The sequence below is a fragment of the Anabrus simplex genome, chromosome 2 (genome assembly GCF_040414725.1).
Source record: "Anabrus simplex isolate iqAnaSimp1 chromosome 2, ASM4041472v1, whole genome shotgun sequence".
Taxonomy (NCBI): domain Eukaryota; kingdom Metazoa; phylum Arthropoda; class Insecta; order Orthoptera; family Tettigoniidae; genus Anabrus; species Anabrus simplex.
In genome coordinates this window covers 711,336,252-712,428,450 of record NC_090266.1, presented here as the reverse complement: position 1 = coordinate 712,428,450, position 1,092,199 = coordinate 711,336,252, and the positions used below count along the sequence as shown (strand labels likewise).

The 1,092,199-nt window shown below is 39.5% G+C and overlaps 3 protein-coding genes and 1 long non-coding RNA gene across 10 annotated transcripts; 3 read left to right on the top strand and 1 right to left on the bottom strand.

Moving 5' to 3' along the window:
* Nucleotides 1-49,720: 49,720 nt before the first annotated feature.
* LOC136864397 (vacuolar ATPase assembly integral membrane protein VMA21 homolog) lies at nt 49,721-160,174 on the top strand. 4 transcript variants are annotated; one of them, XR_010859302.2, is made up of 5 exons: nt 49,721-49,908; nt 78,294-78,399; nt 105,474-105,636; nt 115,611-115,953; nt 159,002-160,174. XR_010859302.2 is itself a non-coding variant. In XM_067141338.2 (4 exons), the coding sequence occupies exons 1-3, from the start codon at nt 49,888-49,890 to the stop codon at nt 105,629-105,631; spliced, it is 285 nt and encodes a 94-aa protein (XP_066997439.1). In that variant the 5' UTR covers nt 49,721-49,887; the 3' UTR covers nt 105,632-105,636; nt 111,288-112,399. The 4 variants fall into 4 exon arrangements, 2 of the variants coding, with proteins under 2 accessions (XP_066997439.1, XP_066997438.1); XR_010859303.2 differs by lacking the exon at nt 159,002-160,174 and adding an exon at nt 116,049-118,719; XM_067141338.2 differs by lacking the exons at nt 115,611-115,953; nt 159,002-160,174 and adding an exon at nt 111,288-112,399.
* A 108,849-nt stretch (nt 160,175-269,023) lies between these two features.
* Nucleotides 269,024-849,490, bottom strand: g (adaptor-related protein complex 3, delta 1 subunit-like garnet). Its single transcript, XM_067141336.2, has 28 exons — nt 849,154-849,490; nt 848,957-849,052; nt 837,769-837,897; nt 780,464-780,604; nt 765,370-765,499; nt 752,335-752,474; nt 712,322-712,395; nt 656,546-656,595; nt 633,755-633,804; nt 633,607-633,655; nt 613,945-614,090; nt 596,875-597,023; nt 573,935-574,168; nt 536,477-536,639; nt 510,155-510,372; nt 489,184-489,391; nt 466,297-466,465; nt 423,447-423,530; nt 422,948-423,113; nt 413,072-413,252; nt 402,084-402,228; nt 361,664-361,866; nt 361,321-361,458; nt 338,397-338,534; nt 336,914-337,090; nt 321,586-321,705; nt 297,503-297,608; nt 269,024-269,645 (listed from the first exon to the last, which is right to left on the bottom strand). Exons 1-28 carry the CDS (start codon nt 849,247-849,249, stop codon nt 269,635-269,637), a joined length of 3,711 nt encoding a protein of 1,236 aa, XP_066997437.1. The 5' UTR covers nt 849,250-849,490; the 3' UTR covers nt 269,024-269,634.
* Nucleotides 601,246-618,214, top strand: LOC136864396 (uncharacterized). Its single transcript, XR_010859301.2, has 3 exons — nt 601,246-601,495; nt 617,465-617,812; nt 617,902-618,214. It is a non-coding gene; the product is annotated as an uncharacterized lncRNA (long non-coding RNA).
* Nucleotides 849,491-993,970: 144,480 nt separating the features above from the next.
* egl (Egl_like_exo domain-containing protein) lies at nt 993,971-1,091,249 on the top strand. Of its 4 annotated transcripts, none has more exons than XM_067141335.2 (7): nt 993,971-994,325; nt 1,036,233-1,036,313; nt 1,041,832-1,042,076; nt 1,050,198-1,050,395; nt 1,050,476-1,050,571; nt 1,064,399-1,064,526; nt 1,089,642-1,091,249. In XM_067141335.2, the coding sequence occupies exons 1-7, from the start codon at nt 994,302-994,304 to the stop codon at nt 1,090,082-1,090,084; spliced, it is 1,215 nt and encodes a 404-aa protein (XP_066997436.2). In that variant the 5' UTR covers nt 993,971-994,301; the 3' UTR covers nt 1,090,085-1,091,249. The 4 variants fall into 4 exon arrangements, with proteins under 4 accessions (XP_066997436.2, XP_066997433.2, XP_066997434.1 ...); XM_067141332.2 differs by having other exon boundaries at nt 993,971-995,753; XM_067141333.2 differs by lacking the exon at nt 1,089,642-1,091,249 and adding an exon at nt 1,079,395-1,079,517 and having other exon boundaries at nt 993,971-995,753.
* Nucleotides 1,091,250-1,092,199: the final 950 nt, after the last annotated feature.

Genomic DNA, 1,092,199 nt, shown 5'->3' with positions numbered 1-1,092,199 from the left:
TATATAAATTATTAATTAATTAAACAATCAACTAATCTGAGATCACTAATGGGTGTATTAAAATTCACACATCCACACTTATCAATCTACCAGTTACCCAACTGTTAACAACACTGTTTAAGTCAAAACAAATAAGAAAGAAAAGACAGAAAATTCCATGAACACACCTCGTTACATAAAAGATATCACTTTTAAATTATATAAACTTTGCCCCATAAATGACTTGTGGCTGACAAAAACTAAACACAAAAACTGTTCTTCAAAATAAAACGAAATTAACTATGCAATTAATGTTTCTGCCATGACATCTTACACTTACTCACTGTGATAGTTCTGGACATTCACAACAAAAATAAAAATGTTAGGCTATGTGCCTCAGTCTTTACATTAATCAAATGAACTCGCCTTTTTACAATATTTTAATCCTACTGGCCGCTGTCTACACTTCTTAAGAGTAACCACAATGTGTTAAATTATAGTTGATGGAGGCAGATTCCATCTTATAGAACCAATTTCCGGCTTTGTTCACATGACCTTTTACTAAAGGTCGGTTCATTTGCATAAATTTAACTTGTAGTGGCATCTAATTTTATTTTATTTATGGTGCCTTCATGTTTGCGTAAAGAACCTGTTGTAAAATGGTTTTGACTATGAATACTAGGCGGTCCTATTAAACTAACCCTTGAAATACTAATTTACAAAATATACATGGCACTGTAAAACATTGTGCTCAAAACAAAGAGGAAATGAAAATATAAAATAACCTATCTGGACCTACGCTTGATTCACAAAATACAATCAATATCCACGTACCTTCGACGTCTACACTTAAAAACACGGTAAAAATGAAATCAAAACATCAAAAAAATAAAAAATAACAAATCTCAAATATAACGTGATCAAACGCCTACATCGGAAAATAAACCAACTACGCAAATTCCAAAAAATGCACAACATCGCTGTCAAGAATAAACTTCCTAAGCGCTGAGGTGTATTTGGCGGCAATCCCATAACACAAGACATAATGTCTGAAAATAATATTCTCGAATTCAAAGAAAATGAAAAAGAAATACACATCAATTTGATCAGAATATAACTTTAATAATTACTCATTGCTGGCCCGTTCTGTTTCATACGTCGACTCGGCCCTGTATAGAAATATCTCCGAGCGTTACGTCATCCCTGGTAATATTTGCGTACTTAAACCTTCCGCCTATAATTGTCATATGGATACTGCCGTAGACTTAAACTCAATATTTCTTGAATTGATAAAAATTCAATTCCCATTTCATCTCATTATTTTCCTCTTTCAACGTAGCATTATATATATATATATATATATACATAGCCTCGTTCTATTCCACACGGGCTCAACAACTTCATTAATTCATTCTGACGTTCTCATAATCACAAATACGACATATGTACGACATGGTCCTCAAGACTCTACTTTCCATCTCATAACTATTACCATCAGAGATACAATTGCATATTTATTCTCATACTTCGATCTTTCATTTCTATTCCACAAGTTGCCATGTATTTCAGAGCTGGACGGCAACGATTCCTAACTTTAACACTGAACATAACAAAACAAGATTGCCTGCCAAACATACTCATAAAAAAATCGTGCATTTGAAAACATACTCCATCACAACAAGAAAGAGAAATCCAAAACGTCGTCTAAACTGTGATCACGCGAGGTTAAAAAAATAAATCGGATGCGCTACAATTACACATCACGATGCATGATGGCTCTCCGAAAGAAATCACTTCGGCTTACTTGAAAATGACTTGACAAAAATCCACAAAACAAACAAAAAATATTATTATTATTATTATTATTATTATTATTATTATTATTATTATTATTATTATTAGCGTATTCTCCCAATAATGGAAGACGTTAAGCAAACAACTCAATCAAGCTTTCTTTGGGTTCTTCTTGTTCTTCCAATAGGCTTTCATTCTCTCTGAGAAGGCTTGTTTACGTTCTTCCGACCATTTCGGTCTGCACTGTTTTTGCTTTGGTTGCTCTGATATAACTTCCCACTTGTTGACTTTGTGTCTGAAGGTGTCTCTTTCTAAAATGTCTGTTGCACATATGTTTGCGTTTTTGAGGTCCTTTCGAAGTTCGTCCAGCCAAGGTGTTGAATTCTTAAGTGAGCTAACATAATTTAATATTCTTTTTGACAGTCGATTTTCTGGTAATCTTGAAGGTGTCCAAAGTATTTCATTCGTCTTTTCTTAATGTCAATTTCAATGTTTGAAACTTTTTCTGTTGTTTTGATTGATTGTAGCCTGTAACCATCTTGGGTATATCTTGCTCCTAGGATTTTCCTGATGATCTTCCTCTCTTGCTTTTTTATTTCTTCTAGTTCTTGTTTACTGTTAAGTGACAATGTTTCACTTGCGTAAAGGACTGTTGGTTTTATGGCTGTGTTGTAATGCCGAATTTTTGTCTGTCCTGACCTGCATTTTTTGTTGTAGATGTCTTGAACTAACCCTAATGCTTTCTTGACTTTTTGGAGATGGTTTTGCTGTGAGATCTTCTCAAGGCCTGCCGGTTCGATTAATTCTCCGAGGTATTTAAAGTACGAGACCCAGTCGATTTTACCGTATTTTGCTCTCAGGCTCGTGATATCTGTCTTTGAACAGAAGAATTTAGTTTTCTCAAATGAAATCTGTAGTCCCACTTTTTCTTCAGATTCCTTAAGTATCTCAAGCTGCTTGATGGCAGTCTCCTCATCCTCTGTTAAAATCGCCAGATCGTCCGCAAATGCAAGGTATGGTACGTAGAGGATGTTTTTGGGAAAGCCCAATCGGATCGGTTTCCAAGATTCAAGTTTCTTGAGTTCCTTCTCCCATTCTTCCATAACCTTGTCTAGGACGACGTTGAACAGAATAGGAGAGAGTCCATCACCTTGTCTCACACCTGTTTGAATGTCGAAGGGTTCTGGAATTTCTCCCATAAATTTCACTTTAGATTTTGTGCCCGTTAGTGTTTGTCTTATGAGTTCTAGGGTTTTGGAATCTAGTCCTCTCTCTTCTAGAATTTGGAATAGTGAGGGTCTGTCTATCGAATCATATGCCTTTTGGAAATCTACAAATGTGCATACCGTAGGCTTTTGTCCGAGGGCTCGTAGTTTAAGTATGGTTTTGAGGTTGAAAATTTGTTCTGGGCATGACCTGTTTGGTCTGAATCCTGCTTGAAATTCCGATAATTTGGGTTCTAATTGTTATTGTGTTCTATGCAAAAGACAGGCTGATAGTATTTTGTATGTGACTGATACAAGTGAGATTCCTCTGTAATTGTTTACGTCTAACTTGCTGCCTTTTTTATGTAGTGGATGGATTAGAGCAATCTTCCAGTCATCCGGGAGCTTTTCGGTTTGTCAAATGTTTTGGATTATTTGTGTAATTTCTCTGAGTGAATTTGGGCCTAAATTTTTCAGAAGTTCAGCTACAATTCCGTCTTCCCCTGATGCTTTGTTGTCTTTAAGTTTCTTGATATGTGAATAAATTTCTTCTTGAGCTGGTGGTGACGAATTTTCCGGTATGATTTCTGGCTGTACTTTCGGGAATCTCTTTTTGGGTTCTGGAAAATTTAAAAGCTGTGAAAAATATGTAGCTAATTCTTGGCCGTTTTCCTTATTTGTCAAGGCTAGTTTACCATCGTGCTTCCGAAAGCAAAGGTTCTGTGGGGAATATCTTTAATTTGGTTCGCAAAGGTCTTGTAGAAATCGTGTGTGTTGTAATTTTTGAAGTTGTCTTCAATTGACTTCAGTTGGACATTGACGTATTTCCGTTTATTTTGTCTTAAAATCTTGGATACATGCTTGTGAATTTCGAAGAATTTCTTCTGTGTTTCTTCTGATTTGTTACAATTGTAGTTTTGAAATGCCTTTTTTCCTTTCTTCTAATGCGGTCTCACATTCTTGATTCCACCAAGGATGTTTTGGTTTCTTGCGAAGAGGGATTAGGTCCTTCGCCGTTTCGATGATTTTAGTCTGGAAATTCTCCCAGCTCTCTGCAGGTCGTTTTTCCCATTCTTCTGAAATTTTGGAGTCCTTGATTTTGTGCAGATCAAATTTTGGAATCACCGATGTTTTCCTGTTGAATTTCCCATTGGGTGTGAATTTAATTTTGATTCTGCTTAAATAATGATCCGAATCGATGTTAGCACCTCTGCGCACTTGCACTTCATGAATTTCCTTTTGGTAATCATATGATATTGCCACATGATCAATCTGAAATTCTCCTAAATGATGGATGGGTGATCGCCAAGTTTTTGGCTTTTTGGGATTCTTCCGGAGTGATGTTGACATAATTTTGAGGTTATTTTGTTGGCATAACTCAATGAGGCGTGTGCCATTTTTATTGGTGAATCTGTGGGCTGGATAGTCTCCCACTGCCCTCCTGTATTTGTATTCCCTGCCAAGCTGTGCATTGAAATCACCGAGTAGGATTTTCACATCCTTTTTAGTGATTTTGGCCATTTCTGTTTCAAGTTCTTCCCAGAATATTTCTGTTTTTTCAGGCTCCTTTTTATTGTCTCCATTTGTTGGTGCATGCACATTAATAAAGGTGTATTTTTTGTTTGTATGCCTGATTCTTAATGTCATAAGCCTATTGTTGATGGGTTTCACCTCTATTACTGAATCCAAAACTTTTTTGTCTACACAGAAGGCCTTTCCTAACAATGCTGCTCCTTTACCAATTTTCTTGTTTGTTCCACTTTTGAAGATCCTATCATTATTGTAAACCATCGTTTCTGAATCGGTGAAGCTTGTTTCTTGTAGGGCCAGAATTTGGATTTTCTGCTTTGTAAGTCCTGTTGTGAGATTGTGCAGTTTTCCTCTTTGAATCAGTGTCTGAATGTTGAATATGCCAATGAAAGTGTGAGTCTTTCGTGGAAGTTTATCAGAGCACTCCGACTTGCTCTCTCGTATTCGCCCAAGCTCCCCAGAATCCGAATGCTTGGTTGCCACTTTAGAGTGGGTGGATTGTCCACTTGGGGTAATTTTGTCTTTACTTGTACGAGTCATGTCTGCTTGTAAGCAATCTTGTAGCTTTTGCTAGTGGTGTAGAACCAGGGATTGTTAGTTCCTGGAGCATATTTACAGCCGCACCTCTGGTGATCAGACGCTGACCACTTGCCGCTTGCTACTAGTCAGACGCGAAGTGGATTTGATTCGGTTCTTCCGCCCTCTCTGCCATTGGGATATGTCCTCTTCTGCCGTCGAGGCCGTTGACCATTTCTCTGTTTACCTCAGTTGATCCGCGGGTGCTTATTTGGCTAAGCCTTATTCACACCTGTCCTGCATATCTACAGGAGCTTCCCCTATCAGCCATATGGGACGCGCCGTGTCGGGGTTGAGGGCCCCCACCCCAGTGTCTTACGCAGGGTTATGCCTAGCTTCTACTCATTTCAGAACCAGACCCCCAAGTAGTCTAAAAATAATCTGAACATGAAATACCTAATGTAATATTAAAATGATCCATAAATCCATATAAAACTCACGTCATTTGCATGCTTCGAAATAAAATTGACAAGAAACTTCAAAAGAGTTTATAATAATAATAATAATAATAATAATAATAATAATAATAATAATAATAATAATAATAATAATAATAATAATAATAATAATAATTAATTATGTATTTATATAGTATGTACTTAATGACATGAATAATTCGTTCCGTGGATACTCCATGTGGATTGTTGTCTAGTCATTTTCAAGTAAGCCGAAGTGATTTCTTTCGGAGAGCCATCATGCATCGTGATGTGTAATTGTAGCGCATCCGATTTACTTTCTTTAACCTCGCGTGATCACAGTTTAGACGACGTTTTGGATTTCTCTTTCTTGTTGTGATGGAGTATGTTTTCAAACGCACGAATTTTTTATGAGTATGTTTGGCAGGCAATCTTGTTTTGTTATGTTCAGTGTTAAAGTGAGGAATCGTTGCCGTCCAGCTCTGAAATACATGGCAACTTGTGGAATAGAAATGAAAGATCGAAGTATGAGAATAAATATGCAATTATTATTATTATTATTATTATTATTATTATTATTATTATTATTATTATTATTATTATTATTATTATTATTATATTGATCTATCGAGCCCCTGACATTTACATCCCGAATCGTTAGATGTAATTGCCCTGGCCTCGCTCATGCATTTCGTACAATTTACAGCACAACGCAACTAAACTCCGCCTCTGGCACGTGAATTATTCCTATATACAAAAATACATGAAATCACTACCCTAAAACGGACCACGAATTATTCATGTCATTAAGTACATACTATATAAATACGACATGCTCTTTACCTTTGTGCGCCTACAGGTGGGCTGTACCCTCATTAGTCCCCGTTACATCGTGTTTAATCCATCCTGCACATCTTGCCGGGATTACATAATATTTCACACACACGAGTTGGAATCATTTTAATTATGTAGCACTCGCAAATCAGTTGAAACACACGCACTCTTGAAGCTTATATTATAATATAATTTACATAATGTAAAAGAATTAGCAAACATAGAGTTGGGTTTCATTGCGAGAAACAGAACTACCTCGCTTCCCGTGTCCTTCCACCTGGCCTGCAAAGCTTGCTCCCTGCGCTGTTTGTTCTAGGGATTAAATGTCATTCACCTAGCTTGGAAATAGAATGTATACGTCCAGTCCTTTTCCCCGTTACATTCATAAGTAACCAAGTCTCACCCTCAAATTAGCACGACTAGTACTGGCTCCTAGTGTCCCAAATGAACAGCAAATTTTTATACAATGCAAAATCTAATTGCGATGTTTTACTGATCATGCACAGAGGAAAATTATGAAAAAATGTTGTCCTTCAGAATGTAATAACTTCTCCGCTCAATTACTATTGCATAGGTTACGTGTGAGCTAGGAAAATGCTGCGAGCCTAAATATTCTGAAAAATACCATAATTCACCTGCGTCCTCCGTGAGCTTAACACGTTAAAATGTCAATTTCTAACATATCATGGTAGGAAAAATGTATCAGAATATACTAAGTGTCCACAACATTTTATATAACCTGGTCTCGTAATATTATAAGAGTTTTCCAAAGTCCATCACCTGATACAACTCACCGATCACACACTAAACGATGACTGAACAATAGAGGGTTTAGTTACCCTCTGCGCTGCACGTTTGAAAATTAGACCGTAAGCTCTCAAATTTCAACCAAGATTGGTTGTTCGGCAAAGTGTCATCAACAGTTTTGTAAATTCAGTAGGCTCCGCCTTCCAAGAACTCCAACTGGAGGGGTGTGGCGTAGTGATATGACACCTTGGATTTATTTTCCAACTGTCCGTAGATTTAATTTTCAGTAATTACTCTCTGAGGATTCTATAAATTGTTGTGATTTTTACATAGCATTCAAATACCAAAAATGACCGTTCATTTTTGTACATGCTCCCCCGCGTCACTGGGATTATTTTTCGATTGCAATATGGCGACTTCCCGCCATGAGGTTCAATCCTCTGGGCGAAACCATTTTTCCCAACATCAGGCTTTAATGCTGATAACTTATTATTTATAAGATAATTAGTCACATATTCACACAAAAGATTCCTCGAATTTTATTCCCAGATTGGAACGCAGTATATTTCTACTTCTCTCGTCACCAAATCACGAAAAACTAGATAAATATTCCCGCTGGAACATGGCGGTTTAAATTTGGAATTTCTGATTGGCTGAAACTTGCCGCCGTGTTCACACTCGGACTCAACATTTTTTCGCAGAGGGGTGACAGGTATTCCTTCTGTCTCTGTCACACAATAAGGAGTGGCACATTCCGACGTCCCCTTTCCCGTGGGAAAGCTTTCTAGAAAGTTTCGCATCAAGCGGCATCATAAAGTTTATTGCAGAATGCTTTTAGCCAAACCTATTTCCGGTACGTGATTTTAAACAATTTCAGAGGATATATTTCCAGCCTGTGTGATCTCTGTGTGGAACTTTGTGAAATAACTGGCTCTGACTTCCTATCTGTAATATTCACATATATAAATTTAATAATTTAATTAATTCATCCAGTCTAACCTAGTCAGCGTTCGGTGGCAGACGTATTGTGTGGAGGTGTTAAGAGAGCCGGTGTGGAATGTGAACGGTGGGCAGTAAAGTAATTCGAGAAGGAAGAGGAAGATGATTGGCGTGGATCAATATCGTGTGGTTATTGGAAGATGGCAGATGTAATGGAAAAAGGAGATAGCTAGAAATAAAAGAACTATAATGGAAACAAGAATGATGGAGGAGATGATTTTGGCGGCAGTGGTGATTATGATACTACTAGCTATAGGAGGAGTAGAGGTAAACCCCGGCCCGACTTCCAATGGCAACATGAACTGGGAAGACGTGGAGGTCATTAGACAAGTGGTGAAAGAAGTGAAAGAAGTGGTGGAAGAAGTATGACCGTTTGAGCAGATTAAGAATATGATGAAAGAGCAAATGAAAGAACTTGAGCATATAAGGCGGTGGATACAGGGAAAAACAGACGAGACAGTGAGTAGAGTAGAAACCAACGAGAGAGAGATCATATCACTCAAGTCAAAAATAAGGGAGATGGAAGGAGAGATGGTGAAGTTGCGAGCGGAAATTGAAGACTGTAACCGAGAACGGAGGAAGAAATGCCTATTCATATAGGGAGTACCGGAAGACAAAACAGAAGATAAAGTACTGACAACATACAAAGTTGTGGAAGAATTAATTTTAGCGAAGTTGATATTGATGATGTAGAAGGGATAGGTAAAAAATGGGGTGATAGACCGATAAAACTGAAGTTATTCTTCACCTTGATGGCGGAAGTAGTGATAAGAGAGATAACATACGGAACACAAAAATTTGGATTAAAGAAGACATTGGTAGAGAAGGGGTAAAGAACATAAACACTCTGAAGAAACATTTGGCCAGGGCTAAATTACAGGGGTTAAGAGCTCATTTTTTAGGGTCAAAAATTAGTAGTGACCAACGGTATTTGGACTAGAATGTGGACTGCGAAGAAATTACGAGAAATGGACGATGACAGGAATGACAAAGTGTTAGTGGGAAAGAGAGTGGAGGAAAGACAAGCCAGAGACTCTAAAGTGGGGGATGACGGACATGGAGGCAAAGAAAGAAAGAAACAAGTATAATAAGGTAAAGGAACCAAGCTCGCAGCATGAAGGAAGTAACTTGATAGATTTGTTAGCCAAATAATTCGAAGAAGCGAACAGGGAGGTAATTGCAGAGATGAGGAGTGTGATAAGGAAGGAAACAAGGGAGACCAGGGCATTAACGAAGTAGTCCAGGACGGAGGCCAATGGGAGAGAAGAAAGAAGGGTACAGGGAGAGATTGTGGGAGTAGAAGCACAGGATGTAACAAGAGTAAGTAAGCGAAGCGAAAACATGACTGGGAAGCAGGAAGAAGAAGCAAGAGGGGCCCTAGTGAGAGGGAGAAGTCTGAGCCTAAGAGAGTTATGGGGCAAAAAGAACAGAGTAGACGAAGGCATAGTGACAAGAAGCAAAAAGTTAATGTGTAGTGAGAAGTAAATGGCTGTATATACGATAATATTGGAGTGAGTGCGTGTTATTCATAACTGTGTTAAGAGCGAGTAAATGACAGGTGTGATAGAAGAGGCAAGTTTCCAGGTGGTCAAGTGTGTAGTGAATGAGGAAGAGAGTGAGATAAATTGGTCAGATGTTAAGGAGAAAGTTAATATCTGGAGACGGTTGGTTTATGAGCTGGGATCCTAGTTATCAGGGGCGTATTCTCCTTGAATGCAAGGCATTCACTGCATGCGTTATGATAACACAAAGAACTGTCTGATGTACGATTTTAGGTTGTTTTAAGTCAAATATTAACGATTTCATCTCTCAGAAGTTCAAAAGGTCCGCGCAACTGTACTAGTTCCGTTGCTTGACTACGTCTGGTGCTGGTGTAGTCTCGCAGTCTACTCCTCTTTAGGAAGAAAGAGACAGTATGGCGGAGTTAAGGATGCAAGGCATTCAATCTTAAGATTTCATTCGGTGGCAGACGTAGTTCTGAAACCCTCCGAACGATGTCGCTGCAATTGAAACTTGGTCAGAATTTGTCACCCCATACCCGTGCTACCCTCTGCCATCTGTTAGCAACTTGGAGAAAGTCGACATGTTTACAGCGAACGGGACCCACAAATTATCCCCCAGCGAGAACCCAACGTGACGAAACTGACCAATGCCACTGAGGTGACTTTCCTCCAGTGCTTCAGTTGTGGCTAACTAGTGAGTTAATTCATTGTGTGTTTTGCTGATTAGTGAGTTCATTCTGTTTGTGCTGTTCCTGTGCTATTCGTCGTTTTTGGTCTTTTATTATATTTTGCGCTTATTGTGGTATTAACGATGGATGAGTCTAAAACGGATATAATTGTAAATCAGTTTACTGGCCGTTCGTTTGATGAAAAGATTCAAATAGTTCAAGCCGGGAGACCTCTACCTTCCCTCGTATATTTCTTCTTTACCGGGCGAGTTGGCCGTGCGTGTAGAGGCGCGCGGCTCTGAGCTTGCATCCGGGAGATAGTAGGTTCGAATCCCACTATCGGCAGCCCTGAAGATGGTTTTCCGTGGTTTCCCATTTTCACACCAGGCAAATGCTGGGGCTGTACCATAATTAAGGCCACGGCCGCTTCCTTCCAACTCCTAGGCCTTTCCTATCTCATCGTCGCCATAAGACCTATCTGTGTCGGTGCGACGTAAAGCCCGTAGCAAAAAATTCTTCTTCTTCTCCTTCTTCTTAATCTGCTTACCCTCCAGGACTCAGCGAGGGATCCCACCTGTACCGCCTCAAGGGCAGTGTCCTGGAGCTTCAGACTCTGCGTCGGGGACAAAACTGGGGAGGATGACCAGTACCTCGCCCAGGCGGCCTCACCTGCTATGCTGAACAGGGGCCTTGCGGGGGGATGGGAATATTGGAAGGGATAGACAAGGAAGAGGGAAGGAAGCGGCCGTGGCCTGAAGTTAGGTACCATCCCGGCATTTGCCTGGAGAAGTGGGAAACCACGGAAAACCACTTCCAGAATGGCTGAGGTGGGAATCGAACCCACCTCTACTCAGTTGACCTCCCGAGGCTGAGTGAACCCCGTTCCAGCCCTCGTACCACATTTCAAATTTCGTGGCAGAGCCGGGAATCGAACCCCGACCTCCGGGGGTGGCAGATAATCACACTAACCACTACACCACAGAGGCGGACTCTCGTAAATTTAAAAATAGAAAACAAGAATTGTGTACGCACGTTCAATCCAGGAACTTACAGTACCGTCAGCCGGGATGACAACGGTCCCAGGGGTGACTATGGTCAAAACTGAGGAAAAACGTTATTGAGGCTTATTTATATATTATATATTTTTAAAATCTCAATTTTCAAATTTCCCTCCAATCTAGGCACATTTTTCTTTCCAGAAAGGGAAAACTTGTGATTCTAACCTGAAATGCGTTTTTCTGACTATCATTTGTTTCAACACTTATTTTTTGACAAAGATAACAGTTGGCTAAACTGCTCATTGTTGCCCCTAGGTCATCACTTCTAAATGTCATCTGAAAGTGTTGTTTACCTTTGTTTATTCCTTGTGAAGGTACAGTATGTATGTAATTTTATCTTTATAAGAAATTGTTTTGTACCTTAAAAGTGCAAATTTATAAATAATAGTACAATTGTCTTGTTTTTTGGGGTTACTATGGTCATGAGTATCAACTCATTGCAATTATTTTGTGGGTTATATAAGATTACTCTTGTTAAATATTGTATACAATTAATACATTTATATTTTATTATTCACTTGTTTCTTTCATACTTCATGTTTGTGTCCTTTTTATTTCAGTGTTAGTGGCAAAATAGTGAGGTCTGTCCTAGAAACTGACAGTAATTCTTCAGTTGTTAGTGACATTGCTGAGTCAGTTTTAAATAAGTTTCTTGGAAGAAATGTGCTATTCAAAGTAAAGAAAAGGTCCCATAAGAAAGAAGAGATGTTTTGTTGAGCCAGGGAAAAGTGTCTCTTTGGAGGATATTGAACCTTCGCCTCCCTCTTCGAGATCAGTTTCAAGCAGGAACAAGTGGTGAAACATCAGTGCTACCAGTCTTCAGAAAGAAGCAGAAAAGGCATACAAGAGAAGATTCATCAGACTCTGAAAATGATGTTGAAATTCATTTAAATGGAAGTGATGAAGAAACTTGGGAAGAGATTAAAGTAGGCAGGATGGCAGAAGAAGAAGAAGAAGAAGAAAATGATGAATGCTGTAGGAAACCAACCACAGGAGACTATGTTCCGGTTGACTTTAGTACCGAAAAAAAAAACTGCATTACATAATAAAGTGATAGATGATGATGGTACTTATCAAGAAGATGAAGTGAAAGTTACATTTCTTAGATGATGTCATGAATATTTTGTGTGACCAAAGGAAGCATACATTTCTGTTATCAAGTGAAATTCTTAAAATACTACCACCTCCAGTTGAGCAGAGGTGGGGGTAAGCTAAGCTTCTATAATAAAGTTTACTGGCTTCAACTTGAAATGAGACAATTATACATGAAAAGGACAAATTAAACACATTTTGAAAATTTTTCTTTAATGTTTGTCATAATTGTAACTTTTTAGCTTTAGACTATAGTTAAATATAAGATTTCTTACATCAATATGCTTGTAAAACATGTTCTGTTTTGCCATAGTCACCCTCTACTAATTCCTGCATATTTAGTAACAATTCTTGAGTGATTTTAATATATGACCATAGTGTCCCCACCGCATGGGGTTACTATGGTCACTACATTTTCAGATGTGAGACAATTACCGGATGTTCGAAAAATTTATTTTAGTAAGGAGATGGTACCCAACACTTTATACTAAATCATATTTCATTTTTACATGGATATCTCATAAAATGTGCAAGATATTCACAAAAAACTTTAAAAAGTGACCATAGTAACCCCAGTTGACGGTAAAACTGTTTGGCTCGAGTTCACTTACATGTAATTAGGGTGAGTAGAATTGAAATTTACTTAATACATTGTGTTAACTGCATGGTTACTAGTTGCATGCCTCAGTGGAGATTCCAGGATACGCCACTGCTAGTTATCCTAGTTATCCAAGTTATAAGTGAGTGAACATGGCTTCATTTAAGGTGAGTTGCATGGGTTCTAAAGTTAACGTTATAGTGAATTAGTAGAGGTTGAAGAGTGATCAACAAGAAAGAAATGTAAAGTGTAATAAATTGCACATCGGCATTACAGTGGAGATAACACGTAGTCAGGTTCGCAACATAAGTAGAATATAAGAAAGGTCAGTGTCTAAGAGGGAATGTGCTGAGTGCGAACCCGGCCGGAAGTGGAACATTCTGTGGTCTATGTGCAGACTCAGCCCGACACAACATTGGACTCTGCTCAGTTATATGTTGCCAGTTTTAGTTTCACATTGCCATTAATGCCATACTGTCTATAGATGGAATTCCAAGACTTGAACTGGTACGGCTACATGTTTTGAATTCTTATAGGGAGGCATTGTTCGGAGATCAGAAAAGTCGGCGTGGCCTATGTGCATCTTCAACAGCTTTAAGTTATTTCATATATATAGATATTTAATTCAAATTACAAACATTGGGAATATAATCTATATAGGCTAAGCAACGAAATATCAGAATAAATATGAGATAGTGGGCTGTAACCCCACTGTCAACAGCCTTGCAAATTGTTTTCAGTGGTTTCCCATTTTCACACCAGAAAAATGCTGGGGCTGTAACTTAATTAAGGCCACAGCCGTTTCCTTCCCACTGCTAGCCCTTTCCTCTATTATCGTCGCCAAGGAACCTATGAATGTCCGTGCGACGTAAAGCAGATTGAAGAAAAGTGTCGCTATATTGACATGGAACGAGATATTCGACATGCCAGTTCAAACATTAATATCTCTTGGACTGACGCGCTCTTGTTGTAGAATAATGTGTCGACACCTGAAGTGCATAAAAAATGGACTGAGTTCCTTTCGAAAAGGAGCGATTCATAATTGAAATCACCACACTCTTCAGGAAATTGTCGATGTGGTCTATATGTACAGTATTAAATAACACTAATTGAAATCAACACCTTAATTGAAATCACTATTATTGTCAATGTCGTCTACAAGTACAGTATTTAATAATACTCATTGAAATCAATGCATTAATTGAATCGTTGATTGCAGAAAAGTCTTAAGTCCACACTTTTATGAAAATGAGTTAAGACTATTTCCAGAATCCCTGAAGATAGACGCATCAATGAGCACAGAAAGGAACCCTAGCCCGAAATGTCTAATGTATTTAAAGCAACGCTCATTTTCCTGTTGAGTGCAGAAAGGTCTGCAGTTCAGGATTGGAGTACGTTTCTGCAGTCAATTGTTGGCATCCATGTAAATTAAATCATTTACTCTCTTATAATAATAGTCCATTTAATTTTGGTATGTCTTACTTTGTAATTTCATTGTTAGCTATAATTCTATTTCTACAGGTGATTGGTATATAACAGTGCCAACATTACCACACCTCACTTTCACCGGTTCGAATTCTGTTCTGATAAGAATACATCAGAGAATTATATTTTCATACTTTCTTGCTACGATTATCAAAGCAACCCATCAAACTACCTACTCAGTTTGCCTTTCCTCAAAACGAGCGGATATCACGGCTCGATTATCAATGGAGTCGGTTCTACTAAAATGTACCTAGGTAAATATAAAGTCGCCTGGGTAGTAGCGGAGTTGTCTTTGGAGTGTACAGACAGGGAATGTGTAGCGCTGACGCTGATTCAGAATTATTTGATAAGATAATAAGCTATGTGGGAAATGATATGAAAAGGAATGTGAGTGTAGCGGGAGATCTTGATTTACCAAATATCAATTGGGAAGTTAATGCGAACGACAGAATCATGACAAACAAATGGCAAATAAGTTAATATGGGAAGGACAGCTGATTCAGAAAGTGATGGAACCAACTAGAGGGAAGAATATCCTAGACGTGGTGCTGTTCAAACCAGATGATATTTCTAGAGAAACCGAAGCAATAGATAGTATTACTGATCACGAAGCTGTTTTTGTTGTAGTTATAAAATGTGATAGAAAGAAAGGTCTTAAAAGAAAGAATCTACGCAGTATTATATGCCTGATAAAACAGGCATGAGGAAGATTTAAAAATTAAGTATGATCGGTGAACAAAAATAAATAAATGTGTAACAGACTCTGGGATGGTTTTAAAGAAATTGCTGAGGAATGTGAAAACAGGTTTGTACCTTTAAAGGGAGTAAGGAGTAAGGAGGCCCACTTTATTACAACAGGAAATAAAGAGACTAAGGAGGTGCAGATTTGAAAGAAATATAGTAATAATAATGACTGTGGAAGTCAGGAGAAATTGAAGGAACTTTCTAGCAAATTGAATCTAGCAAAGAAGGCAGCTAAGGACAACATGATGGCAAGCATAATTGGCAGTCATAGAAATTTTAGTGAAAAATGGAAAGGTATGTATAGGCAATTCAAAGCAGAAACGGGTTCGAAGTGGGAATTCCAGAATTCATTAATGAACAAGGAGAATGTGTATGTGAGGATCTCAAAAAAGTAGAAGTATTCAGTCAGCAGTATGAAAAGAATGCTGATTACGAGGATAATGTCCAGATAGAGGTGGTGACTAATGCTAAAGGAGTATTAAATTTTGCCTATGGTAACAATGACATTTACAATAAGATATTATTCTTTATTATTATTATTCTTTATTATTATTATTCTTTATTGTTATTATTATTATTCTCCAGATCACGGTAACCAAATACCCAATCGATCCATTGAATGAGAAAAATAACAATGTTCATCCTAAGCCACCAAATTCCACCAACAGAAATTGACAACACAAATTCCTAATCAAATGAATAATACAAACGGAATTAATAATAATAGTAATAAACCCCAAACGCACTCCTTGGACATACCATGAAGTCCGTTGGATACTCCGGAAACTTGACCCACAAAGTTTGGGTCAACACAGTAGTCATCCTCCGTACCTTCATGCCACGTCCATCGTCTCGCCTAAATATATCTATTGCCACTCCAAATTATGTTCTTTAAATAAAATATAAAAGACAAATTATAACTACTGCTACTGTCCGGCCGTGTCATCACCCCTGGTGAGAAGAAGGCCGCACTCCCGGTGATGACACGACCGGCCCTATCCGTGGGGTCCCAAGGAAGGCCCCTACAATCCTACCAGATGACAATGCATTTCTCTCACCATTCCATTGCGGCCATCCCCATGAAACTGGAGCCGCTCTCCTCTCTTATCCCGCCTTTCACCTTCTTTTGCTTATTTGTATTGGGCCCGACCCACCCCGCCTTCTTACGGGCGTGTCCTGCTCACCCTTGCCCTCTTGCCTTACCATCTCCTACTATGCTTGGATAGTGAGAAAAAAGCACCGTCACTGCCTCAAGGTTCTAGCATACTCTAATCGTGTCCTTATGCACTCAGCACTTTCGTCACGTTCATCCTTGCCGTCACGGCACATTCCTTCACCGCTATTGTACTTCTGCTTGACCCACTCCGGATGGCTGAGTCCACACTCCCTTACATCACCAGTCTGGATTTTTTTACATTCATCTGCTCATGTTGCAACTTTATCCTTGTGCTACTTCTCTGTTTCTGCACTTCATATTTAACACTACCTGATCTAATTCAAAAACCCAGCCACAACCACATTAAACTTGCCAACCCGTTTCCATGAAAATATACCATCAGTCCTTCTATAACTTAACAACTTCTCGATACTTCTCCAAGACTTAATCAATAATACCTCCATAAATAATACTACAACAGTAAATACACCACCACTTCTCTATACTTCTCCAACACCACATTTCATCATACCAAACCGCCATCCCTTCACCTTCATCCCTTACTCACAAGTTACTCATAATTCAATACCAACACCACTACCACCACTTTACCATCTTCGAACTACAAGAATAAATAGCCCATCAATAAATAATTCTACAACAATAAATACACCATCATTTCTCTATACTTCTCCAGCACCATATTTCAACATCAAGCCAACATCACTTACCACTTACTCGCTCCATCAATTCAATACCATCACATAAATTTGCCATCAGGTTTCAATAAAAATATACCATCAATCCTTCTTTAACTTAACAACTTCTCCATACTTCTAAAGACTTAATAAATTAAACCTCTATAAATAATACTGCAACAGTAGATACACCACCACTTCTCTCTACTTCTCCCACACCAACTTTCAACATACCAAACCGCCATCACTTACACCTTCAACCCTTACTCACAAATTACTCATAATTCAATACCAACACAACTACCATCACTTTACCAGCTTCCCACTACAAAATAAATGCACCCATCCCTAAATAATTGTACAACAATAAATACACCACCACTTCTCCATACTTCTCCAACACCACATTTCAACATCAGGCCAACTTCACTTACCACTTCCTCGCTCCATCAATCCAACACCACACATATTCATCAATATATAATACTACAACAATAGATACGCCACCACTTCTCTATACTTCTCTAATACTACATTTCCACATACCAAGCCACTTTCACTTACCACTGCATCTCTTACTCACAGCTTTTACCATCTTCACATTACAACAATAAATACACCACCATTTCTCCCTACTTCTCCAACCCCACCTTTCAACATTCATTCATCAATAAATAATACTACAACAATAAATACACCCACCACTTCTCTATACTTCTCCAGCACCACATTTCAATCTACCAAACCACCTTCACTTACACTTCATACCATACTAACAACTTACTCATATTTCAATACCAACACATCAATAAATCATACTACAACAATACATAAACCACCACTTACTCTTAAATTCCATACCAACACATCTACAATCACTCTACCATCTACCACTTACGACTTCATCCCTTACTAACAAATTACTCTTAATTCAACACCAACACATCAATAACTCATACCACAAAAATAAATACACCACCCCTTCTCAATACTTCTCCAACACCACATTTCAATAAACTCAACCGTCTTCACTTATTCTGTCATCAAACCATACCAACGAACATCACTTCTCAACTCTACATTCTGTCGTCAAAGCATCTTTAACTTCGCTCTTCAATACACTAATATTTTTTGCTTCGAGTAACAACACCCCTCTCATTTCCACCTGTACCCCACATGTCTGTCAATTTTCTGTGCCTTCCTGCTTCTCTACCACCTCTCTTGGCCGCCATTTCATCACTATCTTCACTCTGTTGGTTTCCTTTGCCTCCAACTTCAGCTCCACTCAGGTCCCTTAAACTTCTGCTCCTCCCTCTGCTCCTACTCAGATCCAGACTCTCCCAGGTCGCCCCTGACCTTAACTTTTTACCCTTCGCTTCTCTTACTTCACTGCTTCCACTTTCCTGCCTATCCTCTTCACTGATTATGGTCCCATTTTCACTTGGCCTCTCTCCCTGCCTCACTTCACATAGACTACTGATACTTTTGGTGTTTTGCCTATCATCGCTACTGATCGCTGCTCTTCCCTCTTTTTCTTCGTCTTGTTCTATCTTCATTTCTAAGTCCATGAATCTATTCACAGACCAGATTCTCTTCCAGTTGCTGCCTGTCACCACTAGTTCCGGTCCTTTGATCGTTGCTCTCAGCCCCTGCTTTATAGCTCGTATCTTGTGTTTTCTCAGTATTTTTTCATTCCTAATCGCCTCCATTCCCACGTCTCTCTTGATCCATATTTTTTCCCTCTGCACATTCCCCGCATTGCCTAACACAGCATCCGCCATCAGCGTAGAAAACAGTTGAACTTTGATAGGCCTGTTGCCTCTAATTCTCCCCACTCTCTGCACATCATCTATGTCCACTTCACTAAAATTTACTTTCAATTTCCCCTGTATTAAGTCCACTACTTTGTAGGTTGTAAGCACTTTATCTTCTCTCAACTCCTCCGGCACACCATATATAAATAGGCACTTCTTCCTGCGATTTAAAGTGTTGGCTTCCACTTCTGCTTTCAGTTTCAACGTCTCCTCCTATAGTCGTCCTATTTTTTCCCTTAACGTTGCAATTTCTTCAGCGTTTTTCCTCACTTGTGCTGTTGTATCGTCAGCCCTTTCTCGTAACCATACCTTCATTTTTTCAAACTCCCTGGTTTGTTCTTGAATCATATTTTTAAGTTGCTCAAAGCGGCAGACTTCCTCAACCACCTCTTTTATAATTTTTCTGAATTCTTCCATGTCTTCCCATGTCTCATCTCCACTAGATGTCGGACCTGGGTTCAGCTCAACCCCCCCCCCAATCCATAGCAATATTATAACCACTGCCGCTGATAGCAATAATTCTCCTTTAATCTCCACTTCAACTTTACACCCACCTGATATCACTTCTTCTTTCTTCTGTCTCCCCTGCCATCTTCCTATAGTTGCTCTATGTTGTTCCACACCAATCATTGTCGATAAACTCCACACAACCTTCCAGCACTCAGCACTGTCTCTCCCTACTCCCACTCCCGGGACCCTCCACGCAATACGTCCGCGCTCGACCGTGGCTTAAACTGAACTGTTAAAATAAGATACAAAATTTGAAAACTGGAAAAGCGGCTCGAATTGGTGTTATTTCTGAGGATATACTAAAGACAATGGGTTGGGATATAGTACCATATCTGAAGTACTAATTTGATTATTGTTCGCATGAAAGAGCTATACCAAATGAATGGAGAGTTGCTAGAGTAGCTCCTGTGTACAAAGGAAAGGATGGCAGACATAAAGCTGAAAATTACAGGCCAGTCAATTTGACATGCATTGCATGTAAGCTTTGAGAAAGTATTCTTTCTGATTATATGTTATTAAATACAGGTACTGTGCATATAGCCTATATTGACGTCTTTCTGTACAATATGCCAATTTCAATGTATTTTATTAAACAATCAATTGATAAAAAGAAAGTAACATTATTTTTATCCCATTGATCCTAATCTCCTCCCCTCACACAAAATATGTGTTCTAATTAAAAAGGAGGTATAAACAATATATTTTGTACAATCAAGTGTTCCGAACACGATTTTTATAAACTTTGATTACCGTACGTATTTTAGACCAAATTTATTGTATATAGTGAGGAAATACCCCTATGATTACACTTCTTTATCACGGTGAGTTTTACAAGTACACGGCTGGAAAACACCTTTCAAAGAACCGTCCCTTATCGCCATTGCACAGCTGAAGATAAAAATGTTAACCACAAGATGTCGTGATGATCGTAGCCGTCCTGGGGTGCTTTTCCATACATGTCAACCGACAATGTTCGGTATCGGTTACTCGACCTTCTGACTATGTTCGGCGAGCGCTATTCTGTAATCTTTCTTCACCGATAATAGTACGGTAGTCAAAGTTGGTGCTTGGACCAAATATGCTCGGTTGGTGACCGTCGACGTGTTGACCCGTCGTTTGTGTGTTTGCGACGGCTGTGTACACTTAATTGGGCCTATTATTTGCGTTTGTAAGTGGAAATAAATGATTGTTTATGAAGATAGTTCATCGGTTAATAACAAGTTGTGTTTTATTGTAAGATTAAACATTGTGTAGTATTTTACATTTTGTAGAGGGGTTAAACGGATTAGGTGACCGGTACGTAATTGTACGAAAGTAAGAAATTGTAGGTTTGGAAATGATACCGTGGTTAAGACTTGCAAGTGTATATTTTGAGGTTAGATTAATTACTGAGGGCCTTTTAAATAAACAGTTCAACAATAACAAACAAAGCTGTAATTAATGTAGAAGACATATCTTCGAGAAGTACATTATCCACCTCTCAGACAGCTTTGAGTTTAGGATTGGATCAAAACATGAAACCATGAGATGGAACTGTCTTATCTAACAGATAATATGCGAATGGTTCCTATTTAAATCAAAGCTGGAAGAGTGAGAGATCTACGAAAACATTGCATCTTGCTAAGAATCCAAAGGCTTTTGACCTCTCAAGAAATCATTGGTACCGAAGCTGTGGCTGCGCAATTTGGGCCGCATAGCTGTCAGCCTGCATTTGGTTTCGAACCCCGATGTCGGCAACCCTGAAGATTGTTTTCCGTGGTTTCCCGTTTTCACACCAGGCAAATGCTGGCGCTGTAACTTAAGGCTACACTTGCTTCCTTCCCACTCCTGTCCATTCGTCGCCTGAGGACTTATCTGTGTGTGTGTGTGCAACATAAAGCGTATTGTACTACCTCCGGCACAAGTAGGGCTAGAGCAGCTCGGCAGAGTGAGACGGTGGTATAAAGGATCAGAGTATCGAACACCTTATCCACTGCTGCCCTCCCGTTCTTACCCTGGAAGCCCTTACAACCTGTACAGTCTCACTTCCAGACATTGAGCAATAAAACAACGTAGCGGTGGCAACTCCGCCCCTACACCCAATTGTTTAAGTTTCACTCTCGCATCTGAAACCGGAACAAAAATATAAGTTACTTGAAGCCTTCCTCATGTGTCATCGGTCTAAGTACCTCGAGCTTACGACATTCCTGTACTTCTTGGTGACAGTGTGTTTCTGATATGTATCCAATACTACAATATTCACTTAAGGAGTGTACAAACTGAGAAATTTGATTAGTCACCATATAGCCTGGTAGAAGAAAGTTCCGCTAATAAGGCAATAAATCAAGGCAAATCGCAACTCGTCCGACCCTTCTTAAGAAAGGGATAGTCTCACATGAATTTCTCAGCCAATTGGAATAACTTCTAATGTTTGCCATTCTTGTTATTATAAACAGAATTTAAAAAATATTTTAAATTTACAATTTTCTGGGGGATATTTTAATTTATTTACACGGGAATTATATACCCCCTCCCCCACCAGGTACCGCCTGAAATAAACACTAATAGTTAGGCCCTAAGACACTTTCCACCATTTCTTTCTGATTTGCTCCCAGGTGTAGAAAGTTGACCTAGTGTAGTTTTGTATTTTGTCCATTCAGTGTGATTTCTATATGATTAAATAAAGCATAACGCAATAAAATATCCTTTATAACATTTTACTCCGTTTCTTAAACAGTAGTGTATTCATGAAAAGACCACACGCCTAGTTAGGATAAATACACAGGATGAAAATATCCCTAGAGTTAGTTCTAGTAGAGAGATTGCAAAAGAATATGTATTTACTGAAGAGAATAAATGATTCAACTACCATCAGTTGTATTCCTTCTGCAGTTAGTAGGATATTCATGAAAAGACCACACGCCAAGTTAGGATAAATACACAGGATGAAAATGCCCTTCGACGTAGTTTTATTATAGAGATTGCAAGGAATAGGTTATTACTGAAGAGAATAAATGACTCAACTACCATCAGTTGTATTTCTTTTGCAATTAGGTAAATCATAATTAACTTTTACTGTCCAACTATAATAACATATTAAAACAATTTTATAATAATGCTTGTTTGTTTTTGTCCCAATAACTACTTTTGAGGCTTTTGGAGGTTCTGGAATTTTGTCCAATAACTGTTCTTTTACTTGCCAATAAATTACCAATGCGATACCTGCCAACTTGAGCTCATAAGGCCATCGCTCTACCATCTGAGCTACTCAGACTAACATAAATAATTTTTAAATTTAATAGATAATTATCACCACATTTTCACAATTTCGTCATTTGGTAACCTCTGATGAAAGGAAGTTATGTAAGATTTCTCTCTGCCTTATTTCAAGTTTGGAAGATGAAACCATAGTTTCGATTATAAACAGATGTGTCTAGTTCATTTGCATGTTTTCACCAACTGAGAACTGAAAGGCACAAGAGTCTGAAATTCTATGCTTTTTACATTACGTCGACACAGATGGCAACGATGATGGTGTAAGAAAGAACTAGGTCTGGGATGGGTGATTTCCGACAAAAGAGTTGCGTTACAAAAGTGTTGCAAAGTTTGGGCTGGGAAGACTAGGGAGAAAGAAGGCGAGCTGCTCGACGAAGTGGTATGTTCCGAGCTGTCAGCGGAGAGATGGCGTGGAATGACATTAGTAGACGAATAAGTTTGAGTGGTGTCTTTAAAAGTAGGAGAGATCACAAAATGAAGATAAAGTTGGATTTCAAGAGGACAAATTGGGGCAAGTATTCATTTATAGGGAGGGGAGTTATGGATTGGAATAACCAAGGGAGATGTTCAATAAATTCCCAATTTTTTGAAATCATTTTTAAAATATCTAGGAACAACAGATAGGGAATCTGTCACCAGGGCGACTGCCCTAAATGCAGATCAGTATTGATTGATTTATTATTTTTTCTTGGCCATAAGCCTGCTGCTTTGCAGTTTCTCCAATCATCTGAAAAGAAAGAGAACATTTTAAGATGAATATATTTATTCTTTAAAAAATCTTGCTACTGGTTTTATATCACACAGACTTGAACAGGTCCTATCCCATTCTCACCGTAAGACATGCCCGCGTCAGTACAACGTAAAACAATTAAAAAATACCAATGTGCCATTCCTTACTTATCAGTAAATTGGAAAGATGAAATATATGAGGCATTTGCCAAGGAAATCCAATTGGTAAAGTTTGTGCATTCTCTACATATTAGTGGGAAAGGAAAGGATGAAGTGTGTCATACATTTCATGCATACCCAGGATTGCGGAAGGCTGGAGTAATAGGCATTGCTCACATTAATTACATAGGAGAAATCTGCTGTAGACATCAATGGTTATTAATAAATTCATCTCGTTTTGCAGATATAGCCACTTATTTCCTCAACAAATTAGTATTGTGTATGAATAACTTTTGAAGGGTGGCCTATATTAGACTTTTGTATAGCTAATTGCATCAGATGTGTGGACAATAACTATTTCAATATCTGTGCTTTGAAGGTATTTTTGTAACCTAAACAAAACAAAAATATTGCTCGTACACTGAATTCTTCAGTCAAACTCCTGTTTACAACAAAAATTATAATGAACTCTCTTGCTATCCTTGTGTTTACTTGCCAAGAATGAACGACACATGTCATAGAGCACAAGCCAACACTTTATCATAATGCATAATTAATATGTTCATAGCATAAAGAATTACTTGGTATCAAAGTGTAAACCTGCAGCAAATTTCGTAAAGACATGGTGAGGGCACAATTTTCTCTCTCTTATTAATTACCATTTTTGATGGACTACAACCCAACATTTCACCTATTCCTATACAGGGAATTTCCCTTTATTCTGGCACTCTTGTAAATATAACTTAAAATCTTTCCAGGCTGTTAAAAACACACAATGATTTTACACGTATGTTATAGCGCTTTTGGTGTTGTAATTTGTGTTTGACAGACCGAAACGTTTTAAGTTACATTAACTGAGTCAACACTGAAATGCATGGCTCCATTCTTTAAAAAACACTCTTGTAAATAGAACTTACCAACTGAGTTTTATTATTTCTTTCTTTAAGGCTGTAAATTTCTCACACACCTCCATCAGTTGAACGCCAATTCTCTCCCTACTTGGAGTCCTGCGATTCATCACAGCTGAAACATAATATTAATTGTATACAAAAATAAAAGGTAATGATTCTTAAAAATATTCTATACAAAAGCATAATGTAATCCCACAGATGGCTGGTTTGTACCCTGTGATATCTCCTGCAATCGCTATTACGAGTACCTCCAAAACTGTAAAAGAAGAAAAAAGTCACTAACTGAATATAGCACATTGAATTTTCATTGAAAACCTAGTTGTCATTTGAGTGCTCCTTATCCTTATCAAACTGAAGCATACTTACAATTTTACCATGATCCCGAGCTGTGAGTAGGTGTTCCTGGTGAAGGTATTTCCAAATGTACCCTTCCTTTAATTGAATTTCCATTTCAGGGGGCACCTCTAACTTCTCTTGATGTTTGTCTATTAATAAACACTTATTATTGCTATTGCAAATTTTAAATAATGCACAGAATAAGAACAATATTCCAGTTTTTGAGAAAACTTGCCAATATCAGCATCTACCATTTCCAATGGTAGCACTATAGGAGACATTGTCAAAACTTGCAGCATGCGTGTTTGAGGAAGAGAATGTAAGTGTGACATATCTCCTGTCTCAAGCTAAATCTGTAGGCTCTGAAATACAGCCTACATTTAAAATATTTTAAGAAGACTGAACAAAAATTATTATTATGTCTGATGTAAATAATTACCTCTTCTTCTGGCAAGCTGCCAGTGCATGAATTTCCCTCCACATACATAAAGCCAATCACTTCCAACACCCTTATAGTTCAATAGCTGTAAGAGGTGTAGTAGTGATGGGCTTATTTCCAGTTGCATTTCTTTGGCACCAGGTATTAGATGCCTTTTTTAAAAGCAGAGAACATAAGATCCCTCCAAACCTGTACATAAAAACTGCTTTCGATAATGATTAAACACAAATACAAAAATATTATTTATAAATGTAATTAAATGCACAACTTGCCACTGTGTACTGTTTTTGACAACTCCTCTGGGATCACTATTGAGGATGTCTGTCAGAAACTTACACCCACTTAGGCCTTGCTTCCCATCTTTCCCTAGAAATTTTCCACGTGTAAACAGATTGTGATTCACAACGTAAATCAGAAGTTCTTATATCTGGCTTTCTATAGCTCTTCCAGTTCTTGTAGTTTTAAAACTGAATGCAATATCCCACATTGTTTGATCATCATAGTTTATACTGCAGAGCAATATTTATTAATATCTAATTCCTTTGGAAAAAGAGAGAAGTAGAGAAATTGTACACTTTTTTCCAGTAGACACCCAAAACCTACTACGATATATTATACCTACACACTGTAACAATCTGTTCCAATTCATTGGCTGAATGCTCAGCGTTGAGAACTGAGTTTTATCGGGTCCCGGGTTCAGTTCCCAGCCAGGTCGGGATTTTAATCACGTCTGATTAATTCTTCTGGCTCAGGGACTGGATGTTTGTGCTTGTTCCAATATTTTCCTCTTCATATTCGGACAATACACTATACTACCAATCATCACAGAAACACGAAATAGTGATTACACCTCTCCACCATGTTTCCGTCAAATTTGGTGAATTTAAAGCATAAATTTACAAGCCAGTCTCGAGAATTTATGAGAAAAACAAGGGTGATATTTTGTCATCAGCGAGCTGTCTCAGTGTGTAGAAACAGGATTGGTAAGTTCTTAGCAAGAGCAAAGTACTGATCGCCGGACACGTCGATCGAAGCAGGGGGAAGGTCACGTGCCCGACAGGTTTCCGAGGGAAGCTCAGCGCGTGTGCAGACGAGGGATTACGTCTAGAAATTTCTAGAATAGTCCCAGCCAATAAAATGTGACACTTACAAACCAATAACCTTCCTCAAAAGCGACACACCCCCGAGCCGAAACAATAATACTTCGAGCACACATTATCTTATCCCCTTATTACTTCGTCTTCAGGACAATCAATCAATCAATCAATCAATCAATCAATCAATCAATCAATCAATCAATCAATCAATCAATCAATCAATCAATCAATCAATCAATCAATCAATCAATCAATCAATCAATCAATCAATCAATCAATACTGGTCCTAGGTTTTTCTTAAATGATTTCAAAGAAATTGGAAATTTATTGAACATTTCCCTTGGTAAGTTATTCCAATCCCTAAGTCTCCTTCCTATAAATGAATATTTTCCCCAATATGTTCTCTTGAATTCCAACTTTATCTTCATATTGTGATCTTTCCTACTTTTAAAGACGCCAATAAAACTTATTTGTCTTTTAATGTCATTCCACGCCACCTCTCCGCTGACAGCTCGGAACATACCACTTTGTCGAGCAGCTCATCTTCTTTCTACCAATTCTTCCCAGCCCAAACTTTGCAACATTTTTGTAACGCTACTCTTTTGTCGGAAATCACCCAGAACAAATCGAGCTGCTTTTCTTTGGATTCTTCCAGTTCCTAAATCAGGTAATCCTGGAGAGGATCCCATACACTGGAACCATACTCTAATTGGGGTCTTACCAGAGACTTGTATGTCCTCTCCTTTACATTCTTATTACATCCCATAAACCCCCTCATAACTATGTGCAGAGATCTGTACCGTTTATTTACAATTCCATTTGTGTGATTACCCCAATGAAGATCGTTCCTTATATTAACACCTAGATACAATGATCCCAAAAGCAACGTTAAACCCATCAATGCTGTAACTAAAACTGAGAGGACTTTTCCTATTTTTGAAACTCACAACCAAACTTTTAATCCCGTTTATCAACGTACCATTGGCAGCTGTTCATCTCACAACATTATCGAGGTCACGTTGCAGTTGCTCACAATCTTGTAACTTATTTATTACTCTATACAGAATAATATGGTCTGCAACAAGCGTTACCTCTGATTCCATTTTTTTACTCATATCAATCATATATATAGGAAAATATAAAGGTCCAATAATACTGCCCTGATGAATTCCCCTCTTAATTATTACAGGGTCAGATAAAGCATCGCCTATTCTAATTCTCTGAGCTCTATTTTCTAGAAATACAGCAACCCATTGAGTCACACATTTGTCTAGTCCAATTGCACTCATTTTTGCCAGTAGTCTCCCATGATCCACCCTATCAAATGCTTTAGACAGGTCAATCGCAATACAGTCCATTTGACCTCCAGAACCCATGATATCTGCTATATCTTGCTGGAATCCTACAGGTTGAGCTTCAGTGGAATAACCTTTCCTAAAACCGAATTGCCTTCTATCGAACCAGTTATTAATTTCAAAAACATGGCTAATAAAATCAGAGAGAATGTCTTCCCAAAGCTTACACGCAACATATGTCAAACTTACTGCCCTCTAGTTTTCAGCTTTATGTCTATCACCTTTCCTTTATACACAGGGGCTACTATAGCAATTCGCCATTCATTTGGTATAGCTCCTTCAACCAAATGAGTACTTCAGATATGGTACTATATCCTAACCCATTCTCTTTAGTTTATCCCCAGAAAACATATCAATTCCAGCCGCTTTTCCAGTTTTCAACTTTGTATCTTATTGTAAATGTCTTTGTTATCATTTGTAAATTTTTATACTTCTTTAGCATTAGTCTCCTCCTCTATCTGGACATTATCCTTTTAACCAACAATCTTTACATACTGCTGACTGAGTACTTCTGCCTTTTGAAGATCCTCACATACACACTCCCCTTGTTCATTAATTGTTCCTGGAACCTGTTTCTGCCTTAAAATACCCATTCATAAACTTCCGTTTTTTCACTAGAATTTGTATGACTGCCAAATATGCTTGCCATCATGTTATCCTTAGCTGCCTTCTTTGCTAGATTCAATTTGCTAGTAAGTTCCTTCAATTTCACAGAATTCCACAGCCATTTCTAACTCTATTTCTTTCCAATCTACACCTCCTTCCCAGTCTCTTTATTTCTCTATTATAATAAGGTTGGTCTTTACCACTCCATACCACCTTTAAAGGTACAAACCTGTTTTTACATTCCTCAACAATTGCTTTAAACCCATCCCAGAGTCTGTTTATATTTTTATTTACCGTTACCGTTTTCCACCGATCATAGTTACTTTTTAAAAACTGCCTAATGCCTGCGTTATCAGCCACGTGGTACTGAATAATAGTCATACTTTTAAGACCTTCCTTTCTAACAAATTTATTTTTAACTACGACAAAAACAGCTTCACGATCACTAATGCCATCTATTACTTCGGTTTTTCTATAGAGCTTATCTGGTTTTAGCAGCACCACATCCAGGATATTTTCCCCTCTGGTTGGTTCCATCACTTTCTGAATCAGCTGTCCTTCCCATACTAGCTTATTTGCACCTTTTCAGTCATGCTTCCCGTCATTCGTATTTCCTTCCCAATTGACATTTGGTAAATTCAGATCCCCCGATACAATCACATTGCTTTCCATGTCGTTTCTCACATAGCTGCTTATCTTATCAAATAATTCTGAATCCGTGTCAGCGCTACCCTTTCCCGGTCTGTACACTCCAAAGACATCAAGTTGCCTATTATCTTTAGAAATGCGCCTTATACTTAGAATTTCATGTTTCTCAACTTTAACTTTTTCGTAGCTTACGAATTCTTCTTTCACTAGAATGAATACTGCCCCTCCCACAATTCCAATCCTTATCACTACGATACATTCTCCAGTTCCGTGAGAAGATTTCTGCGTCCATTATATCATGTCTCAGTCATTGCTCAACTCCTATTACAATATCTGGTAAATATATACCTATTAAATTACTTAATTCTATTCCTTTTTTTACAATACATCTACAGTTCAACACTAACATTTTTGTCATCGCGACTTGACTTCCAGAACTCCGTACCCTTATCACCGCTCCCTAGACAACCCCGTTTCCGTGAATGTACCTCCCTATTACACTTCCAAAGGAATTTCCTGACTTATACGTACCACTGCGGTTTATGTGAAGGCCACATGAGCGCAGATCCCTATCTCCTACCCACCTATTAAGATCTAGAAATTTAACTCCCAGTTTCCCACATACCCACTCCATAGTCTCATTTAAATCCCCAATGACCCTCCAGTCAGTATCCCTCCTACACAGAATTCCACTGATAACAATCTCCGCCCCCGTAAACTTCGTCCGTGCTGCATTAACCAGATCCCACACATCCCCAACAATGTTGGTCCTTTTATCAGCTTGCCTTACGTTGTTGGTACCAACGTGAAACACAAACACCTTCTCCTTCTTCTCCTCCCTCTCTTCTGCTTTCCTCAACATGCTGCCTCAACCTAATTCCTGGATAGCACTCTACCCTGGTTCCCTTTCCTCCACACCCTTTCCTCACTTGTCCAACGATGGAATCTCCCATGACCAGAGCCTCAACCCTACCCACCTCATTTGATCCCCTCCCTTCCTGGTCAGCCCTATCTTTCCTGATGGCTGCAGAAGCTACTTCCTCCTCCCTTTTCTCTTTCCCATGACCCTGTTCCACCTGTCTTTCCCTATACTCTACATTACCCTTTCCTACCTCTTCCCTTCCTCCTACTTTAACACATCTCAGCAACAGTTCCCTGTTCCTCATCTTCCCTCTGTTGCTCTACCTGGAATGGCTCGTACCGATATCGCACAGACACTTGTCCTGATTTCTGATCCCGAATAGAGCCCTTACCCTGCAATCTCCTTCCTCTTAGAATATTAGACCACCTGTCTTCTACAACAACACCCTTTCTTTCCTCTCCCACTTGTACTCTTACTGTAACCTTTACATTGTTTGAGGGAGGCATATCTTTCTTTCTGTCTTCTGTGAGAATCCTAACTATCTCCCTCAAACTCTTCAATTCCTCTCTCATAACCCTCTATGCCTCGCCACACCCAAAGTCCCTACACTTGCACTCCTTAGCCATTCTTTATGGAAAAAAATCAAAATAAAAGGAAAAATAAAATAACTTATGTGCAAAAAAGTGAGCGGAGTGATATATTGTCTGGGATAGTACTCAAAGATCACATGACAATAAAGTAATTAATAAACGACTACACTACAATACTACTTAGTCGAACACTATTTTTATCCTACAACACCAGTTAATTACTGAATCTCGTAAGAATACAGAAGAATTACACAAATCTAAATTGCATTTAAGCCTATGCTAATTACAACAACAGAATTTTAGTAAGAGATTTTCTACAGATACATCTACTATACCTGTACTACACAAATATTATACAATAAAATAAGCACTCTAAATTCTAATAAGATTTTACTCGTATACTACTGTACAGTACACTGCAATCAGTTTAAACTACGTTCAGACGTATCCTAATCAAATTACCGGTACCGTATGTCAGTACTAAGCACAAACAGAAATTAAAATTGCAAGTATGAAATTTTCAAGAACTACTGTGCTCAAAGATTACGAACAATGCTAAATGCTTAGACAGGTTATTATTATTACTATGCCCTAATAGATTAACACGAACGATACACACCAATATAGCAGGCAAGATACGGTACTATCTAAATGTACTGTATCTACACTACAATTCTCAGCTGAAATGTGGTTATATGAATTTTTACCGCTGGTGGATTACTATTATTTTCTCTACTACGCGGGACGGAGAATAAAAGGGTCCTTAGATGCTGAAAATAAAAGAGGTTGTCTACAATAATTTCTGTCAGAACTACGCCGGGGGATTGAACAGCAATGTTATTGGGATATAGGAATTTGATTATTAACTTTTACTCGATGAATAAACGAAGGTGGAAAGTACAAATTATTCAGGGAACTAAGAAGACAAATTATCGGAATATCGTAATCAGCTGATTTTGTATTTATTTACACAACTACCATGTGCATGTAGCAACAATCGTCAACAATTCTAATAGAATCGTCAGCTGATTTCAACCTGGACTACGTCTTATTTAACGAGGCTATATTCTTACGGAGAGCAACTTACTCTGCTATTTTAACTTACAATAGTTGAACATTACCGTGTGGTGTATTTCAAGTTTCAAATATAAGTTAAGTGTAACATTCAACGCTTCACTAGATTTTCGACTGGGTCGTGAACTCTCTAATATTGATTGTGTTACAGCAACAATTCAAACCTGCACGAAGAGAAGACTCCATTCATCGGCTATCGTCGTCAACCTCAAGATGGACCCAGGTATATCAAGAGGAAACCCATTGTCATCGTGGGACGTCAACTTCCGTGCCATCATGAATTGCTAAACATGTAAGGCGATACTAGCATCGGAAAGGTGCATGTGATGGAGCACCTGGAACGGGGAAGACTTCACCAGAAATAGAAACTCATCATAAAATTTGAGGACAATTTATCGTAAGAAACTCGATGAGCCTTCTTCTCTAGCAAGTAGTTCTATTAAAATTTGCAGTATTTAGATTTATTTTCGCACATCAATTCTCGATGGTGGCAAGGTAGACTAGTTGCATGTGTGAACGAGATTTTGAACTCTATTAGAGTAGTTTAATGTAGTTGATCTTCTGAATGATTTTTCAATTGCAAATTTATACTTAAAAATAATTGACCTCAGGTTTAATATTTGATTTAGCCTACGATTGTGATGTTTTGAGGTACTGTGAAATGGAATTAGATGTGATTCCAGTGATTTGAGATGAATAATTGTGTTTCATCTGTGCATCGTCCGATAATTCTTTAGGATTGTGTCATCTGTTTTCAAGTTAATTTCGAGATTGCTGATAGACCTAATACTAATTAATAATAATAATAATAATAATAATAATAATAATAATGATAATAATAATAATAATAATAATAATTGTACCGGTTGGTACACCTATACGCCGCACATTTGAATTTTCCGCCTTAAAGTACTCCTCTTCAGTTGAAACTCTGAACTTTAAAACTGAATTAATTCAACCGTTTAGCACAAGATGTCACTGTGTTAATTTCGAATGGTTTTTGTTTTCTACTTATCAAGAAGTGTGGACATTCTCTCACAGATGTCTCTACCAAAAACTATGATCATGCACCCTGGTGCGAAGTGATGGAACTTTTCTTGAAGATATTTTATACTCATAAGTTTTCCTATAACTAAATTTCGTTCTTTCATTTGTAGGTTGGCAATATTAATCATTATTTCCGCCAGTTTTGAAATTAGCCAATCGTAAATTTCTGTCATTAATTTTCAACCAATGGCGTCTTTCTTCTCCAATGTCTATGTGTAACTGTAAGCTACCCAATAAACGACTGTGGGTGTGTCTTAATCATTCATGAAAGGTCTCGAATCTTCCCCGAGAGTATAAAAACTGCTGATTTTCCTGGCTCTCCGCCACTCGTACAACATCGAGCTTAGTGTATGGAAGAATAGCAGGAGGCGGGAAGCGCCTCTTTCATGAGTCAGCAGCTCTTCAATAAGGTAATGGCCGTTTAACATCTTTATTTTCTTGCTAGCTCAGCAGTTTAATCCTCGGGGAAGGTCCGAAACCGGTTTTGATGTAACCTATACCATTTCGATGTAAAATTTTCATGTTACTTTAACTGTAAATCGGGGATAGAGAGTGTTTTACCCTCTCGAGCTCCCCTGCATTTTGATCTGAGGTGACTACGTTTTCATAACCGATTTTCTTCTCTTTCCTAATGTATTAAAATTTTCTTATACGAGTCACCTCGCTAGTGTAGGTTTTAACTAGTTTCATGTACGAGTGCAAGTTCTCGCCTCCATTCCTTTTGTATTTAGGCCGTTTAAATTAACCTTTTTTTAATTTAAGGTCCAGTAGAATGGGTACAAGGTACCCCTGTTCATTTGTAAGTGTGCCTTGAGAGGCAGGCAATGCGAAAATTGTTGTGGCCTTTAATAGGCTTGAAAGATTCAGAGCGGTCAGCTCTTTATGGTGTTTTGAAAGGTGCCTCTAGAAGGCTTGATATTACTAGATGGGAGCAAGTGCTCCATGTTATGAGGGGTTTTCTTCCCTTTGGTAATTCGTGGTTGTGAGCTGAGAGTTCAGAGATTGTAAAAGGTGGGGCTTGAAGCCCAGATCATTAATTTGTCTCTAACTCCTTGCTTTTATGGCCTTGTACCTGATTATTGGATAGCTGTTGACTTGTTGTACTCGTTAAGTTTTCAAATTCTATGTAAAAATTTGTTAAATTTTGTTGTCTATTGAAAATATAACCTTTATTTAAATTTTTAATTAATCTTTCGGACTTGTAGTTAGACCCATTCCAGCCCGCACCTTCTTTCACCTCTGCTGTTCCACAGATACCTCGGAATAATAATAATAATAATAATAATAATAATAATAATAATAATAATAATAATAATAATAATAAAGTTTAAAATGCCAGATCGGGTTAAACATTGATTTAATGGTCGTAAGCCATAAATAGTGATGGATTATTCTTGAATAAGTTATTTAATGTACTCTATTTATGAATTTGCCTGGAGTATTGGTAATCCCGTGGGATAAGATTATAATGTTTTGGAGCTTTTGTCTTGGGAACACAGCGTGTTAGTGTAATTTGGAGCATGTTTTGGACATTTCTTATGCGTAAGAATAAAAATAATTAAGTGAGGCTTACCGACCATGTGCTAGTGATTTGAGATGATCCACCTGATGACAGTGATTATTATTTTCTATCAGATCTTCGAATAATACTCTTAAACTAGTACTTATCTTCGCCTTAAGTGTAAAAGTGATACTCTAATTCAATTACGTACCGCATGCTAAGTCGAGTGCGTTTAATTAACCTCTGTTCATCCATGCGATTTCACTAACGTGACCATGGGTAAAAGTCATGCAATGATAAAAATATGCCCAGGATTCGACTGTAAATAATGTACATAAATTTTCGTGTAACCATGGTGTGTATGATTTATGTGAATGTGGAATTTAGCAGTATTTTCTGATGTGAATTGTGAACATTGTGTTTTAATCTGGTCATGTGTTCATCACAGTGATCCAGATTATTTCGTCGTTGTTTTTTGTCGATTTGTTGGTTCTATGGAAGTGTTTAATGAAATATTACTGAAGTTATAGTAATGTAACGACAAGATTTAGGTTTTCTTTTAATTGAATTTAATTCAGATGAATAAGATCATTTAGTTTAAAGGCAAAGGCTTAAAATAATGAACGATTAAAAATAATCTGTGATTAGGTTGAATACTCAGTAAACAATGGAAGAAGTAACTCAAGGAGATAATGATTAATAATTAATTAATTCAGTGGTTAAATGAGTTATGACAAATTAATAATTAAATAATTGGAACAATTCAATTTATGTTAATACGATCGTGTTATTAGATAAAATTGCATAAATGATCGTTAAGAGAGGTGTCAATCAGATAATTACCAGGTGGATAAGTGGAATTTTTGAATTTATTTTGTTATTGAGAAAGTAGCGGGTCATTTGCCAGTTATTCTGTAAATGTTAGAATGAGTAGAGGAAAGGCACAATTACGTTTAATTTCCAATTTTAAAGCTAGTGAAGGCCTAATTTTGATTTATTGTCTTTTCAGAGCGTAACTTTTTGCCTGTCCGCCTCTGTGGTGTAGAGGTTAGTGTGATTATCTGCCACCCCCGGAGGCCCGGGTTCGATTCCCGGCACTGCAATGAAATTTGAAAAGTGGTACGAGGGATGGAACGGGGTCCACTCAGTCTTGGAGGGTTCGATTCCCACCTCAGCCATCCTGGAAGTGGTTTTCCGTGGTTTCCCACTTCTCCTCCAGGCAAATGCCGGGATGGTACCTAACTTAAGTCCACGGCCACTTACTTGCCTCTTCCTTGTCTATCCCTTCCATTCTTCCCATCCCCCCGCCAGGCCACTGTTCTGCATATCAGGTAAGGCCGCCTGGGCGGGTACTGATCATCCTCCCCAGTTGTATCCCCGATCCAATGTCTCACGCTCCAGGAGACTGCCCTTGAGGCGGTAGAGGTGGGATCCCTCGCAGAGTCTGAGGGAAAAACCAACCCTGGAGGGTAAGCAGATTAAGAAAGAAGAAGAACTTTCTGCCTACGCAGATGAAGATAAATATAATTTTTGTACAGTCCGTTCTGAGAAAAATCAACTTCGTGAAGGAATTATTGTATCAGCAAGAATATATTGTTTGTTTTATGAGTGCTTATATATAATAAATATCAGAAATGTAGTTTGAACTTCTTCTTTGCTTGTTCGTCAATCCTATCCTTTTAAATGCCTCTAAATTAAGGTTAGCCGGTGAACGAACGTTCCCCCTTGGGATCCCTCGCTCACTGGCTGGGTTAGCCAGGGTAAAAGGGGGCAATATATATTGGTTGCGTCAGGAAGGGCATCCGGCCGTAAAGCAGGGGAAAATCCACATGTGCGACGCAGTTCGCACCCGCGACCACCCAGATGTGGGAAAAGTGGTGGGAGGAGAGTAATAAGAAGGCTGTTACCATCCCGCAGTGGAGTAAGAAATAGTGTATTGGTAAAAATCTCATTAAAATGAATGGAAGAATATTTAAGGTACCACTCACTAATAACACTCATTCGGATGTAGTAATACAGAAAGGAAATGAAAAGGGCAGGGTGGCATAGAGAGCAGCATCAAAACCAGATTATGGACTGACGACGCAAACGACAACAATAAATTCGGTACCGGAGCATCGTACATGCATTTATTTAAAACATTATTTTAAGTGCTTAACCTTACGAGTCTGTTCAAGCTAAGAGCGACGTTTTGTTGTGGGATAGTTAAGACAGGATTATTCACGGTTTTAAGTTTTTGAGCGAGTGTGTTTCATTTAAATGTACAAATCGGTAAGTTAAAATTTCGCTCTGTTACCAATAACATACGGATATTCGTCTATTCTGCCTCATATAACACAAGTAAATGCTAAAATTGAACACTAGATGACCATATCCAACACACTACAATTAAAAGAAGAATATTCTGAGCCACATGGTTCTAGGGGCCTAAAATGGGAATTCGATACTCTTGTTAATCCTAACATTCTAGTAATTCCTATAATATTATGCTGTTCATAAGATTGTATTAAAACTTACATCGAATAATTTCTTGAAGAAGTATCCATTTCAACAGCTAAAAACAAATCTTTAACGAACAATGTGTACGGTACCAACACGTTCAATTTGGGGCTGAATTGGCTTTAAAAGACCCCCGCGTTTATTGATTTTCATTAGCAGTTCTATTCACTCCCCTGTAAGAGATCATCACTTCTTATTGTTAAAAAATTATAGACTTCAACCGGGGTGTGTTAAGAAATTATTTTTACAGACCGAGTTGAGTGACGTCACACAGCTCTCGCTTGCACCGATTCGACAGAGTACAGAATAGCTCGGCGCCAGAACTATCGGCCCTGCAACCTATAATACTCGGTGACTTGCCTATCCGAACATCATCGGTTGGCATGTACGGAATAGCAGCCCTGTCCATATCGCTTCGTTGAGGAATGTTGAACAAATTCGCTCATCGCCATGTTGTGGGAAGTTCAGCTTTGAAATCATGGTTAGTACGAAACAATGTTTACAGTTCCTTGCGTGCTTTCATATTGAATCGTGTCGGATAATGGATCTTTTGGATTATTATTTGTGAAGGAGTGATAACATATTGCCAAGTATTTTCAGTGAATAAGCGCTTTTGCAGTAGTTAAATTGATGGGAAATATGAAAGGAGAGTTAAGTTAGGCCTTACCTGTGGAGTGGAAAATTGTTCAACGATGGTGAACCTTTGTGAAGCTTATAACTGTACAGAACTCTGCTAGAATGGACCTGGTATGTCTCCATACAAGTGAGTGGAAATTGAAATATTATGAAATTATTTTCAGTTACCATAATCGTGAATTAAGCAGACCATAGGACGGTGGATTCAGAGAACATGTGGACATGGAATTTTGATTGTGTAGGCTTCTTATTCTTGGACGTTTTTCAATTTATTGAGGGATAATTCTTAAGAAATAAACAGCTAATCTGAGAAAAAACATGCATAATTTTCTTACAGACTGTATACCGGTACTAATAATTGGAAAATTATGGGCCTAAAATCCGTAAAATGTGGTTCATAAAGCTCGATAAAACCTGTCCAGTTTTAGGCAATGTATTCCTTCAAATTGTTAAACATTGTCTGAAAAATTATTTATAAGTACCGGTACCGTAAGTCCTAACGTCTCCTTTCCTAATTTGTTTTATAGTAAAAGAATGGTTAAATATGCTATTCCGAAAATTTTTGCTGGGCCCAAATTTATAACATGCTCATTACAAGCCTGTGAGCTACGTGGTCTTTTTTACGGTTATCAATTTCATACACCGATTTATGATGTTCTTCTTTTTTCGGAGACTGTTCTCTTAATTTAAAACATGTTAGTGGATATTGTTCAATAACAATGCAAAATGTGTCCTTTTTATGTGTGCGCGGTAGTTTGTGTAGGCTGTGTCTTTCATTATCAGTTACTTTGGTATGGCTAAGTTTCCCTGAGGCATTGTCGGACATTTACCGAGAATCAATGTGAAGGAACACACAGACTTTCGCACTTCACGTCCCATTTTTGCCGCATCAGACCTCGGATTACTTCCCTGTTTACTACTTCTGATTGGCATATGATTTGAAGTTAGCAATACAGTGTTTTTGTTTTGTGAACTTACGATCTTCTGTTTCGTATTACTGCCCTTTTTAAATATATTTTTCTATGTACCTAATTAACATTAGTTCTCACCGTGTTATCGCGTGTCATAGGAATAATAATAACGACAGGTGTTTCCATGCGTGTGTTAACGTAACTTGCGTATATTCCGTACTACGATCTCCTCGGCGAGCCCAGGATTGGCCTCAACATGGCGGTACGCGCATGAATATCTCTTCCCCAGTCAAGCGCTACTGCGAAGCTGGCGGTGTGGGGACTAGATCAACACGAACCTGCACCATCACATGTTCTGAATGCTCTGTCCCACAAAAATCACAAGTTGAAATATTATTATTATTTCGAAACTTAATTGACCGAGATTTGAATTAATTTCACGTCTGAATTTGCAACAGTTTGATGTTTTATATTAGGGATAGAAATTATACTAGTTCCATTTTTAAATTTATTATAAGCTGTATTTTTTTCAGTAGTCAGCATTGTAGTTGTACTTTCGATTGACACACTAAATTTTTCTGGAACAGGAGAATTCTCCTAAACAATTGTGAAGACTCTATTTTTTTCATGTTAGAACATGGTGTTAGAAAGCAGTGGAGCTAGTATAGTAATGGGGACGGAGCGGTGCTGAGTGAAGCTGTTGCTGAGACGTCATCACCCGATTGTACCGAGTGAACATACTGTAGCAGCAAGTTTAAGCGCGTTATTGGTATGATAACGTAAAGGTATTTCACCCGTCTATTCAATGCCCTCTTCTCACAACATAACTATTTTGCTGAATATAGCAATGTTGTTTTGTACTGGAAAGCCTGATCTGCTCATTTTATCCTAGTGATGCCTCGTGACATGATCTCACAGATTTGATGCGTAAATGCGGCCGCAAAATTTGCATTTTGCTGATTTTTATCATCAGTAATTTGAAAGAATTGGCATGCATCAGATGGATTTCGCGGCATTTGTGTTAGAGATTACTGTCAAAATTTATTTAAATTCCTTTAAATATTTAAAACGTGAATACCAACTCAAATTGGAATTAATTATGCATCTAATATCCTATGCATTATGTACAAATCCCAACAAGCGGAGGGAATATAGACGTAAATTTGATAAGCACAGATTGAATACAGGAACAGTACGCGAAAATTCTCTTGCGATTTTCTCGAGAATGCCTTAGTAGTACACCTTAGTACTTGCACATTATCCTGTCCTAATGGACTACTAAATGTGTACAAAGTTTGAAGATAATCCGTGATCCGAACGTCGTAGTCTCCGTTTGTTAAACTTGTGTCGTGCGCTACCCTTTGCTCTGGTCCTCCGCAAGTTTTGTTGTTGTTGTTGTTGTTGTTGTTGTTGTTGGAGAAGTTATGGGCTCTATTACTTCACCCAGTGAGAACACGTATAATCGTGAACTTACACTGATAATTAAGAACCACACGCAAGTATCTACACTATGAAGGGCCCGAGAACAGAGTTGAACACCATGTCTTTTTTTTTGCTAGTTGCTTTACGTCGCACTGACACAGATAGGTCTTATGACGACGATGGGAAAGGAAAGGGCTAGGAGTGGGAAGGAAGCGGCCGTGGCCTTAATTAAGGTACAGCCCAGCATTTGCCTGATGTGAAAATGGGAAACCACGGAAAACCATTTTCAGGACTGCCGACAGTGGGGTTCTAACCTACTATCTCCCGAATACTGTATACTGGCCGCACTTAAGCGACTGCAGCTATCGAGCTCGGTAAAACACCATGTCTATGCACACTTCATAAGCAACAAGAGGCGAACAAAGGAAGTGCGCAGAATCAAAAAACAGTGGAAGCAGGAGTATGTAACCTTGCCAAGATGACAAATACGGAAGTTTACAAAGCAATACGAGAATCATCCAGATATTGATTGATAGCAAGTATTATGGCAGGAGACATATCAGTAAGCAAACAGGAGACGTTGGTGGGGAGAGGTTTATGGAGACTGATATGGTGAGAAATAAAAGCCAGACGAAAAGAATCATTCACAGGGCATTGAAGTAATAAATGATTTGCACCAGCAGTCGGTGTACCACATATACAGGAGGAATGGGAGGAGAGGTGAAATCGATGTTTATATAGAGGAGTTAGTGCATGATTAAAGCGAAGGCGAATAATGTTTTAATATGACGGCGAGAATAATTGCCCTTCAGATACCAAGGATAGGGAGGAATAAACGGCTGGATATTGTAATAAAAGCGACCTTTATAAGAGGCAGAACGAGTCCAATCTTCTTGCCACTGACAATAGGCAGAATTTTTAAGAAGAGGGTAAAAATCGGGCAGAGGAACGGCAAGTTGAATTTGGGAATTTCTTTCACGAGCAGCTCGCTTACCGAACAAATCAGCTTGTTCATTCCCATAGATCCCCATATGACTACGGACCCAAACAAAGTTGAGAACAACCCCAGATTGATGCAAGGTATAAATGAGACATTAAATAGCTGCATTAGGTATAGAATGATGCTTAATATACATGAGAGCTTGACGAATAGCAAAGAGTTCCGCAGTGTAAATAGAAAATTCACCGGGTAAACGATACAGTTCAGCAACGTGCGTATTGTCAATAAAGAACGCAGCTCCAACGCCGGAAGAGTCTTTTGCGCCATCAGTATATATACACTGACTGACAGAGCAAATGCAACACCAAGAAGGAGTGGTCAGAACTTTATGCCAATTGCAGGGTAGACTGACGTCACTGAGGTATGCTCATGATGTGAAATGCGCCGCTGTGCTGCGCACGTAGCGAACGATAAATGGGACACGGCGTTGGCGAATGGCCCACTTCGTACCGTGATTTCTCAGCCGACAGTCATTGTAGAACGTGTTGTCGTGTGCCACAGGACACGTGTATAGCTAAGAATGCCAGGCCGCCGTCAACGGAGGCATTTCCAGCAGACAGACGACTTTACGAGGGGTATGGTGATCGGGCTGAGAAGGGCAGGTTGGTCGCTTCGTCAAATCGCAGCCGATACCCATAGGGATGTGTCCACGGTGCAGCGCCTGTGGCGAAGATGGTTGGCGCAGGGACATGTGGCATGTGCGAGGGGTCCAGGCGCAGCCCGAGTGACGTCAGCACGCGAGGATCGGCGCATCCGCCGCCAAGCGGTGGCAGCCCCGCACGCCACGTCAACCGCCATTCTTCAGCATGTGCAAGACACCCTGGCTGTTCCAATATCGACCAGAACAATTTCCCGTCGATTGGTTGAAGAAGGCCTGCATTCCCGGCGTCCGCTCAGAAGACTACCATTGACTCCACAGCATAGACGTGCACGCCTGGCATGGTGCCGGGCTAGAGCGACTTGGATGAGGGAATGGCGGAACGTCGTGTTCTCCGATGAGTCACGCTTCTGTTCTGTCAGTGATAGTCACCGCCGACGAGTGTGGCGTCGGCGTGGAGAAAGGTCAAATCCGGCAGTAACTGTGGAGCGCCCTACCGCTAGACAACGCGGCATCATGGTTTGGGGCGCTATTGCGTATGATTCCACGTCACCTCTAGTGCGTATTCAAGGCACGTTAAATGCCCACCTCTACGTGCAGCATGTGCTGCGGCCGGTGGCACTCCCGTACCTTCAGGGGCTGCCCAATGCTCTGTTTCAGCAGGATAATGCCCGCCCACACACTGCTCGCATCTCCCAACAGGCTCTACGAGGTGTACAGATGCTTCCGTGGCCAGCGTACTCTCCGGATCTCTCACCAATCGAACACGTGTGGGATCTCATTGGACGCCGTTTGCAAACTCTGCCCCAGCCTCGTACGGACGACCAACTGTGGCAAATGGTTGACAGAGAATGGAGAACCATCCCTCAGGACACCATCCGCACTCTTATTGACTCTGTACCTCGACGTGTTTCTGCGTGCATCGCCGCTCGCGGTGGTCCTACATCCTACTGAGTCGATGCCGTGCGCATCGTGTAACCTGCATATCGGTTTGAAATAAACATCAATTATTCGTCCGTGCCGTCTCTGTTTTTTCCCCAACTTTCATCCCTTTCGAACCACTCCTCCTTGGTGTTGCATTTGCTCTGTCAGTCAGTGTATGTTGAATCACTCAGAGAAACACGTAGTTTTTTAAGAGGAGGGCCATTCAACGAGGAACCAGAAATAGAGGAAGAAAAACAAGATGTAGGGGAGACAATGATAGTAGGTACCAAAAATAAACAATCAAAATTAACTGAATAAAACGGAGGAGTCAGAGTGCGTAAGATAGAACTTTTATAAGAGAGGAGAACTTGATAGGCATACAACAAAGCATGTATCTTGCTACGGCGGTCTTGCGAGAGAAGGGAGTAGTCATTTAATAACTGTAATTTGGGAAGCAACGTGTGTTGAACGACGGCAAATCGTTTAAATAATCATTTAGATGTTATCATTTTACGTTGAATTGGAAAAGGGAGCTCACCTTTCTCAACAAGAAGAGCACCAGTAGGGGTAGACAACAAGGCTCCAACATAAATCCTCAGGGCTTTTTATTCTATAGTATTTAAGTGGTTAAGAATACAATCAGACGTTGTATCTATAACATGCGCACAGTAGTCGAGACTAGAGCGGATATTAGCCGGGTATAACAACTGAGTTTTGGATTTGAGATATTTAAGGATGTCAGAATCAGAAACGTTCATTTCCACACCGCGTATAAGTCCAACGCGCAAGATATTTGAGCTGGGAATATACGGTTTGAGAGAATGAGTTTCAAGCATCGAATGGCGTGAAATGAAATTAGCTTGAATCGCGGAACTAAATTCCACCAGTAATCTATTTCGTCCTTTCACAAAAATATTATTATCATAGAACAATCTCCCAAGTGCCATTGGATGTAAACCATCAATGTTTTTAGACCTAGTCGATTCTACAAAGACAATGAAAGTACCAAAATAAGCATGTTGATAAACCTCCAACTCCACAGGAGGTGGGGGAGGTGGCGGAGTGTCATTAGATTGTTGAGGTGCTAATGGCGGCTCTAACGAATTCATATTGTAATTGAGATTAATCAAATCAGTTTGCATAGACACAGTTCCTTCATGATCGACATTTCCATTAGAAGAGGCATCCGGTGCCTCATCTCCTCCATTATCGGTATCCATCGTCAAAGCCGACACGGACACTCACTCACACAAATCTCACACACCACTTGACACTGAAAGCAAACACAATACTCCAATCAAAAAAGAACCGGTCCGTACGAGTTACACGGACGGACTGTGTCCTCCGCGAGTACTTGCAGTTGTAAGCGGAGGGGATCGGTGGTGCGCTCTACCGCTACTACAACCGGATTACTCATCGGTATTACCACAGATGACTGGATCCCTCACTGCGCTCCTTATACCGGCCTTGAAAATTGCTTGTGAAGCCCAGCATAATGCTGTAATTGGAAAGTTTCTCCATAATGCCGCTGGAGCGGTGGCTTCCTAGTCACTGACAGGAAGCTGTATACCGCAAATTGCCGCATTTCTAGTTTTATTTACATTGTTTTGTTGTCAATGTTGGCAACGTGTTCACAATTAGGTGCTTGTTTTCCCGATATTGAGAGCTGATAGTTATGCGCTAGAGAGTTTATTTTTTATTGTGTAGTGTGGTGATAATATTTTTTAAATTATGTTTAGAAATCTTGGAGTTTGTGACATTATTGTGCGTCTTTTTGTACTTCCAGCATAAATTTTCTGCAAACAAGAACAAATGTAATGAGTGGCTCAAAGTGATTTTTCCCTGTAACTTCGTCCTAAATAAGAATTTTAATTTTAAGCTAATTCGTTTTTTAATGGTGTAATGATTTGCTTTTCCTTAACTGTGTTTGGAAATAATCGAATATGTATTGCTGTGTGCCTTTTTGTATTTCGAGCAGGAAAAAGCGAGCAAAGGGACACTATCATTTCACGGATTCTCTGTAGACCAGGACAAAACTACGGAGTGGCTCAAATCAGTTAGCACTTTCATTTTAGTTTTCCGTTTCTATTTCGGGCATTTATCATCTTTCTTTCTTAATCTGTTTACCCCTCCAGGCTTGGATTTTCCCTCGGACTCAGCGAGGGATCCCATCTCTACCTCCCCAAGGGTAGTGTCCTGGAACGTGAGACTTCGGTTCGGGGATACAACTGGGAAGGATGACCAGTACCTCGCTCAGGCGGCCGCAACCGCTATGTGTTGGGGATGGGAAGATTTGAAGGGATAGATAAGGAAGAGGGAAGGAAGCGGCCGTGGCCTTAAGTTAGGTACCATCGCCGCATTTGTCTGGAGAAGTGGGAAACTATGGAAAGCCACTTCGAGGTTGGCTGAGGTGGGAATCGATTCCCCCTCTACTCAGTTGACCTCCCAAGGCTGAGTGGACACCGTTCCAGCCCTCGTAGCACTCTTGAAATTTCGTGGCAGGGCCAGGAATCGAACACGGGCCTCCGAGGGTGGCAGCTAATCACGCTAATCGGGGTTTTTACCCCTAAATTTTCTTTCATTAAATAATCCTTTAGGTGGAGCCGTATTTGCCATATGACAGCAACACAACACATTTTCATCCAAGATAATCTGAACTGTAACATTAACTGACAAGTAAGAACCATTACTGTTATGAAGTGTTGTTACCTGAGCAATGAACAGTTTACATTGTATTTACTCAAAATACTTTTCTCGCGCTGAATTTTTATTTAAAATCTTCCTCCTCTTTTTCGCTATTTGATGTACGTTGCACCGGCACAGACAGGTCTCATGGCGATGGTGGGATAGGAAAGAACTAGGAGTGGGAAGAAAACTGTCTTGGCCTTAATTGAGGTACAGCCTGATGTGACAATGAGAAACCACGGAAAACCATCTTCAGGGCTGCCGACAGTGGGATTCGAACCCACTATCTTCCGGATACAAGCTCACAGCTGCGTGCCCCTAACTGCACGGCTAACTCGCCGGCATTTAAAATTCTAGTGCAAGGTATGAATGAAATGTAATCTGAAACTATATATATTGAAATTAAAATTTAAACATGTTTGAGCCAAAATACTTATGTTATCCATGCAACGAGTATAGAAAAAAAAGATTTTTTATGATTTGTCCAGCCCCCTTCCTGGAAGCAGCACTTGAAGAATTTTAAAACTCTAATTGAACAATGACTCTTAACCTCAAGATTGTGGTAAGCTCAGCTATGTATCTAAATGCCATGATAATAATAGCGATTACTATTGTTCCTCCCAGTTAGGAACGTCAGTTGGACTACTCCATCTCTCTGCAATTTCATCTCATGACGTTATTTTGGCACATATTAATGAAAGTAGCCTTTAGGATTAATCATTTTAACAGTATTAGTCAATGTAACATACTCCTTTATTCCCTAAATTAAGATAAATCGGCTATCAGAGTCAATATCAGAACGTCAGCTGGACTACTCCATCTCAGCGCAGTTTTATTTCACGACATTATTTTGGCAAATATCAACGAAAGTAACCTTTAAGGCCGGTCTCCACTGATTAACATTTAACAACAACATGTTAAATGTTAAAAGTGTCAAATGTTAACTGGTGACACCATCAACATGTTAAACGTTAAATGTTGAATACTGTTTTATTTAACATTATGTCCACACTTAATAAACATGTTAAACTTGACTTCCTTTTTCTATATACAGGTAGTTAATTATATCAATTTATGGTAATACATTTAGGTGGTGTCTAGTATTTTCAAACAAGGGCAATGGACTCAGATGAAGAGGATTACCGGGCGAGTTAGCCGTGCGGTTAGAGACACGCGGCTGTGAGCTTGCATCTAGGAGATAGTGGGTTAGAATCCCACCGTCAGCAGCCATGAAGAAGGTTTACCATGCTTTCCCATTTTCACACCAGGCAAATGCTTGGGCTGAACCTTAATTAAGGCCACGGTTGTTTCCTTCCAAATCCTACGCCTTTCCTAGCCAATCGTCGCCATAAGACCTATCTTTGTCTGTATGACATAAAGCCACTAGCAAAAAGAAAAGAAGATGAAGAGTATTTGGTCCTTGTTATTGCCACTGTTGCTTCTTGTTATGATTTAGAAATGCAGTTTTATTTGGCATATTTCCTTCCTTCATCCTGCTCATTGCTTCAAAAGCAAACCACTTTGAAGTATGAACTTCGTCCGATGCTGCCCCCGACTTTTCTGAACTTTTTACAATTCTTGACTGTACCGTACTGGGAGCGGAGGGACGCTAGTATTTTTTTTCGATGCACTCGCGGGAACAATTTTAGATAATTTCGAGTCCCTGGAAACTGTCGGCTTTCTTCGCTTTATCTCTGTATTCCTTTGATGATACATCCCTCAAACAAGGCCTTTCTATTATATCATTTAGTCCAGAGTTATCTCTTTGCTCCACTCGATTTCTGACTGAATTTTAGTACCGGTGCGTATAGTGCAGAGAGAACGTCATACGTGCGCGTACTGTATTTGTAGCTTATAACAAAGAGAATGAGTATTGCGAAGTGTTGTAACTATAATCCTACTTCACGAGAAGTACGTCGTTTGTGTCGTTTAGGCTATCTGTTGGAATGTAAGCAGCACAGAAGTTGCCGAAACTGTGCCGACATCTCACGAACAACGAATTGACATGTTTTCCACTTGGTGCGAAAAACACGCCAACATGTTAAATGTTAACCTCAACATTCTGAGTTAACATGCAAAGTCAGTTCGAAGACACAATCACAATATACATGTCAATTGTAACCTGTTAAATTTAACATGTTGGTGTAAATGTTAATCAGTGGAGACCGGCCTTTAGGATTAAACATTTTAACAGTATTAACCTATGTAACATTGTCCATAACTCTAAATTACGATAAATCGGCAATCAAAGTCAATATCTTTTTCATAAAGGAATATGCATTTCTACCGCAAATAGTTAGACCGCCAGCGCCACGTGTAACTACTCCGATTACATCCGTGGTATTTCTCGCTCCGCTCCCAGCCGTTGCGTAGGCAACGTCCCAGCCAAGAGCAACTACAATTACATCAGACAGTAATCCAGAAAAAATACGGCGGAAATCTGTGGGCGATATGAATGGTTGAGGGGAAGGTTATGCATGTTTATACCGAGTCACCTAAAGAAAAGATCACAAGTCGAACGTCATGAAATGCAACTCACTAACTCAAAATATGAATAATTAAACACCAAAAGTAGCGTTATCGTGTATTGTAAGTCTAAATGTAATTTCAGAGGGGAAAATAAGGAAGGGAGAATTATTGTATCAACGTCATGTTGATACAGACACACTACGGTATAAAAATATTTCACATATGAAAATTCCGGTCAGCAAAGAAGATATATAGATATCAACAAAGAACATTATTTACCGTACCTTACATAAAATACTACGCAACATCACCATTAACCACAGCCCATTATGTCAAACACGCAAACAAATTTCTCCAACAAAATTTCAACCCTCCAAAATCCACCTGTATTGTTGAGAAGGTACAAGCGATATTTGTATGATACACTTGACCATCTAAAGCACTCATTATCTTAAAACTCACCAGTGTTGATGGCACATTTGCATCTTTTATAGAAACTGAACACAATCCTGATGTTCACTCACGGGAATTGGGATTAGGTTTTGTTTACGCACGTTCATTATAAAACGTTGAAAATTAATTACATCATTCTTGTACCACCGCTTAAGATTAATTCAGTCTCTAAATCATAAATCTTGGTCATGATTTCTCTGATCTTTCCCGGACTGATTTAATTTTCATCATTAGTTTTAACTTCGGAAGTTTGCGCGGCACTCGAATTAGATCACCATCTTGTATTTGTTCCTTACGAATGTTCTTAACCCAATTTTGCCTTAATTCTAGGTCTTTTGGAAACGGGAACACTGAAACTTGTGTCCTACCTCTTACTTACATCCAGGCACGCAGCACATTAAACTATAAACATATTGCATACGTACGGTAACTAAAAATAAAGAAAATACTTTCAGAGAAGAAAACGAGAATCAACATTAACCTAATCACCACCGATGTTGTCGGAATAAATAAGCTCTTTGAGAACAAACAGCTTCTTACGGCACTGGAAGAGGATCTATACCCTTCTTAAGACTATAAATAACTTTAATGTACGATTAATAATATTCAAATTTCCGTAAATATTTGGTAACAACACGACTTACACAAATCAAAACAAACGCATGCTAGCACTCCAGCTGCCTCCATTATGGACAGTTTCGATAGGTCGGGTAAGGTCTGAGCAAGACCAACTACAATTACATCAGACCGTAATCCAGGAAAAACATGGCGGACATCGGTGGGCGATATGAGAGGTTGAGGGCAAGGTTATGGGTGTTTATTCCGAGTCACCTAAAGAAAAGATCACAAGTCGAACGTCATGAAATGCAACTCATTAACTCAAAATATGAATAATTAAATACGATATATAGATGTCAACAAAGAACATTATTAACCTTACATGAAATACTATGACACCACTATTAACCACCGCCCATTATGTAAAACACGCAAACAAATTTCTCCAACAATATTTCAACCCTCCAAAATCCACCTGTATTGTTGAGTAGGTACAAGCGATATTTGTATGATACACTTGGCCATCTAAAGAACTCGTTACCTTATAACTCACCAGAATTGACGGCAAAATTGTATATTACATAAAAAAGAACATAATCCTCATGTTCACTCACGGGAAAGGGGTTAGGTTTAGTTTACGCACGTTCATTGTAAAACGTTTAAAATTAATTACATCATTCTTGCACCACCGTTTAATTTCGTCTCTAGATCATAAATCTTGGTCATGATTTTCCGGATGTTTTTGGGACTGATTTAATTTTCTTTGTAGTAAGGTACGTTGGCTGATAGGGCAAATGCTAGGATAGGCATCATTAGTTTTAACTTCGGAAGTTTGCGCGGCACTCGAATTAGATCACCACCTTCTACGGGTATATAATGTTTTCCCTAACAATACATTTGATTTCAAAAATGATAAAATGATTAATGTACACAGCATTATTAGGCCAATGATTCGGTTCGAAGTTTTCCTTACGAATGCTCTTAACCCAATTTTGCCTTAATATTAGGTCTTTTGGAAACGGGAACACTGAAACTCTTACTTACATCCAGGCACACAGCACATTAAACTACAAACATATTGCATAGGTAACTAAAAATGAAGAAAATACTTTCAGAGAACAACACGAGAATGAACGTTAACCTAATCACCGCCGATATTGTTGGAATAAATAAGCTCTTTGATAACAAACAGCTTCTTACGGCACTGAAAGAGGATCTATAACCTTCTTAAGACCATAAATAAATATAATGTACGATTAATAATATTCAAATTTCCGTAAATATTTGGTAACAACACGACTTTCACAAATCAAAACAAACGCATGCTAACACTCCAGCTGCCGCCATTATGGACATTTTCGATAGGTCGGTTAAGGTCTGAGATATTGTAGTTGGTCTTGGTCTGAGATATTGTAGTTGGTCTTGGACTGAGGTATTGTCTTGTCCCAGCTCTACTCAAGACCAACTCTAGCTGTATTCCGCTCCCCGTTCTAAGCTAGTGTAGTCACTTGTATTCTATCTTCTTTGGTAGTCACATACTCGGTGTATTCCATGCGCAGTGGCTAATGTCACGAGGCGACCTCGAGTTACTGTTCATGTCTCAGATGGGAAGGAATCAAAATACTAGCAAAGTTTTTTTTTTTTTTTTTTTGGCATTTATCTCGCTAGTGAAGTCTTGCTTGTTGGCGATATATTTCTAGTGCATTACCTATTTCAACATGAATGATCAGCAAGTTGGTGTAAGATTCTGATTTTCTGCTTTAGTTCAATGTTAAGATATGGCTATTCATGTGTCGTTTTGTAATTTGTTGCTGTCCATGGCTAAATGGTTAGCGTGCTGGCCTTTGGTCACAGGGGTCCCGAGTTCGATTCCCGGCAGGGTCGGGAATTTTAACCTTCATTGGTTAATTTCGCTGGCACGGGGGCTGGGTGTATGTGTTGTCTTCATCATTTCATCCTCATCACGACGCGCAGGTCACCTACGGGTGTCAAATCAAAAGACCTGCACCTGGCGAGCCGAACATGTCCTCGGACACTCCCGGCACTAAAAGCCATAGGGCCTACGCCATTTCATTTCATTTTCATTTTCATTTGTTGCTGTAAACATGTAAGGCACACCAGAATCGAAAGTAATTGAATTGGAACCTACTTTTGAATCCCAAATAAATATCCGCAAGACAAGACAAGAATTGGAACCTGTTTCATTGTAGTGACTGTATACTCTTCTTTTCTGAACTGATGATAAGGTCAAGGAATGATTTTACTCAGCCGTTGTGACTGTGAAAACTGCGTTCAGTTATAATATCTCCTTTGAACAATATTCACAGAATTTCCTACTTACAGGAGACATAATATCACAATTTCGAGATATGTTTTCTGATGTAATTAGGTACAATTCCAGTGAGACATGTATCTGATGTCGTTCGGTACAGTACAATTGCAGTTGGCCTTTTAATGTTTATTCTTTACTTTTTTTTTTTTTTTGCACCCAGAAATTTTAAGCAAAACAGTACTTCTATTGGGTAATTGCTGTATGCATGATTTTTTTTATTGTTGCATTCTACACTTGTAAAAAAAAATCTGCATCTTCTTTGTCCCTCCTGTCAAGAGCGCCCATGCCCGGGGGCACGCCCGCCCCCTCTAGCCCTCGAGGAAAGGAAAAATCTTATGTAGTCAGGTGTTTTCCTTTCAAGAAAATGATTTAAATGTCGGTATTGCGTAGAAGTGATAGTAACTCCCCCCAATCAGGGGATATCGTGGGTGTTATTCTACCGCAGAATACAAGTCGCCATTCATCTTGAAAAATATTGAAAAGACTGCATACTCCCAGATCGAACCCCCTCCCCCTACAAACTGTCATATGGTCGCCCATGCCTCCTATATATAGTCAGTGTGTTGCTATCATGAATGTTCGTGTGGAGGCCGGAAAGCCAGTGCTTAGGCCTAAGTTGTTTAGGTAAACATAACATAAATCAAAATAGTTTATTTGCAAATGAGGTCTCTACCTCGGTGGCAAATGATACAAAAAAAATGCATTATTCTCAAAAAACTACATTTTAAGTTAAAAAGAAAAGAAGCCTTTTTTCTTAAAATACAGTATTATACAATTTACATTGACACCTTTTCTATTAAACACACAGCTCATCCTTAATAAATTTGTATTAATTACAAAATTCTACTCGTAATAGCTTCTGTACCTACGCACATAATCAACTCGTATACTGTATGTGGAATCACTTCCAAAAGACTACACAATATTGCTATAAGATTTAAATGTACATTGCTTTTTCCCCCCCTATTTTGGTACCTGACGTGCAGAACGACCTGCTGCGTCTTAACCAGATCCCCTTTTGCCACTGCTTTTCAGAGTTCCTGAATGGGCCTTCACAGCTACTGTAGCAGTCTCAGGGCCCTCGGGAAGTCCCCACTGTACTTCACCCCTACAGGCAGTCCCCTACTTCAGCTGTTCAGTCTCCATAGACAAGGGAATGGAATTAATTTATTCACAAAAATTCTTTATTAGGCCCTACAATATCTTACACTGGTCGAATGCCCTCTAACGTTTATTTTCTTTGTTGCCGTTTATTCTTTTCTTGAATATCTGTACAGATTTTGGAAAACCCTACCTTTGAGCCGAATATCAAACTCAAATGAGAGCAGCATTTCAATAATGAAACATTAGAATCATGTTCTCAACACTGCAGTTAAATTCTGTGATGGTTAGAAGGACATCATGGGCATTTCGTTGTGTTCTAATAAATAATGTTATTAGCTTTACGTCGCACTAACTATTTTTACAGCTTTCGAAGATGCCGAGGTGCCGGAATTTTGTTCCGCAATTTTGTTCCGCAGGAGTTCTTTTACGTGCCAGTAAATCTACAGACACGAGGCTGACGTATTGAGCACCTTCAAATACCACCGGACTGAGCCAGGATCGAACCTGCCAAGTTGGGGTCAGAAGACCTGCGCCTCAACTGCCTGAGTCACTCAGCCCGGCTGATTGTGTTCTCATTATCACTCTACATCTTGTCTGTAAGGGAAGTTGTTCGGTCAGTACTAGTGAATAAATACGACGTTGTTTGGACATGGAATCATCTCACGATTTAGCTCACACAGGTTGTCCACATTCCTCAACTGTAGCTGCAATCAGTGACCACTATCTCTGACTTGATTTTGAAGAATACCTAATAAAAGAAATATTGTGCAGAGGAAAACAGCAAGATTTGTAACAGGGGATTTCAGGAGAAAGGGTAGTGTATCAGAAATGTTAAAGGAACTTGGGTGGGAAACTTTAAGTAAGAGAAGGCAGAAAACTAGACTTATAGGATTATATAGAGCCTATACAGGAGAAGCAGCATGGGGAGATATCCGTGAGAGGCTTCAGTTGGAAAATAATTATATCGGCAGGACTGACCACAAGTATAAAATTAAAAGGAATTTTAGCAGAAGCGATTAGGGTAAATTTTCATTCATTGGGAAGGGCGTGAAGGAGTGGAACAGTTTACCAAGTGTAGTGTTTGATCCTTTTCCAAAATCTCTACAGATATTCAAGAAGAGAAAAAACAGCAACAGAGAAAATAAATGAAATGTTAGAGGGCATTCGACCAGTGGAGGTTATTGTAAATAAAAAAATGTTTGTGAATAAATTAATTCCATCCCCTGGTCTAAGGATTTTACAGCCGAAGTAGGGGACTGCCTGTAGGGGTAAAGTACAGGGGGGACTTCGAGGGCCCTGGGACCGCTACGATAGCCGTGAAGGCCCTTCAGGAACTCTGAAAAGTGGTGGCAAAAGGGACTCTGGTTAAGACACAGCAGGTCGTTATGCTACTTAGGTTCCAAAATGGGTAAAAAATAAATAAGTAAATAAATGCAATGTAAATTTTAATCTTATACCAGTTGTAATTCCACATACTGTATATGAATTGACTATGTTTGTAAGTACAGGAGATATTATAAGTATAATTTTGTAAACAATATAAATTTATTAAGGATCAGCTGTGTGTTTAATAGAAAAAATTGTCAGCGTAAATTGTATAATATTGTATTCTAGGAAAATTTTCTTCTTCTCTTGTTAATTTAAAATTTAGTGCTTGACAATAATGTATTTTAGTGTACCATTTGCCACCGAGGGAGACACCTCATTTGCAAATAAAGTGATTTTGATTTGATTTGATTTGATTTGATTTGATTTGATTTGAAGAACCTTGAGCATCTTGATACTAATAAACTCAATTTGGTATTTGATTTCTACAGGATGTTGAGTGTCCGCTGAAACTTCTACGAACAAATTGGATGATTCTGATTGGCATGGGAGTGCAATGGCTGGATGGCAACATCACTAGCTTTTTACCTAAGTGGCTGCAGGTCAAGTCCTGGCCGATGCTTGTAGAATTTTGAAATGAAATATCATGTCCTCTAATCCGGATTCCAATTCTGTGTAACGCTGGATGTCCCTTGGTCATGATCATTTATATTAGCTTTCTTTCTTTTTGTTTGTTTTTGTTTTGTTCTTTTCAATGTTGATTCCCAATTGCTATGGTGAAGTTTCAGCTCATTCACTTCGTTATTATATAGCCTGTTACAAATGCGATAGGGTGCTCTTTACCACCAAATGTTACTTCATCTGAACCCAAACACAGACTCTTGTGAAGGGGGCCACATTATATTAGACATCTGAAATATACCTAATATAGCCATAAATACTGTAACAGACTATTTTGTGAATAAGGATTTATGTTTTGAGAATGTTAGGTTTCCTTTTAATATGTTGTACATACATTACAGTTTGCAAAAATTGCATGCACACAGGCTTGGAGTCTCTCTGGCCCGTCATCCATGTCAGAATGGATGGTATCAATAAGGAAATCTGCCATTGCTGCCATCAAGGAATGCTTCAAACTTTCAAGCGAAGGGTGTCTTCTCTGGCAGACAATTTTTTCTAGCACTGAACACAGTTTGAAATCTACGGGGTTGTGATCAGTACCAGGCCAGTTGGCCATGTGGTTAGGGGTGCGCATCTGTGTGCTTGCATCCGGGAGGTAGTGGGTTCGAACCCCACTGTCAGCAGCCCTGAAGATGGTTCGATTTTCACACCAGGCAAATGCTGGGGCAGTACCGTAATTGAGGCTACTGCCGCTTCCTTCCCACCCTGTGGCCTTTCCTATCCCATCGTCGCCATAAGACCTATCTGTATTGGTGTGATGTAAAGCAAATTGTAAAAAAATGTTAAGATCAGGGCTACAGAAGGCCATGCAGCAGTGGAGATGGCAAAAGTTCGGTTACTGCAGCAGTTTTTCAACACAGGCATCTAGGCGTGATCACACTGTCATTTGTTTCTTTTTCGCTGACTTCTTGAGGTGGACATGATCATGTGGTACACAGGGCTGCCAACTTCTGATCTTAATAACTGGTGGTACATTGTTATGTGTGGCTGCGCTACTTCTGAATTTTCAAACTAGCAGATTGTTTTGGATTGCATTGAAGCAAAGGGGATCTGGGGGCATAAGGCCCCAGGTTAGGGCCACGAAGCGGCTGTTAGGCCTCTCGCATTTCGTATCACCCCCCAGAGTTACATTTTCTTTTATAACCAAATTTAATTTAACACGCGCCATTATTAATTGCCCAAGCGTGACGATGCATTTCCTTTGGGTGAGATACAATCGGATATGATGTCATTTCCACCAGTCAAGTGAAATACATTCCATTATCAACCCATGTACAACTAAATGCAATCTGTAACGAAATAATTTACAATACAGAACAAACTGTTTGTCATTAGCTGCACATAACAAATGGCTATGTCAGTGTCAGCTTTTTGCCACTGATAGAGGCACCAGGACCTATTGGTCTACATTGGTTATTTAGGCTGCTAAGGTGTATATGGAGGAAGAAACAAGTACCTGATGATTTGTGTAAAGGTGTAATAATACAAGTATTTAAGAAAGGAAGTGTGGAAAGAAATTTAGTAGGAGAGCAGTATGGATTGATGAGTTTGCAAAGCAAAATATCAGCCTCAGTAATTTGGATATTTTTTTTTATTCATAGCCAATAAAAATTTAATTGGAGCTGATACTGTTAGTAAAATTCTCACTGGAGTTAGGAGAATGCTCACTTGTAGGCTAGTGGTGATCGAGACTAAACTCGGATATTAATAGGAAGAATTCCAACAAGACACGATTCTAAAGATAACCTTGCCATGGTTGTGATGAGCATATTTGTTAAGGATGCTGCATTATCAGATCTGTGGACACTGGACACCCTTGGAATCACAGATCCTCCTGAGAAGTTGAGCTAGATAGAACTTAAAGTTGCAGTTCAGCAAGATTTTATTGAGACGGTGACCATCACAGAGGAAGGGTGCTATGAAGTACATTTACTCTTGAATGCAGATCGCCCAACTCTGCCTGACAACTACAACCTAGCTTTGATGAAGAGGATGAACTCCAGGCACTGCGATGTTGTATTTGGTGTATCTTCTAGCCCTTTTCTCTTAGAAGCCTACTTAAATCTCAACTTGAGACCACCTTAGCGCACTGTCAAGAAGGAATGTTGACATGGCCCATTTTGTCAGTCGAGGAGCTTGCCCATACACATCTTATTTGAACCATATTCATCTAAAAACAAAACTGATTGATCACTTTAAAAGTGGTACATTATTTACATAGATACACATTAAAACACACACACAATATCATATTAAGGAACACTGGGAGTGAGTTTTAGGCATATTTTATCAAATATTTCGATTTTAACATATTACTTTACCCTTAACCATTGCGGATAAATTAGTGGTGTCCACGAACCTACTACACTGGCGTTGCAGGGGGAGAGGTGATACTCCCACATGGCGCGTCCCAGGTGGTGGATAGGGGGGTCCTAACCGGCTTGCCGGCGGACTTGAGGGAAATAAAATGCCTCTTGCGGACCTAACACACAACCCTCTGTGGGTGGGGGACGCAGACGAAGAATACACCCACGGTATCCCCTGTCTGTCGTAAGAGGCGACTAAAAGGGGCGACAATGGGATGATTGTATTAGAACCATGAAACTACTTGTGATAAGTACCACCACGCGGGGAACACCATGGGTTGCTTTTACTTGCGCGTAGGACCACTATGTTAGGTACCAAATAGGTTTGTGATTAGTAGCAACAGTGTCCGTTGCCAGCTTCTACAGTACCATGGATTCGTACCCCTATATGAGCAACACCATGGTTCTGCCATGCCTATGCTTAGTACCCACTATGTGAGGAACACCACAGGATAGTGCGGGTCCCTGTGGTTAGTCCATTTATGAGAGGAACACCATAGGTTTGCGTTGCCTGTAAATAGCGCCGCACCGAGCTGCAGTCACTTAAGTGTGGCCAGTATCCAGTATTTAATATTAAACTGAAAAAGGTTTGAAACTTGCAGCTGCTGGATGGAAATCTTTAACTGGTAGTGCGGAACAAACTGTTAATGAACATGTGGTTTGTGACCCCACCTCTTGAAGCAGCCAGCAATTCTCAGGACACTGCTGATGCAAGAGGAAGCATTACATTTTTCAAGCCAGTAAATCGATTAAAAATACTTTAGAATTAATTAAACAACTGGATAATTTGAAATTACAACCATATCATACAACGCACTCATTCGATATCACTAATATGTATGCTAACATCAAGTGCGGCCAGTATCCAATAATCGGGAGATAGTGAGTTCTAGCCCCACTGTCGGTAGCCCTGAAGATGGTTTTCCGTGGTTTCTCATTTTCACACCAGGCAAATGCTGGGGCTGTACCTTAATTAAGGCCACGGCCGCTTCCTTCCACTTCCTAGGCCTTTCCTGTCCCATCGTCGCCATAAGACCTATCTGTGTTGGTGCGACGTGAAGCAAATAGCAAAAAAAAAAAAACAGAAAAAGTAATACCAATCGTCTTAAAAAACTTGCGCACTCATAGCCGGCTTAGCCAACTTGAAATAGACGATTTTATGCCAATTCTGAAGCTTTTAACCAATAATAATTATATTACTTTCAACAAAGTAATATATAAACATATATAATATATGGGTTCACCGGCATCAGGCATCCTGGTTGATATATACATAGATTTTTTGGAACACACAAAAATTGAAAAAACAAGACATTATGGTGTAGATTTGTGGATGATACTCTTATAATCATGGACCAACGTATCACTGATGCACCCTCCACCCTAACACACTGTAATAACATTGATACTGATATCAAATTCATAATAGAATCCAAAAGTAATAAGACCCTAAATTTTCTAGACTTAACCATCACCAGACTCCCATTTTCTTTTAAATATAAAATCTACAGGAAACCAACACACACAGCTACGACCATCAAACATGGTTCTGTACATCCTCCTAGTCATAAAAGAGCTACCTATAATAGTCTAATACAAAGAGCATTTATTGTACCCATGTCTAACATAGAACTCAAGAAAGAACTCAACACTATACGCAAGATCGCAGCCCATAATGGTTATAACAAAAGTTTTATAGAATGCATAATTTACAAGTTCAAACACCGGCCCAGGACTAAGTTACAAAAAGAAGCAACTAAAGCAAAAACCTATGCAACATACACGTTTAACCCTGAGATTTTCCGACTAATGAATATTTAAAAAAAAAGAAACATCATTATTTCCTTTAGGACTTACAACAGAAACCTTGATATTTTTCATAATTCTAAATTGGTCAATGTATCCAATCCGTTTGATGGATCAGGCGTTTATAGGTTTCATTGCAACGACTGCTCCAGTGTTTATATTGGACAAACTGGGAGATCATTTAATTTTAGATACAACGAACATTAACAACTTACGTCGCACTGACACAGATATGTCTTGGACAATGACAAAGAAGGATGAGAGTCGAATACAGGCAGCCGAAATGGAAGTTCTTGAGGAGTATGATACAGAAGAGTAGAAGAGACAAAATAAGGAATGAGAAAATCCGGGAAGAAATTGGAGTGGAAAAAATGAATGATAGAATAGAGAAGAGCCGACTAAGATGGTTTGGGCACATAAAGCGAATGAGCGACGAAAGAATGCCAAAAAAGGTGATGGAAATGCAAATCCAAGGAAGGAGAGGCCGTGGACAACCACGATTGAGATGGAAGGATACCATCCAACGCAGCATTATAGAAAGAAACCTGGACTGGGACACAGTGTTGGAGGAGGAGTGGAGGAGGAGGAGCCCCTACCCGGCTACAAAGGGAAATGATGGTGGCAACGAACATATTAATGCCATTAGGTGCAGGAAATTTTCAGCAATAGGCCAGCATATACAAGAATACAAACATAATTTTCACTGTATTAGCAACGATTTGGACATCATTGAAACAATGAACAAAGGCCTACTACTGTATTAGACCTGACGGAGCAATGTTACATTACATTAGATCAGTATTACAATCTCAATGATCTTTCGGAGAAACCTACAATTTTATTTGATATGCTTATTTCAGTGATAAATAACTTAAAAACACCTAAAATCAATTAGTACACAAAACATTACGCAGCACGCTGGCTTATTATCCCCAGCAAAGCCCACGCCCCCCTGACATACAGTCTCACGCTACCGCAACTTCCCCTTCCCCTACCTAACAAGTCCCGCCTAACAGCTGACGCTTGCTGGCAGTAGCTTCACACTTCACAATCCAGTTCCTCACAAACACCACACGCAGTTACATCGAGCAACAACTAGATGTTTTTACAATAGTCACACAAAGACTGTGATATTTTTAAAAAAGGAAGGAAAACTTGTATACGATATTAATATTACAATTATATATTGAGGGACTCTTTTACATAAATACGTATAACTCACACCTAACCAAAGAACAGTGTTCTAGAAATTATGTATTCAACACGTCAGATGTTATTGAAGGACTGATGGTAAATTTTATAAGGAAATCCTTGTACTTTTCTAGGCCAATTACAGACATTTTTAACTATTAATAGATTTTTTGACATACAAGATAATATTGTGTTTTAAGACGTATTTAACTTTCTAAAGATTAATTGGTCTTTGCTACTTAGTCACATATTTTAATGTATATATATATATATAAACAAACGCAAGACTCGCTAATCAGAATAGTATGCTCTGTATATATTTTATATTGTACTAATAGTTTTTTTTTATATATTCTTCCAACATACCTTGCAATTATTTTCTCAATGGCTGATGATGGCACGCGAGATGCCGAAACCGGTAAAAAAAAAAAAAAAAAAAAAAGTCAGTGTATTGAATAGGTGGAAACCTTTTATCTTCAATAAGCATTGTAAACATTGTAAAACAGTATCCAGTAATCGGGAGATAGTGGGTTCGAGCCCCACTGTCGGCAGCCCTGAAGATGGTTTTCCGTGGTTTCCCATTTTCATACGAGGCATATGCCGGGGCTGTACCTTAATTAAGGCCATGGCTGCTTCCTTCCACTTCCTAGGCCTTTCCTATCCCATCATCGCCATAAGACATATCTGTGTCAGTGCGACGTAAAACAAATAGCCAAAAAAGTAGCGTTGCAGTGTGCGAAACACCCTAGGTCTGCGTAACGTGTGCATTTCATTACCTGTGAGTAGTACCATAATGTGTGGAATACCGCGAGTCTACGCTACTTTTGATTAGTACTGCAATATGACAAAGAGCATGGTTCTATTTTCCTAGTGATAAGTACCATTATGAGGGGACGATGACCTGGATTTTGGACCCGTTTCGACTACGATCATCGTCGATTCAGTATTGTACTTTAGAAGCAATCCCTTGGTCAGCAATACAATTTTTAACGCTAGTTTCTGGAAATGTGGGGCATTGCGGGTTGGATCCACTGATTGTTTTAAATTCATATCCATCCATTCATTCTTCGTCCTCATGTTTTTGAATTCTGGTCAGTGGAGGATTATGGATTTTTAAATTTTCATAACATTTCGTCTCATTTCGTACCATTAGGGGCCGATGACCTAGATGTTTGGCCCCTTTAAACAACAAGCATCATCATCATCAAATTAGTGGTGTAATTTTCCATGTTCCGCCATTCTTAAAGGCACAGTGAGACATTTAAATGCCTGCTGCACAGCCATTTGAACGCCCCTTCCTCCTCGCTCATCACAGAACATTATCCTGCACACGCATGTATACATTTTTTATGAGATAATTTTGAAACATGGATTTGAAATAGCTGCTAGACTACTGACTCAGAATTGTGCTACTATCTGGCGATGGATATCGGCACTATTACAAATACTTCAAATGTTTGAAAATAAATACATATCTCAGACGATCGACATGTGGAAATTTTGCATCTAGATTTTTTCTTATTTCATGCTTATATAATACCAGTAGATGAACTAATTTTATATTTCTATAATATCTGTATGACTACAGATTACCATGTCTCATCGCTGCCTCTGTTTACAAACAAGTAATCAAGTGATAATTGTATCTTTTTTTTGTAATTTCTTGTGGTTGTGAAGTTTTGTGTGATTTGTATTGCTTTCTGTGAGTGTGTTACTTAGCAATTTCAAAAATGTATTCAGTCACTTCCTGTTGGCATAAGCCAAAATGCAAAAGCAAGAAGTAAACTGAAAAAGGTTTGAAACTTGCAGCTGCTGGATGGAAATCATTAGCTGGTAGTGTGGAACAAACTGATAATGAACATGTGGTTGTGACCCCACCTCATGAAGCACCCAGCAATTCTCAGGACACTGCTGATGCAAGAAGAAACATGTGTAAGAGTATACAAAAGTTAGGATTATTTGAAAGTGTGGGTAATGAAAGCAGGCCTAATTTACATTCCACAAGTGATGAGTATATTCTAGTACATTCTTTCGTGTTGTGTGATCTAGTGAAGAATTTGAAATGCAATGAGTGTGGGGAAACATCACTAACTGTTCAAGTAAGAGAAAGGCATGGTTTAGCTCATAACCTATGTGTCAAGTTTACCAAGTGCGGCTTCTGTCCAACTCAGAATTATTCAAGTCCTCCGGTAAAAGAAAACACTATAACACAAAGGCCTCCTTTTGACATCAATAGGAACAGTGTCGATTCATGTCTTACTTGAAGTGTAGGGCACAGAGGGATGGAGAAATTTTGTTCCACGTTGGGAATGTCGCGCATGGATTCTAAAACATTCACAAGACATATGACTGTTTTAGCTATAGAATCTAAGAAATTAAAATATCTGACTCTTTCCCAGTCAAGAGTGGTAGTATGTAGGGCATATGATACAATTGATGGTAATTCTAAGAGTACTAGTAATGCTGTAATTGACATTGCAATCTCCTACAATGGGACCTGGCACAAGCGAGGCTACAGCTCAGCTTATGGCACAGGGATAAGTAATAGATCTTCTTACAAATAATTTTAGGATATTCAACAACTTCAACAGATTATAAATGTATTTATATCTGACTAACTTGTGACATTGTATTTCAAATTTAGAACAAAGTTTTTAAAGTTTCGAACACTACAAATAGTGATATTATTTTAATAAGACGACGTAATAGATAATGTTTTATATTCAAAAGAATTTTAATAGTTATTATGATTATGTCTGTTAGCAGTTAAACAATAAGTTGCAAATTATTAGAATAATGTTACCGATTTTAACCTTGTTAAAAATGTGTATAGCTGAAGATGTTCAATAATTGAACGAAACATGTCCTATGTTTTTAATAATTTAGCAATAAAATAAGGATGAGATCCTAATTTTATAATTGCTTTTAAAGTATTGAATAGGTGGAAATCAAAGTTTTATTGTTCTACTTTGTGTGGTGATACCGAAATACTGCCCCTCTGCTGAGCTTGGTCCAGGGTCGCCAGAATATAATGTGTGGCATGTGAGTCATAAGAAGAGCAGGTATTGTCAGCAAAATATTGATGGTTATTCTGTAGCAATGGAAGTGTTTGCTGCTGGAATTTTATGGAACCATTCCCTTTCAGACTGGCAGATGTGCTACACAACTATCCTTTCTGATGGTTACTCTAAAACTTACAGCTATTTGGTCAGCAAAAATGTGTATGGCACCAACACAGTACTGAAGGAGGAGTGTGTAAACCACATTGCTAAGAGAATGGGAACAAGTTCGAGACAGATGGTACAGATTTGTAAAGTGAAGGGTGTGCAGTTAGGTGCCTGTTCAGGTGGGTGTACTAATGGTACAATTACCAAGCTTACCAGCTGTTACAGGAATGCTATTGAACAAAACACACCTAATGTTGCAAACATGAAAAATGCTATCTATGCCACACTCTGCCATTACACGTCCACTGACAGTAAGCCCCAACACAGTGGTGTGCACTGAACCCCACCTACCCCAGCGCTGCTGGGGTAAAGAACTTTGTATTAACATTTTCTAATTATACCTTAGAACGCTTTTTATAATGTTTTAAAAATTGCTATCATGTAAGCCAAGCCAAGTACAGATGTCTTGACAATCCGCAGTTCAGCTTCTCCAGCGAGCTGGGTTTCCTTGCTGGTGCAAAAGAGAGCTACCCCAGCGAAATTTAAGGTCGTTCGGGTGACGCATGCACTTTAAGCTTCCTTGTCCTGGGAGCTGGGCGGAGCTGTAGGCCCTCCCCAGACAGCAATTTACGGCGACAGGCTAGGTAGCTTAGGTAATGTAATGTTAGTTTTAATACTTGACACTCAAAGTCTTCAGTGCCACACACTAGAGACTCCAAGAAAAATATCAATATCGTAACAATATAGCCACTTGCACATCGTCTTGCTAATAAAAATAGAGCCAGTATATGAAATCAATTGTAATATAGAAGAATATATTTTAGTCTTGGGTTTCGGCATGTATACAGTTGACATAGATGTTGATTCCCATAGGGAATCTGAAATATTTGTCTTGAATGAGTACATTTATAATACCAATATAAATGGTCCGTCATTGGACATTATAAATTTTCCAGCTAACTCATTCTTGGTTGCCAGCGTTTCGCCCTCGTATGCTAGGGTGGGCTCATCAGTTGGTACCTAGCACACCTACCAATACGCTGGCTAGTGCATACCGTGGAGGCCACAGCGTAGGCTAACTGGAGCCACCGGCAGTGCCAATGCACTAAGAGACTTTGTGTCATTATCAAAAATTGATGCCTGCTTGGCCATCAGATGACATAGATGTTGATTCCCATAGGGAATCTGAAATATTTGTCCTGAATGAGTAAATTTATAATACGAATATAAATGGTCCGTCATTGGACAGTATAAATTTTCCAGCTAACTCATTCTTGGTTGCCAGCATTTCGCCCTCGTGTGCTAGGGTGGGCTCATCAGTTGGTACCTACCTATATTGGTATTATGTATACAGTTTCTTCAAGCAATTCATTTACCTATGGCACGTGTAGAGTATGTGTTCCGATAGCCGCAGTAAAATATTTAGGTTGCCCAGCGTGAACACAGAGTTAAACGTGAAGTAAAAGAATTTTGTATTTGGTTGTCTGTGATGGTGTTATATAGTGAATTTTTGTAGAATTCCTCTTGGATTATAGGCGAAGGTTTGGCGAGTTCTATGGCATTCCTCATGAACGTAACGTGTGTTATACATCATGAAAAGTATTTTCCCTCGTTAGTCGTTGACGCACGAACACCCAGTATGCGAGTGAATCTATAAAACTTCAGGGACTGTAAAATACCAGTTAAATTTTGCTAATTAGTTTAGATTAGGCTTTTAAAGTAAAAAACGAATAGTTAGTCCCAGTGTACTTTTGTGAAAACCATGACTGTACTATCACAAAGCATCACCGGATGAAACTGTAAGTACGTACATTGTTTAAAATCTGCTATAGATTAAGTTATGATGGTGTCGTCACTGCCGTGGATATCAGTTTGGAAGTATGTGCGAGCGTGTGGTTGAAAATATTCTTGAATGATCTTTCTCAGGTAGACCTTTCCACAAAAAACGCAACCTTATAAAATGGAAATATTGACTTTAGAGACTGAAGTGGAGCTACGATTGTTTATATTTTAAAAACTTTTTTTGCAGCTGGGGTAATGAATATGTTCACCGCACGCCACTGCCCCAACATAAGAAATGCCTCCGAGGCTTAGACTCTTGGTGCTTCTATAACAAAAGCATAGCAGAAGGTAAGGTACCTCAGAGTCATGATAAAATGTCGGTCAAGCTTTCTGAGCCATTAGTGTGTAAGATTATGCCTGTGTATCAGAGGCTGGCCTCTGATGAAGTACTATTCCGATGTGTCTGTGGTGTCACGCAGAATCAGAACAAACGTCTACATTCTACCTTCTGGGAAAAGTGTCCAAAAGAAGCTTTTGTATCAAGAAAGAGACTTTGAAATTGGTGTATGCAATGCTGTGGCAGAGTTCAATATGGGGTGCAGTACAACGATAGATTTGAAGTTGGATATCAAAAGAACTTAAGTTCCTCACGTGACAGAACAATCAGTCCTTAGGCTGGATGCCTGCAGGAAGTATGAAAGTCAGCGATCGTCCTCTGAGAAGAAAAAAAGCAACTCGACAGAAGGCGAAGGTCACAAACATGAACGAGGAGACTGCAAAACGGAAGACTGAGGGTGTGACTTATGCTGCAGGACAGTTGTAATGAGGAAGTCAGGTGGCAATATTAAAAATATGCATGTTTTTAGAAAAATGCTGTTTCCTCACTTTCACATTTTCTGTTGTCTAAAATGTTTTGTGCGTTACAGATCTGATGCTATTATCTTGAAAATTCACACGAATGTTCCTTAGTACATTATCCATAAATGTGAGCATTTCTTTTATAATTGCAGTTCTGGTGTGCCTGTAAAAAAATTTCAAACCTTAAAATTTCAGTAATTTTGCAAGAAAATAAACTTGACAGGTGAAAAAATCCTATCCCCATAGTAAATAATACAATCTGAAAAGTGATGCACAATTTTATTCATATAAGAATAAGGTACTAGTTCATTATTTTAAAAATGTGTTATGTGGATGGGTTTGATATGCTTAACATTTATAATATTTGAATAATTTGCATATAAATATTGGAAAATAATTATTATCTATGAAACTAGTATAGTTACATTGATCAAATTTGGTACAGGTATTTATACTACCACATATTAAGGTGATATCTTAATATTTACAGGAATTAGAAATTTCAGTCCCAGTGTCCCTTGAAGTAAAGTTCTTCTTGTAAGATGTTGCTTGATGGTTTATAGGTTTGAAAATGTTCTGGTATAGTCTGGTAAAATGCCAATAAAAGTGATATGAAGACCACTGTTTGTTATTAATAATAACTTTATTGCAGCCAAATGGCCATATATAAGGTACATTAGACTATTATAAGTAAACATCACACCACTAACATTAATTTACGTTTTACAGTAGTCCATAAGAGATTTTTCTCGTATAGTGCATTTGTTGAAATGGTAGCATTTGCAATGTCCTTCACACAACTTATAAACACACTGCTCAGATGGGTCATGACAACCCTGCCAAGTACATAGCTTATGGTGAAAACCATGTATTGCCAACCTATTTAGAGCACTTCGCATATCATTGTTTGGTCCAGACCAGCTACAGTTGAGCATGGCATCTGTCGAGTAAAATTCCAGTTCAATGACCTCTCGTTTCTTATGTCTAATTTGAAGAAACTCTTGTTCCTGTTTTGTAGATGGGAGCTGCATTCTGATTCGTAGATCTTCCATTAAAAATGTCTCGGAGGCTAATATGTATGCCAATCTTGAGGGTGACATCTTGGAGATCCCCTGTGTTCTTTTCAGAAATCTAGCTTCGACATTTTCATTGGCTCGGAGGTCAGATACTGTTAGGTGTTCCCAGATGAGCTCCAGGCCGTATGTTAGAACTGGAAGTACTTTCGCATAAAATAAACTCATGGCCGTGCTTAAGGATAGTCTTGTGGGGTCTGAAATATTGTAAATGCTTCTGATGGCTGTCAAAATTCTCTCTCTTACATGACATTTGAAAGAGATAGCTGAAGGTTGAAGTGTGATACCCAAATATTTAAATGAGCTCACGACCTCTCAGTCCTTCTTTCCACACTGCAGTCTGTCATTGGCCGTGATTCTTCCCCCTTTTCTAAATACCATCTGGACTGTCTTATTTTTGTTAATTTCCAAGCTGTTTTTAATGGCATAGTCTTTCAGTTTATCCATTACATTCTGTAGTTCTTCCCTGTTGTTTGATCCTATAATCATGTCGTCAGCGTATAAATACATTGTAACGGAGGTTTTGTGAGTGATCATTGCGATGTCTGCCAAGGCAATGTTGAATAAGATGGGGCTTAGAGGATCACCTTGGAGAACTCCATTACTCTGTGTTATGTTTGCTGAATATGTCGTGCTGTCATGTACCGTCACACTGTTATATGCCAGGATGTTGTTTATTGCTATAGTCAGTGGGTTGTCTTTTCCTGTCATATCAGCTACTTTTAAAAGGAGCATATCTCTGTTCAGCAGATCAAATGCCTTTCTGAAGTCTATGAAGATTACATAGAATTTTCCTCATGATGTCTAATGTTGTCCTGAATACTGTCAATGAGATTTTTTACTGCATTTAGAATTCCTCTTCCTTTCGTAAATGTGAACTGTAAATCAGGAATGATCGTTCCAGCTGCTGCGACAAGTCTGTTCTCCAGTATTTTTGCAAAGACCTTGTAGATGTTATTTTGAAGGGCTATGCCCCTGTATGAGTCTGGGTCACTTCTATCTCCTTTGCCTTTGTAAATCGTCTTTATGACGTATTGTCTCCATCCATCTGGGAATTCTCCTGTTGCATAACATTTGTTGAATAAGATGGTCTATGTGTCAAGCAGTGTGTCACAGGTGTCTTTCAAGTTTTGCTGACATGCAAAAGCAAATTCTGATACACTGTTTGTTATTGGCATGTATTGTGGTGGATGCCGGTCTGAAATGTTTTCAAAATATTACACTTATTTAGACTGCTGACACTTTTGTGTGGAGCTGTGCATTGTTAATGTTATCAATAGGGAACCTATTCCCATAGAGTTAAACTGAGGAACTCACAAAAGTCTAAGTTAAAAATCTAAAAAGAAAAGGAGAAAATAGGGAAGATGTATATTCTGAATCGTCATAATAGATGTGATTTTGAACATAGGTGAATAGTTGAAATCTTCTCTTAAAGAATTTAATATTTTAACGTTAAATGTCAATACGGAACCAAAATGAAATTTATTCGTTGTAATCTTATGTGACTGCGAGAGCAACATCAATTCTCGTCCACTGACCAGTGTCTCCCAAGATCACATGGATTTGACTCCTCACACACCCAGCATGATCTTGCAAGATGTAGAAGACGTAGGAATTCCTGATTTTGACTTGCTAAAAGCTACAGATCTCAACCGTCGGTTGCAGTACCGAAACAAATTGAAGCAGAATCTGTGTGAACGTTTTTGGTCAGAATATTTGTCAATTGCAGTTGTTAGCCAACAAGAACAAAGCAAGAGGTCTCAGAAGATGAAATTGTGTTGATTGGCAGTGACAATCAGAAGAGACTCAACTCGCCATTCGCTCGAGTTACTGAACTTATTTAAGAGAAGGGATGGGCATGTGAAAGTTGTCTGTGTCAAAACTTCTACTGGAGAGCTGATGCGTCCTGTTCGGCGAATTCACCCTTTGGAGCTGGAGTTGAAGCCAACCAGCAACATTCTGCACATTGGGGGATGACTATGAGATGTTGCAGGAGGATCCACAGCAGACATAAGCATGTCGAAGAAGACTAATACCAACCAATGAAATGGCGAAGACTGTCAACAAATCCGTGGTTACACGAAGTGGTAGGCTGGTGAAATGTCCTTGGAGACTGGATCTCTGAATCTTGACAATTAATAGCAGAGTTAATTTACTTTTGTGTTTTCCTTTAGTGTAAATTTTATTGTAGAGTAATTAGAAGAGTGATATAAATTGACTTAGGTGGGAGGATGTCAGGTTAGGTGATCTATTGGGTGACAGGATAGACGCTTGTTCCAGACATTTCTTACTACCACTACTATGTGTAATTTGTTCTCTTTTTTAATCTTTTGGCAGTTCCATGGTTTGTAAATTGTTTTATGTTGATAGGCTGTGTTGATGAATAAAGTAATTGGTCATATGGAAATGTTATGGAATTGAATTCTTGCGTATCATAATTTATTTTAATTTCCCAACAGTTGGTGTCCCATTCCTCAATAACAGCTGCCTGAAGATCACCCAGCTTGTGGAGAGCTTGTCGATGAACTCAAAATCCAATCATATACCACTCATGCTCGAAGGGAAATCAGGTGTCCTTGCAGGCCACTCCAAACTGACAGTTCCTGCCTCTTCCAAGAAAACTGACATACTATGAAAAGTTTGGGGTCTAGCATTGTCAAGCATAAGCATAAAATTTGTGCTGATATGTGGTTCATGCAGGATGACATTTGGAAGAACTTCCTCGATATAGCAGTGTGCTGTCGGAGCTCTGTTAGCTGCAGTCACTTAAATGCAGCCAGCATCCAGTATTTGGGAGATTGTGGGTTCAAATCCCACTGTCGGCAGCCCTGAAGGTGGTTTTCCATGGTTTCCCATTTTCACACCAGGCAAATGCTGGGGTTGTACCTTAATTAATGCCAAGGCCACTTCCTTCCCACTCCTAGCACTTTTCTATACAATCGTCGCCATAAGACCTATCTGTGTCGGTGCGACGTAAAGCAACTTGCATATGCCATCTTTACTGAGAGGGCACAGACAGCATAACTCTCCCCTAGTCTTTTCCAAACCCTTTTCCTCCCATCAGTGGACATGAGGTTGAATCTAGACTAATCTGTTAAATAAATTTTGCTTTATCGCTCCCCTGTCCAGAGCTGACACTTCCGGGCAAATTGCAGGTGGGCCTTTCGGTGCAATGTAGATAATTGTGATCATTTGGCATGTTTTCACGATTTCGGATTTGGTTCTGTGACTTAACCTCTGCATGTCCTTTTGCTGATGTTTACACTGCGAGCTTGTTCCAGTTGATTTCTTGTGCCAGTTGTATTGAACTGGTATTCTTTCAAGACCTGCAAAGTTACAAAACAGTCATCTGCCACTGCTGCACTTTTATCTATAATAAGAACGGTGTTCCCAAAATGGTCTCATTGCTCATGTAATACCTATGGGACTTGCTCCTAACACACTTGCTGGTTAAAAAAAAAAAAAAAAAAAAAATAAATAGAAATTCAACTTATAAAATTATAAACCTTCAAATGAACAGTGCAATGGGTGCTTTTATTGAAATCCAAAAGCTAATGCAGACTAAAGTGATATAATGTTGACCGTATTGGAACTAAAAATGTTCACATTGATGAGATATTGTGTTATTATATTCTCCACTCCTGGAGAAGAACTCTTATTACCATATTTTGCTAAATGGTTAGCGTGCTAGCCTTTGGTCACAGGGGTCCCAGGTTCAATTCCTGGCAAGGTCGGAATTTTAACCATGATTGGTTAATTTCGCTGGCACAGGGACTGGGTGTATGTGTCGTCTTCATCACCATTTCATCTTCATCACAACACGCAGGTCGCCTACGGCCGTCAAATCGAAAGACCTGCATCTGGCAAGCCGAACTTGTCGTCGGACACTCCCGGCACTAAAAGCCATACACTATTTCTTTTTTTTTTTGCTGATGATCAAAAGAGTTGGTCTTTAAGCCATTATTTATTTGTAATGTATAATATTGTGAACCTAGTAGTTTTTATGTTGAGGATTTTAAAAATACGTACTTAATTTAACAACACTGGTTTGTTCCACGCCGGCTCCATGGTATAGGGGTACCATGCCTGCCTCTAACCCGGAGGCCCCGGGTTCGATTCCCGGCCAGGTCAGGGATTTTTACCTGGACCTGAGGGCTGGTTCGAGGTACACTCAGCCTATGTGATTAGAATTGAGGAGCTATCTGACGGTGAGATAGCGGCCCCGGTCTAGAAAGCCAAGTATAAAGGCCGAGAGGATTCGTCGTGCTGACCACACGATACCTCGTAATCTGCAGGCCTTCGGGGTGAGCAGCGGTCGCTTGGTAGGCCAAGGCCCTTCAAGCGCTGTAGTGCCATGGGGTTTGGTTTGGTTCGGTATTGTTCCACATTCAAATGTGGTGTTCAAATGGCCTTCCGTTATCAGTTTTGTCTATGTCAAAAATGACTAGAGAAGGATTGTAAAGACTCTGGGAAGAATGTCCTGATAAAGATGTAATCTCCGTGCGGTTAAGGTTGGGTATCAGTGAGCTTGCATTCGGGAGATGGTGGGTTCAAATCCCACGCAGTTGACAGCCCCGGTTTTCCGTGGTTTCCCATTTTCATACTAGGCAAATGCTGGGGCTGTACCTTAATTAAAGCAGTGGCTACTACCTTCCCAATGCTAGCCCTTTGCCATCCTCAAGTTGCTGAAAAACTTTCTGTGTGTTAGTGCGACGTTAAATCATTACATAGCAAAAAAAATCCTGCGACCCTTCATGAAAGACTTTCAGTGGCCATCAACTACAGTTTCAGATGACAAAATTATGTTTTGTGTTGGTCATCAATGTTATTGAGCACTAGTAAATTTTTTATATTTACAATGTCTACATGTAAATTTTTCTACAGGATGCTTTATCATGTCATACTGTAGATGATTTTTACACAGACAAGTAAAGGATGTAAATGAAATGAAATGAAATGAAATGTCGTATGGCTTTTAGTTCTGGGATATCCCAGGATGGGTTCGGCTCGCCAGATGCAGGTCTTTCTATTTGACTCCCGTAGGTGACCTGCGCGTCGTGATGAGGATGAAATGATGATGAAGACACCACATACACCCAGCCACCGTGCAATTGGAATTAACCAATTAAGGTTAAAATCCCCGACCTAGCCGGGAATCGAACCCGGGACCCTCTGAACTGAAGGCTAGTACGCTGACCATTCAGCCAACGAGTTGGACAAGGATGTAAATAATTCCCCCTTAAGGAATTCCTTGACCCTCCATTATTGTAATTTTCAAGAACACTTTCAAAAATATGTTTTTTATTCTATATTAAAGCATGTTTACTCTAGTTTCCAAAAACATGTAGAATATACATGTTTTCTCTAGTTCCCAGAAACATAGAATATTCATGTTTTCTTGTTGTTTGGCTTATTTGTATTAATTTAAATGTTTGGTGCGCAGGTTTTCCTGCAGTTTTCACTTTGACAGCTTGACATTTCTTGTTTGGTGTTTCAATATTTTTTCAAAGTACGGGATGTGTTTGAACCGTTTATTTCTCGTGCTCAGAAGTTAGTCTTCCTGGTGGGCAGCAGATGGCAGAACTAACCAGATTGTATTCTTAGTTAAATGTTTACGTGGGAAAACGCAGAATCCTAGTGAATTGTTCAGTGGCTTGATTTGGCAACTTAGCCCAAAGGATGTGAAAACCTACAGCTTAGAATATTACAGCGTATTTGCCATGTTAACAATGGCAGTTCATCAGAACTGGACATCTTGAAGAAGGCTGGAATCAATCCTGGCAAGTAGACAGTGTCCGACTTAGGTGCCACATGTAAGGAGCACCTCAATCTGGTTTTGAAGCAGTGTACTCCAGAGCAAAAATATCGGAGATGCTATGTGCCAGGAGGAAGCACAAAATTGACCTAAAATACCAAAAATAAGGCACCACCAATGCAGCAGGAGGTTTTAAGGAGTAGAAACGTAAACGATTTTACTATAAATGCGTACCTCAACTTTAACCCTTAACCCCTCAGCGATGGGGAACATTTGAGTGCCGCTTTACCCAGTGGACGGAGATGATTCAGTTGTGAGCATTAAGAAAATGCAGCAATCTCTTTAAAGAATCACTGTTACAGCAGTTTACAGTAGAGACTCAAAAGAATGCATTTATTAACTTTATATTTACCTTATAGTGTAGTAATGAAGGAAGATACCTTCCACATTTTGTACGGAATGAAAGTGATGTTCTTGTATTTGCCAGAGTTGTTTCACAATGCAATGAAAACTAGGGTAATTGTTGCCTTGGGAACTTTGAACTGAAGAACCGGGAACAATAGTTCAAAGATTGGTTTACCACAAATCTCAGGTTAATAGGACGCTTAGTTCATGAGGAAGAGGGTGTATACTGTAATTTGGCATGTTTTGCCATCCATTACTTGGCCATGCGCACCATGCCCTTCCATTACTTTTGTTATGCGTCCACTCTCACTTTGCTCATTTCAGTCTGGTGTAGTGCAGTTATCGTCTGATTTATTAGAACTTAATTACTTCTCTTTCATTCAAATTGCACCGTGTCATGCTTCTGCACCACACAATATCATATTTCAAAGTGATAGCAAATCAAGTAATTATGAGTTCTAAGAGGTTTCATGGCATTGAAAGAATTATATAAATTCTCACCCAATGATGTCAACATTCATATAAGTGAAGAGATGGCAATTTATACTGTCAATCTACATAAAGAAACGTCCTGCAATGAAACATACATTTACTAGAATGCAGCAAAAATTTAAGCCTATATGCTCTCGAGCAGAAAGAGGTCAGATTATTTCAAACACTTCAGAAAGAAAAAAACACTGATTTCGGCGGATTCATACATATAAGGAAGGCATATCAACAGTCAAAAAAAGCCAAACGTCAGCCTTCGAGAACAAGGACATGTTGATCGCATTCTTTGACATATTTCCATCTCGACAACTTTAAAACTTTACAAGCTACAACCTGTCAGAAAAGTTCCAAGACTGAGGTCGTAAAAAAATATAAAACTTGCGCTTACTAAGTAATGATCTTGGCTCCTGTCGAAGTAGTCCCCATGGCTATCTGTACACAATTATCAGCGTTTCTGGAGGTCTTGGAAGCAAGCAGGGAAATCAACTGCAATGCTTGTAAACTCATGTGTCACAGTCCGTTGGATGTCTGTGATATCATGATGAAGCTTTCCATTCAGTCGCAATTTCACTCGCGGAATCCAGACAACATTGCAAGGCGATAGGTCGAGTGAATATGGCGGATGTGGGACGACAGTGACAGAATGTCTGGCCAGATACTCGGTAACAGATAAAGAAGTGTGAGGTGTGTCATGCGGTAAGAACCAGTCCAGAGACTGCCACAAATCAGGGCGGCGACGTCGAATTGTTTGTCGCAAACGTTTCGAGACTTGATGTAAAGAGTTTGGTTCGCTGTTTCACCTGGTGGAACGTACTCATGGTGAACTAATCCTTTACATTCAAAGAATGCGATCAACATGTCCTAGTTCTCGAAGGTTGACGTTTGGCTTTTTTCGAGACTGTTGATCCAGGACTCCGCTATTCAGCACTTTGACACTTTGTGTGGGGGTCATACTGGTAACACCAACTTTCGTCCCCAGCAATAATCATTATTGGCCATGCGTGTAGAGGCGCGCGGCTATGAGCTTGCATCCGGGAGATAGTGGGTTTGAATCGCACTGTCGGCAGCCCTAAAGATGGTTTTCCGTGGTTTCCCATTTTCACACCAGACAGATGCTGCGGCTGTACCTTAATTAAGGCCACGGCCGCTTCCTTCCAACTCCTAGGCCTTTCCATTCCCATCGTCGCCATAAGACTTATCTGTACCGAGCTCGATAGCTGCAGTCGCTTAAGTGCAGCCAGTATCCAGTATTCGGGAGATAGTAGGTTCGAACCCCACTGTCGGCAGCCCTGAAGCTGGTTTTCCGTGGTTTCCCATTTTCACACCAGGCAAATGCTGGGGCTGTACCTTAATTAAGGCCATGGCTGCTTCCTTCCCACTCCCAGCCCTTCCCTGTCCCATCGTCACCATAAGACCTATCTGTGGTGTTGGTGCGACGTAAATCAACTAGCAAAAAAAAGAAAAAGAAAAAAAGACCTATCTATGTCTGTGCGACGTAAAGCCCTAGGAAAAAAGAAATCTTTGTTGAAAATGTGGGATCACGTCTGGCTCTATCCAGTAGTTCCGCAGAAATTCATCTTTCCTCTCTCTGGTCATCTGTTAGGGTGTGCGGGACAAATTTTGCATTCAGTTTCAGTTTCCCTGAATGGTCGTGTAAAATCTTATGACACACATCACGATTCAAATTAACCTCTTCTGATATCGCACGCACTCTTACATGATGGTATTCTTGCAATAACTGCCTTACACGCTCCATATTTGCATCGGAATGTGCTTTAGACATGCGGCCAGTTCTAGGATCGTCTTGCACTGAATCTATGCCTTCCCAAAATCTTTTGTGCCACTTGAACACATGACTCCTTGATAGTGCATCGCCTCCATATGCTTGTGTAATCATCGTCTTCTTTTCACTACGGGTTTTCCTGAGCTTAATGCAAAACGTACTATTCACTCTTTGTTCACAATCAGCATCCATTGTGTCACAGTCAATGAACCAAACAGAGTGTTGCTAAGTACAGCCCTGCAACCTAGTGAACACATGCCAGGTAACAAGGCCATCCCAGAACGTACACATACCAGGTAACATAAAACCAACATATTGTATGGAGGTCGGCATTAAGGGGTTAATTACTGGACATTCATCTGAGAGACTACGTACACTGACTGACAGAGCAAATGCAACACCAAGAAGGAGTGGTTCGAAAGGGATGAAAGTTGGGGAAAAAACAGAGACGGCACGGACGAATAATTGATGTTTATTTCAAACCGATATGCAGGTTACACAATGCGCACGGCATCGACTCAGTAGGATGTAGGACCACCGCGAGCGGCGATGCACGCAGAAACACGTCGAGGTACAGAGTCAATAAGAGTGCGGATGGTGTCCTGAGGGATGGTTCTCCATTATCTGTCAACCATTTGCCACAGTTGGTCGTCCGTACGAGGCTGAGGCAGAGTTTGCAAACAGCGTCCAATGAGATCCCACACGTGTTCGATTGGTGAGAGATCCGGAGAGTACGCTGGCCACGGAAGCATCTGTACACCTCGTAGAGCCTGTTGGGAGATGCGACCAGTGTGTGGGCGGGCATTATCCTGCTGAAACAGAGCATTGGGCAGCCCCTGAAGGTACGGGAGTGCCACCGGCCGCAGCACATGCTGCACGTAGCGGTGGGCATTTAACATGCCTTGAATACGCACTAGAGGTGACGTGGAATCATACGCAATAGCGCCCCAAACCATGATGCCGCGTTGTCTAGCGGTAGGGCGCTCCACAGTTACTGCCGGATTTGACCTTTCTCCACGCCGACGCCACACTCGTCTGCGGTGACTATCACTGACAGAACAGAAGCGTGACTCATCGGAGAACACGACGGTCCGCCATTCCCTCATCCAAGTCGCTCTAGCCCGGCACCATGCCAGGCGTGCACGTCTATGCTGTGGAGTCAATGGTAGTCTTCTGAGCGGACGCCGGGAGTGCAGGCCTTCTTCAACCAATCGACGGGAAATTGTTCTGGTCGATATTGGAACAGCCAGGGTGTCTTGCACATGCTGAAGAATGGCGGTTGACGTGGCGTGCGGGGCTGCCACCGCTTGGCGGCGGATGCGCCGATCCTCGCGTGCTGACGTCACTCGGGCTGCGCCTGGACCCATCGCACGTGCCACATGTCCCTGCGCCAACCATCTTCGCCACAGGCGCTGCACCGTGGACACATCCCTATGGGTATCGGCTGCGATTTGACGAAGCGACCAACCGGCCCTTCTCAGCCCGATCACCATACCCCTCGTAAAGTCGTCTGTCTGCTGGAAATGCCTCCGTTGACGGCGGCCTGGAATTCTTAGCTATACACGTGTCCTGTGGCACACGACAACACGTTCTACAATGACTGTCGGCTGAGAAATCACGGTACGAAGTGGGCCATTCGCCAACGCCGTGTCCCATTTATCGTTCGCTACGTGCGCAGCACAGCGGCGCATTTCACATCATGAGCATACCTCAGTGACGTCAGTCTACCCTGCAATTGGCATAAAGTTCTGACCACTCCTTCTTGGTGTTGCATTTGCTCTGTCAGTCAGTGTATGTTGGCATCGTTTTGAAATTATGTCGTTTCTGATTAAACGGGACACAAGGTATTTCCTTGCATAAGTATAAGTCATTGTTGGTGTCTCCTGGATTGTTTTTTTGATGAAGGATCGCCATCATCTTAGGTATGAACGTTTAGTATTAACGTTAAATTCAGAATGTAACGAGAGTGTAAAAAAGTTTAAAAACCTCTGTATGAAACTAAATACTTTTATTGGTAGTTCTTACGACGAGAAATTATCTATTTCCTTTCGGATGCCTCAGAATATATTGGATGATTCTGATGCAATATAGGAGTTATTGCATGATGATGATTATAATGATGCTAATGGAAACAGTTCAGGGTGTGAAGCAGAAGACAGTTTGGAGAAGGACAATATGGATTTAACATACAGTGATGATGATCCTGATTTCATGATCCAGCCAGAAATATAATTAACATTTATCAGGGACCAAAAGAATCATCGGCTTTTGATGGTTGAGTTGTGGATATATTTCCTTTATTTTTTCCGGAAGGAACCCTGCAAGAGATAGTCATTCATACCGATGTTGAGGTTGCAGCCAGGAGATTGTTACAACAAAATGCCAGTGTCCGATACAACTCTTGGTGAAATCAAAGCCCTCTTTGGTATTCTGGTATTGATAGCTGCAATGAAGGATAACCACCTGCTTTGTAATGAAATGTTTGCTCCTGGTCACAGCAGGGAGTGATACCATTCGGTGATGAGCTGTGAAAGATCTAACTTCCTAATAAACAGTTTAAGGTGACAAAAGAAGTACAAAACAAGTACAAAACTGGAAAGGAGAAGAGAAGATATATTTGCACCAATCAGGAGAATATGGGAAGACTTCGTTGCTGGTTACAGCAGCTCCTACAAACCGGGATCCTACATAATGATAAATGAACAACTGCTAAGCTTCAGAGGAAAGTATCCTTTTAGAATGTATATTCCCAATACATAATCTCAATATGGAATAAAAATTGTCATGCTGTGTGAGTAAAAAGAAAGTACATGTTTGATGTGAGTCAGTATTTTGCCTCAGAATTCCTGAAGGAGCCATGCAGGCTTACAGTCATTCAAACGCTACAGATAAACAAACATGACATTCCTCCTGAAATCTTAGTAACTAATAGGAGGAAGATGGGTACTTCAGTGGTCTGTTTTGGTAAAGAACTGTCTTTGGTGTCCTACAAGACAAAGCCACACAAAGTTGTCCTCCTCCTCTCCACAACACATGAACAACCGGCCATAAATTAAATAAACCGGAAATTGTTGAGTTCTATAATTCTACCAAGGGAGCAGTAGATAACCTAGACAATGCTGGCCCATGTGTGTCTTCTATGGTCTTCTGAACATTGCAATAATAAATTCATTCATCATCTACTGTCACAAACATCTTTGGAAAAAAAAAAAAAAACATTGTCCAGAAGACACTTCGCAAAGACACTGTCAGTGAATGTAGTGAAGCCCTGGCTCACAAGGCATATAAATAAGCCAGGTTTGACATGATCCCTGTGAACTCTTAATGTAAAGCTACCAGCACAAACTGTGGACAACATGCCACAGAACTACAGGAAAATTTGTGCCTGTTGTCCCTCAGGAAAGCATCATGTGACTCTGTTCTTTTGCCGTCGTTCGTGAGCTATATGTGTCAAGCATCAAGCAGTGGTTTGCCAGGAATGTGATAATGCATGAAAGTGCTAAAACTGGATGAATATCTTTTGAAACAGATGCAATATTACTACGTGTATATGTGTTTAATTTAGATTTCATAATATAGAATTGCTGAGTTAACAATGGTCGTAGTCTCTCAGATGAACGTTTAGTAACGTCAGTCATGCAATAATTTAGTAAGTGAGGGTTAAGTGACATTTTCTCACATTTCATTTTTTTTTCAATGTGTGTTATTACTCGGAAAAATGAAATGTCCACTTAGAATTGAGATATTAACTTTCTTTTAAAATTAAAATGAAAGTAAATAATTAAAAAAGCAATTAAAATGTTTCTTGTTTTGCACATTTGTATTTTGAAAGACTGAAACATTTAAAATAGGCCTATCATGTTTTGACCCTTTCTAATCTAAACTTTTCTGAAATTTTCACTTCAGAGACATTTTTCTTATAGGATTACAGTATGTTTTCTTATTTAATGCAGATTGCATGCTTAATTGTTTTACAAGATATTTAATGTAGTTTATCTATTTTTAGGAGATGCCTGATGGCCATGTACTGAGAACTGTGTTGGGCTACAGTTTGGCTATAATCGTTAGCCCGGTGATGGCATTCTTCACAGCTAAATATTACATTTTTGATGGTAAGCTACATAATTATTCTTAATATTGAAAAGCAATCCAGTATTGTGAAAAATAGTTCCACCTCCTAGATACATAGCTGGTCATTAAAATTGCAATGCTTTGACAAGTTCAATTAAATTAAAAGTTTTACAGTTAATTTATTGAGAACCACCTATTCAATACTTTGAAGACTTTACGACTATGATACAATCATTATATTAAGGTTTAAGTATATAATGGTACATGTTTCACCTGTCATTGCAGGCATCATCAGCCATAAATTCTATAATCTAGGTCAGAGCTCTGAAGTGGATGATAAATTTAAATTATTATTAAAAACTAATTGTTTACAATAATATACATTGATGTATAGGAACATTATGGTCACATTTGGAATGAATTGGTTGAACATGTTTTAAAGTTCTAATGGGATGTCTTATTTATGTTCACATCAAATGGAGATATAATAAAAAATATAAATAAACATTCATAATGTTGATAATTCAAGTCAAAATGAAATCTCAATATTTACACAGATTTTTTCAGTATATACAGGAGAACAATATTTTCAGCTTAAAATGCTTTGTGGGTTGCTAAAATCTTCGATAGAATAAATTCATTTCTTAATTAACGAGAGTCTGTTATTAATAATATTCAAAGTGGAGTGCTGGTTAGATGGCAAGATAGCTAGTAGAGGATGCTTGGTCAGGTCTCATTTAAATAGCAAATTATTTCATCTTCTCTTACGTATACAGTATGTTGCCTAGGTAGTGAAGCTTATGAAGTTATCATCCGTGTAAGTCTGAAGAGGAGTTTATGTGTAAGTGTAACGGCTTGTGAAGTGTTGAAATCTGTGAAATAGACGAAAAGGTTTGTTAGTGCTACATTGGGATTCTACACTAGTGGAATTAATCTTCTTGACACTTACCCTTTAGACTTTAGGAGAGATGTCCGGCGGCGTTTCTCGTGTGAGGTGGTCTGACAGTCGCTTTATCTCTACTCCTTGTATTGTTGGGGTGTGTCATTGTTGGCGGGGTGTTAAGATCACTGTTGGTACACATAGGGGGAGGGGTGTGGCTAGGCGATGGGCTCCTGTTGAGATAGGGGTACAGTATTAATGCTAGATTTATAGTTGAAGATTTTTGAAAAGTTGTTACTGTTTATGTTAAGAAATGACAAAAGTTGGGAACTTAATTCCAAATGTGACCACATTGTTCCTATACGTCAATGTATATTATTGTAAACAATTAGTTTTTAAGAATAGTTTTAATTTAACACCCACTTCAGAGCTCTGACCTAGATTATAGAATTTATGGCTGATGATGCCTGCAATGACATGTGAAACATGTACCATTACATGCTTAAACCTTAATATAATGATTGTGTCATAGTCGTAAAGACTTCAAAGTATTGAGTAGGTGGTTCTCAATAAATTAATTGTAAAAATTTTAATATATTGATTTTCAATATGTCAAAATGAAAATAGCCACTTGTAAAGTTCAATTAAAGTTATTTTATTATACAGTGACCTTAAGGTAAAAAGGGTGAAATGATTATGCTTAAGGCTGGTCTAATGTTAATGGGTTAATGTGGATGGGAGACGCAGGCGAAGAATACACCCACGGTAGCCCCTGCCTGTCGTAAGAGGCGAGTAAAAGGGGTGACCAAGGGATGATCGATTCATAACCATGAAACTACTTGTGATTAGTACCATCACCCGGGGAACGCCATGGGTTGCCTTTACTTGTGAGTAGTACCACTATGTTAGGTTCTCTATAGTTTTGTGATTAGTAGCAGCAGAGAGTGGTTCGTTGTGGGTTTTCAGTACATGTGATTAGTACCACTAAATGCGGAACACCACGGGCTTACGTTGCCCGTGATTAGTACCATTTATGTGAGACACCACGGGTCTGGGCGTTGCCTGTGGTTAGTAGCACAATATGAGCAACACCATGGGTCTGCGTTGCCTATGATTAGTACCCACTATATGAGGAACACCATGGGAATACCAGCGTCCATGATTAGTACATCTAGGTGAGGAACACTATGGGTTTGCGTTGCCTATGAGTGGCGCCATTATGTGAGAAACACCAGAGGTCTGCGTTACCTGTGCGAAGTACAATACTTGTGAGTAGTACCATAATATGTGGAACACTGTGAGTCTGCGCTACTTTTGATCAGTACCGCAACTTGAAAAATACCATGGTTCTACTTTACTAGCGATACGTACCCTTATGAGTGGCCATTGACCTGGATTTTAGACCCCTTTTAGACCAGAAGCATCATCGATTCAGGTTTGTGCTTTGGAAGCAGTCCCTTGTTCAGTACTACTATTGATTCAAGATAGTTTCCTGATAAAGATATTGATTTTTAGAAGGTGGGGCATTGCGGGTCAGATCTATTGATGGTTTTAAATTCATATTCATACATTCATTCTTCATCATCACATTTTGAATTCTTGTCAGTGGATGATTGTGGAGTTTTAAATTGTCATTATGTTTCGTCTCATTTTGTACCATTAGGGACCGTTGACCTAGATGTTAGGTCCTTTTAAACAACAAGCATCATCACCATAATCATCATCATCATCATCATCATCATTGTTAATGGGTCAAGTAGCTGTTCAAGTTACTTGAGCAAGTAAAGGGAATCTGTCATTCAAATAGTGAAAATTACACTAGCCTTCAGTGATTTGTCGGTTTTAGTGAAGATAGGTGGTTCACATGGAAAACAATGTGCCGATTTCGAAAACACCATCCGTTTTGCCGTAACATGTACAGATTTTATGTAATTATCTGTCTGGTAGGTCATCAGCCCAGAGGCTGGTTGGATCCTCAAATAGCACCACCAAAGGTTATGCAGTTATAAGGAAACCCCAAAAACCAATGGCAGCACCAAAATGAGGTGTACTAGGCAAGACGAGGAGTGAGGTAGTTTGCCATTGCTTTCCTCACTGGGTCAGAAAGTACTATTGCAGCACGACTGACCCTATGAGCAGCACCTTTCATAACACCCAGATGCACTAGTTATGCTCCGAATGTCATTACTCAGCACTACCCATACACCAGCAGCTTCCATATTGTCACAGCCATGGATGTTGACTGGGACTTTGGTGGAAGCTACACTTTACTCTGGCCTGTGCCAAGAGATGTATGCAAAAGTACTGTATCCATCAAGAAATGACAGCAGGCAGATATGTAATTATATATATATATATCGATGTTGAGATTTAATGTAAATTTAAGGGAAATTTTAATTCATTTCATTGTGTTTCAAAATTTTTTACCAGGCATCGCACACTAATATTAGTATGTAGAATTCTGTGGGAAAAACAAAAAAACAAATGCTTTATCATGTAACATTAACAAGATATCCTAAAATTCTTATATTACTGGTATGCAAATTTATGGAAATATGAAAATAATTTTATCACATACAAAAGGAAATTGCCAGTCATAACAATTTGTGGAATACATAATATTATGACCTACTATCTGGAAAAAAAAAATACTACGAGGGTTATGACATCCCTAGCACCCCTAGGTGAAAATAAAATACAACCTGAATGTTATATTGGATTTATTGAATGCTTTGAAACTTTGTAGTGTATTATGTAATAACAAATAGGAAAAACGTTAACCTTCGCGGAGAATATTTTCGTGAAACTAAACACCTGTTTCACCTTCAGTTCTTTATCTTTGCACACCTATGTTAAAACTTCTCGGAGGGTTGGGTGATTTGACAACACAAGACCAACACGTTGAAGGGAAGTAATAATTATGTCATCATTGATAGCACTGAAGAGGAGAGTGCCATTACATGTCAACTCATAAAAATACCTGAGGACAGAAAAGATAAACTCAGCCTTTAGATAAATGTATCTTAGCATAGTATCACCATAGTCTTCAGTTGGCTCTCTTTCTCATTGTTGTCAGAGTGTAAAATGTCTTAGTGATGTCTATAGAGATATGTTAATATAATGTGGCTTCAGTCTCTGCAGCACCAAGTAGGCAATGTGTGAACAACCCGAATAATTTCTGTTGTGTGTGTGGTTCATACTTGTTACGGAGGCAGAAACATAATATTACACACTTTATTAAGAAAGTGTGCGTTACATATTTCAAAGTAAAGCTTGGAGATAAGACAAAAAATGGGTGCTGCATAATATATGTAAAACATGCTTTGAAGGACTAAGACTGGTTTGGTAGAAAACAGAAATCCATGCCGTTCGGAATTCCCATGATTTGACGTGGACCAAAAAATCATGATGTTAGCTATTTCTGTCTGTGCAATATATCCGGATACAACGAAGTTAATAAATCGAAAATAAAATATCCTGTAGGCTTAGAATCGTCTATTAGGCCTCTGCCACACAGGCCAGATACTGTATTCCTGTTCCCAGTGCCACCAAAGCAACTAGAGGACATGGAGCTGTAATGTTCATGTGATGCTATAGAACGTTTTGACGTGGATGAGGATTTCTCCCCCTCATTTCAGAAGACAAACCACAGCTTGTTACCCAGCCAGAGCTGTACGATTTCATGTTTGACTTTGGTCTTACCAAGGAAAAGAGTGGGATTGCAGGATCAAAATTGAAAAAAAAAATCCCACCAAGAGTGGTCTTCAGTTGGTACAAGAACTGAAAGGAAGAATTCCATAAGTTTTTCGAAGTGGAAAAACAGGTACAGTAGTTTATTGTTGTGACATATCAAATTTAATTCTTCAGTATGGTGGTGAAAACTGTGATAGTAATGATGCATTTATTAATCAATGCATCAAAGAGAAGCCTGAAAGCAGTGTTACTACATAACAGAAGCAAATTTCCTTCATTTCCCATTGGGTATTATGTTTTTCTCAAAGGAACTTAAGAAAGTTTTCAGCTGATTCTAGAAAAAATGAACTACCAGGAACATTGGTGGCTATTGTATGGAGACCTAAAGGTAACTGCTATCTTGTTTGGCTAACAAGCAGGTTACACAAAGTTTCCTTGCCTTTTGTGTCATTGTGATGGTAGTAGAGATAATCATTAGACAAGGAAATAGTGGCCTAAGAGGGAAAATTTAACTCCTGGAGAGAAAAGTGTGATTCGTGCTATTTGTAAAAGCGCTGGACAAAAGTCATACGTGCTGTGAGTATTTAAACTAAAGAATTCTACTCTTGTCAGAGGCTAAGGTAAAACGGAATATTCAATTGACCACAGATTAGGGCTCCTTATGAAGGACACTGCATTTTTGGGTACTATGAACGATGCTGGACATCAGGCATGGTGTTCTTTCAGAGAAGTAATTGATAAATTTTTGGGAAACGTAAAAGACGTGGACTATAAGACAATTTGAAACATGTGTTGAAACAATTTCAGGCTGTTGCCTGAAACATGAGTTAAAAACTCTATTTCTTGAACAATCATCTGGACTACTTCCCTGACAATTTGGGAGTCCTAAGTGATGAGTTAGGTGATAGATTTCACCAATGATAAAGGAAACAGAAAGGAGATACCAGGGACAGTGGAACGTAGCGATGTTCACTGACTACTGCTGTTACTTGAAAAGGGAAACTACGCAAGGCTATAAACATCAATCAACACAACCCACCTTCCAGGCAAAGAAAAAAGATATTTTCTTCAAGTGGTGCTTTGTAAAGGTATGTAGGTAGTCTGTTTTAAGTTGTACAAGATTGTTCTTTACAATGCACTTTTATGACATTTGTTTTGTGTACTGTAAGAAAAGTGAACTCTGGCATTGTATTCAGTGTGTTAAAATTATTTCAAATCACATCTCAGACATTTTTTGTTGTGAAACATCCTTAAGTGATATGAACAAACGGAAAGCAGAATTGAAATTAGCACATGAGTTTTATTAATGTTCGCTTATAAAATAACTAGCAAGATACCCGTGCTTTGCTATGGCTTTTGAATGAAAGTTATTATTCAAAGTTTTACATTTTGGAGAGTCCACTGTCTGCTGAGCCTGTAAAATACGTCCTTAGTTCGTACGTCAAATGGTTTGGGGGGAATGATTATTTATTTTATAATCTGCCACTCACTTGAAAGCCGTACGAAAGAATTTGAATGTTTCAAACCATATCTGATTTAATATCTAGGACAAAAGCGACCAACCTGTGAAATTTTGAAATTTTACTTGGAACAGTAATGGAGGAATTAATACTTTTTTAATGGGTGAATGTTTTGAAATATTTATTAACATCTAGGATATAGAAGACAACCGCTTTGAGTGTCAACTACCATCTAAACCTCATAGGGGAGAAATTTTTTGAAGTGTATCGTATTTTACACCTAGGACTTGGAAGACCCTTCTCGTAAAATTACAAGTTTGTACACCCCCTGCGGGAGGGGGACGCACATGAAGAATACACCCGCAGTATCCCCTGCCTGTCATAAGAGGCAACAAAAAGGGGGCGACCTAGGCGCGGACATGGATTGCGGTTTGGTATAATGTGTTGGACCTCCTGTGGACAGGAGAGGCTGAATACATCCACTGGTAATCCCTGCCTTTTGTAGAAGGCGACTAAAACGGTCATGTGGCCATGGTCCCCTCGTTATTTTTTATTGTTTTTCCGAGAGTCAGTTGTAGGCCGTTTCAAAATTTTTGATGTGTGTGCTGCTAGGAGGTGGATCTCCTACGTGTGCGACTACGCTCGAAAGCCCGTGTCAGTAACCACACAGGAAGCGGCGGGTGGGAATGTCATGTACCCGGGCAGTAGTATCCACCTGACAACACAGGTGTCTGCACAGCCGAATGCCAGAAGGACATATTCTTATTAATTATTTTTATTTGTTTTTACTTATATTTAGTGCTCTGTACATGCTATGGGGTCCATGCTATTGCGGGTGACTGGAGGAAAGGAGTCCTAGTACTCATTGCCTCAGTTCTCCCGTATCAGCCATCGTCCAATATCGGACCCTGGGCATTACCGGCTATGACCAGGTGGGTGTTGCCTGGGCTTCTTGGTTCGGCTACAGAGACCCCTGATCGGAGTTGGTGGCATTCGGGAAGGATGATTTCAGGCATGGCATCGAAACAACTTCCGCCTGCCACCTCGGGTAGTTCGCTACCCGAGTCTTTAACGTTTGATTCCCTAAGGGGGGCAACCCCTTGGGAACAAGCGCAGCGTATTGGGCTGGGTTCCAGCTTCCGTAGGTTCCTGGTTGCAACCAGAACGGACGGGCAAGATTTCAAACTGGTTAAATCGATTCTTTTCAGTCGACACATCGAAGGTGTATACGATTAACTTGAGGATAACTGGATGTTGAAACACCTTAGTGATGATAGTCTACTACATCTCCTTCGTGTGTTCAACCGAATCTGGATAGAGGGTGATTTTCCGTCTCAGTGGCGAGAGGGCATAGTCATTCCTGTCCTCAAGCCTAACAAAGATCCTAAGTATGCAGGAAGTTACAGACCAATTTGTCTTACAAACTGCCTGTGTAAACTATTTGAGAGGATGGTAAATCGCAGACTTGTGTGGCGTCTGGAGAAACAAGGACTCTTGTCAGAGTACCATTGTGGTTTTCGAGCCGCTTGCTCGACCAGTGACCACTTGGTATGCCTGGAGAGCTCTATCCAGGATGCATTTCTACACAAACAGCATTTGGTAGCTGTTTTCTTCGACAGGCCTATGACACCACATGGCGATATGGTATCCTTTCAGTCCTGCGTCAATAGAGATTCTGAGGTAACTTGCCGGTATTTATTGCAAATTTTTTGTCCCTCCATCTATTCCACGTCCGAGTAGGGAGGACATATTCGCAATACCACGTTCAGGAAAATGGGGTTCCACAGTGATCGGTCCTTAGTGACACTCTGTTCGCGATTGCCCTAAACAGTATTGTTGCTGCTGCTGGTTCAGCAGTAATACCGTCGCTCTATGTGGACGATTTTGCTCTGCAGTATAGCTCATGTAATATGGCAGTCGCAGAGCAACAATTACAGCAAGCTATTAGGAGAGTGGAACAGTGGGCCTTAGAACATGGCTTTAGGTTTTCCACCGCAAAGTCCTCCGTTGTCCACTTTTGTCGGCTCCGTACTCTTCATCCACAACCTGAGCTTTATTTAGGATATGTCTTTCTTCCATTTGTTGACACTTACCGATTTCTTGGGTTCCTTTTCAATAGCAAATTATCGTGGGAACCACACGTGCAGCGGTTAAAAGTGCAATGCACTAAGAAGCTGAATGAAGTTTGTTAGCAGCACTAATTTGGGTGCTGACCACACGGTGCTCCTACGATTCTATAGGGCGCATATTTTATCCCGAGTAAACTACGACAGTTCAGCATATGGCTCAGCAAGACCAAGCGTTCTTGCGAAGCTGAAAAGCATCCACCACAGTGGGGTTAGGTTGGCTACGGAAACTTTTTGTACAAGCCCCATTGCCAGCCTGCTCGCTGAGTCTGGTGTGCTGCCTTTTCACCTGAGGCGCCAGCAGCTCCTATTTTCGTATGCTGCAAATTTGCGACAGGTGCCACTTCATCCAGGCTATCCTTGCGTGTTCAACAGTGGCAACCGTTTGCTGTACGCTGCTTGTCCTCGAGCAACACGGCTGGTTGGAATACGCTTGGATAGCAGTTTCAGATTGTTTCACGTACCTTCGGTTCCTTGCCTTGTCAGACAACCAAGTGGGGTACTCCATGGGTAGTACGACGTCCTGAAATAATCCTGGATATGCACACTGGCCCGAAGGAAAACATGGACCCTTCAATTTATCGGAGGCTCTTCTTGTCCGTTGTTGGCCGATATCCAGGTTCAGTCATCATCTACACGGATGGTTCAAGGATAGAAATGAAGGTGGGCTGTGCGTTCGTTGTCGACAATGATAGGTTTCTTTTTGCTCTCCCGGAAACCTGTAGTGTGTACACAGCAGAGCTCTATGCCATCTGTGAAGCTCTGCGGTACGCACTGTTCGATGAGCGCCGACACTTTCTTCTGTGTACTGACTCCTGGAACTTGCTACAGTCTATTGATACTTGTTTCCCTTGGCACCCTCTGGTACAGCGAGTCCAGGAACTACTGGCTGGTTGTTCGGATGCCGGTACAAGAATCACGTTTATGTGGCTCCCAAACCACATGGATGTAGAGGGAAATGAATTAGCAGATAAGGCTGCCAAGGAGGCAGATACACTGCCCCCGTTGCCTTTCAAGGTTCCAGCAAGTGATATTTGCACTCAGCTGAGACATCTGGTTTATGTCCCATTGGGAGATGGAGTGGCAGGTCATTCCACTTCCAAATAAGCTGAGAGCGATAAAAGGAACATCGAAGGTATGGAGGGCTTCCCTTCGGGCTTCGCGGAGGGAAGCAGTGGTATTATGTCATCTTCGGATTGGCCACGGTATCCTGACTCACTCCGATTTATTGAAAGGAGAACCCCATCCGGTGTTTACTTGCAGCCATCATCTTACCGTGGTACACATCCTTATGGAGTGTGTGGACTTGGTCGATCTGCGCCGTAGTTTTAACCTCCCGAGTACAATCTCCCTTATCTTGCGAGATGATAAGCAGTCAGCAGACCATCGTCATCTGCTTTATGAGGGATAGTGGTCTGTTTTATCATGTGTAATGATGTCCTTTGTCCTAGTGTATTTGTGTTAATTGCGCTTTTATCCCACTGACTTAATTTTAGTTTGTGTTGCATATTTTAATGTGTTATTTAACGTCTAATGTAAATTATGTATACAGGGTGAAGCGAAATTCGCGCACTCGGGCATCGCAGCACAACTCCTCACGTGCTAGCAATAAAAAAATGTGTCTCACGAAAGTTCGTCCTGCGAGTATATCCGGCAGGAAAAGAACGTTGAAGAGTGGCAATCTGGCTACACTGTAACCACATGTAGGGTAACTACCTCTGTCAGCACATATTATGCGTGGTGTACAGTTGGTGCAGTGGATATAGTTTTGGGTTAGCATGCAGAAGGTCGAGGGTTCGATCGTGGGTTGAGGCACACTTTTTATTTGCTAATTTCCATCGGACATTGCATACTGTAATACAGACACCGTTTCTGAGGTCACATGTATCCTACATTTACAGAATTTAGTAAGGCTGAACATGTTGTAACGCTTCTGGTAGATGAAGTGGTGCGAATAAATTCACACCCACGACGTGAAAAGGGCGTCTTTCAAAGCTGACCAATGAAAACGAATGTTCATGCATTTCTAGGATTGCACTATGCAAGTGCAAATGGTTTTTAGAGGATCCACTGCAATCGCTGTTGACGATTACGATGCCAGATACCATTCCACCTCGACTACATTTACAAAATAAAAAACATACGCCTCAAACCAGGATCAACCCCTCGACCTCCTGCATGCTAACCCAAAACTCTATCCACTGCACTAACTGTACAGCACGACTAATACATGCTGACAGAGGTAGTTACCCTACATGTGATTACAGTGTTGCTAGATTGTCACTCTTCAACGTCCTTTTTCTCCCGGATATATTCGCAGGACAAACTTTTGTGACAGACATTTTTGTATTGCTGGCATGTGAGGAGTCGCGCTGCAACCCCCGAGTGCGCGAATTTCGCTTCACCCTGTATATATCTGTACTACCAGGCAATGCCCTATTCCTTTGTTTCCTGTATTTTCTCTTATTTTATTAGAAATAAGACATTACAATTTAGATCCACTGATTGTTTTAATCTCATACTCATTTTCTTCATCACGATTTTTTTAACTCTAGTCTGTGTTTACATTTTAAAATTTTAACTATCATATATCGTGTCGTCCATCTCGTTCCATTAGGGGCCGATGACCTTCGATGTTAGGCCCCTTAAAACAACAAGCATCATCATCACAACTTTGTACGCCAGACAGGTTTGGAGGGATGAATAATTTAGTTTACGGAGCTTAGTTCATTTGATACTTTAGCGGTGGAATGTTTAAACATATTTCCTATTTCACACCTAGGATTTAAAATATATACCGCTATTTGGAATTTTGTCTTCATACATTAAACCATTTTGGAGGAATAATTAATATACAGTAGAACCTCGCTTAACCGGAACCCAGCTTAACCTAAATGGTCTGGCAAAACTGTATTTTAATACTTTGTTTTTACCCTCTCATTCTTAGCCGTCGATATAAGTAATTCTCTTGCTATATGTGCTGAGAGCTACTAGGCAAACCCTTTTTTTATATTATGACATGCCAGAGTGCACGTGTAGCAAAAAACAAAACAGTTTCTTATCCTCTAGTTCGTTCCATGGTACATTTTTTCTTGAACAAGCAGGAATTATTATCATTGTTATTACTGTATTATTCGTCATGAAGATTATGCAGACGACTCCGACCTGACAATAGCCGTTCTGAGAATCGAGTTACATTAGATGATGGATTTAATGCATTGAAGGTAAGATTGATTTCGAATTTTTATTAAAATACAGTACCACACGCTTTAATTACAGTACTGTAATAAAATTACTGTACACAGTATTCAGTTCAGTTGTAACAAAAAATGTTTCATTATTTCAGATTGCTTTGCACTTTGTTGAACAAAGCAATGAATCTACACCATTTGATGTATTGTTGATTAAACGGTGGTGCGACATAGCTGCACGACAGCACTGCACCAAGAAAATTCAGAAGAAAATCACTGATTTTATACAGTGACATTATGTTAACATTTTACTGTTAATGTACAGTATGCACCTTTGCTGAACAGAGTTTATGCATTTTTATTTTGACATTTAACTTCCGAAAATATTTACCATGTGTCATCCGAAAAAACGCAGGTAAACGGGTTTCTGCTGTATTTCTTTTCGGATCTTAACCCCCAATTAACCCTCTGAGGTGTAAATTTGTTTCAAACCTTCTGTTATTTAACACCTAGGATATCATTTGACATTTTAACTTCGTAATTCAAACGGTTTCTTATAGACGTATATTTTTGTCATCATTCCTCATCCCCCAGTCAAAACCCCTTGGGGGTGTATTTTTTTAAGTCCACTTCTTATTTGTATCATCATAAAAAGAATTCAACTCTTTTTAAACCCCTCCTTCAGTTGTTGCCCTCCCCCTCCTAAACAAAAAATGCAAGTTTATTTTTGAAGGAGATTCCAAATATCAGTTTTCACGTCCGTAACATCCTTCGTTTTTGAGCTATAAGAATCCTCATACAAATAATTAAACTCATTTTTCAATTCATTTACCCACCCTTAATTGCATTGAAGTATTTTTTTCCGAAAACAAACAAATACGTGTTACTTTTATTTTTAAAAGAGATTAAAAATATCAATTTTCACGTCTGTAACGTGTTCAGTTTTTGATATATACTGTATAAATGCTCATTTTAAAAAATTACCCCCTTTAACACTTCCCCTTAAGTGAATTTTCAGAGAGCAAATTATGTGTGTTCCTTTACTTTTGCAGCAGATTCCAGATACCAGTTTTCACATCTGTAATATGTTACATTTTTGAGATACACTCAGTTTAAGAATTCAGCCCGTTTGTCACTCCTATTTGCCACCCCTTAAGTAGATTTTCCAAAACAAAACAAAAAAACAAAAAAAAGTGTTTATTTTTAAATTAGATTCCAAATACCAATTTTCATGACTGTAACATTTTCAGTTTTTGAGATATAAGTATCCACATGAAAGGTATTCAACCCATTTTTCACCCCCCTTAACAGGATTTTCCGTAAAAAAAAAGTATTTATTTTTAAAGGAGATTCCAAATACCAATGTTTATGTCTTTAAGCTGTTCAGTTTTCGAGATATAGATACTCATTTTAAAAATTCAACTCCCTTTTCATCCCCTTAGCGACAGAATATCCAAAAATCCTCCCTTAGCGAGCACCTACATTGTAATATGAATGTATCCTCAAAATTTCATTTCTTTATGTCCAGTAGTTTTTTCTTGGCAATGATGAATCAGTCAGTCAGTCAGTTAGTCAGGAAAAGTTATTTTATATATAGAGATTTATTTGCAGATCTTCTAGGCATGTCAAAATTGAGTGAAATGTGATCAAAATCATAAGGAAATGATTGAGGCTACTGTAAAAAATCCTTGCATATTACAGAAAAACAGAAAGCAGATTTGAACTCAGCACACCTAAGTTAGGTAAGATTGCCTCTTAACTCTTTTACTGGAGGAAAAATTATATAATGTTCCTGGCTAGTGTTATGTAGTGTTCTTCTAGTGTTTCTATGCATGTGTCATCAAAATGGCCCATAGGCAATGTATAGTGCAAAATATTACTAGAATTACAGTACATGTGGTGAGTTTGAAAATATCATTGAAGAGTCGAGTAGAAGATTTTGGATTAGAGAATGTTTACAATGAAAGGATACTCGTGTAGCTTCATTTATTCTTCTTTCTGAGCTCGTGTTGGAGTATCCAAAGGAATACAAGGCTTGCTTGAGACACGTGCAGATTTTGGCATGTATTGGGAATTATAACAATGCATATCCAGCAATCGCAGAATTTATGAGCGAATATGGGATTCTATAGCAGCAAGAGTAAAATTAAAAGTGACAATATGCTTTTTGGCTGTAGAAGTTTGCATTTTTACTTTATTTTTAAGTTTTATTTTAGAAGCAGCAATTTCAAATTTTGTTTCAGAAATGTCTGTTATATGTGCCATTTGCACCTGCCTCCAGGATTTCATAAATTTCACTCGTTAGCCTTTATGCTAACAATTTGAAGCATTTAAATTAAAATGATTCTGACTCCATATGATCAATTTTTTCAATAGGGGAGAATAAACTCTTTCAGAGACATGGTTTACATTCAGTCTTCAAGGGGATATACTTTTTGTTCAATAAACATTAATATAAAGCATATACCGGGTGGTACAGCTGCCCCTATTCACGCAGTTTTATGCAACCCGCAGATTATAGTCGAACCTAAAAATATTGACCTTGACTACTCACTACAATGTCTGCTCTAACAACGCTTTCCATAATTCGTTTATTCGTGTCAAGCAAATCAGCATTAATGATAAAATACCGATTGATGGTAAAGAATCGTGAAAATTATGTGTCGCAGAAACGTCCTGTACAGAGAATATTATTGGTGAATGACTAGAAGTAGCAGCAACACAACAGCGTTAAACAGCAACCCGTGATAGCCGAGCTTGCTAAAAGTTAGAGGAGAGTACCGGTGTTCGTTAGTAGGCGGTTCGAGTCCTGTGTACGACGAATATTTTTATTGCGTTGTTGATGTTCGTGAGAGTCGTGTTGTTGACGACAAATCTAAATCATGATCAGTTCTCATATTGCAGGTACTCAGCTATGTTTGTTTTTTAAGGAGCTCTTAAAAGAGCTCTTTGCAATAAAGTGAGATTGTACCGACAGCGGTACGATGGGCTTATGCATGGCCATTCGATTAATGAAGCAAATGTTCAAAATGACCACCTGCTTCATTAATGCACATCTGAGCACGGTGGAGGAGAGACATTCTTGCTTGCTGCAACATATGTGGTGGAATCTGCCTGCAGGCTTCCGTGATGAGCCGCCGTAAATGATTCGGGCTCTCAGGCTCCTGCTCATAGACTCTTTCCTTTAAATAACCCCAGAGGAAAAAGTCGAGTGGAGTAAGGTCAGGTGATCTAGCCGGCCAAGTGACAGGACCCCCTCGTCCAATCCATCGTCCAGGATATATCCTATGCAAATGGTTCCGTACTGCCAACGACCAGTGTGGGGGAGCTCCATCCTGCTGGAACCACATCCGTAACCGTGTCATAAGGGGCACATCCTCCAATAAGAGTGGGAGGTACTCACGAAGAAACTCTAGATAGCGTCGTCCCGTGAGGTTTCCTTCGAAGAAATATGGTCCAATTATCTTGTCACCTAGTATCCCGCACCACACGTTGACGCCCCATTGTACCTGAAATCAAGCTCCCCTGATCCAGTGAGGATTTTCAACGCTCCAGTAATGGAAGTTGTGACGATTAACAGTTCCGTTGTTGTGAAATCTGGATTCATCACTAAAGAGAATGTCCATTAAGAAATTCGCATCAGCTTCAACTCTTTGTAATATCCATTGCGAAAATTCTATCCGTTTTGGAAAGTCGTCTCCGTGAAGTTCCTGGTGCAGCTGTTAATGGAAAGGGTGGAATTTATGGCGGTGCAATATTCGCAGTACAGATACATGACTGATCAGTTCATTTACTATGGCCCGTGAGCTTGTGCGCGGGTTGTATGCAATTGCATTTTGAACAGCTTCGTCGTTATTTCCAGACGTCACTGGAGCATCCCGAACGGGGGGTAATGTATGAAATGACCCCGTTGCACGCAACCGTCTTTCAACACGTCGAAATGTATCTGCAGTTGGCAGCCTTCGTCCAGGGAATCGTTCTTGATACAAGCGTCTGGCTTCCCGTGCATTTTGCCTTGCTTCTCCATAAAGTAGTACCATATTCACATAATCATCCCGTGAATACATAATGTTTGCTTTCGTGCTAACCGTACAGTACATGCTCACACGTTGCTGCTAGGATTACGATATGCTGTTTCATGTGCCCTTCGTATGAAGTGTAGACCGCTGTTAGTTGGTCTTCGAGTCGAACGTGCGCAGTTGCTTGGTTGAATGGGTGGGTCAGAATGTTGACAACATGTGCACTGCGCTTCATTCCCTGTAGTCATTTGCCATATGGAAGTCACATGTTATTATTCCTTTCGTATGTATGCTTTCTTTGTAAAGGTGGCAAATTACTTTTGAGACTTAAGAACGTTAAATATTTATTACGAATGGCCTTACAAGTATAATATAAAAATAAAATTGAAAAGCTCTTAACTAGATTTGAACTCTAAATACCTGCTAACATATCGTATGCTCGCTGCAATTGGTGCCATGTAGCCACTGCAGGCGACAAAGAATTGGTCTCGTAGCTCTGTACTAATGAAATTACCTAGGCTATCGCTTCGATACTGATCGTTGATGTTAAAAGTTCTGAACTCGAATGTGCAAACACCACAGTGAACTAAAGAATCGCGTCTCTCTTACGCCCAGATAGTTGCAACCATTTTCTACGCGTTACTTGGTTGAATGAGTCCAGCGTTATGTTTCAGGTGGTATTCACAATCGGTGTGTATGTGGCGATATTTATGATACCTGTTTATTATGCCTTCCGTAGAAGAATATCGGAGACTTCAGAAAGGTCTTCGTAAACGATGCCTAGGCGAATACGAAATGACATTAAAAAATGCATGACTCAAGAATGGTTGGAACCCTTCCTGCTTCAAGTAACCTATCGAGGTACGTCTTCCATACATAATTCCGCGCAGCTATTTTCAACGTACAAGCGCCATCCTTGTAACTCTGTATTCGCGAGGAGAGCGGAAGTTCCCGCTTCGACAAGTTACTGATGAGTTACAGCCTTATGGTCCCGTTTTATGCCTTTTTTGATCGCTCTAACGGTAGTAATTACATGGCGTAAGCTATCACATCTGCTGTACAGCATTTGCGTACCACAGATTATAAACTACAGTGCAAAACACGTTTCTATCAATTTCGATGTGATGAGACTGTACAAAATGGTGGTGCATTGACATGTCTGTAATTGGTCTTACCCTATCACGTTTTCTATGATACCACGACCGCCCTTTCTATCAAAAGAAAATGGCCTCTTGGACCAATCAGGTGCGCAATTCTCTACCGACAGCTATAGGCGTGTTTATGGTTTGTACAGTATAGTAACATTTTGTAAAAATTAGTAGAGTATTGGACACCGCTCCACATAAAATGGTACAGTGTTTTTGAGATGGACCTCACTTACTGCCTCTTGTACCATTTTTCCATTGTGCGCAGAAGTCTACATCGGGTAAACTGCACATAACATTGCTGCAAGGTGTTGAGCAAGATGGGACTAAGAGGCATTTACGTCCTAGCTGGTTGCATATATTCGGGAAAAAATAGGGGCAGCTGTACCACCCGGTATAGATACCAAAGAAACCTCTAAAATGTCTCTATTTGAAAAAATATTGTTAATTATTACCATTTTTGTTTACTAGAAATACAAAGGTAAATGACCTGCAGCAATACAAATTACACTGGAATATGGAAGGAGGAAAAACACATTCCATAAGCACTTGTAAACGTCGTATAACCAGAGTTGGGAAGTAATTGAGTTAAAATAATCAAATTACTTTCAATGAATACTTTGAGTAAATTTTACTTGTAATAGTTACCTTTTACAAAATGTAATTTTTACTCATAATTTACTTCTTGAAATAGAATTGTAATTATTACATTCTAGTAATAGATACACATCTCATAGAAGCAGAGGTCAGTGGAATTACTCTCTTCCTTCAATCCAGAAGGTAAGGGCCTATATTTACCCAAATCCCATGCTAATCCTCATAGTCTCTAAAATAATTTTCTCTCTTTCTTTTCACTATATTTCTTCATTGCTGGTCATATTTTATGTTTTCTTGCTGCTTTTTTGAGAGTGCAACGTGATTTCACTAATTTTGTCATCATTATTCTCCTCCCGTCCATCTGTGTCGGATCTACAGCAGGGTTATATGATTTACAAAATACACTTTTTATTTCCCTTTCCTCTCTCCAAGATTCTTTATTACATTCCAGAAGGTTTTCTCTTCTGATAAACTTTCAGAAATCAAGATGTTAGTAAAGTGTATTTTACACTCTGTAAAAAGCATATTCTTTATCTTCCTTAGACTCTTAAGGGATTTACAAGGAAAATTTTGGAACAGAACCCTATGTTGTCATTTCTTCCTTTCTTTTCAGAAATTTTTGTCTCCAAACAAATATGCCTCTCACATTTTAAAAGATTAACATTAAAATTGTTCGTGAGGTGGATACAGTGACACAAGGATATTTCCTACCATGTTTCTTTTCATGCAAACCGTTTTTGCCTGTGCTCTAATATATACTTAATTCTCACCATATTAATAACAATACCTGTAAACAGAGTTAGCTAATAGTTTACCTCAACTGCACTTGGCTGTCTAAAGAATGTGCTGAGAGAAAGCATTGGTCCCTCATTCTTTGTTTCTTCTGCAGAACTGCTCTGTAGAGTAGTCCTGTGTTTTGGCTCATACTCCATAATTATGTAAATATTCATTAACAGTCCTAGTTTATATTAATAGACGGAAGAAGTTTGCTGCGTGGTTAGGGTCTCGTGGTTGTGAGCTTGCATTTGGTAGATGATAGGTTCGTATCCATAACTGATAATTCGTCATCACTGCTGACAATTTCATCTAAAAATCGAGCTATATCAGGCAAAGTAGCACTACCCGGTCTGCGCGCTGCCATTTTCACAGCTGACTAACGGAAACAACAGCTCATCCTTTATTTACCTGTAAAACTCCTAAAACAAAGTTGTAATGCATCTAGAAGGCTGTGACATTGCTAAAAGTTCTGTAAAATAACTACAGGCAGCAGCAGCAGCAGCAGCAGCAGCACGCTTATATTTTTACCGTGGAAACAGCTGATGGGTGCATCCCGACACACGTCCAGAACAAGAAACTAGGCTGTCGGGAAATGTTCGACAGTTATCCACTGAGGGTTAATTAACAAAAGGCAGGTACTGTAAACTGTATGAATGTCACCTGGTGAGTGACAAGTGGAAGTTCGAAATAACATTGAATGAGGCATGGATTTACCAGCCAGAGTATGGTCAAATCTGTGCCATTGTGTGCCCCAATATTGTACCAGGAAAAATTGATTTCAAAGAGCATGAGATCTTTCTAAGGGGTGCCTAGTCCTTAGGAGAGGGTACAGAGAGGGAGGATCGCAAGGCGAAATAATAGATATCATAACTTTCTTCCATTTATTCAATCTATGAAAAGTTACCCTATTATATCGCTGAATTGTAATGATCAAAGATATTTATTGGAGAATATATTCCAATTCCTATAACAAAATATTGAAAATTATGTTGATCATATAAAATCCAAATAAATAATGTTCTTTTCAACCAGTTATGTCTATCATGATTTTCTTGATGTAAAACAATAAAGCATGTTGAAAGTAAGTCAATTAATTATAGTTTATTCCACTTCAACGAAATCGTAAAGTCCTTTCTGTTATCATTTGTGATTTCAGAGTATGTTTCCAACGTAAATTAAACAAAGTAAATTTTATAATTCCTTCTCGTGAAATTCTCAAACTATTTATATTCATATATAAAACACTCGAAATTAAATTCAATTTTCTGGTAGAAAGTTCTAAGTATTGTCTTATTTTACATAATTTATTACACACTTTATATGAATATTGCGAATTATGAGTTTATTGTATGCCTTCACTATAAATAAAGCACTGAATTGAAATTCTAAAGTTCCAACAAGTGAGAGCATACGATATTACGAGAGCACACTGTTTTCCAAAAGTCTGTCTGTATTTTTAAGTATTGTAGAACCATCGCCCTGTAGTATACATGAGCCTCCCCACTTTAAGAATACATGTGAACATCAAGAAGTACTCACTTTCTTCACCGGAGCGCTCCAAACGTGGCCAGTCAAAATGAGCGGTACGCAGTTCCCCACAGCTGTTAGGCCTATATTCTGATCATTTTCCTCTTGATCGGCTTACTGTTTAACTATTTCACCCTCTCAAAACGTTCAGTCACTTCATCTCCAATGTTTTTTAAGATACTCAGGATAAGAGTTTTGCAGATTACCTGACCTAATTTTTCAGCATGATTAGAACTGTCATTTGAGTCGCACTTTAAAACCTCCGAACTCTTCAAGAACTATGGTAGTTAAAGTCGTACAAGCTCCTGTATTAACAAATTTTGCAGCTTCACACATGAAATCATTAACAATGTTTATAATCCACACCAACCGTTCTGATGGATAGAAGAAGACATTACACCGATCTTGTTTAAAAATTATGTCCATTAGTGGAGAACTGCATTTTTCTTGTTGAATTAGGCTACGGTATGATTCACAAGTTACTTCTTTCTTATTTCCTTCACAACGAAACCACTGAGGAAAGCAAGCGATGCAAGTTTAATAGACACTACCTCCAGACCTGTAAAAGAAATAAGGGTATTAAGATTACTGCATAATAACAGTATGGTTATTATTTAGAATACTGTTATCTAATAACCAACAGTAAATAAATTTTGTAAAAGTGAGTATACGTACAATGCAGCTTGTGAATATTTTGCAGGATTTCTGTCACTGTTCCTGGAATGTTAAGGATCACTTCTGATGGGACTGATTGAGATGACTTGACACAGCTAGTAACATTCATCTCACGAGTATGTTGATTTTGCCGTTTCAAAGGAATTCCTATTCACAAAATTTTGTTGAGGGCAAGTACTACAGCCCTTGAATCCAGCATGTCATTGTTGCCTGAAGTTCTCCTCAAAATGCTAAAGAACATTTCTAGGGAATCGCTGTTAAATATTCTAGTTGGCACAAAATGAAAGCCAGACGACAATAAGTATCGGATACAGAGAACTGTAGGACACGTTAGCCGAATAGCCTCGTAAGTTTCGTTGCTGAGAAAACTCGCTCCTTGCTCATGGCATGCTTCCTTCACATCCTCAAGATATACCAGAAACTCAATCTCCAGCCAGTGAAGCCTGTCATCATCTGTGTTGAAAAAATGGACCTTGTCAGGCAAAAACTTATTGTTGTTGTGACTGCAAACATCATGGATATTGAACCATTTCTGAATCATTTTCTTGAAGTATATAGTCGCTGTGCAGTCTTGGAACAAGTGGGCTTTTGGATGTCCAGAATGTTTTTGGAGATATTCCAGAGCTGTTATTACTGGTGTAGAAAATATATCCTTCGCTCGTTTCACATTCATTTTATCTATGTTGTTTGGGCTTACATGTTTTCGAGTCAGAAAGCAAACAGGTTTTACCACTTGACTTAATTGCAATTCATATAAATTCTTCAAGTGAGAGCCACTTATTGTGTTTTCTCTAAAAATGTGTTTCTTACATTCTTTAAAATGTGACATTGGTCAAATGCAAGAAATAAGGTTCGGTTCGGGTCATTTGGGTGAGTAATTTGTGGCTTCAAAATCTTGCTATTGGAAAGTCGTCTCATCATATTAACATTGGTCGTATGATTATTGGAAACTAGACGTATTACAAGAAATCCACAAGCCTCAATCTCTCTGATAACAGACAGTGTCAAATTATACAGTTCCTTGCCTGAGATTCGTTTGGTAAAGAAGTATGCGGCTGGAAGTCTGTACTTAGTGCATAACCCCGCTATCATAAAACAAAGCAAATTATTGGCGAGAATTTCAGATTCCCTCACATTCTTGATGTTCTTAATTTCGGATATAGTATTATGTGGAACAGATGTGGTTTTGTGACCAAAAAAAGTATCTAGCTTTTTGTCATATTGCAGTTGTTGTTTTATTGCCATTTCATCCACTATCAAGGAACATACTCTTTCAGCCTCATTCAAACGTTCAGATTCTAAGGTTAATCTCTCTTTCACAAGGTTCGTAACTCCTGTGTTGCATGAAGTATCACCCAAATACCTGAACAGTGTGCTCTTAGAAGGCAACTTTAGTATATTTTTCCTAGCATACCTATAACCTTTGGGCGATATGAATTCCCAAACTATACTGTGTTTTACCGTGCATTCTGTCCATCTCGGAGAGCATTTCTCAAAATTCGCTATTTGCTCAAGAAGGAATGAAGACTTGGCATTTGAGGGATCATGCTCGGCTGTTTTAATTATTCGTGACAAGGCTTTATGATAATTATTGTTATAAATCTCCAACTCCTGATTAGCTTTATTCAGTTGTTTTCAAGATTTAGCCCACGCTCTCCACAGTTTTAGTCGCAATTTATTTGTTTCTATTTTCAGTAGCTTCTCGTCTAAAATGTCGCACTGGACATCAACGGAACGATGCAAGTTATGATTTGCGGGACACTCGTGCAGGGAAACACCTGAAGTATTACTTTCGCCACAGCTTGGCTCAGTTGATTCATATTTCCGTTTCTTACCTTTGGCAATGACTGAATGTTTTATAATAGGTCTACATTCTGCTTTGATCTGTTAGACTTTGTAAGATGGATAAGAAGGGAAAACAGAGGGAACAGCAGCATCCTGCAGTTTCTTAATTTTCAATCCAGGTCGATAGTCAGACTCACGAAAATGAAGGCTACATACCACAGAAAATCTAGAGTTTAAATTGGGCCTGAAGTCTGCTCTTGATATAGCTTTAAGCCATTGTTCTCTGAGGTCAGATCGGTTGGGAAATTCGTGACGTGATACTCCTTTCACTTTACTACTCCGGCTTGTGCAGCAAGGCACGCAGCAATACACCATTGTTATTGATAGATAGAAACCTGCAATAGGACATTAATATGCCAAGTTAATGTAGCCTATGGCAAGATCGTAAGCACTAACTAATTAAAGCAAATATGTTACGATAGCCTTCAGTGAAGTAAGAAATTAGATTAAAAGGGTATGAGAAACTCGACCGGTGCGCGAGATTTAAGCATACCTTGTAATTACTTCTTATAATAAATTACTACCATTACATACCTTCTTATGATGAAATAAATAGTCTGTACTTCCACTAATATCACAACTCAACACAATCTCAGTAAACTACATAAAGAAACGCACTCGACACATTGTTTACTCTCTCTTTCTTATTGTTCCTAACGTGCCTTCAGCGCAGGTCTCGTCCACGCTTCTAGCGCCATAGCGGCCAAAGTAGTTCCTACGTGATGTTCGCAAAGAAGCACGCAAGCCGAGCGAAGTGGGAAGGCTGAGAGGTATGCTAGAGGGCAATGGTAGAACGTTAGTTTTCAAAGTTTGCAATCTGCTAATAATTGTTCATCAAAATATTAAGTAAGTGAGCTTCTGAATTGAGTTAAAGATCTTTGTCAGCAATGACATTGTCTATAAGAGTTCTGTTGAAAGCAGAATTATATTTCTGTATGGAAAGACACTTATATTACCTGAATTAAGTCTTCTTGTTAAGCTCGAACTGTTGAATACTGCTATGCAAGCAGCAATCTGGAACTCAGCTAACAGCAAGCACCACGATGTTCCATAGTATCACGTCCCTGGAACCGTCTCTCGTAGTACCAAGTCCACGTTCCGCGTTGATCTGCATCAATCTACGTCGATCTGCGTAGTCTTGAGTCAGGATTTCTCATGTTAATAAAAGAGTGGCTTTAACACAAGAAAGTCCCTCTGACTAGGCCACTGATAGAGTGTCCTACGTTGAAACGAGCACAATTTCATTTGTGGTGTTAGAACTTATTATAACTGCTTCAGAAATAATCGCCATTCAGTAGATGAGAAATATGTCGAAGCACTTGTTTCTTTTCGTAAGTTGCAATAATTGGAAAATGAAAAAACACATTTCTATGCATAGTTCATCTTTACACTGACTGCACACCATTCGTCTTGTCAGAAATAATTCTCATTCGAAGCACAGTTTATCATGGCTCACTTTCACAGTAAAGAAATAAATAGCTCTCTCGTAATATTTCGTAATGTTCCTTCTCACTGTCACAGTTCCTCATGTATTCTTGTATGAATCCTATAATTCACAATGTCACTGAATTGCGAAGTATGCGTAAAGTATTATGGCGTATTTATAGTTCATTAGACAGTCTATTCACACAAATTGGTTTCAGATGGTACAGTCTGTTACGAAAATGAGTAAACAGTCTTTATGCACAAGTTAAAGTGGTTTTAGACTTTGATAATATTCAAAATAGTTAATGTGGAAGTTTCAATATTGGCGAAGTATTACAAGTCTTATAACTTCAATGTTATAAATACGTCAATTTCCGAAGTTCAAATGTCCCTGACGAATTGTAAGTGTGAACTTGCTGTCGAAAATTATACAAGTATCACATCGTTCCCGTAGAATGAACACTGAGTACGACTTCACTTGTCGCGAGCAGCATGACTGACGAGCTAGCTGTGAGCGAAGAATTGGAACTGGTTTGCTTCGGCCTGGAACTCGGCTTTTATTCCGTAAGGCCAAGGTTACTCGCCACGTCACGAGAAGAAATGTGGTTTCTCTCTCTCTTGATATCTCTTGAACGCCTTGATGGAATTTGTTGAGATTGATATGTGTTTGCCTTCAGATCACTAGCTACAGGATGAGGTATGTCTCATTTCTGTATCTTCATCGGTTAAAAAGTGAGTAAATTTTTATTTTAGTACATTTGAGAGAAAGGCATACAACATGTGGCACTGACGACACCCACAGGTTCATCGCTCGTGACATGTCCTGCTTGCCACGAGGAACTTCGTATCTAGCTCACATAAGATGTCGGGCACATGAACACATATTACTACCGTCCTTTTCCAAATATTCTGGCAACTTTAAAATAATGTACCTGGCTAAAACAGTTCCTGATACAATATCGATACATAGGACTGTAGCAGCTTTGACCATCACTACAGGGAAAGTGTCCCAGATAGATTTTTTTTTCATAATTGGGTATGTTGGGGGAGTTGAGGATTCAAAAGGTTGCCATGTATATCAAAGTGAATGTCGTACACTACCAGACGAGTATTATGACCCTAATTTTCTGAGAAGATAATCCACTTTTGTACAGACAGGACTCCCCAAACTCCTTTCTTTGGCATGGATAAAGCATCAAGCCATATGGCGAGATCATCCCACAGATTTTATTGCCAAAGCAATCCATGTTATATTGTTTAGACACACTAGTGAAGATTGCCGTTCCCATGATTTTTTTTTGCTTTTAGCCTCCTGAGACATCACCATGTGTGAACTGTAAACTGTCTCTGGAAAGTTTGCTGAGATGGAGGAAGGGAATTTCATGTCTTATATCAAGGCTGGTTTCATATAATGAAAATGGAACAGTAGAGAAATTGTAATCAATGTTGGTGAGCACTGTTTCATGTCATCATCATTGTCATGCAGAGGATACTGTTGCACTGTCGTGTATATTCAGAGTAATGTGATCTTTTCCTAATGGGTCAGTAGGCCCTTCTATTGAACATTAAGGATTGGATTTGTCGTCTCGTATATGAATCTTTTGTGCAGAAACAGTCAGTGCACTCGTCTATAAAGCAGAATATTCATATTCCAGGTCCCAGGGTGCTTACTTGCAACTCTTTAATCTTAAATCTGCTTTGAGGAAAGATATCCTACTAAACTAGTTCATAGATACATACCACTTAGGCGAGCTGCTCGACTAAGTGGTATGTTAAAAACAATGAAGGTATTTATTAAACCACCTGTTCAACACTTTACATCCACTTATAAGTGGTTACATAAATATATTTGTACTTAATATTTTCGGGACATATTTTGCCCTTAATTTAGGGCTTCTTCAGCCTATAACACAACCTTAAAATGTTATACATAATATTAAAAGAGAAGCTAAAAGATTAGCCTTGTAGCCTAATTACTAAAAATTGGTACACTTAATGTGAATAATACATTGATACGTTAATGAAACATGTTATTGGAGCATTGCCTGTGGTAATTCTAAAATTAAGTCCGAGACTAAAACTTCTTCTTATAAAATTGTGTGGTTTTAATAAAATTGGTTCAAATAAAAATTGGCTGTTATTTCACCTAATGTGATATTGTGTATATTGCCAACAAAATAAGGGCATTAACACAAGCACACAAAATATTTCTTGCAAACAACGTGTACAGGGCCGCTGTTAATGTCGTAAACACAAAGATATAAATAATGAGGAAACAAAAGCGTCAGTTGATTATTGTAGAAAATGTGGTCCGTTATATAGTTAATATTGTAGGGAACCTTTGCCAAGAGGTACCAGTAGTATTCTGGAATAATGTTCTCTGTAAGAGAGGAAAGAACGTCTTAAAAAGGGTAAACACAAGGAGAGAATCCTTTGACTTTGATTAGAATAGATGAGGACTTATGTGTTTTTTGTAAGCTGTTGCACATTATCTTCCGTTGTGTTAATAACCGCCATTCTGTTGGCTCTGTTTCTCGTATTGTATCTGTGCTGCAGAGGCGGTAGTGAACTCGGAGGGGAAGGGATTGAGGAATGTGGAAGGGAGGAGACGATGGGTGGAGCTAACTGTGTTGAGGTTGACGAAGGGGCGGAGGACCACATTTTCTACGATAATCAACTGACGCTTCTGTTTCCCCATTATTTATATCTTTGTGTTTACAACGTTATTTTATACGCAATATCACATTAGGTGAAATAACAGCCAATTTTTATTTGAACCAATTTTATTAAAACCACGTAATTTTATAAGAAGGAGTTTTAGTCTCGGACTCATTAATTTTAGAATTACCATAGACAATGCTCCTATAACATGTTTAATTAATGTACCAATGTATTATTCACATTAAGTGTACCAATTTTTAGTAATTAGGCTACAAGGCTAATCTTTTAGCTTCTCTTTTAATATTATGTATAACATTTTAAGGTTTTATTATAGGCTGAATATGCCCTAAATTAGGGGCAAAACTTGTCCCAAAAATTTTAAGTATTAATATATTTATGTAACTACTTATAAGTGGATATAAAGTATTGAACAGGTGGTTTAGTAAATACCTTCATTGTTTTTGAACTATAACCATTTTCAATACGGATCAATGAGGTTTATAACTTGTAAGTGGTATGTTCCGAGCTGTCAGTGGAGAGATGGACCTTCATTGTTTTTGAACTATAACAATTTTCAATACGGATCAATAATGAGGTTTATAACTTGTAAGTGGTATGTTCCGAGCTGTCAGTGGAGAGATGGCGTGGAATGACATCAGTAGACGAATATGTTTGAGTGGTGTCTTTAAAAGTAGGAAAGATCACAATATGAAGATGAAGCTGAAATTCAAGAGGACAAATTGGGGCAAATATTTGTTTATAGGTAGGGGAGTTAGAGATTGGAATAACTTACCAAGGGAGATGTTCAATTAATTTCCAATTTCCTTGCAATCATTTAAGAAAAGGCTAGGAAGACAACAGATAGGGAATCTGCCACCTGGGTGACTGCCCTAAATACAGATAAGGATTGATTGATTGATTGATTGATTGATTGATTGATTGATTGATTGATTGATTGATTGATTGATTGATTGATTGATTAATATGCAGGAGTGTTCTGTGCTTACCAGAAGTAATGTTTAGTTCTTGTCAATTTGTGCGTGATTTACCTCATGTATTTCTGTCTTTCTTTATGGTTAACTTATTTGTTCCAGGTATGTTGCAACTAAGTCTCGTGCAGAGTAACGTGTACTCTGCGATAGCATCCATATTTGTACTTCACATGGCTGTAGGTCTCTTTATTTACAGAGCCTACTCAGCTCCTTCCACATCTGTAAAGCCTAGTGGTTGGAAACCTGTAAAAATTGATTAGTTAAGGTGAGTCTAATTCACTATACTGCTAATGTAAGCAAATGATACTTGGAAGAACATGTGTGATGTTACATTTTAGCTGGGATGAGTGCCTTGGGCAGTAGAATGCTGACTTTCTGAGTCCAAGATGGTGGGTTTGATCCTGCCTCAGTATAGTGATATTTCAAGGTGCCAAGATACCCTAACCTCATATTGGTAGATTTACTGGCATGTAAAACAAACTCCTAAAAACATAGGTCCTCTGAAAGGATTCACTGTGACATTCACACAGCTGATAAAGAGAGTTTTTGCCCTTAAATAAAATCAATGTGTTTACTGTTTACTAGTCCTTATCGTAGTGAAAATCAGAAAATTGGGTGCCAGTGTCCTCATGTAAAATGGCATAAAATTTTCAAAATCAAGATACAGTATATAAAAACCATGCATCTAATCACATTGCACCATTACTGCAGGATTGCCTTATCGTTAATCTCATGACTGGACAGGCTGGGAACTTGGGTTCGATTTTTAGGAGCTCACACGGGGGCAATAACAAGGCTACAATTCCAAATTACCAACAACACCTTTCACGTGTATTATTGAAAAATATCTGCACAATCTTACAAGTACACAATTAAACAAAAGAGGCTGATCTTTACAAATATGTACAACACTTTATATGTGAGAGGGGTTTTCTCAAGTCTTTGTCCTCTCGAATTCTCTCTAAACATTCTACGTTACAACCCAATGTCTGAGAAGTTTGATGAATACTTAACTCGTATATAGGAGTCTTCTTTCTTCTCTCTTGATTCTTGTCTCTGCGACGTCATAGCTGTCTTGGACGGTGTGATGTCTAGTCAAAGGGAAATGCAAATCCACAAACTCAAACTCGGCACCCTCGAATACCGTTGTTACCCAGTTCAAGTCAAGTTCTCTTCACTTCAGTTTTTAGGTTAATTATGCGTTGCTTGAACTCAAGTTACCCTCTGCCAGGATTACTCTCTGTTAAAGACCAAGTTACTTCTCTAGCGACTTGTGCGACTGAAGGCGGTTACTAGAGTCTCTATATAATGGCACAATGCCGTCACTTGAATCTCTTCAGCAGTTTCGTAGTGTGCGTGCGTGTCGCGCACTGCCACGACATGTACGTCACAGTAGCTGGACAGGTTCTCCTCTGACGCTCCCCAAACTCCAGCTTATATTCCTATTCTCTACTTTCTTGATTTCTTCCAGTGCCTTCCCAAATATCTTCCCCTACTACCACAGAGTTCTGTTGTGTGTCCACCTGATTGGCTCAGGAACTCTCCTGCTTGTCTTCCATGCTCGATTATTTCCTTATCATTTCTTCTACTTTCCTAAGCTGTTCCCCTCCAAGCATTATCCCTCTTGTAGATCTCTCCTTCTTTCTAGTTATCACTGTCTCTCTCTTCTTGGCATTACATTTCATTCCATATTGTTCCTCCTTTTCTTCTCATGCATCTAACTGTTCCTGGATATCATCTTCCTTTTCTCCCCAGATTAATAAGTCACCTGCAAACATCATCACTTGCATTTTTCCTTCCTCATTTTTCCTCGCCACTTTTGTCATTAACTTGTTCAGTACTACAATGAAGAGCAAAGGTGATAGAGCACTTCCTTGTCTTCATCCACTTTTTTGCTCAGACCAGTTTGTTCTCTCTCCTCCTACTTTCATACAACTGACACTCCCATGGCACATCTCCCTCCCTCTTTCTACTGCCTGCTTCTCGGCACCTTTTTTCTCTAAGGCTTCCTATACCTGCACACATAATCATATGCTTTCTCAAAGTCCAAGAAGGCCATCAGTAGAACTTTACCCCACTAATAATTATGCCCTTGTAGTTGTCTTACTGCGAATATAAGGTCTACTGTGGACCTTCCTGATCTGAAGCCATACTTCTCTTTTCTTCCACCCTCTTTCTGATTCTATGGCTATTCTCCAGAATATTCTCAAACACCTTTGACATATCCAGTGTTCAGGGGTCTTTCTCTCCTTCTATACTACTTTCAACACACAATAAAGCCACTGTTTCCCTACCCCCTCCTGCTGTCTTCACCATCTCAATACTTCATCTAAACCTGGGGCTTTCCCTCCTTTCATTTTGTCCAGTGCTACATCCAGTTCTCCACATGTTAAGTCTTTTTCTTTTTCCATTTTAAAAATTTCCACCTCAGTGCATCGTTCTGGGTTTAATAAATCTTCAATCTTCAAAATACTCCTTCCACATTCCTTTGAGTGAGTTTCTCTTTTTCCTGCACTTCATTTCCATTTTTATCTATCAATGTAACATCTTCCTTCATGCCTTTCCCCTTACTGTTGACCATGCCATACAGTACAATTTTATTCCTTTGCTATCTTCTTCCATCATGTTTGTCCACTTTTCCATCCATTTTTTCCTTCCCTGTTACAACCTTTTTAACTTCCTCCTTTTTGGTCTTAAATTCTTGTCTTGTCTCCATTATCCTCTGTTGAAACCACACTCTAAAAGCTTTATTCTTCTCCCCAACTGCCATGTTCACACTTGTCATTTCACCATGGGGTCTCGTTGCATCATTTCTTGGTACTAGATCTCCCACAAATTTCCTCTGCAGCTTTTCTAATGTCTTCTTGGATCTTTCCCATTCCTCCTCTCCTGCTTTTGTATCACCTGTTGCTAAGTTCAATCTTATCTTTCCCCGGTATTCTTCCTGGTTTTTTTCTCCTTCAGTTTCCATATTTTGATACATCCTTCTTGATTCTCTGTCCTCTTTCTTTTCTTCATTGTCCTCAGTTTCATTACCAGTAGTCTGTGGTCACTAGCTAGGGCTTTTGATGGTATTACCCTTATATCTGTAACATTCCTCTTCAGTTCACAGTCGTAAATCATGTAATCCACAGTGGTTTTCCTAGACCAGTTACTGCTGTCCCAGGTTATCTTATGGTGTTCTCTCTTCTTGACCCTTGAGTTCCCAACCATCATCCCAATTCTTTTGGAAAAATTCAGTAGCTTTTCCCCCCTCCTTATACTTATTTCCCCATCCTTCAATTCCAATACATTCTCATATCCCTTCATTTTCCTACATGGGCATTCAAGTCTCCCTTTACTAGGTTGTTTTCGCCATTCAATTGTCTCTTCAATTCTTCCTCAAAGTCGTCTTTATGCTGTTGCATTCATCCTAATTTGGAGCATATACTTGTACTATTTCCCAGCTATTTCCTTTAACTGTTATTTTGACTTTCATCAACCTGTCACTTATCCCCTTGACTTCCTCTTTCAATCCGTTTCTCACTACCACTCCTGCTCCATTTTGCTTTCCTTCATCATTTCCTATCCAGTACTACAAAAAACCATTTTTGTAGCTCTTTCTTACCTTCTCCCCTCGATTCAGTCTCTACCAGCCCTAATACATCCAGTTTTCTTCTTTTCCAGTCATTGTTTGTATGTTCATTGCACCAATTTGTAATTCTGTTACTCGCCAGGGTTGTCATCTGTTACATCCGTCTGGCTTATTGTTCCTTGTTTCCTTGAAAGAGGGTTAATATCCATCACCAACTTGCTAGGCTTGTGTCTTCCCCAGAGCCCCGTTAGCTGCCTTGTTTTTCAGGATTCCTGTAGGGCCTTTACAGTTACCATAGCGGTCTCGGGGCACACATGGTCCTCACTGTATTTCACTCCCACATTCTATTCCCCACTTCATGACGTCCATCTCCCACAGCATGGACGAGTGGTTGGATTTGTGGGAGACGTTATCTTTATTATATTGGTTGTAAATATTTTGCTTTTCTACTTTCAATATAAAATAAATATTTTCAGAAGGTAGTTGCTGTCCAGCAAGCATGATTTACGCTCTTTACACTTGAGGCGCTCAGGCTGTGGCAGTGGACCCCTCAGTTTGGTTCCTAGAGATGGCTAGAGATGTGGGGTGAGAGAGGAATGTGAACAATAATATGAACTTGTAGGAGAAGGAAGAGCGCACGCAGGTGTACGGCCGGGCGCACATTGAGAAGCAGGTGGCCGCAGAGCAGGGCAGATCAAGTCAAGACAGCGTAGCTCTGACGAAACTGCAAAGTGCGATGTGAGCGCACGTTGCCACGCAGTCTGACGTCAGTTCTCAGAAGGAAGGAACAGCGGCTAGCTACATTGATCTAAGTTCCGAATCAGATTCTGATGAAGAAATGGATACAATTATGCTAATGTATATCGCTTCGAAACGTAAGGAGTCAACTTGGAAATGCAAGTACATGACGAAGAGGAAGATTCATGGTGAATTCGCCTTGAAGTCAGATCTTCAGATACACAGATCAGTAACTACTTTCGTTTAAACAGAATCCAGTTCAACAAAGTTCTCCATATTTTACAAAATTCTATTCAATCTGAAGGTTGTAATGCACAAAGTCCTATTGAACCTGAAGAAAAATTAACTGTATTCCTTAGGTAAGCTCCTTTATTATGTTTTATTCAATATAAATAAAAATACATTCATAACAAATTGTCAATGTTGATAGAATTTTAGTATACTGTGTCTTATGGCGAGTAGATTAATAAAAGCAGTTAAAAAGAAAGTCTCGTTATTTTTAACTGAGCTCAAAAATACATAAATATATTTCACTCATGCATTCAAACAGTAAAGTTACACAAAATGTAAGTTTCTTACAAGTAACATTTTAAAGTTGTGACATAGATTCTGGGAAACTGTTCATGTAGTGCACCATATGTTTGCGAATTTCTATGTTGATTAACTGAGCGTCATCTATGGGGCTGTTTGAATATGTCAGGGGTGGAGTACTTGCTGGTGAAACTGAGAAAGAACTGGAGGGAAACTGGAGTTCATTCAATTGCTTAGGCTGTTCTTGGAACAAAGTACCTGGCATGTGCAACAGGGCAGCTTCAGCTTGGTCAACTGCTTCAAATATTTTATTTATAACAGTATGTTGAGTTGCTGGCAGCATTTTTTGTGTTGCACGGTACATCGAGGAAAAAAAGAGATACAGATGGTCATCTGGAGGTTTCATATCATGCAGCTTTTGGTGTTCGGTTTCTCTCTCTCTCTCTCTCTCTCTCTCTCTCACATTGACCTATTTAGTAAGCTGCGCATGTCACGTTTTGCAATTTTCTTGTGTGATTGTTTCAAAATCTGCTTTTTGACAGCTGATACAGGAATATCTTTCTCAGAGTCGGCGCTATTTCCATTTCTGTCTAGCATCTTCAAGGTCAGTGTCGTCATTCTGCGTCTCGCCATCTTCGTCTGCGATTGCTGACTCCTTATCTTCAATGTCCTCATCAACATTTTCACATGGGACCTCTGACTTTTCATCATCGCTGTTGTGCAAATTGATGACTCGCTTCCTTTTAACCATATATGGCAATAAAAATTCCATATGTTTCTGGAATTTCCATTCCTTAAGGGTCTCAGCTGCAGCTCCACTTGTTAAGATATTTGCGTCGGCTACGAAGCGCATCTCTGTGACAGCTCCTTAATTTTGTCCAGATGGACTTAGCTTCATTAGCTGAAAAGATCATTTTCACTTATTCTGGTAAAGCGATGGATATTTCAACTTCGATGTCTAGTTGTACTTTCAACTTAATTTATTATTCTTTGTTAATATCTGGTAAGCTCCAATGTATTTAGGTTGCTGGATTGTCTTGTATTTCGTTTCCATATTTTCCTCTTGTTTACAGGTTTTTGGCCTCTGGAGACAGTTACAAAAATATTGCTTATAGCTATAGAAGATTGTTAATGAAGTATCAACCGCAATATGGAACGTCATGCAACCACTGTATTTACAGGAACCTACATCAGAAATGTGGGAGCTGATTGCCGTTGGATTTGAACATCGCTGGCATTTTCCACACTGCATTCGTGCGTTGGATGGGAAGCATATCATCATAAAGAACCCAGCAACAGGTGGTTCTTTGTTCTTCAATTACAAGCACTTTCTCAGTCATGCTAATGGCTGTAGTTGACTTCAACTATAAGTTTATAATAATTGATGTTGGTTCAATAAGAACATTTAGTGATAAAAGCATATCTTCAACTAGTGTCTTGGGCAAAAAAATGAACAAAACTTAAAAATATCACTTCCAGCACTGGTACCTAATTTTGAAGAACCATCGCCATACATTTTTGTTGGTGATGAGGCCTTCCCATTGTCTGAAAATTCAATGAGGCTGTATCCCAAACAAAGTGTAACCAGAAATTATGAAAATAAGATTTTCAATTACATGCTGTCATGAGGAAGGCAAACTGTTGAATGTTTTTTTGGCATACTGGCGTCCAAGTTCCATGTTTTCCGAAAACTGTTCGATATCAAAGTTGACAGTGTTGATAGTCATAAAGGCTATTGCATAATTTTCTGAGATACAACACTTTGCCTGATAATGTTGACGAGGACATTGTCAAAATGCTTGAGAACCAGTTGCATCCATCACCACACAACAAGAGGAGGAGTGCATCCAGTGCTTTTATAGTGAGACAGAAGTTTACCAATTATTTCAACATGGTAGGAAGCGTGCCGTGGCAGGCGGATAAAATTTCAAAAGGGAACTACTGACTTACTACGATGACAAGAAATTCAAGGTAACCTACATTGTTCCCCTTTTTCAGTCTTGTGTGCAATGTTAAAAATATACCTGGGGAAGCCAAATTATTGCCTGATGTGCTGGCATATTCTTCACATTATTTAATTTCTTTTTAAATTTGTATTACGAAAATGACATGTTGTTTTATTGTATTACGATTATTCGTTTTCTACACATATCTGATCCTAAAGTATTTTCTAAAAAATAATTTGTGAATAAATTGTTTTGATAGTACTTACCATTGTTAACATTCACGTCCTTGGCAATTTTGCTCCAAATATCTAGTTTTAAATTAGTCTTCACATAATCCATATGATTCACATTGTATAAAACAGGGTACGACCGCACGACTTCGAAAATTATCTCCTCCATGTCTCAACTACTCAACTAACTACATGACGTGTGTAGGAAACTGTGTTTCGAAGATTGTGCGTGGCAGGCGGAAGTAGGTGCAGAGCCGGTCTGCCCTGTCTTGTCAACTTGTGGTGGTGTAATGATTTGTGTGGATTACAAAAACCTGCTCGGCGCTGTGCTGCTTCACCTGCGTCCCAATGTGCGCCCGGCCTAAGGGTGGTATGGTAGAGCCTGCTGCAGAAATGCTAACCACTTAACAATGTGCCTAGGATTTTTCCCCCCATGTCTTTAGTTATTACGATTAGTGATACATTGTAAAACATTATACTTCTCATTTAAACAACTCATTTCTATAAAGAAGCTAAAATACAGATTTAAAATGTAACTGTAAAGTGATAGCATCATTTGTAGGTTGGTCAAATTGTTAAATATGTCTTCATACCTTTGAGATTTGAGCGGAATTTCACATTTCAGACCCATCAGTATCACAAAAAGATAACATTTGTGCATTGCTTATTTGTTTTTGTGAATGTCGTTTGTGATCAGTGAAAGGGTGCAGTGCCATAGTAGTGGTGTTTGCAGTAACTGTTAGCGTGTGTTAATTACTGTAGTAGTGCAAATGTTCAGTAGATAAAACTTCCTTGCCTACTATTTTCAATAGCAGTCTGCGTAGTTGAAAACTAAATGTTCATCTTCACTTAAACAGACAAGGAAGATGAATTCTGTAAATAGTACTTTGAACAGTGGAGATAATTTAAATTTGAACATAGGCTAGAATTAAATAAGGGCATCCTTGACTGAATTTAAATATTTGATATACCGAGCTCGATAGCTGCAGTCGCTTAAGTGCGGCCAGTATCCAGTAATCGGGAGATAGTGGGTTCGAACCCCACTGTCGGCAGCCCTGAAGATGGTTTTCCGTGGTTTCTCATTTTCACACCAGGCAAATGACGGGGCTGTACCTTAATTAAGGCCACGGCCGCTTCCTTCCACTTCCTAGGCCTATCCCATCGTCGCCATAAGACATATCTGTGTCGGTGCGACGTAAAACAAGTAGCAAAAAAATATATGTATATATATATTTGATAAGAATAGAAAAGTTGCAACAGAAAAGTGTACGCTAGGAGATTTAGTCCTTCACTTGTTACATGTGCTCCATTGAGAGAAAGCAGTTGGCTGTTCCTGACTTCAAGGAGCATGTCATCAACCACTTTGCAGAGTAGGAAAGGAGAGTGGATTTCGTCTACAATCAAGTCAGCTAAGGTATCATTACTGTACTGAAATTACCACCAGCAAGACCATAAGAAGGTGCGGCTCCATAGGATGTGGACTACGTAAGGATTTAGGAAACCACCCAGAGGGTAAAGATACTTGGTACCCGTAGGACATTCGCTTGACTAGAGTTTATTTAACAACATTAATAGACACCAACAAGTATAGAGTAGGTTAAATATTAACATAATTGAAGGTTACGTTGACACATACCCTAGAATAGTTCACAGGGGATCAGCCCACGTGGGATTAATATTTGACAGCTATCCCACTCTCTAATCAGTTTCATAATTTAATACCAGGAAATCTAACACACAGTTCACAATACCAGATTCAAACTCAGTCATAATTCATCTAATTAATTTACTTGAGGGGGAGCCAAAAATGCCCTTAAAATACAATACACTTAAAAGTTTCAGGCACCTTACAAACTTTCGTTAAGTAACGCCTCAAGGTGCCCAAGGCTTTTGAACAAGTTCAATACACTATTCAACATTTGCAATGGGCACAAACTCCCAAGAACTTCATTTAAAGCTGCTGAAAATGGACCAGTTTAGATTGAAAAGGTTCACACACAACTTTACGAAACATGTTTCTAAGATGTTAGATTACAAGCAGCTTGACTCATATAATACCTTAATCCAAAATTTAACACCAATCAAGTGGCTTATAAGCAATAATCATGTTCCTCCCATCATCCCTACGTCTGATCAAATACTTATGACCTTACCTCCCATACCCCTTGCGGTGCAGTGAAGCGCTCAAGTGACAGAGCAAGAAGCGAATGATCTAGCTCCAGCGAGCCAGAGCGGCCTCGCCGAGAGGGGCGATGACCCAAGGATTACGTCACGCAGAGCGACTCTCTCATAGGCTAGCCAAGAGAGGCGTGGCACTTCCGCTCGGGACATATGGAGGGAAACAAGGCGGGAGATAAGATCAGGACAGAGCGCTACCAGGGCGGAAGAATTCCTTTACCCTGGAGTCATGATTTAGGGATAGCTTTATTAAGAATTGCCCGAAGGCATGACACCAAAAGGGTCGAAATAACACCATTATAAATAGGAATGAGCAGAAAAGCTCATTAAAATACATATACCAAGTTTTTAAAAGGTGGGGGGGCATAAAATTCATGGCACAGTTACTGTACTTTTAAGTTTTTTTTTTTTTTGCTTTATTATATAATCTAATTTGTGCTACGTGATCATTCTGTCTTTGAAATAGATATCTATTCAGGCAGTGTCATCAGTTTATTATTATTATTATTATTATTATTATTATTATTATTATTATTATTATTATTATTATTATTATTATAGAAATGGTGCTGTTTCATCTAAAATATCGTGGAGCTGATCAGTGAAATCTGGGCTGGAAAGGGGGGGGGGGGTTGTGATGGTGGCACAGCCCTGCAAGAGTAAAACGTTACAAACTGCCTCTGCTCTTTAGCGAACAATGAATGGATATTGTCGTCGGCTGTACCTTGATCCGAGTATATATAACTTCTTCCTGCATACATTGACCAGTTCAACTCAGTTTATAGATGTGTTTGCGATGACTAAACAGACCAATACTGGCATAAATCATACGCCCGCACAAATCACACTGAATGAATGCAGGAGGGCAGGGTTGTGATTGACGGAGTTTTCTTGCTTGTCGCTTGGCCTCTTGATGTCTGAGGCGTTCTCTTTCAAACAAGTTGACAGCGGTAGATGTAGTGTTCTGCCACAGCAAACAATCCACAGTACATTCTTCCCATGTCTGTCTATTTATACCAGTTGTCTTCATGATGTGTTTCAGCTGGTCCTTGAAATGCTTAAGAGGGGCTCCATGAGGTCTACTGGCAGAGCAAAGTTCACCATGAAGAATTTGGTGGGGAAGGCTGGTATCATCCATGCGGTGAACATGGCCTAACCATCTCAGTCGATGAGCGATGATTGTTGCCTCAATGCTATTTAGCTGCGCTTTGTCGAGAACTGCTGTGTTGGTGCACATAGTCCTTCCCCTTAATATTCAAGATGTATCTCATTTTCTGTTGGTGGAAGCGCTCAAGTTTTTTTTTATATCACGGCGATAGTGTGTCCAAGTTTCACAGCCATACAGCAGCATGGAAATGACAACAGCTTTATACACCATGAGTTTGGTATGCAGTTTTAAGTCATTATTCATGAAGACTCTGTGCATTGACCGTCCGAATGCTGCATGACCCCAATTCTTTTATCAACGTCTTGTTCACAGGTACACCATTTAGGCAAGATACTTCCAAGATATGAAAAGTGCTCAACCTGGGGCCTGTTCCACGAACGAACTTTGCAACTTTTCAACTTTGCACTTTTCACTTTTCAATTCTTGCAAAGTGCAAAGTCTTTCTGTTCCACCATGATCTAGGTTGTACTTTTCAATTTCTTCACAAAGTGAAAAGTCTTTGAGAATGAGTGATCCGATCGAGTTTATTCCATAAGCAAACTTTATAGGCCTAATTTTCTATGATTTTAATGCTTTACTTTTCACGGCGAACTTGGCGGTATAATTGTCATACCGTTACAAGAAGCTGGCTGTGCTGGAAGTTGTCAAGGAGAAACGTGACATCCTTTTTTGACAACTTAAAAGATAACCTCTTAAATGATGATGCACATCAATGTTAACTAGAGTAGGCTACCTTCAACACATCCACACACAGAAGGAAATTCACCCTTCATTAGAAATCCCGTCGCTATATTAAGTGGATTATCAGGTCAACGTACTGTTAGGAAATATTACATTTACTATAACATCTACGACTTTGATAACAGTTCTGCAAATAATTGATTTTGATGTCCCATGCATTGCTGCTACACCGTGCAGCTAGGCACCATTTACTAACCAATGTATATAAGCATATAAGAATTTGTTCTTTTTTGGAAAGGAATTGACTTCTTTTTGTTGCATGTTTCTATAAATGACCGATCATTTCAAGAATATAGTAAACCTGTGTTGGGGTAATACGAAATCACTCACGAAATTACGTCGAAGTGAGGTTATGAAAATTAATCCTGTCTTTGTACATTCTCTTATTGGATTCTTCATCACTGTCCTCACTTGATGCTAACAAAAGCTCACGTCGTAACGTGTTTATATCACTAAACCAAATTCTACGCCAAGAAACTAGTGTACATACTTGTTAATTAACATATGAAAAGGGAATCATCTCTTTGCAAGATTTATGAAAACTTTTCACTTCATTTCTTTGTACTTTGTATTTCTGTACCACTGGAGGAACATAACAGGCTTGAAAAGTGAAAAGATTCCTAACTTTTCACTTTGCAAGCTAAATCTGAAAAGTGATGGTGGAACAAAATCTGAACTGAAAAGTGCAAAGTGAAAAGTTGCAAAGTTCGTTTGTGGAACAGGCCCCTGTTCCAGTGTTGTGCCTAAGATGGAGATACTGAACTCGGGAAGAGGCAGGTTGTGCAAGTACCTTCGTTTTTTTCGCATTAATGGCAAGACCAAAGCGATCACATGCAGTTTTAAAGCAGTTGACTGACTATTGTAGTTCTGCAGGTGTTAGAGCAGGAGATGCGGTGTCATCGGCATACTGCAGTTCTGTCACCCGGGTAAGCTGAGTACATCTTTGTTAGTAAAGTCTTGCCAGATTGAAAAGGCCTCCATCAAAACGAAATTTAATCTCCATGCCTAAGTTGTTTGCAGATGATTCATGCAGCATGGCAGCCATGTACAGTGCAAAGAGTCTAGGAGCAAGCACACAGCCGTGTTTCAATCCATTTGTGATTGGGAACAAATCCGATACTGAGTTACCGTGAAGAACCTGTCCAGACGTTCCATCGTGAAGAGCTTGTTCCAATTTCACATAACGTTTAGGACATCCAAAATGTCTCAATACTTTCCACATAGCAGATCTTGGTACTGAATCGAAGGCATTTTCCAGATTATAGAAAACTAAATACAGAGGCTACTGTTGCTCTCTCTATTTTTCCTGGAGTTGTCTAGCACAAAACAGTCTGGTTTCACTTAAGGCAGCAGTATCAATGTTCATTCTGACTGTCGCAGGCTCGAAATACCATTGAGTTGCGCCTTCACAGCCAGTCCGTCTGGCATGACCTCATCCACCTCCACGACCGATGAGAACCACAAAAAGGAGGTTGCTCCATCCGTTTTGCTGTTGGGCCAAAGACACAGATGATGGGTTCCAGTGTCATTTCCTACACTGAGGGGACCATCACCCCATCCAAAGGGGCTCATCCGCCTGAAGCCGTTGGCCCCTATGGGAGGTCGAGTTATTTACCGTCGCTCGACACTCGGCGTAATGAATATATAACACACAAACAACAAGAGACAGTTGCCATGCGGAGAAAACAGTGCTCATGAACATGGAATTTCTATGGAAGTGACATGAGTTTTGCTAACAACCAGTGCAAAAATATCCCACATACATTATTCACTTCATCAAAAAAGAACTATTCTGGGAATTATTTGAATCCAGTAGTATATATCTAAGGCTATTGTTGATGCAAGTGTAATGGACTAGTATAACTTCGAAACAATTCTGTAACCCATAGGTAAATAATGGAAATGTATGTATGTTGGGTATTCAGCCCGAAGGCTGGTTGGATCCTCAACAGGTTCACCATTAGCTGTAGATGGCCTAGGTGTCACTGAAGAGGCGTACTAGGGAAATGAGGAGTGAGGTAGTTTCCCTGTTGCTTTCCTCACTGAGCCAGAAGTTGCTATTGCACATCAGTCTGCCAAGCCCACTGAAATGCCTGCACCAACCAACCCTATGAGCAACATTTTCACACCATTCAGAGCAGGGACTGGCTGCATAAGGAATGGCATTACTAGCGTCACTCATACCTCAGCCAATTTCATATTGTCAAAGCCAAGGAAGAGACTGAGACAGGTCAATTTAAGTAACAAACCAGAAGACATAGCGCACTGTAAACACTACATCTTGCCAGCAAAGGCATATAATAGAAATATCTATTATTATTATTATTATTATTATTATTATTATTATTATTATTATTATTATTATTATTATTATTATTATTATTATGACTTGTGAGGTGTGGCTGTGAAGTTGTTTACAATTATTAGTATTATTATTTATGTAGTTATGTCTGGACTTTATTTGGTATAAATCATGATCGTATTATTTGTGAGGTTATGTCATAAAACATTTGCTGTAAATAAACTATTATTTAATGTAAGAACACGTAATTGACAGTATATAATTTATTATTACCTGTATATATGATGTATAAATCCACTGCAGTGTTGTGGAACACACTGTAATAGTCCAGAGGAACGCATCTTGCCACTGGAATTGTGTAGAAAAATCCTTTCATTGTAAATAGGCTATGGGAGACTCTTGAAATTACGAGAAAATATGTTGACATATTCTTCTAGAAGCCTGGCCAGGCAGTGTATATAAAGAGGCAGTCTTGAGGATTGAAGAGAGTTGTTGTTTAACCGGAGTTGTGAGTGAAAGTCGTTAATCAAGTATGTGAATTCATGTTGTGATTGGTAGTACGTTGACATGCTATTGTGGCAGTATTCTTCTTCTTCTTATTATTATTATTATTATTATTATTATTATTATTATTATTATTATTATTATTATTATTATTATTATTATTATTATTATTATTCGTAACAGTGTTTTGTTCAAGAGCACAGTAGTCAACTGTTCAAGATGGCAGTCTATTAGTGCATGTGTGTAGAATATGTATATATAATTTGTAAATAAAATAGTGTACACAACTGACAGCACCTCATGTGTGCGTCTTTGTGGTAACAACATTGTAAAATACTAGCTTAATTAAAATGTTTGTATAAAGTTAATATAGTGAGTTTCTCTCATCGGTTGGCTGGCAAGCACACCCAGCTTATCTGTCTCCCGTTGACTCATCACTCCCCGCTCTGTTGCATAGCAACAAGGACAGCATTTTGCTCATGACATAAGATAACAATTAAAATTAAGAAAATAAGCTCTTACCTTATGACTGCAGTTCTTGGAAATGTTCTCCTGCATCGACACATTTCTGGCATCATATTAGGAAACTCCGATTCACATGCACAAGTTCGTCTTCGGTAATTGAGGCTATTTCTCTTCGGATATGTTCTTTCAGTTTGTCCAATGTGAAAGCGTTTCTTGTATACACTTCATTTTTTAAGCTCCTCCATAAATAAAAGTCGCAAACAGTTAAATCTGGGGGCCGTGACGGCCATAAGTCCATACCAATAACACGGTCTTCAAAAATCTCCTCAACTAAGTTTAATGTGCCATTAGCTGTATGCACGGTGGCAGAGTCTTACTGAAAATATCCATTTCAACAGTCAGTGTCAGTCAGTTCATCAAAAAATGGTTTGAGTATTTATCCTTGTATCTATGTGCATTAATTTTGCCCTGAAAAGAAATAGGTTCTATCATTCTGTATCCATTCACTGCACACCATACTCCAATCTATTTGTCACGTAGAACAATTTCGTATATGCGATGGAGTTTTTCTATACTCCAATATCTGTTACTCTGCGTGGAAACATACCCATGTAAATGGAATCATACTACGTCATAGAACAATATTAAGCGTGGATCAATTATTTCATCATGAACGTTTTGCAACATCCAATTACTGAAACGTACTTGCTTATCATGATCAAGTGGATGCAGTTCATCTATCTTGTTACCTGGTATGGTATCAGTTTTAAAATTTTCGTAGCCCACCATGCTGAGCTCTTCAAAACCCCAGCTTCTTGTCCAAATTGTCTTAGGGACTTTGTAGGCGTTTGTTATAATCTTTCTGCGATTTCATTTACTTTTCCTCATTGAGTACACGTTTTTAAACACTTTCCTTCTTATCGAGTAACGAACCAGTTCGTCTCAATTTTTTTAAGAGTTCCCGCACGATCTCTCTAAATGGAGGGTGTACACCTGGAAATTATGTTACAAATCGCCTAATGACTTCCCTGCAAGACTGTTTTCACACAATTGTCGTACATAAATGCTGTTTCCTCTACCGTGTACGTATACGGAGGCATTATGAGAATTTACTCTGAAGTAACACTTATTACAAATTGCACACCGGGCGAGTTGGCCTTGTGGTTAGGGGCACACAGCTGTGAGCTTGCATCCGGGAGAGAGTGGGTTCGAACCCCACTGTCGGTAGCCCTGAAGGTGGTTTTCCGTGGTTTCCCATTTTCACACCAGGCAAATGCTGGGGCTGTACCTTAAGTCCACTTCCTTCCCACTCCTAGGCCTTTCCTATCCCTTCTTCATCATAAAACCTATCTGTATTGGTGCAACGTAAAGATGATTTTTTTAAAATGTACAAAATTGTGTTGATTATCCTTCTAGTCAATACTCAGCATTACATACAATTAAGAGATGAAATTCTAGATAGACATGTTTCGACCTGGCATATGGTCATCCTCAGTAAGATATATATAATAAACTAAAAACATTAGACACACAATATTAATTGCTTGTTAAAGAGTTTTTCCTTAAAAAACATTATTAAAATTTAAAATATGAGGTAGTAGTTGTTAAAACAGTTTTTGAGCTGGAGGCCTTTTTGTTGTCAGCCTGTGACTGAACACAATATTAAGTCAGCAGTGTAGAGATATCAGTTGAACTGCATCAGGGGCCAAGAATATCACAACAAAAAGGAATCCAGCTCAAAAACTGTTTTAACAACCACTACCTCATATGTTTCATTTTCATCATGATCTTTAACCCTTTCAAGGTCAGGTTTTCTAAACACTCACATACCCCACAATTTAGGTTTTTACAGGCACATAAATAAATACCTCTATAAATAGCAAAACACACTCATTGGACATTATATTCACGAAAATGGTCACAAAAATGGATAGAATACAGATGAATGAAATGAAAAACAATAATATCACACAGTTTACCTGCTTAAAAGTTTTTTTCATTCATTCCTCAAAGCATGGGGCAGGGCACAAACCAATATTCTTCTAAGCTGTGTTTATTTACATGACCCATTAATACTTATTGCTAAAAATAAATACATTTCTTCGACAGTAACATCAGTCCATTTTGACGCTCGGGATGTGGGAAAAATGACCTAATTATTCTCTACGTATTGCGAGTGATACAAGTTCGTTTCTATGACTATTTTTTCCACTAAGGTACTCGGAAAAATTATTTTGGTAATGTCTAGTTCTGAAGAGTTTTTAGTCAAAGATTGGTCCTGGATTCCAGCAAGATCAGGCTTATAGCCGAAATCAGTAGGTAAACATTATTACCCGTTTCTTTTTCCCAGACCCGGTGATACATTTCTTTTCTGCCTCTTCGCGGTAGCTGGTTGTAATTCTTCATCATTGTCACTTACACTTTCATCGACAACAGTTGAAACTTCGGGTACAATATTGTCAACACTTTCTAAATCTCTTTCACACAAATCTGAACCCTCACTTTCATCATTCATTAATATTTCAAACCCCTTTACATCACCTTTCAAAACTTCTGCATGCCTGCGAGCAGCCATGTTTATCAGATCGCATTGACTCGAGTGTGGTAGCGCTAGCTTCCGTAATATAGCCAATAGATGGCAGATACGACAAATTCTTCAATCATTCCTGAAAGTCAAAGAGAAGCGAAGATATGATGCTCGGAAGTTCGAAATGCAATATATTGCGCCGTAACTGCTGGGGCACTTCCCGCAAGACGCAATATATTGTGCCGTGACCCGGAAAGGTTTAAGGAAAAATGTTTCAACAAGCACTTCATATTGTGTGTTTAATGTTTTTAGTTTATTATACCGAGTGGTCCACCAGCCCCTTGCAATCCAGTTTTATGCATCCCTTCACATTTACTACAATTCTGAAAGACATCGGTCCGTCTCCCTAAACAGGTTTAATATACCAAAGTGTGTGTTTACAGGCTAGACAGCAGGAATCGTGAGCGCCACTATTAATAAATTATGGGTACCTCGAATGAACCCGTAAAACGAGTACAGATACGCAGTACACGTACGTTAAAACAGGAGGTGGATGCGCAGGCCGGGAGCACGGTACTGTATAGGCTGAGAAGTGGGCGCAGTAGGTTAAGTGTCGCAGTAGCTCACATGGCTAGTGCGTGGTAGGATGTGTGCTAGTTGACAGTGCTCAAGGGTTAGAAGGTTCAAGTCCCATGCAAGTATTTTTTAAAGCCAGATGCCTGGGATGTGGCAAGGTTGTATAATTAATACCAGTATTTTTCACAGACTAATTTATATTTGGCCCTGAAAAGGGCCGTTTGTACGGAGCTGGGTTGATAGAGGCTTGGAAACATGTGACAGGATTTCAGTTATCCATGTCGTTTAACGCTGCACCTGCTCGAACTGATGACTTCCATGGTCAATACAGAGCTGTGCACGATGTTGTAAGGATCGTCGGCCCGTTGCAACATCTGTGGCAAATCGGATCGGCATGCCTTGGTAATGAACTAAGGTGACAAGGACTGGCCGGCTCCTGTGCATACACCAGTTGTTTTACATGGCCCCATAAAAAAAATCCAGGGGCGTAAGATCAGGCAATCTGGTGGGCCAGGGGATAGGTCCACCCCTTCCTATCCATTTATCAGGATACCTCGCATGGAGATAGTTCCTGACGACCGCCGGATGCAGTGGAGCTCCATCATGTTGAAACCACATCCTGCAGCGGTCAAAGAGTGGCACATGTTCCAAAAACGGTGGTAGTTCATCTTGGAGAAACCGCAGATAGCGTTGGCTGGTTAGTTGGCCCTTGCAGAAATGGGGACCGATGAGGTGATCGCGCATGATTACACACCGTACATTCACGCCTCCCACTGTACCTGAAAAGCTGTCTGTCAAACGCAATGGGGATTATCCACACTCCAGTAATGCATATTATGGCCATTAACGGTTCCATTGTGGAATCCTGCTTCATCCATAAATAAGAGTCTCTAGAAATGCAGGATCTGTGTCCACATGCTGCAGGATCCATTGACAGAACACCACCCGGTGTCAAAATCATGACCATAGCGCCCCTGGTGTAAGTGCAGATGGTACGGGTGAAACCGGTGGGTATGCAATATCCGCATACCAGACACTCGGCTGATGTTCGTCTCCCGTGCAATGGCCCGTGTGCTCGTATGAGGGTTTTGCCGGATAGCTTCAAACACGACCTCTTCATTGTCGGCAGATGTCACGGGATGGTCTCGAACAGGCCATGTTCATCCCAGGGATGCAGTATCCCGCAGGCGTCTTTCCACACTGAAATGTCATGACCTTCGGTTGTCATCTATCTGGATAGCGTTCTTGGTACAAGTGTTGTGCCTGGTATGCATTCTGTCTAGCTTCTCCATAGATAAGTAACATATCCACATACTCGTCGCTGGAATACATCTCGAGGCAGTGAATGAACTGTGTTGTGAATTGCTTCAAAGGAGGGGAGTTTGTGCAGCTACATACTTACCTGCCATTGCATGTTATCATCATTCCAGTGTGGCATACTTTGCCCTACCTGTGGTCTTCGAAGCCTGGAACATGTATGACGTAGCTAAATGGCTACAGACCATCATCTCCTCATCCTCGTCCAACCCAGCACCATACCCAGTGCAGCGATACATACGGTCTTTTACAGGGTCAATTAAACAAATCAGTCCTTGGAAGCTATCAAGTATGCAACCTTACCACATCCCAGGCAACTGGCTGTTAAAAAAATTCTTATCTGGGATTCGAACCTCCTACCTCGAGCACTGTCCACTATCCTTATATCTCCCCGCCCGCTTGCCATGTGAGCTACTGCGACACTTGACCTACGGCGCCCACTTCCCAGCCTAAACTGGCCATAGACCATCATCTCCACATTCTCCTCCAACCCAGCACCATACCTAATGCAACAATACATACGATCTTTTACAGGGTCAGTTAAACAAATCAGTCCTTGGAAGCTATCAAGTATGCAATCTTACCACATCCCAGGCAACTGGCTGTTAAAAAAATTCTTATCTGGGATTCGAACCTCCTACCTCGAGCACTGTCCACTATCACATATCTCCCTGCCCACTTGCCATGTGAGCTACCGCGACACTTGACCTACGGCGCCCACTTCCCAGCCTATACAGTACCGTGCTCCCAGTCTCCAGACGTATATGTACTCGTTTTACAGGTTCATTCGAGGTACCCATAATGAATTAATAGTGGCGCTCATGATTCCTGCTGTTTTCTAGCCTGTAAACACACATCTCGTTATATTACCCCGGTTTAGGGAGATGGTCTCAGTTAGTTTACAAAAGGAGTATATTTGTTACCCCACCTATTCAATAAATTAATACCACGTTATGTGGTTACATAAACATAGTAATTCTAGAATTTCTTGCCCTACCTGTGGTCTACAAAGCTTGGAACATGTATGACATAGCTAACTGGCCACAGACCATCATCTCCTCATCCTCGTTTTTCAGAATTTTAGTAAATGTAAAGGGATGCATAAAACTGGATCGCAAGGGGCTGGTGGACCACCCGGTATATATTTTACCAAGGATGGCCCTATGCTGGGTCGAAACATGTCTATATAGAATTTATCTTTAATTGAATGTAATGAGTATTGACTAGGAAGATAATCGACACAATTTTGTACAATTTGTAATAAGTTCAACCGTCAATACGGATCTAACATGAGATTTATAGTCTGTAACCAAAGTAACACTTCACAACTCGAGAACAGTTGGAGCGACAGATCAACACTTAATACAGGTTCTAAGCACGGACCTGAACTACACAATGCGGACATTCCCATGCTGTCGCTGCGCTGTGTAATGGAAAGTGATGAGTCAATGGGAGGCAGATAAGCTTGGTGTGCCTGCCAGCCAACCGATGAGAAAAACTCACTGTATCTTACTTGTCAGTGTAAGGGCTTTTCATAAAAATATGCACAAACGTTTTTTACAGAATACAACTTCATAACCTCTAAAAAAAAGATCCAACTAATAAAATACAAAGAGACCTAAAAACTATAATTAAGAACATTTCATCTTTGTTTAATGACCTTGAAAAATCAAAAATGATTATTATGAATCCAAAGCTTCCCACAGCAAAAGCACTACCCAAGATCCATAAATCCAACATCCCCATAAGACCCATGATCAGTTTCAGAAATAGTCCGACCTATGAGGTATCTCGGTTCATTCACAAATTCTTCAAATCACACTCGTTTTCAAGCCAATACATCAGTAAAGAATTCCATAGAATTTTGCAATAAAATTAAACACTTTAATTTATCCAAACACCACACTCTTCATTCATTTGATATTACTAACATTTATGCTAATGTGCCCATTAATAACACCATACAATTGATCAAGAACAATCTTTCCAAATTCAGCAATTTAACTATAGGCGAAATAGATGAATTTATTCGGATTCTGAAGTTTACATTGAATAACAAATTCTTCGCTTTCGATAATGTCATTTACCAACAGATAGGTCTTCCCTTGGGATCACCAGCTTCAGGGATCCTTGCGGATATTTACATCGATCATTTAGAACATTCTCACGTTATTGGCAAGATTAACAGCATTCAACACTGGACACGCTTTGTAGGTCAGAAAACAACAAAGCCCTCAATTACCTAGACTTAACCATTATGCGCAACTGCAACAACACTTTATCCTTTAATATACAATATACAGGAAACCCACCTACACCATCAATACCATCCAATAAACTTCTGTGCACCCAGGCATACATAAGAAAGCAGCTTACAAATAGCAGGGTGCTCAGAGCATTAACTGTCCCTTTATCTCGCAAGAATTACAAAAAATAAATTAATACTATTTACAATATTGCAGAACACGATGGTTTCAGTAGAACCTTCATCAGCAGAATCATCAGTAGATACAAGAGCAGACCCAAGACTACCCTAGATAAAGATTCCACTCCTAAAGAAAAGTTTTCCACATTCACTTTCAAAAATAGTAGCATTTACCAAATATCTAATATTTTAAAAAACACAACATCAAAATATTGTTTAGAACCTCCCACACCAACTCCAAACTCTTCAATCCACGCACTGTCAATAATAACAATAACAACCTGCCAACTTGATTGATTGATTGATTGAACTTTCCCGATTTCGGCGGGAGACTCCCGATTTTTGACAGTTTTTCCCGCCTCCCGATTATTCTATTATTTCTCCTGCTTTTAGCTTATTTTTTGGTGAACTTCAAACATTTGTTTTCAAATCCCGCCATTTCAGCTTTTTTACGCCAGTGGCGTTCGCTCATTTGCAGCTTTCAAACGAAATATCAACGTTTATAAATGTGAGAAATGTGCGGTGTTTATTGAAACCTGAATATCGCGACGCGTATATCGATTGTCAATCTCTCAATCTCTCGTTCTCGTGTGCAATGTTCGTGTTCGTTCACATCAGTATTGTCAATTGTAGAGACTAGTCGCTCAGTATGGAGTCTTTTTTAGTAATAATGTAGTGACAGAATTTCAGTGATAACAACTAGTGACTTTTCTAGAGATTTTAGGAGCCATTTGGAGACAATTTTGACTAATTTTAACTTATCTGAACATAAATAACATAAGAGTTTTGTCTGTACATTGCTCATAATTTAAAAAGAATGATATTTCTCTACCGGTCATGACCATAGTATCAAGGAGAAATGCAAGTTTTAATTTTCCGTATTTTCTGTCTGTCTGTATAGTACGCGAACTTTTTCTTGAGCCCTAGTTCCCATTCAGCACTATGGAGTTCAGGGCTCAAGAAAAAGTTCGCGTACTATATGCTCATCACCAGAAAACGGCTGAAGAGAATTTAATAAAAATTGGTATATAAAGTCTGGGAATAAGTCGCTACAGTCTAGGCCATAAATAGTTTTATTCACGCTGAGTGAAATGGTAGTTTAGGGGAAGGCCTAAAATTTAATTCTCAAATATTTGTTATTATTGGCTCTGTAAATTAAAATTCTTTCAAGGTCCATCTATTCAATACAATGACATTTTATTGTGATTCAATCACATGTTAAATGGTACTAGTTTCGGCATCTATGTGCCATCATCAGCCTTAAGTACAAATTAAAAAATTATATACATATGCCTAAAACATCTAAAACACATTTTAACACATTATAAAATACATTACTGTAATGATACCTGAGATAAGTTAAAATTATGTTACAATTGATTGCTGTAATGTAAAATTCTTAAAATTCTGGCAATTCGTTATATAGTACAGTCTGTGTACATCCAGGATAATTGAATTTGTGCTTTTTTTTTTTTTTTTTTTTTTGCTGTCTATATGGGTGACACTCACTTGATATTAGGTGGTTCCAGGGAAGTTTAATTTGATCATGTAAGATTGTGATATAAATAGAGATGAATTTCCACTTCAATTTAAACCTGAAGAAGAAATAAGCTAAGTTAGACGTTGGAAGCAATGTATGGAAGTTACTAGAATCGTAAGAATCATTAAATGATGATTGAGTCACCTTGAACAGCATATTGAATGTGTTTGTTTCACAGGCGGAGCCGGACGATGTGTGTGTGTGATAGCAGTAAAGGAGGCGAGGGGAAGGAAGGAGGCGGGGCACCTGCGGGGGAATGGAACTATTTTTCGATAGTTTAGTATTTTTAAGCCAATTGATTAATAAAAGATCAAAAAGGATATTGGGTTTCTTGTAAATTTCGTTTAAATTATAATTGGGGTTGAAGTATTGATCACAGTCAAACAGGACATAACTTTATGATTAGATATTCAGAACATGTTAAGGCGATGAGGCACAATAAGTTTTCCGTCATGGGTCAACATATGCATGACACTAATCACAAATTTACCGACATCGAACAAGATATGGAAGTTCTCCAAACGGCAAATAATGGGCCCATCATGAATATTATCGAAAGTTGTTACATTAACTGTGCTTTCAACTCAACAAGATGATCCTTCTCTATTATTATTATTATTATTATTATTATGATTATTATTATTATTGTACCGGGCGGTACACCTCCACTCCGCTAATTTAAAATGTGCGCCAGTTGAAACTCCTCTGCTGGAGGAAGTCTGAACTTTATCCACGCTATTAATTCTCTACTTTCTCAGAAGATGTCGCCACGTGGAAAATTTTGAGTTTTTGAACTGTGTCATTTTTGATGTGGTTTTGTTTCACTTGAAGTAAGAAGTGTGAACTTTCTCTTCTAGAGGACACTACTGAAGATCAACAATAGTGCAACCTAGTGCGGAGTCAAAGAACTATTTTGTTGGAGAAAGTTTTATTTCAAATGTTTGTTCTTTGCTAAATTTCTTTCAGTCATTGGTTAAGTTGGCAATATTAACCCCTTCTTTCCCCTTGTTTTAAATCTAGCCTATCCCAAATTTCTTGAATTAATTTTCCACCAATTATGTGTTTCTTCTTAGTATTGTGTAGGGGGTTTATTGATCTACCAATAAAATCATCGCGGGAGGGTGTTTTCATTCCCCTAACGCCTAGAACCTTCTGCGAGAGTATTTAAACTGCTGATTTTAGGGTCTCCGGGCCACTTCTGTTCCATCTTTCAGTGTATAAAGTACATAGCAGGAGGCGGGAAGCGCCTCTTTCCTCGGCAGCGGTCATCAATAAGGTAATGGCCGATTAATAAATTCTTTCTTTGCTAGCTCAGCAGTTTAACTCTCGGGGCGGGTGCGAAGCGTTCCTCCATGTAACCTTTTCCTAAAATGTAACGATCTTTTCTTCTATTCTCTTTTAAGCTGCATATTGAGATAGAGAGTGCTAACCCTCTCGAGCTCCCACTCACATTGTCTTGAGGTGAACTTATTTTCTCAACCTATTCTTCGTTAATGTAAAACAAATTGCTCTTTTCTAAAGTCACCTCGGTAGTATGGGATTAGCCCTTGCATTAGTGGCCTAGAGCCAGATTAGGTTTTTAAAAACAAGTGTATTAGGAGTGCAAGATCGCCTCCTCTCAAATTGTTATTTTAGAGGTCATGTAATTGCCCATTTTTATTTAATAGACCTCAGTAGGTTGGGTATTTTACCCCTGTGTCTATGTTCAGTGAGGACAACTTGAAGGTGGAGTTTGGTGTGGCCTGGGAGAGGCTTAAACTTTGAGAGCGAGTGGCTCTTTTGAAAATTGAGTGTTGTATGCCTCGTGGAGGCTTTTCTGTGTAATTTGGAGCAAGGGCTCCTAGGTATGAATGGGGTTTTCTGCCCCTCTGTTAAAACTCGTGTTTGGGGTAAAACTGAGCTGATTGCCCAAGCAGTGTAAAATCAGGGCGCGAAGCCCAATTCCTGTAAATATTGTAACTACCCTTTTTGATTTGCTACTTTGTACCCGCCATGCTTGTTATTTCCTTGTTTTTGAAAAGAAAATATAACCTTGTTAAATTTTAAATTAATTTTGCTTTCGTAGCTGGAGACCTATTCACACCCGCACCTTCTTTCACCTCTACCTACCACGGAAAACTCCGTAACAAGTGGTAGCAGAGCGTGGTTGAATGGGTCTCAATTTAGCCCCTTTTGACGGCTAAACATTGTTTGTTCCGAACTCTAACTATTTTCCCAGTTGCTGGAATTTTTTGAGTTTTTCAAAATTGTTCTGTCACCATGCCCGGCCCTCGCGATGTTCTCCATCTTAACTATTTGCGCAAGGAGGAGTTGATCTATGAATTGACTATTAGAAATGTACAATCTGGAGGCACGGTTGCAGTAGACACAAACAAGCTTAGAGAGTCCCTAGATTTGCCCATTTCCATCCCCAATTTGGGAGAGAAAGAAATTGACGACTCTCTTTCCACGATCACGGAGAATATTACTGGGCTAGCTTCTGTAGTTAGTTTTTTTGATGAAAATGATCCTTCTCCTAATCAAATTAAGCGTGTGCAAGCTAGGCTATATCATTTTTCGAATAGGGTTAACGATCTGTTGTCTCTAAAGTTGAATGACGTTCAGAAGAAGGAAGCTAGTACGCTGCTTGAAAATATGTCTGAATTATCTAGCAAGGTCACTCAATTGTTAACAGGGGAGGTTCCTCCCAAAAGCGATCTACCCACCACAGTGAATGCAGGTAGTGAGGAAGCGCCTCCCAAGGGAGAAGTTAATAGGATAACCGTTGCTGCTCAAACTATCCCTGCCCCATTGGACAACGAATCTGAACGTCGTGCATCATTGAGTAACATCCGTTCTGAATTAACTTCCTTGCCATTGAAACCTTTACCTACTATGTCACCCGGGTTTAGCAGCTTGCCTCATCCATTGGCAATGTTGCTCAGAGGTATCTCTAAGTTTTCCGTTAATACCACCAGTGATGTAATTTCTTTTTTAAGATTTCTAGTTGAATTTCAGGATCATGCCCTTGTGTTTTCTCTTTCTCCATGTCAAATTTTGCAAATTATCTATCCGTATGCTATTGGTATTCTCTCAGATAAAATCGTAAGAGCCATTGCCGAGCAATCATCTATTGAGGATTTCCATGCCCATTTGCTAGCTAACTTCATCCCGGCTAGGGCCAGGTCCTCCCTTATTCAGAAGTACTATTACCGTGTACAACGCCTGGATGAAAACTTGGCTGATTTCATACAGGACATTAAGTTTTATACTAGGGTGTTTGCTCTTCATTTCCCTGAGGATCAGATTGTACAAGCTATTGTGGAAGGGATTTCACCACCCTACAGGTCATATTTGTGTTTCGCGGCGTGCCCGCAAACTTTCTCTGAACTTGAAGCATTGGCCGTCTCAGCGGAAGGAGTTAGATACGCCGATTCTTTGCGTGTCGCGAAAGAACCCCCGCCTTCCTTTAGTAATACTCGGCCTCCACCTCGCCGACCAGTCAATCCCCGTAAATGTTATGCTTGCGGGTCGCCTGACCATCTGCGCAACAAGTGTCCACTGATCAAGTCAAGAGGGACAAGGAATGGAGCCGGGTCATCACAAGGCTGTTTTAAATGTGGGGCTTTCTCACATATCGCCAAGAATTGTCCCAATTCGAATAGCACCCCCTCCTGCTCAACTTCTGGTGCAAATTCCACCTATGCCAATAATAAAAAGTGACTAGTGGCTTCGGCTGAGTCGACTAATCCATCTTCCCGAGACTCAGCCCCGGGTAAACAGGTTGTAAATTCAGGGAACGAGCAATTTTCAAATTCATCTTTTGAAGGTCCCAAAGAGTGTCTTAGGATTGCGGCGGATTCCCCCGCACCGGTCCCCTTTCTCAAAATTGAGTTAAATAACGAGCCTATAACAGCTCTCTTAGATTCAGGTGGTGTTTGTTCTATTATTTCGGCTGATTGGTATTCAAAATTGAAATCTGTTTGTAAGCTTTCTAACTATTGTTTGTCGGCGATCCAATACGTTTCGGCTAATTCCTCTCCATTAGAAATTCTCGGTTCCTTATATGTCAAAATTCGTATTTTTCAATTCACATGGAAAGTTAAATTGTTTGTGGCCAAGCATTTGTCTTGCCCCATTATATTGGGAGCGGACTTTATTTCTCACACTGGTCTTGTGCTCGATCTTCAGAGTAGGTCTTTCACTTTCAAATTTGCCTCTAATTGTAATATCCCTCTATTAAAGTGTAATTCTGCATCATGTTCTTCTATTTCGCCTACCCAGGATGAGATGTTGTTAGACCTTAGACATCTACCTGAGGAGCAGGCTGATAGTATTCGCAAATTGTGTCAGTCGTTTCCCGAGGTGTTCTCTGATACTCTTGGTGTTACTGACCTGATCGAATACAAAATTGAGGTCACTGATTCGATTCCTGTCCGTTTTCCACCGTATAGGCTATCTCCACCTAAAATGAAGGCTCTAAAAGAAATCATCGATCAGATGTTGAAGGACGGTATTATTAGGCCCTCTAAGTCAGCGTATTCTTCGCCTATTTTTTTAGTCCCGAAACCCCAAGGAGGCTTCAGGCCTGTCATTGATTACAGGGCTCTCAATCGGAAGGTGGTGTTACAATCTGTGCCCCTTCCCGACCTTCATTCTTGTTTTTCATGGTTTCGTAAGGCCAAGTTCTTTACTATCTTGGACTTGAATCAGGCCTATAATCAAATTCCCCTTGCCGAAGAGTCTAAACACCTTACAGCGTTTGCCACGGACTGGAATTTATACGAATACAACCGCGTGCCTTTCGGGCTCCCCACGGGAGCAGCTGTACTCACTAGGCTACTAGATAGGGTCTTCTCCGACATCAAATTTGAGTACTTATAACACTACTTGGACGATGTCGTCGTATTTTCAGAGACTTTTGAAGAGTATCTAGATCATCTGCGAGAAGTTCTCGATCGCCTTCGTAAGGCTGGGTTAACTGTTAAGTTGTCCAAGGTTGCCTTTGCTAAGCCCTCTATGTCTTTCCTAGGGCATATTGTGTCACCTGATGGTGTAGCAGTCGATCATTCTAGAACACAGGCCATCCGTGATTTTAAACCTCCCAAGGACATTAAAGGTATCGCCAGGTTCATTGGTATGGTAAATTTCTTCAGGAAGTTTATTCCTAACTTCGCTAATAGAGCGGCGCCCTTAAACCTTCTTCGTAGGAAAGGCATCAAATTCGAGTGGGGACCTTCTCAACAAGCCGCTTTTGTAGACCTTAAATTAGCTCTTTGTAATGCCCCTGTACTTGCTATGCCTGATTTCTCGAAGAAATTCATTGTCCAAACCGACGCATCGTCGTCAGCGGTAGCTGCAGTCCTTCTTCAAGAGACTGAACTAGGGAGGCGCCCCATCGCCTATGCGTCTAGGACATTGTCGGCTCAAGAAGCCAAGTATTCCATCTATGAGCTCGAAGGTTTGGCAGTCTTATTCGCCTTAGAGAAGTTCCGTCTCTATCTGGAACATGTCAAATTCGACCTGGAGACAGATAATCAAGCCTTAAGCTGGGTCTTAGGTAGGCCGCGTCGTACTGGTCGTATAGCCCGCTGGGCCATCCGTATTTCTGCCTTCCAGTTTGATGTTAGACATATCAGAGGTACCGAAAATGTTGTTGCTGATGGACTCAGCCGTATGTTTTCTAACGACGTCGAGACCCACGAACCGGTCGACAGTTCATCACCTTCCGAGTCCATACTATCTAAGGTTAATGCCATCCTAACAGATGCTCCCATGCTCTTTAGGGATATCGAGAAATACCAACGTGAAGATCCGACGCTGGCTCCGATAATGGAAACCCTTTCTTCTGGGGAACATGTTGTCCCTTATGTTCTGAGGAATGGTGTTCTATGTTGCCCTTCGAGGCATGATAAGATGATGAAAGTTGTTGTTCCAGCGGTTCTTGTACCTATGATCTTCAAGTATTATCATGAGACCCCATTAGGAGGGCATCTTGGTATCTTTAAAACTCGTGAAAAGATTCGTGAAATGTTCATCTGGAAAGGTATGGACGGTGAAATCCGTGAACTAGTAAAGGCTTGTAAATCCTGTTTGCTTAGTAAACCGACCATGTCCACCAAGGTAGGCCTCTTGTCTTCTCAGCAAGCGTCGCGCCCCATGGAACGCCTGTATATTGATTATGTAGGACCATTCCCCCAGTCAAAGGGTAATGCCAACAAGTTCATCCTTGTGTGTGTAGATGGTTTTACCAGATTTTCTTGGTTATTTCCGACTAAGCTGGCTACCGCTCAGTCTACCATTACTTGCTTAAATTCTATTTTTCCTTCTTTTGGTCCGTGCCAATATATTGTATCTGATAATGCTAAGGCTTTTACATCTAACTTATTTTGTAAATTCTGTTTTGACTTATCCATCTCTCATGTAACTACTTCTGCTTATTACCCTCAACCATCTCTGGCTGAACGGGTTAATCGTAATCTCAGGTCCGCACTTATTGCCTATCATCATGAAGATCATTCCAGGTGGGACACGTCCCTGCATTGGTTAGCTTTTGCTTTGAATTCGGCGGTTCATGAATCTCATAAGTTCACTCCAGCTTCCTTGATGTTCAAGTTTGTTCCCAACACGCCGCTCTCTAACCTTTGGTCTCTGAGTGACATTCTACCCGAGACAATAGATCCGGATAATATTAAAGATCTTTGGAAGAAGGCTAAAGCCAATCTTAAGGTATCTCATGAAAAGGTTAGGGAAAAGTATGATCGTGGACGGAGACCCACCACTTTGAAGGTAGGTGACCAGGTGATGGTCAAGAATTTTGTTCCCGCGGGCAAGCTTGCCCCCAGATTTCATGGGCCATGCATCATTCTCGATTTTCTTACTCCGGTTACATTGTTAGTAAGCAATCCAGCCACCGAGAGGATATTTAGGGTTCACCTGTCCCAGGTGAAACCGGTGTAAATTTTGTGTCAACTTGCTTCATATAATTTGATAGGAATATGAAGGTTATATATTTTTTTTTTGAGTTCCACTCTTAAGGCATTCTGCTCCTTCTATTTTATTTTATATGTAAGCATTTCTGTGAAACCTCCCCCGATTTGTTAAACTGCCATCCTGTCCTTGCCACGGCCATTACCACGCTCCCGTCTCCTGCTCCACTACACACAGTGGCTGGCTTAGATGAAATGCCATGGATATCTGCACGCCGCTGGCCCCTCAATCTCTCTACATGCCTGTGCCCTCAAAAGAAACATGATGGTCCAACACAATTCTGCCGCCTAGCTTTAATGTTTCAGTGCCCCCGCAGCCGCGCGGCGCCGCGCCGCAACTGGGTTTGAGGAAGGGCCCCCTCGGCCCCAGCGAGGACGACATGTGCACGGCGAGCCGGAGCTCTCCTCCCGGCCAAGGCTGATGTGCGGCGCACGACCTGCTACTTGCCCGCAGCCTGTATATGTTCACCGCGGGCGCGGCGTGTTTCAACACCTCTGCTCCCCTCATAGTGCAGGCGAGCGGTATCTCAGGGTACTTGAGGGGTCCGAGCGGCCTCCTTTGGACGCAAGCTGCAACGGCCGGTCTGGCCATCCAACTTCATCAACCTCAACTACATGGACAGTTACGATAAGCAATGACTACACTCGGGAATTCAACAGCAATATTTGGTGGACATTGCAAAATTTTTCATCACTTTTAAGTATTAAAAGTTTATCCTCAGAATTCTACTTCTACAAACTTAAAAACTATTCTTCATCTGCAACAACAAATTTTGAAACTAAATCAAACCCAATTAAGAAAATCTTATAAATTTTTTTGGCAATTAATCTCCATATCCACATCAAAACTTGGACCTTGTTTTCAAACAATTTCATGTGTCACCCCGGGAGGAACTTTTGGGGGGGGGAGGTCTGTACCAGGCGGTACACCTCCACTCCGCTAATTTAAAATGTGCGCCAGTTGAAACTCCTCTGCTGGAGGAAGTCTGAACTTTATCTACGCTATTAATTCTCTACTTTCTCAGAAGATGTCACCACGTGGAAAATTTTGAGTTTTTGAACTGTGTCATTTTTGATGTGGTTTTGTTTCACTTGAAGTAAGAAGTGTGAACTTTCTCTTCTAGAGGACACTACTGAAGATCAACAATAGTGCAACCTAGTGCGGAGTCAAAGAACTATTTTGTTGGAGAAATTTTTATTTCAAATGTTTGTTCTTTGCTAAATTTCTTTCAGTCATTGGTTAAGTTGGCAATATTAACCCCTTCTTTCCCCTTGTTTTAAATCTAGCCTATCCCGAATTTCTTGAATTAATTTTCCACCAATTATGTGTTTCTTCTTAGTATTGTGTAGGGGGTTTATTGATCTACCAATAAAATCATCGCGGGAGGGTGTTTTCATTCCCCTAACGCCTAGAACCTTCTGCGAGAGTATTTAAACTGCTGATTTTAGGGTCTCCGGGCCACTTCTGTTCCATCTTTCAGTGTATAAAGTACATAGCAGGAGGCGGGAAGCGCCTCTTTCCTCGGCAGCGGTCATCAATAAGGTAATGGCCGATTAATAAATTCTTTCTTTGCTAGCTCAGCAGTTTAACTCTCGGGGCAGGTGCGAAGCGTTCCTCCATGTAACCTTTTCCTAAAATGTAACGATCTTTTCTTCTATTCTCTTTTAAGCTGCATATTGGGATAGAGAGTGCTAACCCTCTCGAGCTCCCACTCACATTGTCTTGAGGTGAACTTATTTTCTCAACCTATTCTTCGTTAATGTAAAACAAATTGCTCTTTTCTAAAGTCACCTCGGTAGTATGGGATTAGCCCTTGCATTAGTGGCCTAGAGCCAGATTAGGTTTTTAAAAACAAGTGTATTAGGAGTGCAAGATCGCCTCCTCTCAAATTGTTATTTTAGAGGTCATGTAATTGCCCATTTTTATTTAATAGACCTCAGTAGGTTGGGTATTTTACCCCTGTGTCTATGTCCAGTGAGGACAACTTGAAGGTGGAGTTTGGTGTGGCCTGGGAGAGGCTTAAACTTTGAGAGCGAGTGGCTCTTTTGAAAATTGAGTGTTGTATGCCTCGTGGAGGCTTTTCTGTGTAATTTGGAGCAAGGGCTCCTAGGTATGAATGGGGTTTTCTGCCCCTCTGTTAAAACTCGTGTTTGGGGTAAAACTGAGCTGATTGCCTAAGCAGTGTAAAATCAGGGCGCGAAGCCCAATTCCTGTAAATATTGTAACTACCCTTTTTGATTTGCTACTTTGTACCCGCCATGCTTGTTATTTCCTTGTTTTTGAAAAGAAAATATAACCTTGTTAAATTTTAAATTAATTTTGCTTTCGTAGCTGGAGACCTATTCACACCCGCACCTTCTTTCACCTCTACCTACCACGGAAAACTCCGTAACAATTATTATTATTATTATTATTATTATTATTATTATTATTATTATTATTTTCCACAAATTGTAGATATAATTCAGGGATGGTGAATGGAGAAAGGGCATAACCCCACATGCACGAATGTGCCTCCATCCCCACTATATACATCATTCCTAATGCAGAGAGACGACTTTGACTTTAAGAAATGTGGGCGGAAAGGCCAATGTACAAAATTTATAAAGCTCAGGAAGACCATTATGGAGACCACTGGTCAGTAGGAACTTCTGGATTTGTGCCACAGTCTTATCTTTGAAGTGTTCAGAAGTGAACATTGCCCTCATTTCGGATTTAAGTCGTACTGTATCAAAATGTTTTCCAGACACTTCCATCAATTTACTGAATTGCTCTTTAGGAAAATAACAAAAAAAAAAAAAAAAAAAACATATCTTGCAATCATTGTGTGGTGCCTAGAAATGTCGTGTGAAATATTTCAGCTCAGAACTCTGGCCTGTAAAGTTCAATTATCTAAGGTTCAATAGTGTGCGAATTTCTGTCAAAGAATTATCGTGTCAGTACTTTGACAATATTGTCACATAGCAATATTTTCAGGCGCAATGGCTATATAGCCTGGTACTTGCATATATTTTCAAACTGATTTCAAATTGATTTTATTTAGCGTGTTTTAAGGAATGTGAAAATTGCCCTTTTTATTTGATGAAATGACGTCCTGCGTTAAATGTTTTTATTTTACAACTTGCTTTATGTCGCACCGACACTGTGAGGTCTTATGGCGACGATGGGATAGGAAAGGGTTAGGAGTTGGAAGGAATTGGCTGTGGCCTTAATTAAGGTATATCTCCAGCATTTGCCTTGTGTGAAAATGGGAAACCACGGAAAACCATCATCGGGGCTGCCGACAGTGGGGCTCGAATCCACTATCTCCCGGATGCAAGCTCACAGCTGCGCGCCGCTAACCGCACGCCAACTCGCCCGGTTGAAATGTTTTTATTCCACTTATATACCCTAACTTTTCTATTAGGTTAGCTTATAAATTATGTTCAGTCGAATGGAATTATTTTTTTTTCTCCACATTAACACTGTTAAGAGTAGGGTGATATTAATATTTGTGCTATTTTCTTGTTTGTTTATGCAAGAAAGCCAATACTACTGTAAATTGAATAGACCTGCTTGCTCAGTTTAAGTGTATGTTGGGTAGTCTTTACTCAACTTGGGGAGCTGCTAGATTCAGTGTTGCCAATTATCATGAAGTTACTAAAAAACCAAACCAAACCAAACCCCATGGCACTACAGCCCTTGAAGGGCCTTGGCCTACCAAGCGACCGCTGCTCAGCTCGAAGGCCTGCAGATTACGAGGTGTCGTGTGGTCAGCACGACGAATCCTCTCGGCCGTTATTCTTGGCTTCCTAGACCGGGCATGAAGTTACTAATTGGGTTAAAATGTCGCTACATGAAATTTTGTGAACTAGGCCTACATGAGGGGAATATTGAAATATTAAATGGATGAATAACTACAACATACCTAATAAATGAGAAGACTCAGGTTCCTCTTCAGGTGAAGTTGCAATTGGAATATGAATATGCAACTGAGGTTCCTGTCTTACACAAGGCACTTTCAGAGAATTCATAATTATGTATAACAGGTCTCCCTAACACTTAAGAGGGTTTTTAGCGTGAAGCAGTTGTGGAGTCTAGTCTGGTAAGCATCTTTATTTTCATCAAGTTCAGCTGACTGAAAGGATCTTCTGCCTCTGCGTTAGAACAAGGTAGAGAAATACTGGCAAATATTTGAATGGATTAACAGCAACAGAATATACATTTTTTTAAAGCCTCCACAAAACTTTTAGCTGGCTGTCGTTGTAAGGCCAGACTTGGAAAATGGACCAGCCGCATGGGATCCGTACCGAAGAGAGCTCATCTCGCCAGGGGGTAATCCTTGCTTGCTACTCGACCGTTACCTTCATACCTTGGACGTTCCGACTTTCTCCAAAGCTGTTAACAGATGGCAGCGGGTAGCACGTAAATGGTGACAAAGAGTCAAGAGCAGTGACATCATGCAGAGGGTTTCAGAACTCTGTCTACCACTGAATGCAATTTTAAGATTGAATGCGTTACGTCCCTAACTCCTCCATTTGCTTTATCTTTCTGTCTACAGTGGATTAGATGTCGAGACTACCGAGCTCGATAGCTGCAGTCGCTTAAGTGCGGCCAGTATCCAGTATTCGGGCGATAGTGGGTTCGAACCCCACTGTTGGCAGCCCTGAATATGGTTTTCCATGGTTTCCCATTTTCACTCCAGGCAAATGCTGGGGGTGTACCTTAATTAAGGCCACGGCCGCTTCCTTCCCATTCTTAGCCCTTTCCTGTCTCATCGTCGTCATAAGACCTATCTGTGTCGGTGTGACGTAAAGCAACTTGCAAAAAAAAAAAAAAGAAAAAAAAAATGATGTCGAGACTACACCAGCACTGCACGTATTCAAGCAGCGGAACTAGTGCAGCTATGCGGAACTTTTGAACTTCTGAAAGATGAAATTAATAATACTTGACTTGAAACAACCTAAAATCATATTTCGGACAGTTCTTTGCGCTATCATAATGCATGCAATGAATGCCTTGCATGCAAGGAAAATACGCCCCTGCTGGGGAGTTAAATCTCTCTTCTTTAGCATGCCATTCCTCTGGTTCATAAATTTTCTGATACTACTGGTACGTAACATACTGGATCATCATAGTATTCCATCTATTTGATCCCTGCTCTTAGGCAGTGATTGGAATGAGCAGTGTGCACACTTAAACTGAATAATGACACAGGAGTGTTCGTGGCTGTCTGCAGCCTGGTCATTCTAGCTCTGGAGCTTTGGACTGTTAGATCAACACCGTAGTACTTTTCGTTAAAAGTGAGAGAATGTGCTGTTTTTCATTTTATTGAATATTTCATATGATAGCGTTGCTTTTAATAGAGACATTCATACTGATGTCATTGTAATGACCTATGTTGACTTCAGTTGGGAAAACTATAAGAATTCCGTAGTGAAGCATGGGTACATCAGCTAGTTATTTGATACATATAGCATTGCGCTTTGCATAATCGCGCGGGCGCTTGATGCAATATATTAATCTATGCATTTGCTAAGTAAAGGCATCTAAGTGCATGACTGATTCACACATGTGGAGCATGAGTTCATACTATTTTCAGAAGGCTTATCAGACACCGATCATCTCACTCACATACTTCCTGTGAGGGAATAGAGATGTGTCATTTTTAGCCTTGTAGTCTCATATAGCAACAGTCAGGCTTTGGGACAATAAGTGTTCTGAGCAAGACATGTAGAATAAGCAGTTTTGACCTATTATATCTCCTGATTTCTCCTGATTTTCACACCAAAACTCCTGATTTTTGGTTTTGTAAAGTTGGCAGGTATGCATTAACAATAGATATTTGAACTCTGAGTTTACAAATTAGAATGCCAATCCTGTAATTCCAGCTGTGTAGGTCAAACGGGCCGCAATTTTGTCATAAGATGTGCCGAACATCACAACGCTGTCAAATATAATTGTTTTTCAGCTATGATTGAACATCATAAAGCATCCAGCCAAGAATACAGATCAATAAATAAAGATCTTAAGATCTTGCATTATGAGCAAAAAGGCACCTTACTCAATGTTCTTGAGAGCATCCACATCGATTTAGATCAGTTTATGAACCCCTCTCACAATTTAAAAGAAATCAACGAAAAAAAGAACGTTATACTTGAAACATTCATTTCATATATTTGTCAGAACTTCTATAATAAAAACAAACCCCGCCTCCATCTCTCCAACTCACTATCACTCCCCACCCCCACCCTCTCCACACCAGCCCTGCATCCTCTTCCCCCTCCGCCCCTCCCATCCTCACAAACACAGCTGAACCAACAATACACTCGATCATACGAACGGGACCGTTAACTTTGAGAAGGCCAGGCCAGTTTGAGAGGACTACCACCTTTTTAAGTACTGTAAGTTTAACATTTTCTTCACACCCATTTGATACTTTTTACTTATCAGCCCAAGTTTCTCACAGAACCTCTTTTATTTTTATTTTTTATTTTTTTTCCTTATTGATCCACGAACCTGCTACGCAGGCGTAGCAGGGGGAGAGGTGATACTCCCACGTGGCGCGTCCCAGGTGGCGGATAGGGGAGTCCTAACCTGCTTGCCGGCAGACTTGCGGGAAATAAAATACCTCTCGCGGACCAAACACACTACCCCCTGCGGGTGGGGGACGCACATGTATAACACACCCGCGGTATCCCCTGCCTGTTGTAAGAGGCGACTAAAAGGGACCCAAGGAGCTCTCAACTTGGGAGTATTGATTGGCGACCACGGGGCCCTTAGCTGAGTCTTGGCATTGCTTCCATTTACTTGTACCAGGCTCCTTACTTTCGTCTATCCTATCCGACCTCCCTTGGTCATCTCTTGTTCTTTTCCGACCCCGACGGTATTAGAGCATTCGAGGCCTAGGGAGTCTTTCATTTTCACGCCCTTCGTGGCCCTTGCCTTTCTTCGTCCGTTACTTCATTTTTCGAAGTGACGGATCCCTTCTTTCTTCTCTTTTCTCTCTCTTTACCCCCCGTGGGTGGGGGACGCAGACGAATAATACACCCATGGTATCCCCTGCCTGTCGTGAGAGGCGACCAAGGGGTGATTGAATTAGAACCATGAAACTATTTTTGATTCATACCATCGTGCGGGGAACACCATGGGTTGCCTGTACTTGCGAGTAGTACCACTAAATTAGGTACGAAATAGGTTTGTGATTAGTAGCAGTAAAGGGACCAACCTGGGGGTTTCCAGTACCCGTGCGTCGTACCCATGTGAGCAACACCGCGGGTCTGGGCGTAGCCTGTGAGTTGTACCGCTACATGAGTGACACCGTCGGTCTGCGTTGCCTGTGATTGGTACCCACTATGTGAGGAACACCACGGGAATAACAGCGCCCGTGATTAGTACACCTAGGTGAGGAGCCTCGTCGGTTTGCGTTGGCTGTGAGTGGCGCCATTGTGTGAGAAACACCATAGGTCTGCGTTCCTTGTACGAAGTACAATACTTGTGAGTAGTACCATCTTGTGTGGAACACCGTGAGTCTTCGCTGCTTTTGATTAGTACCCCAACATGACAAATACCATGGTTCTATTTTACTCGCGATATGTACCATTCTGTGGGGCCTTAAGACATGGATTTTGCACCCCTTTAGACATCAAGCATCATTGTGCTTTATGAGTGGTCCCTTGGTCAGTAATACTATTATTTACGATCTTTTCTTTTTTTAGTCTGATCCACTGTTTTTTTGTTTGTTCTTTTGGGTTCATATCCATCCATTCATTCTTCATGACACATTTTATTTTGGTCAGTGGATGAAATTGAACTTTTTGTTATTTCATTTCGTACCATTAGGGGCCGATGACCTCGCTGTTAGGCCCCTTTAAACAACAAGCATCATCATCATTCTTTATTGATTGGGAATTCATTGATGGTTTCCACTATGGTCACTTACAGTTTACCATCCACCTGTTACTTCTCTAACACAGCTTCTCAATTTTGTTGCTGCCCTCCCGACCATTTAAAATAAGGCAAACACACCTAGCCAACATTGGAAATAATTTTCGAGAACTGGACCGCTAAATTGAGAAGAAATAATAAATAATGCTGCTATTCTAAAATTTTAAATTCGTCGTGTGTTTTTCCATCACTTATATACATTTCACCTGGCACGTATTTTCCTCTCAAACTTGGTTTCTCAAGCTTTTTTGCTCCCCTCCTAGCCATTCGTGGGATGGTGTTTCTACAAAGACAAACTGCCAGCCTGAATTTTCAACATGTTGATTTTGTCCAGTTTTTGAATTGTTATCAACTTAAAAAAATTAGCCTAAGAGGTCTGCAACCTCTTCTTAGGTTTAGCACATTTTTGGGATTCAATTATGTTTTATATTAACCCTTTTTTTCACTGAATTTGTCTCAGCGAGTTTTTTATTGCTCCATCTGGTGATGTAAATATTGTATATTGTTATTATTTCTGTCTGTTTCGTTTGTTTTTCATTTGTTCCTTCATTATGTTTTTAGCAGAGTTTTAGCTTGTGTTATGTAGATTACTTTACCCCCCCCCCTTATTCACTGAAGATGGCTCAAATGAGTCAAAACATGTTTGAATTTTATTGCTCCATCTAATGATGGATTTATGTTTTGTATTGAATTAGGAGGATACATTTAATTTTTTCCTTTGTAAAGTGAAAACCATCAATACGGAATTATTCTAATATCTTATATTTACTTTACTGTATATGTAGGCCTAAAAGTCGTGTTCACCATTAATTGACTTTTTACATTTAGAAATTCTGCCTTCCAACGAAAATAGCCAGTACATGCCTGCCAAGTATTCTGATTTTTCTGTAAAATGTACAGATTTTAAGTGTGTTTTACGGTGGTACGAATGAACCAAGTTATTTTACGGATTTTGAATATCTGCGCTTGTTTTCGCTTTCTGCATTCAAATTGGATTTGTTTGAATTTCGATAGTAGCTGAAATTTGACCAGTAAATGTATCGATAATCACATTATCGATTATCACCGTGATTTTGTCACCGTTTCGACCTGAGATGTTCCCCAACAAGTAGCAGGCTGTGATTTTGAAGAAAGTAAATCAGTGAAAAGTAGCAGGCCTTGAATTTATATATCACTTTAGTAACTGCGTCGTGCTTCGTAACAGTTGAAAGGCTTCGTTTGTGTTTGGGTATGAGGTTTTGAATAACATTGGCGGTTGTTCTGAATCTCGTGGAATTGTGTGACGAATTTGTAAGCGATTTAGTATTTTTAGTGGTGTTCGTAATGAGTTCAGCTAAGAAATGATATTATCAATCTTTTAGGGAGACATATTCTGCTGAATTAACTTGTGTTATACGATCACGGAGGTAGAACAGAATTAGTAAATCACATTAAATCTGTTAAACACATCTCCAATACAAAATTTAAGGATGGCAGTCTGAGAATTAATTTGTTTTTTACCTCTTCTGGAGCCGACCTTGATATAGTAAGAGCGGAATGCTTGTTCACTTCATTTTTAATTTAACATAATATCCAGTTATCTGCTGCCAATCATGCTGGTGCTCTGTTTAGGAGAATGTTTCCAGGTTCAGAAATTGCAAAAAAATATGGCTGTGGTTGTATGAAAACCACACACATTTTGAAAGAAATGGCTACGGATTCAAGAAGTGAAATCATTGGTTACATGCAATGTGAACCATTTTCTTTACCCTATTGTCGTCACCTGTTTTGTGGCAAAGCAGGAACAGATAGTTATCTCGGTGTTGTCTGTCCCAGTCTTCGTGGGTGATTCAACGGGACGTAATATTGGTAATTGCACAGTTAAGAGTGTTACAAAATACCAATTAAAAATTGTGTAGCTTTCTGTTCTGACAATGCTCCAGTCATGATTGGAAAGAAAAATGGAGTTGCTGCTGTCTTAAGGGAAGCACAGTCATCTGTCTTTGTACTGGGTTGCTCATGCTATTTGATTAACTTGGCTGCTGAGAAAGGTGCAAGCAGTTTGCCTGTTAAAGTTGATGAACTATTAGTCGACATCTTTAGAAAAGAGTTGTAAGAGGAAGGAACGCCTTTAAAAATTCCAAGAGCTTCACAAGAAAGAAACGAAGAAGATACTGAAACATGTTTGCACAAGATGGCTATCGTTAGGAAAGTGTCTGCAGAGGCTGTTAGAGCAATGCGATCCACTACTGGGTTTCTTTAAAGATGAGGTGCTCGTTAATGCTCAGTGTGCATCATTTACTAGCTTAACATCATTTACGATCCCAAAAGCCGAGCCTGGTAGTTCCAAAGACCATGTAAAGAGGAAAAGTACTGTGTCGTCAGAATTGGTCGCTCCCGAAAGATTTTCATGTGTCTCAAAATCTGATACTCCTGTGCAAAAGAATAAGAACCTTATTCAAAATCATGAAGACTTTTTTTTATGGTTCTGTCATCAGGCTCAAATAAGGCATACTGTGCCATCCTTTATGCTGTCATTCCTTTCTTTGAGAATCTCAATTCCACACTTCAGAGTGCTTCCCCTCACATTCATAAACTACTAGAACTTGTGACAAACCTGTTAAAGCAGCTGCTTTCCAGATTTGTTAAACCAAAAGTGATCCAAAGTTCCCTTTTATTAAAAGTTCCATACCATTCTATTGAGAATCAAAGAGACAATGATGAGCTATTCATTGGCGTTGTGACAATGAACTTGGTGAAGAAACTTAATGATAGAGATAAATCAGCATTCTTTTCATCTGCCAGGGGTTACTTCTCCACAGCATGTGATTATATTATAAACAAGTTCCCTCTAAGTGATAAAGTACTGAAATATGCAAAGGTTGCAGATGTTTTGAAAATTGAAGATTCCCAGTTTTCTTCTGGACAATTCATTCTTTTTCTTCTTTTATGACTGCATAAGATCACTTTAGTCAGTCCATTGTTCAGGTCTCTTTGAAGGGATTGTTCGGGCTTTGTGGTCCTCCTAGTACTTCTTCAGGTGCTTTGATCTTCGTGCCCTTTCCTCAGTTGATAATATGCATGTTGTTGGTTTGTTTTGTGTAAGGGTAAAGCGTAGGTTTGTATTCTTGAGTTTTGTATTCAATTTTATCTTATTTGTGGTGTCTTACGTTGTAAGGCCTATTTCGTTCAGATCCTCTCTTACTTCTCTGATCCATTTACATCCTGTTGTATTTTTTGAGACGAGATTGTGTTGTACTAGTTGTTTCAGAAGTCTCAAATCCTGCATCCTCGTGATATGTCCAAAGAATCCCAGTCTCCTCTTACGCATAGTATCTGTAATGGGTTCTAGCTCTTTGTACACAAATTTGTTAGGTATTATCTGCCACTGTCCATCTTTCGGGTATTTTTTGTTGATGCAGGTTCTTCCAATCCTTTCAGTTTTCTGAAGTCTGTCTGTCTTTGATTGTTTATTCAGGTGAAAAAGGGTTTCTGCTGCACATGTAGCTTCCGATTTTATAACTGTATTGTAGTGTTTTATTTTTGCATTTATTGATAGACAATTCTTTTTGTAGATATCCCATGTTAATTTTTGTGCTTTAGCTAATCTATTTGTTCTTGTTTGGATTGAGAATTTTTCACTTAGGTTATGTGTTATTACTTCTCCAAGATATTTAAATTGAGTTACTATTTTGATTGTATTACCATTTATGGTAACTTCTTTTAGTTGTGTTGGTTTATGGGGCATAATTTCTGGTTTTTCAAATTATATTTTGAGGCCAGTTTTATTTAAGTTAATTTGGGAGGGAGGATTTACACAAGTAGTACAAGAACCAACTCGTCTCAATAACTTGCTAGATGTATTCTTGGTTAAACCATAGGAAATTGTTGATAAAACTGAGGTACTTGAAGGAATAGGTGACCATAAGAAAAACTAAAGTTGATGAATTTGGGACTTACCTTAAATCACAATTCAGTTTTTGGATAAGTGAAGGGAGTAATTTGGGTACACTTTGGGCTCAATTTAAAGGAATCAGGAAGGAGAGAAGAGATTTGTACCTGTGTTAAGAAGGGTAAAATGACCTCAGACCCTGTTTATTATACAAGGGAAATAAGAAAATTAAAAAGAAAATATAGAATAGTAAACAGGAAAATCAAAGAGGGTAGGGAGAATAGAGAAACTAGAAAACAGCTAATGAGAGAACTGAATAGAGTGAAAAAGGAAGCAAAAGAGAATTATATGAATGGCATTCTTCAAGAGGGTAATGACCACAAAGGGAAATGGAAAAAGCTGTATTCATATGTTAGGAATCAAAAAGGTAAAGGAATCCAAATTCCTACTGTGGTGGGAGAAGGGGGTGAACACTATTTAACAGATACTGAGAAAGCAAATCTATTTAGTAGGGAATTCAGAGATTCAGTAGAAGATTGTCAGGAGTTGGAAACCGTAACAGAAAATAGAGATGAGAGATATTTTCAGAGAAATCTAACTGCTTCAGCAAGGAAAAGCAGCAGGAAGTGATCAAATTACTGGGGAGGTATTAAAGACAATGGGGTGGTACATAGTGCCTTATTTAAAATTTCTCTTTGACTATTGTCATAAATAATAGTATAATACCAAAGGAATGGAAGGAATCTATAATAATACCAATTTATAAAGGAAAGGGTGATAAAAAAGAAACCAGAGAACTACAGACCAATCAGCCTGACCAGTATAGTTTGTAAAATACTGGAGAGTTTAATAGCAAAGTACATCAGAGGGATATGTGATGATAAAAATTGGTTTATGAGGAGCCAGTATGGATGTAGAAAGAAATGTTCTTGTGAGGCACAACTGGTGGGATTTCAGCAGGACATATCAGATCAGTTGGATTCAAGAGGCCAGTTAGATTACATAGGCATAGATCTTTCCAAAGCTTTTGATAGAGTGGAACATGGAATATTATTAAAGAAATTGTAGGGAATAGGATTGGATGTAAGGGTTATGCATTGGATAAGAACATTTCTAAATTCAAGGGTTCAGAAAGTCAAAGTAGGAAATAACGTATCACAGGAAGAGAAAGTTTGGAAGGGAATTGCACAGGGTAGTATAATCGGTCCGTTACTTTTCTTAATATACGCAAATGATTTAGGGAACAATATAACATTAAAAATAAGATTGTATGCAGATGACATAATTGTTTATAAGGAAATAAATAACATTGAGGATTGTTCAGAATTACAAAGGGACCTTGAGAGTATCCAACAATGGGTTGAAAAAAACAATATGAAGGTTAATGGAGGCAAATCAACTGTTACAACATTTACAAACAGGAGCTTTAAACTGAATTTGAATATACTTTGGATGAGGTAGTTGTCCCAAAAAGATGACAAGTGCAAATACTTACGTGTGAGATTTGAAAGTAATTTGCACTGGAAGGGTCATGTTGATGACATTGTTGGGAAAGCATACAGATCGTTACATGTCGTAATGAGGCTACTTAAAGGATGCAACAAAGAATTAAAAGAATAATAATGTTATTTGCTTTACGTCCCACTAACTACTCTTTTACGGTTTTCGGAGACGCTGAGGTGCCGGAATTTAGTCCCGCAGGAGTTCTTTTACGTGCCAGTAAATCTACCGACACGAGGCTGTCGTATTTGAGCACCTTCAAATACCACCGGACTGAGCCAGGATCGAACCTGCCAAGTTGGGGTCAGAAGGCCAGCGCTTTAACCGTCTGAGCCACTCAGCCCGGCAGAGAATTAAAAGAAAAAGGGTACTTAAGTATGGTTTGTCCATTATTGGAATATGCAAACAGTGTTTGGGATCCTCATCAATAATACCTAATAAAAGAAATAGTGTGCAGAGGAAAGCAGCAAGATTTGTATCAGGGGATTTCAGGAGAAAAAAGTAGTGTATCAAAAATGTTAGAGGAACTTGGGTGGGAAACTTTAAGTAAGAGAAGGGAGAAAACTAGACTTGCAGGATTATGTAGATCCTATACAGGAGAAGCATGGGGAGAAATCCGTGAGAGGCTTCAGTTGGAAAATAATTATATCGGCAGAACTGACCACAAGTATAAAATTAGAAAGAATTTTAGCAGAAGCGATTGGGGTAAATTTTCATTCATTGGGAAGGGCGTGAAGGAGTGGAACAGTTTACCAGGGGTAGTGTTTGATCCTTTTCCAAATTCTGTACAGATATTCAAGAATAGAATAAACAGCAACAGAGAAAATAAATGAAATGTTAGATGGTGTTCGACCAGTGCAGGTTATTGTAAATAAAAAATGTGTGTGAATAAATTAATTCCATCCCCTGGTCTATGGAGTTAGGACAGCCGAAGTAGGGGTGGAGTACAGTGGGGACTTCGAGGGTCCTGGGACCGCTACGGTAGCTGTTAAGGCCCTTCAGGAACTCTGAAAAGTGGTGGCAAAAGGGGCTCTGGTTAAGACGCAGCAGGTCGTTACGCTACTTAGGTTCCAAACTGGGTAAAAAAATAAATAAGTAAATAAATGCAATGTAAATTTAAATCTTATACCAGTCGTATAGTATTATTTGAAGTAATTCCACATACTGTATATGAGTTGACTATGTAAGTACAGGAGATATTATAAGTAGAATTTTGTAAACAATATAAATTTATTAAGGATGAGCTGTATGCTTAATAGAAAAAATTGTTAGCGTAAATTGTATAATATTGTATTCTAAGAAAATTTTCTTCTTCTCTTGTTAATTTAAAGTTTAGTGCTTGACAATAATGTACTTTAGTGTACCATTTGCCACGAAGGTAGACACCTCATTTGCAAATAAAGAGATTTTGATTTCATTTCATTTCATTTCATTTCATTTCATTTCATTTCATTTCATTTGAAGTTCTGATATCTGGGTTCTTGCTTTTATGTTCCCTGCTAGTAATGCTAAATAGTTGGTGAAACGCAGGCAGTTTTTTTGATTTTTCAGCCAATCTTTATTTTTGGGGGACATTTCCTAAACCATTCCCTCATTACCATTTCTAGAGCACAAATAATAGTGGTGAGAGCCCATCTCCCTGCCGTAGTCCAGTTTTAATTTCAGATGTGTCTGATGTTTCACCCTTAAACTTCACTTTTGATTGGATGTTAGTGAGAGTCAATTTTATCATGTTTATTAATTTGGATTGTAGTCCAAGGTGTCTTAAAATTTTAAACAGAGATTCTCTATGGATGCAATCATAACCTTTCTTAAAACCTACAAATGTTATCACCATATCTCTCTTTCTTCTCCTGTTATAGTCCATTATCAACTTCAGACTTTTGATCTGATCAGGACAGCTCCTCCAGAGTCTGAAACCTCCTTGATATTCTCCTAGTTCTTTCTCAAGTTGTAAACTTATCCTATTAAGGATGATTATTGAAAATATTTTATATGTTATGTCTAGGAGCGAGATTCCCCTGTAGTTATTAGGGTCGGTTTTGTCTCCTTTTTGTGCAATTCTTTATACAAAGATTTCCATCATTACTGCTGAGGAAGAACAGTTAGTCGATTGAGGATCCAATGAATGTGCTTCAGAACCAATTAGTATTTCTCAGATTGATGACTCTGCTATTGTTGAGAGTGAGAATCTGACAGATGTTTAGTTTAAATTTTGAGGGTGACATTCATATTGTGACCCGGAAGTTTAAAGTGCAGAGAAACACTGTTTTGTGTACTGTGTGAACTGTTCCCAGTGTTAAGTGAAAACAGACGAGCACTCATCAAGATGTAACTTTGGGTGAGTATTTCATTTCAGAGGTGATCATAACATGTATTTGACTTGTAATAGTATTGTTTGTAATCTCCCCCCTTGCCGTCCTTTTTCACAAAGACTCAGGACTTTGCGACGCATGCACGCATTGTTAAAATTTTTCAGCTTTAGGATCTTCTGGATTTCTCTTTTTGAAAGTTGGCAGGTATGCCAGCATAACTCAAATACATTCGTAAGTTTGTTAAAGAACAGTGTGGAATGTTTACATGTACAATTTATAGCTCTTTATAGCCTAGAAGTCATGTATTCACCACACAAAATTTGAGGTTATCACATATTGAGCTCCCCCCTCCCCCTTTCACTTATTTTTTTGGCTGTAAAAGTGGGGGGGAAAAGGGGTTTAATACGCAAGTAAATGTGGTATGTTGGGCGCTATTACCTTTACCATTAACACAACGGAGATGGCCTTATTTGAATATACTACCGTCCTGAAATCACAGGATTTATATGATTTTTGAAACTTTTTCCGTGCTAGGGAAAGCAATGATTGTAATTACTTTCAGAAAATTTAGAATGATCACGTTTTCCTCCACACAAAAATGAGTTTTAATTATTGTAATAGTGCAGCAATTTTTAAATATTAATTTATGATTTATTTTGCTATTTATTTTACGTCGCACCAACACAGATAGGTCTTATGGCGACGATGGGAGAGGAATGGCCTAGGAATGGGAAGGAAGCGGCTGTGGCCTTAATTAAGGTACAACCCCAGCATTTGCCTGGTATGAAAATGGGAAACCACGGAAATCCATCTTCAAGGCTGCTGACAGTGGGGTTCGAACCCACTATCTCCCGGATGCAAGCTCACAGCTGCGTGCTCCTAACCGCACAATCAACTCGCCCGGTGATAGTAAGTTTAACAACGTACGTACATACTCAATTATTATGGATCGTTATGCCTTTCAACATTCAGTCTGCAAGCCACTGTGAATTCACTGAACATCGCCACAATCCTCTATTTGCAACTAGTGCTGTAGCCACATTTAGTTCTGTACCTCTTGTCTTTAAATTGTTAGAAACAGAGTCTAACCATCGTCGTCTTGGTCTCCCTCTACTTCTCTTACCCTCCGTAACAGAGTGCATTATTTTCTTAGGTAACCTATCCTCCTCCATTCGCCTCATTTGACCCCACCAATGAAGCCAGTTTATGCGTACAGCTTCGTCAATCAATTTCATCCATAACTTAGCCTTTATCTCCTCATTCCAAGTACCCTCCTGCCATTGTTCCCTCCTTCCATTATTCCCTCTTGTTTGTACCAGCAAATATTCTCGCTACTTTCATGTCTGTTACTTCTAACTTATGAATGATATATCCTGAGTCCACCCAGCTTTCACTCCTGTAAAGTAAAGTCTGTCTGAAAACGGACCGATGTAAAGATAGTTTCGTCCGGGAGCTGACTTCTTCTTACAGAATACTGTTTGTTGCAACTGCAAACTCACTGCATTAGCTTTACTGCACCTTGATTCAATCTCATTTACTATTTTACATACATACATTATCATTATAGACTGTTACGCCTTAGTGTTCAGTCTGCAAGCCTCTGTGAATTTACTATACTTTGCCACTATCCTCTATTTGCTACTAGTGCTGTGGCCTTATTTAGTACTATACCTCTTATCTTTAAATTGTTAGAAACTGAGTCTAACCATCGTCATCTTAGTCTCCCTCTACTCCTCTTACCGCCCATAACAGAGTCTACTATTCTCCTAGGTAACCTATCCTCCACCGTTCGTGTGACATGACACCACCACCGAAGCCGGTTTATGCGTACAGCTTCACCGAGCTCGATAGCTGCAGTCGCTTAAGTCCGGCCAGTATCCAGTATTTGGGAGATAGTGGGTTCGAACCCTGCTGTCGGCAGTCCTGAAGATGGTTTTCTGTAGTTTCCTATTTTCACACCAGGCAAATGTTGGGGCTGTACCTTAACTAAGGCCACGGCCGCTTCCTTCCCAGTCCTAGCCCATTCCTGTCCCATCGTCTCCATAAGACCTATCTGTGTCATTGTGACGTAAAGCCAATAGCATTCATTCGTACAGCTTCATCCATAGAGTTCATTCATAACTTAGCCTTTATCTCCACGTTCTGAGTACCCTCCTGCCATTGTTCCCACATGTTTGTACCAGCAATCATTCTTGCTACTATCATGCCTGTTACTTCTAACTTATGAATATGATATCCGGAGTCAACCCAGCTTTCACTCCCATAAGGCAAAGTTTGTCTGAAAACAGACCAATGTTAAGATAGTTTTGTCTGGGAGCTGACTTCCTTCCTATAGAATACTGTTGATCACAACTGTGAGCTCACTGCATTAGCTTTACTACACCTTGATTCAATCTCACTATCTTGCCATCCTGGGAGAACACACAATCTAAATACTTAAAATTGTCTAGCTGTTCCAGCTTTGTATCACCAATCTGACATTCAGTTCTGTTGAATTTCTTACCTACTGACATCAATTCAGTCTTTGTAAGGCTAAATTTCATACCATACTCATTGCACCTATCTTCAAGATCCAAGATATTAGACTGCAGGCTTTCTGCACAATCTGCCATAAGACCAATTTGTCACCATAGGACAGGCTGCTTACTACATTTCCTCTAACTGAATCCCTCCCTGCCACTTTATATCTTTCAGCAGATGATCCGTATAAACTACGAACAGCAAAGGTGAAAGATTACAGCCTTGTCTAAACCCTGTAGGTAGCCTGAAACAAGAACTAATTCTACCATCAATTCTCACTGCAGCCCAATTGTCAACATAAATGCCTTTGATTGACTTTAATAATCTACCCTTAATTTTCAAAATATTTTCAAAATATTCCCTCCACCTGTCCAGTTATTCCCTGGGATCTTTTATGGGTCCACCTGAATTACCCAAAACACTGTTCATTTCCTTTTTCCCTCCCTTCCTAAGATTTTGTATTACTGTCCAGCAAGGCTTCCCTGCTGCTTGACATAACCTTTCCAGGTTATTTCCAAAATTTTCGCACGACTTCTGTTTGGATTCAACAACTATTTGTTACGCTCCGTTTCTTTCATCTATGTACAAATCCCTGTCTGCATTGGCCCTTGTATGGAGCCATTTCTGGTATGCCTTCTTTTTACGTTTACAAACTGCTCTCACTTCATCATTCCACCAAGATATTTGCTTTTTCCCATTTTTACAGACAGTCGTTCCCAGGCATTCCCTTGCTCTTTCTACTAGAGCATCCCTTTATGCCACCCATTCTCTTTCTATATCCTGAACCTGCTTACTGTCCACTGTTCGAAACTTCTCACTAATCATATCCATGTACTTCTGTCTTATTTCCTCGTCCTGGAGATATTCTTCCCTTATTCATTTGCAGACAGATTTCACTTTCTCTACCCTAGGCCTAGACATACTTAGTTCACTACAGATCAAGTAGTGGTCTGTGTCCTCAAAAAATCCCCGGAAAACCTGTACATTCCTAACAGACTTCCTGAATTTCAAGTCAGTTAAGATATAACCTATTATAGATCTGGTACCCCTAGCCTCCCATATGTAGTGGTGAATAGCCTTATACTTGAAGAATGTATCCGTTACTGCTAAACCCATACTAGCACAGAAGTCCAGCAAACACTTCCCATACCCATTAGCTTCCATATCTTCCCCACATTTACTAATCACCCTTTCATATCTTTCAGTTTTATTTCCAACTCTCACATTGAAATCGCCCATAAGCACTATCCTATCCTTGCTGTTGACTCTATGATGTCACTCAATGCTTCATAAAACTTGTCAACTTTATCCTTATCTGCACCCTCACATGGTGAATACACTGAGACAATTCTTGTCCTAATTCTTCCAAATGCCAAATCTACCCACATCATTCGCTCATTTACGTGCCTAACAGAAACTATGTTGCCTGCAAAAATATTCCTGATAAGCAGTCCTACACTATTCTCTGCCCTTCCCTTTTTAACACCTGTCAAGTACAATTTATAATCTCCTATCTCTACCTTGTTATCTCCCCTTACCCGAATATCACTTACTCCTAGTACGTCCGGATGCATTCTCTTTGCTAACTTGGCCAGTTCTACTTTCTTTCTTCCATAAGCCCCATTAATGTTGATAGCTACCCATCAAATTCCATTTTGTTCACCATGTTGTTTCCAAGGAGTCCCTCGCCTGTCAAATGAGAGTGGGACTCCGATACTCCCATCGGTCCGAGGCTTGCTTAAAATGTTCTGAACTCGGTAATTAATGAAACAGGCTGCTACCCTACTTACACATACACTAAAGGGAGGATTTCTCCTCTAACGGGTTAGGGACCATCGGTGGATTGTATAGTCCTAGCCGCCTGAGCACAAGGAGGACCATGGCTCAAAATATATCCAAGATGCCCACTCCCATTCCATAGCAACTGATATCCCGACTCTCAGGAGCACTACTATGCCACTCAGCCATTGCCCATGGTTCACAAACTAGGACGTGACTACAGTAACCCACACCATGAACCAATAACTAATTAACTAATTAATGAACTATATTACCATCCTGGGAAAGCACACACCGTAAATACTTGAAATTATCTACCAGTTCCAGCTTTGTATCACCAATCTGACATTCATTTCTGTTGAATTTCTTACCTACTGACATCAATTTAATCATCGAAAGGCTAATTTTCATTCCATACTCATTGTACCAATTTTCAAGTTCCAAGATATTAGACTGCAGGCTATCGGCACAATCTGCCATTCAGACAAAGTTTTCAGCATAGGCCAGACTGCTTACTAGATTTCCACTTGACTGAATCCTTCCCTGCCACTTTATATCTTTCAGCAAATGCTCCATGTAAAATCACAAACAACAAAGTTGAAAGATTACAGCCTTGTCTAACCCCTGTAAGTACCCTGAACCAAGAACTCGTTCTACCATCAATTCTCACTGCAGCCCAATTGTTAACAGAAATGCCTTCGATTGATTTAAATAATCTACCCTTAATCCTATAGTCCCCCAATATGGCGAACATCTTTTCCCTCGGTACCCTGCCATATGCTTTCTCTAGATCTAAAAACATAAACACAACTGTCTATTCCTCTTGTAGGAATTTTCACTTACCTGGCGCATACTGAAAATCCGATTCTGACAGCCCCTCTGAGGTCTAAAACCACACCGGATTTCATCCAACTTCCTCTCAACCACTGATCGTACCCTCCCTTCTAAGATGCCAGTGAATACTTTGCCTGGTATACTAATCAATGAGATACATCGATAGTTGTTGCAATCCTTCCTGTTCCCGTGCTTTTAGATAGGTGCAATTACTGCTTTTGTCCAATCTGAAGGTACCTTACCAACACTCCATGCTAATATTTTTCCTGTACTCTGTGACGCCATTTCATCCCTGCCTTCCCACTACACTTTGCCATTTCAGGGCTAATTTCTTCTGTGAAAAAAATGAAGAAAAAGATATGTTGCAGCTATGTATGCCAGTTTGGTTAATATTTCAAATTTGACAAATATTGAGGACACATCTACTAAAACATACTAATAGAGATTCTAAATTGGTCAATTGGCATGGGTATCATTGTTTACAACCAGTATTTTTTTTCCTGCCATTCATCGCTTGACAGCAGGCTTACTTGTAGTTGCTACAGGTTGTCTTCTGTACACTGAAGCAACCCAAATTTTTAGATAGCAGTATAAAAGTATATTACAGAACCCACTTCACACCAATTTGAAATTAGCTCATTATCCAAGTTTACTTGCGACCAAATGGAGTGGCCGTGCATGTTTAACGCGTTACGGATACAAGCTCTTGATTTTGGAGAGACACGGGTTTGAGCCCCGCAGTCGGCTGTCCTGAGAACTGTTTCCTTTGGTTCCCCATTTTCACTTCCAGGCAAATGCCAAGACAGTTCCTATTCATAGACCACAGCCAATTCCTTCCACCTCCCTACCCACATTCATTTACAATCATTCATTTCATCTTCATTAGCTCCTCAAATGAGGTTGGTGTCAGAAAAGGAATGGCAATAAAAACATGCCATATAAATTCATCTTATCTATCCCCGACACCATATCAAGAAACAGGTCTTAAGGATAGACATATATCTAAGTTTACTTGCCTGTAATATTGGAATCATCATTTTTACTTGGTGTGTAATTTTTATCATTGTCCTCAATTTCAGAACTCAAGTCTTCCACAAGAACATATTCTAAATTTCATACGCTTGAATTAGACATGCTAAATATTCACAAGAAGTTGAAGTAGTACACCAATTCAGTTATTTAGGAAGGGTAATGGCTAGTAATAATAGAACTGAGATAGAAATAACAAACAGAGTAACCAAAGGCTCTAACTTTTACAGTACCGTTAGACACGTACTATGGGATGAGAAGGTCCCACAAAGAACAAAAATGACCCTGTACAAGTAATATTCATTCCCATCCTTACATATTCTCTGGAAACCTGCACACTAACATGAAAGGATTGTGGTAGGATTCAAGCCTGTGAAATGAAATTTCTTAGAACTGCCCTCCAAAAGACACGACTTGATCACGTGAAAAATGATGAGATCCGATCTAACCTATGTCTAAATGAATCAATGGAGGAAAGACTTAGGTCATTTAGACTTAAATGGTTTGGACATGTTAAACGAATGAATAGCACAAGGTTACTTACTTACTTACTTACTTACTTACTTATTGGTCAGCGCTACAGTCCATGTAGGTCCTTGGCTTCCTTAATCACCTGCCTCCATTCGTCCCAGTCCTCGGCTTTCCTTCTCCAGCACTAAGTTATCCACTTTTCCTGTAGTATCTGTTAAGGTATCCGTAACATTTGTTTTTATACAAGGTAGGGGAATTTACCCCTACGCCCAACCCCCAACCTGTAGGACCAGGGTATCACTCTTAGTCTGGATCACCACCTTAGACCTGTCCGGCTTGGTTGGCCGTACCAGGAGCATGTGCTCCCGCCGGCATAGCCCTAAGGATCATTTGAACACGCAAGCCTCCAAACACAAGGAGGAGCACAAGGTTACCAAGTGCTTATTTGGAAAAGAGAATAACAGGTAGAAGACCAGCTGGAAGACCAAGAAGAAAATGGATGGACCAACTGAGGGAAGACGTGGAGAGAAGAGGATGTAATTGGGAATCTGTCATGGACAACAAAATCTTTTTGAATAGGCAACTTTGGAAGACGCTCGTTTTCAAACACCCTACCCAGCTCGCTGGAAGGGCAAACCGATGATGATGAAATATTTACAAGAATGATACACACCCTTCCTGTCCACACACAAGTATTTTCCTGCTCAATTCACAGCTGAAAGTGAACGATGACACAGCTTCGGGTTATGTAGGAACGTGGCTGTTTTATCAATGCCTTGAAAGAAGAGCTCTAGACTTATGTCCATAACTACATAGTACGTTGTAGGCTTATACAGTAGAAGCATCCATTAGTATTCTGGTGAATTCACAGCTCACTGAAACGGCGACTGCTATGTTTAGATACAGTAACAACATGTTCAGGTAGATTCTCCAAGCTCCGTTCGCAGCAGTGAAATAACGTGGCCACCATAAAAATCTAAAAGCAGCAAGTTTCGAGCACCTGAATGTGAAAGAAACACCTGTTTAAAAAATGGGGTAATAATATTGTCATCTGTCTTGACGAATTCCATTTTACAATTAGATTTTCAGGTTTGAACATCTTTACTTCAACATTGTTTATTCTGTGGGTTCTTACACTATGCAGCCACAAGCACATCACATGACTTTGCTACCTTTGATGCAGTCTTGTCTGCAACCTAAGAAGCCTGTAGAGTTACATTTTATCTCCCCCATGTGAATTTTTGCTTGTGACTCTGACTTCTGAAAATTCTCCATCTAAAAGCTTATGCCAATTTCTTCTTTCTTGTTTAATTAATGTAATGAATATATCTATGTTTATCATATATCATGGATGATTATTCTGTTTATGTACCAAGGAAGTTGGCTGTGCAGTTACGGGAGCACAGCTGTGAGCTTGCATTTGGGAGGTAGTGGGTTCGAACCCCACTGTCAACAGCCCTTATGATGGTTTTCCGTGGTTTCCCACTTTCACATCAGGCAAATGCTGGGGCTGTACCTTAAGGCCACGACTGCTTCCTTCCCACTCCTAGCCCTTTTCTAGCCCATCTGTGTCAGTGCGACATAAAGCAAAGGAAAAAACCTGTGTCATTTTAATGTATTAATTAATATTATAGTTTATATTTCTTCTTTTCAGGAGAATGAAGTCCTCTATACACACCCAGAGGCTATTTTGTGCTTTTGTAATGATTGTGACAGCAGTGAGTAACTGAAATTGTGTGATCATAAAGTAAAGCCTGTAATGAGCTTTAACATCCTCCACGACCAGTGTACCAAGGCAAAGAAACACAACTTCCAAACAAAATATAAACACTGGATTGTTTGTCCTTATCATATAACAGTATGATATAAAATACTATACTGCCATACATTAATTTTAAAATGGGAAATCAGGATGGGGCAGCAGTAATGCTGAAAGCCTAATAGAAGTAATGGTAGTGGTGAAGGGAATTTTTTTGTACATTCCTGTTGTTGTTGTCATAGTTGTTGTTTTTTGATATTTCCTCCTGTATATTGCTGGTGAAAGTGCTGTAAGTTCAGTAGAAAAATTTTTTTTTGGTAATACTGATCCTTATCTGAGGAATTGCTATTAGAAAACTTACCACTCAGAACAAGAGAGAAACTTATGTTTTTAGAAATAAATTCATGTTAACAATTACTTAATTTGAGGAACATGACTTGGTAAAAATGTAGGTGCCACTTCCAAAATGTAACATTCTGCAAATGGTATAGTTTCAAATATAAAATAAATTTATTGGCTCTAGACTGTTAATTATAGGCTAACTTAAAAATAAGTCTTGTTCAGAATTGAATTAATTTAATCTCATAAAAATTGGAAAAAATGGGTGTCCAAAGTTGTACCATTGATTGGGGTAACTTTGAGCTTGCATTTGTTTTCTACTAGTGTACAATGCTGTACGGTCACTCAAGAAAAGAATGAGCACATGGTATTGTAAAAGTTCCTTGCAAGTACACTTTTCTCAAAAACAACTGAACCTGTAAAGGGAGGTGTATTATATTTTCATAATAGTTAAAATTAAGTCTGATAAAATATTCAATGCAAGGAATATTTGATACCATGCACTCATTCTTTTTTTAGCCACTGTACATGTTAAGTCAAATAACCATTATGCCATGTTCCCACATCTGTTTTATTGCATGTTATATGGCCTGCAGAAGTTAATAAATATTTTTTTGAAACTCCTTGAAGTGAATAAAAAAGAAAATAGTGACTTGTTGTACCAGTACTCTAAAATTTGTTTCTCAGCCTCAGACTGAAAAAGATTCATAAAAGCGACTTGCATCCATTTTACATGTGTCTTATTCATTCCTAACAGAAGTGTCCTTTGTTGCCGATAAATATTTAAAGCTTATAACCTCCATTTCACTAGGAGAAAGGATTTTAGGCACAACATAGCATATCTATTGGAACCATACCATCAACACCATTGCCCCATGGAACCATACAACAACAAAATTCCCCCAAACTGGACTATAGTCATATCGGACTATATGCCAAGGTGCTTGATGGTATGGGACCTTTTCGGTCTAGAGTCAAATGCCACCTCATCTGGAAAAGCCATAAAATAGAATCCATACTGATGGGTGAACAAATGCTCTTCCGACCGTGCGAGGATCGACCGCACATACCTCCGTTCCGATAACATGAAAACCGGCCTTCCAGGGCCGTAGTGCATACACGGTATATTATAAAATAAAATACTAAAATTACCTTATAGGCATAAGAGAATGGAGGAAACTAGGATGCATTTAACTACGGCAAATAAAAAGCAGAAAAACTAACACAATTTAATATCTCTTGTTAAAACACACAATTCTATCCAATGTAACCCTGAATAGCAATAAAATCAAAACTGTACAATGTCGGATGGACTGAATACCTAATCCTGGAGATATCACTCAGTTCATTTAAAGATTTTATACTGATTTGATGGTTCCTTTCTTTTATGACTACGATAAGTACACTGATATCTTTAAAAACACACTAATTTGAAATATTCATTAATACAGGAATATCTTTGTAAATACGATGGTTTTCATCAAACTCTTTTTTCACAATTGGAAGAAGTACACTACTTCCGCAAAATCGGCGACAACTTTGAGTGGTCGCTTAATTAATTAATTCACTCCTAATCGACAAAAAATAAAACTAGCACTAATAGCCGATACAACAATTAAACAGATGTCGGGTCCAGAATCGAACCCACATCGCTATGAACACGGGGACCAAAACTGCGGGACAGAACCCGCACTCGAATTCTGACATACACCATGAAGTAATCCTTAAAGAAAACCATACAAAATAAAATATGTACACGCACTACAAAACTCCACTGGGAAAATATAAAATACGACTGGCTGTATTACATGGGAAGCGTAAATTGTGTGTGATGGAAAATCCCGGGTTTGCCCTGGAACTCGAATCGGCGGTCTCCAGTATGCCACCGAAGTTGGGTCTCTGAAAATCCCTATCTAAAATGGTCAAAGATTAACAAACATACTAATCTGGTGTTGAGGTTACTCATATCTTTAAAGTAATTGGGACATTTTAAAATTTGCGATCTTATTTTGTGAGCCAGAAAGTTTCTCCGTATTTATGTGCAGGCTTGAAGCATTATCTCGGCAGAGTTGCGGGGCGCACTCCCTCTCACAACCATAAAACAGTGGTCCCGCCTCAATGAGCTGGACTGCTGACCCTTTTATTCAAACCCATTCAAAGCGAGGCAATCAGTCTCCTCCGGAAACATCGTGGTAAATCTCATTTCAACCCCACACATTATATCAAATTCAAAAGTTTCATTTGCTCATACAATTTTTGCACGTTTTCTTCTATTTAAATGCATCAAGCCATTTATTCATCTTACCACTGCCACATCCTTTACTCATGGAGGACCCGAGTTCACGACTAGCCGATCGCACCGAAAAATCAACCTACGGTTTTATTAAAATCTGTACGCAAACAAAAATCGCAACTGGATATTGTGCCGTATAATGTTTTTGATTCCGATCAGGCTAATGCCGAATTCGAACCAAGAACATCATAGTGACCCATACATCCAAGAAAAGATGTATGTACGGCACATGTCTTACCTTACAGGCGTATCCACAATCCGCAACTCAGTAGAACATGAATCAGGGGATCAGGGTATAAAATGAGGGCATAAAAGATAACTTAGGTGGATACGACATGATGCAGGGTAAGAGAAAATCCTACCAAAAAAAATAAAAAATCTAATAGAAAACATCGCTGCATTCAAAGTTTTACTATCAGGGATTTATTACATAAAAATACTATTTACAAATATAAGAGCTTTCAAATGTGACTGGGGTAAAGATAAGGTTGAGCTGATGACTACCAGTTCACTGCCTTCACGAAACAGCTTTGCTGTAACAAGCATGATACAATTGTGTAAGTAATGAAATAAAGAGAAAATGGATATCTGCTGAAATACACATCTAACAGTAATTTCCATAAAATTTTACTATGCCTCGTACCATCTAACCCCGGTGCAAACAAATATAAACACATAATGTACAGTGATCTGACCCGGTATCGATCCCTGGTCCCATGAAGAGCAAGGCGTTGAATATTCATATACAAACAATATAAAAAGGAACACAACCAACTTGTCCAGGGGTCAACATCAAACGGGCAAGCGTTCAAATAAAGCGTAATAAACAGAATTAAAATCTCTCCCTGCGTCAAAACATCAAGGTCGTCCTTTTCCCCTCTACACACTCGACAAGCTGCAGACAGCAATATAACCGAGTTTCAAGATTGAGACGTCAGGCACAACAACCCTCACCAGCAGTGCACTCGACAGGCAGCAGTCCACACAATTTATGAGCTCAGCTGACTGACTTGTAGCTGAGTGCTAAGATACTTCGCCTTTCAAAGTACCTCACATAATCTGGCTGCTAAAAGCGATCTCTTAAACACACATGGGCTACACGCCCTCATCTCAATATCACCAGCAATACATCAAATCTTGTTTCCGCCTCCCATGGGCTCATCCTTGATAATACAAAGGCACAATTCAGTACGCTATAGTCACATAGCCATAATACGGCATCTCAAATGCATCCAATACACTCTCAAACTGTGCTGGGGCTCTCTCATATCAATGCATACAGTCAGCTATATGCATAATGCCCACATCTCAAACATACGGACTCGCTCACCCTGTCAGTAAAGCTAGGTGAGTTACGGGGTAAATCCTGATCTCAACTACACAACCTACGTCTGCAGACACATATGCCTAAACGCTGCACAATAAACAGTGCCTGCCTGTCAGACTTACCTAACATGACCAAGGGAGTTCGACCTAACCCATGAAGATTACACGTACACTAATATAATACTATCGAAATGAAATACACTGACTGACAGAGCAAATGCAACACCAAGAAGGAGTGGTCAGAACTTTATGCCAATTGCAGGATAGACTGACGTCACTGAGGTATGCTCATGATGTGAAATGCGCCGCTGTGCTGCGCACGTAGCGAACGATAAATGGGACACGGCGTTGGCGAATGGCCTACTTCGTACCGTGATTTCTCAGCCGACAGTCATTGTAGAACGTGTTGTCGTGTGCCACAGGACACGTGTATAGCTAAGAATGCCAGGCCACCGTCAACGGAGGCATTTCCAGCAGACAGACGACTTCACGAGGGGTATGGTGATCGGGCTGAGAAGGGCAGGTTGGTCGCTTCGTCAAATCGCAGCCGATACCCATAGGGATGTGTCCACGGTGCAGCGCCTGTGGCGAAGATGGTTGGCGCAGGGACATGTGGCACGTGCGAGGGGTCCAGGCGCAGCCCGAGTGACGTCAGCACGCGAGGATCGGCGCATCCGCCGCCAAGCGGTGGCAGCCCCGCACGCCACGTCAACCGCCATTCTTCAGCATGTGCAAGACACCCTGGCTGTTCCAATATCGACCAGAACAATTTCCCGTCGATTGGTTGAAGGAGGCCTGCACTCCCGGCGTCCGCTCAGAAGACTACCATTGACTCCACAGCATAGACGTGCACGCCTGGCATGGTGCCGGGCTAGAGCGACTTGGATGAGGGAATGGCGGAACGTCGTGTTCTCCGATGAGTCACGCTTCTGTTCTGTCAGTGATAGTCACCGCAGACGAGTGTGGCGTCGGCGTGGAGAAAGGTCAAATCCGGCAGTAACTGTGGAGCGCCCTACCGCTAGACAACGCGGCATCATGGTTTGGGGCGCTATTGCGTATGATTCCACGTCACCTGTAGTGCGTATTCAAGGCACGATAAATAATAATAATCGTATGGCCTCAGCTACCGTGTGCAGACATTTCAATTTGACGCCATCTGGCTGTCTGCTCGTCAATTTCGACGTTCCGTTTTACTCTAGGCCCCCACTAGATGGCAGACCGAGTAAACCGAAACTCTCTTGGGCGTCTATGGCTGAGATTTAATTAATTTTGTCGGGTAAACACCAAATGTGTCACCAGAGATCTTTTACATGCCGACATCGTACGACATGGTGTCGAATGGACTTTTTTCCGCCCTTCAAAAATCCGACTACCTCTGCCGGGTTTGAACCTGCTATCTTGGGATCCGGAGGCCGACATTCTACCGCTGATCCACAGAGGCAGCTTAAGGCACGTTAAATGCCCATCGCTACGTGCAGCATGTGCTGCGGCCGGTGGCACTCCCGTACCTTCAGGGGCTGCCCAATGCTCTGTTTCAGCAGGATAATGTCCGCCCACACACTGCTCGCATCTCCCAACAGGCTCTACGAGGTGTACAGATGCTTCCGTGGCCAGCGTACTCTCCGGATCTCTCACCAATCGAACACGTGTGGGATCTCATTGGACGCCGTTTGCAAACTCTGCCCCAGCCTCGTACGGACGACCAACTGTGGCAAATGGTTGACAGAGAATGGAGAACCATCCCTCAGGACACCATCCGCACTCTTATTGACTCTGTACCTCGACGTGTTTCTGCGTGCATCGCCGCTCGTGGTGGTCCTACATCCTACTGAGTCGATGCCGTGCGCATTGTGTAACCTGCATATCGGTTTGAAATAAACATCAATTATTCATCCGTGCCGTCTCTGTTTTTTCCCCAACTTTCATCCCTTTCGAACCACTCCTCCTTGGTGTTGCATTGTCACTGTCAGTCAGTGTATAATCACACCAACAAGGAATATACAACCTATCATCTACCCTAATGTACGGGGTTCGAGTTGAGGCCTAGCTCTTTATTCCCAAGGATTTTCCTACCATAAACTAACCTGTTGGCTGACGGCCCCCCTGTTCCTATCTAAATTTAAATGACATGCTTGAAACAGAATTGGAAAGCTCTGACCTTATATGATTGATGACATGACGGAGCGGCCCTTCCTGTGGACCACTGAATTTACCACATCATGACAAACTGCGACGCTTGCAGCAGATACTGGTGAACGACTGGAGCCATTCTATGTTGCGTGAATCCTTCTTGCAGCTCCTTAGATGGTTGGAAGATGCCCCCTTCGATGTCGCGCTGATCAGGTACGCCCACGTTCCTGGATCGATTTCCGATGTCGTGCCGGCTTCAGCTCCCGTTGTGGCTTCCTCGCAATAATGATGAAGCAGCTCGTACTGGCTTGATGCAGGGGTAACTGAAAACAAATTTACTTATTACAGACTGTCCAGACTCGGTGCCTGTTTCCACTAATGTCGTGCCTCACACGTTACATTGACCAAGTCTTGTTCTGAATTTTAAACCTGGTACACTATAGTTTCTTCATCACTCTTAGTAACACTGTTATTTTATTCTTTCACTCGGACAACATGTCGTGGTATCAGAACTACCCTGAGCCTACATTTATTCTAGCATTACGTCAGTTACAACTTGACCTCACAGAAATATGAAGCTACTAGTTCATCAGTCTATTATAGGCAGTACCTCATCTCACCACAGCAGATCAACACAGGTAATATCAAGAATTCAGCTGCATATGCAGTTTAATTACTTCCTTGCAGATTCAGTAGTACTAGTTGTATGTGCAGCTCGAAGATAAAACGTTGTTCTAGGTGCCGACTCGCAGCATGACGACTTCGTTCAAGCAGCCTTACGGTCAGAGAATGAGGCTGATGTGCCAGGCGGCCTTGCATTTATAATCAGGTTGGCGTAGCCACGCCGCTTGATCGCGTGTAGGATACCTGCGCCCGCGACTCGAAGTTTTCCCGCACAAAGCACGTCAAGTACCCTACTTAACGAATGCATTTATGATTACAGCCATATTGCATATCAAAATTAAGCACAAATTATGCAGGTTGCAATTCTTGTATCAGATCCAATGCATCTCTTTCGTAACCAAAGATATTAATTTAATTCCTTCTTCCCTCCGAAAGTTAGTTTGCCGGGATCCGGGAAGCGTCCCCAATCTTCATTAAGAGGCTTGGCTTGGGACATAACTCCCTTTAATGAGGCTCTGGAGATTTTCATAATGACGCTCTAGCTCTCTTCCCACGAGAACGCTTCTTCTGGAATCTTTTATGAAATAAACTATACGACAATGGCTTCCTTGGTGGTCTCGGGTAATCCCAATATCTAATACCAAAATCTCTACTATTGGTCCATGAACTGAATGGTTCAATACGAACGTAGCCATTAACTTTAGTCTAAATAAAAAAATATACACATCTTGACTGGAAAGAAAACCCTATCTAAATTAGGAGGACGTATGTTCGACTCCGGGCATCGCACATCACACAAATTTATACAGCCATCTCTATCTTATAATCATGCAAATTTACTTTAAAATCAGAGTGCATTGATACTCCCACGATTAACATACCAATACAGGCATCTTAGATGACCCTACCGTCATGCATTACACATATAAAATGAATATTCCAATATAAAGAAAAATATTGATTATAAACCAAACCCCATGGCACTACAGCACTTGGAAGGTCTTGGCCTAACAAGTGACCGCTGCTCAGCCCGAAGGCCTGCAGATTACGAGGTGTCGTGTAGTCAGCACGACGAATCCTCTCGGCCGTTATTCTTGGGTTTCTAGACCGGGGCCGCTATCTCGCCGTCAGATAGCTCCTCAATTCCAATCACGTAGGCTGAGTGGACCTCGAACCAGCCCTCATGGCCAGGTAAAAATCCCTGACCTGGCCGGGAAACGAACCCCGGGCCTCAGGGTAAGAGGCAGGCAAGCTACTCCTACACCACGGGGCCGGCTAAATATTCATTATACCGTTTGAAATCTAAAAAAACAAAACTACACTTTACCCTCTTGATCTAAAGCACTCTCAACCTTCGGATATCTCATCTTTAATTCATGCTTTGCTTTCGATTAAAATTCTATATGCTTGAAATGTATTCCATAATTTCCATTCCGATCTAGAATGACTTAATAAAACATGAAGACCACTCCAGAGCTGCTCCTTAGTCTAAAACCAAATGCATTTCACTGTTACAATCCAATCCTACGTAATCTACATATTTACACGAAATTAACCCCCGCATTTACCAGACTACATAATATTTCAAATCAGTGTACTTTTCGTCATGTTGGGATGTCTCTGGCCGGAGCCTCGGGGAGGCCCCTGGTGGACGTTTATGCCATCATGGCGCTGGCGTGGATCCCTGGTTCAAATCCTCTTGCGGTCATCCTGGGCACCTTCATAGTCCCTGGATCGTATTCACTGGAACAGGGCTAACGTAAATGAGATTCAATTAAATCCCGTCTTCCTTTGACAGTTTATGAAACTACACTTAATGCGGAATCTACTTATAATTTCACCGACACAGTTTTTGAAACTCCAGTTATGGTGGATTCTGCTTATAATTTCACCGACACAGTTTATGAAATTCCAATTATGGTGGGTTCTACTTATAATTTCACCGACGCAGGTTATGAAATCTATTATCACCCACTCAGTTTATAAATGCGATAGGCATGTGGTGAAATTTACTTTGCTGTTCACCCACACAGTTTATAAAGGCGATACAGCCCCGCGGTCGTATTTACAGCGATACGATCGTCTTTTAGTCGAATTTTCACGTATTTTCAGCAATCTTGCTTTATCTTTGAACTGAAAAATGGTCTTTACTACAGTGTACCGACAGAATACAAACTAGCACTCGCGCACAAACACCACCGGATCGTGTGTCTGCCCCCAATACTTCACGACAAATCCTTCCTTCCTCAACAGGCCGGTCTCTTATGTAATTTCAACCCGACTCGAAGAACGGATGGCGGGCAGTCCCCACCACATTTTGCATATCTCCAATTCTACGTGTCCTCAGACATCGGCGATGCGCTCGAACATGTAGCTCAGAATTCTATGTAGTTTGGTTATGCTCGGAAAATCGGCGATTTATCTGATAATTACAATCAAATACGAAGCTTCTTCAGTTATTCCACGTTCGGAGTCTGAGTTCCCAACTAGCGTGGGTACGCTACTGACGCTTACCTCATCCTCGTGCGGCGTAATTTTACACACGTTGAAATTCTATAATCAATTATAATTTTGGCAGAGGACTACTATGCAACGATATGAATGCCGAGGCTTCCGTTTATAATTAGTGCGTTTATCTAGAAATATTCCGTACGTACCAAGTCGAGCTCGCACGTTGGAATTACCGTCTTTCAGCCATTTTTAGAAGGCGGAGTTACCAAGATGTGCCTTTAGTCCTTGTCCTTTTCTCAGCTAGCGTTCTCTCTCTGGGGATTTTTCAAGCTATGACACTTGATTCGGCGCCACCAAGTCGGAAGTGTTGCGCAATCAGATGCAACCTAACATCGAGATGGGCGAAGAAGCTTGAAAAATGTCTGCATTCCCTCAACCAGTTGCATATTAATTATATGTATTACCGATATTGTTACACCTGCCCTTCCGTCGGACTCAAGAAATTTGGAATGGGTTACGAATTTCTTGTCCTATCGCTCTACTTATTGAAACAAAAATCATTCAAATATAGTTCCTGCATTATTTAGTCTTGTATTATTCTAGTTAGGTCTTGATTCTCCGTTCTCAACTTTTGATTCTCCCGTTCAAGAATGACAGCTAGTTGCCACAAAAGTTCCCGTCGCTGTCTGAACCCTTCACAACCTGCACACCATTGCCTGTCCTCGTCTTCCTGGTGCTCACCTTTTAGTACCTGGACTTCTACTTCGTCAGGATCCTCATTTTCTTCGACACGTTGGTTGTCGCCATCATCACCACCTTGATCATCTTCGGAATTCTGGTCTGATGATCCACATCTTCTCTGTTGCTTCCAGGTGGATGGCATAGCTTTAAATTCTCCGCATTGTACGCGATTTCTGTCAATCCGTCCATAATTTGACTTTATAGGAATTATTTTCCAGATATTCAATAACTATAGGGTTCAGTGTACAGTTCCGCAAATTTGTGATAAAATTTATTTGCGGGATCGGACACTGCTGGTCGCTTTACCAAGAATAGTTCCCCTACCCTCAAAGGTCGATGATATTTCTTACCACCAAATCATAGCAGTCTCTTCTCGGCCTGTTCCTTCAAATGCTCTGCTGTTGCTTGGATGCAAAATTCTGCTGAAAATCGAGGATCTTGCTGCCATTGTATGGCATCCTGCACGGTCTCTTTGACATATCATCCAAATGGATGACTTTTGGGATTTGACCGGTCGACTCGTGTATCGTCCCATTAATACACACTTCAGTGATCGAAAGGACGTCAACCCAACGCCAATGTTGACATCCGCAGAACTTCCCGATCTCCCTCATTATTCGTTCCGCAGGATTGGATTCTGAGTGACGAATCGAACTTAAATGGTGCTTGACCCCTAACTGGTCAATGTCGCGCTTGAAAATTCCGGAGGTGAATTGGGAACCGTGGTCTGTCAGAATGCATTCAGGTTTTCCCATCTTAGAGATTATCTTGGTTTTGATTTGGTTGATTACCTCTCGTGTATTCGACTTCTGAACCGAACATAATTTGATATATTTGGAAAATACGTCCACACACACAAGAATATGTTGCAGGCCGCGCCTGGGACGTGGTGATGGGCTGCAAAATTCCAAAGCATACAACTTCTTAGGCTTACTTGGCAGCAAAGGTCGTGGAAGCTGCTTCAACAGAAAGGCATTGGGTTTTACCTTTTGACATGTGTCACAAGTAACCAACACTCGGCTAATTGTCTTCCTGAGGTTTGGCCAAATGAATGCCTCTTTCAGTGTAGCTGACACCTTATCTATCCCCGCATGACCTATGGCTCGGTGCAGGGTGCGAAATCAGAAAAAACGGTGGGGGGAGAAGGATCTTAGGACTTATTACACAGTTCAATAAAAATACTAGTAACAAGAAGGCACTTCGAAATAGGTGCAATTTCACTGAATCCCTACGCGTATTCGATGGAAAAAGTCAATGTGAATTTCGGAAGTCTAGGCACTCATATCTCTCTCTCTCCCTCCCCCTTGATCACGGCTGGTGGCAGACCTTATGAGTTGCCTGTTCAGCAATAGTTTATTTGCAACAGATGCTGGATCGTTGTGCACATTGTGACCATGGAATCCTATAGCAACAAAGGGAGTAGAACTGTAAACGAAATTTAATTTAATAAACTAAATAAAGGATACAATTTATAGATTGTAGTAGATATTGTACAGTCCACCATTTTGTCCTATTTTTGTACCTCAGCCCCAAGGTACGAAACATCCCCCCAGAAGATTTTTTTCAGAAATAAATCCTGCTAACTACCAGTGCACTAGTTTGGAAAATCATAAGTGAAAAAATAAAAAAGCGAATGAATGAATGAAGCGTGTAACTGACGTTAAGGAAATAAAATGTACCAGCTGGAGAGGCCTATTGCACTCCTCTGGACAATGATTAATGAAAGAAAAATGAAGAAATTGTGGAGGAAAGTGTTGCCGGAATGAGAGATGACAGAAGAAACATGAATAAAGTTGTTCCTCCGCTTTGTCCAGCACTAATGTCGCATGGAGTGATCAGTGTTTCAACCTCCGGAGCAATGATGGGAGGCCGACGTTCTACCAAGTGCGTCACAGAGGTATCTTGGAGAATATTAAGTCATTTAAAATATTTGAAATAAAAATGCAGGCCAATTTTAAAGAAAAGGAAATTATTATACAAGATAAGAAAGATAATAAAACAAAACTCACCTCAAAGAAAAATTCTGAGGTTGTATTTCTCCTCGCTGTTGTTTTTCAATGAGTAGCATTGGTCTGCCAAGTGATGCCCAGAGGTGACCCATTTATGAGCGACGGTAACTGCATCCCACAATCTCAAAGGGGGTCCATTGAGTTTAATAGTCATCAGAGCCTGCAAAGTGTTTACCAACAAGCGATTTCTTTCAGTTGTTTTGATGCTATGAGCAACGCTGAAACCTCGTTCACAAGCGGCGGTTGACATAGGCACAATGAATTTTGCATATTAATCCTTTCAAATGAACCAAATCATTTAGGGTTTTAGAGCCTACCTTATACTCCCTCCATTGCGATACCACAGTATCACCATCCAAACCAAAAAACTCAGCTGCTTTATATACATCAGAATTGCCATACACACCCCTCATATCACTATTTGTTTCTTTTTCAAACACTGCAAAGCAATTCAATACTTCACTTGAAGGAAATTTTCTTTCTACTTCATGTACTAATCCCTGAATTATTTGTCCTCTTACTCTGTCAAACTCTCTTTTCATCCTCCTCAGAATCGCATTTGCAATATGTCAAAAAATTTTCCTTGGAAATAGTCAAATAAACATAGTCTTTCACGCGCATTTCTTTAAGGGTCTGTATTGTAGATGAAGCTTGTTTTCGATTTCACCATAAGAAACCGATTCCTTTTGCATTGTTGTACTTAAAAGGGACAGTACACACGATACATCTAACAGGAAAACCAACAATAGAATATTTTTCTCACCGACAAATTTCTGTACAGCCCTGGAAATTTACAACGATCTTTACTCAACACTTCACGGTTTTCAGATTCACGGGTTAGGTACTCCATGATGCTAGGGAAGTCTTTGAAAACTGCCAATAAACATTCCTTCTCACTTGAAATCCAACAAACATGGAAGAGTTTTTTGATTTCAAGAACCCTGAAACACCTGTGACTGCCTCAATATGTCTCACTTCAGCAGTTGCAGAAGGTCTACTGAAAAGTTTATAAAGTTCGTCTAGTGCGCATTCAAAATCATGAACAGCATTCACAACAAGAAAAACCTGTACTGAAACAAGGTCCATTCTATGAGCCATGCAATGCACGCTGATCAAGTGCGGAGATATGTTCCTCCTGATTCTAGCAGCAACACCTTCATTTCGGCCAGTAAACACTGCAGCTCCGTCCGAACCAAACACCAAAAGTTCGTTTTTGAGCATTTCTACATCTATATCATCTTCAGAAAAGGCTTGGACAATTTTCTCTTACAGCGACTTAGCATCAGCATTTTGAACAGGTACTAGCGTATAGAAACAGCAGCAAGCGTCATTCTGTACATCAACGTACGTAATGTACAAAATCAAATGTTTTTCAGAAAACCTATACGTAGACTCGTCCACAGAAATTGAAAAACAGCCAGTCACTTTGATAAAATTCACTAATTATAAACGTAATTTTTCCGCAATAAAATTGGTCATTGTCGCCGCAGTCTTGTCTGTATTAAGATGTGTCCCCATGTCTAAGCCATTTGGGATCTGTAGATTTATAAGCTCCGGATGATCACGGAAAATCCACTCTCATTTCGCTGCTACATAAACTGACCTTAACACTAACAGTTTTATCTAACATTTCCTTTCGACTTTTCATAAACAGATCACGAGCACTCGCTGCACACGCTTCTAGAACCTGTTTCTTACATATTTCATCCTGCTGCACACTGAGAATGAATTGCGCTATTTTCGTGTTTATAAACAGCGTCCGGATTCTTCTTTTTATTTTTCCTCATTACACCGTCTTTTGCCCAAGGTAAATCATTAGATGAAGTTCCTACCATTTTACACACGTGTTGCGAATGTTTAACACACACACTACACATCATTACTTGATACTCTTTCTCATTGGTAGTAAACAACAACCAGGCTCGATTTTTCTGCCAAGACGTTGAGAACTTCTCGGTTGCCACCAGCATTGATGATCCTGGATTATCTTCATTGCTGCATTCGACATTGTGCTCGCTGTGTAAAGGACATTACGCAGGCACCTTATGTAACGCTTCATCACATTTAGGTTTTTATTGGATTTTTTCTGCACATCATCTTCATGTGTCACTGATTGAAATTGTGTCGTCTCTGGTATTGACTATATTATCATTACCAGTTTTAAAGAAGTTAGTAATTAAATTATTCCTACTTTTTACCGCACGTTTCATTTCTAGAGTCTCGACCTCGACTGTTCGTTACCATGTACAAGCTTGCAGACTGATGCCAGTGGCGGGTTTGGCAGCGGTAAAGGCAGCGACTTCATCTAAAATCCAGACGGGAGGGCTGTTCTACGGAGTAAGAGAGAAGTCGGTGCAGCGAAGGAGAAAGAAATAAAATCGGCTGAGAGGTTTGTGAGAGACTGTCCCTTTCCTAAGAAAGGCCAGACGAGGCGCGGTGTGTCCTGATTTATTGCTTTATTAGTGGAACCTTCCTCTACCAGGGCTAAATTCTGACTGAACAAATTTGTCAGTTTGTACACTGCTGAAGTGTATATTGTCCTATTGGCTACCTATGGATACACACCCCCTCTAAGAAGTACAGGAGTGTTGTACGCTCGAGCTACTTATTTTGCCTGGGTTTCAGATGGTCCTGCCAGATTGAAACAGGAACAATGGGCTGCAGGTGCGGAGTTGCCACCTCTACGTTGCTTCATTGCTCAAGGTCTCGCAGTCATTCTATTATTTCTATATTGCGTGTATTATTGGCAAGGTTTTTACGAAAATATGTACAGCAAGAATATTCATTTCAGTAATATATATGTTATATACTTTCCTCATTACTTTATAATGAAAGATGCCCTGGCTCGGTGGGCCAACCATACCAACTCCTTTAATACTGATGGTACCACAATTCTGTACCGCGTATGTTTGCCGTTTGAGTAGTTATACTTCTCCGTTCGCTTCTCCAGTCCTGCATATTCCGCCGTACCTGGTTGGAATCTCCGTTTGAAGAAATCAGTCAACATGCTGGTCTCCTGATATCTCTCCTGTTCCTCACCAATGTTCTTTAATTTCTCCAATGTCTCTCGATCCTCGTGTATAAGCTGGATCTGATGAACGATAGTACAGTACAATCGGGATCTGGATTACGACTGAGTGCATCAGCAACTACGTTAGTTTTGCCTGCACAGTGTTCTATCGCCAAATCGAACTGCTGTGCAAACAAACACCATCGGTTAACCCATTCACTAGTCATGGTTGATTTTAACATGAATGTGAGAGACTTGTGGTCAGCTCGAAGGACAATGGGGAAACCATAAATATACTTCCTACAATGGCCAACATCTCGAGCTCGGTTACTGTATATTTCAATTCAGGTGCTCGCTACTTACGGCTCATGAATGCCAAATATGTGACATTCGGTTCCCTCTCGGGGTCTTCCTGGTACAATACGGCGCCCACTCCAATGATTGATGCGTCCGTCAGCACAATGAATTTCTTTGTATAATCGGGATACTCTAGCTTAAAGCTGTATGTTAGGAATTCCTTTGTCTTAATGAATGCCACCTCACATTCATCGTCCCACTTCAAACGATTATTATTATTCTTCATACCTCCGTATACCCTGGACAGTGGTCAGCGAAGAAATTGCAGATGCATGAGAAATTGCCTAATATGTTTAACCCTAGATGGTTTGGAGACTTCTGAATGGCCTGAATCTTTACTGGGTTTGGGGTAACAACTGCGAAATCAATAATATGCCCCAAAAATAGAATGCTCCTTTGGCAAAATTGCGATTTCTAGTGTTTAATTTTGAAATTGTTTATTTCCAAATCTGCTAGCAATTTCTTGATGTTCTCGAGATGTTCTTCTAAAGTTTCCAATGGCGCCAGAATGTCATCGACATATCGGACCGTGAATCGCTTCACTTCATCACTCAAATCTCTATCCAAAACTCTAATGAGGGCCGATCCTGCATTCGTTGTTCCGAATGGGAGCCTGTTAAAAACATAGGTTGTTTGATCAATCATAAAACCTGTAAATATTTTAGTTTTTGGATCGAGTTCCACGTGGTGAAAGGACGAAGTCAAATCGACCCAGTGAACAACTTAATACGACGAAATTTCTTCAAAATATCCTTGACACAAGGAGCTTGGTCATATTTCGAAACAAGACGTTGATTTATTGTCCGAGCATCTATGCAAACTCTTAGCGGCACATTGCCTTCTCGACAATCACTAGCGGGTTTAAAAATGGTGTAGGGGATTTTGTAATCAGTCCGCTCTCTTCCATATCATTAATGATCTGGCTTGGTTGTGCTTTTCTGGAACAGGGTATGAGCGTTGTCGAAATGGTTCCCAAATTTTTACCACAAGCGTGTATATAATATTTGGAATCTTCCCTGGTCGTGATTCGAACACCTTATCTTCTATAATTTCTTGCAGTCGAAGTCTTTCTTCATCTCCAATATTAGCCTTGCCGATCTTCTTCTGGACTAACAATTCAAACGACGATTCTTCTTCTTCTTCCACTGCTGCTGTCATAATTTCAGATTCATCAAGGATCTTCCTACTAATCTCGTCCATTTCTAAGAAATTCTCATTCTCCTCCTCTTCTGAACATAACTGGGTATTCCAAATCATCTCTTAAATATCGAAATTTTCAACGTCATTCAATTTTATTTTATTTTGGACCGAATCAAATTTAAAAGAAATCTCATTACTCTTAATGTTGATATTAGCTTTATATTCGCGGAGAAAATCTGATCCAATAATTATGATTTATTCCATCTTCGTTAGTATAATAAGCGGATGTGAAATGATATTATCCCCCATTTCCAAATAAAGGTATGCTTGAGCGTTACAGATAGTAGTTCGATCGGGAATCACACCGCGAACTTTAATATGGGGATCACTGGAATGTGATTTTTCGACTTCAGTTCTTCCAATAAAGCCTTAGATTCGACGCTAACACTTGCGCCCGTGTCCACCAAGCATTGAAACCGTACCCCATTTACTCTAATATGGATTACTGGCAATTCTCTAAGAACCTTGGTATTCATCTGGATCTTATCCTCCAACAACTCATCCGGCTGTACCACCCACGTGTCGATCGTTACTATTGTCCATTGTTGCACCTTAGGATTGATAGCCTCCGAAATTCCGGCTATCTCCTCATTTAGCAATCGCGCTTTTTCTAGCATGAAGTTCGTCGTTAGCCTCATATTCAGGGGCACGAGGATTTAATTTACTCTGATTGGTTTTATGGTTCTGTGACGCGAGGCTTTCGTCTCCCCTGGCATTCGGCCATTTGAGTCAGCCGCTGTATGGGTTCTTCCCATATGTCCTTCCCTGGTCGTGAGCCGTTTGTCTCTAACGTATTGCTGTGACTTCCTCTTTCTATCTTCGAGATATCCTCGGTAGTATTCTTTCCGCTGCCTGAAGTTCTGGTTGTTCGGACGTTGCCACATAGAATAGGGTCGACGATCTCGGTTATACCCCATTTGCCTGTACTGCTGTACGCCATATTGTCGTCTAGGTTCTCCCCAAGTACGAGAATTCCATTGGGTGTCCCTTACGTTCCGGTTATCAGCATATGCCTCATGGGTATTCGTACCGTGATCTTTGACTCCAATATTGTTTTTTCCCTGACAATCCAGCGTATTAACCATTTCGGTTTTTCTGGCTTCAGAGTGATGTCCGTTTGATGTTTGGTTGGGATGTCGCAAGACATGTTCTGCCTCCACGGCCGTCTTTGCATTAGCTGCGATCAACATCCGTTGTACGTCAGCTGGGATCTGCTTGCTGATGGCCGATATGAGTCCTGTTTCAGCTGGAGGACTGTCAAGCCCTCTCATCTCCACTAATTGACCGGTAAAATATTCGCAAAATCGCGGTGGCCGGACATGGGAAACTACGTGAATAGAGTTCCAAACGCAATCCTTGTTGTGTTTCCATTCTCCAGTATTTATCCAGACACAGTCTTTTAAAAGTGTCATAGCCATGAAAACAATACGGGAATGCCTGAAACAATACCAGGGCCTGGTCCTCTAAGAATTTCTCTACTACCCTTAGTCCAGGTTCTGGAGCCACCCGATATTCAACCATGTAACCGTCCATTTCAGCCAAAAATGTCTTTGGTGCCACGTCACCTCCTGGTTTGAATCGCTTTGGTCTATCTTCAGTCGTTCTAACTACTTTACGAAATGGCATAGGTTCGATAGGAAACAGCGTTTGAGTTATGCTCCTGTGCCGCCGATATCTGGTCTCCACTGGTATTCACACCTCGAACAGACCCATTCCCTCACCTTCTACCTTACGATCATAAGGACTAACATGGGTCATTTTTGTCGGACCTGGTTTGTTTCCCGGTTCCTGACGGTTATCCTGTAATTTTAATTTCTTCCTTCAACTCATGTTTAAGGCCTTCATCTGTGCCCAGTTTAATCTTCACCCTTTGTATCTGGTGAGTCCAGTCCTTTATCCTATCTGACGTCTTATCCTCGTTCTTCCGTACCTCCTCTTGGAATGCCTGCATTCTAACTTCAGATATCAGTTTATCCACGCTGGTTACAATTTCCTGTTTCAACGCGTTGGTCTGGTTCCTAATTTCATGCATATCAGCCTGATATGCCTCCTTCTTGATGTCTTCTATCGTCTCATCCGTGGTTTCCTGCTTTTCCACCACCGTTTGGATATTTACCTCAATTTGTTCCGTCATAGTCAACGTCTGAGCTTCAGCACGTTCGACGCGTTCAATCGCCGTGCCTAACGAGTTTTCGAGCCGTTCCTGTCTCGTGCGCATTATCCAGTCATTTTTCTAACTAAACGATGTTTCTTTCACATTGTTAGTGATACACCGTCATCTGTCCCACTTATTCGTCATAACTAGAGCCCGAATTTTTAAAAAATGGATATGCGCATAAACAAATGCACATATTGAAGGTTAGTGCATATTTTGAACGTATAAGGTATATTTTTCTTTTGTATGTGATCGATTATCTAAAATTTATGAACGAAATGAAAAATCTATTGGACTCTATATGTTTTACATCCCTTTGCAACACGAGAAGCCTTTCCGAAGAAGGGAATTCTTTTCAGTGTTGCAATACTAGTAGGTAGATGGATAATGACACTTTTCACAACAACTATTTTCTTTCTGACATTCCTTTTCCTTTACAGTGGCCTCCCAAGGTTTGCCTAAACAAGTGCGTTCATCTGTCAACCTGCTCTTCGTCTATTGCTGTGTTTTACCAGAATAAACTGTCAAAAAAGTGCCTAAAGATAAAAGCTCTAAATCTTTTTAATTAAACAGTGGATGTCAGGCAATAGTGACTATACAAACGACGGTGATTTAGTGTACGGTCAAGTATGCAACAAGAGTGTAAAATTCGATTAAATAAATTCAAAATGAACAGCATTCAAAAACAACATGACACCTCAGATCAAAAGAACAGAGTAAGAATACGTATTAGCTACTTAAAACCGACGTAGAAATATGGTGTGAAGTAAGTACATTTTCCGCTGATATTTGTAAAACTCTGTTATGCAGCAACATTCCGCTGCATAAATTGAATAATCCACATGTACGCTCATTTCTTGAAAAGTATTGTGCTAATCAAAGGATACCAGATGACTCTAGCCTCCGAAAGAACTATTTACGTTCACTGCACGCTTCCGTCGTGGATTCGATAGGATCCGACAGGACGGAACTGTGTCCTGATATCGGTAGATGAAACAGCCGATCCATATGGTCAGTACGTTGCAAACTTCACGGTGGGTAAATTATGCCCAGGAGAACTCGGCAAACCTCAATTACCTTCCTGCAAAGCGCTAGAAAAAACGCACCGCGCTACATTTGCAAGATTTTTAACGATACCCTGCGACTTCTGTGGCCTAGTGAATCGGAGAGTGATTGTTACAACGTGCGTCCTTTAATCACAGACGCAGCATCGTATATTTTGAAAGCCGGTTGGCCTCTTCGAGTATTTGTTTTCAGATCTCAACCATATCACATGTTATACACATGGATTGCATCGTATTCCAGAAGAGATACGTGCCCACTTTCAGTCTATCAAGAAAGTAATTTCTAATGGGTAAAAAGCTGTTCGTAAAAGCACCGGCTCGAGTACAGTTGTACAAAACTCATCTGCCGTAGGTTTCTCTTCCGCCGGAACCTGATCTCACTAGATGGGGAACTTGGTTATCCGCAGTATCTTTCTACCAGGAGAACTTCAATCAAGTGTAAGATGTAGTTAAAAGTATTGATAATCATACTGCGTGTGTTTGTGAAGCAAAGTGCGCATTTGGATCTGAAACTGTATATAAAGATATCAGTTTAATCCGTGTGCATTATTCTTCATTTTCAAAGGCGATTAAGGGCCTAGAAACTCATGGGGCACCCCTACACGAATCCCTTCAGTTAATTCAAAACACCATTAGATCTTTAAATGGTGAAACTGGAGAAAAAGCTAAAAGGAACATCAGTGCGGTATTGGGCTCAAAACCAGGACTGAAGAAGATAAGCAACTACATAAGTGGAATCAGGCTATGTTTGCCAGAAGAATTTTCCGAGCAGTCAGTGCCAGTGTACAAGTATTGCCAAGTTACGTCCGTCGACGTAGAACGATCATTTTCAGCTTATAAATTAAGTCTGTCCGACAACAGTAAATCATTAACCCATGAAAACATTGAAAAATTGCTGATATCCTACTGCCATACATTATTTTGCAAGGAATGAAACATGTTTATCAATTCAACACTGAGGTAATGCGTTTGGTAAGTGCATTTGGTTTATTTTCGTACATATTTTCAACATCTTTAGGCATACGTGCATGAATATTTTTGGAGTTTTTAGTCCATATGAATCCGGTACCTAGTCATAACGTTCCATCGTTTCCTCTAACCGTACATTAAAGTCCCCCATCTGTGTATTTATCTCTTCTCTCCCGTACTTACACTCCTGTATTCTTTCCATATTTTCTTTAACCGGACCTATCTACTGATCAATCATTTCCTTAACGTTTTCACTACTTTGATCCATCCTTTCCTGGATGTTTTCACTACTATGATCTATTTTCTGACCAATCACTTCAACGTCCTCATTAACCTTCCTAATATATTCCATAATCTCCTGCCTCAAAACCCTCATCTCATCCATATCCATACAAGATACAATATTTCATTTAATTGAGTCTCCCTCGACTCGAACCTCTGATTAAGGACGATCATCTCGAAAATAAAATTTATTCAAGGGTTACCTTAATCCAGTTTCATTAATTTTCACAACAGTCCGACTTAAACAAAATCTACAGCCTCAACACGGCTATCTCAAAGTTGTCTAATATAGCATTTTAAAATCAAAAATTAAAATCTCTTTTATTTGCAAATGAGGTGTCTACCTTGGTGACAAATTGTACATTGAAATACATTATTGTCAAGCACTAAATTTTAAATTAACAAGAGAAGAAGAAAATTTTCCTGGAATACAATATTATACAATTTACGCTAATAATTTTTTCTATTAAACACACATATCATCCTTAATAAATTTATATTGTTTACAAAATTCTACTTAAAATATCTTACAAACATAGTCAACTCATATACAGTACGGTATGTGAAATTACTTCTAATAATACTATACAACTGGTATAAGATTAAAATTAACACTGAATTTATTTACATATTTATATTTTACCCATTTTGGAACCTAAGTAGCATAACGACCTGCTGCGTCTTAACCAGAGCCCCTTTTGCCACCACTTTTCAGAGTTCCTGAAGGGCCTTCACAGCTACCGTAGCGGTCCCAGGACCCTCGAAGTCCCCACTGTACTCCACCCCTACAGCCAGTCCCCTACTTCGGCTGTCCTAACTCCATAGACCAGAGGATGGAATTAATTTATTCACACACATTTTTATTTACAATAACCTGCACTGGTCGAACACCATCTAACATTTCATTTATTTTCTCTGTTGCTGTTTATTCTATTCTTGAATATCTGTACAGAATTTGGAAAAGGATCAAACACTACCCCTGGTAAACTGTTCCACTCCTTCACGCCCTTCCCAATGAATGAAAATTTACCCCAATCGCTTCTGCTAAAATTCTTTCTAATTTTATACTTGTGGTCAGTTCTGCTGATATAATTATTTTCCAACTGAAGCCTCTCACGGATTTCTCCCCATGCTTCTCCTGTATAGGATCTACATAATCCTATAAGTCTAGTTTTCTCCCTTCTCTAACTTAAAGTTTCCCACCCAAGTTCCTCTAACATTTTTGATACACTACTTTTTCTCCTGAAATCCCGATACAAATCTTGCTGCTTTCCTCTGCACACTATTTCTTTTATTAGGTATTATTGATGAGGATCCCAAACACTGTCTGCATATTCCAATAATGGACGAACCATACTTAAGTACCCTTTTTCTTTTAATCCTTTGTTGCATCCATTAAGTAGCCTCATTACGATATATAACGATCTGTATACTTTCCCAACAATGTCATCAACATGACCCTTCCAGTGCAAATTACTTTCAAATCTCACACCTAAGTATTTGCACTTGTCATCTTTTGGGATAACTCTCTCATCGAAAGTATATTCAGATTCAGTTTTAAAGCTCCTGTTTGTAAATGTTATAACAGTTGATTTGCCTCCATTAACCTTCATATTGTTTTTTCAACCCATTGTTGGATACTCTCAAGGTCCCTTTGTAATTCTGAACAATACTCAATGTTACTTATTTCCTTATAAACAATTATGTCATCTGCATACAATCTTATTTTTAATGTTATATTGTTCCCTAAATCATTTGCGTATATTAAGAAAAATAACGGACCGATTATACTACCCTGTGTAATTCCCTTCCAAACGTTCTCTTCTTTTAATATATTATTTCCTACTTTGACTTTCTGAACCCTTGAATTTAGAAATGTTCTTATCCAACGTATAACCCTTACGTCCAATCCTATTCCCTCCAATTTCTTTAATAATCAATCAATCAATCAATCAATACGGATCTGCATTTAGGGCAGTCGCCCAGGTTGCAGATTCCCTATCTGTTGCTTTCCTAGCCTTTTCCTAAATGATTTCAAAGAAATTGGATATTTATTGAACGTCTCCCTTAGTAAGTTATTCCAAACCCTAACTCCCCTTCCTATAAATGAATATTTGCCCCAGTTTGTCCCCTTGAATTCCAACTTTATCTTCATATTGTGGGCTTTCCTACTTTTATAAACGCCATTTAAACTTATTCGTCCACTAATGTCATTCCACGCCATCTCTCCGCTGACAGCTCGGAACATACCACTTAGTCGAGCAGCTCTTCTTCTTTCTCGCAATTCTTCCCAACACAAACTTTGCAACATTTTTGTAACGCTACTCTTTTGTCGGAAATCACCCAGAACAAATCGAGCTGCTTTCCTTTGGATTTTTTCCAGTTCTTGAATCAGGTAATCCTGGTGATGGTCCCATACACTCGAACCTTACTCGAGTTGGGGTCTTACCAGAGACTTATATGCCCTCTCCTTTACATCCTTACTACAACCCCTAAACACCCTCATAACCATGTGCAGAGATCTGTACCCTTTATTTACAATCATATTTATGTGATTACCCCAATGAAGATCTTTCCTTATATTAACACCTAGATACTTACAATGATCCCCAAAAGGAACTTTCACCCCATCAACGCAGTAATTAAAACTGAGAGGACTTTTCCTATTTGTGAAACTCACAACCTGACTTTTAACACCGTTTATCAACATACCATTGCCTGCTGTCCATCTCACAACATTTTCGAGGTAACGTTGCAGTTGCTCACAATCTTGTAACTTATTTATCACTCTATAGAGAATAACATCATCCGCAAAAGCCTTACCTCCGATTCCACTCCTTTACTCATATCATTTATGTATATAAGAAAACATAAAGGTCCGATAATACTGCCTTGAGGATTTCCCCTCTTAATTACTACAGGGTCAGATAAAGCTTCACCTATTCTAATTCTCTGAAATCTATTTTCTAGAAATATAGCAACCCATTCAGTCACTCTTTTGTCTAGTCCAACTGCACTCATTTTTGCCAGTAGTCTCCCATGATCCACCCTTTCAAATGCTTTAGACAGGTCAATCGCGATACAGTCCATTTGACCTCCAGAATCCAAGATATCTGCTATATCTTGCTGGAATCCTACAAGTTGAGCTTCAGTGGAATAACCTTTCCTAAAACCGAATTGCCTTCTATCGAACCAGTTATTAATTTCACAAACATGTCTAATATAATCAGAAAGAATGCCATCCCAAAGCTTACATACAATGCATATCAAACTTACTGGCCTGTAATTTTCAGCCTTATTTCTATCATCCTTTCCTTTATACACAGGGGCTACTATAGCAACTCTTCATTCATCTGGTATTGCTCCTCCGACCAAACAATAATCAAATAAGTACTTCTGATATGGTACTATATACCAAGCCATTTTCTTTAGTATATCCCCAGAAATCTGATCAATTCCAGCCGCTTTTCTAGTTTTCAACTTTTGTAACTTATTGTAAATTTCATTGTTATCATATGTAAATTTTATTACTTCTTTGGCCTTAGTCTCCTCCTCTATCTCGACATTATCCTTGTAACTAACAATCCTTACATACTGCTGACTGAATACTTCTGCCTTTTGAAGATCCTCACATACACACTCCCCTTGTTCATTAATTATTCCTGGAATGTCCTTCTTGGAACCTGTTTCTGCCTTAAAATACCTATACATACGCTTCCATTTTTCACTAAAATTTTGTATGACTGGCAATTATGCTTGCCATCATGTTATCCTTAGCTGCCTTCTTTGCTAGGTTCAATTTTCTGGTAAGTTCCTTTAATTTCTCCTTACTTCCACAGCCATTTCTACCTCTATAACTCTATTTCTTTCCAGTCTGCACCTCCTTCTTAGTCTCTTTATTTCTCTATAATAATAAGGTGGTTCTTTGCCATTCCTTACCACCCTTAAAGGTACAAACCTGTTTTCGCATTCCTCAACAATTTCTTTAAACCAATCCCAGAGTCTGTTTACATTTTTATTTACCGTTTTCCACCGATCATAGTTACTTTGTAGAAACTGCCTCATGCCTGCTTTATCAGCTATATGGTACTGCCTAATAGTCCTACTTTTAAGACCTTCCTTTCTATCACATTTTTTTTTTGCTAGGGGCTTTACGTCGCACCGACACAGATAGGTCTTATGGCGACGATGGGATCGGAAAGGCCCAGGTGTTGGAAGGAAGCGGCCGTGGCCTTAATTAAGGTACAGCCCCAGCATTTGCCTGGTGTGAAAATGGGAAACCACGGAAAACAATCTTCAGGGCTGCCGATAGTGGGATTCGAACCTACTATCTCCCGGATGCAAGCTCACAGCCGCGCGTCTCTACACGCACGGCCAACTCGCCCGGTGCTGGTTTTCTAGCTGACTGCGGTCTTTAATACCTCCCCAGTAATTTGATCAATTCCGGCTGCTTTTCCTTGCTGAAGCAGTTTGATTTCTCTGAAAATATCTTCATTTGTGAATGAAAAGCTTCTTGTTTCCCTATGTGTCTCTCCCTCTCTATCTTCTGTTACAGTTTCCAACTCCTGACAATCTTCTACTGAATCTCTGAATTCTCTACTAAATAGATTTGCTTTCTTAGTATCTGTTGAATAGTGTTCACCACCTCCCACCATTGTAGGAATTTGGATTCCTTTTCCTTTTTGATTCCTAATATATGAATACAGCTTTTTCAATTTCCCTTTGCATTCATTACCCTCTTGAATTATGCCATTCATATAATTCTCTTTTGCTTCCTTTTTCACTCTATTCAGTTCACTCATTAGCTGTTTTCTAGTTTCTCTATTCTCCCTACACTCTTTTATTTTCCTGTTTACTATTCTACATTTTGTTTAATTTTCTTATTTTCCTTGTATAATAAAAAGGGTCAGAAGTCATTTTACCCTTCTTGCTTGTTGATGATGATGCTTGTTGTTTTAAGGGCCTAACACATAGGTCATCGGCCCTTTACCCTTCTTAACAGGTACAAATCTCTTCTCTCCTTCCCAAATGATTCCTTTAAATTGAGCCCAAAGTGTATCCACATTACTCCCTTCACTTATCCAACAACTGAATTGTGATTTAAGGTAAGTCCCAAATTCATCAACTTTAGTTTTTCTGTATAATTTCTTGTCTTGTGTGACCCTCTTATTAAACATTTTTGGTACGAGTCCTACATCCATTATTACAGCCTTATGGTCACCTATTCCTTCAATTACCTCAGTTTTATCAACAATTTCCCATGGTTTAACTAAGAATACATCTAGCAAGTTATTAAGATGAGTCAGTTCTTTTACTACTTGTGTAAATCGTTCCTCCCAAATTAACTTATTTGCCAGTTTCTGTTCGTGGGCTTCACTTGCAGCTCCATTCCATTCAACTTCAGGTAAGTTTAGATCTCCCCCAATTATTACCATACATTATTATTGTTTATATGAGTGTAATTATTATTTTCTCAAATATTTCCATGTGTCATGTTCCTATAGTTCCCACCTCCCTCATATTATCACAAACTAATTTTATCCCTAATATTTCATAGGTAAACCATTCATGTGAACAATAAGTTTCCTTCACCGGAATAAACACCCCCCCTTCCACTTTATCTCCTCGGTCTGTACGATAGACTGTATACCCTTCTGGAAGTCCTTCTCTATTACCCACCCCTTCCCTCAACCACCATTCCACTCCTATCACACATCAGTTCATAAGATTCCATCAATGTACCGAATTTTAATTGTTTATTTACTACACTCTGACTGTTTACCCAGAGCTATCTCAGACCCCTTTCTTCCCTAAAACTTGTCTGTTGCAATTGGGTAACATTTGACTCATGAGTTGAGAGCTTCCCTGGAACCCAGATTCTTGTACATAGATCTTGATTTAAGGATCTGGGTTTTCTGGCAAGTTTCCCTGTATGTGCCAGTTTAGTGGCATGGGTTTACTTAAGTGCAGATTAGTTTGCAGATCTCTATTGATAATTGTACAAATTTGTCTACAGAGTGTTGCTTTTCCATTACCATTCAGATGTAACCCATGCCTAGTGAACATTAGCCTGCCAAGACCTAAAGTATGTACTACATAGACATTTCTAAAACTCTTATATAATCTCTTGAGTTTTATATTTACATCGCGTACAGCTTTGTTCACACACGAGTCCTCTAAAAGGTCATACCTGGGTGGCACATTAACTACAATTACTTTTGATTCAGGTAGTTTGGAAATCTTACCTCTGAGGGTCGTAATTAGTTCCTCACCTTCATTTGCAGCATTGTCATTTGTACCACTCACAATCACCACATAACTGTCCTTCTCTAACACATGATCACAACTTGAAAGGACGTCTTCAGTTTTGGCACCCGGTTTTATTAGTCCTAAAACCTCAGTTTCTGGATTCTGCAGCTCATGCTTGATGCCTTCTGCCATACCCCGCCCTTGACTGTCTGCGTAGAGATGAAGTTTTGGCGATCTTGACTTTCGGTTGGTTTTCTTCTGTAGGTTACCTCCACTGGATTTAAAATTATTCGGAAAACTTGATGTGTCTTCTTCTGGAACTTGTTGCAATGATTGAAATATATTTTGGCACTGCAAAGAGTTCTTTACCTGTTTTAAGTTGCACATAGTTTCTCCCATATGTTTAATATTAGGCCCAAAATGGCTACGCGCCACTTCCGTCCATGGCGATCTTTCTTCTACAATGTCTTCTTTATCTTCCAGTTTCTTTATTCTCTCCTTTAAGCTTTCATTTTCAAGTTTTAGAGTAAACAAGTCGTCTTGTAGCACTCCTAAGATCTTAAGTATAGTTTCGTAAGTCTCTCTTTCTTGTTGTTCTGCCTCACTATCAGTTTGTTTACATTCGGGACACAGCCACAGACTTTCTTCAATATCAGTCCTATTTACAATATTTGCACAACGAAAATGTTACCATTCATCACACTTACGACACAGAATCCCATTTTAAATACTCTTCTGCATTTGCCACATCTTTCACTGTATTTTACATCATTATCCACTACGGATATCACAGACTCACACACAGTAGTCGCCATCTTGGAAAAAATACCAAGAGTATTCTGCATTTTCGTAAGTCACCGAAAAATTCACACATGTATCGCTTAATTAAAATTTCGGATCATACTCGTGAACAATATAAGCTTGAATTAAAATATCAACAAAAGTGGTATATGCCAATAAATTAGGCCATCCTTCGAGTATTGAGGTAGATACACCTATTACAATGAGTAATACCGTCCCAAACTTTCCATCTGAACCTAACTTACTGCCATTTCAAAACAAAATTTAAGACCTGAGGTCACCTTTCTCTACCGCGAGAAACTAACACAAATTTAATAAATGATTCACTAATAGTAATGAGGCCTGTTGCAACCAGTACCTCCTGACTGGTACCCATGAATATGACTACCTGAAGGCCATCGATATTCATTTTCATCAGACTTGGGAAAATCATTTTATAGTTTCCCCTGAACTTGATTAAATCCTTACTTGATTTTGGGTACGTCAATTACTATAAATGACTGTCATGGTTATCGTCAGCTTAATTAGAACGATGACTATATATTAATTTACCTCTAATATATACCATTAAATTTAATCAAACACTACTGATCTGCATTTAGGTCAGTCGCCCAGATGTCATATTCCCTGTATGTTGTTTTCCTAGCCTTTTCTTAAATGATTGCAAAGAAATGGGAAATTTATTTAACATCTACCTTGGTAAGTTATTCCAATCCCTAACTCCCCTTCCTATAAACGAATATTTTCCCCCATTTGTCCTCTTGAATTCCAGCTTTATCTTCATATTGTTATCTTTCCTACTTTTAAAGACACCATCCAAACTTATTCGTCTAATGATGTTCTCCCACGCCATCTCTCCACTGACAGCTCGGCTAATATAATTTAGTCGAGCAGCTCGTCTCCTTTCTCCCAAGTCTTCCCAGCCCAAAATTTGCAACATTTTTGTAACACTACTCTTTTGTCGGAAATCACCCAGAACAAATCGAGCTGCTTTTCTTTGGATTTTTTCCAGTTCCTGAATCAAGTAATCCTTGTAAGGGTCCCATACACTGGAACCATACCCTAGTTGGGGTTTCACCAGAGACAAGCATGCTCTCTCCTTTACATCCTTACTACAACCCCTAAATACTCTCATAACCATGTGCAGATATATGAACCCCTTATTTACAATCATATTTATGCGATTACCCCAATGAAGATTTTTCTTTATATTAATACCTAGGTATTTACAATGATCCCCAAAGCGAACTTTCACCCTATTAACGCAGTAATTAAAACTGAGAGGTCTTTTCCTATTTGTGAAACTCACAACCTGACTTTTGTCCCCGTTATTCATCATACCATTGCCTACTGTCCATCTCACAACATTATCGAGGTCATTTTGCAGTTGCTCACAATCTTGTAACTTATTTATTACTCTGTACAGAATAACATCATCTGTGAAAAGCCTTACCTCTGATTCCACTTCTTTACACATATCATTGATATATATAAGAAAACATAAAGGTCCAATAATACTGCCTTGAGGAATTCCCCTCTTAATTTTTACAGGGACAGATAAAGCTTCACCTACTCTAATTCTCTGAGTTCTGTTCTCTAGGAACATGGCCACCCATTCAATCACTCTTTTGTCAAGTCCAATTGCACTCATTTTTGCCAGTAGTCTCCCATGATCATGATCAGAAAGAATGCTTTCCCAAAGCTTACATACAATGCATATCAAACTGACTAGCCTGTAATTTTCAGCCTTATGTCTATCACCCTTTCCTTTATATACAGGGGCTACTATAGCAACTCTCCATTCATTTAGTAAAGTTCCTCCATGCAAACAATAATCAAACAAGTACTTCAGATATGGTACTATATCCCAACCCATTGTCTTTAGTATGTCCCCCGAAACCTTATCAATTTCAGCTGCTCTTCTAGTTTTCAACTTTTGTATCTTACTGTAAATGTCATTGCTGTCATAGGTAAATTTAATACTTCTTTAGTGTTAGTCACCTTCTTTATCTGGACATTACCCTTGTAATCAACAATCTTTACATACTGCTGACTGAATACTTCTGCCTTTTGAAGATCCTCGCATACACAACTCCCCTTGTTCATTAATGATTCCTGGAATATCCTTCTTGGAACCTGTTTCTGCCTTAAAGTACCTACATATACAATTCCATTTTACACTAAAATCAGTGTGGCCACCAATTATGCTTGTCATCATGTTATCCTTAGCTGACTTCTTTGCTAGATTCAATTTCCTAGTAAGATCCTTCAAATTCTCCTTACATCCACAGCAATTTCTAACTGAATTTCTCTCCAACCTGCACCTCCTCCTTAGTCTCTTTACTTCTCTGTTATAATATAGTGGATCTTTACCATTCCTTATCACCTTTAAAGGTACAAACCTATTTTCACATTCCTTAACAATTGCTTAAAACCCATCCCAGGGTCTGTTTACATTATTATATACCGTTTTCCACCGATCATAGTTACTTATTAAAAACTCCCTCATGCCTGTTTTATCAGCCGTATGGTACTGCCTAACAGTCCTAATTTTAATCTCTTCCTTTCTTTCACACTTATTTTTAACTACCACAAAAAACAGCTTCGTGATCACTAACACCATCTACTCGTAACACTTCGGTTTCTCTATAGAGCTCATCTGGTTTTATCAGCACCACATCCAGAATATTCTTCCCTCTAGTTGGTTCCATCGCTTTCTGAATCAGGTGTCCTTCCCATATTAACTTATTTGCTTTATTCGTTGGTCATGCTTCCTGTCATTCGCATTACCTTCCCAATTGACATTTGGTAAATTGAGATCACCCGCTACGATCACGTTCCTTTCCTTATCGTTTCCCACATATCTGATTATCTTATCAAATAATTCTGAATCAGCATCTGCGCTACCCTTACCTGGTCTGTACATTCCAAAGACATCAAGTTGCCTGTTATCTTTAGAAATGAGCCTTACACTTAGAATTTCGTGCTTGTCATCTTTAACTTTTTCGTAGCTTACAAATTCTTCTTTCACGAGAATGAATACTCCCCCTCCTACCATTCCTATCCTATCTCTACGATACACCATCGAGTTCCGTGAGAAAATTTCTGCATCCATTATATCATTTTTCAGACATGATTTAACTCCTATTACAATATCTTGTAAGTATAGACTTATATGTACCACTGCGGTTTAAGTGAAGGCCATCTGAGCGCAGATCTGTATCCCCTACCCACCCATTAGGGTCTAGAAATTTTATTCCCAGTTTCCAACATACCCACTCCCTAGTCTCATTTAAATCCCCAATCACCTTCCAGTCAGTATCCCTCCTACACAGTATTCCAGTGATAACAATCTCCGCTTCCTTAAACTTCAGCCGTGCTGCATTTACCAGATCGCACACATCCGCAACTATGTTGGTACTTATACCTGCTTCTCTTACGTTGTTAGTACCAACGTGAAACACTACCACCTTCTCTTTTCTCTCCCCCTTCTCTTCTACTTTCCTCAACATCTGCCTTAACCCAGTTCCTGGATAACACTCTACTCTGGTACCCTTTCCTCCACACACTTTCCCGACATGTCTAACGATAGAATCCCCCATGACCAGAGCCTCAACCCTACCCACCTCATTTGATCCCCTGCCCTCCTGGTCAGTCCTATCTTTCCTGACAGCTGCAGAAGCTACTTCCTCCTCCCTTTTCTCCATCCTATGACCCTGTTCCACCTGTCTTTTCCTATCCACTACTCCACATTTCCCTTTCCTACATCTTCCCTTTCTCCTACTTCCAAACTTCTCGGCAAAAATTATCTGTTCCTCGTCTTCTCTCGGTTGTTCTACCTGCAGTGACTCGTAATGATTTCTCACCGACACCTGTCCTGAATTTTGATCCTTAATGGAGCCCTTAACCTGCAATCTCCTTCCCCTTAAAACATTAGACCACCTGTCTTTTACAGTTCCCTCCTATCCTTCCTATCCCTCTTTTACACCTACTGTATCCTTTACATTGTTTGAGGGAGGCCTACTTTCCTTCCTGTCCTCTGAGGGAATCCTAATTATCTCCCTCAAGCTCTCGAACTCCTCCCTCATACTCCTTAATGCCTGGCCCCACCCATAGTTCCTACACTCACATTGCTTAGCCATTTTTTACTAAATAATGAAAAGAAAAGGAAAAATAAGATAACTTATTCTGTGCAAAATAAAAATGAAAGGAAAAAAATATTGTCTAGGTTAGTCATTCTGTCATTCATTTCAGAAAACTGGTCCAATTGCCAGCATCCTATAAAATGAACTACCATATTGTTCCTTATTATAATTGGCCAGTCCTGTAATTTTGAATATGGCATTACCTTGCCTTCCGCACATTTTCTCAATATAATCTACCGAAACTGCCTATAGAAAATGCCTAACATGAAATGCCGAAAATACCAAAAACGTTGGGCGCCATATGAATCATACCAGCAACACCACTGCCCCATGGAACCATACGTCAACAAAATTGTCGGACCATACGCCAAGGCGATTGATGGTATGGGAGCTTTTCAATCTAGAGTCAAATGCCACCTCATCTGCAAAAGCCATAAAATAGAATCCATACTGTTGGGTGAACAAATGCTCTTCCGACCGTGCGAGGATCGACCGCACATCCCTATATTCCGATAACATGGCAACCGAACTCCCAGGGATATAGTGCGTACGCGGCATCTTATCAAATAAAATACTAAAACTACCTTCTAGGCATAAGAGAATGGAGGAAATTAGGATGCATTTAACTACGGCAAGTGATAAGCAGAAACACTTCTAACGCAGTTTAATATATCTTGTTAAAACACACAATTGTATCCAATGTAACCCAGAATAGCCTTAAAATCAAAACTGTACAATGTCGGTTGGACTGAATACCTAATCTTGGAGATATCACTCCGTTCATTTAATAAATTTATACTGGTTTGATCGTTCCTTTCTTTTATGAGTCAACGATAAGTACACTGATATCTTTAAAAACACACTAATTTGAAATATACATTTATAAAGGATTATCTTCGTAAATGCGACGGTTTTTTCAGCAAACTCTTTTTTTCACTATTGGAAGAAATACATTACTTCCGCAAAATCGGAGACAACTTTGAGTGGTCGCCTAATTAATTAACTACACTCCTAATTGGTAAATATATAAAACTAGCACTAATAGACATGACGCAACAAACAACACAACTAAACAGATGTCGGGTCCGGTATCGAACAAACATCGCTTTGAACACAAGGACAAAAACTACGGGGCAGAACCCGCACTCGAATTCTGACACACAATAAAATAATACTCAAAGAACAACATACAAAATAAAATATGTACACGCACTACAAAACTCCACTGGGAGAATATAATATACGACTGGCTGTATTACATGGGAAGCGTAAATTGTGTGTGACGGAAAATCCCGGGTTTGCCCTGGAACGCGAATCGGTGGTCTCCAGTACGCCACCGACGTTTAATCCCTGAAAATCCCTATCTAAAATAGTCATAACGATCAACAAACATACTAATCTTGCGTTCCCGTTACTCATATATATATAAAACAATTGGGACATTTTAAATATTGCGATCCTATTTCGTGAGCCACAGAGTTTCTCCGTATTTATATGCAGGCATGAAACATTATCTTGGCAGAGTTCTCTCGTACAAAACGGTCGGCGCGCACTCCCTCAAACGACCATAAATCAGTGGTCCCGCCTCAATGAGCTGCCCCAATACTTCACGGCAAATCCTTCCTTCCTCAACAGGGCGGTCTCTTATATCATTTCACCCCGAGTCGAAGAACGGATGGCGGGCAGTCCCCACCACATTTTGCATATCTCCAATTTTACGTGTCCTCCGACATCGGCGATGCGCTCAAACATGTAGCTCAGAGTTCTATGTAATTTGGTTATGCTCGGAAAATCGGCAATTTATCTGATAATTACAATCAAATGCGAAGCTTCTTCAGTTATTCGACGTTCGGAGTCTGAGTTCCCAGCTAGCGTGGGTACGCTACTGACGTTTACCTCATCCTCGTGCGGCGTAATCTTACACACGTTGAAATTCTATAATCAATTATAATTTTGGCAGAGGTCTACTATGCAACGATATGAATGCCGATGCTTCCGTTTATAATTAGGGCGTTTATCTAGAAATATTCCGTACATACCAAATCGAGCTCGCACGTTGGAATTACCGTCTTTAGACCATTTTTATTGGGCGGAGTTAACAAATTTGTCATTCTTCCTTGTCATTTTCTCAGCTAGCGTTCTCTCTCTCTGGGATTTTTCAAGCTATGACACTTGATTCGGCACCACCAAGTCGGAAGTGTTGCGCAATCAGATGCAACCTAACTTCGATATGGACAAAGAAGCTCGAAAAATGTATCCATTCCCTCAACCAGTTGCATATTAATTATATGTATTACCGATACTGCTACACTATACCGTTTTCCCACGTAGTTATATGGCGTCTTCAATCATTTCCTCACTTGCATCTTCAGAGCGTGATGGAAGAAAGCAATATAGTATTTCATCCTCTTCTGTTCTTGATTCTGTTGTTACGAATAAAAGACTGTCTGTTTCATCGACCCAATTCAATGTAGGATGACTCAATCAGTACACATTTACAAATAATTTTATTTTAGAATGTATGACAACAGTACCCTGATAAGTGGTGGCTTTTTTCCGGAGTCCCTTGTCCTCCTCGCAGCAGGGCAACAGCGCTGATAATTATAGGGAATGACGACGATTTCCGTAAGCATTCTGAACCGAACTCGGCAGGTTCGAACCTGGCTCATTCCGGTAGTATTTTAAGGTGATCGGCGGATTTACTGGCACGTAGAAGAATTCCCAAAGGAATAAATTCCAGCACCTCGGCGTCTCCAAATATCGTAAAAGTAGTTAGTGGGGCGTAAATCCTATAACATTAAGCTTCATTGCTGGCTCACTTTTCACATCGCTTCACACAATAATGTTATTATTTTTATGTCCCACTAAATACTTTTACTGTTTTCGGAGGCGCCAAGGTTCCGGAATTTAGTCCCGCAGAAGTTCTTTTATGTTCCAGTAAATCTACCGACATGAGGGTGATGTATATGAGCACCTAAAATACCACCGGACTGAGCCAGGATCGAACCTGCCAGGTTCGGGTCAGAAGGAAAGCGGCTCAACCGTCTGAGCCACTCAACCCGGCTCGCTGCACATACACTTGGTCACTCCACTCAGCATCACACACACAGAGTTGAACACCCAGTCTGTGAGCTAGTGATAGGCAGTCTGAGACGAGGTCTCGAGATTTCTCGGGATTTCTCGAGAATAGCGCAGGCATTATTTCTCGCGAGAAATTTCGAGGAATCTCGAGAGCGTTGTCCCCACAATGTGCGGCGAGCAGCGTGTCGTAGGCCTGCAGGTAGTCGGAGCTGAATGTTGTTTGTTCCGAATATGCGAATAGCCAACCACGGGCCTTCTCATTTTCGTAAATACGTGTCAACAAGCGACTAGGGCGTTCATTTATACCGAGGTCTATTTTGACGCAGTATAACATAATTATAAAGGATACGTTCGGACAGTGTATGCACTGGTAGGTACAAGAATGAGTAGTTTAAGTAACGAACCTGACGGCTACTGTAGGTACACGTAACTGGATACTAGAGGCGTGCATTGTTCGAACTCGAGACGAGGCAAGATGCGCCTTGCTGCATATGCAACCACCATTACGCATGAGTAGAATGTGCAATCTAAATTGTTATAGAGCATTCGCGCCATATTAGGTAGGTACTTCGATATATTACGGTGCAATGTGAACTGTGTGGAATTGTACGCGACAACTTGAAGACGATGTCCGAAACGTAACGTAAGTCGTGGATGTCGGTTATTCTTAAGAGATGTCACATAGCACAGCCCACTGTGTTGCTTATTCAAAAGTAGTAAAATACACTGACTGACAGAGCAAATGCAACACCAAGAAGGAGTGGTTCGAAAGGGATGAAAGTTGGGGAAAACAGAGACGGCACGGACGAATAATTGATGTTTATTTCAAACCGATATGCAGGTTACACAATGCGCACGGCATCGACTCAGTAGGATGTAGGACCACCGCGAGCGGCGATGCACGCAGAAACACGTCGAGGTACAGAGTCAATAAGAGTGCGGATGGTGTCCTGAGGGATGGTTCTCCATTCTCTGTCAACCATTTGCCACAGTTGGTCGTCCGTACGAGGCTGGGGCAGAGTTGGCAAACGGCGTCCAATGAGATCCCACACGTGTTCGATTGGTGAGAGATCCGGAGAGTACGCTGGCCACGGAAGCATCTGTACACCTCGTAGAGCCTGTTGGGAGATGCGAGCAGTGTGTAGGCGGGCATTATCCTGCTGAAACAGAGCATTGGGTAGCCCTTGAAGGTACGGGAGTGCCACCGGCCGCAGCACATGCTGCACGTAGCGGTGGGCATTTAACGTGCCTTGAATACGCACTAGAGGTGACGTGGAATCATACGCAATAGCGCCCCAAACCATGATGCCGCGTTGTCTAGCGGTAGGGCGCTCCACAGTTACTGCCGGATTTGACCTTTCTCCACGCCGACGCCACACTCGTCTGCGGTGACTATCACTGACAGAACAGAAGCGTGACTCATCGGATAACACGACGTTCCGCCATTCCCTCATCCAAGTCGCTCTAGCCCGGCACCATGCCAGGCGTGCACGTCTATGCTGTGGAGTCAATGGTAGTCTTCTGAGCGGACGCCGGGAGTGCAGGCCTCCTTCAACCAATCGACGGGAAATTGTTCTGGTCGATATTGGAACAGCCAGGGTGTCTTGCACATGCTGAAGAATGGCGGTTGACGTGGCGTGCGGGGCTGCCACCGCTTGGCGGCGGATGCGCCGATCCTCGCCTGTTGACGTCACTCGGGCTGCGCCTGGACCCCTCGCACGTGCCACATGTCCCTGCGCCAACCATCTTCGCCACAGGCGCTGCACCGTGGACACATCCCTATGGGTATCGGCTGCGATTTGACGAAGCGACCAACCTGCCCTTCTCAGCCCGATCACCATACCCCTCGTAAAGTCGTTTGTCTGATGGAAATGCCTCCGTTGACGGCGGCCTGGCATTCTTAGCTATACACGTGTCCTGTGGCACACGACAACACGTTCTACAATGACTGTCGGCTGAGAAATCACGGTACGAAGTGGGCCATTCGCCAACGCCGTGTCCCATTTATCGTTCGCTACGTGCGCAGCACAGTGGCGCATTTCACATCATGAGCATACCTCAGTGACGTCAGTCTACCCTGCAATTGGCATAAAGTTCTGACCACTCCTTCTTGGTGTTGCATTAGCTCTGTCAGTCAGTGTACATCGGCAGAAATACTTCTGGGATGATCCGGCACTTACAAACGCATAATATCATTGAAGAGGAATCGTCACAGAACACCTCCGATCCGGTCTGAATCACAAGAAACTACCCTGCCGACAACGATTGTGAGGCATCCAGGTAGGATTACATCCTAATAAAAATTATTAACAAATTATACGTGTTATTCAGCTAAGAAGTCCACCTGACATAACTCGCGAACAGTTTAAGATACTGGCATTCTGTATTCACTTTCGTTAATGGTAAGGAGCTCATAGTTTAACATGCAGTGCTTTCATAGGCTTTTGACAAAATTTATCGTCGCACACGTTTCCATGTGAGAACTGCTGATAATAACTATCAAGCTTACACTCGTAGTTACTGGGACGTCTCACAGCTCGCAGCACACGAGAATCAGTCTCGAGAGCGTTGCCCATCACCCCTGTTAGACGTTCCACTCATGTGTAATGGGGGTTGCGTATGTAATAAAGCACATCTTCCCAGTCTCAGGTTCAAATAATGCACGCCTCTAGTACCCACGTAGGTGTACATCCTATCTACAGTTATTCACAAATTATGCATTGTTATTCACCTAAGATGTCCACCCCAATGAAGTTGTGAACAGTTTAAGATACTGACATTCTGTTTCCACTTCAGTTAATGGTAGTAAGGGGTTCATAGTTGAACATGCAGTACTTTTCAAAGCTTTTGACAAAATGTATTGGCTCACACGTTTTCATATGAGAACGTTATTTCACGCAATAAGTGCCAATGATATGCTATCAAGTTTACAGTCGTAGTTACTGGTACGTCGCACAGCTTGCGCAACAGGAGGATCGGTCTCGAAATTCTCGCGACAGTCTCGAGATCTGCGACGTCAGTATTGAGAGTCTCGAGCGAGAGCGTTGCCCATCTCTAATATTGACCGTCCGACTCGTTGGCTGAATGGTCAGCGTACTGGTTTAGGGGGTCCCGTGTTTGATTCCCGGTCGGGTCATGGATTTTAATCGCTTGTGATTAATTCTTCTGGCTCGGGGACTGGGTGTTTGTGTCCGCCCAAGACTTTCCTCTTGATATTCACACAACACACTACACTAACAACTACCACGGAAACACTCAATAGTGATTACATCCCTCCATATAGGGTTGGCGTCAGTAAGGGCATCCGGCCGTAAAACAGGGCCAAATTCACATGTGCGACGCAGTTTGCACTTGCGACCCCACAGGTGTGGGAAAAGCGGTAGGAAAAGACGAAGGCGATTAGCCAGTATATCGACCCCTGAGGCGTCAAGGGAATGTTACCAGTGTGAGGGGAATTTGGCAAAGATGCAAGATATTTACAGACATAAGTATTGGTTTCTTTTGTTACATGATCCCACAACTTTTGTTTGACCACTTACAGTCCTGTTGGATTATCTCCTAACCTTCTCTTTATGACAGATTGAATGTCATAAACTGGCTTAGATGTGACACCAAACCAAACCAAACCCCATGGTACTACAGCCCTTCAAGGGCCTTGGCCTACCAAGCGACCGCTGCTCAGCCCGAAGGCCTGCAGATTACGAGGTGTCGTGTGGTCAGCACAACGAATCCTCTCGGCCGTTATTCTTGGCTTTCTAGACCGGGGCCGCCATCGCACCGTCAGATAGCTCCTCAATTCTAAGCACGTAGGCTGAGTGGACCTCGAACCAGCCCTCAGGTCCAGGTAAAAATCCCTGACCTGGCCGGGAAGCGAACCCGGAGCCTCCGGGTAAGAGGCAGGCACGCTACCCCTACACCACGGGGTCGGCAGATGTGACACCAGTAGGTTTATTATTTACAGGTTTCTGAAAGCAGTCATTACTGATGTTCCTGGCTGTTGATGTTCATACACCTTGTGTAAATCTTGTATTATACATTGGCGCTGGCTCTTCGGAAATTGAATCAGATATACCTTTTCCAATATCACTTGAAGGTGAATTATTTTCACGTCATACACTTTCATTGTGGATCTCAACATAAATAATCTCAAACCAATCGTGAATAATATCATCCTTGCCACTCCTGGCCGCTGCCATACTTTTTTACTTATTTTTCTTATTCTAGGAGCGAGTTTCCATTTTTATGATATAAAAATGAAATTCAGGTAGTTTCTGACATCTGTTGGTTAGATTTTGAAGCTTATAGAACAAACTTCGCTAGCTTGGTAACCATAAATATCCATCTGTAGGTAGTGATGAGCAACGTTTTCGCTCGAGACTCTCGAGACTGACGTCGCAAATCTCGAGACTCTCGCGAGAATCTCGAGACCGATCCTCCTGTGGTGCAAGCTGGCTGACGTACAAGTAACTACGACTGTAAACTTGATAGTATATCATTGGCAGTTATTGCGTGAAATAACGTTCCCATATGAAAACGTGTGAGCCAATACATTTTGTCAAAAGCCTGGAAAAGTACTGCATGTTCAACTATGAACCCCTTAATACCATTAACGGAAGTGAAAACAGAATGTCAGTATCTTAAACTGTTCACGACTTATTTGGGGTGGACATATTAGCTGAATAATCATGCTTAAATTGTGAATAACTGTAGATAGAATGTACAGCTACTTGGATACTAGAGGCGTGCATTATTCGAACCTGAGACGGGGAAGATGTACATTGCTACATATGCAACCCACATTACACATGAGTAGAACGTGTAATCTAAAATGCCCGACTTTACTCCAATTCTTTCAACATGGGTGATGGGCAACGGTCTCGAGACCGATTCTCGTGTGCTGCGAGCTGTGCGACGTCCCAGTAACTACGAGTGTAAACTTGATAGTTATCATAATCAGTTCTCATATGGAAACGTGTGTGACGATAAATTTTGTCAAAAGCCTAGGAAAGCACTGCGTGTTGAACTATGAGCTCTGTAATACCATTAACGAAAGTGAATACAGAATGCCAGTAACTTAACTGTTCACGAGTTATGTCAGGTGGACTTCTTAGTTGAATAACCCGTATAATTTGTTAATAATTGTTATTAGGATGTAAACTTACCTGGATGACTCACACTCGTTGTCGGCCGGGTAGTTTTTTGTGATTCAGACCGGGCCGGAGGTGTTCTGTGACCATTCTTATTTATATTATGTGTTTTTATGTGTCGGATCATCCCAAAAGTATTTCTGCCGACGTATTTTACTTCTTTTGAATAAGCAACACAGCGGGCTGTGCTATGTGACATCCCTTCAAAATGACTGACATCCACGACTTACGTTGGGTTTCGGACATCGTATCTCAAGTACGTGTACCTATAGTAGCCGTCGGGGTCTGTACGTAAACCACTCATTCGTGGTTCGATTCGAAGTCTCTAACCGTACAGGTTAGGAAACGTATTTGCCGATACGTCGTCCTACAGTTACTGTTAATTTTGCATGTTGGCACTATATATATTAATGTGTTCTTTTTTTGTGACTTGCGAGATTTACGTTATTGTCACTGCCGTATTATGAAAATTACTAGTGTTACATTTGCGAGTGTAAGTAAAGCATATTTTCTTTTTCTGTAGGATTATAAATCTGTTTGGGTAAGTAGAATTGTGGCATGTTTGAATAATTCATTTAATAACGTAGTTGGTGTTAAATGACGAACCCATCATTATAATTATACGGTCTAATTCAGTCCAATTAGTATGTATAGAATCCTATTAGAAAGTATAAGTAGCAAGAAAAATCTGCAAGAAAAATCTGCAAGAACTCCTGCAAAAAGGAGAGAAACATTACCTCCTCTATGAAGATTAGTCAAGTTGAAATGGAATGAAATTTCGTTATCAACCTAAACTAACCTTGTCTTTTCACGACTTTGGTACGGTTTGCAGATTTAGTCTTTGTGTATTCTTATTGACTTACGGCATATGTGCACGTAATTTGATTTGCTTGTGTGTATACAGCGTGGTTTAACGTAAATCCGACAAGTAATAGCAAATTTCAAGAAGGGGACTGAATTATTTACACCAGGCAAATACCGAAGAATACAGTTATAATAACGCGTACCAGTATATCAAAATAAAAGTAAAAATACAGTATATAACATAAAATTAAGAGTATGAGAGACAGAGTATTTCTTTAATTCCTCATTGACATTAAAAACAGAATTATGAATGCCTTGATTGATCACTTATTTGGGGAAAGGAACCTTCATTTTTAATACTTACATTGAGGTTAGTTTGTTGATGGTTCTCTCTCGTGATTTCAATATGTAACTAGTTATTTTGGCAGGAGTGATGAGCTATTAAAACAAAGAGAATAGGGCAGCGATATTTGCTTTTGAGTGTATAACGTGACGAGTAATCGCATGCGAGCACAGGATTCGAAAAGCCTTTCACCACAGTAACCGAGTGGTAAGCTCCACTGTTACATGATTATGAACGAGCAGTATAACACTAGAATTTTAACATATTCTATTATGTCTTGTTCGTCATAATAACACTAAAAGAGTTCAATTTTGCATTTAAGTTTACCTGTCTGATATTACTGTTAATTTCCTGAGAGGAATAAGTTGAAATTTGACCATTTTCATTTTTACCTAGTATTCCCCATCCGGCTACTCATTTCTGCCACCTGGATGACGAAAATGTCTGGGGAGAACATTGATCACTCAATAATTTCACATGGTTGCTCCACACAGTGAACTACTTAGCACATGTTACTTGGCAAGACACAACCACTAAAAACAGCGATCACACATTAACATTACTAGCCGTCTTACTCCACCAATGTTTAAGGAAGCGGAGATTGTTATCAGTGGAATACTATGCAGGAGGAATACTGACCGGAAGGTGATTGGGGATTTCAAAAAGACTATGGAGTGGGTATGTGGGAAACTGGGAGTGAGATTTCTAGATCTTAATGGGTGGGTAGGAGACAGGGATCTGCGCTCAGATGGCCTTCACTTAAACCGCAGTCGTACATATAAGTTAGGAAACTTGTGTAGAAGGGTTATAGGCAGGTACATTCAGGGAAACACGGTGGTCTAGGGAGCGGTGTTAAGCAAACAGGGAACTGGAAATCAAATAGGGATGACATAAAAATGTTAATGCTCAATTGTAGAAGCATTGTAAAAAAGGAATCGAATTAAGTAATTTAATAGATACACTGACTGACAGAGCAAATGCAACACCAAGAAGGAGTGGTTCGAAAGGGATGAAAGTTGGGGAAAAACAGAGACGGCACGGACGAATAATTGATGTTTATTTCAAACCGATATGCAGGTTACACAATGCGCACGGCATCGACTCAGTAGGATGTAGGACCACCGCGAGCGGCGATGCACGCAGAAACACGTCGAGGTACAGAGTCAATAAGAGTGCGGATGGTGTCCTGAGGGATGGTTCTCCATTCTCTGTCAACCATTTGCCACAGTTGGTCGTCCGTACGAGGCTGGGGCAGAGTTTGCAAACGGCGTCCAATGAGATCCCACACGTGTTCGATTGGTGAGAGATCCGGAGAGTACGCTGGCCACGGAAGCATCTGTACACCTCGTAGAGCCTGTTGGGAGATGCGAGCAGTGTGTTGGCGGGCATTATCCTGCTGAAACAGAGCATTGGGCAGCCCCTGAATGTACGGGAGTGCCACCGGCCGCAGCACATGCTGCACGTAGCGGTGGGCATTTAACGTGCCTTGAATACGCACTAGAGGTGACGTGGAATCATACGCAATAGCGCTCCAAACCATGATGCCGCGTTGTCTAGCGGTAGGGCGCTCCACAGTTACTGCCGGATTTGACCTTTCTCCACGCCGACGCCACACTCGTCTGCGGTGACTATCACTGACAGAACAGAAGCGTGACTCATCGGAGAACACGACGTTCCGCCATTCCCTCATCCAAGTCGCTCTAGCCCGGCACCATGCCAGGCGTGCACGTCTATGCTATGGAGTCAATGGTAGTCTTCTGAGCGGGCGCCGGGAGTGCAGGCCTCCTTCAACCAATCGACGGGAAATTGTTCTGGTCGATATTGGAACAGCCAGGGTGTCTTGCACATGCTGAAGAATGGCGGTTGACGTGGCGTGCGGGGCTGCCACCGCTTGGCGGCGGATGCGCCGATCCTCGCGTGCTGACGTCACTCGGGCTGCGCCTGGACCCCTCGCACGTGCCACATGTCCCTGCGCCAACCATCTTCGCCACAGGCGCTGCACCGTGGACACATCCCTATGGGTATCGGCTGCGATTTGACGAAGCGACCAACCTGCCCTTCTCAGCCCGATCACCATACCCCTCGTAAAGTCGTCTGTCTGCTGGAAATGCCTCCGTTGACGGCGGCCTGGCATTCTTAGCTATACACGTGTCCTGTGGCACACGACAACACGTTCTACAATGACTGTCGGCTGAGAAATCACGGTACGAAGTGGGCCATTCGCCAACGCCGTGTCCCATTTATCGTTCGCTACGTGCGCAGCACAACGGCGCATTTCACATCATGAGTATACCTCAGTGACGTCGGTCTACCCTGCAATTGGCATCAAGTTCTGACCACTCCTTCTTGGTGTTGCATTTGCTCTGTCAGTCAGTGTATATACTTACCAGATATTGTAACAGGATTGTATCATAGCTGAGAAATGATACAATGGATGCAGAAATATTCTCACGGAACTGGAGTGTTTATCGTAGAGATAGGATAGGAATGGTGGGAGGGGCAGTATTCATTCTGGTGAAAGAAGAATTTGTAAGCTACGAAAAAGTTAAGGATGTAAAACATGAAATTCTGGGTGTAAGGCTCATCTCTAAAGATAATAGGCAACTTGGTGTCTTTGGAGTGTACAGACCGGGAAAGGGTAGCGCTGACGCTGATTCAGAATTATTTGATACGATAATCAGCTATGTGGGAAACGATTAGGAAAGGAACGCGATTGTAGAGGGTGATCTCAATGTACCAAATGTCAAGTGGGAAGGAAACATGAACAACAAATGTCAAATAAGTTAATATGGGAAAGGCACCTGATTCAGAAATTGATGGAACCAACTAGAGGGAAGAATATTTTGGATGTGGTGCTGGTAAAACCAGATGAGCCCTATAGAGAAACCGAAGTAATAGATGGTATTAGTGATCACGAAGCTGTTTTTATCGTAGTTAGAAATAAATGTGAAAGAAAGGAGGGTATTAAAATTAGGACTATTAGGCAGTACCATATGGCCGATAAAACAGGCATGAGGGAGTTTTTGAAAAGTAAATATTATCGCTGGAAAATGGTAAATAAAATGTAAACAGACTCTGGGATGGGTTTAAAGCAATTGTTGAGGAATGTGAAAATAGGTTTGTACCTTTAAAGGTGGTAAGGAATGGTAAAGATCCATTATATTATAACAGAGAATTAAAGAGACTAACGAGGAGGTGGAGGTTGGAACGAAATAGCGTTAAAAATGGTTATGGAAGTAAGGAGAAATTGAAGGAACTTACTAGGAAACTGAATCTAGCAAAGAAGTCAGCTAAGGATAACATGATGGCAAGCATAATTGGTGGCCACACTAATTTAAGTGAAAAATGGAAGAGTATGTATAGGTACTTTAAGGCAGAAACAGGTTCAAAGAAGGACATTCCAGGAATCATTAATGAACAAGGGGAGTGTGTATGCGAGGATCTTCAAAAGGCAGAAGTATTCAGTCAGAAATATGTAAAGATTGTTGGTTACAAGGATAATGTCCAGATAGGGGATGTGAGTAATACTAAAGAAGTATTAAAATTTACCTATGATAACAGTGACATTTACAGTAAGATACAAAAGTTGAAAACTAGAAAAGCAGCTGGAATTGATAAGATTTCTGGGGATATACTAAAGGCAATGGGTTGGGATATAGTACCATATCTGAAATACTTATTTGATTATTGTTTGGTTGAAGGAGCTATACCAAATGAATTGAGAGTTGCTATATTAGCCCCTGTGTATAAAGGAAAGGGTGATAGACATAAAGCTGAAAATTACAGGCCAGTCAGTTTGACATGCATTGCATGTAAGCTTTGGGAAAGCATTATTTCTGATTATATTAGACATGTTTGCGAAATTAATAACTGGTTTGACAAAAGGCAGTTTGGGTTTAGGAAAGGTTATTCCACTGAAGCTCAGCTTGTAGGATTTTAGCAAGATATAGCACATATCCTGTATTCAGGAGGTCAAATGGACTGTATTGCGATTGACCGATCTATGGCATTTGATAGGGTAGGTCATGGAAGACTACTAGCAAAAAAGTGTGCTATTGGACTAGAAAAAAATAGTGACTGAATGGGTGGCTATATTTCTAGAAAACAGAACTCAGAGAAATAGAGTAGGCGAAGCTTTATCTGACCCTGTAATAATTAAGAGGGGAATTCCTCAAGGCAGTATTATTGGACCTTTATGTTTTCTTTTATATATATATATCAATGATATGTGTAAAGAAGTGGAATCAGAGATAAGGCTGTTTGCAGATGATGTTATTTTGTACAGAGTAATAAATAAGTTACAAGATTGTGAGCGTCTGCAGGGTGACCTCGATAGTGTTGTGAGATGGACTGTGGGCAATGTTATGATGATAAACGCGGTTAAAAGTCAGGTTGTGAGTTTCACATATAGGAAAAATCCTCTTAGTTTAAATCATTGTGTTGATGGGGTGAAAGTTCCTTTTGGGGATCATTGTAAGTACCTAGGTGTTAATATAAGAAAAGACCATCATTGGGGTAATCACATAAAAATGATTGTTAATAAAGGTACAGATCTCTGCACATGGTTATGAGGGTATTTAGTGGTTGTAGTAAGGATGTATAGGAGAGGGCATATAAGTCTCTGGTAAGACCGCAACTAGAGTATGGTACTCTGACATGCACCAACACACCTCTGCGTATTTGGTCTGGGTGATTTCCGAAAAAAGAGTAGCGTTACAAAAATGTTGCACAGTTTGGGCTGGGAAGACTTGGGAGAAAGGAAGCGAGCTGCTCGATTAAGTGGTTTGTTCCGAGCTGTCAGTAGAGAGATGGCGTGGGAGGACACCAGTAGATGAATAATTTTGAGTGGTGTCCTTAAAAGTAGGAATGATCACAATATGAAGATAAAGTTAGAATGCAAGAGGACAAATTGGGGCAAATATTCGTTTATGGGAAGATGAGTTAGGGAATGGAATAACTTACCAAGGGAAATGTTAAATCATTTTCCTATTTCTTTGCGATCATATAAGAAAAGGCTAGGAAAATAACAGATAGGGAATCTGCCACCTGGGCGACTGCCCTTAATGCAGATCAGTAGTGATTGTAGCTCCGATGACAGCTAGCATTACTGCTATCCAACTTCAACCCCGTTGTTCATGGCTAGGCTCCTTTTTTATATCCTGATGATGAAGTACTGGAATCTTCACGATGTGGCCAGAAAAGGATCATTCTAGTTTCACATTCCAGAAGGCCCATGGGGAAACCTGAAGAAAACACAGTTACAAGGAGAGGGCGACTGGGAGGTCTCCGGCCTGACCCGCTCATCCCTTCCAAGACATATTGAATGGGGCTACGGCAGTGCTCATGATCGCTCAAACACATAACTGTGGATAGGTTATTATGTTTGTCGTCGCTATTCTATTACGCCATCATACAGTCACACTCCTTCCTGCTTCTTCTCTGATACGCTCTCCGATGGTCCCAAGTAGTAGATATGTTTAGATATATGCCGCATTAAATGTTAGCACATTCCTCACAAATCAAGGGAAACTACTTATTGATTTTTTTACAACTTAGTGTTGAACAGAAAGACAACAATTTAATTTAGTATTGATTCCATAATTACATGAGATACAATAATCAGATTCTATATTATTTAAAACACTAGGAACATTGTATTTTGAGTTACAATGATAATACTTGTAAAATATACAGGAATTTGACGACAGTTTGAGTATGTTTCATTGTTATTTGTGTTACAACATAGGTAACATCAGTTATTTATTTATTTATTTATTTATTTATTTATTTATGTACCTCTAATATACACTTTAAATTGTTTAATATTCATTACTTATTTAACATTTAATTCTTTAAGCCTAATACAAAAGAGATCAACAGATTTAAACGGAAAACGCTATGAAATTACAAATGACACGTAATGATAATATTGTTTGCCTCTGTGGTGTAGCTGTTAGTGTAATTATCTGCCACCCCCGGAGGCCTAGGTTCGATTCCCGGCTCGTCCACGAAATTTGAAAAGTGGTACGAGGGCTGGAACCGGGTCTACTCAGTCTCGGGAGGTAATTGAGTAGAGGGGTGGTTCGATTTCTACCTCAGCCATCCTTGAAGTGGTTTTCCACTTCTCAGCCAGGCAAATGCCGGAATGGTACCTAACTTAAAGCCACGGCCATTTCCTTCCCTCTTCCTTGTCCATAACTTCTGATCTTCCTCCCACCCCACAAGCCCCTGTTCAGCATAGCAGATGAGGTCGCCTGGACGAGGTACTGTTCCTCCTCCCCAGTTGTATCCCCCTGACGATTGTCACACTCCAGGAAACTGCCCTTGAGGCGGTAGGGGTGGGATCCCTCGCTATGTCCGAGGGGGAAAACCAACTCCGGATGGTAAACAGTTCAAGAAAGTATGATAATTGCAATTGAATACAAATAGCTCATGATATACAAATACCGTAATATGCTGTGGATATTTATGTTGGATCATGATCACTTGTAAGTATGGATTCAACAAGCCAATGCGAGTCGAGCGGTTCGCGACGTATAGTGAGTGTTAGTGGTGCGGAAATTACGACGAATTTTGGTGAAGATGTACTAGACAATGATATTGATTTCAGATTTGGTGATAGGCTAAAAAGAGAGACCTTTCAACTCCATGGTTCCATCCATTGACAAGAAAAAATAAACTAGCCGATGGAAAGAAGTAGAGTTAGAAATGACTGTGTAAGTAAGGAGAAATTGAAGGAACTTACTAAGAAACTGAATCTAGCAAAGAAGTCAGCTAAGGATAACATGATGGCAAGCATAATTGGCAGTCATACAAATTTTAGTAAAAAATGGAAGGGTATGTATAGGTACCTCAAGGCAGAAACAGGTTCCAAGAAGGACTTCCCAGGAATAATTAATGAACAAGGAGAGTGTGTATGTGAGGATCTTCAAAAGGCAGAAGTATTCAGTTAGCAGTATATAAAGATTGCTGGTTACAACGATAATGTCCAGATAGAGGAGGTGACTAATGCTAAAGGAGTATTAAAATTTACATATGATAACAATGACATTTACAGTAAGATACAAAAGTTGAAAAACAAAAAAAAGCGGCTGGAATTGATAAGATTGATGGGGATATACTAAAGACAATAGGTTGGGATATAGTCGCCCCTGTGTATAAAGGTAAGGGTGATAGACATAAAGAAGAAAATTACAGACCAGTAAGTTTGGCATGCGTTGCATGTAAGCTTCGGAAAGGCATTCTTTCTGATTATATTAGACATGTTTGCGAAATTAAGAACTGGTTCGATAGCAGGCAGTTCGGGTTTAGGAAAGGTTATTCAACTGAAGCTCAACTTGTAGGATACCAGCAAGACATCTTGGATTCAGGAGATCAAATGGACTGTACCGTGATTGACCTGTCTAAAGAATTTGATACGAGTTGCTGTATTTCTAGAAAATAGATCTCAGAGAATTAGAGTAGGCGAATCTCTATCTGACCCCGTAATAATTGAGAGGGGAATTCCTCAATGCAGTATTATTTGACCTTTATGTTTTCTTGTGTATATATATAAATGATATGAGTAAAGAAGTGGAATCAGATATAAGGCTTTTTGCAGATGATGTCATTCTGTACAGAGTAATAAATAAGTTATAAGATTGTGAGCAACTGCAAAATGACCTCGATGATGTGAGATGGAGATGGTATGATGATAAACGGGGTTTAAAGTCAGGTTGTGAGTTTCACAAATAGGAAAAGTCCTCTCAGTTTTAATTACTGCGTTGATGGGGTGAAAGTTCCCTACGGGGATGTTCCCTAGGTGTTAATATAAGGAAAGGGGTATTAGTAAGGATGTAAAGGAGAGGGAATATAAGTCTGTGGTAAGACCCCAACTAGAGTATCCAGTTTATGGGACCCTCACCAGGATTACTTGATTTAAGAACTGTAAAAATCCAAAGAAAAGCAGCTCGATTTCTTCTGGGTGGTTTTCGAAAAAAAAGTAGCGTTACAAAAATGTTGCAATGTTTGCGCTGGGAAGACTTGGGAGAAAGAAGACGAGCTGCTCGTCTAAGTGGTATATTCCGAGCTGTCAACGGAGAGGTGGCGTGAATTGACATTAGTAGACAAATAAGTTTGAGCGGTGTCTTTAAAAGTAGGAAAGATCACAATATGAAGATAAAGTTGCAATTCAAGAGGACAAATTGGGACAAATATTCGTTTATAGGAAGAGAAGTTAGGGATTGGAATAACTTACCAAGGGAGATGTTGAATAAATATCCAATTTCTTTGAAATCATAAGGAAAAGGCTAGGAAAACCACAGATAGGGAATCAGCCACCTGGGCGATTATCCTAAATGCAGATCAGTGTTGATTGATTGATTGATTGATTGATTGATTGATTGATTGATGGATTGATTGATTGATGTGTTTTGTGTCAGAAAATGGGTGTTGGGAAAGATGTAAGAACAATGTACGTTGCCTGCGGAAATGTGCCCTTGTGATTCAACTCCAGTTTTGTTGCATCATACTAAACTCAACATGTAAACGTAAGGTACAAACAAATGTTATTACTATTTCAAGAAATTGATTTTTGCAGAACATACAGTAAAGTACAATGCAAGTTTGATCAAAATAATTTGCAATAAATCTACGTCTATAACGTGCAGCTGGCATTTCCTGCTGGATGACAATTTATTGTCTGTATTATGGAACGTGTTAATCTAATAGAGTAACGACTGCAAATAAAACGCACACAAGCAGTGACTCGGCAAGTAATTCTGTCAAATATTATTTCGATAAAATAATTAATCTGAGAAATGATGCAGAAAAGAGAGTAGTGGTAAATCAGGATGATCCAGAAAGGCAGTGACATTGCAATGACTGTTAAACAAATGGAAACCGGCAGGGACGGTTTAAATATGTGTGGAAATGATAAAAGACAGCAGGACCTATTGGTCTAGTTTGGTTATATAGGCTACTAAGGTGTATATGGAGAATAAAGCAAGTACCTGGTGATTGATGAAAAGGTGTAATAATAACCGAGCTCGATAGCTGCAGTCACTTAATTGCGGCCAGTATCCAGTATTCAGGAGATAGTGGGTTTGAACCCCACTGTTGACAGCCCTGAAGATGGTTTCCCGTGGTTTCCCATTTTCTCACCGGGCAAATGCTGGGGCTGTACCTTAATTAAGGCCACGGTCTTCCTTCCCACTCCTAGCTCCTTCCTGTCCCATCGTCGCCATAAGACCTGTCTGTGTCGGTGCGACGTAAAACAACTTGCAAAAAAGTTGTAATAATACCAATATGTAAGAAAGGTGACAGGAAAACATGTGACAGTAATCGAAGAATTGCACTGTTGTCAAAAGTAGCCAAAATATTGCAGAGAATAAATAGGAAGGAAGATGAGAGAACTTGTGGAGAGAAATTTGGAAGAGGAGCAGTATGGATTTCGACAGGGCAGGACAGAGGAATTGTTAGTATCAGGGGACAAAACCTTGAGGTGGTTGAATACTTCAAATATTTTGGACCGGGCGAGTTGGCCGTGCGCGTAGAGGCGCGCGGCTGTGAGCTTGCATCCGGGAGATAGTAGGTTCGAATCCCACTATCGGCAGCCCTGAAAATGGTTTTCCGTGGTTTCCCATTTTCACACCAGGTAAATGCTGGGGCTGTACCTTAATTAAGGCCACGGCCGCTTCCTTCCAACTCCTAGGCCTTTCCTATCCCATCGTCGCCATAGGACCTATCTGTGTCGGCGCGACGTAAAGCCCCTAGCAAAAAAAAATATTTTGGAAGTGAAATAATGCAAGGTTAGATAAGAAGGTCAGCAGAAGGGTACAAGCGGGAAATACGGTCTACCAGAATGTAAGGAACCTGGTGTGGAACAGAGAAGTTCCTATGAAGTATAGAGAGATAATGTACAAAATGTACTATACCGCAGTCAGCTAGAAAACCAGCACCGGGCGAGTTGGCCGTGCGTGTAGAGACGTGCGGCTGTGAGCTTGCATCCGGGAGATAGTAGGTTCGAATCCCACTATCGGCAGCCCTGAAGATGGTTTTCCGTGGTTTCCCATTTTCACACCAGGCAAATGCTGGGGCTGTACCTTAATTAAGGCCACGGCCGCTTCCTTCCAACTCCTAGGCCTTCCCTATCCCATTGTCTCCATAAGACCTATCTGTGTCAGTGCGACGTAAAGCCCCTAGCAAAAAAAGAAGAAAACCAGCCATACTGTAAACGTAAGCACGTGCTCATGTTAACGTTTATTGGTTAATGCTACCGCAGGACATAACATAATGCGATCCTACAAGCACAATGTCCAAAATATAATTGACCAAATAATTTCAGTCAAAACAACATGCAAGAACAGATTCATCAGCATGCAATTCAATCTGAAGAATGCCGGGGACCCATGCCCTCACGCTTGAACTGCCATGTTGAATCTCTAGCCTCTATGACATCGACTGCTCGCGCCGTATTGGATCTTTTACCACGACATCGTCCGTTCTCGAATGTTCGACGGAAACTTTACCTCCATTCACCTCCATAGAGTTAGCATGGAGTGTGGTAAGTGGATATGTTGCACGTAATAGTAAAACTCATAGAAGTCAGGACATCAACGAGGCTCTAGCGAGTTGAACAGCTGTGATGTGGCGTGTTTTTATCACGTGGTGATGGAAGAGCTAAGATTCTGGGAATCTGACTGTTTGTGAGATATGACTGTCGACTATCTTGTCATTAATCCGAATGATATGAGTAGCAGTGAGAAAGATAAATTCGACTTGGAAGGAGACCATCCTTTATAAGTTTCTAATTAGCTAAATTACCTAATTTCAATTTTCTTTAATATTACCTTTTCAAAACTCTGTTTCCTTTCATGAATTTAATTTCATTGAAGTATTAAATATTAAAAATGTGATTTTTTCCTTATATGCGCTGCTGTGAATGATTGATTACGTATTTACACCTTGAGCATAACCTCAAATCCATCAATCTTTCGTAATTTATTTCTTTTCTGAGATGTAAAATATCCAGGTGTGATATGTCATTCGCTTGTTTATTCTTCGCGGTCAGTCAACATAATTTGCTTCGTAATCCATATCATCATTGCATTTCATCCACATGTTGACATGCCGGTAAGTAGTATCCGGCAACAGCCTGACAGTGAGGTAATTGCGGTAATCAGGCGAGTTAGTGCCAGTTCCTAGACAACCACACGTGGCTCTTGTCATGTGCTCGGAAGTAGCCCGGTCATTCTCCAATCAACGTGCAGACCCCGGGTGGATACATGATGTTCTTTGTTTACATCAGTTACGCTTCTCTCTATGACGGCAGAATATATGAACGCATGCATCAGAGACTTGGCCTTTGACAGCAAGAAATAACAGTAAGATTAAGGCCAGTGAGAAGGAGTTCCTGAAGAGTGTTGTAGAGAAGACAAGGAGAGACAGAGTAAGAAATGTTGCGGTCAGAAAAGAGATAGCGGTAAAAAAGCTGAGTGAGAATGGAAAAGTATAAACTGAGATGGTTGGGAGTTATGAGGATGCAGGAGGGAACGATACCGAAAATAGTGTTGAAGGCTAAGGTTGTTGACATATCTTCATTTCTACTCATTACACTGGTTTAGGCAAGCAAATTATACCGTACAAATAATAAATTATAAGTACAAATGGACAGAGAAAATGGAAAGTGATTGGGACAGGTTAGCCAAAGATAAAGTACACTTACTGAAATATGGATGGGAAAGAGCGTTAGAGGAGAATAATGCCGATAAAGCCTTGGAATTGCTGCTACATCCAATAAAGATGATAGCGCAGACGGATAAACGTGGAAGAAGAAATAAGAAAGAGGGAGAAGAATGGTTTAATAAAGAGTGTGAAGGTATGTGAAAGAGAGTATAGGAAAAAAGGTGGGAACGCAGAAAGAGAGGTCTTCTGTAAGTTAAGGAAAGATTACAAAAAGAAAATTTGTGAGGTAAAAAAAGGCGTGGCTAGAGGAACAAACTGAAGTTATAAATATAGGATGTAAGTTGAACAGCACTGAAAAAGTTTAGGGAAGGATACACAGAATAATTAAGGGGAAAAGAATCTAGAGAAAACGAGTGTTGAGGATGTACAGTGGGTTAGCTACTTTAGGGAATTACTCGGGGGGTAGGGGGAGGTATGGTTGAGTGAGACGGGGGATGAAGCAATTTGGAGGAATAGAAAAGTGGCAATTTACGAACTAGACAAGGAAATTACACGAGAAGAAACTTTGGGAGTGATAAGAAGAATTAGGGGCAGGTCGGCGGGGGGTTGCAATTGTATCAACAATAAGTTTTGGAAAGAAATGAGCAAAAATGGGACAATAATAGAGGGCATAGTTAAACTATTCAATAAGATTTTTGATCAGGGGAAGTACCCCAGGGAGTGGGAGACAGGAATTGTATGTCCAATATATAACGGAAAGGGTAGTAAAAACAGTATGAATAATTATACGGGAATATATCTGTTAGATTCCTTAAGTAAATTTATACAGGGCTGTTAGCGAACAGGCTAAGTGAATGGGCAGAAAGAAACTACGTATTGTCAGATTACCAAGGGGTGCCAAGTGGGATTTAGAAAAAAGAGAAGAACAGTGGACAATATCGTGATAGTGAAGACGGTTTTGGACAAGTATATGAGCTTGTCAAGGGGTAAGGTGTATGTAGCGGCAATTGACTTTGAAAAGGCGTTCGATCAGGTGAATAGAGGGACTTTATTAGAGAAATTGGGTAGGTTGCGGGTGTCGGAAAAGATGTTAAGAGCAGTGGACGCGATATATAAGGTGGTTAGGTGCTGTGTAAAATTGGGTGACGATAGGTTGAGCAGACCACTTGAGTCTAAGGTGGGTTTAAAGCAAGGGTGTAAATTATCGCCAATATTGTTTATTTTATTTATTAACGATATCCTGGGTGGACATGGGGGAAAGAATTGGGCCGTGCCGGTGATTAATGGGTTGCGGATACCGGAATTGATTTTTGCTGATGATGTGGTATTGATGACTAACTTCAAGAGGGATGCAGAACTGCTTAAATGTGGTGTCGTATTTCGCAAAGAAATGGGCCTTGAAAATTAACGGGAATAAATCGAAAGTGCTAGTAGCCCAGATACACAAAGGAAGGAGGATGGGAATGGGTCGTGCAGGGAGAAAGGTTGGAACACGTAAGTAAGATGGAATATTTAGGAGGGACTTGGAACGATCAAATATGACGAGCGAGAAGCAAGGTTATGGCCGCCCTAGCCTCTGTCAAAAATATGTTGGCTAAATTTCCGGGTATCAGTTATAAAACCTTTGAAATTAGTTTTAAGATCTGTGGTTTTTGGTAGGGTAATGTATGGGGCTGAAGTATGGGGGTTGGATGAGTAAAGAGTGGAATTAAGACGAAACATTAGTAATTTCGGTAAGTCGATGATGCAGCTCTCGCAGTGCACAGCTAATGCAGGGGTGGAATTACTATGTGGGGAAGATATGGAAGTTGAGTGTGTGAAAAGAATAGTTAAATATTGGATGATTTTGAAAAGAGAAGAAGGCGGGGAATTTTTGCAAGCCGCGTACAAGCAACAACTGAAGAACATGCATAAGGGATGCTGGCTAGAAAAAATTAAAGGATACAGGATACTTGGAGAAGATAGGTTTGGGGTACATGTGGGATGCGGTTTGGTCGAAGACAGATGCCAGAGGATGCAAGGTATTCTCCACGAGGATTAGAGATATGGAAATGCAGAGATTATTAGAAGAAATTAGGCTAAGATGTACCCTTAGTGTTTTGAATAAAGTATTAGAAGTAACGGGGATAAATATTAGGTATGTTGATAGGCTAAACAGGGGTGGAATGGTATGGTGGTTGATCGGACTCCACAAGAAGAAGGGGAGGTTAAAGGGTAGAGATAAGATGATATGTGATTTATGTGGCGTAGTACACGACGATTTTCAATTAATTGGTAATTGTAAAGAAAGGAGTAAGTTAAGGAATAGTCTATTGCGTGTCACACATCATGAATTATTAGGAAAAGGGGATGAGAAGAACATTATAAGGTGGATTATCAGGCAATGGGAAGATGGGGGAGAGTTGAACAGGTACTTATGTGAAATTAAAAAGAGTGTGAAAGAAAGTTGAGAGAGGATGAGACATAGGAGGAATAAGTGGATGTGTAAAGGCTGAAAAGATGGAGGTGTGTCTTTTTTTGCTAGTTGCTTTACGTCGCACCGACTCAGATAGGCCTTATGGCCACGATGGGACGGGGAAAGGCTGGGAGTGGGAAGGAAGCGGCCGTGGCCTTAATTAAGGTACAGCCCTAGCATTTGCTTGGTGTGAAAATGGGAAACCACGGGAAATCATTTTCAGGGCTGCCGACAGTGGGGTTCGAACCTACTATCTCCCGAATACTGAATACTGGCCGCACTTAAGCGACTGCAGCTATCGAGCTCGGTGGAGGTGTGTTTAAGTCATTGAAAAAAAAGGAAGGTGAATGTAATGTTTTAAGGTAGGGAGCTGATTTGATTTTGTAACTGTATGAGGCCTCATGGATCGTGACACGGCTGGTGATTGTGTAACTGTTGACTAATAGTGTACTGGAATTCTGCCAGAGTGGGTCAGTGGACAAGAAATGCGAACGCAGTAGATAAGCAGGCAAGGTCATGTGCTAAGTTGATGAAAGTTGATGCCGACGGATTTTGTAACAACGACCTGATTTGATTGCTACGTGCAGAATCTAAGGATAGAGTAGGGCTAGATTGGATTTATTTAGGACTGAAATTGTGGGGTATTCAATTATTATTTTTATCGTAGTTAATTGTGATTATTATTTGTTCATTATCACTTTTATTTTTATTATTAATTGTAGTGCGTTTGCAGGATGACACTTAGTTGTATATATGAGGGTATGTGCTGTTTTATCACTATTTAGGTATAGTAAATGGGTAAGGGAGAGGAAGACATGCTCGTAAGAGGATGGGGTAGGACGGGCCTACCCCAAAGAATGATGGAGATATATGTGGGGTGAGGAGTGAGAGAGGCGGCGAACAGGACGAGAGCGGTTTCAGCCCCAAGTGGCCGGCCGCAAATGGAATGGTGAGAAAAGTGCACTGTCATCTGGTAGGGGTAGCTGGGGTCCTCTTCTAGGCCCCACTGGTAGGGCCGGTCGTGCCATCACTGAGGGGTGGCCTTTTTCTCACCAGGGGGTGATGGCGCGGCCGAACAGTAGTAGTAGGTAGCTAGCTTATGTTATTGTTCATATTATTACCTTTTTTGTTTATTTTGTTTCCTAATATTAAATGGAGACGATGGACGTGGCATGTAGGGATTGAGGATGACTGCCTTGGTGACCCTCCCTTGGGAGTGTCACGTTTCCGGAATATCTGATGGACCTCATGGAAAGGGGTATTGTGAGCACGTATCGGGGCTAATCGCCTGTTATGTTTAATATTAAATACTTTCACGTTCACTATACTATACCAAGATATTGGTCCCCCTGCCACTGTGGTTACATACCCACTCACTGATCTTGACTCAGTATCTCCTACCCAATCTGTTTCACAGAACACTTGTACTGACTCCTCACAATTTTCGAAACAACTTTAAATCTGTACTACCACATAGATATCTCATGATAGCTTCACCTGTTTCCAATCTTTAAACTTAGGTTTTTGACAATTTTGGCTAACGTTACTTATCGCAAATGCAATGTCAGTTCTAGTATTATTTGACAAATATAGCAAACTTCCTACTGGATTGCGATAGATGGTACAATGATATTCCTGCTCATCATTTTCAGCTGTTGAATGCCCGCTTGGTAAAATACTCTTACTCGGTTTATAGTCACTCATGGAAAAATCAGCAAGTAATTTGTCAATGTACAAACTTTGATTCAACATAATCCCTTCCTTTGTCTGTTCTATTTTTATTGACAGTAAGTTTGTTACTTTCCCTAAATCTTTAATCTCTAACTCATCTGCCAACCTTATTTTAACCAACTTAACAACCTCTCACCTATTACAATTATGTCGCCAACATACAAGCCAATGATACAACTCTCCTTTACATACACACATGGTTCTTTGAAACATATCTTAAAATCTAGTCTTCTAATCATAGCATCAACATAAGCATTCAAGTCTTTACTCGAATTAGGTAGTCCATAGATGCTTTTCTTCAATCTACATACATAATTTTGGACATCTTTTTCTACGAACAATTCTGGTTGTTCCATGTATACAGTACAACTGATTTCACTATTTAAGTAAACACCTAGTTACATCTAAATGTTCTACAGTCCAACCTTTACGTACTGCAATACCTATTAACAGTCTCATTGTTTTCCTCTTTATAACAGGACTAAATGCTTTATCATAACTAAGGTTCATCTGTCTCTTAAAACCTTGGGCAACCAACTTGGCCTTATATTTCTGAATGTTACCCTTGCTATCATATTTCAATGAAAACACCCGCTTAGAACTAATTATCTTGATATTTTTCTGGTCTTTTTGGAATTTCCCAAACATCCTTCTTTCTCATCTCTTTGATTTCCACTTTCATGGTCTCCATCTAGTTGTCAGACTCTTGGCTTGACATAGCCGCCTCAACTGTTCAAGGTTCCACTACACTCACATGTGTAACTTCCATCACTGCCTTACAATCTGCACAAGTCTTACCTTTCCTCTGTCTTGTTGACCTTCTCAGATTATTCCCTGCCTCTTGTATTGCTATACACTCAACCTCTATTTGTTCCTCCTCGGTCGTGGACTCAACAGCCAATGTTTCCTCTCCGTCCTCCCCCGTGTCTAATTCAGTCCCCAATTTTATCTTTGGATCTTCAATGCACAATATGTCAACGTATGTTTCGCCAACCTCTGGTACATTTATCTTTTCTGTAATATCAATTCCAAGACCTTTCACTTTAAAGGGAAATATATGCTCCTCAAATACCACACTTCTCACTATGACTTTTCCTTTCAAGACTCCATAATCTATATCCATCTTTAGTACCTGCCTCAAACCCTATCATAACACATGACTCTGCTCTGGGATCTAACTTTCTGTTGTCTGCTCTGACAGCCCACGCCTGACATCCAAATACTTTCAATCCACCTATTTCTTCCTCATCCAACTTCCTATTGAACCACAGTTCATACTGTCCCCGTGAAAATTGGCGATTTTACGAATATTTTAACAAGTGGAAAGCAAAAATTTTATTGTCTGCTTGAAGCTACAACACATCACTTGGGAACTTGTGGCGAGCCGTGAACGAGTTTTTTTTTGTCGTTCAGAGGGGTGCGATACGTCACCGGCAGGACTGTGTCAAGGTTATAGCTAACCACGTGACTACCTTCGCACGCGCGACTCAGCCTGTTTCTAGAATAGTCTGCGCAAATTAAAGGTGATCATCAGCCAATTACCGTACTCGCTGAAGAACACGCCTCCCTGGGCTAATTATAAAAGGCCTTGCTTCAAGTGAATCGCTCTCTTAATGCTTAATGCTCTTCGCTTTACGCTCTTCTTAATGCTTGTTTGCTGTGAGAGACATCACATCACCGGACCACGTGGAAGGAGAAATTTCAAGACAAGTCGACGCCCGTTCTACCAGAATTTAGTCTGATAATTAGTGAATTCTGTGGAATAAAAACGTTTAGGAGCCAAGTTAAGTGTGACAGTGTAGACGAACTGTTTATATTCTGCGTGTGCTTGTGCAAAATACTTAATTTTGTCATCTCAGTTACAGCTTGTGACCAGCAATCAACGAAGACGTCTTGGAATTGAAGATCTCAAGATGAAGAATTCCGCAACTACCAACATCATTTCATCGAGGGACATCCATCGCAGAGCCTCCATGGAGCTGTAAAAATGTAAGGCGTCTCTGGTAATTGGAAGAAGACTGGCCGGAGTATGCTGAAATAACTGACTGTCGACGGGAATCGAACTCTACAAAAACTTGAGTACCTTTTTAATTTAATTTATCTGTCCTATCTTTTGTACAACTAGAGATCTTTCTTCTTAAGTCGTAGATCTATCAGTTTGCTGTAGCTAGAAATATTTCATTTTCCTACTTCTTAAGGTGTCATGGTAGACTAGGTACGTGTGAATGAGATTTTGGAATCTATTAGAGTAGACATGTAGGTTGTCTTTGACTGACTTCCCATGCTTAAGGAGCTTAAGTTTAATAATCACTGACCACACGATAAATCTACTTTCTTTGTAATATTGAAAGTTACCGGACGGAAAATTTGCGTGTACATTTTGAGTGAATAGGGTCGAACCTAGTGTCTTTTAAAATCACTTGTTTTTCTTTTATGATGAAGTCATCTAATTTTACGACATTCCAGGAGAATCAGTAGATGTAATAATCACTTAAATAATAATAATATTGATTAAAGATCGGGTAAAACAGAAGTAAACGCCCGTGAGCCATAAAACTACTGTAGAATTCCTAAATGTGAGTTGGAATGTGCTCTGTTCATGAAGGGTCTGGAATATGGCCTATCCTGAGGGATATTTGTTGCATAATTGAGTAAATGATGAATTAGTGGTGATATTGATTCATTCTTGTGTATTTGGAGCGCAAGATAGATTATAATTAGTGGAGCACGTGTTTGTGAGTGTATTTCACAGGTAGGAAGTAAAAATAATGCGAGTAAGGCTCACGCTTGCGGTGAATTCAACCTGTAGCCCACATGATGGTAGTGCTTATGGATTTTACTAGAATCTTCCATTATAATCTCATGAATTAGATGAACTTGTGCTGATATGTGAAATGTACTTCTATCAAGTGATACCCATGACTTCGATCACTAGCCACCATTAATGTAAGAGAATTTCTGTACACGAATTATTTTTGCGAGACATTACGCGTCCCGACCATCGATAAAAATCATAACTAAAATTGCCAAATCAGGATTCGTTGTAAATAGTGTACATAAAACGTGTTTCCCTAGTGTGAATGTGTGTGTAAATGTGTATATTTCTCTTGTGCCATGTTAATTCCATTTAATTTTGATCTGGTCGCGCACTCGCCGTGACGCGGATCACATTCATCGTTGTGTGTTGCCTTAAGAAATAATTTCATGCCCTTAAGGGAAAGTTTAATTAAATTAAGTCAAGGAAGACTAGGAAGGAATTTAATTTCTTTTGCGAGATTTAAAAGGAAAGATCATCTCGTTACTTTGTAAAGGCACTCGATTTGTAACAGAATTTATTTAACTAGCTCACACGTTGGTAATGTAAATTTCTAAAAATCTGAAATACTTTAAGATTAATTTGAATAGAAATGAAATGCAAAGATTAAAGGTAGAAATTTTGTCAGCCGCATGATTACTTTGAAACATTGTAAAAATAAGTCATTAATAATTGATCAAAAATCATTACTCTGAAATATTAATGATGAACATTAGATAAATGATGCGGTGGAGAATTAGTAAGAACACGATCGTGTTACAATGAAACAGGTTAATTGAATGATAATAATAATAATAATAATCGAGATAATAAATAATTAATTTAAGAATTTTGGAAACAGTTTTTCTTTGCTACTGAAGTTCACGTTAGTGTCACTAACCATTATTAAATATTGTAAATGATTAATTCAGCTGCGTACATCGTAAAGACCACGTGTTGAGGCAACTTTAAATTGGTGAAACTTTGAACACATGTTTATTTAGTTCTTTCAGTTAAATGTTTGGTTTAAAAAAAGGCAAGTGGCCTAATTACTTCTTTGGTTTCATTTACAGCACAGTAGAGCTGGAGATATGAACACAAGTCACTCTAAATCGAGGAAGAAGCCCGATATTATGAAAGCTCTGTTATGTAAAAAGGAAATATTAGCAAGAATATTTTGTTGTTTAATTGCTTATGTGAATAAATGTCAGAGTGTTGTTTTAATATTTCTTTTTATCCTGCTTGGTCATCAATCCTTACAACCCTTAAATGCCTCTAGAAAGTGATAGCCAACGATCGAACGGTCCACCTTGGGACTCATCGCTCGATGGCTGGGCTTAGCTCGGGAAAAATGGGGGCATTTAAGATGGCTTAATCCAAGCGTGGGGCTCGAGATTGGCTTATCCAAGCTCGAAAATGATCTTGTGCTGTCCAGTGTTTATGACATTGACAAGATCAGATGACCAATTAAATTAGGCTGACTCTGACACATTTATTCGCCCAAATTCTTGTGGCTAACATAAGCACATGTTAAATGTAACTTGTATGAATATTGTTAAAAACAAATTCTTGCTGGTAACTAGAAATTTGAATTTGCTGCGATGATAATTAATTAAAGTTAGACTCATAATTGCGACCGATATTGGTGAAAATTTGGAACTTTCATGATATCGACAAATCGGTGCCTTCACAAATTTGATAGAGTTCGATTCCCAATATTTCAGTAGTCCGGTTAGAATCCTTCCAATACCAGAATAGCCATTTAATGAATAATTGTAACTATGGAGGACTTAAGGCAGATGTTGTTGGCAATGGAGGAGAGGATCAATGCTAGCTTAGAGAAAAAACTTAATGAAAATCAGGCTCACTTAGAGGAAAAACTTAGCGGAAATCAGACTAACTTAGAGAAAGGACTCTTTGAACTCAATAATAGTCAAGCTAACTTAGAGAAAACCTTAGGGGAAAAACTTAATGAAAATCAATTGCATTTAGAGAGAAAACTTAGTGACACTCAGGTACACTTAGAAAAAGGACTTAGTGATCTCAGTGACGCACAAATAAACCTCGAAAAATCTCTCGGGGAAGCTATTGAAGAAAAGTTGACGGACATTAAAAACCAAACTGAAGAAGGTTTAGGAAAAATATGTTCGGACATTAAACTTTTTAACGGCAAGCTAGCCTCAATGCAGAGCGAGCTCGTAATAGTCAAAAATGATTTCGCTACTATGAAAAAGGAGGTAAACGAAAACATTGCCAAGTCTATGGCGGGCATGTCCAATGAATTCAGTGAACGACTGGCGAACGTTCAGCAGGACATATTAACTGGAATCGACAAATACAAAGGCGAAGTTGAACAATCATTCCTGAATATTGAGGAAAAGATTGACACAAATTCAGAGGACCTTAAGGTTACGAAAACGGCTTGGGCGAAGAAATTCATTGGATTAAACGAAAAACTGCAACAAGTCGAAAAGGGCATTCTCGACAAAATCGAGACATCCCAAGTCGATACATCGGAACGGATGGATTATATCCACGAGTCGCTTGAGGATAGTTGGGGCGAGATAAAAACCATTAAAACCACCCTGATGAATGCCATACATAAGGTCACGACTGAGTCAAAAACTGAAACCGAAGGGATTCGAAAGGAGTACACGGATGGAATTAAGGAGCTTGTACATGAAATGCATCTCCTGAAAATCCAGAACGAGAACACTAGCAAGGTCACCAACTCATTGCTAGAGAAGCAGGCATTACTGGAGCAACGTGTAACCGGCACGGGTCTGACGTCAACTCCACTTGCAACTGCAGGGACAGGCGCTGCGAATACAATTGACATTTCTTCAGAGCCGACAGTAAATGCGTCTCAAATGAATACAACCGGCCAGACGCAAATAGTAAATATAATTCGTCTTCACGAAGACCAACCCAAGAAATTCAATAACGTTAGAGGAAACGTGACTCCGAAAGGTTTTATTCGGGAACTGCAGGATTACTTTCGCGATGCGAAAATTCCACCAGAAAGGCAGCTAAGAGTCACCGAAAAATTCCTGGAAGACTCAGTTCATACCTGGTTTGTCGCATTTCGATTTTCGTTTGACGATTTCGAAAGTTTCAAGAAAGCATTCCTGGAGAAGTACTGGAATAGCGACGTCCAATACAACCTTAGGACGGAGTTATACGCCAGGAAATATGCATCATCTACGCCCACGAGATATGCGGACTTCCTGTCCAGCCAATTAAGAAAATTAAGGGAACTAGACTCACCGCCATCAGAACCTGAGTTGGTTAAGTTGATCACCCGACAGTTACCACCAGATGTGCAGAGGATCATGATAGCCTCAAATACGCAATCTGCAATTCAGGCTGAGGCGTTACTAAGACAATTAGACATGACGTCCAAGGAACCAGTTCGTCAGGGACGAAACTCGGAACCTCAGATCCATCAGGTAACAACGAATAAGGAGGAAGAATCGAAATCAGTCAACCAAGGGAGAACGTGGAAACGTAACCCTGGAGGGCAAGATTCACCTCGTGATCGATCGCCCGTACGCAGAAATAGACCCATTAGGAACTGGGAATATTCCAGACGTAACGAGAGGAAGCGTCCATACTCAGATTACCGAAGGAGCTGGAACCGAAACCAGGACTTCCGCCACTCCAGAGGAAGGAGAGACTGGCGAGAAGAAGAGAAGGAAAAATATCTAAAAGACCTTCAAAACTCGACGCAGGAAAACGAAAGATGGCGAAGAGCAATCCAAACCCAGGATACCAACCCTGATATCGTGGGAGCGGAAAGCCTTCAATACCAAGAGGCCAAGGCTCGGGGAAGCCAACATAACAACTCGAGTCAGGAGCACAGCCAAGGTGCTGACAAAAAAAAACTCCATCTCCAGTAAGAGGAGATAGCCTGAATCCTGAAGGCAAGATCACGAAACTTCAAGAATGGATTGTGGTACAGGTCGACTCATGGACTACCAAGCCCGAAGACTTGTTAGATGAAGTTGGTCAGCGTAACAGCGAAATACCATCGACATTACCCATCATTTCAGCACGAATCTGCAATGTTCACGTAAAATGTCTCATAGATACTGGATCGACGATTAGCGTCATCTCGACGGCATTTTTGAGAGACCTGAGGGACCGAAATGATATACCTGTCATACCGGTATCTCACGTAAAAATTAAGGGCATAATACCGGACAAGTCTGTCATGTGCAAACAACAGACATTGTTGGATGTCGAGATTGGACGGACGATATTTCCTCAAGTATTCTTAGCCATGTCCAACATTAAATTTAATATTATTTTGGGTGCAGACTTCCTAATGTCTTACCAAGCCATGATTGACATGCAGTCAAACTCCATTCAATTCAGGAAGGCGGATTTTTCCGAGACTGCCATGCTAAACCCTTCCGATGTAAACGACCCATCTGCTTATTGCGGGGAAACAGACGCCTTATCTCCGAGGGAAACCGAAGACCATGAGGCCTCTGAGGAAATTTTAATGGCCATGGATAAAGTATTAGAAGAAGGCGATAACGACATACACCCCTTCGACCTCATTCTGGAGAAGTCAAGGCAAGCCATGGGTACGGAAAAAGAACAGATTCAGCTGCAGAATTTGCTACTGAAATATAAGAACTTGTTCGATTCCAAACCAGGTCTTATTCCCAACTTTCAATACTCACTTCTTGTGACAGACTGGCTACCCTTCAAGAAAAAGCCGTATCCGATACCGGAAAAATTTTACTCCCGAGTCGGCAAGATTATTGAAGAAATGGAGAGGGATGGAATCGTCATGAAAGCTAGCAGTCCATTCATTAACCCTTTAGTAGTCGTGTCTAAGCCAGACGGATCGCTGCGCGTGTGTTTAGACGCTCGATCCGTGAACGAAAAGTTAATTCCGGAGAATGATCAGCCTCCGACGATCAAAGACGTCATTAGAAAATTCAGGGGTATGAGATACTTCTCTTCTGTTGATTTTACGTCATCCTACTTTCATATTCTGCTTGAAGAAAAATCTAGGCTATTGACAGGCTTCATATACGACCAGCAAACCTATGTTTTCTGCAGGCTACCCTTCGGAATCCGTAACGCTGGCTGCGCGCTTATCCGAGCACTCGAAAGATGCCTAACCGACGAGGTTAAAGCCTTCACAACGAGGTATGTTGATGATCTCCTCCTAGCGAGTGAAACGTTAGAGGAACACCTCGTTAAATTGGAGAAACTCCTTAAGAATTTATCCGACGCTGGCTTCCACGTGAACCTGAAGAAGTCTCACTTTTGCAAGTCCGAGATTTTATTTCTGGGACACATCATAGACGGCGATGGCGTGAAACCCAACCCAGTCAAGATCGAAGCCATTAGTAACTTTCCTAAGCCTGTGAGAGTGAAACAGGTCCGGCAATTCTTGGGAATGGCCCAGTTCTTTTCGAACCACTGTCCTAACTACACTCAGACAGTTGCTCCATTGCAGGATCTCCTAAAGAAAGGCAATAGATGGAAGTGGAGCGCCGAATGTGACAAAGCCTTCACTAAGACGAAAGAAATGCTCGTAAACAACGTTAAGCTGGGATACCCTGACTTTACTAGGCCCTTTATTCTACAAACTGATGCCTCAAACATTGGGATAGGAGCCGTTCTTTTCCAAGAAGACAAGGAGAACCCTGAAAACAGGACATACTTGGCTTTCGTCAGCAGGAAGATAAGGAAGCACGAAAAACATTACTCCGTAACTGAACTGGAAATGTTATCCATAGTCTACGCTCTCAAATACTGGCAGAAATTAATTTACGGATTTCCCATCATTGTCAGGACTGACCATCGTGCATTAACTTTCATGTTAAAAACAACTATGGCTTCCGAACGAGTTTTCAGATGGACACTCTTTGTACAACAATTTAACCTCCAGTTAGAACATTGCTCCGGGAAGAACAACCTGTTAGCCGACTGCCTGAGTCGAAACCCTAATTCTGAAGTCGCAGAGATACATCAGATAACGTTAATTCAGGAAGACCACGAGTTCCTACGCAAACTTGGTTACCTTCGACAGGCACAGAAGCGGGACCCTAAGTTACGGCCTATCATTGACTGTCTCGAAGACAAACTTACCCCAAATGAGCCAGGATTTCGGAAAATAAAGAGACAAGCTAGAAATTTCCGTTATATCAATGGAACCCTGTATAAGTTCATTGACTCTGCTAGGACGAAACTACGAGCTGTTATACCGCCGAAGCTACGGGAACTTCTTACTTGGCACGTCCATAGAATTACAGGTCATGGTGGAGTAGATAAGACTGTTGCCACGATATTAGAATCATTCACATGGGAAGGATTGAGAACCTTTGTAAATGACGTCGTCAGGACATGTGACACTTGTCAGAGAGTCAAACCAAGCTCTCATTTATTACAGCAAAGTCCCATTCCTATTTTGCCATCTGCTCCGAAAGAACTCTACGCAATGGACTTGTTCGGTCAGATTCCAACTTCTAAGCGAGGGAACCGTCATGTGGTTGTGACCATCGATGTGTTTTCCAAGTACGTGACGTTATATCCAATCCAGAAGGCCACTACTAAAGCCGTTCTGTGGAGAATCACCCGGAATATAATTCCTCACATGGGAAAGCCTCAGGCTATTCTAACAGACCACGGACCGCAATTCACCTCGGCCGAATTCAAGCAAGCCATGACCCAACTGGGCATCAAACATGTACTAAATTCCGTGAGACATCCGTCTAGTAATCCAGCGGAACGTGTAATGCAAGAGCTGGCCAAGTTCTGTAGAATATTCTGCGGGAATGCTCATTGGAAATGGGTAGATGTACTTCCGATTATTATGGAATGTTCTAATGGCACTATTCATGAAGCTACCTCCCAAATTCCATCAGTGCTTCATTTTAATAATTACCCTGTGAGATCTTGGGATCACATCATTCAGTGTCCTGGAACCATAAGACCTACTCCCCAGGAAAACATTGAGAAGGCAACGGAATCACTGAGACGCCACGCTGAGAGACGTAACCGAAGAGTTCAAGGGAGGAGATTTCACCGACCTCTCCGATTAAACGAATACGTATTATTGAGGAGACCAGCTGTGTCCGAGCCTACAAGCAAATTTTATGCTAAATTTGCACCCTTGTTTGTGGGACCCTACAGGATCATTAAAGTCTTTGGCAACAACTCCTATAAAATACAAAGTTTGGATAAATCTTACGAAGCTGTCCACAATGCCGCTAATTTAAGACTCTATCGAACACCTACACCACTAGCTGACACCGTGTAACCATCTGTTAAAAGGGAAAACAAGTTACTGAAGATAGAAATAAAATTTGAGAAACACCCTGTATGGAGAGACTAGGCTACTGGATGCCAGGAGCGGAACGAGGAACTCCGAGTCTCACGCCTATCGCGAGCTCAACTAAGTTACTACCAGGTGATTCAACAACCAATTTTCCGGAACAATAGTAATGGACACTGTTATGTAATAATTTCATCTACAAACGAAATTATATTCCAACCAAGGGAGAGATGTCCCCGTGAAAATTGGCGATTTTACGAATATTTTAACAAGTGGAAAGCAAAAATTTTATTGTCTGCTTGAAGCTACAACACATCACTTGGGAACTTGTGGCGAGCCGTGAACGAGTTTTTTTTTGTCGTTCAGAGGGGTGCGATACGTCACCGGCAGGACTGTGTCAAGGTTATAGCTAACCACGTGACTACCTTCGCACGCGCGACTCAGCCTGTTTCTAGAATAGTCTGCGCAAATTAAAGGTGATCATCAGCCAATTACCGTACTCGCTGAAGAACACGCCTCCCTGGGCTAATTATAAAAGGCCTTGCTTCAAGTGAATCGCTCTCTTAATGCTTAATGCTCTTCGCTTTACGCTCTTCTTAATGCTTGTTTGCTGTGAGAGACATCACATCACCGGACCACGTGGAAGGAGAAATTTCAAGACAAGTCGACGCCCGTTCTACCAGAATTTAGTCTGATAATTAGTGAATTCTGTGGAATAAAAACGTTTAGGAGCCAAGTTAAGTGTGACAGTGTAGACGAACTGTTTATATTCTGCGTGTGCTTGTGCAAAATACTTAATTTTGTCATCTCAGTTACAGCTTGTGACCAGCAATCAACGAAGACGTCTTGGAATTGAAGATCTCAAGATGAAGAATTCCGCAACTACCAACATCATTTCATCGAGGGACATCCATCGCAGAGCCTCCATGGAGCTGTAAAAATGTAAGGCGTCTCTGGTAATTGGAAGAAGACTGGCCGGAGTATGCTGAAATAACTGACTGTCGACGGGAATCGAACTCTACAAAAACTTGAGTACCTTTTTAATTTAATTTATCTGTCCTATCTTTTGTACAACTAGAGATCTTTCTTCTTAAGTCGTAGATCTATCAGTTTGCTGTAGCTAGAAATATTTCATTTTCCTACTTCTTAAGGTGTCATGGTAGACTAGGTACGTGTGAATGAGATTTTGGAATCTATTAGAGTAGACATGTAGGTTGTCTTTGACTGACTTCCCATGCTTAAGGAGCTTAAGTTTAATAATCACTGACCACACGATAAATCTACTTTCTTTGTAATATTGAAAGTTACCGGACGGAAAATTTGCGTGTACATTTTGAGTGAATAGGGTCGAACCTAGTGTCTTTTAAAATCACTTGTTTTTCTTTTATGATGAAGTCATCTAATTTTACGACATTCCAGGAGAATCAGTAGATGTAATAATCACTTAAATAATAATAATATTGATTAAAGATCGGGTAAAACAGAAGTAAACGCCCGTGAGCCATAAAACTACTGTAGAATTCCTAAATGTGAGTTGGAATGTGCTCTGTTCATGAAGGGTCTGGAATATGGCCTATCCTGAGGGATATTTGTTGCATAATTGAGTAAATGATGAATTAGTGGTGATATTGATTCATTCTTGTGTATTTGGAGCGCAAGATAGATTATAATTAGTGGAGCACGTGTTTGTGAGTGTATTTCACAGGTAGGAAGTAAAAATAATGCGAGTAAGGCTCACGCTTGCGGTGAATTCAACCTGTAGCCCACATGATGGTAGTGCTTATGGATTTTACTAGAATCTTCCATTATAATCTCATGAATTAGATGAACTTGTGCTGATATGTGAAATGTACTTCTATCAAGTGATACCCATGACTTCGATCACTAGCCACCATTAATGTAAGAGAATTTCTGTACACGAATTATTTTTGCGAGACATTACGCGTCCCGACCATCGATAAAAATCATAACTAAAATTGCCAAATCAGGATTCGTTGTAAATAGTGTACATAAAACGTGTTTCCCTAGTGTGAATGTGTGTGTAAATGTGTATATTTCTCTTGTGCCATGTTAATTCCATTTAATTTTGATCTGGTCGCGCACTCGCCGTGACGCGGATCACATTCATCGTTGTGTGTTGCCTTAAGAAATAATTTCATGCCCTTAAGGGAAAGTTTAATTAAATTAAGTCAAGGAAGACTAGGAAGGAATTTAATTTCTTTTGCGAGATTTAAAAGGAAAGATCATCTCGTTACTTTGTAAAGGCACTCGATTTGTAACAGAATTTATTTAACTAGCTCACACGTTGGTAATGTAAATTTCTAAAAATCTGAAATACTTTAAGATTAATTTGAATAGAAATGAAATGCAAAGATTAAAGGTAGAAATTTTGTCAGCCGCATGATTACTTTGAAACATTGTAAAAATAAGTCATTAATAATTGATCAAAAATCATTACTCTGAAATATTAATGATGAACATTAGATAAATGATGCGGTGGAGAATTAGTAAGAACACGATCGTGTTACAATGAAACAGGTTAATTGAATGATAATAATAATAATAATAATCGAGATAATAAATAATTAATTTAAGAATTTTGGAAACAGTTTTTCTTTGCTACTGAAGTTCACGTTAGTGTCACTAACCATTATTAAATATTGTAAATGATTAATTCAGCTGCGTACATCGTAAAGACCACGTGTTGAGGCAACTTTAAATTGGTGAAACTTTGAACACATGTTTATTTAGTTCTTTCAGTTAAATGTTTGGTTTAAAAAAAGGCAAGTGGCCTAATTACTTCTTTGGTTTCATTTACAGCACAGTAGAGCTGGAGATATGAACACAAGTCACTCTAAATCGAGGAAGAAGCCCGATATTATGAAAGCTCTGTTATGTAAAAAGGAAATATTAGCAAGAATATTTTGTTGTTTAATTGCTTATGTGAATAAATGTCAGAGTGTTGTTTTAATATTTCTTTTTATCCTGCTTGGTCATCAATCCTTACAACCCTTAAATGCCTCTAGAAAGTGATAGCCAACGATCGAACGGTCCACCTTGGGACTCATCGCTCGATGGCTGGGCTTAGCTCGGGAAAAATGGGGGCAATACGGTATCTGAAAATGTATTGCTGAGGATGGGCACCTATATCTTAAATACATTGCAGTCATTACCGCTTCTCCCAAGAATTCTTTTGGTAACCGTGACTGAATCAATAGACATCTAACAGTATCAAACATCGTTCTATTCTGCCTCTCTGGTAATCCATTTTGTTGTGGAGTGCACGGTACAGACCTCCTATGAGTAATACCACATTTTTGCAATTGTGCTTGAAACGCGCTACATGCATACTCTGTACCGTTGTCAGATTGCACTACATTAATTCCTACACCATGTAACTTTTCTGCCTTTGCCTGATACCTATTTAACACCTCCAAAACTTCATCCTTATTTTTCACACATATAGCCACATTATATCTGGAGTACTCATCAATCATAGTTACAACATATTCAGCTTTCCCAAGTGACGGTGGACTAATTTTTCCAATTCCATCAATGTGCACATCAAGTGGTTTTTCTCCCTTAGGCTCACAAGACTTAGGTACTCCCTTGTTACTTAGTTTCCCATGAATGCATACAGAAAAAGTATTAGTACCCTTACCTCTTTTCAATTCTAACATAGGCAATTTAAATAAAGATACAGAATGTACATGTCCATATTTCTGATGCCATAACCTAACCTCCCCAACACATTTAAATGCTACATTGTTATTACATTATTGATTTATTATTTGGTCACACTCACAGCTACAATATCATTTCTTCCCTCTATCTGTACTACATACACATCATTCCTCCTGTTTGCAATAAACAATGTTTCATCTCCATTCTTATCTACAACCACTGCTTTTTCACCTGCAAATCCTACTTTGAAACCTTTGCTGGTTAACATACCAACTGATATTAAATTCGCACTTAAGTTTGGTACATACAAACTGTTGACATTTTTACTTTCTCCTTACATATGCCTCTAATATCCAGCTTACTGGTATCTCCTATTTCTACATCCGCAGTTACATCTCCTCTGCTGGACACACATGATGGGACGCACCTGAATCGAACAACCAATCTCTAATTTTCTCAGTTCCTACAGAAAGCACCACTCACCACTCACGGCTTTATCTACTACATGTATAATTTACGAGCTTACCACTTTTCCACTCGCATTCACTGATTGACTCTCCTGTGATGATTCGTCACTGTTCATTGTTGGACATACTAACGTCCTGACTTACCACAACTGAAGCACTTTTGGGTACTACGACAATATTTAGATACATGTCTCCGTTTACCGGAAGTGTAGCAATTATACTGTTTTCCTCGTCCCACGTCTTCTTTCTTGATATATCATTTCTATTGAACAAGAACGGCTTGAGCTTCATCCTCCTCACGTTTTCCATTGTCGTAAGCCTTTTCTCCATTTTTCTGAAGTTTCCATCTGCGTTCCTCAGTGAGTAACCTCGCCTTCACCTTCGAGGTGGTCAGTTTCGCCAAATCAGCTTCAAAGGAAGGTATACAAACTGCATATTCCTGTGTAAGATTTTCGATTATCATTCCTGCAACTTGTTGATCTGTGAACTCGTATCCGGCTTTACTCGTTCTCCTCCACAGTTGATTTATTTTTGTTAAGTATTCTTGAACACTCGTCTCCTTGGGCTTCACAAAATGAGTTAACTGTTTCAGGGTCATAGCACCATTCACTAGCCCTACGTCATTTCACAACTCGTCCAGTTTCTCCCATGCCTTTTTTGCTGATTCAATATCTGCAATGCCACTTTCAAAATTTTCTCCTATATACCGGTATTTGAAAATAACCGCCAACGCGATCACATTTTTCGCGCTCGTCCTTTTGTTTTTGTCTGAGGCAGTTGACAGCCTGGCGTATCGTCGTACCCTGTTAATGATTCCCACAGATCTTTCAACAACAGCGCTTGTTTCACCTTCAATGCCACCGAAAAATAGTTCTCCACTATAAGCATAGCCACATTCCTATTCAATGTTTCTTTACCGGTCCATGAGGTCGCCATTTTCCCGTCAATAATGTTACAACTTGCTTCGTCCGTTAATTATCGTTACTCCATTTCAACTGCGGCGTTCTTAATTTCAGGCGCTCTGGAGCTTTGGGCCCATAACCTGTTGATATATCTTCATTTCTACTCATTACACCGGTTCAGGTAAGCAAATTATACCATAGAAACACCAGCTTCATCTCCCACATCCTTTTATTACGAGCTGTTGTCCACAACTGCCAGTCACACACACCAAGCAGTTCAAAGAATAAAGCAAACCCAGGATAAACCACTCGACTAAATTATCTGAGTTACTAACACATAACTTTAATGTTGCTTTCCTTATAACTATTTTTATTTTTATGTGAAAATTATAATATTCCAACAAAGATAGATGGGAAGGGGGCAAGAGGAAGGCCCACAGCAAGATGGATGGACTATCAAGAACAGTATAAGAAAAAGGATACTGGACTGTAATACAATCACTGAAGAGGAGTAGTGGAAGGAGAGGCAATTATGGAGAAGTGCCATCAACACCCTGACCTGACAGGAGCTGGACAACGGGAATTGAAAATGATTATTTCCGAGCCGAACTCATAGTCAGCACTTATACATAAGTGGAAACCTTAAGTAATAAGGGATCACTTATATTACGTATTTTCTTATATGAGTTTACATTTCACCGAGCTTGATAGCTGCAGTCGCTTAAGTACGGCCAGTATCCAGTATTCGGGAGATAGTGGGTTCGAACCCCACTGTCGGCAGCCCTGAAGATGGTTTTCCGTGGTTTCCCATTTTTACACCAGGCAAATGCTGGGGCTGTACCTTAATTAAGGCCACGGCCACTTCCTTTCCACTCCTTGCCCCTTCCTGTCCCATCGTCGCTATAAGACCTATCTGTGTCTGTGCGACGTAAAGCAACTTGTAAAAAAGTTTATATTTCATAGACAGCACTTAAAGAGCAACTCATTGATACAGTAAGTATTACTGGAGATGTAAGCGTTAACGTCTACATTTTAAAGAGTCATTGTTTACGAAGCCTCTCTCGTGGACAGTCGAGATTTCTTCCGAGGACGCAGGGCACAGTTCCCTGCGAAAAGTAAAAGAATTTCACCTTATTTTCTTGACACGACATAAGCCCAAAAGCCTATACAGTATCATGTCTAAGTACAGGCCGTGAAAGCATCAATGGTAACACTATTGTGTTTTGTTTATCGGAGGACATCGCGCGACCCCGCGCCACATTTTTGAGGTTAAAAGATCGTCTATAGTCCGCGACCCTTTCCTTGATACCTGAGCTATCTAGTGCTGAATCGGTAGACCTCAGTTATCTTCGTCGAGATTCGTATTGGCAACCTTTGAAACACAAACTATGAATCGCTTATGCAGCGCCGTGAGACATCTGGCGTACACATTACGTACTAGTACTTTTGTTGTTTACACAGCAAAGTCATACTATAGAATTCATACTAGGAGCAAGTTTCGCATCGCGAAATGTTATATAACGTATGTAGGACACAGTTGTTGGCGTAAGATAATAAAAGTTTAGTAAATTCATATCGATCGATCATATTCAATTTAGATTTAATTTCCAGACAGTTGCTAGTATAACCGGAACCGGGTGAGCTCCCTCCTCACTCCGCACCGCCGTAAAATTTGGTATCAAGAAAAGGTTCGCGTACTGTATATTGCATTTGGTTATCAGAATGGATAACAAAACAGCGAGCTGAGACGGCACCTGCAAGAACTTGTGTCGAAGTACATGCACATAACATAGAACAAGCAGACCGACGCAGTTTCTCATCAGAATATGAACGACGTGGGAAAAACTTGTTGTGGACAATGCAAACTACGAAAATGCTCAGAGTCTAATTTTCATCTTAATATAAAATGTTTATAGTTATGCAGGTACTCGAACCTATACAAATTTTCATCCAAATGTGCAATATCTAGCCTTACAACGCTTTTAATGATCTGACGAATATATCAATAGCCGTTACGTTCTAATAGGCCGAATTACTTACCCAATAAAATGTAAAGTTTTGATGTGCGATGCCATAATTTTAATCCGGCAAACGATTGGTTGACTAACCTGATATAATTAGCACAAATCAACCTTAAAATAAATGGTGGTAGTGCAACACGTTCACTTTTCTTATAACTCAGGGGTAGTTCTTTACTATTCCATAGGCCTACATTCTTGATAAATCAACTTGTAACACCTTTCCAATTAATTAAGCGAAATGCTGGAAATGATGATGGTGATGATAATAATAACAATAAGAATAAAGGTCCTCTAGAGGTTATGTTCACTCTCTCAAAGTAACAAGAATCTTCATAACTCTCACTTTACTAAAACGAAACCTTCTTTAAATTGTTGGTCACATTACATTTCGACAGGATTTGCCATCTCTACTGCGTGTACGGGAAGCATTCTGTGAATGAAATGCAACATATTCAGCATAATCATTATCCTCCATCTTGCTGCAACATAAGTGAGTCACTTAAGTGTGTGTGGGAGGTCCTTATAGCAATAAGTGGGACACTTAAGTAGGTAACATGAAATGAAACCTGGCTTATAAGAGGCACTTATGTATAAGTGCTGTCTATGAATTCGGCCCGAAGTGTTAGATAATGTGTCTGAAATTTGTGAGAAGTGTTAGAGTTAATTGTGTGACTTACCCTTTATATCCCGACCTGGCTCCTTGTCACCCGGTTGAATGTGCTATGAGGGTCATAAAGGGTAAGTCACTCAGTTAACTCTAACACTTCGTACAAATTTCATAGACATTCTCTTAACACTACATTTTTTCATTGTACATATCCCATATTACACAATCAAGTGTCAGCAGCTCGCAACTAGTTAAAATATACCAAGTTATTGAAGGGAGGTTCTCTCCTAACCACAAACGCAGTACTCATAAGAAGATAATACATCAATAGACTGTAAGAACTTCCACACCAGTGTACAACGGTCTTTAAAGTGGAACAATTTTACTGAATGTGACAGCGTAACTGATTTGAATCAATGTGTTATCACAGGCTCTGTTCAACATTTGACCAATTTGTGTACATATGTCTGACATAACAGGACCTATACAGTTTTTTCACCAAATTATGACAAGTGCTATTGTAATTATTAACATTTAGACACATCTCTTGTTGTGAATTTTGAATCAACAATGCTCTATGTAAACTGCTGCAACTAGTACTGTATGTGGAGGTGTGAAAGTGAATAAACTCAGATATGTGATGCGGACTTTAACATGTGTTATTATCGCTGTTACAGAGTTTCCGCGGTTCACAGAGGGACAAGAAGCGAATCGGTTGAATGGGTGGACAAGGAATTACTAGAGCAGAACTTAACACAACACATTTGGAAATGTTATTTCTCTAAACAAATTTGAAAATTTTATTTCTCTAAACACAACAAATTTTGAAATTGTATTTCTTACCTTTTGTTAAAATTGAGAGATAGAAAATCTGAATAAATAACACATAAAACAGGTTTTTCATGAACTCAACAGCTCTAACAATATTAGGGACTTAAAATTCCGAAAATCACGTACAAAAAATGGTGATAATTACCAGGCAGTTAATTTACATAAAAAAGAGAATTATTGTTCTTGACAGGTACAATATTTTACAAGAGCACGATTTGCTCCAAGAAAGTACACTGCTCAGGAGTTTGAGAGCTTGAAGTACTACAGTCTAGCCTCGCAGAGGCAGTCAGTTTCCTTTGATTCACAGAAATTAATCCACAATTACAATAACATCAAGCACTGTTCCTAAAGGGAACCAAGACGCAGAAACAGTTACCGAATAATCAGGGGGCATAATTGCCCATAATACATGGCCTCAGTGGAAAAATCAATGGTTGCACACAAGCGGCCATAAACAAAATACAAGGAGGCGAAACACCTGCATTCCTTATAGAAATTGATAAAACCGTAAGTTGGACCAATGACCTTAGATGTTAGGCCCCTTTCAATAACGAGCATCATCATCTTCATCAAAACCCTAAGTGGGCTTATGGCCCAATGGTAAAGAGGCTAATCCTATACTATACGGTGTGACTAAAGGAGGAACATTTAAGGCCGAGACAAGATTTACGAAATTTTGAAGTTTTAAAAACTTGAGTCACCCAATGCAAGGTTGAATGGGTAAACAACAGAGGGTCATCACTCTGTGTCCCCTTACATTAAATATTTCCCAGTAGGGGATAAAACTAGAATCCTCAGACTTCGCCAAAAATTCTACATTGAAACCAGCAATTTAAAAAAATACATTAAAAGAAAAGAGGTTGAAAGCTTCCCCTTAAACTACCCGCAGGAGCTATCACATATCTAGGTGAATTCTGCCCTTACCTTGTGCCACTGGATCTTCCACACGCAGGCCTCGCCCCTGCCTCCCTTAGGTTAAGTCGCACTCCCAAACACTGGAGCACATCAGACAAGATGACCCTAAAGTGCTTTGCTTTTATAGTTCCATAAGGGGAAGCTTCCAGAACTCTCTGCTGATAGGCTCGATTCCTGTACACACCCCCGGCTATAATTGGCTAGAGACCACATTCCCAAGTATCTGATAGGTAGATTACAACTGAGGAGGAACCAGCTGAAATTTTGACAACTTGGGTACATGAAAATAAACAATCTTAAGAACCAGGTTTAACAACTACAAAATAAACACTACTCTATCACGTTGTTAAAAATCGATGGTCTGGCCATGTAACGGTAGACGGCAAAATCTTTGGAAGTTTAGAAGTTCAAGTCCGTTGGCATAGATGGCCTTAGAGAAGGCGCACCGTTTAAATAGCCGGGGAAGGTGTACCGCTGGTACAGACCTCAATCCTCTAAGGTTTTACAATGGGGTGAACATCTTTGAAATCTTGAAGTACATTAGCACATTGCTTTAGGGAAATGCATAGGTAAGCTTGAGTATATGTTGTTTAAGAATTCATTCCTGTTTGTTAGTTCTGGATTCTTGAAGTCAAGTTGTCCTGGTACCAGCAATAGTGCTGTAGTGCCCAGGGTTGACGGCATGAGCAGCCGCCGCTGAGATACCATCCTCCCGATACAGTGAGGGCTGAAGCTTAGGTGATGACAGCCTGATGTATCCACAATGACGCACACCAAATGCTGTCAACTTGTGTACACGGATTTATTTACAATTATTTACAAATTGAATGCACACCTAACCTTAATCACTGCTGTCACTAACGGACGTAGTGCTGGACGTGTGGAAAGTATAGGAGTGTGCTAACATGGGAGTTTCAATTGATCAATACAGGCGTACTATAGGCAGATGGCAGGGAAGATGGAAGGTGAAATCATCTCAAATGGTGATAAACAATTTCAACATTACACAAATAGTATTTTCATTAGTGGTGGTGATGGTGCTACTAGTGATCGGTGGAGTGGAGCTAAATCCTGGCCCTGGGCTGTCATGGGATGATATTGAGAAGCTCAAGGAGGCCATGCAAGAATGCCAACCGGAGAAGACCAAGGAAATGTTAACGGAACAAAAAAATGAATTCAAGGATTTGAAGACATCCATACAATCAGAACTCAAGGATATCAAAGAGAGCGTATTGCAGAATAAAAACGAAATAGATGGAATGAGGACGAAAGTACTGGAGCTAGAAGAAAGGTTAAGGAACCTCGAAGAAAAGGAAAAGACACGAGCGAAGGAAGATAAACTTAATAATCTACGGGGTGGTAGAAACAGAAAGAGAGAACTTTAACGATATGCTATACAGAATACTTTCCCTAATCAGGGAGAGTTTGAAGGTCGAGTGCAACGAGAGTGATATCGATAGTGCCTTTAGATTAGGAAGGAATATGGGAAAAAGACCAGTTAAAGTTTGTACGGAAACCAGTTTGAAGTCTCGAAAAATTTGTAAAACACGAAAATCTTGAAGAGCACAAAAATATGGATTAAGAAATAATTGGACCAAGAGGAAATGGAAAATATGCGAATATTGCGTTTTCATCAAGGGAAGGCGCGGCACTCGGCCCTAAAAGCATTTATTCTTTTTTTCTAGCGGCTTTACGTCGCACCGACACAGATAGGTCTTATGGCGACGATGGGATAGGAAAGGCCTAGGAGTTGGAAGGAAGCGGCCGTGGCCTTAATTAAGGTACAGCCCCAGCATTTGCCTGGTGTGAAAATGGGAAACCATGGAAAATCATCTTCAGGGCTGCCGATAGTGGGATTCGAACCTACTATCTCCCGGATGCAAGCTCACAGCCGCGCGCCTCTACGCGCACGGCCAACTCGCCCGGTAAAAGCATTTATCCGTGGAAGCAGACTTATAACAGCGGCCGATACTTTGAGCAGGATATGGACTGTTAGTCAGCTCCGCAAGCTGGGACATTGCCCTGATGAGTCAGCCATGCGGAAGGCCAGCGGTCTAGTGAGTGACAGCAATAGATCCGAGTCAGCAAGTGTGTGTGGCAACCAACAAAGCAGGGGCAGTGAACTGGATGACGCGGCGATCGAAACCAGGCATCATCAACTCAGGAGATTAACTCAAGAAGAAGAGGGGGTCCCTAGGAGGCAAGACATCACAGGGAGAAAAGAAGAAAAGAAACATAAGCTAACGTTAAATTTGAAAGACATTTGGGCAAAAAAGGGTTTTCAAGGTCTGAGGAAGCTAGGGGGTCAAAAGAGGAAATAGTTAGCTCCCCAAGTGGATCCATGATACAGTTAGAAAAAGCACGAATGACGAGAAGTAAGGCCTTGGCGACATCAGCTATACGTATACCCACGAACAAATAACTAGACTGGGTCGTGGGATTAATACATATCGAGGGTATGTTAGGCAAACTGGGAAATGATGAATTTATAGATCTAATGAGAGATAGTGAGATTATTGGGATAGTTGAGACTTGGTTGTCGCCTAGCAAAAATGTGCAAATACCAGGTTTTAAGAGTAGAACGAAACATAAAAGGAGTCTGAAAGGGCGGTACCCGGGAGGGATATCAGTGATCGTAAAAGACGAAATTTGCAAGCAAATAGAGCTATGGGAATCGGGATGTGAGGAAATGATTTGGATAAAAGTAAAGACAGGAAACCAGAGTGGGAGAGAGATTTTCGTTGGTTTTGGTTACAACTACCCATCGGGGTCCCCGTTTGAGAAGAAAAACTTCTTTGAAGAGCTTATTGATGTTGTAAACTAGATTAAATTAGGAAATGAAGAAGTGGGAATAATTATAATGGGTGATTTCAACGCAAGGGTTGGCTTAAATAATCCATTATACGATAAAGAAACTGACGAAATATTAATAGAAAGAAGGAGAAGCAAAGACAAAGAGTGTAACAAAAATGGAGAGAAATTACTGGAAATGTGTGCGATAGAGGAATTGTACATCTTGAATGGAGGCTGGCCGGGGGGACGAATCAGGTAACCTCACATACATAGTCGAGTCGTTGGCATCTGGAGAGGATTTAACTTATATCAAGGACATTCAGGTAAAAATTGGACAGCGTCTCATCATTTCCCAGTTGCTATTCGATTACTGAGAGATGAAGGTAAACAAGAAGGTAAACAATATTTCAACTACGAACAGAGAAAATTAGCAAGATACAGGTGGAGTGAGGAACAGAGAGACGAATTTAGGGACTACTATAGAGGTAAAACCTTTGAAATTTTGAAGATAGCTATCTAGTATATGATAGAGGATAAGAACATAGATGAAGCAATAAGAATGCTTGAAAGGTCAATAGAAGTAGCTGGCAAAAAAATGGTTGTAAGACAAAGCAATATAAACAAAATGTATGGTATACTGAGGAGTGTAAAGAAAACAAAAATCAAGTGATCAAGGCATTGCAAATGTACAGAAATGAGGGATCTCAGGATTTACGAGCTGATTTTTGTAAAAAGATGAAGGAATATAAAGATTTGATAAGCGAAAAAAGGGAACTGACAGGACAAAAAGAGACAAAATTATTACATAAGTACTGTAAGGAAAATGAAACTAAGAAAGTATGGAAAAGAATTAGCACAATATGTAAAGATTATAAAAACTCTAATCATGTAAGCATATCCAATGAAGAGTGGTTAAGGTATTTTAAGGGGTTGTTAGGGGGTAAAGACACATAGGAAAGGAAGAAAAATGAGACTGGTATACTGAGACATGTGAGTTTACTCTGCCTGTACTAGACGATATAATAACCACTGATGAGGTACTAGATACATTGAAAAAAGGGAAGGGCGGAAAATCAGGTGCTACTAATGGAATTACGTATGAATTTTGGAAAGAGATAGGAAATAACAGCCAGATGCTAGAAATAATAACTATATTTAACAAAACTTTTGATGGCAGAAAAATTCCCGGATCTTGGCAGGAAGGAGTAATTTGCCCGATATACACTGACTGACAGAGCAAATGCAACACCAAGAAGGAGTGGTCAGAACTTTATGCCAATTGCAGGGTAGACTGACGTCACTGAGGTATGCTCATGATGTGAAATGCGCCGCTGTGCTGCACACGTAGCGAACGATAAATGGGACACGGCGTTGGCGAATGGCCCACTTCGTACCGTGATTTCTCAGCCGACAGTCATTGTAGAACGTGTTGTCGTGTGCCACAGGACACGTGTATAGCTAAGAATGCCAGGCCGCCGTCAACGGAGGCATTTCCAGCAGACAGACGACTTTACGAGGGGTATGGTGATCGGGCTGAGAAGGGCAGGTTGGTCGCTTCTTCAAATCGCAGCCGATACCCATAGGGATGTGTCCACGGTGCAGCGCCTGTGGCGAAGATGGTTGGCGCAGGGACATGTGGCACGTGCGAGGGGTCCAGGCGCAGCCCGAGTGACGTCAGCACGCGAGGATCGGCGCATCCGCCGCCAAGCGGTGACAGCCCCGCACGCCACGTCAACCGCCATTCTTCAGCATGTGCAAGACACCCTGGCTGTTCCAATATCGACCAGAACAATTTCCCGTCGATTGGTTGAAGGAGGCCTGCACTCCCGGCGTCCGCTCAGAAGACTACCATTGACTCCACGGTATAGACGTGCATGCCTGGCATGGTGCCGGGCTAGAGCGACTTGGATGAGGGAATGGCGGAACGTCGTGTCCTCCGATGAGTCACGCTTCTGTTCTGTCAGTAATAGTCACCGCAGACGAGTGTGGCGTCGGCGTGGAGAAAGGTCAAATCCGGCAGTAACTGTGGAGCGCCCTACCGCTAGACAACGCGGCATCATGGTTTGGGGCGCTATTGCGTATGATTTCACGTCACCTCTAGTGCGTATTCAAGGCACGTTAAATGCCCACCGCTACGTGCAGCATGTGCTGCGGCCGGTGGCACTCCCGTACCTTCAGGGGCTGCCCAATGCTCTGTTTCAGCAGGATAATGCCCGCCCACACACTGCTCGCATCTCCCAACAGGATCTACGAGGTGTACAGATGCTTCCGTGGCCAGCGTACTCTCCGGATCTCTCACCAATCGAACACGTGTGGGATCTCATTGGACGCCGTTTGCAAACTCTGCCCCAGCCTCGTACGGACGACCAACTGTGGTAAATGGTTGACAGAGAATGGAGAACCATCCCTCAGGACACCATCCGCACTCTTATTGACTCTGTACCTCGACGTGTTTCTGCGTGCATCGCCGCTCGCGGTGGTCCTACATCCTACTGAGTCGATGCCGTGCACATTGTGTAACCTGCATATCGGTTTGAAATAAACATCAATTATTCGTCTGTGCCGTCTCTGTTTTTTCCCCAACTTTCATCCCTTTCGAACCACTCCTTCTTGGTGTTGCATTTGCTCTGTCAGTCAGTGTATAAAAGAAAGGGGGAAAGATCGAACACGAACAACTATACGGGTATTACCTTGTTGGATACACTCAGTAAGATTTACACCGGTATTTTAGCTAAAATAATTATGAAATGGGCAGAGATTACTCTACCTACTCTCAGTGTACCAATCAGGATTCAGGAAAAGATGAGAACTACAGACAATATATTTATTTAAAACATTAATACATAAGGAGGAAAGGTGGTAGATTATATATTGCAGCAATAGACCTACAAAAAGCTTTTGATTCGGTTAGCAGACGGGCGGTCGTTGCGAAGCTGGCTGGAATAAGCCAAATAAGAATTATACGTGGACGTGATATGCTCGATTAAAGTTAAGGAAGATCTAATGGTAGGCAGGATACACTAAAATATTGGACTTAAGCAGGGATGTAAACTATCACCAATTCTGTTTTTGCTTTTTATTAATGATGTAATGGAATGTCAGGGGAAAGAGGATAGGACAATCCCTTGCTTAAACAACAAAGAAATTCCTGGCCTAGTCTTCGCAGACGACATCCTGCTGCTCTCATTAACGACAGTCGGTATGAAAAATAGTCTTAAGAAAACGGCCGAATACTGTAGTACATGGAATTTGAGAATAAATATCAAGAAAACGAAAGTAATGGTTTGTAAAAGAGGAAATAAATTAAAGAGAAACGAAAGGCGCTGGTGGTTAGAAGGTGTTCAGTTAGAAGTTGTAAATAAATTAGAATATCTAGGAATCATAGTACATCGAACGGGATGTGGAAGGAACAGATAAGACGTGCCAAACTGAAAGGACTGGCCGCCCTATCAAGTACACGGTCTTTAGAAAGGGAGATGCCAAGTATGGAATACAAGCTAAACAAAAATGTTTTTAATGCTCTTGTAGCATCAAGATCACTGTATGGTGTAGAAATCCGAGATATCGAAGTAGATAAAAAAGAACTAGATGTAATAGGTAATAAATTCTGTAAAATAATAATGGGTCTACCAGAATGCACAGCCAATAGTGGAGCTAGAAGTATATGTGAAGATATCAACATCCGAGCAGATATGAGCAGGAAAGTAGTAAAATATTGGTTACGATTAAGAAGGAGAGAGGGGAGGGAAATGTTGAACCTAGCATACCAACACCAGATAAAACACTTAGATGATGATTATTGGCTATCGAAAGTGAAAAGAATGCTAGATAAAATAGGAATGGGAGAATATTGGGACAAAGAGATGAACAGTAAAGAGAAGAGATTCATTAAAAAATTAACGATTAGAGTGAGGGGCATAGAGAAACAGATGATTAGGGCAGAATGTGAAACCTAAAGAACACTAGCAGAATTTTATGGAATTATTCAAAACATGTCAGTAAGAAAAGAAAGAATCCAAATAGAGATCTAAGAGGTGTGGTGTGGTGGCTAATTGGGTTATATAAAAATAAGGGACAGAGAGAATCAAAATGAAAATCATTGTTGATTCTGTGGAGAAATAATGGAAGAGGTTCATTTATTGAGAACATGTAAGGGAACAAATGCACTGAGAACTAAATATTTCGGTGATGAATATAAATTAAAAGTAGAAAGAGAGAAGGAATAGCTAAATTGTTAAATAAAGAATGGATGACCCCAGGAACAATAGCTACTTTTTGCATTTGAAGAAGCATGTGGCAGAAAGAAATGAAAAGAGATTAGTACTAACTAAAAGTACTGCTATTGTTAGTATGTAGGGGAACTGACGTACGGAGAAATAAATATTTTGAGGGCACTTAGTGGTGTATATGAGGGCATGTGCAGATTTCTCACTATTTATTTATAGGAAATGGATAAAGGAGAGGAAGATATGCTCGCAACAGGGTAGGGTGGGACGGGCCTACCCCAAAGAAGGATGGAGATATATGTGGGATGAGGAATGAGAGAGGCGGGGAATAAGACGAGAGCGGTTCCAGCCCCAAGTGGCCGGCCGCAAATGGAATGGTGAGAGAGCTGCACTGTCATCTGGTAGAGGTAGCTGGGGGTCCTCTTTTGGGTCTCATGGGTAAGGCCGGTCGTGTCATCACAGGGAAGGTGGCCTTTCTCTCACTAGGGGTGATGGCACGGCCGCACAATAGTAGTAGGTAGCTAGTTTATATTATATTTAATGAGTTAACAACATTAGTAGGTTTAATTAATATTAAATGTAGTAATATAGTAATTGTTGTATTAAATAAGCTAAGAAAGGGGAAGATACGTGTAGTCCTAGACTATATAATATTGTTAACGTCTAGGACAAAATAAATTATATATAATATAGTAATAGTCAAATAACTGTTAGAAGGAAATGTAAGTCTTGTATCAAACTTACTGAGCTGCAATAAATTAATGCTCTCTACCCAGTTTCAGGCGATCCTGTGCTGGGAGACGTGAGTACTCTATTCTATATATCAACGCCTCTCAAACGCCCAAAATCACATGCGTGCAAATCGAGGCGCAAGAGCTCCGTGCACTGTGCATCTGTCCCGCTCGGTTCAGCACGGAACAACGCTTCGTCTCCAGGCTACTCGGCTAAGCTCGGCTCAAATAAGCTCGGATTTAGAGCGCTACGGAGCAAGTGTGTCAGAGGGAGACAGGGGGAGCGAGCGAGACAGGCGTGAGGAAAGAGAGAGTAAGCGCTATTGCTCCAAATCGAGGAGTGGGGGCTCTGCACTCTGGTCAACCAAGGGAAGTCGTCTTTTGCACCGTGCACAGTGCATGCACCCTGAGAGGCCCTGCTATATACATACACTGCAGATCAAGGCTAGCAACTTTGGAGGGGCAACACTGATTTTCTGGTCAAATTAGGAGGTGGGGGCGGCTTATGGCGGAATATGTAAAAATTAGAGGAGGTTTTACAAATGATTTTTTTACAACGAAACAAAAGTTAGAACTTAGGATGCAACTTAAACATGTGAATACGTACTAGTTTACATACATAACTTCTGATAACTAAAAGGAGCAGAAGGCCTTATCTTTATTTCCAATAATACTTAAACTTATACTAATAGATTGCACTAAGGAAAGAAATATAATTAATTCGTCGGATTAATCACTTGGTGACTTCTAAGAAACAATGAGAAAGGCCTTCACACAGGCTTTACTTCAGGCAGGCGAACACAAAAAATCCTTTCAGTCTACGGATTATTGACCAGAAGAGTGACGGAACTGAGGAAATCTAAAATAATGCATGGTCCATGACATCTGGGGGCCAAGCTTAGCTGCGGGAACAACATTTTTAACCATGACAAGATCTCCAACTTTTAAATTAGTGGGTTTTCGTCCACGGTCATACCTCATTTTTACTCTCTTATGAGGGGCCTTAAGATTATTTCTAGCTTTCCTCCACGGATCCCGGATATTCTCTGGATCTACTGTCTCTGATAAGAGCTCATTGATAGACCACAGATTTGACAATAGAGTGTTTGGGACGAACTTAAAAATAAGAGAAATGGGCCAACACTTGTGGGACTCATGAACGGCCGAAAAAAGCTAAATATAATCAATGCAAGGATGCATCCCAACGAGAATGATCTTCGTGGTGGAAGGTAACAAGGGCTAATCGAAGATTCTGAACAACCCACTCAGCGAGAGATGGCTTGGGTAGTATGCCGACGTAGTGCCATGTGAAATAGAGAGATCGAAACAGAACTTAAGAAATAAATTGGAAGTGAAAACCTTAGCGTTATCGGAAACAATACACTGACATGGTCCAAAAGATGCAAATATTGAACTGAGACAAGAAATAGTAGTTTGTGCAGTGGCAAGCCTAGTATGAAACAGCCATGAAAATCGAGTAATACCGTTCACACATACAAGAATCTATTTACTCCCGTTCCCTTTGGATTGCAGGAAGGGTCCCACATAATCAATATACAGTAGCTCGATTGACGAGAGGCTTGGTGCGATGACAACAGCCCTACTTTGGTAGATAATATTGGCTTGCTAATCAGACAAGTTTTATATGCTTTCACCAATTCATTAATTTTGCTGTCCATACCCTTCCAGATGAACGGTTCCTTTATCTTCTCTCTGGCTTTAAAGGCCCAGATGTCTCATGGCAATATTTGAAGATCGTAGGTACTAGAATTGATGGAACGACAATTTTCATCTTTTGATCGTGCCTTGATGGGCAACGCAGGACCCCGTTCCTCAGTGCATAAGGGAAAATATGTTACGCAGAAGAAAGGGCGTCAATGATGGGAACCAGCACCGGATCTTCACATTGGTATTTCGCTCTGTCATGGTATAACATAGGGGCATCAGAGAGAATGGCATTTACACCACAACTTATAGGGTGAATAGAAAACATTCTGCGTAACCCATCTGCAACCACATTCTCAGATCTCCGATTGTGTTGCATGTCAAGCTGGCATACTGAAATTCTGATAGCCCAGCGAGCAATGCACCCGGTACGATGGGGCCTAGCTAGCACCCAAAATTCAAACTTGATATGTTCTAGATAAAGGCGGAATTTTTCGAAGGCAAAGAGTACAGCGAGTCTCTCCATTTCATATATGGAATATTTGGCCTCTTGAGGTGACAAGGTACGAGACGCATAGGCGATGGGCCGCCTTCCGAGTTCAAATTCCTGCAAAACAACCGCAGCAACAGCAGATGAAGACGCATCGGTTTGTACAATGAACTTCCTGGAAAAATTCGGCATAGCCAAGACAGGGGCATTGCAGAGGACTAATTTGAGATCCGCTAAAGCAGCTTGTTGAGAAGGACCCCATTCGAACTTGATATCTTTCCTGCAGTACCGCGCGAATTGGCTGTGCGGTTAGGGGCGCGCAGCTGTGAGCTTGCATCCGGGAGATAGTGGGTTCGATCCTCCTGAAAATGGTTTTCCATGGCTTCCCATTTTCACACCAGGCACCTTAATTAAGGCCAGGGCCACTTCCTTCCCACTCCTAGCCCTTTCCAATCCCATCGTCGCCACAATACCCATCTGTATCGGTGTGACGTTAAGCAACTAGCAAGAGAAAGAAAAATCTTACCTGCGAAGAAGATTCAGGGGTGCCGCCCGGTTAGCGAAATTTGGGATGAATTTGCTAAAGAAGTTTCCCATACCGATGAATCTAGAAACTCCTGTAACATCTTTGGAAGGCTTGAAATTACGGATAGCCTGAGTTCTCGATTGATCTACCTAAACTCCATCGGGCCCCAAGAAAGACACTGATGGTTCTGCAAAATATACTTTTGAAAGATTAGCCGTCAAACCTGCGTTACGAAGGCGTTTTAGTGCTTCCTCTAGATGAGCTAGATGTGCTTCGAAAGTCTCTGAGAAAATAACATCAACTAAATAATGGTAAAGATATTCAAATTTAATATGAGAGAAGACCCTATCTAGAAATCTAGTAACAACTGCCGCGCCTGTGGGGAGCCCGAAAAGCACACAGTTGTATCCGTACAGATTCCAGTCTGTAGCGAAAGCAGTCAGATGTTTCGATTCTTCCGCAAGAGGCATCTGATTATAGGCTTGGTTGAGATCTAAGATGGTGAAGAATTTAGCCTTACAAAACCAAGAAAAAAATGCAAATCGGGAAGGGTTACTGACTGGAGAACAATCTTACGGTTCAATGCCCTGTAATCAACTACTGGCCTGAAGCCACCTTGTGGTTTTGGTACAAGTAAAATAGGTGAGGAATACGCCGACTTACAAGGTCGAATGATACCATCGCTCAACATCTTATCGATAATTTCCTTGATGTCCTTCATCTTAGGCGGAGAAAACCTATAACGAAGAAATCTTACGGGGCTCGAATCCGTAATCTCAATCTTGTATTCAGTTATGTCAGACACCCCTAGATTTTCCGAAAACATGTCGGAAAATGACCGACAAAATTTACGAATGCTGATAGCCTTATCCTCGGATAGATGCATAAGGTCTAACGTCATCTCACTCTGAGGCGAAACATGCCAACATGATGCACAATTACACTTCAAATTGGGCATATGGAAAATTACAATCAAACTTGGAAATGCATGATTTTCTTTGAAGATCAAGCACGAGACCTGAATGCGACATGAAATCTGCCCCTAATATCACAGGGCATGACTAACTTTGAGCAACAAATAATTTAAATTTCCATGTAAAATTAGAAATACAAATTTTTGCATGGACGAATCCTAAAATTTCTAAAGAAGAGTTGTTGGCAGAAACACATTTTACACTGGAAGGAACATATTCAGGAAATTTACAACAGTTCTTTAACCATTCTTCTGAAATGATTGACATAATACTTTCGGAATCTAAGAGGGCAATAACAGGTTCGTTGTTTATTTCAATGTTAAGGAAGGGCACAATTCCTGGGGCATCAGAAGCAATATTCAAGCGTTCTTTAGGACCTTCAAAGAAAGTTTAAAATGGTCTTTCTGCCTCAGTACCTGAGCCTGGAGACACAGACTGGGAAGAGGACTCAGCTGGGCACTCTAGTCAAATGCTGTTACCATTATTACCAGAGGTAGAACAAGAAGATGTACTATTCGGTAAGTTACAATTCTTTGTCTGGTGTGTAAATGAAGCATATTTGAAACAGCCTGAAGAAGCCGACGATCCATTTTTAGAACCTTTGGTATTTAATAGAGGGCACTTATTCCTTAAATGGTCCGCAGACACACAAGCATATCATTTGTGGGGAGCGAAAATTTTACGAGGGGTGGCCGGAGAAATATTAGAATAAGGTGGTGGGTCACATGCAACTCTCGGTTGTGTCGGCATATTTCACTCCCTCCGCCGAAACTGACATTGCATCAAGTTCCCTAAACGTTTGAGGATGGGAAGAAAAACACAAATAAGAGCGGTAAGATGGAGAAATTCCTTCAATAATGGTCTGTACTACAACCTGTGACAATAAAGTTCGGTGAATGAAGTCAGAACGGTCGATCCGGCAACACACAAAACTGCACCTGCGTAGCAGCAGGTTTTGACCACCTGCTGCCAACGTTGTTCAGTTGAGTGTGTGTGCCATATAAGACCTGTTTGACACAGTGCGTGTTTAAGTGCGTTGGTTCTGAACTGCGAACAGGAACATGAACGACCAAAAGATCAATGTACAGTTTTGTTTTAAGCTTGGCAAGACACCGAAAGAAACGCACGCGATGCTGGTACGTGTTTATGAAGATCAAGCACTGTCCTTGAAGTGTGTGTACGAGCGGTTCGCCCGTTTTCGAGGAGGCCGGGAAAGTGTTTCTGACAACTCTCGTAGCGGAAGATCGGCGGCCGCCGTCAGTGACGAAAACATTGAAGTTAGGGAAGAGGAAAAAGTGTTCTCGTCTTGTGCCACATCACTTGACTGATGATTAGAAGCAGGCACGTTTAGAGCCTTCACAGGATTTTGTCGAAACGGCGGATGCGACACCAAATTTCATGAACTGTATAGTCACTAAGGATGAAACCTGGTGTCTCAGGTACGACCCTGAAACGAAACGGCAAAGCATAGAACGGCGTTCTCCGGGATCCCCTCGTCGGAAAAAGGTTAGAGCCGAAAAGTTACGCATCAAACTCGCTTTGAAAGGAGAGATTTGACGATATTCCTGACATCCAACGAAACGTGACGAGGCTTTTGAACACCATCCCAAAGGAAGCCTTTTTGCAAAGTTTCCAGGACATGTATCGCCGATCTCAGCAGTGCATAGTTATACGATGGGACTATTTCAAAGGTCAGTAAGGTCACTGTCGTGCATTGTTCATCTATGTTGATAGTACAGGACTATCAGTGGGGGCTCGTGGATATCAGCAGTTATCAGCCTTAGTTTCATAATTCCACAAATATCTCAAGTTCTTCAAACCATTTTATCAAGATACTTCAAACACTATGCGGTGCAATGCACATGCTATTATTTTGATCATTATTATTATTATTATTATTATTATTAATGCAATTTAGTACAAGATAGTACATACCTTCATCCTCTGATCACGTTCTGGTCCAGCGGTTACCGATTTGGTTGCTCTATAGGAGGTCCCGGGTTTGATGCCCAAATCAGCCAGAGAAATATGAAGCATTGATAGCATTTGGTTCGTGCTACCCCAGCCTCAACATAAGTAGAAAATCACCTAATGCTGTGGGTGGAAGAGCGTAGAAGAACTGACCACCCTGCTGCAAGTAAAGTCCTGCACAGGATCATACTGTACGAAGTGCAAACATAACAATATGCCTACATATAAATCAAAACCCTTCTCCTAATTTCACCTTGTCACAGTCACCTCACGAGATCACTCATCAACACAAAGCTAAACATCGCACTCTCCAGTAAGTATGGCCAACATGAGTCAAGTGCGAAGAGACAGTAGTTACAGTCATTACTCGTTTCGTTAGTTAATGAAAATGAAAACCTACCACCTGTTTTCCAGTCAATGACCGGGTCAGGGATGTAATGTTTGATGCAGGTACAGGCTATTAGTACGATGGGGTCGCCATTCCCGAAGTGATTTATTAATGACTGATAGATGCTATGAAATGAGAATGGAGAGTGTTGCAGGAATGAAATATGACAAGGAAACCCGGAGTACCCAGAAGAAAACCTGCCCCGCCTCTGCTTTGCCCAGCACAAATCTCACATGGAGTGACCGGGATTTGAACCACGGTATCCAGCGGTGAGAGGCCGACGCGCTGCCGTCTGAGCCAAGGAGGCTCCACTCGTTAGTTAACAATCCTGAAAATTAAAAGACAATTTTAAATATATACCGGCACATTTAACACAGGTAAGTGCCTCAGTAAAATAGTTCCTAGTTTTAGGAGAGAAATGGCACAAACTGACCCGTTAAATAGAAATCAAATCACCAATGTTTCGGGTAGGTTGCCTGCAATGATAGGCCGCGGCACAAACACGCCGGATTCTCCGATAAGCTGCGTTTACACTAGCAAAAGTCCCTCGCGAAAGTCGCTCGGGTGAAACTTCCTTGCTTCGAATGAAATTTCGCACTACCCAAAACAGAGCGCAATTCAGAGCGAAAAATAGCGCGAGTGGGGCGAGCCGCCTTCGACAAGCCTGAACGCTTCTGTTCTTGTTTTGCAGCCAACATGGAAACTTGTTTTGTCCCTCCAACCGCTGCAGCCGCGTTTCCCATCATACCAATGTCATTTTTGATCAAGAACGAGAAGAAGAAAAATCGGCGCCCTCGACAATGGTGGAGCAAACAATTATTCCTTGGAAGAAGCCAATATGGAAACAGCCTTATGAGAGAAATGGTACAGGAACCCATTGATGATACAATTAAAAATTTCGTCCGCATGAGTAAGTACCCAAGATTTTGAACAACTCGTTTCACTGATCAGTCAAAAAGTGAAAAACAAGACACAACATTCAGAGAAGCAGTACCCGTAACAGTGAGAGAAAGGTTGGCTGTCACACTGCGTTTCTTGGCAACTGGTGATTCGTACACAAGTTTGCGGTATTTATTTAAAATATCGAAGTGCACAATATAAAAAATCATCCCAGAAGTTTGTGAAACACTTCAGGATTATGTGAAGGTAAGAATAATAATTAATCGCATTTAAAACAGTAAATCGACTCGGTATTATGTATGTATTTAAAAAAAGTAAAATGCTAATAATTAAAAATCACACAATATTAATTCAATTTAGAAATACATTTCGTATCCCAACCGCACCCATTTAAAAAATAGCGTTGGATATATTTGTTAATTGTTGTGGAACAATACCAAAAAATGGGTGAAAATGTAAAATCAAGATAAAATAATGGAAGAAAAAATAAATCACAAACCAAGTAAAATTAGTCACAAGCGCAATAGCCCATCTAAATATGACGAATCCAAATGTTCACGCCTTGTGCCTTCTGAATGAGGTGTTGTCTGCCCACCAGTGGAAGTTCTTCATAATGACCCAAGAATGCTTCAAAATAGGTACCGGTAGATTAAAAAAAGTAATGAAATGACAATTTTGCATTATAAACAAATATCTGATCCAGTGACTCTGCTCTTATTTTCTTACGATCTTTCACTTCGATATGATCCCAGTAGCGCTTTCATCTTCGCTTTCACTGTAGAGATAGGAAAGTTTAGTTGAGAACTAATTTCCTTCCACGCATCTTCTCTTTTATTGCGATTGAAATAGTTTCTGTTTTTCGGATTCCACATAAAATCTATTTTTATAGAGCTCGATGAGCTGCAAGCACTGTTCTTGTTTCATCCCTCGCGCAACTACGGGGACCACGTTTACACTGAGAGAAATTCGAGGAGCGAAACCCTTTGATGCGCGGACATAAACCGACTGACCTCCGGCTCGCAGTGAGGGCCCTCACTCCGCAATTGCTCAGGGGTGCGGCAGCGTCTACACTAGGCGCAATTATTTCGCGAGGAAATTGCGCTTAGTGTAAACGCAGCTTTAGAACAGCCCTCACTCAGCCTTCTCACTCTCCTTAAATCGCGAGTGGTCGCTAGCCGAAATGTAACGTGAGTGGTCGCGCGTGAGACTCTCTCTCACATTAAAATAAATATGACATTTTTCACTGTTTTGTGGGGCGTAAGACTTAAATTTACTACTTAAATGAAACGCAAGTTCTACCTTATATATTTTAGATAAAAGTGAAATGATTAGCTGAGAGAGAGAGAGAGAGAGAGAGAGAGAGAGAGAGAGAGAGAGAGATGACGTATGGCTTTTAGCGCCGGGAGTGTCCGAGGACAAGTTCGACTCGCCAGATGCAGGTCTTTTGATTTGACTCCCGTAGGCGACCTGCGGGCCATGATGAGGATGACACATACACCCAGCCCCTGTGTCAGCGAAATTAACCAATTAAGGTTAAAACTCCCGACCCCGCCAGGAATCGAACCCGGGACTTCTGTGACCATAGGCCAGCACGCTAACCATTTAGCCATGGAGCCGGATAAGATTAGCTGTTTATTAAAGACATAAATTACTACTTAAAATAACATATGGAATTTTCATAAAAATAACATCCGTCCTGAAGTTGTAAAAAGTAAAATCTTACACATGCATTGTATCTAGTAATATTTACTTACAAAGCAAGGTTCAAAAACAAGAAGTGCTCATAATACAAATACTAACGCGTACAACAGGAGTACGTTTCCCGCTCCACTTCAAAATAACACCAACGTCATTAGTCGCGCGATAAGAGAAACTCTCACGCAGCGCTCACGGACACATAAGAACCTTTGTTCTGACTAGGTGGGGGGGGTGCTTACCCTTCAAATGTGAATCACTCTACTTACGACTCAGCTAGAAGAGGGAACAGTCACCTCCCTTTCATCACTGTGAAGTAATATCACAATAAAAAATAATGTGAGAGAAAATCTCATATAGCGACCACTCGTGGGTTAACCATTTCAGGTCTAATTTCATCTATTCCTTCTGCTTTATGACAATGCAGTTTATTCACCACCCTTTCCACTTCCTCAAGCGTAATTTCATCATCATTTTCCTCCTCCTCCTCCTGATGAGCTTGGTTGTTTGTGACCCCACCTGGAAGATTTCCTTTTACGTAGAGATTTTCAAAATATTCCCTCCATCTGTCCAGTGATTCCCTGAGATCTACTATGAGTTCATCTGAATTACCCAAAACACTGTTCATTTCCTTTTCCCCCTCCCTTCCTAAGATACTTTATTACTGTCCAGAAAGGTTTCCCTGCTGCTTGACCTAGCCTTCAAGGGCGCCCATGCCCGGGGGCAAGGGGGGGCAGTGGCCCCCCTCTAGCTCTCAGGGAAAGGCAAAAATCTAATGTAGTCAGGTGTTTTTCTTCCAAGAAAATGATTTAAAATTCAGTATTATGTAGAAGAGGTAGTACCGCCCCCCTCCAACAGGCAGGGGATACTGTGGGTGTTATTCTAGCGTGGAATACAAATCACCATTCATCTTCCAAAATATTAGAAATACTACATACCCCCAGGTCTAGGCCCTCCCTTACAAACTGTCATATGGGCGCCCATGCTAGCCTTTAAAGGTTACTGCCAAAATCTTCCCACGACCATTTGTTTTGCTCGGTTTGTTCTATCTACATACAAATCAGAGTCTGCATCAGCCCTTGTATGGACCCATTTCTGATAAGCCTTTTTACCTTTACAAGCTGCTCTTACTTCATCATTCCACCAAGATGTTAGCTTTTTCCCATATTTACACACAGCTGTCCCTAGGCATTCCCATGCTGTTTCTACTACAGCATCCCAGTACGCCTCTTTCTATATCCTGAACCTGCTTACTGTCCAATGTTTGGAACTTCTCACTAATAATATCCACGTACTTCTGTCTAATTTCCTCGTCCTGGTGATATTCACTTTCTTTATCGTCCGCCTCTGTAGCGTAACGGTTAGTGTTATTAGCTGCCGTCCTCGGGGGCCCGGGTTCGATTCCCGGTACTGCCAGGAATTTAAAAGTGGCAGGAGGGCTGGTATGTGGTTGAAATGGTACATGCAGCTCACCTCCAATGGGGGTGTGCCTGAAAAGAGCTGCACCACCTCAGGATGAGGACATGAGTTTACTTTTTTACTTTACTTTCTTTATCCTATGCCTAGAGATACTTAGTTCACTACAGGTCAGATAGTGGTCTGTATCACAAAAAAATTCCTGGAGAACCCGTACATTCCTACCAGATTTCCTGAATTTGAAGTTGGTTAAGGTATAGTCTATTATGGATCTGGTAACCCTACCCTCCGTTTAGCAGTGAACAGCCTTATGCTTGAAACCTGTACTCGTAACGGCTAAACCCATACTAGCACAGAAGTCCAGTAAACGCTCCCCATTCCTATTGGCTTCCATATCTTTCCCACATTAACCAATCACCCTTTCGTATCCTTCAGTTTTATTTCCAACTCTCACATAAAAATATCTCATTAGCACTATCCTATCCTTGTTGTTGACCCTGACTACGATGTCACACAATGCTTCATAAAACTTGTCAACTTCCATCTTCATCTGCACCCTCACATGGTGAATACACAGATAATTCTCTTCCTAATTCCTCTAACTGCCAAATCTACCCATATCATTCGCTCATTTATGTGCCTAACAGAAACTATGTTGCTTGCACTAGTATTCCTGATGAACTGCCCTACCCTACACTGTGCCCTTCTCTTTTTAACACCCGTCAAGTACACTTTATAATCTCCTATATGTTTCTCTTTATCACCCCTTACCTGAATATCACTGACTCCCAAGCTCATCCAGATGCATCCCCTTTGCTGATTCAGCCAGTCCTACTTTCTTTCTTCCATAAGCCGCATTAATATCAATAGCTTCCCATCGGATTCAATTTTGTTCGCAAAGTGTTTTCCAGGGAGTCCCTCGCTTGTCAAATGGGAGTGGGACTCCGTTACTCCCATAGGTCCGAGGCTTGCTTAAAATGTTCTGAGCCTGGTAAATTCGTGAAGCAGGATGCTACCCTACTTACGCATAGTCCAAGTGAGGATCTCTCCTCTTATGGGTTAGGGACCACAGGTGGGTTGTATAGTCCTAGCCAACTGAGCACAAGGAGGACCATGACTGAGTATGTCCGAGACGCCCACTCCCATTCCATAGCAACTGGTATTCTGACTCTCAGGACCACTTACTAGGCCACTCAGCTGTTGCCCATGGTTCACGAACTAGGACATGACTACAGTAACCCAGGAGTAATCTCAACATTTTCTTCGCTTATCTCGCACTTTATGTAGTTTTCACTCGCTAAATACCTTCGTAACTTGACAATCGCAACACATGAATTGAACTGGCATCCATTTTAAATTGTTACGAATGCTGTGCTGCCTCTTGCTGTGCTTGCTGGACCACGTTGCTGATCAGAGTACCCCGTAGATGCGACTTGGGACCTTTTTTCCGCTTCAGTGCCGCTTGCGTAACAATGTCCTAACCTGTGTTTGAGGCTGTTGTAGGGTCATATACATCACGGTTAAAATGTATATATTTAGAGCTTTAATAATTTTTCTTTGATTCATTTCTTCGTAACTGAAGATGCCGGAAGGAGTACCAATTATAACATTAATCTCTGTTTCTCCGATGTGTTTGCACAAGGAATACATCATGGAAGTCGGAATTGTTGGATCCAAATACACGTCCATCGTGCATTTTTATTTATTTGACAACAGTAGGATGAATTTATTAAGTTTTAAAATTATCAATCTCTTTAAATTTTAATTCCCATTGTCATTTTATTCATCCTTCTGCAATATTTTTCAATAATTGCACCAAGTTTATTTTATTTAAAATTTCTTTCTGCTACTGAAGATTACCATAGGACGGAGAATACCATTTTCAATTAAAAAGAAGTTCTAGTGTCATATGTCAAACTGTTTGATAAATTAAAACATTCTACATCCACTCCTAGTCATTAATCATTAACAATATAACAGATTCCGCAGACTCTGTGCTGAACTTTTCAGTGTGAGAACTGCCCCTCCTTGTCCATCTATTTTTATGCCTAGGGCTTGGAGTTGAGTAAAAATCTATCTTTTCTCCAATGTTTGAAGATGGGGCTCTACATAATATATTGTCATTGTGCCTAGAAAAGCTGCTATGTGATAATACTTCAGTTTTAGAACTCTGACCAAAAAAAGGTTCTGTCAACTAAGGTTCAGTATTGCAGTAACTATATCAACAAATTTTCGTTCTAATTGATACATGTGCTACAGGTCAGTATTTCTCCCTTCAAAGTTGTCACATAATGTATTTCAAGGCAGAAATGACGATATGTTCATTTTGGGCCATTGTAGGCCAGAAAATGTTGGTTTTTATTTGGCTTTTTTTTTTTTAAGTTCTTTGGCTTATTGGTCTTTTCTTCGCTTTTCTGTAGGTCTTGAAACTTTTTTTTTTTTTTTTTTTTTGCAACCTCATCTTCTTCAGATTAAATGTTTACTGCTCATTCTCAGTGCAAATCATCATCAGTTCATCACTTCTTAAACATATTTTCTCTAGTAAAAGAATATCTTTGAACCATCTCTGAAGAGAGAAACATTCTTGGAGGACTGAAGAAGGTATGACAAGACAACAGGCTGCAAAGGTCATAAGTCGGATGAGGAAGTGCCACATTGTGCCAATTATCTTGAGCAGAGAGGGTGAGGGCAGGTAGATTGTCTTCAGACTTAATGTTGACTTCAGTTTGTGGAAGAAAGCCAGACAAAGAACATGACTAGTGAAACTTTTTTGTGAGAGCATGTTTCTGAATTTGAAGGGTCAAGGTGTTTCCTACTGATGGAAGTATTCTTTTCTGCAAATATTACAAGGTAAAAATTGGTGCAGAAAAGAGATTCCATGTCCAACGGCATGTTGGGCATGAGAAACACATGACAGCAGCTTCCCAGGCTGCAGAGGAAAGGAAAACACAGCTTCTGTAAGAATATTTACTACCGCTTTGCCCTAGTCATGTTAGTTTTAAAAAGACCTTTGCAATGCGTTAGTAACAGCAAATATCCCATTAGCAAAGATAAGCAATGAATCTTTCGAAAAGTTTTTGGAACAGTATACAAATCGGAACATTACCGACGAGTCTGCCCTGCAAAAGGAATATGTGCACTGCTGCTATGAAGACAAGATTGAAAAAAAATTTGCAACTGCCTTGTGGCTAAGTTTAGTGTATTCACAAAAAAAGTAATGAAGTGTTTTGCTCCATTGCAAATGTGATTGTCAGTATGGTAGAGGAGGACAAATCTGAGGAAATATAAGTGGCGTGCAGTGAACATATTCATTACCCCAGCTGCAGAAATGTTTTAAATATAAACAATCCTAGCCTCACTACACTCTCTAAAGTCAACATTACCATTCTATAAGGCTGCATTTTTCGTGGAAAGGTCTACCTGAGAAAGATCTTTCAAGAATATTTTCAACCGCAAGCTCGCACATACTTCCAAATTGATATCAACTGCAGTGACGACACCATCATAACTTAAACTATAGCAGATTTTAAACAATGTACTTACAGTTTCATCCGGAGAAGTTTTGTGAGAGTACAGTCATAGTTTTCACAAAAATACACTGGGACTAATTATTTGTTTTTTCTTAAAAAGCCTAATCTAAACTAATCAGCAAAATTTAACTGGTATTTTACCGTCGCTGAAGTTTTATAGCTTCACTCGCATACTGAGTATGTGCATCAATGACAAATGAGGGAAAATATTTGTCATGATGTATAACACACATATTCGTAAAGAATGCCACAGAACTTGCGAAACCTTCACCTATAATCCAAGAGGAACAATAGAAAAATTCACTATATACCGCCATCACAGACAACCAAACTCAAAATTCTTTTACTTCACGCTGGGCAACCTAAATATTTTTCTGTGGCTAACGGAACACATACTCTACACGTGCCATCAATGAATTGCTTAAAGAAACTGTATACATGCCAAAACCCAAGACTAAAATATATTCTTCTATATTACAATTGATTTCATATACTGGCTCTATTTTTATTAGCAAGATGATGTGCAAGTGGCTATACTGTTAAGATATTGATATTTTTCTTGCAGTCTCTAGTGTGTGGCGCTGAAGACTTCAAGTGTCAAGTATTAAAACTAACATTACCTTACCTAAGCTACCTGGCCTGTCGCCGTAAATTGCTGTCGGGGGAGGGCCTACAGCTCTGCCCAGCTCCCAGCACAAGGAAGCTTCAAGTGCATGCGTCACCCAAGCGACCTTGAATTTCGCTGGGGTAGCTCTCTTTTGCGCCGGGAAGGAAACCCAGCTCGCTGGAAAAGCTGAACTGCAGTAGTGTGAGCGGATTGTTGAGACAGCTGTACTTGGCTTAGATGTCCGCAATTTTTTAAACATTATAAAAAGCATTCGAATGTATAATTAGAAAATGTTAATACAAAGTTCTTTACCCCAGCAGCGCTGGGGTAGATGGGATTCAGTCCACGCCACTGAAAATATTTCTCCTCACAATGGGCATCCTAAAGAACGTGAATCACCAAACTATTTGCCAGCTGTTTGACAAAAGCCACTTTGTGCTGTGGCCACAGGGAATATAGCATGACATGTGCTTTTCCTCACTAACACGGCCTTTACATGGTAAAGGCAGGAAAAGCAATTAAGGAGTTTTATCCATAGTTGGTTCATGTAACCTGCCTAGTGCATGCTTTACATCGATTGAGTGAAAATTTGGTAATATCTGAAGCCATTTGTTTTCAGTTTTGACTTATTTATTTTATAACTTTCAACTTCTTCAGCCTGTCGAAACTAATTTATACCAAACCCTGTGGCACAGCAGCCCTGAAGGCCTGCAGATTACAAGGTGTTGTGTGGTCAGCACAATGAATCCTCTAGGCAGTAATTCTTGGCTTTCTAGACTGGGAAAGTTATATGTGAATACATTTAGAAACTACCTGAAAAATAAAACATATGATAACAGAATTATAGACAGACAGGCTGAAGAACCTAACAGTTATAAATTGAGTGAAGCGGAAAATAGTTAAATTCAGATGTTGAAAAATTAGAGTCCAATATCAAGAATGTTTACTTAAAATCCCTGTGTAGTGTACTTGGTTAAGCGCTTGCATGCATTACTGCAATAACTTTGATGTGATTAAATCTGTGATTAGCAGCTTGATAGGGAAGATGTTATTTCCATAGCCATGTCACAAGATCTATTGGCTAAACCCCAGTTAAATAGCAGTTTGCCACACATTAGCAGTCATTTTTCTTACTTTCCTTAAACTACACTCAACTCTCGATTAACATTATAAAAAGGGAGAAAGGTACTCTAGTTCCATTAAAAAATAATATTACTCCTACAAATGCAGGGAAAGAAGTCAGTCATCCAGAAGAAGTTGCAGAAATCTTTAGTAACTATTTTCTAGAAGCAGTTTTGAGGTTAGCAGAAAATTTTCAAACATCAATGACAAGAACAAACTTGAATACAGTTCACAGGAATGTATCATCCACGTTTCTTACTCCTGTGACTGAGCAAGAGATAGAGAAGATAATAAAACAGATGAGTAAAAAGAAGTTGTTAATTATTAATGTTATTTGTTTTACGTCCCACTAACTACTTTTTAAGGTCTTCGGAGAAAGTCTTCTGGTTTAGATGGTTATTCAAACTACCTTATTAAATGCTGTTACCAATACATAATGAAGCCTCTCTGTTATTTGATAAATTTGTCACTAACCACGGGTAAATTTCCAGAAAAATTCAAGGTAACCAAAGTTGTTCCGATACATAAAAAGGGCAGTGAAAAAGATGCTGGTAACTATAAGCCTGTCTGCCTCCCCTCTTGTATACTGGAAAGAATTATGTACGATAGACTGTTGTCATTCTTAGAGAAGCATAATATATTAGCTGGTTGCCAGAATGGCTTTCGTAAAAACAGATCAACTACCACAGCATTCATTAACTTCATTGAACGCATATATGACACACTAGATGGGAAGGGTGCATGTTTAGGTATATTCTTGGACTTAACAAAACCTTTTGATATAATTGACCACAGCTTGCTTTTAGAAAAGTTATACATGTATGGAGTTTGGGGAATGGCCTATAACCAGTTCAAATCATTTTTAGGGGATAGAAGATATATTGTTGAAATATAATATACATGGTACTGATTTGAGCAAAAATGTAATTAAGAATGTGTATTACTCTGCCAGAAACATAGATCATGGTGTTCCAGAGGGGTCAGTTTTAGGGCCATTATTATTTACAGTATTTATTAATAATATCATCCAAATTGTTGATGATATTCAAGGAGTGCAATTAACTTTGTTTGCAGATGATATTACTGTTTTTGTAGCTGATGAAAGTTCTGAAGGGTTAGAATTAAAGGCAGGCAATATAGTGAGTAATATCCTGAGCTGGCTTCAAGACAATAAATTAATTTTAAGTAAACAGAAAACTTCTAAGATTAGATTTCACCATAAGATTAATCTAAATAAGGAAATTAGTCCAATATCATTTGGAGAGAGCATAGTTGAGTACTCATCATCAACAAAGTTTCTTGGCTTGTGGATGGATGAATCATTAACCTGGGAAAAACATACATAGTTTATAGGGAAAAAGCTTAGTAGAATTTATTTCACGATAACATCTTTGAACAATAGTTTTAATTTATAGGCTTGCCATAGAGTGTATTTTGCATATGTCCATCCCATACTAACCTATGGAATCATTTACTGGGGGAATTCACGATATAGAGAAGTCGTCTTTAAGTTACAAAAGAAAATAATAATTAGAGGAATGGCCGGTGTCGGCAGGAGGACAAGCTGCAAGAAATACTTTAATTTATTTTACCACTGCGTCGCCTTTATATCTTCCATACACTTGTATATATGAAGGAGAATGTAAACAGTTTCACCATAAACTCTGATGTACATAGGTATAATACTTGAAATAGACACGGTCTGCACATAGAACCACACAAAATCAACCTATATGAATCAAGTTTGAGTTATGCAGGAGTACATTATTTTATTTAATAAATTGCCAGACTACATTAAGCAGATAAAACCATGTTCAAAATTTAAGAAAGAATTATTCAAATTTGTTTCTAACCATTGTTTTTATTCTATTGAAGAATACTTAGCTCTTAAAAATTAACTTATCACCTTTTTTTAAAATCTGTGCATCTTTACCACTCTGTATATTTCTCTTTATTTCTCATGCCATGTACATTACTGTTTTATCCTTTGTTACTGTAAATATGATTACTGATGTGTCCCATATCACTGTATGATCAGTTGGATGAAATAAAATAAAATACAATGCAATACTATACAACCAGGATAATGTAGGGTTTAGGCTTCCCGGGTAAGTAAAATCGCGGTTAACCTACAAAAAGTTAATATAACAGGCGTACTGAAAGTACAGTTAAAATGATAATAAATGATACTACTACATTGTTTTCTATAAACTTGCCCAATATGTTGCAGTAAAAGTAACACTTAGCACAATAAATGGAAAAATAAACAGCACTTTTCGTTGAAACTAATAAGACAAGAAAAAAAATTCAGACTGCCTAACTTTACTGTTTCTGTATTGTAAGTCTGTATTACTGTAACTTGTAACACTCTTGCATTTTTAGTGTTTTTGATATCGCGATTAAGCCGCAACATGGTTGATCCGATTATGGTAAATCGAGAGTTGAGTGTAGCTTGAAAAATGTGATGAAACCATTCATTCAATAATCTCTTAGGCAACAACTGGAACCATGTTAAACTGGAAAAGGTGCAAGCAAAAAAATGAAACTAGTGTTAAAAACAAAAATCCAGTGTATCAAATTGTATGCAAGATAAGCGAAATACTGAAAGGAGAAAATTTTGATGCGAAAATTTTTGAAGAGGAATTTTCACCATGAGATCTCGTTTTCTTCAAGTATGCACCCTTAACACCCACTGTCGTGGAGAGAAATTTCTCAATGTTTTGCAACATGCTGTCTGAAAACAAATGATCCTTTACACCTAACAACCTGGAGGTGACTATTGTGATATACTGCAGTGCCAACTGAGATAAGGTTTCTTAATTCTGATTTCTCTATCCCTAAGGCAAATATGATTTAGTAGTACGAATTTCAATTTCTTTCTCCAGGATGTCCATTGTAGGTTCGCTGAATTAATTATAGGTGGCAAAAATCTTTCATTCTAAATTCTCGAAGTACGTTTTTTTAACACTAACAGAATTCCATTTTCAAATTATGGTAATCTAAAAGAATTGTTCAATACATAATGCCTGGAATAATAATAATAATAATAATAATAATAATAATAATAATAATAATAATGTTATTTGCTCTAAGTCCCACTAACTACTTTATAAGGTCTTCGGAGACGCCAAGGTGCCGGAATTTAGTCCCGAAGGAGTTCCTTTACGTTCCAGTAAATCTACCGACACGGGGCTGTCGTATTTGAGCACCTTTAAATACCACCGGACTGAGCCAGGATCGAACCTGCCAAGTTGGGGTTAGAAGGCCAGCGCCTTAACCGTCTGAGCCACTCAGCCCAGCAATGCCTGGAAGAAGCAGCATTTCATTTTGCACTGTATGTTACATACAACCAGAATTTTGTATTTTTTTCACATCATGATTTTGTTAAATATATACAGTAATTAAAACCAAAATTATTTTGTTTGGATCACATTTGTACATCCTCTTTTTTTTCCTTTCTATCTCTTAGGTCCTATTTTGGATATTTAATATCTTTTTACAGGTCTTCAACTTCTGAGCCCTAGTTGTGACATAAAATATCAGCTGTGATTCAATGTACTTATTCTGTGTGTATTTCCCTTCATTCATGCATTCCTATCTGCACTGCCGGAAAAAAAAAAAAAATAGTACACCTGGAAAGGCGACATCGATTTTGATCCAATGACGGCAGATGTCATCTGGGGGATAGTAGATGTACTGATTATGGTTTCAACGTCGTCCGCCAACAGATAGCATAGTGACATAGCTGCCAGAGCGCCATCTGCGTGTACCCTTTAATAGGGAATGTTTACAGCCATAAGGCTCAGTGCGATGTAAACGTGTGAAGCAAACAGTAGCCATCCCACGGAGATGCACTCGTGCTTCCTACAGACAACTGAGCGGGTTTGACAGAGGTCAAATTGTGGTCTTTCGAGTGGCGCGGGATGGTCCTTTCGGAGAATTGTCACACAAGCTGGACATGCTGCGTCAGTTGTGCAACGATGCTGACTGCAATGGTCATGTGAACATTCTCGTGCCCGTAGACGAGGTTCTGGACGTCCACGCAGCACAGACGTCCGCCAAGATAGTCGTATTGTACGGGCAGCAGTGGCAGATTGTACAGCTACCACAGCACAGGTAAGAGGGTTTGTGGGCCCAGAAGTGTCAACACGAACTGTTGCCAACCGGTTGCTAGCAGTGGGACTACGGGTACGCTCACCTCTAGCCCGTCTTCCACTCACGCCACAACATCGTCGTGCACAGCTCTACTGGTGCCGTCAGAGGATCACTTGGAATATGGAATGTCGGGTCGCAGTCTTCAGTGATTAAAGCAGATTCTGCCTACACGCAAGTGATTGTCGTTTGCGCGTACGACGTAGACCTGGCGAGCGCTGTCTCGTAGAGTGCAATCGTCCAAAACATACTAGTCATTCAGTAGTTCATAGGTCAAACTAAACATATTGTGGGTTTACATGCAAAACACCTTATGTCAGTTTGAGAATTTTATATTTTCATACTGTTCTGCAGCACTATTTTAGATACTCTAACAAACCCCCTGCATAATTTTAAAGATATACATATATTCTTATTCTGAGAGCAGATATTGGCAATGAGACTGAAAACTTTCCAACCCATTTTTAATCATAAGTATGATTTTTTACTTAAAAGGTTTTGCTTGTCAACCTATGATATATCCATGACATTGCAATTTCAATGTTTAGTGCATAGGGTAATTACACTAAAGTCCAACTCCTTGGCTGAATGGTCAGCACCAAGGCCTCTGGTTCTGTGGGTTCTGTGTTTGATTTCTGGCCAGGTCGGAGATTTCTAACTGCATCTGGTTAATTCCTCTCACTTGGGGACTAGGTGTTTGTATTTGTCCCAATACACTCCTCTTCATATACCAATACATCACACTACACAATCAGCCACCTCAGAAACACACAATAAAGAATACATCCCTACACATAGGAAGGGCATCCGAAAAACAGGGCCAAGTCTACATGTGCAACATGGTTCTCACCCACAACCTCACCAAGGTGTGGAAGAAGAAGGAAAAGAGAAAAGGAAAATAATCACATTAGGAGAGATTAAAATAACACAGATGAGCAATCAATATAAACTACATGTGAACACACTGAACCTATCAGGCTTTTTCTAGCTTTTTGAAAATAAAGCTAAAACAACAGCCTCACAAACAGAATTGGTGAGATGTGAGCATGTTTAATGGCAGTGCATACGAGATTAGATGCAGTTAGCAGATTAGTCTAGGCAATTTCATTTCTTCTTTTCAGTGTCTAGTCATTATAAGGTATGCTGCAGGGTCATGTTACAATGGGATGAAAATAACTTAATTCAAAACAGAGCTTTATTAATTCTATAAAAATACAGATGTAATCCAAAACCATCTCAAAGTAAGGTTATGTTGCCCGTTATTTTCCCCTCCACTGAGAGCGCATTATATTAAGACTTACTGTACATTTGCCATTATGTTACACCAAAGCTGAATTTGTCAGCTTGAAGAGTTCAGGAGATTTTATATCATTGTTCTTTGTATGCACACAACCACGCAGAGTTGACCAAGGATCAATAATATGCTCGTGGAAGGCACTTCAGCTAGTTTTGTATTACTGGCAAATGTTAGATAAAAATGAACACAGAAAGGCCAATGAAATGTTTAAATTATACACTCTCTGACAAAAAAAAAAATTGAAGCACCCAGAAGAAATGGTAGGATGCCCGTGTCACTTTGTATAAGTACACACCATCGGCGGGTATGTAAATGATTAGAGTTGCAATTCTCTGTGACAGGTATAACAGTCACCAGAGTGCATTAGTGTTGTTACCAGGCCTGGTAGGGTATATAAGGGGCATAAACAGTGTCAGATGTTGAGTGATCACTGTGAAGGACACGGAGATGCTGCATACTTGTGTGAGACAGCGTTATCAGCACCTGACAGAGTTTGTTTTAAAGGGGTCTCATTGCGGGTCTCCATTTGGCCAGCTAGTCGAATTGTGCAATATCCAGATGTGTGGTGCATTTGCATGTGACAGTTGCCTGATGTTGGACTGCACGGGAATGCAAGGGCAGGCATACTCATAGTGAAGGTTCCGGTCGACCACATCTGATCACTGCAAGGAAAGATTGCTGTATTGTGCAGAAAGCACACTGTAACCACTTCACATATGCACCTGCCATCCAAAAGCAAAGTAATAGACTCCCTGCAACATTCTGAGTCATCCCGCACCATTGGTCGGAGACTACCAGCAGCCAGACTAGGGAATTACCATCCCATGAGTAAGCTGCCATTAACACCACAGCACAAACGGCTGTGTTTGGAGTGGTGCTGTGACTGTGAAGCATGGACTGCTGGTGAATGGCATTGCACTGTGTTTAGTGATGAACCACAGTTCAGAACTACCGCGGATGACCATCGTCTGTGAGTATGGCGGTGACCTGGGGAGAGGTCCCATTCTTCCAATGTTTTGGAGAGGTACAGCGGTGTTACTTCTGGTGTCATGGTGTGGTGAGCCATCGGGTACGACTTCAGGTCATGGCTGGCAGCGATTGTTGGAACTCTGCCGGCACAACGGTACTTCAGGGACATCCTGCATCCTCAAGTGTTACCTCTCATGCGACAGTATCGTGGTGCCGTTTTTCAAGAGAACAATGATTGTCCACACAAGGCACGTGTGTCTATGAACTGTGTGCGAGATATTGAGGTGCTCATGTGTACAGCAAGTTCCCCGGATCTGTCTCTGATAGAACACACGAGAGACCAGCTCGGATGTCAACTCTGTCCTGGTGCCAGTATCCAGGACAGTTACAACAGTTGTGGGCCAGCTTGCCTCAGAAGAGGATACAATGGTTTTACAACACCCTTCCCAAACAAATCAGTGCATGCATCCAGGCCAGACGGGGTGGAACGTTGCACTGATAAGTGGGCTCATATAACCAAGTTCTTTGTAAATTTGACTCGATTTTGTAATCACTGAAATAACATCACATACCCTCTCAACACGTGAAGTTTCATTTCATTTCCTTCTCCCCTTCTGGGTGCTTCAATTCTTTCGTCAGGCAGTGTACATGTAAGTCTACTGAGATGGTTGGCACATGTAATGAAAATGAATGCGGAGATTTTTGCCTTGTAAATGACAGTATTTAACAACTGGAAAGTATGCGATGCAAAAGTCAGGAAGCTTCAATATAGGCTACATGTAAGGAATCACTGAGATCCTTACCTTGTTCGCAGAATTTGAGACTTAAATTAATAATAATAATAATAATAATAATCTGGCCTCAGCTACCGTGTTGCAGACATTTTCATTCAAAACCATTTAGGCTGCTTGCATGTCAATCTCAATGTCACGCATATCCATATGGCCGAGAAAAAACAAAAAAAATAGATATGTCTTCTGCAGCTTGCAAGTACAACATTCCTGTTCATATTGTGTCAGGAATATTTTACAATATAGAAATGATTTCTAAACAGAAATTCTCATTGAAAATACTATTGACCTTAAAAAAAGTAGTTAGTGGGATAATAATAATAATAATAATAATAATAATAATAATAATAATAATAATAATAATAATAATAATAATAATATTATTATTATTATTATTATTATTAAAATACTATATTTTTTTTTGCACTAACACAGTACGGAAGGTTTTTGGCAACGCAAGGATTGGAAAGAGCTAAAATGGGCAGCACCTGTGGCTGTAATTAAGTACAGCCCCAGAATTTACCTGGTGTGAAAATGGGAAAACCCTAGAAAATTATTTTCAAAGCCACCGACGGTGGGGTTTAAATCCCAAATATATAATCTGGATATTGTTCTTTCAAATCATAAGAAGAAAATGCAAGGAAGATTTTCAGCAAATTAGCTATAATATAGTCTTGACAGGAATTATTTCTAGGCTTTAACTGCAGTTTTATATACGTATGTGGGTTATCTATGGTAATCAACCCAATGTACATGCGTGCAGAAAGAGTGATAACTTGTGTTAACATTTAACTAGGTTAGAATTAGGAATGCCAGCAGCAGGACTTTAAGTCAAGCACTACACCGCATTTGCATATGCACACAAGGAAGAAACTAAACTCGAGATAGGTGCACTCAGAACCCAGATTAAACCTTAAGTCTCCAGAGTCAATTCATAGTTAAAGTGTGAAATGCTACTTACCACCCTTGTCTACAAAAATGGCGTTATGAAATTCCACAGAATACGAATCAAAATAGTTCGCAAGGTGCTTGCTGCAGGTTATTTCCATTCCTATGATACATTTTCATGGAAAATAGACATTTATATCAAATCAAAGAGAATGCGCACAAATAACCGTCCTGTACACCTACTTCACTTCATTAACATTGATACACAGACACAGTTTGAAGTTTTTCTGAATAAGAAGTCAAGATCAGATAATCTATAATAAAATCATGGCTTATACATAATTCAGCTTCATAAAGTACACACCTTTGCAATAATAAACTTCTTTTACCTCAATGATCTAGCAACTAAGGGCAATGCTCTGAGAGAAGGTACTTAATTAAAATTAGGCTGTACTGTAAGAAATTGCTTATATTTTAATATACATCGTATTGGTATATTACAATTTATCCAAAACATAATCTCAGTCTATACAGCACGTGTCTAGAGGTATATTAATGGCACTGGGTCGAAGGCCTATTTGGCAGGAGTAGGCAAAGAGCTACAGGTGGGTTTTACCACCTTTCTCACATTTTCCTCATTTTGACCACACCACAAGTATAATAATGATTCTGAACAGATGATAAACTTAACTATATACTGATTTTTACAGGCATGTAGTCGATGTCCTGCATGAATCATTCATAATCACAGACTTTATGTATGAGGAACATACAAATTACATTTTTCACTAACACCTGTGTACCTTTCCAATGCACGCAATGTTCCCTAATTGAATAGATTTTATCTCCGGTGAGAGGAAATAGTTTTCAAGCTAATTACAAAACATTCATTAAAAACTAAATATAAGAAGAAATAACAATAATTATAGTAACAATAATAATAATAATAATAATAATAATAATAATAATAATAATAATAATAATAATAATAATAATAATAATAATAATAATAATAACTTTCAAACAATATTATCTTCTTATACATATTGTTAACGTACAAAACCTCACAGTATGCAAACAATAATAATAATTCCCAATAGATACAATCCTCCAGTAATGGAAAATTAGAGAGGATAAAAGAGGTTCTGTAAGTACGTATGCTTCTACTTTTTACTTCTGTACTTCAAGAGCCACAAAATATTTTTGGACTTTTTTTTTTTAGAACTCTTATAGAATTTCTAGGATTATGAGGATAATTTCACCTCCATAATATACCAAAACATATTTATCTCCATTTGCAGACTTCGGACAAGGCCAAAAATTAATTTGGAATAAAGAACGGAGGGAATCCTTGCTTATTTATTATGCCATGTCAAGTATGTGTGAACGAGTGTCCAAGACAAGGCTAATATTTGATTCATAAATAATCACAAGTAACTGAATCCCACGTTATTTCACCCTGACGTACTGTGCTTCGGATTTATCCGTTTCCCTAAACTTTTTTTGAATGAAAATAGTGTAACAAATCATCTCATCTACATTACTTGATGAAATGTGATGGATACATCAAAGCCTACACTATAGTCTCATAAAATGAAATATCTTCAAGTTACATCAGCTGGTGTAGTAGTAGTAAAATCTGAAATTCACTGTTGAGAATTGACTATCTCTGTACACCAATGTAAATTTCTCCAGTTAGAAGTTGAGAGATAGTTAAGCAGAATATTCCCAAGATACAAAAGTAAGTATAATTCACTTTGCACCACATGTAACACAACCACAAGTCAGAATAATGTCTACACACAGGTTATGACTCCCATCTCTTCATTACTTATGTTTGTGGATTTCAGAAAACACATGCGCATGCACACACACACACACACACACACACACACACACACACACACACACACACACACACACACACAACCCCCCCTCCATACCATAAAGTGACCAAAAGCTCTCTGAGCCATATATAGTCTGTAACCTCTATTCTAAAGATGTTATTCTTAATTTCATAACCAGTGTAAAAATTAATGGAATGTTCCCTTCAAAAGCTATCTGCTGACAAGCTTGTTTCCAAACACAGCAGAGGTCTCTTCCTTTCTCTATGATATTTCACTTATTCAGTTCACAAAACTGTTCTAACGAATGAAGGCAAAAATTATTGGCAGTCTATTTATTGGCGATATTTGAGTGCATAGTAACAAAACCAACAAAAACATATTTGACTGTATTCTAATGACTTGTAGCAGTTTTACAGAACAATGCAAACATAAATAAATGTTTATGATTATTTAACATCTCCCCCTGCATAAGTTTTACTCCAGCATTCAAAGATATTTTATGTCCCTCCCCATTCCTGAATATCTCAGCCAAATCTCCATTCCTTTTCAAGCAGCCTGGAACTTGAAACAGCTTACAAAAGCATTATTTTAATGATCTGCTGAAGTGAATTTGCTTGTAATCTCTCAAGTCATAGCCTTCCAAGGTTGAGAAGAGGAATTTAACCACAACCTGAAACACAGACATACATACCAGTATAAGTTTATAAGCATGATGATCTATAATTTAGCATCAATGTCTCAAGAATTGAAAGGTCTCCTAGAGGTTGATTTGTGAAGAATAAATAATGTTATTTATGTCTCAGCAACTCCTATGCATTTTGGAAACAATGAGGTGCCAAAACTTTGTCCTGCAGTAGTTCCTTTACACATCAGTAAATCTACTGTCACAAGGTTGATGGATGAGAGTACTTTTGAATGCCACTGGACTGAGCCAGGATCAAACCTGTTAACTTGAGCTCAGAAGGCCAGTGCTGTACCATCTGAACTACACAGATTTGTGAAGTAGTTTGCATGCCTGGAACTAGTAACTAATTTTCTTGTTTGTTATCAGTGTAATGAATTTCTCACACATTAGTCATGCTCTCAGCATGAGTAAAATACAGTAGAAGTCCGTTATAGCGACAATTCATAACGGCGAAAAGCTTACTCTCTATAGTGGATTGTCGTTATACCCGATTTTCTGTGAAGTCTGGTAAAAACCTCACACAGATTAAATTCAGTATGCAATGGCAATCACTTTGCTCAAAATTTGCATTTTTGCATATTTTAATTCCATGGTTTACTCATTAGGTATTTAAAAAAATTCTGAGTCACGAACGTGTATGTTCAATTTCATTCTGAAAAATTAGAGTAGTATCATTCCAGTATCTACTGTGGCAAACGTTTCAGTTTTCTTATTCAAATAGCGTCACCTAACCTAAATTGATATGTATCATGAAAACATATTTCAAGCGCCAGTAGAATAATCATAACCTTTTTGCTATGAATTTACTATTACAAGACATTAGAATAATTCGGTATTGACTGTTTTTGCTTTACAAAGGTAAAATTAAGTGAATTTGATTACTCCATCTAATGATGGAATCATATGATGTATTGAATTAGGAGGATACACTTAATTTTACCTTCGTAAAGTATAAATTTACTAGCCTTTCCGAAATTTAACCAAACGTGAGGAAATACAGTGAAACCTTGTAGGTGCTTTCCTCATTAAGGCGATTTCTTGCTTAGCATGTCATAAATTTGAAGTCCCAATTCAAGTCATATTATATCTACATAAAAACAAGTCGCTTATTGCATCACAAATTTTCATTATCATCACTTAGTATGATCTAATTTTTCCTAGCCCTCAAAATGTTCTTTGTCATCCCGTGTGAAGGGAACGTGATTTCCATAACAGATTCGAGCCCTTTCCACCACAGGAATGGTTGGGGAAAGTTGTGTGAAAATGGGAAATGGCCTTGGAATTCCTGAATTTTACAGGGTAAATTACACCTTTAAGAAGCAAGATGTTAGCCTCAGGAAAGTTCAATTTTGCTTTCCGCTGATATTGCTGAATAACCCAGTAAGCCTGTTTGTACTTGTATTTCACATTACATTCAGATGTTAGAAATTTATTCTGTGTTGAGTGATACGATGAAGGGTGGCAAGTATTTGTCGCGTGATAGCCTAGGTACGTATTAGGAACATATTTTTTTTTGCTTAACGTCGCACCGACACAGGTATGTCTTATGGCGATGATGGGATGGGAAAGGCCTAGGAATGGGAAGGAAGCGGCCATGGCCTTAATTAAGGTACAGCCTGGTGTGAAAATGGGAAACCACGGAAAACCATCTTCAGGGCTGCCGACAGTGGGGTTCGAACCCACTATCTCCCGATTACTGGATACTGGCCGCACTTAAGCGATTGCAGCTATCGAGCTCGGTGAACATAATTGTGTAAAGTTGACTAGCGTGATGCATATTTATCTTGTGGTATGGTTATAGACACTGTAAAAGTTCCGAAATTGCTGACTAATGAAGATAAAATTAAAATCCAGCAAGTGGAGAGGCATTCACATCCTTCAACGGTGGTGCACATGTTGAAACTCGCACCTCTGAGTTTCGACTCAAGTCGATCAAAGTGTTGCCACATTGAAGATGATGGTCAGAGACATTCTCTCGCACATGGCCGAGTTTAGCCCCATATAATTCATGGCCGAAGAGTGCGACGAGAAAAAAGTTTAATAACCCACTTGTCCGATATAAGGCTTCAGCTGACATTTAATTTACAAAGAGTGTGTAATCTGCAATAATGTGCTGATACTTTTATGGGCCCCAGTGCAAATGTGTTTATATTTGTTGTCTGGTGTTTTACGTACTGTTTTTATTTAATAATCACCAGTGGAAATGGTTTTCTTGTTTTTTTTTCCATGCATTTTAATACTCTCATCTCATCTTTAGAAATGGTAGTTAGTATATATATTTCACTGTACCCTTACATAAATGATGTAAAATGCATACATGTTGAGAAAAAGAAAAAATATATACCAAGTATTTACATATAACTGTTGGATGGTTTGTGTTCATGTGTTTGATTGTATGTTTTCTTGCTTAACATTTTCTCTTTCTTTGTCCTCTGCAGAAACATCCTAATGAGGTTTTACTGAATGAAGTAACCTCTGAGATAAGTCATTGACTCTGTGCCGGATTTTGAGGTGTATACTACCATTCTTCCTTAATTTCAGTATATAGCATTAAAATTAAGCGATTGTTTACTTCAGCCTTTATTTCTAACAGGTTAACTACTGCCATCAGCCATGTTATTTATGCATTTTACAGATCACGAGTTGACGATTATTATTAATAGACTCCGATATCGCTTTAGAGTTCTACTGTCGACGAGAGCACTTGCTAGTGCATATAGCAAGAAAAATATACCGAAGATGATCGATTGTATTCAATATAATCACTGGAGTGCATGAATACCGATAATGGAAATATAACGCATGATTAATCGCTCGTAACAACGGATGCATCAGTGATTGGGTTCTCGTAATAACCGAAGGATCAACTAAGGTTTAAGTTGAAGGAAGAAGAATCCCACCTTCCATGAATTATTTGCTTTTTATGGCTAGTTTATGTAATTACAAACATATTCCAGCTTAAATTCTAGTTAAATGACTAAGAAAGTACAGGTTTCATTCCTCTAATTTGGAACATATTCAGCTAAAAACATGTATAAAGATACAAAAATTGGCACATACAAAATAAAAAGCACTTATGATGATTATGGTGATGATGATGAGAATATTCCTTTATATTGAGTTAAAACACTCAAGTCAATGTTCAAATTTGTAATAAAATCTGTGTGTGTAAGGGATCCTAGAAAGTGATCATTCTTCAAAATACTGCAGAAGTTCCTACAGTTTTTTAGTCTGTACCCTAAATAACTTGTGGATGACTATAGAATTAAATTTAAAATATGATGACCGGGGAAAACTCCTTAAGAAAAACCAAAGTTGAGGTTAAATCTTGATAGAAAGTTTTGAGGTGTTGAAGGAAGTCTTCCGGCTCGTCCTGCTATGTTTACTTCCCTTATGTCGTCAGCACTCTCAATCAGTTTATCGGTTATTGCGAGAACCCAATCACTGGTGCATCCGTTGTTACGAGCAATTGAGTGTGTCTTAGTCAGCTGACGATGTAGAGAAGTAAACATAGCAGGACCAGCCGGGAGACTCCCTTCAACACCTCAAAATTTTCTATCAAGATTTAACCCCAATTTCTGTTTTTCTTATCATTGTATTTTAAATTTAAGTCTATCGTCATCCACAAGTTGACAGTACATAATAAAAATCTAGGGGAGAGGGGCAAATGCATGCATCTAAGGCAAAACACCTGTATAAGGTACTATGTTGGATCCAAAATTTCTACAATACTCCAGTATGATAGGAAATATAGTTAGGAATACAGAGTGTGGAATACAAGCACACAAGTAGTAAAGTTCCCGAGTTTTGTACCAAAATATAGAAATTGGTTTTGCATACCATTACCCACCCATGTGGGGCAATGGCACGCATTTACTTCTTTCACCACAGAAGAGACAAACATCGTTGGTGGTATTTCTCTGTGGCAACCCAGACACCACTTCTTCCGTGTAATCCTCATTATCATGTAGACAAAGTTCATCGTCACATATATCTGACAAACTGTTGTTGTCTTGAAAAAGTACCTTCTTTCTCTTCTTCATTTTCTTGAATTTGCAACTCGAGTCTTCTTGACAATCTTTCTCTTTCTTTCTTTTCTATTCCAACTCCTCCAATACTAACTTCCTGAATGTGGCTGCCAAAATTTCATAGTGCTGTTTAGGCCTAGACCCTTGTGTTTTTGCACAAAATGTTAATGCTCTGATAGGGATAGGAGAGAAACTGATACAAAAACAATTCCATTTTCCTTGCAGAAATTAAAGGAAGAACGTGATGTGTGACGCGAAAAGAAGAGTTGGATTGTTCACTGATGATTGCGTGTGTACAGCGAAATGCTTGAGCCACGTCAGGAACAAGTCCTCATTCATTTATCCTGACTTGGAGTACACGTAAATACTTCGTGGAGTGCCTCCACGTGTTATTGCAGTAGACATCCTCACACCAGAATATACAGTATGAACATGGGTGGTATATAATTACTCGGACTCTTGGCGCAACATGGTGATATTTCGACCTCATTATAAGGTGATCGCTGTCCCTACTTGCTTTTGACCTTTGCGGGCAATTATTGGAGGTGGCTTCTGAATGGTCGAAATGCTGGTTTCGTCAACGTTACAAATACGTGACGTAGGAAACTTACGCTTTCACTGACAGTCAAGGGATTATGATAAAGTCTGTCAACTTCTGCTTTACTAAACGATAAAATTCTGCTTACGCTAGTTGCTTTGTGTTTCCGCAGACTGAGTGCTGGGTTTCTTGTCAAGAAACCTTGCGCCCAGTCTTTGCCGGCCAGCTAATTTAGTAGTGTTGTTAAAATTGTTAGATTGTTCCTGTCCGCAAATTCATAGCCAACACGACGTAGCTCAATCATCGTCATGCCATAAAATAGCCTAGCCAACTTCAGAAGGCGAGAAGAGAATTGCATGCATTGAAGGGGTAATGAGACACAGCGCGTATGATTACACCTTTAGACACCTTCACACCTTCTGTCCTGCCATTTTATAACAGATGAAGGAAAAATGGAAATTACGTGTTTATCACAAGATGTCGCATTTCACGTTAAGAAAACGGAAGTTTTTTAAGAAAAAAGTGGACAGTTTAGTACGTACATTAATATAAATTCAACTCTTCTGATGTAAGATGATGTAACACAACGAATATTTCTGCACAGCACAAGAAACATACGCCACTCAGGCTGACATTCTGCTCACAACGTTATGGTGACTTCCCATTAGATTGAAGCAGATTACAAAATGCTTGCTACCCAAAGTTTCATCAAGCGGAGATATTTGAGGGTGCAGGCAGGTCTACTAAAGCATTATTAGCAATTTTAAAAAGGGGGTGTGATACTCGTATAGGTTTGGCCATTAACATTTTTGTTGCAAAGGACCTTGAAAGATGTTTGTAATTTTTACAACCATGGGAGGGGATTTAGAGGGGTGCGTCCCATTACCTGACGTGTCCCATTGCCCCTTTCTCCCCTATAGCAACTTCTCCAGCATTTTTAAGAAAGATCACTTTCTAGGATCCCTTACACACACAGATTTTATTACAAAATTGAACATTGACTTCCTGTGTGTTTTAACTCAATATGAAGGAATATTTTATCACATCATCATAAGCGTATTTTATTTCATGTGTGTCAATTTTTGTATATACACATTTTTTAGCTGAAGACGTTCCAAATCAGGGGAAAGAAACATGTACTTTTTTAGTCATTTAACTAGACTTTAAGCTGGAATATGTTTTTTGCAATGGAGTTCTTGCTATATGCCGTACTTGCTATAGTGGACTTCTACTGTATATTTAGTATGTAATTATGGTACCCACATAAATACATCAATGATTCACATTAGGACTGGGGAAATCTTTGTTTACTAGCCTCATGTACTTGGATTAGTAGTAACTGAAAACTTATGCTAGTAATGTGATAGTGCAATAGCAATTATCTGGGCTTAGATCGCCAGAGACTTCAAATACACTCGCATGCCATAGGTCATCGGATATATCTAGTCCAGAAACATGCAATAACTCGATGTGGCATGGATTCCACAAGAGGACGTAAGATCTGTTGAGAGATGCTAAGCCTATTATATGAGTTGCTTCCTAGAGTTCCCTGGTACTTGAGATACTGTGATAAATGAGGATGAACAAGAGGGGAAGTATTTGAAGTCTATTCTGAGAAAGTTCAGTTTGCATGTTTGTAAGCCACTGTGAAGGGAAAGAACATAAATCGGTCAATATTAACCATGAGAACTAACGAAGGAAAAGACTTGTGTGGGATTGGACTGAAAACATTTGAACAAATTACAAGCACACCCATCGCAGGCTCCTCCTAGTTGTCAGTCAAGTGCTCTTTTCACATTATTGTGAACTACATCAACATAGTCAAGTATTAGACTTTGAAGAAATAATTTTCTAGTTCTTCCATGTAGCAAGTCTCATCCTATTTATAGGAATAAAAAGATGATTTGTTGACAAATTCTTGTCAAAGGTTTTGACCATTCTAAGTTCTTTAGAAAATCCGTAAATGTTATACGTAATGTTGGTATTTTTTTTTTTTTTTTTTTTTTTTTTGCTAGTTGCTTTACGTCGCACCGACACAGACAGGTCTTATGGCGACGATGGGACAGGAAAGGGCTAGGAGTGGGAAGGAAGCGGCCGTGGCCTTAATTAAGGTACAGCCCCAGCATTTGCCTGGTGTGAAAATGGGAAAGCACGGAAAACCATTTTCAGGGCTGCCGACAGTGGGGTTCGAACCTACTATCTCCCGAATACTGGATACTGGCCGCACTTAAGCGACTGCAGCTATCGAGCTCGGTATGTTGGTATATTAGTACTATGTAGTGCGTGATGTCTACAACCAATTATAATGGTTTGTGATAATGATAGATTTACTTTCAGGTACTGGTTGCAAGTCCAGTTTATTATATTGTCCTAGGTCTTCGTTAAATATTACGGTTGCTTCTAGACGGTATAACTGTTATATTTAAAGTATTAGAAAAGGTGTCCACTGATCTGAAATTATTCCTTTCTCTCCCTCACCTTTCTCAGCAATTTTGAAGTAGGAAAGCTCTTGATAGTAGTGCTGGTCTCTAAGCTACAAACCCAGCATTTGCATGGTGTAAAAATGGGAAGCCATAAAATACATATTTAATGCTGACAACAGTGGGTTTGAACCCACCACCTACTGAATTCAGCTTACATGTCAAATATCAAATTCACTCAGTCTGAAATCATATACCTATCAGGCAGTAGCTTTGAGAGAGGATGTAAAAATCTGAAGATGAACCAAAACCTCATGACGACCTGACTTTCAGTTGTCAGCATGATGATGATGATTATTATCAGTAACTAAGTTAGGGGACATCCAGTGTGTTCATACATTTAAATACAGTACCTGGGAGAAATTCTCACAGCCAATGGAAATGAAAAGGAGGAATTAAAAGAGAGGGCAAGGGAATAGAGATGGCCTTCAGACTATGCCATGACACAAGTACAAGTCCATCTCCATTCAAGCCAAATTAAAACATTACTGCATGTTAGTCAGAATGGAGTGCCTTTATGGAGCAGAAACCCTGACAAGGGTGGCAGACTCAGAACTTGAAAAATAAAAGATAGTTCCTTAAAAAATCTTGGGTACAAAGGAGTCACAAATTGAACAACATACTTTCCAGTTGATATTGAACCAGGAACTCTATAAAACCATCAAAAAAGTTATGATGAGGAGGAAAAGATTTTTTTTTTACGATTTGCTTTACATTGTACCTATACAGATAGGTCTTATGACGATTATGGGATAGGAAAGGCCTAGGAATGGGAAAGAAGCAGCTGAGGCCTTAAGTAAGGTACAGCCCCAGCATTTGCCTAGTGTGAAAATGGGAAACCACAGAAAACCATCTTCAGGGCTGCCGACATAGGGGCTCGAACTCACTATCTCCCAGAAGCAAGCTCACAGCTGCGCGCCCCTAGCCGCACGGTTAACTCGCCCGGTGAGGAAAAGAAGACTGACCTTTTATGGACACATTAAAAAAACAAATCAAGAGAGGTTTGTCCAACAAAATACTCCTTCTACAAGAAAAGTAGAAAAAACAACCCAGATGGCTTACAAAGGTGCACAAAAGCCCAGCAAAAGTGGGAGTCTAGGAGGAAGAGATACAGGACAGAACAACGTTTAAGAAAACGGTTGCGAGAATGAAGATGCACCCGAAAAGCCATGGGCCAAGCCACAGAACATCTCAGCCGAAGAAAGAAAAAGGATCTTTGGAGAGGGTACAAAGAGAAGGGCAAGTAGATTGCGTAAACGTGGCCTACAGATGGCCGTATCAATGAATGAATGAATGAATGATGGTAATAATAATAATAATAATAATAATAATAATAATAATAATAATAATAATAATAATAATAATAATAATCATGGTGTGGTTTCCTGTAGTCACGTCCTAGTTTGTGAACCAAGGACAACGGTTGAGTGGCCTAGTAAGTGGTCCTGAGAGTCGGGATACCAGCTGCTATGGAATGGGAGTGGGCATCTCGGACATATTCTGAGTTGTGGCCCTCCTTGTGATCAGGCGGCTAGGACTATACAATCCATCGGTGGTCCATAACTCGTTAGAGAAGAGATCCTCACTTGGACTATGTGTAAGTAGGGTAGCATCCTGCTTCATGAATTTACCAAGCTCAGAACATTTTAAGCAAGCCTTGGACCTAAGGGAGTAACAGAGTCCCACTCCCATTTGACAGGCGAGGGACTCCTTGGAAACAACTTGGCGAACAAAATGGAATTCGATGGGGAGCTATTAATATTAATGGGTCTTATGGAAGAAAAAGTAGAACTGGCTGAGTCAGCTAAGAGGATGCATCTGCATGTTCTATGAGCAAGTGACATTCGGGTAAGGGGAGATAACAAGGAAGAGATAGGAGATTATAAAAGTGTACATGATGGGTGTTAGAAAGGGAAGGGCAGTCTATGGGGTAGAGCTATTTATCAGGAATACCACTGCACACAACATAGTTTCTGTTAGGCACGTAAATGAGCGAATGATGTGGGTAGATGTGTCAGTTGGAGGAATTAGGATGAGAATTGTCTCAGTGTATTCACCATGTGAGGGTACAGATGAGGATGAGTTGACAAGTTTTATGAAGCACTGAGTGACAACATGGTCAGGGCCAACAGCAAGGATAGAATAGTGCTAATGGGTGATTTCAATGCGAGAGTTGGAAATAGAACTGAAGGATAATAATAATTTCATGTGGCTATTTCTAGCCGAGTGCAGCCCTTGTAAGGCAGACCCTCCGATGAGGGTGGGCGGCATCTGCCATGTGTAGGTAACTGCGTGTTATTGTGGTAAAGGATAGTGTTATGTGTGGTGTGCGAGTTGCAGGGATGTTGGGGACAGAACAAACACCAAGCCCCCAGGCCATTGGAATTAACCAATGAAGGTTAAAATCCCCGTCCCGGCCGGGAATCGAACCCGGGACCCTATGAACCAAAGGCCAGTACGCTGACCATTCGGCCAAAGAGTCGGACAACTGAAGGATACGAAAGGGTGATTGTTAAATGTGGGGAAGATATGGAAGCTAATGGGAATGGAAAGCGTTTGCTGGACTTCTGTGCTAGTTTGGGTTTAGCAGTTATGAATACATTCTTCAAGCATAAGGCTATTCACCGCTACACATGGGAGGCTAGGGGTACCAGATCCATAATAGACTATATCTTAAGACTTCAAATTCAGGAAATCTTATGAATGTACAAGTTTTCCGGGGATTTTTCAATGATACAGACCACTATGTGATCTGTAGTGAACTAAGTATCTATAGGGCTAGGGTAGAGAAAGTGAAATCTGTCTGCAAACGAATAAGGGTAGAATATCTCCAGGACGAGGAAATTATACATAAGTACATGGATATGATTAGTGAGAGTTTCGAACAGTAGACAGTAAGCAGGTTCAGGATATAGAAAGATAATGGCTGGCATACAGGGATGCTGTAGTAGAAACGGCAAGGGAATGCCTAGGAACAACTGTGTGTAAAGATGGGAAAAGGTGAACATCTTGGTGGAATGATGAAGTGAGAGCAGCTTGTAAACGTAAAGAGGCAGCACATCAGAAATGGCTCCAAACAAGGGCCGAGGAAGACGGTAATTTGTACGTAGATGAAAGAAACAGAGTGAAACAAATAATTGTTGAATCCAAGAAGAAGCCGTGGTAAGATTTTGGTAATAACCTAGAAAGGCTAGGCCAAGCAGCAAGGAAACCTTTCTGGACAGTAATAAAGAATCTTAGGAAGGGAGGGAAAAAGGAAATGAACAGTGTTTTGAGTAATTCAGGTGAACTCATAACAGATCCCAGGGAATCACTGGAGAGGTGGAGGGAATATTTTGAACATCTTCTCAACGTAAAAGGAAATATTCCTGGTGGTGCTGCGAACAGCCAAGCTCATGGGAAGGAGGAAAATGATGTTAGTGAAATTACGCTTGAGGAAGTGGAAAGGATGGTAAATAAACTCCACTGACATAAAGCAGCAGGAATAGATGAAATTAAACCTGAAATGGTGAAGTATAGTGGGAGGGCAAGGATGAAATGGCTTCATAGAGTAGTAAGATTAGCATGGAGTGTTGGTGAAGTACCTTCAGATTGGACAAAAGCAGTAATTGGATGGTGTTATGGATCAATTGACCAAGCACCAAAATTGATTTTTTTTTTTAGATTATTGCACCATCTGGTAGCTAAAGGTGTAAACTTTGCATGGGTTATTGTTGGGACTTATTCTCAATATGCTTTTGCGGGAAATGAATTCTGACCAAACGCCAACCTCTCAATCATTAAATTGATGTTTTGCATCAAGTGACCAACCACCATTTCTGAGTCTCAATTAAGCATCAAATGACCACACGACAAATGTGCAGTTGCTTGGTCGTGTGGTGCTAAATGTAGATCCCGCATAGCAGATTCCCGCACAGGTTTTTTCCTCTCCCTGCGGCATACGCCTACAATCTAAAATCCAAAATCGAAGTTGGATGAAAAACTGGAAAAGTTTTGTTTTGACTTTGAAAAAATACTCTCATTGCCCCGTATTCCCACAGATGTGTTTTTAAAAAGCAGCAGTTGTGGTTATATAACTTAGGGATTCATAGTAGGAAAGATATTGGAAGGGGAAACAGGCTCAGGAGGTTGGATCATGCTTGTACAAGCATCTCATGGAAAACGAGCACAAAGCCAAAGAAGTCATGTTGTGGTCAGATTCTTGCAGAGGCCAGAATCGTAATATAAAGATTGTTCTACTTCTGGAAACAGTTTTGGAACAACACCCTACCACTGAAAAGGTTACACAAATATTTCTATTTCCAGGCCATAGCTTCCTCCCTAACGACAGCGACTTTGGAGATATAGAACGTGCCTTCAAATTTCAGCAGCGCTTCTATACCGCCGAAGACTACATAAATGTAATGAAGATGTACCGAAAGAAAAACCCACTTGTTGTGCACAGAATGACTGGACCGGATTTTCATAGTACAGTTCATCTGAAGAAGCACATTGTACACAGGAAGACTGGCACAAACAGTGAGAAGTTAAACTGGCTGCATGTGAGAGACATAGAGTTGAAGAAAGATAAACCTTTTAGCAATTTCTTCAAAATGCATTTTGATGCAGAACACACTGTTTAAGTGAACATGAAGAAATCTACAGTTGGTCGCAGCTTCAGAATGAAAATGGATCAGCTCTAAATGGTCTGCTCACTCTGGTATGGCCCAATGGAAAACCAGTTTCAGAAGCGAAACTGAACGAGCTGCGCTCTCTCATGGAGCTAATTCCCAATGATGCTAAGCCTTTCTATAAGGGCTTGTTTAGTGATCCTGGAATAGACGATGGTATAGATGGGTTTGATTGTGGAAATATGGATATTGAACTCAAAAATTCTTAAAATCCTGCACTTTGAGAAACTGTGTGTTTATGATGCCATAATACTATGATCTACCAGTGTAATTTCTATACTACTGTATATTCTAAAATTAATGTTTTTTCTATGTCATGTTGTATGCTGTTATGTATAATTTAATTCTGTACTAAATGAGCAATACAGTTAGTTAATAAGTACCATATTTTACACTGCACTGAATTTTTGAAAGTCAAATCGATCACTAAATTACAATTTTTTTTGTTGGTCAAGTGATGCAAAACAAAAAACTAATGTAACTGCAATAAAGCATCAAGCGACCAAGCACCATTATCTCAGATTACAACGTTATACTTCAAATATCCCTAAATTGAATACATTAAGAACAAAATTTATGTTTTTATCATTTTGGTATATAACACCTAACATTTAACAGGAAATATGAATTAATAGAAGGATTTTGCGTTTGTGTCAATATCTCAAAATCTACTTTTGGCGCTTGGTCAAGTGATGCATAACACCATCCAATTGTACCTATAAGCAAGGGAACAGGAAGGATTGATTAGTATACCAGGCAAAGTATTCACTGGCATCTTGGAAGGCAGGGTAAGATCAGTCGCTGAGAGGAAGTTGGATGAAAACCAGAGTAGTTTCAGACCATAGAGAGGCTGTCAGGATCAGATTTTCAGTATGCGCCAGGTAACTGAAAAATGCTACGAGAGGAATAGGCAGTTGTGTTTATGTTTCGTAGATCTAGAGAAAGCATATGACAGGGTACCAAGGGAAAAGATGTTGACCATACTGGGGGACTGTGGAATTAAAGGTAGAATTAAGATCAATCACAGGAATTTACATGTTGACAATTGGACTTCAGTGAGAATTGATGGCAGAATGAGTTCTTGGTTCAGAGTACTTATAGGTGTTAGTCAAGGCTGTAATCTTTCACCTTTACTGTTTAGTTTACATGGATCATCTGCTGAAAGGTAATAAATGGTGGCAGGGAGTTATTCAGTTAGGTGGAAATGTAGTAAGCAGTCTGGCCTACGCTGACGACTTGGTCTTAAAGGCAGATTGTGCCAAAAGCCTGCAGTCTAATATCTTGGAACTTGAAAATAGGTGCAATGAGTATGGTATGAAAATTCGCCTTTCAAAGACTAAACTGATGTCGGTAGGTAAGAAATTCAACAGAACTGAATGTCAGACTGGTGATACAAAGCTAGAACAGGTCGATAATTTCAAGTATTTAGGTTGTGTGTTCTCCCAGGATGCTAATATAGTGAGTGAGATTGAATCAATGTGTAGTAAAGCTAATGCACTGAGCTCGCATTTGCGATCATCAGTATTCTGTAAGAAGGATGTCGGCACCCAGACAAAACTATCTTTACATCGGTCTGTTTTCAGACAAACTTTGCTTTATGGGAGCGAAAGCTGGGTGGACTCTGGATATCTTATTCATAAGTTAGAAGTAAGAGACATGAAAGTAGCAAGAACGATTGATGGTACAAACAGGTGGGAACAATGGTAGGATGGTTCTCGGAATGAGGAGATAGAGGCTAATTTAGGAATGAACTCGATGGATAAAGCTGCATCCATAAACCGGCTTCGGTGGTGGGGGTCACGTGAGGGGAATGGAGGAGGATAGGTTACCTAGGAGAATAATGGACTCTGTTATGGAGGGTAAGAGAAGTAGAGGTAGACCAAGACTACGATTTTTAGACTCAGTTTCTAACGATTTAAAGATAAGAGGTATAGAACTAAATGAGGCCACAGCACTAGTTGCAAATAGAGGATTGTGGCAACGTTTAGTAAATTCACAGAGGCTTGCAGACTGAACGCTGAAAGGCATAACAGCCTATAATGATTATGTATGTATGTATGTATGTATGTATGTATGTATTATAATAATAATAATAATAATAATAATAATAATAATAATAATTTTTATTTTAACATTAGTGCAGCCTCTCCCTATTGGTAGGCAACACTTAACACCTGAGGGCAATATAGTCTCTCGGAGACTGGCAGAACTTTATGAAATGTACTTCATTTTTTGCTTGGTTACTATGGATTTCACTACCTTTGAGGTAATCTTGGACCTTATGTATCTATCTGGATCTCGAATTGTGCGGCGATAAGCAAGGTTCTCTTCTCAGGAGACTACAGGCATCCTGGGGCAGCATGTAATTTAGGCAGCAATATTTGATCTAACTTGTTAACTTATTTGCATGTGGTGATGGGAAGATACCAGGGTTCCCCTCTAGGGTGTGCCGCTTTTACCTTGTTTAAATGTAGGGCTTCTTAATATTCTCTCAGCTTGTAATATGTAGGTTTCTAGGCTGTCTACGGAGTGTAATCACCCTAAAGTGTGTCAAGTACTGTATTAAGTTTCCCTTGTTAAATTTGCTTTTGATAAATAAGTGTGTCTAACTTTAAATTTTTCTACTTTGCATTTTGGTCTAACATTTTCTTTCTTGTCTTAGTCACCAACGTAGTATGGCTTATCCTCTGTGTTACTGGGCCTTCTGACCCATGAGGTTTTATGGCAGGTCATGTCACGGGATGCTTGAGTGGGTTCAACATCCCACTCCATTTGGTTCTCAGCCTTTATAATAACCTTTTGTTTTTCTTTTTCTTGGCATCTAGTATGAGCTTCAGCTCCTGTTTCTTTTTCTGGATCATTCTGATCCACTGGTTATGTGTTGCTACTCTCTGTACTAAGGGCAATGAGTGTTGCATAGCGTAAAAGCTGCTAAGCTTGTAAGTGAAATAAGATGCATCCTAATGTGGATTCTTGGCCCGTTTGGCCATTGAAAGTTGAAGTTAAGAGTTTGAATCTCCCCTAACGTGTAACTTTTATCTCTGAAGCTTTGGCTTCTTTTCTTCATATTCATATTAAATCACACTTTAAGACTGCATTTCCCTTTGAAGAGAAACATTTGTTAATAGAGGCTAGAGCCTCTGTATCAAATCAAAGATAGTCTAAGGGCTGGTTGTATAAACATAGCTGACCCGAGATCAATTTTGATTCAAGATCAGAAAATGATCCTTTCCAAGGAGCTTGTTGTGTTGTATAATGTTGATCTCTGATCACACGATCCGGATAAACTTTGATCCGTCATCATAGAATTTTGCTTGGCAACGTCGTAAACAGCGTGGGAAATTCATATTAATCAGGAGTATGTTGGTAGTAAAGTCACTATTTCCCTAGCAGACGTTTTCTATAATGAGAACTGGTTGGCAAACATGTACAGAGTCATTTCAATCAATCTGATTCAGCATGTTATAATTTCTCATAATATGAATATATCTGATCTAATAATGCAAAATTTAGTTTTATTTCCCCTTTTCATATTAATCATATTAATTCATATTAATCAGGAGTATGTTGGTAGTAAAGTCACTATTTCCCTAGCAGACGTTTTCTATAATGAGAACTGGTTGGCAAACATGTACAGAGTCATTTCAATCAATCTGATTCAGCATGTTATAATTTCTCATAATATGAATATATCTGATCTAATAATGCAAAATTTAGTTTTATTTCCCCTTTTTTCTTTTTCACAGTACGCAGACATAGTCTTAAATTTCACATTTGATTGTTGTCATAAGTAAAATTATACAAATACACAGCAATTACCAAATGGATCACTTTTCACTGATCCAGAACACAAGCGTAAACAAAAATAATACTAATATAAATGAAAAACGTGCTTGGCACAACTTGAACAACACAAAAGCGTAAAAAACTGCAATCTCCAATAGCCTAAAGAAAATAGCCATACCAATACATTTTTCATTAGTAGTTCCCTAATGTACTCCTCAAAATGGGGATTTGTATTTCTTAATAACTGCAACGGACTAGTCATTTGAGATCTTTTACTTACACTGACCACGCAACATGCATTGACAAAAATACTCTCGTAATTGCTGACTTGAAGTCCACAGATAAGAAGGTAACAAACTACAGCTCCCTGAGAGATTTTTAATTAAAGAAGTCCAGATGTTTTACGTTTACTGGGAGTCTACAAGACCTCACGTCACCCGTTAAAAGATATAATACCGGGCTGAGTGGCTCAGACGGTTGAGGCGCTGGCCTTCTGACCTCAACTTGGCATGTTCGATCCTGACTCAGTCCGGTGGTATTTGAAGGTGCTCAAATATGCCAGCCGCCTTTGGTTGTGGTACCATACACAACCATTAACCCGACTCAAGGGAGATAGGGCCACCTTCCCTATTCTCTACTTGGCGCATCCACGTTGCGGGGGTGGGCATCCTCTACTCCAGTAGGTTGGTGTAAAAGGATGGCTAAGTTCAGGTGGGGACCCAGTCCCACGGGGTATAACGTAGAACCCATGGCCAGGGTTACGCGTGAAGACCTTAACGGCGGATCCAGCAGAGAAGGAGACCTTTGGGATGGTGGAAAAGGCGGATAAGGCAACCCATCCTCACTGGGGTTAATTAGTTGAGGACGTAAGACGGGGTAGACGGGGCTCTTTAGTCGTGGTGAAGACAACCTGTCTAGGAGTAGGATGCTCCAAAATCAATGTCCCCAGCCAGTGGATAGGGTTGAGCATGGGGTTAACAGCCTCACCTTGTAAAAAAAGCATTGTTCAGAAGACTTCTACGAGAAAACCGGACGGAAATCAAAGACGACAAAAGCTTAGGAAAAGGACACGAGTAAGGAAAGTGGATATAAACATGGTGACATGGAATGTAAGAACAATGTTGAAACCAGGAAAAATGCAAGAAATAGTAAATCAAACAAAAAGATTTGGATACGACTTAGTAGCGATTCAAGAAATAAGATGGAAAGGGCAAGGATCTATTGAAAAGAAAGGTTATAACCTCTATTACAGTGGGCTGGAAGAAAGAACAGGATAGTTCTGTATGGGATTTATAGTACATGGGAAATTGAAGAAGAGTGTAACAGGATTTGAACCTATCTCAGAATATGTAAGCTTCGGATTAAGGGGAAGTTTAGGAGCATAACTGTTATATCAGCACAAGCACCAATTGAAGATGCGGATGAGGAAAGGAAGGAACAATTTTATGATGAGTTAGTACAAACCATTGAACAGGGACCAAGATATGACATGATTATCATTTTAGGAGACTTTAATGCCAAAGTGGGAAAGGACGAGACCAATAGCAGGGAAATATACACTACATGAAGAATCAAATGAGAATGGTTTTCACTTGGGATAGTTTGCAACTACGAGTGGTCTTATAATTATAAGCACCTGCTTTCATCATGAGAAAATACATAAAGGAACGTGGAAGATGCCAGGAAGCAGAGTGGTAAATCAAATAGATCATGTACTAGTGACTACGAGGCATGTGGCATCCATTATTGACGTGAGGACATGCAGAGGGCCAAACTTCGATTCTGATCATTATTTAGTAAAAGCAATAGTGAGACAAAAATTGGCAACAGGACAGACGAGACAACCTATGGAAAGAAGGAAATGGAATTTGGAAAAACTACATCAACCAGAAGGAAAACAAGAATTCCAGTCAAAAATGAATAATACTTTACAGACGATTGGTCAAGTATCTGGAATAGAGGAAAGGTGGGCAATAGTTCAAAGGTGCATAAAAAATGCGGCACAAGAAACACTGGGTATAGCTAAAAAGAAAAATATTTGGTTGGAAGCGATTGGAAGGAAGAATGCAGCAAGAGCAAAAATGTTACAGAGAGATACAAGGTCAAACAGGGAAAATTATGAGAAATGCAGATGTGAAGCTAATAACATCTGTAAGAAGAAGAAAAGAGAGATGATTAAGAAGAAACTAGAGAGTATAGAGAGACAAAGGTTACAGAAGAGGACAAAGGAATTCTATAATGAAATTAATTATTTCAGAAAGGGGTATAAGCCAACATTGAATGGCTGTAAGAATAAAGAAGGTAAGCTATTAGAGAATGAAGAGGAAATAAGTGAAAGATGGACCGAATACTTCCGAGAGCTCCTTAACGAGGAAAGCGAAGCGGTGGAAGAAAGTGAAAGGCATATGGAGCAGAGTGGGCCAGAACAATGGATAAATGCCCCCACATTGAAAGATGTAGAAAATGCTATTGCAAAATTAAATAACCATAAAGCAGCAGGAGAAGATGGAATAACAAGTGAACTGATTAAAAATTGTAGCAAAGAAAAGCTACAAGAGATACCTGAATTGATTATTAAGATTTGGAAGGAAGAACGTATACCTGATGAGTGGAATACAGGAATAATTTTCCCGATATATATAAGGGAAATAAATACGAATGCACTAATTACAGGGGAATTACATTACTCAATATCCTCTATAAAGTATTTTCAAATATCCTACTACAATATCTGACTCCATATGCTGAAGAGAGATTGGATGAAGCACAATGTGGCTTCAGGCAAAATAGGAGCACAGTAGATCAAATATTCGTGGTACGTCAAACGATGGAAAAATGCTATGAGCATAATATATATCTACATATGTTGTTTGTAGATTTTAGATAAGCATTTGACAGTATATACAAGGATAAGCTATATGAATATATGGAGACGATAGGAATACCACAGAAACTGATTAGGATGTTCAGAATCACTTTAGGAGAAGTAAGGGCAAAGGTGATGGTGGATGGAAGAATTGAAAATGAGTTTGCTCTTTATACAGGAGTCAGACAAGGTGATGCACTCTCAGCTACTTTGTTTAATCTGGCAATTAACCAAGTCCTTGAAAAAATTATGGATACCGAAAATATTGTATATAAATCTAAACAAATTTGTGCGTATGCAGATGATGTAGTGTTAATGGCCAGGAATGATAGATATTTGAAGGAAATGTTTCTTGAAATCGAGGAAGCGGAAAAACGGATGGGATTGGAGGTGAATGACAGTAAATCCAAGTATATGCATGTGACTGTTATAGAGGGCAGAAGAAGTCAAGATAATCTGACAATAAATGGGCATAGTTTTGAGAATGTACGAAGTTTTGAGTATTTGGGAACCATTATGACAAACAATAATAGAATAAGTGAGGAGATACATTGTACAATAATAGCTGGAAACAGGGCCTACTATGCAAATCTTACATTATTTAAATCTCGTCTCTTGTCTAAACCTACAAAATTCAAATATATATAATACCCTTATTAGACCTGTAGTGACATATGGCTCAGAAGCCTGGAACCTTTTAGTTGATGCAAATAAATTAAGAATATTTGAAAGAAAAATTATTAGACGAATATATGGACCAATTCAAGACCAGAATGGTTGGAGGATAAGGACGAATGCTGAAATACAGAATATATTAGACCAGGAGGATATAGTTAGATTTATTAAGGCACAGAGACTGCGATGGCTTGGCCATGTGGAAAGAATGGAGGAAGATCGAATGCCAAGAAAAGTAGTTAAATCCTGAATAGATAAAAGACGGCGACAAGGAAGGCCCTGTAATAGATGGAGCGATGAAGTTGAAGACGACCTGAGGGCAATGAACATCCGCCCAGGGAGACCGGCCGCTCAGGATCGAAGTAGATGGCAGAATATTGTAGAAAAGGCCAAGGCTCATACAGGGCTGTAGCGCTGGATAAGTAAGTAAGTAAGTAAGTACGCCAGCCACGTGTCGGTAGATTTACTGGCACGTAAAAGAACTCCTGCAGGACTAAATTCTGACACCTCGGCATCTCCGAAAACCGTCCGAAGTAGTTAGTGGGACGTTAAGCAAATAACATTATTATTATTATTATTATTATTATTATTATTATTATTATTATTATTAAAAGATATAACAATAAAAAACGAAGAAAAATTGATATTTATTATTCAGCAGGCTTATATTAAATGCATACCGGTACCTAAGATACTTATTATTTAGTACAAATATAAATATTAATGGTAAATACTCCATGATTTCAGATTGGGTGTTCACTAACTGTTGGTGGGACTCATGATTCAAAGCCTGAAAAAAGAAATCTTAACATTATAGCTGCACTGAAAAATCAATTTGTGCCTGATGAAAATCCATTTGATTTGAGTTCTATTTTAGTTGACGATTCATTTCCTGTATTGGAAGATATATCTACAGTAGAGGCGTCATGCTCCGAGGAAATTGTAACTGAAACAGCTGGTACAGAATCACACCATACAGGTGGAATTGGTGACTAAAGCCAGTGATAACGAAGAAGTAAACACACTGACCAAAATTTTGTCAACTTCAGCACACCCATGCACGTTAAAACTATAATGAGTGATTGTAAATATATTACAGTCAGTTCATTATCACTTACTAATGTTTACAAAACTAATTTGTTGGAATCAGTTCTAACAGAGCTAGCTGCAGTTACCAGTCGTTGCGCAGATAACTGTGAAGAAGCCGATAACTGTTGTTTCGGAAACTCATTTTAAACTTATCACCATGTTGAGTCACTGATAACTATGTATCTAGATAACTGTCATTACAAAAACTGGCCATAAATCACTGGAACATCAGAGTAAGTGGCTGGTTTCTATTCGATCGTCTCATCAGAGAGTCTCGAAGTCTACCTTCCATAACCTCAACAGTGTGTTTGGTTAGACGGAACCTTATTTTAAAAGCTTTGTCACTAAGTTCTAAGAATGGGTTTCCTCTTTCTTGGAATACTCTAAGAGACTGCCTAAATTCTTCATTATCGTCATCTGAAGAAAAATCAGAGAAGTCAGACATCTGTAATTCAAAGACAGAATCGCGATAAAAATACCTTCATCAGATTAAATACCGGTAATAATGCAGAACCTCCTTTTTTATTTTCTTACCATGATTATTGTTATGGCACTATTTTTTACTACAAAAGCCTTCTTTTCATGTTGATAAATGCGGCCTACAATACAAGAACACTACTTGATCCGGATCACAAGGCTTGATCCAACGAATTTGTTGGATCAATTTTGATTCGAGATTAAGGAACAAATTTGAGGATGAATGTGATCTAGAATCAGTTTACGCCTTGATATAGGATCAACTGCTTTATACAATCGGGCCTAAGACTAGCAAGCCTAGTCTTGTAAAATGGGAGCTACTTCTCCCCAGTTAACTATAGTTGATTAAGCTCTGAAGCTTACGATTGCAAATATCCCTTTCTAAATTGTTGTTTTGGTTCTTTCTATTTGTTGAATTATTGTTGTTGCCTTGAAAAGATACTGGAACAATAACAGAAAGAAAAGAAAAGACCTTTTAGGAAATATCTTCAAAAATTTTAAATTTTGTGTGGTCTTTGTTCAGTTGCCTAGTCCTAGTGCTTCTTCCCCTCTACTTAGATGGAATTCAATAATAATAATACTAATAATAATAATAATAATAATAATAATAATAATAATAATAATAATAATATGCTATAGGTTTTATGCCCCACTTTTAAAGGCCCGGTGAACTCACGAAAATCAATGTCTTGTTTTTAATTAATTCAGTTAGATTTTGTGTGGAAGACAGGGAATGTCAAAATCAGAACTTAAAAATCTCCATTAGCTTGCAAGATATGATAGATCGTAAATTTTAGGTTCCCCTGCTGTAAAGGGAGTGAAACAATAAATGAAATGAGTGGAAGTGTGATTTGTATTGTTCGGCACGAGGACTTCTCTAAGGTTGTGTTAAAATTACAATGTGTTAAATATCGCATGTTGTCTTCATATGGATAAAACTAATATCCACTATAAGGAAGAGGACTGGCTATGAAAACTAATGCTACCTGGCAGTCTGTAGCCTATCGACAGTTTATGTACTGGGTCAACTCATGGACTCCTTTAGGAAGAAAGAAGTTATACCATCCTGTGTAGTGAAGGAAATCCGAGAACAATATCTCCAAGGAGGACGTACATATGTAGGATTCCAGGCTGCTGAGGGGCAAGAACCAGAATACTTTGATTAATAACAAATTTAAAAGTATATTTAGAATATTTCAAATTACTTTGTAATATATTTTACGTACACACAACTTCGCCATTGTCCGGTCTTAAGTCCGGAATGAGAAAGGAGGAGAGTTTGCTGGTCTGGCACTCAGCTGTAAAACTGCCAACGCAGAGTGTTGGGCGGCGGGAAATAACCTGACTCCCCAAGGGGGCCAACGGTTTTGGGCGAATGAGCCTCTTTAGGTGGGGTGATTGTCCGTACAGTGGAGGAAATGCCACTGGAATCCATTATCACGTTGAGTGCCGAGCCGATTGAAGCACACTATTCCACTGGTGCCAGGCATGTTTTTGAATTGCATTCCGCTGGTGCCAAAGCAATTGTACGCGTTGTAGTCTGTTTATATAATCTTGGGATGTATTTATATGATGTACTAAGTAAATTTTATCTCACCATACCATGGTCACGTGTGACACCATATGGTGTCACATCAATTTTTAGGAAAGATAAAATATAGCGCGACGCCATATGTTGTCACATAATTTTTTGTCCTGGAATGTGCAATACAAATTTCAAATACGGGATATTTATTTGTTAATTCAAATTAACGCAATATTTATGAAAACCTAGTAAAATGCAAAACAAGTATTACATTACATATTGTTGTGAACAGTTTTCTGATAACTCTAAACAATGAAAATATGCGTCTCAGCACGCCCGAGTTCTTGTTAATCGTAATTTTTCAAACCTTATTGGCATCGTTGTTCAAGCATCATCCTTTGTACACTTGTTCCATGTGCTATTTTCATATTTACGTTTTGCACATCTGATCGGGAAGTTAAGGGGAACGCGCTAACTATACGCTACCTGGCTGCTAGCGCAGCTCGACGCAGCCCGGTTGGTCCACGTCCGCTGCTTCGCTCATCCCTACCTCTCCGCCACACCCCGAAACTCCCGCGGCACTTCTAATTTTATGACTATTTATTTGTTCAATTTTGGCGTTTAAACTTGCGCTGGGTACATGCCGTTTTCACCTTAGCATTCTACTGCCTCCCACGAATATTCCTACCAAATTTCAACCGAATCCGAGTGTAACACCTGTATGTGTTCCCTCGTAAGATTATTACCAATATCTTCCATTTTTTTATATTTTTGCACAACTATATAAACTGAGTGATAATACGTACGAAAACGAGGAATAAACAATGCCTGGCGCGCTTTCACCTGTGACAATGACCACTGGCCAGTCAGTGGCTTCGGAAGAATACTGTGGCGCCACATGGTGGCATAGAGTAAAAATACATAGCTGGAATAGACCCTGAAGTTCGCCCTTCACGTAGTACCAATTTTACGCGCATAGATGTCACAGCTGATTATCTACGGTGCATCGCCTGAAACTCAACTGTGCCACCATATGGCGTCATGCCAACTCTGATTTCAAGAATGGTGTGCCGCCATATGGCGTCACACCATCTCATGGCGGTACGCGGCACCCAACGTGTTATGCAGCATCTGTTCTCCAGGTTAGGGGTGGCTGCACAAGGCGTCTGTACTCTAGAGGAGCGGCCTCATTATCACTTTACTGGATCACATCCAGTGTTGGAATTCGGGACCTAGTCCCACACAAGTGACACCTTGACAGTCAACCATGGAAGGTCTGTTAAGAAATACTCCACCAGCTGAACCAAGATTTCAGAGAAGGCAGCATTCAGATACGGTGGGCTGCCACTTAAAAGATACCGTGAAGTCGGAGGCATGGAAATGCCCCAGCACATACACGAAAAACGAGAGACAGTCAAGAATCAAACCAAAGCAGATAACCTACTTCTCTACACACAATATAAACTTACACATGCAAACTGGTAAACTAAAAGTGATCACTGACATAATGGACCAACAAAAAATTCTTATCATGGGATTACAAGAAATTATGAACACTGACCAGGATGCGTTGGAATCTCGAGAGTACAGACTTTATAAAGGTATACCCGAAAAGAAAGTTATGAAGAATGTCCCACAATTTGGAACAGGATTTTTGGTCAGCCTTAAAATAATAAACTTGGTTCAAGAATTCAAATCACAGTCTCCACGACTATCAACGCTCACCTTAAAGGCATCTAATAAAATCTATACTATAATAAATGCCCATGCTCCCACTAATGATAAAAACAACTCCTCAAAAGACCATGAGGAAACAGAAGAATTTTGGGACCTATTGGACCAGACCATAAATAACATCCCCAAACACCATGTAAACTTATTAATAGGCGACTTCAACGCTCAACTAGGCAGAAAAAGAAAATACCATGACACCATCGTAAAATGGCCAGCACACAAGAGAACAAATAAAAATGGAGAGCGACTAGTTGACCTGTGTAGAAACCATAATTTTATCTCAAAATCTACATGTTTTAAGAGAAAACCTCAAAAACTCAAAACATGGAAACACCCTGACTACACTACAGGAGAATGGCAACTGGATCACATCTGCATGGACAAATACCACCACAAAGAGATCTATAACATCAAAGTCCTCCGAGGAATAGACACAGGTTCAGATCACTACGTAGTTAAAATAAAAATTAAGCTCACTCCTGAGAGGAGACTATAAAGACAAGCCCCTAAAACTAAAAAAAAAAAAAAAAAAAAAAAAGATCTTAGCCAGCTAATCAACAATGAAAATGACCAAAAAGCAACTGAAAAATTAAAAATTACAGGCAACTTGAAGACTTAGTACACAACCTTAAACAAATTGCAGAAGACCTGGCTCCAATTAAACCACGTAAAAAACACCAATGGTGGAACAGTGAATGTGATGAAACAGTGGAGAAAAGATATCAGGCATGGCTATTACATACATACATACATACATACATACATACATACATACATACATACATACATACATACATACATGCATGCATACATAATCATTATAGACTGTTATGCCTTTCAGCATTCAGTCTGCAAGCCTCTGTGAATTTACTAAACGTCGCCACAATCCTCGATTTGCAACTAGTGTTGTGGCCTCATTTAGTTCTATACCTCTTATCTTTTAATCGTTAGAAACCGAGTCTAACCATCATCTTCTTGGTCTATCTATACTTCTCTTACCCTCCATAACAGAGTCCATTAAGCTATTACATCAGTCACAAAAATCAGAAATATCCTATCAAAATCTAGTAAAACAGAGAAAAGAAACTACCCAAATCTTAAGAAGAATAAAAAAGACAGCATCATAAGGACACACTGCAATTAATTGAAGAAGAATTCAATAAAACTCAATCAAGGGACTACTATAAAACCTTCAGAAAACAGCTCCAAAAATATGAACCCCCGACCCTACTGATGAAGGATGAAAATTGTAAGCTGGCTCATAACAATAGACAATGCAGAAATTCTGGCTAAATATTTCAACAAGCTTCTAAATTGTGAGGAACCTACAGAACTCCTTCATTTGGACACCAACACCCCAATAAAAACACCACTAATAAACATCAATTCCCCCCACAATAAAGGAAGTCTACCAAGCACTGAATAAATTAAAAAACTACAAAGCACCAGGAGAAGATTCCAGACTGGGATTCGTTGGACACATCATGAGGATGCAGGATTCGAGACTTCTGAAACAACTAGTACAACACAATCTCGTCTCAAAAAATACCACAACAGGAAGTAAATGGATCAGAGAAGTAAAAGAGCATCTGAAGGAAATAGGCCTTACAACAGAAGACACCACAAACAAGATAAAATTGAATACAAAACTCAAGAATACAAACCTCCGCTTTACCCTTACACGAAAGAAACCAACAACACGCATATTTTCAACTGAGGAAAGGGCACGAAGATCAGAGCGTCTGAAGAAGTACTGGGAGGACCGCAATGCGTGAAAAATCCCTTCAAAGAGACCTGAACGATGGACTGACTAAAGTGATCTTATGCGGTCATAAAAGAAGAAGAAGAAATATATGTACACACGCTTTGCAACAGGAACAGATTTAATTTCCCTCACATTTAGCGCAGGCACAGAACCTTTTTTTAAACACACGTTTTCTATTTCGTCTCAGGAGTTTGGCTTTATAATTACTCGCCTGCTCTCTGAAATATGTAGAGCATATGAAACTATAGTATGTCGGGTTGGTGAGAAATTAGCATGACTAATTTTTTATAGCTAAGCGCGATATATCTCTGGAGATTTCTCTTGATTGGAGAAACTTTGAAAACCTATGCCTTCTTCCTTCGATGTTTTCAAAGTGCTTGTGTAGTTGCAACCATACACAACACAGTAAACCATGTTTTAACTTCGGTGTTGTTTGCAATAGTTAAATATGCTGAACCAACAGTTGCACTGTCCGATTTTGCTACACATAACAGCGCGCAGGAGGCAGCTCGGCAACAGTGATTTTATTTGCTCAAGCGCTGTGGCCGTTTTCCACTTATACCTCCTGAACAATATAAAATAATGCAATACGGTTTTCAGCACATTAATTACAATTTAATTTTGCATTCAATGAGTTAAGAAAATAAAACTCCAAAACTGGGCCTTTAAGAATTTCACAGATGCCTTGGTGCCAGCATGTAGTTTAGCATTTTTTTTTTCCGCGCCGGTAAATCTACTGACATGAGTCTGGCACAATGAGTGTGTTCAAATGCCATCAGTCTGAACCAGGATAAAACCCATCACCTTATGTTCAGAAAGCTAGCATTCTACCACCTGAAACACAGCCTAAGAGTACTTTAGTCATGCATTTATTTTGTTCAAATACTTGAAAAATTATTAAATACATCCCGAAATTAACCCGATGAGTGCTACGCCCGCCTATAGACGGGCTGACGCAGCCGGTCCACCACTGCTACGCCCGTCTATAGACGGTGCACAAGAATTTTAATTTTTTTTCAGTTTCCCGGTTCACTTTTGAGTGCGAATTTGATCTCTGACATGTTCTGCCATCTGTTGGGCATTATGTAGAACTAATTGATCAGAGATTATAGCTTCGGGAAGTAACTTACAGAGCTTTTTGTAGACGACTGTGGAGTTCATCTGTGATGTAAACAAAAATGGCGCAACAACAATCTATTTGATCTTGCAGCGATGTTATTTTGGATCACAGAATCTTTCAGTTATAATCCACAGTGGAAAGTGATGATGGAGATGATCATTTTAATGAATTGTTAAGCAATTTTGAAAGTGAGAGTGATAGAGAGAGTGCCGAAAATATTGTATGTGAGAGAGAAACAGAGCCTCTTTCTAAATGAAAGAAGAAAAACATGGTGAGTACAAAAGCTACTATTTTCGTGGCGGATGGATTACTTTTCTTCACCAGAGATTCAAGTAACTGTGACAGGCTCTGAGGGCCAAGTAGTGTTTGATGACAACCCGAAAATGATTGATTTTTGAAACTTTTGTGCCAGTGGAGTTGGTGTAGATAGTTGAACAAATCGGCATCACAAAAAACCAGTAGGAAACATTTAACTATCACCACATTCCAGGTTTGGAAAAGTATTTTAAAATATCAACATATATAGGCCTACTTCTAAGAACTTACATGTATTAGTTGCCTACAGATTGTCGGAAATAATATTATTTTGGGCTCTTCACTTTGTATAAAGATAATGCACGCATGGGCACATACGTGTAATTTTGTTTCTCTGAAAATAATATTGAACATAAGAGTAGGATTTTCCATTTGCATTTAGATTTATAAACAACCAACTTTTATAAACATTTTAAGGTAAGCACCCCGCTGATAAGTTAAAAATTGAAGCTTCTATAGTTTTTTTTACATACGAATGAAAAAACTCAGCACTGAGGTACCAAACAGTCAACTGGTAACTCAGCACTTAAAAGGTTAAAGAGATGTGGATAACTCAGATGGATTGACGGAGTCTTAGGAGTGAAGATCTGGGGGACAGTTACCAAGGATAAGGGAGCTTGCAGGAAGGTCCTGCAAGAATCCAAGGCCCACACTGGGCTATAGAGCTACTGATGATAATCAAGACTATTTATTTTGTAAGGTTAGTCACTATTTGACAGACCATCTTTCAGCACACCAGTGAACAGATGCCAGTCTTGTCTGAAGATAGTATACCTGGTGGTTTTGTATGCTGAAGTAGATCTTGAATCTCCTTCATTATGGAGGACAAGAGCAACTCGCAATCGCTCTTTCCATCTATCGTGATGTTACTTCTTGAAGGCTGAAAATAAAAGTACACCAAACATTATTCCTTTTGTAGAAAAATGAGCTCCCTTATAACTGTGTGGAAAATATGATTAACATTCCGAAGAACACTGCACTACACAGGAATGGCAAGATATATTATAAAAATATAACAAGGATAATTTTATCAATGTTAGCATCATAAAATATATACTGGAAAAACACTGGAACTATGTAACCATCAAGAAGCCAACTGATAATGGAAATTATATCACTTAAAAATATACTGATGGCAGATGGTCAATTCATGAAGTCAGTCAACCACTGTATATTTCTTCTTAATCCTAGCTGTAAAAAATTACAAATACACACCAGTAAAATACCAAGGCTATGCAGGTTATCAGATAAGACTGGTAGTGATAGCTGGAACACAACGAGAGGACTTGCAACAGAAACTGGAGAATAAGCTACATATTCCAATAACCTACAGCATACACTAGCACATTCATAAATTACAATAATATAACTCAATTTTCCTTTCCACCTCATTGGAAAGTTTATACGCTTAAACATTTCAGTATTTTACACTTCTTATGTACACGAGTACTCTTCTATTGTGATTATTTTTTAATGTGACAGAAAGAATCTTAAGATTATATGTATGATATGCTGTTCTGTTTAGATTCACAATTACATGGCCCAGAATAGTAGACATGATATTCCTTTTATGCTGTGTGAAACGAAACACACTGCAGGGAACTACATTATGCTTTCTTGGAAGAGAACCACAATAATTATCCTAATGCAGTTGAGTACTGAAAACTCAGCACTCGATAACCCGGCAATCCGGTTAACTCGGCCACACCCTAGCAGGGCTAAAAAACTCTGTACGCAGACCCGTTCAAGGTCGCACAATCCTTTGTCTCGTGTCACACTCCCACTCCTCCAACAAGCGTCTGGGGCGCCGGCACGCGCTCAGCTGTTCAGACTACCTGCAGCCTTTGCCAGGGCTAGTAGACTTCCTAACAGCGTTGTGTAATTCTATGTGAGTGACTGTTAGTACTGTACCGTTGAGAGCTATTTCAAAGTTTGCGTGTGCTGGACAGTACTTTGCAATGGCATCTTCCGTTAACAGAAAACAAGTGAACTTGTCTATGGAACAAATGTTGCAGGCATTAAAGAGACTGAATAAGGGAGAAAGTGTTAGTGCAGTGGCTAAGGACTTGGGAGTCTGCAAAAGTACGATTGAAATCTGGAAGAAGCAGCGGACAAAAATAGAGTCGTGGTGTGTTAAGAGAATGTGTACAGAAACATTGAAAGAAAGGAAAAATATGAAGGAAAGTGACTTTAATGAGGTAAATGAAGCACTTTACATTTGGTTTCACTAAGGAAGAGAGAAGGGCATGCCAGTTAGTGGGCCAATCTTGCAAGAGAAGGCCTTGGAATTTTATGAATTAAAAAAAGACAACTATCCTAAATTTGTCACAAGTACTGGCTGGCTTGATCACTGGAAGAAACGCCATGGAGTCCAGCAGCTTAGTATTTGTTGAGAAAAAATATCTCGGGACACAGAGGGTATGTCTCCGTTTATGGAAAACTTTCAGAAATTTATCGAAGTTGAAGGTTTGACCGGAGAGCAATTGTACAATTGTGATGAAACAGGGTTAAATTATAAACTGTTACCAGCAAAAAGACTTGCTTTCAAGGAAGAATAGTCAGCCCCAGGTTTTAAAAGTGTGGCTACTCCTACCACTACACTTACACTTTAATCTCCTTCACACAATATACATTCAATTTGTTTAGCGCCAGTTGCTGTATAAAGCAACAAAATTCGTAGAGCATGTCTCTTACCTCAATTATCTCAAGGCGAGGTGATAAACTCACACATCTGGCAATATACAGGAATATGGATCAGGACAATCGTAGATTACGGTTGCATTTCCACAATTGAGGATTGTACTTAGAAATAGAATAACTTATTATGAAAAGAAAACTGAATTTATGACTATACTTTACATCACAATGAACTAGCATTGCCTTACTTTAATTTAACACAAAAAAATATACTTTGTGAGATTTGCTGTTACAGAAGCAGAAAATTTAATCTAAATTAAAAAAAAATTATTGGCATGAACTTGAAGTGAAATATGATAACACCGCTGATTACATTCTTCTTCATGTTATTAAAGCATAACATGTTGGATGCTGTAATTACCTGATGGCTGCACACACCACTGTTGACTACCATTCTTAGACCACTGACCACCACTCCTAGACAGACCAACTATTCTTACTTCTACTTTTATCAACTCGTAATGACCACACATCTCCCTACTATCGGGGCATCCCCTCCACCTAAACACACGGCAGCTACCAAATGCAGACACTCGGTTGAAACCATGTGACCACGCACTGATGTCATCAGTCATGTGTAAAAGCTTGACTACGCTTACAAATGATGACTATATAGCATGTGTCAGCGGAAATTTCACTTGCCTAACACAGTCTCGGTTAAACTTAGCCTCGATTGCAAAATAATATGCCAGCTCATCTGGCCACAGTGACAAGTTACAGTAGGACTATCTCAAACCAACAAATCTCACTTATTAATACACAGAATAATTACAAATAAAATTCCCTTATCCAATGATTAAATAATATAATATGCATGATACCTAATTATTACAGTCTAAATGATGAAAAACAGAATATAAAATCTAATGAATTGGGTCAATTAAAGATAATAATAATAATAAGAAGAAGAAACGATGAATGAAATCTGGAACTCTGTTGTACAGTTACAAAAGGAGCAAGAAGAGGGTAACAATCTTAGCATGCAGTAATGCAACAGGTGAGCACAAATTAAAACTTGGTCTCATTGGAAAATCAAAGAAACCATGTGCCTTTAAGCACACTGATGCAAGTGTAATGTACTAGTATAACTTGGAAACAATTCTCTACACCCATGGGTAAATACTGAAAATATCGAGCTCGATTAGTAGGTGTTGTTATTATTATTATTATTATTATTATTATTATTATTATTATTAATAATATTATTACTACGGAGTTTCTGTGAAATACAGAAGTGTAAGAAGGTGTGGGCTTGAATGGGTGGACAGAGAAAAGATGACAGCATAAATTAAAACACTAAAATTTGAAATTTTATTTCTTTCCTTTCTTTTTTCCTGACTTTAACCCTTTGGCACTCAGCCTATATGCAGAAGTTTGCTCGAAGACACTCAGACTAATTTCTGTCATTTTCCAAACCAACTTACAAAAATTCAACACGTAAAGAGTTTTTACACACATTTAAATGTAATAAATCACACTAATACAGGAAACTATGAGCATTTCAGAAATGAACATACCTAGAACGTATTGTTATTGGTAAAGCCAAAAACAATTATTACATTTTGAAAATAAATTTAAAAAAATAATTTTTGCTTTTCAATGACTGAAAAATCAGACATTATTGCGTCTTCCTTCTTTACTCTTAGACGTGAAAGAAAGAACATTTAATTCTTATTAATTTGATATCAATATGACGTGTGTGCTGCAATTCATTCATGAAGCATTGCACATAGTTATTCGCTGTACATGTAACTGTCATCGATGTTAGGTCCTCGCGGTCCGATGCACGGTGAGCAGCTGTGACTGTGTCATTTCCCACATAAAGCGAATCACTTTCGGCAAAAGAAGGTCATTATGTCTAAATCATCTGAAAATTCAAGGATATCGGCCTCATTCGGCCTTGAATACGGCCTGGCCATTACGATAAAATGATGACTCAAGCACGTGCAACAACGGAGTTATGAAATGGAGTAAAATTATAGTTTGCGAAGTACAGCGAACACACTATATACCAAAGAAACAAAATATACTCTTAACTAAACTCATATCAAGATCAAATTGTTGTATTCATAAGCCAACCAAAACAGATCCACGCAATAACAACTTCAAATAACCACAACATAAACATTCACGGTCAACAGATTTCATTTGTCGAAAATAAAAATATTTTGTACGGCTGGTGGATATATCTGTAGAGTAAAACGCAAATTCAACGTTTTAAGGTACCGTCACGATCAACTGTTACGATTTAACAGCCACGCAAGTGACGAAAATGCCTAAACAGGACAGAGCCGATGTATCGGCGCCGCGAGCGTTTTCGCAATAACCTCTCGCGCCGATAGATCGGCGCGCTGAGTGCGAAAGGGTTAAACTTGATAAATCACAAATAACAGTTAAATGGGATTACGATGAGCTCATCAGTTCTTATAACAATAGTGATGTGAAGTCCTTAAACTATCAGGTACCACAGAGAAAATTGTTAACACAATGAATCCAAAGAGATTAGTTTTGTAGCTCAAAAGTTACACTATGGAAGAGCACATTTGCTCCGCTCAATTACGCTCTAGGAAACTGAGCTCCAAAATTTACAACATTCCAGCCTCTCAAAGGTGCAATTTTCGTATCCAAACACTAGATAAACTTAGAAAAAAAGTTCACCATCTCTTCTGCTTGACAGTCTGATCCACAATAGACTATGAGTAAGTAGGAATTAAACAGAGGCAATAAGTGCCCATTCTAAATGGCCTCAGTGGTCAAAAGAAAAGGTTTAAGAAATCTGCCATAAACAAAATGCTAGGAGGCAAAACACTTGCACTCCTTTTGAAATATACTTGGAAACGCTTAAGATCCTATCTGGGCTTATGGCCCGAAGTTACAGAGGCTAAGCCTGTACTACAGAGGGTTACTAGATGGTGAAAATATTGAGTTCCAAAGTAAGGTTAAGATTTAAAGTTTTAGAAAATCATAGTCACCCCATACCAAGTTGAATGGGTTAAAAGAGGGTGAACACTCTTTATTCCCTAAGTCAAATCTTTTCCAGCAGGGATTAGAATAGAGTCCTTAGACTTGAAAATTTACATTTAAATGGTGATGTTAAACTTTAGAAATTTACATTAAGAAAGAATTCTGAAACCTTCCCCTCAAGTTAGCTTTCAGGAGCTATCAAAAATTTAACAGATGTCTGCCATTACCTAGAGCTGGTAGGCCTTCTAACGGCAGGCAAGGCTTTCCCCTGCCGCCACTAATTTATGCATTCTAGGCTGGAGCGATGAAGAAGACAACATGGCCCAAAAGCTCCCAGCTTTTATAGCAGAGGGGAAAGTTCCAGAACTCTCTACGCCGATGGCCTGTACACATTCAAAATTTTGATGTTATCAAATATATGACAAAATCTCTGATTGGTTAATACTCTCAGGAAAGAGGAGGCCATGTATTGCAGACAACTTCAAAACACTTCAGGTTAACAAACATATAGGATATAATTTTCCTTAGAAAATTAATTGTCCATCCTCTCACCAGAGGGGGCACATAAGTCGACAGTAGAGACATCTGCAGATTAAAGTTCCAAACTTCTTCTAATACACAGTTCAGGGTTTACATCACAGATGGCTTTCTGAAAGGCGTTCAGTTCAAATGCACGGAGGTGTACCTCCGGTACAGACCTCCACCCCCGAAAGTTCTACCACGATCAGTACAGTTTTGAAATGTGGCATTTAAGAAATTTTAGAAAATTTGAAATTAAAGATCAAAGAAAATTTCTTATTGGAGAGTTCAATCACAAGGTATTTTGAAGTGTTAATGAAGTCTTAGAAGTCCGATGAGTTGTGTCCAAGGTTGACTGCAAGAGCGGCTGCCACTGCCAACGCCACAGTGGGGTCCGCCGGATCCCCCAAGTACCCTCAGATACCTCTCTTCCACTACCTTGAGAGGGGTGGCCATGGTGATGGTCACTATGGACCCCGTATCATAGTTCTGCCCAATGATGGAGTGGGCGGTTGGGGTTCAGCATCCAAGCCATTACCACCGATGATGGTGCCCAAGTTGGCCGTTGAGAAGGAGACGGACCTGGAACGAGGCGGGCCCTTATCCCGCGCCTCTCGTCAGTTGTTACGACATAGCCTCAGATGACATCAGGGCACTGCAACAATTAATTCCTGGGCAACAGTAAGGTAAGTTCCTTTAAGAGCGCGCGGTCTCACAAGAGTGCATAGTTCGAAATTCCGAAGTTGGCAGAATTGTAAAACATCGGTCATGCGGTATTCAGTCGACTGTTTGTAGCCGTTGTCCATGTACTGTATCGCTCAAGCCTTGCGATTTGTACTGTTCTAGTTACAGGTAAGAATCTGTTTTCACTCATTTTTGTATAATATTCTGAACCTGTATGTTAGTAATTACACACACCTAGAAAATTTAGATATGTTTATCATTTGTGTTATAAGAGAGAAGAGTTCATTACCTTTGTTACTGACACAGTGCAACCCTCTATTGTGCATGCTGTGGCTATCTAGTGAGTAAAACATCAAACTACTACTGAGCACTTAAGAGCGCGAAGTGGATTGTCCTGCAAGAGGGCGCACGCGCTCTTGTAGGATGTCAGCGCGCACTCTTAAGGGACAAGTTTTTTAAGCTTCGTCTTATGCTTTAACATTTTATTTTTCAGGGTTAAAATGTCTTATAAGAGAAAGTCAAACCGAAAGCTTATGTTCACTGAAGCTGTTTTGAATGGCTGCTGGGAAAGACTAGAGAAAGGAGAGAGTAAAAGAAAAATAGCTGAATCACTTGGAGTGAAGGAATCAATGTTTCAGAAAAGACTTAAAGCTGTACTACACACTTGAGGTTAAAAAAAGTTAATCAAAATTTGTATCTGCTATAGTTTCTCTCTTAAATGTCCACAATTCGTAGGAACTTCAATCTGTTGTATTTTCAGGGCACTGTTTCGACATCTCTTGGAAGAATGAAGCCAATATTCAGTCCCGATCAGGAGCAGATATTAGTACAGCATGTGAAGAACCTGGATGCTAGGTTTTACGGCATAACAAGGAGGTAGCTAATGCAGCTTACGTTTCAATTCGCAAAAAGCAACAACATCGCCAACAATTTCAACGAAAAGAGAAAAATGGCTGGAAAAAACTGGGTCTATGGGTTTTGCAAGCGAAACCACCTCACACTTCGTACTCCCGAGAAGTGCAGTCTAGGTAGAGCCATAGGGATCAATGAAGTCCAACGCCGGAGATTTTTCAGTAATTTGAAGACAGTAATAGAAGAGAAACATTTTCCTCCGCACAGAACATTCAACATGGATGAGAGTGTCATTTCCACTGTCCCTAACCGCATTTCAAAAGTTATTTCACCAAAAGGAAAGCGGCATGTTGCAAAGGTTGTTTCAGCTGAAAGGGGTCAAACTGTGATGGTTGTGTGTTGCTTTTCTCCAACTGGTATTTTCATCCCTCCAGCCATCATCTTCCCCCGAAAAAGAATGAATGTTCAATTGTACCAAGATGCCCCAGAAGGGACCCTGCCACTTATGTCAGACTTAGGCTACATGAATGCAGAACTCTGAACTGGTTGAAACACTTTGAGCAATTTGTTAAATCAAATGAAGAAGATCCCGTTCTGCTTATTATGGAAAACCATATCTCGCACTGTAGTTTGGATGCAGTTATTTTCTGTAGGCGCAAGTTCATTCCATTACTTGCACTTCCTCCACATGCTAGTCACATGCAGCAACCCCTTGGCAAAGGATTTTTCGGACCCTTAAAATCAGCTATTTCAACTGAATGTGACAAGTGGATGTTCAATCACCCTGGAAGAGCAATCACTCTGAAGGATTTTTCCTCTCTTTTCCATTCTGCCTATGAAAGAGTGGCAACGCTTGAAAAAGCAAATCATTCTTTTAAGGCTACGGGAATTTATCGATACAACCCGGCTGTTTTCTCAGATGAAGATTTCGAACCTTCGGCCGTTACGAGCCACCCTCCATCCTCAGAAGAACCTGAAGAAAACAGTGTCAATGCTGATATGCCTAATGCAGAAGATAAGAATATATTGTCACCTTCAACTCTCCTCCCTCTTCCAAAAGCAACTCACAAAGAGAAGCAAAAGAGGGAAGGTAAAAAGTATGAAGTTATGGCGGGATCTCCATTTAAAAATGCGTTAATAGCTTCCACGTCAAAAGCGAGCGAGAAAGAAGGACAGAAATCCTGTAAGTCTACAAAAAAGAAAAGGCTTTTTGGTGCTACAGTTTCCACAAGATGCACACCAGTTGAGGACAGTATCTTCTGCCCAGGATGTGATGAAATGTATGAAGAACCTTTAATTGAAGACTGGATTCAATGTAAAGACTGTAAACAGTGGTGGCATGATGCCTGTTCTAGCTATGAGGGCGCTGGCATGTTCAATTGTGACTCCTGTTAAGTGTGCACTCATAGAGGACCTACTGCGCACTCTTACAGGCATATGCCTCCAAGAGCGCGCATTTCTCATATTTTACATTTTATATTATTTAAGTTGTGTTTTGTTAATATGTATGTAGTGCCCAGGATATCGGTAAATACCTCTGTGCAAACAATTTGTTATTTTATGATTTTCTTCTCAAGTTATGATGGTCCTAACGTTAAGTGCGTACTCTTGGAGGAACCCACCCTAACTGATTTTATGGACAGAGTTTTTTTTTTTTTTTTGGTGGTGCAGTTAAGGTTGGCAGCACGTAGGACGAGTGCACGGAATTTAGGCTCAGGCTTGGTGGCAGGGGTAAGGTAATGGCACACAGGAAAAGAAATTACTGAAGGGAAGGTTCTTACAAGGAAACAAAATTCAGTTTGAACCAAACATAAATACAAATTTTCACAATTAATAGGGGCAGAAGGCCTCCTCTTTTAAACTTACTGTGAAAAACTGAAGATTCTAAGCTGCTAAGGAAATAAACATAATTAAATTGGCAATGGCATCACTTGGTGGCTTATACTGAAAAACACAGAGTTTATACAGGTTTTACTTGGGACAGACGAACCCTGAAAATCCTCTCTGTGTCTGGATTACTCACCAAAAGGGTGACTGGAGTTAAGAAATACAGAATAACACAAGGACCATGAAATCTGGGGGGCAAGCTTGCTGCCGGAATGAAATTTTTTACCACGACTATCTCCAAACTTTAAATTGGTGGGTCTCCGTCCATGATCATATCTCTCTTTCACCTTCTCATGAGAGGCTTTAAGGTTATTTTTAGCCTTTCTCCACGGATCCCTGATATTATCAGGGTCTATTGTCTCTGGTAAAATCTCATTGATTGACCACAAATTGGACAACGAAGTGTTAGGAACGCACTTAAACATAAGAGATGTGGGAGAAAACTTACGTGACTCGTGAGATGAATGCAAGAGATAGCCAATGCAGTGAAGTGTCCCACCGAGAATTATCTTCATGATGGATAGCGATCAAGGCAGATCGAAGATTGCGGTTAACCCGCTCAGCTAGAGATGGTTGTGGGTAATAGGCTGACGCTGTTACATCTGAGATGGATAGATCAGAACAGAATTTGCGAAGTAAACAATTTAAACTTCCATGTAAATTTAGAAATACGAATTTTAGCATGAATGAATCCTAAGATTTCTAAAGGAGAAGAATTTGCGGAAACACATTTAACAGAAGGAAAACTATTTTCACAAAATTTACAGCAAACTTTCAATTTTGAATACCAATCCTCAGGATTAATGGATCGAACACTTACTGAGTCTAACAGTGCCGTGACCGGTTCATTATCTCGATTTTGAGGAAGGGTACAAATCCTGGGGTCTCGGAGGTGATTTTGTGACTTCTCTCAGACCTTCAAAAGATGTATTAGCTGGTCTTCCCTCCTTTGAGAATACGATGCCCGAACTGACCTGGGATGAGCCTCGAGAAGCTGAAAGTGATGACTCAGCTGGGCACGCCAGTCACTTTCTATCGCCTAAATTAGCAGAAGCAGCACCAGAAGTAGAACAAGAAGGCCTGGGATGAGCCTCGAGAAGCTGAAAGTGATGACTCAGCTGGGCATGCCAGTCACTTTCTATCGCTTAAATTAGCAGAAGCAGCACCAGAAGTAGAACAAGAAGGTGTGCTGTTAGGTGAAGTACAGTTTTTAGCAAGGTGTGAGAATGATCTGCACTTTAAACATCCTTGGGACGGGCCCGCTCCATTCCTAGGTCTGTTAGATTTTACGAGAGGACACTTATTTCTAAGATGGTCCGCCGATCCACATGCATAACATTTGTGGGGAGAGAAGATTCGGCGAGGTGGTGGTCTAGAACTATTAGACAATTGAAGAGGTTCCCTAGTGACTCGAAGAGTGTCTGCGTATCTAACTCCCTCCGCGGTCACTGCCATAGCCTCGAGTTCTGAAAATGTTTACGGCCGAGAAGAAAAACATAAATAAGACTTGCAAGATGGAGATATCCCTTAAACAATGGTCTGTACAAGATGCCCTTTTGAGTAGTGGAGGGCAAACACCATCGTATAAAATTTGATGTCCTGGATGAAATCTTCTAGATTCTCATCTAGCCTTTGGACTCTGAAGTAGTACTTTTGCACTAATGCTGACATGGCTCTTGCAGGGATGAAATTAGCTAAGAGATGGGCATGGAAGATTTTTATAGAACTTCTCCCCCTATGGCCTTTATGATTTTGTTGGAGGGGAAGCCAACAGAGTATGGGTATTGTACCCGGATGAGATGGCCCATAGGTATCATGATTTGATATTATAAAATAAATTAAGGCATATGAGAGTACTGAAATATACACATTGTCAGTCTGGTGTAGACCGAAAGATTTCAACATTGTCAGACGTGCTCGAGACAATCTGTCGCCAAGAGTTAAGCCTGTCATAATGGGTGATATATTTCCTTGTCAAAAGATAAGAGGATTAAATCGAGAACTCAGAACAACAGTCCTGATTGCTACGAGGAAACGAGGGAGCATTTATTCTTGAACAAGGGCGCAGTCTGTGCGTCATGAATATGGAGAAAATGTCGCAATAGAGTTTCCCATGACTCCAGGCATATTGTTGTCAAGTTGTCAGAGGGAGATATTTAAACGAACCGCTGCAGTGATAGCCAATGATAAAATTTCTAAAGAGCTCCCAGATGCACCAACATGACAGAATACAATATGAACTCCAGTTATCTTCCCAGATGATAATAATTAAAATATTCCAATCACTGAATTGAACAGATGGGATTTTTTAGATATCATCCCCATGTTGATTAATTGGAAGTTTGATGACTTAAAATAATGAATTCTAGGAAAATACCCACGCTGCATTGCTATTGGTCAGCAAGATCGCATCAGCATAGACGGCGACTTAAGCGCAAAAACGTGGAAGACAGAAATCAAGTAATATCTTTGTGATCGCCGAACGATATGAGACCAGAATACGACACGTGAATGTGTATCACCAGTTTATTAAGTGGGATAAATTAAGAGATCCAAATCCACCTGCAAGTGCCGATTTAAGATAACCAACACCCCTCCCTCTGGTATGACCGCGGATGACCCAGGAGGGAAACCATATTGTCCATAAATAACAAGGAACTGAACCTCAGATCATCAGCCGTATGAAATAGTTTGATACTCTGACACGTTAACTCTGTAAGTCAGTACCTCGGGACGCATTAGTAAGTCAGAGTTGAAAATACGTGAGTAGCTATGAGAGTAAAGACGAACAGTGCGATTATTAATAGTACCGAGTGAAAATAATCAGTATAACTGTATGTTGAAGTTAATACATTTATAACGGTTTCATGTGATCGAAAATAAATAATTAACAGTACACCAATAGTACTTTTTGAAGGCAGTGTATGGAGCCTGAAGTAATAATTTCAAGGTAGACGGTGAAACAATTATCTGTAGCAGGGAACTGTAGGAGCGAGGTGATCACTAGACGGCCTAGAAATACGTCAGGAAGTGCCGGCTGACTAACGCGATACGCGCCGAGTCGAATAAAACGACACATCGTCGTAAAGTGTCACGACTTGTGGTTCGGGCTCAAGTGAAGAATATAATTGTGAAAGTGTAATGGGTCTCTAGGCACCTATAAGTGTTTTCTTTTGTATCAATCGTTGTAAATTCATTAGTAAGGTGTTAATAATGGGTAATCACCCAAGAGTGTTTCTTTATGTTAATATTATAAACTGCGATATGATGCACGAGTAAACCAATATGGGGCCATGAGACTTCTCATTCACCACGAGACAATGGAATTCTACACATTAATGAGTACACAAATTTGATATATTTGGGGATGTTATCGCGATAAAACGGGACTCAGTGTAAATTAATCAGGGTTACTTAACGTAAAACATGGATCGCTTCCCGAATCCATGATTTATTTAAGATAGATGGACGAACTAATTTACATTAACGTAATTATGGGTTAGACGAATTAACCGAGTATTTGTTTGTTGTATATAATGTAAATATGGGATATATCTTTCAATTAATGCATGCTGTTTGTGAATACTTTGATTGAAGTTCATTTCAAGTGTCAGATTTTTCTTTTATGCTAACCCAGTTTATTTTGATTTCTCAATCACTGCGGTGATTTTTTTGTACCTTAGTTAGGCATATTTGTTACCAGACAGCCAGATTATGAAAGTGCCGGGGTGTGTAAAATTTGTGTTTGCGTACGGAAGGTCATGAGAAATAATGATGATAATAATAATAATGCTTTGTGAGTGAGCAAGTTAAAGTGAATAAAAATAATAATGCTGTGAGAGTTCGCTGGAGAAAGTAATAATCAATGTAGAGATAACATGTGGCATAAAAGACTTTAATTCGAGCAGTAAATTTGATTTTTACGTAAATCGTTGATTTCACGTTTTTGGACTTTGTAATGACCATAAAATTTTGTTTAGAAGTGATAGAGGCATGTGTGTAGGATGGTCACGATATGTTGAGAGCCCAGAGTGGTTTGAATCCATTTTTTTGTCGGAAGTCGTGTGGGACAAAAATCCGGCATGAGGTGAAAATTGAGCCGTACCGTTTTTGATGATGTAATAGATACATCTCGAGGCCTAACACGATATAAAATCCGATTCCGGTGTTATGAGTGGCAGAATCCATACACTGAGGATTAATTGTTGAATTAAATATTTGAAGAGTTCCAGTGGAATAAATGGACTTTAAATGAAAAGGAAGGAATAATTTAGCAATCACAGGCATTGGATATATTTGCCAGCCGCAATGTGCCATGGGATTTGAGATGTGTCTTGGGAGGACATGGGGTCCCCACAAACTTGACGGCAGTACGAAAATGAAGGTTGCGGTTCCGAATACTGCGGTGTCCCAACCGATGCAAGTTGGATCTTGGTGGTTCATAATGGGACTCAACATATGTGACAATTCTAAAGAGTGGAAATTAAAATATAAAACTTTCAATATAATAATATGCGAGTATAAATAATGAACCTTTCCGTACGTCTTGTTGTATTGACAAATGTAAATATTGAGATAAGCTTTGAGTTGACGAGCTACCTATGGCATGTTTGTAAGGAAGAAAGGAAGAAAGTCTTACAAATGGAAGGATTCCAAGGGAAGAAGGAAAAGAAAACAGGCACAAAGTGGACTGAAGACAGGAAAAAGAAACACAGTGAAACAATGAAAGAATACTGGAAGGAAAGGAAAGAACAACTAAGGAGGAACAATTGAAATTGTAACGTGGTCCTTAGAAGGCCGGAACACAATAATAATAATAATAATAATAATAATAATAATAATAATAATAATAATAATAATAATAATAATAATAACAACAACAACAACATCATATTATGAAACTGATCATTAATTTGTGCGGATTAATTACAAGGAAAAACGACCCTTCGTGTGAAACATTGGCAAAGGTTAGCATATAATCATCTGGAATGATAAATGATAATAATCAAATATAGGATGATAAGTGAAATAAATGATAATAATAAAATAATTAATGGTAATCACATGATATGACAATGATCAGATAAATAATGATAATTATTTAATAATCATAGGAAGATATGATAGGGACAGTCGTGATGTGTCGAAGTGGTCGGAACCAGACGTTGGTTTTCCACATGGGTGATAGTTGGCGGTATGTGCGAAATAATTATGCGAGTATAAATAATGAACCTTTCCGTACGTCTTGTCGTATTGACAAATGTAAATATTGAGATAAGCTTTGAGTTGACGAGCTACCTATGGCATGTTTGTAAATCTGGTTATATCAGGCTAGAGTTTGTCTGTACAATTAGCTCCCGTTTTAGATACGATAACATTTCCACAGTGGGAATCCGGCCTACTAGAATGTAAGTACTGGAAGTGACTCATATTCAACTGAACGTAGAGATGAGAGTAACTAGTTACTCTCATGTCCACGTCTCCGAAAGAAGATCTCCAGCGGTAAAACATCCACTCATACGGAAGTGGATTCGATTCCCAGTGACCAATGGGGCAAATTCACTAAATATTTCACACTACCAGAGTAGTGAGGTGAACCCAAATTTATGTATTCCTTTTCAGGATGTAAATTTCTAAGTGTAATAATTGTCATCACTTGCAGTGCGAATTAAGTTAATAAATTCCTCCTCGTTGAAATTCAATAGGAAACAGTTTTCATATCTTTTTATTGTAGTTAGTCCAGTATGCCCATGGAATTTAAGTTGTCAATTCCCAGTCCTATTGTGGAGTCTATAATTAGCATCTATGAATGAGCCGTCCCCCTTTACCTTAATTTGCACACCCCGTTCATCCCTGTGTTCATTTGGTGCGCCTATATATATTGATTACTATATATATTTATATATATATATATATATATATATATATATTGAACCCATGACCTTTGTGCCCTAAGAACATTAGGCATAAATTAACAATCATTTAAAAATTGGATTTTTGATAGCATGGATTTGACACGTGACGAGGGGGTGATTACCTTCGGTCCCACGCTCTGGGGTACGTGACGTCAGCCACACGTGTCGACGGCGGAAGAATCTCAAGTCATTTTTGTGAACTATGTCAAAGCGCGTGTACATGGCGTGATCCAAGCCAAGTCAAAAAAATATAGTGCCTATCAAAGGAGGTCAATCATCTCACAAATCGAACCCATATACATTTTAAATGTCCATGAACACTACCGCCAGAAATGTAGCAAGCATGTAGTCACTTTCAAAACTCTTGAAATTACAGTTTAGTTAAGTCAGAAAATTTATAGAAATTTTCTTGGCGGCAAAGGGAGATATCCGAAGAGAGGGGGTAACTGCTATAAATATGAAGGGACGCCATGACGAAGTCTCCTTCTCCGGCATTTGTGATACAAAGCGGACGAAAAATTGTTGAGCTGCTCTGCGAAATCCAACCAACAAAAGTAGACTGAGTTCAACTGCAGATTTTAGCCATTGTGGCTAGGTCTTGTCTCCATGAGGAGATAGTTTTCTTGAGTGAAATAATTGTACCAGATAGGACGGTCAAAGTACTGAATAAATTCTAATGTGATTAAGTAATTCGTGTGCGGAAATAATTATAGTCCATCGTGTGCGCTCAGCAAACAAGTGAAGGGTATTTTCTTTTTTTTAATGCTTTATTCCAGGAAACCTGAAGATATATAAAAATGGTTTGTAAAGCCATGAATGTAAAAATGGCTAAATAAAATGCCAGGGTCGCAGGTCAGCCCTATGACGAACAATGGTGTGACGACATGAGGTAGGTGACTTTCCATCTTGCTACCTCTTATATCTTGTCTCATGATCTCTAAAAGTGTATTTGAATGGGGATATACGACGCAGTGGTCACCCCTACTAAGTTTTGTAAATGTGAGAATACGACTAAAAGTCATTTGTTTCATTTTCCACTTGGATAAATTTTTGAAGTCTTGCGAGTGCCGTATAATGTTGTAAAAGTTATTGAATAGAGTTTCGAAGTGATATCACGTCCAATGTAGATCGTTATCCGTGTGAGTGTACTGCCTATATTTTGTGATGCCAAATTAAGATGTTCATTCGACGTAAAATTTTTTTGTCTGCAATTTGACGTTAATAAGGTAGGAATCCATGGTCACTCATTTTCAATCGAGTGGAAGCGCGCTGTCGGGTGAGAATCTAGGGTGATGAATTTGGTCACGGAGAGAAACGTTTTTCTAGGCTCATTTTAAACTGTGTCCGACTGACAATAAAAGATCTAGTAGAATGTTTCAGTCATTTTCTCGTAAAAATCAAGTTATTAAATACGATATCATTTATGCGAAGTTATTCATGATTAATGCATTGTGCGATATTAGACGTCGAGATTTCTAGTAAGGATTTTATTCCAGTTCTTTGTCGATGATAATTGTGGAGCTGGGAAACAGAGGTTAGTTTTGTTGATATGAGATTTGTGAATCAGGTTGGACCTGTCATTGAAGCCGGGACACGGAAGCCCGAGGAATGTTTTATATGAGTTGAGATGAGATGTGCGAATCAGGTTAGAGTCCTGTCATTGAAGCCGGGACGTGATAGCCCGAGGTATATTTTATAATGTTGGGAATGGAAGGAAATTCATAGAAATCCATAGCGGTATTAATTGGCAACGCGTATAATTAGTGTGGGCATCTTGAAGCATAATCTGTGCATTTTGTTGGTTAGAATATCGTATTTATTTAATTATGTCGGCAGAGTTTAAAGAGAGCATTTTGAGAAGCCAGTCAACTGGAATAAACCAGGTGTTTCACGTTACTGCCAAGCGAACTTGGGGGACGAGAGGCCTCAGCTGTGATAACGGGACAGGCGTGGAATTGAGATTGTACTGTATTCTCGGCCGGGGAAAACGTTAAAATGCTGGATTTAGTTGAAATTCATAGCCGGTAATGATTTGAGTATTGTGAAATACTGTAAAATTTGTTTAATTGGGGACGTATTGAACGTTTGAAACCATGAACTTCGAGTATAAGGAACAGAGTAACCAAATTCAGGGTTGTCCAAAATATAGAGCGATGGTTGTGATGATCGGTTTGTCTGTGAGGGGTGTGCAAAATTCATAAATGGTATGACGAGATATGACATCGTAATTATATGGCGAGTTGTTTGGTTTGTACGTAGATTATTAGGATATCCAAGTGTTAATAACGGTTAGGACTAGATTAGATTTTAAAGTGTGAAATCATGAGACAAGATATATAACTGGACATGAATTATGTAACAATTCTTTTCCAGCCAGACAAACATCACAAGATTGAATTCACATCACAGCTGCATAGGAATTTGTGAAGAAACCAGAGTCCGCGGAGATAAAATTTACTGTTCTTTAACATTTCGTTAAATCATTTAAATGTATTTAATTATTAAATTCAGTGAAACCTCATTTGAAATAACTTTAATCAAGCGAATAACTTGGAGATGCATTCTGGAAATTTTAGTTTGTTTTTCTGGGGGAATATTTAAATATAAAGTAACAATTAAAGGGACATATCCGAAGGAAATGGATTTTACTGCCACAAAGTTTGTGAGCATTGCTATTGTTGTAATTATTGAACTTTGATTGATTGAGCAGTGAATGTGCTGGGGATATTAAAGTGGAAACTTTGGTCATCAACCGATGTAACTTAATTGTGTTTAGCCTTCAGCCTAGAAACTTGGATGGTCAGGGGGTCATCAACCTCAGTGACTTAGATTAGGGCCATATGCCATTGTAGCATCATTTCCTTGCGGTCATCATCCACAATGACTTTAAAGTAACTTAGAAGATTAGATGTCGGTCCATGACATAGACGCAGGTCACATCGATTCAATTAAGGGTCCATGCCGTAGAACCACTGTGTGGCACACACCAATTGGACTGCCTTAATTATACCCAGAGTCCAGAGTTCGTGTTACGAGGGCTGGACCGTAACGAATCACTATGATGGTACATGTGGTCTCACATGGAAGCCGAATTTAAGGATTTCCAGACTTTCCTTTCTTAAATGATTAATAATTGAGACAATGGTTTCTAGTATGAATGCCCATCAGGCAGTTACGTTAAAGTCTCACACAAGTGTTCTGACCTTTATGTAAAAATGATTGTGGTGTCCAGTGGACACAATTGACTTCTATGACACCGTTGACATATCAGATTGCTTCAGAATTTTCCTGAATAAATAGGAATCTTTTAAATAGACCTTTCATTCCAGTAGATAGATTAGAATTACTGAACCCTACCTTTACCTCAGCAAGTGACGAAGAACCCGATACGACCCAAGAGACAGATCTCATGAACTTTGCTGATAGGTAAGAAAGGTAGGTATCCCTCAATATGGACCAAAGGGTTCAATTTTTATTGATTAAAAATTTTTAACATCTTTTACAAAGTGATCACCCCTGAGATAAGGCTAGTCTGGGACTCAGGTGAGCGGGTGCAGTATATAAGCTGTAAAATTTGGGAATGCGAGAGAGCAAACACTAATGCATGATACTGAAATTTCACAAGAAACCTTAGAAAAGCAATAATGTCGTTAGTAGAATTGCCTGAGAATTTTGAAATGTGAGGCAAACTACTGAAACCTGGTGATATTACCGGAGAGGGCGCTGGAGGTTGAGGGGGTTCGAAATCTGCGTTACTGATAAAGAAGGGTGGAAGTTGTGGTGTATGACCTACAACATGTTCAGATGGGGCAGTAGTTTGTTGAAGATCAACAGATTCCCTACTATCAGAAGACTAATTAGGGTCCTCTTCAGTTTGTACATTTAATGGGATAAAATAGTCGCTCTTTGCACTAGCAGCTCCAGACAACAATTGATTAACCTTATTCAAGAAATCAGAAATATGTTCAATCAGAGTGTTAGCCATACTAGGTTGATCCTCATTACGTTTCAGACACAAAAGGTCCCTCGCTCTATTATAGAAGCAGAATAACCTAGCTTGAACACACTTAAGTTGATTTCCTGAAGGTTCAACTCTTTAAAAAAAAAAGAGAGGCAAGTTCAGTAATATTGGCAGTGATGATGGATAGAGCATCACCAATTTCTTGCTCACCATACACCGGAATACTTAATCATTAAGTGTAACTGCGTCTATTGCAACGGTGCCACCAGGCTGGACCTTTCTAATAGGAAACAGTTTTCATATCTTTTTATTGTAGTTAGTCCAGTATGCCCATGGAATTTAAGTTGTCACTTCCCAGTAAATTAGTTCTTCCTTGCGCAGATACCACGGAGCAAGGACTTCTCTAGGACCAGACATAATGAAAGAAGACACAAAATTTGGGAAAATCCAGAAACAGAAATTTTTTTTTAGAGTTCGGTTCCAAATTCTATGAAAAGCTGTCAAAAGGGGCTTTGTCCAGAACCATTCAACCACGCTCTGCTACCACTTTTTTTTAAACAGAGTTTCTGTGGAAAGCAGAGGTGTAAGAAGGTGCGGACTTAATGAGTGGACAGAGAAAATATGACAGCATAATTTAAAACATTAACATTTGAAATTTTATTTTTCCTTTCTTTTTCCCTGACTTTAAACTTGATAAATCACAAATAACAGTTAAATGGGATTACGATGAGCTTGTCAGCTCTCATAACAATAATGATTGTCCTTAAACAATCAGGTACCATAGAGAAAATTGTTAACACAATTAATTCAAAGAGATGAGTTTTGTAGCCCAAAAGTTACAGAATTTCAAAGAGCACTTTTGCTTCACACAATAACACTCTAGGAGACTGAGCTCCAAAATGTACAACATTTCAGCCTCTCAAAGGTGCAATTTCCTTATACAAACACTAGATAAACCTAGAGAACAGAGTTCACTGTCTTTTCTGCTGGACAGTCTGATCCACAATAGACTATGAGTAAGTAAAAATTAAACAGAAGCAATAAGTGCCCATTCTAAATGGCCTTCCTTAGTGGTCAAAAGAAAAGGTTTAAGAAATCGGCCATAAACAAAACACTGGGAGGCGAAACACTTGTACCCATTTTGAAATGTACTTGGAAACACTTAAGATTCTATCTGGGCTTATGGCCCGAAGTTACAGAGGCTAAGCCTATACTACAGAGGGTGACTAGATGGTGAACACAATGAGTTCCAAAATAAGGTTAAGATTTAAAGTTTTAGAAAATCATAGTTGCCCCATACTAAGTTGAATGGGAATTAAAAGAGGGTGAACACTCTTTATTCCCTAAGTTACATCTTTCCCAGCAGGGATTAGAATAGAGTCCTTAGAGTTGCTTGAAAATTTACATTTAAATGGTGATGTTAAACTTTAGAAATTTACATTAGAAAGAATTCTGAAACCTTCCCCTCAAGTTAGCTTTCAGGAGGTATGACAAATTTAAAAGATATCTGCCATTACCTTGAGCTGGTAGGTCTTCTGATGGTGGGCAAGGCTTTCCCCTGCCTCCACTAACAATATGCACCCTAGTCTGCAGCGATGAAGAAGACAACATGGCCCAAAAGCTCCCAGCTTTTATAGCAGAGGGAAAAGTTCCAGAACTCTCTAGGCCGATGGCCTGTACACACCCACAATTTTGATTGGTTATCAAATATATATATATACAAAATTTGATTGGCTACTACTCTCAGGAAGAAGGAGGCCATGTATTGCTGACAAATTCAGCACACACAAAAAAAATTACAAACACTTCAGGTTAACAAACATATAGGATAGAATTTTCCCTACAAAATTAACTGTCCATCCTCCCACCAGAGGGGGCACATAAGTCGACAGTAGAGACATCTGAAGATCAAAGTTCCAAACTACTACTAATACACAGTTCAGGGTTTACAACACAGATGGCTTTCTGAAAGGCGCTCAGTTCAAGTGCACGGAGAAGGTGTACCTCTGGTATAATAATAATAATAATAATAATAATAATAATAATAATAATAATAATAATAATAATAATAATAATAATAATTTTTCCTTTCGTTTTTCCCGACTTTAAACTTGATAAATCACAAATAACAGTTAAATGGGATTACGATGAGCTTGTCAGCTCTTATAACAATAATGATTGTCCTTAAACAATCAGGTACCATAGAGAAAATTGTTAACACAATTAATTCAGAGAGATGAGTTTTGTAGCCCAAAAGTTATTATTATTATTATTACTACGATTATTACGATTATTATTATTATTATTATTATTATTATTATTATTATTTACGTAGTTATGTAGAGACTTTAATGGTATAAATCCTTGTTGTATCATTATTTGTGTGTTGTATGATCTGTCTTGTATAACAGAACATTTTAGGTTATGTAACGATACATGTTGTATGTATATTAACAAGACTTTATATAACGTATGAACATGTAATTAATAGTATACAATTTATTATTACCTGTAAATATGATGTATAAATCCAATGTAATGTTTTACAACACAGGGTAATAGTCCAGAACAATGCTTCTTTGTCACTAGAGCTGTATAGAATGTTCTATGGAGACTCGAGAAAATAAGAGAAAACATGTTGAGTCATACTTTTCTAGAAGCCTGGCCACGCAAGGCACATAAAGAGACAGTCTTGGGAGTTGTAGTTGAGTTGTTAGCGAGACTTATTAGTGAAAGTCGTTAGTCAAGTGTGTGAACTCGTGTTGTGATTTTGTTGTGTTTGTAATCGGTTGACATGCTAATGTAGCAGTCAAGTGTTTGTCAAGATGGCTGTTCATTAATGTATGTGTATGTGTACATAATCTGTAAATAAAACAGTGTACACAATTAACAGCATCTCGTGTATGCGTCATTGTGATTACGATAACATTGAAATGGATAATCTTTCAGTTTGGTACCGAAACCAGTCACATGCCTGGATGAGCTGTACAGTTTTCAAAAAATGGTTCAATGAAGTATTTGTTCCATCGGTTGAGCAGTTTTTAAAATCTAAAACCCTGCCAAAGAAGGCTATTCTGATTTTGGACAACGCGTCTTCGCACCTAGACACTGAAGAGTTCAAAAATGGGGAGATATGAGCAATGTTTTTACCACCCGACGTCACAGCGTTATGCCAGCCAATGGACCAAGGAGTTTTAATTGGTCTCAAGAGAATATATAGGCACAAGCTGTTAACCTCCCTTCTTTTTGCAAACGATGATGGTCAAGGTCTTATCCAGAACTTAAAGGAAATTAACCTATTAGATGTTGTTGGAGGATCAGTGGCGAATGCCTGGAATGTGTTAGAGTCATTAACACTAGTTCGTTCCTGGTTAAAACTCCTATATTATGAGGAAATGAGTTCGTTGAACATGATGATGCAGAAAATGTTAACTTACTCGACCTCCTGAAACAAGCTTCTGGATGTGCAAAAACCAATGAAAATGACGTCGAACAGTGGTTCCAGAATGATACCGTGCAAGACGACATGTCCGATACAGAAATTATTGCTGCTGTCACATGTAAAGAAAAAATGCTGGAAAATGAAGACTTTGACATTGAGGACTCCACAGTACAAGCTCCTAAAATATCATAGTGAGGGACTAAAAGCTGTCAAAATCGCCCTTCTGTATTTTGAACAACAAGGTGCATCAGTAATGGACTTACTGTTCGTTCGCTATTTTCGTGATGAAGCAGCAAAACGCAGAGTGCAGTGCAGAAGACAACGGCAGGACATTGCGCTTTTCTTTAAAACAAAAAATAGTTTTTGCAAAGCCGGCTAGTTAATTTCAATTATAGACAGCTTTATGCCTTCATAAAGTACTTTTTTAACAGGTAAATTACTGTATATTCATTCATTTTCATTTTTATATAGTAAAGGCTCTATGCCTTCATAACGTCCATACTTTTCCTTTGCTTAAGGGTATTTAGGCAGTTTATTCTCTGTTGTATTCTCAAGCAGACAATACATACAAGTATAGCACTGTATTTTCTGAGGAAACACTCGTACATATTCTTTTTTTTTACCCCATTCCCGATAACCCGGCATTTTCACAAACTCGGCCACACTTCGGTCCACATTAGACCAAGTTTTCGGCACTCTACTGTAATGCCAAAAGGTTTGAATTCAAGTGACTGTTACTCTATTGATGAAATGGTACCCTTGTTTATCACCAGATGGTTCATTATGAAGATAGGTTTGTAATCAGCAGAATTCTGAATAGCTACAGTTGAAATGTTTCTTCTGTACATTGATAACTTACAGTTTCCCTGCAGTTGGACTTGTTTCACCCCACATAAATCTGAAGGATATCACATCTGGGTCATTCTATTTTTAATAATGTCTTATTTCAGCTCTTTCATCTTAAAGTGTTACTAATGTCAACCTGTATTTTATCAACTGAAAACTTTTTGCACATTCTCACCATTAGCAAGTTTACACCATAAAATAAAGCTTCCAACCACTCAGACAACATTCAACATACTAAGTATATGGGACTTGACAGATATTAAAAGAGGTGGATTACAGTGGTTGGGACCCAAGGGGTAAATCGAAAACCACGAACCTGCTGAGTTATATTGGTAATCTGAAGGATGACTGAACAGAGGAAAATTTTTGTTCTGTACTTAACATCTCTTCTACACGTACTAAATGTACATAACACGACCTAATAAGTTGAAAGTCGGTTTTGATTACAATGCGGTCGTGAAAGTTCAATATTCATATTCACATACTCGTCGCAGGAGTACATCAAGAGACAGTTAATAAGCTTTGTGTTCTTTTTCAACTTGCTTTGAACGGATTTCATGGAGCTACATAGCTACCTATAATTGCGTATTATTCCAATGGGGCACAATTTGTCCTACCAGTGTCCTATGAAGCTTTGAACACATACAATGTAGCTAACTGGTTGCCTGTGTTCTAGCCAGAGACCATTACCTCTTTATTCTAGAACAACCTAACTCTGTATACTATGCCACGATACCAATAGCCCTTTATAGAGGGCCAACAAAACATAACCGTCTTTGGAAACTATTACGTATGCAACCTTGCTAGCCACAGGTAACTGGCGGTAAAAAAACACAAACCTTGCATGGGATTCAAACCTCTGTACCTTCAAGCACTGTCCACTATCACATCTCCAATAAGATCTTTTATACAACTGGTTTTACGTCGCACCAACACAGATAGGTCTTATTCCTAGGAGTGGGAAGGAAGCAGCCGTGGCCTTAATTAAGGTACAGCCCCAGCATTTGCCTGGTGTGAAAATGGGAAACCACAGATACCTAGCTGAATATTCCCACATAAAATCTGAGCAAAATTCTGCAGAATCACTTACCTCTGCTTTTAGAAGTAAGCAGACATGGTGACCTTGTAAGGAGTGACTGTATAAGGAGGCAGTCCTATCCATCTGTTCAACTAGGATGAAGTGGCAATGTAAACAAACCAAAGAGAGCACCTAGAATCATAAATATTCACAAATTTTTCTACAAAACACTTCACAGTTCAGAATACATATATTTCTAATGCCAGCTGAATGAAAGCTGTTGTTTTGATTGTCAAAATACCAGGCAATAAAAGAGCTGGGTAAGAAATGTAGAACAGAGTACAGAATGAGTACAGAAACTTTAAAAATAACATCAAACACCAAAGCAGAATGGCACAAAAAGAGATAGCTCATTGAATTTTCCCACACAATATTTAAGTCACGTTCCTTAAATTTGAGAAGTAAACAGACATAATGACAAGTATACTCCTTTTTCTCTCTAACTGATAATGTCATTTACCTTTTGTTTTCATTCTTGTTCTACCCTACTATGCATATTTTAGCTATGTCCTCTCTGTAAGTTGCTATCCCTTTCTATTCCTTTTTTCTTACCCAGCAAAACTCTCTATTTTACTGTGCCATTATGGAGAACCTGGGGGTTGAGATAAAAAAAAAAAAACATTTCTTTGTTTAAACACACAATAATTGATGAAAGATTTCCAATTTACTCTTTCTACTCTCTGGAAAGGCATGAGGGAAGTGAAAATTATTAAACTGACTTCTAATCATGACTAGAACTTTTGTAAATAATATACTTATTTACAAAAAATGACCAGGCAATCATTGCAGGATTTATTCTTTCTATCAGCTTACTACTAGGGGTTTTATCATGAGTATAGAATACCACATTCAATGCCAGAAATCGGAAAAATCATCAGATGATTTAGGTGGTTAGTTGGATTTTTTTTTTCAATTTGCTAAATGTTGCACCAACTTATATGGGTTTTTGGCAATGATAGGGAAGAGCTAGAATTGGGACAGTAGTGCTGTGGTTTTAATTAAGGTGCAGACCCAGGACCACAGAAAACCATCTTCAGAGCTAGCAACAGTGGGGTTTGACTCCACCATCTCCCGAATGTAACCTAGAGCTACTTGACCCGTACCGCGTAAGTAACTTCCTCAGTATGATCTAGGTATCAGTCGAAGTGTTCTACTTAACAGAGCAGTTATCACACTGCAATCTTTTCAGATTCAAACCTAGTTGGGAAGATTCATCCACCTGAAAGTTGAGTTTTCAGACAGAGTGTTAAGATTCAGTAGAGCTAACCTCTATATTGTACACCACCGGTACTCCCTTAAAGGTGAGAAGAGGCCAAAAATACTATGTCCTGATGGCAACTAATAGTTGCTTAGTAAAAACTATATTCTCCAAGAGGCTTGGTGCTAATACGGTGATATAGATAAATGAATAATACCGTGACGTGTAAGAAGATCATGTCACTCCATTAAAATATCAAGTAAATCTATTTAAAACTATCAGTGATCGGCAATGAGATCTTGTATTCCAACATATAGTACGGTTTTCGTAAATGCACCGTTGAAATTGTGTACCTTCGGGGATCATTTGTGAATATATCACGACATGAAAGGGAGTAGCTATTCTATTTGCTGTAACACATGAAAGTGTGTTCTTTGCTTTTCCCATTGATTTTTCGTAGTGTACAATAGAAAGGAGTGCACTCTGAATGTAATTAAAACCTTATATACCACATTCTTTGCATCCCTGTTATAGACTTATTTCCCACTCTTTTCAAGTAGCCTGGAATTCTGACATTTTCACTGCATAACAGTCAGGTGGTCAAAAACACAATACATGTAATATAAATTTGTAGAATATTCAGAATTAGGGGCACATATAAATCTGTCGAATATAGCACTTTGACTTTATTACTTTTAAGCTTTAGAGAAGAAAACCACATTACAAAGTTTCCAGCTCACCAAGTTTCCAGGCAGAACAGAACTATAAATTTTACAAAATCAAAAGATACACTCCAGTTTATCAGATTTGCTGTAACTAGATATGAAAGAGATCCATCCCCAAGAGTTAGTAAATGGAGATCTTAAACCATCAAACCTTCAAGTGAGGATCAAGAACCAAGAACTATTTCCGATTACAAATTCCAACCATCACAAACAACACCATGGACTTACCAATATATGTCCCATCCAATGAAATGCCAGGAGGGTTCTTTTATAACATGCAAAATAATCACGGCTTCTCTTCATACTATTTTTCTTTCCTTGTATAACAAAATTATATGGATGAAAGAAAGAATTCTTTTTAATGTTATATAGCAGCTCAATCTCAGGAATGAAAATACTTTTAAAAAAAGTGTGGAATAAACTATCATTTATAATTTATTCAGTGAGATACAACTGTCTATTTATGTTTATACTGACGAAGGCTTCTTCTGCCAATGGCATTTGGTTAAGGCCTTCTTCCAGGATATCAGCTGGTGTTGATATAGTAAATATGTTGATGTTTCAACCAACTGTGCTGTAGACCTTAGTAAGACACAGGCAAGGCAAGTGCCAATACCTTTACAGTAGCATGAAGAATTACATGGCAATTCTAGTATTGGCATGCCTGTTTCTCAGATTGGTGTGATCCAGTGTAGCCTTTCTTCTGCCGTCTCCTGGAAAGCAACAATCAGAAAATGCTGCTGCTCAGTACCTCTTTCTCTTGCTTGTTGAAATAGTCGTGTTTCATTAATTCAACAGCTTTTTGGCAGAGATGAACATTATACTGTTGGCTGGTAGTCAGAACCGTAGTTTCCTCAAATCTTATCTGGCATTTGAGGAAAGAGAGGACATGCTCAACCACTGTAAATATTTCAGGCAGAATAAGGGAATAGTGAGGCTTATGTTTTTTTCAGCTTGCACTGGAGAAAGGGGTCCCTACAGTATTTCATTAACTGTTACTGCTACGTATTTTTCTTGTCATTACTGTGATGCATTTAAGTATTATGTTATAACTTCAGTTCTATTGTGTTAACGTGATGTAATTAGGTTTTGCATAAGTGCAGTTTAGAACTGTATTTATTTTATTAGACAGTATCTTGCTTTATGGGTGTGTAATTCTTCTGATATTTCAGCATTTAACTTCAAGGAAGTTTTAATTTCTGTTTGGTTGGTGGTGGCGGTAGCGGCAGCAGGCGTATCTATGTATTTAGTTTAAACTCCATTTGAACAGTTTTAGTTACCCAGCTATTCATATTATTTTATAATTAGGATATGCCTGGGTAGTACTGTAGTGTAGTTATTTTATTATTTACGGAGGGCTGCCCCAGTTAATACAGGACGAGACCTTAAGCTCCCGGAAGCAGTTGCAAGGCATTTTGTTTTTGTTCTGTCTGGTCAGTGTGATTTAGAGAAGTGTCCTGTACAGTCTTTTCATACTACCGTTACCTCATGGCCTGCCGAAATGCAGATATATGGCAAGGCTACATTGATTGGCTTTTCTGATGCTAATTTCTCATTACCAAGGATTGTACAACAGTGTAAAATGGAAGGTCTCAACACTAGAAAGTCCTCTTTACGCAATGTGATTATATTACATCAGAATGATATTATATAGGCTTTTGGGCTTGTGCCGTGTCAAGAAAATAAGGTGAAATTCTTAATGTTTCGCAGAAAACTGCTCTGCGTCCTCAGAAGAATTCTTGACTGTCCACGAGAAAGGCTTCTAAAATTGTTTAAGAAGCCTTAAATTGTTTAAAAAGCCTTTCTCGTGGACAGTCGAGAATTCTTCTGAGGATGCAGAGCACAGTTTTCTGCGAAACGTTAAGAATTTCACCTTATTTTCTTGACACGGCACAAGCCCAAAAGCCTATACAATATCATGTCTATAAGTACGGGCTGTGAAAGCATTAATGGCTACATCAGAATGGTTTCCCACCAGAAACAACAACTTCAAAAAAACTGCCGCATAAGAGAGTTCGACCCTTCAGGACTCCAGACATCATTTAGAAGGCAAAGGCTGCTGTCCTGAAGGAAAATCCACCAACTCATAGGCCCTTTGCCAGCTATAAAAGTAAATCTAAAGGTACAGTCTACCGTATAAGTAAAGAAGATCTGAACCTGGTAAAGCGACATAAGGCACGTGGACATGCTTTGAAAGCAAGGCACGTTAAAGCACAGTTCACTAATGCCAGAAAATTTACAAAAACTGCCTAGCAGGGGATAAATGGCAGTTGGTTGTTAACCTGGATGAAGCTATGGTTTGTTTGGATGACACAAACAAGCCCCGAGCAATTTACTGTAGTTCAAAAACAATAAAAGCGATCTTTAATCCACCTATTCAATACATTAATTTCAATTTATAGTGGTTACATAAACATACTATCAGTTAAATGGGACATGTTTCACCCTCAACTGTTTTTAGGCTGAAGATGCCCTGAATTGAGGGCGAAACATGTCCCATTTAACTGATAGTATGTTTATGTAACCACTATAAATTGAAATTAATGTATTGAAAAGGTGGATTAAAGATCGCCTTTATTGTTTTTGAACTATAAATTTTCAATACGGACCAAAAATGAGATTTATAACATGTAACAATTTACTGTAGCCGAAAAAGACAAAAGGGGCACTCAAACTTCAAGGGAAACAAAGTAAAGTTTGCTAGGAGGTTCATGGTAGTGGCAGGATATTGTATCTGGGGTACTCTCAGAACCCTCGGAGTGCCGAAAAATTTGAAGATCAATACTACCTACTTCCAGAAGAATATCACGGCCCCCTATTTCGACGAAGATATCCCTCGGCTGTACGGTGAGGATGCTTCAAATGTTGGAATCCACACGGATAAAGCATCCAATCATACTGTCAGATCATCAGCAACCTACTATGAGAGAAAAGAAGCAGAGATGGGTGTCTGCGTCATACCATTTAGTGACATCCCCGTCAAATCCCTGGATGCCTCGCCGATGGACTTCTGTGCCTTTGGTCTCCTGAAGAGAGGACTTTCTTCTGGACACCCGACCACTAATGAGTGTCTTTGGAAAGTGTGCAAGGAGGTATGGGGCAATATCCCTGTTCCTGTACTCCGTCGAAGTCTTCACAGTGGAAATTGAGATGTAGGGCAATAGTCCGTGCCCGCAACTATCACATCGAGCACAACTGGGTCTGGAGAAAAAAAAAAAAAAAAAAATCTGCTAGGACAAAAGGTACGTCAAAATCGTCCAAACTTAACTGGGGCAACTCTCCGTAGTATCCTGCTTACTTTATTGTTTTGTAATCCTGGTGTACTATACATTTCTTTCCTTTGAGATTTTTAATTCACAGTACACATTTTATTTTTTAAATAATGCTTCATATTTCCATGAAGAAGATTAAAGATGGCTGAGGAAAGGAGGTGCAAGGACTGTGGGCATCAGCAGGCAAGACAGTGTTCGAGGGAGATAATTATGATTCTAATGGAGAACAGGAATGAAGGTAGGTCTCCCTCAAACAATGCACGGGCTATAGTTGGAAGACAGGAAGTAGGTGAAGGAAGGGTAGAAGTTGTGGAAGATAGATGATAGGTGGGCTAATGTTTTAAGGGAAAGGAAATTGAGGGCCAAGTGGTCTAGTCTGGGGAAGAATTCAGGAGAGGTATCTGTGAGGAATCTTCACGAGTCACTGCAGATAGAATAACAGAGGGAAGAGGAGGAACTGGGAAGTGTTAGACAGGAGGGGGGAAGTAAGAGGAAAAGTAAAGGTAGGAAAAGGAAATGTAGGATAGAGGATATGAAGAGGGAGGTGGCACCAAGGTCATGAGAGGGAGATAAGAGAGGAGGAAGTATACACTGCAGCTATCGGAGAAGATAAGGGAGACCAGGAGAGGAGAGGATCTAATGAGATGGTGAGGACTGAGGCTGTCATCATGCGAGACTCCATTGTTAGGCATGTGGAGAAAAGTAGAAGGGAAGAAGGAGGGTAAGGAAATTGTGGTAGATTTTCACATTGGTACCAGCAAACTAAGATAAGCAAGAATAGGTACCACCTAGTGATGGGATAATCAAATACAAAATAATTGCTAATTTGATTATTTCATTTGATTTGATTATTTTTCAATTATTCATTCAAAACTCCATTCAAATGAAGGAAGAATTCAAATAGTGAATGCTTTTGAAATAATCGAATAAAAAGTGACCCAAATGTTGAAATCAACTCATCACAGGGAAACTATCTCCATTCCTGTACAGGAAGTGTGTGGGTGGGAGGATCTGTGTCTGATAAGCCTTCCAAAATTAATACAAACTTATGCTCCACATATATGAATAAGTCATGCACTCCGATGCCATTACTTAAAATGCATAGATTAACATATTGCATAACTTGCCCACGTGAAGCATAATGCTACTGTTGACTGTATGGCTCACCAAATTTACTAAATCATAAATTAGAATTCGCCAGAATTTTCTCTAAATGACAAAGTCGCTAGTTGCTATATATGAAATTGTCACTAAATGAATAATAATAATAATAATAATAATAATAATAATAATAATAATAATAATAATAAAAAATAATAATGTTATTGGCTTTACATCCCACTAACTACCTGAACAGCTTTTGGAGACACCGAGGTGCTGGAATTTAGTTCCACAGAAGTTCTTTTACATGCCAGTAAATCTACAGACATGAGGCTCACGTATTTGAGCCAGGATCGAACCTCCCAAGTTAGGGTCAAAAGACCAGCGACTCAACCGTCTGAGCCACTCAGCCTGGCTAAATGACTTCAGAAAGACTCCAGATCGCTAGGGTTGGCAACAATGATGATGATGATGATGATGATGATGATATTTTGTGATAGTGATTCTTTCCCCAGCCAAGAAAATGTGTAAAGGATCAATACAAATCAATAAGGGTTGAAAACAATGAAGGAAAAGTTTCCACTAATGCTTTCACGGCCCGTACTTATACACATGATATTGTATAGGCTTTTGGGCTTGTGCCGTGTCAAGAAAATAAGGTGAAATTCTTAACGTTTCGTAGAAAACTGTGCTCTGTGTCCTCGGAAGAATTCTCGACTGTCCACGAGAAAGGCTTCTTAAACAATGACACTTTTGAATTTGGAACGTTATAATAGAAGTAGAAGTGGAAATGGTACGTTCATTCACCACCAGATGGACCCCAGGACATGGCACAACGCTAGTGTTCGAAGCGGAAGCTGACCAAACCATCACAATCAGACTAAGCGATGCACATAACGTGTTTGCGTAACATGACAGGTGTAAGACATAGACATAAGCCTGGAATGAAACATCTGGCGACGAGGAACATACGAATTTGGAAAACACCGAGACGAAATAACAATAGTGAAGGGGCAGGGAAGGGAACTACCTACGTAAATTCTTTATGGCTGGCAACCAGGTATTACTTAATTGATAGCTGGCGTCCATGTTGAAATTGTTAGGATTTCTACGTATTTCCACAGCTTCCCATATAATCCTGGACCTGTAGTGTCTAGTGTGGGTAAGAGCTCGAGCATCTTGGAACAAGACATCATGACCTGACTATAGAGTGTGCTCAGCTATTGCCGATTTGTCAGGTTGGACGAGACGAATATTACGTCCATGTTCTTTGATACGGGTACCAATGGAAAGGCATGTTTGGCCGATGTAAACTTTACCGCATGTACGGGGAATTTCGTATACCCCAGGATGTAAAAGAGGGGACAATTTGTCTTTGGTTTTACTCAGACTGTGGGCAATTTTAGTGGCGGTGCCAAACACTGTTTTTATATTGTGTTTGTGGAGGACCTTGGAAATTCGATCTGTGGTGTTGTGAATGTAAGGCAAGTAGGCAGTTCCCTTCACTCCTTCCTTCTGTGAGATTTGCTTGATCGTTTCTCTGGGATGTAGGGCTCTATGAATCTGCAAATCGCTGTAACCATTACCCTTAAACGCGACTTTGAGCGTGTCCATCTCCATCTGGATATGTGATGGCTCACAAATTCGTCTTGCTCTCTTGGCGAGTGTCGTGAGGATGCCTTGTTTTTGTGTTGGATGGTGGTGAGAATCTGCATGAAGATAGTGATTTGTGTGGGTAGGCTTATGATAGACAGTATGTCCTAAGGAGCCGTCCGATTTCTTTCTTACTAGAACATCCAGGAAAGGAAGGCACCCGCCCGAGTCCATCTCCATAGTGAATTTTATTGATGGATGTTGCTGATTTAGATGGTCTAGAAATAGATGAAGTTTCTCAGGACCTTCTGTCCATATCACAAATACATCATCAACATACCTCCACCATATCATAGGCTTGACGGGCGCCGAAGCAATAGCCTCCTCCTCAAAATGCTCCATAAAGAAATTAGCCACTACGGGCGAAAGTGGACTTCCCATAGCCACTCCGTCCGTCTGTTCGTAAAAATTCCCACCCCACAAGAAATAGTTTTTTGTGAAATGTTAAGAATTTCACCTCATTTTCTTGACACGGCACAAGCCCAAAAGCCTATAAAATATCATGTCTAGAAGGAAAAGTTGTTCGTGGTTACTGTTTTAAGAGGAAATACAACTGGGTAACCATCCTGTATTAATACTAATCAGAGGGGAAAAATGGAAGGTGTCACGCTTCAATAAATGAAGGTATCGGCCAAAGAAAGACAAGGGCCAAGAAGGGTGTGAAAATGAGAGACTACTTAAGGTCTCCGGAACCTAATACTGCTGGGGTCAAAAGAATACGAATTGATTAAGTACTGTCAGTTAGGACAGATGAAAGTACAAGCTGGGCACGTGAATGGAAGCAATGCCTGAACTCAGATAAGGACCCCATGGTTGCCAACACAAGATCAATCAATCAATCAATCAATCAATCAATCAATCAATCAATCAATCAATCAATCAATCAATCAATCAATCACCACTGCTATGCATTTCGGGCAGTTGCCCAGATGGAAGATTGCCTATCAGTTGTTTACATAGTCTTACATAGTAAGAGGGAGCTCTTGGGGCCACTTTTAATCGCCTTTTATGACAGGCAGGGCACTCTGCAGCATTGGTTATCCCGGATGAAGCAATATGCACACACATTCAAAGGCTCTTCTGAGAGCCGCACAAAGGCTTGCTCAAAGGCTCGATTCCCTGGAGGAGCTCTCTGTATTTGCCATCTCAACATTGAGGGCATCAGCAGATCAAATGCAAAATATTACATAAGATCCTTAGAGGGCACGAAGTAGATGTTGTTGCATTGCAGGAGACGCATGTGGGCAATGCAGACCTGTGGTTCAATCCCTGGATATCACATGATACATGCCACTTATCATGACCACTATGGCACAGCTACCTATGTCCGAAAGTCAATACCTTATGCCCAACTCACTGAAATAAGCTCTCACAATGACTCCTCAGCAATAACAATCAAAATGGGTAACTTCAGCATTACATACATTTACAAGTCACCAAATGCATCATGGCCTGAAGGTTTCCTGCCAACCGCCTCACATCCAGCAATCATCATCAGAAATTTCAACGGTCATCATACCAACTGGGGATACAGACAGGAAAATTCACATGGTACTAAAGTAATCAACTGGGCCGAAGCACACAATCTGCACTTCGTGTATGATCTTAAGACAAACGCACATTCCGTTCAGCCAAGTGGAAATGTGAAACAAATCTAAACCTGAGCTTTGTCATGACTGACAACGCAGGATTACCTCTACTGACCACCAGATACATTGTTGATAACTTTCCAGACAGTCAACATCGGCCCATCATCCTAGAAGTAGGAATACAGATATCAATCATTAAAAATTCACCACACCTGCAATGGAATTTTTCCAAAGCCAACTGGGACCAATTTTCTCAAGACCTAGAGCAATATCCAATGGATCGCTCACACCCCTGGTAACTACCAGGAGTTTGTCAGGATGGTAATCTCATCGGCCAAAAAACACATACCCAGAGGCATTCGAAAGAAAGTACATACAATGTTGGAGCGACATTAGTGAGCTTCTGTATCAAGAATTTCTACAGAGGGGCCAGAAAGAAGTTGCAGATGATCTCATTAGCAGTCTGGATTATGACAGAAGGAAATGATGGCCTAAAACGGTTGAGAAACTAGACTTTACACATTCAAGTAAAAAAGCCTGGAGGCTTCTAAAGAAACTATGAGGCCATTCCCACAAACCACAAACACCTCAAGAAGTCAAACCAGACAGAATAGCAGACTGAATCATTCAGATGTCCATAACTCAGACAAAGCACACTCCAAATCAATCGGAAGAGACCTGCAAAAACTAAGAAAATCATGGTCCTCTATAACGGAACTAGCACCACCATTCACCGCAGATGAAATGATGGAAATCTAAAATATGCTCTTCAAAGCTGCAAAATGGGAAATGCACAAGGCTTTGACAAAATCCATAACGAGTTCCTTGTTCACTGTGGTAAAAACTCTAGAAAATGGCTTGCTGACTTCTTTTCATCCATCCAACACACAGGACACCTGCCACCGGAGTTAAATGCTCCCGAAAGCTATAGACCCATAGCATTATTAAATTCAACCTACAAACTACTGGAAAGGTTGATCTACAACAGAATCAGTCCAGTCATCTTCAAGATCCCCCCACAGAACAAGCTTGCATTAGACCAGAACGAAGTTGCGAAGACCAAGTACTTGCTCTTACGACATTCATTGAAGCTGGATTCGAAGAGAAGCTAAAGAGCGATGCAGTATTCATAGATCTCATGGCTGCTTTTGACACTGTATGGAGGGACAGATTAATGTATAAACTCCTGAAAACCTTACAGAGTACAAACACTAGAATCTTATCAATCGCATGCTTTCAGATGGAATGATTCAAGTGGTCATGAACAATACCCTGAGCAAACCAAAAAGACTAAATAATGGACTCCCGCAAGGTTTCATATTAGCCCCATTGTTATTCAGTCTTCATCTCGCAGACATCCCAGAAACGGTATCAAGACAATTTGCCTATGCCGATGATATTTCCATAGCCATGCAACACACAACATTCCACAGCCTTGAGGACACGCTAACGAAATATCTCTGCTTACTGACAAATTTCTTTCAAAAGTGGCACCTGACACCCAGCACAACCAAAACAGAAACATCTTGCTTTCATCCGAGTAATATATTGGCTCATACCATCTTGAAGCATTTTACTGTACCACCCAAACCCAAAATATCTCGGTGTAACAGTGGGCCGGACACTGTCATACATTAAACATCTCTCAAACCTTGCAGCCATACGTACAAGAAACATCTTATCTAAGCTATCTACCAGCATATGGGGATCCACAGCGGCAACTTTACGTACTTCTGACCGAGCTCGATAGCTGCAGTCGCTGAAGAGCCGCCAGTATCCAGTATTCAGGAGATAGTGGGTTCAAACTCCACTGTCGGCAGCCCGGAAGATGGTTCTCCGTAGTTTCCCATTTTCACACCAGGCAAATGCTGGAGTTGTACCTTAAATAAGGCCACGGCCGCTTCCCTCCCACTCCTAGCCCCTTCCTGTCCCATCCTCGCCATAAGACCTCACTGTGTCAGTGCAACGTAAAGCAACTTATGAAATTTAAAAAAAACGTACTTCTGCCTTAAGTCTGGTTTATACAACAGCTGAATACTGCTCTTCCGTCTGGCTGAATAGCGCCCACACCAAGAAAACTGACACCGCCCTGAATCAGACAATGCGGATTATCAGCGGTGTCATCAAAACAACCCCACTGCACTGGCTTTCAGTCCTTAGCCACATCCTTCCTCCAGATCTACGCCGCATAAACAATCTCGTCTGAGAAGCAAGTGAAATACAAGTCAATAAATCACTTCCAATTCATCAAGACATCCAAAGAATCACTTCAACCCGACTGAAATTCAGACACACTTCTCTGCTGCTGGTCAAAAACTGATGAATGAAAACCACTGTGGACTGCAAACTTGAAATGAAGAATGGACTGCTAAGGCTCCCGACGAATGGATATCGATCTTTGACCCTACACAGCTCCCGCCCGGATTTAATCTCCAGCGGAGTGTGTGGGTCCCACTAAACCAAGTGCGCACTAAGCATGGAAGAAGCAGCTCTGCGATGCAATCTTGGGGCCTGCAACCATCTCCAAGCTGTGACTGTGGTGAAGAATTCCAGACAATTCGACACATCACCTTCAAATGCCGCTGAACTATCCAAGACACAGGAAAGCTTCAACAATGGCTATTCAATGGCTGCAACAACTGGACATCCTAGTTTAGTTTTCATTTGGTAAATTATGTATTTATATTTTACATAATTTCTGTATTTTTGTGGTTTTCTTTCTATTTTTCTGTATTGTATATATCTCCCTTGATTTCTATTTTATGTTTTACCTTGACTTTGTATATTTATTCTGTTTAGTAAATTATTTGTTGCTTTCACGTTACTCTATTTGTGCGCAGCTTAACTTGTACCATAAGCTAAATAAATAACAGGCAGGGGATACCGTGGATGTTATTCTACTGCCCTAACCCACAGGGAAAACTAATGGTTAGAGAATGAAAGAGAGATGTATAATTACAATCACTATTTCTGAAGACATGATTAGCTTATTATTAACTCTACAATTACAGGCCATGTAAGCATCAATCTAATCATCATCATCATCATCAGTGAATTAAAGCTAATTTGTTTTTTCCCTTCTCCATAAAATTTAAGTAGGTATATTGCCTGCTGCTAGTTAAAAGAAATTGTCAATTGGTAGTACTGGGGTTCCCTTCCATTATGTTGTCAGAAGACGGCATTTACTTAAATAGGGAACTTCCATTTTACAGATATTAAAGGTTAAGACAGTTCATTCACTCATTTTGTTTCAACATTTGGAAATTCATTTGGTTAAAAAAATTTTTTTTGTAAGAGTTCATCTATTCGTTTATTCCTATTGATTATCCATCCAACACACTTAAACCAAAAACTTTATTCATGATGTATCAGATTAGTCTAGGCGATACAAATGAATGATATTTGAAACTAATTCAATTATTCCATTATTTAAATAATTGGATGGAGGTTATTCGATTATTAAAAGTGAGGAGCATCGTTCCAAAACTTATTAAGTGCATTAGAGGCCAGAATATGCTTAGGTGCAGCTTCCTGCCAACCATGATATGTTCTTTAACACTGTTTTATTACATCAGATCATTTTGTATTCTTTTGCAAAGGAATTTAGTGCTGAAAAGCATGACTGGGATCAAATCATATCATGTGCACCACAATGAATGGTTCAAAACATAGTGTTTATGGTGTGTTTTCCAACCTGTATTTATCCTGCTCTTTTGTTGGCTGTTCCTGTTATTTTTATGTCATACTTTACAGTGTGGTGTTGATTGCATGTCCATGCATAGGAGAAATAATGTCCAATAACGGACCATTTATACTGGTATTATAACAAATATTTCAGATTCCTTTTGGGATTCAACATCTATATCATCTGATGGCCAAGCAGGCATCGATTTTTGATAATGAGACAAAGTCTCTCATAGTGCATTGGCACTGCCGGTGGCTACAATTAGCCTACACAGTGGCCTCCACGGTATGCACTAGCCAGTGTCTTGGTAGGTGTGCTAGGTACCAACTGATGAGCCCAGCCTAGCACACTGGAGTGAAACGTTGGCAACCAGGAATGAGTTAGCTGGAAAATTTATAATGTCCAATAACAGACCATTTATATTGGTATTTGTAGAATCAGTCGAAACATATATATTATTTTACCATTTGTATGTAGAGAAATTGCCACTTGGTTGATATTAGCAGCAGTTTATTGTGTTAGGTGTAACACAGCACAGCTGTAAAAAATACTTGCCCTTGCCATCTCTGGGAACACCGCAACATGTTCTTCAGAAAAGACCTGCGCCAAATTATTTAAAAATAATCGCAGCAATGAAAATTAATACCAAAATATCTATTTTAGATAGAAAATGATACTTTTTTGATGTGTAGTGAACCTGAGATTGTATTATGCACATATTTCGCAGAACGTTTCTCACACATTTATTTGACAACAGTGTATAATGCCAATAAGTACATGTAGTAACAATCAGACAACTCAGTTTTGAAAGAGTTCTCTCTACGCAAGGTTGAACAGTTTTTTGATTTAATTTTGTTTGTAAATTTTTACGTGCTTTAAGTAAATTATTATAACCGAGACAATGTTATCGGTTAAAGAGTATGGTTCTGTAGAAGCTGAAGAAAGTAATCAATTAAAGTAAAGTACGAACATCTAAGTGGTTCATGGTTGGCAGTTTAGCAGCTTTGTTGTTAAACCACAGAGGCAGACAAATAAAATCTATTAAACATTATTTTTTAATAATCTTACAATAACGAATAATCCCTTTGATAATATATTGCATTACTTCTGTCTGCTGTAATTAAATTTATGTTAAGTTACTCATAGGTTTTACATTGTCCGACTCATGTATGGTCAGCGTCGAGGCCTTCGGTTCACAGTCCCAGCAGGGTTGGGGATTTTAATAGAGTCAATTCTTCTGGACTGGGGACCAGGTATTTGTGTTTTCTCAACATTTTCCTCTTCATATTCAGCCAACACACCTCACAACAAATCTCCACAGAAACAAGCAATAGTGATCACATCCCTCCATACAGGGTTGGCATCAGGAAGGGCATCTGTTGGTAAAACAGGGTCAAATTCATATGTACAATGCAGTTTGCATGTGGAATTGTATTTGAGGGGGCTGGAATTTTTATTCTGACAGGTGGGCCAGTATCTCATTTGTTATGTCCCTGTTCATTTTTATCAAGAAGCCACTGACATGATGACAGCCAGCAAACAAGCTAGTTTGTAGTTTTATGTGGCTGGTTATATCATTGTAATATGCACGAGACCTCCAGTTTTACATCGAATCCGAACCACAAGGACGTTTCATTTGAGTTAAAAATATCACGTACCTTTGGCCACTTTGGCAAGAAGCCAGCGACTATGCCACTCTGCTATAATGCCTGGCTCAGGATAATGGAACATGACTGCCGTTTCAATAAGAGGGGGATGCAGAATAGCAGAGTTTGGTGATCGCTGCTTGCCATGAAACTGAAGAACAGCCACAATGGATCATGCTGCGCAAGTACTGGTAGCATTGAAGTGAGAGAGGATACTCGATACTAGCACAACCATTTAGCCTTCTCGCTGCTATGAAGGTACAAATGCTTGTTCTACCCATGTTATTTTGTCGTGCTACTGCACAGTAGTTGGAACGCCAATACATTTATAATGTGAACACAGTATAATAATCCTGGAAAAAGACTGGTTTTCAACCTAGTTATCCACACAAAATTGAAAAAAAAAACCCACATCTTTCTCTGCTTACAATAGAATACATATTATAAAGTAAAATGCTGACAGTGACAAACCTGAGAAAAGTCCCGAGTAACTTCAGTAACATTCACAGAATATCTGTGACTCAGCTGACCATTTGATAATAAGTCAGTCACGCTGTCACTTGGAGACAATTGGCCAACCATGAAACCAGAACAAGGTATCGTAAGCCAGAAGTCCAATTTCTCATGAGTAGAATCTCCATCAGAATTCTGCAGCAACATAGAAGTTCACTAAATTACAAAGTTGCAGACTAAGAATTTTCATCACAACAGGGTGGTTAAACTACTGCAGGATATATTAAGCAGGGCATTTCAGTAAAAGGGTGCAAAACTTGAACAGGGTATAATGAATGCTGTACAGATCATTTTGAAAAGGGTACCTACAACGGAAGCCAGCTCAACACATTGCTGACTGAACCCGAGTCTACTCCGGTTTAGCTGACCGAACGTTGATGATGGGTCCCGAGTTACCTCGTGTTCACAAGACTTGTACATTCGGTGACATCTGTTGGAACTTTTGAAACTAACTTGCGCGCAAGGTTGATAGAAACTTAGTGCTGAAGGTTTAGTTTATTTCATGCTACATTCACTTTTTGTTCTTCTTCTGTTTTATGATTAATTTTCTAAGTTTTCCGACCTCATGTTTATGTCATTCAAAGAGCCAAGTGGTGCACAAGATAGTGTTTTCCAGACTGACCACGTGTTTAGATCCGGACAAAATATTTACTGGACTGTATGCGGATGAAGAGAAGAGATGCAGGTAAGTATTTGGAATATGCAAGTGACATTGAAGAAAGCAAGTTTGGTATTACAAGAGTGTGTGGAGTATGATCCAGTAAAGGCAAAGACAGTGAAACGAGGTACAACTGTACAAGTTGCTGTGTGCTCCTTCACCGAGTTCATTGCTACAGAATCTAGCACATCAGAAAATATTACTATGAGACCTTCAGAAGGTCTCCAGTATATTTCATCACAATCAGAGCAAGTTTTGTAAAGCCAGGCTCATTTGATTCTGTGCATGTGCTTTAGCATTGAGTTGTTCAGGAAATGGACCGGCACAGGGGATGTGCAGTGTGAGGAACACTCACTCAGCAACGTGTTAAAGAGATATGGTCCTAAACATATCTACTACTATTACCATTTTCATGATTATTTACAGTAATTGGTAGTTAATGCAGGTTTGTCAATGATATGGTACTGTAAAGTAATAAATGTAAATAATATCACATCTAAATGTAAAATGTAAAAATTATCTGTAAATAATTTAACCAAAAATAATGTACAAATTAGCTGTAAATCTGAAAAACAGCAATTAGTGTTAGATACATACAGTAAGTTTAAGACCGTATCTCCTTAAGCAGGTTTCTCAGATCCAAGGTTCCCCATATCAAAATGTTCAGTAGATCATTGGCTAGTTCCTGCTTAATTTTTTGCAAGCCTTCATTGAAACACCATGTATAGATCCTAAGGAAATAGAAAAAATGCAAGATAACATTTCTTATAATTTACAACTTACCTGCACCATATATGTTAAGGTTCCTCGCAGCTTCTGTGGTTGGGTTACCTCCATTACTTGGAATGCAAAGTGAGCCTCATTTGTGGATGAAGGCAGCAATTGGAATGGTAACTTTATACCATATTGACTATTAATGTCCTGAAATCACCAGACAATATTTTTACAAACATCAAGAACAATAATCAACACAAGCTGCTCCTCCTCCTTAAAAATCATTTTATGTCCTTTTAATTTCAAACAGAAAAATCTTGACCTATGAAGTGTTATACTGCCACTAGCAGGTCACTTTTACTGTACTCTTGTACTGATTTTGAGAAAAAGTACGAAAACTTTATCATCTATTACCTACTGCTACTACTCTAAATGTACACTTTTAAGCCTGCAGTCATATCAACAATGTATTGTCCCCTTAAAATTTGGCCTACAATAAGCATTTATTGTATTTGCCTGTGTAAGACTTTATTTCATCAGCGCGGACGATATTCTCCAGCCTTGTATAACAGAGACAGCTCCCAGCAGGTCAAAAAAAAAAAAAAAAAAAAAACAGTCTTTTTGGCAGGGGAAAATGTATTGATTTTTCTCTGCGGAGCGATCAGCTGGCCACGTGACACATTGAATGGAGCGAGCCAAGGTCACCAAGACACGCGGCCTGTACATGTGAGATCTCGAGCAGAAGTAATTTCTAGAAATGAACGCTAGAGGTCTACCAATTACGGACAATTATAGTGCCACGCCCCTTTCCCTGGATATGCATAAAAACCAGTGTTTCCGGAAAAATCGCTCTCTGCTGTTCTGTAATCTGCTCTCTGCAGTTCTGTACTCTGATACTCTGCTGTTCGTCTCTCTGCTGCGGACTTAGGCGTGCTGTGAACTTTGTAGCGATATCTACTGTCTACTTCAAGATGCTTATTTCTTAAAGCAATTACCTGACAGTAAAACCAGCCATCCCTCGTTTATAGTTGAATCAACGAGCTTGGCAGATTTTCTTCACCACAAGTTACGTATTTTTCTATCAATTTCATCGCGCGCGCACGTGCGCGCGCGCGTGTGTGTGTGTGTGTGTGTGTGTGTGTGGAGCATATTTTATAACTGTTTGTTAGTTTCAGCCTCTACTCAACGAGAAGAGAGAAGAAATCGCCACGTGTTGGAACGAGTGTCTCAAGATGCTGTCATATTGCAAAGAGGAAGCCTGCAACAACTTTATTTGGAATACTGGCGCTACAATGACCTGCTAAAAATGTAGGCACTCTTCGTCATGGGGAGATAGCAACCCCAGGCAGATAACTGACCACATGTTCCAGATCCTCAGCGAAGATTCAGTTACATCATGCATTTAAGTACACTTTAATAATGTTTATCTGTTCATCTTTGTAGAAATAATGTTTTCTTATTCATTAGTGGTAAGATTTCTTCTAGTCTTGCAGTAGATTTGAATATTTTCACTCTTCTTTCCGATGGGAGATGGTAGTTTTTGTCATTCGTGTGTGTATGATTTTGATCTCTATTAGTTTAGCTAGAACGTGTGAGTGTCTTCTACGATTATTCTAGCTGTCCCATTTAATAGTCTAGTGTGTTTAAAAATCATTGTCCTCAGCGATAATTAACAATTTAATTTTTTGAAAATATTTTTTTGGAAGTCATGTGGGACAGATTTACGGCATGTTGTGCTACGCCGGATTTCTATGTAAAATTTTCTTCATGTGTGATTTAAGGCATGTTAGTGTCATCTGACATATTGTCGAATTCCAGTTTCCGCGAATTTTAGATCTCGCACATCTAATAATAATAATAATAATAATAATAATAATAATAATAATAATGAATTTTCATCTCGGGTTAAATAAATAAGGGTCACGAGTTTAAATATTGCTTGGTTTTGTGTGTATAATATTAATGTGTGCTCAATTAGGATGAATATGAGCCTGGAATATGGCAGATTCTCGTCGGATCTTTTATTATATTTATTGACTTGTGATGGATTATTACTGTATGTTTGTGACTTGTGAATCCATTTATTGAGTCTTATTTGGAGAATACGTTTGTGGAACGTAATTTCTTCAAGTGGAGCACGTGTTAATCGGTAGATGTGTTGTTGAGTAATAATAATGTAGTGACTCATGAACCATTAAGGCGAATGCTTATATTTGACCTGTTCTACGTGCATTTTTGTGGTCGACAATTTCTTCAGGCATCAACCGCCGATATTACCATGAACAACATTGTTGATTTCATCTTCTTTAATTAAGTGATTAACTAGACTTCATCACATTTCTAAGGGACATAAAATAATTTTTCTTTGCCCGATACCGTCGTCGAGAGATTTCCAATATTTAGGATTAAAAATCAAAAATTAAAATTCAAAGGCTAGAATTCGCTATAAATAGTGTAAATAATTCTCGTGTGCCATAGTGTGAATGCTGTGTGTGTGTGTGTGTGTGTGTGTGAATGATATTATTTCAGTGCATTGTAATATTTTCTTTGACTATGATTTTGGCCAGACCACGTGTTCGCTACGTTGAGTCTTGATTATCAGCATCGTTGTTTGTGATGACATAACGTTTTGAAATTTAAACCTTTAATGAATTTTATTTGTTATTTAAGGAAAGAAAAGTTTAGAGTATCACACGGTAAAGAATAAGGAAGGATCATTTCTGTGGACTCTGTTCACCATTTAAATTTGTAAAGCCGACGATGTTTACCAGACGAAATACTAGAGGAAGATTGAGAGGAATAATTATTGTATAGGCACAATGGTGCAAAATTTAAGTCCAATGGAGACATTTTTTAATAATATTTTGATAAGATTTTCGTTTAATTAATTGAAATGACGCTATATTCAACACTTAAGGAAGGAATGATTTATTTGAAATAGATGTTGAGATGAATGAATATGGTTATTTGACATTCAAGATAAAAGGAAATCAGATTAATTTCACTTTCATTTAACTTGTCAAGAATAATTCATTATGGAGAGGATGTCCTCATACAAAAAAATTTTATTTTGAGTAGGCTAATCCAGGTGTATATTTTTCAGAATAATGTCAACCAACATAAAGGAGATTTGGTGCAGAAAAAAGAAAGTGGAAAGTAGCGGAGAAGAATAATTTTTATTTTATCAAGATTTATTAAATTTTGTTGTTGTCGTCAAATGTGTTAATTCACAATAAATGTCAAAACCTGTTTTATATTTTTGTGTTATTGTCGGTAGTCCTTATCTCTTTCCCTGCCTGCTGGGGTAAATAACTTTGTATTAACATTTTCTGATTATTCCTTAGAACGCTTTTTATAAAGATTAAAAAACTGCGAACATCTAAACCAAGCTGTCTCGACAATCCGCTCGCACTACGGCAGTTCAGGTTCTCCAGCGATGTGGGTTTCCTTGCGGGCGCGAAAAAGAACTACCCCAGCGAAATTTAAGTTGCTTGGTTGACGTATGCAATTGAAGCTTCCTTGTCCTGGGAGTGGGGTGGGGCTGTGGGCCCTCCCTCGACAGCAATTTACGGCGACAAGTCAGCTAGATTAGGTAAGGTATGTTAGTTTTAATACTTGACACTCAAAAGTGTTCAGTGCCACACACACTACAGACTACAACAAAAATATCAACATATTAACAGTATAGCCACTTTCACATCATCTTGCTAATAAAAATAGAGCCAGTTTATGAAATCAATTGTGATATAGAAGAATATATTTTATTTTTGGATTTCGGGATGTATAAAGTTTTTTTGAGCAATTCATTGATGGCACACGTAGAATATGTTTTCCGATAGCGGCAGAACAATATTTAGGTTGCCCAGTATGAACACAGAGTTAAGCGTGAAGTAGAAGAATTTTGTATTTGGTTGTCTGCTATGGTGGTATGTAGTGAATTTTTGTAGTGTTCTTCTTGGATTATAGGTGAAGATTTCGTGAGTTCTTGGCATTCTTCATGAATATAACGTGTGTTCGTCGTGACTAATATTTTTCCTTGTTTGTCGCTGATGCGCGTACACTCAGTAAGCAAGTGGAACTATAAAACTTCAGTGACGGTAAAATACCAGTTAAATTTTGCTGATTCAGTTTAGGTAGGCTTTTGGAGTTATAAACAAATAGTCCCAGTGTATTTTTGTGAAAACCATAACTGTATCATGAAGCATCACTGGGTGAAACTAAGTACATTGTTTAAAATCTGCTATAGATTAAATTATGATGGTGTCGTCACTGCCGTGAATATCAATTTGGAAATATGTGTGAGTGTGCGCTTGTAAATATTCTTGAAAGACCTTTCTCAGGTAGACCTTTCCACGAAAAATGCAGCCTTATAAAATGGTAATGTTGACCTTACAGAGAGTAGTGGGGACTAAGATTGCTTATATTTAAAAAATATTTTTGCAGCTGGGGCAATGAATGTGTTCACCTTACGCCATTGACAAAAGCAACCTATCATATTTGAAAAAATTGTACCAGTTTGCACTCACCAATCACACACTGGAATATTAGCTGCTAGAAGACTCCAAATTGTCCATCACTAATGCATGCCGATTATCTCTGAAGAACGCCTTATACTGTGAAAGCGATCGCTCCATATCACAGGACATCAGACGTGCATAGTTAAAGAGAGGAATGTAACCTACACTAATGGCGTCAATTTCACTAACATGAGCACACTCCAATATATTTGAAACTTCACACATTTTGTAAAACCCTCCGTTTTTTCAGAACAAATTTTGGTATTTGACCTTTGACAGTCCCAGTACCTGAGAAGCCACGAGTGAATCTAATTTATTTTCAATAGCATGCACTTTCTTCACTGTTTCAGACAACAGGTGAACGGATTTATCAATTTTAGAATAGCAGGTATAAATGCCGAATCATTTCAAAGAGCTGTCTTTCAGTAATACTTGAAGAATTTCAATAAACGATGTGTCGTTTTTATTCAGAGGATTCACTATGGATGCGTAACTTTCAAAACTGTCTGTGGAGTATACCATAGCACTAAGCCAGGTAACCTCACCGCATGACACTAGGCAAAGGAAGAAGCGCAAGACCAGGGTTTTTTTGTCTTTAAACAGATCGATTCTTGAGTGTGCTTTTATAAAGACTTTTTTGACATTAGATACAAATTTGTCCACTTTAGGATACTGAGCCTGTACAGTTTCATATAACTTGTGTATAGCATGAACTACCCAAGTTACGTGTATCATTTTCGGAAAGCTCACAGGAAGGCCTTCGGCTGCTTTTTTCATGTAAGCTGCACTATCATTAAGTAGAAGCGATACACTGTCATATTTTTACACCTTTTGGCCAAAGGTAAGTGCACGACTTCATTAAACAACCTACAGTGACACGGTTTGCAGCAGGAATTTAAAAAAAAAATTTTTGTACACACTAGGAAATGAGAATGTTCACAACCAGTTTTCTCATTCTTCAACACACTAACTACAATATTTCCTACTTTTCTGCCATTTGAATCAGTGGTTTCGTCAATGCTCACCCACAGTTTTTCGCTATAATATACTGCCTAAATTCTTTGTTAAGTTTCTTCGTAACATTTTGGGAGATAGATTTTCTATAATGTGGAATCCTCTGGACGCTGAAAATTAATGTATTTTGGTAGGAAACATCTCAGTCCCGGATTATTCATTTTGCCAAGGGGAATGCTGGTGCATCTAAATAATACTGGTAGTATTTGGATGGGCCTACATTTGAAGTAGCTAGTTCATCTATTAGTAATTGTTACAAACGCACATGTGAACCAGCTGCAATGTGCTTATTTCCAGACAAATGCTGATTTACTTGAGAAAGTTGATCTGCACTTAATGTTTTACCACATGGTTGGTAAAATAATACTTTTCCATTGGTAGTGAAAATGTTTTTAAATTCCTCTACATACTGTTGAAGAATCGTTCTTGTACTCGATTTCACTTTCAGCATTGTTTTTTGCAGGTTGCACATGTATTTACCATAAATCACTGTTTCAATAAAGGAGAATAGCAGCAGACACTGAAGGAAATATTTCTTCTCTTAGAAATTCAGACAAAATCATATGACCACGGGAATGATATATGGACCCGAACAACTAGGAGTGACAATCCCACTACCTCCTGTTGGAGCAATACCTTTCTAGTCCCTATCACACAGTTTAATTTACAGCACTTCCCGTCACTTTATCTCTCCACGATTGCCTTCTGCTGAAATTCTATAAACAAAACCCGAGTAGGCTAATATGAGCGAGTTAGAATGCTAGCGAAACAAATTGTGCTGCAAATCAAATCGGTGTTTAAAGATAATGACATAGCCAGTAACTAGCTAGTTTTTGAACATCTGCAGAAAAGTCCATAAATAGATACAAAATTCAGAAATATGACTTATATACACTGTTAATCTTCCTCCCAGTTCATGGATCAGTTTCTGAAAGTACGGGCAAACTGCTTTCTTCTTTAAATTTTACGGTGGATAGTATTCATTTACTCCTAAATCTACACTGTTGTTCTTGTCATATGTGGTAACAACAACAGCAAGCAGGGGACATAACAAGTACCAATTTCGTACACAACTGAATGTGTTCCTTCTGTCTCATTTTTAAATGTGTTTGGATATGAAGTTTGTAGCAATTGTACAAAGTTGTATTCAAATTTCCAGTGAAAGTAAAATAAGGATCATAAGTACACTGCATGTAGCAGAGCCCTAGTATTACATTCTAAGCTCCATTTAAGAAGGGTTATATTCAGATGAATGTAACACACTTAGCTAAAGATTCAAACATAACGTTCCATTTAGAAGATTTCAGAGTCTTGACACAGATACGAAGTGCAGCCATCTTCTGTTTACTGAACGTCGGAAAAAGGCAATTACAGAGAGATAAGGTGATGGGAAATACTGTTAATTAAACTGCGCACTGTGGACTGGGAAGATAATCTCAGTTGGATTGTGTCACTCCTGAGAGTAAGGTTAGTTGTTTGGATCCATATATAATTCCTGTGATCGTGTGCTTTTTTCTGAATTTCTAAGAGAGAAGAAATATTTCTTTCAGTGTCTGCCGTTTTTTTATTTTTATTGAAACAGTGACTCACTGTAAATGCATGCGTAACCTGCAAAACAATGTTGAAAGTGAAGTCTAGTACAAGATCGCGTCTTCAACAATACATAGAGGAATTTAAAAACATTTTCACTACCGATGGAAAAGTACCGTTTTGCCAACCATATGGTAAAACAGTAAGTGCAGATCAACGTTCTCAAGTAACCCAGCATTTGTCTGGAAATAAGCACATTGCGGCTGGTTGGCATGTGCGTTTGCAACAATTACTAATAGATGAACCAGCTACTTCAAATGGAGGCCCATCTATACACTCCCAGTATTATCTAGATTTTGCAGAGCATTTGTTTGTTCCAACATTCCTCTTGGCAAAATAAATAATCCAGGATTGAGAAATTTCCTAAAAAAATACATTAATTTTGAGCTTTCAGATGAATCCACATTAAGGAAAAAGTATCTTCCATTACAAAGGAACTTTATACAAAGAATTCGGGCAGTACGTGATAGCAAAGAACTGTGGGCGAGCACCGACGAAACCAATGATTCAAGTAGTAGAAAAGGAGGAAATGTTTTAGTTGGTGTGTTGAAGAATGGCAAGACTGGTTGTGAAAATTCTTATTCGCTAGTGTGTGAAGAAATGCCTGCTGCAAACCATGTCACTGTAGATAGGTTGTTTAATGAAGTCATGCACTTACTTTGGCCAAAAGGTGTAAAATATGACAAAGTATTGCTTCTACTTACTAACAGTGCAGCTTACATGAAAAGCGCAGCCGACAAGCTTTCTGTAAGCTTTCCGAAAAAGATAAATGTAACTTTGAACAGGTTATCTGAAATCCATTAACGTGTTATCCAAAACAGTGAAGGAAGTGCGTGCTGTTGAAAATAAATTAGATTCACTCTCAGCTTTGCAGGTACAGGGACCGTTAAAGGTCAAATATCAAAATTTGTTCTGTAAAAATTGAGGGTTTAAAAAAATGTGCGAAGTTGCTCAAGTATCAAAGGGTGCAAATGTTGGTGAAGCTGAAGGCATTCGTGTAGGTGACTTTCTCTCTAACTATGCAAGTCTGACATTCTGTGATAAGGAGCAATCATTTTCGCAGTTATAAGGCGTTCTTCAGAGATAATCGACATGCATTTGTGATGCACAAATTGGAGATGATCTTTGTTGTTCACTGCAATTCTAAAACTACTTCGCGCAACTAATATTCCAGTCTGTGATTGGTGAGTATGAACTGGTACAATTTTTTTGAAGATGATATGTTGCTTTTGCTTTAGTTAAACAAAACATGACCGTTTTTGTAAATATTGGAATATCTAGTCAGGCACATCAAAAATTAATATACTGTACTGTATTTTTCCATATACAAACATCCATTTGCCTTAAGGAGCACGTTTGATACCACCATAATTTTATACAGAACTTTATATTTTTTACCTCTTGAACACGAGTGGTTCTGTCATATTTAAAGCAGAATGTTTTTAACTTTCACTTTTTTAGCACATAAAGTCTGCTCCCTAGTGATAAGTTCCAAAGAATAGGCAGTCAGCAGGTTCAGGATATACAGTGACCACCAAACAAGAACTTATAGCACACAAGGAACAAGTAAGCAGCTACCTGTCAGGAGATAAACGCTTCTTTGTCCCATCTGACCTGTAAGGCTCGGTTAGTAGAGATCTGCACTTGCACTAGTGAGATACGTGATTTACTTTACGTGTTGAATGATTGTAATTATAAAGCATACAATAACAATTATCCATCATGGTTAAGCACACCGCTGGTCAAGTCAGGAATATCCTGCTACCGTATGTGACGGTAGACGGTACAACCTGCGATTGTCTGGCCGAGGGTCAGGCGGCAATTACCAAACCTGACAACCAGAAGGGGGACCAACGGCTACTGGTGGAGGAGTTCCCCTTTTGGAGGCCAGATGAAGCCTTTGTGCAGGAAATGGCACAAATTCGTCAGAAGTTGGCAGTCAATGGCTACGGAGGCAGAAGAAGGAACCTTGTAAACACCTCAATGGCGAAGTAGGCAGAGGAACTGCAAACCACAAACTGCTGCCTTGCAGATAGAGAGAGGACCCCAAAGGCTAAGGGAAGATACTCTGACAGCAAATGGGCTGGCATGACAGCTAAGAGGGCAGCCCCCTCATTATGCTAGCTTCTGTAGAGCTAATAACCCACGTGGAGCGAAATTAACTGTTCAGAGCAACATGAGAATAGCCAGACGGAGATCAAGGAAACAACCTGGCGTGAAAAGGTATATGAGAATTGGTACTTTGAATGTGACCTCGCTGTCAGGGAAGGAGGTGGAAATAGTAGAAGAAATGGAGAAGTACAAACTTGCCATACTTGGAGTCAGTGAAACCAAGAGAAAAGGTAGTGGCCAAATAAATTTGGATAAGGGACATGTAATGAGATACTCAGGAGTTGCCATCACTATGTCCGAAGCAGTGGAAAACAATGTGACAGGATGGGAACCTATTAACTTCAGACTTATCACAGTGGATGTGGAACTAGAAGAAAGTATTACACTAGTGCAGGTCTATGACCCCACTGAAGATATGCAAGAAGTAGATAAGGAGCAATTTTATGTTCAAATGCAAAAAAGCTATAGACAAAGCCAGGGAAAGAAGTAGACATGTTATTGTGAGGGGGGACTGGAATGCTAGGATTGGAAATAGGTTACGTCGAGGACATGGATGTATGGGCCAATATAGAGTAGAACGTACCATCAATACCAATGGTGAAAGAATGTTGGAATTCTGTATTGATAACGAGTTATGGATTGGCAACACTTCCCCCCCCCCCCCCCCCCCCCAATAAAGGTATCCATAAAATAACTTTTGAGGCAGTACGCCGAGGAGCAAAGAGTTGCATTGACTACTTTTGTTACACCAAGAACATGACTTATGCAGCACTTCTTCCGCAGTGCAGAAAGGAGTACAGAACATTGGCTTCTGGTTATGAAAACAATGTTTAAGGTTACACCCACACCCTCTCATCTTCGATTCAAGAAAATAAGAATTTCTGCATTCAGAGAGGAAGAGGTTAGGCAGAATTATGTTCAGAAGTTGGGGGAAGAACTTCAGCAAACAGAAAGAGAAGAAACTGAGAGAGGCTGGAACTTAGAAGAGAGATGGAGGGAATTTGAGATGAATATTATCAAAGTAGCAGAAGAGGTCTGTGGGAAAACTACAGTAAACACACAAAGGAAACGAACCAAGTGGTGGACTGAGGAAGTCAAGGAAGGTGTAAGGAGGAAAAAGGCAGCATGGAAGGAGTACATGACAACAAGAAGGGTAGGGGACTGGAGGAATTATGTTGAAGCACATAATGAAGCTAAGTGACAAGTACAAGAGGCAAAAGAAAGGAACTGGCAGGAATTTGCTGAGGAAATGGAATCATAATACAGAAATAATCAGAAGAAGTTTTGGAAAATACTAAGATCCATCCAAGGCAAAATTGGAAAAGAAAGTCAGAAACATTTAAGACAGGAACCAGAAGAACCAAACGAGGCCACAGGACATTCTTGATACGTGGAGCACTATTATGAGGACGTGTTCCATGCAGACCAGAATTCACAAGACGACTCCGGTAATGGGGCAGAAGAAGAAGTAGAAGAAGGGGAGATAATTATAAAGAGTGACATAAGAGAGGCTATCACTGAAATGAAGGTGGGCAAGGCAGCTGGTTGGGATGGAATTTCACTGGAATTGATGAAGTTTGGAAGAGAGGCTGTTATGAAATGGATGACAAGGATATGCCAACAAGCATGGAACATTCAGAAGATTCCAAAAGGATTGGGAGAAGAACATTACTGTTCCTATCCATAAGAAGGGCAGCACTTTGGACTGTGCGAACTATCGAGCAATTTGTCTTTCCAGTGTGGCCGGAAAGATATACTCTTACATATTGGAGAGGAGGCTGAGACAGGAAGTAGAGGAAAAATTGGAAGAAGAACAGTGTGCTTTAAGGCCAAATCGACAAACACACAACCATATATACACACTAATAACCGTTATAGAGAAATGACTAAGTCATGGGAAGGATGTTCTAGCTGCATGTGTTAACCTAAAGGCCGCATTTGACTCTCTCCCCAGGGAACAGCTTTGGGCAGCACTTAAAGAGGAAAAGGTAACCAAAACTCTCTTATGCCGCATTAGGAACATGTACAATAGAGTCCAAGGGGTGGTGAGAATAGCTGGAGAATGCTCTAAGGAATTTGAAATGGCGAAGGTAGTAAAGCAGGGTGACTGCTTGAGTTCTCTTCTCTTTGTGATCTTCATGAACCAAGTCATTAAGCACTGGAAAAGAAGAACTAAAAGAATTAAGGTTGGCAACTGGAACTTGACACCAATATATGTCCAATCCTTGGTCTATGCAAATGACATTCTGATTTTGGCTGAGAAAGAGGAGGATCTCCAACAAGCTCTTACTGAATGGGCTTATGCCTTCCAGGACCGTGGGATGGAAGTGAATGTGAGCAACGCCAAGGTCAAACAGTTCACCAAAGGAGAAAAAGTACAGCTTCAGATCAAGTGGAACAATGAGGATATAGAGCAAGTAGAACAAATTGAGTATCTGGGCACCATTTTCAGAGAGGATGGAAAATTAGAGGCAGAAATAAACAACAGAATTAGAAAAGCTAATCAAGTTTACTATGGTATAAACAACACAATCATAAGGAAGAAATAAATTATTAGAAACACAAAAATGCGGGTATATCATGCCGTGTACTTGCCAACCTTCCTGCATGGTGCAGAGTTGGACAGTGCATAAAAATCTGGGGAGTCATTTGGTCGCCGCTGAGATGAGATATTTGTGGAAAGTTGTCGGGAAAACTCGAAAAGACCATATTAGGAATACCAGTGAGAGAGGAGCTTCAGCAGGAGCCAATAATGAATGTCATTGAGAGGAGAGAATTGGTCACCTAGAAAGAATGGAAGATAAAAGAAAGAGAAGCAGGTGTGGCGAGCCAGACCAACAAGAAGAAGAACACGAGGGAGGCCATGGATTGAATGGGAGGAGTACATCTTGGGACTGATCAGGAAGCGAGGGAAGACCTTGGGTGATGTTCAGAGAATGGCGCACAACAGAAGAAATTTTAATAAATGGCTAAAATGCCCCGACGCCTTACAGCACAAAGGGAAAGAAGAAGAAGGTTAAGTACACCACTGAGTAATGAGTGTTTACTGTTGAAACACACGGACTGTTGTTGTTGTTATTATTATTATTATTATTATTATTATTATTATTATAACACCAGTGTACAAAGGAAATGAAGAACAAGGAGAAGATGAATGGGGCGAGTTGGCTGTGCGGTTAGGGTCGCACAGCTGTGAACTTGCATCCAGGAAATGGTGGGTTTGAACCCCACTGTCGGCCACCCCGAAGATGGTTTTCCATGGTTTCCCCATTTTCATACCAGGCAAATGCTGGGGCTGTACCTTAAGGCTATGGCTGCCTCCTTCCCAATCCTAGGCCTTTCCTATCCCATTGTCCCCGTAACACCTGTGTCAGTGCGACATAAAAAAGAAAATAATAAGAGGAAGAAGATGATTTTCACTCTTGCTTTCTTCCACATTTTGTACCTGTTCTTCTTCCTGTTCCTTTCTATTTCCATTACAAACTGTTGCTGTTTTGCTTTCCTCTTGTACAGAAGTACAACAGTTGTAAACACATCTTGAGGGTTCCAATTTTAAATAATAAATTTGATAGTTGCATAAAGTAAATGTAACCATCAATATTTTTATTATTATTATTATTATTATTATTATTGTTATTATTATTATTATTGTGTGGCTATTTCTAGCCGAATGCAGCCCTTGTAAGACAGACCCTCCGATGAGGGTGGGCAGCATCTGCCATGGGGAGGTAACTGCGTGTTATTATGGTTAAGGATACGTGTGGTGTGCGAGTTGCAGGGATGTTGGGGACAGCACAAACACCCAGCCCCCGGGCCATTGGAATTAACCAATGAAGGTTAAATCGCCGACCCGGCCAGGAATCGAACCCGGGACCATCTGAACCAAAGGCCAGTACGCTGACCATTCAGCCGAGTCGGACATTTTTTAAAATTATTATTATTATTATTATTATTATTATTATTATTATTATTATTATTATTATATACTTGCAAATAAGCCCATTAGGACTACACAAAGTACTTATAGAGGCGTGCATTTACCTTCTTCTGTATCCATACTTCTATCATTCTCTTACTATGGGCTTCCTTTCTGTCTTCAGAGCAGATTGTTCCAGTCTTCTCTGTTTGGTCTTTTGATATCACCAATTCATTTCATTTGTATCTGTTTTGGCTTTACACCTGTTTTCCTGGAATTCAACTATTTGTTTTACTACCGAACTATTCACTGTAGTGCGTGAAGGAGGAGATCATTCTACAGATCACAGTATGTGCGACTTATTTGTGTGGAAATTTAAAACAAAAAGACTATTGGAACAATGCTGAGGCCCTGCAAAATGAATTATTTTTGCAAGTTGCTTTACGTTGCACCGACACACATAGGTCTTATGGCGCCGATGGGACAGGAAAGGGCTAGGAGTGGGAAGGAAGCGGCCGTGGCCTTAATTAAGGTACATCCCCAGCATTTGCCTGATGTGAAAATGGGAAACCACGGAAAACCATCTTCAGGGCTGCCATCAGTGGGGTTCGAACCTACTATCTCCCGAATACTGGATACTGGCTGCACTTAAGCAACTGCAGCTATCGAGCTCGGTGCAAAATGAAATTAGAAGAGTGGCATAAGATAAATTACGATGCATTACAGAATTTCCTTTGAAGATGACAGGTTTGCATAAATGAAAACAGGAATCATTTTCGGAAGCAGGTATGATATTAAGGGAAGAAAAGGAAAATCATTGGCCGCTTTTAATTTCTTTCCTGTTTTTATGATAATGAGGCTGTTTCCCAATTCCTTCTTGTTGAAAAGAACAGCGGGTGTCAGCAGTGGGAAGGACTGGCAGAGCCCAGGGAATACAGACTGTCCTTCCTGTCAGCTCCTATGCGCACCTTCCTTGAGTTTTCCATAAACTTGTGTTTAGTGGTCAGAGTTCAGACAGAATAGATGGCATACAGCGATGGTGGAGTAAAAACAGCAAGGGAATGCTTAGGAACATATGTGCATAGAGATGGGAGAAACTGAACTTCTTGGTAGAATCAAGAAGTCAAGGCAGCTTGTGAACATAAAAGGGAGGCCTACTAAAAATGGCTTCAAACAAGAACTGATGCTGATAGGGAACTGTACGCAGATGGAAGAAACAGACCGAAACAATCATTCTGGAGTCTAAAAATAAATCACAGGAATATTTCAGTAATGACCTAGAAAAGCTTAATCAAGCAGCAGGGAAACCATAATGACAGTAATAAAGAATCTTAGAAAGGGAAGGAAAAAGGAAATGAAGAGTGTCTTGGGTAAATCAGATGAATTCATAGTATGTATAGAAGGTCACAGGGAATCATTTGACAGATGGAAGAAATATTTTGAAAATATTCTCCATATTAAAGGAAATCTTTCTGTTGAAGCTACAAATAATGGAGTTTGTGGGAAGGAAAACAACAGTGTCATAAAGCAGCAGTAATAAATGAAATCAGACCTGGAATGGTGAAATACAGTGGGAAGGCAGGAATGAAATTGCTGTACAGAGTAATAAAATCTGCATGGAATGTTAGTAAGGTACCATCTCTTTGGATGAAAGCAGTAATTAATTGCACCTATCTGTAAGGAAGGGAAAAACTATTAGGTTATTTCATTGATAAGTACACCAGGCAAGGTGTCCACTGATATTTTGGAAATGAGGGTTCAATCAACGGTTGAGGGAGAGTTGGAGGAAATCCAGTGTGGTTTCAGATGACAGAATAACGAGGGAAAAGGTGTTAGCTGTTCTGAGGGATTATGGGTTAGGGATAAGTTATTATAGGCAACCAAAGGCATTTATGTTGACAACTAAGTCGCAGTGAATTAATGGTAGAATTAATTCTTGTTTCAAGGTACTCACAGGGGTTGGACAAGACTGTAACCTTTCACTTTTTTTTTTTTTTTTTTTGCTTCACATCACACCGACACAGATAGGTCTTATGGCGACTTTCACTTTTTTTTTTCATTGTTTACTTGGATCATTCACTGAAAGGTATAATATGGCAGGGATTGATTCAGTTAAGTGCAAATGTAGTAAGCAGTTTGACCCACGCCAGTGATTTGATCTTAAGGGCAGACTGTGCCAGAAATTGGCAATGTAATATCCTGGAGCCTCCTACAAGGCCAACCCCTCGTCCACGTCATGGGAGGTGGGTAACGGCATGAAGTAGGGGATTGCCTGTTGGGGTGATGTACAGTGGGGAGTGTGTGTGCCCCATGACCGCTACGGTAGCTGTGAAGGCCCTACAGGAACCCTGAAAAGTGACAGCTAATGGGGCTCTGATGAAGACCTCAATGGCAGCAAGGGCAGAGGAGGAGTCCTTTTGTACAGCGAAGCTGGCAGAGGAGGCAGCCCTTCTTCTTGGGGATAAACAAAGAAGAAACCACTGCCTTGTAGTAAAGAGGGATCTTTAAAGGCTAAGCGATATAATCCCTACAGAAAAATCCTGCGGCCTAGCGCAGACAGGAGGCAGCCCCTCCTGCTTCTTCTATCTGCCGCCAATGCTTTCACCTTCCTCCATGCCTTGTTAACTCTAGCAATATCCTTGTCTATGGTTCTCTTCCAGGTAGTCCTCGGTCTGCCTTGCCTGTGACTGCCTTGTGGATTCCAACTCAATGCCTGCCTTGTGGGCTAATAACTCGCACACCTGAATTAAACTCATTACAGAAACCAGACAAAATTTTATGGAGACTACTTTTGCAATGAAATACAGGACACGAATCGGATTCTGGACTATGTATGAAACTGGCAGACAGAAAAGTAATAGCAGAAATGAAAAGGTATAATCTGGAGATACTTGGGTTGAGTGAAACAAGATGGACAGGCTACGGAGAGATAAGGACAGAAGAGGGTGGTGTCTTCATTTACTCTGGAAGAGGAGAAAATGATCAGCATTCAAGTGGAGTGGGTGTCTTACTCACAAAGAAAGCAAAAAATAGCATAATGGAATGGACCCCTGTATCACACAGGATAATTACTGTATGAATAAGAACCAAAGTTAGACCATAGTACAGTGTTATGCGCCAACAGAGGTAGCAGAAGAGGAAGAGGAGGAGTTTTATGATAGTCTGACAACACTGGCAGGGATAAAGAAGAACTGCCACAAGACCTCGTGGGTGTCACCTGATCTCCGGACAGAAAACCAAATTGATCACTTGGCAATGAGAAGAAAATGGAGATGGATTGGGTACACCCTGAGAAGACCACAAGAAAGTATCACAAGGCAAGCATTGAGTTGGGACTGCCTTGTGTATTCCAGGCAAGGCAGACAGAGGATTACCTGGAAGAGAACCATAAACAAGGAGATAGAGTTAACAAGACGTGGAGGGAGGTGAAAGCATTGGCGTCAGATAGAACAAGCTGGAGAAATTTAATCGAGGTCAATATCCTGGAACTTGAAAATAGGTGCAGGGACTAGTCTTGGAAATGCTTATTTTCATGTCATAAAGGGTAAAGTGATGTCAGTGGGGAAGAAACCTAAGAGGATTGAATGTCAGGTCTGGAATACAAAATTGGAACAGATAAATCATTTCAAGTAATTAACTATTCTCTCCCAGGATGGCAATATAGTAAGTGAAATTGAATCAAGGTGCAGCAAAGCTAATACAATGGGCTTGCATTTCTGATAAAAGGTAATCTGTAAGAAAGAAGTCAGCTTCCAGAAGAAATTATCTTTACTCTGACTTTGCTGTATGGGAATGAAAACTGGGAGGGCTCAGGATATCTTACTGATAAGTAAGAAGTAACAGACATGAAAGTAGCGAGAATGCTTGCTGGTACAAACAGGCAAGAAAAATGGCAGGAGGGTAATCTGAATGAAGATGCAAAGGCTAAGGAATGAACTCTATGGATGAAACTGTACGCATAAACAAGCTTTGGTGGTGGAGTCGTGTGAGATGAATAGAGAAGGATATGTTATCCAGGAGAATAATGGACTGTCATGGAGGGTAAGAGAATTAGACCGAGACCAAGTCGATGACTGCTCGATTCCATTTTTTTCTTTTTTGGAAGCTGCTTTACGTCGCACCGACACAGATAGGTCTTATGGCGATGATGTGATAGGAAAGGGCTAGGAGTGGGAAGGACGCGTTGTGGCCTCAGCATTTGCCTGGTGTGAAAATGGGAAACTACGGAAAACCATCTTCAAGGCTGCCAACAGTGGGGTTGGAACCCACTATCTCCAGAATACTGGATACTGGCCGCACTTGAGCGACTGCAGTTATGGAGCTCGGTGACTCCATTTTCTTAAAGATTTAAATATAAGATATCTGAACTATACGAGGCTACAGAGTTGGTAGCAAACAGAGGATTGTGGAGGTGTTTACAGGTAGTTATTCACAAAGGCTTGCAGACTGAATGCTGAAAAGCATAACAGTCTATAATTATCATGTATGTATGGATGGATGTATTTTTATTAATAATGCACAATATCAATACCGTAGTTTATACGTTTCTTCCTGCTATGAAACACAATTAAGCAAATTTCAAACCTCGGTTAAAACTTGCATTCCCACATAAAGCTTAAAGCTACATTACAAAACCACAAGATTTAAGTACTTCTACCAAGTTTTCTTCTCAATAAACTGCACTCACAGTATCCATTATACAGTGTAAGTTCATTATAGTGAGAATTCATAACAGTGAAAAATATAATCGCTATAATGGATTGACATTATATCACACTTCTTCGTAAAAGTCATGCAGGTGGGGGGGCACACACCATATTAAAATTGGTATCAAAAGGCTTACTTGTAGGTTATTTGACTAAATCTGATACTACATGAAGGAGCATGTTCAATTTCATGCCTAAAAACTGTAATACTGTAGCATCATTCCAGCGGCGACTATGGCAATCGTTCCAGATTTCGTATTAAAGCCGTAAAACCTAACCTTACTTAAACGGTGTATCGTGAAAACATATTTCAAGCCCCAGGAGAGTAACAACCTTTTTGCCACACATTTCCTTGGCAACAGTCTTTCTGAAATATAAGCAGATGCGAGAATATATAGGCTAGTTGCTTTACGTCGCACCGACACAGATAGAATGGCGACGATGGGACAGGGAAGGGCTAGGAGTGGGAAGGAAACGGCCGTGGCCTTAATTAAGGTACAGCCCCAGCATTTGCCTGGTGTGAAAATGGGAAACCACGGAAAACCAGCTTCAGGGCTGCCGACAGTGGGGTTCGAACCTACTATCTCCCGAATACTGGATACTGGCTGCACTTAAGTGACTGCAGCTATCGAGCTCGGTCGAGAATATATAAAGTAACCTCTGAAATCAGTCGTGCACCCTGCCATACCTTGAGAAGTATTAGGCTACATTCTTACTCAATTTCAGTACCTATGATATTATTAAAATTAAGCGAACATTTACTCTAGCCTTTATTTCTAATGAGTTAACAACTGCTTTCCACCAAATTATTTACGCATTTATTAAGAAGACATGTTCTGTGCCTTCATTTCAAACTTGGAGGTTTGTTTACACTAGTCAACGGATATTACTAATCGACTTCTGCAGAATCATCGAATACCGATGATAGAGCTTGTGATAGTACATATATCACATCCCCGCACTGTATTCGGAAGTAAGAGATATTATTGTCATAATTTGTATTATTATTAACATTATTATTTCATTTGTACATTTATTCATAATATTGTCGTTGCCGGGACAAAACCTCCTATGTGAAATATTTTAGCTTAGAACTTTGGCCGCTAAGGTTCTGTCATCTAAGGGCCAATATTGTGTGACAATTGTCAAGGCATTCTCGCTCTTCATAATGTATGTGTTGCGGGTCAGTATATCTCCAAAAATATTAACACATAGGAGGTTTTGTCCCGGCAACGACGATATATTAAGCTGGAAGGTCTATATATGTGGTATACGGAGTGAGTTGGCCATGCAGTTAGAGGCGCGCAGCTGTGAGCTTGCATCCGGGAGATAGTGGGTTCGAATCCCACTGTCGGCAGCCCTAAACATGCTTTTCTGTGGTTTCCCATTTTCACACAAGGCAAATGCTGGGGCTGTACCTTAATTAAGGCCACAGCCGCTTCCTTCCCACTCCTAGCCATTTCCAATCCCATGGTTGCCATAAGACCTATCTGTATGAAAAATATAAGAAATTTATTTCTCTTCCACCTATTCAATACAACTCAATATTTAAGTTAGAACTAAATCCTCTTTAAAATAAGAATTGGTACATGTTTCGCCCTTTCTTATGGGGCATCATCAGCTGTAGCATTACCTCAAACCATATCAGGTAGCAGATTAAAATTTGATCTTAAATCTGCTACAAGATTAACAAGAAACATGCACCAATTCTTATTTTAAAGAGGATTTAATTCTAAATTATTGTGTTGTACTGAATAGGTGGAAGAGAAATAAATTTCTTACATTTTTCATAAGATTACTTTCAATACGGATTCGCAATGATTTTAATTACTTGTAAGACCTATCTGTGTCGGTGCGACGTCAAGCAAATTGTAAAACAAAAAAATATATGTGGTATGAGCAATTTGTTTTGTACAAGCGGATGGGAAAACATTGCTATTTACAACTCTGAAAGTTTCTGCGAGTCATGGAACTGCTCAGAGTCCGATGAGGTGCCTTATTGTTATTGTCATGGGACCCGGAAGAGGTTCGGGGTGTGGTCTTGGTATGGCAAGTGAATCTTCCACTCATGATTGGATGGCGAAGATCAATCTAGACGTACCATGTGAGAGGAGGAGGAAGCTGAGGTCTATTTAGGCATGTGAAAACGACCAAGATGACTTGACTGAAAACAGCGGAGGAGTTGATTTAAAAACTTTGATCTACGTAAATATGTGACTTTTGTGAGACATGCTTGTCTTGAATTTATTTCTTTATTTCTTTTTTTTCTTTGCTATTGGTTTTACGTCGCACCGACACAGATAGGTCTTATGGCGACGATGGGATAGGAAAGGGCTAGGAGTGGGAAGGAAGCGGCCGTAGCCTTAATTATGGTACAGCCCCAGCATTTTCCTGGTGTAAGAATGGGAAACCACGGAAAACCATCTTCAGGGCTGATGACAGTGGGGCTCAAACCCACTATCTACCAGATGCAAGCTCACAGCTGCGTGCCCCTAACCGCACGGCCAACTCGCCCGGTCTCTTGAATCTTTGGTGGAACGTGAGACGAGATGTAACTTTTGTGAAACATGCTTGTGCGTAGTGGCGCGCGGCTGTGAGCTTGCATCCGGGAGATAGTAGGTTTGAATCCCACTATCGGCAGCCCTGAAGATGGTTTTCCGTGGTTTCCCATTTTCACACCAGGCAAATGCTGGGGCTGTACCTTAAGGTCACGGCCGCTTCCTTCCAACTCCTAGGCCTTGCCTATCCCATCGTCGCCATAAGACCTATCTGTGTCGGTGCGACGTAAAGCCCCTAGCAAAAAAAAAAAAAAAACATGCTTGTCTTAAAATGTTTGTGGAATGTGGCTGACCTACAAACTGTGGAGTGCTTAGGCACTTGGTATTTTATCACTTGTGGTGGCTTGGTGTCATATGTTGGTGTGAGCTATGGGATGCTGTATTTCAGAATTTCCATAATTTATATTCTGGAACAACAAGCATGTGTTGCTAGAGTGAATGTATCTTTAAACCAAGTATTAGAATCAGTGAACACAGTATTATACAGGTACAGTATTTGTATGATATAACTAGTGCCAATTATGAGAATATGCAAGTTGTGTTGATATACAGAGACAGTGAAGGGTACTTACCTACAAATACATGCTTTGTAATATTCGAATATAGATCGATTGTTATTTCAAGTGCTGTCATTAATATATCTGTCTTTTTCTACTGTTAAGAGAGAGAGAGAGGGATCCATTTTTACAGAATGAAAGAATGAGAAGAAAAACTGAAGACTTTGGTCATGGAAGATTATTCACTTCTTCCTTCCAAATAAATTAATAGCTGTTCAAGTGAAAGAGTATAAAGTACCAATCTATAATATAACCTTCTAAATTTAACACGTCGGCTGCTGGAGCGTACATTGTACCGCTGACAGGTGTTATTTTATGACTTTCCCTGCCACGCTAGCGGACCGCTGAGCTCTTGACTTCGCTATGCTAGCGTACTGCTATGGCATCGCAGCAAATCCTGGCAAGCTTGATTTCCAAATTATAGTTTTAATTATTTATTAGTCCTACCTCCTCTCATTAGCAATATGTGAGTTATCTGTCCAAATAGTTTAGCCATACTCTTTGGTGTGCCAGGTTAGCTAACTCGCAACCTCAGGATTTGGGAGATAGTGGGTTTGAGTCCTACTGTCCAGGACCCAGTTAATGGTTTTCTGTGGTTTCCTATTTTCACTTAATGCTCATGCTTACCTTTTCAATAGAACACACCGATTCCTTCCAAATCCTTGCAACTGTCTCTCTTTTTCTATTGATGAGAGAGAGAGAGAGAGAGATCCATTTTTACAGAATGAAAAAATGAGAAGAAAAACTGAAGACTTCGGTTATTTTTCTGAGCTGGTAATTGTTGCTTAACCCAATAAATTTAACATAAACATGAGCAATTTGCATTTTCTAAATTGACGACATTCATCGAGAACTTAGAAAAATTACCAATGAGCACTTAGCAATGAATAAATAGGAAATAATTTATAGGAGTACATGTTCCAGAAAAAAATAGAGTTTTTTCGTAAAATTTCTGCATAGAAAACAATAAATCACACTTTTTTTACAATATCTACAATACTTGTGTTGATGTAAGCTTTCGTGGTCTGTACATTTGCCTTGAGAATATTTGCTGCAGGGTAGGTGAAACATGGCACCATCACTTCACAACCCTATTATAGAACAATGAGTGTCATGGGACTATAGTGTTAAGCGCTAGTAAACAAATCATGCACAGTCTGTTGGCTACAATGAGTACCATCAAGCAATGTAAGCTTCTATTACCACTAGACTGTACTGCTCTGGCCATCTAGTCAAAACCATACCATACTTGTCTGTGGGTCCATGACAGTACCTAGGGTTGCTTGGAATTTGTTAATGTATTCAATATGTATACTGAACACTTAAGTGAAATATCACTTTGAATATTGTTTTACTTCTCATTTACTATATGCACAGTAGAAAGGAAGCTTTGGCCACTGGCACATTTCTAGCTATGTGTCCTGGCAGTCAACGTGTCAAAAGAAATACCCCACTCAACATGGTTGTAACTTTTGTGGTCTTACAGCAGTTTAAATCCATATGTGTGTTATAAGTAAGTCAGAGTTTCTGTTCATGATGTAGAAGACATTTTTCTGCATTATATAACCACTCAAGAAAACAATAAGCGAATGGTACTGTATAAGTTCCTCGCAGATACACTATTCCCAGAAACAACTGAACTTAGAGATGTAATGTTTGTTGTGCGTATCTACAGGGTTTCTATCTTCATGGGAGGTGAATTATATTCTGATAAATAAAATTTAATCTCACAAAATAATAAATGTGAGGATCATAAAATACCACATGCTCATTTCCTTTTTCGAGAGATTATTTATATGTATGCAAGCTTCACAGAATTTACAAGGTGAAAACCTATAAAAAACACTTTATTTTCTATTTCATCTTATAAATAAATAAATAAATAAACAAATAAATAAATAAATAAATAAATAAATAAATAAATAAATAAATCCATTCACAGTATTGGTGGGGGCAGAGGGAAGAAAGAAATGTGTGATTTTTGTTATAAAAGATTAAAATCTTCCTATCAAATATAGCTTACCTCCCTAATAATTTTCAGTGACGGAGTATCACAAACACTGAAATCCAGTTCTTTTACAAGTGACTGACTAAGATTGCTCAGCAGGACAGAAATAATTATTTCATTTGTTTCTTGTGGCAATAATCGACATTCATACATCTGTAAATAATATAAAATTCACAAAGATTATGAAAAACATTGTATAAAAATGAGCATGAACTTTTCCCAAACAAAATGGTCTGTATCATATTCAGACACAGGAACAAAAAAATTGTTATGTAAATTAGACCAGATCACAGAAACTAAATATTCTGAAGGATATAACAGTCAAAACAATGTGAAAAGAAAAAAACAATATACAGACCATTTGAACTGTTTTGTCCCCAGCAAGTTTCCTGTATGCTGGTATAAGAGATGGTAATTCTTGAACTGAATCCTGGTGGATTTCTAAAGAATCTTCATTTATCAGACACTCGTTGATTATCTCTTTTGAGGGGGTTGAGATTCCAGCTGCTTCTTCATACCCTTCTTTAAGCTTTAAGGTGCTTTTTCTCTTTTCTTTTTTTCCTGAAATTTAACATAGTAACATTTTTATTCTAGAATCAAAGATATACATACATATACATGCATCTGTATTATAGACTGTTATGCCTTTCAGCGTTCAGTCTCCAAGCCCCTTAGAATTTACTAACCATCGCTATAATCCTCTATTTGTGACTACTTCTATGGCCTCATTTAGTTCTATACCTCTTATCTTTAAATCATTAGAAACTGAGTCTAACCATCATCACCTTGGTCTCCCTCTACTTCTTTTACCTTCCATAACAGTGTCCATCACTTTTCCTAGATAACCTATCCTCCTCCATCTCATGACCCCACTACTGAAGCTGGTTTATGCGTACAGCTTCATCCATTGAGTTCATTCCTAACTTAGCCTCTATCTCATCTCCTGCTCCTGCCATTGTTCCAATATGTTTATACCAGCAATAATTCTTGCTACTTTCATGCCCATTACTTCTAACACAGCTTCACTCCCATTAAAACAAAGTTAGTCTAAAAACAGACTGACGTAAAGATAGTTACGTTCGGGAGCCAATTTCCTTCTTACAGACTGCAATTACGAGCTCACTGCATTAGCTTTGCTGCACGTTGATTCAATCTCACTTACTGTACTACTAGCCTGGGAGAATACCCTCAGCCACTGATCGCACCCTTTCAGAGCCCCATTGAACACCTTGCCTTGTATACTGATCTATGATGTACCTCGATAGTTTTTGCAATCCTTCTTGTTCCATTGCTTGTAGCTAGGTGCAATTACTGCTTTTATCCAATCAGAAGGTACCTTACTACCACTCCATACTAATCTTACCACTCTATGAATCCATTTCATCCCTACCTACCCATTATATTTCACAACATCTGGTCTAATTTCATCTACTCATGTTGCTTTATGACAATGGAATTTATTCACCATCCTTTCCACTTCCCCAAGCATAATTTCACAAACATCATTGTCCTCCTCCCCATAAGCTTGGTCATTCATGATGTCACCAGCAGAATTTCTTTTTTATGTTGAAAAAATTTTCAAAATATTCCTCCCACCCGTCCAGTGATTTCCTGGGATCTACAGTATTATGAGGTCACCTGATTCATCAAAAACCCTATTATTTCCTTTTTCCCCTCCCTTTCTAAGGTTCTTTACTACTGCCCAGAAAGGTTTCCCTGCTGCTTGACCTAGCCTTTCCAGGCTATTACCAAAATCATCCCACGACTTCTTCTAGGATTCAACAACTATTTGTTTCGCTCTATTTCCCTCCTCTACTGTACGTACAATTCCCTGTCTGTATCACTCCATGTAAGAAGCCATTTCCAATACACCTTTTCACAAGTTGCTCTCACTACAAGAAATGAAATTCATATTTCAAAGTCTGTAATATCTCAATAAAAATATACGATTTCAACCTTTCAATCTTAAAGATTACTTGATTAACACATTGTATTTAAAAAATGTACAAGTTTTAGCTCATTAAGCCATCACCAGCTTTGCAAAAGAGATACAAATGAGTGTACATTATTAAGTATAACGGGTGGTTCACCTGCCCCTTGCGATTTAGTTTTGTGCATCCTGCTGCTTTTACAACAATTCTGAAATATATCGGCCCCTCTCCTTAAACTGTGGTAATATATCTTCTTTCAATTGATTTTCAATACGGGAATTAAAATGAGAATAATCTCTTGAAATACCCTGAATAAACCAGTAAAATGAGTACAGACATGAGGAATATGTACCTTACTACAGAAGCTGCACACACAGACTAGGAACAGGTATTGTATAGGCTGGAAACTGTGCGCTGCAAGTCTAAGCCTCACAATAGCTCACTTGGCAGGGGTGTGGTGGGTGTTGTGACAGTGGACAGTGCTTGAAAGTTCGAATCCCATGCAAGTTGTTTATTGTTTTTGTTTTACAGACAGTTGACTGGGACGTGGCAAGGTTGCATACTAATAGTCTCCACACACTGATTTGTTTATTTGGCTCTGAAAAGGGGCATTGGTATGGTGGCATATAGCATGGAGCTGGGTAGGAGGAAGCTAGGAAACGTGTTGACAGGATTTCAATTACCTATGCATAGCTGCTGTAACCGTACAAATGTACGATCCCCAAATTTTTAGGTTAGGCAATTTTCGTAAGATAATTCGTAATATTGAAATCATGAAAATCATGTAATTTTGTTCATTTATAATGTAAAAACATAATATTATAAGAAGAATTTATGTTTAACTTTAATTTGTGTAAGTGTCTGCACATGGCATGGCAGTGTAGGTTGCTCAAGAATTGTGCAACACGGAAAACAGTGGCTACATCGGGAAAGACAGCTGAAGTCAGTTGGAAGTGTTACAACACGTGGTTTAGAAACCCGGGCTTAGACCGGGAAGTGGATGCTGAAGATGATAATTCATCAATGTAGACAAACGAGCTAGTTCGCCATTTGCGGATCAGCAGCTTGGTAACCAATCTGAAAGCTCCGATTTTGAACGAGGTTGCACTGACCAAGAGACGCTTGAGGATGTGGCAGTAGTAGTGTTGTTTCCTGTGGATTTTTGTAGACGCTACTCCACATGGAGCGAGACTATGTGTGTGTGTGCATGCAACGAATTTCTCAGCTTGCTTGTTATGGAGTGATGGACGAAACATATTGTGCGTGCGTGCTACGAGTTTATTTTTAATGTGCATGAGTTTGCGGTTATGCCTACTGATCACTGATACTGAGGTTGCTGTTGAAGACGATTGCCACTGCGAAGTCTTTGCTGTACGAGTTCTTCACGGGTGCATTACTGCACAATTACCGAGTCATGACGAGTGCATTACTCGTTCATTCACATTCCGGGTGAGTGGTTGGTGGAAGATGCTACATCATGTTCTTTTGTGAGTAAGACTATGGATTCCTCGCCGAGGAAATTCACATTGTGGACAGTCTTTTATACAAGTAATTTGGAGGTAATATGTTGTGCACAGAACTAATTACAGCTTGACGGAAACGTAGCTGAAGTGTTTATTACTTGCTCATTCTTTGAATAATACGACATGCTTGTTGTTATTTATTAATCCCGCAGCAGACATTTTACATTGTGGATGTGTATGGCTTAGTAACAGTATAGTGAGGTGGCTGGATTTGTTTTTTGTACAGTTATGACATGTGGTAAGATTCCACGGTGATGATGCCATTGTGCTAATGTATTTAAGGTTAGGAAGGGACAGTCTTCATATCTGTAGAATAATCAATTTGAAGCTTGGCCTTCAGAATTATGTACAGTTGTGGTATATAGTTTGTAGATATGGTTTATGTATTTTTATATTAGGCTCATCACGTGATGATAATTGTTGGTTTCTGTTGTGTTTTATTTTGTTTTTGAGAGAAAATTGATGTAGTGAAACGTGTGGTAAATCTTTTATAAGTGGAGTGGGGAAAAAGCTGGCATGCTACCTAAAGTTAATTTCAGGTGTAAATAGCAACAGGTACGGTTGTAAAGTAAGTCTGGAGCTTCATCAGCCTGATGACCGTGGCCTTGGGAGAGGGAGTTGCTCGTTGTTCTACAAAGTTAATTATTCCTGTAATTGTTTTGCAGGTGGTACCCAATCTTGTTATTTATACTTATCTAAGTCACCATTTATTCATTTAATAATAATCAGTAGCTTGTAGATGTTACACTGCCAACTTTTAGAAATAAGAAATACGAAGATTTTTTAATTCTTGGATTTCATCACAAATATTGCATCATGGCGTAAGTGAAAAAAAGGACAGGATAAAAGGCATACATGTCTACAGTTACAATGTGAATTGACCATTGAATTTAAAATCTTAAACTAAAAAAAACCATAAAAATGGTTCCAAGAAAATGTACCTAATCACTCTCATTTATACATACGAATAATTATAAAATAATAATCATTATACGAATAATAATAATAATAATAATAATAATAATAATAATAATAATAATAATACAGTCGAACCTCAATATCTTGAACCTCCATAACTCAAATTTTCAGCGTCTCAAAGTAACAAATTTTCTGGCCGTTTGTCCTATTCTTCACGTGTATTTATTTATCTATTATTCAAAATTCGGTTACACAAATTTCTCGATATCTAGAAGCAAACATTTCCTCCCTTGAAGCCAAAAATACTCCGTAAGTCGAATTTTGTGCAACATTAACTGTGCAATACGGAATTTGTGGTTTGTGAGGAGCAGTTAAGTAAAGAAAGGGTTACAGTGAAGCTGGGAACTAATATGACAGGAACCGAAAAAACTCTAACTTCTAGTGATCGGAAAATTGGCAAAGCGTCGCTGTTTCTCGGGTGTCAATTAGCGGTCACATACGAAAGCAAGCCCAGAAGTCGCGGATGACAAGCTCCATTTACGAAACTCGGCTGCATGGTACTGACAAGGAGTTTCAACGTGAACGAAGGAAAGGTTAACCGCAACAAACAGAAGAGACTAACGGATTTTTTTTCCAAAGGCATAATGGAGCTATGTTTCTTGTTTCACTACTGTATGTATTGTATCCTGTCTTCTAAAAGGTTACTATAATAAGTGTTATAATTAAAGTGATGCAGTAAAATAGAGTTTCTTTGTATATTTGAAGTACTGTTAAAAATAATGTATACAGTAAAAGCCCGTAGATACACGATTCAATCTCATACATGCTCAAAAACTGTATTAACCATATTCTCAAAATTTTGATAACTCGAAATAAAATTTACCTCCCGAGGTGATTCGTGATATTAGGTTCCACTGTATATCACACCAGCACATGCAACAAAACACATAATAGTTTCTTTTATTAGACTGTAAAATGAACGGAAATTTAATTTTATACGTATTTCTGAACACTTGGAGATAATGTTTGTTATGTTTTTTGGCCATAATGTGAAGAGAAAATACCAGAAACTATCACCGATACAACTCCCTGAAATACATTCAACTCGTTAAAATTATTAAGTAAGAATGAACAAAAATGCATTGAAATGCGCAAAACTACCACATACAAAACAGATCGGTATGTCTCATACATTATTAACATATGACTTTGACACGGGGAAAAGCACAGAACTGCTAGAAAAAACACGTGGCCTACAACTCCAACGAAATTATGTACAGAAACAATGTTAATAATAGTGAGAGAACCACACAATAAGAAACTCATTCTTTCGTCCCGATTAATTGAGTCGCTAGCGCACGCTAGCCTTTCTTCCTTGTAGGACGATTGCTGTCCCGAATCCCCAGCCATAAAGCACACATACTGCTGTAGCGGGCAGGAAACAGGATACACGAAGACGGACGATATTCTCGCGAAATAAATACGCTTGAAAATGAGGTTGGGTAAATTACTCAAGTACATAAGAATCTATCTAGGAGAAGAGTATTGACCATACTGGAGGTTATATTAGTCAAAAAATAGGAAGAATTAAAAATAAATCGGAAAATCGGAAGAGTAAAAAAACGGAAAGATTGCGGGTAAATCGGAAGGGTTGGTAGGTATGCCTATGTCTTGATGCAGCACCTGCTCAAACTGATGACCTCCGCAGTTGATATAGAGCTGCACATGATGTTGTAAAGTCCATCTGACACGTTGCAATATCACTGGCACAACGGATCGGCATGCCTCAGTTTAAGATGACTAGGATTGCTTTGCCCCTGTCCATAGACCAATTGTTCTACACGGTCCCACAGAAAAAAAGCTAACTGGCTGCCTTTGTCCTAGCCACACACCATCACCTCCTCATCCTCGTCCAACCCAGTTCAATACACTGTCACGATACATACGGCCCATTACAGGGCCGTATGAAGAAATAAGTCTGTGGAAGTTTTCAAGTATGCAACCTTACCACATTCCAGGCAACTGGCAGCAAAATAAAAAATAAATTAAAAAAAATTTGCGTGGGATTCGAACCTTCAAGCACCGTCCAGTATCATAACTCACCGCCCCCTGTCAAGTGAGCTATTGCAAGGCTTGACACACAGTTTCCAGGCTATACAATACCTGCTCCTGGTGTGTGTTTGCACCTCCTGTTGTAAGGTACGTGTTCTTCGTATATGTGCTCTCGGGGTACGCATAATTAATTAATAGGGGTGTTCACGATTCCAGCTGTCTGCTAGCCCGTAAAGAAACATCTAGTTATATTACCCTGGTTTAGGGAGAGGGACCGATATATTTCAGAATTGTAGTAAATGTGGCTAAATCGTAAGGAGCTGGTGAACCGCCCAGTATACAGGGTGGCCCACTTAAAGCTTTCACCGCAAATATATCTGGAACAACAAGAGATATTGAAAAATGACTTTCATGGGCATGAAGGCAGAGAAGGGGCTAATTAAAATAAATACTATGAGCAAGTCAAAATTGTAAGAAAATATTATTTTCCACATAAACGTACATTTTTTAAATGGACACCCTGTCTTATTTCTTGCACAATCGTTAGCATGAAAAATATCATAAGGAATGGTGTTTGTTTCATCGCAATAGGTCAATTGCATCCCGAGATATTGCAACGTGAAGTCGACGCATGAGATAGACTAAACACGCAGCAGTTGCACATACCGAGATTCAAGCGCGAACCTCACGTTCCTCGTAACTCGTGATGTGATTGACGTACTACGATGTGACAGGCACAGTACTTAATGTTATTTGCACTAGACGATGGCCTTAATTACAATAGCAGCACAAACAGACGACAATACCATAACTGAAGTGAAGTGACCATGAATAGTAGGAGGAAGAAGAAAAGTCTATACCAACAGTGAGTGATGCTTCTGAAGCCCTGTTCAGGAACTTTGAACAAAATTTTTCCAAAAAAAAAAAAAAATCAACCTTGCCTTGCTGAACAGTTTTCTTAAGCTTATTTCAGAACACATGAATCTGAACTACATTTTTGCTTTTGTGACTTAAAAATCATCTCGCACTCTGCACTGCTATGGGGAATCAATAAAATAGCAAGGATCACCTTAGAAAATCTGTTACATTTAAGACACCATCAGTTGATTTCATCTGCCCTACCAATGTCCACTGAATATAAATTCTACCTCTTGCCAAGTCTGTAGTATCTTCTAGCTGAAAGTTACAAAACTGGTAGTGTAAAGAAACAATTGCTGTATCTAAATGTTCTGTTTTACTAGTCGGAATGTTTGGAAAGTAGCTTATGAAAAATCTACGGCTAGAAGATGATCCTTTACTGCAGTAAACATGCAACTGGTAATGCCATCTTTGTATGCAGTTACTACTTTCTTCTATTTACGTTTGTATGAATGTAGGAATTTTTCAATCTGTTATCTATACTGGTTCGAGTGAACAAGTTATAAAGCAAACAACAATACCATAACTGAAGTGAAAGTGACCATGAACAGGAGGAGGAAGAAGAAACAACGATTTATGACATAAGGGTAATTTTCAGCACAATATAACAAATTAAGACTAGGTTAAAAGCAGTAAGTAGTCCAGCATGAATGGGAAAAGCAATCGCCAAGCGTAAAAAGAAGAGAAAGAAAGATTAAGAAAAAATACCCAGTAACCCTCAAATCGAGCATGTTGATTAAAATTTCAACAACTGCAAATTACAAAATCTAATGCAGATCAGGAAAACAATCAAAATATTAATTATTTCTGGCCTAACACATACTATTAAATTTCAATGCATCGTTCAACATAACCAATGTACATAATTATGATAGATGCTTAACAATCCAAAAAAATATGTAATTTCAACAAACAATGCTTGAAAATATACTGAATCAGCAATCAAAAATCATTTCTGAGCAAGCATGCCAGAGTAACTGTAAATATAGCACATTTAACTAAATCCAAAAATTCTGATCCCTCCAAAGAGCCATTTCATAATTATAAATCACATTTTAAACATTACCTTGAAATGAAAGACGTAAGTAATAATGATCAATATTGTGTCAAATAACTTCTACTGTAAATTAAATTGGCACTTGATATTTCAGTATGTTGGCAGCTCTTTTAGCACCTAAATCACCCAAAAGCATACCATAAATTTATGACTTTCAGGAAACCTTGCACCAGAAAAAAAAAAAACCAACCCACAGAAAAAAAAAAACCACACACACCCCTCTGTATTTCAACATAAATTTTTGTCAAAATACCAGACTGAGCACCATTCAATCACCGATTACGTTGCCCTACTAACAGCAGATACCGATGATTGAATTTCATTTCAGACTGCCACTGCAGACGTTTTCCTCCGAGCACATTTAATTCAAGGGATTAGGGATAACAGAATCAGAGAACATTTATTACAACCTGAATTGGGAAATTTCAATGAAGTTGTATCGAAGGCCATAGTCCTAGAACCTTCAAAAATTGAACTGGCCCCCAAAACAATGATACAAACATCATTTCTTGATATTAACAAGGTACACAATAAACTGAAGAAGAAGCATTACCAAAGGAGGAACCATGATTGATCTAAATATGGCCCCTCTCAAATTCAAAATCGGTCTCAATCAAGAAAGCAAAAATCGAAGATCAATTACAGTAAACTGGGTATCGAAGGTCCACGTTTAAGATGGCATAGAAATAACCATGCAGTAAAGGACTGCCGAACAGACAAATCAAATCTCAGGTGCTCTGGATGCCAGAAAAACAGTTCTGTTATCAAAGTATGCTTTCAATCGTTACTTAACCAGAAATCAAAATCAAATGAAAATTACACCAATTATGCCCTCGACAAAGTAGCCATCTACGAACATGGTATTTCGGGCATCAAACGTTTCCAGAATCAATCCACAGAAGCAGATGTTGAACGTTATCATATTCAAGTCAACATCGAAGGAAAACCAGTAACATTCAAAACTGGCATAGGTTCGACGTACATGTTGCCTCATAACCAGTTTGCCAAACTTAAATTTAGTACTCCGTTACAACCTTCAATCATAGGATTCCAATCATACAATAAGAATGTGTTCCAGACAGAAAAATCAGTTATAATGATCAATCAACACTTGATGACATCTACATTGTTTCATAAGACTACAATGTAATTTTGAGTCAAAATTTTGATCCGACAACTGAACATCAACTTGAATGAACTAGTGACCAAAAATAGTCAACAGCTGCATCAATTCGTTTAAGTCAACATAATAAGAGAAAATGCAAAACCAATTTTTCATCGGGAGAGAGAGATTCCTTATGCGCTTTTCAGCCGAGTTGAAAAGGAGCAACAATTCCTCGTAAAAACTGAATTATTATGAAGACAGAAATTAGCAACTGGGTGTCCTCGCTTATTCTACCAAAAGCCGATGGAGGACTGCGACTGTGCATCGATTACATGTTTGGTGTAAACGAATGTGTCATAGAAGCACACTACCCACTCCAGAAAATCAACAAAATAATGAATGGTCTAAACAATTCCAGTTATTTCTACCGAATGGACCTCCGTAAAGCTTATTTACATGTTGCTGTTGGTGAATGATCAAGTGAAATTCAAACAGTAAAAGAATATCAAGGAATATACGAGATGGATTGACTTTCATTTAGCATAAAAACTGGGCCTTCGGAATTCAACAAGATCGTCGAACAAAGTAGCAAAAACAGTAAAATACCTCATCATTGTACACAGAGCTACAAAAGAGCAGTATAAAGTAAATTTTATTACGTTTCAATCAGTTCCTAAAAATTGATTTGCACTTCATCACCAGAAATGTTCATTTTTTTTCAAGGACATAATGAATTTGAGATAAGTCATTGAATAAAATCAAATTCAAAATCATCCAAGAAGTTTACAGCTGTCACTGAAATTCCAAGGCCAAAATCATAATAATGAAGTGAAGTAAGAACATTTCTCAGAAAGGTAATTTTCTACCCCCATTTTAAACCAAATGCTTCAACAATACTGCTCTGAAGTGGACATCTTGAATCTGAAGTAGCTCTCAGGCAGTTGAAATAAGAAATTGCAAGCAATACTGTGTTTATTATTTTTTCTGACTCGTTTACTGAATGGTCAGCGTACTGGCCTTCGGTTCAGAGGGTCCCGGGTTCGATTCCCGGCTGGGTCGGGGATTATAATCGCTTCTGATTAATTCTTCTGGCTCGAGGACTGGGTGTTAGTGTCTGTCCCAACACACTCCTTTTCATATTCACACAACACACTACACTACCAACCACCACAGAGACACGCAATAGTGATTACATCCCTCCATATAGGGTTGGCGTCAGGAAGTGCATCCGGCCGGAAAACAGCGCCACATCCACATGTGCGACGCAGTTTGCACCCGCAACCCCACAGGTGTGGGAAAAGCAGTAGGTAAAGAAGAAGTGTGTTTATTATTTTAACCATAATATGGTTTGATATGCGCATTGACTTCAAATTAATCTATCAGCAACAACTTAAAACTTACTTACTTACTTACCCAGTCAATATTTATAACAATATTTTATTAGCTAAACGCCATACATGTTACAAGAACCAATATGTTCCCTTCTTCAGTGGCTCTATAATCTACCAAGCATTCAAAGAACTTGTTAGCACCATTTTATCTTTCCTTACAAATAAATTACAAATTATTCGTCATTCTAAATAAAATATTATAAACTAAGTCTAAGAAATAAAAATTGTACATGGCAACTTAAATAAAAATTATTGGAAGTTACTAATGGCCTAGTGTTCCAATTTTCAATCTCAATAAAATAAAAAATTTACCAATTATCTACTTATTAAAAATATTTTGCAAAATTGAAGCATCCACTCTAATAGATGTGTCTGTAAATGTTTATATCTGCAACTCCTGTTGAACATTCCTCTATTCCATTGCTTTGAGGACTTTTACAAACTTCCTTGACTCTATAAGACAAAAGGAAGATTCTAGAAAACTAAAACTCAATATGAAGGTATATTAATGAATGGCTTATGAAGTATGCTATTGTCTCCTATGTATAATTATATTTGACCTTGACGTCTGATAATTCTTGTGTCGTGCAAACACCTGAATGTAAAACTTGTCTTTTGATCCTAAAATAAAACCAACTTTATAAATTGCCACTTTGTTAATACAAAAGGAAGGAAAACATTATACTACTATTATAAACATAACTTCTTTGTGGCTCTCACAGTTGCTATTTAAAAATGTATCATATACTGTGTCTTTGTCTGCTTGCCTGTCAATTCCAAACACGTATGAACTTACTATGGAGTGACTGTTTAGAAGGAGAAGACAAGGGCATGGAGGGGAACATGCTACTGCTTGATGCTACTCAGGCAGGAGGGTTAACAACTAGGGGAATAGAGGGGGGGTCTGATGATGCAAAATCAAAATGGACTGAAACTGAACTGTGCCTATTAACAACATCTTCATAATCGGCCATAGAATTGTTACAGGATGAGTTTTCTAGTCACAGTTTCCCCAAAGTAACAGTTCTAGACAATGCAGCTACTATTTTTACAAGTGAAAAGTTCTAGCAATTTTGTGAAGCAGCAGCCATCTTCCTTAAATTCATTGCTCCAGGTCATCCTGCCGTGAACGTTTGAACAGAAACGAATGTTCAAGAGGCTCAACAAAAAGAGACTAGCAGCAACGTTTGAGGATATTTTGTTAATAAACAAAAATGTACGAGATATTTTGCTTCAATACAGATTAATGCACCAGAAAAATGGAAAAATCCCTGCAGAACAATATTCTATGACCTATTCATATCAAGACTGATGCATTGAAACTTATCAAATTTCAAATGTCCAGTGTTCCAGCCTCGTCGCCACATTAATTGAGCATGGGAAAACATGTACAGGCACACTACTATGCCAATAACAAAAAACAATGGAAATTGGGAACTGACATTAAAAAATTTGGACGTCTTCATTACTTGGTCAATTTTTTTTTCTAGTGGCTTTACGTCGCACTGATACAGACAGGTGTTATAGTGACGACGGGATAGGAAAGGGCTAGGAGTGGGAAGGAAGTAGCCATGGCCTTAATTAAGGTACAGCCCCAGCATTTGCCTGGTGTGAAAATGGGAAACCACGGGAAACCATCATCAGGGCTGCCGACAGTGGGATTCGAACCCACTATCTGCCGGATGCAAGCTCACAGCTGCGCGCTCCTAACTGCATGGCCAACCCGGCTGCTGCTTGGTCGAATTTGATGACTGGTATATATTTTCAAGCATCACACTGACGAACTGCAAATGTCCGGAATTCAACTTCCACATTCAAAGAAACAAGTAAATATTATGCCAGAATTCCATAAAGATCAACGAGAGCTTGACCCGAGGGACTCGATCAATGTTCCAATTAATCAACAAAACATCAACGAAACAACGGAAGACAATGCAGCAGAACCAGAAGTGCAACAAGCGCAATATCCCAACCTAACCATGTGTCGGTCGACCCAATAAAAGCTGGCATGCACTAAATCATCATCAAGATTACATCTGCAATGTTGAAAATTAAAATCAAGCGACGTAAAAAGATTGAGAAAAAAAAAAAAAAAAAAATCAATTACTTCAATTATTATATCCAAACTCTATTTGCTAAATCAACATAAATGAGTGAGGGAGAACTGTAGTAAGCATGTAACCAGTAGTGTCATCTTTAAATGCAATTTCTACTTTCTTTTGCGTGTGCTGATATGAAAGTAGGATTCCCCCCCCCCCCCCCCCCTGCTAGTTGCTTTACGTCGCACTGACACAGATAGGTCTTATGGCGACGATGGCATAGGAAACGGCTAGGAATGAGAAGGATGCAGCCATGGCCTTAATTAAGGTACAGCCCCAGCATTTGCCTGGTGTGAAAATGGGAAACCATGAAAAACCATCTTCAGGGCTGCCGACAGTGGGGTTCAAAGCCACTATCTCCCGGATGCAAGCTCACAGCTGCGCGCCCCTAACCGCACGGCCAATTCGCCTGGTGTTCGGGTCAACATCTTGTATATAGCAAATGGGGCTTTAAACAATCATTTATGAAATAAGGGTAATTTTAAACACTATATAACACTCACTAACAGGAGAAATACATTATTTGTTTATGTCCCACTAACTACTTTTATGGTTTTGGGGGAATAGTAGAGATATCTGGAACTTCTGCATTCATTAAAACTTCATCTTTGACTGGAGATTTGTGTACCATGTTTTCACATGGTGAATAAACACTATTCTAAAAGACTTAATTACATACTTTCTGTTCACAGCGACCACCAAAGCAAACAGAATTCCTTGTCATCAGATCACAATCATCCTCTTGATTTGCTGAAGTATGATAATCTACATCAAGGAGTGAGCCGTGGTGTGTGGTTTCACAAAACATGCGACCACATTCAACAGTTCCTCAGATATTGACCTCAAAATGCGTATATGTGGCATAACTGAAGAACTACATTTGGAATCTCAAAAATATGAATTCTTTTTGACTTTTCTTTCCTCTTTGTACCCTTTTCTGGATAGTAAAATATACCAATTATACCTTGCCCTACATTTGCATGCAAACATGCTGCCCCTTCAGGTGACAAGGACAGCCAACAATGACTATGTTACTAATTTATTTTCCCGCTTCAAACATTCTGCTACACCATTTTTTAAATCCTATCATTACTGGAGAATTATTAGCACCAAGAGCTAAGCAGTTTGTTTAAAGGAATGCAATATACTTGTAAAATTGAAAGCAAAAGATTGGAAATGTTAGCTTCAGTAGCATCAGCTTCTAAGCTACGCACAGGAGTAGACAACTCTGAATTTCACAGATTTCAGGCCTGGAAAACAACAATGGGATATAATTTGCAAATGCTTTGATTGTTATCATCAGCTGCAATAGAAAATGCATTCACCTGCAAATGCATACCTGCCAATTTTTGAAAAGAGAAATCCGGAAGATCCTTAAGCGGAATTTTTTTAACAACACGCGCATGCGTAACAGTCTTGAGACATAATGGAAAAGGACGGCAAGGGGGGGGGGGGGGATTATAGACAATACTAATACAAGTCAAATACAGTGGAACCTCGATGCATTGTTCCCAGAACTGTCGTTTCCCGTATTTATTGTTAAATTTATTCGGTCCAAAAAATGTTCCATATAAACCAATGTTAAATTTCCCCACATCCATCGTTTCTCGAACTGTCGTTTTATTGCATCGATCGTTGAAAAATTATTTGTCCTCGGTCACAATTTTCCCGCATTCATTGATCGTACGTAAGAAAAATATATGAAACATTTTTTTGAATTTAGAGGGACTGCTCCATGCTCTTAGCATATAATAGCGCCAACCTGTTGCGAGAATGTACGAGCAATTCGGAGTTGCTAGCCTTCAGCAAGGATCTTGTAGGTTGGAGTGTTGTGTGCAGGTTATTCACGCGCAACCTCACTACGAGCTTCGTGGTGCCAACACTTCTCCTCGACCCACTAACTGACCCCAAGAAGTATTCTTATTTACAAGAATTAAAACTTAAGACAGCGTAAAACTCAAATTTGCCACCATTTTTTGTGCAGTGCACCAGATTCATTTTAATTACTCACAGGGTGATTAATCGCATCACCTTGTGGAGTGTGTGGTATGCTAGAGGCCTGTGGACCGCTTTGTTGCCCTCTACCCAATAGTCTTGTTACAAGCCGGACCTAACCAAACCAAACCAATAATCTTTTCTCATAGCCTAGTCTTCTAACTAGTCCCTAAGTTGGCAGCTTCGCTCAAGCCGCTGTGACATCATTCGGGACAAGCCGCGTTGAATTTCTAACCTCTGTGACATAGTCTGAGCTTAGAGAGAGACTATATGTGATCTTACCCTGTGCGGAATACATACATTTAAATCAGCTCACGGGACATTTGGCAAAAACATGGCGGATTCAATCAGAATGAAGCACTCATTGGCCAAACAGTACATAGAGAGTCACTGTTGTCTGAGCTGAGCTGCGGGCAGGGTTTGTCAGTCACATAGGTCCTACGCTTCCGAGGGCCCCACTCAGACAGTACTTTACCCTATGACCGCCGTGCGCTGCTGTTGTACATCACGTCACCCCACATGACAAATATGGGAGCTCCTATTGGTAGAAACATCTCGCGATTGCTATTGGTTGATTTCGAGTTGAGAATTCCTGGTCAATTGGGCCGTTTATCACTGTGATAGTTTGTGTGTTTTGAACCTACCAACCCATTTTTAATTTCAATTTCACTACATGTGAGTATGTTATTAATAACAATAGCATGTGTATCATACATATTTATGTCACATTATGGCCTTTTTGGCCGAAATAAATTTGTAATTATTGCTTTGATGACCACGTGTGAGACCAGTCTACTTTGTCATCTTTGTTTATCTTCTTGTTTATTTCGGTTTTCATGCTCTTCGGGTGTTTTTCAGTCAAATTCTGAGTGGAATTCCTTGTTTGAAGAAGTAGAAGATATTTGAGGTAAGAATTCCTTATTATTCCTATTTTATTAACCTCCCGAGGCCAGAATATGAAGAGCATATCGCACCAATGTAAATGAAATTCCGATAAATATAACACCAACTTTTCGGCCTATTCAACGTTGTATTTAGTTTATTGTTTAAAATATTTTTTGCGGAATATTTGATTCTATTTTTAATCAGTGTCCTCTTAAAAGGACACTAGGCCACAGTAGGTTATGTAAGTTATTAAGTTGATGATTAATAGCAGTTTCAGTTCCCAAAAATATTGTTTTAAAAAGTTTTTTCTGTGGTGGTTGATATTAATAACAATAACATGTGTATCATATTTATGTCACATTATGGCCTTTTGGCTGAAATAAATTCTTAATTAATTTAATTAAATTCAGTTGATGTAATATTATATTATTTCTGATAATTATCGTTTTGATGGTATTGAAATTAGCAGTAAATATATTAAGTGTTGTCAGTGCTCTTAATTATTTTCTTCTATTTCTTTTTATGCCTCAGCCCATGCATGAAAAGTGTCAAATTTGTGGGATATACACTTTCTTCCTACCTTAAGAACTGTAGGAGGACCATAATAACTATATATATTTATGAATGAATGATAATGTAATGAGATTTGAAAATCAATACCCTGCATTCACTGTAGTAGGGGAGAAAAAATTCATGTCTTACTTAGTGATTTTTTCCCCCCATACAGATGTGCCTCGACACGAGTCTGGTCCTCGGTCAGCTCCTTCAGTTGCTACGAGTTCTGCTGCTGCTGCTCCCACTGCCACCACTTCTCCTGTTACTGGTACTGCTGCTACTTCTATCACTGTTACTACCACTTTTAGTATTGCTGCTTCTACTACTACAGCTAATAGTGATACTGTTGAACCCTTACCAAGATGCTTAATTCCTATTCATTTCCTACAGGCATTGGCACGACTTTCTTCGAAGTGTTAGAATCTCGAGTCAGAACTGTGAGTAGGCCAGTGATCAAAAAGTTTGGTCCTTCCTTTTTAATGAAGTTTCTTTGTCTGCTGGACTTCATTACAATGTGACTTTGGATTAAATTGATGGGTACAAAGACTATGGACACCTAGGACGTACCAACAGATTTGCTGATCATGCCTTGGTGTTCATGGTTAGAGGTCTCCTCAGAAAACGGAAGCAACCTGTTGATTACTTTTTCTGCAGAGCCACTGTACCCACTGAGAAACTTGAAAGTTTTGAAGGGATGTCATTTGTGCTTTGCAGAAAACTGGCTTGGAAATTGTGGCAAGTGTGTTGCTACCAGGGTGCCACAAATAGCAGGAATGAGTAGCCAGGGAATACTATGTAAAAAATAAATATGATAAAATTTCAACTTATTCCCCTCAGGCTACTAACAATAATATTAGACAGGTAAATATTAACTGCAAAAATTAACTATTTTAGTTTTATCACGAAGAAGACGTAACAAGGTAGTTTGAAGTTCTAGTGTTCTACTGCTCGTTCATAATAACTCGGTTGCTGTGAAGAGCCAGACGGGTTTGTTACGTCCCGCGGAATCGAGTGCTCGCATGCGATTCGACGCTAATCCAGACACTGCTCGCGCACGACACAATGTGATAAGCTGAACTCCGATGTAACTCACGCAATTATGCTGACAATAATGAAGATTTTTTCATTTAAATAAACAGTTTTACAGTGTTTACATTTTAATTTGGAACACACGACTGAAATATGTGTAGCCTCTGCAGCTCAGGCGGCAGCGCACCGGCCTCTCACTGCTGAGTTCCGTGGTTCAAATCCCGGTCACTCCATGTGAGATTTGTGCTGGACAAAGCAGGGGCGGGACAGGTTTTTCTCCAGGTACTGTGGTTTTCCCTGTCATCTTTCATTCCAGCAACACTCTCCACTATCATTTCATCTGCCAGTTATTAATCATTGCCCCAGAGGAGTATAGAATAGAACAGAATAGAGTTATTTATCATCACCAGGTTATTTTCCCAATTAAAGATGATTCAATAAAACATAATATACAACAAATACACCTTAAGTAAATAACACTAATTTCCTAAAATAACCAAGTTCAAACTAAACCTAGAGATCTTTTTATATGCATATTTATAAAACCTTAAATAAATAAATAAATAAATAAATAAATAAATAAATAAATAAATAAATAAATAAATAAATAAATAAATAAATAAATAAATAAATAAATAAATAAATAAATAAATAAATAAATAAATAAATAAATAAATAAATAAATAAATAAATAAATAAATAAATAAATAAATAAATAAATAAATAAATAAATAAATAAATAAATAAATAAATAAATAAATAAATAAATAAATAAATAAATAAATAAATAAATAAATAAATAAATAAATAAATAAATAAATAAATAAATAAATAAATAAATAAATAAATAAATAAATAAATAAATAAATAAATAAATAAATAAATAAATAAATAAATAAATAAAACTAAATCTCCTTAAATAATTGACATTATTAAACTACATCTAGTAACGTTTACATATTTACATATCTTACAGATAGGGCCTTACATTCATGAAGTCATTAGGGCATGTCTGATTTTAGGTGGGGGGGTGAGTGAAAGAGGTCCACTGATTCACCCACCTCATTCAGTGATGTTAGTGCTCTCACAAGCCATGAGTTAGCCCGAGCCACAGTTCTCACTTTAGGCAGATGAAAAATATACCTTTGCCTAGTATTGCGACGAGGAACATGTAATGGAATCAGCTCCAGTAATGTTGAGCAATCCACTCTATTCGTCAGACACTTATCAAGAAAGAGGGCACTGGCACATCTGCGACGTGAGTGCAATGTCCTCATGCTCATAGTCTCATAAAAAGACTCGTAATCGGAAGAAGAGAGAGAAATACCCAAACCCTTGTATCTGATCCATTTCATGAACCTTATTTGGACTCTTTCCATGTTTTGTATTAAATACTGCTGAGAAGGCAGCCACATCTCGCAACAGTATTTCTTTTTTCTTTGCTAGGGGCTTTACGTCGCACCGACACAGATAGGTCTTATGGCGATGATGGGATAGGAAAGGCCTAGGAGTTGGAAGGAAGCGGCCTTGGCCTTAATTAAGGTACAGTCCCAGCATTTGCCTGGTGTGAAAATGGGAAACCACGGAAAACCATCTTCAGGGCTGCCGATAGTGGGATTCGAACCTACTATCTCCCGGATGCAAGCTCACAGCCGCGCGCCTCTACGCGCACGGCCAACTCGCCCGGTCAACAGTATTCTAACGATGGCCTGATTAGAATGCAAAACTAAGTTATTAGAGTTCTAGGAGAAACAAATTCGGCACAATTTCTATTCAGAAAGCCAAGTAATTTAAAACCTTTCCTACAAATCTTGTCTAAATGTTTCTCAAAGGAAAGACCGTAGCAGTTTGAAAGTGTCACACCAAGATCATTTATTTCATTCACACGCGCTATTTGGAAATAGCATAAATGGTAAGGGTAATTTACTGGTTCCAACTTGCGTGAAAATGTAATTGCGTTGCATTTTGAAGTATTCAAACCAAGCAGCCACTTTTTACATCAGTTACTTAGTAGGTTTAAGTCAGACTGTAACAACTTACAGTCCAACTCACTATTGATTACCTTAAAGATCTTTAGATCGTCAGCATAGAGAAGGCAATTACTGTGTTTTATAACTGATGTTATACCATTTATGAATATGACGAAGAAAAGAGGTTCCAGTAAAGAGCCTTGGGGGACACCTGAAGTAGGGTGGTACAGTTTTGACATAATACCATCAGCTTTTACTACACAAACTCTATTAGTGAGATAGCTTCTAATCCACTCCAAAGCACTTCCTCCTATCCCATATGCTGACAATTTGGCGAGTAGAGCATCATGTTGAACTGAATCAAAGGCTTTGGAGAAGTCCGTGTAAACAACATCCACTTGTTGCCTCCTATCGAGGGATTCTGAAATGAAATTTATATACACCGCCATATTGGACACGGTAGAGCGTTTCTGTACAAAACCGTGCTGCGCTATATTAATATACTGTGAAACTGAACTGTACAATCTCTTATACACGATCTTCTCTGCCACCTTTGAAATCAGGGACAATAACACAACAGGTCTATAGTTATCAGACACCATTTTGTCCCCTTTCTTGAACACTGGTATGACGTAACTTTTCTTCCACTCACACGGAAAATACCCTTACGAGAATGAGATATTTATTATGATGCTAAGTGGCCTACCTAGCTCAGATGCACATTCTTTCAATACTATTGCGGGTACGTCATCTGGACCACATGATTTGGAGGTATCCAAAGAAGCAAGAATTGAAGGTACCTCTGCTGGAGAGGTCACTATTGAAGTTAGGCCTATATCACACACGGACGAAGTGGATAGATTACACTGTGCGGCAGGTGAGTGATACTTTTCAAAGGTATCTGCAAAACTGTCCAAGATGCTCCTCTTGTCCTGTAATTCTTTCCCGTCCTGAAGCATAGTAGATGGCAGGCGAGATGACCTCCATTTGTTGTTTACAAAATTCCAGAAACACTTCGGGTTGGCAGCTAATTTCGATTCCATCAAAGTTATATAGTTTCTGTATTTTTTGAGCTGAAGACGCTTAAGTTCACCGCGTATGGTCAAAAATTGCACCTAATCACTATTATGGCCCGTTTTTTTAAACTTCCTTCTTGCCCTCTCCTTTTCTTTTAATTTATCTATTACCGCAGAGTCGTACCAGCATGGGTACTTCCGCGTGCTAACTATCCGGGACGGTACAGTCTCTTTTATTACAGCGCGAAGGAAGTCGTAGAAAAGGGTTAACACCTCGTCGACGGAGGGGGGAAAAATATTGGTGGAAAAATATCTAATTCCCTCCATGGGAATTTAGAATTTCCATTTGGTGGGGGAGTCCTCGATCATATTCCAGGGACACAAAGAAAGGAGATCTCTCATTTGAGGAAAATAGGCCTTAGTCCATGAGAACATTAACTTCCTTTGCGGTACGGGGCGCATAACTCGCGGTAAAGATAGAGTGAATTCTACAGCTCGATGGTCAGATGTAATTACCTTTTTCGTCTGAAAGCAGTCCAAGTGTCCACAGTATTGATCCGAGATTAGAGCAAGGTCCAGGAAAAATTAAATAACTGGAAAGGAGGTTCAACCTATTCAATACTCAAAAGAAAGAAACGTAGCAATCACATTTCTATTTAAATGGGACCGGTTTCGACCTTAGTCTAGGTCATCATCAGCCATAAAAAACATGTAAAATGTTTATGAATATTGGAGGTCAGTTTCACACTCTGTTAGGCACAAAGACACGACACTACATTCTGTCCTGCACAAAGTCACAACACTACTAATCAACATGCGAAGATCAAAAAGGCTTGAATTCGCAGACGAACAGATCTGTAGTAGAAAGCCGCCAGCTCCCGGTGACCAGCGCGGCACACTCAAGGTCACGCGCTGCGGCCAAACACCAAAGTAGAGTGGAGAACGTTTCGAAGGTCCAGAACCTGTCACGGCTGCGGGAAGCCAAGTACGTATATAAAAATATACGACGCCAATTAGTACAACCGAATGAGCACCCGTACTCCAGTTAAGTTCTTGGTAAACAGTTGACTTGAAAAAACAATTGTAGAGAGAAGAAAAAAATGTAGTAAAAAGCGCAATATCGGAAAACAAATGAAAACTTATATGCACAGTGCGCTATTTTTAAAAAAAAAATTTAGGTTATGATTGAAGTAGTCGAAGTTGGCGCAAGACAAAAATTTTTGAAAGAGGAGAATAAATTAAACGAGGAAGAGTGATAGTGAAATAAGAGAAAGAATAAAAGAAATTGAAGTTAGATGGTAATGAGGAAAGATAAGATAGGGAAATGAAGGAGGGGTAGTTTAAGGTGGGTTAGGAGGGTGGGTTATTGGAGGTAGAAAATTTTTTTTATTTTTTTTTGCTACGGGCTTTACGTCGCACCGACACAGATAGGTCTTATGGCGACGATGGGATAGGAAAGGCCTAGGAGTTGGAAGGAAGCGGCCGTGGCCTTAATTAAGGTACAGCCCCAGCATTTGCCTGGTGTGAAAATGGGAAACCACGGAAAACCATTTTCAGGGCTGCCGATAGCGGGATTCGAACCTACTATCTCCCGGATGCAAGCTCACAGCCGCGCGCCTCTACGCGCACGGCTAACTCGCCCGGTGGAGGTAGAAAATGTGGGTGGGAAGTATGTAAGACATGGAAAATAGAATTGGGGTTTTGGAATTTGGAATTTTTGAGAAGAAGAACTAGGAAGTCAAAAAGGATATTGGGTTTTTCAGAAATGTCGTTTAAATTGAAATTAGGGTTGAAGTACTGGTCAAGGTGGATAAAGCAATTTTCAGTAATGTTTAAGAGGGGGCCTTTGTTAATGATTTTAAGTATGTTTATGTCATTGTCAATACTGGTGAAACTATGTTTGGAGTCTTGTATGTGCTGTCCTATGGCAGAGAATCTGTTGTATGTAATGGCGTTGACATGTTCAGAGTACCTGATATTGAAGTTGCGGCCAGTTTGTCCGACGTAGGAGGAACTGCAGTTGTTGCATTTAAATCTGTATACATCAGATTTAGAAAAAGCATTAGACTTATTTAGAGATTTAGAGTTGTGTAAGATATCAAGACTTCTATTGTTAGTTCTAAAAGAAATTTTCATATTATGTTTTTTAAAGATATTAGTTATTTTATAAGCATCCTGAGTAAAAGTGAAGGTGGAAAAAGCAGTTGGTTTTATTGTGTCTTTAGATAAAGTGGTTTTTGGACGGTGTTTGAATTTGTTGATGATGCGGTTAATGAAGGAGTTGCTAATCTTCTCCCGAGTGCACAATGGAACCTCTTCCTAACTCAAGTAGACGATAAATTATTTAATGTACTGTCAATCAAACAACAAACCCTAGAGAAAAAACTCAAAATTCTTAAGAACAACTCTTCTTCACATAAATTCCAGTTTAAGAACCGTAACACACCCTCCAAAACTATTGAACAATTCCATCCTCCCATCGTAAATCTATCTAAAACAACTTTGAGTGATGATGAGAACTCAATCCTTTCGAAGGGCTTCAAACACAATTGGCCCAATCTCAACACTTTCAATGTAGCCACCAATTTAATTATTGAATCTGAAATAGCCATTAACAAAATGCCAACAGATGAACAAGATGAAATCAGATATGAAGTAAAAAGGAAACTTGAAAAAATCTTCATTAACAATAACAAAAACACTTCTCTTATTAATTATAATAATAATAATAATAATAATAATAATAATAATAATAATAATAATAATAATAATAATAATAATAATTTAATTAAAGATAATAAAACCATTTGAGATCTTAAAAAGAAAATCAATGACAATAATCTCATTATCACCAAATCTGATAAAGGCAACACTACTGTCATAATGGATAAAACTGACTACTTAGATAAAACCAAAAACTTTTTCAGTGACCCTTCTTTTTCTATAATAAAAAAAGACCCAACCACAAAAATCCAACGCCTACTCAAACATACTTTAAAAAACGTTTCCTTTCTCCTCACAGATCAAGAAAAAACTAAACTAATAAACATGAATCCTGGACTACCCACTGCCAAAGCCCTCCCTAAAATTCACAAAACTAACATTCCTATCCGTCCAATTATCAATTACAGACCCAGTCCCCTATACAACACTTCTAAATTCATCCAAACATTTTTACTAAAAAATTATCGATTTTTATCCAACAAATCTATCAAAAACACTTCTGATCTAATCAACAAATTAAAAAATTTTGAAATCCAACCAAATTTTTCTCTCCATTCTTTTGACATTGTCAACATGTACCCTAGTATTCCAATTCCAAAATTATTCCCCATTATAAACAACAACCTAAACAAATTCAGTAACCTAAGTAAACTTGAAATTCAAGACTTCATGTCTATTTTAAAATTAGTTCTTAACAATAATTATTTTACCTTTGACAACACCATTTATCAACAAGATGGCTTGGCTATGGGCTCACCTGCTTCTGGCATTCTTGCTGAAATTTACCTCGACTTCTTAGAAAACACAAGAATTAATAATAATAATAATTTCTCCAACATCCTCTTTTGGGCGAGATATGTCGACGACACATTGGTAATATTAAATGATGAATCAACCAACGCAGCCTCTACACTTCTTTATCTCAACAACTTAGACTCTAACATTAAATTCACCCTCGAATCAGAACACAACCAAACTCTTAATTTTCTAGACCTAACTATTACTAGACATCCTTCTTTATCTTACAAAATTTTCAGAAAACCAACCCAAACAGCAACTACAATAAGACAAGATTCTTCGCACCCCCAAGCTCATAAACGTGCTACTTATAACAGCTTAATTTTTCGTGCCTTCAACACCCCTATGTCCAAAAAAGATTTAAATAATGAATTAAACACCATCCGCAACATTGCTAAATTTAATGGCTTTAACAACTCCTTCATTAACCGCATCATCAACAAATTCAAACACCGTCCAAAAACCACTTTATCTAAAGACACAATAAAACCAACTGCTTTTTCCACCTTCACTTTTACTCAGGATGCTTATAAAATAACTAATATCTTTAAAAAACATAATATGAAAATTTCTTTTAGAACTAACAATAGAAGTCTTGATATCTTACACAACTCTAAATCTCTAAATAAGTCTAATGCTTTTTCTAAATCTGGTGTATACAGATTTAAATGCAACAACTGCAGTTCCTCCTACGTCGGACAAACTGGCCGCAACTTCAATATCAGGTACTCTGAACATGTCAACGCCATTAAATACAACAGATTCTCTGCCATAGGACAGCACATACAAGACTCCAAACATAGTTTCACCAGTATTGACAATGACATAAACATACTTAAAATCATTAACAAAGGCCCCCTCTTAAACATTACTGAAAATTGCTTTATCCACCTTGACCAGTACTTCAACCCTAATTTCAATTTAAACGACATTTCTGAAAAACCCAATATCCTTTTTGACTTCCTAATTCTTCTTCTCAAAAATTCCAAATTCCAAAACCCCAATTCTATTTTCCATGTCTTACATAGTTCCCACCCACATTTTCTACCTCCAATAACCCACCCTCCTAACCCACCTTAAACTACCCCTCCTTCATTTCCCTATCTTATCTTTCCTCATTACCATCTAACTTCAATTTCTTTTATTCTTTCTCTTATTTCACTATCACTCTTCCTCGTTTAATTTATTCTCCTCTTTCAAAAATTTTTGTCTTGCGCCAACTTCGACTACTTCAATCATAACCTAAAATTTTTTTTAAAAAATAGCGCACTGTGCATATCAGTTTTCATTTGTTTTCCGATATTGCGCTTTTTACTACATTTTTTTCTTCTCTCTACAATTGTTTTTTCAAGTCAACTGTTTACCAAGAACTTAACTGGAGTACGGGTGCTCATTCGGTTGTACTAATTGGCGTCGTATATTTTTATATACGTACTTGGCTTCCCGCAGCCGTGACAGGTTCTGGACCTTCGAAACGTTCTCCACTCTACTTTGGTGTTTGGCCGCAGCGCGTGACCTTGAGTGTGCCGCGCTGGTCACCGGGAGCTGGCGGCTTTCTACTACAGATCTATTCGTCTGCGAATTCAAGCCTTTTTGATCTTCGCATGTTGATTAGTAGTGTTGTGACTTTGTGCAGGACAGAATGTAGTGTCGTGTCTTTGTGCCTAACAGAGTGTGAAACTGACCTCCAATATTCATAAACATTTTACATGTTTTTTATGGCTGATGATGACCTAGACTAAGGTCGAAACCGGTCCCATTTAAATAGAAATGTGATTGCTATGTTTCTTTCTTTTGAGTATTGAATAGGTTGAACCTCCTTTCCAGTTATTTAATTTTTAACATCAATAATTTCAATACGGAACAATGAAGTTTTTATCTTTAAAAGGTCCAGGAAGTTCTCGTTTCTTGTTGTGAAGTGGCACATTTGCTCGAGTCCGAGTTCACTGACGATTTCAAGAAGTAAGAAGACTTCCGCACATCTTTGTTTTATAACGGGACCAGGATTCCAAGCGAAATGCCTGATGTTAAAGTCTCCGCAAACTACAAGGATATCCTGAGGGTTTAAAACAGCTGTGACGTTGGCCAGTGTTGTTCGAAGATTACTCATCCTAGCAGTCACTTCGTCCGGTGGCAGGTAGCAGCACACTACAAACACAGACCTCCCTGATGTTGGGGTAGCCTTGACCACGAGACACTCCCAGTCTCCCGCCAGCTCTGGCCGGGAAACTGGCCTTAGAGCAGATTTCACAGCAATCATAATCCCTCCCCCTTTCACTTTGCTAGTATGGACCTGGTGTCTGTCTTGACAAAACACACAGTAATCAGCAGACAACAGTTCATTATCACCAACAGAATCATTCAACCAACTTTCAACTATACAAATACAATCTTTGCTGGCATCACTGAAAGCGAGGTTAAAGTCCGTCAAAGAATTACACATGCTCCCTACAGTTTGGTAGAAGAAATTCATACTGCTGTCATGCTGGGGTCCTGGGTTCAGATGTATGTCGCCGGACAAAGCCAATAGAAGCACACAAATCGCTGAACCCGATATCTTTGGGCTAGAGTTAGTCTGTTGTTTTCTCGCAGACAGGCCGCCTGGTTGTGACGTCACCAGATACATAGTTCCATTTAAAGCCAGCACGTGGACCGAAATACGAAGCTCCGAACCATTCACAAAAGCGTTTTCCCAATGGTTTTCATATTTCACATCGAAGTCTAGCACATTCTCATCACGGAGGCAAACTCGAACAGACGTAATACTACATTTGAACACTACTAATAGACAAAAGACACCGAGTGATACCGACACACAACTACTCCCGGATGCCGGCACAATTCCTATCCTCGCCGCAAGATGGGGCCTCATTCATTCCATCCCTGACCCGGTCACTGACTGGAAAACAGGTTCTAGGTTTTCAATGACTGAAAGATGTACTAATATTACATAAACCGAGTGAGTTAGGAGCGCACAGCTGTGAGCTTGTATTCGGGAAATAGTGGGTTTTAACCCCACTGTCGGCAGCACTGAAGATGGTTTCCATGGTTTACCATTTTCTCACCAGGTAAATGCTGGGGCTGTACCTTAATTAAAGGCCATGGCCGCTTTCTTCCCACTCCTAGCACTTTCATATCCCATCATCGCCATAAGACCTATCTGTGTCGTGCGACGTAAAGCAATTTGAAATATTATGTAACTAGCAAGTATCTAGGTTATGATAGCCAGGTGGTCAGTGAAAGGTCCTAGGGAGAACACACTGTATGGGTTAAATATTGTTGAAGACTTCAAATTTAACAATTTCAATTTGTAAAATCCTAATGATTGGGTATTAAAGTATTTAATTTTGTATTACAAAACACTCAGCAAGTAGGCTACACAGTGTGATCATATATCTGTGAGACTGCGCTCGGGCAGTGGTGGGTTCGAGTCCCACCGACAACAACCTTGAAGATGGTTTCCCTTCTTCACAATAGGCAGGCAGATATACTAAGGCCATGTCTTAATTAAGGCCACAGTTGCTTCCTTCTCAGACCCATTCCATCATTGCCATGAATCGGTGCTAAATAAAACTCATAGCCAAAAAGATGAGACATCATCATGAAGCCCATAACAGGATTATAATTGTTCATAAAGGTGGAAAACAAGTGTGTTCAGTTCATGTTCAGTATTGTAAATCAAAATATGCCAAACATCTGCATGTGTCAGACTATTTGTCTTAATTGCATTCATAATGACTTCCATAAATTCCTGCCATACAGTTATATAATCAAACAATTTATTTAAAATTCATGAGACATTTATTATTATCACCACCAGTAATATTATTATTATTACTATGAATATTATTATAAGGAGATTAAGTACAGAATTAAGCATATCTGCTGAATGGGAAATGAAAAAGTGTGGCGTTATTTTTCAGAATAATGAATCTTTCAAACATGTGGTTTACTGTCCTCATAGTCTGTTCCTATACATGAGTTCATCAGTTCTGTAGAATTGTGAGATAATGATCAAATACTGAAGTGGAAGTGTCGTGTGATATTATGTGGATGAATTTTGTAAAGAAGTCTTAGTTTTGGTTAAGCATCCGTTTCTACCAAAGGAGTTTTCACAGAAAATTTTGTATTTTGGAAACAATTTCTCATCAGAACACAGGAAATATATTATGCTCTCTCCTTATTTGCAATTTGTACAAACTTTCCTTATCATAGTTGTCCCCCTGTGGGTGGGGGCAGTAGAATAACACCGACGGCATCCCCTGCCTGATGTAAGAGGCGACTAAAAAGGGTCCCATGGGGGCTCCGAGCTTGGAGGGAGCCCTTAGGTGAATCCTGGCATTGCATCTGCTTACTTGTGCCAGGCTCCTCACTTTCATCTATCAAAATCCCATCTACCTCGGTCACCACCTGTTCTTTTCTGACCCCGACTGTATTACATATGGAGGCCTAGGGAGTCTTATTTTCATGCCCTATATTACCCTGGTCTTTCTTAGGCCGATACCTTCATTTTTTTCATAGAGTCGGCCCCCTTCCATTTCTTCTCTCCGATTACTAATATATAGAGGATGGTTGCCTAGTTGTACTTCCTCTTGAAATAATAATCGTCACCACCACCACCACTCTTATCATAGTCGGTACGATAAAACTGGATAAGACATAAGTGATCGGAAATTGCCTTCTTTATAACTTTTGTTATGTAATTCTTTTTGACAGGACCAATTATCCAGGGTAAATAAAATTATTCATAACCTACATTGTAGTAGCTCATTCCCCGACATAAAATACAATTTTCACTGAATTCTGTTCAGCCATTTTCTTGTGACAGAAATGACGAAAAATTAACACCACTGGTAGTACGAGTCCCTGTGATTTGTACACCTAGGTGAGGAACACCATAGGTTTGCGCTGCCTGTAAATGGTGCCACAATGTGAGTAACACCATAGGTGTGTGTTACATGTGCGCATTATATTACCTGCAAGTAGTACCATAATGTGTGGATTACCGCAAGTCTACACTACTTTTGATTAGTATTGCAACATGACAAATACCATGATTCTACTTTCCTAGCGATAAGTACCATTATGAGGGGCTGACGACCTGGTTTTTGGACTGCTTTAGACTACAAGCATCATCGATTCAGGATTGTGCTTTAGAAGTAATCCCTTGGTCAGTAATACTATTGTTTAATGCTAGTTTCTGGGAATGTGGGGCATTACAGGTAGGATCCACTGATTATTCTGAATTCATATCCATCCATTCATTCTTCGTCATCGTGTTTTGAATCCTGGTCAGTGGTGATTTTGGACTTTTAAATTGTTATTATATTTTGTCTCATTTCGTACCATTAGGGACGGATGACCTAGATGTTAGGCCGCTTTAAACAACAAGCATCATCATCTTAGGCAAGGAGATTTGTGGTGAAGGTGAGACGTTTGGTGGCCATAACATGTACTAGGAACTGTCCCATCATTCGCCTTACTGCAGGCGAAAGGAAAACCATTCTCAGGACAGCCAGTGGTAGGGGAACAGCCCCTTTCTGTGTCCTAAATGCAGAGGTGTAGAGCCATGGTAGAGCCATTGCCACCCCTCCTCTACTCAGTTGGCCGGTCGGAGTGCAGTGCTGTCGGACCATAGACCAGCCTACTCTGCAACCACTAACACAGATTTCTGCCTTTGATATACAGTAGGTACAAATGGCACTGTATTTGAAGTGAATTTCCACTGCCTTTGACTGGCATTTTGTCTAGGTCACAGCAAAGCTCATTGCACGCAGTAGCAGCATATTGTCAAAAACATATCAGATGTAAGGCTTTTCAGGCGTTTGCTCTATTAACCAGCGTTTCGTCTTAGGTCTGACACTAGACTCATCAGAGTGGGATGTGTCAGACCCTACCCACTGATGCTGGGGTGTATGCAGGAGAACTTATCAGAAGCCCTTATAAGAGGTACAGCCTGATAACTGCATACGGGGGGATATATCTCCACAATGGAATTATTGCCCGCCTAGCAATTCCGAATGGAAAGTTCTAAATTCCCATGGAGGTAGAGTTGGGTCGTTCATGAACTAACTAGTTCATTTGAACGACTCTTTTATTTGAATTAGTACGAGTTCATTCAAATAATTTGAACGGGTCATTCACGCAAGCATACAGCATGTTAAGAGGACGAAGACCTAAGCAAGCACCATCTATTGTAAAATGTACATACTAGCTGGCGCCTTGTTCATTTGAACGACTTCGTTCATTGAACGAAGTGGCACGAGAGCTGATTCCATGAAGACAGCACAAATGAACTACCTCATTCATTTAAACTACCTCGTTCATTTGAACGACAGAATAAGCTCGCACATAAATGGCCAATGGCGTGCCATGTTAATGATCACATGACAGCACATCTCCTCTCATACTTCTCAACTGGCTGCGGCGCTGTGCATTAGGTACTTGTTTGCTGTTCGTGCTAGGAGCTCCGAAAGACGACAATCAAATTCCAAGTTCGCAAAATGTCGTACCGGTACTTGCCTGCTAGCTATAAACATCTCAACGGGGTGTGATAGCTAGGGGCATAGGTGTCAGTAAGGGAGACCTTACACTTCTTTTTATTAGGAAAAGGGAATCAAATAGTAAGATAGTGTCAAGCAGTTCAGGTTTCATCCGCATGTACAACATGAACTGATGAGGGCAATTTCTTACAGCAGATTACCGAAATCGCCCTGAGATAACCTCCTTTGATTCAAGGGATGAACCCATTTTCTGCCCCGATGTTTAGTTTGCCTTTTCAGGTACACAGCTCCCAGGAGCAAAGCAAGAGATGTTTGAAGTAATATAAATTCCACTACCATGTAGTTTGATTCCATCGAGGTATTAAAATATAAAACTGCGAGATAGCTCAAAACCCGACTTCCGTGCTAATTAACATGGCAGTGTTTTGATTGGCTTCTGTGTGTACCCTTTACGTTCATGTTACGTTCCTCCATTATGAATACCACTAATTTTACGTTAATTTTACGGTTACGTTTGCAATGAGAATGGTGCTTACACATTCTCTTTGGCTGCAGGAGCCGCGCCGTGTTGGGTAGCTAACCTATCGTTCGCAAAGGGTCTACGGAACCTTTTCCTAAATACAGGTTATCGCCATAATATCCACGTATATATTTAATTTGCAATAAGAGAATGAACTTAAAGGTTTTCAATTATTACGAAATGTGTGAAGTAAAGTGAAACAAAACAGTGTAAAAGTCACGTTTTTTATTTTCACCTCATAGGCCTATATCATGGCTGCAATATTTTGATACCATTATGTATAGTATGAGCTAAATGGTTAGCACGTGTTGGCCTTTGGTTGAAGGGGTCTCGACTGGGTCCAGGATTTTAACTTTCCTTGGTTAATTCCAATGGTTCGGGGCTGGCTGTCTGCTGAATTAAACATTAGAATTCATCTTAGGTAGGGCCGCACTTTAATATCCGTGTAGATCGCCTATCACGCAACAACTCAAAAGACGTGCACCCCGGCTCTGGAGGCCATGAGCCATTATTGTTGTTCTTATAGTAACAACAACAACAACAACAATAATAATAATAACAACAACAACATTTACATAACGAAAAATGTCCCAATACAGTACCCATATTTTATTATTTTGCTTTCCCCCTATTTTTATGTTGCCCGTATTTATAGTTTTCCCACATCCGTCATCATTTTCCCCCTGCTCCCCTGAAAAATGATGCATCGAGGTTTTACTGTATATGTTATGATCAACCCTGAAATTAAATACACAAAGTTACATCTTGATGAGTGCTCATCTGTTTTCACTTTACACTGGGAACACTTTCCGTGATTGTATAAAACAAGGAAATTAAGCAGAATATGCCTCGCAAAAAGACTGATATTTCTTAGTAACTCATTACAAACACCACTAAAATAATAAATCGCTTAGAAATTTGTCACACAATTCCACGAGTTTCAGAACTACCACCAATGTTACACCAATTAGAATAGACACAATACGTGACACTTCCGGATTTAGCCTTGTTAAAATGGGAGACAATTCCAAGTGGCACTCCTAGTGGCGTGACTTGGAAATTTGCGCTAAATTCAAATATGAATGGAAATGTATATATGGAAATGGATAAATAAATTACGTCTAGAAAGAAAATGTTACTAAAATATTAACTTCAAAGTTGCTAAAGCAATTCTGGATAAATGAATAAAATAATTATTTAACAGGTTATTATTTAAAGAATGAAATTAGACATATAATCAAGATGTGAAATGGACTCCTGTAAAAGGGCTTGATCTTTCATTTATGCATTACTTTTTTAGCTTCAGCATACCTGCCTGAACTTTTATGGCTGGATATGTCTTTTTTGTCATTTAAAAGCATTGTATCTTGTGAATAAAAATATTGGCACATTTCTTACACACATGATTCATTGAATTTACATTTAAGAGCTGGACAATTTTCCTTTTAACTTGAAGCCTACTAACAGAAAGAAAATCTATAAATTTAGCTGCAAAAACATTCAAAATTTCCCTATAAGTAATACTTGCCATTACATTAGGGTAAAGCAAATTTGCATCGTATTGTTTCAACAAAATATGTACATGTCTTAAATCGCCCATATTTTCTTCAGTGCTTGACAACACATTACGGCATGCCAAACGGGATAACTTGGAACACCATCAGCCATACACATATGCATATGCATTTTCCTGAATTAAATCAAAACCCACAGATCAAACCTACAAAAACACATCGGTATTGAGGGTTGACTGCTGCACTAATACAATAAAATAAGCTTATTATATTTTAAGCCAGTTAAAATATTGGTTGCGCAGGTCAGAAGTTTAGGAAGTACTACAAAAATATCTTTGTAACTGGAAGAATATACATGCAAACATTTTTTTGTCACGAGGGAAACTGAAGGAAGACCGCAAATCCTTCTGCACTTCATAGTTATTGCAGCCAAACGCAGCACATATCTTTCCACTCATATTGACAGGAGATCTAAAGGAATGACACACGCTACTATTTACTTATGTCAACTTAATGCAAACGCATAAATAACACCAAAAACTTCACAAAGAAATACACGTGCTCTTATGACGGAATCAGTAACTTCAGGTCTCTCCGCTAGACGGGGCTCTAATCGCTGTCCCTCGATATCTCGCAGAGTGTCGCGTATTGTCTCTATTGTATTTGGTTACACACGCACACAAACAAAGCCTTTCAGCTGCTACGAAGCAGACACAGTTACTAAAGTTGTTTTATATAAATTCACAGCCTGCTACTTTGGACGGATTTCTTTTCTTCAAAATTGCAGCCTGCTACTTGTTTGGGAACATCTGATTGAATGAAGTAGCAGTTGAGGTCGAACAGGTGACAAAAGCATGGTGATAATAGATAATGTGATTATACGTAGGTGGTTTGAAAAGTTCTCGGAATGTACTAGAATTAAGTATCTTACCTTGGTGGAACTGCTTTTATTTTTCAACATAGTCTCCCTGTAGACTAATGCATTTGGTCCAGCGATGTTCCAATACCTAGATCCCATCTCGAAAATGTGATTCCTCCAGGCCTGCAAAATACCTCTCCAATTCGGCTGTCAGTTCTTCCCTTGTAGAAATCTCCGTCCACTGAGGAAAATTTTCAGCTTGGGGAATAGATGAAAGTCTTATGGTGCCAAATCAGGTGAATAAGGTGGATGTTGCAACAATTCGTACCACAGTTCATGAAGTTTTGCCATGGCAATAAAACTTGTGTACGGTGGAGCGCTGTCCTGATGAAAGATGACCTTTTTCCTTGCCAAACCAGGCCTTGTTTCGCGTATCTTTTCCTGTAGTTGGTCAAGGAGGTTTGCACAGCATTGCCCCGTAATTGTTTGGCCAGTAGGAAGATAATCTATCAGCAAATGCCTTTTGCATCCCAGAAAACTGAGGCCACGACCTTTCCGGCCGAACGCATTGCCTTTGCTTTCTTTGGTGGTGGTGGTGGTGAATCAGCATGTTTCCACTGCTTTGGCTGCTGTTTTGTCTCTGGGGTATATTAGTGGACCCAAGTTTCATCTGTAGTCGCAAACCGGCGCAAAAAATCTTGTTGGTTGCATTGAAAACGGGCCAGACTTTGTTCGGACATTTCCAATCTGGTGCGTTTATTGTCCAATGTCAAGAGCTGCGGCACCCATCTTGCGGATAATTTTTTCATACCCAGTTCTTCGGTTAAAATATAATATATCCATTCAGAAGACATCCCTACAGGTTCAGCAATCTCCCGCACTTTCAGTCCACGATCCTCCATGACCATTTTATGCACTTTTGCGATAAATTCTGGGGTCGTAACACTTTTTGGCCGTCCACTACGCGGATCATCATCCAAGCTCTCCCGACCAAATTTAAAATCGCTGGTCAACTTGGCAACAGTTGAAAATGAAGGAGCAGAGTCCCCCAGTGTGTTCTGAAAGTCGGCATGAATTTCCTTTGCTTCCATACCTTTCTTTACAAAGTATTTAATCACTGCTCGAATCTCAGTTTTTTCCATTGTCACAAATCACTACGCGGGAACAACAACAAAGAGTCGTCACTACCATACTCCTGCAGCTAGAGCACTGATGCGCCACGTGTTCACTCACAAAGGATGTGTGATTATTGCGCGGGAACCTCGTTGCTCTAGCACTGACATCTAGCGGTGATTCCAAGAACTTTTCAAACCGTCCTCGTAGATAAATTTACCGGTCGAATTTCGAACACTCAAGACCAACTACATCTCGTATTATCAGCTACTATTGAAAGTCAAATCTGATCTGACCGCAGAAAGTGAAACCAAGCGCGGATATTCAAAATCCATACAAACACGTTGATGGTTGTCTCACGTGTGAAGAGAGCAGCGAACAGGCGGGTTGCATACCGTGGCGGTACTGTACTTGCAGTAACCGCTCAAAAATGTTACCACATGAACAACAGCAATAATAATAATAATAATAATAATAATAATAATAATAATATAGTAATATAGTAATAATAATATAGTATATAGTAATAATATAATATAGTAATAAAGTAATAATAATATAGTATTATTATTATTATTATTATTATTATTATTATTATTATTATTATTATTATTATTATTATTATTATTATTATTATTTTGGAGCATGGATCATGCGAGATGAACAGGGCACAGATTACAGAGAATAAGACGACAAGAAAATTATTCATTGACAAAGGAAATATACAGCAGTGTGCAATATGTCCTGAATAAATGCATTTTCATGATTAAGTAACAAACTTTGGGACACGTACATTTACTGAAAGAAAATACAATTTATGTGATTTGTACACATTCTTTGCACTCTCATCAACATACATTTCAATATTTGTATGGCATTTATGACTGTGACAACAAATTAAAATCACAAACTGAAACATATCATTGGTGTACTGCTCCTTCAAGGGACCTGGGGGCTCGTTTAGATAGTATTTTGTCAATGTTTGGTACTATCGTTTGCATACTGGCAAGTCGCTACGCATATTTCAAGTTTTCATTGGTGAACCTACTTCTGTGTCTAGATTTACAAATCTTCATTAATGAAAACACCTGTTCACACAAGTAAGTTGACCTCAATATATACTTTAAATATGTGCATTATATTAGTGCATCTAGGAAATATCTCCCGTGAAAAACTAACATAAAATTCAGTGAAACTGTTTGCGTTTGCAAACTTATCTTTAATTTGAGTACCACACTGTAAGTCAATCAGCTCTAGCTGCAGTTCTGGTCTAACAGTTTGCACATCCACTGAGAGGGTTTAGTGAACATCTGCAGATCCTTTCCTAATGGCTGAAAATCGTGAAACCTACTCTCAAATTCACCATATGGTGACATTAAAACCCCTTTATATTCTTGTAATGTTTTTCTGGAATAGTTTGGAGCTAGACGTAACTCTGCAGTTGAAGTGGGAAGATGTGCTGTCTCTTCATTCACGAACTGACTTTCACAGAACAGTACTTTTCGCTTAAAATCTTCAACACAGTCAAAGAGGTGAATAACTGTAAGACCTCTACATTATAGGGAGGAATTAAGATCAATAATGTGGCCGGTGAGATCAACTAGAAATGCCAAATCTCGTATCCATTTTCCATTGTTTAGTTCTTCTAGTGGTTCGTTTGTGCATTTCCATGAAGAGGGTTATTTCTTTCCTCAGAGCACAGAAGTGCTGTAACACATTTCCTATACTTAAAACACTGCACATTTTTGTAATACAGAATATCACCATACTTGCTTTCAATGTTATGAAGAAACTCTTGTAATTGATGATGATGATGATGATGATGCTTGTCGTTTTAAGGGGCCTAACATCTAGGTCATTGGCCCCCGATGGTACGAAATGAGACGAAATGCAATGACAAAATAAAAATCCAAAATCCTCCACTGACCAGAATTCATAGTATGAGGACGAAGAATGAACGGATGGATATGAAGTTAAAACAATCAGTGGAGCCGACCCGCAATGCCTCAGTCTCAGAAAATGACGGAAAACAATAGTAATACTGACCAAGGGACTGTTTCTATAGATCAATACTGAATCGATGATGCTTGCAAGCTAAAGGGGTCCAAAATATAGGTCATTGGCCTCCCATAATGGTACTTATCGCTTGGAAAGTAGAATGATGGTATTTGTCATGGCGTGGTACCATTCAAAAGTATCGTAGACTCGTGGTATTCCACACATTATGGTACTACTCACAGGTAATGAAATTCGCACATGTAATACAGACCTATGGTGTTTTGCACATAGCGGCGCCATTTACAGGCAACGCAAACCTATGATTTTCATCACATAAGTGTACTAACCACAGGGACTCGTACTATCCCGTGGTGTTCCTTATATAGTGGGTACTAGTCATAGGCAAGCCAGAACCCTGGTGTCGCTCATAAAGTGCTACTAATCACAGGTACCATAAAAGCCTGACCGCACGGTGCTCCTGCGTGCTACTAATCACAAATCTATTTGGTACCCGACATAGTGGACCACGTGCAAGTAATTGCGACCCTTGGTGTTCCCCGCGTGGTGGTACTAATCACAAGTAGTTTCATGGTTCTAATCCAATCATCCCTTGGTCGCCCCTTTTAGTCACCTCTTACGACAGGCAGGGGATACCGTGGGTGTATTCTTTGTCTGCGTCCCCCACCCACAAGGGGTTGTGTGTTTGGTCCGCGAGAGGTATTTTATTTCCCTCAAGTCCGGTAAGCCGGAATTGTTACCACCTCGTTAGGTAGGTTCTTTTCCCAAATGTTCACGATTTTGATGACAGCAGTTCTGGAAAGGCTATGGAGCCAAGCTCTGCATTCAGGAGGTGACTGGGTTCGAACACCACATCGGCTGTCCTGAGAATGGTCTTCTGTGGTTTCCATTTTTCCCACTTCCAGGCAAATGCAGAGAGAGTTCCTAATCATATGCCCACAGCCAATTCCTTCCACCTCATTGCCTAATTTCATTCACCATCATTCATTTTATCTTCATTAGCTTCCCAACTCTGACTGGTGTCAGGAAAGGCAGCCAGCCGTAAAACATGCCATAAAATCATCTCACCCCATCCCCAACACCACGTCAGGAAACTGGAATAAAGGGTAGATACACATTCCAGTAATAGTACCAGTAAACATTTAACTGTAGAACTGCTTCTTCCTTCAAAATAACCTGGCTCAGAGGATTCGCCGCCTGGTGATCAAAGCACGGCAACGAAAAGGTTAAGGTGCAGCCCCAGCATTCGCCTGGTGTGAAAATGGGAAACCTCGCAAAAAGATCTTCAAAGTTGCAGAAAGTAGGGCTTGAACCCACCATTTCACAAATGCATGCAACCCAACCTGCGTAGCCAAATCGCTCGATAGCAGAAGCAGACAGACAAAAATGAATTATTATTATTATTATTATTATCATTACTAATGAAGACTGCGCTGGGCTGGACATGTGGACATGTACCGAGGATGTTTTTTTTTTTTTTCAAGTTGCTTAACGTCGCACCGACACAGATAGGTCTTATGGCGACAATAGGACAGGAAAGGGCTAGAAGTGGGAAGGAAGCGGCCGTGGCTTTAATTGAGGTACAGCCCCAGCATTTGTCTGGTGTGAAAAAGGGAAAACACAGAAAACCATCTTCAGGACTGCCGACAATGGGGTTCGAACCCACTATCACTTGAATACTGGGTACTGGCCGCACTTAAATGACTGCAGCTATCGAGCTCGGTTACTGAGGATGCAGGATAACAGAGCACCAGTAGATCTATACAAGGGATCTCTTAATGGGAAAAGACCTTCGGGAAAACCCCAAAGCACCTAGGAGGAGATCAACATGGTATGCCAGACCCTCCGAACTGATAACCGGGAAGAGCAGGCTTAAGATCGAAAAGGATGGAAGAGGATTGTGAGATCGGCATGGGGACTTCACCGTACCTCAGAAGCCTACGGAGTGAGTGAGTGAGTGAGTGAGTGAGTGAGTAAATGAAGAAGCTTGGAGAGTACTATACATACTGTACTGTAGTTGTAAGTTTAACCCCTCAGCGTCGCAGCCATTTCAAGAGCTTCCTACCCCGCGGCCGGATGAGATACACTGATTCACTTAAAGCATTACTACAAGTATAAGAGTAGCCCGATATTCATGAAATTTGGAATTCCTTATGATAGAACTATGTACATGCAGATAATTACATAATTGTTTCACATTTCCTTAGTAATATAGTTTCGTGTGATAGAGTTCGAAGCACTGTTCAAGACAAGAGACCCAAGTCACACTCCTGGCAGCAGTACACCGACGTCTCCTTTTCGCCGTGTTTTGAACACACGATACATCTTTGAGGTTTGGATTTCTCACTCTTGGGTGCTAATTTCCTGATAAAATGTCTTTCCTGCAACCTTGGAACTGTATTATCTGATGCGCTCCGGCCTTGAATATTTCGTTCCCTGCCTGAGCGAGCGTATTTTGTAAACAAACCTTCCACCAGCTGAACCCGATAAGATAACTGCTCAATGTTTGTCCCTGTGACTTGTCTGAATATTACTAGAGAATTTAGGAATCAGAATTCACTGTTGAAAATTTCCCTTTGACCTGCATAATTATCTATAGTATCATTGATGATGCTTGTTGTTTTAAGGGGCCTAACATTGAAGGTCATCGGCCCCATCTATAGTATCCTACACAAAATTTCCAAGTACTGGTTCCTCCTCATCGTCACTCATCATTTACCACTGCATCTGTTGCAGCCACATCATCTGTTTCATTATCACTGCTGCTCATACTGTCACTACTACTTACGACTAAACTTTCATCTGAATTACACAATATTTTAAGCACGTTACTGTCAGTCAAACCACGGCTGGGGCTAGCCATTGAGCGTGGCGCGTCGCGTCACAAGGACTGACGAAGCTGCAGCGAGACCGAAAGCAGCAGGAAGAAACTGAATGAGGGGAATATTTATGACGAAACAAACCAACTCAATACATATTTCAGATAAAAGGTCGAGATATCGTCTTTCAAACGAGATATATACCATGAACAACTGGTTCTCGTATTGTATGACAGAAAGCAGCACTAACTGATGCCTACACAAAGCGCTCGTGGAGTTACCAAAATATTACAAGCCGAGAAATAAAGACTAATATAATAAATAAACCGCACTCTTAATGTAAAAATAGAGCAAAGAACATCACACGAAAAGACAAACTTCTCAGATCATCATTTCTTTATTTTATTCTGTGGGAAAGAATGAAGCAAAGCAGAGATTAGTGCTCAGACTTACTTGACAGATACTTATCCTTGCAAAAACAACTACATTTTGACAATTTTCAATTCTTATTTACAACACTGATAAACCTGAAAATGTCTTCTTGGAAACAAAACAATCTGAATATCCATAACTCCAAAACTTTTCGCGCTATAGCCATAAATGCGAAACCATGTATGGGTCTATACCATGTATGGAGGTCGAGATCCACCTTATCTCTTTCTTTCTATGACATACTATAGATATCAATACGGAACATCATGAAATTTATTAATCAAGACGTATAGAGGTCGGCGGCTATGGAAGAAAAGAGGGTCTATACCACATAGAGGTCAGCGCTGAGGTGTGAACTGTATGAACTAAATCTCTTATAAAATTTAATACTGTATTTTATGTTGTATGTATTTCAATTTTGCACTTTAATAACAAGCTTAAAAATAATGTATGTTCTAAAAAAAAGCCAAATTTTGTTCTGTAGCATTTTCCACCTCACTCGACTGATAATACACATATCGGTTATAATGACACTTGTTTATAAGGACACAATTAGGTCCCAAAGAAAATGCTGAAGCTATAATCTTAATTAAAGCCATTGTCACTACTTTTTCAATCCCATCCCTTTCCAAACCTAGTGCAGCCAAAAAACCTGTCAGTGTTAGAGAACCACAGCTGCCTTGGCAAGTAGACTGATGATGATGTCACTCAGCTCTTGTGCTCCCAAATTTGAAAGAAACCCAGATCTGTCATCATCATTACACCCAAGTGCCTCAAAGGTGTAATTCTGCAATGTGGTACTCTGTATACTTAGAAACTGTTTAGTGTGAAGCCAAGGAGAGAAAGTTCTAACTTGGTAGGATTTTGTTGAACCTCCTGGTCTTCTGGCCAATCATTTATCTCTCAAGTAGCTTCATAATATAAGAATATAAGTGAACCCATGCATTAACTAACACCCTTCAGCGGCCCTCTGTATGTAGCCAGGTATATCTTCAAGAAAATTAATTCCTACTTCTACATCACATGAAGAACTTACCTTCTTTTGATTTCTTTTTCTCTTTTTTACTTCCTTTTTTATTTTCCCCATTTACGTAGTCACCTCCTTCAGCAATGTTCTGCTTTTCACTATCTGATGTTACCAACTGGTAGCCAGAAGGATCAGGGCTCAACCAATCTCCCAGCTGTAAAATGAAAAGGGAGAGGATTTAACGTTAAAAATGGCTTAGGTAAACAGCATATTCTCCATAGAATATTTTAAATAGAACCAGGCTGGAAGCAATAAACACCTTCGGCATTCTAACTTAATCCTTCAATTTACTAGCCAGTTGCAGTGGCCACGTAGCTGACATGACCACCAAGTGAGATCACAATCTTCTACGTAAGTAATTCCATGACAAATACATAAAAATTAAACCCAGCACAACAGCCCATTAAGGGCACCAGCCTGCCAAGATGACTGCTGACCAGCCAATTTCATGGTAACCACTTCCTTTGTAGCTACTCTTTTAGCTCTGAAGAACTTTCATTAAGTTATTATCTGATAAATGTCCTGACCACTGCACAAAACAAGCACTCTCTTCCAGTAAGAAGGGTTTACTGAGTGCAATACATTGGATGGAGATTTTACGTGAAAACAAAGGGTTCCTAACAAGGATACATTTTTGTACTTTCCAATTTCTGGCCTGTGATCTATCATTGTTTGCGCTGGCATTTTTGTGTTAATGCATTCATTTTTGGTTGCTATTCCAGTCTTGGCAAATTGTGTGAGAAGGAGACTGTATTCTTCACTTCCATTTTTCAATAAAGGTGAGAAGGATATTATGATATGAACTTGAAATTGCAAGTTTTATGCAAGGCAAAATGTATAGGCTGCAATAAAGTTTGGTATTTCCGAGTGTAACGTATGGCAATGACAGTAAGACAATGATCAACGACAGGAAAATTGAATAAAAATGATAGGGTTGTAGGATTGTTACTGGACTGGTGCAGGAAAAACAAAACTGGGGTTATCACAAAGTTATTAAAAACAGAAGTGGCATTTAAGTTAGAGGTTCTGATAACTGAAATTAAGGCAAGCCTGACGTATTGCAAAGAAATGATACGGCATTCATGACTGTATTTGCAATAATACCAATATAAATGGTCTGTTATTAGACATTATAAATTTTCCAGCTAACGCATTCCTGGTTGCCAGCGTTTCACCCCCGTGTGCTAGGCTGGGCTCATCAGTTGGTACCTAGCACATCTACCTAGACGCATGGCTAATGCATACCGTGGAGGCCACTGCATAGGCTAATTGTAGCCACTGGCAGTGCCAATGCACTATGAGACACTTTGTCTAAATGTCGCACAACTATTGCTTAATGCCTGATGGCATAATACACTGAAATTTGGTCGCCTATCAGCGTTACATAATAAAAATTAAGGAAAGTCCACAATAATACTTATCAAAATAAAGTTGGGATAAGCTGTATCATCCACATGGCCACAGGTGTCTTGGGTAGACAGCATATGCCCGAAAGGAAAGAAATGAAATTCTATTTACAGTGCAATGTGTTTGTTACTTAGGCCTACAGCAAACTTTATTCTATTTTACAACATTATTTACAATTTTGGCAGTATTTAGTTATGTACCATAACTGACAGAGATGGGAGTTGAATACTGTAACATGATAACATATCCTATTCCTTCACAGTAAACTGTTCCAGAAATAATATATTCCATAGGAGACTCTAATACAAAAGTAACTTTCTCAGCGAAACCAAGGGAAGTGTAGAGATTTTCTGATTGACTGACAGACATTAGGCTCCGTAAGGAAGCCAAGCAGCTCGCTGTAAGCGTGCACTACTATGCAGGTGAAAGTCAGCAAAGAGGATGCATCTAGATGTGCTAGGAGTAAGTGATATTCGGGTAAGGGGAGATAACGAGGAAGAGAGAGAAAATTATAAAGTGTACTTGATGGGTGTTAGAAAGGGAAGGGCAGAGTCTGGGGTAGGTCTCTTTATCAGGAATACCACTGCATGCAACAGAGTTTCTGTTAGGCACGTAAATGAGCGAATGATGTGGGTAGATTTGTCAGTTGGAGGAATTAGGACAAGAATTGCGTCCGTGTATTCACCATGTGAGGTTGCAGATGAGGATGAAGTTGACAAGTTTTATGAAGCATTGAGTGACGTCGTGGTCAGGGTCAACAGCAAGGATAGAATAGTGCTAATGGGCGATTTCAATGCCAGAGTTGGGAATAGAACTGAAGGGTACAAAAGGGTGATTGGTAAATGTGGGGAAGATATGGAAGCTAATGGGAATGGGAAACGTTTGCTGAACTTCTGTGCTAGTATGGGTTTAGCTGATACGAATACATTCTTCAAGCATAAGGCTATTCACCGCTAGACATGGGAGGCTAGGGGTGCCAGATCCATAATAGACTATATCTTAAGACTTTGAATTCAGGAAATATGTTAGGAATGTACGAGTTTTTTGCAGAAAGTTTTCGATGATACAGACCACTATCTGATCTGTAGTGAACTAAGTATCTCAAGGCCTAGGGTAAAGAAAGTGAAATCTGTCTGCAAACGAATAAGGGTAGAAAATCTCCAGGACGAGGAAATTAGACAGAAGTACATGGATATGATTAGTGAGAAGTTTTGAACAGTAGACAGGTTCAGGATATAGAAAGCGAATGGGTGGCATACAGGGATGCTGTAGTAGAAACAGCAAGGGAATGCCTAGGAACAACTGTGTGTAAAGATGGGAAAAGGCAAACATCTTGGTGGAATGATGAAGTGAGAGCAGCCTGTAAATGTAAAAAGAAGGCTTATCAGAAATGGCTGAGGCAGACAGGGATTTGTACGAAGATGAAAGAAACAGAGCGAAACAAATAGTTGTTGAATCCAAAAAGAAGTGATGGGAAGATTTTGGTAATAACCTGGAAAGGCTAGGTCAAGCAGCAGGGAAACCTTTCTGGACAGTAATAAAGAATCTTAGGAAGGGAGGGAAAAAGGAAATGAACAGTGTTTTGAGTAATTCAGGTGAACTCATAATAGATCCCAGGGAATCACTGGAGAGGTGGAGGGAATATTTTGAACATCATCTCAAAGTAAAAGGAAATCATACTGGTGGTGTTGCAAACAGCCAAGCTCATGGGGAGGAGGAAAATGATGTTGGTGAAGTTATGCTTGAGGAAGTGGAAAGGATGGTAAATAAACTCCATTGTCATAAGGCAGCAGGAATAAATGAAAATAGACCTGAAATAGTGAAGTATACTGGGAAGGCAGGGATGAAATGGCTTCATAGGGTAGTAAAATTAGCATGGAGTGTTGGTAAGGTACCTTCAGATTGGACAAAAGCAGTAATTGCACCTATCTATAAGCAAGGGAACAGGAAGGATTGCAACAACTATCGAGGTATCTCATGGATTAGTATACCAGGCAAAGTATTCACTGGCATCTTAGAAGGGAGGGTGCGATCAGTCGTTGAGAGGAAGTTGGATGAAAACCAGTGTCGTTTCAGACCACAGAGAGGCTGTCAGGATCAGATTTCCAGTACACGCCAGGTAACTGAAAAGTGTTACGAGAGGAATAGGCAGTTGTGTTTATGTTTCGTAGATCTAGAGAAAGCATGTGACAGGGTACCAAGGGAAAAGATGTTCACTATACTGGGGGACTATGGAATTAAAGGTAGATTATTAAAATCATTTATGTTGACAATTGGGCTGCAGTGAGAATTGATAGTAGAATGTGTTCTTTGTTCAAGGTACTTACAGGGGCTAGACGAGGCTGTAGTTGTTCACAGTGTACATGGATCACCTGCTGAAAGGTACAAAGTGGCAGGGAGGGATTCAGTTAGGTACAAAGGTGGTAAGCAGTCTGGCCAATGTTGACGACTTGGTCTTAATGGCAGATTGTACTGAAAGCCTGCAGTCTAATATCTTGGAACTTGAAAATAGGTGCAATGAGTACGGTATGAAAATTAGCTTCTCGAAGACTAAAGTGATGTCAGTAGGTAAGAAATTCAACAGAATTGAATGTCGGATTGGTGATATAAAGCTAGAACAAGTTGATAATTTTAAGTATTTAGGTTGTGTGTTCTCCCAGGATGGAAATATAGTAAGTGAGATTGAATCAAGGTGTAATAAAGCTAATGCAGCTTTATTGCGATCAGCAGTATTCTGTAAGAAGGAAGTCCGCTCCTGGATGAAACTATCTTTATATTGGTCTGTTTTCAGACCAACTTTGCTTTACCGGAGCGAAAGCTGGGTGGACTCAGGATATCTAATTCATAAGTTAGAAGTAAGAGACATGAAAGTAGCAAGAACGATTGCTGGTACAAACAGGTGGGAACAATGGCAGGAGGGTACTCGGAATGAGGAGATAAAGGCTAATTTAGGAATGAACTCGATGGATGTAGCTGTATGCATAAACCGGCTTCGGTGGTGGGGTCATGTGAGGCGAATGGAGGAGGATAGGTTACCTAGGAGAATAATGGACTCTGCTATGGAGGGTAAGAGAAGTAGAGGTAGACCAAGACGACGATGGTTAGACTCGGTTTCTAATGATTTAAAGATAAGAGATATAGAACTAAATGAGGCCACAACACTAGTTGCAAATCGAGGATTGTGGTGACGTTTAGTAAATTCTTAGAGGCTTGCTGACTGAACACTGAAAGGCATAACAGTCTATAATGATAATGTATGTATGTATGTATGTATGTATGGTATTTTAGAACCTATTTTTACATATTTTAGCGCCTAAAAATCCGAGGTTTAATAATGACAATGATTCAAGACTTGAAGTGTCGATTTTCAAAGAAGTTGTTGATCGTAATATTATGAACTCCATAGTGACAGAAGTGAAGTACTAATTTGTTACAAGAAATATGGACGTAAAGGAAAAGTTGAAGTTAGATAAGTGGCAAGGCATAACCGTGGAGACTCTTTATGTTTTCCTGGCAACTGTTTTGTAGATGGGCCATGTGAAGAAAAACAGGATGAAAGACTATTGATTAATGAATAAATTGATAGAAACCCTGATGTTCGCTAAAGTGACCTCTGGAAAATTCTGAATTCCCATGGAGGGAATTAGATATTTTTCACCAATAGAGCATGTCAAAAATGTAAAAACATATCTGATGTAAGGCTTTTCAGGCATTTGCTCTATTAACCAGCGTTTCGTCTTAGATCTGACACTATACTCATCAGAGTGGGATATGTCAGACCCTACCCAATGACGCTGGGGTGTATGCAGGTGAACTTATCAGAAGCCCTTATAAGAGGCACAGTCTGATAACTGCATTAGGGAGATTGAGACTGTGCCTCTTATAAGGGCTTCTGATAAGTTCACCTGCATACACCCCAGCGTCAGTGGGTAGGGTCTGACACATCCCACTCTGATGAGTCTAGTGTCATACCCAAGACAAAACGCTGGTTAATAGAGCAAACACCTGAAAAGCCTTACATCAGGTATGTTTTTGATAAAAGTGACCTCTCTCGACAATTTCTCCCTCATTCTAAGACTGCTTCACTTTTCTTGACAACAATGTACAACACCCAGGTGACACATTTTACAAAATTAGGCCTACAATAAAATATTTTAGAGACTGTTTCCGATTTATATCCTATCCCTTCCAAAATATCTGTATTGATGAGAGCCTAGTTGCTTGGAAAGTTCACCTAAAATGGAAATAATCCATTCCATCAAAGCTACACAGGTTTGGTATAAAGGTGTTTATACTTTGCGACTGTGAAACTGGGTTTATCCTTGATTTTATTATTTATGCTGGAAAGGAAACAAATGAAACACGATGAAAATTTCTGAGTGTCTGGGCCAGTACCATACCCTAAAGACATTTTGATAGGTAAACTGTTGTAAAGTCAAGTCAGTGTGTTGTAAAGGATTCAAACTTGATCACATATAGAGAGTAATTATGTTTTAGGCAATTTTAATGTTATTTTCATTATTTTGAGAAAAATATTTTCTACGCCACTGATTTCAATTAAATTGAAGGTATCAGTTATGTACCGTAAGTGTAAATCATGTAACTTTATTAATAGTGAAAAATTATAATCAAAATAACTTAAAATTAAGAATTCAAAAGTCTCACAAAAAACTCACTGATCAAAAGGTTAAATAGTCCATGAAATTCTAGGCAACACAGAAGTAACAAAAGTAGCTTTATCACTGTTATGTTATAAACAAAATGTGCAACTTTTTATGCTGATCAATAATATATACACTTTTCACTATTTTGAATTGTTGTAAAAGTAAGTGAAATTTTTAAAGAAAGGACTAAATAATATAATACATGCACATCACTCCAAAACTCAGACTGCTTACTTGTACTCATCCTCTGCATTTTCAGCGTGGCGTCTCATTCTTCCTGCCTTCAGGTTCTCCATTAATGTTCTAATTTATGGTATTAATGTTGATGGATAGCACAATTACATCCTGGGCACCAGAAGTGGCTGTGTGATTTTTTTTCTGCAGTTGAACAGACAGAGCACAAGCGTAGTTTCTTTCTTGGGAGGTGTACCAGCTGATGTCAGAATCATAATTTCCTCCTTCCAGAATGACATCACTATCTTCTTCGCTTTATAAGTCTAATAGACAGCCATGAATGTTACTGCTCCATGATAATTCATTCATTTCAGATGCAAATACCATGGGAACACTCGCTAGGCAACCACAACAAACATGACGACGTCTGCATTATGTTCTTTTTCCGTGTGTATGCTAGCCTTCTCCGTGACTATATTACCTTACCGATGTGTAATAATTATAAACAGACTTTCCTCTTTAAAGTAATGTATAATATCTGGTCAATATATTGACAATAAAGGAGGTATCACGAGATTAGTAAGCGCTGACATAATGTGTCAAGAACGCGACTTTAGTGGTAGAGCTATACGGAAAAAAGCCGTGATCGCAATGTTTACCAGTCATAGGGTTAACGTAAATAGGATATTACTGTAGATACTGATATGGTTCAGATAATTATTTAGTAGCATATTTTCGATGAGCTTTGTCGATTAAAGTTTCTGACCAGAATGAAGTTTCCACGGACAAATGACAAAGTTTCTGGGTAAAGCTGGACTTGAACTATGGAATCAAAACTTGAAGACTTGGGTGGCAGACGACCATGGGGAGGCTTAAGACGTTTCAAAGCCATACCCAAAAGCCACCCACTCTGATCAGGATCATCTGTAACCGAACCAAGCAGCCAAGGCAATACCCACATCGTTGTAGCAGGTGTTGCCTGAGGTTCGATGTTGGACGATGCCTAGTAAGGGCTGACTGAAGCAATGAGAACTAGGATTCCCTTCCTCAAATCGCCAACAAAAGCATGTACCTCAGTGTGATCAGTATACATATAAAATAAATATAAAAGAAACAATAATAATATGTCCTTCTGGCATTCGGCTGTGCGGGAACCTGTGTTGTCAAGCGGATAATACTGCTGGGTATAAGGAGCTCCCACCCGACTGGACATTTGGAACAATGTCGGGCTTTCAACCGTTATCACACACGTAAGAGACCTATCCCCAAACCGCACGGACATCAAAATTTTGAATTGGTCTAAAATCAACCCGCTAGAAAAAATGAAAATTAGAGAGGGGACCGATAGCCACATGGCTCTTATAGTTGCCTTCTAAGGCACGCAGGGATAACCTGTTGATGTATTCAGACCCTCCCATCCACAGGGAGGTACAACACATGGAACCAAAGCTACAATCCATTTCCTTGCCTAAGTAGTTCCTTTTAGTCGCCTCTTGCGATGGGCAGGGGAAACCATGGCTGCATTCTTTATCTGCATCCCCTACCCACAGGTAACTTGCAGACTTCTTTTAAATAGATGAAGTAATTCCATATCCATTTATTTTAACACATGAAGTTTTGCAAACAATGTAATATGTAGCCAGTGGCATCGCGTTCTATTGTATATGCTCAGTGGTTCAGTGAACCCCATAGAAAGAGATAAGTCTAAGTGAAATTACGCTTGAGGAAGTGGAAAGGATGGTAAATAAACTCCCATAAAGCAGCAGGAATAGATGAAATTAGACCAGAAATGGTGAAGTATAGTGGGAAGGCAGGGATGAAATGGCTTCACAGAGTAGTAAGATTAGAATGGAGTGTTGGTAAGGTACCTTCAGATTGGACAAAAGCAGTAATTGCACCTATCTATAAGCAAGGGAACAGGAAGGATTGCAATAACTATCGAGGTATCTCATTGATTAGTATACCAGGCAAAGTATTCGCTGGCATCTTGGAAGGGAGGGTGCGATCAGTCGTTCAGAGGAAGTTGGATGAAACCCAGTGTGGTTTCAGACCACAGAGAGGCTGTCAGGATCAGATCTTCAGTATGCGCCAGGTAATTGAAAAATGCTACGAGAGGAATAAGCAGTTGTGTTTATGTTTTGTAGATCTAGAGAAAGCATATGACAGGGTACCAAGGGAAAAGATGTTGACCATACTGGGGGACTATGGAATTAAAGGTAGATTATTAAAATCTATCAAAGGCATTTATGTTGACAACTGGGCTTCAGTGAGAATTGATGGTAGAATGAGTTCTTGGTTCAGGGTACTTACAGCGGTTAGACAAGGCTGTAATCTTTCACTTTTGCTGTTCGTAGTTTACATGGATCATCTGCTGAAAGGTATAAAATGGCAGGGAGGGATTCAGTTCGGTGGAAATGTAGTAAGCAGTCTGGCCTATGCTGACGACTTGGTCTTAATGGCAGACTGCCCAAAGCCTGCAGTCTAATATCTTGGAACTTGAAAATAGGTGCAATGAGTATGGTATGAAAATTAGCCTCTCGAAGACTAAATTGATATCAGTAGATAAGAAATTCAACAGAATTGAATGTCAGATTGGTGATACAAAGCTAGAATAGGTCGGTAATTTCAAGTATTTAGGTTGTGTGTACTCCCAAGATGGCAATATATAATAAGTGAGATTGAATCAAGGTGTCGTAAAGCTAATGCAGTGAGCTCACAGTTGCGATCAACAGTATTCTGTAAGAAGGAAGTCAGCTTCCAGATGAAACTATCTTTACATCGGTCTGTTTTCAGACCAACTTTGCTTTACGGGAGCGAAAGCTGGGTGGACTCAGGATATCTTATTCATAAGTTAAAAGTAACAGACATGAAGGTAGCAAGAATGATTGCTGGTACAAACAGGTGGGAACAATGGCAGGAGGGTACTTGGAATGAGGAGATAAAGGCTAATTTAGGAATGAACTCGATGCATGAAGCTGTACGCATAAATCGGCTTCAGTGTTGGGGTCATGTGAGGCGAATGGAGGAGGATAGGTTACCTAGAAGAACAATGGACTCTGTTATGGAGGGTAAGAGAAGTAGAGGTAGACCAAGACGATGATGGTTAGATTCTGTTTCTAACAATTTAAAAATAAGAGGTATAGAACTAAACGAGGCCACAACACTGGTTGCAAATAGAGGATTGTGGAGACGTTTAGTAAATTCACAGAGGCTTGCAGACTGAACACTGAAAGGCATAACAGTCTATAATGATTATGTATGTATGTATGTATGTATGTATGTATGTATGTATGTATGTATGTATATATATGGTTTATCAACAGCCTATTCCTTTCATTAGCTCTGTATATTCATGCACATAGCTGTAATTTTGACATCAAAACTTGGTTGCTTTCCGGAACCAGTGAAGAGGTTCAATTTCAGGACTGTGGACGCAGGCCGTGGGACGTAAGGAGAGTGCGCAAGGGGCTATGAGGAGCAGAGAAAACATAGCTCAGGAATCACTGGCAACTGGACCAGCGATAGAGTTACACCGAGCTGTCCTGAAATTAGCTGAAGCACTGTCAGAGCGCGTAGTTAAAATCTGCCAGATGTGGTGGAGTTTGAAGGGATTTTAATTTCAAGATTTTACGATTCTGGTGTAATTAACTGCAATGAGCCAGAATATTTTGGTAACTATGGTTGTGTAGCATCAATTAAACTTTTCAATAGTAATACACGTTTCATGAAAAGCAAACAGCCAAATACATCAACAAATAACAGTAGTCTGCCTAACACGTTCTTAAAGCAGCTATTCCTACACAAGCAAAGTCTTCATAATCAGAGGAAATTGGATCAGCTTACAGTAATTGCACCTCATATTCTCAGTCTTTCATTCTTCATTGTTTTGGTAACTTCGACCTGTAGCCGTATGTCTTCAACGGGAAGTCATATTACTAATCTAGCAATGTCACTATTTTACATCTATGTAAACATCAAGTAACAATACATCTCAACAAGGTATTTTTCACAGCAGTGAAACCCTAGATATTTTATACACGTGCCACCACCATATGTAGCATACAGCTTAATAAGAGTAATACATTCGCATTTTCGATATTCTGCCTCCCCCCCCCCCCCCTGCTATTTAACTTGCACTTTTTTTGTGTGCGCACTAATCCCTTGAAAAATGAAGGAAAAAAGTTTGTTTTATGGTATTTACATTCAGCTCCACACCTCTAACCGTTAAATACTCAAAAACCTAGTCTAAACATTGTTATCTTCATCTTTCCTATTTTTTCTTGCCCTCCATTATCTAGTCCATTATTTTCCAAGGTAACCTATCCTTTTCCATTCACCTTATATGACTCCACCCCTAAATCTGATATATACACACAGCTTCAGCCATAGATTTCATTCGAAACTTTGCCTTTACCTTCTCATTGCAAGTGTTCTACCTTTTGTACTGGAAGTTTTTCTTGCTACTTTTGCAACTAATGCTTTCAGTTCATGAATAAGATATCCCAAGTCCATCCTGTTTTCACACTCACAGGTAAGTCACTCTGGAAACAGAGCGATACAAAAGGTAATTTCCTTCCTACAGAATAATGTTGATCGGAACTGTGAGCTCAATGCATTAGCTTAGCTACACCTTGGTTTGAGTTTACTTACTGAACTACTATCCTGGAAGAAAACACCTCAAATGATCTATCAGATCTAGCTTCGCATTCATATAATTTTCAATATAAATAATATAGTGGGTTTAAAACTTGCCATGTTAGGTTCTTCATTAACTATCAAATCTCTGCTCCTCTTTTTTGACTTTCTATGTTCCTTATGTCTCTCTTTGGTCTTCTCTTTCTTATCCTTATGACGCTTCTTCTTGCTTCTACTTTCAGCTGAATTAAGAAGATGGTGAGATAGAACTGGCAATTTCTCCTCATCACGCAGAGGCCTGAAAGCAGTCACCCAAAAAGTATATTAGGTTAACAAAAAGTAACAAATTTTCAAAACTTTTCAAAATAATACACCCTATATGAAGAAACTTTGCATGATGATCCTGTAATAATGTCAACATTTCACCAAAATGGCTTCAAACTGTCCACGAGACAGTGATGAGGAATATTCAAAAAATGTAACCTTGCATTGGGGATTCAATCAAGATAAACAGTATTAGAACATGCTGATGCAAAACAAAACTGACCTCCAAACCATAAGATAAAATGTATACATTAAAATAAAATACAAAATAAACCTAAATATAGTACTTTGTTTAAATCCTCTATTATTATAGGTATAATATTCTAAGGTTTTGACAGTCTTCGTTGCAAGTCTTTTGGCTTTATGCAATGTAAATGAAACAAAAACTTAATGTTATTTGCTTTATATCCCACTAACTACTTTTATGGTTTTTGGAGACACCGAGGTACCGTAATTTAGTCCTGTAGGAGTTCTTTTACGTGCCAGTAAATCTACCGACACGAGGCTGACATATTTGAGTACCTTCAAATACCACTGGACTGAGCCCGGATCGAACCTGCCAAGTTGAGGTCAGAAGGCCAGCCAGCGCCTCATTCGTCGAAGTCACTCAGCCCTACAAACAAGAAACTAGAAACTTGGGAATGGCTTTAGGTGATAGTTTGTCTTAAATCAGTTGTTTCCTAAAACAAAGAATATGAAAATGCAACCATCCTTCAGATTCAAACCTGAATTTACTGCTTTCCAGATGGGTGTGTTAATACATCTGGCAACACCCAGAGCACTCTGTCAGCCATGACTGGACAAGGACTATAATGTCTAATAACAATAAAAATAGCAATATATTGCTCGTGGGCTGCAACAGTGGCACGACTCAAAAAATACAAATTTGGAGTTAATACACTCTCCAGCATTGCAGATTAGTTTTCCTTCCAGCAGCATATCTTGCACTTCAATATTCCACCAACAAATGCAAGAAGTACTGCTGTTTGTTTACACTGTTTACAATACTTCTCAGTAGCGCATTCTGTTCATCAATAGTGGCACACTGTAAAACTGTGCCAGTGTTGCAGAAGAATTTCATTATTGTCTGTGGTCCGTCCAAAAACTTAAACACGTTTATCTCAGAACTTGTTTCTTTGAGTTGTGCCACTACTGTAGCCCATGAGCAATATATTCTCAAGAACTCCAATAACATAATTAATGACATGTCTTTCAAATCTCTAACTATTAATGGACATAAAGCAACAACAAGGTGATACATTCTGAAGGAGAGTTTTTCAGCATAACAATCAACTGATATAGGTCTCACACTTAAATGCCAACTAACTGACAGAATTTGATCCCACAACCCTCAGCTTACGAGGTGAGCACATAACCAATAGCACTATTGGCCTGATTATACACTGATCCAATCAAAAACAGTGGTGATTAATTTTAAAAGCTGAAAACATCATGGTTAATAGCCTTATGCGATTGTTAATTATATATGATAACCTGTGTAGATGTGGGGCTATGTACCCGTAATTAATATAAAAGCTTTACAGAAATCAATCAAGAAGATCAGAGAGAGAGTACAGATCACACAAGACAATCCCATAAACAAAATCCTGGGGAAATTCTGGTGACGACAATTGCTATTTAGTAGGGTAAAACTTCATCAGGCATGTAAGAAAATCCAGACTTTTCAGCATTTAATTATTAATTCACAAAACTGATCAAAACATCCTGTACAAAGCATATACAAGAAAGTCTACTGCCCAAATTTCATGAATATTAACTACACTATTATGAATATTTTTTAACACTACAACCACACTACATCCCGTGGTGTAAGGGTAGCGTGCCTGCTTCTTACCCGGAGGCCCCGGGTTTGATTCCCGGCCAGGTCGAGGATTTTTACCTGGACCTGAGGGCTGGTTCGAGGTCCACTCAGCCTACGTGATTAGAATTGAGGAGCTATCTGACGGCGAGATAGCGGCCCCAGTCTAGAAAGCCAAGAATAACGGGCGAGAGGATTTGTCGTGCTGACCACACGATACCTCATAATCTGCAGGCCTTGGGGCTGAGCAGCGGTCGCTTGGTAGGCCAAGGCCCTTCAAGGGCTGTAGTGCCATGGTATTTTTTTTTTTTTTTTTTTTTTTTTTTTTTTTTTTACAACCACGAGAGAGGTCAAAATGCCTGCTACACATTTTCCAAACTTCATTTTGACTACAGTTTTTAGCGCAATGACATTTCCTAATTAGTGGCCAGGATCATCTATAATAAATGTAATTAATTTTGCATTATTGGATAGGGCATTACGAACAAGTATGCCTACAACTGTCAGAGTGCTCTATTAACTATCATAATAAAATGTATTATAACACATGTCTGCAGGTCTCGTTGGGATATAATCATTTGCGCATAATTATTCTATCAACAACAGTAGTGTCGTCATTCGTCAGCTTGTCACAGTACAGTAAACATGCCTCACCGATAAAGAATTGCCGAGTCCATTGCATGACATTCCAGAAGACATGTCCGATGTAGAGTGTGGTCTAGATATACAGGGCGTAAGAAGAATAGCTGGAGACAAAGATTACTGCAAAGCAAGTGATCACTCAGAAAGCAGTGATTCAGATCACACTGAATACCGGTCAGGCGTCGTTGTCGTTATAAATAATAATCAGTATAGCAACTTGGGTGAAGTTATTCTTGATTTATACCATATCCAAACTGTAATGATGCCTTGCATAGGCTGAGTATTGAGGAGTTTTCAGTTATTCCATTACAGCCATAGAAACTGTAACCTGTAAGGCACAGTATCAGAGGGGGACGCAACAACCAGGAAATAAGCCTCCCAGAGCCAGATAATAAGTTACGACTTACCAATGGCATCATACAGTGGACTGTAGCAGACTTTGGGTAGATTACACCTGGTAGGTTTGCTCGCTAAAACATTTTGTAAGAAAATCTAGGACCTACTCCCAATGCAAAGCAGCATTTTTCTGTTGACAGGATAATGAGTGTGTGGTGTCTTTTTATTGATGAATCAATATTGAAACACTCATAATAATGTAAAGATACAAAATTAACGACGTATCTATTGGCATGATTAGTGGAATATGTGTTCAGAAAAACTGGAGGCCTTCATGGCCTTAGTGTACACTCATATTCTTGAAGCCAGTAGCACAGAACTTGCTGAACTGTGATCTAGGAAGTATGGGCCGCCTTTCTTCAGTGAATTTATAGGGGGGAATACTTTTCATAAAATTCAGAGCTTTTTGCAATTCAAGGTAAAGAAAAACAAGATAAGGATGTTCGAAGACAGATGAATTTGCTCTAGTAACAAGTGTCTGAAACAAATTAATTGCAAATTGTCAGCGGACCTATATTCCAGGTGAAAATATTACAGCTGATAAACAGTTCTTCCCAAGCAAAGCAAGATGTCCATACTTACAATACATGCCCAACAAACCGGAACTCATAGTTATTGACTGAAAGTTTCTTTGCAATGGATCCTCTTACCTATGAAAAATGAGCTAAGACCAAGTGAAAAGAAACTTACCGAGAATGTGGTATTGAAGTCAATGGAGCAATTTCAATTTTTTTTAAAAAAATTACAATTTGCTTTACGTCACACCGACACAGATAGGTCTTATGGCAATGATGAGACAGGAAAGGCCTAGGAGTGGGAAGGAAGTGACCATGGCCGTAACCACGGAAAACCATCTTCAGGGCTACCGACAGTGGGATTCGAATCCATTTATTCCCGAACGCAAGCTGACAGTTACATAACACAAACTGGACAACAGTGAAACTTGACACGAAGTCAAAAGATAATTAGCACTGTTGGGACCATGGGCCGATCAAGGAGAGAAATTTCCAATGCTGTGAATGCTAAGAATGCTCCTCTTTATGATTCAGTTGTCCTGAAATATTCCAATGACACATTCACAGTGTATAAAGGTAAACGGAATAAGAATGTCCTTGTTATGCAGTACAATGCACTCAGAAGTTGAATGTGTAGCAAATCCCAAAAGTAAACCAGCCTGCTTCTACAACAATACAAGATATGGTGACGACATGGTTATTCAGCTAAGTTGTCCAGCTCAAATAACTCGTGAACCGTTCAAGATAAGAGTACTTGCCACGGTAAAGTTTCCATAATTAATTTATTCTGAACATAGCAATACATATTTGAATAATAATGAGTAACTATGCATACTGAGAACGAAAATGTAATAATTTCAATAGCAGTAAAATGACCACATCGGCGGTTCTAGTCAGGATCAAATAGCAAGAGGTGGCCCGTTTCCTTGATGCGGGCACTGTTGCCTTGTGGCTGCCAGTCGGAGGCTGTGCCATCACTGTGCCAGAGAAGTTACAGTACCAGTCGCTGGTAGCTAGCTGAGACTTACCGTGATCTGTTCATTACCAGTTCTGTGCAAACACTGTACCTTTAAGTGCTGAAGTTTTGTTATAGTGTTTGTAGATACTTACAAAGCATTAACTGTGAGCGAGTTTTGCGTACAATTGTTGCTATTATTAAATTGTTCAGAGAGGTAGAATGAGTTGTTGTGTGGTATCTAGGTGTAAAAGTTATTTTAGAAAAACAAAAAATCAAAGGGGAACAGACATGGGTTATCATAGGTTCCTAAACGATCATGTGACTTGCAAAATTTGGTTGACTAAATGTAAACAACTGGACTATGTTAACTGTCTAAGATAAAATTCTAATGAATGAAGTTCATTACTTCTATGTTAATTGTAAAAATGCACATGTATACAGCGAACATTTTTCTACCTCTGATTATGAAGATGACCTGAAAAATAGATATTAGGATTACCTCTAAGGAAAATACTGAAGTCAAGCGCTATCCCATCTCTGAAACTATCGGGGCATGAGGAACAACAGGATACAAGTAATTCAAATTCGGCTTTGTGACTTAAAGTGAGAAAAAGTCATTTAGCTGCCTAGGAAAGACTGGACTATTTAACCCCATAGAAACCATGCTCAGAAATAGAAGAAACTTCTAAGGATATCTCCACTGAAAAAGTGATTGAGGGCTGTGTTCACTGTATTCATTGCGACCAATTACTCAAAGAAAATGAATCTTTAAAAAAAGCAGTTCACGCTTTGAAAACAAACTTGAATGTTTTGAAAGAACAATGCAAACATTGTAAAATAACTACCGATGAAAACCAGAATCAATAAAAACCCACCGAAAAGTATGCTGGTAAGGCTTAAGAATTAAAACTAGAACTATGCGTCATTAAATGCAAAAAAACGAAGAAAACATGTATGATGAGATGGCTTGACTGACTGTTCACACCTATGATATAGATGTTGATTCCCATAGAGAACCTGAAATATTTGTCCCGAATGAGTAAATTCATATACCAATATAGCTGGCCCGTTATTGGACACTATAAATTTTCCAGCAAACTCATTCCTGGTTGCCAGCGCTTTGCCCCAGTGTGGTAAATTAGGCTCATCAGTTGGTAAATAGCACATCCACCAAGACGCATGGCTAGTGCATACCGTGGAGGCCACTGCGTAGGCTAGTTGGAGCCAGGCAGGCATCAATTTTTGAAAATGAGACAAAGTCACTCATAGTGCATTGGCACTGCCGCTGGCTCCCAGTAGCCTACGCAGTGGCCTCCACGGTATGCACTAGCCAGGTGTCTTATAATGTCCAATAATGTTCACACCTACGCAAATGCAGTCAATGGCATATGGAGTAAAAATTACTTGGACTGGCAAAGACATTTCCCATTCAGTAATAACGGTATTATCTCCTAAAGCCTACAACTTCTGGAACGACAAGCTTGGATTCCCTTTGCCCTCATTAACAACTTCAAGCAGGTGGTGCACAAAGTTTACATGTCATCCTGGTATATTTGATAACATACCTACTGAAGTTGGTGTCAAAATGTATTGAAAATTATTTATCCACAGCAGATAAACTTTGTGTTCTGAGCTTTGATGAAATACACAAACAGCAAGGTTGTTTATGATGTTTGAATGGATAAAATTCTTGGTCCTCATTTGAAAGTTCAGGTAGCCCTAACTAGAGGATTGTGCGTTCAATGGAAATAGCCTGTGTATTTTGATTTCGATAAGACTATGAATCAATCATTACTTTTCAAGATCATCACCGCTGTAGAATCTTCAGGAATTACAGTATTAGCCACCATTTCTAATTTAACCCTGGACCACGCGCGTAGGCAGTGTTTGGAATGCACTTTTGAATTACTGATTTGTATTATCGTTTAATGCGCGCTCAGCCCGATTAGGTCCACTGCTAATCTTCGCTTACTCTGCTAAGCATCAGACAGCGCTACTGATATGTTGTGTAATGCTGCAGTTCAGCGTGGGAACAGTCGTGAAGACAGCTTCCATCATTCAGCTTGCCGGCAGTGGTCCTAACACCGCAACGCGCACAGAAATGTAAGTATATTTTTGAGCTTACGTTTATTGTTCCAAGCGGTGTTATACATTATTTCCGCTGTAACAACATACCTTCCAGAATGTTTTAGTGACTAATGGAGGTGGATACTTCATTATGTACATAATTGCAGGTATGAAGTATTATACGTGTATAAATATAGTAATCTCTCTTATTTTTTTTGCTACAGGGATCGAAGAAGATATCTTCAACCTGATTGAAATCCAACAGTGTCTTATGGAACTCTCGGAGCAAGACGGAGTAGACAGTGACTGTGATTTCGAAAGTGACATTGATTTTGAAGGAGAGGGGTTCGTAGGTGATGATCATTCTAGTGACTCCGCACAATCTATTACGAGTGATATTCCAATGGAAGAGGACATGGGTTAAAACTACGTCAGATTTTATATTGGAAAAGATGGTGAAACGATCTGGAAAAGTATTCCTGTGGTTCTGAATGATTCTAGAACCCGTTCGAAAAATATCGTGAAGACGTTTCCCGGGCCAAAAGCACGTGCACGAAACACCCCGACACCGATGGATGCTTTCCTGCAAATAATTTCCCTAGAAATGATCAATGATATCGTAAGATATACTAACATTTACGTTGCCAAGTGTCTGTCAAAGAATCCGGAATCGCGAAGTAGGGACTACAAGGATACTACACGTACCGAGATTATGGCACTTTTGGGGGCATTATTTGTAATTGCTACTAAAAAGGGCAACAGTGCAGATACTTTAGAACTTTGGTCACGAGATGGTACTGGAATGATAATCCTGAGAGCAAATTTTAACTCCAGGCGCTTTTTGTTTTTGATGAGATGTTTGTGTTTTGATGACGTAAGTACTAGAAACGTATGAATTGCGACAGACAGATTAGCAGCCATCAGGGAATTTCATCTGAAGTTTGTTGCTAATTGTCAGGCTTCCTACTGTCCAGGGGAGTTTGTAACTATTGATGAGATGTTGGTAGCTTTCCGTGGCCGCTGTGGACTTATCCAGTATATGCCTCTAAAACCAGCTAAGTATGGGCTCAAATTCTACGCTCTGTGTGACAGTAGAACATTTTACACGTTCAATTTGGAACTCTACTGTGGCAAACAAGCAGAGAAAGAATTCACATAGGAATATTACCACTGATAATAATTACTATAGTAGCATTCCATTGGCCGAATACCTATTGGAGCAAGGACTGACATTCATCGGGACACACACAAAAAAAAAAAAAAAAAAAGAAAGGAAATACCTCCCGAATTTCTAATGGACAAATCTTGCTAAATTGGCTCTAGCATGTTTGGATTCCAATCTGGTATGATACTAGTGTCCTATGTGACAAAAAGAAGACAGTTGTCCTTCTATGAACTATGCATGATCGATCCCACAACTAATAAACCATTCGTCATTGTTGACTATAATGGGACCAAGGGTGGCATAGATACTGTTGATCAGATGTGTTATACATATACAACAGCAAGGAAAACCAGGCGATGGCCTCTTGTAGTGTTTCTCCATGAACTCGATATTGCAGGTATAAACTCGTACAAGATATTTCTGGCCAACAGCCCATCAAAGGTTTGTGTGAGAAGGAAATATCTCACTGAATTTGGACTGAGTCTGATGGAGGTAGATCTCCAAGAAAGAGCTCAGCTTCTGTCTCTTCCAAGTGTTTTACAGGTATTCTTATCAAAGTTTTATGAAGCCAAAGAGACTGTGAAGTGTGCATCACAAAAGAAAATTTGCTTCATTTGTGGAACGCACAAAAATACGAAGACTGGTGTTACCTGTGACCTATGTCGTCGAAATGTGTGCCGCAATCATAGTCAGCATAAGGTTACCTGTAAAAAGTGCAGTTAAGAAGCTGAAGACGAAAACTAAATGTGCTTCATTTCATTGGGAACAGCAATCTGCTATTTGATTTCAGAACTCTATGTAGAGGAGTCCCGTGTTTGAAGTTCTTGACTTGTATTTGTGTGTTCTCTAAAACATGTTCAATTTCATGAAGTGTATATATTTTTGCCTTTTTAGAATACACATGACATCTTTCAATTATTTCAATAAATTTTCTTAACCTAAGAATGATAAAATTTACATAATGTACGAGAAAGTTGGCAAACTACGTTGTGCGGTCCAAACTCCGCCGCGCGCACAGTAGCGTGATACGGAGTGGCGTGCGCGGTCCAGGGTTAAGACACTGTGGAACTAACTTGAAACATCAATGCTGAACACACATTTTATTAATCCTGCAGATTCTGAAAAGAAGGTAGGATTTTTGCAGACATTCCTCACTATATCAAACTTTTCAGGAACCACTTTCTGGATGAAGAGATCATACTGGAAGATGGTACAAAGTTAAATGCGGGAATTTTGATTGACGTGTTGAAGAAAGGCACTTGTGAAAAGGAACTGTGCCACAAACTTGATCCTTCTTTTCTTACTGTAAAAAGGGAACAAAAGACGTGTTGAACCAAAAGTATAAGCTGTACATGTTTTTAAACAGTTATTAGAAAGAAGGCTTTGGTATAACAACTCGTTATCAGCATAGTAGTATGATGTGGCAATAGCATAAATTAAGCCAGACCAGAAAGCACTTTATCAGGCTTACAAAAGTGCTGCTGCCCAGTGCTGTCTGGCTCATGAATTCACACATCGCTTCAGCAAAGAGAGACATTCCAGGCCGCAGTTGGCCAGCCCTTGCTATATGGTGCTGAGTTCCAGGTATATAATATACTCCAACAGTTCTGGTGTTAAAGTAGAGATTCAAGTATTAGTTATAAAAATTTACAAACACAAATGTGGCAGCACTCTGTTGTGGGGAATACTGGATTACTTAATATCTTGAGTTCTATTTCTAGAAATTTGTAGGAGTTAAGAGGAAATAATTAAACAGCTACATAAGAAGAATGATTAATAAAATACAGCAAGGTTAGGGTAAAAACAATGCAACTTATTGAGTGAAAGGAGTGTGCTGATCTATCATCAGTGTATCATAGAAGAAAAGCATTAACACGAATGGCTACACTAAGTACTGAACTGATGGGGAATCAAAATGCAGTTACCTTTGTACAAGAAGTAGCAAGTTAAAGATCACGTTATGATGGCACAGTGGATATCAAGAAACAGGTGTTAAGTAATCCTGAATGAATCTTCAACTTTTTTTCAGGATTTTTATGATGGAAGCCATATGCATGAACCATTGGGCAATATTTGTAATTCTTAACATTAAATTTATGATACTCACTCATCAAGGTTGATGTCCAAAGCCTTATGTGGATCATCATTCGGTCTACTGTCCACATCATCTTCATCAGATAATTGAGCTCCTTCGGGCATTTCACCGATATCAGTATTGACAACATGAAGGGGATAACTGTCCTCTTCCTCTGAGGTAACAGCATCCTTTTTCCCTAAACAGATGAAAAACATTATTTCTCTACTCATTTTGCTGCTTAAGTTCATACTAAGACAAAGAGGGTTGCTTTGAAACAAGAGCATTTTATCATTTTGTTTCTATTTTGTAATTTACAAAACATATTAGGAAATACTGATATATAATTCTTCAAGCGTGAACAAACTGGAATTCAAGTTACCTTAGTACAGAACCAGATAAGAGTAAAAATTATGCTATATGTGCTTGTTCATATCTCAAAACCTGATTTTTTAAAAGACATTTGAGTGCTGAACTAGTGTAACAATTATTTTGTTTGTTATATACTATACGAGTATAAAACTTCTCTCACCAGTTTTACTTTTCCTTTTCTTCTTTTTCATAGTTTTACCAGTCTTTTTCCCAAGCTTAAGGTAACTGTCTGATGATGCTAAACCTGCAATGTGAAGACAATATCTGAAGTAAAATACAAACATTCAATCAATTCATGGCAACTTAAGGACAGTGATTGTAATTTCAGGATACTACTGTAAAAATTAATGACTGTTCTCAAGGACATATAAATAATGCACAGTAGAGTTTTCCACCTATTCAATACAAAGTTGTATTTACCTATTCAATACAAAGTTGTATTTACAATTTTGTGGAAAACTCTACTGTGCATTATTTACGTGTTATCTCAGTTCAATACAGACCAACAATATGAAGTTCATAACCCTTAATGTTTTGAAGGAAGAAGTTGAATAATTTAAATGGGGGAAGATCAACAAATGTAACAAAATGGATAGAACCTTCATGAAAATAGTAATCGAACATCATTTCTTCCCAGTGTGTTAGAAAAACTGCTGATCATAAAAACGGCAACATCAGGAAGAATGCATCCGATGAATCCAACAAGTGCAGAATGCAGAACATATAGATCGTGGACAGACAAGATTTTCACATGCTTACAGATTAGCTGTCATTGCTTTACACACTTCCCTACCATGGTCAACTCCACACTCTACTACTGTATAGAAGTGGATCTCTCCCCCTGCCTGTGCAGGCAGCCATCCTGCTACCAGTGCATTCCCTCTTCATGTCTTCCCCCACAGCATTTTCTGTCTCTCACATGTTTTCATTTTTTCTACAAGGTTACAGTCATTAAATGAAAAAACATTGCTGAGTGTGACCATTGGAAAGAATCACTGAATTACAACTTTGTTAAGAGAGAGCCATTTTATTTAGCTACAACTAGTCAAAGAAAATGTAATGTCAGGGGCATCTATCTGGACAAAGACAAACATAAAGCATCTTCGGAGATTGACATCTATTATGTTTATATGCAATCCCCCTTCGTTAATTTTTGTAACTGAAAAATAAAATGTATATACAGAGGATGCTGGTTAATTCGACATTGGATAATTCAAAAATTGGATAATATGAATAAAAGTTTATTCCTTTGAAATTTCCATTCTGATCTACGAAATGAAAAAAAAAGTATTTAATTCAAATTTTTGAAGCTTAAATTTGGATAATTCGAAGCCAGGATTTTATTGCAAGTTAATTCTGTAACGGTTCCACGAACTGAAGCCATCAAATAATTCCCAAGAATTCTCTCTTTTTATTGCAGCTTCCTAGTTATGGTCAGGTAGTCGCTGTTGTTAAGAGACTTAACTGTTATCTCTGCGACTCTCAATGAATTTAGGAGTGGAATGCCTTCAATCTTCAAATGTGAACCTTTCTGTGTGTTCAAAATGTCAAAGCATGGTGCATACAGAAGTTTAAAAAAAAAAAAAGCTGAAGTGCTAAGAGAAGTGAAATGAAGAGTAAAGAAGAAGACAAATTGCCACAGAGTATGGAATCTCTTGTCAACATACAGTCAAAATCATGATCATGGAAAGCTGAGTTTTACAAAAGGGAGGAAAGAGGAAAAGAATGAGAGGCAATGAATTTCCCAATATTGATGAGCGTGTTTTACAGGGGTTCCAACAGTCCTGTGACCATACCGTTCCAATAAGTGGCCCATTAGCAAGATCTAAGGCAGAAGAATTTGCCAAAGATTTAGGCATTGTTAATTTTAAAGCAAGCTGGAGATAGTTTACTGGTTTAAAAAAAGAAATTCCATTTGTTTTTACAAATGTGACTGGTGAAAGTGCTTCAGTTAATGAATCAGTGGTTAAATAGATTGTCTGAACTCATCACAGAGCCTTCAACGCAGATGAAACAACTTTTTTTTTAAAAGTGCATGCCAGATAAACGGTAGCAGGAAAAACAGCAAGGAAAGAGTAACGGTTCTAGTTGGGACAAACAGGGATGGCTCTGAAAAGTCACCTTTGCTAATGATAGGGAAATCAGCAAAACTAGGATGTTTTAAAGCTGTTAAAAGTCTTCCAGTACAGTATGAGGCAAACAAAAAAGCCTGGAGGACTAGTGGACGTTTTGAATATTAGCCTGTAGTGCTAGACCAAAAACTGTACGAGGTTAAAAGGAAAATTTTGCTTTTCATTGATAAGTGCATGGCTCATACCAAGATTCCAAAACTAAAGATTCTACTTTCCACCCAATATGATGACAGTCAATGGATCAAGGAGTAATATAAAATTTACAACATTTATATCGACGGCAGGTTGTTATTAAAATCGCGGACAATGTCAGGAAGCAAACTAAAGTTGATCTGTTAGATGCTACTCGAATGTTAAGGAAAGCTTGGAAGCAGATTACTGAGCAAACAAATGCAGACTTTTTCCGTAAAGCAAGTTTCAAAAATAAAGAAACTAATGCAGAAATTGTTCCAGATGAACTAGAAATGCACATGGAACCTGAGCAATGGCAAGAAGCAGTGACTGACATCAGTTATGATGTGTATTTAGCTGATGATACTTAGGAGTTGCAGTATGTGGAGATCTGACAGGAGACTAGATTCTGTAAGAAGTGCTACAAAATTCCAATCCATCCGATGATAAAGAGAGCATTCATAATGTCATAAAAGAGCCCTACTGATGACATCAGAAACTTTCAAAATGGTAGGAAGTTTAAGACAATTTGTTGAGCTCATTCAAATTTTTAAGCTGACAAGTTTCAAGCTTTAAATGAAATTGAAGCTTTTGTCTATTGTGTAAAACTAAACAAACGCAAACAAACAAAAATTGCTAACTTTTTAAAGTGAGCAATGGATTTAGTGTATTGTTACATGTGCTAAATACAGTAAATGCTGTTTTAATTTAATTTCCGGGTTGAACCGTGTAGTACTTGTACATATATCACGTACAGTTTGCCGACGTTTCGAATACATTGCAGTATTCTTTGTCAAGGCGACTGAAATACCCCTACTCGATCCGAGGTAATCAGTCTCCCAGGCAGAAATTACACTACTAGAGTGGCCTTGATCTTGGCCTTTTATATCCTAGCCTTTCTGGCTGACGTAAGCCCTGGCTGTCACGCGAGACTTCTGGAAAGTATTTGTCACAGCCAGGTAGTGGGGGCTTGCCCGCGCTGTTATGTAATGGGGTTGCGGCCCGTGTGTTTATGTTGTGGTCTGTATGTCTTAAACTATGAATGATAGGCATCCAGGAATTACTGAATTTGTATCCTCCTTCTAAATTTATGTTGTTCGGATGTTTCTTGATTTCGATAGCCTCGCGGATTTTCCTTTTCAGATTCCAAGGGATAGCTGCTAGGATCTTGGTCTTGTCAAATGATATTCCGTGCCTAGTTTCGTAGGAATGCTTGGCTACTGCTGAAATGTCTGTGTTTTGGTTCTTGGTGTGACGGATATGTTCTTTTAGGCGGGTGGAGATCAGACGTTTTGTCTCACCTACATAACAAGCTCCGCAGCTACATTCAATGTGATACACTCCAGGGGCCTGTAATTCTATTGTGTCTTTTACTGGTGGTAGATAATGGGCTAGCTTACGGTGAGGTTTATAGATAGTTTTTATGTTGTATTTGTCCAGTATCTTGCTGATCCTGTCTGTAGTGTTTTTAATGTATGGCAGTATCGCTGTTTTCTGGCGGTTCAGTTCTTCTTTCCCGTTGTTTTCTCCTGCGGCGGCCTTTTCTTTGTTCTCTTCTGATTTTTTAAGGACTCGTCGGATGTTGAGCGAGTAGCCATTTTTCCTAAGGGTTTCCGTGAGGCGTTCTTTCTCTTCCTCGAGGTGCTCTACGTCAGATATCGCTATGGCCCTGTTCACTAGTGATGTTAGGACAGCCTGCTTTTGTGATGGGTGATGATGAGACGAGGCGTGTAGGTACCTGTCTGTGTGAGTGGGTTTCCTGTATACTGCGCGACTCAGCGTCCCATTGGGATTACGTAATACTAGCACATCCAGGAACAGTAGTTTTCCGTCTACTTCTATTTCCATGGTGAACTGAATATTTACGTGTATGGAGTTGAGATGGTCGAGAAATAGCTGTAGGTTATTGCTCCCGTGAGGCCAGATTACAAAAGTGTCGTCCACAAAACGGAGAAAACATTTCGGTTTAAGGGCGGATGTAGCTAAGGCTTTCTGTTCGAAGTGTTCCATATGCATGTTTGCTATTATTGGAGAGAGTGGCGACCCCATCGCGGCCCCTTCTGTCTGTTCGTAGAACTCCCCGTTGAAATAGAAATAAGTGGCGCTGAGGCATTCTTTAGCTAGTGTTGACAGGTCTTCTGGAAGTTTCTGGTCTAATAGCGGAAATACTTCTGTTAGCGGCACCTTGGTGAAAAGTGATGTGACGTCAAAGCTTACTAATAGGTCCGTACTTTCAATTGATTGGTCCTTAAGGAGCTGGATGAAATGTCGGGAGTCCTTCACGTAGGTTTCAGTGTTACCTGTATGTGGCTGAAGTAGTCCAGCTAGGTAACGGGCGATATCGTGCGTGGGAGAGCCTATAGCGCTCACGATAGGTCGCAGAGGTATGCCTTCTTTGTGGATTTTAGGCAGGCCATACAATTTTGGAGGTATCGGGTCTGAGGATATCAGTTTCTTCTGTATTTCGGCTGGGATACTGGAATTTTTTACTAGTGTGTGGAGTTTGTTTTTAATGCGGTTGGTAGGGTTCCTAATTTTCCTGTATGTAGAATCGGTGAGTAATTGTTCTATTTTCCGAGTGTAGTCTGCGTGTGTCATTATCACCGTAGCGTTGCCTTTATCTGTGGGTAGGATAATTGTTTCCGTATCTTGACGTAGTGTTTTTAGGGCATGAATTTCTTCTTTAGTTAAATTGGATGGCGGCAGCTTTGCGGATCTCAGTAGACATGATATATCCTGTCTGATCTCCTCTGCAGATTCGGTAGGAAGGTGCCGGATTGCAATTTCTACTTTGCTAATTATTTCTTCTACCGGTATACTATTCGGAGCTACTGCGTAGTTGAGTCCTTTTCTCAAGACCAAGGTAGTAGGTTCACCGAGTGGCTTGTCTGTGAGGTTTACTATTACATTCTTCAGTGGAGCAGGTGGTTTCAGTTTCTGTTTTTGTAAGAGGCGGTTGAATTTCTTGTTTTGCTTGGCAGTGGCTAGTTCCAGTGTACGCTGGAATTGTGTGTTGCTAATGCTGTCTAACGTGGTCCAGTCACTAAGCGACAAAGTGCTGGCAAGTTGCAGGTGGAGATGAAATAATTTATTGTTGAGGTAGTCCAGAGTCTGTCCTGTGTCAATGATCCATTCTCTGAGGAGTTTTATGCTGGTTTCGTGAAGAATACGGTCAGTCCGTCGGTTCTTGGTGTGATATTTCAGTCTCACACATGCTGGTATAATGCTGTTGTCCCTGCAGCGTTTCAGAAAGGCGAGTCGAGCCAGGTAGTTACTCATTTTCTTCCAAAGGTTGTCGAACTGCCTAGTAGCTTTGAGAATACCCTCCCCGTAAAGATTTCGTATCTTACAAGTGAAGCTTCCACGGTGTGAAGAACGATTTAATTTAATTTCCGGGTTGAACCGTGTAGTACTTGTACATATATCACGTACAATTTGCCGACGTTTCGAATACATTGCAGTATTCTTTGTCAAGGCGACTGAAATACCCCTACTCAATCCGAGGTAATCAGTCTCCCAGGCAGAAATTACACTACTAGAGTGGCCTTGATCTTGGCCTTTTATATCCTAGCCTTTCTGGCTGACGTAAGCCCTGGCTGTCTCGCGAGACTTCTGGAAAGTATTTGTCACAGCCAGGTAGTGGGGACTTGCCCGCGCTGTTATGTAATGGGGTTGCGGCCCGTGTGTTTATGTTGTGGTCTGTATGTCTTAAACTATGAATGATAAGCAACCAGGAATTACTGATTTTGTATCCTTCTTCTAAATTTATGTTGTTCGGATGTGTCTTGATTTCGATAGCCTCGCGGATTTTCCTTTCCAGATTCCAAGGGATAGCTGCTAGGATCTTGGTCTTGTCAAATGATATTCCGTGCCTAGTTTCGTAGGAATGCTTGGCTACTGCTGAAATGTCTGTGTTTCGGTTCTTTTTTTTTTTTGCTAGTTGCTTTACGTCGTACCGACACAGATAGGTCTTATGGCGATGATGGGACAGGGAAGGGCTAGGAGTGGGAAGGAAGCGTCCGTGGCCTTAATTAAGGTACAGCCCCAGCATTTGCCTGGTGTGAAAATGGGAAACCACGGAAAACCATTTTCAGGGCTGCCGACAGTGGGGTTCGAACCTACTATCTCCCGAATACTGGATACTGGCCGCACTTAAGCGACTGCAGCTATCGAGCTCGGTTGTTTTGGTTCTTGGTGTGACGGATATGTTCTTTTAGGCGGGTGGAGATCAGACGTTTTGTCTCACCTACATAACAAGCTCCGCAGCTACATTCAATGTGATACACTCCAGGGGCCTGTAATTCTATTGTGTCTTTTACTGGTGGTAGATAACGGGCTAGCTTACGGTGAGGTTTATAGATAGCCAGAAAACAGCGATACTGCCATACATTAAAAACACTACAGACAGGATCGGCAAGATACTGGACAAAAACAACATAAAAACTATCTATAAACCTCACCGTAAGCTAGCCCGTTATCTACCACCAGTAAAAGACACAATAGAATTACAGGCCCCTGGAGTGTATCACATTGAATGTAGCTGCGGAGCTTGTTATGTAGGTGAGACAAAACGTCTGATCTCCACCCGCCTAAAAGAACATATCCGTCACACCAAGAACCAAAACAGACATTTCAGCAGTAGCCAAGCATTCCTACGAAACTAGGCACGGAATATCATTTGACAAGACCAAGATCCTAGCAGCTATCTCTTGGAATCTGAAAAGGAAAATCCGCGAGGCTATCGAAATCAAGACACATCCGAACAACATAAATTTAGAAGAAGGATACAAAATCAGTAATTCCTGGATGCCTATCATTCATAGTTTAAGACATACAGACCACAACATAAACACACGGGCCGCAACCCCATTACACAACAGCGCGGGCAAGCCCCCACTACCTGGCTGTGACAAATACTTTCCAGAAGTCTCGCGAGACAGCCAGGGCTTACGTCAGCCAGAAAGGCTAGGATATAAAAGGGCCAAGATCAAGGCCACTCTAGTAGTGTAATTTCTGCCTGGGAGACTGATTACCTCGGATCGAGTAGGGGTATTTCAGTCGCCTTGACAAAGAATACTGCAATGTATTCGAAACGTCCGCAAACTGTACGTGATATACGTACAAGTACTACACGGTTCAACCCGGAAATTAAATTAAATCATTCTTCACACCGTGGAAGCTTCACTTCTAAGATGTAAATGCTGTTGTTTTACTAGTGTTTATACAGTATATTTTTGTGTGAAAACTTTCATCTACAGTACAGGACAACATGGCAGCTGTTAAGGTACGGTAGAATCATAATACTGTAATAATTGAAGAGCTTAGTGGAAAAAGGGGGTATCCCTCCAAAGTGTACTTTTGAGATATTTAGCATTTTATTAGATTGCCTGTAACTTTATCAAAACTATAAGAATCAGAAAATGTTTTAAGGATTGAGTGATGTATGTACTGTATTAACTTCCTGCAAATGTGGGGCAGAATACGTTGATTTATTGTAAAAAAGATTCACTTGACTACTGACATGTAGATGATATTGTAAATAAAACACAGATTTTCAAATACAACAGAGAAAAAATAACTCTAATTAACCTCATGAACATTAAACACCCTAAATAACATCAAGCTCATTGGTTTCTTCTATTTCACTTCCATTGTCTGATTTCAAATTCTGATAATAGCCATGGTGTACGGGAGGCACAAACTTCAACATGGACATTATATCACGCAGTTTAGCCGCATTGATGGGCCTACCATTAGGATACTTTGGTTCCAGAACAGTGTAATGTATTTTCTTTGCCCTTCCCTTACCCTTCTGCACACTTATGGTAGAATATTGGCCTATATCACTGTATGTGAACTGTACATGCAATTTATGCCCTCCCTGGAACCTCATAACAGATGCCTCTCGGAAGTCGACGCTTATGCCTGAAAGGGTTTTGTTTCTTTTTGTTAGCTTCTTTGTTAATGGAGTTAAACTAACAAAATCCTCTCTCTGCATTTCCACTACAGTGAACGGTTTCTTTTTCCTTGCATTTCGGATCAGGTTCGCCCACTCTTGAGGGGTGTAAACGTATTGGGTATGTTGCTATAACTTTTCAATGATGCCAAAATCTGCATCCCAAGGCAAATATGTATGGCCAGGCACCAAAAATCTATGTTCTATGCTCTCAAACCAGCCCATTTCAATCATGTAGATCCACACACACACACATAATGGGAAAGTTCTTATTTTGTCCCACGCAAGAATCACTATAAACAATAAGGTGTTTCATGTGTCGTCTAATTTTGGAGATAATTTGAAGCAAACTAATTATTTCATCTGCTCCACATTCTGCCATACACCCTGGCCAAACACCCAAAAAGATAGGCATTTTGGATATTTCGATCTCCTAATTTATAAAAAGCATTAAAAAGTTCTTTCTTCCTGTCTTCTGCAATATCCTTGTAGCCACACCATTCTGTTTTACAGCACTGGATACTGGTACACACTTTAGCAGGTATAACCGCCCTCCGCATGCAATATATTCTTCTCCATTGTTACGTGCCTTCTTCCTGCTATTATCTTCCCAATTTTCTGCATTTCTATTCCTCTTTTTTGCTTTTAACTTCTATATTTTCTTCATTTATAAACAAACCACTACTTTCTGCATGAGCCATATTGATTATAAGCCCACGTTTGCATCCTGCTCTCCCACTGGTTGGTTAGGTAATCATTTAGCCAGTCAGAACCCAGGCATCAGAGAGATTTGGGATACCTCCTTATTCCACTCAGAAGTGCGAGACTGCTCTGTAAGGCCTGTTATATTATCCTCTTTAGTACTGACATGGAGCAATCCTGCACTCTGATAGTTCAATAAACAGATGCCAGATGGACCCAGCACACATAATATGCACTTAGCTCAATTTTCACCAAAAGGAGGGACACCACCTTTTTCCACTAAGCAATTCAATTGAACTGTGCAACCAAATAAGGGTCTATGGACACGATTTCCACAAGTTACGTTAGAGAATTAGCTTTTGCAGAATAAGGGTCTACGTGCGCAGTTTCCTACCGCCAGGCATCCTGAAGCTCTCTTACCTTTTCAGACTCATAACTCGAAACATGGTGGGTGTAACATAGACCCTTATTCGGCCGCACTCTTCAGTTATGAATTACAATGAATTTATTTTATGTATTTATACAATATTGTACTATATTTTCATTAAAATAGTCTTTCTTGGTTATTTCAAATTTTGGATAATTCAATTTTTTCTGATTCCCCTTGGAGTTTGAATTAAAGAGAGTTCACTATACATCAAAGCAAACTTATGCTTGCCAGTATGCAGACAGCTCTAAAGTAAACCCTTTGAATTGTCCGGAAAAAAAAAAAAAAAGGAAAAAAAAAAGGAATATATCTCTCAGTCATTTTCAATTGATTGTGAGGTCAAATCTTGAAACTTAAACAAAAGAGCATTTAAGCCACTGGCCTACCCAAACCACAACAGCTGCTACAATTATCTCCACCAGGAGAGACCTGCTGTGTTCCAACATGTGTGCAGCATCGTCATGCAGAGCAATATCCAACCTTTGCTTGTCCCTGGTGTACATCATGGCAGGACGATATGAATAGTTTTGAGTGATGCTTTGAAGGCATATAATAGTAGAAATGACATCCTTTTTGATTTATAACACATCATATGACCCAACATGCAGGGAATCTTTATGCAATATGCATCATTCCAAGGAAAAAACATAAGAGGCATGGACTAAGAGACTATATTCTGAAGTGGAAAAACATTTATTAGATGTACATGCAAATAAAACTTGCCAATGAACAAGACAGCTACAGCAGTGGTTTCGAAGTTCAATCGCAGGATAATTCCAGCACGTTGAAACTCTGCATTATACTGTACTTCTTAGATATTGATGCTCCTGTTAGATGGAATGTAGCTACAGAGAGCCAGTGGGTTGAGGAGAGGCCAGCATACCAATGAGAAGGATTTCAACCACCTCATCACACCACTGAACTCGAGGACCGACATATTGGGTGCATGTCTATTTCAGAATGTACAGTCACAAAAATCTACCTCATTCAAGGATCCTGGTGTGTTGCACAGCAACCAGTCTTTGAATGACAGAACTCAGAATTGTCTGCAACAGTGTGACATTATCCACTGCTTCAGTTCACCTTTGACTGCACATCACAGGCATCACCTTTATAGGTGATTAAAATGTCACACATTTGGAGATGAATGGCATTCTCCTTTCCAACAAGTTCCAGTTTTGTCTGTAGTACATTGGTGATTGCAGTTTTGTCTGATGGCACTACAACAGTAGACTGAACAAGTCACGTATTGTGCATTGTCATCCCAGTCCAAAACTTGGCACCGAGGTATCGGGTGCCCTTGTACAACAATTTCGCTCATACCTGGAAAACATTTTCAGTGCACTGAACAACCACTGTTACATCTCTGAGGTATTGGGTGCCTATTATACCTTACTTTCAGGGGCTGCCTGGGTACATTTACCAACAAGACAATGCACAACAGTACAAGGGTGAGCCATAATGTTCCACTTTTTTCGTGGCCTGCATGTTCACTAGATCTGTCACTTTCTGAACAGGCTTGGTCCATGATGGTAAAGAAACAGACAACCCGTAGCTACAGAAGATGAACTTAATGTTTGTTTCAAAGCCAAAACTTTCACTGTTTTTTTTCTTCCCAAATTGCTTTACGCCACACCAACAGAGATAGGTCTTGTGGCAACGACAGGATAGGAAAGGGCTAGGAATGGAAAGGAAGTGGCCGTGGCCTTAATTAAGGCACAACCCCAGCATTTGCCTGGTGTGAAAATGGGAAACAACGGAAAACCATCTTCAGGGCTGCTGACAATGGGGTTCAAACCCACTATCGCGCAAATGCAAGCTCACAGCTGCGCGCCCCTAACCGCCTGGCCAACTTGCTCGGTACTTTCACTGTTGCCTGAATCTCATGTAAGATTACAGGTATATCGCCTAATAAATAAGGGTGGGTGGAATCAGTGGCTGTAATGGTTTATATTTAGGTATGTGTGGGCTACAATCCTGTGCAGAAAAAGAGCGGGAGGTAAAAAAAAGAGAGAAGGAAACACCTACTACATAATTGATTCATCTGTGAATAAGCATGTGAAATGCTTTGGCAGTCAATTTTCACCTGCAGCGGCAGAATGTTTGCTAATAAAGAAGAGAAAATGTGGTATAATTCGTTTTCTAGTGGCAGGAGTTTGAATTTGTGAAGTACATCAGCGGATGAAGGCAGTCTATGGAGAATATGCTCTGTCACTGAATTGTGTGCAGGACTGGCGCACGAGTTTTTGCGACAGAGAGGAGTATGCGAAGGAAGAAGAGTGACTTGGTCAAGCTCGCATTGTGGTGGAACAAATCAACCAGATAATCTGCACAAACAGATGAGTCACTATCAGGGACATCGGCATGATGTACGAGCAAGCTTCAGTTCTGTTTATACTGCCATTAGAGACAAATTCCAGTACAGGAATATAAGTGTACGTGGGTGCCACATCATTTCACTAACAATCAGAAATGTTCCAGTTTTGTCTGTAGTACAGTATCTTTTGAGATCGTGTCAAGGACAATTTTTTGGAAAGGGTTGTGTTAGATGATGAATCTTGCTGCTACCACTTGCAACCTGGAAGCAACTGATGAACTGGACACATCCGAGCTCCCCGCTGCTGAAGGAAGGCATGGACTATGCAGAGTAGTGGCAAAATGATGTTGGCATGTTTTTTAGATCATAGAGATCCCCTTCTCCTAGAGTTCCTGAACCGTGGTCAAACGATGGATGCTGCTCCATACTGCAGTACCCTTCACCGTTTGTGCGCAGCAATCTAGGCCGAATGTCCCCCATAAATCCAACCCCCCGTCCACGTTGTGGGGGACGGGCAACGGTACGAAGTAGGGGATAGCCTGTAAGGGTGAAGTACAGCGGGGACTTTGTGTGCCCCAGGTCCGCTGCAGTAGCTGTGAAGGCCTTACAGAAACCCTGAAAAGTAATGGCTAACGGGGCTCTGGTGAAGTCCTTAACAGCAACTGAGGCGGGGAAGGAGACGTTTGGTACAGCAAAGTTGGCGGAGGAGGCAACCCTTCCTCTTGTGATAAAATGAAGAGGAAAACCACTGCCTCGTGGTGAAAAGGATCATCAAAGGCTAAGGGGGACTACCCCAACAGAAAACAGCAAGCTTGGAGGCGTAGGTGGCAGCCCCACCACCAAGCTCGGGTGTTGTGGGCCAATAACTCGCACAACCTTAAATTACCTTATTACAGAATCAATAATGAGAAACTGGACTGATCCACAGATGACGACCTTTGGCTTGAAAAGGCTAACAAAAATTGGGCTAGGGAATGCAAGGACTCTGCGGGAAAGTGGAAGGCTACGACAGGCAGTGGCATGTATGAGGAGTTATGGCCTGAACATCCTAGGTTTGAGTGAGGTAAGATGGAGTGAGTTTGGGGAATTGGCAACCCATGATGGAGCTACATTTGTATACTCGGGAAGACCCGAGGGCGACGGAGCGAGTTATGGAGGTGTGGGTATAATAATGGATAAGGAGGCCAAGAGGAGCCTTGTAGAGTGGTACCCAGTGACGGAAAGGATAATAGTGGCACGTTTTAAGACGAATATTAGAAACATTGTGTTGATAGTATGCTATGCACCTACGGAGTCAGCGGAGGAGGAAGACAAACAGGCGTTCTATGGACATCTTAATAGAACGGTTAAGAAACAGGAAAGGAAGGATATCATCCTAGTTGGAGGAGATTTGAATGCAAAAGTGGGACAGGACAACGAAGGACTTGAACATATTATGGGAAGGCATGGTTTGGGGGAACAAAATGAGAATGGACAGCTGTTTGTGGACTTCTGTGCAAGCCAAGATTTGGTTATTGGTGGTATTATATTTCCACATAAGGACTGCCATGAGGTGACATGGGTATCACCGGATCATAGGACAGAAAACCATATAGATCCTGTGGCTATTGGATGAAGGTGGAGAAGTTCATTGTTGGATGTGAGGAACAAGAGAGGTGCGGACATTGGTAGTGATCACCATCTTGTTGTGGCTACCTTTAGAATGAAGATCCAGGCACAAAAGAGAAGGATAGAGCAGATAAGGAAGCGATATCATGTTGGAAAGCTAAGGGATGACAGAAATGTGAAAGAAGCCTTCAGAATAGAACTAAAGAATCAATTCCAAGCACTCACTGAGGTGAAAGATGAAATTATTGAGGAAAAATGGGTGAAGACTAGATCTGTATTTACTTAAGTAAGTGAAAATATCCTGGGTTTTAAGGACAGGAGGAAGAAAGACTGGATGACTGACCAGACATGGGAAATTATCGGACGAAGGAAAGAGATAAAGTAATGAATGCATGTAAGACACGAGCAAGGAAGGCAGAATTGCAGTCCAAATATGCTGCGAAGGATAAGGAAGTAAAGAGAAGTGTGAGGAGAGATCAAAGGAAATGGATAGATGACCTATCTCAACAAGCAGAGGAGGCAGCCAAAAAGGGAAATCTTAGAACTCTATACCATCACCAGATTTCTGGCAAGAAAGCAGATTCAGAGAAACCGTCCAGTCAGAAACAAAGATGGTGTCTTCCTAACAAACTCCGAGGATCAACTGAAGCGATGGCAGGAACATTTCACTGCGGTGTTAAACCACTCATTGGAGGAGCAAGTAGATTCGGAAGAAGGCGAAAAAGAAGAAGAGGAAGAAATTCGGCCTGACCCAAGGATTAAAGTCTGCATTCCAATAGTGGAGGAAATCAAGCGGGCAATGAGAGAGTTACATATTGGTAAGGCAGCAGGTGTTGACAATATTCCAGCAGAAGTCATGAAGGTTGATACGGATACCACTGCCAATAGGTTGCAGCCGCTATTTGAGAAGATATGGGTTAATGGAAAAATGCCGACAGATTGGAAATGTGGGTTGCTGGTGAAGTTGCCAAAGAAGAGCGATACATCAAACTGTGTCAAAAACATATCAGAAGTAAGGCTTTTCAGGCGTTTGCTCTATTAACCAGCGTTTCGTCTTAGGTCTGACACTAGACTCATCAGAGTGGGATGTGTCAGACCCTACCCACTGACGCTGGGGTGTATGCAGGTGAACTTATCAGAAGCCCTTATAATAGGCACAGTCTGATAACTGCATACGGGAGATAAATCTCCACAATGGAATTATTGCCTGCCTAGCAATTCCAAATGATGCTGGTTAATAGAGCAAACACCTGAAAAGCCTTACATCTGATATGTTTTGGACATTTTTGACATGCTCTATTGGTGAAAAATATCTAATTCCCTCCAAGGGAATTTAGAATTTTCTACACGTCAAACTGTAACAACTGGAGGGGCATTACGCTTCTTTCAGTCCCTAGCAAAGACTTAACCAGGGTTCTGTTGAACAGAATTAAGGAGTATATCAACTTGAGAATCCGACGGTAACAGGCAGGCTTTCGATCAAATCGCTCATGTGTAGACCAAATAAACACCTTGAGGATAATTCTGGAGCAGTGTGCTGAGTGGTCATCTCGCCTCTATGCAGTGTTCATCGATTTCGAAAAAGCTCTTGTTTTGATCAACAGAGAAGCTATGCAGAAGGAAGTGGAGCGGTATGGAGTGCCATCACAAATTACCAATCTCATTCAAGAAACATACCATAATTATACATGCAGAGTCATACGTGGGGGCCGTGTATCTGAGCATATATCTGTACGTTCAGGAGTACGTCAAGATTGTATCCTCTCGCCAACGATGTTCCTGGTGGTGATTGATGCGGTAATGCGGAATGTAACGTGAAATGTGAAATGTGGTATCCAGTGGGGATTGGCTAATAGGTTAGAAGACCTAGACTTTGCTGACGATGTGTGTCTCCTGTCTGAGGCACATGGTGAAATGCAATCAAAGATTGAAGACTTGGTAAAAGAAGGAAAAAAGGTGGGACTAACAATCAACTCAGAGAAGACCAAGGCCCTAAGGATGAACACCAACAAACTAGACCCATTTGTCTTCATTGATGAACGTATAGAGGATGTGGATAGTTTCACCTACTTGGGCAGTGTAGTTACCAAAGATGGAGGAGCAGTGCAGGATGTTTCTCAATGTATACAAAAAGCAAATGGTGCCTTTGTTTGGCTCTATCCAGTATGGAAGAATAACAAAATATCTATCAGAACCAAACTTCGCATTTTCCGAAGTAATGTCAAGGCTGTTCTACTATATGGGTCCGATACCTGGAAAGTGACTAAAGTTATTACCTCCAAGTTGCAGACCTTTGTCAACCGCTGTTTAAGGAAGATTCTAAACATCTATTGGCCAGAAGTAATCTCCAATCATGAACTACGGAGAAGGACGGGTGAAACCGAGATGGCCATACAGACAAAGCGGCGGAAATGGATAGGGCATACGTTGAGGAAAGGGAATGAAGCCATTGAGAGCGAGGCACTGGATTGGAACCCGCAGGCTAAAAGGAGGAGAGTAAGGCCCAAACAAATGTGGCGAAGATCTGTACACATGGAGGCAATGGAAGAAGGCAAGACCTGGAGAGAGGTGAAGAGGTTAGCTGGCAACAGGATCAGATGGAGATGCTTTGTTGATGCCCTATGTTCCACACTGAACAACAGGAATTAAGTCAAGTAAGTCAATCTAGGCCAAATGGCACAGCCTGTTGTACTCTGGAGTGGTCTTGATGCATGATAGCGGATGGCCATATACGGTAGCTGTTACACAGAATATGTTGGCGATGTCTGAACAGACAGTGTTGGGACACCCATCATATAGCCCTGATGTTAATCGTCATGCAATTTCCTTATATTTGGTTCACTGAAAAAGGCAATGAAGTATCGGAGCTTACTTGGACAATGTTCACAACTAGTTCTGATCTCAGTCAAAGGAGTTCAATGAGCAGTGAAACGGTGGGACAAGTATTTGTGCAACTTTGCAGGTTACTTTTGAGCGAAACCTTGTCAATTTCATTCAGTGGCCCCTGTTCCGCTTTCATTTTAATGTCCTCAATTTCAGGTGATTATATTTATTTATTTATTTATTTTATCCCTAACATTTCTCTGTCTTCAATTTTGGTTAGATGTCAGTTATTTAAACAACGTATGTTATTAATTTTATATATATATAATTTTTTTGGACAGGATGCATTACGTTGCACCAACACAGATAGGTCTTTTGGCGACGATAGGATACGAAAGGGCTAGGAGTTGGGAGGAAGCGGCTGTGGCCTTAATTAAGGTACATCCCCAGAATGTACCTGGTGTGCAAATGGGAAACCATGGAAAACCACCTTCAGGGCTGTCGACAGTGTGGTCCGAAGCCACTATCTCCTGAATGCAAGCTCACAGCTGCATGTCCCTAACTGCACAATCAACTCGTTTGGTAATTTGATATCTATATATAGGGTTATTCAGCTAAGTTGTCCACCTCACATATCTTTTGATCTGTTAAAGATATAAAAATTCCGATTTCAAAATTTTAAATTGTATCATAGGGTTTGTAAATCACAGTCCAATTAGTCTCCATTGCATACGCAATTACAGAGGAAACCGGTAACAACTTGTTTTTTAAATGGGAATATACTAATTTCATCCAATACAACAACGAATAATCAAGCAATAAGTTCAGTGATGTGCTAATTTTGCATATTTGATGAGTAATTTTGGAGATATTGACAGACATAATGCTCTGTGCTTACTCACAAGTTTCCTTGTTCAACTCGCTCAAGACTGTCCTTGTCTCTTACAGGCAATATCCAAAGTTTGTTCACTAAACAGCTGTAACTGCATACACAGTATACACTGTAATTAAGAAACACTTGTCAGCCACGAAATGCACCAGATTGTTTCTCTTCTGGTCTGTTGGTTGCAGTAATGTTTTTTATTATTTAACATGCTCAAAGATGCAATGCTGCTGCCCCACGATTGTGTATTCCTTCACTTAAAACATTGTAAATGGAATGAAATACTGAACGAAGGAAACAATACACTCAATGGTTTGATTGCAGCAAGTGTTCAATATGCCCCCCTCCTACTTCAATGCACAATTCACAATAGAATACTAGCAACCTATGGACTGTGTTCAGGATGTGTCGCGCATTACCTCTGTCTCCCACTTCCCACATATTTCCTTCCCTCCTCTGATACACAGCAACAAGCAGTGGATGGGTCTCTGGCATAGTAAATACAGCTAGTTCGTCAATTTGAACTGTGCACCCGGAAGTAAAAAAGTAACCTCATTTTCTCCAAAAGAAAAATTTTCTCTGGCAATCCGACTGCACCATCGTTCTTAACATAACACGAATGGCATTCCTGATTTTTTGTCAGTACAGTTATGATACACCCTGTATAAGCTTACTTAATTCCTTAATGTTGACAAGGAGAAAATGTCCATGACCAAGCTTGATAGCTGCAGTTGCTTAAGCGCGGCCAGTATCCAGTATTCGGGAGACAGTGGGTTCAAACTCCACTGCAAGCAGCCCCAAAGATGGTTTCCCGTAGTTTCCAATTTTCACACCAGGCAAATGCTGGGACTGTACCATAATTAAGGCAATGGCTGCTTCCTTCCCACTCCTAGCCCATTCCTGTCCCGTCGTCGCCATAAGACTTATCTCTGTCGGTGCGACGTAAGAAAAAAGAGGTCCATGTAACTTCCATCTGCGGTATTAAAATGTGTAGAATCTGGAAACTACTGAAGTATCACAAGTTAAAAACTTCAGGTTTTATCTGTACTGCCATGTAAACAGGAGAACAGATATGATGTTACCCGCCTTTCAAAACACTGTAAGTAAAATGACAATTTTTTTAAAGATCATTTCACTACCTAAGGGACTGGTTTCAACCGAACCAGGGCTCATCCTCAGCCTTATTATTCTAAACATCGGCAAGTTATTCAATGTATCTACAATCATTAAAATCCCACACCGTATACATTATCACAAGACATACACTAAAACACACATTAAAATATATAACGAAAAAATAGAAGACACTTACATCACCAGATGTGAAATTCAAATAAAAGTTTGGGTAAAGTGACCAGTTGTAAACAAGTTCTGTTGGACTGGATGTCTAAAGTGAGTCACTCAGTTCACATTTATTCCTCGTGTGTGTCCCATTTGTTGATAGTACCAGTTCACACAAAGTTAAAACTTTATCTCCTCAAAAAATGTTTAAAAATGTTGTCCGATATTAATTTGGTTAATTAAAAGTCATCAGCAGTTATAAAAGAGAACCGTATAATATATGGATATTATCCTGTGACCAAGTTTCTTAAAAAATATATAAGTTGTAGGCCAATCTGTGGATTACAGTAGGCTCAAAAGTATCCTCCCGACTGTGTCAATGTAGGAAAATGGAGAAATGGCTGCAAGGGAAGAGAGAAAAGAAAGAATGTTAAAAAATTGTAATAATATGTTAGAAAGTCAACCATAGCAAAATTGTAAGAGACGTACCCTTCATCTGTATTCCCCACATGTCGAAGTGTTGGCAATCTGAGGGACACTGTGCTCAAGTTAGCACCAAACTGCCGGTTGAGCTTCTAGTGATGGTGGTAGTGGTGGGGGCAAGTGAATGGTCGTAGGTGGGGAAAGTAGGGGGAGCGCTGTACTCTTGCATGGGGGAATCTCTTATTTACGCTTTAAAAATGTTCTACATATACGGGAAATTTGACGCTGAACAGGCAATTTAATTTCTCTGATCCTTTGTTCACATTGTAGTTCAGGTTAGAGAATTGTTCTAAATATATAAAATAGTTCTCTAAGATGTTCAACAAGGGGCCTTTGACGGCCAGCTTAATGATGATCATGTCTTGCTCGATGGTTGAAAAGCTATGATTAGCATCTGACATAATGTATGTAGTGCCATTGCTGAAAATTTATTATGTCTGATAGCATTAACGTGTTCTGCGTATCTTATTTAAAAGCTCCTGCCCGCTTGCCAACGTAGGTAGTTTGACACTTTGTGCACTTTAACCTGTAAACCTCGGATTTAGGATATTTATTCCGTCTACTAACCGAGATTGAATTATAAAATAAATCAGTACTATTATTATTATTCTTGTTGTTGGTTTTATATGCTGTTTTTAATTTATGTTTACTTAAAACATTACTTGATAGACATTCTCATTGTTTAAGGTGAATTGTTGAGAATTGCTTATTGGTCTCTTTTCCTCTAGGGAGAATTGTTGATAGACAAAATTTGACCTTGTTAATAATACTATTCCCGGGGCGAGCCTCAGCTACCGGGCGGGTTGCAGGTGGCGGATAGCGAACGGCCCTCAAATGTGGGGGTTATCTGCGAGTAAGGGGAAACTCGAATAAGCAGCCCCGGACCGAGGCAAAACTGCTGCCTTGCAGAGAGGGAGGTACCTCAAAGGCTAAGGGAAGAAACCCTGACAGAAAATCTAGCAGGCCGAGGGCTATGAGGGAGGCAACCCCTCCCACAAGGCTTTGGAACTAGGGCTGATAACCCAAGCATCTGAGAAACAATTATTAAAAGAAATTACAGAGGGGAAACCGGGTTGATTAAACTGTTGACGACCAAGCGAGGGAAAAGGACTATGAACATGGCAACCTGGAACGTACGGGGACTAGCTGGTAAGGAGTTCGAACTGTTGTCGGAAATGCTAAGAGCAAGGCTGAACATACTGGCAGTAACAGAGACCAAGAAGAAAGGCAGTGGGTGTGAACAGCTAATGGAACCAAGCAGTGGTGAAAGGTTTTTAATGTTTTATTCAAGCGTGGACAAGGAGCAGAGAGCAAAGGGAGGAGTCGCCACAGTTATCCCCGAAGGCAACAGACATTACGTCAAGTGCTGGAAATTCATCAATGAAAGTATGATCTCTGTGACTTTAACTCTCAACAGCAGCACCAATGAAGACACTACTTTCATTGCTGTATATGCACCAAATGAAGATGACATCTCAGAAGAGAAAGACAGGTTTGACGATGAATTGCAAAGAACAGTAGACGACACCATGGGAACCATTTTTGTCCTTGGTGACTTCAATGGCAGGGTTGGAAACAACGCAGAGGGAATGGAGGGCCTGCTTGGGAAATACGGAGAGGTTCACCAGAACGACAGTGGGAGAAGACTTCTGAACATGTGTGCAAAAAATGACTTCGTAATAGCAAATACTATGTTCCCACACAAAGAAGCACATTGCTACACAAGAGAAGTCGCCAGCCGCAATGAAAAATCCATCATTGACTACATCCTAGCGCCACGTAGCCCGTGGAGATATATCTTGGATGACGGAGTATACAGAGGTTATGAGATTGGAAGCAATCACTATTTGGTAGTTATGCGGCTTCACATCAACATCAAGACCAAAAACTCTGTTAACAGGAGGAAACCTAAAGAAAGAATAAAGGTGCATAAATTGAGAGAAGAGGCCACCCAGCAAGCCTACCAAGATGCCGTGAAACAACGGATTGATCTACTGGATTTGCCACCTCCGGGAAAAGACTAACTGGAAGAGACAGGGTGCCTGTTCAAGGAGGTAATCCTTGAAGCTCCAGCCGAGGCCTGTGGAAAGTCTAGGGGAGGGCAACATCAGAAGAGGACACCATGGTGGACAGAAGAGGTGAAGAACTAGTCAGGGAGAAGAAGGAATTGTGGAAGAAATACTTACTCACTAAACACCCAAGTGATTATGAGGCCTACAAAAAACAAAGGATTGCAGTGAAGAACGCAGTAAAAGATTCAAAACAACAGTCGTGGGAAAAGTTCGGAGAAACAAGGGAAGGAAACCTACAAAATAACCAAAAGCTGTTTTACAGGGTACTGAAATCTTCGCGAACAGAGAAACAGTGTCCTTTCAAGTTCATAAAGGACAAAAGCGGAACCCTCCTCCGAAGTGAAAATGACATCATGGGACGGTGGAAAGAACACTTTCAGGAACTGCTCGGAGGAAATATGGAAACTGAGGATAACGATCAAGCTGGAGAAAAACAGCAGCACCAAGAAGCTGGGACCTGTGAGGAATTACGTATTGAGGAAGTGATGAAAATTAAACTAGGCAAAGCTGCAGGTCATGACCAGATAGCACCTGAGATGCTCAAGTTTATGGGCAAAAGTGGTGAAGATTTGTTCAACTGACAGGGAGTACAGTGTCACTGTTCCAATATTCAAGAAAGGGGACAATAGAGATTGCACAAACCATCGTAGAATATCGCTCCTGAGCGTGCCGAGAAAAATATATGCAAGAATCCTGGAAGATAGATTAAGGCAAGTAGTAGAACCACAGTTCGATGAAGTGCAGTGTGGGTTTCGGCCAGGAAGAAGCACCCAAGATCTCATTTTCACCATCAAAAAACTAATGAGGTACAGAAAAGAGGCACATCTCGCCTTCATCGACCTAGAGAAAGCCTTTGACACCATTCCAAGAGTTGAAATTTGGAAGATACTAAAGGAAAGAAATGTTGATCAACAGCTAACAGCAGAAATTCAAAGCCTGTACAGTCGATGTCAGAACGATGTTCGAACCTGCAATGCAGAGCCTCAGGTGTTTGAGACCTCAATGGGACTCAAACAAGGCTGCATCCTCAGCCCACTTCTGTTCATTACCTTAATGGATGATGTGATCAAATCGTGTAATAGGAAGGTACAGAAATTCAAGCTCGGCACCGTTCGAACGGGGTATGGTGGTCGGTGCCCGACGGATGGGAAGTGCGATTTCGGAAGTGGTGAGGGGAATTCGGCTTCACAAGATCAACCGTGTCCAGGGTGTATCGTGAATGGTTGAATGCGGGTGTCACCGTCCACAACAGACGAACGACCGGCCGTCCAGCCACCTCAATGACCGTGACCGGCGATATCCGAGACGGATTGTCAATAGTGACAGACGGGCAACCGTGCAACAAATCATGGCTCAATTCAACACAGGCCGTGCTAGACACGTCTCCCAGTGGACAATTTGTAGGAACATGGGTTCTATGGGGTATGGGAGCCTGCGCTGCACACGGATGCCACTGTTAACCCAACGTCATTGGGCACAACGATGCGCATTTGTTGCCAGTTACCAGGGATGGACACTGGAACAATGGCGTAATGTGATATGGTCGGACGAATCACGATTTCAATTGCACCATGCCGATGGGAGGCACCGTGTATGGCGCAGACCACATGAAGTGAGGGATCCCGCCTGCCTCTAAGGTGTAGTCCAGGGCGCTGGTCTGTCTGTTATGGTCTGGGGTGCATTTTCCTGGTATGGAATGGGCCCCCTGGTTGTTCTGGAAGAGACTTTGAATGGTACGCGGTATGTTGAGCTGCTCGGAGACCATCCACCCATTTTTAGCCTTCCAGCGCCCAGACGGTTCTGCGGTGTTTCAAGATGATAATGCGCTGCCACATCGCTCCCACGTCGCCCGGGATGGTTCCAGGAACATGCAGTAGAGGTCCAACGACTGCCATGGCCACCCAGGAGCCCCAACATGAACCCTATCGAGCATATCTGGGATGTCCTGGAAAGCAGGCTCCGTGCCATGGATCCTGCACCCACGAACAGACCAGCATTGGCGGCCGCTCTGCAAACGATTTAGTGTCAGCTGCGTCCAGAGGACTACCAGGGACTTGTCGACTCACTTCCACGGCATCTCACTGCAGTTCGCAGTTCAGTGTACTGTATATCACCCATTGTGCCTTTGCTGATGACATATTGCTGCTGGGAGATTCGGAGAGGAATCGCCAAAAGAACTTGTTAATCTGGGAAGGAGAGCTGGAAAAGAGGGGCATGAAAATCAATGCTAGAAAAACTCAGACCATGATGATGTCATGGCAGCCTACCTCACAGCAGATTGCACTGAATGACGGTACAATATTGGAGCAGACCGCCCATTTTAAATACCTTGGAGCCTCATTGCAGGAAGATGGCAGAACAGATGGCGAAATTATAGCTCGATCCCAAGCCTCACGGCGGCTCTTCAATGCACTGAAGAGAAATTTTCTTAACAATTCTTCTGTGTCTAAATTCACGAAACTCCGTGCGTACAAGGTGATTTATCTGCCAACCCTGCTCTATGGTTGTGAAATCTGGGCATTGACCAGCAAATACCGGAGTACAATTCAGGCATCAGAAATGCGATTTCTCCGCAAAATTGAAGGGAAAACGAGAAGGGACAGAATCAGGAATCAGACCATCAGAACCAGTCTTGACGTCTCACCTGTTCGAGAAAATTGAACAGAGCCAATTACGATGGTTTGGACATGTCCAAAGCATGGAGAATAAGAGAATGCCTAAACAAGCTTTGGACGCCAGAATGCAAGGAGCTAGACCACGCGGCAAACCCAGAAGAACGTGGGAAAAAGATGTAAAGGCAGCTGTAAAAGCCAGGGGTGGGGAATGGAGGAAAGTGAAAGAGCTGGCCGAGACAGAACCCGCTGGAGGACCCTCTGAAAAACTTCGACACAGCAGGGTAGAAGAGGACCAAGTAAGTAAGTAAGTAAGTAAGTAATAATACCATTAATGAAATAGTTGATGTAACCATTAAATTTAGTTATTTCTCCAATGGTCTTTAGTTTTTGTCGAGGTTGGATTTAGATAACTGAACAATAAAACCCCAATGTACCGTATTGTAATAGGCAGCTTTCCTCTGTGAACACAGATGTACAGATTCCTTATGAATAGTCGTCATAGTTTGTGTTGGCTTATGGTATATCTTTTAGGATAAATACTCAGGATGTCCGGAAATGGATAGACCCAGAAAATTCACAGTAGAATCTGCTTCAGATTTAGTTTATTAAGTGTGGAAATTTGTGTTGCTGCACTGCAGTCTAGTCTGGTACATCTAGAACATTTTTAAGCGTAAATAAGAGATTGCCCCCCCACGCCCCCCGCACCTGCAAGAGTTCAGCGCTCCCCCCTACTTCCCCAACCTAGGGCCATTCACTTGCCCTCCCCCCCGCTAGAAGTTCAACCAGGAGTTTGGCGCTAACATGAGTTCAGTGTCCCTCAGTTGTTAACACTTCGACACGTGGGGAATATGGATGAAGGGTATGTCTCTTACAATTTTGCTATGGTTTACTTTCTAACACATTACAATTTTTGGCATTCTTTTCTTTTCTCTCTTACCCTAGAGCTATTCAAACATTTTCCTAAATTGACACCGTCAGGAGGATGCTCGAACCTAATCCAAACCACATGGCGCAACAGTCGCGGAGGACCTTGGCCAACCAAGCAACTGTTGCTTATCCCGAAGGCCTGGAGATTACATGGTGTTGTGTTGTCAGCACGACAAATCCTCTCGGTCGTTATTCTTAATTTTCTACAGTGGGGTCACTATCTCACCGTCAGATAGCTCCTCAATTGTAATCATAATTAATGTTATTTATTTTACGTCCCACTAACTACTCTTATGGTTTTCGGAGACGCCGAGGTGCCGGAATTTAGTCCCGCAGGAGTTTTTTGTGCCTGTAAATCTACAGACACGAGGCTGACGTATCTGAGCACCTTCAAATACCATCGGACTGAGCCAGGATCGAACCTGCCAAGTTGGGGTGAGAAGGCCAGCGCCTCAACCGTCTGAGCCACTCAGCCCGGCTCAATTGTAATCACCAGGGCCTGGAATCTGATGACATGTCATCTTTTAAATGGTTCACCACAGACATTGCTAACTTACATACAAATACTGTTCATGGCCCCCATATTGCAGAAATGCACATTTAATAAGCCATTTTTCTAAGAATGTTATTTTTAGCTCATTTTCTCGCTTTTCGCGTCATTATTATGTCATTCTATGGAATTTATTAGAATATTTTGTATGTTTCGAGTCATTTTCTCACATTCTTAATGGTTTATTATGCTTTTTTTTTTTTTTTTTGGCCTATGGTACTGGATATTAACGGAACTGAAAGCGAGGGTGAATACAGAGACATGAGAATCTTCACAACTTTGTTCAACCCTTATTTCTTGGAATATCCACATTCCAGGACACACACCTGCACTTGCAGCTAATCCGGAAGCGATGTTGAAATCGAGAGGGTAAGAAGACAGACAACAGCAGGCCCAGCAATGCCAGTCTGTTTAAGTACCTCAGTGCAACCATGTGTGTGCTAAGTGCGTTTGTGTTATCGGCTGCGATTGTTTTTCGAGTGTATTTAAAATAATACCAATATAATGGTCCGTTATTGGACATTATAAATTTTCCAGCTAACTCATTCCTGGTTGCCAGCATTTTGCCCCCATGTGCTAGGCTGGGCTCATCAGTTGGTACCTAGCACACCTACCAAGACACATGGCTAGTGCATACCGTGGAGGCCACTGCGTAGGCTAATTGGAGCCACCGGCAGTGCCAATGCACTATGAGAGACTGTCTCATTACCAAAAATTGATGCCTGCTTGGCCATCAGATGATATGGATGTTGATTCCCTATGTATTTAAAATGCCGAAATAAAGCCCTCTAGGACTGTTCATTTCAACCAAATAATTTTGGAATTCGGCGAGGATACTTTTACCACCGATAGTGAAATTCTTTTCTACATAATATGTGAAGTGAAAGTGGCAGGAGATAGGAGATTTGCCGTTCACCAACATATTTGTCAAGAGAAGCATATATGTGGTGTCCAAAATAGTAGCAAACGAAAAGTTTCTCAACTGTTACTCTCGCAGTCATCCTCTGATGGCGTACCTCTGTGTTTTGTAAAGACTTGTGTTGAGCTTTGGTTTCTTCGATCAATCCACTCTGGAAATTGAACAATATTAAGGCGACACTCCAGAGATAAAATCGATATTTTGGTCATTTTGGCGAATTTTCTTTTTATTTCTGAAATTGAAAGGATTGAGTTTCTTGTTTCTTGTCACAAAGTTATTCCGTTGAATTCAAACAATTTATCATTTTAATAATGCTTTGTCTGCCAGTCTGCACACAGCAGAAATTGGTGTGGCATCTGCTGAACTGCTTTGTTAGGTAATGATATCACTGTCATGTTCCCATTCAATCAAATATACCTGTTTATTGCAATTACACATCCATGGGATGGGCCAACAGCCACCCCCCTGATATATTTATACAGAATCAAACTGCAAGATCTACCATATTTCTGAATGAATTTATAAAGCCCGTTATGGACTAATATTTCAGTACTCGACTCTCATTGAGCACCATTGTATGCTTGTATTCCTGATGGTACTACAATAGTACTGACAACTAAAAGTTTGTTATTCTTGGAAGTTTAATCTTGTTTGTGATTTCTGTGGTGGTAGCCAGTCTGTTTACTTTTGTGAAGTACGTGCACAAGTAACTTCTTGTAGTTGTGTATTAAGGTACTATTATTATTGAAAGATAGTGTGCTGTAATAACTGATAGCTGATATCCAAGGGAATAAACAATATGCATAAACATAAATCAGCCTTAGCTAAGCGACGAATTGCTGAACTTTTGATAGGAAAGAGACGGGGATCAGCTATTACCAAACAGGAGTTCCCATTTAAGAAACCAGGGATAAAAAGTCATGAAATGTTAACAGAATCAGATTTTCTCATCAGGAAAGTGTTGCATCAACTTCAAGCCATGCAAGTCCTGCACCTATAGACAACAATCATGACATGACAGAAACTACCCGAGTATGAAACTCAAGAAAAGTTGCATTGTGAAAAACAAACTGCAGGTGAATCATTTTCTGTTCTCTGGAGAAGGAGAGACAAGCTCCCAGAGTTACCAGCATTTGTACAGAAGCTGCTAAGAAAGAAAAGGAAGGAAAAACATATGGTTCTGGTGACCTTTAGGTAATGAATCAGGAAGAAAACGTCACTTGAACTTTGCTATAATTTTCCTGCCAATTGTAATTTTACATTTAAATCCCATTTTTCTCCCATAATATTCTGCCAAATGTAACAAAATTTGTATGGTATACGTATCACAGCTATATTAGGAAACCTGCGTATGAAATTTTTCATTGCAGAATTTTTTCCAGTGGTAGGGATTTTTAAGTCTAAAATTTTAGAACCATCACGCAGGGAACTTTTCAGGTGCCAAGCCAGTAGCGTAGCCAGGATTTCAGTTTGGGGGGGGGGGCCCATTTATTGTGATAGGTGACCAAACTTCCAGAGTTTAGGTGGTATAGAATACCTAAAAAGGAAATGAATGTCCTTGGATCCAAGAAAGAGTGGTGGATTCGTCTGGATTCCGGAAGCTAATAGTAATCATAATCTTCTTCTTCTTCCTTTTTTCCTACATCTGTGGGGTCACGGGTGCGAACTATGTTGCACATGTGAATTTGGCCCTGTTTTACGGCCGGATGCTCTTCCCGACGCCAACCCTATATGGAGGGATGTAATCAATGTGTGTTTCTTTGGGGCTTGGTAGTGTAGTATGTTGTCTGAATATGAAGAGGAAAATGTTGGGACAAACACCAAGCCCCCAAGCCAGAATATAAATACGGTAATTTTATTATAATAATGGTCATGTGATAAGCTATAAAGAAGCGACATTTTATACGATTAATGCGGCAAAGAAACACACACATACATGTCGAATAAAGGTTTATCGCCCTTCCCCATGGCTAGATGTTGAAACCAAGAGAATGATGGCCCACCGTGACTCGTTATTTCGACATTATAAACAAATCTTAGATGACACAGACTTTGAATCTTACCGCTACTTAAGAAATCGCACAAAGCAGTTAATCAGAAATTAAAAATGTGCATATTTCCGGAATTTAGCTAACAACTTCGCGCATGGGACCAATTTAGAGCTCTGGGAATAGGAAAACATCAACAGAGCCAGACAACTCCTGACATTCTACTTGACGAACTGAATGATTACTCTAGTAGAATAAATATTCAACCTACCCCAATTAACTGCACCGAATCACTGCCCTCCCCTCCAGCCAATCCACCATTCACATATCACAGTGTCACAGAAAATCAGGTTAAAAAGGCTTTGTACTCGATTAAATCAAAGGCCACGCGTGTAGATTATATTCCTATTACTTTTATACATAACATTATTGGTGCTGTCCTGCCTATACTGACGCACATACTGAACTACTGTTTACTAAACGGAATTTTCCCTACTGTCTGGAAAACAGAAAATATTGAATATTATACTGGTACCTAAGAGTTTAGACCCACAATCTCTCTCTGACATTCGTCCTGTGTTCATACTCCCTGCGCTTTCTAAAATCTTTGAACGTTTAGTATATGAGCAAGTTCTGGAATACCTAAATAAAAATGCTCCTTTGGACCCTTTGCAATCTGGATTTAAGAAGGGTCACAGTACCGCGATAGCACTTTTGAAGGTAAGAAGAAACGCTATAGACAAACGACTGCTCACTAAAATTATCATTCTTGACTTCAGTAGCACCTTTGACAGTATAGAAATTCCGACTATGATAAAGTAAATGGAACTGCTAAATTTCGACCTGGCTGCGCTTAAGTTTTTTAGTTATTATTTGAGTAACCATCAACAGCGTGTAACAGTAAACGACATGGCCTCTAAATGGAAAATGAAACTTAGTGGTGCCCCACAGGGCAGTATTCTAGGGCCCTTACTTTTCTGTATTTATATAAATGACATACCATCCGTGACAGGAAATAACATATCGACACTGCAAGACAAGATATTAACAATGACCTCTGATGACTCAGTATATATGCACAACGAAATTCTCTTATACTAAACTCCACAAAATCTCAGGCAATCATTATTGGACCACGAAAATTACTGAGCTGCTCAAACAATGTCACAATCCCGCCTATCCTACTGAATGGGAACATTATTCCCCACAGTAAAACGGTTAAAAATCTCGGCGTAATTATGAATGAAACACTTGATTGTTCTGGTCACACGAAAGAAATACGTAAAAAGACTTTTGCAGTGCTTCACCCTCTTAAACGGCAGAGGTATATACTTCCATTTGAGCTACAGGCAAAACTAATACAGACACTCATTCTCCCTATTCTTGATTAATGTTACGTTGTTTTAGTTGATATGACGAGAGAAGAAACACTTAAACTTCAACGAGCACTGAATTCCTGCCTGCGATTTATTTACAACATCGGGTACGATGTTCATACCACCCCATACTATCAGGTTGTCTCATGGCTGAAGCCTGAAAAACATCGGCAGCTACACACTTTAACGATGGTGTTTAGGAGTGTTAGCTGAAAGTCAGCCACTGTATATTTCTTCTCAATTCACGTTTTTATCATCATTTCACAGCTTAAATACACGTTCTAGATCCTTTCTTTCTATTCCACTGCACCGCACAAATAAAATTAATAGATTATTTGTGGTGATTGGCGCCACATTATGGAATTCCCTGTCAGCTCAGGTCAGAGAAACTAGCTCTTTATTAAGATTTAAGGTCACCTGTCGAGACTACCTGCTGATGACAGCTGACTGAATGGTTGAAGTGTGAATGTGTGCGTGCCTGAGGATGTCATTTTTAAGTGTTTTTAATACTGAAATGAAATGGCATATGGCTTTTAGTGCTGGGAGTGTCCGAGGACATGTTAGGCTCGCCAGGTGCAGGTATTTTTATTTGACGCCTGTAGGAGACCTGCACGTCTGGACGAGAATGAAATGATGATGAAGACGACACATACACCCAGCCCCCGTGACAGCAAAATTAACCAATGATGGTTAAAATTCCCGACCCTGCTGGGAATCGAACCCAGGACCCCTCTGACCAAAGGCCAACTCGCTAACCATTTAGCCATGCAGCCGCACTTTTCAATATTAATTAGTTTTAATATTAATTTAGTTAGTAATGTATTTAAATTTTTTTAAATTCTATTAATTTATGTAGTTTTAACTGTTTTACGTATCTCAGTATTTTAAGATTTTGATTAGTATGTGGTTAAGTATACGAGAGGGCCTCGAGCCCTAACTTCGCCACTGTAAAAAAGGCACCAATAAATAAATAAATATAGAGTGTAAGGGGTATGGGTATAGATATTTTGTTAGTTGGTAAAGAAAAATATATGTCACAACATATGCTAGGGAGTGTTTACCTTGTCCTATTAGTTTCCCTAGCGGCTAGGGCAGCGCAGTTGTGAGCTTGCATCTGGGAGCCAATGGATTCAAACCCTTCTGTCGGCAGCCCTGAAAATGGTCTCCCATGGTTTCCCATTTTCACACCAGGCAAATTCTGGGGCTGTACCTTAATTAAGGCCACGGCCGCTTCCTTCCCACTCCTATGCCTTTCCTATCCCACCGTCAACATAAGGCCTATCAGTGTCGTTGCGACGTAAAGCAAATTTTTAATTCGTTTCCCTCGCAAGTCTGGGGTGCAGAATATAGTAGCATAAAATTACAGTTTTATGACGCTAATATTCGTATACATAATTTTTATTAACATGCCAGAAACCAACGACATGGAGCTGTTGCCATTTCAACACCGTTTGGAGGGCCACCGACCAAAGTCGGGATTTGAACCTGCGAACTCGGACTCAGAAGGACAGCGACTCAACCAACTGAACCACATGAAAAGGAGGCGTTTGTGATTATTGTTATAAATAGATTCAGTTAGTATGTTTACACACGTTTTATGAAGAGCATTTATTAAGGAGTACGTTTTCCAACTGTCCTAAGTGCACGAGACCGGACGGAAGAACTAGCTGGAAGCTAAAGAGCCTTGCAGCGATGTCGCTTCCTTCTCTGTACACTTTTCCAAACCAAACTCCATGGCGTAACAGCCCCGAAGGGACATCGCCTACCAAGCGACCGCTGTTCAGCCCGAAGTCCTGCAAATTACAAGGTGTCCTGTGGTCAGCACGACGAATCCTCTCCGCCGTTATTCTAGGTTTTCTGGACCGGGGCCGCCATCTCACTGTCAGATAGCTACTCAATTATAAGTTCGTGGGCTGAGTGTACCTGGAACCAGTTTTCAGATCCAGGTAAAAAACCCTGACCTGGCTGGGAATCGAACCCGGGGCCTCCGGTAAGAGGCAGGCAAGCTACCCCTACACCGCGGGGTCGGCTTGTTACTTTTAGGTCTCCTTATTTTAGAATTAGACTTAAGGCATCCTGCATTATAATGCCCGCCACTGACAAGAGTTAAGAAAGGCATGGGATCGGGAAGATACAGCCTTGTTTGTGGGTGCAATAGAGTTGGCCATGAGTCTCCCGTGATCGAAGTATCTACGACCTGGCAGGTAGTCGCCTTCACGGGGTGTAGTACCAAAGTGTTTTTTTTTAGAAACAAAATTAAATGAAGATTCTACTTCCTCACAAACGAAGAACGATATTATCAATTTTACGAACAATTTCAATAATGCAGCCGGTTTAGAGTACAGAAGCTATGATTTCGATTGTTGGATATAATTACATGGTAACAATCAAAACCATCAATATCTGCAGAAGATCCGTCACCGCACTCGGTAGGACCGGCTTTCTTTTCATATCCACCAGGCGAGTTGGCCGTGCGGTTAAGGGCGCACAGCGGTGTGCTTGCATCCGCTTCGAACCCCACTGTCGGCAGCCCTAAAGATGGTTTTCCGTGGTTTCCCATTTTCACACCTTAATGACAGCTGATGGCGGAGCTGTTGAGGATCCAACCAGCCTTAGGGCTGAAGACTGAACATACAACATACAATTAAGCCTACGGCCGCTTCCTTCCCACTCCTAACCCTTTACTTTCCCATCATTGCCGTAAGACCTACGGTGCGACGTGAAGCAAATTCTAAATACGAAATAAAATATCTTTTCACAACCCCTTCCATGGAAAAGTTGTATCCACGCTACTGGCCTAGACTTGGCCACTGAAATTATTTCGTGGGTACGCCACTGCATCCACTCACCATTTAAGGTACAAGGTAAGCCCGAAGAATGGTTGATACTCAAATTACATCATCATAAATGATGCGGTTATTACTCAAAAGTACTAAAGAAAGGTAAGGCATGCGACCTAGTGTTTTAAGTGGAATCTGTATCGATAGAACGTGACTTTTTTTTTTTTTGCTAGTTGCTTTATGTCGCACCGACACAGATACGTCTTATGGCGACGAAGGGACAGGAAAGGGTTAGGAGTGGGAAGGAAGTGGCCGTGGCCTTAATTAAGGTACAGCCCCAGCATTTGCCTGGTGTGAAAATGGGAAACCACGGAAAACCATTTTCAGGGCTGCCGTAGAATGTGACTTCCCATTTTAAAAACGTTTCATGCATCGACTGCGACTCAAGTCTCGGCCGTCTTGATGAAAAGATAGAACCATTGGAACTGAGTTATCACGTCCGCTAATTACAAGATAGTTACATGCACTTTTTATGGTGCCATTTGAAGTTCCAATCAGTCCCCGGGCATTTGACAAAATATATAGACCTACCTATAGAACTAAGGTACGCATCTGTGATCTGTCTTGCTACTGTTAGAATTTTAAAAAAATCATAACTTACCGAGGATGCACATTATTTTGCCCTTAGTGGCAAATAAAGCTATTATATGGCACAAAATGAGAAACTGACGTGCAGCTGTCAATCCTGTCACAGTCTTCCGAACGCTGCAACTTAAACACAGCACATCTTTCAACCACGGTACAACCCCAGTTTCCTGGAATTGATTTGCAAAAGCTGACACGATGTTGTTCAACTGTTTCTGGCTGTGTACCCCGTTATCTCAGTGGTTACGTTCCGGCCCCCTACTGAGTAATCCCTAGGTAATTGCCCCTTTCCTCATCTTTTGGCATTTGTCAACACATTCCCAATACTGAGGCCTCTACAGTGAAATATCCCCGCTCATCACAATCCTAAGTGTCTTCCTTTCATTCAAGCAGTACAAATATGGAGAATTATGAATGGCCGTATTGAGCCCTGCTAGTAGATTCTTTGTCGCTACGTTAATTCGTCATTTCGGCGTAAGTTTTAAGTTGTTCTTATCGTACGTAAAACAACGGCTGATCCTCGCTCTAGTTTCAGGAAACATTTGGGGGGGGGGGGGGGGGGCGGCCAGTCCCAAGCGCTTGACATTCCATTACCACTGCAGCCTTGCATCACACAGTGGGGTACGTGGATTGACGCCTGTATTTACTATACTGACCACTTTCAGACAGTGAAGCATGTAATAGATTCTTTCGACATACAAGAAGCCAAGGCCATTCAGATGGCTCAAGAATTGTTTTGGGATATACAAATGGAGAGAAAACTAGCGTGCATCAAAGCAAATTTCAGTTCCTTGTCAATTATTACAGGTCTTCAGGAGAGAGGCGTGGCTCTACAAAAAATGAACTATTTAGTCAGAACAGCCTCAGACGAATTAAAATGCATTCATGGTGATTCTGGTGTGGCAGTGTCAGTCAAACTGAAACGTGTTCTAGACAAGAACGTGGGTTTCAATGTTTTGTGCTCCATCTCTTGGATTTTGGCGGGTGAAGATTTCAGCATTATTGGCATTTAAGAAGAACTTGCATCCAGTGATTTAGTGCACTTAATGTATGTTCCAATAGCATCTGTAGAAGTTAAAAGGAGCTTTTCAAAGTACAAAATCATGCTGGTCGACAATCATTGTTCTTTTTCCTGTGAGAATCTACGAATGGTCACAGTATTTTACCTGACTGACATTAGAGATGAAGTAATCTGTCACACAAAGCTGAATTATTGAGGAAATTAACTCTCAACATAAAAAGGTGAGAATTTAAATTCATGCATATTACAATATAGGCTACAAGAAGAAACTTGGAGGGTTCTTCATACCACCAAAAGACCTGAAGAAATGAGAGTGCGATGCGATGATGCAGATTTGCAGTATCAGTAATATAACAATTTCCAAAGAAGATAAATTCTCATAGCCTCTCTACTCCAACTCCAAACACAAACCTACCCGTGGTGTCTCCGCTACGCTGAGCAACCCAAAGGAAGGTTGAGAAACCAACAGCGACAGGACGCTCGGTTGGTTAAAAGACTTATGTAGTGAGGGGGGAACTGGGGATTTTATTCTCAGCTGAACTGTTAGCCCAATAAGTTGGAAAGGATTGACGTCAGGAAGGGCATATGGCTATAAAACATACCTGGCAAAACCATACCAATATGACAAATTCTGTAAACATAGCCTCGGAAACTGCTAGAATGTCCCCCAGAAGCAACGTGAAAGGGTCCCGCCTGACCCTAGTGAGAAATGAGCAAAGGCTACTGGATCATCGGTGGGCTCGGCTAAAGAAGCACGTCCAAATGAGAATCAGTACCCTGAATGTTGGATCTATGACTGGGAAAGGAAGAGGGATAGTGGACCTAATGCTGAGAAGAAGGATTGGAATTGTGTGTGTTCAGGAAACTAGGTTGAAGGGCAATAGAGCAGGAGTGCTTGGGAGTGGCCTAAATTGCTGTACAGTGGATCAAACAGTGCAGGAAGATGATAATTTTATTGGCTTTACGTCCCACTAACTACTTTTATGGTTTTCGTAGATGCCGAGGTGCAGGAATGTAGTCCTGCAGGAATTCTTGTATGTGCCAGTAAATCTACAAACACGAGGCTGACGTATTTCAGCACCTTCAAATACCACAGGAATGAGCCAGGATCAAACAGAAGTTGGGGTCAGAAGGCCAGGACCTCAACTGTCTGAGCCACTCAGCCCAGCTAGTGCAGGAAGAAATGGTGTCAAAATTATTCTCTCCAAAGAAATGGTCATCTGCATGATCAGTGTACACAGAAGAAGCAGCCGAATAATGAGTGTGAAGTTGCATCTTGTGGAAGAGATTACCATAATAATTGCCCATGCTATCAAAGTTGGCTGTGAGGAAAAAGAAAAGAATACCTTCTAGAGGGACCTGGAACAGAAATGTTCCTGTATATCAGGCTGAAGAAAGGATATTTCTGGATGGAGACCTGAATGGACATGTTGGCACTGCATGGACTGAAGCCTATGAAGAACTAGAGACCACAAAAGGGAAGACAAAGCTTTTCAGAATTGCTAAAGCATGCAAAAGAGCATCAAAAGATTTTACACACATCAGGCAGATGAAGATTAAACAAGGAATGGCCATTTGAGATGAACATATTAAGATGAACTGAGAGGAATTTTAAAAAAACTGCTTTATGAGGAGAATGTATGGTTTCTTTTTGAGGCACATTATAATGTAACAACTGGCATATGTAGGGGAGATGTAGCTGCTGTGAGCAAAATGAAATGTGGAAAAGCAACTGGCCCCAATGAAATTCCAGTGAAGTCCTGGAAATGCCTGGGTGAGGAGGGAATATAGATGCTGTGGAATCTAATCCAAGAGATATTTCAAGAAGAAACAGTGCCCAAGGAATGGCAGGAGAGTATCTTAATTCCTATATATAAGGAGAAAGGGGACATTTAGGACTGTGCAAATCACAGAGGAATAAAACTCATGTCCCACGCTATGAAGATATGGATATGAAGTTTATGAAGGTAGGCTCAGGAAGAAGATGACAATAGGGGAAGAACAGTTCAGATTTATGCCAGAGAAACAAACTATGGATGCTATTTTTGCTCTTAGGCAGGTCATGGAAAAGCATAGGGAAAAGCAGAAAGAACTACATAGGGTATTCATAGACTTAGAAAAGGCTTATGATCGTGTGCCCTGTCTGGAAGTATGGAGATATAAGAGAATACCAGAAACGTAAGTGTGACTTGCTCAGGACATATAGCAAGGGGCAAAGAAGCAAGCTGGAAGCAATGTAGGATTGGCAGGGGCCATACCAGTTCAAGATGGCCTTTGTCAAGGATCTGCACTAAGTCGCTATATTTTTGATCTGATAATCTAATAAGATAACTAGCTCCTTCGTATATGCAATTTGCAGATGATATTGTACTATGCAGCACAAATACTGAACAGCTTAAACTAATTAGAATGCTGGAGAAGAGCACTTAACTCTTAGCACTCACACGGCGGGCCATGCCCAACAACGAGAATAACATGCATAGATCCTTTGTTGGGCAATGCCTGACACTATCTTCTTCCCAATATAACTCATTTGTTGGGTTACACACACATGAATTACAAGTATAGTAAGCTACTGCCATCTTTCGACGACAATTTGAAATTATGTATTGCTATGATCTCTTGAAATCTGGCTTTGTGGGCATTTCTTTGAAGACCATGAGAGTTTGTAAACACGTTGTTTAGCAACATAGCGTCGTTCGAGCAGCATGAGAAAGATATAGCCAGACTTTTAGATGAAAGCAACATTGATTTCAGTGATAGCGAGAGATTTTCAATTAAGTGGTGAGGAAGATATTGCAGAACTGGGTTGTGTTGGTGAGTTGAGTGATAGAGATCCCGATAATGAGAAAAGTATGCTAAATGGCAGTGCTGGTACCTCTACTGATGGCTGGAGGAAATACCGTGACACAGACTTGGACTTCAAAAGAATCTGATTCACAGGTACGTCAGGTTATAAGCCACCACAAGGGACTAAACCTAAGAGTGAACTTTACTTTTTCCAATTATTCATGACTGACGAGTTATTGTCAGAAATTGTGCGCGAGACTAACCGGTATGCCAGTGTAAACATTCAAAAGGTTACGCCCCTGAGACACAAGTCTATTTGGAGGTCGTGGACAGATTTTACTCTTCCTGAATTCAAAGCATTTTTAGGCACAATCCTAAATATGGCAATGAACAGTAAGCCTGAATTACAAGACTATTTTTCCGAAGCTTGGTTAGATAAGTGTCCATTTTATAAAGATGTGTTCCCCAGGAAGAGGTTTATGCAAATATTCTCCATGTTACATGTTTGTCCTACATCTGTAGGGCAACCACAGGGAGTTAGTAGAGGAGCAAAAATCTGAAACTTGGTGGAATATTTGGATTGTAAATTTAGGGAGTTCTATGTACCAGGTTGTAACATCAGTATAGACAAAAGTACAGTGGGTTTCAAAGGAAGAATTGTATTTAAGTGCTACAATCCACAAAAGCCAACCAAATGGGGCCTTAGAATATTTGTTTTAGCTTATTCTGAAACAGGGTATGTTGTAACACTTGAGCCATACTATGGGGCCACTACAACAAGTTCTTTTCCTTGACCCCATCCATCATTTACATTCTGGATTGTCTTACATCTGTGTGATAAACTTTTGGTCAGCACAAATGGTGCAACAGGTTTCCATGTATTTACAGACAGGTTTTACACAGAATATGACTTAACTTAGCGGTGGAGCTGCTAAAACTTGGGTACCATCTTACTGAAACGGTAATGTTGAACAGGAAGGGGTTACCAGTTTCTGTTAAGAAAACAGTGAAAACAATGGCAAAACATTAAGTGTGTTCATATCGGAAAGATGACAGGGTTCTTCTCTTAGTATGGAAAGATAAACGTGTTGTGTCAATGCTGAGCACCTACTACAATAATTCAAGCCAGGAGGTAGTAAGAAAGATGAAGGGAAAACAAAATGAAGTGCTCCAGAAACCAAAAGTTGTATGCAAATACAATAAGTACATGGATGGGGAAGATCTGGCAGATCACTTTTCATCCACTTATGGCTTGACTAGGTCAGTGAAATGGTGGCGTAAAATGTTCTTTTGGCTGTTAGAGGTAGCAGTAATTAACAGTTTTCTTCTATACAATAGCCAAAGTAGTCCAGTGAAACACAAACAATACAGAAGGGAACTGATAAAGCAGTCGGTTAGAGATGTACGGAACAAGGACTTGCACAAACACGGTCGGCCATCCACTTCTGACCAGGAAAGTCTAAATGGTCGTTCCCACTTCATTTCTTCTCATCCACAGAGGAGAACTTAAGACTGTGCCGTCTGCAGTGACCCTAATGTGAAGGAGGGACGACGTGAGACAGTGTTTTTCTGCAATACTCGTACAAAAAAACCTGGGTTACATCCTGGTGAATGCTTTGAGAAGTTCCACACAATGCACAATTACAGATAAAAACTGACAGATAATTTCAGGCCTAAAAATGCTGAACATTCCTCCTGAATATTGTATTATATACTTGTATTATATTTCTTTTGTGTTTATTTTATTTTATATTTATAAATATGCTGTTCATATGTTTGCGCTGTCTCTTATCCCTCTGCAAGCAGATTCTGAAATGGAGCCGGAGGCAGGAGTGTTCAGAAAAAAGGAGGGCTAAGGGTTAAAGAGGTCTTAAAATCAGCAAGAATAAGACTGGATACATGTGCCTGGGAGGAAATGGAAATGAAACTGTTTGGATGGATGGAAAAGAACTCCAGGCAAGGAACAGTTTCAGGTACTTAGGACCAACTATGTCTGCTGATGGTAATCTAGATATTACCTGCTGAATTCAGGCTATCTGGTCGAACTAGAAAAGGCTGTCTGGCGTCTTCTGCGACAGGAGACAATGTCTAAACAAAGGGGAAAGCCTATAAATGTGCAATGCAACCTGCATTGCTATATGGAGCAGAAACTTTGTCAATAGTGGAGTCACACTGTAAGTGGCTGGAAGTAGCTGAAATGAAGATCCTGAGATGGATGTGTAGGATTATGATGAAAGCACATATAAAACACAACTTATATGAGGCAGCATTGAATTGACCGAAATATCTAGAAAGGTAAAAAAAAAAAAAAAAAAATTACTGCTCTGGTATGGCCACATTAAGTGCAGGGATGAGAACTATGTAGGAAGGATAATGCTTGACATGGAGCTGGAAAGTAGAAGGTAGACCCAGAAGAAGACTGATGGATTGCGTGCAGAAAGATCTCAGGGGAAATGGAAATGACTTGTCAGAAATGTTGACCCTGAGTGAATGAAAGAAGAAGAATGTATATTACAAAGTAGGTTAGCAGAAATTAGCAGAAAAAGTACATTAATGAATGTAGTACCTGCATCATAGTAAATACTAAGTGGACAATTATTTATTACTTGACATGCAGAAGAAAATTAACTGACTATTTACTATTACATAACCATACAAAATCATAAGAGGGGAGGGGGATGACTTACAGTCTTTAATGATGTAATGGGAAATAAATGGAGCTCCTTCTAACATATCAAATTTTGATGTGTTCAGTTGAATATCATGCAACAAATAAGTAATATTACTAGTTTAGTTTCAGGGACATATCATAAAACACCATATATGCGAATAATCAGCACCATCTAATAATCCGCACACACTAATTTAAGAAGGGACTTAAAAAATTGGCTTTAATTTATGTTTTATTTACAAGAAATTCATTCTACATAATGATGTACTCTTAAACTGAATAAAATATAAGTTTAGAAACGCATCATACTCTTCACATGCTGTAGGGTAGGCAACCTGTTTGACCAGAACTGTCATGCAGTTCGCTTACCTTCCCCCGATATATATTATCAGCTAGTTTCACCTGTGTGTTGTAATAATAATACCGTATTTCACGGCATAATCGTCGCCACCGCGTAATCGTCGCATCCTTTATTTTCAATACAAAAATCGGACTTTAAACCTTTAATTACATAATCATCGCACGTCCAAATTTTGTTCACTAATCTGGTTAAAAGGTAAATGGAACTGCAACGTAAGTTGCACATGAATGCGCAATTTAAATACGTGTATGGTATATGGGCAATTTGGCAACACAGTCACGTTTGCGACATGTTGCACAACGTATAAATAAATAATACCGGTATATGTACGACGCATGGCTTACCGGTAGACTATCGGCAGTTTGACAACGTGGTCGCGAGACAGTATACTATTTATTCACCACCTACATATTATGCTTACCGGTAGGCTATCGGCAGTTTGACAACGTGGTCGCGAGACAGTGTACTATTTATTCACCACCTACATATGAGTTCCCATTTGAAATACGTAAGGCTGTAAGTTATCGCTTATCGGCAACGTCGCCAGGAAATACCAGCTAGGTAGGTTGAATGGACCTCGAACCAGCCCTCAGATACAGGTAAAATTCCCTGACCCGGCCGTGAATTGAACCCGAGGCCTCCGTGTAAGGCTCCATGGGGCCGGCTCCTGTGTTATTGCGCCCGAAGTGAAATCCAAGACGATAACGTAGATTTCCACGGAATTATTCAGCCGAATTATTTACGATGTCTCCGTTGTCATCGCTAAACTCTTATCTTACTACTACGTCATAAGTGTCCGGGCATGGGATGAAAACTTTTATCCAAGCAGTCAAGATAATTATTATCCAATGCTATTAAAGTTTTATTTTATAAACTCGTCAGTAATGTAATGTAAAATCATCAATAACTGGGAAGAAATATTAACCTAATTACCGTATGTTTAAAAGAAATTGAAAAAAATGAATGTTTGTTACTGACGTCTCGGAATACAGTCAACTATACAGTAGATCTACACCGCGCTAGCTAGAGCTCCGGTTTGCGAGCTTTGCGCATGCGCAGTAGTGTGTCGCAACCAACGAGCTAAACTGATAAATTGTTGCATGCTTTGTTGCTGCCTACCAGTATTGGCTGATCTGGAATGGACAGATCACAGATGCATTTATTTGTTTCAGATTTACGTGATTACTGTAGACATGTGTGCGTGAGAATTTAAGTTTTTAATTTGTGTTTTGGGTGTTTGCAGAAATAATTTGTTTTAATAGTGAACAATTACGGAAAGTCATTTATATCGCAAAACATTAACGTGTGAAGCATTTATAAGCGATTATGGGTAAATATAGAAACTATTCTGCGGGCTTCAAGCTAAGCGTAATTGCCTTCGCTGAACAGCACGGGAACAGAGCTGCAGAAAGAAAGTTTTCTGTGAGTGAAAAGTTGGTGCGTGACTGGCGGAAAGTAAAAAAACAAGCTAAAAAGCACAAACCCTTCTAGACGCGCGTTTAGAGGTCCTAACACAGAGAAGTTTCCTATAATTGACGAAGAAGTGTTTAGGTACGTCAGTGAAATACGTAACAATGGCTGCAGTGTATCATATGAAATGTTACAAATTGAGGGACAGGAGGTAGCGCGCAAACACAACATACCGGTAACTCAGTTTAAGGCGACTCGTGGGTGGATTAAGGGGTTCATGCGACGACACAATCTGTCAGTGCGAAGGAGAACAACACTAAGCCAAAAGTTGCCTGCTGATTACACGGACAAGATTGTAAATTTTCACCGATTTGTCATACGTTTGCGCAAGGAAACTTCGTACTTGCTTTCTCAAATCGGTAATGCCGATCAGACTCCAATCTTTTTTGATATGCCTCGCAACAGCACTATTGCGCTAAAAGGATCACGGAGTGTATTAATGAAAACCAGCGGTAGTGAGAAGATGCGATGCACGGCAATGCTAGCCATTACAGCTGACGGGAGAAAGTTGCCGCCTTACATCATTTTCAAGGGGAAAACGATGCCTAAGAATATGCACTAGACGGTTCCGAAGATGACGCAGTGTGGCAGGGAGACGAAGAATCTGATACTGGTATTAACAGAGGTGAGGACGGCGCATCAGATAGCGAAACCTGCGATAGCGACACCGAAGATTTGGAATAAATTGCGTACCGGTAAGTCCGCATTTCACAACAAAGCGATAATTTTTTGCAAGTGTAATATTTTAACTTTAATACTCAAATTAATGACAAATTAACTTAATACGTTCATTTTTATTTTCAGGTTGGAAAAACGTTCGCCGAATTGTTGCGAAAAATTATGAATTTTGTTTTAGACTATTTTAATTATTTTGATGTATAAACGCGAGTATTACGTGCATCTTAAATTTGTATCAAATACAATTTAGTTATAAATACATTTTTTGAGTAATACAAATACTGGTATTAAATATTCATCGTATAATGGTCGCACCCTACAATTTTTTTCGAAAATTTTGGTATAAAAAGTGCGACGATTATGCCGTGAAATACGGTAATGTTATTTGTTTTACGTCCCACTAACTACTCTTTTACGGTTTTCGGAGATGCCGAGGTGCCGGAATTTAGTCCCGCAGGAGTTCTTTTACGTGCCAGTAAATCTACCGACACGAGGCTGACGTATTTGAGCACCTTCAAATACCACCCGACTGAGCCAGGATCGAACCTGCCAAGTTGGGGCCAGAAGGCCAGCGCCTTAACCGTCTGAGCCACTCAGCCCGGCCCTGTGTGTTGTAATGAGTGTACTGCCTGGTATTAGCAGTAGATATATGAAAGTGTTGTGTGAATTGTCCGGCGATTACTATTTTATATTTTTAATTTTTTTGCTAGTGGCTTTACATCGCACCGACATAGATAGGTCTTATGGCGACGATGGGATAGGGAAGGCCTAGGAGTTGGAAGGAAGCACCTGTGGCCTTAATTAAGGTATAGCCCCAGCATTTGCCTGGTGTGAAAATGGGAAAACATGGAAAACCATCTTCAGGGCTGCCGACACTGGGATTCGAACCCACTATCTCCCAGATGCAAGCTCACAGCCGCGCGCCCCTAACCACATAGCCAACTTGCCCGGTATTTTATTTCCTAAGTTGCATTTTGTCCTTTCACCAGTCACGAGTACAACTTTCTCTGACATCATACTTTCTTCCTGCTGGACAGTTTCCAGTGTTCTCTGCATCTTCAATAACCCTCAGCTTTTCTTTAGCAATTACGAGAACTTGTAGCTGCACTTAATGGGGCTCACACTTCATTCCTAACATGCTATTGGTGCCAAACAGACCAAGGCCAGGCAACGTTATACTAAATGGGGTCCACTGTTTCAGGCGATGCAGTACCAACTTTATTTCAAATAATGTGTGCACCCGAGTTATCTTTGCTAAATTATGGAAAAAAATATGCATGGATTATTTTCATTATACAGTACTATTCATTAAGAAGTAATACACAAACTGAACTGGAACAAAACATATGCAGAAGTTTTTGTACCTGGCACTTTCAAGGAAATTGGCAAATCAATGTCAGCAACTGGAACATCAAAGAAGTCTTCAACATTATTCCTATTTAAATCATTCTTGTCCTTGCCACCATCGGTAGCACGAGTTGCTTTGAGGTAATGAGGATTATTTGCTTGCTCCAATTTTCGTGCTGTACGCCGCTATAAAAGAAAAGGAAAAAAAGTAAGCAAGTTTCTACAAGCTTAAAAACAGCATATAAATAGGAGTTGTTACGGGAAGAGTTTTACATCCAACAACAACAGAGGACAAACACACACATATCACGAATACCTGCAGATCTAAAGAAAGTATGAAGAAAACTGGAATATGATTAGCAATATACATTTAAAACATCCACAACTGTCAGGACAAAAAATAAAGGAGGGTGTCAAGAGTCCACAGTTTGTATTTTTGATAGAACAGATACCAATCCACCAATTAAGAAACAATCATACTAGCATATATAAATTTTATATGCTATGAAAAACTGTCATGAACAAATGGTACGTACATACATACATACATACATACATACATACATACATACATACATACATACATGTTCACTACAGACTTACACCTTTCAGCCTTCAGTCTGCAAACCACTTTGAATTTACTAAACACTTCCACAATCCCCTATTTGTAATTAGATTTGTGGCCTTGTTTAGTTACATACCTCTTATCTTTAAATCATTAGAAACCAAATCTAACCATCATCTTCGCCTCCCACTACTTCTCTTAGCATCGATGACTGTGTCCATTATTCTCCTAGGTAACCTATCCTCCTCCGTCTCACATGACCCCACCACCAAAGCCGCTTTATGCATACCGCTTCACTCGTCCAGTTCATACCTAACTTAGCCTTTATCTCTTCATTCAGAGTATCCTCCTGCCATTGCTCCCACCTGTTTATACCTGTGATCATTCTCATTACTTTCATGTCAGTTAATTCTAACTTATGAAGAAGATAACTTGAGTCAAGCCAGCTTTCACTCGTGTACAGCAAAGTTGGTCTGGAAACAGACCGGTGTAAAGATTGTTTTGTCCAGGAGACTAGTACTTTCTTACAGAATACTGTTGCTCGAAACTGTGAGCTCACTGCGTTAGCTTTGCTGTACCTTGATTCAATTTCACTTAGTATATTAATGTCTGGTGAGAATACACATCTGAAATACTTGAAATTATCTACCTGTTCCAGTTTTGTAATCCCAACCTGGCATGCAATTCTCTTAGGTTTCTTCCTCTGACATCACTTTAGTTTAGGAAATGCTAATTTCCATATAATACACACTGCACCTATTTTCATGTTCCAAGATATTAGATTGCAGGCTTTCAGCACAGTCTGTCTCTAAGACCAAGTAGTCAGCATAGGCCAGACCACTTACTACATTTCTACTGAACTGAATCCCTCCCTGCCACTTGATAACTTTCAGTAGATGATGCATGTAAACTACGAACAACAAAGGTGAGATTACAGCCTTGTCTAACCCCTGTAAATACCATGAACCAAGAACTCATTCTACCATCAATTTTCACTGCAGCCTAATTGTCAATATAAATGCCTTTGATTGCTTTTAATAATTTACTTTTAATCCCATTATCCTTCAGTATAGCTAACACCAGTTCCCGTGGGACTAATGATAAATAAACGTTATATTAAAAAATAATAATGAGCAACAGACACTCATAATATTTTTTTTGAATTTGAGAACATGGCTTACTCTCAACCAGGTAACTACACACGAGATGAACTGTTAATGCAATGCTACACATGGAGTGTCCGTGTACAGTCATATACAATGCAAACAGAGAACACGACCTCTGAATAAACTTAACTGTATGACACGTCACAGATAGCATACGGACTTCTTAGGTGAAAGTATAACCAATGTTTTATACATTCTCTACAAGTAGATTTAAACATTAAGTACTTAAGGAGATTGTCTGCTTCTTAGCCATTGACCAGAGATGCCTAGGATTGCAATGAAACTTCTCAAAAACAACATGTTCTCTGACTATACAAACTTCAACCAGTTACACTACAATGGCCACATGTATTAGAAGAATAAAGAAATGCACCAACAGGCATTGCAGTGTCATAACAGATACTATTGGGTACCAGAGTTGGACAAGGGGAAATGAAAATGAAGATTAAGGTTACAGTAAACCTTCCCATCTTTTGACATGATCAGATGTACCCCTTCAAAACCTTATCACTGAAGTCTTAATACTATTATCTCCAGTTAAATTTCAGAATTTGAAAGTAATTTTTTTTGCTATTTTGCTTTACGTTGCAGCAAAACGGATAGGTCTTATGACGATGATGGGATAGGGAAGGCCTAGGAATGGGAAGGAAGCGGCCTTGGCCTTAATTAAGGTACAGCCCTAACACTTGCCTGGTGTAAAAATTGGAAACCACGGAAAACCATCTTCAGGGCTGCCGATAGTGGAGATTAGAACCCACTATCTCCCGGATGCAAGCGCACAGCTGCGCGATTAACCGCACGGCCAACTCGCCCAGTGTAAGTTTACCAACTCTGTCCAAACTAACAATATTCAGACCTGTCATGAATGGCAGTAGAGTAATCACCAGCACAAAGCAACTGGTCGACCCTGAACATGGAACTCCGAAAGCTCAATTTTGCAAAGACTTAAAGGGATGACTCATTTAACAATAGCCGTGTCACCAAAACATTTTAATTGACACTTCTAGGATGAACATTATTGTGTTCCAATGGTAGGATGCACCAACCATTGGTATTAAACTTGCCAGTGATACACAGTAATGCTTGACAAACTAATTGTTCAGAAAAATTCTCCCCAATCACTCTCTGAACACTTAAACATCCTCACCATTTTACAAATGAGCTATGCTCCAGATAAAAACCTATCCAATGACCTATTATGAAAAGTGTTAAGTATCACCTTTAAGTACAAACTAGATTCTCTTCTCCCCTACTTTATTATTTTCTCAAATAGTGAATTTTTTCTGAAAGCGTAAGAAGTTTCATCTCTTGTACTAAAATGTGCTGATAAATGGAACTGCATGAGGCTGGCATCTTTGAGCACCTTAAGATACTATCACTGTTTTGCATTCACCACTTAATTCATCATGTAATATACACCATGATGACAGAACTGGAATAAACTACAGTAATATTGCTGCCAACATAAGGCATACTGTAACACATGTAAATCCATCTCCTTTTCCAAGCAAGTATAGTAAACAGCTGAGTTTATTTTCCTTGAACTTTTTTTCTTGGTAACAGTAATGTAGTACTTGTAGGTATCAGGATACATACATGAATTGCTACAAGACATTTTAACCTAATTTGTAAAATGGTGAGGATGTTTGATTAAGTTTACGGAGAGTGATTGGGGAGAATTTTTCTGAACAATTAGTTTGTCAAGCATTACTGTCTCTACCACCTGCAAGTTTAATACCAATGGTTGGTGCATCCTACCATTGGAACACAACAATGTTCACCCTAGAATTGTCAATAAAAATGTTTTGGTGGCACGGCTATTGTTAAATGAGTCATCGTCATTTTGGGGAAGAGGCTGCCTCAGACTACAATTTGTACGTTGTATTTTCATTAATATCTCCAAAAATTAAAACAAGAAAATAATGTGCTAACTGAAAACTTTAAACAGATGATTAACATGTTAATAGGAATGAAATAGTACATCACATGAACGTTAACGTAAAGGTTAGCTGCTTCTCAAATGTGCACAACGTGCATGAAAAAGGTGACCATATTCTTTCCATGGCTTTTAACCGAGTCTGTAATAAGATTCTGTTAATTAAAATGCATTGCATAGATCTGAAGGAACACACACTCACGGTTTCCATCTTACATAATAGTTTGGTTTCAGATTATTAGCGATCCTACTGGATAGAAGTTAGCGTAGGCGTACCTCAGGACTCTATTTTTAGAATATAACTGAAGAATTTATTCTTACATTATAAATTTGACAAGTAATTTTGTTAAGCAGATATCACAAATTTGTAGAAAATTTGCAAGCATGTTTACATTTCCCTAATTCTAATATGATGTGTAATGGAATCATTTCAATGAAGATCCTGGCAGGCTACATAACTGTTTTAAAATCATTACCCAACTATGACCACTTTGACCGACTTATTCTTACCAGTCAATTTTAGCATTCTAATGGATATGAAAAAACTTGTTCTCTGCAGCAGTACAGTAACAAATCTTGGTATAACCATTTACCAAACCCTTTCCAGGATTAATCACATACACAATACTTTGAATGCCAACTAAGTAAAAATGTAACATATATTCCATGTAACATGTGTACAGTCCACCAAACGTGTAAACATTTCATATAATTGTTAGTGTTTCCAATAACAGAATATGCCTCTGTGTTCAGGGTGTTATATATTGATGTTTATGGTTGGAAACAGGAAACTACTGATTCTATTGGCAAGCAGCTTATTGAAATAGAAATATCAAGAACCTGAGAGAAAATTTTTAGTTAATTTCTGAACAGAATGTTAACAAACAAAACTTCTATATTTTAAATAAAAAATACTACATAAGAATAAAAGTGACTCTCAATTTTCTTTCATTCATATCCTAAAGGCAAGGCCTTGTAGCTGCAACCACATTTGTCTCTCCTCTGCTGAGCGTTTCAGGTCAACACATTTTTTCAAATTCAGCCTGTCCATCACAGAGTCCAGATACTTCTTCCTCTGCCTTCATCTTCCCTTCTTTCCCAAAACTTTTCCTTCCAGCATAGTCGTGAGGAATGTGTTATATCGAAGTGTGTGGCCAAGGAATTTGGTTTCCTCTTTTCTACGGTGTTGATCAATTCCCTTGTTTCATCTATTTCCTTAAGGACCCTATTGTTTGACTTTTTCTCTGTCCAACTAATTTTCAGCATCTTCCTCCATATCCACATTTCCATTGCTTCCAGGCATTTTATATCCTGTTTTGCTAAGATCCATGTTTTGCAACCATACAACAAAACGCTCCACACAAACATTTTGGCAAATTCTTTCCTATTTTAATATTAATGTTCCTGCTTGTCAGAAGCTGTTTCTTGTTACTGGAGGCTTGTTTAGCTAGTGCAATCCTCCTCCTGATTTCTGTGGTGCACCTGTTGTCCTGAGTGATAATGCTTCTCAAGTTGCAATATTAATTGACTTGTACAGTTTCATCACCTATCTTAATGTTTATTGGTATCTCCTCAGTTGATTTCTTGACAACTAATACTTTTGTTTTCAAGGTGTTCAGTTTCAATTTTGATACTTGTAGTGTTGATGTTAAAACTTGTAGCATTTACTTATTTCCCTCTCTGAATCTGCAATTAATGCAATGTCATCGGCAAACCTTATACAGTGGATTTCTTGTCCGTTAATTTTAATTTGTTTGGTTTTTTGCTTAAGTTTTGATATGGCCTCCTCAATGAACATGTTGAACAAAAATGGAGATAGCGCACAAATTTGTCTCACTCCCCTTGTAATGGATGCTGTTTTAACATTACCATTGATTTCTATTGTTGTGCTTTAATTTTTGTACAGGAGTAAAAGGAGTCTTCTGTCCCTCCAGTCCAGTCCTACATTCTTCATGTTCCTAAAGAGTTGTTTCCAGTTTACTTTGTCAAAGGCTTTCTCTATATCCACAAATGCAATGTATGTTTTCCTGTTAACACACAGTCTTCTTTCTAGAATAGTTCTTAATGCTAAAGAGCTTCTCTTGTTCCCTTCGCTGTTTTAAAACCGAACTGATCCTGCGATGTATATTGTTCAATTTTCTTTTTAATCCTGTTCTTAATTACATTAAGCAGTATTTTGGACGCGTGCGATAGTAGTGTTAAGTGTTCTATAGTTGGAACAGTCAGTAGCATTTCCTTTCTTTGGTAAGGTAACTGACCTACTATTAGTCAAGTCTCCAGGAACTTCACCACTGTAATAGCATCTTGAAATGATATTATACAGTTGTTTCATTCATTCTCCTATTCCCTTGAGAAGTTCTGCTGGTATGTCCTCTGGTCCGGTTGCTTTCTTGTCCTTTAACACTTTCAGTGCGGAACGCATGCTGGGAGTGCGACATTATTTTATAAGCATGTGCGGAGCACGCGCCTAGCGCGTCAAGGGACTGGTGCTAGAATTACAGGTTTCCGCATGGTACGAAAGACTCTCCTCCTCATCCCGCACATCGTATAAGTCCAATCTACTAGCAGATTTATCCGTAGCCAGATTTGGACATGTGTATTCCGTTTCCCGTGTATTTCCTCTCCGCAGTTTCTGTCATACGTCTTCATCCTTTTTGGGATCTTTGAGCAGCAAGACTTCAATGTGAAGTATGACACTGCATTTTTGGTTTATTATCAGTTCAAGAGAATTGCGAGTGATTCCGCTTTTGAAATAAATTCCACTACCGGAATAAGTTCGGTGGAAGGACTGAACTTGTAATTGTCATTTATTCATGCATCATATTTAAGAGCAACATGAAAGAACATGTAGTAATCATTTTTGACTTAGTCATGATGCTTATGTCATCATTTTATTGATATTTTGTTCAGATGGCCGACAATGCAGTTCCTTCACCATCACGATGTCCACCCAATAAATGATGCGCTCAACAGAAGAAATAACGCCTCGGCAGTTGGCAATTTTGCAATGATAAAGACATTGTGATATAACAATGTATAACAGAGAAGTGGAGATATGAATATACACTGACTGACAGAGCAAATGCAACACCAAGAAGGAGTGGTCAGAACTTTATGCCAATTGCAGGGTAGACTGACGTCACTGAGGTATGCTCATGATGTGAAATGCGCCGCTGTGCTGCGCACGTAGCGAACGATAAATGGGACACGGCGTTGGCGAATGGCCCACTTCGTACCGCGATTTCTCAGCCGACAGTCATTGTAGAATGTGTTGTCGCGTGCCACAGGACACGTGTATAGCGAAGAATGCCAGGTCGCCGTCAACGGAGGCATTTCCAGCAGCCAGACGACTTTACGAGGGGTATGGTGATCGGGCTGAGAAGGGCAGGTTGGTCGCTTCGTCAAATCGCAGCCGATACCCATAGGGATGTGTCCACGGTGCAGCGCCTGTGGCGAAGATGGTTGGCACAGGGACATGTAGCACGTGCGAGGGGTCCAGGCGCAGCCCGAGTGACGTCAGCACGTGAGGATCGGCGCATCCGCCGCCAAGCGGTGGCAGCCCCGCACGCCACGTCAACCGCCATTCTTCAGCATGTGCAAGACACCCTGGCTGTTCCAATATCGACCAGAACAATTTCCCGTCGATTGGTTGAAGGAGGCCTGCACTCCCGGCGTCCGCTCAGAAGACTACCATTGACTCCACAGCATAGACGTGCACGCCTGGCATGGTGCCGGGCTAGAGCGACTTGGATGAGGGAATGGCGGAACGTCGTGTTCTCCGATGAGTCACGCTTCTGTTCTGTCAGTGATAGTCACAACAGACAAGTGTGGCGTCGGCGTGGAGAAAGGTCAAATCCGGCAGTAACTGTGGAGCGTCCTACCGCTAGACAACGCGGCATCATGGTTTGGGGCGCTATTGCGTATGATTCCACGTCACCTCTAGTGCGTATTCAAGGCACGTTAAATGCCCACTGCTACGTGCAGCATGTGCTGCGGCCGGTGGCACTCCCGTACCTTCAGGGGCTGCCCAATGCTCTGTTTCAGCAGGATAATGCCCGCCCACACACTGCTCGCATCTCCCAACAGGCTCTACGAGGTGTACAGGTGCTTCCGTGGCCGGCGTACTCTCCGGATCTATCACCAATCGAACACGTGTGGGATCTCATTGGACGCCGTTTGCAAACTCTGCCCCAGCCTCGTACGGACGACCAACTGTGGCAAATGGTTGACAGAGAATGGAGAACCATCCCTCACGACACCATCCGCACTCTTATTGACTCTGTACCTCGACGTGTTTCTGCGTGCATCGCCGCTCGCGGTGGTCCTACATCCTACCGAGTCGATGCCGTGCGCATTGTGTAACCTGCATATCGGTTTGAAATGAACATCAATTATTCATCCGTGCCGTCTCTGTTTTTTCCCCAACTTTCATCCCTTTCGAACCACTCCTTCTTGGTGTTGCATTTGCTCTGTCAGTCAGTGTATTTATGTTTGTAATCATAGTTATGCATTTGTTTGCTATCTGCGGTAAATAATAACAGTAAATACCAGCGCTGGCACGTGATCCGTCCGATGAGCAGTATTACCTGTCGATTTCAACCACCGCGAGGGTCACGCACCAGGCGTGAGTGGGATTAGTCCACGAATTCGATATAATTTGTCGTACCAACGTTCAAAAATTCAAATTATTACCACTTTTAAAACGTTTCACGCAAATATCGTGCTCAGGTTGTTGGCTATGTCATGCTCTACAAATACGCAGTGAACGGGTTAATTGTTTTAGTGCTAGGTCAAATTCTTCCCATATGATTATTAGGCCTATATTGTCTTCTTCCACCATCTGTTCAGGTTCAAGATAGTTTGGAATTGACATTACTACTTCATCCCGGTACAGGTCTTTAAGATATTCCTTCCAACATTCTGCCATATCTTCATTATCAATAAGTAGCTGCCCATTTTTATCCTTTATAACTGAACTTGTTCTGGGTTTATATTGAAGTGATTTGATCATGCCATATGCCCTATCCGTTCTTCCTCCTATTATATCATTCTCTATAGTCTGTGTAATTTCTTTCATCCATACTTCTTTTGCCTACCTACATTTTGTCACAATGAGATTCTTTGTTTTTCTGTACTGATCTTGGCTTAATGCTGTGTTTATCTTCTTATAATGGTTTTGTTTCTGAATGAGGTCTAAATATCTCTTCAGTAATCCATGGTTTTCTTGGCTCTAGTTCTTTAAAGTTCTATGTTCTATCTCAGAGATTCCTTGTTTCATCATTTTCCAGTTCATCTCACAATTATTAGATTCCATGAGTGCATTTGTATCCTCTGCATATTTCTGTTTAATTTGTTCATTTTGCAATCTGTTTAAATCCCATTGACTTTCTTCCTTCTGATTATCTTTTTAAATCTTAAACTGCCCTTTGCCAACACAAGTGTGTGATCACTGCCCACTTCAGCGCCAGGGTAGCTGCGGCTTGATTTGATTTCTATACCTAGCTTTAACTAATATGAAATCAATTTGGTATCTTTGCATGTCTCTGGGACTTTTCCAGGTGTATTGTCTTCTCAAAGGCACTTCAAACATGGTGTTAGTTGTTATCATATCATACTGTTCACAAAAATCTAGTAGCCTTTCACCTCGGCTGTTTCTCTTTCCCAGTCCAAATTTCCCTATTCCGATTCTGTCTGGTTTTGAGCCAACCACAACACCGAAATCTCCCATAACCACCAGATTTTCTTTGTCATCAATTTTTTAGTAGCTCATCAAGATACTCATGCAGCTCTTCAACCTCATCTTCATTACTGTTCAATGTTGGAAAGTACACTTGTATAATGGTCATATCCCTAGGTTTTGCTTTGATCTTCACCATCAGTATTCTTTGCCCAGTTCTTCCCAAGAGTTAGTTCCACACCGTATTGACCAGGTATTGTTCCTCCGCTATAGATGATCCTAAATGCATCAATAATGAAATCACGATTTCCTTGCCATCGTGTTTCACTCTCGATTTACGCTTTTAACAATGTTTGGTTTCTATAAAGAAGAACACAATTAAATTAATGTTCTTTGGGTACACAGAACTCACAGAACAGTGGTAGAAAAAGAGAAGCAATCTCGTAGAGCTAAAGGGAATCAAATGCGTCACCGCGAATAATCACAAGCACTGATACTATGGGTAATGTCTGCCCTGTTTTTTGGATCTGTACCCGATTATGTGGGTTCTGTCGTCAGCCCTGATGCACATAGGAAACTGTGATTAACATACTTCAAACACTGAAATGGGAATTAATGTCATTTGTATGTTTGGTTGCTTAGCCTTGTTCACTTCACTTAGTGACAAGTCAAACAGCAGTAGCAGCAGCAGCACCACCACCACCACCTGTCAAGCACTCTGAATGAAGGGATGAATGAGTGCATAATGGGACCAGGAGCGTGGCCTGGGAACCACTGTACTGGCCAAGGGTTTTGGCGACAGTGCGTATGAGAGTGCAGTCATACTGCATAATAGTTATTTTAGTTTAAATTTGCAATGAGTGGTAGAATTAATTTTTGTGCATTTTAAACCAGAGTTATTTAATTAAATTTGTGAGCTACCAGACAGGTGGTGTTTAGATAAGAGACTACTGTTTGACTCTTTTTTGCAGGTACCGTGCAAGCCTCAATTAAGTTCCCAATTATTCCCTGGGCTGTGTCTGGCCGAGTGGATGATGCATTAGCTGCTTGACCCATATAGCTTGCCCAGTGATATCCTGGTCTAAGCCAGTCTGTGATAAGCTTCCGTACAATGTACGGCGCAACTGCTTCTTATACAGCAGTAACTGATCGGTTTAGAGCATTTCATGGCTTCTGAAGTAAGCAATGAACAGAGTATTTTCACGCGCTGTAGATTTTTAAAGCATGAATATGCTGAAAGAGTGAGAAGAGAATTCCGCAAACAATTTCCTGGAATACAAGTGCCAATGTGTTATGGAATTATGAAAATTATGAATAAATTCAGTGGTAAACAAAAATGGAGTTAAATAATCATTTTAACGGACAAAGAATTTCAGGATATTTGTGAAAGACCTGAGTGATCTCCACCAAGATCTTTAAAGGAAACTGGCTCAGCAAGGAGAGGTTTCATATAATTCTGCATGGTAGGTGGTAAGAAAAATTTAAGCCATACAAAGTCTCAGAAGTGCAAAGTTCAAGCCCATGAGATCCAGCCACAAGAAGAACTTACTGCAATTGGTTTCTTCAGTCTGTCCACAGTGGTGAATTAAATCCTGAATTATTAATTTTTTGGCAAGTGGTTTAACTTATTAAATGACAAAGCAATTTATTATCATCCACCTATTCAATACTAGATAATCCTTATATTCAGGATATAATTATTTTACATTAGTTGTTATGGTACATGTTTCACTTGTCCTTGCAAACATCATCAGCCAATTTAACCTTTTAAAAACTAGGTCAGGGCCCTGAATTATTTACACAATGTGCGAGATTATCCCTTAAATTCTAATGTTACATATATTTGTTACATATATTTTGAGAATAGTACATAGTTGTTACACTTGAACCTTCTATACAATGGATTGTTGTTTTGGTTAAAAATTACACCACAGAAGTATCTTAATGAGCAAGATTCCTTATAATGTTCTTATTATCCTCACTTCAAATGGGAATAAAAGTTATGATTGCAACGTCTATATATCAGTGTACGAACACAATAGTTGACAATATCATTAAAAGAGTGATAATACATACAACAGTTTATGCATATTGTGTATATTATTTTAATCTTCTACATATGTTGCAATGTGTGTGGATTAATAAAATCCTGAAATATTAAGCAATTCTTAAAATTGGTAAAACTGGAATTGTAGTAAAAAATATCAGAGGCAGAACCACTGGTTGAACAACAAGTGTTCAGGTTTGTGATCAATCATTAGCGAACAACAATGCATCAATTATGTTGAATAGTTTAACAATATGCCTTTGCTGGCGAGATGTAGTGTTTACAGTGCACTATGTATTCTGGTACAGGCTAGAATAAATTTGTTACTTTCATTGACCTGTCTCAGTCTCATCCTTGGCTTTGATAAAATGAAGGTGACCGAGGTATGAGCGATGCTATTAATACCATTCCTTATGCAGCCAGTCCCTGTTATGAATGGTCCAAAAATATCGCTCATAGGGTCAGTTGGTGCATGCATTTCAGTGGGCTTGGCAGACTGATATGTAAGAGCAACTTCTGGCTTGGTGAGGAAAGCAACGGGAAACTACCTCACTCCTCATTTCCCCAGTATGCCTCTTCAGTGATGCCCAGGCTATATATGACAGCTGTTGGCGGAATTGTGGAGGATCAAACCAGCCTTTGGGCTGAATACCCAACATACAACACAGTTTAACAATCTCCAATTATTTTATAGGAAGTTGTGGACATTAGTGTTGTTATCGTCAGATGTTGGAAAAGCTTGTGCTAATCGAGTGTAATGTGCTTGTCTAAAAGGGAATTCAACTTGGAACGGAGATATAATCAAGAACTGCTAAGTAAATGCGTGTTGAAATCCCTTTGACTGTAGGAAAATTGATTAGCAGCATTGGCTGCACAAGATTATCTAGTATTGAATAAATAGGTGGATGATAATAAATTACTTTGGCATTTTTTAAGTGTACTGAACTTCGATACGGTCATAAAATGAGAAATGCTTGTAATAAAGTGGTTTAACGTTGCGCTAACACATGGACAGTTTTTGGTGATTCAAGAATGGATTCGAACCCCCACTGTCGGCAGCCATGAAGATTGTTTTCTGTGGTTTCCCATTTTCACACCAGACAAATGCTGTGGCAGTACCTAAACTAAGGTCACGGCCATTTCCTTCCCACTCCTAGGCCATTCCTATCCTGTCGTCGCCATAAGATCTATCTGTGTCTGTGCAACGTAAAACAAGTTTTAAAAAAAGAGAAGTGTTTTTAATGCCATTAATTCTCACAGAGCTTTTCCCTTCCTGAAGTGACTGATTGGGAAAGGTCACTCAGATATTTCCAGTGGCTGATACTCTCGAAAATTCAATGAATGCAAAACATGATGTTTTCAGGGACGGAATAATTAGTGTAGGTTTATAGTCAGCTTGCTCTCCCAATTTAGAACCTTGCAATATCTATTTATAGTGTACAGAAGTATTCCCTGCTCCATAGAAATGAAAAATGTAATTCGCACTGAAATTGTGAAGATTCATGAGGCTGAATTGCAGACAGTGTACTAGAATATTGCATGTTACAATGCTTGTCAATAGGCTGAGGGAGAGCATTTTTAATATTTACTGTAATGGGTTAAATTTTGTTGTTTTTCTATCTGATGATCCATTCATTGAAGTCAATGGATTTTTTTTTCCACGGGCATATGGAAATGGTGTGACAGCAACCGCGCTCTCATTTGCCAACACACGGCATGCAGGAAGGATGGCAACCCTTAAGGTATTCACTCTGTACAAGAAATGTTCACAATCATGGTAATCACTCAGCACCCATCCAACACCACAGATCCTAAATGCACCACCAAATTTAACATATCGTTCTTCTGAACAGCACTTTGTATATTGTATATAAAATCAGTTTTAAATAAATATATGGTTCATGGTGCGGTGTGGGTTACTGTAGTCACGTCCTAGTTTGTCGACCATTGGCAAAGGCCGAGTGGCCTCAAGTGATCCTGAGATACCAGTTGCTATGAAATGGGAGTGGGCATCTGACATATTCTGAGTCATAGCCCTCCTTGTGCTCAGGCGGCTAGTACTATACAATCCACTAGTGGTCCCTAACCCGTTACAGGAGAAATCCTCATTTGGACTGTGTGAGTAAGGGTAGCAGCCTGCTTCATAGAATTTTCACTGAGCACACTCAGAACATTTTAAGCAAGCCTACCTATGGGAGTAATGGAGTCCCCACTCACATATGACAGGCTAGGGACTCACTGGAAACAACTTGGCGAACAAAATGGAATTTGATGTGGAGCTATCAATATTAATGGGGCTTAAAAAGAAAGTAGAACTGGCTGAGACAGCAAAGAGGCTGCATCTGGATATGCTAGGAGTAAATTATATATGGGTAAAAGGAAACAACTAGTAAGAGATAGGAGATTATGAAGTGTACTTTATGGGTGTTAAAGAGGGAAGGGCAGAGTGTGGGGAAGGGCTGTTCATCAGTATTATTGCATGCAACATACTTTCTGTCATGCATCTAAATGAGAGAATGATATGGGTAGATTTGGCAGTTGGAGGAATTAGGACAAGAATTGTATCAGTGTATCCATGTGAGGATGCAGATGAGAATGAATTCGACAAGTTTTATGAAGCACTGAGTGACGTCGTAGTCAGGGTCAACAGCAAGGATAGGATAGTGCTAATGGGCGATTTCAATGCGAGAGTTGGAAACAGAACTGAAGGATACAAAAGGGTGTTTGTAAATGTAGAGAAGGTATGAAAGCCAATAAGAATGGGAAGCGTTTTCTGGACTTCTATGCTAGTCTGGGTTTAGAAGTTATGAATACATTCTTCAAGCATAAGGCTAATCATTGCTACTCAAGGGAGGGTAGGGGCACCAGATCCATAACAGACTATGTCTTAAACTTTTAATTCAGGAAATCCTTTGGGAATGTGCAGGTGTTCCAGGGATTTTTCGATGATACAGACTACAATCTGATCTGAAGTGAACTAAGTATCTCCAGGCCTAGCATAGAGAGAGTGCAATCTGATGCTGCTTGTTGTTTAACGGGGCCTAAAATCTAGGTCATTGGCCCCTAATGGTACAAAATGAGACGAAATGTAATGACAAATTAGAAGTCCAAAATCTTTGACTGACCAGAATTCAAAACATGAGGACGAAGAATGAATGGATGGATATGAATTTAAAACAATCAGTGGATCGGACCCGTAATGCTTCACATGCACAGAAACTGACATAAAAAAAATAGTATTACTGACCAAGGGACTGCTTCTAAAGCACAATACTGAATCGACGATGCTTGTAGTCTAAAGGGGTCCAAAATCCACATCATCGGCCCCTCATAATGGTACTTATCGCTAGTAAAGTAGAACCATGGTATTTGTCATGTTGCAGTACAAATCAAAAGTAGCGTAGACTCACAGTATAATACCAATATAAATGGTCCGTTATTGGACATTATAAATTTTCCAGCTAGCTCATTCTTGGTTGCCAGCGTTTCGCCCTCGTGTGCTAGGGTGGGCTCGTCAGTTGGTACCTAGCACACCTACCAATACGCTGGCTAGTGCATACCATGGAGGCCACTGCGTAGGCTAACTGGAGCCACCGGCAGTGCCAATGCACTAAGAGACTTTGTCTCATCACTAAAAATTGATGCCTGCTTGGCCATCAGATGATATAAATGTTGATTCCCATAGGGAATCTAAAATATTTGTCCTGAATGAGCAAATTTATAATACCAATATAAATGGTCCGTTATTGGACATTATAAATTTTCCAGCTAGCTCATTCTTGGTTGCCAGCGTTTCGCCCTCGTGTGCTAGGGTGGGCTCGTCAGTTGGTACCTAGCACACCTACCAATACGCTGGCTAGTGCATACCGTGGAGGCCACTGCGTAGGCTAACTGGAGCCACCGGCAGTGCCAATGCACTAAGAGACTTTGTCTCATCACTAAAAATTGATGCCTGCTTGGCCATCAGATGATATAGATGTTGATTTTTAGTGATGAGACAAAGTCTCTTAGTGCATTGGCACTGCCGGTGGCTCCAGTTAGCCTACGCAGTGGCCTCCACGGTATGCACTAGCCAGCGTATTGGTAGGTGTGCTAGGTACCAACTGACGAGCCCACCCTAGCACACGAGGGCGAAACGCTGGCAACCAAGAATGAGCTAGCTGGAAAATTTATAATGTCCAATAACGGACCATTTATATTGGTATTATAAATTTGCTCATTCAGGACAAATATTTCAGATTCCCTATGGGAATCAACATCTATATCATCTATATCGACTCGCAGTATTCCACACATTATGATGCTACTCGCAGGTAATGAAATTTGCACATGTAACACAGACCTATGGTGTTTTGCACATCGCGGCGCCATTTACAGGCAACGCAAACCTAAGGTGTTCATCACATAAGGGTACTAACCACAGGGACTCTTACTCTCCTGTGGTGTTCTTCATATAGTGGGTACTAATCATAGGCAAGCCAGAACCATGGTGTCACTCATATAGTAGTACTAATCACAGGTACTGTAAAAGCAGACAGTGCACTCTGTTGCTACGATTCACAAGCCTATTTTGTACCGAACATAGTGATACTACGCGCAAGTAAAAGCGATCTATGGTGTTCCCTGCATGGCGGTACTAATTACGATTAGTCTCATGGTTCTAATTCGATCATTCCTTGGTCGCCTCTTACGAAAGGCAGGGGATACCGTGAGCATATTCTTCGTATGCGTCCCCCACCCACAGGGGGGAAAAGTGCAATCTGTCTGCAGATGAATAAGGGTAGAAAATCTCCAGGACGAGAAAATTAGAAATGTATGGATATGATTAGTGAAATTTCCTAACAATGGACAGTAAGCAGCTTCAGGTTACAGAGAGAGAATGGGTGGCATTCAGGGATGCTGTAGTAGAAAGAGCAAGGGAATGCCTGAAAACAACTGTGTGTAAAGATGGGGAAAAGCGAACAGCTTGGTGGAATAAGGTGAGGGCAGCTTGTAAACAGAAAAGGAAGACATATTAGAAATCGTTCCAAACAAGAAATGATGCAGACAGAGAATTGTACGTAGATGAAACGGAGCGAAACATAATTATTGTTGAATCCAAGAAGAAGCCTTGGGAAGAGTTTGGTAATAACCTGGAAGGGCTAGGTGAAGCAGGAGGGAAACCATTCCAGACAGTACATAGAGAATTTTATGAAGGGAGGGTGGAAAAGCAAATGCGTAGTGTTTTGCGTAATTCATGTGAACTTGTAATAGATCCCAGGGAATCACTGGACAGGTGAAAGGAATATTTTGAAAATCTTCTTAATGTAAAAGGAAATATTCCTGGTGATGTTGCGAACAACCAAGCTCATGGGGAGGAGGACAATGATGATGTTGAAATTACGCTTGATGATGTGGAAAGGAAGGTAAATAAACTCCACTGTCATAAAGCAGCAGGAATAGATGAAATTAGAACTTATATGGTGAAACCAAGTGGGAAGGCAAGGATGAAATTGATTCATATAATAAGTAAGGGCCTTACTTTTTGGTGAAATAAAACTGTTGATTTCGGTGTTAAAACTGACACTATTTCGGTAGGTATTTCGTGAAATAAATTGTTCTACTGATCGATGTTTCCTGCGAAATCTTCCTTGTAGTAGCGTATGGGGTAAAAGTAACTAATTTTGTGATAAGGGGTTTTAAAGTAAACTCTTGTAATGTATCACTGTTATTAAATCTTAAAAAAACCAAATATGCAAATTGTTATAGAAATAAATATATAAATCACTGATACTTCGAAATGAAGTTAGGTGATCTGCCCTGTGATATACATTTATACATAGCCTATATTTTTAGATGTTGAATTACTTGTCTCCAAAGTAGAAACTAAACATGGTTTCAACATTATCAGGTTGCAGAGTTGTGCGACAGTCAGAAAGTGTCTTTGTGAAAGCAGAGAAGTTCCTCTCGCTGTCCACATTAGACGTCGGAAACCATAATGCTTGCGAACACTTGGATGCAAATTCACTGTGGTCTTTTATAAAACCTCCTAAAAATTTGCTAACACTGTCTTCTTTCACTTCCCCAAATGCTTTCATTGCATTTTGCAAAGTCATATAGCCCTGGAAGATGTTCATGGATATGCTCTTTTTCCCTGGTCGGGGATGAGTAGCTCAGATGGTTAAGGCGCTGGCTTTCTGACCCCAATTTGGCAGGTTCGATCCTGGCTCAGTCCGGCAGTATTTGAAGGAGTTCAAATACGTCAGCCTCGTGTCACTAGTTTACTGGCACGTAAAAGAACTCCTGTGGGACAACATTCCGGTATCTCTGTGTTTCTGGAAAACGTAAAACTGGTTAGTGGGCGTAAAAACAATAACATTATTACTACTCAAACAGGTGATTTTTTTACAATAGTCCTACCAGTACTGTCATATTTTACAGTAAAGACAGTATTATTTATCTTTCCTTTTATATTCATTCTCTTCCTCGTGCCAGGATTATCCTATTTTTCTAGAGGAATGTTGGCTTGCATGAATGATTTTTTTGTGTCTATAACAAATTGCTCTCTATAATTTTTCAATACCTTTACGATCTGTGAAGTACCGCCGATTGTTATTTGCCGCTTAGAATTATGTTTATTTGCCTCATTCCGATTCTCTGCTGTGTATATCGCACATTTCCACTTTACGAATATTACTGGTACACTATTGATACTTTAGAATCTTTCTTGCAGCATCAAATACATAGAACCCGTCACTGTTGTATTTCTCGGCCCTCGGAAAACCTGTTGTGACTTCAGTTTTTGGCATTTTTATACTTAAATGTTGGACATTTGCCGATAAATGTTCGTAAGTAACAAACTCTCATTGCGCACTGCTGTATTTATGACCGGTCTTGTATCTTGTTACAACCACAATGCTATTTGCTGTAATCGATAACAGATATTGATTTTTATCGACTGCCTTAAAGATCGCGAAACTGAATACACATACTTTCAATACACAGTGCGTACCGCTTTGTGTGCACTTGTGTGGAGAATATACAGCACTGTCAAAAAATGAGAAGGAAACTACGATAGTCAAGTTCTCAGAAGCATTTAAACGTTTATTAGAGAGCTCTTCCGGTGCCATTTCGCATTTTTCACACTAAGTGCGATATAATTCGTGATTATTTGCGTAATTCATGCAATAAATCAGATTTTGCGATATTTTGCGAGTTCATTTTGCTAAAATACAGTATTTTTAGTACCTGGGAAGTCATTATATAGACAAGAAAGATGATAAAAAAACTTGTGCACATCGTTATTACCAAAAAATACGGCCCCTAATAATAAGATTAGCCTTAAGTGTTAACAAGATACCTTCTGATTGGACAAAAGCAGTAATTGCACCTATCTATAAGCAAGGAAACAGAAAGGGTCACAACAACTATCGAGGTATCTCACTGATCAGTATACCAGGCAAGTGTTCACTGGCATCTTGGAAGGGAGGGTGTGATCTGTGGTTGAGAGGAAGTTGGATGAAAACTAGTGTGGTTTCAGACCACAGAGGAGCTGTCAGTATCAGATTTTCAGTATATGTCAGGTAACTGAAAAAGGCTATGAGAGGAAGAGACAGTTATGTTTAAGTTTTGTAGATCTAGAGAAAGCATATGACAGAGTACCAAGGGAAAAGATGTTTGCTGTACTGGGGGACTATGGGATTAAGGGTAGATTAATTACTAAAAGGAATTAAAGGAATTTATGTTGACAATTGGGCTGAGTGAGAACTGATAGTAGAATGTGTTCTTTGTTCAAGGTACTTACAGGGGCTAGACGAGGCTGTAGTTGTTCACAGTGTACATGGATCACCTGCTGAAAGGTACAAAGTGGCAGGGAGGGATTCAGTTAGGTACAAAGGTGGTAAGCAGTCTGGCCAATGTTGACGACTTGGTCTTAATGGCAGATTGTACTGAAAGCCTGCAGTCTAATATCTTGGAACTTGAAAATAGGTGCAATGAGTATGGTATGAAAATTAGCCTTTTCAAGTCTAAACTGATGTCAGTAGGTAAGAAATCCGAGAGAACTAAATGTCAGACTGGGGACACAAATCTGGAACAGGTAGACGATTTCAAGTATTTAGGATGTGTATTTTCCCAGGATGGTAGTATAATAAGTGAGATTGAATCAAGGTACAGTAAAGCTAATGCAGCGAGCTCGCAGTTGCAATGAACAGTATTCTGTAAGAAGGAAGTCAGCTCCTGGATGAAACTATCTTTATATCGTCTGTTTTCAGATCAACTTTGCTTTACGGGAGGGAAAGCTGGGTGGACTCTGGATATCTTATTCGTAAGTTAGAAGTAACAGACATGAGAGTAGCAAGAATGATTACTGGTACAAACAGGTGGGAACAACAGCAGGTGGATACTTGGAATGAGGAGATAAAAGTTAAGTTAGGAAATAACTCTATGGATGAAGCTGTACACATAAACCGGCTTCGGTGTTGAGGTCATGATTGGAGAATGTAGGAGGATAGGTTACAAGGGCAAAAAGAATAATGGACTCTGTTATGAAGGGTAAGAGAAGTAGAGGTGGACCAAGACTATGATTGTTAGACTTCGTTTCTGACGATTTATAAATAAGAGGTATAGAACTAAACAAGGCCACAGAACTGGTTACAAACAGGGGATTGTAGCGGTGTCTAGTAAGTTCACATAGGCTTGCAGACTGAATTCTGATTGGAGTAATGGTCTATATTGAAGATTTATGTATATTAAATAAATATAAACATTTCCTATCTGAAAAATGAAGGACATATTTAAAGGATCAATTATAACATAAATATTGAGAAATTGCACTGTACTTTCATTGCAAGGAGTATTATGTTTTTATTCCTGCAAGGGAAAAGGTGTTTGTTTCCATTGTCATTTGGTATCTGCTACAGTGTGTTTTAATGAAAGAGCAGTTTTTTGCACCTATGAGGCTCTTTAGCCCTACAGCAGGCGAACATGAAATAAGTCATTTCAATGCCCCACCATGTGGTCAGCTATACCTTTCCAGACATTAGACAAATTCTTCTTCAAGCTGATCTGGCATACACTTCTGCAAGAGAATGCCACATACCTCATGTGTCAGGTAACGAAGTTCTTATACACAGGGTGGTTGGTTTCTTGCTCAGTATAAGTATTGCTTGCATCCGGGAGATAGTAGGTTCGAATCCCACTATCGGCAGCCCTGAAAATGGTTTTCCATGGTTTCCCATTTTCACACCAGGCAAATGCTGGGGCTGTACCTTAATTAAGGCCACGGCCGCTTCCTTCCAACTCCTAGGCCTTTCCTGTCCCATCGTCGCCATAAGACCTATCTGTGTCGGTGCGACGTAAAGCCCCTAGCAAAAAAAAAAAAAAAGTATAAGTATTCACCTGACATGTCCTCAACTGAATATTTGCAGTAGATGGTAGAGAAACAACTAACAAAGCCTCTGTCAGTCGTCATTAATGCGAAGAGGCAGCCTAGAAGTCCAAATCCCAGGAATGTACCAATATCCTCTTTCATTTCATGCACATAGTGGAGATGTTCTCACTGGCTGCAAGGACAGCTGCATGTAAATTTGATTTGACCAAAAATAAACTCTTGTAATGCTCAATAAATGTAATAAATTATTTTACATCATCTTCTATTCTTCATCTATTACTTTTTCCAGATTCTCTCTGGACATCCTGTGATGGCACACTGCCCAAATATTAAAAAGCTTTCACTACTTCAAGATGTTCATTTCCTATTCTTGTCTCTTCCCTGGCTGTTTTGTTACCTCTCATCATGATTAAGTATTATTTTTCACAACACTAATCTTCATTACAAAATTTCTCATCTCCTCATTCCATGTATCAACTTGTGTCTGTAGTTCCTCTTCATTATCTCCTCAAATTACAATGTTGTCCAAAAATAGTGTAGTTTTTACTTATTTTCCCATCATTATGTAGAAATCTACTCATGATGATAATGAAAAGCGAGGGGAAAAATGTACTTCCCTGTGTTAAGCCTTTCACAACTCTGAACTGTTCAGTTTGACCTATTTTGGATCTGACAAAACTTTCACAGTTTTGATATAATGCTATTACCATCTGTATTGTTTCATTCCCAATCTGTGCCTCTGTGAAAGTTTTCCATACGAAATGTCTTGGGACCCTGTCATATGCCTTTCCTATATCTACAAAAGTCATTACCATGTCCTTTCCAAATTCCCAATACTCTTCTATTTGATGGAACGTGAATATTAGGTCCAATGTGGAACTGCCCCTTCTATATCCATGCTAGTGTTCTGCAAGCTTTCCCTCTACTCTGGCTCTTATTTGTTTATCCAGGATTCTTTCAAGGATCCTAGCTGTATGAGAGGTCAATATCACTCCTCTGTAGTCTTCATACCACTTATTGTCTCCTTTCATAAAGATTGTTATAATGACCCCTTTAATACACTTCTTTGGAACAGGCTTTTCTCTCCGTATTACTCTGAAAATTCTGTACAACCATTGTAGACCAATTACTCCTCCTGCATCGTTTCTATACTGACCACATCAACTCCAGCTGTTTTGCCTCATTCCATCCTTTCAGTGGCCCAATCTCTGCCATGTACACACAATTTCAGTTACTTCCCCATTTGCAATGAATTTAATACTTGGACTTTTCCCTCTTGTATGGGGGTAATTCATATGTTGTAAAACTGCTCAAAGTATCTTTTCTATCTCTGCAATGTATCTTGCTTCTATTTGGTTATCTGCCTGGCCAAATAAATCCATTATGGTAATGGAGTAGACCATTACAGCCAGCGTCTCCACACTGAATGTTGGGAAGTAGTAAATAACCTGACCCACTATACCCACTATAAGGACCAATGGCTACAGGTGGAGAGTCCTTATAGAAGAGAAACTGACCCTTAGTGGAGGAAATGCCCCTGAAACCCCATAATGAACAGCAGAGTCAGTACTCAATGTCAGGAGCAGCCTATATGTTTCCAGCTGGTAGTAACTCTAAAATTCCTTTGGGAACAGTGAATCCACTGTAGTAAAAGCCTATATGATCAGTGATGACTAGTTTTTTGTTACATAATAAGTGCAGTAAATTTCAGTGATATAACCTTCACTGGGTACAATTTTCACAAATAGATCTGCATATTTAGAAAACTCTCAAAACAACACGTTTTTCTTCTTACATATTTGTCATTAATACAATTACCAATTCCAGATTGTCTGATCCACTCGTTTTTCAGATTTTTATGACCGTTTTCTATGGAACCATAGCACAGAGTACCTTCCTCCGTACATGAAGTGCTGACTCCAATATTCAATTTTGTACATCTAAAATTGCCTTATCACTCAGAGTTACTGTGTTAAATCATTAAACTGAATTTCAAATATTTTAACTGAAAGACATATAAGAACATTTTGGACTTCTGAAAGGGAAGAAGGAAGAAAATTTTGCATGACTACAAAATAATGGATACATTGTAGTAGGTACATCTTTCAGTCACAATTTGTAAGTTGTTATATTTTATTTATACCTTTTCCAGTTCTTCCTCTGTTGGCTCTTCAATTTTGTTTGACTTATTAGCAATTTTATATAAATTGTAGCCTTCTGTTAAACGATCTGATTTGACGAATATGTCTGTGGATTGCATCCCCTTAATTTTTCCAAGACCACACTCTAACTCTTCCCCATCATCTGAGCTTTCTGATGGAGGATCATTAATCCATGAATCCAGGTCAAGTCTGAAATAGAAACCCAGAACACAGAGCTGCATATAACAAAATTGAAAAATAATACATTTTTAAATTATGTATGCACAAGAAAATCAAAGATATAATTTCAGCAAAATATAGTATAACTCTTTAAGATGAAAATACTACTCATATAAACATTTTAAGAAATGCCTTATTATGAACAATTTCTTTTTCTTATTCTAATATCAGATTAATCATTCAGTATTAAACCAGTCATCTAATACAATAACCAGAAAAGGAAGTTTTGCACACATTTACAGAATTCTAAGAGAGTCTTGTTGCTACACAAAGACAACATTCGTTGCAAAGTTAAGTAACTTGCTACATCTTTCTTAAATCAAAATGTGCTTTAGGTTACTATAGTACCAAAGAGAAAACTCTGTACAGGCAATGAAGACCCCTGAATGAGTGGGAAGTAAAGGGTTCTGTGGAGCCTATAACATCAGTATTTAGTACTAATGAGTGGTTAGCTCTATATATCCCAAAAGATGGCAAGTGCAAATACTTAGGTGTGAGATTTGAAAGTAATTTGCACTGGAAGGGTCATATTGATGACATTGTTGGGAAAGCATACAGATCATTACATGTCATAATGAGGCTACTTAAAGGATGCAACAAAGAATTAAAAGAAAAAAGTTACTTGAGTATGGTTCGTCCATTATTGGAATATGCAAACAGTGTTTGGGATCCTCACCAAGAATACCTAATAAAAGAAATAGATAGTGTGCAGAGGAAAGCAGCAAGATTTGTAACAGGGGATTTCAGGAGAAAGAGTAGTGTATCAGAAATGTTAAAGGAACTTGGGTGGGAAACTTTAAGTAAGAGAAGGGAGAAAACTAGACTTACAGGATTATATAGAGCCTATACAGGAGAAGAAGCATGGGGAGATATCCGTGAGAGGCTTCAGTTGGAAAATAATTATATCGGCAGGACTGACCACAAATATAAAATTAGAAGGAATTTTAGCAGAAGCGATTGGGGTAAATTTTCATTCATTGGGAAGGGTGTGAAGGAGTGGAACAGTTTACCAGGGGTAGTGTTTGATCCTTTTCCAAAATCTGTACAGATATTCAAGAAGAGAATAAACAGCAACAGAGAAAATAAATGAAGTATTAGAGGGCATTCGACCAGTGCAGGTTATTGTAAATAAAAAAATGTGTGTGAATAAATTAATTCTATCCCCTGGTCTAAGGAGTTTGGACAGCCAAAGTAGGGGACTGCTACGGTAGCTGTGAAGGCCCTTCAGGAACTCTGAAAAGTGGTGGCAAAAGGGGCTCTGGTTAAGACGCAGCAGGTCGTTATGCTACTTAGGATCCAGAACGGGTAAAAAAAAAAAAAAGTAAATGAATAAATGCAATGTAAATATTAATGTTATACCAGTTGTATAGTATCATTTGAAGTAATTCCACATACTGTATATCAGTTGATTATATTTGTAAGTAGTACAGGAGATATTATAAGTAGAATTTTGTAAACAATATAAATTTATTAAGGATGAGCTGTGTGTTTAATAGAAAACATTGTTAGCGTAAATTGTATAATATTGTATTATAGGAAAAATTTTCTTCTCTTGTTAATTTAATATTTAGTGCTTGACAATAATGTATTTTAGTGTACCATTTGCCACCGAGGTAGACACCTCATTTGCAAAGAAAGAGATTTTGATTTTTTGATATATGGCCACCTTTGTCCTCAGGGATTAACCTGACACTTGCTTCTTGTGTAAGCTGAATGCAGCCCTGGGTCATATGCCTCCCTAGAAGTGGAAGTCTCATTTCTAATTTTCTGAACTTCTTGACAAGGAAATGAACTTTTGTTCTTCCAGATTAACCAAGTATTATTCTACTGCCTTGGCTAGACAGCCCCAACTATAGTACACCAGGTGAGACACAATGTCAAGATAGTTTCTATTAATGTTTTGAAACACAGGATACTTGTACAAAAGTATATTTTGTACAGTCATTATTTCTAGGAGGAGAATATAATTCAGTGAAGGTCTTTCTTAACAGAGATTACTACAGAGTTGGCCACGAATAACCAACCAGTCACATCTTGCCACACACTTTCCTCTGATTTTAGTTATTCTTGTGCTCTCTTGATTGTAAATGTCAACTGTTCGGTTGTATTGTTATGAAGAAAGTTATGTTGTGAATACGCATGACATTCAATACCAGAGCGATACATTCATACCAGCTCTATTAGCAAAACATGGGATTTATTCCATGACAAATACCTGTTTTGTACAGTACCCTTAAAAAGAAACACTCACTCACGATTTGGTAATGAAATAGTGTGCCACTGGATCTGATCAAATTCACTAATGAACATTCTGTCTAGAAACCTCAACCTATGATGCAAATTAATGAACAAATCACTAGAAGTCCTTGGAAATCCACCAAGGGACTAGCTGAACAGGTCCGCACAAGTCTACACCTATGGTGATTTACACACTGCAAAGAAGTATTGACGCCGTTGCTGTATAAGAAACGTAGATGCAGCTGGCTGAAGCTCCTACTGTAAGAAGATCTCAACAGGCGAACCTCATGTACTGATGAACTATATCACAGAGCTAAACAACAACAATGCCATCATCACCAAACTGCTCCAAGTCACCCAGCTATTTCATAAATTAATTGTAACACCACCGTTAATTTTACAGTAAAATGATTACCACCATTCAACTTATGATTTGTTAATTGATCATTCACTTAAGTTTAATTAAAATCAGACAGGTCAAACGAAACAGTTTCCTTGTAAAAACAGTAACTAATTAACACTGACTGAAATTTTTCCAAGATCATTGAGGAGTAGGTTTATTTGAGACAGAAAAGCAGACACTGTAACATACCAGAACACTGTTCATTTAAAACACTATTATTTATTATATAATAATGAAGGCTGGTCAATCCTACAATGTAATATGCCTGACATACAGGGTGTAGAAAAACTGTTTCGTAAATTAAAGAAGTATTGCAAATGTAGGAACCATAGATTTGTGGTGATTAGATTTGGCTGCCTACTTCCCAGGCGCTCAACTGCAAAACAAACCAAACTGTTATTACTGAGGCACTAGCCATGCAACCTTTCTACTGACTTTGTGTCCTTCTGTCTGCAGCAGTTCCTACTTCTCCCTTCCAGCAAGGCTATGAGGTTTCAGTCACCACTCCTATGCCTCCCTTGCGGCAAGGCCATATGGTTTCATTAGTGTTATCAGTTCATTCTCTGATACTAGAGCCATTGAGTGAACCTCTTTGATACAAGTATGGTAGTACACTTCCTTGTTTGCTTTGAGTTGTGATGGTAACTTTGATGATGTTTTGAAGTACTGTACTTTCAACGTTAGCGCAGTGTTGCGGTTTAGTGATGTGTTGTGTTCAGTGCGGTACTGCGTTTGTTATCGAGTTTAGTACGTGCTGTGGCGAGTATGGTATCAGTTCAGCCCAAAATGGACGGACACTAGTTCATTTGGCCAACATGCACTTGTCTGATGGTGTTGCTCTGGGCAATTCAGGTGAGGCACAAAGACTTTACCATGAGCAGTACCTGAACAGAACCTTACCTTCACACAAAATGTTTAACACTGGCCAACAAATCTGTGATTCCGGTTCACTGACTGCCAAAATGCATGACAAGGGTAGATGCACAAGCGTGCAGACCATAGAGTTAGATGAAGTTTGAAATATGTTTAAAGAGTCCCCTTCTATCAGCACACTGAAAGTAGCCCATCAAATGGAAGTTAACCATCATCTTGTCTGAAACTTACTTAAAAAAAAAAAACAATCTTCATCCAAGCAATAAGCAAAGAGAATAAGCACTACCCTAGGGTGATAACTCACTGCAAGTTGCATTTTGTGATTGGTTTTTGGTAGAAAGAGATCAAAATCCAGCTTTCCCTGGGCTTTTATTGTTTACAGAGGCATCGTTTACATGAGGGGGTATGTTCAATGTTCATGCTTGGGCACATGAAAATCTACGTGCTACTATCGTTCGTGGGCTCCAGGAACGTTTTCCGGTCAATTTGTGGGCAGGCATAATCGGTGATAATTTGATTGTGCCTTACATTCTTCCCTCCCAGGCTAGACAGACAAGAGTATGCAAGAGTTGCCGGTTCCTTTATTGTAATAATAATAATAATAATAATAATAATAATAATAATAATAATAATAATAATAATAATAATAGTTATTAGCTTTAAGTCCCACTAACTACATTTATGGTGCCATGGTGCCAGAATTTTGTCCTGCAGTAGTTGTTTAACGTGCTGAATCTAATGACATGAGGCCAACATATTTGAGCACCTTCAAATACCACAGGACTGAGCAGGATCGCACCTGCCAAGTTGGGGTCAGAAGGCCAGCACCTTGACTGTCTGAGCCACTCAGCCTGGCAACTTTTAGAAGATCTGCCACTAGCTGAGCAACGCACAACATTGTTCCAGCATGATGGAGCCCCAGCCCATTTTGGTGCAGCACTGTGAAACCACATCACAGCAGTATTTGGCCACAGGTGGTTAGGTAGGGTGGTAAGGTGCCTTGGCCCCCCCGTTTCACCCGACATAACTCCTCTTGATATTTTTTCTGTGGGGTCACAATAAAGAACTGGCGTATGAAACCCAGCTGAAAGTGAGGAGTACCCAGTCATGTGGATTGTTGAAGCTGCACATCGTGTTCAAGATGCGCCAGGAATTTTCCAAAGAATACACATATCAATTTTAAGTCTATGTGAATTGTGCTGCCAAGTTGGGAGACATTTTGAACATCTGCTCTGAGGTACTGTGGGTTTGTCAGTTTTCGTTGTCTGCAGCTAAAATGTGAACAACAAGCATACAGTGTGGAATGTTTATGCTCGAGCACCTGGGAAGTTGGCAGCTGATCTTAAATCTTGAAGCGAGTGCAGCGCCCAAACTAATCACCACAGACCTATGTTCACAATATTTATATTTGTACCCTCGAACACTCATTTAACGAAAAGTTTTCCAGCATCCTTTATGGACAAACTTGTGAAACTCTCAATAAAGTACTGGAAATATCTACCTGTAATTTTTACTTTCTATTATGCAAACATTTTTGGTGATCATGTGAATATGATGAAATTTTATACAAATGTATAACTCAGTTGCTAGGCATGCATGAAGTAGAATATAACGTTAAACAACAGAGGGGACCATTAACACACCACTCACAGTGAGAAACTAGGGAACTAATGTAGCTACTTAACCAAGTTGAGCAAAACTGTCTGCAACCTGACATTACCGAACAGCATGCAAGGAAGAGAACCTGCATACACCACCTTTCACATATATAACTCAACATCATCAATGACTTCACACAAGATTCCTGCAGTTCAAATTCTGGTCAATATTCCGTTCCTCAAAATAAGTATATATAAGAAAAGTCTCCCTCGGTCACTGAGCTTGGGACCTGAGTAATGGACCTTATGCATGGTGGTGATATATTTCCAGTCTGGTCAATTGCAGGCAAGAACTTGTAATCCAGTAATATACATGGGATCCATATGCCATCCAACATTTCACGTACAAAAGTCAAGTCATTTCCATACAGGCTATAAAGGCCCTGCGATGGGTAGAAGGTAAAGGCTTCCACCATCCATAACCTTGGCACTTGGTGAGGTAGAGTGGTTAGGTTTATGCCCAGCCACCTTTGCCCCCAGGAATTATCTTGATACTTATTTTTGGTATAGGCTGAGTAAACCTCAGGGCCATGTGCACCTATAGAATTAAAAATCTACTTTCTTAAATGTTTCGACTTCCTGGCGGAGAATCGAGCCGATGTCCTTCTGCGTGAACGGAGCATGTCTAACACCTTGGTCACGCAGCGCCTAAATGTCATGTATGATTTGGTTTGATTCAACATATGTTAATTTGAAGAAATCGATCTGAACTAAGCATGATTCCTCTTGAAGTTTCCATTACTATCAGTGGTTAGAATATCTAATCTGGATTATATAATGCAGTAGAAGTAGGCGTACAAACTCGAACAACTTTGGATTCATATTCTGTAAATTCAAGCGAAAAGCAAGCTTGCAGGTTTACAAAACAATTGATATTGTGATCATAGCCACAGGATTTTTATGTGTACTCCAAACCAAACGGATTAGAATTTTTTACAAAACTATCACATGCACTGCCAATTTGGTGAGAAGACTGTGATGATATCACTTGACTATCATGTCCCCCACACTGCCTCAATTCACTCCAGTAAATCTCCCACAGAGAAGCCAATCTGCACCATCAGGGAGGAGCACTGACACTTTTCAAGTGTTACTCAGAAAATTTATCTGACATAGTTAAGCTAAATCGCTGGTCCCGTGGTGTAGACTTAGCATGCCTGTCTCTTACCTGGAGGCCCAGGGTTCGATTCCTGACCAGGTCAGGGATTTTTACCTGGATCTTGGAGCTGGTTGGAGGTCCACTCAGCCTGCGTGATTACAATTGAGGAGCTATCTGACGGTGAGATGGCAGCCCCGCTCTAGAAAACCAAGAATAATGGCCAGGAGGATTCTTCGTGCTGACCACATGACACCTCGTAATTTGCAGGCCTTCGGGCTTAGCAGCGGTTCTGTGGTAGGCCATGGCACTTCGGGGCTCTTGCGCTATGGAGTTTGGTTTGGTTTTTAGTTGAGCTAAATATTTGTGGAATATCCAGAGCAGGAAAAACAAACATGGCTTTAAAATGGCCTGATTTTCATAGGCTGAATACAGAATGCGAAATAGATCTGAAAATGTTGGAACATGAATCTACCCACCAGCCTTTCAGTTTTTAGACATGCAGTGGTAATTATGCAAGATGAACTATTGTTGGGCTACAGAGAGAACGACTCTGATGTTTGTGAGCTGTGTCGTGAAAGTTGCCAGCCGCAAGACCTGTGTTCGTTACAAAAGCTCTGGCAGGAGAGTAGCTGAGTCCAAGTCCGCAGTCTGTCACTTCAATTCAAACTTCAACAAGATTTCAGTGTGTGGTTGGTGGATGGAATAATTCAGAATGGAGGTGTTATTTCAAATTGCAGATCGATATGCAGTAAATGAACTGGGTTTATTTGAGGAACGATTTTAGGAGCCATAATTATCAAAATATTCAATAACTAATCATTAATAATGCATCTATATTATTATATGCAACATTAATTTTGAGTATTTAATACCACTTATCGCCTTAAGAATTTAACCACAAACGTTCACAGAACTGTACATTATAAATCCCCCATTTCTCCACAATTACAGTTGTAGTTTGAAATTATCACAGCTATTTTCTGCATCACTCAACTTGTGGAGAGAAGAGGGGAGAGTGACCATTTGTTTCCTTATTTCCCTGAAATACAAATCAACCAAGGTCACAGGGTCACCAATGACACAGGAATTTCCTAAGCCAGCACAAGGTGATTGTATGAACGTAACTAAACAAGAGAATATTTCATGGATGTATCCTCGAAAATAGAGAACAAAAGTGACAGCATTCAAGTATGGCATGTTTATGACCGGAAACAAAGAATTCTGAAAATAAACTAAAAAGAAATAATTCCTGCAACCAAGCTATGGAAAGTGACATGAAATTCACAATGAAGAGCTTATCTTACTTCAAGGGATAGGAAGTGCTCCACATTCCTCATACAGCCTTGGTTCACTGTTTGACGCCACTGTTTCATCCTGTGGTTCATCACTCTCACCACTGCTGCTACTTTCATTCCTGCCCACGTTAATGAATGATCAGTTCACTTATGTTATCCTGAAAAAAGCCTTCATGCTTCTAGTCCACCTTCATAACCGTCTAAGTGCGATCAATTGCTCTTTTCAAGTCCGGCGCTGTCAGTCGATCGACGGCTCCATATATTAAGTTTGCTACGCAGCTTTTGTAAATGTTTTATTATTTTCTGCTACGTAACCCTTCACCTGGCTCCAAATTAACTCTATGGCATTAAAATGATGATATGGGGGAAGGTGGATTACTTTGTGCTAGTGTTTTTCTGTTAATTCATCAATAACGTACCTAACGAATCCTGATTTAAGTTGCCTGATAATTTGCATAAGCTCCAACTTGGTGATTTTCTCAGCGACTTCAATTCTATTCCTTCGCAACCAGTCCAGAATACCGCTCTTCTTGCTATTGAGAACTTTGACTCTATCAATCTCTATAGAATGATACGATGCATTATCCATGATAATGAGTGATTTTTCCTTAATATTTGGGATTAAGGATGTTTTAAACCGCTTCTCAAATTTATGTGCCGTCATCTCCCCATGATAATCTCCAGTTTTATGTGATTAGAACAGAAGCTTTACATTGGAAATAAATCCATCCACTGAACCAGAATGAAGCAATATAAGGCGACTTCCTTTCCCGATAGGGGTTTTCATTGTAGCTTTCACCGTATTGTCAGTCCATGAGTAGGATTTCGTGTGTTCTGAATGGATAAATGTTTTGTCTATCTAAACAATGTCTTCACTTCTCACCTTCATCACTTCTCTAAGACTATGGCACTTCCAAGCTACAATGTCCCTACGTTCCAGTAAAACTCCGGTCTGAACATCTTTTATTTCTTCCATTTGAAACCTAATTTCTTCAAAACAATTGAAAGGCTAGATTTTCTACATAGAATTTGCTTTACATCGCACTGACAGAGATAGGTCTTATGGTGACAATGGGGTAGGAAAGGGCTAGGAGTGGGAAGGAAGCGGCCATGGCCCTTGCCTGGTGTGAAAACAGGAAACCATGGAAAACCATCTTCAGGGCTGTTGGCAATGGGGTTCGAACCCACTATTTTCTGAATGCAAACTGATAGCTATGTGACCCAAACTGCATAGCCACTTACCCTCGATGCTAGTCTCCCTATCGATGAATAACTTCTACTCTGCAGTGAAGAAAGTAGTTTATTCTGCACTGGAAATTCCTTTCTTATGTAATATTCATACACATGCCGCTGAATAGCTTCCTCCTGGAAGTTTTCAATGTGTGTTTTCGGGCTTCCTCTCAGCCGTAATTTACTGGGCATGTGAAGCTCCTCAGTAAGCTCATTTAAACGATCTGAATACTTCTCCCTTGTCAGAGCTGTACACTGGCTGGCCCATGATAATGCATAGGATATCCATAATTTCAACTACCCTCATAAAAACAATTGCCGGGGGTTGATAAGCTACAGCACATGTTGAGGATCAGACCTGTATGTTTTCTTGTATATACAAATGATATGAGTAAAGAACTGGTATCACAGATAAGAATTTTTGCAGATGATGTTATACTGTATTGAGTTACAAATACCGTATAATCCTGAATACCACCCGCACTTTCCCCCCAAAATACTGGTTCTAAATCTTGGTTGCAGGTCGTATTCAAGCCGTTCATTCTCGTAAATATTTACTACGTTTAAATGGAGTACTGAAATAGATTTGAATATGGTTACCATACTCAATATACCACATGTAAACAGGCTTTCAGGTCTTACTGTGTTTTAGTTGTGTTCTAAAAAACAAGATTGATTTTTTCACAATACGGTTACAGTGGCATGTAAACGCGAAATGTAAGGTAATGAAATACGGTACATCATAGAATATGGGTAAATTTAAAAGCCGCTGCTGCGAATGCTCGATCCGTAATTTGTTTCACAAGTGTTGCTGGCATGCTGGGTGCGCGAATAGCTGATCTCGCGGGATATCGTACTCTACGAGAGTCGAGACTGTTGGTTACGGAAGTTCACCTCGCTCACATTCGAGTTCCATATCTGTTCCGTGAAAGTGCTGCCTCGATAGTAAGCGATGGATTCAAAATGGAATCTGCGGTCATTTACTATGCGTAAGAAGCTTAAAGTTGGAAGCGAAGCTGAAATATACGGAAATCGTGCCATTGGCAGAAAGTATGATATTGATGAATCGTGTATTTGTGATTGGCGGAAGAAGGAAAAACTTCTACAAAAGTAACGCTGATCGCAAAGCATTCCACGGGTGGAGTGCAGCGTTTCCGGAAATTGAACAATGACTCCACAAATATGTGATAGAAAAATGTGAGATAGGATATGGTGTTTCTAGCGAGATGTGTCAATTGAAAGCACTAGAGATCTCAAAAGAACTCAAAACAAAGGGTTTTACTGCAAGCCACGGATGGATCCGAAACTTTTATCGGAGAAAGGGATTGTGCATTTGGAGACTTACGTCTATTTCACAACGTCTCCCTGGGGCGTATGAAGAAAATTTTACGGCCTTTCAGCGTCACATTATTCATTTGAGGAAGCAAAATTCTTATTTGCTGTCGCAAATTGAGAATGCTGACCAGGCACCTGTCTATTTTGAAATGCTGTTGGAAAATACAGTGAATACGAAGGGTTCTAAAAGTGTAACCATCAGAACAGGTGGCAACGAAAAGCAACGATACATGGTAATGTGCGTATTAGCGGATGGAACCACGTGGTTTCGAAAGGAAACTTGCCATCCGGTGTTATTGTTAGAACACGTGAGTCTGGCTGGATGGGCAGTGCGTTAGTTGAGGCCTAGGTGAAGTGCGTTTGGCAATGTCGCCCGGGAGCTTTGTTACAAAAATGAAACATGCTCGTGTTGGACAGTTACCGAGGACATACAACTGCCACCATAAAAGATATGATGAGGAAAGGAAAAACCGATCTTGCGATAATTCCCGGAGGACTCACTTCTATTCTACAGCCGTTGAATGTGTGGGTGAACTGGTCTTTCAAAACTGCAATGAAAGAGTTGTACACCGAATGGATGTCTGATAGTGATCATGTGTTAACACCAACCGGACGAGTGAAGTGAGACTAATATGGAACTGGATCAAGACCACATAGGCACGCATTCCCAACGATCTAGTGTCCACAAGCTTCAAGAAATGTGGAATTTCAAATTCAGTGGACGGTAGTGAGGATGACTATTTGTGGAAAGATGCCAGCAACAAAAGTTCCTATGGTGAAACATCAGATGACGATGGTGAATTGTGAATGATCTGAGTATTGGACTGATTTTATTTACATTTTTGTGATGATTTTATTAATTGTAAGCCGATTGAATTCATATTTGTGGTATATTTGAAGAAAATTAAGTAGGTATGCAAGTTTTTTTTTTTTCTCTCTCCGTATTTTGCTGTCTCAAATTTAGGGTGCGGGTCTTATTCAGTGGCGGGTGGTATTCGGGATTATACGGTGTGCCTGTTGCATTTTCGGACGTGTTCCAAAATGGCGCCTAGGAAAGGTATAGACCACTCAGACCCAAGAAACTCTTAAAATGTGATTACAATAGGAGGCCATGATTAACTGGGAACGACTACTTTTCAAAGGCAGTACAGAACAGAGCAATGTCAGGGGAATTGTTAAAAAAAGTAAAATATTAGAGATTATTGAAAAAACTTACTTCAAAAACTGAACTCGAGAAGAGATGAAGCAAATTGCTATTGCTGCGTCGAAGAAAGGAAATTGTAAAAATTACGGCAGAAGTTTTGAAGAATAACTATTATAATTTAAGAGAAGACGGCAAAATACCTGCAGAAACACTGTGGAGAATATAGATACAGCGGGATATACGAGAATTTATTTAAATACGTACACTGATAGACCCGAGGCGCACGATCAGCGATACATCGGAAATCATTAATTGGAAGTCATAAAAGAAGAAAAGGATAGGAGAGAATTACTCCGTCAGAAGAAAAATCAAGGAAGGAATAATATTTTTAGAAAACAAATAATTTGAAATTGAAGATTTTTGTAAGACAAGACGGAAGATCATGCACAGATTTTGAGAATTAGTTAACTAGAACACAAGAGAAGACTAACAGAATAATTTAAAAAGAAATATTACTCTAAGAAAAACTTAAAATGAGCATTTACTTGTGGACATTATTTGATTATATTGGCAGTTATTCCAAGAAGAAGATGACTTGCTAAGCATCCAGATGGACCAACCTGGAGGGAGATATAATTTGACCAGCTGAACCTACCTAAGGTGAGATGAGGAATCCAACCAAACCTCGAACCATGGCCAATGAACCAGCGATGCGACGAGCAGGAGGAGAGCAACTGACGGTTGATATGATGAAAGATGAGCTGTGTTTGCCATAAGTATTATAATTCTTAATTTAGCTAGGCATATGCATTAGAATAGAGTATTAAGTGTGAAATATTTAAGAGTGCAAGTGAAACAGTGAAGTGAAGTGCGTTACATTTAAGCTGCGAATACTATATTAAGTTAGTGTATAATTACCGTAGATTGATATCACGTGGAGTGTGGCTATGCATGAAATAAGTGAATTACCAAGGTAATTCAGGAAGAAAAGTTATCTAACAGCTGAACGCAAAGATCATCGTATGGTGAATAATATCTACAGATCTCGCAAAACCATTCAGTCAACGATTACGTCACAGGTGGATCGCATGGGAAGAAGTGAAAGATATAGCCGAGTTATTCCTTGTAAAGTAATGTTGTTAAATGCACTAACGCAATATTTAAGGTTAAGCATCGTAATTTTGGAAGAGAATTGATCTATTTAAAGGAGTATTTACGTAGAGAAGAATGTTACGTCTTAGTAATTGCATTTATTATGGAGGAGGTTATGAATGATGAGAAATGGTATTGAGAAAGATGAAATGGAATTAATTGAGGGTTTGGAATGATCATCGGCGCACGGTGCATAGGCCATAGCACTGAAGAGATTACACACTAATTTGGGTTTCCGAGGTCAATAGTGTTGAGGGAGGATCTTCAACATCACAGAGAGGACGTTATCTCCTATGTAAACTGCCGCACGGGAAGACCACAGGTGTTTAACAAACAGACATGTCGCCTATGCAGAACCATACTGGGTGCTCGACGGGCTACTGTGGGTTAGATCACAGCCCAATTGAATGTTGGGAGTCAGGAACCCATTTCTACTAAAACTGTATGGAGGCAACTGCACCGCATAGACTTCACCAGCCGACAGACAACTTGTGTCCCTTTGCTGACACATCGCCTTATTGCCGCTGTTTAGAGCGCTCGTGGAGGAGCAACTCGTCAACATCTAATTCAGTGTCTGCCGATGACTTTTGGTCACTCAGTGTAATAAAGATTGAAAGGAGAGAGCATATAAGTTGCTGGCAAGACCCCAATCAGAGTATGGTCCAGTGTATGGGGCCCTTACTAGTATTACTTAATTCGAGAAGTGGAAAAGATCCAGGGGAAAACAGCATGATTTGTCCCGGGCGGTTTCCGATAAAAAACTAGTGTTGCAAAAATACTGTAAACATCAGGTTGGGAATACTTGGAGGTAAGGAGACGAACTGCTGGATTATGTGGAATGTATTGAACTGTCAGTGAAGAGGTGATCTGAAATAGAGTTAGTAGACGAATAATTTTGAATGGAGTTTTTAAAAGTAGGCAAAATCATATGATCTAAAGTTGGAATTTAAGGGGAAAATTTGGGGTCAAATATTCATTTATAGGAAGAGGAATTAGAGATCGGAAAATTTTACCAAGGAAGATGTTCAAAAGATTTGCAACTCCTTTGAAATAATTTAAGAAAAGATTAGGTAAACAACTTATAGGTAATCTGCCACATGGACAACAGTTCTAAATGCAGATCAGTGGTGACTGATTGTTAATACTGAGGGATCCTCTGTACTGAGATGAACCTCCACATTCACTTTCTACAGTAAAGCCTAAACTAAACCTGTGTTCCAAGAACAGATCCCAAGATGTGACGATTATGTCAATATCATAACCTCTTGCATTGGGGAGGGGTCATAGAATGTCTAGCTGGGCACCAACAACACTGAACAGAATAGACTGTACATTCAACTGCTGAGTGGTGAGCAGCAAAAAAGAAGGGCCAATGTCTTCAGGTGAAGAAATCCTAGTGGAAACGTTGCTGCATAAGTTGGTGGGACTGGCATAACAATTCGATTTATTGTTTATGTTGTGCGTGCTAAATTCTTGGTATAACGTGCATTTTTTTCATTCCTTGTGCTGTTGTGCTAATCTGATATTGATCTTGAGTACATTTGATCATGACAAGAGCCAAAGGGGTCGTCTGCTAGACAATGCCATAAATCAACTATCAGAATACTATGGTCAAGCAATCGGAAGCAACGAAACTAACCTAGATGATATGAAAAAGGCTGTGTGGGCAATCTTTTTCCAAAAAATATCAACAGATGACAAGCCAATCCACAACCTTTGTTCTGGCAAGTGGTGTAAATACAAAAAAGCTGAAGCAGCTGGAACTTTAGATAAGTTTACCCACAAGAACTCTATACCTGAGGGTGTTATGTTGGCTATAAAGCTAGTTTATAGAGATTTGGGAAAACACTAAGCGTATATGAGTCATTCATCGATGTAGTGTGGACAAGAATACCTAAAAATGTATTTGTGGGGGTACCGTACATTGCAGCTTGGTGTGTATGATGCTGTCATCACATTTAATGATGGTAATACTGGTAGACTGAAAGTCTTGGAGGAGCTGGGTGTGAAGACTGGTTGCAATACACGAGCCATACTGAAGGAACTGGACAAGGAGCGAGTCGACAAGGCAGAGCTACAGGCCTAAAAATGTCCAAGGAGGAAAGATCTTTGAACAGGAAGAAGAGGATACACTCGGACAATGTAGGAGATAATGAAGACTACACAGTTGGCAATTTTTTACTGTTGTTTCCATTGAAAACTGAGTTACAATCTAAATTAATTTTTAATAGCAATTTCTGAAAAACAAATTTTTTTCAGACAAATGGCCCGTTATGTCCGGATCTATAGAAGATAGACTTTTGATGTTTTCATTGTTCATGTATAATACTCTTGTAATACCACACCTCTAGAATTGTAGAGATAACTTGTATATTTGAAGAAAAATTCACAAACATGTGACAAAAAAAGATGTAAAAAATGTAACAGGGAAAAAAAATTTATATCCCAACTTCTAAAATATATACTTCAATGAAACTAGAGAAGTGTGTACATAAAGCACGTATAAATAATTTTTGTGAGTTTCATTATCTTTCAGTAAGTAGTTTTTGAGAAAATGGGTCATGAAAATAGCAAATTTAACATTAGCGGGATAGGCCATTCATACTCCCCTTAACAGTGTGTGTGAGCACACATTGCTTTACCTTTTCCAAAAATATGACTAAGAGGTAAATAAGTGTGTCCATGCACAGAAAATATTATTTTACAGTTAATGTTCTGTTGATCACCAAGTATGTTTTGCATATGATATGATTCTAGAGGTGTGGTATTACAAGAGTATTATACATGAACAATGAAAACATCAAAAGTCTATCTTCTATAGGTCCGGAGATAACGGGTCATTTGTCTGAAAAAATTTGTTTTTCAGAAATTGCGATTAAAAATTAATTTAGATTGTAACTCAGTTTTCAATGGAAACAACAGTCAACAACATATGATTTGTATTTTAAGCATGACACCCATCACAAAATAATTTTATCTTCTCTATTCCAGCATTCTTAATACAAAATTCGATCAAGTGGTGCAACACTGCACTTGCAAACCTAAGAAATCCCTCTTTTTGATAAAAACAACCTTGGCATAACTCTTCATCTACCATAACAATTAGGTACTCTCATGACTATGAAGAACATTCCTATTGGCCGTGTGGAGATAAGAATGTTTAGAAATAAAAACAATACAAAGAAAAGTCACACTGCAAATATCAATTTTCAAACACACCCCAAATCAGGATAAAAATTATTTTGGCTTTTTATTAAAAATAAGGACTGGTATACAACACATTTTTAAATGGAGAAATGTCACTTTGAAAATAAACCCTCGATTCTGACTAGCCTCTCAAGGCCTAAACGCTTTCCATTTGACAGACAATAGCCTATAGATAACAGACCATGCCACTAGTCAGAGAAAAATGTTTCCACTGAAGTCTGAAGTCTCATCTATGGTTGTTCCAATATGGAAGCTGTTCAGGTGTGGGTTGTGCTAAGACTAACATCACAGTAGTATTGTGAAGGAGTTACCCCTATAGGGCACTCTATCTACAACAGCACTTCCTTGCTCAGCGAGGAAAGCGATGGCAAACTCCTCGCCTCTCATCTTGCCTAGTACACCTCATTTGGCACCACCATCTGTTTCTGTGGTTTTCCTATGACCGCATAACTTCTGGTGGAACTATTTGATGATCCAACCAGCCTTTGGACTGACAGCCCAACTGTGAACTGTTCAAGAATTGGTTTATAGCTATGGACAAAGCACTACATGAATTTTCTGGACACATACACTAGTTACCGATATACTCCTTCAATATATATAGGGAGTATGGTTTTCTTCGCAAGCATGAATTCTTTACCAATGATCCTGATAGCTACCTGATTCTTGGGGAAATGAACATCAATTTTCTCAGGTTTAGACTATTCTCAGTGGTTTAAGCTCTAAAAGGATAAAAATATTTGAATACATTAATGGCACACAACCATATACAGTACATTCAGCCTTCCAGAATTTTACTCTTGGGGAAATGCCACCCATTTAAGGTGACAAGCTAGTTTGGAAGATTATTGCTCAGGGTTTGATGTACAACAGTGTTTTACTGACATGTAAATCTCTGTGACTACTTGATATATCCAGCAAAGGTATTCGGATGCATTAGGATTAACATTGTAAAGTGAATAGTAAAGCCAAGTGTAACAATCATTTCATAGGCTACGGATATTACAACTCGGTATATTCATACATGCAGTGAAACCGTAACATTTCTGAATGTTCAGTCTAGCAGTCAAACCACTGAGAATTGACTGAATGCTTAAATATCTTTTTAATCAGCTTCTAACACATGGAATTAGTATATAGCTCCTATTCTATCAGAGGCCCAATTAAGAAGACCATCCATCACGCTAAAGAATTAAGCTGTCTATGTCATCACTTACTTCATGCAACATATACTGTTAATATACTCAAACCTCCACCTAGAATATTCTGCACTTTTTCTACCATATCTAAATTTACGCCTGATAATGGCTATGTTTCTACAATTTCCCTAATGAACTATCCTGCTCCCAACTGTACCCAACAACTTTTGACATATGATACAAATACCATGTGATTAGTTGCTTCTTCCACTTCTTCCCCTAGAATATCACTAATTTCTAGTGCACCCAAATATCTTGTTTTCTGTTAATTCCATTTTCCTTCTCTCTGTACCTGCCATTCATAATTAATGCTAGAAAAGGAGGACCTATACAAAATCTCTAGACAGGAGGATCCTAAATTGATAATCAAATCTAAAGGCAAAATCTGGGGATAAAAACTTTACTTCAAGAATTATTATAATGAAAAAGTAAATAAGCAAAAAATAGAAAGAAAAGATGAATTGAAACATTTTTTAGAACATTTTCATGGTTAACAAGCACCATATTATAATTATATTTTAAACAAATTTTTATTCATTGCACTTGGAGTACTCATTACTATATACATCAAAGGGACGGAAAAAAATATTTTGAACCAATTCAGTAAACTATTGTAATACACTGTAAGAAACAGGATTCAGGCTTAAGCACAAATAAAGAATCTAAGACAAATACTACCAACCAGGCTTGATTTGGCCAGGGTATCTAGAGCCAGCCACTTTGTCGTAATTACAATCAAACATTTAGATTATTCTGTTAATAGACCCCAGACCCAACTTCCGCACACACCGTCTAAGCACAGGCTTCAGTGAACACGTTCCATGTGGAAGGAACAGCCAAAAATAGATTAAATGCTGTTAGCGAATTAAAAATATCTGAAATTGAAAACACTGAGAGGAATAAATCTGTCAAACTTTTTAAATACTGTATGGTTGTGTTTATTGTATATGGACATAATTTTATTAAGGGTTCCTGATATTATTGTTTTTTAGCAACAGCAGTAATAATAACTTTTATCTCTCACAACATAGAATTATGCAAAAAATTCCATTCCTGTACCGAGTCAGCCACCAAACCATTCTTACAAATGAATCAGCATGCTTTCTATTAATCATGTGAGCTGATTGAACTGCTCTGTTTTAACAATATTGCATGCTATAGGGCATACGTTTTTATGATGGGAGATGAAGTATCCATACTTTAAAACTGCAACTGAGAGTATTAAGGTGCAAAAATTGTTCGTTAGACAACCTATCTGTCACAGGTGTAGAATATATTGGAAGTGGAATGTCCTTATAGGAAATTTTATTTGTAAACCTTGTTAAGTAGTACTTACTGTATGATCTGAAGTGTGGTGATATGTTTTATTTGTATTCCATGAAACGACCTAACCTGAACAGTGTAATATTTTGGTAACATATCGTCCCCACTCTGGCAAACTAGCGAAACTGACAAACTAAGGAATCTGTAGTTCTGAAGTTCTGGTCAAGATTTTGTTATTTATATATTGTCTACCCTCTGACAAAGTCTCACATCTGCAGCTCGTTCTGTATGCCTAACACATAAAACCAATAATTTAATATAAAAATTGATTTGACATGAGTAATCACAACTTCTTTCAGCTCTCCTAACCTTTTGACAATTTGCAGATTTGTTAGTTTGCCAGAGCAGGGATGATATGGTATTTGTAAATAGTAGATTTCATGTCTATATTTACTGGAACTGTCCAGAAAGTTGTCACATGAATTTTTGAACAGGGTGTGTTGCCTTTTGTTGGTTATGTATTCTAGAAAGTATTTTCTGACTATTCTGGAAATGGACGATTTGCGATCGTATGTATTAGAGAAAGTATTTTAACATCGCGACTGAAATTAGAGTTGTGATTGGTGAATCTGGGTGGCGACAGGCAGGCCCCTGCGTTCTGATTGGCTACTCCAAGGCCAGAGTTCCCCTTTTAAAGAGAGCGAGGCAGCATTTCGTGGTCTGTCTGTCTATCCTCTATCACTTGACTGTCAGAAGTTTTGACGTCGTCAGCAACGCCTCACTACCGGGATAGGCCACTTTGGGGTAAGCACTCTTGATTTCTGTTCCACCTTAAATTTCACTACAGTATGTTCGCTTGCTTTTTCCATATAGGAGTCTGCCCTAACCTCACCTAGATTCGCCACTCAAGTATTTCGGATGCCTTAGCTTTTCAGCTGGGCTTGCCCGTTTGTTTCCGAGGCATTTCCTGTTCCTTGTTTCGCTCAACATGTAAACTGTAGTTTTATATATTTACCTTGGGGTTTTGCCTCTCGTAGTTCCGTGTCACTTGATGTATGCCAGAGTTTTTGAAAAGCATGTTTAACTTCACTGTAAATTGTAATAGCATATTACTTTTCTTCTTACCTACTAAATTGCATTGTACTACCGGGTTTGTAACTAGATGTATACTTTGTTTGAATCTTTGAACTTGGAGGAAGCTATTATCAAGGAACGTTTAAGATGTGTGTCTCACAGAACATGTAAGTTAACATTTTACAAGTTATGTGTCGGTACCTTCCGCATGGCTGAATTTGTTTGGAATTCATTTGTAAAGTCCATTTGTAAATAATATTTTGAAAATTAAGGATCACGGTTGATTATTTCGGAAACTGCAACCTAAGCCATCTCCATCCCCTTGGTAGGTTCCCAGCTCCTTCCCACCTTCCTGGTTTATTGTCATCTAGTTGGCCCTACTGATATTTATTAGTGTCGTTATCGGCAGAGATCCGCATAGTTTCAGCTGATGTTTCACTGAGTGTGTAGTGGTTTTTGCTACTAGCTTTACGTCGCACCGACACAGATGGGTCTTGTGGCAACAATGGGACAGGAAAGAGCCAGGAGTGGGAAGGAAGCGGCCGTGGCCTTAATTAAGGTACAGCCCCAGCATTTGCCTGGTGTGAAAATGGGAAACCACGGAAAACCATCTTCAGGGCTGCCGACAGTGGGGTTTGAACTCGCTATCTCCCAAATACAGTGGTTTTTTGGTACTGAGTAATTGCACTTTCTTTCCTCCCTTTCTGTGTTTAGTGTAACCTGTGAAGTAACGGTTACACTATCTAAAAATATGGTACCCCAAGTATGAGGTAGGTGATTATATTAGTGACAAATATGCTGGGAAGCATGGTGAAACAGCCCATCTTTAGCAATGAGGAAGATATCATTGCAGATTAAGGTGTCAGAATGGGAATTACCGTTCTCAAAATTAGATTTACGTGTGTTAGCAAAGTACTATTTGCACAAGAGTGTAGAATTGTAAAGGTATTCAAAACCAATTTCCAAGACTATTATTTCAACTAATTTTAGATATTCTTCTACTCTATTTTTGTGTGACAGAATGTATGGACATGTATTACCCACAGTTAACTTAAAATTGTATAGAAAAGCATATTAAAAATTAAGTTAAAAATCCTTATAAAACCAAAGAAAATTAAGTTAAATATCGTTATAAAACCAAAGAAAACAAACAGAAGTACAATCTGTATGACAGTTTGGCTGAAAATGGCTGTGAAAGAGCGAGAGCAGTGTTATCGCCTATTTCAAATGGATGGCTGACTGAAGCCCAATTGCCTGGTTGAGCCTGCCACCATTTTATGGTATTTTCGCCATGAAATTAGTAGCATCAAGAAGTTGCAATACAGCCCGTAATATGTCTTCTGCTATGTATTGTCTATAAGTACAAAGCTTACCAATAATGCTCCTTGATGAGAGGAGGATATAAAAGATTATAAAAAGTAGCCAACTCAAGCCCGGTTGGACTGTACCATGTTCAAAATATCATGGCAAGAAAATTTAATTCAAGCAGACTGCTGATAAGTCTGAGATAGTACGGACAATTTTAAGTGTTCTGATACTAATGATGCATCATAAAATACTCACCCATCAGGAACTTGAACTTTCTTTTGAGCTTTCGGTGCAACAGGATTAAGTTCACCAACAAACAAAGCTGCCACTTCATTAGCTAGACCAGTATCACCCTTATTCATTTGTTTTTGAAGATACTGCACCATTTGCAGAGCAGAACTTGCCCTCTCCTGCACTTCCAAGTCAGCACTCGAGACAAACTGAGGTAGATTTGCAGAGATTATATCGCACAACTAAAAAATAAAAGAAACTATAGCCATTACAAGTGGGATGCAAATCAATGATCTTCAGTTGAAATATGGCTGAGATAGAGAACAAAAATCCTGTTAATTGTGGTTATCGTGTCTAAAATTCTATCTGAATGAACCAATGGTCGATATTTATACAAGTACTTCAGGCAGAGAAGTCTATTTCTACTCTAAAAGAAGGAACATAAGCATAACAAAAACAGAGAATCAAAATCAAGAATACAATACAATTGAAGCTAAAGCTGTTAACATTCACAGAAGATAATGAATGATCTTTCAGCAGTGTACTTCAGATTTCTTTTCAGGAAAATAAATAAAAAATAAAATAAAATAAAATAAAATAAAATAAAATAAAATAAAATAAACAGTCACTCAAAATAGCCAAATTCCACAGTAGGCAAGCAAATGTTGAGACTTAGAAAATTAAAAAATAAATAGGGAGGAGCCAAACCAAAATTTTGGTATCTGAATTATTTTATTTGCAACCAAAAGTTAAAAATGAAGTACAAGGAATTGCACACAACACAGATTTGAGGTTTCAACTTGTCAATTGATATCAAGGAATAACTGCATAAATCACACAATCTGTCCACATAAGCAAGACTTATGACAACTCCTCTAGCTCCACAGTAAAGCAGCTCAAAGAGAAATAGGTCTAAGATAATTCAAGTTGTAGTCTCCAGGCAAAAATATTGTACTGCAATAATGAACAATTATCACTTCTGTCAATCAGCCCAACTTCATGTACTGACAATAATTACAAACAATACACAAGTGATAGTAAAGTACATTGAAGGTTTAGTTGAGATTCACAAGTACAGAAAACCTGCTGGTGTGCAGTGGTGGCCATCAATTATATCAAAATTATAACATAATATACAAGGAGAAATTGGAAATTTCTGATCAGTTACAGAAAAGTCATTCAAAAAAAAAAAAAAAAAAAAAAAAAAAAAAAAAAAAAAAAAAAAAAAAAAAAACCACCACAGCCTTGTGAGATGGCTGTGCCACTGTTTACGAGATAAAAATGAAACGAAACGAACTTCCATAGTACACAATCCAAACTGACAGAGTTGGGAAAATAAAAGGTTATGCAAGTATGGTGAGGATCAACTCAATGCAGCTGCAAACGGAAGGTTTATCCAGCAACATGTAAAGAGCTACACGACAGTGGCCTAAAAAAAAACAAAAAACTATTTGTTGAGAAGGAAGCCATTCTTTTTCTCTAATGTCAGATGTAAAACAAGCACTGACTTACTGGAGAAAGCTGGCAGGCCATGTAAACAAAGGAGTGGATATGGCCTGTCTGCTTTCTCCAGGAAGTCAGCGCTTGTTCTACATCTGACATTAGAGATTTACTTCTTCGCCTGAGGTCCTAAGTCAACTGAAAGACATCATATTGTGACAAGATGATCTTAACCTTAATTTTTGTTGTATATATTTTAATGTTATAATTATTCCTATAATATTGCCTTTGTCTGGTTTTAGTTATCACATGACTTAATTTTTATTTGTCTGAAGATGGCCACTAAGTGACTGAAACTAGTACCACGACTTATGTAATACCATTTACTTGATATATTGTATTGAAAAGGTGGACCCTCTTGTCAATTTATTCTTATAATTGATCTGCAATATGGAATAAAACTGAAATTTATAGCTTATAATCCGTGAAACACTAGCGTCTGTGTTGTATCGTTCAGTGATCATGTTGACGTTTGTGCCTCAAAGAGAACATTTGCGGCACGCATTGCTTTTCTTATTCAGTCAAAAGAAAAGGGCTGTGAAAAGTCGATTGTTTGCTGGTAGAAACATATGGTAAACACGATCCACCGATTGAACATGTGCGACATGGTTTCAATAATTTAATGTGGTGATTTCCATGTGAAAGACAGTGTGTGCTCTCAAAGACCACTAAACTCAAACTCAACAGCAATTGGCACTAGCATTAAATGTGTCACAAGAAACAATCAGCAGACATTTACGAGCAATGGGGAAGATCAGCAAACTCAATAAATGGGTCCCACACGATTTGATGAACGGAAAATGGAAAATCGCAAAGTCACTTGTGAAATGCTGCTTCAAAGCAACGAAAGAAAATTGTTTCTGTATCAAATTGCGATGGGTGACAAAATTTTTTTGAAAACCCGAAGTGGAGAAAATAGTGGCTGTCACCTGGTGCTGAAGGACCGGCTTCGCCAGAGCCAAATCGCTTTGGCAAAAAGACCATGCTTTGTGTCTGGTGGAACAAGAGCAGTATCGTGTAGTATTATGAACTCTTTAAGCCCAGCAAAACCGGTAATGCACAACGCTATCGCCAACAAAAGATTAAGTGAAATCACGCATTGATCGAGAGACGACTGGAATGGGCCAGAAGACAAGGCAAAGTGATTTTGTTACACGACAGTGCGCCGTCTTACACAACTAAACAGTGAAAGACACCTTGAAATCACTTGGATGGGACACCCTTCTGCACCCGCTGTACTCCCCCGACCCGGCGCCATCTGACTATCACTTCTTCGCATCAATGGAGCACACGCTCGCAGAGCAGCATTTCAGCAATTTCGAGGAAGTTGAAAAATGGCTCAACGAATGGTTTTCAGCAAAAGACAAGCAGTTCTTCTGGCATGGTATTGTATTCATGCTTTTTTTTTTTTTTTTTTTTGCTAGTTGTTTTACGTCGCACCGACACAGATAGGTCTTATGGCGACGATGGGACAGGGAAGGGCTTGGAGTGGGAAGGAAGCGGCCGTGGCCTTAATTAAGGTACTGCACCAGCATTTGCCTGGTGTGAAAATGGGAAACCATGGAAAACCATTTACAGGGCTGCCGACAGTGGGGTTAGAACCTACTATCTCCCGAATACTGGATACTGGCCGCACTTAATCGACTGCAGCTATCGAGCCCGGTCATGGTATTCATACCTTACATGAAAGATGGGCAAAGTGTGTAGAAGCTGAGGGCCAACATTTTGAATAAACAAAAAATGAATTTTGCTTGAAAATTACACGTTTTCTTCACCACACAACCCGGGAAAAACTTATGCATACACCTGGTATGTCATTCCGAACATAGTAAGACATTTAACTGAGAATCGTTTTGTGTCACCTTCAGTGTTAAGTTTTTACCTTCTAACAGATTTTAAAAAATGATGAGGACTGCAGATCATTCAGTTCTATCTCAGCATGAGTTAAATTACCCTGTTGCAGTAATTGAATGTTTCTGAGTTTACGGGGAACTGAAATGGACTTAACACCATGTTGAATAATGGTTCACCTACTTGCAGAATGCAAAAACGTGTATTGAAATATTTCAATAGTTCTGCAAAAGTCAGAATGACAATTTTAGGACACTCAGAGTGGGGATGGTTGAGACCGAGTAGTGTACGAATAAGTTCAAGAAAATGAAACAAATAATTTTTATTCACCGTCGAGAGGAATCTTTCTAGTTTTGCATGAAAAGAAAATATTGTTTCTTTGTAAGTTCACAAACTATACTTTCTTCACCTTGAAGAAGCTGTGTGTTAAGTTCATTCAGATACTGAAGGAGGTCTACGACGACAGCGAAATTTGTTTTAAATCACTGTTATATATCTAAATCAGCCCTGTGAATATAATTACAAATTTTATAAATTGTTTATTTGTTTATTTATTTATTTATTTATTTCATCGCTAAACGCTGTACAGGTTTAGAGAAATTCACACGTTCTCTTCTTCAGCGGCCCAAAAACCATAATGGTTAAGTTAATAAAATTGGTTTTAAAATCATCCTCAAACAACTCTGGAAACTTTGAGATATGATTGTTAGAAACAATAAATTATTTGATTTCTTCAAAACGTTTCCAGGCTCTGGAAACTGCCAGCCTGTGGCTTTACAATGAACATCCGCATGAACGATCAGTTCTGAATGAGGCTTGTGAATGAGGTGCTGGTAAGTCATTCAAGAATACTTCTAGTAAGCATCGATGTATAGTGACATGGAAGTAAATTTTTTATATGTCATATTGTATATATCACAGATTTAGTTTTCTTAGTGGGGCCCCTTGTTTCATTAGGTCTTACTGTAATATATGAATTTTAACTTATTTAGCTGAAGAGAATGAATATATTCTCGAAACATGTACTATATATGATGCAAATGCGAAATGTAAATAAATTTTTAATACATAGTATTAACTAGGCGGATTATCCATCTCTCTACTTACTGTGATTAAGTCAATACAGACCCAATACTGGCCATTATAGTCAAGATTATTAATAATCATTAATAATCATTTTCTTTTTTTTTTTTTTTTTTGCTAGTTGTTTTACGTCTTACGGCGACGATGGGACAGGAAAGGGCTAGGAGTGGGAAGGAAGCGGCCGTGGCCTTAATTAAGGTACAGCCCCAGCATTTGCCTGGTGTGAAAATGGGAAACCACGGAAAACCATCTTCAGGGCTGCCGACAGTGGGGTTCGAACCTACTATCTCCCGAATACTGGCTACTGGCCGCACTTAAGCGACTGCAGCTATCGAGCTTGGTAATCATTTTCCAAAAGAGTGGTAAACTCTTTGCTTTTGCCCACCGTCGAAGGTGAGCAATCAGTTATGTCACAGATGAGTTTTGATAAGTCAATGTTATTGGATATCAAGAATTTTTGATGGAACAACATGTGTTTTTTCCCAAAGTTATGCGTGACATAAGTTACAGTCAAAAATAAATGTGATACTGTTCCTTGATCATCTATGCATCACGCAGAACACATTCACTGTGCTATAGTAGAAATATCAGTCGACTGATCAACTGCGAGAGAGAAATAACGGATGATTATGATGCTTGTTTAAAGGGGCTTAACATCTAGGTCATCGGCCCTTAATGGTATGGAATGAGATGAAATATAATGACAATTTAACAGTCCAAATTCATCCACTGACCATAATTCAAAACGTGATGATGAAGAATGAATGGATGAATATGTATTTAAAACAATCAGTGGATCCAACATGCAATGCCCCACATTCCCAGAAACAATCGTAAAACAACAGTATTACTGACAAAAGGACTGCTTCTAAAGCATAATCCTGAATCGATGATGCTTGTTGTCTAAAGAGGTCCAAAATCCAGGTCAACGACACCTCATAACAGTACTTGTCGCTAGTGAAGTAGAACCATGGTATTTCTCAAGTTGCGGTACTAATCAGGAGTATCAAACTCACGGTGTTCGAAACATTATGGTACTACTCACAAGTATTGTACGTCGCGCAGGTAACGCAGACCTATGGTGTTTTTCACATAATGGCACTATTCGCATTCAATGCAAACCCATGATGTTCCTCACATAGGTGTACTAATCACAGGAACTCATATTATCCCGTGGTGTTCCTCACATAGAGTGTACAAATCACAGGCAACGCAGACCAACGGTGCCGCTTATATAGTGGTACTAATCACAGGCAAAGCCCAGACCCGTGGTGTTCCTCACATAATGGTACAAATCACAGGCAACATAAGCCTATGATGTTCTGCATATAGCGGTACCTATCACAGGTACTGGAAACCCATAGTGAACCGCTCTCTGCTGCTACTGATCACAAACCTATTGTGTACCTAACATAGTGGTACTACTCGCACGTAAGGGCAACCCAGGGTGTTCCCCGCTTCATAGTACTAATCACAAGTAGACTCATGGTTCTAATTAGATCATCTCTTGGTCGCCCCTTTTGGTCGCCTCCTATGACAGGCAGAGGAAACCGTGTGTGTATTCTTTGTCTGTCTCTCCCACCCACAGGGGTTAGAGAAATAACTAAACTCTGACAATTTTTGGAGAGTTTTATGTTTTATTTGAGATGCGATGAGATCAATGTGCCTAGCAAACGCATCGTTGCTTAAGGGAACTTGTTTTGCTGCACTTATTAGACCAGTTCAGTATTTTTGTGGTACGCATACAACAAGATTTGTCACAGCTGAAACAACGCTTTCTTTAAAATCACTTTTCCCATTGTAAATGATAATCCATGTTGGGCACATCTGTGAGACATGTCCATAGACAGTTCAGCTGAAAGTTGCTTATGCTGTTGTTAGATGAAAAATATTTTTGTTTTCCCTTTAGCTGTAATTTTAATTCGTGAACGTTTTGTGCCCTTGCCTCTGTCCCTAGTGGACATTCAACATATGTTGTGTGTTGAGTAATGCAGAGTGTTTTGTAATTTGCTTTCTTAAAAACAGGTAAGAACATGAGAGACAAAATACAAGTTACTCCTGCATTATCGCAGTTTTTCACCACTTAAACATTTTTCTTCCCAGTGACCTTGGAAATGGTATATTTTACTTCTTCCTTAGCTCTCAGCTTTTACTGGAACCTTCCAATTATGAAAAAGGTAAAGGTTCTACTCTATGTTTCCACATCACAAATTTAGACATTTACGGTTTAAAGTAACTAACTCTCCACAAGCAAAGTTGATACTGACTGGCAATGATACCTTTTCTAGCAGCTACTGGCCTGCTGCTAAAAACAGGAAATTATCCCACATTTCCTTTAACTCATTGGGCCCGAGCCACGGAACCGTTCCGTGCTTCGTCTCGGTGGACCAAACGCCGGACCACGGAACTGTTCTGTTGTCTCATTTTACTACGTAATTCAACTTTTCCTCAAGAGATGGCAGAGTGAGTTGCATTTGTGATTTGTGTAGGGACTCTTTCTTTGCAATGTTATATGAGCTTGGTAAGCAATATTTCATCCGCAAGTCTACCCGCTTCTCATGGTTCTGATGTATACCAGTATAGCAACATCCAGAACCATTAAATGATGGCTCCTCTTCCAAAGATGAGGCAGAAATGGCTAGTGCTACCTTTGACTGCAATTTCTCACCAGAAGTGGTTGGGAGAGAACCTACACTTTTCAAGCAAAGTGCGTTAAATGACTTAGTTCGAGATCTTGGTCTTACGAATGAATCTCCCGAGGTACTTGGGTCTAGACTCCGTGAAAGGAACATGTTGGCACCAGGGATGACGTGCTATTGGTATGGTCAAGACGAAGAATTTCTACCCTCTTTTCTGATGAGGGAACTTTGATTTACTGCAGAGACGTTCCGGAGGTTATGCCGGAACTGGGACATTATGACCCCACTTAATGAAGATTTTTTGCTGATACTTCCAAAATTAGTTTAAAAATGAACTTGCATCAGTTCCCATTGCTCATTCTATGATGATGATGATGATGATGATGATGATGATTGTTGTTTAAATGGGCCTAACAACAGCTAGCTCATCAGCCCCTAATGGTACGAGGTGCAATGAAATGAAACGATAATTAAAACTTCGAAATGTATGCACTGACTAAAATATAAAATTAATGATGATGAAAAAATGACCGTGAAACTAAAACAATCAGTGGATCCAATTCACAACACCACCTTTCCTGAGGCGATGCTTGTTATAAAAAGGGGTCCGAAATCCATGTCACCAGCCCCTCAAAATAGTACTAATCACTGGTAAAGCAGAACCATCATGTTCCTCCTGTAGTGGTACTAATCACAGGTAACGTAGATTCACGACGTTCTTCACATGGTGATACTAATCACACGTAATGCAGATGCATGGTATGTCACACACAATGGCACCACTCTGAGGCAATACAGACCCATGGTGTTCCTCACATAGTTGAACTAATCAAAGGCTATGTATACTCTTAGTGCCGCTCACCTGGTGGTACTAATCAAAGGCAATGAAAACCCACGGCATATCACACATTATGGTACTACTCTCAGGCAACACAGACCCATGGTAATCCTCACATCGTGGTACTAATCATGCACAATAGCCAAACGTGTGGTGTTCCTCACATAGTGGTTCTATTCAGAGGCAACGTAGTCCCGTGGTGTTCTTCATACAGTAGTACTACTCATAGGCAACACAGACCCTTTTAGAACACAGGGGAACCAACACATTCTAGCGCAGCATACGGTACCTTTTCTCGCATGGACATTAGTCCACGCTGCAAGTGCCTGCCCCCTCCGCCGCCTCAGTGGGATACACAATGGTACTAACCATAGGCGACGCCCAGACCCATGGTGTTCCTCACGTAATGGTACTTATCACAAGTAGTCTCATGGTTCTAATTTCATCATCCCTTGGTCACCCCTTTTATTTGCCTCTTACGAAAGGCAGGTGATACCGTGGGTGTATTCTTCATCTGCACCCCCCACCCATAAGGGTTGTGTGCTTGGTCCACAAGAGGTATTTTATTTTGCTCAAGTCCTCCGGCAAGCCTGTTAGGACACCTCTATCCACCACCTAGGACAGGGATGGCAAACCTGTGACATGCAGACACGATTTTGGTGGCACACCAGTAGTGGCGATTAGGGGGAGAGGGGGGTGAGGTATTCCCCCCCCTTCCATCTCGCTTTCTGGAGAAAACTTAACATTTTTATTCTATTTTAGCCACCTGAAACTAGGAATTATATGAATTATTAAAAAAAAAAAAAATTATACAAGCCCTGTTGTCTTACCAGCTGATTCTTTCCTTTTTATTTTATTACTAGCAAGATACCCGTGCTTCGCTACGGTATTATACTGAAATTTACAATTTAATGCTTATTGTTTTAGATATATAATCCGCCGAAATTCGCGATCTGACTCGTTTTCGGCGAGAATCCACCAAAATTCCCGATCTGACTCGTTTTCTATTAGATTACGGCATGTTTCCTCCCATTTTTCAATCTTCCTTTCCAGCAATCGATTTCGTACTTCCCGGGCTAGGCTCAGGTATACCTCCCGGTCAGTTGGGTCCCTAAATCTTTGCCATATTTTCCTATAATCATTTTTAATATGGATAAAATCCTTCAGGAGAACCGGCGTGGTGTCATATTGGGTGCTTTGGCGGCACTGAACCAGCGGCCGGACTGCATTCTTAGTCATTACCAGTCCAGGAGCCGTTTCCAGCGCGGTCCGCACAACTGACGACAGTCCGGAGCATTATTATTATCATTAATATTATTATTATTATTATTGTTACTATTATGTGTTGCTGTAATGGCTGATGACAGGGAAAACCGGAGTATCCGGAGAAAAACCTGTCCCACCTCCGTTTTGTCCAGCACGAATGACACATGTAGTGACCGGGATTTGAACCACGGAACCCAGCTGTGAGAGGCCGGCGCGCTGCCGCCTGAGCAACGGAGGATCCTTATAAGTACATTAAGAACAGTAAAATCAATTGGTCTCACCTCCTTCTACACCCCACCACCGTTAAGTTTATTTACCGCCACCCCCCCCCCACCAAAAAAATTAAAAGAAGGCTTGTTTCTTTATATTTAAAGGAGATTCCAAACAGCAATATTCACGTCTATTACCTTCAGTTTTGAGATATAAGTATCCCCATAAGAATAATTTATTTTTTCACTTCATTTCACACAACTCCCCCCCCCCCCTCACTAAGTGAATATTCCCGCAAAAATTACTTGTGTCTTTAATAGTAAAGGATCTTCTAAATACCATTTACCACGACTCTAACTTCTTCAGTTTTTTATTTATGTGTCCTTATGAAAGGAATTCAACTCCTTTACACTCCCCCCTCCAAGATGGTTTCCTCCCAAAAACGCGTTTTTCTTTGTTTTTAAAGGAGATCCAAATACGAATTTTCACGTCTGTAACAGCTTTAGTTTTTATTAGATGTATGTATTCTCATACAATAAAGTCAACTAAATTTTCAATTATTTCACCCACCCCCCCACTTCATTGGATTTTCCGAGAATACGTGTTCCTTTACTTTTAAGGCAGATTGCAAATATCAAATTTCACGTCTGTAACATCTTCATTTTTGAGATATCAGTAGCTTAATTAAAAGAATTCAACACCATTTTCAGTCACATTTACCCCCCTCCACCCAAATGGCATTTCCGAAAACTAAAAATACACGTTTCTTTATGTTTCATAGAGATAAAAAATACTATTTTTAACTTCTGTAACATGCTCAGTTTTTAGATATACTGTAAAAATTCTCATTTTAAAATTTCTTCCCTTTTGAGTTCCTCTTAAGTGGAGTTTCCAAAAACAAATCACCTATGTTTCTTTACATTTACAGGAGATTCCAAACACCCACTTTTTACGTCTGTAACATTTTACATTTCCAAGATATTCTGTAGATACAGTCTTTCAAAAAATTCACCCCAATTTGTCACTCCTGTTTAGCCGCCATTAATTGGATTTTCCAAAAATTAAAAAATACGTGTTTCTTAATTTATAAAGGAGATCTCATATACAAATTTTCAGTTCTGTAACATCTTTCGTTTCTGAGATATATGTATCCTCATTAAAGGCATTCGACCCATTTTTCACCCTTTTACACCCCACCTATTGCGATTTAGAGCAAACCAAAAAATACGTGTTCCTTTATTTTTAGAGGAGATTCTAACTACCAATTTTTATATCTGTAAATTTTAAAGTTCTAAGATATAGCCACACTCATTTTAAAAATTTCACCCCCCCCCCCTTTTCACCCTCCAATATTTGGAATTTTCAAAAACGAAAAAATACATGTTTCTTTACTTTTAAAGTAGATCCCAAATACCAATTTTCAGGTCTGTAATATCTTCAGGTTCTTAAATATAAGTAGCCTCGTTTAAGGAATTCAACCCATTATTCACCCTTTTACACCCTTCCTTTTGGGATTTTCCGAATACAAAAGAATACGTGTTTCTTTATTTTTAAAAGAGATTCTAAATACCAATTTTTACATCTATAAACTTTAAAAGTTTCGAGATATAGATACACTCATTTTAAAAAAACACCCCCTTTTCACCCCCTCCCCCATTAATTGGATTTTCCAAAAACAAAAATACGTGTTTCTTTATTTTAAAGGAGATCCCAAACACCAATTTTCAGGTCTGTAATATCTTCAGGTTCTGAAATATAAGTAGACTCATGAAAGGCATTGGACGACTTTTTCAAACTTTTTCACCCTTCCTATTAGGATTTTTCGAAAACAAAATATACATGTTTCTTTATTTTTAAAGGAGATTCTAAATACCAATTTTCACATCTATAACCTTTAAAAGTTTTGAGATATAGATACACTCATTTTAAAATATTACCCCCTTTTTACCCCCCCCTAATTGGATTTTCCAGAAACAAAAAAATACGTGTTTCTTTATTTTAAAAGGAGATCCCAAACACCAATTTTCAGGTCTTTAATATCTTCAGTTTCTGGGATATAAGTAACCTCATTAAAGGCATTTAACCCTTTTTTCACCCCTTTTCACTCCTCCTATTGCGATTTTTCGAAAACGTAAAAATACGTGTTTCTTTATTTTTAATGAAGATTCTAAATGCAAATTTGTACATCTGCAAACTTTAAAAGTTTGGAGATATAGATTCACTCATTTTAAAAATTCACCCCCCTTTTCACCCTCCCATTAATTGGATTTCCCAAAAACAAAAAATACGTGTTTCTTTATTTTTAAAAGAGTTCAAAAGTACCAATTTTCAGGTCTGTAATATCTTCAGTTCCTGAGATATAAGTACCGGTATCCTGATTAAAGGCATTCAACCCATTTTTCCCCATTTTCACCCATTTTCACCCCTCCTATTGGGATTTTCTGAAAACAAAAAAATACGTGTTTCCTTATTTTTAAAGAAGATTCTAAATACCAATTTTCACATCTGTAAACTTTTAAAGTTTTGAGATATAGAGACACTCATTTTAAAATTTAACCCCCCTTTTCACCCCCTTAGCGAAGGAATATCCAAAAATCCTCTCTTAGCGAGCACCTACATCTTAATATGAACATATCCCCAAAATTTCATTTCTTTATGTCCAGTAGTTTTGGCTCGGCGATGATGAATCAGTCAGTCAGTCAGTCAGTCAGTCAGGACAAGTTATTTTATATATATAGATTAAGAAAATTATTAGCGGAAATATGCACAAAATATCGTTCGTCGCGGCTGACATATGTACAGCGCCATAGCAAGAAGTGCAGACTTCGCATGTTCTGTGAGGAAGCGTAGCTTGCCGCGAGCATTCGTCAGTCTGGCAGTCTCTTTAGTGTCTGTTAGTTTCGTAGCGTGTAGTCAAACATTAAATGATTTTAAATTGTATAATCGTTCCGTACTTCTATTTATTTGTAATACATGTGTAATATTGTTCCTTTGATGAATGTTTTATTATATAGTAGCCTACTGAATCACAACCTCGAAACATAACAACAACAAAAAACAACTATTATTACCCCCTTTAAGTCGATAAACTATCAACCTTTACCTCTCTGTAGAAATTCACTCAGAGAGCATCAAAAACCTTACCATTTGGTAGCTTTTCTTTTTCAGTTTTGATGTATATATCCCCAGCCCACTATATCCCTCAAACTCAGGTACTTCTTGTTGTCTGTACATTTTTTGCCCCCTTCTCCCTATTTCTAATTCCCAATCGTCGCTACTGTGGCACACCAATGCACATATTAATGTTTTTATATATGTCTTGTACTATATACTATACATATCTTGTGCGTCATATAGTCATAGTGTTTCAGGTTTAAGAAATAAAAACCAGAAATCGAAATTCTATTTCCATTCCAAAATGAATTACGGCAACACTGATAGGTCCAGAAGTCAAGTAAGATAAAACTTAGATGCAGCCGGCGAGCCATTCACTCACCCGCATCAGTCAATTAGTGAAGTTTGGCTTGTGTGTGGTTGCCAGCAGCACATAATTTTTGTTTTTGTTTTTGCTTTACGTAGCACCGACACAGGTAGGTCGCATGGCGATGATGTGATAGGAAAGGTCTAGGAATGGGAAGGAAGCGGCCGTGGCCTTAAGGTACAGCCCCAGCATTTGCCTGGTGTGAAAATGGGAAATCACGGAAAACCATTTTCAGGGGCTACCGACAGTGGGGTTCGAACCCACTATCTCCCGGATGCAAGCTCACAGCTGTGTGCCCCTAACCGCACGGCAAACTCACCCGGTATGTTTTGAATTCTGTTAATACAAACAGTTGCCAAGAGATTATCCAAATTTTGAGATTTGGAGGAACTATCGCACTTCAATTCAAAACCTCATATTTCACAAATGAGTGATATTAAGGAACATTTTTTTGAATGGTTAGAAATTAACAGTTTAAAAATGTAGTGGACTGAACTTCATGAAAGCAGAACATGGGTGAACAAATTCGTACAATTTGGTTAGACACTGGTGAAAAGCAAGTGTGCTGTTGAAGGTGAATAGTCTCTCCAGAAGCTGGAGAACTTAATACCTGAACAGTGAAACAGCCTCCCACAAGTTTTCAGCCAAGAAGAAACTTGCTACAGCGCTACTTACTTTGCTTGGATCATGATAAGCCTACGAACAGCGATTTTCTACAATGAACGTCGTGAAGTCAACAGTTAGAAACCGTCTTGGTTCAGACCTAAGTGCTTCTCGTTTTTTATTGAAGACAAGTTAAGAACCTATCATAAATGAATATCTACTAAGATTCACCAACAAGTTTCACACTAAAGTTGAGAACTATATTTCACTTACCTAGCTCGGTAGCTGCAGCCGCTTAAAGTGCGACCAGTATCCAGTATTCGGGAGAGAGTGGGTTCGGACCCCACTGTCGGCAGCCCTGAGATGGTTTTCCATGATTTCCCATTTTCACACCAGGCAAATGTTGGGGCTGAACCTTAATTAAGGCCACGGCCGCTTCCTTCCGACTCCTGGTCCTTTCCTATCCCAAAGTCACCGTAAGTCGGTGCGACGTAAAGCACCTTGTAAAAAAAATAGTATTTTTGATCTCTATATCTAATAATACTAATGACGAATTGTGTTACAATGGGCGCTTATTATATTTTTTGACAAATAATATTAGGTATTCTTAAAACTTGCATAATTAAAATGTATTTTTGCGGTATTGGCAAAATATGACCACGGAACATGCACTCAAATTGTTTTACAATATATATGCAATAAAGTACACTGCCGGCCAAATGCTTCCGGACAAGCATTGAACTGTTAAAGAGTGGACCGAGATTAAAAGAAAAAACATGCCTATGCAAGGAATTGACAAGTATGTATTATTATTAAAAAACTAATATTTTACAATAAAACTATGTTTTTACATTACATCTGAGCAAGAAATCGACAGTATGTACACATTTACTCCCACAGACCACCAGAACACATCAAACTCTCTTCTTGCCAAAGAAACCCCGCTTTGCTGCAAGTACACTTAACTATTCTCGGCATTCTCGGAAGAAGTTTTTCTAACACTGATGCAGGAATACTTTAACAGGCATTCTGCAAGAGACCCACAGCTTTTCCAATGAACGAGGACACTTTTTGGAATTGCCGATCCAACTCTTCCCACGGTAGCTCAATTGCATTTAAGTCCCAGGGTGTGTGTGTGTGTGGGGGGGGGGGGCGTCCATTCCATTAAAGAATTCTCCAGAGCTTTGTTTGTTTTGCAGATAATTCATGCAATAGCGAGACGTGTATCAGAGGTCAATGTTTTGTTGGAGGAAAAACCCACGTTGCTGTCCAGACAGAAGAGCATAACGAGATAGGATGGAAGGGAAACCGTTTTTGTTCAGTGTTCCTTGAATTCTGTGCAGTCTACCAACTCCACTTAATGTTAAACAACTCCACGTTTCACTGTTGGTGTCACACAGTAGGATGCATTTTTCCCGATGCTGAATGTCGAAAACAAACTTTTCGCCATTGCAACTTTGTTACATTAATATAACGTTTCATTAAACAATCATTAAACATATTCATGCGAGTACTGTATCAGGAAAAATTAAGGATATGGCATGGCGTCTACTGTAACGTATGCGTAGGAGTGCTCTGTCTATATCTCACAGAAGCTGCATAACTGGTAGCATATTTGTCCTGCAAGTGTGTACTAAGCTATCTTGTACAAGTGTGGTTCGAGTTGGACATAAATGATAACAGATATGTCCGTCCAGAAAGTTAAGAAGCGGATTTATGTTTTTGAGGCAACGATGAAGGACTTTGATATGCGCCTTCAGTTGTTAACCAGCTCTGCCAACCCCAGGGAAGAGTCCCTAGACTCGCTGAGTCAGGATTTTCGAGACTTTCAAGGCGCCATCTCCTGCAAACTTGTCGTGCTGAAAGAAGAGCTGTGCAAGTTAGCATGACAGCTCGACCATCAAGAAGCACTTACTGATGAAGGAGAGCAGTACAGCCGTAGAAACTGCCTCCTAATCAATGGAGTCTCCGAGGAACCGCGGGAGGACATTTACGAAAAAGTGAGGGAAACCTTCCGAACGAAGTTGAATGTGGACTTCATGATGGAGAGCTTCGACCGGTGCCACAGGATTGGGCGGCCTCAGCACTCAGCAGCTGACGTGGTATCTACAGGCAGGCGCCCTATAATAGTTGAACTTACCCGTTACCACGAACATGACCGAGTGTGGAAGGCGAAGCGGCTCCTGAAGGGCACAAAGGTACTCATCACCGAGACCCTCACCAAAACCCAAAAGTGCATATTAAACCTTGCTAGGGATCACTTCGGTCCATCCCGCGTCAGGACCCAAGACGGACGCATCGTGATTCACCTTCCTAATGGGATGAAGAGATCCATCACCACTGTCGCGGAACTGGACAGCATAAAAAATCTACGAGATTACTGTGAGAATTAAAATGGAACAGCACAGCTAGATAGTGCATCTGCTTGTTATTTGTAAGTGTTTTTGTAAGTGTATTATGTGTGTGTCTGTGTGTGTTTTAGTGGTAGTCAGTGTAAGCATTTATCAGGATGTCGAGGTAAGTTGCATGCTATTTCTGTTATACTATTTCGTTAACATTCCGTTATTCAGCTGATCCAGAGCTCTGTACCTGACACTGACCTTGGCAACATTCCCCCTCTCACCCCGTCATCTCTCACCACCGGCTTGCTCCTCAAACAGGCATTATCTCCCTCTACCAACTGTTTACAGTGCTGCCATGTCAAGGCACTCTCCTTGGTAGCGCACTTCGATGAAATTCAAGCCATAATGAGTGAAAATAATATCCATATTTTTGCTATTAGCGAAAGCTGGCTTACACAGAGCATACCCTCTGGTGTGGTACAACTTGACCGATATTCCCTCTTACGCCATGATAGATCCGATGGCAAAAGAGGAGGTGGGGTGGCCTTGTACTGCAGAAACAACTTAAAAAGCCGGGTGATATGTGTATCATCTAAAAATGCACAGCTAGGGCCAGAATTCATGTTTGTTGAAGTCATTATTAACCAACAGAAACTCCTTATAGTTGTTGTATACAAGCCGCCCAAAATAACAAATATGACTGAATTCGAATGTCGCTTACTTGACCCACTGCCTAGTTACGAGCATATTATTGCCGTAGGTGACTTCAACATTAACCTACTTACTAAAACGCACAAAACTAAACAATTTATTGACATGTTTTCTTCCTGTGATATGACCATCCTCCGTTTAGAGCTTACTAATCATACTTACACAGAAAACTACGAAACAGACACGTTCATTGACCACATTGTGACAAATAACCCAAACAAAGTTATAACTCAAGGCCAGACTCCAGTCCCAGCCATCTCCACTCATGACCTTATCTACCTATCCTACTCACTCCGAATGCCAAAATATAAACGTAAGTATGTTATTTCCACAAACACAAAAGACATGGATATGGACGAGTTAAGACATGATGCTTACAATCTAACCTGGAATGACATACTCCTATTGGACGATATAGACGCAAAAGTAGAGAAGTTCAACTCCCTTGTAATCACTCTGTACGATAAACACGCCCCTAAGTGACAGATAAAAGTTGCACGCCCATCTTGTCCCTGGCTAAATAATGAAATTAAAAACATGATGACCCACCGACGCTTTAAACGAACGCTTGACCAAAGTGACTTCGAAAATGATCGGGTGATTAGAAATAGAGTTAAACAGTGCGTTAGAAACCGTAAATTTACTTACTTGCAAAACATGACTGCAAACATGAATTCTAGCAGTGCTTGGAACACGCTTCGTTCCTTAGGCATAGGGAAACCTCGGCAACAACCCCATGTGCCAGACATACCACTCGATAAGTTAAATGAGTTTTTTACTGAAGAACGAAGACCCCCTAGTATACTAAATTCCCCAAACTCAGTACCCAACTCTGTTATGAACCCTTTACCTGACCAACAACATTTTACATTCCAACCTGTTACTGCTAATAAAGTTAAAAAAGTATTATATTCTATCAAATCAAAAGCCAGAGGAGTGGATGATATCCCTATAACCTTTTTACACAACATTATTGGTTCTGTTTTACCAATCATTACCCACATTTTCAACTACTGTCTTAAAAACGGAACCTTTCCTTCACTATGGAAACTAGCTAATGTTATCCCTGTGCCTAAGAAACCTGACCCCTCCCTACCATCCAACTACAGACTAATTTCTATCCTACCAGCTATTTCCAAAGCACTCGAGCGTCTGGTTCATGAGCATGTGTTGGAATACTTAAACAACCATTCTCTCCTAGACCCATTGCAGTCTGGCTTCAAGAAGGGACACAGCACAGCAACTGCCCTGCTCAAAGTGACTGATGACATACGGCACGCAATTGACCAAAGACTGGTGACAATACTTACTCTCCTCGATTTCAGTAGCACATTTGACACTATAACCATCCAGATCCTATTAAACAGGATGCAATCTTACTAGTTCGATCAACGAACTCTTAATTTCTTTTTATCGTACCTCAAAAATCGCGCGCAACTAATTACAACCCTTGATCAAACCTCTCACTGGCTAACCAGGAAGGAAGGCAAGCCACAGGGTAGTGTTTTAGGCCCACTGCTCTTTATCCTGTATGTAAACGACATTTCATCTAATTTAAAGAATTGAAGCTACCATCTTTATGCAGACGACTTAAATTTACTGTCACTGTAAGACCTCCAATTTGCCTCATGCCATAACAGGCATCAATGCTGACCTTCAGTGACTTAACGCTTATTCCTTGAAAAATTCCCTCCTTCTTAACCCCTCCAAGACACAAGCAATCATTATTGGCTCTCAAAAATTGTTGGCCACACTTAGATACGAAACTATTCCTCCAGTTATACTGAATGGTAGAGTTTTTCCATTCAGCCAAACTGTGAGAAATCTTGGAGTGATAATGAATGAAACTTCAAATTGGTCTGAATATATTAAGAATGTGTGTAAAAAAATATTTTCGATACTTCATTTGGTTAAAAGAAACAGCGATATTTTACCTTGTAATGCGAGAGTCAAACTCATACAAACGCTAGTGCTTCCCGTCCTCGACTACTGTGACGTCATTCTGGTAGACGCAACAAAAGAGCAGACTTCGAAACTTCAGCGAGCGCTTAATTGTTGCCTTAGATTTATATACAGTCTGAGTTACGATACGCATGTCACCCCATACTATCACACTATTTCATGGCTGAAACCTGACAAACGACGAACGTATCACATACTGATACAGATATACACTGCTCTCTGAAGACAGACCACTATACATTTCATCCCAGCTTAAGTATTTGTCAAACTCTGCTTCACTACAGTGGTTAAGTGTAAGAGAGGGCCAAGAGCCCTAACTTCGTAAACAAACAAACAAACAAACAAAGAAACAAACAAACAAACAAACAAATAAATAAATAAAATAAAAATCTTGCAAAGGGGTATATGGTCCTTACGGAGCCAGTACAGAGAGAGGTGGATGCAGAGCGAAATAATGGATAGATTTTAAAACTTAATTTATTCAGCTTGAGAGTTTGATGAATAAGTTCCCAATTATTTTGGACTCATAGCATTAAATCAAATTAAAATATTTTCTGAACAAGTTAATGTTGCCTGGCTAATTGTAATAAGATCAATTTTTATAATTGTCTATCTTTTAAGATGAAACGATTATCTTTCTTTGAAAATCAATAAGTTCTTTTCTTGATAAAGTTCATAAAGTTCTAAATCCAGCGTCGAACCAAGTTCCATCTCCCGCGTATCAACCACGTTTAAATTCCATGAAGTCACCACGTTCCAACTCCCACGTAGCAGAAATGATAGCAGGTTGATATGACAAAATAGGCACTCAGTTAGGGTTTCGTGTCACTTATAAACTTTATAAACACGAGAAAGTTCAACTGACAAGATTAACTTGCGAGTGTCCTATGCTTGGAAGTAGGAAAACTTAAAGGGTCCACCTTTTCAATACAAAAAATGTTATAGTTTATTTATAACAGGTATTTGCACTTGGAACTAGTTTCGACGCTGTTTTGCGTCATCATCAGCCAAAATGTGGGAAATAGGCCAGCATGTAGGCATTTATATTACACAAGGCGTTACATTAAACAATACACATCTTACAAGGAGATAAAAAACAGGGACGAATATAGAAACAAATGAATCGTTGAGAAAGCAAAAGTTATACATATTAAAAATAACCTTAACCAGTGCAAGTTGTGGTTAAGCTTATTTTTAATATGTATAACTTTTGCTTTCTCAACGATGCATGTGTTTCTACATTCGTCCCTGTTTTTATCTCCTCGTAAGATGTGTATTATTTAATGTAACACCTTGTGTAAAAAATTGGGTTAAATGAAGGAGTTATATCATGTTCAAGTTCATGCTTTCACATCTCCGCACAATATTTAATATGAAATTTACTGTTGGTCTTTATAGCTATTGTTGAGAGTGAAAGAGAATTTCCTGTTGTGTATGTTTATCAGGAACTCAAGGGAGACTTCATTAGTTAGTCGGAACATAGAAAAAATGATGAACTCTTATCAGAAGAACTCTTAAGGTTTCAGTTTACTTTGTCCTGCCTGCTGGCTCTTCAGTAATGTGTGCGCGTGTGTTTTATATTCAGGAATCATTCAAGAAGATTACTTTCGCACTGCAAGATGTGTGGTTAAGGTTATTTTTAATATGTATAACTTTTGCTTTCTCAATGATTCATTTGTTTCTATATTCGTCCCTGTTTTTTATCTCCTTGTAAGATGTGTATTGTTTAATGTAACGCCTTGTGTAATATAAATGCCTACATGCTGGCCTATTTCCCACATTTTGGCTGATGATGACGCAAAACAGCGTCGAAACTAGTTCCAAGTGCAAATACATGTTATAAATAAACTATAACATTTTTTGTATTGAAAAGGTGGACCCTTTAAGTTTTCCTACTTCCATTCTCAGTTCAATACGGACAAAAATGAAATTCTTAGGTTTAAATGTCCTATGCTTGTAAATCGTAAAATTAGCACTGTATTTTACTAGGTGCATTTCCTCTAATGTTTAATCACTGGTAGAAAATTGTTATTGCTCATTAGAATGGATTCACTGTTCATGTTGAAACACAGTTAAAACATATTTACACATGAAAATAAAATTCTTATTCGTCATAACAAAATACTTAATTCGCGGATATTTACAAGTTCCTATGATGGCAATGTCATACAATGTCAAATACTGTTCACTTGTGATGAAGGTTTAGCCTTATTAAAACTTCATCCAATAGTTAATACACACGTATTTAATGTATTATTAGGAAATAGGTTAGTTTGACAGATTAAATGTTCAATTATTTCACTTGAATATCTTCTTAGTATTCGCACACTTATTTCTCATGAATGTCTAAAGTCAGTTTCATTCAAATATGAATAAAAGTTTAAATCAATTAAATTTGTTCGATTTGCAGTTGAAAATACTAAGTCTGTAAAGTGATTAAATATCATAAGTCTTTGACAACAGACTGAAATTATTAAGTTAGTATCATATCACTCGAAAAGTTTCTAAGTTCCAACACGAGTCATTGTTTTACAAATCTTGTTGGAAACTTTACCATAGAGTTCGTACAATGTGATATCTTGAGTTTGAACCTCGCGGACCCATTCATGTGAGGCAACATGACTACATGACGGCAGCGAGTTGAGAACTGACCTTGACCTAGCAGAACCCCATTCTTTTATACCAATCTGTCGAGGTCAGCTTTCTCCCCTCGTGGAAAAATCAAGTTTCTTTACACCTAAATTACTCTTAAGTCTGTAGGCCGATATTAATGAAATTGCAGTATGTTTGCCTTTAAATAATGGGCTATATGATGGCATATCTCATTAACTGATATCTCAATGGGTTCCAAAGTTAGTAAAATTTCTTCTAGTATGTTCGACAATACCAGGTGGTGTTCACGTGACAGTTGTATCACCCTCCTGCGTGACCTAGCTTGCTTGCCATATGCATGCCCGAGCCATTCCGTTGCTACTTCGCACGCTAGGGTCATCCCGTTGTGCTGACTTCCATTAAATAAAATTATGTTCCAGGCCATACATGGTTCCTGGTGGAGTGCATATGTTTTGTCTGGAAACTTTTGGTTGGCAGTGTATTAAAACATAATTTGGAATCAGGGGTAGAAGTTGGGGGTGGGGGGTTGTAGCCATTCAAAGAAAATAACAAGTGGCACAGTAGACAGTTGAGAATAATAAACCAGACTTAAAATGGCACACTAATTGGAAAAGGTTCGCCATCCCTGACCTAGGATGTGCCACGTGAGAGTATTATTTCTCCCCCTGCTACGACAACATAGTAGGTTCATGGCATTACCCGTTCAGTTATACGAAAATCTTGAGATGATGATGTGTAAAGCATCAGGAACACAAAAGACAAATGGTATTCTGACAGGTCTACAGACAGGTGCCACAAAACATCCCTGTTTTCTGTGTGAGTGGGACAACTGAGCAAGGTGAACAACACTGGATTCAAAAGGAATAGCAGCCACATAAACAGTGGATTGCTGTGCTGGCTTGAAAAACATGAATGTCTTGTTGACAAATCCAATATAATGTTACCTTTAGTTTATATCAAACTAGGACTTGCGAAGCCATTCTTTAAGGCTATAAACAATGAAGATGACTGTTTCCAGTATCTGTGTCATTGATTCCCAGGCATCAGTAATGCCAAAAATCAAAGAGGGTTATCTTCACATGCCCAGATACCAGAAAACTTCATTCTGATAACTTACTGGTCTTGAAGACTGTGTGTGCAGCCAAATGTTCGGTATGGACAGCATTCCAGGATATAGTCAGAAACATTCCTGACAAAGGATACAAACAAATGGACAAAATGCTTGTTTCTTTCTAAGATTTAGGCTGTTATATGAGCTTAAAGGTGCACATCTGGACTATTTCCATGAGAACCTAAGAATGCTGAGCGAAGTGCAAGGAGAAAGATTCCACCAGGATCTAAAGGAAATTAAATATAGATATCAACAGAAATGGAACCAGAACATGCTGGCAGATTACTGCTGGTTACTTGAGAGAGAGAATCCAACACCACCTCAAAAAACAGTATCTTAGAATAAGGCAAGAAATACAATTGCAAGCATGGACTTGCAATTCTACAACATGTTACCAGGCTTATGAACGATAAATTTTGTAACATTTGGCTCCACATATACAACCGTTATGTTCATAAATATAACAGTGTAATATAAGCATGTACAGATGAATTGAAATAACAAGAAAAACAGTACTTTTTACATGTGACAATAGAGCATATAAATCCTGTATATTCATTTCCATTTTGCAAAGAAACCTGATGTGATACAGGAAAACTGACTTCAGTTCCAGATTCAGCAAGCCTGGAATATAAATGATCATTGTTTGAAATTTATGCAATGATCATAAAGTTTAAATTCACAGGCTAGTTTAAATTACAGGATTGTGAGCAACTACAGAAAGATCTTGACAATGTTGAGAGATGGAAAACAGACAACGGTTTGTTGGTAAACGGGATTTTATTCTTTTTTTAGAGCATGCGCCTGAAAAGCCTTGCATCTGATTTGTTTTTGACATTTCTGACATGCTCTATTGGTGAAAAATATATAATTCCCTCCATGGGAATTTAGAATTTTCCATTCCGAATTGCTAGGCGGGCAATAATTCCATTGTGGAGATTTATCTCCCGTATGCAGTTATCAGACTGTGCCTCTTATAAGGGTTTCTGATAGGTTCACCTGCATACACCCCAGTGTCAGTGGGTAGGGTCTGACACATCCTACTCTGAGTTTAGTGTCAGACCTAAGACAAAACGCTGGTTAATAGAGCAAGCGCCTGAAAAGCCTTGCATCTGATATGTTTTTGACATTTTCGACATGCTCTATTGGTGAAAAATATCTAATTCCCTCCATGGGAATTTAGAATTTTCCATTTGAATTTGCTTTATGTCGCACCAACACAGACAGGTCATATGGCGACGAAGGGATAGGAAAGGCCTAGGAGTGGGAAGGAAGCGTATGTGGCCTTGATTAAGTTACAGCCTCAGCATTTGCCTGGTGTGAAAATGGGACACCACAGAAAACCATCTTCAGGGCCTGAACAGGGAGACTGGCTTCAGTCCAAACAGGGTTGCTGAGGGTGACTGATGGTTAGCGGCTTGGATAAATATAGAAACATTTCTAAAAGTTACTAACATGACAGTGGAACACTACTACAATCATTATGCATTTGCTCTTACTTGTTCACATCACCACCAATTCATAACCATTGACACATTTACACGTAAATAATATTGCACATATATGGGCAAGATTTAAGGCGATTTAATAGAATCTGAGGATCTTGTAGAACGAAACACATCATTCTTTGTTTAAAAGGGATGATTTTTCTTTTCTTACAGGTACGTTACAGTGTTACCTGTGTCAATTATTTTTAACAGACTGAAAAGCTTTATCGTTGTATTAACTAAGTTGACACTGAGAAGTATGGCTTTCTTCTTAACAAATGAAAAAATATAGGCAAGGTATGAACATAAAAAAAAAAAAAAAAAAAAAGGTAGGTATTAGCACAATGTCTTCCACCACAGTCCCAGCTCAGAAAACTTTCGAAGGCTCTACTTTATGTATTTGATACAAAGGTGGATCAAATATAAGCGGGGTATTTGAATGTACTGTTGCTGTTAGTAATAATTCTGAGGTGGGGTTTTGCCAGGATGTTGCTGGGGGTGTCTGAAAAAGGAGTTTGCGCGCGCAAATGACGCTGGAGAGCTGGGCTGCTTCAGTACGCCATGAGTGAGCAAGAAGTGCAGGTCTGTTGCGCCATACATCATTATCAAATTTCTTGCAAAAAGAGGACACCAGACCTTCCGAAATTTTGAGACTGCTCCGAGCACAGTTTGGAGAAGAAACACTTTAGCAGACTTGAGTGTATGAGTGGGCTAAAAAAATTTGTAGCAGGAAGAGATGCTGTGAATAATGAACCTCACGAAAGGAGACCCCGGACATGTATCACTGCAGACAACATTGTTGCCATTGGTGACATTATTGGTGAAGATTGGCAAATAAAAATTTTGCAAATTTTTTTTTACAATTTGCTTTACATGTTATAAATCTCATATTTTTGGTCCGTGTTGAAAATTTACAGTTCAAAAATAATAAAGGTGTTCTTTAATCCACCTATTTAATACTTTAATTTCCACTTATAGATAGTGGTTACATAAACAGACTATCAGTTAAATGGGACATGTTTCGCCCTCAATTTAGGGCATCTTCAGCCTAAAAACAATCTTCAAGAGTACACCTTATATTAATATGGAAGCTAAAAGTTTAGCCAGTTACTAAAATTCAGTGAAAAATTATACATTATACAAACATGTTAATGGAAACACTGTCAATGATTAAACCATAAACTATTTTGTCAGAGACTAAAACTTATTCCATTAAAAATTGTAATTAAAATTGTTAGTGGAATACCAAAGTGACAATGACAATGCCAACGACATGAGGGCGTGAAAAACAAGCACAAAAATGAATGTCATAAATACAACATGTTCAAGGCCGCTGATGAAATCTTGAGCATAAGGTGAAACTGAAGCATCAGTTGAATTTTTGCAGAAAGGGCCCTTAGCACCGGTAGGCAATATTATTGTCTGAGACCTTGTCAGGAAATGTCAGTAGATACTGGAAAATGTTCTATGTTTGTTGAAAGCTGTCATTTGCTATCTACTGTTGCGTTGGTAGCCGCCCTTCTGTTGGCTTTGAGTCTCGTATTATAACTGTGTCTCGTATTATAACAGGTGGGTTTCTTGTCTCCTCAAGCAGAAACAAAAAAACTATATGCCGGGAAGTTTGTTAAAGACTCCTCAGTCGCTACAAGGAGGGAGGAGAGGATTTCTTACGTCGTACTGTGACTTGTGATAAAACTTAGGTGCATCATTACACCCCAGAGTCAAAGCAAACAAACATGGAGTGGCAGCGAAGAGATGAAGGAGGTCCAGTGAAGGCAAAAAAAGACGCCCATCTGCTGGAAAGGGGCATGCAACAGTTTTCTGAGACTCTGTGGATATTTTGCTGGTGGACTTTCTTCGCAAACGAAGGACAACGAATGCAGCCCATTACTGTCGCCTTTTGGATGAAGCAAAAGCTGCGTATCACAAGAGATGCCGGCAGCTGATCCGAAACATCATTGTTCTCCATGACAATGCAAAGCCACATATTGCTGCATTAACACAGGAAAAACTGGAGGAAATTCACTTGACACATCTGGAACACCCTCCATACAGTCCAGATTTATCGCCCTGTGACAATCATTTGTTTGGATCACTCAAACAAGACCTAGCAGGACAGCAGTTCGATGATTATGGAAGTGTAGAACAGCTGGTGCGCAATTGGCTCCGCACACGTCCCTCTTCTTTCTATCAGGATGGCATCAAAACTTACGAATCCAATGGAGAAAATTTGTATTGAAGGCAGGAGACTTTGTAGAAAAGTGATCTCTATACGTGTATTTTTTTGGGTGATGCAATAAATTTTTTTAAAAATAATTCCAGTTTATATTTGATCCGCCCTTGTAGCAAGATGTCTTGAAGTGTAATTTCCTTAATTATGCAGTATATTCTACACAAAAGCTGAAATGCAACACAGGTTCAAAACTCAAATATGTAAACATCTAGCTTTTATAAAGAGGAATGCATTTCATATGAAAACAGGAATGATTTATTTTGTCCTTTATAGAAAGAGGGAAACAATTTTTTTTTTTAAACTAATGTACTCACATAAAAAGGTAAAAAAAAAAAAAAAAAAAAAAAAAAAAAAAAAAAAAAAACCATATGATAAACCAAATGATCTTTCAAAAGGTACACTTCTAATTTACTTACTGCATTTATTTTATCAACTGACTGAGATTCTTCTGCACTCATGAGAATGTTAGCGAACAGCTTCAGGATGTTTTGAACATAAACTGCCTGAATATGACCTGGCAGGGCAAAAACTCTTCCTCTTAGCATTGCTTCCAGAGTAGCCTGCGGTTCACTCAGATGCCTATGGGATGTAAAGGAAATGTTTTGAGTGGTTCTTCTATCAGTAACATTTCATGATACTTTAACAAAGGATCAACAATATATATACTGTATTAATTCGTTCCTGGTAGCTGTGAACCATAGCTTCACATACACGTCATATTACTGTTTACTGCACTTTAATCCAACATCATATTTTCAAGACTATTTCCTAAAGAAATCACTAGAAAAATGGTATCTTTTGATATTACATTTGTATATTTTTTATCAGGTTATTGGCAACTTTCAGCTAATAATCATATAATTGAGGCAGCAAGTGGGTAAAGGACATGTCCAAAAGAAATGGTGTTCTGACAAAAACCGTGCTGAAAACTTTATATTGTTATAACTTTTATTTTGATGATGATGATGATGATGCTTGTTGTTTTAAGGGGCCTAACATCGAGGTCATCGGCCCCTGATGGTACGAAATGAGACGAAATGCAATGACAAAATAAAAATACAAAACCCTCCACTCACCAGAATTCAAAACGGGAGGATGAAAAATGAACGGATGGATATGAAGTTAAAACAATCAGTGGAGCCGACCCGCAATGCCTCAGTCTCAGGAACTGACAGAGAACAATGATAATACTGACCAAGGGACTACTTCTAGAGATCAATACTGAATTGATGATGCTTGCAAGCTAAAGGGGTCATCGGCCTCTCATAATGGTACTTATTGCTTGGAAAGAAGAACCATGATATTGGACATGGTGCGGTACTAAACAACAGTATCGTAGACTCGCGGTACTCCACACATTATGGTACTACTCACAGGTAATACAGACCTATGGTGTTTCACACATAGCGGCGCCATTTATAGGTAACGCAAACCTATGGTTTTCAACACAAACGTGTACTAACCAGGGACTCGTACTATCCCGTGGTGTTCCTTATGTAGTCTGTACTAATCATAGGCAAGCCAGAACCCTGGTGTCGCTCATATAGTGCTACTAATCACAGGTACCGTAAAAGCCTGACCGCACGGTGCTCCTGATTGCTACTTATCACAAACCTATTTGGTACCTAACATAGTGGTACAATGTGCAAGGAATAACGACCCATGGTGTTCCCCGCGTGGTGGTACTAATCACAAGTAGTTTCATGGTTCTAATCCAATCATCCCTTGGTCGCCCCTTTTAGTCGCCTCTCACGACAGGCAGGGGATACCGTGGGTGTATTATTCGTCTGCCTCCCCCACCCACAGGGGGTGTGTGTTTGGTCCGCGAGAGGTATTTTATTTCCCTCAAGTCCGCCGGCAAACCGGTTAGGACCCCCCTATCCGCCACCTGGGACGCACCACGTGGGAGTATCACCTCTCCCCCTGCTACGCCTGTGTAGCAGGTTCGTGGACTTTTATTTTACAAACCACAATTTAAGACAGAAATTACCTCATTTGGAATATAAACATATAAAGTGAAGCTGCTCCATACAACATATGCTATTGTATACAGCATACTGTTTAGTTATAAAAGAAAACAATGTAGTTACTACATCAATTTAGCTCACAGGCTTACACAGTATATACAAACAGGTACCAGTTCCTGATCATCCAGATTAAACTTCTTAAAACACTTAAGGGAAGTATCTGAAACTGTCCCTCTCCATCCGAAAAGAAAGCTGCATTCCTCTAACTTTCAAGATCCATACAGATGGGAGAATTTGTTATCATAAAATTCTGCACCCACTATCCATATAGCTCGCTTCTCTCATTGAATCAAAGTAGACTGGTCTGAGGCACTGTTTTCAAACCAAATGGTCAGATAAACAATAATGGCTAGGGAATCGTGTTTAACAGCATGTCACTGAACCAGCAGGATTTTTTCTTTCTCTCTCTCTCTCTCTCTTTCATACCAGACAAAACCATTCTTGGTTAGTACGTTTTTTGTCCTATTCTTAACTTTTATTTTACAATTTGCTTTATCCCCAACACAGATAGGTTTTATGGTGACGATTGGATAGGAAAGGGCTAGGAGTGGGAAGGAAGCGGCCATGGCCTTATTTAAGATACAGCCCCAACATGTTTAACCTTATGGTGTCACAAGTTTATCAGTAACCCTTTACAAGGGCAGCTGCTCATCTATATATATAAAATTACTTGTCCTGACTGACTGACTGATTCATCATCGCTGAGCCAAAACTACTGGACATAAAGAAATAAAATTTTGGGGATACATTCATATTAACATGTAGGTGCACGCTAAGGGAGGATTTTGGGATATTCCGTCGCTGACGGGGTGAAAAGGGGGGAGTTTTTAAAATGAGGATATCTATATCTCTAAAACTTAAAAGTTTAGAGATGCAAAAATTGGTATTTCGAATCTCCTTTAAAAATAAAGAAACACGTATTTTCTTGTTTTCAGAAAATCCCATGAAGGGGGTCGAAAAAAAGGAGGAAAAGGGGTTGACACATTTTATGAGACTTATACCTCAAAAACTGAAGATGTTACAGACATGAAAATTTGTATTTGGAATTTTCTTTCAAAGTAAAGAAATACATAATCTTTTGTCTTTGGAAAATCCACTTAAGGGGGGTGAATTAATTGAAAAATTAGTTGAATACTTTGTATGAGGATACTTGTATCTTAAAAACTAAAGATCTTACAGACGTGAAAATTAGTACTAGGAATCTCCTTTAAAAATAAAGAAACGTGCATTTTGGGGTGGGGAATCAACTTGGTGGTGGGGGCAGTGAAAAAGGAGTTTAATTCCTTTTTATGAGGATACATATCTCTCAAAACTGAAGATGTTACAGTCGTGATAATTGGCATTTGGAAGCTCCTTTATAAATAAAGAAACAAGTTTTTTTTGTTTTTGGAAAATCTACCTAAGGGGGCAGGGTGAAAGAAAGTGAAAAAATTTAATTATTTTTATGGAGAAACTTATATCTTGAAAACTTAAGGTTACACACGTGAAAATTTGTATTTGGAATCACCTTAAAAATAAAGAAACCTGCATTTTATGGAGGGGGGAATCAACTTAATGGGCTGGGGCAAAAAAGGAGTTGAATTCTTTTTATGAGGATAATTATATCTCAAAAACTGTACATGTTACAGGCATGAAAATTAGTATTTTGAATCTCCTTTTAAAATGAAGGGACACGCATTTGTTTTTTTCTTGGAAAATCGACGTAAGAGGTGTGGGGTTGAAAATAAGTAAATAAGGAGTTGAATATGTTTATGAGGATACTTTATCTTAAAAACTGAGCTGTTACAGACTTGCAAGTTGGTATTTTGAATTTCTTTTCAAAATAAAGAGACATGCATTTTTTGTTTTTGGAAAGTCCACTTCAGGCAGGAGAGGGGTGGAAAGAAGTGAAGAAGAAGTTTATTATTCCTATTAGTATATATTTATCTCAAAAAACTGAAGGTGTTACAGAAGTACAGGCATGAAAACTGGTATTTGGAATCTCCTTTAAAAAAAATGAAACACATTTTTTTGTTTTCAGAAAATCTAGTTAAGGGGCTGAAAAGAATGGGAAAAGTGGGTGAATTTTTAAAATGAGTAGCGGTATATCTACATTATATGTTAAAAACATAACATGTTAGAGACAAGAAACCTGGTATTTGGAAAGTCCTTTAAAAATACAGGAACCTGTACCTTTTGTTTTTGGAGAAGGCACTTAACAGGGGGGTGAAAAATGAAAAATAGTTGAATTATTTTTTATGAGGATACATATATCTTAGAAACTGAAGATGTTACAGACATGAAAATTGGTATTTGGAATCTCCTTAAAAAAATAAAGAAACATGTATTTTTGTTTTCGGAAAATACACACAAATGGGGTGAGGGTCGGGGAAGGACTGATCAAGGGGTCGAATTATTTTCATGAGGATACTTATATATATATCTCAAAAACTGAAGATGTTACAGATGTGGGAAGAGGTATTTGGAAACTCCTTTAAAAATAAAGAAACATGTATTTATTTTTTCGACTTGATAGAAGACTGTTTCTCATATGTACAGTTCTATGTCGCATGGTCATCTTGGCCCCAAAAGGTAATACTACACATATGGTTTACAAAGAATTTCTGACCGCGCGAGTTGGCCATGCGGTTAGGAGCGCGCAGCTGTGAGCTCGCATCCAGGAATAGTGGGTTTGAACCCCACTGTCGGCAGCCCTGAAGATGGTTTTCCGCGACTTCCCATTTGGACCTACCCCTACAAGCCTGCTCATGGAAGCACGCGAGTAAATCGGCTCTCCGTTTAAGCGAATTTTGTAGGTGAATGGAAGCAGTGTGTGGTGTGGAAAAGTGCAGATCTGTGGAACTTGTGCCAGGGTTCGAGTTGAGACCAGTTTTTAATTGATATCGTTGTGTATATCACAATAATGTTAAAAATGGGTCGTCATCCTAATAAAGCTAGCAACGGTAGTGCCAGCAGTGGTGCCAACGAAATCGAACAGGCGGTGAGAAAGGTACTGGACGAGGCCGTGTTCTCCGAACGCTTCGTGGAAAGTATTGTAAGTGCAGTGGTGAGACAGGTAACGGAAATTGTGGTGAAAGAACTTGAGCGTAGTCTCCAGTTCAATGCCGAAATGGTGAATGACCTAAACAAAAATCTCGAGTGCCGTTTTAGAAAAATAAAACATCTCAAAGAAGAAGTTGAGACAAAGTGCGACTCCCTGGAACAGTACCAAAGGAGGTCAAGTTTACGTCTGTTTGGTATTGCTGAAAGTGAGGGTGAGAAAACAGACGACATTGTTGTGAGCCTCTGCAATAAACTGGAGGCCAAGGTAACCAAAACTGACATTGACAGGAGCCACAGAGTAGGACCAAAGGTGCCTGGTAAACCTCGGCCCATCATTGTGAAGTTCACGTCCTTCCGCTCCAGGCAAGAGGTTTTCACACAGAAGCGCCGACTGAAAGGAACATCTACCATGATACGGGAAGATTTGACTGCAACTCGTCTAGCAATTCTGAAGGCAGCCATCACTGTTCATGGGCTGAGGAACACTTGGACTGATCATGGGGTTATCATAATAGTTGGCAGATGGTACAAGGCGTCTTATCAACCGCATGTGTGATATTCCTAGATTGTAATCTGCAAACATCACCACATCAATACAGAACTACATTTGCTTTTAATGCGAGTACCGAAATATTGTCTTCCCTTGCTTTCATAGTAGGAATTCACTACAGTTAAGTTTCACTTTCTCTTCCTCCTCTCTCTCTCCCTCCCATTCACTCAATCTCCCATAACACACTTCCCATCACATCTTTTACTATATCAGGTATCTGTTTTCCAAGTATAACATTGCTAATTAGAACCTTCTAATTTAAAATTAGACTCATTTGTGTGATTTACCTTGTATAATTTTGTTTGTAGAATGTTCTGTCATTGTTATCAGCTTTGCACTGTCTTTTATTTCTCCAGTAGTCAGTATTGTTTGAACTGTATTTAACCGTAGTCCTCTCGTTAGTTCTGTTTTAGTTTTCTGTTCCAAAGTTGGCATACCTTTTAACACAATAAGGACATGCTTCTGATGACAGCAGGTCTAAGCGCATTCCTTTAATTCCATCCCCTTACCCCCCCCTGTTCCGTTAACCGCTCCCTTCACTCACATAGCTGCTAGAGCAAACCCAGGTCCTCTTTCAGCCGCTACTATCTTGAAGGAAACCGTGGAACAATTTCCAAGAGCTCTTAATCTTTGTCACTGTAATGTGCAGTTTTTGCTCTCCCAAACGCGCATGGATGAAATGCATAACCTGTTTTCTTCGTGCCAGTTCCATGCAATTCTTATGTCTAAAACATGGCTGAGCAGCAAATGCTCCAGTTCAGCTGTTGACATAGACGGGAACGTCCTTCTACGAAATGACCGCGAGGGGAAAGGCGGTGGGGGGGTGGCTGCTTATGTTGCCAGAGACCTCAACCCTCAAGTAATTAGCCATTCACCTTCACAGTATGAACGTAAACCAGAGTGTTTGTAGAGATAACACTGTTTAGAACGAAATGCTTGCTAGGAGTGGTTTACAAGCCTCCGAAAGTAGGGTATTTGACCGAATTTGAGACTGAAATACTAAACCTTCTGTCAGACTATGAACACGTTATTATAATGGGCGACTTCAACACAAATTTGTTAGTACCGCAGCTTCAACTCGACAGTTTCGTTACATTTTCGAAGTACGTAACATGACAATTTTACCTCTCGGACCAACCCACCACACTAATGGCAGTCACACCCTTCTCGATCTAATAATAATAAACAATTCAGCGAAAGTCCTGCAACATGGACAAACATCAGCCCCGGGGCTATCTGGACACGACATAATCTACCTGTCCTACCCATTACAAACTCAAAAACCAAGGTCAAAAATATCATTCAGGGACCTCAGACGAATTGACAAAGATAAATTAGAAGAACATGCTCCTTCCGTGCCGTGGATGATGATAAATCGCGCCAATAATGTAGAGGAAATGGTCTCAACATTTAATAACCTAGTAACGCAACTCTACGATTGGCACGCCCCAGTGCGTACGGGAAAAGGTTCCAGAGCTCTTAAACCGTGGATAGATGACGAAATTCGCCGCCTAATGGATAAACGAGACTCTGCTCGTAGACGATACAAGCACTACCCAACGGAAGTGAACCACCAGACTTATAAAACACAGCGTAATAAAACGACCTCTAAAATTCGAAGCGCTAGACTACGTTACACCCATAACTTGATTAGACCTGACGTACGCCCTGCGACGATGTGGAAATCTATGAAATATTTTGGCATCAATAACCAGAAATTTAACGAAGAACTAAATGTTAACATAGATGAATTAAATGACCATTTCATCTCGCCAATGGGAATTAATCCAGTCGTAAAGCAGAAAACTATTAATACATATGATAATACGCCATCTCCACAGAGATCAATTTTACTTCAGTCACGTCACCCCGCAAGAAGTGATTGACTCAAAACGAATCAAGACCAGAGCTAGGGGCGTAGATAATATAAGCCATGAAATGCTCATGAAAATTCTCCACCACATCATTTATCCATTGGTGAATATCTTTACTTACTCACTGCAGCAGGGGACTTATCCGGAAATAGGGAAAATGGCCATAGTTCACCCGCTTTCGAAAATAAGACTGGTGAAGGAAGTCGGTGACTATCAGCCGATTAGCATCTTGTGCATATTGTCAAAAGCTTTAGAATTCATAGTTCACAAGCAAATTACCAACTATCTTACTCAATATAATCTCCACAATATCCACCAGCCCGGCTTTAGACCGAGACACAGCACTTGCAGTGCATTAACACATGTGACTGATGACATAAGGCAAGCTATGGACAACAAACAACTGACAGTTCTAGCGTTATTGGACTTTAGTAAAGCTTTCGACACTGTTGATAGAGACATACTTATATCCAAATTAAATAGTTTAAATTTCTCCGTGAGTGCACTCCAGTGGATCAGATCCTATCTCACCGGTCGCCGGCATTGTGTACTTAATAATAACAATGAATATTCTAATTGGCGTATGGTTGGCGTAGGAATACAACAAGGATCTGTACTGGGCCCCCTATTTTTCTCTTCGTATATAAATGGCATAGCTTCCGGATTAAAACACTGTAAATACCACTTATACGCTGATGACCTACAGATACATATACACAGCAAACCCAAAACCTACACTCAGAAACACGTCACCTGAATGAAGACTTGATGACCATAGATATATGGGCCAGAAATCACGGATTAAAATGAAACCCATCAAAATCCCAGGCAATAATTATTGGTTACCCTAAATTACTTTGCAAACTCAATCGAACAGCGTTACCACAGTTGTCCATAAGTGGTACTCCCATACAGTATAACCAAAATGTAAGAAATCTTGGTATAATATTTGACTAACATCTGTCCTGGTCTGCCCAAACTATATCTGTGTGTAGAAAAATATACGGAACGCTACACTGTCTCAGTAAATTCAAATTCACTTTCCCTTTTTAACTAAAGAAAATTCTTTTTGAATCGTAACACTCTCCGCAATACCTCATTATGTTTATTGCGATATAGTTTATAACAACCTAGGAGTAGACTGGGGAAGGAAATTACAGTGTGCTCAGAATGCTTGTGTAAGATTTATCTGTCGACTTCGTTACGCTGATCATGTCACACCGTCTTACACGCGGCTTGGGTGGCTTCGCCTGTAAGAACGACGCACACTTCATACTCTTTGCTTTTTACATAATATTATTAAAACTTCTCAACCAGCCTATCTCCGTGATCGGATGAAGCTCCTCTCCACAGACCATAACAAAAATACCCGATCCTGCAGCACCATGTGTGTATCTCTTCCTGTACACAGAACAGCAATCTACACAACATCATTCACCGTTAACGCAGCCCGACAATTGAATCTCTTACAGTGGACGTCAGAAGCGTGTCCAGCAGCTCAACTTTTAAACATGCCTGTGTCAAAATACTAGGTAAACATGCATGAACCATTAAATTATGACCTGAAAACACCTCCTCCTACCGCCTCTCCATTTCCCTCTCCCTTTCACAGATCATCTTATTTTTCTTCATCACTTTCTTCTTCTTACTAATCCTTCTCTTCCCCTCTCAACTGAAGGCAATATTTCGGTGTACTGTAGAGATGTATATATTTTCTAAACTTTCTCTTTAGTAGTTACGTACGATTTGTATTATATAGATGACATGATTTTTTAAAGTGTGAATACTTTTGTCAATACTATTACTGTTATTATTGTTAATATTGTCATATTATTGTCATCAGTAGTTATTGTTAAGTGTTGTAGCTTAAGACTGCTTAAGTGTAAGAAAGGAAGTACATCCCTAACTTTGCCAAGATAATTGAAACATATTTTCACACCAGGTAAATGGTGGTGCTGTACCTTAATTAAGGTCATGGCCACTTCCTTCCCACTCCTAGGCCTTTCCTGTCTCAGTCGCCGTAAGACCTATCTGTGTTGGTGTGACGTAAAGCAAATGGCAAAAAGATTTTCTGGGGTAAATGAAACTCAATTTTTGGGTGAGTTTTTATACTTTAGGAATTTTGAGATAATGTCTCAGTACAATGCCGAGGAACGATTATTTGATCAAATTACGAAATCCACGCGAGCGAAGACACGGGCAATTGTTAGTTATATGATATTCTTATTCGCTTTACGTTCAACTAACTACTTTCACGAATTTCGGAGGCACTGAGGTACCAGAATTTGGTCATGCAGAAATTATTTTACATGCTAGTAAATCTAGAGACATGAGGCTAACCAATATGACCACCTTCAAATACCACCGGACTGAACCAGGATTGAAGTATTCATTCTGGTGAAACTAGAATTTGTAAGCTACGAAAAAGTTAAAGATGGCAAACATGAAATTCTAGGTGTAAGGCTCATTTCGAAATATAATAGGCAACATATCTTTGGAGTGAACAGACCAGGAAAGCATAGCGCTGCTGACACATATTCAGAATTATTTGATGAGACAATCAGCTATGTGGGAAACAAAATGGAAAGGAACTTGATTGTAGTGGGAGATCTGAATTTACCAAATGTCAATTGGGAAGGAAATCGAACGACAGGAAGCATGACCAACAAATGGCAAATAAGCTAACATGGGAAGGACAGCTGATTCAGAGGGTGATAGAACCAACTAGAGGGAAAAATATCCTGGATGTGGTACTGGTAAAACCAGATGAGCTCTATAGAGGAACCAAAGTAATAGATGGTATTAGTGATCATGAAGCTGTTTTTGTCATAGTTAAAAATAAATATGATAGAAAGGAATGTCTTAAAATAGGACTATTAGGCAGTACCATATGGCTAATATAGCTGGCATGAGGCAGTTTTAAAAAGTAATTATGATCGGTGCAAAACGGTAAATAAAAATGTAAACAGACTCTCGGATGGGTTTAAAGCAATTGTTGAGGAATGTGATAACAGGTTTGTATATTTAAAGGTGGTAGAGAATGGTAAAGACCCACCTTGTTATAATCGAGAAATAAAGAGAGTAAGAAGGAGGTGCAGATTAGAGAGAAAGGGAGTTAGAAATGGCTGTGGATGAAAGGAGAAAATGAAGGAACTTGCTAGGAAATTGAATCTAGCAAAGAAGCCAGCTAAGGATAACACGATGGCAAGCATAATTGGCAGTCAAACAATTTTTAGTGAATAATGGAAGGGTACGTATAGGTACTTCAACGCAAAAACAGGTTCCAAAAGGCTTTCCAGGAATAATTAATGAACAAGGGGTGTGTGTATGGGAGGATTTTTAAAAGGCAGAAGTATCCAGTCAGCAATAAGTAAAGATTGTTGGTTACAAGGATAATGTCCAGACAGAGGAGGTGACTAATGCTAAAGAAGTATTAAAATTTACATATGATAACAATGACATTTACAATAAGATACAAAAGTTGAAAACTAGAAAAGTGGCTGGAATTGATAAGATTTCTGGGGATATACTAAAGACAATGAGTTGGGATATAGTACCATATCTGAAGTACTTATTTGATTGTTTGGTTGAAGGAGCTATACCAAATGAATGGAGAGTTGCTATAGTAGCCCCTGTGTATAAAGGAAAGGATGATAGACATAAAGCTGAAAATTACAGGCCAGTAAGTTTGACATGCGTTGCATGTAAGCTTTGGGAAGGCATTCATTCTGATTATATTAGACATGTTTGCAAAATTAATAACCGATTTAATAACCGAGTTGATGGGGTGAAAGTTCCTTTTGGGGATCATTGTAAGTATCTGGGCGTTAATATAAGGAAAGATCTTCTTTTTCTTGCTAGTTGCTTTACGTCGCACCGACACAGATAGGTCTTATGACGACGATGGGATAGGGAAGGGCTAGGAGTGGGAAGGAAGCGGCCGTGGCCTTAATTAAGGTACAGCCCCAGCATTCGCCTGGTGTGAAAATGGGAAACCACGGAAAACCATTTTCAGGGCTGCCGACAGTGGGGTTCGAACCTACTATCTCCCGAATACTGGATACTGGCCGCACTTAAGCGACTGCAGCTATCGAGCTCGGTAAAAGATCTTCATTGGGGTAATCACATAAATGGGATTGTAAATAAAGGGTACAGATCTCTGCACAAGGTTATGAGGGTGTTTACGAGTTGTAGTAAGGATGTAAAGAAGAGAGCTTGTAAGTCTCTGGTAAGACCTCGACTAGAGTATTGTTTCAGTGTATGGGACTCTCACCAGAATTACTTGATTCAAGAACTGGAAATATCCAAAGAAAAGCAGCTAGATGTTTTCTGGGTGATTTCCGACAAGAGAGTAGTGTTACAAAAATGTTGCAAGATTTGGGCTGGGAAGAATTGGGAGAAAGACGACGACCTGCTTGAATAAGTGATATGTTATAGATGTTGATTCCCATAGGGAAGTTGAAATATTTGTCCCGAATGAGTAAATTTATAATACCAATATAAATGGTCCGTTATTGCACATAGCTAATATGAAGCTCATAAAAGTAACAGTGAAACTCTACCTTGAAGCTCTGGTTTAGTGCTGTAAAAATCCGGAATTGTTGGAATTTTTAACGTATGTTTCTCAGTATGTGCTTATGTAGTACAAACCAATCATGCCTGATACCTGTGTACAGAGTTTTCTTATTCTGGAAAACCACCTACAATTTATCCTTGGTCAGCAGATTGGCCATGAAAACTGTACCTTTTTCCAATCAACATGGAAAAAATAAAAGGATAATACTGAACACTGAACACTTATATCTTCATGAAGAAATTATTGTCTGGATTAAGGATTTTCTGGATCACACATCATTCTCAGTTCACAGAGAAGCTGAACCTGAGGTTTCTTTAGAGGAAGGTGAAGTCTTGAACTGTTTTGTAAAATCAGGTCACCATGCAGGGCAATTTAGATGTATTCCTCTTGTACCGACTCACATGGAATGTGTCTCATAAATGTTGACAGAAACCTATTCTCATATTATCAAACCAGGCTGAGTGGCTCAGATGGTTGAGTTGCTGGCCTTCTGACCCCAACTTGGCAGGTTTCAATCAATCAATCAATCAATCAATCAATCAATCAATCAATCAATCAATACTGATCTGCATTTAGGGCAGTCAAAAAGGTGGCAGATTCCCTATCTGTTGTTTTCCTAGCCTTTTCTTAAAGGATTTCAAAGAAATTGGAAATTTATTGAACATCTTCCATGGTAAGTTATTCCAATCTCTAACTCCCCTTGCTATAAATGAATATTTGCCCCAATCTGTCCTCTTGAATTCCAACTTTATCTTCAAATTGTGATATTTCGTACTTTTTTAAAGACGCCACTCAAACTTATTCGTCTACTAATGTCATTCCACGCCATCTCTCCGCTGACAGCTCGGAACATACCACTTAATACCAATATAAATGGTTGGTTATTGGACATTATAAATTTTCCAGCCAACTCAAACTTAGCACACTGCAGCGAAACGCTGGCAACCAGGAATGAGTTAGCTGGAAAATTTATAACATCCAATAACGGATCATTTATACTGGTATTATAAATTTACTCATTCGGGACAAATATTTCAGGTTCCCCATGGGAATCAACATTTATAATATAGCACTTAGTCGAGCAGCTCGTCTTCTTTCTCCCAATTCTTCCCAGCCCAAACCTTGCAACATTTTTTTAACACTACTCTTTTGTCGTAATTCACCCAGAAAAAATCTACCTGCTTTTCTTTGGATTTTTCCAGTTCTTGAATCAAGTAATTCTGGTGAGGGTCCCATACACTGGAACCATACTCTAGTTGAGGTCTTACCAGAGAATTATATGCCCTCTCCTTACATCCTTACTACAACTCCTAAACATACTCATAACCATATGCAGAGATCTGTACCCTTTATTTACAATCCCATTTATGTGATTACCCCAATGAAGATCTTTCCTTATATTAACACCTAGATACTTACAATGATCGCCAAAAGGAACTTTCACCCCATCAACTCAGTAATTAAAACTAGGTGGACTTTTCCTATTTCTGAAACGCACAACCTGACTTATAACCCCGTTTATCATCATGCCATTGCCTGCTGTCCATCTCACAACATTATCGAGGTCATGTTGCAGTTGCTCACAATCTTGTAATTTATTTATTAATCTATACAGAATAACATCTGCAAAAAGCCTTACCTCTGATTCCACTTCTTTACTCATATCATTTATGTACATAACAAAACATAAAGGTCTAATGATACTGCCTTGAGGAATTCTCCTCTTAATTATTACAGGGTCAGATAAAGCTTCACCTACTATAATTCTCTGAGATCTGTTTTCTAGAAATATAGCAACCCATTCAGTCACTCTTTTGTCTAGTCCAACTGCACTCATTTTTGTCAGTAATCTCCCATGATCCACCCTATCAAATGTTTTAGACAGGTCAATCGCAATACAGTCCATTTGACCTCCTGAATCCAAGATATCTGCTATATCTTGCTGGAATCCTACAAGTTGAGCTTCACTGGAATAACCTTTCCTAAAACCGAACTGTCTTCTATCAAATCAGTTATTAATTTCACAAACATGTCTAATATAATCAGAAAAAATGCCTTCCCAAAGCTTACATGCAACGCATGTCAAACTTGCTGGCCTGTAATTTTCAGCTTTATGTCTATCACCCTTTCCTTTATACACAGGGGCTGCTATAGCAACTCTCCATTCATTTGGTACAGCTCCTTCAACCAAACAATAATCAAATAAGTACTTCAGATATGGTACTATATCAAAACCCATTGTCTTACCAGGGCCTTTCAGGGTGCATGCGCGTGGTGCATGCACTGTGCAAGGTGCAAAAGACGACTTGGCTTGGTTGACCAGAGTGCAGACCCCCCACTCCTCGATTTGGAGCAATAGCGCTTACTCTCTCTTTCCTCACACCTGCCTCGCTCGCTCCGCCTGTCTCCCTCTGCCCCACTTGCGCCGTAGCGCTCCAAATCCGGGCTGAGTTGAGCAGAGCTTAGCCAAGAAGCAGAGGCGAGGCGTTGATCCGAGCCATGCCGAGCGGCATCGATGCACAGTGCACGGACCTCTTGTGCCTCGATCTGCACGCGTGAGATTTTGGGCGTTTGAGAGGCCCTGGTCTTTAGTATAGCCCCAGAAATCTTATCAATTCCAGCTGCTTTTCTAGTTTTCAACTTTTGTATCTTATTGTAAATGTCATTGTTATCATATGTAAATTTTAATACTTCTTTAGCATTAGTCACCTCCTCTATCTGGACATTATCCTTATAACCAACAATCTTTACATACTGCTGACTGAATACTTCTGCCTTTTGAAAATCCTCCCATACACACTCCCCTTGTTCATTAATTATTCCCGGATTGTCCTTCTTGGAACCTGTTTCTGCCTTAAAGTACCTATACATACCCTTCCATTTATCACTAAAATTTGTATCAGTGCCAATTATGCTTGCCATCATATTATCCTTAGCTGAATTCATTGCTAGATTGAATTTCCTAGTAAGTTACTTAATTTTCTCCTTACTTCCACAGCCATTTCTAACTATCTCTCTTTCCAATCTGCACCTTCTCCTTAGTCTCTTTATTTCTTTATTATAATAAGGTGGGTCTTTACCATTCTCTACCACCTTTAAATATACAAACCTGTTATCACATTCCACAACAATTGCTTTAAACCCATCCGAGAGTCTGTTTACATTTTTATTTACCGTTTTGCACCCGATCACTTACTTTTTTAAACTGCCTCATGCCTGCTTTATCAGCCATATGGTACTGCCTAATAGGCCTACTTTAAGACCTTCCTTTCTATTTAATTTATTTTTAACCATGACAAAATCGAAATCACGTAATTCAAAGTCCGATATTTGCATCCCAACGACTTGGAATTAATGAGGTTTTACTGTATAAGGGTGAAAGTCGATCTGGTGTTATACACATGGATAGAGGAGAAAAAGTTAAAATTTGAGGATAGGTATTCTGTGTGGATTTTTTATATTAAAATATTAGTTTTGCAGTGTGTAGATTTCTTAGTTTAAAGTAAAGATGATTTTGTCTGAGAGCTCATTTCTTTCTTACAGAATACTGCCGACTGCAATTACAAGTTCACCGCATTAGCTTCGCTGCACCTTGATTCAATTTCACATAGTATACTACCATCCTGGGATAACACACATCTTAAGTACTTGAAATGATCTACCTGTTCCAGTCTTGTATTTCCTACTTGACATTTAATCATCATAGGTTTCTTCCCAACTTACAATAGTCTTGGATATGCTAATTTTCATACCATACTCCATCCCTTTCCAAGCTCCAAGGTATTCGTACCAGGCTTTCAACACCATCTGCCATCTTAAGAGAGTTGTCATCATGAGCCAAGCTGACCACTAAATTTTTGCCGAAATCAATACCTCCATACACGTTCATACCTGTCAGCAAATGATCCATATAAACTATGAGCAATATGGGAGAAAGATTGTAGCCTTGTCTCACCCATGTAATTATGATGAACTAAGAACTCATTCTACCATCAATTCTCATCACCGACAGCAGAAATGGGTACACAGAAGGACCCTCCATTAAGACTGCTTTTTACCACCTCAGAAAAACGAGTCAATTGTGTGTACCCTGGGCAATGTCAGAGCAATCCAGTAGCTGATCCTTCTACCACCAGGTCAAAGCACAATGTATTTCCACACAGGTCCTTTTTAAGATGAAACCAGGTGACAAATTAACATTAAGGAAGTATCCAGTGGAAATTAAGTTTTAATATCTGACAAATGTAGGAATCTCAATTGTCAATATTTTATTAGTAAAAGAAACCCACAGAGGCCCCTGCAGGCAAAAGACCGCTTGATCTCCAAGTCCTACCGGCTTTACTCCCAGACAATGAGGACATCTAAAGTTCTCACTGTTAATATGCCAAATTTCTTTATGACATCAACGTATAAATCTCTGGGTGCAGATTCTGCGTTCACAGAGCTAAGCTGTCTTAACACCCATGTCATCAATTTCATAACAGGCGACTTCAATTGACGAGTTACTGGTTGGAGCTACAACAAAGCAGGCGAGAAAAGGGTGCAGCTCGAGTCCTGGGCAAATGTGAGGGATCTACTGTTGATCCATGATCTGAAACTACCATTGTCCTTCAACAGCACCAGGCAGAGGAATACGCAGAGGTGCCAACTTTGAAGTGGATTATCAGTAATTGCCCTCCGTCCCCGAGTAAAATTTCGAGTCAAGTCCAAAGCATATGCCTTCCTTCTTGATAATGACACACCCATTTTGCCCTTCCTTCTAGCAATTTATCGAAAAGATCATATTACACAATAACATTTGCACGCAACCTGTTGGTTCTGTGATAAAACATTCCTTGTAGCTTGTTTCTCACGCAGCAGCTGCTTTTCAGTGTAGTTTTTCTTGAAGCATCCTTCCAACTGTGATGACATTTTCGTTTTCTGAACCATAAGCGATACCAGTGCAGATGTGCTTAATGTAGGCCTCACTTCCTTCTCAATATTTCTGTCAACTGTCAGATACACTTAACAAAGCAAATACAACATTACTGAATGATTTGTAGTGGAGAAGAGCAGCGCCTGAGCTCCTTCATTCACAATTAATTTTACAACGCTTATGGGTAGCAAAAGGAAGTCACGATCGAATAAGTATCGTTGCCAACTCACAAGCGTTGAAATAAAGTCGATTTAGGAGAAAGCCTCGAAAGGATTCAACATTTTTCCTTTTCTTTTGTTTCCGTCAGAAATTATATTTTCGTGATAATGTCAGCTTTTCCGTAATAATTTCCCCTTTGACCATAACTCCGTAATCGTGAGGTGAAATCCATAATAATTACGGACAATCCGTAATAGTTGGCACCTCTGAATACGTATAATCCAGATATCTTCATAACATCAAGGATAGCAGCCAAGAGCGAGAAGCATGTTTATGACCCAATACCTCAAACTCAACACAGACCTATTCAGTGCACGTTGCAAGAAGCTGTAAAATCAAAAGGAATACCTTTTGCAATGAACATACAATTTCAAGAAGGCTAACTGGATGAGGTTTGCTGCAGACCTCAACACAATTGTTGAGGCCATTCCCGCACACCCTGGGAGATACAATGACTTCATAATACTCACAAAGAAAATCCCAAGAGGTTGCCGAACTCGGTACATGAAGGGATTAACGAAAGATTCAAAGCTCCTCCTCGACAGGCACCAGTGCCTTTACAAAGGAGAATTCTTTGACGTGAAAATAACAGAAGTGGGAGAACAACTAATGGTGGCAACTGCACAGGAAAGGAAAGTTAAAGGGTGTAATCTTGTCAAAAGCCTCAACATGAAGTTAATAGTAAATGCGCCCGGAAGATCCTACAGAACATCAGCAATGACTCAACTAAACCATGTAAGATCAGTGAAGTTACCCCAGATCAGATTGCCAGTCAAATTCCTTTGAAAGGGAAGTGAGCTGTAAAGAAAGAAAAGCAAATTGCTCCCATGAGAGAAGATTATGAAAGAGGCCAACCAAACACTCCATTCACCCTGGGAGAGCTACAGTCTACCACCGAAAGCCTGAAACCAAACGAAGAGGCCAGTACCGGAGATCCAAGAACTGATCAAAACCAAACAGTGTTGTTACCACAACACATGAAATGTTGTCAATTTTGTACACTATTTTATTTACAAATTATCTATACATATTCTACACACACGCACTAATAAACTGCCATCTTGAACACTTAAGACTACTACGCTCTTGAACAAAACATGGTTACAAAGAATAAGAAGAAGAAGACTGCCAAAATAGCATGTCAACGTACTACCAATCACAACATGAATTCCCATACTCTATTAACGACTTGCACTCATAAACTCCACTCAACTCCCCAGACTGCCTCTTTATATACGTTGCCTGGCCAGTCTTCTAGAAGAATATGACATGTTTTCTCATAATTTCGAGAGTCTCCAATAACCTATTACCAATGAATGGATTTTTCTGTAACTCTCTAGAGCCCAAGATATGTTGTTCTGAGCTATTACCGTGTGTTGCACAATACTGCACTGGATTTATACATCGTATATACAGGTAATAATTACATACCATTAATTACATGTTCTTACATTAAATAAACTCATATTAATATACATACAGCAGATGTTTTATGACAACCTCACAAGTAGTAATAATAATAATAATAATAATAATAATAATAATAATAATAATAATAATAATAATAATAATAATAATAATAATAATAATAATAATATTACTGGCTTTACATCCCACTAACTACTTTTATGGTTTTCAGAGATGCTGAGGTGGCATAATTTAGTCCCACAGGAGTTCTTTTGTGTGCCAGTAAATCTACAGACACAAGGCTGATGTATATGAGCATATTCTAATACCACCGGACTGAGCCAGGATCGAACCTGCAAAACTGGGGTCAGAAGGCTAGCGCCTCAATCGTCTGAGCCACTCAGCCCAGCCAGGATGGTTTAGAAAGGAAACATGTGACTGGAGTAGTTTTTATCAACCTAACAGCAAACTATGATGCAATAAATCACAGCGAGTTGTTAAGGAATCTGTGTCAAGTCATGGAAAAACGCCAGGAAAAAAGCCACCTAACTAAACTCATCAGCACCTTTCTCCAAATCAGAAGGTTCTATGGTTATCTCAATGGTAAGAAGAGACACTGCAGAATACAGAAGAACAGACTGCAAGAAGACAGTGTGCTGGTTCCAGGACTATACATATATGCTAATGACCAGCATGTCCCTTTAAATACACAGAGTTATATACACGCAGACGACACTGTGGTAGCTGTGCAAGGCAAAAGCTTTACTGAGGTTGAAATAATGCTAGGAGAAGCTCTGCAGGAGCTGTCACAGTATTATGAAGCCAACAACCTAAAGTCCAACCCAAAAAGGACAAGCATGCACAGTCCATCTGTGCTACCAAGAAGCAAGAAGACAGCTTGACACATGGTCGAGAGGAGATTGACTGTAGCATAGCCCCATAAGCCTCAGAGTAACACTGCATCTTGTCATACTAGCAGCATTGTTTGAATACGAAAGGAAAAGTGTGCCCTTAGAAATCTTGCAAAAACTCACCATTCCTACTTGGGGAACATCAGTACTCGGGCTATATATTCTGCGGCAGAGTATGCAGTTCCTGTTTGGAAAGCATCCGCTCGCACAAACTATATAGGAGTTGCATTGAATGAAACTGCCCCCATCATCATTGGATGCCTTAAACCAACACCTGTTCAAAAATTCTATCCACTCATTGGAATTGCACTACAAGACATAAGAAGAAAGATACTAGCAGATGTCAAGTGAAAAACAGCAAATGGCAGATCCATGTCACGTCCATTATTTATCCAAGGGTTAGAGAATTGTTTCCAAGCTACACTAGTTCATTATACTTTCATGAACAGTTCACTACATCATAGGTTTCTCAAGGATCTCAAGAAACTCTTCATAGTAAGTTTTGCAAGGAGAAACTGAATGATGCAAAATACAGGTCAGGGCCGTTGACTTTATATATTAGGTCCCTTTAAACAACAAGCATAATCATCATCATCAAAATGCAGGTCAGAGCAGAACTAACCCCTGGAGGAGGACTCCTTTACACCATCTGCACATCTCTAAACAAGGTAAGAACCAACCAGTGTTTCCAGATGCTACGCAAACCTTCAAATTGACAGGGCTATCTCACTCGCTAAATTCTGGAAACATTGCATTTGACCTGGATATGGTGAGTGAGTGAGTGAGTGAGTCAGCAGAAATACATTTGATCTCCTATCCTCGATCCCATAATCCCTCACTATGGCAAACATCTTTTCTCTTGGTACTCTGTCATGTGCCTTCTCTAGATCTACAAAACACACAGAAAGATCTCAAAAATATTCCTTCCATCTGTCTGGTGATTCCCTAGAACCTGTGATTTCACGTTACTTACACAAATCACTACTCATTTCCCTTTTCTCTTCCTTTACAAGATTCTTTGATATAACAGTCCAGAATGGTTTCCCTGTCCTCTAACCTAGCCTTTCCAAGTAATTTCCCAAATCTTCCCACAATTTATTTTTGGACTCTACAAACTATCTGTTCGTTTTATTTCATTGAACTACATACAGCTCCTTATCTACATCGATTCTTATTCGGAGCCATTTTTATACACCTTTCTCTGACTTTATTATTCCACAAAGATGGTTCACACTTTCTCCTTCTTTACACACAGTTCTCAGCAATTCCTTTTCTGTTTTTACCTCAGCACACCTGTATGCCACCCATTCTCTTGCTCTATCATCAACCTGCTTAGTGCCTACATTCTGTGGAACTTTCCAGTATTTATTCATATACTTCTACATTTTCTGTCCTGGAGATTTTCTACCCTTACACATCTGCAGATGAACTTCATATTCTCTATCCTAAGCCTAGCGATACTGAATTAACAGCAGATCGGAGAGAGGTCTGTATCATCAAAAATTCCCTGGAATACCTATAAAATCCATAATAATATCTTTTGGATTTGAAGTCATTTATGATATAATCTGTTATGGATAAGATACCCATCCTCTCATGTGTAACAGTGAATAGCCATAAGCTTGAAGAATGAATTTGCAGTTACTAATCCCACACTAAAGTGAAAGCATTTGAACTAAGAACAAACCACACTGTCTCTTTCCTAATGGCATCCAAGGCCATGGAAGATACCACAAAGGAACTTTAAATATTTATTAAACTGAGATCGTTTCCCTTACAAATAACAAAATTCATAAAAGTAAAATGACTAGATTAGTAAAAAAAGCAAACAGCACAACTGGATATTAGTTCAAATGATCTCTGTGCAGAAATCAACTGTAGTAAATACTTCCTACAGAAGTCTACTATAGTAAATACTTTCGATTCCTATTATCTTCTATATCTTCCTTATATTTACCAATCAACTTCTCATATCCTTCAGTTCCACTTCCAATTCTCGCACTGGAATTACCCACTGTCACTATCCTAATGTAGCTGTTGATGCTGACTACAGTCACTCTGTGTTTCATAAAACTTGCCTCCATCTTAATCTGATCCCTCATATGGTGAATAGATTATTCTCATCCTAATTCATACAACTGCTAAATCTATCTACATCATTCATTAATTCATGAGCCAAACAAAAATGATGTATGCGAAGGTTTTCCTGATGAATAACCCCAACCTACACTCTGAATTACCTCTTTAAAAAACCTATTCAAGACACCTTACAATCTCCCCTCTTTTCCTCATTATTTGCCCTTACCTGATATCATTAACTCCTAACATATCCAGGCATATGCCCTGGGTACTTTTTTCTAACTTTGTGATATTTAAATATTTACCACAGAAATACACTGACTGACAGAGCAAATGCAACACCAAGGAGGAGTGGTTCGAAAGGGATGAAAGTTGGGGAAAAAACAGAGACGGCACGGACGAATAATTGATGTTTATTTCAAACCGATATGCAGGTTACACAATGCGCACGGCATCGACTCAGTAGGATGTAGGACCACCGCGAGCGGCGATGCACGCAGAAACACGTCGAGGTACAGAGTCAATAAGAGTGTGGATGGTGTCCTGAGGGATGGTTCTCCATTCTCTGTCAACCATTTGCCACAGTTGGTCGTCCGTACGAGGCTGGGGCAGAGTTTGCAAACGGCGTCCAATGAGATCCCACATGTGTTCGATTGGTGAGAGATCCGGAGAGTACGCTGGTCACGGAAGCATCTGTATACCTCGTAGAGCCTGTTGGGAGATGCGAGCAGTGTGTGGGCGGGCATTATCCTGCTGAAACAGAGCATTGGGCAGCCCCTGAAGGTACGGGAGTGCCACCGGCCGCAGCACATGCTGCACGTAGCGGTGGGCATTTAACGTGCCTTGAATACGCACTAGAGGTGACGTGGAATCATACGCAATAGCGCCCCAAACCATGATGCCGCGTTGTCTAGCGGTTGGGCGCTCCACAGTTACGGCCGGATTTGACCTTTCTCCACGCCGACGCCACACGCGTCTGCGGTGACTATCACTGACAGAACAGAAGCGTGACTCATCGAAGAACACGACGTTCCGCCATTCCCTCATCCAAGTCGCTCTAGCCCGGCACCATGCCAGGCGTGCACGTCTATGCTGTGGAGTCAATGGTAGTCTTCTGAGCGGACGCCGGGAGTGCAGGCCTCCTTCAACCAATCGACGGGAAATTGTTCTGGTCGATATTGGAACAGCCAGGGTGTCTTGCACATGTTGAAGAATGGCGGTTGACGTGGCATGCGGGGCTGCCACCGCTTGGCGGCGGATGCGCCGATCCTCGCGTGCTGACGTCACTCGGGCTGCGCCTGGACCCCTCGCACGTGCCACATGTCCCTGCGCCAACCATCTTCGCCACAGGCGCTGCACCGTGGACACATCCCTATGGGTATCGGCTGCAATTTGACGAAGCGACCAACCTGCCCTTCTCAGCCCGATCACCATACCCCTCGTAAAGTCGTCTGTCTGCTGGAAATGCCTCCGTTGACGGCGGCCTGGCATTCTTAGCTATACACGTGTCCTGTGGCACACGACAACACGTTCTACAATGACTGTCGGCTGAGAAATCACGGTACGAAGTGGGCCATTCGCCAACGCCGTGTCCCATTTATCGTTCGCTACGTGCGCAGCACAGCGGCGCATTTCACATCATGAGCATACCTCAGTGACGTCAGTCTACCCTGCAATTGGCATAAAGTTCTGACCACTCCTTCTTGGTGTTGCATTTGCTCTGTCAGTCAGTGTATATACAGAATTATTTTAAAGTGATTTAACAGGGATCATTAAACTTCATTAACAGGTTACAAACATTACTTACATTTTTAATATTTTATATATAGGTAACAGGAAAAATGGGCAGCAACTTGGAGTATTAGCCACCTTAATGGTAGCAGCAGTGATAGTGGTTTTATTGGAAATTTGTGGCATTAAATTAAATCCAGAGCCTGGACCAGTGGGTGTAATTGGATGGGAAGAATTCGAAATGATAAAGGAAGTGGTTAAAGAAGCATGTCAGAATGAGCAAACAAGGAATTTAATTAGGGAACAATCTAAGGAAATAAATAAGGAAATAAAAGAGCTAAAACAGTGTGTCAAAGAGGAGTTTAATGTGAAAAAAGAGAAAGTGGCTCAAAACACGAAGTAGAACGACTGAAGAACAAAGTCAGGGATTTGCAGGAGGAACTTAGCCAAGTAAAGTGGTCGGAAAACAGGACTAATCAAGAACTCAGGAGGAAAAACTTTTTTCTTTATGGTGTGCCGGAGGGAGACAACGAAAACAAGGTTGAAATAGTATATAAAGTGGTAGAAGTGATACAAAGCAAAATGAAGATAAATTTTAGTGAGGTAGACACAGACAATGTACATAGAGTAGGGAAAGTAAAGGGTATGAATGAGGCCGATCAAGGTTAAACTAATTTCAACCCTGATGGTGGAAGTAGTGATGAGAAATACCAGAAACCTAAAAGGGGAGAAAAACTGGGTGAGAAGGGACATGGACAGTGATGCCATGAAGGAACAAAGTAATCTACGCAGACACCTAAGGAAAGCCAGGTATCAAGGACTAAAGGCCTACATTAAAGGACAGCGCCTGATCGTTGGAGATGGTCGCTGGTGGTGGACGTGGTCAGCAGTGCAGCTACAGGAAATGGACACAAAACACCAACATCAGCAGAGTGTGACGTGTGAGGCAGGAACAGAAGTGAGCAAGGTAACGTTGAGGGAGGTCAATGATGACGTAGGTGGGAGTGATACGGCAGAGGGAAGAGGAGCAAAATCCATTTGGAGGTCGGATATAGGAAACGAGCAGTTAGTGGCGCACGCGGAAGCCAAGGTCACAGCACAGAAAGAGAGCCCTACTGAGCAACGCCCAGGGCTCAGCAACGGGATAGAAGAAAGAAGACAAGAGACAAAGGCTAAGGGTAAGAATTTAAGTTTAAAAGATCTATGGGGAAAGAGAAATAAGTCACAGACTAATAAGTGGGGGAAAGAGAATGGTAAAATGCCTAAAACTCTGGAAGAGTGTACGTTAGATGTAGAAGCAGCTAGGATCACAAGGAGCAAGACTTCAAACCCGTCCGAGAGTAATAAAAAAGTAGGAAATTGGGAAGATGTAAGTAAGAAGAAATAACTAGAATTGAGGATAGGATTTGTCAATATAGAAGGAATCTTAAGTAAACTGGGTAATAATGTAGTGACAGTGATGGTTGAAACATTTGATTTATTTGCATTTTTAGAAACTTGGCTACCAGAAGGGAGAGATGTAGTCTGGAAGGGATTTGTGGTTAGAAATGTAATGAAGAATAAAGGGACCAGGGGTAGAAACCCTGCAGGAATATCACTATTAATAAAAGGAGAAATTAACAACCAAATAGAAGAAATACCAAATGATATGGAAGACATAATATGGATAAGGCTTAGATAGGAAGGGAGAGAACAGATAAGATATATGCTTGGCATTTTTGTATAATCCTTCGGTGGGATCAACATATGCGAATAGGAACTTTTTTGAGGATCTAATAGGTGAAATAAATGTAATTAGAGGGAAGTTTGAAGAGGCAGGAATTATAATGATGGGTGATTGGAATACAAGAGTAGGAGACTTGACCCCAACTTACAATAAAAAAGAGAGGTAATGAGAGGAAACAGAAGTAGTCAAGACGAAGAGAGGAATATCTATGGGAATAAACTCTTGGAATTATGTGCTGCTGAAAACCTATTTATTTTAAATGGATGGTGGAAGGGAAATGAAAGAGGAGAGTTGACATACATTACAAAGCAGGGAGTACAACTGACCTGGTGGTGAGTTCAGAAGATATATTGGTGATGTTAAAGAAGACAGAAGTAAAGGATTGGGCGGAGTCACTCCATTTCCCAATTTATGTTACATACGAGGGTAATCCCAAAAATACGGCCTCCTATTTTTTAAATAAATACAGAACTCTGTTCGTGTGACTGTTGGTCACAATATTCTGAAGAGTGTTTCCTGCGCTCGCATATAAACATGCGCACACCGCGCTGAGGCACTCAGGCTTGGCTTGGCAGCCGTTGAGAATGGAGCTCCTGTTGGATGTTACCGGCTAGTGCGAAGTGCACGCAGTTATTCAGTTTTTGAACGCAAAAGGTACTGAACAGATTGAAATCCATCGCCAATTGACGGAAGTGTATGGTGAGTCGTGCATGGATGTCAAAAATGTTCGTAAGTGGTGTAGAGTGTTTGCAGCCAGTCGGACTGAAATTCACGATCAACGAACAAAGGAGCGGGAGACCGTCAATTTCCATCGAGACAGTCGTGAAGGTTGAGCAAATTGTGCGAGAAGATCGGCGGATCACCCTGGATGGTCTCTGCACTTTGGTTCCTGAGGTTTCCCGAAGCGCTGCTCACAAGTTCCTGAACAGCATGGCGGCGAGCTGGTATGACATGGGCATACAAAAACTGTCACAGCATCTAGAAAAATGCATGAACTGAAATGGTGGTTATATAGAAAAATAGCTAAATGTTCAACCTGTAAAATGACTTACACCATTGTAGAAATAAACAGGTCTATGTATTTATAAAAAAATAGGATACCTTATTCTTGGGATTACCTTTGCACATTAAGAATCCACAAGGAAGAAGATAACGTTAGTGGAAGGAGGGGAAAGAGTGAAGAGTACTATAGTTCAAAAATAGATGTGGTGTAAAAACACCAAAAATAAAATAAATGCATACCTAAAAAGGGAAGAATTTCAAGTTATTAAGAGTGGTATCAAAGTGGCATTAGACAGTATGAATGTGAATTGTTACAGAAACCCTTTAAGAACATAGCACAAGTGGAAAGGAAACACAAACAAAAGAGATGGGGAGAGGATGGCATACCAAGGAATGCAAAACCAAGAGAGTGGAAGTGATTAGAGCCCTGAAGGTCAGCAGGAAGGCAGGGGATATAGAGATGAGGGAACAGTTTTGTAAAATAAGGAGAGAGCATGAAGAGTTATTAGTAGAAAGAAAGAAATTATGGCAGAAAGACCAGGCACGGCTAATTAATATACAATGTAAAAATAACCAGGGAGATAAGGTATGGAGTAGAATTAATACGGAGGGATGAGAGGTTATGTAAAATCTAAAATTAATAACGAAGAGTGGGTTGATTATTTCCAGAAATTAAGAAGAAAAGAGGTGTGGAAAAAAATGAGCAGTGTCTGGATGTTGTGAGGGGTGTCGAGATAAGTATACCTTACTTAGATGATGAGATAACAGAATACGAAGTAAAAGAGGTGATGGGCAAAGCCAAATGTAAGAAAGCAGGAGGGTTACGTGGTTTATCTAACTAGTTTTGGAAAGAAGCAGTTAAAAGTAAACAAATGCTGGGAACTTTCATACATTACATGTTACAAATTTCATGTTTGGTCCGTATTGAAATGTACATCAGTTTAGGATATTACCAAAATTTATTAGGATCAACCTATTCAATACAATTGAATTTCCAAAGTTAGGACTTACATCCTATTCACTAAAATTTTGCCCTTTATAAGGGCATCATCAGCCTTTTTACGCTCATACTTCAACGATAAAAATCAGGATCCTGATTGTCATGGTAAAAAATATAAAAATGAGAATATAAGATTGGAAATGAGTATTATACAATGTGAAAATTGTTATGAGTTCTTAAATAATAATTTACAATTGAAACTTCATTTAAATTGTTTGCAAAGAAAAGGTTGAAGTTGGTATGATATTACACTAGTAATTTTAAAATATTTTATAAAATAGACAAACTAGGCCTTAACCACATAATAACAAGAAGGTCTATGGCTAAAGTCGCCGTATCAAAGTTTGAGTGAAATTTGGCTGAAAGCAACTTGATTTACATGTTGAAGAGAAGATTAATGGACCTTAGTAGCCACTTAAGGCGACACTGAAACTTTCTTGTTGAAAACTTGTAATATTAAACTGTAGTATGGCGCTATGTAGATGATAAAGTTGGATCCATTAATCCATTAATCTCGATTTTTACGAAGTGGGTTCGCGGTCTCCGTAATTTTGTTGAAGGCGTGATAAAGAGTTCATAATTGAATGTTGCCGTATAGATCTTTGCTGTCCCTTCAAATTTTAGTTTAATAGGATGTAAGTCCTAACTTTGGAAATTCAATTGTATTGAATAGGTTGATCCTAATAAATTTTGGTAATATCTTAAACTTTAGTAAAGGTATGTAATAAGATATTTGAGCTTGCAGAATTTTCGAAGGACTGGCAGAGGGGGATAATCTGTAACATTTATAAAAAGCGTGGGGATAGAGGCAATCCTAGTAATTATAGGGGAATAACACTATTAGATTCCCTCAGCAAAGTATACACAGGAATCTTAGCAAATGGATTGATGAAGTGGGCAGAAGAGTTCAACATCCTCATGATATTTCAGAGTGGATTCAGAAAGGGGAGAACAACTGATATCATGATTGTCAAAACAATAAGAGATAAATATTTAAAATGGAAAGAAGGTAAATTATATACTGCTGCAGTTGACTTTGTGAAGGCCTTCGACACAATTTGCAGGGGGGCATTGTTCCAGAAGTTGGCCCGGTTACGGGTATTGAACAAGATGAGAAGTGCGATTGAGGCTATATATGAAAGGGTATATTGCAGTATTAGAGTAGATGGAGTAGTATGTGGATTGATAGAGTCAAATATAGGGTTGAAACAGGGGTGAAACTTACCGATTCTATTCTTGTTATTTATAAATGATATACTACAGGCTCATGGTATAGAGGGGTGGGCTTGTCCAGTATTAAGAAATCTAGGCTTGATCTTTCCAGATGATGTTCTCATGGTGACACTAATGGCTGGAGGCATGAAAAAAAGTATAAATGAGGTTGATAGAATTCTCTCAAAAATGGTCATTGAAAATTAACATTGGTAAGATGAAGGTGTTGGTATGTAAGAAGGTTGGAAAAAGAGTGGCAAATAAGCAATGGATGATAAAGGAAGAAAAAATTGAGATAACTAACAAACTAGAGTACTTAGGAATATATATATATAATAATGGGAAATGGACTATAAAATAAGACAAATGAAATAGAAAGGCCTGGCAGCACTTTCATAATAAGGATTTTAGAAAACAAGTTCCCTAATATAGACTCTAAGAACCAAAAATTGTTTTTCAAAGCTGTAGTAAAGAGCAGAATGTTATATGATGCCGAGATATGGGGAGTAGAAGAGGCGAGTGAAATGCTGATCCAAATAGTAAGTTTCAAGAGAAATTTCGCAGTGAATTGAGACGTATTACGACACATCACTGATGGCAGAACGTACAAATTCATTATAATTCAATACATTAACAATTCTATTTGCCCATATATATATTTTTCATCACTTACATGTGAATACTAAATACCGGACATACCTGAACTGTAGGAACATGTGACTTCTGATCCTTCAACATGGTGATCACATGATGACTTAGCACTCTTCAGAAACTCGGAACTAAATTTTTGCTCAAAGCACTTGCCTGGCTGAACCGATTTCAAGGTTAAAAGTTTCTCCAAAGTTTGTTCAGACAGCAAGGATCTGAACTGTGTTTTTGTCTTTGTGACTCTGCTAAAAATCCTTTCACATTCTGCATTGCTATGTGGAATTGATAAAATAGCAAGCATCACCTTAGAGAGTGTCATATTTAAGTACACCATCAGCTGATTTCATCTGACCTACCAATGACCATTGAACATCAATTCTTCCTTTTGCCACGTCTATTTCTTCGAGCTAAAAGTTACAGAACTGGGAGTGCAGAATATCAGTTTCTTTATCCAAATGTTCCGTTTCACTAGTCAAAATGTTCGGACACTTGTTAATGAAAAATCTAAGGCTAGAAAATGATGCCTTACTTATAGCAGAAATATTTGCAACTTCTGCATTAATTAAACTTCATCTTTGAATGGAAATTTGTGTACCATGTAGTCACACGATGAAGAGAAACACTTAAAGAATATGCACTTTTCGTCAGACTTCAAGGTGTTCACTAAAACAAACGCAGAGTTCCCTATCATCAGATCACAATCATCCTTTTGATTTGCTGGAGTATGATAATCTACATCAAGGAGAAAGGAGGATCTTTTAATAACGTCTGGTTTCACAAACCTTGCCATCACGTTCTTAAACAGTTCCTCCACAACTGACCTCAATAAGTGGATGTGCGGCATACTTGACTGAAGAGCTACGTTTGGATTCTCAAAGATATCCATAAAACTTGAGAGAAAAAGGCAAAATGATTTATGTAAATTTGATGAAAGGAACATGAAAAGTCGTTCTTCACGTGACAATGCATAAAAATTAGTTTCATATTTTTTTAGTGAAACTGATGACTGGGTTTTCCTTTTAACTGAGGAGTGAGGTGAAATGTTATGACAATCCTTAACATTTTCAGACAAACAAGACACATCTGCACTTAAATTGTGCTTAGGAATTTTGTAAGTCTTCATTCAAAGTTCCCATCTGAGAATCCTTACTCACAATTTTGCTCCTGAATAATGTAACCAAAGGGTCCCACTGAAGCAAAATCCTATCTAAACACCTTCTTAGTAATAACCATCGAGTGGGCACATGCTTCAAAATTTTCCTGATCTCTGTGTTGTGTAAAGTCTGAAATTCTCTGAACTTTTCTTTCCTCTTTGCACTCCTTTCCAGATAAAATAAAATACATCAATTATACTTTCATCTACATTTACGGGCAAACACGCCGCACCCTTCTCGGCAGCAAGATTAATTAGGTGACGAGAGCAGCCTACGATGATTATGTTACTATTTTCCAGCTTCAAACATCTTGCCACACCATTCTTTAATCCTACCATTACTGGAGCATTTTCAGCACCAAGAGCTAGGCAGTTTTTTAATGGAATGCAGAATTCCCGAAAAGTTGAGAGCAAAAGACTGGCAATGTTAGCTCCAGTAGCATCCCCTTCTAAATTAGGCACAGAGAGTAGACAACTCTGAATTTCACTGAGTTCAGGCCTAAGAAATGTAACAACAATGGGATATATATTCTAGTCGCTTTTATTGCCACCATCAGTAGCAACAGAAAATGCGTTCATTTGCAAATGTGATACAATTTTCGCCCTTTCTTCCATGCACATTTCTGTAATGATAGCCGCCGTTTTCGTTCTAGCACACCCATATCGTTTAGCAATTTCCGAATCAGGAAACATTTTGCGAAACAAAGGTCCTGCATGATCGGCACAATTTACAGGCAGGTTATGTTCTACTATAAATGACGTAAATAACCCCTCGGCATTCATCACAGGATTTACATCTTGGTTTTTACATGAAAAGTTCAGTTTCTGGTTTCTTTCTACACACTGGACACTCTCCTTATGTTTTTTCGTCTGCATATGCTTGAGTATATCGCATTTCCTGCCATGTGCAACTGAAAAATCACACCTACATATAGTACAGAATGTGAACGTTGGTCCCTTTCTGGATTCACTCAAACACAGAAACTCTTCCCTATAAGCACTTTTAAACATTGCATCGTATTTCTTTTTTGACATTTTGGCCAAAACAAATATTAAGGCACAACACGAGCACTTCTGCAGGTCTTGCCCCGGGTAGAACGACTATGGTGTGCTACTTCTGAGGTTAGGTTACTCCAAAGAGAATGTTACTTGCTTGCAAAGAGAATGTATTATAGAATCAAAGAGCAGCATATGACTGGCCACCGTGCCCCGTACTGCCATCTGGTATCATTATTAGAACTACTATCGACCAGCCATACTCAGCCATATATCGACAGAACGAGGAAATCCGCGGGAGTTTAAAATAATTTTACAAGTTATAAAGTTATAAAGTTATAAATCTCATTTTTCAACCGTATTGGAGTTCAGAGTATCAAATTATTATAATTAATGAACCACCTTTCCAATACATAAAATCCTTATATTTAGGATGAAACCATTTAATCACAAATTGGACATGTTTCACTCAACTTTGTGAGCATCATCAGCAATAGTTAACATAAATCATTGGTGGGTCAGGGCCCTGATCCTGGTGTATATCACAAAAGAATGTCTAATATACATTGATAAAAATATATAAATTTAACAAATTTAAAAATAATCAGGATCAGGGCCCTGACCCACCAATGATTTATGTTAACTATTGCTAATGATGCTCACAAAGTTGAGTGAAACATGTCCAATTTGTGATTAAATGGTTTCATCCTAAATATAAGGATTTTATGTATTGGAAAGGTGGTTCATTAATTATAATAATTTGATAGTTTAAAATAATACGAAAATTACGGATATTGCTCTGAAAATCGGGAGATTGGACCCGGCGATCGGGAGATCGGGAGGAACGATGAAAAATCTGGAGTCTACAGCTCAAATCGGGAGACTTGGCACGTCTGCATACTGTACAGCAAATTGTGGTGCACAACTAATATGTGATGAGAATATTCAAGTAGACATTTTAAAGAGAATTATAAGTTATTGGTTAAGGGTCAAAAGAGGAGAGGCCCCCCCCCCCCCTCTGATCCTGCAGAGGGAATATCAACACCAAAGGGACAGTATGTCCAAAGATTATTGGTTAGGCAAGGTTAAAAGTATCTTAGAGAGGTTACGATTGGATAATTATTGGGAGATAGACATGTTTAGGAGCAAGGCTACATTATGGAAGAGAATCTAACGAAGGGTCAAGGACATTCAAAGACAGTTGTTGGAGTCTGAGTGCAGGAGCAAGCCGACCCTCTTGGTATTTAATATGATAAACTAGGAAACTAATGTAAGGAAAAGTACCGTAAACAGAAGAGAAAGAAGAGGGCTGATATGGTGGATGATGGGAATCCACAAAAACAAGGGATGGACATGGGAAAAGGACAATGCAAGATGTGTGTTGTGTGGGGAAATGAGAAGGATTTCATCTCCTAAAAGTATGTAAAGAAACTATAGTGATTAGAAGAAAATGTTTTAGTAATAGTGAACTATTAATATTAAGTCAGAAAGAAAATGATCTTAAAATTATAAGCTGGATGAAAAATGGATGGAATAACCCTAGTAATGTAAGCAAGTACTTAGATGTAGTTAGAAATATCTGTATGCGTACCCACAGCTGGCAGTAATCCGTAGCTGGGGGAGTAGGATATGGTGTGTGCATGGGTGCTCTTGGCTTATATAGTAGTTATGAGGTGTTAGCATGTTCTCCTCAGCTGCCAGAGATCCGTGGCAGGGAGAGATAGGAGGCTTTGCCCCCTGATTGGTGGTGATCAGTGACTGGGTGGGTAGTGTTGTCTTATGCGCCCATGCAGGCACTTGCACAATAGAGTATTATAAGTAGGCTTATATTACAGATATCGTAAGGTTTATTAAATGGAGGAAACTCTGTATAAACGCCTGGAAATAAATATCAAATATATAACAGATTTTATAGACAGTTCTCAGTGCAATGTAGGCAAAAGCAAGATGTTGCACACAAAGCACAGTATGGAGTTTATTTTCTCTTTCTCCTGGACCAACAAACTATACAACTCTGGAGATGTTTCTTTCTTGAAGATGTGCTGGGAATACATCTTGGGAAATAGCAACTGAAGAAACAACATCTTGGAGATTCAGAAGGTCGACCTACTGTAGGCTGCTCCACTCCTCCAGATGATATGTTTTCAGCGAGTGTCACTTGAAACTCCAGTCTCTGAAGATTCCCAACTAGTTTCTTGTACAGAACAAAGGCATTTAGGCAAGCCATGTCCACTGTGTACCAGAACATCTTTTGGTAATACTTCTCAAGACATTTCCAAGCATTTTTGTAGCCGAGGAGTCCTGTCATTCTTATCCACCCCTCCCACTTTCTTATTATAGTCCAGGGTTAACACTGAGTTCTCAACGACTCCCTTTCTTGAGTTTACCTTCCCCATGGAATCACTGTGGAAAGTGCTTAGAAGACTGGCATCATGCTCATCTTCCCACTTCATGATCATCTGTTTCCTTTAATAGCCTGAAACTGTTGCATCTTTCTGTAATTTTATCTTCACAAAGTCCAGCACCACCTTTTGGTAAGTTCTTACAGTACCCATAACAACATTTCTCCTTGCACAAACCTTATCTACCAAAGCCAAACTAGTACACCAATTATCAAGGTACAAACCATATCCCTTATGTAGTAAATCGTTAAAATCGTTACTAAGTTCAAGAACTATTCTTGCAGTTGTACTCTCTCCTGGATGGTTCTGACTACATACAGTAACCTTGCTAGTATACACAGTGAATTTTTCAACATATCCAGAACTACACCCATACAGTTTGTAGAGCTTCATGCCAAATCTGCTGTGTTTTGAGGGTATGAACTGTATCCAACTCAATCTTACCTTCCAGAGGAGAAGAGTTCCATCTACACAAATACTTCGCACAGGAGTATAGATGGAATAATGTTTCGTAGATGATTGAGGATTGGCTGTATTTTGTACAGTTTCTTATTCAGTATAGCCTAAGCAAGCGACAAGTACAGACGTGTTGTGTAGAGGATCCCGGTACTGAGAGAGGGGAGTGCAAGAAAGAAGCGAAGAGTTTAAGGAGGATGATTGGTGTGGAACAATACAGGGCAGTTATAGGAAGACAGCAGAAACAGAAGAAAGAAGTGAAAGCTGGAGGAAGCAGAATGGAATTGGGAATGAAGGGGGAGATGATGCTGACGGCGGCGGTGATAACAGTAATGCTATGGATCGCGGGAGTTGAATTGAATCCCGGGTCGATCTCCAGTGGAAGCATGAGTTGGGAAGACGTGGAAATAATTAGAAGGGTAGTAAAAGAGGTGGTAGAAGAAGTCTGCCCATTCGAGCAACTTAAAAACATGATACAAGAGCAAACTAAGGAGTTCGAGAAAATGAAGAAATAGTTCCAGGAAAATGTAGACAATTCAACATCCAAAGTGAGAAACAACAACGAAAAAGTTGGATCATTAAGGGAGAAAATAAGAAGATTAGAAGAGGAAGCATCGAAGCTTAATTCAGAAATAGAAGCCAGTAGTCAAAACCTTTGAAAGAAATGCCTATTTATATATGGTGTTCCAGAGGATAGGAGAGAGGACAAAGTGATGACGATTCACAAAGTGGTGGACCTAATCCAGGGCAAAATGAAAATTAATTTTAGTGAAGTAGATGTAGATTATGTGGAGAGAATAGGTAAAGTATCAGGAAATAGGACCATTAAAGTGAACCTGTTATCCACTTTAATGGCCAAAATAGTGATTAGAAATGTGGGTAACATACAGAGTGATAAAATATGGATTAAGAGTGACATGGGAAGTGAAGGGATAAAGAATGGAAAAATTCTGAAAAAACATTTGATAAGAACTAAACACCAAGGATTGAGAGCCTTTATTAGGGGGCAGCAATTAGTAGTGACTAATGGCAGGTGGAGAAGAATCTGGCCTGCGACTAAATTACTGGACCTGGAAGAAAAGATGAAACAGGAGGAAGATACGGAAATGAGTGCGGGAGAAAGATGGGATGAGGGAAACCCACCTGGTGAGGAGAGGCATGAGGATAGGGAAGGAACCGAGCCCAATGAGGACATAGTTAATGCTTCGGAGGAGACAAGTGATCACGGAAGAAAGAGAGATGTTTGTAGTGATGGAGTGGACAGAAACAGTGATAGAGAGGTTGATGAATATGTCGCCGAGGAGAGCACTCAGGACTGTTATCACTGAAGCATATAAGGAGGCGTATTCGGGGGTGAATGCGGAGATGGCGAAGTACCGCGAAGACCAGAAGGAGTTAAAATTGACACTGAGTCAAGGAGAAACATTGAGGAAAGTGAGAACCATGAGTTTAAAACAGCTGAGGGGCAAGAAAGACAGGAAGGAAGAGAGTGTAGTGACAAGAAGTATGAAGTAGAGAAAGAGTGGCTGTCAGAGTGATGAAGTATAAGGTAGAGAAAAGTGAATAATTGGTGTAATGATAGGTAATGAAGTGTGTGTATTTATTAGTGATGATGTAGCTGAAATTTATAGCGATTGTAGTGGTAATGGTTAGAGAGGGGATGAGAATGAGGTGAGTTGATGTTAGATGGTGGATGTGTTTGTTTAGTGAATTTAATGCTGAAGTGTGTTTTGGAGGTATGTTTACGGCTAAGATGGTAATGGTGGTATGCGTTTGTATAGTAAATATAATGGAAAAATATGTTTTGGAGGTGGGTTTATAGTTGAGAAGATTTGATTTATGAAAATGTAGTTGGGTGGAGGGCGATTAAAGAGTTGGAAATGTGGTGCTTGTCTTCTTATTGTGTAATTGAGTGTGGAGTTGGAACTTCAAGTAGTACAGTGCATGTGTGATAAGATAGGTAGGCACAGCTCAGCGGATTAAGTGTAGTGAAGACAAAGGAATTTAAATGGTAAGAGGACTGTCCTGAGTAAGCAGAAAGTCAGTGCACTCAGCGGTAAGAGTGATCTTGACAGGGTTGCTAGGAGTGGTAGTGTATTGCCAGACTGGCATACCCAGGCATAGCAAATCTGGGACAAGGTCGGGTGTCGCCTGCAGTAGTCGTGCACCTTAGAGTGCAGTTGTACAGCTATATGTTACGTAACCTAAGCAGGCTGCGTAACACTTCCTAGTTAACTGGTCAGCACTGGCTCCACTCAGCGGTCAGCACTGCTGGGAGGAGATATTACAACTATCCTTTTTAGACCATAATTTCTATAGTCTTGTGGGCATAATCACGAGTCCTGGCAATCACCGTTCATCTGGTAAGCACCAGATTCATGCGCGCGGTGGGCATTGCCTGGTGGACCCACCCTGTTACTATGAGAAGCCTCATGGTCTCTGGCCTCGCTGAGCAGTGGTCACTGCGTGAGGGGACCACTATACTGATTATAGCATGTTTAGTACTTATAACGGTAGATTAGATTTACTCACATTATCAACGGCTCTCAGGTTGTGTGTTGACCGTTTGCCATCTGATTTCAATTTCTATATGGTTTTGTTTGCTTAGGCTATTATTATTATTATTATTATTATTATTATTATTATTATTATTATGTATTTGAACTCTGTATTGGGTGAAGGCCTGTTTGGTTCAATAAATCATCTATCTATAGTTTCTTATTGTAGATCTAAGGATCAAACTTAAGAATTATATGCAAAAATGAAGAATTTCAAAAGCAAGTCAAGTCATTTTTCAGGCAATTTTAGAGAAATATGGAGCAACTATACTTTCACATTTTGTGAAGAAGAGACCATTTTTTGGTTTCTGAACACCACCATGTACAAGTGCAAGGAAAGTTTTCATTTCAGCAGCATTTGCATCTTTCCATCTTCAGGCTCAGAATCTACAAATCAGGCTGCTCGGCTAATAATTCTACATCTACAAAGGTGCTGACGTATTCACCGATACTGTGTGTATCACTAGTGGCTCTATATAGCACATTAACCCTGTAAAATTAAATCTTGGTCTTGGTGCACAATTTGGAACAAACTGTGAACTTCCGTATCACTTGCTTTGCCTGGAAATGCTCCACTTTCACTTTCAGGAGAAATGGCGTGGAATGACATTAGTAGATGAATAAGCTTGAGCCGAACTTACAAAGGTAGGAAAGAGCATAATATGAAGATACTGTAAAGTTGGATTTCAACAGGATAAATTGGGGAAAATATTAATTTATATGAAGAGGAATTAGGGAATGCAATAATTTATCAAGGGAAAAGTACTTTGAAATCATTTAGGAAAAAACTAAGTAAACAGTTGAAAGTAAAGCTGCCACATGGATGACAGTCCTAAATGTAGATCAATGATGATTGAATAATTGATTTTATACACTACAACCATGTCAGTGGTTTCAGCATTTGTAAATTCCATCCTTTCTTGTACATCCAGCAAGACTTGTTTCTATGCAAAATTGCACACTACTGACTACGAAGTTGTACTGTAATCAATATATAGGAAGATAAACATAGATGTATACAGTAGTACATATTTCCATTTTGAAAACAAAATTTGTGCTATTCCACACATCTGTAAGGAATTCATTGTGGTCTATGTTAAATACATGAATTACAAAAATACAAGAGCTTGGTCGTATAAAAATAGCTACTACTTAAAAAAAAACACCACCTGTCCAAATCACATGTCGAAACAAGAATTATCTATGGCCTCCTGCACAAGAAATTTTAGTGATGCAAGCTGTTTAACTGCATCAGCAATACAGGACTGAACATGACAAATGGGGGGGGGGGGGGGAGAGAGAGAGAGAAGGAATTAAAATATCTCTGCATTATAACTTTAGGCAAAATACACAATTCAACTTGAATTATACTTATAAAAATGAAACTTACTCTGAAAATTCACCACAAATCCAAGCTGCTGCATATAGCACTTCAGCCATAGTCGAGCTCTGAGCTGAACCTGAAGTTAAGAAATGAGCATTGTCCACAAGAAGGGCCATTTGTTGTACAGTGAAGCTACGGATAGCTTGTACTCGAATAGCTACATCCAGCATCTGTGTAGCAACTAAATGGCCATGTTGACTTCCTTCCATACGAGTTAACTCGACTAGAACACTAACGTACCTGAAAATTAGAGCACATCACAATAATCTACCTGAACCTACAAAACCATCCATTTTAGCACTAAAAACTGACTCAAATACATCAAGTACTATAGCAAAACAACTTTTTAAATAACTGAGTTATGTATTAAGAAAGAAAACTGCCATAACAGGTGTGAAAATTGTATTAAAAAACCATGAACATTCAGAATATCTGAATTTACTGCATTATAAAAACAGGGAAAGGGGAAAATTTAGATACAATATTCAAAATGCCAGTAATGAGAATATGGTATATTGAAATTACAATACATTATGCACATTAAATGAATACTGTAGTCGTTTTACCATAATCCATGAAGCTCTCGCCTTATGACATTTTAAGTTTTTGTTCTTTACATTACAACAATTCGCTTTACATCGCACCGACAAAGGTTTTATGGCGACTGTGGGTAGGAGAGGGCTAGGAGTAGGAAGGAAGCGGCAGTGGCCTTAATTAAGGTACAACCCCAGCATTAGCCTAGTGTGAAAACGGGAAACCACAGAAAAACATCTTCATGGCTGCTGACAGTATGGTTCAAACCCACTATCTCCCGAATGCAAACTCCCAGCTGTATCACCCTAACCACATGGCCAACTCGTTCTGTGTTTTTTATATTAAGATGTTTTTTGTACAATTCTTGATCATACACTCTACCCTTACAATACAAATTGTCCGTCTTTTATTAAGACAACATTAAAATTTGGTACATGTTTCCTCCTTTGTGAGGAAATATTCAGTCGAAAAATAAATATACAGACCTTAAAATTATAACAACGATACTGAACATATTAAGTATAAAAATGCAATAACTATTGCGTCCAGCTGAAATGCGACATATGAAACGCCATGTCATTACAAAATTAAAGTATCAAAATTTAATATAGCACAGATAGTGTTATCAATGAAAACTTGATGCACTTGCCGTGGACTGCTGTGTAATTGTCTGTCTGTAATGTGCACAGATTGTTGCAAGCCTTGGTTGCTTTGTGAGCAAATTTACAAGAAGGTGGAATATTTGATTTGAACTGAATTAGTTGCTTCGAGGGTTGTGCCACAATGATAAAGTTGGCGTCCTGCCCCATCCACATCAGCCTTGAGTTCCAGCGCTAACTAAGTGCTGGTGCGAAAATAGCAAACCACGGAAAACCATTTTCAGAGCTGCCGACAGTGTGGTTCGAACCCACTATCTCCCGAATGTACGCTGATACCTGCATGACCCAAACCGGGCAGCCACTTGCTCGGTATATACTTCGTCGTATCTTCACTGATATGCAGATTCATCTTTCTTGCCGCCTTTTCAAGGTTAGTAAACGCCTCTTTCATAACTCTTAGTGTTCTTGCTATGGTATCAATATCGTTTGTGTATGTTAAAATCTGGACTGATTTATACAAAAAAGTGCCGCTTATGTTACACCAGAATCCTGAACCTTTTTTTCTATTGCAATATCGAATAGAAAAAACAAGCCCGTGAATCTCCTTGTTTAACTATTTGTAGTTGTTACGGGGTTCATCAAGGTATTTTGAATCTTAATTTGAGATGGAGTATTTTCCATGGCAGCTTTTACTAATGAAATCGATTTTTGAGGAATGTGTAACTCCTGCATTGCTATATACAGACAACCTGTATCAATACCTCCACATCGTAAAAATCGACAGTTGATTTTCCTTGTCAGAATCCATGTTGGTAGTCTGCAATGACATCTTCAACAAAGGGAATATGCCAGTTAAACAGATGGTACAAGCAGAGATTATTTTATAGGCAATGCACAGTATAGTGGCTTCCCTATAACTCTAATATACCCCGATATCACCTTGCTTCAAATTAATTCTACATTTAATACTGAAGTTCCATTTATCAGGAATTTCTTCATCAACCCATATCTTTGTCATTAGGTTATGAAGGTGTTTAGTACACACTGGTCCTCTAGGTTTCACCAGTTCAGACTGGTTGAGGTCCATTCCTGGAACTTTGCTGTTCTTCAAGTTTGTAATATCAAGACACTTCATCAATGGTTGGCACTGGCACTTACACTTCAGTTCCTAGTCTGTCTGCATGTTCTGCGATGACTATCCGTCCTTGATTATTGGGTATATCTCCATTCAGCAATTCATCGGGCCCACCTGTCAAGTATAATTTCATCAATGATCAGGATTGTGCCATCTCTATCTTTACACGGAGTTGTTCTTGGATGGATATACTTCCGACTCTTTAACTAACTGACAAAAAGCCTTAGTTTCATTGCAGCCTTTCAGATGCTCTAATGCCACAAGTTCTCTTCTCTCATACCCACCTCTGTCTTTTTGTGTAGTCTCTTCTCTTCCCTTCTAGCTATTCTGTATTCTTCCACAGTTTTTCTGGTATGATTCTGCTGCATCCTCTTGCATGCTTTATTTTTTAAAGCTGTTACATGTCTACATTCTTCATCAAATAAGCTATTGCTTTTTTGTACATCTGCTTTCTCTAAGCCATTATCTGCAGCTGTAATGAGGGCATCCTTGAGGTTCCTCCAGATCTCACCAATACTCTCACTACCAGGGAGGACTGTTAGTGCCTCGTTAATTAGTGTGCCTGAGAGCAGATTCTGGTTCTTTCAGCCTAGCAGTGTTAAATTTTCTTGCCTGGGATCCATGTGCTTTCCTTGCGTTAAATATTCTGCTTTTAATTCTTTCAATAACAAAGTAATGGTCACAGTCAACCTTTCCCCCTTGTAACTTCTTACGTCCATCAAGTTGGACACATGCCTTTCATCTATCAGGAGGTGGTCAATTTGATTAAAAGTATTTCCACCTGGAGATTTCCACATCATTTTATGTATATCTTTATGAATAAAAATGGTAATTCCCACTACTATGTTCCATGAAGAGGAAATGTTTATTACCCTGACCCCATTGTGGTTTGACTCACTATGCAGGCTATATTTAGCACTCATATACGTACATTAGGCTTCTCGTCAAATCTTGGCATTCATATCCCCAAAAAGTATTTTGCCATAACCTCTTGGGCACTCGCTATATAGCTCATTCAACTCCTCATTAAATAAGACTTCTCTTCATCACTTTTGTCTTCAGTTGGACAGTGTACACAGATGAGGCTATATTGATAAAGTTTCCTCTAACTCTCAATCTGCACAGTCTATGGGATTTAGCTTGAAAATCCAAAATGAGTTTTCTTTTTTTTTTATTCACAACAAAATCAGTTCCAAACATATGCTTCTTCATGTGCCAGTTGAATACTATACGATCCTTCTTTTCTGTAACTCTGTTAACTGTCCATTTCATTTCTTGGATAGCAGCGATACGTAATCAATACTTATTAAGCTGATCTAAAAGCTTTCTGAGGGCTCCAGTCTAGTACAAATTTAAAACATTTCATGATACAATTCTTAAGTTTAGTAACCATCTGCCACATCATCGTAAAAAGTCAGGACAGATAAAACTGTAGATTTCTAAACAGTTTAAAAGGTTCCCAGCAATCCTGGAGGATCAATGTTTTCTGTTAGAGTGGTCTTCCTTAGCTAATGTATCCACATTTTAAAGCATCAGGAACACGCCTTTCTACTCTTGTATGACTTGGCCGTGTAAACATTGCCCAGAGGCCATGGCGTTGATATGCAAGCATCGGACTAAATAGGAATGGAATGCTATTCTTGTCTTTTATTAGTACACATTTATCAGCAAAAAGAGTACCCACAGGACCACATACTACTTCTTTGACCTCTGAAATATATATATAGGAAACAGACAGAGAGCAGTGACTTACTGTGTAAACATGTGTGGTTAGAGTACACATAGAAAGGAAATGGATTCAAAATTTTAGGCTGCAGCCTTTGTCAGTGGAGAATAGAATCAAATGCTACTTATCTGCATTTAAGGCTGTCATCCAGGTGCAAAGATTCCCTATCAGTTGTTTACCTAGTCTTTTCTTAAATGATTTTAAAGAAGTTTGAAATTTATCGAACATCTCCCATAATTCCTCTTCCATTGCCCCAATTTGCCCTCTTGAATTCAAACTATCTTCGTATCATGATCTTTCCTACTTTTGAAAATTCCAATCAGGCTAATTCATCAACTAATGTCATTCCAAGCGATCTTCCTACTGATAGCTTGGAACATACCGCTGAGTCTAGCAGCTTGTCCCTTACTCCAAGTCTTTCCAGTCCAAAGTTTGCAAGATTTTTGTTACATTACTCTTTTGCTCCTAAGAGAATAAAATATTCAATACATTAAAAAGAAAATGATTTTACATTATTAAGCTTTTCACTGCCGAGTTTTGATGAGCAGGCGAGCCCTCTGGGCTGGGTTCTTTCTTTAAGGAAAGAACACTTTTACAGACACACATTTACTGATACTATTAATGGAATGCATATCGTCCCCTTAGCCCCACAGCCCAATACGGGGTCGGGGATGATCTGAGATTATATTTTACACCATATTTTTATGGCTGGATGGCCTTCCTGATGCAAACCTCAGTTGAGAAGATAATGAATATGAAATGAATGATGGTGAATGAAAGTGGGTAAGGAAGTGGAGGTAATCGGCTGTGGCTTATGAATAGGAACTGTCCCGACATTTGCTTGGGAGTAAAAAAGGGAAACCACAAACAAAAAACATAAAAACATTCTCAGGGTAACTGACGGTGGGGTTCGAACCCACTCACCTGCCGAGTGAAGAGCTTGGCTCCATAGCCGTAGCATGTTAATACGCGCAGCTACTCCACTCGGTGATACTATTACTGAAATATAATTTAAAATTGTTGATCCAAGAACTGGTAATATCAAAATCTTTTACATTTGGGAAAAATATAATTTATATGAGGAAGGGGAGACAATTCCGCATGAGATTCATCATTACTATGTTGTCTCGCACTTTCTTGTAGTTCAATATCACCAGTTAGTCATTCTCCACCTTCATTATCAAAATATAGTTCTCCAGAATCACTATTTAGGAGGAAACATTCAATTTCTTTGTGAACACGAGATGAATGTATACTTCAAGACGCCATGATGGCTACATGTTAGGGGGAAAGATGTTCCACTCCAAAGAAGCTGAAATAACATCAGAACACTTCCAAAACACACGAAATGGAGTGGTATATCTGCTGTACAGAACTTCTTTGAGCATTTCTATGGAATCTCAAAGCTTGACACTATATCGTGGTCATTTGTGAGATCGGTGAAGTACACACTGCACCAAAACATATATATACGGGTTTGGCAGACGAGGCACGGCGTTCAATAACGTATATGTACAGGTTTGGCAGTAAATGGGTTAAATAATGGAAAGGCATTTATATCACATTTTTACCAGGACATGTTTCAGTTCTTTTGAGCCATCATCAGCTGGTTAATATTTAAAAAATAAGTTTTTGGCCATGAGTGATCACGTGAGTGATTTCAATCACACTTGTACATCCATAGATCAGGATTTGAAAATCCTAAAGACGGCTAACATCCATATACTGTTCGACCAGAGGTTCAATCCAAACTTAAATCTAAACGAAATATCAGAAAACAAAGTTCACATTAATGGATGAATTAATTTCATGTCAAATAATACAAAATTTACAACATGTCATGGGCAAGCGATAGCTCCTCCCAGGCACCTACCTTCTCCTACACCCCTTCCCAACAACAGCAGAATGCCCACATATTTCCTATAAGCGATCGGTCAAACATCAACAAGACACGATACCGTACGCAGACTGGAGCCTGCTTGAGGGACCAAAGGACATGGCAGTAAGTACTCGCAATTAGCATTTACCTATTCAATCTAAACAAAACCTTTCTTTTTTCTTTCCAGACTCCCGCAAAACATAATACACTGACTGAGCAAATGTCATGGGATAGCGGAGAACTGATGCGCAGGTGTGTTGTCTGTGCACCACACGCCCCCTGTGCCAGCGGCAGTTGTATAGGAGACCTTGTGAGCAGTGGCTGTGCATGTGACAGACGTAACATGGAACGTCGCTGTCAGCTGACACCGTCTGTATGGGGTATGGTGGTCGGTGCCCGACGGGTGGGAAGTGCGATTTTGGAAATGGTGAGGGATTTCGGCTTCACATGATCAACCGTGTCCAGGGTGTATCGTGAATGGTTGAATATGGGTGTCACCGTCCACAACAGACGAACGACCGGCCGTCCAGCCACCCTCGATGACCGTGACCGGCGACATACAAGACGGATTGTCAATAGTGACAGACGGGAAACCGTGCAACAAATCACAGCTCAATTCAACACAGGCCGTGCTAGACATGTCTCCCAGTGGACAATCCATAGGAACATGGGTTCTATGGGGTATGGGAGCCGGCGCCTCACACGGGTGCCACTGTTAACCCAACGCCATTGGGCACAACGACATGCATTTGTCGCCAGTCACCAGGGATGGACACTGGAACAATGGCGTAACATGATATGGTCGGACGAATCACGATTTATAGCTATAACAGGGGATTTTATCAAGGATTTTTTCAAAAGTGGACATAACAGCTGCCTGCCATCTCTCCAGTCAATCGCCCTCTTGTATAAACAAAGTGACTTCACCTTCTTACACTAGTCCCTCACGGGGGCCATTCACCTTTAACCATTCCCTTAACCCTCCTTATCCTACAGCTCCATCCGCAAGGGCAAAGGGGTGTGTCTTTGCGAACAGACTCCTACAAACTAGGTTTCTTTGCTTGTTCAGTGTGGCTTTGGAACGTCCTCCCCACCAATATTAAGTGTAAAAGTCAGTATAATTAAATGTTATGATCGGAAGCACATGAGGTGAGAAAATGTATGCGAATATGAGGATGAATGATCCACGGAGTGAGAGGATGTGTAAATGAGAAATGTATACATTATACTTTGTTACTTTACCTGTAAATAATGTATATGATTATTTCAGTTTAGGATTTAGGTGATTATTTCAAAAGGTCAGGGGCAACTACGTGTAGGGGGCCTGTTCTTTTCCCCTGGCCTTCCAGATTAAATGAATAAATAAATAAAAAAACAAACAAACAAACAAACAAACAAACAAACAAACAAACAAACAAACAAACAAACAAACAAACAAACAAACAAACAAACAAACAAAATATTGCATCTACATTCGCTGAACTCTGACAATGATGGTAAAGAATTCCAAAATGAAGAAGACAATAGCAACAATGATGTGAAGGTGAGTAGGAGCCCTAGGCAGTAGCAGGTGCAGTAACAGACTTAATACTATCTGTAAATATTCCTGCCGTCTTAAAATGATGGCACTGATGATGCTAATGATGAACATATGTTCATATCTTAGTACTTTACATTCTCTCCTTGAATAACCAATGCATTCCAGTCTATCAAAAATGTTTGTATCACTTTTTACATTTTGTATTGAGTATCTCTCCCAATATCATCTGTTGAAATTGTGATGAACATATCTGCTGTGACATCAATCCATTTACTACAATAACCACAAATACTGTTGCCTATTTTCTCATTCACTAATGCATTTCATCCACTTGATTTTGCATGAATAATATTGTAGTCACTTAACCAGAATTCTATTATTCTTGTCAATGCACCTCTCTTGTACTAACTGATTTATCTAGTCCCTTTTTTCTAACCTACCACAAAAAACACTGAATTCTAACATGTCCACATTTTGATTGCAAAATGACAGCATTCACTTTGCAGGCAACTGCGTCCTTTAGGATAACTGTCCCACTTGGAGATATGAATGGGGGACCATTTTCCCTACAGAATATTTTACATTTTAGGAGACCATCATTATGCGACCACACAAACCATGCCCTTGGGAGATACAGTGGTGGTTTCTTGTTGCTCCCAGAAATGCAGCAAAATCAACAAAGTTGTACCATATCAGGTTTTATTACCACGTTTATTCAATCTAATCACCCAGTTTACCACACTTGCAACTTCTGTTAACTGCTGCTTTCCACTTCCAATAAACCATTACCTAGAGCACTGGGCACACACCCATCTAATAAGGATGAACTTCCAGCTCGGCTATCAGCTTCACAAGGACAAGCCTTCCCACCACAAAGATCACACAGTTCACAGAGGAAAAGTGAAGAATATGTAGAATAAAAAACATTTAAAATCTTTTCTTTACAATCTGCTTTTTGTCACACTAACACTGACAGATCTTATGGAGACGATGGGATAGGAAAGAGCTAGAAGTGGGAAGTGGCTGTGACTTGAATTAAGGTACAGCCTGGTGTAAAAATGTGATAATATGGAAAACCATAAAACCATCTTCAGGGCTGCCGACAGTGGGGTTTGAACCCACTACCTCCTGAATGCAAGCTGACAGCCATGCAAAACAAACCGCACAGCTACTCGCTCGGTAAAAACATTTTAAATAAGAATATCACCTGCAGAACGAAGTACCCGGTATTGTCATGTTTGTGGCAGGTATCACCCTCCTCACTTTGATGTATACATTATATTACTTTTACGTAATTCCTTACATTTACTAGATGACAGATGGGTGATCTAGGATTGAGTTTCAGTTAATTTTGATGGGTAAACACTGAATTCAAGTGTCTTGCCGGTTCCCTGCTATGGTCATGGAGTAGACCGTACAGCCAACTCACTGAGAGGAACAATCGCTTTGGGCAGACAGATATCCCTTAGGAGGGGGTGAAGGTCAACTCGTTGCAGGAACCCATCAAGCAGGGTCTGTTCAGGGGTTAGAGATGGCTGCAAGAGGCATCTGTACTCCATATTACGTCTAGTAGTGCTGGCAGTAGCTCTAAAATGCCTTTGGGAGTGGTAAATTCATCAAACAGCCTGTACAATGAAATTTGGTGAATCGAGGACTCAGAACCCCCCACCCCCACTAGGCGACTCAGTTCCTGGAGTCCTGGGAGAATTGTGGAAAGTGGACAACCACATGCCACAAAGATAGCAATAATTGTGTTGACTCTCAGAGACAGGGTAGAGGAACTGGTAGGGTATATGGAAATAAAAAGTACAGAAAAAATTGAAGGATGCAGTTTTTACTGAAGTGGAGATGTGAAGGCAACAAATGGTGTTCGTGTTCTTCTTCCTCTTCTTCTCCTTCTTTTATGACCACATAGGATCACTTTAGTCAGTCCGTCCTTCAGGTCTCTTTGAAGGGATTGTTTGGGCTTTGTGGTCCTCCCAGTACTTCTTCAGACGCTCCGAACTTCGTGCCCTATCCTCAGTTAAAAATATGCGTGTTGTTGGTTTGTTTTGTGTAAGGGTAAAGCGGAGGTTTGTATTCTTGAGTTTTGTATTCAATTGTATCTTATTTGTGGTGTCTTCTGTTGTAAGGCCTATTTCCTTCAGATCCTCTCATACTTCTCTGATCCATTTACATCCTGTTCTAAGAAAATCCAGAACAAAACGTGGAAAACATTACCCGATTGGTAACAGAATAATTAAAATGATACTTATATTTGAGAGTGAAACAAAGAATTTTGTACAGGTGTACGCACGTCAGGTGAATAGTGTAGAGGAGAGTCTACAAGAGTTTTGGATGAACTGGAGATGCCTGGAACTAGTAATAACAGAGGAAGGGGATACGAATGCCCGTGTAGCAATAGACAGACGAGGTAAAGAAGAGTTGATTGGTCTATTTGAATATGGAAATAGAGATGTGGAAGGATATCTAATTGACTTTTGTATGAGAAATGGTCTAATTATGGGAAATATGAATTTCAGAAAATAGAACATTCAAAAAATAACTAGAGTGGATGAGGAAAAAGAAAGACTAAAACAATTATTGATCTCGTTTTAATGGAGAGGGAGAAACACAGGCAGCTGGATGATGTCACAGCTATGCAGAGAGAGGATTTAGAAGGAGAGACTTTAGTAGCTGAATTAACACTTTGTAAAATAGGTAAGTTAAGGAGAAAAATGAAGTGAAATTAAAGTAAACAGGGGAAAATTTTCAAGATGATTCATGGAAATTACTTCCCGAAGGACAGTTAAGCAAGAGGGATAGTCCCTAAGAAAACGACAGAGCTAATGAAGACCTTCACATTAATACCAAGGAGTTCAACTGGGGGCTGGAAGCGCTCAGGGGTTCTCTTCTGATGCTGACACCACTTGTATTCGCCAGACTGAGATCATGAACTTATAATTTACTTTTAATTTCTTTATTTTTTAATAAAGTTGTTTTAATAATGTTATTTGCTTTACGTCCCACTAACTACATTTTAAGGTCTTTGGAGACGCCGAGGTGCCGGAATTTAGTCCCGCAGAAGTTCTTTTACGTGCCAGTAAATCTACTGACACGGGGCTGTCGTATTTGAGCACCTTCAAATACCACCGGACTGAGCCAGGATCGAACCTGCCAAGTTGGGGTTAGAAGGCCAGCGCCTTAACCGTCTGAGCCACTCAGCCCAGCTAAGGTTGTTTTAGTGTATTTTTTCTCATAGGCATCCTCCAAGTGGAAGAAGTTAAAAAAAAGAGAGGAATGGAATAATTTAAAAACACAGATTTGTGAAATGTGCACAAGACCCCTGCAGTAGAGTATCGGGTAAAACGAAGATAAGGAGAGATCCTGCTGGAATGATGGGATAAAGGAAACTATAAAAAGGAAGCAAATGGCTTGGAGGAATTGGAAAGGAAGCAGAAAAGCAGTGTAACAGGTCTACTTAACTTCTTCGCTTGTTGCATTCTACCGGCTACTCACCGCTTCTACACGACTCTGTACTTTTACTGTGCACATCACCAACTGAACAGCAACCTACGAAGTTCTCTCATCATAGACATCAAGGACGCCCCTACTACATCCTCGAACCTTCTGATTCAGCGTGCTCCCCTTATTTACCTCCCCACCTCTGTTTGTATATATCGTGCTCTCTCCATCGGAGTTCATGACAGTGTTCGACGGTCGAAGGATGAGGAGGTTCCCTGTCTTAATGGTGAGAGCTGGACTCCCAGTTTGTGGTATCAGCCTTGTGTCCAAGGTAAGAGGATGGACGAGGCTCTAAAAAAATGTTAGATGACAGACTATCTTATACTTTATTGGCAATACCTACTTTGTTTACTACTACTACTACTAACTGGAACTTACAAATATTGTTACGTGTTCAAGCGACAGTCAGCCTTGTCACAGCCCCTTCGGTATTACCTGCAAGGGGATGACTAAAGGCTAGGTCACACTTGGCGATTTTACAGCAGCGAATCAGCTAGCAACGAGTACTCGCTGTTTAAATCGCTCAGTGTGATTAAAAAAGTCGCTACTCGCCGTAAGCCAAGCGAGAAGGAAAATCGCTGCGAGAAGAGTTCGACATGTTTAACTTTTCTCGCTGCTAGCTAGTCACATGATCATCACGCAGCGACTCATCGCCTTGTGTGACAGTGTAATCGCTGATACAGGAAGTGCACAGTAGCGAGAAGTTTTAGCTAAAAACAACTTATAAATATATTTTCCAGTGTTATCATTTAAAATGAGTAATATAATGTGGTCAGGTGATCAGATAATACCATTTCTGGAGGTTTTACGGAAGTATGAGGCCCTGTGGGACGTTTCGACCTGTGATTACATGAAAGGAGATTGTACAGACAGTGCCTATTCTAAAATTATCAGTGAATTAAACGAGTTGGGATTTATGGTTACACTAGACGAGGTTAAGAAGCAGATAAAAAAACCTGAAAGACGCATACAGAGCAGACATTAGGCTGTCACCACTTACCAAGCATCGTAGTGTTATTTCCAATTTTGTCCTGCATGAGATTGCCATACGCAATTTCGTATTTTGCTTTACAATAAGTGGTGTAATCATTTGAAGCAAGTCATCGAATTTGCGAGGGCTCATTCTTACAACATTGCGGTATGCTTTCGGATCTTCTGCAGAAAGCTCTTGCATTAGTCTGTTGGACGCTCCAAGCTGACCTCTCCTTTTTATCCAGTCTCTCACCCATTTAAGTTTTCTTGATTCTTTCGTCAACACTATCAATAATTTGCGACTGACCTCATGCACTCGTAAGTCTCAACAAACATCTTATAACATTACACCGCAATCCAACACATGACATTATTATAAAACACCACGAAAATTACACAAAATTCAGCAAACTAGACTACTGAAATGCAGAAACACAATGTTATCGCTTCTTGTACCTCTATATACTACCTTGCTCGAGTCTTTGTAATGTGACAAAAATTCTCGTAGCGATTTTACTATCAGCGAGAACTCGCAGCTAGAACTAGCGACGAGAATATCGCCAAAGCGTCCTATTTTTAAGATTTATTAACTTAGCACTACAATTACAGATTTACACACACACAGACGATAGCCGAGATTACAAGTTACACAAGTACACGGTTACACACCTACACGGTTCGCGCTCTCACTCTTAGTTTCTCATGTCCCATCTACAATGACACACACACACACACACACACACACACACACACACACACACACACAGAGTCATCGATTATTTACAGTACACTCTCTCAGCCACTCAGTCACACTCGTTAGTGCTGTCACGGTCCACAGCCTACACGTCAGTCTCACAGGTCGCGATAGTATCCGCTGTTCACTCAATCCGTCGAACCCTGTTCGCAGCCCGCACACGTCGGCACCTGGTGTTCCCTTCGCGCTGCTCCAGAACACTCCAGGTTCTCCTCCAGCAGCCAGCCTCAAGGGGGAGAGAGAGAGAGAGAGAGAGAGACACACACACACACACACACACACACACACACACACACACACACACACACACACACACACACACGACATCTGGGAAACTGGAACGAGTCCTCGGCTCCAACAGGCAGATACTCCATCAGGCTGAAATCTCAGCCCAGATTATCACTGTCTGCGCTCTTCGCTAATTCACACCAACGAACTCCATCTCGCTCTCGCTTACTCACTCTCACTGTCACTCCAAGTTACTCCTCTCCTTACATACCTGCTCTGGGCCTTCCAGAACAGTCCGGTTGCTAGATGTATCCAGGAACCTCGCGAGATAGAAGACTCCAGATTAATAGTCGAGTAATTTCCGTCGTCCTTTGCTGTGGGACCACGGACGGAGGCGAGAGGGCCGGCCTAGCACCAAGTGTTGCTCGTGATTGGCGCGCTCGAGCATAAGGGGGGTGGGGCCGATATGACGACGCCCCCGGCGCGTAGCGACTTGGCATGGCGGACGCTATAACCATTACAATACCATTTCTGGAGGTTGTACGGAAGTATGAGGTCCTGTGGACGTTTCGACCTGTGATTACATGAAACAGTGCTTATTCTAACATTATCAGTGAATTAAACGAGTTGGGATTTACGGTTACCCTAGATGACGTGAAGAAGCAGATTAAAAAACCTAAAAACGCATACAGAGCAGACATTAAGCTGTCACCACTTACCAAGCATCGTAGTGTTATTTCCAATTTTGTCCTGCATGAGATCGCCATACGCAATTTCGTATTTTGCTTTACAATAAGTGGTGTAATCATTTCAAGCAAGTCATCGAATCTGAGAGGGCTCATTCTTACAACATTGCGGTACGCTTTTGGATCTTCTGCAGAAAGCTCTTGCATTAGTCTATTGGACGCTCCAAGCTGACCTCTCCTTTCTATCCAGTCTCTCACCCATTTAAGTTTTCTTGATTCTTTCGTCAAAACTATCAATAATTCGCGACTGACCTCATGCACTTATAAGTCTCAACAAACGTCTTATAACATTACACCGCAATCCAACACATGACATTATTATAAAACACCACGAAAATTACATAAAACTCAGCAAACTAGACTACTGAAACACAGAAACACAATGTTATTGCTTCTTGTACTTCTATATACTGTCTCACTTGAGTCTTTGTAATGTGACAAATTCTCGTAGCGATTTTACTATCAGCGAGAATTCACAGCTAGATCTAGCAATGAGAATATCGCCAAGTGTGACCTAGGCTTAAGCCAGCTCGGGGAACTTCCCAGCCCACCCGAGGACATGCCACGGCCCTTCCTCTATTGTTCCCTGCATCTAGTTTCTACATGCGATTTCTGAAGGATACGATAGGAAAGTTCGATCTCCAGCCGAACCCTGAATGTTCTAGCAGCCCAACATCGAGGTATAAATACAAGGCCCCTGTGAGCGAGTGGTTGTTGTGTCAGAAAGACCAGTGAGTAGACGGGCTGGAGACGACGGAACGGAAGACGTACTACCTGACAGACCTGTGTGCATGTGTATTTCAGTGGACTGAGGATCGCTGTGAGCCAGCGAGGAAACCCGCTATCGTGAGTGCATGGCTAAATGGACCTGTGTTAATGTTCGCAGTTGTATCGTCCTGCTGTTGAATACTGTTGCGGTGTTTAGTTGTTCGCTGCATGTGACTGTGTGAATTACTGGCCTATCTGTGGAGTTGAATCAACGAACAGTCGTGTGTCGAGTGGCCCGCAGCCCTGTGTTCAGATCCAGCGGTCTACACACAGCTGCTATATGAGGTGACTGGACTTGGGAAGTGAAAGTAAGGATTAAATGTCCCCAGTTCCCAGGTAGAGTAATGGGCTGGACCACCTGCTGCACCATAAGGAAGAGCAATTTGTAAATGGACGGTAATTAGTAAATGCAGCCATTCACATCTGATCAGAATAGTGTGTGTGTGTGTGTGGCTGTGTGTGTGTGTGTGTGCGCGCGCGCGCGCGCTCATTTATTGGGTCATCCTGAAATAAATAAGAGTAATGAAACAAACGAAGTTTTATTTGTAACAAAGTGGTGTCAAAAGTTAGAATAGATCCTATGTGCAATATATCATTGTAATCAGCGTGAATCAGCGGAGCAGATACGGCAGGCTTCGACCGCCACCGGGAACATTCCAACATGCCGGTGTATAGTGAATGCACACTCGTGTAAATCTTTTTTCACGTTTCTTTAATTACTGCATGCCAGTTGAGACCAGAGGCCTCACGAAAATGGAGCCACAGTTAAATGCGCTCTTTGATATGATGATAAAGATGGGGGAAGATGGAAGAAAATCAAAACAAGATGAAGAAAATGGAAGAAAGTCAAAAGAAGACAGAAGGAGGCCAGAAAATGATGGAGAACATTAAAGAAGGCCAGAAGAAGGTAGAAAACGTACAGAGACAGATCGAGCAGGGTACTGCAAGATAAAGGATGTTCCGCAGGCAGAGATAACTAAAGTGAAAGACGAACTTGAAGTAAAGATAGGGATGGTTGACGAGAAAATAGCTACAGTCGATCAAAAATTCAAGGCTGTATGCCAGGACCTAAAGCGAGAAGTCATCCAGCTACGCGATGATGTATGAGACGGGACCTATGTGGAGGGGCCATCGTCTGCAGTTTGCACCTGCAGCAGATAGAGGCGGCCTGTTCTGCTAACCACTGGAGTGAAGGGGACAAAGCTACAGCCCTTGTCGTGTCTCTGAGAGGGGAAACCCTCGATGTACTACAGGTGTAACCAGAAGGCGCTCAAAACAACTACACCACGCTAGTAGCCCACATGGACACCCATTACGGAGATCGCCACCTACAACAGGTGTACCACACCCAGCTTCGAACCAGAACTCAAAGGCGTACGGAGACACTCCGGGAATCGAGACAGATGTCGCCCATCTCGTTCGCCTGGCCAACTCGTCAAGCACCAGAAGAGTTTCTCGAACATGTTGGTAGGCAGACCTTCATAGATGGATTATGTGACCCAGATACTCAAGAGGCCCTTCGCCTCACCCGCCACAAACCCTACAGTAGGAGCTCTTGGCCACGTGTTGGAGTTTGAGGCCACGAAACAGGCATCGAGACTACAAACAAGGGTGCGCCGCCTGGAAGTGGACAAAACTCCACGGTCGCAGGACGACAAGTCCCTGACCAATTTCCTTGAAGCCACGTGAAAGTTCTATGAAGCCCAGCGGAACCCAGCGAACAAGGCAATGAAACAACGCTTGAGCCATCATGTACCTCAAAGACCTCTCACCTGTTGGAACTGTGGTACCAAGGGCCATATAAGCCACAATTGCGAAGACTGCCGAAGATGAAAGCCTCCATCTGACATCCCGACAGCTGAGAAATACACCAGTCAGGGAAACAACTATTAACCAGCCTTAGGAGGCGAAGGTTGGCTCAGGAAAGTCGTCAAGCCCCAGCAACCCATGCCCATGTAACAAGACTGCGATCAGATAGTAGCAGCCTAATGGCAGACTGAGTCGACGGGATAGTGCGGAGCATGCTGATTGACACTGGAGCAACGAGAACCATCGTGAAGCCAACAGTTGCACAATAGTGGGGAATTCGACCCCTGCCTGGCTAATGCCACAGGAGAAACGACGCCTGTCCATGGAGAGACAGTGATGGAATTCTCCATAGAGCGGTGGACAGTGAAGCACCGGGTTCTCGTTGCGGTCATCGTGGTTGAGATAATTATCGGACTCTACTTTCTGAACGAACATTAAATTTTCCTGGATATGAGCGCCAACACGCTTTGGTACGCGCTTAAAGAAATTGCCAGGTGACCAGCGCGGAAAAGCGCTGCTTGACGCCAGGTTAAGCTGCGAGAGCACCTGACCATCCCAGCAAGAACCGAGGTGGACGTGGATGGAGCTTCTGGAGGTTTGACGGCCACTGTGGAGTCGGAATGTCAGAATGTTCAAACAAAGGGATTACTGTTCGCCAAAACCTTGATCAGCACTTGTCATCAGCCTTATGTTCGACTGACCAATTTGAATGACTACGACATCGGTATCCATCATGGTAAAACACACCGAGTTTGTGAGCACATTGTATAGATTGGTTGCCCATAAGCCATGGAGTCGGATCGGCCAGACACAGGAGCGAGAGCAGGGCAGAACGTGCCAGAGACCTTGCAGAAGGTGTATGAAAAATCAACCGACAACCTAGACCGCAGGCAACGAGAGAAGCTGGAAGACCTACTGCTGGAGTATCAAGACGTCCTCTCCCTGGACAGCAATGATTTCGGCCAGACGAAACTCGTACAACTTCGGATTGATGTGAGTGACAGTGCACCGATCAAGGCTCCGTTTTGACGAGTTCCGCTCACGAAGCAACATGAAGTAGATCAGATGGTCGAAGAAATGAAAGACCCAAAAATAACAGAACCCTCAGAAAGCCCTTGGAGCTCTCCGGTAGTATTGGTGAAGTATTCTGTGCCGACTACAGAAGAGAGCTACCCAATACCCCGGATTGATGACACTCTGGATACGATATCAGGGTAGAAGTGGTTCTCTATGCTGGATCTGAAGGGTGGCTACTGGCAAGTAGAGATTCACCCTGAAGACCGAGAGAAGACTGCATTTTAATTTGGTCATGGTCTCTGGCAGTTCAAGGTAACGCCATTCAGATTGTGCAATGCCCTGGCAACTTTCGAAAGGCTGATGGAGACTGTGCTGAGATTGTTGCAGTGGAAGACGTGCCTGATGTACCTGGATGATGTCATTGTTCTCGGAAGCACCTTCAATGAACACCTGAGGAATATGAGGGAGATTCTGGGAAAATTGAGAGCAGCCCAGCTAAGGCTGAGCCCGAAGAAATGCCAGCTCTTGAGGAAGGAAGTAAAGTACCTTGGCCATATCGTCTCTGAGGAAGGAGTCCGAGCGGATCCTGAGAAAACCATGACAGTGAGGGAGTGGCCAGAACCTAAGGACAAATCTCAACTTCGAAGCTTCCTGGGCCTCTGCTCCTACTAACATAGATTCGTCAGGGAATTTGCCAATATTGCCAAGCCGTTGCATCGTGTTACGGAAAATGACGAACGGTTCACCTGGACAGAGGAATGCCAAAGGCTTTTGACCACCTGAAGTATGCACTATGTACAGCACCGGTAATAGTATATCCCACACCTGGGGTGAAATTTTTGCTCGACACGGACGCCAGCGAATTTGGTACTGCAGGCGAGTTCCACCTCAGGTCGTGGACAACAATGAGCGGGTAGTGGCATACTTCAGTGAGGCCCTCTGCAAACCGGAAAGAAATTACTGTGTCATCCGGAAAGAGTTGCTGGCCATTGTGAAGATCATGAAGCATTTCCATACGTACCTGTATGGCCAAGAATTCCTCATCAGAACTGACCCTGTATCACTCAGGTGGTTTCTAAATTTCAAGAACCCGGAAGGACAGCTCACACGATGGCTGGAGAGACCGCAGCAGTACAACTATGTGATCTAACACTGCAAGGGTCACCTACATTTCAACGCCGACGCTCTGCCTCGAAGGCCTTGTCCCGAAGGCTGCACGTTCTGCTCCAAGAGGGAAGGAGAACACGATATTCCCTGCCGAAGGACCATGGTAGAGTTCAAGGGAAGCTGGAGTCGTGAAGCCAGGATCAATGCGCAGAGGGATGACGAGGACATAGGACTGCTGGCTGAGTGGAAGAAAGCCTGCGTACCAAGGCCTGGATGGATAAACGTCAGTGACCTCAGCTCCAAAACTAAGTTGTACTGCTCGCAATGGGACTCCGATGACCAGGGATGGATTGCTAAACCGCATCTGGAAAAGAAGTCGCGGGTAGACTCTCCGGGAGCAGATGGTTGTCCCACGCAGTATGACAGCGGAAGTCCTGAAAGAAGTTCATGGTGGAGCTTCAGAAGGACACCTTGGAATCCCTGGAAAAGGTTCGAGAGGGGTTCTACTGGGTAGGGTGCCAATCAGATGTGGAAGACTTCTGCACTAGATGCCACGAGTGTGCTGCCAGCAAGGGACCAAGCCGGAGATGTAAAGGCTGAATGAAGACTTACAACGGGCATGCCCCTCATGAGAGTGGCAATTGATGTGGCCGGACCATTCCCTACCAGTGACACGGAAAATCATGATATACTCGTCGTCACTGACTATTTTGCAAAGTGGCCAGCGGTGTATGCGCTTCCGAAATAGGAGGCAACTACGGTGGCGGAAACCCTCGTGAACGACTTCATCAGTATATACGGCATACCATTGGAGCTACATTCCAATCAGGGATGGAACTTCGAGTCAGCCGACTTCCATATTCTATGCCATTTGTTGGATATCCGGAAGACCAGAACCATGCCTCTACATCCCCATTACAGGATATTAGAATTATTCCGTATTGACGGTTTTCACTTTGCAAAGGAAATGTGTGCCCTATTCAGTACATACACACATACATTGAATAGGACACACATTTCCTTTGTAAAGTCTACATCCCCAATCAGACAAAATGGTGGAACAATTCAATAGGACCATTGAGAATCACCTGCGAATAGTCATCAGCGGACATCAGAGAGACTGGGATCGTCGTCTTCCCCTGTTCCTCTTAGCGTACTGGTCTGCAGTGCACAAGCCCACTGGATGCACACCAGCATGGACGTTGTTTGGGAGAAAACTGCACCTCCCGGTGTATTTAGCGTTCGGTCGACCTGACTATATTTCTGCCCCTACCGACCAGTACTGCCTCGATCTAGCAAGGAAACTGGAGGATGTACACGACGCTGTCCGGAAGAGATCGAGAATAGAGAGCGACCGAATAAAGGCACGATACGACCAATGAGTGGACGCTACCGGATATCAGGAGGAAGACCTGGTATGGCTGTATAATCCCATAAGGAAGAGAGGTTTGTCCCCAAAACTCCAGTCACATGGGAAGGCCCTTACCGCGTTGTCAAAATAAATGACGTCATCTATCGCATACAATGGAGCCCGAGAAACAAGATGAAGGTGGTGCATCTGGACCGATTGGCGCCTTACTGTGGAGCAGCTGAAGAAAGTAACTGACTAGGACGATCAGCTCCCGAAAGGGGATGATGTTACGTGCTCAAGCGAGGATAAATTGACCTGTGTTAATGTTCAATGTTGTATCGTCCTGCTGTTGAATATTGTTGAGCTGTTTAGTTGTTTGCTGCATGTGACTATGTGAATTACAGGACTATCTGTGGAGTCGAACTAACGAACAGTCGTCGTGTCGAGTGGCCAGTAGCCCTGTGTTCAGATCCAACGGTCTACACACAGCTGCTGTATGAGGTGACTGGACTTGGAGAAGTGAAATTAAGGATTAAGTGCCCCCAGTCAGCAGGTAGAGTAATGGGCTGGACCACCTGCTGCGCCATAAGGAAGAGCAATTTGTAAATAGACAGGAATTAGTAAGTGCGGCCATTCATAGCTGATTACAACTGTGTGTATGTATATAAGTGTGTGTGTGTGTGCGCGCGCGCGCGCGCGCGCGCACATTTATTGGGTCATCCTGAAATAAATTACAGTAATGAAACAGACTAAGTTTTTTTGTAACAATATTTAACCTTGCTTGTTCAGTTGAGTATGTTGCTGAACTTAAAGTACTAATGCAGTCATGACTAGACTTTTCTAGTATTGTGAACTTAATTATTTTTCTTTGTAAAATCAAGTAGTATTATAAACTCTCCCCCTGTGTTTAATGAAGTATTGTGTGCCACATTTTGTATGTACGGTGGCTCTAGAAACTCAAGGAGTTTATACTCCTAACTTCCGGTGAGCGCTATCTTGAACATGTGTTAGCATTTATTGCTTTATCTTGAAGGCAATCTTATTGTACATGCTTCCCTTTTCTTTGATATTGTTGTAAAAATCTGTATTTATACTATTATGTATTCTCTAGTCAAAATTTGCTCCTCGCTCTAATTCACTTATGCTTTGGGAGAGCATGTTTATACTTTGTATAAACAAGAAATTTTACTATGTATTTTAAGGGATAATTTTTCTGTTTCGTATCATACGTCATGCAACTTGCGTTCATCTAGTTGTTCATCCAAAAATCTTTTGGGTGCTATTTATAAATATTTCTATGCGATAAATTTGCATACAAAATTATTCCTGTATGTACCTGAAGCTTGTCGTAACTACAAAGACACACACAGGAGATGCTGCCAATTGTGTACACTGTTTTATTTACAAACTAGCTGACGTACCCGTGCTTCGCTACGTAATTCTCAGAAAGACTGACTTTGTGGCTTTCTTAACTGAAGTCAACACAGATCATTACAGGAACGTCAGTAGGAAAGTAGCGATTAAAAGCAATGTTATCATATAAAAAACTCAATTAAATGAAAAATTGCACATTATCTTATTTTTAACAAATAGTACTACGGTGCCAGTCTAACAGTCCAAAGTTCCAGAACTGGAATGACCAGGCCGCAGACAGCCGTGAACACTCATCTGCCATTATTCCGTTAAATATGCACACTGCTCATTCCAACCAGTGCCTCAGAATGGGGATTGAATAGCTTGAATACTATGATGAACCAGTGTGTTATGTACCAGTAATGTCAGAAAATGTATGAACCAGAGCAATGGCATGCTAAAGAAGAAAGTTATCTAACTCCCCAGCTACTTCCCGCCAATATTTAGGCAGACTGTTACACTCTGTACGACCGAGCGATTTGGCCGTGTGGTTAGGGATTCGAACCCCACCCTCGGCAGCCCTGAAGATGGTATTCCGTGATTTCCCATTTTCACACCAGGAACCAAGTACCTTAATTAAGGCCAAGGCCGCTTCCTTCATACTCCTAGCCCTTTCCTATCCCATCGTCGCAATAAGATATCTGTGTCGGTGCGACGTAGAGCAAATTTTAAAAAATTACTCTGTACGCAGCAGTAATCCTATCTATCGGAGACAAGTGGCAACAGAAGACACAAAGCACATCAAAACAGACAATGGTCAATGTAATGTTATTGTTGATAAATTTTATGAGTTTCCTATATTGTAGGCCTTAACATTTGGTTTTCTTTCGACTCTGTGATATTAGGGCATCTTATAAAATTATTTATAGCGTAGACTGTAGTTCCGTATTCTCCAACTTAACATACCGATTTTCATTAAATCCTTTTTACCCATTTTCTCGTGATTAGGCACTGATATGGACATAGTAACAAAAATCCACATTTATGAATATCTCTGTGATCATAGCCGGTACAGTAACAATGTATAAGACATAAATGATCGGAAATTTAATACTACATAACTTTAGTTATATAGTATTTATCGATACGACTACTAATAACATAATTATTTGGGAATTACATTTTAGGCCTTCCCCTAAACTACCATTTCACTCAGCGTGAATAAAATTATTTATGACCTAGATTAGAGCGACTTATTCCCTGACTTTGCATACCGATTTTCATTAAGATAGGACCACTAATAACAAATATTTGGGAATTCCATTTTAGACTTTTCCTTAAACTATTTTTTTCTCAGCGTGAATACAATTATTTATGGCCTAGATTGTAGCGACTTATTCCCCAACTTCACCTACTGATTTTCGTTAAGATACGACCGTCAATAATATAAATATTTGAGAATTAAATTTTAGGCCTTCCCCTAAACTAATCAGCGTGAATCAAATTATTTTTGGCCTAGATTGTAGCGACTTATTCCCTGACTCTGCATACCGATTTTCATTAAATTCTCTTCAGCTGTTTTCTCATGATGCGTGTACCTACCTACATACATACATAAATTACGGAAAAGTAAAAAGTACATTTCCTTGTTACTGTGTACACAACTGATACAGAAATACCATCCTTTTTAAATTCTGAGCAATGTACAGACAAAACTCTTATTTTATATATATATACAGTGCGCACACACACACACACACGCACACACACACTAATGAACTGCTATCTTGAACAAAACACTGCTAAGAAGAACTAGTCCCTAATGTCTTTCATGCTTTGGGGACAATGTTTACATTATCTGTCAGCTGAGGAGAAACAAGAAATTAATATCCTTACAGTAAGGTGTAAACATGGTATGAATTACCATTCAAAGTTTGTGATGTACTGATAATTATTTTGTGAACAGATCTGAATAATCTTGGACAACAGCTCATCTCGATATGTGGTACCCTCAGCCTTATCCATGTGTATCATCAACTTCTTCACAATTTCCATTAAATTCTTCTTTGAGACCTAAGAAAAGAACAAAAATTACCAAGCATTAAAATGGTTGTATGTAATGACGTAATTTCAACTGTAATCTCCCTTCATGTTTTAACTGATACATTATAAAAAAATAAAATATATTTGGAGACCACACACACCTCCACACAACTGAGGGAAGGAAAAGTGAAACACTGTGCTTATAAACTTACCTCCTCTAGCAGATGTTTACTACATATGCTCACTGAAACAATTTATTAAAATAATGTTCAATCTAACAGAAAGAGGTTTTCACAATCATAGATCAATTTTTTATTGAAACAAATGTTCCACAATCTGTACTTAATTTGTAGTCACAAGTGGTGTATTAATAAAAGAAGCACGAGTCATTGGTGCTCCAAATTAAAATGTAAATTATGTAAAACTGTTTATATAAATGAGAAATCTTCATTACTGTCAGCATAATTGCAACAATTACAACAGAGTTCAAATGTTTAGCTTGATGTGGTGTCTGTATTAGCGTGGAATTGCATGCGAGAATAATTTCGCATGACATAACAAACCCGCATGGGACTCCACATTGCAACTGAGTGGTAGGCTTAGGCCCTGGTGTTACGCAATTATGAACGAGCAGTAGAACACTGGAAGTTCAAAATGTTTTGTTATGCCTTGTTCGTGATAATAACAACAAAATAGTTCTATTTTGCAGAAAATGTTTACCTGTCTAATATTTCTGTTAATGGCGTGAGTGGAATAAATTTTATTTTTTCATTTCCAATTTTTACATAGCATTCCCTGCCTGGCTACTCATTCCTGCCACCCAGCTGACGAAAATATCTGGGGAGAACATTGCTTTGACAGAGAGGTTTTACGGCAACAATGAGAAAAAAGAGGGCTAGTACTGGGAAGGGAGCAACCACGGCCTAAAGGAATAACACCAGCATTTGCCTAGTGTGTAAATGGCAAACCATAGAAAAATATCTTCAGGGTTGCCGACAGTGTGGTTTGAACTTGCTATCTCCAGAATGCTATGTGATTCTAACTGTTTAGCCTACTTGCTTGGTCATTAAGATATAATGATGTGTATATTACAGATAAAACAAAAACCTGAGAACATTCTAATGTTATTTCTTTAATGTCTCTTCAATTGCTATGGATTTCATTAAGGTGTGATTTTGTCCCATAGGAGTTCTTTAAATGTGCTAGAAGGCCTAACACAAAGTTGTTGCATTTCAACAGAGGGAATCCTTCCATTCAAACTGCATTTGAAATACCTAGCAATGAAAAGAGGTTACTCCTATGAAGATCAACATGTCAGGGGAGATGAAAAAACTATGAAATATGAATATAAAGTATAAATGTAAATACTGACACAAGGTGACTATTTGAAATACTTTGGTCATGTATTCCTCAAGGTTATATGAGGATTTGAGTTCACAGCAGCAAAAGGATTGTACAAAGCAAGCAAATAGACCAATTCATCCTTGCATACCTCTGTTTTTGGTTAACTGTACCAGATGTAAGCATAAGTTTTTGCCAGCTTTTGTGGTAAAGAACACACGAAATTTCAAGGGAACTTTTTTTTTTTTTGTTTATTCAAAATATTGGCCATCGGTTTCTACACACTTCGCCCATCTTTCAGGTAAGTTATGCATACCATGCCAGAAAAACTGCTTGTCTTTTGTGGCAAACCATTCATCGAGCCATTTTCCAACTTCCTCGAAATTGCTGAAGTGCTGCTCAGCAAGCGCGTGCCCCATTAATGCAAAGAGGTGATAGTCAGATGGTGCCAGGTAGGGGAGTACGGCAGGTGCGGAAGGATGTTCCATCGAAGCGATTTCAAGGCGTTTTTCACTGGTTTTGCTGTGTGTTAAGACGGCGCATTGTCATGTAACAAAATCACTTTGCCATGTCTTCTGGTCTATTCCGGTCGTCTCTCGATCAATGCGTGATTTAAATTAAACATTTGTTGGAGATGACGTTGTGCATTATCGGTTTCACCGGGCTTAAAGAGTTCATAAAAATACACACTGCTCTGGTCCCACCAGGCACAAAACATGGTCTTCTAGCCAAAGCAATTTGGCCTTGATCATTTTAACCATGTTAGTTAAATCTTGACTATACTGACTTATATTCAATTTCCATAAAACACTTTTCCGCCTTGTCAATACTTTACATTTTATTATAATTATCAACTGTACATGTTTCAAGAGCTACTACTCTCTTCTTCAGTGGTGCCAAAACATCAAACTAATCCTTGGTCTTGATACATTTTTACAAATACAATCAACAGAACAAATTATACATAAATCTTGAAATTGTTAAAATATTTCTGTGTCTCAACTGTTTACTTACTATGCCATTTAGTAAAAACTTTAAAAATAGAATAATTTCAAATAATAAAATGAATAAAACCTATTAAATTAGTCACTATACCTATACTAAAATTTAAAATCTGCTCTGCTCTTGAAACTTAAGTCCTTATTTACACCTAAAAAAGAAATAAAATGTTTCTTTGTGTCTAAATTTATACTTACTATGTCATTTAGTAAACACTTTAAAAAATAGAATAATTTTCAATTCATAAAATGAATAAAACTTATTAAGTTACCAGTAGTCACTATATATTAAATTTAAAATGCTTTCTGCTCTGTGCTTGAAATTTCTACTTTCCTTAAGTCCTTGTTGGCTGTTTATTTTAAGGGAATTTAACAGTTAAAATGGCTAGCATGGTCGGACGGGATTAAGGGGAGAAATTCTGATATATATGAAAGGTCTCAGAACTATAGCAGTAAGTTAACTGACAATTATTGCAACAAATAAGATAATTGAATTACAGATTAGAAATTTAAATACAATGTTTTCTTTTTTAGGTATTAATAAGGACTGAAGGAAAGGAGAAATTTCAAGAACAGAGCAGAAAGAATTTTAAATTTAACATATAGTGACTAACTTAATAGGTTTTATTCATTTTATGAACTGAAAATTACCGTATTTACGGGAATAATCCCCGCATATTATTTTTAAAAATTCGAGGCATGAAATTGGGGTGTGGGTTTTATTTGCGTCAAGGTTGCCAACATGCTCCTGGCTCACCTAGTTTGTGATGCCGAGTGTACAGTTATGCTATGTGCAACCGTAGATGGAAGAAAAGTGTCCCCATATGTCATATTTAAACAGAAAACAATTCAGACTTTAAATTCTAAACTGACTTTACATTTTTTTAATAGTACCATATTTTACAGAGTAATTTAAATTCAAAATTTCTCCATGTCACGATAGAACGCGTCTTCCGGAACGTACTTTCACTCACTTCGGTGTGTTTCACAGTTGAAAATGGAGTGAGATCGTAATTCTTTTGTATTCAGCATTTTAAGGAAAGCCACAATATCACGTAGCAGGCAGTACGCGGAAAAGCAGAATCCGCAAAATCTGGTGAGGGTTGGCATTTCTGAATTACAAGATGGTTGTTAATTCAAAATCACATAATTGGAAGTCCGATTTCTGTATTAACGAATTAACAAGGTTTTACTGTATCGCAAAACTAACATCAGATTTTGCCGGTGTGTCTATTTCAAGTGTTTACGTTGTACGAAAAGAATTATCCATCATCGGTCGTGTTACTGTCCAGTAAAAAGAGATCACGTGTGAGAAGTGTTTTAGGCCCGTATTCACCAACGTCTGTAACTTTTGCTGTTATCTTAGATTTTCAAAACTCTGATATATCGTGATTTCGGATAACGCTCACTTCCGTATTCACCACAGAATTTATTATCTCGGTTTACCAAAACTAAGTTTTCATTTCAATCTCAGTTTGAACCGCATTTTTTCATAGTGACATACAGAAAACAAATGACTACGTGCTGCCGCCACTATCGAATTGTAAACAAGTTTTTGATTCCATTCAGGGTTTGCAAATAATTTGCATAAATTATGTCCACTATTGAGCAGAAACGGAGAAAGAAGCCTAATATGACTTTCCAAGAGAGTGTATTGTTACTGAACTTTGTGGCAGAAAGCATTAACAAAGGGAATAAGAAAAACCAATTATAGCCTACACATTGTATGTCACTCAAAAAATAAGCCAGTATTCCTTCATTCTTCATTAAAAGTCACCCAGCCATGTACCGTACAAGATATTAGCTATAATTGAGAATTCATTTTAGGCCTACCTATGTGTTGGGAATTCCAGGTTATGTTCGGAAGCTTTACATAACCTAAAATGTGTCTGAAAATTAGAGTCGTCGTAGTCCTGGAAATATGTCGCACGTTCTTTTATCCATCTAGGACGTTTATTAATTGCATAACCTTGACCATATTACTCGTCTCTGTGATTTTATCTTTCATTTTGATATTCCAGCCGCCTACGGGCATTAGACGTGGAGTGTGACGAACTTTTAAGTAATTTAGGAGAGGATTCTGGTGATGCAAGAGACAATGAATCTTCCCATCTACAGGGAATCGAGCCTATATCAAGTTCAGATCAATGAAATACCTGTCACGTAAGTAGACCTACTTCATAGAAAATATATTTCATAGCAGTGATATTTGCGTTAAGACCACATGGACCTCGCGGAGTGATACGAAATATTTGTTTATGCCCAAGTTACTCCTCCGATGAAAGGAATTTTAGTTCATTTCCTTTTTTCAAAATGAGATTGCGGGCATTATTCGATGGTGGGGATTATTCGGGTAAATACGGTATTCTATTTTAAAGTGTTTACTAAATGACATAGTAAGTGTAAATTTAGACACAAAGAAACTTATTTGTTTTTTAGGTGTAGATAAGGACTTAAGTTTAAAGAGCAGAGCAGATTTAAAATTGATTTTAAATTTTAGTACATAGTGCCTAATTTAATAGGTTCTATTCATTTTATGATTTGAAATTATTCTATTTTTAAAGTTTTTACTAAATGACACAAAGAAATATTTTAACAATTTCAAGATTTATGTATAATTTGTTCTGTTGATGATTGTATTTGTAAAAATGTATCAAGCCCAAGGATTTAGTTTGATGTTTTGACACTGCTGAAGAAGAGAGTAGTAGCTCTCGAAACGTGTACTGTAAATAATTATATAAAATGTAAAGTATTGACAAGGCGGAGAAGTGTGTTATGGAAATTGCGATTAGGCCTTGGCGAAGCCGGTCCTTCAACACCAGGTGACAGCCACTATTTTCTCCACTTTGGGTTTTCAAACATTTTTCATCACCCGTCACAATTTGGTACAGAAATGATTTTCTTTCGTGGTGTTGAAGCAGCATTTCACAAGTGACTTCACGATTTTCCATCTGTCATTCAATCAAATTGTGTGGGACCCATTTACCGAGTTTACTGATCTTCCCCAATGCTAGTAAACGTGTGCTGATTGTCTCTTGTGACACATTTAATGCTTACACCAATTGTTATTGAGCTGGAGTTTGGTCATTGCTCTTCTTCACACTTTTGTGGTCTACCAGAGCGCGCAATGTCTTTCACATTGGAATCACCACGTTTAAATTGTCGAAACCATGTCTCACATGTTTTAATCGATGGTGCGTGTTCACCATATATTTCTACCAGCAAACAATGACTTTCCACAGCCTTTTTCTTTTGATTAAATAAGAAAAACATTGTGTGCCGCAAATCCTCTTTTTCAGGCACAAACATCGACATGAACACTCAATGATACAACAGAGATGCTAGTGTTTGGTGGACTGAACTTATGTGTGTTGCTAGGTTAATGTCAGACAAACAAATTGACATATGTGTCAAATTCATAAACTGCATAATATTCGCTGGCGTCATCTCTTAGTGAAACCAGAAAAGACTTATGCAGACACCTGGTGAAGAACCAAAAGCTGAGTAGACATAGATGAAAGTGAAAATAATGTTTGCTGGTATCAATAAGAGGGAACTATGACAGTGGGGTGCTTCTTATGAACATGTACAAAATTGCAAATGATTAATGGAAAGTAACAGGTGATTCATCAACATATATTATGAGACATAGGAACAACAGAAGGAACACATAGGATAAACACAATGACGGGTCAGTGTGGGTAAGAAGGAGCAACAGCAAGCAGAGAAGAGGACAAATCTGAAAGCACGAATGGATAAGGACTGTCTCCACATCTTCAAATAGATGGGCTCTCTCCACATCCCTTTCTTCTTGGCCACCAACAAGCTCATTTCTACTTCCCAGCTTCATCCGGAGGGCAGACTTCAACATTCACCGAGTGGCGTCTTGGCGGACCTTCGGTTTTGATATGGGAAATGCTGTATAAAGACAGGAAAAAGGACAAGACATAAGATCATCATCATCATCATCATTACCACCACCAGAGTCTGATCAATCCCCTTTTGGAGCAGATGCTTCTCCCATCACCTTCCAGTTTCTTCTATCTTGAACAGTTCCCATACACAATGGTCCCACAGATTGTCTCACTATATCTGGTCATTTAGACAATAGGCATCATTATCATCTCCATTGCCCATCTCTCGGATACCACTTCATTACTGCCTTTATCCATTTCTGGGATTTAGTTCTTACTACAGGCCCAGTTCAGCTCCACTTCTTTGACCATACCTCTTTTCATACATGCTTTGGTCCAGTAGCCGTATGACAGTGTTACGGAGATGGTCTCTAAGAGAAACAACCAGTTAGCTTCTTTCCATCCTTTGCTGATAGGCCCGAAGTTGGTTGACCTGTTTTTTAGTTGGGGACCATGTCTCAGCACCGTATGTGAGAACGGAAAGAGCAAGTATTCATAAAGATGAATACAGGTGGTAAGAGGAAAGGAACACAGAAGTGACAAAGTTGTATTTAGTGAGACAGAAACATGAAAAGAAGTACAGAAAAGGATAAGCACACTGGCAAGTCTGTGAATAAAATGAGTAAAAGTTACAAATTAGAGTTCAAATATGACAACTCCCAGTCGTTGCCTTCGGGTGCATTAAGAAACTTGTGCAGAACAATATTACAACACCCCAGCACTGTTGGCAATTAGAACAGGCTTTTAACAGGTAATATTACATTACTTCAGGTGCATATCTTGGAGACAAAGTCTATAATGAAAATTAAATGTATTTAATTTATTCATTCAGCAATAAACAAAATTGTATTAATTAAAGCTGTGTATATTACAAAACATTACACATTTAATAAAATAATTAAAGATTTTTCTCCAACTTCATGCAAAATTTGTTGAGGGGATTATTGTTGTGATGTCCTTGCATGTGAACCGCCCAGTAAGAAATTTTGAATATCCGAAAAATTATCAATTTAACAACGATCTTAAAGTCTGTAGTGAAGAGAAGAAGATTGAAGATTACATACTAGATATTAAACTGGTGTAGGGAGATCATTTCAAGTATTTTAGGCACGAATTTTGTTGATTATGATGATGATTGTTGTTTAAAAGGGCCTTGACAGCTTGGTCACCAGCCCATAATGGTACGAGGTGCAATGAAAAAAAACTATAATTAAAACTTCAAAAATGTATCCACTGACTAAAATATAAAACAAATGATGATGAAAAAATGACCATGAATCCAAAACCATCAGTGGGTCCAATTCACAATGCCTTTTGAGATGATGCTTTTTATAAAAATGGGGTCCGTCATCCAGGTCACCGGCCCCCCATAATAGTACTCATCACTGGTAAAGCAGAATCATGGTGTTTCTCCTATAGCGGTACTAATCACATGAAACGTAGACTCGTTATGTTCCTCACATAGTGGTACTAATCACAGGTAATGTACACTTATGGTAGTCACACATAATGGCACCAATCGCAGGCAACACAGACCCACGGTGTTCCTCAGGTAAGGGTACCACTTGCTAGCAACGCAGACCCATGGTGTTCCTCACATAGTAGTACTAATCAGAGGCAATGTAGTCCTATGGTATTCTTCATATAGTGGTACTACTCAAAGGCAACGCAGACCCATTCCGAATACAGGGTAACTGACATATTCCAGCGCAGCGTTTGGCATTTACCCTTGCATGGACATTAGTCCGCACAGCCGAGTGTCACCCCCTCAGCCTAGGTGGAATACACACAGTGGTACTAACCACAGGCAACACCCACACCCGTGGTGTTCCTCACGTAAGGGTACTACTCCTAGGTAAAGTAGATCCATGGTGTTCCTCATGTGGTACTAATCACAGGTAAAGTCAATCCATGGTGTTCCTCACATAATAGTACTAATCACAAGTAGTCTCATGGTTCTAATGTCATCATCCCTTGATCGCCCCTTTTAGTTATCTCTTAAGACAGGCAGGGGGTACATGGGTGTCCTCTTTGTCTGCGTCCCCCACTTACAAGGAGTGGCATGAATTCTTGAAAGGTATCAGGATACTGAAAGAAATGAATTAATGCCTACGACCATAAAGCTATTACCTACCATATTTCCTGGCATGAAATTATTCTCAGAATGCTTTTCCCCCCCCCCCCCCCAATATTTCTCAGTTTTCAGGTAATGACAACTGGAGTTTCAGTGACATAAAAGAAAATGTGCTATTAGGAAAATGCAAGAATGGTAATTAAAGGATATTAGTCATTATTCATTAGAAAAAGGCCAAATTAGAAACTGTTACATTGAATAAAGCAACTCCTGCAAATGGGCCTTTGATTTGAAGCAGGCACAGGATACCTAGAGGATTCATGGGCTCTGTCAGTGAATGCTACACAAGTGAAAAAAGAGAATTTTTTCTGGAACTGAGATGATTTTAAGTATGAAGATGATGGTTTCAAATAAGAGCCACAAATGCAGACCACACTTCTACCTACATATAGGGGTAGACCAAAAGCAGTTTTGAATGAATGAATATACGGACTGTTGTATCTGTTGACTTGCCCACTGCTGCTTTACTGAATGTACATTGAGACAGAAGAAGAAAATTGATAAAACATATAAGGCATTCATTCATTCATTCATTCTACTGTATATAGTTCATAAAATCCTGAAGCTAATGGATATAAATAATTATGGGTATAAAAATTTAACCTTATGTGAATTAGAAGAAACATAGCAGACCGTTCAACTAAAGATATGGTTGAAGGAAGAATCCCACCTTCCACTACTTATTTGCTTTTTATGGCTAGTCTATGCACCTACAAACATATTCCGGTTTAAAGTCTAGTTAAGTGTCTAAGAAAGTACATGTTTCGTTCCTCTGTTTTGGAACATCTTCAGCTAAAAAATGTGTATTAAGCTACAAAAATTGGCACATATGAAATTAAAACACGATGATGAAGAGATAAAATATGCCTTCTTATTGAGTTTAAACACTCAACAAGTCAATGTTCATATACATACATACATTATAGACTGTTGTGCCTTTCAGCGTTCAGTCTGCAAGCCTCTGTGAATTTACTAAACGTCGCCACAATCCTCGATTTGCAACTAGTGTTGTGGCCTCATTTAGTTCTATACCTCTTATTTTTAAATCGTTAGAAACCGAGTCTAACCATCGTCGTCTTGGTCTACCTCTACTTCTCTTACCCTCCATAGCAGAGTCCATTATTATCCTAGGTAACCTATCCTCCTCCATTCGCCTCACATGACCCCACCACCGAAGCCGGTTTATGTGTACAGCTTCATCCATCGAGTTCATTCCTAAATTAGCCTTTATCTCGTCATTCCGAGTACCATCCTGCCATTGTTCCCACCTGTTTGTACCAGCAATCATTCTTGCTACTTTCATGTCTGTTACTTTTAACTTATGAATAAGATATCCTGAGTCCACCCAGCTTTCGCTCCCGTAAAGCAAAGTTGGTCTGAAAGTAGACCGATGTAAAGACAGTTTCCTCTGGGAGCTGACTTCCTTCTTACAGAATACTGCTGATCGCAACTGTGACTCGCTGCATTAGCTTTACGACACCTTGATTCAATCTCACTATATTACCATCCTGGGAGAACACACAACCTAAATACTTGAAATTATCGACCTGTTCTAGCTTTGTATCACCAATCTGACATTCAATTCTGTTGAATTTCTTACCTACTGACATCAATTTAGTCTTTGAGAGGCTAATTTTCATACCATACTCATTGCACCTATTTTCAAGTTCCAAGATATTAGACTGCAGGCTTTCGGCACAATCTGCCATTAAGACCAAGTCGTCAGCAAAGGCCAGACTGTTTATCACATTTCCACCCAACTGAATCCCTCCCTGCCATTTTATACCTTTCAGCAGATGATCCATGTAAACTACGAACAGCAAAGGTGAAAGATTACAGCCTTGTCTAACCCCTGTAAGTACCCCAAACCAGGAACTCATTCTACCATCAATTCTCACAGAAGCCCAATTGTCAACATAAATACCTTTGATTGATTTTAATAATCTACCTTCAATTCCATAGTCCCCCAGTATGGCGAACATCTTTTCCCTCGGTACCCTGTCATATGCTTTCTCTAGATCTACGAAACATAAACACAACTGCTTATTCCTCTCGTAGCATTTTTCAATTACCTGGCGCATACTGAAGATCTGATCCTGACAGCCTCTCTGTGGTCTGAAACCACACTGGGTTTCATCCAACTTCCTCTGAACGACTGATCGCACCCTCCCTTCCAAGATGCCAGTGAATACTTTGCCTGGTATACTAATCAATGAGATACCTCGATAGTTGTTGCAATCCTTCCTGTTCCCTTGCTTATAGACAGGTGCAAATACTGCTTTTGTCCAATCTGAAGGTACCTTACCAACACTCCATGCTAATTTAACTACTCTGTGAAGCCATTTCATCCCTGCCTTCCCACTATACTTCACCATTTCAGGTCTAATTTCATCTATTCCTGCTGCTTTATGACAATGGAGTTTATTTACCATCCTTTCCATTTCCTCAAGCATAATTTCACCAACATCATTTTCCTCCTCCCCATGAGCTTGGCTGTTCGCAACACCACCAGGATGATTTCCTCTTACATTGAGAACATGTTCAAAATATTCCCTCCACCTCTCCAGTGATACCCTGGGATCTATTATGAGTTCACCTGAATTACTCAGAACACTGTTCATTTCCTTTTTCCCTCCCTTCCTAAGATTCTTTATTACTGTCCAGAAAGGTTTCCCTGATGCTTGACCTAGCTTTTCCAGGTTGTTACCAAAATCTTCCCACGACTTCTTTTTGGATTCCACAACTATTTGTTTCGCTCTGTTTCTTTTAACTACGTACAAATCCCTGTCTGCCTTGGCCCTTGTTTGGAGCCATTTCTGATAAGCCTTCTTTTTACGTTTAACAAGCTGCTCTCACTTCATCATTCCACCAAGATGTTCGCCTTTTCCCATCTTTACACACAGTTGTTCCTAGGCATTCCCTTGTTGTTTCTACTACAGCATCCCTGTATGCCAACCATTCACTTTCTATATCCTGAACCTGCTTACTGTCTACTGTTTGAAACTTCTCACTAATCATATCCATGTACTTCTGTCTAATTTCCTCATCCTGGAGATTTTCTACCCTTATTCGTTTGCAGACAGATTTCACTTTCTCCACCCTAGGCCTAGAGATACTTAGTTCACTACAGATCAGATAGTGGTCTGTATCAATAAAAAAATCCGCGGAAAACTCGTACATTCCTGACAGATTTCCTGAATTCGAAGTCTGTTAATATATAGTCTATTATGGATCTGGTACCCCTAGCCTCCCATGTGTAGCGGTGAAGAGCCTTATGCTTGAAGAATGTATTTGTAACAGCTAAACCCATACTAGCACAGAAGTCTAGCAAACGCTTCCCATTCCCTTTAGCTTCCATATCTTCCCCACATTTACAATCACCCTTTCGTATCCTTCAGTTCTATTCCTAACTCTCGCATTGAAATCACCCATTAGTACTATTCTATCTTTGCTCTTGACCCTGACCACGATGTCACTCAATGTTTCATAAAACTTGTCAACTTCATCCTCATCTGCACCCTCACATGGTGAATACACGGACACAATTCTCGTCCTAATTCCTCCAAATGACAAATCTACCCACATCATTCGCTCATTTACGTGCCTAACAGAAACTATGTTGCGTGCAATGGTATTCCCGATAAAGAGCCCTACCCCGGACTCTGCCCTTCCCTTTCTAACACCCGTCAAGTACACTTTATAATCTCCTATCTCTTCCTCGTTATCTCCCCTTACCCAAATATCACTTACTCCTAGCACATCCAAATGCATCCTCTTTGCTGACTCAGCCAGTTCTACTTTCTTTCTTCCATAAGCCCCATTAATATTGATAGCTCCCCATCGAATTCCATTTCGTTCGCCAAGTTGTTTCCAAGGAGTCCTTCGCCTGTCAAATGGGAGTGGGACTCCGTTACTCCCATAGGTCCGAGGCTTGCTTAAAATGTTCTGAGCTCGGTAAATTCATGAAGCAGGATGCTACCCTACTTGCACATAGTCCAAGTGAGGATCTCTCCTCTAACGGGTTATGGACCATCGGTGAATTGTATAGTCCTAGCCGCCTGAGCACAAGGAGGGCCATGACTCAGAATATGTCCGAGATGCCCACTCCCATTCCATAGCAACTGGTATCCCAACTCTCAGGACCACTTACTAGGCCACTCAGCCGTTGCCCATGGTTCACGAACTAGGACGCGACTACAGTAACCCACAAACATCAACCATCCAATGTTCATATTTGTAACAAAATCTGTATGCATAAGAGAGCCTAGAAAGTGATCTATCTTCAAAATACTTAAAGAAGTTCCTATTGTTTTTTAGTATGTACTCTAAATAACTTGTAAATGACGATAGACTTAAATTTGAAATATGATGACCGGGCAAAACTCCTTAAGAAAAACCAAAGTTGAGGTTAATTCTTGAGACGAAGTTTTGAGGTGTTAAAGGGAGTCTGTAACAAAAGGAAAGAAATTTTAAACAAAGAAAGAAAAAGAGAAAATCTTGTGAATATACGGTGGTTGAGTAATGACTATGGACTAGCCAAAAAAGGCAAATAAGTATTGGAAGGTGGGATTCTTCCTTCAACCTTAACCTTAGTTGAGTTGATGCCAATGCAGGATAAAAATGAGATTTACAAGTTGAAGACTACTCTACCTCACAAATTCCTTATTTTCCTGCTTTTTGAAGATGTTTTAATCTCAAAAAAGTGGGAGGGAAAATATTTGAAATTAAATTCAGAATAAAAAATAACAAAGAAATTCTACCACTCCTCGGCAATTGCTGGCTTAGAGATATCCTCCTTCAAAGAGAAAGGTTGTTCCTCTTCATGAATTTATACCGTCACCCTCTGCTTCTTTTAAACTATGAGATTCCTATATTGCTTTTCTTTGTGATCTCCAGTGACATTAACTGTAGAATTTTGTGTGATACAGAAGAGCCACTGTTTCTTCATCCAGTTACATATTGTTATGAATAAAACTCCATCTGACTCATTACTCTAATTTATTTCAGGATGACCTAATAAATGCACATACGGTACATATTCAAACAAACAATTGTAACCAGTTATTAATGGCCACACTTACTAATTACCAGTCTATTTAAAAATCTCTCTACCTTATGGCGCAGCAAGGGTCCATCCCGTTCCTTTATCTGGGACACTCATCCTTACTTTCACTCCCCACCCCGAAGTCCAGTCACCACCTATAGCCAATGTGCATAGACTGCTGGATTTGAACACAGTGCCCCTGGCTATACAACACATGATGACTGGGTTCGTCGGTTTGACTCCAATGATAGTCCAGTACTTCGCACAGTCCCATGCAGTGAACAACTGAACAGCTCAACAGTATTCAGCAGCAGGATGATACCATGGCGAACATTAACACAGGTCCATTTATCCTCGCACTCGTGATAGCGCGTTTCCTCACTGGCTCACGGTGATTCACAGTCCACAGAATTACAGAAACACACGGTACAGCCTAACGTTCTGTCGCCTCCAGTTTCACACTCACTGGTCTCTCCGACACTACAACAACAGCTGGTTCAAACCTCGGTGGGACACTAGCGACAGCCACTGAACCCCCCAACTCACCGAGTGTCACACTGGCTCCCACACGGAGTCCAGCTCTTGACTGACAGTCTGCGGCTTGCCTCCCTTGTTTATAGCATGCATGATTTGAACAAAAAATTTCATGATGTCACCACAGGCAGAACATTCCCGTTGAATCTCAAAGAAACTCACAAGTAAGCTGTAACTCTTCTTGATGATAATGAATATAATCATGAATAAAATATATATATAAAATTACTCAAAAACTTAATAATAAGCATAATTAACCGAAATGTCCGTAGTATGGGCGCCAGAGTTCACCATAATGGATCCCTCGAATTTAGATAAGAGCATGATAAACTGTATATCCCAGGGCGTGTACATAATGCTGCGTACTGGTACATCTGCTGCAGGCCTTACCTAACCTCCTGAAAACGACTAATTTGGTAGGAACTGCACCTAGGTTCATCAATAACACTGATTCTAAAATAGCTAACTATATTCTTAACAAATTCCGTGCATGAGCACCTCATCAACATACAACATTATACATATAATACACACATAAAATATTGCTGGAAGACTCCGTATTTACAACAACAACAATAATGAAAATCGTGGGAAAACGAAAGCGAGAACTAAGCTACCATTTGTAGATGGTCCGATGAACAATGTACATGTCTGAAGATAAATACCCTTCACTGTCTCTATATCAATTCGACTTACCGATTCTCATAATCGGCAGTTATCACATCACACAGATACTGTACCTTGTACTACTGTGTTCACATATTTTAACACTTGTTGTAAAGATATATACACACGTCTGTCGATCCTCAACATAAATTATGGAAAGTCTGAGATAGCTTTCACCAACATATAATGCTAGGCCGCCACAAGTGCTACACTACTTAATGCGCAAGCACTCTCCACAATCAGCCACTTTCCACGAACATAACAAGACTACGCTCCACGAACGTTTGAAGTCCAGTCCATTGCAGCCGTGTCACTCCAGTACCGTGTATCAGCACCACTTCCTTCCCGTACAGTGCCTCAGTTGTAGTTGTAGTTATCTTCCTTCTCGTTCCTTTACCTTCACCTTTACAACCACCCTTACAATCTCCCTTACCATGTCCTTGGTTGCCGCCGTATGATCAACCTTTATAGACATCAACATCCCCCTCCTCTCAGATGATACGTCTGGATTGGTGCTTGCCAGCCAATCATGGGTGGTCCTCTTCTCAAGCCCAAGCCCTGAACTACTTCTTCCTCCCAAGACAATAACAAACTCTGGAGTTTTACACGAATCATCGAATTTCCCTGGTACAACAACAAGCTCATCTCATCAGGCTGGGATATATACATGACTCATGAATTTCCCGACACAAGTACATCACACAGACACTGGGGTAGCCATATGACTCATTCAAATTACCAGAGTTATTAAAGCAATGTTTTCCCACTCATGCAAAACAAATTACTCATACCTACATATGTGGATATCTTCCAGCTTACCAATATAAATGGCAAAATATACAAATGAAATATAATAATAATAATGATAATAATAATAATAAATCGAATACTGACAATAATATCTCTAACTTCTACATATAATTCGGGGGTGTGATATATGTACTATCACAAAGCCGGCTGCCGAGAACAATACACAGAAAGGCCAGCCCTACCCTACAGGTCGGCTGGGAGATTCCAGGTTGTCTGAGTCACCAGCCCCTTCCTGGAAGTAAGGAAAGGAGCTACCACAGGACTGGCACGCAACAATATGTTAAAAGTTCTTCGATTTCTGGATACTGGTCTGATTTTGGTCTCCAAAATGATAAGGCTACCTTCTTGGCACAATAAAACTGTTCTTTTTGATGATGAAGATGATGACAATTTTCAATTAAATGAAACACCATATCATATCTCATTATATCATATCATATCCCTTTATCAAATGCTGATTCACCAGAAGAGCAGTATGGTGTCTGGCAATCTGAGGATGTTGCACTGCTAGTTCTACTTCAAATGAACTATACTCTCCACTTTACCCCTTCTCTCTGATGATCATATTTTTCCATTTCAGAGAACAATCACCACAGTACATCCTAACAGGGAAAGCATTTTGCATAATTTTGTTTGGAATTAAGATTATGCTAATTATGAAGCAGTTGAAACTAATCCATCTGCATACGCAAATGACTTCAATGAACGATTGTGCAAACAAGGAAAAAAGGATCAGACATTTTGCAAATATTTTCAAGGGCCTTGAGTCATCTCATTGCAGGAAAAGAAAATAGTTTGAGGCCCACATTACTTAAAAAATGAAGAAGAAAATGTTCTTCAAGAATATGTCAACATTTCTTTTTCTTTAATCTTTCACTACTGACCTTTGCTAACTAGACCATGAACACCTTTCTCTATCCTCATGTCAATACTTTTCATAAAGTTTCTTGTTCAAATCCTGCTATTTCCAAATCTCAGAACTATTTTGAATAAATGTAACACATTTATTGACAAGCAAATGTTTAAAAATCTGAAAGTTTCTTTCATATGTCCTTGAGTCTAGCATGTTGTGATGGCTTCCAATGGATGTAGTAGGGTAAAAGTTCTCATTTTAAATAATGCATTTTTACACTTTGTTTAAACCAGACCTATTACACTAAACCAGTAAAAATGCACAATGTGGCATCAGTGTTGGAGAAGAAACCCTCCTCGATTCTGCTTATTTCTTTATAATCTCTCCAAAACACTTTTAAGAGTGAAAAGTGTCAATATAAGAAGCGTGTTCCAGAAAAATGTAACCCACATACTGTTGAAATCAAGAAGATGCAACTGAAAATGAGGATTAATAGGTAGCAAGAGAAAATCACACCGACTACAAAATGATTTATGCATATTATGCTTCCAAAATTGTTCTGTAACATTCAATCAGCCTAAGAAAACATATGTTAACATCACATTATCTAAACTTATTTAGTTGGGCAGCCATTTACAAGAAATTTCACATTCTTACCATGCCATACAGCAAATCCAATGCTCTTAGTCGAATCGATTCATCCTTATCATCAAGACATTGCATGATGAGATCTTTATGTGCCTGGACGGACTTTGGATGAGTTTTCAATATCTTGGACATGGCCAATAAACCAAGATATTTCACTGCAAAGAAAAATTATGTTTGTGTATAAAATACAATACTAAAAATTACATAACACTAGTTCACGTAATTTCATATATGAAAAACTGTACTACTCACATCATGACTCGTCTATTTACATAGATGAAAAAAGTTAGGGTCCGATCCACCATCTAAATGTGCGATGATTTTAGAGAACAAGGATCTGCTCTTTTTGAAATTATTTCAAATGAAACAAATGTACCACTCCCATCAGTCATTCAAGAAATGAAGTATGGTTAAGTCATAACTTTCAATGGCATTGAATGCAAAATCTGAGTTAATTATCTTGATTAGTTAGTAATTTATGCATGCTATTGTGTGACAGGTGCATTCAAAGTACTGGCGGCCGAATTAAATCTGATCGCAGAAACAACAACGTGGTCAATTATTAATAATAATCATACTGTTTTTATGTCCAACTAACTACTTTTCGGCGGTTTTTAGAGACGCCGATTTTCTAGAAAATTTGTTCCTCACAAATTCTTTTATGTGCAAGTAAATCTACCGACACAAGGTTGACGTATTTAAGCACCTTCAAATACCACCGGACTGAGTCAGGATCAAACCTGCCAAGTTGGCAGCAGAAGGCCAGTACCTCAACCATCTGAGCCACTCAGCCCAGCGAGGCCATTTATTGTGACTTGAATGGGTTAAAATAAAATACGAGTAGTATTCACATACCATTCACCTACTTTTTCATAGCAATAATACTGTTCCAAAACTTTTAACATAATGAGAGTGTTTCAAGATGTGTACTGAAATTGCTTTTTATTATCAATGAACGCTTAGTAGTCGGAACAATAAAGAAAATACACTTCAAGCTCACATCAAACGGATTGTCAATTATGATTTTTCCTAGTGGTTCAATGTCACACTAACACACTGAAGGTTTTTGGCAATGCAAGGATGGGAAGGGGCTAGGTTTGGGAAGGAAGCGTCTGTGGCCTTAAGGTACAGCCCCAGAATTTTTCCCTTTTTTTTTTTTTTTTACAATTTATGTTGCACCGACACAGATAGGTTTTATGGCAATGATGGGATAGGAAAGAGCTAGGAGTGGGAAGGAAGAGCCCGTGCCTTAATTAAGGCACAGCCCCAGAATTTGCCTGGTGTGAAAGGAAACCACGGAAAACCATCCTCAAGGCTGCTGACGACAGTGGGGTTCGAACCCACTATATTCCGAATGCAAGCTCACAGCTGCGCGACCTAACCGCATGACCAACTTGCTCAGTAATTACTTCTTGAAAAAATAAGTAAAAAACCTAAGTAATAGCATGTTCACCACTACAGCTGCACGTATGTCCATTGAAGGTAGTGCCACTTTAAAGAACACAGAGAAATACAACCCAGATGTTCCCTTCCAGAAAGGGCGAATGCATAGCCTAAGAGATGACAAAGTACATTATTAAATTATTTAAGAATGTTTGAACTTTTGGTTGCACGCCAGTTGAATGTCCATTGTTGGCGGACCATACAGCAGATGCACCTTCACCGCCAGTCGTGTGTGAGCAACATTTTTTTTAAGGCCATTTATTCGGGGCATCGACCTAAGAAGATCTTTTGCCCCTACTTTGCACCGTATGTTGTGAACCTACGTGTATTTCGAAATGGGGGAAGTGTAAAGTGTTGAATGTGAGGAAAGGAACATCAAGGACAACACAAACACCTAGCCCCAGGCCAGGGATATTAATCATTGACAATTAAAAACCCCTGACCCGGCCGGGAATTGAACCAGGGACCGCCGGGTGAGAGGCGGACACGTTGCTCCCTACACCGCGAGGCTGGACTGAGAAATATTAATGTGAATATTAGATTTGAACAGTGATGGACGATTTGACTGACCTTGTTATAACTATATATAATTTACTGAAACTCATTAATAATGTTTAGGAATTTATAGTATAATATCTCAAGGATTAGGGACCTAATATACTGCATGCATGTTAAATTTTCTTGAACTTACATTCATTAGAGGTAAAAACATACTTTATTTTCTTCCGGGTCCTCCTGGAAGGAGGTAAGGATAATATATTCTTTCTGTTTCCAGGAGGAGAATTACACTGCATGAAATACTAGATGTGTTGGAAAATAGTAATGATGACATTAGATGTGGTTGTGTAGATGTTGCCCTTTTGCCACCTCTTAATGCAAGTGATAGTCCGACTCCATGGCTAAATGGTTAGCGCGCTGGCCTTTGGTCACAGGGGTCCCGGGTTCGATTCCCGGCAGGGTCAGGAATTTCGCTGGCACGGGGGCTGGGTGTATGTGCCGTCTTCATCATCATTTCATCCTCATCATGAAGCGCAGGTCGCCTACGGGAGTCAAATCAAAAGACCTGGACCTGGCGACCCGAACATGTCCTCGGACACTCCCGACACTGAAAGCCATATGCTATTTCATTTCAATGCAAGTGATGATCTGACTGATGAGAATTCAGTTGTAGAAGACAACCCATGTATAGATGATCTGCCTGGAAGTCAGCTGAATGTCGATGTGTTTGTAAATGATGTGCTATCAGAAATATGTGTGGGGAATCATCATCTGGCACATCAGTTGCACGCCACTTGAATATCTATTGTTGACAACCATATAGCAGACAAGTCTTCATCGCCAGTTGTGTGTAAGAAATATTTATGTGAATATTGGACTCGAACAGTGATGGCGATTCGACTGACCTGAACCATCTCCACTATCTAGTAAGTTTGGAAGGACAAGTTCTACAATGGACCTACCAGTCTTGGTAATAAATAAAAACAGTATTGTGGGTGGGGAAGGCTTACAAAAGGAAATTTACAGGGGAATCTGTATGATGTATCAACTCTTTCAAACATAAATCGCAGCACTCAAATCCAGTGAAAGTATTTTTTCGATGAAATTCTGAACATGATGATCACTGATATAAATCAGTACACAAAACAGAAGAACAAAGTAGGAGACTGTTCTGAAAATTAAATGCTAGTGTTTCTAGCAGTACTCTTGATTAGTGGATATGTAGCAGTCCCCAGAAGAAGGATGTACCAGCAAGTGGAACAGGATACTCTCAATGAACGTATGTCAAAGGCCATTTCAAGAGACAGATTCAACTCCATCATGATGAACTTGCGTATGTGTTGTAATGATTACCTACAGAAGTCAGCTCATTTTGCAAAAATCTGCACATTGCTAAGCATGTTCAATAAACGCTTCCAGCATTCTGGACCTCATGAATGTCGTCATTTCACTCATGAGTCAATGGTTACATGCTTTGGAAGGCATGGATGCAAACAATTTTTGAAAGATGCCTTTAACTTCACATTCCAGGTTATTACTGTATAAAAATAAAATGCATCTTGGTACTCATTTATTTTTTCTATTTCAGGAAAGATTATATGGTTTGGCTTCTAGTTCTGGTGTAGTGTGGTGGTACCAGTAATGGATATTTTATGTGGTTAGACCCTTACCAAGTAGTTGGCATCTGCAGTGAGACATATACAGAGAAAGGTCTGGGATAAGGAGTAGAAATGACCTATGCAGATCAGTTATTCGATAATGTGCCAAAGCGCTTTTACTTTGACAATTTGTTCATAAATGTCCAACTTCTGACTTACCTGAAAGTAAGAGGTATTTGAGCAATGGGAACAATGCAACAAAATTGTATTCCTAAAATGGTACACTGTCTCCAGTTGAAAACTAAAGATAAAGAAGGCCTGGCAAGATAAGACTTCAGGTAAGCATGTAAGAGGATTTTAAAATGTGCTTAGTTTTAGATAATCTACTATTATACAAAATCTAATCATTTGTATCCTTTTACCGTAGGTATCACCACTGTCAAATGGAATGATAACAGTAGTTACAATAGTAACAAATTGTGATGAGGTTTTTTCAGAGGCAAGTTGGGCACTTTTCAAGACAGAAGAGACAAAATATAAATGTGCCCCAACCCAGTTTTTTTGAGCAGTATGAAAGTCACATGAGAGGTACTGATCATGGAGACCAGAATGTGTCTCCCTATTGGTGTCCATCGGAGGGAAGAAATGGTACTTCCCAATCATTGCTCACCTCATACATGTCGCTGAACAGAATACCTGGTATCTGTACAGGTGTAATTACAGATCACTTCTCTTCCTTTTTTTTTTTTTTTTTTTTTTTAGAGAAGAGTTGCTATAGGTATTCTGGAATCAAACAAACAGGTTGTAACCAGTAAAAGTAGGCCTTCCAAAGTATTGTTGAATCCTGGTATTATGGATGAGAACACTAGGTTTCTGATCACCCAGTAGGAATTCATACAGACAAGAAGAAACAACTGAAATGCAGGATTTGCCAGAAGAAAGCAACCACACTGTGCCCAAAGTGTGATCTGTCCCTCCGTATCAGCTGTTTTGTCTTCTTACAAAAAGTTAAGTGACTGGTGAAACAGACATGAATTACTTGATTACTTCATAATATTTGTTTATTTTGGCATGTTCTCAACTGTTTCTGAATGAAGGTTTTGCAACATATCATTCCTAAATACCACTAAATCTATATATTTATAACATAATTAAATGATCATATTGTAGTATTTTTATGTTTTCAGTTACTTAGTAATGTCATGCTTGTTACTGAACACATTCATGCCCGTATCCGAGTTAGCCCAGAGTAGCGCAGCTTTGAATTTTAGCCGTTCCTACACACCTGTGGTTTATTTTTATCACAAATATGTGCGAGAAAGATGAAGGTAACACCCTTATCCTCTTAAGTGGGTATTATTGATGTGCTTGGTGTAACCTGCCCTGTGTATTTTTTTCAGCAGATTGTTGTTACACGGTAGGATAGGCAGAAAAGTTACTAATATCATTCACCTGTGATACAAAAAGTAAACAAAAGGCGTTTTAATTAATTAATTAATTAATTAATTAATTTTAATGTTGGAGAAATGTTCAACCATTTTTACATTAACTGCAAGATCATTTACCTGGTCGGAATTCCAGAGTTTGGTCCATATTTTATAGCCGAAAGTTGAAACAAATAAAAGCAAGGGGTATTTATAAATATCATATCATGCACGTGACATTCTGAACCAGTTTTCATTAACTGCAAGGTCATTTACCTGGTTGAAATTTGAGTGTTTTGTTCATTAAACAAATATATTTATAACATAATTAAATGATCATATTGTAGTATTTTTATGTTTTCAGTTACTTAGTAATGTCATGCTTGTTACTGAACACATTCATGCCCGTATCCGAGTTACTGACTATACCGCACGTCCATGCTCTGGACCGTATCCGAGTTAGCCCAGAGAAGCGCAGCTTTGAATTTTATATATATAAATAAACAAATTAAAACAAATAAAAGAAAGGAATATTTATGAATTACACATGATGCTAGTGACATTGTGAAAGATTTTACATTAACTTCACAGTCCGTTACGTCATTTACCTCACTAAAACTGCAGTGATTTGCCTCAGAGATAATTTTCGAAAAGTAAGGGGTTGCGATACTTTCCCATTTTGAGAAGTACGGTACATACTGTTTTCTGGCTTATGAACTATCCCCTGCAGCATTAAAAATCCAATTAGAGTTTTTATCTCAGTTGGATTTATATCCACCCAATCTCTCGCTCGTGACCGTAGTTTCAAGTTCAGATGGGCTTCTAAAATCTGTTTAGCATACACATTGGTCTGTTCGGCAATGAGTTGAAACATATGAACTGTTTAAAATATTCCAACAGATTGGATTCATCGTTGAAGTCCATATTTACACCACTAGCACCAGAAAATACGAATTTCTGACGTGAAACACCATGCGGTGGAAAAGGGTGAAACATGTCTAGCACTTCACCTTCATCCGATTCGTCATGTTGTTCACCATGTTCTTCATTCTCACTTAATGAACCACTTTCACTATCAGACTCACCTTCATCTGTATCAAACCACTCATCTATGGATTTCTGAGAAGATAAATCATCACAATCATTCCGTAAGTGTTGAATAATCTCGTCTTCTTTGAGTGTTTCGAACTTACGCTTTGAACTAGATGCTGCCATATTTGGCCTACTGCAGACAAGTAGCACCGCACAGTTGTAAAATAAAAACAAATAAGCGTCAAGAAGCGTGACATGTGGTATCTGCTGTCATCGAGAGGGAAGAACATCAATTAAGACGACAATACACTACGCAGCAAAGTAGCTCTTCATACCCAGGAGATATTTGCGGTAAAAGACGAGTACGTATATATTCGTCATGCCCATTACCCTGCAACATTCAACGTACAAATATATACGTCATGCCCCGTTAAGAGGTTATGAATGTTTCTACTCACCAGAAACAAAACCACATGGCCTTGGAGATTTTCCCTTCCAATGCATTTTTTAAATTTTGTTTCTGAAGGAAGGCTAGAGCTGGCCGAGCTAGTTGTGTAGTTGGTTTGTGACTGCACAAGCATGTGTATAATTGCATTCTGAAGGGTAACCATGGCGTTTAGGGACGCCGATATCCTTTTCAGTGAAGACTCAGGTGATGAATTAATTTCAGAACTAAGTGAGAGTGACAGTGATGACAGTGAAGAAGATTCTCTTGGACACATGACAGAAAGCACAGTACCTGAAGGTTTGCCTTCATCCCTCCACCCCCCGCTATCCCATTTACAGCTAAACCAGGCCTAAATATAGAAACATAGAACAGTAACGAGATGTCACTCGTTAAACTATTTCTCACAGCTGAATTCCTTGTATAACTGTGCGAGCAAACAAATCCGTATGCCAGTCAGGTAATCAGTGCTGTGCCACGTCCCTTCTCTGAACACTCTCTTACATAAACCTGGGGTCTGGTGACTGTTTCGGAAATGAGACAATTCCTAGGATTGAGGCTCACTACCAGCATCATTAGTAAACCATCTTTCAGAATGTACTAGACAGAAGATCCTATTTTCTCCACTCTTATTTTCTCAAAAACCATGTCACAAAATTGTTTCGAAAGTATCTTGTCATTTTTCCACTTAAGTGACAGCAGCGAATACGAACACAGCACTGACAGATTATATAAATTAGACCCATTTCAAAAAAAAAAAAAAAAAAAAAAATTGCAACAGATCTACAGGGCTTTCTATCCCCAAACAGAAAACTGCTCTGGATGAGGGAATGCTAGCCTGGATAGGGTGCCTGAGATTCTGTGTACAGAACCCGGTATAATAATATGGGATTTTAGTGAGGATGGTTTGCGAGTCTAACACAGGATATAACTAAACTCATGATATATGATGCAAGTGGTGCAAATTTACAAAGCACAGTTTTTCAGCTGCTTGAAAATTATCTTGATCAGGGGTATACACAATACAATATATGGATAATTATTACAACAGCGTTGGACTCGTGAAACAATCATGGGGACAGAACACTGCAGTATGTGGAACAATAGGGTCAAATAGAAGTGTACTGAAAGATCTAAAGGAACATCAGGCAAATCTCAAACGGGGCAAAATGACTTTCAGGAGGGACGAGGATGCATTGCATGTTTCTTGGAGGGACAAAACAGTTATTACTATGGTAACTACCATCCACTTGGCAGAAATGGTTGAAACAAACAAATATGAAAAAAAAAAAAAACCTGAAACTAGAGTCTGTGAAATCAATACATGCATGGTGTTGATACTGCAGACCAGTACTTGGCACTATCCTGTCATGAGAAAAACTGTACAGTGGCCAAAAAAGGTTTTCTTTTATTTAATGTACTGGTCACTTTTTTAATGCATTTTGGGTCTTTCATAACTCAAATCCTCAAAAAACAATAACAATCCTGAATTTCATGCAGACAGTAATTAGGAACTTGCCCCAGGAAAAGAGTGAACCCAACATACAAGTATAGTCCACCTCTCTGCAACATCTCAGCACCATCCACTTCATCAGCTCGATGTCCACATCCTGTGATTTTGCCGTCAGAAAGGGCAGCAGCCAAGGATCCACTATTTAGGTTCGATGGGACGAGGAAAGAGCATATTTCCTTGAAGTTTCCACCATCAAATGAAGTACAGTTCCACCTCAAGAAGGTGCAAAGTGTGCTTCAAAAATAATTTGTGAAACAAGCTATTTTTGTGGAAAGTGCAGTGTGTTCCCATTCACCCAGAAAAGTGTGACATTAGCTACCACACCCTCCAGAGATACTAGAGGTCTTCGTTAAGGTATGTGCAAGATTTTGTTTCCATATCTTGTGTAGTTCAGAACTTGTTGAAAATAACTCATTGTTGTTTGCTGTGCCACTAACAGCGGGAATAGCTGGGCCAGCCATTTAAAAAGCCCGCTCAAATGGTGGGCGTGAATGTGTTAAGGAAAAAACTTTTCACATTTTCTGATGAAAACATAGCCATTTGATGTTCACATCATTCTAGACAGACATTCTTTTGTGCAAAACCTAGAATTGTAATTACTTAAAATATCCCATTACTAGGCATCCCTAAAAACCATATAAACAGAATGTTCCGAAGTTTATAAAAAATCGGAAACATCTGTGTTAAATTAGTGCAAAATCTAAATCTAAGTCATGGATTTAAAAAAAAGTCAAAACCTTTGTTTTGCCAATAAACAAATTTGGGAATTTGCTAACTTGTTGAATGTGTGCAGTAAAACTCTGTTCATGGATTCTGTGAATATTATATGGGTAGAGTAAGTGATGCTTTTCCCGATGATATTAAATCATTTGCAGCAACTGCAAACATCCCTGTGACAACTACAGAATGTGGGCAATATTTAGTGCAATGAGCAAAACTATTTCATTTCTTAGAAAGTTGCTACTTCTGAAAACAGCAGCTAGTTTGATGTTTATATCATTAATTACACTGCTACTTAATCTAGGTTTTGATGCTGAATACTATGTGAAGGAATGATTATAAAACTGTCACTGCCCTGCAGATTATCAACACTGTCCAGTCCCTGCAGGCTGATCTCACACCCATGTATAGGTACAAGCATCATAAAATTAATATTGCATTATGTTAGAATGTAAGAAATTGGTAAGAGAAGAAAAATTGAGAAGAATGTATACAAAAGATGGAAACTGATGGAGCTGGCAGATGCAGATGCTTTTATTCTGTACAGAGTAATAAATAAGTTACAAGATTGTGAGCAACTGCAAAATGACCTTGATAATGTTGTGAGATGGACAGTAGGCAATGGTATGATATACGGGGTTAAAAGTCAGATTGTGAGTTTCACAAATAGGAAAAGTCCTTTCAGTTTTAATTACTGAGTTGATGGGGTGAAAGTTCCCTTTGGGGATCATTGTAAATACCTAGGTATTTACAATGAAGGAAAGATCTTCATTGGGGTAATCACATAAATATGATTGTAAATAAAGGGTACAGATCTCTGCACATGGTTATGAGGGTATTTAGGGGTTGTAGTAAGGATGTAAAGGAGAAAGCATTTAAGTCTCTGGTAAGACCCCAACTAGAGTATGGGACCCTCACCAAGATTACTTGATTCAGGAACTGGAAAAAATTCAAAGAAAAGCAGCTCGATTTTTGTGTTACAAAAATGTTGCAAAGTTTGGGCTGGGAAGACTTGGGAGAAAGGAGACGAGCTAAGTGGTATGTAATACCAATATAAATGGTCCGTTATTGGACATTAAAAATTTTCCAGCTAACTCATTCCTGGTTGCCAGCGTTTCGCCCCTGTGTGCTAGGCTGGGCTCACCATTTGGTACCTAGCACACCTACCAAGACGCATGGCTAGTGCATATCGTGGAGGCCAAAGCGTAGGCTAATTGGAGCCACCGGCAGTGCCAATGCACTATGGGAGACTTTTCTCAAAGAAGGAGTATTTTGATAAAATGCTAAATGTGAAAAATTGTGCAGAGGAGGTTCAACAATAGAATATTACACAACAATGTTACAGGTGGAATTAGCATTCCGTAAAGTGAAAATGGGGAAGGTACCAGGGATGGACGAAATTAGTGTGGAACTGATAAATGCTGCTGGACGTGTTGGACTACAATACATGTACAGATTGCTAAAGTGCATATGGAAGTAGAAACATGTGCCAGAAGAGTGGGGAAAGGAATAACAACACCAGTCTTTATGAATGGGGACAAAAAAGTGTGTGATAACAAAAGAGGATTCATACTCTTATCAAAAGTGGCAAATATACTGGAAAGGATATTTGGAAAGGGTATTAGAGAGGAAAATGAGAAGACAGGTAGAAAGATAGTTGGCTGTTGCATAATTTAGTGGTGAGGAATTAACATTTTCAGCTCAAAGGGTCTGTGAGATCAAGGTTATGGCCTCACGAGACACGGCTGGTCATGTCATCCCAGGGAGGGTGGCTTGTTCCTCACCAGGGTGGGATGACACGGCCAGTCAGATTTAGAATAGAATTAGTATAGCTTTAACATATTTAAGTAATGAGTTTAGTTAGATGTAGGGGTGGCATCTTGCATGTGGAGCTGGCTATCCGCCCATGTGTGAGGGGTCACATAGTAGATTTAGTATGATTTTATTTGTTTGTATTCCAATGTTCATTTCTGCTGTTATTTTTGAATTTGGCATGTTGGAACATTGTAACTGGGCGAATGTCTGTTATATTCAATAAATCTATACTATATTTTGGAGAGTTGCAAGAGGAACATTTATGGCTTTAAAAGTGGAAAATCTACAATGGACACAATCTTCAGCATGAGACAATTATTGGAAAAGAATTGGGAATATGGAAAGGATCTGGTCATGACATTCATAGATGGTATGGTTTAGAACTGAAACTGGACTACAACAGGGGAGGATTTTTTTTTTTTTTTGCTAGTTGCTTTACATCGCACCGACACTGATAGGTCTTATGGCGACTATGGGACAGGAAAGGCCTAGGAATGGGAAGGAAGCGGCCATGGCCTTAAGATACAACCCCAGCATTTGCCTGGTGTGAAAATGGGAACCACGGAAAACCATCTTCAGGGCTGCCGACAGTGGGGTTCGAACCCACTATCTCCCAGATGCAAGCTCACAGCTGCGCGACCCTAACCGCACGGCCAACTCGCCCGGTAGTCAACAGGGGAGTGTACTGTCACCTCTTTTGTTTCTAAAAGTCATGGATGAAATCATAAAGGAGACAAAAAGAAGCATATCAGAATACGGAAATGAAGTTACTAATATTTGCAGACTATATTGTGGTCTGGGGAACAAACAGCAAAAAAGTACAGAAACAACTTGATGTACTGAATGGGAAAACTGAAAAGTATGGCAAGAAAATGAGCGCAGAGCAAAGCAAGACCATAGTGATATTAAGTGGAGAAAGACAAGGGTAAGGTAATGTGAAAATTGGTGGTCAAAGCCTTGAAATTGTGGACAGTTTCAAATACTTAGGGAGTGAATCCACACAGAATACAAGGCTGGACATGGAGATTAGCAAGGGGGTGCAAGAGGGCAATGCATTCTACCAGAGTGAAAGAAACCTTGTCTGGAATAAGGAAGTACCAAGGAAGTGTAAAGGGATAATGTATAAAATGTGTTATGGAAACATACTGACTAATGCAGCTGACATTTGGACAATGACAAGTAGGGAGGAGAGTAGAATTCAGGTCAGCAAAATTAAATAACTAAGAAGTATGGTAGGAAAGACAGATTGAGAAACGATGATGCAAGAAAGGAGGTTGGAATGGAAAACCTAAATGAGAAAATTGATAGGAGTGATGGTTTGCACATTAAAGAGGATGGAGGAGAAAAGAATACCAAAACAGATGATGGAGATTAAGCAAAACCTAGAACGAGGTAGATGGTGTAACCATTACTACAGCGGCTATACAAAACAGTTAAAGGGAGGAAAATAAAAGCAATCACACGGTACCTTCAACACTACACACACTAAACATCTGATGAACTGCGCAGAAAAACAACACAAGTATCAGTGGGGGCAACTTGATAGTAATAAACAAGGAACGTGGAAAGGAGACTGGGAAACTTTACCAAAGGCCATAAAGATGTGAAGGTTGCGGTTTTCCAAAAAATCAACAGTGATCTCTTGTTTTTAAAATATAATTTTTCAAAATTCGACAATACATATTAAACTTCCGAAACAAATTCAGCTGTACAGAAAATCTAGATACACACGACGCACGAATTAGACGTTCTTTGACAAATACAAATTGAATGTTCCTTGACAAGAGCTTTGCCTTAATTCCAAAGAGTTAAGCAAATACATCTCAGCACAAATCAAAACCTACAGGTACAATCTTGAAGGTAAGAGGAAACACAATATGCTATTACAATTTAGAGTGAAACTAAACGTGCTTTTCACAACATCTGATCGATAGAGTGGCGATTAGGGCAATCTCCTGTGTGATACACCAATGAAAATTAAATGCAAATTGAAACGGGACAGACAACAACAGTGCTTACCCTAAGGCAGCCCATGCTGGCAGCGAGGAGGCACCGACGACGTCAAAACTTCGGCAGACGAGAGAACAAATCGACAGACCAATGACAGACCAAAGACCAACGACTTAAAGACAGACGAAATGCTGCCTTGCTCCCCTTTTAAATGGAAATCTGGCCTTGGAGTAGCCAATCAGAACACAGGAGCTTGCCTGTCGCCACCCGGATTTACCAATCACAACTTTTTCTGTGGTCGCGATCTTTATACAACTTTCTCAAACACTTATACAGACCTCAATCGCGAACCTTCCATATTCCAGAATAGAGAGGACATATTTCTAGAACCATAACTGAACAAAGGCCGACACACCCTGTTCCAAAGGTTCACGTCACAACCTTTCTGGACTGTTCCAGTAAATATAGCACAATAATCTAGTAGTTACAAATACAAAATGCTACAACAATATTATACACTGTACAGGTTAGGTAGCTAAACGGAATGCAAATAAAATATTCTAGCACAACACTCCAGATCATACAGAAAGCATTACTTAAAAAGATTTACAAATAAAATCTTCTACAAAAACTTTCCACCTCCAAGAGATTCTACACATGTCTCAGATGGATTCAATAAAGAGGAGTGCAAGAAGAAGAAACCTGGACTGGGATAAAATGATGACAGAGGAGTGGTGGAAGGAGAGAGAGGAAGGTGGAGAATTGCCATTAATGCCCCGACCCAGCAGGAGCTGGATAAGGGGGGAAAGGAGGAGGATGAAATGTTAGAATTCAATACAGGGTGATTCAGCCACCCCTTCCAATGTAGTTTTATGCAACCCACAATATTAATTCCATCCTGAAAACATCTGCCCTGCCGGTATGCTCAGACATCACAACCAGATCTTGGTATTTACCGCCTCACCATGATAGGACGCCGTAATGTTATACTCTTATTAAACACTGGAAGACATGCGTGTGTCTTCTAGATCATGTGAACCTGACACGCCGGTGAAACACCAAATTGATATTGTGACTGCAGTAAACTTAATACTTGCTATAAGCTGCCCAGTGTGCCGTACAGAACCGTAGTGTAGTGATAAAGGCGTGGCAGAGCAGGCTTACTTGTCAGGCGGGAGGTTCGAGGCTGGGGCGAAGATTACAAATTTTTGAATATTTGTTTAATACGTACTGCACACAATGTAAGTTCAATACTCGCTTTCATGCAAACTGTGTACGAATGAATATGTTTGTGGCCCTAAGAAGGGTCGATTAGTTAGCAGGCTGGACACATATAGACTGGAAATAACAGGAACACAAGTGCCCTGACAATGTTTTATCACAGCAAATGCTCGATGTGATGACCGTTTTGGTTTATGGATATTCGGGCCCGGTGTCCAATAGATCATCTTGCGAGCTGAACCATTTCAGGTGTAATTGTTCGGCAGGCACCCGTGATGAGTTGCTGGAGCTGGTCGGGGTTTTCCGGTGCTTGAGTGTAAACGACTTTCTTCAAATGTCCCCACAAGAAGAAGTCTAACGGCGTTAAATCCAGTGATCTATGAGGCCAAGAAACAGGGTCCCCTTGTCCTATCCATTTCCCTGGCAGATGGTTACGAATGGGCAAAGTCGAATGTGGTGGAGCCCCATCCTGTTGCAACCACAGTGTCAAACGATTGTGCAAGGGCACATCCTCCAACAGCAGTAGGAGTTCCTGACGCAGAAAGTGCAGGTAGCATAGGCCAGTCCAATGGCCCTCAAAGAAGTAAGGTCCAATCAGGCGATCCCCCAAGATTCCACACCAAACATTCACTTCCAATCGTACTTTATGGGCCGCCTGTCGCACCCAGTGAGGATTACCCGGACTCCAATAGTGCAGGTGTGTCAATTGACGTTTCCATTATTGTGGAAGCGTGATTCGTCCAAGAACAAGATTCATCCAAGAACAAGATATGCGATACGAGTGGTGCATCATTGTCCAGCCTGCCTAATAGCCACGAACAGAACTCCATTCGAGCTTCGAAATCCCGCCCATGGAGCCTTTGGTGTAGCTCAAGATGGCATGGGTAAAATTTATGTTCATGCAGTATTCGCCAGACAGACGGCTGGCTGGTGTTCACCTGTCATGCAATCGCCCTTGTACTGATGTGTGGATTATTACAAGCTGCCTCCAAAATGGCCTCTTCTGTTTCACCCGATGTAACAGGCCTATCACGGACTGGTGGCTGTTTGGAAATCACGCGTGTTGTCCTTAGGCGTCTTTCAACAAAGCGGAATGTCGTAGCAGCCGGGTGTCGCCTGTCGGGATACCGTTCCTAGTACAGACGTAGTTCCTTGCACGAGTTTTGTCTTACTTCCCCATGAATGAGGAGCATGTCAACGTATTCCTATGTGGAAAACATGCCGAAAGACAGCAGAGATTGAAGTACATTCAGGCCCTAACCAGCAGAGTATACGCAGGGCACAAGATGAATAACAGCGTCATTCTACTGTTTGAATGTGGTAAATGTGGGCTTGTGTTTACGTATTCAAACATCATACTGATTCAAAAATATTTGAACCATGCATAGAGCCCTGCGCGGATATACAAATTATTATCCGCATCTGCTTCGCATCCGCACTTCCTTCATCTGTACTTGCATCCGCGAATGATCATCCCCATCCACTAATGGTTATCCACGGATATTGTAAATATTTAACTACAGTATACTAGGGTTGGGCAGACTGGAACATTCACTTGTTCCGCAACATTAGGAGCTTGAGGTGGAGTGTTTTGGTACAGAGTGCCGAGACACGGGACACAGGACTGTAACTGCGTCCTAGAGAGAACTTCAAGAGGCAACATGATATGCTCCGCTTTAGCTGGAATGTGCCTGAACCAAACATGCTGTGTCAAGGCCGCACTAGATAGATTAGTTGGCTTTGGCTGTGTGCTGCCCTGTGCTGGAGTGTCAACATTTTTTCATCCAGTTATATCTTTAATTTCAAAGCGATGACCTATATTTTTCTTGGGCTTAAAAGTTTCCTTAAAGTCCAAATTAATTTTTAACATCAATCCCCGAAAACGTGTTTAGGGAAATTTTCGAGATATTACAGAAAGTAAATTGAAGTTGAGAGGGAAGGAATTCGAAGTGCAGAGAGCATAACAGCATGAAAGTAATTAAACCGTACGAAAGACTGTAAACTTTGCATAACGTTGCATCGGAGTCCTGTTCAGGACTTTTACTAGAAGAAAACCGGACAGAGTGAAATGCAATTTATGTTCTATTTTGTCTGCGAAGGGACCTTCAACCGGCACAATCACAAGACATTTCAAACTTAAACATCCCACAGTTTTTATTTTCGTGTTCCGCTTGTATATTGTGTACGTGAATAGAGCACTGACGAATGTTTCTGTAACTGTGTGAGTATACTTTTAATTGGTGAAAATAACATTGTGACATTTGTAAACAGCTGTACTGCCAGTATAACTGTGTTGTGTGTATTTTATATTGACCAGAAAAATCTTAACCTAAAAGCAGCCTTTAAACGTGATTATTGGGCACGAATTTCAGTGTTCCAACTGTTCGTTCACGTTCGCTGCAGCTTTATGCTGGACCATGGCCATAACTACACACAGACACACACCACACAGCACGTTTCGTACAGGCACATTACCACTGGCGCGGAGCATGTAATGTTCCCTCTCGAAATTCTCTCTACACTGCGCAGTTACAGTCCCACGTCCCGTGCGCCCACTGCACAGTTCAGCTAGTAGGCGAAGGGCAGTGCATAGTAGCGCTTCTGGCGGGACAGCGAGTCAGTGTCTCCGGCTCGCTTGAGAATGTTTTGGAACAATTGACACTCGGTGTTCTGGAACAGCGGAACATAACTGTGCACCGGCACAGTGTGCCAAAACAGGGACATAGTGCCCAACCCTACAGTATACTACACCCAAGGTATTGAAACGGATAGATGTGTTAACATAAAACAATACGCCCGGTACCTAGCACCAGGACCCCTACAGACACAGGTTTATGAGGGTCTTTCTCTTGCAATAACTACCCACATATTGAGCTTTGTTGCTTCCTTCCATTAATTATGGAGAGGGGCCAGTTAGGCTTAGGTCAAATTTACGGCTTTATGGTCTCTAGGCTCTTTACATATCACCATACTATGGTCAAGGGCTGCCTAACCACAAGCAAAAATAAGGGTTTACCTGAGTGATGATGATGCTTGTTGTTTAAAGGGGCCTAACATCTAGGTCATCGGCCGCTAATGGTACAAAATGTAATAACAATTTAAAAGTTCTAAATCATCCACCGACCAGAATAAAAAATGTGATGAAGAATGAATGGATGGATATGAATTTAAAACAATCAGTGGATCCGACCCAGACACTATCATAAACAATGGTATTACTGACCAAAGGACCGCTTCTAAAGCACAATCCTGAATCGAGGATGCTTGTTGTCCAAAGGGGTCCAAAATCCAAGTCAATGGCCCCTCATAATGGTACTTTTGCTAGTAAAGTAGAAGTACGGTATTTGTCATGTTGCGGTACTAATCAACAGTTGCGTAGACTCACAGTGTTCCACACGTGATGGTGCTACTCACAAGTATTGTACGTTGCACAGGTAACACAGACCTATGGTGTTTCTCACATAATGGTGCCACTCATAAGTAACGCAAACCCAGGGTGTTCCTCACCTAGGTGTACTAATCACGGTTGCCAGTATTCCCGTAGTGTTCCTCATATAGTGGGTATGAATCACAGGCAACGCAGATCCACGGTGTTGCTCATATAATGGCACTAATCACAGGCAACGCCCAGGCCCGTGGTGTTTCTCACAATGGTACTAATCACGGGTACTGGAAACCCACAGTGAACCACTCTCTGCTGCTACTAATCACAAACCTATTGTGTACCTAACATAGTGGTACTATTACATGTGATAAATATCATTCTTGATCCGTATTGATGATTAGGTGGTAAATTCAATAAATTAACTTATTGATATTATTCCATTATAGTGGTACTAATCGCAAGTAAAGGCAACCCATGGTGTTCCCCGTATGATGGTACTAATCACAAGTAGTTTCATGGCTCTAATACAATCATCCCTTGCTCACCCCTTTTAGTCGCCTCTTACGAAAGCAGGGGATACTGTGGGTGTATTCTTCGTCTGCGTCCCCCATCCACAGGGGTTTTACCTGAATGAAAATCAATAAACTTCATTATTTATAAATTATCTGCACTGTCATACAGTTTGCATTAATCATGACACTAACTTCGCAGTTATCCACATCCGTGCAGGGCTCTAACAAGGCAGGATTCGAACCGTCACTGGCACATTCCGTCGACTACTTTTTTTTTGCTATGGGCTTTACGTCGCACCGACACAGATAGGTCTTATGGCGACGATGGGATAGGAAAGGCCTAGGAGTTGGAAGGAAGCGGCCGTGGCCTTAATTAAGGAACAGCCCCAGCATTTGCCTGGTGTGAAAATGGGAAACCACGGAAAACCATTTTCAGGGCTGCCGATAGTGGGATTCGAACCTACTATCTCCCGGATGCAAGCTCACAGCCGCGCGCCTCTACGCGCACGGCCAACTCGCCCGGTCCGTCGACTACTAGGTGAACGCCTAACCACATCCGCTACGCTATATTGCTGGAAAACATGCTGGTAGTATGACAAGAGCAGAGTACATACGCCACCCGGTTCGGTGTTTAAGACATTAATTACTGCACTGTTACCTAATTGTATGCATTGATTCCCCTCTTCGTTACACCCGGTCACGACGCACGACACATTAACATAGTCACATGGTAAAAGGAGGTTGCTACACGATTTCAAGGAGTCATGTTTTGCGAACTGATGATATAACATTTCGCTAGCAACTGTGCAAGATGTGCCCAGTACCATACAGTACACCTGCAGGTGAATAGCACCCCTATAACCATGTGCACGTTAGTTGGGCTGCAGCAAATGATACTGGAAGGGGCTGGTGAATCACACTGTATAATGACAGAGAGAACGATGAACTGTGTTCAGAGATGAAACCATCCAAACACCATTTTTTATCCTACTTCAAAGCACTGCTTACCTACTCAGTTATGAATGGTTCGATAGGTAAACAGACTGTTTTCTCCTTCAACTGATAATTCCTTCAGGAAATACGACTGAGATGTTAACCTCCGTGTTGTAGCCAATGTATCGATTGTCGTGAAACAATGTTCTGTATCCACATGGTAGAAGACGGGTTCGCGTAACATCTTGTCCCAATCAATCAGGGTCATAATTACTGCTTGCCTTTGCATGAGATGACCAAGAGTCCTTATTCATGTCCTTGAGGCATGAGTAGAAGTCTGCCAAGCAACAACAGTGATCAGAAACCAGCTTAAAACAAGTACTTGCAGATGGTCCAAGTCAGTAACTCTAGTGGGGCAATGCCTCAAACATGTTCCAAAGCTGTTATGCAGTCCACTACTTTTACTCCTACGAGGCAACATTCGTGACATGCATCTGTATGCCGCTGCTGTTGAAATCACTTGTGCGGACATGGGCACCCTCCCCTGAGCAACAGCACCAACAATGAAAATACTGCCTACATTTCTTGTCCAACATATTCTGCAATTCTTCAACATGATCATCTGACTACACGGAGATCAATTACACAGCCTCATTCATTTTCCTTTAAAGAAACAATGAACACAATTTTGAAACAAAATACGGCACTGAAAGCTACATGCTATTTACAGTATGCAGGTGTGCAACTGATACACTCCTCATATTCAGTCTTGAATCTTCCACAGAGCTATATCATGCCTAGCCATTCTATTTATTATTATTATTATTATTATTATTATTATTATTATTATTATTATTATTATTATTATTTCCACAGGAGTTCTTTTACGTGCCAGACCGACACGAGCATCTTCAAATACCACTACACTGAGCCAGGATCGAACCTGCCAAGTTGGGGTCAGAAAGCCAGCACCTCAACCGTCAGAGCCACTCAGCCCAGCAGTCCTTCTAGAAATGCCACCTGAATATACTTTCTCATTCATTGTTTGCAAGATGTTGCTTTTTTATTTTCAGCTAAGAGTAATTATTTTATCCATAAGATGCCACAATTATGACAGGAAGGTGTCAGAAGCAAAAATTCATGAAATTCCCCTTTTGTAATACAAATAATTATAATACTTACAGTTTTGATCTGAGTCTTCTATCAAAATTCTAAGTTTCTGAACACAAAGCTGCAAAGAAAAGAATGCAATTTTTAATTATAAAATGAAAGAAGGTACAGCCAAGAATTCCAATAAAAGATTACAAATTCATAATTAAACCAAAATTACCTGGATAGAAGCACTGTGGTTAGGCATCCCTGAAGATATGGAAATTAACACTGAAAAGAGGAACAAAATAAAAGGAGCAGAAAGAGCATTAACAACGTTATACACCATAAATATGCACCAACATTAAAATGTAAATCTAGTCTTAGAATATCTTTATGACTAAACTCATAATGTGTGAACGTGTAATTAAAATAACAGCTTCACTAATAAAATGAACTGAAATGATAAATTATTGTAACTTAAATACACATACCACCCGCCACCACCACTTCCTAGACCTAAAATGAAGTGTACATAAAGCATGTCTGGTTACAATTGTGGCTATATACCATATTCCTACACATTAAACACATCACTGAAGAAAAAGCTAGGTAAACAATTGATAGGGAATCTGCCACCTAGGCGACAGCCCTAAATGCAGGTCACCGATGATAAATCCCCAAATTAAAGGAATAGCAAATTACCGATGTTTTTTTTGTAATTTGAACCTTTACCTTCTTGTATTTCTCCTGCCAGTATCAATACCCAAAGCTGGATGACCTAATGAGGTGTAATTCTCATAGGGTCCAGCCCTGAGCTGACTTGGCTAGCAGCTCTGACAATTTCATCCCCTCAGCTCAGCTAATACCATCGTGTTTGCTGCCTTAGCCCATACTGGCTAACGTGCCTGCTGTGGGCTAGTTTGAGACATAATGGCAGTCGAGAACGGGTGCGCATAGGGTCTCTGTAGCTCAAACCGACCCCCCAGTGCTGTGACTAAAGCATGTAATGTGCAGACTTTATGTCAGTGTCATTCTGCAGACAGGAAATAAATACTGATGTTTGACAAGGCAGATCATGATCTTCTGTGAAAGTGCAAAATACTCTGTAAATAAATGTCATTTCCTACACAAGTACATTTTATAAACATAAATCGATCATCCATCCAATGACTATCCTACAAGCATACAGAACTACGAAAATCACGCAGATCGCCAAGAGCCAATTTAAAGCCAATTTAAGCTTTGTATTCCACCTGCCTTTATCATATCTGCAGTGAGATCATCGAAGCCCAAGGATTTTCCATTTTGCGAGTACTTTAGCGGTGTTTCAACTTCAGGCCATGTTAATGGGGGTTGGTTTTTCTGAATTTCATCTTTTCTTCAGTAGTTGATGGTGTTTACTCCATCTCCATTTAACAACATGTTGATGTACTACATAATTTCATCTCTGACCCCTTCCTCTAATCTTATCAAACTACCATTTTTTGTTTCCAGCGCAAGGTTCCATATTCACTTCTTTTACATTTTACCACTTTTTATGGTAGCTTCCTATTTCCTTGGCAGTCTTCCTCTATTCTGGTAGTAAAGTCATCCCAGCACTTTCTCTTTTCTTCTTGTATTAGTTGTTTTACAGCCAACTTCTTGGTCCAATATTATATTTAAATACAGCAAACTCCCGATAATCCGGGTGCAGATTACCTGGTTTGCAGGTTATCAGTGCAACCCCCAGAGTTTTATTGTATCATTAGTTTTATTTTATTTCCTTTATTTTTATCATGGCGGTTTGAATATATGTGAACTGCATGCTTGAAATTTGAGCGTGCTCTAGACTATGTGTGCACTTGTGGCATGCTTTGTTCGAGAATATACTGTATAGCAGACCTTTGCTGGTGTTCTGTGATAGCAATCATGGCTAACAAGTGAAGAAGTGATTTTAACTTTAAAATAAAAGCTTAAATTAATTGAGAAGTATGAGAAAGGAGAATCAGTAAACAAATTGGCGAATGATTATGGGTTTGATGCACGTATGCGTCATGCTTCAGCATTGGAAAGTGTTGAAAATCTTTTATATTATGTTTAACAGGGAAATTTTAATTATAGTAATGTTGTTGCACCGGAACATTTGTACTTGTATACGAAAGAAATTAAAAGAATCTCAAAAGCAAAAGAACATTAATTATTTTTTGCCAAACAACAAAAAATGATGTTTTGTATACTGTTTGTACTGTACCATAACCTCCTAAGTCCTAGTCTCTCCTGTAGGAGACACCAACAACGTACTTTTGAAATTCACAGGAGACCATCAAGGAATTATTATAATAGTTTGCTAACACTGCGTGATATTAACAACAGTTGGCGCTATTTTCTGAGCATGTGTTGAACAATTTGGAGGAACTCACAAGTGATGCCAACTGTTTGAAAATGGTGGTTTCTAGGAGGAAGAATGGAGCAGAACCAGTTCGTGAAACATGGGCAATGGTTGAGTGGCGTAGTAAGTGCTCCTGAGAGTCGGGATACCAGTTGCTATGGAATGGGAGTGGGCATCTCGGACATATTCTGAGTCGTGGCCCTCCTAGTGCTCAGGGGGCTAGGACTATACAATCCACCGGTGGTCCATAACTCATTAGAGGACAGATCCTCACTTGGACTATGTGCAAGTAGGGTAGCATCCTGCTTCATGAATTTACCGAGCTCAGAACATTCTAAGCAAGCCTCGGACCCATGGGAGTAACGGAGTCCCACTCCCATTTGACAGGCGAGGGACTCCTTAGAAACAACTTGGTGAAAGAAATGGAATTCGATGGGGAGCTATCAATATTAACGGGACTTATGGAAGAAAGAAAGTAGAACTGTCTGAGTCAGCAAAGAGGATGCATCTGGATGTGGTAGGAGTAAGTGATATTCAGGTAAGGGGAGATAACGAGGAAGAGATAGGAGATTATAAAGTGTACTTGACGGGTGTTAGAAAGGGAAGAGCAGAGTATGGTTTAGGGCTGTTTACAGGAATGCCATTGCACGCAACATAATTTCTGTTAGGCACGTAAATGAGCAAATGATGTGGGTAGATTTCGCAGTTGGAGGAATTAGGACGAGAATTGTCTCGGTGTATTCACCATGCGAGGGTGCAGATGAGGATGAAGTTGACAAGTTTTATGAAACATTGAGCGACATCGTGGTCAGTGTCAACAACAAGGATACGATAGTGTTAATGGGTGATTTCAATGCGAGAGTTGGAAATAGAATTGAAGGATACGAAAGGGTGATTGGTAAATGTGGGGAAGATATGGAAGCTAACAGGAATGGGAAGTGGTTGCTGGACTTCTGTGCTAGTATGGGTTTAGCAGCACGAATACATTCTTCAAGCATAAAGCTATTCATCGCTACACATGGGAGGCTAGGGGTACCAGATCCATAATAGACTATATCTTAACAGACTTTGAGTTCAGGAAATCTGTCAGGAACGTAAGAGTTTTCCGGGGATTTTTCGATGATACAGACCACTATCTGATCTGTAGTGAACTAAGTATCTCTAGGCCTAGGATAGAGAAAGTGAAATCTGTCTGCAAACGAAACCTCCAGGACGAGGAAATTAGACAGAAGTACATGGATATGATTAGTGAGAAGTTTCGAACTGTAGACAGTAAGCAGGTTCAAGATATAGAAAGAGAATGGGTGGCATACAGGGATGCTGTAGCAGAAACAGCAAGGGAATGCCTAGAAACAACTGTGTGTAAAGATGGGAAAAGGCGAATATCTTGGTGGAATGATGAAGTGAGAGCAGCTTGTAAACGTAAAAAGAAGGCTTACAGAAATGGCTCCAAACAAGGGCCGAGGCAGACAGGGAATTGTACGTAGGTGAAAGAAACAGAGTGAAACAAATAGTTGTTGAATCCATAAAGAAATCTTGGGAAGATTTTGGTAATAACCTGGAAAAGCTAGGTCAAGCAGCAGGGAAACCTTTCCGGACAGTAATAAAGAATCTTAGGAAGGGAGGGAAAAAGGAAATGAACAGTGTTGTGAGTAATTCAGGTGAACTGATAATAGATCCCAGGGATCACTGGAGAGGTGGAGGGAATATTTTGAACATCTTCTCAACGTAAAAGAAAATCTCCCTGGTGGTGTTGCGAACAGCCAAGCTCATGGGGAGGAGGAAAATGATGTTGGTGAAATTATGCTTGAGGAAGTGCAAAGGATGGTAAATAAACTCCATTGTCGTAAAGCAGCAGGAATAGACGAAATTAGATCTGAAATGGTGAAGTATAGTGGGAAGGCAGGGATGAAATTGCTTTATAGAGTAGTAATATTAGCATGGAGTGTTGGTAATGTACCTTCAGATTGGACAAAAGCAGTAACTGCACCTATCTATATGCAAGGGAACAGGAAGGATTGCAACAACTATCGAGGTATCTCACTGATTAGTATACCGGGCAAAGTATTCACTGGCATCTTGGAAGGGAGGGTGCAATCAGTGTTTGAGAAGAAGTTGGATGAAAACCAGTGTGGTTACAAACCACAGAGGGGCTGTCAGGATCAGAATTTCAGTATGCGCCAGATAATTTAAAAATGCTACGAGAGGAATAGACAGCTTTGTTTATGTTTCGTAGATCTAGAAAAAGCATATGACAGGGTACCGAGGGAAAAGATGTTCGCCATACTGCGGGACTATGAAATTAAAGGGAGATTATTAAAATCAATCAAAGGCGTTTATGTCGACAATTGGGCTTCAGTGAGAATTGATGATAGAATGAGTTCTTGGTTCAGGGTACTTACAGGGGTTAGACAAGGCTGTAATCTTTCACCTTTGCTGTTCGTAGTTTACATGGATCATTTCCTGAAAGGTATAAAATGGCAGGGAGGGATTCAGTTAGGTGGAAATGTAGTAAGATGCCTAGCCTATGCTGACGACTTGGTCTTCATGGCAGATTTTGCCGAAGGCCTGCAGTCTAACATCTTGCAATTTGAAAATAGGTGCAATGAGTATGGTATGAAAATTAGCCTTTTGAAGACTAAATTGATGTCAGTAGGTAAGAAATTCAATAGAAATGAATATCAGATTGGTGATACAAAGCTAGAACAGGTAGATAATTTCAAGTATTTAGGTTGTGAGTTCTCCCAGGATGGTAATATAGTGAGATTGAATGAAGGTGTAGTAAAGCTAATGCAGTGAGCTCGCAGTTGCGATCAGCAGTATTCTGTAAGAAGGAAGTCAGCTCCCAGACGAAACTATCTTTACATCTGTCCGTTTTCAGACCAACTTTGCTTTACGGGAGCGAAAGCTGAGTGGACTCAGGATATCTTATTCATAAGTTAGAAGTAACAGACATGAAAGTAGCGAGAATGATTACTGGTACAAACAGGCAGGAACAATGGCAAGAGGGTACCCGGAATGAGGAGATAAAGGCTAATTTAGAAATGAAATCGACTGATGAAGCTGTATGCATAAAGCGGCTTCGGTGTTGGGGTCATGTGAGGCGAACCGAGGAGGATAGATTACCTAGGAGAATAACTGACTCTTGAATTGGATTGCTAGTTGCTTTACGTCGCACCGACACAGATAGGTCTTATGGCGACGATGGGAAAGGAAAGGGCTAGGAGTGGGAAGGAAGCGGCCGTGGCCTCAATTAAGGTACAGCCCCAGCATTTGCCTGGTGTGAAAATGGGAAACCACGGAAAACCATCTTCAGGGCTGCCGACAGTGGGGTTCAAACCTACTATCTCACGAATACTGGATACTGGCCGCACTTAAGCTACTGAACTGACTCTTATGGAGGGTAAGAGAAGTAGAGGGAGACCAAGACGACGATGGTTAAACTCAGTTTCTAACGATTTAAATGTAAGAGGTATAGAACTAAATGAGGCCACAGCATTAGTTGCAAATAGGGGATTGTGGCGACGTCTAGTAAATTCACAGAAGCTTGCAGAGTGAACGCTGAAAGGCATAACAGTCTATAATGGTAATGCATGTATGTACTATTATTATTGAAACTGCAAACAAACAGCCGTCAACAATTGACACTGTCATTTTACTTTGCAGATGACCCACCCTTTGGTGAGTTTGTGTTGGAAAACCTGAATGGAGATGTCTCTGACTGATCTATTTTCCGATGATGAGGATATAATTGATCTAGCTGATATTCCTCAGGATGATGCTTTATCATCCTCTACTGATGAAAGTGAAAATGATCTGGATTCTTCTGAAACATCTATCCTTTCCAGAACTCCGACTGCCACACACAGTTCACTATCTAAGAATTTGTTTCAGACATGTCCTGAGTCTTGAAATTCTTCTCCTACTTCATCCCTCAGGACCTCACAAAGGGAACTAACATTTTCAAAAGAATCACCTCCTCCTTCAGAATCTGTTTCTCCAGCTACGGATACTAATTTATTGAGAAGAACTTATTGAAAAAATGTGGCATCAGGTGCATTCAAACCTTTACCCCCAGCTCCTCATTTTGAAGACTCCTTTCATATCAGGATGGAATTACAGCCACAGGATTACTTCCATAAATACTTTCCAGATTCTCTCATAAAAACACTAACACAAAAACACACACACACACAAACCAGAGATATATAAGGGACACTGGCAGGAACCTAGGCCTAACAGAAACAGAAACAAACAACTTTCTTAAGAATTACAATAGTTATGTCCTATCTGAAGTATCCCAGGATCCGTATGTACTGGGCCCGGAAAACTAGAATTCCTGAAATGGCTGACAACATGTCAAGGGATAGATACTTCTTGATTATGAGAAATTTAAAATTAAGGGATGATTTGACCATTTCTGAGAATGCACGGGCTGAAGACAAATTTTGGAAAGCGAGACCTCTTCAGAAATACATCAAAGTGGCATGTTTGCTGAATGAAAGATAATCTAATGTTGCTATTGATGAACAGATGATTCCTTCCTATGGCCATACACCTGCAAGACAGTATGTGAAAGAGAAACCAAACCCATGTGGTCTCAAATGTTTCATAGCAACTGCCCTGGATGGTCTGCCGCTAGATTTTTTGTTTATGCAGGACTCTTGATATAAAGTCACTGAAGATAATGATCCTGACATTAGCAATTTAGATATTGGTGGAAAAGTAGTTGTGAGACTAGCCGAACATATGCCTCCTGGTTGTACTTTGTATATGGATCCATATTTTATCTCAGTTCAATTACTAGATGTTCTCCATTGCAAGGCTCAATGTCAAGCAACAGGAACATTGAAGAAGTCACAGATCCCTTCAAACATCACTTTCCAGTCTGAAGCAGAGTTGAAAAGACTTTGTCAAGGTTCTGTTGATGAGGAAGTGAGAAATGATGGCCAGATTTGTATTTTAAAACGGTTTGATAACAAACTGGTAATATTAGCATCCTCTGTTGAAGGCAAGGATCCGCAAGATGTTCGCCGTCGATGGTCCAAGGAGGGTAAAGAATATATTCTAGAAAATCTTCCTCTTGCTGTGAAAAATTATTTTCTACCCTGGCTTACATTAAATCAAAATACTGAGTATGGCTAGATGTTGAAGGTGATCTGAGGTTAATTCTGCTCTTACAAAATCAAATCAAATGATGTAGTTTGAAATGTTAATTGCAGTGCGTGTAGAATCCTCTGTAATATATTTACTGTAATTTGTTTTATTCTCTTCTTGTATTATTATTATTTGTGTTATTCATGACTTTCTTTGTGAAGTGATTGCATTATAATTACTACTTTGAAACATGTAATATGTAATATGTATTAAGCACTCATAATTAACAATAATAAAATCATTATAAAATATTTTTTGAGATGTTAACCTCAACAAAAAATTTAGAACTTTTGTAAATCAGTAATTCACTAGAGGGGCGTGAAATAATTTACGGATGCACAGAGGGTACAGACCTACGAAGGATGGGAACCACTGTTCTGTACGAGTATCGTTTCATTGCCTCTGAATATCAAATTAGGAGCCACAACATCATGGTTGCATGTGACGATGTTACAAGTGTTACAAGTGATTATTTTCTTAAAGATCATCAATAAAGGTAGTCTAATGAATGAATTTGAAAACACCTACATCCTTTTAGACCAACACTTCAATAAAAACAAAAATCTAAATGACACTGTAGAAACAAAGAGCCTGGTCACGGAACAAATTCCTAATTTATTGTCATCTCTTAACATAAACGGTAATAATTTTTTTAAAATCTTTAACTATAAATCCAACAATAACCCAACTCACTCTCTGCCAACAATGACACATACCTACAATACAAGAAGCAGAGATAAAGCAACTGTTCAGACCACCTCACACAAGCAACACAACAGGACCACCACCTAACATCTAAAGGGTAAGTTTCAAGAACATTAAATCTACTAACTAATAAATCATCCTAATATAGCACTCACACACTTATTTGTTTTATTCCACAGACTTCAACACACCCACCAGCCACACACTACATCCAAAATCCAGTGAACTGCTCTTCAACCTTACTCTGAATAACCTCAAAAAAGCTCCACAACAAAACAACATACAACAAGTTTATACGGTCATGTATTAATCCGTTATCTAACAAATCTTGATCAAACTCTCCAACAGCATTCTTGCCATTCCACTATAGGGCACCTGAATATTAATGCTCATTCTTCTAAGAAGTGATGCTGATCTATAGAATACTTAGACCTCCCCAAAAAACCATATAAGCTGAACATGTTTCAATGTACTACAAATATAAAAAGAATATTTAAATGCTATGAGTTAAATAGACTACAATGCCATCCCAGTACCAGCATTTTCTCCATTTAACAGGATATGAGTAAGACATCCCATCGAAACTTCAGGACAAGTTCGACCAGTTCAGTTCCAAAATGTACCATAAGTTTGAATATATTATGTAAATTGTGTAAAAATAGTTTTTAAGAACAGTTCTAGCACATGTTAATCTTCAATAAGTTGTAAAAATGTACAGACGATTAATCCCAATTGCATCAAGCCGTTCTCATTACTGACATTATGAAAGTTAAGTCAATATATTTCCATTAAATGTGAACAAGAGTAGAATATCACATTAGAACTTTAAAACATGGACGGCTTGATCACACCTTTGCACTGTTATATAAATAATACTGACTATGATTAATCCTAAAATAGCATCCACTCAGAGCTCTGACTTGGAGATAGAATTAATGACTGATGATGCCTGCAATGCCAGGCAAAACATGTACCATACTCAAACTTAATGTAATGACATTGTTATAGTCATAAAGACTTAACCAGTATTGAATAGGTGGTTTCAATAAAATAATGTTTAACATTTAATAATGTGACAATGTTTGCAATGTACAGCTGGATTTAGGATTTTTCAGCATGCTCAATTTCTGTGTCGGCAAGTGCACATATCCAAAAATCAGTTTTATTTGAACACAGCTTTTTTATGTTTTTAACGACATGCTCATGAGTTCAAACTACTTTATTGTGTAATGGAAAGATATGGGGAGTAACTACAAAATATAACCCCAACAATAGCTGTTCCCATGACCTAAGCTGTCCACTGCGCTCAGTTCCTCTTCATCTCGCCCCATAACTTTACCGCCTCGGGTCCCGCATTGAACTGCGAACACGTTACGTTGCAACAATAGACCACAGATAATATCAAAGTCAACTTCAAAGCTCTCAGAGAAACGTTTTACATAAATCGAAGTTTGTATTCTTGTCAAATGAAAATGTTTACTACAGCCTCAACAAGTGACATTTAATGAAAAATTACTACAAATGTGAATCTTTAACTGCCAAGTTCATCTTGTACTTGGGTTTTGAAATGTTATATGCATTTTTAAAAGTTTGTGTATGTTGAACCCTAACTCATGTTTATAGTACGCTCGTCCAATGTGACATTTAATGGAAAAGTGACTACAACTTTTGAATCATTAACTGCCAAGTTCATCCCGAACCTAAGGTTTAAATGTCACGTGCAATTTTGAGAAGATTGTATCTGTTGAGTCCTAACTCGTGTTTGTACTACACTCGCACCAGTGACATTTAATGAATAAGTGAACACAAATCTTGAAGTGCCAAGTTCATCTCGAGTTTACACAAGGTTCAGGTGTGTTACATGTATTTCAAAAGATTGAGTTTATCGAGTCCCAACTCGTGCTTGTACAACTTTATTTCACCCTACGCAGCCTGTTTTGAATTGACACTTAGAGAAAAAGTGACTACAAATTTGAATCCTAAACTGCCAAGTTCATGTCAATCCTAAGCTTTTTGAAATGTTATGTGCATTTTGAGACGATTGTGTTTGTTGAATCCTAACTTATGTTTATACTCGACTCATGGCAGGCGACATTTAATGGAAGAGTGTCTGGAAAATTTGAATCTTCAATACCAAGTTCATCTCGAACTTCCGCGTGGTTTGGTTGCGTTGTATGTTTTTTTGGAGGATTATGTTTTTGAGTCCTAACTCATGTTTGTACAGTTTTGATTCACCCTTCATGGACCATTTTGATGACTAACAATTTCTGACCTTGTAATTCATTATTTTATGTCTCTTTTACTCTTATTTAATCATAATGCTGTAACATTCTGTGTAATGTACACATCTGCATGTATACGCCTATGCCTATTTCTCACATTTTGGCTGAAGATGGCGCTAAATACCGTTGAAACTAGTTCCAAGTAAAAATATGCTGTAAATAAACATTTTAAAACATTTATTTGTATTGAAAAGTTGGACCCTTTAAGTTATCTATCTTACTTTCTCAGTTCAATACGGACAAAAAATGAAATTCTTAGATTTAAATAAATACAACATGTTGTGCAGTTTGTATGTAAATGAAGTATTAATAATGTGTCCATTTAAATACTGCAATCACACAAAAAATAATATAAAACAAAATATGTAGTAAAGTATTATTCTTGCAATTCAGCAGCTGCTCTTATTTGTTCTTTGTGATTTTAGAACATTTTTTTCCCCTATGTCAGTTTTTTAACACGTGGAGTCAATGTCTGAGAAACACTAAGTCTCAGAGTACACTTCAAATTTAATATGATCTGATAACAGGCTTCTCTGCTTTCATATGCATGTTTTCAAAATTTAAAATAGTTGTTTGCTGGTGTATGTGGAGCCGAACATGCTCAACAAAGTTGCAGCAAACCTATGCAGGAAGGGATTTTTTTTTATATTTTTAAATTTATTTATTTACTTTTTTTTTTTTTTTTTTTTTTTTTTTTTTGAGGAAAAATATCTAAGTCACATATACAGCACACCTCTTATTCTCACAGCTGTATTTTATGTCCCTACCACAATGCCACATCAATGAAGTCCAATTGTAGGTCAGGTCAGAGTCAACACTGTCTGCAGCAAATAAATATGGTGTGACCAAGATTTGACAATCAGATTCCAAAACATCTGTTTTGAAATCTTAAATTGAATTCTAAATGAAGATCCTTTAATTCTGGATGTATTAACTGAATTTTATTTGCAGATTCAAATACAGTTTCCTGTCTGTGTGTGTCTCTCTCTCGTGCACACGTGCGCGCCTGCACACATATGCACACAGGAAGTAAATTAGATAAAAACACTTCTATTTATTATGTAATATGTTTCAACTTCCACTCTTTCGAGTTGCATCTAGGTAAACACTTGTGAGGTAATTTGAGTTTTCTTACCTGGTTTCATAATCATTATCAACATAACTTCACTATCTTTGAATATTTACTGGGGGAATTATAGCAGAACAGCTACTACCTAAGCAGCTGTGGTTCGGTTCCCAGCTGATGTAAAAAGGTTTATCGTAATGAAAAGTCATGTAATTGTGTTTAAGATTTTCTGTGATAATGTAGGTCCCGTCAATGTAAGCATGCAATTTATAGTGATGTAAAACTTTAGTCTCTCTTCAATTTTCACTGAAAATAACGTTTTTTACAAGTTGACTAAAACGAATCCTGCAAATTCTTGAAGATGACCCCACACATGAGGAAACAGACTCAGCAACTCGATACTCATGAAACTGGTGAGGACAGTGACAAGTCAATGAACATAAAGGAAATTTGAATAAAGTAGGAAGGGAAATCTTGTAAGTCAAGTGGAACTGCAAGTTATTTGTACCGATGATAGACCAGATGGTATAGATTCTTGCACTATTTGAGAAACAGTGCAGCATAGTGTATGTCCCCAGCAAAAAAAGCCTAAGTTTGATGACTACAACATGCAAGAAAACGCAGAAAACTAAATCAATGTAGGCCCACAATCACATTTCAAGTTAGGTAAATTACGATGAAAAAAAAAAAAAAAAACCCTAATATGCTTTGAAGAAGACATGCAATCCTAGACCCTTCTCGGATGATGTGCTTATGTGTTCCAACAGTGTTAGATATTTTTAAAAGCTATTTTTCACTCAGGAAATGGTGAATAACATTTGCTCTCAATCAAATACATATGCAACTCAGAAAAATCCTACCCTTGACATGACAGCTGAACTGTTAGTTGTAATTGGAGGAATTCCTATGTCTGGATAAACCAAATATCCCAACCATAGGATGTATTGGTCAAAAGAAAGTGATGTTCCAACACTCCTGGCATAGAGTATACAATGTAACATATCTGAAACACTTTTGTGGCATCTGCACCTAAATGATAACAATCAACACAATGGGAAAGACAGATTGTCTCAATTGAGCCCATCGTTGAACAGGCTCAGATTCATTCAAAAAGCATGGAGGACTGGATGAACACCTGTCAATAAACAACCGTGCGATTTTTTTTTTTTTTTTGCTTTATGTTGCACCGACACAGATAGGTCTTATGGCGACGATAGGACAGGGAAGGGCTAGGAGTGGGAAGGAAGCGGCCATGGCCTTAATTAAGGTACAGCCCCAGCATTTGCCTGGTGTGAAAATGAGAAACCCAGTGCAATTCCTTATTATGGAAAACACCATGCTAAAAAAGTCATGGAAACCAATTCTATTCAGTTTTAAAAAACTGGGCTCTTTGTTCCAGTAGTAGATAGATGGTAGCATTCAATATGTACACTGGTGAATAGGATGAGCAGAAAAGAGAATGTGGCCTGGAAGGTTGTGGTATTCTGTCCCTTATTGATGTAGCTAGTGTCCCACATAATGGAAGTCACAAGTTGTTTTTGATAATTATTTCACATCTGTCAAATTACTGAAGTACATTCCATGAAACAGATACTGTGCTAATGGGATCATGCAAGAGAACAGAATGGAGTAGTGTCCTATGATATGTAAAGCAAATATGAAGAGAAACCATGAGAATCTTATGATTACACAGGCTGTGATGATATACTCCTAATCTGTTAAACAGAAAACAATATAGTGACCACTGGCACAAATTTTCAAGAGCTCAGTATTGGTTCGACTTCAACATGATCAAGGACGAAAGGAGGGAAGGTCACTGTTACTCAGTCAAAAACTTGCATGTCTTACAAAATAGGAATGGGAGGTGTTGATCAAACGGATCAACACGTTTTGAAATATAGATCGAGAATAAGACAGAAGAAGTGGTGGTGGCCTATATTTGGCTATTTCCTACATGTCAGTGTGGTAAATGTTTGACTTCTGTACCACAGGTTGAAACCAGCACTAAACTACTCCTAAATTCCGGCGCTACTTAACACTGTCACATCTGAAGCAACACAGGACCCCTCTTCTTGTTAGGGTTGACTCTAAACATCACAATTCCCAGATCTGTGATATGATGGAAAGCATCACTGGCCTCAAGAAAATTCAATGCACAGGAGATATGCCTAGTGTGAAGTGAAGGCTAATGTCATCTGCACGAAGTGTAACGTGGGACTCAATGTGAAATGTTTTCAGAAATAGCACAGACAGTAACAAAAAAAACTTGTACATCCTTAAATATTCAGACACTATAAATACTACTGGAGTAGTCAATTTCACCTTCTTCAGTGCTGGAAGATTTATATGAATAGTAATTTGTCTCCAACAGCTGTTACTGTGCACAATAATTAGTAACATTAGCAACATTCATGCATAGTGTCCCATATACAGGACTGCTCAAATAATGGTCTGCGAATTGCATTTTTTTCTTTTTAATTAATAAATATGTTAAAAACATGAAAATAAATTATTTTGTTGAAAAATTGCCCAAAAATTATTTTTGATAACTTTATGCTTACCATCATATCACAGATCTGGGAATTGTGATGTTTAGAGTCAACCCTAACAAGAAGAGTGGTCCTGTGTTGCTTCAGATGTGATGGTGTTAAGTAGCGCCACAATTTAGGAGTAGTTCAGTGCTGTTTTTAACTAAGAGAAAATAGGATTTCTGGTTTGGTAAGAATCATGAAATAGATTTCTTACTTACACCAGACTGCACAAAAACTAGTCCAACACATCAGGAATGGAGTAAAAATTCAATTAAGTATGGTATTAGGATTAATATTTCAAAACCAGTAGAGGAGGAATATCAGAAAATAAAGGTAAAGTAAGAAAAATTGGAGCACGTGAATTATTTCAAAACCAGAGTAACAAATCCTTCCAAAAGATCAGTATAATTAGAAAAAAGGATGATGGCAGCAATGGTAAAGCTCCATTATAACATGTTCAATGCAGATGACATGTCAAGCACATGAACATTTCAGAATCGTGTGCAGGCACGACAGGAGGAGAGCAAGGAAATGTGACTCACATGTCTCCCACATGGTACGAACTGCTCGCCACTGTCATCCTGCACTTTCTCTGCAAGCCCAACACACTAGCTGTTTCAGCTGTAGTCAGATTTATGCAAGCGTATTCCAGTCACTACACATTTCCTCTACAGTTTGCAATTAATAAATCATCAATGATCTGTATTCAGGGCTGTCACTCAGGTGGCAGATTTCCTATCAATTGTTTACCTGTATTTTTCTTAAATGTTTTCAAAGAACCTGGAAATTTATTGAACATTTCCCTTGATAACTTTTCCAATCCCTCACTCCTCGTCCTATAAATAGATATATGCCCCAGTTTGGCCTGTTTAATTCCAACTTTATCTTCACATTATGATTTTTTCTACTTTTAAAAGCTCTGCTCAAGCTTATTCGTCTACTGAGCTATGCTCAAGCTAATGTCATTCCATGCCATCTCCACAATGACAACTTGGAACATACCATACATTAAGAGTATCTCGTATCCTTACTACCAAGTCATCCCAGCCCACAGTTTGCAACATTTTTGTAAACACTACTCATTTGATATAGATGTTGATTCCCTTAGAGAATCTGAAATATTTGTCCCGAATGAGTGAATTTATAATACCAGCATAGTCAGTCCGTTATTGGACTTTATAAATTTTCCAGCTAACTCATTCCTGGTTGCCAGCGTTTCACCCCAGTGTGCTAAGCTGGGCTCATTAGTTGGTAAATAGGACTCCTACCAAGGTACATGGCTAGTGCATACTGTGTAGGCTACTTGGAGCCATCGGCAGTGCCAATGCACTATGGGAGACTAACTCACTAGCACAAGCCCAACTTAGCACACAACTCGTTTGTTAGAAGTCACCCAGTTCCGTGCTGCTTTCCTTTGGATCTTTTCCATGTCTTGTATCAAGAAGTCCTGGTATGGGTCTCATACACTGGAACCATACTCCAATTGGGGTCTTGCCAGAGACTTATATGCCTTCTCCTTTACCTCCTTACCACAACCCCTAAACATCCTCATAACCACGTGAAGAGACCTGTAACCTTTCTTAGCAACCTTGTTAATATGACTAGCCCAATGAAGATCATTCTTACAGTAACACTTAGGTATTTACAGTGTTCCCCATGAGGTACTACCACCCCATCAACACAGTAATTAAGACTGAGAGGACTTTTTCTCTTAGTGAAACATACAACCTGACTTTTCATCCCATTAATCATCATACCACTGTCCACTGTCCATCTCAACACTGTCTAAATCCACTTGCAGTTGCTCACAATTCCGTAACTCATTTACTACTCCATACAGTATAACATCATCTACAAATATCTGCGATTCCAGTTCTTTACCTGTATGAATTATACCGGGTGGTACAGCTGCCCCTATTCACGCAGTTTTATGCAACCCGCAGATTATAGTCGAACCTAAAAATATTGACCTTGACTACTCACTACAACGCTTACAACGCTTTCCATAATTTGTTTATTCGTGTCAAGCAAATCAGCATTAATGATAAAATACCGATTGATGGTAAAGAATCGTGAAAATTATGTGTCGCAGAAACGTCCTGTACAGAGAATATTATTGGTGAATGACTAGAAGTAGCAGCAACACAACAGCGCTAAACAGCAACCCGTGATAGCCGAGCTTGCTAAAAGTTAGAGGAGAGTACCGGTGTTCGTTAGTAGGCGGTTCGAGTCCTGTGTACGACGAATATTTTTATTGCGTTGTTGATGTTCGTGAGAGTCGTGTTGTTGACGACAAATCTAAATCATGATCAATTCTCATATTGCAGGTACTCAGCTATGTTTTTTTAAGGAGCTCTTAAAAGAGCTATTTGCAATAAAGTGAGATTGTACCGACAGCAGTGCGATGGGCTTATGCATGGCCATTCGATTAATGAAGCAAATGTTCAAAATGACCACCTGCTTTGTTAATGCACATCTGAGCACGGTGGAAGAGAGACATTCTTGCTTGCTGCAACATATGTGGTGGAATCTGCCTGCAGGCTTCCGTGATTAGCCGCCGTAAATGATTCGGGCTCTCAGGCTCCTGCTCATAGACTCTTTCCTTTAAATAACCCCAGAGGAAAAAGTCGAGTGGAGTAAGGTCAGGTAATCTAGCCGGCCATGTGATCGGACCCTCTCGTCCAATCCATCGTCCAGGATATGTCCTATGCAAGTGGTTCCGTACTGCCAACGACCAGTGTGGGGGAGCTCCATCCTGCTGGAACCACATCCGTAACCGTGTCATAAGGGGCACATCCTCCAATAAGAGTGGGAGGTACTCACGAAGAAACTCTAGATAGCGTCGTCCCGTGAGGTTTCCTTCGAAGAAATATGGTCCAATTATCTTGTCCCCTAGTATCCCGCACCAGACGTTGACGCCCCATTGTACCTGAAATCGAGCTCCCCTGATCCAGTGAGGATTTTCAGTAATGGAAGTTGTGACGATTAAGAGTTCCGTTGTTGTGAAATCTGGATTCATCACTAAAGAGAATGTCCATTAAGAAATTCGCATCAGCTTCAACTCTTTGTAATATCCATTGCGAAAATTCTATCCGTTTTGGAAAGTCATCTCCGTGAAGTTCCTGGTGCAGCTGTTGGTGGAAAGGGTGGAATTTATGGCGGTGCAATATTCGCAGTACAGATACATGACTGATGTTCAGTTCATTTCCTATGGCCCGTGAGCTTGTGTGCGGGTTGTATGCAATTACATTTTGAACAGCTTCGTCGTTATTTCCAGACGTCACTGGAGCATCCCGAACGGGGGGTAATGTATGAAATGACCCGTTGCATGCAACCGTCTTTCAACACGTCGAAATGTATCTGCAGTTGGCAGCCTTCGCCCAGGAAATCGTTCTTAATACAAGCGTCTGGCTTCCCGTGCATTTTGCCTTGCTTCTCCATAAAGTAGTACCATATTCACATAATCATCCCGTGAATACATAATGTTTGCTTTCGTGCTAACCGTACAGTACGTGCTCACACGTTGCTGCTAAGATTACGATATGCTGTTTCATGTGCCCTACGTATGAAGTGTAGACCGCTGTTAGTTGGTCTTCGAGTCGAACGTGCGCAGTTGCTTGGTTGAATGGGTGGGTCAGAATGTTGACAACACGTGCACTGCGCTTCATTCCCTGTAGTCGTTTGCCATATGGAAGTCGCATGTTATTATTCCTTTCGTATGTATGCTTTCTTTGTAAAGGTGGCAAATTACTTTTGAGACTTAAGAATGTTAAATATTTATTACGAATGGCCTTACAAGTATAATATAAAAATAAAATTGAAAAGCTCGTAACTAGATTCGAACTCTAAATGCCTGCTAACATATCGTATGCTCGCTGCGATTGGTGCCATGTAGCCACTGCAGGCGACAAAGAATTGGTCTCGTAGCTCTGTACTAATGGAATTACCTAGGCTATCGCTTCGATACTGATCGTTGATGTTAAAAGTTCTGAACTCGAATGTGCAAACACCACAGTGAACTAAAGAATCGCGTCTCTCTTACGCCCAGATAGTTGCAACTATTTTCTACGCGTTACTTGGTTGAATGAGTCCAGCGTTATGTTTCAGGTGGTATTCACAATCGGTGCGTATGTGGTGATATTTATGATACCTGTTTATTATAACTTCCGTAGAAGAATATCGGAGACTTCAGAAAGGTCTTCGTAAACGATGCCTAGGCGAATACGAAATGACATTAAAAAATGCATGACTCAAGAATGGTTGGAACCCTTCCTGCTTCAAGTAACCTATCGAGGTACGTCTTCCATGCGTAATTCCGCGCAGCTATTTGCAACGTACAAGCGCCATCCTTGTAACTCCGTATTCACGAGGAGAGCGGAAGTTCCCGCTTCGACAAGTTACTGATGAGTTACAGCCTTATGGTCCCGTTTTAGGCCTTTTTTGATCGCTATAACGGTAGTAATTACATGGCGTAAGCTATCACATCTGCTGTACAGCATTTGCGTGCCACAGATTATAAACTACAGTGCAAAACATGTTTCTATCAATTTCGATGTGATGAGACTGTACAAAATGGTGGTGTCTGTAATTGGTCTTACCCTATCACGTTTTCTATGATACCACGACCGCCCTTTCTATCAAAAGAAAATGGCCTCTTGGACCAATCAGGTGCGCAATTCTCTACCGACAGCTATAGGCGTGTTTATTGTTTGTACAGTATAGTAACATTTCGTAAAAATTAGTAGAGTATTGGACACCGCTCTACATAAAATGGTACAGTGTTTTTGAGATGGACCTCACTTACTGCCTCTTGTACCATTTTTCCATTGTGCGGAGAAGTCTACATCGGGTTAACTGCACATAACATTGCTGTAAGGTGTTGTGCAAGATGGGACTAAGAGGCATTTACGTCCTAGCTGGTTGCATATATTCGGGAAAATATAGGGGCAGCTGTACCACCCGGTATATATATAAAAACTAAGGTCCAATAATACTGCCCTGCCCTGGAATAACCTTTCCTGAACATAAACTCCCTTCTATCAAACAAGTTAGTAATTTTACAAATGTGTCTAATATGATCAGGGGCTGCCTGGCCGAGGCAGTAAAGCGTGCTCGGTTCGCCCGGAAGGACGTGGGTTCGAATCCCCGCCAGGAAGTCGTAAAATTTAAGAAACTAGATTTCCACTTCCGGACGGGCACATGGCCCTGAGGTTCACTCAGCCTACACCAAAAATGTGTACCAGGTTAATTCCTGGGGGCAAAGAAGGCCGGGCATAGCGCTAACCACTCTACCCCATCAAGTGCTGAGGTTACGGATAGTGGAAGCCTTTACCTTCAACCCCTCCAAGGGCCTTCATGGCCTGTACGGAGATGACCTTGCTTTGCTTTGTCTAATAGTCTAATATGATCAGAAAGAATGCTTACTCACAGCTTACAAACAACACGTCAATTTGACTGGCCTGTAGTTATCCGCTTTCTGTTTGTCACCCTTTCCCTTGTATACTGTGGCTACTACTGCGACTCTCCATTTATTTGGTGTTGATCCTTCATGCAAAATGTAATCAAATAAATTTATCAGATATGGTATTGTATATCAACCCATATAGCCTTTAATATATCCCAAGAAATTTTATCAATCCCAGCTGCCTTTCTAGCTTTCAACTTTTGCATCTTTTTGTGAATGTCTCTTATCATAGGTAAATTTCAGTTATTCGCCAGTATTAGTCACCTCCTCTATCTACCTATCCAACTACCTTTACATACTGCTGACCAAATACTTCTGCCTTCTGTAAGTCCTCGCATATACACTCTTTTTTTTTATTTAATTAATGATCCCTGGAATGTACTTCCTGGAACTTCTTTGTGCATTAAAGTATCTATACATATCCTTCCTTTTCTTCCTAAAATCCAAATGGCTGCCAATTATGTTTGCCATCATGTAGGCCTTAGCTGACATTTTGTCTAAATTCTGTTTCCTTTTAAGTACCTTCAAACTCTCCTTACTACCATAACCATTCCTAATTTTTTTTTTTGCTAGTGGCTTTATGTCGCACCGGCACAGATAGGTCGTATGGCGACGATGGGAAGAATAGGAAAAGCCTAGTAGATGAAAGGAAGCAGCCGTGACCTTAATTAAGGTACAGCCCCAGCATTTGTCTGGTGTGAAAATGAGAAACCACGGAAAACCATCTTCAGGGTTGCCGTCAGTGGGATTTGAACCCACTATCTCCTGGATGCAAGCTCACAGCCGTGCGCCCCTAACCGCATGGCCAACTCACCCAGTCTTTTTCTAATATACACCACCTTCTTAATCTCGTTATTTCCCTATTACAATGTAACGGGTCCTTGCCATTCCCTACAACTTTCAAATGTCAATTTCTTCATTGTTATGGCCAGCCGTGAAAGGAACTTCCTTCCACAGGATGTCAGAGGGATATCAAACTATGGAAGATTTAAAAGTGTGCTCAAAATATCTCCACGAGATGAGCTCGTAGTATGGCACCACCACCACCACTACTATCATTCATCACTACTGCCAGAGCAGTAGTACTCAACTGTGGTTCCCTGTATAGTAATCCTTATCGTGATCCCTATTTTGTAATGTTTTTTGCCCGTATCTATACAGATAAGTCCCTAACTTTGCCAGTTAAAATAAACCAGAAATTATGTGTTTTCACATTCCTCAACAACTGCTTTAAGCCCATCCCATGGGCTGTTGTATTTTTATTTACCATTTTCCATTGATCATAATTGCTTTTTTTTAAATGTCTCCATGCCTCTCTTATTAACTGGATGGTATTGCCTAACGGTCCTACATTAATGACATTCCTTCCTATCACATTTATTTTTAGCTATGACAAGGACAGCTTCATGATCACTTACACAATCCACCTTCTCTATAGAGGTTGTCTGGTTTTATCAGCACCATGTCTAGAATATTTTTCCTTTAGTTGGTTCCATCACTTTCTGATTCAACTGTCCTTTCCATATTAACTTATTCATCATTTCTTGGTCATGATTTCTGTCGTTTGTATTCCCTTCCCAGTTAACATTTGGTTAAATTCAGATGAGCCGCTACAATAACACTCCCTTCTGTGTCGTTCCCCTCACAGCTGATTATCTTATTAAATATTTCTGCATCAGCGTCTGCGCTGGCCTCATCAGGTCTGTACACCCCAAAAATATAAAGTTGCCTATTATCTAATTCTTACACCTAGAATTTTATGCTTCACATCTGTAACTTTTGCATAGCTTACAAATTTTTCTTTTACTGTATGAATCTTGGATCTTACGACAGCAAGATATCTACAATGCACAGTAAAATGCAGCATTTACCTATTTCAAGGGAATTCTTAGTGCTTCAATTATTGCAAACATTTGAGTAAAATGATGGAACTCAAAATAATCTCTTGTCTCTGGCATGTAATTTATTTTTTTGTTTTATGCATATTTCACTCGAATGGTTGACAAAGTAATTCCATCATCATCATCATCATCATCCCTAAAAAGAGGGAAGTTTTGACTGAAGAAAAATCGCCCCAGCGCGTGTTCAGAGGTTAAGACATTCTAAAGTTACATACAGTTGTACGCAACAAACGTGCTCAGATTGTCAAGTATGCCGTCCTCTACATATCCACAGTGAACATATTAAAGACGAAGGATTTCATGGATTTATGTGTCTATATTTTTCTCTTTGGGTTACAGAAACTAATTCTGGTTAGAAAAGGTAGATACATACTCTAAGAGTTGACAGGAGGAGACAGAATAGATAAGAGGCTCAAAACCTTGCTCCAGAAGACATTTATTCATTTATAATTTATATATTTGCCTTAGTTTAAACAGAGGACAATTTGTCCTCTTTTTGTTTGTCGTTGTTGTTACGTCAGTGGGTAACAAAAGTTATTTTAAACCTGCATCCATTTTTCTCCCCAGTTTTCCTAGTAGGGTGTACAAGATATTAGTTCCTGAAAACAAGTTATACTTACATTTGTTTGAACAAGATGAGGGCACATGGTTTTACTGCATGCATTGTTCACACTTGCTAACTATTTATCTTCCTTTTGAAAGCTATACCAATATGGATTGTGCACCATTAAAAGAGTTGACCCCCCCACTAGAATTTTTAAAAATCCCTTTCGATCAGAACCAGAATGAATTTCCCCCAAAGAAGACTAAGCGACTTTAGTCAGCAGAAGTAATTTGCACAAGATTGGGTTTATAGACATTCCCCTGCCTCCCATCTGACTTGCAAAATTTTGAACAGAAAATCTGTCAGTGATTTCAATAATATCAAAAAAGGATGATTTCTTTATCTCCATTTCTACACAGAAAATTTTCAAATGGCAAGAAAACCAGCAAATATTCGGAAGTTACTTTGATGAATGTAGATCGTTCACATGTTAAATTTCCATCCATGAAAATACCCTATACATTAACGTAAAAAATATATATGGCACATTGCAGAATTCACCTGCCTAAACTTATTACATGTCTGATGCTATGACATTACTGCAAAGAGGTACGAGGATCATGCTCTAATTATAAAACTGTACAATAACGTACGGCAATTCATTGCATCTAATAATTTTCGTAAAAGTATCAGAGTCTCACACCTTTCAAATGCAATAAGGTATAGCACATTTATACCCAAAACTTAATATACATCTGTTTAGTAAGTGAGCCAAATAAACAGAAATCAACAGATAACTTGCCCCCCCCCCCCACTTTTTTTTTAAGATCTCAAGCCACCACCTTTCAGTCTCAACTCAGTTAAAAACAATTTCCCTTTCGATCAGAACCAGACTTAATCCCCCCCCGAGACAAGTCTAAGTAACTTTAGTCACCAGTAGCAATTTGCACAAGATTGGCTGTGATGTTTATAGATGTACAGAAATATACTAACCATTATCAGATAACTTACCTGCGATGACTGTGTTGATACATTCGTACAGCAGTGACATTGCGGAAGTGCTGGAACACAAAAAACACACACAATCAAGGACTTGTTTAAAACAAATAAAGTAAACTTCACTGAAACATATCTGCATAAACTAACCTTAAATACTGACTTAAGGTACTGAAATAGTAATAGGTCTGAATCTGGCACTGAGTGTATATGTACTATCTAAAAATACTGCAGTTCTATGAAGACATTTTTTCCTTACATGAATGCAAATTTCAAACAATACTGTAGCTCTGAATGAAAGATTAAAAAAAACAAAACAGGTTCTTCATTCAGTCTGCCTAACTAATTTTGAGTAATAAATTTATAAACGACCTACAAAAGAAAACATATGGTAACAGAATTATAACTGAAAAAGAAACAATTATTAAAAAAACTTAAAATTTCTTCAGCTTATCCCAGATATTCATGGGTTATTTTAGCATATTCATTTGAATTCACCCCATTTCATTTCTCCATTTTGTTTTCTCATCTGATGTATACTGAACTAGCACTAGAGATTTAACACGCTAGAGACCAGTACATTATGTAATAGCAGAAACTGCCACTTTGGCCAACTGTCTATTGCTACATTGCACATCTGCTATAACAATGAAGTTTAATCGATGTAACTGGGGTGGAAGAATCACAGGACTTTTCTTTTAATTTCCACCAACCTCAGAGACCACTCCCATCCAGATGAACACAGTGGATATGCTATAACCTAAGAATAAATTTCTGCGAACTGCTGCCATTTTTCTCCTGGTAACAAAGTGATTCAGACTGAGGAACTTGTAAAGATGCCTGTCCATATTTACACAGCCATGATCAAGGGAAGGCTGATGCAATCCCTTGGAATGGTGAACACTTAAAGGGACAGCCCTCTAGCTTGCAATGAAACATAACTTAACCAACATTACTACCCCATAAATATTGCATCATACAAATGGAGATCCTATTGCATGCATTGTTCGAACTTGCCAACTATTTATCTTCTTTCCAAATGCCATACCGATATGGACAGTGTACTAACAAGAGAATTTAAAAAGTAATTTCCATTTCGATCAGAACCACAATGAATCCCACCCCCTGTAAATCTATGTTACAACTACATATAGTGCTTATGTATTTATGGACTTCTTATCCACAGGGCACATCTCTAAGAAATGAGGCCCACATTGCAATTATAAAATAGACCATCTTCCTGTTTGAAAGTCCTCTCAGGACCATAATAGTGGGGATATAAATTATGCTTCGAGATACGAAAAAGAAGTTGACTGGTAGAAAATCAACAAATCGCAAATTCGACCAAGACTAGAATGTATAATAAGAATGATTTTAACCTATTTTTCTATAATGATGGACATAGCCCTAACCATTATCATGTATTTAAATGGGAAATAAAGTCCCTGTGACCACTAATTTAATATAAATTATGGTTCTGTAAGTCAATCTTACATTCACATATCGTGCTTCTGTACTTACGGACTTGTTATCCAAATGGAAATTCTAGGTTCCCATGGAGGGAATTAGATATTATCTAAAGGCAATATCTCAAATGAATAAGACCCATATTACTACTACAAAATAGACAATCTTTCTTAGAAAGTCCTCTTTGGATCATAATCCTTAAATTTTATCACAATTTTGGGGTGAAAATAAAATAAGTGTTCATAGTGAGATGTCTATCACGAGAAAGAAGGAACGATTTTCTAACCAAGGCATTGAAGGCATGCTCAGTTCATTCGGAAGGATGTGGGTTTGAATATCTGCCAGGAAGCCAAATAACTTAGAAACTAGGTTTCCACTTCTGAAGAAGCACATGGCCGTGAGGTTCACTCAACCTACACCAAAAATGAGTATCAGGTTAATTCCTGGAGTCAAAGGTAGCCGGGCAAACAGCTAACTACTCTACCCCAATGAAAAGAGTTCATTGCACTAACAAAATTTATCGTCTTGAATTTCATACTAAAATAGAGAACACACAGTTCACTCTTTACGTTTCTTCCCTTTATGAAGAATAATATTTGGCACAATTGTTCAACGTGTCAGGAAACATGGAACTTCCAGTCGATTAATTTTTCATGGGTTGAAAAATGAGTTGCACCAAATCCTTTACTAGCATACTGAATAATATCGCAGCATTCGATTGATCAGGATCTTTTGTCGAAATTTCTTTTTCTGCTCATCGAAATACTACCTCCAACAGGATCACCTACTGAAGAGTTACTTAGCATTCATTCCACATCTCTGATCTTGGTAACAAATTTATAATGATGCTGCAGAAATACATTAGTTGTAATTTTCTTTTGCAAAATCTTGTAAAATATTTTGATAAAAGGTATTATTCTGCTAAAGAAAATCAAAGAAAAATGAACTCATCTTCTCTTACTGATACAGAATACCATGAGCCATCTTGTTGAATAATTATGAAGCATTGAAATAAGGACGACTCTACTCTGAAAATTCCACTTTGACATGTGCGTGACATATTTCCTTGATAAAGTTTGTTCTGCTAGACGAAGAGGAGAAAGCAGATAAACTGGAAAAAATATATTGTGATAGTCATAATAGTAGAGCATACTTGTTGCATTATAAGACTGGGTTGATGTGCATAACATAGGCACGTGAGTAAACATTTCTTACTAGTTTCTGAACTCTATGTTGTACCTCCTTGAAGTGCAGATACACCACTGTATTTCTAGGAAACTAATTCATCATTCAGTCCATGTTGTTTGGGTCATCAGTCCAGACTGATTTGATGCAACTGTCCATCCCACCCTATCCCACACTAATCTTTTGTTTTCTATGTAACTGCTATAGCCTACATCTACTCTAATATGTTTATCATACACCTTGGTCAACCTCTGCCATTTTTACCACCTACAGTTCCCTCAAAAACCAAATTAAGTCCTAGGTGTCTTCAGGTGTCCTATCATTCTATCTCTTCTTCTGGTCAAATTTCACCAAATAATTCTCCTCCACCAACTCGATTCAGTATCTCTTCATTCATAATTCGATCTATGCATCTCACCTTCAGCATTCACATTTCGGATTCCTATATCAATGTTCGAAGTGAGCAAATTTCCATTGTTAAGGAAGGCCTTCCTTGCTTGTGCTAGTCTGCATTTTATGACCACCTTACTTCTACTATCATTAATTGGATGCCGTTATGCATCATTAGACCAAGCTCCAAAAGTTGGTTTCAAGATATTTGCGTTTAACTTTCGCATTATGTGTAAATTCGAGCAAACATAATTTTGTTAAACATGGTATTCCTGGTGTTGTAGGATAATAGATTGTACCTTTTCACCAAATTTCAACATTTTTATATCCACAATTCATAGATTTTCTTGAAATAAATGGCGCTTAGTCTACTGATGCAATTTAACGTATTTCTCACGCGCTAATAATGCATCACAATGCTATATCAATAATCCCTTACTGTTGAGTATCTACTGAGTTAGACTTCAAAAAATATGTGACCGCAGTCGTGATTAAAACCTGAATCTCCCACTGCGCTAAGTGCTTGGACCATCGTGAGCCGCGTCACAAGTCCAGCACATTATTCAAGTTTTAGATGGAGAAACTCTAGAAGAGGAGCTATTCCCCAAAGTCACTGCTATAACCACTTATTGCTTTGACGAATTTCAACTGATCTGAGTCAAATACAAATGGTAAGAAGTGAGCCATTGTAGTCTATACAAGGCAATGCTTATTTCTTCATGAATTTTCCTTCACGATAAGCCTATTATGTTCTGAGAGTACAGTACTGACGTGATATTTTCAAGCCTTTTGGGTAAGTTTTGTTCTGCTACAGACACACATTAGTTGCTAAGTAGAATACCAGTCTCTCACACAATTAGGGGCTGTTGCCCTACATGTTAGGCCCCTTTAAACAGGCATCGTCATCACCATTATCACCATCGTCATCAGAATGCCAGTCCCTTAAACTAAGTGGTTATGATTATCTTACTCCAAGGAAAATAAAGCGATTCTGAATGAAAGCATAGAATTTTAATTACTTATCTCATACCCTACAAACATAATCACTCAGCTGGATTTTGCTTCCTATGTCACGATGAAAAGGACTGCTGAAGATCGTGGGATGTGGCTGCAGCGACAAGGCTTAGCCTTTAGATAATGGATGGATGGATCTCAGTCAAACAGAATAGGAACAGAAAGTGTGATTAAAATTATTTGCTCCCATAAATTCATATAAAACACTGGACAAGTAATAAGATTGTTACTCTCAGTTCATTCAATCTCGAAATCAGGTTCTCCATTGAATCCATCTATGCTGTCCACGATGTCAGAATCTCCTTTAAGTTCCTGGTAAAATTTGATAACCCACTCAGTGTATCACTAGGTCAATAACTTAGCTTTATTGAAAACGCGGGCTCCTTCGCTGTCATCCACGACGCAATGTGAGGAATGAGGCACTTGGTCTAATGATGCAAAATGGAACATTGCATAGTCTACTGATGCAATTTACAGTTTAACTGATTCCCGATATGTTGCTTAGGTTTTCAGTTTACTGACGACTAATGCCCTCTTGTAAAGACAGTGGGGAATTTATTAAAAGTAGTTCAAGCTTTTCTCTACAAGATAGTGCTAAAATCTCAATTTTCGTCAAATGGCGCTTAGTCAATTGATGCATAACTCCAATTATTCTGCTACCTAAATAACAATATTCACCTACTTCTTTTAACACTTCATTTCCTAACCTAATATCTCCTGCATCACCTGACTGACTGCACTCCATTACTTTTGTTTTGGATTTGTTTGTTTTCATCTTGTACTCCTTCACCAAGACTGTCCATACCATTCAGAAATGTCTCCAGATCTCCTGCATACTCAGATAACTCCTGTTTTTTTTATTGGCTTTACGTCGCACCGACACAGACAGGTCTTATGGCGACGATGGGATAGAAAAGGCCTAGGAGTTGGAAGGAAGCGGCCGTGGCCTTAATTATGGTGCAGCCCCAGCATTTGCCTGGTGTGAAAATGGGAAACCATGGAAAACCATCTTCAGGGCTGCCGACAGTGGGATTCGAACCCACTGTCTCCCGGATGCAAGCTCACAGCCGCGCGCCTCTGACCGCACGGCCAACTCGCCCGGTTCAGACAACTCCGTCCATAAGTTTCCAATACTATTAATATGCATGGGGATAAACTTAAGGCAGATCTTTCAGTCAATGGCAGAAAACCATGAAAATGTTCTGCTACTCGTGAACCCTGAACAAAAGGAACAACAATTACCAGTTGTGTCATATTAGAAATGTCACTGGTTTCATCAGTTTGTACAGAAAAACATTGCTTTATTTACATCTCTGAAAACATGGTACACGCAGTCCAATAACTCACTGTATTCCAGCTTATGTATATTTACCTACTTTGGATTCTATGACAGATTTTGATTCCCGCAGGGAACATAAAATATTTGTTCTGAATCAGTAAATTCGTAATACCAATATAGTTGGTCCATTCCCAGAAATTATAATTCTTCCAGCTAATTCATTCTTGGCTGCCAGCGTTTTGCCCCAGTGTGCCAGTTTGGGTTCATCAGTTGGTAACTGGCACACCTACCAAGATGCATGGCTAGTGCATTTAGTGGAGGCCATTGTACAAGCTATTTGGAGCACCAGGCAGTGCCAATGCAATATGAGAGACTTGGTCTCTTTTAGAAAAAAATGATGCCTCTTATGTCATCATTTACTCATTCAGGACAAATATTTGAAGTTCCCTATGGGAATCAAAATCTATATAATCTGATGTCCCAGTTCATTTAACATAAATCCGAGGTTAACAGGACAATTAGTTCATGAGAAAGAGGACATGTACTTTGGCGTGTTTTGTCATATGTTACTAGGTCGTGCGCAAAATGCATTCTCATTCCCAGGGCTTTTTTACAGAGGAAACAATGGGCTACACGTACCCCTTAAACATTTGAAGACTGTTTAAGAAAAAATGTCGGTCCATTTCTATCTAGGCCAGCAAATATAACTTCCGGCTTGAAAGTTCATCGATCAGGTATAAATACTTTTCTTACCCTTTCTTAGTCACCAACAACTGTTGATCTCTGGCTCGAGGACTGGGTATAGGTGCCGCTTCATCATTAGATTTCATCTTAAATATGGCCCCATCCTCACAGACGTGCAAGTTGTCCATGAGCATTCACCGAAAAGACCTGCACCAGGCCTATGTGGAGGCCACAGGCCATTAATTATTTAATGGTGAAGGAGGCATTCCCTAAAGGCACTCATATTTGGCTTCAGGGGAGAGCATGTAAGGTAATACGCAGGTCGAGCCGTAAGTCGTGGCAACAATTCCTTTTCTCGCAAACAGAAGACAACACGGAAAATATAAGATATGCATTTGGAAACGTACAGTATGTACTTGCGTATGATGCCACTAGATGGTGTATGTAAACAACAGTGTGGGTCTAAGCATGCCCCCAAGTTCAGTGTGTGTGTGTTACAAAATAAGTTACAAGATTGTGAGCAGCTGCAGGGTGACCTCGATAGTGTTGTGAGATGGACGGTGGGCAATGGTATGATGATAAACGGGGTTAAAAGTCAGGTTGTGAGTTTCACAAATAGGAAAAGTCCTCTCAGTTTTAATTACTGTGTTGATGGGGTGAAAGCTCCTTTTGGGGATCATTGTAAGTGCCTAGGTGTTAATGTAAGAAAAGACCTTCATTGGGGTAATCACATAAATGTGATTGTTAATAAGGGGTACAGATCTCTGCACATGGTTATGAGGGTATTTAGGGGTTGTAGTAAGGATGTAAAGGAGAGGGCATATAAGTCTCTAGTAAGACCCCCAACTAGAGTATGGTTCCAGTGTATGGGACCCTCACCAGGATTACTTGATTCAAAAACTGGAAAAAATCCAAAGAAAAGCAGCTCAATTTGTTCTGGGTGATTCCGGACAAAAGAGTAGCGTTACAAAAATGTTGCAAAGTTTGGGCTGGGAAGACTTGGGGGAGAAAGGAGATGAGCTGCTCGATTGAGTGGTTTATGCTGCGAGCCGTCAGTGGAGAGATGGCGTGGGAGGACATCAGTAGACGAATAAGTTTGAGTGGTGTCTTTAAAAGTAGGAAAGATCACAATATGAAGATGAAGTTGGAATTCAAGAGGACAAATTGGGGCAAATATTTGTTTATAGGAAGGGGAGTTAGGGATTGGAATAACTTACCAAGGGAAATGTTCAATAATTTTCCAATTTCTTTGCGATCATTTAAGAAAAGGCTAAGAAAACAACAGATAGGGAATCTGCCACCTGGGCGACTGCCCTAAATGCAGATCAGTAGTGATTGAGTGTCACAAAATGGAAGTCAACAAGCAGAAGCAACGATCGTATATTAAAATAGCAGTTCTCCTCAGCAGAAATGCACGCCAATGCCATGCAGAACTGCGGGAAGCATTAGGTGTGCATGCCATGCCCTACAGAACAGTGGCCCAATAAGGTTATGATAATCCTGGCATACGATGTTCAAGTTGTTCTTGTGTGTCAACCAGTGCGTGAGGGGCACACTGTCAATGCAGTTTATTACAATTCCTTTTTGTTGTACCAATTGCGCCATGCAGAGCGAACCAAACGTCCAGATCTTTTGGACAATGTCATAGTCTTAAACAATAACGCGACAGCTCACACAGCAGCCATCGTTCAGCTTCGCTTACAACGGTGTGGTTGGGAGGTTCTTCCACACCCGCCTTATTCGCCTGATCTGAGCCCTTGTGACTATGATCTAATCCCCAAAGTCAAGAAGCTATTACGTGGACAACGGTTTACTAACAAGGACATCGTAACAGCATTTCGGAGAGAGGTGTCACACGTTAGTGATACACATGCAGCGAATGGTATTCAGTGCCTGCCCCACCGCGGGCAACGCACAGTGGAAACCTTGGGTGATTATTTCGAAGGTCTGTAATCAGTGGAGACCTGTCCTTTGTACGTAGTCTTGTGTATTTACTGTCTATACCATAATAAAACAATGTTTACGAATGGTGTGTGTTCTGTCTCTTTCCTACGAGAATCTCAGAATTTGTCTTCAGGCACTCTGCACAAGTACATGCCCTGTATTTCCTTCCAAATGCATATTTTAGATTGTCTCATGTTCGCGAGAAAAAAAAAAAAAAAAATAGTTGCCATGACTTATGACTCGATCCTTGTAATAATGTTAATAGTTTTACATGGTATCAACTACTTTTACTATTTTCAGAGATGCTGAGATTCATACGCTTACACTTGAGGTCTATCGTTGATGGTTCACGCAGCGTATGCCAAGGAAGCAAGCGACCGACCGACATCGAACCTGCCAAGTTGGGCTAAGAAGGCCAGCGCTCTACCATGGTCGGTCACTTGCTTTCTTGGCTTACGCTGCCTGAACCGTCAACGATAGACCCCAAGTGTAAGAATTGTAGAGCATAGAACCTCTACAAAAAAAGTCCACGATGGTATATACTTATTTTGAACCGGCTGCCCTCTAGAAGCGATTTTAAGTTATAGTCCACGGTAAAAAACCATTACTCCTTAAGATTAAATAAATATTTCATATATTATCCTCGGACTCATCGAAATAACTTGTCTGACCTCCTCCACTATTTCGTAAGGATTACAATAACCTTGTCAGAACATTATTTGCATGAATGGTTCAGAAGTTGTGACCATTTTAGACTGTAGTGGTAATACGTTCCCTGTTGTCTGCTAGCAAGTTGCCTCTACCTCGCCGCTAGAGGTGCTAGTGTCGCTCCAGCTATCAAAGGGATGAACCTTCCTCTTATTAGAGCTTCGCGACTGTATATATTAGACTGTGCCATGATCTCATAACCTCAGATCCAAATAACATGTTTTCCTCATGTGACTGCTAGCTCTTGACTCCTGACAAGAAATACGGAATAGCTCAGAGAGAGACTGGAGTACACTTTTTTTTTTTTTAACGCTAAATTCCACTATAATAAATCTAGAATTCCGCTAAAAAATCCACTGTCCGCTAACTGATATATTTCTCCGCCAACAGTTTTCTAATGCTGCCAAATCTAGCGGAAAATCCACTAAGTTGGCAACATTGGTGCTAAGTAATAATGAGTAGTCTGATATAGGATCTCGAGATTTCTTGAGCTTAGCACAATGACCTGTCCCTTGCAAGAGGTGTGAAGAGATCTTGAGAGAATTGTCCCTGCATCCTGTGGCGGGCAACATGTATGGAGCCTATGGCAAGGTGGAGTGGAATGATGTTTGTGTCTAATACACGAGTAGTCAAGCATGGACTTTCTCCATTCCATAAATACGTACCAACAAGCAACTAGACCACTCAATTCTGGAGTGCATCTATTAATGATTTAAATTACACAATCTGTAAATTGAATACGATATGCAACCTCTGGGTTCACTGATGCCGCAAAATGAGATAATCATTCCCAAAATAGGGCATAAGCAACACATTTCGCAAAGTACGTAGCAATATTAATGTTGTAATAGTGAAGAAAGCGTGTCTCAAACGTGCATTGGTTTGTTTTCAAAAGCACTTATACAAATAGAGGCTAAAAACTTTGTTTTGTTTACGTGCTTTGTTTTACAGAACATATCGAGGTATTGGCACAGTAAATTAAATGTTTTGTAATATTTAGTCAGTAGTTCTAAACAGTGTGCATGGTTGTAAATTGTTGAATAACAATTCAGAACTCAGGCAGAGTGTTTCGGACAACATTTATTGGCACACATGTTGCAATTGCATTTCAATATGAGGACGTTATTTCACCACAAAAACCACCAATAATATACCAACTACCAAGCTTCGGGCATTGCCTACACTCGTTGTTACTGGAAAGTCACACAGATCACAGCATGGGAAATTTTGGAGATCCGTGATGTAAGTCTCGATCGAAATCACTGCCCATACCTAGTGTTAAAGTTTCAGTAATTATCACGAAATATCTAACCGATCTGTCAAACTGACAGTCAAGAAATTACAGTATTTAAAGAATGTCACCATCATGCTCTGGAAGAAAGAATAACCTGGAAACTGACAAAAGAAGGAATCTTGAAAATCTCTGGTCGACCACGAGAAGCGACTGTTGCTAAGTTTCTTCTGGATGTCAGACATGACCTACGGAAATATCTTCACCTCTTTGGCATTCTTCCTGAGCCGTACTAAAGTACAAGCTTGGTAACCAACAAGAGATGGACAGAAAGTGATCTGAAAACCTGTACTGCTGTAACACTTCAGAATGATGTGACTACTAATAAGAACCAAGGGTCAATGGTATATTTATTAGTGTATCTGCCACTGGACATTAAAACAAAATATTTAGGCTGATCGCCTACTGAAAGTGAATACATGCTACTGCGGGATCAGGCGACTATAGCAACTTCCATTCATGCGACTGAGTGACTGGGGCCAAGAATAGCCAAAAGTCACACTTTATGGAGACACTTTTTTTCTATTTTGCTTTACGTCGCACTGACACAGATAGGTCTTATGGGAACCATGGGATAGGAAAGGCCTAGGAATGGGAAGGAAGCGGCCGTGGCCTTAATTAAGGTACAGCCCCAGCATTTGCCTGGTGTGAAAATGGGAAAGCATTGAAAACCATCTTCAGGGCTGCTGGCAGTGGGATTCAAATCCACTATCTCCCGGATGCAAGCTCACAGCTGCGCGCTTCTAACCGCATGGCCAACTCGCCCGGTCACGGAGACAATAACACCTTTGAAGCGTTTAACTGAGAATCTATAGAAAGCAATATGAATTCTTTTTTAGAAGATTTGGATTTTTAAAAGACTCAAAGGTCGCATTAAGTGTGTATTTTAAGACATCAGCGTAACATACAAAAATAAGGAAGGTACGCATCTACAAGGAAGTATCACATAGGAAGAGTTAAACAGAAATATAAAACTTTTATTGCTAATTTGAACAGTCTCTACATCCTGTATTTTGTTTGAACCCCACTGTCGGCAGCCCTGAAGATGGTTTTCCATGGTTTCAGATTTCCACACCAGGAAAATAATCATGGGTGTATTTTAAGGCCACGCCAACTTCCTTCCTACTCCTACCCCATCGTTGCCGTAAGACCTAACCGTACTGTGCGACGTAAAGCAAATCGTAACATTAAAAACAATAGTGTTGTTTTCGACCATTTTCCTCTCATTTTAAAAATTTTATAATCCTCAAGAAACATTGGTTGTAACTCAACATATACTACTTTAACACAGTGTTTGTTACAAAGAACCTGAGAAGTTACCAAACAATTGTCGTAAGCCCACATCTATAGTGCCGGATTCCACTTTGAAGAGTGGTGTTTTGTGGGCTTGTTTCAGGTTATGGTTCGATGGTTCAGGATGACAGGGATCATGTGTAATTATACAGAGACTGTATGTGCAGAGAAGCCTGATGTAATTCATCCCCATCTTTAAAAAATTTGCTGGAGCTTTATTTCTCACAGCCAGTTCGATTGTCAGGAACCTTCTTTGTATATGGAAGGAGGCTTGCCAAAAATTGGTAATCGCTGTCGTCCTTAACGGCTTTACATTCGAAAAGTAATTGTAATTTTGTTCTCTTTATTTCAAGGAATTTTTTGTCGTCATCAACTTTTTCATTGTTCTTTTCCCTTCACTTATGCTGGTTGGCGTTAGTTGTTGGAGGCCCCAATTTAGTTTGTTCAGCAGATGAGCTACACTGCTGTGGATCAATTATAGCATGATAATGAAATTATAAATAATAATTTAATAAGACTACTTACCATTATCAGCACCCACTGAGCGAAGTGGCCATGCACGTTAATGCGTTACGGCTATATAACCAAGCTCTGCATTCGGGAAAGCGAGTTGGTTTGACCCCACCACCGGCTGTCCTGAGAATGGTTTTCTGTGGTTTCCCCATTACCACTTCCAGACAAATGCCGGAACAATTCCTATTCATAGGCCACAGCTGATTCTTTCGATCTCCTTACCCAGTTTCATTCACCATCATATTGTCATTAACTCCTCAACTGAGGCTGGCGTCAGGAAGTGATCTAGCTGTAAAACACGCCATGTAAATTCATCTCCCCTCATCCCCGACCCCACGTCAAGAAAGGGGATTAAGGGGTTGACATACATAGGCCTACCATTATCAATACCCACTTCCTCTGTAACATTCACCCTTAGTTTACATTGTATATCTCGAGAATGATAGAGTTTATCTTGCATATTCCATAGGGATGTTTTTAATGATGATGATAATAATAATAATAACGTTGTGTATGACGACGGGAGACAACCAAGTGCTCGTAGAACCGTAGTGTACTGGCGACTACAAGCGGCAAATCCCATTGAAGGAGGATCTGTCACTTGCTGTCGGCTGTAGTAGCTAGAAGTTAGCCGCTTCAGGTCGCTTGCAGTGTATGCAGTTGCGTTTAACTCTACACAGTGGGATTGGTCGCGCTAGTATGCACGTAGTCTCCTCGTCTCGTAGTCACGCGTAGTCGCTTCCAGTGGACGACCAGCCTCAAGTTTAGTTACTTGCAGCAGGTGAATGTCATAAGTTGGATTGTCTTGATTTCTTGTAGGCTAGAAGTCGAATTTTTAGAATAAATAAGTCACATATATGATATAAATACCTGGGCGTAGGCGCATATTTACATGAATAGGCACTAGGCTGAAGCACAGACTGGTCTAGTGTATTTCTAGTTTGTTTATGAAAAGGCAGTAGCCAGCTGACTTTTCATCATCTCGTAACTAAACACTGGTAGTGCTAAAATTACATCAAGTTTACGGTTTACTATCAGCTGGCAGCACTTACAATCGTAGCATGATCCTGCAACGCAACTGGTATATTCGACATTCATTTGTTTTGTTCAGTAGAAAATGAGTAACAAGTTATCAGATGAGAATTTGGTCAAAATTGAGGAAAAGCATAATAAATGTAAAAGAAAAGTGTAAGAAATGTGGAGGATTACAAATGTGAATAAATTAAACGAGCTTGAATGCAAGGAAAGGAGTATATTAACTACAAGGTAAATGTTGTGAAACCGATAACTGCGGTGTCATGCAGGTAACCTATTTCAACACATCCCTCTAGTATTCTCTTTTGAAGTCCTGTTAAATTTAATTTATTAATAATAATGTCATTGGCTTTACGTCCCACTATCTACTTTCACGATTTTCGGAAATGCTGAGGTGCCGGAATTTAGTCCCACAGGAGTTCTTTTACGTGCCAGTAAATCTACCGACATGAGGCTGATGTATTTGAGCACCTTCAAATACCACCGGACTGAGCCAGGATCAAACCTGCCAAGTTGGGGTCAGAAGACCAGCACCTCAACCGCCCGAGCCACTCAGCCCGGCTTAATTTAATTTGAAACAGAATGTATAGTTCCAGCATAAATAGGTACAGCATGCCTTCTTTTTTTCAGTAATTTAAAATTTAAAAAGTATTAATAACAACATTAATGGGTAACTGCCACGGGTCCGATGTTATGAAATATTTATTTTGTAGATGTGCCTCGAAATGCTATGACATGATTGATATTGAAGAGGAAGGAAGATTACTGGATGCTATTCATTTTCAATCAAGAATGAGCAGATATATTTTTTCATGGGTTGATTGAATCTGTGCCAGTTAAAATTTGTTGAACGAGGAAGGGTGAAGATTCGGGTAAAAGGTCCTCATCCTTTGAATTTCATGTATTGACTGAAGAAAAGGAGTACATGCTTGCTTCTTCAGTTAACTCATTGGGCCCGAGCCACGGAACCATTCCATGCTTCGTTGGTGGAACAATTGCCGGACCACGGAACTATTCTGTTGTCTCACTTTACTAGGTCATTCAACTTTTTGTGAAGAGATGGTAGATTGAGTTGCATTGGTGATGGGACTCCTCCTTTCCAATGTTACATGCTCTTTACTTATGTATATTGATAGCATGCTTGGTAATATTAGTTTGAAGTAGGCAATCTCTAGACTTTGAGATTCACTTGTAAACAATATGACTGTCAGTACTTGATGAAGTTACCAATATACAGTTCGGCTCCATGGCTAAATGGTTAGCGTGCTGGCCTTTAGTCACAGGGATCCCAGGTTCAATTCTCGGCAAGGCCAGGAATTCTAACCAAAATAGGTTAATTCCACTGGTGCGGGGGCTGGGTGTATGTATCATCCTCATCATCATGCGCAGGTCGCCTGCGGGGGTCAAATCAAAAGACCTGCATTTGGTGAGCCGAACTTGTCCTCGGTCACTCCCGGCACTAAAATCCATACGCCATTTCATTATCACCAATATACAACCCCTTTTAGAAAGTAATGATGATTAGGAGCATAATTTTCTCAGTGAAATTAGTAGTAGTGTGAGTAACAGTCCTGACGAGCAAACTGATATGGACATCGAAGAGGAACTGCAAGGAGATGACCTTGTTACGGCTCAGCAGGCAGACTGAGCATGGACCTTTGATACCAATAAAAGTAATGTATTCCTTGTTCCACGGTTTATGGTGTGAATGCCGATGGATATGACTTTATTCAATTGCTATGTTGTATACCGGTGTATTGTTGAAAGAAGGATGGACTACACTGATTTCAGAGTAGATGTAACTGATGGAATTCACTGTCAGAATTTCAGGGAGACCTTCACTGGCCGATGACCCGTTAGGTCGAAATCCAGGAACTGGATTCATTTTGTCACTCCTATTCCATCCACTGCAGCACTGCAGTTCCCCTCCAGAAACAGTAAAGTCAGTACAAAACAGAAGAAGAGAGCTGAAGTGACATAATTCTGCTAAGAATGTAATGTTTCCCTGCATTTGGAACAATGTTTTGAGGTTTACCACACACTTTTCAGCTACTGAGAAGATTGACAGGTCTGGTGTAGCATTGATTAATTCATAATATGTTGTTTTCATGTATACTTCAATCTTTAATATTCTTGTAAGTAAAATATTTCTCATCATGTGAAGCATCACCCTATTTCCTTCAAATAATCCCAGCCCCAAAGCAGTTTCAATCCAAAATATACGCATGACTAAATGGGTTAAATGGGATATCTGCAAAGAGGGTACGATGGCTACAAACATTGTTACTACTTGGAAAATCTCCAGAAGACTTACTGGGACAGTAAGACAATTCCTACTGATGTTGTTATGCAGATCAAGAACCACATATCTTCATTTCCTGTCAAATTAAGCCACTACTCTTACAGGGAAATTGATAACTTCATGCAAAGTTGGATATAAGGAAGAAGCATACAAAATTCAAAGAGAAATATCCCGATTCTAAGATGAAATTTTCATTTTATTACAAGGTTTTCAAAGAAAATTTTGAACTCCTCTATGGTAGACCTCAGTTTGACATGCGTGGTGAATGAGAACAACTGAAAGTCAAGATAAAAAATCCAAAATGACTGTACCAAGAATACATCTGTGGCTGGCCATTCATGAAAGGAGAAAATTCTATATGCGTATGAAAGATACCAAAATCTTATGTGAAACTACTGATTGTGTTTTAGGGTTTACATCTGATTATATGCAGAACACTTCACTTCCTTGCATGCCAGTACAAGAGCTATTTTACTGTCACCAGCTAGCAGTATTCTCCTTTCTTCTTTCATGAAAGGTACGCAAATGAAGGACTGAACAAAACTTGTCCATTCCTTCATAAGTACATAAATGAAACTGTGATTCATGTGGAGGCCAAACCAGGAACCAATGCATGTTAGGATTCTGTTTATCGCATACTGACACTGACAAGTTTGACAAAATTATTCACTGGTTTCCGATACGTGGACACACACATCTCTGTTCTGATTGTAATTTTGGGATGGTAAATTGTGTGATCAAAAAGAAAGAAAGATTCTTTGAACCAACGGTAACAAGTGGAAATGATTACACATGCAAGTGTTCCAACATTACAAAAAATTTGCTTGTCACTGGAAAGACAGGGTAGAACTGTTCCTCGGAGTCAGAAACAAGACTTCACAATTTCCGGTTTCACTGAATTTCAGTATGATAGTTCAAAGAAAAGCACAGTTGCTGCAACCCAATACATTGGTGGCCTTGTGAAGAGTACTTTTGTGCTTCGTCACAAATCCCAAAATCTTGTGAATATTCTTACAGAAAAGGCATATCCTATGCAAAATGTGCAAATAAACATAAAAATGTAATGACATATAGAAGGCTCTCCATCACATTCCCCCTGAACATCAAGAATTCTATTATCTCTTCAGTGACCAACAAAGGAAACAGAGACCAGGATAACTAAAGAAAAGTTTGAACATTTACAAGTTAATCTTTGTTACATATTATAGAATATAGTACAATAATGAGAAGAGGTTAATGCATAAGTTTTAGAATATTTTAACCCACAGAGACTTAATTTTTTTCACGTAATCCCTTTAATGACTGGGAGTTTAATTTATAAAAAGACAAGTTTGGGATTTTCAAAAATATATTTTACACTGAAAATCAAAGAATGAAGAAAAGCAAAGCTGTCAGTGGTATTAAGTGAAAATATCGTGGGATAACTTTTTTTTGTTTGAACCCTTGAATAAAATTTGTTTTTTGCTTCATGTCGCACGAACACATATAGGTCTTATGGTGACGATGGGATAGGGAAGGCCTAGGAGTGGGAAGGAAGCAGCTGTAGCCTTAATTATGGTACAGCCCCAGCATTTGCTTGGTGTGAAAATGGGAAACCACGGAAAACCATCTTCAGGGCTGCCGACAGTGGGATTCGAACCCACTATCTCCCGGATGCAAGCTCACAGCTGCGTGACTAACCACACGGCCAACTCACCCAGTTGAATAGAATTTGTAGAAAGGATTCCCCCCCATCCCACAACCTCAGGTTTTATGACCTAAGACCTTCCATTAATAAGTGATTCACATATACAGTAGAACCTCGAATTGCGAGTAACTTGGTCTACGAGTGTTTTGCAAGGCGAGCAAATATTTTAAATAAATTGTGACTTGATAAGCGAGTGAGGTTTCGCAATACGGACGTCACGAGTGTGTAATCATTTCCCGCGCTGGACTTCAGTTGGCGTGCCTCCCTTGCATAGTCAACACCGTACGAGTGTGCATGTTTTGTTTCTGTCATCTGTGATATAACTGTTCTGAAACGATGGGCCCTGTGAACGAAAGAAGGCTAAAAAGGAATTCGGTTGGAAGAAGGAGATGATTACAGTGGATGAATCTGTTCAATGACAATGCAATGTCACGTGAAATGCTCAAAAAGAGGCAAAAGCAACAGTCATTGGACAGGTTCCTCGTTAAAGTTGCACAAAAAGAAAACACTTCCAATGAGCCAACTGATAGCAGTGATTACGTTAGTGAAATTCGTGCTACACAGTAACTTTTCTCATGTCATCTCTCGTCTCCCTCACACCAACAATGATTCTATTGTACGGTAAAGTGCAGTTTAATTGTTTTACGTTATATTTTGTTTTAGAAATGTTATGCGAATAAATGTTTTTGTGTTGTAGACGAATCATCCGAGTTTCAAATGTTTCTTATGGGAAAATTTGCTTTGATATACGAGCGATTTGGATTACGAGCATGTTGCCGGAACGAAATATGCTCGCAATCCAAGGTTCCACTGTATATTTCTTTAATTTACTGAGCACGTGTCTGCGTGGTTTGGGTCACATAGCTGTCAACTTGCGTTCAGGAGATAATGGGTTCAAACCCCACGGTCGGCAGCCCTGAAGATGGTTTTCCGTGATTTCCCCATTTTCACACCGGGCAAATGCTGGGGCTGTAAATTAAGTCTATGATCGCTTCCTTCACGCCCCTAACACTTTCCTATCCCATCGTCACTATAAGACTTATCTGTGTTGGTGTCTGTAAAACAAACTGTAAAAAAGAAGTTTTAGTTTTGTTTAGCTGCAGTCCATATAGAGCCAATTAATCATTTCATACTTAGGTTTTATTTTACCAAGTGGAGTGCCTGCACATTAACACGCTATGGTTTTGGAGCTCAGCTCTGCATTCAGGAGACTAGTGGGTTCGAAATGCACTGTCGGCCATCCTCACAATGGTTTCCTGTAGTTTCCCATTTTCACTTCCACCAAATGTCGGGACAGTTCAAGGTCATAGGCCACAGTCGACTCCTTCCACCTTCTTACCAGATTTCTTTCACCATAATTTATTTTCATCTTCATTGCCTTAACTGAGGTTGGTATCAGGAAGGGCATCCAGTCGTTAAAACATTTCTCACCTCATCCTTGACCCCATATCAGGGTAGACATACATTCTTACGTTTGGTGTTGGAAATTTAGTTTAAAAATTTGGTGGCTACTATGATGTTAGTATAACAAAGAGTCCAGTGCATCAGTTGTTACAGATCTGCAGTAATAATGTCCATCAGAGGGATGAACAGAAGTGGCGATATGGCCAAACCATAGTGGAAACCAATCGCAATGTCAAAGGTACTGAATGCTCCTGACGCAGCTTGATATATTGTCAAGCGAGGTGCAAGGCTCAAGCTCTACACATGGCTTCAATGTGTTGTTACCCCACCTTGAAGCATGCAATTTGCCTTCATCGTTATAGAGACTCTGGTCCTCAGCACAAAATCTTTCAATGCAGGAACATACTTTTTTTGTACAGAAGTTAGGTCTCTACCTGCAAGTTATCACATTATAATATTTTTCTGCCACCACATGTCCAAGTCTGAATTCATGAAGTAAATTGTTTGTAAACCACATTGCTGCACATAGTACTAAAACATGTCTTACAGCATCTGCAGGTACATGTTATATGGTGTAAAGGCTGTCTGATGCAGTGACCTTCAAGTAAAATTCAGGGTTCTGTCTGTCCCATTCAAAAGGAAATGGAGGGTTGAATCTGGATGTAGTGAATTTAAGGCATTTATTTCCTAATAACCATTATTCATTATCATAAATTTAAGCTAGGGTATTTAGCATGCAGCAATTGCCTGAAAAGAGATTAATTTGGCCTGCTATAGACTCAAACCAGGCTGTCACACATGGAATACAGGCTCTAGCAAACAAGATCTACACAATAAGAATTTTATAATAAATATATAAACAAAATGGATTTTAAAAAAAAGAGCATAGATCTTTTCAATTTCTTTAAATACGTTAGTCGTAAAAGTCTCATTATCAACGACCCCTTTCAGCTTAATACATATCCCTTCATTTTATAACCACTTAAGATATCTGATTGTAGAAAACTTCCTAGGTTAAATGAGGATCTGAATAAGTATGCTGCTACAATCTGGTACATAAATATGATCTTGAATAATTAGCAAAGTACACAATGTCCATTTCTTTTCAGATACAATTTTGAGAGATATTACCTACATACCATACAAAAAGAACAAAAATAAATCTACCCTTACAGAGATTGCCTCAAATCTAGATCAGAAGATTTACACAACCTATATAAAAAATTGAACAGTGTGAATGGCATGTCAAGGCACCTGTATTTAACAACTGGCCAGCAGTGTTCTTGAAGATTAAGATTAATTATAAATGTTTGCAATGACAATGAAATTCAGTGTTTTATCAACACTCCCAAATGTCAACAATTGAAGCCTCAGCGAACAGATGATGCTTGTTGTATAAAGGAGCCTAACATCTAGGTCATTGGTCCCTAGTGATACAAGATTAAATGAAATATAACAATAAATAAAATTTACCCACTGACTAGAATTTTTAGGATGATGTAGAAAATGATTATAAATTTAAATTAATCAGTGGATCTAATTTTCAATGCTTTATTTTCTTATAGAATTAAAAAAAAAATAGATTTAAATGTATTAAAATGGAATAAGGCATTGAATTTGAAATGGAATATCATCATCATCATCATCATCATCATCATCATCATCATCAATGTCCCACTCCTGTCGCCCAGGTGTGGTTTACAAGCCTCCTCCACTCCTTTCTGTCCTTCCACTTTTCCTGCTCCATTACTGCCACATCCAATCCAGCTTCTCTAATGTCCTTCCAAATCTGATCCATCCGCCTTCTTCTCGGTCTTAAAACTGGTCTCTTTTCCTTAACTTCTCTTCCTAATTACCTTCTTGTTACCCCTTCCTTTCCCATTCTTTTTACATGTCTGAACCATCTCAGTCTTGCTTTCTGTATGTTCTGTACTAACGGTTGTATATTTAGCTCTTCTCTGATTTGAATATTCTGGATTCTATCTCTTCTTGTCCTTTTAACCGATGTTCTTAAAAATTTCATTTCTACTGCTTAGATCTTACTATCTTGTCTCTTATTAGTTACCAGCGTTTCTAGTATGTATGTTACAATTGGTATGAAATACTGTTTATATAATGTCAATTTCATTCTCTTGGGTACTTTATCATCCCATAAAAGCTCTCTGACTTGATAAAATGTTGTGCCTTTAGTCTTATTAATTTCAGGGTTGATTTCATTTCTTGAAATCATATATTACATACAAATTAAAAGTAAAAAACCCCCACAAAAATACACACAGACTAAAAAGGACTAATAAAAAATTTAAAAAATCATTTAACAACAAAACGCCTTTTTTAAAGTGCCTTTATGTTGCACCAACACAGGTTTTATCGCGACAATGGGACAGGAAGGGACTAGGAGTGGGAAGGAAACCCCCATGGCCTTAAGGTATAGCCCCAGCATATGCCTGGTGTGAACTTGGGAAACCACAGAAAATCAATTTCCAGGCTGCCGACAGTGGGGTTCAAACCCACAATCTCCCAAACGCAAGTTCACAGCTGCACGCCCCTGAACATACGGCCAACTCGTCCACCAAAATACATATTAAAACAAGTAGAAAATGCACTTTTTAACGTGATAAAACAGGCCACTATACTTCATAAAACGGACAACAATGTCTACTGAATGCTCGTTATCTCGTAGAATGAGGAAGATGGTATTTGGAAGTTTTAGACTACGGTGCAGATCTGGTCCGTAAGGATGTGTACTACGGTCAGATGACCGCTGGAAGTACACACCCGGAAGCCTTCTAAATTCAGTAAGTAGGAGTGTGTTGCTACACCATGGCTGATCCAGATGACATAATATCACTGCTTCTCTCTGAGAAACCCGAAGAGAAGTCTTCCTTTAATCGTTCTCAGCTTATTTGAAAGAGGGGTGGCCTGCCACTCCATCTCCCAATGAGACATAACCAAATGTCACAGCTGAGAATGAATATCATTGGCTGGAACCTTTTAAGGCAACAGGGGCAATGTTACCACCTCCTTGGCAGCACTACAGCACTATCAGCTAACTCGCTTCCTGCTACACCCATGTGGCTTGGAAGCCACGAAAACATGATTTTGGTACAAGCACTCCAACACCTGGCCAGTAGATCCTGGATACGCTGCACCAGAGGGTGCCGCGGGAAACGTGCATAAATAGATTCTAACGAGCTCAAGGAGCTGGTATAAGGCAGAAAGTGCCAACGTTAAATGGACAGCGTGTACCACAGAGCTTCAAGAATAGCGTAGAGCTTTGCTGTGTAAACACTGCATGTTTCCAGTAAAGGAAAAAGAAACCTCTTATTATCAACAGTGAATGCACAGTCTACTTTTGCTTCTGCCCTGGAACCATCCGTGTAAACTACTACTGAACCTGGATACGGCTAGCAATCGACAGGAAGAGCCTCTGATAAATGGAGGGATCTGTGTTCACTTTTGGGCCGGTGTGCAGATCCAGAATGATTTCTGGTCATCATATTAACCATGAAGGTACCCCATTTGGTCATCTAACAAGACAAGGAACTAAAAGGCCCGTCAAACAATCTGTAGCTGCTATACGAGAGTTCCTACGGAGTTCCCACTCTGCAAAGGGCACGTTATAAACCTTGCTAAATGATTAGCAGCCGTGTCGAAGATTACTTCACACGTGAGATGACGTATGGGACGTCATAGACACATCATTCCCATGAAGTTTTCTTACTATGCATCACTTGCGGATATGCAGCATCCAGCTGGCAGTCTTGTGGAATATCCAGGGATAGCTTGGCTAAAATGACATCTGTTGCAAATTCGCAACACAGGACAATAGCATTTGTTGGCGCCTCAAGTGTAAAGGCTGCACACCAAATTCAGCGAGCAGGCTAGCAATGGGGCTTGTACAGAATGCTCCCATTGCCAACGTAACTCCACTGTGGTGGATGCTATCGAGTTTCACAAGGACACTTTTGGCTTGCTGATCCATATGATGCACTGCTGTAGTCTAACCGGGACAAAATATGTGCCCTATAAAATCGTAGGAGCACCGCGAGGTCTGGCCTCCACGTAGTGCCGCAAAGAAACTTCAAAATATTCAGTTCCATAGCGCATTTGACTTTTAATGATGGAAGTGTGGCTCCCACGATAATTTACTATTGAAAAGAAGCCCAGGAACTCGGTATGTGTCAAGTAGAGGAAGAGCAACCCCACCTAAATAAAGCTCAGAAGCTTACAACACAGGTCTTTGCTATGAAAACTGACAGCCATGTTCTAAGGTCTATTGTTCTATTCTCCTAATAGCTTGCTGTAACTCTCACCTCTGTAACTGCTGTATTGTGTGAGCTGTAATGCAGAGCAAAATTCTAAACCAGCAGCAGCAAAAATACCATTCATGGCTATTACAAACAGAGTGACACTGAAAACCAATCCCTGTGGGACTCCATTTTACTGAACATGATTATTCGAATATGCCATCCCTACTCAGACACGGAATAGATGGAGAGACAAAAAATTTGCAACAAAAACAGACATGTTATCTTGGAACTTCCACAATGCCTGGCTGAAAGGATGCTATATCGCCGTGTGGTATCACAGGCCTTTACTAAATCGAAGAAAATAACCACCAAATGCTGTTTTTAGGAGAAACACGTCCTGGATTGAACTCCCCAGTTGTACCAAGTGGTCAGTGGTGGAGCGGGCAGCAATAAAACAACGTTGGCACTCTGACAAAAGTATTCTTTTCTCCAAACATCACACAAGTTGTTGATTCACCATCCCCTCAAATAGTTTACACAGACAGTGAGGCAAATAGATCTGTAACTTACTGAATACTTAGGATCAATGTCCGGCTTGAGGATAGGAATTACTGTTCCCTCTCGCGACTGTGATGGAAATCCATCCTCTATCTAGATTCGGTTTAATACCCCAAGAAGATACAAAAGGCTATCATTGCTGCGGTGTTTCAACATCTGGTTATGGACATTATTTGGTCTAGGAGCTGTGTCCTTACAAACTGCCGAGGCCCTATGGAGTTCCCACTCTGTAAAGGGCACGTTATAAACCTTGCTAAATGATTAACAGCCATGTCGAATATTAGTTCACACTTGAGATGGCATATGGGACATCATAGACACATCATTCCCATGAAGTTTTCTTACTCTGTCAAGTAAGAACTCGCGTCTTTGCGTATAATTTTTTTTAAATGTTACCAAGTTGGCTACGGTGGGCTGCCTATGATACTATTTCTGAGCGCAACAACGTTCTTTTTATAGCTACTGCAATTTCGTCCTTCCACCAAGGAATGAGTTTACGCTGAGGACTCACAGAAATTGATGGAGTAGACTCCTTGCCAGCAGCAGCAAGAATAATTAGTATGATATAAGTTATATCATAATCTACGTTCCAGCTATTTGCGTCGTTAAAGACAGATATTGATGTGAAGTTTGTCCAATCAGCAAGCTTAAGACTCCATAGTGGAGGAGCCTCGATGGATTTCTGTTTGAACAAAGTTAAGAATAATGGGGAAATTATCAGTCACAGAGATAATTGTATACATCCCACCGAAGCAGGGGAACGAGCGCATGGTTGCACAGACCAACATCAATGCAGGAAAAGGTACCGTGCGTTACGCTGAAATGTGTTGGTTCCCCTATATTCAAAATGCATAACTCCAGCTCTCCCATTAATTTTTCAAACACCCTTCCTCTGGGGCAAGGAATTTCACAGCCACATAAATGGTGTTGGGCATTAATATCATACAATAAGAGGAAAGGAGGTGGAAGCTGAACTATAAACTCAATTAAGTCATTGATATTACAAGGCTGGCCTGGTGGAAAATAAACATTGCAAACTGTAGCCGTAACAGGCAACGAAACATGTACCGCTACTGCCTCCAGCCGAGTTGTTACAGGAACTGCTTCACTGTAGGTATCACAATGAGTAAAACTACCAACACCATCAGAAAACCGGCTAGCATTCTGTCCAGTATGGTTTACAATTTTTCATGACCGTATGACGACCTGGTCTGAGGTTAGTTTCTTCAATACAGACTATACTTGCTGTGAACTGACTGATTAGATGGCACAGCTCAATAAAATGCCTCTCATGAAAGTTACAATTCCACTGTAAGTGACACTGTGTGGACTTCTTTCAGATGAGTTTTAGGCTGTAAGCGGTGAGATACTTTTCAACCTACACTAACATCTCTATCTGAAGATCGAGTTAATGCTCATTATCACCTCGTCTCAGAAGAGCTGATATACGCCTGGAGATTCTTAGACTTTTTACGGAGGTGGGGTTTCCTCCTAAGAGGGAAGCACTCAGGTTTTGCAGCAGGAGTATATGCTGGTGCTGACAGACCCTCCAGATGCTGGGCATACGTCTCCAAACACAGGAGGGGTGGGGAAAAAATCTGTTAAGGGCGTCCTACTTCCCAGCCTTATTATTATTATTTTTTTTTTGCTAGTTGCTTTACGTCGCATCGACAAAGATACGTCGTGTGGCGACGATGGGACAGGAAAGGCCAAGGAATTGGAAGGAAGCGGCCGTGGCCTTAAGGTACAGCCCCAGCATTTGCCTGGTATGAAAATGGGAAACCATGGAAAACCATCTTCAGGGCTGCCGACAGTGGGGTTCGAACCCACTATCGCCCGGATGTGACCTCACAGCTGCGCGCTTCTAACCGCATGGCCAACTCGCCCGGTATTTTCTTGTTTAGACGATCCCGCCTCTGCTGGCTTGGGTGCGGCTTTCGCTGATCTCTTGGAGGAGGGAGAACCCTGCTATGCATGTTTAGGTTTTCAGCCGGTACAAAATTGATTGTGGTTGAAGGCTGGGATGACCCTGGCTTTGAACTTTTACTCTTTGCAGCATTGGTCATAGGAACAACTGCTGCCGTGGGTGCAGCGATCTTCACAGGTGCAGCTTGAATAAATGACGAACTTGGTAGACTCTGTGTTATCATGCTGAAGTCTAGTGTCTTGGCAGGTGCATTCATAGAAATAAACTTACGGTATGCTTCCTGGTAGGAACGATGATGGTGATGCTTATTGTTTAAAGGGGCCTAACATCGAGGTCATCGGCCCCTAATGGTACAAAATGAAATAACAAAATTCAAATTCATCCACTGACCAAAATAAAATTTAAAATGTCATGAAGAATGAATGGATAGACATGAATCCAACAAAAAACCAACAAAAACAGTGGATCAGACTCAAAAAAAGATTGTAAATAATAGTATTACAGACCAAGGGACCACTTATAAAGCACAATGATGCTTGATGTCTAAAGGGGTGCAAAATCCACGTCTAAGGCCCCACAGAATGGTACATGTCGCGAGTAAAGTAGAACCATGGTATTTGTCATGTTGGGGTACTAATCAAAAGTAGTGAAGACTCACAGTGTTCCACACAAGATGGTACTACTCACAAGTATTGTACTTCATACAGGGGACGCAGACCTATGGTGTTTCTCACACAATGGCGCCACTCACAGCCAACGCAAACCAATGAGGCTCCTCACCTAGGTGTACTAATCACGGGTACCGGTATTCCCGTGGTGTTCCTCACATAGTGGTCACCAATCACGGCAACGCGGCCGACGGTGTCGCTCATATAGCGGTACAACTCACAGGCTACGCCCAGACCCGCGGTGTTGCTCACATGGGAACGATGCACGGGTACTGGAAACCCCCAGGCCAGCCTCTTTACTGCTACTAATCACAAACCTATTTCATACCTAATTTAGTGGTACTACTCGCAAGAACAGGCAACCGATGGTGTTCCCCGCATGATGGTACGAATCAAAAGTAGTTACATGGTTCTAATACAATCATCGCTTGGTCGCCCCTTTTAGTCGCCTCTCACGACAGGCAGGGGTTACCGTGGGTGTATTTTTTGTCTGCCTCCCCACCCACAGGGGGTAAAGAGAGAAAGAAGAAGAAAGAAGGAACCCGTCACTTCGAAAAATGAAGTAACAGACAAAGAAAGGCAAGGGCCATGAAGGGCGTGAAAAAGAAAGACTCCCTAGGCCTCGAATGCTCTAATACCGTCGGGGTCAGAAAAGAACAAGAGTTGACCAAGGGAGGTCGGATAAGATAGACGAAAGTGAGGAGCCTGGCACAAGTAAGTTGAAGCAATGCCAAGACTCAGCTAAGGGCCCCGTGGTCGCCAATCCACATTCCCAAGTTGAGAGCCCCTTGGGCCCCTTTTAGTCGCTTCTTACGACAGGCAGGGGATACCGCGGGTGTGTTCTACATGTGCGTCCCCCACCCGCAGGGGGTAGTGTGTTTGGTCCGCGAGAGGTATTTTATTTCCCTCAAGTCCGCCGGCAAACCGGTTAGGACCCCCCTATCCACCACCTGGGACGCGCCACGTGGGAGTATCACCTCTCCCCCTGCTACGCCAGTGTAGTAGGTTCGTGGGGTAGGAAGGAACATCCAGTGTCTTGATCTCCTGGGTCTTCTCGCCGAGATAGACTGGACAGTTTTTATCTCGAAGCAAATGAAGACCAGGGCAGTCAGTGACCTGTTAGGAGCTTCTCTTCCACGTGTACCACACACAGACTAATCTGAACAAGATACCATGTGTCCGAACCTTTGACACTGATAGCACTGCATGGAAGGCGAGATATACGGCCTCACATTGTAACAATAGGTTGTCACTTTGACTTTTTCTGGTAACAGTGACAACTTGAAAGAGACTATGAAGGCACCAGACGCAACGTCTTAACCAATGACTTTGCGCGTAATGCGCCAGATGGGTATCATGCTTTGGTTCTTCTTCTCTTCAATCAACTCGTCAGTGTTCAAGAATGTGAAAAATGACTCCGTGAACCAGATTCAAGGATTTGTGCTCTTCCACTCTGATGGGTATTTTACCAAAGTAGTTGCACTTTAATAACCGTTCTGCCTGGAATGCAGCGTGTGCCTCAAGAAGCAAACTACCAGTACACATTTTCTTCAGATTCTCCAAAGTTTGCCGTATACAGCTTCAATTTGACGAATAAAAGGAATGGATTTAACCAGCTTGAAAACTTGCCCATCGGTTTTGGTAGCTACCAGGAACCTAGGGAAGCTGGAAATCATACTTTCACACAACGCTTCTTGCCAGGGGGTTGACCCTCTGAGGGAATCGACAGTTAAAGACTTGGGTGGAGGGCAATCCAGGACAGACTTAAATGATTTCGAAGTCATGTCCGAAAGCATCCTCCCCGAATCCTACCCACTCTGACCAGGGGCCAGTGTAACAGAACGAAGCAGCCAAGGCAATACCCACCTGGGGTCCGATGCTGGCTGATGCCTTATACGGGCTGAGGCAATGAGCACCAGGATTCCCATCCTCAAATCACCCGCAATAGCATGTACCCCATAGTGTATACAGAGTAGTAAGTATAGACAAAACAATAAAAGATAAATAAAATAAATTATAATAATATGCTCTGCTGGCATTCGGCTGTGTGGGGACCTGCTTTGTTAGGAGGATACTACAGCCAACTTCAAGGCGCTCGCACCCAATGGGCTGGGGATGCCATCTGGGCTTTCAAGCATTGTCCCACATGTAAGAGCCCTTCTCTAAGCAGCATGCATATCAAATTTTGATTTGGACTATAACCAGCCTTCAATATAAAAAAGGGAAAAGAGAGGATCGATGATCACAACCCTTTCTGTCGCCTTCTACGACAGGCAGGGATTACCTGTGGATGTATTCAAACCCTCCTATCCACAAGGGGTACAACTCAAGGTCCCATAACCACAATCCATGTCTGCAGCTAGGTCACCCCTTTTAGTAACCTCTTACGACAAGCAGGGAATACCGCAGGTGTATTCTTCACCTGCATTCCACACCCACAGGGTGTCCTCAGTGAACAATTAATGCCCTATTAGAATGGATAGCGGTATCCAAACACCCAGGTACTTGCATACCTGTTACACCTAGTATTAGTGTACTAGAAACATCCCATATCGGATGAGAAGGTGTTTATGTATATTCTGGGCAATGTGTTTGGTTCCTTTCTCCCTGTGCGCTGTTGCTATTCTGCTCCGTCACCTACCATTTAGTCCTCACTAGTGTAAGGAATTACCACTTGGGTCACTGCTGCCTTCTGCCACTTTTCTTTCCAGTTTGATGTCAGATAATATTCTCAGCCAGAGTGCAAGAAACTCTGGTAGAGGCATAGCCTGTTTTGTGACCAACTCTTATCACAAATTCACTTTTTCCTGTTAGCTTTGAATGTAAAAGAATAAAAGCGAGCTAGTATGGAAAATTGCACACAATGGATCGAAACATTCCTGTTTAGAGCATGGCAATGGGCTGTCAAGAGGCAATTCAACATCTGCAGTAAGTAAATCTTTATCATTCAAGCCCAAATTGTGTTCCACCAGCCCAGCAGATGATAGGTAAGCCTCAAACAAAACATATCACGTTTACAATCAGGTACATTTCTGGTGGATTTAGAAAAAGGCTACAAAGGAAAGAGTAACACTGGAGAAGTAGGATCTTATTGAAGCAATATACCACACCACCATGCAAGAAGGACCATATCAACAGCTCCACAGCAGTTAACACTGTCATGCCAGGAAACCATTTCAGAAACCCTAGCATGTATGACAGATGTCAAACTTCCATCATCCACTGTAAACAGAGCGGGTTTTGTAAAATTTATGGAGGCCATACAGCCTGGGTGCCGAGACTGCAGGCAATTTGAGCTCACCTTAAATTAATTTATGAACAGGTGAGGAGTAAGGTGTAAGACATACCATCATTCATAGCTGATTTTCTTCATCTCTTATGACAAATGAATGGACTTCAAGGAGTACCAGTCATACTTGTCCATGACTGCATACTGTAATGGTGAAAATTTAAACCTGTGTGCTTCAATCTGTGCATGGAGACCATTTAAGAATGACTCACAACAGGAAGTTTGCTATCAACCTTACAGACAGTTCTAAAAACTGGAGCATAGCTGCTATAACACATGCTCTGTTCATGATAAAACAAGTTCCAGTACAACTGCAGTTTGTGTCTTAGATCATGCAGCACGGTATAAAATTTTCAGTGTACATGGTCCAGCTCTCCATAAAAAGATGTTTAAGGTGTACCAGAGTACTGTACCGAGCTGCATTGTCAGTCACTTTAAGAACTCCAATGTTATGTCTTCTGTATTGCACAAAAAACCTATACAACTTGGTCTAAACCAAGAAGGCTTGTTCAAAGTAGCTCAACACAGTGGAATTCTACATTCATGGTGTCTGGCACTTTTCTACACTATCATAGTCCAATCATAGCTACTCGGACAGAGTGAGTATAAGTAAATGCCACCACCACAGGCCAGCTTGAGGTCTGAACACAAGCCCCTGCCAGAAAAACTGATAACTCATTTGCAGCCTTTAAAAATTGCAACCAATTATTTTTCTAATATAAATAGGGTTACTTTGTAAGCTGACAGTCCATTCATTCGAAGTCTTCTCGATAACCACTTCTGTATGAATTTACTGGATAGTAAATTGGCAGCAACCTGCAAAACCTCCATATTGACATCCCTCTCATCTAGGCTTCAAATAAGCCTCGATGCAACTGTCCAATCCAATGCTTCAACAGCAAGATGTTAAATTTTTGTTTCTTGACATAAGAACTTGTGTGTCGAGAACAAGACCACACCAGTCATGGTCAACAGTATGTTCATCAGACAGTAACTGATCTTTCCACAAATACAATGGAAGACCTCGCTCATGACCAGTAAGATACAGATTCAGATAATCCGTACACCAAAAGAGAGACCGGAAGTCGCTTCCCAGTTTGAGCACTACCACACGGAACCTCAGATTGGACACCATTTAGACACTTTTGAATGGTGCAAGGCATGAGAAATGTCCTACCCTAAGTTGGCTCTTCTAGCTAAAATATGCTGTATTCTTAAGTCAAGCACCCTCTGCTAATTCAGACAGAACATTCTGTGGCTTCATTCTTTTTTTTACATACAAACCAAGTTTTGCTAAAACCATAAACTTATAATCGCATTCTTTTTCTTCCTTAAAAAATATATTTAAAAAATAATTTTGATTTGTTTGTTTGTTCAGAGACTGTTTAGAAAGAGTCGTAGCAACTTTTTTGGCAGACTCGTTCACTGGTTGGAATGTCTAAAGATTGGCCTGTTATACTTTATTACAAAAAGGGGGTCTAATGAGTGGCTGTCAGGTTTCAGTGAAGGAATAAATTAGGTTTGTATAAATACATATTATTTTTAAGATTACACAAATAAATAACCTACAATTAAAATACAATTATTCCAACTCATTTAAAGATGCAGATACCTATCCTGCATATGAAAAAGCATCCCATTTTCAAACAGGTACATATGTAGAATTATACTTAGCCTAATAAGGGCTAAATGTGACTAAAACCTACTCAGCTATGTGGGAAACGATACGGAAAGGAATGTGATTGTAGCAGGAAATCTCAATTCACCAAATGTCAATTGGGAAGGTAATCTGAATGACAAATAGTGAATAGGTTAATATGGGAAGGACAGCTGAATCAGAAAGTAATGGAACCAATTAGAGGATAGAATATACTGGACGTGGTGATGGTAAAATCCAGAGCATTTCTATAGGGAACCCAAAGTAACAGAAGGTATTAGTGAACACGAAGCTGATTTGATGATGATAACTTTTGTTGTTAAAGGGGCCTAACAGATAGGTCATCGGCCCCTAATGGTACGAGATGGAAAAAACGACATGATAATTAAAATTTTAAAATTTATCGACTGGCTAGAATTTAAAATAAATGGTGATGAAAAATGATTATGAGATTAAAACAATCAGTGGATCTAATTTGCAATGCCTTATTTTCTAATTAAATTATAGAAAATATAGGAGACAATGGAATAAGGCATTGCCTCGAAGTACAGAGATATATATATAAAATTAAAGTTAGAAGTTAAAATAACGCATTAAAATATGCAAACAAAAACTAAAATAGAGTCAATGGGATAAAAACACAGTAAACAGAAATACACTAATACAAAGGACATTATTACACACGATAATAAAGACCACTATCCCTCATAAAATGGATGACTAGGTCTGCTGACTGCTCGTCATCCCGTAGGATGAGGGAAATGGCACTTGGGAGTTGACTACGGAGTAATTCGGCCAAGTCCACACACCCTGTAAGGACGTGTACCATGGTTAGATGACCGCCGCAAGTACACACCAGGGGGCGTTCACCCTTCAGTAGGTAGGAGTGCGTTATTATGCCATGGCCAATCCGAAGACAACATAATACCACTGCTTCTCTCCAAGAAGCCCGAAGCAAAGTCTTCCATACCTTTGTAATTCCTTCTATCGCTCTCAGCTTATTTGGGTGAGGGGTGGCCTGCTAATCCATCTCCCAATGGGACATAACCTGATGTCTCTGCTGCGAGCGAATGCCACTGGCTGGAACTTCGTAAGGCAATGAGGGCAAGGTAACAGCCTCCTTGGCAGCCTTATCACCTAACTCATTTCCCTCTACACCCATGTGGCTTGGGAGCCACATAAACGTAATACCGGTGCCGGCATCCGAACACCCGGCAACTAGATCCTGGATCTGCTGAACCAAAGGGTGCCAAGGGAAATATGTATTTACAGATTGTAGCACGCTCAAGGAGGCAGTACACAGCAGAAATTGCCGGTGCTCATCGGGCAGTGTGTACTGCAGAGCTTGACAGATGGCTTAGAGCTCTGCTGTGTACACACTACAGATTTCTGGTAGAGGAAAAAGAAATCTGTTGTCAACAACGAATGCAGAGCCTACTTCCACTTCTGCCCTCGAACCAACCGTGAAAACAATGACCGGCCAACAACGGACAGGAAGAGTCTCTGATAAACGGAGAGGTCCGTGTTTTCCTTCGGGCCAGTATGCAAATCTAGTATGATTTTCAGGTCATCATATTATCCAAGGAGGTACCCTACTTGGTTGTCTGACAAGGCACGGATCCAAAGGTACATCAAATAATCTGCGACTGCTATTCAAGCATAATCCAACCGGCCACGTTGCTCGGGGGTAAGCAGCGCACAGCCGACTGTTTCCATTGTGGAATTCGCAAGGATAGCTTGGGTGAAGTGGCATCTGTCACAAATTTGCAACATTGGACAAAAGCATTTGCTAGTGCCCCAGGTGTAAAGACGGCACACCAGACTCAGAAAGCAGGCTAGCAATGGGCCAAATACAAAAAGCTCCCATTGCCAACCTAACCCTGGTGTAGTGATGTTCAGTTGGAAGAGTACGCTTTGCCTTGTTGATCCATATGCAGCACTGCCGTAGTCTAATCTAGATAAAATACGTGCCCTATAAAATGGTCTGCCCCCCCCCCCAAGTAGCAGGGAGCAGTCGTCAGCGGGCGACGGAGAGGCCTTCTTCTTGAGCATGGCAGAACAACAGCACGGTTCCGTCACTACACACTACAAGGAAACCAAGAAAGGATCTAAAGGAAAGACTACAGCCTCTTCCACCGCAAGTTCTAATCCCGCTGTCCCATACTGGACACGATCTCAGCAGGACTTCACCAAGACTCAGCAACAAGCATCCATGTCCGACCCAGAACATGATGAGACAGCCGGCACTCCGGCCATACCTGCGAACATTGACTGGCAGGCACTCCTGCGCACTGTCCAACGCCTGGAACACCAATTGCTCCAGCCTCCTCGGTACCCCGAGGATCGTCAACCAGACACTGAAGATGACGAGGATGACGACAACCTACCTGAATCTATGCCTGATCGCCGAACGCCGAGTCCATCCCGCTGGCGAGCCCTAGTACCACAGGAATATCCAAAGGCTTTACCAGTACCTGACGACGATCGAGTCAACCGCCTTGCTGAAGCTCTCCGTCAGCGCATTCCCGCCGATACTCAAGGCCGGGACCAGCATGAAGGACAAGCCCTTTTATGGGCCTTATCTGCATGGCCCAGTTACGATCCAGGACAACAGCAGTTCATCTATACCCGAGCATCCTTGGTCTACGTCGCGCTCACCCGTGGATGGAATTACGCTATTCAACTCTACAGCTCCATGGGAGACGAAGTCATCACCCTGCCACCTGGATTTCAGTTTCAAACGCCCACCAGGGCGCCCACGGTCCGCCGCGGCTCGTCACGTCAGGGCAGGGGCCGTGGCACTCGTGGAGCCCCAGGGGCACCTACTGGAGGAGCCACCCAGCGCGTCATCCGTGACTCGCCCTGCCTGTCTAACGGAGGACTGCACGTCATACGCGACTTTATTGTGGCATGCCGCAGTGTTTATTGGACTGTTTATAGCATTATTGTCACTAATTTCTGTATTGTTTTCACTCTTGCCTTGTTTGTGAACTCCTCCCGCCTTGCGGGGGAAGGCTTGGTTCCTGTATTTTGATATTTGAATAAAGGAGGTTCGCACTCTTCGGGGGGGAGCCTTAGTTCCCCCGGAGGCGCCCGTTCCTCGCTGACTCCCTCAGCCGCTGCGGCTCTCGCCGGTGCTCCCCATTACACGCAGCGCCCAGACTCCTATATAAAGAGCCGGGCGCGGGAGCTGGCGAGCAGTCGTCAGTGGGCGAGGGAGAGGCCTTTGCTTTTAACTGCCACATGTGTGGCTCCCATGATAATTTGCTATCAAAAAGGAGCCCAAAAAATTGGTAATTGTCAACTACGGGAAAAGCGACATTCTCTAAATAAAGCTCAAGATGAGTGAATAGTGCACTTCCGGCAAGAGTGCACAACAGAGGTCTTCGTGGTTGAAAACCGAAAGCCATGTTCTAAGGTCCACTGTTCCCCTCTCCTAATTGCTTGTTGCAACTGCCGCTCGACGACAGCCATATTTTATGAGCTATAATGCAGAGCAAAATCGTCTACATATAGTGATGATATTATTGCTGAACCAGCAGCAGCAACAATACCATTCATGGCTATCGCGAACAGAGCGACATTAAGAACCAATCCCTGTGGGACTCCATTTCCCTGAACGTGGTATTCCAAATATGCCCTTCCCATTCGGACACAGAATTGACGGAGGGACAAAAAATTTGCAATAAAGACTGGTAAGTTATCTCGGAAATTCCACTGATGCAGGACTGAAAGAATGCCGTATCGCCATGTGGTGTCATAGACCTTTTCTAAGTCAAAGAAAACAGCCATCAAATGCTGTTTTCTGAGAAAAGTGTCCTGGATAGAACTCTCCAGGCGTACCAAGTGGTCGGTGCTCGAGCGACCAGCTCGAAAACCACAGTGGTATTTGGACAAAAGTCCTCTTTTCTCCAAGCACCACACAAGTTGGCGATTCATCATCCTCTCAAAAAGCTTACACAAGCAGTTTAAGACAAATAGGTCTGTAGCTTCCTGCAGACTTAGGATTTTTGTCAGGCTTGAGGGCAGGAATTACTATACCCTCTTACCATTGTAATGGAAACTCACCCTCTACCCAGATTCGGTTGAACACACGAAGGAGATATAAAAGACTATCCTCACTAAGGTGTTTCAACATCTGGTTATGGACATTATCTGGTCCGGGAGAAGTGTCCTTGCGAAGCGCCAAGGCGCAGCAGAGTTCCCACTCCGTAAAGGGCATGTTACAGTCCTCTGAAGCTTGAGTGGCAAAACTGACGTGATGACGTTCTGCCTCCCACTTCAGAGTGAGGAAATCACGATGGCAATTCCCGGAACCAGACACACCCGCGACATGACTAGCTAGATGATTAGCAATCGAGAGGGGTTCAGTGACAATAATGCCTGCAATGGAAATTCCTGGTACTAAAGATGATCCTTGTGTACCCGAAATACGTCACAGTTTACTCCACACTTGAGATGATGGTGTATGTGACGTCAAAGACAACACATCTCTCCCACGAAGCTTTCTTACTCTGTCGAATAAGAACTCGTGCTTTAGCGTTGAGTTTTTTAAATGCTATCAAGTTGGCCACAGTAGGCTGCCTACGATAGCGTTTAAGAGCGCAATGGCATTCTTTCATGGCTGCTACAATTTCTTTGTTCCACCAAGGAACGAGTTTTTGGCGAGGAGTCCCTGAAAAGGATGGAATGTACTCCTCAGCAGCAACAAGAATAAATTGTGCTATGTAAGTTATATCGCCGTCTACACTTCGGTAAGTTGCACCGGAAAAAGGTACTGCTGTGAACTTTGGCCAATCAGCATGTTTCAGAATACATCGAGGAGCCTCGATATTTTTTGTTTCAACAAAGTAAGAAAGAATGACAGGGAAATGGTCACTGTCACAGAGATCAGCGTGTACATTCCACCGAAGCAACGGAACCAGCACACGGCTGCATACACCAAGGTCTATGCGAGACTATGTGCCGTAACGTACGCTGAAATTAGTTGGTTCACCTATATTCAAAATACATAAATCCAGCTCTCCTAGTAATATTTCTTTCCAACTCCCTTCCCCTGAGGCAAGGCGTATTAGAGCCCCACGAAGAGTGATGGGTGTTAAAATCACCCATAAAGAGTGGAAGTGGAAGCTGATCTATAAGATCAGTTACATCATTTATATTATGAGGTTGGCCTGGTGGAAAATAAACATCACACATTGCTGCTATGACAAGCAGCAGCACCCACACCGCAACTGCTTCCGGTGGGGTTCTTAAAGGAACCTCTTCACTATAGGTATCAGAATGAACAAAAATACCAACGCCACAAGATGCCCCGTGAGCATAATATTGTTCTGTCAAGTAGAGTCTGAAATTTCTCAAGATCGTATGATGCCTGGTCTGAGATTGGTTTCCTGAATACAGACTATACTCACCGCAAACTTGCTAATGAGCTGGCGCAGCTCAGCAAGATGCCTGTCATAACCATTACAATTCCACTGTAACAGTGCCATAGTGTGTACTAAAAGAGAGAGTGTTAGGTTATGAGCGACAAGATGCTCTTAAATCTAAACACTATCAATATCAACATCTACATCCATAGATGTAGATGACAGCTTGACATCCATCCCGTCATCAACAGATGGTGGGACTTATGCCCAGAACTTCAACGTACTTCTGGGGCAGGATTTTTTCCTATGAGGAGAGCGCTAGAGTTTAGGGGCAGGCGTACCTGTTGGCGCTGAATCATACCCTCCAGATGGAGAGCATGATTTCCCCTTTGCAGGAGAAGTGCGGGAGCACTTGGTAAGGGCATTCCTCTTCTCTGCCTTCTTTCTCAGCCCTGGTCAATGATGCCGTCTCCGCCGTCTTGGGCACGGCTTTTGCCAAACTCTTGGTGGGGGGAAACTTGGCTTCCACCCCTGCTGTGCCGGCTTAGGACTCCAAGCCGGCTCAGACTTCTTGATGGTCGAAGGTTGGGTGATCCCCCCCCCTCGAGCTTTTACTCTTTGCAACTTTGCTCTCGGGAGCAACAGCCACCTTGGGTGCAGCGATCTTTACATGTAAAGATGTCATGAATGACGAACCTGGGAGACACTGAGTTATCATGCTGTAGTCTAGTGTATTGGCAGGTATATTCGAGAAATTAAACTTACGGCACACTTCCTGGTAGGAAAGACCATCCAGGGTCTTGATCTCCTGGATCTTCTTCTCGCTCATATGTTGGACAGTTCCGATCTCAAGGAGAATGAAGACCAGAGCAGTTAGTGCACCAGTATAGAGTTGTGCACTCTTCCGTGCCATGAGCTGCTCTTCCACATGTACCACACACAGACTGATTCAAACAATGAGATAACATACGTCCGAATCTCAGGCATTGATAGCATCGCACAGGAGGCAGGATGTACGGCCTCGCATTGCAATGATAAGTTGTTACCTTGACTTTTTCTGGTAACATTGACAACTTGAAAGAGACAATGAAGGCACCAGTGGCAACGTCTTCAACGTTGAGTTTGTGTGTAATGCGCCGGACTTGTGTCACGCCACTGTTCTTCATGTCTTCCATCAACTCGTCGCCAGTGATCAAAATAAGGTCGTGGTGGAAGATGACCCCGCGAACCAGATTCAAGGATATGTGCTCCTCCACCTGGACAGGGATTTTGCCAAAGTGGTTGCACTTAAGAAACTGATGGACTTGCAGTGCTGTGCAAGTCTGCAAACTACCATTGCACATTTTCTTGAGGTCAAGTTCGCCGTAGACGCCTTCAATGTGTCTACTAAAAAGGATCGATTTTACCAGCTTAAAATCTTGTCCATCGGTTCTGGTAGCAACCAGAAACCTAGGAAAGCTGGATCCCATTCCTTCACGCTGCGCATGTTCCTAGGGGTTTGAACCCCTCAAGGAATCAGAAGTTAAAGACTTCGGTGGGGGACCACCGTGGGCAAGTCGAAGACCTTTCAAAGCCATGCTCGAAATAATCCTCCCCGAATGCCACCCACACCGATCAGGGGGCCTCTGTAGCCGAACCAGGCAGCCAAGGCAATACCCACCTTGTCGTAGCCGGTATTGCCCGGAGTCCGATGTTGGACGATGCCTAATATGGAACGACTGAGGCAATGAACACTAGGACTTACATGGCCCTCCCACCCGCAGGCTTCCTGGGGGGGGGGGGGGTGTCACGAGCGGGCTTTTGGGCATAATCGCGCACGTAAGAGGCCCTTCTCCAAGCAGCACGCACATCAAGAATTTTGAATCAGTCTACAAATAACCCTCAAAATAATAATAATAATAATAATAATAATAATAATAATAATAATAGTAAAAAAATAAAGAGTAGACCGATGGCCACATGACACTTTTAAATGCCTTCTACGACAGGCAGGGATTACCTGTGAATGTATTCAGCCCCTCCCATGTACAGGGGGTCCAACACACGATACCAAACCATAATCCATATCCGCGCCAAGATTGCCCCTTTTAGTTGCCTCTTACGCCAGGCAGGGAATACCAGGGGTGTATTCTTCGTCTGCGCCCCCCAAACACAGGGGGTACGAAGCTGATTTTGTCATAGTTAAAAATCAATGTGATAGAAAGGAAGGTCTTAAAAGTAGGACTTATTAGGCAGTACAATATGGCTCATAAGACAGGCATGTAGAGTTTTTGAAACATACTTATGAACAGTGAAAAACAGTATATAAACATGTAAACAGACGTGGGACGAGTTTAAAGCAATTGTTGGGGAATGTGAAAAGAGGTATGTACCTTTGAAGGTGGTAAGGAATGACAAAGACCCGCTATACTATAACAGAGAAGTAAAGAGACTAAGAAGGATGTGCAGGTTAGAAAAAAATAGAGTTAGAAATGGTTGTGGAAGAAAGGGGAATTTGAAGAAACTTACTAGGAAATTGAATCTAGCGAAGTTGTCAGCTAAGAATAACATAATGGCAAGCATAATTGGCAGTCATACAGATTTTGGTGAAAAATGGACAGATACATACAAGTACTTTAAGGAAGAAACAGGTTCCAAGAAGGACAGTCAGCAGTATGTAAAGATTGTTGGTTATGAGGAAAATGTCCAGATAGAAGAGGTGACTAATACTAATGAAATATTGAAATTTACCTACGATAACAAAGATATGGACATTAAGATACAAAAGTTGAAAACTAGAAAAGCAGCTGAGTTGATAAGATTTCTAGGAATACAGGTGAGGAAGCAGTGATATGTTAAATTAAATATATTAAATTGTTAACTCAAACTGACATGATATAAAAGTACGTATACTCATGTATTTCTAGTTACATCTTACACATTAGGAACCCAAAACATCCGTGTGTGTCCCTCCAGGGTCTCTGCACAGCTGAATACGCCACCATGTTCTGATGCGCATATTAAGCAACATCCTTGGGGTCACTGCCTGGAAAGCTGCGCGCACTGTATTTTGCAGATCATCAGTTTCAACATACCATTGCTTCCTTACCTGTTCCTTGATGTAACCTGAGAGTATGTTATCAGGTGTTGTTAGATCAGAGCTCCTTGGTGGCCATGGAAGAGGAACTTGACCATTGTCTGATCGTCAACCGATCCAGCGATTCCCGAAGACTGTTTTCAGACGTTGTTGAACAGCCAATGCGAAGTGAGCCGGCGCCCCATCGTGTTGAAACCAAACAACGCTGCAGGATGAGCCAGTCAATCATCTGGAGGTAACTGTTCTGATTAACAGAACGATCAAAAAATATGGGCCAAACAGATGCACTTGTGTCATTCCGGCCCAGATCATAAGACTAGGTGGATTTTGGTCCATTTCTTGAAAATATGTTGATTTTCTTTTCCCCAAAGGTATACATTGCGACTACAGGAGCTGCAATAAATCACACATTCGTCAGTGAATATGACTTCTGCCTTCTGAGCCACTGTTTGGAATTGTTGTAGCATCCAACCACAAGCATCAACACATCTTTCCAAATCATCATCTGATAATCTGATAATTCACTGACATTCAATGGACGCCAACACCACATTATCAGATCCACTTTGATGTGTTTCCTTATGGTTGATTCCGGTATCCGCAACTCTGACGCATTGATTGATAGATTTTTCCACATTAGCACAAATTTGAAGTCTGATGTCTAATCTTCCACTTTTCGGTGCGTCGCAAACACTGTCTGTTAACCCTCTACTGCATACTGTTGCCTTTAGGCAACAAATAACTTTTCACCTGTATAAATGGATAAATATTGTAGACAGAGGTAGTTTTACGGCACACCTTCAACTGTACAATCAATTAAACACATATCCCAGTGATGCCTTGTTTTTTCTACATAACATAAGACAAAATAGCCCTACAACCAAAGATACTCCTTCCACCCCGTCAACATCCACGCGAACCAACCACCGTTTATTTTACGTGGGCCCTCCCCATCACATTACCACAGGCTTCAGGAGTACCTCTGGCTCAACCTCGAAGACATCACCGACCTACGGTTCTGCAAGTTGTACTTGCGCCTTGCAGTACGTATCCATGGCCAGTAGGTAGTAATGTTCGGTCTTTGAATGTTAAAAGCTTAGCGTAAAATCGTAAAAAATCGTATATATATTCAACTATGGCAACAAAGTAGTATTTGTCAGTGCTGCTTTCACAAACAACGCAACAAAATCATCCCTGATATTTTAAATTTAATTGCCACTAATTTTACGCTCATGAATCCACACTGCAACCAGGAAGCGTTCCTTGATCGTATAATCACTTGTATCAACCCTTCTTCCAATATCTTGGCACCAAATGCTGTCAACAATCAAAGTTTGTAACAATGGGTATCTGACAATAGAAATAAATAATGAGTAGGGTATACAGACTTTGTTCAAGATGGCAGTTTATTAGTGTGTGTGTATATAATATGTATATAATTTGTAAATAAAACAGTGTACACAACTGACAGCATCTCCCTTGTGCGTCTTTGTGATTACGATAACCTATCCAAGGCATTCAACAGTGTAAATCATGGGAGACTACTGGCAAAAATGAGTGCAATTGGACTAGATGAAAGAGTGACTGAACGGATGGCTATATTTCTAGATAACAGAACTCAGAGAATTAGAGTAGGTGATCTTGTAATAATTAACAGGGGAATTCCTCAAGGCAGTATTATTGGACCTTTATGTTTTCTTATATATATATAAATGCTATGAGTAAAGAACTGGAATCAGAGTTAAGGCTTTTTGCAGATGATGTTATACTGTATATAGTAATAAATAAGTTACAAGATAGCAGGCAACTGCAAAAAAGACCAGGACAATGTTGTAACATGAAAAGCAGGCAATGGTATGATGATAAAAGGGGTTAAAAGTCAGGTTGTTAGTTTCATTAATAGGAAAAGTCCTCTAGTTTATTTACTGTGTTGATGGGGTGAGAGGTCCTTATGGGGATTACTCTAAGTACCTAGGTATTAATATGAAGAAAGATCTTCACTGGGGTAATCACATAGATGGGATTGTAAATAAAGGGTACAGATCTCTGCACATGGTTATGAGGGTATTTAAGGGTTATGGTAAAGATGTGAATGATAAGGAATACAAGTCAATGGTGAAACCCCGAACTAGAATATGGTTCTAGTGTATGAGACCCTTACCAGGAAAACTTTATTTGAGTACTGGAAAAAATCCAAAGAAAAACAGCACGATTTGTTCTGGGCGATTTCTCACAAAATAGTAGCTTTACAAAAATATTGCGAAGTTTGTTGCGGAAAGGAGACGAGTTGCTCGAGCAAGTGGTATGTTCCATGCTGTCAGTGGAGAGGTGGTGTGGAATGACATTAGTAGACGAATAATTTTGAGTGGTGTTTTTAAAATTAGGAAAGATCACAATAAGGGAGTTAGGGATCGGAATAATATACCAAGGGAGATGTTAAATAAATTTCTAAATTCTTGGCAATTATTTAAGAAAAGACTAGGTAAGTAACAGATAGGGAATCTGCCACCTAGGCGACTGCCCTAAATACAGATCAATGGTGACTGATTGATTGATGATACTTCTATTGTCAATGCAAGTTCCAATTGTAAATTTGTCATAAAATTTCTACAAAAGGATAAAAAAATTAACGTAAAAATCCAGGCCCTAAACATTACGTAAGGTAAAATTTATTTTTTAGACCACATACACTGGCAGAAAATGAAATCCCAACACCAAGAAGGATTTTTGCTAGAGAAATGAAATTCATCTGAAATATGACGCCTATTCAAATTTGCATTCTAGTCAACGAAGAGTGGTGCTAGTGGCACCATTATGACCTTGCAAAGCAAGTTTGCTTTAAATATGCACTGTATAGTTCGTGAGCGTTAGTAATCATCAGGTGTTGACATTCTGAGGTAGGCGTGAGTCAAACATGCCTTTAAGGAGACGGAGAAGGCAGTATCAGCAGCTTACTGAGTTTGAACGAGGCCGTGTAATAGGGCTACATGAAGGTGGATGTTCTTCTGCGATATTGCAAGAACACTTGGCAGGGATATATCCGCACTGCATCGGTTTAGGCAACAATGGTCAAGGAACGGCAATGTCTCAAGAAGAACAGGGTGCGTCCGCACACGGGCCACAACAGAGAGGGAAGACTGCCGTATTCACCAAATGGCTGCGGTGGATTTTACTGCATCTGCAGCAGCCATGAGAGCTGCAGATGGCACCAGAGTGTCACAACGAAGTGTATCAAATCGAACACTTGAGGGACAGCTCTGAGCCAGATGTCCTGTAGGGTTCATGCCACTAGCTCCGAATCACTGCCAATTCACTACTTCAGTGGTATCAAGCTAAAGTTCATTTGGGGGTGGAGTGGAGTGGATATCTGTTGCGTTCTCAGATGACAGCCATTTCTGTCTTTGTGCCAGTGATGGCCATAGGTTGATAAGGAAGAGGCCAGGTGAGCGCTTGGAACCAAGCTATCTGCGGCGTCAGCACACTGGACCTTCACCAAGAGTTATGGTCTGGGGAGCAATTTCCTTTGACAGCAAGTGCACTCTCGTCATTACATCAAGAACCCTGACATTGGATTTGTACGTCAGACTGTGACTGAACCGGTTGTGCTGCCATTCAAACGCAGAATTTAAGAGGGTGTTTTCCAATGACATAACACCCGCCCTCACACTGCAGTGTCACCAAACGTGCTCTACACAATGTCGACCACTTGTCTTGGTCACGTCTCTAAATTTCTAAATTCTTGGCAATTATTTACGAAAAGACTAGGTAAATAACAGATAGGGAATCAGCCGCTTGGGTGACTGCCCTAAATGCAGATCAGCTTACTGATTGATTGATGATACTTCTATTGTCAATGTAAGTCTCGATTGTAAATTTGTCATAAAATCTCTATAAAATGATTTTTTTAAAATTAAACCTAAGAATTGGTAAGGAAGAGGCCAGATGAGCGCTTAGAACCAAGCTATCTGAGGCGTCGACACACTGGACCTTCACCAGGAGTTATGGTCTCGGGTGCAATTTTCTTTGAAAGGTTGTGATGCGCTGGGCCAACAACCTAATCATGTAAAAATCCCTTGTTACGAGACATAATAGCAAAAGCCGGATGGATTTAATGACTATGAATAAGCATGAAAAAGGAAAACGAGATGATTCGTTTGCCACTTGGAATGTCCGGAGTCTCCTCAGAAAAGGAGACTTCACTAATCTGAAGGAAGTCCTCAAAAGCTACAGTATTTCAGTGGCCACCTTGCAGGAAATCCGATGGAAGGGCACTGACATCATCGACTCATGAGATTATACCATCTTATACAGTGGAGGACCGAGGAGACAGCTTGCCACGGGATTCGTGGTTACAAGGAGACTCAAGCCAGAAGTGCTAGAGTTCAAGCCTGCGAACAAGAGCTTGTGCTTGTTGAGGCTAACGTTCTCTCTGTTCAATGTGACAGTGTTCAGCGCGCATGCACCGATTAAAGATGCCCCTGAAGAAGAAAAGGATGCCTTCTATGCTCTCCTGGACCGAGAGTACTGCTTTACATCATGACTTCAAGATCATCCTTAATGACATGAATGCTAAGGTCGGGAGAGAAGAGGTAATCAGACCAGCGGTTGGACAAAAGAGCGCACCCCCAGACAGCAATGACAACGGCCTCAGACTACTGGACCTCGACCATCAGATGAGCATAAGCAGCCCTCACTTTCCACGGAAGAGGATCCATACGGTAACATGGAAGTCCCCTGACGGCGAGACACACAACCAAATCGACCACGTCCTCATCCACCGGAGGCATGGATCGGATGTTATGGATGAGGATGAGGAGAGGTGCAGACACATTCAGATCACTATTTGGTTGTCAAAGTACAGGCAGCGCATAGCCAACATCATGAAAGCGCATGTCCAGAAGGCGAGGAGGTTCGATGTCAGAGCCTTGAAGAATAATGCAGCCATCAACAATGAGTACCGGGAGATGGTCTGAGCCAATCTTGCAGATCACAGGGAAGTACAAGAAGGCACTACTGTAGATGATGATGATGCTTGTTTAAAGGGGCCTAACATAGAGGTCATTGGCCCCTAATGGTACGAAAGGAAATTACAACAAAAAGTTCAAAATCATCCACTGACCAAAATAAAGAAAATGTCATGAAGAATGAATGGATGGACATGAAACCAAAAAACAAAAACAAACAAAAAAAACAGTTGATCCAACTCAAAAATGATCATATATAATAGTATTACTGACCAAGGGACCACTTGTAAACCAAAATCTTGAATCGAGTACGCTTGATGTCTAACGGGGTTCAAAATCCAGGTCTAAGGCCCCTCAAAGTGCTATTTATCGCTAGTAATGTAGAACCATGGTATTTGGCATGTTGGGGTACTAATCAAAAGTGGCGAAGACTCACGGTGTTCCACACAAGATGGTACTACTCACAAGTATTGTACTTCGTACAGGTAACGCAGACGTATGGTATTTCTCATACAATGGCGCCACTCATAGCCAACGCAAACCGATGAGTTTCCTCACCTAGGTGTACTAGGCACGGGTGCCGGTCCCACGGGCCCTGTGGTGTTCCTCATATAGTGGATACTAATCACAGGCAACACAGACCCATGGTGTCGCTCATGTAGTGGTACAACTCACAGGCAACGCCCAGACCCGCGGTGTTGTTCCTATGGGTACGACGCGCGGGTACTGGAAACCCCCAGGCCAAGCTCATGACTGCTACTAATCACAAACCCATTTCATACCGAATATAGTGGTACAACTCGCAAGTACAGGCAACCCATGGTGTTCCCCACGTGATGGTACGAATCAAAAGAACTTTCATGGTTCTAATTCAATCATCCCTTGGTTGCCCCTTTCAGCTGCCTCTTACAACAGGCAGGGGATACGATGGGTGAATTCTTCATCTGCCTCCCCCAGGGGGGCACTACTGTAGAAAATCTATGGGGAACAATTCAGGATGCCATTACGAATGCAGCGACATAATCTGTAGGGTTCCAAGAAACAGGCATAAGATCTGAGTGGTTTGATGCGGAATGCAAAGAGGCCATCCAGCGGAGGACCAAAGCAAGGGTCAAGACCTAACAAAGATCGACAAGGTCAACACAATTTGTATTACGCTTTTCAATTTTACATTATTTTGCAATAGGAATACATGTTTCGTTCCACTAAAAGGTCAAGAGAAGGTACATAATAAATTGTTCTAGCCCACTGATATTATCTGCAGGCCCTTCTGATCACTATAGACAATAGCATGATATGTACTTCAACTTGGAACATAGGTCTCAGAAGAGTAACAACTCTCCTAGTGACATGCTTAACAATTTGAATATATATCTTAACTCAGATTTTGTAACTACAGAGAATAGGATTTATATGCAAGGCTAAACATACTTACTGAATGAATCAATGACTTCCTGCAATTACAGGTTGCTACAATTGAAGTATAGCGTAACAGGATACAGAAATATAGTGGTAGTATCATTTTTAAATTATGGAGATCTAAGAAGTAGGATCTCAGGATGTTTGCAGATCCACGTATGGTGGTAACTATACTTTCAATGCTGTTCATAGCCAGTTCGAACTTTTTCCAAAATTCTATGAACAAGGCAGGTATAGTGCCATGATCCCCAATCATTGGGCCGATAATCTCAATTTCATTTAGCTGGTACTTATTTTTGTAGAACGGTGCGGAGAGCACATAAATGTTTTGTTTCTCAAAGTGGACTTCAGTAGCCTGGCCAACATGGTGCTCGGATCAGAGAGTCAGATCAATAATGAAGCCTTTCTTGTCATTATCTTTAAAGGTAATTATGTCAATTCGTCTTGAACTCCCCGTCATAGACAAACCGTGGACTCCTTTGTGCACACGAAAGATTCTACAGTGGAGTTCTTCTGCAATCAATGATCTTATCTTGAGGCGATGCTAGTTTCTCAGTACTTCACCGTAGGGGCAAGAACCCAGAATGTGAGGCGGTTTTCTTCACTCGTTAGCAAAGAAAGAATTTAGACGAAGACCCTCTGGAGGAGTAGCTTGCCTCATTAAATGAAAACTTGCCTCATTTCATGTACAAAAATAACTGAGGACTTGGTTGTTTTAAGGACAGATATGTTTTATATTATGTTTACATTTCAAACCATACTGCAATCCAGGCAACAATATAAACAGTTTACAAGAAGCTTTTGATATAATACATAACAGTCACAGAATAATTCTGGCAGCACATCTGAACTGCCCATTAGACAGGGCCAATACAAAAACTGAATCGGTCTTGGATTAGCTACTCATAAACGGCCTTACCCTAGAGAATGATAGAAATGTGCAAACATATATCAGCCATAACAGAGGAAGCACAATTTATTTAGCATTCGTACAGGACCCAGTAGTGAAGGTCCAGAAATTGCTCATGCAAACAGATGGTGCAGTACTGTGGAAGAACACACCAGTTACCACAAGCTTATGCTGTTGCACAATAAGATGAGGACAGAGCCAAAATGAAATACAAATTTTAAGAAGAAACTTCGATGTTAATATACTGCAAGCAAATTCAGAGAAATTCCAACAGATATGGTAGAAAATCGAAGAAGGCAGAGTTGAAGAGGTGTCATTGCTAACAGAAGATTACATAAAGGATGTGACTATGTTGGTTAACAGGACTCTCAGAGCAAAGGAATGGTTTGACAGTAAGTGCTACATTTCAAGTGAAGTTAAGACAGGGTTCACCTATTCAACCTATAGTACAACCTCAAAGCTAGTACCTGATGATGATTATTAAAATGTAAGATCTATTAAATTGACTTTGAACTTGTACTGAATAGCTGGACCCACCTTAACTTCACTTGAAATATTGTGAATCTTGTCAATAAGGATCAATTATGAAATTTATGTCTTATGATAGCGAATGCTATCTCACAAGACAGGCAACTCTGTTGAAATTACGTGAAGCATGGCAAAGTATGGACTAGCTCATCTCGTGGAATATCATTCTGCCAGGAAAGAGGACAAAAACATTCTAAAGCATAAAAGAGGGGAGGATATCGAAATACGAAGTTGGAAGTTAATAGAACAAATTGAAGAGGATCGTAATAAAGCACTCCCCAATCAACCACAGTCCCTGGCAGATATTACAGTAATAATAATGGCGTATGACCTCGGGAGAGGTCTGGTGCAGGTCCTTTTCTAGTAAACTGTCTATAGGTGACCTGCATGTCTGCGAGGATGGGGCCCGACCTAGGATTACTTTTAATGTTATGGACAACACACACCCAGCCCAAGCCAATGGAATTAACAAATTAAGGTTAAAATCCCCGAACCAGACATGAATTGAACTTAGGGTCCCTTATGCTAAAGGCCAGCATGCTAGCTATTTAGACATGGACCCAGATAGATATACTAATGGAAACCTGGGAGGAGCATACAGGGAATATATTGTTCAATAGGAATACAAGGCCAGGAGCAAAAAAATTTTGAATCTTATTAACTTTTCACCCTGGTGGAGGTCAAGAAAGCAATCCTCAATGAGAAAAACCACAGAGCAGCAGGTATAGATGGCATCTACAATAAACTTCTGAAGATATCACTATTTCTAGTGACAAAAATGACAGAGCTCTCAAATATAGTAAGTTGTTAGAAACAGGTATCATTCCAACGACATGTCTGAAGTCAATTATTTAAATGCTTCACAAAGGAAAAGGGAATGTAAGCAAGCCAGAATCATACAGAAGAATAGCAGTGGAATCAGCAGCCTTCAAATTACTCACGAGGTTGTTGATCAACAATCAACAAGACAGAACTGGAATCTTCAGAAAGGGAGGAAAATTAGCAGACAGTGAATTCAATTTATGTATAAGAAAAAGACTGAAAATCAATAACCACTAGAAGTACTTAGGAATCACTATCCAGGTAACAGGATGAACTTTTCAATCCATCAGAGAGAGAGAGAGAAAATTTTAGAGACAGTGAGATCCATCAACGACAACAAACCTCTTCCACGCCTCTCAGAGATACTTAGGAGTCTGAGGTGAATGTGCATTCGATAGCCACATGCAGCATAGAGGTACCTCTCAAAAAGGCAACTACAAGAACTCTCAAACCTGAAGGCAAAGTTCCTTAAAGGAGTTCTGAATGTGTCAAAAGATACGCAATCCAGCTTTGTACATGTTCTTGCGAAGGACACATTCCTATTAAAGATGTAAGACTCCAGTTCCTCATGCCAGCTACAGTGAGCTATAAGGAGCTACTATAGGGGCTTTGCATGAAGAAAGCTAGAATACGGGACAATTTCTACACGACAGATATGATAAATTGAGACTGAACACGAGCAGGATATGACTTACGGCAAAGAGTCACCAGGTACATGGTGCATGGATTTCACCATAAAGTCTGTAAAACGGAAGTATTCCACGATCCAGGATCTGACTGCATGTGCAAATGATGCAAGCATGTGAGAGATACGTTATGAACTCCATACAGCGAGAAACCCTGACACAACAATGTCAATGAGATGGCTAATCTCTCTGATAATCTATATCTATGTATGTATGTATGTATGTATGTATGTATAGCCAATATCTGCAATAAAGATTATTAAAATGCTCTTCAGAATGTTTCCCCCATAATAAATTGTTTCAAGCAGACAACCTAGGAAACTCCACTATTCGCAATCTGAAGAAGACATGATTTTGTGATCCAGAGCAATTTATACGGAAAAATGCATAAATCCAAAGTACATTTCCAGATTGAAGGTTTTCACAGACACAAATCTAACAATTCTGTTTAGGTTATTCTGAGAATAACTTTTGAAAGAAGAATGCTGAGATAATGTCAGTACCTAAAGCATCTCAGTTTGAAGTAAAATTTAAAAGTGTAACTTCATCTAACATCCAGTATGTATTGCAGTAAATCCCTGCTAACCAAAACAGTGGAGTAAAAATAAACACTGTTTTCTAGAGTATGTTTCCCACACCTGATTTCTCCATTCATTTTATGCTTAGTAGTGACTGAAATAATGTTTAGTCACGGCTATTCTTTGTTTACAAACATACACTTCATTCCACCATTCCTAGAGGTGTGTCAACAAGTGTATCTAAACGAAAGGTGACCTTTGATTTAGCAATGGAATACACTGTGTTGAATAATTTTATGAAGCGTATGCCTTAACATGGTTGCCATGTATTATCCCTGCAGCATCTTATTTTCAGTACCGAAAATACAGTAATTCCCATAGATTATCCAAAATTAAGAACACTATGTTATTTGAAACACCGTCTCACCTACCTCAGAGTACAGGTAAATGAAGTTCTACTGTACCTAAAAAACAGTTTCAATCTTAAGTTTAGAAGCTATTCAAACTGCACCATTTTTTATTAATGATCATTGCTGCATTAAGGTCCAAAAAAAAAAAAAAAAATTACTTACTGTGTACAACTGTTTTCACTCACATGCACTCGGCCATCATGTACATTGACATTGCTAGGAATCTGCCATCTTTCAAGTATGCAGCCTAGATGTTGCATGCATTCAGTTAAAATAGTATTGTGGGTGATCTACAGCAAATATTCTCAGGGGCCTGTTTTATATTATTCAGAAATGCCCCACAATTCATCCCAATACACTAACTGAACAATAAGTAGAACTAAAACATGAAGCAAGTCACATAATCTTAAACTTTTCACAATGTAAATATTTACGGAGTTCATGGAATCTAGCATGAGACATGTCAGTTCTAAAATACAGCATGTCAACACTCAAGTCTTTGCATCAGTAACTGTAAACTGTAGGCTTCCGCATTAATCCCATTAGAATACAAAAGCAATATACACTGATCAGCCAGAACATTATGACCACCTACCTACTATCGATAAAAACCTGTCCAGGCGATAGCAGCATCACCTGACTAGGAATGACTGCTAGTCAGACACACGCACGGTGCATGTAGTATCAGTGAGCATGCCGTCCGTATGTAGAATGGGGAAGGCACACGATCTATCTGAAGTTTGACAGAGGGCAGATTGTGATGGCCTGGAGGCTTGGCATGAGCATTTCGGAAACTGCACGACTTGTCGGGTGTTCGAGTGGTGCTATGGTGTGTTCAAAAAGAGGGGAAACCAAGGTAAAACCACGTCCAAACGTTGAGGGGTTGGGCAGCCAACCCTCATTACACATGTCGGACGTTGTAGGCTGGGCAGACTGGTAAAACAGGACAGGCGGTGAACTGTGGCGAAACTAACATGAGACTTTAATGCTGGGCAGAATACAAGAGTGTCTGAACACACAGTGCACCGAACACTCGTAAGGATGAACCTCCGCAGCCTACGACCCATGCGTGGGTCAATGTTGACACCACGACATCAGCAACTATGACTGAAATGAGCACGTGACAATTGTCACTGGATGTTGGTGCAGTGGCAGAGCATTGCATGGTCTGATGAATCCCGATACCTTCTTCATAATGCTGATGGGAGAGTGCAATTCTGTTGTCTTCCAGTGGAACAGTTCCTTGACACCTGTACTGCGGGACGGATACAAGCTGGCGGCGGCTCAATCATGCTCTAGGGAACATTCACGTGGGCATCCACGGGTCCAGTGGAGCTCGTGCAAGGCACCATGATTGCCGAGAAGTATCGTACACTGGTTGCAAACCATGTACACCCCTTCACGACGATCATGTTTCCCAACAGCAGTGGCATTTTTCAACAAGATAATGCACCATGTCACAAGGCCAGGAGTGTGATGGAGTGGTTCGAGGAACGCAGTGGCAAGATGCAACTGATATGCTGGGCCCCCAACTCGCCAGATCTTAACCCGATTGAACACATCCGGGATGTGATTGAACAAGGCATCAGAGCTCATTGCACCCCTCCCCGGAATTTACGGGAATTAGACTTGAATGTGCAGATGTGGCACCAGCTCCCTCCAGCGACCTACCAAAGCCTCATTGCTTCCATGCCAAGACGCGTTGCCGCTGTTATCCGTGCCAAAGTTGGACATACTGGCTATTAGGTAGGTAGTCAAAATGTTCTCTGGCTGATTAGTGTATACACATACTTCATGCAAGTTCGTCAGTAAATATATATATACAAATATTCATTGTTTCATTTGTTTTATGTCAATTGTGTGCATGTACATTTGTTTAGTTATTAGATGTTTTACATTAAGGCTGAAGATGGCCAGCCCCGGCCGAAACTAGTCCCTAATTAATGTAATTTAGAATACTGCATATTATAATATTGAAAGGTGGACCATTACTACATTAATTTAATAATTATATTTTAATTATAATTCAATAGTATCAGAACCATGAAGTTTATAACCTATGATTATAACCTATAATATTTCAGTATTAAAAGTATGTGTGCAAATTGTTTTTCCTGCTTCCAAGTAGAAGAAAACTCAGAATGCTTAGTGACACATTCTTCGTATTTTTTGAACACAGTGCAGAAACTAAACACACAGAGCATATTTATTAATTTAGTACAGTATTAACTCCTGAGATCTGGTGACGAGACTGTGCACCACTACGAGCGTTTCTGGTTTATTTGAACTCAATCTTCATGACTATGCAATGAGAGGTCAATACTAGTGACATAAAGGTAACACAGGCATTCATTATCAGGTTTAAGTCATCAACAACAACAAAACTTACAAGAACTGCACTATTGCCACACCTCAAGCAAGCATGTAATTTTATATGACTGTCAATATCGTTATCAGAGCCACAGGACCTCTTGATGAAACTTCATTTCAAAAATTCCAGATGAATTGGCTGGGATTCAAAGTGTGCCTGCCACTCAACTATTATGCCCCTGTTGCCACACTTCAATAATTTATCCTCTTCTCAACTATTACAATGATATCCATGAATGTTGAAAAATTTAATTTCGCACAAGCTACTTTCTTTCAAATTAGGTGATATTCTAATAATCTCATTAAAATCAACTATCTTCACGGCTGAAAGTTTTGCTCATATTAACATTTCATATGACCCTTTCAGGAAAATTTGTGGACTAAAAAACATCAATATGTGCACGTGGTTCATATAGAAATGTTCATATAAAATTGTCCATGATATTTTATCCATAAGAGTAATGTTAGGTCATACAGAATGTTCCATGCCACATGGTCGATAGTTAACTAATGCCCATGTGTACATTTGGTCTGTGAATAGAAATACTCACTTTTTATTTTTTTAAAGACATAAGTATTTGGTGCATAATTTATTTTAAAATTTTAAGTTTAAAAAGGACAAGTACATGATGTATAATTTGTTTTATATTTTTAAAACATAGCAGTTATTAAAAGGACTATATAGCATGGACATTGTTAAATTGTATTCATGTTTTTTTTCTTTCAGTAATATTAATGTTCTGCTGATATTTATTTGTTCCATCTATGAGTTCTGTAATGTTATTTGTATCAGTAGTTGTACATTGGGGTTCTGCTCATATTTCTCTCTTCACAGCACCAATACCTCTTACTCCTATCCTTGTTAAAGGCCTGAAAATGGTAACAACAGCCTTAATAATACAGCACTGGCTTACCTTTCTGCAAGTACCTAGGTACTGAGTTTCTGTCATATTGCCATATTTAGAATTTAAACCCTATGCTACAACAGGACATTTGGTTTACTATATGTTGTTATGCTATGCCACTACGATTGTAGCTGTAACATACACTATATGAACAGTATGTATCATTACAACTTGGGGATATTTTTGAAGCAGGAACTACCGTATAATCCTGAATACCACTCGCACTTTTTCCCCCAAAATATTCATTCTAAATCTTGTGTGCGGGTTGTATTCAAGCCATTCATTTTCGTAAATATTTACTACATTTACATCGAGTATTGAAATAGATTTGAATACAGTTACCGTACTCAATATACCACATGTAAACGGGCATTCAGATCATATTGTGTTTTAGTTGCGTTCTAGAAAACAAGATCGATTTTTTCTCAATATGGTTATAGTGGCATGTAAAAGCGAAATGTAAGGTAATGAAATACGGTAAATCAAAGAATATGGGTAAATATGCGGTAAATATGAAAGCCGCTGCTGCGGATGCTCGATCGTCATTTGTTTCACAAGTGTTGCTGGCATGCTGGGTGCGAGAATATATGATCTCGCGGGATATCGTACTCTGCGTGAGTCGAGACTGTTGGTAATGGAAGTCTACCTCGCTCACATTTGAGTTCTATATCTGCCCCATGAAAGCGCTGTCTCGATAGCAAGTGATGGATTCAAAACGGTATCTGTGGTCATTTACTGTGCGTGAGAAACTTAAAGTTGTAAGCGAAGCTGAAAAAATCATGCCGTTGGCAGAAAGTACGATACTGATGAATCGTGTATTCGTGATTGGTGGAAGAAGGAAAAAACTTCTAAAAAGTAATGGCCATCGCAGAGCGTTCCGCGGGCGGAGTGCAGTGTTTCCGGATATCGAAGAACGACTCCACAAATTTGTGATAGTAAAACGTGAGTTAGGATAAGGTGTTTCTAGTGAAATGTGTCAATTGAAAGCACTAGAGATCTCAAAAGAACTCAAAACACAGGGTTTTACTGCAAACTACGGATGGATCCGAATCGGAGAAAGGGATTGTGCATTCGGAGACGTACGCCTATTTCACGTCATCTCCCTGGGGCGTATGACGAAAAATTAACGGCCTTTCAGCATCACATTATTCATTTGAAGAAGCAAAATTCTTATTTGCTGTCGCAAATTGGGAATAATGACCAGACACCTGTCTATTTTGAAATGACTTACTTACTTGACTTAATTCCTCTCGTTCCCACTGGAACATAGGGCATCCGTGAAACGACTCCATTGTGGTCGTCGACTTGCCAATGCTTTAACCTCCTTCCAAGTCTTTTTCCATTTTGGGCCAAAGTTCGTCATTGAGGTATCCATCCGGTTTCGTTTCACTTCAGTTTCTTTAATAAGCGGATTTAAGATGAGCGAGTTATTAGCCCACAGCACCCGCTATTTTGAAATGCCGTTGAAAAATACAGTGGATACGAAGGGTTCTAAAAGTGTAACCATCAGGTGGTAACAAAAAGCAACGATGCACGGTAATGTGCGTATTAGCGGATGGAACCGAACTCCCTCCATATGCGATTCTGAAAAGGAAAACACTTCCGAAAGGAAACTTGCCATCCGGTGTTATTGACAGAACACATGAGCCCGGCTGGATGGACAGTGTGTTAGTTGAGGAATAGGTGAAGTGCGTTTGGCAACGTCGCTCGGGAGGTTTGTTACAAAAATGAAACATGCTTGTGTTGGACAGTTACCGAGGACATACAACTGACGCCGTAAAAGATATGATGAGAGGAAAAACCGATCTTGCGTTAATTCCCGGAGGACTCACTTCTATTCTACAGCCGTTGGATGTGTGCATGAACCGGCCTTTCAAAACTGCAATGAAACAGTTGTACACTGAAGGGAAGACTGATGGTGATCACGCGTTAACACCAACTGGACGAGTGAAGAGGCCTGAAGTCGGACTAATAAGCAGCTGGATCAAGACCGCATAGGGGTGCATTCCCAACAATCTAGTGTCCAAAAGCTTTAAAAAATCTGGAATTTCAAATTCTGTGAACAGTAGTGAGGACGACTATTTGTGGAAAAATGCCAGCGACGAAAGTTCCTATGGTGAAACTTCAGACGACGACTGAACTGCGAATGATCTGAGCATTGGACCGATTTTATTTACGATTTTTGTGATGATTTTATTAATTGTAAGCTGTTTGAATTTATATTTTTGGTATATTTGAAGAAAATTAAATAGGTATGTAAGTTATATGACTTATTTTTTTCCGTTTTTTTCCATCTCAAATTTAGGGTGCGGGTCTTATTCGGTGGCGGGTCGTATTCGGGATTAAACGGTATATGTACCATATTTAGAAGTGTGGACATTTTTGCATATGAATCTTGTAACATGAAAACCAATGAAAGGACTAAATGGACTGAACATTTAGAAGTGTACAGGCATTTTTCATGTGTGGACCTTGTAACATGGACGTAACGATAAGGGCTAAATTTCATGGACTGTTTACAGTAGACCAAATGTCTGAATAGACATTTTTTAGTGGACCAATTGTCCGCTAATTGATGTAACAGATCTTATAAACCACCACCATAACAGTGTCCTTACACACTAGGGACCTCTCTACTAGATGGTTATAAGGTGCAACATGCATGAAAGCAGAGTTTAAGCAGGGGCAGGATTGCATTATGGATGTTAAGTCAGTAAATTAAGCAGTAACAGTGGCAATATACAGTATATCTTGTGCAAGAGAAATGCAAAGCAAATGCTACTGTACCAAGATTTTTTAAAATGTAATTTGTTTGATGATTTAAGATTGAATATAATGTGCATTCAGAAACAATGTCTTCTGTTCACATTAAACCAATTTCTATTTTTGGTAAAATTAATCCCACCATTAAAGAAAATGGCAGATCATAAACTTAACAAAAATTATAATTTAATGAATAGGATATATGGAAGCTGTCAGGAAGCACACCCAAATCCTCTTTGCTCTCCAAAAGAGCGCATTATGAAATGGCATCAAAATCAGCTAGAGAACAGAGTACCAAGGTTCTTGTTCCAAGGACACCTACCTATTTAACTCATTCTTATTCAGAAACAGTCACATTTAGTAAGGTGATCCCCTGAAGCCATTTTTATACATCCTAAATAAAATTTAACAGTTACGCAAATAATCATATATACACTATTGCACAAAGAGGAAATAAGGAAAGAGAGAAGCATGCAAGAATAACCTGGCAAGCATATTATTACCTGTGTATGAGATTTGTGAGAGGTTCTATCAACTTTTTACCAAGCCGAGGTTCCAAAGGTGTGAGAGCACCAAACTGCAAACAAAAATCACAACACAACTAACAATCTGAGCGATATCCAACTACAGCAGAAGCTTCAACAAACTGTGAGTGTTACCTGGAGATGAGCTCAATTAATGGCTGAGTGAGTTTGCATCCAATTTTGGGGTCAATGTGAGTCATAATTCCAAACTGCAATGTTGAACAATATTTCTATCAGAGTACTTATAGCAGAAAATAATCCAGAGAAAAAAATGTGAATTTAATTTGGTAAGTACAATGACATGGCAACCTATTTCTAAGGGACATATTTCTCTTTACTGAAACATATAAACTACATTAAATTCTATGCAAATACAGTCTCAAAAGATGTAAAAAATACATTTCATTAAAAACAGCATCAGAAGAGTTCTGGAAAGAGCTAGAAAGGTATAAGACAATTTCAAAACTACAATATCTGACAAAACTTTCAAGAACATTACACACAAGAAATATGTATAATCATAACCTTTAAGTTTTCCACTCTATGTAAAATTATACAAGATAAAGAAACCACTAGAAGATACTGGAAAAGAAAACATTTTTATTAGTAAGAGAATACATAAGAAAATGCCTGGAAAAGAAATCGCAGACTGACATTTAATTCCCAAAAGCATCAGATTCTATCAATCACTTTTATCATACATGTACTTTTTCAATATTGTTTACATAACATATACACAACAAACATAATTCAAATTGCAACACACATGCTAAAAAGTAATAGATAGAATCTGATTATGTTCTTTTAGGAATAAAACATACATTCTGTTGTAAATAAAATATTTTATTTTCCAGGCATTTGTTAATATATTCTGTTAAAAAAAAAATGTTTTCTTTCCCAGGTAATTTTTTGTACCTTCTATCTTGTGTTAGTTTCAACAGATTGGAAAACAAATGTTATATATTAACTGTGCCGAAACAGAAAAGATATGGGTTCTACTTAACACCCAAGAATCATGATTAACAATTCTTTTTTCAGTACTTCTCATTCTTTAGAAAAAAAAATAAAAAGTTACACAGTATTTTAAAGCAACGTAACAGCTGATTCAGAAAAATACATCATATTGCAAAATTAACATTAAAAATAGATCTGGAAATCCTATGACATGAATGTCAAATACAGTCATCAAAACCCATTAAATGAAAGGACGAGTGAGTTTCCATCTAATTTTGGGATCAATCCTAGTCATAATTCCAAAATGCAACACCTGTCAACATAACTGCAAGAGTGCTTACAGCAGAAAAAAGAAATGTGAAATTGCAAGTACCTCAAAATCTACATTTAAAAAACTGAAGGGCGAATGGCAGCACTATAAGAGTGTTAGTTTTCCTCCCCTGCGAACCATGTGACCTTGCCGCGGTGGGGAGGCTTGCGTGTCCCAATGAAGCAGATAGCCGAGCTGCAGGTGCAACCATATCGGATGGGTATCTGCTGAGAGACCAGACTAAGGAATGGTTCATCGAAAGGAGGGTAGCAGCCTTTCGGTAGTTGCAAGGGCGGCAGTCTAGATGATTGACTGATACGGTCTTGTAATAATACTCAACATGGCTTAGCTGTGTTGATACTGCTACACGGCTGAAAGCAACGGGAAACTACAGCCGTAACTACCTCCCGAGGACATGCAGCTCTCTCTGTATGAATGATGTACTGATGATGGCTTCCTTCCGGGTAAAATATTCCGGAGGTAAACTAGTCCCCCATAAGGATCTCCGGGTGGGGACTACACGAGAGGGGGCGATCATCAGGAAGATGGATACTGACATTCTGCGAGTCGGAGCGTGGAATGCTAGAAGTTTGAATTGTTGTGGTAGGTTAGAGAATCTGAAAAGGGCGACGGACAGACTAAAGTTAGATGTAGTTGGTATAAGTGAAGTACGTTGGCAGGAAGAACAGGATTTTTGGTCAGGTGACTACCGAATTATCAACACAAAATCAAACAGGGGAAATGCAGGAGCTGGTTTAATAATGAATAAGAAAATAGGGTAGCAGGTAAGCTACTACGACCAGCATAGTGAAAGAATTATCGTCTTCAAGATAGACACCAAACCAATGCCCACCACAATAGAGCACGTCTAGATGCCTACATGTTCAGCGGATGATGAGGAAATAGAAAGAATATATGAAGAGATAGAAGATTTAATACAATATGTAAAAGGTGAAAAGAATCTAATTGTGATGGGAGACTGGAATGCAATGGTAGGCCAAGGAAGAGAAGGTAATACAGTAGGAGAATTCAGATTGGGACAAAGGAACGAAAGAGGAAGTTGGCTGGTTGAATTCTGTACTAATTATAATTTAGTCCTTGCCAATACTTGGTTCAAACACCACAAACGACGGCTGTATACGTGGACGAGACCTGGAAACACTGGAAGGTATCAAATAGACTTCATTATGATTAGGCAGAGATTCAGAAACCAGGTGTTGGATAGCAAAACTCTCCCAGGAGCAGACATGGACTCTGACCACAACTTGTTGGTCATGAAATGCCATCTGAAGTTGAAGAAATAGGAAAGAATGCAAAAAGATGGGATCCAGACAAGTTGAAAGAAAAGAGAGTGAGGGATTGTTTCAAGGAATATGTGGCACAAGGGCTATATGAAAAGGCTGAAGGAAACACAATAGAGGAAGAGTGGATAGTCATGAAAAATGAAGTCAGTAAGGCTGCTGAAGAAATGTTCGGAAGGAAGAAAATATCAAGTAAAAATCAGTGGATAACTCAGGAGATACTAGACCTGATTGATGATCGAAGAACATACAAGAATGCTAGAAATGAAGAGGGCAGAAAAGAATACAGGTGATTAAAGAATCAAGTGGACAGAAAGTGCAAGGTAGCTAAGGAAGAATGGCTGAAGGAGAAGTGCAAGGATGTCGAAGGTTGTATGGTCAAGGGAAAGGTAGATGCTGCATACAGGAAAATCAAGGAAACCTTTGGACAAATGAAATCTAGGTGTATGAATATTAAGAGCTCAGATGGAAAGCCACTTCTAGGGAAGGAAGACAAAGCAGAAAGATGGCAAGAGCATATCCAACAGGTGTATCAAGGTAAAGATTTAGATAATTTGGTTCTGGAACATGAAGAGGCTGTTGTCGATGATGAAATGGGAGACCCAATTTTTAGGTCAGAGTTGGACAGAGCTGTGAGTGACCTAAATAGGAATAAGGCACCTGGAATTGATGACATTCCCTCCGAATTACTGACTGCCTTAGGAGAAACCAGCATGGCAAGGTTATTCCATTTAGTGTGTAAGATGTATGAGACAGGAGAAGTCCCATCCGATTTTCGGCAGAATGTTGTTATACCTATTCCCAAGAAAGCCGGATGCTGACAGGTGTGAAAACTATCGCACCATTAGTTTAGTATCTCATGCCTGCAAAATTTTAACACGTATTGTTTACAGAAGAAAGGAAAAACAAGTTGAAGCTGAGTTGGGAGAAGATCAATTGGGCTTCAGAAGAAATGTAGGAACACGTGAAGCAATCCTGACTACGTCTGATCTTAGAGGATCGAATCAAGAAGGACAAGCCCACGTACATGGCATTCGTAGATCTAGAAAAGGCATTTGATATTGTTGATTGGACCAAGCTATTTAAGATTCTGAAGATGATTGGGATCAGATACCGAGAATGAAGAATTATCTACAATCTGTATAAAAATCAGTCTGCAGTGATAAGAATCGAGGGCTTTGAAAAAGAAGCAGCAATCCAGAAAGGAGTGAGGCAAGGCTGCAGTTTGTCCCCTCTCCTTTTCAATGTTTACATAGAACAGGCAGTAAAGGAAATCAAAGAGGAATTTGGAAAGGGAATCAAAGTCCAAGGAGAGGAAATCAAAACCTTGAGATTTGCCGATGATATTGTTCTTTTATCTGAGACTGCAGAAGATCTTGAAAAGTTGCTGAATGGTATGGATGAAGTCTTGGGAAAGGAGTACAAGATAAAAATAAATAAGTCCAAAACAAAAGTAATGGAGTGCAGTCGAACGATGGCAGGTGATGCAGGAAATATTAGATTAGGAAACGAAGTCTTAAAGGAAGTAGATGAATATTGTTACTTGGGTAGTAAAATAACTAATGATGGCAGAAGTAAGGAGGATATAAAATGCAGACTAGCACAAGCAAGGAAGAGCTTTCTGAAGAAACGAAATTTGCTCACTTCATTGATATAGGAATTAGAAAGATGTTTTTGAAGACTTTCGTGTGGAGCGTGGTATTGCATGGAAGTGAAACATGGACGATAACTAGCTCAGAAAGAAAGAGAATAGAAGCTTCTGAAATGTGGTGTTACAGAAGAATGCTGAAGATGAGATGGATAGATCGAATCACGAATGAAGAGATACTGAATCGAATTGGTGAGAGGAGATCAATTTGGCTAAATTTGACGAGAAGGAGAGATAGAATGATAGGACACATCTTAAGACACCCAGGACTTGTTCAGTTAGTTTTTGAAGGAAGTGTAGGTGGTAAGAACAGTAGGGGTGGACCAAGGTATGAATATGACAAGGAGATTAGAGCAGACGTAGGATGCAATAGTTACGTAGAAATGAAAAGGTTAGCACAGTATAGGGTGGCATGGAGGGCTGCATCAAAACAGTCTATGGACTGATGACTCAAACAACAACAGTTAAGTTTTATTCTCAACTGACACGACAATATAAATAGAAAAGGCTGAATCATGTCAAGTGCTTCCTATTTCTCAAAATGTAAACAATACTTCTACAATTTTTACATAGAGGTAGGAATTTTCTGGCTCTTTGCGATTGATGGAGGGACTGATGCTGTGTCCGGTTGCTATCTGCGGCAATGAAAGGATACCAAATATATTTATTGGATTATAAATTCATAAATGGAAAACTGTCATTGTTTAGGAAAGGTAGCTGCAATCTGTAGAAAATATCCCTGTCGCTGAGGTAGAGCTAATTGTGTACAAGGGTTTGGCCCATAATAGAATGCCAGTGGAGTGTTGGTGTATTATCAAACGCTGGGATTTTCCTCGAAGACATGTACTTCGGGAAACAAGACAACGGAAAGGGTGCTCCTGGAAATGGCCGAGGTTAAGGGAAAGGTAAAATTTAGCCAGCTATGAACATAAATACAAACCCATACACAGAAAGGATGCGTAAGACAATTAGTAAAATTTTAGGATGCCTTTATTGAGACTACGGGATACTAACTGCTGATTGGTCGCGTGAAGCGGAAATATTCTAAGAAAAGGCTAGCAATTCCGCTGATATTTTCCAAGCGCCCAATAGGGGATAACGTCATCAACGCGCACTGAGCTAAGTGACTAAGAAACTCGTGTAGACCCTGGACGAGCAAATGTGAGAGGAAAAGATGAATTAACAGAAGCTCTGACACAGTGCTCAGCGTGTTGTTCTGTGAAAAGTTTTGTGATGAGAGGTATCCTGTGATGTTTCCAGATGAGTCTTATTCTCGTGAAGTTTTGTGAATATCTATTTTTCTAGATATACTGTTACAGATTTGTGACCAGTCTTATTATCATTATCTCTTCAGCAGTATAATCCAATTGCCGTCAAGCTGCTTGATTATTCAAGAGACTGTTTAAATATTATAGTATAGTGAAGACTCTTGCATAATGTCATGGGGCATCATGAAAACTATCACAAAGCAGCAAGTTATACTTTTGAACTTGTGAAAATATTTCACAAGCCAAACCTTGAGAAAATATTAGTAAATAAACTACAGCAAATGTTGTGAATGGACTAATTTCACGATAAAATTTTAATATTTCCAATACCAGATCAGTTGTGGCAAGCACAAGGATTTATTCATGAATAAGCATACAGTCTTAAGATGTTTGCCGCACCTCAGTAACAGAAAATACATTCATTAAACGTTAGCAGATGAACACACATACCGTTGCTCGGGACAGAATCACAGTAAAATATCAGTCAGTCAAAGTTGGCGGGACTGAGCAAATAGATAGTAATCAAAGAGTGATGACTGCAGTAATTCAGTTTACTTAAATATTGTGGAATGAAAATTGTTCATGTGGCGTCTTCAAGCAGTCAAGAAGGAAGATTGGCAATCCGGACTGAGAAGCAGACGACCATGATGATGCCGCTCGCTCCTCAGTTCAAGTCTCTTGATACGGCTGGATGAGAAATTTTCCTTGTAGATATATGTAGTGCATTGGTATTCACCTAGGTAACTAAAAATAAATCATGACATAGTTTTAGGGTATGTAATATCTATAAATATCTGAATATTGAGATTCGTCATTTACGCCTAATTTGAATCGTTTTTGTTTTTTTAATCATAAGAACGGGGTAGGTCTTTTGGTGTTGTTTCACAAGCATTAACCATTCAATCTAAAGTGATATAATTTAATTAATACATACGTCATCATTATAGACCGGCATGCCTTTCAGTGTTCAGTCTGCAAGCCTCTGCGAATTTACTAAATGTCGCCACAATCCTCTATTTGCAACTAGTGCTGTGGCCTTATTTAGTTCTATACCTCTTATTTTTAAATTGTTAGAAACCGAGTCTAACCATCGTCGTCTTGGTCTCCCTCTACTTCTCTTACCCTCCATAACTGAGTCCATTATTCTCCTAGGTAACCTATCCTCCTCCATTCGCCTGACATGACCCCACCACCAAAGCCGGTTTATGCGAACAGCTTCATCCATCGAGTTCATTCCCAACTTAGCCTTTATCTCCTCATTCCGAGTGCTATCGTGCCAGTGTTCCCACGTGTTTGTACCAGCAAACTTTCTCGCTACTTTCATGTCTGTTACTTCTAACTTATGAATAAGATATCCCGAGTCCACCCAGCTTTGGCTCCCGTAAAGCAAAGTTGGTCTGAAAACAGACCGATGTAAAGATAATTTGGTCCAGGAGCTGACTTCCTGCTTACAGAATACTGTTGATCACAACTGCGAGCTCACTGCATTAGCTTTACTGCACTTTGATTCAATCTCAATATATAACCATCCTCGGAAATCACATATTCTAAATACTTGAAATTATCTACCTGTTGCAGCTTTGTATCACAAATCTGACATTCAATTCTCTCAGATTTCTTACCTCCTGACATCAATTTAGTCTTCGAAAGGCTAATTTTCATACCATACTCACTGACATATTTTCAAGTTCCCAGATATTAGACTGCAGGCTTTCGGCACAATCTGCCATTAAGACTAAGTCATCAGCATAGGCCAGAATGCTTACTACATTTCCACCTAACTGAATCCCTCCCTGATACTTTATACCTTTCAGCAGATGATCCATGTAAAATACGAACGAAGGCGAAAGATTACAGCCTTGTCTAATTTCTGTAAGTACCTTGAACCAAGAACTCATTCTACCACCAATTCTCACTGCAGCCCAATTGTCAACATAAATGCCCTTAATTGATTTCAATAATCTAAGTTAATTCCATAGTCCCCCAGTACGGTGAATATCTTTTCCCTCGGTACCCTGTCATATGCTTTCTCTAGATCTACGAAACAAACAACTGTCTATTCCTCTCGTAGCATTTTTCAATTAACTGGCGCACACTGAAAATCTGATCCTGACAGCCTCTCTGTGGTCTGAAACCACACTGGTTTTCATCCAACTTCCCCTCAACCACTGATCGCACCCTCCCTTCCAAGATGCCAGTGAATACTTTGCCTAGTATACTAATCAATGAGATACCTCGATAGGTGTTGCAATCCTTCCTGTTCCCTTGCTTATAGATAGGTGCAATTACTGCTTTTGTCCAATCTAAAGGTACCATACCAACACTCCATGCTAATCTTATTACTCTATGAAGCCATTTCATCCCTGCCTTCCCACTATACTTCATTTTAAGTGTAATTTCATCTATTTCTGCTGCTTTATGACAATGGAGTTTATTTACCATCCTTTCCACTTCCTCAAGCATAACTTCAACAACATCATTTTCCTCCTCCCCATGAGCTCCGTTGTTCCCGACACCAGCATGAAGATTTCCTTTTACGTCGAGAAGATTTTCAAAATATTCCCTCCACCTGTCCAGTGATTCCCTAGGATCTATTATGAGTTCACCTGAATGACCCAAAACACTGTTCATTTCCTTTTTTTACCCTTCCTAATATTCTTTATTACTGTCCAGAAAGGTTTCCCTGCTGCTTGACCTAGCCTGTTCAGGATATTATCAAAATCTTCCCACGACTTCTTTTTTGGATTCAAGAACTATTAGTGTTGCTCCGTTTCTTTCATCTACGTAAAAATCCCTGCCTGCCTCGGCCCTTGTTTGGAGCCATTTTTGATAAGCCTTCTGTTTTAGTTTACAAGCTGCTCTCACTTCATCATTCCACCAAGATGTTCGCTTTTTCCCATCTTTACACACTGTTGTTCCCAGGCATTCCCTTGCTGTTGCTACTACAGCATCCGCGTATCCCACCCATTCTCTTTCTATATCCTGAACCTGCTTACTGTCCGCTGTTATTATATCCATGTACTTCTGCCTAGTTTCCTCATCCTGGAGATTTTCTATCCTTATTTATTTACAGACAGATTTCACTTTCTCTATCCTAGGCCTAGAGATACTTAGTTTACTACAGATCAGATTGTAGTCTGTTTCATTGAAAAATCCCCGAAAAACCCGTACATTCCTAACAAATTTGCTGAATTCGAAGTCAGTTAAGATATAGTCTTTTATGGATCTGGTACCCCTAGCCTCCCATGTGTAGCATGCCTTATGCCTGAAGAATATATTCTTTACTGCTAAACCCATACTAGCACCAAAGTCCAGCAAACGTTTCCCATTCCCATTAGTTTCCATATCTTCCCCACATTTACCAAACTCCCTTTTGTATCCTTCAGTTCTATTTCCAACTGTCGCACTGAAATCGCCCATTAGCACTATCCTATCCTTGCTGTTGATAATGACTACAATGTCACTCAATGTTTCATAAATCTTGTCAATTTCATCCTCATCTGCACCCTCACATGGGGAATACAGTGAGACAATTCTCGTCCTAATTCCTCCAACTGCCAAATCTGCCCACATCATTCGCTCCTTTACATGCCTAACAGAAACTATGTTGCGTGCAATAGTATTCTTGATGAACAGCCCTACCCCAGACTCTGCCCTTCCCTTTCTAATACCCGTCAAGTACACTTTATAATCTCCCCTTATCCAAATATCACTTACGCCTACTACATCCAGATGCATCCTCTTTGCTGACTCAGCCGTTCTACAGTCTTTCTTCCGTAAGCCCCGTTAATACTGATAGCTCCCCATCGAATTCCGTTTTGTTCGCCAAGTTGTTCCCAAGGAGTCTCTCGCCTGCCAAATGGAAGTGGGACTCTGTTACTCCCATAGGTCTGAGACTTGCTTAAAATGTTCTGAGCTCAAATTCATGAAGCAGGATGCTACCCTACTTACACCTAGTCCAAGTGAGGATCTCTCCTCTAACAGGTTAGGGACCACCGGTGGATTGTATAGCCCTAGCTGCCTGAGCACAAAGAAGGCCAGGACTCAGAATACGAGGGATATGCCAAAAGTTTTTAGCAGAGTGTGAGAAAAAAATTTATTTGCAAAACAACAATTACAACTTTTCAAAATACTCTCAATTAGCAAGTATACATTTTTCCATTCTCTGAAACCGCTTAGAAAACGTTTCAGTCAAAGCTTCTTTCAGGATGTCACTTGGTGCACTCTTGTATGCTGCAATGGCCTCTTCATCTGACGAAAACCGCTGCCCACGTATTTTTTCCTTGGTCTTAGGGAACAGAAAGAAGTCACATGGGGCCAGGTCAGGTGAATAGGGGGGGATGAGGTAACACTTTTCCCTTTCCAAAAAGTCCATTGTTCTGGCAGCCCTGTGTGCAGATGCATTGTCGTGATGCAGCAGAAGGTGCCCACTCTTGGACTTTGGGTGCTGTGACCTCCAAGTGGCGAGGACAGTCATTCACATACCATTCAGCATTGACTGTACGACGTGTGTCCAAGGTCACAGAGGCGAGATGCCCCATTTTCATAAAAAAAAGTTGCCACCATCTTCTTTCCGGAGCTCCAACTTCGAACTTTTGTGGGTGGTTCCTCCCCTGGAAAGCACCAGACAGAAGACTGTCTACTTGTTTCAGGGTCATAATGGTAGACACATGTTTCATCACCTGTGACGATATTGTAGGTGTCTTCGGACTGCCCTCCATTGAATGTTTCTAGCATGAAATGACACCAGTCCACTCTCTCCTCCCTTTGGCTCTCTGTTTGGGAATGTGGCACCCAACAGGCACATCTCTTGGTAAGGCCTAAATAATCGTGAACGATGGTCTTCGCTGCTCTTGACCCAATATTTAAGGTCCCTTCAATGTCACAAAATGTAAGATGTGGATCTGCTCTGATCATTTCCCTCACAGCATCAATGTTTTCTTGAGTCACAGCTGTTACTGGGCGACCGGGACGAGATTCATCTTCAATTGACTGCCGATCCCTTGAAAACTTGCGATACCAATTTCCAACTGTGGCTCTAGAAGGGGCAGCCTCACAAAAAATGTGCAGCGAAGAAGAATGGCATTCTTCGGCACTTAATTTCTTTTTATAATAATAAAAAAATTATTGCTCGAAAATTGCAGCGCGACAGATCCAAATTGCACCATGTCTGACTGAGCACTGCCTGTGCTTTATTCCCTCGCTGTGGAGGAACTACCGCTAAGAGGGGTTGCGCGCACATGTTCCAAGGTTGAAAAACATCACTCTTTCAAATGAAAATAATCCTATTGTCATCAGAATTACGGTTTACGCACTGCTAAAAACTTTCGGCATAACCTTCGTATGTCCGAGATGCCCACTCCCATTCCATAGCAACTGTTATACCGACTCTGAGGACTAGTTACTAGGCCGCTCAAGCCATTGCCCATGGTTCACGAACTAGAACGTGACTACTGTAACCCACATCATGAACCATAATTTAATTAATGTAATTGTTACTGACATATCACATTAACAATTATATCTAAGAAATTATGTCAATTATTTGTGTTTTATAAATTACAATATCGTAGTATTTCATTTATAAAATGTATTTATTAATGAAGTTGTGAATAGAGGGCAGCACCTCGCTTCCGGGATTGTTTCCTGGTGCGAGTGACTGGCTAGGACCAGGAGAAGCGCGTCAGACATGACACGAACAACATGTGGAGACAACAGTCTCATGAAATCATGTAACTGCACAACAGTGCTAACATTTTAAGTGCAGCCAAACCATTGGCACAATAACAATTTCATCTTTTCTAGTGTTTTTTAGTGTCAGTGCGTACCTCATGTGTGAATGTACACTGACTGACAGAGCAAATGCAACACCAAGGAGGAGTGGTTCGAAAGGTATGAAAGTTGGGGAAAAAACAGAGACGGCACGGACGAATAATTGATGTTTATTTCAAACCGATATGCAGGTTACACAATGTGCACGGCATCGACTCAGTAGGATGTAGGACCACCGCGAGCGGCGATGCACGCAGAAACACGTCGAGGTACAGAGTCAATAAGGGTGCGGATGGTGTCCTGAGGGATGGTTCTCCATTCTCTGTCAACCATTTGCCACAGTTGGTCGTCGTCCGTACGAGGCTGGGGCAGAGTTTGCAAACGGCGTCCAATGAGATCCCACACGTGTTCGATTGGCGAGAGATCCGGAGAGTACGCTGGCCACGGAAGCATCTGTACACCTCGTAGAGCCTGTTGGGAGATGCGAGCAGTGTGTGGGCGGGCATTATCCTGCTGAAACAGAGCATTGGGCAGCCCCTGAAGGTATGGGAGTGCCACCGGCCGCAGCACATGCTGCACGTAGCGGTGGGCATTTAACGTGCCTTGAATACGCACTAGAGGTGACGTGGAATCATACGCAATAGCGCCCCAAACCATGATGCCGCGTTGTCTAGCGGTAGGGCGCTCCACAGTTACGGCCGGATTTGACCTTTCTCCACGCCGACGCCACACGCGTCTGCGGTGACTATCACTGACAGAACGGAAGCGTGACTCATCGGAGAACACGACGTTCCGCCATTCCCTCATCCAAGTCGCTCTAGCCCGGCACCATGCCAGGCGTGCACGTCTATGCTGTGGAGTCAATGGTAGTCTTCTGAGCGGACGCCGGGAGTGCAGGCCTCCTTCAACCAATCGACGGGAAATTGTTCTGGTCGATATTGGAACAGCCAGGGTGTCTTGCACATGCTGAAGAATGGCGGTTGACGTGGCGTGCGGGGCTGTCACCGCTTGGCGGCGGATGCGCCAATCGTCGTGTGCTGACGTCACTCGGGCTGCGCCTGGACCCCTCGCACGTGCCACATGTCCCTGCGCCAACCATCTTCGCCACAGGCGCTGCACCGTGGACACATCCCTATGGGTATCGGCTGCGATTTGACGAAGCGACCAACCTGCCCTTCTCAGCCCGATCACCATACCCCTCGTAAAGTCGTCTGTCTGCTGGAAATGCCTCCGTTGACGGCGGCCTGGCATTCTTAGCTATACACGTGTCCTGTGGCACACGACAACACGTTCTACAATGACTGTCGGCTGAGAAATCACGGTACGAAGTGGGCCATTCGCCAACGCCGTGTCCCATTTATCGTTCGCTACGTGCGCATCACAGCGGCGCATTTCACATCATGAGCATACCTCAGTGACGTCAGTCTACCCTGCAATTGGCATAAAGTTCTGACCACTCCTTCTTGGTGTTGCATTTGCTCTGTCAGTCAGTGTATAATTGTATGTGTACAAGCAGTACTTACAGTACTGGTGTGTTTTTAGTTCACGTATACTGAATAAATCAGTGACTTGTGTGTTCTTTATGTTTTACAACTTGTATTTTCTTAATAACATTTAAGTAGTCCTCCGAAAGTGTACTTTATTATGTGGTTACCATAAGCGACCACCAGAGGTAAGGTTAGATCATGAACAAAACAACAGTTTCATCTCGGTCAAACAGTAATAATAAAGATTATTCAAGTCAATGTTTAACCCCTCAGTGATGCAGAACACTTGAATGCTGCTCTACCCAGTGCAGAGAGGTGATTCAGGTGAGAGCACTAAGAAAATGCAGGGATCTCTCTAAAAATTCACTGTCACAATACTTTAGCACAGAGACTCAAAAGAATGTAGTTTACATTCACTGACTTTATATATATATTTATTTACCTTATAGTCTACTAATGGAGAAGATACCGTCCATATTTTTTACAAAATGAAAGTGATGTTCTTGTACTTTCATTGGTTGTTTCACAAGCAATGAAAAGTAGGATAATCGTTGGCTTGGAAACTTTCAGTGGAAGAATTCAAAACAATAGTTCAAAGAATCATTTAGCACAAATCCTAGGTTAATGAGACTATTAGTACATGAGAAAGTATGGATGTACTTCGATGTGTTCATCGTCCATTACTTGGTCTTGCGCACCATCCACTCTCATTCTTATGTTACGTGTCAGCTCTCACTTCACTCGGATCAGTCTGGTGTAGTGCTGTTAATGTCTGATTTATTGAAACTTAATTACTACACCTTCATTCAAACTGCACCATGCCATGTTTCCACAACACGCAATAACCTATCTCAAAGTGATAGCAAGCCAGGTATTTAAGAGTAGAAAGAGGTTTCAAGATGTTTGAAAGAATTATAGGAATCCTCACTAGATCACGTCAATCTGCATAGCAGAGGAAAGACTGATTTACACTATCAATCTATGTAAGGAAACATCTTGTAGTGATGTATACATCTGCTAAAATTTAGCAGAAACTTAAGTCTATATGCTGTCAAGCAGAAACAGATCAGATTCATTCAAATTCTATAGAAAGAAGACAGAAACACTGACTTGGCCTGATTCACACATACAAGGAAAGCAGAGATCTTCAGCTTCAAATATATCTGAACAACTTTTAAACTTTACAAACTAGAAAAAAATGATGTTAGGTCTATAGGGGGTCTATACCATACATGGAGGTCGGCAGCATGTGAAGAAATGAAGATCTATACGATGTATGGATTTTGGTGTCATGGGGTTAATAAGGGAGTGCCAGTAAATAAATACTTACATTGACATTGCTGGGAAGCGAGTCCAGATATTAGCGGATGTTTCTGCATGCATGTGTTTGACAAACCAATGCTGATTTCCTATGGGATTTTTTTATTTGTATTCCAGTTGTATAGTTAGTTTTGTATACAAGATTTGTGTCAATGTTGATGGTATATTTTGAATTATAGATTTGAGTTGGTCATCGAGTTTAAATTATTCACTGCAGTATTTTAGGACCAAAGTCGCGTAGTAATGTCATGTGTAAAAGTTAATTCCTTCATTCAATTTTATGTACTCCAGTGTAAGATGCATAGATATTTGTACAAAGGATCTCAGTTCGAGACCAGGCTGTGACTATGATATACGGTAACTTATGAAAATTCCTTGCAAGTAACAATCCAATGAAAGTTTGCATGATTTGTTAGAAATTGTTGTGATAAAATGGATTGATATCCACCAATAAGGTATATTTTTATTTTATTAAAATTAATTTTGATCATGCCAATTTCTATGCCAATGATGGCAATGTCTATTTAATGTCATATTCGTGGATACTGTAATTGTAAGATGATATTTCAGTAGGGAAGTTTTAATTAGACATAGTCGTGATTTATGTGGACATGACTGTTTGAATGAGATAATTAAAGCACCATCGAGGTAAAACAGGAATCTTCAAATGAGGCCAATGGATAATGTGAATATGATTTATTGTAATTTAGACAAACTTTTGTAGACATTAGGAATTAGCGGCAGGCTAATGTCCAATTTGTGTTGTTGTAGCTTGTATTAGCACCTAGATGGATTAGGCTAGTAATTTACGTGTAACATTCGGCTACAAAACTTATGTAGGGTATAGGATTCCCTTGTGATATATGCGTTCAGTTGAGGATTTTCCGACTTGATAGAATTATTTTATGCTACCAAGGATTGTCTTCAGAATATTTTGGCCTGTCTTAATGCAGTGCGTCTCAGTTGTGCTCATCATCATCATCATCATCATCCACGACAGCCCGAATGTTATAGTAATTATTTCTTATTGCAGTGATTGTAACTTCTTGTGTATTGTTATTTTGTATGTTGTAGCAATTTTATTAATAATAATGTTATTTGTTTTACGTCCCAGCAATTTTATTATTTTTATGGAAGTGATGTTTGATGATTTATTGTTTGTTGACATGCTTATGTTCATAACACTGGCATTCTTTGGTCACTTGACGTTACTGTCTTTTTTTTTTTGTGGTGTCATGATTCATTGAAAACATGCCAGTACCAGTGGCGTAATTTCTGCGACCATTAGTTATGCTTGGTTTATAATTGAGATTCTACTCATTAACAGGAGGGTTGACTGTCCCAAAATTGCAAAACTGGAATCATGTTTCGGTAATTGTTTATTTTATCTCTGGATGTAAGTGTGTGTTGTGTATGAATTAATTTCCTGCTTATGGTCGAAATTTCAATTAGGTGTGTGACCTGTTATATTTATGCCAGGGATTATGTGATAATTTTAATTTTAGCGACCTACTCCGTTAATGCATATTGATAGAATTCGATAGTTTCCAGGCGAAGACACATTCATCATTATCCTACCACTACTGGTATAAGTATTTTAGAAAATACTATGTAAAGCACCACAAACAGTTTTATACTTAACTGTCATGGCACTTTGAATACAAAAGGCCAAAGCATGTAATGTGCTAAGTAATGAACGTAGGTTTTCGTGGCTCATAGTATTAACGTAAATAAATAAATGATTACTGGATTAAAGCCACTATGATTATTTAATGAAGCCGAGCTTTCAGCCAAATTGCATTGGCCTTCATCAGGGCAAGTTAAATTCTGCTTCTGACAGTGAGCAAAGAAATTCAAAGAAACGTAGAAGTCATGGCCATACTATCCACGGCCTACCCCACTAATAGGTCTCAAGGATCTTCGTGCTGTCGACTGTTTCATGAGCACGTCCCGCTGTTTCATGGTGATGTTATGCATGTATTTCTGCAGTATTTGATAACTTGAAGCCGTCTTCCCCGTTGATGTTATTTGGGCGCAGCTCTATCTCTATGGCTCCTCTTACCAGTCGAGCATAGAAGTCTTTTACAGGCGCGATGATTCCATGATGGTACACTCATTACATTTACACCAAATTCGCGTGCGGCAGGGCCTGTAGTGTTTAGCATATCCATGTCAAGATCGCTATTTGAATGGACATCAGCAAACATAGTTCGTTCTGGCTCATATTGATACGGACGAATGACATTTACATCCATTATAAATAAAAATAAGCCCACTAACACTGGCAACAGAAGAACACAGCAGTAGCAGATGGAGTGCGGGAAAAGACTGCGCGAGTTTACTCCCAGCGACAAGGCTGCCAGGTAGACTCTACAGCGCAGTGACATGACCAGTTACTACTTCCGCGCATAACTTGAGAATGGTTGGACATAGAAGCACCGGATTAACGGCATTGTTATTACATTCCCATAATACATATTTAGCAATGAATAACGAAATATGTGTTTTTGTGTTGTGTTCTCCTTTAAGGTGCATTGATATCATAATTGTAATTATGTTGATGTTCTAACTACTGTGCAGAAGCCCTAGCCAAGACGTACTGGCACGAGTAGGGTGGACGCCAGTACTTTCATAGCAGCAAGAAGGCTATGTGGCGGTACTAGAAATGGCTCGCCTCTCTATGATAGGCGTTACTTGAGACTACATCAAGAAGGACCCTGTCATATACTCTTGAGCAGTCTGCATATCTACAGCTAACCCTCAGGTTTAACAGTAGGTATAATTTCTGCTGCAATATCATCCACCATTTTCCCCATTTTCATATCTTTAATTTCCAGTTCCACCAACACTACAGCTTCTCCTCACAGGTTTCTTCCTTACAGGCTGTTATATTTATGCTATTCGCTTTAAGTCGCACCGACACAGATAGGTTTTATGGCGACAATGGGATAGGAAATGCCTAGGAAGTGGAAGGAAGCGGCCGTGGCCTTAAGGTACAACCACGGCATTTGCCTGGTGTGAAAATGGGGAAACCACGGAAAACCATCTTCAGGGCTGCCGACAGTGGGGCTCGAACCCACTATCTTCTGATTACTGGATACTGCCCGCACTTAAGCGACTCCAGCTATCAAGCTCAGTTACAGGCTGTTAAATGTACAAGTTATGAAAATATGCCTGCCATTTCCTTTGTAATTCCGCAGGTATTGTTAATCTTATTCCTTTTGTCTTTACAATAACACTTCACTTCTATTTTTTACAATTCCAATTAACCAGAGGCCAGAATTTTTCAGTACCTTCAGAATCCAAAAAGTTGTATTTCAAAATGGGAATAAAAATTTAACAACGAAGTATTTTCAGAGTACTCAAACTTTTAATTTAAATATATTTACACTACACAGTTAATATATTCATACATTAGAAAATGGCTAAAAACCAAGTTTTAATCTTCAAAATAAATCTCTGAAAAAAAAATCTCTAAGATTATGATGTTTATCTGATAAAAGAATGCCACTGTAAAGAGAGAAACTTTCACAAGCAACATTTGGACATTGTATCCATCAAAACTGAAGAATACAGTGTGAAAAATCAGTATAATTCAGGGTAATCCTGGTTAAAATTAACATAATATTCACCATTTCCCTGCAGTTCAATTTAATTTTCATTATCCTCTGCAATTCTTTCACACCTGTAAGTGCACTCTCACTCAGATTGGAACAGAGATCAATATTTTCATATTTCTCTGCAGGGTCTTGTTTTATTGCTAACTTAATAGTTTCTGTAAGGTCAAACATTATTATCATGAAACTTAAAATTTACTTGTTCACTTCACAGTTTGCTATTAAATTCCCAATTATTCTGTGGTAACATTAACATTTCATGACTCTGTATGAAATTCATGGCTTGCGCAGTTTATTTTCAAGCTAAAACACAAAAATGTGTCATACAAACACGCTTTAAACATGAAAAACTGATTTTATCAAAATTCTCAAAATTTCTTTCAATGTTTCAGTTTCAGCTCAATCTGTAACTGTGAAGTTTTTCAGTGTGTCAAAACTAATTTATGGTTAAATAAAATTTTAAAAATACTTGAAAAGGAAAACATTTAAGAATAGATTATACAATTAACAGTGGGTTGAGCATTGCATTAAACAAAATGCAAAAAAACAAATTAATTAAAAAAGAATGACATGTTTTGTTCTTGAAAGAACATCAGATTCTTTCAAATCACACCTTTTAAAAATTATGAATTGATTAGTATTAAAGAAATGTGAACCCGTTTACGTTAAAACCTGTGTCTACTCTTCTGGAAATATCATTATTATAATGAAAATAATGAAAAAAATCTCGAAAATGCAGTATCATAGGAATGGGAAAGAAACATAGGCAAGGGGACTTTCAATATTGTCTTGAATCAGACAATCTTGTAGAAAGTGACTCATACAAGTACCTGGGAATCCACGTAAGAGATCTAAAATGGGACACCCACATAGGAAGTATAATTTCTAAAGCGTACAAGTCCTTACACTTTGTGATGAAGGTGCAAAATGGCAACAGTTCCGAGGTGAAGACTCAGGGCTGTATATATCACTCATTACGCCTGTCCTGGAATATAGAACAGCCCTATGGGATCCATACCAAACAGGACTCATTAAGGAACTTGGGATGGTACAGCCAAAGGCTGCAAGATTCGTGCTTAAGGATTTCAATCCTAGTAGTAGTGTGACAAGTATGATAGAAAAACTTGTGCAGGAGACACTGGGGACTAGAAGAAAACGAACACGGTTATGTGCCATGTATAATGCCTACACGAATAAGCCAGCTTGAGGAAAGTTGAACAGTCGACTAGAAAAGCCCTGTTACGTAAGTAGGACAGATCATCTGCAAAAAATAGAAGGTAGATTGCAGAAAATTAACTATGGTAAATATTCGTTTGTAAATCCAGGAATTGACGATTGAAATGCAGTACCTGCAGCTGTCTTAGAGCCTTTTTCCAAAAAATGTAAGATGCTTCAAGAAAACACTCCAGTATTCTGTAAATTTCTATATGATGGTGTCATTGTTTAATGCAATGCTCAACCCACTGTTAATTGTAGTATTCAGGCAACTGAATTATTTAAGGTATGTGCGGATTTGTGTATGAACATGCCGTATTTACAATGTTAAGGTTATAGTTAGTAACTGGACCGTTCAATCTACTGAAAGTCATAGTGTAAAATTTTGAAAGATTGAAGGTAGCGTGATTTTATATACAACGATGTTGTAATGTTAAGCTAGTAGTAATTCCTGTAATATTTTCTTTCTATGGCATTGCTTGCTGTACTCTTGTTGTAGATGTTGTTGGGTAATTATGTTTAAATGTGCTTTACCTTCACACTCCTGTAAGTGATCATTGCCACCGGGATATTACCCAATTGTGATGTATTTGTTGTTACATTAATAATAATGCTTTACGTCCCACTAACTACTTTTACACTTTTTGGAGATGCTGAGGTGCCAATTTGTAGTCCCACAGGAGCTCTTTTGGTGAAGTGTTGTAACTTACTACACTATATTAATGAAGAACTCATGATTCATCCCTCCTCACTGGCCCACCTAGGAGTATGATATTGCCCACTACGCAGTCACTGGCGTAGCGCCAGCTGTCTTGTTTAATGTAACTTTGTTATGTTACGTTCCAGTAATTTCATCGGCCTTCACGGAGAAGTAATTTTAGCCAATTTTTATTATTATTACCTGTATTATTATTATTATTATTATTATTATTATTATTATTATTAAGGACCTTGTTTGTTCATGAAATAAAACTGTTGATTTCAGTGTTAGAACTGACAATCTCGGTAGGTATTTTGTGAAATAAATTGTCATACTGATCGATGTTTGTTATATCTTCCTTACAGTATGGGGTAAATCTAATTTTGTGATTACGGGTTTAAAAGTGTACTCTTGTAATGTATTAAATTGTTACTAAATCTTAGAACAACTAAATATACAAAATGTTATAGAAATAAATACTGGTATAGAAATCACTGATACCTGGAAATGAAGTTACGTGATCTGCACTGTAATATGAATTCATATATAGCTTTTTTTTTTAATTACTTGTCTACAAAGTAAGCATGGTTTCAACATCATTAGGATGCAGAGTTGAGTGAAAGTCAGAAAGTATCTTGGTGTAAGCAGAGAAGCCCCTCTAGGATGCAAATTCACTGTGGTTTTATATCAAACCTCCTAAAACTTCACCAACAATGTCTTCTTTCCTCTCCTGTACCAGATGTGCTTTCACTGCATTTTGCAAAGCCACATAGCCCTGGAAGATGTTCATGGATATGCTGGTGCTGCCCGACCAGGTATAAGTAGCTCAGACGAAGGCGCTGGCTTTCCAAGCCCAAGTTAGCTGGTTCAGTCCGGTGGTATTTGAAGGTGCTCAAATACGACAGCCCTGTGTCATTAGTTTTAATGGCACGTAAAAGTGCCCCTGCGGGACAACATTTCGGCATCTCGGTGTCTCCGAAAACCGTAAAAGTAGTTAGTGGGACAAAAACGATAACATTATTACTACTCAACCAGGTGATTTATTTACAATAGGCCTACTAATACAGTCATATTTTACAAGAAAGACAGTATTATCTTTCTTTTTATAATCACCCATGTCCTCATGCCAGGATTACCCAGTTTTTCTACAGGAATGCTGGCTTGCATGAATGCTTTTGCTGCGTCTATTACAAATTGCTCTCTATCACTTTTCAACTTCTTTGCGATGTGTAAAGTATCACCGATTATTATTTGCTGCTCAGAATTATGTTCATTTGGCTTCATTCTTCTTCTTTTTGTGTATTTCTTATTCTCTGCAGTGTTTATCGCATGTTTCTTTCCGTTTCCACATAATATGAACATTACAGTACTTACACATTGGAATCTTTCTTGCAGCATCAAAACATAGAACCTCACTCTTGTATTCCTCGGCCCTCGAAAAAAACTGTTGTTACTTTAGTTTTGGGCATTTTTATACTTAAATGCTGGACATTTGCCAGTAGCGAACTCTCACTGCCGAGGAGCATAATGTGCATTGCTGTATCTACGACCGATCTTGCTACGACCGCAATGCCATTTGCTGTAATCGATAAGATACACCGATTTTTATTGAGTGCCTTAGAGATCGCGGAACTGAACACAAATACTTCCGATACACAGTGCTCATCGCTTTGTGTGAGTTTGTGTAGAGAATATACAGCCTATCAAGCGAGAAGGAAACTACAATAGTCAAGTTCTCAGAAGCATTTCTATGTATACTGGAGAGCATTTCCGGTACTATTTTGCATTTTTCGTACCAAGTGGGGTATATTTTGTGATTATTTGTGCAATTTGTGCAATAAATCAGATTTTGCAATATTTCGAGAGTTCATTTTGCTAAAATATGGTACCTTAAGTACCTACAAGGTCATATATAGGCAAGAAAGAAGATATGAAAAAATTCATGCATCTATTACAAAAAAATTACGGCCCCTAATTATTATTATTATTATTATTATTATTAGACATGATATAGGCTTTTGGGCTTATGCCGTGTCAAGAAAACAAGGTGAAATTCTTTACATTTTGCAGAGAACTGGAACATTGGTTATCAGTTAAGTAATATTTACATACACATTCATTAGAGAAACAATCCCATCTTTAATCTGAATTTTTTAAAAACCAACATCCTTTTTGACATATTAATAAACATAACAAGATATTAGAATCATTCCGTATTGACTGTTTTCACTTGATAAAGGAAATTTAATATGTCCTATTCAATACATACAAATCTCCCTCATTAGATGGAGTAATAATAGTCACATGTTTCAACTCGTTTAGCCACCTGTAAAAAAAAAGTTAAAGTTTTTTTTACATAACTGATGCTAAAAAAATGTGTTAAAACGTTATGAAGAAAAGAATGAAAACAAATGAGACATGACAGAATTAAAACAGTAAGTGATTATGGCAAGGTTGTGGACTTCTTAGTCTAAAACATGCAGTGTGTTATTTGCCATTAAATTTGAGAAAGTCAGGCTGTTCTAGAGGACAACTATTTAACAAATTTGAACTTCATTGGTGGTTTTCATTATGTGTCTCATACATTTTACTTGACATTTGTTATCTTCTCAAACATAGTTTCTCAATTTTTCGCTGCCCTCGTAACTATTTATGATGGTGACTCAACGAAGACAGTCATTTTAAATTTTGGCACAGTGAATTCATTCTCATTTCTTAATTGTAACACACTGCACGTTTTAGACTAAGAGGTCCACAACCTCACCATAATCACTTATTGTTTTAATTCTGTCATGTCTCATTTGTTTTCATTCTTTTCTTCATTATGTTTTAACACATTTTTAGCATCAATTATGTAAAAAAACTAACCCTTTCTCACTGAAGATGGCTCAAATGACTTGAAAATTGTATGACTATTGTTACTCCATCTAATGATGGAGATGTGTATGTGATTAATAGGAGGACATATTACATTTCCTTTGTAAAGTATTAATAACTCGAAATCAGAAGCCAATAAAGCAATCACAACACGGGGCCAATTGCCTGCTACTCTCCTTCCCTTTCCTGCTTTACCACTTCCCCTCAGCAAAATCAGTTCCCAGCCACGGCCTGTCAGTGTTAGTTCCAATACAATAGAACAGGACGCAAACGAGACAGGACAAAGAGAAAGGGAGTAAGTAATTTTAGATTTCTGTTCACCCAATTTATTTTCTTTTGTCTTTCCATTTCCTTTCTGATATTTCAGTCTTTTACATTCTCTTTTTCCAGACTTCTCCATTCAACTGAATGATTCCACAACACGATTCACATATCAACGTTTCTGTATTGACACTTAAAATAAGTTGTCCACAAGAGTTAAACTTAGAATTCAAACAATATTAGGAGGTTCAGGAACAACACAACAATATTTTTATATATCAACAAGAACAAACACATTGAATTTTAATGAAGAGAGAAAATAAGTTATGACAGACTCTCCAAAGAGGGTTTTTAAATAATAGCTCACTTATTTCATTCACTAAGGAGAGTAGCCTCATTTAATACAGGACGCGACCTTGAACGCACATGCTACCCCTGGAAGCAGCTGCATGTCGTTTCCTCTGCTCTGTCTAGTCAGTGATTTAGAGAAGTGTTGCGTACAGTCATATCATACCATTGTTGCCTCATTACCTGCCGAATATCAGATATATGGCAAGGCTACATTGTTGGCTTTTCCAACGCTATTTTCTCATTAACGAGAATTGTGCAACAACGTAAAATGAAAGGTCTCAACAATAGTAAGCCCTCTGTAGGCAATGTGATAAAATTACATCAGAATGGTTTCCCGCCAGAAACAACAACTTCAGAAAAACTGCCGCGGAAGAGAGTCCGACCTACCAGGACTCCGGATATCAGTAAGCAGGTAAAGGCTGCTGTCCTGAAGGAAAATCCACCAACTCAAAGACACCTTGCCAGTCACACAAGCACTCTAAAGGTACAGTCTACTGTATAATTAAAGATGATGTGAACCTGGTAAAGCAGCATACACAAGTGGACATGCTTTAAAAGCAAGGCACGTTAAAGACCAGTTCACTAATGACAAAATTATACAAAAACTACCTAGCACAGGATAAACGGCAGTCGGTTGTTACCCTTGATGAAGGTTTGGTGTATTTGGATGACCCCAACGAGACCCAGGCAATTTACTAATCACGCAAAAGGCCAAAGAGTGCACTCAGTCTTCGTCAAGGAAAATCAAAGAAGAGTTTGCTAGGGGGTTCATTGTAGTGGCAGGATATTGTGCCCAGGGTAAACTCAGAATTCTCAGAGTGCCAAAAAAAATGTGAAGATCAATGCTACCTACTTCCAGACGAATGTCATGGACCCCTATTTTAACGAATATATCCTTCGGCTGTACGGTGAGGATTCTTCAAATATCTGGATCCACATGGATAAAGCATCCAGTCATACTGCCAGATCATCAGTCACCTACTAGGAGAGGAAAGAAGCAGAGGCACGTGTCTGTATCATATGTTCTGTGACATCCCTGTCAAATCCCTGGATGCCTTGCCGATGGATTTCTGTGCCTTTGGCCTCCTGAAAAAGAGGGCTTTCTTCTAGATGTCTCAACACTATTGAGGGTCTTTGGAAAGTGTGCAAGGAGGTATGGGACAATATTCCTCTTCCTGCACTCCGTCTAAGTATTTTACAGTGGAAATTGAGATGGAGGGCAATAGTCCATACCCGTGTACATCAAGTACAACAGGGTCTGGAGAAAAGGAATCTCCTAGCACAAAAGGTACATCAAAATAGTCCAAACGTAAATGGGGCAACCCTCCATATTAACTGTCCATTCATTATATTTTTTACGATACCTTTCCAATGTTTTAATAATTTTAATAATCTTATAGGCTGATGATGACTGCAATAAGGTTGATACCTGTAACTGAATATCCCAAACAGAACATGACTAAACTTAAATGATATAGTGCTGGTCAATAAAGGCATTGAAAAAGTGGAGCAAAACATTAAATTTTATATAACGACTTACCATGACCAACAGTATAGCATTCTTAAATTCAAACCTTTATTACTGGAGGAGTCTTCCTTGTGAACAGTTGAGATTTTCTTCTGAAGGCATGGAGCAAAGTTCTCTGCGAAACGTAAAGAATTTCACCTTGTTTTCTTGACATGGCATAAGCTCAAAAGCCTATATCAAGTCTACAATATGGGCCGTGAAAATGTTATCACAGTATTTTAAATGGTTTTTGAATGATTTAGGGGGATGTTTAATTAGCATTAGTAAATTAATAAATTATATAATTTTAATGGAGTTTTAATTGTTACGCTTTCTTGATACATGATATAATGTACTATCGTGAAGACTGGGAAAGGACATTTTAAAAAAGCCTAGAACACATGCACCTAAAGAATTTCCCAAACTTCACTGTAATAAATTAAATTACGTAGCAAGAAAGCAAAACACTTCAAATTCCATTGAAATGATATAATTCGTTAATTCACTAATGCTAATTAGACATTCCCTAAATCATTCAAAAAAGTTTAAAATACAACAAAATAATAATAATTTTTAAAAAGTAGGCTAAAAATACAACTCCAGAAGGCCAATGACATCACCAGAATGTGACATAACAAAGTTACAGTAATCAAGACAGCTGGCTCAATGTCAGTGGCAACATATTGCGCACCTTCGCACTCCTAGATGGACCAGTGAGGATAGAAGAACTACATGAGGAGAACTTTGTAACTGTACACAATTTCAAACCCCTGATCTTAAAAAAATGTGAACACCATTTAATTGATTATGATGATGATGATGATGATGATGATGTAATTCAATCATTACCATATGTAAGAGTATGACATTATGAGCCTCTTCTACTATTAAGAAATTTGAATGTATATAATAATGATGTGATTCTGTACTTAATTCGACATCGATGGTAATCAGAGTATTATAGGAGTTAATGTTACTCAACATTGTACAGAGGAGGAAACCAGCTATTATTTGGAGACTAACTACTTAAACCAGGAAAAGATGAATCGTACTGTATGGAAAACCCAGCTAAAAATGGGACATCCAGATTTAAGACTATAACAAATCAACGTAAAACAGAAGAGTAGGACTAAGCGCACTGTCTATAAAATTCACAGTGGTTAATCAACCCCCCCCCCAATAGTGCAACAGCCACGAAGGGCCATGTCCTACCAAGCGACCGCTGCTCAGCCCGAAGGCCTGTAGATCACGAGGTGTCATGTGGTCAGCACGATGGATCTTCTCGGCCATTACTCTTGGCTTTCTAGACAGGGGCAGCCATCTTACCGTCTATACTTGGCTTGATACTGGGTATCATGAACACTATCTGATATAACTACAACATGAACACTTGGCTTCACCTGAGTTGATATTTTGCATCAAAGAGACTTGATTTGTAATCACATAGGATGAGTAGACCTCAAACCAACTCTCAGACACAGGTAAAACTCCCAGACCTGGCTGGGAATCTAACCCGGGACCTCCGGGTAAGAGGCAGGCACGCTACCGCTACACCACGGGGCCGGCAGTGGCCAATCAGGACATGAGAATTCAAAATGATTTTTAAAAAGGTATCACTTGATTGTAAGACACTAGAAATTCTGGCATGTATAAACATACCTATCACTCAATTGTAACGATGTGATCTCTACGTAGTCCAAGTGCTTATAAGGACTAGCATTAGCAGGATGCGAACACTAGGAGACTTGGCCATGCTTGGCTTTATGCTGGGTATCATGAACGCTATCTGATATATCTACATCATGAACACTAGGCTTCACCTGAGTTGATATTTTGGATCAAAAAGACTTGATTTGATATTTTCATCGCTTCACTTGACTTGGTATTTTTACATCACAAGGAGTTGACTTGTGATTTTCAAGTAGCATGGTGATGTAATGTTATACTATTACCTCGTACAGTGATGGTACTTATTCTCTTTTTTTACTGTGATGGTGGTTCTCGTTCAATATACACATGTGGTTAAAATTGGATGGCGATTTCACATTCACTAAATCAATCAGAGGCTTGGCCACCTAAAATCTGTATATACGTCAGTGAAACTAGTGCAACGATTCCTGATTTTGTTATGTCTTGAAGCTGTAGGGGAACGACAAGCCAACTTCTATAGATGGTTGTGGCAATAGCGGGGGCCCAGGACTCAAGACTGAAGAAGTGTGTGTTAAATTAGGAATACACTTAATAAATTAGCTTCCAATCGTAAGACTGGTTGTAGCACCTTGCCCTTACTAAACTGGTGGACAAACGTGGATCACTTTGTAAAAAGAAAATCGTAATTGTTTAACACCAAGTGAAGTATGCCGACGAACAACGCTGTATGGCACATTTTCCATTTTTTACAATAGAGGCATAAAACATAAAATAATAATAAATAAATGATCATTTGCTCCTTATATCAAGGAAACAGGCACATTACATCATCACAATACATGTTAACTCTTAATCAGCTGTCTATAACCGAACGTTTCAAAATCGAAGTAGTTTTAAAGGGAATATCAGTCAAAGCAGTGATGTATGTTGACGCAAGTGTAATAAACCGATATAACTTGAAAATAATATTCTCTCACCCATGGGTAAATAATGCAAGTAACGAGCTCGATTATTATTATTATTATTATTATTATTATTATTATTATTATTATTATTATTATGACGACTTGTAATGTATGGATATGAAGTGTTTACATCCATTTAGTATTAGTATTATTATTTACGTAGTCGGATGATCGCATTGTGAAGTTATGTCATGAAACATGTACTGTATATAGACATTTATATGAGTTCAGTTAACCCTTTGAGAGTCAGGTTTCTTAGTCCACTGCACACTCCAAAATTTAGGTTATTGCACATGTTTGCAAAACAACTCTCAAGGGGCATTATATTTTTATGAAACAAATGAAATTAACATAGTATGCTAACAAGACATCAAACAACTAGTTTGAGCACAAAAATTGTGAAACATCATTTTTAGTAATGTTTTTTGGTGTGAAAATCCTCAAAACAAGGTACAGGGAACAATTTTTTACTTGCTTACTTAATATGCTAACCCTCCAGGGTTGGTTTTCCCCTCGGACTCGAGGGACCCCACCTCTACCACCTCAAGGGCAGTGTCCTGGAGTGTGAGACAATGGGTCCGGGGATACAACTGGGGAGAATGAACAGTACCTCGCCCAGGAGGCCTCGCCTGCTATGCTGAACAGAGGCCTTGGTGGGGGACAGAAAGATTGGAAAGGATAGGCAAGGAAGAGGGAAGGAAGCGGTCGTGGCCTTAAGTTACGTACCATCCCGGCATTTGCCTGGAGGAGAAGTGGGAAACCACGGAAAACCACTTCCAGGATGGCTGAGGTGTGAATCGAACGCACCTCTACTCAGTTGACCTCCCGAGGCTGAGTGGACCCCGTTCCAGCCCTCGTACCACTTTTCAAATTTCGTGGCAGAACCGGGAATCAAACCCGGGCCTATAGGGGTGGCAGCTAATCACACTAACCACTACACCACAGAGGCGGACAACATTTTTTGAAAATGTCAATTTCTGAAGAAGTTTTCGTCACTGAAATATTCTGAATTCCTGACTTACTGCCATCGAAGCTAAAGCGGTTGGCGCGAACTGGTTAGTTATAATCTCGTCTCCCCAAACTCTGTGATTACTAGGAGCTTTATTTACGTTCGTTCGCTTGGACATGGTGGCTGTAAGACCTCATCCTCACTTTCATTAAAGTCTTCGCCACTTGAATTATTTCCAGATATACCTCCTACATCGTCTTCATCACTGTCTTCAAATACTGAACAATCACTTTCAGTATTCATAAGAACTTCACAAACTGTATCGTCGCTTGTAAGCAAGTCAACTCGACTTCGCGCAGCCATGTTCAACTGTTTGTAATCGACTTGCTAAAGCTGAAGACATTCGCTTAAAAACATTTCATTTCCAGCACTCCCCGTGGTGATAACAATAACCTAACGACTTCAAAATATAGCCAACAGATGTAGGGAGCTATCCGTTTTTCAATCGTCCGAAGACATACAATTACGAAGATATATCACTTCAAATTCCGACACGCAATATATTGCGCCGTAACCACAGCGGCACTTACCGCTACACGCAATATATTGCGCCGTGACCTTCAAGGGGTTAATGTAAAAACCTGTATATAATTTATTATTACCTGTATATATGATGTGTAATCCACTACAGTACTGTGAAACACACTGTAACATCCAGAATGGCACTAGGTAGACGAGAACTATGGAGAATATTCTGTACATTATATCTATGTATTAAGCACTCTAGAATTTACGAGAAGGTATTTTGTATTACATACTATCCACTTCATTCCGTATCGATATTGTAATCAAGATAACAATTAAGTAAAATGTTCCACCTGATTGATACTTTTTTTATTATTTAGCCTTTGGCTAATTTTTTTTATATCATTAAAAACTTACGGTACATGTTTCGATTGCTTAGCAATCATCATCAGCTGTTTCGTTTAAAGCTTAGGTGAAAAAGCATAAAACATTTCATAATTAAAATTAAAATGTGTTAGTAAGAGACGCTTAAGTGGTGAGGGAGGGTGGGGATGGGGGGGGTTGTGTTTGTTAGTTAAGATTAAAATTATACAAATTAAAAACTATTCTAAACTAAAACATCTTTGATTTCATTTGTTGTCACTTGCACTGGTTCATTATTAAGTTTGACAGTTTTCCGTTAATGCTCTTGCACACTTGTCTTGATGGTGTAGTGTTCCTTCTTTCTCTAGACCTTTCTTACTGTCCGGTGGAGAAGATTATGTAGATTGTTGGTTCGAATTGTTCAATTTTCATTTAGTTGGATAGTTTGGAGTACGACCTGTAACCGGCAGGAAAATTTAACCATTAATTAAAAATTGTTTGAGGGTATGTTGCCTAAAGAAATTGTTTGCATTTTAAAATGAAACTGTAAAGATTAAAACTTACCCCTATCCAATTATTCATTGTATGAATTTTATTCAGAATCATTAAGTTGGGAAGTTAGGTGTACGACCTGTAACCGGTAGAGAAAACATGTTTTTTAACTGAGAATACCCGGAGATGTGTTTTCTAAAGGAATTATTTATACTTTGGAAAAAAAAAAATTAAACTTACCCCTGTCCAATTCGTTCTTGTTCCGATGTTTACAAGTTTGTATCTGTCTCTGCCATCCTCCACCTTGTGTAGCAGCTGTGTGACGAGGGCGTTTTGCCGGCTTGATTTGGAGGGGGAAGGGGCAATGAAGACGTGTCGTTATTTGTTGTCATGTACAGGGGGTTGGCTTCTATTTGTGACGTAACTGCTTTGTGATTGCTTCCTACTTTCGCTGGACGTATTTGATTGCCTTCTAATAATTCCATGTATCTCAATATGTGTTTCGACCAACAATCTACATAATCTTCTCCACCGGACAGTAAGAAAGGTCTAGAAAAATAAGGAACACTACACCATCAAGACAAGTGTGCAAGAGCATTAACGGAAAACTGTCACACTTACTAATGAACCAGTGCAAGTGACAACAAATGAAATCAAAGATGTTTTAGTTTAGAATAGTTTTTTAATTTGTATAATTTTAATCTTAACTAACAAACACAACCCCCCACCCTCCCTCACCTCTTAAGCGTCCCTTACTAACACATTTTAATTTTAATTATGAAGTGTTTTATGCCTTTTCACCTAAGCTTTAAGCGAAACAGCTGATGATGATTGCTAAGCAATCGAAACATGTACTGTAAATTTTTATGACATAAAAAAAATTTAGCCGAAGGATAAATAAAAAAGTATCGATCAGGTGGAACCTTTTACACTTAATTGTTATCTTGAAGGTATTTTTTAACATATCTTTCTAGAAGCCTGGCCAGGGACCTATATAAGGAGGTGGTCTTGATGGTAGAGATGAGTTACTGTTTAGATGGACTTATGATTTAACAGGAGTTGTACTTGTGACCTCATGGCTGACATGTTTGTCAACAGTCAGCAGTCAATGAAAGGTTGGAATCTCCATGTGGCATGTGCTTAATGATAGGCAGTTGTTAAAACGGCGGTCTGTTGATGTTCTCGGAGTGAAGTGTTTTGTTTGTGATACAGTGATTAAGGTTATGTGTGTTTCATTTGTAAATAATTGTGAATAAATAAGAGAACCAACTGACAGCATTTTGTGTGCGTCTTTGTGGATACATTAATGTTACTTAATGGAACAATGCTGTATGTTATTTATTGATGAACTTACTAATAAGACATGGATTTATAATCTTAGAAACATTAAAAAAACAAAGAAAAGGTTCAAAAATAACACAAAAGATGTAACACTTTAAGATTATGTAGCATGTAAGTACCGTAATTACATGTGGTAGCACACACTCCTTAATCAAAACCAAATTTTACAAGCATATCACTTCAAAACTAATACAACAGTTTTAACTTATTTCAATACACAGCTTTTTTCCAATGTCACAAATTGGTAAATCAGTTGGCAGGTAAGGACCAATTCGTGTTACATGTGTAGAGCAGTGCTGAGGAGCTGTGATCCAATCTTGGTCAAGATCATCCCTGCGCATTTTAAATGGAAGTTCTCGCTAGACGTTCCGTGCCATGGAAACAGGATCTGACCGTTGCGCCACCTTCAGCCCCTGAATATTAAAATTTTTGCCTCTTCTATGGTTTATTACCAGTATATATGCACAATAAAAAAGGAAAAAGAAGGAACCCTCTTTCATTCAAATGTGGCATTTAAATGTGGGGTCGCCAAATGTAGCATGGCAGCTAACGTGTAAAAATTATAATCACCGGGCGAGTTGGCCGTGCGTGTAGAGGCGCGCGGCTGTGAACTTGCATCCGGGAGATAGTAGGTTCGAATCCCACTATCGGCAGCCCTGAAAATGGTTTTCCGTGGTTTCCCATTTTCACACCAGGCAAATGCTGGGGCTGTACCTTAATTAAGGCCACGGCCGCTTCCTTCCAACTCCTAGGCCTTTCCTATCCCATCGTCGCCATAAGACCTATCTGTGTCGGTGCGACGTAAAGCCCCTAGCAAAAAAAAAAAAATTAAAAAAAAATAAAATAAAAAAAATAAAAAATAAATAAATTATAATCCGTCTTTCAAAATGGTGCCAACATTCAATATCAGTCATAATATTTGAAAATAACATAAAAATAGGACAAACATTAATTGATATTCTCGACAATCTAGAGACCGGAAATTTTGTGTACTTCAGCACACATACAGCGTTGTTCGGCTCACCTTATATGGAGGCATCATTCTAGCCACCTCTTTGCCTCTTCAGCTTTTGTATGGCATTCCCTAACTTCTTCCGTTTCACACAGTTCCACTCAGACATGTTCATTTTTCGTTTCTTTGACCTATAAATTTGTTTTATAGTGCTTTTATAGTGGTTGGCCGCCACCTTGTTTGCTATACAGCATTATTCCACTGAAGTGTTTCGGAAATCTGACTATTACTGCCACCTAGAGATGGATATTTGACCTCCCAGTGACTTTTTCATGTGTAAGGCATGCCATACTTCAATGTTCCATTAAAAACTCAATTTCACCAAAAATGTGCCATACAGTGTTGCTCAGCAGCATACTTCAATTATTAGAGGGAATTGTTCCATTAATTACATTAATTGTTATATTAAGGTGGTTTCTAAAAAGTACCCTGCAGTTTTGGAGAAGAATATGATGTTTAGTGACCATAAAATAACTTAAGGAGCCACTTTCCACCCCTAAGTGTTAGGCACTCAATTTTTTTTGCATCGACTAGCAATGAAACCTTTTAAGTTTTACGACATTGGGGTGGAAGCTATTGATGGATTATCAGTGTGTGACAATATCTGTCACAAAAGAACATTTTCCTTCAGTTTCTCTTACACATTTGACAAACTAATAAACCTCTAAGCCCAGAAGACATTACAAGAGCAATGGCATTGGTGGACGATGGACGCAGTATTCGTTACGTGGCTAATGCCATCGGTGCATCATGTGGAAGCAACCAGAGAGATCTAAGATGATTTTGTGAACTCAGTGCCTACCACACACTACCTGGATCAGGCCGTCTGAGACCTACATCTCCTAAGGACGATAGGTTTCTTGCCATCCAAGTCTTGAAAGAACACCAAATTATTGCTGTCCAAGCCAGAAATTGACTCAAGGCAGTAAGAAATGTCACTGTGACTGCGAGGACTGTCAGATGAAGACTCCGAGCAGCTAATTTATCTCAAGGAGACCTGCAGCTGGCCCACAGCTTAAACCCCCCACCAGCACAGAGCAGCTCGATTACAGTTTGCGCCTCAAAATCGGAGTTGTCAATGGTTCTGTTCACAGATGAGTCACGAGTGTAGAGAAGGCGCAGGGAGCGATAGTCACCTTGCAACATCTCTGAAAGGTCACCATTTAGGGGTGCTTCCATCATGGTATGAGCTCGTATCAGCTTTGAGGCCTGGACAAAACTTCTTTTCATCGATGGAGTTGCTCTGAATGCACACCGTTACATCGTGGAGGTGTTAGCAGAGCCTGTAATCCCCTATGCTGCCTTAGCTGATGAAAATTTCACGCCCCCATACTGCTTGATGTGTGACGGAATATCTACGCGACGTCAGGATACAAACCTTCAGCTGGCCAGCTTGCAGTCCAGTCCTCAATCGCACAGAACACCTGTGGGATATGGTTGGCGAAATGTCCAGGGTCGCAACTTTAACACCTTCGATGAAATGTGGGCAACGCTACAGGAAGAGTGGGGACTCATGACCCAGGAAACGATCCAAGACCTCCTACCTAGCATGCAGCAAAGGATGGAGGCTGTAATCATCGCCAGGGGTGGTTACATCCGATATTAAGGTGAGATAAGTGTAGAGTGCCATGAAGAAAACTTTCAGTGGTATGTTCATAAGTTTGCTCAGTTTAATGCAATGTTAATTTAACGTAATAACATTTTAATAAATTACAGCATCGAAGAACTTTTTCGATAAACTTTAAAAAAAAAAAAAAACTTTGATAATCAGTATGAAGTATGCAGAGCACTGGTTAACTTCATTTTGTAATAATATGCTGTAGGAATGAAGAAAAAGCAAAGCTTAAGATAAATAAATACAGTTCTTGCTCTTAAATTAAAGTGATCCACTGTTTTTGTCCACCAATGTAGTTAGAATGTTGAAAGTTGTGTGCTTGGATCTGTTATAAAGGGATATTACCATGAGGTATGTTCAATGCATATCTTTAAAGTGAAAGGTGCTGATATATTGTGTTGTTTGTGAAATGAGGGAGAAGGAAATGTACTAGTGTATTGTCAGTGCTGTTAGAATATTTTAAAGACAGTTAATTCTGAGTAAATTTAATAGTTAAACTTATAACATATTCATGTAGGGAGGTTTTTTTTTTTTGCAAATCTGCTTTACATTGCACAAATACAGATGGATATGATGGCAGCGATGGGATAGGAAATGGCTAGGTGTGGAAAGGAAGCAACCGTGGCCTTAAGGTACAACCCTGGCACTTGCATAGTGTGAAGATGGCAAACCACGGAAAACAATCTTCAGGCCTCCCGACAAAGGAGATCGAACCCACTACCTCCTGAATACTAGCTGATAACTACATGACCCAAACTGCACAGCCAGTTGTTCGGTGTGTGTGAAGTGAAAACTTGCTATGCTATCCAGATTCATTTTTGGGATTTAAACTGTGTCAGATAAGGCTTTAAGCAAATTTGGAGACTCGTTGGCATATGATCACCGCCCTCGGAGTAGAGTATTCGTGCTATGCAAAACTCAATCGTTCTTTTATTTCTGTGACAACATATTACAGTGGGGCCCAATTTTATTTCAAGTTTTCATGATATGTTTATTGGATATAATCACAAAAGGGGAAATTATTTTTAGTTGCACACCAGTAAATAGTTGTATGTTTCACTTTCTTATAGTTGAAGTCCTTCAGGTAGAAAGAATTTAATATTTATGTTAAGAATTTTGAAGAGCTAATAAATATGAATATACTATTTGGAGTAGTTGCAACTTCATTAATATTAAGCTATAACATTTGAACAATTATTAGAGGAGTGGTCATAGATTTTCACATAAATTGTGGTTGTTTTTTGCTTCTTGTTTAAAGGGGCTTAACAGCTAGGTCATCCACCTCACAAATTGTTTCACACCTCTTAACAATATTAACCAATTCGTAATTTTTTTTAAAGTGCAATTTGGTGGAGTCTGATCTTCCTTCAAGAACAAAACATGTCATTCTACTTTAATTCAGTTGTTTCTTTTTCAGGTATAATCTGTTGTTAAATGTTTTCTTTTTCAGATATTTTCGGAAATATATTTAATCATATTAGCTCTGACAGACTGAAAAATGTAACAGTTATAGAATTCGGAAAACCTGCAGCTGTGAAATATTCAAATTCCTACGTATAGTGGTTTCCTCCTATTACTGAGCTCATCCTCAATTTCCAGAGCAAACAGCTTCCTCCTTTTTCTTCAGACTCCAGACATTCTTAAATATTCTACTTACTACCTCCTACTTCCTTTATGTTTCATGTTTTCTATTCTCTAAACAATTTTCTAACTGGGCAAGTTGGCCGTGCGGTTAGGGGCGCGTAGCTGTGAGCTTGCATCCAGAAGATAGTGGGTTCGAACCCCTATGTCGGCAGCCCTGAAGATGGTTTTCTGTGGTTTCCAATTTTCACACCAGGCAAATGCTGGGGCTGTACCATAATTCCACGGCTGCTTCCTTCCCACTCCTAGGCCTTTCCTATACCTTCATCGCCATAAGACCTAACTGTGTCCATGAGAGATGAAACAAATTCTTTAAAAAAAGGAAAACATTTCTTCTGTACACTCAGTTTCCATCCTGGGCATTAGATGTTTGGTTTTTTCTAAAACACTTCCCGTACTGTTGATTTTTCAATTTCTACACTCATATTCCACTTTTGTACCCAGCTAGTGTCAGTTTTTCTATCACTCCTCTGTGATCGCCACCTAAATATTCTCAGGCATCGCTAGAATATGTAACAATTCTTTATGAACTCTTTTCAATCAATATGTAACTGATCAATGTCTAGTTTTCTCTTTCCCCATTCATGTCTGGCAATTTTCTGTTTCTCTTCCTGAATCATGTGTTCACCACAATCAGTTGGTTTCTCTGGAAGAACCCAATCACCATATTCTTTTTTGATTTTTACCCACATATCCAAAGGCTTACAAAATTTCTTCTCTCCTTTCCAAACCCTACAAGAAATATTTTCTCATAGAAAACCACATTCTTGAAAAGCTTACTTCAAATGCTCTTATAGTGTATACCAGGTGGTACACCTGACCTTTGGGATCTAGTTTTATGCAACCTACCACGTTTACTAAAATGCTGAAATGATCAAACCCTTAACCAAAACTGGGGTAGTAACGAGATTTGTGCTTACGGGCTAAAAGACAGCAGAAATCGTGAGCGCCACTAGTAATTCATTATGGGTATCCCGAATGAGCCCATAAAATGAGCAGATATTCAGAACACAACCTTACAATAAGAGGTGCACACCAGACTAGGAAAAGGTATTGTATAGGCTGGAAACTGCCTGCTGCATGTCAAGCCTTGCAATAGCTCACTTGGCAGGGCCCTGTCAGAGATGTGATAGTGGACAGTGCTTGATGGTAATGAGATTTGAATACCACGCATGTAACTCTCTTTTTACTGCCAATTGCCTGGGATGTGACAAGGTTGCATACTTATTAGTTTCCACAGACCGATTTGTTTATTTGGCCCTGTAAAGGGCCATTTGTATCGTAGCATAGGGTATGGAGCAGGACTGGATGAGGATAGGGAGGTGATCTGTGGCTAGGACACATACAACCATTTACCTATGTCGTAGATGTTCCAAGCTTTGGAGGACACTGGTACGGCAAAGCGTGTCCCATTGAGACTGTAACATTCGATGACCGGTAGGTATTTAGCTTTGCAAACTCCCCTCGTTTGAGGCAACTAACAACAAAACAAAGTTTACTCACTGCCTTGCGATGTATTCCAGCGACGAGTGTGTGGATATGTTACTCATCTATGGAGAAGCTACATAGAATGCCTACCAGGCAAAACGTCTGTGTCAAGGACGCTGTCTGGATAGATGACAACCGACAGGCATGACATTGCGGAGTATGGAAAGACATCTGCAGGTTACTGCGATCCTGTGAAGGACACAGCCAGTTCGAGAACATCCTGTGACATCTGCTCACAATAAAGAGGTTGTGTTTGATGCTATCTGGCATAACCTTCACACTAAAGCACAGGCCATTGTGCAGGAGAACTAACATCAGCCACGCATCTCCATGGTGATGATTTCGAAGCCTGAATGGCATTCTGTTAATGGACCCTACAGCATGTGGATACTGATCCTGTATTTCTTAGCGACAATCTTATTTACGGATGAAGCGACTTTCCACAACAATGCAACCATTCCTTGCCATAGTATGTACTACTGGAGTGTGGATAATCCCCATTGGGTACGACAGGCAGGTTTTCAGGTACATTGGGGTGTGAATGTATGGTGTGACATCGTGGGTGATCACCTCATTAAACCCCGTTTCCTTGAGGATCATCTGATGGGAAAACGCTCTCCGCAATCTCTCCACGATAAACTACCACCATTGTTGGAACGTGTAACTCCTAGACCGCTGCAGGATCTGGTTTCAACATGACGGAGCTCCACCGGCGGGGGTCGTCTGGAACCATCACCATGCAACGTATCCTGACAAATTGACAGGAAGGGAAGGACCTGACCCCTGGCCTGCCATATTGCCCAACCTTATGCCCCTGGATTTCTCCCGTGGGCCATCTAAAACAATTGGTGTACACAGGCGCTGACCGATCCTGGTCAAATTAAGGCAGCTCATCGCCGAGGCATACCAATTCATTAAGAAGGAGATGCAATGCGCCAGTCTGTCCTTACAATATTACATGCAGTTTTGTATCGAAAACGGAGGTCATCAGCTCGAGCAGGAGCTGCATTAAACGACACATGAAACTGAAATACTGTCGCATGTTTCCTAGCCTCTTCCAACAGCTCCATACCATGTGCCAGGATACCAATGGCTTTTATCAGGGCCACATATATAAATCAGTCTGTGGAAACTATACAGTATATGTAACCTTACCGCATCCCAGGGAATTAGCTGTCAAAAGAAAAAGAAACTATTATTTGCATGGGATTCATCCTACATACCCTCGAGCGACTGTCCACTATCACATCTCCCACCACGCCCCCGTCATGTGAGCTATTGCAAGGCTTAACATGCAGCATGCAGTCCCCAGCTTATACAATACCTGTTCCTGGTCTGTGTGTTCACCTCCTGTTGTAACCATGCTGCAGTGAGTCAGAGCGATGTCTCCAGAGCCTGGAAAAAAAGTTGTAACCATCATTACATGTTGTTATCGTTCCAATGGGGCAAACTTTGCCCTACCTGTGTCCTACGAAGCTTGGAACACATACGATGTAGTTAAATGATTGCCTGTTTCCTACCTACAGAACATCACCTCTCACCCTCTTCCAACCTAGCTCCATACCACATGCCACGATACCAATGGCCATTTTCAAAGCCAAATAAACAAATCAGTCTGTGGAAACTATTAAGTATGCCACCTTGCCACATCCCAGGCAATTAACTTGCATGGGATTCAAACCTCCGTACCCTCGAGCACAGTCCAACATCATCTCTCCTATCGCGCCCCTGCCAAATTAGCTTTAGCAAGGCTTCACATGGAGAGGTCAGTTACCAGCCTGTACAAAATGTGTTCGTGATCTGTGTGTGCACCTCCTATTGCAAGGCACCTGTTGTTGCTTACAGCTCTCCTCCTAAAAACATGCACCATTATTTATTGCCTAATTGTAGCTTCTGAAAGCACAAAATTCATCAGGAGTCAGTCATTATCCTAGCCATGGTTCGGATGTAGTATAAGCAAGTGACAGCAATGCTCTTGCTGAGTTAACTATAAGTGTTTTAGACTCGCCCTAAATGTATTAGGCTCGGAAGACAGTGCTGGACATTATGATAACAGATATTTTAAGTGAAAATGACACTTTATCTGATAGGAGTGACTGTGAAATCGTACCTAAAGCCCTGCGTGCGAAACCAAAACAGTAACTGGGTGCGAGTTAGTTACAGAGATGACCAACCAATTATTCATCACTTTAAATTAAGGCCTACCATACTCTCTGCATTCTGATGTCCTTTCGTAAGCCTCGCATCCAATTATATTGGAGCAAAGAAAACTGTATTAAGACTCCACTTTTTCGAGAAACAATGAGTAGAGGAAAGCGCCTCGACATATGCCCGAATATTTCGAAATTTGCCACACAAAATCTTCCCTCTAACATCATTGTTGTTGATTACAATTCTTTTGAATGCTTCACTGAAAAATGCATGAAAATTATCGTTGCTGTTTCATTTATGGCATTTATTTCAGAATGGTGCACAGTAGTTCTGACCCGGTGGCTCACTCGTGTTGAGGAGGATTGATTTCTAAGCAAGTTTGCGGGACCATCAAACCTGAAACAATTGGGTTAAGGGCTATTTTCAACAGGATGGGCAAGTCCAGGCACAGCGGGGTGTGAACATATGGTGTGACATGCCCATCCTGTTGAAATTAGTCAATCATCAATACGAACCAATAAAACAAAATTCATTTCATATAATCTTAAGGGCTGTCGACAGTGGGTCTGTTCGAATCCACTATCTCCCGAATGCAAACTGACAGGTACATGACCCAAACCATGCAGCCAACTCACTGTTATTTCCTTAACAATTGGTGTAGTAAATCAAGCACTTCTCAAAACTAGCACCTCCCAGAAAGTATTTAAAAATATTTGTCATTATCTAAAACAATTTCTACAGCTCCTTCTGTATTAGATCTCCTTATTATATATGTACATGTTTACTCCTGCTTAATTCCAATTGTAGAGTATAAATGAATGGTTGATAAAAAGAAAGAGAACAAGCACTGCCAAAACAATATCGAGTACTTAATATAACACTGGGAAACCAAAAGAATGAATCCATACGTAATGGATCAAGACAAGTTACTTGAGAGTTCACTGGTTTCTGCTGATACTATGTCACTAGAAGATGCCCAAGTAATAATTCACTCTGTAGGAATACTAACACTTTTCATTTCCGTGTTGCATGAAGAGGAACTGAAGTATTAATTTATCACTATATAAGATATATAAAAACGCCGTATTGTATAAAATACAGTCCTTTTTACTTTCAAAGGGCTACCTTCAAATCTTGCTGAAACCTTCAATAACTGCAAATCAATCAGAAATTGGAACAGCTAAGGAACTATGAGTCAAAATGTTTACTCACCAACTTGATTATTTTTATGAGCATCCAATTATTCGTAGAGGTTGTCATCAACTTGAAGAACACAGGAGCAAGGCTTAAATAATTTTTGGGATTCTTCCTAGCAAGTTCACACACAACATTCACAGCAGCTGATTGAACTCCTATCAATGAGAACATAAAACCCATATTGTTAGTACTCGAAACAGCTTATTGAACACAGAACACAAATTAGTATTACTGAACTGACATGCAAAGAATCTAAAAATCAAATTGCCTTATTCATTCAGAGACATGGTTCTGGTTACTAGACAATCCCCAGTTACTCTAAAATAGTAACTGTACAATATATTTTTCAATAAGAGAACTCTTAGGATATATTTTACCGAGCAAGACAAAGCAAAGCAACACAGAATAAACACTGCAATACCTGGAATGAGGGAAACAAGATTCCAAAAGGTATGCACATTGATAATCCCAATATCACTTCCGAACTAGAATAGAATACTCCCATCCCATAGTTCTGGATCACATGAAACTGGGGAGAGAGAGCATTCAATTATTGCAATCCTTTTTTGGACAGGCATTTGATTTTCCTTGTTAAAAATTGTTTATCAATTACCACATTAAATTATGCTTGAACCTAATAGTGTTTACTGCCTCTTCTAACTAATGTCCTTTTTTCCCCTCTTGTACACATACAACGTTGTACAAAAGCATGTATCCTACCCCTTATTGGTTAAGTTAGTGCTTGGTTTGTTTTCTCATATTTTCTTTTGCCACTTTTCTTTTAGAATACAGCAAACTTTTGCTGTTCTTCCAAGTGCAATCCATTCTGTAGTTAATAATTTTACAACTGTATGGAATTCTTTCTCTCTTTCTATTTTTGCTTTATATTCCCTATCCAGATATTTAAACTTAAGTGAATCAGTCTCTATATACTCTCAATGGATGAGCTTCTTCCATTGATTCTCCACAGAATAAATTATTTTCATCATGTTCAACCCTGAAAATCTTCAACTCAACAGTGTCCCATTCTTATTTTTGCTATCATCCTCCTTACTTTGCTTAGCCAGTATTCATCATTTAAACGTTTCATCTGATGTTGGTAAGCTAAATTCAGCATTTCTCTCCCATTTCCTCTTCTAATCTTAACCAATATTTTATTACCTTTCTAACTATATCTGCTCACATCTTCAACAGCATTTTAACTCCACATTCTGGTACACCCATCATTATTCTGCAGAATTTATTATCTATTACATCTAGTTCATTACCTTCATTGATGCCCCAAACTTTTATCCCATAAAACGCTCTGGATTATACAAGCAAATTTAGAATACTTTTATACAGCTTATATTCAATATTTTGCATCTACCTCTTTAAACACCTCATGCTAGACAGAGCTGCCAGCTCTTTCATTTTTGCTTGCCTAATTTGTTCATTCCACTTACTGTCAGATGCTGGTATAATTCCTATACATTTTGACTACTAACTACGCCTTCTATCCACTAACTTTTTTTTCTTTAATTTATTTCCTTTTTTACATACCATTACTTTTATTGTATAAATGTTAATTTTTAAACTCCATTTTCGAAAATATTCAGTACTTTATGCTGCTTTGCATACCAATCAATGTTAGAGCAGAAGGGTGTCATCTGCATAAATCAGGCCAGGAAGTAGTTCATTGTTAAGACATGGGCTTGTCATATTCTCCTTCCCTTCATCATCTAAAATGTCATCAATAAACGTAATGAACAATATTGGTGATAGTTTGCACCCCTGCTTTAGCCCAATATTTGAACGAATCTCTCCTACTGTTAAATCTTCCTTTACTTTAATCATGCATTTAACCTCTGAGGCATTAATAATTTTATTTCATTCTAGCCAGCTTTGCAACAACCACCCATTTTATGAGTCTTTCTGTTAATATCCAAGTATAAATCTTGCAAAGTGTGTCGAACAAAGAAATGCCTCTATTGTTATTTGTATTGGGTATATCTCCCTTTTGTATATGGGACATATTATTCCATCTTAACATTTTGGGATTTTCCTACAAACTTTTTTTTTTGTTATTCCCAGCATATTATTGTCATTACCCACCTCTTTCCAAACATGCGATTTTTCTTGCTAATGGTTTAACATCGCAAGAACATAATGAAGGTTTTTGACTACACAAGGTTTTTTTTTTTTAAAGTTGCTTTATGTTGCACCGACACATGTAGGTCTTATGATGATGATAGGATAGGAAAGGGCTAGGAGTGGGAAAGAAGCAGCCATGGCCTTAATTAAGGTACAGCCCCAGCATTTGCCCGATGTGATAACGGAAACCACGGAAAACCATCTTCAGGGCTGCGGACAGTCGGATTCGAACGGACTGTCTTCTTAACAAATTTTGTTTATTCTGTTCCATACGTTCTTGGTGTCATTATCTTTACAATACCTATTTAATAATTTTACCTCTTTGGCCTGCTAATTCTATTTTCACTCTTTATATTCCTTCCTTTTCTACAAAATTCTATCCTTAAGTTGTGCAATCCCTCATTTCTCTCCACTTTTAGTGCCCTTATCAATTCAGATTTTTTCTTGCACTCATACCAGAAGTTTTGTTTATTTTCACTTCTCTTTCTTACAACCATTTTGCTACCAGCTATAATTGAATCGTTTGTTTCAGAAACGACACTTCTCCAACGTACCAAATTGTTCAGAAAACAGGAAAACTGTATTGTGTAATATCATTTCTATCCTTCCGATATTTATTATGCTTATTCTACTGTTGAAATGACTATGACATATAGGTTGTTTGTCTAAATTAGTCCAATACGTTCCTTTACAGACTTTGTTGAAAGTGGTGGAGACGTGCTGTTTCTGCAACAAACACCATTAATGAGAATATAAGGAAGTGTAACACTGATGTTAACGTCATTTCAATTTCAAAAGGAACTTTATTAAATAAAGTGCAAATTTTGTACTGAGGAAATACAGTGTTTAAACCCATTATTTAATAGTTATTTGTAAGACTTACTTATTTGCACATATTATGATTAGACCACATTGTATAGAAAAATAAACAGAAGAATACTCCTTTCATGTCCCTTTCCAATGTTCAAAACATATATAAAACGAAACAACACAATATAATACAAGTAACATGTAAGTCTCTTATCTTTGAACAAGGCTTCACTTCTATTGCACTGATGTTGTCCATGCAAACAGTTCATTATAAAACTCATGGTGTTCTTCTGGTATGTAAGATTCGAACTTCTTTATGTCTGCTAATTTCTTTTCATTTAATGGAACACAGCCTTGTGGATAAACAAGTCTAGTTGGTAACACAGGGAGACGGGTTGCAGAAATAAGCAACTTGAAAGTATGAACGCACAGTCCATCAATACAGAATTTTCCTAAGACATGATTTGCCTCATACTGAAACTGCATAAATTGATTTATATGAAATGCGATTTTTTCATCTATTTTCACACCTCTTCCTAGCGACTCCAGTGAAGGAAAAACAACACCTCTCCAGGATAAGTGTTCTTTCTGCACAAAATGGAAACTTTCATTCGCGACTGACAGGCAGAGATATATGGTAGAAGTGTTTTTTCTGCACAGAATGGTAGCCCTTCATGCATTAATCATGGCAGTATTAATAACTCATATAGTGTCAAAAAGTGGAGAAGTGCTGTTTCTGCAACAAACGATTCAATTATTGATCTTTCAATCATTTGTATTGCTTCATCTATGTTCTTATTCTATACCATATTTTTAATATAGTTCCTTTATTGCACATAATTCTAATAGTTTCTCTCCATTCCTGTTGCACTCCTTGTCCTGAATTCTCCTTCCCTCTATTAATATTTCATCTACTGTATTTCTATATTGTATATCGGATTCTTTTCGCCCATCCTTGCATTAAAATCTCCCATTAGAATTATCGCAGATGCTTTCATTCATTCATTCATTCATTCATTTGATCCGATTTTCTCCTCTAATAAGGTCATCACAGAAATGTTATTTTCAAAGGGTGATCCCGCTGGGTGATTCTACCCGAATATGTGCCAGAATATCTGCTGATTTCCTACCTCATCATTTCCCAGCTTACTCAACATCCGACTACGAGTAACCGGTGTTTCTTCAAATGTAAAATACTTCCACTAGGAGAGCTAATTATATCCTCCTTCACACCGCTGTCTTCATCCATAATCTTCATCCTATTTTTAGCCAGGTGTCTTTCAAATCGAATCGTACCTTACTTTTTTTCTCTGTGATGTCTTCCCTCATGAAAACAGCACCCTCGTCATGTACAGCTCGTTAGGAGTGTAGATGTCCTGAAATCTTCAGTGAGTCATCGCTCCCTCGATCTGCCTTCCTTGTCAAAATAGGCTGCCGCCAAGTCAGCACATGCTGTAGATGACGCACCTGATCTTTCAATTTCTTGTAGTTGCTTGTGGATGACCATGTCTTAGTTCAAGAGTCAATGAGCACCTTAAGTCTGTTCCCACGGATATATGCCTTCAGCCCTGAACCATATCCTTAATTTCCTTAATTTTGTCAAATAACTCCCTGGTCCTGTCCACTTGGCATATGTCCTTTAGAATCTCCTTGAGCTTCCCGATGTCCTCCCATGACAGCCCAGGGCCGGAGTTTAATTCAATTTCACCGATCACTAACAGAACCATTACCACATCTGATGTTAATATCACCTGCATTATAAGGCCTGCTGGCATTCTGGATGTACTTAACTTTCATCCTGCAATGCAACCTCCCTATAACACACCAATATTGCTCAACTGACACGCTCATTCTTCTTATACATTTGCACTCTTGCTACATACGGCACACCTCGCTGGTTGGATTACAACTAACAACTTCAAAACTAGAGTACATACCATATTTACACATGTTTACAGCATACAGGCCCAACCGCTGTTTTAGGACACAATATTTGGTATTAAAAAAAAAACTTTTTCCTGGTGAAGGAGCTACAAAATGTGCCAACACTGAATTGTTTTGCTACCTTGAATTCCATACTGCGTGGCCTTGAAGGGAGTGGTTATGCTGCAGGTAGTCTCAACTTCCACTACCCAACAAACCTGCCCGACAGGTTTTACCGGTACTGTATGTATCATGTAACTGCTGAAATTCAACATGAAGCTTGAAAGATACCCATAAACAGAACATTTTTTAATACTGAATTCAAAGCCAACTATGGATGGATAAGGCATTTTATGAAGCGACATGATCTGGCAATAAGGCGGCGGACATGCATGGCACATCATCTTCCGGAAACATACCCGGAGAAGCTACTTGAGTTTCAAAAACACATTATCACGCTTCGAAAGAAGAAAGACTACAATCTGGCACCCATCGGTAATGCTGACGAAACAACTGCGTTTTTCGACATGCCAGGAGAGGAGTCGGTAAGGATAGTTTCGTACAGGAGCTGACTTCCTTCTTACAGAATTTTGTTGATCGCAACTGCGAGCTTGCTGCATTAGCTTTACTGCACCTTGATTCAATCTCACTATATTACCATCCTGGGAGGACACACATCCTAAATACTTGAAATTATCCGCCTGTTCCAGCTTCGTATCACCAATCTGACATTCAGTTCTCTTGGACTTCTTACCTACTGACATCAATTTTGTCTTTGAAAGGCTAATTATCATACCATACTCATTGGACCTATTTTAAAGTTCCAAGATATTAGATTGCAGACTTTCGGTACAATCTGCCATGAAGACCAAGTCGTCAGCATAGGCCAGCCTGCTTACTACATATCCACCTAACTGAATCCCTCCGTGCCACTTCATACCTTTCAGCTGATGATCCATGTAAACTACGAACAACAAGGGTGAAAGATTACAGCCTTTTCTAACCCTTGCATGTACCCTGAACCAGGAACTCATTCTGCCATCAATTCTCACTGCAGCCCAATTGTCAACATAAATGCCTTTGATTTTAATCATCTATCCTTAATCCCATATTCCCCCAGTACGGCGAACATCTTTTCCCTCGGTACCCTCTAGATGTACGAAACATAAACATAACTGTCTATTCCTCTCGTAGCATTTTTCAATTACCTGGCGCATACTGAAAATCTGATCCAGACAGCCCCTATGTAGTCTGAAACCACACTGTTTATATCCAACTTCCTCTCAACCACTGATCGCCCTGCCTTCCCACTATACTTCACCATTTCAGATCTAATTCCATCTATTCCTGCTGCAATAATAATAATAATAATAATAATAATAATAATAATAATAATAATAATAATAATAATAATAATAATAATAATAATAATAATAATAATAATAATAATAATAATAATACCAAGAAAATTACTCCAAGAAAACTGATAAGTTTGACACAGACAAGCTAAGGAGCAACCAAGAATTCACCCACAAGCTGAGAACTTTAAATCAGAGAATTGGGAACAATTACAGGAGGCCTTAGTCAGAACAGCTAAGGAGATTATTCCACTCTTGAAATCAAGAAAGCATGCTTGGTGGGATAATGAATGTGATGCAGCAATACAGCTAAGATAGGTTGTATGGTAGAAATGAAATTGCCACAAAAATGAAGCGAACAGGATTAAATTCCTAAACGTAAGAAAATCTGCATCAAAACCATCCATGGTGTGAAACGTATTTTTAGTAAGAAACAGTTTGTACAGATTGAGCAAGACTTCCAGAAGAATAACACACGTAACTTCTATAAAACCTTCAAGCACAATCTGAACAAATACAACCCTCCAAATCTACAGTTTAAGATTCCAACAGGAAACTAGCTCACAATGATGAAGATAATTGTCAGATTCTAGCAAGTTATTTTGAAAGCATCCTCAACTGTGCGGCTCCAGAGACCACATTCGTTTATGAAAAATATCCAAACATCCACCCATATGTGAACAACTACTGTGGAATCTCTCTTCTGTCAATAACTTACAGGATCCTCTCAAAAGCTGTACAGAATAGAGCAGAACAACAAATCGATCCACAACTGGGGGAATACCAAGGAGGTTTCAGAAACACGATCCATTCACACACAGGAAGGGGAAGCTCTCGTACGGCATCCAATTGCAGTCGTTTCTGCTGCGCTGCTTACCCAGTTATGGTACACTCGTCTCAAATTTGCTCTGAAAGGGCGGTTGAGAGAAACATTGAGAGGTTGCAACATTCCAGTCATTCCACCAGGAATGCAGCGGACATGCATGGCACATCATATTGCACTTTTCTTGCCGACACTTCTCTTTAACACCATCTGTCAAATGACCTTGAAAACTGTGAAGTATTGAACGTGGGCCTAGGAGTGCACCTGACCACAGATACCACACTGTTCGTAACCAGTCCATGAAAAGGTCTTCAGTCATCCAGCAGTTTCGTTGCACTCGAACAATAACACCCGTTGGTAACTTTTCTTTGGGGAAAGTCTTTTGCTTAAAAATAGCATATGGTATAAGTTTGTGCCCATCAGCAGTGATTGCTAACATTACAGTGCACCTTTGTTTTTCTGCACTGGCTGTACGCACCGGAATTGTACTAGCACCAAGCTCCCAGGATGGTAATATAGTGAGATTGAATCAAGGTGCAGTAAAGCTAATGCAGCAAGCTCGCAGTTGCGATCAACAAAATTCTGTAAGAAGGAAGTCAGCTCCTGTACGAAACTATCCTTACATCTGTCTGTTTTCAGACCAACTTTGCTTTGTGGGAGCAAAAGCTGGGTCAACTCAGGATATCTTATTCATAAGTTTGAAGTAACAGACATGAAAGTACCGAGAATGACTGCTGGTACAAACAGGTGGGAACAATGGCAGGAGGATACTAGGAATGAGGAGATAAAGGATAAGTTAGGAATTAACTCTACGGATGAAGCTGTGCACATAATCTGTCTTCAGTGGTGAGGTCATGTGAGGCAAATGGAGGATAGGTTACCTAGGAGAATAATGGACTCTGTTATGGAGGGTAAAAGAAATAGAGGGAGACCAAGATGATGGTTAGACTCAGTTTCTAACGATTTAAAGATAAAAGGTATAGAACTTTAATTTATAATTTGCTTTACGTCACACCGACGCAGAAAATTCTTATGGCGACAATGGGATAGGAAAGACCTAGGAGTGGGACAGAAATTGCTGTGGCATTAATTAAAGTACAGCCCCAGCATTTGCCAGATGCAAGCTCACAGCTGCACATCCCTAAACGCAAGGCCAACTCGCCTGGTAAAGGTACAGAACTAAATAAGGCCACAGCATTAGTTGCAAGCAGAGGATTGTGGTGAAGTTTGGTAAATTCACAGAGGCTTGCAGACTGAATGCTGAAAGGCATAACAGTCTATAATGATGATGCATGTATGTAGTATTACTAAAGTTAAACAGTTGTATCAGCACACCAGATTTTTTAAAGTTCATAATGCTCGATAGCTGCAGTCGCTAAAGTGTGGCCAGTGTCCAGTATTCGGAAGATAGTGGGTTCGAACCCCACTGTCAGCAGCCCTGAAGATGGTTTTCCATGGTTTCCCATTTTCACCCCAGGCAAATGCTGGGGCTGTACCTTAATTAAGGCTACAGCCTCTTCCTTCCCACTCCTAGCACCTTCCTGTCCCATCATCGCCATAAGACCTATCTGTGTCGGTGCGACGTAAAGCAACTTGCAAAATAAAAGAAGTTCATAACTGGTTTTCAGACACTACGGTTCAAGATCAGTGATTAAAATATTATTTAAAACATGCTACTCCCCATGGGTGAGTCGTCAAGATAAAATGCAGCTCTGCCCACCTCTCTAACAGCTTTAACTCCTTAACTGAGCTGTAATTTCCTATGTGTTCCCTATTATTTTTTAAACTTCTGATAATTTTGTGTAAGGAGTTTACATTATATCCAGGATAAATATATTTGTACAATTGTGTAGTAAGTGGTTTCAATAATGAAAATAACATGCTATCCAGATTATCACCCTATATAAAAAGGAACCACTATTATCAATTTATTCCAACAATGTTCTACATTTCCTGTTAGTAGTTCCTAACAGTGTGGTATGTCTCATAAGAAGGAACAGCACACAATGGTACATCACACTCCCTACAGCAGTATATTGCCTCTTTCCTTGCCTTATGTGAGGTACACCACACACATCTTCCTTGACTGTGCTTGGGGTGATGTTCCTGGGTTCAGGAATATGAAATGCCTGCCTATTAGGTGATCTTATTTCAAAGCTTGGCTGGCCTATTCGCCTTGGCTTCACAGCAGCAATGCCGTACTTTTCTGTCAATGATGCTGATTTTCAGTCTGAAATTTATCTGAGAATCAGCACCTCCAAGGTTCCTGAATAAAATACAGGAGTCGAACACTGTGACATCCAAAAAGATGACAGAACATTTTTATATAAAATTTCTTTAGTCTTTTCCTTGCCATTGAGGAGGTTATCATGCACTGGTCAAACATATCATCTTCCCTTTCTGTATTGTAACATACACTCATTACTGGTTTGATAATTATCCCCCAAGCTGCTTCTTTACAACTGTCACTTCCTTATCATGGATGGTTGACAACATATGAACGTCCTTTTTGTCTTTCCACTTCACTGCCGCCAACTTCTTCCTTTACGAGATGGAAAATTCCCCTTTCTCCAGTCATTTCTTCTTCACATCCTTCGGAAGCCCTTTCCTATTTATTCTAACTGTTCCAACAGCATCTGTCTTCACTTTTCAAAGCTGATCAGAGTGGAAGATGCGTAGTAATTGTCCACATGTGAAGCATCTATCCCTTTTTTTGGAAGCTTTCCAATGAGAGTAAAATCTACTTGTGATGTTTTATCTAATGTACTCATTTATAAGTCTAAAACGATTGGAGGTATTTCTGTGGTTTTTCCCTGTGTACAATATTGAATACATACCCTGACAAGGACTCGTAAACTTGCAAGGATTCCATGCCAAAATGTTATCTCTTCTTGGGAATGTATGCTTTCCACCCAAGTATACACTTCCACAAAAGCAGGCTTTCATCTAAGGCAAAATCTCTCTCAGGAGTATGCTGCTGTTGTTGTTGTTTAGTCCTCAGGCCGAAGGCCGGTTGGATCCCCAACAGCTCCACCATTAGCTGTCATAGATGGCCTCAGTAGCACTGAAGAGGCATACTAGGGAAATGAGGAGTGAGGTAGTTTCCCACTGCTTTCCTCAGGGGTGTGTGTGGACTGAAATTTCTTGATGAAATATTGTATGATAGGCCTAATCTTGAGCAGTTTAGAATTGGTATCACTTTTACTATCAAATATTGAACTGTCATTGAAAAGCACATACCTCAACAAGAGAGAAAATCTGTATTCTGTCATTACATTCCAGAAGAATGGCGTTTCTATTCCAGAAGAATGGCGTTTCTATTATGGGTTTCTTACTGAAATACATTGCCATTAATGGTTTCTGGACAATGCCTTGCAATATGAGAATGCCTATTAGCAATTTTATCTTGCCAGCACAGGTGTCTAATCATTCAAGATCCCTTTGCTTTATTAATCCCTTTTCACTTTTATGTTCTAACATTTGCTTAGCATACAAATTTGTTTGTTTAGCTATCAGATCCACCGCCAGTTCGTCACTAAGAAAATGTTCAAATATTGTCAATGGTTCGGGATTATCCTCAAAGTTAGTCAATCTCAGTATTGCCAGTAAAACTCAATCTGTTGCATGGCCCTCCAAATGCAACCCAGTCAGTCTAAGTCTTCAATTTCATCATATTCGTGCCGGTCATCATAGAATTCATCACTCGATTTGAAAGAATAAATGCCGCTTTCATCTTCACTTTCATTGGAAAGCAAGAGTATTTGCTCAGTATCACTGTTTGCTAAATTACTTTGTTTGTTTACAATCAGGTGTTTGAGCATAGAAGCCATATTGCTTCGACTGCTGACTGCATGGACAAAATGTGCACAGCCACAAGAATTCTACACAGAATGCGATATTCCATGGAAATAAAATGTAGTACTTTGTCGCAAAGTAAGTCCATTAGATGTCAGAAGTATCTATAAACTTCAGACACTTTTAAGCAGTTGACGCACTCTGTAATAAACATGCAAAATTGAATGATAGTTATAAGCTGTTCATGCAACTTGCCACGCTTATAAATGGTTGACGCAGGGAAGAGGTTCACATGGAAACCGGCTGACCAGTCTAGTAAGAGATTCTGAGAGTTAGGATATCAGTCACTATGGAATAGGAAATCTATCACCACTAGCTGGTGAATTTAAGCACCAGAAAACAGTGTCATGATTTAACAAACCACTACCATCTGAGTCACTCAGTTTGGCTGGAGTGACAGAATTCTACCTTTATTTAACATGACAGGGTCTCCTTCGTAGCAACTCAGTGAACAAAAAGCAATTCAATGGTGGCCTATCAGAATCACTGGGGCTTAGGAAGGAAGTTGTACAGGCTGACTGTGCTAACAGGATTGGTCAAGATGTGTCAGAGATCGGCAATATTCAGATATAGGGAGATAACAAGGTCAGATGATGAAGATGTTTTTCAGACATTAAAATGGGAGTGTCGAAATTGAAATTGGATTATTTAATGAGGGAAATTATGATATCCAAAGTTTCCATTAGGTAAGTAACGGAATGAATGATGTAAGTAGATTTGGTGGTTCCAACAATTAGGACCAGGGTTGTTTCAGTGTACATTCATCACATGAATAAACAGACATCAATGAAGTAAACAAATCTGATTACACTATGATTAATATACAGAGAACACAATACCACAATAATGCATAAACTCTCAATATAACTGAAGAGTATGAGAAGTAAATGGGTAAATGAGATGAAGATAAAGAAACAAACAGAAATGAGAAAAATTTATTGGACTTCATCAATTAACTCATCACATACTTTTTTTGGAATCTGCTTTCTTTTTTATAATCTGCTTTTTAGCTTTCAAACTGCTACTAGTTATTTTCGTTTATATATCGAGAGGTTTTAAGAACAAAAATAAGATAAAATATACCATTTTATTATAGCAGCATCAACAATAAGAACTTTTAAATTAGAAGAAGACCCCAAAAAACATTATGAACAAGCAAATACCAGTGACAAATGTTTGTTACTTTAAAAAAAGGGTTACTTACATATTTTACTGTGTCAAGTTTAGATAATTTGTTAGGTGAAAATGTCTCATAAGATATGAAAGCTGTCCTAAACTAATATAATGAATGTGGTAGTCCTAAGAATATGCAGGACAAATAAAGTATTGAAAAGGTGGAATCTCTCCTTCAATTGAAATTAATTGGCTTTCTGCCGCACCGACACAGACAGGTCGTATGGCGTCAATACAATTTGCTCTATGTTGTACAGACACAGATAGGACTTACGGTGATGATGGGATAAGAAAGAGCTGGGATTTGGGAATGAAGTGACCGTGGCCTTAATTAAGATACAGCTCCCAGCATTTGCCTGGCGTGAAAATGGGAAACCACGGAAAACCACCTTCAGGGCTGCCGGCAGTGGGGTTTGAACCCACAATCTCCTGAATACTGGACACTGGACGCACTTAGACTACAGTAGCTATCATTAGAGTCCTATAACTCACTTTTAAGTTGTCTAATTCTAGGGATGATAACGATGAAAGAGCAGCAGCTACTATAAAGACTATGGCAATCACAAACTGCACCCACAGTCCTGAAGAGTCCTCATCATGCAGTGAACTACAGCTCATTTACCTCGTTTGGAACACACAGCTTGGAATCTAGAAGGGTCCCCTGCTCTACAGAGTACGAGTAATGTTCAGTATCATGGTGGTCTTCAGTACACTGCACCAAAACCACAATTACCATCCTCCCCTATTGCACCAAATGTTGAAGTATTCAATAAATGAGAGAAAAGGTATATCAATTTTGTAAAAGCTAAACTCACAAGTTCAGCATTACCACAGCAATTACAGTAATACAAAAGAGCAAATAAACTTCCATGAAAAACCCTTCCTTCAAATAATTTCCCCACCACAAAATTAGATGCCACATAAGGTAAAAGCCAGTAGTCTACCCATTTTGTTACAAATGAAGTAATAACCTACCTGAGTCAGGATCTTCCAGCTTTTCTTTTAGCCTTGGAAATGCTGGTCTCAAAGCTTCAGGAAATCTAAGAAAAACTTTGTACATCATAAGAACAGCTTTCTTCCTCAAATATGGTTTGGTTGATGTTAACTGGAATCCAGAAGAGAGAACAGAATATTCAATGAGAAAAGATCAGTTTTTCATAACACCGGTGTATTACAGTAACATTAAATTACTCAAGATAAAATAAAGAGGAAGATGGTAAATAGGAGGAAATACATAATAAACAACAAAAATAACCAATTATTACTGGTCTTGTTTTTGTTATTTCATTTAGTGTCATATAGACATTACATACTACATGTATGAGGGAAAATCAATGAGTAATGCCAATATCATTTCTGTAAAAAGTTTGCAAGCAAGACAAAATGAGGAATATACATATGAAGCTGTCGTAACTGTTGCTTAACGTAAGTGCCCATCCTGACAAGTTTTAGTAAATCTTTTCAGCTGATATCATATCCAGAGAAAGTTTCCCAGATAGTACTGAAGACCCATGTGGAGCCTGCATACAGGCCAACAATTAAAACTGAAGACCTACTATGATCAGTGAAAGAGGTAAGGACCACTTACACATTTCTGCAAGTGCATGTAAGATTCTGTGCACTATGGGCATATATTGGCATGCTTAATTTCAACAGAAAACCACTGATATTATCAAAGGCATTAATAACTGAAACAGAAAGGAAGAAATTGGACGGGATAACAGACTCTATATATTATCAAGAGAGCAGAAATAAAGGAGCCTGGATGACACAGCAGCCACGACAAAAAGAATCTGCAACCAGACAACTGACACTACACTGAGCTCAGCGCCAAAGTTCTCTGAGTGCATGGAAATATTACAAGTAGTAGGAGCAAGCAGGTACAACTGCAATCCATCTTGGACATTGGAGATAGATTTGACACTCAAAAATGTAAAACGTAGTTTACAGTGAAATGCTGGAAGTGTCAAAGACAACTTGAACAAAGCCTAGCTTCGGACTCATCTATTAGCATACCTTGTTCAGAAAGTCCATTCCTTTTTGTGTGCATGATCACCCATGTATAGCCAATTTAATTTTTCCTCCTAAACATTGGTATAGGTTTGATTCCAGCTAGGTCGGGATTTTAACCTTCAGTGATTAATTCCTCTAGTTCAGGGGCAGTGCCTTCTAATGCCGTCTTAAACATTAGATTTCATCCTAGTTAGGACTTAGTCTTTACAGATGTGTAGGTCACCCATGGGCGTCAATTCAAGAGACCTGCATTAATCATGCAAGAGAGTGTGTTAATGTTAGTTGTGGTATTCAAAATTGCTCTGGTTGGAATAAATTCAACCAGGAGAAAATCACGCATATCCTAGAACACTGGTAATTTTGTTGATTATGTCATTCCAATTGTTTTCATAACTTACTATCCTGCTCTGCTTGTCACCTGTCATTCTGTTGGTTGTGATTTGATTTCCAATACACAGCAAATATTTTTTTCCAAGTGTTCAGGAGTAAGTTTATGGCATTTATCAGTTAACTCTTCACTTAAATGCACCCACCAATTCTCACTTCTAAAACATTTCCTGGATAATGATCAATATATTTCTTTTCTTTTTTTTTTGCTACTAGTTTAACGTTGCACTAACACAAAGATTTTCAGGAATGGAAGGATGAAAAAGGGCTATGATTGGCAAGGTGGCAGCCGTGGCCTTAATTTGCCCGGTAAGAAAATGGGAAACCATGGAAAACCATCTTCAGGGCTCAAAGTTCAAAGTTGTCCTAGTTAGAATAAATTCCACCAGGAGAACATCACGTGTATCCTAGTACTCTAGGACTTTTGTTGCAGATCATGTCACTCCAATGGTTTCCACTCTGCTTGTCTCCTGTCACTATCCCTTTCAGAAATTCATCCTTTCTTTATAGTAAAATATCAAGCAGTCCAAGATTTATTCCCTCTGCTCATCTGTCTGGTTCTTGAATACTCAATGTGCATTAATTTGCAAATTGTTGTCTGCCATATATAATATTTTGTACACTGCCTCATAAGAAATGTTAAAAATGCTCTGCCAAGGTTTGTACGTAGATACACAGGTGGTTTCCAATTAAATACTCAATGCCTAACAGTGACAGATGTTGAAGAGGTTGACTGGAAAAAGATGGTTTGGTTTTTCTGTAAGAGTTATGAAGCCTTCTTCAAAGATATTGCATCATCTTGAGAAGCTGCCAAGGTCCAGGCAATCATTATCATCGCCATAATACTTGTTATATCTCTGTGAATTTAAACTGGTTCATTTTTTTTTTTTTTTTGGTCCATAAAGAACTGACCTCATTCCTCAACTGTGGCCGGCACTAATACACACACTATCTTTGCAAGTAGGTCATTTTTCTTCCTATGCCTGATTCATTCTCTCTAGTTTCAGCTAAAAACATCACAATTATACGCACTGAAGGTATGTGGAACAAACTGTCCAGCTTCTTGGCTGAATGGTTCAACATATTGGTCTTCAGTTCAAAGGGTCCCAGGTTCACTTGCCAGTCAGGCCAAGGATTTTAACTGTGTATAGTTTATTTCCTTAGCTCGGGGACTACATATTTGTGTTCATCTTAACATACATTTACATTCAACACCCCACCACCAAGCACCACAGAGACACAATAGTGAATACATCCTTCTACATAAGGTTGGCAAGGGCATTCAGCCGTAAAATTGGGCCAGCTCCATATCAGGTACCGATCCCAATAAAAAAAGGTTAAAGGTCAGGAGGAAGAAGATGAAGTATGTGCAACGAATTAAAACATGCCCTAATATATTGGTGATACAGTCACACTGAAACATCCTCTTTTTGATTCACTCTGATGGTTGTAATTTGATTTCCAATACACAACAAGGTGTTAAGGAATAAGTTTATGGCATTTATAAGGTAACTCTTTGCCTAAATGCACCCACCAATTCTCACTCCCAAAAATGTTCATGGATGATTCTGTACATTAAAAACAACTGAAACTAATTGTTATGCACAACAGTTCCTCAGAACACACAAGTTTGTCTCCTCACTCGTGGGATTGTAACTGTGAGGATGTTACATTAGATGGAATGTGGACATACCTAGGAACTGTACTTATGGCAGGAGTGGACAAACACCCTGATATTGAAGAATATTTGGTCCACCAGACCCTTTTTTCCATACAATATCGATCAAACAAAAATGTCTTCACAGCATTTCCAAAAGATATCATTTTGCAGATAATCAAGTACGACCAACTGACTGCTAAGATTGATTGTACGAAGTCAGAACAATTACAGGTTCAGTGATGGTAAAGTTTAGGAATGCATACATGCATGAAGAAGAAATTTTGATAGATATGGGGGATGATTGCATGGAAAGAGCACATTCTTATCAGAGTGTACATGCCTGATAAACCAGACCAGTATGAGATTTAGTCTTACACTGAGTATGAATCCAGAAGTGGTATATTTTAAACTTTCAAATTTATTGCAGAAGTTCAAGGCTTATAGAGGAATTAGGCATCAACCATCAGGGGGGGGATTTTAGATAAAGGACACCATCTTCACCATGACACTAGTTACGGTGTAGAACTGTGCAAAATGTTACTCCTTTGAAATATATGTATGTTTGTTGCACTTTCAGAATCGACAGAGGAGTACTGAAGGAACTAGGGAATGCCATTAAAAAAAAACCTAAGTAGTTCTTGTACAAGAGTGAAAAAACTAATTACATGTACAGCTGGTTTCCACTCTTCACACAGTAAACGTTGTTCAGAATAATAAGACCAAGTGGAAAGGAGAGAAAGGAAGGTGAAGACCATAACCAACACATGAGGGGTGGGTATGGGTGTATGCGCACGTGGGGACAGAGTTTGCAGAATGCTCCTGTATTAACTATGTTCCCTGGAAAACTGTCAAGAGGACCACGAAAATTGTGTTTTTCATGTTGCTAATGGCAGTATTCAATAGTTTCATTCTGTTTAAGAAAAGTACAATAAGTGATAGGTACAAGAAATACCAGTTCAAAAACTTCAAATAGAACTGTGCAGAGAAAATGACAGAACAAAGCAAGCAAACCAAGGAGAGGGAAAAGCAGGACAGTGGGCCACATGATGGTTCTCCACTTCAACTGCAGTAACACCCATACTCACGCTACTGAGAAGACCTCCCATGAAAGATTGGCAAACCATTTACAGGGTGGTCCACAAGTCCACAAAGTACCATACAATCCCAAACACCACCCACATTTTACTTGCAAAAATACTGCTTTTGAAAAATCAGGTGCAGGTCATACTCAAGCCTATTATATAGTGGCCTCATAATACAAGAGTTGGGGCATAAGTCATGGCAAGTACTTTCTTTCCTCACACTGCACGGTGCTACCATACAACGGTCACATGTCCTAGAAAACCTGGCGCACACAGTACATGGGCACAGCATGAGATGGCAGTGTACTGAGACAAGTAACACACACAGCACAATGCGAATGCAGTAGCGAGTCGGGCTCCATGTACAATGGAAGCGACAAGGCAAAGAACAGCATGCATATAACAAACAGGTCATTTGTCATAGAGCATTTGTGGAAGCTGTGGGAATAATACCTTTCAGTATTGAGCGAGATGGGGAACAGCATTTCAGCACAGATGGGAAACAAACAGCGATGTGCAACGGTCCCAAAGACCTGTTAGTGTCCCGACTGGCGTGTCACGTGCAGTAATTAAGTTGAAAAACAAACCATCCACAGACAACTTTACGTAAAATTCCATCAAGGTGGGTGCCATGTTCACTCGCTCATGTGCAAAAAGTGGACAAGTTATGCCATATACTGTATTCTGACCACTTGGTATGATACTGACAGGAAGATGAGGAACTGCTGGAGAGAATAGTGACAAGGCATGAATTTTGGGTTAGGGCATATGAACCAAAGCTCAATACCAGGATCACCATGAAGACAGGAGTTCCGGCAAAACCCTTGCTCCGTGAAGTTGATGGTCATTCTGGCTTACGTCGTCACAGGCGTGATTACGTGTCACTTCATTGCAGATGGCACAACAGTGACAGCAAGGTACTACAGAACCTTCCTGCAGAGACAGTTACATCATGCCATGCCATCAGGTTCAAACACCTGGATCTTCTCAACAATGTCATCCTCCATGACAATAGTAGAAAACATGCAGCAGAGGCTGTAAGGAGAAAACTTCAGCACTGGGGGTGGGAAGTACTGGAACACATTCCATACTCATTGGACTTGGCTCTGTGCCATTTTGACCACATCCCCAAAGTGCAACAACCATTGTGTGAGAGACTGTTTGTGACAAGAGAGGACACTGTCAATGCCGTAAAACACGAGATTGCAAAATTCGCACACATTGAGGCGACTGACATCTCACATCTGCTGTATCATTGGCAACGTGTTGTGGACAATCTAGGGTTTACTGTAAAGGTTACTATAGTCTCTGAGAATAAACGTTATGTAGTACAATGATTTCATGCCTGACAGTTTTCTCACTTTATATCCTACACCTGATAAACCTACTCAGCATCATTCATAAATTCCACAGCACATTATGCTTTCCACTCCCCTCTGTGTATTTCCATTTGTCTGGAAGATTCTGCATTCGTGCAGAAAAAGTTGCCGCAATGTATGCCCCAACCCTCGTACAATGTTCCAGATGTGTGTTAATGGGGCTTTATATCATGCAACTTGGCAATGGCTGAAAATTTGTTCCACCACCCACTTCCATATTAACAGAACCATGCAGTGTACCAGCTAATTAATACTTCCAGTTCTCAGTGAAGAAGCATCAGTGACAACTGTGCCATGTAATTTTTGTTTCAGCAAGTTCCCAACTGACATGTTCATAGCATGGAGTTTATTACGGAACACCCTGAAACACACATGGACTTTTACATTGTCTCTCCAGCGAGACAAGTTGGAGCTAGTTGTTGCTTCTCAGAAAGTTAGAATTCCCCCTCTCAATGTGAGGGAGGCAGTTTTCTTCATCACCACCACCACTTTCCAGCTCCATTTTCCCGGGTGTGGTGTACAAGCATTTCTAACTTGCTGATTGGCCGGGGTATTACCCCTTAACCTTGAGTAGGCTAGCTCTTAACCTGACACTCAGGCGTCATTTGTGTTGTCATGATAGCGACCAGACATCAGGTGGGATGGCTTGGCAGATAAGATATGGAGAAAAACTTAGCCCTTTAAATTACTCACTTTGTTATTCTGGACTATTGTTTGTTTTAAGATCTCGTGCTTTTCTATTTTTGGTGATTTTTTCTAGAGTAGAATTATGTATAGTAATTTTAAGAGAGGTGAGGTACTTCCAGTGAGTTAAACTCTGCTTTTATGTTACGGTCTTCTCATGGAGGCTTGTTGGCCTCCCTGCCTAATGCTCGAAGTTCTGTAGCTTTGAAGCAAGCTTCCAGGTTGTTATTCTGGAGAGCAAGTACAGGGTGTCTCTTATAAACCCAGACTGAACGCACGGCGTTTGTACTCAGGTAAATTGTGAGAGAAAGAAGTAAGACAGAAGAAAATAAAAGTATGGAAATTAAAAGATAAAAGAACTCAGGAGAAATTTCAGGAGGAATTAAAACAGCACATCCCTATATCAGAATTAGAAGAAGAAGGGACCAAATTTAAAAACACATATGTAAGCTGTGCAGAGAAGATTTGTGGTAGAACTTAGGTGAGAGTGAAGGAAAAGAGACACCCTGGTGGAATGAAAAGGTGAAGGAGGTATATATAAAAGAAGAAAGCATGGCAAGAATGGAATAGAGATAGGAAAGAAGGAAGTACAATTAAGTATCAGGGAATCTCTACATATAAAATAACATGTCCTGACTGACTGATTCATCACCACCATGCTAAAACTACTGGACATAAAGAAATGAAATTTTGGGGATACATTTATATTAGAGCATAGGTGCTCACTAAGAGAGGATTTTTGGATATGCCGTCGCTAAGGGGGTGAAAATGGGGAAGAATTGTTTAAATGTGCAGATCTACATCTCAAAACTTAAAAGTTTACAGACATGAAATTTGGTATTTAGAATCTCCTTTAAAATTAAAGAAACACATACTTTTTTTTTTTTTTTTTTTTGGAAAATGCCCTTAAGGGGGGTGGGGGAAGGGTGGTGAAAAAAGAAAGAAAAAAGGGGGTTGAGTACTTTTTATGAGGATACTTATATCTCAAAAACTGAAGGTTACAGACATGAAAATAGGTATCTGGAATCTACTTTAAAAATACAGAAACATGCATTTTGGGAAGGGGATCAACTTGGGGGAGGGAGGGGTGAATAAGGAATTGAATTTTCTTTTGAGGATATTTATATCTCAAAGACTAAAAATGTTACAGACATGAAAATTTGTATTTGGAATCTTATTTAAAAGTAAAGAAACATGTATTCCTTTGTTTTCAGAAAATTACTTAAGGTGGGGGGAAAGAACTGATAAAGTTATTGAATTATTGGTATGAAGATAATGAGTAAAAAACTGAAGATGTTACAGACGTGAAAATTGGTATTTGGAATCTCCTTTAAAAATAAAGGAACACATATTCTTTTGTTTTTTGGAAAACTGAATTAGAGGGCTGAAAAGAATTGAAAAAGCGAGTGAATTTTTAAAATGAGTACTGGTGTATCTACAGTATATGTCAAAAACTTAACATGTTACAGACAAGAAACTTGGTATTTGGAAAGTCCATTAAAAATACGGGAACATGTATTTTTTGTTTTCAGAAAAGGCATTTAATGGGGGTGAAAATGAAAAAAAGAGGAATTCTTTTATGAGGATACTTATATCTCAAAACTGAAAATCCTGTAAATGTGAAAACCGGTACTTTGAATCTCCTTAAAAAAAAAAAAAAAAAGTATTTCTTTTTGTTTTCATAAAATCCACCTTGGGGTGGGGGGTGGGGGGTAGTGGACTGATGAACAGGTTGAATTATTTTTATGGGGATACTTACTGTACATCTCAAGAACTGAAGATGTTACAGATGTGGAAATAGCTATTTGGAATCTCTCTTAAAAATAAAGTAACATAGGTTTACTTTTTTGTTTTTTCGATTTGAGGGTAGACTGTTTCTCACATGTACAGTTCTATGTCACATGGTCATCTTAGCCACAAAAGACAATACCACAAACGTTTTCAAAGAGTTTCTTGGGTAAATGAAACTCAATTTTTTGGTGAGATTTTATACCGAAGAGATTTTCATATAATGTCAGAGTACAGTACCAAGGAATGATTACTATTAAATTACAAAATCCACGCAAGTAAAGCTGCGGGTAACCGCTATTTAAAGTAAGTGTAAAAAAGTGGTAAATGAGAAAGAGAAAAAATGTTGGGATTCACAAAAGACATGGAAAAGGATGTAAATGGTGGAAGAAGGATGTTGTATGGATTGATAAAAAATAAGAGAAAAGAAAAATCTACACAAAACAAGTGAAGGAAGAAAATGGAATTGTAATAACAGACCGAGAGGTGATAAAGAATAGGTGGAAAAACTATTTTGATAAACTTAAGAATGTGAGAAATTGTGCAGAAAAGAGTGTGGTAGTCAATGAGGGATGATCCAGAAATGGACAGTGATATTGCAATTGCAGAGATGGAAATGGCTGTTAAACAAATGAAAACCACAAAAGCAGCAGGGATGGATGAAATATGTGTGGAAATGATAAACACAGCAGGACCTATTGGTCAACATTGATTATATAGGCTGCTAAGGTGTATATGGAGTGAAAAGCAAGTTCCCGATGATTGGCATAAAGGTGTAATAATACCAGTACCTATTTAAGATAAGTGACAGGAAGGTATGTGACAATTATTGAGGAATTACACTGTTGTCATATGTAGCTAAAATACTGGAGAGAATAATAGAAAGGTAGATGAGAGGAAGGGTGGAAAGAAATTTAGAAGAGCAGTGTGATTTCGACAAGGCAAGTCGACGATAGACCCTATATTTACCACGAGATTACTGATGGAAAAACAGTGGAAATGTGGAAAAGATCTGGTGATTGTATTCCTTGATCTAGAAAAGGCATACAATAGTGTTAACAGAGAAAAGTTGTGGGAAATCATGGAAAGAAAAGGATGAGGAAGGCAATCAAGGGAACTAGTGAAAGCAATGTGTAAGAATTGCTTCAGTTTTGTCCAGTCTCCAGTGGGAAGAACAGATTGGTTTAGAAACTAAAATGAACTAAGACAGGGAACTGTATTGTCTCCACTTATGTTTGTAATGGTTACGGATGAAATTCTAAAGGAAACAAACGCAAGATATGGACGGGATATAAAAACATTATTCTTTGCAGATGACATAGTAATCTGAGTAGTCAACAATACAGAAGTGAAAATCCAACTAAAAGCTTTAAACGACAATATTGAGAAATATGGTATGAAAATCAGTGCGGAGAAGAGCAAAACAGTGGTGATGACAAGAAGAGAAGGAGAAGCAATCATTAGCATCAGGGGACAAAAACTTTAGGTTGTTGAATACTTCAAATATTTGAAAAGTGAAATAATGCAAGATGCAAGGTTGGATAAGGAGATCAGCAGAAGGGTACAAGTGGGAAATACGGTCTACCAGAATGTATGGAACCTGGTGTGGAACAGAGATGTTCCTATGAAATGTAAGGAGATAATGTACAAGATGTATTATACCCGTATATTAATGTATGCATCAGAGACTTGGACTCTGTCAGCAAGGAATGAGAGGAAAATTCAGGCCAGTGAGATGAAGCTCCTAAGGAGTATGGTAGGTACGACAAGGAGAGAGAGTAAGAAATATTGAGGCCAGAAATGAAATAGGGGTAGAAGGACTGAGTGATAGGATGGAGAAGAATCAATTGAGATGGTTTTGGACATGTTATGAGGATGAAGAAGGGAAGGATACCAAAACAAGTGTTGAAGATTAAGACAGAAGGAAAGAGGGCAAGAGGGAGGCCCAGAGCAAGATGATGGATGGACTCTCAAGAACAGACTAAGAAAAAGAAGACTGGACTGGAATATGATTACTGAAGAGGATTAGTGAAAGGAGAAGCAACAGTAGAGAAGTGTCATCAACACCCTGACCTGGCAGGAGCTGGACAAGGGGAAATTGAAATGAAAATGACAATGACTTCCTCTGGTGTTATTGTATGATCATAACTGTTACTTAAAAGTTGATATTTTGTCTTCTGGTAACTGACAAGGATATTTTTCCCAAAAGCAATTGTTTTCATTTGACAACCTGTCACTTAAGTGATTAAATATATCATTTTCACTTTCTGTGCAAGTAAGTTTGTTTCCTTCAATTACCACCAATTGAATGTTTTTACAAGCCTCTTTTTCCCTCTGCTCCCCAGGAATTTTCGAAGCCTGATTTAAGATATGACAACTTCTTGCAAGTTTGTTCTAATGAAGTTTTCTCCCCTCTTTTCCAAACTTTGTAAAATGTTGTTACCAGGTGTTTTGGACCGGGAAGATAGTATGACGACTAGGCCAAGAAATTGCAGAACTCTCTGACAATGGCCAAAATTTTCAGGCAAAACAACTTGGAAAATTCTTAGAGGTATTTCCTACAGTAGGAGCAGTACGTGAATATTCACAAAATTTTTCCTCTAACTTTTTGTATGTGCTCAGCTTACATGTTTATTGACATTTTATTTCCCAAAATATGGACATGCATTTAAGTGTCGAGTCTGTGCTTGTAATACGGAACTGTTAAGTACTTGAGTCAAAAGGATTCATTTATGGTATCTGTTAAAGAGGACCCATTGAAGTTAGGTTTCTGATGGTTGTATGATCATTAGCTACTGAATCTTGTGATAATATAGGGCTTCAGGACATACGAATATTAATTCCACAGTAAATACCTTTCCACATAATTTACAATTTACAGAATTATTGGCTTTACATGATCCAGACACTTGTCCAGGGTCTGCATTCTTCGTTGCCATTACCTATTTTGGAGGATTTGTCACAGGAATTATTTGTTCTGGTTATCATGAACCATATTTCACATTTCCAAAACACATCTCTAAGAAAAACAATGCTAGGTACTATTAAATTTCAGAAAATTGATTAAACAGCCCAAATAGGTTTCGTGGCAAGGTAAATCCACTATACAGACAACAAATGCAAGAATATCACTACAATAAGATCAACATGAGACTTCACACCAGCATGAATTGTCATGTATACTACACTGACTGAGCAAATGTGAAGGAATAGCGGAGCACTGATGCGCAGGTGTGTTGTCTGTGCGCCACACGCTCCCTGCGCTAGCGGCAGTTGTATAGGAGACCTTGTGAGCAGTGGCTGTGCATGTGACAGGCGTAACATGGAACGTCGTCGTGAGCTGACACCGTTCGAACGGGGTATGATGGTCAGTGCGATGGGAAGTGCGATTTCGGAAGTGGTGCGGGAATTCGGCTTCACACGATCAGCCATGCCCAGGGTGTATCACGAATGGTTGAATGCGGGTGTCACCGTCCACAACAGACGAACGACTGGCCGTCCAGCCACCCTCGATGACCGTGACCGGCGACATCTGAGACGGATTGTCCTTAGTGACAAACGGGCAACCATGCAACAAATCTCGGCTCAATTCAATACAAGCCGTGCTAGACATGTCTCCCAGTGGACATCCGTAGGAACATGGGTTGTACGGGGTATGGGAGCCGGCGCCGCACACGAGTGCCATTGTTAACCCAACGTCATAGGGCACAACGACGCGCATTTGTCGCCAGTCACCAGGGATGGACACTGAAACAATGGCATAACATGATATGGTCGGACGAATCATTATTTCAACTGCACCATGCCAATGGGAGGCACCGTGTATGGCGCAGACCACATGAAGTGATGGATCCCGCCAGCCTCGAAGGTGTGGTCCAGGGCGCTGGTGTATCTTATGGTCTGGGGTGCATTTTCCTGGTATGGAATGGGCCTCCTAGTCATTCTGGAAGAGACTTTGAAAGGTACGCGGTACGTTGAGCTGCTCGGAGACCATCTCCACCCATTTTTGGCCTTCCAGCGCCCAGACGGTTCTGCGGTGTTTCAAGATGATAACGCGCTGCCATATCGCTCCCACGTCGCCCGGGAATGGTTCCAGGAACATGCAGCGGAGGTCCAACGACTGCCATGGCCACCCAGGAGCCCCAATATGAACCCTATCGAGCATATCTAGGATGTCCTGGAAAGCAGGCTCCGTGCCATGGATCCTGCACCCATGAACAGACCAGCATTGGCGGCCGCTCTGCAAACGATTTGGTGTCAGCTACATCTAGAGGACTACCAGGGACTTGTAGACTCACTTCCACGGCGTCTCACTGCAGTTCGCAGGGCCAGAGGAGGCCCCACACGCTATTAGGTGACTATCCCATGACAATTGCTAAGTCTGTGTAAAAATCTTGCAGCATTGGGATTACCGGTGACATTTTTCACAATGACTAGTACATGCATGCTTTGTAAAACAAATTCTATCAGAAATCCCTTTTACTTTTCAGATATGAGAATGGTTTCTCTCCTGTGTAGGTTCATTCATTTGTTACCAATGTCCTTGACTGAACTAACTTCATGTCACAATATTTGCAATCATGCAGGTTGTTCTTAGCATGAGTTAATAAATGGTTTCTCAGAGTTAGAGGCAGATAAAATGCCTTGTAACATTTAGGACAAGCAAACTGTTTCTGTTCACCTTGGCTTACCGTATGATTGAGAAAACTGTCTCCTTGGTATGAAACAGCATTTCACAATGGCTTCAAGGAACAACTTTCTTCCCTATAAAAGTTGTGTACTTAGAAATCCATGTATGAACAAAAACCTTCCTTACACATTTTAAACAGAACAACTTCCGTCCAGCAAATATGTGCTATATGAGAACTAAAGGGATTGTACATCTACCACGCAGAAAACACAAGTTCATGATCAGAAGAACTGTCTGTTTTCTGTACCAAATGAAGAAATTAAGGTGATGTTCATCCTTCCCCACCCCATCTCTTCAAAATGGTTCATTCATTATCATGGTTACTTCCATCACATATACTAAACATTAATATATTTGTCTCTGAACATGTAAAAATCACTATGAAAGTCTCAACTTTCTGACATGCATCTACAAAAACATAAATGGACTATTGTCTTTCAACCAGAACATTTTATTTTCTTTGCAAGAAGTGAATGTTAGAGCTGTTTTCTTGTACTGTATGACAGAATGCATTGTCACAGACAACACAGTTATTTACAACAATGGAACCAGGAGGAAGATTAGGAATGAGATCTCCTGCCACTTATTGTAGTACTCCATTTAATCGTGATAATTTTGTGACCGAGTCCTGGTACCATAAATCAGCTCTGCCCCTTGAACAAATCCCATTTCACACCCCACATGTACCATGATAGCTTTCTGTCCTGCATTTTAGATAATCATAACTCCAGAAGCTTCCCATGTAATGGATACAAATTCATCCCTCGTCATGATATAAAAGTTTTGTTTGTTTATGTTTTTTAATACTATTTGTTTTATGTCGCACCGACACAGATAGGTCTTATGGTGACTATGGAATAGGAAACAACTAGGAGTGGGGAAGGAAGCAGCCTCGGCCTTAAGGTACAGACCTAGCATTTGCTTGGTGTGAAAATAGGAAATCGTGGGAAAACTATCTTCAAGGCTGCCGATTGGGATTGGAATCCACTATCTCCTGAATACAAAGTTCACAGTTGCGTGACCCTAACAGCACGGCCAACTCACTCGGTGATATACAAATTTCACTGGCCCATTTCTGTTTTGCCTTAGTGCACATAGATATGCAGCATACCATGCAACAGTATCACTGCGCTAAATATGTATCTAACTTTTCTATACTTCATATATTTGAGACCCAGGCTCTTTATTCATCCCCCAGAAAATCTTTTTTTTCTGTAATAATGCCGAGGAGTTTGCGTAAAGTAGGATTTAATTTCCATAATTCATGATACACAGAAAATTTCATCATAATGCTTTTATCAAAACTGTAAAGTTCTGTCTTCTTCGCACTTATCTGGAGTTAGAATTAGATTTTTTCTCCATATTGGCTTTCTCGCAATGCCCATCAATGTAACAAACTGACCTCTTTCTTCCTATAGCCTTAACAGTCCTTTCCACAGCTTTCTGTAACGGAATGCTGAGACCATTCGTATTTTCTTCCTTATAGCATTATAGAACACTGTATCTGATATTTCTACTCTGACAACTAATCACTTTGAAGGATTTCTTTGGGACATTTCTATTCTATAAAGAGCTACAGTTCTGTTAACCAACACACAAGCAATACAAAACCAATGTGATAAAAACAGGAATTTTTTTCCTCCTTTGATTCCATATAAAAAATTAGAGTGCATGATATATGTGATGGCAAGATAATGCACAAATTTAATGCGATATAGTTTAAAGTATGCTACTGGCAAAAACCCGGAACACCAACAAACCAAGCGTTCCGGCACTGAACAGTGGGAAAATTTCCCAGAGGTAAAAAATGAATGGCTTCAGTACGTGAAATGATTATGCGATGATGAATATGGAGTTTCACATGAAATGCTACAATGTAGAGCAGGTGAAATAGCAGAAAACCTGTGTATTAGCCGTATGGAACGTAAGGTGAACCGTGGCTGGACAGCCCGATTCCTGAAGTGGAAAAGGCAGAGGAGAGTATTTTGCTATGAATGCAATTAATACTTTTGTTAATATTCAGTAACATGCTCCAGAACATAATAAAATGCAATCTATTATGCAAAATCGTGAAGCTTTATTACTTCAAAAAGTATTCTAATTGTAATCAAGTTTGATTCATTACCTTTCCGCATATACTTCGCACCCCAATTTTTAAGCTCAAATTTTCAGGGTAGGGAAATGTGCGAGATATATGTAAGTAAATACAGTATATGAACATTTATAACAGGTGCTGATTCAAACTGTGAGGCACATTTTCAGAAGTTCCCTCATCAATTCTGAAGATAGAACTGAATTTTGAAAAATGAGGTATCATTTTAAAGAAAATGTAATTTGCCAGGGTCACACATTTCTCTACGAATTTAAGACAAACATTCAAACTTACCAGGGTCATAATATCATTTGCCAGATCACGAGATAGATCAGAACTGATGAAACAGGAGAGTCCTGATAGAGCTAGCCCAGCATCATACTGATTTTGACTGTTTAAGTCTTTCCGGATCATATTGGTTGTAAGCATCAGCAACTGAAACAATAACATACTTATAATCTACAGTTCATGGTTCCTAGTATTTCTCCAGACATTCAAATGATGAACACAATTTAACACCATGTAGTAAAGAAAATTATAGAGGTATAACCCTACTATCACATTGGCTAAAAATAATTGAGAAAGTCATTGACGAAAGACTTAGGTATATAACAGAAACACAGTTAGAAGATGAATATGGCTTTAGACCGAATAGATCAACAATAGAATTGATATTTACAGTGCGAACGATAATGGAAAAACATCTAGAAAAGAACAAGGAAATCATCTTCATATTTTTGGATTTAGAAAAAGTTCATGATACACTTAAAAGAAAACATGTATGGGAATGCTTACTGAAAAGGAATGTACCAAAATCATTAATTAACAGGATAAAAATGTTGTATCATGAGAGTAAAAGAAGTTTACAAGTGGAGAGTGGTGACTCAAACATTTTATACAAAAAAATGTCTCAAGCAAGTAAGTGTGCACTGTCACCATTATTGTTTATTATACTGATGGATGAAATCATAAAACGTGTAAAACAGAGTATCAGTAGTGATGAAGTGAATGCTTTGGCATTTGCAGATGAGGTGGTGATTTGGGGAAAGGGAGAAAAGGAAGTACAAAGGAGACTGACGACGTTTGGAATGAAAATCTGAAGGAGTTTGGAATGGTAATTAGTAAAAAAAGCTGTAGTCATGCACTGTGGAAAAGAGCAGTCAAGTGAACATAGACGGAGAACGGTTAGAGAATGTAAAAAAGTTTACATATCTGGGCAGCATTATTAATGGAAGTAATGAAATCAACCCTGAAATTAATAACAGACTAAGTAAAGGTACAACATTTTATCATCAAGTCAAAGAGTATGGGATGACAAAGTACCCAAGAGAACGAAATTAACATTATATAAACAGCATTTCATACCAATTGTAACATACGGACTAGAAACGCTGGTAACTAATAAGAGACAAGATAGTAAGATCCAAGCAGCAGAAATGAAATTTTTAAGAACATCGGTTAAAACGACAAGAGATAGAATTCAAAATATTAAGATCAGAGAAGAGCTAAATATAGAACCGTTAGTACAGAAGATACAGAAAGCAAAACTGAGATGGTTCGGACATGTAAAAAGAATGACAAAGGAACGGGTAACAAGAAAGGAATTGGAAAGAGAAATTAAGGGAAAGAGACCAGTTGGAAGACCGAGAAGAAGGTCGATGGATCAGATTTAGAAGGACATTAGACAAGCTGGACTGGATGTGGCGGAAGTAATGGAGCAGGAAAAGTGGAAAGACAGAAAGGAGTGGAGGAGGCGACTGGAGTGGGACATTGATGATGATTATGATGATGATCTAGTAAAGAGCAATACAGAGCAGAGTAGTAATTAAAAAGAGTGGATATTTGAATGGGTGCTCGCAAAAACGGGCTAACCAACATTTTGTCAGAACAGAGATAAATCAACTTTTGCAAATGTCAAAAAACAAAAATTATACCATAACTATAATATTTGTTTCATTATTTTATCTTGATGTAGTACCTTTAAATTATCAATACCATATATTGGAACTGTATTAAAAATGTAAAGTGCTTGGAAAAATAGGAATATAAAAATGGAAGAAAATAGACTTATGTGTTGACCTAGCTATAGTTAATAGTTTACCTTAGATTCGTAACCAAACTTTATTTTATGTTAATACAATACACAATACAAAAAAAAAGGCGATTTATACAGTAAACTAGACATAAAGATGTCGGCCCCCGTGGTGTAGGGGGTAGCGTGCCTGCCTCTTGCCCGGAGGCCCCGGGTTCGATTTCCGGCCAGGTCAGGGATTTTTCTCTCTACCTGAGGGCTGATTCGAGGTCCACTCAGCCTATGTGATTAGAACTGAGGAGCTATCTAATGGTGAGATGGTGGCCCCGGTCTCGAAAACCCAGAATAACGGCCGAGAGGATGCGTTGTGCTGACCACACAACCCGTCGTAATCTGCAGACCTTCGGGCTGAGTAGTGGTCGCTGGGCAGGCCAGAGCCCTTCCAAGGGCGTAAGTGCCGTGGGTTTTTTTTAGACATAAAGATGCTTCAGACTTATTTTGAAATATGACATAACTTTCCTCATGGGACAATCATCAGTCATATGGGTCATATTCTAATGCATTGGAAAATGATTCCTCAGTCACCTCTTGGCCATTGCCAGCTGTCAGTTCTCTGTAATACTGGTGATATATTGCAGGGACATATCAAGTAGCTCAAGCAAGTCCTTAAGCTCTGCTGGCTTTATTGGCCTCGTAACACTGTACTTTGGTGACAGCTGAACACTAGCAAGTGATGGCTGACCACCATTACTGTTCCTTTTGTGAAGGTCAACACAATCATTTTCCTCAACAATACCATATAAATATTTTAAAAATACTTAAATGGTATATCTTTCATATATAGTATGCCTAAAACTTTACTAATTAGTACTCTTTGCTTATTTACAGATACCATTCCCTTGGTTAATTTTTCTAGCAAAGGTTGAGTCCTCACAAACTTATCACTAGTCATTTTTACTACTTGAAATGGCTTTCTTACTCTAGCTCTTTTTACTAAATGCTTCCATTCATCTGGCACAAAAACACAAGAAACACCCACAGCCTCTTGTATACATGGGGATGAGGTTTGCTAATCTACATATACAGCAATGCCATCTTTACGGCCTCCTCCGTAAACGTCTGTTATCCCGATTTTGCAATAATAAAATTTGCCTAAATAAAATGGCACAAAATTCAAAGCATTGTATCTCATCACACAGGATTGCCTCATGTTAGCCCAAATCACAGAAGATACTTTGAACCTTCCGCAATTGATGGCAGCACATAATTCATTTTTTCCAAATTTGTTGGTTAGCCCATTTTTGCGAGCACCCATTCATTTGATCTCTGTAACTATTTCTCTCCTTCAATTCCATATTAAAAATTTGAGTGCATGATATATGTGGTGGCAAGGTACATGCATGAATTTAATGTGATTGAGTTTAATGTATGAACTGCTTCAGTACATGAAATAATTACATGATGATGGGTATGGAATTACACACAAAATGCTACAATGGGATACCGGTATACTCTTTATGAAAATATGGAACCAAAAATTATAATGAACAGAACCTCGATAGTCCGAACTAATTTGGACCAAAACCAGTCTGGATTTGTGAAAATTCGATTTACCGGGGTTAATTCATGGTTGAATATTCACAAGCCTAAACAGGGCAGAAAATCATAAATTAATTCTAGTACAGTATTACATTATACAGTATTGTATACTCTTATTTATGTAGTGTGCAAATATCAGTACAGTACAGTATTCAATAATATTTTATATTATTCGCAAAAAAATTCTTGTGTGGTTGTCTGAATCGATTGGTACACTTAGAACATACGACGCACGCAGTAGCCAGTGCAGCAGTCAAGGACACGCGACTGTCGTTTTGGCTAGCCTTGTATTTAGTTTTGCAATGAGCTGTGACGTGTCATCTAGTGAAATGTGTATTGAAACAGGAACCGTCCGTGATCGAACTGGCGACCGCGCAGTGTTTCATCCTTTCAAATTGTGCGCATTGTGGGCTATGATGCAACGCTTCCGGCGAGCGAGCTTGCAGCAGCCTGCTAAGACACGACTACTATGTCACGAAGCGCGTGGCCCACACGTCAGAGAACCATCTGGAAGCTGTTTTTATATCTCCGCTTCCAGATGAGATATTGACTAACGGACAATGGGACCGTGTAGCTTACAATAAGAGATAGCGCATGTCCAAATTTCATGTTAATAACTATTTTATTTAAGGAGATATCACAATGTCAAGATATCAACGACGTGTATGCTCAGGGTCAAGCCTGGGTATATAAGATGAGCGAGAGGACTGTATAGACACAGTACAGCATAGTAGAGACCTGCTGCCCGAGGTTGTGCCGGCAGTAAAGTTCAACTCTGTGCGCGAGTGTCGAGTCCGAACATTGAACCAAGTACCCGCGAGGCACAGCCGAGAACTTTAACTCCGACAGCGGTATAAATCATGCATTCCAAGTTTATCCAAATACTTAAACTTTTCACGTGACTTATAAAAGTGTTCGACATCGGACACGTTAATACAGTTTTGATAGGACTGTTGATTAACTTACAAATTAATACGAGTCCATGTGGTAACTTCTATGAGTAAATTAACCAGTTAGGACTTCGTTTGTGGAAACTATATGCTTAATACTTCATGGTTAGAAGACAGTGCCATTAACTATTTAATATTTCGTGGTGATAGTGTGATAGTCAACTGTTTCTCAACGCATCAGGAACATAGACTGTATCCTACACTGAGATCATGTGTGAAGTTGAATAAATAGACTTCATTTGAATTTCCATAAACTGCATTAACCTGACAGTCCGAACTTAGTGAAGTCAGGTTACTGTGAAGGTTCAATTATCTTAGCACAGACTTTGTTTAAAACTTATTGAACTGCATTAAACTGGCAAGTGGAACTTAGTAAGTTCAGTCTCTCATGACAAGTCAATCACCGTATTAGTGGACTTGGTGCAAATTACTGCGCATATTAGACGTGCTACTTGGAACGAACCGTGCAATATCACTCGAAGTGGTGTGTGTAAACCAACGCCCCATGCATACTCCGACCGCCCGTATTGCCACATGAACTCCCGCCGATGGAGACGTGGTAACTCCGAGGGATATGTGGCAAAAAAGTGTTCCTGGTCTGTGGTGGACGTGGTAACTCCGAGGGATACGTGGTAATGGTGTTCCTGATCCATGGTAGACATGGTGCTACAGCCTGTGAAGACACAGTTAAACGGAGCCAGTTCTTCAATAAGGTGATATGTATCTGTGTCATTAAAGAATAGTGTGAAATGTCATATCAAATAACTTTCAATTCAGCAAGTCACTTTAAAACTTTCCAGCAACTTTAATTCTCATTGAATATGATTTCAAACTCATACATTCCAATTTTCCAAATGACTTGCTATTTCTTAAAGCCAGTGTAATATTAAGTCGTACCGGTGAACTTGCTAATGAGTGGGAAATTTGAAATGTAGCCACTTTGTTACCATTTCTAAGAATTAGAACTTCATTTATCTCCATATTATGTTAGTTAATTGCAGATTGAACTTTCCCTCCAAATTTGATAGGCAGATCAAGATTGAACTTTATTTGCTTGCACCAATTAATCATTTCAGAAAGGAACTATCATAAATTTCATTAGTTCCATTTTCAAGAATGATCTTTAGTTTTCAAAGTTAACTTAATGTCATTTCTGAACTTCAAGAATGAACATTATTCACTTAAAATAACTAATTATTTCAAATTGATCTTAATTAATGTTGTCATTTATGAACTTCAAGAATGAACTTTCTTTATCCAAGTTAATTATATCAAGAAGAGATTTTGTTAATTTCATTGGTGAACTTCATTCTAAATATTTGTTGCTAACAAGATTGACAAAATCTTGTATCAGTTTAATAATAATAATGTTATTTGTTTTACGTCCCACTAACTACTTTTAAGGTCTTCGGAGACGCCGAGGTGCCGGAATTTAGTCCCGCAGGAGTTCTTTTACGTGCTAGTAAATCTACCGACACAGGGCGGTCGTATTTGAGCACCTTCAAATACCACCGGACTGAGCCAGGATCTAACCTGCCAAGTTGGGGTTAGAAGGCCAGCGCCTTAACCGTCTGAGCCACTCAGCCCGGCTATTATCAGTTTATCGAATATTAAGTGTGGACGAGAGTACAATTTGACAAATATTCAAGGAAATGACAGGCTATTCGTCTACTTTGACTGATTTTAATAAAGTTTATGTGGCCAGCATATGAAATCTTTTACTCCCTCTCTGTATAATCTCCTAAGACAGCACATGCCCTGCGAAACCGTCATGCTCAATTACACGCGTCAATGAATGCGTGTCAGTTACTGGTACAGTGTCAGTGCGTCTTAACTCGTAACCTCTGCTGTGCTGTGTTTACTGTATAGTGCTGGTTTTTGTTTTTAAAATGTCAGGCAAGTAATAATAATAATAATAATAATAATAATAATAATAATAATAATAATAATAATAATGGCGTATGGCCTCCGGAGAGGCCTGGTGCGGGTCTTTTTCTTGTTGACAGCCTGTTAGGCGACCTGAATGTCTGAAGATGAGGGCCCTACCTAGGATGATTTCTAATGATGAATACGCCATACACCCCGGGCCCCCGAGCCATTGGAATCAACCAATTAAGGTTAAAATCCCCGACCCGGCCGAGAATCAAACCCGGGACCCTCTGAACCGAAGGCCAGTACGCTGACCATTCAGCCAACGAGTCAGACAGTCTGGCAAGTGAAAACATACTGTAGTTTGGAGTCAATAATGCCATGATAAAGACAAAAGTGAAACTAAATATATTTTCTTTTACAATTTGCTTTACATCGCACCGACATAGATAGGTCTTATGGCGATTGATAGGAAAGACCTAGAAGTGAGAAGGAAGTGGCCTTAATTGAGGTACAGCCCCAGCATTTGCCTGGTGTGGAAATGGGAAACCATGGAAAATCATCTTCAGGGCTGCCGATAGTGGGGTTCAAACCCACTATATCCTGGATGCAAGCTCATAGCTGGACACCCCTAACCGCATGGCCAACTCACATGTTGGGAACTAAATTATCAGCCAAGTTTGGTGTTGGAAAAGCAACCATTAGTGATTGGAAGAGAAATCATTGCAAAATTGAGAAGTTTTGTCTATCATCATCTGAAAACACAATTTCTGAATGGCATACATCCAAAGTTTCTAATTATAAAAACATAGATGAAGCAGCATTTGTTTGGTTTTCTCAAGAAAGGGAAAGATGAAGCCCTATTTGTGCCCAGTTAATTCAGGAAAAAGCCTGGTAGTTGAATAAACTTATGGCGACTAATTTTACTGCAAGTGACAGATGGTTAGACTAGAGGAAAAGGAGGCATGGTGAAATACGTCAGCATTCAATCACTGTTGAGTCACTGTCATCATATCATCCGGCCGAATTAGCCTATGTTTCAGAATTTCCAAACATTATTTGGAACTAAAACTACTCGCCACAAGAAGTGTACATCTGCGATTAGACTGGACTTAATTGTAAGAAACTGCCAAAAAAAAGAGCCCTGCTGCAAATACAGAACTTAATGCACCTGATTTCAACATGAGCAAGGAACACATGACAGTGCTGGAGTGCAGTAATGCAGCTGGGAATAACAAGTTACCGCTTACGGTTATTGACAAATAAAGTCCCATAGCTTAAATATCATAAATGTCAATTCGCTTCTTGTGTTCTACACACATCAAATAAAAGTGTGGATGACTAGGGAATTATTCAAGAACTGGTTCCATAATCAGTCTGTCCCTGTAGTAAAGAGTTTAATAAAGAAAATGGTTTACCGCTGAGGGCATTACTTGTTCTTGGTAACGCCCCAGCACACAGCTCAATGGATGAACTTGTCAATGGAGATATCAAAGCTGTTTTTCTGCCACCTATTGTTACTCACTGCTGAAAACCAGTAACCAACAGGTGCTTCAAATCATAAAATGTGCATATAAAAACAATGCTTCTTAGACATCTGATTGAGAGTGATGAACTCCCCCCCCACTTTTTTTGTAAAATTCTGAAGCCCTCTCTTTTCAGTTTCAACTCAAGTTAAACTGTTAGGTTCTTCAGTCCGCCGAAACTAATTTTAAGAAATAAATCTATAAACTACCTGAAGGAGAAAACAAATAACAGTATTATACTTGAAAAAGTAACAACTTAATTAAAATAGAATGACATGTTTTTGAAAGAACATCAGATTCTATCAAATCACACTCAAATATTTAGAAATGTGTAAACATGATTTTTATTTTTGTTTAAATAGGAACTTCAAATCTGGAAACTGTCTTAATGAATTCTTCTCTTCTCTCCTTCCTAGTATAGAATGCAATGTGCTAAAAAGTAATTTAAAAAACATTGCTCTATCATTGGCGAGTCAAGCTAGCTATTCAGTCCGTTGACCTTTCGCTATGCCCCCTCCACGGTTAGGTCAATGACATGCTGTGTTTTTACTCTTAGTTGATTTATTTTTAGTGCTCCCTTATTATTATTATTATTATTATCATTATTATTATTATTATTATTATTATTATTATTATTATTCTCTTATTACAATCATTTTGTAAACTATGTGAGGGTTCTTAATGAGCATCTAATGGGCTCCCTATTGCAACTAATTTTCTGTTATGTAATTTTCGCTTACTTCAACTCTTTTGGAACAGTACTTGCAGTTTATTATTATTGTTGTTATTATTATTATTATTATTATTATTATTATTGTACCGGGCGGTACACCTCTACACCGTTTATTTAAAAGTTGCGCCAGTTGAAACTCCTCTTCTGGAGGAAGGTTGAACTTTATCTACTCTATTAATTCTCTACTTTCTCAGAAGATGTCACCACGTGGAAAATTTTGAGTTTTTGAACTGTGTCACTTTTGATGTGTTTTTGTTTCGCTTGAAGTAAGAAGTGTGAACTTTCTCTTCTAGAGGACACTACTGAAGATCAACAATAGCGCACCCTAGTGCGGAGTCAAAGAACTATTTTGTTGGAGAAATTTTTATTTCAAAAGTTTGTTTCTTGTTAAATTTCTTTCTGTTATTGTTTAAGTTGGCTGTATACCCCTCTTTTTCCCCTTGTTTTAGATTTATCCAATCCCGAATTTCTTTTAGTAATTTCTGACCAATCTGGTGTATCTTCCCCCAACTTGTATCTGTTGCGGGGTCCTATCCAATAAAAACATTGTGGGCGGGTGTTTTCATTCCCCTAACGCCTAGAAACTTCCGCGAGAGTATATAAACTGCTGATTTTAGGGTCTCCGGGCCACTTCTGTTCCATCTTTCAGTGTATTAAGTACATAGCAGGAGGCGGGAAGCGCCTCTTTCCTCGGCGGCGGTCAACAATAAGGTAATGGCCGATTAATAAATTCTTTCTTTTCTTGCTCAGCAGTTTAACTTTCGGGGCGGGTTCTAAGCGTTCAACCATGTAACCTTTTCCTAAAATGTAAAAACAACTGGTATCTATTCTATTTTAAAACGACATATCGGGATAGAGAGTGCTTAACCCTCTCGAGCTCCCACTCACATCGTCTTGAGGTGAACTTATTCTCTCAACCAATTCTTCCGTAATGTAATGTAAATTGCTATTACGTCACCTCTGTAGTATGGGATTAGCCCTTGCATCAGTGGCCTAAGAGCCAAAGTAGGTCTTGAAAACCAAGTGTATTAGGAGTGCAAGTTCGCCTCCTCTCAAATTGTTTTAGAGGTCATTTAATTAACCTGCTTTTCATTTAATAGACCTCAGTAGATTGGGTATTTTACCCCTGTGTTTATGTCCGTTGAGGACAACTTGAAGGTGGAGTTTGGTGTGGCCTAGGAGAGGCTTAAATTAAGGAGCGTGTAGCTCTTTTGGAAACGGAGTGTTGTATGCCTCGAGGAGGCTTTACTGTGTAATTTGGAGCAAGGGCTCCAGGGTTTGATTGGGGTCTTCTGCCCCTTTGTTAAAATTTGTATATCGGAAAGTTGGGCTAGTTGCTCAAAAATTGTGAACTCAGGGCTCGAAGCCCAAACTCTGTAATCCCTGTAATTGTACATTTCAAATTGTGTTTCGGCTACTAAGTACCTGTTCTTTGTTATTACTTAATATTGAAAAGGAAATATAACCTTGTTAACTTTTACATTAACTTTGATTCCGTAGTTTGAGACCCATTCACGCCCGCACCTTCTTACACCTCTACCTACCACCAAAACACGGTAACAAGTGGTAGCAGAGCATGGTTGAATGGGTCTCAATTTAGCCCCTTTTGACGGCGAGACATTGTTTTGATCCGAACTCTAACCATTTTCTCAGTTGCTGGCATTTTGAGTTTTCCAAAATTGTTCTGTCATCATGCCCGGCCCTCGCGATGTTCTCCTCCTTAACTATTTGCGCAAAGAGGAGTTGATATATGAGTTAACTATCAGAAACGTTCAATCTGGAGGCACGGTTGCAATAGACACTAACAAGCTTAGAGAGTCCCTTGATTTGCCCATTTCCATCCCCAATTTGGGAGAGAAAGAAATTGACGACTCTCTTTCCACGATCACGGAGAATATTACTGGGCTAGCTTCCGTAGTTAGTTTTTTTGATGAAAATGATCCGTCTCCTAATCAAATTAAGCGTGTGCAAGGCAGGCTATATCATTTTTCGAATAGGGTTAACGATCTGTTGTCTCTAAAACTGAATGATGTTCAGAGGAAGGAAGCTAGTACGCTCCTGGAAAATATTTCCGAATTATCTAATAAGGTCACTCAATTGTTAACTGGGGAAGTTCCTCCCAAATCTGATCAACCCACCATAGTGAATCCAGGTAGTGAGGAAGCGCCTCCCAAGGGAGAAGTTAATAGGATAACCGTTGCTGCTCAAACTATCCCTGCCCCATTGGACAACGAATCTGAACGTCGTGCATCATTGAGTAACATCCGTTCTGAATTGACTTCCTTGCCATTGAAACCTTTACCTACTATGTCACCCGGGTTTAGCAGCTTGCCTCATCCATTGGCAATGTTGCTAAGAGGTATTTCTAAGTTTTCGGTCAACACCACCAGTGAAGTTATTTCTTTCTTAAGGTTTTTAGTTGAATTTCAGGATCATGCCCTCGTATTTTCGCTTTCCCCTTGTCAAATTTTACAAATAATCTATCCTTATGCTATTGGTGTTCTCTCAGATAAAATAGTAAGAGCCATAGCTGAACAGTCATCTATCGAAGATTTCCATGCACATCTGCTTGCAAATTTTATTCCTGCCCGCGCGAGGTCATCTCTTATTCAGAAATACTATTATCGGGTACAGCGCTTGGATGAAAACCTGGCAGACTTCATCCAAGATATTAAGTTTTATACTAGGGTGTTTGCTCTTCACTTCCCTGAGGATCAAATTGTACAAGCTATTGTGGAAGGCATTTCACCATCTTATAGGTCATACTTGTGTTTTGCGGCGTGCCCGCAAACTTTCTCTGAACTTGAAGCGTTGGCCGTCTCAGCGGAAGGAGTTAGATACGCCGATTCTTTGCGTGTAGCAAAAGAACCCCCGCCTTCTTTTAGTAATACTCGGCCTCCACCTCGCCGATCAGTTACCCCTCGTAAATGTTATGCTTGCGGGTCGCCTGACCATCTGCGCAATAAGTGTCCTCTGATCAAGTCTAGTAGGGCAAATAATGGAGCTGGTTCATCACAAGGCTGTTTTAAGTGTGGGGCCTTCTCACATATCGCCAAAAATTGCCCAAACTCAAATAGCACCCCCTCCTGCTTAACTTCTGGTGCAAATTCCACCTATGCCAATAATAAAAAGTGACTAGTGGCTTCGGCTGAGTCGACTAATCCATCTTCCCGAGACTCAGCCCCTAGTAAACAGATTGTAAATGCAGAGAACGATCAGCCTTCAAGTTCATCTTTTGAATGCCCTAAAGAATGTCTTAGGATTGCGGCGGATACCCCCGCACCTGTTCCTTTTCTTAAGATTGAGGTAAATAACGAGCCTATAACAGCTCTCTTAGATTCAGGTAGTGTTTGTTCGGTTATTGCGGCTGAATGGTATTCTAAATTGAAAACGGTTTGTAAACTTCCTGACTATGTCTCTTCTCCTGTTCAATACGTTTCGGCTAATTCATCTCCATTAGAAATTCTAGGTTCCTTACTGGTCAAAATTCGTGTTTTTAAGTTTACATGGAAAGTTAAATTGTTTGTGGCCAAGCAATTGTCTTGCCCCATTATATTGGGAGCTGACTTTATTTCTCACACTGGTCTTGTGCTCGATCTGCAGTCTAGGTCGTGCACATTCAAATTTGCTTCTAGTTGTAAAATCCCACTATTAAAGTGTAATTCTGTGTCATGTTCTTCTATGTCGCCTATCCAGGATGAGATGTTGTTAGACCTTAGACATCTACCTGAGAAGCAGGCTGATAGTATTCGCAAACTGTGTCAGTTGTTTCCCGAGGTGTTCTCTGATACTCTTGGTGTTACTGACCTTATTGAATACAAAATTGAGGTTACGGATTCGATTCCTGTCCGTTTTCCACCGTATAGGCTATCTCCACCTAAAATGAAGGCTCTGAAGGAAATCATCGATCAGATGTTGAAGGACGGTATTATTAGGCCCTCTAAGTCAGCGTATTCTTCACCTATTTTTCTAGTACCGAAACCCCAAGGAGGTTTCAGGCCTGTCATTGATTACAGGGCTCTCAATCGGAAGGTGGTGTTACAATCTGTGCCCCTTCCCGACCTTCATTCTTGTTTTTCATGGTTTCGTAAGGCCAAGTTCTTCACCATCTTGGACTTAAATCAGGCCTATAATCAAATTCCCCTTGCCGAAGAGTCTAAACACCTTACAGCGTTTGCCACGGACTGGAATTTATACGAATACAACCGCGTGCCTTTCGGGCTCCCCACGGGGGCAGCTGTGCTCACTAGGCTACTAGATAGGGTCTTCTCCGACATCAAATTCGAGTACTTATATCACTACTTAGATGATGTCGTAGTACTTTCAGAGACTTTTGAAGAACACCTAGATCATCTGCGAGAAGTTCTCGATCGCCTTCGTAAGGCTGGGTTAACTGTTAAGTTGTCCAAGGTTGCCTTCGCTAAGCCCTCTATGTCTTTCCTAGGGCATATTGTGTCACCCGATGTTGTAGCAGTTGATCATTCTAGAACACAGGCCATCCGTGATTTTAAACCTCCCAAGGACATTAAAGGTATCGCCAGGTTCATTGGTATGGTGAATTTCTTCAGAAAGTTCATTCCTAACTTTGCTAATAGAGCGGCGCCCTTAAACCTTCTTCGTAGGAAAGGCATCAAATTCGAGTGGGGACCTTCTCAACAAGCCGCTTTTGAAGACCTTAAATTAGCTCTTTGTAATGCCCCTGTACTTGCTATGCCTGATTTCTCGAAGAAATTCATCGTCCAAACCGACGCGTCGTCGTCAGCAGTAGCTGCAGTCCTTCTTCAAGAGACTGAACTAGGGAGGCGACCCATCGCCTATGCGTCTAGGACATTGTCGGCTCAAGAAGCCAAGTATTCCATCTATGAGCTCGAAGGTTTGGCAGTCTTATTTGCCTTAGAAAAGTTCCGTCTCTATCTGGAACACGTTAAATTCGACCTGGAGACAGATAATCAAGCCTTAAGCTGGGTCTTAGGTAGGCCGCGTCGTACTGGTCGTATAGCCCGCTGGGCTATTCGTATTTCCGCCTTCCAGTTTGATGTTAGACATATCAGAGGTACCGAAAATGTTGTTGCTGATGGACTCAGCCGTATGTTTCATAACGACGTAGAGACCCACGAACCGGTCGACAGTTCATCACCTTCCGAGTCCATACTATCTGGTGTTAATGCCATCTTAACAGATGCTCCCATGCTTTTTAGGGATATTGAGAAATACCAACGTGAAGATCCGACGCTGGCTCCGATAATGGAAACCCTTTCTTCTGGGGAACATGCTGTCCCTTATGTTCTGAGGAATGGTGTTCTATGTTGCCCTTCGAGGCATGATAAGTTGATGAAAGTTGTTGTTCCAGCGGTTCTTGTACCTATGATCTTCAAATACTATCATGAGACCCCATTGGGAGGCCTTTTTGGAATCTTTAAAACTCATGAAAAGATTCGTGAAATGTTCATATGGAAAGGTATGGACGGTGAAATTCGGGAACTTGTAAAAGCTTGTAAATCTTGTTTGATCAGTAAACCCACCATGTCCACTAAAGTAGGCCTTTTGTCTTCTCATCAAGCGTCGCGCACCATGGAACGCCTGTATATTGATTATGTGGGACCCTTCCCCCAGTCAAAGGGTAATGCCAACAAGTTCATCTTTGTGTGTGTAGATGGTTTTACAAGATTTTCCTGGTTATTTCCGACTAAGCTGGCTACCGCTCAGTCAACTATTACTTGCCTAAATTCTATTTTTGCTTCTTTTGGTCCGTGCCAATACATTGTATCTGATACTGCTAAGGCTTTTACATCTAATTTATTTCGTAAATTCTGTTTTGACTTGTTCATCTCTCATGTAACTACTTCCGCTTATTACCCTCAACCATCTCTGGCTGAACGGGTTAACCGTAATCTCAGGTCCGCACTTATTGCCTATCATCATGAAGATCATTCTAGGTGGGACACGTCCCTGCATTGGTTAGCTTTTGCTTTGAATTCGGCGGTTCATGAATCACACAAATTTACTCCAGCTTCTTTGATGTTTAAGTTCGTTCCCAACACGCCGCTCTCTAACCTCTGGTCTCTGAATGACATTCTGCCCGAGACAATAGATCCGGACAACATTAAAGATCTTTGGAAGAAGGCTAAAGCTAATCTTAAAGTATCTCATGAAAAGGTTAGGGAAAGGTATGATCGTGGACGGAGACCCACCACTTTGAAGGTAGGTGACCAGGTTATGGTCAAAAATTTTGTTCCCGCGGGCAAGCTTGCCCCCAGATTTCATGGGCCTTGTATCATTCTCGATTTTCTTACGCCGGTTACCTTATTGCTAAGTAATCCAGCCACCGAGAGGATATTTAGAGTTCATCTGTCCCAGGTGAAACCGGTGTAATTTCTGTGTTAACTTGCTTCATATTATTTTGAAAGGATATGAAGGTTATATTTTTTTTGAGTTTCACTTTTAAGGCATTCTGCCCCTTCTATAATATTTTGGTTTTAGATGTAAGCCTTTTGTAAAACCCACCCCGATCCGTTAAACTGCCATCCTGTTCTTGCCACGGCCATTACCACGCTCCCGTCTCCTGCTCCACCTTACACTGTGGCTTCATAATAGTAAATGCCATGGATATCTACACGCCGCTGGCCCCTCAACCTCTCCACAAGCCTGTACCCTCAAAGAAGATGATAGTCCAACACAATTCTGTCGCCTAGCGTTAATGTTTCAGCGCCCCCGCAGCCGCGCAGCGCCGTGCAGCGACTGGGGAGGGGGATGGGCCCCCTCCTCTCCAGCGAGGACGACATGTGCACGGCGAGCCGGAGCTCTCCTCCCGGCCAAGGCTGACGTGCGGCGCACGACCTGCTACTTGCCCGCAGCCTGTATATGTTCACCGCGGGCGCGGCGTGCTTCAACACCTCTGCTCCCCTCATTGTGCGGGCGAGCGGTATCTCAGGGTACTTGAGGGGTCCGAGCGGCCTCCTTTTGGACGCAAGCTGCAACGGCCGGTCCGGCCATCCAACTTCATCAACATCAACTACATGGACAGTTACTATAAGAGATAACTACATTTGGGAATTCAACAGCAATATTTGGTGGACCGTGCAAAAAATTTTTCTTCACTTCTAAGTATTAAAAGTTTATCTTCAGAAATTTAAATTCTACAAACTTAAAGACTTTCATTCACCGGCAACAACAACATTTTGAAACTGAATTAAGAAATCTTGTAAATGCTTCTGCTATCTATCTTCGTATCAACATCATTACTTGGACTTTGTTTCAAACTGATTTCATGTGTCACCCCTGGAGGAACTTTTGGGGGGGGAGGTCTGTACCGGGCGGTACACCTCTACACCGTTTATTTAAAAGTTGCGCCAGTTGAAACTCCTCTTCTGGAGGAAGGTTGAACTTTATCTACTCTATTAATTCTCTACTTTCTCAGAAGATGTCACCACGTGGAAAATTTTGAGTTTTTGAACTGTGTCACTTTTGATGTGTTTTTGTTTCGCTTGAAGTAAGAAGTGTGAACTTTCTCTTCTAGAGGACACTACTGAAGATCAACAATAGCGCACCCTAGTGCGGAGTCAAAGAACTATTTTGTTGGAGAAATTTTTATTTCAAAAGTTTGTTTCTTGTTAAATTTCTTTCTGTTATTGTTTAAGTTGGCTGTATACCCCTCTTTTTCCCCTTGTTTTAGATTTATCCAATCCCGAATTTCTTTTAGTAATTTCTGACCAATCTGGTGTATCTTCCCCCAACTTGTATCTGTTGCGGGGTCCTATCCAATAAAAACATTGTGGGCGGGTGTTTTCATTCCCCTAACGCCTAGAAACTTCCGCGAGAGTATATAAACTGCTGATTTTAGGGTCTCCGGGCCACTTCTGTTCCATCTTTCAGTGTATTAAGTACATAGCAGGAGGCGGGAAGCGCCTCTTTCCTCGGCGGCGGTCAACAATAAGGTAATGGCCGATTAATAAATTCTTTCTTTTCTTGCTCAGCAGTTTAACTTTCGGGGCGGGTTCTAAGCGTTCAACCATGTAACCTTTTCCTAAAATGTAAAAACAACTGGTATCTATTCTATTTTAAAACGACATATCGGGATAGAGAGTGCTTAACCCTCTCGAGCTCCCACTCACATCGTCTTGAGGTGAACTTATTCTCTCAACCAATTCTTCCGTAATGTAATGTAAATTGCTATTACGTCACCTCTGTAGTATGGGATTAGCCCTTGCATCAGTGGCCTAAGAGCCAAAGTAGGTCTTAAAAACCAAGTGTATTAGGAGTGCAAGTTCGCCTCCTCTCAAATTGTTTTAGAGGTCATTTAATTAACCTGCTTTTCATTTAATAGACCTCAGTAGATTGGGTATTTTACCCCTGTGTTTATGTCCGTTGAGGACAACTTGAAGGTGGAGTTTGGTGTGGCCTAGGAGAGGCTTAAATTAAGGAGCGTGTAGCTCTTTTGGAAACGGAGTGTTGTATGCCTCGAGGAGGCTTTACTGTGTAATTTGGAGCAAGGGCTCCAGGGTTTGATTGGGGTCTTCTGCCCCTTTGTTAAAATTTGTATATCGGAAAGTTGGGCTAGTTGCTCAAAAATTGTGAACTCAGGGCTCGAAGCCCAAACTCTGTAATCCCTGTAATTGTACATTTCAAATTGTGTTTCGGCTACTAAGTACCTGTTCTTTGTTATTACTTAATATTGAAAAGGAAATATAACCTTGTTAACTTTTACATTAACTTTGATTCCGTAGTTTGAGACCCATTCACGCCCGCACCTTCTTACACCTCTACCTACCACCAAAACACGGTAACAATTATTATTATTATTACATGGAAATTTAGTTTTTACTTGGCCTATATATGTGGCATTGAAGTTTTTTTAGTTGACATTTGAGTTAAGCTATTATTTTCATTATTTTTACATTATAATTTGAATTGTTTTCGGAAACTATTTAGGGGTTGTCTAATGAGATTTTTAATGAGCTGGATAGTTTTCCTGTACTTTTCCGTTATGAAATTTAGATTTCAGTTAACAACTTTCATGAAACTATTTGTAGTTTATTATTATTATTATTATTATTATTATTATTATTATTATTATTATTATTATTATTATTATTATTATTATTATCGCTGGTAATTTTTTGGGATTCAATTGATGTTAATGATATGATTGAGTAATGTATGAATTGAATTAAAGAGTAACTTGAAAAACATTTTTATTAAAAAAAGATAACCTACTAAAACATCTGGATTGGCAAAAATGCTACAAAAATTCATTAAACTTACAGCAGATAAGAATATCCTAACCCACATTCCAAACTTTTTAGTCAGAGTAACTTCCAGTGGGATTCACTACTTCACAGTTATCAACACAGATCTAAAATGTGTATACATTGATTATAAAAATAAATAATTGAATGTTAAGAACGGTATCAAAATTTACATCACAAAACAAAAAACTAACCAATATATCCTCAATGTAAACAGACATTTAAAAAATTCACCCCCATTAGTATTAATTTCTGAACAACATTTCACACTTTTTCCATTAGCACTTAATGAATCCCACTGGAGGTTACACTGACTTAAGTCAGAAATGTGGGTTAGAATACTCTTGTCTTTAGTAAATTCTCAGAATTTGGCCACCCCAGATGTTTTAGTACGTTATTATTTATCAATAAAAATGTCTTACAAAACACACTTTAATTCAATTCATACATTACTCAATCAAATCATTAACATATATCTAATCCCAAATACAAAACATAATTAATAATAATAATAATAATAATAATAACAATAATAATAATAACAATAATAATAACAAACCACAAATACATTTTCATGGAAGCCACTCACAGAAACATATTCTCTCCTTCCAAGCATAAAATGTGACGTGGTAAAAAATTTCTGCTGTGTCATTGGCGCCAATCCAGCTAGCTAATCAGACCAGTGACCTTTAGATACGCCACATCGCCCTCCATGGTTATTACTTGCAGGGACTTTATTTTTCCCAGGTGGGGAGGCTTGCGTGTCCCAATGATGCAGATGGCCGAGCCGCAGGTGCAACCATATCGGATGGGTATCTGTTCAGAGTCCAGACTAACGAATGGTTCATCGAAAGGGGGGTAGCAGCCTTTCGGTAGTTGCAAGGGCGGCAGTCTAGATGATTGACTGATACGGCCTTGTAATAATACTCAACATGGCTTAGCTGTGTTGATACTGCTACACGGCTGAAAGCAACGGGAAACTACAGCCGTAACTACCTCCCGAGGACATGCAGCTCTCTCTGTATGAATGATGTACTGATGATGGCTTCCTCCCGGGTAAAATATTCCGGAGGTAAACTAGTCCCCCCATTCAGATCTCCGGGTGGGGACTACACGAGAGGGGGCGATCATCAGGAAGATGGATACTGACATTCTGCGAGTCGGAGCGTGGAATGTTAGAAGTTTGAATCGTTGTGGTAGGTTAGAGAATCTGAAAAGGGAGATGGATAGGCTAAAATTAGATGTAGTTGGTATAAGTGAAGTACGTTGGCAGGAAGAACAAGATTTTTGGTCAGGCAACTACCGAATTATCAACACGAAATCAAACAGGGGAAATGCGGGAGTTGGTTTAATAATAAGAAAATAGGGCAGCGGGTAAGCTACTACGACCAGCAGAGTGCAAGAATTATTGTCGTCAAGATAGACACCAAACCAATGCCCACCACAATAGGGCAGGTCTATATCCCTACTAGTTCATCGGATGATGAAGAAATCGAAAGAATATATGAGGAGATAGAAGATTTAATACAATATGTAAAAGGTGACGAGAATCTAATTGTGATGGGAGACTGGAATGCAGTAGTAGGCCAAGGAAGATAAGGTAGTACAGTAGGAGAATTTGGATTAGGACAAAGGAACGAAAGAGGAAGTCGGCTGGTTGAATTCTGCACTGATCATAATTTAGTCCTTGCCAATACTTGGTTGAAACACCACAAACGACGGCTGTATACATGGACGAGACCTGGAGACACTGGAAGGTATCAAATAGACTTCATTATGATTAGGCAGAGATTCAGAAACCAGGTGTTGGATTGCAAAACTTTCCCAGGAGCAGACGTGGACTGACCACAACTTGTTAGTCATGAAATGCCATCTGAAGTTGAAGAAATTGAAGAAAGGAAAGAATGCAAAAAGATGGGATCTAGAAAAGTTGAAAGAAAAGAGTGTGAGGGATTGTTTGAAGGAACATGTTGCACAAGGGCTAAATGAAAGGGCTGAAGGAAACACTATAGAAGAAGGGTGGAGAGTCATGAAAAATGAAGTCAGTAGGGCTGCTGAAGAAATGTTAGGAAGGAAGAAAAGATCAACTAAGAATCAGTGGATAACTCAGGAAATACTAGACCTGATTGATGAACGACGAAAATACAAGAATGCTAGAAATGAAGAAGGCAGAAAAGAATACAGGCGATTAAAGAATCAAGTGGATAGAAAGTGCAAGGTAGCTAAGAAAGAATGGCTGAAGGAGAAGTGCAAGGATGTCAAAGGCTGTATGGTCCTGGGAAAGGTAGATGCTGCATACAGGAAAATCAAGGAAACCTTTGGAGAAAAGAAATCTAGGTGTATGAACATTAGGAGCTCAGATGGAAAGCCACTTCTAGGGAAAGAAGACAAAGCAGAAAGATGGCAGGAACATATCCAACAGTTGTATCAAGGTAAAGATGTAGATAATTTGGAGATAATTTGGTTCTGGAACATGAAGAGGCTGTTGATGCTGATGAAATGGGAGACCCAATTTTGAGGTCAGAGCTGTGAGTGACCTAAATAGGAACAAGGCACCTAGAATTGAAGACATTCCCTCTGAATTCCTGACTGCCTTAGGAGAAACCAGCATGGCAAGGTTATTTCATTTATTGTGTAAGATGTATGAGTCAGGTGAAGTCCCATCCGATTTTCAGCAGAATGTTGCTATACCTATTCCCAAGAAGGCCGGTGCTGACAGGTGTGAAAACTACCGCACCTCATGCCTGCAAAATTTTAACACGTATTATTTACAGAAGAATGGAAAAACAAGTTGAAGCTGAGTTGGGAGAAGATCAATTTGGCTTCAGAAGAAATGTAGGAACACGTGAAGCAATCCTGACTTTACGTCTGATCTTAGAGGATCGAATCAAGAAGGACAAGCCCACGTACATGGCATTCGTAGATCTAGAAAAGGCATTCGATAATGTTGATTGGACCAAGCTATTTATGATTCTGAAGATGATAGGGATCAGATACCGAGAACGAAGAATCATCTACAATCTGTATAAAAATGAGTCTGCAGTGATAAGAATCGAGGGCTTTGAATAAGAAGCAGCAATCCAGAAAGGAGTGAGGCAAGGCTGCAGTTTGTCCCCTCTCCTTTTCAATGTTTATATAGAACAGGCAGTAAAGGAAATCAAAGAGAAATTTGGAAAGGGAATCACAGTCCATGGAGAGGAAATCAAAACCTTGAGATTTGCCGATGATATTGTTATTTTATCTGAGACTGCAGAAGATCTCGAGAAGTTGCTGAATGATATGGATGAAGTCTTGGGTAAGTAGTACAAGATGAAAATATATAAGTCCAAAACAAAAGTAATGGACTGCAGTCGAACGAAGGCAGGTGATGTAGGAAATATTAGATTAGGAAATGAAGTCTTAAAGGAAGTAGATGAATATTGTTACTTGGGTAGTAAAATAACTAACGATGGCAGAAGTAAGGACATAAAATGCAGACTAGCACAAGCAAGGAAGAGCTTTCTTAAGAAAAGAAATTTGCTCACTTCAAACATTGATATAGGAATTAGAAAGATATTTTTGAAGACTTTCGTATGGAGCGTGGCATTGTATGGAAGTGAAACATGGACGATAACTAGTTCAGAAAGAAAGAGAATAGAAGCTTTTGAAATGTGGTGTTACAGAAGAATCCTGAAGGTGAGATGGATAGATCGAATCACGAATGAAGAGATATTGAATCGAATTGGTGAGAGGAGATCTATTTGGCTAAATTTGACGAGAAGAAGAGATACAATGATATGACACATCTTGAGACACCCAGGACTTGTTCAGTTGGTTTTTGAAGGAAGTGTAGGTGGTAAGAACGGTAGGGGTAGACCAAGGTATGAATATGACAAGCAGATTAGAGCAGATGCAGGATGCAATAGTTACGTAGAAATGAAAAGGTTAGCACAGGATAGGGTGGCATGGAGAGCTGCATCAAACCAGTCTATGGACTGATGACTCAAACAACATTATTATTATTATTGTAAAATGGGCCTCCATAGGCTGTATCAAGTAATTAAATAAATAAATAAATAAATAAATAAATAAATAAATAAATAAATAAATAAATAAATTTAAGGGTAATGGGTATAGAGACCCTCTTTGAGGCAGCTTTACTTCAAGGAGTGGCAACCATGCCCATGTGAGTCCCAGAGCACACTGACCTGGTGTGTAACATCTAGTAAGGGTCCCAGCTCAGGGTGACGAGCAAAGAACTCAACGGCTTTTACGGCAGAGAAGGTGGACTTTGGTACGGCATAAGTGGCGGAGGAGGCAGCCTAGTACTCGGGATTAATGGAGTGCAATTACCAAAACTACTCTCAGTGTCTGAACCCATAATGGACAGCTCAGGGGCAGCGTCTGATCTCCATGTTAAGAGCGGCTGTGAACCTAACTCCTCTGAGGCTAACAACATCAGTTTTATCTCTTGTCGATGTCTAGGCATCGGCCCCAAGCCAAAATCATTCGACTCAGCATGATGGTAAAATCTAGTATAGGCACTACCCCAGGTGGTAACCAATCCACCGTTCTCAAGAACGTCAGCGAGCCTTTGGATTCTGGGGAGCTCGCACCAGAATGCAAGTGATTAAAGAGCAAGAGAGTAACTCACTTTGCAACTTTCAACGTCAATTCACTCCTTAAAGTTAGAAAACTCAAAAATCTGACCAAAACCTTGTCCAAACAAAACATCATGATAACAGCATTACAGGAGAATAGATTCACAGATGAGTCAGCTTTTGAATCACAAGGGTACAAGATTTTGAAAGGAAAGTCAGGCAAGAGAGTGATGAAAAATGTCCCTCACCTGGGTATGGGTTTTATAATCAATAAGCGAATCCTACGAGCAATCGCAGGCTTCACTTCCAGGAACGGAAGGATTTCCACCCTTTCCTTCGAAAGAGCAAATAAGCTCTACACGCTAGTCAACGCACGTGCACCTACAAATGAGAGCAACAAGAAAGACCTGGAGAAAGTAGAGGAATTCTGTGAAGACTTGGAGGAAACTATATCCAAGGTACCAACCAACAATGTGATCATACTGTTTGGAGATTTTAATGCACAACTGGGGAAAGAAAGCAGATTCAGAGCCATCATTGGGGACTATCCAGCCCACAAAAGGACTAATCAAAATGGAGAGCGATTGATAGTTATGTAGGACCTTCAATCTGGTCATGAAATCTACAGCATTCAGACACTTCCCAAGAAAACAGAAAACATCGATATCTCCCAACCCCAAACTAAGAGTTCCAGATTGATCACGTAACAATCTCAAAAAATGCAGAGAAGGAGATCCAAAATGTCAAAGTCCTGAGGGGTGCAAATTTAGATTCAGATCACTTCCTCTCCCAAATCAGTCAAGATCATCCCAAGATCCCAGAAAAACAAGAACACAACTCGAACAACAAAGTTCGACAGAGAAAATCTCAGAATGCACAAAGATTTTGCAACAGAATTAGACAAAAGACAGTACCAGGGATGGGAACAGTTAAAAGAGGCTATGACTGATTCTGCAAGAATCGCAGTTCCTCTAGAGAAAAAGAGGAAACATGCATGGTGGTAATCTGAATGTGATGATTCAATCGAAGAACGCCGAAAGGCATGGGTGAATTGGTGTTCCCAGAAAACACCAGAGAACCAGAAGTAGTTCCAGGAAACAAGGAAAAGAACTTCCAAGACAACCAGGAATCTGAAGAGAGAGAATGAAAAGGAACGCTTGATTCAGATCAAACAGAATTTTCAAAAAAGATAACACTCGAGACTTTTATAAAACATTCAAGAATACCGTGAGTAGATATGATCCACCAAGCCTCAACTTCAGAAACCAAGAACGAAAAGTAGCTCACAGTGATGTGGAGAATTGCCCGATTCTGGCAGACTATTTTGCAAAACTCCTCAATTGTGAGCCACTGTCTCAGAAATTCGACTAGTCACAAGGAATCAAACCCAGACTCGGACCCTCTGACTGTGAACGAAGTCATGAGAATCATCACGACCTTAAAGAACAACAAAGCACCTGGAGAAGATGGGATTATTGCAGAACTTTGGAAATATGCTGAGAACAGAGCAATCGTTGAACTGACAAGAATCCTACACAATATCTGGGAAGAAGAAAAGCTGCCAGATGGATGGACATCAGCATTAATACACCCTCTTCACAAGAAAGGAGACAAGGCAGACGTCAACAATTACAGGGGAATATTGCTACTACCAGAGACACATAAGATCATTTCAAAGGCACTGCTAGATAGAGCAGAAAAACAATTGGAACCGCAAATTGGCAAGTATCAAGGAGGTTTTAGAAAGGGCAGGTCATGAGCGGAACAGATCCTGAAGTTAATCACAGCATACCAGAAACAGGGGAACAAGAAATTCGTGGTCACATTTGTGGACTTCAAGAAGGCTTATGATTCGGTAGATAGAGAAACACTGATCCGTATCCTAGAAGAAATGGGTCTAGATAGGAAGACCAGAGAGCTCATTAAACAGATTGTGACTGACAGAACATCCAAGGTCCAATTCAGGGGGATACTATCAGAATCCTTTACGATTAAAACAGGAGTCAGACAGGGAGATGGGCTTTCTCCCCTTCTATTCAACTGTGTTCTTGACAAGGTCATTAGAGAGTGGCGCAAGAAAATGCAAGGAATAGGTGGTATACGAATGGGATATAAGAACAGAGGGACTGTATTAAATGTTAAACATTAATTTATTGAAACCACCTATTCAATACTAGTTGAGCCTTTATGACTATAACAATGTCATTACATTAAGTTTGAGTGTGGTACATGTTTCGCCTGGCATTGCAGGCATCATCAGCCATTAATTCTATCTCCAAATCAGAGCTCTGAGTGGATGCTATTTTAGGATTAATCATAGTCAATTTTATGTAACAGTGCAAAGGAGTGATCAAAGCCGTCCATGTTTTAAAGTTCTAATGTGACATTCTACTCTTGTTCACATTTAATGGTAATACATTAACTGTTAACTTTCATAATGTCGGTAATGAGAACGGCTTGATGCATTTGGGAATAAATCATCTGTACATTTTCACAACTTATTGGAGATTAACATGTGCTAGAACTATTCTTAAAAACTATTTTTACACAATTTAGATAATATATACAAACTTATGGTACATTTTGGAACTGAACTGGTCGAACTTGTCTTGAAGTTTCGATGGGATGTCTTATATCCTGTCAAATGGAGAAAATGCTGATACTGGGATGGCATTGTAGTCTATTGAAGTCATAGCATTTAAATATTTTTATACAGTGAAACTCGGTTAAGAAGTTCCCGCATAAGAAGTTTTCCCGCCTAAGAAGTGTGATATTCTTGGTCCCTTGATCAGTTGCATTAAGACATATGTATATTTTTCCCGTTTAAAGTGTTCTGTTGTAAATATATTTCCCGCTTAAACAGTTCAGATTTTAGAGCCCCTTGAGATAGAAAACGTCCGCTCAAAGCAGCCCGTGGTTAGAACCCTCCAGTCTCCGCGCAAGTTGCATCCTGTGTTAGACCGTGCGCGCGCTCGCGGTGTGTGTCTGGTGTCACGGAACATGTGCGGGCCTGCCACGGCCATATGACGTCACGCTATGACAACACGGACAGCAGATGATCACTCTCGACTTGTGGAATCGAATCGAACCAAGACCGACTACAATAATCGTAGTCGGTCTTGATCGAACCCATCAGTCAAAATTTCCACTCCACCGTTCCATCTAGCGGAATAAAATCGAACGGGATTCTACGTAAGAAACAAAGTACGCAATGAATGATTTGATAAAACTTTAATGCAGTAATTTGCGGGCCGCGACAGGGTGAAGTCATTAATCGAGGTGGCCTAAACATTAATTAAAAACCGTAAAGTGCATTTGCCCACAACATTACTGTTAACCTACCACAAAACTGAATATTCTAACCTGTCTGATTTTTCATTCCCTTGCTTATTTCCTTCCAGGCATTCTGTTTTACGTTGTTGCAATAATACTTGTGGGCCTTGCCATAGAGGAAATTACGTTTTTGAACTAAACTGATAAGATTTTCCGTGTCTATTACTAGTGAGGTGAATAAAAACAACTTCGCGACTCTATGCAGGAAACAGCCGATTTGCCAGCAGCCAGCTGATACACATGCCGCCAAACAGCCGACCGAAAGATCCCGATCGTTTACGAAGTTGAACGAATGTTGATAGCCAACTGGGTGTTGAGGGAGGCACACATAGGCATTGCAATACCACGTGTTGGCATAAAATTGAAAGTTATTTTTAATTTTACCTTTATACGAGCTAAACATTGTATTATCGTGTCACTCGTAATTATTACATCGCATTATTAGAACGTAGCACAAGGATGAGGAGACATCAAATAAAATTCTCGCGGGGAAAGAAACTGTTTACGTTTAGATGTGCTAGCGTTGCTACTGCACCTTTATCTCTCCCACGTAATACCCCGGATACATTTCCATGCACTAATTTCTACCAACTTCGAACCTGTGTTTCTTTTCTTCATTACCTATAGCATGAAGAGGATTGAAGCGGGAAAATAAACTCAATACTGGCTTGGCCATGCGGTACTTGTGAAACAGCCAGAAACTACGCCCGTTGCCGTGACAACCAGTAGGAATGCAGGGGCGATTTAGGCCTAGGTTCTAAGAATCTCTTAAGAATAAGTTTGCTAGATTTCCCATTTGCTGCCGTTATCCTTGAAGCAGGTGTCAGGGGTGTGAGGAAGATAGAAAGCACATGCTAACAAACTAGTACACGTCTTCTCTTTGCTTCTTGTAAGCCTAAGCTAGGGATTGCCAAGCATAGTGTAGCGTCGTAATTAGTATGAATAGGAGTAGGTGAAGTTACTTGTACTTGTAATATCAACGTACAAGCTTTTTTTAAAAAGTGAAAATGAGCGCAACTCAGAGGAAAGAGATCAAGCGAAAGGCACTAACAATAAAAGACAAAGTGGAGATTATAAGGAAAGTGGCGTCATCTACACTTTCTCGTGTTGCTTTGGCAAAGGAGCTGGGGATGCCGCCTTCTACTTTGAACGATATTATAGCGAAGAAAGAAGAGATCTCTGCTTCTGCAGGGAATACTTCAGCAAATTGTAAGGAAGTTAAATCTGAAAAGTACGATGAAATAGAACAAGTTCTGCTAATATGGTTTAAACAGCAGCGAAGTTTAAACATACCTTTCAGTGGGACTATTGTGCAGGAGAAAGCCTCATGCAAATTAAGGGTACCTTTTACCGCGTCGAGCGGGTGGCTGGAACGCTTTAAAAATCGAGCCGGCATCGTTTAGGGGTAGGGGTAGCGTGCCTGCCTCTTACACGGAGGCCCCGGGTTCGATTCCCGGCCAGGACTGGGATTTTAACCTGGACCTGGTTCGAGGTCCACTCAGCCTACGTGATTAGAATTGAGAAACTATCTGACGGTGAGATATCGGCCCCGGTCTAGAAAGCGAAGAATAACGGCCGAGAGGATTCGTCGTGCTGACCACACGGCACCTCGTAATCTGCAGGCCTTCGGGCTGAGCAGCGGTCGCTTGGTAGGCCAAGGGCTGTAGTGCCATGGGGTTTTTGGTTTTCGCTTACAAAACAATTTGTTGCGAAGCAGAGAGTGTAAGTTCGCAGGGAAGGGAAGTGTGGAAGGACATAGTTCTGCCTGCTAAAATAATCAAACCTTGCAACGTTTTTATATAACTTAATATGTTCCCTTCTCTTATCAAATATATTTATAATATGGTATGTTCAATTATTTTACTTTATCTCTAAAAATATTGTCATGATAATCAAATTTTTATATTGTGGCTTTCTGTAAGCAGCTCTTATATATCAGCCTATTTCGGTATTGTTCACAAACAAGGAAATCTGTTGGCTGTGTGTTTCATATGTATTTCAAAGTACAGAATAAGTTTTTGGGCATTACCCCTTTTAAGAAGTTTCCTGCTTAAGAAGTTTTTTTTTTGCAGTCCCTTGAAAAACTTCTTAACAGAGTTTCACTGTATTTGTAGGTCATTGAAACATGTTCAGCTTATATGGTTTTTGGGAAGGTCTAAATATTCTATAGATCAGCATCACTTCTTAGAAGAATGAGCATCAATATTTAGGTGCCTCTTAGTGGAATGGCAAGAATGATGTTGGAGAGTTTGATGAAGATTTGTTAGATAACGGGTTAATACATGACCGTATAAACTTGCTGTATGTTGTTTTGTTGTGGAGCTTTTTTGAGGTTATTTAGTGTAAATGGAAATTCTAAGTTCCCATGGAGGGAATTAGATTCTTTTCCACCAATAGAGCATATCAAAAATCAGATCAAAAATTAGATGGATGGCTTTTCCGGCGTTTGCTCTATTAACCAGCGTTTCGTCTTAGGTCTGACACTAGACTCTTCAGAGTGGGAAGGTTGAGGAGCAGTTCACTGGATTCAGGATGTAGTGTGTGGCTGGTGGGTGTGCTGAAGTCCTTTAGACGTTAGGAGGAGGTCCTGTTGTGTTGCTTGTGTGAGGTGGTCTGAACCAGTTGTTCCAAAATGTACCATAAGTTTGTATATATTATGTAAATTGTGTAAAAATAGTTTTTAAGAATAGTTCTAGCACATGTTAATCACCAATAAGTTGTAAAAATGTACAGATGATTTATTCCCAATTGCATCAAGCCGTTCTCATTACCAACATTATGAAAGTTAACAGTCAATATATTACCATTAAATGTGAACAAGAGTAGAATGTCACATTAGAACTTTAAAACATGGACGGCTTTACCACTCCATTGCACTGTTATATAAATAATATTGACCATGATTAATCCTAAAACAGCATCCACTCAGAGCTCTGACTTCGGAGATAGAATTAATGGCTGATGATACCTGCAATGCCAGGCGAAACATGTACCATACTCAAAGTTAATGTAATGACATTGTTATAGTCAAAGACTCAACCAGTATTGAATAGGTGGTTTCAATAAATTAATGTTTAACACTTAATAATTGAATTTCAATACGGTCAAAATGAAAATAATCACTTGTAAGAGTGACTGTAGTCGACTGCCTAGCCTTTGCAGATGACATTGTGATTCTGTCAGAGTTAATAGAGGAGGCACGGAACCAGACTGCCCAGCTCAAGGAACAAGCAAGTAAGGCAGACTTACGAATCTCCTTCGAGAAGACACAGTACATGAACAACATCGAAACAGCACCCAGAGGGATGACAGTGGAGGGAGGGAGGATTCAGAAAGTAGAGAAATTTAAATATCTGGGAGAGTGGATAGATGACAACCTGTCAAAGAGGCACTGATATCGAGAATCAACAAAATGAACTTGGCATACAAGCTAAGAATAAACACCTATAACAAGAAGATCTCAATCAATGCATAACTCAGACATTACCAGAGCCTTATATGCATCGGAATGTTTGAACCTGATAAAGGCAGGATTGGCCAAGAAGTTAGAACTGGTAGAGCGAAAAATTCTAAGTGAGATACTGGGAGCCCAAAGAACACAGGATGGATCATACAGAAAGAAAGCAAACCAAGGCCTGTACCACAAGATAGAAAAGATCTCAGACACCATCCGGAAGAAGAGAGCCATGTTCTTTGGACACATCTACAGAATGGACCCGGGAAGACTGACCAACCAGACTGTAAGGTTTTTTGAGACCAGGAAAACTGGTATGCTGGCATCAGGAAGTGAAGAAGGACCTGACAGAAATGGGAATACAAGGATCGGAAATAAGCAACAAGCTATTTTTTTTGTTGCTATTTTGCTTTACGTCGCACCAACACAGGTCTTATGGCGACGATGGGATAGGAAAGGCCTAGGAATGGGAAGGAAGTGGCCGTGGTCTTAATTAAGGTACAATCCCAGCATTTGCCTGGTGTGAAAATTGGAAACCACAGAAAACCATCTTCAGGGCTGCCGACAGTGGGGTTCGAGCCCACTATCTCCCGGATGCAAGCTCACAGCTGCGCGACCCTAACAGCATGGCCAGCTCGCCCGGTATATATGCAACAGGGAAACTTACAAGTTAAAAATAAAGAACAAAAAGAGTTTCCAAGAAAAAGTTAATTTGTGGACCCAAACACCATGGACGGAAGAGAGAAGAAGGTTGCAGAGTGAAAGAATGAAGGATTACTGGGCACAGATCAAAGCCCAGAAGCAGCTGAAATCAAATCAACGTGGTCCACAGTTGGCCAAAACGAAAGAAAGAAAGAAAGAAAGAAAGAAAGAAAGAAAGAAAGAAAGAAAGAAAGAAAGAAAGAAAGAAATTTGTAATTAGATCTATCCATCTCACCTTCAGCATTCTTCTGTAACACCACATTTCAAACGCTTCTATTCTCTTTCTTTCTGAGCTAGTCATTGTCCATGTTTCACTTCAATACAACAACATGCTTCAGACGAAAGTTTTCAAAAACATCTTCCTCATTCCTATATCAATGTTTGATGTGAGCTAATTCCTTTTCTTAGAAAGGTCTTCCTTGCTTGTGCTAGTCTGCACTTTATGTTGTCCTTACTTCTGTCATCATTAGTTATTTTATTACCCACGTAACAATATTCATCTACTTCCTTTAAGACTTCATGTCCTAATCTATTATTTTCTGCATCACCTGACTTCGTTCAACTACACTCCATTATTTTTGTTTTGGACTTATTTTTATCTTGTACTTGTTCCCCAAGACTCTGTCCATACCATTCAGCAATTTCTCCAGATCTTCTGCAATCTCAGATAAAATAATATTAAATCTCAGATAAAATAATATTTTCAGCAAATCTCAGGGTTTCTACTTCCTCTCCGTGGAGTGTTATTCCCTTTCCAAATTCCTGTTTGATTTGCTTTATCTCTTGTTCAATATAAACATTGAAAAGAACAGGGGGGGGGGGAGGAGGAGCAAGCTGCAGCCTTGCCTCACTCCTTTCTGGACTGCTGCTGCTGCTTTTTCAAAGCCTTCGATTCTTATCACAGCAGACTATTTTTTTTTTTTTTTTTTTTTTTTTTTTGCTAGTTGCTTTACGTCGCACCGACACAGATAGGTCTTATGGCGACGATGGGACAGGAGAGGGCTAGGAGTGGGAAGGAAGCGGCCGTGGCCTTAATTAAGGTACAGCCCCAGCATTTGCCTGGTGTGAAAATGGGAAACCACGGAAAACCATTTTCAGGGCTGCCAACAGTGGGGTTCGAACCTACTATCTCCCGAATAATGGACACTGGCCGCACTTAAGCGACTGCAGCTATCGAGCTCGGTAGGCTAATTTTTATACAGACTGTAGATAATTCTTCGTTCTCTGTATCTGATCCCGATCAGTCAGAATCTCAAATAGCTTGGTCCAATCAACATTATCAACTGCCTTTTTCTAGATCTGCATGTATGTGGGCTTGTCCTTTTTTAACTTGATCCTGAAAAGAGCAGACGCAAAGTCAGGATTGCTTTACATGTTCCTACAATTCTTCGGAAGCCAAATTGATCTTCTAGCAACTCAGATTTTTAGAAGTGTAGGCCAACATTTAGTGAAGAGTAGCTGATGTACCTGTGCTTCGCTACGGAATTCTACATTGTATACAGAGTTGTAGGTTAGGCAGAGTACACGTTGTGAGCAAGACTGTATTAAATTGTATAGCTCTTAACGTTACCCTGGAAACGTGGCTGAGAAAACACCAAACATCATTTCTCATGTGGAGACTACGTTAGGGAATTTTCAGTGTAACTGTAGGCCCGCTTGTCTACCATCAGTCACAATCAGGTTGGAGAATTGCATTATAATGGCAGACACTCACTCTCCAGCAGCCTTTTTACATGCTCAGAAAGACTGTCTTAGTGGTTTTCCCAACTAAAATGAACATAGGTCATTACAATGACGTCAGTAGGATTGGCGCGAGTAAAAGCAATGATTTGACATGAAATACTCGATCAAATGAAAAACCACACATTTTAACGAACAGTACTACGCTGCCGATCTAAGAGTCCAAAGTTCCAGAGCTGGAAAGACCAAGCCGCAGACAGCCGTGATCCATGAACACTCTTAGTCTTTTTCGGAGGGGAGAGGGCCGAATAGTGGAGACTCTGAGGGCAAAATCTATGCCCTTTTACTAATCTGTTTCCTAGGAGTATCCAATGAGTCGGAAAATCTCAATTCACTACACTGGCGGCGGAAAAATGTATCTGACTTGGAGGCAATTTTTTCCTCCAAGCCAGAGGAGAAACACCCTCTTCACTGCTAACTTTGAATAAAATGAATGTAGAATTTAATAAAAGTGAGGGGGAAGCTCATTTTAAGAAACGGCTCTTTTCAGGGTTGAATTTTGAGTTATTTAGTGAATTGTGGTGCTATAATTTGGAATATGCCTAAATTGTAATTCTAGACCAGGTCATACTACCACCACCACCACCACCACCACCACCAAGTGAGCCGCTGCCTTAAGAGTGCACAATGCTCATTCAATAGAGCGCGTCAGAGTAGGGATCGAATAGCTGGAATACTATGATGAACCAGTGAGTTAATTACCAGCAGTACGGTATCAGAAAATGTATGAACCAGAGGAATGACATGCTAAAGAAGAAAGTTTTCTAACTCCCCAGCTATTTCCCACCAATATTCAGTCAGGCTGTTATACTCTGTACACAGCAGTAATCCCATCTATCAGAGTTGAGCGGCAGCATAAGAGACAAAGAACATCACCACAAACAATGGTCAATGTAATGTTATTGTTGATCAGTTTTATGCGCTTTCAATATTGTAATCCTTCACATTTAGTTTTCTTCCGACTCTGAAATACCACTCATCATAGTCGGTACGGTAAAATTGAATAAAACATAAATGGTTGGAAATTGTATTCTCTATAACTTTTGTTATGTAACATAGGTATTTAAAAATTAAATTTTAGGCGTCTTCCCCTAAACTACAATTTCATACAGGACGAATAAAATTGTTTACAACTTAGACTATAGTTTCTTATTCCCCTACTCTATATACCGACTTTTATTAAATTCTGTTAACCCATCTTCTCGTGGCTCAGCGTTGATATGGACTTCGCAACAAAAAATACAAATTCATGAATATCTGTGTTATCAAAGCCTGTACGGTAACGATGTACGACACAAATGATCGGAAATTTAATTCTATATAACTTTAGTTATGTAGGATTTATCGATAGGACCACTAACAACATAGATATTTGAGAATTAAATTCTAGGCCTTCCCCTAAACTACCATTTCAATCAGCGTGAGAAATTATTTATAGCCTAAATTGTAGTGGTTTATCCTCCGACTTCACATACCGATTTTCATTAAATTCTCTTCAGCCGTTTTCTCGTGATGCGTGTACATACATACAGACAGAAATTACGGAAAAGTAAAAAATGCATTTCCTTGTTACTGTAGACATGACCGATACAGAAATACCATTCTTTTCAAATTCTTAGCAATGTACAGACAAAACTCTTATCTTATATACATAGATGATAGGAACAAAATTAATAGTAATGTGCAAGCAGAAGTTACCAATATTATGCTAAAGAGGAATGCTGAATATATGATTTCCATTTTGAAGCCCACTGCTGTCTCTTCAAAAAATACACACACTTCTGTTCCAATGCTCATGCTGTGTATCACTGGTAACAACTTAAAACTGATGTGACCTAAGATGAAAATATAGCATTATGAAGAAATGTGTAAATAAATATAACATGGCTTTCACTCCTGCTCATTTCCTTGCTTACATACTAGATCTAAAGCAAATCAATAACATTGAACTGCTGAAACCAAGCAAAGATGAGAAGAAATTGAGACTTTACTTTGCAAGCTAAAAATAGATCTACAATATTTCTGTACTACCAATGACAGTCAAGTTCCAGGTACAATCTCCACCTCTTCAAGAATCACTTTTCAGTGAATCTGTGGTGTCACACGTTTCAGCTTATGAATGATGGAAGTGGCTGGAACGTGTAATTGGAAGAGTTTACCTCAATGTATTCCACATTAACAAACAACTTTTGTTTCCTCAAACATCGTCAGAGTAGAAAGAATTTCTTCTTCTTCTGGTTTAATTCATTCAGGCTTCGAAACAGAATGAGAACTGAAAAAGCCTCTAAACTAGTGTTTTTATTCAAAGTGTTCAATCCAAGTGATAATGCTTAATTTATTTGTGTTCACAGAAAACCTTTGCATTTTAAAAATACTATAATTGAGGTCACTTCAACTGCTTGGTCTTATTGTGAACTAGCTAAAAAAGTGTATCTTTATAACAAGTAGCCTAATGTAATGTACAGAGACATTAAATTATAACTGATTAATATTATTATTAAGAACTGAAGAATTTGTTTTGATTTGTTGATATCTAAGTGCAGAATGAAGGTTATTGATGTTAGCTTCTTGTCTCAATTTAGTATGTAGGAGGCAAGACCAACAGAATGTGCTGGACAGAAAATGGAGAATGGCAATATAAACATGTTGGGAGGGGTTCTTTAGGAAGTACTGCATTTTGTATTTACTAATTGATCAGATTTACTACTCTGAGTAATGTTCAACATGAACATTCAAGTTTCCCAACAGGCTACATTAAATAAGACTATTTTTGATACCATACAATATCAATGCAGAAAAAAAGTTGTTTAAAACAAACTTTTTTAACAACAAAAAGCAGGATTTTTGGTATTAAGAAGTTTGTTTTATTTTTTTTGTTTTATTTTTTTCTCTACTGACAGAAGTTCCTATGAAGATACTGTAATTAAAATATTAAAGTCACACACTGATCTGTTGAGTAAAAAATGGAGGGTTTATTGGCAGCAAAATATCACATTGTTCTCATGAGCTAAGCTTGGAGTTTGTCCAGGTACATTACTGAGCAGGTGGAGAATTTAACAAGGCATATTTTATCACAGAAAGCTGTCAATCTGCACTGCCACAGTTTACTAGAAAAACAGGATTCAAACATAGACTCTATGATCAAAACTTCTAGTTAGAACACCATACTGTCCCCATCAAATTTGGTCATGATTAAATCATTTACTACAGGTCTACATTGAAAGTTTTATTGTTTGCCAGGAGTTGAATTCATCATTTGGGAGAGCTATGCTAGTGCACCAGACTGGTTTCTTTTGTCAATTCAGAGGGACAAAGTATTGATCCGTCTTCGAATGTGCAGGCCTTGATCACGTGATAAGACAGGTTTCCGAGGCGAGAAGTACGCGTGTACCCAGCGAGCAGCGAGGTTACAAGCTTCCAGAAACTCTCAGAACCAATTACATGAGACCTTGAACCAATGATCACCTTCAGAAAAGACATGCCCCCCGAGCTAAAGCTATAAAACCTTGTGTTCACATTAAATATTTCTCTAACTCTACTATCTGCTGCTGTTGCTCTGCTAACTCTGCTTTCTTCTGCTATCTGATCTAACTCTGCTGTTCTGCTAGTCTGAACTCTACTCTTCTGCTCTGCGGATTGTTCGGCGCTGTGCTACGGGACCACGTGGAAATAAAATTCAGTTGTGTAGACGGACGGCTATTCGGACAACTTCCGACAGTGATTTACGATAAATCTCACGAAGTGTACTGCGAAATAAATGGATCTAAGTAAAGTTCATTTCTCCACGAGAATATTTAACATCCGACTGGTGTGTGCAAATTTTAATATTTATTGTCTCAGTTGCAGCCTATACTGGCACGAGGCGAATACTCAACCCATCAGATCGCCGTGGTGAACTTCGAGATGGATCATTCTTCCACAAGATTCAGCGAAACTTCATCGTGGGATGTCTGTTGCTGTGTCTCCATGACTTACTAAACATGCAAGGCATTTTTGGCTGGAGAAAGGTGACCGACGAGAAAATGCCGGAATGACGGACTTCAACCTGGAATCGAACTGCAGCTAACAATTAAGTACCATTCTTAATTATCTGATATCTTTCTCATCTATGTAAAACTAGATGATCTTTCTTCCCTAGATCATAGTTCTATTAGTTATTGCAGTAGTTTGAGTTATTTCAATTTTCATTCTTAAGGTGTCATGGCAGTTGAGTTACATGTGTGTGACTGGAATTTGAGATCTATTAGACTAGTAGTTGTAGTAATTCTTTGAATGAATTCTCAAATGCAGGACTTAGATATGTTAAAAATCAACTGACAATGCAATAAATTTCTCTTGCTTGCGTGTGATAATTGAATTTTCGTGATACAGATTTGTACTTAATTTTGTGAAATAGTATCGAATTGAGTGTCATCTAATCTCACTTGCAATTCTTTAGGATCACGTCATCTAATTTCATGATATTTTAGGACTGATAGACCTAATAATCACTAAAATAATAATAAAATTAGAAGACCGGGTTAAAAATGTAATTAATGGTCGTGAGCTATAAATTGACTTAGAATATTCTCACATAATATTTGAAGTGTTCTGCTCATATTTGCGCCTGGAATATTGGTGGTCCAGCGGGATATTTGAGTAATTTGTTGCTTGTCTCTTTGGGAACACAGTTGTTGTTGTTGTTGTTGTTGTTTGAGTCATCAGTCCATAGACTGGTTTGACGCAGCTCTCCATGCCACCCTATCCTGTGCTAACCTTTTCATTTCTACGTAACTATTGCATCCTACATCTGCTCTAATCTGCTTGTCATATTCATACCTTGGTCTACCCCTACAGTTCTTACCACCTACACTTCCTTCAAAAACCAACTGAACAAGTCCTGGGTGTCTTAAGATGTGTCCTATCATTCTATCTCTTCTTCTCGTCAAATTTAGCCAAATAGATCTCCTCTCACCAATTCGATTCAGTATCTCTTCATTCGTGATTCGATCTATCCATCTCACCTTCAGCATTCTTCTGTAACACCACATTTCAAAAGCTTCTATTCTCTTTCTTTCTGAGCTAGTTATCGTCCATGTTTCACTTCCATACAATGCCACGCTCCACATGAAAGTCTTCAAAAACATCTTTCTAATTCCTATATCAATGTTTGAAGTGAGCAAATTTCTTTTCTTAAGAAGGCTCTTCCTTGCTTGTGCTAGTCTGCACTTTATGTCCTCCTTACTTCTGCCATTGTTAGTTATTTTACTACCCAAGTAACAATATTCATCTACTTCCTTTAAGACTTCATTTCCTAATCTAATATTTCCTACATCACCTGCCTTCGTTCGACTGCACTCCATTACTTTTGTTTTGGACTTATTTATTTTCACCTTGTTCTCCTTACCCAAGACTTCATCCATACCATTCAGCAACTTCGAGATCTTCTGCAGTCTCAGATAAAATAACAATATCATCGGCAAATCTCAAGGTTTTGATTTCCTCTCCATGGACTGTGATTCCCTTTCCAAATTTCTCTTTGATTTCCTTTACTGCCTGTTCTATGTAAACATTGAAAAGGAGAGGGGATAAACTGCAGCCTTGCCTCACTCCTTTCTGGATTGCTGCTTCTTTTTCAAAGCCCTCGATTCTTATCACTGCAGACCGATTTCTATACAGATTGTAGATAATTCTTCGTTCTCGGTATCTGATCCCTATCATCTTCAGAATCATAAATAGCTTGGTCCAACCAACATTATCGAATGCCTTTTCTAGATCTACGAATGCCACGTACGTGGGCTTGTCCTCCTTGATTCGATCCTCTAGGATCAGACGTAAAGTCAGGATTGCTTCACGTATTCCTACATTTCTTCTGAAGCCAAATTGATCTTCTCCCAACTCAGCTTCAACTTGTTTTTCCATTCTTCTGTAAATAATACGTGTTAAAATTTTGCAGGCATGAGATACTAAACTAATGGTGCGGTAGTTTTCACACCTGTCAGCACCGGCTTTCTTGGGAATAGGTATAACAACATTCTGCCAAAAATCGGATGGGACTTCCCCTGTCTCATACATCTTGCACACTAAATGAAATAACCTTGCCATGCTGGTTTCTCCTAAGGCAGTCAGTAATTCAGAGGGAATATCATCAATTCCAGGTGCCTTGTTCCTATTTAGGTCACTCACAGCTCTGTCAAACTCTGACCTCAAAATTGGGTCTCCCATTTCATCAGCATCAACAGCCTCTTCATGTTCCAGAACCAAATTATCTCCAAATTATCTACATCTTTACCTTGATACAACTGTTGGATATGCTCCTGCCATCTTTCTGCTTTGTCTTCTTTCCCTTGAAGAGGCTTTCCATCTGAGCTCTTAATGTTCATGCACCTAGATTTCCTTTCTCCAAAGGTTTCCTTGATTTTCCTGTATGCAGCATCTACCTTTCCAAGGACCATACAACCTTCGACATCCTTGCACTTCTCCCTCAGCCATTCTTCCTTAGCTACCTTGCACTTTCTATCCACTTGATTCTTTAATCGCCTGTATTCTTTTCTGCCCTCTTCATTTCTAGCGTTCTTGTATTTTCGTCGTTCATCAATCAGGTCTAGTATCTCCTGAGTTATCCACTGATTCTTAGTTGATCTTTTCTTCCTTCCTAACATTTCTTCAGCAGCCCTACTGACTTCATTTTTCATGACTCTCCACTCTTCCTCTATAGTGTTTCCTTCAGCCTTTTCATTTAGTCCTTGTGCAACATGTTCCTTGAAACAATCCCTCACACTCTTTTCTTTCAACTTGTCTAGATCCCATCCTTTTGCATTCTTTCCTTTCTTCAATTTCTTCAACTTCAGATGGCATTTCATGACCAACAAGTTGTGGTCAGAGTCCACGTCTGCTCCTGGGAAAGTTTTGCAATCCAACACCTGGTTTCTGAATCTCTGCCTAATCATAATGAAGTCTATTTGATACCTTCCAGTGTCTCCAGGTCTCGTCCACGTATACAGCCGTCGTTTGTGGTGTTTGAACCAAGTATTGGCAAGGACTAAATTATGATCAGTGCAGAATTCAACCAGCCGAGTTCCTCTTTCGTTCCTTTGTCCCAATCCAAATTCTCCTACTGTACTACCTTCTCTTCCTTGGCCTACCACTGCATTCCAGTCTCCCATCACAATTAGATTCTCATCACCTTTTACATATTGTATTAAATCTTCTATCTCCTCATATATTCTTTCAATTTCTTCATCATCCGCTGAACTAGTAGGCATATAGACCTGCACAATTGTGGTGGGCATTGGTTTGGTGTCTATCTTGACGACAATAATTCTTTCACTCTGCTGGTCGTAGTAGCTTACCCGCTGCCCTATTTTCTTATTCATTATTAAACCAACTCCTGCATTTCCCCTGTTTGATTTCGTGTTGATAATTCTGTAGTCGCCTGACCAAAAATCCTGTTCTTCCTGCCAACGTACTTCACTTATACCAACTACATCTAACTTTAGCCTATCCATCTCCCTGTAGTCCCGGATCCGATTGGGGGACTAGTTTACCTCCGAAATATTTTACCCGGGAGGAAGCCATCGTCAGTACATCATTCATACAGAGAGAGCTGCATGTCCTCGGGAGGTAGTTACGGCTGTAGTTTCCCGTTGCTTTCAGCTGTGTAGCAGTATCAACACAGCTAAGCCATGTTGAGTATTATTACAAGGCCGTATCAGTCAATCATCTAGGCTGCCGCCCTTGCAACTACCGAAAGGCTGCTACCCCCCTTTCAATGAACCATTCGTTAGTCTGGTCTCTCAACAGATACCCATCCGATATGGTTGCACCTGCGGCTCGGCTATCTGCATCATTGGGACACGCAAGCCTCCCCACCGCGGCAAGGTCACATGGTTCGCAGAGGAGGGGGAACACAGTATGAATTATAATTAAAGGGGAACACGTGTTGAATATATTCATGTGTAGGGAATAATAATAAATGTGCGTAAGGCTCACGAACGCTAGACTTGCGATTTGTAACCCATGTGATGGTGATGATTATTGAATTCTATTAGAATCTTCCAGTTAATCTCTGAAATTTAGATGAATCTCCGTTGTTATTTAAAGACTATTTCAATCAAAGTAATTACACAAATTTGATCACTTACCACTAATCGAGTCGTTACTGTTACCGGACCTGAGTTCATCTGCCGAATTTGATTGACGCGGCCATATAAAATTAACTGATTAATTCATAGAGGCAGGATTCGCTGTAAATACTGTGTACATTAAATACGTGTTACCCTTGTGTGAATGTGATTTAGTTAAGAATATTTTCGTGTTTCAAGTGCTCACTGTGTTTTAATCTGGTCGTGCATTCATCGCGACGACACAGACTATCTCAACGTTGATTTGCCGCCTTGATAATTCGTTTAGTGTAATTTAAGGAACAATTTGCTGATAATGTCAAGTAAGACTAGATTAGGATTTAATTTTTATTAAATAATGATTTAGACGAAAGATCGTCTAGTTCTTTTTCAGCAAGGGCAAGCGATTTATTAATATTAATACGTCTTCATTTATTCACACGTGGTTATAATAAAATTCTTCAATGCATTTATAATTAATTTCCAAAAAAATTCTAAATAATTTCTAAACTTAAAAGTACTGTGCAAGTAAAGATTAACTGTCTACAAACGACACAATTAATTTGAGCTAAGGAGATAACGAGTAAAAATGATTAATTAATTTGACAAGTGTGTCATGATCAGAATGAAAGTTATCTGATGGAATATAAGAATTTGTGAGTACGATCAGATGATAATTGAAGTAAATATTACCTAGATAATTTATTGAAAATTATTAATAATAACAATTAATTAATTACAACTCAGATTTAATAGTAGAATATCTACATGTCTTTAGCGAGTGTTACTTACCTTAAGCAAAGTAATTGGTTATTAGCAAACCGTTTCCACGTGTTGAAGTTCTAATGAATCAAAAGGAAGACTTTAGTTTAATTTTTGTTGTTACTGGAAAGTAGACGACTGTCGGCTGATTTCTTTTGTAAATATATTTTTAAATTGTAGGAGACTCAAGCTTTACTTTCATTTACAATTTTTAAAGGCAGTAAAGGCCTAATCCTTCTCATGATTTACTTTCAGAGCCTCATCGTTGTGACTGGAAGGATGAAGATTAATTTTGTTGTTGTACTTAAATACTGGAGGACAAGACAAAATGAAAGAAATAATGTATTAAACACCAGCAAGGATATTTTGTTTGTTTAACAAATGCTTTATGTTAGTAAGTGTGAGAACGTTGTTTCAATTTTTTTTTGATGGTCGTCACCCTTATTCCCTTAAACGCCTCTAGAAACGGAAAGCCATGAACGAACGGTCCCCCTTGGGATCTCTCGCTCACTGGCTGGGCTTAGCTTGGTAATAATTGGGGGCAATACAATAGACAAAGTGTCTATTAAGGGATCATGAATTATCTGAGCAGGTAAATTTTATTAGCATCGAGATAACAGTGGATAAAATGTTATCTTCTTATGTTGATCACTTAAATGGTCTTTGGGGATTTTATAATCAAGGAACAAATTTTTATTACCAGCAGAAATATGCAGCTAAATCATGTAAGCAGTGGTGAGAATTTCATGTATATAATAAAATGAGCAAAATAAAAATCCAACACATGGAATCAACTTTAGTACAAAAGAAGAAAGGTGGAGAAGGAAGTGGTTTTAAAATTGTGAGTGCAGTAGAGTGTGATAACTTGCGTTATTGTGAGGTAAGAAGTTCCATGAAAGTTATAATTTGGACCAAAAATAGAGGTATCAATTCTGAAACTAGAAACAAATTTTTAGCATTTGATCATGAGCACAGTATGGAAAAACTTAAGAAAATACAGTTCACAACTGTCACTGCTACTATCCCACCTCAGATCTTCAAGTGTATAACTTCACAGTCCTACCATAATTATTTATTAAGGTGGGTATGACAAGAGGAGGAATATGACTGAAATTGAAAGAAAAATAAATTCTGCATAGTACCAAGATATTCAATAAGGAATTAAATATATGTAGAACACAAGCAAAATTTGCAATTCAAAATGCACATAGGAAAAGAAAACAAACAAAAAAAACAAAACAAATAAATCCCCAGGATAAATAACTTGGTTGCCGGTTGTCGATTGACAAGTCTGGTGATTGGACGGGCCAGGGCAACAGTCTTAACATGCTATGATAAGAAGGCACGTGTTTGTGCAGCAACGTGTGGTCGCGCATTATCCTGCTGAAATATGGCGCCTGGGGTGTCGTGCAGAAAGGGTATGGCTACTGGTTGCAGGATGTCATTCACGTAGGTCAAACTGGTCACAGTGCCCTGGACACACACCAACTGTGATTTGTGGCTGTACTCAATAGCATCCCACACCATAAGGCCTTGAGTTGGCACTGTATATCTTGTGCAAACGTAGTCAATGTGATGCCTCTTCTCCTGTCTGCGGTGAACCAAAATGCAGCCGTCAATTTCAAACAAACAGAACCTGGATTCGTCCGAAAACACTATCTGCTGCCATTCCTGTCCCCAGTGACGTCGTTCCATAACATCATTGCAGTCTAGCCTGTTTTTAGTCAAAGACACGCGGAGAAGTGGACGACACGCCGGTAACCCAGACTATAATAAACAGCGATGGACTGTCACTCCTGATAGTGTACAATGTGTTACACTGTTCCACTGTGGTGCCAGAGCTGAGGAGGATGCAGATCTGTCCTGCAATGCCATTCAGATGAGCTTTCGATCTTCTCGGGGGTGGGGGGACCAGACCCATCTCATCATAATCTACGGCCTTCTGTGAACCATTCTGCACACCCCCGTTGAACTGCCAACACACTTTGCCCCACACGAGTAGCAATTTCCCGGATTGATTCATCACGTTCTCTCATGCCAATAAAGCGCCCTCTTCAAACTCACTCATTTGACGGTACAGTTCTTGCATACGTCTGCGAGGCATCCTTCCCGTCTGCTGATGTCACACTGATCCATTACCTTTGGTTTATAGTGACGAGAGTCGCATACACATCTTATCAGTGGGTGGCGGTGCGCCGAAATAACGATGTGGACCCTGAACCTGAGGGCCTAATGGTTGAAATGCTAATCATTCTTCAGAACATACTAATGCACATGTGTTGTGAATATGAACTTCCTATCTCTAGTCCTTCAAGGTGTTCTGGTTTTTATGAACATTAATGTACATTATCTTGTACTATCCACGGTTCTCCTCTAGTTGCCCAGTGTTTTGTTGTTCTGTGATTATGCTTCCACTATAAACCCACTGTGCTACATAATTCTCCATGAACTATAATGTTATTGTTTTTTACAACCCACTAACTATTTTTTTATGGTTTTTAGAGATGCCAAGGTGCCAGAATTTTGTCCCGCAGGAGTTCTTTTACGTGCCAGTAAATCTACCAACACGAGGCTGACGTATTTGAGCACCTTCAAATACCACCGGACTGAGCCAGAATCAAAACTACCTAACTGCGGTCAGAAGGCCAGCACCTCAACTATCTGAGCCACTCAGTCCGGCACCGTGAACTCTACCAATTACTCTACAAAGTCCACTAGCAGAACATCAGGTCTGTCTCATTACATGGTTGCCATAATCTTGAGAATTGAGAAAGTCTGCCTGAATTTCACGTAAGGGGATGTGTGTCGCCACTCCATTGACTGCTGCTTGGATTCAGTAGTCCTTATGCAATACCCATTTCTTGTCCCCCCCGTGATGATGTGATCCAATAACGCATCACCTACCCATGGAACCATGTCAAAATGTCAAAGCAATGGCACAGCTCTTCATTTTGTGTTCATAGTCGGTATGTTCGGAACCCACCGATTGCACAACTTTCTGTGGTCCAACTTTTCTAACAACTTTGTGGAGAAATAACCCTGAAACGTGTGGAAAGTTAAGTAACAGACAGGATATTGTGAACCGTCTGTTTGCATGAAGGGCGGTATCAACTCCACGTACAATATCATTGCTGATAAGAGATGGTCGACCAGAGTGACATATCTGATCGTTACAAGTGACTATTTTCCTTTTGACCGTATTGATATTCAATATATTAAATGTTTAACAATTAATTTATTGAAAACCATCTACTCAATACCGTTAAAGTCTTCATGGCTATAATACAATCATTATATTAAAGTTTAAGCATATGGTACATGTTTCGCCTGTCATTGCAGGCATTATCAGCCATAAATTCTAAACTCCAAGTTAGAGCTCTGAGTAAATGCTAAACTACAACTATTCTCATGAATTAATTATATATATATATATGACAATTTTTACTGATGTACAAGAACATCATGGTCATATTTGGAGTGAACCGGCCAATCATGTCTTGCAGTTCTAATGGGACGTCCTACTCTTGTCCACAATCAACGGAGATAATACAAAAATATCAACACTCATAATGCCAATAACGGGACGGCAACTGAAGTATATTGGAAACAAGATTTACACCCAATCAAGAAACACGATGTCAATATTGCTTTCAAAACCCGTAATACAAACAGAAATATATTCTTTAACTCCCATACAGTAAATTCAACACACAACCGATACTCAAATTCAGGGATTATAGACTCAAATGCACCCAATGTGAGTTTTCTTATGTTGGGCAAACTGGACACAGCTTGCCAACGAGATACTTACAGCATTACAATGCATCTAAGCACAACAAACACTCTGCTGTGAGTATTCGTATGAAAGAAACGGGGCATAGCTTCACCACTATAGACCAGGACCTTCAGATCTTAAAGATTATTAATAAAGGTAGTTTAATGACTGAATTCGAAAACACCTACATCTTTTTAGACCAACACTTCAACAAGAATCAAAATCTAAATGTCATCGTAGAAACAAACAGCCCGGTCACGGAACAAATTCGTAACTTATTGTCATCTCCTAACATAAACAGTATTTTTTTTTTTTAATCTTCTACTATAAATCCAGCATTAATACCCCTATATCAACAGCAGCCAATGTCCCTTCACCTGGCAACACCCCTTCCCCCACTCGTACCAATAGCGATCTTAACGCTCCGCCCACCCCACCTCTCCCATCACACTCCCTGCCAACAATGACATACCCCTACAATACTAGAAGCACAGGTGAAGTGACTCTCACAAGCAACTTGGACTTCTCTCCTAAAGTCTAAAGGGTAAGTCAAGAAGATTAATTCCACTAATGAACTATCCCAATATAGCACTCGCACACTTTTTCATTTATTTCACAGTTTTCAACACACTTCACAAGCCGTTACACTTACACCCAGAATCCAGTTGTAACTCCTCCTCAGACTACATGGTAATAACTTCAAAACTTCACAACCTAGACAACATACAGCATGTTTAAATGGAGATGGTATAATCTCTTATTTAAATGAGACTCAATCAAGCATTCTCTACCAGCAATCTTGCCGTTTAACCAGCGCCTCACTTTAAAAAAAAAAATGTTTAATAGAGATTCTCATTTCTTTAAAAAAGTGATGATCTATAGACGATATTGGCTATCCCAAAAACCATATAAGCTGAATGTGTTTCATCTCCTATATATGCTAAAAGAAATGTGTAAATGTTGTGCTTCCAATAGACTTCAATTGCCGTCCCCTTATCGACGTTATGAGAGTTGATATTTTTTTATTATCTCCGTTGAATGTGGACATGAGTAGGACGTCCCATTACAACTTTAAGATAAGATCGGCCAGTTTATTTCCAAATGTACCATATGTTCTTGTATATTAGTTGTAAAAAATAAGTTTTTAAGAATAGTTTTAGTGCAGTCAACATCCTATATAGCTGAAAGAACGTGTAGATGTTTCGTTTCACTTGACCTCAAATGCCGTCTCATTATCGGCATTATGAGAATTGATATCTATGTATTATCTCCATTGGATGCGAGCATGAATTGGACGTCCCATTAGAACTGTATGACATGATTGGCCAGTTCACTCCAAATCAGTGAAAATTGTTATTTATAAAAAAAATTAATTCATGAGAATAGTTTTAGTGTAGCGTCCACTCAGAGCTCTGACTTGGAGTTTAGAATTTATGGCTAATGATGCCTGCAATGACAGGTGAAACATGTACCACATGCTTAAACTTTAATATAATGATTGTATTATTGTCTTAAAGACTTCAATAGTATTGAATAGGTGGTTTTCAATAAATTAATTGTTAAACATTTAATATCTGATCATGGCAAAGGATAGAAGAATTTTACAAAGGTCTGCTTCAGATCAAGCATGACAGTATTCCATTGTTTACATATCAATCGTCATCATACAAATTTTCCCGACTTCCTTGCATAACCTTACCCCATCCGTCATAGCGTCGGGCCTGCACAATTCACAGATCTGGCAATGAATCTCTGCCGATGGCAAATTCCTCGCTGTTTGAAAACCGGATAAATGACTATCTCGCACACGTGGCGAGTTGCTTGATAGTCTTAACGAGTTCAACTGCACACTATAAAGCAACAACACAACAGCAACATAGCAACAAGCATGTATGTGTACAAGAGATGCCACAAATTGGCAAGCACCTGTGAAGGAACGAACGTGCAATACTTTAAAAGATATGAACAACTTGTCCTTAATTAAAAAATAACCTCCGTGCATGTGTTAAATCTTTTTGTAAGAAATAATTTCAGTAAAACCCCAGTAAACCAAACTCTGGTTAATCGAAACCCGGGTTATCCGAAATGCCTCCAAAATAGCAAATCCAAGAAACACATACTGTACTGCACGAGAATAACTGCAAGGACAAGAACGCACTAGGCTATGGCTAGTGGAGAGGTGAACGCCCGACCTTGAGTCGATTCCTCAGCCAACAGCTCCCAAGTCTAAATCTCGTTACAATGCCAACCCTTCCAGTCCCTCTCCTGACCATGACACCTGCATCAGTCTCCAGCTCGCAACACACAAGTGCAGATTTGTGAAACAATAGTACATTCGATTTCCGTATTCTGTGTGTATGTGCTATGGCGACTAAGCAGAAGTGTGTTGTGATCACTTTCACTGATAAATTAGCTGCCATCAAAGAAGATGAAAATGGACATCTATTGAAAACTGTTGCGACTAATTATGGAGGTGGTGTTTCTACCGTTTCAGAATGGGTGAATTCCAAATCTAAATTTCTAGAGCAAGCTGTGAAAAATCCTCAGAGAAAAACACTGAAAACGTCAGTGAAAAAGTACGCAAAGCTCTGCACCAATGGTTCACCCAACAAGAAAAAGGCATACCTCTGACAGGCCCAATACTCCAAGAAAAAACTAAAATGTCAACTGAATTGCTAGGTGACGAAGGAAGAGACTTTTGCACAGGCTGTGTGTGGTTAGACAATTTTTAAAACAGATATGGCATTCAACAATTACATATACATGGAGAAAAGTTATCTGCAGATCCAGATGCAGTTCATGTTTTCAAAACAGAGTTTGAAGATTACAGCCAAGACTACACTAAGCACCAAATTTACAATGCTGATGAAACCAGTATTAATTTCAAAATATTGCCTTAAAAAATCCTTAGTTTCCTCAAAAGAAGCATCGGCCCTAGGACACAAAACGAAAAGAAAAAAAGAACAGTTTTAGCATCAAATGCTTCTGGCACATTGACTGCCCAATGTGTATCAGGAAGCCGAAACAAGCTCGAGCTTTGAAGGAGGTTGCCTCAGGTACTCTACCAGTTTTTTAACAGAGCCCAAAAAAGTGCTTGGATACCATTGGAAATCTTTGTCAAATGGTTTAGTGATCAGTTTGTACTGAAAGTTGAAGAACTGAAAAAGATCTGCCTTTCAAACAGCAGGGCTGTTGTTGAGAACCATCCTGCAAGATAGTGACTCGCAAGTGCTTAAGTCTGTAAATATGAAACAACTTGCTGGTGTGGACAAATGTGGGATAATATGAAAGCAGAAACACTTCAAAGGAGCTGGGAAAAAACTTTATTATAGGCTTGAAGGAGATGACTCAGTAAGTTTGGAAAAGTTGATAGAAATGATAAAAAGAATTCCCAGATCCCAAGACATGGAGGCATACAAGGTGGATGAATGGGTTGACGTGGATGATTCCGAAGAAATCACAGACCAAAAATTTTAGAAACAGTGCTGCAGTCAAATGCCGACTTGATCGAAGCGCCAAAAGTAGATGATGTAAACAACAGAGCAACTGCTGAATGGTTTTAGAGCTCTAGAGGAAAGCGTAAGTTAAGAGTTTAGGGCTTTCAATAACCTACTACAGTATTTAATAACTTGTTCGTTATTTTTTAATGTGAAAGTTAAAAGTGATTGTTGTACTGTTGTACCAGTTTTAGCCTGTAAATTAATACTTTTAAAGCAACACACAAACTACAGTATGTTCATGTGTTCTTTTAGGTTGCCCTTAGATTTGCTAAACAATGCAGTGAGTCAACACTGGCTGACATCATCCTAACAAAATGACAGCAGGACACTGCTACTCGAAAACATTGGGAGGGATGCACGAAACAAAAATTACTGAGATTCTGAATGAGTAAATCATATTAAGTATATATTGATGTACTGTAATCTTAAAAATGTAATTTTTTTATTTTTTTGCTAGCCCCTAGCAAAAAAAAAAAATGTAATTTTTAATAAAGAACATAAGTGCAGCCTATAAAGAGAGCTTTGAATTTGTTTGACCTTCAAAATATTACAGAATTACATGCTGTAATTAGATAAAAAACAGTATTAGATGTTCAGGGCTTAACTGAAAAATCGTAATCTCCAGTCCCCCCTCGAACCAGTTTGGTTAATTGGGGTTGTACTGTACACAGTTCTCGGGCATTGTAATGTTTACTATAGCGTGTATTTTCATAAGTTCCACAAGTTAGTACTTACATCAACTAAAATGAAATCTATATGTGATTAGAAAAAACTGAAGGCATGTCTGCATTCAACATGAAGAACTGATTTAGAGTAATTTAGTTTCACAAAAATTATTTTAATTTTGTTTACCAGAGTTATAAAGTATAATTTTTAACTATATGGAAGTACATAGCAGGCATGAGTAACAGAATTAAAAACACTGTGCAAATTGTGAACAAGTGACAATGAAATCAGGTATGAAATAATATCTGATCAAAGCTGTTTGAAGTTTCTGGAAAGAAAGAGAAAAGAAAACCACCTGTGTGAAATCTGATGATTCCATTTCAACAGCAATAGGGGATTGTGAAGTCACTTACTTGAGGAAACTAACAGCTGGAAGACTTAATATCCACACCAAAAACAACAGACCAGAAAACAACCCCAATAAAACTCATCAATTTAAGGCTAATTATATAAAATTGGATTATGCTCTCAAAGTTTGTCATAAATATTTTTGCTAAGACATTCATGTCCACAGACATCAAATAAAAATTATTGAAACGGTAACACCCTACGAGCATTCACGTTTCATTCTTTTATTAAGAGAAGCTCGCTAACACCCGGCCGTAAGCCTTTAAAACTTGCGCCGAGCGCACAGGCATAATGGGAACTGCGAGCAAGTTCGCGACGTTCCAGAACACCGGCCAAGGACAAGCGACGTCGCGCAGAAGGTTCCTTCGTGTTCCATTGCTGCATGAACGAAATATAAGCGAGTCGCCAGCCTGGGGTAAGGCAGAATGTAAGCAGAGAGCCTGCAGTAAAGCAGAGAGAGTGTGCGGTATGCGACGGCAGTGTGCTGAAGGCAGAGAGTGGAGTGAGTCGGCAGTAAGCCGTGAGTCAGCGAGTGTGTGCAAGTAAGCACGTCGCGACATAATTCGTCTCTCGGTCCGGTTGTATATTTGAATTCGTTTAAAGACTGTGTTCTTGCCAGCTTGAATTCATTTAAAGACTGTGTTCTCACATAAACTGTGCCAGCTTTGAATTCGTTTAAAGACTGTGTTCTTGCCAGCTTGAATTCATTTAAAGACTGTGTTCTCACATAAACTGTGCCAGCTTTGAATTTGTTTAAAACTGTGTTCTTGCATTAATTGTGTCAGCTTTGAATTCGTTTAAAGACTGTGTTCTCGCCAGCTTGAATTCATTTAAAGACTGTGTTCTCACATAAACTGTGCCAGCTTTGAATTCGTTTAAAACTATGTTCTTGCATTAATTGTGTCTATCCGTTGAACTGTGTTGCATTATGATCTTAAGTGCCAGTGATAATCTGAAAATCACGACGTACTGGAACTTGGACTGTCATTTATTTCAACAAATGTATTATGCTGGTGGAGTACAGTGCAGAGACTGTACTCGATTTTCTTTATGAAGTGCTTGATCACCGCACCTCGGAAGGTCCTAGATTGTTTCATTTGCGTATTATTCCAAATACGAACTGTGACTCTAACTTTATCCTTGCTGCTGTGGGAACTATTTCGGCGTGCTTCGCCATAGGGAAGTGTCACACCAGTACCCCATGACGTCAAATGTGGAAGCTCCACATTTCCCCGTTCCTGCCTCTGGTTCGAGTCATCAACACTAATACAAACACCAACGACGGAAGACAACGCCGACGCCGACCGCAAGACGACGCAGCCGCCGCGGGACAACGTCCTCTTCACGCCCTCAGGGACAAATCTACAATTCAGCTATAAAAGGTGACATAATTATTTGCCTATTTTATTGAATAAACTGAAGGATCCACTTAATCATGAATTTTTCTTTCACTACCCTTCTCTCTTACTCTCTTAGCATGGGCCGTACACGCCTTGTCGTTCCTCATGCTCTCCGATATACTGAAGTACGGGCGTTCCTGTTACATTATGTTGATACCAGCGGTAGAAAAAAATAGAAATAATTCTTTAGCCGGCCCCTTTTTATCAGGAGCCAGCACAATTTTTGCAAATATACATTATGAAAACCACAGGTTAGACTAGGATAAAGCTACGTATTGTTTTCGAAATGTGACCTTAAGTAGTATAGTCTCAGTTCATAGAACAACGGAAATTTATATTTTAAGAGATACTAACCCAAATAATCACCAGTCACCTTCAAGGTCCGCATGTTTTAAAATTACACTACACGTACCTGTTTGATTTCCCACCAAAACACCAACGATCAATACATTTTGTTGCATCAAAGTTAATTCAAAGATATCATCATGAGATCACTTAAGTTCTTCTCGGAAAGCTTGGTTCGCAGTTTGTGTTTAATAACATTCATCGTGCTGAACCCTCGCTCACATGATGAGTCGATACAGGAATTGTTGCCACTATATAATGAGCTTTCCTAAAATCTGAAATCGTCCTTTCACAGACCGCGATTTTTCAAGTAGATCATTCACTGGAAGACCTTTCCCAACTACTTTGAACTCATACCACTCGCTCAGTATGTCTTCCACGTTGTTCACCTCAATTTGAAGGTGTTTTGAAAAATGAGTGGCAAGAAGCTGTATTTCACTATTGCCATAATTTTCCAGTTGTTTTCGTGATGGCCAGAAATATGTGTCAATAACACCAGTGGCACTTTGAATGTCCTCATTTTGAAGAAATGTGTCTTTCAGAAAGGTAATCCCACTTGACAAAATACGTTCCTTGTCGCTCGTGAAATTCTTATTTGACGCATCTGATAACTGTATTCCACTGAAAACTCCTGAAAGTGTTATAGCAGAAAGAAACTTTTCTGCCACTGGGCCTTTGGTGTTGTGAAGTTGCTGCAATGAATTAATTGCATTATTTGCATGCACTCTTATCTGACTTAAAATCAGAAATACAAGTGAAAGTCTTGAATATACTCAGAAGTCATACAAGAAGTGAATTATGATAAATTTGAAGTCATTGATCTTCTTTAGAAGACCTCTAGCCATGATTCAGTATTCACCTTTCCTTTCAGAAATATTCTCTAAATGCACCACTAGGCATTCCCAGTCTTTGACAACTGCATGCGAAGTATTTCATTTGCTTGCTACCCATCTAACTTGGTGTAAGTACTCCAATTCAGATATTACACATTCCAGGAACTCCGGAATTTTCTTCAGTTCGCGAACTCGTTTTGGCGAATGTCAATAAAACATAGTTTCCCGAGTATAGAATCAATTTCATCAATGAGTTTTAAGTTTCACATTTTTCAGTGAGTGAAGAACAATGAGTTGGAGTTGATGTGCAACACAATGAACGTTTTACCACGTTCTCAACTTTTTCAGATATTTTTGTAACCATACCATTACAGACACCAATCACACATGGTGCTCAATCAGTCCCTATACCTATTAGTTTTGTACCGTAAAGAGTTCTCCAAGCCCTAAGTAAAGCAATTTTTTTCTAGAACCTCCATATAGCTATCACTTGTTGCATCCTCCAATAACACAATAGAAAGTCACCTTCTTAAAAAAAAAAAAAATGTAAAGTATCAGCTCCTCATAATCAGATTTATCTGTTGATTCATCGAGTAAGATATTGACATGAACTTTCCTTAATGCCACATATAAAATCTTCACGAAGATCTGAGGCAATGTATGAAATAAATTCACTGCATTGTGTACCATTCACACACTTCTCTGAATCAGAAACATCCAGCTTGCTTAACAATGCAAACAAACCTTCAAAATCAGTGTAGGATCTTTTTTTTTTTTTTTTGGTAGTATGATAAGATGCCATGAATAATGCATTCATATGCTTTAACATATTAGCATTCATTTTCTTTACACACTTTGCTAAAAGTGCTGAAATTTCTGTTTGCCTGAAAATTGAAATTTTGACGTAACTTTAATGTTTGACCTACCATTGTCTTGAACACCATAAATTTCACGCTGGTCATTGTCGTCCTGAACACTACAATCGGCACTGCCATCAAGTGTTTTCTCACATTGGCTCGCTTCTGTATCACTTTGTGATACGTTTACGGGTCCTACTTATGAAGAAATCCGATAGAGTACACCGTTTCTTACTCGCAACAGTCAATTTGTGCGGCTTCGTTCGTTTCATTTTGCCGTTTTTCTCAAATATAACACGGAAACGTAAAATACACTAGCGTTAAATGGCTTCCGAGTTTGCGGGCTTCGATGTCTGATGCTACGTTAACAATTTTCCACAAACGCACAGGAATAAAAACAACGTATTTATAAAGTGCAAACCGTTCAATACCAAGATGCTGTAATTAAACTAAAAGTATAAATAATGTTCGGTGAAAATACAAGAATTGATAAACACGTTATTCCATATGTTCTAAATTCAAAGAATGAATTCCACAGGAATTTATCAGCACTGCTTTGGCAGCAATAGTTGAGGAACGGCTAGTCATGAGAAGGAAGGTGGTAATGTAGTGTTTGTGGAATTATTTAACGTAGTACTCTGCATTTCTCCACAACTCTGGCCTGATCTTTGTACTCTGCTAGCAATGACTGATCATCTGTAATGGAACTCTGTGTTACGATATGTCAACATGAAAGGATACTAGTTTGACGGGTTACAACGATATCTCCCACGACCGGTAGGCAGCTCCCACACAGAACTGAAACGTCCAGTTCCAAGGTGCGAAGAGCAATTATGGAATTCAAGACTCTGCCAAAAGCACTGACAATGTTTGTTGCACATATTAGAATATATGAGGTACAGAAAAAAACCTGAAACACCACACGACTTGTTACTTTGTAAAGCGGTGGAAACGTACATGTAAGGGAACTCCGGATTTCAAAAAATAAATTTTCAAAACCGAATTTGAAATTTCAGGCGCCATGGCGACTGGGTGCCCAGTATTTTTCAACCCCTACTTATCACTAATAACATGGCGGCAGGTCGACATGTAGTGTTCCAAGTGTTCCGTATTTTCTTATTGTTTATAGTGGTTAAACGCGTCACGTGTGGAAGTAACAAAGTAATCTCTAACGGTGGGGGGTTTAGTGAATGTCCTAGTGGTTCAATCCTCCAAGAGAACTTGCCAATTATGAAAAGTTATAAAATATCGTGCTTAACATGGTGAGCCAGTGAAAATGTGCACGTGACCGCTGGTAATAGCAGTGCACTTCAAGCAAGGCGCAGGGTTGCCAGACCACCCTCGTCATCATTTCACCTCATTCTCCAGACCATAGCTGCGTGTGGAGATGTAGAAACAAATCCAGGACCTCCAAACAGAAATGTGAGTAACATAGAATGTCATATTTGCTGTTCTAAGGGCCGCATCAATCAGCTGTATGTGAAGTGTGTGTAGTGTAAAATGCCCACGCATAAGAGCTGTGCCAAAATCTCTCCATCTGATTACCATAAAATTAAACGTGGCTTGTCATCTTGGCAGTGCTGGAAGTGTTGTCTCCTGGTACCATCGGACTCGTTCTTCGAAGTGCCAGACAAAGTAAATTATGTAAATAACTCTGTAAATAGTAATGACTCAGTTACCAGTGTACAGGGCTCCCGAAACATCACCATTCTCTCATTTAATGCCCATAGTATAATAGGTTACAGGAGACAGCAGGAGTATCGAACCATCAATCGCAAGTGTCTGTGAAACATGGTTGAGCAGTGCTACTTATGACTGAAGTATTTCCGCAACCATTCTTGGTCTTCAGGAAGGATAGAACCTGGACGTTTGGAGGGGGTGTTCTCCTGGCTATACAACCGGAACTACATTCAATCCGACTAGGATACTTGGAGACTGACAGTGAAGCTCTATGGGTGGAGGTGACATGTAGGGGCAACAAATTCTTGATAGGTAGCATATATTGGGCTCCGAAATCCAAGCCCTGTATAAATGAAGGATTACTGGAATCTCTAAAACAAATGCAACTCATTCAGCACAAGTATAGTGCCGTCTACCTCACAGGCGACTTTAACCTGGACATAATATGGACCCGTGATTCCGATCCCATCCCTGGAAATCCATTGACAGACACATTCCTAACAGCGTTCTATGATCTCTTTCTATTTTTTTGCTAGGGGCTTTACATCGCACCGACACAGATAGGTCTTATGGCGATGATGGGATAGGAAAGGCCTAGGAGTTGGAAGGAAGTGGCCGTGGCCTTAATTAAGGTACAGCCCCAGCATTTGCCTGGTGTGAAAATGGGAAACCACGGAAAACCATTTTCAGGGCTACCGATAGTGGGATTCAAACCTACTATCTCCCGGATGCAAGCTCACAGCCGCGCGCCTCTACACGCACGGCCAACTCGCCTGGTCGATCTCTTTCTAGAACAGCTTGTATCACCCAAACATCCTGTTCTATATTAGATTTGTTTCTCACCAATCATCCCTCCTCAGTATCTCGAGTTGAAGTCATACCCGGCTTCAGTGATCACCACGCCATTCAAGCGACTCTAGCTACCCTAGATTGCAGAAAACCTGTCAAACACAAATCCAGGCCTCAATATAACTTCAGGAAAGCTGACTGGAAATCCCTCTCCACCGTACTACTGAATCACCTACCACTCCAACCTCCGTATCAACCTGTGACGTAGACTCTTTGTGGCTCGCCTGGAAAAATACATTTTTCTGGTGCGTTGAACAAACTGTACCGAAATGCACTATAAAAAGAGAGAAGAAATCTCCGTGGATTAATAAAGAACTTTTGAAGTTCATAAGGAAACTGAACAATCTACACGAAAAGTGGAAACAGCGCCAAACGGAACAAGCGTGGGAAAAGTACAAATCTGCATGGAAAGACACTAAGAATAGGATCAAGGAGGCTTACCATCAGTATATTCACAAGGCTTGCTCATATACCAAAGAACTGTGGAAGCTACTAAAAAGGAACTGTGGCAGCGCTGCACCAAGCTCCTTTCAAGCTAACAGGAAATCCATCTCCACACCTGCAGACATTGCCTCAGCCTTCAGTGAAAAGTTTAAAGAGAATTTCTCACAGGCATAATCAGCTGGGGACATGTATATAACCAACACACCTGTACCACCCCTCCCTCTCACCAGCCTCTACTTATCGGAACTTGAGGTACTACCAAGTTTGAAGAGGATTCGACCCCATGCGGCGAGTGGCCCTGATGAAATACCCAGCCGTATACTCCACGACTGCGCTGAGTCACTGGCACCATCTCCCTGCGAACTATTCAAGCTGTCGCTTCACTGTGGATCACTGCCTCAAGACTGGAAGTGTGCTGATGTAGTTCCGATTTTCAAGAAAGGGGACAAAGCACTCATTGACAACTATCGGCCAGTGTCTCTCACATCCCATGTATGTAATGTATGGAACGACTGGTAGCCTCTAATATACGGGAATACTTCCAGGAAGGTAATCTGCTAAGTGAAAACCAGCACGGTTTTCTTCCAGGAAGATCCTGTAATACTTTATTAACAAAGGTTATTGATGAGTGGCAGTTCTCTCTGTAGAAATCTAAAACTGTTCAGGTAGACTGCGTGGCTTTGGACTGGGCTAAAGCTTTTGACTAAATCCCTCATGAAAGACTTTTGTTAAAATTAAGACAGATGAATGGTAGGGGAAGTGTACTGGCATGGTTGGGGTCATTTCTCGAGGGTCGAACTCAACGGGTTGTGTTTGATGGAGTTCGATCATCAACCGTTAAAGTAACCTCAGGAGTACGTCAAGGCACCGTCCTGGGACCTTTATTATTTAATGCATTTGTCTCTGATTTACCTAAATGTGTGACCTCAACCATAGCCCAGTACATTGATGACACTGTAATGTACAGGGATATACAATGTGCAGACGATTGAAGTTACAGTCGGACTTGGACACACTAGCGATGTGGTGTTATGTCAACGGTCTCAACATTAATGCTGGCAAACGTACATACATTAGGTTAAGTAGATCTCGACACCCAGTAGAATGTATATATAACATTAATAATGTACATACTGAGCGAGTTAAAACCATGCATTTGTTAGGAATAACCATCTCTGAACAACTACAATGGAACACAGAAACGGAAGGAGTGAGATGCAAAGCTGCCAGGGTGCTCGGTTTTATGCACAGAAGCCTCCGTGGGTGCAAGTCGAATGCTATATGGACGGCTTACCTGACACTAGTGAGACCTATACTAACATACGGTCCACCTGCTTGGCACCCTACCACTGCAGCTAACCTTCACAAACTAGAAGGAATCCAACGTTGCGCTGAACGACTAATTAACAAGAACAGCTGCCTGTCATCCCTCCCGTCAATCGCCTCCTTGTGTAAACAAAGCGACATCACCTTCTTACAGAAGTCCCTCACAGGGGCCATTCACCTTTCAGCATTCCCTCAACTCTCCTTATCCTACAGCTCTGTCCGTAGAGGCAAAGGGGTGTGTCTTATACCCCCCTTTGCGCGAACTGAGTCATACAAACTAGGTTTCTTTGCTCGTTCAGTGCGGCTCTGGAACAATCTACCCGCCAACATTAAATGTAGAAATGTAAATATAGTTAAATGTTACGTTAGGAAGCACATACGGTGAGAAAATGCATGTGAATATTTGGAAGAATGAACGAGTGAAAGGTTGTATAAATGAGAAATATGTATATATTAGGCTACTCCTTGTTACTTTAGCTGTAAATATTGTATATGACTGTTTTAGTTTAAGATTTAGGTAATTATTTCAAAGGTCAGGGGGGCACTACATGTAGGGGGGCCTGTCTTTTTCCCCTGGCCTTCCATAGATACTGTAAAGGTTTATGGTAAATAAATAAATAAATGAATGAATGACCCCTGGTTGACAATGACAACAACCCATATGGTAGAAGAAAAAATTATAAAGGAAAAAGCTACCCTTATAGCCTGGATCACAGAATGCAAACCTCCCATTCACACTCACAGGAGATCATCCTCACGAACAACGAATAAATGAAATGTACCACAATCATCCTTCAGAAGTACTCAAATTAATTAAAATTTGCAACTTCACGAAACAATTTAATCACCTTCACACTCCAAATACAAGCTTACAAACTGGTAACCTTACCTCAGTATCAGCATGGAAACTTTGGGATGATGCCAGGTAACCAATTCTCTTGTATGTGAATTTCGATGAACTCATCACTTCTATGATATTGAATCCTGCCCAACTGATGTCATAACCCAGCATTTGTAACTGCAAGAGGAAAGAAGATTTTATTAATCAAGAGACAATGAAACAAAATAAGAAGTTCAACATGCAAGCTCAAGAATACAGCAAAGTTGTCTGTAATACATATGTCCAAGAAACTTCAAATGTTCTACTTGAATGTGGGCCTACACCTAAAAGTTCAAACAATTCTTAAAATAACTGCCAAATAATGAATTGTTAGAGCTGTTAGCTTTTTATTTGGCAAAATTATTTTTCTCCTTTAACATGTAATTATATTCATACACATACACACTCCCATAATTGATCTCTTTATTAAGATTGGTTCATTCTCAAAATCACCAAAGATTTTTCAGACTCTCAAGGTCAATAATAGGTCAAATTGATTTTACTTCAGTTTTGGCGTAACTATCATCATACACCACTGCTAATATTTTGTAAGTAAAGTTTGTACCGTACGTATTTATTTTCTTGAAACTTTTACATACACAAATATGACCTAACCAGAACATAGATCAAAGAGAGGTGGGATAAGACATCCCAAGTTGTCTTGCAATGTAGTTGCCTAAAATATCCCTCTGCGTCAATCACATTGTAAGGATCTTAACAGTAACTTGATGTTTGGCAATTATTCTGATGGACTGACTGATTCGATATTTGATCAATTAATTTTAAATACTCTGAAATATAATATTTTCATACTGCTTGTTTACTGCCAATCCAAACAAATTTGGCAGTTTTACTCGTTTTTTACCAACTGTATATTTGAAGACAGTCCTTGGGGCCTTTTTAAAGAAACAGGAAAGTTTCTTGATGCCAGTATTTTGAAACTAGGTGTAATCCATCCTGCCTGATTTTTCATATTTAATATCCTTTTGATAGCTTTCACACCCAGTAAATACTGATATTTACTATTTCCCAGCCCTTCAATACTCAAGCAGCAGCAACAAACAACCCAAATGGCTAATGAAATTGTAACCACGATATTATATTCATTTAGGTTTTGTAGAAATTTCTAATGTGTTACAAGTTCGCTCATTTGAACTTGAATTAGAGGATGCTTGCTAGTTAGTGGCAGGATAGATGTATATGTTTAGAACTATTATTCTTTCTTGTACGGAGATGCTGCATCCAAGGTTATTGGAACTCAATGTGGTTATCTTAAGCACCGTAACATTTTTGTAAGCTTAGTATTGCACTTCCTACCTCACCCTTAAGGGAAATTCTAAGAACTGAAACATCTGTAACCCAGAACTGTTTTCAGCTTGTTCTTATTTCGGTTTGGAACGTCATATAGTGGCTATGTTAATAGTATTAACATGAACATTTTGATTTTATTGAATTACTTTTAACTGAAAAAATTAACTATGCAGCTCATGTTGCTATAACATATAATTACAAATGATCTTAACACTTGACTAGTTGTCATGCTCCAGTGGAATTTAATAAATTTGTAATGTGCCAGTAACTATAAAGGTAAGGTTAAAGAAATATGTACATGTTTCCTCATGAATTTAGCTTGCTGAGCATGGAGCATTTAAATTTGTAGTCGAGTGCAAGAAACTTAAATTTGTAAAACACCATATGCTCCTAGTTTGTGGAAAGAAAAAAATTTCATATTTTAAAATTAGCTTGTCCCATTATATTGCCAGTTCCACAGTTAGAGGTAGCAGGCCTGCCTCTTACTGGGAGGCTCTGAGTTTGATTGCTGGCCCAGGTAAGGGATTTTTACCTGGATCTGATGGGGCTAGTTCAAGGTCCACTCAGTCTGCGTAAGAGCAATTGAGGAGCTGCTCTACAGTGAAATAGCCGCCCCAGTGTTCAAAACCAAGAATATCATCCAAGTGGATTTGTTGTTGGCCACGCATCACAACATAATCTGCAGTCCTTCGGGCTTAGCTGTGGTGACGTTATAGGTGAAGGCTCATAGGGCTGTAGCGCCATGTGAGTGGGGTGGATATATTGATTGTATGAATCAATTCGGGGCTGCTTAATTGAGGCAGTAATGGCATGCTAGTTCACCCAACCTCACCTTGACAATCATTGGGAGCGCAGATTAAATGTAGATTGTATACAGTAGCTTTCAGACATTTTGTTGGACAAAGAAAGGATTTTCCATTTAGTTTTAACTCCTTCGCAGGTGTTATGCTCTGTATTTGGTGAGATTTAGGGATCCTTTATTATAAACAACCGCATACTTTTGCTAGTGGCTTTACGTCGCACCGACACAGATAGGTCTTACGGCGACGATGGGATAGGAAAGGCCTAGGAGTTGAAAGGAAGTGGCCGTAGCCTTAATTAAGGTACAGCCCCCGAGCATTTGCCTGGTGTAAAAATGGGAAACCACGGAAAACCATCTTCAGGGCTGCCGACAGTGGGATTCGAACCCACTATCTCCCGGATGCAAGCTCACAGCCTCACACCCCTAACCGCATGCCCAACTCGCCCGGTGAACAATCACATACTGTCGTCAGTTCAAAGTTGTACTAGTGTTGGATCAACTTGAAAATTCGCAGCCTGTTTCCAGTCATTCAACCGGGTCAGGAATGGAATGAATGAAGCCCCCATCTAACGGCGAGGATAGGAATTGTGCCGGCTGCTGAAGCCTGTCGCACTCCTCTGGGGCAATGATTAATGAATGACTGATGAAATGAATTAATATTGGGGAGTGTTGCTGGAATGAAATATGACAGGGAAAACTGGAGTACCTGGAGAAAAACCTCATATGATATGTTACAGCAATAAGGAACACTGTATTGCTAATGTTTTCAATTTAAAGTAACTCTTAAAATCATAACATGATGGCAAACATAATTGGCAGTCATACAAATTTCAGTGAAAAATGGAAGGGTATGTATAGGTACTTCAAGGTAGAAACAGAGTCCAAGGAGGATATTCCAGGAATCATTAATGAACAAGGGGAGTGTGTATGTGTGGATCTTCAAAAGGCAGAAGTATTCAGTCAGCAGTATGTAAAGATTGTTGGTTACAAGGATAATATCCAGATAGAGGAGGCGACTAATGCTAAAGAAGTATTAAAATTTACCTATGATAACAATGACATTTACAATAAGCATTAGCGGAAATGGAAAGTGTTACACAATGAAGTACCGCTCCGATATTAATAAAACTTTGTGGAGATGTTCACCATGTAACACGTATTAAATGGTTACACTTTCAGTCCATTCGGAACTGTCCATCATAATCATCATCAGTATAAGGTATGACCCCCACGAACACTAGCGCGCGCACCCACACCCACACTCTCTCTCTCTCTCCATGGCATGGAAGCAAACCACCTCAGAATGTCATCTTGAGGGATTTCTTACCATGCCTGAAACACATGCTGTTTCAGTTCTTGAATATTGCTGGATGGTGGCTAGTATGGCTGTATACGTATTCCCATCATATCTCAGACATGCTCTAAGGGTGACAGATCAGGGGACCGGGCAGGCCAGTCAAGAATCCGTACATTCATCAAGGCGTTTCTGGTGTGAACTGCAGTGTGGGCTCTTCTATTGTCATGCAGGAATATGCCATTTGGTACCCTCGCATAAAGGGTATGACAACAAGGTTTACCATTCTTGCCACATACTGGCAAGCATTTAGTCTCCCTTCAATAAGTACCAAATCCGTCCTGTTGTCATATCCAATAGCTCCCCACGTCATGATTCCAGGAGTTGGAGAGGTATCCATCTCGGTAATCGCTACTTATGTGACCTTTCACCAGGTCGTCTATGGATATGTTCACGTCGATCTCATTGCCACAAACAGAAGCTAGAATCATCACTGAACCACACAGAATGCCACTCAATGTCCCAGTTGACTCTGGTTCTAAACCACGCAAGTCTCCGTTGTCTGTAGTTTGGTGTCAGCAGTAACCAACGCCTGGCAACTCATCTCAACCCAGCTTCCAGTAATCTGTTACCAACGGTTTGTGGTGACACTCTGCCTGTTAAAGCTGCACGAATTCAGCTGTTGTCATCCGTCTGTTCGACAGAGCCAGCCGTCAATTCCGACGATCTTCTCGTGGTGTAGTCTTTCTGGAAGGAACCGTGCCTACTCTTCCCGCCACACTAATGTCCTGAGTCCATCTCATCACTACTCGTTCTGCAGTCATCGCGCTACACCAACTACCTGCGTAATCTGTGAGTATGATGCTCCCATATTTTTCATGCCAATGATTCGATCTTTCACAAAGATCGAAAGATGGCGATAAGCTGCCCATGCACGTCCTCTAGGCATGCTGTGTTGCGATCTATACTTGAAAAGAGACAGTAATGTTAGACACACCCAACAGCCATCACGTACACACCCCAGCCACCATCTTTATGAATGGAGTTTTCCTGTACTAACACAGGTTATATGAGGCTGAAATTGTAATCACCATATCTCACAGGCATGGAAATACTGGGGTATCAGTTTGGTGGCATTCGATCAAGGTGATTATGGTGTTAAACTTTCCATTTCCGCTAGTGTACAAAAAATGAAAACAAAAAAGCAGCTGGAATTGATAAGATTTCTGGGGATATACTAAAGACAATGAATGGGTTGGGATACAGTACCATATATGAAGTACTTATTTGATTACTGTTTGCATGAAGGAGCCATACCACATGAATGGTGAGTTGCTATAGTACCCCCTGTGTACAAAGGAAAAGGTGATAGACAAAGTTGAAAATTACAGGCCAGTCAGTTTGACTTGAATTGACTGGAAGCTTTGGGAAAGCATTCTTTCTGGTTATATTAGACATGTTTGCAAAATTAATAACTGGTTCGATAGAAGGCTGTTCAGGTTTAGGAAAGGTTCTTCCACTGAAGCTCAACTTGCAGGATTCCAGCAAGAAATAGTAGACATCTTGGATTGAGGAGGTCAAATGGACTGTATCGTGATTGACCTGTCTAAGGCATTTGATAGGGGAGATCATGGGAGACTACTGGCAAAAACGAGTGCAACTGGGCAACTGGACTAGACAAACGAGCGACTCAATGGGTTGCTATATTTCTAGAAAATAGATCTCAAAGAATTAGAGTAAGCGAAGCTTTATCTGACCCTGTAAATTAAGAGGGGAATTCCTCAAGGCAGTATTATTGGACCTTTGCGTCTCACATATATATATATATAGAGAGAGAGAGAGAGAGAGAGTAAAGAAGTGGATTCACAGATAAGGCTTATTGCAGATGATTTTATTCTGTATAGAGTAATAGTTACAAGATTGTGAGCAACTGCAAAATGACCTCAATAATGTTGTAAGATGGACAGTAGGCAATGATAGGGTGATAAACAGGGTTAAAAGGCAGGGTGTGAGTTTCACAAATAGGAAAAATCCTCCCAGTTCTAATTACTGCATTGATGGGGTGAATGTTTCTTATGAGGATTACTGTAAGTGCCTAGGTGTTAATATAAGGAAAGATCTTCATTGGGGTAATCACATAAATAGGATTGTTAAGTAAAGGATACCTGTATCTGCACATGGTTATGAAGGTGTTTAGGAATTGTAGTAAGGATGTAAAGTTAGGGATTGGAATAAGGTACCAAGGGAGACGTTCAATAAATTTCAGATTTCTTTGACATTCAAGAAAAGGCTAGGAAAACAACAGATAGGGAATCTGCCACCTGAGCGACTGCCCTACATGCAGAGCAGTAGTGACTGATTCGATTTGATTGATTTGATCAAAATATTTACATTAATAATACTAAAGTCTGCATTATGAAAGAAGAATGGTGTCAGCTGTAATCCGTTCATGGGTGCAGTAAGGAGATGAGCTGGGCAAACATTTCCATGGTAAAAGAGCCATGCTACAACTTAATCATGGAAAGGGATTCAATCCATAGCCTGATTCTGTGTTTTCCTGCTCTTCAGGTCGAAAAGAACTGGTGGTGGGTCAGAAATAACCGCTGTCCAACATTTATGAATACAGTGTTATTGTAATAATCAATGTTCCTTACTACGAAGTACAGTACAATGCACCAACTTCAAGTACGAAGCCATAAATAGTGGAATGATTCTCCTGCAATAACACCCCATGTGACAGTTCTATAATGAAGCAAATCCTCCTCAACCTTATATGGGAATACAAGCCTAAACCTACATACCGAGTGGATGAACTGGTAAGAAAACATGGTTATGAGATCATTTGGTTCCCCCTCCACCATCTAACTGCCACTTCAATCCAATAGAGATGATATGGGATCAAGTCAAGGGTTATGTTGCATAGCATAACAAAACTTTCACATACTGTAGGGTTGAAGCTATCAATAAAGTGATTTCAGAAGCGTGTCGTGTTGAAAGTGCAACGAGACTGGAAGAAGCTATGACGCAAGAATGTATTCTCTATGGGGATGGATAAATTCATAATCTCCTGGGGAAATATCCAATCATATAGGAGTTACGAAGAGGACTAGGCTATAGGAATGGAACCCATAATTAGTAGCAGTTGCAGTAATTATGTTAGTTTCAATTATTTCATTATTATTTTGATTATTATTTATTTTCATTAACAATAATAATATACTCTCATTTTGTTTCATCGAATACTTTTATATTAAGATAATCCATCTTTATCTATAGAACAAACTATCATAATGTTGGTACTATCTGAAGTTTATCTGAAAATATTGATTTGAAGTGGTCAGTCAGCAATGTAACTCAAGGGATCAGGAAAGGTAAAATTACTGTAATTTGTTTATGATTCTCTCCACTACAACTTAGTATCTTCCGCAGTTGCCAAGTAATCAGGTTCTTTAACCCTCGAAATGGCAGTCACTTATCCTGTAGGGAAGGGATATTTTACCGATGTTGCAGACTCTTACTATAAATTGAGGCAAAAATCGTTGACATGTTGTAACTTACAGAAATAAAAGTGTACACCCTTTTATTAACAAAAGTGCAAGGATTAAGATGATACTAAAGCAGTTATTTATCATCCAAAAAATGTAAGACCAAAAATATATTGAATTTGTTTATATTATTTATTCTTGCAAAAGTTTTGCTATATATAATGTATCTAGATAATTTTTTTTTTTTTTTTTTTTTTATGAGATATACAAAAGGAACACCAGTTCATAGTAAAGTAGGGGAGAGTGGGGCAGTTTCATACACATTCTACCTATTAACACTTAAGAAGATTTAGTGCCTGTATTTTGCAATCTAAATGGCTAAAAACAAGTGTTACACAAACATTGTTATATTAGAAACAAGTTGGACTTATGTAATTACTCATTTAGTTAATTCCTGTAAAACAATTTTAAAATATTTATAAATATGTAATTTGTATGAAAGTGCCCCAACATGGGGCAGTATCATACATTGAAGGGGCACTTTCATACATGTTCTACAATATTGAGAAAACATGCTTTTATACATACAAAAACACCACTAGCCTATCCTAAACTGAATTCAGTCATATCTACAGAAAAAGTTCAGGAAATTGCTCAAGCTGTTCCTCCAACCATGGTAGGCTGTGGAAATTTAGTGTAAACATCAGCCCGAGAAATTTCACTGACATCTTTCTTTTCATGGAAAACAAATTTCTTTTTATAATTTGTATGTGAAAAGTTTGAGAAACTCTGAATCATTCATTTTCTCATCGACTTGACAAACGAAGTATTTCTTTGTTCTTTTCGTTGCAAACTCAACCAGAACGAAGTCATTAAGCTCAATATCACTGCTTTTATCAAGCCGCGGTAAGTCAACATCTTGGTCACTAAACTCAAGTTCACTTTCACCACTTGTTACAGCAACACTTTCTTCACTGCTTGAAGAATTGAAGCCTACAGATTCCTTGCCAGATTTAAATAATTTTCGTCTAGGGAGATTCGACGATGTCATCTTGTTTGGCTTTTTTTTTTGTTTTATTCTTAAGCTTCATCATTTCCTCCAATCTTTCTTTTTCAGGAGTGGTGGTAGTCAGAATTCTTGACTTTCCTTTAGCTCGTCCAATGTCTTTCAGTGTTATAGGATTTGCTTTCGGGTAAGGGTGGATATATTCTGGTGAAATTGTAGGTTTTTGAGGGTTGCCTTGGAATTGGGTGTTGGCGTGGAAGTGGGAGAAGCTGAAGTGGGTATGTTACTGGATGGTTCTTGGACATGACTTCCTCATGATGGGCAGGATCTGAAGATGTAGAAATTTTTGTGCAATCCTGTGGAGGGCATGGGCGGTCTGTTGTCAAAGATGCAGCAAAGTCTTTGTCAGTAAAGACAAAACGATTTGGAGACCAAAGTCCGGTCTTCCTGAATGAAGACACAATGTTGATTTTGAAAAATGACTGACTGAATGGTACAATTGTCAGTTATGGTATGTTATAAATTGATAAGGTCCTTCCTGGATTTTCATGGATCCATGTATTAAATGCTTGCCTGCATCTGGTCTTAAATGGACCGAATTTGTCGAACAAGACAAGTACGGGATCATCCTTAGAAGACTTGCATATCTTTTGGAGATGCTTGATGATTTCAAGAAAAGATGTTCCTGCAACGCACCCACTAGGCCTAGGAGCCCCAATTACATCCTTTTTGCTTTAAAAATAGATATAAGGGGGTGTATGAAAGTGCCCCAAACCATTGTATGTAAGTGCCCCATAGGCAGTTATTTTACTAATCTTGCCATCTGGCTTTTCATAAGTTCTGGAGACTACTGTAACTTATACATAAGTTGCAGTGAAGAGTGTAGTATGATATGAAACTTATTTCAGAATCAAACACAGTGAATCAAAAGACTTACCTAACTATTTCACAGCATGAAGATTTTTTTAAAAATCACCAAAATTAAACTTTTCAGCACAGCTTCTCGTCAACAGATGCTATGAAGCTACAACTTGCACAGGAAGTAGATGAAGTCAAAAGGAGTTAATAAGAATAAAAAAGATGGCACTCACTACCCTTAAAGGTGGGAAATTTAAAATTGTATGAAACTGCCCCTGTATGAAACTGCCCCACTCTCCCCTACTGTTCTGAGCTGGAAAAAAATATACAACAATTGTACGCTACAACTTATACATTTCACTCAGGAGTCACTTGGATGGTCCACGATTGTCAGAAGTGCACTAGTTTAAGATAACACCCCAGGTGAATTCCACCATTTCTTCCTGGACACCAGTATGTAGACTACTACTTCTTTTCCTCCAAGCACACAACACACAGGCGATTGTTGTTCTGTGGCAATTTTTCCAGGGCATGAGAGGGGCCTCCAGCATGACCCTTTGGCCCCACAACTGGAATCGGGAACAGTTCATTTAGCAATCCTCCAATCATACCGACCATGAAGTCTCGTCTTGATAAAGACTTGTCTATGTTGTTCATGTACAGGAAATATGCATCAAATAATGTCATATCTAGAAGATTTGAAAAACATGCTTCCAGTACCTTCTGGTCAGTCTGGAATGGGTGGCAAGGTAAATACACTTATTTTTACTATCTACACCTCCCATAAATATATTGTACTTGTGAATTAGCAGTGGTTTCAACCCTTCATTTCCCTTTCAGCTCCTTACAACATTATCCTCAGCTTAACATCCAGTCATGAAACAAACTGGTTTTTGTGTTTTCTTCTCGAACCACGCAATGTTTCAATATTGCTGACATAAGTGCATATCGACACTTCAGGCTGATTTCAGAAGAAAAAGTGGCGACTAAATGTAGCTGGCTCAGCTAGCACAAGACAGAGGGATTATGATGCTACTTTGGCAACGTTTTATATTCCATTAGTACAACATGCTATAATACAAAATATTTCTTGAAAATAAGCAAACATTTCTCTTTCGACACTTTTAGCACATTTTGAAAAATAATTTGTTTATCGAAATAAAATAAAGAGCGTGTCAAAACGCCAGTTAGATGGTTGAAATGGCAGTTCCAGTACATCTAATATGGAACTCCTGCATTAAAACACAATTGCCAAGATTTAGTGTACTGCCTTGAGCAGAGAAGGCTGACACTACTCTAAATAGCTGGTTGGCCAAGAACAAGGTAATAGCAATAAGCATGATGCCAAATACTGGTCTCGAAAACGTACAGGGACACCATTTTATCTATTGGGGGGGATTCTCACTCGCCCGGATGCATGCGCTGTGAGCCTGTCTCCCGCCAAGTAATTTGCAGTTATGCGCTTCTCGGAGTCACAAGCTCCCCTCCTATGCAGTCTGCTATGAGCTTTATCAACATAAGGTTCAGTTTAGTCAAGTGTTTATGAGTTTAATGCTTGGTGTGTTGATCTAATGCCATTTTCATTACGTGAGCATGTGTATACACATAATACCTTCATAAAGTCAAGGAAATCTTGTGCGAAAACACGCGCTGGCCGAATTACGGCCAAGTGCTTGGCGGGAGACAGGCTCATAGCGCAGGCAACCGGGTGAGCAAGAATCCCCTGGATATATAAAATAATGTCCTTGTATTTCAGGAGTATGTCCATTAATTTTGTAGGCTAATCTTGTAGACAATTAGCAAAGAATTATTAACTAGGAAATATGGGTAATGGCATGCTAATTCTGACATTGCAGGGATACCCAAGGTCTGGCAAAGAAAAATTCCATCTAACTCCAGAAAATGTACCAGCATTTTCCAAAATGCACAGAGCAAATAAAAGTACCGTATTAAGTGTATACAGTATGGTTGCTGTCCTGGACTTAAAATTATACACACTCTAGACGATGCAGCTCCCAAACTTGCCATCCAAGTTGTTTTGAGTTTTCTGCTCCAATGTTAAAGAGTATTGCCAGACATACCAGAAGGCCTAATTTTAACATGTTTTGACATTCAACTATAACACACCAAGCCATTTAGACTCCACAAGCGCCGGAAAGTATTCAAATATTGACTTGTACCGGTTGAAGATGCACAGCTCAAGAAAATAAATCATTTCCCCATGGGAGAGGAATTTCAAAAAAACAAAACTAATGGTATTCAGCATTGAAAAATAAAATGGTATTTTGCAACGAACTAGAACACTAAAAAACTACCCCTAACCTGGCATAGAAATCATAGGATTGATTGATCAGAAAAGACAGTTTCACTACAACTTAAGATGTGACCCATCTCCCAAACTTGAGCTACAGTAAACGTCGGGACGTTAATACAAAACTTACGTAGGTAAGTTTGGCAACAGCATTCGACTTGACAGCTATATTATCTTGCCGCAACTCTTGCTTAATCTCTTCAATGCACTGAGCGATGTACTTCGCCTGCAAAAACAAACAGTAGTAGTAGTATGGCCATATTCTTTATTTTGTCAGCCATGTGTTTAAACAACCAATCCCAACAATAAGGATATGCAAATACTTACTTCATTGTCCTTATTATTCCTTATACCACGGACTAGGTCAGTCAGGTTCTTATCAAACATACGTTCAAGATTACCCTTAACCTTACGAAGGGCCATTATGAGAGTTTAAAAAAATACCAAACAACTAGTTCACCTACGGAAGTCACAAAATCGACGACAGGTTACAAGATACCACACAAACGCAGTCAAGGCGAATAATTAACACGATGAGATCATTATTAATCATAACTTTTGGTTATAGATTCATCAGACACAACCAAAGAAAATGGGGGTACGGAGTGCGTACGTCATGTGACGTTTGCGTTGTCAAATCGCTGTACAACGAGTGTTTATAGCACTCCATCTGCCGTAGACTGGTGAGTCTGGTATAAACACATGTTAGAACAATCAGCAGAAATCATTTTCGCCAACTGTAAAAATCTAACAACTTCTAATCTTCGGAGTCGACCGTGAGATAGCCTATCAGCTGTCTCTAATTTAGTAAATGAAAGAGAATGCATCACAGCAATAAAGAACTAACAGAAAATTGAAGCGTTAAGGCTGGCGCCTCAATAGGAGAAAGACCTAATTGTCAATCAGCCCTGAGTGACAGTTCCTAAAATTTCAGTGCCCACGTCTAATAAATTAAAAATTCGAAAATTATAAGAATATAAGCGCTTAAGCATGACAGTTCTGGTTGAGAACAAAAAATGATGCTGTTACTTTATGCTCCATCAGTCCATAGACTGGTTTGAAGCAATCAGTCCATCACAACGATCGGCATTCGGGGCAGTCGCCCATAAGGCGGATACCCTATCGGTTGTTTTCCTAGAATTTTCATAAATGATTGCAAAGAAATTAGAAATTTATTGAACACCTCCCTTGGTAAATTATTCCAATTACAAACTCTTCTTCCTATAAACGAATATTTGCCCCAATTTGTCCTCTTGAATTGCAACTTTATCTCCATATTGTGACCTCTCCTCCTTTTTAAAACACCACTCAAATGTATTCGTCTACTGATGTCATTCCGGGCCATCTCTCCACTAACAGGTCGGAACACACCATTTAGACGAGCAGCTCATCTCCTCCCTCCCAAGTCTTCCCAACCCAAATTTTGCAACTTCTTTTTTTGTAGCGTTACTCTTTTGTCGGAAATTACCCAGAACAAACCAAACTGCTTTTCTTTGCATTTTTTCCAGTTCTTGAATCAAGTAATCCTGGTGAGGATCCCATACATTGAAACCATACTCTAGCTGGGATCTTACCGGAGACGTATATGCCATATCCATTACATCCTTAATACAGCATCCGATTATCCTCATAACCATGTGCAGAGATCTGAACCCCTTACTAACAATCCCATCTATGTGATTACCCCGATGAAGATCTTTCCTTATATTGACATCTAGGAAATTGGATTACAATGATCCCCATATGGAACATTCATCCCATCAATGCAGTAATTAAAAGTAAGAGGACTTTCCCTGTTTGTGAAACTCACAACCTGACATTTAACCCCGTTTATCATCATACAATTGCCTACTGTCCATCTGACACCATTATCGAGATCATTTTGCAGTTGCTCACAATATTGTAACTTATTTATTAATCTGTACAGAATAATATCATCTGCAAAAATCCTAATCTCTGATGCCAGGTCCTTACCATTATTATTTAGAAAACATAAAGGTCCACTAATACTTCCTTGAGGAATTCCCCTCTTAGTGATTACACGAACAGATAACGCTTAGCCTACTTTAATTCTCTAAGTTCTGTTTTCTAGACATATGCCGACCCATTCAGCAACTCTTTTGTCTAGTCCAATTGCACTCATTTGTGCCAGTAGTCACCCATGATTTACCCTATCAAATGCCTTAGACGGGTTAATCGTGGTACAGTCCATTTGACCTCCTGAATCCAAGATATCTACTATATATTGCTGAAATCCAACAAATTGAGTTTCAGTGCAATAGCATTTCCAAAACCCGAAATATCTTCTATCGAACCAGTTAATAATTTCGCAAACATGTCTAATATAATCAGATAGAATGCTTTCCCGCAGCTTACATGCAATGCATGTTAAACTGATTGGCCTGATATTTTCAGCTTTATGTCAATCACTCTTTCCCTTATACACACGGGCTACTATAGCAAATCTCCACTCATTTGGTATAGCTCCTTCATGCAAACAATAATCAAATAAGTATTTCAGATATGGTACTATATCCCAATCCATTGTATTTAGTATATCCCCAGAAATCTTATCAATTCCAGCTGCTATTCTAGATTTCAACGTTTGTACCTTATTGTAAATGTCGTTATTATCATAGGTAAATTTTGCTACTTCTTAAGTATTAATCACCACCTCTACCTGGATATTATCCCTGTAACCAAAAATCTTTACATACTACTTCTGCCTTCTGAAGATCCTCACATACACACTCCCCTTGTTCATTAATGATTCCTGGATTGTCATTCTTGGTAGCTATTTCTGCCTTAACTTACCGAAACATACCCTTCCATTTTTCAATAAAAATTATATGAATGCCTATTATGCTAGTCATCATGTTATCCTGACTTCTCTGCTAGATTAAATTTCCTAGTAAGTTCCTTTAGATTTACCTATGATAACAACGGCATTTACAATAAGGTACAAAAGTTGAAATCCAGAATAGCAGCTGGAATTGATAAAATTTCTGGGGATATACTAAAGAAAAAGGGTTGACATATAGTACCATATCTGAAGTACTTATTTCATTATTGTTTTCATGAAGGAGCTATACCAAATGAATGGAGATTTGCTATAGTAGCCAGGGTATAAGGGAAAGGGTGATAGACATAAACTCGAATAAACAGGTCAGACATTTTAACATCCATTGCCTATATAAGCTAAAGGGAGAAATCCTTACTTCTACAGCCATTCCTAAATGTATGTATATCCAGCCTGCACCTGCTTCTTAGTCTCTTTAATTCTCCGGTAAAATGTAGTAGGTATTTACCAATCCTTACCACTTTTAAAGGTACAGAGCATTTTTCACATTCCTCAACAATTGCTTTAAACATATCCCAGAGTCTGTTTATATTTTTATTTAACGTTTTATAAAGATACTAGTTACGTTTTAAAAACTCCCGCATGCCTGTTTTTTAACCATATGGTACTTCCTAACAGTCCTACTTTTACGACCTTCCTCTCTATCACATTTACATTTAGCTGCGACAAAAACAGCTTCGTGATCACTAGAGCTCGGATGTTTAGGAAATGTCATACTTTTTCTTTGTCTTTATTTCTTTCCTGATTGTAATTTGGCACAAATCAGGTGATTATCGTCACAATAAAGTGATTTTTATTTCTTATATAAATGCACATTTTGGCTAATTTTCGGCGGTTTGACGACAGCTGTAGTTGTGCAAAATCATCTTCAACTTAGCGAATGTGAACTAGTGTTCACAAAACTGCTTCTCTATACCACATCTTCAGTTAATTCGAGTGTAATGTCCTGTGTATAGAATGAAAATCATAGATTTCACTGCACTTTATACCCCACGCGCTGTATTCGGGAAGAGAAATAATCCTGAAAAACAGATCCCAGCAATGAGCTAATTACTTCTGGAAATCGTTTACTTGTCTTTGTTCAAATATTAGAACCTCTACATCTTTTCACTTACACAAGCGTCAATTTACAGTGATCTTTTTTCCAGTTCTTGAATCAAGTAATCCTGGTGAGGGTCCCATACACTGGAACCATACTCTAGTTGGGGTCTTACCAGAGAATTATAAGCCCTCTCCTTTACATCCTTACTACAACCCCTAAACACCCACATAACCATGTGCAGAGATCTGTATCCTTTATTTACAATCCCATTTATGTGATTACCGCAATAAAGGTCTTTCCTTATATTAACAGATACTTACAATGATCCCCAAAAGGAACTTTCACCCCCATCAACTCAGTAATTAAAACTGAGAGGACTTTTCCTATTTGTGAAATTCACAACCTGACTTTTAACGCCGTTTATCATCATACCACTGCCTATTGTCCATCTCACAACATTATCGAGGTCATTTTGCAGTTGCTCACAATCTTTTAACTTAGTTATTACTCTATATAGAACAACATCATCCGCAAAAAGCCTTACCTCTGATTCCACTCATTTACTCAAATCATATATACATATATATATAAGAAAACATGAAAGTCCAATAATACTGCCTTGAAGAATTCCCCTCTTAATTAATACAGGGTCAGATATAGCTTCACCTACTCTAATTCTCTGAGATCTATTTTCTAGAAATATAGCAACCCATTCAGTCACTCTTTTGTCTAGTCCCATTGCATTCATTTTTGCCAGTAGTCTCCCATGATCCACCCTGTCAAATGCTTTAGACCTCCAGAATCTAAAATATCTGCTATATCTTGCTGGAATCCTACACGCTGAGCTTCCGTAGAAAAACCTTTCCTAAAACCGAATTGCCTTCTATCGAACCAGTTATTAATTTCGCCAACATGACTAATGTAATCACAAAAAATGCCTTCCTAAAGCATAAATGCAACGCATGTTAACTGACTGGCCTATAATTTTCAGCTTTATGTCTATCACCCTTTACTTTATATACAGTTGCTACTATAGCAACTCTCCATTCATCTGATATAGCTCCTTCAACCAAACAATAATCAAATAAGTACTTCAGATATGGTACTATATCCCAACCCATTATCTTTAGTATATCCCCAGGAATCTTATCAATTCCAGCCGCTTTTCTAGTTTTCAACTTTTGTATCTTATTGTAAATATCATTGTTATCATATGTAAATTTTAATACTTCTATAGCACTATTCACCTTCTCTATCTGGACATTTTACTTGTAACCGACAAAATTTACATACTGCTGACTGAATACTTCTGCCTTTTTGAAGATCCTCACATACATACTCTCCTTGTTCATTAATGATTCCTGGAATGTCCTTCTTGGAACCTGTTTCTTCCTTAAAATACCTATGCATACCCTTCCATTTTTCGCTAAAATTTGTATGACTGCCAATTATACTTGCCATCATGTTATCCTTAGCTGCCTTCTTAGCTAGATTCAATTTCCTAGTAAGTTCTTTCTATTTCTCCTAACTTCCACAGCCATTTCTAACTCTGTTTCTTTCCAATCTGCACCTCCTTCTTAGTCTCTTTATTTCTCTATTATAATAAGGTGGGCCTTTACCATTCCTTACTACTTTTAAAGGTACAAACCTGTTTTCACATTCCTCAGCAATTGCTTTATACCCATCCCAGAGTCTGTTTATATTCTTATTTACTGTTTTCCACTGATCATAATTACTTTTTAAAAACTGCCTCATGCCTGCTTTATTAGCCACATGGTACTGCCTAATAGTCCTACTTTAAAATCTTCCTTTCTATCACATTTACTTTTAACTACGACAAAAACAAAAAACAAAAACTGCTAATACAAGAACGCGAGATATGAAGGGGGTAGAAAAGAATACAGTCGATTAAGGAATGGAGTGGATAGAAAATGCAAGAAAGATAAGGAAGGATGGCTGAAGGAGAAGTGCAAGAATATTTAATATTTTATGGTCCTAGGAAAGGTAGAAGCTGCATACTGGAAAATTGAGGAAACCTTTGGAGAAAGGAAATTTAGGTGTATCAATACTGAGAGCTCAGGTGGAAAGGCGGGAATATATCCAACAGTTGTATCAAGATAAAGACGTAGATAATATGGCTCTGAAAAAAGAAGAGGCTGCTGATGCTGATGAAATGGGAGATCCATTTAGGTCAGAATTTCACACAGCTGGGAGAGACCTAAATAGGAACAGGGCACCTTGAATTGATCACATTTCCTCTGAATTACTGACTGCCTTAAGAGAAACCAGCATGGCAAAATTGTTCCATTTAGTGTGTACGATATATGAGACAGGAGAAGTGTCATCCGATTTTCGGCAGATTCTGCAGAATGTTGTTACACCTACTCCCAAGAAAGCCGGTGCTGACGAATATGAAAACTACCGCACCATTAGTTTATTATCTCATGCCTGAAAACATTTAACACGTATTATTTACAGAAGAATTGAAAGACAAATTTAAGATGAGTTGGGAGTATATCAATTTGGCTTCAGAAGAAATGTAGGAACACGTGAAGTAATCACGACTTTACGTGTGAACTTAGAGGATCGAATAAAGAAGGATAAGCCCAAGTACATGGCGTTCGAATTTCTAGAAAAAGCAATCGATAATGTTGATCGGGCAAGGCTATTTCACATTCTGAAGGATCACGTACCAAAAAGAAAGAATTGTCTACAATCTGTAAAATAATTAGTCTGCAGTGATAATAATCGAGAGCTTTGAAGAAAGAAGCAGCAATCCACAAAGCAGTGAGGCAAGTTTGCAGTTTGCACACTCTCCTCTTCAATATTAATATAGAACAGGCAGTAAAGGCATGCAAAGAGGAATTTGGAAAGGGAATCACAGTCCAAAGGGGTGAAATCAAAACAGTGAGATTTGCCGATGATATTGCTGTTTTATCTGAGACTGCAAAATATCTGGAGAAATATCTGAATGATATGGGCGGAGACTTGGGGAAGGGGTACAAGATGAAAATAAAACAGAAAGCAATGGAGTGCCCCGAACAAAGTCAGGTGATGCAGGTAATATTTGATAAGTAAATGAATTCTTAAATGAAGTAGATATATACTGTTGCTAGGTTAGTAAAATAAATAACGATCACAGAAGTAAGGAGGACATAAATGCAGAGTAGCACAAGCAATGAAAGTCTTTCTTAAGAAGAGAAATTTGCTCTCTTCGAACACTGATATAGGAATAAGAAAGATGTTTTTGAAGACTTTCGTCTGGATCGTGGCATTGACTGGAAGTGAAATGTGGACGATAACTGGTTCGGAAAGAAATAGAATAGTAGCTTTTGTAATTTGGTGTTACAGAAGAATGCTGAAGTTGACATGGATAGATTGAGTCACGAATCAAGAGATAGTGAATCGAATTGGTGAGAGATTGATTTGGCTAAATTAGACGAGAAGAAGAAATAGAATGATAGGGCACGTCTTAAGACACCCATGATTTGTTCAGTTGGTTTTTGAGGGAAGTGAACGGGGTAAGAATGGTAGGCGTAGATCAAGGTATGAATATGACAAGCAGATTCGAGCAGATGTAGTATGCAGCAGTTACGTAGAAATGAAAAGATTAGCACAGGATACTGTGACGTGGAGCGCTGCATCAAACCAGTCTATGGACTGAACAACTACATAACAATTACACGACTTTATCGGCCTTAGACACTCGATAAATCTAGATGTAATATATAGGTTCTGATTTCTCTCAAGACGTCACCACAATGGGAATCGGAGCATATTTTGGGGTGTTTGCAGTCCAGTCTTCCCTCGTCTTTCACTGGCTTACATTGCCAATAGGACTTCTTGCAACAAAATCCATGTGCTCCGTCTCTCCCTTGGTCTCGGCTCCTCTCTGTTAATGGCTCCTAATTTTTTGCCTTCTTTAACTACCTCGCTTGCCAAATTCAACCTCTGCCTGTTGGTACCTCTCCGCTCGTAACTCGGCAAATGTCTTTCGTACACTGTATGCGTTAAGTATTGGCCCTAGGACCACCGTATGATACGGTTCAATACATAGTCACGTCACCTTTTGCAATATTCCGCTATTAACATGAATCGGATTGGGCACTTGGTTATGAGATAAATTCCACACGTAGTAAACTTCGAAGCAGCGGTTTTCTGTGTCTGGGTCTTCTTGGTTCTTGTCTGAGATATTTAATATACCCACCGGTATAGACTCTTACCTCAAGTGTGTTGCGTTCTTCTGTTATCGTGTTCGGGTACATTGGAAAACCTACTGCTAAGGGCTAAACTATCATGGAAATGATTGTAGACAAAACTGATTTCTAAATAATTAAATAAATAATTACATTTCTATTAAATAAAATACTTGAATGGAAAGTGTATTTAAATAAACAACCAATATGTATCAAATGTGAAGATGAATCATAAGTTGGGAACTTTATCCACTATAGGGACTGTGAAAAATGGAAATGAAATGTCGTATGACTTTTAGTGCCGGGATATCCCAGGACGGGTTCGGCTCGCCAGGTGCAGGTCTTTCTATTTGACTCCCATAGGCGACTTGCGCGTCATGATGAGGATGAAATGATGATGAATACAACTCATACACCCAGCCCCCGTGCCATTGGAATTAACCAATTAAGGTTAAAATCCCCGACCCGGCAGGGAATCGAACCCGGGACCCTCTGAACCGAAGGCCAGTACGCTGAGCGTTCAGCCAACGAGTCGGACATAGGGACTGTAATCCTCCCCCATTATTGTCATTAAATAAACTTACTCTTGTAGTTCAGTAAATAATCATCCATCAAAGTTAAATTAGCTGAAACGTTTCTAAACAAGAACCACTACGGAGCGTTACCAAAATAAAGACTGTGAGAACGCTCTCAACAAAACTACATTGAAAATCAACACTTGCTCCTTCTTAAATTTCGTATATGTAATTATTATTAATAACTCTATTAATTAAGACTTACTTACAACTCAGATTCAAATCTGTCTTATAAATTATATCTATGACAGTACAACACATATACTATTAGAGATACTTCTCCTACAACCCGTGTCTGAAAAGTTCGGTGAATGGTCGCCTAGGTTGTACACCGTGCTAGTTCGCACGATGCGCTCGCGCATACGCATTGAGACTCATGGCACCAAGTGCCCCCTATCGGTCAACTCGGCACAGTTAAATGGAGTTGAACGCTGCAACATATCGGTCGGAGTCAATGTGAGGACTCGTGTTATTGCACAATGGAGTGCGAAACGGAGCAACGCGTTAACATGAAGTTTTGCTTCCACCTAGGCAAAATGGCAACGGAAACACACGCAATGTTAGTGCAAGTTTACCACTCTCAAGCAGTGAGTAAAAAGTGCGTTTTTGACTGGTTTGAACCCTTTCGAGATGGATAGAAAGGTGTTGAGGACGAAGAGCGTTCGGGTCGACCAACCACAAGCACATCTCCAGACAACATCGAACGAGTGCGACAGATGCTTGCTAATGATCGGCGACTGTCCTCATGAATGATAGCAGATGAAGTCCGGCTCAGTGGCTAAATGGTTAGCGTGCTGGCCTTTGGTCCAGAGAGTCCCGGGTTCTATTTCCGGCTGGGTCGATGATTTTAACCTTAATTGGTTAATTCCAATGGCATTAGAATTCATCCCAGATAGGGCCCTCATCTTCACAGACATGCAGGTCGCCTAATAGGCCTTCTACCAGAAAATGACCCGCACCAGGTCTCTCCGGGGGCCATACGCCATTATTATTTTTATAGTAGATGAAGTGGGTGTAGGCAAGGAGAGTGTAAGGACCTTTCTTCACAAACATTTGAAAAAGCGGAAGATTTCTTCCCGGGTTGGACCGCACAACCTGACAGACGAGCAGAAGCAAACACGGATGGAAACGTCGGGAGATTTCATTGACGTTTGTGACCAAAATCCGGAGGTGTTAAAAACCACCATTACAGGAGACGAGTCGTGGTGCTGCCATTGTGATCTGGAGACCGAGAGACAGTCAATAACGTGATTTTCAGCGTCTTCTCCGCCTCCCAAAAAATTCGGGGCACAAAGTCCAAGATTAAGACAATTCTGATCGCCTATTTCGACAGCAATGGTGCCATTCATCATGAATTTGTACCTCAGGGTACACCTCGGCCTGAACTGTACCGGAATGGACAGTGGAAGCTCCTCCACGACAATGCTCGTCCGCACAACGCGATACGCGTGACCCGGTCTCTCGCTGAACGCCAGGTGACTGTTCTTCCACACCCTCCGTATTTTCCGGATTTGGCGCCCGCAGATTTTTTTGTTCCTCCGTCTTAAATTACCACTGAAATGTCACGGGTTCGACAGTATAGCAGGTATCCAACAACGCGTGACAAGGTTTCTCCGGGAGACTCCGAAAGAAGCGTTTGCTGCCAGCTTCCAGCAGCTTTACAGTCGATGTCAAAAGTGTGTTGTAGCTAACGGAGATTACTTTGAAGGCTAGTAAAGAGTTTTCTGTGTAACTTACGTTGTCTTTATTTCATGAGACCATTCACCGAACTTTTCAGACACAGGTTTTATTAGCTCTTATAACTTTAACCTCATTTTTGATGCCATGTGGCTTAATGTCACCATCGGACGGTATTCATTAAAATGTTACCCTATTTTAACCCTGATTTCTTACATTTAGCTTTAATACAACCACTGTGAAGAGGTAATCATTCCTCGTATTTTATTACTGGAGTTGATATCAAATGAACAGAACTTCTAGAAATTAACGCTAACCTGCTTAACCAAATCCAACCTGTTTTGATCAAACACCGATCCTTATCAACTACTCTGCTGTTTGTAGAAAGTGAAACACCAAGACCGAGAGGTGTGATCACAATGGAATTTATTTCACATATTATCGACATGACAAGACACAAATGATTACAATTACAGAACTGTACATGTACGGTGACCGTGGAAATTCAGTAAGGCTTAGCGCCACCACGCGCTGCAATCAGAGTCGCTAGACGTCGTAGCATTGAATCACAGGGCGCCTGAATATGCTGCTGAGGAATACTCTGCCTTTCGTATTGTAGGCGCATCCATGAATCATCAACAGTGGCTGCAGGAGGACGTGAACGTACAAGGTGCTGACCGACCATATCCCAGACATGTTCAATGGATGACAAGTCTGGGGAACGGGCAGGCCAGTGAAGCAGTTATATCCGTCGTTCTTCGAAGAAGGCTTGCACATTCCTCGCCACATGCGGCCGGGCATTGTCCTGCGCTGGAATATGGCGTCTGGAACGGCCTGCACGAGGGACAGTGTCTCGGGCTGTAAAACCTCCCTGATGTTGCAGTAGCTGTTCAGATTGCCCTCAAGACGTAGGAGGCGAGATCGCATGTTATAGGCAAAACCATCACATTTAGCGTTTGTCCGCTATGGCGCTCAACAATACAGTCTGCCCGATGGCGTTCACCACGGCGGCGTCTGACGCGTATGCGGCCATCACTGTAAGACAAATTGAAGCGGGACTCGTCCGAAAACTACACTTTCCACTCAGCACGCCAGTGTCGGTGTTCTCGTGCCCATTGCAGTCTACGACGTTGGTGGTTGCTGGTCAATGGAAGCCGGAGTAATGGCACGCATCCCAGCAGTCCAGCCCTCAGAAGACGGCGTCGAACCGTCGATGCAGACATCCCCACACCCGTTGCAGCGCTCCAACGTCGAGCCAACACTGTGCACGAAGCTGTTCTGTCCGTTACGGCCAAGCGGACAAGGTAGCGGTCATCTCGCGCTGTGGTCACATTGTGTCGTCCAGTACCATGTCGGCGCTGTTTACGGCCCTCTTCTCTCCACTGGTTCCACATACGCCTCACTGTTGAAGCAGCGAACCCTGTACGCGCCGCAGTGTCACGGAACGACAGAACCATCTCACGGAGCCCTATCATTCTGCCCCATTCGAACGCACTCACATGCTGATATTCCATCCTGTGACGTCGATGAGGCATAGTGGCACTTAAGTACACGTTTCCACTTCGTATGACGGCTCCACACTGTCTGAGCGTTGCGTAAAACTGACCTGGCCAGTCACACACAGAAGGGCACTACTGGGCCTACGTGCACGCCATCTCTCTGCAATTAAAACGCTTATTATGGTTCCACTCTTCTACACGTCCTCTGATTTTGGAGTGTTTCAGACCATTGCTTCTGAGTGTTTCACTTTCTACAAACAGCAGTGTACAACAAATGGTTCTCTTCATGATCACTCACGCATGCAAAATATGCGGATATACAATCTAACAGCATCGTCTGTTCAGTGATTTATTTAAGTGAGTTGACTTGTTATAGCATCCTTGTTCGTAATGCAGTGCAGTTTGAAATGTCTTTACGCTGTAAGCTAATATGTCAACCTATTCCCCACGCTAAGAATTTGTGTCTGCATATTCCACATTATCATTAATATCTGACAATAATGACAGGTGCAGAAAACATATACTACTACCTAATTATATCACACACATAAACAAGTAAAACTGGGAGAAAATATATTCTACATCAACTCAAAAGTTCTGTTTACAACAAACACATTTCACGCACGTAAATTCATATTAGCATTATTGTCAGCTGGCACAATTACCTGTCAGTAGTATAGCAAGGAGGATTCTAAAACAACGGGTGCTGAATCAGCGCTGCGTCAGCATTTCCCCATGAGGTCATTGATCCCTGGCAAGGTCATTGACTAAGAGCACACATACATACTCTTCCGCCGGATTTTGCGTATGAGAGCAAGCCTAACCCCACAGACGCCATCTTGGTGGGGCTTAACCTCATAGGGCATAGTTTCACGGACAGATGCCCTTACCGACGTCATCTAAGAGTTTTACGGCCAGATGCCCTTCCCAACGCAATCTTGGAGGAGCCTAAACTTACTGGGCCCAGTTTTACGGACATATACCCTTCCCGACCAAATCTTGCTTGATGCCCCTTCCCAACGTCATCTTGAAGGGGTCTAACCTCACAGGGCCTTAGTTTTACAATTCCAACAAGTCCGGCTACTCGATTCGTCATCTATGAACGATCGAGAATAGCATTAAGGTTTGAGGATTGGAGTCGGTCTTGCTACGACCACAACACCATTTACTGTAATCGATAACAGATATCGATTTTTATCGATTGCCTTAGAGATCGCGGAGTTGAATACACAAGTTTCCGGTACACAGTGCGCATCACTTCGTGTGAATACACAGCGCTATCAGGCAACTGAGATGGAAACAACAGTAGTTATGTTCTCAGAATTATTTAAACGTTTTTTGGAAGAGCTTTTCAGATTCTATTTCCTATGTTTCATACCAAGGGGGTATATTTCGTGATTATTTGCACAGTTTGCACAATAAATCAGATTTCGAAATAGTTCGTGAGTTCAGTTTTTTAAAAATACAGTATCTAAGTATCTAGGTCATATATAGGAAAGCAAAAAGATATGAAGAAAATTCCTGCGTATCGCTATTACCAAAAATACGTCCCCTACGTATAGATATAGTAAACAAATGTAATCACTCTGAAATAGTTATAAGTTCAAGCATTTTTAATATAAATACCTTTAACTTAAGAAATAGTACTAAATATATACTTGACGGATTATAATTTTGATATACTGTATATTTGTAGTCAGTGTACGGTTAAGAGAGATGTAGAACATATTCACGTTAATGTTTTATACTAGTTGACATATTCTACGAACCTTTCAGGCTGCTTGGTGTGCTGCAATTTTTAACAGTCTGCTGTATGTTGCAGCGACGATGGGATAGGAAAGGACTAGACGTTTGAAGGATGTGACCGTGGCCTTAATTAAGGCACAGCCCCGGCATTTGCCTCGCGTGAAAATGGGAAATCATAGAAAACCATTTCAGGGCTGCGGACAGTGGGGATCGAACCTATTACATTAAAATTTTCTATGAAGCATCCAGAGAAAAACGATGAACGTCCACAAATAACGAAAATTGATATGGTGCCACTGTACAGCGCAGAATTGCGTGTAAAATCTATTCGTACTGTTCAACTGGCAAAGAAATATGACAGAGCGGTGCTATGGACAATTTAAAAATAAGCATACATGGGAACATGGGTGAAGGTCCAGGAGAAACATTGGAAAAAATATGAATGTCCAATTGTACCTCCTGGAGTTGGCCAGCTTGTAGCATTATTCACTGCCAATAATCACTGTATTGTTTTTGGTGTGTTGTGTACTCTTGATGGATGATTTCTTTACGTTTATTGCTGTTTGCAATCTTATTTATTGCTACAGAATTGAAGATGAATGTGCAGGTGTTATTGGTGAATTGCAAGATGAACAAAAGCCTGTTACTTCTGCCAAGAAAGGAATTAAGTACGGATGCATGGAAGATGTGAATGAGAAGCTTAGATTAAGTACTCATGAAATGGGAACCGACTGTCCGTGTACACGGTTGAAGTGTTTTGAAATTATTTCACAAGAGGAAAGATTAGAAATTCTCAAAAACCTTCATTCTGTTTCCTCTTATGATGAACAGTCAGCATATTTCACCTCACTTATTTCATGCCATTGGATTCAAAGACACAGACCGCGCATGACAGAATATGAGACTTCGCTACATAGCTATACTTACAGGTATAAAGCTAGGATAGTTAGAGAAGGAATACTTCACAAAATTCCTATCTGCTACAAAGCCTTCTTGTCATTTCATGGTATTTCGACTAAACAGTTGCAAACCAGTCAGAGAAAAATGACCGAAGGTAATGTTCATAATGACGGTCGGGGAAAACATAGCAATAGATCCCATGCTTTATCTGATGAACCATGTGTGTGGACATATTCGGTCGTTTAAAGGCAAGAACTCCCATTACAGCCTAGGCAAGTCCAGCCGAATGTCTTTTCCGGTTGAACTTAACATTAAGAAAATGTACAATATGTACCTTGAAACCTACCCCAGACTATCATTTAAGCTATGAGTCATACCGTACCATATTCAATTCAAAATTTAACATCAGGTCTCGATACCCTCGCCGTGATACTTGCAGATTTTGCGATGAGTACACAGCAAAATATCTGAAGCTCGAGGATAATATCAAAATACCAGAAAATGAGATACGGTCCAAAATATAATGAATAAACTGAAAGAGCTAGAAACACAACATGTTTTGCATCTCAAGAGAGCACAGACATTTTACAGACGTAAGAAAGCAGCAAAGTACTTAGCACAAAAGGATATTCGAAATGAGGCTATCGTTTTCGATTTTCAGAAAAAAATAGCATTGGGAACATTACTACCAATTATGTTTATTTCCGTCACCAACTTTCATTTTTTGTTTAATGTACACATCTTCTAATCACAGAAGTCAGTGTTTTACACTTACACAGAGATATGTAGTCATAAAAGTGCAGATGAAGTATCATCATTTATTTTTCATTTCATTTTTAATGACTTGCACACCGACGTACAAGATCTCCACATATTTTGTGACTAAGCAGTAGGCCAAATTAAGAACGTTATTGTTTATCGCACGCTGCATTATATTGTTCATGAAGTGAATCGCTTGAACTCCGTTAGAATGACCTTTCCCATTCGTGGACATTCATATTTAGAATGTGACCGAAATATGGGGTTAGTTAATCAGCGGTCACATGTAGAGTTACTTAAGAGTGGAATGATATCATTGCTAATTCAAGGACAAATCCAACCCCATTTGAAGTAATTTCGTGCGAGGATCAGATGCTGTTTCATTCTTGGACTGATTTTCTTGTTGAAGAATACGTGAAGAAGTGCCCTTTCAAATCCAGAACTCTAAAAGAACTGTTGATAGTCAGGGAACAGCCTCGTCTGCTCTATTATCGAGACACGTATAATGGTTCTTGGGAACATTCAATCACAACATTCCAAGGGGGAAACGATTGACTTTACCACCAGGAGAATTCAGGCTTCCCAAGTTGAAGTACAGTGCACCAGCACCATTGGCTGAAGGTAAGTACTGGGATCACAGTTCACCAGTGCCATTGTCTGAAGGTAAGTACCGGGATATTTAACATCTAAAGAGATTTTGCAGGCCAGAACAGCATACTTTCTACGATGGCTTGCCGTTCATACCTGCTCCTAGACCCAGACGACGAACTACACGGAATTCCCAAACCAAAAATTAAGGTCAGCAAAACCCAGCAACAAGAGGAGGTCTTAAAAAGCAGTAACCTTTTCCTACAAAGTAGTAAAGGAACAAAATTACAGTGTTGTTTCGTTTTGTGACGTTATGAATTTTTATTTACATTCATCTTTTTCCCTTGTAGTTTAGGTCTTCAGTAAATATTTTCATAAATTCTCCATCAATGTAATAATACAAAAGGCTCAATTGATGTGTGTAAACTCTTTCCATATGACATACTTAATAATGTAATACTCCAAGATAAAAATCTACATCAGGTAAGCTATAGCGTTTTAAAATTTCAGTACCATTTATCTCAGTAAGAATAAAAGTGGACATCCATCCTTCCTCCTCCGGACGCTTCGTTTATTTCCTTTTGTTTATTGTATAAAACCAACGTGCTGAACCAGAATATTCCGTTAGTTCTTCAATGTCGATATTTTTGATACTTTAACAGTTTATGAAAAATAGTGAATTTACCCATTTTTCTGACAATCATATATGTTCCAAATGTCCACCACTAGATCTTTCTAATGTGGTGTCCAACCTTATTAGTAAACGTTTGAAAAGGATTAATGTATGGACTTATTTCAAAATCCAAATGTATATATCTATATTTTCCCCAAAATGTCTTCCTGTAATTTGTGAATGTATATGCAGTTGCAGTTTCGTGATTATAATTAACGTTGATCGTTGTCTTTTAAAATAAAATGTCAACATCCAGAAGTTATAAATAGCCAGCAGACAAGTTTTATTATGTTTGTGGGCAATACATTGGCTCCGAAGGAGTGAAACATAAAATTGTGCCAGGTACGAATTTCTGTGAGGCTTACCACGCATACTTTGGTGTTCATATTCAAGAACGACACGTTACATGAGCTTCCTATGTGTCTTTTAGCAGCTTCTGCTCTACTTTCGAGGGTTGGCTGCTTGGAACAAGAAAATGTATGGAATTTGCAATTCCCCGAATACGGCGAGAGCCTACAAATCATCAGGACAACTGTTATTTTTCTATGGTGGCTCTTACGCATTACAAAAGAACCAAGAGCAGAAAAATATTCCATGTCCTAGCATACCGTCATCTACTGTCTCACAACCACATAGTGAAGAGTTGTCAATTCCCTAACCGCCAAAACAGAATACAAGTGAAAAGGACGTAGAGACGAATTCAAGTGATAAAAATGATTTCAGTTTTAGTGGTGATAGCTATTTGGAACCACAGCTCTTCACTCAGCCGAACTTTTATGACCTTTTTAGGGATTTGAAACTAACCAAATCAAAGGCTGAAGGCTTACATTCGGTCTGAAGAAATATAACTTGCTCGATAAAACTAAAAAAGGACAAAATATAGGGTAATGCATGAGGATTTTGCATCCGTCCAACAGATGTTCGACAATCTTTGTTTTTCTTGTGATGTTAATCGTCGCTTTGAACACATTAAGGTTCCTCATGAACCAGATCAAAGGGGTCTATTTATAGATGGCACAAGTAGAAGCTTCAAAGCTGTCATACTGCACAATGGGAACAAAATTTGTCTTCCATACCAATAGTTCATTGTGCACAACTTAAGGAGATTTATGAAAATATGAAGCTGTTCTTGAAAAAAAATATGGATGTTACAAATGGGATGTTTGTGGTGATTTTAATTTTGGGGTTTATTCTGAGGCTTCAAGGTGGCTGCACTAAATATTCTTGTCTCCCCTTACTGTGGTACAGCAGAGCAGATGTTCAGTATTACACCAGGAAAGAATGGCCATCAAGAAAATAACTCATCCCATATGCACACAGTGTAAGAAATGAGACCCATGTGTCGAGGGAGAAGATTCTGTTACCACCTCTGCATATCGAAATTGGACTTGCTAAACAATTCATCGAAGGTTTAAATAGCAAGAGTAAAGATCTTAGCCACTTCAGGCAAATGTTCCCCGAGTTATCTGAAGCATAAATAAAAGGTGGAATTTTCACCAGACCTCAGATTGCTGTGAAGATAAAATCAAAAGAACTTGTAGATGCAATGACTCCTGATGAACGAATTGCTTGGGATGCTTTTAGAATGGTAGTGCAAACGTTTTTGGTCAACAATAGAATTAATAATTACATGAAACCAATAGAAAATTTTAAACAGAATGATCATGTACTTGGATGTAGAATGTCGGTGAAAATGCACTCTTTGATTCCTCATATTGATGTCTTTAGGCCAAATTTAGGAGCTGTAAGCGAAGGACACGGTGAATACTTCCACCACGACATATACTGCATGGAAAGAAGGTAGCAAAGACGTTGGGACTGTGCTATGATGGGAGAGAATGTGTGGTGTATAGTACGAACAGAAGGGGCAGAGGAACCTAGGAAGAAAAGCCGTTCTAATGTACATTTTTGAATGTCACCATCGTTGTATGAAGATTAAGTGTTATTAAATATTTTTGCACTTATTCCCACCAATTCTTGAGGTACTGTTTGTTTCATTTCTTCTATAGGACTGTAGTTGTATTAAATAAACATGAAATATTTGTAGTTTTTAGGAAAATTGGAAAATTCATTATCATATCCAAAATATTGACACATAAGAAAACTACTTATATATATTAATAATTAGCATCAACAATTTAAGCAATAAAAGCACAAAAATAAGATATAAAATCGTCAAATTTTGTTTCGTAATGGTATATCCCGAATGCGAGATTACAGCATCGCGACCCTAACCGCAGGCAAACTCGATCAGTGGGAGTGCTGTATTTCTGTCCTGTGAATTGTTACAAAAGAACAGATAGAAAATTTGCCACCTGGGCGACTTCCGTAAACGCAGGTCAATTTTGTTTGATTGACGTTATAGACATTCTCTTTCCTTTCGAATTTCATTGTGAACCAGTAGCTCTTTTGCTTGCACGATTTGACATAGTCCTGATAGCCTTTTTTTCTGAAGTATTGATAACTTTATTGAAAGTATGGAGGCATTATATGATAAGATATGAGAGTCTAGGCCTAATGTAGATCGTAGTTTTCTGAGGGTGCCTTCCAACGTTACGCCTCTATCAATAAAGCACATATATTGAGCCTAACACTATCTCCCTAGTCCCGTCAGTACAGTGTGTCGCCGCCATTTTGTTCCAAGTTCAGCTCGAAGCCCCTGAGGGTGCTTTCCAACGTTACACCCTTATGAATGAAGCACATTTATTAAGCCTAACACCAAGATTAGTAACCGTTGATGCTTGCAGAAACAGTTCTGCGAAGACGTGACATTGTTGGCTTCTTAGTACATTTTCAACATTCCTTTATCTGTAGCGGATTGAATTTTTAGGTTACTCTAGCCTTCGGTGCAAGAAAAATATGGTATTCGTTTTCCTGGTTATGTAGAGCTTCATTCAAAGAGAGTTTCAATTTCGATGTCCATTCTCCTTTTGTTCAAGGGAGTCCTTGACTCGATCTCCATGTGGGTTAGATATTTTGACTAATATTACTTTTGTTCAACCTATCATTAAAGCATATGTAATAAGGCTCACACTATCTCCCTAGTCCCGTTTCGCCATTTTTCCCGAGTTCAGCTTCCAGCCTTACAGCCTCTATGAGTAAAGAACATGTATTAAGCCTTACACCATTTCCCTAATCCCATCAGAACGATGTGTAGCCTCCATCTAGTTTCGAGTTCAGCTTCCAGGAGAAAGGTAAAGCGAGCACTCTGAGCCAGGGTGTAGGAAAGGGCAACCGGTTAGGTTAACGCCTGGTCAGCGTACCGTTGAACCTGCACTTTTAGCGAGGGTATAGGGGAGGACAACGTGTTAGGTTAACGTTCGGCCAGCTTAAAGTTAAGACTGCACTTTTTGCTAGGGTGTAGAGAAGGGCAACCGGTTAGTTTAACACCTGGTCAGCGTAAGGTTATGCCTGCAATTCTGGACAGGATGTAGGGAAGGCAACCGGATAAGTTAATGCCCAGTCAGCGTAAGGTTAACCTGCACTTTTAGCCAGGGTGTAGGGCAGGCCAACCTGTTAGGTTTACGCGATGTCAGTGTAAGGTTAAGCCTGTAAATTTAGCCAGGGTGTAGGGAAGGACAACCGGTTCGGTTAACTCCTGGTCAGCGTGAAGATAAGCCTACACTCTTAGCCAATAACGTCATGTAAGGATAAGGCTGCACTGTCATTCGGTAAGCCACGGCATCGAACTTAGTTCTGTAAGGTTAACACCCATAAGCTTGGGGTCGAACCCGGGATCTGTGAGGTTAAGCCTAGGCACGTCATGCCTGTTAGTTAAGCTTGCACTCATAGCCATAATCACGCTGGCTGATAGGTTAATTTTGCATTTTTTGACACCGAACTTGGGTCTAGAAATTTAATGGCCTTAGGCCCAGGGTCGAAACCGAGGTCTGGAACGTTAAGCCTCTCTTATTCAGCACATTCCGTGTGGAAGAGCCTTCTACCAGGGCCGGGTGGTGGTGGTGGCCGCAGAACTCTCCAAATGTATACTACTGGTGTAGAACGTTGGGTCAGTTGTCCTCGATCTGTAGAAGTGGCAGTGTGCGTACGACGGGGAGGAGATCGAATGAATCCCGTGAGACGCTAAGTAGATTAGACCTCGGCTGCCTCGAGCGGAAGTCAGTTATTCAATTACACACTATTTTACGACATGGTCGTTATCACATAATTAGTCGCTTTAATGTTTTAACGTAATACAAAACATTGAAAGCATTTTTAAATATTAATGTTAATTTATTTTCACAGAATTATGTGTAACTAGAGGTGAGCTGACGTTCATAGGCTCAGTATTCTCGAAGCCTCCATTTTTATAATATTTCGATTATTTGCTGGCTATCAGATGTTCGGAACCTCACAATGTATTGATATTTATTTCTCCGATATCACGACAAAGCCTGGTAGACTTTACTCCACAGGCTACAAAAGTAAAGAAAATCAAACGCAGGTTGCTTGGCAAGTTCTCGGCACGTATCACTAAACCCAACCTAGATCACAGATATGGTATTCACAAAAGGTAAGTAATTTAACTGTCACAATAACGGTTTAGTTTTTAAATAGCGTAAATTTATATAGATATATGTGTATCCATTGGCATGTAAGATATATTGAAGTGTGTGTAATTTACTATTGGAATGAACTCGTTTAATTTATACGGGGAATATCTATATTTGTATATATGTGTTATGACTAAGGGTATTTCACTTGCTGTTTAATGCCAAATCAATGATTCAATAGTTACAGCTTCATCCTAATAATATATTTAAAACTAAAGTGACGCATTGCCTGTTCCACTACCCTTTTCAGTTTGTTTAACAAAGGGGTCTTGAAATGGATCTAATCGGTATTTAATTACAGAATATTGTGAATAATATGTACCAACATTGCAAAATGTATTTGTCTGTATACTGAATGTATGTGGCAGTATATTGCATATTCACAAATAAAGGGAGACTGAAGAAGTATTGATTGATTGATTGATTGATTGATTGATTGATTGATTGATTGATTGATTGATTGATTGATTGATTGATTGATTGATTGTATTCCAGGTGAGCAAATCACTTTTCCTCTAACATTCCTTCCTTGCTTATAGTACCCCTATTTCTGTCCTGTATTTATGTCACTACCCAGGTTACAATGGTCATTGATCTACATTAAGGTATTTCGTAAAGTAAGGTTCCCAGATCACCTGATTTTATTCGATTACATTCCATTACTTTCGTTTTTGAATTATTTATTTTTCATATTGTACTTCTTCTCCATTCCATTACGCAAATTTTCCAAATCCTCTGCAGAAATTTTCATCGGTAAATCTCACGGATTGGATTACGACGCCCTGAAGGGACTTTCACTTTCCAAATCCCTCCTTGATTTCCTTTATCGCATGTTCTGTATAAGATAGCAACGAGCGGGTAAGAACTGAAACCTGCCTCACTCCTTTCCCGATAGCTGCTGCGTTCATAGAACTTCGATCCTTATCATTTCAGGCAGATTTTTGATATTATAGACAAACCTTCTTTTTCTGCATTATTATGATCCGTTTACTTCTGAACCTCAAGTGATAAAGAATCTAATGTACAAAGACCAGCAGCACAGCAGATTACGAAACTTGACAAGGAGTAAGGAGAGGTGCAGTAACTATGATCGCTAATAGCAAATACAAAACACCTTACCTCTACCATTCTAGGATACAGTGAATACAAAATACAGTGCAGAAACAAAAAAGGAGCGTCATCTGTCTGAGTGCAATATGATACTTACAGCAAATAAAAATGATCTGAGCTTTGACGGAAACCGCAAATATTGGTTCCATTTGAATGCTCAGGTCTATCGACAACAGTAGTTAACACATTTAAGTCGAAGGAAATCACTTATTCTGGATTAACCATAAACGAATGTAGGCACCTGCATAAGATGAATTAGTGAAAAAGACCACTTCGAAAAGTCATGGACAGAAATAAATTATTTTGGAGCAATGAAATTTCCCTAGGAAGTTTTGAGACACTTAACATACGATCTCTGGTTCATGAGTACATTATTATTATTATTATTATTATTATTATTATTATTATTATTATTATTATTATTATTATTATTATTATTATTATTATTATTATTATTATTATTATTATTATACCGGGGGTACACCTTCTCATGCAAGTTAAACTGCGTGCCTTCTGTAAGGCCATATATGTAATCTAACTAGAACTGATGTGGTACAGCCTATTTTGGTCTTCAACTGTTAGATGTCTCTACCATACATTTAATTGCTCCATTTGCGGGGTAAACTGCAACTGCTCCATAAAGAAAATTGTAATGTTGAGGTTTTTCAACCTGGTTCTTAGGATAGTTTTTTAATGCGTCAAAGTCGTCAACACTTCTCCTGGTTCCTTCTTCAATAGCAACCAACCTATCAGAATTTTGTAAATATTTTCGCTAGCCAATTAAAACCGGGGATGTGTACAAGAATCTAGACTATCAGTAAAGAGTTCTAAATTCTTCCCCTCAAAAATAGTATAAAATCTGGGCGCTTTAGGGCCTTATCGTCTTCATCTTGCTCTAGTTATTCCACTGCGGCTTATACTAAGGGGGCATGACAGCCGGCGGCGTTCGGAAGGACAAGAAAAGCAAAGTAATGGCGGAATTTTCAAAAAAAATTGATAGCTCCTGCAGATAGCTTGCGGGGAAGGTTTCAACCTCTATTATTTCTTGTAAATTTCTAAATAGGGTGGTTTAAATATAGTATTTTCGGCCAGTCTGAGGACACTGTTCTATTCCCTACTGGGAAATATGTAATGTAAGGAAACAAAGATTGATTACCCTCTGGATTTCCATTCAACTTGTTATTATACTTTCCCCTGTCCATCATTTTGCCTAGCTCAGCGGAGACGCTGCATGGGACGTTCGGACATAAAACTATGGGTCGAAAATTCTATCTAAAATTCATTTTAAATCATAGGACAGGTACTAGTACACTTTATTCGTAAATGAGAACTCGAAGAAATAAATGGGTAGGGAAGTTAATTAACAATAAGCATGAGAAAAGAATGATAATCTTCCAAAATAAAAAAATAAATTACAGAAGAATTACAATAAGATTTGTCTTCATAATATTAATTATAAACATGGGTCTCGAACCCAAAATTGTAATTATTATTGTGAAATAGGTAGTATTATTGTGTTTTTGACGTGGGATTCAAATAAGTTGAACTGCGCATGGCACGTTGCCTCGATCTGAATCGTCTCTTTACATGAAATATAATTATAGATTCGCATATCTCGGCCTGATTAAAGAAATCCAAACTAGTCGGTAAACAAACATAATAAACACTTGCTTGGGACTGGCATATACCCCCAAAAGGACACTGAATTCACAATCACAGGATCCGCCAGGAACAAAGTAGAGAGGGAACAGAACATCACAGGCTCAAAATCAGCACATGCTGTAAATCCCGATGCATATAATAACAATGGATAAAAACACATCGGACAAGCACACACAAGGTCAAAGTAAACACATCCTGAAAAAGAAAGCAGATATATACATTAGACGTCATCGTCTGGGATCCTTGGTCTGGAACGCAAGACCTCTAGGGCTCTGGATGTCAACTTCCATGTATTACACACGGCGAGTAATTCCCGGCTAACTTAGCAACCACTGGTCAGCTGTGGAGAGAAATGAATGGTGAAATAGTTTTACACGCAAAGAGAAGTAACCTGCTTCCGTCTGGATAACGGTTTTGTGTGTACACCCCGTTCATTAATTGCGGTTCAGTGGGCCAACATCGACAGTTTTTACCTGCGTTGGGGACAGCAGACCTTTCTCCTCTCGGCTTTCAAAAGCATTCTCGTCTTCTAACACGTTGTCAGAGAGGCGAGTCTCTGAGCTAAACTTTCATAAAACTCTGTCCCAACATTATGTTGCAATTAGGGCTCACATCAGCATGTACACAAATACATACTTAGAATCTCTCATGAGGATAGACTGATCTCTTTACGGTTTCTCACGCCTCGCATCTAGATTACACAGGTTCGAAACTACGCTCTCTCTTGGCCTATTCTCGCATCTAAGTCTCCTCGGGCTACTTTCATACATATCACACTGCGGTATCATACACACATATCTCGGCTCTATCTGGCCACGCACCTAGCCTCTCTAGGTTCTCATCCCACACACCGGTACGGATTAGTCTTTTGCGGTATAATATAAAACACCCTCTCTGATTCACAACGGTGTAAATAACTCTCTGGTCCCGCTGCAAGCTGAAAGATATGTCCATGCGAAATCATGTATATCCTAACGCAGTTAACTAAGTCGTCTTCAATACGGGATACCCGTTCGAATCTCTAGAGGTAAGTTGACCTCCACCTCATTTTGACGACTTTTGCCTCAATATAAAACTCGCTTCCATACATGGCGCATAAGAAATCCACATAAAAAATCACGTAATAACCACTAAATTATCTTTACCTTCATACCATCGAAAGCAAAGCTAATAAAACACATGGCTGGCACCCACCGTCAGACACAAGCTAATACTTAACCTACACTTGAAATAAACATGCCTAAGGCATTCAAAGTTACATTTTAAAATATTTACACTACCGGTACTAAAAATGTCTTAGTCGAATCTATAGCTACAAGTCATGCTTAAATGCAGTTCACTCATCTAAAATACTCCGTCATTGCCTCAACGCACCGTCCAGGACTGCGTTGTGGAATTAGCACATTCTAGGGCTATGTGCACTGGATCCTGAAGCCTTGCACTCGAATCCTGAGAAGGCCATTACAGATGCCATCTTCTTCGTTGTCGATACTCGGCAAAGCCTGGAAACTGGATGATGAAGTATGACACTCCTCTTCACTACCTTGTATGTATTTTCCTACAATGCCGCGACCTAGGCCAGATGTTAGTAACTTAATCTGCTACTTATTATATTAATCCGAACTTCAGTAGAGTATATTATGGGTATTATACCCGGTCACAACCAGTCCGTATGGCAGTCAACTTAGGCGTACCGCACTAAATTGGAAAATATGATCTAGTTACGATATTTATTTACTGACTGTTGTATAAACTTGTGAAAATTTAGATTTTATAATTCCACCTTTACAATACTGTAATTGTCTTTATTACAAAGACTACATTAAATTACACTCGTGAAACATGTTTCGTCCTTTAATAGGACATCTTCAGTCACAAATACAAATACATAACATTAAAAATAAGGCGAGGACACATTAAAATAAGTAAAAGCAAAGTCTTTGTATACTGTGACGCGGCGCGATAGCGTCTTGTCAATCTTCAATGTTAAAATGGTGCGGTGTGAACATGATATGAAGCATGAAGTCCAATTAACACATTGCGGACCGGTCCCGAGAAAACTCGTGTTTGCCTAGCCGAGCGTTGCGGACCGGTCCCGAGTTATCTCGTGTTAGCAGCAGACCCAGCAGACTGAACTATAGTGCTATCTTTTGAGATATACGGGAACTATTTGGAGGTCAAGGGTGATAGAACTCTGTTACGTATGGTTCTACACAATCGATAGTCGCATTTGTTTTCGAGTATTCTTCATATCGTAGATTTTCTTTGCATTTCTTGACAACATGTTTACAAAGTTCGAAGAGCCATGCAAGATGGCGGCGCCTAGCGATCGCACGTGTTTACACAAAGATGAAATTATTCGCGAATTATGTGCTGATACAGGCTCCGAATATTAAGTGATGCTGAGTATTTAGAGTTCGACGATGAAATATCTTCTAACGGAAATGTTTCGAGTGATGTTGAGGCAAGGTGTGGAACTCACGTAGCGCAGAACGAGTCGTATATTTGTGTTACGGGTGTAAATATTCTAAATATTGTAAATAATGCAGTGTTTTCTGACGACTGGGTTATGGACAACAGTGAACCTAGGTTAGAGGATTTTGAAGGTGCTCCTGGTATAAAGGTATGGCCTAATGAATCTGGAAACATGGGACAAGTAGCAGGACTTATGTTTGGTGAGGAATTTTTTCAGTATGTAGCTGAAAAGACAAACTTACACTATGAGCAGAAATCACATTCTCATAACTTATCCCCTAAAACACTAAAGTGGACTAATGTCACTAGCAGGGAAATTAAAAAAATTAATCCTCTGTGTATATTGATACGGCAGGTGAAGAAATCATGTCTGAAAGATTACTGGCCAACCGATCCCCTAATAAAAACACCAATATTTCCGATAACTATGAGCCGAAATAGATTTCAAGAAATACCCTGCATTTCAACAACTATTCAGGAAGGCCAATAGAAAAATACACAATAGTCCTTCAAAAGCTATTGAAGTTCTGACAGTTTATTTGTATGCATGCACTCCAGCTTAGAGGTAGTTAGAAAGTGGCCGGGAACAGGGCTGTGCATGGGGCGAACGGCACCCGGTCCGCAATGTGTTAAAATCACATGCTAAAGCTGTTGTTCAAAACAACGAATTGTCAATTATAAAACTCCGTAAGTGGCTATGCAAATAAAATTATGTGCATATTGTACATAAAACAGTGTTCTGGTGATGCCGCATTGTGATAGATTTCTTGATTAGGAGGTGGAATTATACTGATGCAAGGTGAACCTGATTGTGTGTTGACAATAGGGGCCTAAAAAGAAAAAGAAAATATGAAAGAACTGAAGAATAAAATGCCGTTAAATGTGAACTAAGTGCCCATCCCGACACTCACCTCCTTGCCCGTCCTACATCGACCACTCCACCTCAAGTGCTAAGGCTGGGTGACTTCCTCGAAGGTAGTTGATGACTGACTGTGAGGGGAGGTTGAGAGGAGTTTGACGTAAGGGGAGAGGCGTGAGGTGACGTATTACTCACGCGCCTTCGTGTAAAGAATTTATTGATTAACTCCTCGAAAATTATATTGATATCCTCCGATATCTCATTAAGGTTATAAATCGGGTTGCATTGTTGATCAATATTTATAAAGATGTTTTCTAAAATATTCAATAGATTTCCTTTCTTACATAAATGGAGAATTTGAAGGTCTTGTTGTATGCCCGTGAATGTATGATTGGTATCGTCCATATGAGAACCGAATGCTGAGAATCTGCCATACTTTGACGCATTAACATGTTCATTATACCTTATGTTAAAATTGTGGCCTGTCTGTCCAATATAACTGGTGGGACGATACCAATCATACATTCACGGGCATACAACAAGACCTTCGAATTCTCCATTTATGTAAGAAAGGAAATCTATTGAATATTTTAGAAAACATCTGTATAAATATTGATCAAAAATGCAACCCGATTTATAATCTTAATGAGATATCGGAGGATATCAATATACTTTTTGAGGAGTTAATCAATAAATTCTTTTAACGAAGGCGCGTGAGTAATACGTCACCTCACGCCTCTCCCCTTACGTCAAACTCCTCTCAACCTCCCCTCACAGTCAGTCATCAACGACCTTCGAGGACGTCCCTCAGCCTTAGCACTTGAGGTGGAGTGGTCGATGTAGGACGGGCACGGAGGTGAGTGACGGGATGGGCTCTTAGTTCACATTTAACGGCATTTTATTCTTCAGTTCATTCATATTTTCTTTTTCTTTTTAGGCCCCTATCGTCAACACACAATCAGGTTCAACTTGCATCAGTATAACTCCACCTCCTGATCAAGAAATCTATCACAATGTGGCATCTCCAGAACACTGTTTTATGTACAATATGCATATAATTTTATTTGCATAGCCACTTACGGAGTTTTATAATTGACAATTCGTTGTTTTGAACAACAGTTTTAACATATGATTTTAATTGCACTTCATGCTTCATGTCCTGTTCACACCGCACGATTTTAACATTGAAGATTGACAAGACGCTATCGCGCCGCGTCACAGTATACAAAGACTTTGCATTTACTTATTTTAATGTGTCCTCGCCTTATTTTTAATGTTATGTATTTGTATTTGTGACTGAAGATGTCCTATAAAAGGACGAAACATGTTTCACGAGTGTAATTTAATGTAGTCTTTGTAATAAAGACAATTACAGTATTGTAAAGGTGGAATTATAAAATCTAAATTTTCACAAGTTGATACTTTGACGACACGGGCTCTAATATGAAATTTATAACGTGCAATCACTGTTATATATCCTACGGTTAAGCAGTTATCAGATATGCCCTTTAACCTTTTTCTATCATCTATACTTTTTTATTCCGTCCCATAGAATGTGAACAGATCTTCAAAATAAACAGGGTTTATTACAAAGGAGATTACACATCGAAAACAAAATCACTCGTTCCTACCAAAGAGATCCAAGGAGTACAATTAAAGTTCTGAGATACACGCTGGTGCTGCCACATCATCCCACCTAATTTTCTGAAATGAAAATTACTAAACATAACGACAAGGTATCTTCCTTCTCTACAAGTCTAAACAATGCGGCGCTTTCACCAGACTTCCAGATCGAGTAACCTGAGGGTCAATACTAAAACCTGGCGGTATCTGAACGACATTAGATGACTCAGAATTGTCTCAAGAATCATAAATAGAAGCCGTAAGAGGGTTCAACAGCTCTCCACTATCCTGGTTAGACTGGCCTTCGACCTCCAAAGGAAACACGCGTTTTTGCGGGCGAGTCATTGTTCCCTTTCCCGTTCTCAACCGAATAACTCGTATATTACTATCACGTCCCTGAATTATATTTTCTACTAGTGTAAGTGGCCAGTAGTTTCTTTTGGTATAATCTGAACCAATTGACACGATTTCTCCTACTGAGGGCAGACGAGTCTTCTTGCGATGTAGCCACTTCAGTGAGCCTATGTACTCTGAACGGAACCGAGCCCTCAGCTGCTTCCTGAGTTTGTGTCGATAACGTAAACGACGCTCCACATGGTTATTTTCAATTTCATCGATATCTCCGGTTCCACTATTGCGAAAATCTTTGAGGAACATCTCCGTTGTCAAGGCAACATGATCTTGATTGGTTTTCGATGAAACAGTGATTGTCTTGAAATGACAATGCTTTCACATTCACATAGAACGGTATACAATTCATCCAGGTTCAATGATGCTCTCCCAAATATTCGTCGAAAAACCCGCTTAATATTTAAAACCATCCTCTCATAGAATCCTCCCCACCAAGAGGAAGTCGGTGGGATGAATTTCCATTGAATCCTTTCAACTGAACAGTACAACTTTATTCTATCCCAATAAAGAGCTGCAAAAGTATTCTCAGCACCTCAAAAACAAGTTGCATTGTCAGAGTAAATCACACTCGGTCTTCCTATACGTGCAATAAATCGCCGCAGAGCTAACAAAAAAGAATCGGTACTCTGAGACGTGACAATCTCTAAATGTATCGCCCTGTAGACTCCACACGTGAACGAGGCTACCCATGCTCTTTGGCCGCCTTTCAGAATGAGAGGACCGGCGTAATCTATCCCACACAACTCAAACACTGCGTCGACATTTCCTCTGGATGCAGGGAGCGGTGGAGAATCAGCGTCGAAATTCTTATAAGAATGGCGACGACAGACAACGCAATTTCTCACTACTTGACGTGTTGCCTGATGCCCTTTCAGTATCCACACATTTTCTCTTAAAATTGACCACAGCGTAAGAGCACCAACATGCTTTTCCTTTATGTGGTGATGGAGAATGAAACGCTTCACAGTCGGGTGGGCATGAGTAATCACGACAGGAGTGGCAAATGAGCAGGCATCATCCCTTTCCGTCAACCGCGTCTTTACACGTATCATCTTTGAAGGGCGAAAGGTTGCAGATCCTGTGGTCATCTATTGAATGAAAAGTTTCTTCTTGTACAAGTCTCCAAACAGTACTCTCAGCGAACAGAATTTCTTCTGCTGACATTGGTCGATGCCTCTTCTTATTCCGACGAAGGGCATTATGCTTGAACCGAAAAATCCAGGTCACCATACGAACTATTTGTTCATATTTGTTGAAGTAGCGATACAACCAGCCGTGGTCCTTGTGCGCAACGAGGAGTACAGTAGTTTTCTTAAGCTTTTCACTGACCACTTCTTCCTCAACGTATGTACAAGAAGACAGAGGCCAAGAATCGTGATATTGTCTCAACCATGGGGGCCCATCCCACCAATGTGAAGCGACAAGATGCTCAATTGTGCATCCTCTAAAAGGGAGGTCAGCGGTATTCAAAGGTCCAGGAATGTACTTCCACTGAACCCCCTGAGTTAATTTTCGTATCTCCTTGACACTATTCCTGACAAAGACTGACCACTCTTCTTCTCTTCGTATCCAGGCAAGCACCGTGCTCAAATCACTCCATGTATGAATTGGTTCGGTGGTCCCACCAATGGCATCTCGAACAGAATTCAGCAATCTCGCACCGATAATAGCTGCCATCAACTCTAATCGTGGCATCGCAAGCTTCAAGGATGGCGCAACCCTCGACTTAGACAGCACCAACTTGACCTTGATATCTCCCTCTTCAGTTTCACTGCGCAAAAATACGCAGGCAGCATACGCCTTGTAACTTGCGTCTGCAGAAAAGGTGCAGTGAACGATTATGAGACGTCCCAATATTTCGAGGGATGGTTGTTTCTTTGAGTAGAGGAACTTGTTGAAGCCAAGCTTTAAAAATCTTTTCGTTTTCATCATCTATAAGGCCGTCCCAGTCCAATTTCTTCTCCCATAGGTTCTGTAACATCAGCTTCAAACTCAAAGTTGCAGGTCCACTAAAACCAATTGGGTCGAATATTCTCTCTGTCGTGGAGATAACGTTCCTCTTTGTAAGACAGCCCATCTGAGTAGCTTTCTCCCACCAACTGATGTTTAGACTGAGCTTGTCACTCTTAAGATCCCATTTCATTCCTAGCATAGGAGCCGACTCTTCAGAAGAGTCACCTGAGAACTCCCACCCTCTGAGAATAAATCCTGCCTTAGCCATAACACATGTAGCAAGAGTCCGCAGATACTCAGCCTCTGAAGGACTGTCTACACTCATAGCTAAATTATCGACATAGAATCCGGTCTTCAACTTGTTCAACATTGCACTATCTTCTAAAGGATAACTCAACACATTTACTGCGGCTAAGAGGAAAGGGCTACAGATCACCCCAAAACCACGCGGGAGTGTCTCCATGTCATTAACCTGCCATCACGGTCCCACCACAGGTACTTGAGATAGTCTCTATCATCAGGATGAATAGCAATCTGTAAAAAGGCTTTCTCTATGTCCGCTGGGACACCCACGGTTTTCTCTCGAAATCGCATCAAAATGTCTGGTAACAGTTCAATAAGATTCGGTCCTTTTTCCATGCATTCATTAAGGGAAAGAGAACCAGCAATTTTTGCAGAGGCCTCAAAGATGGGGCGCACCTTTGTGGTATTGCTAGTCTCTTTTACCACTGGACGATGGGGCAAGTAGTGTCCCTTACCATTCTCCTTCACCTTTTCTATGACGTTAAGCTTCAACCATTCACGAAATATTGAATCGTAATCTTCAAATAAATTGCTGGAACGGCGCACCTTTCTTGTTGTTCACACCAGTCGACCCTCTGCCACTTCAAGATTGGAGGGCTATTCTGAAACAAGGGACCACGGAAGTCGAACCTGGTATGGACCGTCCACATGTTCAACAGTAATCTTAAAATGTTCCAAAAGAGTTAATCGCTTAGCTTTTCGATCCTGCTTCTCAGCTGGGTCACAGATACCAACGGCCTCAAGTTTCCACAGATCAGAAATGTCCCCGTCAGCTATAGGTGTCATAGTGTAGGCCGTGGGAAGACTGGTACAGCAGCTGGCAATGGGCGTCTTCTTCTCACTGCCCGTTATAGTCCAGCCAAATAAAGTTTCAACAGGCACAACACCAGATGAAGGAATTACTCTGTTCCCTGACCAGATCTTGCCCGCTATATCAGCTCCTATCAGTAAATCTATGGGCCCAGGCATGTCTTCAATGAGCTTGAAACCTAATTGTTGAAGGTCTTCGTCCATTTCCGTGCTGGGCCTGGCCAACGGAATAAACGATGCGATTTTGGCTTGGTCCAGTACTGAAAACCTACAGGCGAAGTCTCTATCTAATCCTCGTAGAAGATCTTTATAACATCGGTGCCTCATCAATCCAAGGTTACAGCCTCAACACAGAGAATGAATCAGATGTTCTTCACCAATGACATTATACTTCATTTCTCTCGCCAAGCTACTTATGATATAGGAGCGTTGTGATCCATTGTCTATTAAAATATGAACCCTTCGCTGCATATCACCATTGTACAGAATAGCAGCGAAGGACTGCAAGAACACTTCACTTGAGACACCAAACATCAAGTTATGATTAATAGCAAGGAGATCCAATTCCAAAGAAGGACGTCCCACAACGTTTCCCTTTCCTACCTCTGAACTGGCCGTGACTTTGCTACACATCACTAGAATGTGCCACCCTCTACAAGAACTACACCTCAACCGACATCGATTTGCAAGGTGTCCCTTCTTGGTGCAGGCGAAACAACAACTAGCCTGAGCCAGAAGCTTCCTTTTCTCATCAATAGACATGGTCACGGCCTTCTGGCAGTCAGTGGTACTGTGTGTGCCTTAACAAAATAGGCACTGATTCGTAAGACTGAGATTGGCTAAGTCAGCTGCGGTAGCACATAGCTGAGTCTCACAAGAAGAATAATTTCCTCTATCCATCGGTTGCGAGTTAGAAGTACTGAAACGAGTGTTAGCAAGGGCCACACGCTCTTCCGCCTGTACTTCTCTCTTGACAAAAGTAATTAAATTATCCATCTGTTCCTCAAAGGTCCTATCACAATCTCAATTGGTACGCTCTCACAGCGTCAACGTTTCTAGTGGCGAACATGACTCGACTAACGGGAAGAGAATGGCAGCGTAATTATCGGATATTATCTGCAACGATTCAAATGCACGTAGCTGTGTTTCCAATCTGTCATAAAGTACTGACAGGTTCATGTTCCTATGATCAGTAACTAGTTTTAGCAATTCCCTAATGTAATGTTGTACCAAGATATCCTTACGACCGAGCATCTCCTTCAGTGATTGAATCGCTTTGTCATAATTCTTGCCTGAAGGCGGAAAACTTTCTACAATGGGCCTGGCCCTAGATTTAGGTACTGTAGCCTGCAACAGGTATTGGAATTTTTCCTCGTTACTAAGTTCGTGTCGCTATCAATATGGGAAAAACTGTCCCCAGAATCCAATCCACAGGGAGATCTCGCCACCGGATCTAGCCAATTCGAACTTCGGTAACCTAAGCCGATGTCTTCCCGAATCACATGACTCTGAAACAGATAGTGCCACATTTACTTGGGACTTCTTCAGTTCATTAACGTTGCCTTTCAGTGTACAATACTTCTCTTTATACTCATCAACTGTCTCAAACTCTTGTAAGATTTCCTCGTCGGTACACTCACTTAAATAAAGTAAATCCTGTATATCATTATGGAGAGCCACAGTATCGTCATACCTGACCTCAAGTACTGAAAACTTAGAGGCAACTTCGTCTACAGCGACTTTCTTACTAATTATTTCTATGACGGCGTTATAGTGCTTCGTGAATACTGACCTTAAAATTCCACTCTTCTTCACGGCCGATTTCCAAATGTCTTCTTTTTTCCACAGTGGTCATCGCGATGGCCGCAAAAGAAAAAACTCCGAAAGAATAGACGATAGTCAATAACAACCGAACCTGATAGCACAAACAAGGTTCAGTGATACATCAACTCCAATACAACAGACGTGTCCTGTCGCGGTCGCCAAAATGCTATGTATCCTACGATTAAGCAGTTATCAGATATCCCCTTTATCCTTATTCAATAATCTATACGTTATTATTCCGTCCCATACTAAGTGATCAGATCTTCAAAATATACAGGTTTTATTACAAAGGAGATTACACACCGAAAACAAAAACACTTGTTCCTACCAAAGAGATCCAAGGAGTACAATTAAAGTTCTGAGATACACGATGGTGCTGCCAAGTACTCGGGTGAGCTAGTCTACTTCCTTACTATAGTTTTATAAGCACTTTGTTAGAGGCAATTTGTCTGGAGGTTTGATACGAGCGACACGCACTATACACCGATCTTTCTGAAACTAGCCTCCAGCTCACACGGCTGTTTACTTTTATTAGTATCTTCCAGCTTCCATTGGGCTGGGTACATCCCTGCTCTCATTAGAGATTGTCTTTGTGTACCGGCCGTCTCTTTCCACCGACTGTTTGAATTTAAGTGAGGAAATCTTTAACATGCCTACTTGTCACCACTATGGTGCAAATATACTTCTTAATTCCAATCAATATCTTCCAGTGTTTTACATTCGCTGGAACTTGCACTCGTTTGGAAATAAAATCTCCATTTAGCATGCTACTAGGCCTGGAGTAGACAACTTTGGCTATGTGTTAATGGCACTACTGGCTTCACGTCACAAATTCAAACATCTCCGTTTCTGTCTCACGATCTTCTTTCTCTTACTCTGACTCGCTTGGGAACGCTATCTACGGGGTCTCCACGAGTAACTTCAAATTAAATCTCGCTTCCCTTTGGGGTTTCCATGAGTAACCGCAGTGACTGCAGCTTGCGCTACGGGGTTCGTCTCCTCCTAATTCACGGAGTTCCAGCTCTGCATTGTGGTATTTTTTAATATCTTATTAACGTAAAATGATGATATTTGGACCGTAATATAGTGATACTGAACATTATGGGGTGAATAAAATTTCTAAATTTCTCAAATTCTTAACACCCTTTTCGTATTTAATATTTCTAATTTGGTCACCCCTGTGTAGAATAGGCTTAGCTTCTGTATAAATTGGCTAGAAGCCCGGTTACGGTTTTAAAATGTCTAGAAGAAGTGCAAGTGCTTCGCATCCTAGCCTTTTTTATAACCGGGTTCAACCAAACATTATTTACATTAAGTCCACTTAGTATGGGCCTTCATGACCCTGTTTATCTGGTAATTGTTTCTGGTGTAAAATGCCCTTGAGGAACAGGGTTTTAAAAACTGTTAATCAATTAGGCGCTGGTAGCGAAGTGCAAAGTATTATTAAACCGAATTCACCTTTAAGGGAAATTGTAAAGAACATTTAAAGTAAGACAGAAATCTTAGGAGAGAAAGATATGTCACTGATAATGGGGTAAACAAATGATGTAGGCCTAAAGGAAAATTTAATTACTGAGGAATTGGCCCATGCTCTAAGTCATTTTCTAAAATATACACACAAAAGCAATGTAATTTTGCCTGCTATACACACAGTCATGATAAGCCTAACTGAAATCCTGTTATTGAGAGAGCTAACAAACATATGATAGGATTAGTTAATGCATCTGAAATTTTAAACAGGGAAAGAATAGCAATTCATTTTGAAAGCGAGAGGTTACCTTTGCATCATTTTGCAAGGCATTCACATGAACAGAAATGGGAAAAATCAGGTGTGTGACAGGTTACGAAATTTGAATGAGAATTTGAATATGCCGCTGAGAATTAGAGAGAATAATAATCAGAAAGGGGAAAACCAACGTTGCTAGATCGATGGGTGATCAAATTTAGAGATAACACCACAGGTATCCCTTTTTAGGAAAAATATAAAAACACCCAAGGATGTAAGTAAATATTTATCAATTAGCAAATCAAGGAAATGCATCATAATGCCCCTGTCCATTAAACAACAGTACAGGAACATAATTTAAATTCTCTTGATGATAATTTGGATAATAAAGAAAATTCAAGGATGGCAGAAGGCCCATAGTGTCTTGATCATAGTAAATTTTTGGATAGGGAAGAAGGGGTTCTCCTGGTAAACTCTCAAAGTGTAGTAAATAAGCAATTAAAATTCGGTACATTGATGGAATCTTATGAGATTGATGTGGTGACAGGAGTGGAATCATGGTTAAGAGAAAGACTGGGTAATAGAGAATTATTTCCAGAAGGGCATACAGTCTATCGCAGAGAATGAGGGGATAAAATGGCAGGAGGTGAGTTTTTCTGGTGAAGGAAACTTATTGCTCACATGAATGGTTTGTCGGTGAAAGGGATGAAATATTATAGATAAAATTAGTTTGTGATAATATGGAGCACTTGGGAATTATAGGAGCATATATGCCTGGAAGGGAGGGAAAAGACATGTAAATATTTGCGAAACTAGTAGATTATACTCATATAAACAATAATAATGATATGGTAATAATTGCGGGAGATATAAACTTGCCTGAAGTTGAATGGAATGGAGCTGCAAGTGAAGCCCATGAACAGAAACTGGTAAATAAGTTTATTCTGGAGGGTGTATTTACCCAAGATGTACAGGCACCAACTCGTCTCAATTACTTACTACATGTATTCTTGGTTATACCATGGTAAAAATTGTTTATAATACTGAGGTAATTGAAGGAATAGTTGACCATAAGGCTGCAGTAATGGATATAAGACTAGTGCCATAAAAGCTTAATAAGAGGGTCAGACAAATAAGAAATTGTACAGGAAATCTAAAGTTGAAGAATTCGGGACTTAACCTTAAATCACAATTAAGTTGTTGGATAAGTGAAGGGAGTAATGTGGATGCACTTAGGGAAAATTTTAAAGGAATAATTTGGAATGAAGAGAAGAGATTTGTACCTGTTAGGAAGGGTAAAATGACCTCAGACACTGTTTAATATAAAAAGGAATAAGGAAATTAAAAAGAAAATGTGGAGCAGTAAACAGGAAAGTCAAGAGGGTAGGAAGAATAGATAAAGTAGAAAGCAGCTAATAAGGGAACTTAGTGGAGAGAAGAAGGAAGCATACTTCATGAGGGTAATGACCATGAAGGGATGTGGAAAAATCTGTATTCATATATTAGGAATTAAAAGGGGAAAAGGAATCCAAATTCCCACAATGGTGGGAGAAGGGGGTGAACAGTTTTTAACAGATAATGAGAAAGAAGATCTATTTATTACGGAATTCATAGATTCAGTTGAAGATTTTCAGGAGTTGGAAACCGAAACAGAAAATAGAGGAGGAGAGACACATAAGGAAATAAGAAGCATCTCATACACAAACGAGGATATTTTCAGAGAAATCCAACTGCTTCAGGAAGGAAAAACAGCAGGGAGTGGTCAAATTAGTGGCGTGGCGTTAAAGACAGTAGGGTGGTACATAGTGCCTCATTTGAAATTTATCCTTGACTATATAATAAATAATAGGGTAATACCAAAGGAATATAAGGAATCTATAATAATAACAATTTTAAGGAAAGAGTGATAAAATGAAACCTGAGACCTACAGACCAGTCAGCCTGAGGGTTTAATAGCAAAATATATTAGAGAGGTTGTTGTTTGAGTCATCAGTCCTTAGACTGGTTTGCTGCAGCTCTCCATGCCACCATATCCTGTGCTAACTTTCTACATAACTGCTGCATCCTACATCTGCTCTAATCTGCCTGTCGTATTCATACCTTGGTCTACCCCTACCGTTCTTACCGCATACACTTCCCTCAAAAACCAACTGCACAAGTCCTGAATGTCTTAAGAGTTAAGCAATAGACATCTACTTCCTTTAATACTTCATCTCCTAATTTAATGTTTCCTGCATCACCTGACTTAGTTCTACTGCACTCCATTACATTCGTTTTGGACTTATTTATTTTCATCTTGCATTCCTTACCCAAAACTCTGTCCATACCATTCAGCATGTCTCCAGATCTTCTGCAGTCTGGGATAAAATAACAATATCATCATCAGGGCTTTGATTTCCTCTCCTTGGAACGTGATTCCTTTTCCACATTTGTCTTTATTTCCTTTGCGCCCATTCTATACAGGGTGTACCAAAACTCGACGGCAAGAATTTAGGAATGGATTCCTCACATAGACAGATGAAAAATAGTTTATGACAATATGGGTCCGGAAACTTATACTTACAGATTTATTCAAACTTTTGTACATTTACACCGTACGTCTGTATCGGCAGCTGAAACACTTTGAACATGTATCAGAGGAAATTTTCAAAATGACGACCTTTAGATTGAATACAAACCTCCACTCGTCGTCGCATGGAGTTACGCACGCGATCAAAAATGCTTGGTGTAGTGCGTACTGCCTGACAGGTTGTCACAATGCGCTCATGTAAAGTTGCTTCATCAGGAACATACACGAGAGTCTTGACGTGTCCCCACCGGTAAGTGTCCAGGGGGTTCAAGTCAGGAGAGCGTGGTGGGCGAGTAATTGGTTCTCCTCTACCTATCCAGTGCTCAGGAAAATAGGTATTCAGGTACTTGCGGCAGAGAGACTGAAATGGCCTGGAGCAACATCATGCATGAAAAACATTTGTCGACGGAATGCAAGTGGCATGTCTTCCAAGTATTCTGACAATGCAGTACGCACAAAATTCGTGTAGTTCTGTCCAGTAACCGTATTCAACCGACTCGACTGGCCTTGTCATGCATGTGTACTTTGCAGCCTCTCATGGTGAATTTCGATCCCTGTGGGAGGAAGTTTTCTGTTAGGTGTGCTAAATGTATGGTGTTATCTGCTAGGAAGGCTTCGAGTTCGTATTTACTGGATCTGACGCCCTGGCAGTTCCATATTAGTACTCGAAGCCCCTACACGTTGGTGCTATTTTTATTCTTATTATTTGGTTGTTCAGCCATTCAGGGTTACAGAAGCCTGAGATGAGATTTGCCACATCGTCCAGCCAGGGCTTGGATAGAGTCACGGCTAGTGCCCCCAACAACATTGCGGGTGTGTTGAGGTTCAGAGTCGGGCAGATTGTTTTCAGAAACTTGTCTACCTTTTTCCTGAACCTTTACCCCCGTACTCCTTGGGAGTGGTTGAAGCTGTGGCGTTACCTGATTGGGTGTAGCTGTTGTTGGAGTTTGTGCTGTGTTTAGTGACGCGGGTATGGGTATAGTGAGAGGTGGGGAGGGCGTTGGGGGCGGTGTCGAGAATGCCGGTTCACTAGCGGCAGGTGTCCTGCGAGGGGTGAAGCTGGCCTGGGGTGGGCCCTGGGGCAGCTCTGGGGCAGTTTGCGTGGGCTTGACCTGCCTGTTTTTTGTTGTAGGGGATGGGCCATCTTATTTCTGTTGTTCATGGAGATCTTATTTAGGACGGTGGTGGGGGGTTGTTGGACTAAAGGCCCGGGGTCGGGTTCACCATCCGTCCGTGGGGGTTGCAAATTTAGTTTTCCTCCACCTGATGGCCCTGTTTTTCCTGACGGGACTTGTTTTTGGCCCTTTTTGCCTGAGGGTCCTGCGAGACCTGAAGGGTCCTTTTTGCCTGAAGGGCCTTGGTTTCTCTTGCCTGAGGGGCCTGCTTGGACTTTAGGGTCACCACGCTTGTCACACTTTGGCCCTTTGCCTTGAAATGCGGCTTCAAATTCCCTGCGGCTGGGACATTCCTTATAGTTATCCGCGTGTTTACGCCGCAGTTAGCGCATTTGGAGTACGCGGGGTCGCTGGCGTGCGGGCAGTCGCGAGACAAGTGGGAGGCTGCGCATCTGTGGCATCTGGGGTCCAGTCGGCAGGCCGCCCCTGAATGCCCATGCCTCTGACACACTCCTCATTGGGGGCCAGTGGCTGGGGGGCGGTATGGCTCGACTGACACCAGCATTTAGGAGAGCATTCGCATTTTCCGCAGGTTGTCCGCTCCTGGCGTGTCCGCCACGGCAACTAAGAATAGGTAGGTTTGGCTGGCCTGTTCCCTGTTCGCATCCGCGCCACGTAGAATGCTGGGATTCCCTGCCCTTGCATCGCAAGCTGGATTTCCTGCGCATTGTGTGAGTTTATGGACGTCCTCACTACGAAACGCTTCATTGCGCTGTTGGGCAATATTCTTACAAATTTAATATTTAGCCTAGCACGCCGATGGCGATTTCGTAGCTCTCGAAGCTTGTCACGTGCAGCCGGATCACTTCATGTGCGTCTACTCTCTACCAGCAGTAATAGTCTCTCTCTTCATGAGACAGCATTTTCAGGAGCCCCATTTCTAGTGTTTTGGTGTCTTTGGTGTAGAGCAAAATGGGCGTGGGTGGACCTCTTACGGGTAGTTGGTTTTGTTAGTCGTGGTGGTTGAGGTAGTGTCTGCTTTGTCTGCCTTGTGTTTACTGTGTTCTGTGTTTTTGTTGATGTTGTCTACATTGAGATGACACTTGTGTCTGTGGAAATATCAGCGCGGTTACTGGGTTAAGAAATCCGCCTTTCTGGTTCAAGGGCTGGGGTGCTTTACATTTCCCCTTCTTTCTCTCCCCCTTAGCCTCCCTGAAACCAGGGTTTCCCGGCTGGGTGGCTTGCTCCACAGGTTCAGAGCTTTAAAGGTCGGCCTCCCGGGATGTACCTGACAGGTCCATCACCAGTTGAGCTTCGTCCGAGTCTAAGTCCGAGTCGCCCCCTCGTTCGGCGGAGAGGGGATGATCTTTAGTTGCGGCCATCCGCCAAGTTCGTCTCTTTTTGCCCTCTTTCCTTCCCCGTTTTTCCGCCTCTTCGCTTTGGTTGGTGGAACTTGGTCCCGCTTTCCCGCCGTCCGGCTGGCTGACCACTGGGTTGTGTGTGGGGGTGTGCTTTGTATTGGGGGAGAAGTAGTCTCCTGTTTGTGTTTTTCCTACTTGTCAGTCACTGGCTCACGGGAGTCATGTGACTGCTCCTTCCCATGTGCGAGTTGCGGCGCTTCGGGTCTGAGCTCCGGTTCCCGTTCGTTTGCTCATAACGTTAAGCTCTCCTGTTCGCTTTCCAGGTTCAGCTTACTCCTTTTTCGAGGCTCAGCCCGAGAGCTGACCGGCCGGTGGGCAGCGGCTGCACTGGTATGTGATTCCCAGTGGCTATTGAAAGGGGTGATTATAGGAGTGGTTCTCGTTCTTTTGGTGGTGGTGAGCGCAAAGTGTCGTATGGCGCACCCCGTAACGTAAACTTCCTGAGTCAGGTTTACTTGCAGTGAATCAGGCGTTAAGTCTGTTCTCTGCTTCTCTGACGTATTCTGTTCACTGCTCACGGAGCACGTGCTACGGTTAGTCACCACTGGTCCCCGCTCGGCCGGGTCATTGACCCGAGCGAGGGCCGTTAGTGACAGGCCATGCGTTCGTGCAGCTTGTGTATGCTCCCTTGTTGCATAAGGAAGTTATCCCCAAAGATGTCCCAGTATGATGGTATGGGGCTGGTTAGCTCTACCGTCTTGGGAGTGGGTGGCGCTGTGGAGCTCAGTGAGAACTGCGCTGTGCCCTCCGCTGATGGGTTGACGGGTTCTGAGTGGTCAGAGTGCCATAATAACGACAGCTCCTCACTCTCCGTCAGTTCTCGAAGGTCTTTGTGTTTGTTGAGTGTCTGTGAGGTCCCAGACTCATCAACAAATTGCTCTTTTGAAAGATTGCTCATTTGGAAAGAATGAGCCTGGTACTGTGCGTGTAGTTGTGGGGATGAGCTATAAAGAAGTTGTGAACGAGGGGTGGTTCCACACGAACGGGCTCCTGACTCATGGCAATCGCTATCTAACCCTAGGTACCGAGAAGCGGTAACCGGTTGGGACGAGTGTGTGTCCACCTGGAAGTTATTGTAGTTCTCGATGGTCTCGGGGTTGGACGAGCAGCGCACAGCACTACCCGCAGCCGTTGAGAGAAGAGAGAGAGCGGAGCGAGAGGCACATGCGTCCATTCACTTCGACTGCCGAGCTGCTCCTCATGTCGTTTGATTTTTTCTTTCGAGGGGCGTGGGACCCCAAAGCCCGTTCTCCCCGCGTGGCAATCGACACAATCTACATAGCCTCCGACATGCTACTAATTTCTAAGAAGAAAAGAGATAGCAGGGAAGAGTGGGAAAGGTACTACAGGAGTACCTGCCTGTTTGCACGTTAGACGCGTTACCAGCCAAGGTTTGCGTTGGTAAGGTGGTGTTAAGGCGTGGTATTACGGGTCAGGGAAAACCACATAGGCAGAAAAGAGCGTACAAGTAAAACCTGACACCTTTTGATAGCACATGCAAAGATGTGGGCTGGAAAAGTCCAGAGGTTTTGTTAGTTAGGAATATGTGTCATTCAGTCGTAACAATTTTCCTTGCGTTTGTCAGTTATTATGGGGATCAGTCCTCCTTGTCACTGTCTGGTGCCGCTCGGGACCACTGGCGTCTGGGCTTTGGGCCACAGGTTAGTCCCTTAATCCAGCAACCAGCGGTCGCTGGTGCCAAGTCTCCTTTAAGGAGATGGGAAATAGAGCCAAGCCTTACTTAAAGTAAGTGGCTTCTTCTTGTTTGCGTGATGACGTCTTTTCTTTGCGGTGAAATGAAATGCCGTATGGCTTTTAGTGCCGGGATATCCCGGGTTCGGCTCACCAGGTGCAGGTCTTTCTATTTGACTCCTGTAGGCGACCTGCGCGTCGTGATGATGAAATGATGATGAAGACAACACACACACCCAGTCCCCGTGCCATTGGAATTAACCAATTAAGGTTAAAATCCCCGACCCGGCCGGGAATCGAACCCGGGACCCTTTGAACCGAAGACCAGTGCGTTGACCGTTCAGCCAACTAGTCGGTTGGTGCCACACGCTTGTCATTGAAATCTGTGGCTATATACATTTATACACTTCTCAGAAGAGTGCGGGACGCTCTTCCGCTCTCATGTCCTGTGAAACAAGTAAATAACAAGAAAATTATAACTGGGGAAGTGGGTTTTCTGTCCACTCCCTTGTCAATGGCGGGGGGGCGGAAGTGGGTTGGGTCGTCACTTATTATGACTGTGTTGCCTTCGCCATTTGAACTTCTTGTCTCAATCCTTCCTTGCTTGCTTCCCCGTGGTGGTTAGATTTGTAACATAATAGACATAAACAGACATAATAGACATGTACGTATATACAGGTGTTTGCAGTGCGGTGTGCGTGCGCAATATTGAGTGGTGCGATGTAGTGAGTGGGTGTCAGCTTAGGAGGGACGGGTGTTTTCGCACCTCCGCTCTCTTAACCCTGTGGCCGAACAGAATGTGTTTCGGGGTGGGATATTTCGTGTATAGGTCGACGTCGTAGCGTCCTATTCCACTGACTAGTGGGTTGATCTTATTACCCCATGACTTCGTGTACATTCGGAATGTTTGTTTACGTATGTGTTGCCTTATCGAGCTGATTTTCGCAATTTCGCGTAGGTGGCGTATTGGCGAGTCAGTTGCAAGCCTAGCCGCTTCTCGAATACATTTGTTTTGTATTAATCCCAGCTTATCCAGGTTCGTCATAGCAGTGTGGCCCCAGGCGGGGGCTGCGTACGTGATTATTAACCTAATTAAGGTCCCTTACATGTTAGTTGCTACTCTAGTGTTAACAGCGGATTTTTATTCAGTATAGGATAGAGCTATATTACTGGTATGTGTGTTTTTCGCTGGATGTCTTTAATGTGATGTAGCATGGTTATCTTTCTATCTAGGACTGCTCCTAAATTTTTGGCTTTTTCATGCCATGCTATATTTTTATTAAATAGCTTGAGCGGTTCGATATTGGCTGGCCTGTGTGTGTGTCTGTTCTTTCTAGTGAACAACACTGATTGGCATTTGTCAACATTGACCTTGATAGGCCATTTAGTTAGCCAGGGCTCGAGAGTTCGCTGTGCTACTTGTAGCCTCTTACGGGTGCACGCCAGTTGAGGGTGTTGTACTGTGATAGCAGTGTCATCAGCGTAAAGGTGCGTGGCAGTGAGGTCCGCTGTTGGCATGTCGTTCGTAAATAGGACGAACAGGATTGGGCCTATTAATGACCCGTGGGTTACGCCCGCCCTAATCGTTCGCGTGCTTGACAGTGTGTTGTGAACATCTACTTGGAACTCTCAGCCTTCCAGGTATGATTTATGTCTAATGTTGAGATTTTAAGTTCGCCTCTTATATAGTCCTGACGCTGAACGTATACCCATGCGGCATCTTCTGATCTCAAAACTTGGCCTACCCTGGTGATAATGATGGTTGTCTGTCTACCCGCCCTAGTGATAATGAGGGTGGCCAGCCGGTTTCTTTCCTCTGGACACAAGAGGCGCGTGTCGTTTAAAAAGCAAGTGAGCGCTGTCAAGAGCAAGGTTGTCATGTTGTGCGTCGATTATTTAAACATGCTAACATTTAATTTATTCTAAAGTCAAAATATAAATACAAAAACCTGATCGTGAACAACAGCACAAACCAATATCGGAGAATAATTTGTTTCTTGCTTAACCCGTGCGGTGGTCGCAGATGTTAGAAGAAAGAAAGAAAGAAAGAAAGAAAGAAAGAAAGAAAGATCAGGAAGAAGAAATTGGCAAATAAACTCGACTAAGAACTCTCAAATAGCCGTAAATGGTCACCATGATCTATTTGTTCATACAAATAGGTCTCCAAAAATACTAAACATAAATTGATACCAAAGTAGGCCTATTAAAATATTAATTTTATGCTGTTAATATCAGCGTCTCGCTTTCAGCAAAGAAAGGAAAGGCACAACAATATTTTACAATTTGTTTTACGTTGCACCTACACAGATATGTGTTATGGCGACGATGGTCTGGGAAAGGCCTAGGAGTGGGAAGGAAGAGCCCGTGGCCCTAATTAAGGTACTTCCCCATCATTTGCCTGGTGTGAAAATGGGAAACCGTGGAATACCATCTTCAGAGCTGCCGACAGTGGGACTCGACCCCACTACCTTCCGGATGCAAGCTCACAGCTGCGCGCCCCTAACCGCACGACCAACTCGCCCTGCAAATGAAAAATAGAATCACGAACTAGGGACTGGAATAATAATAATAATAATAATAATAATAATAATAATAATAATAATAATAATGATAATAATAATAATAAATATTGGAGTATGTAGTTCGGATATAAAATAACCAGCAAACTTAGCTATATTTAAAAATAAAATGCGGTATTTATTTACCTTACCTCTATATGTCATCCTCGTTATTGTCTGCTAGGTGAATTACAAATTTATCTTGATTGCTATCCGCGTCATGTTTCATACACTTCTCTTCTGTCTTAATGGTGCTTCGAACACAAGCAGACCACTTCTGAGGACCGATCGTTCCAGCTCCTTCACGCAGAAGTTGACACACACTAGCACTCAATGTTGGCGTAACATTATTTCTCCTAACATACGACTTCAGTCGAGACTAGATCATTTCTGTGGGGTTTAAAATACAGTTGCCGGCCCCGTGGTGTAGAGGTAGCGTTCCTGCCTCTTACTCGGAGGCCCCGGGTTCGATTCCCGGCCAGGTCAGGGATTTTTACCTTGACCTAAGGGCTGGTTCGAGGTACACTCGGCCTACGTGATTAGAATTGAGGGGCTATCTGACGGCGAGATAGCGGCCCCGGTCTAGAAATCCAAGAATAACGGTCGAGAGGATTCGTCGTGCTGACTACACGACACCTCGTAATATGCAGGCCTTCGGGCTGAGCGGTGGTCGCTTGGTAAGCCAAGGCCGTTCAAGGGCTGTAGTGCCATTGGGTTTGGTTTGGTTTGGTTTTAAAATAGAGTGATATGGAGGGTGTCGCAAAACTTCGTGTCCACGTGAGGCTGCGATCTCCTCAACAGCGTTCCTGCCTCTTACCCGGAAGCCCCGGGTTCGATTTCCGGCTAGGTCAGGAATTACTGATATTGGCTGATTTGATTTCCAGCAACATAACTGCCTTGATTGGTGTAGTTTTTGGCACGGGAATGTTATGGTACTCCATAAACTTAATAATGTCCTTAATATTAGTGTTGAGGCCGATGACCTATATGTTAGGCCCTTTTAAACAACAGTTATCATCATCATCATCAATATTAATGTTCATGGAAGGAAACCTAATCAGCTGCCACGAATGATAGCTTGCGTTGTCCATCACGATTACACATTTTCGGTCACGTGGTAGGTCTCTAGAAGATGAGAACTAAACGAGTTTTCGATAACTTGAGTTGTCATTTCGCCACGGGTATCAGCTTTGCAGTCTCCAATGATTTTAGCAGCCAAATAAAGGCAAATCTTAACCTAGCCCTCACTGCCTCCAGCATCCAATACCATAATACGCTTGCCTCGCGATGCTGGTGCTTTCAGTATGCAATTACAAGATCCATCATTCCACGCTTTCTTCACAACGGCATGAGTGTCGTACCAAGTTTCATCTAGATAGACAACTCTGCACCCCTCGGAATGCAACTTCCGGAGACTGTCTCTGAATTTATATCGCCAAGCTACTATTCTAGCAGATTCCATTACAATCTGTTTTTCCTCAGAATACGGAAACAAAACCCAAGTTTTATCAACAGCTGCCGTAGAGTAGTTTTTTCAAGGAAAGCCACAACACATTTTTCAAATATTTTAACAGTACCTGTACGGTTGGCGACTTACCTTTAGTAAGGAACGCATATACCTCGCGTCTCACGAAGTCACAGCAAAAATCATCAATTTTATTAAAGATAACCCTATTATTAACACACGTTTTCGGAGTTGTATGTCCCCTCTTTACTACATTACTTATAGTTTTCCTGTTAAGTTTCAACATTTTAGGTGTCTCCGAAATATCACACTTGCGTACGTTGTTCTTCATAACGTATTCATATGCGTTACATACCAGCCGTTGACTTTGCTTACTTAAAGATTTAGTCGCCTTTCTTTTATCCGCGGAACGACTACTACCCAGCTGAGTATCACTTGCCGGGCGCGGAACTACTGCTACTCGGTTGAATATCACTCGCGGGCACAGAAGCAATGCTACTCGGCTGAGTGTCACTCACGGGCACGGAACCACTGCTACTAGGTCGAGTGTCACTCGCGGATACGGAACCAGTAATACTCGGTCGAATATTACTGTTACTGGTGCTCGGTTGAGGATGGTTTGCGTGCACTGGCAGATTTAATTCAGGATCTTCCGTTGCGATAATTTCCAGGTTTGATTCCCACGGCCTCCACATTACTGCATTAAGCTAAGTGAAAAGCAATACACTTCACAAATATTAATTAATGAAGCAAAGAAATAATCCAAAACATTCAAACAGCGAACAAAGCAAGTGCGAATTGTCTAAGCCTAAAAAAGAGACTGATGTCTATTTAACAAGAAGTGCATCGGCAACAGAGCTGTAAGGATTTCTGAAGGGGAATGAGGACTTCCGTTTTAAAGCCCACTGCCGTCATAAATCACCCCCTGCTAGGCCATTGAGTGGCCAGAGAGATCAAACGTTTGCCGAACGGTTTGAATGCCGCTGGGTACGTGTTGCTCGCCTCAGTTATACCAGAACTTGACCCTGAGTAGAAATGTCATTGATATTACCTGGTATTTCAAAATCTCAATATCTCCTCAAATAACATGGCTATCAACTTGTAACTTGAACACTAGCTATTTGCTATCGCCAGCTATACGGTCTTGTTATCCATTTGCTGATATTTCATCAGGAAGCGGAGACATAAAGAAGTTTCTAGATCATTCTCTCTGACATGCTGGCTACATGTTCCGTGACGTCGTGGTCGTGCCGTAGCAAGCTGCAGTGAGATCGATAGCGGGAAGCATTGCATCACAGTCCACAAAGGCGCACAATTTAAACTGAAGATACCCGCCGTGCAGTTCCCAGTTCGATCACGGGCGGTTCCTGTTTCAATATACAGGGTTTCCTTAAGAGAACTCCGGGGTTTTAAAAAATCATATCTTAATAACTCCAGAGGATAGCAAAATGAAGTTAATTTCCCTGAAACGGGTAGCTCATCAAGTTTTACTCATACCAATTGGGAATGTTTTCATCAACAGTCGGCAACGCTGCGGAGCGTTGACCTTGAAACAACTTAGTGGCAGTCAGTGCTGTCTGGATTGCCGCGCTATGGCGACGCCGCAACAAAAGGCTCAATGTGTTATTTGGCTAATAGAAACTCATTCTGTTGTTACGGCACAAAGAAACTTTCGACGTATAATTATGGTGTTGACCCGCCTACGGATAAAACCATTCGCCAATGGTTAAGTGCTTTCGAACAAACAGGAAGTGTATTAAAACAAAAGTCGCCGGGTAGGCCGCGTGTGTCACAAGAGGATGTGGACAGAATCCGAGCTTCCTGCCTTCGAAGACCTAAGAAATCATTGACAAGACGCAGTCTGGAGTTGGGGTTACCAAGATCAACAGTTCATAAGGTAGTTCATAAACGACTTCGTTTAATTGCTTAGAAACTTCAACTGTTACACCACATTAAACCGACAGACAAGATTAAGAGATTTGACTTTTCTGTTGCTAAGCTAAAAGAAATCGATGAAAATAACGTTCTTAAAAAAATATTATTTTAGTGATGAAGCAACTTTTCATGTGAACGGGTCTGTAAACAGACATAGTTGCAGAATTTAGGGATCAGAGCCGCCCCATGAGTTCGTAGAGTATGAACGTGACACGCCAAAAGTGGATGTTTGGTGTGGTCTTATGCATGATAGAGTAATAGGTCCCTTCATATTTGTTGAAAGAAATATCAATGGTGATGTCTATTTTGACATGTTAGAGGATTATGTTTTTCTTCAGTTAGATGACGTTGAGGCGGAGAAGGTTTTAGTCTACTTCCAACAAGATGGGGCACCGCCAGACTTCAGTTTGCGTATGCGTGAGCCACTTGATGCTCGACTTGGCAACAGATGGATTGGAAGGGAAGGACCTATTCCATGGCATCCAAGGAGCCCTGATATGACTCCGTTGGACTTTTTCTTCTGGGGGCATATCAAGAATCTTGTGTATGCGGAGAAAATTCGTGATGTTGGCCATCTAAGGAACGAATAATCAATTGTGTGGCAACCGTCCCCGCAGACATGCTGGCCAGGACATGGGAAGAAGTGGAATACCGTTACGATGTGTGCCGTGCCACTAAAGGGGCTCATATTGAACTTTATTAAATTGTTAAAAAAAACTTGAAAATGCAACCTTTCCAACCATGTATTAAACATTAATATAAGTTGTTTACTTCATTACAATATTTTGGCTCAAAACCCCGGAGTTCTTTTATGCAAACACTGTATATTAGTGGGAAAGAAAAGCATGAAGTCTATCATACATTTCTTGCATACTGCAGGTTTGTGGGCAGCTGGAGTAGTAGGCATTGGTCACAATATTTAAATAGGAGAAATCTGCTGTAGATACTAATGCTTAGTTATAGATTCATCCCGTTTTGCAGATACAGTATAGACAGTTATTTCTTCAACAAGCTAATATTTTGTGTAAATGACATTTTGACGGGTTGCCTATATTAGACTTTGTATAGCCAGGCGCCTCAGATGTGTGGAAACTAAGTATTTCAATTTCTATGTTTTGCAGGTACATTTGTAACCAAAGCAAGAAAACATTACGCATACACAGATACTTCCGTCAAACCCCTGTTCATAAAAAAAGTGATAATGAACTGTCTTCCTATCCTAGTGTTCAGTTGCAAACGGTGAACGGCTCTTGCCATAGTTCACGAGCCAACTCTTTGTCATACTGCGTAGTTAATATGCACATAGCATAAGCAATTACTTTCTATCAAAATGTAAACCAGCAGCAAATTTGGTTAGGACATGGTGAAAGCATATTTTTCTCTGTCTTACTGATGGTCATTTCTGATGGACCACAACCCAACATGTCGCCTATTCGCAAATAGGAAAGTTCCCTTTATTCTGGCACTCTTCCAAATACAACCTAAAAATGTTTCCAGACTAAGCACACTAATTATAACACATACAATGTTATAACACACCTGTAAGAAAAGACCCAATATTTGTATATTACATTGTTGTGTGTGTCGTAATTGTGTTTGACAGACTGAATAACTTCTAAGTTGCTTAAACTGAGTCAACACTGCAAAGCATGGCTTCATTCCTAAAAAAACTCTTGTAAATGGAATTTACCAAATGAGATTTATTATTGTCTTTCTGTAAAGATGTAAATTTCTCAGGATCCTCCATCAGTTGAACTTCATTTCCCTCCCTATTTGGAGCCTTGCGATTCTTCATCGCTGAAACATAAGACTAAATACACTCATGTTGGATAAAAACAGAACAGAGTTTCAAGGTCGCCGCAAGTTCCGCGTGGAAGCGCCCTAACTTCTATCTAGTGGGATCTGATAGTCATTTGTTTACTGTAACTCACGAAGTCACCGTAAGACTGCTCTTTATGCTCCCTCCCACGAAGGGGCACTAGAATATACCCACTACCTCTCACATCCCCACCCGAACGACCACTCTATAAAAGATGGCGACGAGGATAACTCTTCGCCACTTTCCGCAAGGATGGAGTCATGTCTGGCTCTGGCTAAGAGGCCGCCTATATTTTTGGTCGAGGACCGGGATGTGGTCCTCTGGGAGAGATAGCAATCTCTTTCCCTTCCCCTATATTTGTTAGAGGGCTTGGTGGTACACCCAGGGAGAGAGGATAGGACCCGCTCTACCCTCCCAAAAAAGTCTGTCCCTAACCTTACCCAATGAGGATAGGTTAGCGTAAGTGGTTGCATGTTAGGTTAAGATATCATCGTGAAGTCATAACCTCACCTACTTCAGGTTAGGCCTGCTCACGTAGGTAAGGTTTGAAATCGTCGTGACGTCATTGAATAGAGGTCAATGACCGTGTCTGCACCTAAAATTTTCACTCAGCAATTTTCACATTATCCCTGCGAAAGCGTGAGAGAATGCTAAGTAGCATCCATTGATTTATAACATACTTAGCCCACCTACTGTGAAGAACTATCACATATCGAAGGGATATACTTTGAAGGGAATGAAAGATTAAGTAATACTCCCCAAGACACAAATTATGATTATGTTGGATGAAATTCGCGTAGGTTATGGTGGAATAGAGAATCAACTGAAAAGAGCAACACAGCTATTCTACTGGAAGTCTTTGAAAAGGTAATAACCACTCATTGATGTATAATAATTTGTACACTAAGTACGAAAAAGTGGGAACGCACGCCATAGTTTTTATACTTACGAAGAAATGATTGGGACTCCCAATTACTACACCAGTGGTGTTGCCATTTATGTTACATTTTCTTGTTTTACAAGTATTTACGAATATTATGGCAGTGATATTCATTTGGCGTTGTCTAACCTCCAGACCTTTTTCAGGAATTGATGAATAGGTTTCTGGAAGGGTTAGAATATACAGAGTGCTAGATGGATGATATCCTAATTAGGGCTAGAAGTTAGGTAAAACTCCGCAATATCACATGCGTATTTACTGAAAAGGATACAAGTACTGTCATCAAACTAAACAAAATGAAATATATTTTTGAAGTGTTGTGTCGTCAGAAGGATTAAAGATATAAGATGAAAATGCAGGCTATACTAAAGCTAAAATAGCAATTCCAACGAATTTTCGGAATTTATTGGAATTGACAGGCCCATTGCGATACATTCCGCAGAAGGGCACGGAATGGCAATTCCATTTCCTATCAGTTCGACTCCATAAATTTTTAAGGTTTGGTGAATAGGATTCTGGGAAAGTTAGAATTTACAGAGTGCTCCATGGAAGATATCCTATTTTACGTTGAAAATAAGGATTAAGTGCGCAATATCACACGCGATGTTACAGAAATGCTTTCAAATTCTGGCAATGAGTATCTTAGGGCTTGCTGTTCTTAAATTAACGAACTGCCCTATTTAGTTAGTCTACTTTGTGTTCCGAAAATTTTTCTCTCTTGAAAATTAGTGTTTGCTTCCGCCACGTTCACATCTTTCTTCATATATTTGCTCTTCTATCCAATTCTAGAATACTAAAACCTTGATATTCCTGAACACTCGATGTTGATTCTCCCAATGCACCTTAAGGGAGGACGTATGTAAAATTACATTTCATTAAAAGAATTATCGTAACTCCCAGAGTTTTAAAGATAACGTAATAGAATTTGATATGCATGGTTATCAGTGATTAGGTATATGCGTGTTAATTTTTGTGGGGATCACTTGAGTGGCTCCTATGCTAAGAAAATTTGAACTTTCTGAATCATATACCCATCAAACCCACCCTGTTTAGAAAACCATCATTCTAAATCACCTAACTCGGCACATAATATTTAAAGAATACTTTGCAGATATATGTGGAATTTATGTTTGATATCTTACTTACTTTCATTTTTAGATCGATTCAAATTTGACGTACTAAATTTGGAAAAATATAGTGACTTGTTACCCCATAAAATCCTAAATATATTCTTTAAATTCTTTCTTTTCGAGAAAGTTATTTGTACTAATGGTTTATAGAAGCATACCAAGTTTCGTCACTGTATCATGAAAAATGTAGTAGGAAAGGTACATTAAACTTTAAAAAAATGTAAATTACGGAAAACTTGAATCAAAGATATGAGATTGTTTATATTGTTTTACCATTCATCTAATGAATTAGTGCAAACCATATTCATATTTCTCAGTTCTCTCTTCCGCCTCCAGCTGTTCCTCTTTGAATTTCTCCTTTGATGATCCAAAGTTTCGAATTCCATCATTGTGGAGTCAGCTGTAGCAATTCGCCTGCCATCTATGTCTTTTAGTACTGAGATTGTGAAAGCTCCTGGCTGCAATCTTAGTCCCTTCAAAGTCTTTAACGTCCCTACATTTACATTGTTAAACACTAAACAAGCATAATATGCTGCTGTTTTGATCAATTTGAAGAGACAAATACAGTTTTGGGGCATCTCTTCCATATAAGGGAGTTGAAACTTTCGTTAGGATTCTGGGTTCTACCATGCAAACACTTCTGTAACAAATCAGGATTGGCCAGAACCCTAAAGGTAGGTTTTATTACATTCATGACAGCTTCAGGTAGATTATGCTTGTGAGAATAATTAGTGCCAGCTTGCACAGCTTGTTTTAATTTACACCATGAAATATTACATAGGTTATGAATAGGATTTTGAACAGTTTACAGTTTGTAAAAATAAACGCCCCAAACAGCTCTTTGCATGTCCTTCATATTTCCAGAGTTCTGTCTTATAGCCTCCCCATAATATATATGCAAAGTACGTATTTCTTTATTAGTAAGCCTATTAGCACCCCCAGAGGCTTGCCATCTTCATGTTTCTGACCCCTGAGGCCCTTCTTGAATTTTAAAAGTCCTAACACATTCTAACTAATGAATCTTACAATATGGGCCATAAAATTTCATATTCTAAGACAGTTTGAAGGAACTGGAGTCACCATCACTAAGGTATTTCACACACCTGACCCCATATTTTTCAACACTTGTGTGAAAAATAAGTTTCATCCCAGCTGGCTCCATCCCATCACTGGAACCTGAGTAATTTGCACAGCACACATTTTTATGGTCACTTTGCCTTTTCCTCTCTTCCTCTACACTGTCATTTTTTTGCACAAACACCACAGAACTTGCTCTTCACTTGTAGATCAAGTATTTTGCCAGTGTCAATGCTGATGACATATGAAACGCCATAAAGTGATGTGTGTCCACGCTTCATCCATGTACCATTGCAAGAAACACACTAGTCAGTAAAGGCCAGTCTCCACTGATTAACATTTAACACCAACATGTTAAATTTAACATGTTACAATTGGCATGTATATTGTGATTGTGTCTTCCAATTGACTTTGCATGTTAACTCAGAATATTGAGGTTAACACTTTTAACATGTTGGCGTGTTTTTCGCTCCAAGTGGGAAACATGTCAAGTCAGTTCGTAGTTCGTGAGATGTTGGCAAAGCTTTGGCAACTTCCTTGCCGTTTCCATGTCAACAGATAGCCAAACGACGCAAATGACATACTTCTCGTGAAGTAGGATTATAGTTACAACACTCCGTAACACTCATTCTCTTTGTTATAAGCTAAAAATACAATACCGGTACGCACACGAGTGTCGTTCTCTAGCACTATACTAAAATTTATAGTCAGAAATGGAGTGGAGCAAGATTATTTTGGACTTCATGACATAATAGAAAGGCCTTGCTTGTGGGATGTCTCATCAAAGGAATACAGAGATAAAGCAAAGAAAGCCGACAGTTTCCAGGAATATTAAATTATCTATAATTATTCCCGCGAGTGCATCGAAAACAAAAAATAGCGTCCCTCCGCTCCCAGTACAGTCGAGTACTGCAAAAAATCAGAAATGTCGGAAGTCGGGGGGGGGGGGGGGCGGGAACGGACAATATTTATACTTCAAAGAGGTTGGCTTTTGAAGCAATGAGCAGGATGAGGGAAGGAAATGTGTCTAGTAAAACTGCATTTCTAAATCACAAAAAGAAGTAACAGTGGCAATAACAAAGGCAAAATCCTATTCATCTGATTCCATTGTCCTTGTTTGAAAATACTATACACCACCTAATTGTATTACCGCAAATGGATATGATGAACTACCTATATATAAACAAAGAAAGTCAAGTTTAACATTTGTATTAAGTGCCGACACAATGTTAAATAAAACAGTATTCAAGATTTAACATTTAACATGCTGATAGTGTCACCAGTTAACATTTAACACTTTTAACATTTAACATGTTGTTGTTAAATGTTAATCAGTGGAGACCAGCCTTAACTGGAACAACGGATTCAGTTGTTTCCATATCTCTGTTTAGGTTCACAGCTTCCTGCAATGATAATGTCAGATTATCCTCACATTATTTCTCAAGATTACCCAAGAGTTGTCTGTTTGTATCAGTGTACCATGCAGCTGGCGGTGGCATGTTCATAATTCCACAAAACATATAGGTACCTTCCCTTCCAACACCTAAACACCTCATTCCATAGCACAATCTCAGGTTTGATTCATAAGTCCAGTTATTCACGTCAGACGTTCTGAACGCAATACCTGACTGACAGCTGTCACAATACAAATGTAACCTACAGACTACACTAGTCCTCTAGTCGTCATCATATAACCTCAAATCTCACGCATCACAGTCAGCACATGCAAGAGCTGAACGAATAACTTCTGACAAATTCCACAATCTATGAACCTAAACCCAGTCGTCGAGGATTTACATTCCGTCTTGTATTCAACGAACGAAATGCCTCCATCAATTTTCGTCTTAGCAGCACTGGACTTCTTGCTCGAAGTACTACGCAACCGGTACCATGTTCTGTACCTTGCCCTGGTACATACGGTTACTTTTTCGTTAACCGAGAAGCACGGTCCTTTTTACTTTCTTAAAAACTTTAGGTTCACATCGAGGCATACTGTTCCTTTGGAAAACACAGAACTCACAAAATCAGCACTTGGTAAATCGGATATGAAACCACAGCAACACATCTATATATAAACATATTGTCAACAAAGGAACCGGAAGAACGCGGCATCCATACTTTTCCACAGCCTTCTTGATGACAGGCTTCCATGGAAGAAAGACAAACACGTGGAAATTCTCCGTAAGAGTAATGGAAACAAAACTCTTCCTACAGTATACAAGCAGTTACAGATACTCATTTTTCTCACATTTACAGATGGCATTGAACTGTAATATATTTTAATTTATTTTATTAATTAATTGCAACGAGCCAAAGCTCATATACAGGAATGGTACAATAAAATTCGTTTAGCATCTAAAATTAATATAATATATATTGGCAGCAAATAAATACATAAATTTGTTATAATGAACGTTACTCTAAATATTCTAATATTTCTTCTAAGTTACCATTACACAAAGTTTTCTAAAAAAGTCGTCCCCTTACTTAGATACTGGTTCCATAGCACTTTCTTTAACTTCATTTTAACAGGTGACAGATTGGAAACTGATTTGGAAGATGATTATATGATTGGATGGCTGAGAACCTAAAAACTACAGTTGCCATATATACATGAGTGCATTTGAAAGAGAGCTGTCACCTGTTTGTCGTGTGTTATAATTATGAAGGTCTGAATTCAGAGTGTAGTTACTATAATAATAATTTCATGTGGCTATTTCTAACCGAGTGCAGCCCTTGTAAGGCAGACCCTCCGATGAGGGTGGGCGGCATCTCCCATATGTAGGTAACTGAGCATTATTGTAGTTGAGGATAGTGTTATGTGTGGTGTGTGAGTTGCAGGGATGTTGGGAACAGCACAAACAACCAGCCCCCGAGCCACTGGAAATAACCAATGAATGTTAAAATCCCCGACCAGGCCGGGAATCGAACCCGCGACTCTCTGAACCGAAGGCCAGTACGCTGACCATTCAGACAACGAGTCGGACAGTGTAGTTACTATCGTGCAGGAACCGTTTAGTTTAATTTTGTGAATTCATATTGATGATCTAAAAGCAGTGCGCATAGATAAGGGCATAAATGTACTATTAGCGGACAGAACTCGAGTGGGTGTGTAAAAAGGAAGATTATAGATTTGTATTTTTGATTGCTCAATTTTGCATTACCATAAGTTAATGAGGGACTGTCTTTCTGCAACGAGACCAAATTACGGTTGGGTACTGGAAGTGACTGTGAACGAGTGAGTAATATACTGTGAATTAGAACTTTTCTACGGACCATATATATTAATCTTCTCAACAGCCCAGATACTGGAGCTATCCTTTTCGCAATGTTATCAACATGCTCTACCCACCTTAAATGTTTATCTATTATTAGACCCAAATATTTAAGGTGATCGAACTTACCTATTTATGTGCTATAAATATATATCTTTGAATGATTAATATTAATATACTCGGTCTAGTTATTATCATATATCTAGTTTTATTGACGTTCATAGTTAATTTATTGACACTCAACTAGTTGTTTATTGCAATTATGTCTTCTTCCATATTATTGATCATCGAGTCCACTTTGTCGCCAGTGTAGAATACCTTTTGTATGAACAGCGTAAAGCATAATGTTACCCTTTAAATTTATAATATGAATATCATTATGAATATCATTAACAATGTAGGGCCCATGATAGATCCTTGTGGAACCCAACAATTCACCTGTTTTTCCGTGCTTTGATAACCATTGACGGAAACAAATTGCTTTTTTCCACCAGGGTAACTGCGGAACCGATCTAATGCAACACTACGGATTATAGCATCTTATAATTTTGATAAGAAAATTTCGTGATTTACCGTGTCGAAAGCTTTAGCGAGATCAATAAATAATCCGGCTGCAATCTGGTTACTGTCAGAAGCATCGACACAAGATCAGTAACTGCGAGTTCTGTACTGGAATTCTCCCTGAATCCATACTGGGCTCGGTAAAAGAATCTGTTCTTTGAAGAAAATCCATCAGTCTTTATAATGCTTTCCAATATTTTGGAAATGAAGGGTAGTATGGATTTAACTCTATAGTCCCCTGCGTTACTTGTGTTCGCTCCTTTGAAAATCGGGATGACTTTAGCAATATTTAGAGCCAGCCATACGACCCCCGTTGTCCAACGATTCATTAATTAATGTAACAAGCTTAGTTGTTAACTGTTCATCAAACATTTTACCATAGTACATGTAATCCCATCTACTCCACAACTTTTTTATTTTTTAAATTCTAATTATACATTTGACTTCCATGGATATAAAAAAAGGAATTCAAGCAGGCGGTTACTATTCAGACCAGTGGAATCGTGTGTCGTTATCTGAGATGCAAGATTATCGTCTATGCATGTAAAACACTTATACAATTCATTCGCAATTTGTTTATCATTAATTACCACGTTCCCTATTGACAGGGATTTGTAATTTTCTGAGCTGTGCTTTATGTTATATATAATTTCATTCAAAATTTCCCACGTATTCTAGGAACTTTTATCATGAACGTTTAATTTCTCCGAATAGTAATTTGTCTTAAGTTTTCTTCTTAAGAATGTTACTGGATCTCTACATTAAATGTATTCTTCTCACAAGGGAATATTATCTTTGTGCTGCCAAATCTTATGTTTAGAGTGAAGAATTTTACGTCGTTTAAAGAGTTTCATCAATTCAGATGTTATCCAGGGAGTCTCAACATCTGTTCTGAATGCGTTTTTCTGCTTTATGGCATGGTGATTGCCTTTATTTGTGTTTTTTTTATTTCAGCAATAAGGGAGCTGTACATGTGGTTCATCATAATTTCCTGGGCAGAATGTCTTGCATTCTCTGGCGGGAAATTAGTGTTATTTAAATTGTTCTTTCCATGCATTTTTATTGTCAAATCAATATGTTGTTTTGGATGTAGGTTCTCTTATGTGGGCGTACAGTATCTGTGATAAGGATGTCATGATCACTTACGTCATTATCTACATTCGAATTTGTGAAATATATTTTATCCGTATTAACTGCTGCATGATCCAGAAGAGCTTATGTTTCATCAGTCGTGCGTGTTGCATACATTTTGTTACACAGTGTGAACCCATAGCATGATAGGATATTTATATACTGCTTTTTAAAATGATCTTCAGCAAGAGTCAATATTTGTATCACAAATGAAAGAACAAGGAGTATTGTTAATCTGAAAAAGGAAATTTTCCAAATATGTTAAAAATGGCGTTGCATTTCCCCTCATAGGATTGTATCCTCCAATTACAGTATATGCAGACTATCTGAACAGGAATTACAAGCTGAGATTTCGCGCGATATCTCAACCCAGATTAAGCTATGTTTTATTTCACATTTATTAAATATTTTAAATTCCCAATTTTTAGTGCTAAATCATCCCCTGCGAACTATGTGACCTCGCCAAGGTGGGGAGGCTTGCGTGTCCCATTGATTCAGAAACCAGGTGTTGGATTGCAAAACTTTCGCAGGAGCAGTTGTGGACTCTGACCACAACTTGTTGGTCATGAAATGCCATTTGAAGTTGGAGAAATTGAAAAAAGGAAAGAATGCAAAAAGATGGGATCTAGACAATTTGAAGGAAAAGAGTGTGAGGGATTTTTCAAGAAACATGTTGCACAAGGACTAAATGAAAAGGCTGAAGGAAACACAATAGAGGAAGAATGGATTGTCATGAAAAATGAAGTCAGGAGAAATGTTAGGTAGGAAGAGGTAAGGTAAGGGTTATTCTGCCCTAAGGTAGGTCCGAAACTCCGCAGAGGTGTTCCTGAGCTGGAGTTTACGTGCGGTAGGGTGGTCAGTTCCTTTCCGCTCCTCCATTCCCTTACCCCCACCAACAGCGTGTGGCAACGCATCCAACTCCTGACCACGCCCAATGTTGCTTAACTTCGGTGATCTCACGGGATACGGTGTTTCAACACGGCTACGGCCGTTGGCTAGGAAGGAAGAACAGATCAACTAAGAATCAGTGGATAACTCAGGAGATACTAGACCTGATTGATGAACGACGAAAATACAAGAACGCTAGAAATGAAGAGGGCAGAAAAGAATACAGGCGATTAAAGAATCAAGTGGATAGAAAGTGCAAGGTAGCTAGGAAAGAATGGCTGAAGGAGAAGTGCAAGGATGTCGAAGATTGTATGGTCCTGGGAAAGGTAGATGCTGCATGCAGGAAAATCAAGGAAACCTTTGGCGAAAGGAAATCTAGGTGTATGAATATTAAGAGCTCAGATGGAAAGCCACTTCTAGGGAAAGAAGACAAAGCAGAAAGATGGCAAGAACATATCCAACAGTTGTATCAAGGCAAAGATGTAGGTAATTTGGTTCTGGAACAAGAAGAGGCTGTTGATGCTGATGAAATGGGAGACCCAATTTTGAGGTCGGAGTTTGACAGAGCTGTGAGAGACCTAAATAGGAACAAGGCACCTGGAATTGATGACATTCCTTATGAATTTCTGACTGCCTTAGGAGAAACCAGCATGGCAATGTTATTCCATTTAGTGTGTAAGATGTATGAGACAGGAGAAGTCAAGTACGATTTTCGGCAGAATGTTGTTATACCTATTCCCAAGAAAGCCGGTGCTGACAGGTGTGAAAACTACCGCACCATTAGTTTAGTATCTCATGCCTGCAAAATTTTAACACGTATTATTTACAGAAGAATGGAAGAACAAGTTGAAGCTGAGTTGCGAGAAGATCAATTTGGCTTCAGAAGAAATGTAGGAACACGTGAAGCAATCCTGACTTACGTCTGATCTTAGAGGATAGAATCAAGGACAAGCTCACGTACATGGCATTCGTAGATCTAGAAAAGGCATTCGATAATGTTGATTGGACCAAGCTATTTAAGATTCTAAAGGTAATTGGGATCAGATACCGAGAACGAAGAATCATCTACAATCTGTATAAAAATCAGTCTGCAGTAATAAGAATCGAGATCTTTGAAAAAGAAGCAGCAATCCAGAAAGGAGTGAGGGAAGGCTGGAGTTTGTCCCCTTCCTTTTCATTGAAATGTCGTATGGCTTTTAGTGCCGGGATATCCCAGGACGGGTTTGGCTCGCCAGGTGCAGGTCTTTCTATTTGACTCCTGTAGGCGACCTGCGCGTCGTGATGAGGATGAAAATGATGATGAAGACAACACATACACCCAGCCCCCGTGCCATTGGAATTAACCAATTAAGGTTAAAATCCCCGACCCGGCCGGGAATCGAACCCGGGACCCTCTGAACCGAAGACCAGTACGCTGACCGTTCAGCCAACGAGTCGGACTTCCTATTCATTGTTTACATAGAACAGGCAGTAAAGGAAATCAAAGAGGAATTTGGAAAGAGAAGCACAACCCAAGGGGACGAAGTCAAAAACCTTGAGATTTGTCGATGATATTGTTATTTTATCTAAGACTGCAGAAGATTTCGAGAAGCTGCTGAATGGTATGGACGAAGTCTTGGGTAAGGAGTACAAGATGAAAATAAATTAGTCCAAAACAAACGTATTTGAGTGCAATCGAACGAAGGCAGGTGTTGCAGAAAATATTAGTATAGCGTATCGAAGAGGAAGTGCGACGTCTTCACGAGTTACCGTGGACCGCCGCACAGATGGCACTGCCATCCACAGTGATGTCTGAGCGAGAGGATAACAGAGGCATTATCGGGACTACTACTTCAAAATCTACTAAGAAACTCAAGCATGCTACTTACGTTTGAAAGTAATTTCATCTGCTGGACACTTTGGAATATTTCCTGGATGATTTCGCTGCCTTCGAAGTAACCAGCTCCCTTCTTATCTCCTTCGTGCGGAAGAAGAATCGCCATTTCAAGTAGTGAAATACGAGTTTTGGTAGCAAACACAGCACATGATCTTCACAGCACCCAAACTGCGATGACTTCACTTTAATAGCATCTTATTTTTCCAAGCACTCGAAGAAAGTATCACCCCATGAACTATCCATACACGATAGCTTTACCGCAACAACATTTTCCACTCGCAACAACACATTATAAACACTTTCCGACGCATACGTGAGATATATGGCGCTTTGCATTGAGCCGTAATCTTTAATTAGTGTTAGGAAGCAGGCACACTATCAGTCGGTTTGCCGAAAAGGAAAGGACGACATAAATCACACTGAATCACTTTTGAAGTATCCCTCACTATGTATCCGGCTAAATGATACACTAAGTACTCTTTGTTACAATTCCGCGCACTTAACTCAGGTAAACTGTTTTCCCAGTCTGGTATTTGAATGTCATTTTCAATGTTCACAATTTTTTCCCTGATTTCATCTACAGCTTGTGTCTTCACTGCACGATTTCTTCTTTGAATTTCTCTTGCAAGAACAAGCATTTGATTAACAAGAGACGTCAATGGGGATTCAGCTCTGTACTCACAGTTTCCGCCAGATGATAAGGCAAGTTCAGACGGTACGTAAATAGACTGCAACGTGTGTAAATGTAGAAAGTCAATAGTGGACGGATGATCATCACAACTTAGTGATTGCATGATACCGAAATGACGTTCTAGGGGATCTTGATTAAATTTTCCTGTCAAAACATAGCTATAATTGTGTTCCCACAAATATTCGGACACTTCCAAGGTACTTTCCACGGTAACTCTTAAGGACTCCAGTGTTCTTTGTGAAGCGAATGAATTTTGAGTATCTCTGAGAACATTCTGCCATTTAATTAATGTTTCATGTGCCTGTGATCCTTTATACAGTGCTTGAGTGAGAATAGACGAATTTAATGCGTCAATCAATACAGTTTAAATCGCTTGTGAAAATTTCCGTTTGTTTACTGTCTTCTAAACCCTGTGTTTTAATACCCCGATAGAATGCTATACCATTAACGACTGATCTACTAAATAGTTGAAATGCCAGTCTTACATTCATTCGCTGAAATTAATTAGGATCCAAGTGGGCAGAGGTCAGTTTGTAGCAAACTTTCAATCCGGAAAATTCAGGAGACGAGTCACATTCGTAAACTTTTCTGTAGAATGAATTATCAACAATATTGCCATGATAATTAACCTGTCCTTTGTCATGAAAATGATTTCTTACAGATTTAAATATATGTGGCGCGTCCGAAAATGCCCATAATTTTTTGTTGGAGTCAGCTGGATTGGAAATATAGCACTTCAGATTCTTTATGTTACCAGATATTCCTAAGCATTTCCACAACTTTTTATTCGACTGGCTACCATCCGATGTGAAACCAATGATTCGGACACCTACTTGCTCTAATTGTATGCTGACTTGAATGAGAATGTTTGCAATTATATCACCAGGGGTGGCGTTCTGGCTAGCATATATCGCTATGGGTTGTATCCAGTTATACAGAAAAGGAACAAACATAAAACTAGAGTATGATTTGCCAACTGACCCTTGGTTTTATCTTAAGTAATTTTTTCCCAAATCAACAAAACCATTCACTTGCAACGATTCCGAGTTTCACCTCGTCAAATATCAACATCCCTAAGCGTTCATGTTCCTCCTTTCCATTAAAAAAATCAGCTATGGCAGCGGTAGCATGCTCATTTATGCCGTACGAACATTTTAGGCCCTTCACCAAATTTCTCAAGTGGGATTCAGAAGGCAAAGGCAGCAAGTCATGATTTAAACAGTGCCGATAACCCTTGGGAGACTTTATTTTTAAAAGAAGTGCATCAAGAAGAAATTCATCACTATACCTCATTCCTTTTTTTACTTTTCCCTTGACATTTCTTTAACACTGTATCGACTATACTTTTCTGTTTTTGCTGAAAGAACCGATTTGTTTTGATTCAGTGAAATTTCTTTTTAATTTTATATCAGAAATGTCTTTTTCAAGCAAATGTATCTTAGCATTAGCGACATTGAGTTGATTTTGCGTTCTAATGAAATTACGTTTCTGATTATTCAATCTCCTCTTTAATAGCGCAATTATTTTCCTAGCATATGCGACATTAGAGCTATCTTCAACTACTGAGCATACAGGTTGATCGCTATCACTGATATTTACGATCTGTTCAGGGCTTTTATTAGAGAAATCTCTTCGTGTGGATTGCCTATTCGTGGGGGAATTGCTTTTCTTAACTGCCTTAGAAATATACTTGGGTAGATTAGGAAACATGTAAGGAAATGCTTCTGGTTTTAATTTCCAGCGCTGTCTTGGTATCTCTACCCTTTCACCATTCACCGTAAACGAGTCTACTTTTACTAGAAAGTCATCGCAAAAATTAATGTCACAAACGAAACAGTTATGAGTTAATTTTCGGTCTTTTCTATGGATAGCTTTCTCTCATTTCAGAAAAACACCAGTCTCTTTAGGGGGACTAAAGAAATGCCTACCTGAAGACGGTCGGTCATATCCAAATCTGCAGCCGGGTACAAAACACGAGGGCATGATGTGATCGTTTCCTCCCGCACTGATATACGTTGCCTTATAGCACAATAGCGACAAAGACCGAGGTAATTAAAACATAAAACTTCTCACAAAACTCGATCGTGAATACACTAATAATGCAAACTGTCGAATCATCTCTGACAGCGACAATAATGAGCAATAAAAATTACTACATCTGAAGGCAAATATAATGTTGGCTAATGGCCAAGGGTCTCTGTTGACATCGCAGTCGCCTGTGCTGCCACCAAGCGGGAGTCCCTCCAACCTCTTGAGCTCTCTTACGGGCGAACGGAGAAGATGTCGCACTTCCTCTTCGACACGCTATGATATTAGATTAGGAAATGAAGTCTTAAAAGAAGTAGATGAATATTGTTACTTGGGTAGTAAAATAATTAACGATGGCAGAAGTACGGAGGACATAAAATGCAGACTAGCATAAGCAAGGCATAGCTTTCTTAAGAAAAGCAACTTGCTCACTTCAAACATTGATATAGGAATTAGAAAGATGTTTTTGAAGACATTCGTGTGTAGAGTGGCATTGTATGGAAGTGAAACATGGACGGTAAGTAGCTCAGAAAGAAAGAGAATAGAACCTCTTGAAATGTGGTGTTACAGAAGAATGCTGAAGGTGAGATGGATAGATCGAATCACGAATGAAAAGTACTCAATCGAATTGGTTAGAGGGAGATCGATTTGGCTAAATTTGACGAGAAGAAGAGATAGAATGATAGAACACATCTTAAGACACCCAGGACTTGTGCAGTTAGTTTTTGAAGGAAGTGTAGGTGGTAAGAACGGTATGAAGGTATGAATATGACAGGCAGATTAGAGCAGATGTAGGATGCAATAGTTACGTAGAAATGAAAAAGATAGCACAGGATAGGGCGGCATGAATGGCTGCATCAAACCAGTCTATGGACTGATGACTCAAACTACAACATAGCTAAATATACCTGACCCACCGCCCCGTTGTGTATCTCTGTGAGCAAACAAACATGAGTAGTTACTTAAGTTGTAATATTTGGCCGCGTTACTTTTAACCAAGTTTTCGGGTATATCGAAGGCATCGACATCACCTAAGATATGGAGTAGTATTTCTAATTGTCTAACTTATTTTCAACACTTCTACTGTCAATATGCAATATTTGTAGCTAATGACAGTCAGCAACAATGTTATTACTATAAATATTGTAGTCATTCACACTCACAAATTTTAATTCCCTACAGTGGTAGGGATTAGTGTGGATAGTGTGGTCTGTCGATATCGTCTCTGTCGTCATCTGCTTTTTACCGACAAGGCCACCTTGAATGTCCACATATATGTTTATAGGAAGTTTATTATTCAATAAATTTACACATCGTTATTTACTTGAAGGACAAACAATTGAAGTAATTTGAACAATTCTCCCTGCAATTACACTTATTTTCATTGCCCTTCCATCTCTTCGACTTCTCTATCTGCTTGATGAGTCAATAGACCCTCTTATTACTGTAAAAACTGTAGGTCAATGTTATTACTATAAATATTGTAGTCATTCACACTCACAAATTTTAATTCCCTACAGTCGTAGGGATTAGTGTAGATAGTGTGGTCTATCGATATCGTTTCTGTCGTCATCTGCTTTTTACCGACAAGGCCACCTTGAATGTCCACAGAGATGTTTTTCTAGTTGCTGCTAATACGGCTTCCATTGCTTTGGTAATATGTCTTGTTTGTTATATCGGATTGAAGTTTGCAGATGTCATCTATGCTGGTAATGCGCGTAGTCCTTCCAGTGTCGTCGTTTTCTAACATAAATTTTACAGTACTTCGTCCAAACACACTTAAATGCGTGCTGTCGAACATCCCTTGCATTTTTGTGTAGATATTTATTCTGGGATGTTAAGTTTTCGGTCATATATTCTCTTCGTGACTTAGCTTGAATCCCGGCATCTGTGGAAGTCAATCTTGGTTTGCTTCTCTTTACTGTTAGTATTTCGTCTTTCATCAAGCGACTGTAACATTTTACCAACAGAGGGGCCGGCAGTTCTGTTTTAATTTGAGGATGTCTGTGACACGTGTCAATGTCATTGGTGTTTATGTCTACTCCTAGACACTTGGAAACATCTTTCACGATATGGAGCGGCTTCTTATTGATAACCAAAGGCAGCCAATGAATTTCGAGGCCATTTATGCGAACATATTGCTGGAGCTCATTATTTTCATATCTGAGCCGCTGTATCTCGTTGTTAGTTACATCACGCTCGTTTTGATGTGTTTGAACATGGTTTCACAGAACAGTGATTTCCGTTATAGCCTTGTTGAAATTATCGCTCATTTTTGTTAGTTCAGCTTTCATTCCGTCCAAACTTGCGGCAGAAAACTGTACAGACTTTTGGATATCTTTCTGTTCACACTCGATAGATTCAATTTTAGTGAGTCTGTTGTTGATTTGATTAACCACACTAGTCAAGTCCTTGAGGTTAGGACATTCACTATTGTCTTTGTAGCTAACACACTCACTGTCGTCACAATGACCACAATACCACTTACCGGTTTTAGAGGAATTTTTTTTCAAATCTCTTCTGTTAAGATCAACACAAGTTCTATGATAAGACTTACCACAGCCGTCACACATGATAAAATCCTCTTTAAGTTGAATGTTTTCATTGCAGCTCCCGCACACCGACTTCTGTTTCGATGCCATTGGAATTAAAATTCTGACTTGTTAAGGTACATTATGAGCAAATTTAAGAAATGCTACTTTTACTAAATTTTTACGTACGTCACCCTTTAATAATATTAATAAGCGGCAAAGGTTTAATATAGAATAAAGTAAATGCATATTCTGGTGGAGTGCAAATAATATCTTGCGAAATGATCATACAATCATCATGATCTACAGTGACGTTCATAAAAACATCGAAATTCTCATTGTTTTCTATTTGTGGGATTCTAATTAAGAGACTGTATATCAAATATTGTTACCCGTCTCGTACGTTTTTTATTTTATTATGAAAGGGTACATTTGTTATTTCGTTAGTTGACAGTACAAATTAAATATATTATACATAGTTGTATATTGTGTTTATTTGAAAAAATGAATAAATAAATACATTCATAAACTTTGAGAGTAATTTCTAAGGATATTTTCGTCCTCCAATCTCCATCCTAAGTCTTCTTATTCCGAATTTGTCAATTAAATTGAACATCCAGGAAAAATATAGCATTGGCCAGAACCAGATAAAAATCCTCTTCTGTCATCGGTAATCTGCCCAACTGCATCGAGAATCTTCAGAAAGCCTCCTTTATTCAACTGCGCATCTCCACCGAAGGAATTATTACGTCACCATTCTCGTGTATATACGGCATAGACATAACGCCGCTCTGCACGTTATCTTGTTCTGTGGCGTATCTGCCGTAGAGTGTGCTGAGAGAGAGGATAAGGTAGGAGAACTCTGCCCTATCTCGGATTTTATATGATGATTTCACCTAGGCATGATAGGCCTGGCACAGTATACAAATCAATCAATCAATCAATCAATCAATCAATCAATCAATCAATCAATCAATCAATCAATCAATCAATCATCGACCTGCATTTACATCTGTTACTCAGGTGGCAGATTCCCTTTCCGTTTTTACGTAGTTCTTCAATGATTTCAAAGAACTTGAAATTCATCAAACATTTCCCTTAAAGCTAATTTAGTACCTGTCTGTGTTACTCATCCATTTCGTGTGAAGAGTCAAGGGGATGTATATCTGCATTTATGTATGTAGTTTCAAAATTGATAGGCACTCTAAATTACTGCTTTTTGGTGGAAAATCTCGCACTCCGATCTTTCATAATACTACTCACCAAAATCTTAATGTATTAAAAGTATTAAAAATACATAATGTACTGGGACGTCTATACTGAGACTGTCCCGGCATTCACCTTAGTGCAGGAAAATTAAAAACCACGGATATAAACATTATCAGGGAAGCCGACTGTGGGACCAGCATCTCTTCGTCTAACGAATACCGAGGCGTAGTGCTTGGGTAGAGCCTTTGCTACCATTCCTCTGGACGGTTGACCGGGCGGAGTTCAAATAATCTGACCATGGACCTGCCGTGGCCACTTCTGTGATGAGAAACATTCTGCATCCACCGACCTTCCAAATACCCTGTAACAGTCAATTTTACAGAGCACCTGTTAACTATGAAGTTTTAGTGTTAAATCCTAATAGGCTATGGAGCTCAATTATTCTAGAACTGTGGGGAGCGATGGCAGGCTGTTCTATTACCAATCAATTTATCTCCACCAAATTAACGTATGTAAATCCATGGGCACTTTGGATTGGAAGTGAAATTCCAGAGAGTTCATTTGTGAATTTCGTATCTTACATAATGAAATCTTGAAGTATGTACGGCTACTTTTAATGTGTGCTGAGTTACATTTGATGTTCGTGTGTTTCTAGCCGTTCAATTTCTAAATCATTAACATGTGTTAAATTTTGTTTAATGATGTTTTACGGAACCTTCCTGATTTGTGCTTTTACTGCATGTATTTCAACTATGAAATGATATGAAATTTTGTAAACTGCATGTATAAAAATAAGAAAAGTTTAGAATAAAAATACCCCACCCGGATCTGTGGTTTCCCAGATTAAAGGAGACGACTATTTTCTTACCCTATATTACCTTACGAACGTGATTTCTTTAAACATCTTCGTGCTTCTTACTGCTAGTTCTACTCAACTTAATGATCATTCCTGTTTAGTTATTTTTCGTTGTGTAACGTGGTTTTTCTCTATTTTACACCTAAGTGTTTGCATTTGACACTTACATCTTTCCACATATATATGCTTAGTTAATTACAATTCATATTGTAATATCATGCTGATTAGCTGTAGCTATGAATTATTTCACAACTATAAATTCAAGTGCCCACTGTCCCCATTTCTTCACAACTTGTTTACTTTTAACTACCTTTCTTGTTTTGCACACAGTTTCTTGACCTGAGGGCCACATCCCAGTCAAAGTTTAACATCTATCACTTTTTCAAAGCTTTATTATATTGTGAAATTTTGTGTTAATGTACACATCTTACTGTGCGCTCTGAATCTTTATTTCCTGATATTTCCCTTTTTCGTTATTGTTGTATTTGAAGTAATGATACCTTACTGTGCTTGATCTCTTCGAGAATTTTACATTGTTTCTCTATATCTTTCTTTATTTTGTGTGGGATATATCCTCCTTATCAGTACTAACTTAACGTCCGTTTAAGCTTTATTTTGTACTAATCTACTTAATCATATTATCCCTTTATATATATATATATTGCATATATATTGAAACCCTTCAGTACCACGTTAAGGGACATGTCATGATGCCCAGTAAGACATATGCGCCGTTTTCCACATCATTCCATGTAGTATTTGGTTGCAACAGCATTTTTACGCCCAGTCAGGGATACAAACGACGTTGAACGTGACTGGAGGTAAGAAAGAGGGAGAAGCTGTGAGTAAGCGCGGCCTTAGCATTGCCCCTCTATCTTTTAAGAGAGACGGAAAAATGACGGGGCTCTCAGAAGTCTGTCTGTGTCAGAAGGCGTGGTCAACTTACAGTGTTTCAACTCAAGAACTTGATATTACCACCAGTTTACCACCTATTTCTTGGATACTAACTCGCAAATTTTACGGGCTAAGCAATAATAATAATTAAAAAATTTCGTTACAAGCCCAGGAGGAGTATATGAAAGGAATCAATAAACTACCCCTAATTTACCGTATTTAATAATATAGAGAAATGAGCTACTTCTCGAACGCATACTTAATGACGTATTTAGATAACACCGCAGTGGTGGGTGCCAGAAATATGACGAGTTCGCTACACAGAGCGGGGAGTCCCGTTAACCCACCATCACGCGCCGAATAGTCAAATAACTCTTCATCAATTATTATTAAACGAGCGATGCGATTTGGATGAAAATAGGTCAGTAGATAGAGGTTGTAAATACCTATAATTTGAATATGCATTCGACTCTGGATGTTGATTACTAGTGGAGCGATTGTATCAAAGTGGGAAGAGCTTTCCACTTCCACGGCGAACTACACCGATCTGCTAAAAAACGGGCTCCTCCCTGCTTGTCAAAGTCCATTCTATTTAAGTTATTGAGTCTACTCATGTTTAAGTAATTCTGTGTCAGCCAGAGGCTTATGTATTTCATAGTTCAACCAAAGTGTTCTCATGTAGAGCTACAATTATTGCGTGGTAGACGTGTGTGATACCGACATCACTACTCGGTGAGGGAGAAAGACTAATAATATAATTTTCAGGTTAAATAAATGAATTTAATTTAAAGACCGGGTTACATTACCTGCAAATCGTCAGTGCGCAGTAAATATAGAGAACTAATGATCATTTTGACATAATTAGCTCATGTGCCCTTATTAGAAACAGTAAATGACATACGGTAAAATAAATTTCGTCAAATCAGACCCATTAGGGAATATACGTGTCTGTATTGAACGGGGCGATATTAGCGATTTTAAGAGACACTAATCGCCACTTGTGGTAGTCCATCTCGAGCTTATGAGTGGTTACTACCATTGTCGCATTATCTTGAAGTCAGATAAACATTGCTTCAAATAAACCGACGTATATTTATGTTCGCATGCATGTGAGTTTCCTCGAAACCAGGATATATATCTTTCATAATGGGCCTCTGTGCCAGCTAGAATCCTGTGTGGAAAGGCACCGTGGAACTTTCAACAGCTTTGAGGTATCAGTTTCCAGAACATCACTGAGTCAACGCGGATCCGGGAGAACCAAGGACCTTCCGCCAGCGGGATGGTAGTCATGGATAACTAAATCCATATGCGTATCGCCAGATGACAGCAGGTTACACACTAAAATGATAAGTACATTCCAATGATTTCTTAGGCTGAAAATCAGTCAATGTCGCAGTAATATGTTCATTTAACTTTTGTAGATATAGTCACCACCTGTTGCCATTTATTGATGGATTCAATATTTTTGTATCCGTCTCTTGGCACAGGCCAGAGCAAAGTGTAGCTTCCACCGAAGTCCCAGTCTTATCCATGGCTGTGACAATATGGAAGCTGCTGGGGTATGGGTAGTGCTGAATACTGACATTTGGAACAAAACTAGTGTCTGAGTGTTATGAAAGATGTTGCTCAAAGGATCAGTCGTGCTGCAGTAGCACCTTCTGGTCCAGTAAGGAAAGCACTGGTAAACTACCTCACTCCTCATTTTGTCTAGTACGCCTCATTTGTGCTTTACCATTGGTTTTTGCAGTTTCCATGTAACTGTGTAGCCTTTAGTGGTGCTATTTGAGGATCCAACCACCCTCTGTGCTAAGAACCTAACAGACAGACAGGTATAGTCAGAAAATGCACTTCGGTTTCCTAAATAATGTGTAGATAACGAGATTTATGAATTTCAAAGTGGTATAGTTTTTCTTGCTAATTTTATTTCTTGTCATCAGTGTGGTTAACGATTAATCACAACTTTTATATCAGGGAATCTGCACGGACTAGTGTATAACGCCTTATAGGTTGTACATTTGTTTAGTGAAGCACTCTTAGATCGGGTGGATTTAAATAATTCGTTTAATTTCCACTTAAATTCATATGCTACGATCTTCTTAAGTTCCAAATATTAATTTGTTCAGGTGCTTCACAATTTAAATTTGCATGATATAGACGTCTTCCTTCAGTTTAAGGATTTTTGTTAAGTGCAGGAGATACGATTGCTCAAGGTGCGAACAAATGAGATACGCGAGTGGGTGTAATGCTCTAATTCAATCCATATTGTTGAGGCACAACTACATATTTTAGAAAATATTTGAATAGTGTGAATATTAAGTACCTCTGTTCGACATTGAGGGCAATAGAAATGATAGATGAAGAACGTACAAGATAGAGAGTTGATAATAATAATAATAATAATAATAATAATAATAATAATAATAATAATAATAATAATAATAATGTATTCGTAATATTTAGGTTGTGTGTTCTCCCAGGATGGTAATATAGTAAGTGAGATTGAATCAAGGTGTCGTAAAGCTAGTGCAGTGAGTCGCAGTTGCGATCAACAGTATTCTGTAAGAAGGAAGTCAGCTCCCAGATGAAACTGTCTTTACATCGGTCTACTTTCAGACCAACTTTGCTTTACGGGAGCGAAAGCTGGGTGGACTCAGGATATCTTATTCATAAGTTAGAAGTAACAGACATGAAAGTAGCAAGAATGATTGCTGGTACAAACAGGTGGGAACAATGGCAGGAGGGTACTCGGAATGAGGAGATAAAGGCTAATTTAGGAATGAACTCGATGGATGAAGTGGTACGTATAAACCGGCTTCGGTGGTGGGGTCGTGAGAGGCGAATGGAGGAGGATAGGTTACCTAGGAGAATAATGGGCTCTGGTATGGAGGGTAAGAGAAGTAGAGGTAGAACAAGACGACGATGGTTAGACTCGTTTTCTAAAGATTTTAAGATAAGAGGTATAGAACTAAATGAGGCCAAAACACTAGCTGCAAATCGAGGATTGTGGCGACGTTTAGTAAATTCACAGAGGCTTGCAGACTGAACGCTGAAAGGCATAACAGTCTATAATGATAATGTATGTATGTAGTGTATGTATAATAATAATAATAATAATAATAATAATAATAATAATAATAATAATAATAATAATAATAATAATAATAATAATAATAATAATAACAATAATAATAGAGAGGCTACTATTGAATGTTGCTGAGGCATTATATATAGTGAATGATATGTGAATAGTGGCCGTGGAGGCCCACGCACACACTCAGCTCTTTGGGCTAAGGCGTGACTTCTGGATGAGTGATTTATGGCCTCCTAGTAGAGGGGAGGGAAAGTGAAATTGCACACCCACAGATGTTTGTCCCGTTAGGTATATGCCTTGCCGCGTTGGCACCCCCGTAAATGGCAAAGATAATGTCTCTCTTTTCAAACACCGTACTTAAATATTCAAGTGCTTAGTAATTTGTTTCACAAGGTTATATATTCATTGAGTCAGAGTTGATGTATTCCCTCCTATTGGTGTATTAAATAAAGTCATTGTCGGGAATTTCAGATAGCAGCTCGAAGCTAAAACGGCGCGGTTCCGCACACGAATGGTATCGAAGTCCGTGTCTCGATACCAGAAGACCTTTAAGGGGTCACAGTTTCCGGAGGGCATTAAAGTGTATTATTATTTGTTTACAGGGCTAATCCTCCACCGTATTATACGTGTCGTTGTTTATGCTGTATGTAAATTATATTTTGGTGCATTTGTGGAGTGACAGGCTAACCAACGTTGGAGTGCCCGCATTGTATATATTAGCATTAAGTTTATTACCCCGGAGTTACCCATATACTCGGTAGTATAGTAATGTTTAATGTGATGTTGTAAGAATTATTCTGATAGGTGGCGACGTGATTTTCATGACTGCGAAATTAGTGCAGTAATTGGAGCGTGCTTGTTAAAAACCATGTCCACGCTTTCGATTCTGTAAAACTGATACACCAGAGGTGCCGCTGTCTTTTCTTCATGTAATGTATGTTGTTATGTTTCAGTATAGTGGATATTCAAATGATATCAATGTTCAGGTGAAGGGGCAGACACCTATTAATTTGTTGTGCATTGTAATATATGTAGTGTAAGTGATTTTGGATTGGGAAGTCCAGTATGAAATTCAGGAGTGAATAACGAACTTACAAAGGCTTTAAATTGCATTACCCACGCATTAAGGTTAAGCGTATTATAATTTTAAAAACTGCCAAGCAGCCAATTATGTGGCACCTTCGTGTATATAGGATTTCTTAACCAATGATTATTCTCAGTATTTAACATTATATTGTGAATTCCCTAAAAAATCACTTATTATTATTTCATAGATTGTGTATTCCTCTTACTGTAGAGTCCTACTTTCAGGATATTTACCTCACATGCCTATTATTTATCGAACATAACTACGACCTGTATGCTCTCGAGCGTAGCCGTTGCACTGAATGGAAGTAGGGAAGATGGGACTTCGAAGCACAGTTTTCTTTCGAAGTTCTTCATTCATGAAATTTCCATCCGTAACATATCTGAAGAAGGATTTTACAGTTTGTTCTCTGACGAGTCTCGGGAGAGGTGCAATATATGCCCGGAGAAACTCGCGCCATGGGCTAGCTTGACGAGCTTGGAAATACTCTACCGAAGTAAAGATTGTGAAAAATGGTTTGTAAATGAGACGTGAGTAGAGTACCAAAAGGGATTCTGGACCAGCGTAGCCTCTGCGCTAACGCGCGGGCTCCCCCTGCGGGGGCCTCTCACTTGCAAGGGCTCGTGTGGAATGTACCTCCCTGTACGGGGGCCTCTTGCTGTCAAGGCTACACAAAAGTGTGGGATGTTTCTCCTTGAGACATCTTTCTACTGCTAAACCTAGTGTGTGTGTGATGGGTAACGACACTTGTTATGGTGCATGATTGAGTATCCTTTACTAAAGGCCCAATGTAAGAGCAAGCATGCTAACTACTAACCCTACTCTAGGGATAAAAAAACTCTATTGAGTGTAATGAAGTGGTTAGTTTAATTTTTTAAAATATTTTTTCTAACGTACTTACCTATAATCATTTATGATCTTGATTAGCTCCCAAATCGTTTATGTTGGTGACAGGAAGGACATCCAGCCGTAAATCTTCACGTTAGATAATAGCATTTTATATTAAATTCATAATTTTCTCCCATACTAGATGTCTAGCACGAGTATTTTCTTGAAAGAGAATGAATAAATATCATCTATAAAATATCACTGTACTAGTTAACACAAATAACTATTTTACTCAGATAAAGTCTGAAATCGGAGGTTGATTTAGAAATTTCGATCTTACGACCGCGAAATAGGTATTTTTACATACGGAATGAAAACAGGTCGCCATTTTTGTTACAGTTTGCTGCATACGTACTCAACTCTTTGAACTCATCGAGTTCAAACACCCATACATGGGAGTGCTATTTCTGCGATTTTTTATTATCTTTGTCCAAGATGTCTACCACGAGTATTTTGTTGAAAAAATGCAACATCTCTGAACTAATAAATCAGTTAGGGGTCACATGAAGAGATATATTTTAAAAAATATGTCGAATATATATGTTTAGCACGGAAGACGATATAATAAATCGTTTAATGAATCAGTTAGGGGGACACATGAAGTGACCGCGAGTCAAGTAACATAGAATAAGAAAAAAGCAATAAAACGACACCAAAGAACTTCTGTGAACAAAGACATCAAACACGACAGTTTTCGACAAAAAAAAGACGAACGCGCTGCCATGTAGCAGAAATACTGGTGGAAAATCCTTGAAATAAAGCATGTTTTCTCTAAAATAAAATATTACGAATTATTCCTTAATCAACCTCCGACCTGAGGCATTATGTGAGTAAAAGCTACAATTTGTCGCACCCACACAGATGATAGGAAAATAAAAATTTCTGTGAGGTGGGAAGGATCGTGGCTTATAGCATTTGTCTAGTGAAAAAACAAAAACACGTGTATGCTTATATAGGTTAGGAAGAATTATTCAAGCAACTCGAATAATAAGTGGAACTTCACACTGATTTATTTACCTGTTTTTTCAAAATACATTTTTAAATTCTTTCCTACATGCCTTACAGTCCATAATCATTGGATTCGGACCTTCAAAATCGACTTCATCTTCTCCTCAATGTCTAAAATGTCTAACACAACGTCGACAAATTGCTATTTCGAGTAATGCTTTTGTGTAGAAGGGAAGTTTCTCCCATGCCTCATCTAAATCTTTAGCGGCATATGTTGAGAGAAACTCAGATGGTATATAGTTAATTAGACATTGTGGCATTCGAAGTAAACTGCCATGTGTCTAGTATGATGTAATAGCCTCACTAACTGGCGAGAAATATATTGTACGTAACGCGTCAGGTTTAATATTTGGTGTACAAACTTGACATTTACATTGAATATTACTGTTAGCTTCAGGATTTTTCTTTTCGCCAAACTCATTCTTTACTTGTTCGATGATCGTTGACACACACTGATGCCAACGATGACAATACTTTACTAATTATTCACACACTTTTTTAAATAGTATGCTACAATTGACATTACGTCACACTGACATGTCGTATAGTGCAGATAGCTTTAAGGTACACCTCCCTTAGCAGTTGCCTAGTGTGAAAGTATCGAACTACAGAGAATTATTTTATGACTGCCAACGAAGAGGATCGAACTTGCTCTCTTCTGGTTAGCTAACTAAGGATGTGAGAGAATTCGCTTGTTTTATAAAAAAATTAATGCTAGGTGTAAGATAATCTCACATCATATTACCAGACACGACTTTATTGTGTGTAAAAAAATTATTTCTTACACATGTTTTAAATAGAACGTCGCTTCGTAGTGAATATCAAACCCGGATGTTTCCTGCAAGCAGCTTTCGCCTAAACCGGTCAAAGGCCTGACTCTTTCGCGGTCATGGGCGTGCTTTGACCACGGTTTCATCCCCTCAGGCTACGAAGAAGGATATGTAAAATGAAGTGCGACACGCAGGTTACTAGCAGATGTTGAACCCAAGCAGGTTTTTTAGAAAGTAATTTTTCAAATAATATGTCCCCGTTGGAACGGATATATATAGTGCGATTCGCTTGCTGAAAGTACGTCAAAGTTTCGAAAAGCTTTGGAACATTTACGGTACCATGTCAACTGTGCATCGAAACCTCTTTGCCAAACTTGTAGCGCTGCATGAAGTTATTAGATTAAAAGAGCAGTGTGAGTTGAATAGTATTCGGGAAGTGAATGGCGCGTTTGAACGCGCTGTAGCAAATAGAATTAGAGAATTAGTCTTTGTTAGTCTGTAGTCTCATATTATTTCTCAGCGCGAGAGTCCACACTTCCCACTATTCTTCCTTCTCGGCTTCTGCTACTTTTCATGTAGCAGTATAATAATAAAGCTAGGGGAATTAATAGATTCGTACAGAAGTAACGAAGATGTAGTTGGTGAGTTTCAACTTTTTTAATTTCAAGAAAACGTCTTTTGTAGGATCGGGAAAGATTTAATTCTACATTAAATTTTTCTTTCGATATATTGGGAGAAGAAGTGGGAGAGCCTGGAGGAGGAGGAGAATTTAATTTATTCGAACCGTTGTAGGTGAGTGTATATATATTTTATTTTCTTGCATTCTTTTTTCTGCTCTTTTCTTCTCTTGGTACAGGCTAGAGTAAAGTGGAGCTTCCCCCGAAGTCCCAGTCAATATCCATGGCTGTGATAATATAGAAGTTGCTTGGGTACGGGTAGTGCTGAGTAATGATTTTCAGAGCACGACTAGTGTATATGAGTGTTATGAAAGGTGCTGCTCATAGGGTCAGTCGTGCTACAATAGTACTTTCTGACCCAGTGAGGAAAACAATGGCAAACTACCTCACTCCTCATCTTGCCTAGTATGCCTCATTTTGGTGCTGACGTTGGTTTTTTTGGGTTTCCTTGTAGCCGCATAACCTTTGGTGGTGCTATTTAAGGATCCAACCAGCCTCTGAGCTGTTGACTTAACAGACAGGAAGACAAATTAATCTAGGAGAATTTTTTTACGTCGCACTAACACAGATACGTAAAGGAGTAGGAAGAAAAGAACCGTAGATATATGTATATATGTTTCTTTCTTCTTAGGAAAGAAAGAAGGAAGGAAGGGAGTCTAATTTTAAGGGGAAAATATAAGGTTAACTTCAGTTAAATTTTGTTTAATATAATTTATTATGATAGATGTTACATAAATGTTTCGAATAAATTATGCATAGTTTAGGCGAAAATATCTTCTTGCTTCAGGTAATGTCCAACGTTGTCATCAACAAAACAAACAGCACTGTTTCTTGAGCAAGGGAAGTCTGCAACAATAGAGAGAGGTCACTATAAGATGGTAAATCTATTAGACATTAGAGTAAAAATTTAAAATGTATTTATATTATACTACCGTACTTACCATTGATTTTTTAGAATACATATTCCTTCGGAATCCAAGAATTATGCGTGGCGTCGAAACCTAGCCAAGAGGCTAACTCTTTGTTGTTCTTTCTGCGTAAAATTTTATCATTGAGGTATATTTTAGGATGTTCTGCAGTTCTTGTTCACAGAACGCTCCATATATTGGTTTATTTTGATAGTCGTGAAGGAAATAAGTTCTCGGTAATGTTTCTTTTACTTTTCTTACGGTAAATAATTCATTACTCCAATTAGGAGTATAGCCCTTTGTAAAATATCGCTTAATTTTACTTATTCGTACTATGTCACATACTTTAAATTTTGGTGGATAAGAAGACTTCTTTTTCTTCATTTCTCGTAATTTGTACACAGTTGCAAGTTGTTGTGGATCATTTGTGACTTCTATAGGTTTCATACAAATCGTACGATGTTTTCGATTATTATATTCATCTAATAGTTTTGGTAGCATACGAAGCCAGTGGTATGATCCACATGCCGAGAATTTCCTCCACATCCACTGCGTCAGTGTTCGATTGAAGCGTTCAACTACGCTTGCCTTCAAGCTGCTCCCTGTCGAATAGTGTATAATTTTCCTTTTTGTAATCCACTGTTGAAAAATCTTACTATAAAATTCTTTTCCCCTGTCAGTTTGAAGATGTTTTGGATAGCGTTTACATTTTGAATAGATGCGTTCCATATTTTCCACTACTTCGTTTCCTGTTTTTGTTTTAAGTGGAACAGCCCATGCATACTTTGAATAAACATCAACTTCAGTTAACATGTATTTATATCCACTATTAACTTTCGAAAACCGAGACATATCAACAAGATCAGCCTGGTCCAAATCGTCCTTTGCCCAGCTAATAACGCTCCGTCTTTCAAAATTCATTCGCACTGGAGCATGGAGTTCTTTCACTATTTCTTCTCTGATTTTGTTCATAAAGTATGGGTAAAAGAATTTGTTCTGTGTCGTCTATTCGTTTCTTGAATCGGAGTCGATCTATAGAGAATTGTTGCCAGTTGCTTCTTCTGTATTCACATTCTATTTCATAGATTACTGAAATATCCTTAGAGAATCTAACCGCTTTAAATATATTTGCGAACGGAAGTTCGTCCACCCGCGCAGTGTTCATTTATTCGATAAACCTCGATTTTCGAAGTTCTTCTTCGATTGACAAGATTTCGTTTTCGTGTGACGAATGACCTGCACTTCTAGATGCTATTAACTTTTTCACTCTCTTCACTAGATTGCTTGGATCATTCCAATGAACTAATTCGATCTTGTTTCTTTGTTTGTTTTTCCACCTAGCTACTTTTGATCCTCTTCCTGTACGTTTGTATTTGTGTATACTTACAAATTTTGGTGTGCTCCTTCCTTTTTTTTACTTTTGCATCTTCTACTAATGGCTTGATAATTTTTTTGAAATTTGAGCGATTTCGTGCCTCTCATTTGCTTGCCTGCGTCATGCTGCTTCCTGTGCACGTTAGTGTAATTTAATATATGACTGTAAGCTGACAGATCCTTATCAGCATGCAAGTGTGCGTCTGGATCTTTCTGAAACAGTAATTCAAGGAGACCTTCAGTTAAAGGATAGTTAAAATTGTCAATTATAAGGTTGTTATCGGGAAACAGTACTTTTTTTGCTATGGGCTTTATGTCGCACCGACACAGATAGGTCTTATGGCGACGATGGGATAGGAAAGGCCTAGGAGTTGGAAGGAATGGGCCGTGGCCTTAATTAAGGTACAGCCCCAGCATTTGTCTGGTGTGAAAATGGGAAACCACGTAAAACCATTTTCAGGGCTGCCGATAGTGGGATTCGAACCTACTATCTCCCGGATGCAAGCTTCACAGCCGCGCGCCTCTACGCGCACGGCCAACTCGCCCGGTGACAGTACTTTTTACTCCCTAAATAGTGTTCTCCATGAACTACTCGAATCCCAAATATTCTATCAAATTTGTGTTTTAATTGTGGGTTAAGGTAATTTTTCAGGAGAGTCGTAACCTTTCTGTCGAGAGCTTCTTCTTCTGATTCTTCTTCATCGCTTTTATAACTATTTAATTTTCGATTTTTCCTTGCATTTAATCCATTCGAGTTAACTGTAAGCTGCTGCAGTTTATTTAATGGTTCAGTTATTGGTTTAAATGTTTCTTCTAACTTTAGTTGGTTTAAGGCCATGTCAGCTTTAAGAGAGTTATTTTTTACATCTTTTCTTAATTTTGCTAGGTTATTCTTTACACGACTTTTTTCCATTATGTTCGCCTACATTTTTAAAACTGAAGTGTAACGTCTATTGTTTTACTCATATATAGTATATTCAAAGAGTATATGGAGCGGAAGATCGTTAGTATTCCATTGTTCTGGATTTTTTAGGCGGAATTGAATTTCATCACCTTCCTTTACAGCAATTGGTGCACCTACTTCTAATTCGATTGGATTGTTCTAATCATTAATCATCGCATATACCAGAGAACTACGTGAAACTGTTAACGGTGTTAGAGTGCCCGTGTAGGGAAGCTTATACATAAGACGTCAATTTTGTAGCATATATGTTGGTGACTGATTAGATGGTAGACTGTTAATTTGAAAAAGAGCTTTTTTGGTTTATTGTGTAGTTCCTTTTTCATCACTTCAAACTCTTCTTTTGCATTATCAAACGTTTCTAGATACTGTTTGTTAACAACATCTTGCTCGTGGATAGGAGAATCAACATTTGTAATTCGTTTATTCTTCACATTTAATTCTCCGGTAGATCCTACTGGTAGATAATTTTTCTGAATTTTAGATATGTCAAGTTTTAACTCGTCAACTTCTCTCCGCGCAGCTGCATACTGTTCTACAAAGATTTTATTTGCAACAACTTTCTCATTTAACGGATTATGTACGTTAGTAATTCGCTTATTTCGCATACTCAACGTGCCGCCCACATCAACGTTTAGTTTCTGTTGATTGCTTATTTCATACTTCAGTTTTTCGAGTTCTCCTCGCGCTGCTGAATGTTTTTCCAGGTATACTTTATTAATCGCATCCGTCGAATGAATAGATTTGCCGATATTTGTTACTCGTTTATTTTGCATATATATCGATCCATCGTCATTCAGTTGTAGTAGCCTACCTTTTGTATGCTTTTCCAAAAATAACAGTAATATTGCATCTTGTTCCTCCTCAGGATCTGCTACGCCCGATATTCTCTTGTTGTTCATGTTGAGGTTATTGTCAGCCGAAGGAAGGTGATCATCCACGATATCACGTATAAGTTAGTCAACATATTCTATGCCTGCTGACACGTCGTTAACTCGTTTCTCCAAATTTCTCTGCACATTGTTAGTGTGCGTACGCATTGTGTCAAGCGAAACTGCTTCGTTTCCGTTCATCGCTGGAGCTATTCCTTTCAGCCTTTTGTTCTTAAAATGAACTGTATCCTCTTCTAGTTCACATATGTCATGTATTTCATTTTTAAGATCAAAATGTCACGTTGTATTTCTTCTTTATTAATGCAATCCTTAACGGTTTTTAACACATAATTTTTATTACAAGCATCTTCCATGTTTATAGGATTGCCGACGTTCTTTAACCGTTTACCGTCAGATGTTGATGTTGCGTAATTTGTATTAAGTAACATTTTTTTCATCCACATATGATTTAGTGGCAATATCATGTCGTGATGATGGTCGCGTTACATACACGTTACTAGTTCTGTTGTTTGATGCCATCGTGATGTTCTTTCTCTACTCAACAATTCGAAAATGAGTTCGTTAATGCATACACTGTGGTATTTATATCCCATAAAATATATCGACTCCATTTTGATATCGACCATTGCTTATTTAGCTATCTTTATCGATAACGAGAAAGCTGAATTTCGACTGCGACCAACAACGATAACATAAATCAGTGAACTGGTTGTAACTCACATCGGTGTTTACATGATCATCGTAAACATGACGAAGATTTCTTGCATCTTGTTTAAACAGAATAATGAAATTAGCGTTGTCTCTAATAAGATGTTTGGGAATGCAAGGATAGGTTTGGCGTAAGAAAAAAACATCCACGATATGGTGTCGACCTCTACTAAATTAATCTTTCATGTGCTGCTGTATGTCGCTTGCTACAACGTTAAAAATAAAAACGGAATTTCTTAGAGCTTTTTCTGGCGGTATTACTTGCTCATGATCAGAGTAAAACTCGCATTTTGTTTCTTTAATAGATTTTAAAAGCTTCTCTAGTTCAATATATTTCTTCTGTGACAATGATTTTGAGTAAACATACACATACTCAAATCGTAACCCGTTTGGTTGCAATAACAAACTAATCATAACATTAGTCTTCCCTGCATTCGATGGACCGCATATGATACCGCTTATTGTGTCCGGCAACAGTTTACTATGTTTATTTTTCTTTCTTACTGAACGTTTTGTATCGTTCAGATTCGTCACAGGTAAAGATAACGATTGTTTTATTGCCTTTATCATCACTCTCTTTCGATGATAATAATAATTTTCAACGATCGAGTGCACAGGAGCAACACGTACAGTAGTTTTTTAATATCAATGTTAATGTTGATAACTAAATAAACCCGAACTTTTTTACCTTCTGTTTCACTTGACTAGTTCCAATATGGTTCGTGCATCACACTACACCCATTATGAAGAAGTGCTGGAACAGCAGTCGTGTTATGGAGATCTAGTAATATACCCTCATATACCGACACGATGTTGACCATTTTCTGTGTTCTGTTAACGGATCGTCATCTTTTTCCCACGAAAATAATTCGATTCCGTAAAAAAAACCACTTAACTGCGCCTAGGTATCCCGTGTAATAAAATCCAGCTTTAGCTAAACTTACGGGGTCTATACACGGTACACGCCATCTAGTGAAAGTCTTTATCCGATCTACTTCAGATTTTAAATTTAATGGACGAGGAATGTACCCCCATGATGCTGTAAAATGAGGAGAGCAGAAAAAATATATCTCTTATTTATATATCTTACCTACCTTCAAAAATTTCTGAACTTAAATGCATTTTAGTATTCAACAGTTGCACATAGTGTGAAAATGTAATTCGTATATAATAACACACTTGTTAGCAGGAGCTCTCATACGAGTTTGCTGCGTCGAAGACGCAACATTGTTGCAGCTCCATGTAAACGAGTAGGGAAAGGAGGAATAATAGGCAAATTTCTTAATAAAGCTATAGACCATTTACCAGTAGAATTGCACATACCAGGTTATGAATTCTTTGGACCTGGGACGAAGTTAGAAAAACGAATTAAGCGTGGTGATCCAGAAATATATCTATTAGATAAGGCGTGTAAAGAATACGATATTGCTCATGCTACATACAAAGACCAGAACAGAAGGAAAGAAGCAGATTAAATCTTGGCCTCTAAGGCATGGTCTCGTGTAAACTCTCAGGACGCATCATGGGGAGAAAGAGCAGCTGCACTAGCAGTTACGGGTATTATGAAAGCGAAAACTAAAGTTGGTGGTGGTAGACGATGAAGAAAATCAAAACATCGTAGGAAACGTGTAAAACCGAAAAAAGACAGCATGCTGTGAAAAAGAAAGGTGGTTTTCTTCCACTCCTTCCGATATTTGCAGCCTTGTCGGGCTTGGGCGGTCTAGCAAGCGGAGCTGCGGGCATAGCATCGGCTGTAAACAAGGCGAAAGCCGCACAGGACGAATTAAAAGAAATGAAGCGACACAATCGAATGCTAGAAGCGATGCGTGGGAAAGGACTTTCTACTCGAAACAAAGGAAAGGGCATTTACTTAAATCCTCCAGCATACAAAAGATAATGGAAGGCCTACCGAATAGAGCATTAACATAGATCTATATCGTTACGCATTTCGTTTAAAATTTACCTACTTGAGAGGTGTGTTTATGCGAGATACGGTACCGAAAATTTCTCGTAAAAATTAAAGTTGTATTTTGAATTTAGATCCGATAAGTAAATCTGGTTCGCACTGGGTTGCGTTCAGTAAACGAGGTGTATATGTGTATTACTTCGATAGTTTCGGTAATTTACGTCCCCCTGAAGAGGTATTAGTATATTTAAGAAAACTGTTACATTCGGCATAATTTTCATTCTTATCAAACTTTTAATTCATCAATTTGTGGTCATCTGTGTTTACTATTTTTATACTGTATAAATAAACCACGGCTTTAGGAATTGTGTTCAGTGTGCACGATGCCTTGTGAAAGACGGATCACACTCGAGGGTAGAGGCTCGAAGAATGATGTAGTATTAGAAACCCCGATTTATTTGAATAGAGCTTCTTTCTATGAAATAGGACTTGCCGCATTATTTACATCTAATAGTATTTGAAATGCCACTAGTAAAAATAATAAGTTTGCTATATATTTGAATAATAAAAAAAATATTTTGAGTGTAGCAGAAGTTATTTATGAATTCGAAGATCTTGTTGCAAAATAGAAAGTTAGCTAACTATTAACAATGTGAAACTATTTCTGCAAGAGTACACTCCAAAACTTAGTTTTTTTATCTGAACTATTAACAACAAACATTAATTTCAATGTATCGAACAGTATTGGTACTAGCTTAGGTTATCGGTTAAATGTATATGAGAAATATGCTAACCATGGATCACACCTGAATGAAATAGGTAACGTGAGCGTTAATAGCACAAATAACCAGATTGGTATTAAATTGAAGGGAGACAAAACAACTGTAATCACATTACTTGAAGGTAGTTACACTTTTTCAGAAATAGGAGCTCTAGTTCAAGAAGCAATAATTAACAACTTCTCTATTCTCGAAAGGAGAATGACCCTCTAGAGAGAGATAGTAAACTTATTACTATTACTTATGAAGAAACCTATCTTCGCTGTAAAATGTCTTCAAACCTAGACTTAGACTTTGATGTTTCCGACTCAATTGCAGATTTGTTAGGATTTTAACGCCAAAAATATGAAGCTAATAAATTACATATTTCAGGGGAGATTATTAAAATTAATAGAGTAAACTCGATTCGCGTATGTTGTAATCTCGTGTTAGGTTCCGGTTCCTACCTCAACGGTAAACAAACACATTCGTTATACAATGTTAAACCGCTTGTTCCAGCAGGCTATCCTATTGTAGTTCAACCGTCAACTATAGGCTTCTTACCGGTAAACACTAGTGTTATTCAACATAATAATTCGTCGTACTCGAAGATCAGTTTGAAAACCCAATCGATTTACAAAACGAGGATGCAACAGTAGAGTTATTTATTCGTCCAGTGAAAATACAGTTATCGTATATAACATAAAGCGTACACTAATGTCCTATCATTCGAGTAAGGAACAGTTGAACAAGAACATCATGTTAGTAATTTACAACAACTAGTCAAAAAAGCGAGGATTAAAAGAGGAAGCAGAGTAGTAAAATATAGAGTGAAGCAAAAAATATCTCATCGTGTAAGCTATAAGAAAATATTAACCGCAAACAATAAAGAGTTTTTGCAGTCGCTAGGCTACCGACTACTATAAATTATATTTCTCCTACGGAAACTACTTTATAGTCTCTTTTCGTGTGTAATCAAGGTAACATCAAGAAGAAATATGTTTAACGCAACAGACAAAGTTGTATTTTATAACGGAGTAGCCAGGCAGGAGGTAAGAAGCTATCGTTCAAATGCAGACACGAAATATAAAAACAACGATGAAATTCGATTTCCTGTACCTTCTGAAGCCGATGTTCACATAGAAGGTGGTATTGCTAAGTCAATCACAGATGATGCACCTTTAACTTCAACCGTTCCAGATGAAATTTTTGCAGCAAATCTTTCCAATGAAATTCGTATTAAATTAAATGCGAAGAAAATTGAAAGAACTCGGAACGATATTTTTACAATGCTACAGACTACTATATGGTAAAGCATATAAATTCTCTTTCTCTATCAGAAACTACTTTAGTCCCTTTTTGTGTACAATCACTGTAACATCAAGAAGAAATATGTTTGACAACAGAGTAGCCAGGCAGGAAGTGAGGAGCTATCATACATATGCGGGCTCGAAATATGAAAACAACGATGAAATTCGAGTTCCTGTACACAACCAAGAACATGTCCTTTTACCCTCTGAAGCCGATGTTCACATCGAAGGTGAAATAGTTAGACCAAGCGCAGATAATACACCTTCAGCCACAGCCGCTCCCGATCAAAACTTTGCAGCAAATCTCTAAGATGAAATTCGTATTGAATTGAATGGGAAGGAAATTGAAAGAACTCGGCGTGTAAGTACGACTAGTGCTATAAGAACTTTCACCTATTATAAAATTGAAATGCTAGCGCTGCAAAATGCCGGTTATTTTCCTTCAATTTCTACACCACCAAACGAAGCTAATATTGCTCACGCAACTACAAAGCTGTTCCATACAATTACCCCACTGCGTGTTCTTTGCGATTTATTTGAGGACTACAGGAAACCATATATATACTGTAAACTTGAATTTATCTTTATTCATTCTAGAGATGACAAATGTGCACTGTTTTCAGCCAACGCGGATGATACAGCTAAAGTCAAAGTACGCAAAATGTATATAAAGCTACTAACTCTAATGCTGTCCGACGAGGAAGAAGTTAAACGCATAAATTTGATCCAAAAATCCTTCTATTCCTGTAGATTTCGATCGTATAGTTATCACGAGTTACCTACTATTCCAAGTTCAATGAAAATTAATTGGACAGTTATGACTACGTCACAAATAGATAAACCGAGAGTTTTCATGCTTGCTTTCCAAATCGATAGAAAGAAAATTAATTCTTCTTCTCTGTTCGATCACTGTAATATTCGATCCGTTGCCGTATTCTTAAATTCAAACTTTTATCTCTATGAAAAGGCTGTGGCTAATTTTAACAAAGGCGACTGCAGTGAATTGTATGATATGTTCATCAAGTTTCGTAATGCGCACTATCAGCTTGATGATAATCGTTCCGAACCGAATATATCACGAAGTGAATTTCAATCGCATTGTCCTATTGTTGTTATTAATTGCACGGAACAGCTAGAATCGATAAAATCTTCCTCTCTAGATGTTCGCATTGAAATTGAAACAAACGAACATATTCCAGCCAACACTACTCTGCATTGCATTATTATTCATGATCGCATAATAAATTATAAACCTCTAACGAATGAAGTATTTTTCTTCCAATTATCCTACGCGAGTTTTTTCTTCCTTTATTTCCTAACGGTGTATATAAACGAGAGAGAGAGAGGATTCATTGCTTCAGTTCTTCGATATCGAACACACCATGAGTGCAAAACCCAGAGGAGTGATAGTTGACATTCAGAAGATACCTACTGGAGGTTACGAGATAGCCTGTTGTAATATAGATTCATCTACAAATGTTATCTACAGCTCTATTAGGTATGAGTGTACCTAATTTAGATTTCACGCTTACGTCGTTCTTCAATCTTCTCAGTGATCACAATACCAATATCTGGTTGTGTGCAACTGTGTTAATGAATTACGTCTATTAGCACTGCGAGAGTATCCTCGTACATGCATAATTGACTTGAACACTATAGAAGGTGTACCCGATTTAAGAACAATGCGTAACGAGTGTTTCGCTGTTGACTGTCCACGTCATTTACCACATGTTGCAAGACACTCAGGCCGCTGTGCTATGTTCAACGTTCACGCAGTTCATAGTTCGTTAAAATCATCAGATGGTGTGATGAGAATAGTGTGTTCAGTAATAAACAAATTTAAGAAAGAAGGTGTGAGCAGATTCAATAAATTTGAGTGGGCTTTCTTCCCTGAAAACATATTATCTATTTAAGAACAACACCAGTTAAGTGCGCTCTGGCAGTATCTACCAGATCATCTGAAGGCGAACTTACACCATGCTTGTCAGAATTCAGGAGCTAACAAAGTCAACAACGTCCGAGCTTGATATCAGCTACTAATTCAACAATTATTAAGGTGAAGAAAAATAGATATAATGGTATCTTTTTCTTGCTTGCTTTTTCGGTTTTATTCTGCTACCAACCATTTTTTTTCTCCTCTGCAGGTCTCTCCTCATGGTGGCAACAACAACAACAACAAAGACCGAGCTTGATATCAGTTACTAATTCAACAATTATTAAGGTGAAGAAAAAATAAATAATAGTTTCCTTGTTCTTTCTTGCTTTTTATGTTTTATTCTGCTATAAACTAATTTTTCTTTTTTCCTCTGCAGGTCTCTCCTCGCGGCGTCAGTCAATGTTTCAGTCTCTGCAGGTCTCTCCTCGTAGTGGCAGTCAGAGATTTAATCAAAATTTTATATAAAAACTCTGTAGTTTCTCATTCAAAAAATTTGAATGTAAAAGGAAATTTGTTTTTCATTCTCCTACTCCTACTTTAGTTAGAGTACAAGGAATAAAAATAGAGGCAGGGCAGGATAGTTGAAATAAAAACTTTTTAACAACTTTTTGATCATTTAGTTTGACGTTTATTTTTTCGAAAAAGAAAAAAAGATTATTTAAAGGTTTACAATACACTTTAATATCTAAAGACAGTAGTCATACAGTACAATAGTTTACAGTGCACTTTAAAAGAGAAAGTATAAATACAGTACAATACATTGAATAAAAGAAACAGAAAGTGAAATGTTTATCTAGTTTGAAATTTTACAAGATAACAATTTTTTTCTAAAATTAAAAATAGATTGCTGCTAACTCAAATACAGAAGAAACAAAAGTTTCTCAAATAAAATGATTAAACAAGGAAGAAACAAGAGCTTCTCCTGCTATTACTTATTATTCACCTACAGAGTAAATTACATTATTTTTACATACGGAAGGCTGAACCGATGAAGAAGTGGAGGAGGTGCTCACAAAAAAGGGAGTCTACTATGCAAGACATTGGTTATACGTTTCTCTGCAAGACTGCAATATCCAAAAGGTAATGTATTAATTTTGTTGTCTGTGATGTACCTTTTGTCATCATTAGCTGTGAGTGCTAGCTTATATTGTCGAACCGTGAACACTGAATGAGAAGTGGAAGTGATGCACGCTTGTAGTTTGGTCACTCGCTCCCCTTCATACAGACAACGTCTATACTGATCAATTGTAAGGTGATCGACAACATTTTTTGACACCTTTAGCTTTACAAGTAGGTTTCTCTTTTTCCCACAACTTAATAGCATACTCAGTTCAGCTTTAGCCACGGTCGAGCGCGGACGTATTGCGTGGAGGGTCCCGGGAGTGGGAGTAGGGAGAGAGAGTGTGGAGTGCTGGAAGGTTGTGTGGAGTTGTAACGACAATGATTGGTGTTGAACAATACAGAGCAACTATAGGAAGATGGCAGGGGAGAAAGAAGAAGCGAAATCAGGTGGGTGTAAAGTAGAAATGAAGATTAAAGGAGAATTATTGCTTGCAGCGGCGGTGGTTGTGATGTTGCTATGGATAGGGGGGGGTCGAGCTGAGCCCAGGTCCGACATCTAGTAGAAATGAGGAATGGGCAGACTTTGAAGAATTCAGAAGCCTTGTAAAAGAAGTGGTTGAAGAAGCCTGCCCGTTTGAGCAACTGAAAAATTTGATTCAAGAACGAACCAGGGAGTTCGAGAAAATGAAGGCATGGCTACGGGAAAGGACTGACGATATAACATCTCAAGTGAGGAGTAATGCCGAAGAAGTGGCAAAACTGAAAAAGAAAATAGGACGACTAGAAGAGGAGACGCAGAAACTGAAAGCAGAAGTGGAAGCTAACACTTTAAATCGCAGGAAGAAGTGCCTATTTATATATGGTGTGCCGGAGGAGCGGAGAGAAGACACAGTGATTACAACCTATAAAGTAGTGGACTTAATACAGGAGAAAATGAAAGTTAATTTTAGTGAAGTGGACATAGACGATGTGCAGAGAGTGGGAAGAATTAAGGGCAACAGGCCTATCAAAGTTTCAACTGTTTTCTACGCTGATGGCTGATGCTGTGATAGGCAACGCGGGTAATGTGCAGAGGGAAAAAATATGGATTAAGAGAGACGTGGGAAGAGAGGCGATTAGAAATGAAAAAAATACTTAGAAAGCACAGGATTCTAGCTATAAATCAGGGGCTGAGAGCCACTATCAAAGGTCAAGAACTAGTGGTGTCAGGCAGCAACTGGAAGAGAATCTGGGCTGTGAATAGTTTGATGGACTTAGAAAGGAAGATAAAATAAGATGAAGAAAAAGAGAGAAGTGCTGCGATCAGTGGGGAAGATAGGCAAAATACCAAAAGTAACAGTGTACTGTGTGATCAGAAGCAGGGAGAGGTACCAAGTGAAAATGTGACCAGAAACAGTGAAGAGGAAAGGCAGGAAAGTCAAGGCAGTAAAGTAAGGGAAGCGCAGGGGAAAAAGGCAAGGTCAGAGGCAACCTGGGGGAGTCTTGTTCTGAGTAGGAGCAGAGGGAGGAGCAGAAGCTTAAGAGACCTGAAGGGAGCTGAAGTTGGTGGCAAAGGAAGTCAACAGACTGAAGATAGCGATGAAACGGCGTCCAAGAGAGGTGGTAAAGAAGCAGGAAGGAATAAAAAATTGACAGACATGTGGGGTACAGGTGGAAATGAAGGGGGTGTGATTACACGAAGTAAAAAAACATTAGAGTATTTAATAGTGATGACAGAAGTTGTAATTGGATGTATAAAGTGTAGTTGGTGGAGGGTTATTTAATGATGAAATATGTGAGTGTTGAGAGGGAGTAGAGTTAGGATGGTGGACGTTGAAATGTGGTGATCGAGATGTATAATGCGTAGTTGGTGGATGGTTAGTTGTTGATGAAATGTGTGAATGCGGAGAGGGAGTAGAGTTATGATTGTGGAGGTTGAAATGTGGTGATGGAGAAGTGATGGTATAGGGTTGTAGTATTAGATATTGATGAACATTAGGTATCGATGTATTATTCATTAGAGGATGGACGTGGCATGAAGGCAGTGGGGATGGCTACTGGTGACCCTGTGGGGGTCATATATCCGGAGTATCCGATGAACTTCATGGCATGTCCAAGGAGTATGAATATGTATGGGTATTGAATGATGGAGAAGCGATATTGTAATTGGATGTATAATGCGTAGTCGGTGGATGGTTATGTATTGATGAAATGCGTGAATGTGGAGAGGGAGCAGAGTTATGATTGTGGAGATTGAAATGTGGTGATGGAGAAAGGATGGTAGAAGGTTGTAGTAATTGGATGTATAATGAGAAGTTGGTGGAGGGTTATTTATTGGAATGTGGTACTGGAGAAGTAAATAGGAAGTGGTGGTGTGTTTATTGTTCTATTAAATAATTAAAGAGTGAAGTTAAAGTATTGGCTGAGAGATGATGATAGAGGTAAATAATTAAGTGTGTGTGGTATGATGAAATGGGGTGTTAGAGAAGTAGGGTGAGGTGATGGTGTATGTATTGTGTATTATGTAAATTTATTTGTGGTGGAATTGAGGAGATGGAGGGGTGTGTGGTGTATTCATTGCTGTAAGGTGGAGGTGGAGAAAAGATGGTAGAGGTGTGTCTTTTGTCTATATTGTATTTGGGGGAAGTGGTACATAGGGGTCTGTATGTATTTGTGAGAGTTTGGCAAATTGTGGTTTGTGGATGAGATGGTAAATTTAATGTAGAGTACGGCTTGGTATTTGAATTAGGTCAAGTATGGTTAAGCAAGGATGAAGCAAGGACGAAGTTGCAACAGGAGAGGAATAAAGTCTGTGTGAGATGTTGAAATGCGGTACTGGAGTAGTATAGAAGAGTGGTGGTGTATTTATTGTTGTAATAAATTATTAAAGAGTGAAGTTAAAGTATTGGCTGAGAGGTGATGGTAGAGGTAAATAATGAAGTGTGTGTGGTATGATGTAATGGGGTGTTTGAGAAGTAGGGTGAGGTGATGGTGTAGGTATTGTGTATTATGTAAATCTATTTGTGGCGGAAGTGAAGAGATGTCGGGGTGTGTGGTGTATGTCTTTTAACTGTATGGTATTTTAGAGAAGTAGCACATAGGGGTCTATATGTATTTGTGAGAGTTGGCAAATTGTGGTTTTGTGGACGAGATGGCAAATTTAATGTAGAGTATGGCTTGGTATTTGAATTAGATCTAGCTTGATTAAGCAAGGATGAAGCAAGGATGAAGTTGCAACAGGAGATGGAGAATGTAAACACAGACACGGCTGGTGAGGTTAGGTTGACTTGGCTCAGCAATCCGGAGTAGGTCAAGCAGAAGAACAATGGCGGTGATGGAATGCGCCGTGTCGACAAGGACAGTGGGTAGAAGGTGTAGTCTTGCTCCGGGATTGCATATGTGGTACGCTATGTTTATATTTAAGTATGTGCTGGGCTTTCTTTGTGTATTTATTTCTTATTTCTATGGCCAACGGTTCATTGAGGGAAATGACCGCGGGCCGTTTGTTTGTTTATATGTAGTTTAGTAAGAATAGAGAAATGATGGTGTAGATGCCAAGGAAAGAGGGGCAAGGGTGCAAGGAAAGAGGGACAAGTGTGAGGAGTACTCACCCGTAAGAAGTTGAGGTGGGGAAGGGCCCAAGACAAATATATTTAGGCTGGACATGACATGAAAACACTGACGATGACTACTGGGTGACCCTATCAGAGGGAGTCACATATCCGGAGTATTCGAAGGACTTCATGGCATGTCCAAGGGGTACGTTTAGAAATGGAATGGTGAAAGGGAAAACATGTAAGGGTGGTCGTAATGGTAAGGGCTAGGTATTTTTGAAGTGATTATTTAAGGCTGAATTTTATGCTGGAAGATGGTGCAGGAGAAGTATAGAGAAATGATGGTGTAGATGGCAAGGAAAGAGGGACAAGGGTGAGGAGGACTCACCCGTAAGAAGTCGGGGTGGGGAAGGGCCCAAGACAAATATACTTAGGCTGGACATGACATGAAAACACTGAGGATGAATACTGGGTGACCCTATCAGAGGGAGTCACATATCCGGAGTATCCGACGGACTTCATGGCATGACCAAGGGGTACGTTTAGAAATGGAATGGTGAGAGGGATAACATTGTCATCTGGTTAGATCTTGGGGCCTTCAGGAGGTCTCCACTGGCAGGGCCGGTTGGGTCATCATCGGGAGAGCGTCCTTCTTCTCACCAGCGGTGATGACTCGGCTGGACAGTAGGTTTTATGTGGTGTTCTTTTCTTTTTGTCTTTGCCTATAATCTGCGGTGTTCTTTTCTTTCTTTGTATGTATACTAACTATGTCTGTTTGTTTTAAAGTTAGTAGAAGTTGTGTGTGTGGCTAAAGTTGAACGCTGTTATTTTACTCATTCAACGGATCAATTTTGTATTTGTTTACTGTGATCTAGAGAAAAATAATAATAAAAAATAAAGAATAATAGCATACATCTTTGGTCGCAAACCTACAAATTCTTGAGCAATACTTCCACCGTTTTCATCCTTCATTAAACCTATTTCACCTGAGTTTTTCTTGCAATTTGGAAAGGGTTATTTCCGTCATAATTTTCTTTGTCAAACAAAACTGAATTTTCCCTCACAAACTCGTATATATCAAATTAAAAATTGTATAACAAATTTTCGGTGTCAGTGTATAATAGTTGTGAGTTTGCATCAGTGTTTCTCTAAATAACTTTGTAGTGAAAATCGTTCATTTTCATTCTTGACAAATCTAAAGTTGTAGCACCGAGGTAAACCGGTTGATTGTGAAGAATTTGAAGTTTCTTTATTTCGATAATCATACACAGATCGTCCACTATAATACGACGTTTGAAGTTTGCTCTTGAGATCAACGTACGTGCACCATAAAGACCCTCCCACGGTGTGACCCATCTGATGTCGCGCAGCTTCCTTACGTTCATTAATAAACGACCAAAAATTGCGTTATTCATTAATTTATAGAAACTTTTCTCGAACTCATTTTTTGCTAACTTTCGTTTCTCTGTGTTTAAATCAATGTAGCATTTTAACCATGCGCTCTGATTAAACTGAATCGCTCGGTAAATGCGAGCTACTTTCATACCTAATTCTACACACTGTTTTAATAGCCTATAATGAAGAACATACCGTTCCTTGTTGTAAAGAGTGCTCATTAGTTTCGTAGATTTTTCAGGGCACAATGGATAATCGGAATGTTTATCATGAAGTTCTGAGGGGTAGATTAAATCAGCCTCTACCATAAACCCAACATCTGCTTCATCTCCTACATTCATAATGTCTAAATTCTCGACGTCCTTTACCCATTGAAAGCCACCCGTTGGAAGAAACTGTTGTATAGCGAATCCATACAAATTGTTCACGTCAAAGTACATTATGTATGATTCCGGTTTGGACTCACCGTATGTAAACATTACCTTTATTTGCTACTGCATGCCGCGTAACGCATTGCAAATTACCACCGCGTATGGAGCGTTCGAAAATCTGCAGCATGTCAACATCTTGAAGTAATTCTAGCTGGACAACTGAGCGGCATCAATACCATATGTCTCTGTTCCACTCAATCTAAAGTTTTCAAATACATCAGCCAAGAGTAAAGTATCGATTTTCAAGTAAAGATCAGAATATTCACTCAACGATTTACAGTTAAACTTATTCCAAATAAGGCGAGCAAACGCGTAGTTTTCTTCCGACACAGTTTTACCCTTTAACGAGCTAAGGAATGAACTCATTGGCGGTAAATTAGTGTCGTCTAACACCTCCATATTAGTGATATATCCGTATGGAAATATCCCTTTCCGAGAAGCCAGATTAAACTGTAAATCGTCTGTTAAATACCGTCTCGTTACAAGCTTTGACTCCTCACTAAGGAATAATGCCATTTTGTCCATCGAAAAAGGAATGAAATTGTATGTGTCTATAAATCTTAGTTCAACACATTGTCTTTGGTTATAACGTATAAAGTTTGAAAATCCCCTGTATCGCTCCATGTTCACTGCTAATAGTTTAATGTTCTCTCTGAGATTTGTCGCAACATCTCCTCCCTTCCTATGCAGTTCTCCAATTATAAAATGTCCATCATAGGCTTTCAAATTATGAAATGCTACCGACAAGGTAGAAATTTTACGATACTGTAAGTTACACGATTGATGTGCTGATCCCCTGTAGACACCCGTTAAATGACAATGATCGCGAAATTTAATTTCATTACCTGCGATTTCCTTCTCACAAATGTGACATAATGTAGACGTGAGGAATTTATTTTCTTGCTCAACAGTCAATGGTAACATCGGTTTCGTTTCAAAATAATACGGCGAAGCGTGTCCACTAAGTTATACATCTCATCTACGAACCATTTAACACAATCACTACCCCGATAGAGTTTCAAAGAGCACAAATCTCTGTCAAATCTACAGTGTAAATAATATGCTACGCTGTATGGCACATGTTCGTGAATTGGAGTTGAATGCGACGTGTTGTCATTTGGAAAACAAGTAGACACAGGTTTCAGTATGCATTCTGTGTCAGCATACACAATAAAAGGCATTGTCTCTTTAACCTTTTACTCTGCAAAGTACGCTAACCGTTCCCTATCCGAAGGCATTATACTTTTGCCCACCGGAAATTGTATACAGTCATTACTGTGCAAAGCTAATTTTTCCTCATTTTGGAAGTAAGACAAACACCGTCTACAAATATAAATTCTATTCCGGCTCTTCGTAAGAGATGAGCACACGAGACGTGAAAGATTCTTAATTAAACAGAAGTGATATTTCCCAATATCGCCAATCTGAAGCATTAGAAGATCTACATTATTTTCACACGTTTTATGTGAAACGTACAAAGGTTCAAAAGTAAACTCTTTATTGACATTTTCTGTCCTATGCACACCCAGTTGTTCTCATCATACTGAGCTCCGAATACATTCACGGAGATTTCGTTTTGTTCTTCAAATTTTCTCATGTATCTCATTTCCGTCGGGATTGGTATGTCTTTTAAGTTTAGAATTAAATTATAATGTGGATTAGAAGAAATGCGATCCACATGATGTTTAGCTGGAACTAAGCCAGCAACTACACTCCACGCAAAGCAAGTATCCCGTGTGTTCTGCAGATTAATAACTGCTTTCTTGTTTCTAACTGCTGTAGGCAACGTTCGACTACTCGTCGACTTTCCAACGTGAAAACCGACATTTTTATTGATGTTTATCCGAAAATTCACGAATTCGTAGCAGAGACCAACCCGAATCACGAGCCTCGAACTCTGTTAATTTTTCAGAATCGGTTAAGTTACATGCTTGTTGTACCATTCCCTTAAATTAGTAGTTTCGCTAATTCCTGCATTCCTTGAATGAAAATATTTGTTATCGATTTTATCGTGAAGAACATGTTGTGTGCATAGAACGGTATTTACTTTTAATGCTTGTGTGTTAAGTGCTTTCTTCACATATTTAGTAAACCACACGTAAGATTTGTCTAGGAACTCTTCGGGAAGTAAGAAATCATTTTTAACATTTACCACCGCTAGTGTGTACTCTCTGCGCCGAAAAGCTTCCTCGATTTTCTTACACTGGAAAGCAGACAGACCTTCTATCTGAAAAGTTAGCCCATTAACAGTGCGAGCGTGTAAATAAATTTCCAACATCCGATTAAGCGTTTCCTCTAGCTCGTTAAGATTTTCAATCACTCGAACTGAGTTTCTTCTTCTCGCTCCTCGCTAGGTTCGAACTGATATAAAATTAGTATTGATCCATTTACCTCCCTCATAAACTCACGAATGCGTTCAAACACTCTATCAAAATGATCTAGCATTCTTCCCTCATCTTCATCCGTCTGTAAATTAATGTCTAATTTTCTACGTTTGATGGGAGGAAAATCCATGACCAAAAAAATGTGGCCACAAATTACGTTCTGGTGCTAAATTTTTCTGCGTTCTCAAGACAAGTCCAGCAGTTGCTGTAGCAACGACTTATCAAGAATGTACAATCCGTCATCACACAGTATAACCATCGAGCTAGCTCACTCCCTACTACATCTAGTGAACAGTAAACAGCGTCGCTTGGAAACTCGTCCTGAAGCTTTCCTGACAACGTATCCCGGTAATAGGAAATTTTATTCGATTCTTGTGAAGAAAAAGAAAATTCAATCTTGTAAATTTCTTCGAATGTGTTATAGCCAACGAATAGTAACAAATGTTCATTACTTGAAAATTCGGTCAAGGGAAATCGCACTACAGCAGCTGTCACCTCCTGCTGGCTTTCATATGCTTTACTCAGGTTCGTCACATATACTGTAAAATTAAAGAGTGCACAACCTCTGTTCCATAGTTCAATACAATTACCACTCAGTTCTTGTTGTTGTTGTGTGCTCAGTTGTCCCGCCTCATCTTGAACAGGCTGTGCACCGGCGACGAATTCCCCCTTTCGATGTACTTGCAAGCGTCGACTCTGTATGATTGGATATCCTTGATTTTCGGATCCTGCCTTAATCTCCACTTTCTTCCACTTCATCATAGCAACACCACGGACCTGAAAAGAAGCAGCACATACTATTTTCAATTAACAAAACAATTATACAAATACGGTGAAAAGAATTTACATATAAGAACGAAAAGACCATCTGCATACTTACTTAGTTAAAATAAGTGTCGTAACTGTCGGCATTCTACTGTAGGAAGCACACTTGATGGTAGCCCCTCTCCATGCCTTTGTACATCATTTTCAAGTTGTTTTTTAATAAATTTATTTCTCCTATTTCTTCTCCAGAAAGTTTCGAGAATTGCGCCGGCAGGAAAACACTCACAGTCTCCTCATCTTCCCCTTCTATATAAGCTATTATTTTCTTTCCGAAACGTGTTTCCACGGCTCTCAGCTCTTTAACCTTAAATGGATGGTTAATTTGGAACTCGCTTAGTTTGCTATTATGAAACTTTGGTGCCTTCGCTATCTCATTTAATTTCATTAGCAGATCCATTCTGTTGAAATTGGTATTGTCTTTTACAATTAACAAACTAAATAATCTTAAACTCACTTACTGAAGAGGAAAGAAAAGTAGTAGTAGTAGTAGTAGTAGCAGTAGTAGAGTACTTCTCTTCCAACTAGATGATAGTTTTTATGTTGTGCTCTGCTCCTTAAATACTCCCTGCCACCGCCTTCACTCCTCACCAGTGGACTGGATTTGTCGCAGGTTCACCTTCACTCAAAAATTACAACCTGTCATAAGCATCCTGTTCACCTTTCGTGACGGAGATAAACTTCAACAAGCTGCAAAGCAGATCTTGCCTAGTAACAGCTGCACTGCACCACTCCTTAGTTTTTTCCTCTCACCCACAATAGGAGAGGAGGAGGAGGAGGGGTGTTCATTTTTACATAAACTATCATCCTGTTCACCTGTCATCCTGTCACAAATCCAGTCACTGCCCCATGGTCACAGCACCTTGCCCACACCAGTAACCTTTAGAGAAATAATTACCCCTTACACAAAGACCTCCGAGTATGTGTAGTTAACATTCCACACACGCCCTGGCAAGTGAGAGGCCCCCGCAGAGGGGAGCCCGCGCGCTAGCGCAGAGACTGCGCTGGTCCAGAATTCTCTAGATCCAGAATCCCTTTTGGTACTCTACTGACGTGAAACTTAGTAGACACGATTACACCATAATATTTTGAAACAGGTCCGATTTTTCGTCTATCTGTTGAGCAAGAACATGTTTTCCACTCGTAAACATTATGTCACATATGTGATAAAAAAATCGCATATAATGAAATTAAAGTTTGCGATCGCTGTCATTTTACTGGTGTTTAAAAGCGATCTGCACATCAATCTAGTAGCTTACAATATCGTAAAGTTACAACATTACCGGCAGCATTTTATAATCTAAACGGCTATAATGGGCATTCTCTATATAAATAAATAAATAAATTAAATAAATAAATAAATAAATAAATAAATGCTAATAGAGGATATGGTGTAGCGAAACATGGCGCGTTATAAGGGTTTTCCTAAATTCATACATAATAACAGAATTATACTTGTTGAAATGCCATATATATTGTACCAGTAGCTGATACGCACCCGGTGACGCGTGTAATTGAGCGTGAGGGTTTCGCAGGGCGTGTGCGGTCATATGTTAGTAGATTGTACAGAGACGGAGTAAAAGATTGCATATGCTGGCCACATAAACTTTTTTTAAATCAGTCAAAGTAGACGAATGGCCTATCATTTCCTGGAATATTTGTCAAATTGAACTCTCGTCCACACTTAATAATACTTAATAAACTGATAATAGGTTGTGTCAATCTTATTACCCACAAATATTTAGAATGAAATTCACGAGTGACATTAACAATATCACTTCTTGGCATAATTATCTTGGATAAAGAAAGTTCAGTCTTGAAGTTTATAAATGTCAACATTAATTAGGATCACCTTGAAATAATTAGTTATTTTAAGTGAATAATGTTCATTTTTGAGCCTCCGTGGCTCAGACGGCAGCCCGTCGGTCTCTCACCGCTGGATACCGTGGTTCAAATCCTGGTCACTCCATGTGAGATTTGTACTGGACAAAGCGGAGGCGGGACAGGTTTTTCTCCGGGTACTCCGGTTTTCCCTGTCATCTTTCATTCCAGCAACACTCTCCATTCTCATTTCATAGCATCTATCACTCATTAATATAAATCACTTTAGGAATGGCGACCCCATCGTATTAACAACCTATATATGATTCATTCATTACATCCCTGACCCGGTCAAAGACTGGAAAACAGGTTGTAGGTTTTCATTTTTTTTCAATGTTCATTTTTGAAGTTCAGAAATAACGACATTTATTAAGTCCATTTTGAAAAATGAAGATCATTCTTGAAAATGGAACTAATGAAATTGGTGTTCCTTTCTGAAATGATTAATTTGTGCGAGCAAATAAAGTTCAATCTTGATATGCCTATCAAATTTCGAGCTAAATTTCATTCTTCAGTTAGCTAACTAAGTAATGTAATATGGCGTTAAACAAAGTTCTAATTCGTAGGAATTTTAACGAAGTGCCTAAATTTCAAAATCCCACTCGTTAGCAAGTTCGTCAGTACGACTTATTATTACACTGGCTTTAAGAAACAGCAAGTAATTTGAGAAATTGGAATGTTTGATTTCAAAATCATATTGCACGAGTATTAAAGTTGCTGGAAAGGTTTAAAGAGACTTGCTGAATTGAAAGTTACTTGATAAGGCACAGTTCATACCATTCCTTAATGACACGGATGCATATCACCTTATTGAAAACCGGCTCCGTTTGACTGCGTGCTTACAGACTGTAGTACCATGTCTATCATGGATCAGGAACACCATCACCGGAACACCATCATCACGAAGCTCGGAGTTACCACGTCCACCATAGACCGGAACACAATCACCACGTCCCTCGAAGTTACCACGTCCACCATAGATCAGGAACTCCATCACCACGTATCCCTCGGAGTTACCACGTCTCCATCGGCTGGAGTTCACATGACAACACGGGTGGTCGGTGTATGCATGGGGCGTTGATTTACACACACCACTTCGAGTGATATTTTACTGTTCGTTCCAAGTAGGACGTCTAATATGCGCAGTAATTCGCACCAAGTCCACTAATAAGGTGATTGTCTTGTCATGAGACACTGAATTTACTAAGTTCCACTTGCCAGTTTAATGCAATGGATTTCCCCCCACCGACGATTTTATCTCAAAGGCGAAGGCCAGACTGCATACTACATTCCCACCTAACTGAATCCCTCACTGCAACTTTATATCTTTCAGCGGATGTTCCTTGTCTAATACCAGGGTGCGAAATCAGAAAGAAATGGTGGGAGGGGGAAGAAGGAACATAGGGCTTAATTACTAGTGTTTACTTGAGGCAATAACCGCTTCGATTCCCGGGGGGAAACTTTTATTATAAAATAATGAGTCAAATGCAGAACACATATCATTTATTACTGAAATGAATGATTTTTACTGTGCATATTTTCATAAAAACATGAGCAATAATACAAACGACTGCCAGACCTTGAGCAATAAAACATCGCAGCTGTGGCAACCTGCCGCCTATTGTTCATGTTTCAATCTGACAAGTCCATCTGAAACTCGGCCAAAATGTAACTTACTTTAAGCTCTCCTCTCTTGTCATTGCTCTAAGTAGCTCGGCTTACACCACTCGTGTACTTCTTGAGGAGCATATATTTCAGATAAGTAGCCAATAAGAATATTCACTTCAGGAGTGTACAAGCTGACAAATTCGTTCAGTTAGCAGAGAAAGGTTCCACTATTAAAACAATAAATCAGGACAAATCGTGCGTGGTCTGGCGTTTCTTAAGAAAGAAACAGACTCTCATAAACTTCTCAGCTGATGGGAAAAACTTTCTAATGTTTATCATTCTTGTTATAACAGAAATCAAGGAAAAAGATTTAAAATGTACATTTTTCTGGAGGAGGGAGTAATTACAGGGGAATTTTATTTTATACCCCCTCCCCTGACGGTTATTGCCTCAAGTAATCACTAGTAATTAAGCCCTATGTTCCTTCTCCCCCCCCCCCCACCATTTCTTTCTGATTTCGCACCCTTGTATTAGACAAGGAACATCCGCTGAAAGATATAAAGTTGCAGTGAGGGATTCAGTTAGGTGGGAATGTAGTATGCAGTCTGGCCTTCGCTGACGACTTGGTCTTAATGGCAGATTGTGCCAAAAGCCTGCAGTGCAATATTTTGGAACTTGAAAATGGGTGCAGTGAGTATAGTATGAAAGTTAGCCTTTCCAAGACAAAATTTACATAAGCAGGTAAGAAATCCAAGAGAATTGAATGTCAGATTGGTGATACAAAGCTGGAAAAGGTAGTTAATTTGATGTATGTGAGATGTGTGTTCTCCCAGTACGCTAGTATTGTAATCGAGATTGAATCAAGGTGCAGTAAAGCTAATGCAGTGAGCTCGTAGTTGCGATCAACAGTATCATGTAAGAAGGAAGTCGACTTTCGGACGGAACTATCTTTATATAGGCCTATTTTTAGAAAACTTTCCTGCACGCGAGTGAAAGTCAGGTGGACTCAGAGTATCTTATTCATAAGTAACCAAGAACGATTGCTGGTACAAATAGGTGGGAACAGTGGTAGCAGGGTACTCGTTATGAGGAGACAAAACCTAAGGAATGAACTCGATGGATGAAATTGTACGCATAAATCGACTTCGGTGGTGGTGTCATGCCAGACGAATGGAAGAGAATAGGTTAACCAAAAGGGTAATGGACTCTGTTGTGGGGGTAAGAGGAGTAGAAGGAGAAGAAGATGACCGTGGTTTGAATCGCCTTCTAACGATTTAAAGAAAAGAGTTATAGAACTAAACGAGGCCACGGAACTACTTACAAATAAATGATTAGTAAATTCACAGCGGCTTGCAGACTGAACGATGATAGGAATAACAACCCATAATGAAGATGTACGTACTACTAATACTACTACTACTACTACTACTACTACTACTACTACTACTACTACATCAAATAATAATAATAATAATAATAATAATAATAATAATAATAATAATAATAATAATAATAATAATAATAAAGTGTTTAAAAACGGGAAAGCACAAAAACATTCTAAGCACAGCCGACGGTAATGTTCGAACCCATTCGTGAAGAGCTTGGCTCTACATAGATGGCTATAGCGCGTTAACCGACGCAGCCACTCCCTTTGATATCTCAGTAAGCATTTAAGGAAAAAACTTTCTTATTATTTAGAAGATGATTTTAAGTACGGTACGGTACGGTGGATGTACATTGCTGTATGTACCCTCTGCTGTTTGTATGTTGTCATTGATAGTTATTACGAATTTTGACGAGTCACATATTACGGTATTGAGCCACATACTTCAAATGAATTGTGACAATAAACCACTTCTTCATATTCGAAGCTACATCTGCCTTATTGTTACTTGTTATCGAACCGTAGGAAGTGAGAGTTAGCTCAGGCTGTTACGATATTTAATGTGTCTCAAACCGTAATTAGGCGTTTGAATATTAATCAATACCAGTAAGTAAGGTCTCTTTAATATTTCCTCTCCGTATTTATAACACAAAATTAGATGCAGGATTCCAGGAAAGACTTCACGAATTAACAGAAGTTGCTTTGGCTACGCACTCGACATATTACATTACCACGACCCTCCATTACTGCCTTCAGAACACATGGTGGAGCTACCTCAAGTTTCCTCAAAGATGGCAGGTAATCCGGCAGTCTATGTAGTATAATATAGGTCGTTGAATTCGGGAGATAGTAAGGTGGAATCCCATCGTCGGCAGCCATGAAAATGATATTCATAGGTTTTCCATTTTAACACATGATCTTAATTATGACCATGGAAGCTACCTTCCCCATCCTAGAACTTTCCACTTCCGCATGTCGCCCATCCGATGTGTTAGTGTGACTTTAAGCCACTTGAAAATAATTGAGTCCCTATATGTTAGGCATAGTGTAACTTTACATCGAAATTTAAACACTAAATCTGGACAATGAAATAAAATATTAATTTTTGATCAATGTAAATAACGAAATCGGAAGCCATCTGCAAAAGATTTAAAGGAATAATTGACTCTGTAAAGCATGAATGAACTCCATCTCCCAAGGCGACGATCATCAGGCTGGTGAAGATCCAAACTTTCTTCATTAATTTACCTGCTACAATTTCACTCTGAAACTAAATTGGGTAGCATGCTAGGTATTCCTTTACTCCACCAATAAAAGATTTATCACAAGTTTCAATACGTGAATTATATCCCGAAACAAAATATAACAAAAGGAAATAAACGAAAACAATAATCATCACGCGAGGAGACCAATATTAACATCAATATACAACATTCTATACACCATAACTATGCATAGTAATAAAGGCCACACTTCAAATTTATTACTTCATACAAGTAAGAGGACTGACCATCCTTAACCTCATTTACCTGAAAAAGAAGCAAAGTCGCCGTGGAATCAATTTACCACGTGTTATAACTATGCAAAGAACAATCCCAGTCCCCTCACAAAACTCTGTCAATAAAGCCATACACTTCCATAATGTAAAATGACTGGTATGGGATTTAGAAATAACGACAACCGTGTCGTATTGTTCAAGGAATGAACAAGTAACACAAACACCTGTCCTACGGTTTCCTCTACCCATAATCAGTTTTGTGCACAACAACACATTATCTCCAGATTACACCTATAAAACAATACGCACAGTGTGCGTCTTACTTACAAAAGTACAATATGTAGCGTCTTCCACCGACTTCTCAGTGATAACTTTGACTACAGAGTAATGCACTCGTCATGATCTCGTAATTGTTCAGTAATGTAACCGTAAAGAACTCGTACAGCACACACTTCGTAATGGTAATCGTCATGAACTACAATTGCAATGGCCATGGACAGTAATAGTGATCAACTCGTTGCATACGCATATATATACTAGCCGTTACCCGCGGCTTCTTCGCGAGGATTTCAAAATTTGATCAAATTAATCATTCCTCGGGATTGCAAAAGATATTATCGGAAAACCCCTAAAGTAGGTAAGAAAACTCACTGAAAAATTGTCTTTCGTTTGTCCCAGAACCACTTTGTGAACCACGTTTGTGGTATTGCCTTTTGGGGCTAAGAGTGCCAGACTACTAGCAGAGCTAACTCTGAAACATGCGACGTGGAGCTCTACATGTGAAAAACAGTTCTCTCTCAAGTCGAAATGAAAGTGTTTCTTTATGCTTAAAAGAGATCCCAAATACCAATATTCACGTCTGTGACATCTTCAATTTTTGAGCATTAAGTATCCTCATAAAAATATTTCAACTATTTATTTACTTGTTTCCACTTCCTCAACCCCTCAACAGGACTTTCCGAAAATAAAATGTACGTATTTCTTTATTTTGAAAGGAGATTCCAAATAACTATATTTAATTAAGATCATTTAAGATCTATGTAGTATATTCACGAATTAACAGAAGTTGCTTTGGCCACGCACTCGATATATTACATTACCACGACCCTCCATTACTGCCTTCAGAACACATGGTGGAGCTACCTCAAGTTTCCTCAAAGATGGCAGGTAATCCATCAATGAATATCATTTTCATGGCTGCCGACGATGGGATTCCAACTTACTATCTCCCGAATTCAACGACCTATATTATACAACATAGATCTTAAATGATCTTAATTAAATATACTACATAGATCTTTACTTCTGTAACATGTTAAGTTTTTGAGATATTGATATAGATCTTTACTTCTGTAACATGTTAAGTTTTTGAGATATTTTTATGTTAAATATTCACCCAATTTTCACTCCTCTTAACCCCCTTTAGGTCTTTTCCAAAAAAGGCCCTTTTTATTTATAAAGGAGATTCCAAACACCAATTCTTACACTTGTAACATGTTGAAAATACGTGCTTCCTTATTGTTTCAAATGGTTCCGCCCCACTTTCGGTCCTTCTCATCCCACGTTTAAGTGAATTTTCCGAAAACCAAAAAGTTCGTGGTTCTTTCTTTTTACAGGATATTCCTAATTTGATTTTTTACGTCTGTAACATGTTAGGTTTCTTTAGATATTCTCGTTTTAAAAATTCGCCCGATTTTCACTCCTATTGACGGCCTTAAGTGAATTTTCTGCAAAAAATGATTGTTTCTTTATTTTTAAAAGAGATTCCAAATAACAACATTTACACCCGTAACATGTTAATTTTATAACGTATACTCGTTTTAAAAATTCACTCCCCCCTTTCTCACTTCTTAGCCGATTTTCCAAAAACAAAAATACGTGTTTCTTTCTTTTTAAATGAGATTCCATATACCAATTTTTACGTCTGTTAGATCTCCAGTTTTGAGATATAAGCATCCTCATATTAAGGATTCAACTCCGCTTTCAGTTATTTTACACCCTTGAGTGAATTCTCCGAAAACCAAAAAATACGTGCTTCCTTATTGTTAAAGAAGATTCCAAATTCCAATTTTACTTCTGTAACATGTTAAGTTTTTGAGATATTTTTATGTTAAATATTCACCCAATTTTCACTCCTCTTAACCCCCTTTAGGTCTTTTCCAAAAAAGGCCCTTTTTATTTATAAAGGAGATTCCAAACACCAATTCTTACACTTGTAACATGTTGAGTTTATGATGTATACCCGTTTTAAAACTTCAATCCACTTTTCATTTATTTTACCCCACCCCCTTAAGTGGAATTCTCTGAAAACAAGAAATACGTGTTTCCATATTTCTAGAGGATATTCCAAATACAAATTTTACGTCTTTAAACTATTCAGTTTTTGAGATAGGGATGTACTTATTTTAAAACTCAACCCCCTTTTCACCTCCTTAGCTAAGGAATATCCATAAATCTTTCCTGAGTGAGCACCTACACTGTAATATGTATGTATCCACAGAACGTCATTTCTTTATATCCAGTAGTTTTGGCTAGACGATGGTGAATCACTCAGTCGGTCAGACAGTCAGTCAGGACATGTTAATTTTTAATATATATACATATGCTTCCTCCAGCACTACGTAATAAAAATCTCTCCGTCGCACGCGCACACATGTAAATATGTGCTCTCTCCACGTGGCGTAGCATATGCAAAAGTCCACTGGAAACAATGCTACCACTGAAACATCTTCAAGCGTCACTCTTCAACGCAAGCTCGTCCAAACTCGGAGCTTCCAGTTTGGTTAACGAGCTGTCGATCCGCAAATAGCGTTTTCGCATGTTCATCGACACTGATGAATTAGGTGCCATCTTCAGTATGTACTTCCCGGCCGTACCACTGCTGTCTAAATCATTTGTTGCAACACTTTTAACCTTCTTCAACCGTCTATACCGATCCAGTCACTATTTTCCTTGATGCAAAATGTTCACTGCTAGCATGTGCACAGACTCTTATCCAAACAGAAAGTTATACAAAATATAGTGATACACACATACAATATTCCCTAATTGCAAATCCTTCTTACAACATTATGGTTTTACATTTTAATTTAATTATTTTTATATTACAAATTATTTTACGGAATTTTTCTAATCTAAAATCGGAAGATCGTTGTTTACAATCATTTTCTAACCTAAATTCGGGCATCGTACTTGTGTACGGTCATAACAGTTTTAGAGGATAATGCAATTGCAATGCATCAGCTTTTGTTTGAGCTGAAGAGAATTTGATTTCTTGCTGCAACTGTTCAATTAAAACATCCCTTCTACTGAATATGTTTGTAACTTTCTTTATTGTAACCGTATAATAAGAGAAGCTGCAAGATACAGCTATGTATATCTCTTCTAAATAATTCTTAAGGTGTTACAATTGAGTCGCTTAATCTGCAGTTATATTTTACTCATTGTAATGAGAAATTGTTTTATTTGAGACCAAACTATCCACATGTTCTCAGTAAAAAGAAGACCTGTCGGCTCTGAAACTTCGTAATATGTATTAAGTCTGCCAACTTTTCCTTGCGGTTGACTTGGGCCCCCCATTCTGGAATAGTCTTGTCGGATTGGCTGCAATGAGTGATTCTGTTTCATAAATGTCTTCTCCATATAAAATACCACTATCGTAGAGTCAGAAAGCAAATCAGGGTTTAAGCCATAAGATTGTTGCAACAATCTCACACATCATTAGAGATTTAGACCGACCCAATGGCCGTCTTTATGTGTCGGAGGCTGAAATATCTCATTATTTTGCGCGTTGATGGATGGAAGACTTTGTATAGAAATTAGGTTTTCAAACTGGAGTACCTTTTGTATTCCCATAACGTTATAAAATTCACCCGTTATACCGGTACCGTTGAAACCAAACATAGTCCTGTTCAGCGTCCTTGGCGATGTAGTTTGTGGTGCCACTCCCCTACTTTATGTACAATGTGTTCCTAAGTAATAAATAAACGGCACTGAAATAGAACTGGAATGTGGCTTTTTGGCCTCATTCCACTTAACATGGAAATATATTACTGCGTGCATCACAAGCTCCTGATATGAGACCTCGACACTTCACAAAGTCAGTGTTTGTCAAGTTTCCACACCGGAACGTCTTGAAAAAACGAATCAAAGTTAACTTGACTCACCGAACCGGATTCCAGAATACTTGTCTTTTCCAATTACCACTGGCACTTTCTCAGCCTGTGGATGTTTCACTTAAGGCTAATGTGGTAGGTTAATATAGAGATAATATTTAACGGTTCTCTTTAGAAGAATAAGAATTCCTAGGAATAATACAAATTTTCAAAATCTGTCTTTTTGCATGCTTAATTTTTTCCTGACTGACGGACATAATAAATTTAATTACAAATCTGAAAACTTTCAACCTACAATACAGTAAGTACTCTTCCAATACTTGAGAGCGAAATTCAATTTTCTTTAAATTCGATGTACACTGACTGACAGAGCAAATGCAATACCAAGAAGGAGTGGTCAGAACTTTATGCCAATTGCAGGGTAGACTGACGTCACTGAGGTATGCTCATGATGTGAAATGCGCCGCTGTGCTGCGCACGTAGCGAACGGTAAATGGGACACGGCGTTGGCGAATGGCCCACTTCTTACCGTGATTTCTCAGCCGACAGTCATTGTAGAACGTGTTGTCGTGTGCCACAGGACACGTGTATAGCTAAGAATGCCAGGCCGCCGTCAACGGAGGCATTTCTAGCAGACAGACGACTTTACGAGGGGTATGGTGATCGGGCTGAGAAGGGCAGGTTGGTCGCTTCGTCAAATCGCAGCCGATACCCATAGGGATGTGTCCACGGTGCAGCGCCTGTGGCGAAGATGGTTGGCGCAGGGACATGTGGCACGTGCGAGGGGTCCAGGCGCAGCCCGAGTGACGTCAGCACGCGAGGATCGGCGCATCCGCCGCCAAGCGGTGGCAGCCCCGCACGCCACGTCAACCGCCATTCTTCAGCATGTGCAAGACACCCTGGCTGTTCCAATATCGACCAGAACAATTTCCCGTCGATTGGTTGAAGGAGGCCTGCACTCCCGGCGTCCGCTCAGAAGACTACCATTGACTCCACAGCATAGACATGCACGCCTGGCATGGTGCCGGGCTAGAGCGACTTGGATGAGGGAATGGCGGAACGTCGTGTTCTCCGATGAGTCACGCTTCTGTTCTGTCAGTGATAGTCACCGCAGACGAGTGTGGCGTCGGCGTGGAGAAAGGTCAAATCTGGCCGTAACTGTGGAGCACCCTACCGCTAGACAACTCGGCATCATGGTTTGGGGCGCTATTGCGTATGATTCCACGTCACCTCTAGTGCGTATTCAAGGCACGTTAAATGCCCACCGCTACGTGCAGCATGTGCTGCGGCCGGTGGCACTCCCGTACCTTCAGGGGCTGTCCAATGCTCTGTTTCAGCAGGATAATGCCGCCCACACACTGCTCGCATCTCCCAACAGGCTCTACGAGGTGTACAGATGCTTCCGTGGCCAGCGTACTCTCCGGATCTCTCACCAATCGAACACGTGTGGGATCTCATTGGACGCCGTTTGCAAACTCTGCCCCAGCCTCGTACGGACGACCAACTGTGGAAAATGGTTGACAGATAATGGAGAACCATCCCTCAGGACACCATCCGCACTCTTATTGACTCTGTACCTTGATGTGTTTCTGCGTGCATCGCCGCTCGCGGTGGTCCTACATCCTACTGAGTCGATGCCGTGCGCATTGTGTAACCTGCATATCGGTTTGAAATAAACATCAATTATTCGTCCGTGCCGTCTCTGTTTTCCCCCCAACTTTCATCCCTTTCGAACCACTCCTTCTTGGTGTTGCATTTGCTCTGTCAGTCAGTGTATTAAGGAAATAAGAATCAAGTCCATTGGGTCCAGTTATCCCCAGGTAATGGGTATTGACTTCATATAAGCTATTTCAATTTGAAGTGGGAAATTTGGGCATGTAAGCACAAATTTGAATTTTATAAAGGAAATACAACTATAATTTTAAAACAAGTACACCGCGTCATTGATGATGGAAAGTAACTCGTTAGTCAAATTCAGGCATGAATTCATTTCAAATTACAGAATACCTCCTTATTAATACAAAAAGATAGAATACCAATTACCTTAACATTACTCATGTTTACACAAAGGAAGATCATCTCTCGAATGTTTGTAATACTTCTGATTTAATATTCACTAGCTGTAGTACCCACCATTGACGCGACAATCATATAGCACGCGCAAAATTATCTAACTCCTCAGTTACTTCCCACAAATATTCAGGCAGGCTGATTTACACGTGACGCAGCTGTAATCCCATCTAGCGGAGGCGAGTGGCGGGAGAAGAGGGAAATCTCATCATAACAGTGGTCATTGTAATGTTATTGTTGCTCAGATTTATAAACTTTCGATGTATTAGCCTTCATATTTAGCTTTTCTCCGACTCGTGGATACTAGGGCCACTAATATAAAGGGATTCTTTCCTTCTTTCATGATCCCCTCTTGTCTTATTCTTCAAGCGATTGTTCCTTTACGCTTTTCTCTCATTCTTATAAACATCTTCACAATTTTCCTTGCCAATACGGACCGATGAGAACGCGGTATTACACCTTAACAAAATGACAAAGACCATCGCCATTTAACACGATTAAATAATATTTCCATGTTAGCAATGCTTTGCGTTGATACGGACTAAGCAACAAAACTCTAAATTCGTGAATTATATTATCATAGTCGGTATGGCAAAACTGTATTAAAAAATGTTTAGAAATTGTATTCTCTATAACTGTTCTTATAGGACGAATACCATAGGTTTTTAAATGTAAGATATATGCTCTTCCCCAAAACTATCATTTTATGCAACGTAAATAAAAATTATTTATAACCTAGACAGTAGTACCATACTCCCAGGAATTACATACCGATTTTCATAAAAGACCTGTTCAGCAATTTTCTCGTGGTTCGGCGTTGATATGGACGTAGCAACAAAAATGGAAATTCACGAATAACTCTGTTATCATAGCCGGTATTATAAAATGTATAAGACACAATTGATCGAAAATTTAATTCTATAAAATTTTAGTTATGTAGTATTTATCGATATGACCACTAATGGCATACTCTACCCTTCCAGTCTATGAATTCGGCGCCTGAATTAATTCCAGGGTCGTATACGGGTGATCCCCGGTGATATTTCGAAATAAAAATAAACTAATCTTAATAAGGAGGAAGTATAAAGGAGTAAAACATAAAAAGATTACAAATGAGAACTTTTTGCAACACTAATTTATTTTAAAATTTTGGCAGTACGGCAAAGGAAAAGAAATGGATAAGAATAAAAAATCATTAGTGTAAACTCACAAGGTCAGCTGACACCCAATTATTATTCTAAAAATATTACAACGGTCGGTTACATCTTCCGAGTATCATTTTCCAATAAGCACAAATATTTCATTTCTTAAATTTGTTAAGTCGTTTTATCTAAAATGTAATTCCACTCATTAAATCTCTGACATAAAACAGCACACTCTCTTGATCACAAACTCATATAAGAAAAATGCATATCAAGTGGTTGAAACTTCATTTACATAATTTTTGGATACATCTTTACGGCTTGGTTATAACAGAAACATTACCGACATAAATTATCACATATCATTTCATTTTAATTACCTCTTATTGGGTTTCATTATTAAATTACTGAACATTATTGTTCCAATTTAAAGTTGACCTGTGTTACCTTTTCAAGTTAATTTAAATTACATAAATTAAACAATTAAAACATTTTAAAAACTAAATCAATTAAATCATGAAGTTTATTAAATTTATTATATAATCAAATGTATTAAATCATCAAATTATTAAATCATCATCTTTGCTGAATCATCCCTACAGTTTTTATCACGAACCGGGCACGGACTGAACAAGTATATCTGATCTAAATACAGATATGAGTAAATCCAATCAAAAAATGTAATCTCACTAACAAACACAACCAGCTGTCTCATCACTAGATTCCACCAACATGGAAATTATACATTAATATATCACCCTAATAATTAATTTGTAGCGAAGCGCCCTACAGAATATATACAAACACAAATCCCCCCAAAACTCTGTCTTTAGTGCAGTGGGAATGGATCCCCTACCGCAAAACATGGCAACCATATGGAACTGAGTCCACAATCTATAAATCACAGCAACCACAAAACAGAATATGTGTTGACAAGATACACATACCGGTATAAGAATAATAAATCACACACCAACAAATAAATCCAGGATGACAACCATAAGTGAAAACCCGAAGTCCACTGGCCCGGTCGAGAATCGAAGTGATGTCCCTCAAGAGAACCAATTATAGTATTCCTGAAATTCACTGACTTCTAACTAAAGTGATATTCAGATTAAGTTAAATATTCAAATAATGTTGTGCAGTAGTTCTACTTAATCAATTGGAATTGGATAAAATAACAATCGTAGTTATCCTTCAATGGCCCAAAGTTAACAGGTATGATCTTTCACGTTCAAACGCAGCCGCGAGGAGACACGTAACTTGGAAACAAACATGTCTCTTTGATCGCTCCCTGGCCTAATATATCTCAGCGTTCCATGCTAATTTCGTGACAAGCCAAGCTCATCAGTCTTCTTCAAAATACCTCATCACTAGATTCCACCAAAATGGAAATTATACGTTAATATATCACCCTAATAATTAATTTGTAGCGAAGCGCCCTACGGAATATATACTAAAGTTCTGAATGTGTAAATATCCAATCTCAACAAATCACAAAATGAACCCAATAAAGGAACATCGAAAAACATGAACTAGCTCACACCACAGATTGCTATCTTGACTAAAGTCAAATCACATATCCTTGTACGATGACTTTATATAGAATTCACTGATGGCCAATATCCACTTGTTTAAATCTCACCAGGATTAACAAAAATATTCCTCACAATCTATAATCAAGATTTCACAATTTCTTGCCTTCAATTATCATTTTTATAATATCTCCTCTCATATTCATCCCTCATTTCCTTCCTCTCACTAACGTTCTGAATGTGTAAATATCCAATCTCAACAAATCACAAAATGAACCCAATAAAGGAACATCGAAAAACATGAACTAGCTCACAGCACAGATCGCTATCTTGACTAAAATAAAATCACATATCCTTGTACGATGACTTTATATAGAATTCACTGATGGCCACTAGTTCGAGTCCGTAGCACAACACTGATGAACCTTTCTCGAAAAAAGAAAATAATCATGCAACATGCCACACAAATAACATGCTCCCACAAATTAATTTAAATGTACTTAATACAATCTAGTCTTTATAAACATTACATAAACAAACGCTGATATCATTGTAAGAAGATTATTTCAAAACGAGCTTAAGAATATATTCCGAAGGTCAAATTAACACTATCACACGAAAATTATATATACAAAATTAAACACCCCCAAAACATTAGTAGCAAAAATTAACTGTAATCTAGCTGATCCTTGCTACATATTCAACTCAACAAATCTAATTATTACATGCAAGAAATAACTTGCATGTTATGTGATATTAAATAAAATCAGATGTACTCTACTTGTCCGTGTCGGTCCATAATTCAGCAATGTGCCATTTCAGCCATCGGGTCGGCCCATTGATGCGGTGCTCACTCCATCATGACGATGGAACTATTACAGTCACTAGGGCACTTCTCCGTGTTTCTTCTTCTGAAGTACATTATCCCGACACAATCTAATTCAGGGCACAGTTGGTAAACTCGTGTCCCTCACAGTCCGAAATACACTGAGCATAAAACATACAGTATCAATATTCAAACAATTTAAAGAAACAAAATACAATAAACCCTCTCGAGATTCCATTCACGTAGCAGTTCAATCTATAGCCTGTTCTCCGCCGGAATCTATTATTTACAAGTTCTAGCTTAACTCGCGACTTCATTATAAATTTTAACACTGCTTGCATATCAAATGGCTCAATACTTCATACAGATATAGGTCTTAGTTTATGATAATTAACCGTTGATAATTCCCTTATGGGAAAAGTCCCTGCGGATTAAGTTCGTATTCAGTGTTTGAAGTAATTATTCCGGTCTACAGAAATACTCAATGTTAACTCCACATTTTTTTGGCGACGATCTTAAGAACACGTTCGACCCGTTCAATTTCAAGATTCAAGTGAGCTTCTAGCCAGAGCGTGGCATCATCCAGCCCGTGTGTTTACAGTACATACGTTAAGGATTCCCTGTTTTGATTGCACCTTACTTCCTGTCTCTGGTAAACACATATTTAACTTCACAAGATTGCCGGGATATTTTAATTGAATTCTTACGGAATTATAAGTCTTATTTATGTTATATAATCATCTCTTCTGGATGTAAACTTTCTTCGCAGTGTTATTGCATTGGCACTGCTACGACACCAGTTGTTCCTTTTCGCGCTGCGTTGTGATTCGTCGGTTCAAAATTTCCAATATCATACCTCATTAGCTCTGTCTCATCTCGATTTGAAGTTTCTCTTTCCCTCAAATGGATAATTTCATTACCCTCTCTTTGATACAACATCCGCCAATCCTCTGCACTTCTACCGTTAAGGACATGATTCAGCCGGCTGGATTTCCACATACATCCGGCTTCAATACGAACTCTGCATTCCTAAACATTACTTTTCTCATTACATTTTATTCATATGTCAATGACATGTACCAGTTGGGTTAAACACATATTTGAGAATTAATTTTTAGGCCTTCCGCTAACTACCATTTCACTCAGCATGAAATAAAATTATAGCTTAGACTGTAGTTCCTTATTCTCTGACTTTACATACCGATTTTAATTAAATTCCTTTCAGCCATTTCCTAGTGATGCTCTTGCATACATACAGACATGCAGATGGACAGAAATAACGGAAAATTAAAAAGTGCCTTTTCTTGTTTCTGTCGACACTACCGACACGTAAATACAATTCTTTTTAAATTCTGAGCAATGTACAGACAAATCTCTTATTTTTTGTATACTTTACCTGAATACAACTTGAGCTAACTTAACATAGCATCAGTTTAATAAATGTTTGTCAAGTCATTTAGTCAGTTGTGAAACTGATCGTGTCCTTAAACCTAAGCGGGCTGTTCTTAAGGGACTTTGACAAATTTCTTACCCTATCTTTCTTCCGAACATAGGATTCTTCTTACATTTCCATGAACTTCATTGTTTGTGGATAACATTAAAAAAATGACTTATCCCTTATTTGTTTCCTTAGTTTATATTTATCATATTGTCTGAAACTTTATTGTAATTTGCCTTAAACGTTTACAATGCAATATTCACCCCCTTTTACTGAATTAATTTCGTCACCATTTCCTCTTCTTCATCACAATAACTCATAAAATCATCATCGCTTTCATGTGTAGATATATTGCCATTTACTTCATTTGTCTCTTCTTCGGTAATGTATTTTTCTCTTTTATTTTATTTCTTGGTAATAGGCTCAGTTTTTAATTGTTCAACTCTTTATTCTTAGTTTTCTCTGCTGGTTTTATTTTTCTTCTACTTGCTTCTTCCTCTTTATCTTTTGCTTTCAATTTACTTACTTACTTACTTACTTACTTACTTACTTACTTACTTACTTACTCCATGGCTCTACGGTCCTTTAAGGACCTTGGCCTCCTTGACCACAGCTCTCCAGTCATCCCGGTCTTCAGCACGCCTACGCCACCTCCTGACTCCAACGGTCCTCAGATCAGTCTCCACATCCTCCAGCCATCTCATCCGGGGCCGACCTCTCCTTCTCCTGCCCCCAGGGTGTCCTGTCAGTGCTTTCCTTGGAAGTCTTCCCTCCTACATCCGTTGTACATGCCCCAGCCATCCAATTCGTCTCATTTTGATTGATGTCACCAAGTCCGGCTCCTTATACAATAATCTTATTTCTTCATTTGTTCTGATTCTCCATAAATCTCCCTCCTTCACCGGTCCGAATATCTTCCTCAGTACTTTCCTTTCCCACACATTTAATCTCCTCTCTGTGGCCTCAGTCAATACCCATGCCTCACTCCCATACATAAGCACTGGTTTAATTATTGTTTTGTAGAGAGTCAGTTTTAATTTCCTGCTTAAGTTTTTACTTCTCAGAAGGGGATTCAGTGCCCTGTAGGATCTGTTGGCAGCCTTAATTCGATTTACAATATCTGTCTCAACTTTATTTTCTGATGTTATTACTGAGCCAAGAAATGTGAAGCTATCTACTGCTTCAAAGGTGTAACCATCCACTTGGAGTTTTTCAGTGTTCCTTCCATTTCTCTCTGTTACCATATATTTAGATTTAGAGTCACTTATCTCCAAGCCCAAGGACCCAGCCGCATCTTTTAGCTCCCTCAAGGCAGTTGTAAGTGCCTCGTTACTTCTAGCAGATATCACCACATCATCTGCATAAGCCAAAATTTGGATCAGTCTATTGTAAATATTACCACCCGGATTAGTAGTTACTGATCTTACAGCTTTCTCCAACACTAGATTAAATAACACTGGTGATAAGGGGTCTCCCTGCCTTAGGCCTTCTTCGATTCTGAAAGATCTTGACAGACTTCCCTGCACTTTTACCTGACTTCTGCTGTTCTCCAGGGTCATCTTAGTCAATTTTATTAACTTCTGTGGGAATTTAAACTCCTTCATTGTTTCCCATACTGTCGATCTCTTAACTTTGTTATAGGCTTGTTTAAAATCTATAAAAAGATGCCCTAGTCGAACGTTGTATTCATATGTCTTTTCCAGAGTCATTCTCATGGTGAAAATATGGTCCATCGTCGATCTTCCAGGTCTGAAACCAGCTTGGTACTCCCCTATAATTCTTTCCGCTCTACTACTAACTCTCTTTGTTATGGCTGTAGAGAGGATTTTGTATACTATACTCAGTAAGGATATACCTCGATAATTCTTGCATTGCATGCGTGACCCCTTCTTATGTATAGGACATATATTTGCTAGTGTCCAGTCCTCCGGCATTGTACCTGTTTCCCATACCTTTTTAATTATCTCGTGTATTTTCTTCACCAACACTTCTCCTCAATGTTTTACCATTTCTGCTGTTATGAGGTCATTCCCTGGGGCTTTACTGCTCTTCAATTGTTTTATAATATCTCTTATTTCTTCAATCGATGGTGATCCCATATCGTCTTCATCCTCATCTCCATTCTCCTCATCCATCTCTTCCTCCTCACACTCATCTCCATATTCACCCTCCTCATCTCTCTCTGAAGTTTCCATACGGTCTGATCCTTCTTTTTCTTCATTTATTGGTCTGACAGAAAGTAGTGTTTCGAAATGTTTTGCCCATTTTTCCAGAATTCGTTCTTTCCCAACAATGAGTCTATCAGTCTCATCCTTAAGCATATTCACTCTGGGTTGATATCCCTTCTTTACTTGTCCAACCCCATGGAAGAATTTTCTGCCTTGTTTGTTTTCAAAATTCTTCTGCATTTCATCCACTCTCTCCTTTTCTTCTATTCTTTTCTTGTTCCTTATCAATGTCTTTGCTATTCTCCGTTTCTCTTTAAAAACTGCAATATTATTTCTAGTGGGTCTCTGTAGCATTCTTTGTCGGGCAACATTTCTCTCTTCCAGAACCTTACCCACTTCCTCGTCATACCATTTATTTCTACTCTGTTTCCATCTCTCTCCAAGTACTTCCTGCGCCGTTGTATTTATTGCTATCTTGGTTTCCTCCCACATTGTGTTGATGTCCACATCTCCGTTTCTGCCCATCTGTAGCTTTCTTTGCAGCCGGTCTCTATACTCTTCTCCTTCTTCTCATCCCTTAACAGTTCTACATTATAGATCTTGCTCTGCTCAGCTCTGTCCCTGGGTTTAATTGCCAGTCTTTCTCGGAACTTAATCTTCACCAGTATGTGATCTGAATCACTGTCTGCACCACGCATGCTTCTCACATCCATTATATTGGAGGCATGTCGCGCATCTATCAGCACATGGTCTATCTGGTTCTTTGTCAGACCATCCGGTGATATCCATGTCTCTTTATGGATCTCCTTATGGGGAAAACATGTGCTCTTAATCACCAGCTCCTTGCTAAAGGCAAAGTCAATCAATTTCCACCCGTTTTCATTTGATTCTTGGTGTTTACTATGATATCCTGCCACTGGGTGGTTTTCTTTCTCTTTGCCTACTTTGGCATTATAATCCCCTAGGACAACTTTAACATCATACTTGGGCAACTTGTCATATACTTGCTCCATTTTTTCATAGAAATGTTCTTTCTCTTCCTCATCGGCATCCTCTGTTGGTGCATGGACACTAATTAGTGATATGTTGGCAAATCTCCCTCTCAATCTTAACCGGCATAGTATGGGGCTTATTGCTTCATATTCAATCACATTATGACTGACCGATTTCTTGACCATAAACCCTGTTCCTATTCTATTTTCTTCCTCCCCACTATTGAACAAAATGTAGTGCTGTAGATCTGTCACCTCGATTGTCTTCCATCTTATCTCCTGTAATGCTGCCACATCTATCTGATATTTAAGTAATTCCTCCTCCAATTTTCTACTAGCCCCGGCCTGAAAGATACTTCTCACATTCCATGTTCCAATATATCCGTATCGTTGCCATTTAGCGCGCTTTAGTCGTCGTAAGTTTGGGACCGTCCGGTTATCTTGATTTGGTTTCTGAACAATATGTAGTTTTGTGGTAGTGGAGTTGTTAGCCCCACGTACCAACCCCCAACCTGGAGGACCAGGGTATCACTCTTAGTCTGGATCATCACCTTAGACCTGTCCGGCTTGGGTGGCCCTACCAGGAGCATATGCTCCCGCCGGCATAGCTCTAAGGATCATTTGAACACGCAAGCCTCCAAAACACCCGGCAAAATGTATTTTGCCTTCGTCAATGTGGTGATACCATCGGGAGGTTTGCTTTCAATAACGTATAATATTTTGTTGTAATAATTTCACAGTTTGTCACAATTATTTTACGCTTTTCTCTGCTATTTCTGGTTTTCATTCTTTCCTTAGTAATTCAAAACATTTGCGACTTACGCCTGTAGATGTAGTAGCCACTATCAGTGGCCCCGCAGTTGTTGATTTAGTAGCTTGTCCTACTTCTGGCAGCACAATTCTTGTTGAGGAAGTAACTACTTCCAGTGGTACAGGGGTTGTTGCGGTAGCTGATACTTCCAATGGTGCTGAAGCTATTGAGGTGGCGGCTACTTCCCGAGGCAATGTGGCTATTGATAATACGGCTGCGTCCAGTGGCAATGAGGCTGCTTCTAGCGGCACAGTGGTTCTTGAGGTTGCGGCTTCTTCCTATGGCTGCATACTGGATTTTTGCAGGTTTATTTTTATTCCTCTCCAGGTCAGTTGCCCGGAATACTGTTTCGGGAAACGCATGTTTGTATTTCAGGGTCATAAATTCCAGTGACTCTAACTCTGTTGACAGTGGTGGCTGTAGTCACATCTTGGGTCAATATGGTTTCAAGTGATACAAACACATTTTAGGGACTTCCTGCGTGGATTTTGGTCTTTGGCATTAACACAGTTCTTTGTTCCACTTAGTCTTCAAGACTTTGAAAATCGCTTCTTCTTCTTCTTCTTCTGATGGAATGTTGTGTGAGGTATGGGGCGGTGACTTCATAATCATAACGGTTACTTGATTTTCCTGCGCTAATCTAATCACGTTTGTGGAAATATGTGTTGCATGTCCATCATAAGTGAATAAAACAGGCATTTCTTCGCCGATATTTGGCTAATAGACATCACGGAACCAATTAAAAATAAAGTAGGATCTTCGTCAATCTAATTCTCCTTAAAATATTTTCCTTTAAATACGTGCAACATTGGAAGCATTCTTCCTTCAGCTTATCAGCATGGCAACACTGATGTGCTTTAAAGCCCAGATGTGTTATTTTTGCGCATACATTTTGCACCTATGGCCCTAGCAATTTTTGTAAGCCAAACCCAATTTTGGCCATTACTTTCAAGCAGTTCAGGATATTCTCTTCTTCAGGAGCAGACAAGAAGGATTGAACACCACCACAATCTTTACCTTCTTTTGTCACTGTGCCCAGTATACTATCTTTTGTGTGGATCTTGGGAATTTTTTAAATGCAGCTGCTCCTCGGCTAGCCCTTTTTCCGTTCTTCACATCTCTCTTCAGAGAAGGTTAAATGAACTCTCCTCTGAAAAACCAAACCACAGCTTAGAATAATTTGACGATGAATTTTTATAATATAGATTTGACCAATTGGTTATGTTACTTACGGTTAGGTCAGACAGAATAAATTTAATACAGGTATGTTGGCATTAAGTCTAAAGATAGATTTTATTGACATTTAGCCAAGATTATTTTTTGTAAGTCTTTTAAAATACCACAGTAAAAAAAATACAGGCATTGCTTGGTTCAACTGGGTCCTATTTGGGTAAATCACGAACACTGGCCTATTGAACCGTTTTTCATTTGGTGGTGGGGGGGGGGGTGTAGCTGGACCAACCCCGCTAACCAATAAACTAAACAAGAAGCATGCTGGCAATAACATTTCCTGTTTACTTCATGCTCAACTTTATTGCCACGCTAGGAGTTAGAACAATTACACTTACCGTTGCTTTGTAGACAACGTTTACAATGAGGATTACACCACGTTGTTTTGTAGGTTCTTTAGCACAAAATTGAAAAATTCACTACATGGCAGCTATCCTCGCCGCTAAACGGAGGCTTCATTCTTTCCATTACCGACCCTGTCGAATGACTATTAATCATTCAGTCACTACTGATCTGCATTTAGGCCAGTCACCCAGGTGGCAGATTCCCTGTGTATTGTTTTCCTAGGCTTTTCTTAAATGATTGCAAAGCAATTGGAAATTTATTGAACATCTCCCTTGGTAAGTTATTCCATTCCCTAACTCCCCTTCCTCTAAACGACTAGAAACAGGCTGTGGTTTTGCATTTTTCATTTTCACTACATGGCAGCCATTAGACACATGTAGGTCGTTCACATCCTCCCACCTGTTGTTTGAAGAGAAAGACACAGCCTTAAAGTGTGACCAACCACCAAAAATGAAATTATCTTCATCAGTTTATGAAAGAAAACCTATAGATAGTTACCCCCTGGACCCAGATACCCCAACTGACCTTATACTATTGGTGTGAATGCAGCAACTGATTTTAAAGTGAAACGTAGTCTTACAGACACAAAACGATAGAACTCTGATAGTAAGTATTTATGACAATGTGATCCGCTCTCGGGTAGCTTTGTTGTTTTAATGCTGTCATAATCATCGAGGTTTATTTTGGGATACTCATGTAATGTGACCGACTTAACTTCGCATTTTGATATTCTTCGGCAAGGTGCATGTCTTTGCCTTTGTTTATATCCTAAGCAAACTCCTTTGACAGTCGCATAGATCCTACGCTTCCGAGGTCCCGGCTCAGACTGAGTACTTCAGACCTGCGACTCACCGAGCGCGCCGTTGTAGTTCACGTCACTCACCCGAACCCCACGTGACGAATACGGCAGCTACTATTTGTAGAAACATCTCGCGATTGCTATTGATCGATTTCGAGTTGAGAATCCCCGGCCAATTGGGCTGTTTATCACTTTGATAGTTTGTACATGTGTTTTGAACTTGCCAACCCGTTTTTAATTTTAATTTCACTATATGCGAGTATGTTATTAATAACAATAACATGTGTATCATACATATTTATCTCACGATATGGCCTTTCGGCTGAAATAAATATGTAATTATCGCTTTGATGACCACGTGCGAGACCAGTCTACTTTGTCACCTTTGTTTATCTTCTTGTTTATTTTCGTTTGAATGCTCTTCGAGTGTTCTTCACTGAAATTCTGAGTGGAATTTCTTGTTTGAAGAAGTAGAAGATATTTGAGGTAAGAGTTCCTTATTATTCTTATTTTATTAACCTCCTGAGGCCATAATATGAAAAGCTCATCACACCAATTTAAATGAAATTCCAATAACTTAGAACACCAACTTTTCGGCCTACTCAATGTTCTATTTATTTTATTGTTTAAAATAAGTTTTACGTGATATTTGATTCTATTTTTAAACAGTGTCCTCGTACAAGGACACTAGGCCACAGCTGTTTCTGTTCCCCAAAATATTTTTTTAAAGTTTTGCGTGGTGGTTGTTATTAATAACATTGACACGTATATCATACATATTTATGTCTCGTTATGGCCTTTTGGCTGAAATAAATTCTTAATTAATTTAGTTAAGTTCAGTTGATGTAATGTTATATTATTCCTGGTAACCCACTATCGTTTTGTTGGTATTGAAATTAGCAGTGAAATTTAATTATTTTCTTCTATTTCTTTTTATACCTCAGACCATGCATCGAAAGTGCTAAATTTGTGGGATATACACCGATACCAAAGAGGTCCGGCAGCAGGGAAATCTTATTTCATTATTGCCCTGTTCCTAGGCGTGATATTTGCAAAGAGTTGCTGGGCACTCGGGGAATCCAAAGGTTGCGGCAGCGTTCTTCGCAGCTGAGGAACCGCAATATGTGTTTGAGACATTTTCGCCGCTCCAGCTATCCATGACTCTATCAAATATCCTGTGCCAGATAGAAACAAGTAATTATTACCATTATTAATATTATTAATGTTCACAGTATTGTGAACTATCAAATTTTCCTGTGGTTCATTTAAAATTACTCTCCAGAGGTAATTATGATAAATTCTTAAGTGGCAGGCGAGGGTGAACCTCGCTTCTCATAATGAAATTTATTGTATTGCCCATCATACCTAGTCTTGCCTTACCTAGTATGTTGAAATTTGTACATCATTACGTCAGCCCAGTCGACAAGACTTTCACACACGCGTAACGACTGTCGTTTGTTTACACGCTCGTGGCCTTCTCGGGAAGGAAGTTGTTAAGCTGTGCTCAGAGCTGCCAACCTCTGTAATTAGAAACTATGTTTCGATAGCTGGTGGTGGTGATTAGTTACACCATTGTTACACTTGCAAGATTCTTGGCGTGCGGACGGTTAGGATAGGATCTGGACAATATTCTTGCCGTGCGGACAGTTAGGATAGGATCTAAACAAGACCATTGGTCTGGACGGTTAGAAGCCGCGAAGCTGCTCTAGGCCTGTTGTTTCGTGAGGAAACATGATCGGTCTGGACGGTTAGGATAGGATCTGGAAAAGATTCTTGCCGTGCGGACGGTTAGGATTGGATCCGTACAAAACCATTTGCCTGGATGGTGAGAAGCCGTGAAGCGGCCCTAGGCATGTTACATTTACTTGCGCTTTTATTGTGCTGCGGTTGGTAACAGATTATGATTAACTTTCTTCACGGGAAGGAGATCACGTGCCACTTTACATTGGCCAATAGGAATACAAGTAGCTACTTCAGAAATAAAAATGGCGTGTAATAATCTTAATTAGGTTATATATGGGGCGGGATGGTGGGTTCCTGGACATGGCAATGAACACATCTCTCCGCTGTTACTTGTATCATTAGAAATATGTTGGCTCACGGACTGAACTAATACCCGTGATTACTGTTACACGATAGACCGTTGGTCTGGAGTGGTTCTTGCCATGCGGGCGGTTAGGATAGGATCTGGACAAGACCTGTGATATAGGCACATGTAAAATGGGTCTGGGGCGTAAACCCCCATTGTATAAGCCGTGAAGCGGCCCTAGGCCTCTAGTTTCGTGTGGATACACGATTGGTCTGGGCTGGTTCTTGCCGCGCGGACGGTTAGGATAGGACCTGGACGAGACCATTGGTCTGGAGTGGTTCCTGCCGTGCGGACGTTTAGGATAGGATCTGGACAAGACCTGTGATATCGGGACAAACAACGTTACACTTTCTTGCGCTTTTATTGTGCTGAGGTTGGTAACGGATTATGATTAACATTATCGACGGGAACGACATTAAGTGCCACTTTGCATTGGACAATGGGAATGCAAGTAATTACTTCAGAAATGAAAATAGCGTGCAATACTCTTCATTAGGTTATAAAAATAAATGTACTATTTGGGGCGTCCCCCATAAGTCCAACCCCTCGTCCACGTCGTGGGGGACGGGCAACGGTACGAAGTAGGGGATAGCCTGTAAGGGTGAAGTACAGCATGGACCTTGTGTGCCCCAGGACCGCTACGGTAGCTGTGAAAGTCTGAAAGGTAATGGCTAACGGGGCTCTGGTGAAGTCCTTAACGACAACTGAGGCGGAGAAGGAGACCTTTGGTACCTTTAGTGTACCATTTGCCACCGAGGTAGACACCTCATTTGCAAATAAAGGGATTTTGATTTGATTTGATTTGAAAGTTGGCGGAGGAGGCAACCCTTCCTCTTGGGATAAAATAAAGAGGAAAACCTTTGCCTTGTGGTGAGGAGGGATCTTCAAAGGCTAAGGGAGACTACCCCAACAGAAAACAGCAGGCTTGGAGGGGTAGGTGGCAGCCCCACCACCAAGCTCGGGTGCTGTGGGCCAATAACTCGCACAATCTTAAATTACCTTATTACAGAAACATCAACAATGAGAAACCGGACTGATCCAAAGGCAACAGGATTAGATGGAGGTGCTTTGTTTATGCCCTGTGTTCCACTAGGTACGACAGGAATTAAGTCAAGTAAGTCAACTATTTGGGGCAGGACGGTGGGTTCCTGGACATCACAATGAACACATCTCTCCTCTGAGATGCTCTCCAAGAAAGATTTAATTAATTTCCACTTATAACATTATAAATATGATGTCGACCGGGCTGAATTAATACCATTTGTACACCTCTTAGAGGCAGAGTGAAGCTGAAATTCCGAACATTTGAATGTACTATTTTAAATTTTTGTCCATGTACCTCTCAGCATGTAAGGATCTATATTTGGGGAGAGTGAGTATCAAATTTGCAATAACAGTAAGATTTTCTTCATTAATTTCAACCGAACATGAACAGAGGAAAATCATTCCTTTAATATCCCTCAATACAATCAAGTGCTTAACGAATTTAGTTGGACAACTTTCCCAATGTAATTTTATTCCTGTTTTTCCTGCCTTAAGAACTGCAGGGGGGCATAATAACCATAGATATTTGTGAATGAATGATGATGTAATGAGATTTGAAAATCAGTACCCTGCATTCACTGTAGTAGGGGAGGAAAAATTTCATACCTTAGTGTTTTTTTTTTCAATATAGATGTGCCTCGACATGAGTCTGGTCCTCGGTCAGGTCCTTCAGCTGCTACGAGTTCTGCCAGGACGAACAGAAATGAATAGTGTGACGACTCCCTCTGAATCACATGTTAACAGACACGGTGCACATGTTCCCCGCCACCTGCAGCGCTGCTGTCGATAAAAGGTCCAAATACGCGCTCTTTTTGTCGGCTTTATGTGGAAGTGTGTAAACAGTTTGTGGTCTTTTTCGGTAGATTTATACGTTTTACAGTTTTATACGTGCAAAATATCTGGTGTTAACTTCCCATGAACTAAAAAATTAAAATATTTAGGCATTTGAGGAGTAGGGCGTATACTTGGGCATATGCTTCAATTTACTTTCGCATCTGAATATGCCTACAACTTGCTATGTCCCGGGGTGCAAGTCGGGTTACGATAAAAATCGAGTGAGAAGAGGCATTTATTTTTCACCCCCAAAAGATCCCACTCTGTTCTCGAAGTGGTCGAAAGCTATCCCACGTCAAGATCTGCCTTTAAGTTATAAAAGTCGTATCTGTGATCTTATCAACAAATGTGACAGTTTCATTATTAATAGTGAAAAAGTGGAAATTCCAAGACAGAGATGAAAACTGGATCCTACAGCAGTCCCACATATTTTTCCTAATCTTCCGAAATATTTATCACGAAACATCACAGTAAGAAGATCTCCATATCAATGCCAGTCTACCAAATTAGATGTTCCTTCCACATGTGATTATTTCCACAGTTCAGCTTAAGCCACGAAGGAGAGCGGACGCATGAGTAGAGAGCTCAGGAGTGGGAGTAAGGAGTGAGTGCTGAGTGCAGGAAACTTGTGAGGAGTTTGACAACAATGATTGGAGTAGATCAATACAGGGCGGCTATTGGAGGATGGCAGAGGAGAATCAAGAAAGAAGAAGTAAAATCAGGTGGGTGTAAAGTGGATTTGGTAATCAAAGGAGAAGTAGTGTTAACAGCGGCGGTGGTTATAATGTTGCTACTGATTGGAGGTGTAGAGCCGAACCCAGGCCCGACATCTAGTGGAAATGAGGGATGGGAAGACATAGAAGAATTCAAAAAATGGGTAAAAGATACGGTGGTAGAAGTGTGCCCCTTTGAGCAAATTAAGAATATGATCCAAGAACAAACCAGGGAGTTTGGAAAAATGAAGTTATGGCTGCGAGAAATGACGGATGATATAACATCACAAGTGAGAAAGAACGACGAGGAAGTGGCAATATTAAGAGAAAGAATAGGACGACTGGAAGAGGAGACGTTGAAATTGAAAGCGGAAGTGAATGCCAATACATTGGATCGCAGGAAGAAGTGCTTATTTATTTATGGGGTACCTGAGGAGGCGAGGGAAGACAAAGTACATACAATTTACAAAGTAGTCGACTTAATACAGGGGAAATTGAAACTTAACTTTAGCGAAGTGGACATAGATGACGTACAGAGAGTGGGAAGAACTAGGGGCAACAGGCCTCTCAAAGTAGAACTGTTTTCTACGTTGATGGCTGATGCTGTGATAGGCAATGCGAGTAACATGCAGAGAGAAAAAATATGGATCAAGAGAGACGTGGGATGGGAGGCTATTAGGAATGAGAAAATACTCAGAAAACACAAGATACGTGCGATAAATCAAGGACTGAGAGCTACTATTAAAGGACAAGAGCTAGTGGTATCAGGCAGAAATTGGAAGAGGAACTGGTCTGTGAATAGACTGCTGGACTTAGAAATGAAGATTAAAAAAGACGAAGAAAAAAATGAGCAGTGCAACGAGAGATGGGGAAGTGAGGAGAGATAACAGTAACAGGGTAATGTGTGAAGAGGGTCAGAGAGAGGCGCCAAGTAAAAATGTAACCATTAACAGTGAAGAAGTTCAGGAAGAGGCGACATGTGAAAGAGTGACAATAAGCAGTGAAGAAGAAAGGCAGGGGAGTGAAAGCAGTGAAGTAAGGAAAGTGACGGGTAAAAAGGTGACGTCAGAGGCAACCGGAGGATGTCTCAATAGGAGTTGGGAAAGAGGCAAGGGCAGAAGATTAACGGAGATGATGGGAGCTGAAGGTGGAGGCAAAAGAACACAACAGAGTGAAGATGGTGATGAAGTGGCGGACAAAAGAAGTGGCAGAGAAACAGGAAGGTATAGAAAACTGACAGACATGTGGGATTCAGGTAGAAATGAGAAGGGTGTAGTCACTAGAAGTAAAAAGAACAATAGTATAGGGAGTAGTGAAAATAAAGATTGTTAGGTGTAAGAATGTAGTGTTGAGGAATGAGTGTTTGGTATTTGTAGGTGAAGATGAAGTGATATTTTGAAGGTTGTGATGGTGTATGAGTGTGTGGTATTTGTAGATGGAGATTTATTTGATGGTAGACGAGTGTGTGCTAGGGCTGAAATGTGGTGTTGAAGTAGAGGTGGTATATGTTGAAATGTGGTGTTGGAAAGGTATGGAGAAGTGGTGGTGCACTCATGAGTAAGTTGTATTTAATGTGATGGTATATGAGTGGGTGGTATTTGTAGATGTTGAGATGTGGTGTAGGAAAGGTATGAAGGTATAGTAATGTAATTTGGCTATTTGTAAATTTTGGTTTGGTGGAAGATGGAGTTTTCGGTAGGTAATTAAGTGTGTTTATGGTTTGTTATGATGGGTAATAGGATGAGTATGAGTGTATGGTAAACTGAGTATGGTAGATGAGTGTGTGCTAGAGATGAAAGGTGGTGTTGGAAATAGAGGTGGTATATGTTGAAATGTGGTGTTGGAAAGGTATGAGAAGTAGTGGTGCACTCATGAGTAAGTTGTAAATGAAGGTGGTTTGGTATTCAATGTGATATGAAATTTGGAGATGGAGAAGTAATGGTACTTTTCAATGGCAGATTTTAAGTGTTGAGAGGGACGAAAACTGAGAAGTGGTGTTTGTTTAAGTGTTGAGAGGGATGTGAATAGAGAATTGTTGTTTGTTTGTAAACTTTGGTTTGGTGGACGTGATGACAAATGGATGGTGGACGTTTAATTATTGCTATATTGTGTGAGTGTTAAGTGATGATGTATTGGTATTAAATTGCAGTAGAGACGGTAATTTATTGCTGAAATGTGGAGATGGAGAAATGGTGGTATATGTAATGGCAGAATTTAAGTGTTGAGAGGGATGAGAATTGAGAATTGGTGTTTGTTTTTAAACTTTGGTTTGGTGGTCGTGATGACAAATTTCAGGTGGAGTATGGCTTGGTATTTAAATTGATTAAGCATGGCTGACAAGGATAAAGTTGCAAAGTGAGCATACGTGAGCATGAATACGCAATGGCAGAATGTAACGTAAGTCAGGACTCAGCAACCTAGAGTGGGTCAAGTAAAATAAGGTAGGAGGAATGGAATGTGCAAGAGTTTGCGTGTCTAGTTAAGAGAGGTATGAAGGTCTTTGACATTCTTAATACTGCTGACTTTATTTCAACTTTATTATGTCCTTTAATTATGTTTATTTAAACTACACATTCTGGGAAGACAGCAGGAATATTCAGCAAAGACGTTGGACGTGGCATGAAAGGGCCGAGGATGACTACCGTGGTGACCCTCACTTTGGGGGTTACGTTTCCGGAGTATCTGAGGAATTTCATGGCATGTCCATGGAGTACGTTTGATTTTTTTCTTTCTTATTAATATTGTTTTGTTTGCTCATTTTTGTTCTCTGCGTGTTTTATTTTTCTTTTCTTTTTTCTGTACAGTGTGTAGAGTTTGAAAGAGTGAATTTTGGCATGGGCTGAACATGTTATTTTTCTCATTTAAAGGATCAAATGGGTATTATTACTGTAGATCTAGAGAAAAATAATAATAAAGTATCTAAAGTATCTAAAGGTGATTATTTCATACTAGACTCCCCTAGTATTAGCTGTGTATGCTCTAGTGCTGGTAATAAATCACAGGTTAGTGCTGATAACAAGAGGGTATTTATCTTAAACAAGAGAATTAAACATCTCCAGAGGAAAGTTACTTTTTAGCAGAAGATTAAAAGAAGAAAAGAAAAAGAATGCTGAACTAGAAAGAGAGCTTGAAGAAATTAAATCACCCAAAAACAGGTAAATACCCCTAATGAAAGACTAAGTAGGAAACAGAAGATAATAAGTGATACCATACTGAAGAAGAGCAATACCAGAAGTTCAAAAGGCATGCGTTATGATCAGGAACTTCTACTGGAAGCACTCCTGTTGAAAATTAAGTCCCCCGAAATGTTACAGGCATTGTAGACAGCATGACCTTCTGCCACTGCCATCACCATCACATCTTCGCAGGCTGTTGAAAGGCTTGAAGTGTTCATACGGTATCAATCATCATTCATTCAGTGCCATTTCTCAAGCCTTTAACACTTATGATGATGATGACAACAACAGGTTAGGAATATTAATATTCGATGAAGTTAAACTAAAAGAAGAAATACAGTTTAATGGCACTTCTTTAAAAATAGATGGGCACGTGGACTTTGATGATCTCACACCAGAAGATCAACAAGCAAATATTGCAAATCATGCCCTAGTGTTTATATTTGTACCACACTTAAAGCACTGGGTGCAACCTATTGAAATATATGCAAGTCGCAATTCCACACCTGGTGACATGCTGTCAAAGACAATAATCCAAGTTATTATTCAACTGGAAAATGCTGGGATTCATATTGTTGGATTTGTGTGCGATGGGAGTCAGACAAACAGGAAAGCTTGGCAAAATCTTGATATCAGTGGTAAACTAAATAACTTAAATGTAAGTATTCCCAATCCTGTGATCTCCTCCAGAAAATTTTGGGAATTTTCAGATGCTGTTCATATCCTGAAATGCATTAGAAACTATTTTCTTGCCAAAGAAAATTCTATCTATAAAGGCCACAATATCAGCTTCAACTATTACAGGCTAGTTTATGAAAATGATACCCTCCAGGATTTTGCAGGTTTGCGAGTATGTACAAAAATGACCTCATCACATATCAAGCCTAACGGTTTTCAGGAAATGAATGCTCGTTTGGCGTTCCAGTTATTCAGCAGGGCTATGGCAAACGCAATTCATTTTTTTAGAGACAGTCACACCAATGGTTTTGAAGGAAGTGAAGCCACAGAAATTTTAACAAGGGACCTCAATGATGTTTTTGATGCATTGAATGCCAAAACTCCTAATGAAGCATTATTTCCTGATTGTGAGAAATTTTATCGGTTGTGTGAAATGAGTGAGATCTTAAAAGTACCAAACAATATATTCACCTCCGAGATAACTCTTGAGTCCATGCGTGTGTCTCTTAAAAGCACAATAGAACTTACACAGTATTTGTGGAGCCGCGGTTTTTCTTATGTGCTTACAAGCAAATGCAACCAAGACCCCTTGGAAAGGCACTTTGGTATCCTACGATCCATAAGCTGTGATAACCCTTCTACAGTGGACTTTTTGCATCTGTACATGTTTAGTGTAATTGCCAGTCTGAAGTTGAAGTACCCTTAACATAATTTTTCAGTCAGATTAGAGTCATGGCAAAAGCTGTTGCCAAAGATAATGCCAAAATCATAAGCACAGCTCAGAAGAAAATTTACAGCAAGCTTATCTTTGATCAGCCATCCTTATCAAGTTGGAAAGATGAACAAATAGTTCCTTTCACCAGTTCAAAAATGAATGTTATTCATCACTTCTGTGGGTATATTGTTAAACATGCAAGCAAAATGACAGACTGTACAGCATGTATTGGGTCTCTGCAAAACAGTACCGAGGAGGCAAAAGGTAGCCCGTTATCAGCCTTAGCAAGTCTACAGGAATATTGTAACTCATCCAATTATCTCATTTACCCATCAAATGAATTATTATTGATGTTTTCTTATGTAGAGGAAGTTGTTGTGAGAAATATTAGTGTACAAGAAGCATTATGGGGCGAAACATTTCAAGAATGCCTGGATATTTTACCTTCAATTACTGTTTCTCATAGACTTGGGTGCTGTACTGAACATGCTCAGGACTTGGTACCAAAATTAATTTTTCATTACATACGATTCCGATTTTATTTCCGAATAAAAGAAGTACGGAAAGAAATGCAAGCTTATACGACCGCAAAACATACCCGGAAAATGTCCAAGGTGTCCAGTTAACTGACTGATGGGGTGAAGTGCTGGTAAGATTCATTAATCTGAGCACGTTAACATATAATTTAAGTAGTTATGTAGGAATTACATATGTATGGCATAACGTTATGTAACATAATGTGGGTGTCTGCAGAGTTTTAATATGCTTATATTACGTAGCATGCAGACTAACAGTTGAACATGTGTATTTTTAAGGTTATAATTAATAATTCAACTGAGTCTGATTTCGTGGTGAATTAATGAAATATGACTTAGCTCTATACAATAATAAACACACGGTTTTAAATCATTTGTTTAAACGATAAATTCCGAATTAAGTCACACCAGATCTTATTTAAAATCACATGTTCAGGGACAGCTGAACCCCGTTTACCTACACCAGCGCCACGTAGTGTAGGAACATATCAAACAGCAGAAGTCGTCACACTATGTACTTCTATTCGTCCAGGTTCTGCTACTGCTGCTTCCACCGCCTCCACTCCTGCTGCTACTGCTGCTACTTCTACCACTGTTACTTGTAGTATTGATGTTTCTACTACTACTACTACTACTACTACTACTACTACTACTACTACTACTACTGCCAATATTGATTCTGTTGATCCATTGCCAAAATGCATAATTCCTTTTAATTTCCTACATGCATTGGCAAGGCTTTCTTCAAAGTGTTAGAATCTCGAGTCAGAACTGTGAGTAGGGTAGTGATAAAAAAGTTTGGTCGCTCATTTGTAATGAAGTTTCTTTGTCTGCTGGACTACATTACAATGTGACTTTGGATTACATTTATGGGTACAAAAACTATGGACACCTAGGACGTACCAACAGATTTGCTGGTCATGCCGTGGTGTTCATGGTTAGAGGTCTCCTCAGAAAATGGAAGCAACCTGTTACTTACTTTTTCTATAGAAGCACTGTGTCCACTAAGGAACTTGAAAGTTTTGTTAAAGGATGTCATTCGTGCTTTGTAGAAAACGGGCTTGGAAACTGTAGCAAGTGTGTGCTACCAGGGTCCCACAAACAGCAGGGTAATATGAGAGCTGTGCAGCGAGACTCGCACTGGCCGTCCTGGTCCGTTCTTCATAGTGGAAGGGAAGGAGATTTTTACAATCTTTGATCCTTCCCACCTTCTGAACACAACTGGAAATAACTGGTTTTGACATGGCATGTTTTATGAACCTAGGAAGAAAACGGAATGGAAATTCTTGTCAGATTGTTCGAATATGACTCACAGAGAACGTTCCGCTTTTGTCACAAGCTCACAAAAGACTACATTCACTCCACAGATTATAGGGCCATGCGAGTGAAATTGGGAGCCTAAGTATTCAGTCATGCAGTAGCTGCTACTATTGAATCATTGTTGGATGTACAAGCCAGAGTCCATGAAATACAATGTGTCATGCTCTCTTCCTCTATTTGCACTTTGTAAGCATGTCCTTCTACATAGTAGTATCTGCTCAGTTTCCAAGTAATTTATGGAAAGAGTTGTACAAGCTTCAGTACCTATCTATATATGTATAAAATAAGAGTTTTGTCTGTACATTGCTCAGAATTTTAAAAGAATGGTATTTCTGTATCGGTCATGTCAACAGTAACAAGGAAATGCACTTTTTAATTTTCCGTATTTTCTGTCTGTATGTATGTACACACAGCACGAGAAAACGGCTCAAGAGAATTTAATGAAAACTGGTATGTAAAGTCGGGGAATAAGTCGCTACAATCTAGGCCATAAATAATTTTAATCACGGTGAGTGAAATGGTAGTTTAGGGGAAGGCCTAAAACGTAATCCTCAAATATTTATATTATTAGCATTCCTATCGATAAATACTACTCAAATAAAGTTTTGCAGTATTCAATTTCCGATCATGTATGTCCTGTACATTTTTACCGTACCGGCTATGATAACAGAGATATTGATGAATTTGTATTTTTGTTTCTACGTCCATATCAGCGCCGAGTCACGAGAAAATGGGTAAACAGAATTTAATGGAACGGTATGTAGAGTCGGGGAATAAGGAACTAGAGTCTAGGCTATAAATAATTTCATAAGATGCCCTAATATCACAAAGTTAGAAGAAAACTAAATGTGAAGGCCTACATTATAGAAAGCTCATAAAATTGATCAACAGTAACATAACATTGACCATTGTTTGTTGTGATGTTCTTCGTCTCTCATGGTGCCACTCATCTCCGATAGATGGGATTACTGCGGAGTACCGAGTATAACAGCCTGCCTGAATATTGCCGGCAAGTAGCTGGGGAGTTAAGCCCCATTCACAATGCAAACGTAACGTAACGTAAACTTAAAATTAACGTTAACTTAGAAGTTAGCGGCCATCTTATCTAATGGATCCATTCACAATGCGCCGACGTAAACTTAACTGCGAGTCCGTAAAATTAAGGGATTGCAAACTCCAAGCTCTTGCGGTTAATTTTACGTTAACTTTAAGAACCAGCCAATCAGAGCAGAAGTAAACATTGTGTGTTGTGCACGATATAATGACTTCTTTCGACGAAACACTTGTAATTCTCTTTCAAAATAATCTTTGTGTATAGGCAATGTATGATAGAAGGATAAAGAATTACAAATACGCTGTACCGAAAAATAATAGGTGGAAATTAATATCCTGTAGTAATGTAATCTGACAATAAATGGCGGGAGACAAGCTCGCAGCGCTGGCAAACGGACGAGAGACAATCCCTGCCATAAATAAAACAGTGTCCCTGTATATTTCTTAACATTAAGACGGACTACTAGTTTACGAAAACGATATCATCCAAACAAATAGATCCAAACATCTCATCGGGGTGTGATAGATAGGGTCATAGATGCCGGTAAAGGAAACATTACATTTCTTTTTATTACAAAAGGGGAAGCAAATCATAAGAAAGGCAAACAGTTCAGGTTTCATCCGCATGTCCAAAACGAACTGATGAGGGTCATTTCTTACAGTAGATTACCGAAATCGCCCTGAGATAACCTTCTTTGATTCAAGGGATGAACCCATTTTCTGCACCGTTGTTTAGATCGCCTTTTCAGGTACCGTAGGCCTACACAGCTCCCAGGAGCAAGGCAATAGATGTTTGAAGTACTATAATATGGATTCCGCTACCACGTTGTTTGATTCCATCGAGGTATTGAAATATAAAACTGCGAGATAGCCCAAAACCTGACTTCCGTACTAAATAACATGGCAGGGTTTTGATTGGCTGCTGTGTACTCTTTACGTTAATGTTACGTTCCTCCATTGTGAATACCACAAATTTTACGTTAATTTTACGGTTACGTTACGTCGTTAAGTTTACGGTTACGTTTGCATTGTGAATGGGGCCTTAGATCTTTCTCTTCTTTAGCATGCCATTCCTCCGGTTCATACATTTTCTAATTTAATAATGTTATTTGCTTTACGTCCCACTAAGTACTTTTACTGTTTTCCGAGACGCCGAGGTGCCGGAATTAAGTCCCATGGGAGTTATTTTACGTGCCAATAAATCTACCGACACGAGGCTGACGTATTTGAGCACCTTCAAATACCATCGGACTGAGCCAGGATCGAACCTGCCGTTCTGGGATCAGAGGGCCAGCGCCTCAACCGTCTGAGCCACTTAGTCCGGCAATACATTTTCTGATACTACTGGTACGTAACACACTGGTTCATCGTAGCATTCCAGTTAAACAATCCCTCCTCTGAAGCACTGATTGGAATGAGCAGTGTACACATTTAACGAAAAAAATGGCAGAGTAGTGTTCGCGGCTGTCTGCGGCCTGGTAATTACAGCACTGGGACTATGGACAGTTAGGTCGGCGCGGTAGAACTGTTTGTGCGCACCGAGCTCAAAGCTGCAGTCGCTTAAGTGCGGCCAGTATCCAGTATTCCGGAGATAGTGGATTCGAACCAAACTGTCAGCAGCCCTGAAGATGGTTTTCCGTGGTTTCCCATTTTCACACCAGGCAAATGCTGGGGCTGTACCTTAATTAAGGCCAAGGCCGCGTCCTTCCCAGTCCTAGCCCTTTCCTGTCCCATCGCCGCCATAAGACCTATCTGTGTCGGTGCGACGTTAATCCAATAGCAAAATAAACAAAAAACTGTTTGCACAAAGTGAGAAAATGTGCGCTTTTCATTTGATCGAGTATTTTATAACATTGATTTTCATCGCTGCAATCCTACTGAAGTCATTGTAATGATCTATGTTGACTGCAGTTGAGAAAACCACAATAAACAGTCTTTTTGAGAATTCCGTAGCGAAGCAAGAGTAAATAAACTAGTAATTACATATGTCCATATTCATTCATGATGTATGCAGTGTTCTCCCCAGCAATAATCGTTACTTGGGTGGCAGGAATGAGTAGCCGGTGGGGGATACTACGTAAAAAATAAATATTTTAAAATTCCAACTTATTCCCCTCAGCCGATTAACAATAATGTAAGACAGGTAAACATTAACTGCAAAAATCAGCTATTTTAGTGTTATAACGAAGAAGACGTAACAGAGTAGTTTGAACTAGTGTTCTACTGCTCGTTCATAATCATTCCGGTTGCTGTGGAGAGCCAGACGTGTTTGTTACGTCCCACATAATCGAGTGCTCCCATGCGATCCCACGCTAATCCAGACACCGCTCGTGCACAACACTACGTGGTAAGCTGAACTCCGATGTAACTCGCGCAATTATGCTGACAATAATGAAGATTTTTCATTTAAATAAACAGTTTTGCAGTATTTACATTTTAATTTTGAACACATAATGACTGAATATGTGTAGCCTCCGTAGCTCAGGTAGCAGCGCGCTGGCCTCTCACCGCTAGGTTCCGCGGTTCAAATCCCGGTCACTCCATGTGAGATTTGTGCTGGACAAAGCGGAGGCGGGACAGGATTTTCTCCGGGTAGCCTGGTTTTCCCTGTCATCTTTCATTCCAGCAACACACACCACTATCATCTGTCAGTCATTAATCATTGCCCCTGAGGAGTGCGACAGGCTTCGGCAGCCGGCACAATTCCTATCCTCGCCGCAAGATGGGGCCTCATTCATTCCATCCCTGACCCGGTCGCTGACTGGAAAACAGGTTGTAGGTTTTCAATGACTGAAATATGTATTAATATTACGTAAAACGAGTGTGTTAGAAGCGCGCAGCTCTGAGCTTGCATTCGGGAAATAGTGGGTTCGAACCCCACTGTCGGCAGCAATGATGGTGATTTCCCATTTTCACACTAGGCAAATGCTGGGGCTATACCTTGATTAAGATCGTGGCCGCTTTCTTCCCACTCCTAGCACTTTCCTATTCCATCGTCGCTATAAGACCTATCTGTGTCGGTCCGACGTAAATTAACTTGAAATATCATGTAACTGGCACATATGTAGGTTATGATAGCCAGGCGGTCAGTGAAAGGTCCTAGGGAGAACACTGTGTATGGGTTAAATATTGTTGAAGACTTCAAATTCAACAATTTTAATTTGTAAAATCCTAATGATTGGATATTAATGTATTTAATTTTGTATTACAAAACATCCAGAAAGTAGGCTACACAGTGTGGTCACGTATCTGTGAGATTGCGCTCGGGCAGTGCTGGGTTCGAACCCCACTGTCGGCAACCTTGAAGATGGTTTCACTTCACAGCAAAGTCCCTTTCACACGGTAATATCGCGGAAGGTAGCAGCATATTTTTCATAATACTCTACGTAAATTATCGATCAATTCCTTGGACGTAGGTCCTAATAGGTGGAGCTATCTCTGACGTGACTTGGAAATTTTTGTGCTGGATCAGCTGCCATATTATTGTACGTAGATCCTGATGCTACATATTTCTTTCAATTTATTGGAACTCCTCTCCTGCGGATGGACTTAAAAGAAGCGTTATTTGTACCTCAAGCATGTCGTAAGATTTTGTAAGAGGGAACAATCACGGAATCCGTAATCGCTCTCTTGTCTTTTAAGCCCACAAACATATCCATGATTCTATCCTTTTCCGTGTAGCAGATAAATTTAGATGTATCCTACTGTCGCATACAATAGAACATTTTTAAGTACTGTAAATAGTGCAGAACAATTAATACTAGGGATGCATACAATTTTGTACCTTGACATTGTTTATCATCTAAATGCAGATGATTGATTGAATGATATGTTGTGTTTTGGTGCAATATGTAGGAACAGAGTACGTACTATCATGTATTGGTTTCTTCAAACACTACTCTGCCAGAGACTTGTCATCCTCTAGCAGATGCAAAAGAAGTACAAATCTCAATATTTCTCAGTGTGTGGCCCTAGGTGCCTCATTCGACAGACTGAAAGATGTATCATATAGTAAGTGTAACTCGATGGGGGTATACATACATACAAATGATGATGATGATAATAATAATAATAATAATAATAATAATAATAATAATAATAATAATAATAATAATAATAATAATAATAATAATAATAATAATTGTGCTAAGGCAAGGTCCCAATATAACGACGACACCGAGAAGTTTCCGGATCAGTAGGTTATAGTATTCACGCCATCCAGTGATACCAGATTGAAAATAGAGGCCGTAGTGACAATGGTGATTTGCCAGTACCAAGATAATTGCATTCACGACGAAGTAACAAATAGCGCAGTGAAAACCGTGCATATGAGCATTAGAAAAACCGGGAGTGTCAAGTGAAATTAGGAACATGACGGGTGAAGAATAGAAAAGAAAGCATAATAAACTTTGTAGACAGATGTATTGAAACAAACAAAACAAACCTCTTACAAATTTTCACAGAAAGAAGAAGAATAATATATAAATGTGGTACTTTCCCAACCTGTAATTTTAAAATACGGAATTTTATACAAAGTAAAAGCTACCAAAAAGAAAGAGAGCAAATGAGGAAGAACAAAGCAGGAATGGAAAGGAAAAAAGCAGGAAAAAGGAAAAATACGCCTATTTGTTGAGAAACCCAGAGTATCAAGAAATACAAAAAAAGAGATTTACACAGTTAAAAGGCCAGGATACAACAGCAAAAATCTTCGAGGTAAAGTCCAAATATATAAATCAGAACTGCCTCAGTTACCAGTCAGTCACCACATGAATTCACACTAAGTACGATTATTATGCAGGCCGAAATCGCAATATTATTCGATAAAGCTGTTCCAAGACAGTTACATTCAAGGCTAAACAATTGCAAACATGAATGGCGAAGCACTGTTTACTCATGAGCGTGTGTAGGACTCGCGGAATTCCAGATACCGCACACGCACAGCTCGAAAGAGAGTTGCAACTAAGTTCTTCAATGGAAACATTAAATAGTTTGAAAGTGGGTGGAATCTTGGTCTGGAAATGCCATGCTCCCAAGTAAAATTTCAGAGGAAAATTATTCCTGGTGAAGCTCGAAATTTTAGAGAAAATAAATGAATAGTTTGTCATACCTCATCTTGCTATTCGTAGTACTGCCACAGAAAAGACACTCATGTGCACAAGTTCCTAAGGACGGAGACGATGTTTGGTGTTCCACCCTCCACACAGGCTAAAGTCCATCTCAAATAATCCGTTTTTTACGGGGGCCCCCGTAGCCCGCTCCCCTGCCGTGAGCAGCCACTCAATATACATGGCCTCCAACATGCTATTAATTTCTAAGAAGAAAGAGATAGCTGGGAAGAGGGAAGTGATACAAGGAGTATCAGCCTGTTTCCATGTCAGACACGCTACCAGGCAAGGTTTTATTGGTTGGATAGTGTTAAGGTATGGTATTGAAGGGTCAGGGAAAAACCACATAGGCAGAAAGAAGAAAGAGCCTACATGAAAAACCTGACGACGTTTGACAGCACATGCAAGGATGTGGGCTGGAAAAAGACCAGAGTTTTTGTTAGTTAGGAACAGGTAACATGCACAAGTCATAAACCTATTCCTTGCCGTTCCATCTGGCAGGGGATCAGTCCGTCTGTGCACTGCTGTGACTAGCGCTGGCCTTGCCGACTGCGGAGCCATGCGTCGAGTGCCACTAGGGCCCGCGCACGGCACCACCTCCTTGGGGTCCCTCGTACCCAGTCTCCGATCCCGGAGAATGAGGCCAAGCCCGCCGAGGCGGGGGCCTCCTGGAAGGGGGTGGGTCATGGCGCCGGGCCTCCTACATCTCTGCCTGCGCCATGGCCCGGTAGACAGGGCAACTGCGATGGGAGGCCGGATGGCGCACACCGGCGCCTCCTTAAGTGTTGCGCAGGCCGTGTAGTGGTGATCACCACCACATCGGTTGCACCTCACTCGGAGCTCACAGCTGACCTGACGGTGGCCCCACCTCAGACAGCGGAAACACTGCAAGAGCTGCTGAGGGGGACGTTTCACTTTCACCTGACTGCCGCTACCCGGTGAGGCCCTCTCCTGGTTGGCTCCTCGGTCGGCTGCTGTCCTGGGAGCAGTCCTGAGTTGCGTCTGGACAGCCCTCTCCTGATGGGCCAGCGTCGCCTTCTGCTTCCTGGTCCGGCGTCGTCGTCTTCTTCTTCTCGGGGGTTGCTTCTCGGCTGGGAAAGAGGCCTCGTCCTGGTGGCCCTCCTCCCGGTCAGGTGACTCCGGGGTAGCTGGTGGCTACGTTGCGTCGCCATCTTCTTCTTTCTCCTGGCTGGCGGCGGCGGCTTCGGTTGGTGCTAGCACTCGGTCCTGGGGGGCGGACATCGAGGTCTGCAGCTCAACAGACGTGCTGGCAGGCAGGGTCTGGACAGCGGCCTCAGAACGCCAAGGGGCGTCCTTCCCCACTGCCGTGCTGCTATCCACCATCACGGACGATTTCCTGGTTTGCGCCCGGGTAACAGGCCCTTTCTGGTAGGCCTGCATCTGCGACCACTTCGCCTTGGGAGGTGGTCGACGATCCAGGTTGGCGGCCTTGTTGGTCTGCGTGTACTTCGTAAAGTACAGCTTTCCAACTGGGGTCGCGCTGTCGCGGCGCTCGGGAGCGCCGCCGTCCTCCTCGGCCTCGGTCCCCGGCTCCATCTACGTGGCTGCCTCCTGGTAGCCTGAGACGTCCAGGTGCTCCCTGATTCCTGGTAGCTGGGCAACCTAAAACCGCTGGGACGCCTGCTCCTCGTAGATCCGGAAGCAGGCTGCGTCCTTGGGGTGGAGGATGACCGCCCAGCCAGGTATTACATCTCTGATGGTCTCGTAGTACTCCTCTCCGATGGACAAAGCGATGCGCTCGATGGTAAGGGTCACGTAAGCCGTCTCCTGGTAGGCGGGCTCCCCCCACCTGTTGAACACCACCAGTGCCGGAAGTCTGACGTCGGGGGCAGTCACTGATATGAGCGCCGCTTGTGCTGCCTCTACAGCTACCTTGTAGTCGTAATTGTCCGGTATCTCTACGCCGACTAGTTCCTCCATCCTGGTCCTCCTGAAAGAAATCCTGAAACAGTAGAAAAGAAAGAGCGAGCACTGAGAAGTGCTACAGCTCAGACAATGCTCCTTCGAAAATGTACTAATAAGTACAAGTGCCTGGCTGATACTTGAAAAGTACAGAGCGCCTGACAAGGAGAGAGAAAGCAGAGCGTGAGGCACGTACGTCCTTCCGCTACAACAGTCAGCTCGTCCTTTCAAATAATCAAATAATCCGGAGAAAGGCTAGGTTTTTATACGGTAGAGTAGAGGGGAAGTAATGAGGAGAAATACGCCTGGAAGATTCCAGATGTTACGGGAGCATGCGCAACAAACCAAACCGTGTCGTATGACGTCAGCAGGCAAGAATGCAGTCAGTTGATAGCAGATAGTAGAGATTGATTGCGCTGAAGTTCGTGCAAAGTAGGTGATGTCCAAATAAATATTCACTGAAGTTTTTTTAAGTCCCAGTTGCAGAGTAAAATACGATGTATTATCAAGATGAGGGTGAGTCCATATTAGTAATAGAAAGATAAAGGCTATGTGCATGGCGAATTTCGTTGCAGTAGATGCCGGTGAAGTGACGAGTCCGTTACACAAGTTGCTTGAGAAAATACAGATGTTGTTGCCGAAAACTTTTGACATGTCAGTGCAACGTTAGACTGCAAAAAGAAAGAAAAGTATTATGTTGTAATTTGTCAGTTCCAGTCTTTCTTTCATAAATTAATGATTTTGTATTTGTGTTGTATTGTATCGTTTCCTAGCTGATTAATATTAATTGATGATTAACACTACTGAATGTAATGTCATGAAATTATGATATACTATGATCACTAAAATTTTGGGAAAATTCCTACACAATTTTTATACCTGTAATACTGTGGATAGTAGGTAGAATATAGCTCCATAAATCAAAAGATCATGTTTCATTTCAATTTACCTTTGAATCCTACAAACTCCCTCCTTAGCACATGAGTTTCCTTTAATCACTTTGGTTCCTGTATATGGCTTTCTTTCTTACATTGTACACTGACTGACAGAGCAAATGCAACACCAAGAAGGAGTGGTCAGAACTTTATGCCAATTGCAGGCTAGACTGACGTCACTGAGGTATGCTCATGATGTGAAATGCGCCGCTGTGCTGCGCACGTAGCGAACGATAAATGGGACACGGCGTTGGCGAATGGCCCACTTCGTACCGTGATTTCTCAGCCGACAGTCATTGTAGAACGTGTTCTCGTGTGCCACAGGACACGTGTATAGCTAAGAATGCCAGGCCGCCGTCAACGGAGGCATTTCCAGCAGGCAGACGACTTTACGAGGGGTATGGTGATCGGGCTGAGAAGGGCAGGTTGGTCGCTTCGTCAAATCGCAGCCGATACCCATAGGGATGTGTCCACGGTGCAGCGCCTGTGGCGAAGATGGTTGGCGCAGGGACATGTGGCACGTGCGAGTGACGTCAGCACGCGAGGATCGGCGCATCCGCCGCCAAGCGGTGGCAGCCCCGCACGCCACGTCAACCGCCATTCTTCAGCATGTGCAAGACACCCTGGCTGTTCCAATATCGACCAGAACAATTTCCCGTCGATTGGTTGAAGGAGGCCTGCACTCCCGGCGTCCGCTCAGAAGACTACCATTGACTCCACAGCATAGACGTGCACGCCTGGCATGGTGCCGGGCTAGAGCGACTTGGATGAGGGGATGGCGGAACGTCGTGTTCTCCGATGAGTCACGCTTCTGTTCTATCAGTGATAGTCACCGCAGACGAGTGTGGCGTCGGCGTGGAGAAAGGTCAAATCTGGCCGTAACTGTGGAGCGCCCTACCGCTAGACAACGCGGCATCATGGTTTGGGGCGCTATTGCGTATGATTCCACGTCACCTCTAGTGCGTATTCAAGGCACGTTAAATGCCCACCGCTACGTGCAGCATGTGCTGCGGCCGGTGGCACTCCCGTACCTTCAGGGGCTGCCCAATGCTCTGTTTCAGTAGGATAATGCCCGCCCACACACTGCTCGCATCTCCCAACAGGCTCTACGAGGTGTACAGATGCTTCCGTGGCCAGCGTACTCTCCGGATCTCTCACCAATCGAACACGTGTGGGATCTCATTGGACGCCGTTTGCAAACTCTGCCCCAGCCTCGTACGGACGACCAACTGTGGCAAATGGTTGACAGAGAATGGAGAACCATCCCTCAGGACACCATCCGCACTCTTATTGACTCTGTACCTCGACGTGTTTCTGCGTGCATCGCCGCTCGCGGTGGTCCTACATCCTACTGAGTCGATGCCGTGCGCATTGTGTAACCTGCATATCGGTTTGAAATAAACATCAATTATTCGTCCGTGCCGTCTCTGTCTTTTCCCCAACTTTCATCCCTTTCGAACCACTCCTTCTTGGTGTTGCATTTGCTCTGTCAGTCAGTGTATTTATATTTCATTTTCTGCATAAGTAGCATATACTATTGATACTATTGACTTTGAGGTTGGTTTAAATAGTGTTAAAGAGGACTGATGTACGAGGTGATGTTAGTGTCTATTTCTGTCGTAGTTCTTAATCCGCGATAAGGATTGCCAATCCCACTCACCTTCTGGTCACTTCCTTCCTTCCTTTCCTTCTTTCCTTCCTTCCTTCCTTCCTTCCTTTGTGAGTTAGCTTCTTTTTTCCTCAGTAGAGAAAAAAGCAGCAAAGGCCAGGTCGGTTATTTTCATCCTTCATGGGTTTGTGAATTAGTAAAAATAAAATTATAATTATTCCGGGGTTTATCGTGGAACGCAGAGGTGAAAGAAGGTGCCGGGGTGAATGGGTCTAACTATAATATCAAGAACTGAATTTAAAACGTAAACTGAAAGTTATATTTTTCAAAAACAACGAACTTAACAACTTTTCACTTAGTGAGATAACAATGACATTTCAAGTGCAAAATAGCAATTGAGAAACAAGACTTAGAAAAATCCAAGATTTCAGAACTTAAACACCCTTGGGCTACAAGCCCCTAGTTTACAATTTTTTGAGCTCCCAGTCAAATTTTACAGACGAGCATAAATTTGTTCAAAGGGCAGAAAATTCCCTAAATTCATGGAGCACTTGCTCCCACAATACAACATCTAGCCTTCAAGGGCATACAGTAATCTTACTTTGAAAGAGCTAACAGGCTCTCAGTTTTCCAAGCCTATTCAAGGAAACATCAACTTACAAAGTCTGGCCTCTGAAGGCATAACTTACAATAGGAAAATGATTATACAGGGGCATATAATACTCAACCTACTGGGCCTTCATGTAAAAGGAAAAATGGTTAAATAAGTGGCCCGAACACAAAATGAATGGAGACGAATACCTTGCCCTCCTAGATATGAATACTTAAAACCTAAAGGGCACTAGGCCGATGAAGCAGGGGCTATTCCCAAACTATGGAGGTGACTCGTATAAGAATAGATTAGAACATTACGGAAAGGAAGAAAACCAGTTACCAAACGTAGTCACCTCAAACCAATATGAAGGGAAGCTCGAGATGGCACATCACTCTCTATCCACGATTTACAGTTAAAGATTTTATGAAGTTTTTACATTAGCCGGCTGAAAGTTACATTTTTAGGAAAACTAGGTTACATAGTTAATGATTCGGACCTTTCCCTCAGGTTAAACTGCGGAGCTAGCAAGAAATAAAGATGTTATGTGACCATTACCTTATCGTTGTACTGCTGCCTGATGAAAGAGGCGCCGCCCGCCTCCTGGTTTGACACACACACTAGTTCAGATAACGATCAATTGGCCAAGAGACGAGAAAATCCGCAGTTTATAAACCCTCGGGGAAAGTTCGAGACCATTCAAGATTGACTAGCCACACCCTCTCAATTTTATTGGTTCATTTAAAAGTTACACTGAAAACCGAAGAAGAAGACCTTGATTGGTAGAAAATTAATTACAGAAATTAGGGATTGGCTGGATTCAAAACTGGCGGAAAGAAAAGATAAATATTGCCAACCCAAAAATAAATGAACATCGATTAGTAAAAAAAAACTTATGAATCCAAAACTTCTTTAAATTAAAAGTTCTTTCACTTCACACCAGGGTGCATGATCATAGTTTTTTGTAGTGACATCTATGGAAGAAAGTCCAAACTTCTTGATGAATGGCAAACAAAACAAGTAAAAATACAGTCAGTTCAGGAAACTTCACAATAACAAAATTACATTAGATTTCTGTGGTGACATCTTCTGAGTAGATTTATAAGTTGGTCTAGTTTCAATTTCATGGTTTCTCCACTAGAGGAGTTCTTTTAGGCGCTAGATTTAAATGCGCGGCGTTGGGATGTACCTCCCGGTACAATAATAAGTAGCGCAGGCTGGTAAGCGTCTTTTCTCCAGCAAAAAATATTATTATTAATAATGATAAAGCACAAGCCAACCTCTAGGTGTATCACTGTTCAGAATGAAGTATTTCAGTAAAAGGTAACAGAAGGAAAGAAAAGATATGAAAGAAATAAAAAAAGAAATGGATATATTTAATATAATATTTAAGAGTGGAGGGAGGATGAAAACCTGTGTAACCGCCGCGCTAATCGATTTAAATCGCCCGCCCGGTAATTTTAGTTCAGACCTCCTGACGGCAAGAAGCGCTAGCGTGCGATTCCCGGCAATCTTTGCGGCAGCCGTTATGTACAGAAGTGAAAATAACGTTGAGAGTTGCCTCTGACTTCTATCGTCTTTGCTACACTATAATGGCCACGTTGCAAAAATTACTATTTTGACGACATTTTCAAATAAGATCGCTATTAATTGTCTGTATTTCAGATATAAGTACCTCTGTTTGTATTTCACAAGGATAAATGCTGATCATCAATTTCTCTTTCACTTTGTCTGGAACTGTTTACTGCAAGTATCTGTTTTGTTTCTAGTAGTGTAACGTCATGCGAAGGAGAAGTTTATCTTCCCAGAGATGCCCTAAATAAACGACAAGTCCTTCGAAGGACTATGAAAGGCAAGTTGTGAGAAAAGAGTGTGGATACGTTGTGCCGATTGTTTCAGTTTGATTGTTATTGCTTGTTTAGACATGGACAGTACGGAATACGAACTGGTAAGAAATATGACATTGTTGTTTTTCTTGGAGAGATTAATGGACAAGGGTGGCCCCCGAACTCTGCATGATCTTAGTTGTCAGTTCGGTGCGAAGGGATTTACGAAAGAAATGCGACAAATTGCTGGAGGATCACAATCTGGTCTGAAGAAATTTTTAGCCCAATATCCATCTCTTTTCGCTATTGATGGCGACTATGTATATGTTAATACATTTACCGTGATATCAAACATACAAGAACGAGACGGTAGTGGCGTAAAATATATCAGTGGCAAGCGTGATTACGCTCAAGAGGCAGTACAGTATTTCAGTAATAAATTAATTCAGTATGGAGTAGGCACTGAAGTTCCAATCAAGAGCTTACTCGGTCATAGGTCCCAAGCTTCACCGGAGGTTCGACATATATCTGGGCAGCATGCTAAGGAATTTCGGGAATTTTTATGCAGATATCCGGAAGCATTTGTTGTCAAGGAGGATACAGTGATATTGAAAGAATATGAAGACAAGGAACCACAGCCTTTCCATGAATTGGAAGAAGTGAAGATTGATCAGCAAGTAACGTCACAATTGCTAGTGTTTTTTACTCAGTGCATTGATGTTAAAGGTCCAATGCTTGTCGATCAGCTGTTTTACAATGTGGCATCAAGATACCCCCATGATCAGTGGTCCCATATATTCAAGACTCCCCAAGATCTTTGTACTTTTCTCAAAATGCATTCTGATGCATTTAATGTTCAGTCTAATCTCGTGTCATTAGTGTCACCACGTAATATGATAACCTGTGATTCTTCACCTTTTTCTGTGAGCCATGTGTCAAGTCAGCAATCTCCTCTACATCAAAGAAACAATAACATCATTAACTGTAGCAGCAGTAATAGCAGTAGCAATAGTAGTATCAACAACAATACTTGTAATATAAATGTGAACAATGATAACAACCCGTGTTGTCAAGGTTCTACCATAACTCCCTTGTTAACTCCTACAAACAATAATGTGCCTAATGTTCAGCATACCGTTTGCCTTCAGAATCAGACTTTGAAACAACGAATTAATTCTTTGGTTATGAAAACATTGGCAGATAACACGGAAAGAGATCGTAGCTATGCAGCTACTTCACTAGCCAATGATGGTGCTAATTCTGGTGGAGAGAACTGGAAAGTGAAGGTGTTGCAGGCTACACGTGTTGTTGTGAGTGTGAAGGAATCATTGCAAATAGTGGAAGATGTCATGTCTCGTGCTAAACTTGGTAAAAATGTAGCTATCTCATTTGACTGCGAGGGAATTAACTTAGGAGTGAAAGGTCAGCTGACCTTATTCCAGGTTGGAACCATGTCTGGGCAAGCATTCATATTCGATTTAGTAACATGCCCAACATTGGTTACTGCAGGAGGATTACAACGTCTCTTGGAATCTGAAGCTGTCACAAAGGTAAAGAGATTATAAATTTTATATGTAAGTTTATCTTAGAAAGACATCTACTGGTAGATATTTCTTTCTTTGTGAAATATTGATCTCCTTTAAACTATTATAAATGAACACTGGCAAGGAGAAATTCGTACTTAAAGGGATATATGCTTCCGTAGGAATGAACACATCAGGCTGTGTGAATAAGCCGACATACATGATGGGACCATGTGTTGACAATGAATGTTGTTAGTGATGTTTACCCAATGTCCCTTCAGTCACATCTGTCTTCAGGGAAGCTGGGGTATCAGAATTCTTCCCTGTCAAGTGATTCTTTGACATTTCTGTAAATCTACTGGCACAGGTCCCATGCAGTTCACATATAAAAGGCAACCAAGCCTGCTAGGATTTGATCCTGCAGCCTTGAATACCAGAGAAGAGTGCATATAACAACCTGCAAGTGGATAGAGAGATTAGCCTGTGTAGCAGATATTGTACGCACACTTTTTAGTGACCGATTTTTGTACTGGGTTGAGGAGTAAGGAGGGAGCACCGCCGGTTCCTGTAATACTGCCGACTGAATCGAAATGAAATATGAATTGAATCGATAATATGATCGATCGATATGAATTTTCTAAACCTTTATTATCTTACGCCAACAACTGTGTCACACACACGATATATAATAAATAACATTTCTTGATGCGAAACTTGTTCCTAGCATGAATTCTAGAGATTGGCTTTGCTGTGTATACAACAACAGTACGAGTACGTAAAGTGTACGCCAGATGTCGCACAGCGATTCTTAGGTTGTGTTTCAAAGGTTGCCAATATGAATGTACGTATACAGACAAGAAATGCGTTCCACCTATCAATACTTTATTTATTATAAACGGATTCACATCGGTACCGGTTTTGGCCTTCCATGGCCATCATCAGCTGGTATATTACAATATTGTAGCCATTAGACATATGTCACAAAGATGTTATTATGATTAGATCATCCGGAGGTCTAATGGGGTTAAAAATAATATATATTGTAGTAATGCTTTGTCTATGTGGGGTTAAAATAGTATCTATGATCAATGTGGCAGTGAAGGCTACAGTAAACTAAAACTTATTAAGTGTACATTAGATATATTGAGCACATTAAACATATTAAAATACAAAAAGCACAGTATAAAACACTTGATAAGTTTAAACACACTAAAATATAAGGTACATGTACATTAAAACACTTGTTAAAATTTGAGAGTTTGTGTTGTTTGGAGTTCCTTCTTTAAGCTTCCTTATAGTTCTTGCACTTCTATGTTTATGTTAATTTAGTTGCATAAAGTGATCTTTGAGAATGTTCTATTTGGCTAATATATGTCATGTTAATTCGTGGTGAAAACCCTTGTCGTAAAATTATTTTTTTTCTTTTCAAGTACTGTTGTGATTTAACCATTGATATACTTCAGTAAGTTTTATGACAGACTACAAAGTCTTGAGTTTTAAAAATTTTGATTAAAGGAGCTGTTGGTAGCGACCCCCCTCTCTCGCCTGTATTCGTGTTGTAAATATTGCTGTTGTTGTTGTTGTGGAGGTCATGTAGCGTGTTTGGAAGCTTGCTGTGTACTACTGCGAGTGCCAATACGAATCTCGAAAATAACTGAAGTTGACCGATTCAGCACTATGGTGTCCATCTATCACTAAAAAGTGCGCGTAGAATAGGTGAACTCAAACTTAGAAGGTAAGAGATCCTAGGATGGACATGCGAGATGATTTGGTTTAGGCCTACTCTTTTAATATTTCAAGGTAAAAAGTTTGAAGCAAGCAAGGTCATAATGCTAGTTGCAAGTAAAGAATTGCCAGATGCATAGTCTATTTAATGCCTATTGCTCACGGTAAAATGTTTCATAAAATTTGTTGTACAATTAATTTTATAGGGCCTGAACATTTGGTGAAAATAAGTTGTGTTGCTCACGGTAAAATTATTTTATAAAATCCGTGGAAGCATCAGGATGGCCATCTATGAACTCACTTCTGAACTAACATATGTATGTGCTGCCATCTATCGATAAACTTTTAAACCAAGAATAAGCAATCCAACTTACAGTGTGTTTCATAGTATGGCTCCAACAAACAAAGCAAAACTTGCTGCTTTGGCTGCAATTATATGTTGTACAGTGGGAAAAAGGAAGAAAAGAAATGCCAGGAAATGCTGGACTCGGGATTGAATCAAAAGAAGAGAAGAAGGTAGAGGATTGCTGTCCTTGGTCGAAAATTAGTTGAAGTTAGGAGACCAGCATTCATATAGGAATTAGGCGATTGTGTTTTCTGCCTCTCTTCTTGCATTTCTGTTGTGGTAAGGTGGTGTTTTAACTTCGCACAAACAAGGATATTTGTGGTATTTGTCAGTAAAACACTTTAACAGCTTCCTTAGTCCATCCGGATCCTGCCATTTTAGAAAGAAGTGTTTGTTTACAATCGAGCTTCACAATCTTCTCACGACGTAGCGCCAGCATCATTGTGATATCAGCTTCGCTGATTGGTTCATTACGTAAAATTAATTTTACGGAATAGAACATGTCCTATTTTATGAAATGTTTTATCAAAGGTTTTATAAAATTTGAATTTGAGCGCGAGCAACATAAATTTTAAAAAAATTAAATTATTGTACAATAAATTTGACAGGAAATTTTACCATGAGCAGCAGGCATAAGAGTTAAATAGGCTGAATGGTTATAATCATAACAACCTATAGCATTAAAAAAAATAGCATGTGGTTATAGATGTATTAGATCTATTTTCTTGAAGGGAATAGAGATGTTCTCAGTATAATTATAACAACCTATAGCGAAAAAAAAAAAAAAAAAAAAAAGTATGTGGTTATAGATCTATAAGATCTATTTTCTTGAAGGGAATAGAGATGTTCTCAGATATGAAGGTGTGCTTACCGAAAATGTGAGCTCTAATTTACTCTCGAGGGGCTAATGTTTGTTGAAATTTATTATGTAACTAAGTTAATATTTTTAATATTTGATTTAGTGCCTATTAGCAACATGTTGAACAGTAAATAAACTTTATAATCCTCTGAAATAAGAGAGATATTTTGTTGACTTAAGTTTGTCAATATGATACTTCTAAGATGATGTTTTATATATTCCTATTGGGGAGGATGGGGTGGGGAAGACTGCTACAGACTCTAATTTTTTTTTTTTTTTTTGTAATGTAATATCAAGCCATAGCACCACCAGTTTATTAGTTACCTTATTAATTTTTGCACTGTTTACTTAGAGGATATACTGAAATATTCATTGTCTCAAGATAAACATACAGATTTGGTTCTGTTTGATTCTAAAAGAGATTGGACCCTTTACCCCACTTTTTCTGCTTTCTGTCAAATTTAGGATCATCAGATTACGTTTCCCATATAATTTAAGAGTACCATTGTGGTTTTATTTTTATGTGCATATTTTCTACAATAATTAAATGAAAAAATCAAAATCGAAGTTGTTACTCTATGACAGAAATGCCAATGATGTAACTTGGGATGGTTGTCAATAGTAGACATTAATTTTGAATAGAGGCCTACTCCAGTTAAGTAAGGTGCTTCTTTACTGTTTTCTGCAGAAAAGATTGTGATAGCATACAGCAGTGGTTGCAAAACATCACATACCGTATTAATGAAATATTGTGAATACTACCCACTGAATACGCGCTAGAAGTGGGATTCGTTTGCCGTAGTGAGCGAAAATGCAGAAATGGACTGTGAGTACTGTGTCCATCATTAGTGTTCACAACAAGTAAATAACAAGAGAAGAGGGGCCTATGCTCGTTTCATCTGTTCTCACTTATATCCTTTCTTTTTGATTTACTTGACTTATTTAGTACTTTTGATTGAATGGAAACTACCATTGTTCCAATTCCAAAGAAGCAGTCTGAAAATATGCAGCAATTTTTGAGTTATAAGTGTCATGAGTAGACAGCAGATTTTAGGCAAATGCCTATTTTTTTCCTTAACATCTACGTGAGTCAGCTTTTAATTTGACATGTTTCATGAATGTTTAGGTTTATATATAGCAGTTTTACAATGCGTAAAAATGCCTATTTTGATGTTAGCTCCTATTTTCCATTCTAAGTCTATTTTTAGTACCAATTTTCCAGATTGACTAGTTTTTTCTTTGTTAGATTTGAATTTCCATTTTACACTATTCATAATAATGGCTTACTGTACCATTATTTTTAAAGAGTCTATAACTTAAAGGTCAACTATTTCTTATGAGCCTGTACCGTTAAACACTGCAAGGACAGATTGCAACCCCTTCCTCCTTCCCAGTTTTAGTAAGCCCAGCAATTAGTGACACAATACAAACGTCCCAGTCTCTTTACCTTTATAAATAAAACCTTGTCAAATCTTGGAATTACCACGAACCTGCTACGCTGGGGGTCCTAACCGGCTTGCCGGCGGACTTGAGGGAAATAAAATACCTCTCGCGGACCAAACACCCCCCCTCTGTGGGTGGGGGAGGCAGACAAAGAATTCACCCATGGTATCCCCTGCCTGTCGTAAGAGGCGACCAAGGGATGATAAAATTAGAACCATGAAACTACTTGTGATTAGTACCACCACATGGGGAACGCCACGGGTCGCTTTTACTTGCGCGTAGTACCACTACGTTGGGTACCAAATAGGTTTGTGATTAGTAGCAAACGAGGGCATGACGGCTTTTACAGTACCTGTGGTTAGTAGCGCTATATGAGCGACACCATGGGATGAAGGAACCCATGGTTCTGGCTTGCCTATGATTAGTACCCACTATATGAGGAACACCACGGAATAGTACAAGTCCCTGTGGTTAGTACACTTGGGTGATGAACACCATAGGTTTGCGTTGCCTCTAAATGGCGCCGATATGTGCGAAACAGCGTAGGTCTGTAATACATAATGGGTGAATTTCATTACCTGTGAGTAGTACCAAAATGTGTGGAATACCGCAAGTCTGTGCTACTCTTGATTAGTACTGCAACATGACAAATACCATGGTTCTACTTTCCTAGCGATAAGTACCATTGTGAGGGGCCGCTGACTTGGATTTTGGACCCCTTTTGACTACAAGTATCATTGATTCAGTATTGTGCTATAGAAGCAGTCCCTTGGTCAGTACTACTATTGTTCTACGCCAGCTTCTGTGCATGTGAGGCTCTGTAGGTCAGTTCCACTGATCGTTTAAAATTCATATCCATCCATTCATTCTTTGTTCTCATGTTTTGAATTGGGGTCAGTGGATATTTTGGGGCTTTTAATTTGTCATTTCATTTCATCTCATTTTGCACCATTAGGGGCCGATGACCTCGATGTTAGGCCTCTTTAAACAACAAGCATCATCAACATCATCATCATCAATCTTGGAATTTCATCTTTCACTAGAACACAGTTGCACATCTGGTACGTGTTGGTCTTTAGAACTCAACGTGTTCACTTGAAGAAAACGTAATGCCGAAAATAAAGTCATCTAAAGTGAAAGGTGAAAGTGAAATCCCAGTTCATCATATCAAAAACTTAAAATATTGCCCTGTGTCTCCAGTCGACGTTTAACGTTCTTTCTCAGTGTACAAATTAATACTTGGTGACAAACGCCATAACTTTTCCATGGACGATTTAGAGAAAGTGCTTATTATTTACTGTGAAGCCAACTACGGACATGATGTTTAATCTCAGTCTGTACTTGTGAGTTAGGCCTATATTTGCCAATTGTGAAATGTATTTGGTTTCTTTTAATACCGATATTGCACATTAAAATTAAGTTAAGGTCGTTTACATCACTGTTTTAATGTTTTCTTCATATCTGCTCAGTTATATAGCCTATTATTCATTTTAGTGCCTGAATATAACAATGAAGGAGCCTATTTTAGGCGCCTAAAACATTACCTTTTGGAGCCTAAATTCCACTGTCTAGTCATGAGTAAAGTGCTTAAATCCTTCGTGTGGATTATACATGCAGTGTCAGAAGTAGCTTAAATATGAAGAAAAATTTACTCGCTCTCGGCAGAAATTTTTGCATGCCTTATCGATTACGAAAAAGCATTTGACTGGCTAAGACAGAGAACAATGATACAAATAATTCAGGTTGCTGGTGTTGACAGCAGGGACATTCAAATAATTGGGAATTTCTATTGGAGACAGTGCGCAGAAGTTCGATTTAGAGGACTGACATCATCGGATATTGAAATCAGGAGGCATTCCGACGATGATGTATTCCTTCCATTATTGTATAACATATATTCTGACAGTGTCTTCAAGGAAACTTTAGGTGGTACAGAAATTGGGTTTAATATCAGTATAATCAGATGTAGACAACACTGTTCTGTTAGCTCATAATATTGAAGATATACGGTGTGAATATCCTGGTTTGACAAAATTTTGAATAATAAAACCAAGCTACAAGCTAATGCAAGGCATGAACTTTTTAGAACAGTGAAATGTCTGAAAATATCTTGGCTACTTATTGAGAGGGATAAATATCAGTTGCTACATATACTTCAGGGTTGAGTGGATGGTCACCATGGATTTAGAAGAAGGAGAATATTGTGGCAGGACAACACCAACGACTGGACAGGAGTTTGATCAACAGAACAAACTTTTAGAACAGCTGTTAACAGATATTATCTTGCCAGATTGGTAGCCAACATCAGGGAGACTAGATAGAAGTTGTCATCCTACGTGAACATGCATCTTACCTTACTAGGTGTTTAAAATTAGGGGATTATCTCATTCATACACCTCAACCACTGTTAATTGTGCATGAAGGCTGAGACCTTGTAACCAGGTTCTTCGTGGTTGTAGGGTGTTCATTTTCGAAGGAAACTACTTACCAATGTAGGTAGACCCGAACACATCTGCGATTCTATCAGTTAATGACCTGAGAAGTGGGTATTTGGAGAGGACAGTGTTTTTAAAAATATCTAAACCAATATAATTTTCAGACAGCACTGAATGCGTCCACTGCTGATAGCTGAGCGAAGTAGTTGAATGAAGAGGGTATGTTGTAATGTCTTACTTCCACTTGTTTGTGTTGAGAGACATTCGCACACATTTTGTGGAAGCCTCTTAATTGTAAATTTCCTTTCCTCGTTTCTTCAAGTACTGCCATAAATACTGGAGCTTTCAGTTACGCAGAAATATATAGTGACAGGTAGCATTTCTCAGCCCTTTATGATGGTGTGCCCCTTTTCTGTTACATTATTTTCATGCAGCCCCCTTAAGTATTAGACATGCTTTATAAAAATTACTACCAAAATCATATATGAAGTTGAATCTACTCTAATGGACACCTTTATTCAGCAGACACCTCCCTGTCGGACATTTTTCCACGGAACTGATTTTATTTTACGTAAGACACATGTTAAATAATCTTAATTGAAATGACACTCAAATTACGGTCACCCCCCCCCCCCCCTCCCCCCACACTGGGCTATGTCATCATTTCTTAATACTAGAACAGCGGAAGAGGTCAAAATGATACCCACCTTCAATCTTTCTTTCGCTAGTGGCTTTACGTTGCACCGACACAGATAGGTCTTACGGCGACGATGGGATAGGAAAGGCCTAGGAGTTGGAAGGAAGTGGTCATGGCCTTAATTAAGGTACAGCCCCAGCATTTGCCTCTGGTGTGAAAATGGGAAACCACGGAAAACCATCTTCAGAGCTGCCGACAGTGGGATTCGAACTCACTATCTCCCGGATGCAAGCTCATAGCCGGGCGTCCCTAACCACACGGCCAACTCACCCGGTCAATCTTTCTTTAATAATGTGTGTACTCCTATATCGTTTTCCTTCAAATATCTTGACTTTTCATAGTTTTTTGCCCTGTTTACGCTCTTGTATTGCACCCAACAAAATATTTACATTTTCATAGATTTTTGATATGACATACATACTCTGGACAGCAAAAGAGGTCTTATTGATACATGTACAATTCCTTATTACAACACAGGAGTTTGCATTGCCAGACAGCAGTGTGTACCCGGTCTGGATTATTAGTATTGTTTTGCTAATTACTGTCAGATTAGTGTTCCAGTTAGCGTGATTATTGCATTCATCTCATCATTTATGTTCTTCTACAGACATTTGTTATGATTGTCTTTTTACTGAAGAGGTATCGAACTATCCGGTTCAGATGACAATTTTTTGCTAGTGACAAGCGAGGTGATTGAGGATGAAGATTAAAATTAGACAGAGGATGAGTTATCAACAGGAGAAGTCGAAAATGCTAATCTGTCTCCGACTTGCCTCAAATGTCTCAATCTCAGTTTGGTGTTTCATGAGTGAAAATGGTTGTTCAAGACTGAATCGAGTGGGAGGTCTTGAATTCAAACTCTTCATTTGGAAGGCTAGGCTGTAGTGAACATCCTGAAAGAGCGGGGAGGTGCCACAACATATTCTTACCACAGAGTTGATGACTGTCATTTGTGCCTTTCGTCTTCTCCTCTTTGATGAATCGATGCTTCGTCTGCTAAGGGAACGACACACACAATCAGTCGCTCAGAAAGAATGCAAGAAAATGGACTGGACCTGTCACTCGAGGAGTTGGAGGCTGTGATTGCCATCGTGTATACCTGGGGTGTTCACTGTTCGAAAGGTGATAAATTCTGAAGACGAAACTGACTTCTTGGCCTTCAATGTGGATCCATTTCCATTTGAAATTACATCGAAAAAGCGCTGGCCGGGTGGGCCTAAGAAGGTTCTCATGGGAAAACCAGACAGGCCAAGGAAGCGCCAGGTTACTGAAGAGGAAGTCTGAGATCATCCACATGTCACATGCATAGTGCAAATTCCCATTAAATCTGCAATCTCTGGTCCCGATGAAGAAAACTGGATGCAGGTGATGCCAACAGGTTTTCCTCAGTACTGAAGAATGATACCTGGGAGTGGGTGGAACGTCCAGAGAATCGTTCAGCTGTCGGGAGTCGGATAGTATTGCGAAAGAAATATGGCGCTTATGGTTCTATAACCAAACGGAATGCTAGGGTTGTTGTCAAGGGATTTTTCTCAACATCCTGCGATGGATTGCGGCTCCCGTGGCGCAACTTTGTTCTGTTCGCCTTGGTATATCTCATGCAGCACGGTGTGTGATGCATGTGCAACAGTTTGACATCCCCATCCTTAATGGCATTGATAAAATGAAGAGATTTGGATAGAAGTTCCGGAGTACGTTGAAAGAGTTTTGAAGTTCATCACTGAATGGAGGTATGGTACTGAAATTGTGATCGACAAGACCAAGGTGATGATATCAGAGTTACTGAAAGGAAACAGAGTATGCTGCATGAAGAAATCGCTATATGAATTGAAACGGACTGGACGCTGTTGATACCAGTGTTTGAATCAAGAGTTATGGAAGTTTGGAGCAAAACAGATTTTCAGGGACACAGTTGTCTACGTATTGACTACTATGTCGACGATATTATTGTTCTATGTCGGAACTTCAGAAGAATCAATGACTTCTGTGGATTCCTCAAGAAGTCTCTCGAGATAAATGATTTGCTTGACTTATCATACTGTTTGGGAATCAAATTCACTCGCACTGATTCCGACAATCACCATGAGTCAATGAGGAGACATCTTGGACATACTTGATTGCTTCGAAATGTCGTCATGCTGCCCAATCTCCATGCCACTTGATCCATTGACGAAACTATCAATGACGGACACTTGGACCATCGATGGTGGAGAGAAACTGCTGTACCACGAGCTCGTCGGTGCACTCGTGTACCTGTCTGTTGGGATGCGTCCCTACGTATCTCACGCACTCAGTGTTCTAAGTCAATTCAGTGACTGTTTTGGTGCTGGCCATTGGCAATCTGTGGTATGTGTGCTACATTACCTCAAGGGAACACTGGACTCAGGCATCACCTTCACAGCGTGAGGGGCAGTCTAATGGTTTTCTTTACACTGACTGGGCAGTCTGCATCGATGATAGGAGATACTACACTGGATACGCCTTCACAACGAGTGGAGGTCCTTGTTTCCTTGGAGTAAAAAAAACAGTGCTCAGTTGCACTTTTGTCTACAGAATCAGAGTATATGGCTCTCGGAGATGCATCCAAGAGGGCAATACACCTGCGACAACTGTCTGAGGAGGTAAGTAAAAATCTATTGCTAGCTGTCAGTCTGCACATTGACAATCAAAGAGCACAGAAATTGGCTGGCAATCCTGTGTTCCACTCACGCACAAAGCATATTCATGTGTGTCTTCATTTTGAGAAGGAAGCTCTGTCTGGTGAGGAAATCAGTCTGAAGTATCTTGCGACAGTAGAGATGCCAGTGGATGTGCTCACAAAAGAATTGCCCGGAGTCAAGCATCGGAAGCATTTGAGCAATCTTGGTCTCAAGGAGGGAACTATTTGAGCGATAATGACTTTGAGAGGGGGTGTTAAATATGATTCAAATCAAGTCGCCACCTAGCAGCCTTTGGTATTTTCTCTTTGGTTACGAGCAGCCATCTTTTGTCCAGTTGAGTTTGCGCTGGTCACTTTATTTGTTCAGACAAATTCATTGTATTAAACTTGTTCCTTTTCATATTCAATAAACCTGCACTCTAAAGTAATGGGCGTCATATTTCATTTTGTAATCCACAGCATTATTAATGTGATTAAAATTCTGTATGAATAAGTATATACAGTAAAGCCTTGGTTTGTGAGCATAATTTATTCCGTAAATTTGTGTGTAGAGCCTCCGTGGCTCAGGCGGCAGCGCGCTGGCCTTTCACCGCTGGGTTCCTTGTTTCAAATCCTGATCACTCCATGTGAGATTTGTGCTAGAGAAAGTGGAAGTGGAACAGGTTTTTTTCTGGGTACTCCAGTTTTCCTTGTCATAGGGCCTATTTCATTCCAGCAACACTCTCCAGTATCATTTCATTTCATCTGTCATTCATTAATCATTGCCCCAGAGGAGTGCGACAGGCTTCGGCAGCCGGCACAATTCCTATCCTTGCCGCTAGATGGGGCTTCATTATTTCCATTCCTGGTCCAGTTGAATGACTGGAAACAGGCTGTGCATTTTCATTTTCAAATGTGTGTGCAATCCAAAGCACTTGTACCGTATATCAAAGCAAATTTTCTCGTAAGAGATAATTTGTTCCACAACCCAAGTATATGTGTTGATATAAAATGATCCACACAACATGTGACTTCCTACATCTAGAACGCATGGCCTTTTTCTTGATGCTCTTGAGACTTGTTTTGCTGCTCCCAGACCCTTTGCTTCTTCTTTTATATTGTGTAATTAGTTGATAAAATTTTGTGACATCGGGGACATGCACACCTTGTTCATACTTCTTGATTTCGTTCGTGATTTTCATAATCTTCTTTTTTACTGCCTTCCTCTTCAAGTGTTTCTTCACAGAACCCATTGCTGTAATAAAGTTAGGCTACTAAATAAGTCACTACACTTGGACACAAATAAGTATATGCACACATGTGATTTCAATGCTGTAGTATACAGTAGAGACGTATATGCTGGTATGGATGCTGACTATAAACCTTATGCACACGTGTAATTACAATGCTATAGTATACAGTAGAGTGCGTATATGTTGGTATGGATGCTGACTATATGTGCGAGGAACGGTGATATTCAGCAGACAGATTCGGACTACTCGCAGTGAAAAACCTCACTCGTTTATCATGTTAGAATTCAATTAAAATTATTTGCTCGTCTTGCAAGGCACTCGCAGACCATGTTCCTTGCAATCCAATGTTTTACAGTATTTGTATCTGCTCGCCATACTGGGGGACTATGGAATTAAGGGTAGATTATTAAAATCAATCAAAGGCATTTATGTTGACAATTGGGCTGCAGTGAGAACTGATGGTAGAACAAGTTCCTGGTTTAGGGTACTTACAAGGGTTAGACAAGGCTGTAATATTTAACTTTTGCTGTTCGTAGTTTACATGGATCATCTGCTGAAAGGTATAAAGTGGCAGGGAGGGATTCAATTAGTTGGAAATGTAGTAAGCAGTCTGGCTTATGCTGACGACTTGGTCTTAATGGCAGATTGTGCGGAAAGCCTGAAGTCTAACATCTTGGAACTTGAAAAGAGGTGCAATGAGTATGGTATGAAAATTAGCCTTTTGAAGACTAAATTGATGTCAGGAGGTAAGAAATCCAAGAGAATTGAATGTCAGATTGGTGATACAAAGCTGGAACAGGTAGATAATTTTACGTATTTAGGTCGTGTGTTCTCTCAGGATGGTAATATAGTAAGTGAGATTGAATCAAGGTTCAGTAAAGCTAATGCAGAGAGCTCACAGTTTCGATCTGCAGTGTTCTGTAAGAAGGATGTCAGCTCCCAGACAAAACTATCTTTACATCAGTCTGTTTTCAGACCAACTTTGCTTTATGGTAGCGAAAGCTGGGTGGACTCAGGATATCTTATTCATAAGTTAGAAGGAACCGACATGAAAGTAGCGAGAATGATTTGTAGTTCAAGCAGGTGGGAACAATGGCAGGAGGGTACTCGGAATGAGGAGATAAAGGCTAAGTTAGCAATGAACTTGATGGATTAAGTTGTATGCATAAACCGGATTCGGTGGTGGGGTCATGTGAGGCGAATGGAGGAGGACAGGTTACCTAGGAAAATAATGGACTCTCTTATGGAGGGTAAGAGAAGTAGAGGGAGACCAAGACTACGATGGTTAGACTCGGTTTCTAATGATTTAAAGATAAGAGGCATAGAACTAAATGAGGCCACACAGGATTGTGGCAATGGTTAGTAAATTCACAGAGGCTTGCAGACTGAACGCACTTAAGTGGGGCCAGTATCCATTAATCGGGAGATAGTGGGTTCAAGCCCCACTGTCGGCAGCCCTGAAGATGGTTTTCCATGGTTTCCCATTTTCACACCAGGCAAATGCCGGGGCTGTACCTTAATTAAGGCCACGGCTGCTTCCTTCCAATTCCTAGGCCTTTCCTATCCCATCGTCGCCATAAGACATATCTGTGTCGGTGCGACGTTAAACAAAATAGCAAAAAAAAAATTTAAAAAATAGCAGACTGAACGCTGAAAGGCATAACAGTCTATAATGATTATGTATGCATGTATCTGCTATTTGTTGTACTCACTTTCACTTCTAGTGAAACTAGACCATGCAGCATGCCTTCTGTGATGCTAAGGTATTGATGATTTCACAGCGGATACCGAGGAGCCTAAGTTCACAAAGTCTGTTGTGGGTCGTAGAATTTCATAGATAGTTCTTTACAAGTTTTAGCTTAAAAAATGATCCTTCGACAGAAGAAACGGTTACAAGTAACAAGTTACAAGAAACGGTACCAAGAATAGTCGGAAACCGGTAAAACGCCATGCATATGTCTAGAATGCTAGCAGATATGATTGAATCCTCTATTACTAATAGCTTTAAGTCAGCTACAGAGATGGAGGCTATTTCTTTTTTCAAAATATTCCTGAAACCACTGGATAAATCATATTCATCTTGAAAAACCACTGCTGTATTGTGAATTGTCTTCATTGGAAGCAGAAGTTAGATATTTGGGGTAAAATATTTTGAATAAATGGTTAACAATTTGCATACCCTCAAATCTGTTCTATAATTGGGCTACAGTAATATCCAAACAGCCATTAAAACTTTGGTTCTGAAGTATGATTTTTGATCTATTAGCTGCTCATCCTGACACAGTTCATCAAGATGGTTTCTTCATTTTTCAAATTCTTTTATTTTCAAATTGTGGTGGAACATTTGCCAAAAATGTAGCTGATGACGTTGCTTCTTCAACATTATTTTGGTATCAAGATAAATTATAAGCTGCATTCTGGGTGAGAGAACATGCTTTATCAAGCTTTATATTTTCTGATTATAAAAATTGTGATACTAAATTGGTTTGTAACACTATCTTGAACAATGAATTCAATTTTCTCTAATTGTTTTTTTAGTCCAACAGCTTGTTTTATTTAGCTTCCCTTTTCTTAGATATCAGTATTATTTTTGACAGTGCCTGCACTACATCGACATAAGCTCGAAAGCTGCAGTCGCTTATGTGCAGCCAGTATCCAATATTCGGGAGATAGTAGGTTCAAATCCCACTGTCGGCACCTCTTGAAGATGGTTTTCCGTGGTTTCCCATTTTCACACCAGTCTGGGGCTGTACCTTAATTAAGGCCATGGCCTCTTTCTTCCCACCCCTAACCCCATCCTGTCCCATCATCGCCGTAAGATCTATCTGTCAAAAACTTATCAGATGTAAGGCTTTTTAGGCGTTTGCTCTATTTACCAGCGTTTTGTCTTAGGTCTGACACTAGACTCATCAGAGTGGGATGTGTCAGACCCTACCCACTGACGCTGGGGTGTATGCAGGTGAAGTTATCAGAAGCCCTTATAAGAGGCACAGTCTGGTAACTGCATACGGGAGATAAATCTACACAATGGAATTACTGCCCGCCTAGCAATTCCGAATGGAAAATTCTAAATTCCCATGGAGGGAATTAGATATTTTTCACCAGACCTATCTGTGTCGGTGCGATGTAAAGCAACTTGTAAAAAAACATAATAAAAAATAGACATAAACATAACACTTTGCTTTAATAGACTGGTATCTCGAAGACCAACGTTCTGGGCGAAGTTTTTTAAAGTGTAAGAAGATACCAAAGTTCCAATCTTTTAATACTCGGATTGAGGAAAAGATAAAAAATTTCCACTCTGTCAGAAAAGGACGTAACTTGTTGAATTCCACATGCAGCATCGTTATGTACTAGATTTAAATTTTGCAGTTCTTCATCTTTGTTAAATTCTCATTTAGATACCTTTGTATACACCCATACTGGCACAACCGTCATCCAACTGACCACGGCATTTAGTTATTAAGAGTCCCTTTTCGTCTGTTGCACTGGGTATTTCCGTCTCTATTTCTAATGCCGCTTGATTTCGTATTTTGCAAAAACCTAAGAAGGTTTCATTGATTTTTGCATCACAATGCTTTCCAGTTATATCATGTGAAATGGTAATGTATATAAATATCTGAGTTAATTGATCTCTTTATGTCCTGTGATGTATCTGTAATAATAGAACAAGTTGTTAATACATTTTTTCAACTGCATGGGATAGAGCACTTATTAACTCTTTTTGAATTGAAGGACTTAGACACTTTTGAATGTGTTTTGGTTTATTTATGATATCGCTTAATACAGGATAGTATTTTGGAAACAGTTCGGTGATTGCTAAAATATTTCCTCTGTTTGATTTCCCAATTTCTTCCTTGGGAAGCTAGATTATGAAATGCTAGGGTTTATGTCACGTTCACAATACACTCGAGGAGTTGTTTCCATATCTTATCACTTTTCCTTAGTTTTGAATCCATCCTTTTTGCAGTTCTTTGTCTTTGTTAAATTCTTATTTTGATACCTACCTTTGCTTCTTTCTGTCTGGGTTCTCCTTCTCAGCTGTGTTTTTCTTATGTCACAAATTAGAAACAACACATGCATTCAAATGTGCGTAACTAGTTTTGTGCTGTGCTATTCTTTTTGTTAACCATCACCAATCTTGGACTCCTCATCTCCAAGTTGAAGTCTATTTCTGTCCTTCAAGGAGCCAACATGGTTTACAATAAATGGAGTCAATTTTAGATGAATAGCACAAACTTCTCTCCTAATTCTGTGCCCTGTAATTGTGAACGTTTCAAAATATTTAGTGGAGAAGGATTTATTATCTTGTTTAGGAAAGGAATCAGCAGGCTGATATGGATTTTCTCTGACAGTTGTTTGCATTTAACTCATAATCTGCACAATCATGTGCCGATATTGACAGGCTTTATTAAAAGACCACCAACAAAACAAGACAAAAGAACAATGAACTAATGGAGAAGTGGAGGAGAACCCAGACAGAAATGAGCAAAAATGAGAGGCAAACAAGAGCCCAACCACAGGAACTGCTTAAAAAACGTTGCAGAAGGAGGTATCAATAAGGTAACATAGGCCTTCAGCGATAAAAATGATGAAGAAGAATGTGAAGAAGTAGCAGGAGTAAATCCCTGTCAGGACTCACAAAACAAGAACCAAGGAAATCAAGATGAGGGGGAAGTGCAAGAAAACAAACAAAAAGTTTTCCACAAAGGTGAAGGAACTCCATGGAAAACTGTACCCAGGAAACACCCGAAGGACAAATCAAGATGGATCCATGTTAGGGACAAGAGAAAATGAAAATCTGCAGGCAGCCGAAAAGGGCTCTGCTTTGGTATACTAAAAGGAACCAGTTCCAGTGAATCAACAATCAACTCTTTAACCAAGAACAGGGTGACTGGATAGGTAGAGTGTGGGAAACTCCGCATATTAGGAGGTGAGAAAGCATACATTGTCGGCTTCTGTTTCAAGCATGTCAAAGACCGAAATTTAATAATGATAACAGAAACTTTCCTAACGGAGAATTCCGACCTGCAAGGCTTATGCAGCATTCAAACCTATGTAAAAGTCACGGGGAGGGGAAGGGAGACCGCCTGGGGGAATGCCTTGTTTTCTGAAACCAACAGTATGGTCAGTCATTACTACCACAAAGGAGGAAAATATAGTAATAGTAAAAACACCACTTAACCATATAATCCCGAATATTACCCGCAACCAAATAAGACCCGCACACCTGAATTTCTAACGACAAAATTTGGAAAAGAAAATCACATATTTACTTACCATTTCTTTTAAATTTCTGAAAATGTGTCACAAAATTGCTAATTTAAAACATTTTACAAGTAAGAAAACGCCACAAGGAGAAATAAAACTAGTTCAGTGTTCAAATCAGTCATGATTCAACGTCATCAACACTACTACCATCCCTTTGAACACTGTCACCTTCCCATACATAGTCGTCCTCAGTACCATTCATGGAATTTGAAATTCACGTTATGTGAAACTTTTCCTCACCAATTCGTTGGAGATGCGATCCCATGCAGTCTTTATCCATTTGCATAGAAATTCCACTTCGGGTCGTTTTTGTCGTCCAGTTGGTGTCAGTGCAGCAGACGCCATCCACTTGATGTAGAGATGTTTCAATGCAGCTTTGAAAGGCTGGTTCACACAAACATCAAATTGCTGTAGCATAGATGTCAGTCCTCCTGGAATTATTGCCAGATCAGTTTTTTCCTTTACTTATCAATTCCTTTACGTGTAACTTAAAAGCTTTCCAATCTGTCAAACACACAAGTTAAATATAAATATTACACTATAACATACCTATAAAAAAAGAAAGCAGATTATTAAACGAGGAATAAAAATACACACTAGATAACAAAGAATGGCATGTTTCATTCTTGTAAGAATAGTATTAGACTCTATCAAATCGCACACAAATATTGACAATGTTCATGTTTATCTCTGTTTAATGCTTAGGAACTTGAAATCTGGAATTTACCTTAATGATGTCCTCCTTTGTCTCTACTCCAGCATTTACTGCAAGGTTTCTGGAAACCGTTACTCTACCATTGGCGTGGATCCAAAATGGCTCCAGTTCTTTACTTTCGCCACATCACGTCCCTCTCCTTGGCTACGTCAATGACACGCTGTGTTTTATTTTTATTTCTATTTTTAGCACTTCCTTCAGTATTACCATTGTTATTATTTTTTTTTATTTATTTTGGGATAGTTTCATGAGCTTTTTTTAAAATGGATTGTTTAGTTTTCCTTTAATTTTCCATTATGTAATTTACATTTACCTGAACAGCTTCCGTGTTACTATATTCATAGTTTTTATTACTATAGGATATATATATATTTTTAAGAGAGTCCTTGTAAGAGGTTATTTTTAGTGATAAATGATTGTATGTTTTCTCTAAAAAATAAAATAATAAAAACTATGAACTGTTGGCACCACCTTCAGTGGACTTCCTACACTAATTTTTTACACAATTACATTACACTTTGTACATTAGCCAATGAATCCCACAGGAGGTAATCTCAAACTTACATGTGTAGAATATGGGTTAGGATATTCTCATCTGTAGTAAGTTCCCTGAACTTATGCACAGTCCTCGCCACTTGAGACGATCTTTAAATAGATTATCAATCACTAAAAATAACATCTTACAAGGACTCTCTTAAAAAAAAAAAAAAAAAAAAAAAAAACTACAAATGTAGTACAGTACGACGGAAGCCGTAAACATAAATTAGATAAAGGAAAACTAACCATTTAAAAAAGCTCTTTAGAGTATCCCAAAATCAATTTTAAAAAATCAAAATAACAATGGTAATACTGAAGAAAGCGCTAAAAATAGAAATAAAACACAGCATGTCATTGACTTAGCCAAGGAGAGGGGCGTGACGTGGCGAAAGCAGGTCAAAGAAATGCAGCCATTTTGGATCCACGCCAATGGTAGAGTAACGGTTTCCAGAAACCTTGCAATAAATGCTGGAGTGGAGAGAAAGGAGGACATCATTAAGGTAAATTCCAGATTTCAAGTTCCTAAGTATTACCTAAACAGAGATAAACATGAACATTGTAAATATTTTTGTGTGATTTGATAGTCTAATAATGTTCTTACAAAAACGAAACATGCCATTCTTTGTTATATAGTGTGTATTTTTATTCCTTATTTAATAATGTGCTTTTTTTTTACAGATATGTTATAGTGTAATATTTATATTTAACTTGTGTGTTTGACAGACTGGAAAGCTTTTAAGTTACATTTAACTGAGTCAACACTGGAAAGTATGGCTTTCTTCTTAACAAACAATTCCTTTGCTGTGTCTGTAGAATGCCTGTGATAACTGAGAAGCGCAAGCAGGCTCTTCTACTACAATGAAGCTCCCGGGTGATGTTGCCAAACACACGTTAGCCAGTCCTCAATTAGCTGACTGTCCATCTAGCTGGATTCTTGGGTTTGAATGAAAATACCAGACGGCAAATTTTCTTTCAGAAGTGTTTTTCTCATACGGAGGAAGTTTGGTTCCGTCAGCTAACATGCATAACATTACCGTGCAGCGTTGCTTTTTGTTACCACCTGTACTGATAGTAACTAACGCTTTTAGAGCCCTTAATGTAAACCGTATTGTCTAGTGGCATTTCGAAATAAAGTGGCGTCTGATCAGCATTCCCAATTTTAGAAAGGAAATAGAAATTTTGCTGCCGCAAACGAATAACGTAGCTATGAAAGGCTGTCAACTTTTCTTCTTAGGCAACAGGGAGACGTTATTAAATAGATGTACGTCTTCGCACACACAATCTCTTCTTCGGTAGAAATTCCTTATCCATCCATGGCTTAAAGTGAAACCCTCTTTTTTTAACTTCCTTTGCAATCTCTAATGATTTTAGTTGACACATTTCAGTCGGTACATCATAACTTAGTTCACGTCTTTCAGTTCCGTATTCATAAAGCCGCTCTTCAATTTCAGGAAACTGTGCACGCTACCTTCGGAAAGCTCTATGTTCACCATTACTTTTTAGTAATGTTTCCTTCTTCTTCCTCCACTCCCGAATACATCAATATCATACAGGGTTCCCAGCGACCAAGGAAGTCGGGGAAAGTCAGGGAAGTCTCTTTTAAAATTGGCGTGTGTCAGGGAAAGTCAGGGAAGTTGACTCAAATTTGTTGTGTCAGGTAATTCATACTGATGACAAACTGCAAACTGTGAATCCTTTGAAGCGAGGAAAAGTTATCAGTTGATGAGGTAAGTTGAATTTTATTTTAAAAAATTAAGATTGTACATGTTTCGGGCTATGGCAGCATTAAAACAAGATGAGTTTGTTGAAATGCTGAACAGTGTGTGGCAGCTCTGGCCCTACCAAGCTGTACAAGTATATTTTTATCCCAGCAAGGTATCGTTATATTGCTGAGGTAAATGTATTTGTGCTTTGATATAGTTTTTTAGTACAATTAACATGCTTTTCTTTTGTTACAGATTAGGCCTATGCATTAGGTAAGATGGCAAGGAAAACTTCTTTCAACTATCAGTGGCTGGATTCGACCCTTAACCAGAGTTTGTAGATTGGCTCAGTGATGTACCAGACAATAAATTTGAAGCCTTCTGTAATGTGTGCAGAAAGAAGTTTAAACTCAGCAACATGGGGTGCCAGACTATTCATTCACATATAACTGGACCAAAACGCACAGCTTCAGAATATTAAATCAAGACAGCCATCATTGTCATAATTTTTTGTCAAACCTAGCGCTAGTTCAACAGAATTAAGAAGTGTAGCTACTAGCTCAACAGAAACAAGAAGTGTAGACATTGGACACGGATCTCTTGATAATGCCGCTGTCAAACTGTGTGTAAGTTCAACAGAAACAGTAAAGACTGATGCGGGGATAGAAAGTGGAAAGTCGGTACACTGTGCTACTTCTTATTCTAATAAAGATGAAGTAGCCAAAGCTGAAATTTTATGGGCGTTAAAAGTTGTTGCTAGTAAATACAAGAGGAGTTCATGTGCAGATATATGTGATACGTTTAAACTTACGTTCCCAGATAGTGCAGTTGCATCAAAATTCACCTTTGGTGAATGTAAGTGTTCCTATGTGATTAATTATGGTATTGCACTCAGCAAGTTATTAACAAACCAGTTGAAAACTTGTGAGGACTACGTAGTTTCTTTCGATGAGTTACTCAATAAGGTAAAACAACAAGGACAAATGGATCTCATTGTCAGATTTTTTGATATCAACAATCATAAAGTGGTTTCTAGATATTGAAACAGTGTTTTTCTGGGTCGTGCTAATGCCCAAGATCTGCTGCAGAAATTTAATCATGGACTGCAACCACTTCAAAGCAAAAACTTGTTGCAGGTCTCAATGGATGGGTCTAATGTGAACTTGAGCTTTCTCAGGAAGCTTGAAGGGGAAATGGAGACAGAAAATCCTGATTGGAAAAATTTATTGAATGTGGGAGTTAGTGGTTTGCATGTTATCATTAGAGCTGTTACAATAGGTTTAATGACTGTAAATTGGGAGCTTAACTCATTCCTGTGTAACATGTATTATTTATTCAAAGACTCACCAGCTTGCCAGGCCCAGTTCACTGCAGTGACTGGTAGTACAGTCAGAAATTTCATCATGTACTGCAACCTTTTCAAAGAAAAAAACTTGTTTCAGGTCTCAATGGATGGGTCTAATGTGAACTTGAGCTTTCTCAGGAAGCTTGAAGTGGAAATGGAGACAGAAAATCGTGATGGGAGAAAGTTATTGAACCTGGGAGTTTGTGGTTTGGATGTTATCAATAGAGCTGTTACAATAGGTTTAATGACTGTAAATTGGGAGCTTAACTCATTCCTGTGTAACATGTATTATTTATTCAAAGACTCACCAGCTCGCTGGGCCCAGTTCACTGCAGTGACTCGTAGTAGGGGCCTATAGTGTTCCCACTGAAGTATTGTACAGTGCGATGGCTTGAAAATGTTCATTGTCTGGAACGAGGCTTAGAAGTATTTCGCCATATCAAGGCATATGTTGCACATGCTAAGTTGCCAGAAAGTAAGTCCTGTAAAAATATTAAAGAACAAATCCAAGACCCCTTAACTCATTGGCATTCTTTTCCGCCTGCCAGGTGGCCGCGTGTGCAGTGACCATTCATACACAGACGCCTGACAACTAGTTCTGCAACTAGTTCAAGCCTTCTGTCCATAGATGGCATGGCATGCAGTATACCGTCTGAAAGCTGAGAATCTGCTCTCTCTCTTGAAGTTAGAACGAACATCATAGATTGCGTCACGCAGTAGGCAATCGCTCTTCAAGTAGGATGATATCCCGCTTGATAATCAGCAGAAATGCCTGGCCTTAGTAAACGCTATATTACAAGGAATAAAATCGAACATATATTATGGGATAGTCAGAGTGAATTGGGCAGTGATGTAGATTTAGAAAATGAAACAATTTTATTTACTAGCAGTGAAAATTATAGCAGCATAACAAAAAATTTAAAGTGAGAGTGAAAGTGACGATGATAATGAAGTCCATCCTGCGTACAAAAAGACAAAGGATGATTGCTGGAAATGGAATAAAACAGCTGATAAACCATCCAAATATGATTTTATATGAAATTCTGGAATAAAACCCATCATAAACAGGACCCTCCCTCCAGATCCCTCCCCTCTACCCATTTCTCACCATGTGATTCACAACTCTTTATGGGATGAGATAGCTACTGAAAGAACAGTTTTACCAATCAGTTATTCACAGGATAAAGTCCCAACTCACCCTTTATGAGTTCACTGGGAACATTTCACAAGGCTTATAACCCTAAACCATGCCATGACTGTGTTGAGAGCAAGACAAGCAAGAAGTGTAATGAGATACGACACTGTACAAAGGACAGAAAAAAAAGCTGAGAAACGAAGAATAAGTGATGAAATAAGAAATGTTTCACACCATTGAAACTTAAAAAATTGTCTTCTGGGTGCTGAAGTTCATCATATCAAACAAGAGTGTGATTAAAATTCAGTATGTTGTAGATTACATGTATAAATCTTAGTAGCAGAAAACTGTATCTTATGCATGAAAAAAATGGTATACATGTGCATGTTCAGTACATTAAAATTAGTATGACTGTGGGTTAATAAAATGCAAACTAGCATTTTTCAAAACTATTTCTTAGGAATGTGAGTCTTTTCTCAGGTGATATCAAAGCAACAAACCGCTTGCTCCATTTTTGTACTCCCATCTGAATGAACTATTGAGAAGTTTGATGGATCGCTTTGTCAAGCGTAGCAAAGTGGCAAATGCCGTTGATATTAGGAGTGTGATTTTGCTTGATCTACATGACCCTGCAAACTTATTTGAGGTAGGTAAAATTGATGTTGGATTTAGTATGCAAGATGGTACTTAAAGAACTAAAATTGTCAGAGAGAGAGAGAGAGAGAAATTCTTGGTTTTAAACACGAATGTCAGAAAATATTAGTGGCAGTTTGACAAAACTGTTAGATAGGAGTTCTTTACAGTATAGATTAGTGAAAGGTCTTAGGTTTTTGAACCCACATATATCAGCAACTTGGTCAAACCCAAATGGAATATGTCTTGGAAGTGTTGCATGAAGCTAACAGAATAACAGAAAATTTGGCCGATAGGGCTAAAGCACAATACATTTCTTTGTGTTCTGAATCAAAGGAAGCTTTGGAAATTAAATTCAAAGAATATATCTCAATATCTAATGATAGTATGGGTTTAGACATTTTCTTTGCTGACATTTTAGCAGAAAACAAACAGTGTAGGGACTTTGGCAAGTAATAAAGCTTTTTCTTGTACTGTCTCATGGAAATGCTGCAGTGGAGAGTGGCTTTTCTATAAATAAATCAACATTGGTAGAAAACGTGCATGAGGAGTCAATTATTGCACAAAGACAAGTGTACGATTCCATTTTGTACTATGGAGGTGTCAAATACGTTCCAGTTGATCATAGAATGTTGTTATTGGTGAGGTGTGCTTGTAAGAAATACCAGGAGTACTTGTAGAAGATACGCCTGAAGATCAAAGAAGAGGACAGAAAAAACCTGAGAAATGAAGAATAAGTAATGAAATAAGAAAGCTGGAAGACAAAAAAAAAAGATTAAAAGAATGTAGTCACAAGAATGTGAAGTCAGAATTGAAGATAAAATATGTCTACTTGAAACTATAAAAAATTGTGTGTAATTTTGTTGTGCTGCATTTTTTAAACATTTTTACCAACTTTGTGTGTTTGTTAGTAATTTTAATAGTACCGGTAATACCTTCATTATTCATGTAGAAATAAAATGTATTAATATTTATTATTATCTGGCAGATCGTTATTAAATTGTATGTACTTTACTGTTCAAAATGTTGTATTTCCTATTTGAGTAGTGAATATTGTGTACAGGTGTGTATTGGACAGCTAATGGGAGTGGAGGAGGCTGTTAAAAATTGCACAAATGCCAAATTTTTGTCAGGGAAATGTCAGGGAAATTAGTTTGACTTTCTGGCTGGGAACCCTGTCATATTTTCTGCCGGCGGCAGGATTTCCGATGGTTTCAGCTTCCGTTACAACTTTAAAGTTTCTCACTCACAGTAAATGAGTGCAAATGCTTTTTTGAATTCATCCCTTGTTACCACTGATGCTTCTTCATTTAGAACACAAAGTATTAATCAACTGCCACACCATATGGTTTCGGTAATGCGGAAGTGAGCGGCGGAGCGAGATTTCAGCTGTTGCCAAGTCGCGTTACATGAAACCCGCTGTTGACGCGTCTTCAGAACAATGTATTATGAAACCACAATACGAAAAGCTTAAATATGACCTGTACCTGAATACTGGATTATACTGTATGCCAAGAGAAAGATTCTACCATGGTTCAACCATACATGCTATCAAATGGTAAAAGAAACTCTGTCAGCCCTCCAGGAAACTTTTTCCTTTTTTTTTTTGCTAGGGGCTTTACGTCGCACCGACACACATAGGTCTTATGGCGACGATGGGATAGGAAAGGCCTAGGAGTTGGAAAGAAGCGGCCGTGGCCTTAATTAAGGTACAGCCCCAGCATTTGCCTGGTGTGAAAATGGGAAACCACGGAAAACCATCTTCAGGGCTGCCGATAGTGGGATTCGAACCTACTATCTCCCGGATGCAAGCTCACAGCCGCGCGCCTCTATGCGCACGGCCAACTCGCCCGGTCCTCCAGGAAACAAGGGCCACAAGCAAGAAACAGGATCTAGGCTTATGCTTATAGATGAACCCTCGAGCGACAACAGATGATGTTACAGACAAATTAGCATCGGCAGTGAAGGGCCTAGAGTAAGATAGTAGGGTTGTTCCTATGGGGGACTTCAACTGTAGAATAGACAAACCCAGCTAGAAAACTGAACTAATTGTTGGCACAGTGACAAAAGAAGGTTTCACTTACATTAACAAACAAAACCTAAAAACATACATTGCACCAAATGGCACCAGCACAGGAGGAGGGACTTGGCATTGTTTTCTAGGAATCTACATTGGTCGTGTATTTAAATCTTACAAAGCATAACAGGCGAAAGCTATTCGTTTTGCAAGCTGGTCAGGAAATGGTGATGCCTCAAGTGGAAGAGAGAAGTGCAAATTTAAAAGGGCTTTCCAACATATTATTCAGTTAATGGAATTTATCCTAGACAGAAAAATCAACCTGGAACAACCCCAGTGAGATCAGCCTCCTGCAGGGAAAGGCTAGTGTAATATTTACATGAGAGATGCTAAAACGAAAAAAAAAAAAAAAATTAACAACTTGAGCAAGCCAAAGCAATATTTTGCACAATGTGATAGACATGTACGTAATACACACTAAGAATAACTTGTCAAATGTGTCAGTTGCCTTGAAACATGGTTTAGAGTAATTTCAGTGTACCACGTTGCAAAATATGACTGTAGTACTCCCATGACATAGTTTTAAATATTTCAGAATAGTTGAACTTATTGCATACTTGGATCATTTACTAGTGATCATAAACTCTGTTTTAAATGGATAAGGTCTTGATAAAAAAATTAATTTTCTTTCTCTAAAATAATTTTATGTAGGCCTAGTGGGTTCAACGAACCTCCTCTTCGGAGTTAGTGTTAAAAAAATGAGCTTCGGAATGGAGTTTAAATTTATTTTCACATGGAACAGAGATGAATAACAGTATATCAAACTTATTAGTAATGTAATGATACACTGTACTGTTTTGTAACATAAATATGCTGGTTTAGAAATGAGTATATAATACTGTATATTATAAAATCCAAAGTTCAAGTTATAATGTTTCTACTCTTTTATCTGCTGTATAAAATTCACACCTTCAGACATTTTAGTGGCCCCATTTCCATTGTACCAGGGACCCCCTAGGCACCCCTCTCATCTTGGTCGAGAAACACTGGTGACAGCACACCTCTCCCTCTTGGTTGAGAAACACTGGTGACTGGTATATTATACATGGGAAGTGAATGATTTTTGTAACAGTAGTCCTTGTTGGTGGAAGCTAATATTTTGTGTTCAGTACATACATAGGCCTACACTAACTAGGTTATTGCATACAGTAATGTTTTCTATTTAATATTCTTTCTGTACAGGGCACAAGCGTCAGTGAAACCACCAGTTGTATAGAGTGCTGGAGGTTGTCTCTGAGAGATTCTTACAACTTGGGCTTGATGAGATTTAAAGCCTTTTCACACCAGGCAAATGCTGGGATTGTACCTTAAATAGGTCTACAGCTGCTGCCTTCCCAATCCTAGACCTTTCCCATCCTTCTGTTGCTGAAAACATTCAGTGAGTTAGTGTGACGTTAAACAAGTAGGAAAAAAATATTTAAAGCCAAAAAAAAATACACTTTTACTGGTGTCAGAAGAACTGAATATTTGTTACTTAGTTGTGGAGTTCGACGTACTCTTTTTGAGAGAATTTGCTGTAAAATTCGTGGAGAGTCTAGGAGGGTTGTTGAAGCTCGGTTTTGCACTAAACTTCTAGGGACTCCGGACGCAAAGTGTGTGGAATATCTTCAACTAACAAGGAGAAAGGTTTAACAGTTAAATCAAGAGGGGACTTGAGTCCTGCAAAGTCATTGAACTACATGGAAAAATCCTCTTTCAAATGTTGAATGATTTGAGAATAATGATTTTTAGTTTCACTCCATGAACTGAATCTTAAATGTAGGAAGTGTGCTGTATCTACCCCTTCCTACCTGCTTTTCTCATGGTACCAGTTTTGTCTAGAACCCCTCAGTTTTATCAAACATCACTCTAATCAGGTGGTCTCAACGTGCATTGACCAGTTGAGAGCGTTGGTGTGACTGATGATTACATGTTAGAAATCTCATGACTGATCCGTATTGAAATGTACATTAATTCAGCAATGATACAAAAGTTTATTGAGATCCACCTATTCAATACACATTGGGTTCTAAAAAATTAAGATTCACATCTTGTCATATTAATTTAATGGGCATGTTTCGCCCATTGTATGGGCATCTGATGCTGGAAAGGCAACTAGTTCATACCACAAAAATCGAAAGGATTCTTCACCACACATCTATCAATAGTTGTTCTCAACATCCAAGCTATAGCCAACATCAAGCATGAGCGTTCCCATTTGACTATTAGCACAACGAGGAAACAATCACATCAGCTAGCGAAGACACACACGGCAACACTCAGCCGTGAACCTTTCAAAAAATTTTCAACAAAAATAAGAAGACTGTGGACTCACCTCACAAATACGGGTTTAGTAACAACAAAAACTCAATCAGTCACACAGCTGTATACTCTATGATAATACTATAAGCTTTCTACAAGAATATTTAATGTCTTCTTTAAATGATTAAGCCGCTTAAGGTTCATTGTAACCATTCTATGACTTCAAATTGGGTTGCTTTTAACCAGATTCCATTAATTTTGATCTTGTACCTCAAGGCCATAATTTTAGCCATAGACTTTCTTACCGTTCATGTAAATAAGGGCAGTTTGGCTATTTTAAATATGTTTTAAGGATTTCAATGTAAGATTGCACCAACATTACTAATTTTTCTCGTACATGTTTTTAACATGTTTTAATTGTGTAAATTGTCATTTTGGAACTCACAAGTGTTCCTCATTTTATAACACATATGTTTCTCTATGTAACATTTTGACTAGAGTAATCAGGATCCTGATCTTTATCTTTTAGGCATGAGATTACGGCTGATGATGCCCATACAATGGGCGAAACATGTCTCGTTAAATTAATATGACAAGATATAAACCTTAATTTTTAAGAACCCAGCGTGTATTGAATAGGTGGATCTCAATAAATTTTTGTATCATTGTGACTGATGATGTCGGAAAGAACCCCTAAATTTGAAATCCGAGCCAGAATCTTCCATTTTTTTTCTCTGATCTTCCCTTCAACTCCAGAAATGTTTTATTACTTCTCTCAAGTGGAAAATTTGTTTTTAGATTGTTCATCGACTTGGTCATTTGACCTTGGAGTGATGGGACACATCTCAGTACTCGATGTTCACAGATGCAAGGAATTCTTTGAATTGTCAATGATTAAGAAGTGAGACCTAAGAAAGTTCACTGTGCAGACATTACACCTCCAATTTTTGCCTACTTTGTATATGGTGCTTCCTAGTGTGTATGGCAAAAACAGACTGTAGAATCGTATGTCTAAAATACCTATTTTAGCTCTTAAAAAGCTAAGGAAGTCACTCTCTTGTCCCTGCCTTGCCTCTGCACCATCTGCGGTCACTCAGCAAATGCAAGGTTAGCAAGATAGAAATGGAGATATTTAGATTCACCCATGCAACTCTTGCACGCTGGCGCACTATTGTACTTGGAGTCCTGTTTATACGCCTCTGCTCCAGTGGCCTGTATTATATTACTTGTGGATATTACTTTATCTTTTTCACCAAGCGAGTTGGCCATACGGTTAGTGTCGCATAGCTATAAGCTTGCCAGGGTTTGAATCACCGTCTGCAGCCTTGAGTTGGTTTTCCGTGGTTTCCCCATTTTCACACCAGGCAAATACTGGGGCTGTTCCTTAAGACCACAGCTGCTAGCTTCCCAATCCCAGCCCTTTCCCATCCTTCTGTTGCCAAAAACTTTTCATGTGTTAGTGCGATGTTGAACTACCGGCAAAGAAAATAAAAACCTTAATCCCGAGATTAGATGTTGGTTGATATCATCAAAAAGTCCTCCGAATACCCATACATTCCTTACAGATATCCTAATTTCTAAGTATATTATTGAACTGGAGCCCGTGCCTTTTGTAGTGAAGAATAGCCATACACTAGAAGAAGGCATTAGCAACTGCTCATCCCATACTTGCATAAAAGTCTAGTAAGTATTTCCTGTTCATGGTAGCTTCCTTATCTTCTTCACTTTCACTCATTACCTTCTTATACCCTTCACTTCTAAATTCAGTTTGTGTTGAAATCACCCATTGGCACTGAGCTGTATTTGCTGTTGATCCTGATTTCTATATCGCTGAAGTGTCTCTTAAAACTGTGTACCAGTGCCACATCTGCATTTGCTCTTTCACTTGGTGAATAAACCAAGACAATACTAGTCTTATCCTGCGACCATCAAATCTACCTCAGCATTTGTTCATTTACATGCCTAACTTAAATTTTGTTACATGCTATGGTTTTCTTATGAACTTCTTCACTCCACATTCTGCCTTTCCACATCTGTTGCAAATACCTTATAGGGCAATTTTGAGAAAAACTGGACATAGAACTCAAAGTTTAAAAATTACCGTGAGAGTGAAATTTCTGCCTCATCTCATTGTTCAAATTCTCAGTTTTGTTGGTAATACAAACCAACGTATTAATCATTTGTACCTAGTGTTTCTCTGCACATTATGACTTAATTGAAATTAAATGTCACCGAGTTGCACACATTTTACTGTATAGGCATAAAAACATTGAAAATAAGTATATGCATTTTCAACTTTACAGTTTTGATTTCATAACGAGTGTTGATAGGTTATGTGCAGGTAATGGATTTCTGTGTAAATACATATCGATTTAGGAAACTAAAATTAATTATATTTTAGACATGATACTATATAGGCTTTTGGGCTTATGCCGTGTCAAGAAAATAAGGTGAAATTCTTAACGTTTCGCAGAGAACTGCACTCTGTGTCCTCAGAAGAAATCGGAAGAAATCCTTGGACGAGAACCAAATGGCAGTTCTAGCTAGGGGACTTAATTTTGCTGTCGCTCCCTCTAAAATTCCCACTGAAGAGTTAATTTCTTCCGTTGAGGCAGCCATCCACAAACTACCTATGGATGAGGCTGAGGAGTTAAGACAAAAATGTGTGAGACTCATAAGGTCCGCTGTTGTACCCGCGCCCAATTTAACAAGAGGCAAAAGGAGAGCTCTGAAGGAACTTAGAGATGATTCTGAACTGACCATTCTCTCAGCTGATAAGGGCAATGCGACAGTGGTTATGGATCCAATCAATAAATGAAAAAAAAAAAAAAGGTTCCACCTAAACGATACCTTCTCTTTTTTATTTAGCCTTGGGCTATTTATAAAGACATTAATAATCACAGAACATGTTTCGATTGCTTAGCAATCATCATCAGCTGTTTACATGTAGCTTAGGTAAAAATAGCATAAAATTAATCTCTTAATTTACATTAAAACATTAAAAACAGGTGTTAGTAGAAAGCGTATAGGTGGGAGAGGGGGGGGGGGGGTGAGAGTGCATTGAGGGCGGTTGTTAGTTGAACATTAAACTTAATATTAAAAACACTTATTGGACTAAAATGTCTTAGATTCACTATAAGTCCTGAGAGCTTTTCCAATAAAATCACTTGCTGTTAAATACTTGGAGATTTTTGGTAAAATGTTCCTGTTGGAATGTTTATGAAGTGTTTATGTCTTCTTAAAATGGCTTCTGGTTTTCTTTCCATTCACTTGTCTCTTATTAGGTGGAAAAGTGTGGCCCGCTGTTGAATGAAGTCTACTATTTGGTGTTCGAGAATTTGTTAAGTTAGATTGTCTGTATTACGACCCTTGTCCAGTTTGTTTTCTTTACTTCTAGATACAAACCCACACCCGTAGCACGGGAAAGCATTAATGGTAACATTAATTATATTTTGTATTATCTTTACAAATCATGATGTTTCGGGTTGAAAAATGCAGTATTTATTTTCCATATTTTTCCATGTTTTGGAGCTTAGCACATATGTTCCATATTCCTAGTCACTAAAATCGATATAATCCATATTTCGGCTAAAAAGTGTTAAATTAATAGAACGTTTCTGTCCTATAATGTTGTAATGCAGGAAATCTCATTCATCAACAGTGTATGCCAGTGGTTTCCCAATTATTTTGGAATTCGGACATTACCTTTCATTGCTTCATACCTCCATCTAGTTCACTACCAGTTACTCACAGTTTGAATTAGCAGTGAGATAGATCGTAGTGTTCTTGTACATACTACTATGTCTACAAGAGTGTGTTCACTTGTATATTGATATTCATCGAAGACATTAACACTGTTAAAATATGCCTAAAGTAGCAGTCAGCCATTTTAAAATTAAAAAGTTACATGTCAGAATTTAAAAATGATAGTTTGTCGGCTGATAGTAGAATGTTATTTTGTAATTTGTGTCATTGTGCAATGACTTCTACTCAAAGGTTACTGGTGCAACAACACATTTCATACACTAAACATCAGGCTAACAAACAACACCATTTCAAGCAGGGACAATTATTTTTTGATACACCAACAAATTGGAGTGTTTAATTAGTGAATATTAGATAAACTTAAATATTATAACTAAGTGGTCCGCCTATTCAATACAATATATCATTTATTGTATTTAGTACATGTTTTGTCCCCTAAAGGACATCATCAGCTAATAATAAATTAACATTAATATATCATAAATACAAAATAGATATATTATTAAAATTGGAACGACACATTAAAATACTGATGTATGGTTACGACATTTAAAATAAGATCTTCTAAATTTTGTTAAAATTGTAAGTCATATGATAGATAAAACAGTTAAATTGTCCATTTTACTCTTGATGAATATTTTATAAAGCAAAACTGGTATTTTCCAAGAATATCATGAAGAGTAAAATGGACAGTTTAACTGTTTTATCTGTATCCAGCGGTGAGAGGCCGATGCGCTGCCGTCTGAGCCACGGAGGCATTCACAAAGCTTTAATCCGTATAAATTAGAGTGTATCTTGGAGTCTGCTGCAAGTCTCATTGAGTAATTGTTGATACTGGGTTTGAACCCCACTGTTGGCAGCCCTGAAGATGGCTTTCCATGGTTTCCCATTTTCACAAAAGCAAATGCTGGGGCTGTATCTTAATTAAGGCCACGTACCTTCATTCCCACTCCTAGCCCTTTCCTCTCCCATCGTTGCCTTAAGACCTGTCTTTCTCGGTGCAACGTAAATAATTTTTTTGTTTTTGTTATGATTTCTAAGTGTGTCAGTTTTTTTTTTTTTTTAAATATACTTTGGAGAACTGTGACAAACAACAAAATGAAATATTAACCCTTTTAGGACTGGGTATATTCAAGAAGGGCGTGTAAGAATACCAGCTGTTTAGCATGTGGTATTGTGAAAAAGACAAAGTGTTTGGGGCATGTTTGTTACACTCCTTTCAGAAATCTATAACTTAGGTTGTGATAAAGATTTCTTCACAATTCTATTTTTTTTTAATGGTGAGAAAAAAAAACATTTTTCTTATGACATGTAAATGGAGGCAGTTTGAATAAAATTAATATTTTAGGCCTAATATAAACAATATTTTACATATACACTAAAAATGTTTGGTAAATATTGAAATATTGAAACTAAGCAAAATATATGTATGGCAAGTGTATTATTACGTTCCATACTTCATTTTCCGTATTATCACATTTTTAAAAGTTTGGATTGAAATTAATTAACAAAATATTGTTATTATCAACTTGCCCTGATGTCTCAAAAACAAAACAAATAAAACCAGCACAGCAGTAAGCACACATTGTTTGCCTACACATTGTAGATACAAACCCAGAACGTCTGAATATCACTGATACAAACATACAAAATAACACACTGAAACTGGCCCAATAATGTTTTAAAATATTTGCAGTTGTTTTCCACACTTACAAAATTTATTTACAAATATGTTTCACAATGCACACACTATGGCATCCTTCTTGGCATTTGGTACACACAGTTCTTCATCTTTTCCTAACTCATCTGTCTTACTGCATGACCAACATGTTTCCTTTCTTCCTGGGAGTTTAGCAAGTTCTATAGGTCCTCGAAAATCATCATTTGAAGGACTTCACGGATGCTGAGGAACTATTCTTCAGACACATCATCAATTATTAAGACAAGAAACTGGTACCTTAGCATGACTCTGAAACCATTTTTAGTACATTTTTTTGTATAAGATGTATGCATTCAATGTCATTCGGGGAAATATATTGAATGCCACTTTCTTCCAATATTTTATCATACGCTGCTCGTCGAGATAACTACACAGCATCATGTTATTTGTGTCAATCCCTTCCATAAATTTATTGTAGTCAGAGATCATTCTTGGTTTCACTGTCACAGTTTCTTGCCCATGCTTCCTTTTTATGTTTACCTGATTGTTTATTTCCGTGTTTATAGACAGTAACATTACAGCAAATTTCTGGGATTTCTTCCCCTTGTTAGCCAAACTGACAATGTTGCCTTTCCTCATGTATATCTTCCTTCCTACCTAGTTTTTGTGTCAATTCTCCTGGAATACCATATCTATTACGCCTGAGAGTGCTGGTAAAAAATGTACCTTCACTGTAAAGGTACCTAGCAAGAGGAACACTTTTAAAAAACGTTTTCTGTTAATATGTGGTAACCCTTGTTTAGAAGGCTGCACAAATTTAACAACTTCACTACCACAGTATAACCTAAGCCTTTTTCTTTAACTTCTTGTTTATTCTCTGTAGATTTTTCTCCTTAATAACAATGGAAATTCATACAGTAAGTTTAGTTTGAATCACAGAGAACCCAATGTTTGATACCCCACGTGTGGTGGTATTTACATGGAATGTATTGCAACAGTCGAGTATGACTTTTGCTATCTGTCAAGCTTTAGTCAACTGATATTTGCTGGTGAGAGGTGTAAAAGTATTGGAAAAGATTGTTCACATGATTTACTAAAGGTTGAAATTTACTGCATGAATCATAATTCGGTTCATTGTTCTTGGCCAACTTACTATTGTCAACTAAATGGAAGAAGCTAAGTACTGATTCAAATGTAGTTTAGTGAACATTTGCTGAAACCAGGGAGAACTTTGCAAAGAATTGGCACTCCAGTATGACTTGATTGTTGGTTTCCTGTTCAAGCCCATATTCAATAGAACGATAACAAAGGGCCCTCATCTCGCTCATTGTCACAGGAATCCATAAGTTAAGTCTGCTTGATGGAGAAATGTTTTTCCAGGATGTTATAAAGTTCTTTGCATGTACCTATTTGTCTCGAACCATACGTCGAAAGAGACTAGCTGTAAAAAACAAATTGAAATAAATCGCTGGTTTTGAATCTGGTGAAGGGCAGTGTTTAGGGATTCCATGAAGGAAAAACTGTGAGAGAACTGTGGGTTACTATCTTTGGATATCTTCATCTAGTTAGCATGTTCATCACTTTCATTCAAACTTGAACTGTCTGAATCACTCAGCACACGTCTGTCAGCGTTATTACTCATGCAAGATCTAACTTCAGCACTACTATCACTGTCTTGGTACTCACTTCGAGCAGCATTCTTGTGTTGTCATCCAGCTGTCGAAGGCTGATTTGGATCAAAACACTGTCAGAGTTCTTGTCGAGTTCCTGCTCTAGTTCGCTACTTGTCATATATTTACAAGGAACACTCATTATCATAGGTAATAAGTTTAATATTATTCCGTATTGAAGAGCAATATAATGTAAAACAAAAGCTAAAGGTTTCCACCTGTTCAATACTATTTATTGTATTGTATAATTTCGTGTGGCTATTTCTAGCAGACTGCAGCCCTTGTAAGGCAGACCGTCCGATGAGGGTGGGCGGCATCTGCCATATGTAGGTAACTGCGTGTTATTGTGGTGGAGAATAGTGTTAGGTGTGGTGTGTGAGTTGCAGGGATGTTGGAGACAGCACAAACACCCAGCCCCCGGACCAGTGGAATTAACCAATGAAGATTAAAATCCCCGTCCCGGCCGGGAATCGAACTCGGGACCAAAGGCCAGTTACATATATTTGATGAAACTAGTTTCGGTCTTGGTAGAAGTTTGTTCCATTATACAACAGAATCAGACAAAATACAGTAAATTATGTAAACTTGAAATTCTTGAATTTACTTCTATTTTAAAATTGGTTTTAAATAACAATTATTTTAGTTTTAACAACACTATATACCAACAAAATGATCTAGCGATGGGGTCACTGGCCTTAGGAATCTTGGCTGATATCTTGATATTTTAGAACATACCAGAATTTTTAGCAGTAATGTTTTCAACAACATTCAATTTTGGGCCAGATACGTAGATGATACTATAGTTATAATGGGTGAGAACTTAGTCGACGCTACCACCCTTTCAAACTTAAACACATTTGATCCATATATCAAATTCACTCTAGAATCAGAAACTGAACATACAATAAATTTTTTAGACTTAACAATCTCAAGACACCATAATTCCCTTAGCTACAAAATGTATAGAAAACCTACACAGACCATCAACACCATTCATCAAGACTCTTTACATCCACAAGTCCACAAACGTGCTGCATACTACAGCATGGTTCATTGTGCATTCAATATGCCAATGTTTAAAAAAAAACCTTATACATAAATTAAACACTATCAGACATAGCCAAGGCCCAATGGATATAATAAACATTTCATTGAAGGAATAATAAATAAAGTCAGACATTGACTTTCCACCACCCTCAATAATGAAGAAAAACTAACAAAACCTTATTTTCCACTTTCACTTTTAATAATCCACAGATACATCCGATTTCCGAAATTTTCAAAAACATGATATAAAAATATATTTGAAAACAGACAATAATAATGCATCAATTCTACAAAACACAAAGTCAATAATAATAATAATAATAATAATAATAATAAATTCTATAGATCAGGTGTTTATATGCTTAAATGTAGTAGCTGTCCATCCACTTTTATCAGTAAAACAGGTAGAAACTTTGACACGAGGTACTTAGAACATGTAAATTCATGAAAATATAATAGATTTTCAGCTATGGGAAAACATATGATGGACTCAAACCATAAGTTCACAAATATTGATGAAGGTGTAAAAATCTTTAAAATAGTTAATAAGGGCTCTCCACTCAATATCATTGAAAATTGTTTCATCCACCTGGATCAATTCTTTAATCCCAGTTTCAACCTTAATTAGATATCAGAAAAACTAAACCCTTTACTTGATCTATTAATTCCTATTTTCAATAAAAAGAAATTAAGTATTCTAAACCCTCTTCTTTATTTTTCTCCAAATTCCCTCCAGCAATCACCCACCATTCCACATCCCTCAGCCCCACCTTAGGCTACACTTTACCTCCCATCTACAACTCAGCTTTATTCTATTTCTTGGCTTTTTCAGTGATCCATACTAATAATAATAATAATAATTTCGTGTGGCTATTTCTAGCAGACTGCAGCCCTTGTAAGGCAGACCGTCCGATGAGGGTGGGCGGCATCTGCCATATGTAGGTAACTGCGTGTTATTGTGGTGGAGAATAGTGTTAGGTGTGGTGTGTGAGTTGCAGGGATGTTGGAGACAGCACAAACACCCAGCCCCCGGACCAGTGGAATTAACCAATGAAGATTAAAATCCCCGTCCCGGCCGGGAATCGAACTCGGGACCAAAGGCCAGTACGTTGACCATTGAGCCAACGAGTCGGACAATGATCCATACTGGAAACAAATGACCATCTCAACACTTTCCCATCAACATCATTCTGTTCACACTTATTTCAGCTGGAAATAATTCTAAAAGATTCTTCAAGTGTTTCATCTGGTCTTCTGTGAAGAGCATTCTTCAAATTGGAAGAAAACTAAGCACTTACACAAGACATATGATTGTGTTGAGTGTTTAACATCCAAATCTTTACTTGCCTTGCACTGAATTTCAACACACACGCTTGCTTCATAAATTTTATATATAATTCATGTCTTGCCTTAACTTTTATTGATTTTGACTGATGATAGTCTCTAGAAGACCAAAACTAGTTTCATCAAATATATGTGATTTTTTAAGGTTGCAATAAATAGGATTGAATAGGTGAAAATCTTTAGCTTTTGTTTTACATTATAGAACACTCATTATCCACAAAGGCAGTGGTTGTATCTCTCAAAACATATATCAGCACTCAAAATAATTATCCACTTTGAATGGAGATACCGTTAATATATGGATGATAAAACTGACGAGCGCTCTAGGTTACTTTCCGTCACACGTGGTTTATTATAGAACAGGACCAGCAGAATGCACAGCTCAGCTATAAGTTTAGTGCGGGCTGGCGCTCTGCATTTGATATGCTGCACTTTACTTGTTGGTGTTTATTTTGTGATTTGACTCTCATAATTTTTTTTTTTTTTTTTTTTTTTTGCTAGGGGCTTTACGTCGCACCGACACAGATAGGTCTTATGGCGACGATTGCTCTCATATTCAAACAAATCTTAATCTGATTGTCTCAAAAGACCTTCAGGGCACTTAACATAGTGTCATATTAGTTATGTGTTAGAATATTTGGCCTACAGCTATCCTTTTATTCCATCGACAAAATATCGCCAGTTGAGTTTTTTAGCCAGTGTTACCATTGACGATATATAATACCAATATAAATATAAATGGTCCGTTATTGGACATTATAAATTTTCCAGCTAACTCATTCCTGGTTGCCAGCATTTCGCCCCTGTGTGCTAGGCTGGGCTCATCAGTTGGTACCTAGCACACCTACCAAGACGCATGGCTAGTAGTGCATACCGTGGAGGCCACTGCGTAGGCTAATTGTAGCCACCGGCAGTGCCAATGCACTATGAGAGACTTTGTCTCATTACCAAAAATTGATGCCTGCTTGGCCATCAGATGATATAGATGTTGATTCCCAGAGGGAATCTGAAATATTTGTTCCGAATGAGTAAATTTATAATACCAATATAAATGGTCCGTTATTGGACATTATAAATATTTCAAATTCCCTATGGGAAATCAACATCTATATCATCTTATGGCCAAGCAGGCATCAAGTTTTGGTAATGAGACAAAGTCTCTCATAGTGCATTGGCACTGCTGGTGGCTACAATTAGCCTATGCAGTGGCCTCCACAATATGCACTACTAGCCATGCGTCTTGGTAGGTGTGCTAGGTACCGACTGATGAGCCCAGCCTAGCACACAGGAGCGAAACGCTGGCAACCAAGAATGAGTTAGCTGGAAAATTTATAATGTCCAATAACGGACCATTTATATTGGTATTATAAATTCACTCATTCGGAACAAATATTTTAGATTCCCTATGGGAATCAACATCTGTATCATTGATGATATGTCGTCAATTGGTCTGTCTTGCAAAGATTGTCACTGATGCTATATCGTCAGCTGGTCCTCTAAGAGTTAAATGATTTATCTTCTGTGCCACTGTAATTTTGAAAGTGTGATTCTGTTACTGCAGTTCTGGTGATTCTATTACAGAATACTGATTTTTCTATTGCCTATAGACTCAATTACAGTGTAACCAAATTGTTGTACATTCATCATACACATGTAATCTACATGGAGTAAAGTAATGAAATTCTTTAAGCACGAGAGCTGCGTTTCACATTTTTATTCACATACGTATCTTTGTATGTCTTTCATATGGTGATTCCATTATCATAGTTTAAGATGGAATATAGAAAAAGGAATGATTCAAGTAACATATTGCCAGCAATATTTCAGTACTATTTCATATTGGGTTTTCAGTAGTAGCCCGGTCTACAAAGCCAAGAATAACAGCCGAGAGGATCCGTCGTGCTGACCACACGACACCTCGTAATCTGCAGGCCTTCGGGCTGAGCAGCGGTCACTTGGTAGGCCAAGGCCCTTCAAGGGCTGGAGTGCCATGGGGTTTTGGTTTGGTTTTTCAGTGGGATATGCAATTAATGAATTTTTACACATCATTTGTTGTTATACTAGTGTAATAAAAGAAAACTTTTTTGTAAAATGTGATACTGTTTTTGCAGGAATTGCTCTATAAATTTTTTGACTCTTCCTTTTTTATCTCCTGTTATCTGAAATATTGCTAATTCTTTGAAGTATCATATGTTATGTTCATTATTTTTAATATTTATGGAGACCTACGTTTGGTAAATTTTACAGAATACTGATGTATTGCAAGCGTTCACCCTAAATAAGAATGCACCTTCATTTTACTCTTTTAACTCAATGATATCTGATGACTAATTAATGACTGTTTGATATATGTCTCCATTACATATTTAATTCAGTTGGAAATTTGAAGTATTTTACATTCTTTATCACTTCAGTGTAAACACATTTTCGGTTGAAATGGGCTGTGCGACAGTCTGATAGTTTCTTTTCCTAACTTCGATGAGGCTGTATTTGGGAGATATGTCTTCCTTCATGTATTCACTGCGTAGATTGAAATTCTTCCAACAGGCTCTTGAAGTGTACTGTTGCATAGGTGTTAATATTTATCATAAATATTTTCTTCTTTAAACACCAGTTTCCTTGCCTTGTTGTCTGGAAGGTTAGTGATGTTGGAACAAAATTCTCAAGAAACTGCAGAAAGTATCTTCTGACTACATTGTTTGATGTATAGATGTGGTCATTACAGTGCTTGTTAATGGTTCTGACTCTTGAGGTAAATCATGCTACACTCCAGAAAGTCTTCATAAGAAATTACTGAAATAAGGAGGTTAAATTTACATTACTGGAAAGATTTGTGGTGTTGAAAGTAGCTGGATAAAACTTTTATTTTCTTTATTTCTTTCTGTCTATAGCTGTAAGTATGACATTAGTCACTTTTGTTGGTCCTGTGCATGTACTGTAAGAGGTGAGTAATTGTAAAGTTCTGTAATATACCGTGCGTTCATTTCAAAACTTCCCACCTTGAATAAATTTAATGTTTCTTACTTTTATTTTGGTTCTTATAGAAAAAGCACATCAGTTTATTTTTTTAGAAGGAAGTTCAAAACCATTGCTGATTGAATTATATGTACCATCCCTAAATTGACGTGTTTTTCCCCATTAAGGACAAAAAGAAACCAGCGATTAAATTTATTCAAGTTGGGGAGTTTTGAAAACTGGCCCCATGGTGTAGGGGTAACGTGCCTGCCTCTTACCCGGAGGCCCCGGGTTCGATTCCCGATCAGGTCAGGGATTTTCACCTGGATCTGAGGGCTGGTTCGAGGTCCACTCAGCCTACATGATTACAATTGAGGAGCTATCTGACAGTGAGATGGCAGCCTCGGTCTAGAAAGCCAAGAATAGTGGTCGATAGGATTCGTTGTGCTGACCACATGACACCGTATAATCTGCAGGCCTTCAGGGTGAACAGCAGTCGCTTGGTAGACCATGGCCCTTCAGGGCTCTTGTGCCATAGGGTTTGGTTTTGGTTACTAAATGTTAACAATAGTGTAATGTTAATTTGCTCAAGAATGAACAACAGTATCACAAATGCTACAGGCTGGCATTGCTTGCCAGAATATCAGGGAGCAGTGCACTCTGATATGACTTCATAGGGCATTGAGTTGAGGCTGCTTGTTTTAGCAGTTCAGATCTGATGGGAAGAGTTTCTAGAGGATGGATCTTGCAAATAACTGTTTCCAAAATGCTAGAAATAATGCAGTTATGGTGGAGTTTAATTATTATTCTTACATCAGAAACATGTATACATACACAGTTACAACACTTTTGATAAATGTCATATCAATTAAAAAAACACTTTGTAATCCATTGTTTTGGTAACAGAATAAACATCAAAGAAACATTCTGCTCACTGGATTTTGAGTCGGTGTGTTGTGTTTTTGTTTATGCAGTATCTTCCATTTTTAAAATTAGACTTCCATATTTTCAGGTGATTCATGACTGTCGAAATGATAGTGTCAACCTTTTTAATCAGTTTGGGATCACTTTGCGGAATGTGTTCGATACTCAGGTAAGTCAGTTTTGTAAAATTTGTGTCACGATTTTATCTTTTGCTGTTACTGTTAATTAAGTATAGTTTGTGTGGATGACGTGTAAGGCATCTGTCAAGTTCCGTTCTTAAAATTCATGCCCAAATGAAATGTCAGTTTGTACAGTTACAATCTCTAGTCCATTTACAAAAAGATTCATAATCTGATAGCTAGAAAAGCAGCATGGATTTATAAAATTTCAGGGGATATATTAAAGGCTATGGGTTGGGATATAGTGCCATATTTGAAATACTTATTTGATTACTGTTTGCATGAAGGAGTGATATCAGATGAATGAAGGGTGGCAATAGTAGCCCCTGTGTACAAGGGAAAGGGTAATAAAGATAAGTCGGATAATTGCAAGCCAGTCATATTGACGTGTTGTTTGTAAGTTCTGGGAAAGCATTCATTGCGATTATATTAGACACATTTGCAAAATTACTAACTGGTTTGATAGAAGATGGTTGGGGTTTAGGAAATGTTATTCCAGTCAGGCTCAATTTGTAGGATTCCGGCAAGATACAACAGATATTTTAGATTCACCAAGTCAGATGGGCTGATGGGCTGTCGCTATTGACCTATCCAAGGCTCTTGGTGAGTAGATCTTGGGAGATTACTGACAAAAATGAGTTCTATTGGACTAGACAAAGAGTACTTATATGGGTGGCCAAATTTCTCAAAAATAGAACTCGGAGAATTAGAGTAGGTGATGTGTTGTCTGATCCTGTAATGGGTAAGAGTGGGGAGTCTCATAGGGCGGTATAATTGGACCTTTATGTTTCCTTATATATCTATAAATGATATGAGTAAAGAACTGGAATTACAGATAAGGTTAATTTGCAGATCATGTTATACTGTATAGAGTACAGGATTGTGAGCAACTACAATAAAGACCTTGACTGTCATGAGATGGACAGCGGACCATGGTATGTTAATAGTAAATAGGATAAAAAGTCAGGTTGTATGTTTCACCAAGAGAAAAGGTCTCCTCAGTTTTAATTACTGTGTTGATGGGGGTAATAGTATGCTTTGGGGATCACTGTAAGTACCTAATTATCTTCATTTTCAGTGGGCTTGGCAGACTGATATGTAATAGCAACTTCTGGCTCGGTGAGGAAAGCAACGGGAAACTACCTCACTCCTCATTTCCCTAGTACGCCTCTTCAGTGATGCCCAGGCCATCTATGACAGCTGATGGCGGAGCTGTTGAGGATCCAATCAGCCTTCGGGCTGAGGACTAAACATACAGGGTAATCACCTTAATGAGGTTGTTAAGAAAGGTTACAGATCTCTTCACATGGTTGTGAGGGTATTTAGGGGTTGTTGTAAGGATGTAAAGGAGGGAGCATATAAGTCTCCGGTAAGACCCCAGTTAGAGTATGGTTCCACTGTATTCGATCCACACCAGGACTACTTGATACGAGAAAAGATCTAAAGGAAGGCAGTACCGTTTGTTCTGGGTAATTTCCGACAATGAAGTAGTGTTACGAAAATGTTGTAAACTTTGGGATGGGAAGACTTGCCAGGATGAGACATGCTAGACTAAGTGGAACGTTCTGAGCTGTCAGTGGAGAGGTGGCATGGAATGATATTAGTAGAGGAATAAGTTTAAGCAGAGCTTTTAAAAGTAGGGAAGATCATATTGTGAAGAAAAATTTTGGAATTCAAAAGGACAAATTGGAGCAAATATTCATTTATAAGATGAGGAGTAAGAGAATGGAATAATTTATCCAGGGAAAAGTTTGATAAAATTTCAAGTTGTTTATAAACTTTTAAGAAAAGGCTAGTTACAGCAATTGATAGGGAATCTACCACCTGGGTGACAGCCCTAAATGCAGATCATTGTTGATTGATTTTTTTGAAGACTTAAGTAAATCGGTTGACATCAGGGTTACTCTTATTTATTCTTTGAATAGGCAAACTTGATGCTCTGGACATCTTAGCTCAGGATTTGTGGATATGTTTGTGTGTTTGATGTGTGTGACGTAAGTTAATAATTAAAAAAGTAAGGAAGGAAATAATAAGAAGGTAAATATTATTACAGTACAGTGTTTGTGAAACATGAATCACAGATTTCATTGAAACTGATTACAAGTGAAAATAGTCTAAAGATATTTCTTAAAGTTTTCATTAAACGGTCTTTAGGCTCCAAATTGCATACGATGAACTTCAAACAATGAACCATGCTGTGTTGCATTGTGTTCCTTCCTTTTTTATTACCATGGCCATATCTTTTCAATATGGTTACTAAATGGACATTCATTTTAGCTCTTTAAAACTCTGCCTCTACAAATGTTAATTATTAAGTTAAAAATTTAACCTAACACTAAGGTATATTTGTTTAAGTCTGATTAACTGTGAGATAAAGTTCAAATGCAATGATTAATCTTCATGTCAGTGTTATGTATAGTAAATATCTGTATAAATTAGTTTGGTAGTTTTGAATACACAGGACCAGAAAATTCTCATTGCTTCTCAGTATTACAACATTCTTCTGTGTTGAAAGCTAAACTCTTTCATAAGATTACAGCCTTGTCTATCCCCTGTAAGTACCTTGAACCAAGAACTTGTCTACTCTCACTGCAGTCCAATTGTCAAAATAAATACCTTTGATTGCTTTTAATAATTACAGTCTTCCCTTAATCTCTCAGTACAGCTAACATTGGTACTCTGACATACCTTTTCTCTAGATTTACAAAGCATAACCATACCTGTATATTCTTCTTGTAGGATTTTTCAATTACCTGGCGCATATGTAAAATCTGATCCTGACTGCCCCTATACGGTCTGAAACCACATCGGTTTTCAGCCAACTTACTCTCAACCATTGATCACACACTCCCTTACAAAATGCCAGTAAACATTTTGCCTGGTATACAGATCATTGAAACACCTTGATAGATGTTGCAGTCCTTCCTGTTCCCCCCTTGCTTATAGATAGGTGCATTACCACTTTCGTCCAATCAGAAGGTTCCTTACTAACATTCCATGCTACTTGTTAATCTATGAAGCCATTTCTTCCCTGCCTTCCCTTTTATATTTCACCATTTCAGGTCTGATTTTCTCTATTCCTGCTGCTTGACGACAGTGGAGTTTATTTGCCATCCTTTCCACTTCCTCAAGCATAATTTCACTGGCATCATTGCCCTCCTTCCCATAAGCTTGGTTGTTTACATTGTCAACAGAATTATTTCCTTTTACATTGAGAAGTTTATCAAAATAGTCCTTTCACTTGTCCAGTGATTGCCTGTAATTTAGTAATAGTTTTCCAGATTTACCCAAAAAACTATTCTTTATTACGTCTAGACAGGTTTCCCTGACTCTTGACGTAGCCTTTCTGGGTTATTACCAAGATCATTTCATGACTTCTTCTTGGATTCAGCAATAATTATTTGTTTCTCCCTGTTTCTTTCATACTGAGCTCGATAGCTACAGTCGCTTATGTGTGGCCAGTATCCAGTATTCGGGAGATAGTAGGTTCGAACCCCACTGTCAGCAGCCCTGAAAAATGGTTTAATGTGGTTTCCCATTTTCACACCAGGCAAATGCTGGGGCTGTACCTTAATTAAGGCCACGGCCGCTTCCTTCCCACTCCCCCTTCCCCTTCCCACCGTCGCCATAAGACCTATCTGTGTCGATGCAACGTAAAGCAGCTTGCAAAAAAAAAAAAAAAAAAAAAATGTTTCTTTCATCTGTGTACAATTCTCTGTCTGCATTATTCTTTGATTGGAGTCATTTCTGATATGCCTTCCTTTTCCGTTTACAAGCTGCCCTCACCTCATTCCATCGAGATGCTTTTTTTCCATCTTCATATACAGTTGTTCGTAGGCATTCCCTTGCGGTTTCTTCTACTGTACAGCACCCCTGTATGCCACCCATTCTCTTTCTATATCCTTAACGTGCTTACTATATATAGCTTGGAACTTTCCCCTAATCATACCCGTATACTTCTAATTTTCTCGTCCTGGAGATTTTCTGTCCTCATTCGCCTGCAGACAGATTTCGTTATCTCTGTCCTAGGCCTAGAGATACTTAGTTCACTACAGATCAGATAGTGGTCTGTATCATAGAAAAATCTCCGGGACCCCCGCATATCTGTGACAGATTTCCTGAATTCAAAGTATGTTATGATATAGTTTCCTATGGATCTGGTGTTCCTACCCTCCCATATGTAGCAGTTTATACCCTAATGCTTGAAGGTCGGACTGAGTGGCTCATACATTTGAGGCGCTGGCCTTCTGACTCCAACTTGGCAGATTCGATCCTGGCTCAGTCCGGAGGTATTTGAAGGTGCTCAAATACGTCAGCGTTGTGTCTGTAGATTTACAGGCGCCTGAAGGAACTCCTGTGGGACTAAATTCTGGCACCTCCGTGTCTCCAAAAACCGTAAAAGTAGTTAGTGGGACGTAAAGCAAATAACATTATTATTATTATTATTATTATTATTATTATTATTATTATTATTATTATTAATGCTTGAAGAATGTATTCATAACTGCTAATCCCATACTAGCACAGAAGTCCAGTAATGCTTCTCATTTCTATTAGACCGGGCGAGTTGGCCGTGCGCGTAGAGGCGCGCGGCTGTGAGCTTGCATCCGGGAGATAGTAGGTTTGAATCCCACTATCGGCAGCCCTGAAAATGGTTTTCCGTGGTTTCCCATTTTCACACCAGGCAAATGCTGGGGATGTACCTTAATTAAGGCCACGGCCGCTTCCTTCCAACTCCTAGGCCTTTCCCATCCCATCGTCGCCATAAGACCTATCTGTGTCGGCGCGACGTAAAGCCCCTAGCAAAAAAAAAAAATTTCTATTAGCTTCCATATCTTCCCTACACTTACCTACTTATACCCTTCAGTTCTATTTCAAACTCTCGCGTTGAAATCACCCATTAGCACTGTCCGATCCTTGCTGTTGACCCTGACTGTAATATCACATAGTGCTTCATAAACCTTGTCTACGTCATCCTCATCTCTGCCTTTGCATGGTGAATACACTGTGCTTCATAAAACTTGTCAACGTCATCCTCATGCCTTAATATGGTGAATACATTGAGCTATTTCTTGACCTAATTCCTCCTACTGCTAAATCTACCCACGTCAGTTGCTCATTCTATTTTCTATGGTAGAAATTTTATTTTGCTGGTATGAAATAATTTTATTGTGGTGAAGATAATAGTTCTTGTTTATTTTCTGTTTTACCTCTTTTAATACTTAGCCACTGCAGAATGTTCTGCTTGATTTATGAATACTCACCTGCATATTCCGTTTAGCACCTAATATGCACCTCAGTATCATTTGCCAGAAGTGGTGGTTGTGTATACCATCCATCTAATGGAATAGGCTTGTTGTTGTTGTTGTTGTTATTATTATTATTATTATTATTATTATTATTATTATTATTATTATTATTATTATTATTATTATGTCCATTTTAGTTCCTTTTAAAAAATCATTTAATGAATTGTAAGAAGTGTTTAATTTTATTTTTTGAATTTAGGCTGCACATGCTGTCCTACAATTGCAAGAGTTGGGTAAACCTGTGTACAAAGTTAAGAATGTCAGTCTTAATGCATTGTGTGAGCTTTATGATGCACCTCTCAACCCACTGAAGGATCAGCTGAAAAATGTATACAGGCGTGATCAGCGTTATTGGGCAAGGCGCCCTCTTTCTAGAGATATGATGCTGTATGCTGCTGCTGATGTGCTGGCTTTGGTGCCCCAAGTGTATGAAGCAATGGTCAAGTAAGTTCCCTGAAAATGTATAGCCTTGTCATATATAGAAATAGAACTGCAAGTTTTCTTATAGTGGATTCCTTGACACACAGTAGCTATGCTGCTACTATTAGTTCTTGTTCCTTTCTTTAACATGAGCAAATGTCATAATATACCATCATTTATTTAATTGTGATCCCTTTATTGTGGTTATTTTGCTGATATGGTTCTTGCATTGCAGAGTCATAATTGGTATTCTCTATAAAAATAAAGTACTAAAAAGTTTGGAATATTTCTGAAAAGATCTCCTAAAAATGTTTTGTGAGTTATTTCTTGTTATAGACTTCTGGCCTATAGACATTTAGTACACCCTTTAAAACATCAGCCCACATGGCAAACTGCCTAACAAAAAATTCTAGTTTGTGACTTAATGAATATGTACTGAATTTTCTGTGTAAAACTTGACCGTTTGTACACGGCTGAGCCAAGGCCGGCCGGCTGGTTGGCTTCCCCTTACCTGCGGCCCACCAGGCTGTCTCGCGTGCTTCCTGTTATTCACTTTCTTCACTGTATTCAGTAGTCCGTATTTGTTTGCGAAGATATGAAGTCATTTACATTTAGAACATTGTATTTTTGGTATATAAATGTTACTATAAATATAAATTGGCTTTCTTCACATTTGTGCAGAATTGATCAGGAATTCAGTTCACGTTCTTGTGAAAAAGTTTGAAAGTTTGGTTCAGTGTTAAACCAACACACATAAAGATGTAGATTATTAACAGAAGGAAAACTAGACTAAGAGCATGTACTACGACTGTCAGATAAACAGCCAGATACGTAGGCTGCAGTTTTGCGAACTAGAAGCTAAATGTTTTCTTGTGTACTGCCAACGGATTTTAATGACAGTACTCTTTTGTGGAAGATGTAGTAACATTTTTGTTGCATTGGTAATAAGGTTACTGAAAATACAGTGAAATTTAGCACGGTGGTATATGTGTGTTCCCTTGAGTTTTCATTTGTTTAGTGCTATTCCTTTCGAAATTGTATTGCTAGAGTCCAATATCAAACTCTTATTAAGCTATAATGTGGAAGTTCAGGTCAAAAGGAGAATTAGGACTGAAGTCTACACATATGAAGAAATGTTCAAGTTAATTAACTACAGTATGAAAGGAAACTCAGAAATTGTAGAAAACAAAAAGAATGAAAATGTAACCTGGATGCAAAAGTTAAGTTTCAGGTTATGTATGTTATCAAATAATTCCTACCATACGATATGATTTATGATAAATTTTTTTTAAATACTATTTACGAGGATATGCTTTACAGCGAAAGTAAAGTTTATATTAATAATTAATGCCACTGTATGCGGCGTAGCATCATTAATTTTATTATTAATTCAATTTATTGTTGCTAATTTAATAAGCAGTTAGTTTCTTCTTTCCAAGAGAATGTTAGAATAGTAACTGGCAAGCATTTATCTCACTTTAGTGTAAATACTTAGTAGCAAATTGTTATGAAGTCAAAGAAATATAACCGCCTTAACGTCCTCATTCAACAGATGAATCACCATGAACTGACTTTCTGGCACGCACTCTAATGATTAGGAAATGTGTACTATCACCTCTAGTACCCTACCGACTAACATTTAGAATGCTAAATAGTTTATTATGTCACCTATTCAATATATTAGAAATGTTAAACATTTAGGAATTTATTATTATTTCCATATGAGACGTGTTTCGCCCTTCTTTGAGGGCATCATCAGTCATAGTACTACCTCAAGGCATAAATCAGGTACCTGATTTGTAATTAAATTGTAAATACTAAGATATAAAATTGACATATTACAGTGGGAAAGTCAAGAGAAAAACAATGTTCAATGATGATATAGATAACAATATATCAGCCGTTGGCTGTAAATTACCAGTTGTGAAGGATAACAGCGTCAAAATGTTAGGGTATGTCCTACAAAGGATTACTTAACATTAACATGGGACAGTTTAAGGGAAAGATAAGTGACTTGCACTGATAGGTAAGACCACAGGGTATTTGACAGTGTCCAGCAGCACCCTGTGGTCTTACCTATTACTGCAAGTCACTTATCTTTCCCTTACAATAAATATCCAATTTCTTTGAAATCATTCAAGAAAAGGCTAGGAAAACAACAGATACGGAATCTGCCACCTGGAAGACTGCCCTAAACTGCCCCAGGTTAATGTTAAGACATCCTTTGTAGGGCATACCCTAACATTTTGTCGCTGTTATCCTTCATAACTGATAATTTACAGCCGACGGCTGATATATTGTTATCTATATCATCATTGAACATTGTTTTTCTCTTGACTTTCCCACTGTAATATGTCAATTTTATATCTTAGTACTAGCTGATGTACCCGTGCTTTGCTACGGAATTCTACCTTTTATACAGAATTCCAGGTTAGGTAGTGTACACGTTGTGAGCAAGATTGTATTAAATTGCATAGTTCTTAACGTTACCCTAGAAACGCGATGGGGAATTCTCATATGCAAACCGGATTTGGGCATTTTCATTGTAAAGGTATGCCCACTTACCTACCATCAGTCACAATCATGTTGGGGAGTTTTCATTATAATGCCAGACACACTCCACCTGCCTTTTTGCATCCTCAGAAAAACTGTCTTAGTGGTTTTCCCAACTAAAATGAACATAGGTCATTACAGTGATGTCAGTAGGAAGTGCGCGATTAAAAGCAATGCTTTCTTATGAAATAGTCGATCAAATGAAAAACCACACATTTTCTCACTTTTAGCAAACGCTGCCGATCTGACAGTCCAAATTTCCGGAGCTGGAATGACCAATCCGCAGACAACCGTAATCCATGAACACTCTTCGTCTTTTTTCGGCGGGGGGGAAGTCAAATAGTGGAGAGTCACAGAGCAAAAACTATGTCTTTTTACTAATCTGTTTCCTAGGAGTATCCGATGAGTCGGAAGATCTCAATTCAATACACTGGCAGCGGAAAAATCTATCTGACTTGGAAGCAAATTTTTCCTCCAAGCCAGACCGACCATAAACCCACTCTTCACTGCTAATTTGGAATAAAATGAATGTAAAATTTAATAAAAGTGAAGATGAAGAAGCTTTTCATAAGAAATGGCTCTTTTCCGGGTTGAAGTTTGAGTTATTTAGTGATTTGTGGTGCTATAATTTGAAATAGGTCTAAATTGTAATTCTACACCAGGTACTACTACTACTACAGCTACTGCTACTGCTGCTGCTACTAAGTGAGCCTCTGCCTTAAATGGGTACACTGCTCATTCAAAACAGTGCGTCAGAGTAGGGATCGAATAGCTGGATAACTATGATGAACCAGTATGTTACGTACCAGCAGTATCAGAAAATGTGTGAAACAGAGGAATGGCATGCTAAAGAAGAAAGTTTTCTAACTTCCCAGCCATTTCCCGCCGATATTCAGTCAGGCTGTTATACTTGGTACACATCAGTAATCCCATCTATCGGAGTTGACTGGACGTATAAGAAACAAAGAACATCACGATAAAAGATGGTCAATGTAATGTTATTGTTGATCAATGTTATGCGCTTTTGATATTGTAGGCCTTCATATTTTTTTTCTTCTGACTCTGAAATACGACTCTTATCATAGTCGGTACGGCAAAACTGAATAAAACACAGATGATCGGAAATTTTATTCTCTATAACTTTTGTTATGTAGTAATATTTGATAGGACCGATAACATAGGTATTTGAAAATTAAACTATAATTTCATCCAGGGTGAATAAAATTGTTTATAGCCTAGACTAATCTCTTATTCCCCGACTCTATAGGCCTATACTGATTTTCATTAAATTCTGTTAACCCGTTTTCCCGTGGCTCGGCGTTGATGTGGACTTGGCAACAAAAATACAAATTCATGAATATCTGTGTTATCATAGCCGGTACGGTAAAAATGTATAAGACATAAATGATCAGACATTTAATTCTATATAACTTTAGTTATGTATCATTTATCGATAGGACCACTAATATATGAATATTTGAGAATTAAATTTTAGGCCTTCTCCTAAACTACCATTTCACTCAGCGTTAATAAAATTATTTATAGCCTAGATTGTAATGGTTCATACCCCGACTTTACATACCGATTTTCATTAAATTCTCTTCAGTCATTTTCTCGTGATGCGTGTACATACGTACTTACAGACAGAAATTACGGAAAAGTAAGTGCATTTCCTTGTTACAGTGGACATGACCGATACAGAAATACCATTCTTTTCAAATTCTGGGCAATGTACAGGCAAAACTCTTATTTTATATATATAGATTTACAATTTAATTACAAATCAGGTACCTGATTTATGCCTTGAGGTAGTACTATGACTGATGATGCCCTCAAAGAAGGGCAAAACATGTCTCATATGGAAATAATAATAAATTCCTAAATGTTTAACATTTCTAATGTATTGAATAGGTGACATAATAAACTATTTAGCATCCTACATATAGTATCTTCAATGTGGATCAATAATGATATTTATGACTTGTAACATTTAGAAGGTAAAAAAATGGACTATTGGGACTCAAACCCATAAATAACTGCGTGGCAGCATCAAACAATGTTGCCGTAATGACTTCGGCTACCAAGGAAGCTTGCTGTTGAATTGCTTGTGTGCAACTCATGTAGTCAGTAGCAACAACTTGCTAACTTGGGAAATCTTTACAAATTCTGTGATAGCTGGAAGCATGGTGTCTTTTATGAATATATACAGTACATAGATTACATTATAACAACTTATTTTTCGTATAACATCATGCAGATATAGATTCATTTTGATGTGTAGCTATCTTGATTCTTACAGTAGCGTCCCCGATAGGAGCAAAGTCCCAGATAAGAGCGTTAATTGCCTATTCCAACTTCAGCATAGCTAAACTCGAGAATATTCTCCCAGATTGCACATAAACGGGAGTCGTAGTACGCATTTTCAACCAAACTTCACAATAAATGTGCAAACTGCCACATAAATTTAAACCGCACTTTTTTCTGGCTGTTGTAGTACAGGCCCTAAATTGGTGCAATACTTCAAACTTTAACTCAAAAATTGCTACCAAAATTAGCTCAGCTAGTTGGAGTTTCAGGGTCTTCTGCACATGCAGCAACAAAATTATTAAAACTCGAACCTTACAAATGCACCCATGTTTGTAATTTAAAACCAGCTGATCCTGTACGTTATTGTTAGTGGTTTCTGTCATCAGTGACTGAAGGTTGAATTGACTCTCACCTTGTGTTCTTTACAGACGAGGCGTGGTTCCATCTAAGTGGGCAAATCAACACACACAACACACACTATCCATGATCTGAAAATCCACGTTGTAGAGAGGAAATTCCCCTTGATAGGAAAATCAGAGTTTGGTGTGTGATTAGCGCAACATGTTTAATCAGTCTGATTTTTTGTGAGGATAGAATAAATGGTGCGCTGTAGCGAAATGCCACTCTCATCCCATTTTTGAGTCAGCTAATGGAAGAAGAATCATATTCTTGGTTTCAACAAGATTCCACAACTGCTCATACAGCAGAGGAGTCCATGGATACAATTATCGAAGTGTTCAAATATGGTGATTGGTGCTAGTTTCTGGTCCTCCTGCTCCCCAGATCTAACAGCCAGTCATTTTTATTTGTGGAGTACCGTGAAGAAGTAAGTGTATGAAATAAACCACTCACATTAGAGGAACTTATGGAAAACAATGCATTGTAATAAGAAACATTACAGTGGTGAAGCCAAATTGTATCAGTTGAAATGTATTTATCTGGTATAGTGCAATTTAGCTGCAGAAGGATGACATTTCAAGCATTTGCTATGAGGTAAGAGTTTAATACAGAGTATAGGCCAGTTGAGACAGTGTCTGGACATTTGCTGTCATGGAGATTTGCGATCACCTCAAAATCACGGACATTTTCAGTCACCCAGTCGTGTTTGAGCCCGGGTTGGGTCGTTCTAGGTGCAAGAGATTTGAAGTCACCACAAAATCGTGGACATTTGTGCCCAGGTTGTGTCGGGTGTTCACGTACTTGTGAATAAGTTTGAGACTACTGGTTTAGTGTCAAACCAGAAACACACATGAAGATGTAGATTGATAACAGAAGGGAAACTAGACTGTCTGCCTCTGGAAAAGTGCTGTCATCACTTTAGTCGGCCAAAATATTATGTGTAAGCTGCTTCGAGTTTGGAGGTTGTTAATGAAATAACCAATGGCTTTTAATCCTAGTAAGACAGCAATCAGCTTCAGGGATCCTGAATTAATTGAATTCAAGAGACACTTTTATAAAATGAAAACAAGCAACATTTGCCTTGGAAGGAGCAAATGAAGAGAACATCCTTGTAAAATATAGAACAATGACAAAGGAAAATAATTTTTTTAAAGCATTTTATTAGTAGACAAGCAGAATATTATATATCATAGTGAGTGAAAAGTGCTGGAAACAAAACCATTTTTTATAACATCTGTTCCAATGAATAGATATAGTTTTAAAATAGGCTAAAATAAGTAAATCCATTTCCCTCCCATTTCACCACCCCATTCAACCATCCACATCGATTTTAATTTATTTCAATTTTTTAAATTCAGATAGATTTTAAGTAAGACAAGGTACGTACTAAGATGTTCTTAAGAAGATAAATACTTTGTAATTTCACCTAAGCGTTATAATCCAGCTGAAGATGTTCCAAATGGAATTCAACATGTACTTATATGATTGATTGATTTGCTTAATGCAAATATAAGTATCAAAAAGGTGGAAATTTACTGTTATTGATTCATTGTAAATAGGATTTGATATGGGAAATGAAGCTGATTTCTTGCAAGTATCGTGATAGTCGAAGAAATCGCACAGATTAAACTGCTCAGGTTGTTGTTCTTGCTGCTGTAGCAGTTAATCCACACACATCAGCACATTCCAGCTTGAAGCTGAAATTGGCATTCCAAAAACAAGCGCATCACATTCTTGAGCATCATATTTTCCAACCCTGTCATATACACTTTCACAAAGAATTGCTTGGGAATGATTTCGAGAGTGATGTAGAGTTATGTCAGTAGGTACAGCATCAAATTACCTCCAGCCCAAACTTCTTTTTTGGGTGTTAATTTTTTACCGATGAATCTTCCTTCTCAAACTCAGGCGAAGTCTGCGCGAAGAACATACCTTATTGGGCCATCGAGAACTCAAGATGGCTTCGGCAGGTAGACCGTCAACATCAACGGAGAGTTAAAATCTAGTGTGGTATGGTTGACAATACGGTTGTAGCCTTATTTCATGAACGGTAACCAAAATGGCAGGGAGTATGTCACCTTTGTATAAACAATTTTTCTTGGTCTTCTGGAGTAAACTGCTAAGGAACATAATAATGAATGCCCTGTACATAATGCCATGTATGCATGTCATGTTCTGGACCGAAAGTATCCTGGTAGCTGGATTGGCCTTGGACGACCAGCTAAGTAGCCTGCTCGGTCTCCTGACCTTAATCCCCTGGACTTATTTCTTTTGGGATACCTCAAAGGTACTGTCTATTGAGATGTACCAACAGCTGTCCAGAACATGCAGGAACATATTGTGCATCCATGTAATGTTCTTCAGCAGGCAGCATTGGAGGAATTGATGTTGTCATTCATCCAGCAACTGAACTTGTTTATTGAGGTCAGTGGTCATGATTTCAAACATGTAATGTGAATTTTCTACCACTGACGGTAATAATACAGGTAGAACTACAAATGGACAGTTGAGATCCCACTTTCTGCATTGTATTTAATGTTATGAAGTTTATGTATTGTGGTACATTTTTGAATAGGTCTTGACAAGCTTCATTGAACTTTTGACAAATGAATACTTAGTGTTAGTTAAAAAACTGATGTTAATACTCATATCTCACTAATAAATAATGCTAAAAGGCAGACTCCCCAGGATTATTATTTCCTCCTTCCAGTTATGCAATTATCGTACAAAACACTTTTTCATTTGGAACTACAGTATGGAGTTATTGTGGACAGTCATGGTAAATAGAACACTGTGGATATAAACTATAAAACTGTTTTTTTAGACAAAGTTGATATTGGTGTTTCATTGAATATCATTTTACTAATCATTTTTATCTCTTTTTAGGCTCATAAAACCAGATTATGAATCGCTCTTACGAGAATTATGTGAAGAACAGGTTTTCATGCATATCCGATCAACTGAGGTGAAACAACGCAAGAAACAACGTAAGGTGGAAACGGAGGTAGCTGATTTGAGAACCAAGTTATCAACTGTTCAGAGCAAGAGTATTGTTCTCAGCAATAGGGAAATTCGGCTACTAAGGTAAGAGGTCTAATGCAGTGCAAATATACACATTTTGAAAATAATAGTTGTGTACTTCATTACTGAATTGATTTTTACAGGTACCTGGATTTAACTGAAGAAGAAAAAGAAAAATTGAAAGGATCGTACAAGGTTGCTCGCAAATTAGAGAAATTGGAAAGTGTTGGGCAGGACAAGTAAGTTGTTAAGGATTATAAAACTTAGGCTAGAGTACAAGGAGCGCATTATGGTTTTATTCCACACTAGCTGTTGTACCTGTCGTTGATGGGACAATCATTTAGCCTCTGCATGATTATATTTTTTCAACCCCTGGAGTTGCTCATGATATTCTGAAGCATGTAGGTGGACATGCAGCTGTCAGCAGCTTGTACTGACATAGGCTACTCACTTCAGTAGTAGGACTACACTGAAGGTAGACCAAGCGCTGATTGGCTGTTAAGCGTAATATCACAGCGCTGGAGATTTGAGAAGTGTGCGCACGAGTTGGGTGTGACGCTATCTTGCAGGCGACTTGAAAAGTAGGGCGGCTGGCTACGTGTTCAAGCTTTACCTCACAGGCTTGGATTCGAGTCCAGGCTTAACCTCACAGGGGTGCCAACTTTACAGATCCGAGTTAGATGCGCAGAAGAGTGCAGGGTTAACCTTACAGGCTTGGGTTCGATCCCAAGCTTAACCTTACAGGGCTGCTAACCTTACTAACTAGACGCTTATTATTATGATTATAGGTGTAACATCACTTGGCGGGCAATCTGAAAAGTAGAGCGGCTGGCTATATGTCCAAGCTCAACCTCACAGGTTTGAATTAAAGTCCAGGCTTAACCTCACGGGGTTGCCAAGATTACAGACCCAAATTCGATGCCCAGGGGTGCAAGCTTAACTTTACAGTCATCGTCGTTACAGAACCTTACAGACCTAAAGTTTGACATTTGGGCTAACCACATAACATTGCAAGCTTAAAGACTCATTGTTTAACTTCACAAGGGTGCCAAACTTACTGACCCTAGTTCGATGCCCAGAAGAGTGCAAGCTTAACATTGTGTGAAGAAATAAAATATTCACCTCCTGGGTTCCGGATTCGAACCTTATGCAGCGTGTATTATGCATTTAATTACTGCTTCATATCTACTTGAGCTAAGGAGATGAACAGTGGATAGGTAATTGTGAGAGGACAAGATGTTCTCTAGGTTACATCTTAGAAATGAAATGGCAATGACGAGGAGGAGGAAATAGGTAGCAAGTGGAGAGGGGAATTAAATAAGAATAAAATGTTAAATTTAACAAAACATTTATTGTTTACAAAATTATATAAATAAACTTTTTTTACTATAATCATTGTAATTACAAGTAACGAACTTCATTTCAGTTCCATATTGACTTTAAATATCTAAGATAAAATTCTAAAATTAATTTAGTTGCGTAAAGGCAACACTCCAGAGATAAAAATCAATATTTTGTCATTTTAGCAAAAAAAAAAAAAAAAAAAAAAAAAAAAAAGAGAGAGCGAGAGAGAGAGAGAGACTGAAATTGAAAGGATTGAGTTTCTTTTTTCTTGTCATGAAGTTATTCCATTGAAATGAAACAGTTCATCACCCACCATAATAACGCTTTGTTTGCCAGTCTGCATACAGCAGAAATTGGCGTGGCATCTGTGGAACTGCTTCGTTAGATAATGATGTCATTGTCATGTTTCCATTCAATCAAATATGCCTGTTCTTTGCAGTTATGCACCCAGGGGATGGGCCAACAATGACAAGGAAATAGGTAGCAAAACTTCAATCTCTTCCAGAAGCGTGACAAGCAGAGCACATTTGACAGTCCTCATAATTGTAAAGTATTCCTCCAACCAATCAGTGGTCGTGGTAAACACAGTTGGACCCCCGCCTGTTACAACTAGATTCATTTTAAAACAAGATTGAAGCAATAAACATTTCTAAACATTGATTTTTATTGCAATTGCTGATTGTATTTTATCTTATTTAAGTTTTTCATGTATTACTGTTTTTATACATGTTTTTCATCCTTGTGTTATTTTAAGCTGAAGATGACCTTTAGGCTAGGTCGAAACATGTCCTACTATGTAGCATTTTAGACAGACCATTTATTAAATGGCAATAATATGTATTGAGTAGGTGGATTAAAACTTAAATTATTTTTAGAATTTTATCCTTGGTACAGTCATTGTAATGCCGTCAAAAAGGTCAGCGTACTGCTACATCGCTTGCCATCTTACTTTAATGAGGTAGCATGTCTGAAAAATTGTGAATGTGGGAAGCCCCTGCAACACTGAAATTTAACAAAATATTTATTGTTTAATTATTTACAAAATTATGTGTTGAAAGTATTTTAGACTATGTACTTAAGTAGCTCTTGCTGTTCTTACCATGCATCCTACTCATGGTGTGATTCATATGTCTTGTTTCCTTCATTTCAACCTTATATACATTAATTAGAGTCGTCAACTCAATTCACTAAACATTTCAAAAGCAAACCAGTTTACTTACTACTACTTGTCTCTTTACTTCTCGTCACTACGCCTTAGTCACTTTTACCCTTCTTACCCCATAGTTCCTTTAAGCTCATGCTTCTCCCTTTAGCCAAGGCACCTCTTACTTCTGCTTCTTCCCTCAAACCATTATTTTCACTTCGTTTATGACCACTTACCATTTTTTGTGTTTCCCCTCCACCGTCACTTCCTGTATCCTCATTTCTTCTCTCGCACAGGCCTCCATCCTCAGCTCATTTGCTGTTTCCCTGACTCCTAAGACCGCTTCGAGGATATTACTTCTGCTCGGTGCTCTCCTCTTGCTAATATGCACATCCTCATCTGCCTTGCTGATTTCTTCTTGCTTCAAACTCTCTTCCAATGCTTTCAGTTTCGTCATTGTCCAATTTCAAGTCCAATTCCCATAGCTCACCACCAGTATCTGGCCCCTGATATATGCCCTCAACCCCTGCAGTTTTGCTCTCACTAAATGTTTCTTCAAAATTTTGAAATTCATGTTCTCCTCTCTTCCCAAATCCCTCTTAATCCCAATTTTCTCATTGCGTAGATTACCAGCGTTTCTTGTTACTATATCTGCCATCAATGAATATAGCAGCGACGCTTTTATGGTTCTGCGCCCTCTCACCTTGCCTACCCTCTCCACATTATCTATATCGACCTCACTAAAGTTAATTTTCATTTTACCCCCTGTGGGTAGGGGACGCAGACGAAGAATACACCCAGGGTGTCCCCTGCCTGTCGTAAGAGGCGACTAAAAGTGGCGACCAAGGGATGATCAAATTATAACCATGAGACTACTTGTAATTAGTACCATCATGCAGGGAACACCATGGGTCACAGTTAATTGCACGTAGTACCACTGTGTTAGGTACGCAATAGGTTTGTGATTAGTAGCGACAGTATGTGAATCGGGATGTGGGTCCTATAGTACCTGTGATTCGTACCCCTGTATGAGCGACATCCAGGGATTAGCGACACCATGGTTCTGCCTTACCTATGCTCAGTTCCCACTGCGTGAGGAATACCACGGGATAGTAGAGTCCCTATGGTTAGTCCACTTATGTGCGGAATGCCATAGGTTTGCGTTGCCTGTAAATAGCGCCGTAATGTGCAAAACATCATAGGTCTGTGTTACATGTGTGCATTACACTACATGTGAATAGTACCATAATGTGTGGAATATCGCAAGTCTATGCTACTCTTGATTAGTACCGCAACATGACAAATAGCATGGTTCTACTTTCCTAGCGATAAATACCATTATGAGGGGCCGATGACCTGGATTTTGGACCCGTTTTGACTTTAAGCATAATCGATTCAGCATCGTGCTATAGAAACAGTCCCTTGGTCAGTAATACTATTATTTTGTGCCAGCTTCTGTGCATGTGAGGCACTGTGGGTCGGATCCACTGATCGTTTTAAATTCATCTCCATTCATTCTTCATCCTCACGCTTTGAATTCTGATCGGTGGACGATTTTGGACTTTTAATTTGTCATTTCATTTTGTCTCGTTTCGAACCATTAGGGGCCGATAACCTCAATGTTAGGCCCCTTTTAACAACAAACATCAATCATCAATCAATTTTCATTTTCTTTTGAATGACATCTACCACTTTATAAATAATGTCCACTTTAGCTTCTGTCTTTTCTTCCTCCACCCTGTAAATAAATATGGATTTCTTTTTAGGATCCAGACTTCAGACTGCAATTTCTTTCTTCAAATTTACCACCTTCTCTTCCATATTTTTTATTTTCTCCCTTAGTGACACCATTTCTCTCTCACTGTCTTCCATCTTTGCCGTAGTATCTTTCATGTATTCCTGGATCCACTGCCTTGTCTTTTCGTCCTCCTGTAGCATCGTTTTTAACTGATCAGGCGGGCATAACTCTTCCACTACCTCCTTTACCACCTTCCTTATAACTTCTGTGTCTTCCCAGCTCATGTTGCTACTGCTCTGTGGGCCTCGATTTACCTCCACTCCTCCAATAACCAGCAGCACAGTGACCACCACTGCCGCTAACAGCATTTCCTCCTTCACTCCCATCTCTACCTTACATTCCTTTTTATTATTAGTTCCCTTCTTAATTCTTCCCTGCCATCTCCCTATAGTGACCCTGTAATGCTCAATACCGATCATCTTCCAAGCTTCCTCCTCACGCTCCACTTGACCCGTCCGCTCACCCACTCCTCCTCCACTCCACTCAACCGGCACACGCCACAGGACACGCCTATTCTTCTTGCTGGCTTAAGCTAGACTGTTAGTTATGTATATCCCTTTGAGGTACTGTATTTTTCTGCATCCTACTTCTTTGGTTTGGTTTGGTTATCCCTTGGTTGGTTGCCTTCACCTTTAGGAGCCTATTTTTAATTCATTTTTGTCCATTTTTTACTACCTTGCTTTTATACGGATGCTACGTCGTTTAAGATCACATGGTTTACTCTTGTGATTTACGTTCTCTTATACCGCTTCATTTAGTAACAGGTTTTCGGCCTATTCTTGTGTGAATTGTTTGGTTGTTGTACTTTGAAATGTGCCGTGTGGTGGTGATTCTTGGGTAACCGTTGTCGGGGATTTATTTAAGCTAGATTCTTGCCCCGGTAAGATATATGTCTCACACCCCGCTTTGTAAATACCTGTGTGTGATATTTATCATCAAAGCTTGACACTGTGAGACTGGAGTCTGAATGAATGAATTATGATATTGTGTGTGTCTTGGTTGTGACATGCTGTTTTAGACAGTAGGTATTGGGCTAAACCGATGGCTGTATCCCCGGTATATAAGTGATGTACCCTGATTTTCGTGCGACGTTGGATTGTGGCACATGGAGGCTTGAGATCAGGATTGTATGTTGTGATGAAAGATTGGTTATAATAGGCCGAAATCTTTGCTAACTGAGGGAGGCGAGTCTAATTTATTTTTCTCCCAACAGTTTATTCTTATTTCTCCCTGTGTGTTTGCTTTCTCCATTTGATTTCTCTCTTTTGGAATTCTGTTATGTTAACATTTTGTGTGGCTCTATAGCAACCAATTGCTGATTTATTTTCCTTGTAGCTTATGGGGGCTGCTATATTGGTCCGGATACAAGCGCGACTCACTTCCTTTTTTTTTTCCTTTGAGATCATGCCTTTTGGTGATGTCCTCTTGTCTTTAATTTTACCTTAACATTTATTCTGGGTGAGGGATTGTTGGAATATGATTTGTTTTTCTTTTGGTATCGTACAACCAGTTAATTGTTATGAATGAGATGGAATATCAGTCACTGTAGATATGATAAAAGGATATGCCCTAATATCACGGTACGAAGGTAAATGAGCAAATGATGTGTTGAAAGGAGTTATTTAAAAGAATCTACAAGTACGTTCCTTGGTACTTGGTGTCTTGGTTGGATGGCACAACTATGCCCTGATTTTGTCAATTTTATTTTCCTCCTGAATTTTCAATTTAGTTAACTAATGTGTTATTCCTTATTCCTTCTTTCCTCTTAGTTAGTAAGGTCTGTAATTCTTTTGGTATCTCTATTGGTGGAGAAGGAGTCTAACTTCAGACTATTACTTCCGCCTTGGTCGGGGTCCACACGGGCCTAAGCGTGGGTCATACAGCACTACTGCATTCGTATCTCTACTAAGTTTATTATTGTGATACCTATGCGCTTTTACTCTACTTTCTGTTGGTGTTGACTTAGGCTAAGGGTCAAGGTCTGCGTCACCTTGAGCCAGAAGAATTAATCAAACGTGATTAAAATCCCCGACCCGGCCGGGAATCGAACCCGTGACCCTCTGAACCGAAGATCTCAATGCTGATCATTCAGCCAATGAGATTGACATAGTAAAACAGTAAACATTTATATAATGATTTAACTAATAAAGCAATAAATATTTTATTAAATTTAAAATTTTGCTCTTACTTCATTCCCCTCTCCTCTTGTTACTAATTTCCTTGTCGTCATTGCCATTTTATTTCTAAGATAACCTAAAGAACGTCTTGTCCTCTCCCAATTATGTATCTGTTGTTCGCCTCCTTAGCTCAGGGGGATACGAAGCAGTAAGGAGTTGCATAATGCACACTGCATAAGATTCAAATCCTGAAACTAGGAGGTGATTATTTTATTTCTTCATGCACAAGATAGTCTCGAGTGTTGGTGGAGAGAGAGCCCAGACTATAGCAAAACAATTGCTGAATTTCATCTCATATAGAATATATTTCAACTGCTCCAGTTAGCTTTAAATTTTCTTTAAAATTATGATTTTTAACCCTTTGTCTTGGAAATACAGCAGGTCCAAATGCCTCAACTGCCTACAGCAGCACTAATACTTTCTCAGAATCTGGGATGACCCCCTGTGGGTGGGGGACGCAGACGAAGAATACATCCACGGTATCCCCTGCCTGTCGTAAGAGGTGACTAAAATGAAACTACAGTACTTGTTATTAGTACCATCACGCAGAGAGCACCATGGGTCACCTTTACTTGTGAGTAGTACCACTGTGTTAGGTACACAACAGGCTTGTGGTTAGTAGAAACAGAGAGTAGTTCGCTGTGTGTTTACAGTACTTGTGATTAGTACCACTATGTGCAGAACACCACGGGCTTACATTGCCTGTCATAAGTACCATTATGTGAGAAGCACCACTGGTCTGGGCATTACCTGTGATTAGTAGCACTATATGAGCAACATCATGGGTCTGCGTTGCCTGTGATTAGTACCCGCTATGTGAGGAACGCCATGGGAATACTGGCGCCCGTCATTAGTACACCTAGGCAAGGATCACCATGGGTTTGCATTGCCTATGAGTGGCGCCATTATGTGAGAAACACCATAGGTCTGTGCGACGTACAATGCTTGTGAGTAGTACCATATGTGTGGAACACCATGAGTCTACGCTACTTTTGATTAGTACCACAACATGACAAATACCATGGTTCTACTTTCCTAGCGATAAGTACCATTATGAGAGGCCGTTGACCTGAATTTAGGACCCCTTTGGACAACGAGCATCATCGATTTAGGATTGTGCTTGAGAAGCAGTCCCTTGGTCAGTAATACTAGTTTTAAGATAGTTTCTGGGAAGGTGGGGCATTGCGGGTCAGATCCATTGATTGTTTTAAACTCATATTCATCCATTCATTCTTCATCATCATGTTTTGAATTCTGGTCAGTGGATAATCATCCATTACCCATTATCATTATGGACTTTTAAATTGTTATTACATTTTTTTGTCTCATTTTGTACCATTATGGGCTGATGACCTAGATGTTAGGCCCCTTTAAATAACAAGCATCATCATCATCAGAATCTGGGATGGCTAGGTGCCTTTCATCGGTCAATGTTTCTAAACTCCATGCAGTCTTGAAACAAAATCTAGGTTTTTCAAACACTGTATCTGTTTGCAAGATCATAGTGGCGAACAAGAAGAGCGCCCGGAAGATATTTCACCCAGTTAGTTTTACCTTCTAAAATATGCAACAGTGACTTCCTGCAATGCTGAATGTTCCTTCTCAGTCTACAAGAGAATTTTTTTTCATATCAGCACCAAAACATCACAGTGGGAAAACATGGAGAAGTACTTGGTGACACACTGCGATTCATGATTTTTTTAAAGTTACCGTACTATTTTTGTTACTTAGAGAGGTTTAAGACAGATTCTGTATTAACTTTATTTAGTAACATTTATTTGTTTCATTTTCAGAGTATGAGGGCAACAGAAAATTAGCTACAATAATACATTATGTCATTTATTCACGCTTTAGAATACATAACATTACTTATTTAATACTTTAAAAATTAGAAGGCGGTAGACCCTATAAATTATCCAGAGCAACAATGATGATTTTATCATAAAATATGGAAGTATTTAAAACAATTTTATTCTCATATCATAACCATAACTCATAGTAACAGGAATATATGAACATTTTTGTAAATTTGATGCCCACAAACCTACTGTGCTGCCGTAGCAGGGGAAGAGGTGATAATCGCACGTGGCGCGTCCCAGGTGCTGGATAAGGGGGTCCTAACCGGCTTGTCAGCGGACGTAAGCGAAATAAAATAGCTCTCGCGGACCTAACACACAACCCCCTGTGGGTGGGGGACGCAGACAAAGAATACAAACATGGTATCCCCTGCCTGTTGTAAGAGGCAACTAAAAAGGGCGACCAAGGGATGATCGAATTAGAACCATGAGACTACTTGTAATTAGTACCATCACGCGGGAACAACATGGGTTGCCTTTACTTGCGAGTAGTGCCACTATGTTAGGTACACAATAGGTTTGTGATTAGTAGCAACAGAGTGTGAATAAGGATGGGTTTCACAGTACCCGTGATTAGTACCACTACATGCAGACCACCACAGGCTTACGTTGCCTGTAATTAGTATCACTATGTGAGAAACGCCACGAGTCTGGGCGTTGCCTGTGATTAGTACCACTATATGAGCGAGACCGTGGGTCTGCGTTGCCTACGATTAGTACCCACTATGTGAGGAACGCCACGGGATAGTAAGAGTCCCTGTGATTAGTACACCTGTATGTGGAACACCATAGGTTTGCGTTGCCTGTAAGTGGTGCAGCAATGTGAGAAACACATAGTTCTGCATTACATGTACGTATTACATTATCTGTGAGTAGTACCATAATGTGTGGAATACCATGAGTCTACCCTACTTTTGATTAATACCACGACATGACAAATACCATGGTTCTGCTTTACTAGCGATGAGTACCATTATGAGGGGCCGATGACCTGAATTTTGGACCCCTTTAGACAACAAACATCATCGATTCAGGACTGTGCTTTTAGAAGCAGTCCCTTGGTCAGTAATACTATTGTTTTACGGTAGTTTCTGGGAATGGAGGGCATTGCGGGTCGGATCCACTGATTGTTTTAGATTCATATTCATCCGTTCATTCTTCGTCATCGCATTTTGAATTCTGGTCACTGGATGATTTTGGACTTTTAAATTGTCATTTCATTTAGTCTCATTTCGTGCCATTCGGGGCCAAAGACCTAGATGTTAGGTCCCTTTAAACAAGCAGCAGTAGCATCATCATCATCATCATCATATTTAATGGATTAATATTATTACATATTTCATGAATATTACATATGTAATTACATATTTCACTGATATTTAGTGCATTTTTATGTACATGTTTCACACTTTGATATTACATAAAAATCCGGGCCCTAGTGATCACGCATGATGCGACACCATACGTTCATGCCCAGCTGTACGTGAAAGGCTGGTTATCGTATCCACTGGGGATTATTCACACTCCAGTAGTGCATATTAATAATTAATTGTTGTGGAAGAGCGCTTTGTCCTTCAATAAAATGTTTGCTAAAAAGGCAGGATCAGTGTTCACGTGCTGTAGGGTCCATTGACAGAACACCACCGGGGCTTCAAAATAATGACGATGGAGCTCCTGGTGTAAGTGCAGATGGTACGGGTGAATCCGGTGTATATGTGACATCCACGAACACATGCCAGCTGAAGTTCTTCTCCTGTGCAGTGGCCTGTGTGCTGGTGTGAGGGTTATGCTGGATGGCATCCAACACATCCTCTTTATTGTGAGCAGATGTCACGGGATGATCTCGAACAGGCCGTGTTCTTCCCAGGGATGCAGTAGCCTGCAGATGTCTTTCCACACTCCAAAATGTCATGCCTTTCAGTTGTCGTCTATCCCGATAGCATTCTTGACACACATTGTGCCTGGTATGCATTCTGTCTGACTTCTCCATAGATGAATAACACACCCACATACTTGTCACTGGAATACATCACGAGGCAGTGAACAAGCTTTGTGTTGTGTTGTGACTTGCCTTGAAGGAAGGGACTTCCCGGAGCTACCTGCCATCGTATGCTATTGTTCCAATGTGGCACGCTTTGCTGTACCTGTATCCTACGAAACTTGGAACATGTAAGCTAACTGGTTGCATGTTTCCTAGCTACAGACCATCACCTCCTCGTCCTCATCCAACCCAGCTCCATGCCTTATGTCAGTATACCAACGGCTCTTTACAGGGCCAAATAAAGAAACCTGTCTGTGGAAACTATTAAGTATACAACCTTGCTACATCTCAGGCAATTGGCAGTTAAAGAAAAATTACTTGTGTGGGATTCTAACCTCCTTACACTCGAGCACTGTTCACTATCATATCTGTGGCCGCGCTCCTAACAAGTGAGCTATTGTGAGACTTGACATGCAGTGGGCAATTACCAGCCTATACAGTACCTGTTCCTGGTCTGTGTTTGCAGCTCCTGTTGTAAGGTATGTTTTCTTGATATCTGATCTTGTTTTACGGGTTAATTCAGGGGTACCCATAATGAATTACTAGTGTCACTCATGATTTTTGCTGTCTTCTAGCCAGTAACCACATTTCCCATTATATTATCCTGGTTCAGGGAGAAAATTAGTATATATGACAGGTTGCATAAAACTAGATTGCAAGGGGTGGTTGGCCTACCTGTATATTTAAGGATTAGGGGTAATTGATGTTTTTACTGAATGTGTTTTTATATAAATATTTAGTTGCATTAATATAATTGGTTACAAATTCAAACCCTGTGGAAATGCAAAGGTTGACATTACTCATAATATACTTATATGTGCAGTATAATATCTTGATATTATAAAATCATAAATTATACGAAAGTAACTGTATTTATCAATGTTCAAAATTGTAATTTTAAGATATGTTTCTATCCTGGAATACAGGCTTCTCTCTTCTCTTTGGCAATTGGTATTGTACTGTTCTAAAGTGGTTGAGGTAGCAGTTTTGATGAGTAAGCATTTTATATGTTCTTTTCTTTTTTCCCCAGCATCATTCTGTACTTACTAATTTCATATGAAGGGTATCACACTTACGGCAGTTATTTACGTTTGGATGTTTGAAAGCTAAACCTCTTGAAGTCATGGCTTACAACACTCACTGAAGTATTTAAGTGAATAGAAATACCAAGTTAAATATTATCACAATATTATAAGTATGGTAGTTAATGTTGATAAAAGTATTGCATAGATGTTTTTGGGAGCATTAGTCACTTACTAATAATACATTAGAAGAGCATTTTTAACCCTGTAAGAGTCGCACCTATTTTTTAAAATGTTGCTAGTGGTGTGGGTTGTTGATAGCACCCCAGTTATCGTTTTGTTCTGTACGTTAAACAATGGTTGTCTCCAATTGAAAATTATTTTATTACACGTAAATGTATTAGCAATGTAACACTGGAAATAATTTATGATTTTCTGCTTTATGAGGGAAATATACCAAATAAATCAATAAAGTGAAAAATGGACAACATTTTTACACATTCTAAAAGTAATTGTAATAGATAAAAATGTCTATAACTTCACCTGCTCAGGACACACACTATGCACAAGGGTTCGACTAAATCACTTAGCAAAGAAGAAAACATTTCTTTCAACAACCAAGTAGCAAAATCAACAATTTATTAGCCCTTAAGTTAGTAATTGTGTGGGGATGTGGCATCTCTTTTAAAGTATCTGTTCAAACACAGCCCCTCTCCCCACACACACATACACAAACACACACACACATATATATATATATCAATGTCTCTCCGAAGGTTACTACAGGCTAGTCAAGCGTGATCACTCACAACAGCTGAAGAAAATCACATGGTGTGTTATGTACATCCCCCCCCTTGACTTCTGGAGGGTTAACATACAGGTGAATGTAAACTACTTGGAACACATGCAAGAAAACAAGTCAACTTGCGCTGTTTTGAACATGTTTGAAGCATGTTTCTTAAGTGGGTACCGTTTTTAAATATGGCCACTGCAGTGCTTTGATCGTCGTTCAGAGCATGCCCGTTCAATACATACATCTGTAGGCTGGCCACAAACGCCATTACAGAAGCATTCGCCCCTATTTATGTTTGTTTGTGCGTATTGAAAATGCCTCTAACGGTCCCGCCGAGTGTGAAGTATGCACTGTGATTTGATTTTCGAATGGAAAAGGCATGAAAGCTGTTGAAATTTATCGGCAGATCTGTATGGAGAACACACTATGAGCAAAGGAATGGTAAGAAAGTGGGTTAGAGCATTTAAATAAGGCCTTACTAATGTCCACGATGAGAAGCATAGTGGCCGACCGTCTATCAGTACTGAAAACTTGGTGCAGAAAGTTGATGCAAAGGTTCCAGAAAACAGATACTTTACGACTTCATCATTAGGTTATGAGTTCCATGAAGTTTCAAGGAGTGTTCTTGATGAAATTGTGTCAGGACACTTAGATTATTGGAAGTTATGTCACACAATCCAAAACAAATGGCTTGTTATGCTGACAAGGGAGATTCTTTTCCTTCATGACAATGTGCGACCTCACAAGAGTAATCGAACCCGAGACCTCATCGCTTCATTTGGTTGGGGACAGTTTGATCATCCTCCATATCGTCATGACTTAGTGTTTAGCGACTACCTGAAAAAGCATTTACGAAGTCAATGCCACGACAATGATGACCTAAATCAACCACGGGGGCAATGGCTGGCACAACAGGCGTCAGATGTCTATGAGGATGAAATTCAGAAGCTGGCTTCACGATATGACAAGTGCATTAATATGCCTGGAACTTAGGTTGAGAAGTAGTGTAACGTACTGGCTTACATGTAAAAAAAAAAGAATTGTTTGAAAAATTGCATTAATTTTTTTCTATGTCTAAACAGTACTTACTTAAAAAAAACACACTTCGTATTATAAAAACAGTTAAAATATTATAGCTGACATATATTCATTTCCTAAACATGGAATCCTGAGTGGCACTGTTTTGATCAGAAATCCTAGCATCTTAAAGAATAGTTTACTTCTATGGTTTTGTCCAAAGAGGAGAAAGCTTTCCATGTAAGCTGTGGAGTACTCATCTCATTTTGACCAAATTTTGACTTATACTCCTTTTTCCTGGCCTCAAAAATGTATCTTTCCATGTGCAAATGCTGTCAAAATATTTGAGAAAGTAAGATACAACATGGTATTTAGAACAAAGATGTGTATTACTTACCCAAGTGTAACATAGAATCTGCATTTATCAACCACTTACTAAACACAGGATGTAAATCAACAAGCATCAATACAAGTGTGTGAATTCTCTGCATCAGCCCTTAACACTCCAGAACAGTATATTTCTCTGTGACACAGATCCATGTAATCTATTTCTCTCAAAATGGACTAGATACAGTTCAAATCACTATATACCACATCATACAAAACTGCTTTTCTAACTGTGTTGTTGATAACAGACACAAAAATCCAGTGTTCGTTAGTTTCTGAAGGTTGCCAAGAAATTGAAAGTGCTGCAATGATGTATTTCATTTACTGCTATAAATATTGTGCAAATTGGTCTGATTCTGTGAGTTTTTTTTTTATTTTGAAAGTTTGTGTGTAATAATGTAGAAGTAAACTTTAAACTTAATGAATACTAAACACTATCTGACTCATCCACTTATGATGTTTGGTTCTTTGTTCTTTTTCCAAACAGGGATACAAAAAGCGATGACGATGACGATGATGATGAAGAGGAAGAGGATGGCTGTAATGGAGAGGAATATCCTAGTTTAGATAGTGTAAACAGTGGCAAGACCTCTCCGTCAGAAAACTCTTTTTCAGGTAAAGCGTTCTTAGACAGCGCATTGCTTCCCCTTCCTGCAAGAAATACTTAAATGGTGACACAGATCAACATAATGAATTACATTGTTGAGAGGAACTCCTATTGACTGAGGGAGTTGACTATGCAGTTTGGGTTTTATAGCTGTGGGCTTGCATTCTTGGGAGGTGGGTTCGAGCCTTGTCGGTAAGAATGAAAGACTGGTTTGAGGACAGAGAAGAGATTAGGGTAAAACCCTACTCTTGACCAACCTATATAGAAGCACTATTCCAAGGTTTCATTGCCTCCTTGGCTAAGACAGCAACACGCTGGCCTTCCCCAGCTAGTTCTGGGGTTCAAATCCTGGTCACTCCATGTGAGATTTGTGCTCGGCAAAGCAGAGGCAAGACAGGTTTTTCACCGGGTACTCCAGTTTTCTCTGTCAACTTTCATTTCAGCAACACACTCCTGTACCATTTCATTTCATCTATCAGTCATTAATCATTGCCCTAGAGGAGTGCAACAGGCTTCGGCAGCTGGCACAATTCCTATCCTTGCTGCTAGGTAGGGCTTCCTTCATTCATTCTATTCCTAACCCTGTTGAAACTGGAAAGAGGCTGTGGATTTTCGTTTTCCAAGGTTTCCATACTACAACTCCAGATGAATGTCAAGATGGCATTTACCATATAGATACAACTGCTTTCTTCCCAGTCCTTGCTGCAATTACAAATACATTCAAAAACAGACACAGGAGACCACAAGAAATGAACTTCGTAATTAATCCATATTGTCAACCTTGAACAAGTTTTAAGGGTGATTGAGTAAACTCCATTTTTACAATACGTAAAAAACTTGTTCTTCCTTTTTTTAGGAATAAATTTAAAAACTTAAAAAAATTCTTTATTCCTTTTTTCAGGAATAAACAATTCTTTAAGAATTACAGAGGTGGAGTTTACTCAAACACTCGTAAAAGGCACACCAAACACACAAATATCAGACAAATATCACTGGTACCTTTAGGAGGCCTACATGGGCCTGAAGATGATATTCATGGCTTTACATTTTCATATCATGCAAATGCTGGTGCTGTATCTTCATTTTTTTTTTTTTTTTTTTGCTAGTTGCTTTACGTCGCATCAACACAGATAGGTCTTATGGCGACGATGGGACAGGAAAGGGCTAGGAGTGGGAAGGAAGCGGCCGTGGCCTTAATGAAGGTACAGCCCCAGCATTTGCCTGGTGTGAAAATGGGAAACCACGGAAAACCATTTTCAGGGCTGCCGACAGTGGGGTTCGAACTTACTATCTCCCGAATGTATCTTAATTAAGACCACAGTCGCTTTCTTCCCAGTCCTATCTCATCATTGCTAAAAGACCTGTCTAATGGTGCATGACGTAGCCAGCTCTGGGGTATATGAGTATCGTGCCTGCCTCTCACCCGGAGGCCCCTGGTTCAATTCCTGGCCAGGTTAGGGACTTTTACCTATACCTGAGAGTTGGTTTGAAGTCCACTCAGCCTACTTGAGGTATCTGATGGTGAGATGGTGACCCCAGTCTAGAATACCGAGAGTATTAGCCGACATGGTTCGTCGCACTGGCCATGTGTCACTTCATAGACTGTGAGCCTTCAAGCTGAGTAGCTTGGTGGTCTGGGTCCCCTCAGGCTGGTAGGACCATGGGGTTTGGTATTGGCATTTTAAAAAGTACCTGTGTTGTGTAGTTGGATGACGAGTGTTTCACAACGTAGTGTGCTAATAATGATCCCCTTGCAGAACCTTGCCACGTGTGTATTGTCCAACAGTCCTTCATTCTAATCTCGCACATTTTTTCGAGTTTGACACTGTAAGGCTTTTGTTAATGCACTAACCTGCACATTTGAAGTATTAGTGAGAATTACTGTAATTTATAGATGTAGCTGATAGTAAAAGCTTTTACTGGCAAGAATCCCCATGATAATAGAAGGAAAAATCTTTTCAACTCTTCAACTAAATCATCTTGGTGAAAACTTAAGCCTCTCTTTAGATTACAGACATCTTACTCTAATATTCCCTCCGACTTACCATATGAAGATCTCTTAACATGTTCACGACTATGTGTACACTAGTAATAATCTTGACCATAGTGGCGAGTATTTGATCCGTATTGACTTGATCACAACAAATATGTAGGTAGCCTAGTCAATATTAAATATTAATTATTTATATTTATTTACATAAGTCTAGTACATGTTTCAAGAATCTTAATACATTCCCTTCATCCGCTAGTCAAATTAAAATTAATATTTCTGTACACAAAAAGACTTAATTAAAAGGGGGGCCCCCATTAAGATATCCAAAACTATTGCCAATACAATTTGACATTTTAAAAATCGAAGAGTGGATGCATGGAATTTAATTCCATCCAGTCAAATACGATAGAACACAATAGAATAAAGTCTGTATGAATTAAGATATTGAGCACTATGTTCTTGTTGTGGCGTTAGATCACTGTGTACTTGATGATCCGATGATTTCTTGTAAAATTCAATTGGCGTTAAGAATAAAATATAGTGCAAAAACTTGTTGTCATGCCGAAACCATCCGTTAATGGGTGTGTTATGCAGCCAGGTGATACGAGCTTAAAATGATCTGTAAGAGGGAAAAGTAAAGTAGAAACTATAATCGGAAGACTATAACATAAACAAAATGAGAATACAATGTGTAAAATTATTAAAACTTACCAATAATGATACAAGAAGTACACGAGGCTGTCGTGTAACTATTAAGGATATATCAAAGCGGCTGAAGTTGTTCGGCGACTGATTGCGGAGTTGCAGTGGGAGGCGCGGTGAACGGACGGAGGAGGGGAGAGTACTGCCCCTGTGTTCTAACGTCATACTTCCCCTCTTACGCGCTTTTCTTCCTTCTCTTTTGCTCTCTTCATAGCGTATTGGGTCACCAATTTAAACAACTGGTTATCCTCTGCCATGTGCTCCTTAAGCCAATTTTCATTATCAAATTTTTGTAACATGTAAATTTCTAATTTCTCAAGGGTATTCATTTGTTTACCTTTGTTTAGCGGGTGTAATAGAACCATGTCCCGTTCAATATTAGTGAAGTGATGATTGTTTTCGTGCATGTGTACACTAGTGGTTCACACATATTCTCGCAGGGCATCATATATTACCGGTGGTACATGCTTGCATACTGATTGGTATGTCTTGGTCTTCACGGCAGATTCTGTGAGGAATTCAGCTTTTGTCGTATGATTACAGGAGGAATGTAGTGGATAACATGATCGGTCGCTCTGGCAGCAATAATATGGGACATACAACAATGAGATATAACTCCCAAAACTATCAATAGTGGTGGGAAAATTTGATGTGTACAAATTTCAGCTGTTCTTACCAACTATGTTAATGATCTCTGGATGAATTTATGCTCTGAAGAGAAGTGGACTATTCTTGAAGTAGCTTTGATGAGAATAAGCTGACACACAGTTAAACTGTCCCCCTTTTGTAATGTAGGGCTTTTCTGCCACCTTGTAAACAAAGGGAGGTATAATTCTCTTCCTCTCTTTGTATGAACTACTGCTGGAATTTTTGTTACCCTGTTCAGCTTTGTAATAGCTTTCCAGTAAGACTAAAAAACGGCTTCTACATCAGTTCTTCTACAAAATTAAGACTATGAGATCTTTTTCTGTTGAAGAGAAAGAATGATGAAAATCTGAAATTTGGTTGGCGAAGGCTGAAATTTTTTGTACTGTGTTATTTTAACGTGTTCCTGGTTACGACTATAAAAACGATGGCCGATTTGACCAATGTATGAAGCTGGGTATTGGGTACATGTCAGTTTGTAAACACTGGAGTTCAAAAATCTGTTAAGTTTGTTCTTATTACAGTAATTTGGAGGTATTTATGGTAGCTTTGAAGGCTGTGTTAATTTTTTTTTTTTTTGAGAACGTTCCTTACCTGGAAAATGTTATCATTATTAAATGTGAAGAGACCATATTTGTTTTTATCCTCCTTTTTACATTCTTTAGTCAGAGTGGAAGGTGGTATATCTGTGGCTTTATTAATGACTAGATGATGTACCCGTGCTTCGCTACGGGATTCTCAGAAAGACTGAGTTTGTGGTTTTCCTAACTGAAGTCAACATAGGTCATTACAAAAACGTCAGTAGGAATGTAGCGATTAAAAGCAATGTTATCATATAAAATACTTGAACAAATGCAAAACCGCACATTTTATCACTTTTAACAAACAGTACTACGGTGCTGATCTAACAGTCCAAAGTTCCAGAGCTGGGAATAACGAGGTCGCCGACTGCCGTGAACACTCCTCTGCCATTACTCCGTTAAATATGCACGCTGCTCATTCCAATCAATGCCTCAGAGTAGGGATTGAATAGCTCAAATGCTATGATGAACCAGCGCGTTACATACCAGTGGTATCAGAAAATTTACGAACCAGAGGAATGGCATGCTAAAGAAGAAATTTATCTAACTCCCCACCTACTTTCCGTCAATATTCAGGCAGGCTGTTACACTGTACGACCGGGCGAGTTGGCCAAGTGGTTAGGGGCACGCAGCTGTGAGCTTGCATCCGGGAGATAGTGGATTTGAACTCTGATGTCAGCAGCACTGAAGATGGTACTCCGTGGTTTCCCCACTTTCACACCAGGCAAATGCTGGGACTGTACATTAATTAATTAAGGCCAAGGCCGCTTCTTTCACACTCCTACACCTTTCCTATCCCATCGTCACCATAAGACCTATCTGTGTCAGTGAGGTGTAAAGCAAATTTTAAAATAATACTCGGTACGCAGCAGTAATCCTATCTACCGGAGATGAGTGGCAACAGAAGACACAATGCACATCACAACAAACAATAGCCTTCACATTTAGTTTCCTTTCGATTCCGTGATTTGTAAAATTATTTATAGCATAGACTCTGGTTCCTTATTCTCAGGCTTTACATACCGATTTTCATTAAATTCTATTTACCCATTTTCTCGTGACTCGGCGCTGATATGGACTTTGTAACAAAAATCCAAATTCATTAATATCTTTGTGATCATAGTCGGTACGGTAACAATGTATAAGACATAAATGTATGTGGAGAAGAAAGAAATTCCACCTATCAATACTATTTATTGTAAAGTAGACTTACATCAGTACCGGTTTCGACTGTATAAAGTCATCAGCTGACAGATCACAATATTACATCCATTAGGCATTGGTACATGTTACAAAGATGTCGTCATCCATTAGCGCATCCGGTTGTCTAATGGGGTCGAGAGTTAGATGTTATCGTCATTTCGTTTGTGATTACGTGAGGTTAAAATTATTTCTGAAATTAAAATATGGTAGTAAAAAACTTAACTAAACTTAAACTAAATTGTACATATGCATTAAACACATGAAAAGCACAGAAAACATGTATATAAAACACTTGGTGAATTTAAAAGTTAATGTCTTGCATGTTCTTTCTTCAGGCTTCCTCATTGGGGTCTTGTGCGCCTTGATTTTGAGCTTGTGAACAGTTCAGCATAAACATAGGCGCACAAGTCCCCAATGAGGAAGCCTGAAGAAAGAACATGCAAGGCATTAACTTTTAAATTCACCAAGTGTTTTTTATATACATGTTTTCAGTGTTTTTAATGTGTTTAAATTCACCAAGTGTTTTATATACATGTTTTCTGTGTTTTTAATGTGCATGTACAATTTATTTTAAGTTTAGTTAAGTTTTTTACTACCATATTTTAATCTCAGAAACAATTTTAACCTCACGTAATCACAAACGAAATGACGATAACATCTAACTCACAACCCCATTAGACATCCGGATGCGCTAATGGATGACGACATCTTTGTAACATGTACCAATGCCTAATAAATGTAATATTGTGATCTGTCAGCTGATGATGACTGTATACAGTCAAAACCGGTACTGATGTAAGTCTACTTTACAATAAATAGTATTGATAGGTGGAATTTCTTTCTTGTCCACATAAGTGTAATCAATCAATACGGAAATGAAACTTATAAATAACTATAAGACATAAATGATCGGAAATTTATTGCTATATAACTGTAGTTATGTAGTATTTATCAATACGACCTCTAATAACAAATATTTGAGAATTAAATTTTAGGCCTTCCCTTAAACTACCATTTCACTCATGGTGAATACAATTATTTATGGCCTAGATTGTAGTCGCTTATTCCACAACTTTGCATACCGATTATCATTAAATTCTCTTCAGCCGTTTTCTCGTGATGCGTGTACATACATACATACATACATACATACATACATACAGACAGACAGACAGACAGACAGACAGACAAGCAGAAATTACAGAAAATTAAAAAAATGCATTTTCTTGTTACTGTGGACATGACTGGTACATATATGCCATCCTTTTTAAATTCTGAGCAATGTACAGACAAAACTCTTATTTTATATATATAGATATTCTCACTGATGTTCTTAATGTAACCATTGTGGAAAAATGATGTCTAGTTCTGTTTTACAATCTTTTTTGGATAAAGGAATATTGTAAGTTCTATACACCATACTAATAAAGCCGCCCTTTTGTGCGATCCAAGATGGTTAGAATCCTTTCTTATAGTATTGAGGGTATGCATTGGTTTTCTAAAGATAATGTAAGAGAAATTGTGTGGATTTCTGGTTACGGTAATGTCTAGAAAATGTAATGACTTATAATTTTTATTTTCTAAGGTAAACTTGATTGAAGGATCTATCTGATTGAGTTGATCTAAAATAGTTTCAAAATTAGCTGAATTCTAGTCTACAACTGCAAAAAATATCATCCGCATACCGAGTCCAGTGATCAATACTGGTACCTGCGATTTTATTGGTAATTTTAAGCTTTTCAAGGTTTTCAAGATAAATCTCTGCACTAATGCCAGAAGCAGGTACTCCCATAGGGAGTCCTTCTTGTTGATAAATTGTGCCTTTAAACTTGAACAAATTATTGGAAAGGACAAACTTCAGAAGATTTAAAAATTCCTCAATCTCTGGTTTACCGAGTTTTCAGTATTTAATTAAGTTGTTCTTAATTATATAAATAGTTTTATTTGCTGGGATATTCGGATACATATTTACTATGTTAGATAAAGATAACCTGTATTGCAGTTGAAGAGTTAAAGCTCGAGTATTTCTACATAATTCTGCTGAGTTTTTTTTACAAATTTATTAGATTCGAAAGTGTAATGTTGTTTCAAGAAATTATGTACATATTTCGAGACCTTATAAATGGGGCTCGGTGTAAAATGTACAATTTACCTTCCTTACGAAGTTTGGGGAATGCCATGGCTATTGCAATACTGGGGTTCATATTGTGCAATTTATTAATTTCTTGTTCATTTTTTAAGCTTTAGAGTGACAGGACGGTATCATTATAAAGTTTATAGTATAAGACTATACATAAAAATATTGAGAATGGTAACTTTTCTGCTAGAATTAAGAAACCTTTCTACTGTGATAAAAATGTGTGGGACATGGAAGATCAGAATTTACTATTCCTCCTCTCTTTGTTGCAAAGGATTCTTCACTAACATTAACATAAATACTAGAACCGGCAATGTTAAATTCTGTACCGGGAGCCATTTTGATGTTTACCTACCAAGTGGATATTATTATTTTCATCCTGTTATGAATAATGTTCATTCATTCATTCATTCATTCATTCATTCATTCATTCATTCATTCCATGTCACTGTTGCATATCATCGAAAAGCTAATAAACTGCAGATTCAGATGGTGATGTTAACTTTTGTGTGAGGCTTGATAAATAAAAAAAAAAAAAAAAGGAATAGAGAATTGAAAATAGTGGAATGATTATTTCATTAGCAATATCAACATTGTAAGAAAATAAAATACAAGCTGAAATATGAAACACAAAATCCAAGATACACAAAATGATGTACATATATCTACATAATGTGCGTGTAAGTTTCAAGTCCATGCAGTGATATTTGTTCAATTGTTAACAAAAAAATATATGTTCCCATATGTGCTGGCCTGTCTACACCTTGCTCCTGTTCACTCTAGGATTGCTCCTGTAAGTAATGTTCTGGATGAGGCCAACATGGTCCACAAACTCTAACATTACAACCAGGACACCAGTAGCTGGATCTTCTTCTCTTCTTTGTACGATCCGCAATCTTTATTTTCAGCTTTACAATTGGCTTTACGTCACACTGACACAGACAGGTCTTATGGCAACAATGGGGCAGGAAAGGGGTAGTAGTGGGATGGAAGCAGCCGTGGCCTTAATTAAGGGACAGCCCCAGCATTTGCCTGTTGTGAAAATGAGAAGCCATGGAAAACGTCTTCGGGGCTGCCAACAGTGGGGTTCGAACTCATTATCTCGTGAATGCAAGCTCACAGCTGCGTACAGCCAACTCGCTCGGTTCTTTTCGGCCTGGTAGGTGAACAAACTTGTGCTTAGGTCCATCACCACTTGGAAATGGAGCCTGAGGTGCTGGATAATCAGATACAAGATCTTCAATAAACAACACAACAAAACTGTACTTGTTCATTATTGGGAGATCAGCATTTTGTTGATAAATTATATAAGAATTCTGAAGAGCCGTGTCTAAATTTTTGTTTTAAAAATTCGTCCAGTAATGCCTGGTTCGTCTGTTGAAGGTTATGTGATAAATGTTTTTATCAGAGAGGTCAGCATCACTGATTCACTTATTATAGACCATAATCATGAGAGGTTTCATAGTTTTTTTCCCACTTGTATTCCTAACTAGCAGGTCCTCAGCATGTGTACATGTCAACGGCAGGAAAAACTATCTTACAACCTTTCTTTTCTGTGAAACTCACTGTCAGAACAGAATTTTGCCTGTAATACATGTTTCAAGTGGTTTGTACCTTGAATTTATCAGATCATTGGGCAGTCCTGTAGAATTACTTCTAATTATTCCAGTAAGTTGATGTCTTTATACAGAGCCTCTGCCAAGGGAATTTTTGTGTAGAAATTGTTGATCATCAAGTGATATCCCTTCCCATATACCTTCCTCATGTCTACTAATTCCATAACCACCTGATGAGCAAGTCCTTAAGAGCTTTCCCACTGTAAAGTTTCATATGCATTATATAACCAGTACGACTTACACACAATTGAAACTTCTTCAAACCAAATCTCGAATGATGCTTATTTGGCATATACTGTATATACACACAATGATTCTTCATCCCTATCATTGGTTCACGTACACACATAAGTTGTTCTGGAACATCATAATGATTGAACTTTGTGTTCATGTGATCCATACAAGTTCTCTCTTCCATGGTTCAAATCCAGCGTAGCCACGTGAAATGGTTTAATAAGAATTTACATGAAAAAATCTGCTTGTAAGTTCAAACACTTTCAGTGGCTGTCTTGGAGAAGTTCTGTTTTTTTTTATTATTATTATTATTATTATTATTATTATTTTTTTTTTGGATGATGCTTGGTTCTATGAATGTTCATAATTCCTTCCAACTGTTTGTCCCATATTCAAACACACTGAAATAAAATTTTTCATGATTGTAACAGTCACATCCTTCCACTTATTATACCTACGTGAGGGCATTTGGCTAAATAGTGTGTTTTCAGAAAGGAATTTTGAGGCATACTTGTTAGTTTATCTGACTAACATTGATGAAAGTTGTGTTGTGAAGAACAAGTAGAAATACTCACTAGGCTTTGTATTCTTGCCTGGAGTATTTTTTTTAGGCAGGATTTCTCACTAGAAAGTCAAGTGGTGTGTGAAGTGACTCGCGGGGTGTAACTCTGGTCCATGTGCTGGTGCAACGTAGTGGAGCATTGTAATCATCACTTTCACTATATGTATCAGAAGATATTTCTCTAATATTTCCTTGTTCACCATCTTCATCACTCACTAAATCACCTTCTATGTCTTCAAAATCAGAACCATGAATTTTGCCCAGCCAAACACTCATTCTTTCAGCCTACAGACTTCCGTGAGCCATGTTATAACCCATATGGTTGCATGAACTTATATAATAAATGTTATTACAGCAGCTATGCTACATGGAAGCTAAACAAAATTAAAATAATGTAAGACAGAAATTATAACAACAACAACAAAGGTGCACCTTTTACTCCCTAATATATATAATTACTGCCTCAAAATAAGGGTGATGGCAATAACCAGTACAGTGCCATTACAAGATATGTTCTGGTTCATATTTCAGTGAGTCAGTCATTTGTTTCCAAGGAAACTTACATTAGGAGATTGTTTCTATGGATGAGAATGAGTAAGAGGCATCTATAAACTTCTAGGATCACAAGACAAGACATGTCACACCATCAGTTAGTGGAACAGTGCTATTAAATGAAGAAATAAAAAATGTGTCAAAGGACAGACTTCCCCGAGCCATGTTATAACCCATATGGTTGCATGAACTTACGTTATTATAAATGTTATTACAGCAGCTATGCTACATGGGAGCTAAACAAAATTAAAATAATGTAGACAGAAATTATGACGACAACAACAACAACAACAACAACAACAAAGGTGCACCTTTTACTCCTTATGCGCCACTATAGAAATGGTCGAATCGCAGATTCATCGATGCTTGCCTGTTCTAGGGTTAACAACAGTAAGATAGAGGAAATACATAAGAAATGTAAAGGTGTAGATATTTCAGTCATTACCCTTTGTTGGAAGAATTTGTATTCTGAAATTTTATTTTCTGTAACTTTTGTTATGTAGCATTTCTTGATAGGACTGGTATTAACAGAGATATTTGAGAACTAATTTTTAGACCTTCCCCTGAACTGCTACTCCATCCACTGTAAATAAAATTATTTATAGCCTACTGACTGAAGTGCTCTCTCCCTGACCTTAAATACAAATTTTCATTAAATTATGTTCAGTTTTTCCTTGCGATGCATGTACATACAGTTAGACAGACATTGAAAAAAATTGCTTTTTTTTTTTTTTTTTTTTTCTGGACATGAATGACGCACAGATAACCAGTTATTTATAGATTGTTATCTCTTTGTTCTATAGTAATTCCATATTCGGTGGTAGAAAATTCTCTAAGCTGCATCCTCCTGTGGTTTTCTATGTTCAGTCTTGAATTCTATTAATTTTTCACTTCATAACTACCTAAAGTTTCCACTTCTTCAGTGTTATGTCTCTAATTTTTATTACCACTTTTCCTACTCTCTTTCCTCTTGTCACTGTAACTTTTCTATTCTCCAGTAGTTCTGATTTTCTATTGTTCGGATTTTCCCTTTCTTGCATCAGACGGTTCATGGACCTCTTGTCCCTTCCCCAAATTGCATCGTCATCAGTTTTGCGTTCATTCTTGTAGCCTATGTGCTGCTTTTGCTGTGCTCACAATGTTATCTATTAAAAGTTATGAACAGTGAAGATTATACACTTCCCTGTCATAGCCTGACTTTGATATCAGACCATACTGTTTTACCTCTGTTACATCTTCACCCAACTTCAGCATTTAGAATACATTGCTTTTTACCATTTCTATTATTTCTTTTCCAGTTTTTTTTTTTGTACCAGACTTACCCCAAACTTTTGCTACAGGGACACTTATCGTCGTGGACCTCTTCAAAATTAATACTGTGTATACTTGAGCAGTCCACACCCTTGAATATTCTGCTCACCCCAGTTTTTCAAAGAAAACAGAGAAAAATATTTAAAATCTCATAATTTGCACACACATAATTAGGTAAATGTAAGTTTATCATTACATGCATTAAAATTCTTTCATACTCTACAAGAACTCTGCAGAATTGGAATGCAGAACTGTGCTGCTTTCTGCAACGTGAGGGTTACTGGTATGCTAATTAATAACCTGATTCCCGTGTCGGTAGATTTACTGGCAAGTAAAGGAACTCCCGCGGGACTAAATTCCGGCACCTCGGCGTCTCCGAAGACCTTAAAAAAAAGTAGTTAGTGGGACGTAAAACAAATAACATTATTATTATTAATAATAACCTGATATATATATATTTTTTTTTGTCTAAACAATGAAATAATGTGTTAATGTCATTGGTACTTGGGTACCTTTTCTAAAATTCATCTGCTTTTATTCTATCACTATCATCATTCTGCTCATCAAGTTTAACGAAGCTCTTTGATTGTTGGTGGTTTTCAATGCAGTAGCTTTCTTACTTCGCCAGTCATGTATACAGCATTCGCTAACATCATATTTCTTACCTGCAGTTCTTTTACCTTGTTTTTTGTCTTAAATTATATTTTTAACTCTCTCTATATGGTTGATAACGACCCATAGGTACCAGTGTGAGCTCGTGCTGAATCATGTTGGTGGTTCTGCTTTGTGACTCCCAGTCCATTGCAGGAATTGGAATATACAGTATATTTATAACTGTTAGGCTCTTAAGTCTGCCAAAACTAACTTCAATTAACTAAATTTATAAACTACCTGCAAGAGAAAATATAACCATATATTACAGTATTAGATCTGCAAAAGAATAAACTTAAATAAAATAGAATGGCTTCAGATATTAGAAATTATTCAGCCAGTCAGGCAAATTACGAAGCCAGAAGACACAAAGTTCTCAAAATTAAAAGCATGAAATTTGACAAATACATGGTGTTTAATAAAAAATGTTTTGAGTTGAATATCATTCCCAAATATGTTCCTTTAAAAACAAAAATGTTTTGAGTTGAATATCATTCCCAAATATGTTCCTTTAAAAACAAAACTGACCACATTGTCCAGAAAAATTGCAACATCTTAATCACAAAATTTGTGGATAAAAAAAACATATTAAAAAAAGCAAGAAATCAAAAAAAATGTTTTGCTTTCACTTAAACCTAAGTACTTACTGACACCCGACCCAGTTGACTTTCTACACTGATCATTTGCGTAATTATGTTAAAAATGAATCAATCAAAAAGCAAGTGGTGATTGATAACAAAATTAATAATCTTCTCAGTAATCAAACTAAGACCAGCAACTATCACCTAAGCAATTAAATTGAGATCTACCCCAAGAGTTAACAGATCTGACACATTTTCAGATAAAGAAACAAACCTGTTAGAAAATGTCTGAAGTTTAATTGTCAAGAACATCACATGGATAACAATCTAAAACAGCTAATCACGGACATTGAAATTGCATGTGACAACACAACCGCACAACATAAAGAAAAAATGAAAAACGTGGCAACCAACTAAGCACTAAAAGTAATCAAACTAGAAAACTCAGCTAACCAACCAAATTTTAAAACTCAAAGCTCATTACAAAAAAGCATTAAAAGCAAAATAAAAAGTGAAAAATTTAATAATCCCAAATGCAGATAAAGTCAACACAACGGCCATAATCAAAAAGACTAATACGTGTAAAAAAAACTGAGGAATTCATCAGCAACAATGGAATACAGGAGATCAAACGCGACCCAACAAATAAATTTCAAAGCGACCTAAAACAATAATTCAAGAAAAAAGATTTAATCCTCACCAAAAAGGAAAAGAAAAACTTATCATGACCCCCAAAATCCCAACATTAAGAGCACTTCCCAAAATACGCAGAGACACATATCCCATTAGACCAGTGGTAAATTTCAAAAATGCACCAAGTTACAAGGTAAACAAATTTCTCGACAAAATGTTAAAATGAAAAGAAGAAAATGAAAAATGATAGGTCAGTTGTAAACACATTAGAACTAACGAAAGAATTAAATAAATTGAAAATAACAGAAAGGACGAGAATGATATCATTTGACATGACCAAAATGTACACCAACATACCAATAGAGGAGTCAGTTAAAATTATAGAAAAACATCTAAAAGAAAGCAATTCAATTTGAGAAATGGAAGAGGAAATAAATTTTTTAATAATAAACTTTATTGCAGCACAAGTTGTGCATATTAGGATACAGAGGTCTATGATTGATTTCACACGGTTTTTACACGTTGGTATGTGATATCGGTCACAATGTTTTCCATAGAGTTCACTTATGCACATCGAGTCTGGATCGTGGTATGTCTTCGTCCTGTAGATTATGTGATGGTAGCCGTGGACCAAAGTTCTGCAGCCAGACCCACAGCGCAGCACTTCAAACCCACGGGCTCCGGCAGCCCAGCCCGTGCAGTGCCGTTCTCTTCTGACGCGGCAGCGTACTGGCCCACAGCGCTGGTCTCATGCAGTCCACTGCACTGGGCAGGCTCAGTAGAATAACCTTGAGTACTTCTCCACAATAACATGTGCGCCGTGCACAACAAAATCTTCACATCACACTACTATTCGGGTCATTCACTCTACGAATTCCCGTACGCTAATAACATATAATAACATTTTAAAGTAGGCTAATCGCATTTTGAAATTAAACGGTAGATATTTCTCCTGCACTGTAATAATAATAATAATAATAATAATAATAATAATAATAATAATTGAAAATAAACAGAAACTTTATTATAAACTAATATTTGTCTGCAATTGACATAAAGTTAACTGAAAATGAATTTAAATAACACGAAGCATATTCATAGGACTTCATTCACGTTTACCTCAAAATAAAATACAAACAGAAATGACGTGCAATATGCCAACGACAAAAACAAACCTGAACATAGCTTTTACTTAGTGTGCATAGTTTATTGGTCATTGTTAATGTGGTGGAATGGAATTACTGTAAATGGAAAGAAGAGCATCAGCATTGTCTGGTTGTAGAAGAGACCGTCGTGCGTTGGGAGTGAAGCCCGCTGAAGTGAAATTTCTCTCTGAAGCTGAACTTGATGCTTGCATACATATTACTTTCATAGCGATCTGGTGAGATTTTGGATAGTTTTGTCCATTTGTTCTCCACTAGGACACTATATCTATCTTCTTCCATTCCACAATTTTGCTTTAAATATCTTTCCAGCTCAACTGTTGGAATAGGAGCATCATGAACGTCAGTCCATGAAGAAAACTTCATTACTTTGGCAGGTTGTGGCATAGTCGTGGAGTCTGATGACACAGAAACATTAGAATGCTCGTCATTCAAGCACACCTCGTTCATCGTAAGTTTTTTTATCTAATCATAAAAAGACAAAATCAGTCAGACTCCTTTAATCTATACTAATATAATAAAGAGAGAGCGCAGATTCTGTTAGTTTGTGTAAGATATATCTGGAGGGTAATCTCAGAAACTACTGGACCGATTCTAAAAATCCTTTTACTAATGTAAATATACATTATCCCTGAGGGACATGGGCTGTATTTTATTTTCCAAACAATTCGAGCTGGGGGCGACGGGGGAGATATAAAAATAATAGGCTAATATAGGCGAAATATCGAATTTGTCATGCAAGGACGAGCCTAAGCTCATTTTAAGCCCCTTGACCCAAAGAACAAATCTCGGTAAGCCCTACGGGCTCTAAAACCGACCGTTATGGAGATATTGGCATCACACTACCCCTGCTCTGGGAATCGGATAAGGAAATGAACTGCCGTAACCATGGCAACGCTAGCTCCAGGATTCTACAGCAGCGAGATTATGCATGTACGTTTGGGCATAGCTGCCAACCAAAATTTGTACACATAATCCCTGAGCATATCTCAAAAACTTAACATGTTACAGACGTGAAGTGGTATTTATAATCTCTTTTAAAAATAGAGACATGAATTATTTTGTTTTCGGAAAAGACACTTAAGTGGGGGGGGGGGGTAAAAAGGTCTGAAATGTGGGGTTGTTGTGAATTTTTAAGATGAGCATATCTACAGTATATCTCAAACACTTAACAGTTATAGATGTGAAAATTGATATTTTTAACATTTTAAAAATAAAAAACAGGTATTTTGTTTTTTGAAAAAACCACTTAACGTGGCTGAAAACAGGGTTGAATTAATTTTATTAAAGTACTGATATCTCAAAAACTGAATTTGTTACAGACATAAAAATTGGTATTTAGAGTCTCCTTTAAAAAGAAAGAAATACGTATTCTTTTGGTTTTGGAAAATCCACTTAAGGGGGGATGAAAAGACTGAAATATTAGTTGAATTATTTGTATGAGGATACTTATATCTAAAAACTTAAAGATGTTGCAGACGTGAACATGGGTATTTGAAATCACCTTTAAAAATAAAATACACTCGTTTTTGGGGGGTAAAATTAACTTCGGAGGGGGGTTGTTGAAATAGGTGTTGAATTCTTTTCATGAGGATACAAATATCTCAAGAACTGAAGATGTCACAGTCATGATAATTGGTATTTGGCAGCTCCTTTATCAATTAACACGTATTTTTTTGTTTTCGGGAAACCACTTAAAGGAATGAAAAGAATTGAAAAAGCAGGTGAATTTTTTAAATGAGTACTGGTATATCTACAGTGTATGTCAAAAACTTTACATGTTACAGAAATGGAACTTGGTACTTGGAATGTCCTTTAAAAATAAAGAAACATGTCTCTCTTTTTTGTTTTCGGAAAATCCATGTAGGTGTAGTTGGAGGAAGAGCTGATAAAGGTGTTGAATTCTTTTTATGCGGATACTTATATCTCAAAACCTGAAGATGTTACAGATGTGGAAATATTTGTAATCTCCTTTAAAAATAAAGAAACCTTCTTTTTACATGAGAGAAGACGTTCTCACGTGTACAGTTCTATGTCGCATGGTCATCTCAGCCCCAGAAGGCAATACCACAAACTTGGTTTGCAAAGAGTTTCTGGGGTAAATGAAACTCAGTTATTCAGTGTGGTTTTATACTTCAGGGATTTTCAGATAATATCTTAGTACAGTACCGAGGAACGATTACTTTTATCAAATTACGAAATCCACGCGAGAAGCCGTGGGTAACTGCTAGTGTGTACGTAAAGTTCACCACAAATCGTACAGCACACAACATTAATGTCTTTCCCATCAACGTTAACTGCAGGCTTGAATACGAACCAAATACGACTTTTAAGTTTAGGATCCGGTTCAGAAGTCTTGTATTGTGCGCTTTTTAGTCCATTTATTACTTCTTTTTTTACTTCACGATTGTTTGCCATGGTTTCTTTTCTTTTGGAACTACAGTCCACATTCGTTTCCAATAACAGGATAGATGGAGAGGTCAAATCGAAAACCACAGCAGATTTGATTGGCTCCACTTGACTTTAATGCAACGCACTCCGCTGACATGCAGTACACTGTACACATTGAAGCAGTCAGCCCATAGAACTACCACAGCGCTGTCCTTGGCTCACCGCGTATGAATGACAGAGCACTGCCCAGACTGGCCCGTGTGATGACGTCACGGGCTTCGTATGTTCGAGCCTTTCAAAGCCCATTGCAGTCTACTGCCAAAGCAGCTCATGGGCTGGGCTTCTCTGCAGGACTCTGCCGTGGACTGCCATGGAATTTACAAAGTGTCTCAGCTCCTGGTTTGTGCCGGTCCATGCTCTGTTTATCGTGGCCTCTGAAGAGCAGAACTCTGGCCATATCTCCTTCTTTTTCTTCTCCCTCTCTAACTGCAGTTTCTTCCAGTTGTCTGTGCAGGGCAGGTTGAATTTCCATCTCAGGTCCTCTATTAGAAATGTTTCTCTCGCAAGTTCGTACGCTAGTCTCGACTTGGTGCACTTTGAAATTCTGAGGGCAGCTGTCAAGAATCTGGCTTTCACTTTTTCCATTCGTTATGATTGAAAACTACCAAAACATGTTCATGTTTAACAAAAAAATATATATTTGCAGAAAGAAGGATTAGCCATTGGTTCACCATTATTGGGAAAAATTGTGATCATATTTACAGTTCCTTAAGTATTTAAACAGAAATAAACATAAATATTATTTCTAAATGTTTGAGTGTGATTTGATAGAATCTGATGATTTCCTTTCAAGAACGAAACATGGCATTGTATTTTAATTAAGTTGTTTCTTTAGACAAATCTATATTCATATTGCATACAGGAAGTGCCAGCTGAGCTTGTGTGCATCCGTCCTCCAACCCCATGGAAAAGCTTAATGTCTCTGCCTCTCCCCCCTCACTCTCTCCATGTCCTATCATCCTTGAAATTTCCAAAAATGTATAGAAAAAATACAGATAAACATATATCTCAGTTTTTAAGACTTCCTGATTGAATCTAGCATCAACAGATTTTATCTGAGTCTGCAGACGGTCTGGAGAAATTGCTGAATGGTATGGACACAGTCTTGGAGAAGGAGTACAAGATGAAAATAAACAAATCCAAAACAAAAGTAATTGATTGCAGTCAAATAAAGTCAGGTGATGCAGGAAATATTAGATTAGGAAATGAAGTCTTAAAGGAAGTATATGAATATTTTTACTTGGTAGTAGAACAACTAATGATGGCAGAAGTAAGGAGGACATAAAATGCAGACTAGCACAAGCAAGGAAGGCCTTTCTTAAGAAAAGAAATTTGCTCACTTCAAAATTTGATGTAGGAATTAGTTGTTTTTGAAGGCTTTCGTTTGGAGCATTGCATGATGGCATTGTATGGAAGTGAAACATGGTTGATAACTAGCTCAGAAAGAAATAGAAGTTTTTTTAAATGTATTGTTACAGAAAAACGGTGAAGGTGAGAAGCATAGATCGAATTACGAATGAGGAGGTACTAAATTGAGTTGATGAGAGGAGAGCAATTAGGTGAAATTTGACCAGAAGAAGAGAGAGAATGATTGGACACATCTCAAGACACCCAGGACTTGTTCAGTTAGTTTTAGTGGAAGTGTAGGCAGTAAAAACTTCAGGGTTAGACCAATGTATGAATATGACAAACAGATTAGAATAAATGTAGGCTGTAGTAGGTTAGTACAGGATAGAGTGGGGTAGAGAGCTGTATCGAACCATTCTATGGACTGCTGACCCAAACAATAACATAGATATATTTACAGAAGTTGCAAGACCTGTATACGACTTTCGGAGCCGGCTTACTTAGTGGAGGGGGATGTCATCATCTGATCATACAAATGTTCTTATTTTCTTTTTTTTTTTTTTTTTTTTTTTTTTTTTTTTTTTTTTTTTTTTTTTTTTTTTTTCCGGGCTGAGTGGCTCATTCGGTTGAGGCACTGGTCTTCTAACCCCAACTTGGCAGGTTTGATCCTGGCTCGGTCCGCTGGTATTTGACGGTCCTCAAGTACGTCAGCCTCGTGTCGGTAGATTTACTGGCACGTAACAGAACTCCTGCGGGACATAATTCTGGCACTTTGCCATCTCCGAAAATAGGTAAAAATAGTTAGTGGGACGTAAAGCAAATATTATTATTATTATTGTTGTTATTATTATTATTATTATTATTATTATTATTATTATTATTATTATTATTATTATTATTACCTATCTTTGAGTAATTCACCTTCATGTGCACCATTATGCTGAAACATCACTATTACTTGTAGAATGTTCATTCAGGTATTGACGTAATTCATTTTGTGGCTTGACTCATCCTATCAGTTGTATTACGAAGAGTGAAACTTTTGGTGAAAGAACGTAAGGTTAAACCTTTGAAATAATTATTTGCCACGGCACGATGTAATAGCAAGGTGCCGTCCCGGAGCAATGACTTGTCAACACAAATTGTCAAGCCAGGTTTTAAGGCCTTTCTTTTCTTTTACGCGAAAGTTGCTCTTCTCTACGGTCTGTAAGAATGGTCCATTCACAACCCTAAGAACATGAAACTCATATTCCAGCCGTTAATACACATTCCTGTATGCCGTCCTCGTTTCATCATTTGATGGCCTCTAAATGAAGAACCACTTAACACATTCGAGACTTACGATCACTCCATTTCCAAGAATTGTTAACCTTAAGCACTAAGAAACTAGTTTTTAACACAATGCACAACATATGCATCCAAGGATGTTTGATTTCATACAGAAAATAATTCCTATTTCAATTTGATTTTATATTTAAGTGTTTGTATAATGTCCATTGGATGCCTTTTAATGTCATTTTGTGTATATATGTACATTTATTTTAGTATTATTAGATGTTCTTGTCTAAATTTGTCTCATGGCTAATGATGGCCAGTCTCTCTATCACAACAAATGTAATGTAATCATTACATAATAAAAATGGTATTGAAAGGGTGGACCATTCAGATATGATTGTTATTGTGAGAGTTTGTTAGAAATAAGTCTGGTATATTTAATACTGACAAAACTAATGGCATGTGATTGCAATGGGCGGGTGGTCTCTCCGCAGTTGGTGGTCTTCCGTGACTGGAGAGGGGTGGGGTCTGTTTGTTGTCTTTGTTCATTCATATGTGGTTGGAATATGTTTTGTAAGTGATTGTGATGGGTGGATGTTCTCTCCCCCGGTTTGTGGTCATCTGTGACTGGGGGGAGGGGTGTCTGTTCGTTGTCTTTGTTCATTCATATGTAGCAAGATGTTTGGTAATTTCTAAAACTAACAAACTAGTTGGATGTGGTTGCGATGGGCGGGTGCTCTCTTCCACAGTTGGTGGTCATTCGTGACTGGGGAGGAAGGGAATTCTTCACCCATTAATTTGTATATGAAGACTATAACATGATTAAGGTCTAGAAAATGCCTCAGAAGGCTAAGATTGTATAATATTTATTGGGGTATGTAACATATATTTCAATAATTATTACAACATTTCACTAATTGGAATATCTTCGGTATTTTGTAGTGCTATCAGAACTAACTCAGTGTAATAATTTGGATTACAATACGAATAGCCTACTGTCTCCTCAGTTGGTGGTCATCCGTGACTGGGAAGAGAAGAGCATTCATTCATCTTTCATTCATATTTTTTATTTCTGTTGTTCACACTGTCTTTAGTCTGTAGTTTTCTATTTTATCCACAATTTCTTCTCTACCTTAAATTTCTCTTTCACTCTTGTCATTTTTGCATGGTATCCTTCTGGCTCATTTTTCTTAATGATGTACTACAGGGTGATTAATTTGAAAGTGCAGAGCGTAGTGCCGAGGATTAGGCGCGCTGGGAAGCGGAGACAGCGAACGCAGTGCCCGCCATGACAAGCAGGCATAGTCGGCTCAAAGAAGCGGCATGATTACGCCTATAGAAACTAAACTCACCAGCTACATAGATGCTCTGGACAAATTCGTAAATGAATAAACAAATAAATAAATCAACTAGGAAATTAAACTGAACTCGCCATTAATAAATAAATAAATAAATAAACAAATAAATAAATATATAAACAAATAAATAAATAAATCAACTAGGAAATTAAACTGAACTCACCAGTATTTACAGACGATGCTGAAAGTGATCTCCTTCAGCTGCAATGCAAGCTTCACATCTTGTAATGAGATTTCGATACACACTGTAGTTCATGGACACCGATAGAACGTACAATGTTCCTAATTTCAGTTTTTAATTATTATGCAGTTCGAGGATTATTCCTGTAAACTTTTCCTTTAAGATTTCCTCATAGATAAAAATCGCATGTGCTTAAATCAGGCGAACGAGGGGGCCATAAGCCTTTCCTGATGATGTGATCATCATCGAACATTTCCCATAACCGTCGCATAGACCTATGTGCCGTATGGCCCGTTGCACTATCCTGCTGGAAATAGCTGTACCTTTTCTCTTCTTCAGTCAGTTCAGCAAAAAATGGTTTCAGAATGTTGTGAATATAACGGTCAGAAGTAATCGTTTCCTGAAAAAAATCGGACCGATAATTCGTCGGACACTGATAGCGCACTACACACCCACCTTCACATCGTGTAGAGGTCTCGGCTGTAAAATGCGTGGGTTGTCTGTATCCCAGATTCTATTGTTCTGTGAATTGACATATCCACTCAGATGAAACCAGGCTTCGTCGCTCGTAAAAGGAAAGTTCGGATCCACAATACCGTCGTGGACACTATTTATTAGCCAATTGCAAAATCATATTCTTGAATTGAAATCTGTAGGCAGTATGTTATGGACTGAATGAGTCCGATAAGATCGTAGACGTAACAATTTTGTTGCATTACGTGCTGAAGAAGGTGAAATACCACTTTTCTGAGCTACTCTCTGGAGTCTTGCCTGTATATCTTCTAACCTCTCCCGTGTGAGAGCTGTTCTCCTTCGCTTCTTTTTCTTATTGCTTACGGAACCAGTACTACGCCACTTGTAAACAAGCTGATGCATGTTAACGTTTTGATGGTACTGTCGCACCGGGAAATTGTCTACGGAATTTTCGAAGATACTTTTTAACTGGTTTCTTCTTCTTGTGCAAATAACACTCAACCAAAAATATTCTTTGTTCTATAGTGTATTTAACCATCGTGATAATAACCTCACAACACGCCTTAAAACTAACTGAGGGACAGAGCGCTAAACAGCCGCGCGCTGCAGTGAACACTTCTTATCTCGTCGTGTTGACAGAAACCATATGGCGCTCGCTCGGGACTTCCCACGGCATGCGAGAAGAAGTCTGAACACTTAAATTATTCTCCCTGTATATACTGTTATTGCATTGCCAACAAAAACACTGTTAAATTCTTCTATTCCTTTTAAACATTACCAGTCCTTGGCCTTGATTAGTTGTCATTCTTTCACAAACTGAAGTGTATATTTAAATTTATTCACTCTTTTTAATTTTTATTTATTATGCTATCATATTCTACTTACAGCTTTGTGATTACCCTTCTGTGATCACCACCATGGTTTTGTCTTCTGCATCCCCACTGGTAACTGCTGATCTTGTAATAATTTTCTTCATAAACACTGTGTTCCCTATAAAACACTGGTTCATCTGTCAGAAATCATTTAGAACGTTCCCATTGTGATAATTACTTCCTTAGCCATAGGATCCCTAAAGCTTTTCCCTTCCATTTCTAGCTTTTCCCACTTGTGCATTCATATCACCCCTTCATTACTTCCTTATCGTATGTACAGTTCTCTTCTCCACTTTTTCCGGGATCTACGCCGACATCTTCATTTCCAGTTCTTAGGGAATGTACTACAAAACAGATTCCTTTGGTCCTTCCTCCTATTGTATTGTCAGTATAATAATCCTGTTGTTTACATACTTAACCTTTTTCACTTATCCCTGCGTATTCATTGTCTAAACCAGATGTACCCCATGTTTGACTTCTAGTCCTACCTGGTAAAGCAGTATCTCTTCTTCAGTGTTCTTTGTACTCTTTTCTTCCACTTGGTCTTACAAACCCCAAGAAATATTCTTCTCATCATCTTCAGGAATTTGACTGATCCTTTGGGCTTGTTTATCAGTGTGAAGATGTTGACTGTCCTAATTTTAATGGCGGGCATCTGGGAGACATCTGTCCCGAGTCATTGACTGTCTCGCTGGGTGGTGGTGATGATGATGATGATGATGATAAAACAGTATTAGGAGCAGCCTGACTAAAACCTTACAGAAGTAATAAAATAACATTCAAAATGGCAACATATCTGTAATATTAGCATATAACAAAAATGACTGCAATATATGCTTCAGATTGTAGATATCCTAAACTGAAGTCCTCATTATATAGCCTTTCTCTTCTTTGATTTATGTTAAGCTTATACCAATATACACTATGTGATCAAAAGTATCCGGACACCTGGCTGAACATGACGTACAAGTTCGTGCCACCCTCCATCGGTATTGCTGGAATTCAGTATGGTGTTGGCCCACCCTTAGCCTTGATGACAGCTTCCACTCTCGCAGGCATGTGTTCAATTAGTTGCTGGAAGGTTGCTTGGGAAATGGCAGCCCATTCTTCACGGAACGCTGCACTGAGGAGAGGTTGCAATGTTGGTCGGTGAGGCCTGGCACGAAGTCGGCGTTCCAAAACATCCCAAAGGTGTTCTGTAGGATTCAGGTCGGGACTCTGTGCAGGCCAGTCTATTACAGGGATGTTATTGTCATGTAACCACTCCACCACAGGCCGTGCATTATGAACAGGTGCTTGATCGTGTTGAAAGATGCAGTCGCCATCCCCGAAGTGCTCTTCAAGAGTGGGAAGCAAGAAGGTGCTTAAAACATCAATGTAGTCATGTGCTGTGATAGTGCCATGCAAAACAACAAGGGGTGCAAGCCCCCTCCATGAAAAGCACGACCACACCATAACACCACCGCTTCCAAATTTTACTGTTGGCACTACACATGCTGGCATATGACATTCACTGGGCATTCGCCATACCCACACCTTGCCATCGGATCGCCACATTGTGTACCGTGATTCGTCACTCCACACAACGTTTTTCCACTGTTCAATTGTCCAATGTTTACGCTCCGTACACCAAGCGAGGCATCGTTTGGCATTGACCTGCGTGATGTGTGGCTTATGGGCAGCTGCTCGACCATGAAATCCAAGTTTTCTCACCTCCCACCGAAATGTCATAGTACTTGGAGTGGATCCTGATGCAGTTTGGAATTCCTGTGTGATGGTCTGGATAGACAACTGCCTATTACACTTGACGACCCTCTTCAACTGTCGGTGGTCTCTGTCAGTCAACAGACAAGGTCGGCCTGTACGCTTTCGTGCTGTACGTGTCCCTTCACGTTTCCACTTCACTATCACATCAGAAACATTGTACCTAGGGATGTTTAGGAGTGTGGAAATCTCGCATACAGACTTCTGACACAAGTGACACCCAATCGCCTGACCACGTTCGAAGTCCGTGAGTTGCGCGGAGTGCCCCATTCTGCTCTCTCACAATGTCGAATGACTACTAAGGTAGCTGCTATGGAGTACCTGACAGTAGGTGGCAGCACAATGCACCTAAGATGAAAAACGTATGTTTTTGGGGGTGTCCGGATACTTTTGATCACAGAGTGTATGTAATGCCAGACCAGCTTAATCATTACATACTTAATATCCAGCTTATTTAACATCAGTTTTCAGTCTAACCGTTTGTATGGAGCATAAAGGTATCTCTTCAGTAGTAGTTCCGTACTTCCCTCTCCATAATCTCACCAACACAGGTTCAGTTTGAACCACTATCAGTTCATGTTGAATTCACTGTTGTTAAGCTGAGTTATTATGGCTAGGATTCTACATAAAACTGCTGCTCCTATAGCATATGATAACAAGATTAACAGTCACTTAGAATGTCAGTCTTGCATGCCTTATTTATTGGAGCTGTAAAATGAAGGAACTTTTGCTCTGTATTTCAGTAGTGCATTTTATCTAAATTATTGTAAATAGTTTGGTTTGCCCCCAATTCCAGTTTTAATTAACTTTTCTTCTTGATTTATTGATATCTTGTAGGTGGTGTTGTATCTCCACGTACTCCTACATCAGAACCTCCCAGTCTCACAGAGTCTATGCAGTTAATGGATGAAATTCTATCAGATGGCCGCATGGATCGTTTAGAGAAAATTGAAAGATTGGAATCTATTTTATCTGCAGCTACATCAGCAGTTGTTTCTTCTGTGAACCAACAAAATCAGACTAACTCAGGGAGCACTGTTCCTCAAGTAGGAAGGAATTCAGAAGGTGTTTGTTGTACTTGTAATTGCCATAATAACAAAAGTAGTGTGGATAATCAGAACAAGAAAAATAGAAATGAATGTAATAATGTTGTGGCTTCTGAAGTTGCATGCCAGACGTTATCGACTGGAGACATTGTTATTACTCGAATTTTTTTTACAGAGGAAGAAAAAGAGAGGGAGAAAACATTAACCTCATCTCCAAAACGTGAATTTTCGTAGAGTCAAGTAATTTTTTAAGGAATTATTTATGGTATAGGCGTATTACTCATAATTATTCCAAGGGCTACTAGAATGATAACATTTTATACATTTTTGATCAAGAGTAATGTTTTAAGCATAAACTCCTTTCCGAAAGGAGCTTAACTAACCATGTTAACAACCTGTGTGTTTATTTGGAAATGTTACATTGTATAAAGTGTAGTATACACATTGTTGATATAGAAAGTTAGTCATTTTTTTCCCCAAAGATGCTCAAGCTAATAAATGCTTTTATACTTCTGGTTGCAGAGATGTCAAGACAAGTAACATTTCTGACTTTTTCATAGGAAAAAAGTTACTATAAGTCATTATTACACTATTTTTATTGATAGACGTAATAGACGACATTCGTTTTTCTGCAATGATGAAACCATAGAACTCCTTAATACTTACTTAGGTAAGTATTCTGGGATGTTTTAGTAGAATGATTTAATGTGCTTGAATAAAGCCTTAGAAGTATATTTTCTGTCTCAGTAATAGACTTTCCATTACTAAATATAGGGTACAAAATCTCCAGTAGCTTTAAGACTTCAATTCAATATAAATTTGAAATATTCTTAGTGATTTTATGAATTTCTCATTTACTTGTGTCATATCTATAAACATAAGAGTTTTTGTTCAAAATTATCTAGAATGAAAGGTAACCAAAAAAAAAACAAAAAAACCAGCAGAATAACCCAGTTACCGTTTGTTGGGTTTGGTGTCAGTATTTTGGTAGTACTCTGCACTGTTAATACATTTGATTTCCTTTAGTAAATTGTTGATTACTATAGTAAGTTGTTACTTGTGTTAAATGTTTTATAACTTAAACTAATCTGTAGCATTGTGTAATTTTGCATAACCTTGAGATTGAGTGGGCTGTGATATTTTTCTTCTGTTAGCCCAATATTGTGAACTAATATGTACATAGATATTTTATTTTTTAGTCTTCATAGCTCTTTCTGACAGCTATGCAAAATGTGTACAACCTTCCCCTTATCCTCCCCTCCCTTCCATATATAGATAGGCATAATTTGTATGACCAGCATAATAGATTTCTTGCTCAGCAAGTGTGCAGCAAAGGCTTCTAATTACATCCATCATATGTCAGATATGTTTTTTTTTTTTTTTTTTTTTTTTTGTTTTTTTTTTTTTTGTTTTTTTTTCCCTTCAGTATGTTGTGAGTTCCTCAAATACTGAGTTATATTATAGAGAAAATAGAACTAACATTAATTTCATAGGGCAAAGACTAATTCTGATAAGATTGCTCTCGAAATTTCAGCTTGCTCTGACTCTTTGGTATACTCTATTTGGCAGTTATGAAGTCAATATTAATTTATATTGTATAAGAAATCATTGCATTTTTATTTATGTTATGGTATGATGCCATGGTGCACTATATAAAGGCTCGTGAAAATTCAAAATGCAGCTGATTATTATACCACAAACTTCCTAAAAAATACTGAGGTTCCTTGATTTTCTATCACTATCCCTATTTCTTTAGCAATGCATCTACAGTCTGTGTTAAATGGGAAGCTGTTTCTTTTGAAGTTGTATTTATGAAGTAAAAATAATTTGGCCTGGTGCAAGTGATATTTAATGTTGTGAAATTTTCTATGGAGTACAACACATTGACCGGGCGAGTTGGCCGTGCGTGTAGAGGCGCGCGGCTGTGAGCTTGCATCCGGGAGATAGTAGGTTCGAATCCCACTATCGGCAGCCCTGAAAATGGTTTTCCGTGGTTTCCCATTTTCACACCAGGCAAATGCTGGGGCTGTACCTTAATTAAGGCCACGGCCGCTTCCTTCCAACTCCTAGGTCTTTCCTATCCCATCGTCGCCATAAGACCTGTCTGTGTCGGTGCGACGTAAAGCCCCTAGCAAAAAAAAGAAAAAAAAAACAAAAACAACACATTGAATTTTGGGATAACATGACAACTTAGCAAAGGTTTGGTTGCACCGATCTGATTAGCCTCTCGAGGCCACAACACTTTCCATTTGGCATAGATTATAGTGAGCTTACAATAACACAGTATTCACATACAGAAGTATTTTTAAATACAGGCTTTATTTCTGCATTTGATTTTTACTGATAGTA

Coding starts and splice junctions, on each gene's coding strand:
- egl (XM_067141332.2), top strand. CDS start 994,302: ATGGACAGTACGGAATACGAACTGGTAAGAAATATGACATTGTTGTTT. Junction 1,050,396..1,050,475: donor AGGGAAATTCGGCTACTAAG/GTAAGAGGTCTA, acceptor TGATTTTTACAG/GTACCTGGATTTAACTGAAG. Junction 1,050,572..1,064,398: donor GAAAGTGTTGGGCAGGACAA/GTAAGTTGTTAA, acceptor TTTTCCAAACAG/GGATACAAAAAGCGATGACG.
- g (XM_067141336.2), bottom strand. CDS start 849,249: ATGGCCCTTCGTAAGGTTAAGGGTAATCTTGAACGTATGTTTGATAAG. Junction 423,531..466,296: donor AATTTCCTTGAAAGTGCCAG/GTACAAAAACTT, acceptor TTCACATTGCAG/GTTTAGCATCATCAGACAGT. Junction 361,867..402,083: donor GAAAAAGAAATCAAAAGAAG/GTAAGTTCTTCA, acceptor GTTAAATTTCAG/GAAAAAAAGAAAAGAGAAAA.
- LOC136864397 (XM_067141337.2), top strand. CDS start 49,888: ATGAATGATCAGCAAGTTGGT. Junction 49,909..78,293: donor TGAATGATCAGCAAGTTGGT/GTAAGATTCTGA, acceptor ATCTATTTTTAG/GAGATGCCTGATGGCCATGT. Junction 78,400..105,473: donor TAAATATTACATTTTTGATG/GTAAGCTACATA, acceptor TATTTGTTCCAG/GTATGTTGCAACTAAGTCTC.